General features: G+C 42.2%; 2 protein-coding genes and 2 pseudogenes across 2 annotated transcripts; 3 read left to right on the top strand and 1 right to left on the bottom strand.

Moving 5' to 3' along the window:
- The first annotated feature begins 31,196 nt into the window (after positions 1-31,196).
- On the top strand, positions 31,197-31,314 carry LOC126093085 (5S ribosomal RNA; annotated as a pseudogene).
- A 295,588-nt stretch (positions 31,315-326,902) lies between these two features.
- LOC126092185 (low-density lipoprotein receptor-related protein 1) lies at positions 326,903-1,099,173 on the top strand. Its single transcript, XM_049907661.1, has 76 exons — positions 326,903-327,132; positions 578,453-578,473; positions 733,615-733,737; positions 758,587-758,721; positions 758,813-758,959; positions 759,872-759,985; positions 771,568-771,690; positions 777,887-778,138; positions 795,161-795,323; positions 797,937-798,162; positions 798,265-798,436; positions 804,213-804,353; positions 804,448-804,625; positions 804,719-804,949; positions 805,065-805,278; positions 805,365-805,563; positions 809,908-810,183; positions 815,216-815,461; positions 820,777-820,919; positions 838,076-838,322; positions 844,000-844,173; positions 850,065-850,310; positions 855,902-856,102; positions 859,297-859,501; positions 859,652-859,822; positions 859,981-860,225; positions 860,348-860,476; positions 861,466-861,693; positions 864,958-865,260; positions 871,161-871,397; positions 876,090-876,263; positions 878,758-878,889; positions 904,071-904,202; positions 906,275-906,555; positions 921,260-921,408; positions 924,272-924,516; positions 932,519-932,752; positions 936,382-936,556; positions 936,694-936,898; positions 937,993-938,182; positions 950,763-951,017; positions 951,631-951,858; positions 957,020-957,160; positions 963,155-963,292; positions 965,826-965,945; positions 970,216-970,403; positions 972,798-972,978; positions 973,075-973,203; positions 974,080-974,328; positions 978,663-978,868; positions 979,934-980,121; positions 985,592-985,809; positions 998,806-999,000; positions 1,003,606-1,003,808; positions 1,005,871-1,006,032; positions 1,006,648-1,006,800; positions 1,006,964-1,007,088; positions 1,007,181-1,007,324; positions 1,014,614-1,014,859; positions 1,016,839-1,017,048; positions 1,017,431-1,017,519; positions 1,021,264-1,021,527; positions 1,024,454-1,024,761; positions 1,032,133-1,032,311; positions 1,032,396-1,032,619; positions 1,043,802-1,043,978; positions 1,044,102-1,044,247; positions 1,048,687-1,048,893; positions 1,052,956-1,053,094; positions 1,055,402-1,055,547; positions 1,057,022-1,057,127; positions 1,065,949-1,066,168; positions 1,078,932-1,079,165; positions 1,084,444-1,084,623; positions 1,089,513-1,089,639; positions 1,097,996-1,099,173. The coding sequence occupies exons 1-76, from the start codon at positions 327,042-327,044 to the stop codon at positions 1,098,152-1,098,154; spliced, it is 14,082 nt and encodes a 4,693-aa protein (XP_049763618.1). The 5' UTR covers positions 326,903-327,041; the 3' UTR covers positions 1,098,155-1,099,173.
- On the bottom strand, positions 336,491-336,608 carry LOC126093618 (5S ribosomal RNA; annotated as a pseudogene).
- A 48,652-nt stretch (positions 1,099,174-1,147,825) lies between the features above and the next one.
- LOC126092785 (craniofacial development protein 2-like) lies at positions 1,147,826-1,148,710 on the top strand. The gene has a single exon (XM_049908512.1). The coding sequence runs from the start codon at positions 1,147,826-1,147,828 to the stop codon at positions 1,148,708-1,148,710; it is 885 nt and encodes a 294-aa protein (XP_049764469.1).
- The last annotated feature ends 4,723 nt before the right edge of the window (positions 1,148,711-1,153,433 follow it).

Genomic DNA, 1,153,433 nt, shown 5'->3' with positions numbered 1-1,153,433 from the left:
GGGATTGGAATTATTATATTCTTCTTGAAGTCTGAGGGAATTTCGCCTGTCTCATAAACCTTGCTCACCAGATGGTAGAGTTTTGTCAAGACTTGCTCTCCCAAGGCTGTCAGTAGTTCTAATGGAATGTTGACTACTCCCGGGGCCTTGTTTCGACTTAGGTCTTTCAGTGCTCTGTCAAACTCTTCACGCAGTATCGTATCTCCCATTTCATCTTCATCTACATCCTCTTCCATTTCCATAATATTGTCCTCAAGTACATCGTCCATGTATAGACCATCTATATACTCCTTCCACCTTTCTGCTTTCTCTTCTTTGCTTAGTACTGAATTTCCATCTGAGCTCTTGATATTCATGCAAGTGGTTCTTTTTTCTCCAAAGGTCCCTTTTATTTTCCTGTAGGCAGTATCTATCTTACCCCTAGGGAGATAAGCCTCTACATCCTTACATTTGTTCTCTAGCCATCCCCGCTTAGCCATTTCGCACTTACTGTCGATCTCATTTTTGAGACGTTTGTATTCCTTTTTGCCTGCTTCATTTACTGCATTTTTATATTTTCTCCTTTTATCAATTAAATTCAATATATCTTCTGTTACGCAAGGATTTCTACTAGCCCTCGAGCTAGATCAGAAATGTAAGGACTATTGTATGAAGATTAGCATCTCCAAAACGAAAGTAATGTCAGTGGGAAAGAAATATAAACGGATTGAATGCCAAATAGGAGGAACAAAGTTAGAACAGGTGGACGGTTTCAAGTACTTAGGATGCATATTCTCACAGGATGGCAACATAGTGAAAGAACTGGAAGCGAGGTGTAGCAAAGCTAATGCAGTGAGCGCTCAGCTACGATCTACTCTCTTCTGCAAGAAGGAAGTCAGTACCAAGACGAAGTTATCTGTGCACCGTTCAATCTTTCGACCAACCTTGTTGTATGGGAGCGAAAGCTGGGTGGATTCAGGTTACCTTATCAACAAGGTTGAGGTTACGGATATGAAAGTAGCTAGGACGATTGCAGGTACTAGTAGATGGGAACAATGGACGGAGGGTGTCCACAATGAGGAAATCAAAGAAAAACTGGGAATGAACTCTATAGATGTAGCAGTTAGGGCGAACAGGCTTAGATGGTGGGGTCATGTTACACGCATGGGAGAAGCAAGGTTACCCAAGAGACTCATGGATTCAGCAGTAGAGTGTAGGAGGAGTCGGGGCAGACCGAGGAGAAGGTACCTGGATTCGGTTAAGAATGATTTTGAAGTAATAGGTTTAACATCAGAAGAGGCACCAATGTTAGCACTGAATAGAGGATCATGGAGGAACTGTATAAGGGGGGCTATGCTCCAGACTGAACGCTGAAAGGCATAATCAGTCTTAAATGATGATGATGATCTTCTGCTGCCTTCACTATTTCATCCCTCAAGGCTACCCATTCTTCTTCTACTGTATTTCTTTCCCCCATTCCTGTTAATTGTTCCCTTATGCCCTCCCTGAAACTCTGTACAACCTCTGGTTCTTTCAGTTTATCCAGGTCCCATATCTTTAAATTCCCAGCTTTTTGCAGTTTCTTCAGTTTTAATCTACAGTTCATAACCAATAGATTGTGGTCAGAGTCCACATCTGCCCCTGGAAATGTCTTACATTTTAAATCTGGTTCCTAAATCTCTGTCTTACCATTATACAATATATCTGAAACCTTCTAGCATCTCCAGGGTTCTTCCATGTATACAACCTTCTTTCATGATTCTTGAACCAAGTGTTAGCTATGATTAAGTTATGCTCTGTGCAAAATTCTACCAGGCGGCTTCCTCTTTCAATACTTAGCCGTAATCCATATTCACCTACTACGTTCCCTTCTCTTCCTTTTCCTAGTGTTGAATTCCAGTCACCCATGACTATTAAATTTTCGTCTCGCTTCACTACCTGAATAATTTCTTTTATCTCATCATACATTTCATCAATTTCTTCATCATCTGAAGAGCTAGTTGGCATATAAACTTGTACTACTGTAGTAGGCATGGGTTTCGTGTCTGTCTTGGCCACAATAATGCGTTCACTATGCTGTTTGTAGTAGCTTACCCGCACTCCTATTTTTTATTTATTATTAAACCTACTGCTGCATTACCCCTATTTGATCTTGTATTTATAACCCTGTATTCACCTGACCAAAAGTCTTGTTCCTCCTGCCACCGAACTTCACTAATTCCCACTATATCTAACTTTAACCTATCCACTTCGCTTTTTAAATTTTCTAACCTACCTGCCCGATTAAGGGATCTGACATTCCACGCTCCGATCCGTAGAACGCCAGTTTTCTTTCTCCTGATAACGACGTCCTCCTGAGTAGTCCCCGTCCGGAGATCCTAATGGGGGACTATTTTACCTCTGGAACATTTTACCCAAGAGGATGCCATCATCATTCAATCATACAGTAAAGCTGCATGCCCTCGGGGGAAAAAAATGGCTCTGAGCACTATGGAACTTAACTTCTAAGGTCATCAGTCCCCTAGAACTTAGAACTACTTAAACCTAACTAACCTAAGGACATCACACACATCCATGCCGGAGGCAGGATTCGAACCTGCGACAGTAGCGGCCGCGCGGTTCCAGACTGTAGCGCCTTTAACCGCTTGGCCACCACGGCCGGCGCCCTTGGGAAAAATTACGGCTGTAGTTTCCCCTTGCTTTCAGCCGTTCGCAGTACCAGCACAGCAAGGCCGTTTTGGTTAGTGTTACAAGGCCAGATCGTCAGTCATCCAGACTGTTGCTCCTGCAACTACTGAAAAGGCTGCTGCCCCTCGTCAGGAACCACACGTTTGTCTGGCCTCTCAACAGATACCCCACCGTTGTGGTTGAACTTACGGTACGGCTATCTGTATCGTTGAGGCACGCAAGCCTCCCCACCAACGGCAAGGTCCATTGGGGGGAGGGGGGGGGCGGAGCTGTTTTGTCCACTGGACTTCGTTTCTTTAAAGAATCGGGGATTTACCAGTTACTCCAGATCAAGATACCGGTGACGATACTTTGGCTTATGAAGTTCTCCAGTAGCCATACATGTAGAATATTCGACAGTACAGAGTCCACAGCGGGTCTCTGCCGAAGATCAGATGAGGAGGAGGTAGTGAGGTTAGAAGCCGTTTCCCACGAGATGGCCAGCGGTCAGCGCGCAGCGGGCAGCGGGCAGCGGCTACCTGCCCGGTACGGCGACGCTGAGAACCGGTTCCGGGCCTGGCCGGCCGCGTCCTACGCGGCGCCGCTATACGGGCTGGAGGGGGGCTGCCGGGCGTCGGCCGGCGCGGCTCTGCCATTGACACGACCCATTACGCGCCTCGGCAGCCGGCGGCGCGGGCGGCGGTTATTTCGCTCCTTAATTAAAGCTGTCGGTCGCAGCGCGGCCCGGACGCCGGCTGACAATACGCCCTCTTTCTGTCGCGCATTCTCTTTCGTTTCGCGACACCGCTCAGCGTCATTTTGGGGCCACCTGGAATGGCCACCTGCGCCACGGCGGCTCAACTCGTCGCGAACTACTGAGCCACACCGCCACATATTTATTGCTTATCTTTTCCTTTATACGAGGGTAATCTCAAAAGTAAGGTCTCCTATTTTTTTATAAGTACATAGACCTGTTTATTTCCACAATGGTTTACATCAGTTTACAGCTTGAACATTTACCTATTCTTCGACATAATCACCGTTTCTGTCGATGCATTTTTCTAGACGCTCTGGCAGTTTTTGTATGCCCATGTCATACCAGCTCGCCGCCATGCTGATCAGAAAGTTATAAACCTCTTCTTTCACCTCGTCGTCGGAGCTGAATCGCTTTCCAGCCAAATGTTACTTTAACCTAGGAAATAGGTGAAAATCACTGGTCGCCAAGTCAGGACTGTAGGATAGGTGGGTGATTATGTTCCACTGAAACTGTTGCAGGAGATCAACGATTTGCCGAGCGATGTGTGGGCGAGCGTTGTCGTGGAGAATGTGTACGCCCTTTGCTCAACATTCCTCTTCTCCGGTTCTGAATTTTCACAGTCTCACAATACCTTTCAGCGTTAATTGTGCTCCCAGTGGCTCAACCTTCAACACTGTCTCCTCAGAAATTGACGGTCTCCACTCCTTTGTTCGTCGTGAATTTCGGTCCGACCAGCTGCAAACTCTCTACACCACTTAAGACATCCTTGCACGACTCACCATACACTTCCATCAATTGGCGATGGATTTCAAACGGCGCAGTGGCCTTTGCGATCAAAAACCGAATAACTGCGCGCAATTCGCATTAGGCGGGAGCTCCATTTTCAACGGCTGCCAAGCCAAGACTGAGCGCCTCAGCGCGACGTGCGCATGTTTACACACAGCGCGTGAAGCACTCTTCAAAACAATGTGACCAACTGCCACACAGAGTCCTGTACTCATTAAAAAAATAGGAGACCTTACTTTTGGGATTACCCACGTACAATCCTGTCATTTTCTTTCTTTAAGTGGTAGGGGGACTCTTAGAAGGCAGCCTTCCTAGGGGAGTAAACTCTGAGGAAAAATACTGGTTCTCCAAGTTGGGGGTTCGGCAGGGATGTGGCATCCCACCAGTTTTTGCCAACTTTTCCCAAACAAAAATAAAAAGGCCGGACGGATCAAAAGCCATGGACTCTGGTTAAGAACAAGGTCTCTAATATGTGGAACATGCAATGTACGGGCGTTAGCAGGAAAAACTGAGAATATAATTAAAGAAATGGAAGTAGTGAAAACAGACATCCTGGTAATCACAGGAACGAAGAGGAAAGGATCTGGACAACAAGTAACGGGAGACCTGTTTTGGAGTGGACTGTAAAAAATCTGAAAGAGCAAAAACAGGAGTAGCATTTCTTACAAGAAGAAAACGGAAACAAGGAATAATTAATCGGAAAGAAGAGAATGGAAGGACAATCAGTGTAATAATAAAAATTCGTGGAATAAAACTGGAATTAATTGGTATGTGTGATCCTAACGAAGATACACGTGACGAGAAGAGGGATTACTTCGATGACTTAACAAGAAGTGGCTGATGAACGTCCACATAGACGTGAATTGTTAATAATGAGGGACTTAAATGGATGAATTGGGAAAAGATTAAACGATGACAATTTAGGGCCGTAGGGAGAGGATGTAGGAAACGATAGCGGAAGAAACTTGATTAATTTCCGTGCTTCTGTGTACTATTATAACTGACCAGCTCCAGCATGCATCAATTATAGACTATGCAATAATGCGGAGGCAGCGAGTAATTAAGGTGCGAGATGTAAGAGTAAGAAGAGGTATGGAGTGTGACTCCGATCATGTTATAGTTACTTCAAAAAGTGCTTTTACGATAAAGACCAAGTTGAAACAGGAGAAGAAAGAGGAGAAAATTGGAAGTACACAAGTATAGAGGATCCAAAATATCGGATGCATCGCCTAGAAGAGTAAAATGTGAAAACTTCGTATCAGCAAACGTTATATCGAAGATTGAATGCAGTGGAGGAACACTGGAGTGCCAATGAGCCATACAGTCAATTAAGGAAGCAGTGGAACAGGCTTTAGGAAGGGAAAGAGAGAAAAGAGTGAGAACTGAAGGTGAATGACCAGTCATTGGACGTGGTTGAGGGAAAGAAGAAACTATGTCGTATATAGTTAAGCCCTAGCAGGAAAGAGGACTGGAGTAGGTAGAATGTATATAAAAGAGAGCTCAGATATTAATAAAAAAGTGTAAGGAGGCCGAATGGAAAAGAGTGTGTGGGGAAATAGAGCATTCGCTTGCATATAGGAGATCGGCAGAGGCATGTAGGATGATAACGAAGTTGAAAATGGCTAGCAGTCGCACACCCACTATACAACCACTATCTGGACACTGGGAAAAGCACTTTAAAGAACTTCTACTTTAAAGAAGAGATCACGTGACGGTAGTCTACAAAAAAAGCAGTACATTAGGTATTATAGAACCTATACTACAGGAAGATGTAAAAGAGATACTGAATAAGGCCAGAAATGGAAAGGCAAGTGGACCGAGAGGAGATGTGAGCAATTTTGGAGATATGAGCACCCTCAAATGGTGAGAGTTATATATAAATTGTTCATTCAGATTGGAGAGCGAGAGGAAATACCAAAACAGTGGTGTGTATCATACATATCTGCCATCTACAAAACAGGAAAAAAGAAGCACCAAAATAATTATAGAGTAGTTGGTGTTATGGCTTCTATCGGCAGACTTTTTAGTGCTGTGCTGAAAATCAGGTTGGAGAATGAAATAGAGGGAAAGATACGAGAGGAACAGGCAGGTTTGACAGTTGGACGATCTTGTGTGGATCATATTTTTAACCTTATAGAATACTGAAGAAGCGTATTCTAATGGTCAGGAAGTACACCTAATATTTGTCAATTTAGAAAAACGATGTAGTATATATGTGTACAAGCACAATAGATATCCCTAATTCAAGGAATACACCACCAATCGTGCTCAGCAGTTAAAGTAGGGAGAAAGTTGAGTGAGACATTCCAAACATCGAAAGAACTTCGACAGTGCTGCAGTATATTGTCGACCCTGTTTAAAAACATTTAAAAACTTTCTAGAACGTGTAAAACCTATTACTCAGAAAGCGATTTAAATTATTCATAAGATTGCCACATCTGGTGCTGCTGACTATAAAATTACCGTTGCGTGTTGTGCGGTCATATCACGAAGTTACCTTCAGCGCCATTGTGGGCTTCGCTGCTAGCATCTGGATGCATCGCCTTAGACTAGGCAGTAACAAATCAATACTCCACTAATTCAGCGGAACGTACTTCTGAGGCTCGCCAGTGCCTTTCGCATTACACCTGTCGACGTATTACCGGTGATTCTCGGGATATGCCTGATGTATATCGTGGTACGTTACAGGGCAACGCTGTATTGGTTGGGGCGTGGACAATATTATCGTCTGTACGAGATCACAGGAACTCATATTACTGATAAAAGCCATTTACGAGCCTGGAAGTTAGATGAATGGCTGTCTGACTGGGACACTAGAAGTACTACAAGGTGGATTTACAATATATTTCAAAGAATCAGGAACAGCTCAAATCGCGCGAAATTTCCCTAGCCGAGGCTCACGGTCCATATCCCAGACAGTCAATAGAGTGGGATACAGTAGCACACCAATCTGTGAATGTGGAGAGGAAGGCTCCGCCGTTCTTGTCGTTTTCAGTTGTCCGTTTTCTCGGGTAGAGAGAGAGACTGCAGACAGTTTGATGCAGACCTGCAAACAATTTGATGGAGACCTGCAAACAATTGTAAGTGACGAAAACATGTGGACTATAGTCAATATGACTGCACATAGCACATCCAAAACACAGCTGCCTAAATTTCAATTCATAAGATCAAGTGAACGCTCCGAATATTAAAATAACGTCAAACAATCACAAGAACCGTTTCTTCCATTATAGATAATGATAAGAACATATAAATTTAATTAAGAGAAACTTTAACATTCAGATATATGTAAATAAATCAGAAACATCTTTTTGAAAAAGGGGAGAAAGAAGTAAAGAAAGAACAAAAGAAGGCGTAGACTCGAGGACTGCCGAGGCACGCATATACCAGTGTGGTCAATGATAATAAGACAGCAACAATAGGTTTAGAAGCGGGTATAGTTGTAGTTAGTCAGCAAACCTCGAGTTATTCCGAGCTGCCACTAACATATCGAGTAATATAAGCCGCAAACTATTAACTTGGAACTCAAAGCAATTCCTCTTATTTTATGTTATTTATAATTGATTCTTAATTTCAGTATCCTATTTTATATCTAGATTAATATTACGAATGGAAGCTGTTAACATAATTTATTACTATATGCAAAATATAAATCATTGCGTGAGCAATAAATTGGAACTGAAAAAAAAACTGAATTCAAATTTTGTTTCCTCTTGCCCTTCTGGATGCTTCACTCAATGTACTTAACGCCGGGAGTATGGAGAGCTCTAGTTACAGTTTACTATAAACAGCATTAATTCGAGCCCCTACTAATATGTAGATTCCGATATCCACAACTGCATGCAATATACTTACCTTCTAGTCGTTTGTTGTCCATGTTTGCAGGTCTGCTGCTTACTTGCTGATTGAGATATTTTTAAAATTCATAAATAACGAGCGGATACTTCAAATAACGTTTCGTTATTGTTGTTCTGCGTAAAAATAACACCACATCGATGCAGTGGTATACCTCGCTACTCAATGAGTCAATTTTGCCACCATCACTCTAGGCAAAACCAAAACACCGCCAACTTGGATACATTCGTGGCTGGCAATGCGTCTGATAGCAATACTGGTCAATATTAAGTCAAGAGTGTCCGCACACTGCCCAAGTGCCAAGTGCTGTTGCTCTTATTTTATTGGCTTGTGAGGACACTACCATAGTTTCAGACACCCCCTATGGCAAAATTACGTGTCATATGCATTATTGTGGGCTTATGTCTACACTGCCTGCAAATCACGTTACTTCCAAGTTATATGGGCAGCCAGCTTCCTTACAGCCAACACTCGACAGCTCCCACGGGACACATGGCCATCAAATGGCGACCGAAACGCCAGCAAAGGTCACAGGCCCCTCGGGCCTCTTTTCTACGCCAGCCATGTGACAAGAAGCAAGACCGATTGTATTTTGTCGCCGAGGGCTGTGCTTAAGTCGGCACATGGGTCCTGAGCAGCGAAACTCTGAGTGGGTTTCCTGGGCCATCTGTCAAATGCTTGTCTATTTCTTCAGTCAGGAGCTCACTCAGGAGCCGTCACTACACTGTCACCACTGTCCGAGTCAGCCTGCTCATCCCAGAACCTGCAACGCAACCATCCAGATGAAGACATGGCCCCAATGTAGTGACTGACCAAACAGACTTGTTATACTTCGGAGTTGGTTTTCAATTCGAATTTGCTGGACATAGACATTTTTCTCACTGTGAACTTTCACTCTTACTGGTCCCCACCAAACTTCGTTTCTGCACTAAGTGTGCCAAGAACTTTTTAATCAGACTCACTTTCTACGTGAGGTGTGGCAAGATCTTTTTGTTTGGACTTTTTTTATTCGCTTACCATGCCTTCTGCGTGATATTTTTTTTTTCATACCAGAAGAGTTTATTTTGTTCATAACTGTTTCAAGACTCATTTCCAAGAAGGAAATTTGACGAGGACGGGATTGTTTCTCCGAATCAGTGCTTATGTATCTGCTTCCAGCCCAAGTTAACAGTGCTTTTGCGTGTGTTTTCTTTTCCTTGTGATGTGGCTGTAGTGACTCATTACTGTTTCTCGTCCCAAAGCTGTAGGCGATGTCCTCTCTCTGGAACTAAACTTTTCACACACTTCCTGACCACACGGTGAACATTATCTTACGTATCGTTCGGTCTCTGTCAGACACTAGCTTCTGTCACCAGTCTTAGGCGTTTGTGTACCTCTATTTTGAAACAGTGCATCTGATACCCGCAACACTGTGACTAATGCTGCGGACCAAACTATTATTTTCTCCTTACTATGCGAAAGTTGAATTACGCAACGCACCTTCTGGAACTGTTGGAAGTTACCCTGAAAGGATGCTCCCCTCCAGACACCACCTCAATCTTTGGTCCCTGGCTTAGCATCCAAACTGGGGACCACATTCCACCCACACCAACCGCACAGTCATGGCCACTGGACCACGGACGCCACCACGGAGGAAGGTTCTCCTCCTGATTCATCAAGCAAGGCTCAGGACGATCGGTGCCTGCAGTGTCTCGAGGTCCTGGTGTACTAGTATCACTGTCCCAGGCTGTCCACATACAGTGGAATTCTCTTAATTCAAAGGGACAACAGTTGCCCAATGGTAATCATACCAATCACTCTCGAGCTCCGTGTTTTGTCTTTAGTCCACCTTGTTCACTGTGTTGTGGTTCTCACGACATGCTTGGCTCACTGGCATGTAACTCTGGGATGAGTGGTTTCTGCCATTACCTGCATTTCAAGGCCTGTCCATCCTGACAGATCAGTCAACCTGCTCCATTATGTCACGTCTTTCCCTGACCGGATATGTCCTCGCCTTGGTCCCAGTTACAACTAGATTTTAAACTATTCTGGTCCCATATTACTCTCGGCATTCAGCCTGTCATAAGTTTCCTGTCTTCAGTTCCATTTGGGCCTTTGTTTTTTTCCCCTAGATCCTAGAACGTGTCAAAACTGGCTTCTTGCCTTGCTTTACCGACTCCTGGGCCGCTCTAGGGTGGAAATAAAATTTTCACATGGCTCCATCCACTGTCAACATGTGAATCAAGGGTGGCCTCCGATTTCTGAGTCCTCACGTTTACCTCCCTCTTTCTGCTTTAAACGTGAGAACTTCCCAGCTCCCAGTCTGGACGATATGCATGCCAGTCAGACTCACTCTTCTTCTGCACTCCCAGAAGTGTTGCCAGAGGACACATAAGAACATGGAACAGCAATTCACATCCCCATACTCTTCTACAGTCAGCATGAGCCTGCGACGTCGCACGTCGTTGTCACCCCCACCGTGAGAGATAGGGAGAGGTATGCAGTATTGTGGACTTACGTCAGCTTTGCCTGAAACCCAAGTTACTTGGGCAGTTGGGTTTCTTATAACCAACAATGGAGGGCTGTCCCGCTAAACACGGCCTCCAGATGGCTACCGAAGCACCAGTGGAGGTAACTGACATCCCAGACCTGTTTCCTACACCAGCCACGTCACAGGAAGCAAGACCGACTACATCCTGGCGCCGAAGGCCGGCACATGGACGCTGAGCAGAGAGTTCACTCTGTGTGGGCTTCCTGGGAGAGGTACAGAATGCTTATACATCACATCAATCAGGAGCTCACTCTGGAGCTGTCACTACATTGTCATTGCTCACCAAGCCATTCCTCTTGCCCCAGTTCCAGAAGAAGGTGCTTCCCCGATATTTTGACTGACCAGCGGAGTTGAAATATTTCAGGGTTTTTCTTTAATTCAGCTTTGCCGTACTTAAAATTTTTCTCGATGTGAACTTTGTCTCTTACTGGACCGTTCCAGAGTTTGTTTCTGCAATGAATGTTCCAAGAAGTTTTAATCAGACTCCACACAAATTTCAGTTATGCTCGCACGCAAATCATTTTTATAATATAGTGATTGAACCGGGTTGGAAGAGGGGGGAAAGGGCCAAAAACATACAAAAATAAAAATTACTGGAAAAATGTCGAAATAAAAATCAAACTAGAGGTTATCGTGATGTATATGAAACGACTCCATTTGAGTAGAGGCTTACGAAACTGAAACTGAATTTTGTCTAGACGAAGTACACGAAAATTATTCATGTATCATAACGATATTTGTAACTAATTAAGATTAAGTAAAGCTTCGTCTTGTTATCAGGATCGTAGTATTTTGGCCTCGTGCTTTGACTGAAATACAGGGCAACTGCAAATGATTCATTCGCTTTCAAAGCTCTAAATTTTCCATAGTATTACATGTACAAATATAATTATACATGAATAAAACCGTAAACTCGCAAGATTTACATTCTGCACTCTAAAATATTGGAGTTCCCTCTGGTCTACAACACACATCCCAGCGATATTCATGTTACCTTATGTAGCAGCATTCTGCCAGTGGTCATCACAGCAGCATTGGTGCGTTCTCTGAACAACTGCAGTGTTCTCAGGAGTGAGGCTACGTAAATGCGGTCCTTAATGTACCCCCAAAGGAAAAATTCAAACGGCATAACGTCAGACTCTCTGGGTGGCCAAGGGAACATAGTCACATAATCTTGTTTGAAATGTCGTTTAGATAGGGATGAACAACGAGGATTTGGCATCAGCAGTCAGTTGTGGAAACAAACACAACTGCAAGATATCGAGGTAAGAGGTAGCCGCCAGTCTTCTCAGAGGAATAAAAACGGTCCATACAGCTTTGTCGCCATTTTGTCAAGGCACTACGCTCGTAAAGACAATTGGTGGGTACGGGGCAAACTCGGCGAGTAAACTGTTCTGTTCATGCATCTGTCATCTTTGTTCACGTAATACTTTAGAAAATATAGAACTCTGAAAACGAATGAATCATTTATAGCATCTTTTTATATCAACTGATTTCATAGGTTTTTCTAAAACAGTCTCAGAATAAATATGAACATTAGTTGATGGATGTCGTCCCCCACGAATGCAAGAAAAAGGTAAAGAAATGTTCCCATATTTAATGAATTAGGAATAGGTGGGCAGAAAAGGTCAAACAAGTGAGAGAGCCATAATGTTGGTATTACTGTTAAACACCGCTTACACAATTTATTGGATGTGAGAACCGGAGACGTTGATGAGATGCTGTATAGCGCCAGATTTGCACGTGGTAACCAAATTTTAAACTAATTTTTGTCAGTGTAAATCTTTTCCGCATCAATGCATTAGAATATCTACAAGTGTCGCTGCCATACGATAATTAGAGCCCACACTGGACCTCTGTGAGTAGCTGCACTTTAATTACAACCACCCAGAATAAATCAAAAGATCTATGCCGGAAGGGACGGATAAATTCACATAGTTCTGCGTGAAGGCCGAAGTTTTCATGCCACAACCAACTTTTATTATGTATAATTTACATAGGGCCGAACAAAGCAGCTTCCGTCTGAAGCAATCGATTTGGAATAATTCGATTGGTTGTCGGAAATGCACAGCGAGTTGAACAGAATTATATCGCAATAGCGTGACATCCTCTACCACAGATCACACTTCATGTGGGGTAAAGAAATTAAATTAAGCTGTAACATGCTACCATGGACCACAGGTCCCTGATACGAAAATATTCAGAAAATCCCCGGAACAATGTACGAAATTTTGTCGGCGAAATTGGAGTGCATCCAGCATATGCAGATGCAGACAGTCTGCATAAAAAATGAGAAGTGGATGAACTGAGAGACGGAACGAATAAAACAGAAGTTGCGTCGATACTGACCCGACTTGACCCCGTATTGTGCTGAGTTACCTGTGGCATTCGACCCATCTGCCCAGGAGGACTTCGCTTAAGTTCTAGCTGCCACTAACGTCGACCTCCCATCCAGCTGAAAGTGGCTCTTGCAGCAACCCTGCCGTTACCGCCGTAAGTAATTACAACTCATCCGTGGCTAAGTTCAGTTCCGGCACAGGCGCACCTGCTAATGAAATTCCTTAACTTGGACGTTGTCTGCAACGTTGCTGAAGACGATCGTCTGCTACACTCACCAAGAAGAGAATGCGAGAACCATTACAACATAGACTCCAAACGACTCCTCAGTATTAGGCACTTCATTGCCACTCAGCAGTGCTCTCCTTCGAAAAACGATGCAACTTTTGGAGGGAGATTTTTAAGAAAATATTTACGCAGTGTAGCCTAAGGGAGCCGTGGTTATTTTCGGAAAAATCACTGCAGAATGAAACGGCAACCAGCCACACTTTTTGCATGGATGATTTATTTCACCACAACTACTTTTCGGTCAAGACCCACTGTCAGATGACAGCAAGGATTTCTCGTACAAATTTCAATTTATTTTTGTGTTGAGGTAAAGTTTTACTTCACACTTCACAATACAGAGATTTGCTTTATTTATAAAACACACATGTCACAGTAAAGCGTGGCCAAGCAGTCGCATCAGTACACAGTATATGCCTCTCTGGGGGCAACACAAGCGTGTATTCTCGCATCCACAAAACATAATAAAGGTGGCGAATGGCATCCTGCGATAGATAACGTCTTGCAAATTTTGTTGCAATTTGGCAATAGATCTTGCTGGCTCTGGAGAGCGAGTAATTTTTCACTTCATCATTTCCCATACCTGTTTGATAGGCAAGAGATCTGATTATCTTGCTGGCCAAAGCAGATGTTGAGCATCACGAACGGCATGTTGAGCCGCACCAGCTGTATGTGGACTTGCGTTGTCCTGCCGAAAAATCACGTCACTTTCCTATCGGAGAAATGGCAGTAGCACAGGGATAACAAGCGGTTCAGTGCAGCGGCCACTGGTTGCTTTAGCCTGGAGGACCACTAAATGTGACTGAGAGGTGTAACTGTTGGCCACCATGAAGACTGTGTGTCTCGGACGAATGCACTCCAGAATAGGCCGCTCAACAGATCTATGCCATACACACGTACGTCCATCACTCGCATACAGACGGCACTTGTTCTCATCACTCTAGACAAAAGAAACGCCATTCGACCCTCCAGTCGACGCTTTCATGACACCATGGTGACCTGAGCAGAAGCACACGTGACCTTACACTTACTGCAAGCGGACAATTCCCAGTGGTTCTTGGTGGCACAGTAAGTACAGCATGTGTCAGGATTCCGTCCCTGGATGATACTCAGTCGGTCACTGCTGCTCGCATATTACGTCAATCTTTATATGTATCCAATACCGCGTCTACTAGTGTGATAATCAACAGACCACTGCTGAAGCAGTGACACACAAAAATCAGCTATTATCTCCATCCAGCTTACCATAGTCCCACATTGCGACTCCATTCAGATGGCTGAAGTAGTTCAACAAGAGTACGTTTTCGTTGGCAGATCACAGTTAACCCTAGTATGAATCTTATAAACACTGTTCATCTCTAAACTCAGCACAGTTACTGATGCGAAGTCAAAACAGAGGTCACCCAGACAGACGTCGTGAGCGTTACATGATACCTGAAGACTGTGAGAAACGAATCACTAACACTACATATCCTCAGTATGCACATATTATACTCTGTTGCCACTGAACTCAGTCCTTGAGAGTGCTGCATTTTTCCCCGCATTGTAGGTACCACGCTGAACCATGAGCTATAGAGTGTAGACTAGATCCAATTTGAGGAAACACAAAATTTGATCTCTGCAAGGTTCAGTACATAGCCCACTCTTGTTCTCGGTACGCATACAAGATCAAACTGAGACGTTAAAGCACTCATTAAAAATTGTGATTTGCTCATGACGCTAGTTGAATGATAAAAGGTCCAAACTTTTCCATACCAGACATAAGCAGGAGGGTAATAAATGGGTTTGAAACTGGTTCACTGTCATTTCAACCTTTTTTTCTTATAGTCATCAGTCTGACTGGTTTGAAGTGGTCTGACACGAATTCCTCTCCTGTGCAAACCTCTTCATCTCAGAGTAGCACTTGCAACTTACATCCTCCATAATCTGCTGGATGTATTCCAGTCTCTGCCTTGCTCTACAGTTTTTACCCGCTATAGTTTTTACTCTCTAAGCATCCTCTAGTACCATGGATGTCATTCCCTGTGTCTTAACTGATGTCCAAGCATTCCGTCCTTTCTTCTTGTCTTCTTTCATATAGTCCTTTTCTCATCGAGTCTGCGCAGAACCTCCTCATTCCTTACCTTATCAGTCCACCTATTTTTTAACATTAGTCTGTAGTACCACATCTCAAATTCTTCGATTCTCTTCTGTTCCGGTTTTCCCACGGTCCATGTTTGTCTACCGTACAATGCTGTGAGCCAAACTTACATTCTCAGAAATTTCTTCCTCAGATTGAGGCTACTGTTTGATACCAGCAGACTTCTCTTGGCAAGGAATGCCAGTGGAAGTCTGCTTCTGACGCCCTGCTTGCACCGACCGTCATTTGTTATTTTACTGCTTAGATAATAGAATTTCTTAACTACATCTGCTTCGTGGCCATCAATCCTGACGTTAAATTTCTTGCTGTTCTCATTTCTGCTACTTCTCATTACTTTCGTCTACAATAAATGAAAAGCGCGAAAAGCGCTAGTTGGCATTCGTCTTCTTCTTTCTTCGGTCTACTCTCAATCCACGTTCTGTACTCATTAGACCGTTCGTTCCATTCAGCAGAACATATAATTCTTCTTCACTTTCACTGAGGATAGCAATGTCATCAGCGAATCGTATTATTCATATTCTTCCAACTTGAATTTAAATTCAACTCCTGAAACTTTCTTTTATTTCCATCACTGCTTCTTCGATGTGTAGATTGCATAGTAGGGGCGAGGGACTACATCCCCGTCTTACATCCTTTTCAATTCGAGCACTTCGTACTTGGCCTTCCACTCTTATTAATTCCCTCTTGGCTCTTGTACACATTGCATGTTACCTGTCTCTCCCTGTAGCTTACCCCTATTTTCCTCAGAATTTCGAATATCTTGCACCATTTCACATTGTTGGGCTCTTTTTCCAGGCCGACAAATCCTATGAACATACCTTTATTTCTGTTTAATCTTGCTCCTGTTATCAATCGCAACGTGAGAATTGCCTCTCTGGTGCCTATCGTTTCATAAAGCAAAACTGTTCGTCATCTAAAACATGCTCAATTTTCTTTTCCATTCTTATATATACTTTTCTTGTCAGCAACTTGGACGCATGAGCGATAATTCTCGGACTTGTCGGTTCTTTGTACTCACTAACAAAGACTCGTGCAATGGCGATCAGGTTGGTGTTATCTGTGTTCTATCGGTATGTACTGATCTTCGAATTCGATGCCTTGCTTCCACTAACAGTGGGGCATTATGTACAATTATCACAATAAAACCGTACATTCACTGTAAAGTATAGGCAAGTTATACGTTCAGAGCAGTAGCATACAAGCGTTATCCTAGATGCAGACTGCAGCTAGTCATCTTCAAGGTGCAGTACGTTACAAGTACTCTCATAAGCACAGGTAAAAGCACCCACAAAACTTTCATTTGTTTAAATTCCAAATACGAAATAAGCAAAGTCAGAATTAAATAGAAGATTCAACGTACGTAATTGTATATTCTAAACGAAAATATTTTTTTCTTTTTATCACAGAATACCTGAAGCGTCGTTTTTCTTATTTTTCCAAAAAATGCGAAAATAATGCACGGATAATCCAAAAACCGTATAAACCTGATATTCGAGGTTGATGTATATATCTGCAGGCACTATTATATTTGTCACATAACGTATACCGTTGATGTACTCGTACGAATATTAGTCTAAGTGACATGCAGACATCAGCAAACAGATGCAAGCTACTGCACAAAAATATGACGCACCTATAATATCTCAGATGACGAAGCATCAGGTTGTGATTAATTAGGGGGAGAGAAGTCCCTGAAAAGTGCAGTTCTTGCGGAAGAAATTGGAATGCTACGCCACTGACAAACGTTCCCAAAATTGTGGCCAAAATTGAAAGTAATAAAGTTCCTAGTACTAAAGTTGTCCGCCCGGTTAGCCGTGCGGTCTAACGCGCCTGGTCCCCGGCACGAATCCGCCCGGCGGACTTGCATCGAGGTCCGGTGAGCTGGCCAGTCTATGGATGGTTTTAGGCGGTTTTCCATCTGCCTCGGCGAATGCGGGCTGGTTCCCCTTATTCCGTCAGCTAGACTATGTCAGCGATTGCTGAGCAAACAAGTTCTCCACGTACGCGTACACCACCATTACTCTACCACGCAAACATAGGGGTTACACTCGTCTACTGTGTGACGTTCCCGGGGGGGGGGGGGGGGGGGGGATGTCCACCGGGAGCCGAACCGCACAGTAACCCTGAAAGAGTGGTTCAGTGTGGGGCGGCGGAGGGGTGAAGTGGACTGCGGTAGTCGTCGTGGGGTTGTGGACCACTGCAGCTGCGGGAGGACGGAGTCTCTCCGTCGTTTCTAGGCCTCCGGTTAACATACAATACAGTATTAAAGTTCCTAGAAATTTGAGCTGGTAGTTTGATCATGGTAATGATCAGACTGTTAAATCCCGCTCATGGAAATAGGAGGCAGCTTAATGTTATTGTTGTACTTCAGGTCAAACAAGCTGCTGTCTTGTGCATGGGGCGTCGCTGTTGCGTGGAGATGAAGTAGCCCATTCTGATGGAGTACATGCGGCAGATTGGCATGTGTGGCAGTATGGCAGACTGGCTGCGACCCGCTTGTCTACGTAACAAGCTTCCTTGTGCCCTCGTCTTCGTTTCGTTGTGCCCACATTATGGACTTCATGGAAGAATTTACTAGTATAATTATTCAGAGAGCACTAACCTCTCTGAAAAGGTAAGTTGAAAACGGAGTTGCCACTGATATTTAGAAGGAAAACAAATTTAATTCTGAAGCTTGTGCTGTAGAATTATAAATTCATAGTATATGGGCTCCAGCTAGTGATTTTGTTTGGCCTTCATCCGTGGCGTAGTGCATGTTCCGACGAGTCTGCATCTATACTCCGAAAGCCACCATGCGGTGTGTGACGGAGTGTGCTTTGTTTGCCACTGTCGTCTCCCTCCTTTCCTGCTCCAGCCGCGAATAGTTCGCGGAAAGAGCGATTGCCGGCAAGCCTCCGTGCGAGCTCGACTCTCTCAGATTTTATTTTGATGGTCCCTTCGGGAGATATACGTAGGACGAAGCAGTATGTTTGTTGAGTCTTCTAGGAACATACGACCTTGAAACTTTGACGATAAATCACAACGTGTTACAGAACGTCCCTGTTGCAGTGTCTGTCACTGGAGTTGGCTGAGCATCTTTGTGACGCTTTCGTACTGAACCTGTAACGAAACGCGCCGCTCTTCTTTGGATCTTCTCTATTTCCTCTCTCAGTTCTACCTGGTACGGATCCAAAACTGACGATCAGTATTCAAATATCGTTCGAAGAAGCGTTTTGTAAACTACTTCCTTTGTTGATGGACTGCATTTCGTGAGTATACTTCCAATGAATCTCAGTTTGGCTTTTGCTTTACACCTGATTAATTTCATGTGGTCGTTCCAGTTCAAATCACTCCACCCACATACTCCTAGGTATTTTATGGAAGTAACTGCTTCCAGTGATTGCTCTGTAATTGTGTAATCATACACACATTAAAAAAAGTTTTGCATCGCCCCAGTTCCCAGAAATCCTGAAGATAGACGTTGACAGTGGATATTGTATCATAGACACAGTCCCTTTGACTGAGATGTCACTAAATCAGCCCAAGAGATGTAAACAACCATGCATGAGCAGTTCCTATTGGGCGGAGGGCGTTCGACAGCCGATCACTTTCAGTCATTCCACCAGGAAGGAGGTACACGGCTGTAGTTCAACCATGCCTAGATGGTGAATACCGCGGTTCGATCATGTCCGCATTGTTATTTTGAGCCAGGGAGGGCTCTCAGCAAGGGAAGTGTCCAGGTGCGAACCAAAGCGATGTTGTTCGGACATTGAGGAGATACAGAGAGACAGAAACTGTAGATGACAGGTCTCGCTCAGGCAGCCCAAGGGCTATTACTGCATTGGATGACCGCTACTTACGGGTTATGGCTCAGAGAAACCCTGACAGCAACGCCACAATGTCGAATAACGCTTTTCGTGCAGCCACAGGACTCTTGTTATGACTGAAACTGTGCGCAGTAGGCTGCATGATGCGTAACTTCACTCCCGACCTCCATGACGAGATCCATCTTTGCAACTACGACACCATGCAGAGCCGTACAGATGGTCCAAACAACAAGCCGAATGGACCGCTCAGGACGCATCACGTCCTCTTCACCGATGAGTGTCGCATATGCCTTCAACCAGGCAATCGTCGGAGACGTGTTTGGAGGCAACCCGGCCAGGCTGAACGGCTTAGACACACTGTCCAGCGAGTGCAGCAAGGTTGAGGTTCCCCGCTCTTTTGGGGTGGCATTATGTGGGGCCGACGTACGCGGCTGGTGGTCATGGAAGGCGCAGTAACCGCTGTACGATACATGAATGCCATCCTTCGACCGACAGTGCAAGCATATCGTCGCATATTGGTGAGGCATTCGTGTTCATGAAAGACAATTCGCGCCCCCATCGTGCACATCTTGTGAGTGACTTCCTTCAGAATAACGACATCACTCGACTAGAAAGGCCAGCATGTTCTACAGACACATGTTCTCCAGACATTAACCCTATCGGCCATGCCTGGGATAGATTGGAAACGGCTGTTTATGGACGACGTGACCCACCAACCACACTGAAGGATCTACGCCGAATCGCCGTTGAGGAGTAGGACAATCTGGACCAACAATGCCTTGATGAACTTGTGGATAGTATGCCTCGACTAATACAGGCATGCATCAATGCAAGAGGACGTGCTAATGGGTATTAGAGCTCCCTGCCGCCGTTGGATAAACAGCTGCCAGCAGCAAGTCGTATACTCTTAGCTCACTTATTTGTTACATAGTTTAATTCTTAATTTCTTTGCGTGTTTTTGGGTACTTGCATTGTTTAATTCATAAATTTTGGGCGTATTACAGTATTTGAGAGTTTTAGCATCGCGTTTTAGTATCTGAATAGTGTAAAATCGCGTAGTCTCCTTCCGCCGCCGAGCAGTGTGTCAGCAGTGCGCAAGTAGCAGCATTACTGCATTTACTAGGCAATCTTGTATTTTAATAACCGTTAAAATTTTGTGTCGAATTGTTTGTGCTCTCTGTAGATTAGTTCAGACGTTCTTTGCACAACAGTTTTTAGCATGGATAGGGACTGCAACTGCTGTGTTCGGATGCGGACTGATTTGGCATCTCCCAGCTTCAGGCAGTGTTGGCTTTGGTCACACATCTTGAGGCTGTTGCCAATGGGCATCACTGTGGGGGTCCGGATGGGGGTTTGTCAGGGACGGCCAGCTCGTCCCACGCATCCCCGAATCGTACTACGGCTGTGGCTGCCCGGGATACTGCTCACATTGAGGCTGACCCCTCACCTGTGGTAGAGTGGGAGGTCGTCTCGAGGTGTGGCAGGGGGCGCTGGTGGCGAAAGACATTCCAGAGGGCTGAACGGAAGGCCCCTCCAGTTTGTCTGACGAACCGGTTTCAGGCTCTGTCTCCGGCTGATATTGATCTTCGGCCGGACTTGGCTGCTTGTACTGTTCCAGAGGTTGCCCCTCAGTCTACAAGATCTGGGCGGTCGGAGAGGGTGGGCTTACTGGTAGTTGGGAGCTCCAACCTCAGGCGCGCAATGGGGCCCCTTAGGGATATGGCAGCAAGAGAGGGGAAGAAAACCAATGTGCACTCCGTGTGCATACTGGGGGGAGTCATTCCAATTGTGGAAAGGGTCCTTCCAGATGCCATGAAGGGTACAGGGTGCACCCATCTGCAGGTGGTCGCTCATGTCGGCACCAATGACGTGTGTCGCTATGGATCGGAGAAAAGCCTCTCTGGCTTCCGGCGGCCATCTTTGGCAGAACAACTGAGAGAAAATCTGGAATACATTTCACATAGCCGGCCGGGGTGGCCCAGCGGTTAAAGGCGCTTCAGTCTGGAACCGCGCGACCGCTACGATCGCAGGTTCGAATCCTGCCTCGGGCATGGATGTGTGTGATGTCCTTAGGTTAGTTAGATTTCTAAGTTCTAGGGGACTGATGACCTCAGATGTTAAGTCCCATAGTGCTCAGAGCCATTTGAACCATTTTTTCTAGAGGACTGATGACCTTAGAAGTTAAGTCCCATAGTGCTCAGAGCCATTTGAACAATTTGAACCATTTCACATAAATTTTCTCAGCATGTTATAGTCTTAGGTAGAGATTTCAATTTACCAGATATAGATTGAACCACTCAGATGTTTAGGACGGGTGGTAGGGACAGAGCATCAAGTGACATTCTACTTAGTGCACTATCCGAAAATTACCTCGAGCAATTAAACAGAGAACCGACTCGTGGAGATAACATCTTGGACCTACTGATAACAAACAGACCCGAACTTTTCGACTCCGTAAGCGCAGAACAGGGAATCAATGATCTTAAGGCCGTTGCAGCATCCCTGAATATGGAAGTAAATAGCAATATAAAAGAAGGGAGGAAGGTTTAGCTGTTTAGCAAGAGTAATAGAAGGCAGAGTTCAGACTACCTAACAGATCAAAAAGAAAATTTCTGTTCCGACACTGACAACGTTGAGTGTTTATGGAAAAAGTTCAAGGCAACCGTAAAATGCGTTTTAGACAGGTACGTGCCGAGTAAAACTGTGAGGTATGGGAAAAACCCACCGTGGTTCAACAACAAAGTTAGAAAACTACAGCGAAAGCAAAGAGAGCTTCACTGCAAGTTTAAACGCAGCCACAACCTCTCAGACAAACAGAAGCTAAACGATGTCAAAGTTAGCGTAAGGAGGGCTGTGCGTGAAGTGTTCAGTGAAATCGAAAGTAAAATTCTATGTACCGACTTGACAGAAAATCCTAGGAAGTTCTGGTCTTACGTTAAATCAGTAAGTGGCTCGAAACAGCATATCCAGACACTCCGGGATGATGATGGCATTGAAACAGAGGATGACACGCGTAAAGCTGAAATACTAAACACCTTTTTCCAAGGCTGTTTCACAGAAGAAGAGCGCACTGCAGTTCCTTCTCTAAATCCTCGCACAAACGAAAAAATGGCTGACATGGAAATAAGTGTCCAAGGAATAGAAAAGCAACTGGAATCACAGAGGAAAGTCCACTGGACCTGACGGGATACCAGTTCGATTCTACACAGAGTACGCGAAAGAGCTTGCCCCCTTCTAACAGCCGTGTACCGCAAGTCTCTAGAGGAACGGAAGGTTCCAAATGATTGGAAAAGAGCACAGGTAGTCCCAGTCTTCAAGAAGGGTCGTCGAGCAGATGCGTAAAACTATAGACCTATATCTCTGACGTCGATCTGTTGTAGAATTTTAGAACATAATTTTTGCTCGCGTATCATGTCGTTTCTGGAAACCCAGAATCTACTCTGCAGGAATCAACATAGATTCCGGAAACAGCGATCGTGTGAGACCCAACTCGCTTTATTTGTTCATGAGTGAGACCCAGAAAATATTAGATACAGGCTCCCAGGTAGATGCTATTTTCCTTGACTTCCGGAAGGCGTTCGATACAGTTCCGCACTGTCGCCTGATAAACAAAGTAAGAGCCTACGGAATATCAGACCAGCTGTGTGGCTGGATTGAAGAGTTTTAGCAAACAGAACACATCATGTTGTTCTCAATGGAGAGACGTCTACAGACGTTAAAGTAATCTCTGTCGTGCCACAAGGGATTGTTATGGGACCATTGCTTTTCACAACATATATATATGACCTAGTAGATAGTGTCGGAACTTCCATGTGGCTTTTCGCGGATGATCTGTAGTATACAGAGAAGTTGCAGCATTAGAAAATTGTAGCGAAATGCAGGAAGATCTGCAGCGGATAGGCACTTGGTGCAGGGAGTGGCAACTGACCCTTAACATAGACAAATGTAATGTATTGCGAATACATAGAAAAAAAGGATCCTTTATTGTATGATTATATGATAGCGGAACAAACACTGGTAGCAGTTACTTCTGTAAAATATCTGGGAGTATGCGTGCGGAACGATTTGAAGTGGAATGATCATATAAAATTAATTGTTGGTAAGGCGGGTACCAGGTTGAGATTCATTGGGAGAGTCCTTAGAAAATGTAGTCCATCAACAAGGGAGGTGGCTTACAAAACACTCGTTCGACCTATACATGAGTATTGGTCATCAGTGTGGGATCCGTACCAGGTCGGGTTGACAGAGGAGATAGAGAAGATCCAAAGAAGAGCGGCGCGTTTCGTCACAGGATTATTTGGTAAGTGTGATAGCGTTACGGAGATGTTTAACAAACTCAAGTGGCAAACTCTGCAAGAGAGGCGCTCTGCATCGCGGTGTAGCTTGCTGTCGAGGTTTCGAGAGGGCGCGTTTCTGGATGAGGTATCGAATATATTGCTTCCCCCTACTTATACCTCCCGAGGAGATCACGAATGTAAAATTAGAGAGATTCGAGAGCGCACGGAGGCTTTCCGGCAGTCGTTCTTCCCGCGAACCATACGCAACTGTAACAGAAAAGGGAGGTAATGACAGTGGCACGTAAGGTGCCCTCTGCCACACACCGTTGGGTGGCTTTCGTAGTATAAATATAGATGTAGATGTACCGGTGTGTACAGCAATCTGGACCACCACCTCTGAAGGTCTGGTGTTACAACATGAAACGTGTGGTTTTCATGAGCAATATAAAAGGGCGGAAACGATGTTTATTATGATCTCTATTCCAATTTTCTGTACATGTTCCGGAACTCTCGGAACCGAGGTGATGCAAAACTGTTTTTGATGTGTGTACAATAAAGGGCCTTTCTGACTATACATTCGCAGTACGCTACATTTGTTTACGTTGTGATTCAACTGCGACTCCCTGCACCCAGTGTCGATCCTGAGAAGATCTTCCTGCATTTCGCTAGAGTTTTCCACCGGTGTGACTTCTCTGTGTGCAGCAGCATTATCTGTGAAAAGCCTCACGGATCTCCCGACGTTATCTGCTGTGTCATTTATATATATCGTGAAAAGTAGTGGTCCTGTAATACTCTCATGGAGCACGCCCAAAGACTCCTCTCCGTTCAGAATGACAGGCGTTATTTTGTTCCCTGGAAACTCTTCAGTACACAGCTGATCTGACATTCCGTACGCTCGTATTTTGTTCATTAGCCGGCAGTCCGAAACTGTATCAAATGCCTTCCAGAAGTCAAGAAACACCGTGTCCACTGTATCTGCTGCTTTCTGGGTTTTGTCGCAAGCAGAGCGAGCTGGGTTTCACAAGGTCGTTTTCGAAACCCATATTGCCTCCTACAGAGGAAATTTTCGGCCTCCAGAAATGCCGTAATACGCGATCATAAAACGTGTTCCAGAATTCTACAACTGACCGACGTCAGAGACGTAAGCCTGGTAGCTTTGTGCGTCTGTTAAACGAACCTTCTCGAAAACAGGAATGACCTCTGCTTTTTTCCAGTCATCAGCTACACTTCGCTCCTCCAAAGACCTAGACTCTGCTGCTAGAAGAGGGGCAAGTATTTCCGCATACTCCATGTAACCTGTCAGGTCCGGTAGCCTTCATCTCCATAGAGCGATTTCAATTGATTTCCTATTCCATGATCATTTATATCGATATCAGTCATTTCGCCGTTTGTGCCACGATTTAAAAGAGGAACTAGAGTGCGATCTTCCTATGTGAAATAGTTTTGCAAAAAGATGTTTAGTATTTCGGGCTTTTCTGTGTGATCCTCCGTTTCTCTGCAATTATGGTGTCTGGACAGATGGCGATCTTTTTACCGATTTAGCAAGATGATCAAAACCACTTAGGATTTTCTGTCAAGTCGGCAGACAGGATTTTACTTTGGAATTCGCTGAACGCTTTTTTCCTGGATGACGGCGTATCCTGACAGAATCATAGACCTGATGTAACAAAATACATGGTTCATTCGACCAGGCGACACGTTTCCTTTGATACACGCTCCAACCCCGATGGTCCCCTCCCCACTGCTGCAAAGCCCCATGTGCTACAGGACACTCACGCCTGTACCATGTCGTGAGACCTGCCACATATCACCGCCTCTCATCGTTTACGGAGCAGGCAAACCTCCGACCTCCATGCAGTTCGATGAGGTGTTGACGCACGACACCTAATAACTTGTTCGTGGCTTCACAGTCCTTCATCCACTGTCCGTAGAAGCTCACTACAGTAGCACGTAAACACCCGACTAGCTTCGCTGTTTCCGAGATGCTCGTTCCAAGTGCCAGGCCATGCCAATCTGCTCTTTGTCAAACTCGCTTACTTCAGTGGTTTTCCCCATTAGCGGCCTGTATCGTCGCTCGCAATCGTCTCTGCCGCACTTAAATACTTTCTACACAGCGCCACGTAACCGAAACACCACCAGACGGGGTTCAGTCTCGTGTCTGGTTCATCAGCGTGACGTGTATGCTGATAACCCACTGTACAGATAAAGAGCAAAACCACTGTGAACCTAAGGGGGAGATATACGAATGCATAGTTTCGCGGCGATGTATACTGATAAAATTTTCTCGGGATTCCGGCCACGTCCAGTAGTTTAAAATCCACGAGCTTTCGGCCAAGTTCTCCTCGGCCATTGTCAGGTAGTGCGTGTACTTTGAGAACATCGCCCTGGACACAGCTCCTACAAAGCCTAGTTGCTTTTAGCGGTACGTAGACGACACATTCGTTGTCTGGCCTCAGGGGCGTGAAAAGCTGGGAGAATTTTTCAACCACGTCAACAACGATAGCATTACATTCACAATGGAAGTAGAGACAGATGGTGCCTTGCCTTTTCTAGACGACCTCGTCCGCCACAAAGAAAATGGTTGTCTCGGTCACAGTGTTTATCGGAAACCCACCCACACTGACCAATATCTGCATGCTACCAGCTATCTCCTCTCTTCGCAGAAAAATTCTGTTCTGAGGACATTGGTGCATCGAGCGGAGGCCGTTTCAGACGCTGAAAGCCTTCCGAAGGAACTGAGGCACTTACGGAAAGTCTTCAAAGTAAACGGCTACAACAGCCGCCAGATTTCGCAAGCCATCTTGCCGAAGAAACATAAACAGAAGACCTCCGAGGAGTGCACGAAGAAGCTTGCGTTCTTGCCATTCCGTGGCTCAATAACAGGAAAGATTAGCCGGATTCTACGAAAGCACAAAATTGATACGGCTTTTAGAGCACCGGCTAAAATTCGACAGCTAATGAGGCCTGTGAAAGACGATATTGGACTCAGAACGCTAGGAATATACGAAATACCGTGTGGCTGTGGACAGTTCTATATCGGGCAGACTGTAGGTACTACAGAATATGCTTTAGAAAATGGACACCATATTGGATTTGCCCACGACAGTAGTTTTTGGGACAGTGTTATAAAAAAAGCGATGGAGTTAAAAATTTCTGACAACACCCACAATAAAGACCGTGACCTGCAGCTAAGCACAGCTTGGAACCCGGCCATCGGAAAGTTGAACCGGGTGCGGCAAGCGCACAATGAACACATTACCATATATGGCGCGGAGCGAGCACCAGTGACGTCACTGAAGACAACGCGGCTATACAAGGACGCCAGCAGCAATCATTGGACAGTCACCACTTGACAAAGGCCGAGGAGAACTCGGCCGAAAGCTCGTGGATTTTAAACCACTGGATGTGGCTGGAAGCCCGAGAAAATTTTATCAGTATGGAGGAGATGTACATACGCAAAATGAAATAACGAATGAAATTTTGTACCAAGGCCGAGATTCGAACCACGGTCTTCGGCTCACTAGGCAGATGCGCTAACCACTACGCCCCCTCGCACAGTGGCTTTACACAATTCCACGGATTACCCCAGCACTCCTTCCTCCTCATTCACGCCTCAGCCCACTTGGTATTGCTCGTAGTCACCAGAAGACACGGGTTCGAATCCCGGCCTTGGTACAAATTTTCATTCATCGCTTCAGTCTGGGTATATACATCATGGATGCTTGAAACTAGAAAGGTCTCTGCAGCTATAATGTCTCGTTTTACTATAGGGAAGAGTCTTGCAGTTTCGACTGGCTTACAGTACTGGTCACTACCATGATTGCCCTTTCCGCCTCCAAATAGCAGGAGAGTACAGTAAGCAGAAGCAACATGTGTATTTATGCGCACTGGAGTCGGATATCTCCTTCCGCTCTTCATTATTATATTGGCTCTAAGTGCTTGACGGTAATGCTGACGGTATCAGCACACGGCAGATATTTTGAGGCCTCTGGTACCCGTTTAGGAGGTAAGTGGTTTATGTCACTGCTGTATTTCGCTTATCTATGTTGCATAAGGAATGACTCACAATAAATGTTTCGTGATGATTTCTGTAAAAGAACGTACAATATGCAATATGACTAAATTCTACTGAGCGTTTGTCGTGCAGTACCGACCACTCTGTTGTCTTTCGGCCAGGCCAGAAATAGTTTCAATTTTCAAATTATATTCTCTTCTTCCTACTTATTTTCAGATTAAAATGGCAAAAAATGAGAGGAAAGGAAGGGGAAAGTGAAATGAAGGGTGTATAAAAATGGCTTTGAGCAAGGTTATGTCTAACAACATGACTGCGAGGGAAGCAGCTGAAGCGTTTTCAACAATTAGTTAAGAAAAAGATAGCCACCGACGAGATTAAAATCAGAAAAAATAAAGTCTGAAAGACAATTGAAAAACTTAAGTCAGGTGTTCCAAACTAAAATAAACACGCAAAGGCGGTCCATGGAAAGCCAGTTAAATGCGGTAAGGAAAACTTGAATTTACTGTAAAAAATTTGTCAGTATAAGGGAGTGAAAAATGCATTACGTGTTTGGAACCATTTGTAGAAGACTGGATGATGCGTACCACGAGTAGAGACTGGGCACTTGTTAAATGTGTGGATCAGGAGAATATTTTGCATTTCATTTGCCATTTTTGTAAAATAGTTATTGGTGAACTAAGCTGAAATAGCAAAAATAAGTTCCCGTGCTTACATGTTTTATTATTATTCAATAAATATCAGAGCAGTGTACCATCAACAACCGATATTATCACAGAAAACACTAGAAGATACTTCCTACAAGCATTGTAATTGTAGTTCTTTTACTTTCGATGTAGTACCACAAAAATCATTAAACTATGCTAGTCATAGGGCATGTCTGGAGGTAGGAGAATAGTATATTTATATTCAGATTAACTACCTCAGTTACACCCTCCCCTACATCGGCAAAATATTATCGATCTGTTTTTTGTAATTTAAAGGGAAAGAAGGTGTGAATTCAACGTTTCGCTGACGAGGAGGTGCTGAGATGCAGACAACCAGCTTGAACCACACGGGGCTCCGAGCCCTCAACAGTCATTTCCGCCATTCACCACAACTGATTTAGGAAACTCGCAGAAAACCCCGAGAACGAATCCATTGTCTTCAGCACGTTGCCATCTTGTCTAGTCTACCAAGAGAAAATTAGCTACCATAATTTATTTTATATTCATGTCTGTTTCCTGTCTCAGAGCCTGCCACCTTGTGAGATTTTCACGAATATGAAATTCCCCATTATATTCTGGCATGCGCTACGAAAAGCTTTTTCCGAGCTTAATCGTTTAGAACAGTAATCATTTTTAAGTCAGTAGAGATGAACGAACATCATTATTTACAAAAATTATTACTGATATCAGAAGGTTTCTTTTTTTTTTTTTTTTTTTTGTTCAATGTCTAGCGTCCTTCTCAAGTTATTGAGTTGGTGGAGTATCGACGAAAACCGGGAACAGATCAAGAGCGACCAGCTAGACGTGCGTGTGCATTCCTCCCCAGAGCCCTCCCCCTGCCCCCTCCTCACGTCTCAGGTTAGCCAGCCCAGTTTCGCCCGCAACGTCTCTGGTCATCCCACGCTTCTTGAGTTACGCAGCCCGTAACACTATTCCACAGCCTGGGCCTTTCACAACATTCTTACTCTGCCTCCTTGGGATTTGGCGCTTGCTACTACAAACCTTGTGTACTGTATACTTCCTGGTGCTATATATGTGGGAGGGGTTGCCATTATCCTTACCTTTGAATGTCTCAAACTTGTGGAACTGATTCGACATGATCCGCATTGTTTATTGACTGATAATTACCATTAACGCAGAAACATTCACAATTAATATCATTAGCAGCGCTTCATTATACAACAAAAAAATAAGTAGCTACTTACCCCACATGTTTCTCCAATTGTTCATATTCCCTTGAGTTAATTGAAATGTCACTGATAACTGATGAACAATTTCTCTTACAATTTCATCAGTTAGCACAAGTCGATTTGGAGATTTAATGACCTTGCCTTTTGACTACAGTGATTCACACAAAGTGATCCCTTATATTGAGGTGTCTTGGCACACTCTTCTGTTGGGGAGCATTTCTCTTCTGAAACCTTCTTCCAAACTTCAGTAGTTGAACAACTATTTCCTTTCTGTCCCTCTAGTGTTTCGACCTCTTGCAATTCCTGTTGCTCCAAATCTACAGCCGCTGAACCTCATTGTAATAGGCAGTGAAACGTGACAGCCATCCCCTACACCATCAACAGCAAACGATTTTTCCAGGAATGAATACGAAGCCTAAGTGTTTTCAAACCATTAAATATAATGTTTATTTCTTCAGCGAGGTCTAACAACTTACATAAATATTCTTCTATTTTCACTAGAATACCGGGAACGGTTTCACTAATTTTCTTCAGACGCTTCAAATGAGCGAATTTTTAAATCTTAAGGTGTTTCCGAGAAACCGTAATTTGTTATGAAAGCTAAACACATCTGCGTTGTATCAGTAATAAGTTTCCATTCCCTTGTAATGATATATTTAACGCCTTTAAACGCAGACCAACATCCGTAGTAAAAGCCATACCTAACAACCAATGTGGATCATCGATTGGGGCAAATACTTTTCATTTTCTTGCAGGAATAGTTCGATCGGATTCATTAATTGGAAAGTTCTTTCTAGAAGTTTACCTCCTGAAAGCCTTCACACTAACCAATACCAAGAGATATCATGAAGCTCGCCAATGTACAGTTTTTCTATGAAGAATTTGAAACGTCGGCGTTTTTCGGCATTTCATAGGATGTTGTTATCAGTTTTCACAACTATGCGCACAACATGTGGATAATCAAAATACTCTCCTGTTATTAAAAAAAAACGAAGCGCACAGAAGAGGATGAGGAAATGAAGACAAACTTCACTTGTTAACATGCCATGTGATGTTATTTCAGTGATTAGATCAGGCCAAATTTACGAAAAACTTGGCAGTATGAGCCCACTTTTCAATTTCACATTGCACATGTCTCTGGTCTGAATGCATGCATTGATTCGGTTGAAAGGGTCTCACAAAGCCATGGTATTTTCTGATGCAAGCGAGTCAGCAACGGTTGCAATTGTTGCCTTATATCCAAATACTGGCACTGGGACGGAACTGAGGCCCGAGCTGGCCCCACATACGTTCCATTAGGGAAGTTGTGGGGAGCCTGCTGGTCACAGGAATTACTGAACATCTTGCAGACATTTCATAGAACCACCTGCCATGCGTGGCCGTGTATCTTCCTGTTAAAAATGGCGCAACAGTACTCTCACATGAGAGGCAAAACATGAGGACCTGATTCCCGATGGCACGCCACACCATGCTCTCATTCCAAGAGGTATGGGACATTTATTTGAGGAGAGAGGGTTTTCGCAACAAAAACTCTGCTCAACCTGTCCCTTGCCGTCAAATATTGGGGACGAAAACTTGTCCCACCTAAAAGATTCAAACGGGTAGACAGCAAAATGAATCTTTCACACCGCAGCGGAGTGTGCACTTTCTCTCAGGGTTGCAGGCATAGACTTACTAAAGTGCCCATTGCCGCTACTACAACGGTCCCATGCTCAACGCTGTGTTTGCACTTAATGAATGATGTAAAACATCTGGTAGAACGTTGCATGCAGAATGACTTAACAGATACGAATAACGTTCATAAGAACTGTGTCTCCTTATTGTTAGAAAATAAAAAGTGTAAAAATGAAGTGGCTAGTTAAGGTTATGCCAACGGCCTTGCCGCAGTGGTAATACCGGTTCCCGTCAGATCACCGAAGTTAAGCGCTGTTGGGCTGGGCTAGAACTTGGATGGGTGACCATCCGGTCTGCTGACCGCCGTTGGCAAGCGGGGTGCACTCAGCCCTTGTGAGGCAAACTGAGGAGCTACTTGACTGACAAGTAGCGGCTCCGGACTCGGAAACTGACATACGGCCGGGAGAGCGGTGTGCTGACCACATGCCCCTCCATATCCGCATCCAGTGACGCCCCTCGCTTCCCGAGCACGGGGTCCCGGGTTCGATTCCCGGCGGGGTCAGGGATTTTCACCTGCCTCGAGATGACTGGGTGTTTGTGTTGTCCTCATCATTTCATCATCATCCAGGAAAGTGGCGAAATTGGACTGAGCAAAGGTTGGGACATTGTACGGGCGCTGATAACCACGCAGTTGAGCGCCCCACAAACCAAACATCATCATCATCATCCAGTGACGCCTGTGTTTGAGGATGACACGGCGGCCAGTCGGTACCTTTGGGCCTTCAAGGCCTGTTCGGTAGGAGTTCCGTTTAGTTTTAGTTAAGGCTATATTAAAGATTAAAATTGTTCAGCTGCAAGCTAGCTGAAAAAAAAATACGATAAAATTATCCCACACGAAAATAAATTAAAGACTGGAAAATAAACTCAAAAAAATAGACGCAGAGTAATCTTCTTTGTAAGTTTCATGCATCTACTTTGAATCGACAACCTGACGCATTTTCGCTACTACTTATAAAAAATGAACCCCTACATTCTTGAATATTTATAACTTCCCGTATTATGATGGAGACCTAGTGCAGGAAACTTGAAAACTACATTCGTTTAAGACAGACTTGATTACCCGATAGTAATTGTGAAGTAAACATCCTTTTATTTGTTCTTTAAATCAAATTGAGGCTTTCAGTTCGGGAACAGATGCCTCACTTCTCCGCTACGACGTGGTAGGAGCTTGGGTGCTAGCAGAGGCCTCTGATTGCCCACGGAATGCGACGTTCCTTGCTCGAGTTCCTCTCCGGAACTCATAAAGTTTCCAGTAGGTAGCCACCGCCCTTGTATAACGTCGGATACTGAAGAAGATAAGGTGGATATTTGATTTATTAGTCAGAAGAGGAATTGGAGAGGGTCTGTATTGAGCAAACCAATTTTTTTCTTTTTTTCTATTACCCGGACATGTTTTGGTGAAGTTTCAGCGCCCGCATCTCGTGGTCGTGCGGTAGCGTTCTCGCTTCCCACGCCCGGGTTCCCGGGTTCGATTCCCGGCGGAGTCAGGGATTTTCTCTGCCTCGTGATGGCTGGGTGTTGTGTGCTGTCCTTAGGTTAGTTATGTTTAAGTAGTTCTAAGTTGTAGGGGACTGATGACCTCAGAAGTTAAGTCGCATAGTGCTCAGAGCCATTTGAACCATTTTTTGAAGTTTCAGCATTATCAGTCGGCTATTATTTTCTTTCTGTTAAACAGGAAAAATACTCTTATAAATTTAAGTTTTTAAAAAACTATTTACAAATTTGAAAAACTGGCGAAGTTTTGTACAAATATACCAATTTACTATATGCTGTAGTTTTCCGGCCGGCCGGAGTGGCCGAGCGGTTCTAGGCGCTATAGTCTGGAACCGAGCAGGTTCGAATCCTACCTCGGGAATGGATGTGTGTGATGTCCTTAGGTTAGTTAGGCTTAATTAGTTCTAAGTTCTAGGCGACTGATGACCTCAGAAGTTAAGTCGCATAGTGCTCAGAGCCATTTGAACCATTTTTTGTAGTTTTCCTGTTTTTTATGTTTAGTGTTGTACTTGCTTTCCTTTCAGTCTGTCACCTGGAACCGTATAAAATATAATGTAGAAAGTTATTTAATTCCAAACTTTACGACTGGAAATGTTAAGATGGGCCTAACATAATTAGTTTCATATAGATGATGGTGTGTTACGGCGCGCGATCTTGTGTGTGTGTGTGTGTGTGTGTGTGTGTGTGTGTGTGTGTGTGTGTGTGTGTTTGAAATATGTTTCTGGCCTGCACCATCCACTAATCCGGTTGGAAGGGTGTATAAAGCCATTGTATCTTCTCCTATTGCATCTGCTGTAATTGGTCCTTGATATTCTGGATGCAGTCGGAGCTGATCTGCCGGGGCAGATCTGGGGACCTTTCTCGCCACAGAAATACCTTAATTGCTGTGTTGAAAAACTATACTAGGACTGTCTCAGGCGAAGTAACACAGGAGGACGCTGGGAGGCCGTGACGTACTGCTGCGCCTTCAGAGTTCCTTCAGTCACTACGAGCCGTGAGCTTAAGTCGTACCAGATGGGTCCCCACATCGTGACGCCAGAAACAGTACCCGTGTACCTCTCCAAAACAGTGGGAGAGTGGGACCTCTTCCCAGGTCATTGCTAAATTTGCCGATAATGGTCGACAGGGATAACTCAGTAGCGCGAGTCATCTTTGAACATGATGCGGCGCTGTTAGAAGCAGTCCGTTCTTCCTAGTCACTGCAAGTGAAGACGTTTTCGTTGTGGCGTTGACGCGAGCCTGTCTATGCATGAGATCGTAATTCACTTTACTGTGTTCATCATAAGAATAAACCTGATGTAAACATTACCCCAGGTATTCTTCCGCGTTTGCTCGAATCTCATTGGTTTTCGTTTCAGGTGGGGCGGAATCCAAGCTGTAAGCAACACTTACGATCATAAGGACACGTTTTATGCTGTGTTACATGCACACGGACCGAGCGATAATGCGAGACAACGGCTTTACCGCCGCATTTAACTCTGACAGCACTGGCCAGCCAGTGGTCCAAATAATATGCAATGGTACGAGCAGTTGCAGATCGGAAGTAAAAAGAGAAGAGCAAAGAAACAATACAGCTTCGAATGCCATTTAATTTTTAAAAATAATTGAATAATATTCGACAAAACTCCAGCACTACCGCGCGCTTCTTGGGTGACGAGACGGAAAGCATAAAATGCTCTGCTTCTCACCGTACATATTATTTTATCTACGAAGAAGAGTGATGAGAACTCTTAACTTAAAGACAGGGTAATTTTTCTGAGCGAGCTATGTGTGATGCAAAAGCGTACTGCAGGAATTTCACCGTACTGTTGAATACTGAAGCCAATGGAGGTATTAATTACAGTCAGTCGTCAGGTAATCTCTTAACTCCTTCCTCATCCGAATCTGAGAAATACATTCAGTTCTGAAACTGTCATCTGCTACGTTGATAACGAGTCGATCAACAACACAATCACCGTGCGAGGTGGCGCAGTGGTTAGCACACTGGACTCGCATTCTACATCTACATCTACATTTATACTCCGCAAGCCACCCAACGGTGTGTGGCGGAGGGCACTGTACGTGCCACTGTCATTATCTCCCTTTCCTGTTCCAGTCGCGTATGGTTCGCGGGAAGAACGACTGTCTGAAAGCCTCTGTGCGCGCTCTAATCTCTCTAATTTTACATTCGTGACCTCCTCGGGAGGTATAAGTAGGGGGAAGCAATATATTCGATACCTCATCCAGAAACGCACCCTCACGAAACCTGGCGAGCAAGCTACACCGCGATGCAGAGCGCCTCTCTTGCAGAGTCTGCCACTTGAGTTTGTTAAACATCTCCGTAACGCTATCACGGTTACCAAATAACCCTGTGACGAAACGCGCCGCTCTTCTTTGGATCTTCTCTATCTCCTCCGTCAACCCGATCTGGTACGGATCCCACACTGATGAGCAATACTCAAGTATATGTCGAACGAGTGTTTTGTAAGCCACCTCCTTTGTTGATGGACTACATTTTCTAAGGACTCTCCCAATGAATCTCAACCTGGTACCCGCCTTACCAACAATTAATTTTATATGATCATTCCACTTCAAATCGTTCCGCATGCATACTCCCAGATATTTTACAGAAGTAACTGCTACCAGTGTTTGTTCCGCTATCATATAATCATACAATAAAGGATCCTTCTTTCTATGTATTCGCAATACATTACATTTGTCTATGTTAAGGGTCAGTTGCCACTCCCTGCACCAAGTGCCTATCCGCTGCAGATCTTCCTGCATTTTGCTACAATTTTCTAATGCTGCAACTTCTCTGTATACTACAGCATCATCCGCGAAAAGCCACATGGAACTTCCAACACTATCTACTAGGTCATTTATATATATTGTGAAAAGCAGTGGTCCCATAACACTCCCCTGTGGCACGCCAGAGGTTACTTTAACGTCTGTAGATGTCTCTCCATTGAGAACAACATGCTGTGTTCTGTTTGCTAAAAACTCTTCAATCCAGCCACACAGCTGGTCTGATATTCCGTAGGCTCTTACTTTGTTTATCAGGCGACAGTGCGGAACTGTATCGAACGCCTTCCGGAAGTCAAGGAAAATGGCATGTACCTGGGAGCCTGTATCTAATATTTTCTGGGTCTCATGAACAAATAAAGCGAGTTGGGTATCACACGATCGCTGTTTCCGGAATCCATGTTGATTCCTACATAGTAGATTCTGAGTTTCCAAAAACGACATGATACTCGAGCAAAAGACATGTTCTAAAATTCTACAACAGATCGACGTCAGAGAGATAGGTCTATAGTTTTGCGCATCTGCTCGACGACCCTTCTTGAAGACTGGGACTACCTGTGCTCTTTTCCAATCATTTGGAACCTTCTGTTCCTCTAGAGACTTGCGGTACACGGCTGTTAGAAGGGGGGCAAGTTCTTTCGCGTACTCTATGTAGAATCGAATTGGTATCCCGTCAGGTCCAGTGGACTTTCCTCTGTTGAGTGATTCCAGTTGCTTTTCTATTCCTTGGATACTTATTTCAATGTCAGCCATTTTTTCGTTGGTGCGAGGATTTAGAGAAGGAACTGCAGTGCGGTCTTCCTCTGTGAAACAGCTTTGGAAAAAGGTGTTTAGTATTTCAGCTTTACGCTTGTCATCCTCTGTTTCAATGCCATCATCATCCCGGAGTGTCTGGACATGATGTTTCGAGCCACTTACTGATTTAACGTAAGACCAGAACTTCCTAGGATTTTCTGTCAAGTCGGTACCTAGTATTTTACTTTCGAATTCACTGAACGCTTCGCGCATAGCCCTCCTTACGCTAACTTTGACATCGTTTAGCTTCTGTTTGTCTGAGAGGTTTTGGCTGCGTTTAAACTTGGAGTGAAGCTCTCTTTGCTTTCGCAGTAGTTTCCTAACTTTGTTGTTGTACCACGGTGGGTTTTTCCCGTCCCTCACAGTTTTGCTCGGTACGTACCTGTCTAAAACGCATTTTACGATTGCCTTGAACTTTTTCCATAAACACTCAACATTGTCAGTGTCGGAACAGAAATTTTCGTTTTGATCTGTTAGGTAGTCTGAAATCTGCCTTCTATTACTCTTGCTAAACAGATAAACCTTCCTCCCTTTTTTTATATTCCTATTAACTTCCATATTCAGGGATGCTGCAACGGCCTTATGATCACTGATTCCCTGTTCTGCACTTACAGAGTCGAAAAGTTCGGGTCTGTTTGTTATCAGTAGGTCCAAGATGTTATCTCCACGAGTCGGTTCTCTGTTTAATTGCTCGAGGTAATTTTCGGATAGTGCACTCAGTATAATGTCACTCGATGCTCTGTCCCTACCACCCGTCCTAAACATCTGAGTGTCCCAGTCTATATCTGGTAAATTGAAATCTCCACCTAAGACCATAACATGCTGAGAAATGGCTCAAATGGCTCTGAGCACTATGGGACTCAACTGCTGTGGTCATAAGTCCCCTAGAACTTAGAACTACTTAAACATAACTAACCTAAGGACAGCACACAACACCCAGCCATCACGAGGCAGAGAAAATCCCTGACCCCGCCGGGAATCGAACCCGGGAACCCGGGCGTGGGAAGCGAGAACGCTACCGCACGACCACGAGATGCGGGCCATGCTGAGAAAATTTATGTGAAATGTATTCCAAATTTTCTCTCAGTTGTTCTGCCACTAATGCTGCTGAGTCGGGGGGTCGGTAAAAGGAGCCAATTATTAACCTAGCTCGGTTGTTGAGTGTAACCTCCACCCATAATAATTCACAGGAACTATCCACTTCTACTTCACTACAGGATAAACTACTACTAACAGCGACGAACACTCCACCACCGGTTGCATGCAATCTATCCTTTCTAAACACCGTCTGTGCCTTTGTAAAAATTTCGGCAGAATTTATCTCTGGCTTCAGCCAGCTTTCTGTACCTATAACGATTTCAGCTTCGGTGCTTTCTATCAGCGCTTGAAGTTCCGGTACTTTACCAACGCAGCTTCGACAGTTTACAATTACAATACCGATTGCTGCTTGGTCCCCGCATGTCCTGACTTTGCCCCGCACCCGTTGAGGCTGTTGCCCTTTCTGCACTTGCCCGAGGCCATCTAACCTAAAAAACCGCCCAGCCCACGCCACACAACCCCTGCTACCCGTGTAGCCGCTTGTTGCGTGTAGTGGACTCCTGACCTATCCAGCGGAACCCGAAACCCCACCACCCTATGGCGCAAATCGAGGAATCTGCAGCCCACATGGTCGCAGAACCGTCTCAGCCTCTGATTCAGACCCTCCACTCGGCTCTGTACCAAAGGTCCGCAGTCAGTCCTGTCGACGATGCTGCAGATGGTGACCTCTGCTTTCATCCCGCTAGCGAGACTGGCAGTCTTCACCAAATCAGATAGCCGCCGGAAGCCAGAGAGGATTTCCTCCGATCCATAGCGACACACATCATTGGTGCCGACATGAGCGACCACCTGCAGATGGGTACACCCTGTACCCTTCATGGCATCCGGAAGGACCCTTTCCACATCTGGAATGACTCCCCCCGGTATGCACACGGAGTGCACTTTGGTTTTCTTCCCCTCCCTTGCTGCCATATCCCTAAGGGGCCCCATTACGTGCCTGACGTTGGAGCTCCCAACTACCAGTAAGCCCACCCTCTGCGACTGCCCGGATCTTGCAGACTGAGGGGCAACCTCTGGAACAGGACAAGCAGCCATGTCAGGCTGAAGATCAGTATCAGCCTGAGACAGAGCCTGAAACCGGTTCGTCAGACAAACTGGAGAGGCCTTCCGTTCAGCCCTCCGGAATGTCTTTCGCCCCCTGCCACACCTTGAGACGACCTCCCACTCTACCACAGGTGAGGGATCAGCCTCAATGCGGGCAGTATCCCGGGCAACCACAGTCTTAGTCCGATCGGGGGATGCGTGGGACGAGCTGGCCGTCCCCGACTAACCCCCATCCGGACCCCCACAGTGATGCCCATTGGCAACAGCCTCAAGCTGTGTGACCGAAGCCAACACTGCCTGAAGCTGGGAGCGAAGGGATGCCAACTCAGCCTGCATCCGAACACAGCAGTTGCAGTCCCTATCCATGCTAAAAACTTGTGCAAAGAACGTCTGAACTAATCTACAGAGAGCGCAAACAAAACGACACAAAATTGAAGCGGTTATTAAAATACAAGATTGCCTAGTAAATGCAGTAATGCCGCCACTTGTGCACTGCTGACACACTGCTCGGCGGCGGAAGGAGACTACGCGATTTAACACTATTCGAGTACTAAAACGTGATGCTACAACTCTCAAATACTATAATACGCCCGAAATTTATGAATTAAACAATGCAAGTACCAAAAACACGCAAAGAAATTAAGAATTAAACTATGTAACAAATGAGTGAGCTAGGAGTATACGACTTGCTGCTGCAGCTGCTTATCCAACGGCGGCAGGGAGCACACTGACTGTGACCAACCGACACTGGCCGTTCAAAACAAGAACAGATGACAGACGACTACGCGAATTTACACTATTCAGGTACTAAAACGCGATGCTACAACTCTCAAATACTATAATACGCCCGAAATTTATGAATTAAACAATGCAAGTACCAAAAACACGCAAAGAAATTAAGAATTAAACTATGTAACAAATGAGTGAGCTAGGAGTATACGACTTGCTGCTGCAACTGCTTATCCAACGGCGGCAACGAGCACACTGACTGTGACCAACCGACACTGGTCGTTCAAAACAAAAACAGATGACAGACGACTACGCGAATTTACACTATTCAGGTACTAAAACGCGATGCTACAACTCTCAAATACTATAATACGCCCGAAATTTATGAATTAAACAATGCAAGTACCAAAAACACGCAAAGAAATTAAGAATTAAACTATGTAACAAATGAGTGAGCTAGGAGTATACGACTTGCTGCTGCAGCTGCTTATCCAACGGCGGCAGGGAGCACACTGACTGACGACGGTTCAATCCCGTCTCCAGCCATCCTGGTTTAGGTTTTCCGTGATTTCCCTAAATCGTTTCAGGCAAATGCCGGGATGGTTCCTTTAAAAGGGCACGGCCGATTTCCTTCCCAATCCTTCCCTAACCCGAGCTTGCGCTCCGTCTCTAATGACCTCGTTGTCGACGAGACGTTAAACACTAACCACCACCACCACCAACAACAGAATCCACGAATCCGCCCAAGCGCCCATTTGCTCTTTTTCTTTTGTTCGTGCCGTTCTAAAAAAGCTACATGTGTTAGTTCCATTACGTTTGGTAGCTTGATAATCATGTTATTCCTCGGTCCTTGCCGGCCGTGGTGGCCAAGCGGTTAAAGGCGCTACAGAATTCTCTGTTGCAACTCTCGGGCAAGTAACACAGAATGTTACAGGGAGTCTATTATTTGTTCGCGGATGGCAAGCGGGAAGAGGTTACCAAGTGCTTTGTACACAATACGGCGATCCTCCCTCATGGTGGTCGGACATGAGAAATGGAGAATCACAATTAGGCCTCTTTCAATTTCTGTTAGATGCTGATATCGCCGTTTCACACTAGTACGCGGTGTCACCGTACCTTTTTCAGTAATCACTCAGCATCTGACGCTGTTCATGACCGTTATATACCCCAGAAGGCCTGCTAACACTAAAAATGTAAAACATATACGCACCCCAATGGCTGTCCTACCTGTCACAGAGCACTGCAACTCTAACCATCCTCAAATCCGCCAATGGTGTGTCCATGTACCAAGTTACATTGACATCCGACCATGTCTAGGAGTGTTTCGCTTCTTCATCAGGCAATGTGTATTGTGTACTGCATTGGTCCTATAACACGACAGTGGGGGTTCACCAGAAATTACTTGAGCCGTGACCAGCTCGCCTTCATGCCATTTGTTCTTTGGCATATTGTCACTATAGAGTAGCGTCTTATTTCTCCCTGAGTTACTACCATAACGAGATGGTGACTTGCCTCCGTCAGTGGCAGCAGCAGCGATGATCGATACTAGAAATACTGTACCATCTCTGGTGTGACCGCTATATTTCTGTGTGGTGGTGAATATGAGGCAGTCGTTCGGTTGGGACAGAGCAGCGAGGAAGCCTCCATGGCGCGAGGGCAGGATAGGGCTGCTGGCAGTAGGCATGCACTGTCGGATTTGTGAGGGCCTAGCTGCGAGAGCTACAAGTTCGACGCTCAATGAACCTGGACACTGAAGTTGAGTGATCAATTAACTTGTTATGAAACTTCAACTGCTGTGACATCCCTTCGTTCATTGCCAGTTGTTGCTTCCTGGGCCCTTCCAGGAAGCAGCAACGTATGGTGTATTGGAGTCGGCAAATTTTTCAGCCATCTTCCTATATGGTGTTTAACTATTGAATTGGTTGTTACTTATTAGTGAAGTGCACCAGCGGTATTTTCTGCTTTGTGGCCATTAATGTTCCAGTTGCCTGCCCTGGTCGTTAGTGTAGTTTGCTGGCAGTGTGTTTTTCCTCGCTGTGTTGATGCTGACCAGAACAGTGTGTAGTCTGACAGCTTTGGTGCTGTTCATATTTTTGAGTGGTTTTTGTGCCTTGACTGTATTTGGACGCCAATTTTCAAGACGTAGTGCTGCCGGTATCTTCGTCCTCGCTGATATTTTCCGTTGTCGTGGCATTCGTCAGATGGAAGAGGATTGATTAGCTTGTTGGTCGGTCCTTCAGCCGTCCCTGGCTCAGGTTGGCATATGATTATTTAGTCTTAATCTTGGCTGCCTGTCTCATCTAAACTTATGTTAGAGTAACCCCTCAGGCCGACCCTTGGAAGACTTCTGAGCATCATTGTTCTGTTGTTTTTAAATTGTGATTTTCTTTCAGTTTTAAGTACTGTGCAAGGCCTTCAGCAGTCTATTAATTTAGTTTATTTCAATTTTAAAATAAGGCCTTCAGCTGACTTAAATTGAAGTTTTAACATTGATTTGTTTAAAACTTATTTTGAGAAACGAGATTTTGCTCTATTGGAAATCTTTGTTATTCAGGCCTTAAGCCTTGAGTTGTTCTATGTTCAGTATATGGTCTTCAGCCGAGCTTTTATGTGAGATATTAAAAGATAAGGCCTTCAGCCATCACAAATTAAAATTTGAAAATTCAATTGTTTAAAATCCTTTAAAATTTTCTTCTCTATCTGAAATTATTATTATCCAGGCCTTAAGCCTGGAGTTGTTCTACGTTAAGTGTGTGGCCTTCAGCCGAGTACTTACATTTTTTTTTTTTTTTTTTTTTTTTTTTTTTTTTTTTTTTTTTTTTTTTTTTTTTTTTTTTTTTTTAGAAAGCCGTTCAGCCGTGTGTATTCCTTAAAGCAATTGTAATAACTTGTGTTCGGGCTGTCAGCCATATTATTTTGAATCTTTTTAAGGGCACATGTGATTAAATGTTTTTAGGAAAATAAAGTTTGTGTGTTTTGTCCAGCTGACAGTAAATTATTTTGGTTCCTTTGCACAACCATAAACTGATCCGCTCTGTCCAGCGATTCCAGATTTCATTACTTTTATGTCCGAAGATCTATCTCTACTCTCCTGCGGTTCTCCGCTTCCCCTTCTTCTGTTGTAAATTTGTACAGCCTTTTGCCGTTAATACGTTTGCCTAAGACAGATGAAAATATGCTTTTTCATCGCCTTCTATTATGTCCATTGCTGATACCATTTTACTGTGATCCTCGCCTGCTAGCAACACGAGTCGTTCTTTCTCCAGTCTAAACAGCCAGTACTTTGGATACGGAAGCTACAGTGATTACATTATTATAGACGTTATCTTGCCTCTTAACATGTACATTCTTGATGTCTTGGCTATGGAGACAAATCATAGGAAAGCGTCAGGCTGATAGTTACAGTGCTCTACTCTGCTCCATGGTGACAGATTGTCTTCGGTAGCTTGAATGCCTGGAAAATGAGCATACATACTGTATTAGCTATTCTAACGCAACAGTTTTAAAACTTCCAGACACTAAAACCATGTTATTAGTATAAAAGTTGGCAGCTATGGGCTACCTGCTAATTCCCAATTATTAATCTCTTTCCTTTCATACTCATAATATTGTCACAGAAGAAGCTAAGTAGCACAGTCAATGTGGTGTAGTGGTTATGATACAAGACTGTTGCATGGAAGGTCGTGAGTTCAAAACTCACCTGAGTTATAAAGTTTTGATTTCTATATTCGGTTCCAGTACATTCTAGAAGTATCACAAATGTCATGAATCATTGTACGAGGTGCATTCAAGTTCTAAGGCCTCCGATTTTTTTTCTCCGGACTGGAAAGAGATAGAAACATGCGCATTGTTTAAAATGAGGCCGCATTCATTGCCAATACGTCCCAGAGATGGCAGCACCGTACGGCAGATGGAATTTTACCGCCAGCGGCGAGAATGAGAACTGTTTTAAATACTTAAAATGGCGACGTTTTCCTTACTTGAACAGCGTGCAATCATTCGTTTTCTGAATTTGCGTGGTGTGAAACCAATTAAAATTCATCGACATTTGAAGGAGACATGTGGTGAGGGAGTTATGGATGTGTCGAAAGTGCGTTCATGGGTGCGACAGTTTAATGAAGGCAGAACATCATGTGACAACAAACCGAAACAACCTCGGGCTCGCACAAGCCGGTCTGATGACATGATCGAGAAAGTGGAGAGAATTGTTTTGGGGGATCGCCGAATGATCGTTGAACGGATCGCCTCCAGAGTTGGCATTTCTGTGGGTTCTGTGCACACAATCCTGCATGACGACCTGAAAATGCGAAAAGTGTCATACAGGTGGGTGCCACGAATGCTGACGGACGACCACACGGCTGCCCGTGTGGCATGTTGCCGAGCAATGTTGAAGCGCAACGACAGCATGAATGGGACTTTCTTTTCGTCAGTTGTGACAATGGATGAGACGTGGATGCCATTTTTCAATCCAGAAACAAAGCGCCAGTCAGCTCAATGGAAGCACACAGATTCACCGCCACCAAAAAAATTTCGGGTAACCACCAGTGCTGAAAAAATGATGGTGTCCATGTTCTGGGACAGCGAGTGCGTAATCCTTACCCATTGCATTCCAAAGGGCACTACGGTAACAGGTGCATCCTACGAAAATGTTGTGAAGAACAAATTCCTTCCTGCGCTGCAACAAAAACGTCTGGGAAGGGCTGCGCGTGTGCCGTTTCACCAAGACAACGCACCCGCACGTCGAGCTAACGTTACGCAACAGTTCCTTCGTGATAACAAGTGATTCCTCATGCTCCCTACTCACCTGACCTGGCTCCTAGTGACTTTTGGCTTTTTCCAACAATGAAAGACACTCTCCGTGGTCGCACATTCACCAGCCGTGCTGCTATTGCCTCAGCGATTTTCCAGTGGTCAAAACAGACTCCTAAAGAAGGCTTCGCCGCTGCCATGGAATCATGGCGTCAGCGTTGTGAAAAATGTGTACGTCTGCAGGGCGATTACGTCGAGAAGTAACGCCAGTTTCATCGATTTCGGGTGAGTAGTTAATTAGAAAAAAATCGGAGGCCTTAGAACTTGAATGCACCTCGTACTGGGATGTTCTGTGACTGTGTATACACCGTATGTTCTCTGGCCGGAGGCAGTTCGCTCCGCGCTCTTGTATGTGCAAGTGCTGAATAAACCTTCGTTAAGTGTTCGTCATTCATCTAATTACACCTTCTTCTACGTGATAGTACGATAACTGTAGTAACGAAACAAGTAATTCACGAGTATCAGGGAGTGGTTGCGTTATCGTATGGCAACGTCATTTCATTTAAATTTCTTAATTTATTACACTCTTGAGTAACTGCAGAGCATGATTTCATAAAGCTTTTTATGGGTGAGCTAAGGAGAACCCTGGCTGGAGGAAGGAATAGCATGTTTACCCGTCTGAAGAACAGACACCTCGAACAGCAGGTGGTCTGCTGTCCGGGCGGCCATTGGGCGTTCCAAAACGCGTCTTTCTGGCGCGCGCCACGGGTGTCTTCCTACAGTTCGTACAACCGGACAATGCGTTGTGTCCTGGTCGCCCACCCAGGGAAAAAAAAAACGAAGCGCCACGACGTCTTTTTCTAAAGAGACGGAAATCGGTAGACGTGATGCACATGTACAGACAAACAAATGATTACAATTCAGAAAAACTGGATATTTATTCAAGAGCTTCACAAATTGAGCAAGTCAATAACACGTTGGTCCACCTCTCGTCCTTATGCAAGCACTTATTCGGCTTGGCATTGACTGATAGAGTTCTTGAATGTCCTCTTGAGAGATATCGTGCCAAATTCTGTTCAGTTGGCAAGTTAGATCGTCAAAATCGGTTGGAGGGCCCCCGCCCATAATGCTCCAAAAGTTCTCAACTGGGGAGAAATCTGACCAAGATAAGGTTTGGCAAGCACGAAGACAAACAGTAGATGCTCTCGCCGTTTGCCGGCGGGCATTATCTTGCTGAAATGTAAGTCCAGGCCAGTCAGCCATGAAGAGCAACAAAACGGGGCGTAGAATATCGTCGACGAACCGCTGTGCTGCATATGTGCCGCGTGTGACAACCAAATGGGTCCTGCTATGAAAAGAAATGGTACCCCAGACCATCACTCCTGGTTGTCCGACTGTATGGCAGGCAACAGTCAGTTTGGTACCCACCACTGTCCGGGACGTCCCCAGAAACATCTTCGACCTGGAATCTCCTTGACTGTAGTAAAATTGCCTTCCGTGGTGAGTCCCGTTCCAAAGTGAACCCCAGTGACTTTCAGTATCCCTGATGATATTCCGTTCCTCCCTGTAGTGATTTCCTTTCGGCCCTTATCATTTAATCTTACGTTAACAAATGTACAACGTTAACTGGATCCTGAATGACTTTGTATTTGGGGAACCGTTTCAATAGCTTTGGAAAAGATTGTTTGTACTTATGCCAACAGCGCAACCAGTTACTTGGCCTTCCTTTGGTATCATTTCACCAGCAGATTCATTCACATATTATCAGCGATCCGGGCCGCGCACCTTTATAGGCAACTGTGTTCACGGGAGCCACCCGTTAACCGCTGGTCCAGCACGGGGCGGACACTTATCACACTCTCAAATTCACAAGTGGCTCGGCCGGCACTTTGCAACTGGAAGTCTTAGCTTGAACCTTTCCTTCTCAATACATCCTCGCAACTTGACAGAAGCACTCCTACATACCATACTACTACTTCTGGGAAAATAAATATCACAGAGAAATGGCTTAGTCATAGCCTGAGGGTAGCTTTTAAAATAAATATATGTTTCTCCAGGGGTAAGTGTACAACGTTTTTAAACATATGATGTTTTTTTCGTGGAACTAGAAATCAATCTGCAGATACTTCTTCATGCAACGGTCCATCAGATAGGCGGAACATCGAAACCGTGTCTATTCGATTAAAATTAAAAGACGCTCAGCTTTCTTCACCATTTTTTTTTTTTTTTTTGGTCATCAGTATACTGACTGATTTGATGCGGCCCGCCACGAATTCCTTTCCTGTGCTAACCTCTTCATCTCAGAGTAGCACTTGCAACTTACGTCCTCAATTATTTGCTTGACATATTCCAATCTCTGTCTTCCTCTACAGTTTTTGCCCTCTACAGCTCCCTCTACTACCATGGAAGTCATTCCCTCATGTCTTAGCAGATGTCCTATCATCCTGTCTCTTCTCCTTATCAGTGTTTTCCACATATTCCTTTCCTCTCCGATTCTGCGTAGAAACTCCTCATTCCTTACCTTATCAGTCCACCTAATTTTCAACATTCGTCTATAGCACCACATCTCAAATGCTTCGATTCTCTTCTGTTCCGGTTTTCCCACAGTCCATGTTTCACTACCATACAATGCTGTACTCCAGACGTACATCCTCAGAAATTTCTTCCGCAAATTAAGGCTGGTATTTGATATTAGTAGACTTCTCTTGGCCAGAAATGCCTTTTTTGCCATAGCGAGTCTGCTTTTGATGTCCTCCTTGCTCCATCCGTCATTGGTTATTTTACTGCCTAGGTAGCAGAATTCCTTAACTTCATTGACTTCTTGACCATCAATACTGATGTTAAGTTTCTCGCTGTTCTCATTTCTACTACTTCTCATTACCTTCGTCTTTCTCCGATTTACTCTCAAACCATACTGTGTACTCATTAGACTGTTCATTCCGTTCAGCAGATCATTTAATTCCTCTTCACTTTCACTCAGGATAGCAATGTCATCAGTGAATCATATCATTGATATCCTTTCACCCTGTATTTTAATTCTACTCCTGAACCTTTCTTTTATTTCCATCATTGCTTCCTCGATGTACAGATTGAAGAGTAGGGGCGAAAGGCTACAGCCTTGTCTTACACCCTTCTTAATACGAGCACTTCGTTCTTGATCGTCCACTCTTATTATTCCCTCTTGGTTGTTGGTTGGTTGGTTTGGGGAAGGAGACCAGACAGCGTGGTCATCGGTCTCATCGGTTTAGGGAAGGAAGTCGGCCATACCCTTTCAGAGGAACCATCCCGGCATTTGCCTGGAGTGATTTAGGGAAATCACGGAAAACCTAAATCAGGATGGCCGGAGGCGGGATTGAACCGTCGTCCTCCAGAATGCGGGATTGAACCGTCGTCCTCCCGAATGCGAGTCCAGTGTCTAACCACTACGCCACCTCGCTCGGTCTTGGTTGTTGTACATATTGTATATGACCCGTCTCTCCCTGTAGCTTACCCCTACTTTTTTCAGAATCTCGAACAGCTTGCACCATTTTGTCGAACGCTTTTTCCAGGTTGACAAATCCTATGAAAATGTCTTGATTTTTCTTTAGCCTTGCTTCCATTATTAGCCGTAACGTCAGAATTGTCTCTCTCGTCCCTTTATTTTTCCTAAAGCCAAACTGATCGCCACCTAGCGCATTCTCAATTTTCTTTTCCATTCTTCTGTATATTATTCTTGTAAGCAGCTTCGATGCATGAGCTGTTAAGCTGCTTGTGCGATAATTCTCGCACTTGTCAGCTCTTGCCGTCTTCGGAATTGTGTGGATGATGCTTTTCCGAAAGCAGATGGTATATCGCCAGACTCATATATTCTACACACCAACGTGGATAGTCGTTTTGTTGCCACTTCCCCCAATGATTTTAGAAATTCTGGTGGAATGTTATCTATCCCTTCTGCCTTATTTGACCGTAAGTCCTCCAAATCTCTTTTAAATTCCGATTCTAATACTGGATCCCCTATCTCTTCTAAATCAACTCCTGTTTCTTCTTCTATCACATCAGACAAATCTTCGCCCTCGTAGAGGCTTTCAGTGTATTCTTTCCACCCATCTGCTCTCTCCTCTGCATTTAACAGTGGAATTCCCGTTGCACTCTTAATGTTACCACCGTTGCTTTTAATGTCACCAAAGGTTGTTTTGACTTTCCTGTATGCTGAGTCTGTCCTTCCGACAATCATATCTTTTTCGATGTCTTCACATTTTTCCTGTAGCCATTTCGTCTTAGCTTCCCTGCACTTCCTATTTATTTCATTCCTCAGCGACTTGTATTTCTGTATTCCTGATTTTCCCGGAACATGTTTGTACTTCCTCCTTTCATCAATCATCTGAAGTATTTCTTCTGTTACCCATGGTTTCTTCGCAGCTTCCTTCTTTGTACCTATGTTTTCCTTCCCAACTTCTGTGATGGCCCTTTTTAGAGATGTCCATTCCTCTTCAACTGTACTGCCTACTGCGCTGTTCCTTATTGTTGTATCTATAGCGTTAGAGAACTTCAAACGTATCTCGTCATTCCTTTGTACTTCCGTATCCCACTTCTTTGCGTATTGATTCTTCCTGACTAATGTCTTGAATTTCAGCCTACTCTTCACCATAAAACTGCGAAAATTGTATCTCATGTTTCTACAGTACGTTCTGAGTGTTTCTGTTAATTAACTTTTGTTTCAGTACTTTTCATTGTAAGAGCAAAACTGGAGGACCATCCCACCATTCACTATATGTCTATCGGGAATTTTAATCACTACAGGGAAAAAAAATTGTAAATTTGTGGTAAGTTCTTATGGGACCAAACTGCTTAGGTCATCGGTCCCTGAGCTTACACACTACTTAATCTAACTTACGCTAAGGACAACACACGCACCCATGCCCGAGGGAGCACTCGAACCTCCGACAGGGGAAGCCGCACTGACCGTGACAAGATGCCCCAGACCGTGCGGCTACCCCGCGCGGCCATCTCCACATGGAGAATGAATTGTACCTGTGACCGTCCTCATTCATGTCCCAGGTAGTAAGTAGCTTTTTCTTAGGTCGTCTCAGAAGCATTGAATAATGTCTATTTTTCTCCTTTCCTTAGCAGAAACTTAACAACGTCCATGATTGTGGCTAGGAGTTTCCAAAGCTACTCAAACAGTTAACTGCAAACCTTCGTAATAAAGTAAGTAAAAGGCCTGTTTTTCTGTTGTAACTGTTTTGCAAACAAAGTCTCTTGCTTGAAATGTGATTTGCTACGGAAGATTCATTCAGATTCTTTAAATACTGATTAATGAAGTTAAATCAAAATCAGAGAAGTCCATACCCAGGAAACGAGCGCAAGAGAGAAGCTGCAGGAATCCAGCATCACCTCTCTTGGCAGGTCCTAAAGGATCTGGCTTGCCATTGCCTTCGTCTTATGAAGTATCAACTGTGTATTCTCTGTCATGTGGATGACTGTGATGACTGCGTGTGCAGTGCATGTGTTGGCTTTGTGTTGTTATGGATGAAGGAGGAGGGAATCAGCAAACAGCCTACTCCTCTTGAATAGCACCAAAGAGGCCACTGAGCTTAACGGCACCATCTGTCGGAAGGACCGCTATCAACAGTGGCGTATGCCCTCACTTCATGAGACGCTGCAGAGAGGTTTGGAATTTAATCCAGAACACTGGCGCAAAGACTGTTGATCAGCAACTTTGCGCCAGGTCCTCTCCTTCATTTGCCGGCCAAATACTGGCAGCGAAAATGTTCCGCCACCAGCATTCGAAGAGCAGTACCTACGAGTTGAGCGCCAGGTCACAGAAGAGCGCTAGCCAGTTCAAACACAAATAACGGTTGCTACTGTTGGTTTCTTTCGTTTTGTAGTGTTCGATCAAGAAACAGAGATAATAACGTATCAAATAATTTATGTCCTTGTCTCCTCAATAAACTACAGCTCGTTACGCTCCAAGTTAACAGTTATGTTCCAAGGCCATTCACTTTGAAATATCGACGACATGATGCGATTGGACCAAGACAATGGGTGGTATCGCAACCCGTTTAAAAGCCTCTGAACTGAGCAGACCGGAGCCGGTCTCTTTTGAGCCGTGCCGTAAGACAGCAGCTGCTGACGTGGAGTGACATTGTACGTGATCCGTGACCTTGCTCAGCTTCGCTGCGTTAAACAGATGACCTTTCCGCTTCACACACAGTGACTTGATATCGGCAACCTAGAAAAATAACGACGCTTTCAAAGATACAATCTCAGTATTTTGTCTGAGAGCGCAGTGGGAGATGAAAGATTTGCTACTTAAAGAGTAAGCCGTGAACCATGACTGAGCAAACGGAACATAAACATGAATAGTTTTTCAAATACCATTCGGTAGTACGAAAGTTCCTCGAACTTCAGTGGGATTTTCATCAACTTATGCCAGTGACATTTCGTTTCCTTACGTTAAAAAGAAAGTAGAAATACTGGAACACGTGAGGCAATACTGACCTTACGACTTATCTTAGAAGAAAGATTAAGGAAAGGCAAACCTACGTTTCTAGCATTTGTAGACTTAGAGAAAGCTTTTGACAATGTTGACTGGAATACTCTCTTTCAAATTCTAAAGGTGGCAGGGGTAAAATACAGGGAGCGAAAGGCTATTTACAATTTGTACATAAACCAGATGGCAGTTATAAGAGTCGAGGGGCATGAAAAGGAAGCAGTGGTTGGGAAGGGAGTGAGACAGGGTTGTAGCCTATCCCCGATGTTATTCAATCTGTATATTGAGCAAGCAGTGAAGGAAACAAAAGAAAAATTTGGAGTAGGAATTAAAATCCATGGAGAAGAAATAAAAACTTTGAGGTTCGCCGATGACATTGTAATTCTGTCAGAGACAGCAAAGGACTTGGAAGAGCAGTTGAACGGAATGGATGGTGTCTTGAAGGGAGGATACAAGATGAACATCAACAAAAGCAAAACGAGGATAATGGAATGTAGTCGAATTAAGTCGGGTGATGTTCAGGGTATTAGATTAGGAAATGAGACACTTAAAGTAGTAAAGGAGTTTTGCTATTTGGGGAGCAAAATAACTGATGATGGTCGAAGTAGAGAGGATATAAAATGTAGACTGGCAATGGCAAGGAAAGCGTTTCTGAGGAAGAGTAATTTGTTAACATCGAGTATAGATTTAAGTGTCAGGAAGTCATTTCTGAAAGTATTTGTATGGAGTGTAGCCATGTATGGAAATGAAACATGGACGGTAAATAGTTTGGACAAGAAGAGAATAGAAGCTTTCGAAATGTGGTGCTACAGAAGAATGCTGAAGATTAGATGGGTAGATCACATAACTAATGAGGAGGTATTGAATAGGATTGGGGAGAAGAGAAGTTTGTGGCACAACTTGACCAGAAGAAGGGATCGGTTGGTAGGACATGTTCTGAGGCATCAAGGAATCACCAATTTAGTATTGGAGGGCAGCGTGGAGGGTAAAAATCGTAGGGGGAGACCAACAGATGAATACACTAAGCAGATTCAGAAGGATGTAGGTTGCAGTAGGTACTGGGAGATGAAGAAGCTTGCACAGGATAGAGTAGCATGGAGAGCTGCATCAAACCAGTCTCAGGACTGAAGACCACAACAACAACAACAAACAACGTTAAAAAGCATATGTTATTCACGAAAGCACACTTTAACATCACAAGAGAACTCACAAGCACAGTGCCTACATAAACAACGTCAGATGACATCATCTTAGAGTTCTGTAGACAATTTTTTTGTCGTAGTTCTTCTGACCGGTTTGAGGCGATCTGCTATGTTTTGGCGGCCGGGGTGGCCGAGCGGTTCTAGGCGCTGCAGTCTGGAACCGCCCGACCGCTACGGTCGCGGGTTCGAATCCTGCCTCGGGCATGGGTGTGTGTGATGTCCTTAGGTTAGTTAGGTTTAAGTAGTTCTAAGTTCTAGGGGACTATTTGACCTCAGAAATTAAGTCCCATACTGCTCAGAGCCCTTTGAACCATTTGCTATGTTTTATTCTTCTGTGCCAATCTCTTCGCCTCAGAGTAGAACTTAACCAAGGGTTCTAAATTATTTTTTGTATAAACTGTCTGATCAAAATTATCCGGACATCTCTGTGTAATGCGGAATTGACAACTAGATGAGACGAGAGGCGGAATCCCCAATACAAAAGGAACCGCAGAGTATTGTCTTGTCAGTAGAGAGGCAGTGACAGCAGAATGGGTCATTCAGGAGAGCTCACTGACCTCGAACGTGGACTACTCATTGGGTGTCACATGAGTAAGAAACCTATCAACGACATTTCGGCCATTATAAGGCTACCCAAGTCGATTGATGCGATTGCAAAGTGGAAACGTGAAAGAAGAACCAGAGCTAAACCGTGGCCACGCAGACCTCAAGTACTAAAGGACAGAGACCATCGAGCATTGAGGAGGGTGTTTCTACAAAATAGCGCGATTTTAACAGAAGGAATCACTAGTGAGTTGCAAAGTGGTACATGAAGCGCTGCAACCGCGCTAGTGAGTTGAAAAGAATGGGGTACAATGATCGAGCAACTCCTGCTAAGCCACATAAGCCGTGCATGGCTCATGTTCATGGCATTTATTGTTTTTCATCTTGTATTACGGTACTGCCGCCACGTTTTCTTATTCCATTTACTGGCATCACTAACTTCCTGCCTTACTTGCCGTGAGTGGCGGCAGCAGCAACGCGTATCGATAAGTGCACTGTCGTACCGTCTCTGGAGCGACAGATAGTATTTCTGGGTCGTCGTGTGTCTGGCAGTCAGTTGGAGACGGATCAGCAGTGCAGTCGGGACGCAGCAGCTGTGAAGTCGGGGACGGAGCGTCGGAGAGGGGCCGACAGCCAGTGCTCGCCGACCGCTGGCGACACACATCAACTGTCCGACGGAGGGAGATTGGAGCGGGACGACCGTTGGTTGGTCGTTCGGTTGGTCGTCTCGTCGCCCGACGTATATTTGGTCCCTTCACAGTATCCGGGCCTGGGCAGTCGGTCGGTTGGCGTGGAGCAGCAAGGACGTCCCCGTCGCGCGAAAGTTGGGCCGGAGCCGCTGGCGGCGTGCACGCGCAGTTGGAGTGTCAGCCGGTGTGGCCGAGCGGTTCTAGGCGCTTCAGTCTGGAACCGCCTGACCGCTACGGTCGCAGGTTCGAATACTGTCTCGGGCATGGATGTGTGTGATGTCCTTATGTTAGTTAGGTTTAAGTAGTTCTAAGTTCGAGGGGACTGATGACCTCAGATGTTAAGTCCCATAGGGCTCCGAGGCATTTGAACCACCCATCTTGGACATCAGAATTGAGTCCTCACTTAACCTATTATCGAGCCTCAGCTCGTTTACATTTCTTCGTTTGATCCTGGCTGTCGTTTTTGGGACATTCCCATGAGCAACAATGTGTGTGTTTTCAAGTCGGCTAAGATTCCAGCTGTCCTCCTGTGGAGTTTAACTTAATTTATTCCCTCTTATTGAAGTTGACCAGCGGTATTTTCTGCCTTATGGCCATTGACGTTCCGGTTACCTGCCCTGGTCGTTGACGTAATTTTAGGCAGTGTATTTTCCTCGGCGTGTTGTTGCTGTCCAGCACGGCGTGTAGTTCGACAGCTGAGGTGTTGTTGGTCGTTGTGGACGCCAATATTCTGTGTGTCGTAGTATTGAAATCTTGTGGTCGTTTTTCTGGTTGCGTGGAGCTGAACTGATCTTGTTCATTGGTCTGTCGGTTGGGTTGCCTTCAGATTAGGAAGTCGCTGGACAGGCTGCCTGTCTCACCTAAACGGGCGTTAGTGTTTCAATCCCACGTCGACCCTTGGAAACTTCTGAGCGCCGTTCTTTGTGTGTTACACAGTAATTTCCCTCTCTGGGTTTTAGTTAATTGGTTGATGTGTGGTCTTCAGCCGAGTTTTAATGTCTCTTAAATTAATGTTCTTGTCTTGCCCTTAAGGCATAAGATGGTTGGTTGGTTTGGGGGATTAAAGGGACCAGACTGCTACGGTCATCGGTCCCTTTTAAGGCATAAGATTGTCATGCTTTTGTTTTAAGATAAGGCCTTTTTCCTTTTGATTGAAACTCTTCTTACTGCCTAATATGCAGCCTCCAGCAAAGTTCCATTACAATTAAATTGCTAAGGCCATCAGCCTGTTTAGATTGAAGATTTCGAAAATACTCTTGGGTGAAACCTCAAGAAGAACCTTGTATTTCAATTTCTTGCTTAGGCCTTCTGCCTTGGATATTGAGTGTGACCTTCAGCCGATCTAAAGTTAATCAAAGGAGGTCGATCAAAGTTTTGAGTGTTTTGCATCCTTGTTGTAGTATTGTGTGTTGATGAATAAAATTTGTATGTTGAGTGAAATTGACAGCAACATATTTTGGCCCCTTTCCACAATCTAATCCGCTTTGTCCTGCTAGCGCAGGCGAATCACCACACATACGAGCAGTCAAGATTAAGTGACGCTTGCGGTGGTGTAAGAGCGACGCCACTGGGAAATTACGCTGTACCCTGTGGCAATCCGATGAAAGGCTCTGTATTTATGGCGAATCCTGTAGTACTTGTCATCTAGTGTAGTGTCACCAGGGAAGTACAGAGGTGGTGTTGTTACGATATGGTAGTGTTTTCCGTGATTAGTTTGGTCTCCTTGCTGCATTTAAGAAAACGCTATGTATGGGACGGTGTTAACACGTTTTATAGCCGTGTGTTCAGCACTACAGTGCAACCTCTCAGGAAGCAGCATCTGTGAGGCGACAGTTTCTGAACAATAACATTCCTCAAATCGACTTGCCGGGCCAGAGTTCCGACTCGAAATGAATGGAACACCTGTGAATGAGTTAGAACGTCTATTTCGCTCCAGATCCTAGCATCCAACATCACTACCTTCTCTGTAATCGGCTCTGGATGAAGAATGGGTTGGCTGCCACTGCTCCAGACACATTAAGAAACCTCATTCAAAATGCCCCCAGAACAATTTTAGCCGTCCTGTAGCCGAAGGGAGGACACACCCTATTTTAATGTCCACTTCTAGATCTCCAGATACTTTTAATGGGATAGTTTATATTCCAGCCTCTATTTTCCATCACAATTTTTGTCCTCCGTTCCTCCCTCTATACCAATTAAGTTAGTGTGTGGTGTCTTAACACGTATCCTACAATCCTGTTCCTTCTTTTACTTATTAGTCCGAGCAAAGTGGTATAGTTTTCAGACACTGAACTTCTATTCCTGATCACAGCGTTTTAAATCCCTCCTCTACCACCGAGATTTAGATTTTACCTCATTTCCGTAATTGAATAACATGAATACTCGGATGGTACCTGCGTTTAAGGCACCTGCCATTTTCCTTTCACATACTTTCCCATTGAGAGCTTGTGCCCATCTCTAATGCCCTCGACCACATGGGATGTTAAATCTTAACGTGTTCCTTTTTTCTTCCAATTAATTTTTTCCTCGCCTATTCATCAGCGAACATCTTCATTTCTTATCCTACCAGCCCATTTAATTTTCGCACACTTTTTTGACACCATACCCCAAACGCTTCGATCTTCTTCTACCAGAAATTTATTTTTTATACTGCCAAGTTTGACAGCACTACACTGCTTTAGCTTCTTATGCACTCCTTGTTTCGTTCACCGCACATTATACAGAGTCCATCATAAAAATGTATACACACTTTAAGGAACGAAAAGTATTACTTATGTGTTTATTTTACCTTTAATAATTGATCACACATGTTGCACAACCTTCAGTTTAGCACATGGTTACTGTTATGATTCTCGTCGTGAGTTGTTACGGACAGGTGGCCAATGCTAAATAGAAACATATATTGCAGGTTTGGCAGTGAAGATGGTAAGGAGCTGGCTGCATACTCTGTATCTGCAACGACTGAAATAATTAGTAGTCGTTGGCAACCAATAATACATGTTGTACTTACGTTGTGTTACGTTGTGCTGCATACATACAATTACAAACAGATATCTAGAGAGGCATTACTTATGCCATACTTGACTAAGCACCATGTTAGAGGTTCCTTGCTATCCGCTGAAGGCTATGCTGCATTCCTAGTTGACGTCCCGAGCAAGAGTGGACGAGAGCTCGCTAGATACTTGTCACAAGCCACGGAGCGGCGCTAGTCGCGACTCGCGGGTCCAGCAATGTCTATTTCGGACCGCGGTCGATGTCTGCAACCCCTAACAAGTGTGGTATCGAACGTTGATACCACAGTTACTTTAAATGTTCAAAATGTTCACCGTTGGCGGCTATACATATAACAGAATGAGGAGCGGTCGCCGCAACTACATCAATCAGTGTTACAGTGGAGATCGCCGCACATGTCGCTGTAATCTCCTGGCAAAGTTCCTCCAGCGTGCTTGCCTTACGTCGATAGACGTTATCTTTCACAGCTCCCCACAAATAAAAGTCCATAGGTGGCGACTGTGGAGGGAACTCAATGGGCACTCTTCGACCAATCCAATGCCCCAGAAAATTGTCATCCAAGAAATCTGCAGTAATCGTGGAATGTAAACTTTCCACTTTACAGCTTTCAGAATTCGTCGTACACCTGTACTGCTAACCCTCACTTCACGTGCACATTGTGTAGCAGACTTCTGTGGAGAATTAACAAACGTTTCCAACACGAGAGCCGACGAAGCAGGACTTGTATCTGTACGCTGTATTCCTGATCTTCCTTTCGGATATCACAAATCGTCCAATACAATTCAAACTTGTCAGTGATGTGTTTAATTGTTAAGCGAGTTGGCGGTTCTGTTCCAAACTCCCGCCTCCACTGACATTGCACCTCAAGGGCATTTTCAAACTTGAAAAACCACTTCCCAATACATTTCGTTGCTCGAATGTCAAGCGAGCTCCAACCATCTTATTTTCTCAATACCGAGGTGAAAGTACTAACATCTGTTGAGCCAAAAATCATACTACAACACATTTGTCACTCAAATCGAACGACAAGATCTACATCTACATCCATACTCCGCAAGCCACCTGACGGTGTGTGGCGGAGGGTACCTTAAGTACCTCTATCGGTTCTCCTTTCTATCCCAGTCACGTATTGTTCGTGGAAAGAAGGATTGTCGGTATGCTTCTGTGTGGGCTCTAATCTCTCTGATTTTATCCTCATGGTCTCTTCGCGAGATATACGTAGGAGGGAGCAATGTACTGCTTGACTCTTCGGTGAAGGTATGTTCTCGAAACTTTAACAAAAGCCCGTACCGAGCTACTGAGCGTCTCTCCTGCAGAGTCTTCCACTGGAGTTCATCTATCATCTCCGTAACGCTTTCGCGATTACTAAATGATCCTGTAACGAAGCGCGCTGCTCTCCGTTGGATCTTCTCTATCTCTTCTATCAACCCTATCTGGTACGGATCCCACACTGCTGAGCAGTATTCGAGCAGTGGGCGAACAAGCGTACTGTAACCTTCTTCCTTTGTTTTCGGATTGGATTTCCTTAGGATTCTTCCAATGAATCTCAGTCTGGCATCTGCTTTACCAACGATCAACTTTATATGATCATTCCATTTTAATCACTCCTAATGCGTACTCCCAGATAATTTATGGAATTAACTGCTTCCAGTTGCTGACCTGCTATTTTTTAGCTAAATGATAAGGGATCTATATTTCTATGTATTCGCAGCACATTACACTTGTCTACATTGAGATTCAATTGCCATTCCCTGCACCATGCGTCAATTCGCTGCAGATCCTCCTGCATTTCAGTACAATTTTCCATTGTTACAACCTCTCGGTACACCACAGCATCATCTGCAAAAAGCCTCAGTGAACTTCCGATGTCATCCACAAGGTCATTTACGTATATTGTGAATAGCAACGGTCCTATGACACTCCCCTGCGGCACACCTGAAATCACTCTTACTTCGGAAGACTTCTCTCCATTGAGAATGACATGCTGCGTTCTGTTATCTATGAACTCTTCAGTCCAATCACACAATTGCTCTAATAGACCATATGCTCTTACTTTGTTCATTAAACGACTGTGGGGAACTGTATCGAACGCCTTGCGGAAGTCAAGAAACACGGCATCTACCTGGCAACCCGTGTCTATGGCCCTCTGAGCCTCGTGGACGAATAGCGCGAGCTGGTTTTCACACGACCGTCTTTTTCGAAACCCATGCTGATTCCTACAGAGTAGATTTCTACTCTCCAGAAAAGTCATTACACTGGAACATAATACGTGTTCCAAAATTCTACAACTGATCGACGTTAGAGATATAGGTCTATAGTTCTGCACATCTGTTCGACGACCCTTCTTGAAAACGGGGATGACCTGTGCTCTTTTCCAATCCTTTGGAACGCTACGCTCTTCTAGAGACCTACGGTACACCGCTGCAAGAAGGGGGCAAGTTCCTTCGCGTACTCTGTGTAAAATCGAACTGGTATCCCATCAGGTCCAGCGGCCTTTCCTCTTTTGAGTGATTTTAATTGTTTCTCTATCCCTCTGTCGTCTATTTCGATATCTACCATTAAGTCATCTGTGCGACAATCTAAAGAAGGAACTACAGTGCAGTCTTCCTCTGTGAAACAGCTTTGGAAAAAGACATTTAGTATTTCGGCCTTTAGTCTGTCATCCTCTGTTACAGTACCATTTTGGTCACAGAGTGTCTGAACATTTCGTTTTGATCCACCTACCGCTTTGACATAAGACCAAAATTTCTTAGGATTTTCTGCCAGGTCAGTACATAGAACTTTACTTTCGAATTCATTGAACGCCTCTCGCATAGCCCTCCTCACACCACATTTCGCTTCGCGTAATAATTGTTGGTCTGCAGGGCTTTGGCTATGTTTATGTTTGCTGTGAAGTTCTCTTTGCTTCCGCAGCAGTTTTCTAACGCGGTTGTTATACCACGGTGGCTCTTTTCCATCTCTTACGATCTTGCTTGGCAAGATATCTCGATAGAGCCTGACAAAGAGTGTATACATTTTTCTGGCGGATTCTGTATAAGTCAATTGTATCAAAAAGGAGTTTATAGCTTTGAAAGTTCGTAGAAACTTTTTCATACAGTCTTAGTCTTAGTGTAATCTTCAAGGAAAATAGACCAAGTTTTGACTCACATGGTACGCTAGTACAAAATAGCACCACTGCAAACCTAGCAGTAGTTACAGCAAAGATGGCTGCATTCACCGGTCCCGTGCGCCTTTCTGTGTGTTTTGTTTTGAAGAGCCAAAGTCTGCGACATCTGTGAAACACACTTTTCGTACAGAGTATGGTAAAGATCATTCTAGTAGGCCTACGATTTGTGTGTGGGATAAGTACATATTTTACTGAAACTGGATGTCAACTTTGCAGGTAAAAGGACGGGCCGTGGTGTGTCAGTTCCGCGGCTCCCACGTTCTTGGAGCTGGCACCTCTTGACCTTTTATTTTTGGGATTCAACAAGGTTACCGTGTTCGTTCCACCCTTATCGGCTTCTGCGCCAGACCTCAGCGCTATAATCTACCTCGTAACTGAACAAGTCACGCCTGAAATGGTGCAGCAAGTTAGCAAGAAATCGTCTTCAGATGAGATGTGTGCCGCGTAACTAATGGAACTCACTTTGAACCTGTTTAGCTATGAGATAAAATACGTTATGTGCTAATATTTTGCTATAAAATGACACGAAAAACATGTGTGTAATCTGAATAAATCAACACGATTTTTCAGAGTTGTAAAATCCTTTCCGATACCTCAGATATTTTGCCTTTAAAGTATCACAGCTCCTTCACTTCACCTATTATGTGGCCCCAATTCGATGCTAAGTTTCTCGCTAATCTCATTTCTGCTTCTCCAAGGTACTTTAGTTTTCATTGGTTTGTTCGTAGTCCATATTATTTTCTCAGTGGACTGTTTTTTTCCGTCAAAAAGTCTTGCGGTTGTTTCTCACATATGATAGCAACGTCATATGTGAATCTTATTACTGACATCTTTTCATTAGTGGCATTTTAATAGCCCTCCTGAACCTATCTTTTCTTTCCTTTATAAGAGGTCGTTTGAACCTTGGCCGTATCTTCATTTCGTGCTTGGTACACGATGAACTGTGTCAAATCAGTAGACTCCCCCGCCCCCCACCCCCACCACTTATATGTCCTATCGTAACAGAATAATGGGCCCGCCTCTTCACGTATTCAATTTACTCCTCAAATCAAAGGAGGTGGAAAAGCTGTCTGTAATTTAATGAAAATATATGAGTCTCAATAATTCAAAATTTATTCAAGTGCAACTTAGATACGCTAAATTTCATTAGGAATATTATAATTTGAAACTCGGTCTTCGCTGCAGAAGGAAACAACAGGTTTGACACAGTGCGGCTTCTAATCGTTCATGTGTGGGACAAAGGGTGACAGACGACAAACGGTTCGTTGTATGACTCTATTATTCACACGCCTACATGGAAGTGCACTGTTCTGACCGTTCTACCGTGAAGTGGAGACATACAAGGAAATTAATATAACAATACTGGCAATCGATTGGCAGGTAGCCTTAATCTGTCTCACGTGATTTCCACACAAATGAAAGGCCACAAAAATCATATAAATTCTAACTGTAATTAACTGTGGGTGACCTCTGAAGAGCGCACCCAAATTAACTGAAGGACTGAAACGCAGCTGCTTGTACCCAAATGAAATAAAAACATGTGGCATATCAGGTAGCGCGTTTGAAAAAAGGATGACAGTTACATTTAAAATCACACACAAAAAATCTCTGGAAACAAATTATATTGATTTTTTAATCAGTTTAAGTAAGAAGGGAATGGTGGGGCACCTATATGGTATCATAAGCTACTTAAAAATGTTATCTAACACCATCACATAAGAAAAGAAAGGCATTTTATTGTGAAAATTTACGAATGAAAATACTTGGGAAAGTTAGAAAGCATCATTGAAATAATTTAAATTCAGGAAGGAACATAGAGAGATGATTTCACTGACCTGAATTACGTGAGATCCGACTAGCGCCACACGCAGTTATAAAAGAACGAAACTCTTGGTTAGATGCAAAAATCTAGATAATGAAATACCAGACATATTGTGCAAACGTTAGTTAACAGTTACTCTACTGAGTATGAAGCACTCAGGAAACCCATCTGGCCGCACATGGTTGCAGTTGTAAAGACTTGTTGAAAAGTTATGAGAATTATAATTGCTTATACCGACAAAAACGCAAAAACACTGATGAAGCAAATTTAAAGAGTGAAATGCTATGAAATCGTTAACTTCATCCATCGAACCTCACATCCTGGGTAAGAAGAAAGAGACCCTGCTCTTTTGCTTCCTCCCTCCACCCCCGCCACCCACCCACATCCCGGCCTCCACTCCTAAAAGTCACTGCAGAACACGTGACTCTTCCAACCTCTGCTGTTAAAAGAAAAAAACCACTCGATCCCTCTGGTTAGTGACCTCTCTGCCTACCCTGAACCAAGGATTTGCGTGTTCTTTCACCCACAGCCAAATGATAGGATTTTGACTCGTTACCATAACTAATGCTACTTCAAACCGACAGAAAGTGGGCGCGATGAAGATGCTATCTACCAACAGATATCAGCTATTTCCATTATTTTTATACTTGTCTTTTTTAGAAAAGCTGAAGGTTTTAAACTTCACAAATATGAAACGAGTCAGCTAAGATTTAGTGGACGCTTTTCACTTTCATTACTTCTGCATAAACAGATTGTATGATAGAGGAGTCTTTACGTTTTCTACAGCCAAAACTATTCTCATCTAAAAAATCTTCAATATTCTTTTTTATTGTTTTGCTCACTATTCTAGTTAACGTCTTGCGTCATGGTTTGGCAAGTTCAATCTAGGAAAGTTTCCTATTTTATCTTCCTTTGTTATCTTCGGGATTTCATGAATGATATTCTTCCGACGTTTGTATACAGCGTCAGTTTCCGTGTTTCTATGATATTCGCAGAAGCTTTCTCAATGTTTAGCTAGCTTTCAGCCTCTTCCGCTCCTATATGACAGGCCATTCACATAACCGATAGAAAATTCCGTAAGTTTCTAAGTTATTCATTAACAGCTTTTGAAGCACTCCAATATCTTTTTTCCTTATTAAGAATTAAAAGCCCTAGAAGTCAAGATCCCAAACAAATTTTGTTGTTAAACTTCTTTTGAAATAATTTTTGGGGAAACATCGACCAAAAATTAAAATAAAAGTTTTTAAATAAAAACACTTGGAGCAGCGTTTATTTTCGCTACATAGCGAACTGATCCTCCCCACTCTCTCCAGCCGTCTTCATAGAATTTAAATAGTCTGATACTGACCGTACAACACTCTTTTATTTCAGTTTTATTGTGATTACTAATTTCTCTATGTTCAGATCATAAAAACAGTCTTGAATAATTTAATTGCTATAAGGGCTTAACACGTCACGTAACGTCGGTGTGACGACATCGTCAGGCTGTATAGGTGGAATAATTTGTCATATTGTTCACATACAATCAATTACAACGAAGGTCATAGAACTGAGGCATTATATAGCAACTGACATATTTTATCAGTATTGGTTTGTCTCGTAGCAGAGATCATCATTAGTACGTTATTATATTGTGGTATTTGCCTCTAAAGGAGGAAGAATCAGCAATGGTCAACGGCATGAGCATGCAGACAACAATGAAAACCACTGCATTACAGACAAATAACGTGTATCCACAGGACATGTAGCTTGTAATTGAAAAAGTGTCATGATGATCTCTCCATTGGAAGAAGATTCCGGAACAGTTCCCCATTCGGATCTCCGAAAGGGGACTGCCAAGAGGGAGGTGACCTTGATGAAAAGATTGAATAACCAACGAAACTATAAAGTTATACGAGTCGGACCGTCGATTGTCAGAAGCTTGAACGTGGTAGGGAAGCTAGAAAATCTGGAAAGGGAAATACAAAGGTTCAATTTAGATATAGTAGGTGCCAGTGAAGTGAAATTGAAAGAAGACACGGATTTCTGGTCAGATGAGTACTGGGTAATATCAACAGCAGCAGAAAACAGTGTAGCGGGAATAGGATTCGTTAGAATAGTAACATAGGACACACACTGTGTTACTGTGAACAGTTCACTGATAGGGTTGTTCTTATCAGAATCAACAGCAAACCGACACCGATAGTTCAGGTATACATGCCGAGCCGGCCGAAGTGGCCGTGCGGTTAAAGGCGCTGCAGTCTGGAACCGCAGGACCGCTACGGTCGCAGGTTCGAATCCTGCCTCGGGCATGGATGTTTGTGATGTCCTTAGGTTAGTTAGGTTTAACTAGTTCTAAGTTCTAGGGGACTAATGACCTCAGCAGTTGAGTCCCATAGTGCTCAGAGCCATTTGAACCATATACATGCCGACTTCGCAAACTGAAGATCAAGAAATGGAGAAGGTATCTGAGGATATGAAAGGGACATGAAAATCTAATAGTCATCGGGGACTGGAATGCAGCTGCTGGGAAGGAGTACAAGAAACGGTTACAGGAGAATATGGTCTTGGGACAAGGAGTGAGAGCAGAGAAAGACTAATTGAGTTCTGTAATAAAATTCAGCTAATAATAGCGAATAAAATCACAGGAATAGAATCGCAGGAGGAGAAGGTATAAATGGAAAAGGCCGGATAATACTGGAAAACTTCAGCTAGATTACATCACAGTCAGACAGAGATTCGGAAATCAGATACTGGACTGCAAGGCGTACCCGAGAGCAGGTATAGACTCACAACGTAGAGGTGAAGAAGAGTAGGTTGAAGTTTAAGACATTAGTCTAGAAGAATCAATGCGCAGAGAAGTGAGATACGGAAGTACTAAGGAATGACGAGACACACTTGAAGTTCTCTGGGGCTACAGGTACAGCAATAAGGAATAGCTCTGTAGGCAGTACAGTTGAAGATAAATGGACATCTCTAAAAAGGGTAATCACAGTTGTTGGAAAGAAAAACATAGGTACAAAGACAACAACTGCGAAGAAACCATGGGTAACAGAGGAAATACTTCAACTGATCGATGAAAGAAGAAACTAAAAAAATGTTCAGCGAAATTCAGGAATACTGAAATAGAAGTTGCTGAGGAATGAAATAAACAGGAAGTGCAAGGAAGCTAAGCGGAAAGGCTGCCTGAAAAGTGTGAAGAAACTGACAAATATATGATTGTTGGAAGGACTATCCCAGCATATAGGAATGTCAAAACAACCTTCGATGAAATTAAAAGCAAGGGTGATAGCAATAAAGAGAGCAACGGGAATTCCCCTGTTAAATGCAGAGAAGAGACCATGTAGGTCGAAAGAGTACAATGAAGGCCTCTATGATAAGCAATATTTGTCTGATGTGATAGAAGAAAGAACAGGAGACGATTTATAAGAGATAGAGGATCCAGTATTAGAATCAGAATTTAAGAGAGTTTTAGAGGACTTCAGATCAAATAAGGCATAAGGAATAGATAACATTCCATCAGAATTCCTGAAATCATTGAGGTAAGTTCTAACATTCTGCGTGGTGTCTGTTTGTTCTATATCGTGTCTCCCTACCACTTTCGCGCAACGACGCTCTGAGCGTGTCTTTTAGGGAATTGACTAGTTTGAACCTGGGATCTGTTGCTGGTAAGGAGACGCCAGACCACACATGACATGTAGAATTCATAAGAGTTCAGTGAGACTAGCGATGATATAACCAAATACTTAATAATTTCAGCATCAGCTCCACTGCACTCCCTGTAAAAGAATCTTAATACTAACTAAATTTAGTGGAAGGGGTTCAAGGCTTTCCTATTTTTAGTTAGCTGGTAAAATAACGTCGAAAAAGCAGTTAAGTTTACCATTGGAAATTTTATTCTACTCACAAAACATCGTTTATAAATTGCACTATTGATAAAATGAAATGTTTTAATACAGGATGGTAAAAACCAACTGCGTTGAACAAAAATGTGAACGAATATTCCCTGAGTGGGTTTCCAAGTTCTACAATGGATCGAAGGATGACCTATGCCGTATCACATCTATAATCTAGATTTAAATTAAGTTTCACAAGAGAGAAAACTATCAAAATGGTCTACAGTGACCCTCAATTATCTTTAATTACTTATCTAACTTGTCGTAAATTACAGTGGCTGATGTGGCTTCTCAGTAACTATATATCAGAAAAATCATCGCGTTTCAGAGTTTTACTTCAAGTGGCAAATGTGAACACCATGAGCTTTAATTGACGATAGACACTAGTATTACGCAAAAAGGAGGTGTAACAGATGAGACTTCTGCAGTTCTAAGTGAAGCTTTATCCGCTGTTATGCGGCATCGCGTGCATTCATTACCTTGTCTGTGTTCATTAGGTGGCGGCGGCCAGCACAGCTCCGCTCACCTCGCCGTCTCGGAAGCAACTCTCTCCTAACTTCTCCTTACTACAATTTACCGAAGTTGGTTTAAAAAAACTATCTGGCTGTGTTTTCACTGACCAATCAGGGTCTCAACGTTAACCTTAAGCTCTGCCTACAAAAATTCTGTCTATTCAATGGGAAACGTTATATTTTTTGTGGTGGGACAATGTTTTTAAAGTTTGCAACATAACAGAGACGCAAAAAAGTCTCACGCTAAAACTTTCAGCTGGTGTGGTCCTTTTTAATGTTATCGTAAGACCTATATCGTTCTTCTGGAGGGCTCTAGCTTTTAACATGGGCTGGAGGTGGTCCTGACGTAACAGATACGCGAAAAAGTCTCACACTAAAACATGGGCTGGGGTGGCCCTTTTTGCGTTATCGTAAGATCTATACTGTTCTTCTGGAGGGTTCTAGCTTTTAACATGGGCTGGGGGGTGGTCCTGACGTAACAGAGACGCGAAATAGTCTCACACTAAGGCTCTAGCATTTAACATGGGCTGGGGGGTGGTCCTAACGGATAGCTGGCGACGTGGATGTCCGTCCCTTATCGTAGGGCCTTTTAACTTAACACTGTTCTGCTCTCGGCTTCTGTTCTCGTTCTCCCCTCGGAACTGCGTCTGTCTCACGGTGGGAAGGTATAACATGCATTTAGGCATTCTTGTGTTAGTCTGTGGTATTCCATTTGCTCAATCGTTACTCGTATTACTTTGGTTAATTTAATGTCACGATTTATTCGGAGCTATGTGACATACTACTGGATTTGCTTATCATGTCAGGGTTTTCACAGAAGGTGTTTAATTTGCCTGACACCTTACAAAGTGGTAACAAAATGATTATTTGCGTTGGTGAGTAGAATGCATGAGTCTGGCGACACACCATCGAACTTTTGGAAAAATATCATACACACAATTCCGAAGATATCAAGAGCTGACAAGCACGAGAATTATCGCACAATCAGCTTAAAAGCTGATACATCCAAGTTGCTGACTAGACTAATATACAAAAGAATGGAAAAGAAAATTGAGGATGTGTCTGGTGATGATCAGTTTGGCTTTAGGAAATGTAAAGGCACCAAAGAGGAAATTCTGACGTTGCGGTTGTTAATGGAAGTAAGAAATGGAAAATGGTGCAAGATATTCGAAATTCTCAGAAAACTAGGGGTAAGCTATAGGGAGAGACGGGTAATATACAATATTTACAAGAGCTAAGGGTATAATAAGAATAGCAGAACGAGAAGGAAGTGCTCAGATTAAAAAGGGTGTAAGACAGGGATGTAGTCTTTCGCCCCTACTGTTCAATCTGTACATCGAAGAAACGGAGATGGAAATAAAAGAAAGGTTCAGGAGTGGAACTATAATTCATGGTGAAATGATACAATGATACGATACGCTGATGACATTGCTTTCCTAAGTGAAAGTGAAGAAGAATTACGGGATCTGCTGAATGGAATGAACAGTCTAATGAGTACAGAACATGGACTGAGAGTAAATCGAAGAGACGAAAGTAATGAGAAATAGCAGAAATGAGAACAGCGAGAAACTTAACATAATACCGTGACCGAAATAGATGAAGTCAAGGAATTCTGCTACCTAGGCAGCAAAATAACGAATAACGGAAGGGTCAAGGAGGACATTAAAAGCGGCCTAGCACTGGAAAAAAGGGTATTCTTGGCCAAGAGAAGTCTCTGGCATTAAACATAGTTCTTAATTTGAGGAAGAAATTTGTGAGACTGTGGAGCACAGCATTGTATGGTAGTGAAAGATGGACTATGAGGAAAGAGAATCGAAGCATTTGAGATATGGTGCTACAGACGAATGGTGAAAATTAGGTGGACTGATAAGGTAAGAAATGAGGAGCTTCTGGACAGAATCGGATAGGAAAGAAATATGTGGAAAGCGCTGGGAAGGAGAAGGGGCAGTATGATGATAGATATCTGTTAAGATTTCAGGGAATGGCTTCCATGGTACCAGGGAGAGCTGTAGAGGGGAAAAACTGAAGAGGAAGAAAGAGATGGGAATAAAAAAAAAAAGAAGATAGTACTGCAGTTGACGATCAGTACTACCTTCATATACCACATTATAATAACATCATGATCTCTGCTATGAGACAACACGAACACTAATAAAATGTGTCATTTACTATACGCTGATCAGCCAGAACATTATGACCACCAACCTAATAGTCGGTTTGTTCATCTTTGGCACGGATAACAGCGGCGACGCGTCGTAGCATTGAAGCAATGAGGCCTTGGTAGGTCGCTGGAGGAAGTTAGACCACTTCTGCACACACAAGTCACCTAACATCCTTAAATTCTGGGAAGAGGGGCGATGAGCTCCAACGCAACATTCAATCACATCCCAGATGTGTTCGATCGGGTTCATATCTGGCGAGTTAGAGGGCCAGCACATCAATTGGAACTCGCCACTGCTTTCTTCGAACCACTCTGTCACACTCCTGTCTATTTGACAAGGCACATTATCTCATTAAAAACGGCACAACAGTCGGGAAATATGATCGTTATGAAGGGGTTTACATGGTCTCCAACCAATGTACGGTACTGCTTGGACGTCATGGGCCTTGAACGAGCTCCGCCGGACCCATGGATGCCCATGTGAATGTTCCTCACAGCATAATGGAGGCGCCACAAGGTTGTCTCCGTCCTGCAGTACAGGTGTCAAAGAACTGTTCCCCTAGAAGGCGACGAATTCGCACCCTCCCATCGCCATCATGAAGAAGGAATTCGTCAGACCATGCAACGCTCTGCTGTCCATTGCACATTTAGATCGTCGTTGTCGATGTCTTGGTGTTAAAATTGGGGCGTGCATGGGTCGTCGGCTGCAAAGACCCATCGTCAGTAGAGTTCGGTGTACTGTGTGTTGAGACACTGCCCAGCATTAAAGTCTGATGTTGGAACCTCCACAGTTCGCCACCTGTTATGCCAGTCTGCCCAGCCTACGACGTCCATCATCTGTAATGAGAGGTGGCCGCCAGACCCCACAACGTCTGGACTTGGTTTCACCTTGGTTTCGCCACGTGTTGAAGACACTCACCACAGCACTCCTCTAACACCCAACAAGTTGTGCAGTTCCCGAAATGCCTCCGGGCCATCACAGTCAGCCCTCGGTCAGACACAGATTGACCGCCTTCCCCATTCTACACACTGGCAGCAAGCTCATTGTTACTACATGCATCGAGAGCGTGTCTGGCTTGCAGTAACTCCTCGCCAGGTGACATTACTATCACCTGGATGGGTTTATATCGATAGTAGGTCGGTGGTCGTAATGTTAAGGCTGATCACTGTGCGATGCCTCAGTTTTATGACTTTTGTTCTAATTGATCAGATATGAACGATGTGACAAATTATTTCACCTATACGTTCTGTATCAACGTTTTCACTCAAAATTTTACGAAGATGTGTTAAACCGTTATGGTAATGAAACCATTCAAGAGTGTTTTTCATGATCTGAAGATATCTCGTGTGTAGCTGAAACTAGTAATCACAATAAAATTTGATTACGATGTTGACTTAGATGACTTAAAAAAAAACGCCGTCCGAGCAAGCCTTGAAAAAAAAAAAACTCTTAGGCGCCGCTGGATGCGAATACGGAGGGGCATGTGGTCAGCACATCACTCTCTTGGTCAGTTTTCGTGACCGGCGCCGCTACTTCTCAACGGAGTACTTCAATTGGTGTCACAAGAGCTGAGTGCACACCGCTTGCCAACAGCACCCGTTACACCCAGATGGTGACTCATCCAAGTGCTAATCATCCCTGACAGTGCTTAACTTCTGTGATATGATGGGAACCTATGTTACCACTGCAGCAAGGCCGTCGGCCTTTTCTCTTTCTCTTTCCAAGCATTAATCCCGACTTGTGGGGTCTGCTGGTTAATCAGATTGTTTGTTGCTGTTGTCTTCAGTCCTGATACTGGTTTGATGCAGCTCTCCATGCTACTCTGTCCTGTGCAAGCTTCTTCATCTCCCAGTACCTACTGCAACCTACATCCTTCTGAATCTGCTTAGTGTATTCATCTCTTGGTCTCCCCCTACGATTTTTACCCTCCACGCTGCCTTCCAATACTAAATTGGTGATCCCTTGATGCCTCAGAACATGTCCTACCAACCGATCCCTTCTTCTGGTCAAGTTGTGCCACAAACTTCTCTTCTCCCCAATCATATTCAATACTTCCTCATTAGTTATGTGATCTACCCATCTGATCTTCAGCATTCTTCTGTAGCACCACATTTCAAAAGCTTCTATTCTCTTCTTGTCCAAACTATTTACCGTCCATGTTTCACTTCCATACATGGCTACACTCCATACAAATACTTTCAGAAATGACTTCCTGACACTTAAATCTATACTCGATGTTAACAAATTTCTCTTCTTCAGAAACGCTTTCCTTGCCATTGCCAGTCTACATTTTATATCCTCTCTACTTCGACCATCATAAGTTATTTTGCTCCCCAAATAGCAAAACTCCTTTACTACTTTAAGTGTCTCATTTCCTAATCTAATACCCTCAGCATCACCCGACTTAATTCGACTACATTCCATTATCCTCGTTTTGCTTTTGTTGATGTTCATCTTATATCCTCCCTTCAAGACACCATCCATTCCGTTCAACTGCTCTTCCAAGTCCTTTGCTGTCTCTGACAGAATTACAATATCATCGGCGAACCTCAAAGTTTTTATTTCTTCTCCATGGATTTTAATACCTACTCCAAATTTTTCTTTTGTTTCCTTTACTGCTTGCTCAATATACAGATTGAATAACATTGGGGAGAGGCTACAACCCTGTCTCACTCCCTTCCCAACCGCTGCTTCCCTCTCATGCCCCTCGACTCTTATAACTGCCATCTGGTTTCTGTACAAATTGTAAATAGCCTTTCGCTCCCTGTATTTTACCCCTGCCACCTTTAGAATTTGAAAGAGAGTATTCCAGTCAACATTGTCAAAAGCTTTCTCTAAGTCTACAAATGCTAGAAACGTAGGTTTGCCTTTCCTTAATCTTTCTTCTAAGATAAGTCGTAAGTCACGTGTTCCAGTATTTCTACGGAATCCAAACTGATCTTCCCCGAGGTCGGCTTCTACTAGTTTTTCCATTCGTCTGTAAAGAATTCGTGTTAGTATTTTGCAGCTGTGGCTTATTAAACTGATTGTTCGGTAATTTTCACACCTGTCAACACCTGCTTTCTTTGGGATTGGAATGATTATATTCTTCTTGAAGTCTGAGGGTGTTTTGCCTGTTTCATACATCTTGCTCACCAGATGGTAGAGTTTCGTCAGGACTGGCTCTCCCAAGGCCGTCAGTAGTTCTACTGGAATGTTGTCTACTCCGGGGGCCTTGTTTCGACTCAGGTCTTTCAGTGCTCTGTCAAACTCTTCACGCAGTATCGTATCTCCCATTTCATCTTCATCTACATCCTCTTCCATTTCCATAATATTGTCCTCAAGTACATCGCCCTTGTATAGACCCTCTATATACTCCTTCCACCTTTCTGCTTTCCCTTCGTTGCTTAGAACTGGGTTTCCATCTGAGCTCTTGATGTTCATACAAGTGGTTCTCTTATCTCCAAAGGTCTCTTTAATTTTCCTGTAGGCAGAATCTATCTTACCCCTAGTGAGATAAGCCTCTACATCCTTACATTTGTCCTCTAGCCATCCCTGCTTAGCCATTCTGCACTTCCTGTCAATCTCATTTTTGAGACGTTTGTATTCCTTTTTGCCTGCTTCATTTACTGCATTTTTATATTTTCTCCTTTCATCAATTAAATTCAATATTTCTTCTGTTGCCCAAGGATTTCTACTAGCCCTCGTCTTTTTAATCAGATGTGGCATGTTAATTTAAAGGGGTGGCCGGATGCCCTTCCTACCGCCGCCCTGTACCTTCTGGGAAGGAATTAGTGTACCCCCAACTGTCTGCATCTAGTGTAATCCATGGAATAGTGCGAATGTGTTCAGATGTCTGCGAGGCGTAACTGAGGCGGAACCTGGAGATCAGCCTGGTATTCACCTAGTGGGATGTGGAAAACTGCCTAAATACCACATCCAGGCTGGCTGGCACACTGGCCCTCGTCGTTAATCCGCCGGGCGGATTCGATCCAGGGCTGGCGCGCCTACCCGAGTCCAGGAAGCAGCACGTTAGCGCTCTCGCTACTCTAGCAGGTAAGGCCGTTGGCCTTTTAATACTTAGCAAATTAAAAAAATTACGACAGATTGCTCGCCTCCAACGAAGACTATGTCAGCAAACATGAACTTCGTTAACCTTTTGAGGACGAAAAGAAAGATTCGAATATAATAATGTCCCGTCTCTATTAATGTCAGTAGAAACGAAGCATTAGCGTTAAGAAGGGGCCTGGAAACCGTGTATGGTCTTATTAAAGGAACTGTCGCTAGAGCTGATTCAAGAAAAAAACGAAAATCTTAAAGTAGGATGTACGGACGACCGTTTGAACACTATTCGTCCTACCTTCGATTCCGAAGTTCAAACCACTCCGCAATCTTTCTTCTTTAGAATTCAATGGTAAACAGTGTCTACTTGAGGGGCGTTATCAGCATTTTTTTGTGGGACGGAGGGGGGGGGGGGGGAGAACTGCGTCGTTTTGCTGCAGACTTATTGAACTTATTAGTTTGAATATAGTAAATTTCCTCCTTATGAAAATCAGCACGGTTTTAGAAAGCATCGCAAGTTGCGAAATTCAGCTACACCTTTTCTCATGGTATCGCGCGAACTATGGACGAAGGCCAACAGGCAGATTCCATATTCCTAGATTTCGGAAAGCGTTTCACACGGTACTTCGCTGCAGACTCTTAACGAAGGTACGGTCATGCGGAAGAAGTTCCGAAATATAGGAGCGGCTCGAAGACTTGTTAAGTAACAGAACCCACTAGTTTTCCTCGACGGCGAGTGTTCATCACAGATAATGATCTAGTCAGGAGTGCCCAAGGGAAGTGTGGTATGACCAACGGCAGCTAGCTCTAGATGTAAAAAATTGTAAGACAATGCAGATGAGTAGCGTGTTGCTTGACATTATCAAAACGATTAAATACCTAGGCGTGACGTTACAAAGCGATATGAAATTGACTGCAGTAGGGAAGGTTTATTGAGACAATGTTAGGAAACCCGGCCGGAGTGGCCGTGCGGTTCTGGGCGCTACAGTCTGGAGCCGAGCGACCGCTACGGTCGCAGGTTCGAATCCTGCCTCGGGCATGGATGTGTGTGATGTCCTTAGGTTAGTTAGGTTTAATTAGTTCTAAGTTCTAGGCGTCTGATGACCTCAGCAGTTGAGTCGCATAGTGCTCAGAGCCATTTGAACCAATTTTAGGAAAGCGTAGTTTATCTACATAGGTTGGAACTTAAATAGCGGCAACACTGCTATGGAGACACTATGCAATGGAATCTGCTATTGTCGCTGATAGCACAGGTTGTTGACAACATACCTACCTTACCTCTGACCAAATGGACTCACCCGTCAAACGTCACCGGCGTACGCACAATCGAGGGAAACACAGTCACTTGTGAGCGAGCGTTCTAACGTAACGGTGTCACTATGTTTTCGAAACAGGAACAACGGAGTTGGATCAAGATTGAATGTGTCAGAGGTCGTACCGCACGACTTTACGGAAATGCAGAAATGGATGCGTTACGACGCTGCTCAGACACACTTGGAGCGCTATGAGCTCGAAGGAGAGGCTCTCTTACGCCGTAACGTAACACTGGATGAGACAGGGGCCACATCGTACGAGGTAAAACTGAAACGTTAATCCAACGAAGGGCGTCATTATGGGTCGCAGCGAAAGTCGAAAGTGCGTCAGAGCACCAGTATGGTGAGAGTTATGGTGATTCTCGTGTACGATTGTGATGGTGTTATCCTAACGCATTATGTTCCTCCGCCGTCAATTCACAGTATTACTGTTCGTTTTTGGAGCATCAACTGTGACCAGCTTTGCGAAAGAAGCGGCGACACTTTCTGCGCAACCCACCCATCATTTTGCACGACAATGCGCGGGCGCATACGGTGCAAGCTGTGGGGTGCCCTGTTCGGTCGATGGGACTGGGAAGTACTGTACCATCAACCATAGTCCTTGCGCCTTTGATTTGATTCCGAAGATGAAGGAACCAAAATGGCTCTGAGCACTATGGGACTTAACTTCTGAGTCATCAGTCCCCTAGAACTACTTTAACCTAACTAACCTAAGGACATCACACACATCCATGCCCGAGGCAGGATTCGAACCTGCGACCGTAGCGGTCGCGCGGCTCCAGTCCGTAGCGCGATGAAGAAACCACTTCGTGACATCCACTTCAGAACTGTTCCAGAGATTCGACAGGCAGAAGACCGCTCCCTTCGCACCATCAACAGAACAGGCTCTGCTAACGGTATACTACGCCTTCCACATCGCTGGCAATAGCTTTTACACAACACTGGTGACTACTTTGAAGGATAGTAACAGGTGCAAACATCTAACTCTTGTGTATCGGCTGTGATTAAATAGTTGCCACTAAGTTCCAACCCTCGTATAAAGGTGACCGCATTTAGGACACTATTGCGTCCCATTCTTGAGTACTGCTCGAGTATCTGGGATACGCAGCGGGTTGGATTGAAGGAAGACATCGAAGCAATTCAGAGGCGGGCTGTTAGATTTGTTACCTGTACGTCCGAACAAACACGCTAGTACTAAGGAGATGTGTGGTGTCACCGCCAGACACCACACTTGCTAGGTGGTAGCCTTTAAATCGGCCGCGGTCCGTTAGTATACGTCGGACTTGCGTGTCGCCACTATCAGTGATTGCAGACCGAGCGCCGCCACACGGCAGGTCTAGAGAGACTTCCTAGCACTCGCCCCAGTGGTACAACTGACTTTGCTAGCGATGGTTCACTGACAAAATACGCTCTCATTTGCCGAGACGATAGTTACCATAGCCTTCAGCTACGTCATTTGCTACGACCTAGCAAGGCGCCATTACCAGTTACTATTGATGCTGTAAAACATGTACCGTCAAGAGCAATGTTCACCATTTATGGATTAAAGTTAAGTATTCCAGCAGCAACGTACGTTTTTTGCTGAAGTCTAATTTCCTTGTCCTGTTCCAGACCTCACGCCAGCCTGCGTGAGCTAAAATGCGTGCCTTTCGGCTTCCTCTTGTATACCGGGTTGGCTCTCTTGCCAATCCACAACAAGATGCTTCGAGAACTCAAATAGGAATGCATGGAGGGAAGGCGACTTTTTTTTTCGAGTAACATGACAGGAAATTTAGAGAACCGGCGTTTGAAGCTGACTGTAGAACGATTCTACTGCCGCCAACGTACATTTCGTGTAAGGATCACGAAGATAGGATAAATTAGGACTCATGCGGAGGCATATAGACAGTTTGTTTTTTTTTTCCCTCGCTCTGTTTGCGAGTGGTACAGGAAAGGGAATGACTAGCAGTGGTACAGGGCACCCTCCGTTACGCGCTGTACGGTGGTTGGCGGAGAATGTAAATATATGTAGGTGTAGAACGTTTAGGTCTCGGCTTACAGTATATGTTTATGTAATTGTGTGCTAATACTAAATTGACGTACAATTTTTAAACAAAGCTACTGTGTGGTTGGATGGTCCTGGTAGCTGGCAACGCAGGGGGGACCGCCTGGATCCGTGGCTGGGCGACTCGTGTTGTTTTGGAAGCCTCACGTGTCGGCCTCCCAGTTTCTGGCGAGCGTGTTCTATTTACAGCAAGTGGGTCGGTCGGTGAACTCGCCAGCGAGCATAGGGACCAAGCCGCGGACCACAGCTGTCGCAGAGTATCACGGGGTTACCAGTCAGACCCCACGATTGCTGCTCTTCTCGCTAATAGCAGCTCTAAGCTGCAGTGACGCAGGCAAGCCAGGTCATCGGAACATGTGACGAATACACTAGGCTAGTTTACGGATCAGCATGAAAACCATAATTTTCGGTAGTTATATCATTACACCCTAGCTCTGTAACCACAGAAGTCGCCTCTCCCTGAAAGCGAAGGTAGAAACGGCTTCGAAATAGCAGACCGTTGGTGTTAAGTGTATATAAGTAAGGCGTTGAAAAAGTTGAATTAATTGTGGAAGTTCTCGCACCGCTTCACGAACATACTAAAACGTACTTTCTCGACAGAGAAAATTGTACAATGTAACAAGCCTCCTGCTAAACAATATTACAAGATGCGAATGATTCAAAGTTTAGCATGCGTATTTTTGTCCAGAAGGCACAGTCCAACAGCGATGGTATTACATTTTTGTCCTATAATAACTTTTATAAGCCATCATTCGTGATATGAAAATGTAACACATATCATTAATTATTCCCACCGCTGAAAATCGTCTCAGGCCAACGTGTCTGGATTGTCTGCCGTCATCGTCCAGTGACACTCGAACGTAAAAGTTTAATAAAATAATGTAGGAATTAAGATAATCGGACTTCAATATCGATGAAGATAGGTTCTTTCCCTGTTTAATGAGTAACAAAAGAGCACAAATTGTGCTCGAATCGTAAGGTCATTAAACAGTCCGGCTCCATCCTCTTGAAGACAACCTCTGAAAATCGTAATAACACATACGATTCAGAAATTGTCAATTCAGTAAGGTGTATCATCCGATCCTAAGAAATGAAACACAGTTACGAAATTAATTTTTAATTTATTTTCCGTAAATAATCAATACAAAGGAATTATATGTTGCTTCTCCTACAAACCGACAGAGAAAAGATAAGTGAGTAATTAAAAAACATTTGAATCTAAAACGTCAGCTTTAAAAAAAAATAAAGAAGAACCTAGATAACGTAGAACATGGATAGCCTCTCAGGGTCGACTTATTAATAATATACATTAGTATTTAGAGAACTTTTGACTTTTAATACCGTGTCTGCAGAAAAAGAACGTTTTGTCACATAATATCGTTTTGCCATTAAAAAAGTAATGCTATTATACACAGGCGTACATTGAAAAAGGGACAGCTTGAGTGCTGCTGTAGCTGTAGATGAAGCAATGTTCCCAAACTAAACAAGATGTTATCATATAGAAGACTCTATACACGATCATAGTATATTTGGTGGTTATGTAAACATCGGAGTACAAATCCAATCTTCTCTGGGATCTAGATTTTTGTTCGTCATTTATTTCTTCTCTCACCTCTGGCAGTTATCTGTGTATGTGAAAATGCTATGTCACTTCGTGGTTTAAAGGTCAAGCTGAACTGCAGTACCCTTATAACTGACTGACTCAACCAGCTCAAATCTCTAAGGAATGTCTACGACCAGTAAAGCTACGTGATGTTTAACCCATCCGTTAGGTTAATAAGAACTTTACTTGTTATTTCTCTAACTGAGTACACGCTATTTCACTGGATCTGATGGATTGTATAGTTCTACTTGTTAACTCAGACTACAGTATTACAGACCTTTACATGCTGTTCTACAAATTACGCCCTATGTAGTGCATTAATGGCATTTCGGTCGCTGTGGCAGAGTGTTTCTAGGCGCTTCAGTCTGGAACCGCCCGACCGCTACGGTGGCAGGTTCGAATCCTGCCTCGGGCTTGGATGTGTGTGATGTCCTTAGGTTAGTTTGGTTTAAGTAGTTCTAAGTTTTGGGGGCTAATGACCTCAGATGTTAAGTCCCATAGTGCTCAGAGCCATTTGAACCATTTTTGAATGGCATTTCCCGTCGCCAACCTTCGTGATCGACGCTTATAAGTTGACCTTTGTTCTACAACATGTTTGATTTCGTAGCTTGAAATGACAATATTTTCGAATCCTCATTCCATCTTTAACCCTAAATGCGACAGATATCTTCTCTCCTTCAGCAAAGAGCCTAGGAGTGATAACAGATTAAAATCTGAATTGGACTGATCACGTTAACTGCTATGTGAAAAAGGGTTTCAGCATCTCTCGAGGCTCTATAAAAATATAAAAGAGACTCTAACCTCTTCCCCTGAAAATGCAGCCTGTACATTTCTACTCTCAGTTATGAACTACAGCGACGATATCCTGCGCCAGCGGCCTTCCCGCAGTTATAACATCGGTTCCTGTCAGATTACCGAAGTTAAGCGCTGTCGGACTGGGTTCTTGCTCGAATGGGTGACCAGCCGGTCTGCCGAGCGCTGTTGGTAAGTGGGGTGCACTCAGCTCCCTGTGAGGTAAACTGAGGAGCCACCTGACAGAAGTAGCGGTCTCATGAAACTGACATAAGGTCGGGAGAGCGGTGTGCTGACCACTTACTCTTTATATCCGCATCCAGTGACGCCTGTGGGATAAGGATGTCGCGGCGGCTGGTCGGTACCTTTATGGCCTTTTCGGGCGGAGTTTAGTTTGGACTTCATCCTGAAATGCCTTTTTCAGGAAGTCTCACAGTGCCTGGAAGTGATTGTGAATGCTTGAGTTCGTTATATCTGTGATGTTCGAGTCTGATCACATTTCACCATCGTGTGCGCCTCTATCTTCGCTGCATGCAGGCAAGCGCAGAATTTTCATACTCTCTGTCTTGCCTACTGTCTTATCAAAGTACACTTTCTCCCGTATCTTTCCTCGACCTTAACGCTCCTGCCTGAACAACATGGCAGAAACACCCGTTCTTGTGCAACGCAGCTAGCTCTTTATTCGCACGAAGTAATGGCCGCTATCGACAGGGGATCTCAAGTTGATTCCGTAGATTTCCGGAAAGCTTTTGACCGCGTTCCTCACAAGTGACTTCTAATCAAGCTGCGGGCCTATGGGGTATCGTCTCAGTTGTGCGACTGGATTCGTGATTTCCTGTCAGGAAGGTCGCAGTTCGTAGTAACAGACGGCAAATCATCGAGTAAACTGAAGTGATATCAGGTGTTCCTCAGGGAAGCGTCCTGGGACCTCTGCTGTTCCTGATCTATGTAAATGACCTGGGTGAGAATCTGAGCAGTTCTCTTAGGTTGTTCGTAGATGATGCTGTAATTTACCGTCTAGTAAGGTCATCCGAAGACCAGTATCAGTTGCAAAGCGATTTAGAAAATTTTGCTGTATGGTGTGGCAGGTGGCAGTTGACGCTAAATAACGAAAAGCGTGAGGTGATCCACATGAGTTCCAAAAGAAATCCGTTGGAATTCGATTACTCGATAAATAGTACAATTCTCAAGGCTGTCAATTCAACTAAGTACCTGGGTGTTAAAATTAGGAACAACTTCAGTTGGAAAGACCACATAGATAATATTGTGGGGAAGGCGAGCCAAAGGTTGCGTTTCATTGGCAGGACACTTAGAAGATGCAACAAGTCCACTAAAGAGACAGCTTACACTACACTCGTTCGTCCTCTGTTAGAATATTGCTGCGCGGTGTGGGATCCTTACCAGGTGGGATTGACGGAGGACATCGAAAGGGTGCAAAAAGGGCAGCTCGTTTTGTATTATCACGTAATAGGGGAGAGAGTGTGGCAGATATGACACGCGAATTGGGATGGAAGTCATTACAGCAAAGACGTTTTTCGTCGCGGCGAGATCTATTTACGGAATTTCAGTCACCAGCTTTCTCTTCTGAATGCGAAAATATTTTGTTGAGCCCAACCTAGGAATGATCATCAAAATGAAATAAGAGAAATCAGAGCTCGAACAGAAAGGTTTAGGTGTTCGTTTTTCTCGCGCGCTGTTCAGGAGTGGAATGGTAGAGAGATAGTATGATTGTGGTTCGGCGAACCCTCTGCCAAGCACTTAAATGTGAATTGCAGAGTAGTCACGTAGATGCAGATTTATTAGAGCAAAATCCATTCTGTCGCACTTCATCGTTAAACCATTTTCTCGAAGACCTTCTCATTAGCAGGAACATGATTCTGGAACAACCTCCCGCATTAAATTGAAGACGTGAATGGCATCTCCCGCTACAGAAGATAGTTAATGACGTATCTATTAAAGCAACAATAATGATCACCATCAGACGTGTATGCACTCGTTACCCTTGTACATCCCTCTTTCCGGCCAGATCGTCCTCATTTCCTAGTATTCTTATCTGATTCAATCTCCTTAAGTTTCATATCAGAAACATCTATTTTGTACGCCTATAAAGTCTTTTTATACCTGCCACTATCACTATCATTTTTATTATTATTGTCCTTATCACTATTAGTGGCAGCAGCAGTACTAGGAGAAGTACTGCCAGTATTAACATCACTAGCTGATAGTATTACGTACTCACACTGTCACTGTAGACACTTAGATCATTTTAATACTATTTGTCGTATTAAAATTATTATGTCTTATGTAACTATGCTGTAAAAGAAGGTTCTGTATGTGTGAAACCCTTATCTGATTTAAGAGAGGGCCCGATAGCCCTAATCAGAACAGGTTAACTAAATAAAGAAATAAAATAATTCACATCCTTCCACATGGCCGTGCGGTTATAGGCTCTGCAGTCTGGAACCGCGGGACTGCTACGGTCGCAGGTTCGAATCCTGCCTCGGGCATGGATGTGTGTGATGTCCTTAGGTTAGTTAGGTTTGAGTAGTTATAAGTTCTAGGGGACTGATGACCTAAGATGTTAAGTCCCATAGTGCTCAGAGCCATTTGAACCATTTGAACCATCCTTCCACAAATTTAAACTAGATGAATTTCTGTCTCTGAGCGTTTGGCAACTAGTCCACTGGCTCACTAAGTTTCTTCAAGCGAGAGTCATTCGCAGTTGTGAAACGTTGCTTCCGGTCGTTAACGCTTAGGTTATCGTGACGTGATAGCAGGTCACTTCGTTCCCGGAACTGGTGCGTATCGGCATGCAATGCTGAAAAGGCGAGGCAGTATCGCGCAGAGAGATGATTCATTTTGGTCACTTTATAGTTTTCAATCCATTATACAGCAAGGGAATTTCCTAAGATTTTTGTAACCTTTAACCCACGCGTGGTCAGGTCCGCGTAGGGTGGGAGGGAGAAATCCATGTGAATCCAACGCCCTGGGCATACGGACTTTAGTATCCAGGCGAGTCATTTCGAATATATGCAGGTGCAACACGCCACTGTTGTGGATACCATATTTTGCCTGTCTGCACCTTTTTTCTTCAGAATAGTAGAGCACGTGGTTTGGACTTTTCGATTCCCAGGTTGAACTTCGACAAGCACCAGCCTTTGCAATATGTATTGGTCTATGTTTATGTGTTCAAATGTTCTGAGCTATAACTTTAAGGTGTAATTTTTCTTTGACTCTTTTGTGATTCTTATTGCCATCAGGCAGGCCTCGTGTCCAACTTGGAAATTGTGAAACAAATGTACATGTTGAGTACTTGTCATCTGGTATCACATCTATGTCATATATTTGCAACGCCTTCAGACTAATCAGTGTGTACGTAATCCTAATCCGACGCATCTCGTCCACGGGCATTAAGACAAGGACAGATGAGACAAGTACGTAGTTAATGCCAGGGAGACACAGCGCTGCGTCTAATGCCTGGATATAATTGCAAACATAAGTGTGGAGAGTTGCATCAAACCAGTCTCAGGACTAAAGACCACAACAAGTATACTACTAGTACTTTCAAACTTATGCTCACTAGGGAAACACCCCATCGCCCCCCCCCCTCGGATTAGTGGTAAAATGCCTCAGCAGTTAGCCTGTCAAAGTCTGAACACAGATCAAGCATGAAACCAGTAAGAAGTAGTACTAAACTGTGGAAAAAGAAGCAGAATGGAAGGTGAACGGTCCAAGCTCATTATATGCAACATCGAGCGAACTGCAAGAACAACGGCGTCTCGTGTTTGCGTCGTCACGGTATTGGGCTGCAAAGCGGAAGATCCGTGCCAAATTTCCCTCGTGCACCATTTTTTTTTTCACGAAATTGTGAACTGTCCGTCGGCTCACTAACGTGTCTGTTCTCCTGCTGTAATCTTAACAATTGTCATACTACACACTGGTTATAGGATATGAGTCAGGTGGTGAGAATATACACTCCTGGAAATTGAAATAAGAACACCGTGAATTCATTGTCCCAGGAAGGGGAAACTTTATTGACACATTCCTGGGGTCAGATACATCACATGATCACACTGACAGAACCACAGGCACATAGACACAGGCAACAGAGCATGCACAATGTCGGCACTAGTACAGTGTATATCCACCTTTCGCAGCAATGCAGGCTGCTATTCTCCCATGGAGACGATCGTAGAGATGCTGGGTGTAGTCCTGTGGAACGGCTTGCCATGCCATTTCCACCTGGCGCCTCAGTTGGACCAGCGTTCGTGCTGGACGTGCAGACCGCGTGAGACGACGCTTCATCCAGTCCCAAACATGCTCAATGGGGGACAGATCCGGAGATCTTACTGGCCAGGGTAGTTGACTTACACCTTCTAGAGCACGCTGGGTGGCACGGGATACATGCGGACGTGCATTGTCCTGTTGGAACAGCAAGTTCCCTTGCCGGTCTAGGAATGGTAGAACGATGGGTTCGATGACGGTTTGGATGTACCGTGCACTATTCAGTGTCCCCTCGACGATCACCAGTGGTGTACGGCCAGTGTAGGAGATCGCTCCCCACACCCTATGTGCCTCGGTCGTATGCAGTCCTGATTGTGGCGCTCACCTGCACGGCGCCAAACACGCATACGACCATCACTGGCACCAAGGCAGAAGCGACTCTCATCGCTGAAGACGACACGTCTCCATTCGTCCCTCCATTCACGCCTGTCGCGACACCACTGGAAGCGGGCTGCACGAAGTTGGGGCGTGAGCGGAAGACGGCCTAACGGTGTGCGGGACCGTAGCCCAGCTTCATGGAGACGGTTGCGAATGGTCCTCGCCGATACCCCAGGAGCAACAGTGTCCCTAATTTGCTGGGAAGTGGCGGTGCGGTCCCCTACGGCACTGTGTAGGATCCTACGGTCTTGGCGTGCATCCGTGCGTCGCTGCGGTCCAGTCCCAGGTCGACGGGCACGTGCACCTTCCGCCGACCACCGGCGACAACATCGATGTACTGTGGAGACCTCACGCCCCACGTGTTGAGCAATTCGGCGGTACGTCCACCCGGCCTCCCGCATGCCCACTATACGCCCTCGCTCAAAGTCCGTCAACTGCACATACGGTTCACGTCCACGCTGTCGCGGCATGCTACCAGTGTTAAAGACTGCGATGGAGCTCCGTATGCCACGGCAAACTGGCTGACACTGACGGCGGCGGTGCACAAATGCTGCGCAGCTAGCGCCATTCGACGGCCAACACCGCGGTTCCTGGTGTGTCCGCTGTGCCGTGCGTGTGATCATTGCTTGTACAGCCCTCTCGCAGTGTCCGGAGCAAGTATGGTGGGTCTGACACACCGGTGTCAATGTGTTCTTTTTTTCATTTCCAGGAGTGTATTACTGTCGCAAGAAAATGTGATGAATAGTGAGAAGAGGCGAGATGCCGCATAGACCTCTCGCAGAAATTAAAACAAAAATTAAACAGGCGTGAACTATATTACAACGGAGGAATTCAAGAGTTGAAACTTCCAATATGAGACACAAGTTTCATACCATGTGGTAACTGTGCGGCTGGTCCCAGCGGAGGTTCGAGTCCTCCCTCGGGCATGGGTGTGTGTTTGTCCTTAGGATAATTTAGGTTAAGTTTTGTGTAAGCTTAGGGACCTTAGCAGTTAAGTCCCATAAGATTTCATACAAATTTGAACATTTTTGAACCATGTGGTAATTGTGTAGAACAAATAGGAGTTACGGACGTTTGGAGGTCCCTTCCGTACACCTCGCTGTTGCAAACGAACACTACAGGATGACACAGACACAAATTTGAAACAGCGAACAGACACGTCAATGGGCGGGAGGACAGTTCGTAATTTTGTGGGGAAAAAAAATGTGAAGCATGCGGAAGTTTTGGGCACGGACCTCTTCCTTCGCACGCCAACACCGTGGCCACGTAATGACGATGCCGTCGTTATTACAATTTACTCGATGTGGCATATCTTGAGCTCATTACTACTATCACAATATCATAACACTGTCATACTGATTACGATTACGTAAGATACAAATAATTAAATTGTTTCAGAAATTAGCATTAACGCACGACACTCTGTTAGAGCTCGTGAAATAAATGTATGAACAACACCTTCCTCACGTAGTCCACCCGCTACGTGCATACTTTGTGTCACGTAGCTATTACAGTAAAATTGAGATATACACAGTGCATGTGCTAAAGATCTCATGAAAATGGCGTCTCCTAGTTGTTGCTAAGTTCCCAAGTGGACCAAAAATTGCTGCGTTTTTCACTTCGCAACAGATACGAGCTAATTGACGGCACAACAGAACAGTAGCTGTACAATAGCTACTACACTGCCGTAGGCCCTATGCAGTGTTATTATTGTTATTATGATTGTTAATAACATTATTATTTACTGGAAATGGTGAGACACAATTGCGTTGGCAGCCAGAATTCTTCTTACTTCTGAACTGGCAGAAATTGGGAATAGTGTGGTGCAGTGGAAATTAGCGGCAGTTGCACCAGGATTCTTACCGCCCCAGTGTGTGTAGGTGGGAAGGTAACATAATGGTATGACAGCTATTAAGTTATTAGAATCCAAATTTGTTTACTTATTTAAATAAGTTGTTACCTTTGGTACATATATGTTTATTTCTGTTTGTTTCATGTCTTGAGGAAGAGTGTCACAGTGCGTCGACACAGCTTCTTCGTCGCTGCCGGAAGATACAAGGATTGGAACTTAAATAGTGGCAACTATTTATTCACAACCGATACAAAAGAGTTACATGTTTGCACCTGTTTCTGCCCTTCAATGTAGTCTCCAGCGTTGTGTAGAACCCGTTGCCAGTGATGTGGAAGGCGTAGTATACCGTTAGCAGCGCCTGTTCTATTGATGGTGTGAATGAAGCGGTCTACTGCCTGTCGAATCTCTGGAACAGTTTTGAATCGAATGTCACGAAGCGGTTCCTTCATCTTCGGAATCAAATCAAAGTCACAAGTACTTACGTCCGGGGAGTATGGTGGATGGTACAGTTCTTCCCAGTCCCATCGACCGCTCACAGCAGCCACAGCTTGCGCTGTTTGCGCCCGCGCCTTGTCATGCAAAATGATGGATGGGTTGCGCAGAAAGTGTCGCTGCTTCTTTCGCGAAGCTGGTCTCAGGTGATGCTCCAGAAACGAACAGTAATACTGTGCAATGACGGTCTGCCGTGTAGGAACGTAATGCGGTAGGATAACAGCATCACAGTCGTACACGAGAATCACCATAACTTCAGACCGCTCCATTGGCACCATCAACAGAACAGGCTCTGCTAACGGTATACTACGCCTTCCACATCGCTGACAACGGGTTCAAAAATGGTTCAAATGGCTCTGAGCACTATGGTCATCAGTCCCCTAGAACTTAGAACTACTTAAACCTAACTAACCTAAGGACATCACACACATCCATGCCCGAGGCAGCATTCGAATCTGCGACCGTAGTAGTCGCGCGGTTCCGGACTGAGCGCCTGAACCGCTAGACCACCGCGGCCAGCGCAACGGGTTCTCCACAACGCTGGTGACTACTTTGAAGGACAGTAACAGGTGGCAACATGTAACTCTTTTGTATCGGTTGTGAATAAATAGTCGACACTATTTAAGTTCCAACCCTCGTATAAACTGACGACTGCCGCACGCTGACCGACGACCAGCGCTGAGCAGAAGATCCGGCCGCGGCTGTGGCCGATCTCTGCCCTCAACTGAATGACTTACGAAAAACACTGTATTTGAAAAGCAAATGAATATCGTTGTTTTAATTGACATTATTGGGGACTGCACTGGAAGAGATTTGAAAACCTGGCTCCGAAAGCTTGAATACGTAAAACCTTTTTTTAAATGCGTGTCCTCCTGCCACCACTTGGTGAGTAGATTTATTATCCATCTAGTTACATTATATTGTCAAAAATTGATTTTTTTCATTAATATACCGTATATTAGAAAGTGGGCTGAAGAAAGGCAAATCTGAGTTCATAGTATTTATAAATTTATTGAAGTCTTTTGAAGATGTTTACTAGAATACACTCTTTTTAAATTCTAACTGTAGAATGGATAAAAATTGTAGGAGAAGACCAAGACTTCCAGAATGTCTTCCAGAAGACTTCCAGAAGGTCCCGAGTTCGAGTCTCGGCCCGGCACACGGTTTTAATCTGCCAGGAAGTTTCATATCAGCGCACACTCCGCTGCAGAGTGAAAATCTCATTCAGGAAACATCCCCCAGACTGTGGCTAAGCCATGTCTCCGCAATATCCTTTCTTTCAAGAGTGCTGGTTCTGCAAGGTTCGCAGTAGAGCTTCTGTAATGTTTGGAAGGTAGGAGACGAGGTACTGACAGAAGTAAAGCTGTGAGGACGGGGCGTGAGTCGTGCTTGGGTAACTCAGTTGGTAGAGCACTTGCCCGCGAAAGGCAAAGGTCCCGATTTCGAGTCTCGGCCCGGCACACAGTTTTAATTTGCCAGGAAGTTTGAAGACCAAGACTTGATTACAGCAGGCCGATTCTAGCTTAGGTTTCAGTTGTTATGTCGGGGAATGGTCTAGTGTGGAAGGCAGCATTAAGCTAGTCCTTGAACTGAACACCACAAGGACAACAAAAGACTGGAGCAAATGTTATCCCATTGTATCTAACTTCGTGCTCGGTGGGAGACAGGTTTAGTGGTCATGTAGGCCACGGAAGCTGATGAACGACTTGGACGAAGTGTTGGTTAACAGAGAATAGTGGTATGTTGTTTCCTTCTCGAAATCTCCCTACAGTTGACAACATGAGCTACGTGATGTTTTGGATGACTCGCGTACACGTTCTATATTCCTTTAACAGACGGCAGAGGGGTTTGTGTTGTCACACGCTATGTCTTCCTGTACATGATTGCGGATTCTGCCTTGTGGCACTCAAATGGTTCAAATGGCTCTGAGCACTATGGGACTCAACATCTGAGGTCATCAGTCCCCTAGAACTTAGAATTACTTGAACCTAACTAACCTAAGGACATCACACACATCCATGCTCGAGGCAGGATTCAAACCTGCGACCGTAGCGGTCACGCGGTTCCACACTGAAGCGCTTAGAACCGCACGGCCACACCGGCCGGCCCTTGTGGCATTCACCGAGAGCCGTTTCCCCCTGGCAAAAACAACTTTTCACTATTCATCGCTCCAGATGGGCGTTTAGCCGTGCGATGAGTTGTCAGAATATGCCTTGCGATATTCATCCTCGGATAGTTAACAAGACCCGCAAGTAAAGAGTCGTAACTCTAGTCACTACTTCGGTTGCAACGTCTATCAGAATGCCGTCGTACGACCAGCAGTGGTATTTCGCCTGAAATGTCGTACCTTGCTTGAATTCGTGCGCCTCTGTCATCTGAAATCAGAAAAATCATACTTGCCTTCTTTGAACCATTGGTAGTTATCCAGATACACGGCTGCCTCGTCCAGCTGTAAAATGTAGGCCGCATTCCAGATGGCGCAATGTTTTACATTTATTAATTGTACTGTCAAATGAATCGGGAACGGATTACGGGCGATACAGTTAATGGTGAGTCGTGGCGGCTTGTCGAGTGATATCGGCTTCGGTAGTCGCCCCTCGTATTTCACCATAGGGCAGGAGCGAGTGTGGTCCCTCTAGTTGGGTCCGTGGGGAAACTGGGTTTGGTTGTTTTTGGTCGTGGAATATGGACTGTAAAGGGGAACCAAAAACAAGTTTTCTGGGAGTATCCGGTTTGTCGGTGCAGTAGGGGAAAAAGGCTCTCAACATCGCGGCCTGAAGGATCCTGGTGTTCATCGCTCATCATCTTCGACGAGCGTAGAGTTGGTTACGAGGGAGGTACCTGGCTGTCAGAGGCTTGTTTTTCTGCTGTGTTCGATTCGTGGCTTTTCTCGTCTCCATGGTGATAGATTGCAGTGGCTTTCCTGTAGTTAAGAGAGCGAGTTGACATTAAGGTCCGTTGAATTTTGTTTCTATGAGACTTTCAAGTTGCATACCGGAGGTATTGCCCTGATATGTGTATAAATTTTTATTATTTTATTGCATTATTTTACTGCCCTGTAATTGATGTCAAATAATCTTGAAAGGAGGAGGTCCCTAAGCTAAACAGCCGTGCCTCTTATTTTATTCTTAAACGTGCCATCTTTTACCCCTCAGAGCATTTTGATAACTCACCTTGGTGTTTCAAGGAACTTCAAATTGAAGTTCTCGTGCCTGTCTGAGCGACCTTTCGCGAATTAATACTTACATTCCGGCCTGTGCCAAATTATTTTAGTGGGTTGAATTTTCATATTTGGATTGGCTTTGGTTTGCCATTTCGCCACTAAATTATGTAACCAGACTAACGTAGTCTTATTCATTAATGCATGTTCAGTGGGTGATTAATTACGATATACTATTTCTCTTAAATTTCAGCCTTAAAATTAGAACTATTCTAGGTTGTATTTTTGCTGCAGTGGCTGAATGACATGTGGTTGACGTAGTAATCAGTCTGTTTCAGTATATACTGTAGACCAGTGTCTCAAGGCTTCTCCACACAGTTGACTTGTGCTGAGCTGATTGTAGAAGCGTTTATACGCCTCCACCAATTACAATGTGAGAACAAACTCATTGTTTTAGTTGTAATTTTGTTGAAAATCTCCAAGGCCATTATATTGTTACTCTGTATTTAAAGGAGACCAATCTTGATCTCTTGTGGTGCCTGACGTTAGAATATATATTTGGGAGGGGTCACTTGGTAGTGTCCTTATAGTGGACCATACATAAAGGTAACTATGCTGTACTGCAGGAAGGTGTCATTGAGATTTCTCCAAGGGGATCATCTGTGACGGGGCTAGTTTGGAAGAGGCCCATTCAACCTGAGGCTATCAGCTAAGCTGGTCCCGCTAACGTGCTGTCCTGGTGCTCAAAGCACGGACGCGGAGTCTGATCTCTAGCCGCCACACGGTGTTTCGAAAAAGGTTTTAATACTTTAAAAATTTATATAAATTTATTGATATAAGATATATAACTGGGTTTCGTGTTATTTTGCAGGGAAACACATCAAGTTTTTTAATTTTTTTTTACTTTAATCTAAAGACATTGTATGTGGCTTCCGTTGGTTGTCCTGCACACATCCCATCGGAAGTTAATTTCTTCCCAAACTCACTGTAGCATTGCGGGTGTAACTTGCTCAGGGGCGGTGAAAATTCTTACTCTAAGTTCAGTCGGCCTCTGTGACCGAGCGGTTCTAGGCGCTTCAGTCTGGAACCGCGCTGCTGCTACGGTTGCAGGTTCGAATCCTGCCTCGGGCATGGCTGTGTGTGATGTCCTTAGGTTAGGTTTAAGTAGTTCTAAGTCTAGGGGACTGATGACCTCAAATGTTAAGTCCCATTGTGCTTAGAGCCATTTGAACCGTTTGAACTGTAAGTTCAGCTAGAGAAGCCGGCACAAGAAGCACAAATACGTTATTCTTGATTAATTCCCGTTATAAAATAATATATTGGTTTTAGACCTGGGGAACGTGGGAGCCAACCAATTGGCACATCACGGCCAATCCATTGACCTGGAAAGCGCTCACTCAGAACATCCCGGACATCAGCCAGGTAGTGGGGTGATGTACCATCTTGCATGAAGTAAACATTTCGTTCTTGGTCATCCTCATCGATCTGTGGTATCAGAAACTTGTAACCTCCCCACAAAAATTTCAAAAGAAATGGGACAATATTTAATAAAAAATGGGAGCCAAGAGAAACCTTCCCACAAAAATGTTGACCGGACAATAATTTGAATATTAACAAGAATACAACCTAACGTAATCTCCCAGCAAATAAATTTACTGACAATGACAATTAGACAAAAATTAGCAGTCTGACCCAAGTATAAATTCCTCGCGAAAATAATGAAAGTCAATTCAGTGATAAGAAAATCTCAGTGATAATGATAATTCAATTAAACCGAAATATCGGTCTTTGGCTCTGTGCAAATCAGAATTAAATTCTTACCTCATTGTAACTGCTAGTCAAATTTCTGCTCTTATTCTTGCGCACAGCTTGGAGGAACTGCATTGCAAATAATAATATTCCTTTTTTTTGTAATTAAACTGAAACTTTTGTTTAAGGGAAGTGGAACGAAATCGTTAATTCAATTAAATAAATTTTTTTTTGTAAAATTGCTTTTGAAATAAAAATTATTATTGGGGCACTTGTTGGAAATTAATTACAATAAATAAACTTTACATTATCTGATGATTACCTTAATTAACAATATACCTCATTCATCCTCTTGACCAGTATTGCCGACAGACTACATCACACAACCGCACTGGGCTGCTACTACTGACCGACCGCTCTGCATGACGACTACTAGCGTACTGCACGAGAACTACTGTACTGCTCGCAACACTCGCGCGGTCAAGCGCAGACTAACCACGATTATAGGCTCTCTGGTCAAAGATTTTAACGTGCCTCACCATCGCTGCTATGTTACATACGTGTTTCATAACCCTCCACTGGGGGGGCAAAAATTTGGCAGCGATGGTGAGTCATTTGGACTTGCCATCGCAAGAAATTTTTACAATTTACAGAATATTCAAATTTAGTACATAAATTAAATGTTGTGCACATGCACCGAGTACAAAACATTTCAGACAAAGACAGGATGTGAGTACAAAACATAGTAGTAAATCAGAAAACTGTATATACAAATTATTTGACAGATAGCAAAGTGCACATGCACTGAAAAAATTCTTTAGCATTTTCAGAACAAATAAACAGAATGACAGAAAATCGTGTTGATAAGTGACATGAGTGTACTCGCACTGGAGTTGAGAACATATTAGCAATTTACGAAATGTATATACCATTAGTAACAAATGACATAAGTGCATACGTACTGAAGTATTGAATATACAGAATGAGTACAAATCATATTGAAAAATGAGAAAAGTGCACAGGCACTGAAGTTCAGTAGAAAACATATTAACACACAACATAAGTGCACATGCACTGTAGTTCAGAACATATCATTAAAATAAAATAATAAATAAAAAAATGTATATACAATATAAAAGACAAGAGTGCACATACTGTACTTGAGAACAAATCGAAAAAATGTCTTAGGCATTTTTGCAATAAACATAATGGCAAAAAATCATATCGACAAGTGACATAAGTGTACTCGCACTGGAGTTCAGTGAATCAAAAAAAAAATGTACAACCCATAAACATAAATAATGTTAGCAAAAAAATGATTTTCACTATGTCACAAGAATTAGAATAGGAAAGGGAAGGATTGCATCATGGTTGTAGCACTTTAGATTGCACACAGCTGTTCTGAAAGTCCATATCTTTCCACAGAAGTACAACACCAAGTGACACAATTTGAAGTTCCTTTCCCATCAGAATTTACCAGTGTAGCCAAGACACTGAACTCTCGTAGTAACATTTCATGTTCTCATTTTGGCAGAACATTAGGTACACCAAACAGTGGGATCATAATAACGTCTTCATCGCTCACGGTGGTGGACAGCATGTCGTGTCAACACCACGCTCTTACAAGGCACACCAACGTAGAATTAGTGCAAAACTAAAGATAGTGCTCCATGATCACTAGGATAGACAGGACAAATGGACATTGCAGTAATTCAGGGTAGTTAGCTCATGAGGTGAAGGACATGAAGTCACATAATATTGACAATTACAGTCTTCATTAGTAGTTTGCGGCATTCATAGCCCAGTGATTGAACATTTCTGTACCAAGTATGTAGTATTACAGAAAAATGTTCATTAATTGTTTTACATAGAATCAGTAACCTTCTTTTCCTAGTTACAAAGCATTATTAAATAATCGCATTCTTTTCCAGTTACAAAGTATACCATAGTTAATTAATCATTGGTCATTCCAATAGTATTAATCACTAGCCTTCTCCTAATTACAAAGCATTATGAAGCAATCGCATTCTTTTCCAGTTACAAAGTATGGCATCGTTAATTAATTATTTGTCATTCCAATATAGTAATAATCATTAGCCTTTTCCTAATTACAAAGCATTATTAAACAATCACATTCTTTTCCAATTACAAAGTATGGCATAGTTAATTAATCATTTGTCATTTCAATAGTAATAATCATTAGCCTTCTCCTAATTACAAAGCATTATTAAACAATCACATTCTTTTCCAATTACAAAGTATGGCATAGTTAATTAATCATTTGTCATTTCAATAGTAATAATCATTAGCCTTCTCCTAATTACAAAGCATTATTAAACAGTCACATTCTTTTCCAGTTACAAAGTATTATTAAGAATAGCATAATTAATTGATCATTCCAATACAGTAAGAATCATCAGCCTTCTCCTAATTACAAAGCATTATTAAACAATCACATTCTTTCCCAATTATAAAGCATAGTTAATCATTTGTCATTTCAATATAGTAAGAATCATATTCTTTTCCAGTTACAAAGTATCAACATTGAAAACAAGAGCTAATTAATGGCATAATTAATAACATAATTCATTGAGTGACATTAATTATTGGCACTCAGTGGCCATCAAGTATTGGATAGAATAAAACATTGTTCATCATTCAGTATTATTCAGATCATTACGAAGTCATTATTAAAAATCAGCCAATTACAGTCATAGCATTAATAATCATACACATTATAAGTAGTCTCATTACAATAAACAGTGGAGTTATTAGCCAGTTACAAAGCATTATTTTATATATATATTTTTTTGTATCATTACGAAGTCATTACTGAAGTGACATACTATTCAGAGTTGATCAGTATTATTCAGAACTTTCTCAAACTGGTATCACTATTTGGGACTGGTAATACATTTTTTGTTAGCAATGCATTGCGTTTGGTAATTATAAGAGAAAGCAAGAAGAGAAAAAAGAAAAAAAATTGGTACTGGGTTGTTCCAGTAAATCAAAAATGTGTAGTTGTTCCTGTAAATCAAAAATGTGTAACGTCATTCGTCATGAGTCAGCTGTAGCAAGGTTGTGAACCAAGGCAGTATATGTGATCACATTTATAAATGATAAACAAAAATGGGTTAAAAAAAATAAAAATGCAAGTACTAGAACAGGTATAATAAGTAACAGGTTTAGTAAGTATTATGAAAAACTTCTCCTGGAAAAAATACAAAATGGATTATTGACCTGAAAGAAGAAATGCACACTATGCTGAAAAGTAGTGAACTTCGAATTAACAAGTAGTGAAATGTGTATAAACATGTGTTCCATAGCTGTCCTTTCCAAAACTTTCCGTCATCCTACTATGCAATATAGCACCTGCTGTCAAAACAAACTGCAACAAATACTTAAATAACTACGTAGCATAAATACATAACTTCAACATTATCCTCATCTGTAAAGAAAAAACTTCATTATTCATCACTTCATTATTCATAACTCCATCATTATCATCACCTGTAAAGAAAAACTTCATTATTCATAATAGCATATTCTTCATCATTATTTATCAGTATTCATTATCATCTGCAAAAATATCACTTCATTACTCATTATACAACTATTCCTTATCTCTAGCATATTTCATCACTAAAACTAAGATGTGTAGTTCTGTCCGACAGCCTGCATCAATCACCTTGTATTCTGAAAGAAAAAATTAGTTAAGACTGCTATTCTACGATGAGTATAGTATATTCTTGTTAATGCTTGTTAATCCTGATCCATTTACTCTTCCTCATAAAGTTATTGCATCTTCTATCGTTTATTCCGTAGGTGAAATTCCCATTTCTGTTGAATTTATTTCTTACACGCATCATTTCTTTCTGAAATTGATGAACAGAGATTAACGTCTTGCATTTAAATCATATACCCACTAAATAATGACTGGTTTATGGTGACACAATTAACCATACAGCATAACATTACAGACAACGTAATATGTCAAAGACATTGACAGTGTTCAAAGCCAAAATGTACAGAGAATATCACAATGCAGCAGCAAAAAATGTAAAAGTCACGATGTTGAGATGTCATAAGGCCAAAAAAAATGTCAAAGTTGACTGGTGTGTGTTATATCTTAACTATTTCACAGTGCATATAGACAAAACTGGAATACAATCGTACATAAAAAAGTGGAAAATGTGCATGGTCTGATGTGTAACGACAAGAAAAGCGACATGCTAACCTTACCTTGCCGGGCACTTGCCAAGAAAAAATACGATAATCATCAGTAATTAAATCAGGTGAAATAATTGCATTAGTAAGTGGCATCATAGCATGTTACATCATAAAGTGATTTCATTCAATAAACGGTTTAATGTTTGAGACATGGTGATTGCCTTTCGATTTTCTGGTTCTCAAAGTTTCGACGTGTACAACATTGGGGTGAGGGATGCTGCGAATCCGATATGGACCTGCGTATAGGAGTTCAAATTTACTGCACTTACCTTTTAATTTGCTGGATAAATAGTGTGTACGTACTAATATTTTCTGTCCAATGTGAAAGTCGCGGCGTGTACAAACCTGTTTTTGCTGTCTTCTCCGGCGCTCTGCGGCACGTTTGATGTTGTTCAGCGCAATGTCAATTATTTCGTGGTGTCGTAAGCGACGAGATGTAGGAAAATTTACAAATTCTTTAATTTTGTTTGGTGGTTCAACGTTTTTCAGTATAACGGACGGAGATAGCATAGTGGATTCATTTGGAATGGAATTAATTACATCTTGGAATGAGAGTATGTGTGTATCCCAATCAATATGTCTTTTGTGGCAGTATATTCGGCACAGCTTACCAATTTCTTTCATTAATCCTTCACAGGGGTTCGAAGAAGCGTGGTACTTGGATATATAGATCGGAGAAATGTTTCTGGCTCGTAACATGCGTGTCCATATGCTACTACGAAATTGAGATCCATTGTCAGAAATTACTTTCATCACATGCCCTACATGAAATAGAAAATGTTTTACAAATGCTTTCGAAACAGTGTTAGCAGTAGCTTTGCGTAACGGAGTGAAAGTAACAAATTTTGAAGTGAGTTCAACAGCGACAAAGATGTAGCAAAAACCTCTGTTAGTTCTCGGAATCGGACCAAAAATATCTACTGCGGCCATGTGTCTTAATTTAACAGGTACAATGGGATATAAAGGAGGAATATGTGAAGTGGTGTCTGATTTAGCTTTCTGGCAAATTTTACAAGACGCTAAAACTCGTCGTATACGTTTCTCCATGTTGTTAAAATAACAGTTCTGTCTCAGTATAAGAAAACATTTTCGTGCTCCGTAATGTGCGTAATTTAAATGAGTGTACCAAATTAATTTGTTAACAAGTTCGTCAGGGATGCATAATAACCAATTGTTGCTGTCAGGATGAGAGCGGCGAAACAGAATGTCATTGCGTACAGTGTAATGGTTTCTAATCGTAACATTTTTCCTATCTTGCCAAAGGTGTTTAATTTCTTTCCACACATTGTCTTTATTTTGTTCTTGTGCTATGTCCTGTAATGACGATGAAATAAAATTGCTGAATGTACATGACACTGAAATTTGTTTTGCAGAAGTTGGTTGCTACGTCTTGCTGATTGTTGCCGAGAGAACGCGATAGTGCGTCTGCTATAACATTTTGCGTACCGGGAATGTGAACTATTGTAAAATTAAATTCCTGTAAATAAAGTTTCCATCTGCTTAATCTGTCGTGCGTGAATTTGGCCGAAAGTAAAAATTGTATCGCTCTGTGGTCTGTGTACACGGTGGTATGTCTGCCATAAAGAAAGTGCCGAAATCTCGTAAAAGCCCATACAACACATAATGTTTCCAGTTCTGTAACGGAATAATTTCGTTCAGCGGGTGACAAAATGCGGCTTGCAAATGCGATGTTTTTAATTACTATCGATCCATCTTCTTCAATTTCCTGGAAAATGTGTACGCCTAAAGCGGTGTTAGAACTGTCGGTGGCAATGGAAAAATTTCTGGTAAGATCTGGGTGCGATAAAAGTGGAGCATTCAACAAAGCATGTTTCAGGTTCACAAATTCAGAATGTGCTTGCTTATCCCAAGACCAAATACTGTTTTTACCTGTCAGTTGACATAATCTAGGTGTGTCTAAAGCAGAATGATGAATAAATTTTCGAAAAAAGTTAATTAAGCCCAAAAAACTGCGTAGTTGCTTTTTTGTCGTAGGAACAGTAATGTCACGTAGAGCTTGAAGTTTTTCCGGATCAGGTGCAATGCCTTCCGCTGAAATTACGTGTCCAAGAAATTTTATAGAAGTTTTGCCAAAGTGCGATTTACTAAGATTAACTTTAAGTCCTTGTGCATGAAAAGTTTGTAACAGTTGTTCAAGAATCATATTGTGTTCCGACCAGTTAGCTTCTGCGATAAGAATGTCGTCTACATACGTCGTAATTCTGTCCTTAAGTTCTGTCGGAAGTATTGTGTTCAAACCGCGAATAAAAGCTGCAGAAGAAATAGTTAAGCCGAATGGTAATTTACAAAATTGATAACAGTCGCCGAAACAGAGAAAAGCTGTATATTTTCTGCAATTTGGATGAAGTTGAATTTGCCAAAATCCCGATTTCAAATCTAATGTAGAATAAATAGCTGTACCATGAAATTTCTGTAAAAGTTCCTCTAGTGTCTGTGGTCGATCTGTTTCATTAATAATAATGTCATTAATGTGACGTGAATCAAGTACGAGGCGAAGTGAGCCATCTTTTTTCTTAACAATATGTAGCGGGTTTATGTACGGACTAACTGCTGGTTCTATAATTCCTTGATCAAGCATATTCTGCAGTTCTTTTTTAACTTGTTCTCTGTGAATATATGGAGTGGGATAATGCTTTGCTTTAAATGTGTCGTGCTGTTTCACTTGAAATTCATACATAAAACCCAGGCCCCCACAACCGCACGAGTGGTCGACTGTGAAGAGCGGACAAATTGAATAGCTGGCCGGCGGCCATTAGAGTGGTAAACTGACGCGCGGATTTCGAATGTTTATACATCGCTTTTGGTTATAAAATGCCTTCCCTAGAGTTAGGTCACAAACACAATGCCTCATTTAAATACGTTACTACAATATAGTTTTTAATTTATGAACAAACAGCAACTAGTCACTGTTTATGAATTTATGTTACGTAATACATGGAATCTGCCGTAGCTAAAAGCTATGCACTGGACCCCTAGCATTTTTCGTAGTTCATTTACGATAGATGTACGCAAAATGCATCAAAATACTCGAAGATTTGCCCACTATGTTAATAGATATTTTCTGACTCTACCTTGCTTTAGATTTTATGACGAAAAGTGCGTTATATATGGCGTAGTGCTTTGGCAACTCACGACCAAATTATCAAGGTTCAACCTAACCTAGACCATGAAAACACTACCGATCAGCCAGCTACAACAAACAAGACTTCAGGCAGGCATCCAGTATCGCATTAGTCACAATATTTACTTTCGAAGATGTACACTTCAGTTTATATGTGTGGTTTTTTCATATAATAAATAAAACTCAACAACTGTTCCATCGAGAGAAGTTGTGAAATCAGATTACAATTACACACATTCAGCTGAATTTTATAACGATAAAAAGCCTGCTAACTCGAATTTCGTGTTGCTTGCAACTCAACTTTTATAGCTAAAATAAAATGTGGTTCACAAAGAAAAATTTATCTTCTGCTGTATATGGTCTGGAAAACGAAAGATGGATGGAACAGCATCATCTTTCAGCTTTGTGCGATTTACGTAATTTTTAAGGAAACAACTTTCTTCAAAATGATCGGAACATACAAAATGGTATTCTGTCGGTCGGAAATCTTGCCTCCTGACAGCGTTTAACCATTTTTGTAACAGCTGTGGTTTTGAGAAAGGAAACCTGCAAATATATGCACAGACATTATGCTAATACCGTGTTACAAAAACATTTACTAAGCAAGTGCACTGACATACAAAACAACTTAAAATATCCACATACTTGTGAAATGTAATATTCGTTCCTTTCTCGAATTTATTTGTACAATTAATCGCTGCACATCTCTTCACCATTGTACTTCTTTTGATTGGAACGTACAGACAGTAGAATTACGAGTAACAAATGCTGTATGTACGCCCCAACAAATATACAACGTTGAATCAGGGTCTTCATAAACAACAGTACTACACAACACATCAGACTACCACCACTATAATGGCGTCCAGCCGAAGGTTCAAATTATCCCGCGACTGCAGCGCCATCAGTGAGTCTAGTTATTTTTTACAAGGTCTTTGATAAAACCGGACATAGTACCAGGAATGTTGTCAAAAACTGGAGCTTGCTGTAAAAGAATTTTGTATAGCTGCGTGCGTTCGTCGTCTGTAGTTGCACTGCTTTGTCTAACTTTATCGGAAATCATTTGCATTACGTCGTAGTCAGCTTCGTCTGGAGTATTATCGTTGTGTACGTACGTATCCGTGAACAATGTGGGATTACAGTCTATGTTACGTGTTGCGGAAATGACCTCTGTGCGGTTAATTGTTTGTTCTTCCGCAGATAAAGAGTGCTGAAATTCTAAAGCCAATTTTACATTTTCATCCTTCAACATTAAATAAGAATTTTGAAAATCGATAACTGCATCGTGTTGTACCAGAAAATTCGTACCTAAAATTACGTCTGTTGTCAATAAAGGAACAATCCAAAAATTTGAGTGGAAAGTATGACCTCCAATACAAAATGATAAATGCGTCTGTAATTTAACGTCTACTCCTTTACTCGATACTGCTCCTTTCACTTTTGTTTTGCCTAAAGGTAATTTCGGATAAGTATTCTCTTTGTTGCACTCGTTAAAAGTCTCCTCATTTATTACTGATATAGGTGATCCGGAATCAATTACTGCTGAGAATTTTGATGAACCAATTTTAATTTCGATGACAGGATGTGAAATAGTTTTCTGAACAAATGGTCTTTCCTGCAAGAGAGTGTCTCTGATATCGTCAAAAGTAATTACATTTTCGTGAACAACATTTTGCGTGTCAAACGTAGTGCTTGTGTTATTGGAAGATGCGTCCTGTACAGTATCTAGTCAGATTCTGTCTGACGTGTTATTATTATTAGGAGGATTCTGTGGCATTTCGACGATTTGAACTGTCCTATTACTTCTTCCAGACGTGTTACGCTCTGGATGGTACCTACTGTCGGGTTCATTCATGAGAATATGTTCTTGTTGATTACTTTGTTGCTGGTAAGACCGACTGTTATTATATGTACGCTGATAATTGTGTTCATCGTTTTTACGTCTGTCATGATAATCATTCCTATACGGTGTATTGCGATAGGAATTGAAATACTGTCTTCTTTGTACGTAGTTGTTTCCTTGCTGTCGTGCGTTACTATTTGTTGTATCAGGGACTATACGTGCACGCGGCAGAACATTAAAGCCTGGTTAACCTTGTGCATTCCATTGTTGGTTAGGTGTGCTAACCGGCTGGTTTTGATGTTGTTGTTGTGAAATACCTCTATTGTTACTAAAGTGTGGTTCCTGTTGCTGAAAATTTTGACGATATTGATAATTACAATTTTGTCTCTGATTTAAGTTCTGGTAGTTGTCGTTCCTAAAGCGCCTGTTACTTTTCCTATTGAAATTACGTCCTTGATCATAATTACTGCAAGTTTGTTGACCTTGGTTATTATACGAAAAGTTTTTGTTTACAAATGAATAATCAGATTGCTGTACTTCTAAAAGCTGCAAAAGATCCCTGAATGCTGAAATGTTTTCTTTTTGCTGGCCCGTTAGAAGTGACACTCTTAACGACCGTGGTAATTTGTAAATGCATAATTGTATAAGTGCAGATTCACTGTACGGTTCACTTAGGTACTGGTTTTGTTGTACCATGTGCTCAAAAAATTGCGTGACACTGGGAAAATTTGTGTTCTCATAATTTGGTAAGCTAATTAACTGATCTTTAATTCCGCGCTGTGTCGTCTTCGACCAGTACGCTGATAGAAAAGCATTCTGAAATTCCTCTACCGAGTAACACTGTCTCGCAATCGGTCTCATACGAGTTGCCGGTTCGCCTTCCGAAAAGCTGCAAATAATTCAAGTTTATGCGTAACAGGCCAAGTCGGTGGAAGAGCAAAGCTAAATTGTTGAATCCAATCCAGTGGGTGAATCTGCGTTCTATCGTTTTTAAATACTTTAAACTTTCTCACTGACAGAAAATGTTTGTAATCGAAATTATCATCTCTGTGTGATGCAACAGGTTCAGGATCGTAAGAGTATCTATTGAACTGTGGTTGTTCGGAATCTAAGTCCCGTACTCTCTGTAGATTACCCAAATTATACGCGCTGCGTGAGTCTGGCAAATGTTCGAAAAGTGGCGCCTGCTGTGATGTGTTATTAGCTGAAATATTTTTCATCTCTGTTACCTCTTGTTGTAAACTCGACAATTTTCTACGCAACGTGTTATTAGATGAATCGATCTCATTAATTGTCTGCTGTAAATTTTGAAATTCAGGTGTTTGATTAAATGAAACCGGTGAAGTATCGTCTCATTTATTGTCATTAGCACTTTCGATAGCATCAATACGACTGGCCAATTCATCATATTTTTCAGTCAGTATTTTTGCCTGATCATCGGTTTTAGAATCGGACGCATTAATCTGTTTTTGCAACTTACGCGTAGTTTCGCTCAGTTTTTTAACATCAGCTTTGATGATATCGCAATCCTGTGTTAGTTCTAATTGTTCGAATCTGTCTGTTACTGTTTGAATATCTACTGTGTGTGTATCTGTTTTTGATTTAAGATTGGAAATTTCGTCACGTAATTCTGTGTTCGACTGTTTGATGGAATTAATTTCGTCGGACACTGAGGCAATATTATTGTCTACATACGTCTTTGCTTTCGCGAACATTTTACGTTTGTCTTCTTGTCTTTGTGCAGTGATTGTTTCCATGACTTGACGTTTGACTTTATTTTGATCTTGAATAAATTTGCGGAAACGTGTATTACTGTTTTCTATGTGGTGATTAAAGCGTTCGTCAATCTGAGTATTTTGTTGTTCGAATTTCGCGTCGATCTTTTCATCCATTGTGCGCGAAAGTTCTGCTGTCATTGCTTTAAACTCGTCGCGTAATTGTGTAGCTTTTTCAGAGCATTGTTTAGCGACTCCGCTAATTTCGTCTCTGAGTGTTTCTGTTGCGGCTGTTTGCATTTCCCTTAATTCTTGCGCAACAGACTTAATTTCTTCGCTATTTTTACGTGACCAAGCCTCAATTTCCACGCGCAACTGTTCCTTAGTGTCATGACACTGCGCGGCAACAGCTCTAATTTGTTCACTAAGCTGTCTGGAATTGTCGTCTAATTTTTCATTTAACTGTCTGGAATTGTCGTCTAATTTTTTATTTAGCTGTTCGTTCTGTTCCCTAAGTTGTTTAAAATCTTCACTTTGTTTGTCTAATTTTTTATTCTGTTGTTTGATATCTACACTAAATTTGTCTTGTTTTTCGTTCTGTTGTTTGACCTGTTCACTAAGTTTGTCTTGTTTTTCGTTCTGTTCGTTCCTAAACTGTAGCATTATTGCCATAAATTGTTCCAGAGTAACATTACCTACTCCATTATCTGTGCTGTTTGATTGTGTACCTGGAATTGTCGCGCTTTGTGTGACCATTTGGTCATTCTGCAATTTACAAAAGGGATTATCATTCGGACCTACACTGTCACTCACTATTTCGGAATTAAATAAATCCGTCGTATTTTGTGTATCCTGTTCATTTTCATTAGAAATATTTGTCTGAACGTTACTTGAATTTTCCAAACCGGGTGTATTAAGCTGGGCAGCGCTCATTACCATAGTGCGCTCCGCGTAATCAATTGTCGTCAAATTCACAGAGGAGACAATTGAGTTGGCTTGTTCATCATTAAGATAAAAGTCATCATTACTGATTGGAATGCACTCATTGTTAGTGAACGCAGGATTGTCATCATTACACTGCGTGTCACAATTACTATCGGTTACATTATTTAAGTCGGTAGTTTCGTTCATAATACCTCGCGATACGCTATTCACAGTTTTTCGCGGCATTTTTACAATAGTCACAAATATTCACAAAACAAATAAGCACAAATGCAAAAACAACACACAAATACAACAGAGCAACGAATTGCCGTTGACCTGTAGAAAGAAAGCCACAATATTAGTAAAAGCGTTGCGCCAAATCCTAATTATATCTAAGCAAATAAGAGCAGATATCTGACTGTTTTTCGGAAGACTCTCAACGAAATACGATCCTGGACTGGGTGTCGCCAAGTGTAACCTCCCCACAAAAATTTCAAAAGAAATGGGACAATATTTAATAAAAAATGGGAGCCAAGAGAAACCTTCCCACAAAAATGTTGACCGGACAATAATTTGAATATTAACAAGAATACAACCTAACGTAATCTCCCAGCAAATAAATTTACTGACAATGACAATTAGACAAAAATTAGCAGTCTGACCCAAGTATAAATTCCTCGCGAAAATAATGAAAGTCAATTCAGTGATAAGAAAATCTCAGTGATAATGATAATTCAATTAAACCGAAATATCGGTCTTTGGCTCTGTGCAAATCAGAATTAAATTCTTACCTCATTGTAACTGCTAGTCAAATTTCTGCTCTTATTCTTGCGCACAGCTTGGAGGAACTGCATTGCAAATAATAATATTCCTTTTTTTTGTAATTAAACTGAAACTTTTGTTTAATGGAAGTGGAACGAAATCGTTAATTCAATTAAATAAATTTTTTTTTGTAAAATTGCTTTTGAAATCAAAATTATTATTGGGGCACTTGTTGGAAATTAATTACAATAAATAAACTTTACATTATCTGATGATTACCTTAATTAACAATATACCTCATTCATCCTCTTGACCAGTATTGCCGACAGACTACATCACACAACCGCACTGGGCTGCTACTACTGACCGACCGCTCTGCATGACGACTACTAGCGTACTGCACGAGAACTACTGTACTGCTCGCAACACTCGCGCGGTCAAGCGCAGACTAACCACGATTATAGGCTCTCTGGTCAAAGATTTTGACGTGCCTCACCATCGCTGCTATGTTACATACGTGTTTCAAACTGTTGTAACATATCCAGGTACACTATCCCATTGATGCTTCTCTCACGGAAAACAAGGGACCATACACTTTGTTCTTGGTCAATGCACAAAAAACGTTCAGTTTAAGGCTATCACGAACATGTTTCAGTGTTTAATGTGGATTTTTCACTGCCCCAAATCCTACAGTTATGTGCATTAACCTTGCCACTTAAGTGAAAAGTCGACTCGTCAGAAAAGATGATTTTGTCCAAGAAATGTTCATCCTTATGTAATCGATTAAAACATCTGCACAGAAGTTCTTGCGAGCAATTTTATCAGTATCACTTATTGCTTGTAAGATCGTCAATCTGTGCGGTTTCAAATGCAAGCGGTTTCTCAACACACGCCACTGCAGTCATGGACTGTGCGGCTGGTCCCGGCGGAGTTTCGAGTCCTGCCTCGGGCATGGGTGTGTGTGTTCGTCCTTAGGATAGTTTAGGTTAAGTAGTGTGTAAGCTTAGGGACTGATGACCTTAGCAGTTAAGTCCCATAAGATTTTAAAAAAATAAAAAACACACACGCCAAACAGTCGTATGAGGGATTTGCAGTCCGTGAGATGCACGTGGGGCCGATTTCGTAGGACTGATGACGAAACGTTGCCTCACTCACTCAACGACGTCGTCAGATGTGCTTGGACGACATGATTATTTTCTATGTCTTACCAAGCGCCCTGTTTCTACAAAACATTTATGCTACTCGTAAATTGTAGGCCTTCTAGGAGGATCTTCAGCGAAAATTACGCTGAACGGTCGTCGCCGACTTCGATTCTTCAAACCAAAACACACAGACAGCATGCTCGGGTCCAGTGAAGACAGACATTTTCAACGTGACTGCTGCTAGCGCTCCTACGGTGCGATTCGGCATTAGTGAACTACGCGAGTCAAAACTTGATGCATTTGTCTACAAATTGACACAACAGTCACCTCTGTAGGTACTATGAATTAATTTATATGAATTTTCAAAGTTGTAAAGTCCTTTTTTGAACACCCTGTTTGTGGACAAGTTATCAAGTTTTGGACACATCGGTTTTCTAGGCACTCCACGAGTGTCAGCTTTCAGGGCTTCCCAAGGTCTCTGACGATTAACCTGTTTACGTGTATCCTCAGCCATTCTTCTTGTCGTTCTATCACGTCTACGTTCACTAAATTATTTATTTGAAGGTATATCTGAGTATTTTCTCTAAGTTAGGGGAATTTAACTTAATTCTTTGTTGATTTAAAACTGCAGTGTAAGTTATTATTTATTTAAATCAAACCGAAAACTTCTATTTCAAAAGCTTAGTTAAATGATGGCTCATGTCTGTTGTTATTTGCAGGTAATTTTTGAAAGTTGTGCTGTGCATTATTGGGTACTGTGTATTCACGTTATCCAAGGGCATTTGTACATTGGCAATCCAACAGTTGTAAGTTATTGCTCCTGTTAAAACTGTTAATCATTTGTGTTATAAACGCATATAACTTGTTTTAAAAGTAACTTGTTACTTGGGTTAATTGCTCTGTTTGTTACAGTGTATTTTTTACCTTATATTAAATTTCATTACAAAGTTTATGTAATTTGTAACGAAGATTGGTTCATAAATTATATTTATGTATTAAACCAATAAACGAAGCATCTGAAATTCCTTAGGCCCAGTCCTTCCTGTAAAGTCCTGTGGCCACTTAGGCGGCCGTAATTTCCCATTACAAATTACAACAAATAGAGCACCAGATGAAAAATAACAAGTTATCTTGGATATCTCCCTCGTACAAACACCTAACGCATTCATTAGATAAAGCATACGGTGTGTCCAATATTTTAGTTCCAGTAGTGTTCACGTTGTTGTTGTTGTGGTCTTCAGTCCGGAGACTGGTTTGATGCAGCTCTCCATGCTACTCTATCCTGTGCGAGCTTCTTCATCTCCCAGTATCTACTGCAACCTACATCCTTCTGAATCTGCTTAGTGTATTCATCTCTTGGTCTCCCTCTACGATTTTTACCCTCCACACTGCCCTCCAATGCTAAATTTGTGATCCCTTGATGCCTCAAAACATGTCCTACCAACCGATCCCTTCTTCTAGTCAAGTTGTGCCACAAACTTCTCTTCTCCCCAATCCTATTCAATACCTCCTCATTAGTTACGTGATCTACCCACCTTATCTTCAGCATTCTTCTGTAGCACCACATTTCGAAAGCTTCTATTCTCTTCTTGTCCAAACTAGTTATCGTCCATGTTTCACTTCCATACATGGCTACACTCCATACAAATACTTTCAGAAACGACTTCCTGACACTTAAATCTATACTCGATGATAACAAATTCCTCTTCTTGAGAAACGCTTTCCTTGCCATTGCCAGTCTACATTTTATATCCTCTCTACTTCGACCATCATCGGTTATTTTACTCCCTAAATAGCAAAACTCCTTTACTACTTTAAGTGTCTCATTTCCTAATCTAATTCCCTCAGCATCACCCGACTTAATTTGACTACATTCCATTATCCTCGTTTTGCTTTTGTTGATGTTCATCTTATATCCTCCTTTCAAGACACTGTCCATTCCGTTCAACTGGTCTTCCAAGTCCTTTGCTGTCTCTGACAGAATTACAATGTCATCGGCGAACCTCAAAGTTTTTACTTCTTCTCCATGAATTTTAATACCTACTCCGAATTTTTCTTTTGTCTCCTTTACTGCTTGCTCAATATACAGATTGAATAACATTGGGGGGAGGCTACAACCCTGTCTTACTCCTTTCCCAACCACTGCTTCCCTTTCATGCCCCTCGACTCTTATAACTGCCATCTGGTTTCTGTACAAACTGTAAATAGCCTTTCGCTCCCTGTATTTTACCCCTGCCACCTTCAGAATTTGAAAGAGAGTATTCCAGTTAACATTGTCAAAAGCTTTCTCTAAGTCTACAAATGCTAGAAACGTAGGTTTGCCTTTTCTTAATCTCTCTTCTAAGATAAGCCGTAAGGTCAGTATTGCCTCACGTGTTCCAACATTTCTACGGAATCCAAACTGATCTTCCCCGAGGTCGGCTTCTACCAGTTTTTCCATTCGTCTGTAAAGAATTCGCGTTAGTATTTTGCAGCTGTGACTTATTAAACTGATAGTTCGGTAATTTTCACATCTGTCAACACCTGCTTTCTTTGGGATTGGAATTATTATATTCTTCTTGAAGTCTGAGGGTATTTCGCCTGTCTCATACATCGTGCTCACCAGATGGTAGAGTTTTGTCATGACTGGCTCTCCCGAGGCCATCAGTAGTTCAAATGGAATGTTGTCTACTCCCGGGGCCTTGTTTCGACTCAGGTCTTTCAGTGCTCTGTCAAACTCTTCACGTAGTATCATATCTCCCATTTCGTTTTCATCTACATCCTCTTCCATTTCCATAATATTGTCCTCAAGTACATGGCCCTTGTACAATCCCTCTATATACTCCTTCCACCTTTCTGCCTTCCCTTCTTTGCTTAGAACTGGATTGCCATCTGAGCTCTTGATATTCATACAAGTGGTTCTCTTCTCTCCAAAGGTCTCTTTAATTTTCCTGTAGGCTGTATCTATCTTACCCCTAGTGAGACAAGCCTCTACATCCTTACATTTGTCCTCTAGTGTTCACAATCAATACAAATTGTTTGATTTACCATATTTAGGCCACACTGGTCAGCACTGAATGTGGAAGAAGGCAATGTGTTTGTACCTTACCACCACCCTCTAAATTATCGAAGTGTTGAGATGGAACACATCTTTGCACGTCTCACAATCTATCTCCGTAGCAAGGGTGTCCGGAGATATGCTGACATCGGAGATCTGCTGGCAAAACCGGCTGACGGATGGATTTAAGTGGTCCGCCTTTCCACACGCGTCTCTAGGTCGGCCTTTACCCCCTCCCAGCACCTCAAGAGCTGAGAGAACGTCGCATTGTCAGAAACACAAAATAATCTCTGTGCTTATCCTGCATCTGCAGCAAGAGCAGGCTATGGTGGTGTTGAACATGAAAAAAACAAATTGTTCAAATAATAGCCCACGTTTCCTAGTCTATAAACAGGCAGAAAGCGTTCGTTGCCCTCAGATTATGCCCAAAATAGCAGTGTATGCGTACATTCATGTTTTCGTGCTACGAATTTCAAACAAAACTAAAATCTTGTACCTCAGATCGAATTTTTTGAACTGAGTTTTAGTACAAAATTCTTAGGTAGCTTAATAATTATATTTAACACTTCAAAATGAGGTTTATAAGTCATTTGCTATGACACTGTTTTAATTAAAATATTGAAAGACACTTTTAAATTGTTAAATTAAATCGCAGTAGTATTTCATATTGGAGATGCAGAAAATTGCTTCCATTTTGAACAATTATATAAAAACTGGTACTCTGGATACTGCACGTTAGTCTCAGGAAATTATCACAATTAAATACTCTAACCTCCAGCTGTAGTAATACTGTATCCAGTCGATGAACCCCAACCTATCAACCGTGAGACCATGCCTTACTATACGGAAAAAGTCCTCATTCTCAACCTGCTTAGGTTGACCACAGTCGTTTGTAGTTCTTGGTTGGAGTTTGATTCGTGATCTTCAGTAGCACAGGTCTGGCTGTCCTTGTGTATGCTTACTGTTGTTAGAAACAGCCACAGCTCAGGCTACTGCTGTTTCGCGTTCACTGTAATGCAGCCACGATTATTTCGGTCGTGAATTCATAGGTTTGCATCTCAGTCGGCGGGTGCGATGAAAGTAGCCATGCTTTAGTACTGGCACTTTGTCCTGCCCTGCCTGTTCTTCATTCTATTCAATTCAATCTCTACATCCACATAAACACTCCGCAACCCATGTACGGGGTACGGCGGTATGCACCACGTACCAATAAGTCATTTCCTTTCCTGTTCCACTTCCAAACAGAGCGAAGCAAAAACGACTACCTAAAAGACTCCACACGTGCCGTAATTTCTCGTATCTCATCTTCGTGGTCCTTATGCGAAACGTACGTTGGCGGCTGTACTTCTACAATAGGCCTCAAACGCCGGTTCTACAAATTCCCGCAATAGTGCCTTGCGAAGAGAGTGTCGTCTTTCCTCCAGGAACTCTCAGTTGAGTTCACGAAGCATCACCGTAGTACTAACGTGCTGATCGAACTTACCTCTAATAAATCTACCAGCGCGCCTTTGAATTGCTTAATAGTCTTTCTTTAATCCGACCTCGTTGGTATCCCAAACACTCGAACAGTACTCAAGAATGGTTCGAACTACTGTACTACAAGCCGTGTCTTTTACCAATGAGCTACACTTTCCCAAAATTCTCGCAATAAAACAAAGTCGAGTGTTCGTCTTCCCTACTGCCAACTTCTCGTGCTCATATCGGTTTGCAACGTTACGTCCAGACATTAACTCGATGTGACAGTGTCAATCTGCACCGCACTAATGCTGTATTCGGACGTTACAGGATTGTTTTTCCTTTTCATCGGCATTTTGATACATTTCGAGCAAGCAGCCGTTCATCACACCAAATGCAAATTCTGTCCAAGTCATCTTGTGCATTCCTACAGTCACTCAACGACGGCCGCGCTGGATTAGCCGAGCGGTCTCAGGCGCTGCAGTCATGGACAGTGCGGCTGGTCTCGGCGGAGGTTCGAGTCCTCCCTCAGGCACGGGTGTGTATATTTGTCCTTAGGATAATTAAGGTTAAGCAGTGTGTAAGCTTAGGGACTGATGACCTTAGCAGTTAAGTCCCATAAGATTTCACACACATTTGAACATTTTTTTCACTCAACGACGACTCCTTCCCGAACATCGTGTAACCTCCCCCTCACTTATCGACCTTAATGACAGTGAAAAATTAAACCGCGTGTACCTAATGGAAATTTGGGAAAAGCAATCGTCACCGAAGTTAATCTGTCGGTAAAGAGGGAGGTAAGGGTTACATCTAAATGAAAGGAAAAATGCAAATGGAAACTGGTGGAAATTAATTTTGAAAAGGGGTGAAGTTAATAAAGAAAGTAAATGTGCGGCCGTTACGTTAACAATTAACTAGCAGTAATTAGCTATTTGAGATTTGGGGAAAATTACGGTCGCCAGTCCTATGGACAACTACTATAATAACTGAAAAAGAAAGGTTATTGCACATATAATTAGCACTAAAAGCGTGGCAACTGAAGGTTGACACGTGTTGTGTGAAAACTGAAAGTTTGTTAGAAGTAATAAATTTCGCTACACTCTGACTTAATTTAGCAAAAGAATTAATAAAACCGGAAAATTGAAAGTTAATTTAGTGACTGAAATTAATAGTGATATTTGTTTCTGAAGCACTACGAAATTCAGTAAAATAAGGCTAGTCTTGGGCTACCTCAACAATCATCTCAAAAGCTACTTGAATTTACGCAATTTAGAAATAAGAGATTTAACTTTGAACTTGAATTAAATGATTCTGAACAATTAACAATAGTAAAATTTAGTAAGTACCAAGCTGAGCTGCAGTCACAGGTAAGCTAAAATACGGTAACAAAACTCGCACTCTTAATTTGTGTTGTGTAATCTAAATATTGTAGCCAGCTATGAATATTTTAACTGAACTTTGAAATTAAAGCAGTGAAATGGAATGAAATTACTTTAATGCTGGCGTTTAAATTTCAACGACACTCGCGTTCATTCCGGAAAAGGAAGGGACCCTGCTTGGTAATGCAATTGGGACAATGAGCGACAAAGGTTCATGCTAAGTTGCTGTATTTTTGAGATGCAACAGTTTTAAAAGCTGAGGTCTGCCATACAGTTCTAAAACTTTACGTGCTTCCAGTCTTCCTAGTTAGCTGATTGAAGGTTTGAAGCCGTCGGTCGAGGAGGTGGCGACAGTCACTCATTGTCGGCCGTCGCTGTTGCAGAAGCTGGATGTTGGCGCGCCTTCTTCTCGACACGGTCACCAGGCGAAACGGGCTCTTGATATGCGCCAGCTAATGCTTCCCGTCCGCGACACCGTGTCAGAAACTAACATAGCAAGTCGAGCACAATTACATGCTGCCAAACCCCGAAAGCGCGGCAACTCGCGGGAGCGTCACACAACACACCTGCTCTACTGCCCTACTGCAGTCAGACTCCCTCTGCTCTGCCCGCGCTCCACGAGGCAGAGTTAACACTACCAAAGATCCTAACACTTTGGTTCTCCACACGACCTATCGATGTAATCGTTCGATAGCATAGTTTTCCCTAGGCCAGACCCAGCGTATAAATACAAATAATATTCACAAAACAAACCAATTATAGATCGAAATAAATGCATATATATACAAATAGTAAAACAATTACAATATACAAAGACACAGAAATGTTATATCTTCAGGTAACAAAATAAGGAAAAAAAATTTGCAGTGCAATAGATGGAAATAGGAGGATATGCATTTCCGGCGTTACAATCGTACCGTCATCAGCACACAGCCGTCAATTGCTGCTCACCCTACTCGTCAAATCATTTATATGTACAGAGAATAAAAGCAGTCTTATGAGATTTCCCTGGAAAATTCCTAACGATACCATTATCTCTGATGTCAAAAAATTGGAGCCACTCACATATCTGGGAACCGAAACTGAATACTCGGACCTTCGTTAACAGTCTGGAGTAGGGCGCCGCGTCAATCGCTTTCTCGTGACTGTTCATGGCTTTTCAGTCTAGGATGATCAACTGTGCGGGAATAAGTCGTAATTAACTTGTAACAGACTGCTTCACATTTCCATGTATTTTTCTGGAAGAGTATAGGCAAGTTTTATGAGCTCTGTCTGACTTCAGGTCTGTTGAATTCCCCAGTTGTCTGTAAGAACCATTTCCTTTGGCAATCACAAACCACTGGTACGCAATATGGGTTGAGAGAGCAGTAAATTAGTGGGTACAGCTAAATGCACATGTTAATTGGGAATCAGTAGTCAGACAGTCTGTCTTGAATTCTGCAATCAGTACAGGACGTTCTTTTATTAGAACACAGCAGCATCTACAAGCTCTATGAGCCGCGCTGCGGCTCGCGATGGTTCTGTTTGTAGGTTTCCGCCCTCTCTTGCTGGCCAGACAGTACCGTTTAGTTGGCATGGTAGTGGTTGCTTGTCTTGTTCTCGTGTTGACTGGCGACACTCCGTTTCGCAAGCGTTGCCTGTCCGCTAGTGACAGCAGCGGCGGTTATCGATATTTAGTAACTGTTTCCCTATCTTTGGGACGACGTCGTTGTGAGTGGGCCAGTTCGGTTGGGGACTCAGGAGGAGCCAGGTCCGCACAGTGCCAGAACACGCCGGGACTGCTGGCTGTACGCATGGACTGCCGGATGGAAGGGCTGTGGTCACGAGGGTGCACGACCTCGTCGTAAACCGGATCCAGCAAGCTTTAAGATGAGTGCATTTCAATCCAAGTAGAGAAACCTCCACCACTGTGATATCTCGCGATTCTCCTGTGACTTGGGTCCCTTTTGCTGCTCGTAGTGTCGCCAAGACGAAGAGCAGCGAGTGGAGTGCTTGGGGAAGGTGGATCTAGCTAGCTTTCCTCGACTTCTTATTACTGTTTACTGTGTACAACTTGTTACAATTTGTTAAGTTCAACGAGCGGTAATTTTTCTTGCCTGGTGGCAGCTAACGCCCCAGTTACCTGCCCTGGGGGTTAGTGTAGACACTGGCGAGCAGATTGATGCCGTATTCCTGGACTTCAGGAAGGCATTTGATACGGTTCCGCACTTACGTTTAGTGAAAAAAATACGAGCTTACGGAATATCGGACCAGGTTTGTGATTGGATTCAGGATTTCCTAGAAGAAAGAACACAACATGTCATTCTTAACGGTTCAAAATCTGCAGATGTAGAGGTAATTTCGGGAGTACCGCAAGGAAGCGTGATAGGACCTTTATTGTTTACAATATACATAAATGACTTAGTTGACAACATCGGTAGCTCCGTGAGGCTATTTGCAGATGACACGGTTGTCTACAAGAAAGTAGCGACATCAGAAGACTCGTACGTACTCCAGGAAGACCTGCAGAGGATTAATGCATGGTGCGACAGCTGGCAGCTTTCCCTAAACGTAGATAAATGTAATATAATGCGCATACATAGGGGCAGAAATCCATTCCAGTACGATTATGCCATAGGTGGTAAATCATTGGAAGCGGTAACGACCGTAAAATACTTAGGAGTTACTATCCGGAGCGATCTGAAGTGGAATGATCACATAAAACAAATAGTGGGAAAAGCAGGCGCCAGGTTGAGATTCATAGGAAGAATTCTAAGAAAATGTGACTCATCGACGAAAGAAGTAGCTTACAAAACGCTTGTTCGTCCGATTCTTGAGTATTGCTCATCAGTATGGGACCCTTACCACGTTGGATTAATAGAAGAGATAGACATGATCCAGCGAAAAGCAGTGCGATTCGTCATGGGGACATTTAGTCAGCGCGAGAGCGTTACGGAGATGCTGAACAAGCTCCAGTGGCGGACACTTCAAGAAAGGCGTTACGCAATACGGAGAGGTTTATTATCGAAATTACGAGAGAGCACATTCCGGGAAGAGATGGGCAACATATTACTACCGCCCACATATATCTCGCGTAATGATCACAACGAAAAGATCCGAGAAATTAGAGCAAATACGGAGACTTACAAGCAGTCGTTCTTCCCACGCACAATTCGTGAATGGAACAGGGAAGGGGGGATCAGATAGTGGTACAATAAGTACCCTCCGCCACACACCGTAAGGTGGCTCGCGGAGTATAGATGTAGATGTATGTAACGGCAGTGTACGTTTCCTCGCCTTGTCGCTGCTGCCGGGTAAGACGTGTAGTTTTGACAGCTTTCTTGATTGTAGGCCGTTTGTGATTCTTCTACTCTGGTGGTAATGATTCCTTTATCGTTCAGGCCGCTTTAAGCACAGTATTCTGGGGACGTAGGGCAGACCGCTGGTTCCGGCTTTGAGGTATTGTTCCATCGTTGCATTGCGTTTACCGGACATCATCTAGCTTGAGCAAGATTATCATTAGTCATTCTTTAGACTGCCACTAGTCTGAGTTACCATCTTGTGAAGTGAATGCAACTCTTGGCTGCCTATCTCATCGCTCGCGAAAGTGTTTGTTGCCGGGCCTTCTCAGAGGTCGATTCCTGGAGCACCGTCTGTGGCCCCTTGGTTCTTGGGAGACATGTGTGTTTTAAAAGGAGGTCTGATGGCCAGTAGTTCAGTGTAATGCTCCTTCAGCCCACGCCTTCTGCGGCTATATAATCTGCCTCCGCACCCTTTAAGGAACTTATGTACTTGTCCTTGTGTTTTATTATTGTATTATTTATTACAATACCTTTTAATGCCTACATTAAAGGTTATGTATGTCTATTTAATAGATCTGGTCGCCTTCTGGAATAATCCTAGGAGTGTATTGTTCAGTGGATGTTAAGGGTTGTGTTACAAAGTTTACCATCATCTTATTTCACCCATTTGGTAATCAGTTGCTTGTTTTTAATTAACCTTTGCTATTATATTTTCTGTTTTACAGCAGGTTTCTATATTTTTTATATTATTGCCTCCGTTCCTGACGTGTAAGGTCTTCAGCCGTGATTGTGGTTATTTGCCTTAAAATTCTAATTTGGTATTTGTATTTACGCAGTAAGCCTTTAAAACCTTTTTTACTGCCGTTCCTGGCGCCTGATGCCTTCCGCTGTGTTTGTGCCGACTTGCCTTTAGTATTTCAATACCTGTAATTCGTAAGTTGCAGCGAGTTTTAAACAATACCTAATTTATTGCCATTCCTGGCTTGTAAGGCCTCCTGCCAGTCATCACAATAGCTTGCTTTTAAAACATTATCTGCTGTACCCGTATTTAATGGTGATTTGCGAAATTGTAAATCACTGAAAACACTATTATTTACACAGATGTTTATTCCTTCACTAATAACGTGTGGTATTTTTATTTATTGTTGAGTCTGGAATTACTGGTTTAAAATAAATTGTGTGTAACTGTAAAAGGCAACCAATAGTAACTGATTACGGCCCCGTTCACAATTGTAACCGAATCCTGCCTTCCCTTGACTACCAGGTTTCACTCTAGTTTACATGAAACTGTAATTATTATTATTATTATTATTATTAATTTTTTTTTTTTTTTTTTTTTTTTTTTTTGCGATACGAACTTGCTTCATAAGCGCAAGGGGACACATTGCAGAACTGATGTATGTTTCACAGTCCAAGTCACAGTCCAAGTATCTTTATTCCCTCTGCTAATGATCAAGTGATCAATCAAAACTGCTCCGTCTGAGAGTGTTGCTGCAGCGTTTATGCAACGTAGTGCGAGTCCGATGCGGGTATGCAAGCAACGACGTGTAGTTAAGGGTTTAGCATGGCATTCGTGACTTTCGACGTCCGTGTGGTAAATGTGCAATCGTGAACTATGACGACATTATTATTAGATGTGTCAAAACAGGACCAACCTGTTGTTATTCTTTTCTTGGCCGCCGAAGTACAAACAGCGGTAGACATTCATTGGAGAATAAGGGATTTGTATGGGCAGCATATCTGTCGAAAACCACCATTGTGGAATGGTGCGCCAAGTTCCGTGCTTGTCATGATAGGACACAAGACGCCAGTGGATCTGGGAGGCCAGCAGATGTTACGCCAGTCACAGTGGCGGACACTCGAGCCCCCACATCGGTTGCTTAAAAAAGACCTTGAAGGATCGACATTTCCTGTCAGACGAGGATGTGCAGCAGACAACTACGGACTTCTTCACGCAGCTGTAGACTGTGTTTTACCAAAGGGCTGTCTTCAGCATCGTGCATCGATGGGTGCTTGCCTCAATGCTCATGGCGATTTTGCCCGATTGGCAGACCGAAGCCTGGGCGTGACCTTCGAATGGAAACTATCTATCGCTTGAGCCTTGTCCCGCAGCTACGCAGGATCAGCCATCGTTAAACGGATTTGGCATGTTAATGTTTTAAGGCGTGGCCAGATGCCCTTCCTGCCGACACCCCGTAACCCCCGGGACGGAACTAGTGTACCCCAATTGTCTGTGTCGAGTGTAATCCATGGAATAGTGCGAATGTGTTCAGATGTCTGCGAGCCGTGTAACTGAGGCGGAGTATGGAGATCAGCCTGGTCTTCACCTAGTGGGATGTGGAAAACCGCCTAAAAACCACATCCAGGCTGGCCGGCACATCGGCCCTCGTCGTTAATCCGCTGGGCGGATTCGATCCGGGGCCAGCGCGCCTACCTGAGTCCAGGAAGCAAAGCGTTAGCGCTCTCAGTAACCCTGGTGGGTACCTTCGAACAGAAACATCCCCTTATAATTACCACCCGGAAGAAACCAAGCTGCGACCATGAAACTTGATAATGATGTTAAGTCCTTCTCCACAGATTCATCTTTAGTACGATGTGTTTTCCCGAATGACGGATTGCTTGGTGGCGACCTTGGTTGTAGAAGGCTGCGTTTTGGTTGTTCAGGAAACAATCCAGCTCGAAAACCACCTGTTTGTTATTCTTGAAATGCCTACCACTCACTGATGATGAGAAATGTGATAGCCCAAAGAACCAGCATGTATGACAATGTCCTTGCGGAACGTGCTGAGCCGTTGTCGTAGAGCAGAAACATTACTTTGATTGGCTTCCCCCAAAGCTTCGTATTGACAACCTTCCTAAAACTCTTCAAGGGATTTGTTAGTACATCCCTCTAACTGTTTGCTTATTACGAGTGTAATCTGTTGACACAACACCATGGCATTATAAAAAAAAAAAAAAAGATATGTTTCCTGATGATAGATCGTACGTCGCCATTTCGGCAGTGCTGAATCCGCAATTTCCACTACTTGGTCGTTCATTCTATTTGGAGTCATGGTGATACATCTAGTACTCGTCCATTGCCATTAGCAGTGGAAGATGTCATCCGGGATGGCCTGACACGGCTGCTACATTTCTGCCGCTGACTCGGTTCGCCGAGCTTTTTCAGTGGGTTTGAGCGGTCACGGAAGTTAGCGGACAGCGACGTTCGTCATGTTCAAAATGTCGTGCGAGATTTTGAAAACTGATCCATGAAATTTTCACTTTTTCTACTTTCGCTTCCGTTCTGCCTATCTACGAGCAGCAGAGCCTGTTCTTCTCATGCGATTCCCTAGTCTTCACAGAAATATAGTTTGCTACTTCATTTCTGGTCATTCAGACCTGTTTGATCACAGTGCAGACGGCTGCGTCATCTATGCTGGCGCATTGCTGCCGAACACTTAACATAGATTCAGCATGAATTTTTGCAGAATTGTTCCTCTTCAAACGAAGAAAGCAGATTACTCTACGGCACTCCACTTTATTAATGAGCTGCACCATTGTGTTTTTGCTCCTGTAGCGGCGTACTACCGTACTACAACACGCATTTCAATGCATATTACAACTACAGACATGTAACTGTAAACGAACGAAAAATTCATCACGCGGGACTTTATGACAACCCCCAACCCCTCGTAAATGACACTATATCTTGTGTTAGTTCCCTAAAATCTCCAGAGATCTCCGCAAAATATTTCGAGTTCTGAAAAATACGGCACAAAATAAATATACAAATTCATTAATGCCCTTTCTTTGTATCACTAGGACAAAAACAAAGCTCTAGTTAGACGTGAAGGGATTAAGACAATCACAGAAAGGAATCTGATAGTCATGTATTCAACAACCTGCCAGATAACATTAAAACTATAGCAGATGATGTGGTGGAGTTTGAGACGTAATAAAAGAACTTTTTGTCGGGCAACTCCTTTAAGAATTCAGTCTGGCCATCCAGAATTGGATTTTCCCTTTTTTCGTGATCGTTTATGGCAAATGTGCTCATAGTTTCTATGAAAAGGAAGTGATTCAAATTCCTTCGCTATATTTTTCTTATTCTTTCTTGTGCTTCGTCTATAACGACCTTTTCGTTAACGGGGAGTTAAAAACATTCTTCAGTGCACAGAAAAGTATATTCACAGAAACAATTAAACCTAAAGTTTTAGCTTATTTTGTAATTAACATTGGAACCACAAAAAATATTTCAGTAAGTTACACTGGTGAGCGAAAAATTATGAATACCGAGAGACTGATTGCCACCTGTGAGGCTTACGAGCACGTGACACAGTGAAGAAAGTATATAAGCAGACAAAATGTGGATGGGAGAGTATTCTAGCAGCGTTACGAACAACAAATGCGAAAATCTGCTGACATAAGTGACTTTGTCAGTGGGAAGATTATGGCCCGACGTCAGAGAACGAAGATCTCGAATATGACGAACCTGGACGGCTGTTTGCAGCGTGATTGAAGGGCTGTAAATCCACGTGATTGAAGGACTGTAAAACCACCAAAAAAGGACAAGGTGTCCAACGTTTACGCCTAATCGCAAAACGTGGAATTTGGACGTTTCCCTTTGCGTAAAGCAGGATGGGAGATGATTTGTGCCATATCTGACGACAGAGTACAGTGATGCTGGAGGCACAAGAGTTTTAGAGCCCACCGTTCAGGGCGCACGTTATTAAACTTGGGCTCCGCAGTAAAAGACTTCTGCTATGTTACTAGGACGGGGGGGGGGGGGGGGGCGCAGGCGGGAGAGAAGAAGCGTTCGGGGACATTCACTTGTGCTCCCGTGGGACTTGGTAATCGAAGAGACTTCGACAGCTCTGACCGAGTGAACGTTATTACGGACCACCTGCAGCCCTTCATGCGTGACGTTTTCCCCGACAGTTATAGCAACCCTCAGTAGCATAATTGTCCTTTACACAAGGCCAGAAGTGTGCTACAGTGATTTGAGAAGCAGAATAGTGAACTCACGCTGTCCTGGCCTCCAAATTTGCCTGATCTGAACCAGATGGAACACATCTCGATCGCTATCGGTCGCCACTTCCCTGTTCATCAATTTCCGGTCCCTAACTTAAGGGATACGGGAACTGGCTGCCCTGTGCACAGACAACTGGTGCCACGCACTCCTGGAAGCCTACCAAAGCACATATTACTACTGCAATGGATACCAAAGGTGGAGAAACACACTATTAATTAGGTGCCCACAACGTCTTGGCTTGTCAATGTATTTCACTGTTCAGCACTTAAATGAACTGTAGATTTTTAACTCTTTTCCTATCCTTCCAGGGAATGCCCTCCGGCTTGGACCCTTCTGATGACTTTTCACGCCGTAAACGCCAACAGTCATGTGTTCGGTGGAGCATAAAACGTGATTCCTCTGAAAGGGCCACCTGTCGGGACTCAGTGGACGTCCAGTTGCGCTATTGGAGTGCAAATTCCAGCCTTCGTCGACGATCAACAACAGTCAGCGTAGGTGCATCAGCCAGATGCCTGTTGCGGCAGCCCAATCACAGCAGCGTTCGCTGAACAGTCGGTGGGAAGACACCGTTGGTAGTCCTTTTGTTTTCCAGGGCGGTCAGTTGCTCAACATTTGTACGTCTTTTCACCCGTAGACATCTACAACCTGTGGTGCACCACAGTTGCCTAGTCGCCGCTTTTGGGGTAGAGCCATTTTGTCATGCAGGGTATACTTTAACCACAGCGGCACGCAAACAGATTGCAGACTTAGCCGTTTTGGAAATGCTTCCACCCTTGGCCCAATAGACTGTGGTCGTGCCCTTTTAGATGTCAGACAAATACGTAGCTCCGTTTCCGCAATACGATAACGACTACACGTTTTCCCGTCTTTCGCGTCCCCCTCCCCCCCCCTCCCCCCCCCCCCCCCCCTGCCACAGTACACTTCATACTAGAGATGGGTCGTTCGTGAACTAACGGGTCCACAGGAACGGTTCACCAAGATGAACGGAACGAGCGAGGAACGAATTCTAAGGAACGGTCTTTCATAGTGCACTTCTGTCGAGGCTTTGTACTTATAGTTCCCGGGGACGGGAAACGGTCGTCTCCTTCCCGCAACGGCACGTCAGGCAGTCTCGTTCCAGCCTCGGTGCCGTTCCCTTCTGTCTCGGTCTCGGTCTTGCTCGGCCGGACTCGTCCTTCTTCGGGTGGCCACTCGTCGCAGTTCCACAGCCGACTGCTCCTAGTTAGTTCAGTATCGAGATGTTGTTGTTCGTTTCGTTCGCTTCGCACACCAATTCTAGATCTGTTTCAAACCTTTTTTGAACTCTGATCTTCTGGTACGCTTCGTATTCTATTCAGTGTCCACGACCGGTAATTAAAATGTACGCTACTGGCCATAAAATTGCTATACCAAGAAGAAATGCAGATGCTAAACGGGTATTCATTGGACAAATATATTGTACTAGAACTGACATGTGATTACATTTTCACGCAATTAGGGTGCATAGATCCTGAGAAATCAGTAACCACAACAACCACCTCTGTCCGTAATAACGGCCATGATACGCCTGGGCATTGAATCAAGCAAAGCTTGGATGGCGTGTGCAGGTACAGCTGCCCATGCAGCTTCAACACTATACCACAGTTCATCAAGAGTAGAGACTGGAGTATTGTGACGAGCCATTTGCTCGGCCACCATTGACCAGACGTTTTCAATTGGTGAGAGATCTGAAGAATGTGCTGGCCAGGGAAGCAGTCGAAAATTTTCTGTATCCAAAAAGACTCGTACAGAACGTGCAACATGCGGTCGTGCATTATCCTGCTGAAATGTAGGGTTTCGCAGGGATCGAATGAAGGGTAGAGCCACGGGTCGTAACACATCTGAAATATAACGTCCACTGTTCAAAGTGCCGTCAATGCGAACAAGAGGTGACCGAGACGTGTAACCAATGGCACCCCATACCATCACGCCAGGTGATACGCCAGTATGGCGATGACGAATACACGCTTCCAATGTGCGTTCACCACGATGTCGCCAAACACGGATGCGACCATCATGATGATGTAAACACAAGCTGGATTCACCCGAAAAAAATGACGTTTTGCCATTCGTGCACCCAGGTTCGTCGTTGAGTACACCATCGCAGGCGCTCCTGTCTGTGATGCAGCGTCTAGGGGAACCGCAGACATGGTCTCCGAGCTGATAGTCCATGCTGCTGCAAACGTCGTCGAACTGTTCGTGTAGATGATTGTTGTCTTGCAAACGTCCCCATCTGTTGATTCAAGGATCGAGACGTGGCTGCACGATCCGTTACAGCCATGCGGATAAGATGCCTGTCATCTCGACTGCTAGTGATACGAGGCCGTTGGGATCCAGCACGGCGTTCCGTATTACCCTCCTGAACCCACTGATTCCATATTCTACTAACAGTCATTGGATCTCGTCCAACGCGAGCAGCAATGTCGCGATACGATAAACCGCAATCGCGATAGGCTACAATCCGACCTTTATCAAAGTCGGAAACGGGATGGTACGCGTTTCTCCTCCTTACACGAGGCATCACAACAACGTTTCACCAGGCAACGCCGGTCAACTGCTGTTTGTTTATGAGAAATAGGTTGGAAACTTTCATCATGTCAGCACGTTGTAGGTATCGCCACCGGCGCCAACCTTGTGTGAATGCTCGGAAAAGCTAATCATTTGCATATCACAGCATATTCTTCCTGTCGGTTAAATTTCGCGTCTGTAGCACGTCATCTTCGTGGTGTAGCAATTTTAATGGCCAGTAGTGTATTTTATAACTACATAGAACTCACGTCGTATGTAATACACATAATAACAAAACGCCGCATCAGCTTACTTCGCTATTTCGATAAACAGCAGAAGAAATACTTGTAAAAAGGAAAGATTTTTTTGTTATTACACATGCAAAGGACGTGGGCATGGCACACAAGAGTGGCCATTTTCCGTCTTTTTTGATCCAAGGTGAAAGAACATGTTCATTGTTACGGAAGGCAGATCGACTTACAAACGAATGAAGCCCACTCTTCGTAATCGAGTGTCTGGTGTCACATTTTGTAAAAAGAATACAATTATTTCTACAATATAATTTCAGTGGTACAGATAGGTTGGCGCACGAAAAATCGGCTCCGAGTAGTAGACTGTTCATTGTCGCCCACCAACAGTCATCTATTGTTTCGAAGTTGTTGTTTGCATCAGTTTATTTGTTATCTCTTTACTGCCTAATTATTACATGTTTATCTACTCTGTTGGTAGCGGTCAACAAATCGTGCGTAATTGGCGAGCGACGTACTCGGGGCCGGTTTTTCTTGTTCCACCTTATATTATTTCTCTGCGATCACCCACATGATGCTACAGTTGGCTAAACGAGATGTTTTGGAGAATCACGAAAATTACAAAAAGTGGTTCAAATGGCTCTGAGCACTATCGGACTTAACGTCTGAGGTCATCAGTCCCCTAGAACTTAGAACTACTTAAACCTAACTAACCTAAGGACATCACACACATCCATGCCCGAGGCAGGATTCGAACCTGCGACCGTAGCGATCTCGCGGCTCCAGACTGTAGCGCCTAGAACCGCTCGGCCACTCTGGCCGGCTGAAAATTACAAGTATGTGAGAATTCTGTTATGAATAAAAACTCTGTACTCCAGGGGAAATGCCCCCTCTTGGCGCCTTCCATCCTTCAGTCACTATGCTACTAATTTTCAATTTTTCAAATATGGTTCAAACGGCTCTGAGCACTATGGTCTATGGGACTTCACATCTGAGGTCATCAGTCCCCTAGAACATTGAACTGCTTCAAGCTAACTAACTTAAGGACATCACACACATCCGTGCGTGCCGTAGCGGTCGCGAGGTTCCAGACTGTAGCGCCTAGAAATGCTCGGCCACAGCGGCCGGCTTTCAATTTTTCATAAGAACCGTATAACAAGGACAATGTACGGTGAACGAGTAAAAATGAAAGGTTCCCGAAAAAGAGCGTTCGCCAGTGAACTAGCTCCCAAGGATGAACGACTATGCACATCTTTACTTTATACAACCTCTACCGCTAGTGCTGCTACCTATCAGCCGTTAATGCATGTTGACATAGAACAGGGGTCTCCAAACTACGGCCCGCTGGCCGAAACCGGCCCGCGTTAGCTGGTCGGACAACACTGGCATCCGGCCCGCCAAATATTTGTGGTGGTGCCTATACTGCCAACAATTGAGTTTCGAGGCCTATCGTGACCAATACACCGCGACATTGTCGGAGCTCAATCTTTACAAAGCGGAAGGTCATGGTTAAACTTGTGGCTATCCACAATAGACAGACAGACCATTCTCTGTGTGATAGAGAAAAAAAAGAACGATTAACAGACTAGTTTGGCGAAAACACTTTTGGTAAAAAAATTCTTTTCATTTTATTCTACTCACGAGTCTGGTGCAAGTCTTTCAGAAGGATGCCACTTCGGCGACTAGCCTTAGTAATCAATCATTATCGAAGATACTTCTTAAGCAAGCTTTCACTTTCTTTACGTATTTCGATTTTCAGATTTTCCTTGTCTCTTCGAATTCAAACTTTGAATTGTCCCACACCTACTAGTACAGCGCATAAAACCCAAAAAAACTCGCGAGACACACGCAACAGAACTATCAAATATATTCTCTGGCTCTGCTACTCGCTACAAGACAACATAACTAAACTTATTGTTGCGCTGCTTGAAATAACAAAGCGTTGACATACTCTACCTCTGTTTCGTCTTGTAGTAATAGCGTTGCTAACAATGATTTTGAGATTTCGTTAACGTTGCAGGACGCTTTCGTGAAGAATATGTAGTGACATACTTTTTTGTCGGCGAAATTCGCCAGAATAAAATATGCCGGAAATTTGGTCAGGTACGTCCACCAATCAAAATTATGTAATTAAATAAAAATCGTTGTTCGTTTCAGTGCTAGCTATTCCCACAACCTTAGATTTTTGCGATTTCATCTTTCCTTTAGCCTTACATTACGGTGATCATAGAGTGCTAGAGTTCTTTAATCCCACTAGGTAGATCTTGGCCCTTATGACTTCGTGGAGGAATCAATGTGGCCCGCAGACTAAAACGTTTGGAGACCCCTGACATAGAACATTGGCGGCGGTCACATTAATGTGACTGGATCTTTTATACAGTATTTGATGACCTGATGCAGTGTCTTTTATTTATCGTTTGAGTTCAGAACCGTCACCTTCGGGGACACCTGTGCTAACAGTTGCCTGGTTGTCCTCAAGATGTCAGCATGCGAAGTCATGCACTCCCAATGCGAGATATAAAGGCTGTTCGTTAATGAAGAGGGGCCGCTGCATTATGCGCGTGGCGATTTCGGGGAAACGCTGGCGATGTTATCGCGTCGGTATAACGAGCTGAGGGCGGCCCGGCGCCGCCTAAGGCGTGACCCGGCATCGCCGCCCGTGCCGCCCCGCCCTCGCTAACGAAGCGGCCGTTGCCCACACCGGGCTCCGTCCACGCCTGCCGCCTAAACCCCTCCTCAGCAGAGATTTTCTGTAGATTCTGGCTCTCTTTTCTCAAATCGTAAAACAAGCATACAAATTATTGCAATTTATATGCTTTTTTTTCAATCAGCGAAAAATTACGTAGAACCTACAGCAAAATTCTACTACACATACATAAAATTAGCTATACTTTTTTATCATTCTTATGCTTCCCTATTAGAAAGGAAATCGAGTTTAAGGAAAAAAGGGAAACAGGGTAAACCAGAGCTAATTTCAATGAATTTTTTTGCAATGAATTATTCAGGATTTTTAGTTGACATGAGACTCTTTCAAATTAATGATTTTTCATTCTTTTTTGAGTGTAAATTTGCTTACACTTCTACCACATTCACATGTAATTAATTTTTATCCTTGTATCTCTTACAGTAATACTTTTACATTCTTTGCGTATATTACAATAGGTTCTTTATGATACTTATCTTCCTGAAACTATACAATTTCTTTTTATCCATACACTGACTACATTCCTGTAACTGAAGGTTGTTGTTCATTTAAACGATTTAAACACTAATAGGAAAATTAAAATTTTTAAACCAGAAATTTCACATTATGAAATTCATTATTGTTTCTAAATTTGTTCCTTCTTTTGTATATCAGGCTAATACTCTAACTTCAAAACATTGAAAATTGCAAGTAGAAATTAATTTATATAATCTGGCAACATAATTTTAAATTTACTACTGAGCTCCAAACAAATTTTCTCTCTATATCAAGTTTTAAACAACTCACATACTATAATATGTTTCATTTACTTGAAACTCAATTTTTTTTTAACAAACTCGAATTGCTAGCACTGAGCTTCTTGAGTAGAGCCTCCATTTATGTAGAATAAATTTTAATAATATTTCATTTTTATTCTTTATAAATGAAAATCAACAAAAAACATTTAAGATTTACACTTTTGAAGAGATAGTGGTAGTGACAGATAATATACCTGAATTAAAGCCTATATTTTTAAAAGAAAATTATGAATATGAAGACTATACTGCTGAACAATGCCCATTAATCCTTTTTTCCATAACATATCTTTTACCATCAAGAGGACTTAATGTTTTGTTGTGTGCCTCAATTGTGTACATTTCACTTTGAATAATATCTATCATGCTGTACTGCTCTCTGCTGTTGAACAAACGATCTTTATAGTTTTCTAAACTTATTCTATTTTTAACAACACATTTATTCACTCATTTAGATTTTTCTCCCCCTTGTCACCAACTTTAACAGCATATATTTTTGCACTCAAACCAAAAAAATTTTCCAATATTTCTCCATTATATTCATCTTTCATTTTCCCTAAGACTCTCTCACTTACTTATGAAATATGGTACATATTATCTGATGGATAGTCACTTGTACCTATGTAATTAGTCATCGATTTCATATTTTCATAAAAATCTTCAGTCTGTATGTTGTAGACATAACTGCCTATAGAGCCAGCCACTGTGGCCGAGCAGTTCTAGGTGCTTCACTCCAGAGCCGTGCCGCTGCTATGGTCGCAGGTTCAAATCCTGCCTTGGGCATGGATGTGTGTGTTGTCCTTAGGTTAGTTACGTTTAAGTAGTTCTAAGTCTAGGGGTCTGATGACATCAGATGTTAAATCCCATGGTGCTTAGAGCCATTCTGAACCATTTTTAACTGTCCATGTCTTGATAACATGACTCAATATTTTCGACATATTCTGGTGTCACAACTCTGTACTGAAAATCATGCATCAGATGTTTAGATAAATCATGTATACTCATGCCCATATACATGGGTTTAATAATGTGATTTTTGTCTTATTCATATGGCTAGCAACAAGACATTTTTATTAAACATTGTTCTTCCTTTAATGTTCAGTTTTGCTACTATTTTATCACACTTTTCACCATCTGAAACTAACCGCCCAACTTGGTTTATTATGTTCTCTAGCATCTTGCCAAACACAAAATTATTCTTTAACTTATAGAAATCTTTATCATACCATTCTTTGTTTTCATTTTCATTTCTGTGTTCAAGTCTATATATTTCTTCAACCAAATGATTGCTTAAATATTAAAACCCTCTGTATTTTTCGTTATCTTCACTCCCAGAGACTGATACCATTTAAGATTTCTATACTGAACTACATAATTACCATCCAGAGTAGGTGATGACTTACCTGCTTTAGTTTCAGGTACAATTTTACTTTTGGGATGTAATGGAGAATATTTGTGCAGATCATGTAGTTCTCTAGGATATTCTATAAACACTTCAAATATGTATCCAGTCTTAGAAGTATCTGAAATTTTGCTTGTTGTTGTTGTGGTCTTCAGTCCTGAGACTGGTTTGATGCAGCTCTCCATGCTACTCTATCCTGTGCAAGCTTCTTCTTCTCCCAGTACCTACTGCAACCTACATCCTTCTGAATCTGCTTAGTGTATTGATCTCTTGGTCTCCCTCTACGATTTTTACCCTCCATGCTGCCCTCCAATGCTAAATTTGTGATCCCTCGATGCCTCAGAACATGTCCTACCAACCGATCCCTTCTTCTAGTCAAGTTGTGCCACAAACTTCTCTTCTCCCCAATCCTATTCAGTACCTCCTCATTAGTTACGTGATCTACCCACCTTATCTTCAGCATTCTTCTGTAGCACCACATTTCGAAAGCTTCTATTCTCTTCTTGTCCAAACTAGTTATTGTCCATGTCTCACTTCCATACATGGCTACACTCCATACAAATACTTTCAGAAACGACTTCCTGACACCTAAATCTATATTCGATGTTAACAAATTTCTCTTCTTGAGAAACGCTTTCCTTGCCATTGCCAGTCTACATTTTATATCCTCTCTACTTCGACCATCATCGGTTATTTTACTCCCTAAATAGCAAAACTCCTTTACTACTTTAAGTGTCTCATTTCCTAATCTAATTCCCTCAGCATCACCCGACTTAATTTGACTACATTCCATTATCCTCGTTTTGCTTTTGTTGATGTTCATCTTATATCCTCCTTTCAAGACACTGTCCATTCCGTTCAACTGCTCTTCCAAGTCCTTTGCTGTCTCTGACAGAATTACAATGTCATCGGCGAACCTCAAAGTTTTTACTTCTTCTCCATGAATTTTAATACCTACTCCGAATTTTTCTTTTGTTTCCTTTACTGCTTGCTCAATATACAGATTGAATAACATCGGGGAGAGGCTACAACCCTGTCTCACTCCTTTCCCAACCACTGCTTCCCTTTCATGCCCCTCGACTCTTATAACTGCCATCTGGTTTCTGTACAAATTGTAAATAGCCTTTCGCTCCCTGTATTTTACCCCTGCCACCTTCAGAATTTGAAAGAGAGTATTCCAGTCAACATTGTCAAAAGCTTTCTCCAAGTCTACAAATGCTAGAAACGTAGGTTTGCCTTTTCTTAATCTTTCTTCCAAGATAAGTCGTAAGGTCAGTATTGCCTCACGTGTTCCAACATTTCTACGGAATCCAAACTGATCTTCCCCGAGGTCGGCTTCTACCAGTTTTTCCATTCGTCTGTAAAGAATTCGCGTTAGTATTTTGCAGCTGTGACTTATTAAACTGATAGTTCGGTAATTTTCACATCTGTCAACACCTGCTTTCTTTGGGATTGGAATTATTATATTCTTCTTAAAGTCTGAGGGTATTTCGCCTGTCTCATACATCTTGCTCACCAGATGGTAGAGTTTTGTCATGACTGGCTCTCCTGAGGCCATCAGTAGTTCTAATGGAATGTTGTCTACTCCCGGGGCCTTGTTTTGACTCAGGTCTTTCAGTGCTCTGTCAAACTCTTCACGCAGTATCTTATCTCCCATTTCATCTTCATCTACATCCTCTTCCATTTCCATAATATTGTCCTCAAGTACATCGCCCTTGTATAAACCCTCTATATACTCCTTCCACCTTTCTGCTTTCCCTTCTTTGCTTAGAACTGGGTTGCCATCTGAGCTCTTGATATTCATACAAGTGGTTCTCTTCTCTCCAAAGGTCTCTTTAATTTTCCTGTAGGCAGTATCTATCTTACCCCTAGTGAGACAAGCCTCTACATCCTTACACTTGTCCTCTAGCCATCCCTGCTTAGCCATTTTGCACTTTCTGTCGATTTCATTTTTGAGACGTTTGTCTTCCTTTTTGCCTGCTTCATTTACTGCATTTTTATATTTTCTCCTTTCATCAATTAAATTCAATATTTCTTCTGTTACCCAAGGATTTCTATTAGCCCGCGTCTTTTTACCTACTTGATCGTCTGCTGCCTTCACCACTTCATCCCTCAGAGCTACCCATTCTTCTTCTACTGTATTTTTTTCCCCCATTCCTGTCAATTGTTCCCTAATGCTCTCCCTGAAACACTCTACAACCTCTGGTTCTTTCAGTTTATCCAGGTCCCATCTCCTTAAATTCCCACCTTTTTGCAGTTTCTTCAGTTTCAGTCTGCAGTTCATAACCAATAGATTGTGGTCAGAATCTACATCTGCCCCAGGAAATGTCTTACAATTTAAAACCTGGTTCCTAAATCTCTGTCTTACCATTATATAATCTATCTGAAACCTGTCAGTATCTCCAGGCTTCTTCCATGTATACAGCCTCCTTTCATGATTCTTGAACCAAGTGTTAGCTATGATTAAGTTATGCTCTGTGCAAAATTCTACAAGGCGGCTTCCTCTTTCATTCCTTCCCCCCAATCCATATTCACCTACTATGTTTCCTTCTCTCCCTTTTCCTACTGACGAATTCCAGTCACCCATCACTATTAAATTTTCGTCTCCCTTCACTACCTGAATAATTTCTTTTATCTCGTCATACATTTCATCTATTTCTTCATCATCTGCAGAGCTGGTTGGCATATAAACTTGTACTACTGTAGTAGGCATGGGCTTTGTGTCTATCTTGGCCACAATAATGCGTTCACTATGCTGTTTGTAGTAGCTAACCCGCACTCCTATTTTTTTATTCATTATTAAACCTACTCCTGCATTACCCCTATTTGATTTTGTATTTATAACCCTGTAATCACCTGACCAAAAGTCTTGTTCCTCCTGCCACCGAACTTCACTAATTCCCACTATATCTAACTTTAACCTATCCATTTCCCTTTTTAAATTTTCTAACCTACCTGCCCGATTAAGGGATCTGACATTCCACGCTCCGATCTGTAGAACGCCAGTTTTCTTTCTCCTGATAACGACATCCTCTTGAGTAGTCCCCGCCCGGAGATCCGAATGGGGGACTATTTTACCTCCGGAATATTTTACCCAAGAGGACGCCATCATCATTTAATCATACAGTAGAGCTGCATGTCCTCGGGAAAAATTACGGCTGTAGTTTCCCCTTGCTTTCAGCCGTTCGCAGTACCAGCACAGCAAGGCCATTTTGGTTAATGTTACAAGGCCAGATCAGTCAATCATCCAGACTGTTGCCCCTGCAACTACTGAAAAGGCTGCTGCCCCTCTTCAGGAACCACATGTTTGTCTGGCCTCTCAACAGATACCCCTCCGTTGTGGTTGCACCTACGGTACGGCCATCTGTATCACTGAGGCACGCAAGCCTCCCCACCAACGGCAAGGTCCATGGTTCATGGGGGGGAAATTTTGCTTATTTTTCAGAATTCAAAATTATTTGGTTCACCCTATTCGAAACCTCAAAAAAGCAAATATTGTTGCATACATAACCATATAAATTATTTGCATCTAAATATGCTAAATAATTTGATATCAATTTTTATATCACAATTTTTTATATATTCATTTCTTTGCTTTAACATCACCTTTTATCTATTTTCCAACCATAAGAACCATATTATAATCATGTAACATTATTGGTGGTTGTTCAGTTATTTTTAGCATTCCATCCCAAGATAAACATAGAGCTGTAAAATACAAAATGGGTCCAAACTGTATGTTTTTATAAACGTTTCTCTAAAATTTTGGGGGAACACATTAGACAATAACAAAACATCAGTTTTAAGATGCAAATCATAATAGTCACCAAGATTTTTTATATTAAATTTTTCCCAAACTAACATAACATGTTTATAATGCTCAACACTTATTTCACAGTCATTCAGTTTACTGTACAATTCTTCTTTTGCTGGAAGTTGTGTTTTCAAATTCCCTCCAAGACTCCATACAACCACATGGATAGACACATTTTCTAATCACTAGATTGAATAAATCTTCTTGGAAAACATTTGTCATTTGATTCTGTTTCAGATTTGATGGAAGTTTGTCAAGTGAAGAACCCATAAATTGAAATGTGTCAGTGCAACTTTTCTTCAAATACTCTGACATCTTGCCAAGACTATATGACTTTCTACGTTGTTGTGTATCAAATCTGTGTGATTTTTTGATCACAACCATGTTCTTTTAGAAACAAATGAGAATTGTATCTATATACATTATACAATGAAATTGGTACATAAGTCGGATTTTTTTAGTTTTTGATTACTATAAAGGATTTATATAATTTTCTGTTAAATGATCATAGCAACAAACTTTTTTATTATGTCTTGTGAAGTGGCACACACATAATGAACATATTTTATATGTTGTGTATCTAGATTTTTTCTGATGTTAATAGTCTCATTCCTTCAGTTTAAGAATAAATTCTTCCAATTTCTTAATCTTCTTTTTTCATACATTAGATAAATATTTGAAACTTTTTGTGCTCTGTATACAACAGGATCTTTGAAGTGTCCATTAATGCACTTGATACAGTAACAGAAACAACTTGGTTCATACACTAAGATGTATCCTTTAAATTTAATTGTATTATATTTACCTTTTTGTTGGTAAGTTTATATCTATGTTTTAATATAGCTCTGTATAAACAATTATTAACTTATATACTGCATATTTATGGATTATTTTAAATATATTCATCATTTTTGACAAACTTTCAAATGGACATGAACATCACATAGAACTTTTTGAGTATGCTGATAATTTTTAAAACTTGCATTTGAGCATTGCTCTGGTAATTCAGCTTTTAATGGTTTGTTAACTAAACAGTTTGGTGTATGAATAAATAATTTTTCCTTACTGTTAAAATGGAGAAAACAATTATCACAAATAAATTTTTTGGGCATGAATGTATGTGTTGTTTTTAGCAAAAGTTAATTTAAGTAATGTGTAAGTCTAGGAACCAATGATCTTAGCAGTTTGGTCCCTTAAGAATACACATTTGAATATTTGAAGAAATAAATTTTACTTTTTCATGTTTTGTAATTTGACTTGAAACAAACCTAATTAATATTTTATACAACAATAGTGTGAATTACTTCTATTCTTACAATAGAGGACATTTATCTGTTTTTTTACATTTCTCTATTTTTAATGTATACACTTGATATTTTAATCAAATTAATAAACATTAATAGATATATTACTTCTCTCTCAATTTTTGGATATAATCAATGACTGCAGGTAATTCAAAATTACGAGTTTTGGATAAGATCAAGACAAACATCTTTATCTTTGTCACACATTAAATATATTTATTTACAGGATATAATACTGATTTTATAACACAGAAAACCATTTTTGATCATTATTTTTTGTATTAATAGATGCTTTTTATTTTTCTGGTCATTTGATATATAATGATCCTCACAGTGAAACATATATATTAATTCCTAATTGCAAACAAATAATTATATTTAAGTCCAGCCTGATAACTCATGTTTTAAAATTTGACATTTTTGATAAAATTTGTTGTTTCTATATCCCTCCATTTGGAACATAAACTCCATAGCATTTCTACTTTTCTGCATGCTGTACTCATCAAAGCGGTTAAATGTTAATTTCAAGCCAAGACATTCTTTTAGATTATCTTTCACAGTTTCCATAGTTTTTGGCTTCAATTCATTCAAGAATATATTTAGGGTCATGTAAGTTTTGGCAACTTTAGATTGTCCTCAAGTAGTTTCTTTACAAATGCTATTAACCAGATAAGGTTTAACTATTCTTTTCTTTTTCATTTCCCTGGTACATTGCTAGAAAGTGGGATTACTATCATCAGTTTTGAAAATCTCATCATCAAAAGAAGGTAACTGTTTCTAAAACTTCCACCTCCATATCTATTAGTAAATATAACTAGGCCATCTTTATTTAATTTATTATATCCTCTCAAATTATTTCTTTTTCAATAAACATAAAGTTGAATAGTCGTAAATTGATCCACTTTATCCTTTTGTTTAATACAAAAAAATTTTGTTAACTAATTCTGAATAAGGTTCAGTCAGATTTCTTATTTTTGATACATTCCTGAGTAAATTTCTTTACATTTACTTGTATGTTTACCTTTTCACGATAGATCTGACTCAATGCGATCTGAATCTTCAATTTCTTGAAAATCAATACATATTTTGTGTTATCAGTCTCAATCTATTGCTATTTTTCGTTCTCAACAATATTTTTGGATGTTCTTCAATCAGAAGTCATTGTAAGTGATTTTCATAATACTGTATTGAAACGTTTTTCCACAGAATCAAGGAATTCGTTTACTATTACATGATGTTTGGTTATACATTGCCTACACAACCATCTTTTGTGTATTTCTGTGAAGTAAAATTATCAGGAGAAAGCAAACTGGCATTCTACAGATCGGAGTGTTGAATGTCAGATCCCTTAATTGGGCAGGTAGGTTAGAAAATTTAAAAAGGAACATGGATAGGTTAAAGTCAGATATAGTGGGAATTAGTGAAGTTTGGTGGCAGGAGGAACACGACATTTGGTCAGGTGAATACAGGGTAATAAATACAAAATCAAATAGGGGTAATGCAGGAGTAGGTTTAATATTGAATTAAACAATAGGAGTGTGGGTAAGCTACTACAAACAGCATAGTGAACGCATTATTGTGGCCAAGATGGACACACGAAGCCCACGCCTACTACAGTAGTACAAGTTTATATGCCAACTAGCTCTGCAGATGACGAAGAAATTGAAGAAATATATGATGAGATAAAAGAAATTACTCAGCTAGTGAAGGGAGACGAAAATATAATAGTCATGGGTGACTGGAATTCGGTAGTAGGAAAAGGGAGAGAAGGAAACATAGTAGGTGAATATGGATTGGGGGTAAGAAATGAAAGAGGAAGCCATCTGGTAGAATTTTGCACAGAGCATAACTTAATCATAGCTAACACTTGGTTCAAGAATCATGAAAGAGGGTTGTACACATGGAAGAATTCTGGAGATACTAAAAGGTATCAGATAGATTATATAATGGTAAGACAGAGATTTAGGAACCTGGTTTTAAATTGTAGGACTAGGACATTTCCAGGGGCAGATGTGGACTCTGACCACAATCTATTGGTTATGAACTGTAGATTAAAACTGTAGAAATTGCAAAAAGGTGGGAATTTAAGGAGATGGGACCTGGATAAACTGACTAAGCCAGAGGTTGTACAGAGTTTTAGGGACAGCATAAGGGAACAATTGACAGGAATGGGGGACAGAAATACAGTAGAAGAGGAATGGGTATCTATGAGGGATGAAGTAGTGAAGGCAGCAGAGGATCAAGTAGGTAAAAAGACGAGGGCTAGTAGAAATCCTTGGGTAACAGAAGAAATATTGAATTTAATTGATGAAAGGAGAAAATATAAAAATGCAGTAAATGAAGTGCGCAAAAAGGAATACAAACGTCTCAATAATGAGATCGCCAGGAAGTGCAAAATGGCTAAGCAGGGATGGCTAGAGGACAAATTTAAGGATGTAGAGGCTTATCTCTCTAGGGGCGATATACTTGAGGACAATATTATGGAAATGGAAGGGGATGTAGATGGAGATGAAATGGGAGATACAATACTGTGTGAAGAGTCTGACAGAGCACTGAAAGACCTGAGTCAAAACAATTCCCCAGGAGTGGACAACATTCCATTAGAACTACTGACGGCCTTAGGAGAGCCAGTCCTGACAAAACTCTACCATCTGGTGAGCAAGATGTGTGAGACAGGCGATATACCCTCAGACTTCAAGAAGAATATAATAATTCCAATCCCAAAGAAAGCAGCTGTTTACAGATGTGAAAATTACAGAACTATCAGCTTAATAAGTCATGCCTGCAAAATAATAACACGAATTCCTTACAAACGAATGGAAAAACTGGTAGAAGCCGACCTCGAGGAAGATCAGTTTGGATTCTGTAGTAATATTGGAACACGTGTGGTAATACTGACCCTACGATTTATCTTAGAAGATAGATTAAGGAAGGGCAAACTTATGTTTCTAGTATTTGTAGACTTAGAGAAAGATTTTGACAATATTGACTGTAATACTCAAATTCTCAAGGTGTCAGGGGTAAAATACAGAGAGTGACAGGCTATTTACAATTTGTACAGAAACCAGATGACAGTTATAAGAGTTGAGGGGTATGAAAGGGAATTAGTGGTTGGGAAGAGAGTGAGACAGGGTTGTAGCCTCTCCCCGATGTTATTGAATCTGTATATTGAGCAAGCAGTAAAGGAAACAAAAGAAAAATTCGGAGTAGGGAGTAAAATCCATGGAAAAGAAATAAAAACTTTGAGGTTCGCCGATGACATTGTAATTCTGTCAGAGACAGGAAAGGATTTGGAAGAGCAGTTGAACGAAATGGACAGTGTCTTGAAAGGAGGATATAAGATGAACATCAACAGAAGCAAAACGAGGATAATGGAATGTAGTTGAATTAAGGAGATGCTGATGGAATTAGATTACAAAAGGAGACACTTAAAGTAGTAAAGGAGTTTTGCCATTTGGGGAGCAAAATAACTGATGATGGTCGAAGTATAGATTTAAGTTATCACAAATTTAGCATTGGAGGGCAGCGTGGAGTGTAAAATTCATAGAGGGAGACCAATAGATGAATACACTATGCAGATTCATAAGGATATAAGTTGCAGTAAGTACTGTGAGATAAAGAAGCTTGCACAGGATAGAGTAGCATGGAGAGTTGCATCAAACCAGTCTCAGAACTGAAAACCACAACAACAACAACAACAACAACAACAAAATTATCAGTTGATTTTTCATCTCCAGAACATTTACATAGTTTAGATTTGATTGGCTACTTTCATACAGCAAAAATTGTAATAAAGAAAAGCAAAATTTTTTAGTTCTTGTAATGTATCTTTTAATATAGTCATTACCTTCACAAATGTAGGAGAACTGTCAATACCCAAGGATGATAAAACAGTTATATATGGTCTAACTACTTTCCTTCGAATTCATTACATCACAGAAAGTATCATCCTTGAAAAAAATACAACAATCCATTAATGTGCGTAAATGCAGAATTGATTCTGGTATGCACTCCTGGAGATTCTCTAGTTATTACACCACATGATTTAAAGTCACACTCATACAGTTCTGCATAGTACAGATTGTTTAAGGCTAAAAATGATCGTCCTGTTAATGTGTCAACTACCCATTTAACATAATTTTTTTGTGTAGTCACATACTAAATATTGGTTTAGTATGTATTGAAATTAATTGTAATATACGAAAATCCGTCATATACATCATATTATCAACAAATAATACAACCACACTAATTGGTTCCTGATATACTCCATCTCATGTTAATCTTGTGAAAAATTTTTTTTAGCAAGCTGACTACTTTCTTTTATAATGTGGACTTTAATAAAAATGGCAAGGTACTGTTAATAAGATCACAGAGATATGTTGTGATCTAAATGACAATAGATTTATTCTTTCTTAACATCACAAGACAAAAAAATGACTAAAAGAACTGTCACATAAACATTTTCATTTGACAAAAGCTTTCATTAACATGGTGTCTATGGTGGCCAATGTGATCAGCTGGGGATTTACACATGACACAAACGAAGACACTAATTGCTTTATGTGACTTCATACATGTCACTCCAGGTTATGGCACAAAAACTACACCACCATTAAGCATCTATACTCTACTATTCAAAAATAGAAAAGTATGGTTTCTCAGCACCCTGTTCTTTCGAACCCTTCAAAATTTCATTTTATATTTTTTTAGTCCTATTTATACATACTAGTACAGTACCTAACAAGTGGCTCTTTTACATCACATTAGATCCAACCATAAAATTAATAGTATCTTCACTTAATTCACCAGATATCTGTTAACTGAATTATCTTTAATGTATTTCTTAATGTATCATCTTTCAATTCATTAAGTTTTGTATCATACTAAATATCTAAGTAACCGTAATCATTTAAATATTTTATTGCTTTACTTCTGTCTCCTGCAACAACTGTTTTCACAAAGAACAATAGTACCTTCATTCATATAAACCTTAACTATTAAAAGATGTGATTGAAACAGCTGATGATTCTAATAAAAATATTTTTATTAAGTGGAGTTGCTATCAGTAAAAAGAATATATTGGAATTGATTCAGAAGAACAACAGGACTGTTATAAAATCAGAAAGAAGTGCTTGTGATTCCTGATGTAAAAATAATCGTTGGTTTACAGCTAAAGATATAGCTGAAATTTTAGAGTATGAAAATCCTATGAAAGCTGTTCATGACCTTGTTAGAGGAAAACATGGAATTAATTTTGAAAATTTAAAGGGGAATGAATCATCCCTCTCATTGAAAACATTCTAAAACGAAATAAATGCTTCTAATAAAAAAGGTCTCCTATTAAATGAAGTCAGTCATAGCTATCATCAAGAACAACTTATTCACAATGGTAAGCAAGCATTTGTGATAACTGATAAAAGGATAGTTTTTGGCTTAAAGCTAAGAATACTGCTCAACCTTTATAAGATAATAAACCTCTAAATGCTGTGCAAAAACATGTAGATGACGAAAAAAAGTATATTTTGCTGATCTTAAAGGGGTTACCGATTAAAACAGATCCCTCGAAATTCACAACCCCACATTATATTTATTAAATAATTTCTAAATTAAAAAAAATATTTTTCTAATAACAAAGTTTTCCTATTAAATGGAATCATTCATGGATCTTGTGAGGTGACAGGCTTTGGAGGGCAGATGTGAAGACCACAGTTTCTGTAGTAAAAATCGCGGCAAACTGGCAGTCAAGAATCTGGCGTGTTTACATCTAAGATGGGTGTGTGTCAGCTGTCTTGACGACAGCCAAATCGTCCTAGTTTCGGCACTGACCGACAGATTGCGATACTTAAAATGAGTACAGTCAGTTTGGCGTCCAGCCACATGACAGGGAAACTCAATGGCCAGGACACTGGCTCATGGCAGGCTTTCTCTGGGCCACTTTTAGTATAGAGCCAAAGTGGATATGTGATGTAGAAATAAATAAAAACTGATCCCAATATGGCACAAAGGAGCTTGTAGGCTAATTTTAAAGTAGAAAATTAGTAGGTTGTACTCTTATAAACGCGCCTACAGTCGCCTTGGTAGTTTTTGGATTATAATAAACTGAATATTTTAATAACTAAGATTGTAAATTGGACATCTTGGAGATGCTTTGACAAAATTTTATGAATAGGTGTCAAATAAATGGTCTGAATGAGTAGTATTAAGCTATCTATGCAACTTTTTTTACATGTTGTAAAAATTCAAATGAGGAGCCGGAATGCTGTTTTATGATTAAAAATGCAGAGTTTTGATAAATAAAAATTAGAAACCATAGAGATAGCGGTAGTACGGAAAAGTAGACATAAGGAAATAGGTGATACAATAATAATATCTGTTATTTATGCATTGAAAGTATTTTAAGTAATGAAAAGTTCTATATGAAGAAGACATAAATCTTAACAATATGAGAATAAGATCCTGTACAGAAATTCTGATGATGAATCTGAATTCAGTGGAAAATTTCTGTCTGAATAGAAGTGTTACATGCATTTTATTGTATCTATATTAAGTGTAAAAGTAAATTTTATGTGCAAACAAACTTGATTTGACTTCATATTGTTCAAAATCGAGGACTTTTAAGGGCGGCCATTTTCTGTGGTGGGGGCAGTCATTCAGTTGAGTTGAAATGGGTAACACGTGTGACTGGCAAAAGTCCATGCACGAATTGGACTTAGAATATTTTTGGACTGCGAAGTTGCATGGAACTTGTGATTTTCAGCAGTTTGGTGCTACTGGACTTTGAAGAATTCTCTGTGCTGCGTTTGTGAGACTTATGCATGAGTTGAACTTAGAATATTTTCGTACCGTGAAGTGGTTTCCAACTTTAACTCTGAAAAACCGCTGTGGGACATAGTGATTTCAGCTTGCAGTTGGACTTGAGAATGTATTTGGTTTATTATTATTTTTCGAGAAGTATTCTAAGCTCAGAACTTTGTTCACCTTGGGGTTTCAGCTATCTTAAAAGAAACATTAAGTGAATAATTGCTGAATGATTTATATTTGGGTGGCGCTGTTGAACTAACTCGGTAAATATATGAGGTCAAAACAACAACACTTAACAGTACCGCAGTCTAATCTGTCCAGAACAAGTTAGAATAAACTCCAATTAGTTAAAAATGTGTTGTGTTCACTAAAAATTATTACTGCCTGCTAATATTTGTTTTATAAACTTGACACTAATTTAAAATTACTGGGGATAGTGCAGCAGATGTCGTTGATGTAATGTAGCCAATTTAGTTAATAAGTCCAACCACATTTTATGGAACCCCAAGGGGATGCATGTTATGTAGGTGCTTGGATGATGATAGGATTTTTTTTTTTTTTGTGTAGAAGCACGTTGGGGCTCGAGCCATCTAGTTTTACTAGATAACTGACTTTGAACTAAAATTATTGTGAGCACCCAGTGCAACCAGTGGGTTTCTCCCGAACTCGCGCATAGAGAGAGACCGTAGCACGTCGCAAATTGTTTTCTCGAGCCAGCAAATCTGGCAAGTGGGTATTTCTCACCCGTGGTAACTCTCAGTCTCATCAAAAACATGATTGCACATAATGGGAAGCAAATATTTGTGGTTATTGATGAAAAGAAAAATCTGTGTTTTAAAGAAATGGATATAGCTGAAATTTTAGAATATAAAAACACAAAACAAGCGTTCAGAAAAATGTTGATCAAGATGACATTAATATTATAGAGAATATCATGGGAGACTGCCAGTCTCCCCTAACCCTAAATGAAAATATAAACGACACCTGACAGACATATTAAGAGCTAATGAAAAATCGTCTACATTTTTTAATGGATCTCGTTTATACTCATTTATTTTAAAATAGAAAAAAGAAGATGCCAACAATTCAGAAAACGCATTACATGTGAAGTTTTACCACCAAGTCATAAATATGGTGAGTATGAGATTAAAAATGAAGTGAAAGAAATATATCATGATCTAATAACTCACTTGGAAAATTTAAATAAAATTTAAAAAATGAAATTAAGATTAGAACTGAACATATAGAATATTTAATTGATTTGACTGGTAGAGCTTTAGAAATATGAAAAGACAGAAACAGAGCAATTGACACATTATTACCTCAAGTTGTTCCTGAAACATTTGATCAGAATTTTGGACCAGTTTTGTTCTTTTAAAATTATTTTTGATGACAGTGAATATAATTATTATGTCATGAGAACGCAAACATGAAGCCTACAAAAATAATTTAACAAAATTAGAGCTACACACCCATATTTTGAAAAAAAACATTAAGACTCAGTTATGAAATTAATTCAGTGAAATTGTACCAGAAAATGGTAGAAAATTTACACATTGTTTGCTATCATAATTTTTATATTTTGGATGATTACACACAAGAAGAACTGATGAATATATTCACTCTTCATCAGATCCCAGGATTAAATATTTAATCTGCAAATTTAATTATATTCTTTTAATAACATTTCTACACATTGGACAAGAAGAATGTTCTGTTCAGTGTTTATCAATACATTCTGTATGAAACACATGATGACACTTTGTTTTGACAAACTGATAATTTTTATCAATTAAACATACAGAACAATATGGGTGCAGCCCTGAAGAAGTCATTATTTCTTAAGGCTTTATAATTTTTTGAATCATTCATGTTGATACCTTTTTACATTTCTGAATGGTATCCCATATAACTATACCTTTAAACTCTATTATAAAATCTTCAGACAATACTTGTATGGTTGATGTATCAACCCAATCGATCTTTTCTTGATATCCTCTCATTATATTTTCAGATAATCTTTGAAACACTGACATAGTAACCCAATCTAATTTGTGTTGCAATTCTCTTATAAAGTCTTCAGCTGATAAATCATACCAATCAAATTTATCTTGAAATTCAGTTAGGAAGTTTTCAGACCATTTTCGTCTAAATGGTATTGTGTAACAATCTATTTTTTGGCATTTTGAAATATACTACCAATTTAATTTATCCTGAAAGTCTTTCATAAAAATTCAGATAATTTTTTTACATTGATATATTATTCGAATCTAATTTATCCTGGAAGTCTCTTAGGAACTTTTTAGATAAGTTATCAAACTTTGATAAATATTCCAAAGCTATTTTATCTCAAAATTATGCCCTACATTTTTATGAAAATAATAACGTCTTGATATTACATGTTTTCATTGAATTTCAGTAAATGGAATATTCTTTTTAATATAATCAACAACCATATCTCCATATAATTAACTTGTTAATTGCAATTCATATAACTGTTCAAAATTTAAACTTACATACATAAACTGAGTCATTCGAATAAGATGATGTTATCAGCTTTGATAGTATAATTCATTTGTTGATTGGTTTTTGTTTTCTTAATAAGGTCAATAAGTTGTTGTTTTCTGAGTTTGGAATATGCTGTGGTTAAAAATTCTTTTGCTCTAGCTTTTAATTTGCTTATTTTTAAGTTCTCATTTATTAGATTTAATTTTTTAATAAGAATATAAACAAACTGTCTACCGATGATGTGAAGCCAGTGGTGAAAATTAATCAAGAATTAAAAATAATACAATATATTTTTTCTAATAAACTTCAGTTCTTTATAAATGGAGCCAGTTCTTCTTATGTTTTATCACCTACAATGAATATAATTGAATTCATTAATCATAACAATAATCAGTTAAATTTCAAGTACTTGGTTAAAAGATATTTGGTTTCCATTACTTAAAGAGAAAAATATAATGATTAAAAATGATATTTTAACTGTACTATATAATGTTACGAGGGAATTAAATTCATGCCACAAAAAATTATGAATATTAAAAGAATGTATTGATGTTGTAGTTGTTGTTGTGGTCTTCAGTCCTGACACTGGTTTGATGCAGCTCTCCATGCTACTCTATCCTGTGCAAGCTCCATCATCTCCCAGTACCTACTGCAACCTACATCCTTCTGAATCTGCTTAGTGTATTCATCTCTTGGTCTCCCTCTACGATTTCTACACTCACGCTGCCCTCCAATGCTAAATTTGTGATCCCTTGGTGCCTCAGGACATGTCCTACCAACCGATCCCTTCTTCTAGTCAAGTTGTGCCACAAACTTCTCTTCTCCCCAATCCTATTCAATACCTCCTCATTCGTTACGTGATCTACCCATCTAATCTTCAGCATTCTTCTGTAGCACCACATTCCGAAAGCTTCTATTCTCTTCTTGTCCAAACTATTTATTGTCCATGTTTCACTACCATACATGGCTACACTCCATACAAATACTTTCAGAAACGAATTCCTGACACTTAAATCTATACTCGATGTTAACGAATTTCTATTATTCAGAAACACTTTCCTTGCCATTGCCAGTCTACATTTTATATCCTCTCTACTTCGACCATCATCAGTTATTTTGCTCCCCAAATAGCAAAACTCCTTTACTAAGTTAAGTGTCTCATTTCCTAATCTAGTTCCCTCAGCATCACCTGACTTAATTCGACTACAATCCATTATCCTCGTTTTGCTTTTGTTGATGTTCATCTCATATCCTCCCTTCAAGACACCATCCATTCCGTTCAACTGCTCTTCCAAGTCCTTTGCTGTCTCTGACAGAATTACAATGTCATCGGCGAACCTCAAAGTTTTTATTTCTTCTCCATGGATTTTAATACCTACGCCGAATTTTTCTTTTGTTTCCTTTACTGCTTGCTCAATATACAGATTGAATAACATCGGGAAGAGGCTACAACCCTGTCTTACTCCCTTCCCAACCACTGCTTCCCTTTCATGTCCCTCAACTCTTATAACTGCCATCTGGTTTCTGTACAAATTGTAAATAGCCTTTCGCTTCCTGTATTTTACCCCTGCCACCTTCAGAATTTGAAAGAGAGTATTCCAGTCAACATTGTCAAAATCTTTCTCTAAGTCTACAAATGCAAGAAACGTAGGTTTGCCTTTCCTTAATCTTTCTTCTAAGATAAGTCGTAAGCTCACTATTGCTTCATGTGTTCCAACATTTCTACGGAATCCAAACTGATCTTCACCGAGGTCGGCTTCCACCAGTTTTTCCATTCATCTGTAAATAATTCGCGTTAGTATCTTGCAACTGTGACTTATTAAACTGATAGTTCGGTAATTTTCACATTTGTCAACACCTGCTTTCTTTGGGATTGGAATTATTATATTCTTCTTGAAGTCTGAGGGTATTTCACCTGTCTCGTACATCTTGCTCACCAGATGGTAGAATTTTGTCAGGACTGGTTCTCCCAAGGCCGTCAGCAGTTCTAATGGAATGTTGTCTACTCCCGGGGCCTTGTTTCGACTCAGGTCTTTCAGTGCTCTGTCAAACTCTTCACGCAGTATCTTATCTCCCATTTCATCTTCATCTACATCCTCTTCCATTTCCATGATATTGTCCTCAAGTGCATCGCCCTTGTATAGACCCTCTATATACTCCTTCCACCTTTCTGCTTTCCCCTCTTTACGTAGAACTGGGTTTCCATCTGAGCTCTTGATATTCATACAAGTGGCTCTCTTTTCTCCAAAGGTCTCTTTAATTTTCCTGTAGGCTGTATCTATCTTACCTCTAGCCACCCCTGCTTAGCCATTTTGCACTTCCTGTCGATCTCATTTTTGAGACATTTGTATTCCTTTTTGCGCACTTCATTTATTGCATTTTTATATTTTCTCCTTTCATCAATTAAATTCAATATTTCTTCTGTTACCCAAGGATATCTACTAGCCTTCGTCTTTTTACCTACTTGATCCTCTGCTGCCTTCACTACTTCATCTCTCAGAGCTACCCATTCTTCTTCTACTGTATTTCTTTCCCCCATTCCTGTCAATTGTTCCCTTATGCTGTCCCTGCAACTCTGTACAACCTCTGGCTTAGTCAGTTTATCCAGGTCCCATCTCCTTAAATTCCCACCTTTTTGCAATTTCTACAGTTTTAATCTACGGTTCATAACCAATAGATTGTGGTCAGAGTCCACATCTGCCCCTGGAAATGTCCTACAATGTAAAACCTGGTTCCTAAATCTCTGTCTTACCATTATATAATCTATCTGATACCTTTTAGTATCTCCAGGATTCTTCCATGTGTACAACCTTCTTTCATGATACTTGAACCAAGTGTTAGCTATGATTAAGTTATGCTCTGTGCAAAATTCTACCAGATGGCTTCCTCTTTCATTTCTTACCCCCAATCCATATTCACCTACTATGTTTCCTTCTCTACCTTTTCCTGCTCTCGAATTCCAGTCACCCATGACCATTATATTTTCGTCTCCCTTCACTAGCTGAATAATTTCTTTTATCTCATCATACATTTCATCAATTTCTTCATCATCTGCAGAGCTAGTTGGCATATAAACTTGTACTACTATAGTAGGCATGGGCTTCGTGTCTATTTTGGCCACTATAATACGTTCACTATGCTGTTTGTAGTAGCTTATCCGCACTCCTATTTTTTATTCATTATTAAACCTACTCCTGCATTACCCCTATTTGATTTTGTATTTATAACCTGGTATTCACCTACCCAGAAGTCTCGTTCCTCTTGCCACCGAACTTCAATAATTCCCACTATATCTAACTTTAACCTATCCATTTCCCTTTGTAAATTTTCTAACCTACCAGCCCAATTAAGGGATCTGACATTCCACGCTCCGATCCATAGAATGCCAGTTTTCTTTCTCCTGATAACGATATCCTCTTGAGTAGTCCCCACCCAGCGATCCCAATGGGGCACTATTTTACCTCCGGAATATTTTACCCAAGAGGACGCCATCATCATTTAACCATACAGTAAAGCTGCATGACCTCGGGAAAAATTACGGCTGTAGTTTCCCCTTGCTTTCAGCCGTTCGCAGCACAGCAAGGCCGTTTTGGTTAGTGTTGCAAGGCCAGATCAGTCAATCATCCAGACTGTTGCCCCTGCAACTACTGAAAAGGCTGCTGCCCATCTTCAGGAACCACACGTTTGTCTGGCCTCTCAACAGATACCCCTCCGTTGTGGTTGCACCTACGGTATGGCTATCTGTATTGCTGAGGCATGCAAGCCTCCCCACCAACGGCAAGGTCCATGGTTCATGGGGGGGGGGGAGGATACCTAATGATATTTTATACATAATTCATTATGGTATTTCAGCCTCCAGGATACCAGCGACTGGAAATCTTTGTGAAAGAAACATGTTAACTGGATTCATTAAAAAATTATACCCTAGAATATACTGAGATAACACATGATAGTGCACTGCTTTAGAATATCATTAGATTCGAAACATTTTTCCCAATAAAAATGTTTTCTATTTAATGGCAGCAAACTCAAGTGTATCTAATGCTGTACCATTTATGACGAATATATTTCAGTTTATTTGGAAGACCAGCTATAAGATATTTGGTTTAAAGAAATTTAGGTTTCATTATTTAACTGAAAAATTTTATTCATTACAAATGATAATTTCTTTTTCATTCATCAAGGTCTATCAAAACCACAGGTGCTTTGTATAAAACAAAATTTAATTAAATATTCAACAAATTACAATTAAGAATATGAAAAGATGAATAATGATATTTCAATATATGATTATGAAATTAATACATCCAAAATGAAATAAAACACGTAACATCTAATAATTTAAATAAAACTTGGATTTTACTATCAGTTAGATATTTTAAAAACTAGTAATGACGTTAAAATCTTTAAGTTTAGAACGAAATTAAAGACTATTAGAAAACAACTGAGGATTTATTAGTTGATTATCTGTGGTATACCAGAAGATTAGAACGGCAACCAATCTCAACAGCTAAAACAACACCTCGAAGAAAGAGTGAAATAATGTTTGCATTTAAAGGATATAGTGTAAGATATGTTAGAAATGAAGAAAGATCATAAATGTACATTGCCTCATGAAAGCACTATGCTAAGGTAAACTATCTGAAAGCAGATGGTGTTCAATCTAAATTACATTTACAAGGTAAATTTTCTACATATAACAGTGACAGATTAGATGACAAGAAAATATTCTATGTATTAATTCAAGAATGTAACAATTTTAAGCTTTTTGAAAGCATAGTTGAAAAATATTTATGTGTACATAGAGAAAAATAAAGAGAAAGAAATGTTTGAAATGCACTTTAATTATCTATCACACTATATCAAGGCATTATGTGGAAATACAAACAAATATGTGGATTTAACAAATTCTATAGAAGCACAATACACAGTTATACCTTAACTAAACCACCTATAGTGAATGATCCAATTGTTACTGAAGAAGAAATTGTGGTGGAGTTGAGGATAGGAAACAAAACATGTAACATAAAAATCAATGTGTAAGAAATTTGTTTGGAGATTATCTACCTACAATTACTTCTGAAATCTGTGAAGGACACCCTGGTAAATATAATGCAGTTAAAAATAATTTCTGTAATCCAAGAGGTATGAAATAAAGGGAAACTTAAAGATATGGAAAGGGACAGAGAATATTTTAAGAATAGTTAAATTGAACATAAACTGAACATACTAATTTATGACTTGTACTATTCATAAATAATACATTTTTCTTCTCCATTCAGACTGTATAAATAATTCACATCAGTTAATTTTATTGATCTATAAATTATGATATGCAGTCATCTTTGTCATCAGGATAACATACAGACAAAAAATATGAATGTGTTAGTTTTCTCATTCATAGTGTACACAAATATCTACATAAAAAATTTATAGCTTATTTTAGCTGAAGTTAAAAGGGGAAGTAAATCAATACCCTCTTCAAATATGCAACCAAACACTGGAATAGTGATGTAAAAACGTCTATCTGGCGAATTACCAGGTCTAACTTATAATATAGACAAAAAATGACACAAAAATATATAATGAACTAAACATCAGTCAATCACCAGTCACTTGTAATAAGAGCCCCAATAAAGTATTTATAAATGAATCTTTAATAAAGTATTGGCCCAGTGAACTTTCAAAATAACATAAAAATTTATATAAAAAATATAACCATTTATATTCAAATATTTTCCCAGTAAAAATGTTTTCTATGAAATAGCAGCAACCTGAAGTACATCAACTGTATTAACACCATTAATGAATGTATATTCAGAATGACAGCAGGATTTTTGGTAACAATAAAGATGTTCTTGTAATAACTGATAAAGAAAATAATCCTTGGTTTAAAGCTAAGGAAGTTTGTGACATATTGGAATATAAGATGATAAGAAACCTGTAAGAGAGCATGTATCTGAAATGCAAAAAAATGAATACATAAATACAAATGAGGGTTATTTAACTCCATTACAAAATATTCATCCACAAACAATATTTATTAATGAAGCTCAATTATACTCACTTATATCTAGACCTAAAATAATAGTAACTATGGATATTAAAATATGGGTAGTGGAGGAAGTATTGCGTTCAATTTGAAAACATATTGTGTATAAACTCCAATCAACAACTTAAAATTTATGAGAACAAATTGAAGATTTACAAATTGATAAAGAAATGGTCATGTGTGTTCTGATGAAGAGGAGAAATTGAAAACTTAAAAAGACAAAAATAAGTGTTTGTAGAGCAAATAAGAGAAGTGTATGCACATTTGTTTTATCTATTGAAAATACTCATTTGAGAAATTTGTTTATTATTTGAAAATTGAAACTTCCTGACAGATTAAAACCGCGTGCTGGACCGAGATTCGAACTCGGGACCTTTGCCTTTCGTGGGCAAGTGCTCTACCAAATGAGCCTCCCCAGCACAACTCACATCCCTCTTCACAGCTCAGTACCTTGTCTCCTACCTTCCAAACTTTACAGAAGCTCCACTGCGAACCTTGCAGAACTAGCACTCCTGAAAGAAAGGATATTGCAGACACATGGCCTAGCCACAGCCTAGGGGATGTTTCCAGAATGGGATTTTCACTCTGCAACGGAGTGTGCGCTGATATGAAACTTCCTGGCCGATTAAAACCGTGTGCCAGACCGAGACTCGAACTCGGGACCTTTGTCTTTCGTAGGCAAGTGCTCTACCAAGTGAGCTACCTAAGTACGACTCACGCCCCTCCTCACAGCTTTACTTCTGCCAGTATCTCGTCTCCTACCTTCCAAACTCCTATTTGAAAATTATTTGATTAGGAATTTGAATGTGACTCTGTGTGATCAGATGCTGAAGAAGAAAACTTGAAACATGATTAAATGTACTTGCAGACATACATCCAGATTGCGAAGAAATAATAAGAATCGAATTTAATCTAGTCTCAATGAACTTATAGAATAAAATGGAAGAATTGAATCAGAATATTAATTTTTACAGAAATTCCTGTCATTAGTTATTGGGTACACTGAGCAACATCTTTTACAAACTTTAAGAAACCTTTTATATAAGAATTTTATCTTTATTTACCCAACTATTATGTGAATTATCAAATCCCAGCCATTTGACATATACTTCATCTCCTTTGTTTCTCAAATCTGTTTCAACAAGATATACAGCAGGATAATTAATTTTCTGTAACTCATGCTCATACAAATTTCCTTTTTACTTGTTCTCCATTAAAATCTCTTAATTTTGATGTTATTGCATCAGAATGATAACACTTTCAGTTTCAAAAATTTCTGTTTATCAATTAGCTGTGTATCCTTCTTCAAAAATTCCTTTTTCAAAAATTCAAAAATTACTCCAGTGTTGGGTTCCTGCTACTGAGAAGCATTTTGGTAATAATGGCTGGTCGATGGAGTGGGACAGAACGGGTTTGGCTCTGATGGAGACAGGCTTTGTGGCCATGTTGCCCGGAGAAGAGCGTTAAGGTCGAGGAAAGATGTGTGGGACAACGTACGTTGACAAGACAGTAGGGAAGACAAAGGGTACGGAGACCTCTGTGCTTGTCTGTACATAGGCAAGATAGCTGTGCATATGAGGTGAAATGCGATCGAAAAGTCGATCATCACAGACATAAAGACTACAGCCATTCATAACAAGTTGCTGGCGCCTTGAGCTTTCCTGAGAAAACTGTGCAGGATACCATGACTGTAATCAATAATTGGAAACATAAGTGTTTATATAAATTAGTCTTTCACGTCAAGAGGAAAGAGCTTTTTATATTTTTGTATGGCATGGAAAGAAGCTCAAGAATCTGGCACATTACAGTTGCATCCTCTGTCTTGTTTAGATTTTCATCTATTATTACTCCTAGAATGTTTTCTGAGGGAGATAAGTTGATATTTGTCCCTTTTAGAGTTAAAGATAGTTGGTGTTCCCGACATATCGGGCTAATGAGCCTAGAATACCCAACCAGTACTTCCTGGGCTTTTGAATCGTTGAAGCTATATCCTGCCCATTTTAATATTGCACATTGGTCAGTATTGAGATTCTCGATATCTGTCTTCACGTTTATTGCTTTTGCAGCTAGATACAACTGGAAATCATTGGTGTACGTGTGATATTTGCAGTGACGATGTGGTATCACTGCTGTCCCTAATGTTATTGGTCGGCACGTCCCCATCTGCAACCACGCCTAGGAAAGCCGCAACAGTGGTCGCCGATATACAGTCCCTGAAACTCCAGATGTCGTCGCTCTGTACGTGCGAATACTTGTATTGCTGCTTGTTAGTCCAGTTCAGGGATGTTGCTACTCACATTAGTCAATAAAACGCCGTTATTATGCGAATACGCGATCGATGGTTTCGGGAGAACCTTTTCAACATCGGACACGATCTCAACGGCACCGTTCAATTAGAGCCAGAGAGACCAGCACGGAAAGTACTTAAACGTGATGTGCCTGTATTATCGTGCAAACCCTTTCTGGATCACGTTGCGCGCGACCGTTGAGATCCTGCACTGCGCTCAAGTATGGTTCTCCTAAACTCATCAGTCCCACATTCGCACGACGGCAGTGGAATTCGATTTCTGGGGCCTCACTGATTGTCAGCCGAGCGATTATTGTTGGGTATTTCTGTGACACGACAGCTCAGAGGGGCGGGCCGACGGCTTTGCGCCCAGCAATACTGGACATAGGCAAGCTACCGTGTCGTCTGTCTAGGTTATTTACAGTTCTGTGACAGCATTACGATGGACGTATCCGAGCTTGGAGCCTCTGAGAACAACAAACGTTGTTAGACTGCATTTGTCATCGTCTGTCTAATCATCTACATTTACCGACTTCTCTGCAAGTCAGACTTAAGTACTTGGCAGAGGCACCTGCAGGCTATTACTCTATCGTTCCGCTCTCGACAGCACGTGGGAAAAAATGAATATGTAAAGCTTTCTGTATGAGCTCTGATTTCTCTTATTTTATTATGACAATCATTTCTCACTATGTAGATTGGCGACATATAATATTTTCACATTCGGAGGGGAAAGTCTATGATTGAAATGTCGTGAAAAGATCTTGCCACAGTGTAACACACCTTTATTTTAATGATTGCCAACCCAACTCGATTATCATGTCCGTGACATCTCCCCTATTCTGCGATAACACAATATGAGCTGCCCTTCTTTGGATTTTTTCGATGTCCTCCGTCAGTCCCGTCTGGTAAGATCTGGTACTACACAGCAGTACTCTATCAGAGGAAGAACAAGCGTAGTGTACGCAGTCTCTTTAATAGAGCTGTTGCACTTTCTAAGCGTTCTGCCAATAAAACGCAGTCTTTGCTTTGCCTTCCCCAGAACATTATATATGTGATCGTTTCAATTGAAATTTTCTGTAAATGTAAATCGCTATGGATGACATCACACTTTTCTTTATTCAGAGACAACTTCCACTTTGCGTTGAAACGTCCCCTTAGAAAAATTGTACAAGACTGTGTTTAAACTGACACACAATATTTTTTTTTAGCGCAACGCAATCTGACTTTCAATAATCCCTACAAAAGAATGGCCCTGACTAACATTAACCTATACCTTTCACAAATCACTTACCTCACAAAAATCTTCGTTACTCGAACTACAGCAATACAGCGAGCGCCACTACTGCCAGCTAAATAAAAGATTCAAACTACTGAAGGCACTAACTACTGATAGGCATAGTTAGCAAATGAAAGATTTTGATAGAGAACAAACAATGTATTTACCTCAATAGTGTCCAAAAGTCATAATGTATATAGCAGTTCATGATATCCAGCAATTACAAATTTCAAAACTCCGCCATCTCTCTCCCCACATCCATCACTGCTGGCGGCTCACCTCCAACTGCGCAACGCTACGCGCTGTTAACAGCCAAATGCCCAACAGTACAATAGCCAACAACAATGCAAACCAGCCACAGACTGCACACAGCACAGCCAGTGATTTTCATACAGAGCGCTACGTGGCTTTACCAATATAAAAAGCTAAACAGCCTACTTACAGCGTACGTTACAGATATCGTGTGAAAGCCATTTCCATCTACTACTTTTGATCTACTGACGATTTTACTAGATGGTAATTGACAGCATGACCTGTTGACAGTCTAAGGGGGCAGCTCAGATTGTTGTTTATATAGATTAGGAACAGCAGACGATCTATAAAACGCCCTTGGTAAACGCGGGAATCACTTCTGTTTTACTCGATTACCAGTGAATGTGTCTGAATCAACGCCTAGGGCAGTCTCTCTATGTTTGAAAGGAGCTCTCTACGAATCGACCGCATTTCCCATGTAAGATTTGTTTGTCATTTGAATTTTCAGATCCTTACCGCGGAGATGGCTTTCAGTCGCCACGTGTTCTAAGGTACCTGCATTATGCATACAAAATAATTATTTTTGACTTCCAGTATCTTAAAAATTTGTCTCTGCCCACTTTCCACTGTCCCTTAATTCGCAGGCCTTGACTGCATACACTATCAGCAATGAAGCCATTGGGGTTAGAAGACTGGACTCATCAGCACTAAACACACTGGGATAGGTGATTGGATTGAGTACACCTCATAAGCAATAGGAATAGGAGGGTGCAGTGAGTATACCTCGTCAGCAGTGAGCCACTCAGACAGCAGGACGGACAGAGTATAGCTCTTCAGCAGTGAAGTCATTGGGACTGGAGACTAACTGAATACATCTCATAATTACTGAAATCACCGACATAGGAGACTGGCCCGAGTACACCTCATCAGCAGTGATATTGTGACAGGAGACTGGGCTGAGTATACTTCATAAGCGATGAAGTCAGTGGGATAGAAAACTGGACTGAGTACAGCTCATAAGCAGTGATCTAATTGAGATAGAAGGCTAGACTAATTATATAAGCACTGAAATCCCTGGAATAGGAGAGTGGACACCGTTTCGGAATAGAATGCCATTGCTTATATAGGAATGTTATTTTCTGAAAGCTATAGAACTACACTCCTGGAAATTGAAATAAGAACATCGTGAATTCATTGTCCCAGGAAGGGGAAACTTTATTGACACATTCCTGGGGTCAGATACATCACATGATCACACTGACAGAACCACAGGCACATAGACACAGGCAACAGAGCATGCACAATGTCGGCACTAGTACAGTGTATATCCACCTTTCGCAGCAATGCTGGTTACTATTCTCCCATGGAGACGATCGTAGAGATGCTGGATGTAGTCCTGTGGAACGGCTTGCCATGCCATTTCCACCTGGCGCCTCAGTTGGACCAGCGTTCGTGCTGGACGTGCAGACCGCGTGAGACGTCGCTTCATCCGGTCCCAAACATGCTCAATGGGGGACAGATCAGGAGATCTTGCTGGCCAGGGTAGTTGACTTACACCTTCTAGAGCACGTTGGGTGGCACGGGATACATGCGGACGTGCATTGTCCTGTTGGAACAGCAAGTTCCCTTGCCGGTCTAGGAATGGTAGAACGATGGGTTCGATGACGGTTTGGATATACCGTGCACTATTCAGTGTCCCCTCGACGATCACCAGTGGTGTACGGCCAGTGTAAGAGATCGCTCCCCACACCATGATGCCGGGTGTTGGCCCTGTGTGCCTCGGTCGTATGCAGTCCTGATTGTGGCGCTCACCTGCACGGCGCCAAACACGCATACGACCATCATTGGCACCAAGGCAGAAGCGACTCTCATCGCTGAAGACGACACGTCTCCATTCGTCCCTCCATTCACGCCTGTCGCGACACCACTGGAGGCGGGCTGCACGATGTTGGGGCGTGAGCGGAAGACGGCCTAACGGTGTGCGGGACCGTAGCCCAGCTTCATGGAGACGGTTGCGAATGGTCCTCGCCGATACCCCAGGAGCAACAGTGTCCCTAATTTGCTGGGAAGTGGCGGTGCGGTCCCCTACGGCACTGCGTAGGATCCTACGGTCTTGGCGTGCATCCGTGCGTCGCTGCGGTCCGGTCCCAGGTCGACGGGCACGTGCACCTTCCGCCGACCACTGGCGACAACATCGATGTACTGTGGAGACCTCACGCCCCACGTGTTGAGCAATTCGGCGGTACGTCCACCCGGCCTCCCGCATGCCCACTATACGCCCTCGCTCAAAGTCCGTCAACTGTACATACGGTTCACGTCCACGCTGTCGCGGCATGCTACCAGTGTTAAAGACTGCGATGGAGCTCCGTATGCCACGGCAAACTGGCTGACACTGACGGCGGCGGTGCACAAATGCTGCGCAGCTAGCGCCATTCGACGGCCACCACCGCGGTTCCTGGTGTGTCCGCTGTGCCGTGCGTGTGATCATTGCTTGTACAGCCCTCTCGCAGTGTCCGGAGCAAGTATGGTGGGTCTGACATACCAGTGTCAATGTGTTCTTTTTTCCATTTCCAGGAGTGTATTTGAATATTCACCTTGTTTTGCATGATATTATTGCATTATTGTACGTAGGTACATTTACTGATTCACGGTATCTGAACTCTGTACAAGAGCAGACCAAGGACGTGAGCTCAGAGAGGTTAAAGCTCTAAACTCGCAATTAGTTGTAGCAGGGTTCAAATCTCCGTCCAGCCATCCAGATTTAGATTTACTGCAAGATGAGTCTTGCACTCCAACATCTTGTCACATACTGTAGTTTCACAGTTCTTCAACTAGTTTCCATAGATGTTGAAGACAGCTGCACGTGCACAGCCAACCTCTTCCACCGTTTCCAATATGTTCGTTACTAGACGCCAAGTCTAGACGATTCCGCATTCCTCTCTGTTCCGTGTGATATACATTCCATTCCACGTCCGTTGCTAACAACGTTACCTGGCATCATTCGGTGGACAGTGGTCAGAAATTTTTGGCTCACAAGTTTTAGATGCAACCAAGTAAGCAGTAAGTTAAATTTTTCCCTAACCGTGAGCTTTTTTTCTGTAGGCAACTATTAACGTTTATCGTGAGCACCGTTAAATTAACTATTATTCGTTTCAGTTTGAATCAAATGAATTCTAAATGCAGAGAAAGTAGGAAAATTATAAATCGCGCTGCTGGGTTGCTAGATTTCCAGATTTAGTAGAGTGTAGATCCACGAGGTCCCTAGTACTGCACTGGTATTAGGCTGTTGAGAGCCGACAGGCTAAGGGCTTGACAGTCCCTGTGACGGCAGCCGTCCTTTGATGTTCAGAGATGAGAGTGCAGCACTCGCCTGCTAATGGGAAATTTTCCCCTGGTCTGACCGTATGTGGGAAAGCACTTAAGCAGAAGTGGAGAGGGCACCCGCAACATACCGTAGCGTACAAGTGGGACCGAATCTGTCGAGGATTTGAAACTAATTTTTGTTCTTTCAGAAGTCTCACAGGACTCGGCGTCTAGCTAACCTCAGAGTTTTCCTATATGTCATTGCAAATCGAGGTACATTAGTGTCTATGCTCATTGTGTACTAGGCGCCCATGTGAACAGCATGTTTTATTTTTATGAACTGTTAATGGATCAGGTAATGTCAGTGGCAATTTATATAACGGCTAACATACCAATTAATACTAAGTTGCATCCCTACATATTATAAAGAGTTATATATATATATATATATATATATATATATATATATATATATATATATATATATATATATATATATATGCTTACAATTCATCTTCTTCTTATTCACTTCCTGGATTACGCATTTAAGCCGTTTTTGGCTTCACAAAATCCTTCCATCTATTCTTAGAAGCTCCAGTGTTTTTCTACTACCATTATGTTCAAAATGGGTCAAATGGCTCTGAGCACTATGGGACTCAACTGCTGAGGTCATTAGTCCCCTAGAACTTAGAACTAGTTAAACCTAACTAACCGAAGGACATTACAAACATCCATGCCCGAGGCAGGATTCGAACCTGCGACCGGAGCGGTCTTGCGGTTCCAGACTGCAGCGCCTTTAACCGCACGGCCACTTCGGCCGGCCTACTACCATTATGTCATTGATATAAAGCTAAGTTAGGAAGTCATTTATCGTCCGTCATTTCCCTGTATCCGTAACGTTTGTTACGGTACACATTTATTTCCTCCTGGATGAACATAACTCCTTTAACAGTTATGTTCAAAATGGTTCAAATGGCTCTGAGCACTAAGGGACTTAACATCTGAGGTCATCAGTCCCCTAGAACTTAGAACTACTTAAACCTAACTAACCTACGCACATCACACCCATCCATGCCCGAGGCAGGATTCGAACCTGCGACCGTAGCGGTCGCGCGGTTCCAAACTGAAGCGTCTAGAACCGCTCGGCTACAACGGCCGGCTAAAAGTTATGTCGTATTGCTTCATTTCTTGTATGTTCTGTTATAGAGCAACCTCTCGTTCTTCTTAGAAATTTCGCTTCCTCACTTTGTATTCCACTTGGTGTTTTTTTTTTTTTTATTTTTATTTATTTATTTATTGTTCCGTGGGACCACATTAAGGAGAAGTCTCCATGGTCATGGAACGAGTCTATACACGAAATTATAACACGATTGTAGAAACAGATAAAATGAAATATAAGAAACATATTCAGGCGACACGTCATTAGTTTAAATAAAGAAAATCAAGAATGTAACACTGGAATTTGCTTAATTTTTTAGCTCTTCCAGGAGCTCCTCGACAGAATAGAAGGAGTGAGCCATGAGGAAACTCTTCAGTTTAGACTTAAAAGCGTTTGGGCTACTGCTAAGATTTTTGAGTTCTTGTGGTAGCTTATTGAAAATGGATGCAGCAGAATACTGCACTCCTTTCTGCACAAGAGTCAAGGAAGTGCATTCCACATGCAGATTTGATTTCTGCCTAGTATTAACCGAGTGAAAGCTGCTAACTCTTGGGAATAAGCTAATATTGCTAACAGCAAACGACATTAAAAAAAATATATACTGTGAGGGCAATGTCAGAATTCCCAGACTATTGAATAGGGGTCGACAAGAGGTTCTAGAACTTACACCACACATAGCTCGAACAGCCCGTTTTTGAGCCAAAAATACCATTTTTGAATCAGAAGAACTACCCCAAAAAATAATACCGTATGACATAAGCGTATGAAAATATGCGAAGTAGACTACTTTTCGTGTTGAAATATCACTTATTTCAGATACTGTTCTAATGGTAAATAAAGCGGCATTTAGTTTCTGAACAAGATCCTGAACATGGGCTTTCCACAACAGCTTACTATCTACCCGTACGCCTAGGAACTTTAACTGTTCCGTCTCGCTCATAACATGCCCATTCTGTCTGATTAAAATATCAGTTCTCGTTGAATTGTGAGTTAGAAACTGTAAAAACCGAGTCTTACTGTGATTTAGCATCAAATTATTTTCCACAAGCCACGAACTTATTTCATGAACTACATTATTTGATAATGTTTCAATATTACACACAAGATCCTTCACTACAAAGCTGGTGTCATCAGCAAACAGAAATATTTTTGAATCACCTGTAATACTAGAAGGCATATCATTTATATAAATAAGAAACAGCAGTGGCCCCAGCACCGATCCTTGGGGAACGTCCCATTTAACAGTGCCCCATTGGGACTGAACATCATTACCACTCTCAATATTGCGGAGAATTACCTTCTGCTTTCTGTTCTTAAAGTAAGAGGCGAACCAATTGTAAGCTACTCCCCTTACTCCATAATGTTCCAACTTCTGCAGTAATATTTTGTAGTCAACACAGTCGAAAGCCTTCGTTAAATCAAAGAAAACACCTAACGTTCGCAACCTTTTATTTAATCCGTCCAAAACCTCACAGAGAAAAGAGACTATAGCATTTTCCGTTGTTAAGCCATTTCTAAAACCAAACATTACATTTGACAGCAAATTATGTGAATTTAAATGCTGCAGTAACCTTGTATATACAACCCTCTCGATAACTTTAGCAAACGCCGATGGCATAGAAATAGGTCTATAATTATCAACATTATCCCGGTCTCCCTTTTTATAAAGTGGCTTCACTACCGAGTACTTTAATCGGTCAGGAAACCGACCACTCCTAAAGGAAAAGTTACAGATATGGCTAAGTACTGGGCTAACATACATGGAACAATACTTCAGTATTCTGCTAGATACCCCGTCATATCCATGAGAGTTCTTGGTCTTTAGTGATTTAATTATTAACTCAATCTCCCTCTTGTCAGTATCATGGAGGAGCATTTCAGGTAACAGTCTCGGAACACTTTTTTCTACGAGCGCTATATGATTCCCTGTTGGGACTAGGTTTCTATTTAGTTCACCTGCAATATTCAGAAAGTGATTATTAAATACTGTACATATATGCGACTTATCAGTAACACGGACATTCCCACTACGCACTGATTCTATATCCTCGACCTGTCTCTGCAGACCAGCCACTTCCTTTACGACTGACCATATGGTTTTAATTTTATCCTGAGACTTAGCTATTCTATCTGCATACCACATACTTTTTGCCTTCCTAATAACTTTTTTAAGCACCTTACAATACTGTTTGTAATGGGCTACTGCATTTAGATTGTTACTGTTTCTAACGTTTTGATATAATTGCCACTTTGTTCTACAAGATATTCTTATACCTTTAGTCAGCCACCCAGGCTGCCTGTTTGTGCTAGTACCCTGTTTTGAACGTTCTAACGGAAAGCAACTTTCAAAGAGCACGAGAAAAGTCTTCATAGTGCTACGGATAGCGCAACATATGGTGGATATTCTCAAATGTAGCCACGAGTATTTCAAAATTTTTATTTGTATCAAGTCTAATTTGACAATCAAAATAGCTGAATGACAATGCTTACTCTACAAACTAGTTTTCTAAAACATTTTTATTTCAGGCTGGACCTTTGGCTCAGAATGACGTGGATTTGTTTTAGTTTTAGACATTTCACGTTCCTCACATAAGTATGAAAATAGCAGAAATTCAGTAGGATTGTTATCATGTACCGTCCGCCACGTATTGTTCAATGTTTTGTACAGTACAAATATTGATGTAGAATACAGGGGTGGTCTGTCAGTTGCCACTTGGATGCTTTCCAGTCTATGTGATTTTTAAACCGCCCAAGACTATATATATATATATATATATATATATATATATATATATATATATACTCCCGGAAATGGAAAAAAGAACACATTGACACCGGTGTGTCAGACCCACCATACTTGCTCCGGACACTGCGAGAGGGCTGTACAAGCAATGATCACACGCACGGCACAGCGGACACACCAGGAACCGCGGTGTTGGCCGTCGAATGGCGCTAGCTGCGCAGCATTTGTGCACCGCCGCCGTCAGTGTCAGCCAGTTTGCCGTGGCATACGGAGCTCCATCGCATTCTTTAACACTGGTAGCATGCCGCGACAGCGTGGACGTGAACCGTATGTGCAGTTGACGGACTTTGAGCGAGGGCGTATAGTGGCCATGCGGGAGGCCGGGTGGACGTACCGCCGAATTGCTCAACACGTGGGGCGTGAGGACTCCACAGTACATCGATGTTGTCGCCAGTGGTCAGCGGAAGGTGCACGTGCCCGTCGACCTGGGACCGGACCGCAGCGACGCACGGATGCACGCCAAGACCGTAGGATCCTACGCAGTGCCGTAGGGGACCGCACCGCCACTTCCCAGCAAATTAGGGACACTGTTGCTCCTGGGGTATCGGCGAGGACCATTCGCAACCGTCTCCATGAAGCTGGGCTACGGTCCCGCACACCGTTAGGCCGTCTTCCGCTCACGCCCCAACATCGTGCAGCCCGCCTCCAGTGGTGTCGCGACAGGCGTGAATGGAGGGACGAATGGAGACGTGTCGTCTTCAGCGATGAGAGTCGCTTCTGCCTTGGTGCCAATGATGGTCGTATGCGTGTTTGGCGCCGTGCAGGTGAGCGCCACAATCAGGACTGCATACGACCGAGGCACACAGGGCCAACACCCGGCATCATGGTGTGGGGAGCGATCTCCTACACTGGCCGTACACCACTGGTGATCGTCGAGGGGACGCTGAATAGTGCACGGTACATCCAAACCGTCATCGAACCCATCGTTCTACCATTCCTAGACCGGCAAGGGAACTTGCTGTTCCAACAGGACAATGCACGTCCGCATGTATCCCGTGCCACCCAACGTGCTCTAGAAGGTGTAAGTCAACTACCCTGGCCAGCAAGATCTCCGGATCTGTCCCCCATTGAGCATGTTTGGGACTGGATGAAGCGTCGTCTCACGCGGTCTGCACGTCCAGCACGAACGCTGGTCCAACTGAGGCGCCAGGTGGAAATGGCATGGCAAGCCGTTCCACAGGACTACATCCAGCATCTCTACGATCGTCTCCATGGGAGAATAGCAGCCTGCATTGCTGCGAAAGGTGGATATACACTGTACTAGTGCCGACATTGTGCATGCTCTGTTGCCTGTGTCTATGTGCCTGTGGTTCTGTCAGTGTGATCATGTGATGTATCTGACCCCAGGAATGTGTAAATAAAGTTTCCCCTTCCTGGGACAATGAATTCACGGTGTTCTTATTTCAATTTCCAGGAGTGTATATATATATATATATATATATATAGAATTATAACAGCGCCTAAAAAAAGGGACTGATAGATGGTTCAAATGGCTCTGAGCACTATGGGACTTAACATCTATGGTCATCAGTCCCCTAGAACTTAGAACTACTTAAACCAAACTAACCTAAGGACAGCACACAACACCCAGTCATCACGAGGCAGAGAAAATCGCTGACCCCGCCGGGAATCGAACCCGGGAACCCGGGCGTGGGAACCGAGAACGAAATGTATATGCAGGAATGGCTACATGACAATATAAAGCTGTTGAACAGACAGACAGATGATGCCTAGAGGAAACGTGAAAGTTGCCTGTTCATTCAAAACTTTCATTCCTTGCCACTATATTTTGCTTTTAATACATCGTAACAGCTATCTTTGCAAAACTTCACCCTCATCCACTACGATCAGTTTCAATAAAACGATAGCAACCTCTGTGCATGTTTACTGTAGCACTTCGTATCTTTAGGAATCACTTTGTTTTCCGACTAATAGAACGTTTTCGCGGGTTACAAGCCACGACGCTGATCGCGTCTGAAAGGGCATTCCCAATTATTTTCTGTTGTGGCGCAGTATTAGGTTCGACGCTGTTCTGTTCTGCGTTCTTTTGCAGAGGATACTGCCTTTGTCTGGTGGTGATCTGTACTTGTGTGGAGATTCCAAAATGAATAAGCAATTGTGTGAGGCCATGTCAATTAGCTGCCGTCGTGAAAGTCAGTTCAAGTGGTTAAGTTATTTTGTCGTCACTTGGCAGTGATTACTCCGCGATAAGGAATAGAGCAGTGTGCTTGCACGTGGTAAAATGGAAACCTGTAAGATTCTCGTACTTCTCGTTTCACTTCATCGTGCTGTAAATTTAAAGTTGTCACTCTCTCTTGAGTTTGTTGAAAACCGTGAGATGACATCATGATGTTCCGACTACCTAAAGTGAGTCAGAATATTGCACCTGTTGTTTTGAGTACTCATGTGGGACTGTAAATCAGTTACTTATGTTCAGTAATAATATAATCGGTTATCAGCCTACTCCTTTCAGAATTATTTTCATTTATAGCTCATCCTTCTTCTTTACTGATGCATTATATGGTGCCACATTGTACTACAGCCATGAATATTCTAGCACATCAGAAATCAAGCACTAATTTGCAGTCACAATATATTAGTAATAAGAAGGTTTTCCTTCGATGCTAAAAGCTTTCAGATACAGATAAGTAGGTCGACGGGTGCCGTTTCGCCAAGTGCTGTCTGTTAAATATCATGCTGATTGAAAGACATGTCCACTCCTTGTTACTCAAACGCTGGTGGCAGGAGAAATTATAAGTGGACTAGCCGGCTCAAGAGCCGACAGCTTTTCTTTTACAAAAGCTGCAAGGCACGATCTTGCCAATGGCTGCCCTTCGTATAGCGTGCGATGTAAAGGTAGTCCGTGCATACCTGTTACCACTTCCTGCCCCAAACTTTAACTTTGGCACGCTTCAGAACAGAAACCGACAGAGATCTCTATGCAAGGATAACGCTAACTATAGATGGCTCCTCCCAATAATTAATTGTACCGGTGGCGTAGCGAACATAACTAGCGCCTGGGGTACGATACTACACTTTACTGCCCTCTCCTCCAGAAAAACATTTAGTATACTACTGGCCATTAAAACTGCTACACCAAGAATAAATGTAGATGATAAACGGGTATTCATTGGACAAATACTAGAACTGACATGTGATTACATTTTCACGCAATTTCAGTGCATAGATACTGAGAAATCAGTACCCAGAACAACCACCTCTGGCCGTAATAACGGTCTTGATACGCCTGGGCATTGAGTAAAACAGAGCTTGGATGGCGTGTACAGGTACAGCTGCTCATGCAGCTTCAACACGATACCAGAGTGCATCAAGAGTAGTGACTGGCGTATTGTGACGAGCCAGTTGCTCGGCTACCATTGACCAGACGCTTTCAATTGGTGAGAGATCTGAAGAATGTGCTGGCCAGGGCAACAGTGAACATTTTCTATATCCAGAAAGGCCCGTACAGGACCTGCAACATGCGGTCGTGCATTAGCCTGCTGAAATGTAGGGTTTCGCAGGGATCGAATGAAGGGTAGAGCCACGGGTCGTAACACATCTGAAATGTAACGTCTACTGTTCAAAGTGCCGGTAATGCGAACAAGAGGTGACCGAGACGTGTAACCAGTGGCACCCCATACCATCACGCCAAGTGATACGCCAGTATGGCGATGACGAATACACGCTTCCAATGTGCGTTCACCGCGATGTCGCCAAACACGGATGCGACCATCATGATGCTGTAAACTAACCTGGATTCGTCCGAAAAAATGACGTTTTGCCATTTGTGCACCCAGGTTCGCCGTTGAGTACACCATCGCACGCGCTCCTGTCTATGATGCAGCGTCAAGGGTAACCGCAGCCATGGTCTCCGAGCTGATAGTCCATGCTGCTGCAAACGTCTTCGAACTGTTCGTGTAGATGATTGTTGTCTTGCAAACGTCCCCATCTGTTGACTCAAGGATCGAGACGTGGCTGCACGATCCGTTACAGCCATGCGCGCTTCCCACGCCCGGGTTCCCTGGTTCGATTCCCGGCGGGGTCAGGGATTTTCTCTGCCTCGTGATGACTGGGTGTTGCGTGCTGTCCTTAGGTTAGTTAGGTTTAAGTAGTTCTAAGTTCTAGGGGACTGATGGTCATAGATGTTAAGTCCCATAGTGCTCAGAGCCATTTGAACCATTTGAACAGCCATGCGGATTAGATGCCTGTCATCTCGACTGCTAGTGGTACGAGGCCGTTGGGATCCCGCACGGCGTTCCGTATTACCCTCCTGAACCCACAGATTTCATATTCTGCTAACAGTCATTGGATCTCGACCAACGCGAGCAGCAATGTCGCGATACGATAAACCGCAATCGCGATAGGCTACTATCCGACCTTTATCAAAGTCGGAAATGTGATGGTACGCGTTTCTCCTCCTTACACGATGCATCACAACGACGTTTCACCAGGCAACGCTGGTCAACTGCTTTTTGTGTACGAGAAATCGGTTGGAAACTTTCCTCATGTCAGCACGTTGTAGGTGTCGCCACCGGCGCCAACCTTGTGTGAATGCTCTGAAAAGCTAATCATTTGCATATGACAGCATCTTCTTTCTGTCGGCTAAATTTCGCGTCTGTAGCACGTCATCTTCGTGGTGTAGCAATTTTAATGGCCAGTAGTGTAATATAATATATACAATTTAATAATATGTTTTCCGGGAAATTTTGTTTGTCTTGGAGATTGTTTGGCACCCCTCTGCAACTGGCACCAAGGGAATGATACGCCCCCTCGCCCCCCCCCCCCTTTGCTGTGCCACTGAACTGTGCACTCTCACCAGTGGCGATAATCAATGAGTAAAATATTAAACAAATCCAAGATATTGAATCAAAGGTTTTATACTATTGAAATCAAACGTTAGCTACTGATTAACGAAAGACTTTATTGTCCCAAAGACCAGAATGCACAACACAAACAATTAATCAAACATGCAATGAGTGAGAATAAGTTCTGCATATAAATAAAATCACGAACTATTAATGGCAAAGGTGCGATAAGAATGGAAATGACCCCCTTACTGTCCGTGGATATAAATTTTGGATAACGCAATGTGACTGTAAATAGAATTCAGAAGTTGACTACGACTGTGAACTGACAAAACGTTTTACCAATAATTGTCTGCTCAACTCAAAAAAGGCGGAAATAAACTCTCCTCAGACAGTGAACTAACATTCTACTTTCCCTAACTACGAAGTTGCAAATACTCTTACCAAAAGACACAGCCGTCTGCAAAGTGTACTTTCACAGGTTCACCTCCCATAATGGGTGCGGCACTGGTCTGGCGTGCGTGAGGCGGGAGTATTGTACAGCCTTACTTCCGGCACGGCCGATGCTCCAGAAGGCCACCTGTCCTCCCTGCCTCTGTGGCTGGCCACTGCCTGTTAGTGAACTTAAAGCAGACAAAAGTTATGGCCAGCCATAAAATCAACTCATGCATATATACTGCTTAATGTACACTAACCACAGTCAGCCTCGTATTAAAATATATTGTTATTAACCTTCGGGCTGTGTGGGCTCGACCTTCTATCGATTTCGTCCCTCGTCAATAAACTTCGTCTGGATAACTTCACAGGTACCCTGGTGTCGTCACCAATGGGGACAAAAGCCGCGAAGTAGGAAGGTTTTGGGGAGTGAGTGGGTGGTGTGCGGTGTGAGCCGACTGGGGGCGTGAGAGGTTTGGTACACGAGAGAACGAATCGGTTCCTCTCAAGGCACCGAGCCTAGTTTTGAATGTCGCTTATCGCCTGCCCTGCGAAGCAGTTTCTGTGAGTGGTCATGATATTTTGGAAAACACCTGAGCGACTAGGAGGTTATTTGGCCAGTTCGACGCTAGTGAAGGACATCCGGTCTATTGCAGGCTTAAGGAGGGTAAGGATGGCGGCCTTTCTGTCCGAGTTTAGTAACTTCCGTGTATGTCGTTACCTCTCGCTCTTCCCCTTCTCCCCCCCCCCAATCCCGTGGGGTTTATGCAACCATTACTCACAACTAATAGCAGCTGCTTACAAGTCATTTGCTTATAAACTGATCAATGAATTTTGGCTAACCGTAGCTGCATGTTAAGTGACTGATAATTGTTTTTTAAAATTCTGTACTTTGCACTGAATGGCAACGGGCTCATTGTTAATAGCAGCTGATTATAAGTCATTTGCTTAAGCTCTGATCAGTGAATTTTGGCTAACTGCAGCTGCTTATTTAGCGACTGTTAATTGTTCTTAAAATTCTCTATTTTCTTTTTACTGAATGACAGTGGATTCTTAATTAATAGCGGTTGTTTAAAAGTCATTTACTTAAAATCTGGTCAGTGAATTTTGGTTAACAGTAGCTGAATACTCAATGACTGTTAATCGTTTTAAAATTCTATACTTCGTGTGTGCCCTGAACGGCAGTGCGTTCATAATTAATGCTCGCTGTTTATAAGTCATTTGCTTAAATTGATTAGTGAATTTTGGATAACTGTAGCTGCTTATTCAGTGACTGTTAATTGTTTTTTCTCTTTAAAGAAAGTCTGTATTTTGCTGTCTGCTGAATGACAGTAGGTTCATAATTAATAACAGCTGTTTAAAAATCATTTGCTTCAGATCTGATCAGGAAATTTTGGTTAACTGTAGTTAATCATTCAGTGACTGTTAATTCTTTTTTTAAAATTGGAAATTGAAAATTTGTGGTAAGGCCTTATGGGACCAAACTACTTAGGTCATTGGTTCCTGAGCCTACACACTATTTAATCTAACAAACTAACTTAAGCTATGGACAACACACACAACCAGGCCCGAGGGAGGACTAGAATCTCCGACTGGGGGAGCCGCACGGACTTTGACAAGGCGACCTAGACCGAGCGGCTCTTTTTTAAAATCCTGTACCTTCGCTGTCTACTGAGTGACAGTGGGTTCACAATTAATGACAGCTGTTTAAAGGCCATTTAGTTAAAAAAAACTTCTGAGTGATTTTGCTGACTGTAGTTAATTGTTTTTAAAACCCTGTTTTTTGTGTGTAGTTAATGGCTGGTGGATCATAATTAGTGGCAGTTGTTTAAAAGTCTTTTTCTATAGTCTGCTCAGTCATTTTTACTGTTGACTGTTTTTAAAACTCGTTTGACATAAATAAAGGCAAGTTATGTATTAAAGCATGAAGAATGCTTAAACAGTTATGGGTGACCCCAGTCCTTACATTAGGGTGACCTGATCCCAAATATTCCCACCTGACTGCCTCGTTATCACCTTTCTGTGAGGACATATTGACTGATTAATAATTGCATAGAAAAAATAACGCAAATAAATTCTTGGAAGTGAAATGAAGGCTCTTTCAAAGAACAGCCACCTTTCAAGATCTCGACATTACCATGATGTTATGTACATACGATATTAATAATTTATATGTTCGTTCAGATAGTTTAATTATTCTTTGCAGCTAAAGTCAACGATTACATAAGTGAGGAGACATCCTCAGTTGCACAGCTTGACCCTGTCAACAGACAGCTAACACTTGTTCAATTTGAAATCACTGCCTTGATGAATCAATATTCAGTCTAATAGGCAAATGTCAGCAATGCAAGCCCATTTCTTAGTTGTGCGGTATTACGAAAGCTTGTGTGTGTGTGTGTGCCACCGTTTCTATTAAACATTACAAGGCAGTGTTTCCTTCCTGATTTCAGTGTTGGAGACGCCTGCAATGATGTGAGTCTGTATCTTTCTAATAATGTAATGTTTTCGTATCAGTGTCATCCAAAATTTTTAATTTTTGGTCAACCCGTCCTGGATAGAATATGAGGGTCCTATTAATTGTTTTTTGACAACAGTTCTTTAATTTAATTGCAATACTTATCAGTCTTGTGACTAAATTTTTCGCTTTGCGGTCTTCCTGCTTGTGATTAAAACACATAAGTTTCCATTTACATTTATATTTTACATTTACATTTACCTTTATATTTTGTAAAAGATTTTCTGATTACATTCTTATCTATACTTTGATGTATGAATATGGTGTGGTTAAGTTATGCTGTACTGGTGAATTACAGTGGAGGACAATTAACTTTCGTGTGTGATACAGAAGAATGCATGCTATTTGTGATCATTTATTGCTATTACCTTGAGAACTAATTGGTGACGTATTGTGACGTTCAGGTGTAAAGAAGATTTTGGCTCATATTTAAATAACAGTGAAAACTTGTCTTTTACATGAAAGTACAGTTTTCAGCAAGTAGGAGATTACCCTCTAATGATTAGGGCGTAAAAATATGCTCTATTCTGAGTGAATTTTCTTTCTGTTTATGTGATAAATATTTTGCAGTGTGTTAGAACAATAATTTTGTACTTTGAAGGTAGAAGTTTTTCCAGCGGTGATTTTATTTTTCAATGATGTTTCTTGCTGTAAGAGATGTATTATTTCATACAAGGATATTGGTTAATTGTAGTTTATGTTGTTGATTAAGAAAAATTTTGGAACTGTTGTCCACTTTATTCAGTTCTGTGAATCACTAGTTAACAAGGAAAACTACAAGTGGAACTCCATAGATCTGACACAGAAATTAATAGTGTTATGAGATACTCAGAGGTATAATCTTCGTTGAAGAAATAGTTTTTGTAACTTGATGTGCAGATGTACGAGAAGTTCCCCTCCATCCTTTTTATTGTGAAAAAACTGAGATACAGAGTCTATTGACAATACATTTCCAGATCATTAAGAAATGTTAAAGCGCTTGAGCGTATGCAATTTACGTTATTTATTTAGTTATTCAGCTAGAAGGAAGATACTTGGGACTTGAAAATTCTCATATGTGGAACAGAACCTGATGTGGTGATGAGCACATAGGCAGAGACATAGGACTGTTTGAGCTTTCGTGAACAATGAGGTAGTACTTTTGGTGAGAAATTTGCATCATTCTGTTAAATATTTCATTTCTGCAGTGGAATTTTGTTGAACTTTAAGTATTTTTATGTCATGTATTCTTTCACTAAGTTCCTGATTTTGATGCTAGCTATAGTACTGAGAAGAAACTTGACCAGTAGTATTCCATGTGTTGATAATTAGGTACTTGGTAGAGAACTGTTGGATATATGGTGAATGGTTTTCCATTTTTTTGCTGGATTTGGATACTGAGATTACTCCTGAAAGTTGAAACAACAGAAGCAAAATTCAAATCATTGTGTCCAGATCATGGTTTAACAAAGCAAAACCTATTTCATAATTCAGGAGAAGGTGACAACTTTGAATTCATAGCACTATGAAGTGAAAAAAAATATAGCGCACTATAATCAGCTCCCATTTAGTCAGATATGAACAACTTACAAGTTCCCATTTTACCATGTGCAAGAATGCTGCCCCATTACTAATCTTTGAGTAATCGTGGGCAAACGGCCCCAAAAATAACCTAACCACTCCTCTCCACAAGAACAGACTACCTCCACACCAGAACTCACAGCCAGAGACACCGAAACGAATGCCGAATCAGAGCAGAAAAGAATGGCGATCAGCCTCGCGGCGTTTAACACGCGAAAGCTTCCTTTTGGGTGAAAAACAAACTGTCTCCAAAAGATATGAAACTGCTACAGCGAAAATGCAAAGAGGTTGTTCACAAAGCTTGTATCGCTTCATCATAATGTCATAGTGGATATGTGTGAAGCCTGCCAAAGATAGTTGCTGGAGTATATTAAAAGCAAAATTCAGTGAGAAGAAATAAATGTGCCAAATCAATAGGCAATTTTCAAGAAGTAACATACCTTTGGAGAAAATAGACGCAATTATATGAATATCAGGAGCACATATAGTATCCCCTTATTAAGCAATGAGGAAAAATCTGAAAGGTGCAAGGAAAACGCAGAAGGCTTATACAAAGGAGGCAAACTGGAAAGCGGTATTAGAAAGGGAAGAGCAAGTAGATGAAGATGAGATATGACATGTGAGAAGAATTTGACAGAGCACTGAAAGACCTGGATACAAGGCCCCTGGAGTAGACGACGTGGCCTCAGAATTATTGGGAACTGAGAACTTATGTGCAGACTCGCTCTTGTGTGTGTGTTTGTGTGTGTGTGTGTGTGTGTGTGTGTGTGTGTGCGTGTGCGTGTTTTGTAGTGTAACTTATCACTTTCGTAAAACAGAGTTTACTCAATATCTTCCTGGTCGATGAATGATGATTATTGGTTAATTGCTTTAGACCCATAAACTGCTGGAATATTCATTATGATTAGTGCATATACTGTAGTACCAAATGGCTCTGAGCATTATGGGACTTAACATCTGAGGTCATTAGTCCCCTAGAACTTAGAACTACTTGAACCTAACTAACCTAAGGACATCACACACATCCATGCCCCAGGCAGGATTCGAACCTGCGACCGTAGCGGTCGCGCGGTGCCAGACTGAAGCTCCTAGGACCGCTCGGCCACACCGGCCGGCTCTGCAAAATTCATTCCAAAAGTGTCGTCAAGTGACCAGAGACAATACCGACTTGAAGTGTGCCAAGAACTGATTAATCGAACAAAAAATGATCGAGATTTGTTAAATAGGGTAATTACAGGTGACGAATCGTGGGTATATCGATAGGATCTGAAACCAAAGTGTAGTCTTCACAGTGGAAGACTCCAGGTGCACCACGACCGAAAAAAGCACGACAAAGTCGATTGAAGGTGAAGACAATGTTGGCGATTTTTTTCGATTCTACCGTTAGTGTGCATCATGAACTTACCCCTGGAGGACGGACAATTAACCAGGAATACTACAAATGTGTCCTTGAGCGTTTGCGCGAAAAGGTGCGGAAGAAAAAGCCTGCATTGTGGAAAGACTGGAGTTGGGTGCTACACCATGACAATGCTCTGGCTCATCGGGCCTTCCCCATCGTTTGACCATATTCAAAATTCCTGTGCATCCACAACCGCCATATTCCCCTGATTTGGCCCCTGCGGACTTCTACCTGCTCCCTAAACTGAAATGTTCACTCGATTGAAGACATCCAGGCAAATATGGAGAGCGTCCTTGACACACTTCAGTAAAAGATTTCCAGTAATGTTTCCAAAGGTGGGAACACTGTTGGAGTCGATGTGTCCAGTCAGAAGGGGACTATTTTGAAGGAGATGCATCACAGTAACATGTACAGTTACAAGCCCATTCTTAAAACTTTCCAATCACACCTCGTATTATACGTAAACAAACATATTCCCGAAAGCCAGAATGAGATTTTCACTCTGCAGCGGAGTGTGAGCTGATATGAAACTTCCTCGCAGATTAAAACTGTGTGCCCGACCGAGACTCGAACTCGGGACCTTTGCCCTTCGCGGGCAAGTGCTCTACGGAGTAAGGAGACGAGATACTGGCAGAAGTAAAGCTGTGAGCACCGGGCGTGAGTCGTGCTTCGGTAGCTCAGATGGTAGAGCACTTGCCCGCGAAAGGCAAAGGTCCCGAGTTCGAGTCTCGGTCGGGCACACACTTTTAATCTGCCAGGAAGTTTCATATTCCCGAAATTTCATTACACTACATTAATTATTTTTGGTGTTCTATGTATTTCCTGTAAGGACAATATGTTACAGAAAAAATTGCAGCTGATATAAAAGTAAACTACACTCCTGGAAATTGAAATAAGAACACCGTGAATTCATTGTCCCAGGAAGGGGAAACTTTATTGACACATTCCTGGGGTCAGATACATCACATGATCACACTGACAGAACCACAGGCACATAGACACAGGCAACAGAGCATGCACAATGTCGGCACTAGTACAGTGTATATCCACCTTTCGCAGCAATGCAGGGTGCTATTCTCCCATGGAGACGATCGTAGAGATGTTGGATGTAGTCCTGTGGAACGGCTTGCCATGCCATTTCCACCTGGCGCCTCAGTTGGACCAGCGTTCGTGCTGGACGTGCAGACCGCGTCAGACGACGCTTCATCCAGTCCCAAACATGCTCAATGGGGGACAGATCCGGAGATCTTGCTGGCCAGGTAGTTGACTTACACCTTCTAGAGCACGTTGGGTGGCACGGGATACATGCGGACGTGCATTGTCCTGTTGGAACAGCAAGTTCCCTTGCCGGTCTAGGAATGGTAGAACGATGGGTTCGATGACGGTTTGGATGTACCGTGCACTATTCAGTGTCCCCTCGACGATCACCAGTGGTGTACGGCCAGTGTAGGAGATCGCTCCCCACACCATGATGCCGGGTGTTGGCTCTGTGTGCCTCGGTCGTATGCAGTCCTGATTGTGGCGCTCACCTGCACGGCGCCAAACACGCATACGACCATCATTGGCACCAAGGCAGAAGCGACTCTCATCGCTGACGACGACACGTCTCCATTCGTCCCTCCATTCACGCCTGTCGCGACACCACTGGAGGCGGGCTGCACGATGTTGGGGCGTGAGCGGAAGACGGCCTAACGGTGTGCGGGACCGTAGCCCAGCTTCATGGAGACGGTTGCGAATGGTCCTCGCCGATACCCCAGGAGCAACAGCGTCCCTAATTTGCTGGGAAGTGGCGGTGCGGTCCTCTACGGCACTGCGTAGGATCCTACGGTCTTGGCGTGCATCCGTGCGTCGCTGCGGTCCGGTCCCAGGTCGACGGGCACGTGCACCTTCCGCCGACCACTGGCGACAACATCGATGTACTGTGGAGACCTCACGCCCCACGTGTTGAGCAATTCGGCGGTACGTCCACCCGGCCTCCCGCATGCCCACTATACGCCCTCGCTCAAAGTCCGTCAACTGCACATACGGTTCACGTCCACGCTGTCGCGGCATGCTACCAGTGTTAAAGACTGCGATGGAGCTCCGTATGCCACGACAAACTGGCTGACACTGACGGCGGCGGTGCACAAATGCTGTGCAGCTAGCGCCATTCGACGGCCAACACCGCGGTTCCTGGTGTGTCCGCTGTGCCGTGCGTGTGACCATTGCTTGTACAGCCCTCTCGCAGTGTCCGGAGCAAGTATGGTGGGTCTGACACACCGGTGTCAATGTGTTCTTTTTTCCATTTCCAGGAGTGTATGTTAAAATAAAGGCTAAAATGTTAATTGAAAAGAAATTAAAAGAAACTAGATAAAATTTAGAATAAAAATTATATTAGTGGACCAATACCCGCTAAATTCATTGCAGAGGTAAGGAAGGGGGGAGAACGATATAAGTCATCGTCTTTCAAGGCTTACATACTCTGCAGTGGCATCGGAGGATGCCACCACCATACCTCTATTCTACCTTCAACCGACATTCGTCCGGTATAAATATCTGTAAGGTTACTGCATGGTGCGTATTATATTTCATGAATGTGATGTGAGCACTGTGTAAGCGTCTTACACGTTTCAAGTTAGGCACTGGGTAGGTGCTCCAAAGTGGTACACTATCTTGTGGATTTCGTCATTGCACTTACGTCGTCGCTGTTGCCATGCCTTTGGCATTAGGATCGACGCCGTAGCATCGCTTTAATCCAACCTCACTGGGTGCACAGTGGGGGTTGTCGCTGAATGCCTTGTCTTGATACAGGGCGGCACAGTACCCAGTATCACAACAGATTTATCTGGTCCTGATTATGGGCCAAAGCCTTGCCTCTGGTACTCTGGTAACTATTTCCCGTTCAAAGCGCCTCAGATGCTAGACTACCAGTGACAGAATCCACAGCGTCTGATTGCGTGACCTGTCCCCTTCTGCGTGAATGTTGTTTAGCTTACAGCGAGGCGCGAGGCGTGTTTCGCTCTTGACCTAGAATTCGAGAGACAGCTTGCGATTGTCAGCGGCACATTTTCTTTGCTTACCGGCGGTACCTTGTCTCCTCCACCCAATGACGACCGTGTCTGTGTGGCACAGTTCACTAGGATTAATGAGCGCCACGAGACAAGCTGACGTCACCAGTCGTACTTTAGTAGTTGCTGCTGGTATAACAAACGCAATTTTACTCTCAAATGAGTCGTCTCTGAATAATGGGTAGGAGAAACGTATGTGATAGAACTTCTAATTAAAGATTGGAAAATAACTGGCAAGCAAACTCTGAACAGCAGCACATCTGTAACAGTAGTGTTTTGGCTGTGTGCAAATGAGACCACAGGTTTCTAACGAACGTCAGGAAACGTAAATGGTAAATTATTCGTGCCTTCAAAAGAGGTGTCAGCAGCTCGTGGTCGTGCGGTAGCGTTCTCGCTTCCCGCGCCCGGGTTCCCGTGTTCGATTCCCGGCGGGGTCAGGGATTTTCTCTGCCTCGTGATGACTGGGTGTTGTGTGATGTCCTTAGGTTAGTTAGGTTTAAGTAGTTCTAAGTTCTAGGGGACTAATGACCATAGCTGTTAAGTCCCATAGTGCTCAGAGCCATTTTCAAAAGAGGCGATTCATATTCTGAGAGAACAGAGACATATTCATACGACGATCAATAAAAACATGTTCCTAGTTCCGTTTCTGAGCGAATATTTGCCCTTAGTCGAACATGAAGTTATCTTTGCACAATAACACCGAATTGATTATGGCAGTTTAAGTACTAAAGGTTTAAAAAGTAAATTTTCGCGGAGATCAGGACACAGAAGCAGATGCCCCCGAGTTAATAATAAAATTTATTGCTGTAAATTCGTGTAGGTGCCTACTAGGAAACATGGAGATGTTTGGTAGGCAACTCGGTTCTTTGCTATAATACCTAAAAGACTATAAACGAAAGCATCTGGTGCTCTCTGATCAATTCAGTATAGATTTTCATAAGGATTCTTAGACAGTAATTATCTATAAACATTATTTTGATCATATGATTTAATTCCAGTAGTTATTCTTCCAGCTTGTCTCGATCAACATAGTAGAGCTCCACTGGACATTTTCTTCGTAATTGAAGATCAAAGCCTCTGTAGATAATAGAATTCCAAATTATGATGGACAGCTGATCAGTATAAAATAAACAACGAGTTCTTATCCAGTAACGTAACATCACTATGGCATACAGCTAGGATTATTAATGCCTCAGAGACAAAATATGTTAAAAATAATTTGCAAACGCTATCTGTGATGAAGCTTCCAGAGATTAAAATACTAGTAACAAAGTTAATATATTCTGTAAGTTTTCATGATAATCTCAAAATACATACGCTGAAGATTATTATAAATAACATAAAAAGAACATATAAAAGACTTAGATCGCTAATGGGATGGAGTATCTTGTAAGTAGAATCGAGGACAGTTACACGTCATCAAGAACAAATAAATAACGTGTTATATTTGCACATTACAAAAATTTATGAAACTTAGTAACAAAAATCATTAAAAATCCAGTAGCATTCCTATTAGATCTTAAGTTAGTAATTCAAGTAGTAGAGTGAAATGTACATACACTATGCAGCAAAACTAAAAAACAGACTTGTACATGTATCATAGGACTAAGTAACACAGGTATACACCTATTACACTACTGGCCATAAAAATTGCTGCGCCATGAAGATGACGTGCTACAGACGCGAAATTTAACCGACAGGAAGAAGATGCTGCGATATGCAAATGATTAGCTTTTCAGAGCATTCACATAAGGTTGGTGCCGGTGGCGACACCTACAACGTGCTGACATGAGGAAAGTTTCCAACTGATTTCTCATACACAAACAGCAGTTGACCGGCGTTGCCTGGTGAAACGTTGTTGTGATGCCTCGTGTAAGGAGGAGAAATGCGTAACATCACGTTTCCGACTTTGATAAAGATCGGATTGTAGCCTATCGCGATTGCGGTTTATCGTATCGCGACATAGCTCCTCGCATTGGTCGAGATCCAATGACTGTTAGCAGAATATGGAATCGGTGGGTTCAGGAGGATAATACGGAACGTCGTACTGGATCCCAACGGCCTCATATCACTAGCAGTCGAGATGACAGGCATCTTATCCGCATGGCTGTAACGGATCGTGCAGCCACGTTGCGTTTGAAAGACAACAACCATCTGCACGAACAGTTCGACGACGTTCGCAGCAGCATGGACTATCAGCTCGGAGACCATGGCTGCGGTTACCCTTGATGCTGCATCACAGACAGGAGCGCCTGCGATGGTGTACTCAACGACGAACCTTGGTTCACGAATGGCAAAACGTCTTTTTTTCGGATGAGTCCAGGTTCTGTTTACAGCATCATGATGGACGCATCCGTGTTGGGCGACATCGCGGTGAACGCACATTGGAAGCGTGTATTCGTCATCGCCATACTGGCGTATCACCCGGCGTGATGGTAAGGGGTGCCATTGGTTACACGTCTCGGTCACCTCTTGTTCGTATTACCGGCACTTTGAGCAGTGGACGTTACATTTCAGTTGTGTTACGACCCGTGGCTCTAACCTTCGTTCGATCCCTGCGAAACCCTACATTTCAGCAGGAAAATGGACGACCGCATGTTGCAGGTCCTGTATGGGCCTTTCTGGATACCGAAAATGTTCGACTGCTGCCCTGGCCAGCACATTCTCCAGCTCTCTCACCAATTGAAAACGTCTGGTCAATGGTGGCCGAGCAACTGGCTCGTCACAATACGCCAGTCACTACTCTTGATGAACTGTGGAATCGTGTTGAGGCTGCATGGGCAGCTGTACCTGTACACGCCATACAAGCTCTGTGTGACTCAATGCCCAGGCGTATCAAGGCCGTTATTACGGCCAGAGGTGGTTGTTCTGGGTACTGATTTCTCAGGATCTATGCACCCAAATTGCGTGAAAATGTAATCGCATGTCAGTTCTAGTATAATATATTTGTCCAATAAATACCCATTTATCATCTGCAATTCTTCTTGGTGTAGCAATTTTAATGGCCAATAGAGTATTACTGAAGCCTTATACACATCCAGAGCGTGTGTGGTGGTGCAAGTTCAGCTGTGTGCAATGTTTGCAGCTTTCACATAACACCACTCTAGCGTACGGCATATTGCATTGATAAGGAATATCAGGAGGAATTAACTCGATATAAAACGAGCGAAACAATGCTCGTTGCTTTTACAAAATAATCCCTGCAACAACTAATTCGATTTGGTACAAGACGAGCGAATGCTGCACTCTTTTATTTGACAGTATAATAAGTAAAATACCCTCATAGAAGGCCACTGTGCCCAATATTAATACCGGCACACCTACGTGAACCCATTGAAAATACAACCGGTTATATTTTATTTTTATAGGTTCGCTTAACCAGGGTGAGTTGAAGGGTCTTGAAATCTGAGTGAAGACTGAGATTAACAATTCTTTATTAGCTGTAATAATTAGCATGAGTTACAATTAGATTAACAGAGAGTAAATTTCTATTTAAAACTGGATTCCTGTACGATTCTAACCCAGTGGGACGTACCAAAAAAGGAAAAAAACATAGCTGTGCAACACTGCAGGGAGCTAGCAAACAAGATTTGCTTATCTGGGCAGCTTACATAATCGAGGAACATATTACAACAAAAAACCATAAATATTAGCGAAGTGAACAAAAAACGTTGCGCGGCAGAGTAAGCAAGTAATATCATGCTGCGTGGAATATGGACTGCCTCTGCAATTGCGATACTTACATCCAGTTAAGCAGTTGGTGTACGACAACCATGACCGAACAGCAGACAGAAATAATGCCCCTCCACGGCCCAGCACAGTGCCCAGAATACAAGTTCATGGACCTAAGCTCTCTGCTCTCCCAAAGGGAATGCTGTTGCCAATGTGACGGGGGAGAATTTTTGCTAAATCCATGAAAAAGCAGGGGAAAGCGCACGTAACTTCCCTTCTTTTGCGTATAAGATGCACTATTTTAATACGAAGTTGGCACTCAGCCAGAGCAGTGTCTTCATAATTGATCAGCCTCATGCACCAAGAACCCTGCCCAGAGCGATACAATACTATTGACTGCACCAAATTTAATAAATGCAAATGATTCTCGCACGGTGGTGAAATGGTGCCGTGGCTTTTCTGTTTTTTGAAGCCATGTAGAGAAGAAGGAATGTTGTTCCCAGTAGCAACTTGTGACAATAACATCACAACACTAATCTGTATTAATATCTGAAATTTTTGGGTAATTATTGTAGTATTTTATCTTAATGATAATAATGTGTTCAATAAACAAATTTTCTGTTTTGAGACATATTTGTTCATCAAAGGATTATGTAGTAAGTCAATATTATGCAGTATTTGCTTCTTCACACCATAGGCATTTTTTGTGTGGCTCACATTTTGTGAAGAAACTGATATTTTATACAATTAATGGGATAGCTAGCGAAGACCTAACATCCGAACAAAAAGAATGCCAATAATTCCGTCCTTAGTTCATCAGCTGTAAAAAAGAAATATCCTTATTTCTAACTGGAGGAAGACTATTATTGAAATTCTGCAAGATGCAGTGTTAGGTGTACTACTATTTCTCATAAATGTATATGACTTCCATTAAATGCACATTAAGCAGAATTTGTCGGTTTTGCAGCTAACAGAAGTATCATATCGATCCAGTTAGACAGATATCAACAAAAGAATTTGTAAATAAATAAATTAATGGATAGTTTACCATAACTGGTCTCTATCGTAACTTAATATAGGTAGCTTATCCAGTTTAGCGCAGTAGGTGTAGAACATTTATTATGATAAATGTTAGATATGGGCAATAACTAGTCAGTAACGCCAAATCTTCAAAGCAGTTTAGATGTACATGTCGAAAGAAAGAAAGAAAAACACGTCTCGAGTTTCACAAACAACTCAGAAGAATCCTTGAGTAACAGAAAGAATACTTCAATTGATATATGAAAGAAGGAAGTACAAAAATATTCACGTAAATTCAAGAATACAGAAATGTGAGTCACTTAGAAATGAAATAATTGGGAAGTGAAGGGTAGCCAAGGCAAAATCGTTACAAGAAATGGTTGTTGTTGTTGTGGTCTTCAGTCCCGAGACTGGTTTGATGCAGCTCTCCATGCTACTCTATCCTGTGTAAGGTTCTTCATCTCCCAGTACCTACTGCAACCTACATCCTCCTGAATCTGCTTAGTGTATTCATCTCTTGGTCTCCCCCTACGATTTTTACCCTCCACGCTGCCCTCCAATATTAAATTTGTGATCCCTTGATGCCTCAGAACATGTCCTACCAACCGATCCCTTCTTCTGGTCAAGTTGTGCCACAAACTTCTCTTCTCCCCAATCCTATTCAATACTTCCTCATTAGTTATGTGATCTACCCATCTAATCTTCAGCATTCTTCTGTAGCACCACATTTCGAAAGCTTCCATTCTCTTCTTGTCCAAACTATTTACCGTCCATGTTTCACTTCCATACATGGCTACACTCCATACAAATACTTTCAGAAATGACTTCCTGGCACTTAAATCTATACTCGATGTTAACAAATTTCTCTTCTTCAGAAACGCTTTCCTTGCCATTGCCAGTCTACATTTTATATCCTCTCTACTTCGACCATCATCAGTTATTTTGCTCCCAAAATAGCAAAACTCCTTTACTACTTTAAGTGTCTCATTTCCTAATCTAATACCCTGAACATCACCCGACTTAATTCGACTACATTCCATTATCCTCGTTTTGCTTTTGTTGATGTTCATCTTATATCCTCCCTTCAAGACACCAACCATTCCGTTCAGCTGATCTTCCAAGTCCTTTGCTGTCTCTGACAGAATTACAATGTCATCGGCGAACCTCAAAGTTTTTATTTCTTCTCCATGGATTTTAATGCCTACTCCGAATATTTCTTTTGTTTACTTTACTGCTTACTCAATATACAGATTGAATAACACCGGGGAGAGGCTACAACCCTGTCTTACTCTCTTCCCAACCACTGCTCCCCTTTCATGTCCCTCGACTCTTATAACTGCCATCTGGTTTCTGTACAAATTGTAAATAGCCTTTCGCTCCCTGTATTTTACCCCTACCACCTTTAGAATTTGAAAGAGAGTATTCCAGTCAACACTGTCAAAAGCTTTCTCTAAGTCTACAAATGCTAGAAACGTAAGTTTGCCTTTCCTTAATCTTTCTTCTAAGTTAAGTCGTAAGGTCAGTATTGCCTCACGTGTTCCAGTATTTCTACGGAATCCAAACTGATCTTCCCCGAGGTCGGCTACTACTAGTTTTTCCATTCGTCTGTAAAGAATTTGTGTTAGTATTTTGCAGCTGTGGCTTATTAAACTGATTGTTCGGTAATTTTCACATCTGTCAACACTTCAAATGGTTGTGGGAGTCGAAAAAGAAATAATTGTCGGAAGAACTGATTCAGTATATACAGGGTGTTACAAAAAGGTACGACCAAACTTTCAGGAAACATTCCTCACACACAAATAAAGAAAATATGTTATGTGGACATGTGTCCGGAAACGCTTAATTTCCATGTTAGAGCTCATTTTAGTTTCGTCAGTATGTACTGTACTTCTTCGATTCACCGCCAGTTGGCCCAATTGAAGCACATTAGTACGTAGCATCATCAGGTTAGTGTTCTTCATGCACTCAGTGCAATGTTTACAAATGCGGAGTTGGCAGACGCCCATTTGATGTATGGATTAGCACGGGGCAATAGCCGTGGCGCGGTACGTTTGTATCGAGACAGATTTCCAGAACGAAGGTCTCCCTAGAGGAAGACGTTCGAAGCAATTGATCGGCGTCTTAGGGAGCACGGAACATTCCAGCCTATGACTCGCGACTGGGGAAGACCTAGAACAACGAGGACACCTGCAAGGGACGAGGCAATTCTTCGTGCAGTTGGCGATAATCCTAATGTCAGCGTCAGAGAAGTTGCTGCTGTACAAGGTAACGTTGACCACGTCACTGTATGGAGAGTGCTACGGGAGAACCAGATGTTTCCGTACCACGTACAGCGTGTGCAGACACTATCAGCAGCTGATTGGCCTCCACGGGTACACTTCTGCGAATGGTTCATCCAACAACGTGTCAATCCTCATTTCAGTGCAAATGTTCTCTTTACGGATGAGGCTTCATTCCAACGTGATCAAAATGTAAATTTTCACAATCAACATGTGTGGGCTGACGAGAATCCGCACGCAATTGTGCAATCACGTCATCAACACAGATTTTCTGTGAACGTTTGGGCAGGCATTGTTGGTGATGTCTTGATTGCGCCCCATGTTCTTCCACCTACGCTCAATGGAGCACGTTATCATGATTTCATACGGGATACTCTACCTGTGCTGCTAGAACATGTGCCTTTACAAGTACGACACGACATGTGGTTCATGCACGATGGAGCTGCTGCACATTTCAGTCGAAGTGTTCGTACGCTTCTCAACAACAGATTCGGTGACCGATGGATTGGTAGAGGCGGACCAATTCCATGGCCACCACGCTCTCCTGACCTTAACCCTCTTGACTTTCATTTATGGGGGCATTTGAAAGCTCTTGTCTATGCAACCCCGGTACCAAATGTAGAGACTCTTCGTGCTCGTATTGTGGACGGCTGTGATACAATACGCCATTCTCCAGGGCTGCATCAGCGCATCAGGGATTCCATGCGACGGAGGGTGAAAGTTTGGCCGTACCTTTTTGTAACACCCTGTAGAAAAGTCAAAACTACTTTCTGTGAAATAAAAAGAAGAGCGTTATCCTGAAGAGTGCTGAGGGAATTTCCCTCTTAAACGCAGAGATGATATCAGATATGTGGAAAGAATACATTGAAGGTCTCTACGAGGAGGAGGACTTGTATGATTTTCTCAGAACCAGCTTAACAGCTCAGCATCAAAGTTGTTGGTAAGACTAATACACAGAAGAATGGAAAAGATGATTGAGGGTCTGCTACACTGCGATCAGAATGGCTTTAGGAAAGGTTAAGGCCACAGAGAGACAATTCTGACGTTGCACTTGATAATGAAAGCAAGGCTGAAGAAGAATCAAAACACGCTCATAGGATCTGTGGACCCAGAAAAATAGTTCGAGAATGTAGAGTTGTGTAAGTTGTTCGAAATTCTGATAAAAATAGAAGTCATCCATAGGAAAAGGCTGATAATAAAATCCAAAAGGTAACAGTAAGAATGGAAGAGCAAGAGCCGGCCGGTGTGGCCGTGCGGTTCTAAGCGCTTCAGTTTGGAACCGCGTGACCGCTACGGTCGCAGGTTCGAATCCTGCCTCGGGCATGGATGTGTGTGATGTCTTTAGGTTAGTTAGGTTTAAGTAGTTCTAAGTTCTAGGGGACTGATGACCACAGATGTTAAGTCCCATAGTGCTCAGAGCCATTTGAACCATTTGAAGAGCAAGAACAAGATTCTTGGATTGAAAAGGGGTTAAGGCAGGGATGTGATCTTTCGGCCCTACTGCTCAATCTACACCTCGAAGAAGAAAAGAAAGTTTCAAGAATGGGACTAAAATTCATAATAAGACAATATCAATGATAACAGTCACTGATTATGTCGCTATTTCAGTGAAAGTGAAGAAGAATTACAGGAAGTGTTGAATGGAATGAACAGTCTAATGAGTACAGAATATGGACTCTCACAAGGGAACCTCCCCATCGCACCCCCCTCAGATTTAGTTATAAGTTGGCACAGTGGATAGGCCTTGAAAAACTGAACACAGATCAATCGAGAAAACAGGAAGAAATTGTGTGGAACTATGAAAAAATTAGCAAAATATACAAACTGAGAAGTCCATGCGCAAGATAGGCAACATCAAGGACCATGTGAGCTCAGGAGCGCCGTGGTCCCGTGGTTAGCGTGAGCAGCTGCGCCACAAGGGGTCCGTGGTTCAAGTCTTCCCTTTAGTGAAAACTTTAATTTTTTATTTTCGGTTTACATCACAAACTCTTATGTTTTCATCACTTTTTTGGGAGTGATTATCACATCCACAAGAAAACCTGAATCGGGCAAGGTAGAAGAATCTTTTTACCCATTCGCGAAGTGTACAAGTTATGTGGGTCGACAACATATTCCTGTCATGTGACGCACATGCCCTCACCAGTGTCGTATAGAATATATCAGACGTGTTTTCCTGTGGAGGAATCGGTTCACCTACGACCTTGCGATCAAATGTTTTCGGTTACCATTGGAGAGGCACGTCCTTTCGTCTACTAATCGCACGGTTTTGCGGTGCGGTCGCAAAACACAGACACTAAACTTATTAAAGTGAACAGAGACGTCAATGAACGAACGGACAGATCTTAACTTGACAAAAATAAAGAAAGTAAACTTTTCACTCGAGGGAAGACTTGAACCAAGGACCTTTCGTTCCGCAGCTGCTCATGCTACCCACGGGACCACGGCGCTCCTGAGTTTAGCCTATCCTTGATGTTGCCTATCTTGCGCATGGGCTATTCAGTTTGTATATTTTGCTTATTTTTTCATAGTTCCACACAACTTCTTCCTGTTTTCTCGATTGATCTTTATTCCGTTTTTCAAGGCCTATCCACTGTGCCAACTTATAAGTAAATCTGAGGTGGGTGCGATGAGGAGGTTCCCTTGTCAGTAACTGAAGAAAGGCGAAAGTAATGAGGGGTAGCAGAAATGAGAATAGCGAGAAACATAACATCAAAATTGGTGACTATGAAGTAAACGAAGTTTAATTCTGCTGTCTTGGAAGAAAATAACACATGACGTATGAAGTGAGGAGGACATAAAACGCAGACCCGCACAGGCAAGAGAAGTCTGCTAGTACAACACATAAGCCTTAATCAGAGGAAGAAGTGTCTGAGAATGAACGTTTGGAGCACAACACTGTAAGGTAGTGAAACATGGACTGTGGGAAAGCCAGAACAGAAGAGAATCGAAATGTTGGAGATGTGGTGCTACAGAAGGATGCTGAAAATTGTGTGAACTGATAGGGAATGAAGAAAAATTACAAAGAAAGTAACATATTGAAAACACTGACGAGAAGAAGGGACAGGATGACGGAACACATGTTTAGACATCAGGAATAACTTGTGTGATACTGTAGAGGGCCATGGAAGGTATAAATTGTAGGGGAAGATAGAGATTGGAATACACCCAACAAATAATTGACGATGTAGGGTGCAACTGCTACTCTGAGATGAAGAAATGGTTTCAAGGGAGAGAATACGTGGTGGGCAGCATAGCGCACTCATTTTAGCACCTTTTGCACTTCATTTCATTAAAGTCTTGGAGAACAACACATTAATCACTTTATATAACTATCTCACATTCATTTAATAATGTCAAATTGAATTATATTCTGAGATAATTCACTTTTAGGAAAGAAAGCTTTGTTTTAAAAAAGTATTCCATAAGAAACATATATGATGCTCATTCAATATTATTTTGGAGTCAACTGCTTTAGATGTTAGGTATTTTAACTTCAGTGCAACAATAAATAGTTTCCACAACGTGTTTTTGTAAACAATGGAAACAAATTATACCTTTAACTATAATACTAGAAGAAAAAGTGCCCCTTATTGCTCTTAATTAAAAAGTCAGTAGCACAGAAAGGGACGAATAATGTTGTTACCAGCTTTTTTGATCGTTTAACGAATAATTTTAAACGCTGAACAGATAGCAAAGTTAGATTTGAAAGCTCCTTAAGGGATTGTCCTTTCTTTCCCATGACACTTTTTTATTTGTAAATTTTTGCGTGAAAAGTGTTAAATAAATATTATTAAACTAAATATTCTTTCCTGTTATGTGAACTAATCTGTAAGTGGTCATCATACAGTTGATTAAGTTTATAATCTATGCACTGATTCGTTCAAAATCATTACACCATACTGTGGAAGCATTCCACATAATGGATCTTGAGGATTTCAATTCTAGCCTGCTCTACACTTGCAGGCCAGGCCTTGAAGAAGCTGTCATGTAAAGCCTTACTCACAGACAGAGAAGAAAGTCGTGCGTCTCCTCTCTGTGAGTTGTCTTGATGGTATCTCTGTCGTATGAAAACATTTTACTCACTGCGGTATGCTTGCTCAAGAGAAAACGTGAAAAAATGTGTAAGGTGTGGCTATCGAAAGGAAGAAAACTTTCTCATAATAACACACTTTCAGAAATGAAAATTTCTAACAACTTTTCATAATTATGATATCGTTTGTCACTCATTTAATTACAAAAATGTTACATTTGTGCTATTTGACGCTGTTAAATAGGAGCAACAGTAAACAAAGTACAAGGAACAAAGTGAGATATTGGTAAAAAGTAAGAGGGAACAGAAAAATTTAATAATAAAAAGTAAAATGTTGCCTTAACGACTTCAGATATTATGATTTCAACAGACATGCATGTCAACAGACATGCATGACTTTAAAGTGTTCTTGCAGCTATTTTCCTTCTTTTGGGTGGCCGATGTACCAGCATTCATCGTATTCAGCAAGTAGTTCACTTGTACTTCTGTTCCCCTTTTTATTCTTGACATGATTTTCGTTCTCCTGTATCTGTCAAAGGTAGTGTTCAGTGTTCTGTATTACGCAACAGAATCAAAGGATCACTTTTTCGAAGCCACGTACTTGTCTCCCATAGCGACACAGAAATTTGAAATTTGGCTCGAAGGTGCCTACCGTCTTCCTCGGTAAAGATGCAAAAGGGTGGCGTCCTGAGACGTCACCTTCGGGCTTGACGGCGCTTCAAACAGCAAGGTGTGGACATATGCGAAAATAATGTCAGAGCTCACTTCATGGGACTTGTGAGATGGGTTAATGATGTCACATTGCCACTAAATTTCATCAAAATTCTGCCCAACACCACCCACCTCTTCTTTTGACCCCTCTGCGATGGCGGTCAAAACCGCTACGCCTAGCGTTGAAATCAACAGGTTTGGGTATGGGTGGCCAAGGACAACATTCCAGAACACCGCCACTCGGAATCGACGCGGGAGGCCTCAGGGCGTGGCGTAAGGGGCGTCTGTGAAACCAACCCTTTCCCTGCACCTTTGATCCCCAGACATTTCACGATCGAAGACGATACTTGGTAGTGTGATGAGCGACAGGACGACGTTCTTGACAACATTTGACAATGAAGACACTTGTGGACGTTTCAACCCTTCTCTTAGGACTTCATCCATATCGAATGTGATCGCACCCCTTTAAAGTACATCATACTGCAATTTTTGCTGTCGTGAACAGCCTTGTACCACTAGGGATCTTTGAAAACCATCGAGGAAATTTGAACATGATCTGAAGCAGCAAAGGATGCTTAGGTCCTTTAGCCCTCCTGTTTCACATCCTAATGTGGCGTGACTATGGGCTATGTGGCGTTGACACTTGCATAAATAAAACTGCAAAGGATCTCTCTAAGACACCCCTGTTCAGCAGACTCCTCAGTGGCACCCGCCCACCTTCATTAAGAATTTTAAAAATGACAAACTGTAAAGCAGTCCTAGTCGCCTGCAAGCAGGCAACCCCTTGTCATCCCTCTGATTCCAGCTGCCTGCCCACAGGTGCCAAGGACTACTAGTCAGGCCGTCTCTGTACAGGTTCTTTTCCATTCTTTTCGCCCTACTAGGGACCACAGGGCTCATCTTAACTCTCAGTTAGAGTCTTCTGCTTTTTCTTCGCCCAGTATGCCTTCATCTCCTGGCTGTGAGCCAGCTTCCTCTCATCTGTCCGCTTAGGTCACTTTTTGCTTGTGAGAAATAGTGAAAAGACTCCCAGCAGGACAGCCTGTCGGTATTGAGTTCGGTGCTCGGTTGTCTTTAATGGGATCTGCAATTCCTCTGATTTAACAGAGGCGATCCACTTGGCTTTGGACGCCTTTCCCCTACATGTTACTGTGAGGATCCTGTTGGTGAGTCTGGAGTGATACAGATGGGTCATGGGCCCATAGAAGGTCATTCGCTTTTTCCTCATACATGTGACTATGTCTTGCTGATGTTCGTAGAGCTGTTATTGTACCTGATTCTGTAGGTACCGTCTTCCTCTCTTATGGGTCATAGTAGTCTCCTCAGGATCTTCCCCTCTTTAAGTTCTAGTTTCCTGAGTGGGCCTTTTCGATTCATCATGAGGCACTCAGAGGCATAGAGTGAGGAGGGTTTTATTACCGAGTTGTAGTGCTTCGGCTTTATTTTCTTGGACAGGTAGTTGGACGTATAGATGTTCTTACAGGAATGATAGGCCTCTCTAACATGGTGCACCAGGCGTCTATGGTCAAGGTTTCACTTGCCGAGATCCATGCTCCCAAGTACTTGACTTCAGGAACTTCACACATAGTATTGCTTTCTAGTGGGATGGTAGAAGAAGCCTGCTTGATATTTGTGATGAACTCATTCTTCTGTATGTTGACCCTAAAGACGGTTTTTGCCACAATACTGTAGGGGCTCTGTTGTTGGTGAATAGCCTCCTCCATGCTGTTGGCCAATAGTGTGAGATCATCAGTAAATGCTACACTGGGTACATTGAGGTTATCTTTCTTGTACCCAAGCTTCAGTTCTGCTTCTCTGACAATTTTCTCCAGAATACAGTTGAAGAGGATGCAAGAGGGGCCATCCTCCTGCCTGCCTCCTGTCTGGATGTGAAAGCTCAAGTAGAGTTCACCCCTGAACTTGACTTTGGAGGTAGTGTTCTTCAGGGTAGCTTGGACCAGTCTCATAGTCTTCCCATCTCCGCCTAGTTTCCTCAGAGTAGAGAAGAGGGTCTGTCGATCTATTGAGTCATATGCCATTTGGAAATCTATCATAATGGCTATCCAGGGTTGTCCCCCCTCGACTCCTATATGAGAGGATGGTCTTGAAGTTTTGAATCTATTCTGTACAGGACCTACTTGCACGGAAACCAGCCTGGTATTCGCCAAGTTGGGAGTCTAGCTGCGTGGTGACTCTATTTTGTAGGCCTTTAGAGAAGATCTTGTAGGTTCTTTTTTAAAATTCTCAATAAAAGTAGGCTGGTGCCACCGAGGTTTTTGCTAAAAGGTGAGTCTTAGAAGGACCCTTTTCCGTTTTATTGATGCATGTGTCAACGTCGTACAGCCCATAATCACGCCATATTACGACTTGAAACAGGAGGGCTGCAAATTGCATAAGCAACCTTGGCTGCTTCAGATCACGTTCAGATTTCGTCAATGGTCCAACCTAAACTCGAGAGCAAAAAATGTGGTCACGCTGCACTCAAAAGGGGTTCGATCACGTTCAGTGTAGATGAAGCCTCACAATGTAGTACGAGAAGGGCTGAAATTGTCACAGGGGTGAGTAGTGTTAAAAGCTGTGGGCAACACTTCTGTTGCTGATCACACTGCGAACTGTCGTTTTCTAACACAAAAGTCACGCCTCAGTCTTGAGCGGAGGTGTGTCTGAAATGTTTTCCTCTGCCATTTATAAAGAAGCCGTGTGATTTCAGCGCTGGGCGTCGCAGTTCTGACCTCCATAGCAGAGGCTCAGAAGAAGGCGTGAAATTTTCTATGGGAGGGTGTGATGGCCTTCCCATCGTGTGACACGTGCGCGATGACGTTGGTCAGAACTGTGGTGAAATGTGGTGCCACTGTGACATGAGTTATCGACGTTACACCTCCCATGAACACCTCTGAGGTTTGGCTTTTTTTTTATTTTTTTTAGGTATCCACTCCTTGCTGTTTGAAGCGTTGTCGAACCCAAGATTATAGGCATATGAGGTATGGAAAAAGTGAATCTTTCCATAAACCCTTATGACTGTTAAATTTACGTATTACACTTATTGCTGCAAGACACATTATGAAATTGCATAAAACTTCTAGGCTGCTTTTGGATTGTATCTGCATGGTGCACAGTACAGGACTGCATGCAGGTAGCAAGAGATTTTCTTATTCTGCTTCTACGTACTGTTGAGACTGTCTCCTTCCTGCAGAGTTTCCACACGCACGATGGGGAAATCCACAACAATTGGGTTATTCAGAGCAAACGTCAACGAACACCTGTACATACAGGGTTATTCTCACACACACACACAGTGGGGATATCCACAACAATTGGACTGTTCAGAGCAAACATCAACAAACACCTGTGCATACGGGGTTATTCATAAGTACTTCGGGATATTCAGAAAACGACTGCACGAATACTAAAAGACGCAGAGGAAACAGAAACATATCAGTTCATGGAGCATCTCCCCAAGTTTTTAACTTATATTACAGCTCCTCAATGTGGGCAGCATTTGTGACACAGCATTTGTCACTACTATATTTAAACTCTTGCCATGCACGTTCCAAAAGGTCACGGTCGATGTCAGCGACCGTATTACTTACCTTTCCCTACAACTCTTCCAAATTAAGTGCCAGTGGAGGCAGGAACACTTGATCTTTGACGTAACCCCGCAAGAAGAAATTACATAGAATTAAGTGGGGTAACTGTGAGGGCCACTGAAGCAGAGAAGAGTTGTGGTGAGGAGCATGTCCAGTCCAACGCAGTGGCAACTGAGCACTGAGCTAATTACAAACGTCCGAAGAAAGTGTGCTGGAGTGCCGTCATGTTGCGAAATGAAGTCTCCGTTGTCTTGCTGAAACCGTGACGTAAGTCATTGCTGCAGCTTACCCAGGTACAAAAAATCAGTCAGAGAAAAATGTCCCATAAAATTTTTAAGAAAAAATGACACGGAAGACATTTACTTCAAGTGGATCACGAATGTGTTCCACAATGTAGTGTGGATGTTCTGTGCCTCAAACACGCACGTTATGACGATGCGCCACTGCAAACCAATTTATGTGAAAAACTGTCTTCCTTCAGTAATTGCTGCAAGTTATCCCGAGCCAGAACGAAGCTCACTGCCCAGAGTATTCAGCGCCTCTGACAACTGCAGCCGATGTGCAGAACGTGTCCTCTGAGCAGAGCCGGCCGTGTTGGCCAGTGGTTCTAGACGCTTCAGTCTGGAACCGCGCGACCGCTACGGTCGCAAGTTCGACCTCGGGCATTGTAACATTATGTGATTGCCTTATCATTTTAAATCATTCACTAATCGAGCAGTCGCTCGGCAACAGCTACAGTTAGCGAATAATGTTGCGAGAATGTAAAAGGTGAACGACCTGTGACGTAACTTGTTTATTGTCGAAGTGCCGTCAGAGATGCAGTGAGTTATTGACTTTGAAAACTGCGGCGCGAAAAACGGACAGAAGAAGAACACTTTTACAAATTTTTTTTGAAGTACGAGATATTCTCGATGAACAGTTACTATTCTTCTCTTGTCTCCTGTAACTTGTGTCGGACGCGCATGTCTTGCCGCCGTATTGTTATCGTTAAATATAATATTATTTTAGTGTACAGTGAAAGTCCAATACTAAAAGTGCAATACTGCATAGCAGTAGATTTATTGTGCGGCGTGTATGTGAAAATGTCAAAGGAATTATTTTTATTACGAGAAGAGAAGTGCCAGTCAAAACGGCATCCATGTTAAATCTGTCATTGCAGTGTAAGTTCATCTATAAATTGCCATAAATTCAGATTTAAATGGAAGTGGTGTATGGGCTGTTTATTTAATATAGAATCTATGTCTCACTCCTGCATGAAGTTATTTAATTTTCTTTATGTTTCTGCCAAATAGAGAGTTCACAGTCACGAATTCTTTCGTCGAAATCGGACGGAAGTTGTATGTGGCGAAATATTTTCTCCGCGCCATATCCTACTGGTAAATGCATGATAAACTACGGTCCCTTAGGAAATTCATGTTGAGCTATCCAAAAATAATTATATTTTGAATAGGCATTTACTCTGCTCTGCAATGCAACTTCCGACTGATCAGACGATCCAACAAGAAACAGCCGCACACGATCGGCGTTCGCAAATATATTTCCACCGCTGATTATAGCTATATATTACAGCACAAAAGTAAACATATTGTTATAATTAGCGACTACGAACGGGGACATTTATAACTGTATGTTTATGTATACACATTATGTAAACATATCGTTATAATTGGCGCCCGAACAGGGACGCGAATTAAAAAAAAAAAACTGAAAGGAATAAAAATTTATATAAGATACGCATTGTGGGAATATTCATAAAGAATTGTTGCTAATTTTGAGCTTTTTATTTGTTACATGGCATCAAACATCATTCAATAAAATTTCCATTGAGCGAAAGAAACGAGATATTCAGTGTAAATTACGGAAGAGAAATATTTTTTTTTTTTTTTTTTAACCGAATTTGTGCGAAAATCTAGTTGCAACGCCCAAGGCTGTCATCAGTAACGTAAGTTAAAATTTCGTTAGCCGTAGCCAAGCTTCCTTAATTTCAGCCGACATTAATCAATTTGTGACGATCTTTAGTAGTAAAAATTTGCTTTGAATTCAGTAGAGAGCATTTAGTAGATTGGTAATTTCTTTAAGTATTGTTTAAATTCCATTGTTGTTTATTGCATATCACTTGTTTTTAAATGTCCGCTGCCTGTTCACGCAGCTGACCAGCCTTAGTTTTCATTTATTTTGACCAGTGTGCACTAATACTTTCTTTTCGGTCCAGAATAGTCTCTTGTTCTCGTGACGTGCAACTCCCGACATTACGATCTTGTGACGTAGCAGTGACAACCGACTCGCAACCGATAAATTACATCTCTGTCAACAGCTGACGGCCGTAGCTCAAACGAACTTAATTGACTTACTGTTTGTAAATAAGTGAGCTATGGCAGACGATAAAATGTCATCACTAGATTCAAATGAACAGAACGAAACGAGTGAAGTGTCGCGTCGCTTACGGTCCCGCAGGACAATTAGTAGGGCTGAGACACCAATAGAAACAATTGTAGAAAGTGAAGTGGGAAATCTTTTGGACTTTGATGCCTCACACCATAATGTTACCTGTACTGAACTAGACAATGCCAGCATAGTTTCTGCCACTAGTAGTCGTAGCCATATACCGGTTACAAGGGAGGCAGGTGAAAGCAATTCAGGGGCAGTGACAGACGATGTATTCAAACAGCTACTGAGTCAAATAAGTCAAATGATGCAGGACGGAAATCGCCAAATGAAAGACGAAAATAGACAAATGTTAGCCTCGCTTGAAGATAAACTTTCTACAGTAATTGAAGATAAACTTTCTACAGTAAGCAAAGAAATAAAAACTGTTAGAGAAAACGTAGCCAAAGAAGTAGCAAAGCAAGTTAAGGATGCTGTTTCTCAAATGCGAAGTGGAATAATTTTCGAACTCAATGCAAAGCGAGACAGCTGGCATCCGAAACGCAACCAAGAATCTTGACTCCACCGTAACCACGGTTAACCACAGATTAGACAGAGTAACTACGCAGGTAGAGAAACTAACTGAGGGAATGTCAAACTTGACTCTGGAAACTGAAACGAAAGTAAAGGAGAGGCTAGATAGTCATGAGAGAGAATTTAGAGAAAAGTATGAGAACTGGATTGCTGGAAAGGACAAATTTGTCGAAGATAAAATTAACAAAGACCTAGTAGAGACTGTGAAAGCAACCACTCTTGGTATCTTGTCAGCTCTGGAAGCTCCGGAGATACCTCAATGTCTGAACTCGGTAGCATTAGGCGTACCCTTCAGCAAGAATTACCAAATTGGAAGCAAGAGGTAACGGAACAGCTAAATAACCTGAAGGCACAAGTGAGTAGTAGTTCCCAAATACAGACACCGACTTATCCTAACTCTTTAGCCTCAGAGGAAGAAGATGAATTATTTCGGCAATTCCGAATACCTGTTGCATCTAATGAACACACTTCACCACCACATATTCCAGTTAGTCACCGAAACCAAGAATCTGACTCAGTAATAAAAATTATGAAGGAAGAAAGCATGATAAAGCATCGAGATTTTCAAACCTTTAACCCGGAAAAACGAAATATCCACCCAACTGTTTTTCTTCGTGGATTCTGTGGCATTTTTCCAAATTCGTGGACTGACAGACAGCGTATCCAATTTGTTACCGGATATATAGGTGGCGAATCGGCAATATGGGGAACCGAAATGGTTGATAAGTGTCGAACGTATGAGGAATTTGAGCACTGTTTCCTCAGCAAATTTTGGAGCGAAGGTGTTCAGAAGCGCCTTCGTAAAGAAGTCTATAATGCAGAACAATTTGACCCCAGGAATAGTAGCCTGAGAAAGTACTTCGAAAAATATCTTGGCAAAATCAGGTATTGGGATAACCCTATCAATAGTAAAGATGTAATTATGATTCTCAAGTCTACATTACCCATTTCGATTCGTGAAAGGCTGATAGCCATACCAGATGATGATCCAGATACCTTTCTGTCGATATTAGATTCCCTAGACCTGATCTATGAGGACATGAGAGCTAACAAACCGCGGAAGACTCCGCAGAATTCTTGGCCACAACATTACGAGAGTAACGGCTATGAAAAGCCAGGGAACGGTTACAAAAATAGTAACGATTAGCAAAACGGAAATAAAGGCAATGGGTATCCGCACAAAAGGAATAGACATAATCAACACAATCGATTCAATCCCGTGTATAACACGACTGGTAACCAGTACGGCAATCAACCGTACAATCAGAAGTTTGGAAATGGTTTCAGTCAAAAGGGTTGGCAACAGCAGAGCGGATCGCAATGGAATGCACCGTACTCGCGCAGCCAACACTCAAATTACGGGCAGCAACAAACAGCTGATACCGCCCACTCATACCAATACAACTCTGCTCCTAGTAAAAATCAAGCGCAGGGAATGTACAGAAACACACAGTTTAACGGCAAACCACAGTGTGAAGGTGGATTTCACAGTAACAATTCCGGAAATCATAATAGTAATAAAAATCATCAGACCCCGCGAAGGCATTACAGTCCCCCTGTATTTTTCGCAAACGCGGAAGACAGTAACACGTATTGAACACCAGAACAAACGCAGCAACATTTTGACACGAGGTTTGTGCATAACAATAATTCTGTTCCTCAGTGTTCTCACAATGTCAGATTGTTCGAACTTTCTAATGATGAAGGCCAATCAAAACCACACAAGCAGGAAAACTAAGTTCAGCATCTGAAAGCTCCGTAAGTGATGCTGTGAGACAGAATGGGGGCCACCACTTCGACGGAGAGACTAACCATGACGTACTTGTGACGGGATTTTCATGAGACAATAATTATTACAAGAGAAAGAGACGAGTGACGGTGATGAACCGATAGATGACCAAGTGCAAACTATGACAAAACTTCCTATAGCCGGAATTTTGGCGACTGTAATCCTAGATACAGGTGCAAATATTAATGCTATGTCCTTATGTTTCGATAAGCAAATTAGTACATTAATTAAAATTCCAACATTACCCGTCCAAGGATGTTCAATAACAGGAGCCATCGACTCCCAGACACAAAAGGTCAGTATACAAGCTTGGGTACCACTGGAGATTCAATCAATACCCATAAAATGTATTTTCCTCGTTGTCAAGAATTTGGCAGTGTCATGTCTCTTGGGAATGGATTTTCTACGGCGATATAGAGCCCGAACAGATCTTTATATAGGCATTTGCACACTGTTAGTACAGCAAACAGAAGTTGAATTGGAGTTAGTGAAAGAAAGAGTAAAAAACTTTGGCACTTGTAATAGCATTAGATTACAAAGGATAGGCAGAAAACCTCCTTGTCGTAATCATTTCAATTTGTTTTATGGTAACTGTGATACATTTAATGATACAATAACAGTCAGTGACTTACCCTCTCAGCAGGAAATAACCAATAAGACTACAGAATCAACAGAGTTATCCGAACCTCAGCGACAGGAATTATTCAGTTTGTTGTCACACTATATCAACGTGTTTTCAAAACGACCCGGTATTATAAAAGACTATGAATATACTATGGAAGTGGTGCCGCACCAAACTTTCTGTCGCACGACATATCCCATACCGTATGCAAGAAGGGAAGCAGTTCGTAATGAAATTAAGAAAATGCTGAACTGGAAAGTCATAGAGTATTCTAATTGGCCATATAGTAGCCCCTTGTTGACGATTTTGAAACAGGATAACACCGTACGACTCGTACTTGACGCACGAAACATAAATAAAATTGTTGTGCCAGTACGAACGAGACCTGAAACGATTGAAGAACACCTCCAGAGATTTTATGGAATTAAATATTTGAGTAGCACAGATTTGAAAATGTCATTTTGACAAGTGAGACTAAATCCTAACTCACGAAAGTATACGGCATTTATCTTCGCCGGCAGATCCTATCAATTTCAGGTCATACCTTTTGGATTGAATGTTAGTTCTGGAGTATTCATCTCTGCCTTAGATCATGTTCTTGGTCCAGATCTTATTGATGAAGTCACTCTCTACGTTGATGATCTTTTAATTGCCACTAAAACCTGGGAAGGCCACGTTGAACTAATACAGAAAGTGTTTCAGCGATTCCTGGAATACGAAGTCACTGCCAACTTGCAAAAGTCACACTTTGGCCGAGCCGAAATCAAATTCTTAGGACACGTCATTTCATCTGACGGAATCCGTCCTGATCCGGCTAAGTTAAGTGCAATTAAAAATTTTCCTATCCCATCTTCAAAACGACAACTTAAAGGTTATCTTGGACTCGCTTCATTCTTCAGAAGATTTTTACCAAAGCAAGTATTGAACAACCCTGATTTATTGAAATTGTTAAAGAAAAATACTCAGTGCAATTGGACTGACGACTGTCAAAAGGCATTCCTCGATATCAAAGAAGCTTTGTTAAATAGCAACATTCTTTATCATCCAGATATGGAAAAGTAATTTTGTGTGTCATCTGACGCAAGTTTTCAGGGATTAGGCGCATGTCTCTTCCAGATCCATGAAAGCAATGGAAAACCAGACATCAAAGTAATTAGTTTTGCTAGTAGGGTTCTTACAGAAACTGAACGATCCTATTCCGTTACTGAGTTGGAAGCTCTTGCAGTAGTTTGGGCTTTCAAGAGATTCAACTACTACATCAATGGCAAGAAAATCAAAGTCTATTCTGATCATCAGCCTCTTAGTTTTCTTCTGATGTGTAAACTCCTACATCCTCGCTTAACGAGGTGGTGTCTTTTCTTACAGGAATATGACTTCGAAATAATCTACATAAAAGGCAAAGATAACATTATTGCGGATGCTCTATCTCACATGCCTGAAGGCTCTTCGGACAGTACTGAACTTTTGGAACAAATGTCAAATTACAGAATTCTTTTGATGAAGAATCCAATACATTGAAAATATTTTCTTGATCTTTGTAACCAGATTGTCCAATTGCAGGAAACTGATCCAAAATGGAGAGGTGTGAAACAGATCCTCGAAACTAATCCTACCCATCGCATGTGCAAATATTACAAATTGCATAATCAAGTTCTTTTCCACCGAATATCACTGTCATCAGAAAATTGGCTAGTATGCATTCCGCAGGAATATGTAGAACACTTACTCTGGTATACACATATTTCGTGAGGACACTTTGGTCCAGAAAAGTGTAAGCGTAAAATAGCAAAGTACTCCTACATCCCTAACCTTCATAGCAGAATTCACAAACTCTTGAAACGCTGTATCATTTGTCAAAAGGCAAAACCTTTTAATCTTTCGAATATACTGCCTTTGAATCCTATTATCACAGAGAAACCTAGACAAATCCTAGGCATAGATTTGGCAGGACCCCTCCCACGAGGTCGTGGAGGACTAAGGTACCTTGTAGCTGTTATTGATTTATTTACCAAACATTTGAGATTGTACGCTATGAGATCTGCAAACACTCAACTAATCATCAGTCGTTTAGAACGTGACTACTTTCCTAGATTCGGAAAACCTGAATCAATTCTCTCAGACAATGGGTCTAACTTTGTCTGCAAAAGATGGAGATTTTTCCTTGCTAGTCATCAAATTAGGCAAATCCTTATCTCCAAGTTTAGACCGCAGTCGAACCCGACTGAGCGGGTGTTCAAAGAGTTTAATCGTTTTATTCGTACTTATATACCAAATCAGCAGACTCGCTGGGTTGACTTTGTGGCACCTTTCGAGGAAATTGTGAATAATCTACCACACCTGTCTACTGGTTTCACTCCGAGTGAGTTGATGTCTTCTGACCAAGAGAAAAATGAATGGATCAATTCAATTCCTAAGTGTAACAACACAAGTGCTAGTTTAGACGCCAGAATAAGAAAAGCTCTAACAACGTTGACCAGCCAAGCCAATTTATGCAAGAAGGCGTATGACAAACATATTAATAAGGTGTTAACTTATAAAGTAGGCGAAAAGGTCTTGCTAAAAACACACTTTAAACCATCGTTGTTCTTACGCAAAAATCGAAAATGGCAAAGACTTTTTGAGGGACCTTACGAGATCCTTCGTATACCGCATACAGGTTGTTATCTGATTTCTGATCCCGCAAATGGAAAAATAAAAGGGTTATACCATCACTCTGATCTTAAAAAATATCATGCTACAGAATAAGTCAAAAGGAAAGCTTTATAATGGCAAGAGAAGGTTAGCCGCTAGTGACTAAGTGACAACTGATCTGACTTCGTTAAAAAAAAAATGCTTAGAATAAATTACACGACAGTGAGTCTATCTTGCTATACAGCAGAGAATTTAAAATATGTTATCTTGAGCCATAATTTAAGTACAGACAAGCTGATAAATAATAATAAAAAATTCTTGTTTCACAAAGAAAGTGATCAACTCCAAGAACTCTAGTTTTAAGATTTAGTTTTAAGGAGATAATATTTAAGAGAGAAAAATGAAATGTAAAGCGAAGGATGTGTCTAACAAGCCGGCTTCTGCGATATGAAATGCTAAAGAAGTGAAAATAAAACATAGTATGTAAGAATTTTTTTAAGTTCAAGGAGCAATGATCGAGAAATGAAATTTATTTTCGTCAAGGACAAGGGTCGCTTGACAATTATTGGTTCCTGATCCCACTAAAAAGGAAAACAAGCAACTAGTTTCTAAGTAAGCTATGTCTAGATTAAGTTCTAATGTACATAGAAATCTGGAACAGGTTCATCTCTGCATTAAAATAACGTAATGTTTACGAAGCATGTGAGTTACTTGTAAGTACCAACATGACCACGAAAGCGCTATCCTTCAGCTAGATAAACAAAGTAGCATTAATTGTAATTGCAATACGCAGGTCAGATACATTCAAAGCCATAAGTGAAATAAATACCAAGTATAAGCGCGTAAGTGGCAAGGACAAAGCAGTGATGACTTAAGGTCATATATAGAGGTCAATGCAGTGTAGCGCAAGCAGGCGTCGAGGCGAGAATAAAATGACAACGAAGCCGCCGGCAAAACAAAGCAGCTAGATCTTAAGTGCGGCACGTACGCAGACGTACGGCGCAAAGGAAAATTAATTTCTAAGTCATAAGGAACAAGGAGTTGTTTGCTAGATTTCTTCTTCTATGTACTATTATATCTATGTCTTTCTTCTGAATTTGTGTAAATATCCTAACCCGCCTAAACTAGTCTCGTAGACTTGACGTCGCAGATTGAGAAATGCGGTTGACGTGGAAGGCTGGTTTGGCATACGATTTTCAAAAGGAAACGCGTGAACGAAATAGGGAAAAACTAGTTTTGAAATGTCTTTATTTTTCCTTTTAAAGTCAATTCGAAACGCAAACCGAGATCGCGATAAGGAATTTGAATATTTTCTTGAATGGTGTTTTGTTCTCATGTGAGAGGGCGATCAAATGTGACTGATTGATCCTCACAGCTAGTAAAAAGGAAATTTTTTTTGAAATGACAGTGATGACTTTAATGAATGTAATGAATAGAAAGAACGATTCAAATGAATTAAAATAATAATAATTGCTAACAGATCGGAGAAACTAATGTATTGTGACTGTGAACTAAAAGCATAATTAGTCTTAGAGAAAGATGATGAACAATGTAAAGCGAAATGTTAAGGTAGTTATCAACAAAGGAAGAGAAATTGAAATGGAAATGACAATCAAAGCTCTCAATTAGCAAGCTTAAAAGTGAGACTAACTATCTGATTATAAACTGTAAATAAAAATTTGTGTACATGGTAGTGTATAAGTGAAGGCTTAAAATGCTGTGGAAGTCTGCCACAGACACGAAGCAATGCGTCGTTGTTATAAGTAAGTGGTAATTTCATTCACGATGAAGATAAAAAGTGTTAAACGTGCAGATAGGCCGACGGACAGTGATAGTCCGGTTGTGTAACCGAAGGCGGTGATGTGATTACGTGCAGTGCATCGGAAACCAAGTGTGTTAGCTGCTTTGCAAAGTGCGAGCGCTAGCCTACCTTAAAATCTTCCAAATCGGCTGGAAAATGTGGAGACAGGGATGGTTTCAGTGGAGTCACTGTCCCTGGTAATCCTCGTCCCTCTGCACCAGCTCAGCAAACGACAAAATACCACAACACCATCGACGCAACGTGTTCACTGAACCGTACGCGGAAAAGCTGAAATATCGCGTGGAGGCTAGTGAGCGCCTCGAGTTGCGATTCAGCTCTAACAATCACCCTGCGCCAACGTCCATCGACGCAACAAATGCGTTAAATTTAAAGTGATGTATTAGCACAGCACTCGCGCTGCAGTTCGACGATACAGACTTTCCATGAAAGCCGCTCCCAAAATAAAAGACTCTTATACGAGTTCACAACATATCACATACTATGCTAATGTTATATCCCGTGAATGAAATGCGAACAGCCAAACCACACGCGAGTAGTGACAAAGTCAAATTCCTATGAATCCCAAGTCCTAAAATTAGATTTAAGCTTAGTTCATAGACTAATGGGTTTTTATATTTTTTGTTACATGTAACGTGTGTACGTCACGTGCGAGTGAGACTCGCCCGCCAGAGCTGATGAAAAGTTTTCTACTCGGAGAACGCAAAGTAGGGATCCAACTTCTCAAGGGATAAGCTTCACCTGGAGAAGAATCAAATTTTAACTTACCTGTCAAATACACAAACAATGAAAGCGTAAAAATCATGACAACTAGTGAGCAATGGAAAATGGACACGTGTGAGAAATTCCATGTGTGAGAACTATGTGTGTATAAAAAGATGAATCCTATGTGTTTTCTTTCAGCAGCAAAGAGCCTATGAGCTCTGGACAATAACTTGAGGCCACAAAGATGGTCGTTATGAACTCTGTAAAAAAAAAGACTGTAATGAGTGTAATGTATAATCTCCATTGTAAACTTCGTAGATTTACTGTCTTAGTTTTTAAATTTTTTGTGTATCTTTACCTTAAGAACTGTCTTTGTCTATAATTGAGAGATCACCATATTTGTGTAATCCAAATAATCAAATGACAGGAATACTGTGTTTGATCAATGTAAATCTGTAAAGTACTCAATCCCATAATGTTAACGGCGACATGTGAACCTTGGTAATCTCCTTGATTTCCAAAATTAACATAAAAGGCAATGTAACATTATGTGATTGCCTTATCATTTTAAATCATTCACTAATCGAGCAGTCGCTCGGCAACAGCTACAGTTAGCAAATTATGTTGCGAGAATGTAAAAGGTGAACGACCTGTGACGTAACTTGTTTATTGTCGAAGCGCCGTCAGAGATGCTGTGAGTTATTGACTTTGAAAACCGCGGCGCGAAAAACGGACAGAAGAAGAACACTTTTACACATTTTTTTGAAGTACGAGATATTCTCGATGAACAGTTACTATTCTTCTCTTGTCTCCTGTAACTTGTGTCGGATGCGCATGTCTTGCCGCCGTATTGTTATCGTTAAAAATAATATTATTTTAGTGTAAAGTAAAAGTGCAATACTAAAAGTGCAATACTGCATAGCAGTAGATTTATTGTGCGACGTGTATGTGAAAACGTCAAAGGAATTATTTTTATTACGAGAAGAGAAGTGCCAGTCAAAACGGCATCCATGTTAAATCTTTCATTGCAGTGTAAGTTCATCTATAAATTGCCATAAATTCAGATATAAATGGAACTGGTGTATGGACTATTTATTTAATATAGAATCTAATGTCTCACTCCTGCATGAAGTTATTTAATTTTCTTTATGTTTCTGCCAAATAGAGAGTTCACAGTCACGAATTCTTTCGTCGAAATCGGACGGAAGTTGTATGCGGCGAAATACACTCCTGGAAATGGAAAAAAGAACACATTGACACCGGTGTGTCAGACCCACCATACTTGCTCCGGACACTGCGAGAGGGCTGTACAAGCAATGATCACACGCACGGCACAGCGGACACACCAGGAACCGCGGTGTTGGCCGTCGAATGGCGCTAGCTGCGCAGCATTTGTGCACCGCCGCCGTCAGTATCAGCCAGTTTGCCGTGGCATACGGAGCTCCATCGCAGTCTTTAACACTGGTAGCATGCCGCGACAGCGTGGACGTGAACCGTATGTGCAGTTGACGGACTTTGAGCGAGGGCGTATAGTGGGCATGCGGGAGGCCGGGTGGACGTACCGCCGAATTGCTCAACACGTGGGGCGTGAGGTCTCCACAGTACATCGATTCGATTCCCGGCGGGGTCAGGGATTTTCACCTGCCTCGAGATTACTGGGTGTTTGTGTTGTCCTCATCATTTCATCATCATCCAGGAAAGTGGCGAAATTGGACTGAGCAAAGATTGGGTAATTGTACGGGCGCTGATAACCACGCTGTTGAGCGCCCCACAAACCAAACATCATCACCAAACATCATCATCAGTACATCGATGTTGTCGCCAGTGGTCGGCGGAAGGTGCACGAGCCCGTCGACCTGGGACCGGACCGCAGCGACGCACGGATGCACGCCAAGACCGTAGGATCCTACGCAGTGCCGTAGGGGACCGCACCGCCACTTCCCAGCAAATTAGAGACACTGTTGCTCCTGGGGTATCGGCGAGGACCATTCGCAACCGTCTCCATGAAGCTGGGCTACGGTCCCGCACACCGTTTGGCCGTCTTCCACTCACGCCCCAACATCGTGCAACCCGCCTCCAGTGGTGTCGCGACAGGCGTGAATGGAGGGACGAATGGAGACGTGTCGTCTTCAGCGATGAGAGTCGCTTCTGCCTTGGTGCCAATGATGGTCGTATGCGTGTTTGGCGCCGTGCAGGTGAGCGCCACAATCAGGACTGCATACGACCGAGGCACACAGGGCCAACACCCGGCACCACGGTGTGGGGAGCGATCTCCTACACTGGCCGTACACCACTGGTGATCGTCGAGGGGACACTGAATAGTGCACGGTACATCCAAACCGTCATCGAACCCATCGTTCTACCATTCCTAGACCGGCAAGGGAACTTGCTGTTCCAACAGGACAATGCACGTCCGCATGTATCCCGTGCCACCCAACGTGCTCTAGAAGGTGTAAGTCAACTACCCTGGCCAGCAAGATCTCCGGATCTGTCCCCCATTGAGCATGTTTGGGACTGGATGAAGCGTCGTCTCACGCGGTCTGCACGTCCAGCACGAACGCTGGTCCAACTGAGGCGCCAGGTGGAAATGGCATGGCAAGCCGTTCCACAGGACTACATCCAGCATCTCTACGATCGTCTCCATGGGAGTATAGCAGCCTGCATTGCTGCGAAAGGTGGATATACACTGTACTAGTGCCGACATTGTGCATGTTCTGTTGCCTGTGTCTATGTGCCTGTCGTTCTGTCAGTGTGATCATGTGATGTATCTGACCCCAGGAATGTGTCAATAAAGTTTCCCCTTCCTGGGACAATGAATTCACGGTGTTCTTACTTCAATTTCCAGGAGTGTATTTTCTCCGCGCCATATTCTACTGGTAAATGCATGATAAACTACGGTCCCTTAGGAAATTCATGTTGAGCTATCCAAAAATAATTATATTTTGAATAGGCATTTACTCTCCTCTGCAATGCAACTTCCGACTGATCAGACGATCCAACAAGAAACAGCCGCACACGGTCGGCGTTCGCAAATATATTTCCACCGCTGATTACAGCTATATGTTACAGCACAAAAGTAAACATATTGTTATAATTAGCGACTACGAACGGGGGCATTTATAACTGTATGTTCATGTATACACATTACGTAAACATATCGTTATAGCATGGATGTGTGTGATGTCCTTAGGTTAGTTAGGTTTAAGTGGTTCTAAGTCTAGGGGACTGATGACCTCAGGTGTTAAGTCCCACAGTGCTCAGAACCATTTGAACCATTTTTGAACCTCTGAGCAGAAAATCTATTGCTCAGCGTATCCTCCAAACTACCATACAGCTCTTCAACTACATTCAAATCAGGGAAGTGAGATGATCAGCACATAAAGGTGTCATACTTCAAAATCAAGTTTCTTAAGGGCCCAGTCTCCTCAATCAGCCAATAATATGAGAGACTTTCACAATTTTTTTAAGTAATGAAGAAGTCAACATAAATCTTTCGGCACTTTATATATGTTGTGTCTTGCCTAGTGGGTGTCTTGGAAATCTGCTTCTCGTATCGCTAGACAACAATGAGTTTTATTACAGAAAATAAATGACAATACTTAACTTTGAAAAATACATAGATGTGTCGCAAGCAAAGGGCGACATGCAGCATAATCAGTGACCTTCAGTATAACGATTCCAATACAAGTGAAGTAATACAGTGGATGCTTCTATACAGGTCGCTGGTGTTGAAGTGCCAAATCTCGATGCTGCTGCAGAACTGACCCCCGACCAGTCGAGAGCGGCGCTTATGTCGTCTTCACATTGAGACCGCTGTTGTCACGTTGTCATCCTAGGGAGGGGTCGACCAGCGTGCTATTAGCTGCCCTCTCCGCATTAACGTTCCCGACTGGTGTGCCGGCGCTTGATTTTATTCCGTAACAATTTATTGATTCTTGAACAACATTTTCTGCTTTTTTAAGGAATTCAGTCATCATTAAGCCCAAAATCTGAGGAGCTAAAGTTGTTCTGTCCAAAACGAGGGATGTCAACGACGGAAGTTCTGCAGTCTGCAAATCTTATCTGAAATCAAAAAAGAAATAATTTTCTCAATCTATAGCACGCTGCACACGTAGTAATAGCACAGATTCTTTTGAAATTTGACAAAACAGTAAAAAGGTTGTTGGATCTGCTACTTCAGGATCGCTAAAGTTCTATCTTTCCACCTCGTTCGCCTACCTCTTGGCTGGTGTACTAATACATTGTTAGGGAGAGTACCTTCTGCTCGGAGAACATGTCCTGCCCACTCACTGCAGGCTACTTCTTGCACTCACTCCCCCAATATCAACTTTCTTAAACCACCGATATAAAACTTCCTTCTGCCTTCTTTTCCATTTTCCAGTATTTGTATTGTATACGAAAAGGTATGACTTGAAAAACAGTATGTATATATGGGGCAGGGGCAGCGTGTTATTATATGCTGTAGGATCGGGGTAAGGTACATGTTCATCTGACTTTTGCATGGCTTCTATGTGTGTGTTCCATGCCGTATACAAGCAGCTGAATTTTTATTTGATGTATTCAAAGACATTTTGCTCCAAAAGAAAGCTTTCATTTTAGGCATAACATATTGCCAGATACACTGAAGAGCCAAATAAACTGATTCACCTGCCTATCATCGTGTAGGACCCCCGCAAGCACGTAAAAGTGCCGCAACACGACGTGGCATGGATTCGACTAATGTCTGTACTAGGGTTGGAGGGAATTGACACTACGAATCTGCAGGGCTGTCCATAAATCCGCAAGAGTACAAAGGGGTGGAGATCTCTTCTGATTTTGCTCCAAAAGAAAGCTTTCATTTTAGGCATAACATATTGCCAGATACACTGAAGAGCCAAATAAACTGATTCACCTGCCTATCATCGTGTAGGACCCCCGCAAGCACGTAAAAGTGCCGCAACACGACGTGGCATGGATTCGACTAATGTCTGTACTAGGGTTGGAGGGAATTGACACTACGAATCTGCAGGGCTGTCCATAAATCCGCAAGAGTACAAAGGGGTGGAGATCTCTTCTGAATAGCAAGTTTCAAGGCATCCCAGAGATGCTCAATAATGTTCATGTCTGGGGAGTTTGGTGGCCAGCGGATGTGCTTAAACTCAGAAGAGTGGTCCTGGAGTCATTCTGTAGCAATTCTGGAAGTGTGGAATGTCGCATTGTCCAGCTGGAATTTCCCTCATGAACTGTGCGGCTGGTCCCGGCGGAGGTTCGAGTCCTCCCTCGGGCATTGGTGTGTGTGTTTGTCCTTAGGATAACTTAGGTCAAGTAGTGTGTAAGCTTAGGGACTGATGACCTTAGCAGTTAAGTCCCATAAGATTTCACACACATTTTAACTTTTTTTTTTTAATTTCCCAAGTCCGTCGGAATGCACAATGGACATGAATGGATGCAGATGATCAAACAGGATGTCACCTGTCATAGTCGTATCTAGACGTATCATGGGTCACATATCACTCCAATTGCATACGCCCGAAACCATTACAGAGCCTCCACCAGCCTGAACAGTCCCCTGCTGACATGCCGGGTTCATGGATTCATGAGGTTGTCTCCATACCCGGACACGTCCATCCTCTCGATACAATTTGAAGAAAGACTCGTCCGACCAAGCAACATGTTTCCAGTCATCAACAGTCCAATGCTGGTGTTGACGGGTCCAGGCGAGGCGTAAAGTTTCGTGTCGTCGAGGGTAAACGAGTAGATCTTCGACTCCGAAAGCCCATATCGCTGATGTTTTGTTGAATGGTTCGCACGCTGACATTTGCTGATGGTCCATCATTGAAATCTGCAGCAGTTTGCGCAAGGGTTGCACTTCTGCCACTTTGAAGGATTCTCTTCAGCCGTCGTTGGTCCCTTTCTTGCAGGAGCTTTTTCCGGACGCAAAGACGACGGAGATTTGATGTTTTACGTGATTCCTGATATTCACGGTAGACTTGTGAAATCGTCGTATGGGAAAATCCTCAGTTCATCGCTACCTCGGAGATGCTGTGTCCCATCGCTCGTACGCCGACTATCATACCAAGTTCAAACTCACTTAAATCTTGATAACTGCCATTGTAGCTTCAGTAACCAGTCTAACAACTTGCGCCAGGCTCTTGTTGTCTTTTACAGGCGCTGCTGACCGCAGCGCCGTATTCTGCCTGTTTACATATCTCTGAATTTGAATACGCATGCATATACCACTTTCTTTGGAGCTTCAGTGTAGATAACAAGCAGCTACACGCTTATCAGAATGTGATATTAACGTATATATCTTGCTGATAATGTTATGAATGTAAATATTATAATCCAGAAACTGTATATACACTCGTCAACAAAAGTTTTGCCTCACCCCGATCTGTTGTGCCGTTGTGTTGCTACTGTTACTGTTCATGCATCGATCGGAAGGTCACCCCTGAAGTTGTAAATTTACTCCCAGTTACCACGAGCTCTAACTACGGGTAGAACGCCGCACTCGATTGGACTGCAACTTTTCACTTGAAAGTAAAGCATCAGTAGTGCTGAATTAGAGATGTCTGTGGAATATTAGAGTTAGCATTCACCATCTCACAAATGACAATCGCGACCAATGTTCGGTTCTGCACCATCACGTTACACGCAGATGGTTTGTCAACCACGGAAGTTGCTCGTCATCAGTGCCAGAGTCAAAGTGATGTGAGGAAGATCGATGTCTACGACTTTTTATTCAAAGGAACCGTGGACTGAGAGCTCCAAAACTGAATTCGACGTTCGAAGAGTTTACAGGATGTCGTGTATTGCATCTAACTGTTAGCAGACGATTTCATGACGCTACTCTACGTTCCGGACCACCGAGGCGAACATCAAGTCGTACACCATAGCACCATGGACTCTGTTACAGATGAGCAACAAATCATGCTGAATGGAGGCCTCCAGGTTAGCGTCAGGTGTTGTTTTCGAACGAAACTCAGATATGTTTGAAGCCCGATACCCGCAGACAGCGTATACGGGAGACAATCTGGTAATATACAACGCCTCAAACACTGTGTCCTACCAGTGCAAGAAGGTGGCGGTGGAGTGATGTTCTGGGACGACGTTATATGGGCCATCGCACTCCTTTTGTTACCGTTGAGGGAAGTCCCACTGCTCTACGGTATTGGGACGAGATTCCGCAAACCGGCAGTGGAGGAATAACGCCAAAATTCTGGAGGCAGTTCCACCTTGATGGATGATAATTCACGTGCTCATCGTGCTGCTCTCCTGGACACGTTTCTCCAGCATGCTAGGAATACCAGAATGGAATTGCTGCCTGCTACCAGGACATGAACCTAATCGAACACGTGTGGGATCGATTGAAAAGAGGAGTTTCTGGACGTCGACAACGACCATGTACGTGCATAAAAAAATGTTTTGCATCACCTCGGTTCCGAGAGTTCCGGAGCCTTACAGAAAGTTGGAGTAAACATAAACATCATTTCCACCCTCTTTATTGTCACGAAAGCCACACATTGCGTGTTGTATCACCATACAGCGAGACGTTCAGAGGTGGTAGTCAGGATTGCTGTACACACCGGTACCTCTAATACCCAGCAGCACGTCCCCTTGCATTAATGCATGCCTATATTCGTCGTGGCATACTATCCACAAGTCCATCAAGGCACTGTTGGTCCATATTGTCCCACTCTTCAACGGCGATTCGGCGTAGACCCCTCAGAGTGATTGGTGGGTCACGTCATCCATAAACAGCCCTTTTCAATCTATCCCACGCATGATCGCTAGGGCTCATGTCTGGAGAACATGCTGGCTACTCTAGTCGAGCGATGTCGTTATCCTGAAGGAAGTCATTCACAAGATGTGCACGATGGCGAGGCGAATTATTGTCCATGAAGACGAATGCTTCGCCAATATGCTGTCGATATGGTTGCACTATCGGTCGGAGGATGGCATTCTCGTATCGTACAGCCGTTACGGCGCCTTCAATGACCACCAGCGGAGTACGTCTGCCCCACATAATGCCACCACAAAACAGCAGTGAACCTCCACCTTGCTGCACTCGCTGGACAGTGTGTCTAAGGCGTTCAGCCTGTCCGGGTTGCCTCCAAACACGTCTCCGACGATTCTCTGGTTGAAGGTATATGCGACACTCATCGGTGAAGAGAACGTGATGCCAACCCTAAGTGCTCCATTCGGCTTGTTGTTGGGCCCATCTGTACCACACTGCATAGTGTCGTGGTTGCAAAGGTGGTCCTCGCCATGGACGTCGGGAGTGAAGTTGCGCGTCATGCAGCCTATTGCGCACAGTTTGAGACGTAACACGACGTCCTGTGTCTGCACGAAAAGCATTATTCAAGATGATGGCGTTGCTATCAGGGTTCCTCGGAGCCATAATCCGTAGGTAGCGGTCATCCACTGCGGTAGTAGCCCTTGGGCATGTGTCCTCTGCTACAGTCAACACAAAACTGTTTTGTGTTGACTGTAGCAGAGGACACATGGCAGCCCCTAGCGGCTTCCATCTCTGTTACATTTTATTTTAATTCTGACTATCTGACGCTGTCAGGTATGACCGCAGCTTTCGTATTTTTTGGTACGTTATGCTGTACCATTTAGTTTTAATTTTGTCCGAAGAAGGTGTCCCTTGTGACACCGAAACCTAGGTTACAAATTAATTGTGTTCGCGACTGAGGGCTGTGTTTTCCAAAATTTTGTATTATACAACAGTCGCTGATTGACAGCCATGTTAAAAGCCTTATTATTTACCAAATGGGCATCTTCAGCCTGGTGCGTCGATGGAACGATTGCCTCAATGCTCTTGGCGATATTGCCTGATTGGCATACCGATTCTGGACTGTCCAGCTATGAAAAGAAACTTTTTGATAGCTCATTATAGCATTAAGATGGTATGCTTGAAGTTCAACTGTAACCTCAGATCATGCATAAAATATTTACCTGTTATTCGACAGAAAATCAGACTAAGTGACTGACGATGATGAAATTTTGACGAAACACGTACCGGTATTAAAGCTGAAAATTGTATTAGCGCCGGCCGGTATGGCCGAGCGGTTCTAGGCGCTTCAGTCTGGAACCGCGCGACCGCTACGGTCGCAGGTTCGAATCCTGCCTCGGGCATGGATGTGTGTGATGTCCTTAGGTTAGTTAGGTTTAAGTAGTTCTAAGTTCTAGGGGACTGATGACCTCAGATGTTAAGTCCCATAGTGCTCAGAGCCATTTGTATTTGCTCAAGGTAGAACCCTGTTTCGATAATGACACAGAAGAAGTTATAGTGGACGCGGTAAGCCTCACGGGGAAGACTGTCGTACGTAATGCAAAGATTTCACGCCGAGTGTGGCAGAAATTGTTTGTGCCTCGTCCTCGGAGGTTTTTCAGCGAGCACGTGTTGGGCTCCCGGGAGTGCCCCTGCAGAAGCCCGTTGCTTAACATCCGTGATTTGCCTGCTGCAGCTTCCAAGGCCAGAGTCCGGGGGTCGCTGTTTTGTGCTCTCTCTCTCTCTCTTTCGCTGCTGTCCGCGTCGATTCACCGCGGTTGGGCACAAAAAGCTGAACACGCCGCCAAGTGCGCCAGCGGCAGCGCCGGGTTCAATGCCGCTGTTTTTAATTGCTGCTGCAGCAAGGACAGGACACGGCAAGGCGCGCCCGCTCCGATGTGAGGGGCGGCTGGCGCAAATAAGAGGAAAAAGGAGGAGCCTCGCCTCTGTCGTGCCCTAAGTTTTTTGCCGCTGGCGAGCTTCCCCCAGCCTTGTTTGGGGCCTCGGCGGCGTCCATCGCAGACGTCAAACATCTGTACGGATAAATTCAGTCCAGAAAGATAGAATACGGCACAGAGACTACACGACAACGACCGTGAAGCAAACTGAAAAATTCTCCACCATGTGTTGCCAACAAAGAGGCTTGGTATAGCTTAGTATCAGATCACGTCTGTAGTGACTACGAAATAAACATCCCATTGTTAACGTTCAACACTCACATATACAGAGTATGCATGTACACTACTGGCCATTAAAATTCCTACACCAAGAAGAAATGCAGATGATAAATGAGTATTCATTAGAAAAATATATTATACTTGAACTGACATGTGATTACATTTTCACCCAATTTGGGTGCATATATCCTGAGAAATCAGTACCCAGAACAACCACCTCTGGCCGTAATAACGGCCTTGATACGCCTGGGCATTGAGTCAAACAGAGCTTGGAGGCGTGTACAGGTACAGCTGCCCATGCAGCTTCAACACGATACCACAGTTCATCGAGAGAAATGACTGGCGTATTGTGACGAGCCAGTTGCCCGTCCACCATTGACCAGACGTTTTCAGTTGGTGAGAGATCTGGTGAATGTACTGGCCAGGGCAGCAATCGAACATTTTTCTGTATCCAGAAAGGCCCGTACAGGACCTGCAACATGCAGTTGTGCATTATCCTGCTGAAATGTAGGGTTTCGCAGGGATCGAATGAACGGTAGAGCCACGGGTCGTAACACATTTAAATGTAACGTCCACTGTTCAAAGTGCCGTCAATGCGAACAAGAGGTGACTGAGACGTGTAACCAATGGCACCCCATACCATCACGCCGGGTGATACGCCAGTATGGCGATGACGAGTACACGCTTCCAATGTGCGTTCACCACGATGTCGCCAAACACGGATGCGACCATCATGATGCTATAAACAGAACCTGGATTCCAGACGTTTTGCCATTCGTTCACCCAGGTTCGTGGTTGAGTACACCGTCGCAGGCGCTCCTGTCTGTGATACAGCATCAAGGGTAACCGCAGCCATGGTCTCCGAGCTGATAGTCCATGCTGCTGCAAACGTCGTCGAACTGTTCGTTCAGATGGTTGTTGTCTTGCAAATGTCCCCATCTGTTGACTCAGGGATCGAGACGTGGCTGCACGATCCGTTACAGCCATGCGGATGAGATGCCTGCCATCTCGACTGCTAGTGATACGAGGCCGTTGGGATCCAGCAAGGCGTTCCGTATTACCCTCCTTAACTCACCGATTCCGTATTCTGCGAACAGTCATTGGATCTCGACCAACACGAGCAGCAATGTCGCGATACTATAAACCGCAATCGCGATAGGCTACACTCCGGCCTTTATCAAAATCGGAAACGTGATGGTACGCGTTTTTCCTCCTTACACAAGGCATCACAACGACGTTTCACCAGGCATAGCCGGTCAACTGTTGTTTGTGTATGAGAAATCAGTTGGAAACTTTCCTCATGTCAGCATGTTGTAGGTGTCGCCACTGGCGCCAGTCTGTGTGAATGCTCTGAAGAGCTAATAATTTGCATGTCACAGCATCTTCTTCCTGTCGGTTAAATTTCGCGTCTGTAGCACGTCATCTTCGTGGTGTAGCAATTTTAATGACCAGTAGTGTATTTTATGAGCTGTTTAAGATATCGTAATTCTGTTATAGTAATATACAATATGTGCAAGAATAAAGAAGGAACAATAAGACCGAAAGACCATGAACGAAATGCTCTAATTAGAATGGGTGTAAGACAGGGATGTAGTCCTTCGTCGCCACATTCAATCTATACATCGAAGACGCAATGACGTAAATAAAAGAAAGATTCAGGAGAGGCATTAAAATTAAAAGTGAAATTATATCAATGATAAGATTCGCTGATGACATTCCTGTCCTTAGGGACAGTGAAGAGGAATTACACGATCTATGAACGGAATGAACAGTCTAATGAGGACAGAGTATGATTTTAGAGTAAATAGAAGAAAGACGAAAGTAATGAGATGTAGCAGAAATCAGAACAGCTAGAAACCTAAAATCGGTATTGGTAATCACGAAGTAGATGAAGTCAACGAATTCTGCTACCTTGGTAGCAAAATAACGCACTACGCACAGAGAAAGCAGGACATAAAAAGCGGACTGTTGTTGCTGTTGTAGTCTTCAGTCCAGAGACTGGATTGATACAGCTTTCCATACTAATCTGTCCTGAGCAAGCTTCTTAATCTCCAACTAACTACTGCAACTACATCCTTCTGAATATACTTAGTGTGGTGTCACCGCCAGACACCACACTTGCTAGGTGGTAGCCTTTAAATCGGCCGCGGTCCGCTAGTAAACGTCGGACCCGCGTGTCGCCACTATCAGTGATTGCAGACCGAGCGCCGCCACACGGCAGGTCTAGAGAGACTTCCTAGCACTCGCCCCAGTTGTACAGCCGATTTTGCTAGAGATGGTTCACTGACAAATTACGCTCACATTTGCCGAGACGATAGTTAGCATAGCCTCCAGCTACGTCATTTGCTACGACCTACCAAGGCGCCATTATCAACTGCTATTTATCTTGTGATGCATGTACCGTCAGACCGATGTACACCAATTATGGATTAACGTTAAGTATTCCAGACGCTACGAACTATTTTTGCTACTATAAAGACTTGTCCTGTTCCAGACCTCACGCCATCCTGCGTGAGCTTAAACGCGTGCGCTTCGGCCTCCCGTCCTAGTGGATTGGCTGTCTTGCCAGTCCACAACACTTAGTGTATTCTCTTTTGGTCTCCCACTAAGATTTTTACGCTCCACGCTGCCCCCCCCCCCCCCCCCCAATACTAAATTGGTGATCCCTTGATGTCTCAGAAGATGCCCTACTAACCGATCCCTTCTTCTAGTCAAGTTGTGTCACAAATGCCTCTTCTCCCCAAATCTAATCTTCAGCATTCTTCTGTTACACCACATTTCAAAGGCTTCTTTTCTCTTCTTGTCTAAACTACACTCCTGGAAATGGAAAAAAGAACACATTGACACCGGTGTGTCAGACCCACCATACTTGCTCCGGACACTGCGAGAGGGCTGTACAAGCAATGATCACACGCACGGCACAGCGGACACACCAGGAACCGCGGTGTTGGCCGTCGAATGGCGCTAGCTGCGCAGCATTTGTGCACCGCCGCCGTCAGTGTCAGCCAGTTTGCCGTGGCATACGGAGCTCCATCGCAGTCTTCAACACTGGTAGCATGCCGCGACAGCGTGGACGTGAACCGTATGTGCAGTTGACGGACTTTGAGCGAGGGTGTATAGTGGGCATGCGGGAGGCCGGGTGGACGTACCGCCGAATTGCTCAACACGTGGGGAGTGAGGTCTCCACAGTACATCGATTTTGTCGCCAGTGGTCGGCGGAAGGTGCACGTGCCCGTCGACCTGGGACCGGACCGCAGCGACGCACGGATGCACGCCAAGACCGTAGGATCCTACGCAGTGCCGTAGGGGACCGCACCGCCACTTACCAGCAAATTAGGGACACTGTTGCTCCTGGGGTATCGGCGAGGACCATTCGCAACCGTCTCCATGAAGCTGGGCTACGGTCCCGCACACCGTTAGGCCGTCTTCCGCTCACGCCCCAACATCGTGCAGCCCGCCTCCAGTGGTGTCGCGACAGGCGTGAATGGAGGGACGAATGGAGACGTGTCGTCTTCAGCGATGAGAGTCGCTTCTGCCTTGGTGCCAATGATGGTCGTATGCGTGTTTGGCGCCGTGCAGGTGAGCGCCACAATCAGGACTGCATACGACCGAGGCACACAGGGCCAACACCCGGCATCATGGTGTGGGGAGCGATCTCCTACACTGGCCGTACACCACTGGTGATCGTCGAGGGGACACTGAATAGTGCACGGTACATCCAAACCGTCATCGAACCCATCGTTCTACCATTCCTAGACCGGCAAGGGAACTTGCTGTTCCAACAGGACAATGCACGTCCGCATGTATCCCGTGCCACCCAACGTGCTCTAGAAGGTGTAAGTCAACTACCCTGGCCAGCAAGATCTCCGGATCTGTCCCCCATTGAGCATGTTTGGGACTGGATGAAGCGTCGTCTCACGCGGTCTGCACGTCCAGCACGAACGCTGGTCCAACTGAGGCGCCAGGTGGAAATGGCATGGCAAGCCGTTCCACAGGACTACATCCAGCATCTCTACGATCGTCTCCATGGGAGAATAGCAGCCTGCATCGCTGCGAAAGGTGGATATACACTGTACTAGTGCCGACATTGTGCATGCTCTGTTGCCTGTGTCAATGTGCCTGTGGTTCTGTCAGTGTGATCATGTGATGTATCTGACCCCAGGAATGTGTCAATAAAGTTTCCCCTTCCTGGGACAATGAATTCACGGTGTTCTTATTTCAATTTCCAGGAGTGTATTTATCATCCATGTTTCACTTCCATACATTGCTACACTCCATACAAATATTTTCAGAAAAGAGTTCCTGACAGTGAAATCTATTCTCGATGTCAACAAAAGCAGACTAGCACTAGCAGAAAGGTGAAAATTATAAGGACTTATAAGGTAAGGAATGAGGACGTTCTGCACAGAATCGCGCAGGGAAAGGAATATATGGAAAACAATGACAAGGTTAGAAGAAGGGATAGCGTGATAGGACATCTGTTAACACATCAGGGAATAACTTCCATGGTAGTAGAGAGAGCTGTAGAAGAGGACGGAGACTGGGATACATAGAGGAGGACGGAGATTGTGATGCGTCCAACAAACGACTGAGGACGTAGGTTGTAAGCTCTACTCTGTGTTATAATAATAAAAAAATAAACATATGAAAAACATTTAAGGGCCAATATAATCGCATTATTATAAATGCTCTGCTTGAACGCATTTGGGCTAATCGGACTTCCTCTCTTACATTTCAATTGTAGATGCAGGCAACCGACTTCAAGGACACCAGTGCTTGTCAAAAATAAGAAAATCCTCCTTACTTGCTCCCGCTTCGCTTCAATAAAAAATACTTAAACAGATATCAAGTCTTCTCTTATTTCGAAACATATATGATACAAAACACTCGTAGCTCGGCATATTCCGAGCTCCACATCTTAACATAACTTCTACATACTATAGAGTGAGAAACAAAGTCATGTACAAAGAAAAACGAATGATGGTTTCTTTTTCATTTGCCTGCGCCTTACCGCGCATTCATAATTAATGTCTTTGCAGACGCTTATGGTCGATTGCTGTTTCTTTTTTTGTTTTTAATAAATTTTAACTTTACTACATCCGGGGGGTTTTTTCACCATGTATCTACACAACTCGAAGATGAAAAGCTTGACAGAACAGAGGACTTCGTAACGGGCCGCATCAACGCATTTCACTGTACAAAATACGATTAATACCCTCCTGGAAATTGAAATAAGAACACCGTGAATTCATTGTCCCAGGAAGGGGAAAATTTATTGACACATTCCTGGGGTCAGATACATCACATGATCACACTGACAGAACCACAGGCACATAGACACAGGCAACAGAGCATGCACAATGTCGGCACTAGTACAGTGTATATCCACCTTTCGCAGCAATGCAGGCTGCTATTCTCCCATGGAGACGATCGTAGAGATGCTGGATGTAGTCCTGTGGAACGGCTTGCCATGCCATTTCCACCTGGCGCCTCAGTTGGACCAGCGTTCGTGCTGGACGTGCAGACCGCGTGAGACGACGCTTCATCCAGTCCCAAACATGCTCAATGGGGGACAGATCCGGAGATCTTGCTGGCCAGGGTAGTTGACTTACACCTTCTAGAGCACGTTGGGTGGCACGGGATACATGCGGACGTGCATTGTCCTGTTGGAACAGCAAGTTCCCTTGCCGGTCTAGGAATGGTAGAACGATGGGTTCGATGACGGTTTGGATGTACCGTGCACTATTCAGTGTCCCCTCGACGATCACCAGTGGTGTACGGCCAGTGTAGGAGATCGCTCCCCACACCATGATGCCGGGTGTTGGCCCTGTGTGCCTCCGTCGTATGCAGTCCTGATTGTGGCGCTCACCTGCACGGCGCCAAACACGCATACGACCATCATTGGCACCAAGGCAGAAGCGACTCTCATCGCTGAAGACGACACGTCTCCATTCGTCCCTCCATTCACGCCTGTCGCGACACCACTGGAGGCGGGCTGCACGATGTTGGGGCGTGAGCGGAAGACGGCCTAACGGTGTGCGGGACCGTAGCCCAGCTTCATGGAGACGGTTGCGAATGGTCCTCGCCGATACCCCAGGAGCAACAGTGTCCCTAATTTGCTGGGAAGTGGCGGTGCGGTCCCCTACGGCACTGCGTAGGATCCTACGGTCTTGTCGTGCATCCGTGCGTCGCTGCGGTCCGGTCCCAGGTCGACGGGCACGTGCACCTTGCATGGGGGCTTAATTAAAATAAAGATATAAGAATGCAATGCAAATACTTTTTAATTTTCTGTCGCTGTATGTCCGATTACGCAAGTCTCGTAAACGGCTGGCCCTGACTAGTATTATTACGCAATCTGACTGCTTAGAATGACAACAAGAATGTAAGAAAATTTCTGTTAGCACAATTAATTAATTAAGTCCCCAGCAACTATAAAACCTACGAAACAACAAACACAAGTGTAGCTGTTCTGTATGTGGTAGTATGACTCAACGCACATCTGGCACGGTTCTTCTTCAACAAGACAAGAATTTTTAAATACCAATTATACTGACGTGATAAAAGCAAATTAGAAATACTATAATTGTGCAAGAAAACCAAAATTACACTCTAATACAAGAACACAAGCCAGATGCTTTGTTGACTGAACCTATAATGATGCATTATTTAGGTCACTGAAATAATAAAAGAATAAAAGAAAATATCTCCATATATATTGACGAAATGCACTCTGACCATTACAATATCTCCATTAGAACAACATCTGCTATCTCTCCCATCAAACCACTGCATAAAACATGGAACAACACTCTCCACTACCACATCTCACTCTGACTTCACGACAAGCAGTGTCCACCACAACTTCTCGGTAAGAACTGCCTGCCGCTACGTCTCAATAAGCACTGCCAGTGGAGGCGGCGGAATAATACTCTCTGGCGCGATCTTTGGCGCTGTGGCTCAGTGTAGCCACCTTTCAACCTTCCGCCGACCACTGGCAACAACATCGATGTACTGTGGAGACCTCACGTCCCACGTGTTAAGCAATTCGGCGGTACGTCCACCCGGCCTCCCGCATGCCCACTATACACCCTCGCTCAAAGTCCGTCAACTGCACATACGGTTCATGTCCACGCTGTCGCGGCATGCTACCAGTGTTAAAGACTGCGATGGAGCTCCGTATGCCACGGCAAACTGGCTGACACTGACGGCGGCGGTGCACAAATGCTGCGCAGCTAGCGCCATTCGACGACCAACACCGCGGTTCCTGGTGTGTCCGCTGTGCCGTGCGTGTGATCATTGCTTGTACAGCCCTCTCGCAGTGTCCGGAGCAAGTATGGTGGGTCTGACACACCGGTGTCAATGTGTTCTTTTTTCTATTTCCAGGAGTGTAGTTTCGGAGAAATTACCGTCTTTAGAACATAGGATTTATCTGTTTTTAAAATGAAACCATATCTATCAAATGCTGAAATTCGTGTTGTTATGCAGAAATCTAGCGTCAGGTTACTGGTGCGCACCAGCTTAATGCGGTGGAATAGCGGAGAAAAGTTTAGTTTGAAATTTACACTAATCACACTTAGTTATATGTGATTGGACAGACAGATTAACTGAAAGGAGAAAGGACGTGGCTTCTAACGATGATTCACCAGACAACTACGGGAACAGTTCTGCTCCTGTTTCTGTCAGAGCCTTGATAGAGAAATGCACGAAAAAACTGAAGATGTTCGTAACAAAGGGAATTTCTATATAAAGATTGTCAAATAATAATAGCGCTTCACATGTTCAATGTCAATATACATCCAAAATCAATTTTCACTCTGCATCAAGCATGCGCTGATATGAAACTTCCTGGTGGATTAAAACTGTGTGCCGCACCGAGACTCGAACTAGGAACCTTTGGCTATCGCGGAGAAGTGCTCTACCAGATTAGTTACCCAAGGACAACACATGATCCCTCCTCACAGCTGTACTTCCACCTTCCTGGAAGGTAGGAGGTGACGAACCGGTCGTAGTAAAGCTGAGAGGACGGGTCGGGAGTCGCGCTTCGAGAACTCATGTGATAGAGCACTAGTCCGTGAAAGGCAAAAGTCTCGAGTTAGATCTTCGGTCTGACTCGCAGTTTCTATCTGCCAGGAAGTTTCACGTCTAGATACATATTTACATTACAGGGACAACAACAAGAAATAACAAAAGAATGTGGTCATAAACACTTCGTCAGAATGCCATTTATATCATCAAGTATTCCAAATGTCCAATTTCTGCTGGAACATTCATTTGCAGTCGCTGCTGCAAAGATTACCGGACAGACTGAAGACATTTCTTCGATAAAACTGCACATTCATCAACAGTATTATGTTTTAAATCCTCTTGAATCGTCAGACCTCGTGCATAGACTTCATGTTTAAGTTTACCCAGAGAAAAAAGTCCAGTGGTGTCAAATCACACGACGTGCAGATCAACTGATAATTCATTCACGTGTTATTCAGAAACCAAGAAAGCTCTGGGTTAGTAGTTCCCTATTCACAAGCCCGTAGCATGAACCGGGCGCCCATTGTGCTGGTACCACATGCATCTACGTTCTTCAAGCGGAAATTCCTCTAGGAGAGCTGCAATAGCCACACACCACTGCTCACATTCCAACGCCTCTAATGCTGCAGCTTCCTCAGACAGCGGTGATTGCAAGCGGCCCACTAGTACTCTTTTTTTTGGGGAGTAGGGGGGGGGGGGTCAGTCTTCTGACTTCTTTGATGCGGCTCGCCACGAATTCCTTTTCTGTGCCAACCTCTTCATCATGGAGGTAAGAACAAGGGGAGATAGCGCTACGTATCCCAGCCGTACTACGTTTTGAAGCCATGGGGGCGTGGCTCGCTGCCATGACACTCTGACCAAAACATTGCCAGTGTGCTATGGCGCTGCGTGTATTACAGTCGCTAATTGCACCATATACGCATGTAACGTCATCAGATTGGTTGTTTCAAAGTTTTTGTTTAAAATAAAATCTCGTAAAGGCGAAATTCCGCGTTTCTTCTGATTAAAAATAGTTTTTAATGTAATATTACGAATAGCTAGCCTTCAATGTAAACGATACAATTTTGTTAATTCAGTAATAAACGTGTATCACAAACTAAATAATAGAAACTGAAAACTAAGTTAGCTATATCCTCCCTACAAAGCCCCATAAATACATCTTGTTTGTAATACGTACTGGGACATTTCAGTTACGTTACACTACTGGGAAACGCTGTTAATTACCACCAATATTTACTGAAATACGGTACATAGAATGGCAAATCTACGCAGTGTCCTGTTTAGGCCTATACTTTACGCCAGTCAATGTAGTGTTAGCTTTTAATTTGGTACATGATGAAGACAAAGTGAGTTACTCAACACTTCGATTATCGACGATACGTACGTATTATACTGAAACGTGAACTTGAAAACTAAGAATTTAATTCTTTGAATTAACATACCTTTTGCAAATGTTTTGGGTGTGTAGGGAAAACTGATGGTACAGCATTTTCTCGGAGCCTTACTGTTGAAAGGGAAGTTCGGTCTATGTCCTCTTCTCGGAAATGCTGAGAACATATAGTGCTCCATTTAGACGCACGCCAATTCTTCCTCCTCACGGCATTCTCCCACAGAGCTTTCCGACTTTCATTTTTAGGAAATCTAAACTCATACAGGAGAAAAACACGCTTAGTACCGATGTAGCACACGTTCATTCACAATGAAGTTGTAAAATCATACTTAACGAGACAACTTACACATGAAATGTTATTCCCTTCGATTTCGCATCACAATCAGAACGATTCATACATCCGAACACCACACAAGTCACCATAACAGCGCAAAATCCTTCCAAAAGCGAGCGACAAGCCTATGCACACAAGCTTACAGCAGCAATATTTTGGTCGGATTGAGATGGCTACCCTCGGCTTCACATAGCTTCACAGCTGTGACGTCACGGCATCTCCCTCTATTCTTACCTCCATGCTCTTCATCTCCGAGTAGCAGTTGCAACCCACATCCTTAATTATTTGCTCGATGTATTCAAATCTCTACAATTTTTACCCTCTACAGCTCCCTCTGTTACCATGGAAGTTACTACATGTCTTGACAGATCTCCTGCCATCTTATCCCTTCTTCTTGTCAATGTTCTCCATTCTGCGGAGAACCTCCACGTTGCTTACGTTAATTTTCAACATTCTTCTGTAGCACTATATCTAAAATGCTTCGATTCTCTTCTTTTCCGGTATTCTGACAATCCATGTTTCACTACCATACAATGCAGTGCTCCATACATCCTCAAATGCAGACCTTTGTTTATTTTTGATACTTGTAGATTTCTCTTGGAATACTTTCTTTGCCAGAGATAGACTGCTTTTTATGTCCTCCTTGCTCCATCCGTCATGGATTATTTTCCTACCTAGGCAGCAGAATTCCTTAACCGGATATACTTCGTGATCAACAATCCTCATGCTATTGTACTTCTCATTACTTGCGTCTTTCTTTTATTTAATCCCAGTCTATATTCGATACTCATTAGACTGTTCATTTCACTCAGCAGATCTTGTAATTCTTCTTCTCTTTCACCGAGGATAGTAATCATCAGCGAATCTTATCATTGATATCCTTTCAGCTTGAATTTTAATTCCATTACTTGAAATTTTTGGTTTCATCATTCTTTCTTCGATATATAGATTGAACAGTAGGAGCGTAAGACTATATCCCGGTCTTACACTCTTTTGAATCCGAGTACTTCGTTGTTGGTCTTCCACTCTTATTGTTCCTTCTTGATTCTTGTACATGTCGTATATTACTCATGTTTCCCTATAGTTCACCCCTATTTTTCTTAGAATTTCGAACATCTTGCATCATTTGACATTGTCGCACGATTTCCCAGGTCGGCAAATCCTATTAATGTGTCTTTATTCTTCTTTAATCCTGCTTTATCTTTCTAAGGCGTTTGATACAGTCGACCACAAGATTCTATTAAATAAATTAGAAGCATTAGGAATAAGAGGGGTAGCTAATGACTGGTTTCGATCATACCTAACAGATAGGATACAAAGAGCAGAGATAACACATACTTCAAATAGATCTAAACATTTAGTAAAACACTTAGAACTAAAATACATGAATATAGGGGTTCTGCAAGGTAGCATATTAGGATCAGTACTGTTCCTGATATACATCAATGACTTTCCCAGTAGGTTACTCATGGTGAAAAAATCCTCTTCGCTGATGACAGCAATATTATAGTCACTGAGATAACAATAGAACTCCTTGCCAAGAAAGCAAATGAAACTCTCAAGGAAGTTTATGATTGGTCAATAAGCAATAAAGTGACATTGAACATAAAGAAAACTAATGCCATGAATTTCAGTTTGGAGAGGAAAAATGACAATGTTAAATTAAATGTAGATGATACCTCTACAGATTGTGCAACAAATGCAAAATTTCTAGGAATGAAAATTGATTCTCAGTTGAAGTGGTGTGAACACACAAAGGTACTTGCAAACAGAATGTCATCAGCAGGTTATGCCCTTAGAATCGTATCATCAGTGTGTAACATGCAGTGTCGTTTAGTTACATATTATTCATATGTACACTCAGTTCTTAGCTATGGCATTCTTTTTGGGGGAACAAATGCACAAAATATGAACACAATTTTCAATCTCCAGAAAAGAGCCATAAGAATAATAACCAAAAATACTAGTCGAGCTCATTGTAAAGATCTCTTCAGAACACTGGGAATTTTAACTGCTCCGTGTGAATACATTTATTAGTCAGTTGTACACATCAAAAATAACATTGGTAATTACTGCACAAACAGCTCTGTCCATGACCATGCAACAAGAGACTCAACTTACATTTACCAAGGAAAAATAAACATAAAACTCAAAACAGAATTTTCTACCAAGGAATAAAACTGTACAATAAATTACCAAAAGAGATTAAAGAAATTGCAAAAATACACTTATTTAAAAAGGCAGCTAAAGCTTACCTGTTATGCAATACATTTTATACACTGAAGGATTGCTTAGCTAAAACAGAGTAGGGGTTTGACCAAAAAAATATTATACAAACAAATAATAATAATAATGATTATAAAATATCCAATATTCCACATAACACCTTCACTTTATGTTTTTTCCTCTTTTTCTTCCTATCTAGATATACTTAGCCCCAAGCTATGCATAGCACAACACTAACACCTCTTCCTCTTTCTGAGCTCAACATTTCCCTCATTATGGAGGGATGCTGACTCAGTTTTTCAGGATAGCAAATGGGAAGTTGCGGTACAGAAAATGGCCCAGAGATCATCAGTGTGTGTGTGTGTGTGTGTGTGTGTGTGTGTGTGTGTGTGTAGTGAGTGAAGTGTTATGAAACAATGTGTGTATAGTGTGTGCAGTGACTGATAGTGAGATATGAGTGAACAATGTGGCATTACATTATTTAATAAGTTATTTGTGAAAAAAGTATTGTATACCAGGAGTAAATCTAATGATTGTCTCTAGCTAGAAGTCTGCAAATATATGTGTATACGTATTAGCTTACTTTAAATTGATCTAAATTTGTAAATACTTAGACATGTCCGATATCCTTGTAAAAGAGATCTACAAATGAATAAAGCTACTACTACTACTACTACTTCTAATATCAGGCGCAACGTCAGAACTGCCCCTCTGGTGCCTTTACCTTTCCTAAAGCCAAACTAATCTTCATCTAACACATCCGCAATTTTCTTTTCCGTTCTCCTGTACATTATTTTTGGATACATGAGCTGTTAAGCTGATTATGCGATACGTCTCGCATTTACCGGCTCTTGCAATCTTCGGAATTGTATGGATGATGGTTTTCCCAAAGTCAGATGGTACATTCTACACACCTACGTGAATAGTCGCTTTGTCGCCACTTCCCTCTACGATTTTAAAAATTCTGGTAGAATGTTATCTGACCCGTCAGCCTTATTCGATGTCAAGTCTTCAAAAGCTCTTTTAAATTCTTATTGTAATAGTAGATCCCCTATCTTTTCTATTCGACCCCTGTTCTTCTTTTATCAATTCATCAGACAAGTGTTCTTTGTCACAGAGGCCTTTAATATACTCTTTCAACCTAGCCACTCTCCCCTCTTCATTTAACAGTGGAATTCCCATTGCAGTCTCAGTATTACCACACTTGCTTTTAATATCACCAAAGGTTGTTTTGACTTTTCTGCTTGCTGAGTCAGTCCTTCGCAAAACCATTTTTTTTCGATTCCTACACATTTTGTATGTAGCCATGTCGCCTTAGCTCCTCTGAACTTCCTACTTATTTTGCTCCTAAGTGACGCATACTTCTGTATTCCTGAACTTTACTGAAAATTTTTGTACTTCCGCTTTCATCTCTCAACTGAAGTATTTCTTTGGTTACTCATGGTTTTTCAGCAGTTACCTTCTTTACACTTACGTTTTTCCTTCCATCTGTATATTTGTATCCCACTTCCTTGCCAGTTTATTCTTCCTGACTTGTCTCTTAAACTTCAACCTGTTCTTCATCGCTTCTAAATTAGGACCTGAGTCTATATCTGCTCCTAGGTACGTCTTACAGTCCAGTATCTGATTTCGGAATTTCTACCTCACCATGATGTAATCTAACTGAAATGTTCTCATATCTCCCGGCCTTTTCCAAGTACATCTCTTCCTCTTGTGATTCTTGAACAGAGTATTTGCTATTACTGGCTGAAATTGATTGTGGAACTCAATTGGTCTCTCTCCTCTCTTGTTCCTAGTACCAAGCCCATACTCTCCCGTAACTCTTTCTTCTACTCTTTCCCATACAACTGTATTTGAGCCGTGTGCGGCTCGCGTTCATGCCGTTTGTTCTTTGGCATTTTGTCACATCGATGTAGACAAGTGTAATGTGCTGCGAATACACAGAAAGATAGATCCTTTATCATTTAGCTACAAAATAGCAGGTCAGCAACTGGAAGCAGTTAATACCATAAATTATCTGGGAGTACGCATTAGGAGTGATTTAAAATGGAATGATCATATAATGATGATCGTCGGTAAAGCAGATGCCAGACTGAGATTCATTGGAAGAATCCTAAGGAAATGCAATCCGAAAACAAAGGAAGTAGGTTACAGTACGCTTGTTCGCCCGCTGCTTGAATACTGCTCAGCAGTGTGGGATCCGTACCAGATAGGGTTGATACAAGACATAGAGAAGATCCAACGGAGAGCAGCGCGCTTCGTTACAGGATCATTTAGTAATCGCGAAAGCGTTACGGAGATGATAGATAAACTCCAGTGGAAGACTCTGCAGGAGAGACGCTCAGTAGCTCGGTACGGGCTTTTGTCAAAGTTTCGAGAACATACCTTCACCGAAGAGTCAAGCAGTATATTGCTCCCTCCTACGTATATCTCGCGAAGAGACCATGAGGATAAAATCAGAGAGATTAGAGCCCACACAGAGGCATACCGTCAATCCTTCTTTCCACGAACAATACGAGACCGGAATAGAAGGGAGAACCGATAGAGGTACTCAAGGTACCCTCCGCCACACACCGTCGAGTGGCTTGCGGAGTATGGATGTAGATGTAGATGTACATGTAGATCGAGTGGCGCCTTGTTTCTTCCTTACTTACTGGTGTAACGAAGTTTGCTGGCTTGCCTCCTTGAGTGGCAGCAGCAGCGCTTATCGATACTAGTACTGTCATACTATCTTTGGTGTGACCGTTGGTGGTGGTGTGTGTGGTGGTCAGTCAGTTGGGACGGAGCAGCGAGGAAGTATCCACAGCGCGGGCCAGGACGGGACCGCTGGCGGCGTGCACACTCTGTCGTATCGTGAGGCGCTAGCTTCGAGAGCAACCAAGCTCGTTTGCCCACCGAACCTGGACGCTGAAGTTGATTGATCAGTTATGAAACCTCAACTATTGTGACATCACTTCATTCATTTGCGAGTTGTTGCACCATGGGCCGTTTGGGCTAGCAGCAACGTATGATGTGTTGGAGTTGGCGAAATCTTGCAGCCATCTTCCTACATTGTGATTAATTATTAAATTGACTGTTACTTGCCAGTGAAGTGCACTAGCGGTATTTTCTGCCCTGTGGCCGTTAACGCCGCAGTTACCTGCCCTGGTCATTAGCGTAGTTTTCCGGCAGTGTGCCTTTCCTCGGCGTGTTGATGCTGTCTGGCACGGCATGTAGTATGACAGCCTTTTAAGTTTTTGGTTCATAATTTGCTTGGAGTGGTTATTGTTCCCTTGGCTGTTTTCAGACGCCTATTTCTGAAGATGTAGTGCTGTTCGTATCCTTGTCCTCACCTGATATTTTCCATCGTTGTGCCATTGGTCGGATAGAAGGGAATTGGTTAAATTGTTGGTCAGTTCTTGGGCCGCCGCTAGTTTGTCTTGCCATCCAATTATTTAACTTCAACTATTGGCAGCCTGTATCACCTCACCTTACGATTGAACTACCTTCTCAGGCCGACCCTTGGAACTCTTCTGAGTACCACTTGTTCTGTTTGTTTTAGATTGTGATTTTCATTTTATATTGAAGTACTGTGCAAGGCGTTCAGCTGTGTATCAATTCAGTTCTTTTTAAATTTTACATAAAGGCCTTCGGCCGTGTTAAATTACATTTTTGAAGATTGATTTTACTTTAAAAAAATTGTTTCCTTAAAATTTGTTCCATCTGAAATTGTTTGGAATCCAGGCCTTAAGCTGTTAGTTGTTCAATGTGTTATGTGTAGCCTTCAGCCTAAGATTTACGTGAACCCCTTTTAATAAGGTCTTCAACCGTGTGTATTCTTTAAAGGATATTTTTTATAAGAAGGAAGGGTTTTTTTTAAATTGTTTGTCTGACTTGTTGTTCAGTCCTTCAGCCGTTGTTTCAAATTTGTTTGTGGCCTTCAGCCGTGCAATAAGTTAATATTTCTTTATTAGGCTTTTGGCCATTCTGTCGTAAGTTTAAATGGAAATTTCTTGGTTAGAAAAAAATGTTTATTAATGTGTTTTAATTATACTTGTCCTTCAGACGTGTAGTGTAGGCCTTCAGCCGCTAATTGTTTTAAATTTCATGTTTTTTTTTTAAATTTTACCTTCTATTTTTAATTGCTTTTGATTTCTAAGCCAGGTCTTCAGCCGTTCTTGTGCGCTCTCTGAGTACCTACTAACCAGGTTTCGGTATTCCAAACCTCCATGACTATTAGATCATCTCCCTTTACGTACTGAATTACTCATTCAGTATCCTCATATACTTTCTCTGCTTCCTCATTTTCAACTTGTAACGTCGGCCTGTATACGTGCACTATTGTTGTTAGTGCTGGTTTGCTGTCGGTTCTGATGAGAACAACCCTGTCACTGAATTGTTTACAGTAAGTCACGCTGATTATTCAGCGTTATTCTCATGGTCACCTCCCCCTTGGCTGTCCCCTCCCGGAGATCCGAATGGGGTACTAGTCCGGAATCTTTTGCCAATAGAGAGATGATCATGACACTTTTTCAGTTACATTCCGCTATCCGTGATTATAAGGGTAACTTCATCGGTAAAGAGAATTCTTTGAAGAAAGAATCTATTGCGCTAATGTAGCATCAGAAACGAGTGACAGAATTCCATTCGTCTTCCGTAATCCTGCTGGTTGATCTGCTGGTGAAGTGGCACATGATAGGGACGGCTGCTGTTTGCACACAAAATACGAAGAAGATACTGTCCTGACTTGTTCCAGAGCCACTTGCAATTTCTCTGGTCTAACACGTGGAGCAACTGCTGTCAGAACACCTACGTATTTCCTTTGCTCCGTTCGTTGCAGGTTTGCTCCTTACCCACTGCATAGTATTCCAGTGCCTTCCAATAACAATTTTTTGCACATTCGTTGAATTCTCATTCCTGTTGGACGCCGTATGTCGGGACACTGTTGAGCCTAAACTTAACTGTCCTCTTCGAGTTCCTTCTCCATTTTCCTCAAAGAAGCTACTCTACTTTCTCTTGATTTACAAGAGACGTTTATTTTTTCAGAATAAACAGCACTCGACAGAGATGAATGACACAGACAGAACGAAACTGTATTTCCTCTGTGCGCCTTTCATACCGGTATAGCGGCGTTGTAAAAGCCTGTTTCCCTTGGTCTGACGAGAGGTCTTTCCATACTTGGGCTTGAAACACATAATCGGCATAAGACACCAGTAGATTACCTGTCCAAAAAAGATAAATGCTAAGCTGTAAACTCTGTCATTATTCCAACACTTGTAATCGAACAGTGAAAGGCTGTAGAATTGCTTTCTCTTACAACTATAGTAATAGCAACAGAAAGTACACTCCTGGAAATGGAAAAAAGAACACATTGACACCGGTGTGTCAGACCCACCATACTTGCTCCGGACACTGCGAGAGGGCTGTACAAGCAATGATCACACGCACGGCACAGCGGACACACCAGGAACCGCGGTGTTGGCCGTCGAATGGCGCTAGCTGCGCAGCATTTGTGCACCGCCGCCGTCAGTGTCAGCCAGTTTGCCGTGGCATACGGAGCTCCATCGCAGTCTTTAACACTGGTAGCATGCCGCGACAGCGTGGACGTGAACCGTATGTGCAGTTGATGGACTTTGAGCGAGGGCGTATAGTGGGCATGCGGGAGGCCGGGTGGACGTACCGCCGAATTGCTCAACACGTGGGGCGTGAGGTCTCCACAGTACATCGATGTTGTCGCCAGTGGTCGGCGGAAGGTGCACGTGCCCGTCGACCTGGGACCGGACCGCAGCGACGCACGGATGCACGCCAAGACCGTAGGATCCTACGCAGTGCCGTAGGGGACCGCACCGCCACTTCCCAGCAAACTAGGGACACTGTTGCTCCTGGGGTATCGGCGAGGACCATTCGCAACCGTCTCCATGAAGCTGGGCTACGGTCCCGCACACCGTTAGGCCGTCTTCCGCTCACGCCCCAACATCGTGCAGCCCGCCTCCAGTGGTGTCGCGACAGGCGTGAATGGAGGGACGAATGGAGACGTGTCGTCTTCAGCGATGAGAGTCGCTTCTGCCTTGGTGCCAATGATGGTCGTATGCGTGTTTGGCGCCGTGCAGGTGAGCGCCACAATCAGGACTGCATACGACCGAGGCACACAGGGCCAACACCCGGCATCATGATGTGGGGAGCGATCTCCTACACTGGCCGTACACCACTGGTGATCGTCGAGGGGACACTGAATAGTGCACGGTACATCCAAACCGTCATCGAACCCATCGTTCTACCATTCCTAGACCGGCAAGGGAACTTGCTGTTCCAACAGGACAATGCACGTCCGCATGTATCCCGTGCCACCCAACGTGCTCTAGAAGGTGTAAGTCAACTACCCTGGCCAGCAAGATCTCCGGATCTGTCCCCCATTGAGCATGTTTGGGACTGGATGAAGCGTCGTCTCACGCGGTCTGCACGTCGAGCACGAACTCTGGTCCAACTGAGGCGCCAGGTGGAAATGGCATGACAAGCCGTTCCACAGGACTACATCCAGCATCTCTACGATCGTCTCCATGGGAGAATAGCAGCCTGCATTGCTGCGAAAGGTGGATATACACTGTACTAGTGCCGACATTGTGCATGCTCTGTTGCCTGTGTCTATGTGCCTGTGGTTCTGTCAGTGTGATCATGTGATGTATCTGACCCCAGGAATGTGTCAATAAAGTTTCCCCTTCCTGGGACAATGAATTCACGGTGTTCTTATTTCAATTTCCAGGAGTGTATTACACAAGGGCAATGAAATGAAAATCGAACAGCTTCTATAATCGGATCATTGAATGGTTCCATACAAAAGTAATCACCACACGCGTTAAGACATTTATCCCACTACGAAACGGGACGATCACTTGCTGTTTGCCGGCCGGAGTGGCCGAGCGGTTCTAGGCGCTACAGTCTGGAGCCGCGCGACCGCTACGGTCGCAGGTTCGAATCCTGCCTCGGGTATGGATGTGTGTGTTGTCCTTAGGTTAGTTAGGTTTAAGTAGTTCTAAGTTCTAGGGGACTGATGACCACAGCAGTTAAGTCCCATAGTGATCAGAGCCATTTGAACTTGCTGTTTCGTAGAGTATGGTCGGCGCTGACCGATCCACAACTGCTCCTACTCTTCCAATTGCTTGTCCAAGTGAAGTCAACGTCCATGCATGTCTTTCTTCAGGTCGCCAAATATGTGGAAATCAGATGTGCAAGATCCAGGCTGCAAGGAGGACGTTGCTGTGTTTCCCAGCCAAATCGCTGAGGCGTAGTCTTCGTCCGATTGGCAGTGTGGAGGCTGGCGTTATCGTGCAATACGATGATTCCGTCCGACAACATTCCGACAATCCGAGGGCAAAAGGCAAAGTCAGTAGTGGAGACATCCCACATCTCCCCCGCCAAAGAACTCCAAAGATGTTCACATAAGTTCATGTAAGGTCATGACTACTTTCTTCTTCACCTGCAGGGACCCTTCGCTCATCGAGTTCCTCAGGTGTGGAACAACAATCAGTGCGCAACGCAATGAACAGCGTCGTGCCATAAAGTGAAAACGCCCAAGACTGCTGTCAAACTGCATCATCCTGTTGCATGATGACGGCCGCCCCCACACTGCCAGTCCGACGAAGGCTACACTTCAGTGGTTTGGTTGGGAAACACTGCAACATCCTCTGCACAGCCTGGACCTTGCACGTGTGACCTGAAGAAAGGTATGCGCGGACATCGGATTCCGTCGTACGAGGACAAGCAAGAGGTGCGTTTGGGGATCCGTCAGCGGCAGATGGCGTTCTATGAAACGGGGTTGATCGTCTCATCGCTCACGCGGATAAATATCCGAACGCGTGTGATGATTACTTTTGAATGGTACCGCTCCAAGTTCCCGTTGTGGTGGATGTTCGGTTTTCATTTGACTGCCTCTCACAGTAATGAAAAGGTAGCTAACTGAGATCCAGTGCAATCCATATTTGAAGACAGAATTTAGTGAAGTTGGCGAACCTGAATTTTATAAATAGTTGGCCGCCATGTTTGGAAATTCTATAAAATTTACATATGCAATTATTTCGAGTCTGGAAGTACCTATCCATGTGAACAGCGATTTTCTGTTATAATAGGGACCAAATCTACTGTCAGATTCAAATTATCAGATGTTCTATTTGGGTCAGTTTTGAAAGTAATTAATGCGGATAAGTTTTTACCGAAACACCGTAAATAGCAACAGAAAAGGGATGTCAGCTGTTAGGGATAAAATATTGTCCTTGTGCCTTGCACTATATTTTTCGAAATCAATTTAATTTCCATGAAAGCATAATTTGAAGTCTTTTTTTCCGCCGCCCTGAAATTGAACTTTATTTATTTTCAACCTGACACACTTAAACGGTTCTGTAAATATTTAAGGTGAAGAGCTTAGCTGAATCACCCTGTGGTACAGTAAGATCAAAATAAGACTCATTCTCCGAAATTCAGTACAGCATCAGTCACAGAGTGATTTCATACATGCTCCGCGAAGAAAAGATACGGTATATATATATAGTATCTGTTCTTTTGGACATGTCCGAAAGAACAGATACTATCTTCATATATATATAGTTAAGGCTCACCGGCCATTTGACCATCTTCTTCTGTGCGGATGCACAAACAGTGCCCGAATTCTTACAGGAATCGGCAGTAAAGCCGCGAGTAATGAGTATAATGGGCAGGGGCACTATTAATATAGTGCGGGACAATAAGTTGGCCGGCCGATGTGGCCGAGCGGTTCTAGGCGCTTCAGTCTGGAACCGCGCGACAGCTACGGTAGCAGGTTTGAATCCTGCCTTGGGCATGGATGTGTGTGATGTTCTTAGGTTAGTTACGTTTAAGTAGTTCTAAGTCTAGGTGACTGATGACCTCGGATGTTAAGCCCCATAGTGCTCAGAGCCATTTGGCAATAAGTTGCGAATATGGGTCTCACGGAAGGCGTGCCAGAGATCCTTCAGTCGCACTATCCTCTGTGTTCTCGGTGGCTCAGATGGATAGAGCGTCTGCCATGTAAGTAGGAGATCCCAGGTTCGAGACCTGGTTGGGGCACGCAATTTCAACTGTCCCCCTTAACTTATATCAACGCCTGTATGCAGCCAGGGGCATTTATTGCATTGTAAAAGAGACGCTGTCCAGTCACGTTAATGTCGCCACCTGTCAAAGGCCTGAATAACCATCTTTTGCAATGTGGGCGCGAAAGAAGAGAATCAGTGAGATTGTGGATGGTATCCACAGCAATGTGGAGCCATGCCGACTCCTATGCCGTGGCCAGGTGCGTTAGGTTGCTCGGTTGAAGATCCGTCACGCGAACAGACTGATCGAGGTTGCACAACAGATTTTTGGTCGGTTGAAATCCGGCGAGTTTGGTGGCCAGTGGAGTATGGTACACTCATCCTGGTGCTCTTCAAACCACGCACGTACACTGCGAACTGCATGACATCTTGCATTGTCCTGACGGTAGATGTCACCATGCCAAGGAAAAACAAATTGCATGTAAGACTAGACATGGTTCCCAAGGATAGGTGCATACTTGTGTTCAACCATTATGCCTCCCTGAAAGACGAGATCAGCTAGGGAATGGCACTGAAAAACGCGCCCAGTGAGATTCGGGCCCAGAAAGGGTCGAGGACGGGTCCGCTAATCCCCTTGCCTGGCAGACAAAAGAGTTGAGGGACGCTACCTGGAGGTTTCCAGGTTGGAGTTTTCAGCCGTCAGACAGAGAGAGAGAGAGAGAGAGAGAGAAAGAGAATAAAGTTTCTACCACTCACCACTTCAAACTGCAGTAAATACAAGAGATTAACATTCTTTTGCTACCATTCAGCAGTCATTATCAATATCATTTTCATTATAACAACTACACTTCTTGAATACTCAGAAATACCAAGTGACTCTATACTTGGCGATTAGTAATGTCACTTAATTTTAACTCTTAATTTATAAAAACTAGCTTGGAATTGGGGTGGTGACTCTTGAATGAGAAGTATAATTGTAAAGGGTTGACTCTGAAAAGGGTTCGCTTTTGTTTTGGTGTATTGTAAAACACATATCCTGTATTTTAAAAATAATCTGATTTCCATCACACTTTATCCAGGCTTTGGACTGGCTAAAGAGTAAAAGTCGTTTAGGCGTGTTTAAAATCGGCTTATAAGCATTGTTAATATTTTTTTAAATTTTTATTATTTTTTATATAAGTTGCTATTTACATTTGAACACTATTGTATCTATATACATCTTCTGATAAATTCAGTCAAGTTTCTGTAGGTAGGATATGGCTTTCAAGGAATCCTTGATCTCACCAGCCTCTTCGTATTTGTTTACTATTTTTCCCAACCTTTCATCACGTTTCATGTAGGCTGGTTTTTTTTCCGTTTACCTTCCATACTCAGTTCTGCCCTCATTAAGGCACACGCTGAATTTTCTGCTTCTCTTTTCAAACACCTAATAACGTCATTAATTTTCGGATTTGGTTAAGCAAGCGTGTTATTAATTTTTGGTGCCAACCTTCTATAGCTTTGGTTGTTCGGTGGCGCCGTTTGTTGCAACTCCAAAGGTTGATAGAAGTTTCTTCGTTCTCCAACCATCTATCTACGAAGAAGTCAAAAAATTCAGAAAGTTTGGGGATATCCAGTGCATGTGAATGTATCTCCAGCCAACCATCACACACGTCTTCAGCCCGTAGAAACGCCAGCGCAGCACACATGCGAACATGTTGTCTCACTTCTTCGTTTTCTTTGTATTCACGAGTAAGTCCTAGCTCTTGAACCTTTCTCCAGAGACACTTTTTCATGTGGAAATAACATCCATGCACCTCAGCTGTCGGAAACACAACTTTAATTGCTGAAATCGCAGCTGATTCGAAGTCTACGGTCACGTTTGCAGGTTTCCATTCTGGATTTTTTTCCATCAAATTTCGGAAAAGACGGACGTACGTCTCTTTTCTTTTGTTTGACAGTAGTGCAAAGGCAACTGGATAGATGTTTGTCTCATTATTTGTACTCCCAAAGTCAGCGTGAATGGTGTATATTTGCGAAAACTGTTTGCTGCAGCACTTGAACGTACCATCCATAAAAAAGTCTTGTTTACTCCTTAGAGCCTCTCTTCCTGCCCTTCCGCTAAAAACTATTATCCTCTCTCCTAGTTTGTCGTCGCTTAACAGAAAACTGCTGCCATCGTTCATAGCTAGCAAATCTGCCTTTAGGTCAATTTCTTCTCTTGTCAGTGGATCTCTTTCATTTCCCTGTGATTTTGCCCGCTGGTAGTACAAAGCTCACTTCGTTGTTTGCTGCTCTGGCATTTAGGTGACAAAATCATAGCCTCGATTATGCAGGACACCCAGCTCCTCTGAATGTATTTTTGAAATAGACGTCTCTTCGTGTCTTGCCCTCTTCTTTGCGTAGTTCGAAGTCTTCCTTACTTCCAACCGAGCGACATCCGGAGGTCCACAATGATGCTCGAATGAAAAAAGCACTGTCGAATACTTCGTTTACAGCATTCCTCAGCAGTGGTTTGCTCTCTGTCTTGAACAGCGCCACATTACTGTTCCATCTTCTTTAGTTCTCTTCACTATGTAAGAATAACCTTCGTAGTGGCAACATGGCTTACTGTGATTAGTGGTTGAAAATTCCATATCTGAACTACTGTGTCAAAAATACGCGAATTGCGCGATGTGAACTCTTCGACAGCCAGAGCGGCACTAAGGCTGTGTTTGTGTATCAGACAGTCGGTGGCTGTGCCTAGTACCGGGGGAAGGTGGCAGGCCCCTGTGTCGGGGAAGCAGGTAGTTTAGGGTGATTAGGACGGTCCGGGCGCAGGTAAGCCCGACACAAAGAGAGCAGGTATTGGGCGTGAATCTCACACATTTCTGGTTGGGCGCGAATCTCACTGGGCGCGATTTTCATAGATTCACCATAATGCACTCTCCTTAAGTGCTTTCAGACGTTTCACGCCCTACACGCCAACGGCCGTCTGTCTGATGGAGCATAAAACGTGATCCATCTGAAAAGGCCACATGTCAAGCACTCAGTGGATGTCCAGGTGTGGTACACACATTCCAGCCTTCGTCGCCATTGAACAGCAGTCAGCATGGGCACATGAACGCCTGCTCAGAAGGCCCATACGCATCAAAGTTCGCCTGAAGGGTCGTTGAGAAGACACTTTTGGTAGCCCCTCAGGTCATATGGGCTGTCAGTTGCTCAACAGTTGCGTGTCTATTCGCCGGCACACATTTCTGCAGTCATCGTTCACCCGACACGTAGAGCCCGTGGTGCACACAACTGCCTCGGTGCCAGTTTTGGTAGCACCACTTCGCCATTCACAGTATACTTTAACCATGGCAGGATGCGAACAGTTTACAGAGTTAAGTGTTTTGGAAAATTAACGATAATGCCCTATTTGACGTCAGATATATAGCTTCGTTTCCTTACTACGACAACGAGTGCACTGTGTTCCGCGGTGGTCTAGTGGTTCGAGGCGCGCAGTCCGGAACCGCGGGACTGCTGCGGTCGCCGGTTCGAATCCTGCCTCGGGCATGGATGTGTGTGATGTCCTTAGGTTAGTTAGGTTTAAATAGTTCTAAGTTCTAGGGGACTGATGACTATAGAAGTTAAGTCCCATAGTGCTCAGAGCCAGCCAGCACTGTGTTCCGCATTCCTCGACACACTTTATATACCCTCCAGCTACCTTACGTCTGCTAGTAGTTATTGCACGCCGACATCGTACATAGGCGGAAGTCAATGTGATTGGACCATGTATACCCAAATGTGCTAAGGCTGCGTTACGCGGAGCTGGCGCTCGATTTGGCCCAAGGTGGGTTCATTGGATTCAGATCTGATGAAGTTGGTGACGAAGGGAGCAACATGAGTCCACTGTAGTGTTCCTCAGACCAATGTAGAATGGATCATTATGTCATAGACAGCTATTCTGCTGGAAAATGCCATCATCGTTGGAGAATTCATCAGACCTAAAGGGATTCATGTGGTCCGCAATAATGTTCATGTAGTTCACAGTTGTCATGGAGCCTTTGTTCGCCCCCGTACCTGAATGGTCAGCGTGACGGGATGTCAATCCTAAGGGCCCAGGTTCGATTCCCGGCTGGTTCGGAGATTTTCTCCACTCACGGACTGGGTGTTGTGTTGTCCTAATCATCATCATTTCATTCCCATCGAGCGCAAGTCGCCGAAGTGGCGTCAAATCGAAAGACTTGCACCAGGCGAGCGGTCTACCCGACGGGAGGCCCTCGTCACACGACATTATTATTATGGAGCCTTTGATTGATACCAAATTAAAGTTCAAAAATGGTTCAAATGGCTTTGAGCACTATGGGACTTAACTTCTGAGGTCGTCAGTCCCCTAGAACTTAGAACTACTTAAACCTAACTGCCGGCCGGGGTGGCTGAGCGGTTCTAGGCGCTACAGTCAGGAACCGCGCAACCGCTACGGTCGCAGGTTCGAATCCTGCCTCGGGCATGGATGTGTGTGAGGTCTTTAATTAGTTAGGTTTAAGTAGTTCTAAGTTCTAGGAGACTGATGACCTTAGAAGTTAAGTCCCATAGTACTCAGAGCCATTTGAACCGTTTTAACCTAACTAACCTAAGGACATCACACACATCCATGCCCGAGGCAGGATTCGAACCTGCGACTGTAGCGGTCGCGCGGTCCAAATGAAAGTCTTGAATATCGTACTACTGCCCCAACAGGCTGCCATTCGTCTGGAGGATGATGTATCCAGACACGTCCATAGACCTGCTGTCACAAGAGAGCTGATTCATTCGACCAGTCGACACTTTATATTGACCCATGATTTATTCTAGATGATCCTGAGCCCGCTGCTTCGCACCTATATTTGGGCTCATCAGCGTATATTTGGTGATATGATAAAAAAGAATACCCATAAGAGGCAGTAAAAATCCAAAATCCTGTGTTACGATTACTCAATATCGAGCACCATTGCAATTATACATCACACCGAGCTAGAACGCTTAATGGCAGTTTCTCAATTGCCCACACAGTGTGCAAGGTTTTATTTTTGGATTTCAATGAAAGTGATGGGAGTTCTCTTTTTATGCGATATGTCAAACTTCTTGTCCGTATAATTGACATTTTACAAACAGAGGTCTCCAATAGTCGATACGTTACGCCACAGAGGTTCTGAGCACAAGCAGTGTGATCTTTGGTTGCCAGTAGCATTGTCGTTGCCAGTGTTGCATTCAGTGAGAAGTAAGTGAAGGAGTCGGGTGTTCGTTACGTTGCTGCACAGTCTCGCAATAAGTAGCGGAACACAGAGACGCAAATACAGAGGATACTACTTTTTGGAAATGTGAATCTATAAAGATGGATTCGAGAAGTATGAAGATATTCAGGCAATGTTGTAGCTGTATTGCTTGCCCACGCGTAATTTATCATGAGTTTGAGAAAGGCGAATATGTAGCACGTTTGGCCTTTACTGATTCGGGTCAGTTAGTTTGATTGTCGAGACGTGATTAAGCAAAGTTATCTGTTCACATAGCTTGTTCTCAGAGTTGTAGATTAAGTACTTCTTTACTATTTGAGTAACGTATTGTACATGGCAGACGGTCACGAAAATATAACGGCCGGGAGAGTGGTGCCCCTCCGTACTCGCTTCCGGTGTCGCCTAAGACCTGAGGATGCCGCAGCGGCCGGTCGGTAGCGCTGGACCTTCAACGCCTGTTCGAACTGTGCTTGTTTGTTTCTTTTATTATTATATGACAGGATAATATTTTAATAATAAATAAATGTTGTAAAGATTGTTGTAGCTGTTAAGGAATGAGTTTCATAACTCACAATACTGAATAAAAATCTCTCGGTGTACATGCCGCGTCAATTAAGGATAAAACTCCAAGCTTTCGACCACTACCTCCATGGTCGTCGTCAGGGCTAAAACTGACTGTCGTGAACTATTTTTTTTCCTTTATTGAATTTCAATTCCCCCCGAAGGGGGCGGGCTGGCAGCAGCTTAGTATGCCGCTCTTCAGCCGACAGATTTTGTGACAAAGATCAAGAGAACAAATAATAAAAAACAGGCGATAAAATCGGAGACTTAGAGAGTAACAAGGCGAAAAGAAATCGTGGAACTTAAAACAAACAACAGAGGGATGATGATGCTAATAAAAATACATACGAAGCAGACAGGGAAAACAATAGACAATTAAAAAAACACGGCAACAGTCTGGATTCTGTTCGCAAAAGACATAAAATTCACACCTAGCGACAGCATGGTTTCTGTTCGCAACACGAGAAAGACAAACAACACTGAATAGTCACTGGAACACTGCACGAAAAAGTTGGCAAATGTGACACCACAGTCGAGAGCAGGTGGGGGGAAACTGGACAGAAGATGGGAAAACAAAAAAGGGGGGAAAGGAGAGTAAAAGCGAAGGGTGGAACTGGGAAAGGAGCTGATGGAGAATGAGGACCCATAAGAGGGGTGGGGATCAGACGCGACAGGGAGTGGGGTAGGCAGAGGAGGGGAATACAAAAGGACTGGGGGGGAGAAGGGAGGTAGGGAGAGGTGCAGTGGGGAGAAAACAGGACGGAAGGGGGGGGGGGAAGAGGGAGCCCAGGGAAAGGACAGAGGAAAGGAGGGGGAGTGAGGATCAGAGTTGATAGGAAGGATAAATGGAGGGACAGAGGGCATCATCCGGGAGGGGGAGTTGACAGAAGCCACCTTGAGAAAGGAGATGGAGGGTGTAGAGATGGAGGGTAGGGGGGACACAACGGTGAAGACGTGGCAGGGGGCGGGGATGGGAGAGGAGAGGAGCAACCAGGGGGTGAGGGGGTGTCGTGAACTAGCGAGGTTCCCACTTTTATATGCCAAGGACGGCTTCTGATTGGCTGGAATACGTCGTAGCAACAGCGATATGGTGCGTAGTGAACTGGTGCCCTCTACTTCCATAGATGTAGTTTCTATCCTGCGTTGCTTGTAGCGCCATCCCTTGAATCAGGAGGTAAAGTGCGGGAAGTTTTTCTCTGCGATTTTTCTTTATCCAATGCACTCTTCCAAGTGTTGCTTAGTGCATAGCCATTGTCTCTGTTAAAGTTATTATCGCTAAGTCTAATTTCGACTGCTTCCCGGATCACAGAGTCCCAGTAATTCGATGCGTGGGCTATTACTCTGGTTTCTTCAAATAAATTCTTACTCTTGTTGAGCAGGCTATGTTCAGCCACCGCTGATTTTTCCAAATACCTGTATTTTAGGTGGCGCTGGTGCTCGATGCAGCTGTCGGCAACGGTTCTTACAGACTGGCCCACGTAATTCTTGCCGCATTCGCAAGGAATAGTATAAATTCCCGGCACTCTTAAGCCGAGACTATCCTTGACTGATCTCAACATTTCCTTAATTTTCCTAGGTGGTCGGAAAACTGGTTTTATTCCTTGCCTCTTCAGGACTCTGGCTATCTTGCTCGTTGTAGCACCGCAAAAAGGAAGCCGCGCTATGTGTTGTTCCTCTTCTTGTATATGGCCGGCATCGTGTCTTACTTTCTTGGACAATACTGATTTAATTTCACCGGCAGAATAACCATTACTCTTGAAAACAGTCGTCAAATGTTTAATCTCGGGACCGAGGTGGTCCTGGTCGGAAATAGTCCTGGCTCTGTGTACTTAAGTATTCAGCATAGCTCTCTTCTGAGACGGATGATGGAAGCTGTGGCTATGCAGATATAAGTCTGTATGGGTTGGCTTTCTGTACACAGAATGGCCCAATCGTCCATCCGGCTTTCGCTCCACCAACACATCTAAAAAAGGTAACTTCCCCTCCTTCTCTGCCTCCAATGTTCAGCGGTGGCTGAACATAGCCTGCTCAACAAGCATAAGATTTTATTTGAAGAAACCAGAGTAATAGCCCACGCATCGAATTACTGGGACTCTGTGATCCGGGAAGCAGTCGAAATTAGACTTAGCGATAATAACTTTAACAGAGACAATGGCTATGCACTTAGCAACACTTGGAAGAGTGCATTGGATAAAGAAAAATCGCAGAGAAAAACTTCCCGCACTTTACCTCCTGATTCAAGGGATGGCGCTGCAAGCAACGCAGGATAGAAACTACATCTATGGAAGTAGAGGGCACCACTTCACTGCGCGCCATATCGCTGTTGCTATGACGTATTCCAGCCAATCAGAAGCCGTCTTTGGCATATAAAAGTGGGAACCTCGCTAGTTCACGACAGTCAGTTTTAGCCCTGACGACGACCATGGAGGTAGTGGTCGAAAGCTTGGAGTTTTATCCTTAATTGACGCGGCATGTACACCGAGTGATTTTTATTCAAGAAATACGTCGCGAAAGACTTCGTAGCCATAACTCACAATACTATTTTCGAGTGCTAGCCTCTTCTGCATTGTTCAGTAAATCCAGTTTCTGCCACCATCTTCTCACGAAAGTACTATTTTCTAATTGTGTGTTGCCGCACTGCACTTAGCGGAACACAGTTGTTCAGGCTTAATGTACACTATGTGATCAAAAGTATCCGGACACCCCCAAAAACATATGTTTTTCGTATTGGTGCATTGTGCTGCCGCCTACTGCCAGGTACTCCATATCAGCGACCTCATACGTCGTGAGAGAGCAGAATGGGGCGCTCCGCGGAACTCACGGACTTCGAAAGTGGTCAGGTGATTGAGTATCACTTGCGTCATACGTCTGTAAGGTAGATTTACACACCCCTAAACATCCCTAGGTCCACTGTTTTCGATGTGATAGTGAAGCGGACACGTGAAGGGACACGTACAGCACTAAAGCGTACAGGCCGACCTTGTCTATTGACTGACAGAGACCGCCGACAGCTGAAGAGGGTTGTAATGTGTAATAGGCAGGCGTCTATCCATACCATCACACAGGAATTCCAAACTGCATCAGGATCCACTGAAAGTACTACTACAGTCAGGCGGGAGGTGAGAAAACTTGGATTTCATGGTCGATCAGCTGCTCATAAGCCACACATCACGCCAGTAAATTCATAACTACGCCTCGCATGGTGTAAGCAGAGTAAACATTGGGCGATTGAACTGTGAAAAAACGTTGTGTGGAGTGACGAATCACGGTACACAATGTGGCAATGAGATTGCAGTGAGTGGGTATAGCGAATGCCCAGTGAACGTCATCTGCCAACGTGTGCAGTGCCAACAATAAAATTCGGAGGTGATGGTGTTATGGTGTGGTCGTGTTTTTCATGGAGGGGCCTTGCACCCCTTGTTGTTTTGCGTAGCACTATCGCAGCACAGGCCTACATTGATGTTTAAGCACCTTGCTTCCCACTGTTGAAGAGCAATTCGGGGATGGTGATTGCGTCTTTCAACACGATCGAGCACCTGTTCATAATGCACGGCCAGCGGCGGAGTCGTTACACGACAATAACATCCCTGTAATGGACTGGTCTGCACAGTCCTGACCTGAATCCTAAAGAACACCTTTGGGATGTTTTGGAACGCCGACTTCGTGCCAGGCCTCACCGACCGGCATCGATACCTCTCCTCAGTGCAGCACTCCGTGAAGAATGGGCTGCCTCTAGAAACCTGCCTGCGAGACTGGAAGTTTTCATCAAGGCTAAGCGTGGGCCAACACTATACTGAATTCCAGCATTACCAATGGAGAGCGCCACGAATTTTTAAGTTATTTTCAGCCAGGTATCCGGATACTTTTGATCACATTGTGTGTGATGTGATTCAGTTTGTTAAATATGCACTGCAGAGATATTAAGTATGACGCATAGAATCCCGTACTGACTGAAACTTTCCCTCACTCTGTGATCAGAATGGCTGCCAGTCGTATGGATTGGCAAACCTGCCCCTCTCCTCAGAGACGCACAGCTATAGCAGCTGACATAGCTGAAATAAAAACTCACACTCTGTTACCAGCGCCACTGTTTGATAGTGTAAAACTTGTTGTTGTGGCGGTCAATCCACCCTAATCAGGCAATTGCTATTGAGCGGGAGGGCCGGGCCACATAAGCAACATTCACAGTTTATAATAACAACACTTTTATTAAACTTTTCTTTAGAAAATAAAATTTTATCTTTAAAATTTTTGTGATAAGGTAAGTTAGCAAAGAATCCTTACAAGCACGGGCGAGCGCCCTATTCAAACAACAACATTAATCTTTAAACAGGCATTACGTGATTCGCAAGTTAATTAAATTCTGTACACAGTAAAACTCGAAAAAGGAGACAACAATAATGAGATAAAGTTTAACCAGTCATGGATATCACAAATTAAAAAATATATACAGGGTGTTACAAAAAGGTACGGCCAAACTTTCAGGAAACATTCCTCACACACAAAGAAAGAAAACATGTTATGTGGACATGTGTCCGGAAACGCTTACTTTCCATGTTAGAGCTCATTTTATTACTTCTCTTCAAATCGTATTAATCATGGAATGGAAACACACAGCAACAGAACGTACCAGCGTGACTTCAAACATTTTGTTACAGGAAATGTTCAAAATGTCCTCCGTTAGCGAGGATACATGCATCCACCCTCCGTCTCATGGAATCCCTGATGCGCTGATGCAGCCCTGGAGAATGGCGTGTTGTATCACAGCCGTCCACAATACGAGCACGAAGAGTCTCTACATTTGGTACCGGGGATGCGTAGACAAGAGCTTTCAAATGCTCCCAGAAATGAAAGTCAGGAGGGTTGAGGTCAGGAGAGCGTGGAGGCCATGGAATTGGTCCGCCTCTACCAATCCATCGGTCACCGAATCTGTTGTTGAGAAGCGTACGAACACTTCGACTGAAATGTGCTTGATGCTAGTACTGTAGAGCAATGAGTCGCATGTCAACGCAAGTACCGAAGTCAACATTACCTTCCTTCAATTGAGCCAACTGGCGGTGAATCGAGAAAGTACAGTACATACTGACGAAACTAAAATGAGCTCTAACATGGAAATTAAGCGTTTCCGGACACATGTCCACATAACATCTTTTCTTTATTTGTGTGTGAGGAATGTTTCCTGAAAGTTTGGCCGTACCTTTTTGTAACACTCTGTATATACAAACATATACACCCCTTCGTGACAGATTTTCAAAACAGGTGACGTCACATAGGCACGGGCTAATTCAAGTAGCAGAAGGGGGGTGGGGGGGGGGCACTGGACCCAGACCAGAGGCGGCTAGACCCAGAACCCACAGCAAGCGGGCGAGCTGGACAGGGTGCCGCACACAGTACACTATAACACACAAATCTTTTATGAAATCCTTAACAGATCCAAATCAGGGCCGCACGACTCGATTTGGGTAATGTGGCCAATCCCAGTTCCCACACTACAAGCCAGGTTCGGTCTTGCAATCGTGTCACACACACCACAACCTCTGCGTCGTGCCCCGGCCTGCTCAACCACACTCTCCCTGATTCCCCAGCGCCGCGCGGCTCTCCGGCTGTCCCTCTCGAGCGCCACACGCCCGTCTCGGCCAAAAGCCACGTCAAACGGCCGAGCCCAAAGATCACACCATGCCGACCCCATCTATCAAACGATATGAGCCGGCACGGCTCAGTTGTGTTTACTTGTGTCACCACGTTGAACAGGGTTGTTGTTGTGGCCCTCAGTCCCAAAACTAGTTTGATGTAGCACTCCACTTTAGCTCATCTCAAGTCTTTTGCTATCTGCATGACTACTCAATTTGAATATGCGTATTGTAGCCACGCTTTGTTCATTTTGTTTTCCCTCTTCAACACTTTTTCCCATTATCAAGTTAACTATTCGCTGATGCTTTAGGACGTGTTCTATCATTATTTTAGTCATATTGTGCCACAAATTTCTTCTCTTCCTGGTTCACTACAGTACCTAGTCATTAATTATCCGATCTGCTCGTCCAATATTCAGCATTCTTCTGTTGCTTCTATTGTCTTCTTGTCTGTCAAATTTATCGTCCACGTTTCACTCCCGTTGACAGTTACACTCCAGACGAATTCCACCAGAAAAGATTTCACACCACTTATTTACATTATACATTTAAGTATTCCTTTCTTTCGGAAAAGCTCTTCTTGCTATTTCAAGTCTGCATCTCCCGTACTCTTTGCCACTGTCAAATAGTTTGTTCTCCTGATAGTAAAACCTGCGTACTACATACAGTGCCCCATTTCTCAACGTAATTCCCTCAGCATTGCCCAATTTAATTGGACTACGTTGCATTACCTTCGTTTTACTTTTGTTGAAGTTCATCTTACAGCCTCCCTTCAAATCAGTTTCCATTTCGTTATACCGGTCTCACAATAGCTTTTCTATGACAGGTATATAGTATCATCGCCAAAGAACAAAATTTTTATTTGTTCTCCTTAATTTCAATCGCTTTTCCAAATTTCTCATTGGTCTCATTTACTGCACGTTCATTGTTAAGATCGAATAATATCGGAGACAGGCTATAACCTAGGGATGCGGTTATCGCTGAAACAACTGCTTTTTGGTTATGTCTGTTTTTCTTCCATCTCCAATTTCACTTGACTGTTAAGACCCTCTAAATAACTATTTTCTGAAGTAACCGATTTTCGCCTTTTATTGCAGTTCTTTCCAGCACCAAAAGTAGGCATCTAACAAAGACTGAAAAATTCTATGACCCCCTCATACTTTTGCATTATACGTTCCAAGATATATAGAATAAAAATATCAAATAAAATAGGTAAATAAAAGAAAACTTAATCCGTCTACCGATCGATCCTTTTTGAGAAAAGTAATTAGAGTTGAATATACAAATAATTCGCCAATGTTCTCCTACTGATTCTAATTTTTTAAACTTCTGCTCAAAAATCGTGTTCTAATCGAGGATCATACCACTATTTGGCAACTACGATTAGTCAGTGCTAAAGGATGAAAACTGATGTTGGAGAATTCTATTTTTCGTGTTAAGTTGTCCGTTTCCAAAGACTGCAGGAATATAAAGAGATTTTATGCAGACACAGGTAGCAGATCAGCTACTTTCTACTTTTATTGTAAGTTATGAATGAGTTGTCAAGTTTTTAATTCGCTACCACTGCCGTAACTTCCTTTCTCTTTCATTATTTCGTAGAAATGACGGACAATTAACGAGCTTTTAGATAAAATTTGTAGCTTTCTTTTCTTCAATTATTTCGAATAAAAATTCGTTTATTGTTCAAATATTTATCTTACATTTAATAGGATTTTGAATACAATTGAATTTTTATTGACAGAACCAAAAATGTTTTTTCAAAAAATTCTAATGTAAAGTCTAAATAGTAGAAAAATACAGCATATATCAGTAACAATTACATGACAACATTTAAAATTTCGTTAATGAAATAATCCATTGCTCAATACTTATGCTTCAATCTGTTCACACATATTCGCTCTATGACACCAAACAAATTTCGGTTATTCATAAGTAAAACACCCGTATCTGTTTTAACTAGTCGGTTTTTCCCATCCCCACTACAACCCCTTCCCAACTGCTATATCCCTTTCATTTTCTCCGACTAGCGTAGCTGTAGTTTCGTTTCTGTACAAGTTTTACACAATCTTTCGCTCTATGTGTTTTTATCCTTGCAACTTTCGTAATTTCGAAGGGTATATTCCCGTCAACATTGAAATCCTCAATAGCTAAATAGCCTCACAATGTCTGCCCTAACACGAAAAGCAATGCTAAATGTGGTACGTGAAACGTGACACCCTAACCGCAAAATACAGTAATATTCTGCGATGAGCTTCACCCCACCTGTCGCGTTTATGCGTGCAGCACGTCTCTCTAACGCGGTCCTCAGAATAGGCAAACCGCTCTGCCTCCCGCCCACAATGCAGCTTCTCTGCACTTGCTACAGCGCTTCTCTTTCATCAGCAGGACTAACTTTCGTATAACGAGCTTCAGCCATTAGCATTTTGCCAACAACCGCAGCTTTGCATTCAATTAAAATGTTTACTAGGCACAGCCCTTCATAAACGTTCGCTCCCCCACACTTGACCCAAAAACTAACTCTAAAAGCTCTGTCGTCCAGTATAGAACGGGGAGAAACATCGGGCTGACCCCATGCGTTGGTTCTTTATTTTAAAAAATGCAACTTCGTGCAATTCACGTTACTGTTGTCCTTTCTTATGACTACCATGCGACATTTGCTTCAAGCACTTACATACACTACTGGCTAGCAAAACTGCTACACCAAGAAGAAATGCAAATGATAAACGGGTATTCATTGGACAAATATATTATACTAGAACTGACATGTAATTACATTTTCACGCAATTTCGGTGCATAGATCCTGAGAAATCAGTACCCAGAACAACCACCTCTGGCCGTAATAACGGCCTTGATACGCCTGGGCATTGAGTCAAACAGAGCTTGGATGGCGTGTACAGGTACAACTGCCCATACAGCTTCAACACCATACCACAGTTCGTCAAGAGTAGTGACTGGCGTATTGTGACGAGCCAGTTGCCCGTCCACCATTGACCAGACGTTTTCCGTTGGTAAGAGATCTGGAGAACGTACTGGCCAGGGCAGCAGTCGAACATTTTTCTGTATCCAGAAAGGCCCGTACAGGACCTGCAACTTGCGGTCGTGCATTATCCTGCTGAAATGTAGGATTTCGCAGGGATCGAATGAACGGTAGAGCCACGGGTCGTAACGCATTTAAATGTAACGTCCACTGTTCAAAGTGCCGTCAATGCGAACAAGAGGTGACTGAGGCGTGTAACCAATGGCACCCCATACCGTCACGCCGGGTGATACGCCAGTATGGCGATGACGAGTACACGCTTCCAATGTGGGTTCACCGCGATGTCCCCAAATATGGATGCGACCATCATGATCTGTAAACAGAACCTGGATTCATCCGAAGAAATGACGTTTTGCCATTCCTGCACCCAGGTTCGTCGTTGAGTACACCTTCGCAGGTGCTCCGGTCTGTGATGCAGCGTCACGGTAACCGTAGCCATGGTCTACGAGCTGATAGTCCATGTTGCTGCAAACGTCGTCGAACTGATCGTGCAGATGGTTATTGTCTTGCAAACGTCCCCATCTGTTGATTCAGGTATCGAGACGTGGCTGCACGATCCGTTACAGCCATGCGGATAAGATGCCTGTCATCTCGACTGCTAGTGGTACGAGGCCGTTGGGATCCAGCACGGCGTTCCGTATTACCCTCCTGAACTCACCAATTCCTTATTCTGCTAACAGTCATTGGACCTCGACCAACGAGAGCAGCAATGTCGCGATACGTTAAAACGCAATCGCGATAGGCTACAATCCGACCTTTATCAAAGTCGGAAACGTGATGGTAGGCATTGCTCCTCCTTACACGAGGTATCACCACAACGTTTCACCAGGGAACGCCGGTTAACTGCTTTGTGTGTATGAGAAATCGGTTGGAAACTTTCCTCATGTCAGCACGTTGTAGGTGTCGCCACCGGCGCCAACCTTGTGTGAATGCTCTGAAAAGCTAATCATTTTCATATCACAGCACCTTCTTCCTGTCGGTTAAATTTCGCGTCTGTAGCACGTTATCTTCGTGGTGTAGCAATTTTAATGGCCAGCAGTGTAGCTATTTACAGATAGAAAACCAGCAGAGGGGTCACAATCGGAAAATGAAATACTTCCACACTGCCGCCGAATGAAGTCCAGGGTTACAATCAAGACTGTGTGATCGCGGTGAGGACGTGGACTCGAAAAGTGCAGCATAAACGATGAATAGAACAAAACGAAAGGAGGAGAGATAAGCAGTCCCTGTAGACGACCTAGACTTTTCCTGAGATGTTATTCAGCACATTGAGCAAGCAGTAAGGGAAACAAAGAAAGAATTTGCATTAGGAATTAAAGTTCATGGAAGAGAAATAAAAACCTTAAGTTTTGCTGATGACATTGTATTTCAGTCGAAGACAGCAAATGACTTGGAAAAGCAGTTGAACGGAACGGACAGTGTTTTGAGATGAGGATATAAATAAACATCAACAAAACCAAAACAAGGCTAATGGAATGTAGTCGAATTAAATCAGACGATGCTGAGGGAATCAGATCAGGAAACGAGACACTTGAAGTAGTAGGTGAGCAGGAAAATAACTGCGTATGACTGAAGCAGACTGGATATAAAAAGGAGATTGGCAATCGCCAAGAAAAGCGTTTCTGAAGAAGAGAAATTTGTTAACATCGGATAAGGATTTACGTGTTAGGAAGTTTCTCTGGAAGTATTTACATGGAGCGTAGCCATGTACGGAATCAGGCATGGGCGATAAACAGTTTAGACATGAAGAGAATAGAACCTTTTGAAATGTGGTGCTACAGAATAATGCAGAAGATTAGATGGCTAGATCATGTAACTAATGAGGAGGTACTAAGTATAATTGGAGGGAAAGGAAATTAGTGGCTCAACCTGACCATAAGAAGCATAGACACTTTCTGAGACATCAAGGGGTCATCAATTAGATATTGGAGAGATGTGTTGGGGTTAAAATTTGTAGACGGAGAGCAAGAGATGAATACAGTAAGCAGATTCAGAAGGTTGTAAGTTACAGTACCTATTCAAAGATGAAGAGGCTTACACAGCATGGAGTAGCAAGGAAAGCTGCATCAAACCAGCCTTCGGACTGAAGATCACAACAACAAAAACACCCATCATTTTGACTTTCTTCTGTAGGGTAGAATCCGATTTGAGAATAATCTGACATGTCATACAATTACAAATTATGCACAGCTTGACAAAAAAAGTTTGAAGTGCCCAGAAGACATGATCGGATGTCAATGTAACTTCGTACACACACCCATCATCGGTGGGTATGTAAATGAAATGGTTTCATATTCTCTGTAACATGTGTCACGGCCATCAGAGGAAATTGGTGTTGTTGGGGTTTAGCGTTGTTACCAGGCCTGGTAAGGTATATCAGGGTCGTGAATAGTGTCATATGTTGAATGCCCACTGTGAAGGACATGGAGATGCCACGTACTCGCGTTTGAGAGCGGTATCAGCACCTGAAACAGTTTTAAACAGGCGTCGTTCTGAAACTCCATTCGAATGACGAATCTAATCGTGAGATATCCAGATTTGTGGGGTATTCGGATGTGGCAGTGGTCCGAAGCTGGATTCCATGGCAACGTCTGACCGTCAGAAAGAAGGATTGCCGTATTGCGTACCAAGCACGTCGTAACCCCTGCACATCTGCGCCTGCCATCCGGCAAGGAATAGACTCCCTGCGACATTCTGTATTATCCATCACCCTTGTTCGGAGACTAGCAGTAGCCAGTCTAGGGAATTACCGCCCAAAATGGCTGCGTTCGGAGAGGTTCTGTGACCGGGAATGAGAGACTGCTGATGAGTAGCGTCGAGTTGAATCACGGTTCTTCACTGCCCTAGATGGTCATCGCCAGCAGGTATGGCGGCGACTTGGGGAGAGGCACAGCAGTGATACTCCTGGCGTGGTGTGGCAAGTCGTCGGGTACGGCTTCAGGTATCGGATTGTAGTGGTTGACGGAATTCTGACGGCGCGATGGTACACCACGGACATCCAGCATCCTCATACATTACCTCCGCTGTGACGGTATCACAGTATCGTGATGCCATGTTTCAACAGGATAACGCTCGTCCATACATGGCACGTGTCTCTATGATCCGTCTGCGTAATGCTGAGGCACCCCTGTGGCCAACGAAATCCCCAGATCTGTCCTCAATAGAATGGGTTTGGAATCAGCTCAGCCATTAACTTCGACCCAGTGCGAGTATTCAGAATATCAAGGACTATCTACAATAGTTGTGGACCAGTTTGCCTCAGTAGAGGCTACGACGGCTTCCTGACATCCTTTCCAACCGAGTCATCTTACTGATAACTGGGCAATACTACACTACTGGCCATTAAAATTGCTACACCACAAAGTTGACGTGCTAAAGATGCGAAATTTAACCGACAGGAAGAAGATGCTGTGATATGCAAATGATTAGCCTTACAGAGCATTCACACAAGGTTGGCGCCGGTGGCGACACCTACAACGTGTTGACACGAGGAAAGTTTCCAAGCGATTTCTCATACACAAACAGCAGTTGACCGGCGTTGCCTGGTGAAACGTCGTGGTGATACCTCGTGTAAGGAGGAGCAATGCCTACCATCACGTTTCCGACTTTGATAAAGGTCGGATTGTAGCCTATCGCGATTGCGTTTTAACGTATCGCGACATTGCTGCTCTCGTTGGTCGAGGTCCAATGACTGTTAGCAGAATAAGGAATCGGTGAGTTCAGGAGGGTAATACGGAACGCCGTGCTGGATCCCAACGGCCTCGTACCACTAGCAGTCGAGATGACAGGCATCTTATCCGCATGGCTGTAACGGATCGTGCAGCCACGTCTCAATCCCTGAGTCAACAGATGCGGATGTTTGCAAGACAACAACCACCTGCACGAACAGTTCGACGACGTCTGCAGCAACATGGACTATCCGCTCGTACACCATGGCTACGGTTACCCGTGACGCTGCATCGCAGACAGGAGCACCTGCGTAGGTGTACTCAACGACGAGCCTGGGTGCACGAATGGCAAAACGTCATTTTTTCGGTTGAATCCAGGTTCTGTTTACAGCATCACGACGCTCGCATCAGTGTTTGGCGACATCGCGGTGAACGCACGTTGGAAGCGTGTATCGTCATCGCCATACTGGCGTATCACCCGGCGTGATGGTATGGAGTGCCATTGGTTATACGCCTCGGTCACCTCTTGTTCGCACTGACGGCACTTTGAACAGTGGACATTACATTTCAGATGCGTTACGACCCGTGGCTCTACCCTTCATTCGATCCCTGTGAAACCCTACATTTCAGCAGGATAATGCACGATCGCATGTGGCAGGTCCTGTACGGGCCTTTCTGGATACAGAAAATGTTCGACTGCTGCCCTGGCCATCATATTCTCCAGATCTCTCACCAACTGAAAACGTCTGGTCAATGGCGGCCGAGCAACTGGCTCGTCACAATACACCAGTCATTACTCTTGATGAACTGTGGTATCGTGTTGAAGCTGCCTGGGCAGCTGTACCTGTACACGTCATCTAAGCTCTGTTTGACTCAATGCCCAGGCGTAACACGGCCGTTATTACGGCCAGAGGTGGTTGTTCTGGGTACTGATTTCTCAGGATCTATGCACCCAAATTGTGTAAAAATGTAATCACATGTCAGTTCTAGTATAATATATTTGCCCGTTTATCATCTGCATTTCGTGTTGGTGTAGCAATTTTAATGGCCAGTAGTGTACGAAGTTGTTTGTAAATTTGGCTCGATTTTGTAATCATTGACATAACATCACGTACCATCTCAATCCGTGGGGCAGCATTTCGTTTCCTTTTCGCTTCAGCGTGCTTCGCTTTATTTGTCAGGCCGTGTACATCGTGCTTCTACACCCTTTTCACATACATACTGCCCCATACACACTCTTACCTAACGAATTTTGATGACGTAAGGGACACTGGGGCACATTTATGCGGATTCTATTTGGGACTTTTTTAAATTCTTTTGATTAGATTTATCGTATTTAAAACTACTTCGTCTTATGACATAGTTATTAAAGTATAACATTGTATACAAACTTCTAACTCAACATTATATATATGAATGCAAAATAATTTCATATAGGCTCAAGTCGAGTTCGTAAACGTGCCCTGGGTATAGGCGGGTTAACGCACCTATAGGGGAACGTTTACTTATATCACAGAAAACAGTAAAGAGTAGACAAAACACACTTCTAAAATTTTCAAATATATTTTATTGGCAGTAAACAAAATTACAGGTTTACTTTCACCAATTAACATGGTAAAATACAAAAATTTTGCTGGCAGTAAACAAAATTTTGTTTACTGCCAGCAAAATTTTTGGCGAGTTTTTACCTGTTAGCATAATAATTATGGTCTACATAGAAGAGTCAATGCCCAAAGGAGTGTTTTAACAGCTGTATATGGGAATGGTTGTCAAAAATTGTTCTGGTAGGAAAAAATACTTTGAAAATAGGTGTGGTGGATGCTCTGCTACGTTTCAGTGGTTGTGCAGTGTCATGAGTTAAGGTTATGGAATTGTTGGGAGTGCCTGGTGGACTAAATACGCAAAGAACTTTCATTGTCATTAACTGCAGGAGACATTCGAAGCAGAGAAATCAGTGTTATAAGCCACCAAAGAAGCAAATAGGAAGTAGTAGTCTGAAGAAGAAAAGGGAGGAGAACAACACCAGAAACAAGATGAGTATGGACTTGCGATGCATTAGTGTTATACAAGTGGATAGAGAAATAAGGTTTCATTTTAACTTGAATATTCCGGAAGTTCTATTTTTTGGTATTGTGGTACATATCAGTTAGAGGGCTGAAATTTTTTATATTTTCTTAAAAAGTACTTAATTAAAAAGCAGACTATTCTTGTGATTTAAATTTGAAAATTAAAGACTTTTTTAAAGGAAACCAATGAATTAATTACTGACATTTTCGAAACTCACTATTAAAAAAAATTTAAACGATTATTTATGACACAGACATATTTTTAAAAGTCTACTTTAATTATAATTGTGTAAAGAACTTCCAAAAACAGAAACTTCTACTTTGTTTTTATTTCGAAATATGTGTACTTATGTTGTATATAAATAATGAACATGCTTATTTCACTTGCACACAAAATACAATTCAGAAAAAATTGTGAGGTCAAAAACTGTGGTTCATACATCAGCTTTTTCCCAAAGGATCAATTAAAAGATGGCGAGCATTACATGATCTTACAACTGTTACTCTTTGAGCTAACTATTTTGGAGACTGCAAAGTTTATCAAGCTTGCCCGCTGTGTTCACGAACTATTCCCGTTAAGGGAGCTCTGGATAGTTACTCCGAGACATTTTACTGTAATACTGTTTCCACCAATTTATCATAAACGCTGTAGTTGTACAGTAGTGGATTTCTTTTGCTACGTATGTTTCTGCCGTCAGACTTGTTTTACAATTATTGTCGGTGATCTTTAGTTTTTCTTTACGTCAGTGCTATAACTCGTATATTCAGTTTAGCTTACTATACCTCAGTCGCATTATACGATTACGACTTTCACCTTGTCTTAAGATCAGTGTCATGAGAGTGAAAGAAAACTTCCTATCTTTACGCCACGGAGCAGTTTTCAGTGAGTAGCCAGTGACAAGAAATAAAGATTCTGTGTCATTCCGGTGTGACCATGACGGAATGACGAGGCAGGGCGCAACAACGGTGACGTGGGTCCACTGTGAACTGTGAAGGCTGTGACTCCAACAGCAATTGAGAAGTAGCCCGCAGAGCCAGTATTGGTCTTTGGACACGGCCGAACGGGCCGTCGCTTCTGATCCAGCGGCGGTTGAGTGACCAGCAGAGTTCAGGGTCCCCCAGGCCTCAAGGCCAGGAGTGAAGGCTGGCGCTGCGGTACGGGACCAGCCAGTTACCTCAGAACAGTCACTGCACAGGGAAAGACACAAGCACGCAGCAGACGGGATGTCTGCGTAAAGACTACAAAGCGACATAAAATGGAGTGCGCTCATTGTAACGAAGGGAATCTCACTGTTGTGAAATAAATTGACTTAGCAAATGACATGGGATAGTAGGGCACAGACGGCGCAGGTGTGTTGTATGCGCAGCACACGCCCACTTTGCCAGCTGCCATTGTATAGGAGACCTTCTGAGGAGTGATTTGTGTGACATGCAACGTCCTTGCCATTCGAACGGGTTACTCTGGTCGGTGCCCCACAGATGGGAACATCGATTTCCGCTGCGCTGCAGGAATTCGGCTTCACGCGTTCAACCGTGTCCATTGTGTATTGTGAATTGTTGAATGAGGATGTCACGGTCTACAATAGACGAACTACCGGCCTTCCAGCCACCCTCGGTGACAGTGATCAGTGACTTCTGTGACGGATCGTCAACAGTGACCTAAGAGCAACACTGCAACAAAGCACGTCTAGACGCGTCTCCCACTTAACAATCCATAGGGATATTTGCGTGGGGTATGGGAGCCTGTGTCGCACTCGAGTGCCACTGTTAACCCAACGTCACCGGGCACAACGGATTGTATTTGTCAACAGTCACCAATGATGGCCACTGGAACAATGGTGCGACGTCATATGGTAGGACGAATCACGATTTCCACTGCACCATGCCGACGGGAGGCACCATGTGCGGTGCAGGCCACACGAATCGATGGATCCCGCCTACCAAGGTATGGCCTGGGGTGTATTTTCGCGCTATGGAATGGGCTCCCTAGTTGTTCTGGAAGGGATTTTGAATGGTCCGCGATGTGTTGAGCTGCTCAGGGGCCATCTCAACGAATTTTTGTCCTTCTGACACCATGACGGTTCAGCGGTGTTTCAAGACGATAACGCGCCGCCACATCGCTCCCACGTCACCCGGTAGTGATTCCAGGAACATGCAGGTGAGGTCAAAAAAACTGAGATGGTCATCCCAGAGCCCAGATTTGAACGCCATTGAGCGTATCTGGGATACCATGGAACGCAGGCTTCGTACGATGGATCCAGCACCCACGGACAGACCAGAATTGGCTGTTGCTCTGCAAAAGATTTGGTGTCAGCTGCTTCCAAAGGAGTACCAGGGACTTGTAGACTCACTTCCATGGCCTCTCACTGGAGTCCACAGGATCATAGGAATATAAATAAAACTTACTGAAGTCCAGCAGGAAGATATTCTCCTTTCTGAAATACTGCAAGACTATGAACCCAAAGTTAACAGAAAATAAGTACATGTAAATGACATCCACACTTACTGGGTGTCGCAAACCACTAAGGTCAGTATTATACAGACGGAACCAATGGTCTGAAATGATTACGACGTCTTGAACAATCAGCCAGTATGGCCGCACTTGTTAGCAAACCGCTCGTGGGATTCTTGGAGGCGCGCTGGCTCCAGATAGGTCCACCCGGAGATTAACGACGAGGGCCAATGTGCCGGTCAGCCTGTATGTGGTTTTTATGAGGTTTCCCACATCCGAATAGACGAATACCGGGCTGTTACCCACGTCCTGCCTCAGTTACACGATTCGCAAACATTTAGAAAATGCTCGTGCATTTCCGCATGGGATAACGTTAGATTGTTGGGGCACAGAAATTCCGTCCTGGAGAGGAGAGGAGAGGTGGGGGGGGGGGGGGGGGGAGGAAGTGGAAGCGGTGGCGACAGTAAGGGCATCAGACTACACTCTGCCAAAGCCTAATTAACATGTCGATTCCATGAAGATACTTGATAAAGGCCAGGAAGAAATTGAAGAAGCACAGCCCAGTCAATGAAGATAAAAAAAAAGATTTCTTGGGGCAAAAACTCAAGTAGTCGCAAATTTTTGCACAGTGCTAGGACAGAGTGTCCTGAACAACGTGCCGAAAATCCTGACCGGTGGAGTGTGAGACTTGGGAAGGGGTGATTTATAGATCACATTTTATGATTTCCTCGAATAGCTGGAAAAACGTGTCTTATAGCGAAAATGTTTCCCAGTAGAAAATTAAATATAATTTACCTTTAACTCACGGGGTATGGTTCTCAGATCATGCGAGAATTTTCGAACTCGCTCCCTTCAACATCATCAATTCTGGAGGAATGCTTCTATACCTCTTTTCTCTCTCTCTCTCTCTCTCTCTCTCTTCTTCTTCTTCTTCTTCTTCTTCTTCTTCTTCTGACTGGTTTGATGAGGCCTGCCATCAGCCATCGGCAATTATTTTAATATATTGCAATATCCTCCTCTAAAATTTTTCACATTCTAACAGCTCCCTCTATTACCAGGCAAGTTATCCCCTGATGCCTTAGCAGATGTCCTGTAGTCCTTCATTAGTCCACCTAATTTTCAACATTCTTCTGTAGCACCACATCTCAAAGGCTTCTATGCAGGTTTCCCCACAGTCCATATCTCACTACCATACAATACTGCACTCCAAATGTATATTCTCAGAAATTTTCTTCTCACGTTAAGACCTATGCTTGATACTAGCAGACTTCTCTTGAACAGGAGAGCATTTCTCGCCAGTGCTAGTCTGCTTTTTATGTCCTTCTTCCTCCGACCGTTATAGGTTATTTTGCTGCCTAGATAGCAGAATTCCTGTGCTTCGTGGTCCCCAATTGAAATGTTAAGTTTCTCGTCGTTCTCATTTCAGTTACTTCTCATTATCTTGGTCTTTCTTCGGTTTACTCTCAATTGATATTCTGTACTCATTAGACCGTTCACTCCATTCAACACATTCTGCAGTTCTTTTTCACATACACTGAGGACAGCAATGTCATCAGCGAATCTTATGATTGATATCCTTTCACCCTGAATTTTAATCCCACTCCTGAACGTTTTTTTCCCCCTCATTACTTCTTCGATGTACAGATTGGAAGTAGGAGTGAAAGACTGCATCCCTGTTTTACACCCTTTTTAGTCCGATAACTTCGTTGCTGGTATTCCAGTCTTATTTTCCCTCTTGGTTCTTCTACATATTCTATATTATCCGCTTTTCCCTATAGCTTATCCTCGTTTTTCAGAGAATTTCGAACATTTTGCACACTTTTACATTGTTGAACGCTTTTTCCAGGTCGACAAGTCCTATGAACTTGTCTTGATTTTTCTTTAATCCTGCTTCCATTATCAATCGCAATTTCAGAATCGCCTCTCTGGTGCCTTTAACTTTCCTGAAACCAAACAGATCGTCATCTAATAAAGCCACAATTTTCTTTTCAATCCATCTGTACATTATTCTTGTCAACAACTTGGATCCAAGAGCTGTTAAGCTGACTGTGTCATAATTCTCGCATTTGTCGGCTCTTACAATCTCCGGAACTGTGTTGATGCTGTTTTACCGGAAGTCTGATGATATATCGTCAGTCTCATATATTCGACACACCAATGTTAATATTAGTTTTGTTGCCATTTCCCCCAACGATTTTATAAATTCCAGTGGAATGTTACTTCTTTCTTTCGTCGATCAGCTGAAGTATTTCATCTTTTATCCACGGTTTCTTAGCAGTTTCTTCTGCCTTATTTGATCTTACGTCTTCCAAAGCTCTTTTAAATTCTGATTCTAATACTGGATCCTCTAACTCTTCCCTGTCGAATCCTGTTTCTTCTTCTATCACGCCATCAATAAGTCCTCCCCCTCATAGAGACATTCAGTGTACTCTTTTCACCTCTCCGCTCTCTCCTCTGCATTTACCAGTGGAATTTCCACTGAACTCTTAATGCTACCACCCTTACTTTTAATCTTACCAGAGATTGTTTCGACTTTCTTACATGCTGAATCCGTCCTTCCTACAATCATTTCTTTTTCTAAATCTTCACATTTTTCATGCAGCCATTTTGCCTTGGCTTCTTTGCACTTCCTATTTATTTAGTTCCCAAGTCACTTCTATTCCTGTTGTTCCTGAATTTCCCCGCACATTTTTGTACTTCTTTCTTTCGTCAATTGTTGTTGTTGTTGTGGTCTTCAGTCCTGAGACTGGTTTGATGCAGCTCTCCATGCTACTCTATCCTGTGCAAGCTTCTTCATCTCCCAGTACCTACTGCAACCTACATCTTTCTGAATCTGCTTAGTGTATTCATCTCTTGGTCTCCCTCTACGATTTTTACCCTCCACGTTGCCCTCCAATACTAAATTGGTGATCCCTTGATGCCTCAGAACATGTCCTACCAACCGATCCCTTCTTCTGGTCAAGTTGTGCCACAAACTTCTCTTCTCCCCAATCCTATTCAATACTTCCTCATTAGTTACGTGATCCACCCACCTAATCTTCAGCATTCTTCTGTAGCACCACATTTCGAAAGCTTCTATTCTCTTCTTGTCCAAACTATTTATCGTCCATGTTTCGCTTCCATACATGGCTACACTCCATACAAATACTTTCAGAAATGACTTCCTGACACTTAAATCTATACTCGATGTTAACAAATTTCTCTTCTTCAGAAACGCTTTCCTTGCCATTGCCAGTCTACATTTTATGTCCACTCTACTTCGACCATCATCAGTTATTTTGCTCCCCAAATAGCAAAACTCCTTTACTACTTTAAGTGTCTCATTTCCTAATCTAATACCCTCAACATCGCCCGACTTAATTCGACTACATTCCATTATCCTCGTTTTGCTTTTGTTGATGTTCATCTTATATCCTCCCTTCAAGACACTATCCATTCCGTTCAACTGCTCTTCCAAGTCCTTTGCTGTCTCTGACAGAATTACAATGTCATCGGCGAACCTCAACATTTTTATTTCTTCGCCATGGATTTTAATACCTACTCCAAATTTTTCTTTTGTTTCCTTTACTGCTTGCTCAATATACAGATTGAATAGCATCGGGGAGAGGCTACAACCCTGTCTTACTCCCTTCCCAACCACTGCTTCTCTTTCATGCCCCTCGACTCTTATAACTGCCATCTGGTTTCTATACAAATTGTAAATAGCCTTTCGCTCCCTGTATTTTACCCCTGCCACCTTTAGAATTTGAAAGAGAGTATTCCAGTCAACATTGTCAAAAGCTTTCTCTAAGTCTACAAATGCTAGGAACGTAGGTTTGCCTTTCCTTAATCTTTCTTCTAAGATAAGTCGTAGGGTCAGTATTGCCTCACGTGTTCCAGTATTTCTACGGAATCCAAACTGATCTTCCCCGAGGTCGGCTTCTACTAATTTTTCCATTCGTCTGTAAAGAATTCGTGTTAGTATTTTGCAGCTGTGACTTATTAAACTGATTGTTCGGTAATTTTCACATCTGTCCACACCTGCTTTCTTTGGGATTGGAATTATTATATTCTTCTTGAAGTCTGAGGGTATTTCGCCTGTTTCATACATCTTGCTCACCAGATGGTAGAGTTTCGTCAGGACTGGCTCTCCCAAGGCCGTCAGTAGTTCCAATGGAATGTTGTCTACCCCGGGGGCCTTGTTTCGACTCAGGTCTTTCAGTGCTCTGTGAAACTCTTCTCGCAGTATCGTATCTCCCATTTCATCTTCATCTACATCCTCTTTCATTTCCATAATATTGTCCTCAAGTGCATCGCCCTTGTATAGACCCTCTATATACTCCTTCCACCTTTCTGCTTTCCCTTCTTTGCTTAGAACTGGGTTTCCATCTGAGCTCTTGATGTTCATACAAGTGGTTCTCTTATCTCCACAGGTCTCTTTAATTTTCCTGTACGCAGTATCTATCTTACCCCTAGTGAGATAAGCCTCCACATCCTTACATTTGTCCTCTAGCCATGCCTGCTTAGCCATTTTGCACTTCCTGTCGATCTCATTTTTGAGACGTTTGTATTCCTTTTTGCCTGCTTCACTCACTGCATTTTTATATTTTCTCCTTTCATCAATTAAATTCAATATTTCTTCTGTTACCCAAGGATTTCTACTAGCCCTCTTCTTTTTACCTACTTGATCCTCTGCTGCCTTCACTACTTCATCCCTCAAAGCTACCCATTCTTCTTCTACTATATTTCTTTCCCCCATTCCTGTCAATTGTTCCCTTATGCTCTCCCTGAAACTTTGTACAACCTCTGGTTCTTTCAGTTTATCCAGGTCCCATCTCCTTAAATTCCCACCTTTTTGCAGTTTCTTCAGTTTTAATCTGCAGGTAATAACCAATAAATTGTGGTCAGAGTCCACATCTGCCCCTGGAAATGTCTTACAATTTAAAACCTGGTTCCTAAATCTCTGTCTTACCATTATATAATCTATCTGAAACCTGTCAGTATCTCCAGGGTTCTTCCATGTATACAACCTTCTATCATGATTCTTAAACCAAGTGTTAGCTATGATTAAGTTGTGCTCTGTGCAAAATTCTACCAGGCGGCTTCCTCTTTCATTTCTTAGCTCCAATCCATATTCACCTACTACGTTTCCTTCTCTCCCTTTTCCTACATTCGAATTCCAGTCACCCATGACTATTAAATTTTCGTCTCCCTTCACTATCTGAATAATTTCTTTTATTTCATCATACATTTCTTCAATTTCTTCGTCATCTGCAGAGCTAGTTGGCATATAAACTTGTACTACTGTAGTAGGTGTGGGCTTCGTATCTATCTTGGCCACAATAATGCGTTCACTATGCTGTTTGTAGTAGCTTACCCGCATTCCTATTTTCCTATTCATTATTAAACCTACTCCTGCATTACCCATATTTGACTTTGTGTTTATAACCCTGTCGTCACCTGACGAGAAGTCTTGTTCCTCCTGCCACCGAACTTCACTAATTCCCACTATATCTAACTTTAACCTATCCATTTCCCTTTTTAAATTTTCTAACCTACCTGCCCGATTAAGGGATCTGACATTCCACGCTCCGATCCGTAGAACGCCAGTTTTCTTTCTCCTGATAACGACATCCTCTTGAGTAGTCCCCGCCCGGAGATCCGAATGGGGGACTATTTTACCTCCGGAATATTTTACCCAAGAGGACGCCATCATCATTTAATCATACAGTAGAGCTGCATGCCCTCGGGAAAAATTACGGCCGTAGTTTCCCCTTGCTTTCAGCCGTTCGCAGTACCAGCACAGCAAGGCCGTTTTGGTTATTGTTACAAGGCCAGATCAGTCAATCATCCAGACTGTTGCCCTTGCAACTACTGAAAAGGCTGCTGCCCCTCTTCAGGAACCACACGTTTGTCTGGCCTCTCAACAGATACCCCTCCATTGTGGTTGTACCTACGGTACGGCTATCTGTATCGCTGAGGCACACAAGCCTCGCCACCAACGGCAAGGTCCATGGTTCATGGGGGGGGCTTTCGTCAATAACTGAAGTATTTCATCCGTTATCCATCGTTTCGTAGCAGTTGTCTTCCTTGTTACCTATGGCTTTCGTTCCAACTTCTGTGACTGCCCTGTTTACAGATGTTCAATCCTCTTCAGCTGTAATGCCTACTGAACTATTCATCATCACAGTGTGTATACCCTCAGCGAACTTCTAGTGTGTTTCTGCATTCCTTAGTACTTCCGCATCCCACGTCTTTGCGCATTTCTTTTTCCTGACTAGTCTCTTAAACTGCAGCCTACTCTTAATCATTACTAAATCTGCTCCTGGATACGCCTTACAGTCCATTACATGATTTCGGAATCTCTGCCCCCAAATAGTTATTGCAGAACTGACTTTCTCCTCACTCGTTCTCACTGCCATGGCTATATTCTCCTGTAGCTCTTTCTTCTACTCCTACCCCTACAAGCGCAGACCAATCTCCACGACTATTAGTTTTCACCTCCGTTTACATACTGAATTACCCATTCAGTATTCTCATATAATTTCTCTATCTCTTCCTCTTCTGCTTGCGACGTCTTCCTGTATAAGTGAAATATTGTTGTCGGTGTTGGTTTTTGTCGATCTGATAACAACCGTAACGCTAAACTGTTCACAGTAACTCACTGTCTGCCCTCCCTACTTATTCATAACGAGTCTTACTTTCGTTATGCCGTTTTCTGCTGCTTCTTATAATACCCTATAATCGTCTGACCATAAATGCTTGGCATTTTTCCGTTTCACTTAACTGACCCCTACTATGTCTAGTGGTCCCGGTCGCCTATGGTGGACTGGATGGCCTAGCGGTGACCTCTCCAGTTGTCAGGATGCTAGGAAATGACTGAGGACGCGTCAGAGATGACAAAGAAACATTATTAATTCATAACACCTTTATTCCTGCAAAGTACAATGTGGCTTGATGATATCAACGACCTTCCGCGAGTCCTCGCTGACTCGTAGCGATGACACGAGATCCGGGCCGCATAGTCTTGCTAGGCCAGCGCCGCGTGCTATGACGTAGCGGAGGAATGTCCTTACTTCGACCGCGCGTGGCTGGCGGCGCCCGGCTAGGCGCCCGGCTCGGCTGTGGACAGCAAGCTACTGCGCGTGGAGGCTCTGGTTGGAGTCCCGACGCTTTCGGCACGAGAGGCGTTCTCGTAGTGCGGAGTGTACTCTATCCCACCCCGTCTTCTTCCCTGCTCCTCCTGCTGGATCGTCCGTGGTGGACGGGCGGAAGGGGCTGCAGTCCCCCATCGTCGTCGGCTCACCCGGTTGTGACGGCGGACGCACAGGGCCTAGGCCCTGCACGATCTCGACGACGGCTCACTGATGTGGCAGCATTGGCGGCGAGCGAGTCTGCCGCGATGTCTGCTAATCCTGGGTTGATGACTTGACAGCGGCAGCAGAGAGGACCAGAGCGGGTACTGTCCCCTCACGTCTGCTGCTGGATGGGCCGGCCTTACTGCAACATCTCCTTAATAAAGATTAACATGTCGATCACCGAGCTGAGGGCTACGCAGCGACCCACTACACATCTAACTGCAAGTCTAACTGCGAGTGCGAGTGCCTTGTTGCTATCGAAGCTGGCGTATTTAAAGGAAGCTCGAGCGACGTCCTGACGTCATGCTCGTTTGTAATGAACGCATTCGTTCCACTTATACTGCTGATTCGTCTGTCGTACTCGCCCCTTAGGTGTTCTTGCGACAGAGTTACGTGTTGTTACGACAGACTTACGCGAAGTTGTGAAATGCAGTACAGCTGACGCTATACCTCTGTCTTGCACTCTACGAAAGTCTCCGTCTAACACAAACCAGCGTGCTAAGCAATTCTCTCTCGCCTGTTGTGTGTAACCAGGCCATTGCCCCTGCCTGACGAAACACTCCTTACATGTGCAATCCTCTTACCTACTGCCTCTGGCTCTCGGCATAGGCAACGAAACTTTGACAATATTCCACGTTTCCAACTCTACTATTCCGCGACACTACACTGTATAAGTGAAATATTGTTGTCGGTCTTGGTTTTTGTCGTTCTGATAACAACCCTACAGCTAAACTGTTCACAGTACCTCACTGTCTGCCCTCCCTTCTTATTCATAACGAGTCTTACTTCCGTTATGGCGTTATCTGCTGCTTCTTATAATACTCTATAATCGTCTGACCATAAACGCTTGGCATTTTTCCGTTTCACTTAACTGCCCCCTACTATATCTAGATTGAGCATTAACATTTCCCTTTTCAGATTTTGTAACTTTCCTACCACGTTCAAACTTCTGACGTTCCATTCTCCCCCACACGATTCGTGTAACGTTATCCTTTGGTTGGTTACTCAGTTTTTTTTTCATCGTCACCTCCCCATTGGCAGTTCCCTCTCGGAAAACCAAATGGGGGTCTAGTCCGGAATCTTTTGCCAGTGCAATCATCGCGACACTTTTCAATTACAGACCGTATGTCCTGTGGATATACATTATGTTTTTAATGGAGTTGTTTCCATTGCCCTTTGTATCCTCATGCCGTTGATCATTGCTGATTTTTCCGCTTTTAGGGTCAGTTTCCCATCCCAAGGGCAAGAGAGTGACCTGAACATCTATCCTCTCCTCGCCCTCTTTGACAAGACCGTTGGCTGAATGAAGGTGACTTCATATGCCCTAAGTTCTCGGTCGCCATTGCTGATGATTTTTGTTCAACATTTAAGCAGTGGCGATGTTCAAACCTGGGACCAAGGACGTTTCGCTTGCCAATCAAAGACGCTATCCCCGCCAGTCTTACAATGTTTTATTGCATTATTTGTTTGTTGTTAACACATGTTGGGGTTTCCTAGACCGTCTCTCGTGGGCGACATACCTATTTTCCTCAGTATAGTACAACATATGATTGCAGGAATGTGACAGTTTTGACGCCTCTAAGCTTGATGAAACTGTTAGTCGATACATGGACGACGATGTCAGTGAAACAGCTCAAAAAATAGACGAAAAAGATGACGATTTTGCAATAGCCAGTGATCACAGTTCTGCTAGCGAGGAAGAGGATCATTCAGAGAAAGAACTTCAGGGCAGTAATGATGCAGACCTTTATGTTTCTCCAACAACATAAATTGTGTGTTAAAATTAAATATGTTCGTAGTGGTAGTAAAAAAAGTGCAGGACCCAGTACTGAGTGTCAATATTGCCGACTTTCATTCCATACCAGTCGTGTGCTATTGTTAGGTGCATGTTTACACTTTGGAATTTAATTTTATGTGAAAATTTACACGCTAAAAACAGAATGGAAAATTCACTCCTCTAACAAGTTAGTTTGTGTACTATTTTTTAAAAAACGCACAACAGTACGTGATTTTGTGTAATAAAAAGTAAAATACTACATACTTTATTTAGTGCAATAAATTCAACAAGTGTTTAAACAACGCTTAAATACGAGGTGCATTCCAAGTTCTAAGGCCTCCGATTTTTTTTCTAATTAACTACTCACGCGAAATCGATGAAACTGGCGTTACTTCTCGACGTAATCACTCTGCAGACGTACACATTTTTCAAAACGCTGACGCCATGATTCCATGGCAGCGACGAAGGCTTCTATAGGAGTCTGTTTTGACCACTGGAAAATCGCTGAGGCAATAGCAGCACTGCTGGTGAATGTGCGGCCACGGAGAGTCTTTCATTGTTGGAAAAAGCCAAAAGTCACTAGGAGCCAGGTCAGGTCAGTAGGGAGCATGAGGAATCACTTCAAAGTTGTTATCACGAAGAAAATGTTGCGTAACGTTAGCTCGATGTGCGGATGCGTTGTCTTGGTGAAACAGCACACGCGCAGCCCTTCCCGGACGTTTTTGTTGCAGTGCAGGAAGGAATTTGTCCTTCAAAACATTTTCGTAGGATGCACCTGTTACCGTAGTGCCCTTTGGAACGCAATGGGTAAGGATTACGCCCTCGCTGTTCCAGAACATGGACACCATCATTTTTTCAGCACTGGCGGTTACCTGAAATAGTTTTGGTGGCGGTGAATCTGTGTGCTTCCATTGAGCTGACTGGCGCTTTGTTTCTGGATTGAAAAATGGCATCCACATCTCATCCATTGTCACAACCGACGAAAAGAAAGTCCCATTCGTGCTGTCGTTGCGCGTCAACATTGCTTGGCAACATGCCACACGGGCAGCCATGTGGTCGTCCGTCAGCATTCATGGCACCCACCTGGATGACACTTTTCGCATTTTCAGGTCGTCATGCAGGATTGTGTGCACAGAACCCACAGAAATGCCAACTCTGGAGGCGATCTGTTCAACAGTCATTCGGCGATCCCCCAAAACAATTCTCTCCACTTTCTCGATCATGTCGTCAGACCGGATTGTGCGAGCCCGGAGTTTTTTAGGTTTGTTGTCACACAATGTTCTGCCTTCATTAAACTGTCGCACCCACGAACGCACGTTCGACACATCCATAACTCCATCACCACATGTCTCCTTCAACTGTTGATGAATTTCAATTGGTTTCACACCACGCAAATTCAGAAAACGAATGATTGCACGCTGTTCAAGTAAGGAAAACGTCGCCATTTTAAGTATTTAAAACAGTTCTCATTCTCGCCGCTGGTGGTAAAATTCCATCAGCCGTACGGTGCTGCCATCTTTGGGACGTATTGACAATGAACGCGGCCTCATTTTAAAACAATGCGCATATTTCTCTCTCTTTCCAGTCCAGAGAAAAAAAATCGGAGGCCTTAGAACTTGAATGCAGCTCGTAATAGTGAAAATAAATGTTACATATCTTGCATTAAAATTTTCAAGTGATTAACCCCTTAAAACTCAGCTTAAACACGGGCATCCTAGAGACCATACGTCGTAATATACTGTACGTTACAGGGAAGTTCAGGCTTAAAATGACTAGAAAAAAGGCGCTAGCCGCTATTCATTTTTTTCTCTGGGATTAATGGTATGGAAAAATGCACATTATTAAAAATGTTGCTCTAACTGTGTAAAATTAATTTTTAAAAACAAATATGAAATGTGTGAACCACATCTAAGTAAATTAGAACCGATTTAGGGATATTGTGTTTCAAGGGTGTAGCAGGGAGGAGGGGGAAAGTTATGTGGGGTAGAAGTGTGGGAAGAGGGACAGGTTGCTGGATTGTGTTCATGCACTCCCTTCCTTCATAAGTATGCAGACCGAAAATCGAATAGGTGATTCTCCACTGTATCACAAAGGCATCTACGGGATGTTTCACAAAGTTATACGGACCGTGTACAGCGCTATTTATGAATCACTGGTGACGCAGTGCACAGATACGTCCGTGGAAGTTTTACTAACACAGTCCAGCAATCTAAGTTCCCTCGCGGTGCTACCCTACACATCTCCCGTCCTTAACCGTGTTACACCCCTGGAATACATTTTATCCCTTAATGAGGCTCTACTGCACTTACATGTGGTACACACATTTCATACAGAACTTTCTCTGATTGTTGTTGTTGTGGTCTTCAGTCCTGAGACTGGTTTGATGCAGCTCTCCATGCTACTCTATCCTGTGCAAGCTTCTTCATCTCCCAGTACCTGCTGCAGCCAACATCCTTCTGAATCTGCTTAGTGTATTCATCTCTTGGTCTCCCTCTACGATTTTTACCCTCCATGCTGCCCTCCAGTACTAAATTGGTGATCCCTAGATGCCTCAGAACATGTCCTACCAACCGATCCCTTCTTCTAGTCAAGTTGTGCCACAAACTCCTCTTCTCCCCAATTCTATTCAATACCTCCTCATTAGTTATGTGATCTACCCATCTAATTTCAGCATTCTTCTGTAGCACCACATTTCGAAAGCTTCTATTCTCTTCTTGTCCAAACTATTTATCGTCCATGTTTCACTTCCATACATGGCTACACTCCATACAAAAAATTTTTGAGAAACGACTTCCTGACACTTAAATCCATACTCGATGTTAACAAATTTCTCTTCTTCAGAAATTCTTTCCTTGCCATTGCAGTCTACATTTTATATCCTCTCTACTTCGACCATCATCAGTTATTTTGCTCCCCAAATAGCAAAACTCCTTTACTACTTTAAGTGTCTCATTTCCTAATCTAATACCCTTAGCATCACCCGACTTAATTCGACTACATTCCATTATTCTCGTTTTGCTTTTGTTGATGTTCATCTTATACCCTCCTTTTAAGACACTGTCCATTCAGTTCAACTGCTTTTCCAAGTCCTTTGCTCTCTCTGACAGAATTACAATGTCATCAGCGAACCTCAAAGTTTTTATTTCTTCTCCATGGATTTTAATACCTACTCCGAACCTTTCTTTCGTTTCCTTTACCGCTTGCTCAATACACAGATTGAATAGCATCTGGGAGAGGCTACAACCCTGCCTCACTCCCTTCCCAACCGCTGCTTCCCTTTCATGCCCCATGGCTCTTATAACTGCCATCTGCTTTCTATACAAATTGTAAATAGCCTTTCGCTCCCTGTATTTTACCCCTGCCACCTTCAGAATTTGAAAGAGAGTATTCCAGTTTCTGATTATGGAACTAAACAAGCCGTATACGCACGGAAAACCGAGTGTTAATATTTGTGAAACTGTCTACATCTCTCCATATGCCGACAGTTTGTGATAGAAAAAAATTATAGAACATCTCCAGTGCGCCAAAAAAAAATCAAATAATGCGAACATTTGTTTTGTTTGTGATCTATGTTGTTGACAAATATGAAACATAAAACGAAGTCATATGAAGTGCGACAGTACTACCATCTAAATGTGGCACATTGGCAGTTTCCTCTCCTCGCACTCGGACAACACAGTGTTGCAGTGCGGGAAGTGTGCAGCGAGGCTGAGCGCCATGGCACTCGTGCCAGAGCACGGTTCATGAGTCATATTCTTGGCTGTCCCTGAGCAAATGCATATCCATAATTAGTGAGTGAAATGAAATTAAGCTGGAATTTATTAAAAACCAGTTACAAGTTAAAAACATTTTGAAATAAGAGCTAATGGAAACTAACACAAATTTCCATTTTCAAGATGGATAAAATTGTTAAGACTTAAAGAAACTCATTCTATTTGCAAGTACCACATGTTCCAAGGTAATAGACCTATTGTGTTACAGGGTACAACACTGTGCACGACCGACGAAATGTGGCTTAAGTGTCCACACGTTATATAAATAGTTCTAAAAATTGAGAGGCACCCACATGCCTTGCTCATACTGTGGCATCAAGCAGTGAGGCCTGCAAGATGAGTGGTCTGCCAAGCGAGTGGATTTATTCTTATTTCTCGAGTAACATCAATGACTGATTATGAGCTCTAGCACCCACAATTAAGCTACAAATTATTCTCCTGTTTGAAAATTACGCAACGGAAACGGATAACGCACATCTGACTATTAGGAATTTACTCAACTCTGATTGTTCACTACGCTCTGGCAATACCACATTTTCTGTCTTACCCAACGGCTTTGATCAACACGTGGCCATCGCACTGAATATGAATGGCGCACACATTATAAATTCTGGATATCACGACTACACACTATTCGAAGAACAAGGCCACCAATCTTTTTCTTTTCACTATCTTCTTTATTCCGATAAATTCTATTATGATTCAAAGATAACCTAAACACACCATTACATTTTATACTACAATTACACATGAGAAACTCCGCCCAGTGGGCATGGCTTTACATTGGTGATTCTTTATCTTATGGTCTCGTAATTATCTAACGCTACAGTGCACTTTCTGGGTAGGATGGTGGATCTTTTGCTATATCTCACACTTCGACTGTCACACCCATCATCACGAATATTTACTCCAGACCGAGCGGTACAAAAAGGAACATGCATAACCCACTGCCTCTGAACCTGTCTTGTTACTCTCCCATGCAAACCACACATACTTAAATTACATGAAGTACATCACACTGGCAACATAGAATACATCACAATAGTCACAACGTTAGAATCACTTCACTTTCAGCTTTCTCACTTCAATTAGTATTAATCCCAGTTTCACACGACACTGCCCCACTTCGTAACTTTTCTTTCCTACTACAAACTCTGGATGATATATGCACGTCTTCCTGTGCAATGCAAGCCAAGACGGCTGACTCAACCTTGCTTCTCTCTCAGAGTATTAGAGTTTGAATCTAGTGTCACACGGAAACATAACACGCAAGGTAATATTAAGATCATATTCGTCACACACGCGAGTCCTCAACTGATACCTTGGACGAGTACTTCTCTTTATCTTTTGTCTCATACACAGATTGAGACTCACACAGTACTCACCACGTGGAAGTGCTCGTCTCTAATTACAAGTCCTGCACACGCCATTTCTTAAATATTTCCAACTTATAGTACACGCCAGTAATTCAGCTTAACTTTAGCACTCAGAAGTATTTCAACTTAGTGCTAGCACTCGCAAGTATTTCAACTTAGTACTAGCACTCGCAAGTATCTCAACTTATTGTTACACGTGGTTTCATTGTGATCGTTGGTCACTTCCGAAGATTACTACGATCCCCTTAATATTACCTGCCTGTCATTTAATTCTCCCCCCAAAAGTTCCTGAAATAGAGAAATAATTATTCCAAACTACTCTTAAGTATTTCATATGCATACCATTCTCTCCACTCTTTTGTCTTTACGGAGCAGACCTAAGACAGGTCTTACCAACGCAAGATCCGGCGCCAGAGTGCTGAAACATGGCCGTTCTTCAGGTCAGCTCGCACCTCCACCGATGTGGGGGAGCACCATGCTACCGTATTGGTCAGCCACATTTCAGGCGCTCAAAGCTCAGGTAGATTTCATCTCTTTGGTTCCACCAAAGGTGACCGAAGGACCGTCTCAAAGATGATCATATATTTCACATTCACTATTTGCGGTTAGCAGACGACCATACATTCATTCATTTCACAGATCTCATCAAATTGGATGCAGGGATTTATTTTGTGGGAGTGCACATGTGATCAATTAAATAAATAAATTGTCCTTCTTTCCTACACCGGTATCCGGCTTTGGTGTATTAAGTGAAATTGAGTTATTATTACAAAAAATATGTTGTTCTGACAAGAATAACGAAGAATGTTGTACCTATTTTCAATGTCGGGCGGTACTGTACCCTTTCTCACCAGCAAAATCTGTACATGACGAATTAAGAATATACTACAAATCGCTGTCATATATTATATAGCACTTAAATGTATAGAACGTTAAACATCTACAAATGTTGTAAAAAACACAACATCATATCTAACAACAATAAAAATTGTAGAAAATGGCGGGAACTGCTTATGGTGGTTCCATTGCACACTCCTTCATTTGACCCTAAAATCAGTCTCTAGACCGAAGTACTGACCAAAAAACATTGTGTGTTCCTAGATACACTATCTTTTTGCTACAGTACTGTTCCCCACTCTTCCAGTAATAAATGGTTCAAATGGCTCTGAGCACTATGGGACTGAACATCTGAGGTCATCAGTCCCCTAGAACTTAGAACTACTTAAACCTAACTAACCTAAGGACATCACACAACACCCAGTCATCACGAGGCAGAGAAAATTCCTGACACCGCCGGGAATCGAACCCGGGAACCCGGACGCGGGAAGCGAGAACGCTACCGCACGACCAAGAGCTGCGGACCTTCCAGTAATAACGAAGGCAAAATGTTGTAAGTGGTGTTACCTGGGGAGGGTAATTTTTTGAAGTGTTTTACACGTATTTATGATTAAAAATTCCAGCATGTTACCCCCTATTTACGCTTGTAGTGACTATTGCAAAAATTTCACATTCCACAACGAAACACTCAACAGTGATGCATAACGCAGATATATTTAGTCTACAACGAGGGTCGCATGTAGTATGAAGAAAGTTTAGGAAATACTATGTTGTCTGTAGCACGTATCCGCATCTCTGAATAACAAAATCACACCGAAATGCTTTTATACGGAGGAATGATTTTATATATTCAGAGAAAGTAAATCGCTTTTAGGTCGATAGCAATAGCGAGTTTTTCCCAACTTCGTAACAACTCTGCTATCACGGAATTTGTTTTTGCACGAACTCGTATAAACTGGTAATGCGTGAAGTTTCAAGAAGTACTTTGTACTGATGTTTCTCTAAGAAAAACAAATTTCCGAATAGTATTTGACAGTGGGAAAGAGGGAGAGAACTGAAGCTAAAAGAGCCATCGCCATGTGGTATTTGCTACAAAGCAGTATCATTTCTTCCATTTCTTAACTTGAAATTGGAACAATAAACGGACGGAAAAATATACTAACAGCGTAAACCAAAGAAAAAAGCAAATTATCTGCCATGGAATATTTGTAAACGTGACTCAGGTGCCCAGCATATGATGTTATTTACACAGCATTCAGTCGAATGCCCTTGGACCAATTACTTTTCAGTTGACAGTTAAGAGGCTTGTTATAGTGCTATATCTACCAAGGCAAGTAATTCAGTGGTTAAGTACTGGGTGTTCAGGAGAGGGGAAGGCGAAAGGGGCGGGGGGGGGGGGGGGCGGGAGGAGAGGGTATTTCGGATCCCCCAGCCTCAAAATTTTCCTTAAGTCGGTTCTTTGAAAAAGGCACGTCCCATTCCCTCCCTTAACCATGTCCTAAACACGATAGTAAACCCCAACCACCAACACCCCGTCCCCATCTACTATTAGAGTATCACAAGAATGAAGAAGGGATTTTACAGCCTTAAGGTAGCATTCCCCCGAGGCAGTCATTGTGTCAACCTGTTACTCACGAGACCAGATTCGCTACAACTACAGCTACATCCGTACTCTATAAACCATAGTTCCCCTATTAGGACTTCTTTCCATTCCGTTCGTATGGGTATCGCGTGAATAATTACTGCTTAACCGCCTCTATTAACGTCTTGTCTTTTGGTTTTTGTTGGGACGATACGTAGGGGTCTGTAGTGCACTACTAGATTCTTCACTTAATAGCCTTTCTTAGAATTTTGTAAGCAGGATTTTCCAGAACGAGATTTTCAGCGGAGTGTGCGCTGATATGAAACTTCCTGGCAGATTAAAACTGTGTGCCGGACAGAGACTCGAACTCGGGACCTTTGCCTTTCGCAGGCAAGTGCTCTACCAACTGAGCTACCCAAGCACGACTCACGCCCCGTCCTCACAGCTTTACTTCTGCCAGTACCTCGTCTCCTACCTTCCAAACTTTACAGAAGCTCTCTTGCGAACCTTACAGAACTAGGCAAAGGTCCCGAGTTCGAGTCGCGGTCCGGCACACAGTTTTAATCTGCCAGGAAGCAGGATTTTGTGGGACAGCTGCCCTTTACTTTCAAGCACCTTGTGTGGTGACTTCAGACATCACTTCATATTTTTATTAATGCACAGATGATAAGCACAGATGATTAAAATCTTATACATCTTACAAATGCCAAAGTTTGTGTATGTGTGTGTGTGGGGGGGGGGGGGGGGGGATTAGTATGTTTCCTAAAGCTTCACTCTGAAATGTCTGGACACATTTGGACGAAATTTGGAATGGGGATAGCTTATCCCCTGAATGAACACACAGACTACCTTATACACACCTATAAAAGGAATGGGGTTAACAAAGAACTGTAGCCCACGACGCGCGAATGCTCATACTTCATTCGTCCAGTATTTGAGACTGAGAGCACTTAGTCATTTCCAACAAACTTTATGTATAATATAAAACTTTTACGGAATATTTTCTCGCTGACAAACCCCACCAAATGATGAAAACTAAAAAGTTTATCGCTTATTACATTTTATACAGTAGAAATACAGTAGAAGAAGAATGGGTAGCTATGAGGGATGAAGTAGTGAAGGCAGCAGAGGATCAAGTAGGTAAAAAGACGAGGGCTAGTAGAATTCCTTGGGTAACAGAAGAAATATTGAATTTAATTGATGAAAGGAGAAAATATAAAAATGCAGTAAATGAAGCAGGCAAAAAGGAAAACGAACGTCTCAAAAATGAGATCGACAGGAAGGGCAAAATGGCTAAGCAGGGATGGCTAGACGACAGATGTGAGGATGTAGAGGCTTATCTCACTAGGGGTAGCACAGATACTGCCTACAGGAAAATTAAAGAGACCTTTGGAGAAAAGAGAACCACTTGTATGAATATCAAGAGCTCAGATGGAAACCCTGTTCTAAGCAAAGAAGGGAAAGCAGAAAGGTGGAAGGAGTATATAGAGGGTCTATACAAGGGCCATGTAGTTGAGGATAATATTATGGAAATGGAAGAGGATGTAGATAAAGATGAAATGGGAGGTACGATACTGCGTGAAGAGTTTGACAGAGCACTGAAAGACCTGAGTCTAAACAAGACCCCGGAAGTAGACAAAATTCTATTAGAACTACTGACGGCCTTGGGAGAGCGAGTCCTGACAAAACTCTACCATCTGGTGAGAAAGATGTATGACACAGGCGAAATACCCTCAGACTTCCAGAAGAATATAACAATTCCAATCCCAAAGAAAGCAGGTGTTGACAGATGTGAAGATTACCGAACTATCAGTTCAATAAGTCACATCTCCAAAATACTAACGAGAATTCTTTACAGACGAATGGAAAAACTGGTAGAAGCCGACCTCGGGAAAGATCAGTTTGGATTCCGTAGAAATGTTGGAACACGCGAGGCAATACTGACCTTACGACTTATCTTAGAAGATAGATTAAGGAAAGGCAAACCTACGTTTCTAGCATTTGTAGACTTAGAGAAAGCTTTTGACAATGTTGACTGGAATACTCTTTCAAATTCTAAGGGTGGCGGGGGTAAAATACAGGGAGCGAAAGGCTATTCACAATTTGTACCGAATCCAGATGGCAGTTATAAGAGTCGAGCGGCATTAAAGGGAAGCAGTGGTTGGGAAGGGAGTGAGACAGGGTTGTAGCCTCTCCCCGATGTTATTCAAGCTGTATATTGAGCAAGCAGTAAAGGAAACAAAAGAAAAATTCGGAGTAGGTATTAAAGTCCATGGAGAAGAAATAAAAACTTTGAGGTTCACCGATGACATTGTAATTCTGTCAGAGACAGCAAAGGACTTGGAAGAGCAGCTGAACGGAATGGACAGTGTCTTGAAAGGAGGATATAAGATGAACATCAACAAAAGCAAAACGAGGATAAGGAAGGTAGTCGAATTAAGTAGGGCGATGCTGAGGGAATTAGATTAGGAAATGAGACACTTAACTTAGTAAAGGAGTTTTGTTATTTGGGGAGCAAAATTACTGCTGATGGTCGAAGTAGAAAAGATATAAAATGTAGACTGGCAATGGCAAGGAAAGAATTTCTGAAGAAGAGAAATTTGTTAACATCGAGAATGGATTTAAGTGTCAGGAAGTCGTTTCTGAAAGTATTTGTATGGAGTGTAGCCATGTATGAAAGTTAAACATGGACGATAAATAGTTTGGACAAGAAGAGAATAGAAGCTTTCGAAATGTGGTGCTACAGAAGAATGCTGAAGAGGAGGTATTGAATAGAATTGGGGAGAAGAGGAGTTTGTGGCACAACTTGAAAAGAAGAAGGGACCGGTTGGTAGGACATGTTCTGTGGCATCAAGGGATCACAAATTTAGCATTGGAGGGCAGACCAAGAGATGAATACACTAAGCAGATTCAGAAGGATGTAGGTTGCAGTAGGTACTGGGAGATGCAGAAGCTTGCACAGGATAGAGTAGCATGCAGAGCTGCATCAAACCAGTCTCAGGACTGAAGACCACAACAACAACACATTTTATCTTTTCAATCAGTAAAACTGCAGCATGAAGCACGACGTTTTTATTTAGTACTTCTTTACCATTGACTGTAGTTATGACAGTATTCACGTATGTCACTGAATGTGCCAGCAAATCATATCATTCTACGAGATGTGACTTTATAAACACTGAGATGCGTGAAAAACTGTCACATCATGTATTACTTTTGAATTTATAGCTTCTCTGTTACTAACTTCGTTCACATTTTGTGGGCAGTAGTCATATACACCACTAGACATACGTGCAAAACGGTATCATTATACGACACATAGTTCAGGAGATACGACGTCATAAACATTGAGCTGTGTGATAATCAAACTACAGGGCAAAATCACCTACAGATATAGGTGAAATATGTGTACGAATATATGTGAAATCTTGTATTTGTTACACATGTCAGTTACGATTGGAAGGACATACCATGGCGGTAAGAATCACGAACCTCCTACTGGGGTGTGGGTGATAAAGTGGAGACATAAAGGGAAAAGGGAAAGTGGACAGAGAAAGGAAAGAGGAAATGGGGAGTAGGTGGTAGAGAAGATGGACAGCTACAGGGGAAGGAGGAGGTGGACAGCGAGAGAGGGAGGAGGAGATGGAGAGGGGGAGGAAGACTGACACAGGGAGTGGGAGGTAGAGATCGACAGGGTAGTGGGGGGGGCGGTTGTAGGAGGTAGACAGAGAGTGGGCAGTGTAGGAGGTGGACAGAGAGACGGGGTGGAGGACATGGAGAGGGGGGAAAGAAAAGATGGACTGAAAGAGGGTGAAGAAGCAGACGGACTAATAGAATATTGGAATAAACAGATTTGCAATCAACGCCGGGCACTCAGCTTTCTCCACATACCCACAGATGCAGGGTGTATAATAATTATATAAAATAATTGTGTGTTAAATCAAAACTAGCAAACATAATTCGTGAAACACTAACAGGTACAGTATCTAAAGTCAAATTTATGGGCGAAGTATCTCAGCCTTTTGAAATAAAAACGAGTGTTAGACAAGGTGATGGTTTATCACCTTTACTGTTTAACTGTGTTCTAGAAAAAATTGTAAGGATCTGGAATTCGGAGCTAAAAAATCACAAAATTGAACCAATAACTCAGGGAAGGAAAACAAATGGAATTAAGGTAAACTGCTTGGCTTTTGCGGATGATTTTTCAATACTTTCAGAAAACCTGAAAGAAGCAGTTACTCAAATAAACATTCTGGAAAAATTAGCAAACAGAACTGGTCTCAAAGTTTCAGACGAAAAAACAAAATTCGTGACAAATATAAAAACTGCACCAAAATACACAAACACAAATAGGTAAAATAGAGTGAGTAAATAAATTTAAATATCTTGGAGAAACTATACAACAGAATGGACTAGAAAAATCTGCAATAGATGTAAGAATTAACAAAATGGAAAGAGCATATGGTTTGAACAAAAATATTTACAACAAGAAATGTATATCTAGAAAAACAAAACTAAAACACTACACCACTGTGGTACAACCAGAATGTTTGTATGGATCTGAATGCCTAACGATGAACTATAAGATGGACAAACTAGAGGTACTGGAAAGAAGGATTATTAGAAAAATAATGTGTGCAATGAAAACTGCAGATGGTAGGAAAATAAGAAGTAATGAGAAGATCTACAAAAATATAGAGAAAATATCTGAAGTAATGGCCAAACGAAGATTAACCTTTTTCGGACATCTCTACCGAATGGATGGAAATAGACTAACAAAACAAATACTCCTATATTTCTGGAAGAAGAAATCGACAATAGCATGGATTACAGAAGTAAGAAACGATCTTGAAAGAAACAACACCAAAGAATCAGAAATAATAGAAAGAAACAGTTTTAAAAACAAAATACTAAATTTGTAAGGCTTTCAAAGCAGAAGAAATAAAAAATCGAGAACAACATGGACAGAAGAAAGGAAGAGACTTCATGGGGAGAAAATGAGAGAATACTGGAAAAATAGGAAACAACAACAAAGGAAGAAGAGGAACTGAAGTTGTTAACGTGATCCTAGTTGGTCAATAGGACTGTAATATATATATATATATATATATATATATATATATATATATATATATGTGTGTGTGTGTGTGTGTGTGTGTGTGTGTGTGTGTGTGTCTATGGTTGTTCAAAGCAGAGATCTGGCAGAAAAATACGTACGGTTAATTGAACATTTTAGAGGCTTTGACATGTTAAGCCGATACCAGCCGAGTTCACGCGGTAGCAGTGAGCACAGCGACAGATCAACGACCAAGCAGGTGATCAATGCTTCCAAGGAGAACAATGACCAGCGTGCTTCGCACATCGGCAGTCAATGCTCCAGGAACTGTCATCATACTGAACTCACGTGCATGACGTATCTGGCGATGCGGAGGAGGACGACAGGTCAGTGCCCTACCATGCCAGCATAGAGGTAATACAATGAAAGTTGGCACGTGTGTTGACATTGGTCGCGTTTCTGCCCAACGACTGAAGCACAGATCAACGGCCGAAGAGACAGTCCTCGCCCTAGAAATTTCGTGACATTGGCGAAAACACCATGTAAATACCTCCGACAAACGGGCATGAGGTGGTCCTTCGAGGGGAGAAAGAAGAGATGATGAAACGTCGCTTGGACGGACAGACCGATGGTTAGTCAGCAGACGTCATGCTTCGCTGCAACGACTTAGCTGCCATGCTGCTCGACATAAGAAGATGTCAGTACCGCACCAATATGTCAACGCAGAAGATGCCACCCGGGATGTTACTAGAAAGAAGCTCGTGTGGTACCTACCAACGTGGCTGGTGAGGATGAAGGGACTGGGGCTCACCGAATGGGTCACCTGTGAACCTTGAGGTTAATGAAGAACCTGAGGGTCGCTGGTTCGATTCTGGGACGGAGTGCTCCGCAACACGCCATAGCCGCTTGTTAATAATTCAACGAGAGAATTCACAAGACAGCGCCGCCCCCGCAGAAGGAAGAATGGAAGAACACACCGCCTGGCGCTGCGCTACAACACGAGTCGTCGCCGCATCAGCGGACACTGAAACCTGCACGCCACAACTCCGCGCCGTACTGCTGCTGCGAGGAATCGAGCGAGTTAAAACGCAAAGTATTACTCTGTTTAAAGGCTCTTATGTGTCAATAAATGACTGATAGTGGAACTACCAATGTTTCACTCACATCTCACCCACTGAGCCAACGAAAGAACCCATTTCACCGCCCATAAAGTGTCTTTTCCCTGTCGCCATCCCTCACAAAATAATGACCTTTGCTCCCCTCTGTCACTGATGCTCAATATCTACTGTCACAAAACCCCAACCCGCTACACAGAAAACAATACGACTCGGAACATTGTTCACAGAGACATATGTTGTAGATTCCTGACTCTCCATACACATCCAGGGGGATCTTTCCTGTGCTAAATACGTCGCAAACAGTCGTGAAATTATTTACTCCCGTTTATGGAACTTTTTTAATTCGCTACACGGTTCCGTAAAAATCATTTCCGTGAAGTAAATGAGTGAGTTGCGAGCGATACGAGTTCTGTCATCTTTCCCACCATCTCAAAATTTGGTGTCTATTCCGATGTCGCGCGATTTGTTGCGCCGCAAGTGGTTCGCGCTCAAGACTTCCAAGAGATGGCAGACACGCGTGGACAGCGAGTTTTGGTACTGACTTTTTTTATATAAATTACTCTTTAACCGCAGGACGTAGCAAGCAAGAGTGCTCATGCGGTAGTTTGTAGGGGACGAGGGAGCAAGACCTGGGCTGATGTAGCTATTTGTTTATAAAAATTCCATAAAGAGAGGAATTGTTCAACAGAGTGTTTCACATCTCTGGCGACCACGTGAAAAGCACAAGTTGTCGCCGTCAATCCTGCGCGCTGTTCACGAGATCACAGCCTACGACACAATTAGCCGCACCTGGCGGAACGGACGATGAGTCAGTGTGAGTCGGATAGTAGCAGTGAAGGCAGCAACGATAGATGACGTGATAGCGCCTGTAAAAGTACTGAAAAAGTGAAATTTGGGATCTAACGTTGAGGGCGTACGAAAGACGCTAGGATTACCGGTAAAATAATGAAAGAAGTACACATGCGGTCTTACTGTTTAACAGAATGTCTGTAATGATTATCAAGGTTGTGTGCTACGGGTGATAGTTCTGTACATTAGCAGTTGGTGGCAAAAAAGCGCTGCTGACAATAATAATTTACAATTCAAAACGGCTAAGTGTAAGTTTCACTTTAATTTCATCATGTTCCCACAAAATGTCACCATGAAAGAAACAAAGCGCTCAGCAAGGACTCGCTGCCAAGTTGCACGGAAAACAGAACAGATTTACGCTCGGGATAGAATCTCGTCGTGCAGGCAGATCCTGACACACTCTCTAATACAAAAACTATGGTATTCGATATTCAGCAATAAATACTGCTATTAGCCAAATTACAACATACAAACAAAAAACTACTGCACAAATAAAAAGTAGAAAGTAAGTGCCATTTTCAGGACGTAAGCATTAAAAGACTTCTTATACTACAGAGTACATATTCAATAGTAATGCAGTTAAGCCGGCTGCGGTGGCCGTGCGGTTCTAGGCACTTCAGTCCGGAACCGCGTGACTGCTACGGTCGCAGTTTCGAATCCTGCCTCGGGCATGGATGTGTGTGATGTCCTTAGGTTAGTTAGGTTTAAGTAGTTCTAAGTTCTAGGGGACTGATGACATCAGATGTTGAGTCCCATAGTGCTCAGAGCCATTTGAACCAATGCAGTTAATGAAGTACACACAAAATCTAGGAACAAATTCACAGCGTAAAGCTGCAGTCGTAGTATGACATTTCAATCCATATCTTTCAGTATATCCATGACGCTCTCGAGTGAGCCAAACCTGTGTCCATTCAGCAGCCTTCCTTCGTACACGTTTAACGTCCTCTGGTAGTCCTATTTGGTATGAAATATTCTGAGGCGAACTGCACAAGTGATTTATAGGACTACAGTTTCGCTGTGTCCTGACGCTTCCAGTGCCTTACTGTCGCGTATGCTCAACGTTATTCGCATCTCTAAAATACGTCAAGAATGACTCAGGAAGGACCAGCTACAAATGCTGACTACGATTTATCTTCTGTGTAAGCAGAGATAACATCCTCCTTACGGCGCCGTCCAGAGTGCTGTGGGGAGTCACGGAGTGTTCCAGAGCAAACTCTGGGTGAGCTGTATTTCAGATACTATCATAAACAGAAGCGCCGCTTTGAGTAGCCGACTCGGAAAACAAGATAATGTTGTCAAACGCAGAGGCTGCGCTTGGCAGACGTGGTGCATGACATAAGACAGTGACTTTTCAGAGAATGTTCTGTGTGCCGCGTGACATTCGATGGAGTATGGACTATGAACATCTCGAGTTCTGGCATAAGGCAGGTCCGATCTCACGCAAAGTAACATTTAACCCCTAGGACTGGTGGTGTGAAAGCCAGTGACGAATTAACAGTAAGAAGTCACCACCTGAGGGGCTGTAGAACCTACATCTACATCTACAAGATTACTTTGCCATTCACAGTTAAGTGCCTGTCAGAGGGTTTATTGAACCACCTTCAAGTAATTTCTCTACCGTTCCATTCTCGAACACGGCACGGGAAAAATGAGCACTTAAATCTGTCCGTGCGAGCTCTGATTTTTCTTATTTTAGAATGATGGATCATTCCTCCCTTCAAGGAGGGCGCCACCAACGTATTTTCACACTCTGAGGAGAAAGTGACTGAATGAAATTTTGTAAGATTCTGCCGCAACGAAAAACGGTTTTGTTATAATGATTGCCATTCCAATGTGCGTATCATGTCTGTGGCAATCTCTCCTCTATTTCGCGATAATGCAAAATGTACTGCCCTTCTTTACAGTTTTTAGATGTCCTCCGTCAATCCTAATGTGTCTCCTACACCGCGCAGCGATATTTGAGAAGAGGGCGGACAAGCGTAGTGTAGATCTGCTGCATTTTGTGTTTATCATTAAACCGCAGTCTTTGGTTTACTTTCCCCACAACATTATCTATGTGATAGTTCCAAATTAGTTTACTTGTAATTGTAATCGCTAAGCATTTAGTTGAATTTACAGTCTTTAAATTTGTATGATTTATCGTGTAACCGAAATTTAGAGTAGTACTTTTGGTACTCATGTAGATGACTTCACACTTTTCATTATTTAGATCGAATTCCACTTTTCGCTCCATACAGATATCTTGTCTAAACCAATTTGCAATTTGTTTTGATTGCCTGATGACTTTACAAGATGATAAATGACAGCATCATGTGCAAAACATCTAAGAGGGCTGCGACATCGTTGATATACATCAGGAACAGCAGAGGGCCTATAACGCTTCTTTTGGGAATGCCAGGTATTGCTTCATATTTACTCAAAGACTTTCCGTCAGTTACTACAAACTATGTTCTTCCTGAAAGGAAATCACGAATTCACTCGCACAGCTGAGAAGATATTCCATTTGCATGCAATTCGATTTGAAATTACTTCTGACGAACAGTATCAAAAACCTTCTGGAAATCTAAAAGTATGGATTCAACTTGACATCCCCTGTCGATAGCATCTATTACCTCGTGAAAATAAAGAGCTAGCGGAGTTTCACAAGAACCCTATTTTCCGAAGCAGTGCTGGATATTTGTCAATAATTCGTTATATTCGAGGTAATTCATAATGTTCGGACACACTATACATTCTAAAATTTAACTGCAAATCGACGTGACTTATATAGGTCTGTAATTCAGCGAATTACACTACTGGCCATTAAAATTGCTACACCATGAGAAAATGCAGATGATAAACGGGTATTCATTGGACAAATATATTATACTAGAACTGACATGTGATTACTTTTTCACGCAATTTGGGTGCATAGATCATGAGAAATCAGTACCCAGAACAATCACCTCTAGCCGCAATAACGGCCTTGATACACCTGGGCATTGAGTCAAACAGAGCTTGGATGGCGTGTACAGGTACAGCTACCCATGCAGCTTCAACACGATACCACAATTCATCAAGAGTAATGACTGGCGTATTGTGACGAGCTAGTTGCTCGGCCACCACTGACCAGACGATTTCAATTGGTGAGAGATCTGGAAAATGTGCTGTCCAGGGCAGTAGTCGAACACTTTCTGTATCCAGAAAGGCCCGTACAGGACCTGCACCATGCGGTCGTGCATTATCCTGCTGCAATTTAGGGTTTCGCAGGGATCGAATGAAGGTTAGAGCCACGGGTCGTAACACGTCTGAAATGGAACGTCCACTGTTCAAAGTGCCGTCAATGCGAACAAGAGGTGACCGATACGTGTAACCAATGGCACCCCATACCATCACGCTGGGTGATACGTCAGTATTGCGATGACGAATATACACTTCCAATGTGCGTTCACCGCGCTGTCGCCAAACACGGATGCGACCATCATGATGCTGTAAACAGAACATGGATTCATCCGAAAAACTGACGTTTTGCCATTCGTGTACCCAGGTTCGTCGTTGAGTACACCATCGCAGGCGCTCCTGTCTGTGATGCAGCGTCAAGGGTAACCGCAGCCACGTTCTCCGAGCTGATAGTCCATGCTGCTGCAAACGTCGTCGAACTGTTCGTGCAGATGGTTGTTGTCTTACAAACGTCCCCATTTGTTGACTCAGGGATCGAGACGTGGGTACACGATCCGTTACAGCCATGCGGATAAGATGCCTGTCATCTCGACTGCTAGTGATACGAGGTCGTTGGGATCCAGGACGGCGTTCCGTATTACCCTCCTGAACCCACCGATTCCATATTCAGCTAACAGTCATTGGATCTCGATCAACGCGAGCAGCAATGTCGCGATACGATAACCCGCAATCGCGATAGGCTACAATCCGACCTTTATCAAAGTCGGAAACGTGATGATACGCATTTCTCCTCCTTACACGAGGCATCACAACAACGTTTCACCAGGCAACTCCGGTTGGAAACTTTCATCATGTCAGCACGTTGTAGGTGTCGCCACCGGCGCCAAGCTTGTGTGAATGCTCTGAAAAGCTAATCATTTGCATACCAACGCATGTTCTTCTTGTCGGTTAAATTTCGCGTCTGTAGCACGTCATCTTCATGGCGCAGCCATTTTAATGGCCAGTAGTGTACTTCTATTTCCCATCTTGGATACTGATGTGACTTGTGCAGCTTTCCAGTCTCTCAGTACGGACCTTTCGACGAGCGAGCGGTTGTACATGACTGCCAAGCAAGGAGCTACTGAAAGGAAACTGACTGGTATACAGTGTGGACCGGAGGCCTTGCCTTTGTTAAGTAATTCAAGCCACTTCGCTACACAGAGGATGTTTACTTTCAATAGGCTGTGGAGCGTACACTGAAGTGCGTCTACTACTGTGCAACTTTTATTGCGCACTTGGCGCATGCGGCCGTAGCACGAAGAGGCAAGGTGGCGCACGCGCCGGTGCAAAGTCACGCCTGGCTGTGGTTGTTCCGCACGGCGCACCGTGCGCAGGTGAAGAAATCCACCCATCCTAGACGGGGAGACAGGTGCAGCGGCCAATGGCCTTGTCAGCGGATCTCTCCGTTTGGTTCTTTGTTTTACTACGTGACATTGTCAAAAGATTCAGTTTTTCGCACGTATTGAAATTTGCCTTCGCGTTAACACTTTGGCTTAGTTGTCCAACGAAAAGCACAAGGCATTTGAACAGTATTATCGTACATTTCATTTTTTTTTTGCCTAGTTAATTCCGTGTATTAGCAAGACGGAGTAAAAAAACTGTCTACAGTCGCTCATAAATAAGAATATCATAGAAACAACAAAGGCAAACCATAAAAAAATAGAAAGCCCTAGTTCGTTCTTCTGATGAACATGTGTTGAAGAAGAGGAGTGTTTCTGGGGCCATTTGTGTGTCGAAGCCGTCCTGCTTGCTTTAAGAGCCGCTTTGTTTCATAAATAACTTGCGTCGACGCGAGCAAACAAAAGAACATTGAAATCTAGCCGAAATGTGCGTCCATAAAATCCTTTTTGATTTGCAAATAGAATCGCAAACCCAACATCCACTATCTGGTATTTCTTCATTACGCACCAGCCAGTCCTTGTATGTTAACAGCAATGGAGACAATGAAATGAAAGACCAATCTAGTTTGAAAGCAAAATTCATATATACAAAACTTTAGTTTCCCATTGAGCTTGTGACTCGATAAAAACTGAAGACAACAACAAAATATCCTGAAAATGCCAGCAACACTTTGCAGTTAAGAGTCCACGTTCGTTTGTTGTTCACAGATAGCCCGGGGTTCCTGGAGCCTCTAAGATTCCATAGTTACTCCAGGTGTAGATTAGGCTTCGTAGGAAACATTACTGGGACAGACTTGCTTTGCTGTGACGGCGTTCCTAAAGCCGGGGTCGGACACGCAACTTAAGTGTCGCCACAGCTGCGTGTCATACTGAAGCGCCGATTTCAGTGTAACCCTCGCAGCATACGCCCACAGTCATTAGCTGGATGTATTGAAATCTCTGTCTTCTTCTACTGTTTTTGACGTCTAACACCAAGGAATTTATTCCCTCAAGTCGTAACAAATGTCATATCAACTCGTCCCTTCTTTCAGGGTTTTCTACATATCCTCACCGATTCTGCGGAGAACCTCCTTATTCCTTACCTTATCATTCCATCTAGTTTTCAACATTCTTCTGTAGCACCACATCTCAAACGCTTGGATTCTCTTCTGTTCCGGTTTTCCCACTGTCAACGTTTCACTACAATACGTTGCTGTGCTCTGTGCTCCAAACGTACAATCTTAGAAATTTCTTCCTCAAATTAACACCTTTTTTGGTACTAATAGACTTCTCTTGGTAAGTAATACCCTCTTTGTCAGTACTAGTCTATTTTCTGTGTCCTCACTTCGTTCGTGATGGGTCATTTTGCTGCCTAGGTAGCAGAATTCCTTGACTTCGCGATCGCCAATTCTGATGTTAAGTTTCTCTCTGTTCCCATATATACTTCTTCTCATTACTTTCGTTATCTTTCAATTTACTCTCAAACCATAATCGAGTGGGTATTAATGCTACAAGTCAGGTTATGCCATTACAGTTGAGGCAAGATATCAATACAAGAAACAGAGAACGCAAATGATGGATCCAAAAATGGAATTCATGCAGGTGTAAAATGTCAGCAACGAATACACTTATAAGAGAAATAATACGCGAAAATGCTTTCTGCTGTGGCAAACCAATGAACAGGTGCCGACTACAGACGAAACACTCTTTTGCGCTGTCGTAGCGTCTCACCGTAATTGTTAATGTAGGCATTTCGAGTACTTCCAGTTTTTACTTTCGCAACTGTGACGTCACGTACTGGGACTGTTTTCCGTTTACTACTCACAGTTCCTATTAGTGCTTTATCTGTCTAAAAAGATCTTTATACGACCCGAATTTTGATTCGATAAGCATGCTTTGTCCTCCAGAAGACACGGCAAACAGACTACATAGAAAGATTGCCGAGCTGCCTACGACTATGCGCGGTATAGTTTAGGTTAGACTCCTAGAGAGGGCTCCCACGACATGGACTATGTTGCGTACCCGCCTTATATGACACAAATAACTCCCAAGTCGACATCCAGCCACTGAACACGAATGTAAGCAGACAAACAGTCCACTAAGCAGTTAATCAAACTGTTCCTCAGGACAAGAACTCAGCGAAAGTGTCATTATTCATCTGCAGTCGCCGGCAAGAATAGCCAAATCGACCACTGCACAAATGATATAAGTCACTGGGTCCACTGGATTTTGCCAAAACCCAGGCGATCATTGTAGGCAAAACCACCCCTTCCTTCCGCCTCCTTGATTTCTATCTCACCATCTATGGCCGCCCTATCGCCCTCACTCCCACCCTTAAGTACCTTGGCGTCACCCTCGACCGTCGCCTCTCCTGGACTCCCCATCTCTGGACAATCCACGCCAAGGCACGCTCCCGACTCCGTCTCCTCAAGCTCCTTTCCGGCCGTACGTGGGGTCTGGCCCCTCCACCATCCTCCACACTTATAAATCCCTCATCCGCCCCATCCTTTCTTACGCCCATCCGGCCTGGATCTCCACCCCCCCTACCTTTTATAAATCCCTCCAAATCCTTGAACGCCATGCTCTCCGCCTCGCCTATCGCATCTGTCTCCCCTCCCCCACGCGGATCCTGTATGATCTCATCCCCTTCCCCCAACTCCTCCTTTTCCTTGAAAGGATACGGATCCTGTACACCTCCCGCAAACTCGATCCTCCTCATCCGCTTGTCTCACCCATCCTCTCCTACCCCCGCCCGCTGCCGCGCCTGTATTCCCACGTCCCACCCGGTCTCCATCTCTCCACCCTCCTTACCCTCTCCCAAGGTGGCTTCCGCCAGCTCCCCCTCCCTGATGATGTCCTCCTCCCCTCCATCTACCCCTCCTATCAACTTTGATCCTCCCTCCCTCTTCCTGTATCTGTTCCTTTGGGCACCCTCCGTCCCTCCTCCCCTTCTCCCCACTCCTCCCCCGGGCCTCCCCTCCCCTGTCCTTCTCCTCCTCCTCCTCCCATCTCCTCAGCCATTGGCATCTTTGTTCTCCCCTCTCCACCCTCTCCACCCCCCCTCACCCTTCTACCCCTCTTGGCAGGTCCCCGGACTCGCACACGCTACGTGGACTTTCGCACGCCGGAGATCATCGCCATCAGTGTCTCGTGTGTGTGACGTCGTTTTGTGCTTTTAGTGTCCGCCGTCACGCTTCTACGTTCATTTGTGCCGTCGGATTCATCAGTGTTATGTGCGCCGTGTCAACGTGTTTTCAGTGTCGTTATCGTCGATTGTGAACGGCTCCGTGTTTTTTGTGTATCTGTAACCACTATTTTTTGCCCGTCACTATGTGCATTTTAATTCTTCGTTATTGTACTGTTATTGTCAACTCTATGGCTGAAGAGCGGCGTAGCATGCCGCTGCCAGCCTACCTCATTGTTCAGGTGTTAAAATAACAATAAAGAAAAAAAACTGGATTTTGGACTATAACAGAGCTTAATAACATATTAATGCAACTGATCAGTGAACTACACTACTACGGACAATCTTCACGCTCCATTTAAGTGCTTCAGTCCGAAGGCCGGATGGTGCAGCTCTCCATGCTACTCTATCCTGTGGAGGCCTCTTCGTCCCCGCAACTACTGCAATTTACATTTTTCTGAATGTACTTACTGCATTCATTTGTCGGTCTCCTTCTACGATTTTTACCCACCAAACTTGCGTCCAATAGTAAACTGGTGATTCCTTGATGTCTTAGAATGTGTCCTATCAACGGATCCCTTCTTCTAATCAAGTTGTGCCTCAAATTTCTTTTCTCCCCAGTTCTGTTCAGTACCTCCTCATTAACTACTTCATCTAGCCATCTAATCGTCATCGTTGTTCTGTAGAAACACATTTCAAAAGCTTCTGTTCGCTTCCTTTTTAAACTGTCAGGTTGTGCCTCATATTTCTTGTCTCGCCAGTTCTGTTCAGTACCTTCTCATTGACTATGTAATCTAGGCATCTAATCTTCATCATTCTTCTGTAGAAACACATTTCAAAAGCTTCTTTTCTCTTCCTGTCTAAACTGTTTATCGTCCATGTTTCACTTCTATACACGGCTACACTCCTTACAGATTCCTTCACAAGGGAATTACTAAGACTTAAATCACAAAGGTATTCCTAAGACTTAAATCTTTTTTCGATGTTAACAGATTTCTCTTCTTCAGAAATATTTTTTTTTCTTTCCATTGCCAGTCTACAATTTACATCCTCTCTACTTCGGTCATCATCAGTGATTCTGCTGCCCAAATAACAATACGCATCTACTACTTTAAGTGTCTCGTTTCCTAACCTAACTTCCTCAGCATCACCTGATTTAATTTGACTATATTCCAATATCCCTGTTTTGCTTTTCTAGTTGTTCCTCCTACATCCTCCTTTCAAGACATTCTTTACTCCGTTCAACAGCTCTTTAGAGTCCTTTGCTGTCTCTTACAGAATTGCAATATCATCCACAAACCTCCAAGCTTTTATTATTTTCTCCCTGAACTTTAATTCCTTCCCTAAATTTTGCTTTGGTTTCTTTTATAGCTTGATCAAAGTACAGACTGAATAACGTCAGGGATAGGCTACAACCCTGTCTCACTCCCTTATCAAAGATTGCTTCCCTTTCATGCCCCTCGACTCTTATAACTACACTCCTGGAAATGGAAAAAAGAACACATTGACACCGGTGTGTCAGACCCACCATACTTGCTCCGGACACTGCGAGAGGGCTGTACAAGCAATGATCACACGCACGGCACAGCGGACACACCAGGAACCGCGGTGTTGGCCGTCGAATGGCGCTAGCTGCGGAGCATTTGTGCACCGCCGCCGTCAGTGTCAGCCAGTTTGCCGTGGCTCCATCGCAGTCTTTAACACTGGTAGCATGCCGCGACAGTATAGAGCGAGGGCGTATAGTGGGCATGCGGGAGGCCGGGTGGACGTACCGCCGAATTGCTCAACACGTGGGGCGTGAGGTCTCCACAGTACATCGATGTTGTCGCCAGTGGTCGGCGGAAGGTGCACGTGCCCGTCGACCTGGGACCGGACCGCAGCGACGCACGGATGCACGCCAAGACCGTAGGATCCTACGCAGTGCCGTAGGGGACCGCACCGCCACTTCCCAGCAAATTAGGGACACTGTTGCTCCTGGGGTACCGACGAGGACCATTCGCAACCGTCTCCATGAAGCTGGGCTACGGTCCCGCACACCGTTAGGCCGTCTTCCGCTCACGCCCCAACATCGTGCAGCCCGCCTCCAGTGGTGTCGCGACAGGCGTGAATGGAGGGACGAATGGAGATGTGTCGTCTTCAGCGATGAGAGTCGCTTCTGCCTTGGTGCCAATGATGGTCGTATGCGTGTTTGGCGCCGTGCAGGTGAGCGCCACAATGAGGACTGCATACGACCGAGGCACACAGGGCCAACACCCGGCATCATGGTGTGGGGAGCGATCACCTACACTGGCCGTACACCACTGGTGATCGTCGAGGGGACACTGAATAGTGCACGGTACATCCAAACCGTCATCGAACCCATCGTTCTACCATTCCTAGACCGGCATGGGAACTTGCTGTTCCAACAGGACAATGCACGTCCGCATGTATCCCGTGCCACCCAACGTGCTCTAGAAGGTGTAAGTCAACTACCCTGGCCAGCAAGATCTCCGGATCTGTCCCCCATTGAGCATGTTTGGGACTGGATAAAGCGTCGTCTCACGCGGTCTGCACGTCCAGCACGAACGCTGGTCCAACTGAGGCGCCAGGTGGAAATGGCATGGCAAGCCGTTCCACAGGACTACATCCAGCATCTCTACGATCGTCTCCATGGGAAAAATTGTAACTACTGTAATTTCGAAAGTTTGTCTGCCTGAAAATGTACTGTTGTCCCAAGCATATTGCAACAAACGGTGTATTTCTATCGCTGCTCGTTTAGTTTTTATTGCCGTTTCAAATATACCGGTTATTTTTGAAACACCCTGTATCTGAAGCGAAATGCATTTGGTGAATACAGCAACCCATTGTCTCCTTGCTCTGAAATGTTATTTTACTGATTTAACGATCTGTTCTGCAATTTTAAATTTTATGTACATTTGAAAAAGGAATGGTTCAAATTGCTCTGAACACTATGGGACTTAACTTCTGAGGTCATGAGTCCCCTAGAACTTAGAACTACTTAAACCTAACTAACCTAAGGACATCACACACATCCCTACCCGAGGCAATATTTGAACCTGCGACCGTAGCTGTCGCGCAGGTCCAGACTGTAGCGCCTAGATCCGCTCGGTGTACATTTGACCTAAATATTAATAGTAACTTTGTATATTTTAGGCTTCTGAAAAATTATGACTATCTTAGAGGCCGGCGCATCTAGCGCAAAGACGGTGAACACAATCTGAAAATTTTTTATATCTGTATATAAGACCGGTGTTTTACATTTTATAGCTAGTTTGACAACGCATGAACCTGTGTTCAGTGTATGCCGCCTTTAGGTATAAACTATATGTATTTCGCATATATTCAGTTAGATTACTAATAATCGTGGATAAATATTGCACTTATTTTTTAGGTTTTAATACAAATTTTCTTTTGTATTGTTTTAGCATCTGAGGTTGGCCATTTTATGGCCGAAAACGGTTATGACTTTGTCATAAACATGTGATTGTGTTTATAAATAAACAAAAATTTGTTACAAGAGAATCAGTCACGCACTCCATAGACAAAATGTCGTTTTTCCACAACCCATGCTTACTCTTCATATAGTTCAAGAAACAGCGAGACCAAACTTTCGACTTTCTTTTAATAACAAAATGAAAAATTACTGAAATTGAATGAACTGTAACAGCAGATGTTCCACGAAAGCAGGGACGGAATGCCTGTGTTTCGAAATGCGACCACCAAGGAGCAATCGAATAGTGCTGGTAAGTGGAGAACGGCTAGTGCAATCACTAGGTACAATCGAGTTGAATGTTTTATGGCATGGCAGCAAGTGGTATTACTGCAGTGACGTCACCGAAAACCAGGTCGAGGCCCACAAGAAAGACAGGCCACGTCGTGTACGTCACAGCACATGCAACTGCATGTGTTACGAATGCCAGCAGTCATCTCCGGCTGGAGCGAGTAATTATTTCAGGCGAGCTTAACAATACTTAACTGCGCGTTTAAATTCATACAAGTTGACGACAGCATACGACAAAATTAACACCGTTAGTGAGTATTTTTTCATTGACACATTGAATTCCCGTGGGCCCTGCACGAAGCCGAGCGTTCGCGAAGTATCGCAGACAAGGTGACTAGAGTGACGTCAGAAGTTCGTTGCGGTGCTCGTATTTCGCGAGGGCCTGGAAACCACGTGTTCACAAGTGTATCTGTGATGCCAGCGCAGTATTCCACTAACGGTGACGTCACTTTAGTTTTGTGTGTGTGTGTGTGTGTGTGTGTGCGCGCGCGTGTGTGTGTATTATGGCAGGCCAAATAGCTCAAATAGCTTTGGTTGAATGCTGCTAAGTGACACATACGTAACACTAGTTTTCAACATAGGCACAGTCTGTGTAAATGACGGCCGTAACATTCTACCAATCGCTCAATTCATCGACGATAGACAAAAATGGCTCTGAGCACTATGGGACTTAACATCTATGGTCATCAGTCCCCTAGAACTTAGAACTACTTAAACCTAACTAACCTAAGGACAGCACACAACACCCAGCCATCACGAGGCAGAGAAAATCCCTGACCTCGCCGGGAATCGAACCCGGGAACCCGGGCGTGGGAAGCGAGAACGCTACCGCACGACCACGAGATGCGGGCATCGTCGACGATAGAAATCCACTGCTTGGTCACAAAGCCATTCCAGACTCGCTGTGTGAACCTCCTCTTAGTTGAAAAATCTCTTTCCCCAGATGTTCTTTCAGCTTGCGAAAGATCAAAGTTCCATAGTGCAAGACGTGGACTTTCCGAACTGCGTTAGCCACGTTTGCGTGGCCCTGGTCAAGGCGTTGGCACCGTTACACTAAGGTTCAAATGGTTCAAATGGCTCTGAGCACTGTGCGACTTAACTTCTGAGGTCATCAGTCGCCTAGAACTTAGAACTAATTAAACCTAACTAACCTAAGGACAGCACACACATCCATGCCCGAGGCAGGATTCGAACCTGCGACCGTAGCGGTCGCTCGGTTCCAGACTGTAGCGCCCAACACCGCACGGCCAGTTACACTGAGGCTGGACGCTTCGCTGTATTTGGTCCATATAGCTCAAGAATTTCACGGCGAGTCTGTGTGCAAGTTTTGCTTACATCCCACGTATTTCGCCTTCGGTGTACGGTTCCACTTACGGCCCCATTCCAGTCGTACAGTGTGAGGTACCTGTTATCCGTATCGTAGAAGAACTGTGTCTTCAGAAAACGTGGAACATGTTCTTTCCTCCCACAATGTGCCATTCTTGTCGCACAATGGTCTTAGTGTGCTTCTTACTTTCTGAGGTCCCTGTGTACACGTCTCATTTATTGGAGATCATTAGCTGGGGAGATGTTACACCCTCAGGCAGTCTCCATCCGTAGCAAGCTGAGCCCATCGAGCTTTAACCGAAGAATGATAGGTATGAAATGCAACATACCATCCGATTAAGGTCCCACTAAATGAATCATCGCACCTGCGAGGGTAGTTTGAAAAGTTCTCGGAACGGAATAGAAAGAAACGACTTACCTTAATGAAACTTCCCCTATTCGTAGCCCGTATCGTCGCTAGAATGATTCCCTGCCCCGCTTGCGTACGACTACTGCAGGTAATATTTCCATTAAATGAACAAGGACTCAGAATCTTTCAAAAAACAAAATACTACAAGGAGGTGGTCATGAACACGTTACTCATTTCTTCATAACTCGAGAGCTCACGACGCTATCAGTTGCGCTACAGGTTCGACACAACAGTAAGCTCCCAGTGTATGACATAGACTGTGTAAAGACTATATCTACAAATGTCATTATCCGACACATAATTTGCAAACTGTACCAAAAAGAAGCGCTTCTGATAGATGATCAGTGCGCTGTAGGAGTGAAACGGTACACTTTCATAGCACAGAAGTTACAACACTAAAAACATTAATTACACGAAACAGTTCGCTACCGATATGTACGAGGGTCGTCCTATGAGTAATGCCCCACATTTTTTTAAAAAAAGCCAGTAATATACATATGTCCTTGTTGGTGCTTCACATTTGATATTTGTTCTGTGCGCCGGTGAAGTTTCGAACCGTTCTGGCAGATGGCAGAGCCGTAGTACAGCGTCAAAATGGCGTCTACATACGACTCACGTTACAAGCAGCGTGCTGTTATTGAATTATTGTGTGCAGGAAAACAAACCGTGGTGAACATCCATAAACGTTTGTATGCAGTCTTGGGAAGGAAAACATAGGTACAAAGAAGGTAGCTGCGAAGAAACCATGCGTAACAGAAGAAATACTTCAGTTGATTGATGAAAGAAGAAAGTACAAACACGTTCCGGGAAAATCAGGAATACAGGAATACAAGTCGCTGAGGAATGAAATAAATAGGAAGTGCAGGGAAGCTAAGACGAAATGGCTGCAGGAAAAATGTGAAGACATCGAAAAAGATATGATTGTCGGAAGGACAGACACAGCATACAGGAAAGTCAAAACAATCTTTGGTGACATTAAAAGCAACGGTGGTAACATTAAGAGTGCAACGGGAATTCTATTGTTAAATGCAGAGGAGAGAGCAGATAGGTGGAAAGAATACATTGAAAGCCTCTATGAGGGTGAAGATTTGTCTGATGTGATACAAGAAGAAACAGGAGTCGATTTAGAAGACATAGGGGATCCACTATTAGAATCGGAATTTAAAAGAGCTTTGGAGGACTTACGGTCAAATAAGGCAGAAGGGATAGATAACATTCCATCAGAATTTCTAAAATCATTGGGGGAAGTGGCAACAAAACGACTATTCACGTTGGTGTGTAGAATATATGAGTCTGGCGATATACCATCTGACTTTCGGAAAAGCATCATCCACACAATTCCGAAGACGGCAAGAGCTGACAAGTGCGAGAATCAGCTTAACAGCTCATGCATCGAAGCTGCTTACAAGAATAATATACAGAAGAATGGAAAAGAAAATTGAGAATGCGCTAGGTGACGATCAGTTTGGCTTTAGGAAAAGTAAGGGGACGACAGAGGCAATTCTGACGTTACGGCTAGTAATGGAAGCAAGGCTAAAGAAAAATCAAGACACTTTTATAGGATTTGTCGACCTGGAAAAAGCGTTCGACAATATAAAATGGTGCAAGCTGTACGAGATTCTGAAAAAAGTAGGGGTAAGCTATAGGGAGAGACGGGTCATATACAATATGTACAACAACCAAGAGGGAATAATAAGAGTGGACGATCAACAACGAAGTGCTCGTATTAAGAAGGGTGTAAGACAAGGCTGTAGCCTTTCGCCCCTACTCTTCAATCTGTACATCGAGGAAGCAATGATGGAAATAAAAGAAAGGTTCAGGAGTGGAATTAAAATACAAGGTGAAAGGGTATCAATGATACGATTCGCTGATGACATTGCTATCCTGAGTGAAAGTGAAGAAGAATTAAATGATCTGCTGAACGGAATGAACAGTCTACTGAGTACACAGTATGGTTTAAGAGTAAATCGGAGAGAGACGAAGGTAATGAGAAGTAGTAGAAATGAGAACAGCGAGAGACTTAACATCAGGATTGATGGTCACGAAGTCAATGAAGTTAAGGAATTCTGCTACCTAGGCAGTAAAATAACCAATGACGGACGGAGCAAGGAGGACATCAAAAGCAGACTCGCTATGGCAAAAAAGGCATTTCTGGCCAAGAGAAGTCTACTAATATCAAATACTGGCCTTAACTTGAGGAAGAAATTTCTGAGGATGTACGTCTGGAGTACAGCATTGTATGGTAGTGAAACATGGACTGTGGGAAAACCGGAACAAGAGAATCGAAACATTTGAGATGTGGTGCTATAGACGAATGTTGAAAATTAGGTGGACTGATAAGGTAAGGAATGAGGAGACTCTACGCAGAATCGGAGAGGAAAGGAATATGTGGAAAGCACTGATAAGGAGAAGGGACAGGATCATAGGAGATCTGCTAAGACATGAGGGAATGACTTCCATGGTACTAGAGGGAGCTGTAGAGGGCAAAAACTGTAGAGGAAGACAGAGACTGGAATACGACAAGCAAATAATTGAGGACGTAGGTTGCAAGTGCTACTCTGAGATGAAGAGGTTAGCACAGGAAAGGAATTCGTGGCGGGCCGCATCAAACCAGTCAGTAGACTGATGACCAAAAAAAAAAAAAATGCAGTGTATGGCGACGTCGCAGTTGATAGCAGTACTGTTGGGCAATGGGTAAAAAAGTTACAGCCTCAGGAAATGCAGTCTGAGAACCCGGTAACACATAGCCAAATTGGGTTGGACATCATTGCCTCTTCACCCTACAGTCCAGACCTGGCACCCTCGGACTTCCATCTCTTTGAGACGCTTAAAGATTCTCTACGGGGAACACACTTTGATGATGTCGAGAGTGTCTTTCATGAAGTGAAAACATGGCTACGCCTCCAGTACAAGAGCTTTTACCAGTAGGGAATACATGCTCTTCCGCAACGTTGACGTACGGCCATAGAACGTGATGGAGACTACGTAGAAAAATAGAAGATCGACAAGACATGTACATTGTCACCAAATTCTGACTCTTAACAATAAATACGTTCTGAGAAAAAAAAATTCGGGTATTACTTATTGAACGGTCCTCGTAGTCTCTTGACATGTTATTATAAGAAATCGTAGGTAAAATGTCGCGTTTTCGAGAAATCCTCACTTCTGCTGATGCTCTGAAACATCTTATATTCATTCCATGTACTGTACGAGAAAGAAAACACACCATATAGGATGTTTAATGTCATGGAATAGGGCTGTTGCTATTTCCTGCTTGTGCTATACAACGATGTCGCATCTCATTGGCAAAAATCTAGCATGCCACATTCTTTATTTCACGCTCCTCAGTCTAGAGGAACGTGGAATTCCACGCTGTGACGCCGCCAGCTCCTCGTCCACGTGCGTTTTCACGTCCCGCGAAAGGACGGATTTCCACGTCACGTGCCCGCAACGCTGCCCCGCGGCATTCACTCTCTCTGTGGGAACCGGTTATGTTTCGGCTCCTCAGTGTGCATATACTTAATATAAATGACATACTGACGTTCTAATAACAAACAATGAGATTTTGACTGTGCGCATCCTAAGTGTGATATACATTAAGTTGAGAGAAGACACGCAATAGCTATGTGCACACATACAGATAGCGCTAGTGTCGCTTACCCAAGGTATGAAAGGGCAGTGCATTGGCGGAACTGTCATTTGTACTGAGGTGATCCATGTAAAACGGTTTCCGACGTGATTGTGGCAACACGACGGGAATTAACAGACTTTGATCGCGGAATTGTAGTTAGAGCTGGGCGAATGGGACACTTCATTTCAGAAATCGTTGAGGTATTCAATATATCGAGATCCGCAGTGTCAAGAGCGTGCTGAGAATACCGAATTTCAAGCATTACCTCTGACCATGGAAAACGCAGAGGCCGACGGCCTTCGCTTAATGACCGAAAACAATGTGTTGTCAGTGATGACAGACAAGCAACACTGCGTGAAACAAACGCAGAAATCAATGTGGAACGTACGACGAACGCATACGTTAGAACAGTACGTCAAAATTTGGCGTTAGTGGGCTATGGCAACAGACGACCGTTGAGAGTGCCTTTGCTAATAGCACGGCATCGCCTGCAGCGCCTCTCCCGAGCTCGTGACCATATCGGTTTAACCCTAGACGACTGTAAAACCGTGAACTGGTCAGATGAGTCCCGATTTCAGTTGGTAAGGGCTGATGGTAGGGTTTAATGTGGCGCAAACCCCACGAAACCATGGACTCAAGCTGCCAACGAGGCACTGTGCAGGCTGGTGGTGGTTCCATAAAGGCGTGGGCTGTGTTTACATGGAATGGACTGTCTTCTGGTCCAATTGAACGAATTATTCACTATAAATGGTTATGTACGGCAACTTGGAGACCATTTGCAGCGATTCAACGATGGAAATTTTATAGATAGTGATGTGCCATGTCAGTGGGCCACAGTCGTTTGGAGAACATCCTGAGCAATACGAGCGAATGATTTGGCCATCCAGATTACGCGATATAAATCGAATAGAACATTCGTGGACATAATCGAGAGGTCAGATCGCGCACTGAATCCTGCAATGGCCACACTTTCGCAATTATGGACGGCTATAGAGGTAGCATGCTCACTGTTTCCTCAGGGGGTCTCTAATGAATTGTTGAGGTCATGGATGCCACGTCGAGTAGCTGCAATAAGCTGGGCAAAAGGAGATCCGACCAGATATTTAGAGGTATCATATGAATTTTATCACCTCAGTGTATGTGTATCAGGTTGTATACTAAAACTGTTGCACCGGATTGTGAACGTAACCTGAAAATGAAGCACTATCCAGTTTGATTATAAGCGCCAAATGGTTCAAATGGCACTGAGCACTATGTGACTTAACATCTGAGATCATCAGTCCCCTAGAACTTAGAACTACTTAAACCTAACTAACCTAAGGACATCACACACATACATGCCCGAGGCGGGATTCGGACCTGCGATTGTAGCGGACGCACGGTTCCAGACTGAATTTCCTAGAACCGCTCGGCCACAGCGGCCGACTACAAGCGCCAGTCAGCGGCCTGTATTCTCCAGATGGAGAAAGAAGTTTTTTTTATATACTTTATACGTACAGCTGCGTCCACACGTATACACGGGACATCCGACTTCACGAAAGACAGCCCTTTCGGCACACGGGACGAGCTGGGTCACGTGATTTGCTCTCTCAGCGCTCTTCGAATTGTTCAAATGGCTCTGAGCACTATGGGACTTAACATTTGAGGTCATCAGTCCCCTAGAACTTAGAACTACTTAAACCTAACTAACCTAAGGACATCACACACATCCATGCCCGAGGCAGGATTTGAACCTGTGACCTGTGACCGTTTGGTGCGTGGCGGAGGGTACCTTGTACCAACACTGCTAATTATTTCCTTTCCCGCTACACTTGCAAGTACAGCTACCTATTTGCCTCCGTGCGAGCCCTTGTTTTCGTGTTCTGTACATAAAATGTACGTTGGCGCCAATAGTTTCACTACAAGCGCAGCTCAGCTGCCTGTGTTCTCCGGTACGTCCTCGGTGGAGCGGCGGCTCGGTCAGTTCTCGGCTGCATAGGCGCTCCCAGAAACTCGAAACGCTGGTCCATCTGGGCGGCTTAAGAGCAGAGCAGAGACCGGCCACCGCCTCTGTGTGTAGCGCACCCGTATTTGCTGCCGAGCAGAGCCGTCCGGGCCAGAGAGTTGAGCAACCGAGAGCTTCGATCGCACGGCTCCACAGAGGCGCGTCCAAACAAACAGAACAGCCGACTGAACGCTCGCAGCCTCCCAGCCCCGAGGGCAGTGCGTGTGTGTGTGTGCGTGTGTGCACGCGCGCGCGCACTCGCGTGGAAGGGCGGCCGAGTCACACGTTGCTGTTCCCTCGCCTCTGAGATCCGGCCGCGTACGCCACAGAAAGCGCTTGCCTGCGTACACCCATTTTCTAAAAATAATTAGAGCGTTGTTTTAGGTGAAAACCACTCGGGTGAAATAAAGATTTGTTTTATTCGTACACAACATATTGCAAACACTAGAACCAGAAGAACAGGTAGTTCCCGTCTTCCTAGATTTCCGAAAGGCATTGGGCACTGTACCACCATCATAAGCAGATTCTTCGCAGTTACGTGGTTCTACATCTACACCTGCATCCACGTACATACTCCGCAAGCCACCGTATGGTGCTTTCCGGGCGGTACTAAATAAAGGGTACCGCAATCAGTCTCAAATATTGTTTATTGCATATCGTCACTTCGGTCACTGTGTGGCCATCTTCGGTGTAGTAAATGTAAGTTAAAACATTAAAATCACATACGTAAGTACACAGTCCCAACGGGAATATTCATATCAAAGGTTCAGTCATGTGTGAACTCATCCTTTGACATGAACAGTCCAGTTGGGATTGCCCGCATATATAACTGATTTCAGTGTCTTAAATTACATTTTCTGCCATGAAGATAACCACACAGTGCCCGAAATTTGGATATGCGATAAACGTTATTTGCTACTGATTGCTGTACCCTTTACTACTTGAAATAAATACAGTCTGTTGGCACAACTGCTTCTCCATGGAATCAAACCTGATAAACTTACTATAAGGCCAATTCAAGTAACGTTATGAATGAACCACCTAGCAGAATCACACATATAGTAAGATCTGCAATTCTTAATACTGCTCATATGTTCACTGTTGTGACTTGGCAAGACAGCCAAGCCACTATGATTGGTAGCCGAAAGGCACGCGTCGAAGCTCACGCAGGCTGGCGTGAGGTCTGGAACAGTTATAGGAGTTTATAGTAGGAAGAAAAGTACGTAGCTTCTGGAATACTTAACTTTAATCCGTAATTGGTGAACATCGGTCTGACGGTACATGCATCACAAGATAAATAGCAAATGATAATGGCGCCTTGCAAGGTCGTAGCAAATGACGTAGCTGAAGGCTATGCTAACTATCGTCTCGGCAAATGAGAGCGTAATTTGTCAGTGAACCATCTCTAGCAAAGTCGGCTGTACAACTGGGGCGAGTGCTAGGAAGCGTCTCTAGACCTGACGTGTGGCGGCGCTCGGTCTGCAATCACTGACAGTGGCGACACGCGGGTCCGACGTATACTAACGGACCGCGGCCGATTTAAAGGCTACCACCTAGCAAGTGTGGTGCCTGGCGGTGACACCACATTCACTGTTATTCTGGGTGCAGCCACGAAAAAAGATGCTTAAAGAGGATCCGTCACAGATTTGAGATACTGCATATGTCTTCCAGGGTGTGGTACTGAAGAACATGCAAAATTTTTATGCACGTTAAGTCCGATATGAGATGTAAAATTAGTTTTGCGTTATTTCAGTTACACATTACTAAACTGTCAAAATTATGCTAACCCATGAAGTACGACCCCCCCACGAACCATGGACCTTGCCGTTGGTGGAGAGGCTTGCGTGCCTCAGCGATACAGATAGCCGTACCGTAGGTACAACCACAATGGAGGGGTATCTGTTGAGAGGCCAGACAAACGTGTGGTTCCTGAAGAGGGGCAGCAGCCTTTTCAGTAGTTGCAAGGGCAACAGTCTGGATGATTGACTGATCTGGCCTTGTAACAATAACCAAAACGGCCTTGCTGTGCTGGTACTGCGAACGGCTGAAAGCAAGGGGAAACTACGGCCGTAATTTTTCCCGAGGGCATGCAGCTTTACTGTATGTTTAAATGATGATGGCGTCCTCTTGGGTAAAATATTCTGGAGGTAAAATAGTCCCCAATTCGGATCTCCGGGCGGGGACTACTCAAGAGGATGTCGTTATCAGGAGAAAGAAAACTGGCGTTCTACGGATCGGAGCGTGGAATGTCAGATCCCTTAATCGGGCAGGTAGGTTAGAAAATTTAAAAAGGGAAATGGATAGGTTAAAGTTAGATATAGTGGGAATTAGTGAAGTTCGGTGGCAGGAGGAACAAGACTTCTGGTCAGGTGACTACAGGGTTATAAACACAAAGTCAAATAGGGGTAATGCAGGAGTAGGTTTAATAATGAATAGGAAAATAGGAGTGCGGGTAAGCTACTACCAACAGCATAGTGAACGCATTATTGTGGCCGAGATAGATACGAAGCCCACACCTACTACAGTAGTACAAGTTTATATGCCAACTAGCTCTGCAGATGACGAAGAAATTGAAGAAATGTATGATGAAATAAAAGAAATTATTCAGATAGTGAAGGGAGATGAAAATTTAATAGTCATGGGTGACTGGAATTCGAGTGTAGGAAAAGGGAGAGAAGGAAACGTAGTAGGTGAATATGGATTGGGGCTAAGAAATGAAAGAGGGAGCCGCCTGGTAGAATTTTGCACAGAGCACAACTTAATCATAGCTAACACTTGGTTTAAGAATCATGATAGAAGGTGGTATACATGGAAGAACCCTGGAGATACTAAAAGGTATCAGATAGATTATATAATGGTAAGACATAGATTTAGGAACCAGCTATTAAATTGTAAGACATTTCCAGGGGCATATGTGGACTCTGACCACAATCTATTGGTTATGAGCTGTAGATTAAAACTGAAGAAACTGCAAAAAGGTGGGAATTTAAGGAGATGGGATCTGGATAAACTGAAAGAACCAGAGGTTGTACAGAGTTTCAGGGAGAGCATAAGGGAACAATTGACAGGAATGGGGGAAAGAAATACAGTAGAAGAAGAATGGGTAGCTTTGTGGGATGAAGTAGTGAAGGCAGCAGAGGATCACGTAGGTAAAAAGACGAGGGCTAGTAGAAATCCTTGGGTAACAGAAGAAATATTGAATTTAATTGATGAAAGGAGAAAATATAAAAATGCACTCAGTGAAGCAGGCAAAAAGGAATACAAACGTCTCAAAAATGAGATCGACAGGAAGTGCAAAATGGCTAAGCAGGGATGGCTAGAGGACAAATGTAAGGATGTAGAGGCTTATCTCACTTGGGGTAAGATAGATACTGCCTACAGGAAAATTAAAGAGACCTTTGGAGATACGAGAACCACTTGTATGAACATCAAGAGCTCAGATCGAAACCCAGTTCTAAGCAAAGAAGGGAAAGCAGAAAGGTGGAAGGAGTATATAGAGGGTCTATACAAGGGCGATGAACTTGAGGACAATATTATGGAAATGGAAGAGGATGTAGATGAAGATGAAATGGGAGATACGATACTGCGTGAAGAGTTTGACAGAGCACTGAAAGACCTGAGTCGAAACAAGGCCCCTGGAGTAGACAACATTCCATTGGAACTACTGACGGCCTTGGGAGAGCCAATCCTGACAAAACTCTACCATCTGGTGAGCAAGATGTATGAAACAGGCGAAATTCCCTCAGACTTCAAGAAGAATATAATAATTCCAATCCCAAAGAAAGCAGGTGTTGACAGATGTGAAAATTACCGAACAATCAGTTTAATAAGCCACAGCTGCAAAATACTAACACGAATTCTTTACAGACGAATGGAAAAACTGGTAGAAGCCGACCTCGGGGAAGATCAGTTTGGATTCCGTAGAAATACTGGAACACGTGAGGCAATACTGACGTTACGACTTATCTTAGATGAAAGATTAAGGAAAGGCAAACCTACGTTTCTAGCATTTGTAGACTTAGAGAAAGCTTTTGACAATGTTGACTGCAATACTCTCTTTCAAATTCTAAAGGTGGCAGGGGTAAAATACAGGGAGCGAAAGGCTATTTTAAATTTGTACAGAAACCAGATGGCAGTTATAAGAGTCGAGGGACATGAAAGGGAAGCAGTGGTTAAGAAGGGATTAAGACAGGGTTGTAGCCTCTCCCCGATGTTATTCAATCTGTATATTGAGCAAGCAGTACAGGAAACAAAAGAAAAATTCGGAGTAGGTATTAAAATCCATGGAGAAGAAATAAAAACGTTGAGGTTCGCCGATGACATTGTAATTCTGTCAGAGACAGCAAAGGACTTGGAAGAGCAGTTGAACGTAATGGATGGTGTCTTGAAGGGAGGATATAAGATGAACATCAACAAAAGCAAAACGAGGATAATGGAATGTAGTCGAATTAAGTCGGGTGATGTTGAGGGTATTAGATTAGGAAATGAGACACTTAAAGTAGTAAAGGAGTTTTGCTATTTGGGGAGCAAAATAACTGATGATGGTCGAAGTAGAGAGGATATAAAATGTAGACTGGCAATGGCAAGGAAAGCGTTTCTCAAGAAGAGGAATTTGTTAACATCGAGTATAGATTTAAGTGTCAGGAAGTCATTTCTGAAAGTATTTGTATGGAGTGTAGCCATGTATGGAAGTGAAACATGGACGGTAAATAGTTTGGACAAGAAGAGAATAGAAGCTTTCGAAATGTGGTGCTACAGAAGAATGCTGAAGATTAGATGGGTAGATCACATAACTAATGAGGAAGTATTGAATAGGATTGTGGAGAAGAGAAGTTTGTGGCACAACTTGACCAGAAGAAGGGATCGGTTGGTAGGACATGTTCTGAGGCATCAAGGGATCACCAATTTAGTATTGGAGGGCAGTGTGGAGGGTAAAAATCGTAGGGGGAGACCAAGAGATGAATACACTAAGCAGATTCAGAAGGATGTAGGTTGCAGTAGGTACTGGGAGATGAAGAAGCTTGCACAGGATAGAGTAGCATGGAGAGCTGCATCAAACCAGTCTCAGGACTGAAGACCATAACAACAACAACATGAAGTACGAGAGACATGCCCTGCTGTAGCAGGACAAAGAAGGTAATCACCGGAAAAAATGCTTATACGAGGGTACAAAAAAGGCTAATATACTCCTGTTTAAAAGATACTGACTGAAAAGTGGGGATCAGCTGCCTCAGTCTATCTTCTAGAATTATGTATGCATCTACATGGCGAAGAATATCTTGTACCACTGTAAGTAGGCTGTTTAGGTTTTCTTGTTGGCAACGTTACGTAGCGCTCTATATGAAAATCACTGGCTGTGCTGTGTGCAGTCTGTGGCTAGTTTGCATTGTTGTCTGCCATCGTAGTGTTGGGCAGCGGCAGCTGGATGTGAACAGCGCGTAGCGTTGCGCAGTTGGAGGTGAGCCGCCAGCAGTGGTGGATGTGGAAGGAAATGGCGGAGTTTTGAAATTATATATATTATGACTATTAAGGTAAATACATTGTTTGTTCTCTATTAATATCTTTCATTTGCTAACTATCCCTATCAGTAGTTAGTGCCTTCCGTAGTTTGAATCTTTTATTTAGCTGGCAGTAGTGGCGCTCGCTGTATTGCAGTAGTCGAGTAATGAAGATTTTTGTGAGGTTAGTGATTTCTGAAAGGTATAGTTTAATGTTACTCAGGGCCATTCTTTTGCAGGGATCTTTGATAGTCAGATTGCTTTGCGCTAAAAATATTGTGTGTCAGTATAAGCACAGTCATGTATAAATTGTTCTAAGCGGACGTATCATATGACGACCCTTAGCCAAGGATACTTCACTGGAATCTTCTGATATTTTCTTCTAGTTTGTGTAATTAGTATAGCTTTTGTTTATTGCTAGCACGTAATTGTAGAGAGAATTTCCTTTGTAGTTGCAGCCTTTCATTGTTGTACAGTAAAACAGTTGTGGCATGCATGTAGATTTGCACCAAGTATTTCGCAGCTACGCTTGCAATTAACTAGATATTATTTTCAGTGCTATGTTAATGTGTTCCCCTATTTTTGCTCTTCAAATTGTGTTTTTCTGTGTTGTCGTGTGAAATATTGTGACAATAATGGCGTGTGAAAAACGTAACACTAGGCTCCAAAGTAAACTGAGAAATGACAGTGAAGACGAAAGCAGTGTGTTAACGTCACCATGTGATGAATTAACTAATATTCAAAGTAGTAATTTGGTAACTGTGCATAGGGAAATGGAGCGGGCGTCAAATAATGGTGTAGACAGTGAAACAGGTAGTAAACAGGGAAGCATTATCGATCGATCGATCGGTCGGTAACAGCTCGCCTCAGGAATTGGGAATGACAGAACACAACATTGCAAATACTGTAGACTCAGATTTTGGGTTCTCACCGTTTTCTCAAATAAGTCAAGACACATTTTCTACTTGTCAAAATGTGAATGTTGCTGGTGCAAATGCACTGCCGAAAAGCGTAGAGGAACAGATTCCAGACACTAATGCATTGTTATTACAATTAATGCAACAAATGGGACAAAATCTTCAAAAGTTAGACTCAATGGAACAAAATCAGAGACAAACACAGCAAAAGCTTCAAAAGTTAGACACAATGGAACAACACCAGAGACAAACACAGCAACAGTTAGACGCAATGAAACAAAAGCTTCAAAAGTTAGACTCAGTGGAACATAAGGTTGAACAAACACGTGAAGATTTAACTACTGAGTTACATAACATTGAATCGAAATGTCAGAAAGTCTGTAATGACGTAAAAACACAAATTTGTGAGCATTTCCAACCTATTTTTTCGCGTCATGAAAATGCATTACAGAATCATGAAGCAGCCATAAAAGAACTGCAAACTATTGTTCATGAAAATCACGACACCTTGCAAGCTAAAATTGACTCAGTTGCATCTACCGATTCGGTTACGCAACTTGTAAAAACTCAAGAAAACTTAAAGGACACAGTAGATACGATTTCAACACAAATGGACACTCTGAAACTTGGTTCAGAAAAACACACTGAGGAAATAAGTACACTATCGGAGAAAGTAGCCGAACTTTCGGATCAGTTCACTAACTTATCTACAAAGGTAGATGATGATCTGAATGACACAAGACCCATAGCCTTCACTGACACAGAAGTGGTGGTTCATGGACTTGCTATCTTCTCTGCAAGACTCTTCGATGGAGATTGTGCACCTACACAGTCGCAGCAGATGGCTGCTGGCCATCTCTACAAGGACTACAGTGGGTCTACACCTTTGCTGACTCACCAGTACCATTATTTCTACAAGGACTGCAGTGGATCTGCACCTCTGGTGACCCACCAATACTACAATCTCTACCAGAACTACAGTGAGTCTACTCTGTGATGACCTACCTACCAATATTCTTCAAAACTTCGACTGACTCTGCTGTGGGTTTGCTCTGTTGTGGCCCATTACCTGTCTGCATGTCAAGAGTCAGCACTGTCTTTCCGTTGGAAGGACAACACTACTTCGTCAAGATTGCATGGAAATCCACTACTTCTGTGTGCATTTTCTTTTACTACTGAGACTTTGTGAAAAAAAAAACTGTAATTACTATTATGATGAATGATCAGGACTATCTTTATGGACTGTGAGAAAATTTTAGCTTTTGACCAACATTGTATCAATAAGTGTGTGCATTTAATATCTTTCTTACTGTAATTATGAAAAATTTTATCAAATCATTATTGGCCTCTGCCCAAAACAATTTGTAAAATTTTTTGTGGGGAGCATAGGGGCTATGTAAGTAGACTGTTTAGGTTTTCTTATTGGCAACGTTACGTAGCGCTCTATATGAAAATCACTGGCTGTGCTGTGTGCAGTCTGTGGCTAGTTTGCATTGTTGTCTGCCATTGTAGTGTTGGGCAGCGGCAGCTGGATGTGAACAGCGCGTATCGTGCGCAGTTGGAGGTGAGCCGCCAGCAGTGGTGGATGTGTGGAAGGAAACGGCGGAGTTTTGAAATTATATATATTATGACTATTAAGGTAAATACGTTGTTTGTTCTCTATTAATATCTTTCATTTGCTAACTATCCCTATCATTAGTTAGTGCCTTCCGTAGTTTGAATCTTTTATTTAGCTGGCAGTAGTGGCGCTCGCTGTATTGCAGTAGTTCGAGTAATGAAGATTTTTGTGAGGTAAGTGATTTCTGAAAGGTATAGTTTAATGTTACTCAGGGCCATTCTTTTGCAGGGATCTTTGATAGTCAGATTACGTTGCGCTAAAAATATTGTGTGTCAGTTTAAGCACAGTCATGTATAAATTGTTCTAAGGGGACGTATCATACCACTACTAGTCATTCCCTTCCCGGTTCTTACGCGAAATGTACGTTTGCTGCAGTGGAATCGTTCTGCAGTCAGTTTCGACTACGTTTTCTCTAAATTTTCTCGATAGTGCTTCACGGAAAGAACGTCCTCTCCCTGCAGGGATTCCCATTTGAGTTCCCACTTGCGTGCTGATCGAACCTACCGGTACCAATCTAACAGCCCGTCTCTGAATTGCTTCCATGTGTTCCTTTAATCTGACCTGGTGCGGATCCCAGACACTCGAGCAGGTGAACCACACTACCCAAAACTTCCAATAAACCGAAGTCTAGCATTCGCCTTCCCTACTAGGTGCCCGTTTCGTTTCATATCGCTTTTCAACGTTACGCCCAGATATTTAATCCACGTGGCTGTGTGAAGAGTAGACTACTAATGGTGTGTTCGAACATTACAGGATTGTTTTTGCTACTAATCTGCATTAACTTACATTGATATATAGAGCAAGTTGTATACATCACACAAAAACCAGAAATTTTACCTACGTCACCTTCTAGTCTCCCACAGTCTCTCAGTGACACGTTCACGTACACAACATCATCATCAGCAGATTGTTGCTCACCCCTCCGTCAGGTCATTTATGTATATGAAGAATAATAGCGATCTATAACACTACCGTGGGGCCCATGTGACCATACCATTGTCTCTGATGAACACTCGCCGTCGAGGACAATATACTGGTTCCTGTCACTTGAAAAGTCTTCGAGCCACTCACATATCTGGGAAGCTATTCCCTATGCTCGTGTCTTCGTTAATAATCTCCCGTGGGTCAGCCTGTCAAAAGCTTTCCGGAAATTTAGGAATATAGAATCTACCTGTTGCCCTTCATCCCAGTTCGCAGTATAACATGTGAGAAAAGCAGTACATCATGTGAGAAAAGGGCAAGTTGTATTTCTCCCGAGCGATGCTTTCTAAAACTGGGCTGATTTGCTGACAGGAGCTGCTCCCTCTCCTAGAGGAGGGGAGAGCAGGAGCAGCTTGTCTGTTGTATGTATATCGTTTAGCTTACTGGTAGCCTACACTCATGTTCATAAATTAAGGATAATGCTGATACACGGTGAAACAACGCTCTGGTGGGCGGTTTGCGGGTTTAAATCACCTCGGGGTATGACCATGCGGTGCATTTGACCTCTGGTCGTCGCACGGTGCCGCTGGCAGCAGTCCACATAGGCAGAGGTGTGTTGTTGCATGTCAGAGTACGGTGCAGCGAATAAGTGTGCAGACGTTTTCAGACGTGCTGATGGTGAGTGTGTGTTGAAAATAGCTCAAAGAACACATATTGATAACGTTATAAGGGGTAGAATACTAGGGCGACTGGAGGCTGGTCAAACACAGCAGGTCGTAGGGCCCTCCGGTGCCACAAAGTGTGATCTCAAGATTATGGCAACGATTCCAGCAGACAGGAGACGTGTCCAGGCGCTACAGTACGGGACGTCCACAGTGTACAACACCACAAGAAGACCGATATCTCTCCATCAGTGCCCGCAGACGGCCACGGAGTACTGTAGGTAGCCTTGCTAGGGGCCTTACTGCAGCCACTGGAACAGCTGTCTCCAGACACACAGCCTACAGACGACTGAACAGACATGGTTTATTCGCCCAGAGACCTGCAAGGTGCATTCCACTGACCCCCGGTCCCAGGAGAGCCTGTAAAGCCTGGTGTCAAGAACACAGTACATGGTCATTGGAACAATGGTCCCAGGTTATGTTCACGGACGAGTCCAGGTATAATCTGAACAGTGATTCTCGCCGGGTTTTCATCTGGCGTGAACCAGGAACCAGATACCAACCCCTTAATGTCCTTGCAAGGGACTTGTATGGAGGTCGTGGTTTGATGGTGTGAGCTGGGATTATGATTGGTGCACGTACACCCCTTTATGTCTTTGACAGAGGAACTGTAACAGGTCAGGTGTATCGGGGCGTCATTTTGCACCAGTATGTCCGCCTTTTCAGGGGTGCAGTAGGTCCCACCTTCCTCCTGATGGATGATAACGCACGGCCCCACCGAACTGCCATCGTGGAGGAGTACCTTGAAACAGAAAATATCAGGCGAATGGAGTGGCCTGCCTGTTCTCCAGACCTAAACGCCATCGAGCAGGTCTGGAATGCTCTCGGTCGACGTATCGCTGCACGTCTTCAAACCCCTACGACACTTCAGGAGCTCCGACAGGCACTGGTGCAAGAATGGGAGGCTAAACCCCAGCAGCTGCTCGACCACCTGATGCAGAGTATGCCAACCCGTTGTGCGGCCTGTGTACGTGTGCGTGGTGATCATATCAAATATTGATGTCGGGGTACATGCGCAGAAAACAGTAGCGTTTTGTAGCACATGTGTTCCGGGACGGTTTTCTCAACTTATCACCATTCATGGACTTACAGATCTGTGTCGTGTGTGTTCCCTATGTGCCTATGCTATTAGCGCCAGTTTTGTGTAGTGCCACGTTGTGAGGCACCACATTCTGCAATTATCCTTAATTTATGAGCCATGAGTCTAGTTCTGAGTGGAACTGCACAGTAGCTGATTATTTAGGTTGGTTGGTTGTTTCGGGGAAGGAGACCAGACAGCGAGCCGGCCGGAGTGGCCGAGCGGTTAAAGGCGCTACAGTCTGGAACCGCACGACCACTACGGTCGCAGGTTCGAATCCTGCCTCGGGCATGGATGTGTATGATGTCCTTAGGTTAGTTAGGTTTAAGTAGTTCTAAGTTCTAGGGGACTTATGACCACAGCAGTTGAGTCCCATAGTGCTCAGAGCCATTTGAACCATTTGAACCAGACAGCGAGGTCATCGGTCTCATCGGATTAGGGAAGGACGGGGAAGGAAGTCAGCCGTGCCCTTTGAAAGGAACCATTTCGGCATTTGCCTGGAGCGATTTAGGGAAATCACGGAAAACCTAAATCAGGATGGCCGGACGCGGGATTGAACCGTCGTCCTCCCGAATGCGAGTCCAGTGTCTAACCACTGCGCCACCTCGCTCGGTGCTGATTATTTAGCTTTTTCTAGTAGTGCTATTTATTTTTAGCAATGGAGAAAAGAACAGTAATCGATGGCAACATCCGTCACTTTGTTACAGCATATCTAGATCTCAACTATTACTTAGCCACCTACGGTGCTAAAAATTACAAAACAAGAGAATCAGGGACAAATACGAGATAGTTAACAACGAACCGCAAGTACAGACTTAAGCACCACACAGTTACATGCCATATAACAACAGGTGATATTAGTCCTTAGTGTCACGTTGTAAACAATATTGCATTATGTAGAACATTTACAGGAGTCTAACCTGAACTGGAGCCGTTACTAACATTGTTGAGCAGGAAGAATATGTCACGTCAGAGATGTGTGGTGCCCACTATTGAGGCACTGATGAACAATTAAGTAATAGGGAAGTTACATAATCTTTAGAAAAATTTTAAATTTTTTAATGTGTTGAACAACAAAACCCCAAGTAACAGACTATTGAAAATAAATCGCTATTTGGAGCCTTAAGTATAGCACACTCCAAACCAATAAATACGAGATAGTAAGTAATACATTTTTGGATTACAGACAAGTGTAAAAAGATCCATTTACAATTCCATGTAACAGCAAAAAGTACAATATTAAAAATAACGTACTAAAGTAATTAAAATTTAAAGGAATGAAAATAGCACTATAAAATATAGTGTGTACTCTCTGGGAATAAACTAAAGTCGTACACAGCGTAAGAATAAATAAGTGACATCTCTGCGCTTACAGTATAAGCATCTGAAATAAAGCAGCATTGTAATGTTGAAAGGTATGAAGGTAGCCAGTGGCACATAAAAAGTGAACAAATAAATAAAATAAAGGCACAAAAATAGTACAATAAAAGGAAGGATTTCGCGATCAATCGTAGTTCATTTCTCCATTGTCTACATTCAACGATCACTGCACACAGCAGGATCATATGGATTCCAATCTAAGTAAATATTTATTTTTGTTGTGTGAGTTAGCGTATTTTTCGATCGTTTGTGTTGAATGAGTTTTCTTTTTAGTATAGTACACAGTTTGTATGCATCGTTTGCTTTGTTTGTATTTCTTGAGATCTCATTCACTTTTCTTATTTAGTACGATACGGATAGGGACTGTGTTCGTTGTGAGTGGACACAAGGAGAATTGGCTGCTGCCTGCAAACAGCTGGAAGCTGAGTTGGCCACGGGCGACAGGCCCCTGGGTACTGCTAGAAGCTGCGGCGGCATCGGGACGCCAGTGCCGAGACCTGCAGCCCGTCTGTTGCTGTTGGAATCTCCTGGTGACCTGGTGGTCGCTGCAGTTCCTTCTCTAAATCCTCGCACCAACGAAAAAATGGCTGACATTGAAATAAGTGTCCAAGGAATAGAAAAGCAACTGGAATCACTCAACAGAGGAAAGTCCACTGGACCTGACGGGATACCAATTCGATTCTACACAGAGTACGCGAAAGAACTGCCCCCCTTCTAACAGCCGTGTACCGCAAGTCTCTAGAGGAACGGAAGGTTCCAAATGATTGGAAAAGAGCACAGGTAGTCCCAGTCTTCAAGAAGGGTCGTCGAGCAGATGCGCAAAACTATAGACCTATATCTCTGACGTCGATCTGTTGTAGAATTTTAGAACATGTCTTTTGCTCGAGTATCATGTCGTTTTTGGAAACTCAGAATCTACTATGTAGGAATCAACATGGATTCCGGAAACAGCGATCGTGTGAAACCCAACTCGCTTTATTTGTTCATGAGACCCAGAAAATATTAGATACAGGCTCCCAGGTAGATGCCATTTTCCTTGACTTCCGGAAGGCGTTCGATACAGTTCCGCACTGTCGCCTGATAAACAAAGTAAGAGCCTACGGAATATCAGACCAGCTGTGTGGCTGGATTGAAGAGTTTTTAGCAAACAGAACACAGCATCTTGTTCTCAATGGAGAGACATCTACAGACGTTAAAGTAACCTCTGGCGTGCCACAGGGGAGTGTTATGGGACCATTGCTTTTCACAATATATATAAATGACCTAGTAGATAGTGTCGGAAGTTCCATGCGGCTTTTCGCGGATGATGCTGTAGTATACAGAGAAGTTGCAGCATTAGAAAATTGTAGCGAAATGCAGGAAGATCTGCAGCGGATAGGCACTTGGTGCAGGGAGTGGCAACTGACCCTTAACATAGACAAATGTAATGTATTGCGAATACATAGAAAGAAGGATCCTTTATTGTATGATTATATGATAGCGGAACAAACACTGGTAGCAGTTACTTCTGTAAAATATCTGGGAGTATGCGTGCGGAACGATTTGAAGTGGAATGATCATATAAAATTAATTGTTGGTAAGGCGGGTACCAGGTTGAGATTCATTGGGAGAGTCCTAAGAAAATGTAGTCCATCAACAAAGGAGGTGGCTTACAAAACACTCGTTCGACCTATACTTGAGTATTGCTCATCAGTGTGGGATCCGTACCAGATCGGGTTGACGGAGGAGATAGAGAAGATCCAAAGAAGAGCGGCGCGTTTCGTCACAGGGTTATTTGGTAACCGTGATAGCGTTACGGAGATGTTTAACAAACTCAAGTGGCAGACTCTGCAAGAGAGGTGCTCTGCATCGCGGTGTAGCTTGCTCGCCAGGTTTCGAGAGGGTGCGTTTCTGGATGAGGTATCGAATATATTGCTTTCCCCTACTTATACCTCCCGAGGAGATCGCGAATGTAAAATTAGAGAGATTCGAGCGCGCACGGAGGCTTTCAGACAGTCGTTCTTCCCGCGAACCATACACGACTGGAACAGGAAAGGGAGATAATGACAGTGGCACGTAAAGTGCCCTCCGCCACACACCGTTGGGTGGCTTGCGGAGTATAAATGTAGATGTAGATGTAGACACGACATCTGAACGGTCCATCTTCACTCGGGAGTGAGTGGCGGAGAGTGGTGGGCTCGCGTGTCACTGGACGGAAGGCAAAAGAAGGAACGGGCAGCACGATTGACTCCTTACGCCTTAATAAGTGGTAAGAGCTGCTACCCAGTCCTGATAACACTTCTGAGCCCGCAAGGCAGTTTTCCTACCCAACCCGAACAAGTCCAGAGGGCTCGTATGCCAGTCATTGACACCTCCAACTTGAGGTGGGTGCTGGACCCCTCAGGGAAATAGGAGGCAGCGCAGAAAAGAGTGCCAGTGTGCAATCGCTTTGTTTGCCGGTGGCTCGACTGAGACGCCGAGGAGGCGCTGTCGACGGCTAGTGGGCGCTCTGTGTTCAACCAGCTACGAATAATGCCACAAATGAATTAGGGAATTTGAAACGTATTGCTCTAACAATCTTTACAATCCTGAAACATTGATAAAGTGCCGAAGTTTTGCATCATTCCGGTTCCCAGAACTCCTGAAGATAGATGTTGACTGTGGATATTGTATCACAGGCACAGGCCGTTTGATTGTTCAGAGATCTCACTAAACCCGCCCAAAGATGTAAACAACCGCGCATGAGCAGCGCCTGTTAGACGGAGGGGCCCGACAGTCGATTAGTTCCAGTCATTCCGCCAGGAAAGAGGTACACGGCTCGTGTTGTCTGTAGTTCAACCATGCCTAGACGGTCAATACCGCGGTTCGATCGCGTTCCCATTGTTACTTTGTGCCAGGAAGGGCTCTCAGCAAGGGAAGTGTACTGGCGTCTCGGAGTGAACTAAAGCGATGTTGTTCGGACATGGAGGAGATACAGAGAGACAGGAGCTATCGATGATATGCCTCGCTCAGGTCGCCCAAGGGCTACTACTGCAGTGGATGACCGCTACCTACGGATTATGGCTCAGAGGAACCCTGACAGCAATGCCACCGTGTTGAATAATGTTTTTCGTGCAGCCACAGGACATCGTGTTACAACTCAAACTGTGCGCATTAGGCTGCATAATGCGCAACTTCACTCCAGACGTCCAACGCGAGATCCATCTTTCCAAACACGACACCATGCAACGCGGTACAGATGTGTGCAACAATACGTTAAATAGCCCCCATATGAGTGTCGCATATGCCTTCAACCAGACAATCGTCGGAGACGCGTTTGGAGGCAAGACGGTCAGGCTGAACGCCTTACACACACTATCCAGCGAGTGCAGCAAGGTGAGGTTCACTGCTGTTTTGGGGTGGCATTATGTGGGGCCGACGTACGCCGCTGCTGGTCGTGAAAGGCGCCGTAACGGCTGTACGATACGTCAATGCCATCCTCCGACCAATAGTTCAACCATATCGGCAGCATACTGACGAGTCATTCGTCTTCATGGAAAACAATTCGCGCCCCCATCGTGCACATCTTATGAATGACTTCCTTCAAGATAACGACAGCGTTCGACTAGAGTGGCCAGCATGTTCTCTAGACACTAACCCGATCGAACATGTCTGGGTTAGATTGAGAACGGATATTTATGGACGACGTGATCCACCAACTACTCTGAGGGATCTACGCCGAATCGCCGTTGAGGAGTGGGGCAATCTGGACTGACAGTGCCTTGATGAACTTGCTGATAGTATGCCACGACGAATACAGGCATGCATTAATGCAAGCGGACGTATTAGAGGTACCGGTGTGTACAGCAGTCTAGACCACCACCTCTGAAGGTCTTAACTTCTGAGGTCATCAGTCCCCTAGAACTTAGAACTACTTAAACCTAACTAACCTAAGGACATCACACACATCTATGCCCGAGGCAGGATTCGAACCTGCCACCGTAGCGGTCTCGCGGTTCCAGACTGTAGCGCCTAGAACCGCTCGGCCACCCCGGCCGGCTTTATTTTATATGAGATGCTTTAAGATACGGCCTTCTGCCCTTTAAAATTGAAACTCTTCTATCTAGGGCGTAAGCCGTTAAATTATTTGCTAGTGAGCGGGCTTCAGCCGAGTTTTAATATCTCTTAAATTAATCTTCTTTTCTTGCCCTTAAGGCTAAGATAGTTATGCTTTTGAATGGGGCCTTCAGCCCAATTTGCATAAAATGTTTTAAGATAAGGCCTTCTGCCTTTCGATTGAAACTCCTGTTATTGCTTAATATGCGACCTCCAGCCTAGTTCCATTAAAATTAAATTGCTAAGGCCTTCAGCCGATTAGATTGAAGATTTAGAAAATATTCTTTTTTGAAACCTCCAGAAGAACCTTGTATTTCAATTTTGCTTAAGCCTTGTGCCTTGGATATAGAATGTGACCTTCAGCCGATCTAAAGTTAATCAAAGGAGGTCGATTAAAGTTTTGAATGTTTTTCATCCTTGTTGTAATATTGTGTGTTGATAAATAAAGTTTGTATGTTGAGTGCAACTGCTGGGGACTCAGTCTGGTCCCTTTCCGCAAACTAATCCGCTCTGTCCTGCTAGCCCAGGCATTTCACAGGTAGAAGAGAGTGGTTACGTTTCTGCTTGCCATTCCAGTTACTGTCAGTTTCATCCTTGTTTCTGTTCTGTGGCACCGTATTGTGTTGGTGGTTGATTGTTTCAGGTGTATTCTAATGGCGGTCAGACGGTGTCCAGTGATCGGCCTGCTCAGGAAGAAGCATCTAGTTTACGAGTTGGCAATAAGGCGCCAACCTATTGAGGGCAGTGTTCCGGATTTAGTGGCTAGTTTGCGCGTTGCCGTTCTTGATCCGGTTGACGTCACGCCGGCGGTGGTGGGTGAGACAGGAGCGGCCATTGAATTTTTGTTTAAGGCTGTTAGAGCCCGCGTTTTGGAAGGAACACAACCTAGTTACAGTCAGCTGAATAGGGTGCGGGCGCAGTTAATGCATTTAACTAATCCGATAGCGGATTTGGGCATCTTACCCTTGGAAGATCATCATAAAAAACTATCAGTTGAATTGGGAGCTTTGGTTAGCCCATTACAGTTTAAGCTTACGTGTTTAGAGTTGGATGGGAAGAGGTCTGAAAAGCGGGACTTGCTGTGTCAGGGAGAGGGCGAGAGCGAGAGTCTGCCGAGGGTGGTACTGTTACATCCTCTGTCAAGTTAGACGCAATATTTGCCAAGTTGCCTAATCCTCTGGCGTATTTCTTCCGAGATATTACTGAATTAGCTGTGGAGAGACTTGAACAGATCGAGAAATTATTGTGGTTGTTGGTTCGCCTTGAACAACACGCGGCTGCCTTTCGCGTTCCGCACCAAGTAATTTCGTCACTCTTATACCCGCTGACTAGAGGTGAGTTGCAGAACCTCCTCTCTCGTGCCATGGCAGAAGGGTTCTCCTTACAGCAATTGACGGAGATCCTGATTAGGCAGAGCTTGACCACCGGAGTTCGAAAACAGCTTGAGTGTCGTTACATTTGAGAAGTGTAGTGCGGCCTCTTTAGCCTTGTCGATTGATTTGCCTGAAAAAGAATTGGTGTCTATGGTTCTTAGGGGAATGCGCGCGGCGGATAAGTCGCATTTTGTCTTCCATAAGCAGCCTTCAACCTGGGAAGAGCTCCGTGACGCGGTTGTAGCAGTATCGGTATTGACACTTGAGAACGATGTACGGCACGAGGATAAGGTTCAAAATGGCTCTGAGCACTATGGGACTTAACTTCTGAGGTCATCAGTCCCCTAGAACTTAGAACTACTGAAACCTAACTAACTTAAGGACATCACACACATCGATGCCCGAGGCTGGATTCGAACCTGCGAACGTAGCAGCCGCGCGGTTCCAGACTGTAGCGCCTAGAACCGCTCGGCCACCCCGGCCAGCCGAGGTTAAGAGGCAGGCCGTCGGTGCTGGTTCCAAAGTCTCTACATCCGCTGAAGTCCCAAATTTTAAACATGGCTGCTTGGTTGAGTGACCGTTTATTTATCGGAAATGAAACAAATGAGCCCTCGGTCACACTTTTTTTAGTCTTATTGATCAGGTTTCAACGCAAAGAGTGCCTTCATCAGAATTTAGACACACAAAGTGGTTTATAACATAATTACAAATTTATTGAAGAAAAAATTTTTATATATAAAAAAATGTAAGTACTGATCCAACGTACGGGGGTAGGGGGTACGGGGGTATAATGTATATGAAACTTCAAGAGTTCATGACTGCTATCTGACTTATTGGCTCTGTTTAACACAGCGAATATACCCGCAGTGTCGTTTGCATCGAATTAGTATGATAATTTATTTTATTAATAAAACTCTTATTCTATCAGTAGTTTGCTACCTACGGAAATGATAATTCTTTGCCGGCCGGTGTGGCCGTGCGGTTAAAGGCGCTTCAGTCTGGAACCGCGTGGCAGCTACGGTCACAGGTTCGAATCCTGCCTCGGGCATGGATGTGTGTGATGTCCTTAGGTTAGTTAGGTTTAATTGGTTCTAAGTTCTAGGCGACTGATGACCTCAGAAGTTAAGTCGCATAATGCTCAGAACCATTTTTTTTTATAATTCTTTGATTATGGTCTGTTATTAAACCCTACATTTATTCATTAAAAGCAGGATGAGCAATATTTCTAACCTAAAACCTTACAATCAAATTAATTCCTATAATTGGCACAATGCAGGCTCTATCCCTAATCGTCCCTTTCCTTAACTTACGTAGGTTAATACTGCCCGCACACGTGGTTTTACTGAAATTCCACCTAGACGGACACATCATCAGAGAGCTCAAGCAAAGAGCTAGTGGATCGCGTACGCAATTTCAATTACAGTGCTCTAACATCACTATACTTCACCAAATACACTCCTGGAAATTGAAATAAGAACACCGTGAATTCATTGTCCCAGGAAGGGGAAACTTTATTGACACGTTCCTGGGGTCAGATACATCACATGATCACACTGACAGAACCACAGGCACATAGACACAGGCAACAGAGCATGCACAATGTCGGCACTAGTACAGTGTATATCCACCTTTCGCAGCAATGCAGACTGCTATTCTCCCATGGAGACGATCGTAGAGATGCTGGATGTAGTCCTGTGGAACGGCTTGCCATGCCATTTCCACCTGGCGCCTCAGTTGGACCAGCGTTCGTGCTGGACGTGCAGACCGCGTGAGACGACGCTTCATCCAGTCCCAAACATGCTCAATGGGGGACAGATCCGGAGATCTTGCTGGCCAGGGTAGTTGACTTACACCTTCTAGAGCACGTTGGGTGGCACGGGATACATGCGGACGTGCACTGTCCTGTTGGAACAGCAAGTTCCCTTGCCGGTCTAGGAATGGTAGAACGATGGGTTCGATGACGGTTTGGATGTATCGTCCACTATTCAGTGCCCCCTCGACGATCACCAGTGGTGTACGGCCAGTGTAGGAGATCGCTCCCCACACCATGATGCCGGGTGTTGGCCCTGTGTGCCTCGGTCGTATGCAGTCCTGATTGTGGCGCTCACCTGCACGGCGCCAAACACGCATACGACCATCATTGGCACCAAGGCAGAAGCGACTCTCATGGCTGAAGACGACACGTCTCCATTCGTCCCTCCATTCACGCCTGTCGCGACACCACTGGAGGCGGGCTGCACGATGTTGGGGCGTGAGCGGAAGACGGCCTAACGGTGTGCGGGACCGTAGCCCAGCTTCATGGAGACGGTTGCGAATGGTCCTCGCCGATACCCCAGGGGCAACAGTGTCCCTAATTTGCTGGGAAGTGGCGGTGCGGTCCCCTACGGCACTGCATAGGATCCTACGGTCTTGGCGTGCATCCGTGCGTCGCTGCGGTCCGGTCCCAGGTCGACGGGCACGTGCACCTTCCGCCGACCACTGGCGACAACATCGATGTACTGTGGAGACCTCACGCCCCACATGTTGAGCAATTCGGCGGTACGTCCACCCGGCCTCCCGCATGCCCACTATACGCCCTCGCTCAAAGTCCGTCAACTGCACATACGGTTCACGTCCACGCTGTCGCGGCATGCTACCAGTGTTAAAGACTGCGATGGAGCTCCGTATGCCACGGCAAACTGGCTGACACTGACGGCGGCGGAGCACAAATGCTGCGCAGCTAGCGCCATTCGACGGCTAACACCGCGGTTCCTGGTGTGTCCGCTGTGCCGTGCGTGTGATCATTGCTTGTACAGCCCTCTCGCAGTGTCCGGAGCAAGTATGGTGGGTCTGACACACCGGTGTCAATGTGTTCTTTTTTCCATTTCCAGGAGTGTAGATTACGACAGTCGTCCCAGGCACCAGCGTGATGTCGCCTTTCCCCTGTGAGAGCTCTTGCGGAACAGACCCTACGCGTCCGCCCAGCACCACCGCCGACACCAGAGTCGCGATCTTGTTGCCGCCAAACTTTGCCGTTCCTCTCACATGTATTCCTACGCTTTCCGGCCGATCAGAAGTTCGCGCGGGTCTCCCTCCTTTCATTTTTGTCCCGTTAGCCGTAACCGCGGGAAACAGTCTCTCTCTCTGTCCCATACGTACGCCCTCTCTCTCTTCTTCCACCTGTGAGGTCTCAGGTTTCCCCAGTACCCCCTGTGGTCACATGTGCCAATCAACCGACAAAGCAGCCGCCGTGTGAAGCACCGGCCAGCTGCCGGCCACCTCGCTTGTTCGACATCACAAACAACTCTGTCCGCCCCCGGTAGCTGAGTGGTCAGCGTGACAGAATGTCAATCCTAAGGGCCCGGGTTCGATTCCCGGTTGGGTCGGAGATTTTCTCCGCTCAGGGACTGGGTGTTGTGTTGTCCTAAACATCATCATTTCATCCCCATTGACGTGCAGGTCGCCGAAGTGGCGTCAACTCGAAAGACCTGCACCAGGCGAACGGTCTATCCGACGGGAGGCCCTAGCCACACGACATTTCATTTCATTACAAACAACTCTTTCCTGTGACCGTCCAAACCACCTTCCCAATGATAATACGCATGGTTCTAAAATATTACGTACCAGTATTAACCTTGATATGTTGACACTAGTATCGTTCTGTCAAATGGATATCTCTGTCCGCATGGTATTTGTCACATATTATTTTCTGAACAAGTACCATGTAATGTGCTAAAATCCGCCACCTTACACTGACCAACAATACTAGATGGAGACAGAACTCACATGTCAAGTATAAAATAAATAACGAGCCAGAAGACGAGCCTCTAAGGGCTGCTCATACTTGTATAACCACAGGTTGCAACGGACTCCGTCATTGTCTAAGTAGGTCGGAAACACTTACACAGCTATAGAGATACATTACACACCAGAATCAATTACATCTGGTCCTTGAGTCAATTACTGTGGGACTCATCGAAAAATTATCAACCAAACATAAAAACAACATAACATCAACAAGCATCGAAAAAAAATTAGACACACACATAAACTAACTGTTGCTTATCTGCAGTACCCTCATATTTCATTCATTCCACATATAATAAATCGTTGACAAGGGCTGCTTATTTGCTCCATCACCATCAATATGTACTGATCTTTCCATGATGCTGTTCGAACACAAATGGTTAGAAGCTGTTCAGTGCTGATCATATATAGGCGGCAGCCTGGATGCTTGTGCATACAGTCACTTGTACATGTGTATCGAGAAAAATGATTTCATCATCATGCAAGCTGCCACTTCCAGCAGTGCGTTTCTGTGGAAATCGCTGAGCGGTGCTTCTGATAAATGTTGTGTTAGATTTTTCTTTCTGCTCACGTGTCGCTTATACTGGCCATGCCCACATGGAAAGCGATTCTACGGAAAATCATTGACGTCACACAGTATCCCAAGATTGTGTGCCAGTAAATGTTATGTCCTCGCGATATATATTGTTTATTGTATACATGTCACTGATTCTGGTGAAACAATGATGTCATAGATTTCCGCAAGTGTCGACATGTACACAGATTGAAAATCACAACCTGCAGTGCAACATCACCAAAGACACCTCGGCCAAGGCTGCACCAGGTACAGCTGCACTACATGTTCTCAGGCCTGCTGGCGCAAGATACATCGACGCCAGAAAAAGAATCCTTTTTCCAGTTGCTGTGTGTTCATCAGTTCACATATTGGACGATTGGCATTTTACCATACACAAAGTGACACATAAGAACTCTTGAATGCAAGTAGCAGTCAAGTACTGCTGCTATAGGTGAAGTCTCCAAAATTATCTTTCCTATTCTTTATGAGGAGTGCAGAGAACGAATGTTAAACACTTACCTCGTGCCTCCAAGTGAGGATGTAGAAAATATGAAGTGAATAATCACAAAGCTAAGAAAAGAAGAATTATTTATTGATAAAACAATTCAATATTAGTTGACATTTTCTAGGGCGTTCATAAGCTCATGTCGCCCAAATATCTTCTTCTGCAGGAGATCTGTGTGTTTCAAGATTCTGAATAGATGCTCTTTTACATAAATTTCTTGAAACCAAGACTTCTTCCCACGACCTATGATGTAAGCCGGCCGAGGTGGCCGAGTGGTTCTAGGCGCTACAGTCTGGATCCGCGCGACCGCTACGGTCGCAGGTTCGAATCCTGCCTCAGGCGTGGATGTGTGTGATGTCCTTAGGTTAGTTAGGTTTAAATAGTTCTATGGGACTGATGACCTCAGATGTTAAGTCCCAGAGTGCTCAGATCCATTTGAACCTATGATGTAAACTATGCCATTTTTATGATCACAAGTCTGGAGCGATGGCACCATATCCCCAAACGGAACTCCATCATCATCACAGCAATTTCCATGGTAAAATGGTGTCAGCCACAACGATTTTTCGAGTTTTAGTACAGCGCTCTCAGCTAGACGGCTTGGGTGAAGTGATGATTGTGGAATACCTCGTTAACACTTGCCTGGCGTCGGAGAAAGCGATGAACGCAACATTTTTAAACACAGCTAGACCAATCGTAAAATCCTTGTGTGTCTGAATGGTTCAAATGGCTCTGAGCACTATGGGACTTAACATCTGTGGTCATCAGTCCCCTAGAACTTAGAACTACTTGAACCTAATTAACCTAAGGACATCACACATATCCATGCCCGCGAGGCAGGATTCGAACCTGCGACCGTAGCGGTCACGCGGTTCCAGACTGAAGCGCCTAGAACAACAGGGCCGCACCGGCCGGCTGTGTGTCTGAGATGATGTTTGCACTTTCAGTCATCATTGTAAAATACTCTACAGGTTGTGTCATACACGGTCCAGTCACACTAATGTAACCACTGCTTATGTTTGACATCGACGTGCAACAACACTCACCGAGGACAAGTGGAAGCACTAGCAATGGATTTCTCTGCCTCGTGATGACTGGTTGTTGTGTGATGTCCTTAGGTTAGTTAGGTTTAAGTAGTTCTAAGTTCTAGGGGACTGATGACCATAGATGTTAACTCCCATAGTGCTCAGAGCCATTCACTAGCAATGGAGGGTATATGAAGTGTGTCGGGAGCCACGGAAGTACAGTGCAGTAGTTTAAGTAATGAGGAAATCTAACAATTTATCTGATGACCCAATTGGCATAAACATTGGATTTTCGAAACGGCTAAATTTTTAATTATTCTTGTGCTGCTGTGGTTAAAGTATACCATGCATGGCAAAATGAGGCTATCCAAAACTGGCACTGCGGCAACAGTGATGCACCAAGAATGATACGAGGGTTGACTGAAAAGAAATGCCTCCACCTTCGTAACTCTTCAACAGTTGGCAGCATTGGTATGCGGCAGGTACTGGCTTGTTCCGTAGCCTTTTCTCTACAGCTCCAGTTGGCGGGAAGCCTTATCATTGAACGGCTGTGTTGTTACAGTGTAAATAAGGAACACTGTGCAGACGGTCGGTCAAAGCGATTTAAGCAACATGCAGTCATGGAATTCTTGGCAGCAGAAGGTGTCACCTTTCTCCATTCAGTGGTGACAGGAGACGAAACGTGGGTACGCCATTACGACCCGAAGACGAAACGCAGCCTTCAGCTGGAAAAATTATGGCCACAGTGTTCTGGGACGCAGATGGTGTTATCCATGTGGATTTCCTTGATCGTGGAACAACAATAAATTCAGAGTGTTACACCACAACGGTGCCAACTCTGAAATGACGGATAACAAGGGTCCAAAAGGAAAAGGGAAATGTTTTCCTGCAGCATGACAATGCCAAACCACACTCTTCACGTGCCACCACAGCAGAACTTCAGAGACTGAATCTCACCACTGTACGGCATCCTCAATACAGTCCAGATTTAGCACCGTCTGACTTCCATCTGTTCCCGATAATGAAATACAATCTGCAGAGACATTATTATGCGTCTGATGAAGACGTTGAGAGAATTGTGAGGCTGTGGTTGCGGAAACAGGCTGTCGACTTCTTCCGTGGCGGCTTCAGAAAACTTGTTCATCGTTGTCAGAAATGTATTCAACTGGCTGGTGATTATGTGGAAAAGTGAATATTGGTAATTAAAGATCACATTCTAAAGATTATTTCTGCGTTTGATTTATTAAAATATTCCCATCCAAACCCAATTAACGAAGGTGGAGGCATTATTTTTCATTCAACCCTTGTAGATGACAGTGGTGAATGACGGGTGCGAAGATTTGTGTGGGCGAACAGACGTGCAGCCGCTCACCCAGATGAACAAGGAAGCTACCAGCAGTGTCTCCTCGACGACTGTTCAGAGTATGGGCCTCCGCAGCGCGCGTCTGGTTCATGCACCCATGTTGACGGTTGCTCATTGGCGACAAAGGCTGGAATTTACATGCCAATACAGTGGACGTCCACCGAGTGGCGACAAGAGGACTTCTCATGTGAATTACGTTTTACACTCCAGTGAGCAGATGGAATTGGCGTGTGTGCCTTGCAACAGTCGTTGGAAGGTTTTGGACCAGAGGAGGGAAGCTTTATGGTCTGGGGACTGTTTTCGTGGCATTCCCTTAGTGATCTCTTCGTTCTGGAAGGTACAGTGGATCAACACAAGTATGCCTCTATCCTTGGGGACCATGTCCAACCTCATAGGCAGTTTGTTTCTTACTTGGCATGATGCCATCCACCAAGAAAGCAATACCATTAAACCCAAACTAGTTAAAACCTTTACGCGATAATGACAAATTAGCGGTAAGTACATTCAGAGCTACTCGATCTTACTGCGGCCCTGTAAATACGAATACGTAAAAAAGTGGTCCCTGTGCGAAAATCCATAAACTGTGTGAAATAAATTTCTTATCTTGTAGTGATGCCACCTTGGATAATGCGTTGTTCTGCTCTCAGCGTTACTAAATTAACTACAGACGCAAAAGCCAAAAAGAAAGATATTTGACCGAGATACATTTATAATTTGTTTAAATAAAAACGACTTGGTCGAGGAGAATGACTGTAAATTCTTACTTGAAAATCTAACAATACTGTGAAACTGACTTGCAATGGTTAAGGCATATCATAAAAATTACATTTACACAAACAAATGATCTTTACGAAAAAATAAAATAAAAAACTTGGGGTTACATACAAAGCTGGTCTCATTCAAATTCGTTCTACAGCAAAAGCTCATAAATATATGAATACTGATTACCTTATTTTAGATTTATGTAAAAACAAGTAGAAAAATTCTTCATCAAAATTTCAGAATAATATTTGTAGTATTTTCTTACTTCTTCCACAAATCATTAATACACAACACTGACATTATTACAAATGGTTCAAATGGCTCTGAGCACTATGGGACTTAACATCTGAGGTCATCAGTCCCCTAGAACTTAGAATTACTTAAACCTAACTAACCTAAGGACATCACACACATCCATGCCCGAGGCAGGATTCGAACCTGCGACCGTAGCAGTCGCGCGGTTCCGAACTGCAGCGCCTAGAACCGCGTGACAGCCGCGGTCGGCCGACATTATTACACTGAATATTTAATATTAAGCAAGTGCCCACTACAGAGCATCGCAACAGACACTGCCAAACACTGGCGCGCTAATCCTGCTACTCCCGAGGAACGACGGCCCACCTAAGTTTTATTGTTGTACATACTCTGCCTCAGCGATAGCTGCCTCGCGGTGTTCTTTCACACGTACATCTTCGTAATTAATATATGTTCTCTGAAACAGGCAGAATGGTCACCAAAGTATATGGGGGTTTGCTCGAATTTGGTGTAGCTACCCGGCCTGGTGGTATCAATAGCGTCAGCTGTTGAGTGATCACTGTGAAGAACATAGAGATGCTGCGCACTCGTGTGAGACTGCGTTATCAGTACCTGACCGAGTTCATGTATCTCCATTTGGATGACTGGCTGAACCTTGTAATATCCAGATTGTTGGTGTTGTCTAATGGTACACTGGCGCAATGTTGGACTGCATGGATAAATGAAGCATGCCGTTGGGTTGACCACGTCCGATCACCACAAGGGAGAGCCGCCATATTGTGCACAAAGCACATCGTATCCCTTCACATCTTCTTCTGCCATCCAGGGACAAATAACTGATTCCCTGCGACATTCGCACCATTGACTGGAGACTAACGGCAACCGGATTAGGTAATGACTGTTTCATGGGCAGACTGCCGTTAACACCACAACATACACGACTGCCTTTGTTGTGATGCCATGACCAGAAAGCATGTATTGCTGATCAATGACATCGTACCGTGTTCAGCGATTAACCGTGTTTCTCCACTACCCTGCGTGACCAACGTCGGCGAGTCTTTCGGCGACCTGGGGGGAGGTCACATTCTTCCAATGTTTTGTGGACACACAGCGAGATTACTACTGGCGTCATATCGAGTGAAGTGGCACACTGGACTCGCAGTCGTGAGGAAGGTGGTTCGTTATTCCCGTCCGGCCATCTATATTTAGGTTTCTCGAGATTTTCGTAAATCACTCTAGGCAAATGCCGCGATGGTTATTTGAAAAGGGCATGGCTAATTTCCTTCTCCATCTTTCCGAGCTTGTGCTCCACCTCTAATGACGACACTGTCGATCGAACATTGAAGCCAAACCTTCCTTTTTGTCCTGGCGTCATGGCGCAACGGTGCGTCGCGGTCATCCTTCGTCCTCATGTGTTACCTCTCATGTGACAGTACCGTGGTGGCTTTGTTTAACACGACAATGCCAGTCCACAGAGGACACGTTTGGCTGTGCTCAGTCTGTGCGATGTTGAGGCACTCGAGTGGTCAGCAACATACCCAGACAGAACGCGTTGGGACAGCTCGGACGTCAAGCCCGTCCCAGTACCAGTACACAGGATGTCAGGGATTAGTTGCAACAGTTGTGGCCCATCTTGTCACAGAAGAGGATACAACGGCTTATTGAGACCCTGCTCAAGCGAATCAGTGCATGCATACAGACCAGAGATAGTGCTCAGTCTGTGCGATGTTGAGGCACTCGAGTGGTCAGCAACATACCCAGACAGAACGCGTTGGGACAGCTCGGACGTCAAGCCCGTCCCAGTACCAGTACACAGGATGTCAGGGATTAGTTGCAACAGTTGTGGCCCATCTTGTCACAGAAGAGGATACAACGGCTTATTGAGACCCTGCTCAAGCGAATCAGTGCATGCATACAGACCAGAGATAGTGCTCAGTCTGTGCGATGTTGAGGCACTCGAGTGGTCAGCAACATACCCAGACAGAACGCGTTGGGACAGCTCGGACGTCAAGCCCGTCCCAGTACCAGTACACAGGATGTCAGGGATTAGTTGCAACAGTTGTGGCCCATCTTGTCACAGAAGAGGATACAACGGCTTATTGAGACCCTGCTCAAGCGAATCAGTGCATGCATACAGACCAGAGATAGTGCTCAGTCTGTGCGATGTTGAGGCACTCGAGTGGTCAGCAACATACCCAGACAGAACGCGTTGGGACAGCTCGGACGTCAAGCCCGTCCCAGTACCAGTACACAGGATGTCAGGGATTAGTTGCAACAGTTGTGGCCCATCTTGTCACAGAAGAGGATACAACGGCTTATTGAGACCCTGCTCAAGCGAATCAGTGCATGCATACAGACCAGAGATAGTGCTCAGTCTGTGCGATGTTGAGGCACTCGAGTGGTCAGCAACATACCCAGACAGAACGCGTTGGGACAGCTCGGACGTCAAGCCCGTCCCAGTACCAGTACACAGGATGTCAGGGATTAGTTGCAACAGTTGTGGCCCATCTTGTCACAGAAGAGGATACAACGGCTTATTGAGACCCTGCTCAAGCGAATCAGTGCATGCATACAGACCAGAGATAGTGCTCAGTCTGTGCGATGTTGAGGCACTCGAGTGGTCAGCAACATACCCAGACAGAACGCGTTGGGACAGCTCGGACGTCAAGCCCGTCCCAGTACCAGTACACAGGATGTCAGGGATTAGTTGCAACAGTTGTGGCCCATCTTGTCACAGAAGAGGATACAACGGCTTATTGAGACCCTGCTCAAGCGAATCAGTGCATGCATACAGACCAGAGATAGTGCTCAGTCTGTGCGATGTTGAGGCACTCGAGTGGTCAGCAACATACCCAGACAGAACGCGTTGGGACAGCTCGGACGTCAAGCCCGTCCCAGTACCAGTACACAGGATGTCAGGGATTAGTTGCAACAGTTGTGGCCCATCTTGTCACAGAAGAGGATACAACGGCTTATTGAGACCCTGCTCAAGCGAATCAGTGCATGCATACAGACCAGAGATAGTGCTCAGTCTGTGCGATGTTGAGGCACTCGAGTGGTCAGCAACATACCCAGACAGAACGCGTTGGGACAGCTCGGACGTCAAGCCCGTCCCAGTACCAGTACACAGGATGTCAGGGATTAGTTGCAACAGTTGTGGCCCATCTTGTCACAGAAGAGGATACAACGGCTTATTGAGACCCTGCTCAAGCGAATCAGTGCATGCATACAGACCAGAGATAGTGCAATGTTTTGCGGACACATAGCGAGATTACTGCTGGCGTCACGTCGAGTATAGTGGCACACTGACTCGCATTTCATTATCCCCATCTGGCTATCTAAATTTAGTTTCCAGAGATTTTCGTAAATCGCGATGGTTCCTTTTGTCTCACACAGCGAATTTGTTCGTAAATTTGTAGCGATATTCTAATATCTGAAATTACTTCACACACCCTCTCAACCCATGGAGTTTCATTTAGTTTCCTCCTCTCCTTGTCGGGCACCGTATGTTGTGGATAATCCGTCTGCCTCTGTAGCTTATCCTCATTCATCTAACGCTTTTCATCATCTTATTTCTTTTTGCTGTTTTGATGCTTTTCTGTGTTTTGAAGCCTTCTTGGTATTTCTATACTACTTGTTCGTCCTTTTACCGACAATGGTCTGAAATTCTGGACGATATCCACGCGTCCATTCCGATTTAAATTTTCCGTGGTAGCCTTAACTGGATTAAGGTAAATAAACGCCATCGTGGGTCCTTTGAAAGAAGCACGACCGATTTCCTTCTTTTATTCGTCCAATTCGAGCTTGTAATCCGTCTCTAATCACCTTGTCGTCGACGACATGTTAATCTTCAACATTCATTTTTGCGTGTAAACGTGACAGTTACATCTGCCTGCTCGTGGTTTCAAAAGCAATATTATATTTTTTTATGTAAATCTGATTTTAAGTCTCTTGTTTCATAGGTTGTTACCTTTCACCGCCACTGGTATTTAAATTTCATCTCTTTCTGTTGATTCCTTAGCTGTATTATATTTACTGCATTCACAGATGTTTAAAATTAAAATAAGCTTCTTGCGTGAACCACTACTGTTTACAAACAAGATAGCGCACGTTGAATCTACAAAGACGACGTCTGCAGACTGCAGCGGTTTTGTGTTCTTAAACATCCAAAAACAAGAAGATTATATCTGTGCGTGCAGTTAACTTTCTCAGTCAATGTGAATTTGGACTGCTGAGCCGTTGCAGTAACGCAACATCTATGTTAACTACACAATAGTTTTATGTAACAGGGTTGCCAGCATCTGTATAAATAAATGTCAGAATATAGATGGGCAAGAAACATCGATTTATCGGAATATCGATATTTTTACATAGTAGTATCGATATGTGCCGTCGTTATTTGAATTACCTATGTGCTCAATCACCTACTCGTATATTAAATAAATAAATATCGAAAACGATATTTTTTATTGTCTCTTCTTTTCTTGACTTATAGGCACTATTGTTCCCATCGACAGATTTCTTACTCATTCCAGCTACTAGCGATCTTTGCAATCTCACAGTAAATGCCTTACAATGGACTTAATTTCCTGTTCAGGGCTTAAAATGAGAACCAGTTTTGAACGTAAATATATCTATAATGCATACTCATGAGAGCTTGTTAATTGTGTATGTCATTTCTACTCTACGTTGCAAATGAACAGGTTCGAGGCGGAAAACACACCCACTTGGTAACAGCACTTTACGAGAATGCTGGAAATTGCCACTCTCTTCTCCACACTGTGAGGCAGAATGTGCCCTCTCCTTAGCCCCTGAATGCCTGTATCAACAAAAGATGGACTCGACACAAAAATCTCACACATTACTGCACTGTTATTTAATGGAAAATGACTCTGTTGTCTGAAATAATTATGGTAAGCACACCATTTTACGCTCAGAACACATATCAGAAGTGTTTCACTCACGAGACTTCTTTTGTGTCGCCCATCTCTCTTCCGCTGACTCGTCGCACGTCAGGCATGTCTAGCACGAAAATTATTCCCAACAACAGCAAAACTCAGTGTAGTTGGCGCATTCCGTCTATTGACGATACGGCGAGACCATTCACGAGCAATCTAGAACATCCACATCTGGACTGATACTCGTCATTTCACACTTCATTTGACAGAAAACGCTCAGAAATACTTAATATGCCAAGACTCTTCTGTTTAGTCCGAAAGAATAGCCTCCTTAACAAATTTAGTTGCGCCAAATAAGAGAAGCAGATTGACAGAGTGAACATATTAAACCAAGAGTTTTATTGATGTCTGTTCCTGATAGTTACTGGTTTCCTTAATTAGTTCCTGTAATAAGTGATTTTATAGTACATTGTTTGTCTTCATTGATTAATGTCGGAAATAATAAAATATTTGTCAATCTTTAAATGTTTGGTAATCATTTCTGTGGTTTTGATCAATTTTTTAAATCCTGTAAATCTTAAAAATATCGAACGATATATCAAATACTGATATTTTAGTCTGCAATATCGACAATTTCCGTAAGTATCGATATCATTCATAAATTTGTGTACAGAATGTATCGATATTTTTAAAAATTTGCCCGTCGCTGTGTCATACAACACATCCAAACGCTGCGTCTGTAGCCCACACATACCAAAGCAATAGTACGCGGCTGTAATCGATGGTTGTGATTTACGTTCCGCGAGAAGGAGACTCCGCCTGCCGCGGTGGCCGTCCGGTTCTAGGCGCTTCAGTCAGGAACCCCGCGACTGCTACGGTCGCAGGTTCGAATCCTGCCTCAGGCATGGATGTGTGTGATGTCCTTAGGTTAGTTAGGTTTAAGTAGTTCTAGGTTCTAGGGGACTAATGACCTCAGATGTTAAGTCCAATGGTGCTCAGAGCCATGTGAACCAAGGAGACTCCAGTGAGGTAACAACAAACGTGACAAAACATAGTGCAATGTTTACGTCCGTGTGAGACTTAGGATGAACAAAGTATAGTACACTAATCGTATTGTGCAACATACAGGGTGAATCTCCCAAAATTTGCACCGAGAATATTTCGGGTATGGAAGGCGCCAATGATGTGTAGATTTCACAGGTTGGAATGGTTGGCAGGGCCCCGCCTTTGCAGCATACACAGAGTGATATCAGTTTCGAGTGTGTATTTATTTACAAATGGTACAGATATTTCAATGGAATGGAACTTATTGACAGTACCACAATCAAAGTACAGAAGATTACAATGTCAATGTTGGAGGAGCCTAGTTCAAGTAGTTTTCGAGATATTGTAATCACCGATAGCTGTTTGTTCCATGTGGTAGCGGAAAGGAATGTATCAGACATGGGTGTGTATGTGCTGTCCTACACGGATGTTAATACGTGTCCGTAGGTGTCGTGTTGTTAAATGGTACATTGCCTAGGGCAAACGAAAGTCAAGAACAGGAGAATACAGTACCTCTGTGGAGTCACACTTAAAGAACCAATGTTCCCTCAAAGCCTGAACTCAAAATGACCACGACCAGAGTCAATACAAGCTTGCAGTCCGAGATGCAACTATTTCTGTACAAGTTCTAACATTTAAGCGGAAACTGCAATGCAGGCAGCAGTAATAGTGTCAGATCCGAGGAACAGGCCTGCTAACGTTCAGGTCCTCTTCGTTCAATCCATAGATATGGAAACAATCCCTGAAGATACACAGTTGTAATTCGTGCACTACAGGCCGGACAACCGTCATGTTGATACCACAGGTTCCTCGTAGTAGGCATATAAAGGGAAACGTCTAACATCTGTGAGGAGATTGAGATACATGTACGAAATCAGTGTTGCCTCTACTAACAACAGACCTATGAGGTAATGTTGCACTGTTTCACACCACACGTTTGAACACCATGGACGCTGATTAGTCACCTGACAAAGCCTATGGGGATATTCAACAGACCAGTAGTGCATGTTCCCGAGATTTACTTGGTCATGGTTAGTAAATGTTGTTTCATCCGTAAACAAGATACACGACACGTCCAGAGTGTCATGTCTTAAAGTCCATACACAGAAGTTCACAGGATTCGCAAAATCGTTTCCAGACACCACTTGATGGAGAGCGATGTGATAGGGATGGAACTTACGATGATGGAGAACACGTAATACACTTGCCTGACGCATGCCGCTTCATCGTGCGATCGCAAGGGAACTTGTAATATCTCTTTATATTCGATGAATTATTCTGGTACAATTCTACCCTTGAATGACGTTTACAAATTTTCTATTTTCATACTCGCAGAATCCATGCGCAAAATAGTTTCATACAATAGCTATGCCATGAGCGCATAATTATTCTTTGTAGTACTCTCTCTGGTGGTTGTTTAAAAAAAAAAAAAGAGAGAGAGAGAGAGCTTCCGAGATGGTCTTCGTGCCGATTAGCCTGAGCTTTGTTTGGAAGAACTGTAATCTGATTATTGAGATTTATCACAGAAGATAACTGATACGAACTGTACGATTAAAAAGGAAATATATATAGATTGCTCCTTCATACAAAAGGTGTGTATTTGACATTTGAGAATTAATGATATTTATCGATATATTGCGTAGTTGTTAATCAGAAGGGAACTTCCGAAAGACTGGATACGAACCTGCATTTAATAATCCAAGAGCTCCATTACTTCTTCCGAAGGTTAAACTTCATCAAAGCCAAATATCCGCTTGATCTGAGGTTTCCCGACTGATTATACAACGCTCCCAAAATTACGAGGCATTTTATATGTACAGATTAGCAGACAGCCGCAAAGCACGAACCTACAGAGAAGATGAATCATCGCCTGATTTCATTCTAACAAGTAAAATTTCAGAATCATTTTGAGTGACTGAGCTATGACTGTGTTACCTATCATGAATGATTGATTGCTCGAACGAACTGAGAGCTACATAATCACGTAGATAGGAGGAAAACTCCTCTTGCAGATCTACTGCTACAGCAATCAGAACATTAATTTCACCCTCCCGTCCAGTCAAACGTTTCGTTCTGTTACGTATCTTAGGCGTTACACCACCACTTGCACGTCATTGTTTGTAGAGGATCACAAACAACTGTAGCAATGGTTGACGCCTATTGGGATATCTTTCGGTGTGCACGTTACACATCCGAACGGAATTCCACCTACATTCACCATAAACCTTGAACATGTCCGCTTTTTCCGCTTTGGGAAATACCATCATCCAAGCACGTCCTACTGCGTCCATTATGACGCAATAACTGACAGGACCATCGCAAAGCAATCGCATTGTACGGACAACACAACGTACTCGTAAAAACGCATAACGTCCTCGCCTTCGCCTAGCATCTAAGAAATACGATGGAATAAACAGCTGTCGGTGTTTGCAGTGTTCACAATACGTTAATTCGTAAACTACTTCCACAAGCTTCCCGCGACATATACCAATGACTTTCTCATTTACGCTACTCTTAGGATTTTACTGTCAATGGACCCTGTACCATTTAAATATTTGTGAATTAACTGCACTTTCAGAAACTTCCCAAAATCTGGGTATTGACTGCAAATACGTACCGTTACCTACAATCCAATTATGTGAAAACCGCATTTCGATAGCGCCTTCCACGTCTGAAATATTTGCGGTGCAGGTGTTAAGTGATTCACCCTCTATACTCCGTCATGTAAAGATGAGTATTAAACAGGAGGATGTTGTGTACTTACCTGCAGTATTAATATTTCTGCCGCTCTACATACTTCATATTTATAGAAACATATAAAATTAGCATGTAAATAACCTCACGAAACCTGCCCCTGGAGACGCAAAGCATCATTGTGCTGAAGGAAATAATTTTTGACTTGAGACTGTTCGTATCCTAGTACATATTCTTCCTAACATCTGCTCGCGGAGTGAGATTTTAGTCTGCGAGTGTATCACGACTATAGTTTCGAGACTTATTTAATAATGGTGTAAATCATATTCAGTCGCGATGTGCCTATTGTTTTTCTGATGCCTGATTCATTTAGATGCTGAAAACCCTGTACAAAGGAATTTATTTCCAAAATATGTAGAGCACTGCAAGAACCTCAAACATATAGCGATCACATATGATGTATTATTATTACCATCTGACTCGAATTTGTAAATATAATCATAAACAATTTATCCGCTACGAAAGACAGCCTGTTCAGTAAAACACCATCTTTGAAAATGAGCGCTAAGTGCGCTACAGCGGCGCGTTGTGTCATCGGTGCTGCGCTTAACATCTCTGGCGCTCTACGTAATATCGCTGGACGCTGGTCGCGTCCGGAGCCTTTCAGTCGCTCCGCGGACGGCGTCGCGGACGGTCGTTGAGGGGAGAGTGTAGATTGTTTCGCTTTCGTAACCGAACAATGCCCGGTTTATCATAGTGGTAGAGCAGCAATTGGAAATAATAAAATACTGCTGTTCGTTTTCTGGTAAGAAAGAAAACGAAAATGAGGCATCACGTACTTTGTGTGGGTGCTTTACTTGTGCTGATGGCTTGCTTCGACCAACATCGTGGATGGCAGCAACATTATGACGATTGTAAGTATCGCCGAATTCAGATAAACGTGTTTAATTCACGAGAGTTTCGATTTTTGTGTTTCAAATTTTGTGAAATTTGCTATAGCTTGTACTTCGTCTCATCCATACACCGGTACGAAACTAGCTTTTTTTTTTTTTCAAGTAATTGCTTGATTTGTTTGGAATTGAAGGGCTGGTTGTTTCTGCGAGAATGGTACCTACAGCCATGACCGATAGAGCAAAACTGCGAGTATTAATTAACGTGTGATGATATGTTGTGTTCTCTCCCACTTTCATTGCTCTTCGTATAGAATATGTCGAGCTGCGACATCACAGGCTTATAGATATTTTAACTGTTGCCTGTGGTGATCAGTAAGGAAATAAGTTGTGAATTAGTTGCTGAGGTCTCTTAGGAAAGGCACAGTTGCAGTTGGCTCATGAACCATACTTCACTACTTTCAGTACTTTAAATCCGCGAGAAAGGCATCGTGACGGTAAGATGCTGCTTTGTTTTGTATTGTAGCACCTGAGAAGAGCCGTTCGTCTGACGTTTGTTCCGCAGTGTTTGAACCTGAAATCGGAATGTGTGTGCTATAGAATGGACGTTTCAGAGCTAGGCCCCAATCGTTCAGATTCACATTTAAGAAGATTTATCGCACACTATTCGAGACCTCGAAACTGTATACTGGTTTCCAGAAAAAAAAAAAAAAACAGAGCTTTGTTTACAAAGGAAATAATTTGTGGACGAATATTAGAACAAAATATATGCCAAGCAAAACATTTCATATACATTTTTCAGATTCAGTAAACGTTTTATGGTTCTCATGAGATCTGTGAAGTACGACTGGTGTCACTTAGAAAATTCTGCATCGGCATTGAACGTTTAGGACGCATATTCGCTTACAGCAGTCTTCGTTCTGTAAGTTTCTGAAACGAAATATTATAACTTTTGTTATGGAATAAAAGTGTGGTGACAACGAGGTCATCAGAGATGGCGCACTAGTACAGTAAGTTCAGAGTTCATTGTCTGTCGACATCGAGGTCATTATGAACGGAGTAAGAGACTCGTGGGTGGACAAGTATTGTTTCACGCCCAATAAGTGATCAAGAATGCAATGTAAATATAAAACAAAAGTATTTAAAAACGTCACAATAAACAGGCGCAATTTGTATTTAAATTCGAAGCCATCACAGCATAGTGGGACTTTTTTCTATTTGTATTAAAATTCGGTAATGTGGTGCAGTCAAAGAGCCGTTTGTGTATTCTGGTCACGATGCATACGCTCCTATTTTGCGCCGCAGTACGAAAGTTCGCAGCATTTTGTTTTTATCTGTGCTTCGAAGCGTACCAAGGAAGTGGCTTGTGATATTTCACGTGAAAATCGTTTCTGCATAAGTTTCCACACTTGCACTACTTCTCAAATCTGAATAAAGCATTTAGTTGCCACGAAATAGTGAAAGCGGGAGAAGGTGCTTCGTTGTGGGGCGATATGAATAGTGGTGTCGAGAGGATAAAAATGAAGTAGCTGTTTAGCGGGACAGTGGGTCAGTAGCCGTAACCGTTGGGTAATGCACTTTCACCTTCTAATGTGCTGCGTTTTCCGTACAAAACCGTTTCTCACGTTTGAAAGGACTGGAAAGTCACGAAGGTATCTGTGGGAGCGAACTATGATTGTTCGTATTGTTGCTTTGTTAGCCCTTACGGTGTCTAAATCTGCATGGTTTGGCTTTGGCTTCACGAGCGTTCATTCCCTGATCTTTGCGCGTTGTTTTAACTTCCTTTTCAACAATGAATTAAAATAATCGCATTTATATTTAGTAAACTGATGGCAGTCATTTAGCCGCGAACGGATTCCTTATGCTTCGTCAGTTTCAGACTGGCATCAACAATAAGGTGCACTCTTTAAATTTACTATTTAAATACTGATTGACGAAGACGAACCATTCAGTGAGAATTTCCTGTAGTACACACAGATACACAGAGATGACTGCAATGGTACTGTTTTCTAATAGATTCAGACGTAGTTAACTGCATTTTAAGGACTGTGAATGGAGGCTGAATCTTATGCATTGGACAACAATTAATTAGTTCATATGAGCTTCAATGCTTACATCATCGTTATGAAGTGGATAGTTATATAAATTATAAATTGTAACCGGTGATGTGTGTAAACGATTTTTGCAACTCCACCAAGTGACCACTAAGTAGTTTGTCGTCTTGGAAGATGAAAAAGGTCCAAGGGATGCTGCATGCTGCTGAATCTTGTGTTTATGCATTACTGATATGCTATTATAGCGTCTTTCACTTTTCCACCTGATAGTGATGGCGTAGTAGATATTAAAAAGGAGTGGTGGATAAATAAATGTAAAAAGAAAAACTAGTTCATTTGTGTCACAAAAAAACTCAACTGTATACTCGTCATGATATAAATTAGAAGGTAAAGAAGGGGAAAATGGTACTGAACCCTTTATCAGCGGATGTACTACAGAAGTTATCATGTGTTTCTCAAATCTGAGCGATACTAAAAGTCCGTTCAAGGTGCTGATAAGGACATGGCCAGTCTCTGTTCCAATGTCATCCACAAAGTATCTCAGTATCGAGCTGCTGTCAAACTAGGTGCTGATAAGGACATGGCCAGTCTCTGTTCCAATGTCATCCACAAAGTATCTCAGTATCGAGCTGCTGTCAAACTGTAGCTTCACGAACCCAGCAGACCAAGAGGAAAAGTATCGCGACTTTTTTTGCTTCTATCTGTCCGCGATTCCTTCCATCTTTAATTGCCAACGGTTCGTTGGCAATCTGAGTTTTTCGTCTTGGCAGCCTACACTTGCCATAGTGGAGTTAAGATTAAACCTCAGTATTCCAAGGTTGTTATGGTTCAAATGGCTCTGAGCGCTATGGGACTTAACATCTGAGGTCATCAGTCGCCTAGAACTTAGAACTACTTAAACCTAACTAACTCAAGGACATCACACACATTCATGCCCGAGGCAGGATTCGAACCTGCGACCGTAGCGGTCGCGCGGTTCCAGACTGAAGCGCCTAGAACTGCTCGGCCACACCTGCCGGCAAGGTTGTTAAGTAAAGCGATTATGAACGCAGATTTTTTTATTTAAGTTTTATTAGTATTTGTCCCTCGAAACGCACTTATTCGTTGTAGTCATACTGTATCGTTTGTATCACGTATTATATTACAGATTTCACAAATTAAACAAGTACAGTTGCGTTGATTGACTGTTCCGTGCTTCTTCGTAGAATATTTTATACACTATGAATGAAAACACACACAACACTGGGGTAATATTCAACAATATTTATTATTTATTTCACAAATCGGTTTTAGGCTGTTAACGCCATAATCAGATACAAAGATTAGTATGTGGTGCAGTGAAATATTGTTGGATAAAATATTTTAAACTAGTGTACCTACAGAGTATTCCAATTCCAGAAGTGAAAAATGTTAACGTTAGATGTAGGAATAAAACAAGAGGGATTATTACACTGAAATAATTCCTCCTTTTTTATTCCTAGACCTAACGTTAACATTTTTCATCTCTGGAAATGGAGATACTCTACACAATAGCAATTCAAAATCTTTGATCCAACAAAATTTCACTGTGCCACATACTTATCTTTGTACCTGATCATGGCGTAACAGCCGAAAACCGGTTTGTAAAATAAATAATACCACAGCATATGACGCAAAATCTAACTGGACGAAGTCGGGAAGAAAATCGATCCATACCTATTTACAGGAACTGTTTCACTCTCCCCCTCGGAGTGGTTTTTGAAATTTATGGGAAAACCTGAGACCTGATGGCTTGTTGGATTTGAACTTAAGTCCTGACACCGAGAAGGTGACAGAGGTTGGCGTATTGGACCCGCATTGTGTGGACCATGGTTCGAATCTCCGTCTGACCATCCATACTGAGGTTTCCCATAGTTTTCCTATTCGCTTAAGGCACATGAAAGGATGGTTCCCTCGAAAAGGATAATGTGTATTTTTTTTCCCAGTCTGAACTTACGCTCCTTCTGTTAACGTCCATGGAACGTTAGACCATAATCTTCCTTCCTTTTTGCAGTCCACACTATTATGAGTCCACAGTTCATTAAACTCTGGACTCAATAGCGCTCGGGCCTATGATTAGACATTTCCAGCTACAAGTAATTCCGCGTAGAATGTGTACCAAGCTACACTTTATCCGAAATGAGATCCCATTACAAAACTAATCATGGACTGTTAAAATTTTATACCTAGATCGACTATCAGCTAGTACGAGTTCATCTGGACGACTGCTGGAAGTCAGGTATCGGTAAGTTACATGTTTTCATCGAGATTTCTCTTTAGAGGGTCTTCCACATGGTTGAAATACATGGCGTTCGCTCCATTTAGGTTTAGTTGTACACTTAAGAGTATTTGTGATGAGGATTAAAGTTGTAACCGAAGTGGCAACAAATGGAATGGCTGTATTCTGCGTTAGCAGTGGCTCTATATTTAGTTATTTCCGTGTGTCATTAACTGATGTGTGATCTGAGAGACTACACGTTCTGACAATTCTACTCGTCACATTTTTGTTCTTACTAGCTTTGTGGGTGCCTAGTCATTCAGAACCGCACAGCAGAATTAGGACTGCTATAGTTCTATAATACGGCATTTACTTATTTCCATGTTTTGATGTAAGAGTTTTAGGTTTTCGAAAAAGAAACGTGTAATATATGATAAATTTCAGCCTTAGGAAACCTTTGCCGGAAGCATTTTTCTGGAACATTGCCCTGTAGGGAAGTGAAATTTGGACGATAAGCGTATCAGACAAGAACAGAATAGAAGCTTTTGAAATATTATGCTACAGAAGCATGCTGAAGAATGGAAGGGTACATCGATTAACAGATGATGTACTGAATATAACTGAGGTAAACAGGGAATTTATGGCGCAACGTGGCTAAAAAAAGGGACCGATTGAAGGGACGCATCCTGAGGCGTGAAGAAATAGTTTAGTTTGTTCAAATGGTTCAAATGGCTCTAAGCACTATGGGACGTAACATCTAGGGTCATAAGTCCCCTAGACTTAGAACTACTTAAACCTAACTAAGGACATCACACACATCCTTGCCCGAGACAGGATTCGAACCAGCGACCGTAGCAGCAACGCGGTTCCAGACAGAAGCGCCTAGAACCGCTCGGTCACAACGGCCGGCCTTTAGTTTGTAACGGGTCGAAGTGTGAAGGATAATCAAAATACACCGCTATTCCACGCCGACAGTTCCTATAGCGAATAACGCTAATCATTCTTGCCTTCGTAGCATACACACGCTTCCCAAATACGGTAAAAATGTAGTTTTGTCTTTTTTTTATACCAGATTAGCCGTTTTGTAAGCTTTATAAGTGAAAAGATTTCTCATCTATCAGTCTGATGTCTAACGACACACATACTACAATGCAGTTTACTCACTACTGGATTTTCTTTTAACGTAATGAAAAGTGAAAAACAAAGTCTAGTTCGATGCAACGCTTGACATTACTCTACCATGTGAAAGCACCTTCATCTCCGAATAACTGCTGCTACCTACATCCATTTGAACTTGTTTTCCTGTAGCCATACCTTGTGTCTCTCTGTAGCATTTTAATTACGTATGCGTTTATTTTCGTTTGATTGACCGCGACTTCGTTAATATTTCGACCTGGGCGGAAATATTGGAACGATCTGATGTTCACAAGCAGAACTAAGGTGACGTTACTTCTCCTTGCATGTCTCCACAGTCATTTTCCAGACTGCCAATCTCTCCTGTATGTTACTTCACGTGATATAAACGGATCAAAACATACGTACTATTCTGTACATGAGAGAGAATATTTAAAAAAATTAAAAATGCGCAGAATGATTATCTCTACTATTACATTCAGCATATTACTCGTCACTTCATAACACTTCCTTTCATAGCTTATTGTCAGATTTATTGAGGCGGATCATTTACTTGAAGGGTCTGAAAGGAAAGGGGCCCTTGCAATAGACCGTACGAACTTATTCACCGCGATAAGCGACAGTGCAAAGCCGAACGGGAGGCTACGATGGTGCTTGTGAATAGACCTCTCAGACGTTACGAATGTCATTCACATCCCGCTCTTCTTCGCTGGGACAGTGGGGCGCAGCTTCAGTGCGTCCTGAGCAGAGGCCAACACACCGGCTCGGATGGGCGTCCTTGTTCGGTCTGCTTTGTACTGGAACCTGCTCCCAACCGGTTCCAGCGTCTTCCACAGTTTTTACGACGCCTCCGCTGCCCTGCCGACTCATGTGAGATGTCCGGCAAACGCGTGACTCACGTCCGCTCTCTGCTCCCCCCCCCCCTCGCTCTCTCTCTCTCTCTCTCTCTCTCTCTCTCTCTCCGTCTCCCTCCCCCTCCCCCTCTTTCTCCCTTTTCGCTAAAGGACTAGCCTTGCGCGTGGCCGATTTTTGTGTGTGTTGTATCAGTGACCATCTACTTCTACCTGTCGCACTATCCTTGAAAAAAGCGTCAAGGTTAGAGTATCTTAAGCCCACGAAAACACAGTTAATTATTTTTTCATTAATTAAGCCTTCCATATAATTAGTATTGTTCTCCGTACGGTTTGGGACTATACACTCTCGTGAAGACGACGCTATACCACAGAGTGCGATTCCGTTTCAGTGCGGGAAACTGCTGCTTTGTCGAGACACGTTAATGTATCCAACTGTCAAGAACCCGAATAACCACCTACTTCGAGGGTAATCCCAAAAGTAAGGTCTATTTTTTGTAAGTACATACGCGGCCGGAGTGGCCGAGCGGTTCTAGGCGCTACAGTCTGGAGCCGCGCAACCGCTACGGTAGCAAGTTCGAATCCTGCCTCGGGCATGGATGTGTGTGATGTCCTTAGGGTAGTTTGGTTTAAGTAGTTCTAAGTTCTAGGGGACTGATGACCTCAGAAGTTAAGTCTCATAGTGCTCAGAGCCATTTGAACCATTTTTATAAGTACATAGACCTGATTATTTCTATAATGATTTACATCAGTTTACAGCTTGAACATTTACTTCTTTTTCGACATAATCACCATTTCTGTCGATGCATTTTCGTAGACGCTGTGGCAGTTTTTGTATGCCCACGTCATACCAGCTCGCCGCCATGCTGTTCAGAAAGTTATGAACCCCTTCTTTCACCTCGTCGTCGGAGCTGAATCACTTTCTGGCCAAATGTTCTTTTAACCTAGGGAACAGGTTGATAGTCACTGGGTGCCAAGTCAGGACTATAGGGTGGGTGGGTGATTATGTTCCACTGAAACTGTTGCAAGAGAGCAACGGCCTGCCAAGCAATGTGTGGGCGAGCGTTGTCATGGAGAATGTGTACGCCCTTGCTCAACATTCGTCTTCTCCGGTTCTGAATTGCCCGTTTGAGTTTTTTCAGAGTCTCACAGTACCTGTCAGCGTTAATTGTGGTCCCAGTTCCGACGACGAGGTGAAAGAAGAGGTTCATAACTGTCATAACAGCATGGCGGCGAGCTGGTATGACATGGGCATACAAAAACTGCCACAGCGACTACAAAAATGCATCGACAGTGTTCTAGCTGTAAACTGATGTAGAAATAAACAGGTCTTTCTTTCTTTCTCGGGGCCTTTGTCCCGCTCCAACGCGGGCTCGGCTTTGTTATTACGGATCTGGCAGTGTTAAATGGCAGAGGGTGGATGGATGCCCTTCCTGCCGCCACCCCGAACCCCCCAGGACGGAAGTAGTGTACCCCAGCTGTCTGCGTCTAGTGTAAGTCATGCAGTAGTGCGAACGTTTTCAAATGTCTGTGAGTCGTGTAACTGAAGAGGAACTTGGGTACCAGCCCGGGATTCACCTAGCGGGATGTGGAAAACCGCCGAAAAACCACATCCAGGGTGGGCGGATGACCCGAGTCCAGGAAGCAGCGCATTAGCGCTCTCGGCTACCCTGACGGGTAAACGGGTCTATGTATTTATAAAAAATAGGATACCTTACTTTTAGGATTACCCTCGTACAAGCCGAAACGCTGCGAGACGTGTAGGAACAGAGTCAGTCATGTCCTAGAAGGTACCGACAGGGATGTGATCCAGTGGCGTGTCCTCTGTGCTGGGTTTCTCGGTTGAGAATCCACGACGCAAACGGCGGGTCGAGGTGGTCCCACAGATTATCGATGGTGTTTAAATCCCGAGAATGTGGGCGGCCAGGGGAATACGGTGACTGACCCCGGTGTTCTTCGAAGCATGCCCGCACACTGGGAGCTGTGTGACACAGTTCATTGTCCTGCTGGTAGATGCCATCGTGCCGAGCGTAAACAGACAGTATGTAGAGATGGGTGTGGTTCCCAAGGATAGATGCATACTTGTCTTGATCCATTGTGCCCTCCAAAATGACAAGATCATCCAGGGAAAACGTTCCCAAGACCATAACGTTCAGACGATTGTTGCAGGGTGTTTCCTTTCAGACGTTTCACGTCATGCACGCCAACGGCCATCAGTCCGTTGGAGCATAAAACACGTTTCATCTGAAAAGGCCACCTGTCGCTATTCAGTGGCCGTCCAGTTGCAGCAATGACGTGCAACCGCCAATGAACGGCAGTCAGCATGGGTGCACGAATCAGGCGCCTGCTGGGCAGGCCTATGTGCACTAACGTGCGCTGAATGATCGTTGAGGTCACACTGTTGGTAGCCCCTTGGCTAATCTGGGTAGTCAGTTGCTCAACAGTTGCAAGTCTGTTCGCCCGTTCGCATCGCTGCAGTCGTTGTTCATCCCTGTCATCTATCGCCCGTGGTTCACCGCAGTTTCCTCTACGTCGGTTTTGGGCAGTTTACCATGCACGGAATACTTTAACTACGGTGGCATGTTAACAGTTTACATACTTAGCCGTTTCGGAAATGCTTCCACCCTTGGCCCGAAATCCAATGATCATGCCCTTTTGGACGTCAGATAAAGCGCTCCATTTCCGCAATATGACAACGACTGCACTGTTTTTTTGTGTCGCCCTACACGCCTTATATCCCCTCCAATGCTAGTGCTGCCGGCAGCCGTCTATGAATGGTTATTGCACAATGACGTCGAACATAGGCAGTGTTCACGGTAATGTGACTGGACCATATAAGTAAGTGGCAATACTTACAACAATGGATCTACGAGGCGACTTCAGAAAGTAAGTTACAGATTATTATGACCACTCCGTCTACAGGCCACAAGTGGCCCATCGGGACCCTCCGACCGCCGTGTCATCCTCCGAGGAGGATGCGGATAGGAGGGGCATGGGGTCAGCACACGGCCTCCCGATCGTTATGATGGTATTCTTGACCGAAGCCGCTACTATTCGGTCGAGTATCTCCTCAATTGGCATCGCGAGGCTGAGTGCACCCCGAAAAATGGCAACAGCGCATGGCGGCCTGGATGGTCACCCATCCAAGTGCCGACCACGCCCGACAGCGCTTAACTTCGGTGATCTCACGGGAACCGGTGTATCCACTGCAGCAAGGCCGTTGCTTACAGATTATTATGACAGATCATAAAAATGTGTAGCATCATAGTGTGAACATTCTCATCGTTGGAGAGTCTCTTCCCCACCGACACTCCTTCAGCTTGCCGAAAAGATGTAAATCGCATGGAGCAAGATCTGGAATACCCGATCGCCGCCACCTCTGCGGCCTTGCCGAAACTGTTGGCACCATTTCACGATGGCTGGAAGCGACACCGCATTTAATCTTCATACCGCCAGAATTTCGTGGTGAAACCGTGCGCAATTTAGACGTTTTGCCCGCAAGAATCATAGTATCCTACAGACTTCAACTTTGGTGTACATTTTCAAATGGTTCAAATGGCTCTGAGCACTACGGGACTTAACTTCTGAGGTCATCAGTCCCCTAGACTTAGAACTACTTAAACCTAACTAACCTAAGGACATCACACACAGCCATGCGCGAGGCACGATTCGAACCTGCGACCGTAGCAGCAGCGCGGTTCCGGACTGAAGCGCCTAGAACCGCTCGGTCACAAAGGCCGGCGTACGTTTTCAGTTGCCGCGCCGCTTCACTCCTAACCTGTTCTGCACCTGTTATCCGCACCGCAGCAAAGTTGTCTGTGCAGGAAACCCGGAACGTGTAGTCTCTTTTGATAACGCACTACGGTTGTTGTGCAGTGCTTGTAGCATGCGGCGACTTGTGTAACTTATGTCGTGTTTGTACCAATGAACGTACAGGCGAACCCGAACTCCAACGACAAAATTTCGGAAATTGTTTAGGAAAATTTTGTGATTCTTTTGTATATGGAACTCGTGGTCTCTAGTCAATCTTCAGTGTAATAATGTGATTGTCACCTATACTACTTTATCACCCAAATTACCTCTGTTTCTGTGAAAATACCTTCTCATCAGTGAAAAGCTTGTAATATCCAACCAACAAAATTTAGAACTCTAAACAGAGTAATGCAGTAACCCTCAGGAAAGTACCGTTATGTGGTTGGAAACACAGCAGGAGCAGCTCAGAATGCGTCTTATTCTGTTGCTTCATTGTACACTACTGGCCATTAAAAATTGCTACACCAAAAAGAAATGCAGATGATGAACGGGTATTCATTGGAGAAATATATTATACTAGAACTGACATGTGATTACATTTTCAAGCAATTTGGGTGCATAGATCGTGAGAAATCAGTACCCAGAACAACCACCTCTGGCCGTAATAACGGCCTTGATACGCCCGGGCATTGAGTCAAACAGAGCTTGGATGGCGTGTACAGGTACAGCTGTCCATGCAGCTTCAACACGATACCACAGTTCAACAAGAATAATGACTGGCATATTGTGACGAGCCAGTTGCTCGGCCACCAATGACCAGACCTTTTCAATTGGTGAGAGATCTGGAGAATGTGCTCGTCAGGGCAGCAGTCGAACATTTTCTGTATCCAGAAAGGCCCGTACAGGACCTGCAACATGCGGTCGTGCCTTATCCTGCTGAAATGTAGGGTTTCGCAGGGATCGAATGAAGGGTGGAGCCACGGGTCGTAACACATCTGAAATGTAACATCCACTTTTCAAAGTGCTGTCAATGCGAACAAGAGGTGACCGAGACGTGTAACCAATGGCACCCCGTACCATCACGCCGGGTGATACGCCAGTATGGCGATGACGAATACACGCTTCCAATGTGCGTTCACCGCGATGTCGCCAAACATGGATGTGACCATTATGATGCTGTAAACAGAACCTGGATTCATAGGACAAAATGACGTTTTGCCATTCGTGAACCCAGGTTTGTTGTTGAGTACACCATCGCAGGAGCTCCTGTCTGTGATGCAGCGTCAAGGGTAACCACAGCCACGGTCTCCGAGCTGATAGTCCATGCTGCTGCAAACGTCGTCAAACTGTTCGTGCAGATGGTTGTTGTCTTGCAAACGTCCCCATCTGTTGACTTAGGGATCGAGACGTGGCTGCACGATCCGTTACAGCCTTGCGGATAAGATACCTGTCATGTCGACTGCTAGTGATACGAGGCCGTTGAGATCCAGCACGGCGTTCCGTATTACCCTCCCGAACACACCGATTCCATATTCTGCTAACAGTCATTGTATCTCGACCAACGCGAGCAGCAATGTCGTAATACGATAAACCGCAATCGCGATAGGCTACAATCCGACCTTTATCAAAGTCGGAAACGTGATGGTACACATTTCTCCTCCTTACACGAGGCATCACAACAACGTTTCACCAGGCAACGCCGGTCAACTGCTGTTTGTGTATGAGAAATCGGTTTGAAACTTTCCTCATATCAGCACGTTGTAGGTGTCGCCACCGGCGCCAACCTTGTGTTAATGCTCTGAAAAGCTAATCATTTGCCTATCACAGCATCTTCTTCCTGTTAAATTTCGTGTCTGTAGCACGTCATCTTCGTGTTGCAGCAATTTTAATGGCCAATAGTGTATGCAGTAAATGCATACACGCGATGCACATCGACCAACTCTTACAGCGAACGGCTTACCTCATCGAATACAAGGGTTCTCGTCAGATTAACGAAGTTAAACAACGTCATGCGCGGCCAGTACGAGGGTGGATATAGCTGCCTGATTACACCATTGCTTTTGGCTGCTTTACTTTTGTGTTTACGGCAGATGGGGGGGATATGAAGTGGCGTTAAGTCCCGGATCGCTAGTCTTTGCATCAGGTTATGCAGATTCCGACCTCTGGAATGAGTAGGGAATTTTCCTATGTTAAAAATGTGGTTCAAATTGTTCTTATTCCGATTGATTATTACATTTAAATAACGTTTACTGTCAATATTCTCATAAAGTATGTGTTATTTTTATGCAATTGCAGCTTAAAAATCATTAAAGATCAAGATTTGGTCACGTGACAAAAAACAGTTATTGGCTGATGCTTTGGGACGTCACAGACTAGGAGTAAAGAAGAAACTATACTTGTGTTATAGGGGTGTCAGCCGAAATGACAAGGTTTTTACGCAATTTTTCTGCAAACTTTTTAGCTATTTAGTGATGGAAAACCAATCACAACTTTTAAGTATCAATAGAAGGGAATTTTGTGGTGATGGTGGAAACCTAGCGAAGGTTGATGCGTTTATGCTCCATCCGTTTAGAGCGACGATATGTACAACGACGGACACTCATTTCTCTGCTTCCTGCCAACATCATTAAACTCGCTCAAAACTAAGGCATTGTGGAACGTTTAAAAATGGGCCCGTATATTATAACCAGCTGTCGACTATCAGTCATAGGCTACGACCGAAAGTACAATAAAATTATTCTTGACAAACCTTAGTGGTGTTTCCTCTATAAAAGACACTTAGCAGAGACACTGTGCCCAGCAAGAGCTCGCTGGCCCAACTGATAGCGCAGTTGACTGTAAATAATGGAGTCATTTGTTTTTGAAAGTTTCACACAAAATACGAGAATAGCATCAGCAAGAACTGATCATAGTCATTCTTTCGATGGTGGGACATTTTATATATGGCTTCACATTAATCATAGTCTGAGAAATGTACAACAGAGGGTAAATACATTTACTCTGCGAACAAACAATTCACTATTTTGGAAAGCATTGCTAGTAGTAAAGATATCACCAGACTTCCGTGGTACAACTAGATGTAGGACGATGAGGTTTTCTATACAGAGACGCCGGCCGGTGTGGCCGAGCGGTTCTAGGCGCTTCAGTCTGGAACCACGCTACCGCTACGGTCACAGGTTCGAATCCTGCCTCGGGCATGGATGTGTGTGATGTCCTTAGGTTAGTTAGGTTTAAGTAGTTCTAAGTTCTAGGGGACTGATGACCTTAGATGTTAAGACCCATAGTGCTCAGAGCCATTTGAACCATTATGCAGAGAGATACAAAGCATGTACGACTCGCAGATAACATAACGTAAGGGCTGTGATGTTTGTAAGTGTAAACTAACGTCAGTGTCCGAAACTGACATATTTCATCTTTATGTAAGATGCTGAAACTTCAAAAGTTTATATAATAAGTATACTAGGTGAGCAGTACGAAGATAAATAGAACATTGTTTCTAATAATGTAAAAAGTGTGTGCTGATATTAATTAGAAAAAGTATTTTTGAACGCGACGTGTTTGAACAGCGATTGCAAATGTAAGCGCATGTAAACAGCAAGGAAAACACAATAACATTTTGTTTTTGATCAATGTGGTGAAGTTTTGTAATTGTGTTTTGGTTTTCATATGAGAGACCTGTCGAGTCGTTTTGCAAATAAGTTAAACTATTCTTCGGACTGGATTCGACTAACGATCTATGAACATCATCGTATAACATTCGACGAGTTACCGCTGTAACAACTTTTTTATTTTCATTCTGTGCGATATTGTACGGTACGTTTGGTCTTGGCGGATGTCACAGGACATCCGTTCTAGTTCATTGTTGATTTCTTTACTCATTTTTTTTAATTACAGAGGGCCAGCGCCCGTCTGACCGAACACGATGAGCTACCGTACCGGCGTACAACTAAGCCAACAAATAATTTAGGTAGATTTTGTTAAAACAACAATTTTCATTAAGAGTTTAATTTCGTTGAATGACGCTGTCCGTCCTTGTAACAGTGGTAAAGCACATATCGGAGGTAAATTAATGTCAACTTCACTGTGCAGCACATTTTTAATTAAGTTCGTTAACTTGTATGTCGACGTGGTGGCAATTTGTCAGCACAATGCAACCGCATTTTATCATCTCATCATTCTCTGTAACACTCAAACGCAACTTATCAGGAGTTTTTATAGAAGTATTTGCACAGTATGGTACTACACACCATTTATAAGCCATTTTCCGAAACGTAAATTCCAAAACAAGACATCACTGTGAATGATCTTTGTGACAGTAGGAGCAGCGGGCTAGCCAGTGACGTCACAGGCATCACATGACTCTGATGGAGCGTTTTAGCGGACTTTCAAATTATTTTAATTTCATTTCCGTTTTTATAAAAGAATACTGAAAATCAAGAGGGAAAAAAACATGTTAGGAGCGTAAAATGACATAATTAATCATTTAAGACAATTTCCAGAAAACAGTCGAATAACCTGTAGAAGGCTGATGACCTTAGATGTTTAGTCTCAAACCTACACCCATCTTCAGGGTGATCCGTCCAGGATGATTGGATGGGATTTTAAGCCAGGCGGTCCTCTTGGGGCTATTTTAAAGGAGTAGGCTATATACCGGCAGCGGGTTTCATCCCCTCTCTTCTTTCATCATAACCTTAACGCAAGTATGAGACTACACTACACACACCGATTACACTAACCTACACTTTCGGATTCACACAACTTTGACTCTTCGCGAGAGAAAGGTGCCAGTGTATGCGAGGAACAGGAAAAAATCTTTCCAATCAGGCAACTGAAATGCTCTTCGAGATCACCTACCTAACCAGTGCTATATGACTTTACTTTTATTAAACCTGTCGATACTGCTGTGCATCACTGTCAACTTACGAATAACACTGCCAGAGAAACAAACCCGAGACAGAACCGTGGAGCAATAATTGCAAGTTAGAGAGCGAAGAATAAAGTTGACGTTATTACAGTCATGACAAGGGCCGTGAGTGAACAGTAAGGGTTTGTTGCACGCAAGACACACAGCACACACCGTCGACGTTTGCTTTCTTGTGCACATACTTGCAGTACAATACACATACAAATATAAATGACGGTGTTAGAAGTCAGGCGAAATGCAATTACTCTGTAACGAGCCATCGAAGACCACCGGTCTGTTACACCAAAATACTCAACCAATATCCCTGAACAACCTCCGAACTTTTATTGCCGAAGAACGGGTTAAAAGTCATCAGCATACTGCAAAATTCAGATCTCAAAGAGGAGTCAGGAGAACAATTCAGTATCAGCAAAAATATTCACAGAAAAACTAGAATTGCATATCAAGAAAACGTACAAGGAATAAATACAGCTGAGCAGAGTAGCCGCGCGGTTGAAGGCGGCATGTCACGGATTGCGCGGCCCCTCCCGCCGGAGGTTCGAATCCTCCCTCGGGCATGGGTGTGTGTGTTGTTCTTAGCATAAGTTAGTTTAAGTAGAGTGTAAGCCTAGGGACCGATGACCTTAGCAATTTGGTCCCTTAGGAATTCAGAGGAGAGAGCAGATAGGTGGAAAGAATACATTGAAAGCCTGTATGAGGGTGAAGATTTGTCTGATGTGATAGAAGAAGAAACAGGAGTCGATTTAGAAGAGATAGGGGATCCAGTATTAGAATCGGAATTTAAAAGAGCTTTGGAGGACTTACGGTCAAATAAGGCAGAAGGGATAGATAACATTCCATCAGAATTTCTAAAATCATTGGGGGAAGTGGCAACAAAACGACTATTCACGTTGGTGTGTAGAATATATGAGTCTGGCGATATACCATCTGACTTTCGGAAAAGCATCATCCACACAATTCCGAAGACGGCAAGAGCTGACAAGTGCGAGAATTATCGCACAATCAGCTTAACAGCTCATGCATCGAAGCTGCTTACAAGAATAATATACAGAAGAATGGAAAAGAAAATTGAGAATGGGCTAGGTGACGATCAGTTTGGCTTTAGGAAAAGTAAAGGGACGAGAGAGGCAATTCTGACGTTACGGCTAATAATGGAAGCAAGGCTAAAGAAAAATCAAGACACTTTCATAGGATTTGTCGACCTGGAAAAAGCGTTCGACAATATAAAATGGTTCAAGCTGTTCGAGATTCTGAAAAAAGTAGGGGAGAGACGGGTCATATACAATATGTACAACAACCAAGAGGGAATAATAAGAGTGGACGATCAAGAACGAAGTGCTCGTATTAAGAAGGGTGTAAGACAAGGCTCTAGCCTTTCGCCCCTACTCTTCAATCTGTACATCGAGGAAGCAATGATGGAAATAAAAGAAAGGTTCAGGAGTGGAATTAAAATACAAGGTGAAAAGATATCAATGATACGATTCGCTGATGACATTGCTATCCTGAGTGAAAGTGAAGAAGAATTAAATGATCTGCTGAACAGAATGAACAGTCTAATGAGTACACAGTATGGTTTGAGAGTAAATCGCAGAAAGACGAAGGTAATGAGAAGTAGTCGGGCGCTGATAACCACGCAGTTGAGCGCCCCACAAACCAAATATCATCATCATCATCAATGAGAAGTAGTAGAAATGAGAACAGCGAGAGACTTAACATCAGAATTGATGGTCACGAAGTCAATGAAGTTAAGGAATTCTGCTACCTAGGCAGTAAAATAACCAGTGACGGACGGAGCAAGGAGGACATCAAAAGCAGACTCGCTATGGCAAAAGAGGCATTTCTGGCCTAGAGAAGTCTACTAATATCAAATACCGGCCTTAATTTGAGGAAGAAATTTCTGAGGATGTACGTCTGGAGTACAGCATTGTATGGTAGTGAAACATGGACTGTGGGAAAACCGGAACAGAAGAGAATCGAAGCATTTGAGATGTGGTGCTATAGACGAATGTTGAAAATTAGGTGGACTGATAGGTAAGGAATGAGGAGGTTCTACGCAGAATCGGAGAGGAAAGGAATATGTGGAAAACACTGATAAGGAGAAGGGACAGGATGATAGGACATCTGCTAAGACATGAGGGAATGACTTCCACGGTACTAGAGGGAGCTGTAGAGGGCAAAAACTGTAGAGGAAGACAGAGATTGGAATACGTAAAGCAAATAATTGAGGACGTAGGTTGCAAGTGCTACTCTGAGATGAAGAGGTTAGCACAGGAAAGGAATTTGTGGCGGGCCGCATCAAACCAGTCAGTAGACTGATGACAAAAAAAAAAAGGAACTCACACACATTTGAATAAATACAATATTAATGGATCAGGCGTAAACCACCATAATTTTGCTGATGAGTATACGTTGTCTGCCTCCAGTGCAGATAAACTTCAGCAACAAATCGAAGAAAATAATAAGCCCAATTTGAAAATAGTCTTAGAATCAGTTACAGTAAGACAAGTTTTCGGCAACTGTGAGAGCTCCCGTTCCCTTTGAATGAAGATAACAAACTGCGGTCAGTGTCTAGTTTTTGTGCAGTTTGGCTAGCGTGAGCCGCCGCTATTAGGGGCTTAAAATAAAAAGTCCCGGAAAAATTAATTTAACAGCATAGAAAACATGACAGACTCTACAGCACACACTGAGAATAATGATCCGCCGTTTCGGGCGTTGCTTACCGGCAAATACTAAACGATAAAGCTATGAACAGCCGCCTTGAGGTTGATGCTCTTGTACCTGTATTTGCTCACAAATAAATCTGTAACACAATTTATCTCTTCTTTTTACCTAGATATGTTTCGCTGAAGCTGCAGCACCATCAGTGATTTCTTCATTATTTTCTATTAAACAGCAATAATAATACCCTTTACTGTCTACATATACGGCCGTGCGGGATTAGCCGAGCGGTCTGAGGCACTGCAGTCATGGACTGTGCGACTGGTCCCGGCGGAGGTTCGAGTCCTTCCTCGGGCATGGGTGTGTGTGTTTGTCCTTAGGATAATTTAGGTTAAGTAGTGTGTAAGCTTAGGAACTGATGGCCTTAACAGTTAAGTCCCATAAGATTTCACACACTTTTGAACATTTCTACACAGACACTGAAGTGCCAAAGAAACTGGTATGGGCATGTGTATTCAAATACAGAGATATGTAAACAGGCAGAATACGGCGCTGCGGTCAGCAACGCCTATATAAGACACAAGTGTCTGGCACAGTTGTTAGATCGCCAACACCTATATAAGACAACAAATGTCTGGCGCAGTTGTTAGATCGGTTAGTGCTGCGGCCATAGCAGCTTATCAGAATGTGAGTTTGAACGTGGTGTTGTAGTCAGCGCAAGAGCGATGGGACACAGCATCTCCGAGGCAGCGATGAAGTGGATGTTTTCCCGTCCAACCATTTCACGAGTGTACCGTGAATATCACGAATCCGGTAAAACATCAAATCTCCGATATCTCTGTGACCGGAAAAGATCCTGCAAGAACGAGACCAACGACGACTGAAGATTATCGTTCAACGTGACGAGAAGTGCAATCCTTCCGCATTGCTGCCGATTTCAGTGCTGCGCCATCAACAAGTGTCAGCGAGCGAGCCATTCAACGAAACATCATCGATATGGGCTTTCGGAGCCGAAGCCCACTCGTATACCTTCGATGACTGCACGATACAAAGCTTTACGCCTCGCCTGGGTCCGTCAGCAGAGACATTGAACTGTAGATGACCGGAAACATGTTGCCTGGTCGGACGAGTCTCGTTTGAAATTGTACGTACGTAAGCGTCCTGTATCCATTCATGTCTAGCGTGCATTCCAAGGGACTTGGGCAATTCCATCAGGACAATGCTACACCCCACACGTCCAGAATTGCTACAGAGTGTCTCCAGGAACACTCTTCTGAGTTTTAAACACTTCCGCTGGCCACCACACTCCGCAGACATGAACGTTATTGAGCATGTCTGGGATGCCTTGCAACTTGCTGTTCAGAAGAGATCTCCGCGCTCTCTTACTGTTACGGATTTATGGACAGCCCTGCAGGACTCATGGTGTCAGTTCCCTCCAACACTAGACATTAGTCGAGTCCATGCTACGTCGTGTTGCGCCACTTCTGCATGCTCGCGGAGGCCTTACACGATATTAGGCAGGTGTACCAGTTTCTTTCGCTCTTCAGCAATATATGCGCCGAAGAACGGGTTAAAAGTTATTAGCATAGTGAAAAATTCAGATCTCAAAGAGGAGTCAGGAGAACAATTCAGTATCAGCAAAATTATTCTCAGAATAACTAGAGTCGTATATCAAGAAAACGCACAAGGAATATATGAGATTTTAAGAAAGTATTCACTAATTTGAATTTGTGGTTTCCCATATTTGGGATTACAGTTATTTTTCTTTCTTTTTCATCTGCAATCACAGAGAACGTAACTTAGAAAGTTATTTTGCCTCGGAAATTCACAACTGGGAATATTACAGTTAACATTATTTTGTTCTACGTGAAAGACTTTCTCTCTCTCTCTCTCTCTCTCTCTCTCTCTCTCTCTCTCTCTCTCTCTCTGTGTGTGTGTGTGTGTGTGTGTGTGTGTGTGTGTACTAGTTTCTGTGCGTTGTTGTTCTCATATCTTCACTACAACACAAATTCCAGTGCAATTCCTGCACGTTTTTCACGTGTATCAATCTTCCTTACTTCCTTCGCCACGTGCACCACCTCTAAATCTTCAGTGTCTTTTCTAAGGTGGCCTGTATTGTATACGTGTTTGGCTATCATAGATTTACCGGTATTTGTCCCTCTGAAAGCTCTGTGCTCTTCATAACTTGTCCAGAATGTTCTTTATGTTTGTCCTAATACGTCGGCGTCTCACGAGGATCGCTGTATTTTATGAACTCCCTCTTGTTCTATTTACTTTTCCCGTTCCCAACGTCATGCCCCATCTAAGGTTTTCGCTTGGAATATCATCTAGACATTGCACGGTTTAAATTCACTCTACAAAACAAACAACGTACCACGAAAGAATTATCCGAATGGGATGGAAATCGTTAGATGTGGTGTACATATCTACAGACTAAGAAATGATTATAGTTTCAGAAAATTGGCTGATTTGTTCAAGAGAAAGAGCTTCACAAATTGAGCAAGTCAGTAACGCATTTGTCTGCCTCTGGCCCCGATATAAACACTCATCTTTGCACTGATTGACAGAACTGCTGGATGACCTGAGAGATATTATATCGAACTCTGTCCAGTTGGCGCGTTAGACCGTCAAAATCCCAAGCGGGCCAGGTTGCTATCCCAGAGTTATCCGGAGCTTCTCCAGAGACGTCCTCGGCCTGGAATCTCATTGACTGGTGTAGAATTGTCTTCAGTGATGAACTGAGCCCAGATGGCTAACGAAGAGGTGCCTGATACACGTTGGGATATAAATCTAACACCGGCCATACGGTCCGACAATCAGAAGTGGTGGTCTGGTGTGCCATTTCTTTTCATAGCAGGACCTCTTTGGCTGCAACCCACGGCATCCTTACAGCACAGCAGTACGTCGAAGATATTCTGTACCCCGTTGTGTTGCCCTTCACGGCAAGCCATCCTGTCTTACATTTCAGCAAGATAATGCCCGCCCGCACATGGCGAGAGTTTCTACTGTTCGTGCTTGCCAGAACCTATCTTGGCCCGCAAGGTCATTGGATCTCTACCCAACTGAAAACATTTGGAGCATTATGGACAGGGCCCTCAGCTCGGTATTTTCATGATCTAACGCGCCAGTTGGACAGAATTTGGCACGATATCCCTCAGGAGCACATACAACTACTATACTAAGCAATGCCAAATCGAATAACAGCTTGCATAAAGGCCAGGGTTATTCACTTGCCCAGTTTGTGAATCTCTTTGTGTTGAATAAATCAACAAGTTTTTCTGAAACTGTAATGATTTATTTGTCTGTACATGTACATTACACTTACTGATTTCAGTCTCATTTGGATAATTCCTTCGTGGTGCGTCGTGTGTATATTCGCCAATTACTATGTGGTTTTGCCAGTATATGTGACGGTAATGAATTTGTTGTCCATAGCTAGTTCTACTTTTAGTTTCCCCTCCCCTGTGGATAAGGCGATTCACCATGTTGTTGTTGTTGTTGTGGTCTTCAGTACTGAGACTGGTTTGATGCAGCTCTCCATGCTACTCTATCGTGTGCAAGATTCTTCATCTCCCAGTACCTACTGCAACCTACATCCTTCTGAATCTGCTTTGTGTATTCATCTCTTGGTCTCCCTCTACGATTTTTACGCTCCACGCTGCCCTCCAATACTAAATTTGTGATCCCTTGATGCCTCAGAACATGTCCTACCAACCGGTCTCTTCTTCTTGTCAAATTGTGCCACAATCTCCTCTTCTCCCAAATTCTATTCAATACCTCCTCATTGGTTATGTGATCTACCCATCTAATCTTCAGCATTCTTCTGTAGCACCACATTTCGAAAGCTTCTATTCTCTTCTTGTCCAAACTATTTATCGGCCATGTTTCACTACCATACATGGCTACACTCCATACAAATACTTTCAGAAACGACTTCCTGACACTTAAATATATTCTCGATGTTAACAAATTTCTCTTCTTCAGAAACACTTTCCTTGCCATTGCCAGTCTACCTTTTATATCCTCTCTACTTCGACCATCATCAGTTATTTTGCTCCCCAAATAGCAAAACTCCTTTACTACTTTGTCTCATTTCCTAATCTAATTCCCTCAGCATCACGCGACTTGATTCGACTACATTTCATTATCCTCGTTTTGCTTTTGTTGATGTTCATCTTATATCCTCCTTTCAAGACACTGTCCATTCCGTTCAACTGCTCTTCCAAGTCCTTTGCTGTCTCTGACAGCCAAGTCCTTAAGTCCTTTGCCGTCTCTGACAGATTACAATGTCATCGGCAAACCTCAAAGTTTCCACCATACTGACATCATATGCGTTGTTTACTTCTATTTGTTTAATAGCGTTTAACTCATTCAATCTATCTGCTTATCTTTACGAGAGCACAAACAAAACCAGCATGTCGCGCTTGGTTCTGTGTTTTGTGCGTGTGTGTGTGTGTGTGTGTGTGTGTGTGTTTTATGAGAGATGGGCGTGTAGATCGAGGTCTATGATTCAGGAAGTCATGAATGTCTTGATGTGTTGGGATTATGTCACTGTGCAAGACGTCCCAAATACTAACACCTTGTCGAAGCACTGTAGCTTCATTAATGCGCTTACTACGGTATTTTGTGCGTTAGAGAGAGAGAGAGAGAGAGAGAGAGAGAGAGATGAGGGAGTAAGATCACTGTAACTTCATCAGAGCGCTTACTCTAGTATTGTGTGTGTGTGTGTGTGTGTGTGTGTGTGTGTGAGAGAGAGAGAGAGAAAGACTGAGACAGAGACACAGGGCATTGCTCCCGCTAGCGACGTGTTACACGTGCTCGTAATGCGAGCAATCTCGGCGCGTTCCAAAGCAAGCAATTCACTTTCTGTGCCCGTCGGGCTCTCACGTATCGCCCAGCTTGCTTCTCCTGTTGCCCTTGCCTCGGAGTTTGTTATTTTTTTTCGGGGAACGCAGACGTGCCGGTAAATCTGAACAGTCTGGACAAGGCTAATAGCTGTGCAGCTGACATCTTATTTACACACACACACACACACACACACACACACACATATGGTGGCTATTTACGTATCTACAGGGGTTGGGCAAAGATATAGAAACTCTGCGACATATGCTGGCTTGAACATAAATGCAGATACAAGCAAAGCCTGCAGGTTGCGCCGTTATACTGGACGACGGTTACCATCTGTGCAGTGTCCTCAATACGTAGCAAGTGAACAGCGTTCTGTGTAGTTCTGAGTCTATTATGTCATAGGTTAATGAATTTGAACGTGGGCAAATTGTTGGCACTCGTATGGCGGCTACTTTGGTAACCAACGTTAGAGCAAGTGTTTGGTGCTCTAAGAGGCACAGTATCGAAGATTTATAGTGCATACTTGGAAAGCGGACAGGGCCCTCAGCTCGGTATTTTCATAATCTAACGCTCCAGTTGGACAGAATGTGGCACCATATCCGTCAGGAGCACATACAACTACTATACTAAGCAATGCCAAATCGAATAACAGCTTGCAGAAGGGCCACGGTTATTCACTTGCCCAGTTTGTGAATCTCTTTGTGTTGAATAAATCAACTAGTTTTTCTGAAACTGTAACCATTTATTTGTCTTTACATGTACATTACTGTTGTGACTTGGCAAGACAGCCAAGCCACTATGATTGGTAGCCGAAAGGCACGCGTTAAGCTCACGCAGGCTGGCGTGAGGTCTGGAACAGTTAAGGGAATTGAGTCTAGTAAATATAAGTACGTAGCTTCTGGAATACTTAACTTTAATCCATAATTGGTGAACATCGGTCTGACGGTACATGCATCACAAGATAAATAGCAAATGATAATGGTTCCTTGCTAGGTCGTAGCAAATGACGTAGCTGAAGGCTATGCTAACTATCGTCTCGGCAAATGAGAGCGTAATTTGTCAGTGAACCATCGCTAGCAAAGTCGGCTGTACAACTGGGGCGAGTGCTAGGAAGTCTCTCTAGACCTGCCGTGTGGCGGCGCTCGGTCTGAAGTCACTGATAGTGGCGACACGCGGGTCCGACGTATACTAACGGACCGCGGCCGATTTAAAGGCTACCACGTAGCAAGTGTGGTGTCTGGCGGTGACACCACAATTACACTTACTGATTTCAGTCTCATTTGGATAATTCCTTCGTGGTGCGTCGTGTGTATATTCGCCAGTTATTTTGTGGTTTTGCCAGTATATGCCACGGTAATGAATTTGTTGTCCATAGCTAGTTCTACTTTTAGTTTCCCCTTCCCCCTGTGGATTATCCGCTAAGTCACAACACGGACGAAAGTGTTGTGTTGAGTAGTCGTGACGATCGGTCATCCAAGAGTGTTGTGACGAAAGGGGGCGACAGCTGCTAAAGTCAGTGCACAACTAGTGTCACACTCGCGAACCCTGTCAGCAACAAAACAACTCGAAAACAACATCAGTAGAAAAAAACAGTAATGCGATAAAATACGTGTTCTGTTCGTACATGTGTGATGATGACAGTAACTCAAACTGGTCATTACAAAATGTATAGCATAAGTACTCAAGAAGTACGTGGTCGAGTACCCGTTTGAAGTTGAGAAACACATAGAAAATCTCTGTGACCATTTTGAACTACTGGTTAACGTAATGTTCAACATCCCCGTGAATTGGCAGCTCTTCAGGATCTGACCCCGAATAATTGGCTTCAACTGGATGCAGCATACCTGGAAAATTTTTTTGGATTATCGTCATAGTGTAAGTGATGCAGTTATTGAAGCTAGAGGCGATCCTACACGATTTTAACATGGTCTGTTCTGGGAGGGTGACCAATTTTTGTCCGGTTTTTGTGTGACATCAGGCTCCTCTACAGGGACAGGTTGCCAATGCTCGAATACGTTGTCTTCGTCTGGTGGACGCAACTTGCCGCTTAATAGATCTCACTAAATTTATCGAGAATTTGAGGCATACACGGTCCAGTCACATTAACGTGACCACCACCTATGTTCAATGACCACTAATCACAGACGGCAGGTGGCAGCACTAGCAGTGGAAGGTGTATGAAGCGTGTGGGGCGACGTGGAAAACAGTCCAGTCGTTTTCGTGATGCGAAAGCGGAGCGGTTTATTTGACGTCCAATAGGTCATTATCACTGGTTCTCTGGCCAAGGTAGGAAGTATTTCCAAAACGGCTAAGTCTGTAATCTGGAAAAATGATACTTGTGGAACTGACACGAGGTAACTGTGGTGCACCACGGGACATAGACGACAATGGTGCAGAGATGTGTACGGGACTTGCAACTGTTGAGCAACTGACCGTGCAGATGAACCAAGGGCTACAGTCGCAGGTTCGAATCCTGCCTCGTGCATAGATGTGTGTGATGTCCTTAGGTTAGTTAGGTTTAAGTAGTTCTAAGTTCTAGGGGACTGATGACCTCAGAAGTTAAGTCCCATAGTGCTCAGAGCCATTTGAACCAGGAAGCAAGGGGCTATCAATGGTGTCTCCTCAACGACCATTCAGCGAACGCTACTACATAATGGGCGTTCGCAGCAGGTGCCTTATTCACGCACCCCTGCTGACTGCTGTTCGTCGGTGATGAAGGCTGGAATTTTCACGCCAGTGTCACAACTGTACTTCCTCTGAGTGGCGACAGGTGGCCTTTCCAGATGAATCGCGTTTTATGTTCCAACAGACCGGCCGTTGGCGTGTTCGGCCTGTAACGACTGAAAGCAAACACTCTTCAACAACCGTCGAAAAGGGCAGGTTGGAGGAGATAGTGTTACGGTCTGGGGAATATTTTCGTGGCATTCCCTGGATGATTTAGTCGTTCTTAAAGGCAGAGTGGATCAACATAAGTATGCATCTAACCTTGGGGACCATGTACACAGCGTGCACGCAGCACTGGACTGTCTGTTGCAAATGGTTGAAATGGCTCTGAACACTATGGGACTTAACATCAGAGGTCACCAGTCCCCTTGACTTAGTACTACTTAAAGCTAATTAACCTAAGGATATCACCCACATCCATGCCCGAGGCAGGATTCCAACCTGCGACTGTAGCAGCAGCGGGGTTCCGGACTGAAGCGCCTGGATCCGCTCGGCCACAGCGGCCGGCTGTCTTTTGCAAATAGTACTCTATCTCGCACATAGTCACTCACACAAACATTGTGGCCAACGTAAACCCATTATGGCAGCACTTATGCATTTGTAGAACCTTTCATACAGAAGTTATTTGTCTGGAATGTAGTCTTGTACGCAAGTAAAATGTGGACAATAAGCAATTCAGACAAGAAGAGAATAGAAGCTTCCGAAATGTAGTGGTTTAAAAGAATGCTGAGGGTTAGATCGAATAATTAATGAAGAGATATTGAATCGAATTTGGGGGAAAAAGAAACTTATGGAGCGGCTCTACTGAAAGATAGGAAGCGCTGACAGGACACATCCAGAGGCACCAAGGAATCTTAATTTGGTAATGGAAGGAAATGTATGTGTATGTGTGGGGGGGGGGGGGGTAGAGTTTGTAAACGAAACCCAGGCCTCGAATATAGTATGCACGTTCAAATGTATGTCGGTTGCAGTGGCGACGCAAGGCTGAAGAGGCTTGCACAAGATAGATTAGCTTGGAGAACTGCATCAAACCAATCTTCGGATTAAACAACGCACAACAACAACGTTCTGACTTTTTCTTAATGTACGCCACAAATAATTCGTTTCGCCTGAGCCTCTAACATTTTCTAATGTCTGCATTTTGACACGAGACTATGCCCCATGTTTTAGCTGCAGATCTCCTGAACGCCCGCGAGAACGTCGTACCTCCACATCGATTACGATACGAATCCGGTACGGAACAGCATTATGGTAACAGACCACGGATGTGCGACACAGCGGGCCATGTTCGCCATAAAACAGTCAGGACGGCAGTTCCTAGCTGTGTCGGCCATCCGTCAGGCTTCTTGCCGCTAGCCGTCCACCGACCGGTCATCAGAGACACGCAAGAAATCTCGCTCCATTTTGCAAGCTGACGTAACTCGCGGTCTGACATTTGCCTCATTCCGCCGCGACAAACATCACGTTTCGCCACGCTCGAAAATAAATCCGGCCGCTACCGTTATTATCGGCAACTATATTAATGGTCGGCGTGACAGCACTTGACAGGAATGCATCGATAACTACTGCCATTGATCGCTTACGGCCACAGCGGCGCATTAATAAAGGGAACGCTGTACGCTGTCGCGCTATTAATACTTCCGTGGCACTTTTCAATGAAAACTACACGACACTCAATCGTTATTTGTTTCTGAATAAGGAGCCTTTTAATAAATTGGTCCTGAAAATCTTCTTATGTTCTATAATACACAGGATTACTCACTCTCCTTACAGCGCATGTCAACGGGGAACCTGTTTATGACGTGTGGACACTAATAGTTTCCCAAAAACCGTTCAGGGCATCGAAACATGTTTGTTGTCAGGTGATATTACGCAAAATTTGCTGGCTTTCTTTTATCCGTTGAGGTATTAATGCTGTTTATGTCTTTCTTCTTCTTCTTTTCGTGTTGGCCGTCCCCGGACCACGCTATTTCAACTGCACTTTTCGTTTTTCTTGCTCCTGGGCTTTAACTGTTGCTCGTTGTTCCCGTAGTCTTTTCCACGCTTCAGTCCACGTCCTAACTGTTGTAAGTTTTGACTTTCCTTGGAAACCAAGATGCTCTTGGTGTCTATTCTTGAGCAGAATGAGTATATGGATATCCTCCAATGTTAGCGCCGCGTATTGTAGGCCTTTTTCTGCCTCGGTGAACCACCCGTCATTGATTTTTTTGTTAATAACGTAATGGTACATCCGATCGCTTAAACTTTTGGGACTCCTTCGAATGTTGTCTGTGGTTTATTCTACGTGGGTATGAAGTCCAGGTCCTCAGCTCGTGGTCTCGCGGTAGCGTTCTCGCTTCCCGAGCACGGGGTCCCACGTTCGATTCCCGGCGGGGTCAGGGATTTTCACCTGTCTCGAGATGACTGGGTGTTGTTGTGTCGTCTTCATCATCATCATTCATCCCCATTGCGGTCGGAGGAAGGCAATGGCAAACCACCTCCTAGGCCCTTGCCTAGTACGGCGGTGCGGGTCTCCCGCATCGTTCCCATACGCTCTGTCAAGGAGTATGGGACTTCATCACCATCATGGAGTCCATGATGGCGTTATCTCCTGAATTCACCACTTTCTTTGATCAATATCTCTTTATCTCATTATTAAATTCTAGATCAGACCTTTTTTATTCGTAGCAAGGCATTCTGCAGTGTATAGGACCTCTGGTCACATTACGGTGCAGTAATGTCATATTTTGCCATTAATTGGTATTGCCTTAATCTTTTTGACACTTTGGTTAATTGATATTGCCCCCCCCCCCAAATACACACACACACACACACACACACGGGAGCGTGCAGTTCTTTAAACAATCAAATTACTTCGTGCTAAGAAGAGCTACGTTGTCACACAGCCCAATCTTTATGACGTCATATCTGGTCAACTATGTTTCACCAATACATTCAGAGGTATATGTGGACACTGTCGTACTTAATGCTGGAAATTGGAAATTTGTGGTAAGCTCTTATGGGACCAAACTGCTGAGGTCATCGGTCCCTAAGCCTACACACTATTGAATCTAACTTAAACTAACTTACGCTATGGACAACCGCGCGGCGCTTGGTGCTCAAAGTTTGTTCGAATACTAGACTAACACAGTTTCGATAATAGTGAGCTGCGATGCCTCCAGACATACACGGTTTCTATCTGTGACACTTGACTTACAGTGTTAAACCTTTAACGGGAGTTTATATCTTTTAGAGGGTAGAACTGCGGTCGCATGTTAAATTGTCAAATTCGATAAGTAATTATTTGAAATACTGAAAATATAAGTATTTTTGCCCATAGAATTCGTTACATAGGCAACTGCAACAGAAACCGTGTATCTGTTTACCCGTTTAGTAATTTCGTTATGATATGCTTGTCGGACTGCATCCGTGATTCGCAGGATATCGTGTGTGCAAAACGCCAGCTGTGTTTCACACTAGCGCTTCTTGGGGAATCCATGCTGATATATATGGGCAGGAGCATTGCACTCTCTAGATGATTTCTTTCTTATCGACGGGAAAGTAGTTACAGAAAGAACGATGGCTGTACAAAAACTGGGATGAAACAAAACCTAAGCACCTCCCGACGATGGAAAACGCTCGGGTTTTGAGCATTGTTGAAATTCTTAGACATATTTCGCGGAAAGATAACCGGTGTGACACTTGTCAAACATTGCTGAATCTCGACGTCCTCGCAGTAAATACGAGAGCTGTTCATCAACATGTCCGCAGATTTACCGTCTGCATTCACACTCATAAATCATGTCTTGTCCCTGAAACTGCCCCATCATTCTACTGCAATGACTGACTACAGGACACGGAAATGTGTTGTTTTGCCACTCGGCGTCTGTCTGCGAAACCTTTCATTGAAGCCACAGAAAAAGAACCGCGTCGTGGGATACACATTCATGTAGCCGAGACCAATTAGCGCAGTGACTGACTGCAGTGAGTAGAAAGTGTGGAGAACCGCTATTTCGGGCTTTCATTTTAGAGACTACGATCTGAACGTCAAATCTCGTGAAATGCAGCGAGTCAAAAGCGAGATCTTACTTCCTACGCCACAGCGGAGTAATGAGGTACGGAATCAGTCACATTTGCGAATAGTGTATCAAATGAATGTGTATAAAAATTTCGGCTATAGTCAAAACATCATTAATCATGCACGATGACATATCATACCCTCAAGATAAAAAGTAAGTACATAATGAGATTCACAATTATAATTAAAGCTATTTTTGTGACTGGAATTGTAATTTCAGTATACGCCACGGTTGTTTCAAAGAAAGAATAAAGGGTCCCAAAAAAAAAGTGACGGATCGCTGGTGGCATCACCAACGATATCGCTTGCAATAGGTCGCTCGTTTCGACCCCGTAAACCATGAGCTATTTACCAAACAATTTCATCCAGTATTACGAACGTTCTGCGCCGGCAACATCCTGCTGTGCAAAACGAACCGTTATGTTTAACATCGGTGGCAGTTGTTCTCCGTATGTCCACTAATGTTTGAAAAATAAATAAATAAAATTAACAACAAATGCTCATATTTATTAAAAGTATTTGGAAACGCTTCTCTTGGGAACTGTAAGTCACGTTCCATTAGCGCGAAATGGGTTGTGTACTTCTTTCCAGCGTGCTTATGCAATGCCTTTTTTCATTCATTAGTGTGGTAGTTTGGCTGTAAGTATTTACACAATGGTTTTGTGCAAATGTTATCAGTAACGGCCCTAGTGATTTTCGTAACTCTTGTAATTTCAATGAGGGACTTACGCGAGAATTCCAAGCGTTCTGCGTTAGATCGCTGCAATCTGCGATGTGACGACACACGATCTGCAGACACACAGCACGACCTGGCGACAGATCGGTGCAATCCGTCGTTCTTCTGTAGGGTCCGTAAGAAAAACAACCCTATAGCTTTTCGGTCAGAAGATACGTTCCTTGTATGTAAATAATGATTCCCCCAGCACTTCGACGTGTTTCGTTGTAGATTTCCAGATTCGTCAGTAGTGGCCGCTTCCCTGTTTCGCCACAAATATGTTGCTTTTGTGTCTTCTTACGTTTGTATATCTTGTCAAACATGCGAAAACGTGATGAGAATATATGAAACGCATCTCTTAGAAAAGATGTGTAAAGTGTTCGAGAATTTAAGAAGGCCTATTCGTATGAAAATGACATCGCTCATCAATATAATTGCACGTCCTGATCGCTATTTTTATTTTAGTTTTTTTTTATCTGTACACCTTAAGGGGCTCCGGAACGCCCTATACTTGCAATGTTAAAATAACGCTTATAAATTACATCTTTCCTCACAAAGTATTTGAGGTAGGAAGTTGAACTTTTTACAGATTATTTATTGGAATATGGGCTACAACTTAACACAGGGATTTTACAAAATTTTAGTTCAGTTATTAAAGATGATTTTTTTTTCAATTGTAATGAAAATTCACAACATTTTTTTGCAATTTTTTATTTATACAAAAATATACAGTTTTTTGGAAAAAGGCTGTGTTAAATTATGCAGAAGGTACTGTGTAACATTTACTGAAAGTTTGAAACAAATATGTTTGGAAGATCCTTAGAAAACATGTAATTACTATGAGAAAATAAAAGTTTTGGGAATCGAGCGACAAACATTGGATTAACTTTTTAGTGCATTCCAGGTCCATAGGATGGATTATCTTCATCCTCTGCAAACTCCTGCTCCAGCTTCCTCTTGTTCCTCCTCCTGTTTACTCTTGCTTGTATTTCTAGACTCTTAACAGCCCTGTCTGCAGCCCGAAGGCGTTCCTTGTCTAAAGCAAGCATCGCTCGTACCATGTTAGAACCTATCTTCATTCCCATATTTCTAAATACCTTGCACCTTACAATGTTGCCATCATTGAAAGTCGCAACAGCATCATACACACCAAAGTGAAGTGTTTCTATTCCAACAAATACAGTCTTGGGGATTCTCGACCATATAACACCATTTACACTTTCATTGGGGTTTTGAGTTTTTCCGTCAATACACTTTTTTTTCAACAGTTCAGGTGCTGCTAAGTCTCTGAAAATAGGTTAGCCACAACACATACTTTATCTTACATCACTAAAATGTACCTGATGAACACGGACGTTAATAATAACACCATTTGACAGCAGTTTAACAGCGCCACAGTGGGTCACGCCCATGTAGAACACATTTCAAAAAAAATTTAAAAATAGTTGTAGTCTTCGGAATTGAATAAATTATATATCTATTAAAAGGTAATAGTCTGCAGATTCAGAAAACGCAAAAAAGTAAAAATTGAACTTTTCATGATTTTGAGCCTTTCCGTAGCCCCTTAACGCGTTTCGGCCACTGTCATCCTCAGAACCTGTCAGATAACAAAAGATAAGTCATACAGGATGTTTCAAAAAGAATGACCTGATATTAAAACTGCATATTTATTGATAAAAAAACTACAGACAAGGGATTAATTGCAAAACACTTACAAAATCGTAAAGTTCTAGCTAAGCTATTACAAATGCTCTATAGGTGCACTAGCACCAGCACAAACAACATTTACACGATAGCTAATTTCGATATAAACTTTACAAAAGTTATGGCGGCTGTTACTCTGCTCTCCACTTGCGAGGTAAAGGGGAGATAAGCAAACTTTCATTCACACATTCCCACAAAAAAACGCATGGAGTCAGGTCTGGCGATCTCGGAGGCCAAGAGTGAAGCAGGGCATTGTCTCGGGGTCCCGTGCCCTCTATGCAGCAGTGAGGCAGAGTGTCATTGAGAAACTGACGTACGTTGTTGTTCCAGTGTGGTGGCGCTCCATGCTGTTGGAAAACGAAGTCATCGGAGGAACCAATTCTGATGCAGTTGAAGATAGGTCGTTTTCTTCTGGAAATATGTGAAGGAAAGTGTGTTGTTCTCTCTTTTACCTCGTGACATAGAAGAAGTGAAGAACAGAATAACATCCGTCATAACTTATGTAAAAGCAGATACTGACGAATTTACACTACTGGCCATTAAAATTGCTACACCTCGAAGATGACGTGCTACAGACGCGAAATTTAACCGAGAAGAAGAAGATGCTGTGATATGCAAATGATTAGCTTTTCAGAGCATTCACACAAGGTTGGCGCCGGTGGCGACACCTACAACGTGCTGACGTGAAGAAAGTTTCCAACCGATTTCTCATACACAATTAACATTTTACAATGCAACAAACGGCAATGATTACGTATTTGTTTATATGTTCAGAGGTGCTAACAAAACTAACGTGGTTCCATTTAAAAAATGTAGGTTTTTGTTAAAAAACATACTTCCGTGCATTTTTGTATGGTTTGTATTAAACAATTACACCCTCCTCACGTTCGGTCTGTGGAATCGGTTCGTCAGTATTTGATGTGGTTTACGAAATATATCCAGCGGTAACGATGTTACAGGGCAGGTTGTACTGAGACATAAATGTTAAGAAAGAAATTCGATACGTTGCTCCGTTTCCGAGTTATTTAGCATAGAATTTAGCCAATCGGGGCGTCGCGCGCTCGCATTCAAGCGGCCTGCCAGGGGCGGTGTTGCCCAACGAGTGCTTTGTCTCGTTAGCTGAAACTTGAATTTACGCGCGCGACGATCTGATTGGCTGACTTCAATGCTAAATAACTCGGAAACGGCGCAACGTATCGAATTGTTTTTTTGTAACATTCATATCTCAGTACAACCTGCCCTGCAACATCCCTACAAGCATTTCACACATTTTCTGACCACCCCATATATATTGTTTGCAATTTTAACTGCATGTCTTCAGTTACTTGAAATTTATCTTGTTGCTTTTTAAGATTTCTTGTTTGGAGGCGTTCAGCCGTGAAAGAATTGGATTTTGAAACTCGTAGTTTTGAAGGTTAGGCTATGTGCCATTTCGGTTTAAGGTGTTATTAAATTACAATTTTAAGGTGAAACTGACCGATGCCTTATTTGGCCCTTTCCACAATCCTAATCACCTGTTCTGACCAGCGGGTTTAACGGGCATCTCACTATGGATTGCCGTTTTATTTGCGGTTGGAAGTGATGAACCCATGTGTCAAAGCCTGTGACGATGTTCTACAAAAAAATTGTCGTGATCAGCCTCGTAACGCACAAGAAATTCCGCAGATGGTCATTCGTCGCTCTTTATGTTATTCTACTAAGCAGCGAGTAACCCAGCGCGCGTGTCACTACTACCAATAGAGACGTTCAGGTGTGCAGCGAGGTGTTTGATTGTGATCCAGCGATCACCTCTAATGAGAGTGGAATGATAATTAAATCAAGACCCTAAGCTACCTACAGGCGTTGATATACATCAACGGGGACAGTTGGAAATGTGTGCCCCAACCGGGGCTCGAACCTGGGATCTCCTGATTACATGGCAGATGCTCTATCCATCTGAGCCACCGAGGGCACAGAGGATAGTGCGACTGGAGGGACTTATCCCTTGCATGCTCCCCGTGAGACCCACATTCACAACTTAATGTCCACACCCTACATTCGTAGTGCCCCTGCCCACTACACTCATTACTCGCGGCAGACAATCTTACCGAATCCCGTAAGAGTTTGGGCAATGCTTGTGCATCCAGCACAGAAGAAGGTAAATGGCCGGTTAGCCTTAACTGCATGAAACTGGAAGATACTATCTGTTCTTTTGGACAAGTCCAAATGAACAGATACCATCTTCATATCCAATGAGAGTGTCCGCACAGTCCAACATTACAGGTACTGTATGTCAGCTGTGTGTGGCCGGGGGTAGGGGGGAGTCGGGGGGGGGGGGGGGGGGCACGCGGGAGATCGGACTGGTTTGCGCGACCTTGTTACTATGACGACAGACACCTCGCCCAGTGACTCGCCGTGCTTCTGTTAACTTCAAGCGTTTACGAGTAACTGCAATGCTCGGGTTTTCCGACAAGAGATACGCATGACAGCGCTCTCTCTGCTTGTAACGCACATCCGTTACAAACGACATATTTAAGCCCACATACGAGAGGCGTTTGAAAAGTCCGTGCAAAAATAGAAACTACTTACGTGTTTGGCTTGGCTCTGAGCACTATGCGACTTAACTTCTGAGGTCATCAGTCGCCTAGAACTTAGAACTAATTAAACCTAACTAAGCTAAGCAGTATTTGATCAATGCATTCTTCCTGTGATGACGTACGGATGCGAGACATGGACATTGAACTCATTCACAAAAGGGAAACTTAGGACAGCACAGAGAGCCATGGAGAGATCAATGCTGGGCTAAACAAGAAAGGACAGGAAAAGGGCAGATGACATCCGGTCTGTGACGAAGGTTAATGACATCTTAGAGAGAGTAGGTTCCTTGAAATGGCAGTGGGCTGGCCACGTCGCAAGAAGAAAAGACAACAGATGGACGAAGCTAGTACTGGAGTGGAGTCCGAGAGAGCACCGGAGGCCTAGAGGAAGATCACCAGACAGATGGGACAAAGACATCAAGAAGATCGCTGGTAACACCTGGCAGAGAACTGTCCAAGACCGTCCCACTTGGAGAAGACTTCTGAAAACCTACCTGAATCCACAACTCGAAGAGGCCACATCATCTAATGATTGAATTGGCTGATGATGATGATGATGATGATGAAGCTAAGGACATCACACACATCCATGCCCAAGGCAGGATTCGAACCTGCGACCGGAGCGGTCGCTCGGCTCCAGACTGAAGCGCCTAGAACAACACAGCCACTCCGGCCGGCACTTACGTGTTTGGGGTAAACCTTTTTTATTTTTCGACATAGTCTCGTTACACACTTCGTCCAACGCTGTTCTAATTTGTTGATCCCTTCCGAATAATAGGAATTGTCGACGTTTGCAAAATAGCTATTAGTTGCTGCAATCACCTCCTCGTTTGAATAAAATCTTTGTCCCGCCAGCCATTTCTTAAAATTGGGGAACAAATGGTAGTCCGAGGGAGCCAAGTCTGGGGAATAGGGGGAATGTTAAACGAGTTGGAATCCTATTTCCATTAATTTTGACACCACAACTGCTGAGGTTTGTGCTAGTGCATTGTCGTGATGGAAAAGGACATTTATGCGGTCCAATCGCCGGCTTTGTTCTTGCAGCTCGGTTTTCAAACGGTCCAATAACGATGAATAATATGCACCTGTAATAGTTTTACCCTTTTCCTGATAGTCGATGTGTATTATCCCATGCGAATCCCAAAAGACAGTCGCCATAACCTTTCCGGCCGTAGGAACGGTCTTCGCATTTTTTGGTGCAGATTCTCCCTTCGTAACCCATTGTTTAGATTGTTGTTTGGTGTCAGCAGTATAGTAATGTACCCATGTTTCATCCACAATGACGAAACGACGCTTAAAGTCCTGCGGATTCTTCATGAACAGCTGCAAACCCTCCTTGCAACACTTGGCAAGATTCCGTTTTTCGTCAAGCGTGAGCAATCGCGGAACCCACCTTGCGGATTGCTTTCTCACGTCCAAATGTTTATGCAAAATATTATGTACCCGCTCATCCGAGATTCCCACTCTCACGCACCTTAACTCTTCCGTCATCCATCATCATATCATGAATTTTATCAAAGATTTCTGGAGTCGTAACCTCCACAGGGCGTCCAGAACATTCGGAATCACTTGTGCCCAATGGCCACTCCGAAAATTTTGAAACCGCTTTTAAACTGTTCTAATCGAAGATACAGAGTCACCGTAATGTTTATCGAGCTTCTCTTTAGTCTCCTGAGGCGTTTTGCCTTTCGTAAAGTAATGTTTAATCACCACACGAAATTCTTTTCGTCCATTTATTGACAATCACTCGAATCCTTAATTCACACGAATGCCAAACACGATGAAATAGACCAATATGGCTGAAACTTCGTGTGCGTTCTTTCCAAAGATGCTACTAACTAAACATGACCTGATACGCGCCGGTGGTGCCATCTCTCGGACTCTACACGGACTTTTCAAACGCCCCTCGTAGAGCGCCGCAAGCTATTTGAACGTCACGAAACTATAGGAACTGAATCGGGAGTATTCCGGAATTTCCCACAACATATTCCGCACTTGTTCAACCGAAATTGTCCGAGAAAAAAAGTGTTGCATTAATTATGGAACGCCCTTCGTAATACGTAAGCCATAAACGACTTGTGTTGCTTGCGCGTATGGTGTCGTCTGAACGCGTTCGGAGCTGCACGCCTCGGCAGCACAGACACACAGCTTGTATCATTTCGGGTGGCCGCCGAGCTCTCTTGTCAATTGGCTCAACGAGGCTCAATCACGAGAGTGACACGCGGATGGAACCTCTGCTGCTCCGCTGGCGTGCCATGGCAGCAGTCCAGAGAATGACGCTGTTTGTCTTCTGCTCGTTGTCTTCTAGTGACTCCGTGACTGGGAAACCGGTCCTCGCATTTGCGAAGAAAGGGAAAAGTCGGCGTGGCGCAGCAGGCGTAAGAACATACGAGAATCATCCGGAAAGTAAACTCCTTGGGTTATAAATTAAATATTGCAATAGCGAAAGCAGATTAGACAGTAGCGTTTTGCCCGTTGCTCCACCTGCTAATACAAATGTTACAAAAATGGTTCAAATGGCTCTGAGCACTAGGGGACTTAACATCTATGCAAATGTTACACATTTCACATATATTTACTAGGTATTTCACACATACAGGGGTTTGATAAAAAAATAGGGAAACACCACGAGATATGCGTGCTTGAACGTAAATACAGATGCTAGGCAAGCCTGTACGTGTGGCGAGTTGTATTTGACCACCTGTGCAATGCCCTAAATACGTTGCAAGTGTCGATCGTGGTCACAGCTGTGTTGTGTGTGCTTGTGAAGAGGAGATTCATATCTAACGTTCCGTTGGCAACGAGGTCATTAGAGACGGAGTACAAGCTCGGATTAGGCAAGGACGGAACAGGAAATCGGCCGTGCCCTGTCAAAGGAACCATCCCACTATTTGCCTTAAGCACTTTCCGGAAATCACGAAAAACCCAGATATGAATGCCCGGACGCGGATTTGAGCCGTCGTTCTACCGAATGCCAGTAGAGTGTGCTAACCATTGAGCTGTCTCGGTCGGATGTACTTGTGAGTGCATTATGCCGAAACGAAGTGAATTCGACAAATTGTTGGTGCTTGTATGGTGAGTGCATTCATAACCAAGGGAACCGAGGTGATCCTGTTTGAAGAGGCGCCTTTTTCGAAAATTTATACAGCATACAGAGAAAACGAAAAAATACACCATCCGCTAAGTCACAACGCGGACGAAATCGTGACGGACGGTCATTGAAGAGGATTGTGATGGAAAAAAAGAGGACGACAACCGCAAAAGTCACAGCAGAACTGGATGTCAGCACCTAAGAACGCTAACGAGCTCCAAAGCAGTGAATTGCAGGGTGAGCTAAAATTCCAAAACCACAAATCAGTGATGTAATTGTCCGGGGTTCCGAATCCATAAAAACTGAGCTAAGGAGCAATGGAGGAAAGTCATTTGTCGAGTGAGTCTTGTTTCAAACTTTTTCCAACTGCTGACCGAGTTTACATCCCAAGAAACTTGGCAGACATTTCGTGATGATTTGGGCAGTGTTATTCCATCGGCCCCGGTGCTACTGTGCTAAATCGCAATACTCCCAAGGATTATGCCATCATTTTCGCTGATCAGGTCCATGCCATGGTACATTATTCGTTTCCCAATGGTGGTACTGCGTTCCAAGTTGACAGGGCACCTGCTCACATAGCTCCCATCGTCCAGGACTGCTGTTCTGTGCACGAGGATGAACTACAGCATCATCACCGGATACAACAATAACCAGATCCCAATATTATTAAGCCTTTGTGGTCTACTTTGTAAAGAAGTGTGTGTGATCGCTTTCCATCTCGACCATCGGTACCTGAAGTTGCCACTATTTTGCAGGAAGAATGCCATAATATTCCCTTGAAAACCACACAGGACCTGTATTTATCCATTTCGAGGCAATAAGAAGCTGTTTTTATTGCCAACGGTTTTCTTACTCCGTATTAGGCATAGTAATGTTTAACGACCTTGGTGTTTCCGTTTTTCTCCATCCCTTGTAATTCATCATGTCTACGTCTGCATCAGTAATCCTTATTTGTGGTGAAGAGTACCTCTGGTGTCAACTTATCTCCCGTTCCCTGCTCCATTCGCGAATGCCGCGCGAGAGAAATGACTGCCGGTCAACATCTGTATTAGCTCGAAAGCTCTCGTTGAGGTCATTTCGCAAGACATATTTGAGGGGAAGCTATACTTTGTCCGACTACTCCAGAGGATGCACTATTTCAGTACCAAACCTCTCCGTGATGCACAGCGGCACTATTGTTTTTGAACAAAGACAGCCGATAACTAATGTAAACAATAATTAATGTAATATAAACGTGAACAGTCGCTTTAGGTAACCCTGTCGGCTCGAAAGCGGAAACGGCGCTATTAGTGCGAATATCAACTTATAAAAAAACTTATAACCAGGAGTTTCCGGGCATAGCATTTAGAACGTTCTTAAAAAAACATATCTTTTCTAATTTCTCATTTTATGCGATGGTGCAGTGAGCAGCATAGTTGTGTGGTATCACAATACTTTCTCACATTTTTGGACACAAATCAGTTACGCACAATCAGAGATACATTGCATTTGCAGTCTCCTGACCAGTACCAAATTTGGCACTTAAAACGTTTTCAGTTTCCACTCCTGAATTTTCTGTACCACTTCGTGGTTGACCGCAGACGGACGTCAACTGTGTCACTGTGGTGAGACAGAAAATATTCGCTTTAATTGTGGCTCTGTTTTATTATAAATACAACCGGTTTTGGGAAAATTATATTTCCATCTTCAGATGTACAGATTTTCTGAAACAAGGGAGAAAATATGGTAAAACTCCGAGTATGGAATTGCGAAAAAGTTAGTACCCATGGTAATTCGCTTACAAATATAACCGAGAATGAGCGATCGGATTAGCCAGTTTAGAAAAGGGGGAATACGGAAAAGGAAATCCGTTGTATGGGGAACGTCTAATTGTTGTTGCTGTGGCCTTCAGTCTAGAGACTGGTTTGATGCAGCTCTCCATGCTACTCTATCCTGTGCAAGCTTCTTCATCTCCCAGTACCTACTGCAACCTACATCCTTCTGAATCTGTTCAGTGTATTCATCTGTTGGTCTCCCTCTACGATTTTTACCCTCCACGCAGCCCTCCAATACTAAACTAGTGATCCCTTGGTGCCTCAGAATATGCCCTACCAACCGATCCCTTCTTCTAGTCAAGTTGTGCCACGAATTTCTCTTCTCTCCAATTCCATTCAATACCTCCTCATTAGTTATGTTATCTACCCATGTAATCTTCAGCATTCTTCTGTAGCTCCACATTTCGAAAGCTTCTATTCTCTTCCTGTCTAAACTTTTTATCGTCCATGTTTCACTTCCATACATGGCTACACTCTATACAAATACTTTCAGAAACGACCTCCTGACACTTAAATCTATACTCGATGTTAACAAATTTCTCTTCTTCAGACACTCTTTCCTTGCCAGTGCCAGTCTACATTTTATATCCTCTATACTTCGACCATCATCAGTTATTTTGCTCCCCAAATAGCAAAACTCATTTACTACTTTAAGCCTCGACTACATTCCATTATCCTCGTTTTGCTTCTGCTGATGTTCATCTTATATCCTCCTTTCAAGACACTGTCCATTCCGTTCAGCTGCTCTTCCAGGTCCTTTGCTGTCTCTGACAGAATTACAATTTCATTGGCGAACCTCAAAGTTTTTATTTCTTCTCCATGGATTTTAATTCCTACTACGAATTCTTCTTTTGTTTCCTTTACTGCTTGCTCAATGTACAGATTGAATAACATCGGGGAGAGGCTACAACGCTGTCTTACTCCCTTCCCAACCACTGCTTCCCTTTCATGTCCCTCGACTCGTATAACTGCCATCTGGTTTCTGTACAAGTTGTAAATAGCCTTTCGATCCCTGTATTTTACCCCTGCCACCTTCAGAATTAGAAAGAGCATTCCAGTCAACATTGTCAAAAGCTTTCTCTAAGTCTACAAATGCTAGAAATGTAGGTTTGCCTTTCCTTAATCTATTTTCTAAGATAAGTCGTAGGGTCAGTATTACCAAATGTGTTCCCATATTTCTACGGAATCCTAACTGATCTTCCCCGAGGTCGGCTTCTACCAGTTTTTCCATTCGTCTGTAAAGAATACGTGTTAGCATGTTTGGGACTGGATGAAACGTCGTCTCACGCGGTCTGCACGTCCAGCACGAACGCTGGTCCAACTGAGGCACCAGGTGGAAATGGCATGGCAAGCCGTTCCACAGAACTACATCCAGCATCTCTACGATCGTCTCCATGGGAGAATAGCAGCCTGCATTGCTGCGAAAGGTGGATATACACTGTACTAGTGCCGACATTGTGCATGCTCTGTTGCCTGTGTCTATGTGCCTGTGGTTCTGTCAGTGTGATCATGTGATGTATCTGACCCCAGGAATGTGTCAATAAAGTTTCCCCTTCCTGGGACAATGAATTCACGGTGTTCTTATTTCAATTTCCAGGAGTGTAGCTAACACTAAAGATTACGATTGAAATGAGGGTGAAAATATAAAAAGATTATAAAAGGTAGTAAAACTATAGTGCCATAATAAATGGATTGATAGTACAAAAAGTACTAATGGTGCTAAATTGGCTATGAATTACTGGTACTCATGCCGTATAAGTACAAATATAATTATGCTTGGTGGAAAAATAACATACATTAAACAGTCGCAGCTGAAGCGGATATTTCCAATGTCACCATGCTGCGCAGTTGCGGATGTTCTGTTAACAAAATCCTATGTGTCAGTATGCTGAACATTCACCCTTCTACTCTTAAGCAAACACGACATTCATACATCCCATGTGCACCCTGCTTCCTATTACAAATTCACCTTGTTGCTCCCCTGGAATAATCTTTCATGACCGCGCATACAGTAGTGCAAAGTGAAATTTCCTACCAGGTTAAAACTGTGCGACGAACAGTGACTCGAACCTAGAACGCCGAAACCGTGCAAGTGTACAGGTTCCCTTCCGTAGTTTCTCTCCTAACAGAATGGGTGATCAGTTCTCAGGTTGAAAAAAGGCGCGATACAACTCACCACCGATGGCTAAACCAAGTCTAATAAAGCACTGCACTTTCAATTAATTTTAGGTGTAAGACTAATTTCCTCTTTATTTCATATTATCAATATAGCGTTGGTCAGCAAGACATGAAAATCATTGAGAAAGGGAATCCCGGCTTGTTGGCTGAGACTTTGTGATACCTAAGCGGAAATTGACTTTGATTGTGTAGAACATCTATAGACTTTGGCTATCAGGGGCAGGCGGATATCTTCAACTTTTGTCTTTTGTCGTCGCTTGATAAACACTGGAAATATGTGTTGTCCCCTCACTCTCATTCCAAATGGAAATCCACAGCAAGTAACAGCCTTGCAGCTAAGGGAAACATACGAAATCGAAGATATATCACCGTTTTTTACATTAGCGTTCAGCAGAATCGAAAATATGATGAGAACGTATACTGACTAAGATGTAAAACCGGGACTTACCTGACATGTAATAGAAGCACAGGAATCTTGAATACTAATGCAGTAAAATCCTAATTACCACATGAGTGTTCAAAATTTACGAAGCATTAATGAATAAACTAGCGCAACATTGGAAACACATATATTTTAATACCAGTAAGACTAACATTGGCCTGACCAAAGACTGCAGCTTGCTGTAGCGCCCTCCTCTCTATTAATGTGTAAAAGAAATGAACCAACTTTGGAAATGTTTTTCATTGTTGTTTGCATCGGGTGCATGTGGCAACTGCGTGTCACTCCCGCCAACATACGAGCTCCAATTATTAACTTCGTAGCCGTATAAGAAGAACAAAGACTATACGCCGGCCGCTGTGGCCGAGCGGTTCTAGGCGCTTCAGTCTGGAACCGCGCGACTGCTACGGTCGCAGGTTCGAATCCTGCCTCGGGCATGGATGTGTGTGATGTCCTTAGGTTAGTTAGGTTTAAGTAGTTCTAAGTTCTAGGGGACTGATGACCTCAGATGTTAAGTCCCATAGTGCTCAGAACCATTTGAACCAACGATTATACGTATATCTCAAACAAAGTCTCGTACACAACGAACTAGTTAATGATCTGTTATATTTTTTCAAGTTATTTTGAAAGATTTTACTAACAATTTTCGTGTCATTGATTTCAGATGGAATTAAAATAATTAACTTGTGAAATATATGCAGAGTAGGCTATCACAAATAATTAAGTTTTTTTTTAAAATAATAAGATTAGTATCAATTACGTTGTATTCTTCTTTGAACACATATTTTGGATATACGTGTACAAACTGTTTTATTAATATCGTTAAATCTAAGCGAAATGCAAGATAACAATTTCAAGTTTATGGGATCATGTCATGATTTGCTCGCACGTATTTTCGAGTTCTCCAGTAAGCGACAAAAGAAGGGTCATTGACCAATGTTATTTAAAGCTTTGGAAAAAGGAAGAGAATTAAGTCAACACATTATGTGAACACGACGAACAGTCAACGGACGCCAGTGTGACACATTATTGAATACTGTTTTAGCATTTGGCGTCCTTATCAAGTACGCATGACAGCAGACAGTTGACGAATTCAGAGATGCTCTGCTAGGGTCAATACAATTCGGTAGAGCCCATACGAAAGTGTAAGAGAAATGCTCAGTAAGTGTAACTTGGAATCCTGCGAAAACACCGTAGTTCTCGTGAAATCCAGTTGCCTAAATCCAGAGAACCTGTATTCTTAGCTGACTGTACGATTATTACGCTGCCACTAATGTACAGGGGACGGAAAACACATTAGCGTACCTAATATCGTGTAGGAAAACCGTTGGCATTCAAACTAGCTTCCAGTCGTCTCGAAATGGGTAAATATAGTTCCTGTGTGGCTTTCAAGAGAATATTATACAGTTCATCCAGCAAAGTAAAAAATGGTTCAAATGGCTCTGAGCACTATGGGACTTAACATCGGAGGTCATCAGTCCCCTCGAACTTAGAACTACTTAAACCTAACTAACCTAAGGACATCACCCACATCAATGCCCGAGGCAGGATTCGAACCTGCGACCGTAGCGGTCTCGCGGTTTCAGACTGAAGCGCCTAGAACCGCTCGGCCACTCCGGCCGGCTCCAGCAGAGTAGTGACACGTTCAAGTAGATCCTAATGATGATGGAAGTGGTAGCGATCATGCACTCTTCTCTCTAAAGTAAACCACAAAGCGTCAATAGGACTGAGATCTGGTATCTCTGGCGGCCAGGTAAGGTGTGGCAATTCATCGTCGAGCTCACAAAACCAGTGCTGGACCATGCGAGCTGTGTAAACGGTTGCCGTGTCGTCTTGTGGTCCATCATCACCACTGGGGAACAGACATTGTACCATGCGATGGACTTGATCAGCGGAAATGGTCACATAATCATTGGCAGACCTGTCACCTTGCAGAGTAACCATGGGGCCCAGGGTATAACACAATATGGTTGCCCAAATCATCACTGAACCCCCAGCATGTTTCACTCGTGGGAGTAAACTCGGCCGGAAGTTGGAAACAGTGCAAAACAAGAATCATCAGACCAAATGACATTCTTCCATTGCTCCATAAAGTACAGGGTTATTACAAATGATTGAAGCGATTTCACAGCTCTACAATAACTTTATTATTTGAGATATTTCACAATGCTTTGCACACACATACAAAAACTCAAGAAGTTTTTTTAGGCATTCACAAATGTTCGATATGTGCCCCTTTAGTGATTCGGCAGACATCAAGCCGATAATCAAGTTCCTCCCACACTCGGCGCAGCATGTCCCCATCAATGAGTTCGAAAGCATCGTTGATGCGAGCTCGCAATTCTGGCACGTTTCTTCGTAGAGGAGGTTTAAACACTGAATCTTTCACATAACCCCACAGAAAGAAATCACATGGGATTAAGTCGGGAGAGCGTGGAGGCCATGAGATGAATTGCTGATCATGATCTCCACCACGACCGATCCATCGGTTTTCCAATCTCCTGTTTAAGAAATGCCGAACATCATAATGGAAGTGCGGTGGAGCACCATCCTGTTGAAAGATGAAGTCGGCGCTGTCGGTCTCCAGTTGTGGCATGAGCCAATCTTCCAGCATGTCCAGATACACGTGTCCTGTAACGTTTTTTTCGCAGAAGAAAAAGGGGCCGTAAACTTTAAACCGTGAGATTGCACAAAACACGATAACTTTTGGTGAATTGCGAATTTGCTGCACGAATGCGTGAGGATTCTCTACCGCCCAGACTCGCACATTGTGTCTGTTCACTTCACCATTAAGAAAAAATGTTGCTTCATCACTGAAAACAAGTTTCGCACTGAACGCATCCTCTTCCATGAGCTGTTGTAACCGCGCCGAAAATTCAAAGCGTTTGACTTTGTCATCGGGTGTCAGGGCTTGTAGCAATTGTAAACGGTAAGGCTTCTGCTTTAGCCTTCTCTGTAAGATTTTCCAAACCGTCGGCTGTGGTAGGTTTAGCTCCCTGCTTGCTTTATTCGTCGACTTCCGCGGGCTACGCGTGAAACTTGCCCGCACGCGTTCAACCGTTTCTTCGCTCACTGCAGACCGACCCGTTGATTTCCCCTTACAGAGGCATCCAGAAGCTTTAAACTGCGCATACCATCGCCGAATGGAGTTAGCAGTTGGTGGATCTTTGTTGAACTTCGTCCTGAAGTGTCGTTGCACTGTTATGACTGACTGATGTGAGTGCATTTCAAGCACCACATACACTTTCTCGGCTCCTGTCGCCATTTTGTCTCACTGCGCTCTCGAGCGCTCTGGCGGCAGAAACCTGAAGTGCGGCTACAGCCGAACAAAACTTTATGAGTTTATCTACGTATCTGTAGTGTGTCGTGACCATATGTCAATGAATGGAGCTACAGTGAATTTATGAAATCGCTTCAATCATTTGTAATAGCCCTGTACAGGTTGCATGGCTTCTCGGTTCTATTTTTTCCTGTTACGAGCATTTTCATCACTGATAAGTGACTGTGGAATTCCAGCACGCCCTGCAATTTCCGGCTCACGGGGCTCTTTTCGTTCTGTTTTGGTGTTGACAGTGTTCGCGAGTGCGACATTCATTTCTGCTGTAACTTTCGCAGCTGTTGTTCTCTTATTTTATGTCACAGTCCTCTTCAATGACAATCCGTCACAGTTTCGCAACACACACTTTCGACCGCGCTGTTACTTAGCGGAAGACCACGAATGACACTTCCAACGTATTTCCGGCATTGCATAGGTGCCGCTCGTGGTCAAATACGAGAGTGAGTCAAATGAAAACGTTAAATTTGTAATAACAAATCGAAATTTCGCGCCGTTATCCTGTAAGTTGGTAAGCGTGCTACAAACAGCATGCAGAATGGCCTGTAGGTGGCAGCGTAGTGCAGATGCACACATACCGTCGCAATATCAGTATAAAGATTGCCGCCCCACTTGTGACATGTACCAGGGAAGAACAGCGTTCTGTTATTCGGTTTTTGCGTAGTGAATGTGTGAATGTATTGAAATTCATCGACGAATGAAGGTTCAGTACGGTGATGCATGTTTGTCACAGCAGCAAGTCTACGAATGGAGTAGGAAGTTCGCAAATGGTGTGACTTCGGTGGAAGATACTCCTCGTCCAGGTCAGGCACAACGAGTTGTGACTCCACAGAACATTGCAGCAGTTGAAGCCATAGTAAAGGTAAACCGCCGAGTGACACTGAATGACATTGCATTACGTTTACAGATTAGTCATGGGTCAGCACACCACATTGTGCATGATGTCCTCCAGTTTGACAAAGTGTCTGCAAGATTTGTACCACGACAACTGGCTCCTGACATGAGAGAACGACGTGTTGATGCTTGTGAAGAACTTTTTCGGCGCTTCTGAACGAGAAGGTGATGGCTCCCTTGCAAGAATCGTTACTGGGGACGAAACTTTGTTTCACTTCCACCAACCGGAAACTAAGAGAGCGAGCATGGAATGGCGCCATTCTTCATCACCAAAACCAAAGGAGTGTCGAACAGAACCATCACCACGGAAGGTTATGTTGACTCAGTTTTGGGACAAAAAAGGCGTCATTTTGGAGCATTACATGCCTAGAGGGACCACTGTCACCAGTGCATCATACAAAGATTTCCTAAAAACATCATCTGCGGACTGCAACCAAATCAAAGCGACATGGATTGCTGTCAACAGGTGTTCTTTTGCAGCATGACAATGCAAGGCCCCACACTGCCCGTACAAGAGTTGCAACAATCACAGCCCTGCATTTTGAGTGTCTTCCTCATCCACCATACTCACCAAACCTTGCCCCAAGTGATTTCCATATGTTTGGACCACTCAAAGACGCAATGGGAGGAAAGAAGTTCCGTTCTGATGAAGAGGTACGTCATGCGGTGCATGAGTGGTTGCGCGGACTACCAAAAGAATTTTTTTCTAAAGGAGTTTATGCACTTTGTAAGCGCTGGAGGACTTGCATTGAGCGTGGGGGAGATTATGTTGAAAAGTAATACAGCTTTGTACCACTTCTGCACAATAAATAATATTTAAGAAAAATTTTAAGGTTTTCATTTGACTCACCCTCGTACAACAGCGGCTAACAACTGCATTTATATTCAAGCATCCATGTAACACGCTGCTTCCGTATTTTCGTCTAAACCCTGTGTATCTCTTAAATGGATTAGTAGACAAAGAAAAGAAAGATTAGGGCGCCTACAACGACATTTTGACAGTCATTTTTAGTAGTTCAATATGCGAATGGAATAGAAAAGAAAACAGATAATGCTAATACTATGTACTATCCTCCATGTGGCTTACGCAGCGTTATAGACAGACACATAGGCAGATACATAGATGATAAGCAGTATCTTTGTAGGGTAGCATGATGAGACTAAATGTTCGATCGAACTCGTCGCCTGGTCTACGGCGGGTTGCAAGTGGCGCTGACAGTGTTAAACGGCGAGAATCCACGAGGCTGATCGATTTATGAGGCTGTTGGTACTCCATTTGGCTCGCGTCCAACCCATGCCAAGAGCCGCTCGTGCAGCGCCTCTACACAATCCCGCCTTGTTCTTCCACGTCCAAGCTCCGTGCCACCTGAGAATCGTCCCAGAAGCTCCGGACTGTATGTGTGGCTGTGCAAATGTCTTTCTGAAGAAGAAGTTTCCAGCAACTTTTAAATTAACGCAGATATTTCGGAGGCGGCCAGACAATACAGAGAAGTTTCTACGAGCTAGTGTGTTCTTCAATGTGAAACAGTGAGAAAAGCCGAAAAAATAACATTTTGTTTTAATGGTAAAACATTTTGGATGACCAGGATCCTGCATACCACTAAATACTTGAAATGTAAATTTACCCCAGGACAAGAGTAGGAAGCGGATATCTCCTCCTTTTTTTTTTTTTTTTTTTTTTTTTTTGCTCATCAGTCTACTGACTGGTTTGATGCGGCCCGCCACGAATTCCTTTCCTGTGCTAACCTCTTCATCTCAGAGTAGCACTTGCAACCTACGTCCTCAATTATTTGCTTGACGTATTCCAATCTCTGTCTTCCTCTACAGTTTTTGCCCTCTACAGCTCCCTCTGGTACCATGGAAGTCATTCCCTCATGTCTTAGCAGATGTCCTATCATCCTGTCCCTTCTCCTTATCAGTGTTTTCCACATATTCCTTTCCTCTCCGATTCTGCGTAGAACCTCCTCATTCCTTACCTTATCAGTCCACCTAATTTTCAGCATTCGTCTATAGCACCACATCTCAAATGCTTCGATTCTCTTCTGTTCCGGTTTTCCCACAGTCCATGTTTCACTACCATACAGTGCTGTACTCCTCCTTAAGAACAAATAATGCCGTTACTACTGACGAATGTTCACATTTATAGTTTAATTCAGCTTAACGTGAAAACGACATGTTAGCTGTTTTTGGTGTGTGGTTAGTTATTCAACGATGAACTAAAAAGCGCTGACACTGTTTGTAAATTACCGTCTTTGCAAAAAAAAAATACTTAGGTGTGGGTGTGTGATGCTCTGCATTGATCGGATCTCCAAAATTATGAAAAGTTATTACTATGCGATTTATTAATCTTTTCAAAAACAATCAACAGTGCCATAAAATAACACAGTACGTTCGATATAAGTAGCACAAACCAAACTTAATTTCCTATCTTTTGAAACTTCTTTAAATATTTTGCTTCATTGCAGTGTTAGCTCAATTTAACTAAAGTAGCCACATTTCGAACATCACCGCCCCAAAGAATTTTCGCCACAACTAAAGTCAACCAAAATCTCTTGTTCAGCGTAAGTAAGCGTAATTACAATCATGAGTAGATCAACATTTGGGTCCGGAACTGATAACGGCACTATTTATTCAAAATAAATAGCAGTATTGACAGCGACTGGTTGCTGTTTTTACTTTTTGTGAGAATTAACAAGTAGTAATGGTTCTGCCCCTGTTGATGAAATACACTGAATAAATTGCTTTATTTTACCGTTGAAATTAGCTAGGTTATTTCCTGCGTCGTTGAAATCCATACTTTCCTCATCGTAAGTTCTCCCTCGTGTAAACAATCGCCCGGTCTTTACGCTTCGCGATTGGTCGTCGAAAGAAGTGCCACTGGAAACAGGCCTTACTTACGAGGTGCATTCAAGTTCTAAGGCCTCCGATTTTTTTTTCTAATTAACTACTCACCCGAAATCGATGAAACTGGCGTTACTTCTCGACGTAATCGCCCTGCAGACGTACACATTTTTCACAACGCTGACGCCATGATTCCATGGCAGCAGCGAAGGCTTCTTTAGGAGTCTGTTTTGACCACTGGAAAATCGCTCAGGCAATAGCAGCACGGCTGGTGAATGTGCGGTCACGGAGAGTGTCTTTCATTGTTGGAAAAAGCCAAAAGTCACTAGGAGCCAGGTCAGGTGAGTAGGGAGCATGAGGAATCACTTCAAAGTTGTTATCACGAAGAAACTGTTGCGTAACGTTAGCTCGATGTGCGAGTGCGTTGTCTTGGTGAAACAGCACACGCGCAGGCCTTCCCGGACGTTTTTGTTGCAGTGCAGGAAGGAATTTGTTCTTCACAACTTTTCCGTAGGATTCACCTGTTACCGTAGTGCCCTTTGGAACGCAATGGGTAAGGATTACGCCCTCGCTGTCCCAGAACATGGACACCATCATTTTTTCAGCACTGGCGGTTACCCGAAATTTTTTTGGTGGCCGTGAATCTGTGTGCTTCCATTGAGCTGACTGGCGCTTTGTTTCTGGATTGAAAAATGGCATCCACGTCTCATCCATTGTCATAACCGACGAAAAGAAAGTCCCATTCGTGCTGTCGTTGCGCGTCGACATTGCTTGGCAACGTGCCACACGGGCAGCCGTGTGGTCGTCTGTCAGCATTCGTGGCACCCACCTAGATGACACTTATCGCATTTTCAGGTCGTCATGCAGGATTGTGTGCACAGAACCCACAGAAATGCCAACTCTGGAGGCGATCTGTTCAACAGTCATTCGGCGATCCCCCAAAACAATTCTCTCCACTTTCTCGATCATGTCGTCAGACCGGCTTGTGCGAGCCCGAGGTTGTTTCGGTTTGTTATCACACGATGTTCTGCCTTCATTAAACTGTCGCACCCACAAATGCACTTTCGACACATCCATAACTCCATCACCACATATCTCCTTCAACTGTCGAGAAATTTCAATTGGTTTCACTCCACGCAAATTCAGAAAACGAATGATTGCACGCTGTTCAAGTAAGGAAAACGTCACCATTTTAAGTATTTAAAACAGTTCTCATTCTCGCCGCTAGCGGTAAAATTCCATCTGCCGTACGGTGCTGCCATCTCTGGGACGTATTGACAATGAATGCGGCCTCATTTTAAAACAATGCGCATGTTTCTATCGCTTTCCAGTCCGGAGAAAAAAAATCGGAGGCCTTAGAACTTGAATGCACCTCGTACATATCAGTTAATTCGTTCTTATTCCAACGTATCTAAGACAATTTGGCATTCCAAAGCATTGAAAGTCTTCATCGTTTTAGGCAGTCACCGAGTTAAATATTTAAGTCATTGAACAGTCCCTTTCTCTGTCCTACGGTCGTGTGGTTTTGTCGTGCGTATGGGTTGTGAAAATTTGTGGAACTCCTTAGAGTTCTGTAATAAAAAATAGGTGGGGAATAAATAGTTAAAAATCAACACTAAACAGATTATTAGACTTGTTTTGGTATGTTTATCTCGTAAAGTTTTTGATCTGTTCAATATTATCATGCAGTCTTCCAAACTAACCCACACTCGTCCAGTGTTATTTCACAATAGAAAATATAGACCGTCTAGAGGCCGCTTTAATAATGAATCACACGCGACGCTGCGCTGTAAGGACGTTCCAGTAAGACAACAACAAACGCGGGGAAGTACATAGCTTTCGTGTTAAATAAACAGAATATACCATAGGGGTGACACTCATTTACGGACGTCCGGTAAGACGACCCTGGTTCGTTGGCAGGTCACTTGGAGCGCTGCGTGTTTATCAGTCCATCATCTCGGTTTCTTATTCTACGATTAAAGTCTTCCATACTGTTTTGGTTTCATTTGAAACAGAAGTTGGGTACTCATTGTGTGTGCATTGCCCTCTTTACATTCCATTGTGGAAATGTTGCTCGTATTGCGCTCGAGTTCTGGTCGCATCTGTAATATCGGGCTGATTAAATAATTCCATACTTTGTTTGCGTGGCCATTTTCCGTAGCAGCCGTTAAAGTCAATTATTATTGATTTCTCCGTCTTAAGCATAGTGCAATTCATTAAAGAGAATTTTCCACCAGACGCGTTTCGCTTTTATTTACAAAGACTCCTTCTGTGGTCATTCTGAAAATACGGATACATGTGTTTTTGATTTTGATTGTTATAGATTAAAAACAGTATTTCTTTATAAACTTAGTGCGCAGTTTATTTCCGGTGTTTCTGTCTCTTGTTCACATATTCTGCAAACCACTGCTTTTTCCTACTTTTATATCGGAGATTTCGTTGTACATGACAGTTTTTTTGCCTGTCTGCTCTCTCTCTCTCTCTCTCTCTCTCTCTCACACACACACACACACACACACACACACACGAATTATATTAAAAAAAAATGAACAAATGTAAAAACTGTAATACTGTGCTGAGTAGTGCGAACACACGTGACTTTCTGTTCTGTTTCTAAAGTGAGGTGAAGTGCAAATAACACCAACAAAGCGTAAAAGAAAGTGCAAAAAGGCAAAAAAACTACTAAGCGTATATGTACAAAGAAGCTTCTTTCTGTCTCAACCTCCGCTATAAAGAAGTAAGAAGCAGTGGTTTGCAGAATGTGCGAACAAGGGGCAGGAATACCGTACGTAAACTGCACGTCAACTTTATAAAGAAATTCTGGTTTTAATCCATAACAACCGAAATGTAAAATCATATGTGTTCATATTTCCAGAAAGACGACATTAGATGCTGTGTAAATATAAACGAAAAGCGTCCAACGTAAACTTCTGTTTAATTAATTACAGTAAGCTTAGACAGAGGAACCAATAATAACTGATTCGATATTTGTTTTTCTTTCACATGAAAGAGAAGCTGTATTGAAGTTTATTACGTCCTGTAATTGAGAATGTAATTCTGTTTTAAATGGTGTTGCTTGTTGCTACTGAATGCCGTGCATTTCACGATGGTTTGCTCAAAAATGGTTCAAATGGCTCTAAACGCTATGGGACTTAACATCTGAGGTCATCAGTCCCCTCGACTTAGAACTACTTAAACCTAACTAACCTAAGGACGTCACACACATTCATGGCCGAGGCAGGATTCGAACCTTCGGCCGTAGCAGCAGCGCGGCTCCGGACTGAAACGCCTAGTGTAGGTGTAGATGAATAAGCTTTGTAGTCTTAGTGACTAGAACATTCCTCCTGGAAAATTCTAAAAATGCAACATGAAGTACGCAAATGTGTTCACAGATTATTAACAGGTACTGCAAACAATATATTTTGGCACAAATCACTGTACTGGAATCATCCTCTGCAACGAGAATTCCGGGGACCTCCATTAAATGCAAGAAAGTACGAAAAACATATGCTAAGAAAAATAACGTAGAATACAAGCAATATACTTTGAACGCATTTAAATCGAGCAGTTCACACACGGGTTCGTAAGCAGTAACAAACAGACAAAAGTTAGAATACCATACTACGAAACGAGCTTCAGTTTTATACGAAACAAATACGAATATGGAATCATTTATCCCACCCCAATATTATAGCTGCGAGCAAAAATTAAGCGAAATATTAGTCACATATTTACAGCGCAATTCACAGAGTGCAATAAATATGACGTAGTAATGAGAAAAACAGTGTGATGAAACCTGCTTCTGTGTCGTGTCATGTCATGTCAAATGATTTTTAGTTTTTGACATGGGCTAAAGCGGAATTATTTCCACTTGATAATGGCGTCGCGGATGTAATTTCAATATTGGGTTTTACAAGCAAATAATTAATTTTCCAGTCAAAAGGTGATCGCAATGTCATTTATAAAATTTACCTGAGCGTGAACCTCAGCTATGAGTAGTTTTAGTTCTTTATTGAGCTTTCTGGAATATCACTTGGCAAGATAACAAAAACGTTTCAATTTATAGCTCGCGCAGGATACGGTGGGCGATGCACAGTGACCAGTTTTCGTTGAATGCGCTGGGCGAGAAATGGTTCAAATGGCTCTAAGCACTTCTGACTGAAGACGACAGCAGCAGCAGCCACAGCATCAACAATAACAACAGAAATTACGAACCATGAAACTGTGATAAGAAAGCCAGTATGTTTTCGAGATGTTATGGACAAGTCTAACATTGCATGCCACTAGTGAATCAAAATGGTTCTGAGCACTATGGGACTTAACATCTGAAGTCATCAGTCCCCTAGAACTTAGAACTACTTAAACCTAACTAACCTAAGGATATCACACACATCCATGCCCGCAGCACGATTCGAACCTGCGACTGTAGCAGCAGCGCGGTTCTGGACTGAAGCGCCTAGAACCGCTCGGTCACAGAGGCCGGCGCGCTGGGCGAGTTCATTCGTTTGTTCAGATGGGTAGGCTGATCAGCGATGACAGAATAGAGGCGCGCACCCTGCAATCTTTCTCAAACGATTTTACAGAAACTATTCGGTAAAAAAGATTCATTTATGCTTTACTTATAGCTTTATATGTCAGGTTTATGATAATGTGCGTATCATTTCGTCAGTGGTCAAACTTATTGTGATATTTATACGAAAGTAAGACACTGCACGAATTTCGGAAACGTGTGCAATGAAAAATAAGAGGTCGCTGTGATTTTGAGTTTGCATATTACGTAATATGTTGTTGCTTATGAAATTTAGCTAACATATTGAATTTTTCTTTAGACTTGGGTAGAGGTATCTATCTGCCAACAGTCTCGAGAAAATTGAACTGATGTAGCACACACATTCGCGATCACGCCACGCCAGCGATAAAGCCACGGTGAAATATCCACAACATTCGTCATATTTAATAAAGGGTTTCGGATATCGAAATGAGATTTTGGCGAATGATAGCATGCAAAGAGGAGGGTATTTTACCATATCGTTATTAGGTAAAACTTCGTTATGTGCCATGCTATTCCAATAACTGCAGACTCTTTCGGTGAAGAATGTAAATTTTAAGGGCCATAAATAGCTGGTGAAGCGAGAAATGCTATGGGCTTTGGAACAACATATGTGAAGGTATTACACTTTCTTTTTTAACCAAGGATGTGCTTTTTCATAAGCTACTGACTTTACTTTTCTTCAGTTCCTCACTTAATACACTTGTATGTAAGTTGCATGTTAACCGGGGACCTAGAAACGATGGAGAGGTTCGGCTCCTCCGCAGCCGCAGTGGTCCACAACCCCACGACGACTACCGCAGTCCACATCAACCCTCCGCCGCCCCACACCGAACCCAGGGTTATTGTGCGGTTCGGCCCCTGGTGGACCCCCCCCCCCCCCCTCAGGGAATGTCACAGACCAGACGAGTGTAACCCCTACGTTTGTGTGGTAGAGTAATGGTGGTGTACACGTACGTGGAGAACTTATTTGCGCAGCAATCGCCGATGTAGTGTAGCTGAGTGGAATAAGGGGAACCAGCAGCCCGCATTCGCCGAGGCAGATGCAAAACCGCGTAAAAGCCATCCACAGACTGGCCGGCTCACCGGAATTCGACACAAGTCCGTCGGGCGGATTCGTGCCGGGGACCAGGCGCCCCTTCCCGCTCTGGAAAGCCATGCGTTAGACTGCTTGGCTAACCGGGCGGGCTAATGCACTTAATAAAACACTGTTTCAGAATTCTCTCGAAATTCTGCCTGCACAGGCGAGACTGTGTTTTGGCAAAAGATGCAAATTTTGACATGGCAGCCAGAGAAATGTGCATGTTTCACTCAAAATTCGCCATTCACGACGCTTCTCTGAAAGGTACAAATGGTTAACAAGCCAGGTGAAAATAAATCGCTGCATTTTCAGCGGAATCCTTTTTACATACTAACGAAAGCAGAGGTGACAGTAAATATTTCTAATGATCACCATGCAAGTGTGGACGTGGAGCTGCCCCACTTAATATGTACAAAAATGCGTACACTTCAGTTTAGAACGGCGCTTCCCCTCCAGCGCTCGGCGTTTCCCCTACAGCGCTCTGAGTGATCCCCACCACTGCCGCCCTCACCAGCAAACCCAGCAGACTGCGCATCTAGCGGTCACAGCATTCTGCGCACACTTTACACACTTTGCCACCTGACTATCAGGCCCATTACTAAAATATATACACTACTGGCCATTAAAATTGGTACACCAAGAACAAATACAGACGATAAATGGGTATTCATTGGACAAATATATTATACTAGAACTGACATGTGATTACATTTTCACGCAATTTGGGTGCATAGATCCCGAGAAATCAGTACGCAGAACAACCACCTCTGTCCGTAATAATGGCCTTCATACGCCTGGGCATTGAGTCAAACAGAGCTTGGATGGCGTGTACAAGTACAGCTGTCCATGCAGCTTCAACACGATACCACAGTTCATCAAGAGTAGTGACTGACGTATTGTGACGAGCCAGTTGCTCGGCCACCATTGACCACACGTTTTCAATTGTGCGAGAGATCTGGCGAATGTGCTGGCCAGGGCAGCAGTCGAACATTTTCTGTATCCAGAAAGGCCCGTAGAGGACCTGCAACATGCGGTCGTGCATTATCCTGCTGAAATGTAGGGTTTCGCATGGATTATGAAGGGTTGAGCCACGGGTCGTAACACAACTGAAATGTAACGTTCACTGTTCAAAGTGCCGTCAGTGCGCACAAGAATTGACCGAGACGTGTAACCAATGGCACGTCATACTATCACGCCGGGTGATACGCCGGTATGGCAATGACGAATACACGCTTCCATTGTGCGTTCACCGAGATCTCGCCAAACAGGGATGCGACCATCATGATGCTGTAAACAAAACCTGGATTCATCCGAAAAAATGACGTTTTGCCATTCGTGCACCCAGGTTCGTCGTTGAGTACACCATCGCAGGCGCTCCTGTTTGCGATGCAGCGTCAAGGGTAACCGCAGCCATGGTCTCCGAGCTGATGGTCCATGCTGCTGTAAACGTCGTCGAACTGTTCGTACAGATGGTTGTTGTCTTGCAAACGTCCCTATCTGTTGACTCAGGGATCGAGAGGTGGCTGCACGATCCGTTACAGCTATGCGGATAAGATGCCTGTCGTCTCGAATGCTAGTGATACGAGGCCGTTGGGATCCAGCACGGCGTTCCGTATTACCCTCCTGAACCCAACGATTCCATATTCTGCTAACAGTCATTGGATCTCGACCATCGCGAGCAGCAATGTCGCGATACAATAAACCGCAATCGCGATAGGCTACAATCCGACCTTTATCAAAGTTGGAAACGTGATGGTACGCATTTCTCCTCCTTACACGAGGCATGACAACAACTTTTCACCAGGCACGCCGGTCAACTGCTGTTTGTGTATGAGAAATCGGTTGGAAACTTTCCTCATGTCAGCACATTGTAGGCGTCCCCACCGGCGCCAAGCTTGTGAGAATGATGCTAATCATTTGCATATCAGAGCGTCTTCTTCCTGTCGGTTAAATTTCGCGTCTGTAGCACGTTATCTTCGTGGTGTAGCAATTTTAATGGCCAGTAGTGTAAAAATATTACTATCGAAATCACTTATTTCGCAGAGCAAGGATACGATTTTCGCGCCACAGTCTTCCCGCATTCAGAGTTCACTGTCAGGCCACTAGGAGCGCTATTGTCGCTCGTAACATCTGCCATACTGTGGTGTATACCCTTGGTGATTTGCTATTGCACGTGGCCACCGAGTAGGCGCGTCCTTGGTCGCAGCGAACGGAGTCTTGGGTGACGCGGCCGGGCAGTCGCTTCGCAGCGCGTCGCCCCAGCGCACAAAGGCCGCGCCGGCATTGTGATGCGGCCGGGTGCGCTTGCAGACTCGCAGAATGCTGCCGGCGTCCAGCCGCGCGCGACGCGCTCACTGCATCTGTACTGACTACTGAGCCACCTGCGCTATAGGCCTCTTGTCTGACCGCCAAGATGATCTCAGGCGGCAGTTATGCTTCCGTGGCAGCACAATAGCTACGCGGTTACTAGTTACGAGGTGGGTAACGCTCCTGCGCAATCGGTCGCTCCGCCGATAACGAATCTCCGATCGATGTGGCTTATAAGCCATCGTCATGCAGGACGCGTTTCTTACCGTGAAAGACGCAAGCGTACTTTCCAGCGTGGTCGTTGCACGTACGGGAACGAGCTAATATGTCAGACGGGACAAGCTGATCAGCACGTAATTTGCGATCGCAGCGCTCTACAGAGGCAGTTTTTGGCTATTACTGGCGCACAAACCACAAATTTTGTATACGAAGATGGACGCACTTAAAATACACACTTGAGCCGCAACACTATGACCACTTTCCAGAATGAGATTTTCACTTTGCAGCGGAGTGTGCGCTGATATGAAACTTCCTGGCAGATTAAAACTGTGTGCCGGACCGAGACTCGAACTCGGGAACTTTGCCTTTTCGCGAGCAAGTGCTCTACCAACTGAAATACCCAAGCACGACTCAAGGCCCGTTTTCACAGCTTTACTCCTGCCAGTACCTCGTCTCCTACCGTCTAAACTTTACGTAAGCTCTCCTGCGAACCTTGCAGAACTAGCACTGCCAGTAAGTTTCATATCAGCGCACACTCCGCTGCAGAGTGAAAATCTCATTCTGGAAACATCCCCCCAGGCTGTGGCTAAACCTTTCTTTCAGGAGTGCATGTTCTGCAGGGTTCGCAGGAGAGCTTCTGTAAAGTTTGGAAGGTAGGAGACGAGGTACTGGCGGAAGTAAAGCTGTGAGGACGGGGTGTGAGTCGTGCTTGGGTAGCTCAGTTGGTAGAGCACTTGCCCGCGAAAACCAAACGTCCCGAGTTCGAGTCTCGGTCCGGCGCACAGTTTTAATCTGCAAAGGAAGTTTTATGACCACTTTGTAAATAAACTGTTGGTCCAATCTGGAATGCATCATAGTAACGATTTTGCGTGATGGGGATTCGACAATTTCTCGGTAGGTTTCCGGAAGTATGTTAGTCTACGCAATTTACCTAAATTTGCCGGCGCAGAGGTAACTCCCAACATCGTCACGTATGTGTTCCATCGGGTTCAGATCAGGCAAATTTCGTGACCGAGACACCAGTACACAAGAACCGTCCTGAAGGGGATCGCTGCAAAGTCTGTCGAAACGCCGGCAATCTAATTGGTTTGCTACAGGGCTGGCCAAACAGTGTTCCGGGCGTGCTCCTGTCTATCGCTGCGCGTGCAGCGGCGAACGAGCCTCGTGGGTAATGAGGAAGATGGAAATGAAGCTGCAGTCACCTTGCCAGACGTCAAGCAGTTCGCTGACAGTATTGGTGCCGTTGAATTAAATTTACGTTCCGCGATGGGAATATTATGGCGTCTATGCTCTTGTCAACTAAAGAAAAGGTGGAGAAGCCACATCACTCAATGCCAAGTGGGAATTGCCTTACTTTTCGTATTGCTTAAACGCCATACAAAGTACTTAATATGCCATCGCAGTACTGAGCTGGAAAAACGCACATTGCAACACCAGCCAGGAAGACGGTATGATGCACTCGTCTTCTGACAAACGACAGTGAACACTAGCTGAACTCAAGGCAGCCATTAGAGAAAAAACTGAGTTACGGGTGAATAGAGTGGTGAAACCATCTTTTACTGACCGGCCGCAGTGGCAGAGCGGTTCTAGGCGCTTCAGTCTGGAAGCGCGCGACTGCTACGGTCGCAGGTTCGAATCCTGCCTCGGGCATGGGTGTGTGTGATGTCCTTAGGTTTGTTAGGTTTAAGTAGATCTAAGTTCTAGGGGACTGATCGCCTCCGATGTTGAGTCCCATAGTGCTCAGAGCCATTTTTTGAACTTCAGATGTTAAGTCCCATAGTTCTCAGAGCCATTTGAATCATCTTTCATGGTCGACAACAGAAATTATTTGAATTTATTAAGAGGAGAATCATTTGGTTACAGATACGGCGGATGAGATGTTATCAAACAAAAAGAAATCCTGTGGATAAATCAGCGTCAGATTAATGACGTGGAACATTTCTCATAATTCAAGGCAGTCATTTGTGGACCATCCATGACTAACTACGTGTTAGTAATCAAAACATTTCATTGTGAATTCTTAAAGAGGTTCCAAGACATTACACGAATGAGACAGATTTCCATTTATTTGTCAGATCATTCTCACTTTTGGTTGCTGATGTACCTCATGACTTTCATCTTAAGCTGATTTACGTACTCAGCTCAACGACCTGTTTGCATCCAGTTACAGGTATTCTGTAAAATGTTACCCGAAGAGCAATTCGTCAACTGCACAGGCAACCCCTAAAGTTATTTCAGTGTCTGTTTCAAAACATGTACGCCCGCATCTCGTGGTCGTGCGGTAGCGTTCTCGCTTCTCACGCCCGGGTTCCCGGGTTCGATTCCCGGCGGGGTCAGGGATTTTCTCTGCCTCGTGATGGCTGGGTGTTGTGTGCTGTCCTTAGGTTAGTTAGGTTTAAGTAGTTCTAAGTTCTAGGGGACTGATGACCATAGATGTTGAGTCCCATAGTGCTCAGAGCCATTTGAACCATTTTTCAAAACATGTATGCGAATGTCTCCTTTTTTTCCTTGTATGAAACTGACGAATTCCCACTAACGTTAAAGTTTAACAGATTTTAATCTGCACATGTGTTTGTATCACGAACCATAGGAGCAGATGTATTATATATTCAAAAATTGAAATGCTTAGGTTTAAGTAGTTCTAAGTTCTAGGGGACTGATGACCATAGATGTTGAGTCCCATAGTGCTCAGAGCCATTTGAACCATTTTTCAAAACATGTATGCGAATGTCTCCTTTTTTTCCTTGTATGAAACTGACGAATTCCCACTAACGTTAAAGTTTAACAGATTTTAATCTGCACATGTGTTTGTATCACGAACCATAGGAGCAGATGTATTATATATTCAAAAATTGAAATGCTTATAAATATGTAAACATCACAACTTAATGTTAAATGCCTATATGTAAAGCTTTTTGTAGATTTGCTCACCATGTTAGTACTGTCTAACGTACTGGTACGTCTTTATTTCTTATAAAAGTTTGGTGCTATTGTCGCCTCTTAGAAGTAGTTGCACTGTGTTACAAATACGTCTTCCTAAGTTTCCCGCATGTGCATACTTTGCTGTTTAGCTGTCCCATCCACACACCTGTTCTGAATAGCGCAGTGGTGGAGGATTCCGGAGCGCTGAGTAGTTGTTTTTTGGCTTGCGGAGCGTTCTGGGAGCACAAATATTGTCCAGGCCTGCTTTAGTGTTTTATAACGATGCGGCCTAGTATCCACATTTTTTTTATTCAGAAGTATACTGGCCGTGGAAGTCTATGAATTTATATCACTGTAGCTCGATCTGGCATTGTGACACACAGAATTATCCTGCTGGAAAATGCCATCGCTGTTGGGGAAGACGTCAAGCATGAAGGGATGCAGGTGGACTACAGTAATTTTCACTTATGTACCTCTGTCGTGGTGCCTTTGACGTCCTATTGAAGCTCAGACGATGTCCTTCATGGTATAACACTGACTCACAGGCCTTTCGCCTGGGTGAAGAATTATTTATAGGAGAATGGAACTTTTAGTCGAAGCCCAGTTATGGAAGTTGAGGAACGCGGGAGGCAGTATTCATCCTACCAATTACCCTACAAGATAGGTTGAAGTAAGGCATTTGGGTATATAGAAAAAGCCTTTGGCAATATTGAGTGAAATACACTCTTTGAAATTCTGATGTTATCAGGGATAAAATACAGGGAGGTAAAACGTACTATACAACTTACATAGAGACCAGAATGCAATTCTGCAAGGAGAGGCAGTACATGATAAGGGAGTGAGAAATTATTGTAATCTATTCTGCATGTTATTCACTCCGTGCCGGCCGAAGTGGCCGAGCGGTTCTAGGCGCTTCAGTCTGGAATCGCGCACCGCTACGGTCGCAGGTTCGAATCCTGCCTCGGGCATGGATGTGTGTGATGTCCTTAGGTTAGTTAGGTTTAAGTAGTTGTAAGTTCTAGGGGACTGATGATCTCAGATGTTAAGTCCCATAGTGCTCAGAGCCATTTGAACCATTTTTATTCACGCTGTACACAGAGTGAGAAGCAAAGGGAACCAACGAAAAATGCAGCCTGGCAATAGCGAGAAAAGTTTTCGAATAAAGAGAAATATATTAACTTCGAATTTTTTTTTTAAGTGTTTGTAACCTGGAGTATCTCCAATGTACTGCCAGTAATAGTTAAATCATGGATTTCACATGCAGACTGTTGTAAGTCTGTGTGAAGAGAATGGAATCTTTTGAGATGTGGTCCTACAGAAAAATGTTGAACATTAGATGAGTAGATCGAATAACTAATGTACAGGTACGGAATCGAACTGAAGCAAAAATTAATTTATGGCAAAACGTAGTTAAAGAACGGATTGGATTATACGACACATCGTAAGGCATTAACAAGTCGTTAATTTGATAATGGAGGAGATTGTGTGGAGGTGGGTGAGGAAGGAATGGGGGGTGGCGGAGGGAACGTAGACCAAGACTTTATTATCGTAAGCAGGTTCAAATGGATATTACTTGCAGTAGCTATACAGAGACGAAGAGAACTCTACAGGATACACTAGCGTGAGAGCTGCATGAGACCACTCTTCGGACGGAAGACTGCAACTACAATAATATTTCTATTATTAAATGATAACTAATTGAAACTCTCAGCTGCCGACAGGTGTTGTTGACGACATACCTCGATGGGGACAGCTGAAAATGTGTGCCCCGATCGGGACTGGAACCCGGGATCTCTGCTTACAAGGCAGACGCTCTATCCATCTGAGCCACCGAGGACACAGATGAATAGCGCGACTTCAGGGACTTGTCCCTTGCACGCTTCCCGTGAGACTCACGTCCCCAACTGTCCACAATCTACATACGTGAGTCTCACGGGAAGCGTGCAAGGGATAAGTCCCTGCAGTCGCGCTATTCATCTGTGTCCGCGGTGGCTCAGATGGATAGAGCGTCTGCGATGTAAGCAGGAGATTCCGGGTTCGAGTCCCGGTCGAGGTATATCAACAACACCTGTCGGCAGCTGAGGGTTTCAATTAATTATCATTTATTCTAGAGAAGCTACACGGTCATCAATGGAATCTGTTCTTTCGAGATCTGTCACTATCTTCCTGTTTCTATTATTGTTTCTTGTGTTGACATGCCGTTGATAATATGTCACTATTCCGATGTTTAATCAATGTCACAAGTTATTACTCTAACTTGGTGATACTTTGGAGGTGAATTAGTCATCCAAACAACGTAATGTCAGAATTTAGAGCAGGGGATAAGAAGAAGTGGGAGCAGGGTAGCCTGAAATATTCCTTGCATAGTGTGTGGCACTGACCTGTAAACTAAACTGTCCAGATACATAGTTTTGTGTCAGGGAAGCCGTGAGTCTGACACAACTATGTAGTCTTGCTTGACAGTCTCACAATCGAGTAACCAAAAGGTCAAGACGTGTAGCACTGACAGATATCCGGAAAAAGATATCGCAAAAAGTAAAAAAGTTTACACAGTGCGACAAGTTTCTTTTCTTAATATCTGCGCAATGCGCAGGTGTAGCATAGACTGGTAAACCACAATGTTAAAGAGAGCGTGCATGCGTCTTTTAGAAAGAACGTTGTAGAGAAGATGCAGAACCGAATGGGTCAACGTGTTATCACTGAGTTACATGTTGCGTATAAACTGGCCAATTAGCGTGACCACGCTCTTGCATCGTGTAAAACTGAACTTCGAGAACTCGTGTTGGAAGCAAGTTAGAAGCTAACAAAAACACTAATTTGTTGTCAAATGAAACAAATTATTTCGAGTTCTGCCACTTCCAGAGAAGAGGCAATCGTGTGTTGCTGACTGCTTCATGCAGCTCACATCGACAGTAAAAAGTTCCGAGTGGACGATGCTACGGAGAACGCAGTATTCTGTGAATTGAACTTTCCCTCTGATGCCGCTGCGGTCATGAAACGTGCTGTTAATGCCTTCCAGGAGTTTTACTTTCGTGAATCTTCGAGCGTTAATGTTTCGTGAGCTCGATACGATCAGGAAGCTACCGGCGATACTTGTCAAGAAGTCAATGACCCTTGTTTAACTGCACGCAATAGGAAAGCAACCAGCAACACATGTTCTTCGATATCCGGAGTCGCCATTGTATAGTAAATTCTCGTGGACTGGTGGCCTGGAGCGAGATGCAGACCAACAGCCAATAACATAAGCTAGCATCACGTGCACATCTTGTTATCCATCTCCTTCCTATTAAACGCCCACGCGCTTACTTGTTCTCTCCAGAGCATACGTGAATCACCTGGGTGAAACCTGGTTGGTAGGTACTCAGAGAGCGCACAGGATAAGGTTATGAAGCCGGCCGCGGTGGTCTAGCGGTTCTGGCGCTGCAGTCCGGAACCGCGGGACTGCTACGGTCGCAGGTTCGAATCCTGCCTCGGGCATGGGTGTGTGTGATGTCCTTAGGTTAGTTAGGTTTAAGTAGTTCTAAGTTCTAGGGGACTTATGACCTAAGATGTTGAGTCCCATAGTGCTCAGAGCCATTTGAACCATTTTTTAAGGTTATGATTGTGGATGGGGCCGTAAACAGTTACTGTGAGTTGCCCAATCAAACACACAGCTTTATTTTTCCAAGAACCACTTATTCACACATTGCTTTAAAAGATCACAACTAAACAATACAGCTGAAGGCCTAGTTATACAACTTGAGATGTTTTCTGGGCTGAAGGCCCAAAACCACACCAAAAACAAGAACGGATGAAGGCCTGACTTAGAAACCAAAAGCAATTAAAATAGAAGGTAATTTTTTTCTTTCTAAAAAAAATATACAATTGAAAACAATTAGCGGACTACACTACACGTCTGAAGGACAACTATAATTAAAACTCATTAATAAACAATTTTTCCAACCAAGAAATTTCTTTCTAAATTAGCAACAGAACGGCCGAAAGCCTAATTAAAGAAATATTAAATTATTGCACGGCTGAAGGCCACAAACAAATTTGAAACAACGGCTGAAAGCCTGAACAACAACTCAGAAAAACAATTTAAAATAAACCCCTTTCTTCTTATAAAAAATTTTCCTTGAAAGAATACACACGGCTAAAGGCCTTATTAAAAGGGGTCCACACAAATACTCGGCTGAAGGCCACACATAACACATCGAACAACTAATGGCTTACGGCCTAGTTTACAAACAATTTCAGATAGAACCAATTTTAAGGATTTTTTTTTATTTTTTAAAATAAAATCAATCTTCAAAATTTTAATTTAACACGGCTGAAGGTCTTTATGTACAATTTAAAAAGGAATTAATACACGGCAGAAGACCTCGCACAATATTTGAAACTAAAATGAAAAGTACAATCCAAAACCAACAGATTAAGTGGTGCGCGGAAGTGTTCCAAGGGTCGGTCTGAGAAGGTAGCTCAAACGTGAGGCGACACAGGCAGCCAAGAGCTGACGTTAAATAATCGGATGACATCCCAAACTAGGATGGTCCAAGGACCGACCAGCATTTTAACCAATTCCATTCGGTCTGACCATCGCCCCAATGATGGAAAATATCGGCCGAGGACGAGGATACGAACAGCACTACGTCTTCAGAAATTGGCGTCTGAAAACAGTCAAGGGAACAATAATCACTCTAAGCAAAATATGAACCAAACAACTTAAAAGGCTGTCTAACTACACGCTGTGCCATACAGCATCAACATGACGAGGAAAGGCACACTGCCGGAAAACTACGCTAACGACCAGGGCAGGTAACTGGGGCGTTAACGGCCACAGGGCAGAAAATACCGCTGGTGCTCTTCACTGGCAAGTAACAGTCAATTTAATAATTAATCACAATATAGGAAGACGGCTGCAAAATTTCGCCATCTCCAACACATCATACTTTGCTGCTAGGCCGAATGGCCCAGGGAAAAACAACCTGCAAATGAATGAAATGTCACAATAGCTGAGGTTTCATAACAGGTTAACTGACCACTCAACTTCAGCGTCCAGGTTCGGTGGGCAACGAACTTTGTCGCTCTCGCAGCTAGCGCCTCACGATCCGACATCGCACGGTCCCGGCCTGGCATCGCGCCGCGGAGACTTGCTCGCTGCTCCGTCCCAACCGACTGACTCAATCCAGCACGCAGACAGCATTAAAATAACTGCTCAGTCAAAACCACACAAGCTACACACGGTTCCGCGAAACACTTCCACAAACAACTCTAACAATACTAAAACCAGTCACTGTGGAACAACTAGGAGGAATCACAAGTCGACACACACACAGAATCTGGAAGCGGTCGGCGACCAAATACACGTCGTCCGATGAGACGACCGAGCGAACGACCAACCAAGGTCGTCACCACTGAAGTCATGTGTGCTGCTCCGTCCCCACTGAACTCCCGACACACGACGACCCGGAAATACTAGCGGCCGCTCCAGAGATAGTACGACAGTGCTCTTATCGATAAGCGCTGCTGCTGCCACTCACGGGCAGGCAAGCCAGCAACTTAGTGACGCCAGTAAATCGAATAAGAAGCGAGACGGAAGTACCGCACGGCTCACTGGGATTCACTGGCACATTCGAGAGTCAGTGGCTCTTCGAAGGGAAAGGTTTCAGAAGACTTCCGGAAACAGTGGAGACAGCAGAGAAATAGCTGTCCCTCGTAAGAGACGTCAAGCGCATTTTCTCTGGCGTTTCAGCAGATATTTGCAGTTCAGTTTCTGCAGTGTTTAGCTGGAGTCATTCGTTGCAAATACTGCTCATCACTTCTTTCGTACGAGGCCCAGTCACGACGAAAAGCGTCAGTTTCTTTCCCGCTACGAACAAAATCATTTTTAAAACGGAATTTTACATGCTCTTTCGATAGAGCGGTCTCAAATTAGTCTAATGCGATATTAGTTTTATCTATATGTATTAGGAGGGACAGTACAACACGAAGAATAAGCAGTACCCTAGCAGCGTCAGCACGGCCGTAGCCCACGCTGACTGCTACGGTCATGCATCAGCGCTGCTCAGCCTGTGCTGGAGTACTGATTACTCTTCGTTGTTCTACTGCCCCTGTTAATACACATAGATAACACGAATATCGCATTACACTAATTTGGGACCGCTCTATCGAAAGAGCACGTAAAATTCAGCTTTAAAAATTACAGGGCTATTACAAATGATTGAAGTGATTTCATAAATTCACTGTAGCTCCATTCATTGACATATGGTCACGACACACTACAGATACGTAGAAAAACTCATAAAGTTTTGTTCGACTGAAGCCGCACTTCAGGTTTCTGCCGCCAGAGCGCTCGAGAGCGCAGTGAGACAAAATGGCGACAGGAGCCGAGAAAGCGTATGTCGTGCTTGAAATGCACTCACATCAGTCAGTCATAACAGTGCAACGACACTTCAGGACGAAGTTCAACAAAGATCCACCAACTGCTAACTCCATTCGGCGATGGTATGCGCAGTTTAAAGCTTATGGATGCCTCTGTAAGGGGAAATCAACGGGTCGGCCTGCAGTGAGCGAAGAAACGGTTGAACGCGTGCGGACAAGTTTCACGCGTAGCCCGCGGAAAATTGGCTCATGCCACAACTGGAGACCGACAGCGCCGACTTCTTCTTTCAACAGGATGGTGCTCGACCGCACTTCCATCATGATGTTCGGCATTTCTTAAACAGGAGATTGGAAAACCGATGGATCGGTCGTGGTGGAGATCATGATCAGCAATTCATGTCATGGCCTCCACGCTCTCCCGACTTAACCCCATGCGATTTCTTTCTGTGGGGTTGTGTAAAAGATTCAGTGTTTAAATCTTCTCTACCAAGAAACGTGCCAGAACTGCGAGCTCGCATCAACGATGCTTTCGAACTCATTGATGGGGACGTGCTGCGCCGAGTGTGGGAGGAACTTGATTATCGGCTTGATGTCTGCTGAATCACTAAAGGGGCACATATCGAACATTTGTGAATGCCTAAAAAAACTGAGTTTTTGTATGTGTGTGCAAAGCATTGTGAAAATATCTCAAATAATAAAGTTATTGCAGAGCTGTGAAATCGCTTCAATCATTTGTAATAACCCTGTATTTTGTTTTTAACAGGAAACAAACGGGCGCCTTCCGTTGAGACTGGGCGTCGCGTGAAAGACGTGATTAGCAGTATCTGATCAGGATGACTCTTGCTAAAAATTGTAAATATAGGATTGCAAATATCGGCCGAAACACCAGAGCAAATGCGCTTGACAACTCTTAGGAGGCCACCCTATATATACATTATCGTCGACGTTAACCGCATTGTCCTCCTCGATAATCCCTCGGCGCTTCTTTCTGGTGGCAGCCCGCAGGAGCGACAGTGTGGAAGAACAGTTACCACCATTGGTGGTTGCACCTAGTGGCATGAAATCCAGAAGCAGTCCGCGACAATCCCACAAGACGGTTAACAACACTTACCTAACAAAAAAAAAGAAGTGTGTGAAATCTTATGGGACTTAACTGCTAAGGTCATTAGTCCCTAAGCTTACACACCACTTAACCGAAATTATCCTAAGGACAAACACACACACACCCATGCCCGAGGGAGGACTCGAACCTCCGCCGGGATCAGCCGCACAGTCCATGAGTGCAGCGCCTCAGACCGCTCGGTTAATCCCGCGCGGCCTTTCCTAACAGCTGGAATTGAATGGATCTCTCTTTTTTTTTCCATACGCGAAGCCGAATGTTGCCACACCTTACTCCGGTGCTTCGATTTCGACGTGAAACGAATTATCCACGTTCCATCGCCAGCAACAATGCGCTACAAGAAACTGTAACCATTGCAGATAATTCAGTGAAGCAATCATTCGCTTGCTTTCGACCATGTCATGCAACCGCTTAGGCACCCACTGACACGAAACCTTCGGAACCCCAAGGACCTCTGAACGACGCCGTAGACACTCCCATAACAAATGCCAAGTCCCCGGGAAATGTCCTTGAGATGCACATACCGATCTCTGTTCATCATTACATCAAAGCGGGAAATGTCGCCAGTCAGCGAGCAAAGCTTCTACTAGAACTTGTCATACAAGTCTTGACGGCCTTTTGAGAACTCACACTACCAACGCCACCACCACCATCACCACTACCACCATCACATGGCTCGTCCAAGCGAGACACTTTTTGGCATACGTGGGCTGCATTTCTCTGTGTATTTCGATGGGCTTTCGGCCTATAGAAAACGAATCACATTTCGTTGCTCGTAAGACGTGAGGAAATACTGGCCCTATGACTTATTTTAGGAAATAGATTAAGGAAAGGCGAACCTACGTTTCTAGCATTTGTAGACTTAGAGAGAGCTTTTGACAATGTTGATTGGAATACTCTCTTTCAAATTCTGAAGGTGGCAGGGGTAAATTACAGGGAGCGAAAGGCTATTTACAATTTGTACAGAAACCAGATGGCAGTTGTAAGAGTCGAGGGCATGAAAGGGAAGCAGTGGTTGGGAAGGCAGTGAGACTGGGTTGAACATCGAGCATAGATTTAAGTGTCAGGAAGTCGACACTGAAAGTATTTGTATGGACTATACCCATGTATGGAAGTGAAACGTGGACGATAAATAGTTTAGACAAGAAGAGAATAGAAGCTTTAGAAATGTGGTGCTACAGAAGAATGCTGAAGATTAGATGGATAGATCACATAACTAATGAGGAGGTATTGAACAGAATTGGAGAGAAGAGAAATTTGTGGCACAACTTGACTAGAAGAAGGGATCGGTTGGTAGAGCATATTCTGAGGCATCAAGGGATGGCCAATTTAGTATTGGAGGGCAGCGTGGAGGGTAAAAATCGTAGAGGGAGACCAAGAGATGAATACAGTGAACAGATTCAGAAGAACGTAGGTTGCAGTAGGTACTGGGAAATGAAGAAGCTTGCACAGGATAAAGTAACATGGAGAGCTGCATCAAACAAGTCTCTGGATTGAAGAACACAACAACAAGGCCTTGAGTGTGTGAAGCACAACCGCCGTCTTTAACAGCTGACAGCAGCAACCGGCAGATACGGCCGAGCTAGACCAATAAAGGTACACCGCTGGGAATGGACGTTGTTGATTTCGCACTTTCACCCGTAATTCGGAAAAATTGGAGGAGGGGGCGGGGCAAAGACTTTCTGATTCGCCAAAGTCATGCGTCAAGGCTTTGACTTCGCGGAGTAGTCTCCCTCAGTTTCGTCTTGAGCTCACTGATCGTCCCCACCTGGGAGGGTCGAGCAGTAACACAGGCGGTTCACGGAGCGAACGTCAACTGTTTCGGCAATGGCTCTGCCGCCACACAGCCTCCTCCCCCAGAATAAGATGACTAAAGCAGTCGGCAGCCTCCGCGTCGATGCGCGCGTGCTTGCGCAGAGGAGAAGCGTGCCTTGCGGCGGCGCCTTATCTGCAGTGAGGGAGTGTCCAGTCTCCCGTTTCGCCGGATCGCTCGCAGCAAACGGCGCGTCACGGCGACGCTGCACTGCGCTCAGCCGCGGGTACGTCACATCTGCTGCTCGCCGCGGAGCGTGGCGCCCAACTTACGATGCTATATGGGGCACAAGGACGCATGATTTTCGCCTCCCAGTTGCTTGCTAGCCGTTGCCATAAAAGACCGATTATACACTCCTGGAAATTGAAATAAGAACACCGTGAATTCATTGTCCCAGGAAGGGGAAACTTTATTGACACATTCCTGGGGTCAGATACATCACATGATCACACTGATAGAACCACAGGCACATAGACCCAGGCAACAGAGCATGCACAATGTCGGCACTAGTACAGTGTATATCCACCTTTCGCAGCAATGCAGGCTGCTATTCTCCTATGGAGACGATCGTAGAGATGCTGGATGTAGTCCTGTGGAACGGCTTGCCATGCCATTTCCACCTGGCGCCTCAGTTGGACCAGCGTTCGTGCTGGACGTGCAGACAGCGTGAGACGACGCTTCATCCAGTCCCAAACATGCTCAATGGGGGACAGATCCGGAGATCTTGCTGGCCAGGGTAGTTGACTTACACCTTCTAGAGCACGTTGGGTGGCACGGGATACATGCGGACGTGCATTGTCCTGTTGGAACAGCAAGTTCCCTTGCCGGTCTAGGAATGGTAGAACGATGGGTTCGATGACGGTTTGGATGTACCGTGCACTATTCAGTGTCCCCTCGACGATCACCAGTGGTGTACGGCCAGTGTAGGAGATCGCTCCCCACACCATGATGCCGGGTGTTGGCCCTGTGTGCCTCGGTCGTATGCAGTCCTGATTGTGGCGCTCACCTGCACGGCGCCAAACACGCATACGACCATCATTGGCACCAAGGCAGAAGCGACTCTCATCGCTGAAGACGACACGTCTCCATTCGTCCCTCCATTCACGCCTGTCGCGACACCACTGGAGGCGGGCTGCACGATGTTGGGGCGTGAGCGGAAGACGGCCTAACGGTGTGCGGGACCGTAGCCCAGCTTCATGGAGACGGTTGCGAATGGTCCTCGCCGATACCCCAGGAGCAACAGTGTCCCTAATTTGCTGGGAAGTGGCGGTGCGGTCCCCTACGGCACTGCGTAGGATCCTACGGTCTTAGCGTGCATCCGTGCGTCGCTGCGGTCCGGTCCCAGGTCGACGGGCACGTGCACCTTCCGCCGACCACTGGCGACAACATCGATGTACTGTGGAGACCTCACGCCCCACGTGTTGAGCAATTCGGCGGTACGTCCACCCGGCCTCCCGCATGCCCACTATATGCCCTCGCTCAAAGTCCGTCAACTGCACATACGGTTCACGTCCACGCTGTCGCGGCATGCTACCAGTGTTAAAGACTGCGATGGAGCTCCGTATGCCACGGGAAACTGGCTGACACTGACGGCGGCGGTGCACAAATGCTGCGCAGCTAGCGCCATTCGACGGCCAACACCGCGGTTCCTGGAGTGTCCGCTGTGCCGTGCGTGTGATCATTGCTTGTACAGCCCTCTCGCAGTGTCCGGAGCAAGTATGGTGGGTCTGACACACCGGTGTCAATGTGTTCTTTTTTCCATTTCCAGGAGTGTAAGACGGTTGCAAACAGTGTAATTACAGGCCCTCCAACCGTTTAACAAACCGCATTCTCGACGGTTACTTCCATAAGCTGTTACATTTCACTCTGCACCACACCAATGCTTCTTAACAAAGAAACTGTCCAGTCACATTAATATCACCACCTGTTAAAAACGTGAATAACCACCTTTTGTTGCGCAGACGGCTACAAGACCTTGAGGAGGAGAGTCGATGAGGTTCTGGAAGATACTGAAGAGGATGTGGAGCCATGCTGAATCCAGTGCTTTGGCCGTAGGAATTGTTAGCGCTAGCATTTCACCCGAAACAAGTCCCGCCCACTCACCCCCGGTTTTCCCGCTCTTTGTTCGGCGGCTGGGCATAGTTTCAGTTGACTCACGTGGTTTACCGGGTTCGGCTGCACTTGAAGTGAATGTTAAATTAATATCTTGCTAGGTCTTAAATTTTGCCAGATAGTTAAAAGACACGTTACAAAAAACGTGCGCAATTAGCCTCAGCTCTGCCAGGTACTTCCACAGCAAACATAAGAGAAAACAATCTAGCACTGAATTCTTTAAATACGAGAACTCAGTATTCAGACGAATAGCCTATGAAGGAACACCCAAAGCTAAAACAGGAAAAATCTACCCTCAAAGAATAATTTGCTTGGAGAAAGAGGAACCACAGTATACTTGACACTTAAGTTTCAGAGCTCAGACAGTATATGTGAACCAAGCAGAGGGCATCAAAATTGCTTTGTTCTTAATAGATCGATCCAAGCTGTTTTTGCGTGTTACTCGGTGAATAGTTTTGCTGAAAAGTTTTAGGGGTGGAAGAAGAAGTAGCACAGAATGAAGGACGTTTTACAGCCGTGAAACACTGCACCATTTATTTCCTCCATAACTGCTCTGTGATAAACATATACATCATCATTATTATTTTTAAAAAATGGTTTATATGACATTTACGAAATTAATAAATCTTTTGGTTAAAAACAGACAGGACAAAGAATAACGGCAGAGTATTTTCCTGAGACGTTTACAACAGCATATAGGACACTAATCAGACAGAAACAGCCACAATTCTTTACAACCTCGTTTATAATGCGCAGGTATGGCACTGGAAGAATTTACAAGTTAAAATTCACCCATTACTCATGCAAATACTAACGAAATATGTCATATAAGCAAATATCTTACTGCCTTCATTAGGCTTTTCTTCTTTGTGGCATTCTTATATTCTTTAATTTTCGTGAGCTGCTATGAGGGCCTACATAAACAAAATGACTTCGACTTATTTCTATATAACTTTGATTTTAGACAACAGAGTTAGTCGACTGCGTCCGTGGCATTACCACAGACATGACACATTCAAGACCATTCTTTTCGCACTTTATGTTTGCTCTGCTGTTTCCCTCAAATAAACGTATTATAATAAGTGAATTAGTTAATGAAAATTTGTCCTTATTGCCCTTAAATAACATCGCGTTATGTTTTGTTTTCTATTGCTGGCGATGCTTTCAATTCTCTATAAATATTTTTATTTCTTTAATAATGCACATTCATATTATACACTCCTGGAAATTGAAATAAGAACACCGTGAATTCATTGTCCCAGGAAGGGGAAACTTTATTGACACCTTCCTGGGGTCAGATACATCACATTATCACACTGACAGAACCACAGGCACATAGACACAGGCAACAGAGCATGCACAATGTCGGCACTAGTACAGTGTATATCCACCTTTCGCAGCAATGCAGGCTGCTATTCTCCCATGGAGACGATCGTAGAGATGCTGGATGTAGTCCTGTGGAACGGCTTGCCATGCCATTTCCACCTGGCGCCTCAGTTGGACCAGCGTTCGTGCTGGACGTGCAGACCGCGTGAGACGACGCTTCATCCAGTCCCAAACATGCTCAATGGGGGACAGATCCGGAGATCTTGCTGGCCAGGGTAGTTGACTTACACCTTCTAGAGCACGTTGGGTGGCACGGGATACATGCGGACGTGCATTGTCCTGTTGGAACAGCAAGTTCCCTTGCCGGTCTACGAATGGTAGAACGATGGGTTCGATGACGGTTTGGATGTACCGTGCACTATTCAGTGTCCCCTCGACGATCACCAGTGGTGTACGGCCAGTGTAGGAGATCGCTCCCCACACCATGATGCCGGGTGTTGGCCCTGTGTGCCTCGGTCGTATGCAGTCCTGATTGTGGCGCTCACCTGCACGGCGCCAAACACGCATACGACCATCATTGGCACCAAGGCAGAAGCGACTCTCATCGCTGAAGACGACACGTCTCCATTCGTCCCTCCATTCACGCCTGTCGCGACACCACTGGAGGGGGGCTGCACGATGTTGGGGCGTGAGCGAAAGACGGCCTAACGGTGTGCGTTACCGTAGCCCAGCTTCATGGAGACGGTTGCGAATGGTCCTCGCCGATACCCCAGGAGCAACAGTGTCCCTAATTTGCTGGGAAGTGGCGGTGCGGTCCCCTACGGCACTGCGTAGGATCCTACGGTCTTGGCGTGCATCCGTGCGTCGCTGCGGTCCGGTCCCAGGTCGACGGGCACGTGCACCTTCCGCCGACCACTGGCGACAACATCGATGTACTGTGGAGACCTCACGCCCCACGTGTTGAGCAATTCGGCGGTACGTCCACCCGGCCTCCCGCATGCCCACCATACGCCCTCGCTCAAAGTCCGTCAACTGCACATACGGTTCACGTCCACGCTGTCGCGGCATGCTACCAGTGTTAAAGACTGCGATGGAGCTCCGTATGCCACGGCAAACTGGCTGACACTGACGGCGGCGGTGCACAAATGCTGCGCAGCTAGCGCCATTCGACGGCCAACACCGCGGTTCCTGGTGTGTCCGCTGTGCCGTGCGTGTGATCATTGCTTGTACAGCCCTCCCGCAGTGTCCGGAGCAAGTATGGTGGGTCTGACACACCGGTGTCAATGTGTTCTTTTTTCCATTTCCAGGAGTGTATTACTATCCAGAAAAACTTAAATTTCTTATTACTGAATTTCATCACAGTGTAACATGTGTTGGACTGTGACGATAACAACTTTGATGTAGCTTCCAGTTTGCGGAACTGGCGGCTGTTTAGGGGAGGGCCTTACACTATGGATAGGTACGGAGGGGGCGTGAATGGGCGGGAATTGTTCCGGGTGAAATCCTAGCGCTAAGGGCACGTCTTGGCCGTGCCAGTTTTCTCGTTTGAGCATCCATGGCGCACACAGCCCGATCGAGGTGATCCCGCAGATTTTCGATTGGGTGAAATCCGGGCGCTTCTGTGGCCACGAGAGTACGGTAAACTCATTCCGCTGCTCTTCAAACCACGCATGAGCACTGCAAATTGTGTGACACGTTGCGTTGTCTTGCTGGTAGATGTCATCATGCCGAGGAAAAGCAAACTGCTTGTAGGGGTGGACATGCCCCCAAGGATAGACGCATGGTGTACTTGCATTGATCCCTTGTGTCTTCCAGAACGACGGGATCATCCAGGGAATGCCACTAAAATATTCCCCAGACCATAACAACACTCCCTCGTCTTGCCTGAACTCTTCCGACGATTGTTGCAGGATGATTGCTATCTGTCCGATGAAGCATTAAAGGTGGCCCACCTGAAAAGGCCACCTCTCGCTTCTCAGTGAACCCCCAGTTGTGATACTGGCATGCAAATTCCAGCCTTTGTTGTCAATGAACAGCAGTCAGCATGGGCACATCAACGAGGCTGCAGAGGCCCATTTCGCTGAACGACCTGTGTGTAGACACTGTTGGTAGCCGAATGGTTCATCTGTGCACTCAGCTGCTCAACAGTTGTACATCTATTCGCGCGTACACATCTCCACAGCTGTCGTTCAGTTCTCTCATCTATGGCCCATGGTGCACGACAGTCCTCCATGAGATCCACAGAGCAGTGCACAACGGCGCTCAGGTTGATGTCGTGTTCCTTCATTTCAGTACGACATTTGACATCGTCCCGTATTGCCGTTTAATGAAACAAATACGAGCTTACGATCGTAGCGGACTTGCGATTGGATTCAGGACTTCCTTGCATATAGAACTCAACTCGTCGCTCTTACCAGACGGAGTGGCCGAGCGGTTCTAGGCGCTACAGTTTGGAACCGCCGCTACGGTCGCAGGTTCGAATCCTGCCTCGGGCATGGATGTGTGTGATGTCCTTAGGTTAGTTAGGTTTAAGTAGTTCTAAGTTCTAGGGGACTTATGACTTCAGAAGTTAAGTCCCATAGTGCCCATAGCCATTTGAACCATTTTTGAACGTCGCTCTTAACGGAACTAAATCGACGGGTGTAAATATCCGTTGTACCACAGGAAAAGTGTGATAGAACGGTTGCTGTTTACAATATAAAGGGTGTAAATTTAAAGTTGACAAACCAGAATAACTCTAAAAATAAGCTTAACACGAAAAAATGTCTAGAATCCAAAGTTGATTATTTTCGAGGGGTACATCTGCTGGTGCTAAAATTAGCCCGCCATCCCAGCCCCTTGGGGATGGAGCGGGAGGCAACTTTAAAATTTCAAATGGGAACCCCCATTTTTTATTGCAGAATAAGATTCTACATAAAAAATTACGTACATTTTGTCTTAAACATTTGTTTTGATTCTTGGCAGTTGGCGCTGTGTTCAAGAAAATCCATGTCGTCATTTTTACGTAGAAAATGATTACGGTTAAATAAAAAATACTTATTTTCTTCGTAAATTTTGATTCGCTAAAACTAGTCAGATGATTTGTTTGATAATTAAAAGTAGTGTGGCCTCATGACCACGAAACAAACAAAACTCACCTGAATCTGCACAAAGAATTAATATTTGGGTCAATATCTGTGCCGGCCGCTGGTGTCCGAGCGGTTCGGTTGAGAGACTCAAATGGCTCTGAGCACTATGGGACTTAACATCTGAGGTCATCAATTCCCTAGAACTTGGAACTACTTAAACCTAACTAACCTAAGGACATCACACACATCCATCCCCGAGGCAGGATTCGAACCTGCGACCGTAGCGGTCGCGCGATTCCAGACTGAAGCGCCTAGAACCGCTCGGCCACCCCGGCCGGCTGAGTGTCTCAAATCCCACCCTATGTGGAGAGAGGGTTTTAGTTTTAAAGTTGCTTCTCACCTAATTTTAGTACCAGCAGATGTCCCCCTCGAAAATAATCAACTTTGGATTCTACAAATTTTTTCATGTGAAGCGTATTTTTCGAGTTATTCTGTTTTGTCAAGTTAAAATTTACACTCTGTTTATAAATGATCTAGTAGAAAGCGTCGGAAGCTCTTCAAGGCTGTTCGGAGATGATGCAGTTGTCTATAGCAAAGTAGCGGCGTCAGAAGGTAGTAAGTATTTGCAGAACGACCTGCAGAGAATTGATGAATGGTGCAGGTTCTGGCAGTTGACCCTGATCGTAAATAAATATAACATATTGCGAATACATAGGAAAAGAAACCCAGTACTGTACAGCTACATTATTGATGACAAACAGCTGGAGACAGTGTCTGCCGTAAAATAACTAGGCGTAACTATCCAGAGCGACCTCAAGTGGAATGACCACATAAAACGGATAGTGGGAAAAGCAGCACCAGACTGTTTCATCGGAAGAATCTTAAGGAAATGTAAATCATCCACGAAAGAACTGGCTTATAAAACGCTTGTTCGCCCGATTCTTGAGTATTGTCCATCTATCTGGGATCCCTATTAGGTAGGACTGATAGAAGAGATAAGATCCAACGTGGAGTGGCGCGTTTAGTCATGGGATCGTTGAGCTCTCGCGAGAGGTAACGGAGATGTTAAACAAACTCCACTGGCAGACTTTACAAGAGGGGCGTTGTGCAACACAGAGAGATTCACTATTGAAATTTCGAGACAGTACTTTTCCGGAGTCGGAGAACATATTACTTCCCCCCCTCCCACATAAATCTCGCGTATTGACCACGGGGAGAAAACTCGAGAAATTGGAGCCAATACAGAGGTCCACCGACAATCATTCTTCCCACGCACTATTCGCAAGTGGAAGAGTGTTGGAGGCTTACATTGCGTTGTTTGGGGGAAGAGACCAAACAGCGAGGTCATCGGTCTCATCGGATTAGGGAAGGACGGGGAAGGAAGTCAGCCGTGCCATTTCAAAGGAACCATCCCGGCATTTGACTGGAGCGGTTAAGAGAAATGACTAAAAACCTAAATCAGGATGGCCGGACGCGAGATTGAACCGTCGTCCTCCCGAATGCGAGTCCAGTGTACTAACCGCTGCGCCACCTCGCTCGGTAGTGTTGGAGCGCTCAGATAGTGGTACCGAAAGAACACACTATAAGGAGGCTTCCAGAATGCGATGTAGATGCCTCAGTGCCGGTTCTGGGTAGCGCCATTTTTCCATGTCTACATCTACATTCATACTCCGCAAGCCACCTGACGGTGTGTGGCGGAGGGTACCTTGAGTACCTCTATCGGTTCTCCCTTCTATTCCAGTCTCGTATTGTTCGTGGAAAGAAAGATTGTCGGTATGCCTCTGTGTGGGCTCTAATCTCTCTGATTTTATCCTCGTGGTCTCTTCGCGAGATATACGTTGGAGGATAAATGTACTGCTTGACTCCTCGGTGAAGGTATGTTCTCGAAACTTCAACAAAAACCCGTACCGAGCTACTGAGCGTCTCTCCTGCAGAGTCTTTCACTGGAGTTTATGTATCATCTCCGTAACGCTTTCGCGATTACTAAATGATCCTGTAACGAAGCGCGCTGCTCTCCATTGGATCTTCTCTCTCTCTTCTATCAACCTTATCCGGTACGTATCCCACACTGCTGAGCAGTATTCAAGCAGTGGGCGAACAAGCATACTGTAACCTACTTCCTTTGTTTTCGGATTGCATTTCCTTACGATTCTTCCAATGAATCTCAGTCTTGCATCTGCTTTACCGAACATCAAATTTATCCTAATGCGTACTCCCAGATAATTTATGGAATTAACTGCTTCCAGTTGCTGACCTGCTATATTGTAGCTAAATGATAAGGGATCTTTCTTTCTACGTATTCGCAGCACATTACACTTGACTACATTGAGATTGAATTGCCATTCCCTGCACCATGCGTCAATTCGCTGCAGATCCTCCTGCATTTCAGTAGCCTACAATTTTACATTGTTACAACCTCTCGATATACCACGATGTTGTTTAAAAACAACGGAACGCGAACATTTCAAAAGCTTAGCCGCTTCAGAAGCGCTTTCACCCTTTGCCAAGAGTCCAATGATCATTCCATTTTGGACGTCAGCTAAATCCTTCCTTTTTTTGCATTACGACATCGACTGCACTGTTTTCCGCATCTCCCTGACACGCTCGATATACTCTCGACTGCTAGTGCTGCCACATGCCATTCGTGAGTGATTATTGCACGTTGTCTTCAAACGTAGGCAATAGTCACATTAATGTGGCTGGACCGTGTCTATGGCAACAACAGAACCGGAGGTGTTACACAAAACTCGCCGCTGGTGACACAGCCCTGCCGCACCAGTCGATTAGCAAGCAATCACAGCACCATCGTTCTCAGACTCGTCATACCCGCGGAACTACAGTGGGTAGCAGAGAAGCCATTATAGCAGCAGGGTAACAGCGCCTCCTTGGTTTCTAAAGTATGCAAACCTCAACATTGGACTTGCCCCGTTTTTTGATCTCTAGTAGCGACGTTGTTGCCATCCTCTTGGTGTGTCTGGGTGCTTGCAGATCAGGCGAAGGTGCAACGTCGCACTAAGGCACTTTAGAGTATCACCCCAAGGCACTGTTATGAGCCAGATGTGAATTTAACCCTTTCGTGGGCAAAATCGAGCAGTTTTTTTTAATGAATGGAGAGCAGATAGTAGTTCACAGATAGGTATATTTATCATACAGAATATCAAATTTGCTCCAACTGAAAGTGAGGTCACACAACAAGGTGGGAAGTATTCTTCCCACTGCCCTTCCTTGGAGTTAAATGACAAAAACAACTTTTTCAATATATGTCATATTTATTTGATAAATTTACTCTCTTGTTACATGATTGTTCACAATTACTTGCCATGAAATTTTCTGAAACATGGGTCTATGCGAAGTGGTATTTGACAATATGTACAAACACAGCGAGTGCTCTTTTCCGTAGCTTTGGTACTACAATGACGGCACGTCCAGTAGGTTTCTCCTGAAATGGGTTGCTCCCCTACAGCCACATGACGAAAATCTTCAGGTACTTTACATCTTTTTGCCAGAAAGACAGGTTTTTGTCCACGCCTTTTTTTGGGATGAGAAGCCAGCGATCAATTGTCTGGCTAGATGGATCCTGTATGTGAGCTGAGCATGCCGTCCGCTTTCTCTTTTACTTATTTTCCAAAGGATAAAACTGTTCACTGCAGCAACGTCCACCAGGAAATAAAATATTCTGTGCCACCATTTTACAGAACGTCTGCCAATAGCATACCTATCTCGTAATTGATCAAACGTATCGACACCACCCATTATTTTGTTGTATTCTGCCACAACTTCAGGACAAGAAATCTGTGTACTAGTACCATCCTTGTTTTTCCTTTTCACTGTGGCTGTTTCTCATGGGTCATGAATTGAGGACAGGAAAGTGACTGGACGGTTATCCATCCATTTTACTGCAGAAATGGCTCCTTTTGTTTCAAACTGGAATTCTCCTCATTCCAATTTTACGTTTTCCTTCATAAATTTTGGTAAATCAAAAGTATTTACCTTATACTATAGCTCTGAGGAAAAAATCACAAAATATCACGCAGACAGCACTGAAAGGCTCCTCTACAGAGCAACACTCAGCTATACAGTGTAGACTTGGCCACTGTTTCTATGTTCCTATACAGTGTATCGATGCGTGGAACTGTTTCAGCGTTTCGGAACGGCTGTGGTTCACTGTTTCGAAACAGTGGTGTTTCATTCCGCCCCTGTCTCGGATAACCGGACCAGTTTCGATCTCGAGCCAGACACAGAAACTGTATCGTTGTTACAAAATAAGGCTGTTTCAATCCACCTGTGCTTGGAACGGACTAATTGTATCGAAACAGTGATGTTTCATTCCGCTCTGTGTCGGACGAGATTCGGGCTCGGCACAGGTACTGAAACACAATATACCACTTCATGAAACACTTTCAAGAGTGTCGAAATCTTTTTGACAACAATAGCATGAAGCTTAAGATATCCGAAAATGTAGCTTCGTTTCTACCTGACTGTCCTATTCCGAAATGGTGTAACATCTGCTTTGCAAACACTAACCAAACAATAAAACAACGCATACTATTCACATTCAAAATAATAAATATGTGAAAATCATTCAGTTAAATTACCCTTTTTTTTATAACATACGCTTCTCTGTTCGTGTACAGTAATCATATTAAGAAACGCATGTAAGCCTACAACATTTTGAATAAAAAAGGCGTAGAGTGACAGTTATTAGACATATACATAAATTTGATGTAGGTATAATTGCAAGCAATCTGTGTGACATATCACTGATAGTGTAAAGGTGAACGGGAAGGGCTGGGAAGCATGGTGAATTTATAGTAACGATTCGAAACACCTTGAAAGACAAAATTTTTTGTTATATTTTGTTATTTATTCGAATTATTTGGCGTTATTTGTGAGTCTACAGTCACTGTGCCTATTATCCACAATGATTCCCTTTGTGTGCGTGTAAATTAGCAGGATGGGTATATTACCCACACTAACGGAATGTGGGAATCCCAGTAGCATATCCGTTGTTTCTGCAGTTTGCTTCCACCTCCAGTTCCGTTCGTGGTGGTTCTTCTGTCTTCAGCTATGGCTGTCCTCAGCCAATTGAAAAGTATGAAAGTCACATGCTTCAGGAAATACGAAACTGCCAAGACGCCTAAGTGATAGTTTCATATTTTCTGCGATATGATTAGCGCTCTCGCACATGATTTGTGTTTATATGGACATACTTATACAGTAGACATTCAAGATGACAAAATTAGGCTGTAGAGCAGCGTACTAAGCTGCTGCCAGCCCGCCCCCTTCGGGGGGAATTGAAACTCAATAAAGGAAAAAAAAGATGATAAAATGCCTAGGTTTATTAGATTACAAAACACAAACTGTTTCACTGTTTCGAAACAGCGTATCGAAACATTACATTGTACCGTTTCATTTGTTTCGAAACAGTTACGTGTTTCAGTTTTCCCATCTCTAATACAATGCCTCTGCGCGAAGGTACAGCAAAAACGGCGGGAACTTCCGACTGGAAGTAGTACCCTATACTGTTCACTAGGTGGTAGCACCGTACAGAGGTGGGAACTGTGAATCCCACGGGACTAGGAGCGAGTTCATTGTAGTGGGAAGCATGTTTCCCACGGCTCACGAAAGGGTTAAGGCAGCGTCTCCTGCAGACAGACAGCACCTGCGTTTTGCTGGCGTTGAATTCCAAGCTCCATTTTGCTGCCCTCTCAGCAAGACCACCGCAGTCTGACTGCCTCCCGCTTCTGACGCTCCGCTGCACCGCCAGCGGCGACCTCGTGCAGCGCCAGCTGCTGGGAGGACGCGCATTCTTGGCAGCCGCGGCTCGCGGGGTCTTCGCGAGTCTGCCAGCCCAGCCGCTGCTGCACCCACGGCCGACTGGCTCGTAGGCAGTAGACCCGTTTCACACGAGCAACTTTCTGGTTAAAGCGACTACTGGTGGGTGCACATCACGTGCCAGTCCTCATTTACACGTTCCTTAAAGAGTGCAGCCCGCGCACGCGAAATCGAGCGGAAGAAGTGCTGTATCGTTAGACGAGTCAAGGAGCGCACGTCAATCGTGTTTCAGTTTTCCCATCTCTAATACAATGCCTCTGCGTGAAGGTACAGCAAAAACGGCGGGAACTTCCGACTGGAAGTAGTACCCTATACTGTTCACTAGGTGGTAGCACCGTACAGAGGTGGGAACTGTGAATCCCACGGGACTAGGAGCGAGTTCATTGTAGTGGGAAGCATGTTTCCCACGGCTCACGAAAGGGTTAAGGCAGCGTCTCCTGTAGACAGACAGCACCTGCGTTTTGCTGGCGTTGAATTCCAAGCTCCATTTTGCTGCCCTCTCAGCAAGACCAACGCAGTCTGACTGCCTCCCGCTTCTGACGCTCCGCTGCACCGCCAGCGGCGACCTCGTGCAGCGCCAGCTGCTGGGAGGACGCGCATTCTTGGCAGCCGCGGCTCGCGGGGTCTTCGTGAGTCTGCCAGCCCAGCCGCTGCTGCACCCACGGCCGACTGGCTCGTAGGCAGTAGACCCGTTTCACACGAGCAACTTTCTGGTTAAAGCGACTACTGGTGGGTGCACATCACGTGCCAGTCCTCATTTACACGTTCCTTAAAGAGTGCAGCCCGCGCACGCGAAATCGAGCGGAAGAAGTGCTGTATCGTTAGACGAGTCAAGGAGCGCACGTCAATCGTGTTTCAGTTTTCCCATCTCTAATACAATGCCTCTGCGTGAAGGTACAGCAAAAACGGCGGGAACTTCCGACTGGAAGTAGTACCCTATACTGTTCACTAGGTGGTAGCACCGTACAGAGGTGGGAACTGTGAATCCCACGGGACTAGGAGCGAGTTCATTGTAGTGGGAAGCATGTTTCCCACGGCTCACGAAAGGGTTAAGGCAGCGTCTCCTGCAGACAGACAGCACCTGCGTTTTGCTGGCGTTGAATTCCAAGCTCCATTTTGCTGCCCTCTCAGCAAGACCAACGCAGTCTGACTGCCTCCCGCTTCTGACGCTCCGCTGCACCGCCAGCGGCGACCTCGTGCAGCGCCAGCTGCTGGGAGGACGCGCATTCTTGGCAGCCGCGGCTCGCGGGGTCTTCGCGAGTCTGCCAGCCCAGCCGCTGCTGCACCCACGGCCGACTGGCTCGTAGGCAGTAGACCCGTTTCACACGAGCAACTTTCTGGTTAAAGCGACTACTGGTGGGTGCACATCACGTGCCAGTCCTCATTTACACGTTCCTTAAAGAGTGCAGCCCGCGCACGCGAAATCGAGCGGAAGAAGTGCTGTATCGTTAGACGAGTCAAGGAGCGCACGTCAATCGTGTTTCAGTTTTCCCATCTCTAATACAATGCCTCTGCGTGAAGGTACAGCAAAAACGGCGGGAACTTCCGACTGGAAGTAGTACCCTATACTGTTCACTAGGTGGTAGCACCGTACAGAGGTGGGAACTGTGAATCCCACGGGACTAGGAGCGAGTTCATTGTAGTGGGAAGCATGTTTCCCACGGCTCACGAAAGGGTTAAGGCAGCGTCTCCTGCAGACAGACAGCACCTGCGTTTTGCTGGCGTTGAATTCCAAGCTCCATTTTGCTGCCCTCTCAGCAAGACCAACGCAGTCTGACTGCCTCCCGCTTCTGACGCTCCGCTGCACCGCCAGCGGCGACCTCGTGCAGCGCCAGCTGCTGGGAGGACGCGCATTCTTGGCAGCCGCGGCTCGCGGGGTCTTCGTGAGTCTGCCAGCCCAGCCGCTGCTGCACCCACGGCCGACTGGCTCGTAGGCAGTAGACCCGTTTCACACGAGCAACTTTCTGGTTAAAGCGACTACTGGTGGGTGCACATCACGTGCCAGTCCTCATTTACACGTTCCTTAAAGAGTGCAGCCCGCGCACGCGAAATCGAGCGGAAGAAGTGCTGTATCGTTAGACGAGTCAAGGAGCGCACGTCAATCGTGCACGCACAGAGCGTCGAGTGCTAAAAAGAAAATAGGAATTCTTGCTTTCTTTTTTTTTCTTTATTGTAATTTTAGCACCTCATACAAGGTGGGCTGGCAGCGGAAAAGTTTACTCCGCTCTTCAGCCATAAGCAGTACAATAAAAGAGAAAAGGGAGACAGAAAAGTAACAGACTGGTGGTTAAAAAACAGTAGATACAATAATAATTAAAAAAACATGAAGCCGTTCACACTCGACGAAACAAACAAGAAAACTGTCGGCACTGTGCACAAACACTGACGAGTGAGACGACACAGGCGAACGAAGGAGCGTGGGCGGCGAAAAACACTGATTCACAAACACGACGGCACAGACACTAAACCGAGGGCGATGATCTCCGGCGCGCGAATGTTCACTATGCGTGTGCGAGTCCGGGGACCTGCCAAGAGAGGAGGAGGAGGAGGAGGAGGAGGGGGAGTGGGAGAGCGAGAGGGGAGAGCAGTGATGCCACGGGCAGGGGAGAGAGGAAGAGGGAGGGGAAGGCCGGGGGAAGAGGGGTGGAGGGAGGGGACGGGGGAAAAGGAAAGAGAAGGGAAGGGAAGAGAAGGGAGGGAGGGTGCCTAAAGGAAAGGACACCGGAAGTGGGGGGTGGGGCTGGGTCAAAGTTTATAGGAGGGGTAGATGGAGGGGAGGAGGACATCATCAGGGAGGGGGAGCTGGTGGAAGCCACCTTGGGAGAGGGTAAGGAGGGTGGAGAGATGGAGACCAGGTGGGACATGGGAATACAGGCGCGGCAGTGGGCGGGGGTGGGAGAGGATCGGGGAGACGAGCGGGTGAAGAGGATCGAGTTTACGGGAGGTGTACAGGATCCGTATCCTTTCAAGGAAAAGGAGGAGGTGGGGGAAGGGGATGAGATCGTTCAGGATCCGCGTGGGGGAGGGGAGACGGATACGATAGGCGAGGCGGAGAGCATGACGTTCAAGGATTTGGAGGGATTTGTAAAAGGTAGGGGGGGCGGAGATCCAGGCCGGATGGGCATAACAAAGGATAGGACAGATGAGGGATTTATAGGTGTGGAGGATGGTGGAGGGGTACGGCCGGAGAGGAGCTTGAGGAGACCGAGTCGGGAGCGTGTCTTGGCTTGGATTGTCTGGAGGTGGGGAGTCCAGGAGAGGCGACGGTCGAGGGTGACGCCAAGGTACTTAAGGGTGGGAGTGAGGGCGATAGGACGGCCATAGACGGTGAGAGAGAAATCAAGGAGGCGGAAGGAAGGGGTGGTTTTGCCTACAATGATCGCCTGGGTTTTGGATGGATTGACCTTGAGCAACCACTGGATGCACCAAGCGGTGAACCGGTCTCTTGCTTTCTTTGCGGCCGCTGTGTTATATGCCGTGCCAGTTAACAACACGGAAAGAAGAAAACCGTCACGGTGGGTGAAAAAGGTGACGAGCAGATGGGAGGAGAGCGAATTCTTGAAATTTCTTCGAAAATAGCTTCTTTCATAGGATGAACAGTCGTTTAGAAGTTAATTGAGGATGACCAAGGCAAGCTCACCGGACAAAAAATTAATCACTCTGGTGCGGACGTGCAGGTGAATCGTTAAGCCTTTACAGATGGCGCAGCGATCGAGTCACGTGATCACCCGTGCACCCACTGCCTTTACGTGAGCATAGGGCACTAGCGATCATGAAGACATGTTTCAAGTGGACATTGTACGTAAACATGGATTAATGTGGGGACGTGCGAGTGACAAAAAGAGGCAGTAGTGTATGGCCCCGCCATGGCCATACGGTGTGTGAAGTTGCTGGAACTGTTGGTGATCTCGTGACGACTTTTCAATGTGTCTGTAAGCACTGTTGTAACCCTGTATCAGCAAACCCTCGTAAAATTCACGGTTGCAGTACACTACAAGAAACTTATTTTAGTACGTAATATTTGTAATTAACTAGTGCCTTGGCTAATTGTAGCATTTATAGACTTAGAGAAAGATTTTGACAATGTTGACTGGAATAATTTCTTTCAAATTCTAACGGTGGTAGGGGTAAAATATAGGGAGCGAAAGGATATTTGTAATGTGTACAGAAATCAGACGGCAGTTATGAGTCAAGGGGCATGAAAGGGAAGCCGTAGTTGAGAAGGGTGTGAGACAGGGTTGTAGCCTATCCCCGATGTTATTCAATCTGTATATTGAGCAGGCAGTAAAATCCACAAAAGAAAAATTTGGAGCTGCAATTAAAGTCCAGGGAGAGGAAAATTAAGACTTTGAGGTTTTCCAATGACATTGTAATTCTGTCACAGACGGTAAAGAAATTGGAAGAGCAGTTGAACGGAATAGACAGTGTCTTAAACGGAGGATATAAGATGAACATCAACGAAAGCAAAACGAGGATAATGTTATGTAGTCGAATTAAGTCGGGTGATGCTGAGGGAATTAGATAAGAAAATGAGACACTTAAAGTAGTAAAGGAGTTTTGCTATTTGGGGAGCAAAATAAGTGATGAATGTCGAAGTAGAGAGGATATAAAATGTAGACCGACAAAGGCAAGTGTTTCTGAAGAATAGAAATTCGTTAACACCGAGTATAGATATAAGTGTCAGGAATTTTTTATGAAAGTATTTGTATGGAGGGTAGCCTTGTATGGAAGTGAAATATGGCAATAAACTGTTTAGATAAGGAGGGAATAGATTCTTTTGAAATGTGGTGCTACAGAAGAACGCTGAAGATTAGGTGGGTAGATGACGTAACTGATGAGGAAGTAATGAATAGGGTTGGAGAGAAAAGAAATTTGTGGCACAACCTGATGACTAGAAGAAGGGATCGGTTGGTAGGACCATTTTAAGACAGTAGGGCATCACTAATTTAGTACTGGAGGGAAGCGGGAGGGGGGGGGATAAAAATCATAGAGGAAGATCAAGGGATGACTGCAGTAAGCAGATTCAGAAGAATGTAGGATGCAGTTGTTACTGGGAGATGAAGAGGCTTGCACAGGATAGAGTAGCATGGAGAGCTGCATCAAACCAGTCTTTGGACTGAAGACCACAACAACAATAACAAAAAGGTAATAAATAGAAGCTCTTGAAGTGTGGTGGTACAGAAAAATGCGGAAGATTACAGAATGTACGCTGGTATGAAACTTCCTGGCAGACTAAAACTGTGTGCCGGACCGAGACTCGAACTCGGTACCTTTGTTCTCCGCGGGGAACTGCTCTACCCAAGAGTCTCGGTCCGGCACACAAGTCTAATCTGCCAGGAAGTTTCATATCTGCTGAAGATTTGATGGGTAGAGCGAAGGAGGTACCGAATCGAATTCTACACAACTTGACCAAACTTCGGTTGACGAGACACATCCTGCGGCTTCAAGGAATTTTTAATTTGGTAATGTAAAAAATTCGAAAGGGGGAGGGGGGCAAAAATTGAACAGGGAGTCCAAGGCTTGAATACAGTGAACAGGTTCAAATCAATGTTGGTTGCGGAAATGAAGATTAAGAAACTAGACTAGCACGTAGAGCTGCATCAAATTAGCCTTCGGACTGAAGACCACAGCAGCTGCAACAACAACAGAAATTACGAACCATAAAACTGCGGTAAGAAAGCCAGTATATTTTTGAGATGTTATAGACAAGCCGGTACTGAATCGAAGTCTGTCAAAAAAGTATACTTTTCGTACAAAAACATCCTCACTCTCAGCACCATTTCTCTTCGAGATCTCAATGCAACGTCTTTCTCTGCAGTACTGTGAACCTAGAGATTTTTTTTTAACTTCCTCCAGTGTTGCCTGCGGCCTACACGATTTTAACGTACATCGTATTTCGTTTAGTGCTGTATTACACTCCTGGAAATGGAAAAAAGAACACATTGACACCGGTGTGTCAGACCCACCATACTTGCTCCGGACACTGCGAGAGGGCTGTACAAGCAATGATCACACGCACGGCACAGCGGACACACCAGGAACCGCGGTGTTGGCCGTCGAATGGCGCTAGCTGTGCAGCATTTGTGCACCGCCGCCGTCAGTGTCAGCCAGTTTGCCGTGGCATACGGAGCTCCATCGCAGTCTTTAACACTGGTAGCATGGCGCGACAGCGTGGACGTGAACCGTATGTGCAGTTGACGGACTTTGAGCGAGGGCGTATAGTGGGCATGCGGGAGGCCGGGTGGACGTACCGCCGAATTGCTCAACACGTGGGGCGTGAGGTCTCCACAGTACATCGATGTTGTCGCCAGTGGTCGGCGGAAGGTGCACGTGCCCGTCGACCTGGGACCGGACCGCAGCGACGCACGGATGCACGCCAAGACCGTAGGATCCTACGCAGTGCCGTAGGGGACCGCACCGCCACTTCCCAGCAAATTAGGGACACTGTTGCTCCTGGGGTATCGGCGAGGGCCATTCGCAACCGTCTCCATGAAGCTGGGCTACGGTCCCGCACACCGTTAGGCCGTCTTCCGCTCACGCCCCAACATCGTGCAGCCCGCCTCCAGTGGTGTCGCGACAGGCGTGAATGGAGGGACGAATGGAGACGTGTCGTCTTCAGCGATGAGAGTCGCTTCTGCCTTGGTGCCAATGATGGTCGTATGCGTGTTTGGCGCCGTGCAGGTGAGCGCCACAATCAGGACTGCATACGACCGAGGCACACAGGGCCAACAACCGGCATCATGGTGTGGGGAGCGATCTCCTACACTGGCCGTACACCACTGGTGATCGTCGAGGGGACACTGAATAGTGCACGGTACATCCAAACCGTCATCGAACCCATCGTTCTACCATTCCTAGACCGGCAAGGGAACTTGCTGTTCCAACAGGACAATGCACGTCCGCATGTATCCCGTGCCACCCAACGTGCTCTAGAAGGTGTAAGTCAACTACCCTGGCCAGCAAGATCTCCGGATCTGTCCCCCATTGAGCATGTTTGGGACTGGATGAAGCGTCGTCTCACGCGGTCTGCACGTCCAGCACGAACGCTGGTCCAACTGAGGCGCCAGGTGGAAATGGCATGGCAAGCCGTTCCACAGGACTACATCCAGCATCCCTACGATCGTCTCCATGGGAGAATAGCAGCCTGCATTGCTGCGAAAGGTGGATATACACTGTACTAGTGTCGACATTGTGCATGCTCTGTTGCCTGTGTCTATGTGCCTGTGGTTCTGTCAGTGTGATCATGTGATGTATCTAACCCCAGGAATGTGTCAATAAAGTTTCCCCTTCCTGGGACAATGAATTCACGGTGTTCTTATTTCAATTTCCAGGAGTGTAGGTTTGTTCCTATTATGATAATCTTTTCTTCGCATGTCAAAAAGAAACGGCTCCAGTTCAGTTAAAACACTCACGTGTTGTTCGCACCAAGTTCCCACATTCAGCCCTCATTTCTCTTGAAATCACTTTGTCAGCGCAGCGTGGGAGCTGTAAATAAAGTGCACAGCTGCAGACGTCTACCCCGCTTCAAAGCACACTTGCGAGTGAAAGCTTCGACTGCCATCGGTAGCATTCGCGTAACATAATATGCGCTTTCACTCATAAGTATAGACTGGCCTATGATTCCGTACAGCATCCAGTAGCAGCTTGCCGAGGGTAACGAGTTTAGGCAGTCGGCACAATCCCCCGCGGACTCCTGTTGTGCGTTGAAAGGAACGCGTTAATTGGCACTAAATCAGCAGACAGCTACGTGCATCATCGATGACGCCGGTGATCGATTGGACGCTCGCTCTCCAGGGCTCGGTACAGAACTATTGCATTTTGTTTTGATTTCTAACCACCATTTGACATCTGTGTTTCACTGATAATACCTGCACAACAGAGCAAATGTCGACCGTGTGCGCTGCTTGTCTTTTTGGTAAACAAACTCGTTCCATTCACTCACGGTACCTGCTGTTGGCAGGAGTAATCACCACTTTACTCTTCGCAGTGAAGCTTGTATTCAGCGCTACCCTCTTCTGTCCCGGTTTGTTTCTCCGACAGCGTTAGTTATTCATTAACTGTATACACATTACTATGGATAGGTTTGATAATCAAGAGTTAAGCCGTCCTCAGACGGGACGTGTTTCCATCGCGGTTGGTGCACGCTGAGAAACGAGGAGGAGCAATACATGCAGTTTGCTTCTCATCCTGATTTTTACCGCAGCACTCTCCTGAGGCTTTTGGCTATGTTTGGCTCTCAAATCATACAGGATCCCATTTTCAGTTACCGATGAATTGACGATGTATACAAAACGCGTCACGTTTGGTGTAATTTATTTATAACTAGCTGACAAACCTGACATTCGACATAAAAGTTTTCTGGGTTTGGTACCGCGTCATAATGTAAAAACTACTGCTGCTATAGAAAAGCCAACGTTTCGGCCACGATTGCAGCGGCCTTCTTCTGAGTCTAATGGTGCGTTCTAGCTATGCAGTGTCCTTTATATTTTGTTGTTAGTGTTCACTGCGCATGCCATTACGTCATAATTTTAAAAAGGTAGTTAGTTTATTGGTCACTTAAGGAAGAAGGAGAGGGAACTTTATTTTAGTAGGTTATTGCGGTGGAGGGAGAACGTGACCTCTGTTGTCCATTGGCTCTTGTATTATGTGCCATGTTCGGTGGCCACCGTCGAATGAGAAGTTTGTTGTTGTTTACCAACTGCTGGACGTCGGCCGCGCGGCGGCAGTTGCTCGCCGGTAGTGCTCGTGTCTCGTGTTGACAGTGCGGTCTGTTGGGCTCTGATTGCTGGCAGCGAAGATGGGGCAGGCCTGAGTCCATCCTCCCTGTTCATGTTGTTAGGGTGCTGACATTACCGAGTACTCGTTCTGCCAATTTCCTACTTGAGACGAAACAAAAAGAACTGTGTTTGTAGTGTAATATCGAAAAAAAATTCATTTCCATATATTCGTGAAAACACCTTCCAAGTAATTATGAGACAGTCGTGCAAAGAAATATGCATAATGTACAAATGAAAATGTGTAAGTACATTATCCAGATTACGAATACGAAATACAAATTCTCTGTAATGTTTATTTAACTCAGAACTTGATTACAAACAATATTTCCAGTTACATGACCAGGTAGCCGAGCACATCTGCTTAGCGTGTCTGCAACGCGATTTTGTGAATGTCTCTATGACAACGCCTCTTCATAGTTCTATAGACGGCTATTGTTTTTCCTTAAAGCCGTTTGCGTTATGCATTTGAAAGCTGTCAAAAGCGCTGCTACATGTCAGGAATTTCAGTGAATCGACTGTACGAGTGTCTTAGTCGTGAAGAATAAATGCATTAAAACATCATGCATGATGTGGCAGTGTTCATGCATCTCATTGTTTACGACGTCATATCTCCAGAACTGTGATAGCTAGGTGGTTGTTAACCCCCTTTCCCTCCCCCCCTTCTATCCCCCCCCCCCAGTGATTGTTGCCTGATAGGAAGGGATATTTGTACCTAGTTTGGTTGAAATCAATCTAGTGGTTTAGGAGGAGACGTGGAAAACACACACAGCCATTTTTATGATACATGCCAGCTAATGATATATCGGTAGTTAACACAGTTAGAAAATCGTAAGATCAACATCATAGACTTAATTAAAACTTTTTAATTATAGAGCAATGGTCAAAGTTGTGGAGGGTGAGCAAAAAGATGTTCGGTTCCGCCGTTCTGCAATTGTTATTAATCATCTTCTTGTTTTCTAATAGATCCTGGGGCTCTGTTGCGAATTTCAGAGAAGTATGTTCTAGCATGTCCGACTCCGTAGCTGAGTGGTCAGCGAGGGAAGTCCCGGATTCGATTTGGAGTACTGCAAGGGACTTTTCCTTGGTGGGACGATTGGAACGAGGTGCCTCCAGCCTCGTGAGACCGACCGATGAGCTACTCGACCGACTAATGGCGGTTCCAAGTTCAAGAAACCCGACAACGGCAGGTAGAGCGGTGTTCTGTCTACACGTCCCTTCATACGGGATCCGATGACGCCATTGGCAGACGATGACACGACGGTTGGTCAGTCCCGATTGGGCCATCTAGGGCCAGAACGCAGAACTTCAACTTACCGTAAATATATTACTTATATGGTGAATCAAAATGCTGTGCAGAAACTGAAGCAGCTAGTTGTTGCCTTGGTCTTCAGTCCAGAGATTGGTTTGATGCAGCTCTCCGTGCTACTATATCCTGTGCAAGCTGGATTTTTGGGATGGATGAACTGTCTACATCTATAATTACGTTTCTACGGAACTGTGTTTTGTTTTTGTTTTTTGTAAACAAACTGTGTCTCGTGCGCCACACAGAGACGACAACCGCCGTTGGAGAGCGCTCGGGACGCAAATCACTTTTAAGGAGCACATTCCATTTGATGTACCAGGTCATCTCTGAACTTGGACCAGCCGCGCCAGACTTCACCACGAGAAATACGTTCCGCCTGAGGATGACACAAGGGTCCAGTGGGAAGGTGAAAAGAGGTTTCTGCGCGTCACTGGGGCGGCCATTGGACAGGAGGAAACGTGGAGAGTCGTGAGGAATGCCGAGTTGCCGGGACAAAACGAACGCACTTGTCGAGCGAGAACAGATGGTCGTCCGCGGCGTGTCTCATTTGGGAAGGCGTCGTGAGGCCCTATTGATCGCCTGTGGCTCTTTTGCTCCCCAGTACAGAGCAGGGCGGGGGGTGGGGGGATGGGGTGAACGCTAGCACAATGGGAGAGCAGTGCATCTGCCGTGACGCGCTGCGGCAGGCGTCTGCCCGGCTCGCACCTGCGGCCCGCATCTTACCACTTCTTCTGATGGAGGTTAAAAACGTAGGCTGCACGTTTCCGCAGTTACACCAGTTGCACAGTAGCACTAAACCAAGTCACTAACGCGGGATAGTGCAAAACACTCAATGCGTGAGTACGATTTGTTTCCTGTTGTTGGCAGATATTTTTATCACTAGTACGTCACGCACTGACATAGTCATCTACAGTTACATCTACATCTACATGGATACTCTGCAAATCACATTTAAGTGCCTGACAGAGGGTTCATCGAACCACCTTCACAATTCTCTATCATTCCAATCTCGTATAGCGCGCGGGAAGAATGAACACCTATATCTTTACGTACGAGCTCTGATTTCCCTTATTTTATCTTGGTGATCGTTCCTCCTTATGTAAGTCGGTGTCAACAAAATATTTGCGCATTAGGTGGAGAAAGCTGGTGATTGGAATTTCGTCAGAAGATTCCGTCGCAACGAAAAACGCCTTTCTTTTAATGATGTCCATCCCAAATCCTGTATCATTTCTGTGACACTCTTTCCTATATTTCGCGATAATACAAAAGGTGCTGCCTTTCTTTGAACTTTTTCGGTGTACTCAGTCAGTCCAATCTGGTAAGGATCCCACACCGCACAACAATATTCTAAAAGTGCACGGACAAGCGTAGTGTAGGCAGTGTCCTTAGTAGGTCTGTTACATTTTCTAAGTGTCCTGCCAATAAAACGCAGTCTTTGGTTAGCCTTCCTCACAACATTTTCTATATGTTCCTTCCAATTTAAGTTGTTCGTAATTGTAATACCTAGGTATTTAGCTGAATTTACGGCTTTTAGATTAGACTGATTTATCGTGTAACCGAAGTTTAACGAGTTCCTTTTAGCATTCATGTGGATGACCTCACACTTTTCGTTATCCAGGGTCAACTGCCACTTTTCGCACTATTCAGATATCTTTTCTAAATCGTTTTGCAGTTTGTTTTGCTCTTCTGATGACTTTATTAGTCGATAAACGACAGCGTCATCTGCAAACAACCGAAGACGGCTGCTCAGATTGTCTCCCAAATTGTTTATATAGATAAGGAACAGCAAAGGGCCTATAACACAATCATCGTTGAGTTCTTGAATTACACGTTCAATCCCAAAGTTCCCACAATCACCTTGTGACAGTACCCACTGTCGGTGTCTGTGTGAGACCAGTTAATAATTCATGACTCCGACTGTGCCTATATCGTTGTATGAAATTAATGAATGAAACACGGTTGCAGGATTGATCCAGCTCTACGCTTCTTTTTTTCCGTCATAAATTTGTCTCCTTCGCTAACCTTTCCCTCTCAGATTAGCCTTCACTTATTTGTTGGATGTATTCCAATCTCTGTCTTCCTGTATACTTTTTACCCTCTACAGTTCGCTCTTGTGCTATGGAGATTATTTCCCGATGCCTTAACATGTTTCCTATCACCCTGTCCCTTCTTGTTGCCACTGTTTTCCATACATTTGTTTCTTCGCAGATTCTCGGAGAACCTCTTCATCCCTTACCTTATCAGTCCACTTAATTTGCAATATTCTTCTGTAGCACCACATCTCAAATGCTTCGATTCTTTTCTGCACAGTCCATGTCTCACTACCGTACAACTCTGTGCTACAAACGTACATTCTCAGAAAATCCTTTTTTCAAATTAAGGCTTATGTTTGATACTAGGTGATTTTCCTTGGCCAAGTTGGCCCTCTTTGCTTATGTTACCCTGCTTTTTATGCCCTCCTTGCTACGTGTATCATGGGTTATTTTGCTGCCTAGGTAGCACAATTCCTTTAACTTCGTGGTCCCCAATTCTCATGTTAAGTTTCTCGCTGTTCGCACTTCTGCTAATTCTCTATACTTTCGTCTTTCTTCGATTTTATTCATTCTGTTCTGGGGTTTCATAAGTCTTCTCCACCTTCATTGAGGACAGCTATGTCATCAGTGAATCTTAATATCCTTTGACCCTGAATTTTAATGCCATTCTTGAAGCTTTCTTTTATTTCCGTCATAACTTCTTCGGTGTATGGATTGAACAATAGGGGCGAAGGACTGCATCTTTGTCTTACACCCTTTTTAATCCGAGCATTTTGTTCTTGGTCTGCCAGTCTTATTGTCCGCTGTTGGTTTTTGTACGTATTGTATATTACTCGTCGTTCTCTAGGGCTTATTCCTATTTTTCTCAGAATTTCAAACATTTTGTACCAATTGACAATGTCTAACGCTTTTTCTGTGCCAACGAGTGCAATGAGCGTGTCTTGATATTCCTTCACCCTTGCTTCCATTATGAAAGAGCAACGCGAGAGCTGCGTCTCTGGTGCCTTCATCTTTCCTAAAGCCAGTCTGACCGTCATCTGAATCATCCTCAATTTCCTTTTTAATTCTTCTGCATACATTCATGTCAGTAGCTTGGTTGCATGAACGATTAACCTAATTGTGGGATTGTTTTCGAACTTATCCCCCTCTCTTCGAAATTGCGTGGATGGTATATTTCCGAAAGTCTGAGGGTACGTCATCAGTCTCGTAGATTCTACACACGAACGTGAATAGTCGTTCGGTTGCCACTTCTCCCAGTGATTTTAGAAATTCAGGTGGAATATTATCTATCTTTTTTAACTCAGATCTTCCATAGCTTTTGAAATTTTGACTCTAATACTGGATCCCTTATGTTCAAATGGTTCAAATGGCTCTGAGCACTATGAGACTTAACATCTATGGTCATCAGTCCCCTGGAACTTAGAACTACTTAAACCTAACTAACCTAAGGACAGCACACAACACCCAGTCATCACGAGGCAGAGAAAATCCCAGACCCCGCCGGGAATCGAACCCGGGAACCCGGGCGTGGGAAGCGAGAACGCTACCGCACGACCACGAGATGCGGGCGATCCCTTATGTCTTCTATATCGATTCAAAAAAAAAAAAAAAATGTTCAAATGTGTGTGAAATCTTATGGGACTTAACAGCTAAGGTCATCAGTCCCTAAGCTTACACACTACTTAACCTAAATTATCCTAAGGACAAACACACACACACCCATGCCCGAGGGAGGACTCGAACCTCCGCCGGAACCAGCCGCACAGTCCATGACTGCAGCGCCATAGACCGCTCGGCTAATGCCGCTCGGCTATATCGACTCCATTTCCTGTTTCTATCACGTTATCAAACAATTGGTCAGCCTCGTAGAGGCCGTCAGTGTACTATTTCCACCAATCCGGTTCCTCCTCTGCGTTTAACAGTAAAATTTCCGTTACAGTCTTATATTAATGTTGCCGCCCTCGTTTTTAATTTCACCGACGGTTGCTTTGACTTTTCTATATGCTGAGTGGGTCCAAACGACGCTGATTTCCTTTACGGTTTCTTCACATTTCTCTTGCAGCCATTTCGCTTTGACTTCCATGCTCTTTTTGTTTATTTCATTCCTAAGTGACTTATATTGCTGTATTCCTGTCCTTCCCTGGACGTTTTTGTACTTCTTTCTTTCATCCGTTGAGGTATTTCTTCCGCCTTCCTTCTGCCTATATTGGTCTGTCCAACATGTGTGACTTTTTAGATGCCACGTCCTCTTCAACTGAACTCTATTGTGGCATTCCTTGTCACACTATCGCCATCCTTAGCAAAATTCAAACGCGTCTCATTATTCATCAGTACTGCAGCGTACCACTTCTTTTCACACTGACTCTTCCGGACGATTCTCTTAACTTAGCCTACTCTTCATGACTATTAAATTGTGATCCGAGTCTCTATCTGACCCTGGGTACGCCTTACAATGCAGTACCTGATTTAGGATTCATCTGAAAGAGTACACAAGCAAATTAATCGACACAGAACTTCTCTGGATCAGTGGGTATCGGTTCCATATTGCTTACATTGTGGACAGCAGTGCTTCGACCTTGGATCTACTCCAGAGGTGCAAGATGATTGGGGATAGCAACACGCAATTTATTGTTTTGGCTGGCTACCCGAAACGATTTAACGCAGTGGGGTGAGCGTGGGTCAAAACAGAGGAACAGTTGCGTCAGGGTTCGGCTACACACGGAGAGGTTGCCTGCATAATGCAACGTGGTTTGCTGCGGCGCTAATGACCTCAGTGCCGCATGGACCCGGCCTCTCAAGGAGGGTTTCATCCACCATGGAGACGGGTGCACGACACGTCTCGTCTGTGCAGTGTTCGTCTACGTGTGACCTCTTGTTTCATCTCGACATCCGTTGGCCTTTTTTCGTCGTTTTGTTTCCAGAGAGGCTCCGGCACTAGTGTCAGACACGCTCCTCCCAAAGGAACAACAGAAGATTTCGTGTCTGTTAAGTTTCCTGGGAAGGTCGATTTGGCACGAGCCCTTAGACTGACAGCACACTGAACAAAATTCCTCCCAATACTCGCCCGTGAGGCACGTGTGCGCCATGCTGTTCGTCCGTAAACTTCCTAATTCACACACACACACACACACACACACACACACACATATATATATATATATATATAGTTGTGGATTGGCAGGAGAGCCAACCCCGTGTTATTAGAGGAAGCCGAAAGGCACGCGTTTTAGGTCACGCAGGCTGGCGTGAGGTCTGGAACAGGTCAAGGAAATTAGACTAGCAAAAAAGGACGTAGCTGTGGAATACTTAACTTTAATCCATAAATGGTGAACATCGCTCTTGACGGTACATGTTTTACAGCATCAATAGTAACTGGTAATGGCGCCTTGCTAGGTCATAGCAAATGACGTAGCTGAAGGCTATGCTAACTATCGTCTCGGCAAATGAGAGCGTAATTTGTCAGTGAACCATCGCTAGCAAAGTCGGTTGTACCACTGGGTCGAGTGCTAGAAAGTCTCTCTAGACCTGCCGTGTGGCGGCGCTCGGTCTGCAATCACTGATATTGGCGACACGCGGGTCCGACGTATACTAACGGACCGCGGCCGATTTAAAGGCTACCACCTAGCAAGTGTGGTGTCTGGCGGTGACACCACACACACACACACACACATATATATATATATATATATATATATATATATATATATAAGGCAAGGCAATGTCCTCACTGACTCATCATCGCCCAGTCCAAAATGCTAAGAACAGAAACGTGAAATTTGGAAAAGGTGTGGATTTTATACTATAGGCATCGTTTAAGAAGGGATTTTTAGAAATTCCAGCCCTAAAGCGGCGAAATAGGGGATGAATTTTTTTTATGTTGCTGTTAGGACAATTTTGAAGGTAGACCTGCGAAAATTGGTATTTGGTTTCTCGGTCAGAGGTAAATAAATGCGTGTTTCAGTATTTTTGGAAATTTAACCCTATGGAGATGAAATAGCGGGTGAAAGTTTTTTGAAAATATGTCATTGCGAAAGCATTTTTAGAGCTAAATCTTTGAAAACTGATGTTTTGCTTCTCGGTTAGAGGTAAAGGAAAGGGAGTGAAATAGGATCAGACTGATTCACTGACTAATCATCGTCGAAACGAAACCGCTAAGGATAGAAACTTAAGTTTGGAAGGGGTGTGGATCTTATACTGTAGGCATCGTTTAAGAATGGACTGTCCGAAATTCCACTCCAGAGGAGGTTAAATAGGGGATGAAAGGCTTTTTGAAAGTATGCCGATATTAAGGGAATTTTGGAGCTAGAACTACGAAATCTGCTAGTTGGTATCTCAGTCAGAAAATAAATAATACATGTTTCACCGTTTTTGGATATTCAGCCACAAAGAGGATAAAATAGTGGGTGTAGGTTTTTTAAAGATAAATAATTACAAAATAACTACTAAAGGATCTGTGACAACTGGTGTTTGACTTCTCGGTCAGAAATTTACAAAAGTTCGTGTTTCAGTGTTTCTGGAAATTCAACCCCTGAGGGAGAGCGATAGGGGATGAAAATTTTTCATTACATTAAAATATTTCATTACATTAAAAAAGTTTAAAGCTAACTTTATGAAAATTGGTGTAAAGAAATATTTGTTAGGGGATGGAAGTTGCTATGGAAATACCTCCACAAGAATGCTAAATGCATGTTTAACAAAAACATTTGCACTTCAGTTACCAGAATCGCTTTTTGGTCAGAAGTACATTCGGAAAAGACCATGTTTATATGGCCTTAATTACAGCTTGGAAGATGTTGCAATTTGTGAACAACATAAAAATTCGATCAAGTAAAAAAAAAAATCTGCAGGCCATACTGTGTATACTGTAGCGTCTTCCACCTCGAAGCGTGATGATTACTCGTCTTGGCCGCAGCGTCCGCTGGCTTTTCTACTGGAATGGATTAAGATATGGTTTAACGTCATGCCAACGACGAGGCTGTTGAAGGTAGAATGCGAGCCTATCGAAGGAACCATCACGGCATTCTCCTCAGGGTGACGGAAAACCAAACTCTGCATAGCCAGACCGGGATTTGAACCGCCGTGCTCGTGGATACGCGTCCGGTGTATCAACCACTATGACTCCTCTCTCGGTTCGTATTGACTCTATGTTTCTAAATCGCTATACCGGAATCCAGTACCAGCTGCGGGTTACCTGTCTAACAGTTTGCAGGGCCAACAAAAACTTCGTTTTCAGTATTTCGCGTGATTAGTGACCGAATTTAAAATTTTAAACTGCTGACATAATCCACTCTTTAAGAGGTATAATTTTACGGTAAATGTTTAATACAATCAAAGCTAGAAACAGTGTGAGAATGAGAGCACTTGGCAACTTCCAAAAAACTATACACACCACTTCCAATGTTCACGAAACTCTTTGTCGCTGATACCCCCACAAATAGATGAAAGGAAAAATGTTTATAGCTTACTACATTTTCGCTGTTCATGGAGTAAAACTTCAGCATGAGGCGTGACGTTTTAATTTATTACTTCTTTACTATCGACTCTATTCGCAACACAGTTTCCAGGCAGTGTCTACATATATCAGTGAATCTACCTGCAAAACTATACCGTTCTACAACACATTGTTCAGGAGACATGACGTCATAAACATTGAGATGCGTGAACAGTTTGCTTCCGCTCAAATTGAAACGCAAATTTTCCAGATTACATACATCCAGTGTTTTGTAATGAGAGTACTTAGCGACTTACAACAAACTTAGTGTAATTTCATAACTTATCTAATCTTTTTCTTGCTGTTTTCTACATGGGAGTTCGGTTTAAAAATCGAAGGTTTATTGGCGCATATTAAAGTTTAGTTTCTATAAATCCCTGTGTATAACTAAGGAAGTACATTATTTAAAGAACAGAAAGTTGGGCTCGCTAATTTTTTCATTTTAAAGTAGTATATACTGCCATCTTCTATTTTTTTCCTGGTCTTCATCCTGCATCTTTACGGAGTCGGCATGTTAATGTCGACTTGGCAGGCTTAGTGGTGCAGAGTGGATCGTCAGCATTCTTCTGTAGCACTGCATTTCAAGAGCACCTGTACTGTACTTGTCTGTATTGCTTATCGTTCACGTTTCACTTCCATAAACGATTACACTCCAAACAAATACTCTCAGAAAACACTTGAATATACACTCCTGGAAATTGAAATAAGAACACCGTGAATTCATTGTCCCAGGAAGGGGAAACTTTATTGACACATTCCTGGGGTCAGATACATCACATGATCACACTGACAGAACCACAGGCACATAGACACAGGCAACAGAGCATGCACAATGTCGGCACTAGTATAGTGTATATCCACCTTTCGCAGCAATGCAGGCTGCTATTCTCCCATGGAGACGATCGTAGAGATGCTGGATGTAGTCCTGTGCAACGGCTTGCCATGCCATTTCCACCTGGCGCCTCAGTTGGACCAGCGTTCGTGCTGGACGTGCAGACCGCGTGAGACGACGCTTCATCCAGTCCCAAACATGCTCAATGGGGGACAGATCCGGAGATCTTGCTGGCCAGGGTAGTTGACTTACACCTTCTAGAGCACGTTGGGTGGCACGGGATACATGCGGACGTGCATTGTCCTGTTGGAACAGCAAGTTCCCTTGCCGGTCTAGGAATGGTAGAACGATGGGTTCGATGACGGTTTGGATGTACCGTGCACTATTCAGTGTCCCCTCGACGATCACCAGTGGTGTACGGCCAGTGTAGGAGATCGCTCCCCACACCATGATGCCGGGTGTTGGCCCTGTGTGCCTCGGTCGTATGCAGTCCTGATTGTGGCGCTCACCTGCACGGCGCCAAACACGCATATGACCATCATTGGCACCATGGCAGAAGCGACTCTCATCGCTGAAGACGACACGTCTCCATTCGTCCCTCCATTCACGCCTGTCGCCACACCACTGGAGGCGAGCTGCACGATGTTGGGGCGTGAGCGGAAGACGGCCTAACGGTGTGCGGGATCGTAGCCCAGCTTCATGGAGATGGTTGCGAATGGTCCTCGCCGATACCCCAGGAGCAACAGTGTCCCTAATTTGCTGGGAAGTGGCGGTGCGGTCCCCTACGGCACTGCGTAGGATCCTACGGTCTTGGCGTGCATCCGTGCGTCGCTGCGGTCCGGTCCCAGGTCGACGGGCACGTGCACCTTCCGCCGACCACTGGCGACAACATCGATGTACTGTGGAGACCTCACGCCCCACGTGTTGAGCAATTCGGCGGTACGTCCACCCGGCCTCCCGCATGCCCACTATACGCCCTCGCTCAAAGTCCGTCAACTGCACATACGGTTCACGTCCACGCTGTCGCGCCATGCTACCAGTGTTAAAGACTGCGATGGAGCTCCGTATGCCACGGCAAACTGGCTGACACTGACGGCGGCGGTGCACAAATGCTGCGCAGCTAGCGCCATTCGACGGCCAACACCGCGGTTCCTGGTGTGCCCGCTGTGCCGTGCGTGTGATCATTGCTTGTACAGCCCTCTCGCAGTGTCCGGAGCAAGTATGGTGGGTCTGACACACCGGTGTCAATGTGTTCTTTTTTCCATTTCCAGGAGTGTATGTTAGATGTTTCTCTTTTACGGGAAAGCTTTTCTTTCTGCTCCCAGTCTCCACTCTGTATCCTCTCTATTTCGGCCAATATCATTTATTTTGCGCTGTAAGCAGAAAAATTGTCTACTATAGCGTCTTGTTTCTTAATTCGGCTGGCTACATTGCCCTTGTCTTAATTTTACTGTGCATCTTACAATCTCTGTTCAAGACACTAACCATTCCGTTCAATTGCACTTCCAACTCTTCGCTGTCTCAATTACAATATTATCAGCAAACCTCGAAAGCTTCTATTTCATCTTCATTTCCAAATGTCTGCTTAGTTTCCTTCGCTGCTTGCAGAACAGTAGCCTTCCATGAATAACGTGGGAAATATGCTAGGACGCTGTCCAGCTCCCTTTTCTTGTTAACTGGCTCTCATAACTGCAGTCTGCTTTCTGTACAAGCTGTAGATAACCTTTCGCTCCTTGTATCCTATCCCTGATAACTTAAAGAGTCGCAGACGCTGTCTCCCAGCCAATGTTGTCAAAAGCGTTCTCTACATGTGCAAGCCGGCCGCGGTGGTCTAGCGGTTCTGGGCGCTCAGTCCGGAACCGCGCGGCTGCTACGGTCGCAGGTTCGAATCCTGCCTCGGGCATGGATGTGTGTGATGTCCTTAGGTTAGTTAGGTTTCAGTAGTTCTAAGTTCTAGGGGACTGATGACCACAGAAGTTAAGTCCCATAGTGCTCAGAGCCATTTGAACCATATTTTTACATGTGCAATTTCCATAAATCTGAATCTGCTTTCGTTCGATCTGTTTTTGAAGGCAAATCGTGCTCAGGCACTATGTCCGCACTACCGTCTTCGTGACGTCCGGTAGACGCCAACCGGAAGCCGACATCTGGCCGCTGCACCTGTCGTGCGGGTTTCCAGCCAAGCAAAACATTCGCTGTCGGCTTGTCACCGTGCAGCTTGCACATATCCTGTTACATTAATGGAACAAGGCTATATATACGTATGGGCAGCCGCCTGTCACAAGTAACATATTAGCAACGTCACAGTTGTAACAGTTCAACGAGAGAGACTAGAACGGAAGCCTACGGTCTTCCATCACTCAAATGGTTGGTTCAAATGGTTCAGAGCACTATGGGACGTAACATCTAGACTTAGAATAACTTAAAGCTAACTAACCTAAGGACATCACACACATCCATGCCCGAGGCAGCGGCCGGCTTTCTAGGCGTTTCCTGTATGAAATCTTTTCGGGTTATTATCAGCCGAGTTGAGCAGTCGTGTTGTCATCAATGAAATCCACCAAGAAAGCCTGAAGTCCCAAATGATGCTAGCTGCATTGCGTGCTTCGGCGCTTGTTTTTTCTTCGTTATATCTGGTAACAATAACGTTTTCTCTTTATTGTTGCAGGTGAGTACAGCAAAGTCGGCACCTGTCCCGCATGCTCGCTGCCACAGCTGCCCAAGCATGGTTACGACGGCCGCGGAGAGGAGCGCCACCGTCGTCCAGAAGCGGGCAGAACCTGTTACACTCCCACGTGGAACTGCCGCATTCAGCAGTCACTGTCGTCAGTCTGTATAAAAAATCCTCCACACGGCCAAGCCTCTCCAGTTCAGGGTTACCAACCGTCCGGCTTTTTCCGTACTTGTCCGCATCTCGATTTTTTTTTCCTAATGACGGTCTCGAATTTTTTTTTTTTTTTTTGTTAGTAAATGTCTATCTTTTTGGTAACGAAGTTACATTTCATTGTCTGACGAATTAAAGTGTAGCGTAATTGGAATGAATTATAAGTTGCACACGATTGGCTATATATTTTGTCACGAGGTTCGCTATTAGTCGTGTAGTTGTGAGAAACGTCGCATTCGTTGCCGTCGTACACGGTAACTCGATTCGAGATATTGTAGTTCATATCGCACTGTCTGGATATTTTCAGTCGACCTATATGATTTCTCGATTCGAGATACAGTAGTTTGTCTGTTTTGATATTTCCACGCTCTGTCTAGTTAATGTCTGATTTGAAGTGATCCGTTTTCTAACTTAAATACTAGTGACAACAGAAAAAGACACAGCAAGTTTTCAGACAAATCAAATGTTGTGTCCTGCCCACTCGTCTAACGTAGGGTGCCGAGGTAGCTGTTTTCTCGGATAGCTAGACAATATACAAGCAAATCTTATTAACGGAGTTTATTACAGTAAATTAATTGACAATACCTAACTTTGCCTTTTTACAAAGAGGTGTCACAAGCATTTGGCGACATGCAAATAATCAATGTCCTTCGATATATACAATTCCCGTGCAAGCAATTAATATATATCACAAGTCACCACTAAATCGTTTGGATCACGGCTCGTCTTCCAGTGCGGTTCTTCTAGGGCGGCCGAGGCTATCTGGAGCGGCTCATATAGTCTCTTCGTATAGGTGCCGCTGCTGTCGTGGTATCGTTCTAATCAGCGTTGTATTGGCTGACGCCGTCTCACACCCTTCTCTGCTGTATCCTTTCAGGCCGACGTGCCGCCGATTGATGTTACGCCGGAAGATCAAAAGAAAATATCAGTATTTTGTATTTGGACGAAACGGAAGTGAAGCTAAACACGCTCCGTATGATACGTTAATATGGGATATAAGAGTGCTATGGACTTGGAAAGACATCTTTGCACAGAATAACATAAAAGGAACAAGGCACAAAGCAGCTCCACGTCTGGCTCGATGCTCGACTCTGTGGGTAAAAGACATGCGCCTGTAGTTAGAAACGTAGAAGAAAAAAACTGCATCTAAAATCTGAGGGTACACGAAAATTATCTTGTGGAAGAATTGAAACATAAGCCATTATAACTAACGTCATTGCACTTCACTCTGTAGATGTCTATGCCGAAACTTTGAATGACAAAGTTCCATGTTTTGGCCTGGCGATAGATGCAAGTAATCATGCTGCATTGGAAATGTTGCCAATTGTAATTCAGTGTTTTCATTGCGAAACCAGTGGTATTCGAACAAAGGTCCTTGACTTACGAAGTTGTCCAAACGAAACTTCCAGAAAGTATTGTCGATTGTATTACGGATAATTTGCCTTACCTTACCAATTCTCAATGCATTCCTTTTGTTGGTGACACTGCAAATGTTGAGATCGTTGCTCTTCGTCGCAGAGGAGGAAAAATGTGTATTCTGCTCCCAAACAACAGTGAAACGAAAGTATAATAGGAAATCCTTTTCGTAGTTCGGCTTGAAAATGAGTGCCAGGTGTACGTGGAAAACGTATCTGGTTTCTATGAAACTTGCGCTGAACACACAGAAAAATGGACGTAGCCAATTGAAGGATTCAGGTGCTTCAAATGGCTTAAACTCAAAGACTTAGGGAATCTTTTCTTTGATGACATTCTTCTAAGTATCCAGTACTTACTAACCAAAGATGGTGAAAATAGATTACTCGAAATTGTTTGATCATTTCTGCAATATTAAGAATTATGTCAAATCTGCTATGTTGGACGAAAACTCTAAGCTAGACCAACAGTAGTGTTCCTAATTTCAAAAGCCTCAAAATAATAAAACATTTTCTGAAATTTTGAAAGTTTTTCCTTTGCGATTCCTGGTAGCAATGCATCTACTGTCCTAATTGCTAAGTGGGCAAAAGAGAGGAACTGTTCGTTGATAGATTCAGTCGAAGGAATTTTACTGGTCAAGTACAATTTCAGGGATATACCATGTGAGGTATTTTATAGCTGTAAGCTTCAAGATAATAATTTAGCTCTTCTCTCAGCAGTACATTCTATTGAAAAATACAAAGGATACACCACTGAAAAATACTGAGAATTACTTCAGGGTGATTGTATTGTATCTGTAACACATAAATACTATTGTTTAACATTATAGCAGATTTTTAATGAGTTATTTTCTGCTCTTATTGAGATTAGAGCATATTTATTACACCACAGAGTAAAATGCATACAATTTATTCATTCTAAAATAAGCTGTAAGGCTTTTTGTGAAGTACCGTCCAGCTTTTGATAATTTTGAGTTGATAACACTACTCCGACTGCAACGGGAAATATTCTGACTGCTTTTTCAGTTTTCTATCGATCAAAATTAATGGGAAATTGAGAATTTAAAGAAGACTGAGCAAAACAGATTACTTGTCGCCAAAAGTGCCCTCAGAAGTTCTACAGAAAGTTTGTAGAGTTTTGAACAGGAGGAACTACAATGAAATACGTGATATTGAAACATACGTGAGGCACCATCGTTTTACCTCGGACGTTGTACTGGTTGCTTCATGATGATGCACTCATGTGGAGGTGAATGTTAAATGTATAGCGGTGGTGGTGGTGGTTGACGATAATGATGATGATTTTGAAGTTGGAACTTCAGGTGGTGTCACAGCCGCTCTTTTTATTGGATGAAACCCCTTTACGTCTTTCGATGTTATATAATTTTCAAAGGCAAATTTTTAAAAAAATTAAAAGATCTTCATGCTAAAATGCTGTTTACAATACCGATCTAGGTGCACATCGTGCTTCGCGATCTGCTGTGAACCACAACCAAGTGCAAACTCATTTACAGCAGAACCTACCAACAAACTGTCAGACCCTGATACGCAAAATCAATGATATATTTCGTTCGAAAGACGGACAAAAAAAGCTATTGAAGAGGACTTATCAATGTATACATATCCTGTGAAGTGACTCGCTCCACATCATTTCGATAAAATAATTGTTCAAATGAGCTATGGAACATGTAACTAATTAACTAACTGTGGGCGGCTTAGTAACTTTCGTTCTTCCCACAGACCATTCGCGATCGGAACAGTATTAAGGGTGGAGAGGGGGGGGGGGAGTGGTGGTGATAAATAATGTACCCTCTGCCAGACATCATAAGGTGGCTTGCGAAGTACAGATGTAGACATTGGAAGGAAGGAAGTAAACTGTTTCACGTCAGCCGACAGATATTTTTCGCAGTTCAGTTCTCCATTGCAAACACAAGGGTAGCGTGTTGTTTTTTCGACACAGCAAGTGCGCGCTTCAATAAGAAGTTTCCTGCACTAGTCTCGACTGTTGTCTTCACGCACGTCCCATTTCGCGATGAACACTCTGTTTGCGTACCTGCAGCCTTAGAGCGACCTTGCATACAGATAAGGCGGTGCTCTTTCAGCCCGCACAATACTGTATCTGAACCTACCGCATTCACCTCACATTTTTCTCCACCTGCAAAGCAGCGAAAGTTCAGTTACGTTTTACACGAACATGAACCAGCGTGCTTCGACACGGAATTGCGAAATACGTGACAATTTATTCAGCAAGTTTAAAGTCCTTACGGCCAGAGAAGATTCGTGTGGAATAAGCGGCCGTGGCCTAGGCTTACGTGCGTTTCACACAGATCTGCATTACGCTGTAGAAGAAGTCAGAAGGGGGACTAAAAAGCTGTATAAGTTCCTTAGCAATATTACTGTGACCTGGTGGTCAAGAGAAGGCAGGATTCGGTTACGATTGTGGACGGGGCCGTAATCAGTCACTATTGGTTGCCTTTTACAGTTATACACAATTTATTTTAAATCAGTAATTCAAATGGTTCAAATGGCTCTGAGCACTATGCGACTTAACTTCTGAGGTCATCAGTCGCCTAGAACTTAGAACTAATTAAAGCTAACTAGCCTAAGGACATCACACACATCCCGAGGCAGGATTCGAACCTGCGACCGGAGCGGTCGCTCGGCTCCAGAGTCTAGCGCCGAGAACCGCACGGCCACTCCGGCCGGCAAATCAGTAATTCCAGACTCAACAAGAAATAAAAAATACCACACGTTATTAATGAAGGAATAAGCAAGGGTAAATAATAGTGTTGTCAGTGAGTTACAGTTTAGCAAATCACCTTTAAATACAGATACAGCAAATAATGTTTTAAAAACAAGCCACTGTGATCTGGGCAGAAGGCCTTACACGCCAGGAATGGCAATAAATTAAGATGGTTCAAATGGCTCTGAGCACTATGGGACTAAACTTCTGAGGTCATCAGTCCCCTAGAACTTAGAACTACTTAAACCTGACAATCTAAGCACATCACACACATCCATGCCCGAGGCAGGATTCGAACCTGCGACCGTAGCGGTCGCGCGGTTCCTGACTGTAGCGCCTAGAACCGCTCGGTCACTCTGGCCGGCAATAAATTAAGAATTGTTTAAAATTCACTGCAACTTACAAATTACAAGTATTGAAATATTAAAGGCAAGTCGCCTCAATCACAGCAGACGGCATCAGACGCCAGGGATGGCAGTAAATAAAGTTTTACATCTTACTGCTAAAATATAAGTACCAAATTAAAATTTTAAAACAAATGGCCGCAATCACAGCTGAAGGCCTTAAACGCCACGAACGGTAATAGCATAAAAAAATTTTGAAACCTACTGTAAAACAGCAAATACAATAGCAAAAGTTAATTAAAAAACAAGCAACTGATCCAAATGGTGCTCCAGGAGTCGACCTCTGAGAAGGTCCGGCAACAGACACTTTCACGAGCGATGAGATAGGCAGCCAAGAGTAGCATTCACTTCACAAGATGGTAACTCAGACTAGTGGCAGTCTAAAGAATGACTAATGATAATCTTACTGAAACTACCCGAGGTCCGATAAACCAAATGCAACAATGGAACAAACGCCAAAGCCGGAACCAGCGGTCTGCACTACGTCCCCAGAATACTGTGCTTAGAGTGCCCGGAACGAGAAAGCAATCACTACCACCAGAGTAGAAGAATCACCAGCCGGCCCCGCAGGACAGGTAACTGGGGCAATAGCGGCCACTAAGCAAGAAAAATTACCGCTGGTTGAATTTAACAAATTGTAACAAGTTGAACGCAATAAGTAGTAATAAGAAGTTGAGGAAAGCTAATCAGATCCTGAAGTGTCGGCAGAATTGCCAACACTGTTTTTAGAGGAGGCCGAAATGCACGCTATAAGCTCACGCAGGATGGCGTAAGGTCTGAAACAGGATACGTAATGAATGCTATAAAGAAAAGTACGTAGCTTCTGGAATACTTAACTTTAATCCACATTTGCAGAACATTGCTCTTGATGATACAGTAGTATTATAGCAATTGAATACGGCGCCTTTCTTGGTCGTAGCAACTGTAGCTGAAGGCTATGCTAACTATCGTCTCGGCAAATGAGAGCGTAATTCTCAGTGAACCATGGCTAGCAACGTCGGCTGTACAACTGGGGCGAGTGCTAGTACGTCTCTCTAGACCTGCCGTATGGTGGCGCTCGGTCTGCAATTACTGACAGTGGCGACACGCGGGTCCGTCGTATACTAGCGGACCGCGGCCGATTTAAAAGCTACCACCTAGCAAGTGTGGTGTCTGGCGGTGACACCACAGATCCGCCTTCCCCAAGCACTCCACTTGCTGCTCTTCGCCTCGGCTACACTACGAACAGTAACCCGAACCCAAGTCACTGGAGAATCACGAGATCTTACATTGGTGGAGGTTTCTCTACGTGGAATGAAATGCACTCATATTAATGTTTGCTGGATCCGGTTTACGACGAGGTCGTGCACGCTCCTGACCACAGCCCTTCCATCCGGAAGTCCCTGCATGCTGCCAGCGGTCCCGGCGTGTTGCCACACTGCGCGGACCTTGCCCCTCCTCCTGAGTCCGCAACCGAACTGGCCCACTCACACGACACGGCAAGACAGGGCAACAGTTACTACATATCGATAACCGCCGCTGCTGCCACTAGCGGATAGGCAACGCTTGCGAAAGCGAGTGGTGCCAGTCAACACGAGAAGAAGACAAACAACCGCAACCATGCCAACTAAACGATACCGTCTGGCCTCCCACAGAGGCGGTACCTACAAACAGCACCAATACGAGTCGCAGCATGGCTCAATTACTTTAAACATAATTGGCTTTTTAGACCACTACTTGGTACATTCTCAAACTTTCGTGAAATGTGCAGGCTTGGAGCATGATCTGATGTCAAAAATATAGCCTTTATTCACGGTCCAGTCTCATTAATGCGACCACCTGTCAAGAGCCTGAATAATCACCTTTTGTGGCGCGAACCGGTGTGAGATGTGCAGAAAGAATGTCTGTGAGGTTCTGGTAGGTACCGACGGCATTGCGGAGCCATGCTGACTTCAGTGCCGTCGCCAGATGCGCTGTTTCTCGGCTGACGAGTCATAGCGCGAACAGCTCGATCGAGAGGGTCCCACATATACTCGAGTGGGTTTAAATCCGGGGCGTTTGGTGGTCAGGGAATACGTTAGACTCATCCCGGTGGTTTTAGATCCACGACCGTACACTGCGAGCTACACGACACGTTGCATTGTCCTGCTGGTAAATGCCTTCGTGCCGAGGGAATACAGACGGCATGTAGGGGTGGGCATGGCCTCCAAGGATAGCTTACTTTTGTTGATCCATAGTGCCTTCTAGAATGACACGATAACCCAGGAAATGCCAGGAAAACATTTCCCAGTCCACAACGCTTCCTCTTCTGGCGTGTACCCTCTCGAGACTGTTCCAGGGCGTTTGCTTTCAGAGTTTCACGCCGTACACCGAAGAAACGTGATTCACCTGAAAAGGTCACCTATCGCCACCCAATGAAGTGCAGCTGCGGTCTCGGCGTCTAAATTCCATCTTTCGTCGCCGACGCACAGCAGTCATCTTGAGTGACCAGGGTGCTTGCTGCGGAGGCCCGTACGTAGTAACATTCGCTGAAGGGCCGTTGATGAGACACTGCTTGCAGCCCCATTGTTCATCTGGGCGGTCAGTGCTCAACAGTTGCACGTCTGTTCGCTCGTACACATCTCCACAGTCGCCCTTGCGTCCCTTTTTGGATAGCGTCATTTTGCCATGCAAAGTAAACATGAACCACGGCGGCACGTGAAAATTTACAAAATAAGTCATTTCGGAAATGCTTCCACCCTTGGGCGGAAAGCCATTGATCACGCCCTTTTGGACGTCCGATAAATCACTCCGTTTCCGCATTACGACAACGGCTGCACTGCTGTCCGCGTTCCCCAGTCACGCAATATATACCGTTCACTGCCAATGCTGCCACCTGCAGTGTGAGTGGTTACTGCGCGTTGGCGTCGAACATAGGCGGTGGTCATATTAATGTGACTGGACCGTGTAAAGTTCCTCGTACTTGTGGACTAATATACGAGGCGTGTTTTTTAAGTAAGTACCGTTTTGAAATTTAAAAAAGTGCTAAGATATCTCAATTTTTTTTACATGAAAGCCTGTACCTTAATCTACGCACTGACGCCATTTCAGTCTGATTCTCCCTTGTTTGCGTTGTGTACTGAGTGTTTAAGACGCCTCCGATAATCAAGAGTCCCGCCGACAGTGAAGTACGGGCTGTTATAAGATTTCTTAGTGCTAAAGGCCTAAAAGCGATCGATTTCCTTCGTGAGATCTGTGCAGTTTACGAAGAAAACATTATGAGTGATGTAATGGTAAGAAAGTGGGTCAGAGCATTTAAATTATGGCCGCACAAATGTGCATGATGAACTACGGAGTGGGCATCCTTTGGTCGTTAATGAAAGTTTGGTGCAGGAAGTGGACAATAAGGTGGTAGAAGACAGACGATTTACGATTTCCTCTTTGCGGGATGACTTTCCTAATGTTTCTCGTAGTGTTTTGTATGGCATTGTGACCGAGCACTTGAATTACCGAAAATGTTGACGGATGTGCACAAAACCAAACGTTTAGACAGTGCACTGACTTTCCTTGAGCGGTACCACAACGACGGTGATGATTTCTTAAATCAAATTGTTACGGGCGATGAAACATGAGTGGTCTACGTCACACCAGAACCAAAGCAATAGTCCATGGAAGTTGAGCAAGGGCATCGTTTTGCTCCGAGACAATGCCCGTCCGCATGTGGCGAATCAGACCAAATATCTCATCACATCTTTTCGATGGGAAACACTAGATCATCCCCGATCTTGGGCCCAGTGGCTACCATCTGTTCCTGCACTTGAAGAAACACCTGGGCGGTCAGCGTCTTCGAGACGATGGCGAAGTCAAAACAGTGGTGATGCAGTGGTTAACAAGTCAGGCGGCAGACTTCTATGAGGAGGGTATTCAAAAACTGGTACAACGTTATGACAGGTGCCCTCAATATTGACGGAAATTATGTAGAAAAGTAGATTAAGGTACAGGCTTTCATGTAAAAATAAAATTATTGCGATATCTTAGAACGTCTTTTTTTTTTAATTTCAAAACGGTACTTACTTAAAAAACTTGCCTCGTACATTGGTACCACGAAAAGATTTTCTAACACCTGTTTAACTGAACGTACGAGGAATTGCCAGCTGAGACATACGGATAAATTGGCCATAGTGGAACATATGTACCAAAAGGGTAATCATGAATTAAAAGTCAGTGAGACGAACGTCACATCAAAAACATCGCACTATCATACGTGCATATATAGAGAATACACTCCTGGAAATTGAGATAAGAACACCGTGAATTCATTGTCCCAGGAAGGGGAAACTTTATTGACACATTCCTGGGGTCAGATACATCACATGATCACACTGACAGAACCACAGGCACATAGATACAGGCAACAGAGCATGCACAATGTCGGCACTAGTACAGTGTATATCCACCTTTCGCAGCAATGCAGGCTGCTATTCTCCCATGGAGACGATCGTAGAGATGCTGGATGTAGTCCTGTGGAACGGCTTGCCATGCCATTTCCACCTGGCGCCTCAGTTGGACCAGCGTTCGTGCTGGACGTGCAGACCGCGTGAGACGACGCTTCATCCAGTCCCAAACATGCTCAATAGGGGACAGATCCGGAGATCTTGCTGGCCAGGCAGTTGACTTACACCTTCTAGAGCAAGTTGGGTGGCACGGGATACATGCGGACGTGCATTGTCCTGTTGGAACAGCAAGTTCCCTTGCCGGTCTAGGAATGGTAGAACGATGGGTTCGATGACGGTTTGGATGTACCGTGCACTATTCAGTGTCCCCTCGACGATCACCAGTGGTGTACGGCCAGTGTAGGAGATCGCTCCCCACACCATGATGCCGGGTGTTGGCCCTGTGTGCCTCGGTCGTATGCAGTCCTGATTGTGGCGCTCACCTGCACGGCGCCAAACACGCATACGACCGTCATTGGCACCAAGGCAGAAGCGACTCTCATCGCTGAAGACGACACGTCTCCATTCGTCCCTCCATTCACGCCTGTCGCGACACCACTGGAGGCGGGCTGCACGATGTTGGGGCGTGAGCGGAAGACGGCCTAACGGTGTGCGGGACCGTAGCCCAGCTTCATGGAGACGGTTGCGAATGGTCCTCGCCGATACCCCAGGAGCAACAGTGTCCCTAATTTGCTGGGAAGTGGCGGTGCGGTCCCCTACGGCACTGCGTAGGATCCTACGGTCTTGGCGTGCATCCGGGCGTCGCTGCGGTCCGGTCCCAGGTCGACGGGCACGTGCACCTTCCGCCGACCACTGGCGACAACATCGATGTACTGTGGAGACCTCACGCCCCACGTGTTGAGCAATTCGGCGGTACGTCCACCCGGCCTCCCGCATGCCCACTATACGCCCTCGCTCAAAGTCCGTCAACTGCACATACGGTTCACGTCCACGCTGTCGCGGCATGCTACCAGTGTTAAAGACTGCGATGGAGCTCCGTATGCCACGGCAAACTGGCTGACACTGACGGCGGCGGTGCACAAATGCTGCGCAGCTAGCGCCATTCGACGGCCAACACCGCGGTTCCTGGTGTGTCCGCTGTGCCGTGCGTGTGATCATTGCTTGTACAGCCCTCTCGCAGTGTCTGGAGCAAGTATGGTGGGTCTGACACACCGGTGTCAATGTGTTCTTTTTTTCCATTTCCAGGAGTGTATATTGGGTTTCTAAATACCATAATAATTTCAACAGAGAAGATGAAGGTGTCGGATAGAATATGTATATCGGCTTTGCACCAACAGAATGACGATTGATTACCTTCAATCGAGAATGTTCGCACTACCAGCGATAGTCTCGCAGCCGGAGTCACCTGATGGACAGTGGCGCCCCCTCTATACGACCTATATATTCAGCGCTCTAGTTCTGACTGCAGTTCGCCGCTTCACCTCTAAAGATGTCCCCCGCAGCGGGAGACGAAACGAAGGGGGAAATTTTACATATCGAAAGTCTTAAGTGAATATCCAGATTTGGGTCTTCCTCTGTCTCCTTAAATCACTTACGGCGAATGCTTGGATGGTTCCTACTAAAACGGGCATTACCAGTATTTTTGTCCAACCTTGTCAGTGCTTACGCTTCCCCTTTAATGATTTCATCGTCTACGAGACACCAAATTCTAACCCACTTACCTTCCTTTTTAATATCATATTTATACTCCCGTAAACTATCGGTGTAATAATTGAAAATGTCCCAGAAACACAAAGCAGCCCAGGTCTAAATTGACCTCGTACTTACGTTGGGTAATTATTGTTATTCGCCACGGCTAGTAATACCTTTTTGAAAAAAAACCACGTAGTGTCCTGTTATTGACGTACATTACATTCCTTTTATTTATTTTAGGCGAAATCACGTACAGGTTGACTGTAATAATAATAATAATAATCCTCTAGATCACATAACATCAACAGATACGAAGAAAGTAAATTGGAAAAAGAAAACATTACATGGCAAGTACCCGTATCATCTAACACAGCCACACATCGATCAAGACGCATCCAAAAACACCAGATATTACAGCAAGCATATTATTAAAGATCCCAATACCACAACAGATAAATGCAGACTTTGCAAACAATAAATAGAAACAGTAGATCACATCACAAGCGGATGTACAATACTAGCAAATACAGAATACCCCAGAAGATATGACAATGTAGCAAAAATAATACATCAACAGCTTGCCTTACAACACAAACTTATAAAACAACACGTTCCCACATACAAGTATGCACCGCAAAATGTACTGGAGAATGATGAATACAAATTATACTGGAACAGAACCATTATAACAGATAAGACAACACCACATAACAAACCTGACATCATACTCACCAATAAAAAGAAGAAATTAACACAACGAATCGAAATATCCATACCCAATACAACAAACATACAAAAGAAAACAGGAGAAAAAATTGAAAAATACATCCAACTGGCTGAGGAAGTCAAGGACATGTGGCATCAGGATAAAGTTGACATTATACCAATTATACTATCAACTACAGGAGTCATACCTCACAACATCCACCAGTACATCAATGCAATACAGCTACATCCAATCTTATATATACAACTACAGAAATCCGTAATTATTTATACATGTTCAATCACCCGAAAGTTCCTAAATGTAATATAACATATACCGTACAGTTAAAAGGAAGTCACGCTTGATCAAGGTCCGCGTCACTTTCCATTTTTGACCAGACATAACGTCTGAGAAAAGAAAGAAAGAAAGAATAATAATAATAATAATAATAATGGCGTGTGATAAGGGCCTCACGTCGGGTAGACCGCCCGCCTGGTGCAAGTCTTTCGAGTTGACGCCACTTCGGCGACTTGCGTGTCGATGGGGATGAAATGATGATGATCAGGACAACGCAACACCAGTCCCTGAGTGGAGAAAATCTCCGACCCCGCCGTGAATCGAACCCGGGCCCTTTGGATTGACAGTCTGTCGCGCTGACCACTCAGCTACCGGGGGCGGACAGGTTGACAGTTATGGAATTATATGAAATAAAATCACCAGGACCGTCAAACTGCACGGTTGGCCGTGGGGCATGATGGGAATTAGTATGCGCATGCATGGTTTGGCTTAGCGACCAAGCCTACTTTCATTTGGATGGTTTCGTCAAGCAAAAATGGTGCATTTGGGGGACTGAGAATCTCCATTTCGTGATCGAGAAGTCTCTTCGCCTTCAGTGGGTGACCGTGAGGTGCGCAATGTCCAATCACGGAATAATTGGTGCGTTTTCCTTGATGGCATAGTAACTACCGAACGGTACATGAAGGTTTTAGAAGATGATTTCGTCCCCATTATCCAAAGTGATCCTGGTTTCGAGAAGACGTCATTCATGCAACGTGGAGCTCGACCCCATTGAAGCAGGAGAGTGATGTCCTGGAGGAGTACTTTGGGGACTGCATTCTGGCTCTGGGGTATCCAGAGGCCACTGGCATAGGCCTTGATTTGCCGCCGTATTCTCTGGATCTGAAAACATGTGACTCCATTTTTGGGGGCTATATTAAAGACAAGGTGCACAGCAATAATCTCAAAACCATTGCTGAACTGAAAACAGCCATTCAGGAGATCATCGATGTTCCGACACTTCAGCGGACCATGCAGAATTCCGCTATTCGTCTGCGCCACATCATCGCCAATGATGGCAGGCACATCGAATATCCGAATACCTGTAGTGACGTTTACATGTTTAGTAAAGAGTGTGCACGCCGTAGTTTATAACTAATTTGCCTTTTTTAATATAGTTCAATGATTGTCACACTTTAAGGCTTTTACAATTGTTACCTGTTTCCGCTATACATTGGTCATCTTCAGAATCCATTGTCATAGGTGCTATATGGCAAATAAAGCGTCCCTAACATGGTGTAACGTCCCCTTAGAAAAATTACCAATGACTGTGCTAGTAAACTTCTACGTTATTTGATACAAAGACAGCTCAGATAAACTGAACGTACTAGATTAGATTAGATTAGTACTTGTTCCATAGATCATGAATACAACACTTCGTAATGATGTGGAACGTGTCAGGTTAATAAAAGGTGTCTATACAAGATATTACATTAGACAAAATATTACATGACACTCAATATTGTTTTTTTGTGGAGGTTGGGAAATTACCCACTTACTATATCCAAAAATTCATCTAATGAGTAGAAGGAGTTGCCATTAAGAAATTCTTTTAATTTCCTTTTAAATGCTATATGGCTATCTGTCAGACTTTTGATGCTATTAGGTAAGTGACCTAAGACTTTTGTGGCAGCATAATTTACCCCCTTCTGAGCCAAAGTTAGATTTAACCTTGAGTAGTGAAGATCATCCTTTCTCCGGGTGTTGTAGCCATGTACAGTGCTATTACTTTTGAATTCGTTCGGGTTGTTAATAACAAATTTCATAAGTGAATATATGTATCTGAGGCTACAGTGAAGATTTCTAGCTCTTTAAATAAGTGTCTGCAGGATGATCTTGGATGAGCTCCAACAATTATTCTGATTACACGCTTTTGTGCAATTCTCTCTTTATTTATTCTGATCATCACTAAACTGACACACAATTTTTTTTAGCGCAACGCATTCTGACTTTCAAAAATCCCTACAAAAGAATGGCCCTGACTAACAATAACCTATACCTTTCATGAGTCACTCACCTCACAAAAATCTTCGTTACTAGAACTACTGTAATACAGTGAGCGCCAATACCGCCATCTAAATAAAAGATTCTAACTACTGAAGGCACTAACTACTGACAGGCATAGTTAGCAAATGAAAGATTTTGACAGAGAACAAACAATGTATTTACCTTAATAGTGTCGCTCTCAAAACTCTGGCATCTGTCTCACCACGTCCACCACTGCTGGCGGCTCACCTCCAACTGTGCAACGCTACGCGCTGTTCACATTCAACTACCCAACACTTCACTAGTGAATATTTCAACAATGAGTCCAACCAGCCACAGACTGCACACAGCGCAGTGAGTGATTTTCATACAGAGCGCTACGTGGCGTTACCAACATAAAAACGTAAACAACCTACTTACAATGGGTGAATATGACAAAGTGGACACTTTGTTCGCCATATGCCATCTACGACGTATGGAGTCTGAAGATGCCCAATGTAAGGTCAGAACTGGTAACGATTTTAGACGTGTTCTGTAGTTTCGTCCAATAGAAATAAAAATATTTAATATCCCTTTTAGGGATTTAGTTTGATGTGTCAACAATTTTCTATATCTCGCATAATCAACTGTACTCTGCAACCACTACGACCCTTTCGTAGCTTAAAAGATTTGTTTGGAATTCATTACCGCGGAGTTAAAGCGCCGGCCGTATTTCACGGTCAGTCTGTCGGTAGCTTCCTGGAGCTGGCACCAGCCTTTCAATAAATCATGTTTACCGATCGTTTTTCGCTCAGGAGTCAGCGCGGTGTATTAGTCATGATCAATACTTACTGCGTCATTAATATGTAGAAGCCCCGCTCGCTGAACGAAAACCGTGCCGTGAAAGTAATTTTCCCAGCAGATTTGCATCTGATAATGGTCGTTAGGCAGAATTCTGTTGCTCTTCATTTGCATCACATAATCATGTAGTTACGCATACTAGAATTCAAAACGCGAACATGCTCTTCAACGAGCGAACCGACTCCAACGACAGCTGAATTTAGCAAATTCTTCGACATCTGCGAAAATATGTAATCAGTGCTGGGAAGAAGATCTTAGCTTTTTTTTCAAAATGGTCACTGAAATATATGTTTGTTTATAACACGAACAGGATGCTATTTAACATACAGATTGATCGTGTGTTAAATATTCTTATGTTTTCTAATTCTTATGAGTAGAAAAGCAAGCAACTGGCGAACTCTGAACAATGGTCTGCCTCTAGGACCTATTCTCGCTCCCATTCTGTTTAGGTTGTATGTCCACGATAGGGCAACTTCTAACATCAAAGAGTATGCAGATTACGTGGTATTAATATGTAAGAACAGAGATGCTCCAACCAAACACAAGTAAAACAGAGGTCACAGCGTTTCATTTCCATAATAAACAGCTAGACAGGAAGTTAGCCGTGTTACTTGACGGGGTCGAAGTTTCCCATAACTGCTTTCGGAGCTATCTGTCGCCCTCAATCGGACAATGTCGTTAGCAGCACTGCGTAGATCTATCGAAGAATCGTGACTCAAGAGTAAATCTACTCCACAAAATACGTCATACTCGTATATTTACGTCGTATTGACTTCTGCGTTGTTAATCTTAAAGCTGTTAGAAGCCAGCGAGGGATATTCGATGGGAATTCGGAGACATAATACACAGAGCAGCTAAATGTTTTAACGTTTAGGTTACCGGAGGTAAATAGCAACGCTAGAACTCTGCGAATTGCAGACGCTCTGTGCAACTGTCCCAGGGGACAAATTGCACTCCACAGAATTACTCATTTTACTAAGGTTTGAAGCTCCTCTTTTCTTTCTTTTGTGTTTGCGATTTAAAAACTGGGTGGCTTTGGGAATCAGCCTTCTGCAAATACAATTAATGTACAGTAATAAAAACGTACACATGGTGGGAAACATACTGAAGGAATAAGGGCTACAAATATCATTCCGCACAAATAACGCAGTACAGAAGAATCTAAGACCTAAGGACGCCTCTGCAGACAAATTCTCCAAATCTGGAATATATCAGTTAACCTGCAGTTCATGCCAGTCGGTCTACATAGGCCAAACATGCAGAAATTTCAAAACGAGGTTCTCCGAACACCTCAGAGCCCTGAGAAGTGATAGTACACACCCCACTTTTGCAGACCATCTATTACAAGAAAACCACCACTCAAAAAACATGTAGACTGATCTGAAGATCATCAGAGAAAGCAATAGTCTCTATCAAAAACTCACAATAGAAGAGAAATACCAGATACAAAAAGCAAAAATAAAGGAAAAGAGAGTCCTGAATGAAAATACAACACTATGCAAAAAAACACTGTTTGGAGCACTCAATGAACTATACAAAAATGACTCCCCACAAAAAAGCATAAAAAATTCTGTTTTCTGGGTTCTCAACCCAGCTCTCTCTCTCTCTCTCTCTCACACACACACACACATACACACACACACACACACACACACACACATTCAAAATAAGCGCCATAACAAACACAAGACCAACGATGAACAAGTGAACATCGACAATAACATGACACCTCTCATTCAGTGTGTTATCAGAGGCGTCTATGCAGATCACATTTTGTGTAAGTGCACGTGAGGTGAAATAGTGAGCGGAAATTTGTGATAAACTGAGTGAAAGCAATGCACTAAACAGCAGCTGATTGAGACACCAACCAGGGACACGAAACAGGACGGAAAATGTAAGTACAGAAACGTACATAACCTCTACCCTCGAAACAGCTTTCCACAAATACGTAATAATTTTTTTCGTGGCTAGTTTGCAGATGACATGCTGTCACAAAATCGACGAAAACGAGCACTAAAGTCGATGTATAATAACACAGTTCAGTTAGCAATGTAATTTTAAGGTGAATGTCCAAACAAAACTAAGTAAATTGCAAATATTGTGTTTCGTAGGCCTACAGTATTTAAATTATTACAAATGTGATATTGCACTTTACAGTAACAAAATTTGACCCACAGAAGATGACACATTGGTGTCGAAACATGTCTGGGTAAATATAAAAAAATAAATAAATAAACAAATTGTGTTTGCATAAGGCTGATTTCCAAAACCACCCATTTTTTCCAGAGAATTAATTAGTAACTCCGTCCACCGTCTAGACGCTGTTGTAGGCGTCACCTTAGAGGATGGCAACAGACAGGCACGTCTTAGTAGAGGCAGCAAGCTTGATACTTGCTCCGGAGAGCAGGAACATCAGTTGATTTACACAGGATAGACTGAAATGAGAAATGAGTAAGACTGCTTGGACAGCGATCCACACTCACGAGCGGCCTCAGGGTGGGGACGAATGACGTAAAACACTGATGCTGCACCCATAATATGAAGGGCAGTAGCGTTTGGCTTTCAACTAAACGTTGTTGTTACCGAAATTGCATTTTGTTAATGTAAATGTCACAAATATCCCCTCCTACGGAATAGGGGGAGGGAAGGGCCGAATAGTGTTTAGCCAGAGCCATCAGGGAGGTATAGAGCCCCTCTTCAGATTGGCCGATGCCTGTAAAGTGCCAATGGACTGACGGGCCCACTACAGACAGGCAGAAATACTGCGCCGCCACAAACCTTTGCATGTTTCTTGCATGCAGGAGAGTACTCAGTTAGACCATTGTGACAACAACTCCGTGTCGCTCTTTGCTAGCCTCGGGTCAGCTCCGCCAGGTCTGTTTTTCTCACTTTGAGTGCCGGTCTCAAAGTTTGTACTTTGCAATGCTGCCAGTGTTCGCTGCTTCTATTAGCGCTCACCGCCGAGACTCAGACACTGACTTCTTTTGTGCAACCAGTTGCATCCTTTGCTCTTTCTAATGTTTAGAATTAGCTTTCAGTGTAGCAGCTCGTCTGAGTGCAAATAAATCGTGTTATTCAGGTCCCTGAGTTCGTTGAGTTTCCTGCTGGGAGCGTCCTATCGAATCCCCAAACCCGCGCCTCTCGTACGAGCCCTGTGACGGCTTTGAAGCTGATCCAAGCAATCAACCTATCATCACTGGGAGTTCCTCTTTCTGCAATTGCTACTAACCACTCGGGAATTGTAGACTGGCCTGTAAGCCGCTGTCTTCCCTCTATCCTATGTCAGGACGCGGCAGATAGTCGGAAACAACTGGGGAGTGATTTCAGATATGACACATAGTGCTGCAATTCCTCTATTGTGTTGAGCTGCTGAACAAGAAAACAGGGCACAAATAAATAAGATGGATGTACATCTAAAATAGGCCATTGAGATCACTACTGACATGTCAGATCAAGTAGCATTCAGTGGTTTCCCGTCCTATCCAACATTTCTCCCCCAGTTCTAATAAGAAACACTGGCAGAGCGCCAATTTTTGCGAAGGAAGACCCATTAAGTACTCAGTTCTAATTAGCGTTTTACCCCTGAAGTCAGGCAAGCTACCTTAGGTCTACTGGTAAACACCTATGCCGAATGGCTTATCAGACCATACGTTTTCTTTAGTGATGAGATCACACTTTTTGAAATTCACTTCGTGTCCGCAACGACGACATTCCGTAACTTATCTCTAACAGACCAATAATCGAACAGGCAACGGCGGCTGGAATCGTCTCTCCATAAGAATAGAGCGCAATGTGTAGCAGTGGTACGACAGTTGAGGCGAATTCGTGGGGAGGGGGGCGACTGGAATTTGGATCATTGCCTGGCGACCCAGTTTTATCTTTTCCGTTATTATCCGTCCTAAATCTCTTAAGACTAGTGGCCTTAAATAAGGCTAGATGCTTCAGTCTGGAACCGCGCAGGTTGCAGGTTCGAATCCTGCCTCGGGTATGGATATGTGTGATGTCCTTAGGTTAGTTAGGTTTAAGTAGTTCCAAGTTCAAGGGAACTGAGGACCTCAGGTGTTAAGTCCCATAGTGCTCAGAGCTATTTTTGAACCTTAAATAAGGAAGCGACCGATATCCTCCCTAACGCCTCCCCATCCTATCTCTAATGACTTAGTCGTCGACGGGACGTTACTTTAGAATCTTCCTTCCCCCTTTTGTCGTTTCTTACCTTCAAAAATATTTGAGGTGTGTACCAGTTACGTAAGGTACTTGAAATCTGCCGTTGTAACTACTAAAAACTGCGAATTTATTATATTGATTTAAAACACTGACACTAGTGGCGTTTTTGTCTGATTGATGCTTACATCTAGAAGTGTAGTCTACTTGCACATTCTACGCTTGGCACTGACGATTTTTGTCAAGTTTCACGTTGGCTTGCAGCACAAGACATTCCTTGACGCAAAACACAACAAAATATTTCGCCACTAGTGGTTCAACGACAAGAAATGTGTAATGGTGAAAGCCAACGTTAAATTAGGCCATAAACAATACTTTTACTAATTGAATGGGTCGGCGGAAGATAGTGCTGACTCACAACACCAGTTGTAGCGTGTTACAAGTTTCACTAAATTCAAGTTTGGTTAAATTGAAAAACAAGAAGAGAAGCAAGAAGACAGAGCAATATATATACACAATATTATCAAAAGTATCGGGATACCCGTTAGTGAGCTTTAATATGAAAGTGTATATCCTTCGTCTTTATGTCGTCTTGAACTCTCGCGGGGACACTTTCATCGAGGTATGTTCGTGGAGGAATTGCAGCCCGTTCTTTCTCAAAAGCTGAAACCAGAGAAGACAGTGATGTTGGACGCTGGAGTCTGAAGTGAAGTCGACGCTCTAATTGATCCCAAAGGTATTCCATTTGGTTGAGATCGGGACCCTGGGTAGGCCAGTCTATTTCATGAAAGTTATTCTCCACAAACCATTGCCTCACAAAGGCTCCTTTACGGCAGGGTGCGTTGTCATGCAGATGCAAACGATCATGGTCTCGGGAAGGGTTCCCCTACGAGGTGCATTCAAGTTCTAAGGCCTCCGATTTTTTTTCTAATTAACTACTCACCCGAAATCGATGAAACTGGCGTTACTTCTCGACGTAATCTCCCTGCAGACGTACACATTTTTGACAACGCTGACGCCATGATTCCATGGCAGCGGCGAAGGCTTCTTTAGGAGTCTGTTTTGACCACTGGAAAATCGCTGAGGCAATAGCAGCACGGCTGGTGAATGTGCGGCCACGGAGAGTGTCTTTCATTATTGGAAAAAGCCAAAAGTCTCTAAGAGCCAGGTCAGGTGAGTAGGGAGCATGAGGAATCACTTCAAAGTTGTTATCACGAAGAAACTGTTGCGTAACGTTAGCTCGATGTGCGGGTGCGTTGTCTTGGTGAAACAGCACACGCGCAGCCCTTCCCGAACGTTTTTGTTGCAGTGCAGGAAGGAATTTGTTCTTCAAAACATTTGCACCTGTTACCGTAGTGCCCTTTGGAACGCAATGGGTAAGGATTACGCCCTCGCTGTCCCAGAACATGGACACCATCATTTTTTCAGCACTGACGGTTACCCGAAATTTTTTTGGTGGCGGTGAATCTGTGTGCTTCCATTGAGCTGACTGGCGCTTTGTTTCTGGATTGAAAAATGGCATCCTCGTCTCATCCATTGTCACAACCGACGAAAAGAAAGTCCCATTCATGCTGTCGTTGCGCGTCAACATTGCTTGGCAACATGCCACACGGACAGCCGTGTGGTCGTCCGTCAGCATTCGTGGCACCCACCTGGATGACACTTTTCGCATTTTGAGGTCGTCATGCAGGATTGTGTGCACAGAACCCACAAAATGCCAACTCTGGAGGCGATCTGTTCAACAGTCATTCGGCGATCCCCCAAAACAATTCTCTCCACTTTCTCGATCGTGTCGTCAGACCGGCTTGTGCGAGCCCGAGGTTGTTTCGGTTTGTTGTCACACGATGTTCTGCCTTCATTAAACTGTCGCACCCACGAACGCACTTTCGACACATCCATAACTCCGTCACCACATGTCTCCTTCAACTGTCGATGAATTTCAATTGGTTTCACACCACGCAAATACAGAAAATGAATGATTGCACGCTGTTCAAGTAAGGAAAACGTCGCCATTTTAAATATTTAAAACAGTTCTCATTCTCGCCGCTGGCGGTAAAATTCCATCTGCCGTACGGTGCTGTCATCTCTGGGACGTATTGACAATGACCGCGGCCACATTTTAAAACAATGCGCGTGTTTCTATCTCTTTCCAGTCCAGAGAAAAAAATCTGAGGCCTTAGAACTTGAATGCACCTCGTATTATATGCAGTACACAAGACTGTAAAATATCTTTATATTTTCTGCATTTAGCGTTATCTAAAGGGGACCACACCCTAACCATGGAAAACGCCCCCAAACCGTAACACCACCACCTCCGTAATTCACTGTGGGCACAACACATGATGGCAGGCAACGTTCTCCAGCCATTCCATCGGTATGGCAGAGGCTATAGCTTGATCCATGAATCCAAATCTCTCGTTTCCAGTCATCCACTGTCCAGTGGCGTCTCTGTTTACACCACCACAAGCGTCGCTTAAAATTGATTACAGAAGTGTCTGGCTTGTGGGGAGCTGCCCGACCATTGTACCCGATTCATTCTAACTCCCTACGCACGGACATCGTGCTAGTTGGAGTTCTGGGAGCACTTTGGAACTCACGGGTGATTCCTTCCTCTGATTTCATACGACATTTTACAAGCACTCTCGCAACGCTCGACAGCCTCTGTGCATCAGTATATAAAGTCTGCTTTGTTTTAGTTTTGCTGTGCTTGTTGGTGCGCGTTTCCATTTCAAAATCACATCAACATTCGACTCGGGGGATTTTAGAATGGTTGAAATGTCCCTGATGTATTTGTTATCTAGCTCACGTCCAATGACTAGCCCACGTTCGAAGCTCTTCTTACCAACCCATTCTGATGTTACTTCCACTCTACGGACAACAAAATACCCACCTGCTTCCTTTCATACCGTCAGGTCCACTTGTCGTGGCGTCTAGTGGTCAATTCCGCATTAGACAAGGGTGCCAGGGTACTTTTGATCAGATATTGTAGTAGATAGTGTTTTCTAACGGTACAAGAACTACTTGTTACCAGTACGTCGTGCATTCGAAAACACAATAGATATGTGATGAAACTAATCTTTTCAAACTGCGAGTCAACACTTTCTTCCACCGGTCCCCTCGATTGTAAAGATACTACGGACATATGGACACACAAATGAGGTATATAGCTGATCGCTTCGGATTTGGAGACTTCTTGTTACGTTTTTTCCCAAATACGTGTTTCCGTGGTTCCGAAATGCAGCGATGGATTTTGAAACCCTCGTTGTTTCCTAGCAGTTCACTGTCAGTGTACGTAGGAATGCTGTCACAAGGGCGATGCGATCTTCTAGCGAGGAGCCAGGGGCACTGTGCCATCAGCATCGGGAGATTGTCGCGGCGAACGCGGCGCCCTGTGTGCACATCGGGCTCCCGGCGGCGGATCGATGCGATCCTGCGAGCGCGGCACGGCAGCGGCGGCGTACGCTAGGTTGCCATGGCAACGCGCCGCCCCGGAGGTTGAATGGGCCGCGGGTACGCGCTGTCGCGCCACTGTGCCGGTAATACCCACCCTCTCTCCCCCTCTGCCTGCCCCCCCCCCTCTCTCTCTCTCTCTCTCTCTCTCTCTCTCTCTCTCTCTCTCTCTTCTCCAACGCACCTCGCTCTCCGCATCTGCAGCTTCATTCCTCATTGTATTACGGTGACTTAATGGACGACACTGAACGTTTACAAAAGCAGAGGAGTTCGAATGGTCGCAGCCTTGTGTAACAAATGTGAACTACCAGCCTTTCCAATAAAAAGTCTACCTAGAAAATGAGCTCTTCGGGAAGAAAGTTAGTCATCTGGTGGATCGAAGTTAATCGTAACTGCGGGTCACCAGCACATGGTGTGAAATGAAGTCGAGGTTGTGGCAATTGTTCGGAGAGTGCATATAGGTGTTCAGGTGCATACAGGCAGTTTCTACAGCGAAGTATCCCGGGAATCGCGAGGAAACGTGCGAGTAACGAAACCATTCAGGTGAATAAACCGTCTGCACACAGGTCGTGCATTCGAACGTTGAGCGTGTCGAGCTTCTGACGTCATAGCGTCTTAATTGTACCGGGTGGTTATAATTAAAGTGATGCTACTCGCCAAGGTCCGATGTGTGCTCTAATTATTTTATGGCAGCGAAACTTTGTAGATATGCTAGTGCTTTAATGTGGAATCGATTTACGCTCGAAAAAAATTAGTTCCAATTTTGTCCACCAGGTGCAAGTCTGAAGCTGCACGTTACCTCGTCGACGTCTCCGATGTTCATACTGAACAAATTACATAAGCAGTGGTTAATAATAAATCAATATTACACCTTTCTCATTTGTTTGACCCAATTCATTAGTTACGGAAACATTTTTGTACATCTCTCTTGCATTCACACTACGATTTGTCGTAATAAAATAAGGGGAAACGACATATTGGTGGTCAAAAATGCACATTGAGGATCCATCAAAAAACGCATTGTTCTTGGTACTATTTGATAAAATTAAATGTCAGTTAGTCACACGTCTACGATTAAAGCTTTCAGGAAATGGTAATGTGCAAAGTGTGGTCGTAAATCATTGATGATCGGTGTAGCATAATGAGAAGAAACGTATAATTGCCATGTAACAGCTTATGCTTAGGTTCGCGTCTCACTGGATCCATTTTTTCTTTTTTTTTCCTCTGACGTTCGCGTTTTCTCATATTTTCTTATTAGTGTAATAGAAGTATACGGGGGATCTGAGAAAACTAATGATCGACTTTTTTAACTTCCAAAGCATTTTTTTCCAACAATATTTTTTCCTTCGTCGTAGTACCCTTCGGTAACTATATACCGGCTGTCATTGTTCACAGTCTTGGTAGCAGCAGTGAAGGGCTGCAACCGGTAGGGCGTTTAACATGCCGATCACACTCTTTTGGAAGTTCTCCAGAGTCTCAAAATGGCGTCTTTTTAATACAGTTTTCAATTTCGGAACAGAAAAAAGCCACAGAGACTCAGATCAAGAAATGGGGGGGGGGGGGGGGGGGAATCTGTGGAACAACAGGAGTGCCTTTAGAGGAAAAAATACCGTGGTGGAAGTGGCCGTGTGACAGAATCCACTTGTCCGTGATGTTCGGTCTCCCTCGATTCTCCTTTTCCCTGAGCCTTTCAAGGACGTCTTTGTAAAACACTTAGTTGAAAGTTTATCCTGGAAGAACAAACTTTTTATGTACGATACCCCTACTGTCGAAAAGGCAAATCGCATTCTTTTGTTCTTTTATTTTCCATTCGAGCTTTAACGTGTTCTCAGCTTTCCTGAAATGATTTGTGCCAGCGAAAAACGTCTGGGCTTGATAACTAGTGTTCCCCATAGGCCTGTTTCAACCTTTCAAAGATCACACTCGTGGTTTCCTCAAGTTTATGCAAAACTTGACTTCATAACGTTGCTTTAAATTCCTTTTTCGTAACACACAACAAAAACATAACGTTATTGATGGCGCTCTCAAAAATCACGTAATGGTTGTTCGGAGCTGAAACTCGGACTGAGCATCTGGAAGGGATGTACACACCCGTCCACACAAGTAGAACAACACAGCATTGCCAGATGGCTCACAGTGTTGTCAGTCTTACTACTTTTCTCACACATCTCGTATTCTATAATATTCAATGTTATGTGAATGTAAGGACGCTCTTTCCGAGATGTTTGTTCGATTGGCGTTATCTACAAGACAGCTTGCACTACGCGCTGTAAGATATTTTGCACATTCTTGTTTCAAGTTTTGTATTTCGCATTAGAAGATTCTGCTATCGAATAGGAACAGTGATAAAGTGAGAATGATCATAGGGCTTTTACCAAAAGTTGAGAATGTTGAAATAATTTTTACCTCATGTGGAGAGTCAATGGCCTTGCCATAGTGTAACACCGGTTCCCGTCAGATCACTGAAGTTAAGCGCTTTCGGGTTGGGCTAGCTCTTGGATGGGTGACCAGTCTGCCGAGCGCTGTCGGCAAGCGGGGTGCACTCAGCCCCTGTGAGGCAAACTGAGGAGCTACTTGATTGAGAAGTAGCGGTTCCGGTCTCGGAAACTGACATACGGCCGGGAGAGCAGTGTGCTGACCACCTGTCCCCCCATATACGCATCCAGCGATGCCTGTGGGCTGGGGATGACACGGCGGCCGGTCGGTACCGTTGGACCTTCTAAAGGTCTATTCGGACGGAGTTTATGTGGAGAACAATTGAAAATTTGTTTCGCACTGTTTGTAGTCCAACTTTTTAAAACAGATGCCCTTATTGAACCGGCCACTGTGGCCGAGCGGTTCTAGGCGCTTCAGTCCAGAATCGCGCTGCTGCTACGGTCGCAGTTTCGAATCCTGCTCGGGCATGGATGTGTCTGATGTCCTTAGGTTAGTTAGGTTTAAGTATTTCTAAGTCTAGGGGACTGATAACCTGGTACTTTTCATTTTGCCTTATAACATGTTTGTGAGTATTGAAGCTTATTTATCGTTACTACAGGCAGAACAACATGAATAGCGTGTGGATAAGGAGGAAGTGTGCGTTTTAATAGAGCTAACGTAAGAATTTTACACCCGTCCATTTCGTAAACGATCTGCGACCCAGATACAGCTAATAATAATTGGCGCTGGAGTGCGTATACTACGGTTTTTACCGGGACGTGCCCATACAGCCATCTTAATAGCGAAGTATCAATTATGATGATACGAACGTGAGGAAAACACAACACCCAGCCCCCGAGCGGCGGATAAAATCTCCGACCCGGCCGGAAATCGAACTCAGCCCCTATCGATCACATATACAGGGTTATTACAAATGATTGAAGCGATTTCACAGCTCTACAATAACTTTATTGTTTGAGATATTTTCAAAATGCTTTGCACACACGTACAAAAACTCAAAAAGTTTTTTTAAACATTCACAAATGTTCGATCTGTGTCCCTTTAGTGATTCGGCAGACATCAAGCCGATAATCAAGTTCCTCCCACACTCGGCGCAGCATGTCTCCATCAATGAGTTCGAAAGCATCGTTGATGCAAGCTCGCAGTTCTGGCACGTTTCTTGGTAGAGGAGGTTTAAACACCGAATCTTTCACATAAACCCACAGAAAGAAATCCCTTGGGGTTAAGTCGGGAGAGCGTGGAGGCCATGACATGAATTGCTGATCATGATCTCCACCACGACCGATCCATCGGTTTTCCAATCTCCTGTTTAAGAAATGCCGAACATCATGATGGAAGTGCGGTCGAGCACTATCCTGTTGAAAGATGAAGTCGGCGCTGTCGGTCTCCAGTTGTGGCATGAGCCAATTTTCCGCGGGCTACGCATGAAACTTGCCCGCACGCGTTCAACCGTTTCTTCGCTCACTGCAGGCCGACCCGTTGATCTCCCCTTACAGAGGCATCCAGAAGCTTTAAACTGCGCATACCATCGCCGAATGGAGTTAGCAGTTGGTGGATCTTTGTTGAACTTCGTCCTGGAGTGTCGTTGCACTGTTATGACTGACTGATGTGAGTGCATTTCAAGCACGACATACGCTTTCTCGGCTCCTGTCGCCATTTTGTCTCACTGCGCTCTCGAGCGCTCTGGCGGCAGAAACCTGAAGTGCGGCTTCAGCCGAACAAAACTTTATGAGTTTTTCTACGTATCTGTAGTGTGTCGTGACCATATGTCAATGAATGCAGCTACAGTGAATTTATGAAATCGCTTCAATCATTTGTAATAGCCCTGTACAACGTTGAGGCACGTACCATATGCAAAACTCAGTTCGTCGCTGAGGATTCAGCAGCGCTTTGGACCGGACACTCTCAGAGCTGACGTTCGAAAGCACGTTCCGTGTGGCGACGGCTTAACGAAACGATACTTCCAGGCTCGTGGGATAGTCGTTACTCCGTAACGGGTACGTACGATATGCAACAGTCCTATTAAGGACCCCGTTAGCGCCCGAGAGCCCTGTTGGGAAGATACTGCTGTCTCATGGAGAGATGGCGTGTTGCAGCACTGCTATCCCGCTCTGCCTACTAAATAGCTATACAACGCCCCGTGTGGGAGCGGAGCCCTGTCCTCAGATCATGGCTAAATGCGGATGTAATTTTCTACTTTGTTGCGCGGTGCCCTCGCTTATTACGCTGCTAACCACAGGGCGCAGGCTGACACGGTATCGTGCATTAGGCGTTACTGCTCCTATCTCTTACTACCAAACCTATTTTTTCTCTTCCTCCTGAAGGGTTGAGTGCATCCCGTCTCCAATAGGCGTATCAAAGGCCCAGGTTGCCCAGCCGAGACAGCATTTCCAACATTGTGCGTCTTCAGTGACTTTCGTAGAATCCCAACCATGCAAAATGGGATCCGTTCCTTTAACATGAAACTACCTACTTCCGCAGCAGAGGTTTTAAGGCAAGCTTGTGTGGTCGTTTCGAATACGCAGTTGTGTCCATACTTAGCAGACGACTACGGAGTGGAAGACAGAGGATTTATGCTTGGCCGGCCGGTGTGGCCAAGCGGTTCTAGGCGTTTCAGTCTGGAACTTCGCGACCGCTACGGTCGCAGGTTCGAATCCTGCTTCGGGTATGGATGTGTGTGATGTCCTTAGGTTAGTTAGGTTTAAGTACTTCTAAGTTCTAGGGGACTGATGACCTCAGAAGTTAAGTCCCATAGCGCTCAGAGCCATTTGAACCATTATTCATGTTTCTTACGGTGCCAAAAACTTATGGAAAAAATGGTAGGCTCTTTGCGAGTTGTAACTAGTCTAGTCTTCGAGATTCCAATGGGAGCGATACGAAGACTGCTGCACAATACTCCTAGATTCCTTATTACATACTGGGTCTTGAAACTTTTTTATTTAAACAGTGAAAAACTGCGCCTGTTACGTAGTTTTTCTTGCTTATCACAATCGCTTTCAAGAACTTCTTATTTTCAAGAGAATGTGCTTACATAAATATTTTTTGTGATGTTTCCATGTGTGATTTTCTGCCTCTCTTGAGCTGTAATTCTCTTTTGAGGGTTATAATTCCAAAAAAATAACAAGAGCGCAAGAGACAGGGAATATCACACACGCAAACATCATCAAAAATTCATTCTAGAAACATCCCCTAGGCTGTGGCTAAGCCATGTCTCCGCAATATCCTTTCTTCCACGAGTGCTAGTTCTGCAAGGTTCGCAGGAGAGGTTCTGTGAAGTTTGGAAGGTAGGAGACGAGGTACTGGCGTAATTAAAGCTGTGAGGACGGGGCGGGAGTCGTGCTTGGGTAGCTCAGTCGGTAGAGCAATTGCCAGCGAAAGGCAAAGGTCCCGAGTTTGAGTCTCGGTCCGGCACACAGTTTTAATCTGCCAGGAAGTTTCATATCAACGCACACTTCGCTGTAGAGTGAAAAATTCATTCTAGAAACATCCCCAAGGCTGTGGCTAAGCCATGTCTCCGCAATATCCTTTCTTCCTCGAGTGCTAGTTCTGCAAGGTTCGCAGGAGAGCTCCTGTGAAATTTGGAAGTTAGGAGACGAGGTACTGGTGGAATTAAAGCAGTGAGGACGGGGCGGGAGTCGTGTTTTGTAGCTCAGTCGGTAGAGCACATGCCCGCGAAGGGCAAAGGTGCCGAGTTCGAGTCTCGGTCCGGTACACAGTTTTAATCTGCCAGGAAGTTACATCATCAAAATATTTATGTAAACAAATGTTCCTGGAAATGAGAATAAATTTTCGAAACGCAAGCATATCCGGCTAAGTGATCGAAAACTGCCAACTGATTTGCGCCCTACACCTCTGATCATTCCGTTTCATATCCCCGCAAATCCTTACCCTCACGTATTTTCATGAGGCGACAGATTTTTTCTTTTTACCTCACAGGTTAAAATTTAATGCAAGTTGCCACTTTTTGCACCACTTTCAATTATATCGACGTCTGACTGAATATTTGTGAAGCTTTTTTCAAGTTTTACTTTTTTTACAGATATATACAAAAAGTTAGAGGTTAGTATTAATACTGTTCGTCGGGTCATTAACATACAACGTGAATCTTGGTGCTAGAAGAAATTTTCACATCCAGTATTTGACGGCAAGAGAAGAATAGGTGGTGGCGTGAAGTTTCTGATTGCCCAATTTTGCGCCAGTGTACTGCACTGAATTCGGACACTCTTTTCACTAAACGCTTGTGTGACAACACATGAAGGCCTGTCTGTAAAATGCGCATGTTAAGCTCGGTGGCCTCTGTGGCACCATTTGAGAGGAATAGTGCATAACGTTTTCTTTAATTTTTATTTTTAGTCACTAGTCTGCAGATTGGTTTGATGCTTATTAATGTTCTAGCATTTCACAGGTGCAGTGGCTTATCTCGTGCTTATATGAACCTGTGATCTTGCAATGTCAGTCACTTAACTACAAAGGACGTTCAAAAAGTGTTGCACAGGTGTCTCTAATTATTTTATTTTTTGCAGGAGGAGAATGAAATTTTTTGTGAACATACTTGAAACATTTAGGTATACATTGAGCCTACTCAATGTAGCCTCCATCAGCTCTGACGCATCTGGCCCATCGTTCTTTCCATGATGTAAATGCACTTTGGTAAAATTCTGGGGATTGACTTTTACACCATCCATTGACACAGGACATAAGATCTTTCTCACTATCAAATGTTTCACTGCGCAGGTGCGCTTTCAGACGACCAAACAGCTAACATTCAGACGCAGCCAAGTACGTACTGTAGGGAGGATAAGGAACAATTTTCCAACCCATTTTCCTGATTTTCTCCTGCTTCATAAGGGTTGTATGGGGTTTGGCATTGTCATGGTGTAGTCCGATGAGCTAGCACTGAAGCTGTGGTCTATGGGTCTTGATGGCACGTCGCAGCTTGTCCAATGACGAACAGTACCGGTCCCGGTTAATTGTGGAGCCAGGTTCCAGAAAGTCAATGAAAATTACACCGCACTGATCCCAGAAGAAGGAGGCCTGCTGTTCGTGAAAGTCTTTGTTTCTTCTTTCGAGGGGAACCCGGATGAAGCCACTCCATTGATGGGGGTTTGGTCTTAGGTTCGGACAAAAACATCCATGTTTCATCCTGGCTAATGACGCAGCCAAAACACTGTCTCCACTCTTCAGTAAAGATCTTCATGAGACCCTCGCCCACATTCTTCCTCATCGTTTACATTTCTCTTGTCAATAATCTAGGCACCCAACGTGCACAGATTTTTCTGTACCCTAGTGACTGTACCAGTGATACCACACTCCCCAATCACAAACAAGTCATTTCAGCAAGCTGTTGTGTCGTCACACATCTGTCATTTTGGATGATTTGATCAATGGTCTGCCGGCCGCTGTGGCCAAGCGGTTCTAGGCGCTTCAGTCCGGAACCGCGCGACTGCTACGGTCGCAGGTTCGAATCCTGCCTCGGGCATGGATGTGTGTGATGTTAGTTAGGTTTAAGTAGATCTAAGTCTAGGGGACTGATGACCTCAGATGTTAAGTCCCATAGTGCTCACAGCCATTTGAACCATTTGATCAATGGTCTCCTTATTCACATCACTCATTGCCGTCGATGGTCAATCGCATCGTGGATAGTCCAGTAGAGAGAAATCACCTTCTTTAAACCTCTGAAACCTCCGCTGGATACTGCTGCGATCCACTGTGCCTCTCCATAAACAGGTAGCAACTTCCTGTGAATCGATGTGCCGGAGTCATTGCCGGTCTTGAAGAGAAACTCCATCACCGACCGTTGTCGCAACCTGACATCTACCTCATGGTTCATTATGGCTTACCTGTAACTAAAAGAAAATACTTTTATATACCAACTTATAGGTAAATGTTCCAAGTACGTTCGCAAAAAATTTCATTCTCTTCGTGCAAAAAGTAAAGAAATTAGAGACGACTCTGCAAAACTTTTTGAACGCCCTTTGTATGTTACCTAGACAAATGTATTCCCGAAATTTCGTTACTCTACGTTATTTTTTGTTGTTGAGATTTGTTCTCTATCACTGCATGAAGAAATTTTAACAAAGGTACACGAGCAAAATGCTGTTTTTGGGCGTCTCTTGTAAATGAGGTTATTTCAACTGTCGTTCGGATTTCGTGTTCTACAATATTTACTGTGGTGTCACCGCCAGACACCACACTTGCTAGGTGGTAGCCTTTAAATCGGCCGCGGTCCGCTAGTATACGACGGACCCGCGTGTCGCCACTGTCAGTGATTGCAGACCGAGCGCCGCCACACGGCAGGTCTAGAGACACTTCCTAGCACTCGCCCCAGTTGTACAGCCGACTTTGCTAGCGAAGCTACACTGACAAATACGCTCTCATTTGCCGAGACGATAGTTAGCATAGCCTTCAGCTACGGCATTTGCTACGACCTAGCAAGGCGCCATTACCAGTTTATATTGAGATTGTAAAACACGTACCGTCAAGAGCGATGTACACCAATTATGGATTAAAGTTAAGTATTACATCAACTACGTACTTTATTTGCTACTATCAAGTCCCTTAACTGTTCCAGACCTCACGCCAGTCTGCGTGAGCTAAGCGCGTGCATTTCGGCCTCCTTTAGCAACACGGTGTTGGCTCTTCTGCCAACACATCATTTACATTTCTTTAATAAATCGTGATTTATAGCACCGTAAAAGCGCTCTTCTGTTGTGCACTTCTCTGATGGCAGAAAATAATAAAACATCGCAAACAAAGAGAGGGTCATGCAGGAAAGGGGACATGGCACTGCGCACTGTCGAAACGAGATGGCTTTTACATCATTTGTAGCACGAATTGGAGACGGTGTTTCTAACACGCTGCAGAATTATCTAGTGGGGGGAAAGTACAACATTTTTAACCTAGTGTACATGCATCCCCCGTCAACATCTCTGCCACAACACTGTCATGTAGATTTACGTGAACAATGATAAGGAACACAAGATTGATAAATTGCTTAAAGAATTATTCACATTTGCCTGACTAGCAACAACTTTTGAAGCACATTCGCGTTCAGGAACATAATTTCAGGATCTTCCTGTGAGTCGTAGTTATCTTCATCAAAAAATGGTTGAAATGGCTCTGAGCACTATGGGACTTAACTTCTGAGATCATCAGTCCCCTAGAACTTAGAACTACTTAAACCTAACTAACCTAAGGACATCAAACACATCGATGCCCGAGGCAGGATTCGAACCTGCTGCGTAGCGGTCGCGCGGTTCCAGACTGTAGCGCCTAGAACCGCTCGGCCACCCCCGGCAGGCAAAATCGTATATCTTCATCATCTTCAGATTTGTAGTAATCCTCCCTGAAAAATATTTCCTGGCACGAACACTGGAGGCGCTACTGCTGCTGGCAGTCATTTGTCTGACACCAGTGTTACAAGACAAAGTTGCCATTAGTGGGCATCAGAAATTAGAGGCAGAGCTGCTGCGTTGCCCTGTGTGGCCTCGCGGTTAGAGGCGCCATGTCCGAATTGCGCGGCCCCTCCCGCCGGAGGTTCGAGTCCTCCCTCGGGCATGGGTGTGTGTGTTGTCCTTAGCGTAAGTTAGTTTAAGTTAGATTAAGTAGTGTGTAGGCTTAGGGACCGATGACCTCTGCAGTTTGGTCCCATAAGGCCTTACCACAATTTTCCAGTTTCCGTCATTAGACATGACAGTGTCCACATATACCTCTGAATGTACTGTATGAAATATAGTTCAGCAGATATGACATTATAAAGACCGGAATGTGTGACAAAGTAACTTTTCTTAGCACGAAGTCGTTTTACACAAGATAATTTGATTGTTTAAAGAACTGTAGTGTGTAAGTCTAGGGACCGATGACCTGAGCAGTTCGGTCCCTTAGGACTTCACACATATTTGAACATTTGGAGCTGCTGTTTCTCGGCTTACCGTGGAGCCAGCAGCTAATTTGTATAAAACACACTGTTACACGCAATAACCATGTTTTTCATCGAATATCCCAAGCCTTTGGCACACGCACCGCACATTTGAAAGTCAGTGTTGAGCGTGGGAATTTAACGTGTTGCTGACAATGAGACGAAGCGATTTGTCCATACTGCGCGCGTGCCTCCACGTGGTATACGTGATCGCAGGGCGCTCCAGCGGCAATTGTCGACTGTATCTTGCTCGCAGACCACACTGTTTGTTTCCGAAATGGACAGGCGTAAAATTCCTACGCCAGCTTTATTAACACGCACATTTCGTCCTTGGTCTATTTGCTAGTCATGCTGTTCTCTCTGCAGCTTATATCAATAACACCTGCAGAATCCATGAAAATGTTATACGGCAAAAGGAAAGAACCATGTCCAATCAATAAGGATATCGGCTTATAAAAATTTCATTACAAATAATGCAATACAAATTTACAGTAGTTCCCTACATAAGGTAAAAATTATCTCAACGTTTTCATTTTTTAGTAAAACTGGTTGATCACTGTTCCTATTCAATAGCAGGATCTGTACAACATGTGAAATACAATACTTGAATCGAGAAAGTGCAAAATATCTTATTGCAAGTGCTGCTAGCTGTCTTGTAGATAAAGCGAATCGAATAAACTCGGTGCTCAGAGAGAGCGCACTTACAGACAGAACGTGGTCGTATTATATTAATAAAAAAGGTACGGGAATCTATTAGAAGACGCGAAGGTAAGTAAAAATAACTTGGATGTAGTAGGACGCAAACCAGTAACATGTGACGCCTTGACCTCACAATTCTGCATCTCTAGTTATTACGTTACAGCAACTATAAATAATGTATGACCTAATTTGGGCCGCCCGCTGTGGTCGAGCGGTTCTAGGCGCTTCAGTCTGGAACCGCGTGACCGCTACGGTCGCATGTTCGAATCCTGCCTCGGGCATGAATGTGTGTGATGTCCTTAGGCTAGTTAGGTTTAAATAGTTCTAAATTCGAAGGAACTTATGACCTCAGACGTTAAGTCCCATAGTGCTCAGAACCATTTGAACCTAATTTGCCAGATTACCATTTCGTGACCATCTAATCGTAGATATATCATTTAGTTGTAACAAACTGTACCAAGAGCAATGCGTTTTTTATGCATCCTGGATGTGCCATTGCCTTGAAACGGCGTCCTTTCATAATACTGAAATTACAGTACTTCTTTGGCCACCAGTACGACGTTTCCCGTCATTTTGTTTGAACAAAAACGGTGTGTTTTTCGAGAGATCCTCAAATTGCTGGTGCTCTGCAAAGGCATATACTCATGTAAAATCCACTACATATGGGCTGCAACTGTTAGCCAATACGGCGTCTGTGCGTAGGTGGCGTTCTTCTACCTCATTTCTCCGCGTTCAAACGCGCTATAAGAAAATCTGACATGCTACGTATTGCTATGCGCTTTCAGAGCCGGCTGGAGTGGCCGAGCGGTTCTAGGCGCTACAGTCTTGAACCGCGCGACTGCTACGGTCGCAGGTTCGAATACTGCCTCGGGCATGGATGTATGTGATGTCCTTAGGTTAGTTAGGTTTAAGTAGTTCTAAGTTCTTAAGTTCTCAAGTTCCATAATGCTCAGAGCCATTTTTTTGCGCATTCGGACTCTCCGACGTGCCTTTCCCACACTGCGACGTCAGAAACTCGGCACGCTGGACGTTCTCGTTCGAATGCTGTCAGTGTGCCAACGGCTTTGCCATTGTTTACAGGCAGGTCTCCGTATTGCGTCGTATTTCAGTCTAGAAAAATATGTCGCGTTGCAAAGGAATGTGAGATTGTGAAAAAAAAATCCTTGCCAAACGAAGGAATACCTCAAAAGTTTGCAATCAGACGACGCCTTCTGATGTAAACGAAAATCGAACGTAAAATGCCGTCTCTGCGATGTTTAATAACAACAACAAAAAATGGTTCAAATGGTCCTGAGCACTATGGGACTCAACTTCTGAGGTCATCAGTCCCCTAGAACTTAGAACTACTTAAACCTAACTAACCTAAAGATGTCACACACTTCCATGCCCGAGGCAGGATTCGAAACTGCGACAGTACCGGTCCCGCAGTTCCAGAATGTAGCGCCTAGAACTCCACGCCCACTCCGGCCGGCTTTATAGCAACAAAACGAAACGAAACGAACGCCTGTGGGTTCAATAGTAGTAACAGAAATCCTCTCTCTCTCTCTCTCTCTCTCTCTCTCTCTCTCTCTCTGTGTGTGTGTGTGTGTGTGTGTGTGTGTGTGTGTGTGTGTGTGTGTGGTGGTAGCGACACAGTAAGCTGTGTGACTGTAGTTGGCCGTGTCGGGAGCCTGTCGTGTAGAACAAAGGCAGTGTGTGTGTGTGTGTGTGTGTGTGTGTGTGTGTGTGTGCAGGCCAGGGCAGAAAGCGGCAACAGGTACCCAGGCAAGCCGGCCCACTGCGGCAATGTAGCGGGAGAGCAGAGCACAGCACCGCACAGGGTAGGTGGGCTGCTGCTGCTGCTGGCTGCGGGGTGGCAACGCAGCAGCCTGGCTGGCCAGGCCCAGGACCTCGGCTCCTAAAACGCGTTGCAGTCGCACTCGCTGGCTCGCTGCGCGCCGCCGGATGAGATGTTCCAGATAACGCGCGCCAGGGCGCGGCGCCTTCTGCCGCTGCTGCTGATAGCTCGCGCAAACACTGCCGCCCGCCCCTACCTGTTGCCTTGGGAACGACGACGCCTGCATTCCTGCCGCCTCTACTAGGTGACACGAACTGTAGCTTACAGGTTCTGCGAAAGATCAAAAGGGGATACTCGACGTATCAGTATACAGTGGTGGAATTATTTTAACAAAAACAGTCACCAGCCTATTTGTTATGTATTTTTACTTAAGCTGAGACGCTTTACGTGCTTGAATCCATCTTTAGTAACCATAATACATACACTACTGGCCATTAAAATTACACCTAGGAGAAATGCAGATGATAAACGGTATTCATTGTACAAATATATTATACTAGAACTGACATGTGATTACATTTTCACGCAATTTGGGTGCATAGATCCTGAGAAATCAGTACCTAGAACAACCACCTCTGGGCCGGCCGGTGTGGCCGAGCGGCTCTATGCGCTTCAGTCTGGAACTGCGCGACCGCTACGGTCGCAGGTTCGAATCGTGCCTCGGGCATGGATGTGTGTGATGTCATTAGGTTAGTTAGGTTTAAGTAGTTCTAATTTCTAGGGGACTGATGATCTCAGATGTTAAGTCCCATAGTGCTCAGAGCCATTTGAACCAGTTTTTGAACCACCTCTGGCCATAATAACGGCCTTGATACGCCTGGGCATTGAGTCAGAGCTTCGATGGCGTGTACAGGTACAGCTGCCCATGCAGCTTCAACACGATAACACAGTTCATCAAGAGTAGTGACTGGCGTATTGTGACGAGCCAGTTGCTCGGCCACCATTGACCAGACGTTTTCAGTTAGTGACAGATCTGGAGAATGTGCTGGCCAGGGCAGCAGTCGAACATTTTCTGTGTCCAGAAGGGCCCGTACAGGACCTGCAACATGCTGTCGTGCATTATACTGCTGAAATGTAAGGTTTCGCAGGGTTCGAATGAAGGGTAGAGCCACGGGTCGTAACACATCTGAAATGTAACGTCCACTGTTCACAGTGCCGTCAATGCGAACAAGAGGTCACCGACATGTGTAAAATGGCACGCCATAACATCACGCCGGGTGATACGCCAGTATGGTGATGACGAATACACGCTTCCAATGTGCGTTCACCGGGATGTCGCCAAACACGGATGCGACCATCATGATGCTGTCAACTGAACCTGGATTCATCAGAAAAAATGACGTTTTGCCATTAGTGCACCCAGGTTCGTCGTTGAGTACACCATCGCAGGCGCTCCTGTCTGTGATGCAGCGTCAAGGTTAACCGCAGCCATTCGCATATCACAGCATCTTCTTCCTGTCGGTTAAATGTCGCGTCTGTAGCACGTCATCTTCGTGGTGTAGCAACTTTAGCAGTAGTGTATTTGAGTCTCAATTCCGAGCTGATAGTGCATGCTCCTGCAAACGTCTTCGAACTGTTTGTGCAGGTGGTTGTTGTCTTGCAAACGTCCCCGTCTGTTGACTCAGGGATCGAGACGTGGCTGCACGATCCGTTACATCCATGCGGATAAGATGCCTGTCATCTCGACTGCTAGTGGTACGAGGCCGTTGGGATCCAGCACGGCGTTCCGTATTACCCTCCTAAAACCACCGATTACATAATCTGCTAACAGTCATTGGATCTCGACCAACGCGACCACCAATGTCGTGATACGATAAACCGCAATCGCGATAGGCTACAATCCGCCCTTTATCAAAGTCGGAAACGTGATGGTACGCATTTCTCCTCCTTACACGAGGCATCACTACAACGTTTCACCAGGCAACGCCGGTCAACTTGTGTTTGTGTATGAGAAATCGGTTCGAAACTTTCCTCATGTCAGCACGTTGTAGGTGTCGCGACCGGCGCCAACCTTGTGTGAATGCTCTGAAAAGCTAATCATTTGCATATCACAGCATCTTCTTTCTGTCGGTTAAATGTCGCGTCTGTAGCACGTCATCTTCGTGGTGTAGCAACTTTAATGGCCAGTTGTGTATTTGTGTCTTAATTCCGTAATAGCGACAACATCGACAGATTGGATACTGTCTTTGGCTTGTGCAAAGTGGCGATTTTTTTAGCTCCAAAATTCGCGAGTTGTATATTTACGATATATTAGGTGCACTTATTTCCTACTCTACTTATTGTTATTCCGATTTTTACCGTTACAGGTGTGGAGCAAAGTTTCTTTACTACTGTTTTGCGCAAAAATAGCCCATCATCTGCCATATTGCCGACTAACATCTTTGTTTACATCCGAAAAATAGATCTGTGGTGAAAGATTATATTTTGCTTACAGTTTCTGTATGACAAAGAACAAAGTGTTAAGCATGAAGATGCTGAGTACTCTTTATGGGTAGGTACTTAATTAGTGCATTAGTGACTGTTGAATTAGATTATATGTAATACTTAAAAAATTATATAGTACATTGTATATAGAAAAAATAATATTACATTTTTCTCTCACAGTTGGCATGTGATTTATAAACAAAGATAGAACAACAGCTGTACATACATCTATAGAAAATATACTATATTATTTTTATTTCATAATATTCCATGTAATCTAATTAAACAGTCACTAACGCAAATATTTAATAACGATGTAGACTACTCAGCACGTTTTGTTTTTAGTCACACAGAACCTGTATGCAAAATATAAATTTGACCACAGCAAAAGCTGCAAGCAGATATAATTTTTGAACACAGATGCTTTTTTTCGGATGCAAACAAAGATGTAAGTCAGCAACATAGCGAATGCCGGGCTCTTTTTGTGCAAAACTGAGATAAAAACGTGTTTGTGCCGCAACTATAAAGGCGAAAATCGCAATAATGGCAAGCAGAGTAGAAAGTAAGTACACCTAAAAAGCAATGTATAGTAAATATACAACTCGCAAAGTGTAGTAGCAAACAAAATTGTTATTTTGCACACACCAGCTGCAGTATCCAATCTGCTATAGATGTTGTAAAACTATGTTCTGACTGAAGACTCAAATACGTATAACGCTAATTGAAGATAGGTGAACGCATCAACTGTGTTTGCAATAAATTTCGCAGGCAGTATTTACCTATGCCGCTAGAAGAACCTGCAATTTGTGAAGGTGGTTCGATGAATCCTCTGTCAGGCACTTAAATGTGATTTGCAGAGTATCCATGTAGGTGTAGGCGAAAACGGTAGCCGTCTATAGAGCTATGAACAGGCGTTGCCATACAGACATTTACGAAGTCGCGCCTTGTACATGCGAATCAGCTACGCCGAGCGTACAGAAAATGGCTGGGATTGTGTTTCTCAATTTGGATACTGTACATTTGCACAGTGCGGATATTTCTTTGTACGACAGTTTCCTAATTTCAAAGGTTTTTCGCAAATAAAATACTGTACTTACACATTTGTACATTATGCCTATTTCTTTGTATGACTGTTTTATAATTTCAAAGGTTTTCGCGAAAACATGGTAAATAATGTTTTTTGATACTTCAGTGCAAACCAGATCATTTTTTGTTTTCGTTTCTAACAGAACACTGGCAAAATGAATAACTGTGCTGCAATAAATGACCCTCAAAAAGAGCATATTGGGTACTGTGCAGCGATGTAGCACAAACATGTTACTTATTGAGTGTGCTAAACTTGCCAGCTGTCGACTGAAAAGGGTTGCCTTGAAGCCTGATGATAGCAAGTGGAGAAAATACTTTTGAGAGTGGTGTATGATCTCCTGACCTTCCACACACTATGTCTGATTGCTCGACGGGTAAACACATTTGCGTGTATCTCCATCTCTGTGCAGAAGTCCTTGCCACAGAAATCCATTCTTTGCCAATCGCTTCAACTGTTAACTCATTAGACGTCACTGCATGGCTTCCGCCCCTATGACCTGTTTTCCAGGTGCCCGCATTCACCTCGCCGTTGTTTTCAGGCTGCTGTTACATGTAGTACTGCATGTTCTGTTCCGCTGGCTTTGTATCCAGGAGACGTTATTTGTGCAGTAGACGACTGTATTATACACGTGCAACTTTACGTGTTTCCAAGCTCCACATGCAATTTCTGACGTAGGACAAATTCAAGTGCAAAGCAACGTACATCTACAGCCATACTATGCAAGAGATCATTGGTTTGCGGCAGAGCGTATGGTCACTTTCTCCCCCCCCCCCCCCCCCCCCCGTACCAATCTTAGTTGGTGCGAGTGAAGAACCATTGTTGGTAAGTCTTCGTGAGAGCTCGAATATTTCTAATTTTACCTTCATGGTCATTTCGCGAGATATACAGGGTGGTCCATTGATAGTGACCGGGCCAAATATCTCACGAAATAAACATCAAACGAAAAAAATACAAAGAACGAAACGTCTAGCTTGAAGGGGGAAACCAGATGGCGCTATGGTTGGCCCGCTAGAGGGCGCTGCCATAGGTCAAACGGATATCAACTGCGTTTTTTAAAATAGGAACCCCCACTTTTATTACATATTCGTGTAGTACGTAAAGAAATATGAATGTTTTAGTTGGACCACTTTTTTCGCTTTGTGATAGATGGCGCTGTAATAGTCACAAACGTATAAGTACGTGGTATCACGTAACATTCCGCCAGTGCGGACGGTATTTGCTTCGTGGCACATTACCCGTGCTAAAATGGACCGTTTACCAATTGCGGAAAAGGTCGATATAGTGTTAATGAATGGCTATTGTGATCAAAATGCCCAACGGGCGTGTGCTATTTATGCTGCTCGGTATCCTGGACGACATCATTCAAGTGTCAGGACCGTTCGCCGGATAGTTATGTTATTTAAGGAAACAGGAAGTGTTCAGCCACATGTGAAACGTCTACAACGACCTGCAACAAATGATGATGCCCAAGTAGGTGTTTTACCTGCTGTCGCGGCTAATCCGCACATCAGTAGCAGACAAATTGCGCGAGAATCGGGAATCTATAAAACGTCGGTGTTGAGAATGCTACATCAACATCGATTGCATCCGTACCATATTTCTATGCAGTATGCACCACTTCACAGTCGGCGGAACTCACGGTTATCGGAGGCATCTTAAACACTCAGTACACATAGTAAACAAGGAAGAATCGGACTGTAATGGCGTCAGTGCGTAGATTAAGGTACAGGCTTTCATGTAAAAATAAAATTGTTGAGATATCTTAGCAGGTCTTTTTTAAATTTCAAAACGGTACTTACTTAAAAAAAACACGCCTCGTAAATTAAGGATAATTGCAGAATGGGGTGCCACACAACGTGGCACTACACAAAACTGGCGCTAATAGCATAGGCACATAGGGAACACACACGACAGAGATCTCTAAGTCCACGGTATTGGTGATAAGTTGAAAAAACCGTCCCGAAACACATGTGCTACAAAAGGCCACTGTTTCGTGCGCAAGTATCCCGACAACAATATGGGATATGATCACCATGCACACGTACACAGGCTGCACAACGGGTTGGCATACTCTGGATCAGGTGGTCAAGCAGGTGCTGGGGTATAGCTTCCCATTCTTGCACGTGTGCTTGTCGGAGCTCCTGAAGTGTCGTAGGAGTTTGAAGACGAGCATCCCAAACGTGCTCGAGGTCTGGAGAAGAGGCAGGCCACTCCATTCGCCTGATATCTTCTGTTTCATGGTACTCCTCCACGATGGCCGTGCGCTATCATCCATCAGGAGGAAGGTGGGACCTTCTGCACCTCTGAAAAGGCGGAAATACTGGTGCAAAATGACGTCCTGATACACCTGACCTGTTACAGTTCCTGTGTCAAAGACATGCAGGGGTGTACGTGCCCCAATCATAATCCCACCCCACATCATCAAACCACGACCTCCATACAGGTCCCTTTCAAGGACATTAAGGCGTTGGTATCTGGTTCCTAGTTCACGCCAGATGAAAACCCGGTGAGAATCACTGTTCAGACTATACCTGAACTCGTCCGTGAACCTGGGACCACTGTTCCAATGACAATATACTGTGTTCTTGATACCATGCTTAACTGGCTCTCCTGTGACCAGGGGTCAGTGGACTGCACCTTGCAGGTCTCCAGGCGAATAAACCATGTCTGTTCAGTCGTCTATAAACAGTGTGTCTGGAGACAACTGTTCCAGTGGCTGCAGTGAGGTCCGAGCAAGGCCACCTTCAGTACTCCGTGGCCGTTTGCGGGCACTGATGGTGAGATATCGGTCTTCTTGTGGCGTTTTCACTGTGGGCGTCCCGTACTGTAGCGTCATCAATATGTGTTCTTTGAACCATTTTCAACACACAGTCACCATTAGCACGTCTGAAAACGTCTGCACACTCGCTGCACCGTATCCTGACTTGCACCAACACACCTCTGCGTATGTGGATTGCTGCCAGCGCCACCGTGCGACGGGCGCAGGTCAAATGCACCGCATGGTCATACCCCGAGGTGATTTAAACCCGCAAACCGCCCACCAGTGCGCTGTTTCATCATGTATCAGTATTATCATTAATTTATGAGCATGAGTGTAGTTCGTAGTGTACATGCGTGGTTCGAAGAGCACCAGCATGTTTACTGTACTCCGCTGACCACCAAACTCGCCGGATTTACACCCAATTGAGAATCTGTGGGACTACATAGAACGCGGTGTTCGCGCCATGGATCCTCAAAGGAGAATCCTAGCGCAGCTGTTGTACTTCCTAATGAACTATCGATGTTTTTGCACGTGAATGTGATGTAGCCTGCCAAGTATTTTAAGGCTTCGTTAGTAACGTCTTCAATGGAGCTTGCTGAATCACTAAGATCGCAATCTGGAGGCGAATAATCTTCATCTGATCGTGTCGTGACGTGTCAGCTACCGTATTATACAATTCACTAGAAATAAAATGACCGAAAACGCCCTATGTTTCTTTTGCATAATTTTGAACTGTGTCGTCTGCAATGAAAGCGCCAAGGGACAAAAGTATATTTGTCGTATTGATAGTTTGTATTAGTAGGTGAATTCTGTGGTTAACCTCGAAGAGCATGGGATTATTATAAAAAGCAACAAGACCACGAATTCTGGAAAAGAAATTTTCAAGAGTATCTTGATTCAGTTTGGCAGCCAGGATATAGATTGCCCGGCATTTTTCACGTCAATGTAAAGTCCAAAAAGTGAGTTTAATAAATCCTTTTTGAATGGGAGGAGACGATTTATTTTCCTTATTCGCATATTCCCAAAAGCGTCTGCAGGGAATTTTCTTGAGTTTGAAACCGTTCTCTCTTATAAGAGATGCTTTCTTATCTCGTATGTACCTCGACTTCAACATATCGAAAACGTCGACAAGGAACCTTTTTGATATACTGGAGTTAAAATGGGAGTATAAGCTACACCCATAATTCACAGTGTCCTTGCAGTAATAAAATTGAATACCCGTAGAGAGCTATGTTAGTCGCCACTAGTGCTTACTTTGTGGTGGGCGGACTTTCTTGCCTAGGCTGTTTGTATGTGTTGCTAGTCGGTCGCGGAACGTATTAAATCAGACCGCATCCGAGGTCGCCATTGTGTGGGCGGTCGTGGCAGGTGCCTTTGTATCTACATACAGGGCACGCCACATCTCTCCCCGTTCGATTGTTCTTGTGTATTGTGTTCGGCCGGCCGACAAACGACGCTCCCCAGTCTTGGAGAGAGATTCCAGAGTCAGGAACTTCGCTGTGGCCCGTGTCCGCTAAATTAGGAACTTGCGAAAAGGATAACCAGTAAGACGAACAGGTAGCAATCGACCTCAAGAGCGCAACTGTTCATCATGGAATCCTCGATTTGACGATGATGATGAGGAGGAGGAGGAGGAGGCGGAGGAGGGGATGATGATGGTGGTGATGACGATAATACCGGATTCAGAACGCTCAGCTAAATGGTCACCAGCGCCTTTGCTGTATATCAACATACACTTTTTTATTTATTTGGCCTCCAGCTGCCCAGCTATTGGCCAGTCGTATTATTATTTAATATATTTACAATTGCTATTATACACTCATTTGTTGTGTTAAGAGTGGATTTTAGATATATCTCATTATCCATTAATTACATGTTATCACTCCAAGTAACACAAAAAAATTCTTTTCTTATGGTGATGATGTTAATAACTGGTAGTCATTTTCCACTAGAGTAAGTTTTGGAGTTCATCATTGGAAATACATAATTAATCGCGGAAAGCTTTTGACAGGGGTAAAATACATGGAGGGAAAGATATTTACAATCTGTACAGAAACCGGATGGCATTGACAAGATTCGAGGGGCATGTAAAGGAAGCAGCGATTGAGAAGGGAGTGAGACATGGCTGTAGCTGACCCTAATGTTATTCAGACATTGAGCGATCAGTAACAGAAATTAAAGAAAAATTTGGAGTAGGAATTAAAGTTCAGGGAGAAGAAACAGAAAGTTTGAGGTTTGCCGATGACATTGTAATTCTGTCAAAGACAGTAAAGCACTTGGAAGAGCAATTGAATAGAAAAGGAGGATAGAAGATGAATATCAATAAAAGCAAAACAAAGATAATGGAAGGTAGTGCAATCAACACTAACGGTACCCTGGAAATTACACACTAAAAGTACTAGATGAGTGGTGCTATGTGAGTAGCAAAATAACTGATGACGGCCGAAGTGGAGGATGTAAAATGTTAACTGGTTATGACAAGAAATGCCTTTCTGAATAAGAGGAATTTATTTAAGTCGAATATAGAGTTAAGTGTTAGAAAGTTTTTTCTGTAGGTTATTTTCTGCAGTGTAGACATGTATGGAAGTGAAACATGGACGATAAACAGTTTAGACAAAAAGAGAATAGAATCTTTTGAGATTTGTTGCTACAGACGAATGGCGAAGATTAGATGGATAGAACACGTAACTAATGGGGAGGTACTGAACAGAATTGGGTATAGTAGAATTTTGGCGTAATTTGACCACAAGGTTAACAGGACACAGTCTGAGAAAACAGTGGATCACCTATTTAGTATTGGAGGAAGTGAGAGGGGTAAAAATCGTAAAAAGAGACCAAGAGATGAATACGGTAAGCGGATTCAGAAGGCTGTAGGTTACAGTAGCTATTCGGAGATGAACAGGCTTGCACAGGATAGAGTAGCATGGAAAGCTCCATCAAACCAGTCTTCGAACTGACGGCCACAACACACAGAGACACACGATTAATCGCACGAGTGATTAACATTGTACACAAATAACCAATTATAAAATGACCGCAGGCGGTTTCTTCTTCTGAGACCAGCTATTTCGTGTTCACTTGTGTGAAGTATTGCGGTTGCTTTGGCTCGGTGTCTTCACGTCGTGGAATTTAAAAATGAGAGTCCGTGTCGTCACGTCTTGGAATTTAAAGATGAATGTCCGTCTGTTGAAAATATCTTGCGATGTGTTCATAGCTCTTTTAGCTGTCGGGCAGGGCTTGTGGCTGGGAAACCCCAGTCTGACGATTGCCTTGTAGCGTTTGCATTGCTGACTAGTGTAGCACGAACAACTAAGCAGTTGGTGATTTAGATCTGCCAGTTCTAACAAAAATCGGTAAACACTGCATTGCCCACTGAGGAGTATTCGTTCTCGACTTCACGCAACACTTTTAAAACTTTAGTACGTCCCACAGGGTCCACGACAACCATACTACCTCCGCGAGGGCTGCCGGATGATTCCGATTTCCCCGAGCTCCCAAACGCATTCCAGGAGATGTCTACCTTTTACCCAGTCAACCTCTGGAGCAAAATTTTGGCATTTCAGTCGGCCAAGAATGCCGTGAGCGAAAGTACGATTTTTCACGGGGTCATAGTTCGGGTTTTATTGATCAGAGTTGAAGAGTTCAGGTATTTTGGGTAGCCCATGCCGTATCGACCATGTGTCTGCCTATCGGAAGAACGGTAGTACTGTCGCTATCCTAAAGTACAGTGGCAGTATTTAAACATTACGCATTTCCTCCAACCCAGGAAAATTGGTCAAATCTGTTGGTTCTTATGCATTAGGCTCTTGAGTGGACCTTTGCGGGCTTATGAAAAATGGTTCAAATGGCTCTGAGCACTATGGGACTTAACATATGAGGTCATCTGTCCCCTAGAACTTAGAACTGCTTAAACCTAACTAACCTAAGGACATCACACACATCCATGCCCGAGACAGGATTCGAACCTGCGACCGTAGCGGTCGCGCGGTTCCAGACTGAAGGACCTAGAACCGCTCGGCCACCCCGGCCGGCGCGGGCTCATAGAAACACCGTTTGTTCAGGGGGAGTTCCCAAGAAAACCCCGAAAGACCACGACTTTTCGATACGAAAAGTACCAGTTGTGGAGATGTCCACTTCCATAATTTGTATTCGTGGAAAATCGTCGAAATTTTTACCATACGTTTCTAATATGGTATCTCGGGCAACTTCGAAACTTTTGTCAGTATCATTAATGCTTACCGAGATCCAGAGCTTCAAAGTTACCGTACTTACGCACGTAAAATGTGAACGTAAAACCGGTCTGAGGCGTAAATGCGGAATTAACTGACGTAGTGAACTCATGACTAAGATTCTGAGATCACCAAATTATGTTTTTAGTCAGAATTTTTTTGGCAAGGAACTTCGACGCGTTGTTTTATTGTAATGGGCACTTCACGTCTATACACACATGCCCAAAGTGGTAGTGCAGTGACAAGAAATGGGCTAAAAAATCTTGACTGAAAAGAACTCAAAATGATTTCCAAAAATTGTGAAAAACTCGAGAGACTGCAAAGTCGGTAAAATATTTCTAATGTAATTTTTACTCTTTCAGGATGCAAATCATAAGCTGGGCGTTTTCGATGAATTGTGGTCGAAAAGCAAAATACTTAGCAAAACTGTAAATGTAACGATTTTTTGCTAACCTAATATATATGCGAACGTATATAGGCTTTCTTGTGCTGAAAGAGAATAGCTTAGAGACAGTGAAATTGGCGGAGAAAGGAGACTGATGGTGGGAGAGAAAAGTGGCAGTGAAAGAGACAGAAAGATGAATGAAGACAATAGCAGTGAGAGGCAAACAAAGAAGAGGCTTACATGGTCAGTGAGAGACAATGGCAGTAAGAGGAAACCAGAGGTGGGTGGAGATAGAAGCAGTGGGAGCACAGGAGAGAGGAGGCACTGGAAATGAAAAATACAGGTGAGTGAAGAGCATACATAGGCTGGGGAGGGGGGGGGGGGGGGGTCTGGACTCTCCCAGACCGGCGAAGTTTAACACGTAGGACAGCGTGAGAGAGACATGTAGACACTGGCAGTGAGGGGTCGATGCTGAGAACTAAGGCATAACTACAGAGAGGTACTGCGTAAAAGTATTTAGAATGTTTTGTGTTTAAAAAAACGCCAATAAGTTCACATGCCAAGATTTTAGGTGAGGAAGGCGGAATGAGGATTGAATCAGATTGTCCCCTTCCGTACGTTTCTGTCAGTCTTTTAAAGTCCGAAGAAGAAGATATTAGACTTTTTTGTGCTCTCACCGGAGCATTTTTCCACTGGTATTGATAAACGGTTGCAATTTATCTATCTAACGGCCTCCAGGGACAAGAAAAATTTAATTTTTAGTACTTCATATAAATACTGGTTTAATTTAAATATTTAAAATGCTGTCATAATCTACTCATTAAGAGGTATAATCTTAAGTTAAAGATTTGTTTTTGGAGAGGGCCGCCTTGAGAAAAACACTTTATTTCCCAGAAATGTTCCGCTGAAGTTTCAGCATCTTCTGTGGCTTTTTTATTATCTTCTACAAAACAGTAAAAATACTTTTTACTACTTGCACACATATAAATTTGAGTTTTTAAGACAGTATTTACATATTTGAAGAACGTACAAAATTTTGTACATATACCTTGTTACCACATGCTGTGGATTTCCTGGATTTTATGTAATTAAATGCAGCTGTTTTGTTGCACAGTTTGTCATCTGTAACAATATAGAATTTACTGCAGGACAGTTATTTGCCTCGAAAATTTGCGACTGGGCATATTATGGTTACACCTGCCATTAACTTATTTTGTGGAAATAAAAATTTTGTTTTCCTCAGGATGTAACATCTTCAAAAACAGATCTATTTGTAACCAAAAACGTACAGAAGAGCTTCAACCTCAAAATGATTACATATATTAAAGGTTTAACGCAAGAAGTGAAGTATTAAACTTAGAAACTATGTATATGTCTTGTGGCAGTGTAACACAAAGCACGCCAGTTCAAATGGTTCAAATGGTTCTAAGCACTATGGGACTTAACAACTTCTAGTACTCAACTACACACAACTGATTTCGTCAAAGTGTATGAGGCTGAAGATGGAGTTGACGCAACGTCGAAACTAGTAGCCAAGTAAATATAAAATCTTCAGGACAGCTGGAGGAGTTCGCAAGAGATATAAAAAAATCACACCCTGCGACAGCATGATGTCCGTTCGCAACACTTCGGAAAAGACGCACAAACACTTAACAATCACTGGGAACGCTGCACTAAAAAGTCGGCACGAAGGTGACACTCCACAGACAAGGGCACATGGGAGGGGGTCCTGGACAGAGGAGGGGGAGAAAAAGGGGGGGAGGAGAGGAAAAAAACGAAAGGCTGGGGGGGGGGGGGCGACGAAGGGAAAGGACTCAGAAGGGGGTAGTCCTATTATCTGACACCTTATAATTTATCTGTTGATTTTTATTCTTGCATGTTTCTTTTTTAAGTCGTTTTGAAAATAATATGCCAGTGTATGTTGGCAAGATGTGCATTTCCCCCTTCCTTTTTGCTATGCGTTTTTAATGTACAATTTTAAATTTGAAATATTCAATTAATGATTTGCAAGTGCACATTTGGTATTTTGTGGTAATCTCTTGCCAAATAAAGTAAAGTCAAGTCTTCACGTGACATGTCACATAGAGGGCGTTCCAAGCCCCTGTCACACCGAGCTCTGCTGTATATGTGAATGTAAACAGCGGCTTCAGTTATTTTGATCGTTTCATAGCTTCTGTTACTGCCAATAACTAAGACACCAGTGCCTACGAGCTTCAATTTGTACGCAAAAGGTGTGTTCTTACCAACAGTTGCATGTTGTATGTTAACCGGGGGCCTAGAATTGACGGAGAGGCTCCGTCCCCGCCGCAGCCGCAGTGGTCTACAACCCCACGACGACTACAAAATGGTTCAAATGGCTCTGAGCACTATGGGACTTAACTTCTGAGGTCATCAGTCTCCTAGAACTTAGAACTACTTAAACCTAACTAACGTAAGGACATCGCACACATCCATGCCCGAGGCAGGATTCGAACCTGCGACCGTAGCGGTCGCCCGGTTCCAGACTTTAGCGCCTAGAACCACTCGGCCACCTCGGTCGGCACGACGACTGCCGCAGTCCACTTCACCCCTCCAACGCCCCACACCGACCCAGGGTTATTGTGCGGTTCAGCCCCCGGTGGACCCCCCAAGGGAACGTCTCAAAAAAATGGTTCAAATGGCTCTGAGCACTATGTGACTTAACTTCTGAGGTCATCATCAGTCCCCTAGAACTTAGAACTACTTAAACCTAACTAACCTAAGGACGTCACACACATCCATGCCCGAGGCAGGATTCGAACCTGCGACCGTAGCGGTCGCGCGGTTCGCGACTGTAGCGCCTAGAACCGCTCGGCCACTCTGGCCGGCGAACGTCTCACACCAGACGAGTGTAACCCCTATGTTTGCGTGGTAGAATAATGGTGGTGCAGGCGTACGTGGAGAACTTGTTTGCGCAGCAATCGCCGACATAGTATAGCTGAGGCGGAATAAGGGAACCAGCCCGCATTCGCCGTGGCAGATGGAAAACCACCTAAAAAAAACCATCCACAGAGTGGCCGGTTAACCGGACCTCGACACAAGTCCGCCGGGCGGATTCGTGCCGGGGACCAGGCGCTCCTTCCCGTCCGGAAAGCCGTGCGTTTCACCGCACGGCCAACCGGGCGGGCTTACCAACAGTTGGTTTATACTCAGGTGTATTTGTGGTCTTTTGTTTATTATTCACTGATCGCTATATGAAATGTTTAACTTCCAGCACTGAAGATGATCATTTGTATGTAGGCTGTTTATGTTTTCTTATCGGCAACGTTACGTAGCGCTCGGTATGAAAATCACTGGCTGTGCTGTGTGCAGTCTGTGGCTAGTTTGCATTGTTGTCTGCCATTGTAGTGTTGGGCAGCGGCAGCTGGATGTGAACAGCGCGTAGCGTTGCGCAGTTGGAGGTGAGCCGCCAGCAGTGGTGGATGTGGGGAGAGAAATGGCGGAGATTTGAAATTTGTAAGACTGGATGGCATATACACTCCTGGAAATGGAAAAAAGAACACATTGACACCGGTGTGTCAGACCCACCATACTTGCTCCGAACACTGCGAGAGGGCTGTACAAGCAATGATCACACGCACGGCACAGCGGACACACCAGGAACAGCGGTGTTGGCCGTCGAATGGCGCTAGCTGCGCAGCATTTGTGCACCGCCGCCGTCAGTGTCAGCCAGTTTGCCGTGGCATACGGAGCTTCATCGCAGTCTTTAAGACTGGTAGCATGCCGCGACAGCGTGGACGTGAACCGTATGTGCAGTTGACGGACTTTGAGCGAGGGCGTATAGTGGGCATGCGGGAGGCCGGGTGGACGTACCGCCGAATTGCTCAACACGTGGGGCGTGAGGTCTCCACATACATCGATGTTGTCGCCAGTGGTCGGCGGAAGGTGCACGTGCCCGTCGACCTGGGACCGGACCGCAGCGACGCACGGATGCACGCCAAGACCGTAGGATCCTACGCAGTGCCGTAGGGGACCGCACCGCCACTTCCCAGCAAATTAGGGACACTGTTGCTCCTGGGGTATCGGCGAGGACCATTCGCAACCGTCTCCATGAAGCTGGGCTACGGTCCCGCACACCGTTAGGCCGTCTTCCGCTCACGCCCCAACATCGTGCAGCCCGCCTCCAGTGGTGTCGCGACAGGCGTGAATGGAGGGACGAATAGAGACGTGTCGTCTTCAGCGATGAGAGTCGCTTCTGCCTTGGTGCCAGTGATGGTCGTATGCGTGTTTGGCGCCGTGCAGGTGAGCGTCACAATCAGGACTGCATACGACCGAGGCACACAGGGCCAACACCCGGCATCATGGTGTGGGGAGCGATCTCCTAAACTGGCCGTACACCACTGGTGATCGTCGAGGGGACACTGTATAGTGCACGGTACATCCAAACCGTCATCGAACCCATCGTTCTACCATTCCTAGACCGGCAAGGGAACTTGCTGTTCCAACAGGACAATGCACGTCCGCATGTATCCCGTGCCACCCAACGTGCTCTAGAAGGTGTAAGTCAACTACCCTGGCCAGCAATATCTCCGAATCTGTCCCCCATTAAGCATGTTTGGGACTGGATGAAGCGTCGTCTCACGCGGTCTGCACGTCCAGCACGAACGCTGGTCCAACTGAGGCGCCAGGCGGAAATGGCATGGCAAGCCGTTCCACAGGACTACATCCAGCATCTCTACGATCGTCTCCATGGGAGAATAGCAGCCTGCATTGCTGCGAAAGGTGGATATACACTGTACTAGTGCCGACATTGTGCATGCTCTGTTGCCTGTGTCTATGTGCCTGTGGTTCTGTCAGTGTGATCATGTGATGTATCTGACCCCAGGAATGTGTCAATAAAGTTTCCCCTTCCTGGGACAATGAATTCACGGTGTTCTTATTTCAATTTCCAGGAGTGTATATTATGATTATTAAGGTAAATACATTGTTTGTTCTCTATTAAAATCTTTCATTTGCTAACTATGCCTATCAGCAGTTAGTGCCTTCAGTAGTTTGAATCTTTTATTTAGCTGGCAGTAGTGGCGCTCGCTGTATTGCAGTAGTTCGAGTAACGAAGATTTTTGGTGAGGTAAGTGATTTGTGAAAGGTACAGGTTAATGTTAGTCAGGGGCATTCCTTTGTAGGGATTTCTGAAAGTCAGGTTGCGTTGCGCTAAAAAAATATTGTGTGTCAGTTTAAGCACAGTCTTGTATAAATGTTGAAAGGGGACGTTTCACATTATGTGATCGAAAATCGATTTTGCTGTTAATAAATCATCAAAAATACGGCCAGTGCTGTCCTTCCTTGTAATTATAAAGATTTTGTTGCTCGTCCCTCACCGACTGACCCTATCAGCAGCAGAGCAGCACGGGGGAAACGACGGCGGCATTGAAGAGCAGAACAAAGGCAGCGGCAGCGCTCGTGGGAGCGCGTCTGCGCTGCGAGTGCGATTGCTCTCCAGCCCAATGGCAGGGTTGGGGAAGGCGCCCCCCGCGCGCAGATTGCTGACAATGCGATAAAGTGGGCACTTCCCTCTCGGCCAGCGCACGCCGGCCGCCGGGGCTCAATCTGCAGCTGGATGGCCGACTGCGGATATCAAGCATCAGCCGTAATGCACGCGCGTGACTCACCTCCCTCTGGCCGCGGGGGTGCGCGCGCCTTTGTGCATCACGCTAGTCCGTGCTGCCACTCCGAGATGAGCCGAGCGACTGTCTGCTCCCTCCTCCCGGCACATGCCGAGTACTATACGTACCAGTGATGGGCTAAACTGCGCTTTTCCGATTGCAGTGATTTCTGTGAATGCTACTTTTCAGAATCTGTTATTCCTAACTGATTTGTCGCAGTGGTGTGTTGGCATCCATGCACACGCCTGTGTTTAATGTGTAACTACCGTAGTTATTGTTCAGTGCTGTATTGAGTAGTAAGTTGTGTCGCATAATTTGCGAATTTCGACATGGCAGAGATAGAGGAGCAACGCGACGGCATTAAATTTTGCGTGGAACTCAAGAAAACGCTTACGGAGACACACCATATGATGCAGGAAGCCTACTGTGACGAGTGCTGGAGCCGTACTCGGTTCACACGGTTTAAAAATGCCGGACGGAAGTTAGAGATGACCCTCCTTCAGGACGTAACAGTACCTCGTCTCCTACCTTCCAAACTTTACAGAAGCACTCCTGCGAACCTTACAGAACTACCACTCCCGAAAGAAAGGATATTGTGGACACATGGCTTAGCCACAGCCCAGGGGATGTTTCCAGAATGAGATTTTCAAATCAAATGGCTCCGAGCACCATGGGACTCAACTGCTGTGGTCATAAGTCCCCTAGAACTACTTAAACCTAACTAACCTAAGGACATCACACACATCCATGCCCGAGGCAGGATTCGAACCTGCGACCGTAGCGGTCGTGCGGTTCCAGACTGTAGCGCCTTTAACCGCTCGGCCACTCCGGCCGGCTAATGAGATTTTCACTCTGCAGCGGAGTGTGCGCTGACATGAAACTTCCTGGCAGATTAAAACTGTGTGCCGGATCGAGTCCTACTTGGGTAGCTCAGATGGTAGAGCATTTGCCAGCGAAAGGCAAAGGTCCCGAGTTCGAGTCTCGGTCCGGCACACAGTTTTAATCTGCCAGAAAGTTTGATATGACGAGCTTTTTTTGGTCTTTGAGATCCTTTCCCGACCCATTGTGAATATTGAACTTTGGTGTCGGCATGATAACCGTAGACCCACGTCTCATCACCATTTATGATTCTCTTAAGGAAAGTCTAGTTCTCATTTGTGCGAGGCGAAAGTCTTTCTGGCTCGAAGTGTTCACGTAGTTCTGTAAGAGCTGTTAGCTGACGAGTAGCACGAGTCACTCCTCGTCCTTTCGTATCACACACGTGCTCGATTGGAGACAAGTCCGGAGATCGTGCTGGCAGGATAGCTGCAGCACGTTTTGCAGAGCACGTTGAGTTTCGCGGGCAGTGTGTGAGCGAGCATTATCCTGCTGGAACAACCCATCACCTTCCTGTTGCAATAAAAGGAAGAACAACATTTTGCATGTGCTGGGCGCTAGTCGGCGTCCCCTCCACAAACACGAAAGGCGAACGGGAGTTGTACAGGGCGCCCATAAAGTCCCTTTACAACTTCAAAATTTTATTACAACGGCAGTTGTTGAAATACTTTAACAAAACTTCTTTTATTGTAATCACTGTTTACTGAAGTTTATATATATACGGAACTGAAATTTTGTGTTTCTGATACTCTGTTGATGGAAAGAAATGAACCTATATAAAATGGCAACTCGTCAAGAGAAGGCACAATGAATGTCCTGGTTTACTGACACAAAATAGGAGTTCAGCCTCAAAGAAACTTTCGATCGAAGAATTGAAGAGATCCACCATCGCGCTCTTCAATCTGTGCATGTCACAAAAATTTTATGGAGACAGGGACAGTGTTGGACAAAGGGAGGAGCGGGGAAATATGAACATCCGAGGAAAACATCGATCGCGTGTTAAACGTCTTCACTCGATCACCTACGAAGTCCGTCCGCACTGCTGCCAAACAGTTGCAACTACCACGTTCAACTGTGCATAACGTCCTCCACAAGAACTTACGATTGTACGCTTACAAATTGCAACTGATACAGACACTTGGGTCAAATGACAAGCCAAAACGGACAGAGTTTGCACTCAACATGCAGGAACGCCTTTCGGAGGATGAAGCATTCCTCAAGCGAGTTTGGTTCAGTGACGAGGCAACTTTTCATGTTTCTGGGTTTCTGGGACATTAGACAGACACAATGTGAGAATCTGGGGACCTGAACACCCCCCCTCCCCCCCCCCCCCACCACTAGGGAGTTTCACCGGGCTAGTCGAAAACTGAATGTGTGGTGTAGAATCATGTTCAAGCGAATAATTGGTCCATTTTTCTTCAACGTGTCAACAATTACTGCAGATGTTTACCTCGACCTTCTGACCGAATATGTAGCACCACAACTGACTGACTTACAACCAACTATCATTTTCCAGCAAGATTCTGCACCACCCCATTCAAAAAAATGGTTCAAATGGCTCTGACTACTATGGGACTTAACATCTGAGGTGATCAGTCCCCTATAACTTAGAACTACTTAAACCTAACGAACCTAATAACCTCAGGACATCACACATCTATGCCCGAGGCAGGATTCGAACCTGCGACCGTAGCGGTCGCGCGGTTCCAGACTGAAGCGCCTAGAACCGCTCGGCCACCCCGGCCGGACCACCACCACATTGGGGACTGCATGTTCGTCGGTTCCTCAGTGAAACATTTCCAGGCAGATGGATTGGGAGGGATGGGCCAATTCCTTGGCCACCGCGTTCGCCAGATATCACTCCCTTGGACTTTTTTTTATGGGGTTATGTAAAAGATATCGTGTATCAAACACAGATACGGGACATTACTGACTGGCAACTAAGGATTCATAATGCCATTGCCACCACTGATGACGTTATGCTACAGTGAACATGGCAAGAAATCGAGTACCGTGTTGATGTGCTTGGTGCAACTAAAGGCGCCCATCTAGAAGTCTATTAAACACTGTCAAAAAACTTTTATAAACACTTATTACAATAAAAGAAATGTTGTTAAAATATTTCAACAATGCCGTTGTAATAAAATTTTCAAGTTGTAAAGGGACTTTACCGGCCGAAGTGGCCGAGCGGTTCTAGGCGCTACAGTCTGGAACCGCGCGACCGCTACGGTCGCAGGTTCGAATCCTGCCTCGGGCATGGATGTCTGTGATGTCCTTAGGTTAGTTAGGTTTAAGTAGCTCAAAGTTCTAGGGGACTGGTGACCTCAGCAGTTAAGTCCCATAGTGCTCAGAGCCATTTGAACCATATATATATCAACACACACACACACACACACACACACACACACATACACACACACACACACATATATATATATATATATATATATATATATATATATATATATATATATATTCTAAAGGGACTTTATGGACAGCCTGTACTTCTCGCAATCCAGATCATAGGAACTGTGCTGTGGTAGCTGTACGACCTGCCACTGCTGCCCTTACAGTACGGAGATCCTGACGGGCGTCTGTGCTGCGTGGACATCCAGAACCTCGTCTGGTGATCAACATCGTTGCTCTACGCGTATGCACCACACTGAGCCTTTGGGGCAGTCACAATTCCCTATTAAAGGGTAGACACAGATGGCAATGTGGTAGCTGTGCCAATATGCTGTCTGTTGGCAGACGATGTTTGAAACCATTATCAGTACATCTACACTACTGGCCATTAAAATTGCTACACCAAGAAGAAATGCAGATAATAAACGGGTATTCATTGGACAAATACATTATACTAGAACTGACATGTGATTACATTTTCACGCGATTTGGGTGCATAGATCCTGAGAAATCAGTACCCAGAACAACCACCTCTGGCCGTAATAACGGCCTTGATACGCATTGCGTCAAAAAGAGCTTGGATGCCGTGTACAGGTACAGCTGCCCACGCAGCTTCAACACGATACCACAGTTCATCAAGAGTAGTGACTGGCGTATTGTGACGAGCCAGTTGCTCGCGCACCATTGACCAGACGTCTTTCAGTTGGTGAGAGATCTGGAGAAGGTGCTGGCCAGGGCGTCAGTCGAACATTTTCTGTATCCAGAAAGACCCGTACAGGACCTGCAACATGCGGTCGTGCATTATCCTGCTGAAATATAGGGTTTCGCAGGGATCGAATGAAGGGTAGAGCCACGGGTTGTAACGCATCTGAAATATAACGTCCACTGTTCAAAGTGCCGTCAATGCGAACAAGAGGTGACCGAGAAGTGTAACCAATGGCACCCCATACCATCACGCCGGGTGATACGCCAGTAGGGAAATAACGAATATACGCTTCCAAAGTGCGTTCACCGAGATGTCGCCAAACACGGATGCGACCATCATGATGCTATAAACAGAACCTGGATTCATCCGAAAAAATGACGTTTTGCTATTTGTGCACCCAGGTTCGTCGTTGAGTACACCGTCGCAGGCGCCACTGTCTGTGATGCAGCGTCAAGGGTAACCGCAGCCACGGTCTCCGAGCTGATAGTCCATGCTGCTGCAAACGTCGTCAAACTGTTCGTGCAGATGCTTGTTGTCTTGCAAACGTCCCCATCTGTTAGCTCAAGGATCGAGACGTGGCTGGACGATCCGTTACAGCAAAGCGGATAAGATGCCTGTCATCTCGACTGCTAGTGATACGAGGCCGTTGGGATCCAGCACGGCGTTCCGTATTACCCTCCTGAACCCACCGATTCCATATTCTGCTTAACAGTCATGGGATCTCGACTAACGCGAGCAGCAATGTCGCGATACGATTAACCGCAATCGCGATAGGCTGTAATCCGACCTTTATCAAAGTCGGAAACGTGATGATGGTATGCATTTCTCCTCCTTACACGAGGCATCACAACAACGTTTCACCAGGCCACGCCGGTGAACTGTTGTTTGTGTATGAGAAATCGGTTGGAAACTATCCTCATGTCAGCAAGTTGTAGGTGTCGCCATCGGCGCCAATCTTGTGTGAAGGCTCTGAAAAACTAATCATTTGCATATCACAGCATCTTCTTCCTGTCGGTTAAATTTCGCGTCTGTAGCACGCCATCTTCGTGGTGTAGCAATTTTAATGGCCGGTGGTTTACTATCCCCCAGGTGGCATTAGTCGCCATCTGATCAAAATCGACGTCGTCTTTCCAAGTGTACTAATTTTTTTCCGGCAGTGTATAATGCTATCAAGCGCCAGTGAAATAGCTACCTAAGTTTCAGATGTTCTTTACATAATGGATATTAAATCATTAAACTTTAATTCGATTTGTAACTCATGTTCGTCATTATGGTCATAATGAACATCAATATGGGGTGTAACGGGCACGAATAAACTCTTGTAATGGCATGTGAAGAGCTGCTTCATGCTGCTGCGAATTCAGAGTTACGCAGAGAAAAAGATTTTTTGTTAAAGCAGCACACCTTAAATAATCCCACAATAACGGCATTAATTTTCAGTTCGAAGCGCTTAAACTCAGTGACGTACTTGATTTCAAACCTGTTAGAGAGCTTTCAACAGTTGGATTATCTTAAAAAGTGATAAAGTGCACGTAAATTTGAGTTTAGCGGGAAACAGACTGTGACGTTCAGATTAAGTAAATCCGGTGACTATAAGGGCCGGCTTAGAAGCGAATACTGCCTTGTTCTCGTAAAGCAAAGCCAATCTGAAGCAAGCACGAGAAGTCGCAGTCTGCAGGGGATGGAGTGGCCAGCGAGGATAATAATAGGACTGTTTAATGAGAAAAGTCCACGATCGATTTCTCTCGAGACCTCCGCGTCTCGGCTTGAAATTTCCGCTCCAAGCAGCACCCAGCCGTTAAGCGCTCTTTTTCTCCTCGAGTTTCATGGAGCGGCGATTTTTGGACTCCGAGGCAGAAAATTGCAAAGCCGTTAGCGGCTAGCCCGTGCGAGAAACGAACGGGCATCGGCGTCCGTTGCGACCTCGGGGCTTCTACAGACTGAATTTTTCACGTCGGTGACCAACACATTATTCGGCGAAGCCGATAAATTGCACGTTTTCTCGTCGTTCGTAATCTACTTCGTTCTGGAATAAGTCAATAAACCCAGGCAGATGGGCTGCTGGAATTGTTTCACTGCCGGCCGCAGTGGCCGAGCGGTTCTTGGCGCTTCAGTCTGGAACTGCGCGACCGCTACAGTCGCAGGTTCGAATCCTGTCTCGGGCATGGATGTGTGTGATGTCCTTAGGTTAATTAGGTTTAAGTAGTTCTAAGTTCTAGGGAACTGATGACCTCAAATGTTACGTCCCATAGTGCTCAGAGCCATTTGAACCATTTGAATTGTTTCACTCGCAGGGCATAGTATTAAAAATGCTGTTAAGCTCTGAACCCGCTGGTACCTTAACGGGGACATATAATATATTTGGAAATTACAGATTAAGCTAACAGAGAAGGTGGGATACAAAATCAAGTTTGAGCATTGTAATATTGTTTCCCCACCCGTACACTCCCTAAAATCGTTTCAAAGGTCTGGAGAATGTATTGGAATACTTGATTTCGAGACGCTCACTTCGTTTCTCCATTGAGACCTTGCACTGCTCAACACTGCCTGCTCACAACTGGCTGTTGGAATACACGTCTGTTGTTTACATTTCTTAGTTTAAGCTGTCACCGTAGTTACTCTGCAGACGTCGCTTCTACGCCAGGCTTTTGATAGACGATATATGACATGCCACGGCGGTAACATTTGATGTTCGCAATATAAACACACACTTAACGTCGGAGTACACACTTGCATTTAAGGGTAGCAATGTGGAAAGCTTCCTTTACATTTTGTTACAAATTGAAACAAGGGATTTATATTCAGAAATTTTCTCTCCTAAGTGTCCACTAGCTTTGATAGCGGCATAGCTAGAAACAAAACTTGATGAACAAAAACGGATCATATCTGTCGAAGTAGGCGCGAACAACATGACAAACATAATACTGCAAGAGGTTTTGTATTATTGCGGATAATATTGACATAGATGATGTAGGAAATATCAGAGAAGTGGACAATTTGAGCCTCAAAAAGCTGAAAGATTTAAAGGACTAAGAAGGAGACCGTACAAACTTTACATCTACATGGATACTCTATAAATCACATTTAAGTGCCTAGCAGAGGGTTTATCGAACCACCTTCACAATCCTCTATTATTCCAATCTCGTATAGCGCGCGGAAAGAACGAACACCTATATTTTCCCGTGCGTGCTCCGATTGCCCTTATTTTATTATGGTGATCGTTCCTCCCCATGTAAGTCGGTGTCAACAAAATATTTTCGTATTCGGAGGAGACAGTTGGTGTTTGAAATTTCGTGAGAAGATTCCGCCGCAACGAAAAACGAATTTGTCTCAGTGATGACCACCCCAAATCCTGTATCATTTCAGTGACACTTTCTTCCCTATTTCGCGATAATACAAAACGTACTGCTCTTCTTGAACTTTTTCTATGTACTCCGTTAGTCCTATCTGGTAAGGATCCCACATTACCCAGCAGTAGTCTAAAACAGGACGGACAAGCGTAGTGTAGGCAGTCTCTTTAGTAGATCTGCTACACTTTCTAAGTGTCCTGCCGATAAATCGCAGTCTTTGGTTTGCCTTCCCCACAACATTTTCTATGTGTTCCTTCCAATTTAAGTTGTTCGTAATTGTAATACCTAGGTATTTAGTAGAATTTACGGCTTTTAGATTAGACTGATTTATCGTGTAACCGAAGTTTAGCGGATTTCTTTTAGCACCCATGTGGATGACCTCACAGTTTTGTTATTTTATTCATATTGACAGGGTGTGTAGTGCTCAACCAGGACTTCAACATATGTAAACAGGCAGACTCAACTGTCAATAATTTTGGAGATAATCGAGCTTGAAAACTTTAAGCCTGGTTACATACTTTGAACGGTCTGTAGCATTCAAGGAGTTCACAGCCGAACGAGAAAGCAGTTAGTTCCGTAAGCGCGGGTTACCTGGATTCAATCTGCCTACCGGTACATTTTTTCAGTCACACGTTACTCTGACAACTTGCAGTATTAAAGTAATCCCTCCCAAATCTATTCTGCTGGTGCAACCTTTGACGTTTATATTTACATGCAGGCGAGGAACCTTATAAAACGACTACAGAATTGCGCGTTCATCATCGTAAAACAGAGAGGTAGTTTCTAGATAAGACTGCATAAAAATTAAATCATTCGTACACCATCAGCCGCCTGCACCAATATTCGGTGATACGCTTCGATATGCGTGTTACGCCGCTAAATTGTGTGATGACTAAGAACCTTTTATGAACGCAAACCAAGTGTGTTTTGCAAGAGACACATTGTGAAATTCGGCGTTCTTTACGCGTGCTGTATCTCTCAATAATTGTTTTTCATGTGTCTATTATCAGTATCATCCCAATTCAAGCAGTGCTCTACAGGTTATTCGTTATACTTGTCACTTGGTATGTACCCTTTTTAGTTCCAATCTTCTCATCATCATCATCATCATCATCATTTAAGACTGATTATGCCTTTCAGCGTTCAGTCTGGAGCATAGCCCCCCTTATACAGTTCCTCCATGATCCCCTATTCAGTGCTAACATTGGTGCCTCTTCTGATGTTAAACCTATTACTTCAAAATTATTCTTAACCGAATCCAGGTACCTTCTACTCGGTCTGCCCCACTCCTCCTACCCTCTACTGCTGAATCCATGAGTCTCTTGGGTAACCTTGCTTCTCCCATGCGTGTAACATGACCCCACCATCTAAGCCTGTTCGCCCTGACTGCTACATCTATAGAGTTCATTCCCAGTTTTTCTTTGATTTCCTCATTGTGGACACCCTCCTGCCATTGTTCCCATCTACTAGTACCTGCAATCATCCTAACTACTTTCATATCCGTAACCTCAACCTTGTTGATAAGGTAGCCTGAATCCACGCAGCTTTCGCTCCCATACAACAAAGTTGGTCGAAAGATTGAACGGTGCACAGATAACTTAGTCTTGGTACTGACTTCTTTCTTGCAGAAGAGAGTAGATCGTAGCTGAGCGCTCACTGCATTAGCTTTGCTACACCTCGCTTCCAGTTCTTTCACTATGTTGCCATCCTGTGAGAATATGCATCCTAAGTACTTGAAACCGTCCACCTGTTCTAACTTTGTTCCTCCTATTTGGCACTCAATCCGTTTATATTTCTTTCCCACTGACATTACTTTCGTTTTGAAGATGCTAATCTTCATACCATAGTCCTTACATTTCTGATCTAGCTCTGAAATATTACTTTGCAAACTTTCAATCGAATCTGCCATCACAACTAAGTCATCCGCATATGCAAGACTGCTTATTTTGTATTCACATATCTTAATCTCACCCAGCCAGTCTATTGTTTTCAACATATGATCCATAAATAATATGAACAACAGTGGAGACAGGTTGCAGCCTTGTCTTACCCCTGAAACTACTCTGAACCATGAACTCAATTTACCGTCAACTCTAACTGCTGCCTGACTATCCATGTAAAGACCTTTAATTGCTTGCAAAAGTTTGCCTCCTATTCCATAATCTTGTAGAACAGACAATAACTTCCTCCTAGGAACCCGGTCATATGCCTTTTCTAGATCTATAAAGCATAGATACAAATCCCTGTTCCACTCATAACACTTCTCCATTATTTGCCGTAAGCTAAAGATCTGGTCCTGACAACCTCTAAGAGGCCTAAACCCACACCGATTTTCATCCAATTGGTCCTCAACTAATACTCGCACTTTCCTTTCAACAATACCTGAGAAGATTTTACCCACAACGCTGATTAAAGAGATACCTCTGTAGTTGTTACAATCTTTTCTGTTTCCATGTTTAAAGATTGGTGTGATTACTGCTTTTGTCCAGTCTGATGGAACCTGTCCCGACTCCCAGGCCATTTCAATTATCCTGTGTAGCCATTTAAGACCTGACATTCCACTGTATTTGATGAGTTCCGACTTAATTTCCAATCTTCTCAAGAAAAAATATTGTCTCTTTTTTTCAGGATTAATATTACGTAAATAATAAATTAGTCGTTAAATATTGATAATTTGATCTACAGTCACAGTGAGTATGTTGCTGGAATTACGTGGGAATGAAAAATGTACCAGCAGCAAGATTCGGTCCAGAAACCTCGCACTTTGAAACTACGCGCTTACTTCACTCGGCTGGAACTGCTTGCACATTTGCGACCATATAGAGCACACCGGGGTCTCAAATGTCGTGGAATGCCTCCTAATATGGTGTAGGGTCTCCTTTTGCCCGGCCTAGTGCAGGAACTCGATGTGGCATGGACTCAATATGTCGCTGGAGGTCCTCTGTAGAAATGTTCAGCCATTCTGCTTCTATAGCCGTCCATAATTGCGAAAGTGTTGTCGGCGTAGGATGTTGTGAACAAACTGACTTCTCGATTATCCCTCAAGGATTCATGTCGGGCGATCTCGGTGAACAAATCATTCCTCAAATTATCCAGAATGTTCTTCAAACCATTCACGAACAGTTGTGGCCCAGTGACATGACATCGCTGCAGATGGTCTCCGTGTAACCGAACTTAACCATTTCCAGTCAATGACCGGTTCAGCTGAAACAAAGGACCCAGACCATTCTGATGTGTTGGCAAATGTGCCAACACCTTGTAGATAGAGGAGGCCGAAATGCACGCTATAATCTAACGCAGACGGGCGTGAGGTCTGGAACAGGATACGTTATGAATGCTATAAAGAAAAGTACGTAGCTGCTAGAATACTTAACTTTACTCCATCATTTGTATACCGCATTCTTGATGATACAAGTGAGACTCTCTATAGAAAGGGTTAATGGCGCCTTGCTAGGTCGTAGCCATGGACTTAGCGGGAGGCTACTCTAACTGTCTCTCGGCAAATGAGAGAAAGGCTTCGTCAGTGTAGTCGCTAGCAAAGTCGTCGTACAACTGGGGCGAGTCCTAGTACGTCTCTCTAGACCTGCCGTGTGGTGGCGCTCGGTCTGCAATTACTGACAGTGGCGACACGCGGATCCGACATGTACTAATGGACCGCGGCCGATTTAAAGCTACCACCTAGCAATTGTGGTGTCTGGCGGTGACACCACACATTCCACGTAAACATGGCCCCTACCATTCTGCAACCACCAGTATCTTGCACAGTGGCTTCTTGACAACTTGGGTCCGTGGCTTCGTGGGGTGTGCGTCACACTCTAATCCTACCATCAGCTCTTACCAACTGAAATCGGGACGCATCTGCCCGGGTCACAGTTTTCCAAATGTCTAGGGACCAAAGCCGGCCGGGATGGCCGAGCGGTTCTGGGCGCTACAGTCTGGAACCGCGCGATCGCTACGGTCGCAGGTTCGAATCCTGCCTCGGTCATGGATGTGCGTGATGTCCTTAGGTTAGTTAGGTTTAAGTAGTTCTGAGTTCTAGGGGACTAATGACCTCAGCAGTTGAGTCCCATAGTGCTCAGAGCCATTTGAACCATTTTTAGCTTCTTGACAACTTGGGTCCGTGGCTTCGTGGGGTGTGCGTCACACTCTAATCATACCATCAGCTCTTACCAACTGAAATCGGGACGCATCTGCCCAGGTCACAGTTTTCCAAATGTCTAGGGACCAAAGCCGGCCGGGATGGCCGAGCGGTTCTGGGCGCTACAGTCTGGAACCGCGCGACTGCTACTGTCGCAGGTTCGAATCCTGCCTCGGTCATGGATGTGTGTGATATCCTTAGGTTAGTTAGGTTTAAGTAGTTCTGAGTTCTAGGGGACTGATGACCTCAGCAGTTAAGTCCCATGATGCTCAGAGCCATTTGAACCATCTAGGGACCAACAATGCTGCCGCGAGGCCAGAAGAGGCTCTGCAGGCGATATCGTGCTGTTAGCAAAGGCACTCGCGTCGGTTGTCTCCTGCTCACTCCTGTTATCGCCGAATTTCGACGCGTTGTCCCAATGGATACGTTGGTCGTACGTCCCACATTGATTCCACGCAATGTTATTTGTCTGTTAGCACTGACGACTGTACGCAAACGGCGCTGATCTCGGTCGTTAAGTGAAGGTTCAAAAATGGTTCAAATGGCTCTGAGCACTATGGGACTTAACATCTGTGGTCATCAGTCCCCTAGAACTTAGAACTTCTTAAACCTAACTAACCTAAGGACATAACACACATCCATGCCCGAGGCAGGATTCGAACCTGCGACCGTAGCGGACACGCGGTTCCAGAGTGAAGCGCCTAGAACTGCACGGCCACACCGGCCGGCTAAGTGAATGCCATCGACCACTGCGTTGTCCGTGGTGAGAGGTAATGCCTGAAATTTGGTATTCTCGGCACACTCTTGACACAGTGTATCTCGGAATGCTGAATTCCCTAACGATTTCCGAAATGTAATGTCCCATGCGTCTAGCTCCAACTACCATATCGCGTTCAAAGTCTTTTAATTCTCGTCGTGCGACTATAATCACGTCGGTGATTTTTTCCACATGAATCACTTGAAAACTAATGACAGCTCCGCCAATGTGCTGTCCTTTTATAATCGTACCTTGTGTACGCGATAGTGCTGCCATCCTTGTATGTGCATATCGTCGTCCCATTACTTTTATCACCTCAATGTATATAAGCATGCCAAAATTTTCAAACCGAACTTCTCGAAAACAGTTGACAGTTGGGTCTTCCTGGTTACATATGTTGAAGCCCTAGTCGTGCCTCCACATCCTGCCGATACGAACCAAATTGGTGAAGGGAAATTCAGAAGGTGCCGTTGTAAGTTGATACAGTACCACACAAGCGGCTCGTAGTGAAATTGAGTGCTTATGGAATATCGTCTCAGTTATGTGACTGGATCTGTGATTTCCTGTCAGATATGTCACAGTTTTAGTAATTGACGGAAAGTCATCGAGTAAAACAGAAGTGACTTCTGGCGTTGCCCAATGTTAGAGGCCCTTTGCTGTTTCTTATCTATATAAACGATTTGGGAGACAATCTGAGCAGCCGTATTCTGTTGGTTGCAGATGACGCTGTCGTTTATCGACTAATAAAGTCATCAGAAGATCAAAAACTGCAAAACGATTTAGAAAAGATACCTGAATGGTGCGAAAAGTGGCAGTTGACCTTAAATAACGAATAGTGTGAGGTCATCCACATGAGTGCTAAAAGGAATCCGTTATACTTCGATTACACGAGAAATCAGTCTAATCTAAAAGCCGTAAATCCAACTAAATACCTAGGTATTACAATTACGTACAACTTAAATTGGAGGGAACACATAGAAAATGTTGTGGGGAAGGCTAACCAAAGACTGAGTTTTATTGGCAGGACACTTATAAAATGCAACAGACCTACTAAGGAGTCTGCCTACACTACGCTTGTCCGCCCTCTTTTAGAATACTGCTGCGCGGTGTGGGATTCTTACCAGATAGAACTGACGGAGTACATCGAAAAAGCTCAGAGAAAGGCAGGACGTTTTGTATTATCGCGAAATATGGGAGAGAGTGTCACTGAAATGATACAGGATTTGTGCTGGATATCATTAAAAGAAAGGCGGTTTTCGTTGCGACGAAATTCCAATCACCAACTTTCTCCTCCGAATGCGAAAATATTTTGTTGAGACCGACCTACATAGCGAGAAACGATCACCACGAAGAAATAAGATAAGAGCTCGTACGGAAAGATATAGGTGTTCATTCTTTCCGCGCGATATACGAGATTGGAATAATAGAGAATTGTGAAGGTGGTTCGATGAACCCTCTGCCAGGCACTTAAATTTGATTTGCAGAGTATCCATGTAGCTGTAGATGTAGGCCAAGTGCTTACTCGTCTTTAACAAACACAGCCCACTTTCATTGCGTGTCACCTTGTACAAAGCGTCTCGGTTAGCCCAGGAGGACTGCCTCAACAACAAACCCCTTCTGCGGGTGTGCAGAAAGTACTGGCTCAATTGCATTGAGCTGTGGAGCAGATGAAGTGAGGGCTGTTTGGCGCTTGTTGCTGCAGCACCAGCAGGACAGTGGACGGTGTTTATCTAATTGACGCGTGTTGCGGGCAGCAGACAAGCTCGCGCCGTGTAGGCCGCGAAAGCCTTTGGCATACTGCGTGGGTTTCAGCCGCCCGCAGGCGGAGCTGAGGTCATCCATCCTGCGGTGACTGGAATTCTGTGCGCAGAGGCAGACCACCACATAGACAGCTGTTTCGCCGCGTCGAACTGCTTCTCAGCTCCGGCCTGCTTCCTTTTCTGTAAAGTGTTCACCTCCCTTTTCACAGAACTGCCAACATGTCTTCCAACATTAGCTCCTTTGTCGCTGTGGATGGAGTCACGTACGCTATCCGTCGTGTTTTAGAGAACTGTCGCAACTCTTACGCCTAGTTTACACGACGACACTAGGTTGCAGGCAACCGCGCTACCGGCCATGGCGCATGCGCTCCGCGCGTTTGCGCAACTCATCGGTGAAACTAAACATTTTCGGCGTATTCCAACTTCGGCGAAACTAGTTTCAGGCTGGCCGGGATGGCCAAGCGGTTCTAGACGCTACAGTCTGGAACCGCACGACCGCTACGGTCGCAGGTTCGAATCCTTCCTCCGGCATGGATGTGTGTGATGTCCTTAGGTTAGTTAGGTTTAAGTCGTTCTAAGTTCTAGAGGACTGATGACCTCAGAAGTTAAGTCCCTTAGTGCTCAGAGCCATTTGAACCATTTGAACTAGTTGCATGAGTTTTGAGGCTATGTGTGTTCGCAGAGTGTAGACAAACTGAAATATGAAGTGGGGAACGGAGAATAATGTTCGCTTTTTGGAGATCTATGCTTTGCAGAGGTGTTTGTGGGATTTCAGTGATGCTGATTACAAAAATAAGCAACATATGGTTCAAATGGCTCTGAGCACTATGGGACTCAACATCTTAGGTCATAAGTCCCCTAGAACGTAGAACTACTTAAACCTAACTAACCTAAGGACATCACACACACCCATGCCCGAGGCAGGATTCGAACCTGCGACCGTAGCAGTCCCGCGGTTCCGGACTGCAGCGCCAGAACCGCTAGACCACCGCGGCCGGCTAAGCAACAAATTGCTGCCCCCGAGACCATCACGTGCGATTACAACACAGAGCTGCAGGGCAAAGTTTATTGAATTAAGAGCACATATACATCTCAATTAAGAAAAATACAAGCAAATGTAATTCAAGATGTGGAAATCTTCTCGTCTACAAGACTAAAATCCCATCGTTCGAGTTGGCCGACTTTTTTTTTTTTTTTTAAGGGGTGTTGTTGACAAGAGGGAAGGCTACAGAAATCAAGACGCTGCATTCTTTATTCAATATTTTTCTATTTAAAACTGTGAAAAGCGTCATCAGCAACTAAAACCGCATCTTACAGCATGCAAAGTGTTCTCGATTGTAATGCACGCACTGCGATATGTAATTTCTGTTCTGGCGGCAGTGGTTCATACATTACAGTATCTTTATTCCTTATCGCATAATTAACTCTATTTAGATGAAACGTGAGCAGTTCTGGCGATATTTTAAGATGGTTCAAATGGCTCTGAGCACTATGGGACTTAACATTTCAGGTCATCAGTCCCCTAGAAGTTAGAACTACTTAAACCTAACTAACCTAAGGACATCAAACACATCCATGCCCGAGGCAGGATTCGAACCTGCGACCGTAGAGGTCGCGTGGTTCTAGACTGAAGCGCCAACAACCGCTCGGCCACCAGCGGCCGGCATTCTAAGATAATTAAAAGAACTTCTTGGGTCTTCCAGTATAAATTATTTCAGCAGGGATGTTGAGCAACCGAGCTGACGTCTTTCCTTTATCCAGTCAGGAAACACGTTTCTTTTTTCTCATGAAGCGGTTCCAAGCAACATGCTTTAACTCCATCACAATTCATGCGACGTACAGCTGCCAAAACTTTCATTTCAGACACCACTCAGGAACCCACAAAACGACGAAACTGAAGTGTATACTGATTTCACCATGTCTACAGTCAAATATGAAACCACCTGCGTGCAACTCATTCCACGCAACGAGTGGCGCAACTCAATGTCGTCGTGTAAACTAGGCTTTACGGATCTGTAATTACCGTATAAATCGTACCCCAAGATATGCGCAGTGCGCATTTAGCATTCTAGCCAATATGTAGAGAATATTTCAGACTTGGCAGTGTTAAACTGAACTTTACCGTTAGTTAAACTAACTAGTTCACAACTACTGCCGTTCCAGAGATGGTTTTAACTTGTAACACATCTTAAGCATACAGGCGCTATGTAAACTGGACAACGAAATCCCGTTAACCCAAGAAGGAAGTTCATTTATCAGTGGAAGTAATGTTTTCGCTGATTATTTTACAGACCGTGCTGGCAAAGTGACATCGCAAAACAAACGTATGTAAATCTGGTCTGTAACAGTCGTACTCAACACTTAACCAGTTTGTTGCCGGATGCGAAAGAATTTCAAAAAATGGTTCAAATGGCTCTGAGCACTATGGGACTCAAGGTCATAAGTCCCCTAGAACTTAGAACTACTTAAACCTAACTAACCTAAGGACATCACACACACCATGCCCGAGGCAGGATTCGAACCTGCGACCGCAGCAGTCCCGCGGTTCCGGACTGCAGCGCCAGAACCGCTAGACCACCGCGGCCGGCCGAAAGAATTTAATTTATATCAATATGTACAGTTACATATTTTGTGGCAGCAATAAAATAAAAGCAAGGATTACTTGAAGTTTTGAATAAAATTTGCTTTAAATTGAAGAGCTGTTCATTCAGCTGAAAAGGGCTATCACCAGCAAGCAATTTTCTGTTTTGAATGGCCACATTCGAGCAAAAACGTCATCACTATAACACAAAAATAAATTTTCTTAACACTGACAGTTTATCAGTGTTACCTATATCATTTTTCTCCTGATACTGTTTCGCAGCAAAGCCTTCACAAAACTTTTCGCACACTTGAAACGATTGGACTGTGTTCTAAATCCTACCATGATTACTCCTTGTGAGATGTATCCCTTATTGCAGGGTATTTCTTGACCTCTTCCGTAAACAGTTTCTCGTGCATCCAAGGAGGCTGACAGCAGCTGTTGCTGGAGTTGCGAACGTGTGTGCACTATCTCATTCACCAACAACGGCTGCTGCTCCGCGGTCATCGGCGATATCGCTGCGATGCGGCGGTGATTGGCGAGCACAATTATTTCGCTGCGTCACAGCCATAGTGCGCGCGATAATAAATCGTTCGTGTGCTTCGAGCCTGAGGCTACGTTCACAGTGGCACCGACAACGTACGCCAGACGCCGTCACCTGATGTCCGATATGACCGGCCGACGTCTTTGTCACAGTACGTCCGAACTTCTCCGTCAGTTTTGGCGGGATCAAGAAGGTTAGCTCAGTAACCACGAGCGTCATGGATTCCATGACGCCTCTTTGCTTGGACGTGAGTGCTGCATTGCTATTAAAAAGACGCTGCATGCATGTGAATGAGCTGTATCTCTCTCAAAAAGAAAGTGGAAGGTGCTGCGCGTTCATTCCTTAGTTTGATGACTTATGAAAACTTCACAAGTCACTAAAAAAAAAAAAAAACATTTTATTGGATGATCGGTTGCGAGCGCGGCTGTACTGTCATTATCGGAACTGCAAGATGATGAATAACAATTGATAGGAAAATATTTTACAATAACGATATTATCGCTTCATAACTTGTCTTGTTACGTAACCTATGGAATTATGTATAACATACCTTATGCTTTGGAATTTTTACAACATGTTATCCATTAGTGTTGCAAGTCAAATGGTCCAAATGGCTCTGAGCACTATGGGACTTAACATCTATGGTCATCAGTCCCCTAGAACTTAGAACTACTTAAACCTAACTAACCTAAGGACATCACACAACACCCAGTCATCACGAGGCAGAGAAAATCCCTGACCCCGCCGGGAATCGAACCTGGGCGCGGGAAGCGAGAACGCTACCCCACGACCACGAGCTGCGGACATTGCAAGTCACTTCCCGTTGCATATGTACACAACGCTACCATAAAGATTACTACAGAATTCATTTTTATTTACATTATTATACAATCAAAATCAGAGAGATATAGAAATTTTTTGGTATAATTAATGTATGTACCTTTGATAATTTTGTGGGATAAAATAGGTATGACACGTTGGGTTCGCAATGTGCTAAATATAGAGAAAAATTTTAAGAAGAAATTCTTCAGGCAGGATGTCTTTTCTGGTGTACTCTGAGCATCCGAATGTCCATAGTTATATTTCGAATATTACATCGTAGTGGATTCAAAGACAATGCTATACATACAATATTTTAAACAGATCACCATTAAAAGTTTAATCATAACCTTATATAATTTAAACCATGGAATCTCAAAATCATCCACATCGCATATGTCGCCCGATGTTTAGGTTTCCTTAGTTACTGGACAAACCAGAGAGGCTTTAGGAATATATCAGATAAAGAGAGAAACGTTCTGTTACTCGTACATAAACGAGATGATTCTGCTGACATTGGAAAACAAAATTACAAGCACTCTGCACAGCACCAAACAAATTCAACAAAAAAAAAAAAAAAAAAAAAGCGGATGGAAGTTAATGCTCTCCATGCTACTCTATCCTGTGCAAGCTTCTTCATCTCCCAGTACCTACTGCAACCTACATCCTTCTGAATCTGCTTAGTGTATTCATCTCTTGGTCTCCCTCTACGATTTTTATCCTCCTCGCTGCCCTCCAGTACCAAATTGGTGATCCCTTGTTGCCTCAGAACATGTCCTACCAACCGATCCCTTCTTCTAGTGAAGTTGTGCCACAAACTTCTCTTCTCCCCAATCCTATTCAATACTTCCTCATTAGTTATGTGATCTACCCATCTAATCTTCAGCATTCTTCTGTAGCACCACATTTCGAAAGCTTCTATCTCTTCTTGTCCAAACTATTTACTGTCCATGTTTCACTTCCATACATGGCTACACTCCATACAAATACTTTCAGAAATTACTTCCTGACACTTAAATCTATACTCGATGTTAACAAATTTCTCTTCTTCAGAAACGCTTTCCTTGCCATTGCCAGTCTACATTTTATATCCTCTCTACTTCGACCATCATCAGTTATTTTGCTCCCCAAATAGCTTAACTTCTTTACTGTTTTAAGTGTCTCATTTCCTAATCTATTTCCCTCAGCATCACCCGACTTAATTCGACTACATTCCATTATCCTCGTTTTGCTTTTGTTGATGTTCATCTTATCTCCTCCTTTCAAGACACTGTCCATTCCGTTCAACTGCTCTTCCAAGTCCTTTGCTGTCTCTGACAGAATTGCAATGTCATCGGCGAACCTCAAAGTTTTTATTTCTTCTCCATGGATTTTAATACCTACTCCGAATTTTTCTTTTGTTTCCTTCACTGCTTGCTCAATATACAGATTGAATAACATCGGGGAAAGGCTACAACCATGTCTCACTCCCTTACCAACCACTGCCTCCCTTCCATGTCCCTCGACTCTTATAACTGTCATCTGGTTTCTGTACAAATTGTAAATAGCCTTTCGCTCCCCGTATTTTACCCCTGCCACCTTCAGAATTTGAAAGAGAGTATTCCGAGCCTGAACTATGGCTACGTTATTACTAAATGCGTTCAAACTGGACAAACGTGCTGTTATTCTTTCCTTGGCCGCCGAAGGGCAATATCGGTAGACATCCATCGGAGAATGAAGGATGTGTATTGACCAGCATGTCCGTTGAAAACTGCGACAAAGGATTCTGCTACTCTATGATAACGTATGTCCTTATATCGCAATAGTCGTAACTCCCAAGTTACGCAAACTCAAATGGGAGACACTAGAGAATCCGCCCTATGGTTCAGATCTCTCCCTAAGAGATTATCACGCCTTCTCTCTCTTAAAAAAAGACCTTCAGTGGTCGACGATTCCTGTCGGTCTGGGATGCACAGCAGGCAATTATGAAGTTCTTCACGCAGCTGGACCTGTTTTATCAAACGAGTATCAACTTCTCACGTCGGTGAAACGATTGCCTGAATGCTTATGTCCTGCTTGGCATACCATCTGGAGTGTACGGCCTTCGAGTGTTTGTTATACAAAATTGAAAAAAAAAAAAACACACGAGACGCTGTTTTCCATAAAACAGGATCAAATTATTTAGCCCGTCAGCAGTACATTAGTGCCACACTAGACAGGCACAAGAGTAGAGAAACGGTAGTAAACAGGAGCAGTATAAATATTTTCAACCTTCCAGTCACGATGTTCTCTCGTTGGCAGCGTACTTTGTGTTTGTTAACAGAGTCACTCTTCCGCTTTCTCACCCGCCACCCAAGATGTAAACAAGATTTTACGTAGACGTCGGCCCTGGAGGTGATTCACTAACAGGCAGCAAAAACCAGAGAGCTTAAAGTGAGAAATAGTAATCACTACCGGGCGACGATATCAGGAGATATGCCTTTCAGTGCCACATAATCTGGGTGTTTCGGAGGCGTCTGAAAGTTTCGTGTCTGGGTAATTGAGGATACTAACTTTTTCCAAACGTTCAGAAGGCCTACGAAAGAAAATATGCTCATCGGAAGGGTTGCGGCTAAACATTAGAAGACCACAATTGAAAGTTCTGCAGATTAATCACTGCTATATCTGCTCTTGCAATACGTCAACTTCGTAGAAATATTTCGTACTCATACATGATACAGGAACTGCGAAAGTTCTCGAACATGTATTTTTGTTGTAGTCCGGCTTTCGCCCTACAACAAGGTCGGTCTCTCTCTCCCTCTCTCTCTCTCTCACACACACACACACATATACACTCTCTCTGTCTCTTTCTTTATAACGCTGTGTCGGCTACTGCCATCATTACATCGAAACTTAGAAAACAGACGTTCATTGTCATAGCAAAAAACCTTCCGTAACACCACATCGCACACGCTTTACAGTTTTCGTTGTCCATGACTCAATTCCATACACTCTCAGAAATATCATCCTATAATTAAGGCCTCTGTTTGATAATAGTAGACACTCTTTTAGCGATAAATGCCCGTTTTACTTCTTCAAGTCTATTTGTCACGTCATCCATGCATCTTTTTATCTGTGCATTTCTCTCTTTTCGTCTTCGATTCTTAGGAAGGCTTTGTAAGGCAAGAAAAATAAATACTCTGAGACGTTCATTGTTTGACTTAACGTTGTGGACCCTTTCAAAACAGAATACGATGACAATTCGTCCTTTTAAATCTTGGAGTTGTGTTACAAAAGTACGCAGATGTAGATAGGAGGGTAATCCCAAAAATAAGGTCTCCTATTTTTAATTTTTTTACATCAGCTTGAACATTTAGCTATTTTTCGACATAATCACCATTTCTGTCGATGCATTTTTGTAGACACTGTGGCAGTTTCTGTATGCCCATGCCATACCAGCTCGCCGCCATGCTGTTCAGAAAGTTATGAACCTCTTCTTTCACCTCGTCGTCGGAGCTGGATCGCTTTCCGGCCAAATGTTCTTTTAACCTAGGGAACAGGTGATAGTCAATGGGCGCCAAGTCAGGACTATAGGGTGGGTGGGTGATTATGTTCCATTGAAACTGTTGCAGGAGAGCAACGGTTTGCCGAGCGATGTGTGGTCGAGCGTTGTCATGGAGAATGTGTACGCCCTTGCTCAACATTCCTCTTCTCCGGTTCTGAATTGCCAGTGGGAGTTTTTTCCGAGCATCACAGTGCCTGCCAGCGTTAATTGTAGTCCCAGTGGGCATAAAGTCGACCAACAAAACACCTTTCCGATAACAAAAAAACGGTTGTCATGGCTTTACCGGCACTCTGTGTTTGAATTTTCGCGGCTTCGGCGAAGAAGGATGCCGCCACTGGCGTGATTGTTGCTTGGTCTCAGGTGTAAAGTGGTATGCCCAGGTTCCGTCACCCGTGACAGTTGAGTCCAGAAAGTTGTCCTGTTCGGCTACAAGGCGGTGAAGAAATGCGCGGGAAGCATCAACTAGTTGCCGCATGTGGTCCTCAGTGAGCATGCATGGCACCCATCTTGCGCACATCTTCCGGTATTTCAATGTTTCCGTTAAAATTCTGTGAGCGGTGCTTCGGGAAACCTCAGGAACCAACGTGCAGAGTTCATCCAGGGTGATCCGCCGATCATCACGCATGCTTTGCTCAACCTTCAGCACTGTCTCCTCAAAAATTGACGGTCTCCCGCTCCTTTGTTCGTCGTGAATTTCGGTCCGGCCAGCTGCAAACTCTCTACACCACTCACAAACATTTTTGAAATACATGCACGACTCACCATACAGTTCCGTCAATTGGCGATGGAGTTCAATCGGCGCAGTGCCCTTTGCGTTCAAATACCGAGTAAATGCGCGCAATTCGCACTTGGCGGTAACGTCCAACGGGAGCTCCATTCTCAACGGCTACCAAGCCGAAACTGAGCACGTCAGGGCGGCGTTCGCATTTTTACACACAGCGCGTGAAGCACTCTTCTAATAGTGCCACACAGAGTTCTGCACTTTTAAAAAAATAGGAGACTTTACTTTTGGGTTTACCCTCGTATATACTGAGGTGACGGAAGTCACGGGATACCTCCTAATATCTTGTCGGACCTCCTTTTGCCCGGCAGAATGCAGTATCTCGACGTGGCATGGATTCAACAAGTCGATGAAAGTCACCTGCAGCAATATTGAGCCATGCTGCCTATGTAGCCGTCCACAATTGCGAAAGTGTTGCCGATGCAGCATTTTGTGCACGAACTGACACCTCGATTATGTCCCATAAATGCTGAGCGATCTGGGTTGTAAAATCATTCGCTCGAACTGTCCAGAACGTTCAATTATTCAATAACAGTCTTAATTGCATTTATTATTATTATACAGCCAACTGGTTTCAACCCGATATAGGGGTCATCTACTGGGCGTTTACACCATTGGTCGACTGCTGGTGGTGTCACTCCTGTCTACATAATCGATAGTTTCCTGCCGTTATGTAGACAGGAGTGACACCACCAGCAGTCGACCAATGGTGTAAACGCCCAGTAGATGACCCCTACATCAGTTGAAACCAGTTGGCTGTATAATAATATGTTGTTCAGTCCTGAGACTGGTTTGATGCAGCTCTCCATGCTACTCTATCCTGTGCAAGCTTCTTCATCTCCCAGTACCTACTGCAACCTACATCCTTCTGAATCTGCTTAGTGTATTCATCTCTTGGTCTCCCCCTACGATTTTTACCCTCCACGCTGCCCTCCAATACTAAATTGGTGATCCCTTGATGCCTCAGAACATGTCCTACCAACCGATCCCTTCTTCTGGTCAAGTTGTGCCACAAACTTCTCCCCAATCCTAATCATTACTTCCTCATTAGTTATGTGATCCCAGCATTCTTCTGTAGCACCACATTTCGAAACCTTCTATTCTCTTCTTGTCCAAACTATTTATCGTACGTGTTTCACTTCCATACATGGCTACACTCCATACAAATACTTTCAGAAATGACTTCCTGACACTTAAATCTATACTCGATGTTAACAAATTTCTCTTCTTCAGAAACGCTTTCCTTGCCATTGCCAGTCTACATTTTATATCCTCTCTACTTCGACCATCATCAGTTATTTTGCTCCCCAAATAGCAAAACTCCTTTACTACTTTAAGTGTCTCATCTCCTAATCTAATACCCTCAACATCACCCGACTTAATTCGACTACATTCCATTATCCTCGTTTTGCTTTTGTTGATGTTCATCTTATATCCTCCCTTCAAGACACCATCCATTCCGTTCAACTGCTCTTCCAAGTCCTTTGCTGTCTCTGACAGAATTACAATGCGAACCTCAAAGTTTTTATTTCTTCTCCATGGATTTTAATACCTACTCCCAATTTTTCTTTTGTTTCCTTTACTGCTTGCTCAATATACAGATTGAATAACATCGGGGAGAGGCTACAACCCTGTCTTACTCCCTTCCCAACCACTGCTTCCCTTTCATGTCCCTCGACTCTTACAACTGCCATCTGGTTTCTGTACAAATTGTAAATAGCCTTTCGCTCCCCGTATTTTACCCCTGTCACCTTTAGAATTTGAAAGAGAGTATTCCAGTCAACATTGTCAAAAGCTTTATCCAAGTCTACAAATGCTAGAAACGTAGGTTTGCCATTCCTTAATCTTTCTTCTAAGATAAGTCGTAAGGTCAGTATTGCCTCACGTGTTCCAGTATTTCTACGGAATCCAAACTGATCTTCCCCGAGGTCGGCTTCTACTAGTTTTTCCATAATATAAGTATAGTATATAAGTATAGTATAACAATAATAAATGCGATTAAGACTGTTTTTGAATTATTGATTAATCGTACTAATCGCTGCTTCATCTCCACAACCATGTCGTCCAAAAAGTCCAGAACGTTGTTCAAACTAATAGCGAACAACTAACGCCCGGTATCCATAAAAATTCCATCGTCGTTTGTGAACGAGAAGTCTGTGAAATGCTGCAAATGGTGTCTAAGTAATCGAACAAAACCATTTCCAGTCAGTGAGCGGTCCTGTTGGACCAGAGGACAGCCCATACCATTATGGAGCCACCACCAGGACAACTTGGATCCATGGCTTCGTGGGGTCTGCTCCACACTGTGGAACCTCACCATGAGCTCTTACTAACTGAAATCGGGACTCGTCTGACCAGGCCACGGTTTTACAGTTGTCTAGGGACCAACGGATATGGTCACGAGCCCAGGAGACGAGGCTGCAGGCAATGACGTGCTGTTAGCAAAGCCATTCTCGTCGGTCGTCTGCTGCCATATCCCATTAACAGATGTGTGGCGTACGTCCCACACTGATTTTTGCGGTTACTTCACGCCGTGTTGCTTGTCTGTTAGCATTGAAAACTCTATGCAATCGCCCCTGAGCTAGGTCGTTAAGTGATAGCCGTCGGCCATTGCGTTGTCCCTAGTGAAAGGTATGTTGTTGTTGTGGTCTTCAGCCCAGAGACTGATTTGATGCAGCTCTCCATGCTACTCTATCCTGTGCAAGCTTCTTCATCTCCCAGTACCCACTGCAACCTACATCCTTTTGAATCTGTTTAGTGTATTCATCTCTTTGCCTCCCTCTACGATTTTTACCCTCCACGCTGCCCTCCAATACTAAATTGGTGATCCCTTGGAATATGCCATACCAACCGATCCCTTCTTCTGGTCAAGTTGTGCCACAAACACCTCTTCTCTCCAATTCTATTCAATAGCTCTTCATTAGTTATGTGATCTACCCTTCTAATCTTCAGCATTCTTCTGTAGCACCACATTTCGAAAGCTTCTATTCTCTTCTTGTCTAAACTGTTTATCGTCCACGTTTCACTTCCATACATCGCCACACTCCATACAAATACTTTCAGAAACGACTTCCTAAACACTTAAATCAATACTCGATGTTAACAAATTTCTCTTCTTCAGAAACGCTTTCCTTGCCATTGCCAGTCTACATATTATATCCTCTCTACTTCGACCATCATCAGTTATTTTTCTCCCCAAATAGCAAAACTCCTTTACTACTTTAAGTGTCTCATTTCCTAATCTAATTCCCTCAGCATCACCCGACTTAATTCGACTACATTCCATTATCCTTGTTTTGCTTTAGTTGATGTTCATCTTATATCCTCCTTTCAAGACACTATCTATTCCGTTCAACTGCTCTTCCAAATCCTTTGCTGTCTCTGACAGAATTACACTGTCATCGACGAACCTCAAAGTTTTTATTTTTTCTCTATGGATTTTAATAGCTACTCCGAACTTTTGTTTCCTTTACTGCTTGCTCAATATACAGATTGAATAACATCGGGGAGAGGCTACAACTCTGCCTCACTCGCTTTCCAACCACTGCTTCCCTTTCATGCCCTTCGACTCTTACAACTGCTATCTGGTTTCTGTACAAATTGTAAATAACCTTTCGCTCTCTGTATTTTACCCATATACCTTCAGAATTTCAAACACAGTATTCCAATCAACATTGTCAAAAGCTTTCTCTAATTCTACAAATGCGAGAAACGTAGGTTTGCCTCTCCTTAATCTTTCTTCTAAGATAAGTCGCAGGGTCAGTATTGCCTCACGTGTTCCGATATTTCTACGGATCCAAACGTTATCGCAACAGTTGAATTTTTCCTATGGTGCGGTGTACGGTATTGTTTATGACATGTTGGAAGTTCGGGAAGTTAGTGCTCGCTGGGTGTCTAAGAATCTGACGGACAACTGCAAGGGCCAGTAAATGATAGCAACCTTGGATCACGTAACACGTTACGGGTATGACTTTCTGGAAGGAATCGTCACTGGTGATGAGTCGTGGGCGTACGACTTTTTCGATCAGTACATATTGAAATTGTTACCACGATGAGAGAAATTTGGTTGGTGATTGGTAGAAACGTTGGTGATTGTGTATAAAAGTAGGTAAAAGATGTAAGTTCATTTGTGATTATTTTTGTTTTGTTAGGTTCTAAATTTTTTTTAATAAAATTATTCTGCGTTACTTTCTGGTCTTCCTTCGTAATAAAGTAGAGCAATGGAACATGTATTTTAAAAAAAGTTGTATAAATGACTGCGGAGCCGCGTCATCGCACTAAGCAGAATTGTGAGCGCGCCATTAAGCAGAGTACGTGCACGGTTCATGGCTGACGTCTGTTATCTGGCGACGAGGAGCGGCGTGACCCGCTGAAAGGGCGACCCGCTTCCCGCTTAGGAGGCGGCCGTCTGACGCTGCCATTCATAGCCCGACTTGTGGGCGGGTGGGGGAGAGGGGAGAGAGAGAGAGAGAGAGAGAGAGAGAGAGAGAGAGAGAGGGGCTCCGCCTCGCAGAGTGCGGGCGCCACAGCCAGGTCAGCGACCATGCCTTTCTGCATGGGCTCCGTCGTTACAGTGAAGGTCCCTGTACGCGCTGGGAAATTGGCATCGACTTACCTGTTCAGGCAGCGTATACGCAGACAAATCGTTGTGTGTGATTGTTACGCTGTGTTGCGCTGCGGTTTTCTATTCAGTATAGCTATGAGTAATTCTTCGCAAGATTCACATACTACGGTCGCAGCTTCGAATCCTGCCTCGGGCATGGATGTGTGTGATGTCCTTAGGTTAGTTAGGTTTAAGTGGTACTAAGTTCTAAGTGACTGATGACCTCAGAAGTTAAGACCCATAGTGCTCAGAGCCATTAGAACCATTTGATTCACGTAATTATGCACGTGATGTTGTTTATGGATTCTTCCGTTACTCCTTGGTAGAATAATTTCACTTTTAAGGTTGAATAACAAGTACACTGTTTTTGTTCTACTGATTTTTGCTTATTTCAAACTATTTTTCGGTTTATTGCGCAATCTTCACGAAACAACTGACTAACGTCTGAAAAGGAGAGTAGTTCTTGGGTAACCAAACATAATAAACAAGGTGAAACATCCCCTTAGAAACATTTTATAAATGACAATGCTGGAAAACCTCTACGTTATTTGATTTTCAAACAGCTGAGTAAAACTGAACGTACTCATACATTTCTCTCTTTACTTATTCTGATCATCACTAAATTGACACACAATATTTTTTTAGCGCAGCGCAATCTGAGTTTCAATAATCCCTACAAAAGAATCGCCCTGACTAACAATAACCTATACCTTTCATGAATCACTTACCTCACAAAAAGCTACGTTACTCGAACTACTGCAATACAGCGAGTGCCAATACCGCCAGCTAAATAAAAGATTCTAACTACTGAAGACACTAACTACTGATAGGCATACTTAGCAAATGAAAGATTTTGATAGAGATCAAACAATGTATTTACCTTATAGTGTTCAAAAGTTATATATATATATATATATATATATATATATATATATATATATATATGACATCCCGTCTTACAGATTTACTCTTTTTGATGGACACACGTCCAGATCGTCCGCTCTCAAAATTCTGCCATCTCTCTCCCCACATCCACCACTGCTGGTGGCTCACCTCTAACTGCGCAACGCCACGTGCTGTTCACATTAGACTTGGCCACTGTTTCTATGTTTCGATACAGTGTATCGATACGTGGAACTGTTTCAGTGTTTCGGAACGGCTGTGGTTCACTGTTTCGAAACAGTGGTGTTTCATTCCGCCCCTGTCTCGGATAACCGGACCAGATTCGATGTCGAGCCAGACACAGAAACTGTATCGTTGTTTCAAAATAAAGCTGTTTCAGTCCACCTGTGCTTGTATCGAAACAGTGACGTTTCATTCCGCTCTGTGTCGGACGAGATTCGGGCTTGGCACAGGTACTGAAACACAACATAACACTTCATGAAACACTTTCAAGAGTGTCGAAATCTTTTTGACAAGCAATAGCGTGAAGCTGAAGATATCCGAAAATAAAGCTTCATTTCTAGCTGACTGTCCTATTACGAAATGGCGTAACATCTGCTTTATAAACACTAACCAAACAATAAAACAACGCATACTATTCACATTCAAAATAATAAATATGTGAAAATCATTCAGTTAAATTACACTTTTTTTATAACATACGCTTCTCTGTTCATGTACAGTAATCACATTAAGAAACGCAAATAAGCCTACAGCATTTTGAATAAAAAAAAGGCGTAGAGTGACAGTTATTAGACATATACATAAATTTGATGTAGGTATAATTGCAAGCAATCTGTTTGACGTATCACTGATAGTGTAATGGTGAACAGGAAAGGCTGGGAAGCATAGTGAATTTATAGTAATGGTTCGAAAACCCTTGAAATACAAAAAATTTTTCTGTTACACTTTGTTATTTATTCGAATTATTTGGCGTTATTTGTGAGTCTATAGTCACTGTGCCTATTATCCACAATGATTCCCTTTGTGTGAATGGAAATTAGCAGGATGGGTATATTACCCATACTAACAGAATATGGGAATCCCAGTAGCATATCCGTTGTTTCTGCAGTTGCTCCCACTTCCAGTTCCGTTTGTGGTAGTTCTTGTCTTCAGCTGTGGTTGTCCTCAGCCAATTGAAAAGTATGGGAGTCACACGACACGAAAGCAGCGCATTTGCTGCAGGAAATATGAAACTGCCAAGACGTCTAAGTGATAGTTTCATGTTTTCTGCGATATGATTACGCTCTCGCACCTCATTTGTGTTTATATGGACATACTTATAGAGTAGACATTCAAGATGATAAAATGTGTAGGTTTATTAGATTACAAAACACAAACTGTTTCACTGTTTCGAAACAGCGTATCAAAACATTACATTGTACTGTTTCATTTGTTTCGAAACAGTTACGTGTTTCAGTTTGCCCATCTCTAGTTCACATCAACTGCCCAACACTACAATAGCAAATATTCCAACAATGCAAACCAGCCACAGCCTGCACACAGCACAGTCAGTGATTTTCATACAGAGCGCTACGTGGCGTTACCAACATAAAAACCTAAACAGCCTACTTACGAAGGATACAATCCACATGCATAGACTGTTTTGCACCAGACTCGTTTTTCAACGTTGAAATTACACTTTACACAATGGACACTGTTAGGCATGATAAATAATTGAAGTACACAGTATTACAGATTAAATGGTTATAAAGGTGAAGTTTGTACAGTCCTGACATTGGCTGAGAAACTGTTGAATTGAGCACTCGTCATTTATGTTGCACAACGAACATGTTTAACATTGTGAACTAAACTTTAGTCAGTCGTCAGTATTAGACAAAATAATTAAAATGCACAATTGTGCAGTATTACAGGTTATCTGATTATGACGCCATAGTTTGTGAGGTCGTGACATTGGCTGAGAACTGTCTGAGCACTAGTAACTTATGGTGTGCGACGAACGTGTTTTACATTGTAGATTACATTTTTATGAAATGGGCAGTATTAAACACAGTACATGGTTAAAACACACAATATTAAAGTACTGAAGTCTGTAAGATAAGCAAAGCAAGGAATAGGAAATTCTGTTGTGTCTTAATTTTGTGTTGTAGTGTGTGTCTTTGGGGCGGTTTGTGGGTATGTGGCCGGTTGATTGCATCATATGAAGCTTAAAACTGGAGATGCGCTCAGCTGCAATTGGTCGCTTAGAACCAGCTGCGAATTTTGAGCTATTAGTCTGTCTACTTCAAATGATTGTAACAGGCTTAGCTTTTTTCCTTGTGTAGCTATTTATTATGCTTAACGGTATCCATTGTGTAAAGTGTAATTTCAACGTTAAGAAACAAGTCTGTTGCACATCACTCCTTGCGAGTGGAGAGTGTCTTTGTTTGTAATGTTTGGTTACCTAAGAACTTGTGTCCCTCTCAGCTGCTAGTCAGTTGTTTCCTAAAGATGGCGCAATAAGCCTAAAACTGATTAGAAATAAACAAAAATCACTACAACAAAATAGTGTACCTCTTACTCAACCCTAAATATGCACGTACATCGGGAAAGGTGTCCTAAAAGCATATACCACAAGGGAAAAGCCCTACTGTGGGTTAGACACTGGACTCGCATTCGGGAGGACGACGGTTCAATCCCGCGTCCGGCCATCCTGATTTAGGTTTTCCGTGATTTCCCTAAATCGCTCCAGGCAAATGCCGGGTTGGTTCCTTTCAAAGGGCACGGCCGACTTCCCTCCCCGTCCTTCCCTAATCTGATGAGACCGATGACCTCGCTGTCTGGTCTCCTTCCCCAAAACAACCCAACCCAACCCAACCCTACTGTGGGTACATTTTTTGAATTATAAGGTTTATTTTTTGTAAGCTAACATTAAAAACTATTAACCACACAGCGATTCGTGATAGAAAAGTACATTGCACTTCATGTAATTATAACAATTTATTATTAGAAAGCTTACACCATGTCACGTCATGAGTGCCGTTGGGCAAAATAGCACACACTGATGTCTTTTTAGATATTCACTTTTATTTGCAAACGTCACCTGTAAACATAACAGAACTGCGGTTTATGTAAATACTGGTAGGATATTAAGTGCTTATTTTTATTTGATTAAATTAAATAAGTGTTTACCTGCCACCAAGTCTGCTTGCTGAATCGATCGCCAATTTGATTTCTGTTGGCTAACTCAAACGTCAGTTTCCTTACATTATTAAATGTAAGTACACATAGCCTGGTTTCAAGGTCTTTAATGTACTATAATAGCCCAACTTCTACCTCTGTTTGCTTTATCAGCTCCTACAGCTTGCTTAATCTTGCATTCTACGCTCCTCCTTAAAGTAGGACGAGGAGCACCGAACAGTTATAAGACACTTTGCCAGATCGTTTGCTTGTTGTTATCAGCGTCAGTAGGCTTCTGCACGCTCTCTGAATCCCGGTCGCGCATTATCGTTCATGAAAATGAACTCAGAGTCGAACGAACCCCTGAGAAGACGCACATGGGAAAGGCGGACAGTGTCACGATGTCGTTGACGTGTGAGTGTGCCGTGTTCAAAGATTTGAAGGTCAGTAAGCCCATGGAACGTTATGCCTCCACACACAATAACGTCTGGACCATCAAAACGATCGTGTTTTACAAAGTAGCTGGATGCAGTACACGCTCCCAAATGGTTCAAATAGCTCTGAGCGCTATGGGACTTAACATCTGAGGTCATCAGTGCCGGCCGCGGTGGCCGTGCGGTTCTAGGCGCTTCAGTCCGGAACCGCGGCACTGCTACGGTCGCAGGTTCGAGTCCTGCCTCGGGCATGGATGTGTGTGATGTCCTTAGGTTAGTTAGGTTTAAGTAGTTCTAAGTTCTAGGGGACTGATGACCTAAGATGTTAAGTCCCGTAGTGCTCAGAGCCATTTGAACCAAGGCCCTCCCCTAAACAGCCGCCAGTTCCGCAAACTGGAAGCTACATCAAAGTTGTTATCGTCACAGTCCAACACATGTTACACTGTGATGATATTGAGTAATGATAAGAAATTTAAGTTTTTTCTGGATAGTAATATAATATGAATGTGCACTATGGGACTTAACTGCTGAGGTCATCAGTACCCTAGAACTTAGTACTACATAAACCTAACTAACCTAAGGACATCACACACATCCATGCCCGAGGCAGGATTCGAACCTGCGACCGTAGCGGTCGCGCGGTTCCAGAATGAAGTGCCTACAACCGCTCGGCCACAGCGTCCGGCTATGCACTCCCACCTCTCGCCATATGAAAGTACATCCAGGATTATCGAACACGAGCGTTTCGGTGGTCCAGATAATATTGTGTGGTGAGGCATAATGTTGCATGGACGTACTGACCTTCAAATCTTTGAACGCAGTACACTCGGCAGTCAACGTTTGTGACACTGTCCATCTTCCCCATGTTCGTCTTCTCAGGAGTGCACTGAACTCTGACTTTATTTTTATGGTTGACATTGCGCAACAGCATCGATCAGCGCAGATGGGGAAGCTGTTGGAGCGATAGGATATTCGGCGAATGGAGTGGCCTGTCCGTTCCGGCCACTTAAATCGCTTAGGCCGTGTCCTACGTGAGCGACAGAAACGAGCGACAGCGAGCGACTTCTGGATATGCAACACTCCAACGACAAGCAGAAACATCGGTCGACAACCTTGGGTGTCCTGCGACCATGTCGCGCTACAAGATGGCTGCTTACAAGGGAACCTTCCCATCGCACCCCCCTCAGATTTAGTTATAAGTTGGCACAGTGGATAGGCCTTGAAAAACTGAATCCAGATCAATCGATAAAACAGGAAGAAGTTGTGTGGAACTATGAAAAAATAAGCAAAATATACAAACTGAGTAGTAAATGCGCAGCATAGGCAACATCAAGGACAATTTCAGCTGTAGAGCGCTGTGGTCCCGTGGTTAGCGTGAGCGTCTGCGGAACGAGAGGTCATTTGTTCAAGTCGTCTATCGTCTAAAAAGTTTAATTTTTTATTTTCAGACAATTATTATATGTCCGTCCGTCCGTCCAATGCGAGGTAACTGCGCTGTAGTATGGGGACGCCACACCTAAACAAACATCGAAACACACGACGTCAGTCGACTACAGCGCACAGAAGAGAGAGTATTCCTGCTAACGAGGCTCCCTGGCTGGCAGTTGACTGTTCACTGCTTTGGACGAGAGATGTATTCCGTGGGCAATATGAATCCAGCAAATATAGCTCGCGGCTTCAATAACAATCGCACGGTTTTGCGGCGCGGTTGCAAAACACAGGCGCCAAACTTATTACAGTGAACAGAGACGTCAGTGAACGAACGGACAGATCATAACTTTGCGAAAATAAAGAAAGTAAAATTTTCGCTTCGGGGGAAGAATTGAACCAAGAACCTTTAGTTCCACAGCGCCTCACGCTAACCACGGGACCACGGCGCTCCTACGCTCACACTCTCCTTGATGCTTGCACATGGACTACTCGGTTTGTATATTTTGCTTACTTTTTTCATAGTTCCACACAACTTCTTCTTGTTTTCTTGATTGATCTGTGTTCAGTTTTTCAAGGCCTATCCACTGTGCCAACTTATAACTAAATCTAAGGGGCTGCGATGGGGAGGTTCCCTTGTTAGAGCCAACCAGCTGTTTCTATAAAACGGCTTCCTTAACCTGTAGAATACTGTAGCTGGAGAGTAAGGCTACAGAATTAAGTTTATTTAAGAAAATAAAGCGAAAAGGAACGCTGTGCATGAAATTTACAAAGGGAGGAATCTCCATGGAGAATTTCATAAGTATCGTCAGCTACGAAGATTACCAGACAAGTTCTTCGAATACGCGTGAATGAGCAGAGGAGCATTCGACTATCTCATTAATAAATTAAATGCGATTTTTTTTTACAAGATCAAGGACTTTTCACAACCAATAAATGCGAAGGAATGACTATTACATGACTAACTACGCTATATACAAACATAAGCACATAGATTAATACCAGTGAACAATAGCTAGCTGTGATGTAAGGGTAGCATAAATGGTTCATACTTATGTATAGGGAGAAGGTCCTGGGTCCGATTCCCGGTCGTTATTACATTTTTACTGACTCAGTTACGATTCAGTATACTAGTTTTATGCATACTATTTACACTGCATCGCTAAGTATATTTTTCAGGTCTTGCCAGCTTGATCTTCATACCTATCCCAGTGTATCACACACATTTAATTCCTAATAAATTACAATGAACGATGAAATTTTACAGATATTTGATTCATCAGCAGTCAGTGAAGGCAAAGCGTTTCAATTACTCTAAATAGTCTGTGAAAGTAAGGGTTACAAAATGTTTGAAAAGAAGGTCAAACGTTTTGTGTTATGATTTGTCTAAAAGTATGAAACAAAAATTTTAGGGAAACGTTTGGTGCACCTCATTTTCTGTTCATGATTTCAAGCATCATCCAAAGGCACGTAGAGCGTTTCTCTGATCTACTTAGTTCTTTTACACCAATCATTTCAGAAAATATTTGACTGATTTCTTCCATTTTTGAATTTCAAGTTTTATTCAGAAAGCATGATCTTACTGACTCCTCATTTGCCTTCCTAACGTACTTTATTCGAAGGAAGCCTTTTTGACATTTAAATACGGCACCAATGTATCTTTTTATGTGCAAAATAGCTAGGTCTTGAACAGATGACATTTTTGACAGTTCATTTACAGCAGCTTTTCGTGAAATATTTCAATTTTTCCTCAGCTTATTAATTAAGTTTTCGTTCATTACCCTGATTACTTTCAACCAGTTAAATATTTTCATGCCAAACTAGACCTCATGCTGCTCACTTTGATACCCCGTTTACCTGTTTCTCTCCCTAGGTTTGGCTATGAAAATTCGGACAAAACCTCATGGTGTAAGTTATAGGAAGTCTTGTTTTCGCTCTGCTCACGCGTTTACAAAAACGTATCGAGTGCTAATCACATGATAAAATGGTACTTCTGCATGCTGTCATTTCCAAAATTCGTCGTTTCGATATCTTGAACCTTTTATGAGATACGACGATTTTTACGACCACTTGATTCTCGAAACGCAGGAAAGGTTCGGACGCGCTGCGAGCGACCCATCCGCGGATATAACAACCAGTATCTCAAGAAAGAAAAGAGATATCATTCCAGTCTCAACTTTAAATACAATTTAGATATATTGGTTACATTTCATACGCAATAATGTATGGCCTTAAATGAACTATACGGAAAGTCTACACAATGTGCTTTTACCTTTTGCACATTCTTAAAAATTTCGTGCAGCCTTGTACTCAATTACGCGCGGCACAGTAACTATGATGAATAACGAAAATAAATTTTGACCTTTATCATTTAAGGATATCAAGCTATAGGTTGCGGAAGAATCAAACTTTTTCACCGAATAGTTTTCTTAAAATGGGATGTTAAGTAATTCATAGCTCCACTGCTTTGCCAAGAAGACACGTGGCTGTCGCTCTGTGTCGCACGTGCTTCACCGACAAGATTCAAACACGTTTGAATTCAAACATCGTCAGTTGCAGTGGGAGATAGGCAGCGACACAGAAGCTGTCGCGCGCTGTCGCTCACTTCTGTCGCTCACGTAGGACACGGCCTTAGAGTACGTCTGCGATGCATTGGAGAGAGCTACTGTAGCACGTCCATATGTGCGAACGACCACCACGCAGTTGTCAATCGCCTGAGGAACGCCTTGCCAAACTTTTGGCCAGCATGGGAACACATTGCAGAGCAAGCATTGGCGTCTGTAGTGACCCTATTAAGAACCATGTCTAATCTTTTGTAATGTCCAGAGAACCATCTTCAATCGCGGTGAGTTCAGCGTAATTATTATCTTTGAATAAAAGTGATATTCCTTTTCGTCTTCTTACATATTTCTTCCAGTTAATTTCTGTACTACACTGTAGCTTTTCTTTCTGTGTATGATCCTAAGCATCATTGAGCTCTGATAAGCGGCAGTGACACGTAAAGCGAAAGTCACTTTCGTCCTTAGATTTTGCACATCAATGTGTAAATTATATAAAATATTTTAGTGTAACCATAATAGTTTGCTTGCCTCTGTGGTTTTGCTTTTTTGTGGGCCATATTATCCTCCCTTTTCCCCTCTGACCCACAGCCAGCGTCTGTCATCGGAGTTGGGTAAGGATGTCCGTGACGCTTTTACCCTTACTAAATGAAACTGTCACGAAACGCGTCGCTCTTCTTGAGACATTCTCTGTTTCCTCCATCAATCCTACTGGTGTGGAAATGTATTCAAGTTGTAACCATACTGTAATATCGATGCCCGCCACGCCGCAGTTGTGTTTAACTGCAGTTTCAACAGTATTAGCACATGTGATTTTTATGAGAAGAGTAATTTGCGCATCAGTATGTCGTGTCGTCAAGGTAACAACCACCCACGTCACGACTGTTATTGAACCAACAAACGTGGAGCTGATCCTAATTTAATGATGACTATAATGGTGAGAGTCCGCCCTCGTGTTCTCGCGGTAGCGTTCTCGCTTCCCGAGCACGGAGTCCCGGGTTCGATTCCCGCCGGGGTCAGGGATTTTTCCTGCCGCGAGATGACTGGGTGGTGTTGTGTCGTCTTCATCATCATCATTCATCCCCATTACAGTCGGAGGAAGGCAACGGCAAACCACCTTCATTAGGACCTTGCCGAGTAAGGCGGTGCGGGTCTACCGCATCGTTCCCCTACGCTCTGTAAAGAAGCATGGGACTTCATTTCACATAATGGTGAGATACTTATAGTCCTTCTAACTGTCAGGTATGTATATTTTGGTCACTCTGCAAATTCTGTTTCTTACGTATAAGCATAGTTCACAGAGCAAAACCATGTAGCTGAGTAAACTCTTGACTATTGCTACAATACCTTTGCTTTGCGACACTGCTTTTGCCTGCGATCGCTAACACAGTTAGGCGCATCCTACGTTGAGCAGTGTTGAGTAGCAGGCGTATTTCGAACAATGGTCAGAAACGTGATGTGAGACTGACTGAATTCGAGCATGAATATTTTGCTGCAGTTGTGGAGTGAGAACCTAAAAAGATTATTTGTGAGATTTTCTTGAATGTTGAGAGACTGAGATAAGCAAGCAAGCGTGAGGCATTGCTTTTGTAACTGACGTAGTAACGGAGCTCAGATAGTAGGATTGTTACAGTATGCAATATTCTGATAGGAAGATTAGATTCTCCTTGCTAAAATGCGTGTGAATTCCTAAGGGACCAAACTGCTGAGGTCATCGGTCATTCCACTTGCTGAAGTTATCACTTAAAGTCATGTTACAGAAACACTGTCGTGCATACTCAGTTGATGTTTGAAGCTTTACTTTTGAATGTAGAGTTTTATTTGAATTTTGTCAGAAGTCGTTTCTCATCAGTTAAAATTCCCACCCTCCTTCAGTTTATGCTCGTACACACATTGTATGGTACTTTGTGGTAGGGAAATATCCGTCATAGTTTCAAGTGGTACCGTGCTGATATATGCTTGCGCTACTTTCGAGAAATCTGCAAAACTATCAAGACATGAGGTAAGTGAAAATATAGTTTAAGGCCAGAAATTTCTTTATGTTCAGTAGCGCATTTATTTCAGAAGTCAGGTTACATTCAGGGCTTCATTGCGTTTTTATAGAAACAGTTAGCTACAATTTGTAGACATTGTTGAACAAATCATATTAAGTCTTCGTATAATTCAGTACACTCAGAGTTTTGCGCAGTACATCACTTTTAAGTTACGAATGGAAATACTTTAGTTTCATATCGTGTCAAAAGATCAACAGCCTGTCGCACCGCGAAACGGTTACATGTGCTGTCGTAAAAATCATTGGTAGCTTCGTTAGGATGAACTAACGTTAATTGCCCTACTGTGTCGACTATCAAAAGCACTCAACAATGATTTTGTGTGAGCGCAATACTATCAGCCGGACAGGATGGTTAACCAGCAGGACAATAGGTTGCAGTGTACTACAACTAGTTCATATGCTAGCGTATTAATTATAATTTACATCTATTGTGTGATCAAGCCAGTTATGAACATTCCAGCCCACATAATCGTGTTTTCCTGGTAGAATATATTTGGATTTTTACCGGCTGTCTATGGTTCTTATTGTGTGCACGCTCCCCAAACCTGTACATAGTGAACAGTTACACGATTAGACGTTAGTTGGTGGTTGGAGGTACAAAAAATAAACGCCGAGAGGAAAAAGGTAAATGAGATCCACGCGGACGCTCATAAAATATTCCGGTCCACATATCTGTTGCGTAATATTGCACCGTGTGCAGCAGTCGGGCAGTTTACAGTGTTGCTGGAAATAGGCTTCTGTAAGCTGTCTCCTTCGAGGGTGGTTTACACTTTCCGGTTATTCTTCCACTGCATCTCAGTCTGACATCTGCCTTACCTGCGATTCCTTTTATGTGGTTGTTCCACTTTAAATCGCTCTGTACACATACTTCCAAATATTTTAAGAACGTGACCGCTTCGAGTGGTTGTTCGGCTATCGTATAGTCATACAATAATGGGCGTTTTTGACTGGTAACGCAGTAATACGTTACATTTGTTTATGCTGAGTCTCACCTGCGAGTACGTCTACCAAAAGACGTCGATATCGCCCAGGTCTCTGGAATAGTAGGAAAATAAGCGTACATTAATTTTGAATGCATAACGTAGTCACTAAGCCGAATCTTGCATGCAAGACGTAGTCACTAAGTAGCAAACCAATCAAGTTAGTTTTAGTTCCTAGCAAAGTTGTTACTATAAGTAATTTTTCTTATTGTTTCAGGTGAGTATTCACGGCTTGCGTATGTTTCTTCGCCACTTACAGTAAGTACAAAATATTAACACTTAAAATGCAATACGTTTGATTCTGATCTACATGAAATGTATTCGCAGTTGCGGATACCGACAACCATCAGCTGTAAGATGGAATGACAATGAAAATTTGTGCCGGACCAGGGCTCGAACCCGGATTTCCCGCTTATCGCGTGCGGTCGCTTTAGCATTAGGATATACGAGCACTCAATACCAGACCCAAACTTTCACATATTGTCAACCACGTGTCTACAGCCTGTGCTCTTACATCCATTGTGCACTTTCCCGTACAGGAGCGACATTTTACTTGCCCGGTGTCTCGCGAATAAATACGATACTACAATGTTCCTGTCATCGTAATTCGGAATAACACTGGCACTGCAATATCGTGTTTATTCCTGGACACCAGGCACGCAGCTTTCAAGTAAAATGTCTCCTCCGTACGGAAATACACATACTGGATGTATGAGTACTGGTTATACACACATGGTTGACGACATATGGAAGTCTGGATCTGACCGTGAGAGCATAATGGGGAGTTCATCCTTCGAGCCCCGGCCCGGGAAAATTTTTCATTGTCGTCGTTCTGTTATGGTTATTCTTATTCACAACTGCGAATACATTTCATGTATTTCATAACGGCTGTATTCTCCGCGTTCCTAAGTTGGTAGTAGATGACTGCGAACACAACATCATTTTTACAGTATTCTACGGAAGCCAGTTCATAGATGTAGGTCACTGATGGAATCGTGTTTACGATTGGAGTCCACGCCCTCAACGTCAGCTAAGACCTAAAGATAGTGTCGGAAGTTCCATGCGGCTTTTCGCGGATGATGCTGTAATATACAGAGAAGTTGCAGCATTAGAAAATTGTAGCGAAATGCAGGAAGATCTGCAGCGGATAGGCACTTGTTGCAGGGAGTGGCAACTGACCCTTAACATAGACAAATGTAATGTATTGCGAATACATAGAAAGAAGGATCCTTTATTGTATGATTATATGATAGCGGAACAAACACTGGTAGCAGTTACTTCTGTAAAATATCTGGGAGTATGCGTGCGGAACGATTTGAAGTGGAATGATCATATATAATTAATTTTTGGTAAGGCGGGTACCAGGTTGAGATTCATTGGGAGAGTCCTTAGAAAATGTAGTCCATCAACAAAGGAGGTGGCTTACAAAACACTCGTTCGACCTATACTTGAGTATTGCTCATCAGTGTGGGATCCGTACCAGATCGGGTTGACGGAGGAGATAGAGAAGATCCAAAGAAGAGCGGCGCGTTTCGTCACAGGGTTATTTGGTAACCGTGATAGCGTTACGGAGATGTTTAACAAACTCAAGTGGCAGACTCTGCAAGAGAGGCGCTCTGCATCGCGGTGTAGCTTGCTCGCCAGGTTTCGAGAGGGTGTGTTTCTGGATGAGGTATCGAATATATTGCTTCCCCCTACTTATACCTCCCGAGGAGATCACGAATGTAAAATTAGAGAGATTAGAGCGCGCACGGAGGCTTTCAGACAGTCGTTTTTCCCGCGAACCATACGCGACTGGAACAGGAAAGGGAGGTAATGACTGGCACGTAAAGTGCCCTCCGCCACACACCGTAGGGTGGCTTGCGGAGTATAAATGTAGATGTAGATGTAGAAAGATGGTGTATTCAGCCACCAAAACTGGTTGCAGTATGATCAAATAACAACAAAATGACGACTGTAGATATTTCATTGTATTACGCAAGTGAATGGCTTAAGTCCCGCAGGCCATCAACCACAAGGATAGACATACACTCCTGGAAATGGAAAAAAAGAACACATTGACACCGTTGTGTCAGACCCACCATACTTGCTCCGGACACTGCGAAAGGGCTGTACAAGCAATGATCACACGGACGGCACAGCGGACACACCAGGAACCGCGGTGTTGGCCGTCGAATGGCGCTAGCTGCGCAGCATTTGTGCACCGCCGCCGTCAGTGTCAGCCAGTTTGCCGTGGCATACGGAGCTCCATCGCAGTCTTTAACACTGGTAGCATGCCGCGACAGCGTGGACGTGAACCGTATGTGCAGTTGACGGACTTTGAGCGAGGGCGTATAGTGGGCATGCGGGAGGCCGGGTGGACGTACCGCCGAATTGCTCAACACGTGAGGCGTGAGGTCTCCACAGTACATCGATGTTGTCGCCAGTGGTCGGCGGAAGGTGCACGTGCCCGTCGACCTGGGACCGGACCGCAGCGACGCACGGATGCACGCCAAGACCGTAGGATCCTACGCAGTGCCGTAGGGGACCGCACCGCCACTTCCCAGCAAATTAGGGACACTGTTGCTCCTGGGGTATCGGCGAGGACCATTCGCAACCGTCTCCATGAAGCTGGGCTACGGTCCCGCACACCGTTAGGCCGTCTTCCGCTCACGCCCCAACATCGTGCAGCCCGCCTCCAGTGGTGTCGCGACAGGCGTGATTGGAGGGACGAATGGAGACGTGTCGTCTTCAGCGATGAGAGTCGCTTCTGCCTTGGTGCCAATGATGGTCGTATGCGTGTTTGGCGCCATGCAGGTGAGCGCCACAATCAGGACTGCATACGACCGAGGCACACAGGGCCAACACCCGGCATCATGGTGTGGGGAGCGATCTCCTACACTGGCCGTACACCACTGGTGATCGTCGAGGGGACACTGAATAGTGCACGGTACATCCAAACCGTCATCGAACCCATCGTTCTACCATTCCTAGACCGGCAAGGGAACTTGCTGTTCCAACAGGACAATGCACGTCCGCATGTATCCCGTGCCACCCAACGTGCTCTAGAAGGTGTAAGTCAACTACCCTGGCCAGCAAGATCTCCGGATCTGTCCCCCATTGAGCATGTTTGGGACTGGATGAAGCGTCGTCTCACGCGGTCTGCACGTCCAGCACGAACGCTGGTCCAACTGAGGCGCCAGGTGGAAATGGCATGGCAAGCCGTTCCACAGGACTACATCCAGCATCTCTACGATCGTCTCCATGGGAGAATAGCAGCCTGCATTGCTGCGAAAGGTGGATATACACTGTACTAGTGCCGACATTGTGCATGCTCTGTTGCCTGTGTCTATGTGCCTGTGGTTCTGTCAGTGTGATCATGTGATGTATCTGACCCCAGGAATGTGTCAATAAAGTTTCCCCTTCCTGGGACAATGAATTCACGGTGTTCTTATTTCAATTTCCAGGAGTGTATAAAATCTTAATGTGTTATGGTTGGCAATCGATTTCGGTCTATAATTTAGACCATCTTCAGGCCGTAAGCTGGTGTCGTTGGACGGAGTAAGATACATAAGAACACCTAATGTCAGCTGCTAAGCAGTTACTGGACAACCTCTTCTCCACCGTGAGTTCTTAAAAATTTATTTGTTGGTTCGTTTATTGATCCATAATATTCTCAGCAACTGCCTGTATGCCCACATTTCAAAGGCTTCAATTCATCCTTCAGTATTTTCAGCCCCATATGGGAAAAATGGAAACACCACGCGTTTCGGCACTCTAAATTTAGTAAGTCTGCGCCATAATCCAGAGCAGTTCTACGCTGTAAAGAGTCACACTCGTTTTGAAGAGTTTGTGACACTTGCACAGAATGACAATTGTACGGAGATGGAATGTGTTGACATTTGCACGGAGTCCAGGACACTGTAGGATGCACCGGCCTGTCCACCGCTATCTATGACGTATTTTGGAGAAGGCCCAAGCCCATGTTCTGCACAGAGGTCCATGTTCCCGCACCAGTTCGTAGTGTGCGTGGCTTTCTCCCGGAGTTCAGTACTTCAGTTGAACTCTGACTGGCAAGGATTGTTCTGTGATTTAGTTCTGAGATAACCGAGACCACCAAAGGGAAGCCTTTACGATTTACAACGGTCGTCAGTATATAGCGGACTGTACAAACAAACAAGAAGTGACATAACGGCATTGTGTAAACTTTAGAAAGAATAAATGCAAAGGGAAACTTGGCTCTGAGCACTATGGGACTTAACTTCTGAGGTCATCAGTCCCCTAGAACTTAGAACTACTTAAACGTAACTAACCTAAGGACATCACACACATCCATGCCCGAGGCAGGATTCGAACCTGCGACTGAAAGGGAAACTATCCACAAAAAATAAGATAGTGCTGAAGGAAGGTAGCCACGTTTGTATTCCAGAGAAACAGCAAATGAAGTGCGAAAACATTTTGTCAGCGCAAAGAAAGGGGCAAAAGAAACAGGCACTACAGTTCCATCAGTTTACGTTGAAGAAGTAGGGCAGTTCTTCAATTGAAGTTGCGACTTAGTAACATCGTTACTGTCACACATAAGGGCGAAACAATAGTTACATGGCATTAGGCGAAAGTATATATGATCTATACAAGATCCCACCGATTCACCGAACGAGGTGGCGCAGTGTTTAGCGCACTGGACTCGCATTCGGGAGGACAACGGTTCAAACCCGCGTCCGGCAGTTATCATTTAGGTTTTCCATGATTTCTCGAAATCTTTTTGGAGCAAATGCCGGAATGGATCCTTTGAAACGGCACTGCCGACTTCCTTCCCTAATCCGATGGGACCGATGACCTCGTTGCGTGGTCCCCTCCCCCAAATCAACCAGCCAACTCACCGATTCTGGAGGAATATACGTCCGAAAATAATTTACCGATGAATGATGGTAGCAATTCTTTGCTTGCAGATGATAACAGGGGATCGTGTGACAGAATACTGGTGTTTGCCAGCGAAAAATGAAAAGCGTGTTTATCAAACTATGAAACATTCTTTCTGGATGGAACTTTCAAGAGTTACGAGCAAGTAATTTGGATAGTTGATTATACTCCTCGCCGACTAATAGTTGCCAGCCAGTGTAGCCGAGCGTTTCTAAGCGCTTCAGTCTGGAAATGCGCGACCGCTACGGTCTCAGATTCGAATCCTGCCTCGGGCATGGATGTGTGTGATGTCCTTAGGTTAGTTAGGTTTAAGTAGTTCTAAGTTCTACGGGACTGATGACCTCAGCTGTTAAGTCGCATAGTGCTCAGAGCCGTTTGAACCAATTTGACTAATAGTTCTTTAGAGGAAACAAACATATTTCGAGTTTTGCCAAATGTTGTTGTTGTTGTTGTTGTCTTCAGTCCTGAGACTGGTTTGATGCAGCTCTCCATGCTACTCTATCCTGTGCAAGCTTCTTCATCTCCCAGTACTTACTGCAACCTACATCCTTCTGAATCTGCTTAGTGTATTCACCTCTTGGTCTCCCTCTACGATTTTTACCCTCCACGCTGCCCTCCAATGCTAAATTTGTGATCCCTTGATGTCTCAGAACATGTCCTACCAACCGGTCCCTTCTTCTTGTCGAGTTGTGCCACAAACTCCTCTTATCCCCAATTCTATTCAATACCTCCTCATTAGTTATGTGATCTACCCATCTAATTTTCAGCATTCTTCTGTAGCACCACATTTCGAAAGCTTCTGTTCTCTTCTTGTCCAAACTATTTATCGTCCATGTTTCACTTCCATACATGGCCACACTCCATACAAATACTTTCAGAATCGACTTCCTGACATTTAAATCTATACCCGATGTTAACAAATTTCTCTTCTTCAGAAACGCTTCCCTTGCCATTGCCAGCCTACATTTTATATCCTCTCTACTTCGACCATCATCAGTTATTTTGCTCCCCAAATAGCAAAACTCCTTTACTACTTTAAGCGTCTCATTTCCCAATCTAATTTCCGCAGCATCACCCGATTTAATTCGACTACATTCCATTATCCTCGTTTTGCTTTTGTTGATGTTCATCTTATATTCTCCTTTCAAGACACTGTCCATTCCGTTTAGCTGCTCTTCCAAGTCCTTTGCTGTCTCTGACAGAATTACAATGTCATCGGCAAACCTCAACGTTTTTATTTCTTCTCCATGGACTTTAATACCTACTCCGAATTTTTCTTTTGTTTCCTTTACTGCTTGCTCAATATACAAATTGAATAACATAGGGGGGAGGCTACAACCCTGTCTTACTCCCTTCGCAACCACTGCTTCCCTGTCATGCCACTAGACTCTTATAACTGCTATCTGGTTTCTGTACAAATTGTAAATAGCCTTTCGCTCCCTGTATTTTATCCCTGCCACCTTTAGAATTTGAAAGACAGTATTCCAGTCGACATTGTCAAAAGCTTTCTCTGAGTCTACAAATGCCAGAAATGTAGGTTTGCCTTTTCTTAATCTAGCTTCTAATATAAGCCGTAGGGTCAGTATTACCTCACGTGTTCCAACATTTCTGCGGAATCCAAACTTATTTTCGCTGAGGTCGGGCTTCTACCAGTTTTTCCATTCGTCTGTAAAGAATTCGCGTTAGTATTTTGCAGCTGTGACTTATTAAACTGATCGGTAATTTTGACATCTGTCAACACCTGCTTTCTTTGGGATTGGAATTATTATATTCTTCTTGAATTGTTATTTTCTTCTGGAAGTCTGAGGGTATTTCGCCTGTCTCATACATCTTGCTCACCAGATGGTAGAGTTTTGTCAGGATTGGCTCTCCCAGGGCCGTCAGTAGTTCTAATGGAATGTTGTCTACTCCCGGGGCCTTGTATTCCTCTTTGCCTGCTTCATTTACTGCGTTTTTATATTTTCTCCTTTCATCAATTAAATTCAATATTTCTTCTGTTACCCAAGGACTTCTACTAGCCCTCGTCTTTTTACCTTTTTGATCCTCTGCTGCCTTCACTGCTTTCTCCCTCAGAGCTACCCATTCTTCTTCTACTGTATTTCTTTCCCCTATTCCTGTCAATTGTTCCCTTATGCTCGCCCTGAAACTCTGTACAGTCTCTGGTTTAGTCAGTTTATCCAGATTCCATCTCCTTAAATTCCCACCTTTTTGCAGTTTCTTCAGTTTTAATCTACAGTTCATAACCAATAGATTGTGGTCAGAGTCCACATCTGCCCCTGGAAATGTCTTACAATTTAAAACCTGGTTCCTATATCTCTGTCTTACCATTATATAATCTATCTGATACCTTATAGTATCTCCAGGATTCTTCCATGTATACAACCTTCTTTCATGATTCTTGAAACAAGTGTTAGCTATGATTAAGTTATGCTCTGTGCAAAATTCTACCAGGCGGCTTACTCTTTCATTTCTCTCCCCCAATCCATATTCAGCCACTATGTTTCCTTCTCTCCCTTTTCCTACTCTCGAATTCCAGTCACCCATGACTATTAAATTTTCGTCTCCCTTCACTATCTGAATAATTTCTTTTATCTCATCATACATTTCATCAATTTCTTCATCATCTGCAGAGCTAGGTGGCATATAAACTTGTACTACTGTAGTAGACATGGGCTTCGTGTCTATCTTGGCCACAATAATGCGTTCACTATGCTGTTGGTAGTAGCTTACCCGCATTCCTTTTTTTTTATTCATTATTAAACCTACTCCTGCATTACCCCTATTTGATTTTGTATTTATAACCCTGTATTCACCTGACCAAAAGTCTTGTTCCTCCTGCCATCGAACTTCACTAATTCCCACTACATCTAGCTTCAACCTATCCATTTCCCTTTTTAAATTTTCTAACCTACCTGTCCGATTAAGGGATCTGACATTCCACGCTCCGATCCGTAGAACTCCAGTTTTCTTTCTCCTGATAACGACGTCCTTTTGAGTAGTCCCCGCCCGGAGATCCGAATGGGGGACTATTTTACCTCCGGAATATTGTACCCAAGAGGACGCCATCATCATTGAATCATACAGTACAGCTGCATGACCTCGGGAAAAATTACGGCTGTAGTTCCCCTTGCTTTCAGCCGTTCGCAGTACCAGCACAGCAAGGCCGTTTTGGTTAGTGTTGCAAGGCCGGATCAGTCATTCATCTAGACTGTTGCCCCTGCAACTACTGAAAAGGCTGCTGCCCCTCTTCAGGAACCACACGTTTGTCTGGCCTCTCAACAGACACCCCTCCGTTGTGGTTGCACCTACCGTACGGCCATCTGTATCGCTGAGGCACGCAATCCTCCCCACCAACGGCAAGGTCCATGGATGATGGGGCCAAATAAAAAACGAAAAACCTATGAGCATTTTTAAAGCTGTTAAAACTAACGTGTCTGGATGGAACCTTGTATCTTCAATGAGAGCTTCGAAATTGTCATTGCCCAAGCAGCTAATAGTTTGTTTCCTGGAACAGAGATTACTAGTTGCAATCATGTTTGTGGAAACAAGTTCAGTGCTGCGGCCTCGTTTCATCCTAGAAGGAAAACGAGGAAATACGCTGTCAGATAAGAATGTGTCCTGTTCTAGAATATGTGCGCTGGAAATGTTGAGACGATGGTTGGCTGTGTATTCAAGACAGCATGCAAAACCGAAGCGTTCAGGACTTTTATGACTTTCTTGGATCAATGGCTCGATAAAGAACATATGGTAAACTGCAGTGGAAGGCGCCATCGCACTAATAACGTCTCTGAAGGATGGAACCGAAGAATAAAAATATTAATATCAAAAGTTCATCCAGATGTTTACTCGTTTGTGAAAAATCTTTGAGAAGATGAGTATCATGGCTACAAGTTTGACCGACTGATTTTAAAGTTTGGTGGGAAGAGAGAGAAAGAAAAAAAAAGTCAGCAATGAAGACTGACGAAACGGTTTCAAAGGCTTTACAGAAAATCCATACTGAGGGAAACTTAAAACCATTTCTGAGTTGTGTCGCCTACGCATAGCAGTTACAATGACGAAGAAAATGTCAGATTCATTGAAAAATTTGTAAATTTTGAAATGTAGTTTAATGTAATCATTAGCAATCACGCAAATATTTTAAGTAAAATTAATGGGGGACTAAAAGAGACTATCTCTTCGTGGTGTTCCCTGGAAACGACACAAAGTCGACTAAATGTCACTTAAAATTTGTCAGATATCCCCTAATGAAGACAACAAGGTTATCTCAAAGGCCAAGCCTTTTCTAGGAAATATTCGCAGCATTTGCTTGAGGGGTTTTTGGAACCAAAATCTGTGTGGCGGTCACCGAATAGAAAATCTTTGCAGCAGAATCGCAGGCAAATGATATGCAATAAAATCCATACTTTGTGCAAACCAGCGGGAAACTGACAAAGACAAAATAAATCATAAAAAGGTGACTGGACACAGTTTTGCAACTTTTCAACCTATGTAAAAACTATTGAGGATGCGGCTAGGCTAACAAGAGCGCTCAAGCTCGTCCGCCGCCTGGATTGGTTGGGCGCTCTCTGTAAAATGGACGGAAGTGCAAACAATGTTCTGCCTTCATAGGAAAGACCATACAGGCGCAGTGCTTAAGGGGAGAATCCACTCAAAAATTTAACTTTCTTCTTCTTTGCGGATAGCAACTAAATTTCAAAAATACCCATGTTTTGAAATCCATAACTTCACTATTTTTCGAGTTTTGGATTTTTAATATGATTTTAATGTTATTCTCGAAAACCAATTTTTTGTATTCACACCATAATTTTCACATGCCACATTTTGTAGGTACATTCACAAGACATAGTTCAAGGGTTCCGTATATTCATTTTATGAGAAATATTAGTAATTTTGCCGGCCGCGGTGGTCTAGCGGTTCAGGCGCTCAGTCCGGAACCGCGCGACTGCTACGGTCGCAGGTTCGAATCCTGCCTCGGGCACGGATGTGTGTGATGTCCTTAGGTTAGTTAGGTTTAAGTAGTTCTAAGTTCTAGGGGACTGATGACCACAGATGTTAAGCCCCATAGTGCTCGGAACCATTTGAACCATTTTTTATTAGTAATTTGTTTTCAGCGTTTATTTACAATTTAAACCGTAAATTTTCTTTAATTATCGGTGCATAAATGCGATAATAAAATAAACGAATTACATTTTCGATAATATTAATGGATAGAAATATGCAAGATTACTTGTTGCAAAAATCTCATATCATCATCATCATCATTTAAGACTGATTATGCCTTTCAGCGTTCAGTCTGGAGCATAGTTCCCCTTATAAAATTCCTCCATGATCCCCTATTCAGTGCTAACATTGGTGCCTCTTCTGACGTTAAGCCTATTACTCCAAAATCATTCTTAACCGAATCCAGTTACCTTCTCCTTGGTCTACCCCCGACTCCTCCTACCCTCTACTGCTGAACCCATGAGTCTCTTGGGTAACCTTGCTTCTCCCATGCGTGTAACATGACCTACCATCGAAGCCTGTTCGCCCTGACTGCTACATCTATAGAGTTCATTCCATACTGGTTAATATTTATGATAAAAAGTTGGCACTGAGCTTAGAAAAACAAACTTATGGGAAAATTGATTTTAACATTTTATGAAAAATGAATGTTACTGCAAGACACATACCCATTAAAATTCACCGGCATCAAAACGCTTTCCCTTCCTGCTTAAGTGAGGCTGCTTCTTGTAATTTCAAGATCAGGATAGCCTTTTCTTGAATTTTCTGTATAAAAATCTACTTTCAGTCCACTTGAAGAGATGCAGTGGTAGTTGATATCAGATTGCAAGCCAATGGCTGTTTACTTGGAGCTTGTTGATTGTACTGATCAGGATTCAGTGCATTCCCTAATTTATTTTTACACAGTCAGCAGACAAAACAATTGATTTGCAGCGAATGGCTGCCAGTTGTTTCGCTTCAGTTTTCTTGGAAATCTTGCAACTTGATTTTCCCAGTTTGAGTTTAAGCAGATTCGGAGAAATGGTGGTTCTTTTTGAGGTGACTGAAACCAAAAATTATCTGTGGCATCTCTCGTTGTGCCACATCGCCTTATTTCAAACATTTCTTAGACGCACTTGTAATTCGAATCTGCTAAATCGTTTTGTGATCTGAGAGTAAACATTCTAAAGTTTTGAAATAGCCATCATTTTGTAACTAACGTTTTAGGGTTCAGTCTCTCCTTAGAACGGAGGGTAGCTGTTTTGAAAGGGATGAAAAGTAATACGATGGTCGGGTTAGAAACTTCAAAGCGGCAAGACATATTAACGTCAACGTATCAGTGCAGAATATCTAGTCTGTAAGTTTATAGTATGTAATGGTACCTTAATACGTTTAGTGTTCTATTAATCTGCTTCAAAACTTTGAACACAACGAAAAAATTAAGCTTGCAACAACTTCACAATAGATTGCATGCAAAAGATTATGGTCACCTGGAAGATGAACAGCGGGAACTCGACGTGGAAAAGTAAAAAAGGGAAAAAAACTGGCCACGAGACGCGTTAATGAGCCGCCCTGAAGCCAAACATGGTTGCTCACTGCTGTGGTGTGAGCGCGAGTCAGCTAGCATGCTAGACTTTTCAGTGTGCGTGTACCTATGAGAAACGGTCAGCCTGGAAGAGCCCCGGTCTCCGTGCAAATGTCACATTTATTCCAAACCACTTTCTGAACCTGAGCCCAGATACACAAAGAGATCAATTCTTCATATTCTGATAGTACAATAGTAGCTGGTAATGACTTAGGTCTTTCAGTGATCAGGATCTTAGTCATTCTCTTATTTACTAAAAACACAAATTTCTCTCTTAAGTCTGTTCAGTATTTCGTTTATTCCCACTCTTGATTCTGAGCACAGTGTGGTATCAACAGCGAATCCTCGTCCTCCAATTCGGGTCCCCCCAGACCAGCCATGAAGACATTTTCTCGTAAAATATACTCGGCACATGTAACGAAGAACCGGTGATAGAATATGTTGTGTCACCGCCAGACACCACACTTGCTAGGTGGTAGCCTTTAAATCGGCCGCGGTCCGTTAGTATACGTCGGACCCGCGTGTCGCTACTATCAGTGATTGCAGACCGAGCGCCGCCACACGGCAGGTCTAGAGAGACTTCCTAGCACTCGCCCCAGTTGTAAAGCCGACTTTGCTAGCGATGGTTCACTGTCTACATACGCTCTCAGTTGCCGAGACGACAGTTTAGCATAGCCTTCAGCTACGACATTTGCTATGACCTAGCAAGGCGCCATATTCAGTTATAAGAACTATCTTCAAGACTATATTCTGAACAGATAATATTGTGAATCATGTACCGTCAAGAGTGACGTTCATCATTAATGGATTAAAGTTAAGTATCAAACTAATTACGTCCGCTTTCTGAATTCTAATTCCTTGTCATGTTCCAGACCTCACGGTAGTATAGTTCTTCCCTCCTCACGCCAGCCTGCGTGAGCTAAAACGCGTGCATTTCGGCCTCCACTATTAACACGGTGTTGGCTCTTCTGCCAACACAACAGAATATATCCCTGTATAACTCCTTTACATGATTGAAAAGGACTTTAAATTGTCTCATCAAGCCTAATTACTGCCTTGCAATGAGAGTAGAGATTTCTGATAAGGGTAATAAGGTGACCCGAAACGCCCATTTCTGCTAGCACACTCCACGGTTCTTTCCATCGAACACTGTCGAAAACCTTGCTATACGAGCGATCAAAAAGTATCCGTTCGAAGAGCGCAGTTCCAAAATCGGTATGCCGATCAAGCAGACCTGTCTGGTCAAAGATATCCGTTTGGTAAAACTGTGTGTCCGAAGAAGTCCATAACGGCCTGCTGCATATCCTCGTCCGACAGAAGTCGTCGTCCCTTCAAGGACTCTAGGACGGGTGCTCGAGTATCTCCCACCTGAATTGGCGTAACTTGTCCGTTACGATATTTGCGATACGGCAACTTGCGTTATCACGCAGCAGCAGCGCCCTTGTCACAGTTTTCCACAAAAGTGGTTTTCAACATACTTGCTGCCACGTACAAGTTGTTCTTTCTCCGACGGATGTCTACCGGTGTTTGTTCTTCGGCAGCCGAGAAAAGAATAAAAGCTTGCTGATCGTGTTTGGCGAAATTATTACCAAATGCATCCACATGTCAAGTTTCGGTATTTACCACATGCACCCCGGTAAGACACGAGTGCCACATTAAACCGTTGTATGTCGTATACACCCGCATCGGAGTCGCACTACGTTGCATATTAGCTGAAGCAAAGCCCTCAAACGGAAACTTTTTGATCGTCCCTTATACAGATGGGTACAAAAAAATGTATCCACTGTTTAAAAATCCATAACTGGCAAACTAATTGACGGAGTTCTCATCTTTGGTAGTGTAATAGTTTGTAGTTCCGGCAACCGCCACACAAGCGTTGTATTGCGTTGTTTTGTTTTGTTATTAGTTGCACCTAGTTACTCGAATAAACCAATCCCAAAGAAAGCAGGCGTTGACAGATGTGAAAATTACCGAACTATCAGTTTAATAAGTCACGGCTGCAAAATACTAACGCGAATTCTTTACAGACGAATGGAAAAACTGGTAGAAGCCGACCTCGGGGAAGATCAGTTTGGATTACGTAGAAATATGGGAACAAGTGAGGCAGTACTGACCCTACGACTTATCTTAGAAGCTAAATTAAGAAAAGGCAAACCTACTTTTCTAGCATTTGTAGACTTGGAGAAAGCTTTTGACAATGCTGACTGGAATACTCTCTTTCAAATTCTGAAGATGGCAGGGGTAAAATACAGGGAGCGGAAGGCTATTTACAATTTGTACAGAAATCAGATGGCAGTTATAAGAGTCGAGGAACATGAAAGGGAAGCAGTGGTTGGGAAGGGAGTGAGACAGGGTTGTAGCCTCTCCCCGATGCTATTCAATCTGTATATTGAGCAAGCAGTGAAGGAAACAAAAGAAAAATTTGGAATAGGTATTAAACACCAAGGAGAAGAAATAAAAACTTTGAGGTTCGCCGATTACATTGTAATTCTGTCAGAGACAGCAAAGAACTTGGAAGAGCAGTTGAACGGAATGGACAGTGTCTTCAAGGGAGGATATAAGATGAACATCAACAAAAGCAAAACGAGGATAATGGAATGTAGTCGAATTAAGTCGGGTGATGCTGAGCGAATTAGATTAGGAAATGAGACACTTGAAGTAGTAAAGGAGTTTTGCTATTTGGGGAGCAAGATAACTGATGATGGTCGAAGTAGAGATGATATAAAATGTAGACTGGCAATGGCAAGGGAAGCGTTTCTGAAGAAGAGAAATTTGTTAACATCGAGTATAGATTTAAGTGTCAGGAAGTGGTTTCTGAAAGTATTTGTATGGAGTGTAGCCATGTATGCAAGTGAAACATGGTCGGTAAATAGTTTGGACAAGAAGAGAATAGAAGCTTTCGAAATGTGGTGCTACAGAAGAATGCTGAAGATTAGATGGGTAGATCACATAACTAATGAGGAGGTATTGAATAGGATTGTGGAGAAGAGGAGTTTGTAGCACAACTTGACTAGAAGAAGGGATCGGTTGGTAGGGCATATTCTGAGGCATCAAGGGATCACCAGTTTAGTATTGGAGGGCAGCGTGGAGGGTAAAAGTCGTAGAGGGAGACCAAGAGATGAATACACTAAGCAGATGCAGAAGGATGTAGGTTGCAGTAGATACTGGGAGATGAAGAAGCTTGCACAGGATAGAGTAGCATGGAGAGCTGCATCAAACCAGTCTCAGGACTGAAGACCACAACAACTACAACAACTCGAGTAAACATGGCTAGCGCAAGGCTTACATTCGATGAAAGGAAGTCAGTTTTGAAGTGGTATTTTAACTACGAAAACATCGAGGTTCAACGGCAATGGCGAAATGACTATCAAACAAAGCCACCGACACGTTTAACGATTCGTCGCATTCGAGACAAATCTGAAGGCTGTGTTAAAGATGTACACAGACAACGATCTGGACGACCTGTAACAGTAACAAGTCCAGCTAACTCCCGTCGTGTGTTAAACGATTCACTCGCTCACCTCAGAAGTCTGTGAGACAGTGTGCCCGTGATACTGGAGTGAGTCGCTCAAGTGTTCGGCGAATTTTGAAGACAGCAAAGTGGAAGTGCTACATCCCACGATTGCTACACGCAATGAACGAGGACGACCCAGATCGTAGAATGGAGTACTACGAGTGGTTTACTAACATGGTGCGCAACGATGAAGAGCTTGCAGAGATGATTGTGTGGTCTGATGAGGCACAGTTCAAACTCAATGGTACAGTAAATCGCCACAGTTGCATCTACTGGGCCGCCGAAAATCCGAACGTCCATGTAGACAAAGCCGTGAATTTGCCAGGAGTAAATGTGTGGTGTGGGTTGTCTTACCGGGGCTTGATTGGGCCATTCTTCTTTGACGGCAGAGTTACCAGTCAGGTGTACCTTCAGAAGCTTCAGACATCCATTTTACCTGCCATCCGAGACTTGTATGGAGACGGAAGAGTTTACTTTCAACAAGATGGTGCCCCAGCCCACTACCAAAATCGTGTTAGGGCGTAACTCGACAAAAATCTACCATGAAGATGGATAGGCCGTAGAGGTGATGTGAAGTATCCACCACGTTCCCCAGACCTAACTCCTCTGAACTTTTACCTGTGGGGAACACTGAAGGACGTCGTTTATCGACAAAAGCCACACACATTGGATGAACTTCGAGAATCCATTGTACATTCATGTGCAAATATCCAACGGAACACGTTGCAGTCAGTAGTTCGTGCTGCAGTTCGGCGGCATCGTTTGTGTGTGGATGTTAATAGTGACCATTTCGAACACCTTCAGTGATATCTTTAAGTTGGACTTTAAGCTACACTTTCACCAAAAATGAGACAACTCCTTCAATTAGTTTGCAAGTTATGGACTTTTAAACAGTGGATACATTTTTTGGACCCCTCTGTATAATCAAAGAGCTAAGAGGGTACTGAATTCTCTGCATTCCTCAATTAGCTGAATGACATTGAGAATTTTCTATCTTGTCCCTTTCTAATGTACAAATCCAGCTTGCTTTGGTGATATTTCTTTAAGTAGGCTCTCAGGCGTTTAAGGATGATATTTAGAAGAATCTTACGGGCGTTTCATCTACAGTAGCAGGGAGGTGAACGCTTCGTGAAAAGCCTGTTGTCGAGAGACGATGGAAAGTTTTGTCACGCAGGGGGTGAAGCCGTGGGGAGAGGCTGCGTCGCCGTTAGGGGAGGGTGCCACCCCAGGCTCAGAGGCACCCCTGGCCGCCGACAAATGGCGGACATAGCGCCCGCACGCCGCGCTGGCCCCTGCGTTTTTCATTTCCCCTGACGCCAGGATGCCGGCTCTGCAGGCCGGATAGCCGCCATTGCGCAGCAGAAAGATTACTTCCATTTGCTGCGAAAAGCGTTGCGCCCGCGGCGTCTTACTTTCGAAAGTAAGCTGGTTATCAGAAGGTTTGCGAGCTCGCGGAACTCATTTATCCAGTAGCTGATCACATAGCAAACAACTATCAGTCTCGTTTAAATTACACACTCTACATATACTGCCTTACGCCGTCGGCACACGGACCGTGCTGTCGAACGCCAACTTTGAGCGTGTCGAGTTCAACGTGTACTGAACGCTCAGGAACGATGCGACTTGTGCATACGGTACATGGGCCCCAACGTGGTATACGCGATCGCGACGCACTCCAGCGGCAGTTGTGGGAATTTTCTATTCGTATATCACATTGTTACTCAACGGGCACGCGTAAAATTCCCACGTCAAGTCTATTAAAACGCACGTTTCCTCTATTGTCCATATCATAGTCACGTTGTTCTATATGTAATATACACAAAAACTTCAATATCGATGTACATGTTTTAAGACAAAAAGGAAAGTACCATGTCCAATCAATAAGGACACTGTCTTATAAAAGTTCCATTTCAAACAGTGCGACAAAAATTTGCAGTAGTTCTCCACATAAGATAAACGTTTTTTTTTTCTTTCTCACATTTTGGTAAAACCCTTAGGTCATTCTTACTTGATCCCTGTTCCTACCCAGTAGCAGAATCTTTAAAAGAGATGAATTACGAAACTCAAAAGGAAAAGGAACAAAATACCTTTATACAAGTAGCGCAAGCTGTCCTGTAGATTAAGCCAATCGAACAAACTCACTCCTCAAAAGAAGGTGAACTTATATTTACGTAACATCAAATATGTAGTATATACTTACATTAAACTAATAATAAAGCATCAAAACCTATTAAATACGTTTAGCGAGACACGAACCATAGTTCTATCACCAATCTGGTCGTGGATCGTTGACGCTACTCACTATTTTTTTTTAACGTTGTGTTTGGTCGTTACGGACGTCACATTACATCCGTTCAAGTTCGTTTGTTGATCCTTCCACTCAGTTTTTTTATTACAGAGGCCAACCGGCTCTCTGACCGAACACGCTGAGCTACGGTGCTGGCTACCTGAAATTTAATTATAACAAAATTTACCAAGAACAATGGATTTTTTGTGGATCCTCCGTGTGTCGCGACCTTCAAATGACATACTCCCGCAATACGCAAGTTATAATAATTCTTTTGCCACGAATATGACGTTTCTCATTATTTTATTGCAACGAATCACACTGTTACTCAAGGGGTTTTCGAGTGATTCTCAATTTGCTGCGTCTCAGAAACGGCATATATACGTACAGGATGAACGAATGCCAATATGGCTCCTCACAGCTCTGTGCTGAAGGGAGAACGCGTGCATGTGACGTAGGTGGCGTTGTGCGATCTGATTGGTCAACGCTCAGACGCACGCTGAGAATATCTGACATGCTAGATATTGCTCTGCACGTTCGGAAAGACTCCCGAAACGTGCTGTTCCACGCTATGACATCAGAAACTCGGCACCCACAACGCTCAACGTTCGGATGCACGGTCCGTGTGCCGACGGCTTTAGGGACAGTGATCGCCCGTGAGGTTTTTTTTAAATTATATTGGATGCAAACGAAAATTGTTTATTATTTATCACAGTGGTGTATAAGAAGTCTAGACAAAATATGATGTAACACACTGATGATGATGATCGTATGGCATTGATGACCGAGATTCCCCATCTTGGGAAGTTCGGCCGCCGAGATGTCTTTTCAGTGGGTGCCATATTGGGCGACTTGACTATCGATAATAGTGAAATGATGACAACACAACATCCAGTCCTTGAGTGGAGAAAGTCTCTGACCCGGCTGATAATCGAACTCGGGCCCGCTGCATGGCAGTCAGACGCGTTGACTACTCAGTTGAGGAGCCGGCATATAAAACACTTGTCGTCCATCAACCGAGCGGGGTGGCGCAGTGGTTAGACACTGGACTCGCATTCGGGAGGACGACGGTTCAATCCCGCGTCCGGTCATCCTGATTTAGGTTTTCCGTGATTTCCCTAAATCACTCCAGGCAAATGCCGGGATGGTTCCTCTGAAAGGGCACGGCCGACTTCCTTCCCAATCCTTCCCTAATCCGATGAGACCGATGACCACGCTGTCTGGTCTCCTTCCCCAAACCAACCAACCAACTTGTCGTCCATCAAGTCGGAAAACTACCACAAATTGGGCTACAAAAACAACGCAAGCTACAACACATTGTCCGCAGCTCGTGGTCGTGCGGTAGCGTTCTCGCTTCCCACGCCCGGGTTCCCGGGTTCGATTCCCGGCGGGGTCAGGGATTTTCTCTGCCTCGTGATGACTGGGTGTTCTGTGATGTCCTTAGGTTAGTTAGGTTTAAGTAGTTCTAAGTTCTAGGGGACTGATGACCGTAGATGTTAAGTCCCATAGTGCTCAGAGCTATCTGAACCCATTTTTTTACAGCGCATGCGCGTGCGCGAGATATTCCACATTCACTCCTTGCGTGCGAACAGTTGGCCCTAGAGAGAAAAAAAGCGTTTCTGATAGAGGCAGCAGTTTCCATGTTATTTAAGAAAATCGTACAAAAGATAACTTTAAACGCACCTCCACCCCCAACCCAACATTTAGCCCCTCTCACCACAGGTCAGGATTTTTAGTCCAGTATGTTATTCAAGCCACTCCCTCCTACCGCTGTAGAAAGATTTTGTATTACACACACAATATTGATCTCTCTTGGTTAGGTTAGTGTTATTTAACGTCCTGTCGACAACGAGGTCATTAGAGACGGAGCGCAAGCTCGGGGTAGGGAAGGATGGGGAAGGAAATCGGCCGTGCCCTGTCAAAGGAACCGTCCCGGCATTTGCCAGAAACGATTTAGGGAAATCACGGAAAACTAAATCAGGATGGCTGGAGACGGGATTGAACCGTCGTCCTCCCGAATGCGAGTCCAGTGTGTTACCACTGCGATCTCTCTTGGGCCTCACTGACTGGGCTATTACACTACTGGCATTGTCGACTACCTCGTTAACGTTATTAATTGAAACTTCCTTGTATTGAAAGAAAAATGACTTTTATGAACGTTTTGCATAAACTAATCACACTTACGAGGGTGAGTCAAATGAAAACCTTAAATTTGTAATAACAAATCGAAATTTCGCGCCGTTATCCTGCAAGTTGGTAAGCGTGCTACAAGCAACGTGCAGAATGGCCTGTAGGTGGCAGCATAGTGCAGATGCACACATACCGTCACCGTATCAGTATAAAGATGGCCGCCCGACTTGCGACTTGCACCAGGGAAGAAGAGCGTTCTGTTATTCGGTTTTGCTTAGTGAAGGTGTGAAACCTATTGAAATTCGTCAACGAATGAAGGTTCAGTATGGTGATGCATGTTTGTCACAGCAGCAAGTCTACGAATGGAGTAGGAAGTTCGCAAATAGTGTGACTTCAGTGGAAGATGCTCCACGTCCAGGTCAGGCGCAACGAGTTGTGACTCCACAGAACATTGCAGCAGTTGAAGCCATAGTGAAGGAAAACCGCCCAGTGACACTGAATGACATTGCAGCATGTTTACAGATTAGTCATGGGGCAGCACAGCACACCACATTGTGCATGATGTGCTCCAGTTTCACAAAGTATCTGCAAGATGGGTGCAACGGCAGCTGACTCCTGAAATGAGAGAACGACGTGTTGATGCTTGTGAAGAACTTCTTCGGTGCTTTGAACGAGAAGGTGATGGCTTCCTTTCAAGAATCGTTACTGGGTACGAAACCTGGGTTCACTTCCACCAACCGGATACGAAGAGAGCGAGCAAGAACCAAAGAAGTTTCGAACAGATCCATCAGCGGGGAAGGTTATGCTGACTCTCTTTTGGGGCGAAAAAGGCGTCATTTTGGAGCATTAAATGCCTAGAGGGTTCACTGTCACCAGTGCATCATACACAGATCTATTAGAAAATCATCTGCGGCCTGCAATCAAATCAAAGCGACGTGGATTGCTGTCAGCGGGTGTCCTTTTGCAACATGACAATGGCTCCACACTGCCCGTACAACAGTTGCAACAATCACAGACGGATACGGACGACGACTGTTATTTGACTCTTGGGCTGTCTTTGTGCTCGTGTAACGAAAAGAGAGAGCATAGTACTGACGCATGAAGATAGTGACTAAAAAAAAAAAAGGTTCAAATGGCTCTGAGCACTATGGGACTCAACTGCTGTGGTCATTAGTCCCCTAGAACTTTGAACTACTTAAACCTAACTAACCTAATGACATCACACACACCTATGCCCGAGGCAGGATTCGAACCTGCGACCGTAGCAGCAGTGCGGCTCCGGACTGGAGCGCCTAGAACCACACGGCCACCGCGGCCGGCATAGTGACTAAAAGATAAGTGAGCCAAATGATCTTCGGAATTTTCTGGCTTTGGACGCTCGCTCATTTGATGTAATTTTGCTGACGGTCAGGGTCGTAAGCATAGCACCCAGCTTCGTCACCTGTGATGATTTTTGAAAGAATGTTTGGCTCGTTTCAGGAGTCGTCTTTCGAAGCACAGCATGATTCCAAGCGAACTTGTTTTTGTTCAGCAGCCTGCAGTCGTGGCACGAGTTTTCATTCCGATATCTTCTGTCACAATTCGCTGCACTGAACTTCAAGTCGCTCCCGACTTCTCTGTAATTTCTTCAATGGTTAGTCGTCGATCTTCACAGATAACTGCAACATTTTCAAGGGTTCGGGTCGTGGAAGGACAACTGGAACTAGGTTTGTCATCAGTTGACATTTCACCATTTTTGATACGGGAAAACCACAGACACACACATGGGTTTTCACCATGGCATCATCCTTGTATGCTGTTTTTAACATTTCAAGAGTTTCTACTCCACTTTCTGCGAGTAAAACAGAATTTTACCGCCGCACGCTGTACACGAAAATTAGCCATTGCAAAAACCACAATCACACAAAAATTTATCGTAAACTCTGCCGAAACTGAAACTTCCTCGCTGATTAAAAGTGTGTGCCGGACCGATACTCGAACTCGAAGCTTTGAGGGCGGGTCGTGAGTCGTGCAATAATAGCTCAGTTGGTAGAGCACTTACTTGCCCGCGAAAGGCTTGATCGCGACTTCGTGTCTCTGTCCGGCACACAGTTTTAATCTGCCAGGAAGTTTCATATCGGAGCAGAGTGAAAATTTCTTTCTGCCGAAACTAGTGCTAGCCTTCTCCAGCGACGGCATTCGGTTTACTGACTCTGTACTGCTCGCTCTACGCGCTCCCGGCGGCAAAATGCCGTAATACAGAAGCTCCGGTATTCCAGTTGCATTACAAAACTTCTTGACCTTGGAAATAGGGCAGGGGATCAAAGAACCACAGTTTTGCCTACAGTAGCTCTTTAGCATCAACCTCGATTTTCGATACACTCGTAATTCTTTTTAGTTATTTTCTATAATTTGTCAGCAATAGATTTAATTTCTTTACTAATTGAAACTTTAGTGCTTCCGAGTACATTTTCCAGTGTCTCGACAACAAATGATAGCATTGTTCTGTTTTCTTTAGGCGATTACTATACTCGTTTCATTTAACACACCATTATGCTGGCAAAACCCTATATATTTCCAATAACTCTAAAATTGCGTTCTGCTGAGTTCGAAGCCACCGGGCAAAATACACAGTTTAGCATACGAGACTGAGCTGACAAACTTATACGGCACAATATTAGCCAGACAATATACAGTCTAAGCAGTTTGCACAATAAGAATCTAGTTTCAGTACATCTATCAATCTTCCATAAAATTTCGGGCGTGTAGCCGCTTAAATTCAGCCTCTTCTTCTAATATTTCGACTGAATACCTCCCAGATACCCTTCGCCGCATACACAGTCGTTCGGTTCTCGAGTTTAAAAGGACGGAGCAAGTGCTGGAGCGTTAGCCACCTCGGCTCACTCTGAAGATGGACGAACGGTATTCAGCCGAAATATTAGAAGAAGAAGCTGAATTTATGCGGCTGCACGCCCGAAATTTTATGGAACAGTCTTTATGCCGCGAAATCATGACGATTCACACCTATAAATCTTATCTGTAGGTCAGTAATATTGCACACTGTCTAGGTGCCGCTTTACATGCGATGGCTGAAAAGGCAATACTGTCGAATCGCTAGTTCGAATCTAAATGAATCAAATTTTTCCATAAATCGAGCTAGTTGCCTGGTATCGTGAAAGAACCTCGATAAATCGAAGAAATCCTGGGCGTTGCAAAAAAATGGTTCAAGTGGCTCTGAGCACTATGGGACTTAACTGCTGAGGTCATCAGTCCCCTAGAACTTAAAACTACTTTAACCTAAGGACATCACACACATCCATGCCCGAGGCAGAGACTGTAGCGCCTAGAACCGCACGGCCACTCCGACCGGCTCTGGGCGTTGCAGTACACTCGTAAAACCTAAACGATTGTCATGACACACTGCTTCGCAAACACTCTTCGTATTTCGAAGTCAGCGGCTATCTAACTCTCGGTAATTCTACCTGTTTCGTCAATTGTTTCGGTACCTGTTTCGTCACTCAGCTCTTCCCGACAATCTTATTTCCTTACTCAACAATGCATAATGTGCTACAGTACATACATCAGTTGAAAAAAAAGTAAAAGTGTTTGCATCTCTTAAGAAAGAAGTAGGTTCTTGAAGCAGTGGAATAAAAAAAATGGCAGCTATATCTTGGTATTTTCGAAGGTGGCATAACTGTCAAGGATTATGTTACAATTTTGGCTGTTCAAGTCCATTCTACGGTACACAGTTTGTTCCCCAATGATGACGCTGGGTTCATAAACGTTAACAAAGCTTGCATCGTCCAGAACTGGTTTTGTGAGCACGATGATGAATTGTCGCATCTACCTTGGCCTTCACAGTCGCTAGATCTGAAAATTTCTGAGGCTTTGTGGTCTACTCTGGAGGGATGGGTGCGTGATTGCCACCCACCTCCGCCATCGTTACCAGAACTTGGCACTATTTTGCACAAAGAATGTTCTACGATTCCCTTGATAACAATACAGGTTCTGTATTTATCCACTGTGAGATGACTGGAAGCTGGTTTGAATGCCAACAGTTTTCATTAACGCATTTGACATGGTAGTGTGTTGTATTTGTTGTGAAACTTCCTGGCAGATTAAAGCTGTGTGCCAGACCGAGATTCGAACTCGCGACCTTTGCCTTCCGCGGACACGCGCTCTTTTCGGCCCTTGTTAAGTTATTGTAATTAACGTAGATAAGTAATTAAATAAGTAAATTTCACGTTGCATCTTCGCTCCTGAAACTCACACATTACTACGACCGCCACGAGCCCTGAACCATCTTTCACCGCAATAACAACAGCTAGGAATTCTGAAGATTTATCATCAAAATGAAACCAAATGGTTACCGGCAGGTTGTGATGAACAGCTACCAACGACATGTGAATAAGGTTTTTTTTTAAAAAAGCGCATATATTTTTTGAACAGATTTCGTAAATGTAGATGTTAGCCTTTCGTCGCCACACATGTGAAGTGTGGTCAGACGCAAATAACGCTGAGTGAAGCGATCGACGTAATTAAGGAGAACTGGAGAGGCTGCCGACACTCCCATTCATGGATCTGCCCGTGATACATCCTTTAAGTCACAGTTATTCTGGATCAGCCGAGAAGATACTGACGCGACTTTGTTTAGTCCTTTTTTCATTTTCCCATCTCTTTAGCGTATCGGCTGCCCTATTAACACATTAAAGTTTCTCCGCTCGAAGGCTTTATCTTCGCTGTGTGATCCTTTGACCCAGACTAGGCCGCGTTGCGCACAAAAGCGACAGAACAGAACAAAATAAAGTCTTTCTTTTCCTTTTCTGGAGTCGAATTCATTCGCAAGAACAGTAAGCTTACAGTACAGACATCATTATTCATAATCATTTGGGTTTCCAGAGCAGTATAGGATGCTGATTGAGTTAAACACTGATAATGTCCATGCCTTGACTGGTCAATATTTATCAAATTATTTGTTTTGTTCCGCTAGTAATCAAATTACTTATTATTTCTTAATTTAATATATTGCTAGTGATTTCGAGCATATTCTGCCATCCTCGGCCTATTTTATAATATGCACGAGGAAAGAATAATTACTGAAACGACGTAAAATTAACTGTTTGATAATTTACAAACTATGTCCAAGAACCACGTAAATGGTACATAAAGCACATCTTGGTAGAAGAATTTCATGTTTAAGGCTGAAAAACAAAATGCCTTTCATACAACTTGTATATTTTAATTGTGTGCTATTTTATTATGTAATGTGTTCGATGTTATTCGTTTTGTAAATTACTAGCTAACACTGTAAATAAATATGTGAGGTGTATAAAACGAGTGTTGCACATTCGATTTGACATTTGTCACCTGATGTCAAAACCAAAGACTCTATTGTGCTGTAAGTCTTTGTTTCTGATGTTTGGTTTCCTAAACACTAGAGCCGTTTGTGAACTCTACTTAGTTGTTTTCTGACAATGACAAAACAAACTGCTAGAACAAAAAGTCAAGTCTGTTTGTTTCCAATCTTAAGGGCCCTACACACGCACCAATTCATCTGCCGACCGACCGACCAATTTCGTGGCAATCTAAGCGCTGCACGACCCACTGCGTTCGGCGCTTCTTTCACCGCCTGTTCCTATCGCAAGTCGGCAATTGTTTATCTTGCGGGTATTTAGGTTATGTTCTACAAGACGGCGCTCATTATTAAATAGGCGATTTGCCTTGGCTGTTTTGGTGCCAACAAGGGCACAAGAGAGCTAAGAGAAAGCAGTGGGCAAACAAATGGCTAATGCACCTACGCACGTCCGTGATTTCACTCACAGTTTGCGCCAGTACGGCTTCCTTGTCTGGAGCCAACCCTAAATATACTGAACAATACTATTTCCCAATATTAGTCTAGGGACCGCTTTAGTACTGCAGGAAATGTGTGTAATCGGTATTTCAACAACTGAGTTTTAAGCGTCCTTAAACTTCATATTTGCACATGAAAACATTTTAATGTGTTTTGCACTTCAACGCTTTTGCTAGCTAATATAAAACCTGAAGGTAATCGCCTGCATCTGCATCTCTACCTCATACAGTAAACTCGTCCTTTACTGCAAATACGCGCGGCAGTGTGTTAGTTACGGCAGCGACGCTGTGGCCGTGTTGCTGCCCCCCGGAGTGTTCGGATGGGCAGGCAGCTTTGAGCGACTGAGCCCGCGCCTTGGGAACGCAGGTGTGCTGCGGTCTCGGGTGCCTCCTTTCCTTTGTGTGGGTCGGGGCCGCACTGGCAACGCCGAATCAAACCCGCTGCCCTCTCCCTGCTCCCGGTATCTATCGGCCCTTTCAGAGACGTACGCCAACGTGGGACAAACCGAGCTCCGCGACCAACGGCTTCTCAACGTAATGCCCTGTCGAGTCGAGAACTGTGATCGTGAACTAATGAAATTAGTGCCATTTAGATTACGGGAATTCGGTGCCACTTATTATATCAGCAACTAATCGTTTTATTTTTATGCCGCGCGGTTAGAGGCGCCATGTTGCTAATCGTACGGCATCTCCCGCCGGAAGTTCGAGTCCTCCCTCGGGCGTAGGTGTGAGTGTTGTCCTTTAGCGTTAAGTTAGTTTAAGTAGTGTGTAAGTCTAGGGACCGATGACCTCAGCAGTTTGGTCCCTTAGGAAAATTCACACACATTTGAACATTTTTATTTTTATGAAATAATATATACAGCAACAGTCACTTGTTACTGATATTTAATTAGCACGACACGTTTCGGTAGCATGCTGCAATAATAAGGTGCATTTATACTTGCTTTTACATTGTCGTTAATATGAAGTGAGGTTAGTTTCCTGTGCTGTGTGTGCCTTTGAGGTTGCGTGTCGAAAAGACGCCCATTCAGGGAAATAAAACACGTTATAGTGTGTAAGTGGTAATCACGATTTGTCTATTTACTTCCATTGCTGTTGGTAATTTCGTTATCTGGCACACAGAGCACAGTAACAAGTATATCACAACTTAACACTTTCACAATCGTTTGTATTACATCAATCCAAAGAATCATAAAAGCAAAGATGAAATAGTTTCTATTGCTACAGAAGTAGTGTACAATGAAGGTGAAAAATTTATAGTCGGTCGCAGTGGCCGAGCGGTTCTGGGTGCTCTGTGCGGAACCGCGTGACTGCTACGGTCGCGGGTTCGACTCCTGCCTCGGCATGGATGTGTGTGATGTTCTTAGGTTAGTTAGGTTTAAGTAGTTCTAAGTTCTAGGGGACTGATGACCTCAGATGTTAAGTCCCATATTGCTCAGAGCCATTTGAACCATTTTTTGAAAAATTTATATCTAGGTGTATTTATATTATTGCAAATAATCAGGTGAGTAGTTAGTAAGGACTTTTTTTGATTAAATAGGCATTCAACTTTGAAGAAGTTTTTAAAGAAGTCAGTATTATTTCTTTCAAATGGTTCAAATGGCTCTGAGCACTATGGGACTTAACTTCTAAGGTCATCAGTCCCCTAGAACTTAGAACTACTTATACCTAACTAACCTAAGGACATCACACACATCCATGCCCGAGGCAGGATTCGAACCTGCGACCGTAGCGGTCACGCGGTTCCAGACTGAAGCGCCTAGAACCGCACGGCCACATCGGCCGGCTATTTCTTTCAAGTTTATCGTTTAGTTACATGTCTCCATACACTTCGCCATGAATGAATATTTCCAATTCTTCATGAAAGTCCGTTTGGTGTCCCCGGCCCATTTTATTTAATGTATGAAGATCAAGCGCAACATTGTGGAATGTGTGGCCCGTGTTTCTTATGTGAGTGGCTACTGTTGATTTATTATACCTATTACACTAACAATGGTAAAAAAAATCTTTACTAACTACTACTCAAATATTTACCATTAAAAATGATTATGAAAGTGTTTAATGGTTGAAATGGCTCTGAGCACTATGGGACCTAACAAATTGTTCAAATGGCTCTGAGCACTATGGGACCTAACAAATGGTTCAAATGGCTCTGAGCACTATGGGACTTAACTTCTGAGGTCGTCAGTCCCCTAGAACTTAAAACTACTTAAACGTAACTAACCTAAGGACATCACAGACATCCATGCCCGAGGCAGAATTCGAACCTGCGACCGTAGCGGTCGCGCGCTTGCAGACTGAAGCATCTAGAACCGCTCGGCCACTCTGGCCGGCCGAAAGAGTTTAGTTGTGATGTACTTGTTACTGTGCTCTGTATGCCAGACGTCGAAATTACAAATAAAAATGGAAGTAAATGCACTAACAAAACGACTAATCATACTTATCATATACTGTATGCACTATAACATATATCTCTTCCTGAACAGACGTCTTTTTTCTCCACATAACCTCAGTGACACACCCAACACAGGTTCAAATGGCTCTGAGCACTATGCGACTTAACTTCTGAGGTCATCAGTCGCCTAGAACTTAGAACTAATTAAACCTAACTAACCTAAGGACATCACACACACCTAACACAGGAAACTAACCTCACTTCATATTAATTACAATGTAAAAGCGAGTATAAACCCGCCTGACCTTGGCACCATTTTTTGATGCGGAAAGGTGCCGTGTTAATAAAATATTAGTCACAAATGTCTGTTGCAGTGTATTTTATTTCACAAAAATCTTACAGTACAGACGCACCCTCAAATAACATCCAGACAACATGGATAAATTTAAGTTGAAATCTTTTTAATCTTTTTATTGCTGATGAAATTGGCAATCAGCAACAAATGCTTTTAAAAACTTCATTTTGTCATGACTTGTTTCGGGGCTTCATGCCTATATTCATATGGCTAATTATTCCAATTACAGTAAAGTTTTCATCAGCAGCATGCCGTCAGCTCCTGTACTGCACAACAATATTTGAGTTTTAGCGCCATTTTATGGCGCTGTTCACACTTAGGCGATATGATATTCCATACAGTTCGTTGTAATAAAGATCACATTACGCCAAGCTTGTCTGTAGGTAGGTTCAAATGGCTCTAAGTACTATGGGACTTAACATCTGAGGTCATCAGTCCCCTAGACTTACAACTACTTCAACATAACTAACCTAAGGACATCACACACATCCATGCCCGAAGCAGGACTCGAACCTGCGACCGTAGCAGTAGCGCAGTTCCGGACTGAAGCGCCTAGAACCGCTCCGCCACTCCGGCCGGCTACAACGGTAGGGTCGACACACGCATTGATACTGCGACGATACGATACCCGATGCAACCTACGTTATACCAAACAAACAGGAAGCAGTCCGGTCTCACTTATCGTACTACCGAGCTACAATACTTTGAAAAAAAAAATACGAAAGTGTGTTTCTGTATTTCTCCATTACCCTTCCACATCTTCTGGATACATAATAAAGCAAATAACATCTTGAGTATCTTTTTGTTCTTATACTGACGAGGTTCTTCCATTGCAATAAAAGAGCAAAAACAAGTAAAACCATTTAAATAATTCACGGATGTTCGTTGTAGGTAGTACCTCCTTTGAGTCGTTTTCTGTTGGGTTATACTATAAAAGTTTATTATAATTTACACGCCGTCATGGCAGCCAAAGTGATAACTTGGAACTGCAGCCTCATCTGTTCTTCCAAGTAGCTGTAGATAATTCTTGTTCGAAGCTGTATGTTTGAATGTACTGAAACTGAAGCTTGCTCAATTTATATACCTGCTATTAATATTTCCAGAGCCTTAAATAGGGGCTCCTCCATTTCATTTTCGAATGAAGCAATTTTTAGAATACGATTAACGTTTTACCATCACTGACCAAAGCGGTAGGTTTGTTATCTGAATAAAGGAACAGCAGTGAGTTAAAAAGGATGGTACATATTACACAATAGATTATTACCTGTTTCTTTCATTTCCGTTGCTATTATTCTGTGCGCCGATCTAGTCACAACTGTCCTCGAATATGATTTCGTAGTGTAATCCCGCAGACAAGGGCTTTTTTCAAGCTGGGCGAAACGTCTTATCTTCGGACAGTCCTCTTGTGTGGACGGCATGGTGACTATACGCAGCACAGAAATAAGTGCACAGGTCAAGACGCCTTTCCTGCTTGAAAGAACACGTGCGAGCGACTGCTTCGGCTTGCATCGTTAGCAACACGAGGCAGCTCCACACAGCTCGACGCTCCCGGATGGCGTCGACTGTGGCGTGTCGCATGTCGTCGCGGCCAAACGCCAGCATGTATGACGTGTTTACTCGGGGCTGGAAAGTGGTGCGCCCTTCCTTCTAGCGTTAAAGGCGCTACAGTCAGGAGCCGAGCGAACACTAAGGTCGCAGGCTCGAATCCTGCCTCGGGCACGGATGTGTGTGACGTCCTTACGTTAGTTAGGTTTGAGTAGTTCTAAGTTCTAGGCGACTGATGACCTCAGAAGTCAAGTCGCATAGTGCTCAGAGCCATTTGAACCATTTCTAGCGTTAAAAACAATTCACACATGTTAGCTATTAGGTCTACAACTTTGCTTCCGCCGTTTTGCTATAGACGGCAGTAGCGGCAAGTGGGGTTGAGGTGGTTGGTCATAGGTGTAATACAATAAGCTTAGGCATCTGTAAACATAATGCCATAAAAATATTAGTCGATTTGTGATTGCATCATAAGGCTATTCTCGATTAGGTACGCCAAATTACATACTCATTTCTCGTCATTTGCAGGAAGTTTTAATTTTCTGCTTTAACATGAAGAAATCTGCGGCTGTGGCTCTTAAAATGCTGAGCAAGATCAATGGTGCGGGAACTATTAGGTGAAAAACGTGCAGAGAATGTTTTCAACGCCTTAAGAACGGTGATTTTGATGTCGAAGACCGGCATGGCGGTGGAAGACAGAACGTTTTCGTAGCTACTGAAACAGACGAAGACAGTCACAGGACATCATTATCGAAAGCAATTGATGGTTTCGAGCCCATCACTGAAACACGAACGGCCATAATACAGCTATAGACACGTAAAGATAATTTTGGAGCAGGTCAGTACTCGACCTCATGTCGCAAAACCCCCCAAAATATACATGGAAACGTTGAAATGAGAAGTCCAATACCTCCCGCCGTATTCTCCATACGTTGCTCTCTCTGCCTACCACCTTTTTCGATCAGTGGCATACAGTCTGGCTGCCCAGTACTTCCGATCATATGAATAAGTGAAAAATTGAATTGATTCATGGATCCCCACAAAAGAGGCCCAGTTCTTCCGCCACGGCATTCGTCTGCTATCCGAAAGATGGGGGAATGTAGTGGCCAGCGATGGGCAATACTATGAATCATAATTTTTTTGTAAGTTTTTCACAATAAAGCCCCGAACTTCGAGAAAAAACGGCGGAAGCAAAGTTATAGACCTAGTACATTTCTTACGCAGCAATATACACAGTAAAATGCCCCAAAAGTAAAACGGCCAAAGACTACATTTTTCACTCATACTTTTCAAAATATGCCCGGTGTTGTACTTTGAAGTATCACAACAACAAAAATGGTTCAAATGGCTCTGAGCACTATGGGACTTAACTTCTGATGTCATCAGTCCCCTAGAATTTAGAACTACTTAAACCTAACTAACCTAAGGACATCACACACATCCATGCCCGAGGCAGGATTTGAACCTGCGACCGTAGCGGTCGCGCGGTTCTAGACTGTAGCGCCTAGAACCGCTCGGCCACTCCGGCCGGCGTATCACAACAGCTACTGGCAACAACGAAAAGCAAACAAGTTCATTGTCAAACTGGGATGAGTGGGCTTTTTCCTTTTTTTTTTTTTAACCTAATAATTGCGTCAAAATCGAATGAGAAACACTGCGTAGCGGCGAACATGCGCGAATTTCAAAACGGGAATTTTTATTTTTTTACGCGTTAAGTAAAAACTTTAGTGACAAAGTAAGTACAGAGACGGATGTAACTTTGCTTCATCTACGTAAAACATTTTTAATGCAAATCGGATGATTTGAAATTTCATTGCGCGTCCATGGTACGATACGAGCTGCGTGAAGCGACCAGCACTCCGTGTTGCACTGGGAGATACGGTAGAGGCGCGTACCGGTGTCGTCCCAGTGTGAACCAGTTAAGTCGGTCCCATTACGTTTTTCTGCGCTCCTCCGATGAAGACTGCTTCTGCATCGTATCGCGTATCCTATCGTCTCAGTGTGAACCGCGCGTGCGAGTTGAAATAGTTATATACACTGACACATGTTCCGGTGAATGGGTTGGTGTTTGTTTTTTTGTGGAAGGAGACCAGACAGCGAGGTCATCGGTCTCATTGGATTAGGGACGGACGGGGATGGAAATCGGTTGTGCCCTTTCAAGGGAACCATCCCGGCATTTGCCTGGAACGATTTAGGGAAATCACGGAAAACCTAAATCAGGATGGCCAGACGCGGGATTGAACCGTAGTCCTCCCGAATGCGAGTCCAGTGTCAAACCACTGCGCCATCTCGCTCGGCCCGGTGAACGGCATTTCGTGTTGATTTGGTCCTTACGCCATTTCAGGACGATGCATAACGTGTTGTATTGTAAATAAAACACATATTCCAAACAAACCGTTGTGGAACACTACACTTCATAATATTCATTACGTCAGTTACAGCCAGCCTCAAATATGTGCTTTACATTGGATGTTTTTATTTACAAGGTAAAGATCATGCAGGAAGGCAACAATCATTTCAAGCTAAGATCTCAAATCTTTTTTTGCCCGAACACTTTTTGGTATTAATATGTTCATTAGCATGGCCATCTTCATTAGTAGCTAATTTATTTGCACTACACGTTTTAGAGGTTTAAACCTCCATAATGAGGTGGATTTATGTCAATTAATACAACATGTAAGTATTGAGTTTACGACTTTGATGTAACATGTGGTTCCGTCTTGAGGAAGATGTCGAAAACAAAACACTATCTTAGAAAATGGCTCGCAGTTTTATGGACCTCCTTGAAAAAATGAACAGAAGTATAAACGTAAAAGTAAAAACATCTCCGCTGGGCACATGTTCCTTTTTTCTGTCGTTTTACATCACATACATCATCACATGCGCTGAAGTGAGCAAAGATGGCGTGTATAATTTACTAAGTGCAAATAACATATAAAATAACAATGTTGCCAACAGTGGCAAAGGCAAAACCCTATTTTGGAAGAAGTCTCAATGCTTTCTGGAGGTCTTTGGTTGCAGAGATGAACAGAAAAATAAATGTGAACATCATTATCATTGACTACAGATTTTTTTCTGTCTCATTTACATTACTTAAGTCATTGTGTGCATTTATGCAAACAGGATGGCGTGTTAGAAACACAAGTGAAATTTTGTTCACGAGAACAAGTCTCGTGCCTAACATACAAGGCAGCGAACCCCTTCCACAGCAAAATCGTCACTGTACTGAGGTGCTTTTTTACCCGGGAGCAACTGAAAGCGTCACAAGGTGGTATTTATTATAATGCAGAATACATGGACAAGGCAATGACAACCAATAAACGCTATTTACAATGAAATACTCAGCTTTGAGTGATGTATAATGCGTAGCTTTGTAGATACAGTCCTGCACATTAATATAACCCAACACAGTGAAGCAGATCTATCTAATGTATAGAAGTTCAGTGTAGACTGCTGTAACCAGCAGCTATTTAGTTCAAGCTCTCAGCTGATTAACAGTTCGACACTTAATTGTGCACTGTCTCGACGTTCACCCGCTTATAGCAGTTGGCTGTAACGGCATCAGCTGTTGATAGGCGTCGCCTGGCAATTTAACTGCAGACAGGAACTAGTGCTGGCGACGAACCGCGACAGAATCAGATTGTGGCTACGTGTCCTCATTTATCCGCGAATGGCGGAAGGACGTGCATCTGCTGACTGGATGGCGGATGCAGAAAGTAGTTCCTAGTGTCAGCGCCCTCTGTGACAGCTGACATAAAACGGTTGCCGTATGGAGCGGAGTCTTTTCAGGTATTGTGGACGAAGCATAAATACACTCCTGGAAATGGAAAAAAGAACACATTGACACCGGTGTGTCAGACCCACCATACTTGCTCCGGACACTGCGAGAGGGCTGTACAAGCAATGATCACACGCACGGCACAGCGGACACACCAGGAACCGCGGTGTTGGCCGTCGAATGGCGCTAGCTGTGCAGCATTTGTGCACCGCCGCCGTCAGTGTCAGCCAGTTTGCCGTGGCATACGGAGCTCCATCGCAGTCTTTAACACTGGTAGCATGCCGCGACAGCGTGGACGTGAACCGTATGTGCAGTTGACGGACTTTGAGCGAGGGCGTATAGTGGGCATGCGGGAGGCCGGGTGGACGTACCGCCGAATTGCTCAACACGTGGGGCGTGAGGTCTCCACAGTACATCGATGTTGTCGCCAGTGGCCGGCGGAAGGTGCACGTGCCCGTCGACCTGGGACCGGACCGCAGCGACGCACGGATGCACGCCAAGATCGTAGGATCCTACGCAGTGCCGTAGGGGACCGCACCGCCACTTCCCAGCAAATTAGGGACACTGTTGCTCCTGGGGTATCGGCGAGGACCATTCGCAACCGTCTCCATGAAGCTGGGCTACGGTCCCGCACACCGTTAGGCCGTCTTCCGCTCACGCCCCAACATCGTGCAGCCCGCCTCCAGTGGTGTCGCGACAGGCGTGAATGGAGGGACGAATGGAGACGTGTCGTCTTCCGCGAGGAGAGTCGCTTCTGCCTTGGTGCCAATGATGGTCGTATGCGTGTTTGGCGCCGTGCAGGTGAGCGCCACAATCAGGACTGCATACGACCGAGGCACACAGGGCCAACACCCGGCATCATGGTGTGGGGAGCGATCTCCTACACTGGCCGTATACCACTGGTGATCGTCGAGGGGACACTGAATAGTGCACGGTACATCCAAACCGTCATCGAACCCATCGTTCTACCACTCCTAGACCGGCAAGGGAACTTGCTGTTCCAACAGGACAATGCACGTCCGCATGTATCCCGTGCCACCCAACGTGCTCTAGAAGGTGTAAGTCAACTACCCTGGCCAGCAAGATCTCCGGATCTGTCCCCCATTGAGCATGTTTGGGACTGGATGAAGCGTCGTCTCACGCGGTCTGCACGTCCAGCACGAACGCTGGTCCAACTGAGGCGCCAGGTGGAAATGGCATGGCAAGCCGTTCCACAGGACTACATCCAGCATCTCTACGATCGTCTCCATGGGAGAATAGCAGCCTGCATTGCTGCGAAAGGTGGATATACACTGTACTAGTGCCGACATTGTGCATGCTCTGTTGCCTGTGTCTATGTGCCTGTGGTTCTGTCAGTGTGATCATGTGATGTATGTGACCCCAGGAATGTGTCAATAAAGTTTCCCCTTCCTGGGACAATGAATTCGCGGTGTTCTTATTTCAATTTCCAGGAGTGTACATTCGTGTTTATGAGTGGCATCTCTGTGTCAACAGTCTGAATTGCTTCGTGCCTGGCGAGGGGTGTGACCGGCTGTTGAAATCACTGAGTACCGTGTATGGCTGCGTACACAGCAAGATTAAAGAACATGTAAAATATATATTCTGCCAACAGTGGCAAAATTCTCGAACACTGTGCTTCTTATTTAAATACAAGTTCCAGGCACATTAATGTGACCACTGCCTATGTTCGACGTCAAGATGCAATAACCACTCACAGACAGCAGGTGGCAGCACTAGCAGTGAAGGATATGTACAGCATGTCTGGGAACGCGGAAAAATAGTGCATCCGTTGTAGTACAAGGTGTGCATAAAATCCCTTTACAACTAAAAAATTTTATTACAACGGCAGTTGTTGAAATATTTTAACAACATTTCTTTTATTGTAATCAGTGTTTATAAAAGATTTTTTGAGTGTTTTAATAGACTTCTATATGGGCGCCTTTAGTTGCACGAAGCACATCAAGACGGTACTCGATTTCTTGCCAAGTTCGCTGTAGCATAACGTCATCAGTGGTGGCAATGGCATTACGAATCCTTTGCTTCAGGTCTGTAACGTCACGTATCTGTGTTTGATACACGATATCTTTTACATACCTCGATAAAAAAGTCCAAGGGAGTGATATTTGGCAAACGCGGTGGCCAAGCAATTGGCCCATCCCTCCCCATCCATCTGCCTGGAAATGTTTCATTGAGGAACCGACGAACATGCAGTCCCCAATGTGGTGGTGCACCTTTGCTGGAAAATGGTAGTTGGTTGGAAGTCAGTCAGTTGTGGTGCTACATATTCGGTCAGAAGGTCGAGGTCAACACTGCAGTAATTGTTGACACGTTGAAGAAAGATGGACCGCCGGCCGCGGTGGCCGAGCGGTTCTAGGCGCTTCAGTCCGGAACCGCGCGGCTTCTACGGTCGCAGGTTCGAATCCTGCCTCGGGCATGGATGTGCGTGATGTCCTTAGGTTAGTTAGGTTTAAGTAGTTCTACGTTCTGGGGGATTGATGGCCTCAGATGTTACGTCCCATAGTGCTCAGAGCCATTTGAACCAAAGATGGACCAATTATTCGGTTGCACTTGATTCCGCACCATACATTCACTTTTCGACTATCCCAGTGAAGTTCCCTAGTCACATGGGGGTGTTCAGATCCCCAGATTCACTCATTGTTTCTGTTTAACGTCCCTGAAACATGAAAAGTTGTCTCGTCACTGAAACAAACTCGCTTAAGAAAGGCTTCATCCTCCGAAAGGCGTTCCAGCATGATGCGTGCAAACTCTGTCCGTTTTGGCTTGTGATTTGGCTGAAGTGTCTGTAACAGTCGCACTTTGTAAGCGTACAGCCGTAAGTTCTTGTGGAAGACTTTATGCACAGTTCAACGTTGTAGTTGCAACTGTCTGGCACCAGTGCGATGGACTTTGTAGGTGAACCAGTGAAGATGTTTAAAACGCGATCGATGTTTTCCTCGGATATTCTTGGTCGCCCGCTCCTCCCTTTATCCAACACTGTCCCTGTCTCCATAAACGTTTTGTGCCATGCACGGATCGAAGGGCACGATTATGGATCTCTTCCATACTTCGATCTGAAGTTTCGTTGAGTCTGAACATCCGATTTTGTCTCGATAAACCAGGACGCACATCGTGCCTTCTCTTTAGGAGTTGGATTTTATAGAGGTTCAGTTCCTTCCATCAAAAGAGTACCTGAAACACAAAATTTTCGTATATATAAAAACCTTTAGTAAACAGTGATGACAATAAAAGAAATTTTGTTAAGGGGGTGGGAGGTCAAACGGGCTGACTTGGAGCAGGAGAGCCACCACAGGACATTTTAATTTCCATTGTCTATAATTTTACAAATAAATTCACAAAACTTTGTTAGCATGAGCAGGAAGGATTCAGGATTCACACTCATAGCAGTGGAAGTTCAAAAACATAACAAAATAATTTTTTACACGTGAAATTTCATCATTTTTTGCCTACTATTGGCAGCATTTGTTGCCATAGGTACACTTTTCTTCATAAGCAAGACAGATTCTTCGATGAATTTTGCACAGCATACGAACCACACTTAGAGGTGTATGAAACTCTAGTACTTATTTAATTTATGAAAAAATGAATGAGCTGTTACAGTTTAAACTTCATATTTAGAAAGAACTCAAATTTTATAGTTAATTACCTTTTTACCACAGTTTTTAATATATTTGGAAAATTCTAGAGTTTCATACACCTGTAAGTATGGTTTGTTTGCTGCGCAAAATTCATCGAAGCATCTCTCTTACTTTTGAAGAAACGTGTACCTATAGCAACAAATGCAGCCAAAATTAAGTGAAAAAATGATGAAATTTCACAAGTAAAAAAATTTACTTTGTTATGTTTTTGGACTTCTACTGCTATGAGTGTGAATCCTGAATCCTTCCTGGTCATACTGACAAAGTTTTAGGAACTTATTTGTAAAAGTATAAACAATGGAAATTAAAATGTCCCGTGGTGCCTCTCCTGCTCCAAGTCGGCCCGTTTGCCGTCCTACACCCCTTAAAATATTTCAGTAACTGCCGTTGTAATAAAATTTTGAAGTTTTAAATGGACTTCATGGACACCCTGTATTTCGGAAATGAAGCGATTTAACAGACCTCCAAAAGGGCGTGATCGTTGGCTTGCGTACCAAGGGTGGAAACATTTCCGAAAGGGCTAAGGTTGTAAACTGTTTGCGTGTCGCCGTGTTTGGCAAAATGGCGCTATCCAATACGGACGCCGAGGCAACTATGGATGGAGCACAGTGAGCCATAGATTACGTGGGTGAACGACGGCTGCAGAGATGTGTACGAGCGATCAGAGGTGCAACTGTTGGACAACTGACCGCCCAGTGAACCAAGGGACTAACAACACTGCTCCATCAATGAGCGTTCAGCGAACTTTGCTGCGTATGGGCCTCTGCAGCAGGCGCCTACTTCATGCAACCGTGCTAACTGCTGTTCATCAGCGACGAAGGCTGGAATTTGTACACCATTAACGCAACTGGACGTCCACTGTATGATGACTGGAGCCTTTTTGAAGTGAACCATGTATTTTCTTCATCTGACAGGTGGCCGTTGGCATGTATGGCGTGAAACGTCTGAAAGCAAACACCCAGAACACAGCGACGTTTAATGAACAGTTGTACTGCACTGTTGGTAGCTCCTTGATTCTGCTGAGCGGTCACTTTCTAAACAGTGAAGTTAAAATCTTCAGGGTTATTAGGCCGCGTCATGTTTCTTCTAAAATGTTAGACGTTTCGACCCCTCTGCTGGGATCTTCCTCAGGATCTTTTGGTGTCCACTACTGCTAGAACACTGTCAGAGACGTGTGGCGTCCACTTATAAAGGGGGAATTTTCTGGCGTTCGTGCTGGAGAAGTTATAGTATTGGTTAAAATTCATGTGGCTACCATTGGTGGGCCATAGTCATAGTCTAATACAGAGATGTTGGTAGCTCATCTCCTGTGGATACCATTGGCGGTCATCGTCATTGGATAGAAAGGCACTGTTCCACACTTATGCTGGAGAAGGGTTATTGGTTGAAATGCCTGCTACCGCTATTGGTTGGTCGTCATCAGTGGCTAGATTCGAAACGGACAGAGCGAGAGAGGGGGGGGGAATGTTTACCCAAAATATTATTGTCCGTGCCCGCATCTCGTGGTCGTGCGGTAGCGTTCTCGCTTCCCACGCCCAGGTTCCCGGGTTCGATTCCCGGCGGGGTCAGGGATTTTCTCTGCCTCGTGATGGCTGGGTGTTGTGTGCTGACCTTAGGTTAGTTAGGTTTAAGTAGTTCTAAGTTCTAGGGGACTGATGACCATAGATGTTAAGTCCCATAGTGCTCAGAGCCATTTATTGTCCGCCTAGGTGACTTGCAGCGCGTTGTTTATGCTGCTCACACACCGCGGCCGCGTATTTGCTTCCTTGATGGCGGGGAGCCACGATGTCGGAAACCTGTAGCCGTCCTCTCTATTGAAATTAGATGAATTCTTAGAAATTTCAACCGCTTCTTGGACCTTTCTTATACAAATGTTTGTTTCTTTAGACAGTACACGTACGTTATTAAAATCGATATCAGAGCCACAGTTCTCGTGATGTTCCGCTACTGCCGATTTTGCACTTTGATTTAGCCGCATGTGCCGTTCTTGTTCCTTAATGGTTCTTTAACAGCTCTTCCCGTTCCGCCTATATACACTTTGCCGCAGCCACATGACACTTGATAGACTCCTGCATTGTGGAGGTAATCAGGTGCATCCGTTTTCCGTCGGCAAAAGTCTTTTATTTTGTTTTGCCTAAAGAAAGATGTCTAAATACCATTTTCCTTAAAATCCTGCTTATGCGGTCAGTGACCCCAGAAACGAAAGGTAACCTGACGGAGTGAGAAGGCGGTATAAAGCCTGCAGACTTACATACTTTCTAAACAGTTGCTCGTCTATCCGATCGTACACATCTCAGCAGTCGTCATCTGTGGCCCGCGGTCCAATACAGTTGCCTCGTCGCCCGTTTTGGAGAGCTATATTTTGCCACGCGTGGTGTACTTTAACCACGATAGCAAGCGAACAGTTTACAAACTTCGTCGTTTCGGAAATGCATCCACCCTTGGCCCGAAAGCCAATGATGTTGCCCTTTCGGGCGCCAGATAAAACGCTCCGTTTCTGCATTACGACAGCGATTGCACTGTTTTTTTGCGCGTCCCCGACACGAGTCATACACCCTCCAATGCTAGTGCCGCTATTTGCTGTCTGGTGGGGTTACTGCACGTTGACGCTGAAAACAGACGGTGGTCACGTTAATGGGACTGGACCGTGTAAAAGATAGGGGAAACGATAAACGTCGATAATTGGAACATAAGGAGGCCGAGAAAGGCGACTACTGGTAAGGCACTATTTTTCGAATGATCAATAACACAGAGCACTAGCAGCCGCCGAGGGAAGGGGGCAACGGGAAGAACTGTTTCCCCACTTTCACCCCTCAACCCCGCAAGCATACTTCTCAGTTGCCTACTATATTTACAGTTGGCCTTTACGGCCACACTTAAGTTCCGTTTACACCAGTGCAACTGCCAGCCGGAGTGGCCGTGCGGTTCTAGGCGCTACAGTCTGGAACCGCGTGACCGCTACGGTCGCAGGTTCGAATCCTACCTCGGGCATGGATGTGTGTGATGTCCTTAGGTTAGTTAGGTTTAAGTAGTTCTAAGTTCTAGGGGACTGATGACCACAGCAGTTAAGTCCCATGGTGCTCAGAACCATTTGAACCATTTTTTTGAACCAGTGCAACTTTCTGTGAGCACTAAACGGTTGCGGCGGTTGCAGTAACAGGCAAAGGCGCGTATGCAGAGGTGCGAAGTCACACATACCTCTGATTGGTGCGCATGGCGCACATTCCGCAGGGGGGAGACCCGTTCAACAGTCGTTCGCTTGTCCGCGGTTGCGTTTGATGTTTTATTTCGCTATGTTTCGAGGTTAAAAATTAAAGTTTTTCACACGCATTCAGATTTCCCTTTGTGTTGCCGCTTTGGCGGAGATGGCTGGCGAGAAACGCACGGAATCCTGCGAGCTTTATCCTATATTACCTTGTTTGTCCCTGGTTAATTAGGCTGGTTAAACGGACAGAGTGAAACGAAACGACTATCTACAGTTCTTCGCAAATAAGAACAACCTGGAAACGACAGAGGCAAAGCTGGACAAAATAAAAATTCTTCGCTCGCAATACCGACGAATACATGTTAAAGAAGAGGATTATTCCTCGGCCACTGACGTGCCGAAGCCGTCCTAGCTCATTTACGAACCACTTTGATTCACAAATAGTTCGTGTCGAAAGGAGTAAATAAAACGACACTAAAATCATGCTTCTACATGAAATAGCTGTTTCCATTGTTAATGCTAATGAAATTGTACTGATCTATGTGTAAACAGATATGTGTTATCCGTTCAGCATTTTTCTTCCATAAGTTCAGAAATCAACACACATTCTCAAATTTTTGGACTACTGACTGGAAACGTTACGCGTGAAGTTAGTCTTTCGTTTTCCTGATCAAAAAACTAAAAGTGGTCAAAACCCTAGATTAATATACAAGTGTTGTCCAAACATATGGAAAACCGTGAAAAATGCATGCTCCATCACAAATGCAGTTGCTATTATTCCCGGTAGCAAGAATTCGGAGTGTCAGAGCTAATCTGCCGCCATTGATGTAGTGTCTCCGTATGTACTATATTTCTTCTTCATCAGGGTTTGCAGGTAACCTATTGCGGGGTAAAGTTCAGTACAGGAATGTCAGAGCATTTTGAAGTCAGAACTGGAATTCGACAAGGAGACGCATTATTTTCAATATTTTTAATATAATTTGAGATAAGATAGACAAGGAACACAAAAAAAAATGAAAGTGAATGATGTTACCCCATTGCCAGTTTATGAATTCACTTCTAAGAGTTGGCACATTGAAGTATTTGAAATCACCTTTAGCGAACTGACTAGAATGAAAATTGAGGTTAAGGCAAGGATGCTGTTTAGTAGAGTCGTTTCGAGAAGTTTTAAAACCAAGCTATAGCAGAATGTAATTCTGACCGTAACTCTATACAAGTCTGTGACACGTTAAGAAGGGCTGACGAACAGAAACGGCGTCTTAGAAAGAAAAATATTAAAGAAAATATTTGGCCCCAAGAGGAACTCCCATATATATATATATATATATATATATATATATATATATATATATATATATATGAACTGGCAGATCTACACTCACAAGATGATACTGGCCAAAGGGTGGGGAACAGAAAACTGATGAGTACTAAACCGCTACCGGGAACCGGGTACCAGTTGAAGGTGGCTATTTAAGGTCCTCCAGGGTAACATAAATTCGATTTGCAATATTTCGCGTAATTATTGTCCGTAAAGGAATTGGCAGATCTACACTCACAAGATGATACTGGCCGAAGGGTGAGGAACAGAAAACTGATGAGTACTAAACCGCTACCGGGAACCGGGTACCAGTTGAAGGTGGCTATTTAAGGTCTTCCAGGGTAACATAAATTCGATTTTCAATATTTCGCGTAATTATTGTCCGTATTAAAAGTTTTAAACTGCTGTCAATCCACTCATTAAAAGGTGTAATCGAATGGTAAAAGTTTAACGCAATAAGATGTTATTACAGTCAGAAAATGTATGTTTGTCTCGAGGCAGCATAAAGACGTTTTTCAAACACCCAGACAGTTTTCATCCAGTACTTGAGAATGAGAGCACTTAGCGACTTCCAAAAAACTGTAAGCATAATTTCAAACGTTTCCTAAAATGTTTCTCTCCTACATGCTTAAAGTCAATTATTTAACACATTAACTCATTTGCAAAGTAGGCTCATTTGAAGTTGTTTTATAAATGGATGTTCGATTTTTTTAAGACTCTGGGTTTAATGGTTACTTCGAAATCGCGAGTACGGTAACTAAACACATTTCTCTTTGCTATCTTTTTCTCTTGCACCACACTGACACTGTTCTGTCCCACCAGCCAGGTATGGAGATGTGGCCGGTGTGTCGCAGCCAAGAGGGTGATACTGTGGGCTGAGATACGCTAATTTCCTTTTAATGGAGTGAGATGAGAACGTCTCCAAAGACCTTAAGCAGAAGCGATGTAGGAACGGGAAGGAGAAGATGCTACTAAGTGAATAAAGCTGCAAACACTTCCAAATACAATTTAGGAATATTTTATTTTTCAATAATTCGCCCTTACCACTCAGAGAGATGTCTTAAAGTGGCTTTTTACCCAACAGTAATTACACTCTTCCACTCTAGCAATCCCAAGTTCCGGAATAGGGGAGTGTGGGGTAAACTGAATTTTCACCAAACTATGATTATCAACTGAAACTTACCCCTATGCTTTTTGAATGTACTTATTACAAGGTATTACACTAAACATTTGAAGGTGAAAACGAACATAATATGTAGAAGCTATATCGAAACGTTATGAAATGGCCACTTTTCCCTACCTAGGAGTGTAGTGTGGTCAGTTGCATCGCAGTAGGATCCCATGTTTGTTGTTCTGATTTTTGGACATACCTGATGTCCTGGTATCTGAAACAATACCAAGCGCCTTGACCAGATCGTTTTCTATTGTATTTTTGTATTAGGCCACATATAACAGAACGGAGACGGTTTAAAATATTATACATGAATTGAGGCGATAGAATGACAGGCGATAGCTTTGCATATAAAGGGATTGGAAGTAAATCTGACCCACAAGTATTATGCGTTATGTATGGAAGTAATTAACCCTCACCAGGGTATACAACTTTGCCACTTTTCCCGAAGAGTAATGTAGCCACTTTTCCCGATCGGGCACCATGCCGGTGTATTCACAGATGAAATTACGAAACAGAAACTAACAACAAGGAGCGACATTTTTAGTCCAAAAGACTTTGTCGAAACATTGATATGGTAAAAAAGTATTACTCTAAATATAAGTGAGGTAACAGGACTAGTTTAACTTGCTTACATTACATTGTCACATGACTGAAAACCAGAAAAATATAACGGAACAAACTTCCTTTGTCAAACTCACTGACATCAGAGATGGTGCATTGTAGAACTAGTCCTTAGGCAGCAGCACTATTCAGGGCAAGAAATATTCAATGGCCGCTTTTGCCGCCCTGGCCACTTTGTCCCACCTCCCCCTATTACTTTTTACTATCAGAGACGATCGCTTTGCTTACGACTCATTCTGATGATACCACCAAAAGCTCGAACCAAGATAAGAAACGAATGCAAGATAGCGCTAGTTCCTTCCTGCACACAAAAAATTACCAGCTATTCCTCGTTGTGACTCATACAACTAAAATGGTTCAAATGGCTCTGAGCACTATGGGACTTAACATCTATGGTCATCAGTCCCCTAGAACTTAGAACTACTTAAACCTAACTAACCTAAGGACAGCACACAACACCCAGGCATCACGAGGCAGAGAAAATCCCTGCTCCCGCCGGGAATCGAACCCGGGCGTGGGAAGCGAGAACGCTACCGCACGACCACGAGCTACGGACTGACTCATACAACTACACACCAGGAGACAAGTGTAACGCACCGTTTGTTCCTCTCTATTTTCTGACACACAAAAACATTATTACTCTTTGCGATTTTGTCATATGATGACATGATTGGAGACCGTGACTGTTGTATGAAGACAAATGTTGATGGTGTTGGGACAGCAACCAGCCACAAATTTATTTTAAGTTCCGTTATTTAAAAGGTACCGTTACCGATTTCGAATCATTACGATTCATTGTCAGACGGCTTTCATGCTTTCATTACAACATGTGCTGCGTTTTTTACTGATTAGTTATCCTAAAATATAAGTAATAAATAATTAAAAGCACGTCACATTCAGTGGCAAATCTGAAGCGCTCAATTATGCAAGTTTATGAGTGCAACTACATGCGGCGAAAACTACAAACGTTGTCTGCTGGACGAAAACTATGAAAACAAGTACTCCAAACAGACATATCACGTGAGTCACATCCCAATGCAAATCTGTAACTCAACCATCTATGTGGCATGCTTATAGTTCTGTATTATTTATATTTTAGGATAACTAGTCAGTAAAAAACGCAGCACATGTTGTAATGAAAGCATGAAAGCCGTCTGATGATGAATCGTAATGATTCGAAACCGTAACGGTACCTTCTGAATAAAGGAACTTAAAATAAATTTGTGGCTAGTTGCTGTCCCAACACCATCAACATTATTGCTCTTTTCTACATTTAGAGACAAGCCGAGCAAAGCTTGCTCCACTCTGACGGTTAGAAAGCTCAGTCCAAGATCTGTGGCTGGTTACTTATTGGGAAATCAGTGCCTCCCTCGAACGTGTACATTCTCATGGTTTGGTGCAGGATCATCGAACTTTCACTTCAGCGATGACTCAGGTGCTCCCTGGTGATGACTGTGGCTCCGACTGTGCGACTCATTCGCTAATTCTCTCAGTACTTAGCTCATCTGTTGCTGACAAGACTATCTCCGACTGCCGTTTATATACTGCTCTTTCAGGGTCTTGGCAGAGTTTCTCTGGCAGTGTTGCTTTCTCTTGCTTCCACTGGAGGTTCTTTTAATGACCAAAAATTTTCTCGAAATTTCTTATACCTTCTTAAACAGAATAGAAACGTAAATAAGTTATACACAACTGCAACCAGTCACTTTTTTCAATAATAGTGCTTTATTACATTATCCGGTTTTCGAAACCTTTCAGGTTCATCTTCAGATGATTTCGGGAGGATCCGGGAAGTTACATCATTATTGGTAGTAACATGATGCTGGGTACTGGTTCTATGGCAGAAAGATTTACATCATTATTGGTAGTAGCATAATGCTGGGTGCTGTTTCTATGGCATCTTTCTGCCATAGAACCAGCACCCAGCATCATGCTACTACCAATAATGATGTAACTTCCCGGATCCTCCCGAAATCATCTGAAGATGAACCTGAAAGGGTTCGAAAACCGGATAATGTAATAAAGCACTATTATTGAAAAAAGTGACTGGTTGCAGTTGTGTATAACTTATTTACATTAATATACAGTCACGGTTCTAAAATATCCGTAATGGATAAGCATAAGAATAGAAACGTCCCACCTGTGCCAGTAATATCTTGATTATGCCTCGGTCGGCTGTCTGTGGCTACTTCTATTGCTTAGTAGCATGTTGTCACCCCGGTATTGACCACGAGTACAGCAGCGTACTACTTTCGCCCGGGTGCGTTAGGAGTTGCGCTCGCTTGCCCTACTTCCCACTGGCGGTATGCAGCCTGTCTCTCATGCCTGGGCATGAGGGGAGGTTCTGGTCGAGACCTTTGAAAAAAAAATGAATTTTTTACATAATTTCCATCCCAGAAGTACACGAAATATGCCTGCGAAAGAATTTTTTTATTATGAAAGTATTTTAGAAGTTACAGTGTGTTGAATGGAGCCGTGCTCCGACCGAAATACGGGCAGCTGTAGGCACACTAGGACTTAGTGCAAGAAAAGATTCGACCAGTTTACAATTTTCTGCCCAATGACGACCTGCTTAAAAGGTGCACCAGAGCCAATACATGAAATGACTGCAAGAGCTTCAACGTGTGCTTTTGGGAATTGATGCCGAGAACATCTTCATAGCAGGGTAAAAACTGTTGAAAGAGCAGCATTTATAGCTGCATGTGTATTCATATAAAGGTATCCATTTGTTCTGAAGACCATGAACATATCAGGAATCGTCAGAGAGACGAACAGGAAACGCATTGCTACCGCGGAGCAATGGGTAAAGAATGTCTCAGTTTGTTAAAGAGTCGAGAGGGCTCCAAATTCAGAACCAGAGCGTGTTTGAAGGAGAGAAAGGATGCCTCTATGGTCCTGGGATCGCAGATTAACCGTAAATTTTGAAACGACGTTTTTCTTCTTACTTCAAACTTGGAATGTAGTCGAATTAAGTCGGATGATGTTGAGGGTATTAGATTAGGAAATGAGACACTTAAAGTAGTAAAGGAGTTTTGCTATTTGGGGAGCAAAATAACTGATGATGGTCGAAGTAGAGAGAATATGAAATGTAGACTGGCAATGGCAAGGAAAGCGTTTCTGAAGAAGAGAAATTTGTTAACATCGAGTATAGATTTAAGTGTCAGGAAGTCATTTCTGAAAGTATTTGTATGGAGTGTAGCCATGTATGGAAGTGAAACATGGACGGTAAATAGTTTGGACAAGAAGAGAATAGAAGCTTTCGAAATATGGTGCTACAGAAGAATGCTGAAGATTAGATGGGTAGATCACATAACTAATGAGGAAGTATTGAATAGGATTGGGGAGAAGAGAAGTTTGTGGCACAACTTGACCAGAAGAAGGGATCGGTTGGTGGGACATGTTCTGTGGCATCAAGGGATCACCAATTTAGTATTGGAGGGCAGCGTGGAGGGTAAAAATCGTAGAGGGAGACCAAGAGATGAATACACTAAGCAGATTCAGAAGGATGTAGGTTGCAGTAGGCACTGGGAGATGAAGAAACTTGCACAGGATAGAGTAGCATGGAGAGCTGCATCAAACCAGTCTCAGGACTGAAGACCACAACAACAACAACAACTTCCAACTTAAACGCGATCTTCTCGAAACAACGTTTTCCAGCGCGCGAAGCGCTGTGGGGCTTCGACAGCGTAACTGATTCATTTGATTTTTATTTTAAATGTAAGATTTAGGTGCTCTTAGCGAGAGGCTTTTTTATATTTGAATTTCAAATGTTTGTTTTAAACATTTGAAATAAGAAAATCATGGCATATTTTTCACAAATAGTTGCCAGTTTTGAGGTGTTTTTCAGAATCCCTTCGTAATCTCTCTCTCTCTCTCTCTCTCTCTCTCTCTCTCTCTCTCTCTCTCTCTCTTCCCCCCCCCCCCCCCCCTTAGGTATTTTCTATTATTGTGGGTTCCAAAAGTCTGAACGCAGTGCGCAACCCAGGATGTGCCACGAGGCATATACTTTGAAAACGGTTGCAGCCGTCATTTTTAGTGTGGTATGAGGTGAAAAAACTTTTTTCATACACATGAAATGAAATGAGATCGTATGGCATTGACGGCAGGGAGTCCCCACCCGGAAAATTTCAGCCGTCGAGTTGCAAGTCTTTTCATTTGACCCCGCGTTGAGCGATTTGAGTGTTGATGGTGATGAAATGAAGATGAGGACCATGCAACATCCAGTCCCCGAACGGAGAAGCTCTCCAACCAGGGCGGTAATCGAACCTGGACCCGCTGCCTGGCAGTCAGACGCAATAACCACTCGGCTAAGGAGGTGGACTTTCATACACAACTGTATGTGTAATACACATGGTCAAACCCCTAATTTAATAAAAACAATCCTTGTATGAAAAAAATAACTCTAAACTTCACCATTTTAAGACCCCAGAATCTCCCCTTAATAAAGGTTCTATTCTTTTTATAGCGTCCATGACACTTCGTATATCAGTAACATTTGGCCCTTTAATTACAACCATGACAATACATGCATTACGTAAAAGGTATTAATTATCCCAGTACTTTTTATCTTCTTCCTGTGACTTCGTCTTTATCTCGTAATATACAGGCTGCGACGACAGTCCCTACTGGCAAATCGGACATCTTGATCCCTGGAAGCGGGTGCGTGGTTCTGTCTAGGTGCGAATGAAGACGCGCATCCATACGTGTCGAGAAAGACGCAGACACAGGCGTACGGTGACTAGGCGCACAGGTCTGAACGCACCTTTAATTGCATTGTTGTTACTGTTTGACGCTTTCATACGTGAAGTTTGAAGTTCAAACTTTCATCTTTAACCTCCGATAAAGTCTTTTCTTGAAAACCGTCGGAGCCGAGGCGCAATTTCAATCGGAAGTTGCGACCTTTCGGAGTCAGAGGCGAAGCTCCTTTTATCACTTGCTGGGAAGTAGTGTGACGTGTTGAAGGGCGGCCGGAGGCCCTTTGAAGGTGATTATTAGGGCTGGCTGGCTTCCGAGAGGCTGCGAGCGGCACACACTGCGCCAACAAAGCCGCAGGTAGTCGCCCGCCCCCCACATCAAAGGCGCGCATTCCGGGATAAGATAGGGACCACGGCCCTTCCCCAGCCACACCGGGGAGGAAGAAACCCGAGAGCCTAAAGGAACCGCTTCCTGTTACACGTTATGTATTACTGTCGGCGAGTCCCCGTTTACCTCGTGGACAGCTTAATATGTAAAGCTCCAGTACGCCATTTCCTGTCTTTCTTCGCAAGGGACATAATTGACACACAACTTGAAAGAAGACACCTGGAGTAGGCGGCAGTCTCTCGGCATTATTAAGCTTTTGAGAGAACACGTCAAACCAAAGCTCTTCCACTTACTTACTTACTCCTCGGCTCTACAGCCCTTGAAGGGCCTTGGCCTGTATCACAATATCCTGCCATTCTATACGATCCATGGCTTTCCGTCTCCATCCTCTGACACCCAGCTTTTTCATGTCTTCTTCAACTCCATCCACCCATCTCTTTCTGGGACGTCCCCTCCGCCGTCTGCCTCCGGCCTTGCCATCAAAAATCCTCTTACATGCTCTTTCTTCCATTCTGACCACGTGCCCTGCCCACCGCAGTCTTCTTATTTTAATCGTAGTGACAGTGTCAGGTTCTTCAAAAAGGTGTTGTAGTTCTGCATTCGTACAAATGCGCCAACCTTCTTGCTCATATACTGGGCCATATATTTTACGTAGCATCTTTCTCTCCCATATGCTAAGGATCCTTTCCTCATTTACAGTCGTGGTCCACGTTTCGGCATCATACACAACAACTAGTCTTATAATTGTTTTGTAAATGAGAATTTTGGATTTTCGTGATAGAAGCGAACTCCTAAGCATGGGTAATGTGGCAAAGTAGCATCTGTTACCTGCTGCTGTTCTGGCTTTCACCTCACTGCCAATGTCATTTGTCTCAGTGATAGTCGACCCAAGGTACTTGAAGTCTCTCACCCTTTCAAGCTCCCTGTCGGCTATCCTGAGATTTGGTAGGTTTTGTTGGCTGGTCATTGCCATACACTTGGTCTTTTCGATGTTGACTGTCAGGCCAAGTTCCCTTGCACCTTTCCCCAGTTGTTGATAGGCTTCCCCTAGCACAGCAGTGTTTCGTGCGAGTAATGCCACATCGTCAGCCGGCCGGGGTGGCCGAGCGGTTCTAGGCGCTACAGTCTCGAACCGCGCGACCGCTACGGACGCAGGTTCAAATCCTGCTTCGGGCGTGGATGTGTGTGATGTCCTTAGGTTAGTTAGGTTTAAGTAGTTCTAAGTTCTAGGGGACTGATGACCTCAGAAGTTAAGTCCCATAGTGCTCAGAGTCATTTTTTAACCACATCGTCAGCTTAGGCTAAGTACTGCAGTGAACGATGTAAGAAGGTTCCTCCTTTGTTTAACTCTATCTGACTTACGACTAGGCAAAGGTTGAATAGCAATGAGAAGATACTGTCACCCTGTCTAAGTCCCTTCTTCACTTCCACTTCTCTGGAGATTTCGCCCTGTATTTTTACTTAACAGTTGGTTTCGCCGAGGGTCATCACAGAAAGTTTAATGAGCTTCTTAGGTATTCCAGTCTCTTCCATTACATTCTTCAATGCCACTCTTGAGATGCTATCATAGGCTTGTTTAAAGTCGATAAAAAGCTGGTGTATGTTAATTTGATGTTCGTAACATTTTTCAAGTAGTATGCGCAATGTGACTATCTGGTCAGTTGTTGACCTATTTCTTCTAAAGCCACTCTGATAGTCTCCAACTCTCTCTTCCACTTATGGAGTAAGCCTGCTGGTTAGAATCTTGGAGAAAACTTTATATGTAGTATTTAGTAGGGAGATTCCTCGATAGTTCTGGCAGTTTAATTTATCTCCTTTTTTATGTATGGGGCACATTATAGCTTTTTCCAATCCTTTGACATGCTCTCCTCTTGCCAGATAATCAGTATTATTTTATGAACTGTTTTCCACAGCGTTTCCCCACCATAATTGAGCTCTTCCACTTGCTATGCAAGATATACGAGACAAGCGAAATAAGAGGGGCAGTCAAATGAAACTCTAACACCTGCCACAACGGAACCATGGAATGGTTCCACTCAGAAGTAATCACCATCGGCGTTAAGACATTTATCCTATTGTGAGACGAGATGATGAATTCCTGTTTCGTAAAACGCGGTCGGCCGCAGACGGATCCATAACCGCCCTCACTCTTGCACTTTCTCGTCCGACTGAAACCGACGTCCGCGCATGTCTTTCTTCAAGTCGCCATTGATGTGAAGTACATACGTGAACGATCCGAGCTGTACGGAGAATTTTGCATTCCGACTTACTTTCTTTCAGAATGAGATTTTCACTCTGCAGCGGAGTGTGCGCTGACATGAAACTTCCTGGCAGATTAAAACTGTGTGACGGACCGAGACTCGAGACCTTTGCCTTTCGCGGGCAAGTGCTCTAGCAACCCTTTTTTTTATCTCATTTTGTTCGCTTTCGTTCGTTGCATCTGCTCGGGGCGGACGTCGTAAGATACCCGTTTAAGTTCGTTGCTGATCGATTACCTCAGTTTTTTTTTTTTTTTTTAATTACAGAGGGCAGCTAACCCTCTGACCGAACACGCTGAACTACCGTGCCCCCCCCCCCCCCCCAGCTTCAACTCTGCCAGTACCTCGTCTCCTACCTTCCAAACTTCACAGAAGCTCTTATGCGAAACTTGCAGAACTAGCACTCCTGGAAGAAAGGATATTGCGGAGACTTGTCTTAGCCAGAGCCCGGGGGATGTTTTCAGAATGAGAAAGGCAAAGGTCCCGAGTTCGAGTCTCGGTCCGGCACACAGTTTTAATCTGCCAGGAAGTTTCAGCAGTACACTTTTCCAGTAACATGTCAGCAGCTACAAAAAGTTTAACCAATAATGAAGTTCAGTTTGGCAAGAGTGTAAAGAATTTATTGGTGGCCAACTCCTCCTACTCCATTGATGAATTTCTTAGATGGACAGATTGATGCGTGGATTTATTAATAACATCACATAATTTGAATATTGCGTACAATCTGATTTCTGTACAAATTTTGTGCAGTAATGCAATCATTGCAAAATAAGTGCTGTAAAGTGTTTTTATTTTATTTTTATTTATTGATGCGTGGCTACAATAGTCTAAATGGTTCAAACGGTTTTGAACACTATGGGACTTAACATCTGAGGTCATCAGTCCCCTAGAACTTAAAACTACTTAAACCTAACTAACCTAAGGACATCACACATCCATGCCCGAAGCAGGATTCGAACCTGCGATCGTAGCGGTCGCGCGGTTCCAGACTGAAGGTCTAGAACCGCTCGGCCACACGGGCCGGCTGCAATAGTCCAAGAATTATCGTATGCAGCTAAGTGTACTGAACATTTGATATTTGGTGACAAGTTTTTTTGACCGATTTCACATGCACAAGGGCAGTTCATTTGTGATCTGTGGAATGTACGTTAGCATATCCGTTCTTACCCTGTAAATATTTATTGTGTACATTTGTTTTCTGACATGTTCCACGTCTCAAAGGATCTCCTCACCATGGATGAATTGGAACGAAAATTGCATCTAACCTAATCTAATTAGGAGAGCACAGCAAATACCATCACCCGATTTCCCAGGAACTTCGCTCAGTGGGGCAGGAGTCGAAATAAGCGAACACGTGTCTCGGCTTATTCGTAGATACGGACAAAGTTTTCGAGTTAGTTTCCAGGTAGTATAGGTGTCTTTTATCGGGTGATATCCTTAGGCTAAATGGGGGCGCAGTGGTAAGCGTTACAGCTTTTTAATTTTGCGCTCCGTGTTCGAAGCCTGATTATTGTGTTTATTTATTTTATTTTTGTTGTTTTCATTTATCTACCCATATCCCTAGAACGTTACTACACGAATGTTTCTTATCAGACTAGGGAATACAGGGGCATTATATTAATTGTAAAATTACAACTGTATTTCACAATGATGTCTCACATTTATTTCATATGTGCATATCGTATGTTGAGAGATTACTATCTTTATAAATTATCATATTTTGTTATTTCATTGTCATTTCAATTTCTTTATTGGAAAATTTGGAAATTTGTGGTAAGGTCTTATGGGACCATACTGCGGAGGTCATCCGTCCCTAAGCTTAAGCACTACTTAATCTAACTTAAACTAACTTACACTAATGACAGCACACACACCCATGCCCGAGGGAGGACTCGAACCTCCGCGGCGGCGGGGGGGGGGGGGGGGGGGGGGTGAGGGGAGGGTGACAAGACGCCCTAGACCGCGCGGCTACCCAGCGCGGCAATTTATTTTCTATATTAATTCTTCTATTTAATCATATCTTTATTCTTCAGAAAGGTTTGGTGCACTGACTTGGATGATACCGATCGTAGAAAGGTTCGAAACACAGGTATTCCGAACACCACGACTATCGCTCGGAGGCATATTTGCTACAGTGACATTTCTTCGTACCAATATCACTCGCAAAAGAACCATCGTTAAGATTCATGAAGATGTCGCGCGTTGGCAATAAGTTCGCAGTAAACCGCGCATAACGTATCACTTTTTCCGAAAACAGGCGCGCGCAATTGATTATGAATCAAGATACACTACAAGAATTTCACTGAAAACAGTTGCAAATAATTTTCTCATTTTTCGGACCGCATGTTATTCCACAGCGCCTGACTGGCAGAGTGTATCGACAGTTTTTGGAATATGAATAGGGTGGTCTGCTTCATGTCGTCCCTCTCGTAATACGAACCAACTTATGGTTTATGCACAACCGTGCCCTGTACATGTCAGTCGTGAAGCAAGAGGGTTTCCCATTGTTGCTTATCTCGATAAGTGAATAGGTCGTTGGGACCAGTTGCTTGGACCGTCAGATGTCTGGATCTTAACCTCTGGACGTCGACCTTTGGAGCCGTGTCAGAGAGCTCGTGTGTAGTGTTGCAGATGAGAATGTAGCAGAACTAGAGCAGCGAAATGGAAATGGCTATGTAACTGTGCAAAATGAGATGAACGGAGCCTGCAACATTCCGAGAGCGTAAGATGTCTAGCCCGTCACTGTCGTCTCTCTGTATGCTCTGTTGTAGTCTAGCGGCACGAGACGTACTATGTACATTCATTCTGTCGGTAATTCATAGACTGGAGTTGGTGTGTACGGTACGATGACGTACTCGAACGGTAAATACGGGGATTTGCACCTCCTTTACAGTTCAGCAGAAATCAACGCAGGAGCAGCAAGATGACGGTATATGGAAATGTTTCCAAAAAGAAGAGAATCAAACCATTAGACTTTCACAGTTGTCGAAGACGTTTAAGGGGATGTGGCATTCGTGATGGGCTACGGTTAGGTCGGCCTCAGCTAGATGGAGTGGGTGTTGAGAAATTGCTGGAAATGGTAGATGAAGACCCGAACGGAAGTACCCGCCGTTTAGGTGCCAATGCAGGGGTCCCACAGTCACCCGTGTGGCGCCTGCTTCGGAAGAATCAATTCCACCTATTTCACTTATAGAAGGTACACGATCCGACACCTATAGACTGCCCTATACGTCAGAATTTCTGTCAGTGGTTACTCGAGCGCCATGCAGCCGATCCACTGTTCAGTCGTCGGTCGCTGTTTACGGATGAGAGACCCTTCGTGAACGCTCATAACATGCACGCGTGGCCAGCCGGGGTGGCCGAGCGGTCGCAGGTTCGAATCCTGTCTCGGGCTTGGATGTGTGTGATGTCCTTAGGTTAGTTAGGTTTAAGTAGTTCTAAGTTCTAGGGGACTGATGACCTCAGAAGTTAAATCCCATAGTGCTCAGAGCCATTTGAACCATGCACGCGTGGGCATATAAGAATCCTGGCGTTAACTGCAGTGCGAGAATATCAGCATCGCAGAGGTTGAAAATACGGCTTCAGCTGTAAATTACTTTATTTTCACACGACCGGTTTCGGACTGTTACAAGCCCATCCCCAGGTGTCGTGGCTGTGCTGTGGTCCCGAAGCGCCGCGTGTACCAGGCGCTGTGTGCTGCCTATGAGCGCAGAACAGAGAGAACTCCCTGCTGTAATGCTCAGTTGCCGATGTTCTGCCAACAGGATTGTTTGTAATATCAACATCGTTTTTCAGTGAACATTTGGTATGGTATCGTGGACAATCAGTTACTCGGACCGCATGTTATTCCACAGCGCCTGACTGGCAGAGTGTATCGACAGTTTTTGGAACATGAATTGAATGGTGTGCTTCATGACGTCCTACTCGCTATACGAAACAACTTATGGAGTATGCACGACTGTGCTCCTGTACATTTCAGTCCGGAAGCAAGAGGCTTTCTCAATGTTGCTTATCTCGATAAGTGGATAGGTCGTGGGGCCCAGTTGCTTGGACCGTCACATCTCTGGATCTTAACCCCTGGAGGTCAACCTTTGGAGCAGTGTCAAAGAGCTCGTGTATAGTGTTGCAATTGAGAATGTGGCAGTACTAGAACTGTGAAATGTAAATGGCTGTGCAACTGTACAGAATGAGATAAACGGATCCTGCAGCATTCCGAGAGCGTAAGATGCCTAGCACGTCACTGTCGTCGCCGACATCGACATCATTCTAAACATATTCTGGTATAAATGTACGGCACGTAGTCGTGTTGAATATCGGTATCCTTCGTGTCGCTACTTTCTGAGAAGAATTAATTTTGTGTTGACTGTGTTGCACTTGTGATCCCTAGTCTGCCGCATAACTCTTAAATAAAGCAGTTTAAGACGAAACTTTATTTAACATTTTCCGCTTATTTGGATGGATGCATACATTACACACACGAAATTTGTAGACTTACTTTTGAATCACTCTGTATAAATGAAAGACAGAAATAAAAGTAAGAGTCAGGTTTAGAAACGTGGCGCAAGATTAAGACGGCGAGCGCCAACCACTGGGCCACCATTTCGTCTGATGATACCCCGCGGTACAAAGTACAAAAGTACTTGGAAAGTACGTCAAAAACATTTCAGGAACTATACAGTATCAACGGATAAGCCGATACATGTGTTCGCTTATTTTTTTAGTCCTGTTGCACCGAGATAAGTTTCTGGGAAATCGTGTTGTGACACTTGCCGTGTTCTCCTCGTCAAAGTGTTTCTGCCACCACGCAACTGTAGAAAACGATTCGTTCCGGGTTCCGATGAACACTGAAAGTGCTTCGGTCCGTCACCGTTTATCGCGTCTCTCTCTCTCTCTCTCTCTCTCTCTCTCTCTCTCACGCGCGCACACACACACACACACACACACACACACACACACACACACACACACAGGCAGCCTCTCGCCCTCACGGACCTGCATGTTTATCAGAGCAGTATTGACTTAACCGCGGAGCGAGAACGTGTTTGACATAGCCAAGAGCATCGTTCGACACTGTTTCCTCTGAAAGCTTGATCGTAAAGCTGGCCGTTCGTCCGGCCTTCTCCTAACCAGCACGGTGCAGTACCGCCGCAAAGGGCTGCACGTCTATCGGCTCTCGCCACGAATGGCCGCCAACAGACGTCAAACACCTGTGCCTCCGGAAACCGCCTACCGCACTCGCAGCACTGTAGAGAGATTTCTTAAATCTATACAGGGTGGTCCATTGGTCGTGACCGGGCCAAATATCTCACGAAATAAGCGTCAAACGAAAAAAACTACAAAGAACGAAACTTGTCACTGTTTAGAGGAATGTCGTTACACGTATTGCCAAATGCATTGAGGTTGACGGACATCATTTTGAGTATTTATTGCATTAATGTGGTACTTACAGGTAAACACGCTGTAACAGCATGCGTTCTCGGAAATGATAAGTTCACAAAGGTACATGTATCACATTGGAACAACCGAAATAAAATGTTAAAACGTACCTACGTTCTGTATTTTAGTTTAAAAAACCTACCTGTTACCAACTGTTCGACTAAATTGTGAGCCATACGGTCGTGACTATTACAGTGCCATCTATCACAAAGCGAAAAAAGTGGTCCAACTAAAACATTCATATTTCTTTACGTCCTACACGAATATGTAATAAAAAATGCGGGTTCCTATTTAAAAAACGCAGTTGGTATCCGTTTGACCTATGGCAGCGCCATCTAGCGGGCCAACCACAGCGCCATCTGGTTTCCCCCTTCAAGCTAGACGAGTTTTGTTCTTTGTAGTTTTTTCGTTTGATGCTTACTTCGTGAGATATTTGGGCCGGCCACTATCAGTGGACCACCCTGTATACGTGTATGTAATGGGATCCAATCTCTCCGTGTGGAATGGCCGTAACAATGTCGGTATCATAAATATACTGTGTTCATCGTAAGTTTAACACGATGGAAAACATTGCGGTACGAAATCATGTGTGTTTGTTTCATCTCACTGCAGTCTCCTCCCGGCGGAGGAGACTATGTAGCGTATAGCTGCGCTTAGATGGGCCATATTTTGCGGCAGTATTGGGCGGCTATCTGAAATCTGCTGTGTCACTAGCGGCGTATTTTTTCTTTTTTAAGAGGAACACTTCTCGAAAAAATTAAGCGTAATCTGTTTTTTCGATTCTTTTTAGCCGTTTCTCCGCGCCTATGTTTGCAGAGTATTAAGCACCTTTACGCATTTTCACAGCCCTTATGATAGGGACCACGTGAGCGTGACAGGCTATAGAGGAAGTGACTGTCCAGCGGAGTTTTGTAACAAGAACTGCGCGAGACACATTTAACGCAGCAACTGGTGGTAAAAAACAGCGAATTCCTTGAATGCTTTAGTGTGCAGTTGTATCATTCGCCCTTGAGGAGCAACGAAATGTTTTATACTAAAGCAGGGCGTAATTCAAGCTGCGTCACAAGATCTTGTGCAGGTGTACTGCGCTCGATACCAATCTCTGACCGTGCTGTGCGGTTGCTTGATTACACTATAGTTAAACTGACGATCAACGAAGTCTTGTTTGGCGTAGGCGACCACGGTTTTGATGGTTCAAATGGCTCTGAGCACTATGGGACTTAACTTCTAAGGTCACCAGTCCCCTAGAACGTAGAACCACTTAAACCTAACTAACCTAAGGACATCACACACATCCACGCCCGAGGCAGGATTCGAACCTGCGACCATAGCGGTCGCGTGGTTCCAGACTGTAGCGCCTAGAACCGCTCAGCCACCCCGGCCGGCGATGACGGTTTATTTCGACAACAACGCTCTGCTGATGTCATACGTAAGCTGTTTAAAATCAGTACTGTTAAAATTATACATACAGTACAGGATCCTAAAGTGAGCCTGAGATAAAGAACGAATAGTTGGAAATTAGTGTTTCAAGCGTTACGAAGTTTTTAATGATCAATACCTGCGAGACGTGCCTTGGTAAACTGCTTTGTTTCATAACAAAGATGTGGTGGAGCTATCTTATGCTAATATAACGTCGACAATGTCTGGGATACTATTCATGATCCTCATCTATCGTCCTGACTCAAGATTAATTTACTCACTCGACACCAATTTACAATCTTTCCGTAATGGAGTATTTCAGATTGTCGCGTCCTCCGATCGTTGTTTCACCACTAACAGGATAAAAAGGTTTTTTTTAACGTCATGGGTCAACAGTTATTGTTTCGGTAAAAACATTCGTGAAATTTGTAATAATGAGCGCAGAAAAGTAGTGTAATAATTATTTATTCATACTTTTGGCGTCTTCTTAGGCCACATCTCTGACAGAATTTCACTACATTGGTTTTTCCTTTTTATTTTTTGAGACAGCAACCAGCCACAAATTTATTTTAAGTTCCGTTATTCAAAGGGTACCGTTACCGGTTTCGAATCATTACAATTCATCGTCAGACGGCTTTCATGCTTGCATTACAACAAGTGCTGCGGTTTCTACTGATTAGATATCCTAAAATATAAATAATACATAATTATAAGCACGCCACAAAGATGGTTGAGTTACAGATTTGCATTGGGATGTAACGTACGTGAAATGTCTGTTTGGAGTACTTGTTTTCATAATTTTCGTCCAGCAGACAACGTTTGTAGTTTTCGCCGCATTCACATCGTTGCATACATAAACTTGCATAATTGAGCGCTTCAGAATTGTCACTGAATGCATCTCCACCACATTTTTGTCGTTGTACACTTAAATTTGTATCACTGAGCACTTCAGCTTAGTCACAGAACAGGCTTCTAACATGCACCGCATGTTTTGATAGATACATACCCTATGTATCTAGCAAAACATGTAGGTTAACTTAAGATATTTTTTTAATTGTTCAGTGTAATATTTAAGCCCATTTGCAACCGATGTGTTAATAATAATTGCTCTTCTCTTTTGCAGATTCGGAAGGCACAGATTCCAGTAAGTAAATGGATTTACTCCTGTTTTACATGTGACTGTATAGATTTTCAGACTGTATCATACCTGATTTAAGTGTCAGGAAGTCATTGCTGAAAGTATTTGTATGGAGTGTAGCCATGTATGGAAGTGAAACATGGACGGTAAATAGTTTGGACAAGAAGAGAATAGAAGCTTTCGAAATGTGGTGCTACAGAAGAATGCTGAAGATTAGATGGGTAGACCACATAACTAATGAGGAAGTATTGAATAGGATTGGGGAGAAGAGAAGTTTGTGGCACAACTTGACCAGAAGAAGGGTTCGGTTGGTAGGACACGTTCTGAGGCATCAAGGGATCACCAATTTAGTATTGGAGGGCAGCGTGGAGGGTAAAAATCGTAGGGGGAGACCAAGAGATGAATACACTAAGCAGATTCAGAAGGATGTAGGTTGCAATAGGTACTGGGAAATGAAGAAGCTTGCACAGGATAGAGTAGCATGGAGAGCTGCATCAAACCAGTCTCAGGACTGAAGACCACAACAACAACAACAACATCATACCTGATGAATTTCTTTTATACGAGCAGCTCCCTAAGTACCGTGTTCCAATAGCGAAAACAAAGACATACCTTCTTGCTGCTCTGAACCAATAACAACTAACAAAAACTGCATATATCGATTATGCTGCTGTTTCGTGCCATGTCATCTTCGGATCATCACCCACTCTCCATAAACTTTATAGATCACGCTGACACACACTTTAGCTTAACTTCCATAAAGACATCTGTTTTCGTAGGTTGTCTACACAAGTGTACGGATTACGTGGATCAGATATTTAGTGTCAGTATTTTCAACTGACACGAAGTGATTCTTTATTTAGTGTTTCATTCATGCCGACTATTCCACGTGAGAAACGACGCAAGAGGCAAACTGTTCAGCTGCACGAAAAGCAACTTTGAAGCAATACTTTTAAATCACAAGCTGATCAGTCCATAAAGCGATAGTGTCAACAGGCATTTTATTTAAACAACACTCAGTCTGGCAGAAACATCCGAAATATTCCCAAAGCCCGGGCAAAGTGCGGGGATCGAAAGGAGATCATATTACACATTATACGGGGTGTTCAAAAAGTCTCTCCGCAGTGCCGTATGATTGTTAGCCGGCGTAGTATGCCGTAGTGAATATACCGAAGTGAAACTCAGTGAAATCCAAGTTATTAATTTATTGACTATTCATTTTTATTTACAGATTTTCACATTAAATGTTGAAAGTGTCCCCCCTGTGGCCTAGCGGTTCTAGGCGCTCCAGTCTGGAACCGCGCGACCGTTACGGTTGCAGGTTCGAATCCTGCCTCGGGCATGGATGTGTGATGTCCTTAGGTTAGTTAGGTTTAAGTAGCTCTAAGTTCTAGAGGACTGATGACCTGAGATGTTAAGTCCATAGTGGTCAGAGCCATTTGAACCATTTTTTTGTCCCTCCTGTTGTTGAATACACAATTCAATTCGTCTGATCATACGGCACGCGTGGCTAACAATCATACGGCACTGCGGAGAGACGTTTTGAACACCCCGTATTTAGATGTAATGTCCTAGTACCCACTCAGTATTTGAAAAGTCATGGCGAGGTCGCAAAAATAAGCCACCAAAAGTCGAGAAAGCAATATAAGGTAATGAAAGGTTTCCTTTCATACCAACGATATTTGCGAAGATACTGCATATTAGTCGATACTGTGCCAGTTCTCTTCAGAACTCTGGATGTATATGAGATGCGATAACAAGAAAGTTAGTATCTCTAGTTGCTCAGAGGTATACTGGGGACTTAAGTATCGACGCCACTTACGAAGTGTGCTAGGAAAATTGTTAGCATTGCTAACGAACCGTGTGTCGTAGCGCAGTATGACTGTATTGACGGAGCTTTTATTATGTACGTTAAATGTCATTGAACCTTCACTTACTTCGCAGATGAACGACAACATTGTTTGTAACTTCCTTTGAACAGTATGATTATGGTGCTTCTCAATCTCTTCCTTGAGACGATCACTAGAGAATTGCTGTCGGTGAACTTCAACATAACTTCCTTCCACAAAGATTGACTTCATGCTGGCGCGTTTGTTTCGACATGTCGGCATGCCGCTAAACATATGCACTCAAAGTTTTGATACAACACAATAACATCGGCTTTATATCCTTTACAGAATTTCACGACAAACTCACTGACTGACCCGCAGTGATTTCGACCGGTGCGGTAGGGATCTCCGCGAATGAAATCTGGTATTTGTGCGGCCCTCGTCTCAAATCGGAGAATCCCGGGGATGCCCAGGTGTAAAACATTCAGTTCAGTTCAGAGGGGCCACAAAGACTGGTGGGCTGTTTAATATTGTCCGTTGATGGTTCAAATGGCTCTGAGCACTATGGGACTCAACATCTTAGGTCATAAGTTCCCTAGAACTTAGAACTACTAACCTAAGGACATCACACACACCCATGCCCGAGGCAGGATTCGAACCTGCGACCGTAGCAGTCCCGCGGTTCCGGACTGCAGCGCCAGAACCGCTAGACCACCGCGGCCGGCTATTGTCCGTTGAAATAAATTGTGTTCGCTGAATTAAAAAGTTATGAGATTTTCATTGCCACCTCCTTTAAATGAGACCCCTCGTCCCCCCCCCCTTTGAGCTCACGTAATTAATAGACCTTCCCATAATTACTTACTACCATCAAGATCCTCATATTTTGCTTGCATCGTAAGTTAGACACGACTACATGAGTATACAACAACAATCTGTTATCGCCCTCTGCATAACGAGTTTAAAATTTATTATTCGACTATTCTTCAAAACACATGCCGCCAAGTTTGCGGTCTCTGGCACATGTATACTGTTTCTGGAAAGGAAGCCCTTTGTCAGGCTATAGGATCGAACCTTCGCCATTTTAATACTTACTTAAAAGATTCACTGACCAGCAATGATTTAACACTTGTTTTACACTCTTACAGTCCGGAACCGCGCGACTGCTGCGGCCGCAGGTTCGAATCCTGCCTCGGACATGGATGTGTGTGATGTCCTTAGGTTAGTTAGTTTAAGTAGTTCTAGGTTCTAGGGGACTGATGACGTCAGATGCTAAGTCCCATAGTGCTCAGAGCCATTTGAACCATTTGAACACGTAGTGTTGGTCTGCTGCGGAGCTCCATGTTCAACAGTGTACGATGAACGGCGTGCTCCGAAACACTTGTGCGTGCACCAGCGTTGTGCTCTTTCGGTAGAGATGCCCCAGATCACCATATATCCCACTTTACAGACCGGAAAAGTCTCCAAACCCCACGTTTTATGATGAGCAGTGGACGTCCAACCACTTAGCACCTAATGATACACTCCTGTAAATTGAAATAAGAACACCGTGAATTCATTGTCCCAGGAAGGGGAAACTTTATTGACACATTCCTGGGGTCAGATACATCACATGATCACACTGACAACCACAGGCACATAGACACAGGCAACAGAGCATGCACAATGTCGGCACTAGTACAGTGTATATCCACCTTTCGCAGCAATGCAGGCTGCTATTCTCCCATGGAGACGATCGTAGAGATGCTGGATGCAGTCCTGTGGAACGGCTTGCCATGCCATTTCCACCTGGCGCCTCAGTTGGACCAGCGTTCGTGCTGGACGTGCAGACCGCGTGAGACGACGCTTCATCCAGTCCCAAACATGCTCAATGGGGGACAGATCCGGAGATCTTGCTGGCCAGGGTAGTTGACTTACACCTTCTAGAGCACGTTGGGTGGCACGGGATACATGCGGACGTGCATTGTCCTGTTGGAACAGCAAGTTCCCTTGCCGGTCTAGGAATGGTAGAACGATGGGTTCGATGACGGTTTGGATGTACCGTGCACTATTCAGTGTCCCCTCGACGATCACCAGTGGTGTACGGCCAGTGTAGGAGATCGCTCCCCACACCATGATGCCGGGTGTTGACCCTGTGTGCCTCGGTCGTATGCAGTCCTGATTGTGGCGCTCACCTGCACGGCGCCAAACACTCATACGACCATCATTGGCACTAAGGCAGAAGCGACTCTCATCGCTGAAGACGACACGTCTCCATTCGTCCCTCCATTCACGCCTGTCGCGACACCACTGGAGGCGGGCTGCACGATGTTGGGGCGTGAGCGGAAGACGGCCTAACGGTGTGCGGGACCGTAGCCCAGCTTCATGGAGACGGTTGCGAATGGTCCTCGCCGATACCCCAGGAGCAACAGTGTCCCTAATGTGCTGGGAAGTGGCGGTGCGGTCTCCTACGGCACTGCGTAGGATCCTACGGTCTTGGCGTGCATCCGTGCGTCGCTGCGGTCCGGTCCCAGGTCGACGGGCACGTGCACCTTCCGCCGACCACTGGCGACAACATCGATGTACTGTGGAGACCTCACGCCCCACGTGTTGAGCAATTCGGCGGTACGTCCACCCGGCCTCCCGCATGCCCACTATACGCCCTCGCTCAAAGTCAGTCAGCTGCACATACGGTTCACGTCCACGCTGTCGCGGCATGCTACCAGTGTTAAAGACTGCGATGGAGCTCCGTATGCCACGGGAAACTGGCTGACACTGACGGCGGCGGCGCACAAATGCTGCGCAGCTAGCGCCATTCGACGGCCAACACCGCGGTTCCTGGTGTGTCCGCTGTGTCGTGCGTGTGATCATTGCTTGTACAGCCCTCTCGCAGTGTCCGGAGCAAGTATGGTGGGTCTGACACACCGGTGTCAATGTGTTCTTTTTTCCATTTCCAGGAGTGTAGTTTGACTGTTCTTCTGCCTCTTCACGCATCAACACGAAGTCATTCGACCGGCTTCGCCGTTTTCGAGATACTCGTTCACAGGCTATGTCTAATAATAATCTTCCCTTTGTCAAAGTCGCTTGTCTCAATGGATTTCCCGTTTTGCAGCCCATGTCTTCGCTACCGTGATCCCCCGTCCGTGTTTTCTCCGCTTACATACTTGAGTTACCGCGCCACATGCCCGAAACGCCACAAGGCGGCATCCAACGTAGCGATGGGTTGTGGTCATAAGTTTCGGCTGATCATTGTACATGCTGGGAAGTAGCAGGAGAGACGGGGAAACAAACAGACGGACCAAGCAACAAATTAGAGCGAATGACATGATTGTGACTGTAATGAAAGTGAAACAACTGTGCGGGACTTATAGCAAGGCGAACACACGGTATAAGGCGCAGTCAAGAGAAAACGAGATAGATGGAAAAAGTAAACTTCTTTATTTCAAAAGTAATCGCCATATCTGGTAATACATCGTACATTTATTCCATTCCACTGTGAAACAAGACGGTCGGTGCCTTCATGGAAAAATGTTTGCCATCGTGAACAGTGATCGCATCCAAGCGTGCAGCCGTTCGCACGACGCAAATCGACGGCGGCGAATGTCCTTCCTCAGGGCTCCGAAAATATGGAAATCGCATGGGGAGAGATCGGAACCATATCGAAGATGTGTAACGTCTTCTCAGCGAAATTTCTGCAGCATCGCACCATGTGGAGGAGGGTGGCGGCATCTTTTTGGCATGTTGTTTCGACTAAGCTGCGGAAATTTCGCTGGGATGCCTTTACACATCCATCGTACAGTCCCCATCTCTCCATAGGCCATTTCCACATTTTTCGAGCCCCGAAGAAAGACACTCGTGGCCTGGATTTGCTTATTCGCCGAAGAGGTGTACGCCAGGACACAATCATGGCTGCGTAGGCAACTGCAAACATCTCTCCATAATCGCGTTCTAGGCGTTTCATTCTGGAACCGCGCTGCTGCTACGGTCGCAGATTCGAATCCTGGCTCGGGCATGGATGTGTGTGATGTCCTTAGGTTAGTTAGGTTTAAGTAGATCTAAGTTCTAGGGGACTGATGACCTCAGATGTTAAGTCCCATACTACTCAGAGCCATTTGAACCATAAACGCGTTGGTCAGCGTGTCTTACAGTAGGATAAATGTATTAACGAAAATGGCTATTACTTTTGAAATAATAAAGTGTTTACTTACTTTTTCCCAACTATCGCGTTTTCATTTGACTACCAATTATAGAAGGATCAAGGAACATGTTTGCTATATTCCCAGGGATAAGGTTCAAAATGGCTCTGAGCACTATGGGACTTAACTTCTGAGATCATCAGTCTCCTAGAACTTAGAACTACTTAAATCTAACTAACCTAAGGACATCACACACATCCATGCCCCAGGCAGGATTCGAACCTGCGACCGTAGCAGTCGCGCGGTTCCAGACTGAGCGCCTAGAACCGATCGGGCACACTGGCCGGCCAACTTGTCGTTGATGATGATGATGATGCACCATACCAGTCATTATACTATTTTCATCGTTTCTTAACTTTTATGTCGTAAACTCTCATAGAATTTCCGCACTTAGCCGTCAACTCTTTCTGCGTTTCCGTGTATTCGAAGCAATCCTATTAAACGGAGCTCCGTTTTGTGCCAGGTGGATGCTAATTAATTAACGGTCAACACGCTCTGAACTAATCTCTTTAAAACAACAGCTGCAATTTAATTTACTTTTTGCATTTGAATCAGCACTGCACGCGAGACTAATCTGCTTCATTTATTTCTTTTTTGGCGGGAGATTAACAGCTGCCCTAATGCCTACGCAGAACACCTCTCCAGTAGCGTGTTTTCGAAAAGAACCAGCGTAGCTTTCGCGATGAGGCGACAAATTAATTAGCCCAGAACTAATCTCTACGGTTCCTGTTAAATTTACATATGTTGTGTGAGAAATTACATAGTGCCCGGTATGCAGTACTTCTACCTAAATCGGTTTCGACAAACGAAAGGCAAAAGAACCACTGCAATAATGAATATAGAAAATTTTTGTGATGATTCTGATGGAGAGAAGTTGAAATGTAAAATACTTGACTGGCATAAATGTAAATATGAAGACTTATGGTCACTATTTATAATGGAGTGCACTGTAAATAGAAAAAAGAATGCATGTGTCTAACATACTCTGTTGCAGAGTATTTTTTACGCCAGTATGGAACAGGAGTACGAGGTGCGACAATAAAGTAATGAGACCTTTTTTAAAAAAAAATTTTGCTTACCGTTTTAGTCAAGTTTAGTGTTGTCTCCTTCAAAGTAGTTCCCTTCTGATTGCACACACTTTTTCCAGCGTTTCTGCCACTGATAGTAACATTTCTGGAACTCATCTCCTGTAATATCCTCCAAGACCCTCGTCACAGCTTTTTGAACATTTTGTGTTGTTTAAAAATGGTGTCCCTTACCGCCGTTTTGACTCTTGGAAATAGAAAATCAGTTACAGTGATAATTACACAAATCTGAAAGCTATTAATTCAACTATATCCCTAGGGATAATAGTGACGAACATCTTAAATTGATACGGTCACATAGATAATGTTCTGAGGTAGGCGACCAAAGAATACGTTTCATTGGCAGAAGAGTTAGGAAACGTAATAAGTCAGCCTGCACTACACTTTTCCGTCCTCTTCTGGAGTATTGCTGCGCGCTGTGGACTCATCACCAGATAGGATTGACGGTGGTCATCAAAAAACTTCAAAGCTGCTTTTGTACTGTTTCGAAATAGGGGAGAGAGTGTCACGGATATAATACGCGAAGTGGGGTGGCGGTCGTTACAACGAAGGGGTTTTTCGTTGCGGCGAGGCGTTCTCACGAGGTTTCAACCTCCAGCTTCGTTTTCCGAATGCGAAAAAATGTAATTGACACTCAACTACATAGGGACAAATGATGACTGCAATAAAATAAATCAGAGCTCGCACAGTGAGATTTAAGTGTTCGTTTCTCACGCGCGCTGTTCGAGAGTGGAAAGGTAGAGAAATAATGTGAAAGTGGTTCCATGAAACCTGTGTCGGGCAGTTCACGTGAGTGCAGCTGTAGACCGCCCAATGCCTGCTGTACTGGTGTGGGGTGCCATTGGACGCCCACACTATCACCCCTGTTTCGCATGATCCATAATTTGGGCAATAGCCGTTACATTTATGATGTGTTAGGGCCGGTAGCTGTGCCCTGTCTCCGAGTTCTCCGCAACATTGCATTTCAACAAGATAACACAAGACCGCATGTTACCCGTGCTGTTCTGACCGACCTCAATACAGAGGGCATCCGCATGTTGCCCCGGCCAGCACGTTCTCCGGATCTGTCAGGTAGTGAAAACAGCTGGGCATCAGTTGCCGAGAGATCGGTTGCGTCGCCAACACGACTGGCGAATGCAGCATGCAGTGATGTAATCGTATCTATCATTCAGGCTCACAGTTATCGTCAGTTCCCAGCCCGGTTTGTCCAATTTTTGCTGCCAGACTTACCGGTTTTGTGTAATACACTAATGGCCATTAAAATTGCTACACCACGAAGGTTCAAATGGCTCTGAGCACTATGGGACTCAACTGCTGTGGTCATAAGTCCCCTAGAACTTAGAACTACTTAAACCTAACTAACCTAAGGACATCACACACATCCATGCCCGAGGCAGGATTCGAACCTGCGACCGTAGTGGTCGTGCGGTTCCAGACTGTAGCGCCTTAAACCGCTCGGCCACTCCGGCCGGCTACACCACGAAGATGACGTGCCACAGACGTGAAATTCAACTGACAGGAGGAAGATTCTGATATGCAAATGATTAGCTTTTCAGAGCATTCATAGAATGTTGGCGCCGATAATGACACCTACAACGTGCTGACATGAGGAAAGTTTCCAACCGATTTCTCATACACAACAGCAGTTGACCGGCGTTGCCTGGTTGCCTGTTGAAACGGTGTTGTGATGCCTCGTGTAAGGAGGAGAAATGCCTACCATCACGTTTCCGACTTTGATAAAGGTCGGATTGTAGCCTATAGCGATTGCGTTTTATCGTATCGCGGCATTGCTGCTCGCATTGGTCGAGATCCAATGACTGTTAGCAGAGTATGGAATCGGTGAGTACAGGAGGGTAATGCGGAACGCCGTCCTGGATCCCAACGGCCTCGTATCACTAGCAGTCGAGATGACAAGCATCTTATCCGCATGGCTATAACGGATCGTTCAGCCACGTCTCGATCCCTGAGTCAACAGATGGGGACGTTTGCAAGATAACAACCATCTGCACGATAGTTCGACGACGTTTGCAGCAGCATGGACTATCAGCTCGAATGAATCCAGGTTCTGTTTACAGTAACATGATGGTCGCATCCGTGTTTGGCGACATCGCGGTGAACGCACATTGGGAACGTGTATTCGTCATCGCCATACTGGAGTATCACCCGGCGTGATGGTATGGGGTGCCACTGATTACACGTCTCGCTCACCTCTTGTTCGCATTGGCGGCACATTGAACAGTGGACGTTACATGTCAGATGTGTTACTACCCGTGGCTCTACCCCCCATTCGATCCCTGCGAAACCCTACATTTCAGCAGGATAATGCACGACCGCATGTTGCAGGTCCTCTACGGGCCTTTCTGGATACAGAAAATGTTCGACTGCTGCCCTGGCCAGCACATTCTCCAGATCTCTCACCAATTGAAAACGTGTGGTGAATGGTGGCCGAGCAACTGGCTCGTCACAATACACCAGTCACTACTCTTGATGAACTGTGGTATCGTGTTGAAGCTGCATGGGCACGCCATCCAAGCTCTGTTTGACTCAATGCCCAGGCGTATGAAGGCCGCTATTACGGCCAGAGGTGGTTGTTCTGGGTACTGATTTCTCAGGATCTATGCACCCAAATTGTGTGAAAATGTAATCACATGTACGTTCTAGTATAATATATTTTTCCAATGGTGTAGCAATTTTAATGCCCAGTAGTGTAAATTTTACATCCCAAAAATTTAATCATGAATTCTTCCAAGAAACAGAAATATGTTATTTACTTTCTTACTTGGAGTGCAATTTTGATGGAGGGCGGTGCACATGTAGTGTTGCCTGTGTCGGCGACACGGACGAGCGGCCGAGTAGGCGGGTAGGGAGGGCCAAACAGCGGTGTTTGTTATTAGGGAGCGCGGGGAGCCCGGGGTAACGAGGTCGCAGAGATAAGCCGAATTCCTGCCGCCCGTGGGCGGAGCTAAACTGCTGGCAGTCTGCCGCGCGCTGCGCGAGGCGGCGTTCTGACGGGATTCCGTCCCTTATCACCTCTGCCGCCCGCACGGCGAATTCCGCATCAGGTGCGCCGCGTTGTCGCTAATAGAACGGTCGTGTGTGTGTGTGTGTGTGTGTGTGTGTCTGGGAGAGAGAGAGAGAGAGAGAGAGAGAGAGAGAGAGAGAGTGAGAGGGGGGGGGGAGAAAAAACATTAATACATGGGATGTACTGAAACTGCCGATGCATCTCGTCTGCTTTGACCTATGATGCAAACATATTCGATATGGCCTCAGAGATGTTCCAACATCATCAAAGTATCGACACCTAATCATGTGAGTACCCCGAAAGTATCGAAAACTACTCATATCAGTACTTTTTAATTCAACACATGATCCCTTAACAGGACATCTACGTCCGTTCATATTTATCATCAGTGATTCTCTCTTTCTTTCGCTACTACCTGTATCCCGCATCGTGCGCAGGGTCGGCAGGGTTAAGTATGGAATTGGCATGGTTAATTTTAAGGGGTAGCCGGATGCCCTTCCTGCCGCCACCCCATAAACCCCGGGACGGAAGCAGTGTACCCCAGCTGTCTACGTGTAGTGTAAATCGTGAAAGAGCGGGAATGTGTTTGCTGGCTGGTGTGGCCAAGCGGTTCTAGGCGCTTCAGTCTGGAACCACGCGGCCGCTACGGTCGCAGGTTCGAATCCTGCCTCGGGCATAGGTTTGTGTGTGTTGTCCTTAGGTTAGTTAGGTTTAAGTAGTTCTAAGTTCTAGGGGACTGATGACCTAAGATGTTAAGTCCCATAGTGCTCAGAGCCATTTGAACCACTTGGGAATGTGTTTCAAATGTCTGCGAATCGAGTAACTGAGGCGGGACGTGGGGACCAGCCCGATATTGACCTAGTAGGACGTGGAAAACCGCCTAAAAACCGCATCCAGGCTGGTCGGCACAGCGGCCGTCGTCGTTAATCCGCCGGGTGGATTCGATCCGGGGCCGGCGCGCTTACCCGAGTCCAGGAAGCAGCGCGGTAGCGCGCTCGGCTAACCTGGCGGGTTATTTATCATCAGCGATAAGATCTGTTATTGTTGTTAAATGTTTCAATTCCTAAAAAGTAAAGCACAACCCGGTTCCGGGACCTGTGTCCAATCTTCAGGTGCATCTGCAAAGTTATAAATAAATGACGCCTATCGAAATCATCGCATCAAAATAACTAAACAGAACTAATACTACAACTCCTAAGAAAAAACTCCACGTACATAAAACGTAAGTCCATAAAAGCCGAATAACAGAGGCTAAATTAGGTTAAAATAGTGCATCTCTGGCACATACCATAAAACAGGAGACTCGATTCGTATGACCTTTGGAAAGCCTCCTGCAGAGCAGGACCTACATAAAAAGACATAGGTCTCCAAATTAAAAGAGCGGGACCACCGTGAATAAAATCAAAATATAACCCTACAGCCCCCATTCCAAAACTTACAAAGGTCCAGGAAAAAGGATTTGTCAAACAATGGATCCGCGTAAAGCCGGCCGTGGTGGCCGAGCGTTTCTAGGCGCTTCAGTCCGGAACCACGCGGGTGCTACGGTCGCAGGTTCGAATCCAGCCTCGGGCATGGATTTGTGTGATGTCCTTAGGTTACTTAGGTTTAAGTTCAAATGGTTCAAATGGCTCTAAGCACTATGGGACTTAACATCTGAGGTCATTAGTCCCCTAGAACTTAGAACTACTTAAACCTAACTAACCTAAGGACATCACACACATCCATGCCCGAGGCAGGATTCGGACCTGCGACAGTAGCAGTCGCCCGGTTCCAGACTGAAGCGCCTAGAACCGCTTGGTCACACCGGTCGGCCTAGGTTTAAGTAGTTCTAAGTTTAGGGGACTGATGACCTCAGCTGTTAAGTCCCATAGTACTTAGAGCCTTTTTCTGATCCGCGTAGATAAGCGGTCTTTCAAACACTGAAACGAACAAAAAAGGGGGTGTATAGCCTGTGTAGCTGCAGGTGTGTGTGAAGACACAATGTGACCCTTGAGTAAAAACTGTGACTCACCAGTGCCTTATACCCATCCATCAGGCCCGAGCCACGAACACACTAGAGTTGAAATGTCGCCGGTAGAAGCCGTGTAGCCGGTCCTTAGACCTGATGATAATGGTTATAATATCGCAGATCTTAACCGTCAGTTGGACTGAGCGCTGCACTCGCTATGGTGATACACAATACGGTGGCGAAACCAGTGGTATACCGGTCGACCCGAAGTCCACAACGTTTCGAAGGATATTTCATGAGTATTCTGGTACGAGGAACTCGTGGTCTCCTGTGGCTCGTTGCAGAACATTATTGCATTTTGTTTGATTTCTAATCATCTTTAAACTTTGCAGTCAAGATGAGCATGAGATTGCCTGAAGAGATTTGAATGGAGCATCTAATTTACTTACTAGAGAACCAGGAGCTGAAGACCTCAGAATAATATTATTCCCCTCTGAGGTGTTAGAAAATTCACTCAGTTTTCTATTGGATAAAATACAAGGCAAAATCCAGCGTACTGTTGCTTACCTAAGAGAAGTCATAACAACAGCACCAAACTGCTGGAAGAGCCGTACCTTCCTGCTAGTTGATTCAGTTTCAAGGAACATGGCAAAACTCTTCCTACTAGGGAAGTAAAATGTTCTGTTTTCCTAACCTCATGCATTTAACTTTGTTAAATTCATTTCCTGTTATTCGTGATGCCTTTCTTAACGTAGCAACTGCGGTTGCCTTGGCTGCTTTATTTTTAAACAAGGAACATTTCACTTTCCACAAACACTTCCGTTGTACGTAAGCAGTTGCAGTCTTGATCGTCGTTTCATTGTCCCAACGACTATGGTTTCAAGTTTTTTGACATGGCTGTCAATCAGCGACTGTTGTATAATACAAAATTTTGAAAAACACAGCCCTCACTCGCGAACACAATTAATTTGATGTACCAACTACTTCTTGCAGATTCAGAGATACATTTTCTTTCTACTTTTTACTGCTCACATACGTAAATTAAAAAACTTTTTTGGTTTTTATAACGTATCTATTATAGCAAGCAGTAATGTCATTTAATGGGTTATTTCGTATATGTCTTCTTTATGCATTTATTCTGGAATTTTTGTACTACAGCCAGTCATTCATTAGTTGTATTTTATATCATGAAGTATCCCGCTATTGTAATTACTTCATGTACCTGAACGGTGTCGTTAAGGTGTTCGTTTATTTCCCTCTCTGCAGTTACGAGAGATGTTTACAAAATAGCCTGTTTTACCAATTAGCCACCAGATGGCGGTATTGTCTTGAAGTTGCCGTGGCGCACAAGTCACATGATGTTTCAGTTTTGTGTTGACTGTAGCAGAGGACACATGGCAGCCCTTAGTGGCTTGCACCTCTGTTGCATTTTATTTTAATTCTGACTATCTGACGCTGTCAGGTATGACCGCAGCTTTCGTATTTTTTGGTACGTTATGCCGTACCATTTAGTTTTAATTTTGTCCGAAGAAGGTGTCCCTTGTGACACCGAAACCTAGGTCACAAATTAATTGTGTTCGCTACTGAGGCCTGTGTTTTTCCAAATTTTGGACTATAATTTCGATCCACAAGAAAAAGAATACCGAAAAGAGAGCACGGAATGAAGAAAGAGAACTAATGCACTTCAGAAAACAGCAGGTGTGCACACTTGTTTAGTGTCGGCAGAGGTGAGTTGGGATTGGTGAGACTGCTTCATCGACTACTATCGCCCGTGTTACACTGTCAAGAATCTTTGGCCGTATTTAAACTTTCCGCCGTTGATAAAGCGGAGGGGAAAGCAGTTCCCATGTTTAATTATCATTGTGTAATAAAATGAAGAGCGTTTAACTGCAGTCTGAGCCTGTATCGATGTTCCTGATCACAGAGAAATCTAATCGCAAAAGAACCCCAGTCTACTGGCTAATATTTTATGAAAAATCTTCGACGGTGTTATTTTGCACAGTAATACGGGGTTATGAAATTTAATGTATCGGATCTTCTAAACTATTTGACTGAACTGCTTGAGTAATCAGTGCTCTCAATGCACATATCAGTCGACTGCTTGCTCAGAGTGAGGCAGTCTTTAGGGAGAGACAGTACTAGCAACTGTGTCGACACGTGTGGGCGCACTGGCAGCTGTTAGCAGCTGAAACCCTGCTGGCCCTAATCCCTTCTCCAAGCCGGAGGACATGAGGCGCGTCCTTCCGTCTTCCCCCCCCCCCCCCCCAACACCGCCATCCCACCCCTACATCACACTCTTCGTCACCCTGAGGCCGTCAATAGCCAGCCGGCTACCTACTGAGTTGAACTGAAACACCGAATGAAGACACTTACCTAGAACAGACACAGTGGTTCATACTATCCCCTTTCATGAAGCAACGATTGACTTGGCTGTTGTTCCTCTGCTCGTTCTTGGTATACAGTTAAGAAACCGTTTTTGTTAGCATCGAAAGTGACATCTAAATGAAATTTCTGAGCCCAGTTACTGGGGGCAAATAGAGTTGTACACTACTGGCCATTAAAACTGCTACACAACGAAGATGACGTGCTATAGACGCGAAATTTAACCGACAGGAAGAAGATGCTGTGATATGCAAATGATTAGCTTTTCAGAGCATTCACACAATGCTGGCGCCGGTGGCGACACCTACAACGTGCTGACATGAGGAAAGTTTCCAACCGATTTCTCACACACAAACAGCAGTTGACCGGTGTTGCCTGGTGGAACGTTGCTGTGATGCCTCGTGTAAGGAGGAGAAATGCGTACCATCACGTTTCCGACTTTGATAAAGGTCGGATTGTAGCCTACCGAGATTGCGGTTTATCGTATCGCGACATTGCTGCTCGCGTTGGTCGAGATCCAATGACTGTTAGCACAATACGGAATCGGTAGGTTCAGGAGGGTAATACGGAATGCTGTGCTGGATCCCATCGGCCTCGTATCACTAGCAGTCGAGATTACAGGCATCTTATCCGCATGGCTGTAACGGATCGTGCAGCCACGTCTCGATCCCAGAGTCAACAGATGGGGACGTTTGATACACAACAACCATCTACACAAACAGTTCGACGACGTTCGTAGCAGCATGGACTATCAGTTCGGAGACCATGGCTCCGGTTACCCTTGACGCTGCATCACAGAAGAGCGCCTGCGATGGTGTACTCAACGACGAACCTGGGTGCACGAATGGCAAAACGTCATTTTTTCGGATGAACGCAGGTTCTATTTACAGCATCATGATGGTCGCTTCCGACATCTCAGTGAACGCACATTGGAAGCGTGTATTCGTCATCGCCATACTGGCGTATCACCCGGCGTGATGCTATGTTGTGCCATTGGTTACACGTCTCGGTCACCTCTTGTTCGCATTGACGGCACTTTGAACAGTGGACGTTGCATTTCAGATGTGTTACGACCCGTGGCTCTACCCTTCATTCGATCCCTGCGAAACCCTACATTTCAGCAGGATAATGCATGACCGCATGTTGCAGGTCCTGTACGGGCCTTTCTGGATACAGAAAATGTTCCACTGCTGCCCTGGCCAGCACATTCTCCAGATCTCTCACCAACTGAAAACCTCTGGTCAATAGTGGCCGAGCAACTGGCTGGTCACAGTACGCCAGTCACTAATCTCGATGAACTGTGGTATCGTGTTGAAGCTGCATGGGCAGCTGTACCGGTACACGCCATCCAAGCTCTGTTTGACTCAATGCCCAGGTATGTCAAATTGCGTGAAAATACAATCACATGTCAGTTCTAGTATAATACACTCCTGGAAATGGAAAAAAGAACACATTGACACCGGTGTGTCAGACCCACCATACTTGCTCCGGACACTGCGAGAGGGCTGTACAAGCAATGATCACACGCACGGCACAGCGGACACACCAGGAACCGCGGTGTTGGCCGTCGAATGGCGCTAGCTGCGCAGCATTTGTGCACCGCCGCCGTCAGTGTCAGTCAGTTTGCCGTGGCATATGGAGCTCCATCGCAGTCTTTAACACTGGTAGCATGCCGCGACAGCGTGGACGTGAACCGTATGTGCAGTTGACGGACTTTGAGCGAGGGCGTATAGTGGGCATGCGGCAGGCCGGGTGGACGTACCGCCGAATTGCTCAACACGTGGGGCGTGAGGTTTCCACAGTACATCGATGTTGTCGCCAGTGGTCGGCGGAAGGTGCACGTGCCCGTCGACCTGGGACCGGACCGCAGCGACGCACGGATGCACGCCAAGACCGTAGGATCCTACGCAGTGCCGTAGGGGACCGCACCGCCACTTCCCAGCAAATTAGGGACACTGTTGCTCCTGGGGTATCGGCGAGGACCATTCGCAACCGTCTCCATGAAGCTGGGCTACGGTCCCGCACACCGTTAGGCCGTCTTTCGCTCACGCCCCAACATCGTGCAGCCCGCCTCCAGTGGTGTCGCGACAGGCGTGAATGGAGGGACGAATGGAGACGTGTCGTCTTCAGCGATGAGAGTCGCTTCTGCCTTGGTGCCAATGATGGTCGTATGCGTGTTTGGCGACGTGCAGGTGAGCGCCACAATCAGGACTGCATACGACCGAGGCACACAGGGCCAACACCCGGCATCATGGTGTGGGGAGCGATCTCCTACACTGGCCGTACACCACTGGTGATCGTCGAGGGGACACTGAATAGTGCACGGTACATCCAAACCGTCATCGAACCCATCGTTCTACCATTCCTAGACCGGCAAGGGAACTTGCTGTTCCAACAGGACAATGCACGTCCGCATGTATCCCGTGCCACCCAACGTGCTCTAGAAGGTGTAAGTCAACTACCCTGGCCAGCAAGATCTCCGGATCTGTCCCCCATTGAGCATGTTTGGGACTGGATGAAGCGTCGTCTCACGCGGTCTGCACGTCCAGCACGAACGCTGGTCCAACTGAGGCGCCAGGTGGAAATGGCATGGCAAGCCGTTCCACAGGACTACATCCAGCATCTCTACGATCGTCTCCATGGGAGAATAGCAGCCTGCATTGCTGCGAAAGGTGGATATACACTGTACTAGTGCCGACATTGTGCGTGCTCTGTTGCCTGTGTCTATGTGCCTGTGGTTCTGTCAGTGTGATCATGTGATGTATCTGACCCCAGGAATGTGTCAATAAAGTTTCCCCTTCCTGGGACAATGAATTCACGGTGTTCTTATTTCAATTTCCAGGAGTGTATATATATCGCCATACTGGCGTATCACCCGGCGTGATGCTATGTTGTGCCATTGGTTACACGTCTCGGTCACCTCTTGTTCGCATTGACGGCACTTTGAACAGTGGACGTTGCATTTCAGATGTGTTACGACCCGTGGCTCTACCCTTCATTCGATCCCTGCGAAACCCTACATTTCAGCAGGATAATGCACGACCGCATGTTGGAGGTCCTGTACGGGCCTTTCTGGATACAGAAGATGTTCCACTATTGCCCTGGCCAGCACATTCTCCAGATCTCTCACCAACTGAAAACCTCTAGTCAATAGTGGCCGAGCAACTGGCTGGTCACAATACGCCAGTCACTACTCTCGATGAACTGTGGTATCGTGTTGAAGCTGCATGGGCAGCTGTACCTGTACACGCCATCCAAGCTCTGTTTGACTCAATGCCCAGGTATATCAAATTGCGTGAAAATACAATCACATGTCAGTTCTAGTATAATATATTTGTCCAATGAATACCCGTTTATCATCTGCATTTCTTCTTGGTGTAGCAATTTTAATGGCCAATAGTGTATTACCTAGTGTGTAGAACGGTTCATGGTGAAATCAGTCGCAGCTCATATCCAGATCTTCCCAATTATGTCGCAAACGGCTATTTTGTGGACCCATTTTTAGTGGAACCTTCTTGCTTGTATTATCGTTTGCATTCACTCGTGTCGGTTTTGACCATTAATGACGGTACACCATATGTAGACTAGACTGGAGTCAAGCTGTACAACGATTTCAGAAAACCGACGGTGATCATCAGTACCAGGAACATGTATGCCTTCTCCTGAGTTCAAGGATCTGGAAACATATTCTTGTACTGACTCCTCCTTCAGATCCAAATTTCTCACTGGCCTGATGAAGCCTAACGAAAGCTGTAGCATTGACGTTCATATTCTTCCACTTACTCACACAGTTTGAAACAGTGCTGTGTTTCTCGAGAGATGTTATTTTCGATTTTGTTGATATCTAATCAAAAACTGTCTGAAAACCTATAGATCACAGACAGAGTGCTAATTAATACTGATTGTTCTGTTGTAGATAAGGCGCACTATAGATGTCTAGACACCAAATTTGATTATTATTTTTATTATTATATGTCTGTGTCATTTACAATGTTATATTTTACGTCAAAACATTTTTGGAACATCATAGTAAAACGAATAATAAGTAATTATGATAATATATCCCAGGTATCCATCAGGAGAAAGGAGGCCTACAGTTTAACGTGGAATCCGAACCACATGTCTTTTCTAGAGAATCTCCACATCGTTGAGAGATGTATGCTAGGTCAAAGGGCAGACGGAAAAATTCATGGTCTGACCGGGATTTGATCCCGCAACCATTCGCCCAGATTGGCTTTAAACAAGGCGACTGGGAAACTTTCACCTCTGGTGTCACCGTTGAATCTCCCCCACACGGTAACATCGATGTAATGGTTGAGCAAGTGACTACAACATTTTTTTTCTGCGGCAGAAAACGCAATCCCTCGCTGTTTAGGGTCCCCCCGGCGTGAGGCAGTCCCTCGGAGGTCGCCGGAAGTCACTGAAGCAATTAAGGAGCGTCGGCGAGCTCTACAGCGACATAAGCGGCACCCTTCCCTGGAGCACTTCATAGCCTTTAAACGGCTCCGTGCCCGCGTATGTCAACTTATCAGAGACGGAAGCAGGAATGTTGGGAGACATACGTCTCGACCATTAGATGCCATGTGTCACCTTCCCAACTCTGGGCAAAGATCAAACGTGTTTTCGAGTACCAGAACCCAACAGGTGTTCCCGGTGTTAACATAAATGGCGTGTTACCTACCGACGCAAACATGATTGCCGAGCACTTTGCTGAGCGCTTTGCTCGAGCCTCTACGTCGGAGAATTACCCCCCAGCCTTTCGCATTCTCAAACGGCGACTGGAAGGGAAAGTCCTCTCGTTCACTACACGCCACAGTGAATCCTATAACGCCCCATTTACAGAGTGGGAGCTCCTCAATGGCCTTGCACATCGCCCCGACACAGCTCCTGGACGTGATCGGATCCACAGCCAGATGATTAAACATCTCTCATCTGACTACAAGCGACACATACTCGTCATCTTCAACCGGAACTGGTACGATGGCGTCTCTCCATCGAAATGGTGGGAGAGCACCATCATTCCGGTGCTCAAACCCTGTAAAAACCCGCTTGATGTGGACAGCTATCGGCCCATCAGCCTCACCAACGTCCTCTGTAAGCTGCTGGAACGTATGGTGTGTCGGTTCCGGATTGAAGCGCCTAGAACCGCTCGGTCACAGCAGCCGGCTCATGTAAACAAATCGTCAGAAGATACCGTCTGAGTAAAATACTAAATTACTGTATATGTTATCTGAAAGCTCTGTTAAAATGTATGTCGGAAACATGGTAGGAACACAGTACTTAATTTTGTTATTGTATAATTAATAAAATTGTCAAGGTCATTGTTTATTTAGCGTATCTCATGAAAATTTAAATGTTATCATTGTCTCCTGGCTAATTTGTATGTATGAAACAAAGAGTAGCGTTTATACTGATTCTATACGTATGTCAAATTGACTTGATGAAACACTTTTCAATTGTATTTACTCAAAAAAATGGTTCAAATGGCTCTGAGTACTATGGGACTCAACGTCTGAGGTCATCAGTCCCCTAGAACTTAGAACTACTTAAACCTAACTAACCTAAGGACATCACACACATCCATGCCCGAGGCAGGATTCGAACCTGCGACCGTAGCGGTGGAGCGGTCCCAGGCTGTTGCGCCTAGAACCGCTCGGCCACTCCGGCCGGCCATGTATTTACTGACAACTGTAAAATCAACAACGGTGTCATTGTTCGAAAGTGTATACAAGTACATGAGTGGAGAGTTCGATGTTCACTATTGAGCTGTTGTTTGCGAAGGACCACCTGTGTCGCTCTGAGTAATAAAATGTCGCAGAAGTGTGTGCCTGTTATTTCAAGTCAAATTGCACATTCACGTTAGTTCTTCCGATCTTGCGCTTGTCAACATCACCAAGACATTGAATAAGTAGTTCAGTATCTGTTTTACACAACTCATCTAAACTGTATAATTTCGACGAGATTTACTTGCAGCAAGTTGTATCATCTCAGTCCTAATTGTTTCAAAGAAGGTGTTACGTCTCACCGCTTGACATAAGCAACTATGAAACTCCAGAATGATTTACTATTGATAATGGTAGTAAGAAACTTCCAGTAGAGAATTTTATTTCGTTTTGCAAATCTCGCGGGGCAGGGAAAGGTGTGTGTCGTCCATGGTATATTTAGAGGAATTATCCTGGCTTTCATCAGGAATGATATGAGACGCGTTTGAAAATCTTAAGTCAGAACGCAATAGAATTTAAAAAAAAAAGGGTTCACAATTAGTTTCAGTGCGTCTCATTTTACAACGCAAAAACATGCAGTATCGATGATATTAAATGTGTCTGCGGTTAGATTATTATTATTAAGAGAACAGAAAGCAAAAAAGTTGTGCTGAATAGCACAAATAATATTGTGAGGGTGGTAAATTCTAGTGAATGGGGATTTATCAGAAAGGGAGTCCCACAGGGTTCAATTTAAGTCCACTGCTGTTCCTTGTTCATGTGAATGACCTCCCACTTAACGTTCAGCAAGCGGAACTAGTACTTTCTGCAAATGACACGAGTGTTATAATAAATCCCATTCCACAAAAAGCAGCTGGAGATATTGTTAAGGATGTCTTTCAAAGAATTATCAAGTGGTTCTCAGAAAATGGACTCTCCCTTAATTTTGAAAAAAACACACTACATCCAGTTCTGCATACCGAATAGAGTCATACCAACAATTGATGTAACATATGAACAGGGCTCAGTTAACAGGGTAGATTTCTCCAAATTTTTGGGTATTCACATTGATGACAACTTGAACTGAAAGAAGCATATTACTGAGCTTCTCAAGCAACTAAGTTCAGTTAGTCTTGGTAATAAACATATCAGCCTCCTAACGTACTTTGCATATTTCCACTCAATAATGTCTTATGGAATAGTTTTCTGGGGTAACTCATCACTTAGTCATAAAGTACTGAATGCACAAAAGAGAGCAGTGAGAATAATTAATGGTGTTCACCCAAGGACGTCATGTAGGCACCTTTTCAAGGAGTTAGGTATTTTAACTGTGCCATCAGAGTGCATATATTCGCTAATGAAATTCGTTACAAATATTCCATCTCAATTCGCGAAGAACAGTGATGTTCATACGTACAACACTAGAGGGAAAAATGACCTTTCCTATCCGTTATTGAAGCTGTCAGGTGCTCAAAAAGGAGTTCATTATTCAGCAACAAAAATCTTTGGTCATTTGCCCAACAACATAAAGTGTCTGGCAGGTAGCAGATCAAGTTTTAAATCCAGCTTAAAATCATTTCTTTTGGACAACTCTTCTACTCCATGGACGAGTTTCTGTCTCAGAAATGGTAAAAAAAAAGTACTTCTAACTGTAGTTGCATGTGTAGAACTAAAAATTTCAGAAATATTAATGGTAGTACTATTCATGTGTGTATATATATCTTGTAATCTGACTTGTTCCACATCATATCGATAAAATAATCGGGAAAATGATCTACGGAACATGACACAACTAAAACTAAACTAAAAACTATTGTGTTTTCTGCCAGAAGTCAGGTCTTCACATGGTTTCCCTCCCTCAAATAGTCTTCTTTTCTCCCCTACTCTTTCCCGAACGTCTTCATTAGTTCCTCTCTGTACCAAACTAATCCTTTCCATCCTCTTCCACTCTCACATGTCAAATGTCTCCGACCTCCTTTCGTCCTCCCGTCTCAGTGTACATGTTTCAACTCCATAGATTGCCACACACTAAAACCTTGCTCGTCTATCCTGAGCTCTTTATGTAGCTTTCCGCACAATAAATTTCTCTTTCTATTTGAAGGTTCCTTAGCTATCACAGTTCGACATTTGACCTCCCGGTGGCATCTTGTTGTGCTGCTTACGTACTTGAAAGGCGTACACCAGAGGTACGACTAAAAATACCGTCTGACTTACGGGAAGCGGCTGATTTAGGCCATGAAACTATCTACGGACGGGATACTATCATTATAAACTCCAAAGAAGTATATGGTATGACTCTCCATACAGACGATTCCGGATTTAAAGCCAAGTGACAGCTTTCTATTTCGGTTAACTAAGAAAAGTTATGTAGCGTAACAGCGGCTTACACAGTAAGCTTGGAATGTTTATCCCAGTTGTGTAGACAGAGACCAGATGCATGGCACACAAGAGAACAGACTACAGTAACAGAAGATGCGGCAGATGTAGTCGATACAATCTAATCTCGAAAGTTCTCAAACAACCCAAATGGCTTGCTGATGAAGCGTGAAGCGCACAAAGTTTCGCAACAAGTCTTTAGAGTCGTTGGCGCATCCTGGTACCACTTCGCTCGCTACCCCATCACCGAGGGGTTAGTTTTTCTCGAATGTTAGCACGCGTATCTCCGCTGGATTGCGAAAAAGTTGCCAGACTCTTGGTTCCGCATTTAGTACCTTTGTTATGTACAGGCAACTTTAGCAACCAGTCATTTGCCTTTTATTACCGCACGAGTCAACGTTAGTGCACTGTCTTATACACAGTTTCTCCTCCAGGTTTGCATTTTCGTAGTTTGCTCAGGTGTTCATGTTTCAGAGTACGTTATTGTTCTCTCATTGTGGTTGTCAAATTTAACTAACGCTGTTCTGTGTGAACCGTGACGCAACGCACCTTCATCATAACTGTTGGCGATGCGTTTGCTTTATTTACTCGCTTACCCAGAGATGTTTGTTCTGCGTCAGCGTGTATGACTTGCAATGAGCACACGATTTCGGCTCGTCATGCTATTAAGACGAATACTAGTCCATTGGTACCAGAATTGCTTACATCCGCCACCGCGTAAAGCAGACAAATGTTTTCCGCTTGGGCAACCAACCACATAGCCAATTGAATCACGTGCGCGGACACAATGGTTTCTGCTATTGGCTGCAGCACGTCTCGGTGGCTGATCTCCGTTAGCAAGTGATACGCTGTGCACACCTCGCACGCGTACAGCAATTGTCCGAAACAACTGGGGACGGACGGCGTTTGAAGAACTGATTTTTCGGGTAGCCGATTGAGCCGTGCTGCGGCTGACGTTGGTGCTGTTTGTAGGTTTCCACCCTCTGTTGGAGTCCAGACGGTATAGTTTAGTTGTCATGGTTGCGGGTTGTTTGTCTTCTTCTCGTGTTGACTGGCGCCACTCGGTTTCGCAAGCGTTGCATGTCCGCTAATGGCAGCAGCGGCGGTTATCGATATGTAGTAGCTGTTACCTTATCTTTAGGGCGACGTCGTTGTTTTTCTGGGTGCTGTGCGTGGGCCAGTTCGGATGGGGACTCAGGATCCAGGACCGCGCAGTGCCAGAGCACGGCGGGACCGCTGGCGGCACGCATGGATTGTTGGATGGAAGGGCTGTTGTCACGATGGTGCACGACCTCGTCGTAAACCGGATCCAGCAAGCTTTAAGATGAGTGCATTTCAATTCAAGTACAGAAACCTCCACTATTGTCATATGTCGCGATTCTCCAGTGACTTGGGTTCGTGCTGCTGCTGGAAGTGTCGCCGAAGCGAAGAGCAGCGAGTGGAGTGCTTTCTACACTGGTGGTAGTGGTTCCTTTCTCGTTCCGGGCGCTCTAAACACAGTATTCTGGGGACGTAGTGCAGACCGCCGGTTCCGGCTTTGGCGTATTGTTCCATCGTTGCACTTGGTTTATCGGACGTCAGGTAGCTTCAGCAAGATTATCATTAGTCATTCGTTAGACCGCCACTAGTCTGTTACCATCTTGTGAAGTGAATGCAACTCTTGGCTGCCTATCTCATTGCTCTCGAAAGTGTTTGTTGCCGGACCTTCTCAGTGGTCGATTCCTGGAGCATCGCCTGGATCAGTTACTTGTTTTTTTTAATTAACTTTTGCTATTGTATTTGCTGTTTTACAGCCGGTTTCAATTTTTTTTTTTTTACATTATTGCTGTTCCTGGCGTGTAAGGCCTTCAGCCGTGATTGTGGTCATTTGCCTTAAAATTCTAATTTGGTATTGGTATTTTAGCAGTAAGCCTGAAAACTTTATTTACTGCCATTACTGGCGTCTGATGTCGTCTGCTGTGTTTGTAGCTACTTGACTTTAATATTTCAATACCTGTAATTTGTAGATTGCAGCGAGTTTTAAACAGTTCTTAATTTATTGCCGTTCCTGGCGTATAGGGCCTTCTGCCAAGATAACAGTGGCTTGCTATTAAAACATTAACTGTTGTATCTGTATTTAATGGTGATTTGCTAAATTTTAACTCATTGAAACCACTGTTATTTACGCTGTTGTTTAACCCTTCATTAATAACGTGTGATATTTTTTTATTTATTGTTGAGTCTGGAATTTCTGGTTTGAAATAAATTGTGTGTAACTGTAAAAGGCAACCAATAGTAACTGATTACGGCCCCGTCCACAATCGTAACCGAATCCTGCCTTCCCTTGACTACCACCCGGTTTCACCGATCATTTATAAAAATACCCCTCAAGAGAAAAAGGGTGCCGCGGATGACACTCAAAAGGGTCCCCTTATGAAAAGAAGTGGCATCCCACATCACCAATCCTTCTTGTCGGGCAGTATGGTAGCCGACGGTCGCGTTGGTCCCACCGCTGTTTGGAGCGTCTCCATACCCGTTCGGAGCTCAATTCGTAGCGGGACCGATCACTGAAGACAATTCTACTCCAGTAAATGAGATTCCAGCCGTGCGGTCTAACGCATGGCTTTCCGGGCGCGAAGGAGTGCCGGTCCCCGGCACGAATCCGCCCGGTGGATTTGTGTTGAGGTCTGGTGAGCTGGCCAGTCTGTGGATGGTTTTTAGGCGGTTTTCCATCTGCCTCGGCAAATGCGGGCTGGTTCCCCTTATTCCACCTCAGCTACACTATGTCGGCGATTGCTGCGCAAACGTGTTCTCCACGTACGCATTACTCTACCACTCAAACGTAAGGGTTACACTAGTCTGGTGTGAGACGTTCCCTGGGGGGTCCACCGGGGGCCGAACCGCGCAATAACCCTGGGTTCGGTGTTGGGCGGCGGAGGGGTGAAGCGGACGGTGTCCAGACACTTGCCACGCCGGACATTTGCCACGATTTTACCTGCTCCGTAGGGTCGGGTCCCTTGTCTCCCCCTCCCCCTCCTCCTCCTCACCCGCCCGCCCAGTTTGATTTCGAAGTTCCTAACGTGACCATCAGTATGGAAGTTATTACAACGAACAAGGGCAGGCCTCCTGCTCATTACAAAGGTTACGCATATCTTAAACAGAGGGAATGTAAAGAAGGTGTTGTTACGTGGATGTGCTTACGCCGAAAAGCGAATGATTGAAAGGGAAAGCTGCGAGGAACGGTGAAGTGTTGAACGTATTAGAACATCTCTGTGGACCACCTGACGATGCGGCTCTGAAAGTGAGAAAGCAAGTGAAAAGGGCGAAGAGAAGGTCTCGAGAGGAAACTACACAGTTATCGGAGATATGCGTGGATGAAATGGGAAATCTACATAATAAAGTTTATGACTTTGTTACAGTGATGCCTAATTCATAATCTATGAAGAGAACCATTCGTCGTCGATGGAGTCAAGAGCAGGGGAACCAACAAGAGCCTAAGAAGTCTTATGAAACTGATCTTCACGAAGATCTATTAAAAATGCGAGATGGCAGTATTTTTCTTCTCTAAGACGATAGATAAGAGGTGAGAATAATGATTTTTAGTGAAAGCAAAGGAAAAGAAAGTTTAAAAACATGTTCCCATTTTTTTATGGATGGGACGTTTAAGAGATGCAGCAAGCAGTTTGCACAGATCTACACCATACACGTAGACTTAGGAGGCCCGATTAAATAAACAAACATTCTTCCCACTGTATTTGCACTGCTCCCTAATAAGAAGAAAGACACATATGTTCGTTGTTTCGTCTGATAAAACAGGCAGTCTCTGAGTGGTGTCCTAAACAAGTAAAGGTGGACTTTGAGGCACCTGCGATATTAGCCATTCGTCAAGTTTTTCCCACAACTGAAATAAATGGATTCTATTTCCACATGAAGAAGACTTTATGGAGTAGAATTCGAGTTCTCAGTCTAACTGAAGAGTACCGCTAGAACGAGGATTTAAGACTTCACGTCAGCATGTGTGCAGAGCTGGCAGTTGTAAAACCGGAGGACGTAAGCAATGGATGGATTGAGATTCATGCAGAAGCTCCTGATAACGGAAGGTTCTCTCAATTTTTTGACTACTTTGTGGATAACTGGCTAGAGAATGAGGATATCGCAATAGAAATGTGGGACTGTTACGGAAAAAGGCACCGAACGACGAATGCTGTTGAAGGGTGGCACAACAAAATAAATAGTATTATTGGAAACCCTCACCCTAGAATCTAATATTTGGTGGAGTGCTTGAAAATGGAAGCAGAGCTTACAAACTGCATGTACATGAAATTGGAAATAAATCTTGAAGGTAAGAAGAGGAAGAAGAAGTATTTGAAGCTGGACGACAGGATAGAGAGAATCGTAAAGAATTATGAAGAGACTGGCAACATTAGGCCTTGCTTAAAAGCCATTGCCCATATTCAGAAACTGGACTAAAATACGTTAAAAATAATGTATTAAAAAACTATGAGGACCACTGAGTCCTCGCAGATTACTGAGATAAAATTATTAAAACATTGAAGCAGCATTATAGGAGCTAATAATAAGTTGTAATTGTAAATAGAGTGTACATCAGTTCAGCGTGTTTAGGCTGATATTACACACGCCAGAATGGTAGATGGTGATTTATCATTTTCACTGTCCAAAGTGTGATGCGAATCAGCCTTTAATGTAAAAATTAAAAAGTATTTCAAGCCGCACAAAAGTATCCCTATTGTTGTCACGTTAAGATAACTTTTTTCTACCTTCCAATATTATGGCCATACTATTAAATAATTGTGATTTCCAAAATAATTTTCTGAAGCTTCAGAATCGCAACTATCACCAAAAATATCAAAGTTTGTTGAACTGATAGTATACGGTTTTGTAAAAGCAAATGGGAACTGAACCTTTGAATTGCACCTAAAATGGGAACTGAACCTTTGAATTGCACCTATAATTATCCCAGAGCTGATCTGATCCTAAGGTTGACAATTTTGGCACCTCAAATATTTTTTATTTAAGTTTAGCTGCAAACATTTATAGTAGATGTAAATCTACTTAAGTACATTTTGATATAGTCCTTTAAAAAGTAAAATTTCTTACTAAATTGTTGATTATCTTTAAACAAGTCAGTAAAAGCAAGGAGCTTACTACTGAATTGATACAGTCCTTTAAAAAGTAAAATTTCTTACTAAATTGTTGATTATCTTTAAACAGGTCAGTAAAAGCAAGGAGCTTACTACTGAAAATTAATTGTTACTAAAGAACATCAGAAAGAAATGTATTAGACTTACTTTTCTTATACATGAGAGACTTTCTGAAAAGATATTTGATCATTTCCTCTGTCACTGACAGTGCAATTTCAGTTGCTTTGCAACACCAGGGATATCTACTTCTAAATTAGGTTTGCAGCTGATCTCATTTCGAATTCTGGAAAATTTACTTCGTCTTCTTTGGTGGAGGAATTTCGGAAAATGCATTTACTAACTCCACTTTAGAGGCACTGTCATCAGTAACATTACCGTCGCTGTCGCGCAGTAAAGGTACTTACTGAGCCTTTCCGCTGGTTTACTTAACATGGGACCAGTATTTCCTTGGATTTTCCGCCACATTTCTAGAGCGAGTTTCGTTGTGGAAACTATTAAATGCATCTCGCATTGAAATCCGAACCAAATTTCGAGCCTCAGTAAAACTTCACCAATCTTGGAGATTTTGCGTTCGTCTAAACTATACGTGCCTTTTGCGGTGCTCCTGCAACAGCTTTCTGTCGTGTTTTGTGTACCATGGGGGATCAGTTCCATCTCTTATTAATTTATTTGGTATAAATATCTCGTGCTGTTGATACTATTTCTTTGATCTTAAGCCACATATGGTCTTCATTTACATCATTTGGAAGGATTGAAGACTATCTCTTAGAAAGACGTCACCCGAATTTTTTAGCTGCTTTTATAAGTAGATATATTTCGCGTTTAGTTTTGGTGAATTTCTTTGTTACGGAAGTGAGCCTCGCTACGAATGCGTGTTCACTAATCCCTATATCCGTCGTGATGCTCAGGATTATTTGTGGCTAAGAGGTCAAGTGTGTTTTCGTAGCCATTTACAATTTGAATGGCCTCGTCAACTAATCGTTAAAAATAATTTTTTTAAAAAAGCATTTAGAACAATTACGGAAGTTGTTTTCTATTTACAGTAGGGTATGAAAATGTATTTTTGTCAACATGCGGAAGGTAGATTCAAGTAACTGCCAACTATAATTGTATGAGTAGGGTGGTGACACTCAAGTTCAGCAACTGTTTCATCTGAGACAGGGGGTCGGTAAAATGAGCCAGTTATTAATTTATTCCGGTTGTCGAATACAACCTCTGCCCATACTAAGTCACAAGAACTATCTGCTTCAAATTCGATTGTGAGCTTACATTATTTTTCCTTAAGTTGTCCTTCTTGTTTCTGTTGTAGTGCAGATAATTACAATTACGACTTTTTCCTCCAGAACCTAAGATGCTTTCTCTGTGACCCTGTAAATACTAGAGCTAAACAATGTAGAACAACAACGTACGTTACAAGCCTTTCTGTATTACTTCATTTCCTTGCTTCTAACATTTTAAACTTGTAAGTCGACTTTAGATGCCATGTCAATCATAGATGTTCTTATCTCTATTTAGTGAACGTGTTTTCAGTTGTGTTTTGAACATTGTCCCGCTACACTTTATTAACTAATGTTTTTAGAGAGTAAATTCATACGGAGTATGTCGTTCTTCTTTTCAAACATTCACATACCCATTTACTCTTTCCCTATTATCTTTTGGGTATGCAGTTGTAGTAATTAAGGTAGGCACAAATGCAGTGATCAAAAAGAAATTATTAGCGTACATTCGTATTCTTGCTGCTCCCATGCCGATGTACTGTTTCTATCACAATCAGTAAGCGTGAAAGGAAGCTACCGTACAGACAGAGGAATCTACACTCCTGGAAATTGAAATAAGAACACCGTGAATTCATTGTCCCAGGAAGGGGAAACTTTATTGACACATTCCTGGGGTCAGATACATCACATGATCACACTGACAGAACCACAGGCACATAGACACAGGCAACAGAGCATGCACAATGTCGGCACTAGTACAGTGTATATCCACCTTTCGCAGCAATGCAGGCTGCTATTCTCCCATGGAGACGATCGTAGAGATGCTGGATGTAGTCCTGTGGAACGGCTTGCCATGCCATTTCCACCTGGCGCCTCAGTTGGACCAGCGTTCGTGCTGGACGTGCAGACCGCGTGAGACGACGCTTCATCCAGTCCCAAACATGCTCAATGGGGGACAGATCCGGAGATCTTGCTGGCCAGGGTACTTGACTTACACCTTCTAGAGCACGTTGGGTGGCACGGGATACATGCGGACGTGCATTGTCCTGTTGGAACAGCAAGTTCCCTTGCCGGTCTAGGAATGGTAGAACGATGGGTTCGATGACGGTTTGGATGTACCGTGCACTATTCAGTGTCCCCTCGACGATCACCAGTGGTGTACGGCCAGTGTAGGAGATCGCTCCCCACACCATGATACCGGGTGTTGGCCCTGTGTGCCTCGGTCGTATGCAGTCCTGATTGTGGCGCTCACCTGCACGGCGCCAAACACGCATACGACCATCATTGGCACCAAGGCAGAAGCGACTCTCATCGCTGAAGACGACACGTCTCCATTCGTCCCTCCATTCACGCCTGTCGCGACACCACTGGAGGCGGGCTGTACGAAGTTGGGGCGTGAGCGGAAGACGGCCTAACGGTGTGCGGGACCGTAGCCCAGCTTCATGGAGACGGTTGCGAATGGTCCTCGCCGATACCCCAGGAGCAACAGTGTCCCTAATTTGCTGGGAAGTGGCGGTGCGGTCCCCTACGGCACTGCGTAGGATCCTACGGTCTTGGCGTGCATCCGTGCGACGCTGCGGTCCGGTCCCAGGTCGACGGGCACGTGCACCTTCCGCCAACCACTGGCGACAACATCGATGTACTGTGGAGACCTCACGCCCCACGTGTTGAGCAATTCGGCGGTACGTCCACCCGGCCTCCCGCATGCCCACTATACGCCCTCGCTCAAAGTCCGTCAACTGCACATACGGTTCACGTCCACGCTGTCGCGGCATGCTACCAGTGTTAAAGACTGCGATGGAGCTCCGTATGCCACGGCAAACTGGCTGACACTGACGGCGGCGGTGCACAAATGCTGCGCAGCTAGCGCCATTCGACGGCCAACACCGCGGTTCCTGGTGTGTCCGCTGTGCCGTGCGTGTGATCATTGCTTGTACAGCCCTCTCGCAGTGTCCGGAGCAAGTATGGTGGGTCTGACACACCGGTGTCAATGTGTTCTTTTTTCCATTTCCAGGAGTGTATATTTATACTTGGCAGAACTAATTACATATTGACATAATCGTCGGTATTGCTTTCGTTTCCCAAAAGTTATAAATATTACGATTTCGATAAAGAAGCTCTGTATTTGGCCAAGATGTCGAAGAAGATGGTCCCTTACGCACTGGTTGTATCGGGTAAGATGTGGAGAAGGCGGTTTGAAAGCGGACAGAGGTAGTACGAGGAAGGGCTTCCTTACCTGAGGGATCGCTACTCAAGCTACCTGGCGGAGGGGCAAGTGTGGCAAATGTCCGGCGTGGCCAATGTCCGGTATTCGAAGCGGACTGCGGTAGTCGTCGTGGGGTTGTGGACCACGGCGGCTGCGGCGGGGACGGAGCCTCTCCGTCGTTTCTAGGTCCCCGGTTAACATAACATAACATAACAAATGAGATTGCAAGACCAAAGATGTGTCTGGAGACGCTCCGGGTAGCACTGGAATACCAACGTGATCGTCGCCCACCATACGGCCCGACAACAGGGAGCGACGGCCTGGGTTGGTATTTCTTTTCATAGCAGGACCTTTTTGGTTGTCATACGCGGCAGCCTTATAGCACAGCGGTACGTCAACGATATTCCACGCCCCATTGTGTTGCCCTTCAAGGCAAGTCCTCCTGGGCTTACATTTTCAGCGAGATAATGCCTGTCCACACGTGGCCAGAGTTTCTACGGCTTGTCTTGGTGTTTAACAAACCCTACGTTGGCCAGAGAGGTCGCCGAACCTTTCCCCAAAATGAGAACGTTTGGAGTATTATGGCCAGACCCCTTCAACCATCTTGGGATTTTGACGATATAACGCGCCAATTGGACAGAATTTGCCACGAAGGCCCTCCTGCCCATAATGCTCCAGACGTTTTAATTCAGGAGAGATCCGACGACTTTGTTGAACAAGATAGGGTTTGGCAAGAACGAAGACAAGCAGTAGAAACTCTCGTCGTGTGCGGGCAGCATTATCTTGTTGAAACGCAAGCCCAGAATGGCGTGCCATGAAGGGCAACAAAATGGGGCGTACAGTATCGTCGACGTACCACCGTGCCGTAAGTGCGCCACGGATGACAACCAAAGGAGTCCTGCCATGAAAAGAAATGGAACCCCAGACCATCACTCCTGGTCAGGCTGATATCCCAACGATATCCAGGTATTTTCTGGTCATCTGGGCTCATTACGAAGCAGGACTCAACCCTGAGGACAGTTCTACTCTAGTCAATGAGACTAGAGTGTCTTCAGATGTACCGAAGAAGTGTCTCCAGATGCCCTAGACAGCGGTGGGATACCAACCTGACTTTGGCCCACCATCCTGCCCGACAACCACTGGTGTGAGGTGTCATTTCTTTTCATAACAGAGTGGCTTTAGTTGTCATCTGCTATACCCTTACAACGCAGAGAAATGTCGACGATATTCTACGCCCCGTGTTGTTGCCCTTCGTGGCAACCCATCATGAGGTTACATTTCAGCAATTTAATGCCTACCCGCACATGGAGAGTGTTTCTACGGCTTATCTTCGTGATAGCCAAAACACTACCTTGGCTAGCAACATCGCCGTATCTCTTCCCAATTGACAACGTTTGCAGAACTATATGTAGGTCCCTCCAACCAGCTCCAACCGTGCCAATTGGACAGAATTTGATAGGCTATCCCTCAGGAGGATATCCAACAACTGTTTTATCAATCACTGCCAAGCCGAATAACTGCTTGCATAAGGGCTAGAGGCGAACCAACGCATTATTGACTTGTTCAATTTCTGAACTCTTTCCCTGGAGCAAATAATTCAATTTTCCTAAAATTCTAATCATTTGTTTGTCTGTACATGTACAGAAAATCTGTTGATTTCCGTCCCATTAGAATAGTTCCTTCGTAGTGCATTATCTTTTGTCGTAATTGTTAAAGTGTATTTGTATCGGACGTAGGCAACGAGTCACCAGTGAGAGTGCAAACATAATGTACATTGGAGAGCACATGCAACAAGTAACAGTATTGAATCTTTTTTCAACTACTTCCCTTATAAGTACTATTTACTCTCACAAATTTATGTTTTTTTAACTTAGCAGTGACTTTTCTAAATACACGACTTTATTACTATCAAAAGACGCAATATTACCTACCTTGCACTTGATCTGCTGCTGTGGAAAGTCGTCTGTTCACAAACACCAGCTACTTAACTGTACAATTCCCCACAAGAAGATGATGGTGTTAACTATCGAAACGCACAGTGGCAAAAATAAATAAGTGATTGACACAGAAGTTTTTACGAGGGTAATCCCAAAAGTAAGGTCTATTTTTTTAATAAGTACGTAGACCTGTTTATTTCTACAGTGGTTTACATCAGTTTACAGCTTGAACATTTAGCTATTTTTCGACATAATCACCATTTCTGTCGATGCATTTTTGTAGACACTGTGGCAGTTTTTGTATGCCCATGTCATACCAGCTCGCCGCCATACTGTTCAGGAAGTTACGAACCTCTTATTTCACCTCGTCGTCGGAGCTGAATCGCTGGGACCACAATTAACGCTGACAGGTAACGTGAGACTCTGAAAAAACTCGATCGGGCAATTCAGAACCGGAGAAGAGGAATGTTGAGCCTGTACACATTCTCCGTGACAACGCTCGCCCACACATCGCTCTGCAAACCGTAGCTCTCCTACAACAGTTTCAGTGGAACATAATCACCCACCCATCCTATAGTCCTGACTTGGCGCCCAGTCACTATCACCCGTTCCTTCGGTTAAAAGAACATTTGGCCGGAAAGCGATTCAGCTCCGACGACGAGGTGAAAGAAGAGGTTCATAACTGTTTGAACAGCATGGCGGCAAGCTGGTATGACATGGACATACAAAAACTGCCACAGCGTCTACAAAATTGCATCGATAGAAATGGTGATTACGTCGAAAAATAGCTAAATGTTCAACCTGCAAACTGACGTAAACCATTGTAGAAATAAACAGATCTATGTACTTATAAAAAATAGGAGACCTTACTTTTGGGATTACCCTCGTACTTGTAATATGTTCCCAAACTCCTCTTCGAAAGTACGCCCTCAGAATTTTAACAGTGATAGACTACGCCTCATAGTGACAGCTAGATAAGTTTCTTGATTATCACCGTAATGCTCTTGCACTTACTAAACAATACAGTGACGGAACGTTCCGCTCTTCGTTAGCCTTGTCTGTCTCTTCTGTTAATGCTACCTGGTACGCGTCCCAAGCTGAACAAAAGAACCTCTGCTCCTAAAGGCTCACCCATGCGTCCGCCGCCGCTTTGCCGGCAGCTGCCCGAACAAGCGCCGCCATTACCGTGAATATCACACGAGCGTATTCTTTGATTAATTCCAATGCACGGCCTCTCGTTCCGCATGTACGTATTCATTATGCCCAGCGTCGCCCCGTTTCTCCGGGGCCGCTGTTCTTCTTAACGTTCGAGAAGAGGAACGGCCCGAGCTCGCAGCGGCCGTAACACAGCACGTCTTGCATTGTGCAGAGCAACAGACGGCATGCGGCGCAGGACTTGTTTCTTTGCTGCACCGCAGGGACGCCTACGCCTCCGACCCAGCCGGCTATCCGAGTCCCGTAAGAGGCCGCCACTCAATGTTTAATACAGTCCGGAGCAGGCAAAGAGAACATCGAGGCTCTTGGTTTCTCCCAGTCGGGTCATTGTCTCGACTGTCTAAGTATACGACTGCGGCCAGCGCACTCAGTTGCAAGCGGCGTTCTACAAGTAACGCAACACATTATTTTCTCTGTAAATTTCGGTTGAGAAATGTGGAATTTGTTGTAGAACATCGTGGAATATTCCCGTTTCAGTCCCTTTAGTTTCATGAAGTTCCTGTAGGTGGCGGTGTTATAAGCAGCCTTCAAAACGACGTCTGTAGCGGAGGTGCGTTCCAAGTAGAGAGCTGTCATTGAGTTTCTTTTGGCGGAAAACCAGAGCCTTGTAGATGTCCACAGACGCTTGCAGAATATGTACGGAAATCTGCCAATGAACAAAAGCACGTTGAATCGTCGGGCGAGGCTTTTGTCATCATCGCAACAACGTCGTGCAAACCACCTGTCCAATCTCCCGCTTGCCGTCCGGGCGTACACAGCTGTGGCTCCTGCAATGCTGGAACGTGCGGACTCTCTCACTCGAAGTGATCGACGTATCAGAATCGAACACATCGCTGCACAAGTGGACGTCTCTGTTGGTAGTGCTGACACATTCATCCATCAGCTGGGGTACTCAATGGCGTAGACTACACTACAGCCCGGATTTCGCACTTTCCGACTTCCATCTGTTTCGCCCAGTGAATGATGCACTCTGCGGGAGGCAGTGCGTGGATGACGGGGAGTTGATTGATGTATCAAGACGCTGGTTCCAGCGTCGACGGCTAGAGTGGTACCATGCGGTCATACAGACTCTCCTACTAAGGTGGCGGAAGGCCCTTGCGTTGAACGGGGATTACGAGGGGCGTTTGAAAAGTCCATGCAAAAATAAAAACCTCTTACGTGTTTGGAGTAGACCTTTTTTATTTTTCGACATGGTCTCTTTTTAGAATTGTATACTTCGTGCAACGCTATTCTAATTTGTTGATTCCTTCCGAATAACAGGAATTATCCGAGTCTGAAAAATAGTTATAAGTTGCTGCAATCACCTCCTCGCTTGAATAAAATCTTTGTCCTGCCAGCCATTTCTTCAGATTGGGGAACAAATAGTAGTCCGAGAGAGCCAAGTCTGGAGAATAGGGGGGATGTGAAACGATTTGGAATCCTATTTCCATTAATTTTGCGACAACTGCTGAGGTGTGTGCTGGTGCATTGTCGTGATGGAAAAGGACTTTTTTGCGGCCCAATCGCCGGTGTTTTTCTTACAGCTCGGCTTTCAAACGCTCCAATAACGATGAATAATATTCACCTGTAACAGTTTTATCCTTTTTCCAGATAGTCGATGAGGGCTATCCCTTGCGAATCCCAAAAGACAGTCGCCATAACCTTTCCGACCGAAGGAATGGTCTTCGCCTTTTTTGGTGCAGATTCTCTCTTGGTAACCCATTGTTTAAATTGTTGTTTGCTCTCAGGAGTATAGTGATGTATCCACGTATCATCCACGGTGCCGAAACGACGCTTAAAGTCCTGTGGAGTCTTCATGAACAGCTGCAAATCATCCTTGCAACACTTCACACGATTCCGTTTTTGGTCAAGCGTGAACAGTCGCGAAACCCACCTTGCGGATAGCTTTCTCATGTCCAAATGATTATGCAAAATATTATGCACCCATTCATTCGAGATGCCCACAGCACTAGCAATCTCACGCACCTTACCTCTTCCGTCATCCATCACCATACCATGGATTTTATCAATGATTTCTGGAGTCGTAACCTCCACAGGGCGTCCAGAACGTTCAGCATCACTTGTGCCCATATGGCCACTCCGAAAATTTTGAAACCACTTATAAACTGTTCTGTTCGAAGGTGCAGAGTCACCGTAATGGTTATCAAGCTTCTCTTTAGTCTCCTCAGGCGTTTTGCCTTTCACACCAAACGAAATTCTTTTTCGTCCATTTTTTGACAATCACTCGACTTCCTTCATTCACACGAATGCCAAACACAAAGAAATAGATTAATATGGCTGAAACTTGGTGTGCGTTCTTTCCAAAGATGCTACTAACTAAACACGACCTTGATACTCGCCGGTGGTGCCATCTCTCGGACTTTGCACGGACTTTTCAAACGCCCCTCGTATGTTGAAAAATATAGAGCTTTGTAGGCAAAAGAGTAGGTAATAATATGGTTTATAGGAATCCTAAATGAAACCAACCTGCTTTCCGGAAAAAAATGTTGCTTTAATTATCAGATGTCCCTCCTTTTTATAGTTTTGTCATTACTGCTACAGAAATGGAGTTGTCTCCCTCCTCTACCAACTGTTACAGTTGTCATGTGAGGAGTCACTTTGATTAGCAGGTGAATGTAAAAGATTCAGACTGCCAACAACAAGAAAAGCAAGATAGCGGGTAACCAGATTGAAAATTTGAGGTGCCCCATCGTTTTCACGATTTTATCTAAACCAGTGGTTCCTAATTTGGGGTTAAATGCCACCTGACGGATAAAATGCAAGTTCATGAGGGGTCAAAACAGCCACGAAACTAAAATCTTTTAAAAGATCATTACTATTATCACTCTTTCCTAGGAATGTAATAATACTGCTTACGTAAGTTACGAGCAGTTAGATTTTTCAAATACTAGCATTAACGCGTGATTACAGTTGTAAAACTATCGTAATGTATCGTAGACTATCATAAGTAAGCCTATACTACGGTAGTTTTCCTAGTAGCCTCGGTCAGTTAAGATCGTAACCGCATTACTTGTCCATTACGTGTGTTGTTTACCCATCAGTCGTTATCTCATTTCGATCACTTAGCTTCCGCGCCCGATCAGTGTCTTACCAGATTCGGTGAACCGCCTAGAAACTGAGTGAGGCTGTATAAAGGGTCGCGTAACCTGCGGAATATTTTGTTCTGCATAGTTATTCTCCTGTCTGTTATTTAAAAATAAACTGAATTTGTAGCAAAATTGAAAATGGCAATGTTTAATTCAGGTTTTATTTGCAAAATTGTTCATATGTAATGTGGAACAGAGTGATTTTGCAGTCAAAATAAAAAAATAAAAGACATATTTATTATATAGTGCTAGAAAACGCAATTTCCTAAAAAAAGGGTAAAACTTAAAAAAGCGCAAACCAAAAACGTATCAAATATCGCTTCAATATTTCGTAGAGCTTATATTAAGCGTGCTTCTGTTATTCATAAACAATTTTCGCACTTATGAATAATAGCAGGAAACTCTTGCCTTTGATGAAGAACATTCTATTTAGTACAAAATCACAACCATGATTATATTGATTTTTTTACGTTTGAGCATGTAAACTGTACTTGCATCAACAGTAAACCTTTGGTTACATAAAAGGGCAGAAGTTACTCGAACAACTAATTTTTACTACTTATAAAATGCAATTTACATATTGTAAGGATATAAGCTACACAGTGCACTAACTCTGAACGATATGCAGTTGTAGTTATGTGAAAAACAAAGAAATAGACAAAAAAAGAAGTTGTCGGCTCCCACCTTCTTCCCACACATTCATTAATGTTTCTTTCCCTGCCAGCGCTAAAAATGCTACCGGAAATCCATTTACTACATCATTTATGTACGGTAAACTACCGAACTATAGTTTTTGTATAGTGCAACTCTACGCATGACACAAAGTGTCGGAGCTTACAGGCTCAGAAATAAATGTACTTCCGCTCTCATTCGTGAGTATTGCCTGAGATTGGGCGAAAGGCTTCATGAGAAGGAAATTAGCTGGTTGGCTTGTGTGAGGGGTAGTCTTTACCTGGGTATAATTACCTTACTACGAAAGGTAAGCCGGCCGCGGTGGTCTAGCGGTTCTGGCGCTGCAGTCCGGAACCGCGGGACTGCTACGGTCGCAGGTTCGAATCCTGCCTCGGGCATGGGTGTGTGTGATGTCCTTAGGTTAGTTAGGTTTAAGTAGTTCTAAGTTCTAGGGGACTTATGACGTAAGATGTTGAGTCCCATAGTGCTCAGAGCCATTTGAACCATTTGAACGAAAGGTAAGGATTGCGAAGTGACTTCAAATAACCTCAACTTGAAGTCCTTTGCAACTTCTGAATTTGTTCACAAAACCAACTCTTGCTCTACTTGCCTTGAAAGAGTTATTGCAACGAGGAGGCCAAGTCTTAGTACAGAGACAGTGACTGGTTAGCACCGTTCCGTCTGCTTTGAAATTAGACTGGCGGTATTAACTGAGCCCGCGCCGGTATACGACACACAGATGTCCCCAGCCATGGTTTCATTAACTGCGCTGATGCTACTGCAGCTTCTGCCTTGCCCTTCCTGACTACTCACCTTTCTCTGTTTCTCTGGCTTCCCTGTACTCTCTCACTGTCTGACTCTTCCACTACTCGCAGCGTCCGAGTTGTATTTGGCTTTCCCCTTCGCCTTCTTCCCCAACCGTCCTTGACACGACGTGACTTCCAACACCTCTCGCCACCTCATTGGCTCTAATTCTGCACTGCTTTTCAATAGTTTCCCCGATGCTGAGTGGAGGGAAAGAAGCGTCTCTCCCTATATGGTGTCCTTAGCCTGCCATTGGCTTTTCGTGTTGTATCCGTGCTCCTACCCTCCCTCTGTATCCCTCTTGTCCAGCCTCTGTCTACACATGAGATGCTAGCCTTAGTATTATTGTCGAGATGTGTATTGAGTACACTTGGAGCTACGCCTCTCACTGGTACTCTACAATCTCCGTGGGTCACTCTGTATTAATAGCTTATACCGTTATCGTTATACGTGAACACCCGACATGCTGGCACCTGGTTGGCTCGCTGGCTGCACAGTGACTTTTCCTTGCCACGCCAAAAGACTTCTAGAATTAACATTATTCTTTAGTTGTTGCTATTTTGCTACAAGACTTGGCTGTTTCCTGTGGATACGACAGTACGAACATCTTCCTCACACAGTCCACTTACATACTCATACTGTGAAATTTGTACATGCGTGTACACTGTTCGGAAGAATTAGGGGAATATCATCTCCGGAACGTTAAATCTGTTTTGATACATGATGTACCTGTGATCTTACTGCACGTTTTGAGATCTTCGCTTTAAATGTAGGCAACAATTACAATCCCGGCATAACTGGCGGTGTTATGCATTAGTATCATCTGACTTCTTAGAAGAAATAAAGTGAGTATCGGTGTTCAAGTGTTTCCTATCGACCTACACAGATGACAGTTGTCATTTCTGAAGCTTGTATTCAACCAAGCATGTGCAACGCAACATCCTAATGCAAGTTGCAAAGGCTGTCTGTCTGACCCAAAAAGGATGAGTTTTCGGTTGAGTTGCTGCAGATGCCAATGTCTCTCCATGTGTCAGCCCGCCGGCCACTGGGGCCGAGCGGTTCTAGGCGCTTCAGTCCGGAACCGCGCCGCTGCTACGGTCGCAGGTTCGAATCCTGCCTTGGGTATGGATGTGTGTGATGTACTTAAGTTAGATATTGGAGCGTGGAATGTCAGATCCCTTAATCGGGCAGGTAGGTTAGAAAATTTTAAAAGGGAAATGGATAGGTTAAAGTTAGATATAGTGGGAATTAGTGAAGTTCGGTGGCAGCAGGAACACGACTTTTGGTCAGGTGAATACATGGTTATAAATACAAAATCAAATAGGGGTAATGCAGGAATGGATTTAATAATGAATAAAAAATAGGAATACGGGTAAGATACTACAAACAGCACAGTGAACGCATTATTGTGGCCAAGATAGACACGAAGCCCACGCCTACTACAGTAGTACAAGTTTATATGCCAACTAGTTCTACAGGTTACGAAGAAATTGATGAAATGTATGAGGAGATAAAAGAAATTATTCAGGTAGTGAAGGGAGACGAAAATTTAATAGTCGTGGGTGACTGAAATTCGAGAGTAGGAAAAGGGAGAGAAGGAAACATAGTAGGTGAATATGGATTGGGGCTAAGAAATGAAAGAGGAAGCCGCCTGGTAGAATTTAGCACAGAGCATAACTTAATCATAGCTAACACTTGGTTCAAGAATCATGAAAGAAGGTTGTATACAGGGAAGAACCCTGGAGATACTAAAAGGTTCAAAAAATGGTTCAAATGGCTCTGAGCACTATGGGACTCAACATCTTAGGTCATAAGTCCCCTAGAACTTGGAACTACTTAAACCTAACTAACCTAAGGACATCGCACACACCCATGCCCGAGGCAGGATTCGAAACCGCGACCGTAGCAGTCCCGCGGTTCCGGACTGCAGCGCCTGAACCGCTAGACCAGCACGACCGGCTACTAAAAGGCATCAGATAGATTACATAATGGTAACACAGAGATTTAGGAACCAAGTTTTAAACTGTAGACATTTCCAGGGACAGATGTGGACTCTGACCACAATCTATTGGTTATGAACTGTAGATTAAAACTGAAGAAACTGCAAAAAGGTGGGAATTTAAGGAGATGGGACCTGGATAAACTGAAAGAACCAGAGGTTGTACAGAGTTTCAGGGAGAGCATAAGGGAACAATTGACAGGAGGGGGGGAAAGAAATACAGTAGAAGAAGAATGGGTAGCTTTGAGGGATGAAATAGTGAAAGCAGCAGAGGATCAAATAGGTAAAAAGACGAGGGCTAGTAGAAACCCTTGGGTAACAGAAGAAATATTGAATTTAATTGATGAAAGGAGAAAATATAAAAATGCAGTAAATGAAGCAGGCAAAAAGGAATACAAACGTCTCAAAAATTATATCGACAGGAAGTGCAAAATGGCTAAGCAGGGATGGCTAGAGGACAAATGCAAGGCTGTAGAAGCTTATCTCACTAGGGGTAAGATAGATGTTGCCTACAGGAAACTTAAAGAGACCTTTGGAGAAAGGAGAACCACTTGCATGAATATCAAGAGCTTTGATGGAAACCCAGTTCTAAGCAAAGAAGGGAAAGCAGAAAGGTGGAAGGAGTATATAGAGGGTCTGTACCAGGGCGATGTACTTGAGGACAATATTATGGAAATGGATGAGGATGTAGATGAAGATGAAATGGGAGATATGATACTGCGTGAAGAGTTTGACAGAGCACTGAAAGACCTGAGTCGAAACAAGGCCCTGAGAATAGACAACATTCCATTAGAACTACTTACGGCATTGGGAGAGCCAGTCATGACAAAACTCTACCATCTGGTGAGCAAGATGTATGAGACAGGCGAAATACCCTCAGTCTTCAAGAAGAATATAATAATTCCAATCCCAAAGAAATCAGGTGTTTACAGATGTGAAAATTACCGAACTATCAGTTTAATAAGTCATAGCTGCAAAATACTAACGCGAATTCTTTACAGACGAATGGAAAAACTGATAGAATCCGACCTAGGGGAAGATCAGTTTGGATTCCGTAGAAATATTGGAACACGTAAGGCAATACTGACACTACGACTTATGTTAGAAGAAAGATTAAGGAAAGGCAAACCTACGTTTCTAGCATTTGTAGACTTAGAGAAAGCTTTTGTCAATGTTGATTGGAATACTCTCTTTCAAATTCTGAAGGTGGCAGGGCTAAAATACAGGGAGCGAAAGGCTATTTACAATTTGTACAGAAAGTAGATGTCAGTTATAAGAGTAGAGGGGTATGAAAGGGAAGCAGTGGTTGGGAAGGGAGTGAGACAGGGTTGTAGCCTCTCCCCGATGTTATTCAGTCTGTATATTGAGCAAGCAATAAAGGAAACAAAAGAAAAGTTCGGAGTAGGTGTTAAAATCCATGGAGAAAAAATAAAAACTTCGAGGTTCGCTGATGACAATGTAATTCTGTCAGAGACAGCAAAGGACTTGGAAGAGCAGCTGAACGGAATGGACAGTGTCTTGAAAGGAGGATATAAGATGAACATCAACAAAAGCAATACGAGGATAATGGAATGTAGTCGAATTAAGTCGGGTGATGCTGAGGGAATTACATTAGGAAATGACACACTTAAAGTAGTAAAGGAGTTTTGCTATTTGGGGAGCAAAATAACTGATGATGGTCGAAGTAGAGAGGATATAAAATGTAGATTGGCAATGGCAAGAAAAGCGTTTCTGAAGAAGAAAAATTTGTTCACATCGAGTATAGATTTAAGTGTCAGGAAGGCATTTCTGAAGGTATTTGTATGGAGTGTAGCCATGTATGGAAATGAAACATGGACGAAAAATAGTTTAGACAAGAAGAGAATAGAAGCTTTTGAAATGTGCTGCTATAGAAGAATGCTGTAGATTAGATGGGTAGATCACATAACTAATGAGGAGGTATTGAATAGAATTGGGGAGAAGAGGAGCTTGTGGCACAACTTGACTAGAAGAAGGGATCGGTTGGTAGGACATGTTCTGAGACATCGAGGGATCACCAATTTAGTATTGGAGGGCAGCGTGGACGGTAAAAAATCGTAGAGGGAGACCAAGAGATGAATACACTAAGCAGTTTGAGAAGGATGTAGGCTGCAGTAGGTACTGGGAGATGAAGAAGCTTGCACAGGATAGAGTAGCATGGAGAGCTGCATCAAACCAGTCTCAGGACTGAAGACCACAACAACAACAACAACAAGTCTAGCGGACTGATGACCTCAGATGTTAAGTCCCATAGTGCTTAGAGCGATTTGTGTCAGCCATACAGGGAGACAGGTCAGTAGGTAAGGTGAGTTGGACAAGGTCGCCGACCCATTGAAACCCCCCCCCCCCCATGAAGACCAGTATGTGGCCATTTCTGCGTTGCGGTGTCGTACGGATACCGCCAGAGCACAGCAATAACATCTCAGAAGAGCCACTGTAACCTCTGTGTCGGATCAGACTGTAATGAACAGGTTGCTAGAAAGGACCTTACGAGCTCAATTCCGCTGTGACCTTGTCAACTGGCAACTTCGGCACTACCCTAGCATACCTCCCTCCACAATCGCAATTCCCATTCACGCCTCAACCCATTTGGTTTTCCCTATAAATTCGAAGAGCATTGCAGAGGCTCTCCAGCTGTAAAGGAACATCGTGTCAGCATCGAATGAAACGGGGATGGTGCATGAAACTCAGGCATAGATGCTTTAATCAGTGAAACTGTGTGGTTACAGAGTCATTTACAAGTCTGGAACATCTGTGAAGCATGTATGCAGAATGAAGCGACGAATGAAAATTTGTACCAAGGCCGGGATTCGAACCCGGGTCTCCCGCTCAGTAGCAGGTGCACTAACCACTACGTCACCCTGACGCAGTGGCTTTGCACAACTGCACGGATTAACCTACGACGCCTCCCTCCTCACGCATAATTTCCATCAACTTCTTTGACAGCAACTGATTTCTCAGCGAAAATAATCGCAACACACTTTCGCTTAATCACTATAGCACAAAAATTACACACGCAGTGGAACTAAACGACCACTTAAATGCACTATTGTTGGCAGTATAGTTATATCTAGACTGGTGAGTCGGCGGCTGGAGAAGCAACTCAGGTTGGGACGCCCACCTCTCCCCACTATTTATAGTTCAGAACACTCACACCCTCGAATTCTTTCCTTGCAGAACAATATTAATTTTTGGATTAGCAGTTTTTAGAGCCGTTTCGTGTAAGTCGTGTTTCGGTTGACACGAGTTCGGTTGAAATGGTTCAAATGGCTCTGAGCACTATGGGACTTAACATCTGACGTCATCAGTCCCCTAGAACTTAAAACTTCTTAAACCTAGCTTACCTAAGGACATCACACACATCCATGCCCGAGGCAGGATTCGAACCTGCGACCGTAGCGGTCTCCGATTCCAGACTGAAGCGCCTAGAACCGCTCGGCCACTCCGGCCGGCCCCGAGTTCGGTTAGCCAAGGCTTTTCTGTATGTATAAGTAATGAAACGCAAATCCGTTTGCAGCTGCTTACTGAAGCAAAGTCTTGGTCTACTCCTTCAACGTTTATCCCCCACACTTCCCTTCACTGGTGATTCCTTTAAGACTCAGGCTGTGTCCTACCAACCAATCCCTTCTTTTACTCCCGTTGTTCCACAAATTTCTTTTTTTCCTCCAATTCAGTTGTGGACCTCTTCATTAGTTATCCGATCCACCCCTCTAGTCTTAAGCACTCTTGTAGTGTATCACACTTCAAAAGTTTAAGTTCTCTTCCTGTCTGAACTTTTTATCGTCCACCCTACACTTCCGTATGAGACTACAGTGCTATCGAGGACCTATAGAGAATATTTTGTTACATTTTGTTATGTCCGATGTTAAATTTTATTTTCTTCATTTTCATAAGCGTTTCATTCCTATTGCCAATCTACATTTTGTATTCTCCTTACGTCAGCAGTCGTCAGCTATTTTGCTGTCTGCTACTTTTAGTATCTCATTTCCTAACCTATTTCCCTCAGTATCGCCTGATTTAATTCGACTACATTTCATTAACCTCGTTTTATTTTTGGTTGAAGTTCATCTTATAACTTCTTTTCACGACACTATGCATTCTGTGCAGTTGGTTACAATGTGAATTTTAATTTTTTTTTCCCGGCGAACGGAGTATCGAAAGACATTTGGGGCCTGCAGCCGGTCGTCCTTCACTGCACGATATTGCCATTCATCCTCAGCTGAGGCATCTAAGACTGACGAAGACTTCCCTCTTCGCGCAGTTTATCTGCAGTGTGTATGCATTCTGCGCATGTGTTAAGATCGTGACAGACTGCCCACACTGACGGCACGCTGCGTCCTTGCTGGTGGATCATTAGTGCCTGACTAAATTCTAGAATTAAAAAAAAATTATCTTTAAATCCTTTTATTTTTGAAACGTGGAAAGGTAAATGGCATTTATTTTTTGTAATTGTTTTATTAAACCAGGAAGTAATGAGTCAATGAGACAATTTGTATTGCTTCTTTCTAACAACCTTCTTGACAGAGTGATGAAGCAATTCTCAGTGAATCGCAAGAGCTACCCATAACTCCTCATAAGCCAACTATCCACATAGAGGGTAGGTGTGATTCAGCTGCCCCTACCTGTGAGTTTTATGCAGACTGCAATGACTTCAAAAACCACGCGCGAGATTTTCATATTATCTCGCTCGCTACAAGCAAACTACTAGTCCTATAGAAAAAGAAAAAGAGGACTTTTTTGTAGGAAATTTAATGTAGTTAAATTTGTACTGGGATACGTTTTTGCCAAAGGCCAGTTTTCTATTCAAGAAATAATTAGAAAACTACGGCCTCCAGCGATATACAGGGTGAGTCACCTAACATTATCGCTGGATATATTTCGTAAACCACATCAAATACTGACGAATCGATTCCACAGATCGAACGTGAGGAGAGGGGCTAGTGTAATTGGTTAATACAAACCATAAAAAAATGCACGGAAGTATGTTTTTTAACACAAACCTACGTGTTTTTAAATGAAACCCCGTTAGTTTTGTTAGCACATTTGAACATATAAACAAATATGTAATCAGTGCCGTTTGTTGCATTGTAAAATGTTAATTACATCCGGAGATATTGTAACCTAAAGTTGACGCACATGTACATTACCATGAGGGGCGAGGTACACGTTCGACGGGCGTTTCATGGGACGTGGAGGACGCATAAATTGGCCAGCCCGTTCTCGTGATCTTGCACCTCTGGACTTCTTTCTGTGGGGTACGTTAAAGGAGAATGTGTACCGTGATGTGCCTACAACCCCAGAGGATATGAAACAACGTATTGTGGCAGCCTGATGTACTGCGGCGTGTACGACATTCATTACGCCAGAGATTGCAATTGTGTCCAGCAAATGATGGCCACCACATTGAACATCTATTGGCCTGACATGTCGGGACACACTCTATTCCACTCCGTAATTGAAAACGGAAACCACGTGTGTACGTGTACCTCACCGCTCATGGTAATGTACATGTGCGTCAGTGAAAAAGACCAATAAAAAGGTGTTAGCATGTGGACGTAATGTGTTGCTCCAGTCTCTTCTGTACCTAAGGTCCATCACCGTTCCCTTTGGATCCCTACGTAATTCGGTGCTCTCCGATACACACGATCGAACATTGGAGGAGTGGTACTCAAGCGTCAACTTCAGGTTACGATATCTCCGGATTTAATAACATTTTACAATGCAACAAACGGCACTGATTACGTATTTGTTTATATGTTCAGATGTGCTAACTAACGGGGTTCCATTTAAAAAAACGTAGGTTTGTGTTAAAAAACATCTTTCCGTGTATTTTTTTATGGTTTGTATTAACCAATTACACTAGCCCCTCTCCTCACGTTCGGTCTGTGGAATCGATTAGTCAGTATTTGATGTGGTTTACGAAATATATCCAGCGGTAACGTTAGGTGACTCACCCTGTATAGTATATACTGCTCAAAAGAATTAGGGAAACATGACTTTGGGAGTCTTGTCATACTCCATTGAGCTGTAATTCAGTACTCGATATGTTACCAAACTATACCATTGTAAATGGGCTGCTTCTGTGTTGGCAGCGCTGTGTAGCGCTTTGCATTGGATCCCTGCCTGTGCTTTCTCTGTAAGAGACTCTGTGGCTGGTTGGACTCGTTGTTGGAAGTTAATCGTCAGTAGTGTTGGGCAGTTGCAAGTTAGTCGCCAGCGGTGATGGAAGTACTGTTGGACTCTTGGAGGTGAACAGCCAGCAGTGATGGATGTGGGCAGAGAATAGCCAGAGGTGATGGAGGTTAGAGGTTTGAAGTGTTAGCTCGAGCGGACGATGTGAACGTGTGTCCGTCATGGAAATGTAATTTGTCGATGATTATATAATCTTTTGGAACTGGATGTCACCGACGTTTATATATTATATGATTTTTAAACTGGTTGCCACATTATTAAGGTAAATACACTGTTTCAAAAAATATTCAAATATGTGTGAAATCTTATGGGACTTAACTGCTAAGGTCATCAGTTCTTAAGCTTATACACTACTTAACCTAAATTGTACTAAGGACAAACACACACACCCATGCCCGAGGGAGGACTCGAACCTCCGCCGTAAATACATTGTTTGCTCCGCAACAAAATCTTTCCTTTGCTAACCATATCCCTATTAGAAGATAGTGCCTTCAGTAAAGTGGTTCAAATGGCTCTGAGCACTATGGGACTTAACATCTGTGGTCATGAGTCCCCTAGAACTTAGAACTACTTAAACATAATCAACCTAAGGACATCACACACATCCATGCCCAAGGCAGGATTCGAACCTGCGACCGTAGCAGTCGCGTGGTTCCGGACTGAGCGCCTTAACCGCGAGACCACCGCGGCCGGCAGTGCCTTCAGTAGTTAGAATCTTATATTTAGCTGGCAGTACTGGCGTTCGCTGTATTGCAGTAATTCGTGTAATGAAGATTTTTGTGAGGTAAGTGCTTAATGAAATGTATAGGTTATTGTTAGGACTTCTTTTTAGTCAGGGTCATTCTTTTGAATTAATCATTTGAAGTCCGGTTGTAATTTTTTTGAGCAGTCAGATTGCGTTGCGCTAGAATATTGTGGCTCAGTGTTGACATGATAAGAAAAAGTAAAGAGAAAATACGTTCAGTTTTACTCAGCTGTTTCAGAATCAAATAACGTAGAAGTTCCATCTTCTCAGTCAGTCTGCAATTTACGTACAGGCACACCCATTTAAATAAAGAAATTTCACCATATCATTCACAAATTAGGTATGCAACCAAACACCATTACATCCTCATTTACATAATAACAACTGAAATTCCGGACAGGTGTCTAAAACAAAGTGAAAACAATCATTCATCCCATCGTGCTGGGTGCTTTCCACTGGATTTTGTGAGCTTCAACAACATGAGTGCCCTCAGTGAGCGTTTATTGCTGCCTGACACCTCCGTAGATGCTCCTTATGAGCCTACAGAGGTCATACAAATTTACAGAGGTCACTTTCTTCACATCTGGCAATAGCTTTTCGGTGTGAAAAATGTCTGTAAGTTACTGGGTGAGTCACTTCAAAGAGGTAGGCTAAGAAATATCAGATCCAGCAGACGATTCAACGCACCGTTAAAACCAGCATTCGTTCAGAGGTCAGCCTTAGCTTAAGATACATTTACTGTGAAATTTGAGGGCTATACGTCTGTCCTTTACAAGATGTGATACGTTAGGTCTTATATTTACTGTGTGGTATAACATTTAGAAAGAGAGAAAGCACTAAACAAACACAATTAATACTAGTATGTGAAGAGCTGATCAATAGAGCTAATTTACTGGTGGTGTATGTACACTGTGGGCGTGTCAGCAATCGAGGCGAGGGAAGAAATGAGAGAGGGACCGACAGAAAGAACATACCGCAGTGATTAAGGACAAACAATGAAATGGTTGGGAGGAGGAAAAAGGTATTATTGGAAAGATTGAGAGTTTGATTCATCTTTATTCTTCTTTGTGTTTATCCTGGATCATCATTGCGCTGGCAGTGTCTGCAGTATTAGTGTAGAGGGTGGCTGTGTGCCCTTTCTGTGTCGCCATAGCCCCCCCCCCCTCCCTTTTCCCCATAGCTTCTCTGCTGGTGTGCTGCTGTGGTACTCTGGGGTGGAGATTTCAGTGTGTACCAGGACTGTAATCATGTACCTGCGAATGAATAAGAAATTTATTATGTAACGTTTATTTTTGAGGTGATGATTAAATCTTTATGAATACCACCGCAGGTCTGTAACCCGTTGACACGTCGTTGGCACAAGATTTCTGGGAGGACCAGTTTAATATGTCAGAGCCAGGACACAACTAACGCAACAGCAACTGAAATGCTGTCTGTGCGTCGTGTATGCAGATAGGTCCAAGTGCCACTATTACGACAGCCGAGATGATTGCCATTTTGGAAGTGTACCATTCGCACACATGACCACAGAACACACAATAGTCATCGTCTCTGATAATACGTATATCAGCCCCACAACTGATTAGAAGCCATCATAATAGTTCTAGCAACCCCCTAGTTGCAGCAATTATCGACGTTGTGTTTTGGGTGCAGAATAACTGTCTTAACATCGTGATGGTATGGATGAAAGACCACTCTCGGATATCTAGAAAGGAACAAGTTGATGCCCTAGCAAAGCAGGCATCTCTGCATGGTGCTATTAAGTATGATAAACTTCCTCTCACAGATATGATATCCTTGCTAGGGAAGCAGTTATCTTCGGACTGGTAAATGGTCGCAGACATATAAAATCAAAGGTAGTCACTACTCTCTAGTTCATCCCACGATTCCAAGAGTACCTCAGTATAATAAGGCACAGACAGGAAGGAGCTTCACGACAGTTACAATACGGCTGAAATTTAGTCATTGGAAATTCAAGAAACGCCTACATCGGCTCAACCTAAGCGCCACCCCTCTATGTGTTTGCTGAGAGGAAGAAGATCCAAACCGTATATTTCCCAACGTCCTCGGAGCACGTATCACCTAAACGTTCTTGCAGCTAATCTTCAGGCTCTTTGTCGTCAGTCTCTAAGCAGTCTGCAAACCTTCTTAGCCTTCAGCAATGTTGTTGCTGTTGTGGTCTTCAGTCCTGTGACTGGTTTGATACAGCTCTCCATGCTACTCTATGCTGTGCAAGCCTCTTCATCTCCCAGTACCTACCGCAACCTACATCCTTCTGAATCTGCTTAGTGTATTCATCTCTTGGTCTCCCTCTACGATTTTTACCCTCCACGCTGCCCTCCAATACTAAATTGGTGATCCCTCGATGTCTCAGAACATGTACTACCAACCCTTCTTCTAGTCAAGTTGTGCCACAAGCTCCTCTTCTCCCCAATTCTATTCAATACCTCCTCATTAGTTATGTGATCTATCCATCTAATCTTCAGCATTCTTCTGTAGCAGCACATTTCAAAGGCTTCTATTCTCTTCTTGTCCAAACTATTTATCGTCCATATTTCACTTCCATACATTGCTACACTCCATACAAATACTTTCAGAAATGACTTCCTGACACTTAAATCTATACTCGATATGACAAATTTCTCTTCTTCAGAAACGCTTTCCTTGCCATTGCCAGTCTACATATTATATCATCTCTACTTCGACCATCATCAGTTATTTTGCTCCCCAAATAGCAAAACTCCTTTACTACTTTAAGTGTCTCATTTCCTAATCTAATTCCCTCAGCATCACCCGATTTAATTCGACTACATTCCATTATCCACGTTTTGGTTTTGTTGATGTTCATCTTATACCCTCCTTTCAAGACACTATCCATTCCGTTCAGCTGCTCTTCCAAGTCCTTTGCTGTCTCTGACAGAATTACATTGTCATCTGCGAACCTCAAAGTTTTTATTTCTTCTCCATGGATTTTAATACCTACTCCGAATTTTTCTTTTGTTTCCTTTACGGCTTGCTCAATATACAGATTGAATAACATCGGGGAGAGGCTACAACCCTGTCTCATTCCCTTCCCAACCATTGCTTCCCTTTCATGTCCCTCGACTCTTATAACTGCCATCTGGTTTCTGTACAAATTGTAAATAGCCTTTCGCTCCCTGTGTTTTACGCCTGCCACCTTCAGAATTTGAAAGAGAGTATTCCTGTCCACATTGTCAAAAGCTTTCTCTAAGTCTACAAATGCTAGAAATGTAGGTTTGCCCTTCCTTAATCTAGCTTCTAAGATAGGTCGTAGGTCAGTATTGCCTCACGTGTTCCAACATTTCTACGGAATCCAAACTGATCTTCTCCGAGGTCGGCTTCTACTAGTTTTTTCCATTCTTCTGTAAAGAATTCGCGTTAGTATTTTGCAGCTGTGACTTATTAAACTGATAGTTCGCTAATTTTCACATCTGTCAACACCTGCTTTCTTTGGGATTGGAATTATTATATTCTTCTTGAAGTCAGAGGGGATTTCGCCTGTTTCATACATCTTGCTCATCAGATGGTAGAGTTTTGTCAGGACTGGCTCTCCCAAGGCCGTCAGTAGTTCCAATGGAATGTTGTCTACTCTGGGGGCCATGTTTCCACTCAGGTCTTTCAGTGCTCTGTCAAACTCTTCTCGCAGTATCGTATCTCCCATTTCATATTCATCTACATCCTCTTCCATTTCCATAATATTGTCCTCAAGTACATCGCCCTTGTACAGACCTTCTATATACTCCTTCTACCTTTCTGCTTTCCCTTCTTTGCTTAGAACTGCGTTTCCATCTGAGCTCTTGATGTTCATGCAAGTGGTTCTCTTATCTCCAAAGGTCTCTTTAATTTTCCTGTAGGCAGTATCTATCTTACCCCTAGTGAGATAAGCCTCTACATCCTTACATTTGTCCTCTAGCCATCCCTGCTTAGCCATTTTGCACTTCCTGTCGATCTCATTTTTGAGACGTGTGTATTCCTTTTTGCCTGCTTCATTTACTGCATTTTTATATTTTCTCCTTTCATCAATTAAATTCAATATATCTTCTGTTACCCTAGGGTTTCTACTAGCCCTCGTCTTTTTATCTATTTGATCCTCTGCTGCCTTCACTACTTCATCCTTCAAAGCTACCCATTCTTCTTCTACTGTATTTCTTTCCCCCATTCCTGTCAATTGTTCCCTTATGCTCTCCCTAAAATTCTGTACAACCTCTGGTTGTCCCATCTCCTTAAATTCCCTCCTTTCTGCAGTTTCTTCAGTTTTAATCTACAGGTCATAACCAATAGATTGTCAGAGTCCACATCTGCCCCCGGAAATGTCGTAAAATTTAAATCCTGGTTCCTAAATCTCTGTCTTACCATTAGATAATCTATCTGAAACCTGTCAGTATCTCCAGGCTTCTTCCATGTATACAGTCTTCTTTTATGATTCTTGAACCAAGTGTTAGCTATGATTAAGTTGTGCTCTTTGCAAAATTCTACCAGGCGGCTTACTCTTTCATTTCTTAGCCCCAATCCATATTCACCTACTACGTTTCCTTCTCTCCATTTTCCTACATTCGAATTCCAGTCACCCATGACTATTAAATTTTCATCTCCCTTCACTATCTGAATAATTTCTTTTATTTCATCATACATTTCTTCAATTTCTTCGTCATCTGCAGAGCTAGTTTGCATATAAACTTGTACTACTGTATTCGGCGTGGGCTTCGTATCTATCTTGGCCACAATAATGCGTTCACTATGCTGTTTGTAGTAGCTTACCCGCATTCCTGTTTTCCTATTCATTATTACACCTACTCCTGCATTACCCCTATTTGATTTTGTGTTTATAACCCTGTAGTCACCTGACCCGAAGTCTTGTTCCTCCTGCCACCGAACTTCGCTAATTCCCCTTCAGCTATATAGCAACGTAAAAGTTCTGTACGAGCTCTTCAACAGTGCTAATATCAAGAGATAGCTCTCTGCCATGTGGCAAACTGATGACCTCAGAAATTAAGTCCCATAGTGCTCAGAGCCATTTGAACCATGTGCGCTGCTAATCTTCTGCGCTTGGTACTTAAGAATATCAGGGGAAGACCAAAAGCTCAATGACTATATCACCACGTGCTACTCTGCAAAAAATTGAACGCTCAGTCGCTAACTGTATGTCACTATTTGCCTCCTACATGTAGACTATGTAATCAAAAGTATCCGGACTTCCCCAAAACATACGTTTTTCATATTAGACGCATTGGGATGCCGCCAACTGCCAGTTGCTCCATATCAGCGACCTCAGTAGTTATTAGACATCGCGAGAGAGCAGAATGGGAAGCTCCGCGGAACACACGGACTTCGCAAGAGATAAGATGATCTGGTGTCACTTGTGTCATACGTCTGTACGCGAGATTTCCACACTCCTAAACATCGCTAGGTCCACTGTTTCCGATGTGATAGTGAAGCGAAAACGTGAAGGGACACGTACAGCACAAAAGCGTAGAGTTCGACCTCGTCTGTTGATTGGCAGAGACCGCTGACAGTTGAAGAGGCTCTTAATGTGTAATAGGCAGACGTCTATCCAGACTATCACACAGGAATTCCAAACTGCATCTGGATCCACTGCAAATAGTATGACAGTTAAGCGGGAGGTGAGAAAACTTGGATTTCATGGTCAAGCGGCTGCTTATAAGCCACACATCATGCGGATAAATGCCAAACAACGCCTCGCTTGGTTTAAGGAGCGTGTACATTGGACGACTGAACAGTGGAAAGCCGGCCGGAGTGGCCGTGCGGTTCTAGGCGCTACAGTCTGGAGCCGAGCGACTGCTACGGTCGCAGGTTCGAATCCTGCCTCGGGCATGGATGTGTGTGATGTCCTTAGGTTAGTTAGGTTTAATTAGTTCTAAGTTCTAGGCGACTGATGACCTCAGACGTTAAGTCGCATAGTGCTCAGAGCCATTTGAACCATTTTTTTGAACAGTGGAAAAACGTTGTGCGGAGTGACGAGTCACGATACACAATGTGGCAATCCGATTGCAGGGTGTGGGTATGGCGAATGCCCGGTGAACGTTATCTGCCAGCGTGTGCAGGCCAACAGTAAAATTCGGAGGCGGTCGTGTTATGGTGTGCTTGTTTTTCATGGAGAGGACTTGCACCCCTTTATTTTGCGTGGCACTATCACAGTACAGGTCTTACCGGTCTACATTGATGTTTTAAGCACCTTCTTGCTTCTCAGTGTTGAAAAGCAATTCGGCGATGGCAATTGCATCTTTCATTACGATCGAGTACCGGTTCATAATTCACGGCCTGTGGCTTAGTGGTTACACGACAATAACATCCATGTCATGGACTGGCCTGCAAAGAGTCCTGACCTGGATACTACAGAACACCTTTGGGATGTTTTGGAACGCCAACTTGTTGCCAGAACTGACCGACCTACATCGATACCTCTCCTCAGTGCAGCACTCCGTGAAGAAGGGACTGCCATTCCCCAAGAAACCTTCCAGCACCTAACTAAACATACGCCTGCGAGAGTGGAAGCTGTCATTAAGGCTAAGGGTGGGCCTACACCATATTGAATTCCAGCATTACCGATGGAGGGCGCCACGAACTTCTGGGTCATTTTCAGCCAGGTGTCCGGAGAATTTTGATCACATAGTGTATGTGTCTGAATACTGACGTGTCTGTACGTGTGGCTGTAATACAGAAACTGATGTTTGCAAACCGTTCTCCTTTTGTGCCTATATGGTACTTGTAGATCTGCACAAATATTTAATTCTTTACCCGCAGCTTTTGAAACAATTCTCACAGGACATACTAGAACATTTTATTGTTAATTTAGTCGTTAAGACATTAATATGGATTGAATTGTGAATATCCCAAATGTGTACCAACGGCGATTTATCATTTCTTATTGTGGGTCCAGTGGGAATTTTGTAGTATACTACCACTGTGTATCCTGTGTTCCATTTCCGTCTTGTCTTTTGTCAAACCAGACCCCTGTTAATCCTATATAACTTCGTACCAGGATACGGATTAAAATAACGTCCACCACGAACTCTCAAAATAAATTGTAATGTAAAATTCCTTGCGTTGAAATGGCCGTGTAGGCACGTTTCGGAAGCTTTTGTCAAGCTCCGCAATCAGTGTGCAACTGTGGGTGTGTCTCGCTGTGTTCCGACCCCTGGTGGCACTTGCTGCAGGGAGATGCGTGACCTACGTGGCCGTCTTGCAGCGCAGCATTAGCATTGAATGAGCAGCCATCACTTGATTTGGGGGGGGGGGAGGGAGAGGGGGGAGGGGGGGCGCCAGCTTCCTGCCTCGGTCACTGACTCCCTGTCTGTCTGCGCGACTCCACGGGGGGCCGCCGACGTCTTCTTTCTCCGTATGACCGTAGTCGGAAAAGCTACCCCGTAGTCTGCATGTATTACAGAAACTGACTGACAATACATAAAACTCGTACTGCTAATAAAATCTTTGTTATTGCTAGGAGTGTCGACTTTTAGGGTTCCGTGCCTCAGCCTGTAAAAACGGAATCGTTATATGATCGCTTTGTTGTCCGTCTGTCTGTCTGTCCGACTGTTAGGAACCTTTTTTCTCAGGAACGTGAAGACGTAAAAAGTTCAAGTTTATGTCCCATATTGAGGTCTGTGGTAGCTGGCCCTCCCAGTCAGCCGTGCGGTCTAACGCGCGGCTTTCCGGATTGCGAAGGAGCGCCTCGTCCCCGGCACGAATCCGCCCGGCGGATTTGTGTTGAGGTCCGGTGAGCCGGCCAGTCTGTGGGTGGTTTTTAGGCGGTTTTCTATGTGCCTCGGCGAATGCGGGCTGGTTCCACTTATTCTGCCTCAGCTACACTATGTCGGCGATTGCTGCGCAAACAAGTTCTCCACTTACGCGTACACCACCATTACTCTACCAAGCAAACATAGGGGTTACACTCGTCTGGTGTGAGACGTTCCCTGCGGGGGTTGACCGGGCGCCGAACCGCACAGTAACCCTAAAAGAGTGGTTCGGTGTGGGGCGGCGGAGGGGTGAAGTGGACTGCGGTAGTCGTCGTGGGGTTGTGGACCACTGCGGCTGCGGCGGGGACGGAGCCTCTCTGTCGTTTCTAGGCCCCCAGTTAAGATAAAATACAGTGCAATGGTAGCTTGGAGTTGTAAGAATTTTAAGCATTCAAAAGAAACGGCCATTCATGCTACATATTTTGAAACTCGAAAACTTACTCATCACAGAACAAGTAAAGAAAAAAATCCGAAAATTGCCAATTTCTGATTATATGACATGCAAAAAATATTTTTGTTATTCTCTTATCCATCTGTCTGTTAAGACCCTTTTTCTATGGAACAGTTTGGCGCATCAAATTTGTGTCACATGCTAATATCCATGATTCCTTTGCGGTGTAAAAATTGTAAGCTTCTAAGTCTATCCAATCAAAAGATGCGGCCATTTATGTCTCACATACTGCCGGGAAAAAAAAAATTGTCCGCCTGGAAAGACGATGTCGATTTTGATCCGATGATGGCATATGCTATCTGGGGCATAGTCGATGTACTATTGATTATGGTTTCAACGTCGTCCACCAACATATAGCGTAGTGGTTCAAAATGGTTCAAATGGTCTGAGCACTATGGGACTTAACTTCTGAGGTCATCAGTCCCCTAGAACTTAGAACTACTTAAACCTAACTAACCTAAGGACATCACACACATCCATGCCCGAGGCAAAATGGCTCTGAGCACTATGGGACTTAACTGCTGTGCTCATCAGTCCCCTAGAACTTAGAACTACTTAAACCTAACTAACCTAAGGACATCACACACATCCATGCCCGAGGCAGGATTCGAACCTGCGTCCGTAGCGGTCGCACGGTTCCGGACTGTAGCGCCTAGAACCGCTTGGCCACTCCGGCCGGCCCCGAGGAAAGATTCGAACCTGTGACGTAGCGGTCGCGCGGTTCCAGACTGAAGCGCCTAGAACCACTCGCCCACACCGGCCGGCATTTCCATTTCAAGTCGGAACCCAGTTATGGCAGATTGAGATAAGTAGTAGCGGGATACAAAAAGTAACTACAATCACCTAGTAGGCTCAAATGGCTCTGAGCACTATGGGACTTAACATCTGAGGCCAGCAGTCCCCTAGAACTGCTTAAATCTAACTAACCTAAGGACATCACACACATCCATGCCCGAGGCAGGATTCGAACCTGCGACCGTGGCGGTCGCGCGGTTCCACACTGAAGCGCCTAGAACCGCTCGGCCACCCCGGCCGGCTAGCGCAGTGGCATAGCTACCAGAGCGCCATCTGTGTCTACGCTTTGACGGAGAACGCTCACAGCCAGAAGGCTCAGAGTAGTGCACAAGTGTGAAGCAAGCAGTTCTAAGCTACGGAGACGCATTCGTGTTTCCTAGAACCAACTGAGTGAATCTGAAAGGGGTCCAACTGCAGCATTTAGAGTGTCGTGAAGGACCTTCCGAAGAATTGCCGCACAAGTTGGACGTGCTGCGGCAGTTGTGCAACGGTTGTGGCATCAGTGGTCACATGAACGTTCTCACACCCGTAGAAGAGGTTCTGGACGTCCACGCAGCACTGATACCCACCAGGATCGTCGTATTGTACGGACAGCAGTGGCAGGACGTACAACTACCACACACGGATAAGAGGGCTTGCGAGCCCAGAAGTGTCAACCCGAACTGTTGCCAACCGGTTATTAGCAGTCCGACTACAGACACGCACACCTCCAGCCCGTCTTCCGCTCACGCCACAGCATCGACTTGCACAGTCGACGGTGCCATCGGGGTTCGCATGGAAGACTCAGCACAACCAGGAGCACCTTCGAAGATGTCCAACGTAGCTTTGGACGAAACGTTAGGGATAAAAGAGTTCCATGGACCACGGCCATGCAACCCGGAAGAATTCTTAGCAGCTGAAATTCCTCTGTCTCAGGAATGTTTTCCTTGCTACAAAAAATGGTGCAAATGGCTCTGAGCACTATGGGACTTAAACATCTGAGGTCATCAGTCCACTAGAACTTAGAACTTCTTAAACTTTACTAACCTAAGGACATCACACACAACCATGCCCGAGGCAGGATTCGAACCTGCGACCGTAGCGGTCGCTCTGTTCCAGACTGTAGCGCCTAGAACCGCTCGGCCACCCCGGGCGGCTTTCCTTGCTACAGTCAGCCTGCATTTTACATCTCCTTTACTTCACCCACAATCAAATATTTTGCTGCCTAAATAATGAAACCCATCTGCTACTTCCAATATATCACTTCCTAATCTAGTTTTCTTCATGTTTTACTTTTATTTTTGTTCATTATATAAATTCTTTTCAAGAGGCTATCCATTTTCTTCAGTTGCTCTTCCACGTTTTTGCAGTCTCAGGCAGAATTACGATGCCATCGGCAAACGTATTTCTTCTCCTGAACGTTAACACGAGTTCCAAATTTTCACTTGTGTTCCTTGAGAGCTTGCTCAACGCAGAGATTCAATAACATCAGTGATAATTTGCAATCGTGTCACACTCATTTCTCAACTGCTGCTTCTCTTTCATGCCTTTGACTGCTTTAAATTCTGGTGTGTGTACAAGTTGTATTTTATCCCTGCCACCGTCTGCGGCTCGTGGTCTTGCGGTAGCGTTCTCGCTTCCCGCGCATGGGGTCCCGGGTTCGATTCCCGGCGGGGCAGTGATTTTCTCTGCCTCGAGATGACCGAGTGTTGTGTGTCTTTCATCATCATTTCATCCTCATTCACTCGCAAGTCTTGTGGAGCGGCGGCCGAACCGCCCCGCGAGGTATCTCCCGGCCACCAATGCCATACCCTCATTAATTAATCCCTGCTACCCGTTCAAGAAGTGTATTTCAGTCGACATACTCAAGATAAATTATAAATTTACGAATGCTTTCATCGTTGGTTGGCCTTACTCTAACCTACAGTATCTTCTAAGGTAAATGGTAGAATCAGTTTTGCCTCGTGTGCTCCTACATTTCTCCGTAACCGAAACTGATCTGCCTCGAGATCTGTTTCTAACAGTTTCTCCAGTGTTCTGTAAATAATTCGTAACAGTATTTTGCAGCCATGACTTATTAAACTTATATTTCGGTGATATTGACATCTGTCTGCATCTGCCTACTTTGAAAAAGAAATTCTTCTTGTAGTCATAGGGCATTTCGCCTGCCTTGTATACGAGATAGATTAGTTTTATCGATTCGTTCTCCAAAGGATGTCAGTAATTCTGAAGAAATGTCCCTTTCTCCACGTGACTTGTTTCGACTTATGTCTTTTAGTACTCTGTCAAACACTTTTCGCTGTAACATATCTCCCATCTTGTCTTACTTTACTTCTCTCTCTATAATGCTGTCATAAAGTTTCTTTTCCTGATACAGACCCCTCTATGTAATACATCCTCCTTTCAGCCTTCCACTCTTTGCTTCGTACTGGCTTCCCATCTGAGCTCTTAATATTCATACATGTGCTCCTCTTTTCGTCAAATATCCCTTCAATTTTCGTATAGGTGGCATCTACCTTTCTCCTGGTTATACATATTCCTACAACCTTGTATTTCTCCTCTAGCCATTCCTGTTTAGTTATTCAGGACTTGCTGTCAATCTCATCTTCTTGACGTCTGTATTCCATTTCGCCTGCTTCATTTGCTGCATTTTTATATTGTATGGGTTTCTACTGGGCCATGTCTTTTTGCCTATTAGATACTCTCTAGTTCATCTCTGAAAGCTACCCAGTCGTTTTCTGTTGTATTCGTTTCCCCTGTTTCAGTCAATCGTTACGTATTGCTTCCTTTGAAACTCTTATCCACTTCTAGGTCTTTCAATTTATCCGGATCCCATTTTCTTAATTACCTACCTTTCTCTAATTTATTAAATTCTGACTTGCAGTTCACAGCAAATAAATTGTAGTCAGAGCCCACACCTGTCTATGGAAATGTTTTGCAGTTTAAAATCTGGTTTATAAGCCTCTGTCTTTCCATTTCTGAATTCTTTCGGCGTCCCAGATCTCTTCCATGAGCAACCTTCTTCCATGATAACAACTAAAATTCTTCAGTGTGAGATGCAACGGTAAGCTAAAAATCAAGCGAAGTCCGGCTCTGTATTTATTGGGATACAGTCAAAAATTCACAGTCAGTTTACTCGCGTGAAATCAGAGTCCGGAACGATCACTCCCGTATACAGTGTACTTACATGATTTTTTCATGTATACCATAAACCAAATGCGTTACAGCACATCGAAGCTTTACTAAACAAATCTAAACTGCCTAAACTGATCTAAATAGCCGTTGTCTTCGTTCAATATAATGCAACAATCTGTCACTAAGTGCGATGAAACAATGCTAGAATGCTGCGCACCGACCTTAGACAAGATAAGTACAGTAAATTAGAAACACAAGAAATGACTCAGTCAAAATCCTGTAAATGCCCCAGATTAATTATTGAAATTTGCATCGTTTCTGCAGCTTTGTTTCAGTTTTATTCCACAAACCACTTTGGTTGTGTAGAAGTTATACCGTATCAGTAGTATTACTTGACAGAAAAATTATATTATCATTTATTGTTATACTTCTCCGACTCCATACTGCTACGATGAGTAATATGAGGCTTTGTTTTATTGCGTAGTATTTTGTTGTAAAATATGTTAATGAAGAGAGGGGGGAGAGTGACATGTTACGTACGAGAAAAATGCATGCGACTCCTAGTCTGAGACAACACATCGTCCCGCCGACGACACTATGAATCCTTTGTCAGTGATTATTTCCTTACATTTCCTTATATTTACAAACTAATTTACTCTAGAATAAATTTAGAATGAATATAAGTAACATTAAGAATAAATACATCGAGTAACGGTTAGTTGTATCTCCTTATATGTTGTACCAAATACTCTTTTTAGCCACATCTTTAGTGATTCTAATGTTACTGTTTTTTTCGTTTGTTTCAGGTGAGTATGGCTGTTTACGTGTGGAGTTCAGTTTTCTCGACTCACGTGAGTTTGTGACAGTAAGTCAACAACTGTAGAAAGGCCTATCTCAAACACTGTGACTATACAGGTTGTTCGGGAACTAAAAGCCTTGCCGCAAACATACTACATAATTAACTACCTGATGTTTTCTGCGTAGCCACAACTACGCCTGTCAGTCTAGACTACCCGTTTTGCGTCCACACTTTGATACCTGATATGCTGCGCAGTGGGAAGATAGAAATTAATGGCTTACTTGCGCCGTGCATACTTGGAGATACTAACCGACCTAAAAAAATGTTACTCGTAGAAGCTATAAATATTAGCGTGCAAATGAAGTAAATATTGGTGTCATGTTGTTCACTACACAGTACGCATCTACGGTGGACGGTGGCTGGTCGCTGCACGCCCACGCCGACTTCGCTAACCGTTTCGTTACGTGTAGTGTCGAGTGTTTTTTGCTGCACGGGTCCTTGTGAGCTGCCTGGAGAATGTCTGACCCTGGGTGCCAGTGAAACTCCGTCACACTTGTTTACTGCTTGTCATTAGTTTTTGTGAACCTCTTGTCATGTGTCACTAAAGTGTGCAAATTGATGGCGTGAAATGCTACTTATTCAGCTGTAAGTGGTACACCGAGATCGCCGCGCAACGAAGCTCGAATACGGCATTCTGCAGCGCTTCCTGAGAGATAATTCATAGCATTGCTGATTCTGATGAAGATTAACAAGCGTTTTACAGCGTCTTCTTTCTGCTCTCACTTTTTATACTGATCGTGTTCGTACTTTACGGCACTGAGGCGAGTTACAGAAGTACTGCAACGTTGCTAGTGATTTTCAGTCAACGGCTGTGACAAGAACATGCCACTTTCCTTCTCTAGTTCTACGCTTTTTTTTACGATTCTGCAGAATACCTGCATTTTCAAGCAAACTGCCAACAAAAAAGACACTACTGCAGAATCCTAGAATATATTTCGAGCTCAAACATTATGACGTTCCTAGAGGAAACAAGCCTCTCTGAAAAAGAATCAACACGGATTCAGAAAAAAAGCATTCGTGTGAAACACAGCTTCCTTTACTTATGCCAGACATCTTGCAAACAATAGTAGCGGATTATACGGAATGTCTTGGCGAATGTAATGGGCTGGAGGAATCTACACTACTGGCCATTGAAATTGCTACAGCACAAAGATGACGTGCTACAGACGCGAAATTTAACCGACAGGAAGAAGATGCTGTGAAATGCAAATGATTAGCTTTTCAGAGCATTCACACAAGGTTGGCGCCGGTGGCGACACCTACAACGTGCTGACATGAGGAAAGTTTCCAACCGATTTCTCATACACAAACAGCAGTTGACCGGCGTTGTCTGGTGAAACGTTGTTGTGATGCCTCGTGTAACGAGGAGAAATACGTACCATCACGTTTCCGACTTTGATAAAGGTCGGATTGTAGCCTATCGCGATTGCGGTTTATCGTATCGCGACATTGCTGCTCGCTTTGGTCGAGATCCAGTGACTGTTAGCAAAATATGGAATCGGTGGGTTCAGGAGGGTAATACGGAACGCCGTGCTGGATCCCAACGGCCTCATATCACTAGGAATCGAGATAACAAGCAACTTATCCCCATGGCTGTAACGGATCGTGCAGCCACGTCTCGATTCCTGAGTCAACAGATGGGGACGTTTGCAAGACAACAACCATCTGCACGAACAGTTCGACGACGTTTGCAGCAGCATGGACTATCAGCTCGGAGACCATGGCTACGGTTACCCTTGACGGTGCATCACAGACAGGTTCGCCTGCGATGGTGTACTCAACGACGAACTTGGGTGCACGAATGGCAAGACGTCATTTTTTCGGATGAACGCAGGTTCTTTTTACAGCATCATGATGGTCGCTTCCGACATCTCGGTGAACGCACATTGGAAGCGTGTATTCGTCATCGCCATACTGGAGTATCACCCGGCGTGATGGTATGGGGTGCCATTGGTTACACGTGTCGGTCTCCTCTTGTTCGCATTGACGGCACTTTGAACAGTGGACGTTACATTTCAGATGTATTACGACCCGTGGCTCTACCCTCCATTCGATCCCTGCGAAACCCTACATTTCTGCAGGATAATGCACGACCGCATGTTGCAGGTCCTGTACGAGCCTTTCTGGATACAGAAAATGTTCGACTGCTGCCCTGGCCAGCACATTCTCCAGATCTCTCACCAATTGAAAACGTGTGGTCAATGGTGGCCGAGCAACTGGCTCGTCACAATACGCCAGTTACTACTCTTGATGAACTGTGGTATCGTGTTGAAGGTGCATGAGCAGCTGTACCTGTACACGCCATCCAAGCTCTGTTTGACTAAATGCCCAGGCGTATCAAGGCCGATATTACGGCCAGAGGTGGTAGTTCTGGGTAGTGATTTCTCAGGATCTATGCACCCAAATTGCGTGAAAATGTAATCACATGTCAGTTCCAGTATAATACATTTGTCCAATGAATACCCATTTATCATCTGCATTTCTTCTTGGTGTAGCAATTTTAATGGCCAGTAGTGTATGTTATTAAAAATGCTATCTCGGATCCTGGTATCAGTTGCGGCTTGCGGACAACAAAAATTTGATTTTCTGTATTTCGCGTTATTATCAACCGAATTTAAAAATATCTGTTTCTGTTATAATCTAGCAATTAAGAGGTATAATCTCATGTTAAAAGTTAAACACAATAAGACAAGTATAGAGTTAGAAACTGTTTGACTTGAGGCAATATTAACTGACGGCGCGGAAATACCCGCACTTGATTCATCCAGTATTTGAGGATGAGAGCACTTAGCAACTTCCGACAAAGTTTGCACATAATTTCAAACCTTTACGAAACTTTTTGTCGTAGACACCCTACACATAATATGAAAGGAGAAAAGTTTATCGCTCGCTATATTTTCACTGTTCATGCAGTAAAACTTCAGCATTAGTCGTGACGTTTTGATTTATTACTTCTTTATTTCTAACTCTATTCGCAACACGTTTTGCAGACAGTGTCTGCATCTATCACTGAACGTACCTGCAAAATTAGACCATTCTACGACTCACAGTTCAAGAGATATGACGTGATAAACAGTGAAACATATCTTCACTTAAAATGGAGTGCAGTTTATCCTGTGTATATCCATCCAGTATTTCGTAATGAGAGCGCTTTGCCAACAAACTTTAAGTATAATTTCAAATCTTTCCTAAACTTTTTCTGCTTAAAGGCAGAGCTCTAGGGCATTAAGTTATTGGCAGAGTAATCGGACGTTTGTTTTGTACACGTCAGCTCGATTCTTCAAAGAATCGGTTGTTTACTGACACAGGACGGCGAATGTTCGATAGAAACAAAGAAACATAGGGTGTGCTCTAGGGGAACATATGTACGAGGGCGTGCTCAAAAGTAATGCAGTCTAATTTTTTACCTGAAAGCTCTTAAAGCTTTTTAAATAAAACACATTTTACTAACGTTCTACATACAAAAAGAGCTCTCACGAAGACTATTTCAGCAGTTTTTCCTCACAATGGAGATGTTTCCGTGCCAGTTTTCAATTCGCGCAGTGAAGCTCTCTTTGTCATTTTACGTACTGGCGCCAGTGAATCTTTCAAGCAAATCTGCATTGGACAGAAACTGGTATACTTTTCGCATCTTTCCTTGAACTAATTCATCGAGCGTCTATAGCTGCACATCTCAGACGGCGCACGGTTCCGTTCAACACGCTATAACGTCTAAAGTACTTTCACAATCAAAACATTCTTTTGCAAGCATAATCTGTATACTTCATGGATGCAAATTACGTTAAAAAATCCATTTATTCATCGGTCTCGATCAGAATCTACCCTTAATGTAGATGTAGAAAAACGCAAGTGCCTATTCAGAACGCAGTGGTTAGCACACTGGACTAGCATTCGGGAGGACGACGGTTCAATCCCGCGTCCGGCCATCCTGATTTAGATTTTCCATGATTTTCCTAAATCGCTCCAAGCAAAAGCCAGGATGGTTCCTTTGAAAGGGCACGGCCGAATTCCTTCTCCGTCCTTCCCTAATCCGATGAGACCGATGTCCTCGTAGATTCGTCTCTTCCCCCAAAACAACCAACCATCAACATTGTTACGCAATTTATTCGCTGAATGCTAATCACCTGTAACAGACTAGTTCGTGTAATAGTACACCCGGTCTCATGGTGCAGTAGCTACGATTTTGAATACATATTCAGGCGGCACTCGATTCGAGTATTGATCTGGCCTCGGAGTCGCACGCCTGCCAGTTCATAGTTTTCAGCACTGTTATATATTATCGAGCTAGTAAAAAAAGAAACTATAATAATTTAACTTTCTTGCAAGGTGTGTTTAATAAACAAGAATCGCTTTTATATGAAACAAATAGAGCTGAATTTCTTAAACATTGTTATGTTGTTGTTGTGGTCTTCAGTACTGAGACTGGTTTGATTCAGCTCACCATGCTACTCTATTCTGTGCAAGCTTCTTCATCTCCCAGTACCTACTGCAACCTACATCCTTCTGAATCTGCTTAGTGTATTCATCTCTTGGTCTCCCTCTACGATTTTGACGCTCCACGCTGCCCTCCAATACTAAATTGGTGATCCATTGATGCCTCAGAACATGTCCTACCAACCGATCCCTTCTTCTAGTCAAGTTGTGCCACAGACTCCTCTTCTCCCCAATTCTATTCAATACCTCCTCAATAGTTATGTGATCTACCCATCTAATCTTCAGCATTCTTCTGTAGCACAAAATTTCGAAAACTTCTATTCTCTTCTTGTCCAAACTATTTATCGTCCGTGTTTCACTTCCGTACATGGCTGCACTCCATACAAATACTTTCAGAAACGACTTCCTGACACTTAAATCTATACTCGATGTTAACAAATTTCTCTTCTTCAGAAACGCTTTCCTTGCCATTGCCAGTCTACATTTTATATCCTCTCCACTTCGACCATCATCAGTTATTTTGCTCCCCAAATAGCAAAACTCCTTTACTACTTTAAGTGTCTCATTTCCTAATCTACACTACGGACCACTAAAATTGCTATACCAAGAAGAAATGCAGATGATAAGCGGGTGTTCATTGGACAAATATATTATACTAGAACTGACATGTGATTACATTTTCACGCAATTTGGGCGCATAGATCCTGATAAATTAGTACCCAGAACAACAACCTCTGGCCGTAATGAGGTTTTGCCATTCGTGCACCCAGGTCCGTCGTCGAGTACCCATCGCAGGCGCTCCTGTCTGTGATGCAGCGTCAATGGTAACCGCAGCCATGGTCTCCGAGCTGATAGTCCATGCTGCTGCACGATCCGTTACAGCCGTGCGGATAAGATGCCTGCCATCTAGACTGCTAGTGATACGAGGCCGTTGGGATCCAGCACGGCGTTCCGTATTACCCTTCTGAACCCACCGATTCCATATTCTGCTAACAATCATTGGTTGTCGACCAACGCGAGCAGCAATGTCGCGATATGATAAACCGCAATCGCGATAGGCTACAATCCGACCTTTATCAAAGTCGGAAACGTGATGGTACGCATTTTTCCTCTTTACAAGAGGCATCACAACAACGTTTCACCAGGCAACGCCGTCAACTGCCGTTTGTGTATGAGAAATCGGTTGGAAACTTTCCTCATGTCAGCACGTTGTAGGTGTCGCCACCGTCGCCAACCTTGTGCGAATGCTTTGAAAAGCTAACCATTTGCATACCACAGCATCTTCCTCCTGTCGGTTAAATTTCGCGTCTGTAGCACGTCTTCGTGGTGTAGCAATTTTAATGGCCAGTACTGTACTTTTCAATGTAATTTCTACCAATATAAAGGTGCTTAGTATAATGAACGAACAACTTCGGAATCCATTCTCACACAATCGTGACACCTGATTTCAGTAGCCAAGCGTATGCCACCTTCCAGTAGTTTGAGCGTTCTGTCAAGATTTTGAAGTACACTTCTTGAACCTGGAGGAAGCTCGTTCTATAAAGACGAAATCATAAAGCGTCTGCTTTCTGGAATCTGTGAATGACATTTTGCACCAACTCTCTATTGGTGACACTAATTCTCTAATCTATCGATGAATTTTGACTCCTTTCGGGTCTATAGCGCAAAGGAAACGAACCAATACGCGTATTTCGATAAAATACGGAACTCCAAATAACAGCAAAAAATTTAAACACGGCTATGTTATAAACGGCACTTAATTATAAAACATGCCTTGCAAGGTTATGCTGTTCTTTGTTAATGTAGCTTGGTATTGATTCTAGTGTACGCCATACAAACATTTGATAAACAATGTCAGGACAAAATTTATATGTAATTGCAGACTTTCTCGGCGTATCCAATGAAGAATCTTCTCGGGAGATCAGCCTTGTGGTGTCATCGTCTTGTCGCAACGTTTCAGTGAGTTTCGTAGCCATCATCTTCAGGCATCAACGGCCGCCCTTCGTTCCCCCACTACTGTCGCGGCACCATCTTTCGGAGACAGAGAAGAGGTCTGCTGTGCAGCGGCTGTGGAGATACGCAGAAGACAGCATCCTAAAACTTCGCTTGAAGATAATGGGTACGAAACTCACGGAAACGTGACAAGACGACGACGCTACTCCACTGATCACCCGGCAAGATTTTGTCACCGGACAAAGCGTAGTTCCTCAAGACCTACTCATATCTAGATACAGTTCATGCTGTGCGATAGTTCCTGCCAACGTCCTTGCCGCAGTGGTACCACCCGTTCCCGCCAGATTTCTGAAGTTAAGTGCTGTCGGGCTGGGCTAGCACTTGAATGGGTGACCATCCGGTCTGCCGAGCGCTGTCGACAAGCGGGGTGCACTCAGCCCTTGTAAAGCAAAACTGAGGAGCTACTTGATTGACAAGTAGCTACTCCAGTCCTGTAAACTGAAAGGAGAGCTGTGTGCTGACCACATGCCCCTCCATATCCGCATCCAGTGACGCCTGCGGATGAGGATGACACGGCGGCCGGTCGGTACCGTTGGGTCTTCCAAGGCCTGTTCGGGCGGAGTTCAGTTTTTAGCGATAGTTTCTACTCAATTTTTTTATTCCAGTCTTTGATCACAATATCAATTCTTTAGACGATGACCAGTTTCAGTCTGTAATGACCATCCTCAGATCTTTTTTACACCATGTTTTACTCAAATCTCTACGAGTCTCCAATACCCCCCCCCCCCCCTGTTGAATTACGTGACGTATTCCAGAACTGTCACCGTTCTACTCAACAAGAGGCAGTACTCGTACTTCACGAACATGTGTACCAATGTACGCAAATGAAGAACACGACACCTATAAGGAACATGTCCCAGAGAACAATGCCGTAAGACATTCCTGTCCCCTTGTTGTTGTGATCTTCCGTCCGAAGACTGACTTAATGCAGCTTTCCACGTTACACTATCCCATGCAGCCCTCACCATCTCTGCATAATTACTGCACGCTAGATCTATATGAATGTGTTTGCTGCACTCAGGGGTTGAGCTTCCTCTTTAACTTTTACCCACTCTTCCCCCCCGCCCCCCCCCCCCACCCCCCATACATACACTTCTGTCCATAACCTCACTAGCGATTTCTTAATGCCTCAGGATGTGCACTATCAACGGATCCCTTCTTGGATTCAAGATGTACCATAAATTTATTTTCTCTCCAGTTCGATTCAGTACCTCATTGCACATACATCTACCCTAGGATGTGTGGCGGAGGGTACCTTGTGTACCAGTATCATTTATCCATTTTCTGTTGTGTATACTTCGAACGAAGATTGGTAAGACTTTGCAGATGACGCTGTAATTTACCGTCTAGTAAATTCATCAGACGATCAATTCCAATTACAAAATGATCTAGAGAGAATTTCTGTATGGTCCGAAAAGTGGCAATTAGCAGTAAACAAAAGTGCGAGGTCATCCACATCGGTACTAATAGAAAACCGATAAATTTTGGGTGTACGATAAATCTCACAACTCTAAGGGCTGTCAAATCGACTTAACACCTAGGAATTACAATTACGAGCAACTTAAATCGGAAAGACCACATAGACAATATTGTGGGGAAGGCGAAACAGCCGGCCGGGGTGGCCGAGCGGTTCTAGGCGCTACAGTCTGGAACCGCGCGATGGCTACGGTCGCAGGTTCGAATCCTGCCTCGGGCATGGATGTGTGTGATGTCCTTAGGTTAGTTAGGTTTAAGTAGTTCTAAGTTCTAGGGGACTGATGACCTTTGAAGTTAAGTCCCATAGTGCTCAGAGCCATTGGAACCAAGGCGAAACAGAGACTACGCTTTGTTGGCAGAACACTTAGAAGATGCGACAAGCCCACTAAAGAGACAGCCTACATTACACTTGTCCGTCCTCTGCTGGAATATTGCTGCACGGTATGGGATCCTTACCAGGTGGGACTGACGGAGGACATCGAAAGAGTGCAAGGAAGAGTAGCTCGTTTCGTGTCATCGCGCAATAGGGGTGAGAGCGTCACTGATATGATACGCTAGTTGGGGTGGCAGTCACTGAAACAAAGCTGGTTTTCTTTGCGGCGAGATCTATTTACGAAATTTCAATCGCCAAGTTTCTCTTCCGAATGCGAAAATATTTTGTTGACACCCACCTACGTAGGGAGAAATGATCATCATAATAAAATAAGAGAAATTAGAGCTCGAACGGAAATATTTAGGTGTTCCTTTTTCCTACGCGCCATTCGAGAGCGGAATGGTAGAGAAGTAGTACGAAAATGGTTCGATGAACCCTCTGCCAGGCACTTAAGTGTGAACTGCAGAGTAGCCATGTAGATGTAGATGTAGATGTAGACTTCCTTTGGCCTATAATATCTCTAGTTTTACCTTCATGGTCTTTTCGAGAGAGATGTACGACAGAGGGAGCAATGTGCTGGTTGATTCTTCTAGGATTGTATGCTCTTGGTACTTTCACAGTAGATCATAACGTAATGCAGAATGGCTGTCTTGCAGCGTCTCCAACACTAATTGGCTAAGCATTTCCGTGACGATTACGCGCTTGCTAAATGAACCTGCAACGAAACGTGCTGCTCTTTTTTGGAACTTCTTTATTTCCTCTGTGATACGTATCTGGCACGGATCTCAAACTGACGAGCGTTATCAAAATGGCTCTGAGCACTATGGGACTTAACTTCTGAGGTCATCAGTCCCCTAGAACTTAGAACTACGTAAACCTAACTAACCTAAGGACATCACACACATCCATGCCCGAGGCAGGATTCGAACCTGCGACCGTAGCGGTCGCGCGGTTGCAGACTGTAGCGCCTAGAACCGCTCCGCCACTCCGGACGGCTGACGAGCGTTATTCAAGTATTGGTCTAACGAGTGTTTTATAAGAGATTCCCTTTGCTGATGGATTGCGTTTCCTGAGGATTCTTCCAGGAGTTACTCTTACATCTGGAGACTACTATCGGTTCAGAATGACATGCTGAGCTCTTTTTGTTACGAACTCTTCAATTCAACTAGTCACACAATGTGCCCATCTAGTCTTCAACATTCTTCTGTATCCCCACACTGGAAAAACTTGCAAATTGTCTTTCTCTGAACTGTTAATCATCCACGTTTCGCTTTCGCACCAGGCTACTCTCCAGAGAATACATTCAGAAAAGACATCCTAAGTGTGTTTGTTTTCGACGTTAATTAACTTTTGTTTTTCAGATACGCTTTTCTAGCTATTGCCAACGTTCGTTTTATATTATCACTACTTCTGCCAATTTTAAGTTATTTTGCTGCCCAAGTAGCAATATTTGGACTATTTTCAGTGACTCATTGCTGAAGGAACTCGATTAGTCTGTACCAGTCTATAGTCAAGTTTCAGTTTGCACCTAAGAAGATTATCATATTCCTGTACATAGCCATGAAGAGAAATGTATAGACACTTTGTCAAGTATCAGAGATATGTGAGAATAAGATTAACGTACCAAGACCAGAGGAACTTCAGATTGTCAATCGTAAACAGCATCCAGAATCAAGTTACGTAATATCTATGCTTTTTATTATTTTAATAAATGTGTGTGAAAATTAATCAAGTTCTGTTTAAAGTTGGTCACCGTCAATCTGCTACTCTAAGCGTGCAAGTGACATTTCTATCGTCTGACCTAACGGCAGAAGATAAACACGCCACGATAAGACCACGAGACATATTGCTGACACTCGCCTACTTCGTTAGAGCGACAAGTCAAATAATCTGATGGTGTGTGTACCGAAGGTCTTACAGTACGCACACCACACTATGCCTTCCATATGGGATGTCTCGCGGTGGTCAAACGACGGTAGGTTTGTACGATTCTCCTGTGTGAACGATTTCTTAAATGCGAAATTTGAAACTTCGGCTTTCCTTTTGCTATCTTCCACTGCTACACCAGACTGGTCGACGAATGAGAGGACAGAAGCTAGACGTGGTCAGATTTCGCTGTCTGCGTGTCGTCCGGCAAGTGTCTCAGACTACCGCCTGGCCTAAAAGTGCCTTGTCAGGGCGCTATCCATTCTGTCCATCTTGTCTTCTTGATCCTTAGCTGTGTCTTGCAGAATTACAATGTCACTGGCAAACGTCAGCGTTTTTATTTCTTCACCCTGAAGTTTAACTGCCTTTCGTCTTCATAAAGATAGAGGATAAAAGTGAGAATGCGGAGTACTCCCACGTGGCCCCGGGCCAGAGCGAGTCGAGGTATCGTAAGAGTGGGTGCGGGCGACTAGAGCCCAGCGCCGCTGTGGCTTCCCTTCGGACGCAGCCAGAAGGGGCCGCCGCGCAGGTTGACCGGGCGTAGCGGAGGTTCGAGTTGCGCAGTAGCGGGCTATTCGCGTCCTGGCGAAACCAGGCTGCTGCCTTGAGGGTCATCACCCTCCCTCACTGGAAACCGATTCCTCGCGTCGCCTTCTCTAGTCAATCACGGCACTCGGCACATCACGGAATCATCGCGTGGAGAAAGTTGAAGTAAACGCAATGTAAAAACGTGTACTTCAAAACTTTACACATGCTCGCGAAACAGCAACTGTGTAAATCTGAAGAGGTAGAGAAATCAGCCAACCAGTCGCAAAACAAAGGTTTATTAGCTCTTGACCTAGGTTTCGATATTTCTAAAAATACCTTCTTCAGAAGGAGTGCGCCTTGTCTTTTCCTAGTATACCTCCTAGTCTTGTGATTCTTAAACAGAGTATTCGCATTACTAGCTGAAACTTGTTACAGAACTCAATTAGTCTTTCTCCTCTCTCAATACTTGTGCCAAAACCATATTCTCCTGTAACCTTTTCTTCTACCTCTTCCCCTACAACTGCATTCCATTCCCCCATGACTATTATATTTTCATCCCCCTTTACATATTGTATTTGAAGTGTCGACAGAATTGCCAACACTGTTTTTAGAGGAGGCCGAAATGCACGCTATAAGCTCACGCAGGCTGGCGTGAGGTCTGAAACAGGATACGTAATGAATGCTATAAAGAAAAGTACGTAGCTTCTGGAATACTTAACTTTAATCCACATTTGTAGAACATTGCTCTTGATGATACAGAAGTATTATAGCAATTGAATACGGCGCCTTGCTAGGTCGTAGCAAATGTAGCTGAAGGCTATGCTAACTATCGTCTCGGCAAATGAGAGCGTAATTCTCAGTGAATCATGGCTAGCAACGTCGGATGTACAACTGGGGCGAGTGCTAGTACGTCTCTCTAGACCTGCCGTGTGGCGGCGCTCGGTCTGCAATTACTGACAGTGGCGACACGCGGGTCCGTCGTATACTAGCGGACCGCGTCCCATTTAAAAGCTATCACCTAGCAAGTGTGGTGTCTTGCGGTGACACCACAGTATTACCCTTTCAATATCCCGATACGCTCAATATCCTCATACACTGTCTCTGTCTCTTCATCTTCAGCTTACGCCTTCGGCACATATACCTGAACTATCGTTGCAGTCCCCTCCCGGAGATCCTAATGGGGGACTATTTCGGAATCTTTTTCCAATGGAGAGCTCATCATGACACTTTTTCAGTTACAGGCCACATGTCCTATGGATACGCGTTACGCGTCTTTAATGCAGTGGTTTCCATTGCCTTCAGCATCCTCATGCCGTTGATCATTGCTGATTCTTCCGCCTTTAGGGACAGTTTCCCACCTCTAGGACAAGAGGGTGCACTGAACCTCTGTCCCCTCCTCCGCTCTCTTTGACAAGGCCGTTGGCAGAATGAGGGTGACTTCTTATGCCAGAAATCTTCGGTCGCCAATGCCGATTATTAATCAAAATTTAAGCAGCGGAGGGATTCGAACCTGTGACCGAAGACGTTTTGATTATAAATCAAAGACGCTACCCCCTTTTTTTATTTTGTTCTTTTTAGTTCGTTCAACTGCTCGGGGCGGACGTCGCAAGACATCCGTTTCAGTTCGTCGTTGATCGATTAACTTTGTTTATTACGGAGGGCAGCTAACCCTCTGACGGAACACACTGAGCTACCGTGCCGGTGGCCCCTACTCCACGGTTGATTTCACGTTATAAACATTGTCACATGACGTTTTAATGTGTACCTTATTTACTACTAACTCTTTTCACATCTGATTTTGTGGACAGTAGCAACGTGTACCACTGGATGTACTTGCAAAATTATATCATGTTTAACACATAGTTCACGAGATATGAGGTCATAAACATTGAACTGCTTGAAAATGAAACTTAGTGAGATACAGGAGAAATATAGGAACAAATACATGTGAAATACATTAAATATATGTGAGATAGATTAGACATATTGTATCATATACGTACTTACGTTATTTATGATTTATTGGGTTGAGTGTGATAACATGGAGAGAGAAAGGGGAGGAGGAGATGGAGAGAGAGAGCAGAGGTGTTAGGGGGAGATGGATGGGGGGGGGGGGGAAGGAGTAGGTGGACTAGAAGATTGGAATAAGTGCATACCCAGGCAATGGATGGTACTCAGCTAGTGTGTAATAACAACGGCGAGAGAAACATAAATTGTGCCCCCAAGAACGCAACTGAGACACTAAAATTACAGGAACGATCAAACTGGTGGAAATAAAGAATCTCCTGTGCTAGTGAAAACCCACGATTGGCGTTTTTCTAAACCCTGCTATGACGGCCTCACTGACTGCTTGACGAAGCTGCGTACAAGCACTGCACGCGGTTTCGTACACCGCCAGCATTAGTACAGCAGTCGTCTAAAAAGCGTGCGCGGAAAAACCGGATACGCTGGAGTCGTGTTGAGATAGATGTGGCACGTCTCATTACCGAGGTCGGCACCTCTGCGCTTCCTTTGGAGTGGTGTTATCTCTTTCCGGGCGAGTGCTATCGCCTCTGCGCAATTTCGGACGTAGTAAAATATGTATGGCGGAGAGGCGGGTTTTAATATCCGCTTTTAATTGGCCTGGGCAGACGCGCAAGCCCGCCAGTTCACCCGCCGACCTTTGGCCCGAGCCCGGATACCGGGGCCGCGCCACAAAAAAAAAGGAAAAGGGAACTCATCGTCCGTCGCGTTTACACTCCGCTCTGCGTCTCTTTGTCCGTCTTTGCCTGACTCCCTGGAATGCACACAGGACGGCAGGCCGGATTCCAGTTGTCGTAGTGACAGTTGCCACTGTACATCGGACGCACGTGTGTGTGTGTGTGTGTGTGTGTGTGTGTGTGTGGAGTGGGGGGGCGGGCACTTTTTACTCTGTTGTGCTAACTTCAGTTCCCCACCCTGCCTTCGAATACTAGCGTAAACCAGCAAACGGCGACCAGGTGCTTTAATAAATTCAGGAAATATGGGCACAGTACATACTGGGTCTCCGGCGAAGCAGTTCGTGATTTCAAAACTAAATGAACTGGGAAAGCTGTAGGAATTTTAAACCCAAGTAGAGTTGTAAAACCACCATAGACTATTAGAAGTTAGCGTAAATTATGGTAGGTTTCCTAGAAGTTTTGGTCAATTAAGATCGTACCCGTGTTAGCTGTACGTTGGGTGTTATATATATCTATCGGGCATTCCTCATAGTGATCACTTTCCTAACGTATGCGAACAGTGTTTCACAGAAACCTGAAACGTCTGGAAACTGAGTGAGAATGTACAGTATAAAGGGCCGCATAATACGCAACATACGTGTTCTATACAGTTATCCTCCTGTCTGTTACTTAAATGTAAACAGCGTTTACCGTAAAATTGATATTTTCAATGTTTATTTCAGGTTTCATTCGAAAATTGTTGATTTATCATACGGCACTAGAAAACGCAATTTCCTAAAAAAAAATGTAAAATAAAAGACCTCAGAACAAAAATATATCAAAAATCGCTTCAGTTCTGCGTCGGACGTATATAAAACACGTTTCTGCTATTCATAAACGACTTTCACATTTAGCGGTAATAACAGGAATCTCTTGTTTTTCATCATGTGAAGAACGTTCTGTTGACTACAAAGTAACAAACAGTACGCAAACAGTACTCGCATCAAAAGTAATTGCTTTGATTACATAAAGGAGCAGAAGTTACCCCATCAGCTAATTTTTATTACGTATAAACTGTAATTAATATTCTGTAATGGTATAAAATACACAATGGAATAACCTTAAGTGATGTGTGGTTAATTATGTGCAAAACAAAGAACTAAACAAAAAAAAAAAAGAGAATTCGTCAGCTCCCAGTTTCTCTCTTATACATTTATTTACTTTTCTTTCCTTACGAGTAATACAAGTACTGGCTGTGATCCTATCATTTACTATGTCATTTATGTACTCTACCAAAACTACCGGACCGTAGTTTTGGTAGAGCGTAACTCTTTACAGAAGTTTCGAAGTAGTTTGAAAAGTTGCTAGCAGATGGTGCGGAGCCACTAAACGATGTTCTGGGTGTTTACTTGCCATACGCTACCTTGTGACATAAGGATTCTGAAAATGGAAAATGTGTAGCCGAAACAGGCGAAGAATGTATCACGTTCTGTGGCTGTGTCTAATGAAAAAATATAACTGTGCAATGACTTTTTTACTTAAATATAATGCATTAGTAATCTGTTCACGAAGCGGGACGCGTAATGCACTAGCTGACGTGGCTGGAAGGACAGCCACGTGACAGGAATCGAATTCACGCGTCGGACTAACGACCCTAGCTGGTGCACCGGCCATCCTGAATTTAGTTTTTAGCCGGTTTCCCATGTTCTTTTAGCCATATTCTGCTCTGGCCTCTACTTTCCATCTCAGAACATACGATACACAAACAGTTAAAATACCACCACACACAGAAAACAGTTTAGCATTTCTCCGAGTGCAGTGCAGCCCGTAACTGCAATGGGGTAAGAGCTGACGAATAGAAGAAGACGAACAACAACGACAATAGCCGCAGGTTTGTTTAGCGTTATTACCAGAACATGGTATCTGTTAACTGGAGGCCCGCATCTCGTGGTCGTGCGGTAGCATTCTCGCTTCCCACGCCCGGGTTCCCGGGTTCGATTCCCGGCGGGGTCAGGGATTTTCTCTGCCTCGTGATGGCTGGGTGTTGTGTGCTGTCCTTAGGTTAGTTAGGTTTAAGTAGTTCTAAGTTCTAGGGGACTGATGACCATAGATGTTAAGTCCCATAGTGCTCAGAGCCATTTTTTTTTGTTAAATGGACGAAAACAAAATTGGACATAAATTGGTGTGTGATATAAAGAGAAAACACCGTCGGGTTTACACCGTCTGGAAGGGGTCGACTAGAGAGCTCGACATAGGCTAACCTCCAGAGTACCCGTTAACATGACTGGAATGTTGTTCAGATTTACGTAATCGTGGAACAGATACGACACCTGAAAATAACTCCCTTATACTTAGTGGTTGTAATTAAACTGACGTTCTGAGTGCTGCAATACGGCTGTATACGTCACTAGACGCTGAAAGGTCGTAGATGTGTCCAGTAATCGGTACGATCGTTGTGTGTGCTGAAAAAAAAGTAATAGTTCCACTTTCTGCCATCAGATGAAAATATGGCGCAGTAAGTAGTCAGAATGTGGTGTGGGTGCAGGATAAGGGAAGGAACAATGGAGCACATGATAACGATGGATCAGGCACGTTTATTAGGATATGGTCACAAGCTACAACTTGTGTTCAGTATGGTCTCCCGATTCAGCAACATGCTGCATCCGTAACACGACATGGTCGACAGTTGCTTGCATCAAAGCCAATGTAATCAGAGCAATATGTCATCGTATGCTATCCTTCAGATCAGGAAGACTCCGGATACATCCCTGATAGACATGATATTTCAGTTGTCCCCACAAGCAGAATCCATATGAATTAGGTTGAGAGATCTGGAAGGCCATATACACTCCTGGAAATGGAAAAAAGAACACATTGACACCGGTGTGTCAGACCCACCATACTTGCTCCGGACACTGCGAGAGGGCTGTACAAGCAATGATCACACGCACGGCACAGCGGACACACCAGGAACCGCGGTGTTGGCCGTCGAATGGCGCTAGCTGCGCAGCATTTGTGCACCGCCGCCGTCAGTGTCAGCCAGTTTGCCGTGGCATACGGAGCTCCATCGCAGTCTTTAACACTGGTAGCATGCCGCGACAGCGTGGACGTGAACCGTGTGTGCAGTTGACGGAGGCGTACAGTGGGCATGCGGGAGGCCGGGTGGACGTACCGCCGAATTGCTCAACACGTGGGGCGTGAGGTCTCCACAGTACATCGATGTTGTCGCCAGTGGTCGGCGGAAGGTGCACGTGCCCGTCGACCTGGGACCGGACCGCAGCAACGCACGGATGCACGCCAAAACCGTAGGATCCTACGCAGTGCCATAGGGGACCGCACCGCCACTTCCCAGCAAATTAGGAACACTGTTGCTCCTGGGGTATCGGCGAGGACCATTCGCAACCGTCTCCATGAAGCTGGGCTACGGTCCCGCACACCGTTAGGCCATCTTCCGCTCACGCCCCAACATCGTGCAGCCCGCCTCCAGTGGTGTCGCGACAGGCGTGAATGGAGGGACGAATGGAGACGTGTCGTCTTCAGCGATGAGAGTCGCTTCTGCCTTGGTGCCAATGATGGTCGTATGCGTGTTTGGCGCCGTGCAGGTGAGCGCCACAATCAGGACTGCATACGACCGAGGCACACAGGGCCAACACCCGGCATCATGGTGTGGGGAGCGATCTCCTACACTGGCCGTACACCACTGGTGATCGTCGAGGGGACACTGAATAGTGCACGGTACATCCAAACCGTCATTGAACCCACGTTCTACCATTCCTAGACCGGCAAGGGAACTTGCTGTTCCAACAGGACAATGCACGTCCGCATGTATCCCGTGCCACCCAACGTGCTCTAGAAGGTGTAAGTCAACTACCCTGGCCAGCAAGATCTCCGGATCTGTCCCCCATTGAGCATGTTTGGGACTGGATGAAGCGTCGTCTCACGCGGTCTGCACGTCCAGCACGAACGCTGGTCCAACTGAGGCGCCAGGTGGAAATGGCATGGCAAGCCGTTCCACAGGACTACATCCAGCATCTCTACGATCGTCTCCATGGGAGAGTAGCAGCCTGCATTGCTGCGAAAGGTGGATATACACTGTACTAGTGCCGACATTGTGCATGCTCTGTTGCCTGTGTCTATGTGCCTGTGGTTCTGTCAGTGTGATCATGTGGTGTATCTGACCCCAGGAATGTGTCAATAAAGTTTCCCCTTCCTGGGACAATGAATTCACGGTGTTCTTATTTCAATTTCCAGGAGTGTATTTTGAAATTGCCTAGAGATGACACGGTCCGTTACCGAGGGTTTCTCGAAGCAAGTCTTTCAGCTAGGAAGCTACATGTGTTGCTACTCCACGTTGCATGAAAATATTGGTGTGGACTCAGATGCGTTCTTGCAATGCTGGGAGCGTATGTTGCATAAGGAAGTCCTTATAACGTGCAGATGGCACTGTACACCCAACAGTCTCGTGCGGTGTCATCTCCTCGAAAATATGCACCGGGAATAAAGGGTCTTGTGAAATAACACCGCACAGTCACCTAAGCTGAGTGCAGTGGGTGGTCCTCGACAACATGTGGATTAGAGCCCCTATGTGACAGTTCTCTGCATTCACAGCACCATGCGGAGTAAAATGTGTATCGTCCATCCAAAGAATATTTCCCAGCCACATGTCATCCATTTCCATGTGTGAAACGTAAGGCAGAGTCATATGATTGAAGCTTATCTTGGGACTTCGTTTGGTGCACATTCTGTATCTTGTAGGGAGACCGGTGTAAAATGTGCTGCAAAATCTTCTGAGCCGTTGACCATGGGGGAGATATCTGCAGAATTTGAGGCATGTGCTGCATGGTCGGCCTTAGCTACAGCAACTTCATCAACAAATGCCATTGGAATGGCCTTTCCCTCTCGCTGCTCCACCACCTAATTCACCATTTTCTTCAGATTTCTAGATCATATTTCTATTCTGATAAGAAAACTTTGCCAAAATCTGCAGTCTTCCTTCTCAGTAGCTGTTGCGTTTCTGCGGGAAACTTCGACCTTCTTAATCCTTTGTACCTACCGTCGCTTCACAAAAGAAATCAACACGTGTCGCCAAGTGATAAACGCCATACTGGCGTCGAACCAGGAAAAATTTCGTATTGTGACTGCTTACAGCGCCTTATGTTCACTTGGTGGCAGAAAGTGGAACTAGTATTTTTTCGGGCATACTCCTTGAGAGCACCAATTACTGAACATATCTACGATGTTTTAGCGGCCTGAAATGTATACAGCCCGCACTGCAACACTCGGCACACTCAGTGAATTATAACCACTCGGTATGTCCGTCTTTTACATCGGCGAAGATCATTTGCAGAATAACTCGGAAATTTATCGTCAATTACGTTCTTAATTTGTGTAGATACAGCTCGTTCACGTGTCACATACGGTAAGTGGTGATTATGAAGCAAATGACATGTAAATACCCAGCGAGGAGTGTGTAGCGCAGCCTCGCAAAGGTGCAAGAAACACCACTGGTCACTTGGAAACACTTAAAGGCTGGCGATGTGAAAGATTTATCGTTATTTAGGTATCGCATGTTTCACAGTTCTCCAGGGGAATCCCTGTCGCAAGCTACAATTAAGGGAAGATCGATCGGCCGATCACCTGCAGTTAAAAAACGAGAGTCGTTGGTTATACATATTTTATCGAGGCCACAGTCCGCTTATGGATTGGAACTGGAAGCTTCGCCAACAACTGTAGAATAAACTGGGATTCTGGGTCTGTCTTGATGCAAAGCACTTTTTCTTAATTTCTTCCTCAAACTACCAAAGAACGTGATTACATGACAGATTAGGTTATAATTTATTTCCCACCAAAATTCTATTGAAAACACCAACGCAGTTCAGAATAGTATAATGCTAACTTACGTTCACATTTTCATATGCTTTCTTTATGACTGCCACTCAAATCATTGCAGATGACATACTGTCATTAAGTATTAATTAAAAATGGAGCAGTTATCGTTACACTAAATACGTAAACATATTTTATTCATTGGAATTTAAGTTAACCTAAACTACTGTGAGTGAATTAGTTAGTTTTATGTTCCATGCATCATTTACACGCTAAATCGTAATGATGTCGAACGAATCATTTTATATATACATCGTAAATAAATTCGTAAATCTGATTAAATGCGGACCATTTACAAATGTTTGTTAATATACATTTGTGAGTTAGTATTCCTACCCAGCCGGCCTGAGTGGCTGAACTGTTCTAGGCGCTACAGTCTGGAACCGTGCGACCGCTACGGTCGCAGATTCGAATCCTGCCACGAGCATGGATGTGTGTGATGTCCTTAGGTTAGTTAGGTTTAAGTAGTTCTAAGGTCTAGGGGACTGATGACCTCAGAATTTAAGTCCCATAGTGCTCAGAGCCATTTGAACCATTTTTTTTATTCCTACCCACAACAGTTTACAAATTACAGCAACAGAAATTATTCTAGAGAATAAAAGCAGAAACTTTTCACTTTGTTTTCTTTTACTTTGCTGTTGGTAAGACATTTTCTATGACTAGGTAAGCGATCAAAAATTTTAGATGTAGCATTGTGCACCTTTTTTATGTTAAAGTCAACATTGTGGTGTGATGAATGTCATTTTTCCTTATAGAATTGGAATTATACACATAATTGTTCATTTTGAACTGCACTCTATTATTTACAATAATCTTCATGAGTGGTGAGTAGTTATTGGCATCTCTCCTATCGCCTTTCATATATAGGGGTTTAACAATGTCACTGTTCAGTTAGATCCAGATGAGGTTTTATTTTCTACAGAATGTACAATATTGTGAAGCAGTTATCAGAATGCCCAACTCCTTTAACAGATGTCTAAAAAATCATCGTGTGTGAGCACTACGTATTATTCTTACAGCTCTTATTTGAGCGATGGAGACTTTCCCTTGAAGATGAATTACCCGAGAACGTTATTCCATATCAAATGGCTGAATGAAAATATGCATAACGCTAACTTTGTCTCTTCCCAAGATTTGCAATGACTAAGTACAAGTACAATTATGGCTTAAATAAGTTCTATTACGATTTCAGAAATGTGCTTTTTCTAGTTTAAATTGTCATCAAAATGAAGATCTAAAACTGTTTAAGTTTCCTCTGTTTTTAATATTTCCTCACCAAGTATAGTACCTTCAGATGTGTAGAACTGAATATATGGTGTCCTTTAAAAGTGAGAGTGAGACCATTCACAGGAAACCAGTCAATGGTGCTTTTGAGAAAACTGTTTAGCATTTTTTCTACTGTTGTACGATGCTTGGGTTGATTACAATACTAGCATCTACACAAGAAGAACTAATTCTGCTTATTGCATATTAGACGGAAGATCGTTTACATATGTGAGGAACATTACCGGAGATAAGATTGAAGCTTGGGGAACCGCATACGTGACTGTTCCACAGTCAGAAGAATGTCTCCTGATTACATAGATTGAATCACAAAGTATAGCTTTCTGCATTCTATTAGTTAGATGTGACATTATCCATTGATTGGCTATGCCATCAATTCTATAAAACCTCAGTTTATCTATGAGATAATTGTGATTCACATGCCTTAGATACCTCGCAGAAAATCCCAACTGGTGCTATTTTGTTATTTAATGCTTGTAAAATTTGATAAATGAACGTGTAAATAGCATTCTCAGTACAGAAACACTTCTGAAATCCAAACTGTGACTTAGTTGTGATGACTTAGTTGTGATACTGTTGTTGCTGGGGTGGGATACTATTCTATAATACAACACCTCAAAAATTTTGGAAAACGATGTTGGTAGTGAACTAGGTGAGTAGTTATTGGCATCTCCCCTATCACATTTCATATAAAGGGGTTTAACAATATCACTTTTCAGTCAGATCCAGATGAGCTTTTATTTTCTAAAGAATGTACAATTTTCTTAAGTTCAGAAGGAGTTAGTGATAGATTCATATTATCGAGTTTTATGAGTGTTGCTTTTTCAACACACTGCTGTGATTTTTCTCTTTAACAGTTTTACCCTATATTTTCTTTTACACTTAAGAAATAATTATTAGAAATACCTGCTACCTTTGACTGATTATTTATAGCCCTTCCACTTAGTTCAGCAGTGGTGTTATCCTGTTGTGTCGCCTTTGTTCTGTCTCTCTTTCACTACATTCCTTATAGTCATAGTCTGCCGTCGGGATTAGTGATCTGTCTGACATAATGAGCATGTTTCTTGACTTTTTAATAAATTTTCTTAGTCATATTGAGTAGTGTTCGCAGTGTGTAAGTTCTGCAGGATCTTTACTTTTTCTTGCCAACAGATACATTTTCCTTTCCCTTTCACAAGGTACTTGAACCCCTCTAGTGATCCACGGCTTTTACAAGGGTGTTTAATATAACACTCTGCAGTTTCCTCCTGCTCCTAAAGAACACGGGCGACTGCAGAAATGAAGAGGTTTATTAACCGTAGCATTGGGTAAGGAGTATCATAACAAGAGGTACGACTCTCTACTGCAGAAGCTTATCTTTTTTTGTCTTCAATCCTTTGAAAGCATTTACTTTGCGCCGGAGAATCTTTCGCCACGCGCCTGCCCCCAGCGAGAGTGCTTTCTGGAGATTTCCCCAGGGCCTCGCCTTCTGTTCGTGGCCGTGGCCGCAACGTGGCCAGGGATTTGTTCGTCGTAATGGCAAGTCATGTTATTCGGACGTTGGCTTATTTCCAAACGTCCGGGCGTATAACAGGATTATGCGCGCACGAAACAAGTAGCACGAAAGTAATTAACTGTGTCGTGACCTTCAGGTGCCGATCGTCTAACGAGTGGAACGAACGACGTAAGGTGATGACTAAGAAAGGAAAAACAACGTAAAACTTTTGTTGGGAGTCTCGTGTGTATTGCACACCTCATGCACGTGAAAAAAAATTGCGTAGTACTAAAAACCACATCGTATCACAGACAGTAGGGGATACAGTCTCCAGCAACTGTGGCACCCCATCTAAAATGAACAGTTTTTAATCCTTTATTTATTTTGGTCTATGCAGCATCGACAACTTAATAGCAACATTTGAGTTAAAGTGAACTGACAGAATAAGCACATATTGTGTACAATACTGTAGAGCTTCAGTTACGGTCATGATTACACGACTTACAAATCTACAAGTTTACGGAGTATCTTGTGCAAGATAGTTTTGAATCTTCTTCGCTGTACGCGCACCCACTGTGTGCCTGCTTCAGTGCCAATTTCCATGAAGAGGACGTATAGTAAAAAGTTTAAATCTGTGGTGCTACAGAAGAATGCTGAAGACTAGATGGGTAGATCACATAACTAATGAGGAGGTGTTGAATAGAATCGGGGAGAAGAGGAGTTTGTGGCACAACTTGACTAGAAGAAGGGATCGGTTGGCAGGACATGTTCTCAGGCATCAAGGGACCACCAACTTAGTACTGGAGGGAAGCGTGGAGGGTAAAAATCGTAGAGGGAGACCAAGAGTGAATACACGAAGCAGATTCAAAAGGATGTAGGCTGCAGTAGGTACTGGGAGATGAAGAAGCTTGCACAGGATAGAGTAGCATCGAGAGCTGCATCAAACCAGTCTCAGGACTGAAGACCACAACAACAACAACAACAACAACAACAGCAACATGAGCCTTTTTTAAATATTCCGCTATCAAATTATAGTGATTTACATTGAATATGTAGAGTAAGAAGTTAAAAGGCAGAGGAAAGCCCCTTGCAACCAACCAGTTTCCTGTACAGTACTTCTTGTGCTTCATTGTTCTTCTTGTTTGCCAATACTATATGATTCGGATCAGCCTCGTCAGTTTGATCCTCGTCACAACTTCCAAAGACTAGAATTTTTATTCGATGTAAATGTGCAGGGTAACACTGTCTCACGCCCGCATCTCGTGGTCGTGCGGTAGCGTTCTCGCTTCCCACGCCCGGGTTCGATTCCCGGCGGGGTCAGGGATTTTCTCTGCCTCGTTATGGCTGGGTGTTGTGTGCTGTCCTTAGGTTAGTTTGGTTTAAGTAGTTCTAAGCTCTAGGGGACTGATGACCATAGATGTTAAGTCCCATAGTGCTCAGAGCCAACACTGTCTCACGGAATCGTACGAAAGCTGGACTTTGCATGCCTGATTACTTAGCTTCATCTGTTGAATCAATGTCGAGGAGAGATGCTGGGTTGTATGACCGCTACGTATCAGCCCTTGTAATGTTGAGATACTGGGGTTTTTACAAAAATATAGGAACAGCGCGAGAAATGCATGCTTGGACATAAATCCTAGGCTTGCAAATTGTGTATGACCACGAACTGAATACGTGCAGTACCTTGAGTACGTCGCAGCCGCCAATCGTGGTCGCAACAATGTTCTGTGTAGTTCTAAGTGCATTACGTCGGAGCTAAGTGAACGTCGGAAAATTGTCGGAGCTCGTTTGATGGGTGCTTCCGCAACCAAGATAGAAGGGTCTGGTATTTCAAGAGGCACCGTCACGAAGATTTATCCGCTTAAGTTGCAAAGCGACCGAAAGTGTGTGTTAAGCGATCGCCACAGACGGTCATTAAAGATCATTTTGACGAAAAATAAGAGGACCACGACTTCAAAAGTCACTGCAGATCTGTTTGTCGCACTGGCGAACCCTGTCAGCACCAAAACAACACGAAGCTGGGGATTTCAGGGCGAGTTGGGATTGCGAAACCATCATCAGTGATAACTGTAACAGGAGAACGTGGTCGGGAGTCGTAAAACCTGGACTGTGGAGCAAGTAAAGAACGTCTTTTGGTCTGATGAGTCTTATATTACACTGTTTCCAACTTCTGGCCGCGTTTACGTCCCAAGAGTGAAACATGACGAGTGTTCTATGATGATGGGCAGCCCCGCTCGGATATGCGAATAGGGGACTATTTTACTTCCGAAATATTTTACTTAAGGGGGTCCCACCATCATTTAACGATGCAGTAGATCTGCATGCCCGTGGGAAAAATTACGGCTGTAGTGTCCCCTTGCTTTCAGCCATTCGCAGTACCAGCACAGCAAGGCCGTTTTGATTGATGTTAGAAGGCCAGATCAAATTCTGGGATAACGAATTGAATAAATCACGTTTACATTATTGCTCTGTAACGAGCCACTGTAGTCTACGGGTCCTTTGCACCAAAATACTCAGAAAATATCCATGAACAACATCCGAAACTTTGTCAGTACAGTTCGCGTTTACAGTGTGTATTATTCTTAATTTCACTTCGCTACAAATCTGCTTTCTATCATCCTTTTCGTGTTTGCAAATTTGCGAAAATACTAGCAAAACGTCAAAATAGTCATTCCAATTTATCATCACTGTGTCCAGCCTGATTATTTATTTCAGGGTCGCTCAGTAGTCGTAATTATTTAAATAAACAACTTTTTAACATAACACATTTTTAATACGGACTGAAAAGTATAAAACAATTTCTCCTAGCCCCATATAGAAACATAACCTCCTACAGATGGTCCTGAAAATTTGTGCTTGTGAATTTTTTATAGTTATGAAAATGCTTCTAGAATTTAAAACGAAAAACTTGGGTCACATACAACAGATAACAACAAGGAGGTGAACTTTCCATGCAGCATTTACTTCGTGCGCTCCACGTTTTTCATAACTATTGAGAATTCACAAGCATTTCCTTAGGAATCTGTAGGGGCTAGAAGAAATTATTTTATACATTTTAGTCCGTTTTTAAAACATGTTTTTAACTATCTCCTGCTTTTTAATATTGTGTGTTTCAACATTTTCAATCGATTCCAAACATTTTGATGAGATTACAACAGAGACATGTGGAAAATTTCAGGTTATCTTCCGTTGCTCTCCTCGCCTGAGTCAACCAAGACATTACTTCCACCTAAGACTTTTTCACGATGGTAAAAATTAGGAACAATCGAGTTCACACAGGGACTTACAAGCAACCGTTTTTACCACGAAACATTCGCAAGTGGAATAGGAAAAGGGAGTTCAAACGGTTCAAATGGCTCTGAGCACTATGGGACTTAACATCTGAGGTCATTAGTGTCCTAGAACTTAGAACTACTTAAACCTAACTAACCTAAGGACATGACACACGTCCATGCCCGAGGCAGGATTCGAACCTGCGACCGTAGCGGTCGCGCGGTTCCAGACTGAAGCGCCTAGAACCGCTCGGCCACACCGGCCGGCTAGGTAAAGGGGGAAACAGCTGTGGTACACGAAGTGCCCTCCGCCGCATACCAGAAATGAAAGCGTGCTAATATTGTATTGTCACCCAGTTCCGAGCCGTGTTGAAAGTCTCAAGTCTCTAATTCATCGGGAAATGACAGTGGTATAAAAGTACCCTCCGCCACGCACCAGAAAAGAAAGCGAGTTAGTACTTCATTGTCATCCAGTTGTGAGCTGTGTTAAAATTATCAAGTCTCTAAGTCATCTGGAAGGTTGTTTAAAATTAACTGCAAAATTTGAGCCGAACGAAGCAGAGAGAAGAAAGCGCTCTGGTAAAAACGTAATAGAAGACACAAACTGAATGATCCTGATAGCTAAGGCATAGCGCTGTGCCTTGTAACTGAACTATGGATCCGCTTCCCATTTACTGGATTGAGAAAGCGACAGATCTCTCATTCTTTAATCAGAGATATTTTTCCTGCTTATGTGCGTGTCAGCGCGACCGCACGCACAGCTTCAGTGCTATGCTTTCTCTTAATGCACACACACACACACACACACACACACACACACAGAGAGAGAGAGAGAGAGAGAGAGAGAGAGAGACTCTCTGCTTAATGATGCGTCACTCATAGAGAACTGCGGTTTCGGCTGGATTCATCTGGTTCTACCTAGTTATCCTGGTACTCGAAGCCCCACCAAACAAGGGCTATGTTCTTTTACGCGACTTTCTGCCACCGGCTACAGCACGTCGAAGAGCTGAAGTGGCCACCGTAGTTTCTCGTGGGAGAGACTTTTGTAATGCGTGTGCAGTGCACACCTCAGTAGGTATAAATTGACTGGAAGTGGGAGTCTGATATTCCACACTACTGGCCATTAAAATTGCTTCACCAAGAAGAAATGGACAAATATATTATACTAGAACTGACATGTGATTACATTTTCACGCAAATTGGGTGCATAGATCCTGAGAAACCAGTACCCAGAACAACCACCTCTGGCCGTAATAACGGCCTTGATACGCCTGGTCATTGGGTCAAACAGAGCTTGGATGGCGTGTACGGGTACAGCTGCCCATGCAGCTTCAACACTATATCACAGTTCATCGAGAGTAGTGACTGGCGTATTGTGACGAGCCAGTTGCTCGGCCACCATTGACCAGACGTTTTCAATTGGTGAGGGATCTGGAGAATGTGCTGGCCTTTCTGTATCCAGAAAGGCCCATACAGGACCTGCACATTATCGTGCTGAAATGTAGGGTTTCGCAGGGATCGAATGTAGGGTAGAGCCACGGGTCGTAACACGTCTGAAATGTAACGTCCACTGTTCAAAGTGCCGTCAATGCGAACAAGAGGTGACCGAGACTTGTAACTAATGCACCCCATACCATCACGCCGAATACACGCTTCCAATGTGCGTTCACCGCGATGTCGCCAAACACGGATGCGACCATCATGTGCTGTCAACAGAACCTGGATTCATCCGAAAAAATGACGTTTTGCCATTCGTGCACCCAGGTTCGTCGTTGAGTACACCACCGCAGGCGCTCCTGTCTGTGATGCAGCGTCAAGAGTAACCGCAGACACGTTCTCCGAGCTGATAGTCCATGCTGCTGCAAACGTCGTCGAACTGTTCGTGCAGATGGTTGTTGTCTATCAAACGTCCCCATCTGTTGGCTCAGGGATTGAGACGTGGCTGCACGATCCGTTACAGCCATGCGAGTAAGATGCCTGTCATCTCGACTGATAATGATACGAGGCCGTTGGGATCCAGCACGGCGTTCCGTATTAACCCTCCTGAACCCGTCGATTCCATATTCTGCTAACAGTCATTGGATCTCGACCAAAGCGAGCAGCAATGTCGCGATACGATAAACCGTAATCGCGATATTCTACAATCCGACCTTTATCAAAGTAGGAAACGTGATGTTACGCATTTCTCCTCCTTACACGAGGCATCACAACAACGTTTCACCAGGCAACGCCGGTCAACCGCTGTTTGTGTATGAGAAACCGGTTGAAACTTTCCTCATGTTAGCACGTTGTAGGTATCGCCACCGTGAATGCTCTGAAAAGCTAATAATTTGCATATCACAGCATCTTCTTCCTTTCGGTTAAATTTCGCGTCTGTAGCACGTCATCTTAGTGGTGTTGCAATTTTAATGGCCAGTAGTGTACTATTCTCTCTTGCTGCTAAAAGAAAACGCTGTAAGAACAGACGTGTCCCTAGCATCCGAAAGGACGATTTGTTCATTTACACGGTCCAGTCACATTAATGTAACCACAGCCTATGTTCGAAGGCAACACGCAATAACCGCTCACAGACAGCAGCACTTGCAGCGGAGCGTACGGAGGGGGGAAGGGGGTGGGAGGACGACGCAGACAACAGTGCAGTTGTTGTGATGCGGAAACGGAGCGATTATCTGACGTCCATAACCATTGCTCTTCGGTCCAAGAGAAGAAGCATTTCCGAAAGGGCTACGTTTCTAGTTTTCCGCGCGCCGCCATGGTTAAAGTATACATTGTATGGCAAAATGGCGCTATTGGAATCCGGCGCCCAGCAAACTGTGGTGCACTACTGGGCCATAAGTTGGGTTAGGTTGCGTTGTTTGGGGGAAGAGACCAAACTGCGAGGTCATCGGTCTCATCGGATTAGGGAAGCAAGGTGAAGAAAGTCGACCGTGCCCTTTCCAAGGAACCATCCCGGAATTTGCCCGGAACGATTTAGGGAAATCACGGGAAACCTAAATCAGGATGGCCGGACGCGGGAGTGAACCGTCGTCCTCCCGAATGCGAGTCCAGTGTGCTAGCCACTGCGCCACTTCGCTCGGTCGGCCATAAGTGACAGGGCTGAACGACGGCTACGAAGATGTCTACGAGGGGAACTGATCGCACAGATGAACCGAAGGGGTACCAACAGTGTCTCCTCAACGAGAGTTCAGCGAACGGTGCTGCGTATAGGCCTCCGCAGAAGGCGCCTGGTTCATTCACCCATGATGACTCCTGTTCATCAGTGACGAAGGCTGGAATCTGCCCGCCCATGCTGCATACTTTATTGTATGATTATATGATAGCGGAAGAAACACTGGTAGCAGTTACTTCTGTGAAATATCTGGGGGTATGCGTGCGGAACGATTTGAAGTGGAATGATCGTATAAAATTAATTGTTGGTAAGGCGGGTACCAGGTTGAGATTCATTGGGAGAGTCCTCAGAAAATGTAGTCCATCAACAAAGGAGGTGGCTTACAAAACACTCGTTCGACCTATACTTGAGTATTGCTCATGAGTGTGGGATCCGTACCAGATCTGGTTGACGGAGGACATAGAGAAGATCCAAAGAAGAGCGGTGCGTTTCGTCACAGGGTTATTTGGTAAGCGTGATAACGTTACGGAGATGTTTAGCAAACTCAAGTGGCAGACTCTGCAAGAGAGGCGCTCTGCACCGCGGTGTAGCTTGCTTTCCAGGTTTCGAGAGGGTGCGTTTCTGGATGAGGTATCGAATATATTTCTTCCCCCTCGAGGTGATCACGAATGTAAAATTAGAGAGATTCGAGCGCGCACGGAGGCTTTCCGGCAATCGTTCTTCCTGCGAACCATACGCGACTGAAACAGGAAAGGGAAGTAATGACAGTGGCACGTAAAGTGCCCTCCGCCACACATCGTTGGGTGGCTAGCGGAGTATAAATGTAGATGTAGATGTAGATCTGGACGTCCACTGAGTGGCGGCAGGTGGTCTTTTAAGACGAATCACATTTTATGCTCCATCGGACAGACTGCTGTTGGCATGTACGCCTTGAAACGCGAACACCCTGCAACTATTGTCGGTTGTGTCCAGGCCGGAGGAGGTTTGCAGGGTCTGAGGAATGTTTTCGTGGCATTCCCTGTATGATCTCGTCATTCCGGAACTTAAACTCGATTAACACATGTTTGCATCTATCCTTGGGGACCAAGTCTTTCCGTATCTGCAGTTTGTTTTTCCTCTGCACGATAGCATCTACCAACAGAACAGTGGAACGTGTCACACAGCTCGCAATGTACGTGCGTGGATGGAAGTGCACAGGGATGAGTTTACCCTACTCCCCTGCCTACCAATCTGCCCGGATTTAAACTCAATCGGGAATCAGTGGGTCCACCTCGGTTTGGCTGTATTCACCACGGATCCTCAGCAGAGCTGGCCGCGGCAGAGCTGGCCCCACATCGGTGTCTGTACCTTCCAGAACCTCACTGACTCACTTCCTGCAGCCGTCCGCACTGCAGAAGGTGCTGATCAGGCTACTGACATGTGACTGGACAGTGTATGACTTCTGGTTGGGCGTGGAAGAAAACCAGCATGAGGTCACATGCTACACAACTTTATTATTATGCGGCGTGTTTAGGAAATTCGCATGCCAATATTTTGTAGCCAATGCAGTCTTTATCGCTGCGAATGTGGCGCTCGTGGAGTTCACTGTTTAAGGTACGAGGTGCATTCAAGTTCTAAAGCCTCCGATTTTTTTTTCTCTGGACTGGAAAGAGATAGAAACATGCGCATTGTTTTAAAATGAGGCCGCGTTCATTGTCAATACGTCCCAGAGATGGCAGCACCATACGGCGGATGGAATTTTACCGCCAGCGGCGAGAATGAGAACTGTTTTAAATACTTAAAATGGTGACGTTTTCCGTATTTGAACAGTGTGCAATCATTCGTTTTCTGAATTTGCGTGGTGTGAAACCAATTGAAATTCATCGACAGTTGAAGGAGACATGTGGTGATGGAGTTATGGATGTGTCGAAAGTGCGTTCGTGGGTGCGACAGTTTAATGAAGGCAGAACATCGCGTGACAACAAACCGAAACAACCTCGGGCTCGCACAAGCCGGTCTGACGACATGATCGAGAAAGTGGAGAGAATTGTTTTGGGGGATCGCAGAATGACTGTTGAACAGATCGCCTCCAGAGTTGGCATTTCTGTGGGTTCTGTGCACACAATCCTGCATGACGACCTGAAAATGCGAAAAGTGTCATCCAGGTGGGTGCCACGAATGCTGACGGACGACCACATGCCTGTGTGGCATGTTGCCAAGCAATGTTGATGCGCAACGACAGCATGAGTGGGACTTTCTTTTCGTCGGTTGTGACAATGGATGAGATGTGGATGCCATTTTTCAATCCAGAAACAAAGCGCCAGTCAGCTCAATGGAAGCACACAGATTCACCGCCACCAAAAAAATTTCGGGTAACCGCCAGTGCTGAAAAAATGATGGTGTCCATGTTCTGGGACAGCGAGGGCGTAATCCTTACCCATTGCGTTTCAAAGGGCACTACGGTAACAGGTGCATCCTACGAAAATGTTTTGAAGAAGAAATTCCTTCCTGCACTGCAACAAAAACGTCCGGGAAGGGCTGCGTATGTGCTGTTTCACCAAGACAACGCACCCGCGCATCGAGCTAACGTTACGCAACAGTTTCTTCATGATAACAACTTTGAAGTGATTCCTCATGCTCCCCACTCACCTGACCTGGCTCCTAGTGACTTTTGGCTTTTTCCAACAATGAAAGACACTCTCCGTGGCCGCACATTCACCAACCGTGCTGCTATTGCCTCAGCGATTTTCCAGTGGTCAAAACAGACTCCTAAAGAAGCCTTCGCCGCTGCCATGGAATCATGGCGTCAGCGTCGTGAAAAATGTGTGCCTCTGCAGGGCGATTACGTCGAGAAGTAACGCCAGTTTAATCGATTTCGGGTGAGTAGTTAATTAGAAAAAAAATCGGAGGCCTTAGAACTTGAATGCACCTCGTAGAACATGATATCATTTTTTTGTTTGTTTTACCTTAAAAATGAAGTAACTTTTTAAATGTTGTGTTGACTGTGACACCGAAGATTGAATTGATGATCTCAAGGTCCGTCGCTTGTCAGCTGTCATCGACAATGACGTACAGCGTGTTCCAGAAATGTTGCGACAAACTTCGACGAGCTGTAGAGTGAGAAAAGGAGAACTGTCATCCAATGACGTTACAGAGCGTCGAAGTCGTAAGCGCCGGCGCCTGTAACCGGGTCACCCTTTTCGGCAATGGCTTTGTACGCCCACGCTCAGTTGGCGGAACGTCTCGCAATGTTATTTTTCATTCGGTGATCGCGACTGTTTCTTACGAACGGCAGTGGAGAAGACTGAGCTAGCTGCTGCGGAGACAGCCCTGGTCTCCTACGAATGCGAGTGTTGCTCTGTTGCCTCGGTCGGTGACGGTTTGCAGCACAGGTTTCCAGATGCAGTTTCTTTTTCTCCTGTACAGCGAAAAACATTGTAGAGTTTAGAGAGTTCCAGAGGAAAATAAACTGCAGATTGAAACCCGTGTCGGAAACTGTTATCCACCAAGGCAACAGAGCATCGCATTCATAGGAGACAAAGCCTATCTACATAGCAGATAGCTCCATCTTCTCGACTGGCGGTCGTGGCAACCAGTCGCGATCACTGAATAACAAACAACACTGCCATTGCGAGACGGGCCGTGTCAGCGTACGAAGTGACGTTTGCTTCCGAAGGACTGACCTAGTGGCAGACACCGGCGCCGATAACTTCGACGCTCGGTACCATCGTTGGATGACTTTTCCAGACACGGGTTTCTACCCTCGATTTGTTCCTCAAGACGTCAACTCCTCGAAGTTTGTTCCAACGCTTCAAGGACAACCTGTATATATGTATGTATGTTAACCGGGGACCTAGAAACGACGGGGAGGCTCCGTCCCCGCCGCAGCCGCAGTGGTCCACAACCCCACGACGACTACCGCAGTCCACCCCTCCGCCGCCCCACACAGAACCCAGGGTTATTGTGCGGTTCGGCCCCCGGTGGACCCCTCCAGGGAACGTCTCACACCAGACTAGTGTAGCCCCTGCTTTTGCGTGGTAGAGTAATGGTGATGTACGCTTATGTGGAGAACTTGTTTGCACATCAATCGCCGACATAGTGTAGCTGAGGCGGAATAAGGGGAACCAGCCCGCATTCGCCGAGGCAGATGGAAAACCGCCTAAAAACCATCCACAGACTGGCCGGCTCACCGGACCTCGACACAAGTCCGCCGGGCGGATTCGTGCCGGGGCCAGGCGCTCCTTCCCCTCCGGAAAGCCGTGCGTTAGACTGCTCGGCTAACCGGGCGGGCACCCTGTATGTTGCTGAAACAAATAAAACAATGCTCATTCCCAGCTGCAGTTACCTATCAAACAGCTCCTAAGGGGAACAAAAATTTGATTTTCAGTATACCATATAATTATTGATCGAATTTAAAATTTTAAAATGCTGTCTTAGAATCTACTCATTAAGAGATATGATATTACGTTAAGGATATAACACAATGAGATAACTATTACAGATAGAGACTGTGTATATGGCTTGAGGCGGTGTAACACACGGCGCGCAAATTTCACAGACTGTAATCGTCCAGTATTTGAGAACTGGTGTGTAGAACGCTTGAGATTGCCGATGTACCATCAGACTTTCGGAGAAATATCATCCGTACAAATCTGAAGTTGGCAACAGCTGACAAGTGCGATTAATATCGTACAGTCAGCTTAACAGCTCATGCATCCAAGCTGCTGGCTGACAAGAATATTATACAGAAGAATGGAAAACAAAAATGAGGATGTTTTAGATGACGGTCAATTTGGATTTAAGAGAGGGAAAGGCACCAGAGAGGCGATTCTGACGTTTCGGTTGATAATGGAAGCAGGACTAAAGAAAAATCAAGAGTAAAAAGCGTTCGACAGTATAAAATGGTGCATGATATTTGAAATCCTGAGAGAAATGGGGGTAAGCTGTAGGAACTTACAACATTTACAAGAACCAAGAGGAAACAATAAGACTGGAAGATAAAGAACGAAGTGCTCGGAATTAAAAGGGTGGATGACAGAGTGGTGACATATCATCTGACTTTCGGAAAAACATAATCCACACGATTCCGAAGACAGAAAGAGCTGACAAGTGCGAGAATTATTGCACAATCAGCTTAACAGCCCATGCATCCAAGTTGCTGACAAAAAATAAAAAAAAAATGCAGAAGAATGGAAACAAAATTAAGTATGTGCTAGATGACGATCAGTTTGGCTTTGGGAACGGAAAGGCACCAGAGAGGCAATTCTGACGTTGCGGTTGATAACGCAAACGAGACTAAAGAAAAATCAAGACACGTTCATAGGATTTGTCGACCCGGAATAAGCGTTCGACAGTACAAAATGGTGCAAGATGTTCGAAATTCTGAGAAAAATAGGGGTAAGCTATAGGGAGAGACGGGTAATATGCAATAGGTACAATAGCCAAGAGGAAATAATAATAGTGGACGACCAAGAACGAAGTTTTCGGATTAAAAAAGGTGTAAGACAGGGATTCAGTCTTTCGCCCCTACTCTTCAATCTGCACATCGAAGAAGCAATGACGGAAATAAAACAAAGGTTCATGAGTGGAATTAAAATTGAAGGAGAAAGGATATCAGTAAAGAGGTTTGCTGATGACATTGCGATCTTGAGTGAAAGTGAAGAAGAATTACATGATATGCTGAATGGAATGAACCATCTAATGAGTACAGAATACGGATTGAGAGTAAATCGAAAAAAGACGAAAGTAATGAGAAGTAGCAAAAAAGGGAACAGCGAGAAACTTATTGTTGGGTTAGCAGAAAAGCCAACACCGTCTTACGAGTGGAGGCCGAAATGCACGCGTTTTAGCTCAAGCAGGCTTGCGTGAGGAGGGAAGAACTATACTGACGTGAGGTCTAGAACATGACAAGGAATGAGAATTCAGAAACCGGACGTAATTAGTTTGATACTTAACTTTAATCCATTAATGATGAACGTCGCTCTTGACGGAACATGATTCACAATATTATCTGTTCAGAATACATTCTTGAAGTAATTATAGTAACTGAATATGGCGCCTTGCTAGGTCGTAGCAAATGACGTAGCTGAAGGCTATGCTAAACTGTCGTCTCTGCAAATGAGAGCGTTTGTAGACAGTGGACATCGGTAGCAAAGTCGGCTGTACAACTGGGGCGAGTGCTATAGAATCTCTCTAGACTAGACCTGCCGTGTGGCGGCGCTCGGTCTGCAATCACTGACAGTGGCGACACGCGGGTCCGACGTATACTAACGGACCGCGGCCGATTTAAAGGGCTACCACCTAGCAAGTGTGGTGCCTGGCGGTGACACCACACATATCATAAATGGGGATCACTAACTAGACCACAAATGGCTCTGAGCACTATGGGAATTAACTTCTGAGGTCATCTGTCCCCTAGAACTTAGAACTACTTAAACCTAACTAACCTAAGGACATCACACACATCCATGCCCGAGGCAGGATTCGAACCTGCGACCGTAGCGGTCGTGCAGTCCAGCCTGTAGCGCCTAGAACCGCTCGGCCACTCCGGTCGGCTAACTAAACCACATTAAGAAACTCTACCACCTAGGCAACAAAATAACCAAAGATGGGCGGAGCAAGGAGAACATCAAAAGCGTCCGGCATTGGCAAACAGGGCATTCCCGGTCAAGAGAAGTCTGCTAGTATCAAACATAGGCCTTAATTTGAGGAAGAAATTTCTGAGAATGTACGTCTGGAGCACAGCATTATATGGCAGAGAAACATGGACTGTGGGAAAACCGTAACAGAAGAGATTCGAAGCATTTGAGATGTGGTGCTACAGAAGAATGTTGAACATTAAGTGGACTGATAAAGTATGCAATGAGAGGGTTCTGGGTATAATTGGTAGGGAAAGAAATGTATGGAAAACACTGAGAAGAAGGGACAGGATGGTAGTACATCTGGTAAGACATCACGGAACAACTTACATGGTTCTAGAGGGAGCTGTGGAGGGTAAAAAGTGCAGAGGACGACAGAGATTGGAATATATCCAGCAAATAATTGAGGAGGTAAGTTTCAAGTGCTACTCTGAGATGAAAAGGTTCGCACAGGAGAGGAATTCGTGGCGGGCCGCATGATACCATTCAGAAGATTTATGATCCAAAAATATGCAAGCGTAAAATGAATTTTCTTTCAGTTAGGCGGGTCTCACTATTCTTACGGCCCATTTTGCAACCTGCGCTGTCCCTCAAAACAATAATAGATGGCAGACTGTTGTGGTGGACAGTTCAAGTTATAGTGTGCCGTGAATCAGCATTCAAGTTTCGTCCCTGGGCGCGAATTCAAAGCATATTTAGATGATGGACGAATTCATTATGAAGTAGATTTTGTATGAAATTTTCTACTTTGTTAACTTTTGATGGCAATGTATGTATTTCGTTCCTTGGTTTTCAACAAAAACTTATTTGCTGAAATACTCTCCACATTTTGTATTAGCTTCTTTCCACGTGCCACAGACTTACTTTTTTCGAACATATACAGTTAGACGAATACTTTTGGAACTCCCTGTACTCACACCACAGTTCCCACTCTTGACCACCGAGCGAGGTGGCGCAGTGGTTAGCACACTGGACTCGCATTCGGGAGGACGACGGTTCAATCCCGTCTCCAGCCATCCTGATTTAGGTCTTCCGTAATTTCCCTAAATCGTTACAGGCAAATGCCGGGATGGTTCCTTTGAACAGGCACGGCCGATTTCCTTCCCAATCCTTCCCTAACCCGAGCTTGCGCTCCGTCTCTAATGACCTCGTTGTCGACGTGACGTTAAACACTAACCACCACCATCACCACCAACACCACCACCACCACTCTTGATGACCATCTGCCACCTTCCAGACTGGGTAGGTATACCGATCTGGACTGTTTGCCAACTTACAGCAGCGTGAATCTTCATGTACTGTATGATAAAACATGGACTGAAGTGTGGCATAAATGCTGTAACCACCATAGCTCGGATCGGTTAATTCCGTAGCCTCCCTTAGTAGAGAAACCATGATCAGCTTCATCTCGGTATGCTTTATAAAATTAACGCTCTCGGCGTTGTACTGCTGGCAGCCCATCCTCGCTCTGACGGACGAAGAAATGAAATAATAATCATCAGTCCATCAACTTGGCAGGTGGAGAGGCCGAAAGAGGAATTCGAATAATACAGTATTTTACATTATATGTGTTATAAACTACGTAATATTTATAATGGAATACTCTCTTTGAAATTGTGAAGATAGAAAAGGTAAAATCGAAGGAGCGAAAGGCTATTTACAGCTTGTACAGAAACCAGACGGCAGCTATAAGAGAGCTATAAGGGCATGAAAGGGAAGCAATGGTCGAGAAGGTGTGAGTCAGGGTTGTAGTCTATCCCCGACTTTATACAATCTATACAATGAGCAAACTGTAAAGAAGAATTTGGAGTAGGAATTATACTCCAGGGAGAAAAAATTAAAGCATTGCTATTTGCTGATGACACTGTAATTGTTTCAGAGACAGCGAAGGACTTGGAAGAGCAATTGAACTGAATGGACAGTGACTTGAAAGGAGGATATAAGATTAACATCAGCACAAGCAAAACGAGGGCAATGGAATTTAGTTGTGGTGATGCTGAGGTATTAGATTAGGAAACGAGATTCTGAAAGTGTTAGATAAATTTTACTATTCGGGAAGCAAAATTGCTGATGATGGAGGAAGTAGAGAGGCTATAAAATGTAGACAGCAAGAAAAAAGTGTCTGAAGAAGAACAATTTGCTAAGATCGAATGCATATTTAAACGTCAAGAAGCCTTTTCTGAAAGTATTTCTGTGGAGTGTGGGCACTTATGGAAGTAAAACATGGATAATAAACGGTTTAGACAAGAAGTTTTTGAGATGTGGTGAAGATTAAATGGATAAATCAGGTAACTAACGAGGAGGTACCAAACAGAATTGGGAGAAAAGAAATCTGTGGCACAACTTGACTAGAAGAAGGGATTGATTGGTAGGACAAATTCTGCGACATCAAAGCATCACCGATTTAGCCCTGGAGGAAAATGTAGCGGGGGAGGGTAAAAATCGTAGAGGAAGACCAAGATACGAATACAGTAACGAGGTTCAGAAGGATGTACGTTGCAGTAGTTATTAGAAAACGAAGTGCCTCGCACAGGATGGAGTAGCATGGAGAGCTGCACCAAACCAGTCTTCGGACTGAAGATCACAACAACAGTATTTATGTAGTAGTGTTGAATTTGTAAACTTGTATCATTGTGTGTTTCACAAACTATGTTCAAAATATCCTAATTCACGTACTTATCACACAATCTGTACTGTAATTATCCAGCGGTCCCACTTATAGGACGACACAAGTTTTCGAACGTACACAAATGAGTAGAGAGATGACTGTATGTATGGTTTATGCATCCGTCACAAAGCCGTTGTGTTCATACTGTGACTCCGCTTCAGTCTGGAACTGCGCGACCGCTACGGTCGCAGGTTCGAATCCTGCCTCGGGCATGGATGTGTGTGATGTCCTTAGGTTGGTTAGGTTTAAGTAGTTCTGTTCTATGGGACTGATGACCTCAGATGTTACGTCCCATAGTGCTCAGAGCCATTTGAACCGTACTGTGCCTCACAAGTTGCAACAGTCGCTCGGTTCAAATGGTTCTGAGCACTATGCGACGTAACTTCTGAGGTCATCAGTCGCCTAGGACGTAGAACTAATTAAACCTAAGTAACCTAAGGACATCACACACATCCATGCCCGAGGCAGGATTCGAACCTGCGACCGTAGCAGTTGCTCGGCTCCAGACTGTAGCGCCTAGAACCGCACGGCCACTCCGGCCGGCACAGTCGCTCGCAGATTTGGTGTACTCGTAAGCGTTCACAAGCAAAATGAGGCCTAAAGGAGGGACGCAGCAGTTGAAGAGAGAAATGCTGTAATTAACCTGCACAAACAACACAAATCCATCTCTAAAATTGCCAGTGCAGTCAACAGAAGCAAAACTACGATGCTTACCATTCAGTGCTTCAGACAGACTAATTCTGTTGACAATAAGCCGAGACGAGGCGCTCCTTTTTAACTTACTACTAGAGGCAGGAGGCAAATAAAAAATTGTGAATCAGAATCCAGGGCTGATGGTATCTCAGATAAGAGATTAGAGGAAGCCATGAACAATATTCTGTCACTGAGGTTCACACAAGAACAGCTGAACGGGTTTTAATAGAATTTGCAAACCAGTAAGTGATGAAACCAACAGAGTTCTGGGCGTCACGTTCTCTTGTCGAACGAGAGCAAATTCTCCTTATACAGTGGTGATAGACGAGTTACAATGTGGAAGCTACCAAATATTGAGGGGAATCTAAGAATATGATAGCTGCAGTGAAACGTGGAGGCAATAGTGTGGTGGTATGGGGCTGTACGGCTTGATCAGGCGATGGGGAAGTGGTGCCCATAGATGGGATCATGGACAAGTTTGCAAATAAGAAAAAAATGAAATGAGCGTGTAGCATCGTTGGCCGGGAGGCTCCTAGTCTGGGAAGTTCGGCCGCCAAGTGCAAGTCTTATTTCATTCGACGCCACATCGGGCGACTTGCGCCCCGGTGATGAGGATGAAATGATGATGAAGACAACGCAACACCCAGTCCACGAGCGGAGAAAATCTCCACTCCGGCTGGGAATCGAACCCGTGCCCGCTTGCACGGGAGACGAGCACGTTACCACCCAGCTAAGCAGGCGGACAGCAAAAAAGAGATTTTCTGGAACAATCTTAAGAAGAGTGCAGAGAGTCAGGGATTAGGAAACAATAATTATTTCCTGCAGCAGGTCAGTGATCGAAAGCATACTATTGAAGTTGTGAAACTTTGGATCGTGTGCAGTTCTCCTCACACTTTGAAGACACTGCCCTGATCACCAGATATAAATCCTATAGAAAACATCTGGAATGTACTTGAAGAATGTGTTAGGCATCATCACGTCAGAAGTAAGGACTATCTGAAAGAAGATCTTCAAAACAGTTTGGAGAAGTAAGGGCTGTGCAGTCACAGAGACATGTACAGTCAAAGTGCATAAGACTAACGGCAGTAATTCACAGGAAGAGGTTGATAACCAATTAGTAGCCGTTGTCTGTTCGAATACTTATGTCCAGATGTAAACAATTTATATTCATTGTTTCCGGTCGTGGGGCCGGCCGAAGTGGCCGTGCGGTTAAAGGCGCTGCAGTCTGGAACCGCAAGACCGCTACGGTCGCAGGTTCGAATCCTGCCTCGGGCATGGATGTTTGTGATGTCCTTAGGTTAGTTAGGTTTAACTAGTTCTAAGTTCTAGGGGACTAATGACCTCAGCAGTTGAGTCCCATAGTACTCAGAGCCATTTCCGGTCGTGGGAATATTTTTCAGTTGTCTTTCTTGAGACTGTGTGCTTGGTAGAGGACTCAACTGTATTTTGTACCAGCTGTGTTTATGTCTACTTTCGTGGCATAACTAAAGAAAAGATAGAACTAGTAAACATTTTCATGTTCGAATACTTACGTCGGCTTCTGCAAATGCACATATCGAAGAATAGTATACGTTGTGTATTCGTTGCGCAACTTTTTGGCACGTCAGAACATACGCAAGGAATGGGGCCAATTATTTTAAACCCAGAGTTCAGTTGTGTCGGTGGACTGTACTGTAATGCATACAATGAGACTGTCTCTCACAATTTTGAACACTTGCTATGGACTAAAGTTGTAAGTTGTTTATGACAATGAAAAAGACTTTGGAAATAAAGGCATGCTGAGAAAGGGGGAAAAATAAGGGAGCAGTAAAATTGTATACGGCTTTCTGCATATATTTACAAATATATTAAAATATTTGGAAGGAAAACTGCGATAAAGAACAGAGCTTTGGGTTTGCCCGTGCAGCGCTGGCGCCCGGTGGTAGGTTGTTTACGGGATGCCTAATTTAGCTCCGTAATGTAAGGCCCGTGTTCGCCTCTGCCGTTAACGTAAAACAGAAGCCGCGCGGCGCGGTTGGTACGCCTGCTGTGCGGCAGGTGGCTGGACCCGCTGTGGTGTGGTGTGGCGTGGCTCTCGCGTGGGGGAACCCCCGGCGGCAAGGCAGCCGCAGTTCATTAGCGCGCGGCTTCCCGCGGCTCTTCACCTGTGCCTCTGCCGCTGACGCGAACAGCCCTCACACAGACGCCCACTGTCGTTCTGCTGCGACACAAAACCATACAACGTTGTAAGGCCAGAAAGTGTAGAGCCGCCGATAAATATACAAAAAATAAGTTTGAAACTAAAACATATTAGGGAGTATTATCTTGAACTAAGAAGCTATCTCAGTAAAAAGCTTTTAAACTCCAAAAACGTTACAGAAAAGGCGATTTTAGCTGAAAGACGGAAACATGAAAGGAAAAATAACATAGAAACTAAATATGCTGTAATAGCATTGAATGTGGTCTGGTAAAACATCAGTAGTGATGCTCTTCCGTCTGACGTGAGAACAGCGTGGTACAACGTAGTCAATAACATCATCAACACTAATGAGCGTCTCTTTGTCATCAGTTTAAGTGAAACTAACCTCTGCAGCAAATTCAACCTCGTTGATAGTGTGCCTCATCGTTACACATGTGGAGATCGGATTATCAACTAGAGGTGGACCAGGGAGAAAATTGCTCAAATAACAAGAACTTCAGCAAACAAAATACCGACCAACGGTTTCTTCAGACCAGAAGAAAGTTACTACCCTCAGGCAAAAAATAACGCAGTTAATGGACAAATAAACAAGTTACATTTTTAACAATATTGGGAGCGATGAACATATTGCATACAAGATGTATTCTTTGTTTCTTTCTTTCGCCGTGCCGTTTTTCCCGCAGATACGCAGCGTCGCCATGGTTAATCGGATGTGGCAATGTTAGTTGAATGGGTGGCCGGATGCCCTTCCTGCCGCCACCCCGTACCCCCCGGGAAGGAATTAGTGTACCCCAACTGTCTGCGACGAGTGTAATCCATGGAATAGTGCGAAAGTGTTCAGATGTCTGCGAGCCGTGTAGCTGAGGCAGGACGTGGGGACCAGCACCGTATTCACCTAGGGGGATGTGGAAAACCGCCTAAAAACCACATCCAGGCTGGCCGGCTCACCGACCCTCCTCGTTAATCCGCCGGGCGGATTCGATCTGGGGCCGGCGCGCCTACCCGAGTCCAGGAAGCAGCGTGTTAGCGCGCTCGGCTAACCTGGCCGGTTTTGAATACAAGATGTATGTGGAAAATTAAGTCGAGAAAACACTTAAGTATCAGAATCACAAAAAGAAATATGGTAACATGCTCCGAATTGTGTTCAACAGAGTGGGTATAGGTTAGGAACTGGATTCCTCGTGGAGAGGGGATGGATTGTGTCACGTTCCCGACCCTAACCTCACGTGCAAGTCACACATGAAAAATAAATCAGTAGTACAGCAGATACAAGAATATGACGGCAAATATCTGGTGTCTGTTATAAAGGAAGATCTTGAACTCCCTAAGGATGCGTTTAGAAGACTGGAACTGACAAAAATAACAAGGCAGTGAAGGGCTTTGCGATGTCGTTGTTCGGGACTGCTCTTCTGTCCACGTAATTTACCCTGGAAGGAACACACATCGAGGATTTACTAAATGATTAATTTGGGTCTGGGAAATGATGATGATGAGGAACCTCAGGCTGCAGAAGAAGAAAATGTGCATGCTGAACTGCCACCAGTTGAAGGTGACAGTGAAGGTGCTAAATGTGTGCTACTGCTAAACACTGAATATCATTCGTCATTCTTTGAATGCTGTTATTTATGACTGTAATTATCTTTCACCTTCTTTATGTCATTTCATTGCAAGCTAGCCATTTTTGTTACTGTTCTTGTGGAATAAAAAAGATTTGTTAGAAAAAAAAACACTGCGAACGCTAGTCCCACTAGAAAATGACGACTTACTCAGAAGACCGAGCAGCTCCTCTGTAACAATCAATACAGATTACACATTCACCGTTAGCGACGTTCCGATGTCGATGTTACTAATACAAGTAAGTATGGATAATTTCGCCTCGATACTGATGACGATGACTTCGATATTAATGATTTCAAAATTTAAGTAAAGCATTGCAATGAATCGAAACAAAAAAAAGGATGAAAGTTCAAAGCTATGCTGACCACTAAGACTGTAACTGGAAGTATGGCGCTTCGTATCCAAAATGAGGCCGTGTACATGGCAGCATTAACGCTAGATTGAGCTCCCTGCTCACATCACTTATACATGCCACCTCTCTGGCAGCCAATTAGGCCTTACATATACTTAGTAGTAGAAACTTTAGCACATAGGAATAGCTCCTGCAACATAAAAGCTGTTAATCACAACACAAGGAAACCTGGAATGAGCATATAATCTTTTAATACTCAAAACCATCAGTGCTTGGCATAATTAACTGATGCTTACTTCATTTAATATCAAACCATGAATTTAAGTTACCAAGAATGTTTATTAAATAATATGAAAAGGAGCCCAGAATTATGCACAATGCTCAATTTAATCGCCAGAAGCACCTTATGCATTACCAGAGCTTTGATCAACAGTTGCACCGGATAGCTTAGCAATTACAAATAACACGTCGGCAATAGCCAACTGCTGACACCACAGTTCACTACCCAAAGTTAATTCACAAAATGGAATAACAGCAACAACTAGCAAATTTGAATATTGTTAAATAGCACCTAAATGATTTGGCGCTCCGTTCCCTTTAAAATTAATGAATAGTCCTTAGCTCACTTTGAGGCCCATCCAAAGCTGGCCGCGTTCCACTCACTATCGGCAATAGCTTGTTCCACAAGCTGCACCCGAGATGTGCCTTCATTCGGTGCTGAGATAACACACGCAGACTGCGTACTTCCGTTCCATCCGGCAGTGCCAAGCACCGGCGCATAACAACCGCGATCCCACACAGGACACAACACACAGGTCCACGGCGTACTGCTATACTCTGTTCCTCATAAGAATAAACAAAAAAATGTTCAAATGTGTGTGAAATCTTATGTGGGACTTAACTGCTAAGGTCATCAGTCCCCAAGCTTACACACTACTTAACCTAAATTATCCTAAAGACAAACGCACACACCCGTGCCCGAGGGAGGACTCGAACCTCCGCCGGGACCAGCCGCACAGTCCATAACTGCAACGCCTTAGACCGCTCGGCAAGAATAAACCTGATGTAAACATTACGTCATGTATTCATCCGCATTTGCTTGAATCTCATTGGATTTCGTTTTACGTGGAACGGAAGCTAAGCTGTGTCTAGTAGAGTCAAGTACGATCCTAAGGTTACGTATTTATGCTGTGTTACACCCACATGGACTGAGCAATAATGGGGGACAAGAGCTTTACCGGCGCGTTAAACTTGGCCGGCATTGTCCAGCCAGATGGTCCAAATAACTTGCAAAGATGTGAGCAGTTGCAGTTCAGACGTACAAAGAAACGAGCGAAGAACCAATATAGCTTCGAATGTGGAAATTTGTGGTAAGGTCTTAAGGGACCAAACTGCTGAGGTCATCATCCCCTAAGCTTACGCACTGCTTAATGTAACTTAAACTACCTTACGCTAAGGACAACACACACACCCATGCCTGAGAGAGGACTCGAACCTCCGACGGGGGCAGCCGCGCAACCCGTGACAAGACGCCCTAGAACGCGCGGCTACCCCGCGCGGCGCTTCGAATGCCGTTTAATCTTTAAAGAGAATGGAAATTCGACAAGTCAGTTCGCCGAAGCGGCGTCAAATTTAAAAGACTTGCTCTGGGTGGCGAAAATACCTAGACGGGATCATCTCTTTGATTTCAGTGTCTTGAAACTGACCGTCACATGCTTTTGAGCTGTATGTGCAGTGCCTACTCTCGACTGAATAAACCGCACCGCACTGTTGTAATTCAGTTGCACCTATTAAAATGCAGAACGAAAAACTCATTTTGTTGCTGCACGATCGCACATTGGGCAATGTGCGATTTAACGAGCGAGCGAAAGGGAGATCTTATCACCACTCTTTTAACGAATTTGAAAGCAATATTTTATCTGAAGATCCTAAAAATAACCCCAAAAAATTTTGGTCGTACGTAAAATCTATGAACGCTACAAATAATTCAATACCTTCTCTTGCTAACAGTACCGGTAATGTAACTGATGATGATAAACAACAGGCCGAAATTCTAAACCTAGCTTTCAAAAATTCGTTTACGATACAGGACTACAGCACCATTCCCCCTTTCAATTATCGAACAAACGAAAGAATGGCTGACATACGAGGTGCATTCAAGTTCTAAGGCCTCCGATTTTTTTTCTAATTAACTACTCACCCGAAATCGATGAAACTGGCGTTACTTCTCGACGTAATCGCCCTGCAGACGTACACAATTTTCACAACGCTGGCGCCATGATTCCATGGCAGCGGCGAAGGCTTCTTTAGGAGTCTGTTTTGACCACTGAAAAATCGCTGAGGCAAGAGCAAGCAGCACGGCTGGTGAATGTGCGGCCACGGAGAGTGTCTTTCATTGTTGGAAAAAGTCAAAAGTCACTAGGAGCCAGGTCAGGTGAGTAGGGAGCATGAGGAATCACTTCAAAGTTGTAATCACGAAGAAACTGTTGCGTAACGTTAGCTCGATGTGCGGGTGCGTTGTCTTAGTGAAACAGCACACGCGCAGCCCTTCCCGGACGTTTTTGTTGCAGTGCAGGCAGGAATTTGTTCCTCAAAACATTTTCGTAGGATGCACTTGTTACCGTAGTGCCCTTTGGAACGCGATGGGTAAGGATTACGCCCTCGCTGTCCCAGAACATGGACACCATCATTTTTTCAGCACTGGCGGTTACCCTAATTTTTTTTTGGTGGCGGTGAATCTGTGTGCTTCCATTGAGCTGACTGGAGCTTTGTTTCTGGATTGAAAAATGGCATACACGTCTCATCCATTGTCTCAACCGACGAAAAGAAAGTCCCATTCGTGCTGTCGTTGTGCGTCAACATTGCTTGGCAACATGCCACACGGGCAACCGTGTGGTCGTCCGTCAGCATTCGTGGCACCCACCTGGATGACACTTTTCGCATTTTCAGGTCGTCATGCAGGATTGTGTGCACAGAACCCACAGAAATGCCAACTCTGGAGGCGATCTGTTCAACAGTCATTCGGCGATCCCCCAAAACAATTCTCTCCACTTTCTCGATCGTGTCGTCAGATCGGCTTGTGCGAGCTCAAGGTTGTTTCGGTTTGTTGTCACACGATGTTCTGCCTTCATTAAACTGTCGCACCCACGAACGCACTTTCGACACATCCATAACTCCATCACCACATGTCTCCTTCAACTGTCGATGAATTTCAATTGGTTTCACACCACGCAAATTCAGAAAACGAATGATTGCACGCTGTTCAAGTAAGGAAAACGTCGCCATTTTAAGTATTTAAAACAGCTGGCGGTAAAATTCCATCTGCTGTACGGTGCTGCCATCTCTGGGACGTATTGACAATGAACGCGGCCTCATTTTAAAACAATGCGCATGTTTCTATCTCTTTCCAGTCCGGAGAAAAAAAATCGGAGGCCTTAGAACTTGAATGCACCTCTTAGTGTTTAGTGTATCTGGGATTGTGAAACAGTTAAGATCCTTAGACGCCAGAAGGCCCAGACGGTATCCCCGTAAGATTTTATGTTAACTATCCTACAAATATAGCACAATTCTTATCCGTCATCTGTCAGAGATCATTGGACCGGCGGAAAGTTCCACGGGACTGGAAGAAGGCTCAGGTCATAGCAATCTATAAAAAGGGTAGAAAATCGGATGCACATAATTACCGGCCAATTTCACTGACATCGATTTGGTGGTGTAATGACTGGCAGTTATCTCTCAATATTAGTAAGTGTAACCTACTGTGTATAACAAGGCGAAAATCCCCATTAATTTATGAGTACAAAATAAATGATCAGTCCTTGGAAGCCGTAACATCAGTCAAGTATCTGGGTGTGACTATTCGAAATGATCTCAAATGGAATGATCAAATAACCCAAGTAACGGGTAAGGCGAACTCTAGATTGCGGTTTATTGGTAGAATCCTGAAGCAATGCAGTCCTTCACCAAAGGAAATAGCTTACAATACGTTAGTTCGTCCAGGTTTAGAGTATTGTTCGTCTGTATGGGACCCTTACCAATTGGGCCTGATTCAAGAAATTGAGAAGGTCCAAAGAAGAGCGGCAAGATTCGTGACTGGTACATTTAGCCATCGCGAGAGCGTTACAAATCTCATAGAAAGTTTGAAGTGGGACACACTTGTAGATAGACGGAGCGCTAAAGAGAAAGGGCTGCTCACTAGCTCCGAGGATGTAGAGCATATGTTATTACCACCAACTTTCAAATCGTTCAATGATCATCATTCAAAGATAAGGGAAATAAAAGCTCGTACTGAGGCGTTCAGACAGTCGTTTTTCCCTCGTATAGGGGGGGGGGGGGGGATATGACTTTGGCGCGAATTGTGCCCTCCGCCACACACACCGCTTGGTGGCTAGCGGAGTATATGTGTAGATGTAGAACCGACAACTTAACAACTGGCTCGAAGGTAAGCTGTTAGCTTCGATGCGTAAGTTAAAAATTTACCCCAACTTCCTACCTTTATTCATGTAGAAGATATAGTCTCGTAAAGTCAGACAGACCTTTTTGGAACACCCTGTGTATGTTGAAGCAAGACTAACATGACATCACCAAGCTGCATTGGTAGAGTTCCTGTGATGACTCGGGCTACACGTGCTGGCCTTCCTGGCACTGCGCCAAATATTTGGCGTTCTGCGTGAACTGTTCTTTATGGCGAGGCTCTGCTCCTTCGTCAACAGAACAGAGGTTTGCGGGGTGCTTCATTCCCAGTGAACCGCAAGGATGGACCATTGTTCAGCTCGGATCTTTATTGCTCCACCAGTTTCGACGATACCCTTCCTCACTAGGCATTTACATACAATTCCGTTTGCCGGGATCGCTTTCCTGTGCTAACTGCACTTCTGAGACGGTGATATATTTAAGCGAAAGAAACCTGAGGAGTTAAGTCGAGCAACGAATGCTCTCAAGCTTCAGATATATTGACTCTTTGTGGTGCCTTTAGCCATACACGGCGCACAAACCTTCTGGATATAACCGAAACGAATGGGACGCGAATCAGTAGATGTGGCGTACATGTAGAGACAAACAAATGATTACAATTTCAGGAAAATTTGGTGATCTACTCGAGAGAAAGATCTTCAAAATCCCGAGCTGGCAGAGAACTACATACGAGGGGCGTTTGAAAAGTCCGTGAAAAATTAAAAACTACTTACGTGTTTGGGATAACCTTTCTTATTTTTCGACATTATCTCCTTTTAGACTTACACACATCGTCCAACGCTGTTCTAATTTGTTAATCCTCATTTGAATAAAATCTTTATCCCGCCAGCCATTTCTTCAAATTGGGGAACAAATAGAAGTCCGAGGGAGCCAAGTCTAGAGAAAGGGAGGATGTGAAACGAGTAGGAATCCTATTTCCATTAATTTTGTGACCACAACTGCTGAGGTGTGTGCTGGTGCATTGTCGTGATGGAAAAGGACTTTATTGCGGCCCAATCGCCGGTGTTTTTCTTACAGCTCGGTTTTCAAACGCTCCAATAACGATGAAAAATATTCAGTTGTAATAGTTTTATCCTTTTTCCAGATAGTCGATGAGGATTATTCCTTGCGAATCCCAAAAGACAGCCGCCATAACTTTCCCGGCCGAAGGAGTGGTCTTCGCCTTTTTTGGTGCAAATTCACTCTTGGTAACGCATTGTTTAAATTGTTGTTTGGTCTCAGGAGTATAGTGATGTATCTATACCGGCACCGAGCGAGGTGGCGCAGTGGTTAGACACTGGACTCGCATTCGGGAGGACGACGGTTCAATCCCGCGTCCGGGCAATCCTGATTTAGGTTTTCCGTGATTTCCCTAATTCGCTCCAGGAAAATGCCGGGATGGTTCCTTTAAGAGGGCACGGCCGACATCCTTCCCCATCCTTCCCTAATCTGATGAGACCGATGAACTCGCTGTCTGGTGTCCTTCCCCAAACAAATCAACCAACCTATCCATGCCGGCCGGAATGGCCGTGCGGTTCTAGGCGCTACAGTCCGGAACCGAGCGACCGCTCCGGTCGCAAGTTCGAATCCTACCTCGGGCATGGATGTGTGTGATGTCCTTACGTTAGTTAGGTTTAATTACTTCTAAGTTCTAGGCGATTGATGACCGTAGAAGTTAAGTCAGTTAAGTCGCATAGTGCTCAGTCATTTGAACCATTTTTTTTTTTATGTATCCATGTTTCATCCACGGTGCCGAAACGACGCTTAAAGCCCTGCGGATTCTTATTGAACAGCTGAAAACCATCCTTGCAACACTTCACACGATTCCGTTTTTGGTCAAGCGTGAGCAATTGCGGAACCCATCTTGCGGATTGCTTTCTCATGTCTAAATGTTTATGCGATATATTATGTACCCGTTCATTCGAGATGCTCACAGCACTAGCAATCTCACGCACCTTAACTCTTTTGTCATCCATCACTATGTCATGGATTTTATTAATGATTTCTAGAGTCGTAACCTCCACAGGGCGTCCAGAACGTTCAGCATCACGTGTGCTCATATGACCACTCCGAAACTATTGAAACCACTTATAAACTGCTCTAATCGAAGGTGCAGAGCCACCGTAACGTTTATCAAGCTTCTCTTTAGTCTCCTGAGGCATTTTACCTTTCATAAAGTAATGTTTAATGAGCACACGAAATTCTTTTTCGTCCATTTTTTGACAATTATTCGACTTCCTTGATTCACACGAATGCCAAACACAAAGAAATAGACCAATATGACTGAAACTTGGTGTGCGTTCTTCCCAAAGATGCTACTAACACGATCTCGATACGCGCCGGTGGTGCCATCTCTCGAACTTTACACGGACTTTTCAAACGCCCCTCATATAGTTCAAACGTTCTCAATTGGGAAGAGATCCGGCGATGTTGCTAGCCAAGGTAGTGTTTCGGCTATCGCGAAGATAAGCAGTAGAAACACTCTCCGTGTGCGGGCAGGCATTATGTTGCTGAAATGTGAGCTCATGATGGCTTGCCATGAAGGTCAACAAGGTGGGGAATAGAATATCGTCGACATTACGCTGCGTTGTAAGAGCATCGCAGATGTTAACTAAAGCCACTCTGTTATGAAAAGAAATGGCACTTCAGACCAGTAGTTATCGCGCAGTATGGTGGGCCAAAGTCAATTTGGTATTCCACCGCTGTCCAGGGCATCTGGAGGCACGTCTTCGGCATGGAATTTCATTGACTGGAATAGAACTGTCCTCAGGGATGAGTCCTAGTTCGTACTGAGCTCCGATGACTAGCGAATACCTGGATAGCGGTGGGGTACCAGCCTGACCAGGAGTGATGGTCTGGGGTTCCATTTCTTTTCATAGCAGGACTCCTTTGGTTGTCACCAGTGACACTCTTATGGCACAGTGGTACGTCCACGGTATTGTACCCCCCATTTTGTTGCCCTTCATGGCAAGCCATCCTGGGCTTACGTTTCAACAATATAATGCTGCCCACACTCGACGAGAGTTTCTACTGCTTGTCTTCGTTCTTGCCAAACCCTATATTGGTCAGCAAACTCGTCGGACCTCTCCCCAATTATAACGTCTCGAGCACTATGGGCAGGATCCTCCAACCATCTCGGGATTTTGAGGCTCTAACGCACAAATTGGACAGAACTTGGCACAATACCTCTCAAGAGGACATCCAGCAACTGTATCAATCTATTGTAAGTCTAATAACTGCTTGCGTAAGGACCAGATGTGGAGTAGCGCGTTATTGGCGTACTCAGTTTGTGACGCTCTTTCCCTTGAAAAAATTATTCAGTTTTCCTATAATTGTCTTTACACGTACATCACATCTACCTATTTTCGTCCCATTCGGATAATTACTTCGTGATGCGTCGTGTTTTTTTTCTTTTTTTTTCTTTAGGCTGTATGTCTTACGGACATACTCCTACACTGCCGGCAGCGATCCTCACTTTGAAGTGTGCAGGCTGCAGATCCTCGTTGTTCTCTTCTTATTTTAATTATTAGTAACTTGTAACGTACACAAGCACTCGCTTTTTTTCTTTCTCATTCTTTCTTTTCTGTAGGTGTGGCTTCGTGGGCAGGTCTGAATACGGGTTCGATCCCCAGTTGTGAATGAGGATGCAAATGGTTCAATATGGCTCCGAGCACTATCTGAGGTCATCAGTCCCCTAGAACTATGAACAACTTAAACCTAACTAACCTAAGGACATCACACACATCCATGCCCGAGGCAGGATTCGAACCTGCGACCGTAGCAGTCGCGCGCTTCCGGGTTGAAGCGCTCGGCAACTGCGGCCGGCAATGAGGATGCAGAATTCATCTTTTTTGCAAATGACACAAGGATTATTGTCAAGCTAAGAAAAGAAGCAGTGACTGTTGACAAGGGAGCGATGTTTTTCATTGAAGTTATTAACTGTTTTTGTGCGGATGGACTTAATTTAAAATTTGATGAAAGGGAACCACAGCTCATCCAGTTTTGTTTTACCAAAAATACTCTACCGTCTATTAATGCAATGTGTCAACAAAGATTAATAAAAGAGGTAGAAAGTTCTAAGGACCTGAGTGTGCATATTGATTAAAACTTAGATTGGAAAATCATGTACAGTACTAGACCTGATAAAAGGTTTAGGTCAAGCTAGTTTTGCCAAAAGACTAGATGATAACATTTAGAAATATAAATCGGTAAGTCATTCACTGACATCATACAGGATAGTATTTTGCAACACTTAAGCAAAATGTATTCGTTATAACGAAAGATACTAGAATTAGGTGTCAGGTTGGCACACGTACATCTAAAAGACAATTGGAAATATTAACCACAGTCTCACAGGACATTTATTATCAACAGTCTTTCGCAGTTTGAGAGTAATGGAGATAATGGAGATATTAACAAATGCAATACAGGGTGTTTAAAAAAGGACTTAACAACTTAAAATTCATTTAAATTTATGGAAAGAAGATATAGAGCTTGGTTTAGTGTTATTTTGTAAGGAAACACATCAATTTTTTTACCTTAAATTAAAGATGTTGTGTGTGGCTTCCGTTGGTTGTCCTGCACACATCCCATCGGAAGTCAATTTCTTCCAAAACTCGCTGTAGCATTGGAGGTGTTAACTTGCTCAGTGGCTGCATAAATTCTTGCTCTAAGGTCAGGTAGAGTAGCCAGCACAGGAGGTACAAGCACGATATCCTTGATGAATCCCCATAAAAAAAAAATCGAGTGGTGTCAGGTCTGGGGAACGTGGGGACCATGCAATCAGCGCATCACGGCCGATTCATTGTTCTGGAAAGCGGTCACTAAGAAAATCGCAGATGTCAGCCAGGTAGTGGGGTGGCGCACCATCTTGCATGAAGTAAACATCTCGTTCTTGGTCATCCTTGTCGATCTGTGGTATCAAAAATTCTTGTAACATATCCAGGTACACTATCCCATTAATGGTCCTCTCACGGAAAAAAAGGGACCGTACACTTTGTTCTTGCTCAATGCACAAAAAACGTTGAGTTTAGTGCTATCATGAAGATGTTGCAATGTTTGCTGTGGATTTTCACTGCCCCAAATCCTACAGTTATGTGCGTTAATGTTGCCACTTAAGCGAAAAGTCGACTCGTCAGAAATGATGATTTTGTCCAAGAAACGTTCATCCTCAGGTAATCGATTTAACATATCCTCCAAGAAGTACTTGCGAGCAATTTTATCTGTGTCTTTTATTGCTTGTACGATGTCAGTCTGTACGGTTACAAATGGAAACGGTTTCTCAACTCAAGCTAAACAGTCGTTTGTGGGATTTTCAGTTCATGAGATGCACGCCGGGTCGATTTCGTAGGACTGACTCTTACACGGAAGATTGCAGCAGCTAGCCACTTTTTACAATGCTATTTATTTATTTAAACAGCTCCGTTACCGGTTTCGAACCGACATGTTCATCTTCAGACTGCTAGTTCTCGTTTTACATTAGATTTCGCCTTTTGTTTCCCCACCTGACGAAACTTCCTCGGGGTAGTGGTGCCCTACAACCAAAACAAGACGCGAGACAACGTCTTTTTAACTCTACCTATAAAAGGATGAAATTCACAGCTATAAAACTCGTTGACAAGCTGCCAATGGAAATAATTATGTCGGTGTGATAGCACAAGTGCTTACAGGTTACTATTACCATTGTGAGCCACGTCGTTAATATAAATTATAGTTAACCGGGTAATGTTTGGCAATTGCTAAATATGTGTAGGAATTGGCTGTACGTTGTAATCTCCTCCTACCCTCTCTTCATCCATCACCTCTTCCCCCTCTCTTCTTCCGTCTCCTCCTCCTCTCTCCATTCTCTGTGCATCGCCTCCTCCTCCCTCTCTCTGTCGTCCCATCACCCCCCCCCCCCCAATCCTTTCGTTCTGTCTATCTCCTCCTTCCCTCTATGTTCATTTCCTTCCACATCTCTGTCCACCTCCGCTCCCCCCATCCCCCTTTTCCGACTCTGAGTCTTGTTTATCGGTGTTGCAGACCAAACACTGATAGGAGATTGAAGTCTGTTAAAATGAATGGGTGAATCAGCTGGGATTATTCATATACTGGGTATGAGAGACCTCTGTGGCTACTGGATTCACGAGGACATTAGCTTCATCGACAGAATTTCGCGTGGTTTTAATCTACAAACTGGTAGGATTACAGTTTCAGATGGTTTAGATTCTGTAGTATTTTCGTAACAAAAGCCGATAAGCCGAAGAGACAACTTTCCTGTTTCAGTGGAATGAAACGAAACAGCACATTGTTATGATGCAAATATTTTTTAAAATTATGTGTAAGTAGAACGTCAAGAAATTTTCAAGATTTTTGCTAACAACATTTCATCCTTAAATATTGTTCAAAATGTTCAAATGTGTGCGCAGCCCTAAGAGACCAAACTGCTGAGGTCATCGGTCCCTAGACTTACACACTACTTAAACTAACAGCAGCACACACATATCTATGCCTGAGGAGGACTCTAACCACCGGCGGGAGGGGCTGCGCAATCCCTGACAAGGCCCCTCAAACAGCGCGCCCCTTAAATATTACATATATTTTTATACACATTATATTTTTAAGAAATATGTAGCTTCTGTCCATCCGAACATTAAGTAATGAGTATTGTAAAAATTTGAAGTAAATCGGTCAAGAACTTCTCGAGATTTTTGGTAACAACATTAAACCATGCCTTGTCTTTATATAGTAGTACGGTGGAACAACAAAGGTCCTTACACAGTTCCCTGTGGCTCGTCTGATGGTACTCCTACATCTGTCAATGACTTGTCGCTATATAATGCTCACACAACTGCAATCATTTCTCATCTAATTTCATTACTACACTACTGGCCATTAAAATTGCTACACCACGAAGATGACGTGCTACAGACGCGAAATTTAACCGACAGGGAGAAGATGCTGTGATATGCAAATGATTAGCTTTTCAGAGCATTCACACAAGGTTTGCGCCGGTGGCGACACCTACAACCTGCTGACATGACGAAAGTTTCCAACCGATTTCTCATACACAAACAGCAGTTGACCGGCGTTGCCTGGTGAAAATTTGTTGTGATGCCTCGTGTAAGGAGGAGAAATGCGTACCATCACGTTTCCGTCATTGATAAAGGTCAGATTGTAGCCTATCGCGATTCCGGTTTATCGTATCGCGACATTGCTGCTCACGTTGGTCGAGATCCAATTAGTTTTAGCAGAATATGGAATCGGTGGGTTCAGAAGGGTAATACGAAACGCCGTGCTGGATCCCAACGGCCTCGTATCACTAGCAGTCGAGATGACAGGCATCTTATCCGCATGGCTGTAACGGATCGTGGAGCCACGTCTCGATCCCCGAGTCAACAGATGGGGACGTTTGCAAGACAACAACCATAAGTACGAACAGCAGCATGGACTATCAGCTCGCAGACCATGGCTGCGGTTACCCTTGACGCTGCATCACAGACAGGAGCACCTGCGATGGTGTACTGAACGACGAACCTGGGTCCACGAATGGCAAAACGTCATTTTTTCGGATGAATCCAGGTTCTGTTGACAGCATCATGACGGTCGCTTCCGTGTTTGGCGACATCGCGGTGAACGCACATTGGAAGCGTGTATTCGTCATCGCCATACTGGCGTATCACCCGGCGTGATGGTATGAGGTGCCATTGGTTACACGTCTCGGTCACCTCTTGTTCGCATTGACGGCTCTTTGAACAGTGGACGTTACATTTCAGATGTGTTACGACCCGTGGCTCTACCTTTCATTCGATCCCTGCGAAACCCTACATTTCAGCAGGATAATGCACAACCGCATGTCGCAGGTCCTGTACGGGCCTTTCTGGATACAGAAAATGTTCGACTGCTGCCCTGGGCAGCATATTCTCCAGATCTCCTCACCAACTGAAAACGACTGGTCAGTGGTGGCCGAGCTATTGGCTCGTCACAATACGCCAGTCACTACTCATGATGAACTGTGGTATCGTGTTGAAGCTGCATGGGCAGCTGTACCTGTACACGCCATGCATGCTCTGTTTGACTCAATGCCCAGGCGTATCATGGCCATTATTACGGCCAGAGGTGGTTGTTCCGGGTATTGATTTCTCAGGATCTATGCACCCAAATTGCGTGAAAATGTAATCACATGTCAATTCTAGTATAATGTATTTGTCCAATGAATACCCGTTTATCATCTGCATTTCTTCTTGGTGTAGCAATTTTAATGGGCAGTAGTGTAATTGCAAGCGACACGTCGCCTGTCTCCAGGGCGGAACTCAGACCGGCGATTTACGAGATAAGAGACGCTACCGCCATCTTTGTTATTCACTGACTTGAAGTTTGTGCTCTGGCGCTGTATCAGACGGAGGCAGAAGGTTCACGGCAAAGAAACTACGTGATGCGCAGCGGCCAGGAGCATACTGCGTGAACAGATAATGCGTCGTTGTCGCTGCTTCGCTGACATCTGAATCTCGGAGAGGAATGCGCCGGCGAAGCCACTCTGTGAACGCTAGGCAGGTCCCGCGCTTGGATGGCTACCAGCTGGGAGGAGCTGACGCGGGCGAGCTCCCTGTGTTCGTAGCAGGCGTAACAATTGTGGATGCACGCCGCACACACCCTGATCCTGCTTGTACAGTATGTGACGCAGGCCAACGTGCGCTCGTAACAACATCCACGAATACAGTGTGTCCCGTTTATTCTTGACCGACACCTCTTTACCTAGAAGCAAAATAAATGATCTACTAAGCAAATATTGATCATACAAGGTAAGCTTTCACGGCTGGTATTGTCTTCACTTAAAACTTCCGGGCTGATAGACCGTGGTCGAAGTATAAAACTCTCTCCTGACGTTTCGTCTCCGACTGCGGAAGACATCCTCGGAGGTAAAACGGCGAACCTCCGAGGATGTCTCCCGCAGTCGGAGACGAAACGTCAGGAGAGAGTTTTATACTTCGACCAAGACCTATCAGCCCGGAAGTTTTAAGTGAAGAATAAGCAAATATTGTTTAGCTGTTCGAGGACGTTAACCAGCATCGTAGCCTTTTTTGTAAATTTGTGTATGACGCAGTACGCGTTTATCCAGTTTCTGCTGCACACTGATTTCATTAGTTCATTATTTACGTACGACCAGTCATGTTTCGAGTATTGTATCATTTTCAAGACTTCCAGAAATATACCGGGTGATCAAAGAGTCAGTATAAATTTGAAAACTTAATAAACCACGGAATAATGTAGATAGAGAGGTAAAAATTGACACACATGCTTGGAATTACATGGGGTTTTATTAGAACCACCCCATGTTGCTAGACGCATGAAAGATCTCTTGCGCGCGTCGTTCGGTGGTGTGCCCAGCCGCCACTTTCGTCATGCTTGGCCTCCCAGGTCCCCAGACCTCAGCCCGTGCGATTATTGGCTTTGGGGTTACCTGCACCCGTAAGTGTATAGTGATCGACCGACATCTCTAGGGATGCTGAAAGACAACTTCCGACGCCAATGCCTCACCATAACTCCGGACATGCTTTACAGTGCTGTTCACAACGTTATTCCTCGACTACAGCTATTGTTGAGGAATGGTGGTGGACATATTGAGTATTTCTTGTAAAGAACATCATCTTTGCTTTGTCTTACTTTATTATGCTAATTATTGCTATTCTGATCAGATGAAGCGCCATGTGTTGTACATTTTTTGAACTTTTGTCTTTTTTGGTTCTAATAAAACCCCATGTCATTCCAAGCATGTGTGTCAATTTATACCTCTCTATCTACATTATTCCGTGATTTATTCAGTTTTCAAATTTATACGGACTTTTTGATCACCCGGTAAATGATGGTACAATTTTTTTATGACGTTATAAAACAGGGCCGGCCATGGAGTGCCGGACTTCACGCGGGCAAGGTGTACGGGCCATGTGCAGGCCAAAATCGTGGCCTGTCTCTGTTTTGCTCGTTCCATCCTGCAAGTACTAGATAGAGCACGGCATTTCATTTACGTAGTATAACGGCGTAGCGTTTACGGAGGCGCAATTGTCTTCAGTTCGGCAGAATCGTGGCGCCAGTGCAGTTTACCATTCGCTATTTGAAGGACGTTCTCAGGTCCAGTGGCTGTTTTCACAAAAAGAAGCAATTGTGCAATCTATCATCACATGGACCTTGCCGTTGGTGGGGAGGCTTTCGTGCCTCAGCGATACAGATGGCCGTACCGTAGGTGCAACCACAACGGAGGGGTATCTGTTGAGAGGCCAGACAAACATGTGGTTCCTGAAGAGGGGCAGCAGCCTTTTCAGTAGTTGCAGGGGCAACAGTCTGGATGATTGACTGATCTGGCCTTGTAACATTAACCAAAACGGCCTTGCTGTGCTGGTATTGCGAACGGCTGAAAGCAAGGGGAAACCACAGCCGTAATTTTTCCCGAGGACATGCAGCTCTACTGTATGATTAAATGATGATGGCGTCCTCTTGGGTAAAATATTCCGGAGGTAAAATAGTCCCCCATTCGGATCTCCGGGCGGGGACTACTCAGGAGGACGTCGTTATCAGGAGAAAGAAAACTGGTGTTCTACGGATCGGAGCGTGGAATGTCAGATCCCTTAATCGGGCAGGTAGGTTAGAAAATTTAAAACGGGAAATGGATAGGTTAAAGTTAGATATAGTGGGAATTAGTGAAGTTCGGTGGCAGGAGGAACAAGACTTTTGGTCAGGTGATTACAGGGCTATAAATACAAAATCAAATAGGGGTAATGCAGGAGTAGGTTTAATAACGAATAAAAAAATAGGAGTGCGGGTTAGCTACTACAAACAGTATAGTGAACGCATTATTGTGGCCAACACAAAGCCCATGCCTACTACAGTAGTACAAGTTTATATGCCAACTACCTCTGCAGATGATGAAGAAATAGATGAAATGTATGACGAGATAAAAGAAATTATTCAGGTAGTGAAGGGAGACGAAAATTTAATAGTCATGGGTGACTGGAATTCGTCAGTAGGAAAAGGGAGAGAAGGAAACATAGTAGGTGAATATGGATTGGGGGGAAGGAATGAAAGGGGAATCCGCCTGGTGGAAATTTGCACAGAGCATAACTTAATCATAGCCAACACTTGGTTCAAGAATCATAAAAGAAGGTTGTATACCTGGAAGAATCCTGGAGATACTAAAAGGTATCAGATAGATTATATAATGGTAAGACAGAGATTTAGGAACCAGGTTTTAAATTGTAAGACATTTCCAGGGGTAGATGTGAATTCTGACCACAATCTATTGGTTATGAACTGCAGATTGAAACTGAAGAAACTGCAAAAAAGTGGGAATTTAAGGAGATGGGACCTGGATAAACTGAAAGAACCAGAGGTTGTAGAGAGTTTCAGGGAGAGCATAAGGGAACAATTGACAGGAATGGGGGAAAGAAATACAGTAGAAGAAGAATGGGTAGCTCTGAGGGATGAAGTAGTGAAGGCAGCAGAGGATCAAGTAGGTAAAAAGACGAGGGCTAATAGAAATCCTTGGGTAACAGAAGAAATATTGAATTTAATGGATGAAAGGAGAAAATATAAAAATGCAGTAAATGAAGCAGGCAAAAAGGAATACAAACGTCTCAAAAATGAGATCGACAGGAAGTGCAAAATGGCTAAGCAGGGATGGCTAGAGGACAAATGTAAGGATGTAGAGGCTTGTCTCACTAGGGGTAAGATAGATACTGCCTACAGGAAAATTAAAGAGACCTTTGGAGAGAAGGGAACCACTTGTATGAACATCAAGAGCTCAGATGGCAACCCAGTTCTAAGCAAAGAAGGGAAGGCAGAAAGGTGGAAGGAGTATATAGAGGGTTTATACAAGGGCGATGTACTTGAGGACAATATTATGGAAATGGAAGAGGATGTAGATGAAGACGAAATGGGAGATAAGATACTGCGTGAAGAGTTTGACAGAGCACTGAAAGACCTGAGTCGAAACAAGGCCCCGGGAGTAGACAACATTCCATCTGAACTACTGATGGCCTCGGGAGAGCCAGTCATGACAAAACTCTACCATCTGGTGAGCAAGATGTATGAGACAGGCGAAATACCCTCAGACTTCAAGAAGAATATAATAATTCCAATCCCAAAGAAAGCAGGTGTTGACAGATGTGAAAATTACGGAACTATCAGTTTAATAAGTCACAGCTGCAAAATACTAACGCGAATTCTTTACAGACGAATGGAAAAACTGGTAGAAGCCGACCTCGGGGAAGATCAGTTTGGATTCCGTAGAAATGTTGGAACACGTGAGGCAATACTGACCTTACGACTTATCTTAGAAGAAAGATTAAGAAAAGGCAAACCTACGTTTCTAGCATTTGTAGACTTAGAGAAAGCTTCTGACAATGTTAACTGGAATACTCTCTTTCAAATTCTGAAGGTGGCAGGGGTAAAATACAGGGAGCGAAAGGCTATTTACAGTTTGTACAGAAACCAGATGGCAGTTATAAGAGTCGAGGGGCATGAAAGGGAAGCAGTGGTTGGGAAACGAGTAAGACAGGGTTGTAGCCTCTCCCTGATGTTATTCAATCTGTATATTGAGCAAGCAGTAAAGGAAACAAAAGAAAAATTCGGAGTAGGTATTAAAATTCATGGAGAAGAAGTAAAGACTTTGAGGTTCGCTGATGACATTGTAATTCTGTCAGAGACAGCAAAGGACTTGGAAGAGCAGTTGAACGGAATGGACAGTGTCTTGAAAGGAGGATATAAGATGAACATCAACAAAAGCAAAACGAGGATAATGGAATGTAGTCAAATTAAGTCGGGTGATGCTGAGGGAATTAGATTAGGAAATGAGACACTTAAAGTAGTAAAGGAGTTTTGCTATTTAGGGAGTAAAATAACCGATGATGGTCGAAGTAGAGAGGATATAAAATGTAGACTGGCAATGGCAAGGAAAGCGTTTCTCAAGAAGAGGAATTTGTTAACATCGAGTATAGATTTAAGTGTCAGTTAGTCGTTTCTGAAAGTATTTGTATGGAGTGTAGCCATGTATGGAAGTGAAACATGGACGATAACTAGTTTGGACAAGAAGAAAAAAAATGGTTCAAATGGCTCTGAGCACTATGGGACTCAACTGCTGAGGTCATTAGTCCCCTAGAACTTAGAACTAGTTAAACCTAACTAACCTAAGGACATCACAAACATCCATGCCCGAGGCAGGATTCGAACCTGCGACCGTAGCGGTCTTGCGGTTCCAGACTGCAGCGCCTTTAACCGCACGGCCACTTCGGCCGGCAGGACAAGAAGAGAATAGAAGCTTTCGAAATGTGGTGCTACAGAAGAATGCTGAAGATAAGGTGGGTAGATCACGTAACTAATGAGGAGGTATTGAACAGGATTGGGGAGAAGAGAAGTTTGTGGCACAACTTGACTAGAAGAAGGGATCGGTTGGTAGGACATGTTTTGAGGCATCAAGGGATCACAAATTTAGCATTGGAGGGCAGTGTGGAGGGTAAAAATCGTAGAGGGAGACCAAGAGATGAATACACTAAGCAGATTCAGAAGGATGTAGGTTGCAGTAGATACTGGGAGATGAAGAAGCTTGCACAGGATAGAGTAGCATGGAGAGCTGCATCAAACCAGTCTCAGGACTGAAGACCACAACAACAACAATCATCACAAGACTTTTAAATGAATGCGAATGACACAAGAGAGAGACGAGAATTCTCAGTATCTGTTATGCAGTTGCATATGTGACGGGTACTGTGAATTTGCTATGGAACGATAATTCAATACCATGCAGAAAGAATTTAAAGTTTTAGCCGACAGTAAAGAGCAAAAAAATTACAACAATCGACAGACGAGATACGTGGCGTGTTTCTTAAGTAAGTACCGTTTTGAAATTAAAAAAAAGACGTGCTAAGATATCTCAATAATTTTATTTTTACATGAAAGTCTGTACCTTAATCTACGCACAGATGCCATTACAGTCTGATTCTTGTTTACGTTGTGTACTGAGTGTTTAAGATACCTCCGATAATCATGAGTCCCGCCGACTGTGAAGTACGGGCTGTTAAAAGGTTTCTTAGTGTTAAAGGCCTAAAAGCGATCGATATTCATCGTGAGATCAGTTTACGGAGAAAACATGATGAGTGATGGAATGGTAAGAAAGTGGGTGAGAGCATCTAAAGATGGCCGCACAAATGTGCATAATGAACAACGCAGTGGGCGCCCTTCGGTCGTTAATGAAAGTTTGGTGCAGGAAGTGGACAATAAGGTGAGAGTAAACAGATGCTTTACCATTTCCTCCTTGCGGGATGACTTTCCTAATGTTTGTCGTAGTGTTCTGTATGACATTGTGACCGAGCACTTGAATTATTGAAAATTGTGCGCACGTTGGGTACCGAAAATATTGACGGATGTGCAGAAAACCAAACGTTTAGACAGTGCATTGACTTTCCTTGAGAGGTAAGACAATGCCGGTGATTATTTCTTAAGGCAAATTGTTACGGGTGGTGAAACATGGGTGGCCTACGTCACACCAGAACCAAAGCAACAGTCCATGGAAGTTGAGCAACGGCATCGTTTTGCTCCGAGACAATGCCCGTCCGCATGTGGCGAATCAGACCAAACGTTTCATCACATCTTTTCGATGGGAAACACTAGATCATCCTCCGTACAGCCCCGATCTTGGGCCCAGTGGCTACCATCTGTTCCTGCACTTGAACAAACACCTGGGCGGTCAGCGTCTTCGAGACGATGGCGAAGTCAAAACGGTGGTGATGCAGTGGTTAACAAGTCAGGCGGCAGACTTCTGTGAGGAGGGCATTCAAAAACTGGTACAACGTTATGACAAATGCTTCAATATTGACGGAAATTATGTAGAAAAGTACATTAAGGTACAGGCTTTCATTTAAAAATAAAATTATTGAGATATCTAAGCATGGTTTTTTTTTTAATTTCAAAACGGTACTTACTTAAAAAAAACACGCCTCGTACATTGGTCAGCCATCAAGAAGCATTTTGTGCTAAATTTGCAGGCATGCACGACGAGAAGAAACTGGTGCTATGAATAGTAACATTTCTGAAGTCGCGCGCATTATTTCACAGTCTTTTGCAACAACTTGCAATGGAACTAAACGAAGCGTTTGGAGACTATATATATTAGTGCAAAGTACGTTGGCAAAGTCAAGGAGCATGCCTGGAACGAGTTTTAGATTTAAAACTCGCTATTGATGAATTTACGAAGGAAAAAGGAGTGCAAAAACGAAAATTAGAAGATCTAGAGTGTATTGAAAACCTCGCATTTTAAATGGATTTAACAAAAGACTGACCACACAGTAAGACATTCCAAGGTGAGAAAAACTACTTTCTGATTTGATGTGGCTGCATTTGAAAAGAAATTCCTGCCATTCAAGGAACACAGTCTGACAAACACAATTCAATTCCCAAACTTCACTAGCGTTAAAGAGAAAACGAAGTTTGAAGAATTTGTTGTAATTGAAAGTATTCCACGGATAGTTTCCTAAACGTTTTGAGGACGTAGTCAGTCTTTCATCTGTTTTCGAGACCGTTTGCCATTTCAGTTGAAAGCGTCTCTGTGCACGTGCAGATACAAGTGATGAGCTGTAAGGTAATTCCCGTTTCAGTGACAGATCCTTTTGCGTTTAAGTTGTCCAGGACGTCTACATTGCTGTCCTCAAGTAGTTTCCACGTCTCCATAATGAGGTGGCAAAAGTGCTACAATAATTCGATCGAAATATCAGTGTAAAAGTCGTTTTCTTGATTATGAAAATGAAGAAGTCAATTACGTGTCAACCTGAGCGCGAAAATCTGTGAAATTGTATCGCGCTAAAAATAATAAAATAATACTGAAGTTTTTTTTTTGTTTGTTTGTGATCTATGTTGTTGGGAAATTTGAAATACACGACGAAGTCATTCGCAGTGCGTCTGCGCTCTGTTTAAATGCTTCGAGTTTGCAGTTTCTCCCTCTCCCGCCTCCAAGCATGGCCTAGCAGGGCTGCGAGGGAAGACTTGAACCAAAGACCTCTCGTTCCGCAGCTGCTCACGCTGACCACAGGACCACGGCGCGTCTGAGCTTACACTTTCCTTGATGTTGCCTATCTCTCGCATGGACTACTCAGTTTGTATATTTTGCTTATTTTTTTCATAGTTCCACACAACTTCCTCCTGTTTTCTCGAATGATCTGTGTTCAGTTTTTCAAGGCCTATCCACTGTGCCAACTTATAACTAAATCTGAGGGGGGTGTGATGGGGAGGTTCCCTTGTAAGCTGCTGCCAGCCCGCCCTCTTCGGGGGGAATCGAAACTCAATAAAGGAAAAAAAAACGATTATTGAAAGAACCAACGTGGTGGACCTGTGTAGAACTAGAGTGATGGCTCTGCAGGGTTAGGGCGCGCGGTTCGCTGCTGCCTCTGCCCTCGCCCCAGCGGTGCGAAGTTGGCGAAACTCTGCGGCCGCATCACCAGGGGGCGTGTAGAGGCGGCCTCTTAACTCGGCCTAGGGGCGGCAACTTGCAGCCATCTTGATGGCTCGGACGTCGCCTGGCGCCGGCTTCTGCATTATGCATGAGCGGAGCTGTAGAGCGCCGCCGCTGCCGCTGCCGCCACCCACTACAGTGCTGTACCGCGGCCGGTTTCGGATGCGGCCTGCACACATCTTCATTTCACTTTCAGCCGCTGTGGTTCGTCCCAGGCGCGAATTCAAAACATTTTAGGAGATGTGTCTGAGTAATTACACGCACAGTCGACTCTAGCAGACTCGATAAATAGAATTACTCGATAAAACGATCTGGTTGTTCAAATAGCTCCAAGCGCTATGGGACTTAACGACTGAAGTCATCAGTCCCCTAGACTTAGAACTACTTAAACCTAACTAACCTAAGGACGTCACACACAGCCATGCCCGAGGCAGGATTCGAACCTGCGACCGTAGCAGCAGCGCGGTTTCGGACTGAGGCGCCTAGAACCTCTTATCCACAGCGGCCGACGATCTGGTTGTACTGTGTTCCGAAAATAGCTCGATCAATCGAAGAAATCTTCTTTGTTTTGATATACTCGACATATCGAAACGATTTTAATCGCATACTCCCCACAACCACTCAATAACTTGCAGTCAGCGGCTACCTTATGGGCTACTCGGCAATTCAATTGTTTCGATAATTATCGATATTCAGCTCTTATCAACACTCCTTTGTTTACTGGACAAAGATTTAGGTACTGCAGAACATAAATTAAACGGTAAAAATTATTAAATAAAATACTTTATAATATAACACGTTTTAAAATTTCTCCTAAACAACCCTACACAGATTTTTAACACCATGCAGATAAACCTGAACATTTCTGCTTGTGAATTTTTCATACACATGAAAATACTTGTGCATGCAATAGATAACAGTGATAAGGTGAACTATTCATGCTCAGTTATGTATTGCATTAATCCCACTTTTTTCGTTTTATGCTGTATTTTCATAGCTCTTAGAAATTCACAAGTACAAATTTTCAAGACTATCTATATGGGGTTAGGAATATGTATGGCTCGAGGACAAATTACTTTATACTTTTCAGTCCGCTTCCGAAACGTAAAAAATATTATATTTAAATATCTACTTCCTGGTTTTTAGTCTTGTATGTGTCAATTTTTCAATCGATTTTAAACATTTTGATGAGATTACAACGAAACATGTGGCAAATTTGAATATAATTTCAGATTCTTTTCATCTGCCGGCCAGTGTGGCCGAGCGGTTCTAGGCGCACCAGTCTAGAACCGCGCGACCGCTACGGTCGCAGGTTCGAATCCTGCCTCGGGCATGGATATGTGTGATGTCCTGAGGTTAGTTAGGTTCCAGTTGTTCTAAGTTCTAGGGGACTGATAACCTCAAATGTTAAGTCCCATAGTGCTCAGAGCCATTTTAACCAATCTCTTCCTCTGAGCCATCCAATACATTGCTTCCTCCTACGAGTATCTCACGAAAACATCTACTAGATAAAAATTAGAATCGAGCCACACGTGGCTTTCCAGGAACCGTTCTTACCACTAAACATTTGCAAGTGCAACAGGAAAAGAAGAAAATAGCAGTGGCTATTCTCCCCAATTCTATTCAGTACCGCTACCTCCTCATTAGTTATGTGATCTACCCATTTAATCTTCAGCATTCTTCTGTAGCACCACATTTCGAAAGCTTCTCTTCTCTTCTTGTCTAAACTATTTATCGTCCATGTTTCACTTCCATACATGGCTACATTCCATACAAATACTTTCAGAACGACTTCCTGACACTTAAATCGATACTCGATGTTAACAAATTTATCTTCTTCAGAAACACTTTCCTTGCCATTACCAGTCTACATTTTATATCCTCTCTACTGCGACCATCATCAGTTATTTTGCTCCCCAAATAGCAAAACTCCTTTACTACTTTAAGTGTCTCATTTCCTAATCTAATTCCCTCAGCATCACCCGACTTAATTCGACTACATTACATTATCTTCGTTTTGCTTTTGTTGATGTTCATCTTATATCCTCCTTTCAAGACACTGTTCACTCCGTTCAACTGCTCTTCCACGTCCTTTGCTGTCTCTGACAGAATTACAATGTCATCGGCGAACCTCAAAGTTTTTATTTCTTCTCCATGGATTTTAATGCCTAGTCCAAATTTTTCTTTTGTTTCCTTTACTGCTTGCTCAATATACAGATTGAATAACATCAGGGATAGGCTGCAACCCTGTCTCACTCCCATCCCAACCACTGCTTCCCTTTCATGACCCTCGATTCTTATAACTGCCTTCTGGGTTCTGTACAAATTGTAAACAGCCTTTCGCTCCCTGTATTTTATTCCTGCCACCTTCAGAATTTGAAAGAGAATATTCCAGTCAACATTGTCAAAAGCTTTCTCTAAGTCTACAAATGCTAGAAACGTAGGTTTGCCTTTCCTTAATCTATCTTCTAAGATAAGTCGTAGGGTCAGTATTGCCTCACGTGTTCCAACATTTCTACGGAATCCAAACTGATCTTACCCGAGGTCGGCTTCTACCAGTTTTTCCATTCGTCTGTAAAGAATTCGCGTTAGTATTTTGCAGCCATGACTTATTAAACTGATATTTCGGTAATTTTCACATCTGTCAACACCTGCTTTCTTTGGGATTGGAATTATTATATTCTTCTTGAAGTCTGGGGATATTTCGCCTGTCTCATACACCTTGCTCACTAGATGGTAGAGTTTTGTCAGGGCTGGCTCTCCAAAGGCTGTCAGTAGTTCTAATGGGATGTTGTGTACTCCTGGGCCCTGTTTCGACTCAGGTCTTTCAGTGCTCTTTCAAACTATTCACGCAGTATCTTATCTCCCATTTCATCTTCATCTACATCCTCTTCCACTTCCATAATATTGTCCTCAAGTACATCGCCCTTGTATTGACCCTCTACATACTCCTTCCACCTTTTTGCTTTCCATTCTTTGCTTAGAACTGGGTTTCCATCTGAGCTCTTGATATTCATACATGTGGTTCCCTTTTCTCCAAAGGTCTCTTTTAATTTTTCTGTATGCAGTATCTATCTTGCCCCTAGTGAGATAAGCCTTTACGTCCTTCCATTTGTCCTCTAGCCATCCCTGCTTAGCCATTTTGCACTTCCTGTCGATCTCATTTGTTTGTGCTAACCACCAAACCAATCCGCTCCGTTGTTTCTTAGAGGGACAATATTGATTGAGAACCATTGTTTCTTTCATTGAACTGCCAAAGCCATGCACCCGTGCGTCGCAGCTACAAACATCCAGGACGGGGCGTAAATTTGCGCCCCACTTTCATCCCGTGGCGCGAAGCTTAATTGGCGGACGGGCAGTGTGACGCGGCCCTCCACATAAATCGTACCGTCGGGGAGGGTCGCCCACGGACAACCGGACCCCCCACAAAAAAAAGAGAGAACAGACGCCCCTACATATTTCACGCCGCCCTGCGAGCCTCGTGTCGCCCCAGCCGCCAACCAGCATCCATTATTTCCGCCTGACGGCCGTGGGAAGCAGAAATTCCCCTGTAATGTGTTTTCCTTGTCGCCGGAAAATGACAGCGCCCAAGCGGCAGCAAAACACCGTCACCGCAAGAACGCCGTAATGAGGAAGGCGCCATCTCGGTGGGTGTGGAGGCCTACCCGTGCCGGAGAGGTTTGTAAACAGACGGCGCTGCCGGGCGTAATTGGCGGTTGCCGAAACTGGTACCTCACGGATGAGAAATGGTTCAAATGGCTCTAAGTACTATGGGACTTAACGTCTGAGGTCATCAGTCCCCTAAACTTAGAACTACTTAAAGCTAACTAACCTAAAGACATCACACGCATCCATGCCCGAGGCAGGATTCGAACCTGCGACCGTAGCAGCAGCGCGGTTCCGGACTGAAACGCCTAGAAACGCTCGGCCACAGCGGCCGACCACGGATGAGAAGAACTGTTTGCGACACTCGATCCGTAAGTCTGTAACACCCCTTTCTCCTTCAGAATACGTAGATCACGTTCGAAATGTACCGCAGAAAGAGAATTTGCGCTATTTATGACTTGAGTATTTAGGACTCGTCGGTTCGTTAAGAAAACGGAAGCACTGTGATAGTCTTGGAAAATGGCTCTGAGCACTATGGGACTCAACTGCTGTGGTCATAAGTCCCCTAGAACTTAGAACTACTTAAACCTAACTAACCTGAGGACATCACACACATCCATGCCCGAGGGAGGATTCGAACCTGCGACCGTAGCGGTCGTGCGGTTCCCGACTGTAGCGCCTTTAACCGCTCGGCCACTTCGGCCGGCATAGTCTTGGACTTCCGATTTTTATTAACGCATTTCGTCACACAGTTTCATATTCGTGTGCCTCTAAAAAATTACTTAAGAACAAAGCAACTTTCTTACGAATATTATACAAGGTGTACAACTTTGCTTCCGCCGTTTGCCGATAGGTGGTGACAACGTTAAATAGCGGTCGAAAGAAACAGATCGCAGACGGCAGGCAGTTAGCTTGGACCTCGGTCAACATAACCTCATTCAAACATTAGTCGATTTGTGCCTGCATCATAAAGTTGTCCTTGATTGAAAATGTCAGTTTACGAGCCTAATTCTCGTCATTTGCGGGAGGTGTTACTGTTTTGTTCCAATATGAAGAAAACAATATCTGAGTCTCATCGAATGCTTTTAAGTACGTGTGGTGAAGACGCTATTATTGTAAGAACATGCCGTGAGTGGTTTCAACGCTTCAAGAACGGTGATTTTAACGTCGTAGATTAGCATAGTGGTGGAAGGGAGAATGTTTTCGAAGATGAAGAATTGGAGACATTGCTGAGTGAAGACTCGCGTCAAACTCAAGACGAATTGTCACGAGTAGTGGGAGTGGCACAGAAAACCTTTTTAAAACATCTCAAGGCTATGGGAATGGATCAGAAAGAAGGAACTTGGGTCCCGTATGAGCTGAAACCAAATAGACGCTGAACGGCATTTGTGTGTTTGTGAACAGTTGCTTCAGAGGCAAAAACGGAAGGGATTTCTGCATTGCATTGTGACGGGGGAAGAAAATGGGTTCATTACGATAACGCTAAAAGCAAAAAATCATGGGGATATTCCGGCCATGCTTCCATGTCGACGGCCCAACCAAATATTCACGGTTCCAAGATCATGCTCTGCATTTGGTGGGATCAGCTCGGCGTCATGTACTGTGAGGTGTTAAAACCAAGTTATCGAATGCAATTAATGTGTTTGAGCAGAGCGTTAAAAGACAAACGGCTGCAATACAGCGAGAGGCAGGATAAAGTGATTTTTCAGCACGACAACGCTCGACCCCACGTTGCAAAAGAGGTCAAAACATACTTGGAAACGTTGAAATGGGAAGTCCTACCCCACCCGGCGTATTCTCCAGACATTGCTCCCTCTGACTGTTTAGACCAATGGCGCATGGTCTGGCTGACCAACACTTCCGATCTCATTAAGAAGTCACTAATTGGATCAATTCGTGAATTGCTTTAAAAGATGAACAATTTTTTCAACGTGGGATTCGTACACTTCCCGAAAGATGGTAGAAAGTAGTGGCCAGTAATGGAAAATACTTTGAATGATATATGTGTAACCAATTTGCTTCGTTAAAGCCTCAAATGTTGAGGAAAAAGCGACGGAAGCAGAGTTGTATACCTTGTACAAGGTACGGTACAAAGAGAAACTCAAGCATTAAACCGATCGGGTGTCTGAATGAAACAACAGTCGGCCAAAATGCCCGATACTTTGTTGACACATACACTGTCCAATCACATTAATTCATCGCCTATCAAAAGCTTGAGTAACAAACTTTTGCAGTGCGGACCGCTGCGAGAAGTGCAAGAAGAGAGTCAGCGAGGTTCTGGACGGTACACTATGTCATCAAAAGTATCCGGACACCCCCGAAAACATACGTTTTCATATTAGGTGCATTGTGCTGCCGCCTACTGCAAGGTACTCCATATCAGCGACCTCAGTAGTCATTAGACATTGCGAGAGAGCAGAATGGGGCGCTCCGCGGAACTCACACGTGGTCAGGTGATTGGGTGTCACTTGTGGAATATGTCAGTACGCGAGATTTCCACACTCGTAAACATCCCTAGGCCCACTGTTTTCGATGTGATAGTGAAGGGTAAATGTGAAGCGACACGTACAGCACAAAAGCGTACAGACCGACCTCGTCTGTTAACTTACAGAGACCGCCGACAGTTGAAGATGGTCGTAATGTGTAATAGGCAGACATCTGTCCAGACCATCACACAGGAATTCCAAACTGCATCAGGATCCACTGCAAGTACTATGACAGTTAGGGGGGAGGTGAGAAAACTTGGATTTCATGGTCGAGCGGTTGCTCATAAGCCATACATCACGCCGGCAAATGCCAAATGACGCGTCGCTTGTTGTAAGAAGCGTAAACATTGGACGATTGAACAGTGGAGAAATGTTGTGTGGAGTGACGAATTACGGTGCACAGTGTGGCGATCCGACGGCAGGGTGTGGGTATGCCGAATGCCCGGTGGACGTCATATGATTTATTACCAGAATGGGGCTCCTGCTCATACAGCATTTTGGACTGAAGATGACCAGAGGCGTGGTCGAAACCGGTTACCAGAATAAATAAATTTGTGATCAAGACTGATTTTAATAATAACTATTAGTAATAACATTGATCACTGTCTGCTCCCATGATGTATTCAAACGAGAGTTTTTAGCTGAAAGAAGTGACGTAGGTACAGAACGAACCACATCCCTTATAAAGATGCATGGTACAAGAGAAGGAGGCATTTCAGCAGCGTATTAGGTTTATCAAACTTGGATGAATCAGAATCATTCCAGGATTACCAGCTGGAAAATAACTGGATTCTTCTAGCCGTTTTAAAGTTCCGATAGGAATAGTTTCTCGGATTATTACTGTACAGTGGCTCTTTTTCTGGTTTCATTCCTGAGAGTAAACTTGTATTTAGACCTAAGAAAAATAGCACTGACTAGCATTCGGAAATGAACGCTGTCAGTAGCAAGTATTGGTCCACTGAACAATTCTTTCCATACTTTGCTTCGAAGTTAGTTATCACTGGGAAATGAAGAAACTTGCACAGGGTAGAGTAGCATGGAGAGCTGCATCAAACCAGTCTCAGGACTGAAAACCACAAGAGCACAACGACAGTTATCATTCAGCTGTTACAAATAAATCATGGAGTACGAACACCAGGAAATCGGATGTTGTGCCCCGGTTTAAAAATAAAAATATTCCTCTAGGTATAAACCAGACTCGTGGCGAACTCCAGGAGATTGTTAGTTTATACAAGTCACGCAACAGAACGTACATACTTTAACTTTCTTGCACGTAAATGTGGTGACACAGTTTTGTTTTTATCCACATATCGCTGTCAGTTTAATCTCATGGAACTGATTCGGACAAATGTTAAAGACTATGTGAAAAAAAATCAGGTTAACAGAAACTAAATTGCTTGTGCCGGAAGCAACACAGAACATGCCCCCTTCAGCGTGAGCACAGTCTGAGAGGCGCGATGAAAAGCTTCTGGAAGGAGATATTTATAGGGAGGTGAAGATGGGTATAAGCCTTGAACCTATCATCGTAAATTTACAATTAGATGGTTCAGACACAGACTGAGAAAGCAGTGACTGTGGTATTACGGTGTAGACTTTGGAACAAAGTAAAGTAATAATGTTTCATAGTTTTGAGGATTCCTGGTCTAAGAAATGCCGATAGTTTTCAACGTTATCGTTCAGCATTCCTGCAAACTACTCGCAGAAGATGGTTAATTGTTTGCTTGTTCAGTGGCTTATAAACGCGATCTCTTACTGCAATATCGAACGAGTTAATTTATACTCGTCATGCTCGTTGACAGGGAAAACTATGACAACATACTGACCATTTTTTCGATAGTCTTTGGAATTAGTCTTTTCTACCAATACTTATTTTTTTTTACATACAGTGATGACATTTAACTACAGTCAAACACGCCGTCATACATGCATTATAAATATTTTTAAAAACATCTCGGAGTAGAAGCAGTTGGTACGCAAATACAGTTGATTTCGATTTGTGTTTAGAGCTAATTTTGTATTGTGTATTTCGTTTTTACTTATAATACAGTCCAGATCACAATAAATGACACTTATTGCAAGCAGTTTCAATAAGCGTGTCATTAGACAACTGTTCTTTTGAGGAAAATTGTGCTTGACATCTTCACAGAGCTGTGTTAGCTGTTCTCTCCTTCCGAAGTCACACGGACTAACGCTGTGGACTAGTGGAGCAACGTCGTCACGACTAGAGATGGGGGATCCGCTCTTGAACTAATGCATAGAGTTGCATCTTTCAAAGGAGTGAACAATCAGTGATTCAGAAAAAAAGAACGGTAGCTCCAAACGTTTCCCACGGCAGAGAGAGAGAGAGAGAGAGAGAGAGAGAGAGAGAGAGAGACGGAGCATATCAGCAGCGCCTCTGCTGGTCAGAGCACAGTGCACGCCACACAACACAGCCAGCGCCGGCCTCTGCCCTGCTTCTACCTTGGCTGCCTGCATTGTGCAGTGCCCCATTGGATTTTGTGTTTCACATATGCCGTGCCGTCTCTGTGCGTCGTCTGCCGCCTGCAGTGTCTGGCGCAGCGTAACTTCGCATCGCACTCTGTCGGCGATCGTTTCAGTCGCACGTCCTGCCCTCTGGGCAGTTGATGCGAGCAACAGGACAGAGAGCCACCTAGCGGATAACATAGGAACTACTTGCAACAACCTGCTCGCAAGGGAACGGACGATTTGTCTCGGAGCGGGTGAGTTCACCGCTCCCCCCCACCCTCGGTACTCGCCCGCTCAACGCTCGCCCCACCGTCTCGACTCTAGCCAGAGCGTTGAGAAAAGCGACTCAGGTGTCACTCTGGTCTCTGCGGTCTCAGCTCACGCAGTAATACAGCTCGCGGCTCGACCTGCTCGACTCAGCGCCTCTGCATCGGAGTTCGTCTCTACTGGATATTGTTCTTCGTAGTAATACCGCTATGTATATTACATTATTATGTTATGTATACATCAATTGTTTTTATTTTATTTTTCTTTGTTTAAACTGATTAGATTAGGTTCCTGACGACTCCTCTTACTATAGGATTTTTATTATGGACACTCGAATTTACGCTTTAATTACGAGCGAACCGATAAACGTATCGCAAAATGTGATACACCAATATTTTCCTTGTTTTATTCTGCGTAAGGCTATATGCAGCACTTTCGTTTTAGTCAAATTTATATATTTTTTTCTTATTCTGGTACGGATTTTGCGATTTTAGGCGTCTTCGGAAGGAAACGTTCACTTTAAAAATATATGGCTTGCGATGTATTTGTATGAGGTTAATGAAATTTTAATACATTATAGCCAAATATATTGTTAATGTAAATCTCAAGTTACAACATTTTCCGATCACCCAAAAAACCACGATAGTGCAAAATAAATCAATAATCCAAAACTTGGAAATTTCAATAAACAATACAAAATTCTTACTCATTATCTGTGTTACTTCAAAATAGGATCAAATAAGATCAAAATACAGGTATAGTACTGGAATAAACCAAGTTTAAAGGGCAATGTGCCTTCCATTTATTTTCTATTGTAAATGAGTGGTGAGTCATGAAAAAGAGCTAATTCATTTCAGGGAGTGAACAGTTCTGATCTAATCTCTGAAAAGAACAGTTTTGCCCATCTCTAGTCACGACGTGAAGTAAGCTGTCTCTCATGACAATTGATCGTAATCGGTTTTAAAATTTATTATTCCCCTTATAAATTGGAACGTATAATACGATGTACGAGGGTCACTCCAAAAGAAATGCACACTATTTTTTTTAATCCATCTTTTATTCTATTTGTTTGAAAGTTTTGCAATTTGTAGATACATCCTTTACGAACAATATTTTCATTCCTCCACATAATTTCCATCCCTTTCAACTGCCTTACGCCATCTTGGAACCGGCGCCTGTATACCCGCACGGTAAAATTCTGGACCAACCTGTTGGAGCCACTGTTTGGCAGCGTGCACAAGGGAGTCATCATCTTCAAACCTTGTTCCACGAAGAGAGACTTTCAGTTTCCCAAAGAGATGATAGTCACATGGAGCCAGGTCAGGACTGTAAGTCGAGTATTTCAGTGTTGTCCATCAGAGTTTTATGGGCCGTGCATTGTCGTGCAACAGCAAAACATTCTGCTATTGCCGATGTGGTCGAACACGACTTCAGTGTCGTCACATATGCATCAGAATTTATGGTGGTTCCACTTGGCACGATGTCCACAAGCAAGAGTCCTTCGGAATCGAAAAACCATAGTCATAACTTTTCCAGCAGAAGGTGTGGTTTTGAATTTTGTTTTCTTGGGTCAATTTGCATGATACCACTCCATTGATTGCCTCTTCGTCTCTGGTGAAAAATGATGGGGCCATGTTTCATCACCTGTCACAATTCTTCCAAGAAATTCATCTACACCATTCACGTACTGTTCCAAAAGTTCGCTGCATACCGTTTTTCTTGTTTCTTTGTGAGCCACTGTCAACATCCTGGGAACCCACCTGGCACAAACCTTTTTTAACGCCAACACTTTCAGTATTCTGCAAACACTTCCTTCCCCTATCCCAACATAGCGTGACAATTCGTTCACTGTGATGCGTCTTTCAGCAGTCACCAATTCGTTAACACTCTGCACGTTGTCTAGAGTGTGTGCAGTACGAGGCCTGCCGCTGCGAGGACAATGCTCAATATTGCCGTGCTCGCTTTCATCACGTAACCTGCTTGCCCACCGACTAACTGTACTGCGATCGACAGCAGCATCTCCATACACCTTTTTCAACCTCTTGTGGATGTTTCCCACTGTCTCGTTTTCACAGCACAGGAATTCTATCACAGCACGTTGCTTCTGACGAATGTCAAGTGTAGCAGCCATCTTGAAGACATTAGTGTTGGGGAGCTCGTGAATGAGTCGTTCAAATGAACGCTTCACTCCTGTGAAGTGTGAACTAACCACTCAATTTCAATGAACTGGTACTTCAAACTCTTCACAGATAGCACACTCCACACTTTTTTCTAGTTCACTCACTCTCTTTCCCTCTCCCTCACACACGTCACTCCTCCTCCCTTCACTTCAGTCCACCCTGTGCTGCCTGTCGACGAATCGCGCGGTGTTTGTGGGGAACGATGGGTTTAGCACGGGTGGGGGAGGTGAGGGGCGAGGGCAGCGTCAGCTGCTACCTGCAGTACTGACATCATTACCCGTGACTATTTGTGCAGTTAAACTTCGCGTCTACGGGTAGCCTACCGTTGGCAGCGCTTGAAGACAAATGAATATTAAAGATAGAAACGAAGAGGCTATCTGTGTGAGCACGCACAGCCAACATGAAAATAAAAGGTTTGTTAATAACACTGAAAGAGGGATTTTACCAGAAATCGTACCAATGACTACAGGTGACAGTTTACGTTTTGAATCTAGTGGGTTATTATTGTCAACAAAAATAAAATCTACAGGAAAACTTCTGAATAATTACTTAACGTAGGTATATAGACTTTGTGACAGTGTTAAACATACTCATTCTATTTTGTATTAAATTTTAAAAGGAACATAAAATTGGACTGCATTTCGTTGGTAGCCCTATTTTTCAGTCCATGAAGACAACAAATAATGTTTCATTTGGCAGATTAAGACTTTTTTGGGCGCTTCACGAGAAAATGTCGAGCAGGATTAAATGTAGTACCTTCTTTATATGTGACAGCCTTCTCTGTTTATCTTTTCTTTGTCCCCTTCGACCATGCTCTACTTAAGATAACTCAGACGCTGAAGAGCGTAAAACGTTGCGTGCACGTTACTTTATAGTTGCGCCATCTGTTGGTGAAATTGTGAAGTATTACGAAGCTTTATTGTACGAGCGAGGCGAAGCGAGCGTAGCAGCGGCTGAGCGGCGAACTGGGCAACTTCGCTAGGCTTCCGTACTTCACGAATGAACTACTTCATTTGAACGCTTCACAGCAAAGAGTGAAATGAATGAAGTAGTTCACGGGAATGAACGAGTTCGACCCATCTCTAGAAGACATGCTGTGACGGCGCCACTCACGGAAACAGGTTGAACTAAGTTTGAAAACAAGCGGGAAGGACGTATCTACACGCTGTAAAACTTTCACACATGCGGAATGAAAACTGTATTTTTACAAAAATAGTGTGCATTTCTTTTCGAGTGACCCTCGTACCTTAGGCAACTGAACCTCATTGTTGCGTGCAGCTACACAGTTCGGCAACGTGCACTTTGTGTGTCCGCTGTCAGTCGTCACGCATGCGCAGACATTGTGCCCTCCACTTTTCCCCATCGCTCCGCCTCTATGCGCGGAATCGCCACCCTACGTGTCGCGGGTATAGTAGCGTGGACCGAGTTACTACTTCGTGTGGGGAATCCAAGTAGGATGCGGCGTGCCGACGAGTGGAGGTCGGCGGTGCGGGTACCGACTCTCACAGAGGGCGCCGGATTAATTAGCAGCGCCGTTCATTAGCGCAGGCGGTAGAGTGCGACGCGCTGCATCTCTGCTGGTGACGACGTCACACGGCGGTCCACACCCACCACTGCTGGTTACAGCTAATAAGCTGGTTTACCGGCGACTGAGTCGCAGCTTACTACCAGCCCACTCTCTCCATTTACACTACTGGCCATTACAATTGCTACACCAAGACGAAATGCAGATGATAAGCGGGTATTCATTGGACAAATATATTATACGAGAACTGACATGTGATTACATTTTCACGCAATTTGGGTGCACAGATCCTGAGAAATCACTACCCACAACAACCACCTCTGGTCGTAATAACGGCCTTGATACGCCTGGGCATTGAGTCACACAGAGCTCGGATGGCGTGTACAGGTACAGCTGCCCATGCAGCTTCAACACGACACCACAGTTCATCGAGAGTAGTGACTGGCGTATTGTGACGAGCCAGTTGCTCGGCCACCATTGACCAGACGTTTTCAATTGGTGAGAGATCTGGAGAATGTGCTGGCCAGGGCAGCAGTAGAACATTTTCTGTATCCAGAAAGGCCCGCACAGGTCCTGCAACATGCCGTCGTGTATTATCCTGCTGAAATGTAGGGTTTCGCAGGGATCGAATAAAGGTTAGAGCCACGGGTCGTAACACATCTGAAATGCAACGTCCACTGTTCAAAGTGCCGTCAATGCGAACAAGAGGTGACCGAGACGTGTAACCAATGGCACTCCATACCATCATGCCGGGTGATACGCCGGTATGACGATGACGAATACACGCTTCCAATGTGCGTTCGCCGCGGTGTCGCCAAACACGGATGCGACCATCGTGATGCTGTAAACAGAACCTGGATTCATCCGAAAAAATGACGTTTTGCCATTAGTGCACCCAGGTTCGTCGGTGAGTACACCATCGCAGGCGCTCCTGTCTGTGATGCAGCGTCAAGGGTAACCGCAGCCATGGTCTCCGATCTGATAGTCCATGCTGCTGCAAACGTCGTCGAACTGTTCGTGCAGTTGGTTGTTGTCTTGCAAATGTCCCCATCTGTTGACTCAGGGATCGAGAGGGGCTGCACGATCCGTTACAGCCATGCGGATGCCTGTCATTTGGACTGCTAGTGATACGAGGCCGTCGGGATCCAGCACGGCGTTCCGTATTACCCTCCTGAACCCACCGATTCCTTATTCTGCTAACAGTCATTGGATCTCGACCAACGCAAGCAGCAATGTCGCGATACGATAAACCGCAATCGCGATAAGCGTGCTGGTACGCATTTCTCCTCCTTACACGAGGCATCACAACAACGTTTCACCAGGCAACACCGGTCAACTGCTGTTTATGTATGAGAAATCGGTTGGAAACTTTCCTCATGTCAGCACGTTGTTGGTGTCGCCACCGGCGTCAACCTTGTGTGAATGTTCTGAAAAGCTAATCATTTGCATATCACAGCATCTTCTTCCTGTCTGTTAAATTTCGCGTCTTTGGCACGTCATCTTCGTGGTGTAGCAATTTTAATGGCCAGTAGTGTATATTCCGGTACTACCACAGAAATCGACGAGCAATGGTAACCCGGCCGGACGCGACGATGGAGAGTAGTGGGATGGAGCGAGGGGGGGGGGGGGGGGGGGGTCGCAGTCATTTCACTCGAGTATAGGTAGTCACCAGATCCGTTTAACGGGCGAGGAAAATCGAAGTTTCCGGCTACCGTGCTCCCTCCTGTTATCCACAGTGCCGTTGTTGGGGGCTATGAGGAAACGGTTGAGGCGGTCATTTGACGAAAGGCAGTGACAGGACATTGACACGGTGTGTTCTAACATACAGGGTGGTGAGAAACAGTTTAAACAGCTTGGTGTTGCAGGAAAGGTTGTGTTGAGAAATGTTAACATAAAAGTTCGTTGCGTTACGCCGTTTCCGGGTTATTTAGCGCTGAAGTTAGCAAACTCAAGCAACCACCCAGAGACAGTTCCGTTAAAAATGGTCTTCGTTTGGTTTCCTCATACCAAACAAGCGTAGCTTTCGCTCACCTAGACGAAGTTGATTTAATTTTCGCTGCTCGTAAAATATTCCGCTATGCAAACTTTAAATCCCTATCTATGGCTGGCTGCGTTAGACACGAATGTTTAGTGGCCAAAGCTTGTCTGTTAACTTAACCACGCTGAAAATACCGTAATGCCAATAACACTCACAGCACCTAGGGACACCTAAATACGTTACCGGACAAACTTAATACATACTTTTGTACAAGGTGCGTCTGAATAGATCGATGAATGGTCTCAGAAGTCCGCGGCTCATAGTCTTGCGGTAGCGTTCTCGCTTCCCGCGCACGGGGTCCCGGGTTCGATTCCCGGCGGGGTCAGGGATTTTCTCTGCCTCGAGATGGCTGGCTGTTGTGTGTCTTTCATCATCATTTCATCCTCATTCACTCGCAAGTCGCCATAGTGGTGTTGAAGAACTTATGGAGCGGCGGCCGAACCGCCCCGCGAGGGGTCTCCCGACCACCATTGCCATACGCTCATTACTTATTATTAATGGTCTCAGAAAATAAAGGAAACAAGAGTTACGAACAAAATACCTTTACTGGCCTTCATATCAACCATAACTTTTTATATCGGCTGTAAGGCTGTTTAAAAATGTCAGCAAACGCTACTTTTAGAATCACTTAAACATTGTGGTCACGCGTTGTTGGATATCCGCAACGTCTGCGAATGTTCGTGAACAACAGTGTTTACGCCGTCTTTGCTTATTTTCAACTCGTTTGCTGTGATTCTCAGAGACATGATTCGCTTATCATTCGCAAAAATACGTAGCACTTGATTCATTGCAAAATGAAGTGCAAAATGGATCAACGCCTTAACATGACGTTTTGATTCGTATTAGGGAACGGCTTGTGGAATGTTAATGCAAGTGTACGGTGCTAAAGCAGTGAGTAAAAATAGTGTCTGTGTATGATGTAAACGGTATCGAGACGGGTAATATGGTGTTGAGGAGGAGTCCTGTCGAGTCGACACACACAATCCCATGCAATATCGAACGATTCCGACAGATACTTGCGGGTGCCGGCCTGTGTGGCCGTGCGGTTCTAGGCGCTACAGTCTGGAACCGAGTGACCGCTACGGCCGCAGGTTCGAATCCTGCCTCGGGCATGGATGTGTGTGATGTCCTTAGGTTAGTTAGGTTTAATTAGTTGTAAGTTCTAGGCGACTGATGACCTCAGAAGTTAAGTCGCATAGTGCTCAGAGCCATTTGAACCATTTGAATTTGCGGGTGATCGGCAGCTGTCTTCGGGAATGAGAGCAAAAGAGCTAAAGAATAGCAAAAAACGGTGTAAGCACCGTCGTTTACAAATATTCGCAGAGATTGCGGATATCGAACAACAGGTGACCATGGCGCATCGAGTGATTCACAACGAGCGTTTCCTAACGGTTTCCAACAGCTATATATCCGATATCAGAAGTGTGATGAAGCTAATGCTGAAAGGTATTTTGTTTCTAGCTCGTGTTTATTTTAGGAGACTGTTCACCGAGCTTTTCAGACGCACCATGTATTACAACAGTGGTTCCCAAAATGGAAGTAATTACCCCTTAAGGGATAAAAACAAAAGGTTTTTGCGTGTCCTGCTTTGTGATCGGAGGTCTGGAGGACTTCCGCCGTTCATTTTACGTAAGAAAAGGAAACACCTACAGCCGTCGGTATGATATTTACTCGCAACTTTATAGCTGATAGTTGATGACTAAAGAGACAACATTGCGGTTACAGGTAGTCTGCGGAAACCAATTGTAGATGTTGGCCACTGACACACCGTTTATGCGTTTGGTGCTACCCCTCTCGGTATCAGCTAACGCCTGAAGATGGTCCACTGGAGCACCGAAACTGTTAGCCACACAGAAAATGACATCATAACGACGGTTGTAGGTGTTTCATTCTCTTACATAAAAAACAGAAGGGTTCAACTGTGTTTGTCATGAAACTAAATTAACTTTAAAAGATCATTCCAATTATCATTTGTCGTGAACCAGTAATACTGATTACGTAAGTTAGTGATAATTGCATTCTTTTTTCGAGAACTAACATTAACGCACGATACAATGTGGTGGCGGCTACAACCTGTGTAACGAATCTATAAACATCATCCTCACATAGTCTACCCACTACACAAATACTTTATACTTAGCAAAATACATTTATGATAGGAAAATTGAGAATCGTACATAACATACGCTTAAATATCTCATGAAAGTCCCTACTGCAAGTTGTAGGTTGTTACCCCAGTAGACGAAAAGTTGCTACATTATTCACTTCGCAACAGTAAACGAACCTACTGACAGCACAACACAACGTTAACTATGTAGTGGCTGCTACACTGCTGCAGGGCGTAAACAGCATTGTGTTATTGTTATTGTTATCATTAATAATGATGATAATAATATTAATTTATATTATATATGTTGCAAAGTATTGCGCACTTTATTATTATTATTATTATTATTATTATTAGTGAGAGTGCTCACAAAGCATTGGGGCCCTGAAGGCTTCTCATTTCAGCCAGTTCAGAAGAAAGGAGTCCAACAATCAAGTGATTTAGAAACAACAAACATAGTAGGATGATCTTAAATGTGGGCGCGAGATGTGACTGAAGAAAATTTAGGCAGGTAGAGAAGTTCTGCAGAGGAATCGTGTCTCGTAATAAGTATCTGCCCTCAGTGTAGGTAGGTAGATTTCTTTTTTGAGAAGGAGTTGTAGATAATATTTGTGATGCACCGAGAATTGCTTCATCGTTCTTTGAAAAACTAATATCTGTTGTGTCACTGGTTCATTAATTTGTGGTTTAATAACAATCGACAAGAACAAAATATCATTTAACTTTCGTCATTCTAAAAAGATATTTCAAAAAATATCTTTTACTTTCGAAAGATTAGTTAGGCGCTAAATGTATATATGGGGGATGCGGAGGAGGAGAGAGGAGGTTAACTAGCCGATATCTGATTGCAGTCAGGAGTAAAGGTCTCAGAAAGGTTGAGGACCACTATATTAGAGACAATGTTATTGTCAGTCAAAAAGGAGAACACTCACAAATCGATACGAGAGGTAATCGTTAAGTATCATTTCTCACTTCGAAACAAAAATGTATATAGTTAATTGTTATTGTCGTGGTCTTCAGTCTGAGACTGATTTGATGCAGCTCTCCATGCTACTCTATCCTGTGCAAGCTTCCTCATCTCCCAGTACTTACTGCAACCTACATCCTTCTGAATCTGCTTAGTGTATTCATCTCTTGGTCCCCCTCTACGATTTTTACCCTCCGCGCTGCCCTCCAATGCTAAATTTGTGATCCCTTGATGCCTCAGAACATTTCCTACCAACCGGTCCCTTCTTCTTGTCAAGTTGTGCCACAAACTCCTCTTCTCCCCAATTCTATTCAATACCTCCTCATTAGTTATGTGATCTACCCATCTAATCTTAAGCATTCTTCTGTAGCACCACAATTCGAAAGCTTCTATTCTCTTCTTGTCCAAACTATTTATTGTCCACGTTTCACTTCTATACATGGCTACACTCCATACAAATACTTTCAGAAAGGACTTCCTGACCCTTAAAATCTGTACTCGATGCTAACAGATTTCTCTTCTTCAGAAACGCTTTCCTTGCCATTGCCAGTCTACATTTTATATCCTCTCTACTTCGACCATCATCAGTTATTTTGCTCCCCAAATAGCAAAACTCCTTTACTACTTTAACTGTCTCATTTCCTAATCTAATTCCCTCAGCATCACCCGACTTAATTCGACTACATTCCATTATCCTCGTTTTGCTTTTGTTGATGTTCATCTTATATCCTCCTCTCAAGACACTGTCCATGCCGTTCAACTGCTCTTCCAAGTCCTTTGCTGTACCTAACAGAATTACAATGTCATCGGCGAACCTCAAAGTTTTTATTTCTTTTCCATCGATTTTAATACCTACTCTGAATTTTTCTTTTGTTTCCTTTACTGCTTGCTCTAAATACAAATTGAATAACATCGGGGAGAGGCTACAACCCTGTCTCACTCCCTTCGTAACCACTGCTTCTCTTTCATGCCCCTCGACTCTTACAACTGCCATCTGGTTTCTGTACAAATTGTAAATAGCCTTTCGCTCCCTGTATTTTACCCCTGCCACCTTTAGAATTTGAAAGAGAGTATTCCAGTCCACATTGTCAAAAGCTTTCTCTAAGTCTACAAATGCTAGAAACGTAGGTTTGCCTTTCCTTAATCTATCTTCTAAGATAAGTCGTAGGGTCAGTATTGCCTCCGTGTTCCAGTATTTCTACGGAATCCAAACTGATCTTCCCCGAGGTCGGCTTCTACCAGTTTTTCCCTTCGTCTGTAAAGAATTCGCGTTAGTATTTTGCAGCCGTGACTTATTAAACTGATAATTTGGTATTTTTCACATCTGTCAACACCTGATTTCTTTGGGATTGGAATTATTATATGCTTCTTGAAGTCTGAGGGTATTTCGCCTGTTTATATTCAGGTACATTCCTGCTGTCTTGGTACAGACTGAAGTCTTCGTGCCACTAATTTTCGCCAAGAGCGGAAGTGTTGCAAAAAATTACCTTACGATACTCCACATTATCAAGGGACTGCGCCATTCGTTTAGGCTCCTGTAGAATGTGTACCGAGACCTTAGGCATGTCCCTTCAAACAAACAAAAAAATTAATTTGATTACTTTAAGTATAAGATGAACATCAACAAAAACAAATCGAGAAAACGAGGATAATGGAATGTAGTCGAATTAAGTCGGGTGATGCTGAGGGAATTAGATTAGGAAATGAGACAGTTAAAGTAGTAAAGGAGTTTTGCTATTTGGGGAGCAAAATAACTGATGATGGTCGAAGTAGAGAGGATATAAAATGTAGACTGGCAATGGCAAGGAAAGCGTTTCTGAAGAAGAGAAATCTGTTAGCATCGAGTACAGATTTTAAGGGTCAGGAAGTCCTTTCTGAAAGTATTTGTATGGAGTGTAGCCATGTATAGAAGTGAAACGTGGACAATAAATAGTTTGGACAAGAAGAGAATAGAAGCTTTCGAATTGTGGTGCTACAGAAGAATGCTTAAGATTAGATGGGTAGAGCACGTAACTAATGAGGAGGTATTGAATAGAGTTGGGGAGGAGAGGAGCTTGTTGCACAGCTTGACTAGAAGAAGGGATCGGTTGGTAGGAGATGTTCTGAGACATCGGGGGATCACCAATTTAGTATTGGAGGGCAGCGTGGACGGTAAAAATCGTAGAGGGAGACCAAGAGATGAATACACTAAGCAGTTTGAGAAGGATGTAGGCTGCAGTAAGTACTGGGAGATGAAGAAGCTTGCACAGGATAGAGTAGCATGGAGAGCTGCATCAAACCAGTCTCAGGACTGAAGACCACAACAACAACAACTTTAAGTTTAGAGGTGATTATTAAAACATTGACTACCTTTCGTTCGTGTTGACTTTAAATTAAGTAATTTACATTGTACGGTGCTGGTAGTTGATATGGTTACTTGTAGTTGGCACTGTTACTCTTAAAACTCTCCCGCAGACCGCGTGTATTGAAAAATTGCAAAGAAGTTTAAATAAAATTGTGAGAATAATTTGTATGAGCGTAATTACGTGTGAGGCAGCGTGTCGTTAGCGCCAGGCAGAGCGGCGAATGAGGCGCTACTTGTGGGTATCTGCAGGCCCTTGCTGCTGAGCGCTGGCTGGCTCCTGTTACGAAACCGGAGGCAGCCCACTTGACGCCGATGAGAGCGCCTCAGCAGCGCTCTCGTGAGGCGTCACGATTGGCCGCGCCGAGAAGTGTCAAGTGCCGTAACAGCCCCTTCGTGGCTCCCCCTAAGCTTAAAAACCCACCTCCTCCTTTGTACCGCGGCTACGAGGAGAGGTTAAACTTCCGACTCTTTTGTCGTTCGATGCGTTTGTACAACGAGATGTGTGTTTTTCGTGGTTCCTTAAATCGCTTATGGCAAGTGCCGCGATGGTTCCTTTCACTCATTAGTACCCAGCATTACATTAGCGGTACACGTTACAGGACTAGGCTTTTAGTGATTTTTTTTTGTGTGTAGACAACGATGAACTTCTGTATTCTTCTTATCCTCGTTTAACCAATTGCTGAACATGTATTCTTTCATTTCTGTCTTGTAGTTGTGAAAAATAGTACATTACTGGCAACAACTGCCAACTGAATTTAAACATTATTTCTACAGTCGGAATCTCATTGCACAATGGATATGAAGTGTAATCAGATATTTTCTAATACAGTCCACGGATCCCCCACTATAGTCAACACTAGCGTGGATTACACTTCGCCGGCCGGAGTGGCCGTGCGATTCTAGGCGCTGCAGTCTGGAACCGAGCGACCGCTACGGTCGCAGGTTCGAATCCTGCCTCGGGCATGGATGTGTGTGATGTCCTTAGGTTAGTTAGGTTTAATTAGTTCTAAGTTCTAGCCGACTGATGTCCTCAGAAGTTAAGTCGCATAGTGTTCAGAGCCATTTGAAACATTTGAGGATTACACTTCAGAATGGCAAAGAATTTTCTTTCAACGATTGCATTTTTACAATTACGAAAAATAAATGATATTTAGTATTTGTAGGAGTGTAGCGGTGTATGGAAGTGAAACGTGGACGATAAATAGTTTAGACAAGAAGAGAATAGAAGCTTTCGAAATGTGAAGCTACAGAAGAATGCTGATGGGTAGATCACATAACTAATGAGGTGATATTGAATAGAATTGGGGAGAAGAGGAGTTTGTGGCACAAATTGACTAGAATAAGGGATCGGTTGGTAGGACATGTTTTGAGGCATCAAGGGATCACAAATTTAGCATTGGAGGGCAGTGTGGAGGGTAAAAATCGTAGAGGGAGACCAAGAGATGAATATACTAAACAGATTCAGAAGGATGTAGGTTGCAGTAGGTACTGGGAGATGAAGAAGCTTGCACAGGATAGAGTAGCATGGAGAGCTGCATTAAACCAGTCTCTGGACTGAAGACCACAACAACACAGATGTTTTATTAAACCACGAACTAATGATTCAGTTAGAACTATATACAGGTGTTTGTAAATGAATATCGGATTTTTATTTATAAACACCCTGCATTTCTAACAACCTCCTCTTATAGAATGATGAAGTAATCCTCATTACATCGCCAAGTGCTACCTACAACTCCTTCTCAGAAAAGAAAGCTATCTTTTCACATTGTGAGCAGACACTTCTTTCAAAAAACATACTTCTCCTGCACCAATTCATTCCTTAGAGACAGTTTAAAACAAACCAAGTTAAAATGTGTGCAGTACACTTACTGTCTGTAAATCACTTGATTGCTGGACCCCTTACTTCTGCACTGGCAGAAATTGGAAGACTTCGGGCTCCCAACGCTTTGTGTCCGACTACTGCCACTAATTATAATAAGTATAATGTGTATATCCTACAGTAATATAGTAGCCATTACATAGGTACTGTTGTGTTGTGCTGCCAATTAGTTCGTTTATTTGATGCAAAGAGAGTAATGAACCAATTTATGATCAATTGCCGGAACTACCTACAACACGAAGTCATTTTCATGAGTTATCGACTCATTTATGTCTCAATTTTGTTGTCAGAGAGGCACAGTACAAAGTATAAAATGTATGTGTATTGGTTGAATTATGCCAGAAACAAGGAATATGTTGAATTATGTCAGAAACAAGGAATATGTTATTCGTAAATTCGTTTCTAACCTCCACCACGCGCGCGTGAATGCTAATATTTTAGAAAAAAATGTGATCATTCGTTACCTATGTAATCAGTATTATAGTATTACTAAATAGCCATAATAGTAAACAGTTTTTGAAAATAATTTAGTTTCGTGAGCGTTTGTTTTTACCCTTCAGAAAATTTCATTTTACCTCTCTGGGTGTAATTATCCACCGACTGGGAACTATTCATTTAGAGTCGGTATAACTAGTTAAATAATTTTTCATTAAGGTTCAAAAATTGTAAGCAGTTCCTTAACAAACCAACAATCTCATGTCACTTACATTTTGTGCAGTATCATTTTTATTACACGGACACATGCTGATTTTTTGCGTCGCTTAAACGTGACGCCAAACACTAATGAGAGCACTTTACTAATTTTTATGCATATTCTGTTACGCCTATTGTTACGGAAACGTCCCCTTAGAAAAATTAATGAATTACTGTGCTGATAAACCTCTTACATTATTTGATTTTCAAACAGCTGAGCAGAACTGAACGTACTCATACATTACTCTCTTTACTTATTCTGATCAACACTAAACTGACACACAATATTTTTAGCGCAACGCAATCTGACTTTTAATAATCCCTACAAAAGAATGGCCCTGACTAACAATAACCTATACCTTTCATGGATCACTTACCTCACAAAAATCTTCATTACTCGAACTACTGCAATACAGCGAGCGCCAATACTGCCAGCTAAATAAAAGATTCTAACTACTGAAGTCACTAACTACTGATAGGCATAGTTAACAAATGAAAGATTTTGATAAAGAACAATGTATTTACCTTAATAGTGTTCAAAAGTCATAATATATATATATATATATCAGTTCATGACATCCAGTCTTACAAATTTACTGTCTCTGATGGATACACGTCCAGATCATCTGCTCTCAAAACTCCATCTCTCTCTCCATATCCACCACTGCTGGCGGCTCACCTCCAACTGCGCAACGCTAAGCGCTGTTAACATCCAGCTGCCCAACACTACAATAGCAAACAACAATGCAAACCAGCCACAGACTGCACACAGCACAGCCAGTGATTTTCATACAGAGCGCTACGTGGCGTTACCAATAAAGAAACCTAAACAGTCTACTTACACAGTTCCTTAACAAACCAACAATCTCATGTCACTTACATTTTGTGCAGTATCAGTTTTATTACATGGACACATGCTGATTTTTTAGCGTCGCTTAAACGTAACGCCGAACACTAATGAGAGCACTTCACTAATTTTTATGCATATTCTGTTACGCCTATTGTTACGACTTTTCTTAGAAAAGAATGTTTTGGAGGCAATGGGACTATGAGAGAAAATTGTATCCCCCAAAAATCCCCCTTCCAAAGAAGAAGGAAATACAGAAAGATAAAAGGGTTTTACTCACTCTGCCACAAAAAGGGTATATTTCTGTGTAAAAGTTGCAGCGTCAAATACAAGTGACATGAACCAAGTAAGGAAACATGTTGAATTTCCTCGGCCAGAATACGAAAAGTATATGGATAGAACTGATCGACCAGATCAAAGCGTGAATCGTGACAGGTAATGGTACTGGATGGGCTCTTTACAGTTGGTTAATTGGATGTCATTGTACAAAGTGTCCGCATACTCTACCTTCAAAATGGAAATAAATCGTTCCTGTAAGTGTTCAAGGAGAAGTTGTGCAGATGAACGTGAGGATATATGCGACCCCACCGAAAGGCCTTACCCAGCGCAGACAATGTAATGGGCAAGCGTGTGTTGAGTTTTTTGCTGCTCACCATATCAAGCAATTTGTTATACTTGTATTTTATTTTTAATCTGTACTCGTGTTTAATTCGTTGCTTTCAATAAAAAATTTGTAACCTAACACCTAAATGTACGGTTTGCTCTCATTACTGCTCAGCCTTACCATTTATTATATTAAAATTAGAAATTCTTTTTCAGTGTAACAAATAAACGCAACACTAATGGGTTACGGCTGATTTCCCTCCTGATCCTTCCCGCAATCCGAGCTAGCCCTCTGCATCTAATGACAGCGTCCTCGACGGAGCATGAGACCCTAATCTTACGACCCCCTGCCATATTGCTTCAGCTGTACTTCCTTGGCCCTACTCCTTTTTAACTGCTGCTTCCAACCTGGCGAGCGGAACGGCTAAGAGTGCAGCATAAGCGCCAGGCGCAAGATGAGTCGCTCTGTTTGCACACTCCAGAGCGGGTTGTCAAGTTTGCCGTGTGGGTACTTCGACCAATTGATTCGGCTTATCGCAGCAAGTGGTATGAATTCCAGCACAGAGTAGATTATAATATTTTTAATTATACAGGGTGACGCAAAAGTCACTATATACTTAGTGAATGTATTTCTATAGGTTGGTTCTACGTGCATCCGTGCTGTTGGTAGGAAGCAGCAAATAAGACGCCGTGTAAACAAATGAATCGTAACGTAGTCTTGACAACACATGTCCATACCGCATACAATGACGCCATTGGCAGAGGATGATGCGGCGGTCGATGGGACCAAATTGACCTTAAGGGCCGCGCGGGATTAGCCGAGCGGTCTAGGGCGCTGCAGTCATGGACTGTGCGGGTGATCCCGGCGGAGGTTCGAGTCCTCCCTCGGGCATGGGTGTGTGTGTTTGTCCTTAGGATAATTTAGGTTAAGTAGTGTGTAAGCTTAGGAACTGATGACCTTAGCAGTTAAGTCCCATAAGATTCACACATTTTTTGACACTAAGGCTAGAATGCGAAACTTTATCTACCTACCACGGCTGTGTTTCGCTGAAGCAATAAGCCTAGTCTGTGCAGATTATAACTATCCGCAGTGTCTCGTAATCCCTAAGGATGTAGTTGCTGTAGCTTCCAGGTTTTAGGAGACATCTGAGGTCATCAGTCTCTTATTCACCCCCCGGGACGGAATCTGTGTACCTCATCCACCTACATCTAAAGTATATCCTACGTGTGAGAGAGAGAATGTTTCCAGAATGTTTGCGTAGCGTGTACCGGAGGCGGGCTACGAGTAGCAGCCCAGTATTCACGCAACGGGATGTGGGCAACTGCCTAGAAACCACATCCACACTTGTCCACTGACCAGGCCTCGTCGTCAAATCAGGGACGGGCTTGTCTCCCCTTGTCCCGGAACCTACGCGTTACTGCGCTCAGCTATCCGGCGAGTTCCAAGGAAATTGCTTTTGTTATTGTTATGTTGGCAGGAATGTTTTCACGAAGTAACATATGTTTGTTTTTGTTTCCTGGCCCCAAGCGAGATTCTTTTTTTTCCGAAAAACAGCTTGCTAATTACATACAATGCAAGCAGTAGTGTTCCTGGCGAAGAGGTCAACATAGTGCCGTCTTCGGTTGCGATTAGAGAGAAAGGGAGTTATTTGAAAATCCCCATCCACTGAGAAATGGAGAAAAAATAATAACCTTTCATAATTGGTGCTATTTTTAGCCACAGAAGCGGAGTATAAACTTGTGAAGAACAAAGTCAAAATCAACTGAATTTCGTCCACTACATTACGAAGAAGCTACTACGTCAAGAACAATAAGATGCTGCTCCCTCAGTTATGTTAAACAGCTTAATATTTACTTGATTACAGTGGTGTTTCTCGAAGAAGTAAATTACTTACATCTGTAAATGCAGAGTCGCCAATGTTTACGTTGCTGGAATAAACGTAAGGAATTCAACATTCCATACTTCCTGAACACAAGATGTTACGGCGTGTTTCAATAAGAATATACGTTTTACCAATCTCTCAAGTTTGGATTTAGATGTTCAATATGTTCCCCGTCACCAACATAAACAATATAACGGTACTCGAATTCCTCCCGTACTCTGGGAAGAATGTCAATCGTCACTGATATTATGGCAGTACGGATCAGATTCTTCAACTCTTCTGGATTCTGTAGCAGTGTTAGTACATAAACGTTGTCATTAATAAAAAAAACCACTGGAAGAAGTCACAGGGCGTCAAATCCGGTGACCGTCGAGGCTAGCTGCGAAATGCTAAGTTGCCATCTGTTTGACGACCAATAAAAATGCTCGGTAGAGTTTAAGATATTTACGCATTTGTCAACAACATTTAAGGATGCCCCGTCTTGTTGAAAAACGAATCTGTCCTCGTTCAAGCTCGGAAATAAAGAATTTTGCAACATAGCAAAATAATGCTGAGCCTGAACCCTTTTTCCGTCAAAGAAGAATTGGACGTTAATAGATGAGTGGGATATCGCACAAAACACATAGACTTTGGTGACTCTCGTACATGTTCATTGCTTGCATGTGGGTTCTGTAGACCCCAAATTCTAACATTGTGTTTGTTCACTTTCCCAAAAAATGGCTCAAATGGCTCTGAGCACTATGGGACTCAACATCTTAGGTCATAAGTCCCCTAGAACTTAGAACTACTTAAACCTAACTAACCTAAGGACATCACACACACCCATGCCCGAGGCAGGATTCGAACCTGCGACCGTAGCAGTCCTGCGGTTCCGGACTGCAGCGCCAGAACCGCTAGACCACCGCGGCCGGCTTCACTTTCCCACTAAGGTGGAAAGTCGTTTCTTCACTGAACACGATGCGTTGTGTGATAGTGTTATCATTGTCAGTAGTATTCTGAAGCTTGTCAGAAAATGTCGCACGTTTGTGTTTGTCGTCATAACGTAGAGCCTGTAGCTGCTGTAACTTGTACGCTTTCGTAGCCAACCGACGTCTATAAAAAAGCCAAATCGTTGTCGTACGTGGTTCTATCTCACGAATGGTACGACGAGCTGATTTTGTAGTGATGAGCTGATTTTGTAGGACTGCGTTGCAAATTGCTTTGAATTCGTGCGTGATATTTTCGTCGGAAACGGAAGGCGGCCAGGCCTCTTTTCTTTACATACACATCCTGTGTCTACAAACTGTCTATGTCGTCTGCGAATGTTCTGTCCATTCGGAGAGTCGGTTTGGTACCTCAACCCCAAACGTCTTTGCACTGTAGTCACAGAATTACACTTCCCAAACTCGAGAACACAAAATGATTTCTGCTTCAGAGTAGCCATTTTGCGTCTTGTGACGGGAACCAGTCAAACAGAAAACCGACAATGAATATAAACCATACAGTGTATTTGTTCCTCCAGTAACCGAGCTGTGGCGCACCGATCGATAGTTTTGACAACAATAATACTTTGTAGTATGTATGTTCTTTTTGAAACATCTTGTATTTCTCATTTTGAATACAGCTCTTACGAGGTCAAAACACGAATAAGTTTCGCGTAATATTATATGTGTTCCAGAGTGTGAAATATCCAATAAATAATCACTGCAGCACGCTGCTGGAATGACGCAGTTACGATAGACGAAATGCTTCCTGTTGTAGCCTGACGTATATGCTACCCGCGTGTCCGCCCTGCGCGTAAAGTAGCTTCAGCAGTTAACGAGACGTGGGAATTTTTCTTAACACTACAGCGAGTGTTCTCTCTTTTCCAACAGCGTCGGCTCATACAGAGATTGTATATTTTCCTAGAAAAGTTAGTTCTTATTTCTCATGTCAGTCATGCTTGATGCACACCTCGCAGTGGTCGAAAAGCAGGAACATAACCAATGCCCACACATAATAAGAGTCACGAGATACTTCTCTGTATGAAAACAAGTGCGAATACTAGTTAGGACAGACGATGTATGTTTCAGTACTTTCTTCTGCACTTTTTGCCTTCCATTCTGAACAGACGCAACACATTATAAACGGAATAAACTATATTGAAAATACCAAAGGTGGGACAGTATAACCTTCGACATATCAACCAATCGTAGTACACTTAGTATCTAGCAAAAAAATACCGTGACCTAGGAAACTGCTTTTTTTTTTTTTTTTTTTTTTTTTTTTTTTTTTTTTTTTTTTTTTTAGATGGTGTAAACTAATTTCGACACGAAGTCGATGGCTGAAAATGTACACATTGATCGTCACGACGGCAAGAACGTGATCCTAAGCCAGAATCGTCTTACACGATAACAGAAAATCAAACAAATGTACAGATCCAGAAAAGTGACATACCATAACAGATGTATTCGAGAATAGGATTGACAAACGCCTCAGTGACGAGATACGCACCGCCGAATCGTCCGGATGACCAGCTCTTTATTTCATATAGCGCTTCGAGATCAGTTGTTTCTGCCTGAAACCAACATTTTATTAATTTGTTTTTTGAAGCACCACAGCCTTTCGCATGTAACCAAAGATACTATTGCAAAGCAGACACTTTTAGCGGTGCAACTACTTCTAGAATGTAGTACATTGTAGCAGTCACTTATAGCGTTCAAAGCAACAGTCGGCGTGGAGATTATGCTACATGATTGTCGGAGATCCTAACATGCGCTTTTTTTGTAGCGGTCATATGAAACCATTGACAATGAAATTAAGTATAACAAAAGCCAATGCAAAGTAAATTTAAGTCTTTACTAGTGCTTTTCTAAGTATTATCAAAATGAAACCATTGGGACAGAGAGTACTTTTGACAGAAAATGTATTAAATTTTAGGCCAATTTTTGCGTTATTTAGGAATACAATTTGTTTTTGGCCTTATGAATGCATTGATGTTTCGAGATGTGAGATTTGTCTTACAGGATTAATTTATTCAAGTTAACAGGTTTTCGGCTTGCAAGACTATCGTCACCAAAGAAGTTACAAAGTCTGTATACAACATTGGAAGAGACGTTCCTGATCTAGACTGAGGCACAGACTTCCGGTAAATGTCATCATTGACAGAGCAGTGGTAATGTAATTTTAAAAAAATTATAAAAGATCAAACAGGAAAAACATTAATAGTTGCAGACACTGTTTGTTAAACCAAACATGTTGTGTTGCCTTTGCTTTTTGTCTCAGTAGTCTACTGTACAGCAACTGTTAATGTTTTTCCTGTTTGCTTCTTTATATTTCTTTATTGTTCAATTTTTCACCACATCGTCGTCAAGGATGACATTTACTGGATGTTTGTGCCTCAGCCTAGATCAGTAATATTTTTGCCTAAGTTGTACACAAATATTGTAACTTCTTTGACGACGATAGTCAGTTAAAGTCTTATGATGGCCTCGTAAGCTGTAAACTGGCCAACTTGAAAAAATTAATCCTGTAAAACATAGATAATATACTGCTTATTAATAGAACGCCGCTCCAGTTGCTTTTTTTAGAGGTTCACACGACTGGTTTCGGCTTTTATATTAGGCCATTATCAAGCATATCTGAAAGTTATGCTGTAGTGAAGCGGCGTCAAATTCGACCTTCCGCAGCTCGTGGCCTAGTGGCTAGCGTTGCTACCTCTGGATCACGGGGTCCCGGGTTCGATTCCCGCTCAGGTTGGCGATTTTCTCTGCCTGGAGACTGGGTGTTTGTATTGTCCTCGTCATTTCATCACCTTCATCATTGTTCGTGACAGTGATTAGATTGAATTATGTACAAACTGGACTGTCTAAAAATTCGACCAGTCAAACTGAAAAACTGTTGTGACGTCAGTAGCATCATGCAGACGTGGAGAAACTAATTATATCGCGCTTTTCATGTATTATTATTCTTTACTGTTCAATTTTTTACCACAGCATCGTTCTACCAACAACTGACGGAAGAATCAGTTAACATAATTCTGTGTTTATTTATGCGCAGCATGTTACATTTGTTTATATTGAGGGTTAACTGCCAATCCCTACACCAAGTGTTTATCCTGTGCAGGTCTTCTGAATTTCGCTACAATTTACCAACATTGCGAATTACAAATTAGATTCTTGCTGTATGCCTATTAGTTTTTCTTATCATATTTATGTTTTCGAGTGAGACTTTATGGTTCCGGAGACGTTTTCAAGTCTCAAACTTCTATGATGTGTATATTTAGACTGAAGCAACGAATGAAAATTTGTACCGAGTCTGCGATTCGAACCCGGGTCTCCTGCTCATTAGTGGGAATATGAACTGGGCTGAGGCGTGAATGGGTATTTGGACTGAGAAGGGAGGCGTGCTGGACCAGTCCGTGCAGTTGTACAAGGTTCAAAATGGTTCAAATGGCTCTGAGCACTATGCAGCTTAACTTCTGAGGTGATCAGTCGCCTAGAACTTAGAACTAATTGAACCTAACTAACCTAAGGACACCACACACGTCCATGCCCGAGGCAGGATTCGAACCTGCGACCGTAGCGGTCGCGCGGTTCCGGACTGAAGCGCCTAGAACCGCACGGCCACTCGGGCCGGCGTTGTACGAGTACAAGGCCACTGTTGGCAGCGTGGCGTAGTGGTTGGTGCATCCCGGCTAGTTCGAATCCCGACCTCGGTACAAATTTTCATTCTTCATCTCAGTCTGCATAATCCCTACACCAAGTCTTGATCCTGTGCAGGTCTTCTGAATTATATATATATATATATATATATATATATATATATATATATGTGTGTGTGTGTGTGTGTGTGTGTGTGTGTGTGTGTGTGTGTGTGTGTGTTTTCGTCAAAACTATGTAATTCTGCCGAATGCATATGCCTTTCTCTATGCATTGCGTACATTCTCTACCTCATCAGCGATGTTATCGTTGGTAGCAGGTCCCGTTGTCTTCCAGCCCTTCGACAGCCGGTGCATCACGTTCTGAGCCGCCACCGCTTCTTTGTTGCAGCATCGCCGAAGAGCTGCGCGCCGGGTATGTTCCAGTGCGAGTACGGCGCGTGCATCCCGGGCAGGTGGCACTGCGACGACTATCCGGACTGCGCTGACGGGTCCGACGAGCCGCCAGAATGCCGTAAGTTCTCATTCCTCTTTCTGTCTACTTGTAACGACTTACCAGTAGCGAGCAAATCGCAGAGCTGAGATGTGCAACTGTCATGCACGGTGCAGGCACACTAATGTGACCAGGCCTATGTTCGACGTCAACGACACATTCATAGGTGGCAGGTGACAGCACTGTCAGTGGAGACTATATAAAACATCTCTGGGGGATGCGTAATCGTTATAATTGCGCAGGCTTCTGCGGCCAGAGTCAGTCGACATAAAAGTTTTCTGGGTATGGTACCGCGTCATAATGTATAAAACTACTGCCGCTGGAGAAAAACCAACGTTGCGGCCACGGTTGCTGCTGCCTTCTTCTGGGCCTAATGGTCTGCTAGCCGAAACGGTTCTTCTCTAGCAGCAGTAGTTTTATACATTATGACGCGGTACCATACACAGAAAACTTTAATGTCAAGTGTAATCATTGTGTAAGGCGAAAACGAAGCGATTTATCAGACGTTCAAGGGTGTGATCATTGGCATTTGGGACAAGGTCGGAAGCATTTCTGGAATGGCTAATGTTATAAACTGTTGTGGTTAAATTATACTGTGCACCGCAAAATGGCGCTATGATCATTGGCATTTGGGACAAGGTCGGAAGCATTTCTGGAATGGCTAATGTTATAAACTGTTGTGGTTAAATTATACCGTACACCCCAAAATGGCGCTATGATCATTGGAATTTGGGACAAGGTTGGAAGCATTTGTGGAACGGATGATGTTATAAACGGTTGTCGTTAAATTATACCGTGCACCCCAAAATGGCGCTATGATAATTGGAATTTGGGACAAGGGTGGAAGCATTTCTGGAATGGCTAATGTTATAAACTGTTGTGGTTAAATTATACCGTGCACCCCAAAATGGCGCTATGATCATTGGAATTTGGGACAAGGTTGGAATCATTTCTGGAACGGATGATGTTATAAACTGTTGTGGTTGAATTATACTGTGTATCCCAAAATGGCGCTATGATCATTGGAATTTGGGACAAGGGTGGAAGCATTTCTGGAATGGCTAATGTTATAAACTGTTGTGGTTAACTTATACCATGCACCCCAAAATGGCGCTATGATCATTGGAATTTGGACAAGGGTGGAAGCATTTCTGGAATGGCTAATGTTATAAACTGTTGTGGTTAACTTATACCATGCACCCCAAAATGGCGCTATGATCATTGGCATTTGGGACAAGGTTGGAATCATTTCTGGAATGGATGATGTTATAAACTGTTGTGGTTGAATTATACTGTGTACCCCAAAATGGCGCTATGATCATTGGAATTTGGGACAAGGGTGGAAGCATTTCTGGAACGGCTAATGTTATAAACTGTTGTGGTTAAATTATACTGTGCACCCCAAAATGGCGCTATGATCATTGGAATTTGGGACAAGGGTGGAAGCATTTCTGGAATGGCTAATGTTATAAACTGTTGTGGTTAACTTATACCGTGCACCCCAAAATGGCGCTACGATCATTGGAATTTGGACAAGGGTGGAAGCATTTCTGGAACGGCTAATGTTATAAACTGTTGTGGTTAAATTATACCGTGCACCCCAAAATGGCGCTATGATCATTGGCATTTGGGACAAGGTTGGAATCATTTCTGGAACGGATGATGTTATAAACTGTTGTGGTTGAATTATACTGTGTACCCCAAAATGGCGCTATGATCATTGGAATTTGGGACAAGGGTGGAAGCATTTCTGGAACGGCTAATGTTATAAACTGTTGTGGTTAAATTATACCGTGCACCCCAAAATGGCGCTATGATCATTGGAATTTGGGACAAGGGTGGAAGCATTTCTGGAATGGCTAATGTTATAAACTGTTGTGGTTAAATTATACCGTGCACCACAAAATGGCCCTATGATCACTGGAATTTGGGACAAGGGTGGAAGCATTTCTGGAATGGCTAATGTTATAAACTGTTGTGGTTAAATTATACCGTGCACCCCAAAATGGCGCTATGATCATTGGAATTTGTACACGGGTGGAAGCATTTCTGGAATGGCTAATGTTATAAACTGTTGTGGTTAACTTATACCGTGCACCCCAAAATGGCGCTATAATTATTGGAATTTGGACAAGGGTGGAAGCATTTCTGGAATGGCTAATGTTATAAACTGTTGTGGTTAAATTATACCGTGCACCCCAAAATGGCGCTATGATCATTGGAATTTGGGACAAGGGTGGAAGCATTTCTGGAATGGCTAATGTTATAAACTGTTGTGGTTAAATTATACCGTGCACCCCAAAATGGCGCTATGATCATTGGAATTTGGGACAAGGGTGGAAGCATTTCTGGAATGGCTAATGTTATAAACGGTTGTGGTTAACTTATACCGTGCACCCCAAAATGGCGCTATGATCATTGGAATTTGTACAAGGGTGGAAGCATTTCTGGAACGGCTAATGTTATAAACTGTTGTGGTTAAATTATACCGTGCACCCCAAAATGGCGCTATGATCATTGGCATTTGGGACAAGGTTGGAATCATTTCTGGAACGGATGATGTTATAAACTGTTGTGGTTGAATTATACTGTGTACCCCAAAATGGCGCTATGATCATTGGAATTTGGGACAAGGGTGGAAGCATTTCTGGAACGGCTAATGTTATAAACTGTTGTGGTTAAATTATACCGTGCACCCCAAAATGGCGCTATGATCATTGGAATTTGGGACAAGGGTGGAAGCATTTCTAGAATGGCTAATGTTATAAACTGTTGTGGTTAAATTATACCGTGCACCCCAAAATGGCCCTATGATCATTGGAATTTGGGACAAGGGTGGAAGCATTTCTGGAATGGCTAATGTTATAAACTGTTGTGGTTAACTTATACCGTGCACCCCAAAATGGCGCTATGATCATTGGAATTTGGGACAAGGGTGGAAGCATTTCTGGAACAGCTAATGTTATAAACTGTTGTGGTTAAATTATACTGTGCACCCCAAAATGGCGCTATGATCATTGGCATTTGGGACAAGGTTGGAATCATTTCTGGAACGGATGATGTTATAAACTGTTGTGGTTGAATTATACTGTGTACCCCAAAATGGCGCTATGATCATTGGAATTTGGGACAAGGGTGGAAGCATTTCTGGAACGGCTAATGTTATAAACTGTTGTGGTTAAATTATACCGTGCACCCCAAAATGGCGCTATGATCATTGGAATTTGGGACAAGGGTGGTAGCATTTCTGGAATGGCTAATGTTATAAACTGTTGTGGTTAAATTATACCGTGCACCCCAAAATGGCGCTATGATCATTGTAATTTGGACAAGGGTGGAAGCATTTCTGGAACGGATGATGTTATAAACTGTTGTGGTTGAATTATACTGTGTACCCCAAAATGGCGCTATGATCATTGGAATTTGGGACAAGGGTGGAAGCATTTCTGGAACGGCTAATGTTATAAACTGTTGTGGTTAAATTATACCGTGCACCCCAAAATGGCGCTATGATCATTGGAATTTGGGACAAGGGTGGAAGCATTTCTGGAATGGCTAATGTTATAAACTGTTGTGGTTAAATTATACCGTGCACCCCAAAATGGCGCTATGATCATTGTAATTTGGACAAGGGTGGAAGCATTTCTGGAACTGCTAATGTTATAAACTGTTGTGGTTAAATTATACCGTGCACTGCAAAATGGTGCTATCCAAAACCGGCGTTGAGGCAGCTGTGGTGCATCACGGACAGGGATGAACGACGACTGGAGACATGTGTACAGGCGAATAGACGTGCAACTGTAGAGCAACTGGCCACCTGCGTGAACCAAGCATCTACCAACAGTGCCTCCTGAACGACCGTTCAGTGAACATTGCTATGTATGGGCGTCTACAGCAGCAGCCTGTTTCATGTACCCGTGCTGACTTGTTCGTCAGCGAAGAAGGCAGGAATTTACACGCCAGTGTCACAACTGGATGTCCACTGAGTCGCGACAACTGTGCATTTCAGATTAGTCTCGTTTAATGCTCCGTCAGACAGATAGCCTTTGGTGGGTACGGTGTGAGACGCCTGAAAGCAAAACACCCTGCAACAATCGTCAGAAAACAAAGAATGGTTCAAATGGCTCTGAGCACTATGGGACTTAACATCTGAGGTCATCAGTCCCCTAGACTTAAAACTACTTAAACCTAACTAACCTAAGGACCCCACACACATCCATGTGCGAGGCAGGATTCGAACCTGCAAACGTAGCAGCAGCGCGCTTCCGGACTGAAGCGCCTCGAACCACTCGGCCACAAAGGCCGGCAATCGTCAGAAGGATCCAGGCCGGAAGAAGGCACCTTATGGTCTGGGAATTGTTTTGTTGGTGGTCTCGTCATTCAGGAAAGCTCAATGAATCAAGACAAGTATGCATCTATCCTTGGAGAACATTCCCACACCTACATGCAGTTTGTTTCTCCTCTGCACATTTGCATTTACGTGTGTGTTTCGAAGAGCACCAGGATGAGGTTCTCCTGGTCAGCAAATTTCCTTTATTTAAACTCATTCGAGAAATTGTGGGATCGCCTCACTTGGGCTGCTCACATTATTGGATCCTCAACCAAGAAACCTAGCGCAGCTGGCCGTAGCTCTGGAGGTGGCATGGCTCCACATTCCTGGCAGTACGTTCCAGAACCTCATTGACTTTCTTCCTGCATATCTGTCAGTGGCTCAAACTGCAAAAGGTGCTTTTGGGGCTTCTGACAGGTGGTCACATTAATGTAACTGGGAGTGTATACAGCACAGGCATTGGCATGCACAGAAATTTATATTGGAGGAGTTAAAATTCTAAAATTGTCATTTTTAGATCTCCTCTATTCCCAAAACTGAGGAACAGGACTCAGGTGTTGGTCGAATAAAGGTCATCTGCCTTTGCTACAATACTTCCACGTTAAATGTTTCATCATGCATACTTTTATATACACTGCCAGAAATAAATGGAACACCCTCAAGAACCAGGCCAATTTTATTCAGGTGGTGCGTCAAATAGTTCATCATTCTACGAATATAAAGCAAGAAATTAAGACCAAATGAAACATATATGTCACAGTAGAACTGCCTAAACACTCGCATCAATACACAGTGCAGCCCCCACCCCGTCCTCTTCTGATAGCAACGCAGGCATGCATTCTAGCACGCAGACGATTGTGGTGGATGGCATCTGTGATAGATTGTTCCAGGACCTTTTACCTTTCATTGCAATTCGACAATGTTTTGTGCAGGCTCAGGAGAATACTCGTAAGTTCCCGCTTCATCATGTCCTATACATTATTAACTGACAAGAGATTTGGCAATCTTATTAGCCGGGGCAGTTGTCATACACCATGAAAAGCACGTTTCGACGCAGCTGTTGTATATGGATGTGCATTGTCCTACTGAAAACGCACACCATCTTCCTGTCGAAGAAATGGTAGGGGCGCAGGGATCAAATCCTTTACAATATAGCTAGCACTGGTTACTTTGCCCTGTAGTAACACGAGATATGACCACAAGTTGTAACTGATGGACCCTCTCACTATGAAACCTACAGATGCATGTGAGTGGACAAGCCTGTGGGTCGGGTGGGAGGTGACCTTGAATATACATCGTGCAACAGCTTCAGGTGTATCATTATACCCCCTCTTAAGTTCAAGTGTAATCTGACACTGGAAGCCATTATTAGGTATATGGATAGGCCTAGGGACGGGAGGTGAAGTGGATGACCTTGAATACAAGTCATGCAATGGCACTGTAATAGTCACATACGTATAAGTACGTGAAATCACGTAACATTCCACCAGTGCGGACGGTATTTGCTTCGTGATACATTGCCCGTGTTAAAATAGACCGTTCACCAATTGCGGAAAAGGTCGATATCGTGTTGATGTATGGCTATTGTGATCAAAATACCCATCGGGCGTGTGCTATGTATGCTGCTCGGTATCATCATCCGGACCGTTCGCCAGATAGTTACGTTATTTAAGGAAACATGTTCAGCCACATGTGAAGCGTCAACCACGACCTCCAACAAATGATGATGCCCAAGTAGGTGTTTTAGCTGCTGTCGCGGCTATTCCGCACATCAGTACCAGACAAATTGCGCGAGAATCGGGAATCCCAAAAACGTCGGTGTTGAGAATGCTACATCAACATCGATTGCACTCGTACCATATTTCTATGCACCAGGAATTGTATGGCGACGACTTTGAACGTCGTGTACAGTTCTGCCACTGGGCACAAGAGAAATTACGGGACGATTACAGACTTTTTTGCACGCGTTCTATTTAGCGACAAGCGTCATTCACCAACAGCGGTAACGTAAATCGGCATAATAATGCACTATTGGGCAACGGAAAATCCACGCTGGCTGGAAACATCAGCGACCTTGGCGGGTTAATGTATGGTGCGGCATTATTGGACGAAGGACAATTGGCCCCCATTTTATAGATGGCAATCTAAATGGTGCAATGGTTGTTGATTTCCTACGTAATGTTCTACCGATGTTACTACAAGATGTTTCTCTGCATGACAGAATGGCATGTGCTTCCAACATGATGGATGTCCGGCACATAGCTCGCGTGCGGTTGAAGCGGTATTGAATAGCATATTTCATGACAGGTGGATCGGTCGTCGAAGCACCAATACCATGGCCGCACGTTCACCGGATCTGACGTCCCCGGATTTCTTTCTGTAGGGAAAGTTGAAGGATATTTGCTATCGTGATCCACCGACAACGACTCACAACATGCGTCAGCGCATTGTCAATGCATGTGCGAACATTACGGAAGGCGAACTACTCGCTATTGAGAGGAATGTCGTTACTCGTATTGCCAAATGCATTGTGGTTGACGGACATCATTTTGAGCATTTATTGCATTAATGTGGTATTTACAGGTAATAACGCTGTAACAGCATGCGTTCTCAGAAATGATAAGTTCACAGAGGGACATGTACCACATTGGAACAACCGAAATAAAATGTTCAAACGTACCTGCGTTCTGTATTTTAATTTAAAAAACCTACCTGTTACCAACTGTTCGTCTAAAATTGTGAGCCATATGTTTGTGATTATTACAGCGCCATCTATCACAACGGGAAAAAAGTGGTCCAACTAAAACATTTATTTCACTTTTCCGTGTCCAGATCAAATTTTATTTTTCCAATAGTTAGCCACCGCTACGGCTTTGTCGTTGGCTTGCAGCACGTCACAAAATCTGCAGGGCTCCGGCAGTAGTCGGCACATGAGCAGATGTGCCTCGTCTTGCACCTCTCCGCATCCGCAAAGAACGTCGTCACCGTTAGTCATCAGTCCCCACTTGCACAGATTAGTTTTGCATCTGGGTACACCAGCCCTCAGCCTATTTAGTGCTCTCCACACTGTATAAGGAAGTTTGTTTCCAGGTGCCATTTGCTCTTTTGGTATTATCTGCAGTGCGATTTGTTCATTCTCCCATTTACGGACTCTATTATCTTCTTGTGAACCGTCAAGGATCTTAGTTCTTGCAATAAAGCTATTTCTAGACTTAAGCCTCCGAGCCTGAGTGACGTGCCCATTCAGTGGGTGTCGAGAATCTGTTTCTTTCTTTGTTCTCTCAGCGTCTGCTGCCACCTGCCTTCTGATCTTGGATGGGGCAATTCCAGCAAGTCGGTACAAATTACCCGTTGGTGTGGGTCTGAGACAGCCTGTAACAATTCGCATTGTCTCATTTACACTTACATCAACCTGTTTAGCATGTGCAGATGCTTCCCATACTGGCGCTGCATAGTCTGCTGCAGAAACACACAGAGCAAGTGCTGATGTTCTCAGTACTGATGGTTGAGCTCCCCATTCATAGTTTGTTAGCCTGCGGTTGATGTTATTCCTGGAGCAGACTTTAGCCTTGGTGTTTTGGCAATGCTGCTTGAAGGAAAGCGTTCTGTCAACTACAGCCCCAAGGTATTTAGGTGTTGGACAGTGCTTTAGCTTCTTACCTTGCCATGTAACGTCGAGCTCAACTCCACCATCTCTATTGCGCAGATGGAAAGCACATACTTGGGTTTTGTCAGGGTTTGGCTTGAGGTGATTGGCGTCGTAGTATTGAGCCAGTTCTTCAAGCGCTCTAGAGAGATTTCCAGATGTTGCATCAAAATTGGACCCCTGGACCACCACAGCTGTGTCATCAGCATATACGAACAGTCTTGCATCTTGAGGTATAGGTTGGTCATTAGTGTACACATTATAAAGGATGGGAGAAAGTACACTTCCTTGCGGTAAGCCATTCTTCTGCAGTCGCCATCTACTGTTCTTACCATTTAGGGAGACATAAAATCTTCGATTCTGCAGAAGACTACCAATAACCATCGTCAACCTACAGTCCCCTGTGAGGTGATATAATTTGCGCAATAGCTTTCTGTGGTTTACCGTGTCGTATGCAGCAGGAAGATCTATGAAAGCTGCTCCAGTTATTAATTTTTTTTCAAACCTATCTTCTATATGTTGCGTCAGATTAAGTATTTGCCCACAACAAGATATTCCTGGTCTGAAACCGGCTTGTTCCTTTATGAGCTTTCCATTTATAGTTTCTGCCACCCGGTTGAGAATCATCCGCTCCGGTATCTTATAGAGATGGCATAGTAGTGACACTGGTCTGTAACTTTTGGGGTCCTTTATCTCCTTGCCAGGTTTTATTAAAGCCACCACTCTCGCCTGCCGCCATAGTTTTGGAATATTCAGCTCTTTAATACAGGTGTTCATCATTTGTAGTAACCAGTTTCGAGCTTTGGGCCCAAACTGTTTTATCTTCTCCGTTCTAAGGTCATCAGTTCCAGCGGCCTTATTCAGTTTCATACTCTGAATGGCGTCTTCCAGTGCGGTTGCTGTGAATGAAGCATTGAGGCGTCCGTAATCTTTTTGTTCTTGGGGTATAACTCTTTCCCTTTCTCTTTTCCCTTTGGTTTTCCCATTCTTCAGAAGTTGGCTAGCAATTTGATTTGCTGTTACCCCGTTGTTCTTCTGCTGGTGGTTAGTTGGGTCCCCACTTAAGTTTTTCAGTAATTTCCATGCACTTCTGCTGTTTTGTTTCATGTCAAGATTCTCGACTAGTTTGCACCACCGTGATCTCTTATCCTCATCAATAGCCTGCATTAGTTCCTCCCCAGCCTCCATCGTATCTTCGCTGAAGGGGTCCTGAGTGAACAGCTTTTGGTACCTGTCAAGTAAGACCTTGCTGCTGCCGGTCAGATCCTGGATGTACTGGGTACGGCAACCCCTTGGGATGTTTTTCCTTGAGATCCTTTTCACAGGATCGATAAATCTACCATACTCATCTGGTCGAGGAGGGATTTTCTCAATCTCTTCGTCCAATTGCTCTTTAAATTTCTGCCAGTCTGCATTTTTTAAATTAAACCGTCTTCGGAAAGGCACCTCCTCTGGTTTAACCATGGCATTCACAACGCAAATGACGGGTCTGTCTTGTGTACTTGGGATAGGTTCTTCAACAAGCTTCATGCACTGTGCTGCCGACTTGCTACTCACAAAGATGTTGTCAGGATTATAGCTCCTTCTCCATCTTCTGCTGTTGAACGATGCTGGCTGTTTTGGGTCATGAATGAGTTGTAGGTCATTAGTGTCAGCCCAGGATTCAAGCTGTACACCATTCTCATCAGTCTCATTATATCCCCATGCTTCACCATGGCAGTCGAAATCGCCCATGACAAAATCAATATGGTCATATGTAAAATTGTTTGTTTCATGGAAAAAAAGTCCACATCTGGTGGTTTGTACACAGACGTCACACGAATGGTAAGTACTTCAATGTTATTTACTTCTGTCATTGCGGCTGATGTTATGTAGAGCCCGGGTCTGATGAAAATCGCACTCCCATACTTGTCGTGAGGTCTTTCAATGGCCAAATCCATTCCTGCTATTTTAGGTCTGTGGCTGGTGGCTCCCCGGTGTGTTTCACCGTGGAAGATACTAGGGCAGGGCTTCACAACATACGTGCTCGCGGAGCAAGCTGTGAGCAGCAAGGCGCGAGCACGGAGCAGCGCGAGCACGCTACCCCCACTACTGGACCAGAGCGGAGAGTGGGGAAAGTCACGTGGGGCACACAACAGCTGCCGCCAGGGACTGATGACCTTAGCAGTTACGTCCCATAAGATTTCACACATTTGAACATTTTCTGTTAGAATCTATGCCGAATTTATCAGGGCCAGCATTTATAAGCATAAATGCCTTATAGCACATGTCTGCTAATAAAACACTCTTATGACTAGAGAATCCCTCAATATTTGTCGAGATCGTCACAAGGGGTGGTCTTGATAAAGGCCGTTGCATCTTGATGTTAATTTGGTTTTGGACTTTAACTTGATCTGGTGTTAGAAGGATTAGCCGGTGAAATCTTTCACCGTTTCCAGGGTACGCCCGATTGTGTTTTTCTTAGGCTCACAATCTTCTAGGAGGCTCCTACTTTGTACCCCAACTAAAACATTCATATTTCTTTACGTACTACATGAATGTGTAATAAAAAATGGGGGTTCCTATTTTTAAAAAAAAGTAGTTGATATCCGTTTGACCTATGGCAGCGCCATCTAGCAGACCAACCATAGCGTCATCTGGTTTCTCCCTTCAAGCTAGACAAGTTTCGTTCTTTCTAGTTTTTTCGTTTGGCGCTTATTTCGTGAGATATTTGGCCCGGTCACGATCAATGGACCACCCTGTATAGTAAAATTCAGGGCTGGTTCGAGACTACTTTTCTACACAAGCGACTTATCTTTTGGCACCATCCCCCCCCCCCCCCTCCCCTCCCCGCAGCTTGTGCCTTGTACACTTTTACCCATGTCAGTTTTTGTTACTAATTATGATACGCATTGTATAGAAATCTTGTACTTGAGCACGCCTCGCACCCTCAAGCGGCTGCTACTCACTGTGATACATCCTGTGTAGAGATTATACAGTTGTGGCGGCCCTCTCGACTTGGCACCCCAAGCAGTGTGTCGTGTCCCTCGGGGCTTGAACTGGCCCTGATAAATTCGGCATGGATTCTAACAGAGTCACGATTATTATCCACTACTCAAACAACAGATGACGAATAAACAGACACGGCTGTGAAAAATAGCGACATCACTGTGGAAGATACTAGGGCAGGGCTTCACAACATACGTGCTCGCGGAGCAAGCTGTGAGCAGCAAGGCGCGAGCACGCTACCCCCACTACCGGACCAGAGCGGAGAGTGGGGAAAGTCACGTGGGGCACACAACAGCTGCCGCCAGTCAATGTAAATCCGCGGCCACCTGCAGGTATATCACTCACGAATTATTACTGCGACAAATGAAACAAATAAAGGAGAATGTACACATGCCACATAATTTTATTAGCTTAGTGTATGCCTCTACATTCGCATTAATTTGTGAACTGTTACACAATGAAAGGTGTCACTGAAGTGTGGCATTCTCGGTTATCTTGTACTTTTTGCCCTTTACAATTGCGTCTATGTTCGGAGTAATTGTTCTTGTGCATTTTAGGCGCAGCGTGCAGTTTAAATTTCGATCAGACAATGCGTTTCTCACGCGCGTCTTGTTACATTTCATTGCAGAGAACAGTTGTTCACAAACATACGTGGAACCGAACATTGATATTATTGTAGCCGCCAGTTTGTGCAAACGAGGAAATCTATCCTGAGGGAAGTGTCTGTAGAATTCCAAAATGTTTTTCTTGTTCTGAAATTTGTCTCTGTATTCTCTGTCACACTGCAGGTCAATAATTTCTTGCTGCAGCTCAGGACGAATCTCTTAAATATTCGCTGAATATGGAGAGAACAGATCAAAATCACTGTCTAGTGCTGTCAGATCTTGAGAGCGCTGATCAACTAAACTATGTGAATAACGTTCACAGTCTTTGTGAACATCTTGCATGGATGATAATTTAGGAAAATGAGCTAGGTTTCCTGTTTCCAGCTGACTCACCCAAAGTGTCAATTTCATTTTAAAAGCTCGTATTCGATCTATGAAATGAGTAATTAGCAGATCTTTACCTTGTAGTAAAATGTTCAAAGCATTCAGATGGCTAGTTAAATCTGCTAAGAACGCGAGATCACATTCAAACGTGCGCGCGCATTTCCCCTCCCTCCCCTCCCTCCCTACTCCGCGACCTTGCACCTGCTCGCGAGCACGTGCCTGAGCAGACGCGAGTACTCGCGCTCAAAACCGGCCAGTTGTGAAGCCCTGTACTAGGGCGTTCAATAAGTAATACAATACATTTTTTTCTCGGCCAGTTTCGGTTGAAAACTGTGGAATGTGTTGTGGAACGTCTTGGAATATTCCCGCTTCAGCCTTTGTAGTTTCATAGGTGGCGACGCCATATGTAGCCTTCAAAATTGCGTCTCTAACCGAGTGCGTTCCAGGCAGAGAGCTGTCATTGAGTTTCATTGGTGGAAAACAAGAACATTGCAGTACTGATAGTCGCTTGCAGAATGGTTTCAGAGACCTGACAGCGAACAAAAGCACGGTGAGTCGTTGGGCGAGGCATCTGCCATCATCGCAACAAGGTCGCGCAAACAAGCTCGTTCTCCCCATCTCTTCAGCGTGTTCTTCGCCGCAAAAAAGCAAACGAATTTTTCCTCCATGACATCAAAAGGCTTCATACAAGTGCGCGCACGGGAGAGGAGCTCATAAAATTAATTTGATTGTATTTCCTTATCCATCAAAAGAAAAATTCGGAGTAGGTATTAAAATGCATGGAGAAGAAATAAAAACTTTGAGGCTCGCCCATGACATTGTAATTCTGTCAGAAACAGCAAAGGACTTGGAAGAGCAGTTGAACGGAATGGACAGTGTCTTGAAAGGATGGTATAAGATGAACATCAACAAAAGCAAAACAAGGATAATGGAATGTAGTCGAATTAAGTCGGGTGATACTGAAGGAATTAGATTAGGAAATGAGACAATTAAAGTAGTAAAGGAGTTTTGCTATTTGGGGAGCAAAATAACTGATGATGGTCGAAGTAGAGAGGATATAAAATGTGGACCGGCAATGGCAAGGAAAGCATTTCTGAAGAAGAGAAATTTGTTAACATTGAGTATTGATTTAAGTGTCAGGAAGTCGTTTTTGAAAGTATTTGTATGGAGTGTAGCCATGTATGGAAGTGAAACATGGACAATAAATAGTTTGGACAAGAAGAGAATAGAAGCTTTCGAAATGTGGTGCTACAGAAGAATGCTTAAGATTAGATGAGTAGATCACATAACTAATGAGGAAGTACTGAATAGGATTGGGGAGAAGAGAAGTTTGTGGCACAACTTCACTAGAAGAAGGGATGGGTTGGTAGGACATGTTCTGAGGCATCAAGGGATCACCAATTTAGTATTGCAGGGCAGCGTGGAGGGTAAAAATCGTAGAGGGAGACCAAGAGACGAATACACTAAGCAGATTCAGAAGGATGTAGGTTGCAGTAGGTACTGGGAGATGAAGAAGCTTGCACAGGATAGAGTAGCATGGAGGGCTGCATCAAACCAGTCTCAGGACTGATAGACCACAACAACATCCATCATACAGCCCAGATCTCGCGTCTTTCGACTTCCATATGTTTGGCCCAATGAAGGATGCGCTCTGCGGGAAGCAATACATGTGTGATTGAGAGGCTGTTGTTGCAAAACGTTGACTCGACCAGCAGAGTGGTATCATGCGGACATATTGGCCCTCCCAGTAAGGGCTCGTAAGGCCGTCGCATTGAAAGGAGATTATGTTGAAAAATAGGATTTTGTTGCCAAAAGAGTGGCGAAAATATGGCGTACTGGAATTCTGAATAAAAACTGTCTGCTTTCAGAAAGAAAAAGTGTTGCATTAGTTACTAAACGCCCGTCGTAGCTTTGCGGATACTGTCAGTGAAGCTTCGTTAGTAACCGAGGTGAGATATAGTGTACATTCTGTTTTTGTTCTGGTTCTAAATGAACACCTCACTCAGTGGCGCATACAGATGTGTACTGTGTAACAGCGCTTCACTCGGAAAGTACTGGTATGTATGCTACCATTATCTCCCCATCCTGCTTCTCAGGCGTAAAAACGACGTTGCTGTTCCACTGGCCAGGTAACCAGTTCGCTGTGCCGGTAATACATACACCGTCCGATCAAAAGTATCCGAACACCTGTTAGTGGACTTCCGTATGGGGTGCGTCACCCTTCGCGTGTATAACGGCTTGAAATCTGCTCTGGACTCTTTCACTAAGGTATCTAAAAGTCTGTGGAAGAATGTTAGACCATTCTTCCTTAAGAGCCGAAACCAGAGAGAGTAGCAATATTTTATGCTGCGGTCTGGAGCGAAGTCGACCTTCTAACTCAATAAGGTGATTCAAAAATATTTCTGTTTGCTGATGACACCAGCTTGGTAGTGAAGGATCTTGTGTGTAATATTGAAACATTATCAAATAATGTAGTTGATGAAATAAGTACGTGGCTTGTGGAAAATAATTTGATGCTAAATCACAGTAAGACTCAGTTTTTACAGTTTGTAACTAACAATTCAATAAGAACCTATATTTTGATCAGACAGAATGGGCATATTATAAGCGAGACGGAACAGTTCAAGTTCCTAGGCTTTAGGATAGATAGTAAGCTGTCGTGGAAAGCCCATGTTCAGGATCTTGTTCAGAAACTAAATGCTGCTTTATTTACCATTAGAACAGTATCTGAAATAAGTGACAGTTCAACACGAAAAGTAGTCTACTTCGCATATTTTCATACGCTTATGTCGTATGGTATTATTTTTTGGGGTAATTCTTCTGATTCGAAAAGGGTATTTTTGGCTCAAAAACGGGCTGTTCGAGCTGTGTGTCGTGTAAGTTCGAGAACCTCTTGTCGACCCCTATTCAATAGGCTGCGAATTCTGACATTGCCCTCACAGTATATATTTTCTTTAATGTCGTTTGTTGCTAGCAATATTAGCTTATTGCCAAGAATTAGCAGCTTTCACTCAGTTAATACTAGGCAGAAATCAAATCTGCATGTGGAATGCACTTCCTTAACTCTTGTGCAGAAAGGAGTGCAGTATTCTGTTGCATCAATTTTCAATAAGCTACCACAAGAACTCAAAAATCTTAGCAGTAGCCCAAATACTTTTAAATCTAAACTGAAGAGTTTCCTCATGGCTCACTCCTTCTATTCTGTCGAGGAGCTCCTGGAAGAGCTAAAAAATTAAGGAAATTCCAGTGTTACATTGTTGATTTTCTTTATTTAAACTTACGACTTGTCGCCTGAATGTGTTTCTTATATTTCATTTTATCGGTTTCTACAATCGTGTTATAATTTCCTGTATTGACTCGTTCCATGGCCATGGAGACTTCTCCTTAATTTGGTCCCACGGAACAATAAATAAATAAATAAATTAAAATAAATAAAAACCACGAAGGTGTTCCATTGGATTCAGGTCAGCACTCTGGGCAGGCCAGACCATTTCAGGAATGTTACATATCATTGCCCCACGGATGCTGCTTCATAACAGGGTCCATTGTTATGCTGATACAATAAGTCATCGTCTCTGAACTGTTCATGTACTGTACGCAGTACACAGTGCCGTAAAATGTTCATACCCTTTTTCTTGGATATTTTGTGTTTTCTTGAGCGCAAGTAGGGGACCACATTCTAACCACGAAAGACACTCCCGTACTGTAATACCACGTCCTCCGTACTTCGCTGTAGGCACTACACGTGGTGGTAGATAACGTTCCACTGGCATTCATCAAACCCAAACCCTTCCATTACTCCAGATCATTAGTTTCCAGTCATCCACTGTCCTGTCGCATCGCTCTTCACGACACCTCAGGCGTCACTCAGCTCTGACTACAACAGGGCGTTCTGCGGGAAGTGAGTAAGTGCTCCACAAAAAGCAATAATGCCGTTTCTTTTTTGACATATTCTCTAATTTTTTAAACATTTTTAAAATTTTATTTTGAGTTCAGTGTTGCTAGTTGTGGTTTAAAATTGAAGTAATCACTGAAAGAAACAAGTTTTTCTCGTTTTTTAAAGTTATAGTGAACTTCAAAATAAAAGAGGTGTTCCATCAAAGTACCACGATGTCCGTCTCAGGAAAAGTTTGGGAATCCCTGGACTACAGAAATGTGTGGTTTATGAGTAACTGTTCGACCATTGTACCTCATTTTTTAACTTCCTACGCACAATCATTGTGCTAACTGGACCGCTGGTAGCACTTTGAAACGCATGAATGATTCCTTCCGCTGCTCTCATGCGACTGTTACGAGCACCTTCCACAATGCTTGGCGATCTCTGCACGTCAGTCATAAGGTCTACCTGGCGTTTGCAATTCACAGTCTTCCGCGTTTCCATTTCACAATCACAACAGTCGACTTGGGCACTGTAGAAAGGTTGACATTTCCCTAATGGACTTGTTACTTTAGTGACATCCAATGACGACCCACGTTCGAAGCCACTCAGCTTTCCTGACCTATCCACTCAGTTGGTACCACTTCTCTATTAACATCACAGTACTCTTTACCCCATTTCATACTGGCCACTTCTCGTGACAACTAGTCGTCAACTCCGCACTGCGTGGGGTTTTCTTATACTTTTGATCAGATACTTTACGCTGTTTACTGGTTTATTAGAACAATAGTTTATTGACTAAGCGATATGCACTCATATATGGCTAAATTAAAGGGACGTTATTCAGGGTGAAGCGAAATTCGCGCACTCGGGCTTCGCAGCGCGACTCCTCACATGCCAGCGGAAAAAAAAGAGCCTCTCGCAAAATTAAAGAGTGGCAATATGGCAACACTCTAACCACATGTACGGTAACTAGCTTTGTCAGGATACTTCAGTTGTGCTGCACAGCTGGTGCAGGGATAAAGTTTTGGGTTAGCATGCAGGGGTTCGTGGATTCGATCCTGGGTTTGGGCGCTTTTTTTTATTAGCTGATATCATTCTGACATTTCATACTGTAATATACGCCGTTTCTAACGTCACAAGTATCCTAAATTTACAACATTTTGTAACTCTGAACGTAACAAATACGTGGTTATACAAATAAGAAATAGACTGTTGAAGCAAATGACCTGTCATAGGACAGAATAACTACAAAAAAATATCAATTTCGAGAAGCTAAAGATGCGCATGGTCCATGTAATGCGCATTACTCCTCTGACAGATATTGTTCTGCACGATTCATGCCGACATCGCCTATTGTGAAATGTTCTGTTTCGAAGTACATTCTGTGTCCCTAACGGTAACAGACGTGATGTTTCCACAATCCCACCGTTAGAATAATAGTAATAACGCATTGAAATACGTACTAAACAGCATGCGGTTACCAGACTCAGTGTTGAAAGGCATGGTGATAACACATACAAATAGTAACCGAGTTTGGGCATTATTCGCAAAGCACATTGGTAGTCCTATTGGTAACGTAAGGCCCTAACGAAATGTATGGACCTGAACGAGGCAAGAAAATAGTTGCTACTAATCTCTGGGACCATTGGAGGAGGATACAAAGAAAACAGGTTTCGCATCTAGTGGATGAGGTACTTGTGAAATTGATACCGTACCACGTGCACTACATTTACCAAACAAAAAACATAGGCCTCAACCCGGAATCGAACCATCGACTTGCTGCATTTAACCAAAACGCAATTAATTGCACCAACTGTACAGCACAAAGACTATATGCTGACAGAGGTAGCTACCATACATGTGGTTACAGTGTTGCCAGATTGCCACTCTTTAACGTCCTTTTTCTGCCAGATGTACTCGCCGGACGAAATTTTGTGAGAGACATTATCACTGGCATGTGAGGGTTGCACTGCGAAGCCCGAGTACACGAATTTCCCTTCATCCTGTGTATCATATTATACCCTCTTCCGTAAGTAACTTTGGGAAATATTGTGGTAACACCAATCTTCTATTGCTGACTCAGGTTGACCATTCAAAAGATCCAGGCTTACAAAAAAGTAGCTGTCAGTAAAAACATGGGGGATCTCGCTTATCTAGCCCCATTAGTAAGGCTCTCCTATTTATCTTGATCGTTTTATTTATTTATTTTTGTTCAGTATCTACACTGTATTAATTAGATACTCTAGGAGTAACAAAAGGCATCAATAAGTAGACGACAATCATTAAATTTAGAGGCAGCCAATTGCCATACATGGATGATGACACAGTGTCAGTTAACGAGTTAAAGTTTATTGGTAAAATACCATATTGCCTCCGTTTGTTGCAAATGTAAAATGTCATCCGAGAGAAAGACGAGTTTAATGTTCAGTGGAAAAATACAGTATTGTCTCCGTTTGTTGCAGATGTAAAATAACATCCGAGGGAAAGAAGGTGGTACTACCCATGGGCGAAAAGTTACATGCACTGCGTAGGGCGAGTAAAGGAAATTTATAGGAAACAGTGATGTTGGATTTGGTCTCGGGAACTTTGACCGTGTCGGACTGGAAGAATAACCGAAAAAAATTGAAGACTTTTGTTTAAAAGTTGTGTCAGAAAACTTTAGAAAGCCGCAGGGTAACCGAAAAAGCAAAGAATGATTCCCTAAATGATATCTTTTTCGTCTGGTTTTGTGAAAACATTGAGAGTGATATTCGGTTTATCAATTGTCACTGACTACTATAGCCAAAGCCTTTCAGGCGAGACAGTAGCTGCTGGAAAAAGAAATCGAAATGTTCATTTCCTGTCCATTTCCTTAGACAAGTTTAAAACGCCCACGAACGAAGCCTTTATTATCAGATGCCACCCAATAAGACACGAAGTTTCAAATTATAATTCTGCAAAAGTATGTAATAAGAATAGATTCTCAACACTGACTTGCTATTAAGTGTCTGGGAAATTACAAAATCCCGCTTTTTTTAATAGGGAAATCAAAAAATCAAAGTGCTTTAAAAACAATTGAATCGTCCCTCCTTGTTAGTGTCTTACAACTCGCAAAATAATGTGTGGATAGACTGTTTACTTTTTTAAAACTGGTCCTTGTGACAAGTGTAAAAGATTTTCTAAAAGAAAGTTTGCCGTATGATGGAGTAACAATGGCTGATGGCGCCAAAGTGAAATATCTGTTACCCAATGTAATGTACCGGTATTGCATTGTATCCTTGTTAATCCATTCAATGTAGTGTACAACATAATATGGGAGGAGTCAAAATATGATAGGAGAACATATGTAGACACACCATTGTTTCATATAGTGTACATCACACCGAAGATATATTACACATGTACTCATAATAAAGTAAGAGTTCAAATAATAATGCTGGTGATAGCCAGAAAGCTAAAGTTCATTAATGGACAACAGGTTATATTCCTAATAAATGGCATTATTGCAGCCAGTGAACCAAGGAGCTCAGGAAAAGATTAAGAGACAAACTGCTGAGTAAGCATGTCGAATAACAAGAGGAATATGGTGTTATAACACTTTTCAAATCTGTGAATTGCAAAGCCTTCATTTATGTGATTGCTTCTGTGTGGTATCTTGCTACTGAGTCAACAACCCAAGTTGTGGAAATGTTTATGACCAACCATTTGTGAGTATACTGATGCAGTTTGTACACTGAATGAACAAACTGGGAACAATGTCAACTTGAAGTTCATTGAAGCACTTACAAACAGCCTATGATGTGCAGACATACTAACTGCAAAATGTCAGTGACACTGTTGTGGTTATTTGTGTTATGCCACTTATTTGATTCTGACATTAATATTTTACTAAGTTAAGCATAAGGAACATTGCTTTTAAGGTTTAGGTATGTTGGGAATGTAATTGAAGGTAATCATTGGATTGTAATAGTTCCCTTATTTTAATGTGCCGTTGCCACTAAGGATCTCTTAATTATTATTAAAGTCTCTGCTTTTACAGTATTATAAATTTACTGAATGAAATTAGTGGCAAAATTTATTTAAGTGTGATTGTTATTATGTGTTTGTTTTTCTCAGTATATGAATTATGATTGAGAAAATGCATACAGAATTTCTTCCTCCAGTGAAGGAGGTGCATTATTGTTGGGTTTAGTTTGACATTTCCATTCCATGCCACAATTTGTCCTTGCACACTTGTAATCTCTACTATTGTAGTGATTTTAATAGGTGAATGTTTTGTGAAATGTATTTTGGATTCCTGTTAATATCCTTACTGTTGTTATTGTTGTGGTCTTCAGTCCTGAGACTGGTTTGATGCAGCTCTCCATGCTACTCTATCCTGTGCAAGCTTCTTCATCTCCCAGTACCTACTGCAGCCTACATCCTTCTGAATCTGCTTAGTGTATTCATCTCTTGGTCTTCCTCTACGATTTTTACCCTCCACACTGCCCTCCAATTCTAAATTGGTGATCCCTTGATGCCTCAGAACATGTCCTACCAACCAATCCCTTCTTCTACTCAAGTTGTGCCACAAACTTCTCTTCTCCCCAATCCTATTCAATACTTCCTCATTAGTTTGTGATCTACCCATCTAATCTTCAGCATTCTTCTGTAGCACCATATTTCAAAGGCTTCTATTCTCTTCTTGTGCAAACTATTTATCGTCCATATTTCACTTCCATACATGGCTACACTCCATACAAATACTTTCAAAAACGACTTCCTGACACTTAAATCAATACTCAATGTTAACAAATTTCTCTTCTTCAGAAATGCTTTCCTTGCCATTGCCAGTCCACATTTTATATCCTCTCTACTTCGACCATCATCAGTTATTTTGCTCCCCAAATAGCAAAACTCCTTTACTACTTTAAGAGTCCCATTTCCTAATCTAATTTCCTCAGCATCACCCGATTTAATTCGACTACATTCCATTATCCTTGTTTTGCTTTTGTTGATGTTCATCTTATACCCTCCTTTCAAGACACTGTCTATTCCGTTCAACTGCTCTTCCAAGTCCATTGCTGTCTCTGACAGAATTACAATGTCATCGGCGAACTTCAAAGTTTTTATTTCTTCTACATGGATTTTAATACCTACTCCGAACTTTTCTTTTGTTTCCTTTACTGCTTGCTCAATATACAGATTGAATAGCTTCGGGGAGAGGCTACAACCCTGTCTCACTTCCTTCCCAACCACTGCTTTCATGTCCCTCGACTCTTATAACTGCCATCTGGTTTCTGTACAAATTGTAAACAACCTTTTGCTCCCTGTATTTTACCCCTGCCACCTTCAGAATTTGAAAGAGAGTATTCCAGTCAACATCGTCAAAAGCTTTCTCTAAGTCTACAAATGCTAGAAACGTAGGTTTGCCTTTCCTTAATCTGTCTTCTAAGATAAGTCGTAGGGTCAGTATTGCCTCACGTGTTCCAACATTTCTACAGAATCCAAACTCATCTTCCCCGAGGTCAGCTTCTACCAGTTTTTCCCTTCGTCTGTAAAGAATTTGCGTTAGTATTTTGCTGCTGTGACTTATTAAACTGATAGTTGGTTGGGGTTGATTTGGTGGAAGAAACAATACAGCAAGGTCATCAATCTCATTGGATTAGGGAAGGAAGTCAGCCGTGCCCTTCCAAAGTAACCATCCCGGCATTTGCCTGAAGTGATTTCAAGAAATCATGGAAAACCTAAATCAGGATGGCCGGATGCAAGATTGAACCACTGTCCTCCCGAAAGCAAGTTCAGTGAGCTAACCACTGCGCCACTTCGCTCGGTACTTATATGTAGTACTTGTACATATATTTGTCTTAGTATTGTAAGTATATTATGTGTTGCAACAGGGAACATGTAACTTAGAATTAACTGAGTGAATACAAACACCTATTTACAATGAAAGCTTTTAACTCCTTGTGGAATAGCTTTGCTTCACAAGTTTTTAGAGTATGTGGCAGCTTATTGAGCCATATCTACCCATTAATATAAAGGCTGTTGTCAGTTATTTTTAGTTTTGTCCTCTGCCTGAAGTACTTGCCCTTACTTGTAGTATCATAATTGTGTGTACCACTACATTTATTTTCTTTGTTTTTACTATTCCCAACAAATGTAATAAGTTTATAGCAGCATAAATAATAAATTGTTAATGATTTATGTTGACCAAAGGTTTCATTACAGGATTGAGTGGATCTCAGTCTATGCATTAACATAGTAACTGTCTTCTGTTGTATTAATATTCTATTCAGGTACAGGTCTGCCACACAGCCCCACAGTTCAATTTCATAATTAAGAAATGGGTAAATTGTTCCATAGTAGACTGTTTTTAAAGTTTGACTTGGAACTATTTTTGCCATTTGGGTTATAATGTGCAAGCTACTGCTGATTTTCTCACATACAGAGTTAATGTGGTTCACCAAGTGAAGATTTTTGTCCAGGTGGACACCAACAAATTTTTTGTTATCTGTTTCTATGATTCATCACAATGTATGCTGCTGATTTCAGCCTGACAGGAGCCAGTTGTTTGAAATGTTGTTAGCTGGGATTTACTGATGTTAGCGTGTAGTCCTTGATGTAGAAGATATACGGTTGCTTCATTTACACCTTTCATTGCAACTGACTGTAATGCCTCAAAGTCTTTCTCATAAAATAAGAGGGAGGTGTCGTCAATGTAGCATGCTATATGTGAGTTGACAGATTGTGTCATGACATTGACATAAGCTAAGAAGAGGAAAGGACCTAGGATTGACTCCTGTGGCACCCCCCTCCCTGGTTTACTGTATCTTTAGAAGACTGGGAATACATGACCTCAGTATCTGTTCTGCGTGAAAGTTTAGTAGATTACTTGCAGTTTGTTAAGTACGTAGACAGTAAATGCATAGATGAGGCTTTGATGTTGTTTGCCTTCAGTTTCTTAATGAGAAGATTAAGATTTTGGAACGATATAAGAATATGTCAATTGTCTTCATTCCTTCATCTAGGACTATGGAGAAATTCATAAACTGCAGTTGTTGTGCAACAATCTTTCCTAAACTTATGCTTTGCTTATTTTTAGACTACTAGGATAAATGTTGTCTAAAATACTGCAGTTTATGAGGTAAGTTAGTGGTTTAACTATTTGTTTTATGTATTTTTGAACTACAGCACTTGACATACCATCCCATGCAGCTGAGTGTTTGTTTTTTAAGGTGGGGATTATCGTGCTTATTTCATTTTCCTTGACGTAGTCAGATTCAATATCCACTGTTTGAGTGTTGTGATTCAATATTAGCATGTCAGTGTAGGGATCTCAGGGTCCTTGAAAAGGCTTCTTCCAGGTGTTTGGTTTTAATTTTTTCATAATATTCTTAGTGCATGCTTCTGGAGATCAAATATTTTCTTGACTTCAGCTGCATTCTCCCAGAAGATTATGCTTTCAAGCAGCAGCCAGTGAAAGTATGCTATGAACCCTGTCTGCTGGACAACACAATAACACCATTTTCTAAGTGGAAATCAGACAAAATCAGGCTTTTGGTTAACTTATCCATGTGCTGCCTCAGTTTGATATCCACCTGGGTTGCTTGGAACTTCACACATGAGGTCATTTTGTGTCTGCACATTGACCACTACATTTTGTCCCTGTAACTCGTTTTAGTTTTGCATGCATAAAATTAGTTTTTGTAAGATTAAGATTAAACCGCTTGCTGTGAACTAGTTATTATCCTGTTTCGCTATTCACTTGGCTCTCTCTGGTGTGTCAAGAGTAGGAGTATGCCTAGTACCAAACCTCATTCAACATTTTTCCTCACGTATCCAAATTAATGTTCACCAATGCATCAAAGATGTAGATGAACCAGTGTGACCCAAGTCAAGTTAAATTCTCAGAAAGCTTGTAAGACACTGGTTTTATATTTCGGAGGAATAAGGTTCAAATCCATGTACAGCATCTGCATGTAAATTACACGTGGTTTTCAGGAATCACTTCAGGTGAATGTTTGCTCCTACAAAACCATGGCCAGTTCCATTTCCCATCCTATGCTAGGACAAGGTAGCACTTCGTCTGTGGTAACGTTGTTGTTAATAGTGGTTAAAACTATGACTTTCCTTTTGTCAGTATGGTCCAGAGATGTAATGGTATTCATCTAACTCTCTGTTAAAGTTATTTGTCATGTAGAAGTGGAGAGAGTAAAGAGTGTAAGAAAAAAGCACTTTACTTTTTTTTTCACTGGAAGTGGATACGTAAGCACAGCCAAACTTGGAGATGGTATCTGTAGAATGATGGGCTAAAGATTGTCTTTTTGTAATGTTTGTGGAATATTCTGTCAGTACTTGGAGGAATATAAATATTAAAAACTTAAATACAGTGATTACTGTGGAACTTCAGAACTGTGTATTTAAGTTTTTTTTATGTCTTTTGAACCTCTTTGGAATAACTCAAATGGTGCTTGTAGGATTGCCAAAACACAATAATTTCTTGAGGACTGCCTCAAGGGCACCTGTACCCAGGGGCAAGGAGGAACCACAGCCCCCTAGCTCTCAGGGAAAGGAAAAACATATAGTGTAATAAGGTGTTTTTCTTTTGAGAAAATGATTTAAAAATTGGTATTAGGCAGTTTTTAACAGAGTTAGAAATTTAACTTTTTTATGAGTACTTGGAAGTCACCATTTGTCTTCCAAAATATTAAAAATACTCCCTACCCCAGAACTAGCGCCCTCCTGCCCTCCCCTTACAAACTATTATTTGGGTGTCCTTGCATGGCATTGTGATTTCTTGCTCCTTTCAAAGTGCAATGAGTCATCTATAAGCATTAGAACCAGTTTTGTGTTTTCCTCTGAACTTTCACAAAGAAAGCACATTGCAGATTCTTCTCTAGGTTGTTTGAGAAGTTCCAGTAGTGCATTCACCTTGAAGAAAAATGTTTTGAGTAGATGTGAATACAGTGTCCCAGAAAAGAAGTAAGATGCAAATTCCCCCCCCACCCCACCCCATACAATGAATGTAAATTGAATATGCATGTATGTATTAACAATTTTAACGTATTCCTTTCAGAACAAAAAACCTGTAGGCCGCAGTCATTCCAGTGCACAAAATCCAAGCTGTGCATCCCTTTAGCATGGCTATGTGATGGCGAGATTGACTGTGGAAGTCCAGAGGATGATGCTTCGGATGAAGACCTTGAAAGGTGTAAGTGATGAAATCCATATCAAATGTACACTCTTCAGAATATTAATGTTAGTTCATGGACACTTTTGATAACTGTAGTTAAATTTTACAGGTCATGTGAATTACAAATGCCTCTGGAACGAATTTAGATGTCCTGACACAGTGGAATGCCTTCCAGTGTCAGCACTTTGCAATTCCACATCTGAGTGTCCAGATGGAAAAGACGAAGGAGACTTCTGCAAACCAGATTATGTTTACCGTAAGTAAAGCTAATTTGTGGCCATTCAGAACTTTGTTATTATTATTATTATTATTATTACTGCTGTTGCCATTTTTATTATTACTAACACTAATTACATTGTTTGAACTGACGCTTCCTTGTGCATAAAAGTATTCAAATTATTCTACCAAGAAAAACAATGCAGTACGAAAACACTAGATTTACATTATAAGAAGGAGATCTCAGGTAGTCATAACTTTTGCATTATTTTCATACATTACGTGGCATGAATGATGTGGTCATTCTTTGCAGCTTCCATACCTACATATTCTGCAAACCACTGTGAGGTGTGTTGCAGGCACCAGCCCAATGTTATAGTGTGATGGATGTCTGGTGACATTGTACTGAACTACCTTTTCACCTTAGCGTTTGTAATCTACTTCAAGTATATGTAGCAGAAGAAGACACTACTTTAGTTTTGTACTTTGATAGACTTTATCTTTTCACCATTTAAATTCATATTATCTAACACACCAGTAAACACCGACAGTTTCACATGTAACCTAAGGGTTCCTGAAATTCCCTGCAGTCCTTATTTGTTATTTTTATGCCCATCTAAACATGATAGAGAAAGATGAGTTTATTTATTACTACTGTGTCCAATACCTTATCAATTCATTTTGTGTCCTTCCCTCACTGAATCAAAATATAAGCAGAGGTATCATAACAGTACACACCAGTTGTTTCGTTGTGCTATGTATTTATTATATTTCTTTAAATATAACTGAAGTAGAATAGGGAAAAAATATTTTTTCTCTGGAAGTGGTTGCTGCACATTGTTGTAATTTAAATAATAACAAAGCTCTCACTTCTTGCACAAAGAAAACCTGTTCATTGTTCTTAGTGTTGCTGTTAGTTGTGAGAGATTGTATTTCTATTGTATATTTCCAGCTGATGGTGTGAGCTGTTCCAGTATGATGTGCTCACATGCTTGTCGACATAGTCCTAGTGGCGCTATATGTTATTGTCGAGAAGGAGAGAAGCCTGTTGGCACAAACTGTGTAGGTAAGTTTATTTCATTTGTTGTGTTGTCTTCTTAAACTTTTCTTGTGTAGGAAATTTTATGATACTTCATTGTACAAAATGGGATCCTGTTCACATTATAGCAGGGAAAAATCTATCCATTTGATAGTCTGTGTCAAGTGGATTCAACTATACTAAGCAGTGGTCATAAACTTCTAATCAGATTTCTCTCCACCTTTATCAGCTGTTCCTTGATTAAAACTGAGAAATATGGCATCACTGGTATATCAAAGAAATTGTGGTAACAAAAGATGCAGCAGAAAGAGAGAACTATATCTAATGATCTGTGATAAGCACAGGTGTGCAACTGTCTTTGTATTATACAGAAGGCATTGTTGGTTATTGAGAAGATTTACAAGAAAATCAAAAAGCTTGCATGTGATGTTAGAGATTTGTAATTCTGAAAATAAAATCAAAACTATATGGAGAAGGGAAACAGAAAAGTCTTAACCGTGAACAAGATGATCCACTAGTTGAAGATAATGACCAAATGGTCCTTGACATCAAACACACAGCAAAAAATGTTTTCAATAATAATTTTCAAAATGTAAGCAAGAAATTCAGTACAGTCATCTCAAAGAAGCAGCATTGCAGTCTTTATGTGACAATCAGTACCACAAGCATTCAATCACTTCTAGTGAAACCAGGAGAATATTTAACTTCTTAATGGTGAAAACTGTCATGCAGTTGATAACATTTCAAGCAAAATGTGTAAAACATGTTCATCTGATATAGCTACTGTAGTCATCTTTAGTACATCACTTTCATAAGACATCTTTCCAGGCAGACTGAGGTGTTCTTTAAGAAAGTTAGTGGGACAGATCTTAATAACTATTGATTCTAAAGAATTTTTTTATAGCCTCTATCCACATTCAACTCTGTTTTTTTATTGAACTGTTTCGACAGCTAAGATAGTCATCTTCAGATATTTGGTTGGTTGATTTGGGGGAGAGGACCAAATAGCAAGGTCATCGGTCCCATCGTACTAGGGAAGGATGGGGAAGGAAGTCGGCCGTGCCCTTGCAAAGAAACCATCCCGGTATTTGCCTGAAGTGATTTAGGGAAATCATGGAAAACCCAATCAGGATGGCCAATGTGGGTTTGAACCATTGTCCTCCTGAAAGCGAGTCCAGTGTGCTAACCACTGCGCCACCTTGCTCCGTTTTAGATGTTTAAAAACTTTTTTGGTTGTATGTCAAGTTCCATAGTCAGTTCATTACTCATGCTATGTTCACATTTTAGTGGAGAGTATATTGCAAATTCCACAAAGGTTTGTCAAAAATAAAATTACAAACAGATTTGTCACAAGTAAATACATACACAGCTAAAAAATGCACTTTGTGGATGTTGGCATGTCTACATATGTAGCATTCTTGTGACACTTGTCAGTTGTTAAAATCCACACAATATATAGTAAAAGTGCACATTTATGCCAATTTTTACATTTACGTCGTGAGTGAAGCTCATCTTGGAACTTTCTCATTTCAAATACATAGTGCATTGTGTCAATAAAAAATGGTGTCGACCACAATCTTGTATGTAAAAAATTTCTTAGAAGTATGTACAGATCACTCCTTCTCATATATCATTATGAGGAATTTAAGCTATTGACTCATTTCACCAGTTCATTTCAGCTATTGACTCATTTCACAAGTTTTGAAAAATGTGCTATACTTAAGAATCATTGAGACTATCTGCATATGTAAGATACCCAAGTCAGTTACAGTTTGGATTTCAAAGGGGGCTCTCTACTGAACATGCCGTCTACTGTTTCTCAGATTGCATATTGAAATATCTGAGCAACAAGATTTCACCTACCAGGATGTTTTTTGATCTGTGTAAGGCAATTATACGACTGTCCAAATCACAACATTCTTTTGGGGAAGCTTTTGAGATACAATGAGTAAATGGTTAACTCATATTTAACTGATGGGAAGTAAAGGGTCATGTTAGAAAGCTAATGCAGCTCTCACAATGAATCTTCTCCTTAGTGGGAGCAAAGTAATACTGGTATTCTACATCTTTCAATACTGTGTCCTCTCCTTTCGTTGCTATATATAAAAGACCCTCCATTTGATACTGAAGCAGGAATGTGTAGTTTGCTGATAGGTAAACATCATAATCAAGCGCAACAAAGTGTAGCTATTGAATAGGTATTAAATGAAATATTCAGAAGTATTATTGCTTGATTCTTGGTAAGTAGCCTGTCACTCAAATTAGGAAAAAAAAGAAAAAAAAACTGTTCATTAAATTTTATTAAAATGGTAACAGTACTGTGTCAGGGAAATAAAATATGTAAAACTGATTGTTTAAAATTCCTGGTTGTGCTTGGTAATCAGAACATGTACTGAAAATCACATGTTATAGATCTTGAATGCTAGAGTTCAGCAACTCTTGCTCTTTTACATTACTACATTAATGGTGTTCCATGGATTCCATGAAGAGTGATCTCTGGGATGTGGAAAAAAGGCAAGGATGTACATTTAAGTGCAATACAGTGAAATGACATTACATTATTGTATTAAATTGCCAAATCTAATTATAAATTAACCTGAAACATTAAATTTAAGAGTTCTTGAGAAGATTAGTCATCAGTGGAGTGCTAGGAGCTGCACAGTCCTAAACTCTACTACCAGGGTTGCCACAGGTTCTGGAAATCAGGGAATTTCAAACACATCAGGAAAATCGGGGAAATTTGGAAAAAAAACACTGAAAAAATCACTTTTTTGTCTCAGTAGATGAAATGGTTTGTTTAATGAGGTGTCATGCGTTGTTGCTGGCTGGGTGCAGCTGAGTAGGCGCACTGCCCCCCTATTCGCTCATTTCTACTGCTTCTCTCCTTCCCACCACTCCCGTCAGCTTGCAGTCAGTGCTGCCACCACTGCTTGCTGCTAGCCTAGCAGCTGCCGCTGAGAGGCAGGGGGGCGTGAGGAATGGTTTGTTTGGATCTGATTCTCAGAGACAATGTACAGGCCCTGCCCGTCGGGTCTAGTCTCCCTGATCTGCCCGCAGGCTGGGTCTGTTTGTGTGTGGCGTAATGCAGCGGATTTTCATGGTTTGTCCATGGACCAAGGACTGCGGTGCTCTTCAGCAGGTCAGAGGCCGTGGGTGATGGATTTCAGGAATTACGACTGTCTCACTGCAAGTGCGTTGTACAGTGTGGCATTTTATATTCATTTTATTTGTTCTAGTACATTTTGGCACTTCAAAAGAAGTTTATATTTTAGAAAGTATGGATGATAAGAAGAAAATTGTGTCACTCGCTGGCAGTTTGTATGCTATATACTCATATATTTCTCGAAAGAAAAATCACACATTACCTGTAAAATAATAGATATAACACAGTGGGTAATAATCAACAATAACGAACAAAGTAGAACCAACATTTTATTGGTGTCACCTACAATGTTGGTTTACACAATTCTTCTTGCCTTATACCCTTCTTTCAAGAAGTCTACTTTTTTTCTGAGGTTATTTGTGAAAGCAGTGAATGTTTTTTAAACCTGTTTTGTGACTCCAAAGGAATGGGTGTTTTTGTCACCAGATGTGTTTCATTTTATTGAAATAAAATAACATAAGTCGTCTTAATGAAATACATATACCATTTGGCTTGCTTTCTCCATCTAAAAACAGTTCATTACAAAAAATGTTGATGTTAGTACGTAAGATTTTTTCTTGCATCAGGAAACGCCTTCTGCTTGCAAGTGTGTGTTTCTTTCTTTCTTTTTAATACATATTTCCTCATTGCAGTATTGTTTCTTGTACCATAGCCACAAAGACAGACTGTCAACTTATATCTTAAGTTACCCTTCAGATCTCAAAATTTGTCGGGAAATCAGGGAAATATCAGGGAATTTCACTCGGGGAAACTTGTGGAAACCCTAACTACATTATCTATATGATATTTAATGTGCTCTAATAGGTTGTTGAACTCTCATGTACCAATGTATGTGACTCCTGTCTATACTAATGTTAACCCCTTGAAGTCTTTGTAGAGGTTGTTTTTGGTCCTAGTGTTATATTCATGCCCTAGTATTATACACTCCTGGAAATGGAAAAAAGAACACATTGACACCGGTGTGTCAGACCCACCATACTTGCTCCGGACACTGCGAGAGGGCTGTACAAGCAATGATCACACGCACGGCACAGCGGACACACCAGGAACCGCGGTGTTGGCCGTCGAATGGCGCTAGCTGCGCAGCATTTGTGCACCGCCGCCGTCAGTGTCAGCCAGTTTGCCGTGGCATACGGAGCTCCATCGCAGTCTTTAACACTGGTAGCATGCCGCGACAGTGTGGACGTGAACCGTATGTGCAGTTGACGGACTTTGAGCGAGGGCGTATAGTGGGCATGCGGGAGGCCGGGTGGACGTACCGCCGAATTGCTCAACACGTGGGGTGTGAGGTCTCCACAGTACATCGATGTTGTCGCCAGTGGTCGGCGAAAGGTGCACGTGCCCGTCGACCTGGGACCGGACCGCAGCGACGCACGGATGCACGCCAAGACCGTAGGATCCTACGCAGTGCCGTAGGGGACCGCACTGCCACTTTCCAGCTAATGAGGGACACTGTTGCTCCTGGGGTATCGGCGAGGACCATTCGCAACCGTCTCCATGAAGCTGGGCTACGGTCCCACACACCGTTAGGCCGTCTTCCGCTCACGCCCCAACATCGTGCAGCCCGCCTCCAGTGGTGTCGCGACAGGCGTGAATGGAGGGCCGAATGGAGACGTGTCGTCTTCAGCGATGAGAGTCGCTTCTGCCTTGGTGCCAATGATGGTCATATGCGTGTTTGGCGCCGTGCAGGTGAGCGCCACAATCAGGACTGCATACGACCGAGGCACACAGGGCCAACACCCGGCATCATGGTGTGGGGAGCGATCTCCTACACTGGCCGTACACCACTGGTGATCGTCGAGGGGACACTGAATAGTGCACGGTACATCCAAACCGTCATCGAACCCATCGTTCTACCATTCCTAGACCGGCAAGGGAACTTGCTGTTCCAACAGGACAATGCACGTCCGCATGTATCCCATGCCACCCAACGTGCTCTAGAAGGTGTAAGTCAACTACCCTGGCCAGCAAGAACTACCCTGGCCAGCAGGTTTAATTGTTGATTTTGGTGATGAATGCATCAAAAAAATTATCTAGTGTTTAATTTTGAACTTTATGTAGCAACTATTTAAGAAAAGATGCATATCAATAGCAGCCTCTCAATATATTTACTCTATTATGAAGTTTGCTGTGGAGAATCAGGCACTACTTCAAAGCAATAGCAGTGTTCTACATCTACATCTACATCCATACTCCGCAAGCCACCTGACGGTGTGTGGTGGAGGGTACATTGAGTACCTCTATTGGTTCTCCCTTCTATTCCAGTCTCGTATTGTTCGTGGAAAGAAGGATTGTCGGTATGCCTCTGTGTGGGCTCTAATCTCTCTGATTTTATCCTCATGGTCTCTTCGCAAGATATATGTAGGAGGGAGCTGTTGTGGATTCGCAAGACAGCCAGTCCACTATGACAGAAAGCCGAAAGGCATGCATTTAAGCTCATGCAGGCTGGCGTGAGGTCTGGAACAGGACAAGGTATTTAGACTTCAGAAAAAGGAGGTAACTGGTAGAATACTTAACTTTAATCCATTATTTTTGAACATCGCTCTTGACGGTACATGTTTTACAGCATCAATAGTAACTGGTAATGGCTCCTTGCTAGGTCGTAGCAAATGACGTAGCTGAAGGCTATGCTAACTATCGCCTCGGCAAATGAGAGCGTAATTTGTCAGTGAACCATCGCTACCAAAGTCGGCTGTACAACTGGGGTGAGTGCTAGGAAGTGTCTCTAGACCTGCCGTGTGGCGGCGCTCGGTCTGCAATCACTGATAGTGGCGACACGCGGGTCCGACGTATACTAACGGACCGCGGCCGATTTAAAGGCTATCACCTAGCAAGTGTGGTGTCTGACGGTGACACCACATTCCTCCCCCACAAATCGGTGGACGGTTGTGGTATAAGGCTTCCGCCCGCCGTGGAGAGGACCCCATGTTGGCGTATGCGACGAGGTGGGGAGCCTAACAACAGGTGAGGCTGTGCCACCCGCACCCTGCCATTCGGCCCGAGGGGAGCTAGGAAACGCCTGAAAACCTGCTTCAGGGTGCACGCCAACATGCGGTGTATGTGCCCGTAGAGAGAGAGGAGGGGCCGAAGGGTCGACCTCCATCGAGCCGGGGCACCTGACGGGCGAAGACGACATATGGTCCGGAGCGGGCAAGAATTCCATGGCGGAGGACAACTGGTCACGGGAAGCGATCGGCGGCGCGTGACCCAGGGAGGCGCCCGGCGGTTGCAGCGACGCGTCCACTGCGGGCGTCGCCGGCGGGAGAACAGGCAGCGGCAGCGGCGCGTCGCCATGGGGCAAAATGGAAGGCAGCATCAGTAACACCTGGGGCTGAGGTGAGCCAGTAGATGGGTTCCCAGGGCGCTGACCGGACGGCACCGTCGCTGAAAGCAGACGGGGAGCGGCAGATCCCGTGCGACGACAGAGGCGCAGCTGATTGAGATGCCGACGCACCTCACCAGAGGCCCCCAAAATCAGATACATAGCGCGGCCGAGGCAGCGAAGAATGCGCCCTTCGAGCCAACGCCGTGAACCGCGATAGTTGCGATAGTATGCAACGTCGCCTGGGGCAAAAGCAGGTGTCTGCCTCTGCACAGGAACCTGATGCGGTGGATGTAGCAAAGACATCAAGGTGCGATGAGGGCGACCGTGGAGCAACTCAGCCGGCGAGCGACCATCTCGGGGCTGAGAGCGATACGAGGACAAAAAGAGCAATAACGCGTCCTCCCGAGAATGTGACTCTTTCAACTTCAACATCTGTGACTTGAAAGTCCTGACCAATCGTTCAGCGGCACCGTTTGACTGTGGCGAAAATGGCGCGGATGTCAGATGTTGAATACCATTGGCCTTGCAGAATGACTGAAATTCTGCGGACATGAATTGTGGGCCATTGTCGGAAACAATAGTCTGTGGAAGACCTTCAATGCAAAAGATAGCAGATAACGTTTGGATGGTGGCAGATGACGTCGTGGACAACATCCGGACAAAAGGAAAATTACTGAATGAATCGACCAGAACCAACCATCGAGCATTCCAGAAGGGACCAGCAAAATCGATGTGTAAGTGTTGCTAAGGGGTAGTGGCTCTTGGCCATGCAAAGAATTTTCGCGGTGGTGCTGATTGTTGTTCGGCACACACCATACAAGAAGAGCACATATTCGCAATCGCGGCATCGATTCCGAACCAAGTACAATGCTGACGAGCAAGTTGTTTCGTTCGCTCTATACCCCAATGTCCTTGGTGGAGAAGCCGTAAGACAGAGGCCTGTAACAAACATGGGACAACGACCCTGGACTGATCATTATCTGAACGCAACAGCAAAACACCACGTCGTACAAAAAGTCTCTCCTTGTGAGCAAAAAATCGGCGAACCAACGGATCCCCAATCCGTGACTTTGACAAGGGCCATTGCGTAGCAACAAAACGCAGAATGGTAGCAAGGACAGGGTCGGCAGCTGTGGCTGTAGCTAGACGACGAAAATCAATTGGAAATGATTCGAACACGTCATCGGTTTCCAAATCAATGAACATGCAAGCAAGTTTGGAGGAATCGAATGCTCTATCCTCAGCAACAGGCAAACGGGACAAGGCATCGGCGTTTCCGTGCTTAGCAGTGGACCGATACAAGATATCCTAGCGGTACTGCGAGAGGAAAATAGACCAGCGAATGAATTTCTGCGCTGTAGGTGGAGGTACAGGCTTGGTCGGATGAAAAAGCGATGTCAAAGGTTTGTGGTCTGTGATGATGGTAAAGTGACGACCATACAAGAAATCATGAAACTTTGTAACACCAAATACGAGAGCCAATGCTTCTTTCTCGATTTGTGAATAACCAAAACGCGCTGGGATTCTTCGTCCACCGGTATTTGCAAGTATGCATCTGCTAGGTCCAACTTCGAAAAATATTTACCCAGGCACAGTTTGTCAAAAAGATCGTCTGGGCGGGGTAAAGGAAAAGTTGCAGTCTCTAGTTGTGGATTCACTGTTGCCTTGAAGTCCATGCAAATTCTCAGTTTTCCGGAAGGTTTTCGCAAAATTACTAAGGGTGACGCCCAGAGATAAGCCTGCACACGTTCAATTACACCTTGTGATTCCAATTCGTGTAATGTTCTTGCGACCTCATCACGCAATGCGTGGGGAACATTGCGCGCTCTGAAAAATTTCGGTTGCGCGTTTACTTTCAGTTCCAAATATGCTTTATAGTTCCTAGCGCAACCGAGGCCCGGTGCAAAAATGTCTGCAAATTCTTCACGTAGACGAGAAACGCTGGCTGAAGGCACAGTCTGGTTCACTGAGAGGACCTGATTGACTATAGACAAGTTAAACAACTGAAATAAATCGAAACCAAACAAGTTCACTGCAGAAGAAGAACGAAGGACATAAAATGACACAAGTTTTGTTTGTCCCTTGTATGTTGCAAGAAGGCTGCACTGTCCCAACACAGCGATCGCTTGTCCTGAATAACTACGTAACTTAACATTTGCGGCACGCAACGGAGGTGTGCCCAGCTGTTTGTACGTGTCATGATTGATCAGTGAAACTGCAGCTCCAGTGTCGAGCTGGAATGGTATCACTTTGCTGTTAATGTCCAAATCTACAAAAAGTTTATTGTCCTACTGACGACAAGAGCGACTGTCTCGTGCAACGTGAACTGACACTGGTACAGACTCACTTGCGACTTGACGGGATTTCCGGCGATGTCGATGCACACCAGTTGTGGGACGAACACTGGGCGGAGTGGAATGAACTTCATGAATTTCCATAGGCGAAGTGTCGCGAGCCTGAGTATCCTTGGTTCGATTCCGATTCCAGCGCGAAGCAAAGGGCCTGGAATGGTTTTGAGCTTCCGATCGGAGCTTTTTCTGGCGGACACATTGAACATGTCCTTTTTTATTACAGAAAAAGCAAATAGCTTGGCGTGACGGGCAATTCTCACACGAATGTCTAGTAGCACACTGCGGGCATGATTTCACTGCATTTGCTTGCTGGCGCGGGACACGTGGCTGAGAGCCAGGCGGCTTTGGCGCGGCCGGTTTACTGTTCCGTGCAGCTCGCCCAGCGGGCCGGTTAACCTGCCACACGGGTGGCGAAGTTTCAAATGATTCCTGAGCAAAGTCAAGTGTGTCCTGCCGATCCAATATGTCCATCACTTGTTGAAGGGAGGGATTGACTAGTTTCAAAATCTGTTCCCTTATACAAACATCAGAAACGTTCTGTGCAATTGCATCACGCACCATAGTATCTGAATAAGGGAGTCCACATTGACACTCAAAAGCACAATCCCTAGTAAGGCCTTGCAAGGTTGCAACCCACTCCCGATTAGTCTGACCTGCCGTACGTTTTGTACGAAAGAACGTATACCGTTTGGCAACTACATTGACTGATTCTTTGAAATATGCATCCAATGCAGACAAAATTTCGTCGTAGGACAGAGTTGCTACGTCGCGTCAGGGAAATAATTTGACTATCACACGGTACGTGTGGACTCCGACGCAAGAAAGGAGAAAAGGCTGCCGCTCATTACCTTGAATGCTGTAGGCGGCGAGATGGAATCCAAATTGGCGTGACCACTCCGTCCAGCTTTCCAGTGCCGCATCAAAAGGACGAAAAGGTGGTGCAACTGCGTGTTGTGGCTGCGTGAGCAGTGGAGCGGCGGCTGCCGCATCGTTTTGCATTGCACGTTGACCCTGGACGAGCTGTCCAAGGGCATCCAGTAAGGCCTGCGTCTGCTGGTTCTGTAAGCAATAAAATTCGGACAGTACATCTGGAGATGGTGGCGAAGCCATTGCACAAGTAAATCAGGGCAGTATAGTTACGAACGCGAATTGGCCTCGTCGCCAACTGTTGTGGATTGGCAAGACAGCCAATCCCCTATGACAGGAAGCCGAAAGGCATGCGTTTAAGCTCACGCAGGCTGGCGTGAGGTCTGGAACAGGACAAGGTATTTAGACTTCAGAAAAAAGGAGGTAACTGGTAGAATACTTAACTTTAATCCATTATTGGTGAACATCGCTCTTGACGGTACATGTTTTACAGCATCAATAGTAACTGGTAATGGCGCCTTGCTAGGTCGTAGCAAATGACGTAGCTGAAGGCTATGCTAACTATCATCTCGGCAAATGAGAGCGTAATTTGTCAGTGAACCATCGCTAGCAAAGTTGGCTGTACAACTGGGGCGAGTGCTAGGAAGTGTCTCTAGACCTGCCGTGTGGCGGCGCTCGGTCTGCAATCACTGATAGTGGTGACACGCGGGTCCGACTTATACTAACGGACCGCGGCCGATTTAAAGGCTACCACCTAGAAAGTGTGGTGTCTGGCGGTGACACCACAGGAGCAATATACTGCTTGACTCCTCGTTAAAGGTATGTTCTCGAAACTTCAACAAAAGCCCATACCGAGCTACTGAGCATCTCTCCTGCAGAGTCTTCCACTGGAGTGTTCATAAATATAACACTGGTAACAGAAATAGCCTCCACTATTCACGATTTAACCTTAAGAGGAGCAAAGTGTGCAGACATAAAGATATTTGATCACCTCCCTCGTGAATTAAAAGCTCTGTTAGACAATGATAGTTAAAAAAAATCCACATAAATTGAAACCATTCCTATTTGACAAATTCTTCTCCTTCATAGATAAATTTCTGAGTAAATAGTATATCAAAGAAAATCATAAATTTTTGAAAACATAATATAATCAGATCGAAAAATATCTGTTCACCAAGTGGCAGCAGGAAAAAACTGGTATAAAAGTGAAGGAAGTGTGAAAGCTGTGGAGCCAGTGGTGCCTTCTTCTGGTGGAAGGGTTGAAAGGGAAGAAAGAGAGATGAAGGGAAAGGACTTGTGTGGTTTAGGAATGTGGAGAGTTATGGAAAAGTTGCTCTGACCCGGAATTTTAGGTGGCCTTTCCATAACTCTCGCCTTTTCCTCAACCACGCCAGTCATTTTCCTTCATCCTTATTCCTTCATCCCTCTTTCTTCCCGTTCAAACTTTCTACCAGAAACAGGAGCCACTGGCTCCAAAACCTTGCACATTTCCTTCATTTTTGCATGGCTTTTCTCCTGCCACTGCAGAGCGAGTAGAATTTTTCTTTTCTGTCCAGTTGTATTACTTGTTTGTATGTTTGTGGCTGGATTACATTTATCAAATTTTGTTGTAACCTGTTTTCATTTAAAAATCCACTTCTGTGAATGACCAGCATGTAGTCATGTTTTGACTGAGGGAAGTTACAGGCAGCCCTCCACACTTAGAAATAGTTTCTCTGTCTTGTGTTCACTGAAAGTTTACGGTTGTTCCTTTTAGAAGACTGAAAATTAGATACAGCATGATCTAACACATAGCAAAAACTATTGTTTAAGGCAGAAATGGCAATATTTTGGTAACATTGTGTAATGTATATTATTAAATGCCTTTTGTTGTATGCACTAGTTTTGTTACATTTGTTCACAGATGCTGATGAATGTCAGATTGAAGGCTCTTGTGATCAGCTTTGCAGTAATGCTGTTGGTTCATACTCCTGCTCTTGTGTGGAAGGCTACAGGGAAAAAGGAACTCATTGTGAAGCAGTGAATGGTAAATGCAACAGAAAGTTCTATTTCTTGCAGAGAGATTTAAGCACATACAATACATCCTCATGCTTCCAAATTTATCCAATCTAAGAGATCTATGTTGTATCAGGAGCAATAACAGGCATAATAAGTAAACCATAGCAAACTCTTCATTCAGTCATGTCAATACATTGCATCAAATATCCATCATCACTCATGTCTCCATGTTTGTTGGTCACAGTGGTGTAATATTTTGTTTCTGTGGCATTTATGAAGTGTGTTCTTCATAAACAACACCTTAAGCCTGGTTTCCACTGGACCAAACACAAGTGAAGAAGCATCAGTGAATGACAGTTCTCTCTGGTGTAATCTGTAAGGTGAGCATGAACAGTTTGCATTTGGTAGTGTCTGGTTTGCATTTGATAGTGTTCATTCATGTCCTGTCATTCTAACTTTTAACATACCTTCAAAGGAAGTTTGCGCCCCCCTCCGCTTCAGTGCTACCAGTACAGAAACCTTTCTTCTTCTGTCTTGCCTACTTCTGTTGTTGACAAGAGTTGCTTGAGTCATGGAGTGCTGTAAAGAAAATATAATGTTGCTGATAGAGGTATATAGATCTCATTGGTGCTTCTGGAATCCAAAAAAATTGCCAAAACACTCAGAAGTTAATTTGGAGATGTGAGAAAGATGATAAATTCATTATAATCTTGCATTATGCAGAAATGGAGTGAATAAGCACAGGCTTTGTGTTTCTTTAAATTAAAGAGGAAAAGCCCAATAAATTTCCTTGAAAGGAAACAACTGTAAGTATCCAGAATGAGATTTTCACTCTGCAGCGGAGTGTGCGCTGATATGAAACTTCCTGGCAGATTAAAACTGTGTGCCCGACTGAGACTCAAACTCGGGACCTTTGCCGGCTCATTCTCATTGCTTACTTTCATAGAAGTTATAATTACATAGCTGTATCACTGTTACTTTAAAGATTTTCGATGATGAATAAAAATGGTTTGCCTGGAATAAAAGTCACCTGGGATCACCCTATCTGCCATGTTATCAAATTATGTGGGCTATACAGAAAGTAAGGTGTGATCAATCATGAAATGGAAACCACAGTGAAAATCAGATGAAGCTTTGCATAAATATGTTGTGCTGTGTCCCTAGGATGCCCGTCGATCACGTCACATCGCTTTTTTCCATTCTGAGTGCCCATGAGCACGTAAAGACTTCTAGAAAAATAGTCTCCCATCAAGGCATTGAGGATGCTGTTGCAGTATTATCAGTGGGAAGTGTTTGATACCCACCATACAGTGTGGAGTTGGCTCCCTCTGATTTTCATCTCCACTCGCATGAACTGTTGGCTATGAAGACAATATTTCGGCACAGGCAACAAGCTGCAGATCAGCATAGAAAATTGTCAGAAAGCACAGGTGGCTACCTTCTGTGATGAGGGTATTGGAAAGTTGGTACAGTGCTATGACAAATGTCTCATTCCGAACGGAACTGGAAGGTGTAACTAAGTGTTACAAATGAGCCCTCATATACAGCAGATTTTATTGACATCCATGTACATGGTCCAGTCACATTAATGTGGTCACTGCTTGTGTTCAAAATCAATGTGCAATAACCACTCACAGATGGCAAGTGGCAGCACTAGCACTGGAGGGTGTTTACAGCATATTGGGTTTATGCAAAAAACAGTGCAGTCATTGTAATACAGAACCAGAGCAATTTATCTTATGTCCAAAAGTACATGATCATTGGCTTTTGGGCCAAGGACGGAAGCATTTCTGAATGGCTAAGTCTGTATACTGTTCGTGTGTTGCGGTGGCTAAAGTATATTGTGCATCGCAAAATCGTGCTATCAGAACCTGTGCTGAGGTAACTGGTGCACCATGGGCCACAGATGACAGCAGTGAACAGTGACTTCAGTGACGTGTATGGGCGAGTGAGCAACTGACTGCCTGTATGAACCAATGGACCACCTACAGTGTCTTCTCAATGACCATTTGGTGAATGTTGCTGCATATGGACCTCCACAGCAAGTGCCAGATTCATGCACCCTTGCTGACTGCTGTTCATGAGTAACAAAGGAGGGACTGTCACTGACAGGTTGCCTTTCAGGATGAGTCATGCTTTATGCTCCAACAGACAAATGGCCATGGCAACATGAAACACCTGAAAGCAGATGTCCCGCAACAATCATCGGAAGGGTCCAGGCCAGAGCAGGGAGTGTTATGGACTGGGGTATGTTTTTGTGGCATTCCCTGGGTGACATCGTCATTCTGTAAGGGACAATAAATCTACGCAAGTATGCATCTACACTTGGAGACCATGTCCACCCCCACATGCAGTTTGTTTTTCCTCGGCATGATGTCATCTACGATCAGGACTATGCAACGTGTCACACAACTTGTAGTGCACTTCCGTGGCTTGAAGAGCAGCAGGATGAGTTTACCGTACTCACCAAATTTAAACGCAGTCAAGAATCTGTGGGGCCACCTCTAACGGGCTGTATGCATTATGGGCTCTCAGCCAAGAAACGTAGTGCAGCTGACTATGGCACTGGAGTTGCCATCACTCCCCATCACTGCTGGTGCCTTCCAGAACCTCGCTGACTCTCGTCCTTCAAAATGCTTTCCACCCTGCAAAAAGCAATTATTCTGATGTACTTTATTAAAATGCTTGAAGTGCTTCAAATATGTCACTGCAGACATTAGGAACTATCTGATATATAGCAGCTATTGGAATGTAAAAAATTACTAATTATCTCAAATAACCAGATTGTAAATGGTAGACTTTCATCAGATTCTCTTGGTTGTCAGTAATTAGTTTTCTGCTTTTATATTTCCTCCTCAGTTATAATGAGAAGCCGGTGGAAAGTACCAACTGTCACATGTTCATAATTTTCGAGTAATGCCAAGGAAAGCTGGAGCTGTATTTCAGTGTTATTGTCAGAAACAATGCACTCACCATGCAAAATAATCCTCTCTAAAAATCAACATTTTGCTTCATTGCTCTTACTAAATGGTGTTATATCCTGTGTGCTGATTATAGTGCCAAGAAACTGTAACACATTGATATAAGGCTATGTTCATTTTCTTCTTTCCTGTGTAAATGCTTGTTCAGAGATACAAGTGAATGTTAGTGAACACTGGTGAACTGTCTGCAAATGCTCACTTCCTTGTTTTAGCTTCCAACTGGCCCTAGTAAACCAGGCTTTGAATAACATACACCTGCTGCAGTAAGCACACTACAAATGTGCTACAAATCCAAACTCAAATTTTGAAAACAGACTACAGTTTCCTATGTTCTGATTCATACATTATTTTTAAATGTAATAAACCTCTTCCATAAGTTGTATGCACCCAGCAAATAAATAAAATGGTTCACAGAGGGTAGAATTCTGATTAGCTTAAAGGGGATAGTTAGACAGCTTTCTGCACTGATAATCAACATGCCAGGAGAATTCACAAGTATAATAAATGGAAACTGTTGCTTAAATGTTGGAGAAATGTTGTAAATGTGGGCATCAGTATTACCACATTTTTAACAAGAAAATTTCATTGCGTTAGTGCTTGATCTATGGCCCATGATTGATAACAAGAAAGAGAACAGCTTCCTAATTACTCAGAAACTACTATATGATACAGTTAGTGATGCAAACTGCAGGAAACGTGATAAAAAATGGTATAAGAATGTACTGTTGTATTATTTTATGAAGGGAGCTTGACGCTTTCTACTTTTGGAGGGTTTAAATAAGTGAGCAATATGTTGAGGAAAATGTAATTTCTTCAAAGGGGGACTGTGTTGTAAAACAAAAATTGGCATCTCCATTCCTGACATGACCGTTTTTAAGATTGTGTGATCTTTTGAAGATGAAAACTACAGATTCAAGATTTGATGAGGTACACACAGAAAAGAAAGGAAAGGAAAGAAAAGAAAGCTCCACATGATAGAAATTACAAGTGAAAAGATTTACTACACAGAAAGTTAAGTGAAAAGAGACTCAAAGTGCAGGTGTGCCATAAACAACTTTTAAAATCCATCCCTACTTTAATTCCATTGTTTGTATCCTCTGTGTGGTAGCAGTCATTTAATGAAAGAGCACTAACTAGCCTGACTACAGATATGTGACAACAGACAGGTTGATAAACAAGTCAGAGGAAAATTTACAGGAAGCAGAATGTGAAACAGTACGCGGGCACCACTAAGTCTGATTCAAAAAATAATATCATTTTTAAAATATTTTACACAGTTCACTGTTCTGTTTGTTTCCATTGCCAGTAGAAGGGAATATCCCTGATTGTAAAACTCTAATAGTGTTATTTGTGCTTTTATGTATTCTGTCACTTTTAGAATTATTAGAAAATCTATGGCCCAAATAATATACATTATTAAAGTTTCTTAAAATGCTGGTGAAGTGTTGAATGTAAACAATAGTCTGAAGAAAATAATTATTACTGTATGGAGCAGTTTTGACTGACAAATGGGCACATAAACCAAATACCTCTCTCTCTCTCTCTCTCTCTCTATCTCTCTCTGTCTGTCTGTCTCTCTGTCTGTCTCTCTCTCTCTCTCTCTCTCTCTCTCTCTCTCTCTCTCTCTCTCTCTCACACACACACACACACACACACACACACAACACTTGCATTTTTTACTGTCAATGTGACCTCAGTGCACCATGTTGCTCATACACCTAAAAACGCTAATTCTTAGCCTCTTAAGTGTTCTCCGATTAGCATATTGTAAATGATGACCATTTTTTTCTTGTGTGAAATGTCGTAGATTTTCTGAGTATGATTCCCACTACTGCTGAATAGCTAGAATGACTTTTTACTGTACAGTGGAATTCACACTGATATAAACTTCCTGGCAGATAAAACTCTGTACTTGATCCTTGTCAGAACCTGGCTTCTTTGCCTTACATGGTGAAGAGCTCTACCAACTGAGTTCCCCAGGTTTGATGCACAACCCTTCCTCACAGCTTTACTTCTGCCAGTACCTCTCATCTATCTCTCAAACTTCAGAGAAGTGCCTCTGCACACCTTTCAGACTAAGTAGTCCTGGAAAAAAAGGACATTGCAAAAGTTGGCATTGCCATCACCTGGGGCATTATTTCCAGAATACACTCTGCAGCAGAGTGTGCGCTGATTTGAAACTTCCTGAATCAAAACACTGTCATACAATAACACTTCTTTGTTCCTAGATATTCTTTTTGTATAGCTTCATATATCTCTATGCCTCTAAAGGTAAAGCTATCATCAGTCTGAACTGTGGTGTTCAAACCAACCTTCAGATTGATGACAGCTTTACCTGTTAGAGGCAAAGCTTTACCTTTAGAGGCAAAGCTGTCATCAATCTGAAAGTTGGTTTGAACACCACCGTGCTATACTGCATGTGATCCTACTAGAGGTGGTATGCCCTACCCCTCCTTTGACGTTGGAATTAACTTACCCAGCTAGTTATAGGGTAGATCTACAGTTTAACATGAACATGAACTCCAACGCAAAGAGTAGTGTAGCATTTCCACATTAACAAATCATTGCCAAAATTGAAAGAAGTGGTAAGTGACATAAAAAGTACAGGGACCTGTTGGGGATCAAATCACAGGCTTACGGATTTTTTGTGAGGCACTTATCTACTGAACCACTGAGTCATACTCATATCTGTTAGATTTTGTAGTCTGTGTGCGCATGTCTCTCAATCCTTGGATTCTTTTTCTGTTTCTAAATCATCTACACTCAGTTTTTATTTATTATTTTTCCCTCTCCCTTAGTTCCTCCTGCCCATTCCCTCTGTTTTGCATACAGCCTGTGACTGCCCATGACTGTGGCTTTCTTCACCATTTCTTACCATCTCACCATCACTTACTGCTCGGTGACACATGTCCACTGATTCCACCTGAATCAACTCCTCACAGCTTGAGAGCTACTGCATCAAGGGGGAGAGAGAACGGGGCCAGAACAGAGAGAAAGAGAGAGAGAGAGAGAGAGAGAGAGAGAGAGAGAGTGAGTGAGTGAGTGAGAGCGTATGGACTGATGAACACAAATTAGATGTTGAAGTGCTAGTCTCCTTCTCAGCACTTTGCTTTTTGTATTCAGTGAGTGGGTACCTTTCCTCATACTTTTACTTGCACTATAGTGGGAAAGAAGTTCAAATTTTTTTGCATATCATTAAGTTGAAGTTTTTGTTAGTTTTTTATTAAATTTGGCCATAAACAGTTCCAGAGGACGAGCCACCATCTTTGATTTTTAGCAGCATCTACAGTATCTATCATATCCATCTAAATGGTACTGTGTATGAGAATGGTACAAAACTTGATCAGCATACATTGGCTTTGGACTTCAATCATCGCAATCGTACCATCTGCTACATATATCGTAATGGTCCTCACTCTGAACCTCGCTGTGCCAGTGTGGACAATCTGGAAAACTGGTGGACTGTGGAGTCACCTTCAACATACACTTTTGACTGTGAGTAACACTTGTTTAACAATTTAACTTTATTGTATAATCCCTAACTTGCTCCATGAAGACAAAGAGGTCAAATTAGCACTTAGCAACTGTACTGTGTTAAATTTATTCTTATTTCTTCTAACAGGTTGATCATCATAAAACAAAAAATTTTTTGTATTCTTTTGTGAAATAATTACTACCACCAATAGCACTTCAATGAGTTAGGTTTTTGGTGGAAGTAAGTGCAATATAATTTCCGTACACATTTTGTATGTTGCCTGGATTCTTCTTTATGCCTTTCATTCCAGTTTAGTATAGTAAAGTTTGTGGAGCCTCAACTTTTAAATTTGGTACAAAGTTTGATGATGAAACAGGCGTATTTTTTTCTTTTGTAAATATTTTCCTGTATTACAAAGAAAACATTTTTATCACAGATAAGAACTTACATTAGTTAGTAATACACAAAAGACACATTAGTGAGTGGTTTAATTTATGATACCTGTTGCATAGAATAGGAAGTGCTCTATTTGTGCACAAAAACATGAAACAGCTTTGTGTGTCATGTTGTCACATTTCATTTCTGAACATGTAGAAACAAGTGGTTGAAAGAGCAATTATCTGGTCTGTATTTTGTAATTAAGATAGTGATTTTGCATTCCTTTGAGTCCAACTTGATAGATAGTCAGCCTTGGAAAGTGATATTCACTGTCAATATTACAAAAGCTGGCATGTGGATGAATTTCTGTGAGACATACAAGGGACAATAGGTTGGGTTTACTCTCTTTTGTTTGTAGCCAGTAGCTGATGGGTTCATCATCTCAAATCCACACAAAATGGGCTGTAAGAGAGATTAATAGGACAAGCTGAATGTTATGTTCTGAGTTTCCTAAGCTCATTTAAGTGTTACAAGCTTTCTGGTGATGTTACATGTTTAGCTAAGACTAAGTTATACATAAAAAGTGTGAGGTCCTCCACATAAATACTAAAAAAAAAATCCGTTAAATTTTGGTTGCATGATAAATCACAAAAATTTAGAGGTTATCAATTCAACTAAATGCTTAGGGATTACAGTTATGAACAACTTAAATTGGAAGCATCACACTGAAAAGTCTGTAGGGAAGGTGAACTAAAGACTGTTTTGGAAGACACAACAATCTATTAAGGAGTATAACTACACTACAGTAGTCAATTAATTTGTGAAGTACTGCTATTTGGTATGTGATCCTTACCAGACAGAATTGATGGAGGTCATCTAAAAAGTTCCAAGTAAAATTGCTCTTTTCATGCCATGTTATTACAAAACAGAGAAAGACTGTCTTGGACACAGTAAGCTAGTTGAAGTGACAATCAGTAAATCAAAGGCAATTTTCATTGGGGTGAGATCTTTTTATAAATAACAATCAGTAAGAGTGTCTTCCAAATGCAAAATATGTGCTCGACTCCAACGTGCATTGAGGGAAATGACCAACATGATAAAATAACGTAAATTGGAGCTTGTGTGGAAAAATTAAGGTATTCATTTCCCCATATGCTTTTTGAAAATAGAATGATAGAGAAATAGTTTGAAAGTGGTTCTATGAACGCTCTGCTAACCACTTAAGTTTGAATTGCAGAGTTATCATGAAAATATAATACAACTGGATAGATGAGAAATCTACTAATCAAGCAGTGACCGGAGGAAACATATACAGAAGTTTAGGCAATCAGGATGCTTCTCGGGGGTGTTTGGCTGAATAACCTCAAATTTTTTCAAAGTTTTAAGAGTTGTTTGGAACATTTGCAATGTGGGAGTCACCAGACTGCCCTTATTGGTGTAGGAGGTGAGTCTTGGCTCCTCTGGTGCAGAGATGATGTTTGATAGTGTTACATGTTGACCATATCAGAAGTTACTCGCCGTTGACAGTATTCTTACAGTAAAAAAAAGCTCACAGGAACTCACAAAACTGTTTCCAGTGTGCATGCTTATCAATTTTTTTCTGTTTTTATAGTAGAGCGTGGCAACTAAGTGTGTGCATGAAGCTAATTGTTCAATAGGTGCCTTGCACTGATTACACTGGGAACTGTTAGCTATCTGAAGAGGCTGTTGACAGAAATAGTGTACTGGATGAAGTTTAATTGCCTTAAATAACTTATATTTCTTTTTGCAGGAACTTCAGATGCTTTGATTTTAATGCAATCATTAACCTATATTGTTTTGAAGTGTTACCCTGTTTGGTATTTTTGAAAATTTGTGCACAAGTTCCAGAGAAATAGTTGGAAGTGGTACATTGACTATGACAGTGTACATTTCTAATCTAGAGTCTGGGCCTTGGAATATTTTTGAATGCAGTTAGACTGCTACAGAGCATTTGTTATTATTATTAAAGTAGTAACTGCTTTAATCTTGTCTCATGAGTCAAAACAAAAGTGTCTCACAAATGTGACAGTGCTAAGAAATCATCTAGGTTTGCCAATCAAAGTTTTCAAATCTAATGGATGGTGTAGCATTTGGTATAGTTTGTTTCATGCATGTTAGGAGCATGTGTGTTTCAGCCATGGACAGATATAGTTTGTATGATATCATGTCATCATAAATAATGAGGGAAGTAGTCTAGTCAACAAAGGAAAATTAGTGGAAAAATATGTGCAGGACAAGTTTTCTACAGTGGTTGGGGAAAGTGTAATGAGTAACACACTAAAACTCCTGAGCAAGGGGGTGGCGTGAACATTTAAAAGTTACAATATTATGAAAAGAATAGTTGCTGCTTACCATATAGCGGAGGTGCTGAGTCACAGATAGGCACAACAAAGACTGTCAGAAAGTGAGTTTTGGCCAACAAGGCCTTCCTCAGAAAAAGACAACATACACTCATGCAAAGTCACACGCATGACCACAGTCTCGGGCTAATGTGGCCAGACTGTGGGCGGCATTGCATTATGGGAGAACAACTGGATGGTGGGGTTAAGGAGGAGGCTGGGGTGGGGAGGGAGAGGAATAGCAGGTTAGGGTTGATGGATGGTAAAGTGCTGCTTGTGGCAGCATAGAGGCACAAGGTAGAGGGAGGATAGGGCAGCTAGGTGCAGTCGGGAAGTTAGACGGAAGGTGGGGGGGGGGGGGGGGGTGCTTGTGGAAGAGGAGAGAAGTAAAATGACTGGGTGCATTGGTGGAATAGAGGGCTGTGTAGTGCTGGAATGGGAACAGGGAAGGTGCTAGATGGATAATGACAGTGATTAAAGAAGGCTGAGGCCAGGAGGGTTACAGGAACATAAGATATATTGCAGGGAGAGTTACCACCTGCACAGTTCAGTAGAGTTTGTGTTGGTGGGAAGGGTCTAGATGGCACAGGCGGTGAAGCAGTCATAAAAATGAAGAACATTGTGTTGTGCAGTGTGCTCAGGTACAGAGTGGTCCAGCTGTTTCTTGGCCACAGTTTGTTGGTGGCCATTCAGGCAGACAGACAGCTTGTCAGTTGCCATTGATGGGACAGGTGATGCTTGTGACCAGACTGGAATAGGTGGTCGAGGGAAGATGTATGAGACAGGTCTTGCATCTAGGTCTACTACAGAGATATGGCCATGAGGCAAGGGGTTTGGAGCAGGGGTTGTGTAGGGGTGGATGAAGATATTGTGTAGGTTTGATGGACGGCAGAATACCATTGTGGGTGGGTCTGGGGTGGGAGAGATAGTGGGTAGGACATTCCTCATTTTAGAGCACGATGAGAAGTAGTCAAAACTCTGGGATAGAATGTGATTCAGTTGCTCTAGTCTTGGGTGGTTATGAGTCACAACGGGAATGTTCCTCTGTGGCAGGATGGTGGGACTTTGGGAAGTGGCAAGTGACTGGAGAGATAAGGCATCTTGTTTTTGTACAAGGTTGGGAAGGTAATACAGTCTGTGAAGGCCTCTGTGGGAGCCTCAGTATATTTCAAGAGGGACCACTCGTCACTGCACATGTGACAACCATGGGTGGCTAGGCTGTATCAAAGGGACTTCTTGCTATGAAATGGGTGGTAGCTGTTGAAGTGGAGGTATTGCTGGTGGTTGGTAGGTTTGATTTGAATAGGGGTACTGATGTAGTCATGTTTGAGGTGGAGGTCAATGTCAAGGAAGGCGGCATGTTGGGTTGAAGTGAATTGGGGAGAAGGTGTTGAGGTTCTGGAGGAATGAGTATAGAGTGTCCTTGCCCTTGATCCAGATCACAAGGATGTCATCAGTGAATCTGTACCAGGTGGTGGTTGAGGGGGGGGGGGGGTTGGGATTCTGGGCGTTTAGGTAGGATTCCTCTAGATAGCCTATGAAGAGGTTGGCATAGGATGGTGCCATGTCGATCCCAATAGCCTTACCCTAGATGTGTTTGTAGGGAATGCCCCAAAGGTGAAGTAATTGTGGAAGAGTATATAGTTGGTCATGGTGTTTAGGAAGGAGATAGTAGGTTTGGAATCTATCGGACATTGGGAAGGTAGTGTTAAATAGTGGTAAGACCATGGGCATTAGGAATATTAGTGTAAAGGGAGGTGGCATGAGCAGTGATGAGCAGTGCACATTGTTAAAGGAACAGGAACTGTGGAGAGTCAGTGGAGGCTGGCATCTTTTAAATAGGAGGGTAGGTTGCTGGTAATAGGCTGAAGGTGCTGTTCTACGAGAGCAGAGACTCAAATGTTCCACTACCGTTGTCTTGAACGACAAGGATTACTTGGTAGAAGGAGTCCACTAGCTTTGATTCATCCACCTACAAACCCTGCCCACAGTGACCCCACTCTAGAAATCCAACAGGATGTCCAGTCTTTTCTCAAATCCTTGGGTCCACCCCAGAACCTTTCCCCAGAGCACATCTCTCTCCTCAACCCTACCACTCTCCACACTCTTACCTTCTACATGGTTCTTAAAATCTGTAAACCCTACCATCCAGGATGCCCCTTTGTGGCTGTTTACTGTGCCCCCACTGAGAGAATCTCTGCTCTTGGAGACCAACACCTCCAGCCTATTACACCCAACCTACCATCCTACATGAAAGATATCAACCATTTCATCCACCGACTCTCCACAGTTCCTGTTCCTTTACCAAATGGTGCACTGCTCATCACTATTAATGCCACCTCCCTTTACATCCCAAATGCCCATGACCATAGCACTATCGATCATTACCTTTCCTCCCCCCCCCCCTCTCCCCCACTTTTTTTAAAGTCATTACTCTCCTGACATGTTTGATTTTAGTATGGCACAAATTCCTCTCGTGTACCAACCCATTCATCTCAGAGTAGCACTTAAAACCTATGTCCTCAATTATTTGCTGGCTGTATTCCAGTCTCTGTCTACCTATACAGTTTTTGCCCTCTACAACTCCCTCTAGCAGCATGGAAGTCATTCCTTGATGTCTTAACAGATGTCCTGTCATTCAATCCCTTCTCCTTGTCAGTGTTTCCCATACATTCCTTTCCTCTCTGATTCTGTGCAGAATCTCCTCATTCCTTACCTTATCAGTCCACCTAATTTTCAACATTCACCTGTAGCACCACATCTCAAGTGCTTCAAGTCTCTTCTGTTCCAGTTTTCCCACAGTCCATGTTTCACTACCATACAATGCTGTGCTCCAAACGTACATTCTCACAAATTTCTTCCTCAAATTAAGGCCTGTGTTTAGCACTAGCAGACTTCTCTTTGCCTGGAATGCCTTTTTTGCCGTAACTAGTCTGCTTTCGATGTCCTCCTTGCTCTGTCCGTCATTGGTTATTTTGTTCCCTAGGTAGTAGAATTCCTAAACTTCATCTACTTTGTAACCATCAGTCCCGCTATTAAGTTTCTCACTGTTCTCATTTCTGCTACTTCTCATTACTTTCCTCTTTCTTCGATTTACTCTCAATCCATGTTCTGTAGTCATTAGACTTTTCATGTAATTCTACTTCCTTTCATTCAGGATAGCAATGCCATCAGCAAATAGTATTGTTGATATCATTTCGCCTTGAGTATTAATTCCACTCCTGAACCTTTCTTTTATTTCCATCATTGCTTCTTTGATGTACAGACTAAACAGTAGGGGTGGAAGACTATATCCCTGTCTTACACCCTTTATAATTCATGCACTTTGTTTTTGGTCGTCTACTCTTATTAGTCCCTCTTGGCTCTTGCATATATTGTATACTACCCATCTCTCCCTATAGCTTATCCCTATTTTTCTGAGAATTTTACATTGTCGAATGCTTTTTCCAGGCCGACAAATCTGATGAACTTGTATTAATTTTTCATTAGTCTTGCTTCCATTACCAACCGCAAAGTCCGAATTGCCTCTCTGGTGCCTTTACGTTTTCCTAGAGCCAAAATGATCATCAGCTAACACATCCTCTGTTTTCTTTTCCATTCTTCTGTATATTATTCTTGTCAGCAACTTGGCTGCATGAGCTGTTAAGCTGACTGCATGATAATTCACAAACTTGTCGGCTCTTCCAGTCTTTGGAAATGTTTGGATGATATTTTTTCGAAAGTCAGCTGGAATGTTGCTAGACTCATATATTCTACACACCAACATAAACAGTGATTTTGTTGCCACCTCCCCAATGATTTGAGAAATTCTGATGGAATGTTATCTGTCCCTTCTACCTTAGTTGATCTTAAATCCTCCAAAGCTCTCTTAAATTCTGATTCAAATACTGGATCCCCTATCTCTTCTAAATCGACACCTGTTTCTTCTTCTATCACATCAGGCAAACCTTCCTAGAGGCATGGAGGCCTCCAATGTACTCTTTCCACCTATTGCACTCTTAATGTTACCACCCTTGCTTTTTATTTCACCAAAGGTTATTTTGACTTTCCTACATGCTGAGTCAGTCCTTCCGGCAATCATTTATCTTTCGATTTCTTCACCTTTTTCATGCAGCCATTTCGTCATAGCTTCCCTGCACTTCCTATTTATTTTGTTCCTCAGCGACTTGTATTTATGTATTCCCGAATTTCCCTGAACATTTTTATACTTCCTTCTTTCATCGATCAACGAAGTATTTCTTCTGTTGCCCTTGATTTCTTCGCAGTTACCTTCTTTGTACCTGTTTTTCTTTCCAGCTTCTGTGATTGCCCATTTTAGAGATGTCCATTCCTCTTCAACTGTACCACCTACTGAGCTAATTCTTATTGCTGTATCTATAGCCTAAAGAGAACTTCAAGCATGTCTCATCATTCCTTAGTACTTCCGTATCCCATTTCTTTGCATATTGATTCTTCTTGCCTAATCTCTTAAACTTCAGTCTGTTCTTCATCACCACTACATTGTGATCTGAGTCTGTATGTGCTCCCGGGTATGCCTTACATTCCAGTATTTGATTTCGGAATCTGTCTGACCATGATGTAATCTAACTGAAATCTTCCTTTATCACCTGGCATTTTCCAAGTACACCTCCTCCTCTTGTGATTCTTGAACAGAGTATTCACTATTACTAACTGAAAATTATTACAGAAGTCAATTAATATTTCTTCTCTCTCATTACTTGTCTCCTGTAACCTTTTCTTCTACTCCTTCTCCTACACCTGCATTCCCGTCCCCCATAACTATTAGATTTTCATCTCCCTTTACATACTGTATCACCCTTTCGACATCCTCATGCACTTTCTCTCCCTCTTCATCTTCAGCTTGCGACATCGGCACGTATACCAGAACTGTTGTCAGTGTTTGCTTGCTGTTGATTCTGATAACAACAACTCTATCACTGAACTGTTCACAGTAACACACTCTGTGCCCTATCCTCCTATTCATAATGATCATACTCCTATTATACCATTTTCTTTTGTGGTTGAAGGCATTATCTACAAACAAATCTGGGGTATGGCCATGGGGACCCACATGGCACTATCTTATGCTAACCTGTTCATGAGCCATCTAGAGGAATCCTTCCTATACAACCAGAATCCCAAACACCTCATCTGGTTCAGAAGCATTGATGACATCTTCATGATCTGGACTGAGGGTGAGGACACTGTATCCACATTCCTCCAGAACCTCAACACCTTCACCTGATCCTGTTCAACCCAACAAGCCACCTTCCTTGATGTTGACCTCCACCTCAAGGATGGCTACATCAGTGCCTCTGTCCACATCAAATCTCAATACCTCCATTCCGACAGCTATCACCAATTCCATAGCAAGACGTCCCTTCCATACAGCCTACCCACCCATGGCCATCGCATATGTAGTGGCGAGTGGTTCCTCTCGAAGTATACTGAGGGTCTCACTGAGGCCTTCACAGACCATAATTACCCTCCCAATCTTGTACAAAAACACATCCTGTGCCTTCTGTCTCCAGTCACCCACCACCTCCCAAAGTCCCAATGTCCAACCACAGAGGAGCATTCCATTCGTAACTCGTTACCACCCAGGACTGGAGCAACTGAATGACATTCTCCGCCTTTTGACTATCATTATGCCCTAAAATGAGGAATGTGCTACCCACTATCTTTTCCACCTCACCCATTGTGGTATTCCGCTGTCCACTGAACCTACACAATTTCCTCATTCTTCCCCACACAACCCCTGCTCCCAGACCCCTGCCTCATGGTTCATATCCCTGTAATAGACCTAAATGCAAGACATGTCCTATGCATCCTCCCACCACTACCTACTCCAGTCTGGTCACAAGCATCACCTGTCCCATCATATGCAGGGCAACCTGTGAAACCAGTCATGTTATCTACATGCTAAGCTGCAACCACTGTACTGCATTCTACGTGGGCATGACAACCAACTAGTTATCTGTCCACACTAATGGCCACCAACAAACTGTGGCCAATAAAAATCTGGATCACCCTGTTGCTGAGCATGCCGAACAACATGATATTCTTCATTTCAGTGACTGCATCACAACCTCTGCCATCTGCATCTGCCACACCAACACCAGCTTTTCTGAACTGCACAGGTGGGAACTCTCCCTGCAATATATCGTATGCTCCCATAACCCTCCTATCTAGCCCCTTCCCTATTCCCATTCCAGCACTACACAGCCCTCTATTCCACCAACGCACCCACAGTCTTTTTACTTTTCTCCTTTTCCAACCCCTGCCCTCTGTCTAACTTCCCAACTGCACCTAGCTGCCCTACCCTCTCTCCACCTCGTGCCTCTATGCTTCCACAAGCAACACTTGATCATCTCCCATCCCTACCCTGCTATCCCTCCCCCCTCAACACCAAGTTGCTTCTCCCATCATGCATTGCTGCTCCCAGTCTGGCCGCAACAGCCAGAGACTGTGGTCATTTGTGTGTGTTTGTGTGTGTGTGTGTGTGTGTGTGTGTGTGTGTGTGTGTGTGTGTATTGCCTATTTCCGACGAAGTAATTGTTGGCTGAAAGTTCACTTTCTGACAGTCTTTTTGTTGTGCCTATCTGCGACTCAGTGTCTCCAGTATATGGTGAGAAGCACCTATTCTTTTCACGATATTGTAACATTCCATCCTGGGTTTTCCATTGCTTGATTTTAGATTTAAAGGTTACTTTTGATGTTTTTCTTGTCTATCTTGAAAACTGCGACTTCTAGCGAAAATTTTTCTCAGTACCAAATTAGATTACACTAAATTTCGTACAAAAAAGGTCCTAGCCCTTTTTTCTATAGGACTAATAGTTTGCATGTTACAGGGGATGGAAAAAATCACAGATTATTAAAAATAGTGTTTTAATGGTGTATAAATAATGTGTTATGTTAAATAATATGAGTTAAGAACAAATGTTACATATTTGTATCACATCTAAGTACAGAAGAACTGTCAGGGATAAACTGTGTTTTTAGGATGGAAAAGTGGAGGTGGAGGTTAGAAGCAAGAGGAAAAGTATTTGCTGGATTGTGATCATGCACTTCCCTCCTTCGTAGGTCTGCAAAATGATAAGTGAGCAGGTAGTTCCCCATTCTCCCTACCACACTACGTCACAAAAAGCAACTACAAGGTGTTTCACAAAGTTATATCAAACCGCTGGAGTGCACCTTATGAATCACCGGCAACATAGTGTCAATTCATATCCAGGGGTGTTTTTCTTCCACAAAGTGTGTTAATGCTATGTGGAATACAGATATTAATTACTAATAATATTAATGCAAGAAAGTCACATGGACAAAATCTATGTAAATCTCTGCACACTGGTCTACAATGCTAGAGGGAATTTGATACTTAGTCATCATGTATGACAGCTGAAGCATTCTTTAGGGAAAGGCAGGTTCCTCCACAACAAGTGCTGCCAGCTTTTCAGTTTACAGCTTGATCTGTCAAGTGTCTCCACACTGAGGAGTGTGCCTCAAGTGCAATATTTTTCCTTAACCACTTGCTCAGCATTAGCTTAAATAGGTTTCCTCTGTAACAGTAGTAGACCATCTAGGTGCTATGAAACATCAGATATTTTAACACAAGTCAAGCAATAACATACAGCAGATTATTCTTCTAGATTTCAACACGATCAGTCGTGTTTCGTCAGACTTATTGACACCCACCTTGCAAGATTTACTGTGAATGTGTGGTAAGTGGCTCCACTCAGTACAGCCCAATCTACAGGTGCCACCAATTCCTGAATGGAAGGGATTTATGCAGTGTGCCAGTAACATAAGTAAGGGTGAGAGAACTGCAATAGTTTTCTGGTCATTCATTAATTCACAAGCAAGTGGCTACAACATGGTACACAGTTTTATGATATGCTGTCAATAACAGACAACAGCAAGATGCCACATTTACCAATCCAATCTCTTTCTTACCAGCACTACATAGGTTACTGACAACATCACCCTTACGAAGGAACATAAATTACACAAAAGCTCACGTAATAACTGTGAATAAGTACTCACTTAATAAACTGAAAATAACTCCACTATACAAAAACGAGCTTAGCGAAGTTATTTAGTCTACTTATGAAAGAGAACCAGACAGGTAATGCAGAGGAGATAGTCTGCCTGTAAACTGAAAAGAGATTAGTGCTGATGGCGGAGGAAGTCACCTTTCTGGGTTGAATGTTACAACTGTCGTATGGGATGACTAAGAATCAATTTCCTCTATAGCAGTGCAGAAAAGTGTGCAGAAATTTGCACAGAATCTGTCTGTATGTTTTTCTTGCATTTGTATGATTAGTGGTTCATATCTGTATCCATTTTGTAGAAAATTAATACATCCAGGCATGTCTGTATGTTTTGTTGCCAGGTGATTAATAAAGGGAGCTGCTGAAGGGTCGGTTTAACTTTGTGAAACACATAGTAGACCCTGTAGTAACTTTTTGTGATACAGTGCAGTAGAGAGAATGAGGAATTGCCTGCTCGCACATCATTTAGCAGACATATGAAAGAGGGAAGTGCATGACCACAGTCTAGTGACCTACTTTCCATCACACATCTAACCCCATCACATCCCCAGGACACAATTTATCCTCTAATACAGTTCTACTCCACTTAGATGTGATACACATATTTAATATTTGTTTTTAACCTGCTTTATCTGTTACACATGTAGAACAGGTTCTATGTATGTCTAGGATCTCCTTCAATGCTCCTGAATTGATTTCAACCAAGTTTGGCACAGAAACTGTAGGCCTCATGAGTATCAGCACTATGGGGTTCATAACCTCCTGGCCCCAGTAGTATGCAGATACAGCTGAAAACATGTTTTTTCCCAGCACCTGGTATATATGTTGCCCTGCATGACAGGCATGTTGCATAGGAACAGTATCGGTCTGCCAGATCACCTGCTTTGCAAGGCACCTGCATGTCGGGCCTGACATGTAGGCTACCCTACATGAAAGGTGTGTTGTGTTCGAGTACTACCAGCCTGCTTTATTGAGCTGCTTTGCACGGTGCTCAGTACATCGGGGGCAGTTAAATGATTTTCAAGCTCATGATGTGTAGCCTGCTCTGCGTGTCAGACATATTATGGAAGTAGTACCGTCCTTCTTCTTTGAACTATATTGCAGAGGATAGATGTGCTGATGATGAACATGGCTGGGGACAGTTTGAGATGTACAGAGGAGGGGATGGACAGAGGGAAGAGCAGGGGATATGCATGAGGAAAGTGAAAGGTGTAGAGGTGTCATGGTCTGATGGAAAGAGAGAGAGAGGGGGGGGGGGAATATGGTCAGAGAAAGGGAGTTAAGGAAATTGGTAAAGAGAGGGAGAGGAGGAGACAAAGAGACAGAGAGGCTCCAGAGAAGGAGATAGCCAGATAGAGGTGGGAGGATGAGGTGGTCAGACAGAGGGAGGAAGATGTGGACACAGAAAGGGTCAGGGGAAGATATATTCAATATACACCATGTGATCAAAAGTATCCAGACACCCCGAACCACATACGTTTTTCATATTAGATGCATTGTGCTGCCTCCTACTGCCAGGTACTCCATATCAGTGACCTCAGTAATCATTAGACATCATGAAAGAGCAGGAAGGGGTGCTCTGTGGAACTCATGGACCCTGAATGTGGTCAGGTGATTGGGTGTCACATGTGTCGTATGTCTGTACGTGAGATTTCCACTCTCCTAAACATCCCTAGGTCCACTGTTTCCAATGTGATGGTAAAGTGGAAACATGAAGGGACATGTACAGCACAAAAGCATACAGGCCGACCTCATCTGTTGACTGACAGAGACCACCGACAGTTGAAGACTGTCGTAATGTGTAATAGGCAGCCATCTATACAGACCATCAAACAGGAATTCCAAACTGCATCAGGATCCAGTGCAAGTACTATGACCGTTAGGCGGGAGGTGAGAGAACTTGGATTCATGGTCGAGCAGCTGCTCATAAGCCACACATCATGCCAGTAAATGCCAAACAACGCCTCACTTGATGTAAGTAGCATAAACATTGGACGATTGAACAGTGGAAAAACATTGTGTGGAGTGACGAATCACGGCACACAGTGTGGCGATCCGGTAGTAGGGTGTGGGTGTGGTGAATGCCCAGTGAACGTCATCTGCCATCGTGTGTAGTGCCAACAGTAAAATTTGGAGGCGGTAGTGTAATGGTGTAGTCGTGTTTTTCATGGAGGGGGCTTGCACCCCTTGTTGTTTTGTGTGGCATTATCACAGCACAGGGCTACATTGATGTTTTAAGAACCTTCTTGCTTCCCACTGTTGAAGAGCAATTCGGGGATGGCGACTGCATCTTTCAACATGATTGAGCACCTGTTCATAATGCACGGCCTGTGGCGGAGTGGTTACATGACAATAACATTGACTGGCCTGCACAGAGTCCTGACCTGAATCCTATAGAACACCTTTGGGATGTTTTGGAACGCCAACTTTGTTCCATGCCTCACCAACTGACATCAGTACCTCTCCTCAGTGCAGCACTCCTTGAAGAATGGGCTACCATTCCCCAAGAAACCTTCCAGCACCTGATTGAATGCATGCCTGCAAGAGTGGAAGCTGTCATCAAGACTAAGGGTGGGTACAACACCATATTGAATTCCAGCATTACTGATGGAGGGTGCCACGAACTTGTAAGTCATTTTCAGCCAGATGTCTGGATACTTTTGATCACATAGTTTGTCTGTGTGTTGAATGCATATGCTAACAAATCCACAGGCAGAAGGCTAGTTTAACAATAAACATCAATTTTATACCAGTATAACACTATTTTTAATAATCTGTGATGTTTCCATCTCTTGCAGTGTGGAAAGTATAAGACCTAGAGAAAATAGAATAGGACCTTTTCTGTAGGAAATTTAAAGTAGTTGAATTTTGTACTGGGAAACATTTTGCTCTAAAGAAATGACCTTTGCACATGTCACAGTCCCCACCCTCACACCCCACTGGTCAGGATTTTTAGTATGTTGTTGATGACACTCCCCTGTACCAATGCACAAAAATTTGCAACTATGTGAATTTTTTCCCCAGGTTAACATTTGTTTGGTCTTTGACGGTTGGGCTAAAGGATCATTTCAACATGACTGGATTGTTATCAGACTATGTGCTGACTCTTCACATGACAGTCAAGTGCAAGATGGGCAAGAGGACACCACTATGGAGTTGTGCAAGCACTTGGGTGTACAAATGACACTGTATCAAAAGTGGAAAATGAGTACATTGGTATTAGGAAAACTGCTGTCTCCAGAATCAAATGCCTTGTGTAACAAAATATTGATGAGAGAGAGCTCACATTATCTATTGTGGACTGTAAGAGCAGATAGAAGGACAGCAATGCAGTAAATTACTCATTAGTTCCCTGCTCAACAAGTGATGAATGATGATACTAGTGAATGTGTACCACAGCTCAATGCACTTTCCAGGGCACAGCAGTCAGGAAGAGCTAGAAGTGTTAACATTGATTTAAACTTCCTGGCAGCTTAAAACTATGTTACGAACTGGAAGTCAAACCTGGAATATTTGTCTTTCACGGTCAAGTGCTCTACCAACTGAGCTATCCAACCATGACTCATAACTTACCCTCACAGCTTTACATCCACTAGTATCTCTCTTCTGCCTTCCAAATTTCACTGAGGTGATGCCGTGCATACCTTGTGGAACTAGCACACCTGGAAGAAAGGATGTTGTGGAGAAATGGCTTGACAACAGCCTAAGGAATTGTTCACAGGATTTTTTTTTGTTCACATTGAGCACTTGAAGCACTGCAAAATGTTGAGCTATTCTGGTAAGTCATGATGTATGTTGGTATTCAGTGGAGCTGGGGCTTGAGAATGTCAACAACAACATTAGGCAGTACATATCACTTGCCAACAAGGTTCCATTTAGGTAGATGGTGAAGATATTCTTATCTAGAGGTTGTTTACGATAGGATGATATACTTCCCATTACCCTTCGCCAGTGAATGATAGGACTCACAATTCAGCAATATGCAAAGAAAATACACCACTTCCTCACTCCGACAGTGTCAGAATGGTGTGAGGATTGCTCTGCAAACATATTTATGCTCGTGTGGCCCCCAGATCACTTGACCTCTATCTTACTGAGCTCTTAACACTGTGAAGATCGGACACATAGAAGAATATCAAACCTAGAAAAACCATTCATTTATGCTGTTATTTAAAGCATTACTGGCACATATGTAATTGATATATCTTCAGGAGTAATACATACTAAAAAAGACCAAGCTTCAATGTGCCATATTCATTTTAGTTCTTTGATAGATTACAAATTTTAAAATACAAACTTGACATATTTGTAGCAGAATTACAGCAAACTGCAAAAAGTAATGAGTACACGCACGAAATTACATCAATCCGATAATACTGGCTCAGCCGTTTGCAACAGCAGCTGTTACATTTGCTAACGTTTCTCTCAAAATAATTCTAGAAATTTACAACAGAAGGCAGCAACTGTCAAGGTACATGTCATGAGACGTCCATATATTGTTCTCATATGAAATGAGCCCAGTTTTTGAATGATAGGTGTGTCTAGGACTGAGCTGCAACCAGCGCCTGTGATTTTAGGTAATGGGTGAGAGATGATTGATGAAAATCCTTTAGTGTCTCACCAAGTCCATACCACAGTGCAATGTGCCATTATCAGGGCTGCAGGATCTTGTGTTTAAGTCTCTAATGTAATTATTCATCAGTGTATAATATCAATCTTTTCTTTGTAAAATGAAATAAATAAAAGAGTGGACCTCTATTTCTGTGTGCAACATAATACTGCTCTGTTCACAACTGCTAGGGGCATCCAATAAGTAACACTACAACTTTTTCTGAAAGCAGTTTGGTTTTATTGAGGATTCCAGTATACCATATAGTCCCCCACTCTTTTGGCTTAAAACCTTATTTTCCAACATAATCTCTGTTCTGTGTGATGGCCTTACACCACTTTACTGAGAGGGCCTGAATGCCTACATGCTACCACTCTGCTGGTTGATGTCAGTGTCAACATCTTGCTGTGTCGATAACCTCCCCATCATCCCTGTACTGTTTCCCAAGGGGTGCATCCTTCATTCGGCCAAACCCAGATAGTGTGAAGGTATGGTCTTCCGTTAGGTGGCAAGGAACCCAGTGGGCACAGACACCCCCCCCCCCCCCTCCAACTGGTGGTTGGTTGTGTCAGTACTGCCAACGGAGATGTTCAGTTATGCAACAAGGTGTTATTAATCTGCCAGTCATCTTGAATGAGAGTGTTCAGATGTTCCAACATTGCAAGAGTCTCAGCTGTGTGTGGCCGGTCAGCACGTGAGAGGCCAGACAGGTTTGCACGACATTGTTGTGAAGACAACAAATGCCTCACCCAACGATTCACTGTGTTTTTGTCTACTGCCGAGGCTCCGTAGGCATTCTGCATGTGCCTATGAATATCTGCAATGCTCTGATTTTCCAGCAAAAGAAACTCAGTGACAGCCCTCTGCTTGGAACACACTTCTGTTACAGTCGCCTTTCTGAAGGCTACATATAGGCCATCACCTGTCAGAACTTCATGAAACTATAGGGGCTGAAGCAGGAATATTCTGTGTTGTCTGACAGCAAATTCTGCATTTTTTCAACCAAAATCAGCGAAGAAAAGAATGTGTTGCATTACTTATTGAACACCCCTCATATAAAATATGAACATTGTTGATAGCTCAATTTATGAAGTGCAGCCGTTGGTGCGAGGAAGAAAACTTTGAAATTCTAGCAGACATTGTCAAAAATACTTGTATTTCACCATCAGGAGAAATTTAACGGTTGTGGCAAATATGTAAATATGTTCAAAAATTAAAATTTAATTCTTGATAATTCCTGACCTCCTTGTCTCTCTTTTTACACCACAGGAAGCCATATTTAATAACTGGATATCAACTGAATTTAGTCATGCAACGTTATAAATTAACCCATTGCCTGTCCAGAAAAACCCAAACTTTTAAGTATATTGCTGAAACTTTTTTTTCCTCCCATCAATTGGTAAATTAAAATGTCATAAGGAAATTTTTCAGTGTGGAGTAATTTTCAGACTTGTGCATGATTCTAATAAACCTTGTCACACAGCAGAGGAAGTATTTTCTTAACCTTGAATTTGGTGTTTCCTAGAACTTCAAAGCTTTTATTGCTGGCTGATTTAATTTCACAATTTATTTCTTAATGCTTAAAGTGAACCATAGTAAATAAATGCAGGACTGTCTCTTATAAACATTTTTATTTATTTTCAGCAACAACACACCTTGCACTTGACTGGATCTCTGGAAATTGGTACTTTGTTGATGATTCTCGTGAAATAATATTTTTATGCACATCGATGCTTAAGATTTGCACTGTTATCATTGACAGTAGTCTGAGCAAGCCAAAAGGGATAGCAGTTGACCCCACAAAAGGGTATGTTACCCCACTTTATAATATGCCATACAAAATCTGTGATTAATGTTTCAAGGTGCTGCCTGTACATGACAAAGATGATGTAACATAACTTGCATGATCTTGTGATAATATGACAAAATAAATTATTCGACTTCTAGCCATATCAAGATATATGGGTGTAACCACTCGATGTGGTTGCAAGCTCAGTATTGACTGATACAACTTGACTGGTATAACGTAAATGTCATCATCTTAATGAAATAGAACCAGCTTGATTGGATATTCTGTGGCATTTAATTATGTATGATTACACCATTATTTGTTCATTATTGACCATAGAAACGATCTGCAAACAATTTTGACATTTAACACATTGGGGTTCTGATTTACTGGAAAATCTGAACAGCAGTTAAAAATCTGCAGCTTTCAAATACATTTTTTGGCATAAAGTGTTGAAATGAGTTTGTGTACTCATCAGACATTTGAACTTTTATGATCATGTAGAGCTAAGGAATGTGGAACTGCCTAAGATACAAAAATTTGGAACTCGCACTTCATTTGTTACGATCCCATGACAGTTAAGCATAACTTGAAGTACAGGGTTTGTATAAAAAGTAATGAGACTGATTTTTTGCTAACATGACTGTACTTTGCTGCCCATACTCACCTGAGGGGATTGGTGGTGGGGGTGTCTGGCCGAAAACGCATGGCGTGCCAGTCGCATGTGGGCTCTTGTCTCAGCAGCATCATGCATTAAGTAGACACATTGCAAAGTTGTCGGTCGTGGCACAACATGCAGCAAAAGATAGTGCAACATTATGCCAACAAGTTTTTTGTGAAACTAGGAAAATCGGGTACGGAAACATTGGATATGTGTCGGCAAGCCTATGGCAATGGTTGGCTGTCAGAGGTCCAGGTTTTCAGGTGGGTGAAGAGCTTTAAAGAGGGCCGGGACAGCGTTGAGGATGAGGAACGCTCCAGACACCCACCAACCAGCAAAACTGATGAAAACAAAACTGTGTGCGCATTTTATTGAACACTGACTGTTGAATGAGTGCCAGGATGATAGCACATAGCCTCAGACTCGATAAAATGACAGTGCACAACATCATCACCAAAGAATTGTCGATAAGGAAGATCTGCACCAAGAAGATTTTGTCAGATGTTTAAAAGCAAGCATGTGTGGATGCCTGCCTAGACAATCTCCAGATCCTTGAAGTTGATCCGGAATTTTTAGATAATGTTATCATCAGAGACAAAACCTGGGTTTTTCAGTATGACCCGGGGACAAAATGCATGAGTGCTGAAAGGCACACCGCAGCATCCCCATGTCCAAAAAAGGCTTGCATGAGCAAATCGTAGGTGAAAGCCACGTTGATTGTGTTTTTCGATGCCAGGGTATGGTTTATCTTGAGCCCCAAGGCCAAACTGTCAATTGTGCTTTATATTGTGAAGTGCTCAAGAGACTGGAAGCCAAGGTCCATCACAGTATGCCAGCCATTGCCGATGGTTGGAAGCTGCATTATGACAATGCACAGAGTCATACCTGCTTCACGATGGACAGCTATGCCAAGAAAGGTATTCCAACGATTCCCCAGCCCCCCTACAGTCCCAATGTGGCCTCGCCAGACTTTTTTTTGGTTCCCCAAACTAAAAACTTCCTTGAAAGGACACCATCATGGGACCCTGGAGGAGGTCCAAGCTGCCACAGTGAGGTCTTTGAAGGCCATCCCGGACTCAGTGTTCGGGACAGCATTTGAAGCGTGGAAATCTTGAGTGCAATGGGTTACTGACTCTCAAGGATCACACATTGAAGAGTATTAAGTGGTTGTAGCGATATCTACGATAAATTTTGATTCACAATCTCAGTCTCAATACTTTTTATACAAATCCTGTAAAGAGGGGCACAGTGTTTACACTAGTAGTGAGAAGTAGAAGTTAAATAGACTCCAAAATTTAGACTTCTTAGTGATCAAGAGTATCGTTTTGGGACAGGAGCAGAAATGTGAGCTGCAAGTTGTGGATGGGGGCAAAATATTTGTGTGTGTGTGTGCGTGTGTGTGTGTGTGTGTGTGTGTGTGTGTGTGTGCGTGTGTCTGTGTCTATCTGTCTGTCTGAGAGGGAGAGAGAGAGACAGAGACATTGGGTCTGGGACTATCTCTGCTCCAGTACTTGTAGCTCTGATCTGAATGAGATGAATGTGGAACAAACACCCTGGTGTTAGATTCTACAATATTTCGTAATATATATCCATGCACTAAGGGTAGTAAAAATGATTTGATTAATATAACTGTCTGTTGAGAGTTTTGAATATCATGCATCACTTTCATTGGTGGTGTGACATACTGTGAAGAGTTGCGTTAAGTGTGTGCATGATGCGGCATTCAACCTGTTGCAACACCAGCAGAAAAATCCTGATGTTAAGTGTATTTTTACTTCATGATTTCTTGTCAAGTATGCAAATAAGTTATATCATTGAGTTTGCCTCATACAGATCTGCTAATGTAGTGCACAAATACGATAGTCCCATTTTACAAAAATGCTAATGACCATTGTGTTTTTGAGAATATGTCATTCATGCGATTTTTAGTAATGCAAAACTACTTGTTAACATTTTTTTTTAATTTTCAGCTATATGTTCTTCACAATATGGGGAGGTTCACCAGCAGCATTAGAACGTAGCTTGCTAGATGGATCAGAACGTACAAAATTAGTGACTCGCAAGATTGTGTACCCTTATGGCGTCACAGTGGATTATCCAACACAGCAAGTCTATTGGGTAGACACTTATTTGGACGTCGTAGAGAGAATTAATTATGATGGATCAAACCGAGTTATCGTTAAAAGGGGCCCACCGGTAATGTTCATGTTTACAGACAGTAATTATAGTGTTTTCTGACTTTTACAATGATTTGTTACTGATGACGTACTTAATTTTGTCATCTTACCTATTCCACAGATACAAAATGCTTATGGGCTGACCGTTTTTGAAAATTCCCTTTTTGTTACAAGTTGGCGAAATTATAGCATAATACGTGTAAACAAATTTACCCATGAGACTGAAATGACATTTTCAGATATCGGAAGACCATTTACTATTCATGTTTACCATCGACAGCGACAGCCATCTGGTAAGTATACTTCATATTAGTGCAACATATGCTTCCAGACATCAAAGCTGCTGCAGAAGCGATTAGCCATTGAAATCACTATTCATAATTTTGAATGAAAAACTTATTAACAGTGGCAGTAAACATAGGAATTAACAATAAGCAATCACATGTAGCTGCACTGCACACAGAACTGTCGGACATTAAGTTTCTAATCTACATGTTTTTAACATACATCTTTTTCAGAATGTACAAAAATTGCTAGAATGCCAAAAAGTGTTTATTATCTGGCCTGTTTTTAGTCAATGAAAGACATTTTTCCTTGCGAGCTTAAATCTGCTGTAGTATCACTAATCTGTCTGGCACAGAAATAAGCATGAACCTTTACTAACTGTTTAATTTTTTTCTTTTAGACTTAACAAAACATTATGATAAACTTTAGAATGGGTTACTAATCCCTTATCCTGTTTCCTACTAGGTATATAAAATTCTGCCCCTACACATGGTGTGCCATTGACATCATATATTAAATTCTTGCAACTAAAATTTTGTGATCTGTACAGTGAAAGCGTTTGAGAAGATCACAGAAAATTTCAGCAGGGTAATTTTATAAAATAGAAAATTCATTTTAAAGACTTGTTACATACGTGTACAAACCGGAAATCTCAGTTGAGTAAATTTTATTTAATTAACTGTGAGTTCTTAATTTTATGAGTTGACTTTTCCATTTTATACAAGCTACAAGATAATTTTTGTTTTGTTTTGTTCAATACAGACAAACTTCATTGTGAGATCAAAATGTACTTTTTCTGGAATGAAGCATTTAAAGAAGTCAAACCAAAAGAGCCTTACAGTACAAATGGGTCTCTGTTCTGTCTTAAATTACTTTGTAAGAAGTTATTGAGAAAATGAGTAGGATCAGCAGAAAGAAAGTTCATAGTTAATTATCTCCATTATTGTAATTACACAGCTACTGCATATTTGTCTTTTAGGAGTGGTACCTTAGGTCACTGACTGATTGGTTTTGAAAGTACATACAGTATTTTAATATGTTGCTGTATTTACCTTTGCAAATTTTCAGCAGTAGGGGTAATCACTTTGCTGTCAGTGTCTTTGAAGCAGGTATCTGTCAGTGGAGCTTGCAGTATTTGCCCAAGTAAATCCAGTGTTCCACTGAATTTTATTTTGTAGTCCTTATATTTAGTGCCACAGTTAAAAAGAACCCAGTGATTTGGTGGCCAAAGCTTTTGTTCTGCTGCTATGTACCACAGTGTAAGTCAGGAAATTCTCTTATTTGTGCCACTATTTTTATAGCTCTGCTGGTTTATAATGTTATAGATCCTTTTTAAAAAAGATCCATTCTTTTATTTTTTGCTCACTAAATATTAAATTCTGTCTCCCTTGTGCATGGTATTGCAACCACTTTCTCTCCATTTTTATATATGTGTTAAACTAACTCATTTCAACAAAATAAAAGTAGAAAGTTTGCTCATACATCTTTATTGGTAACATTGTTGTGAAAATGATGTACAATATCCCTTACATCAGTGTCAGATGCTAAAAAGTAACTTAATGACTGTACATAATGAAATCTGGTCATTTGATGCAGTACTCACTGATTAATTGGCACATTGTTATTATCAACATATCACAATGCACAATGCAATATTTTGTATGATGAATTACAGTCTTTTCAGTTGTACAATTTTGCCCTTCCACTGCTCTTCACTGTGTCATAATACACTCCTGGAAATGGAAAAAAGAACACATTGACACCGGTGTGTCAGACCCACCATACTTGCTCCGGACACTGCGAGAGGGCTGTACAAGCAATGATCACACGCACGGCACAGCGGACACACCAGGAACCGCGGTGTTGGCCATCGAATGGCGCTAGCTGCGCAGCATTTGTGCACCGCCGCCGTCAGTGTCAGCCAGTTTGCCGTGGCATACGGAGCTCTATCGCAGTCTTTAACACTGGTAGCATGCCGCGACAGTGTGGACGTGAACCGTATGTGCAGTTGACGGACTTTGAGCGAGGGCGTATAGTGGGCATGCGGGAGGCCGGGTGGACGTACCGCCGAATTGCTCAACACGTGGGGCGTGAGGTCTCCACATTACATCGATGTTGTCGCCGGCGGTCGGCGGAAGGTGCACGTGCCCGTCGACCTGGGACCGGACCACAGCGACGCACGGTTGCACGTCAAGACCGTAGGATCCTACGCAGTGCCGTAGGGGACCGCACCGCCACTTCCCAGCAAATTAGGGACACTGTTGCTCCTGGGGTATCGGCGAGGACCATTCGCAACCGTCTCCATGAAGCTGGGCTACGGTCCCGCACACCGTTAGGCCGTCTTCCGCTCACGCCCCAACATCGTGCAGCCCGCCTCCAGTGGTGTCGCGACAGGCGTGAATGGAGGGACGAATGGAGACGTGGCGTCTTCAGCGATGAGAGTCGCTTCTGCCTTGGTGCCAATGATGGTCGTATGCGTGTTTGGTGCCTTGCAGGTGAGCGCCACAATCAGGACTGCATACGACCGAGGCACACAGGGCCAACACCCGGCATCATGGTGTGGGGAGTGATCTCCTACACTGGCCGTACACCACTGGTGATCGTCGAGGGGACACTGAATAGTGCACGGTACATCCAAACCGTCATCGAACCCATCGTTCTACCATTCCTAGACCGGCAAGGGAACTTGCTGTTCTAACAGGACAATGCACGTCCGCATGTATCCCGTGCCACCCAACGTGCTCTAGAAGGTGTAAGTCAACTACCCTGGCCAGCAAGATCTCCGGATCTGTCCCCCATTGAGCATGTTTGGGACTGGATGAAGCGTCGTCTCACGCGGTCTGCACGTCCAGCACGAACGCTGGTCCAACTGAGGCGCCAGGTGGAAATGGCATGGCAAGCCGTTCCACAGGACTACATCCAGCATCTCTACGATCGTCTCCATGGGAGAATAGCAGCCTGCATTGCTGCGAAAGGTGGATATACACTGTACTAGTGCCGACATTGTGCATGCTCTGTTGCCTGTGTGTATGTGCCTGTGGTTCTGTCATTGTGATCATATGATATATCTGACCCCAGGAATGTGTCAATAAAATTTCCCCTTCCTGGGACAATGAATTCACGGTGTTCTTATTTCAATTTCCAGGAGTGTAACTGCTCTCGAATGTCAGCACACCTATTGAATACGATGTGTAGCAAACCTCCATTAGCATTCTTGGTTCTGTTAATCAGTTTTGTCTCTTTTTTTTTCTTTAATTAACATAATTTTCCAAGTACTTCATCTATTCCTTCTAATGACATTTTTATGAACCTTTTACTTATTCACTGTTATCAGCCCCCTTTGCACTTCATTCCTTTCTTGATCTTTAATTTGTTTCATTATTCTTAGATATACAAGATAAATTGCAAAGCCAGTGAGCCCCAATCCCACCTTGCACATTTCTTCTAATGATGTTATTATTTTTCCTGTTTGAAATTTGTATTTATTATAATTTGTTAAATTGTATATTATTTAATTCATGTCTGAGCAGCTGCTAATATTTTACTTTGTCCTCAACATGAACACAGCTGGCCAGTTTCAGTCTACAGGACCATTTGCAATAATCTTTATCAGAATCAATATACAAGCAAAATGTTAATTATATTTGATAAACTGTAACCCATTTACATGTGTTACCATGTCAGTTACTGCCAACCCAGTCTAAAAGTGTATGTTATCACATAGGACCCATTGTGTTCATGTAGTTTGCCATGTGTAAACCTGTTTTTGGAGCAGCTTTTGCAAGAGAATTTTTTCCACTTCAAAACATAACTGTCAACCACTCATACCTTGCCACATGTGTGTACATTGAGACTACATGTAAAACTACTAATTGTTTGGCTGAAGGAACTAAAAGCAACAACATAAAGGAAACAAAAGAGTGAACAGAGAGTTTTGCAGAATGTTAATGACAAACAAACAACAAATTACGAATTTGCTGTTAAGAAAAATTGGGGTGTGATATTTGAAAACATTTACAATGACTGAGTTTTTTTAAGACGATGATGATGTCACAGAGCTTAAATAGGTCATACAGAATATTTCAAACTAGCTGAAGTCCCTGAAGAAATGTAATTTTTTCATGTTTATAGGAAGGGAAATATCAGGGAATTTCACTTGTGGTAACCCTGATGTATAAAGTGCAAATCTTTACTAATAGCATGAAGATTCTACATAGGCTTCATGAAGTGTGGTTGATGATACAGCAGAACAGCAGTTAAGTTTTATGTTTTGAAGGTGTTTCTCTCCCATACGTTACTGTATACTGGTTTGATTATGGCACACTATGTTAAATGCAAATGAATGGGAAAAATAAACCCATAATGTTCAAATACAGCGTTAGCAATGTACTACTGCTTGACACAGTCGCTTCGATTAAATATCTAGGTGTAAAGTTGTGGAGTGTTATGAAATGGGATGAGCATGTAAGGATTGTTGTAGGTAAGGCAAATGATTGACTTCATTCAGTTCATTGGAAGAATTTTTGTAAAGTGTGGTTTATCTGTAAAGGTTACCACACGTAGGATACTAGTGAGGCTCATTCTTGAGTATTGCTAGAGTGTTTGGGATCCCTACCAGGTCAGATTAAGGGAAGACATCAAAGCTGCTCAGAGGCGGGATGCTAGATTTGTTACCAACAGGTTCAACCAATATGCAGGTATTACGGAGATGCTTCAGGAACTCAAATGGGATTACCTGGAGGCAAGGTGATGTTCTTTTTGATGAACTCTATTGAGAAAATTTAGAGAACCAGCATTTGAAGCTGACTGCAGGACAATTCTTCTACAACCAGCTTACATTTTTTGGAAAGTCCACAAAGATAAAATGAGAGAAATTAGGGCTCATATGGAGGCAAATAGACATTCGTTTTTCCCTCCCTCTATTTGCGAGCAGAACGGGAAAAGAAATTACTGGTAGTGGTTTCTGGGTACCCTCCGTCACACAATGTATGGTGGCTTGCAGAGTATTATGTAGATGTAGATGTAGAAATGTGCTTCAACCTGTATGGTGGCATAAAGATTTAGACTGGGTTGATTCTGGCTGTGGTGCTTTCACATGTAATGACCATGCAGGCGGAAATTGTCTGGTTGTGCTTGTAACAAGTAATAAAGGAGAATTTTAGAAGCAGAGCTTTTTTTCCCCTCCCTTCTGCTTCCATTTCTGATGGCTGTGACATCTGCAAAAAATTTTTATCTCTGTTCTCCAAAGGATTTGGGAAGTCTTATTCCTTTTTACAGTTTCCAGTACATTTTAATATCCACATTTGGATGAAGCAAATGCAAGAGGAGAATTGTTCCTCAGATGCCTCCCCTCCCTTCTGCTTCCATTTCTGATGGCTGTGACATCTGCAAAAAATTTTTATCTCTGTTCTCCAAAGGATTTGGGAAGTCTTATTCCTTTTTACAGTTTCCAGTACATTTTAATATCCACATTTGGATGAAGCAAATGCAAGAGGAGAATTGTTCCTCAGATGCCTTAATCTAATCTTATATTTCTGTTCTCTGTCTGTTAAAGTCAGTAATGTAGTTTATGGTGTAAATAGTGGTCAACCTCATAACTTATTTGGGCAAGTGATACCATCTGGTATGGAAACTGAGACTTGCTTTGAATGGTGAAATAAATTACAAGATAAATATAGACAAAAATATAGTCTATAACTTTAATATACCATTGCTCAGTACTGTGTGCAAAGTCTCTGCAAAAGCTTCTTTGCATTTTATTGTTTTATGTGTTTTGTATTTCAGTGCAGCATCCATGTCAAAACAATAATGGAAACTGTGACCAAATATGCATTACTGCATGGAAAAATGAAAGTAAAAGTGAAGGAATTGCTCAGTGCCTTTGTCAGCCTGGTTTTAAACTCCAGGATGGGACCAAATGTGTTGGTATGCTTAACATTACGTTGTGTCAATGGTTATTTCCTTTTGCATCAATGAACTCCTTTTAATTAGTTTTAAACCTGCTTTCTAATTTCATCAGAGGCAAGATTACCAGAGTTCCTGATTTATAGCAAAGAATCTCCATCAGTTATCAAAGGAATGCCAATGACAAAAAATCCTGATCACCAAGTTATGGTACCTGTTACTAATGTCCTTCGGGTAGTCGCCCTAGATTATGATGCGGCCACAGGCTACATTTATTTTTCTGACAGTCACAGGTAAAGCAAATGTAACTTATCACACTAAATTTATTCAGTATTTGCTTTTCAAAACTCAAAAAAGAAATGATTTTTGTCCTTTTTTGTGTACAGGAATGTTATTGAACGCCAGAAAATTGATGGTACTGGAAGGTCTGTCTTCATAGACCAAGCTATTGGCAATTGTTTGGGTATAGCTGTTGATTGGCTAGGACGAAATCTTTATTGGACTGATGCTGGGCTTAGTTCCATCAGTGTTGCACAGCTTGAAAATCCCAAACAGAGGAAACTAATTGTCGAAAATGTTTTCTTTGCAAGGTCAATTGCACTAGATCCTGTTAATGGGTAATTATGTTTTTAAATCTTTATCAGCCCCACCCTTCCCCGCTTATCTCTGCCTTGCATCTCTCTCAAATTTGTCTTAATTTATCTGTTTCAAATATGTCTTGTTTTATTGCAGATACATGTACTGGAGTGAATGGGACAGTTTTTGGAGCAAGGAAGGACAGATTGAACGTGCGTGGATGGATGGATCAAACAGAGAAATTTTTGTAGGTAGCGGAATCAAATGGGCCAGTGGACTGACAATTGATTTTCAGAACCGTGTGCTCTACTGGTGTGATGCTTATCTGAACTCTATAGAAAGTATAACATTAGATACTACCACCACAGAAGTAAGCAACTGCTGTGCTTCTATTGCATCTCATTTTCTTCTTTTATCAGCATCTGATTTTTTTCCTCTTCTTTTCTTTTCAAATAGGTTGTGCTCAACAAGAAAACTGATCCTGATTTAGACCGCCCATATGGGTTAGTGTATCATGATGGTGCACTTTATTGGTCTGAATTTCAGAGGGGCACTATACACCGACTGCGCATAGGGAATGGGACTTCAGAACTGTTAATTGATGAAGGAACAACATTATTTGAAGTTAAGGTGTACTCTAAGAATGCACAAGGTGGTGAGTGTTCCCACCATTTTAATTTCTTTTCTTTTTTTTCATTTATTCATTTTAATGCAATTACTCTTTGGATGGTGTGACAGAGATCTGTCATAATGGTTTCATACCAGAGCTTAATATAATGTAATGAAAAAGGGAAAATGAAATCTGATTATGTATCAGACTGTTTCAGAGCAGCTTTAATAATTAAAGTTACAATACTCAATCCTGTCAGGAAATGAAACTAACAAGACAGGCAGCATAGTCTCCAAGTAGTTTCAGCTACCTGTGTAGTTTCATACAGTCCTCAAAACTAAACAAAGTAGTGATATAGTGTATGTCTCATTTTTGAACTGTTCTTCACATCCCCCTCTACTAATTACTGGCAGCCAATTAGGCTGGTCTTCATCTTAATGCCTTACCATGAACAGCACTAAACAGTAATAAATAAATGATCTCCTTCATATTGTGGTGTGGCCACACTACAGTGGCAATGCAATTATTTTCGTTGTTGCCTGCATCAGCACTTTCTAAAGGTTGGCAACATATGTGGCCCCTCTCTGCTCCTGTGCCTAACCAAACTTCGTCTCCTCTCCTTCTTTTCCTGTTGCTCTCTTTCTCTGCACAGAGGCACCTTTCAATGTGATGTGCACTGTAGTTAAGTCTGATTCAGTATGCGTGTATGTGTATAATCGTACAGGTACTACTCTCATTTATCCATTTTCCGTAAGTTCTTTTCTTTACTTAGGCTCCCCAGTTTTTTCTTTTCAAAGTTTCCAGGTAGCTGTGCAGTCTTTTTCTCTCTTATAATATGCTATCCAATACATGTGAATTACAAGTTTACTTCATTGTTATCCGTAGATATTGCTAATTGATACTGAAGTATCACTCTTAAGATAGTACGAAGCAAACACTGTACTCACCATTTAAATTTACTACCTCATTCAAAGAATTTTTACTGTTAATGAAATTTTAATAGGAAGAAAAGGGAAAGAATTTTACACAGTTATACGAAAAGTGTACAGGTATGTAATAAAAATGTGTATCATCACCATTTAGTTTGATTTCCTATTGCAGAGGATGTCTTCAGATGATATTCTAATAGATACTTGAATTTTATGACATTAATTGCAGCTAACAAAGTTCAAATACTTTACAGGTAAGAATAGCAAGAACACACACATTTTTATTAGTAACTATATAATTGCCACTACACCAGAGCCTCATCTGAATGCTGTCTTAGTTAGTCAGGTTGAGCCAAATATTGTTCTGTAACTAATTCAGTAGGTGCTTTAGCATTACTTGCTTTATTTAACACCAAGCCAAGAGGTTATCTAATTTAAACCCTCCAGTTTATTCACTTATGTGAGAGCAAATTCAACAAGAAAACACGATGACTCAAATTAGATACGTTATGGCCTTTGATCTGAAATAAACAATTGATTTGTTCACTGAAAATACTCCAAGATACAATTTGATTAGACTTGGTGGACTTTAAGATAATCAAATTACATTGTATTGCTGTGGTCTTTGCAAGTTAGGCAACACAGTGAGACTTAGCAAGAACTGATGGACAACTTTTGGGCATTTTCTATCAATTCCATGGCAGCATGCATCAAGATGATTGGGATAAGATCAACAGCATCACTCGTAGGAGCATGTATGATAAACTTGACTGCTGCACAGAGAGACAGAAAAAAATATGAAAGATGCAGTAAGCAGATTGAGAAGTTGATTCCTGACATGTCACACACAATGCAAGTGACCAGTGACCTCAAAGGAATCTCTGTCCAAAAAGGAGGGAATGTCACTGTCATCCCTAGAACTTTTAATTGGAGAGGATGTCATTGCTAACACCAAAGGGGTCGGTCATCTTGACCCTGAGTTGTGAAAAAGCTGAGGAAATATGCACTGAAAGTGGCAGGATACTACATATAGCAAAGCCACCATCTTGCAACTTGAAAAAAGAAGAGTTAAAAGCTACCAAGAGCCTTAACTTAGACAAATGCATATATTGATACTCTCTGTCAACAAGGAAAATGTGACCATTGTAATAAAATCTGAAGGATGATGACTGTCATACTTGCTCTATTAGATCTGATAATGTACTGAAAGCTAAGCTTGGATTTAGTGCATTGGATCACTTGGAATACAAATCATTTAATCAAGGTATCTTCTTTGTTGGTGAATATACAGATAAACCTGCACAACACATAAGCCGTACTACTTTACCTGTAAGGGTTATGAAAAATCTGTGAAGATCTAATACCATTAAGACAAATTGTAAATGCCCCTACCTCAATAATGTATAAACTGGCAAAACACTTGGCACCTCTGCTTCAGCTGCGCATGGGTAGCCCACTTAATCCAGGGGTTACCAATTTCTCTATGGAACATTTTGAAAGACAGGTGCGGGAAACCTAAGGTCTGGAACACGTATATTGGAGCCATGGTGAGGAACAGCTCAGTGACTTCCTATTATGTCTGAACAGTTTCATGCCAACTAAAATATACTCTGGAGATAAAAAAGAACCAACAGATGCCCTTTGGTAGTTGCAAGGATTGGTGAGAACCTGGGACACATTTGTCGAAAACTGACAACCGAGTTTGAAAAGGAGAATGATTAATATGCTCACGACACATAAAACACAAACACGTGAACCACAGTACTTCGAATGTGAGGTGCAACACCTGGAATGCACTCTGAGGAGCAGTGGGTACTCCAACTGCTGCATAAGAAGTGTCACAATACCTATCATTTAGCAAAGTGGCATGTCAGAAGGAGAAAAATTAGATACAGGCTTTCTGCCATATACATCCCAAGGTGACAGACAGAGTTGACCATGAACTGCACAAACATAGCATAAAGACTATTTACAAACCAGCCAAGAAGATCAAAGTGTGTCTCAGATCAGCAAATGTCAAAAGGGCCCATTTGCATTGTCAGGAATATGCCACATAATATGTAAATGTGGTAAACTGTATGTTAGGCTGAATGGATGATTCATCAATACCAAGATCCCCAAATACAAATGGTATATTGCAGTTTGGACAGGAGGAGAAATCAGACTTGGCAGAGAGCATGCTTTGTGAGACCTACCACATAATAAAATTCACTGACTCAGAGGTTCTCATTGTGGAGAAGAGCCACCACACTGGTTTGTTCAGGGAAGTCATAGAAATCCACAAACATGACAATAAATTCAACAAGGAAGAAGAAAGCCTCAAGCTAAACAGATCCTGGTTTCTCATGCTGCAGCAAACAACCGTTGCAGATAGCAAGGGGAGAACCGCAGTGGTAATAACCAGGAAAAAGCCTTCAGATGTTGATGCATCAGTAAATGTAATGCTTGGCCAAGAGCTCGTTTCCAGTCTGCTACAGATATAATGGGTGAACCTGTGCCAATCACTTGTGCTGGCAAAACATCAGGAAAATCATTAAACAAATGTCACCCAAAGAACTCAAGACAGAAGCCAACAGGCAATATGTCAACAGGTCGGCTTGAAAGTTTCAATAATGGGTATAGAGTTCAGGTCACTGTAATCTGTGCTGATGTATCCTATATCTGAAGACAATAACTTAAGCCACAAAACTAAACCTAAGTCCATGATCTAAATCCCAAAAGCTAAACGTCACCAATGAAATATAAACGCCAGTCATGAAAACCTACAATGGCTCATTTTCTGAGATCTGCAGTCATATGTTTGGTAATGTTCTATGGAACCTTTAGCAGGTACTAATTGGATGAAAATTACCAATAACTGGACTGCATACTTTTAATATTTGTACAACTGTCCATGGGTTTTCTTTGTATCCTTTTCTTCCATTACCAATGAAATTATTATGAGAATGTGCTCACATACCAGTCCGACAGGTTGATGACGAAATGTTAGACATTGGCAGTCATATTTAGTTTACAGTTATTTGGTAAATATTTGGTGTGCATTAATTTAACTCATACTTAAGATATTGTTTTGTTTCAACCAAGTTTATAAATTCAGATTAAATAAAAATGCCTTCTGAAATTGAATAGATGAGTGTTGTGTAAGTGTCAGATTTGGTAGTGCAACTTCTGTGGAAAAACTTGTAATAATCAAAATAAGCATCATCCACTGAATAGTACTTGAGATTTTCTGCAGAGGAAAAAGTAACAATTGTAAATTAATTCACCTTAAGCTTGATGGTAGTTCAAAGCCATACTAGAAGTCTCAAAAGAAATGTATTATATTTAAGAAATTTGTAACTTATACCATTGAACTCACCAAGGAGAGATCTTTCGTCTGAAGAAAAAATATAAATATTGAGCAACATTTAGCTAAGATGTGAATGTTCTTTAGTATGGTAATGTGCATTACATTTTACAGGGGACAATGAATGCTCCAGGAATCATGAACTTTGTCCTGAATTATGTCTGAGTCTCCCAGATGGCCACACTTGCTCATCACATGATGACCATCTTAAAATTGGAAGTGGGCAGGTCTCTGCCAACAGCTCTTCAATGTCTCCCTGTTTACCTGGTCAATTTCGCTGTGCTACACCCACAAACAAGGCCCTCTGCATTGACCAGCGATATGTTTGTGATGGAGATGCAGATTGTCAAGATGGTTCTGATGAGACTATTGGTCTTGGTTCTGGATGCAGTGAGTAGATTGTTTACTAGATGTTGACAGTCATGCACAAAAACAAGTTGTAGACAACATTCCTCGTCTTGCTTGATGAAGAATCCTTGAGTCACACATTGTTCTTATGTATGATTGTTTTTATCTTAAAAGTTGACATTGTCCTAAGGCACTATGCATGTCAGTGTGCAGCAATAGGGGTACACATAGCTGATTGAATGTAAACTTGTACTACTCCAGTGTGTTATGAACCATTCCATCATTCATTAAATCCATGTTTCCAACAACAGTACTCAGTTAACACACGTTATTCTGTGACTAAAATGGCATTTCATGTACTTTCAGGTGAGAATGAAATAAAACTTACTATATACTTTGTTTTTTATTTTATTTAGCCTTGAAATGTGTTAGCTAGTTTTGCCACATTTTGTATTAAGAATCTTTCATTTTTAAAATGAAACTTTTATTTTTTTGGTGATGAAATCATCTTGTGCTTCCATCCAGGTGGCTGTATTTTGATGAGTATCATTCTCATCATCTTCACTTCGCCAGAAGATGATGAGAATGTCACTTATCAAAACATGAGAGAATTTGAACACAGCCACCTGGTTGGAAGCCTGAGAAGATTTCATCAGCAATATGTGCCACAAAAGCCTGCTTTCACTTTTATTTTTTTTTTGTTAAAGATTACTTTGTATTACTTTATTCCTTAATGTTTGTACTACAAAGAAAAAACTTCTAATAGTTCTTTTGCTCAAAACATGTGATGTGGTGCTATCTTGTTATTAAGAGCCTGTGTATCAGGCTGTTCCAAAGCTGCTGCATGGGGAACGGACACCCTTGAGACCCGACAGCATGCCCTCTGTCAGGCATGGCGTGTGGGCATGCACGTCAGCTGGAACAGCCTTCTGTGTATCACTGCTGTACTCCACTTCAGTTGCCAACCCAAGCTGGCCTAAATATTTCTTCACACTGAGTGTTTTCCAGAGTATAGAGGAGTAAATCAGAAGGAAAACACTGCATGATGTAACAAGTGTGGAGGCCCAATTTTCATGGAGCTTCTGCTTCTATAGGGATATAGTGACACTTGGGTGACAGCAGTAGGGGAACTTCCATTACATGCTCAGAAGTCTTTGTTGCCATTGTACTGCCACATCGGGTCTAACTGTCTTGAACTTTTTTCCTATGAATACATGAGGAATGGCACTTCATGATTTTCTTAACCACAAGATGAGTGATCTAGACACAAGAAAATAATCAACTTCACCAATGTCTTTGAAGCAGATGAACATTCTTTATTTATGAGGTCATCAGTTAACATCCGAGAGGTGCAATTGACACATTTTTTTATGTTCTTAACTGATTGTGTCCAGCTCACCATCCATTCATTTGGTAATTATTCTCAATCAGTTTGAATACTTGCATCAACTTTTTTCCAAAAATGTAAGAATAATTGTTTTTAAAGGATATAGAGACCATTCTCTCAAAACAAAAAACTGCTTTACTCAGTGACAGCAGCACTTTTTTCCACATTGTTGCTGCAGTATATCTTCTTTAAATGTAAGGTTGTCTTTGATTTGATTTCCCCTTTCACCAAAAGAAATACAGCTGCAGCTATTGTTTGAAATTAATTTTATATATAATATCCATTTTGATACTATCAAAGATGGCATTTGTATGTCAAGGTTTGACACCATTATTATTTCTATAGGCAAATTGCTTTCATTGGTCTTCTTTATAGTAGCAGTGGCAGTAATTGTAGTAGTAGTAGTAAGCAATTACTGAAAATCAGAATGTGAACTACCTTATAAAGGAACCAGCTGTATGAAATGTGAATTCTTAACATTTTTTGGTGATATAGGACACGCAATAACATTTCTCTGTTGATCCTAATAAAATCAGACAAAATGAAGTGTTGCTCAAATTTGCATTAGTATCTGATTGCAGTGAAAAGTAGCTGCAAATACAATATAGTAACACTTGAAAGATATTGCACCTATGAACCTCACTAATTATGTTGACTTCCAGGTAAAAATGCTTATTTATGTAGACTATTTTCATTCATAATTTTTCTTGAAAGTTACCCTCTGAAGTATCACAGCTACAGCTTGTCCCGCATAAAACCAGTACACCTAATGCACGAGAGTCAAGTAACAATGAACTAACTGAAAAAGAACAGATAATAATAGTGGTAAAAAACATGTAGTTACCTCTTTATGAGAGATACTGGAGGTGGTGGCCGTGGGCACCCTGGCATCGCTGACTTTGATGATGTTATCAGCAGCATGCTGTAATTCAGCAGGTGTGATGTTATTACGTCCTCTAGTAATGTTCTGTTTAAGATCTTCTGTTTTCTGTTTTGCGAGGGTTATCAGGATATACTTCGCTTTTTAGTGTACTTCATAAATAAAAATCCCACAATATTAAGTCCAGGGTAGTTGGGGGGTGGGGGGTAGAGACCTCTACTGACAAGTCTGTCTTTAGGGAACATGTTGGTGATGTGGGCCACACTTTGGTAGAATGTGTGAGCAGTTGCTCCATATTGTTGGAATACTGCATACAACTTCTCTGCACCTGTTAATTGTGAATAGAAAGAGTCAAAGATCTCTAGATATCTGACGCCATTAAAGGTGTAATTGAAAAATATGGGGCCGACAATGCACATGGCAAACAATGTATCTTTCTGAGTGGAGAGGTTCTTCATACAGAATATGTGGGTTCTCCTATGTCCAATATCTGCAATCCTCAGAGTATACATAACCTAACTAATGAAACTAGGCCTCAACTCACATGAAGTAGAGCAAAGGGTCCGATTTACTGCTGGTGGTTGATGATATTAACTGCCAATTACAATAATGAACTCTTTTTTTCCTGGTCCTTAGATTTCAACTCTTGCACCATACCCACATGACAGTCTTTTAATTTCATATGTTTTAGTACATTATGCACGAGATACAACAACCTGCTGTGATAACCTTCTTATTGACTTGCTGCGACTTCTCGTAATGTCCATGCGAATTATGTCTTTAGTTTCAGGGGTCCTTGCTGTCAGTCACCTATTCCCCTGCACACTCTGAATGGATCATACAGCCCTCTATTTCTTGTTCAGATCTTGGTTAGTGCTGATCATTGGGGTTTTCCTACCAGCATACATTGCTTTAAACGTTTCTTTACATTCTTTGATGGAGCCAACTTTCGAGACGGTGCTGCTCCTTGACAAGCAATTCGACTAGAGATGATAAATCACTATGTGAGGTGTACCAGTTCTAAGTGGGACACTCTGCAGTATCAGTCAAGTACATGCAAAAGTGAACAATAACTGCAGAATCACTTTGAAGGTTATTACATTCTTGTAATCAGTTTCCAAGACAGTTATCATCCAATGGTATGTTGGCCAGTTATAAAAACCCACTCCAGATAAATGTGATTCATGTTACCATTATGTAAGATACACAACTAACATTTATGAAATTTTTGAGTTCTTATTTAGCATTTATTGTGAAGTTCCATGTTCTGCTGCAAGATTACAGCCTGCATTAGCTAGAAAGAGAGAACCCATGCAAATTCAAAACAAAATTAAAAACATCCCATTACAATTTATTTTATTATACAGTTTTGCATATTGAAAAACTATGTTGGTGACAACTATCATTGCTGATAGAACTCCATTAATATAGAACTTTAATAGCTATTGCCCTTAGAGGATTATTAATGCACTCATGTATTCATTAAACAAGAAGAGTTATAATATACAGCAGATATTCAATATAACTGTGAAAGCAGTATTTATATTCTCAATAGAAGCTATTCTGCATGTTATATAATTTTCGCTCAAAATTTTTCTAAAAGAACAAATAGTGTTCCACAGATTAATGGTAGGTAATTGTTGACATGGTAGCTCTGATACCTATTCTCTTGTAAGTTTGTATCTATCTCATTCCGTGTCTCTAAAGGCTCTCAGCTGTGATTCAATATTTAAATGAATGAATGAACTGGTGCTAATTATCAACACAATGTAAATGTGGGAGCAAAACTTTTTAAGCAAACAGTTTCTTGTTGCCGATTGTCATCAGTAGACATGATATCTGATACCTGCAGCTTAAGAAATATGGAGTCCAAATTTTAGATTAAAGGGCATAAATGTTAGATTATATTTGCCAAGAGTGAAGTAATGTACAAACAATTTACTACTATAAAACTGAGCTCATGGTTGTCCAATGAAAAAAATGTGTTGCAGAGCATAAGGATAAAATATACAGAATTAAAATGGAAAACTGGTAGTTCACCAGTATGCCACAAAGTTCTCCACTGATACATTTGCGAATTTCATGGATTTGAGGAAGTACTTCAGGGTATAGACCACCTCCACATGTGAGTGCTTAACATATGTGATAGTTACATCAAAGAATTTGGTTCAGTCTACACTGTTCTAAGGATTCTTCATTGGTGGGACAACTGCAACAAGAGCCACTCAGTCTCTCCATAACAACTTAGGATTCACGTGAAAGAAAGTAATAGTTCAAGTTTCAGAACCTGATACTAACAGCTGTGAGAGCAGTATATTAACCTCGTATCCATCCAGAATACTTGACCAAAATGCCTTAGGCAGTTGTTGGAACTGCAGCCAGTAACATTGTGTGGCCCTCTTGGGGCCTGATCATGGAGCTTCATTACAATATGTTATTCATCATGTTGTGGTGTGCTTGTAGCCATGAAAAAAGAACCATATAAAAAAAAATTAAACAAAAAGGGTTATGGTATTAGATAAGTGTGGGAAGTATTACCTTCTTCCTATGACTGAGTTTCTGATTATTCAATTCTCAGCATAGCTGCAGGCTATTTATTTTCATGTGTATCTAATTAACATTTTCCTTCATAAAGAACTGTAATTTACAGTGATTAAATTTTTTATTTAATTGGTGCTAAATATTGTTGAGTCAGAGATAATGTAACACATTGGTGTTTGCGCACAGTTGGTGAGAAAGCAGTTAACTTAGTATGTATCTAATAAAATTACATTAATTATTATCCAGTTGTAATATCATGTTGACAGAGAATACGCCATGCCGTGAGGATCAGTTTAGATGTGACGGGAACCGATGCATCACGAACCACTGGGTATGTGACGGTGACAGAGACTGTGCAGATGCCACAGATGAAGACCCAGAACGCTGTAAAAATAAAACTTGCAGCATTACTCAGTTCACCTGTAAAGTGTCTCGTCGCTGTATTCCAGCTGCCTGGTTCTGTGATCATGCTCATGACTGTGGGCCGGGAGATGACTCTGATGAACACTGTGGTTTGTCAAACTTTTTTTCATATTTTTCACTTTTGCATGATAGAGAATACAATAATGAAAATTAAACTGTTAGAGGAAAAAGGTTCTTTATATCAGGTAGAACACGGGGTGAAATAAAAGCACTTTTGGTACTGATGGTTCCTTCATCAGGTGAAAGAGGACAATGTTTTGGATAAAGAGGGACTGTTTGTGTATTTTGTAACGATAATATTAGGAACTCAGAACAAACCATGGCAAAGAAAGCATAATTAATAACTGATGCAAGCAACAGATGAAAGAATAATTATCTGAAATCATATGCGCTCTACTAACTGTTATCCTCCCCAACTCGACGCAGCTTCTTGTTGCCCCAGTCAACCTTTGTAGCATCCTACTCAGATACTACACGTTTTCTCAACCAGATTCCTTCCCACATCACTGTTTAAGGCATCATTTATCCAAAGAGGGTACACCCATAAGATGACTTATGTCATACATGAGCTGATATGGAGCCACTGTTCAGCTTTCTATGTCTTCATAATAACCATTAACTTATCAGCAAGGGTGTGAGGTCATGAAGTGTCTGCCTCAGAAGTGAGAATACATAATATCCTGCTCAGTTGCATTCTCTGAAAATGGCAATGACCAAGTGTTCTTCAAATCCTTCTTTCCAGTGACAGATCATATTGAGGATGACGGTGTTTCAAAATCCTGTCCAACCATCCTGATTTAAGAAAGTTCCACAGTGGTTCCTTTCAAAGGACATGGTTGATTTTGTTCCCCAACTCCACCAGTCTGAGCTTGTTCACACTCCCTACAATAATAGTATCCGAAATTATCACTGTCTGTAATTTGTTCTTTCCTGATTTTTTTTTTCTAGTTGGCAATATTTGTTGCATGTATATTTCAAGTTCACCAAACATTCACATGTTCTCTGACTAGCCTTTGGTTGTTTCTAACCCCCCAAATTTTCAAAATTCTTCTGTTGTGAGCTTTCAGTTGTTGATTTTCACACTGTTGTGTCCTGTTGTCTTTCTTTTATTGTATAACTTTATATGACTATCCTCTCTAACCATTGAATTGCCCCTTCAGTTTGTTATTTTCTTTTTCTAGATGTAAGAAACCTATTGTTCAAAAGATAAGATTTGTTTTCTTTTGTTTGTGCCAGTTGCAGATTGGTAAATAAAAGCTTTTCTGTTTCATTTACTTCTTCATTTTTAAAATAAGTCTATGTTAAACATAATATTGTAATATTTATGAATATACTTAAACACTATGAACACAAAAATAAGCATTTTTCACCACACCAGCTAACTGATCTAAAATAAGTAGGTATTAAATAACTTCAGTGCTCTTTCAAAGAAAATTGAAAGTGTTATTCTTTAGGTGTATATTCTTTAATGAAATTAATTATAATTACTTTTCTTACCATTACTTATTAAAGAAGAAAGAGGTTCCTTCCACTTTAATGGCATCAGACACATAAAATGACAAATATAAACAGAAAGTATATTTGAATTAACTTATTTCTGTATCTGTGAATTTCAACAAACATAGCTGTGTAGCAATTAAATACAGTTTTGATTATGAAATACATTTTTTCTAAGGAAGATATACAGGGTAGATCACCTAAACCTTGCACCACAAATATTGCATAAATGGAATGTGGTACTGATGTGTGGTTTTTGCAGAATGGATTGGTAGTCAGGGGCTCATGCTGATAGCTGACAAATAGATTGTAATAATACTAGAAAGTGTATATTTTGTGCCATTCAGCCTGCATAGTTACTAGGTTGACCTAGGTTGACACTTGTTCGTGCCATTCAGCCAGCATGGTTCCTAGGTATGATGTTATGATTGCTTACAATGTGCTTCTGTGTTCCTAGACAGCGTTGTGACTTGCTAGTCAGTTAGTGTGTGACAGTTCAACAAGTTGTAGGTTGTGAGTGGACAATGTGGTTTACTAATGCACTATTGTTCTGCTGACAATCTCTGTTGGCTTCATCAGGTGGAACATCAATATCTATGGAGCCTAGACATGTCGTGTTGGAATAGTGAACCTTCAGCTCATAGTCGTGTTTTTCATAGACAGAACACTGAACAAGCACAAGTATTGCAGCCTTCTAGCAGACCATCTTCCACAGATGCTAGAAAACCTACTTTTAGTCCATCAATGTCAATAGGCATTTTTTCATTTAAAAGTGTATGTTTGGGCAAAATGTACGCTTTCTAAGTATTATTACATCCTGTTGATTGGCGAAGAGTAAGAGCCCCTGAGTACCAATCCATTATGCAAAAACTGCACAACAATAGCAGTTTTTATTTGAATAATATTTATGGTGCAAGTCTTAGGTGATGCATCCTGTATGTTTCTTTGTAGGATGTGGTATACATTGCATAAAATCTTCACTTTATTTGTAAAGTGTAATAGATACAACATAAGATGAAATCATTGCTGCTGTTCTTCAAATCCCTTTTTTATGTTTTTGTTAGAGTATTTTTAGTACACACTTTCCGCATTGCTGGTAACCCAATTACTTTTTGTTTGGTCGTTGGAAGTTTGCATAGAACATGATATTGGTGATCATAATGATAGTTTTTATTTTAGACTACACAAGAAAACTGGGCTACTAGCACCCACTTGGGATGTTTGAGGGAGTTCTTCTGTGTTATTACAGTTAATAAGCTGCACATATAAATATTTACAGAGAACAGGCAGTGCTCGAGTGCTACTGGAAATTGTCGAAATATTCTGCTAGGTGGAGTTTCATATGCTTTCTTTCAGTAAGATGTTTCTGCTTACATTGGAGTATTTAGATTACTATTTGGTAGTAATTTAAACTTAGCTATCTGGAAATGTATGAGGTCTGAAACTAAAATCATATGCAGATTATATCATTTGCCTCTATCAAAAGTCTCCACAGTTACATTCACAGATGTTGTGTAGAAAGAATGACTGTGAATACCCTCTGTGTAACCTCAAATTGCCATGACATGACCATTATGGTTATCTAATCAGCCACATTGTGATCACAACACAGCAGTTAATAACATGGCAAGGCTGAACAAAATATGAGAGTTACTCCCAAATACATTGCAGGATATTCTCAAATATTATGTTAGTTGCTGTTTTGTTGCCCCATATTTAAGGTATTCCAGGTCAGTGAGTGATGGGCGAACAGAATCATATCTTTCACATAGAATCACAGAAAAATGCCACAATGAGAGATCTACAAAAAACTCAAAGGTTGTTAAATAAGGTCATTTTCTTGAATAATCCATTATTCTGATTTATATGCTAATTTACTTCCATTTTCACTCCTTTTTTTCACTCATTATTCTTTCATATTTCAGAAGCAAGGGAGACAGCATGTCCCATTTTCAACTATAATTATTTTTCACAAATATCGACATCTACAAGCTAATATTTCTGTTCAGGGATTAACATGTGCTTCATCACCCAATCTGCTTCAGTTTTCACCTTATATGTTACAGATTTATGAATGTCCCAAATGTATTTTTTAAAGCAGCTGTTTTTCATAAACTGATCTGTTTCAGTTTAGACACTCTCTGTGTTACTATGTGATCATTGAAGCTTTTACAGCTAATGTCCCACCAATGACACACTGCAAAATTTAATTATTATATTTTTTTAATTAGTCTTAGTCTCACTTTCGTGTTTTGAAAAAAAAATGAATCCAGTAAAACATACACAATTGTTTGAAACTCACTAATGTTTGTGAAAATTGCAAAATTAGGAAGAATGCCCATTATGAACACCAACAGGAAGGACATGTAAATCAGCACACCAGTGAGAAGAGGCTACATTCCAGAGAGGAGACTCACCTATGTCCTCTGCTGTGTGACTGGAAACATCAGAGTTTCATCAAATTGGATTAATGAAAAACCATAAAATTAATTGCAACTGTGAAAGCATGCGATGGTTGTACACAACAGTGAATGGACACTGGATCAATTATTGTGTCCATAACTTGAGATTAAGAACATCTTATGACATAGGAATGAACACAGATGTTTTGTACACAATAATTGAAAGGCATGGGAACACCAGTGTGGGTGTGGGCCCCTGTGGATTGACAGTTTGATGTCACTGCAGTGGACTGGGCAGGTAGCACACAAGGCAATTTGTCAGTTCTGATTATAAAGAAACTACAAATACATCAGACTGAAATTAGCCTATGAATGCCAAAGCAGTCATGCTGACTCCTGGCCTGCATGCCCAGCTGTCATGTCATCCACGGAACATGTCTGGGATATAGTTGGTTGGGAACTTTTTTCTGTTTGTTCTCCGGCAACAATGTGGAAGGAGGTTTCCCCTGGAATGTATCCAAGTCTTCTTTTATTTATTTATTTATGCATTTAGCAAGGTGAGGTCATTCACGCCCTCTCGTACATCAAACCAGATATTCTTATAATAGAAGGAAACATTCCATGAAGGAAAAATATATCTAAAAACAAAGATGATGTGACTTACCAAATGAAAGTGCTGGCAGGTCGACAGACACACAAATGAACACAAACATACACACAAAATTCAAGCTTTCGCAACAAACTGTTGCCTCATCAGGAAAGAGGGAAGGAGAGGGAAAGACGAAAGGATGTGGGTTTTAAGGGAGAGGGTAAGTAGTCATTCCAGTCCCGGGAGCGGAAAGACTTACCTTAGGGGGAAAAAAGGACGGGTATACACTCGCACACACACACATATCCATCCACACATATACAGACACAAGCAGACTTTCAGTGTAGTATGAGGATGACATATGACTTCTTAGGGTTTAGTTGAAGACTCAGGGTTTGTGACCATCGTGAGACTGAACAAATGGTGTCATTCATACCAGCAGCGGAAATATTTGCATGACTGGCCATTAGATACAACTTGATGTTGTCAGCATGTAAGTGGTTTAGAGGTTCATAATTGCAGTACTTGGGAACTTCACACCATACTGAATTCTCATTGTCAGAGAGAAGTTACAGTTTTAAAATTCTAATCAGTTGTGTGTTGTCAAGAACTATAAAGTTAATTTCATTCAAATGTATCATTAATGTTGTGATTTTCACAAACATTAGTGTGTATAGAAGTGTTTATGATAAACCCATTTCTTTCCCAAAGCTGTACATTCCAAATAGTTCCAACCTGGCACCCATTTTAAGCACTCATGCAAAGAAGTTCATAAATCAGATGTTCTCAAGGCTAGTATTATTTTTAATCATCTCTGATGTTAGTAAAAATAAAATAAAAGATTATGTACCAATACACATTAAGAAATTTCCTGTACTCTTTATATTGTATAGATTGACACTTGAATTGTTTACAGTTTACCCAAAATGCAGTATAACAGAGTTTACATGCAAGAACAAAAGGTGCATTTCACTTGAACTGAGATGCGATTCATCTGATGATTGTGATGATGGTAGTGACGAAGCAGACTGTAGTGCCAAGTGCCAAGCTGGTGATCAGGTACAGACTAGTTTCTCACTTTACTTCAATTTTATTAACTGCTTTGGGTGGAATGGAAATTTCTCTTTGTTATAAGTTAAGAATTCTTATGAAATGTGCTTCAGCCAGAGTGGCAGCATCATTCTGTTTACACTCAAGAAAGACAGAAATGAAGATTAGGATTTTGCATGTCATCAACAAGAGATGCATTCAAGCCATAATGCATCTTATTTTTTTGCCTCAGGACAGGGAACAGATAGAAACATGTGATTTGTTTTAAAATATGCATGCACTTGCTTTGATAGAATGACAGAAATTTCAGCACTTTATAGCATACAGAAGTCTAGTGGCAGCAGCTAGAATGGGAAGTGTTTTTGATACTTAAAGTGGCAATGATTTCATTACAATAAGAGTGTGTAATCATTCATTTTCTTCATTTGTGTGGTGTGACACTGATTGAAAATCGTTACCAGTTTAGCAAGACATGTGGTGATGGTGTCACAGATGTCTCTAATGTACATTAGTAGGTGCAGCAGTTCAAAAGAGGCCAATCGTCATATGACACAAACTGAGACAGTTTTGGCCTCACACCAGCCAGTCTCATGACGTGTTTGAGCTAGTTGAGAAAGTTGTTTTGGAAGATTGCTAAATGAGCATGGAACACACTGCCTCTGAAATTGACATTTCTATGGGTTCTGTGCACACAATCCTGCATGAATACCTGAAAGTTCCAAAAGTGTCTTCCAATTGGGTGTCATGAAAGCCACAAGGCTGCATGCGTGGCATGTTGCCTGGTAATGTTGATGCATGATGATAGCATGAATGGGACTTACTTTTCATCAATTGTGACAATTAATTAGACATGGATGCTGTTTTCAAATCCTGAAAACCGAGCCGGTCAGCTCGGTGTAAGCACGCACACTTATGTTATCAAAAAATTCTGGGTAAGCGACAGTCCTGAAAAAATGATGGTGCTTTGTTCTGGGACAGCAATGGCATAATCCTTATTCATTGTGCTCTAAAGGGCACTACAGTGACAGATGCATCCTACCAAGATGTTTTGAAGAGCAAGTTCCATCCAGCATTGAGTGAAAAATGGCTGGGAAAGGCTGCACGTGTGCTTTTTCACCAAGACAACGTACCAGCCTATCAGGCGAACAAGATGCCGTAGTTTCTTCACGTTCCCTACTCACCTGACCTAGCTCCTAGCAACTTCTGGCTGTTTTCAATGATGAAAAACACACTCTTTGGTTACACATTCACTAACCATGCCAGTATTGCTAAGCCAGTGGTCAAACCAGATTCCTAGGGAAGCGTTCACAGTGGCCCTGGAATCATGGCATCAACATTGTGAAAAGTTTTTACAGCTGCAGGGAGATTATGTTGAGAACTGACACAAATTTCGAAGTTTTTGTGTAGTCAGTTCCTGAGAAAAAAAAACTTGAATGCATCTCGTAAAGTTATTAGACAGAGCTCAAGAAACTATACTAACTTTTTTAAAAATCTACTTAGGGAAGCGACAAAGAACTAAAATTTTGATGACTTGACAGGGATTTGACTGCTACTCTTTCGAATCAGAACAATAGATTCATAAGGCAACTATTCACACTACCATTCCCTTAAATGTGAAGTTGTCTCATACAAAATATATTCCTAGACACTCACTGATGTAAATACCCATTTTGCTGTAACAACAAGAGTAGAAATGAGACATTCGTTTATGTTTCATTACCCCCTCACTGCATTTCTCTAGCATCACTGCTACTGTGAATGTTCCACGATGATATAACAGTCTTTGTTTCCTTTGTCCATGGAACTTTCATCTGCCATTGAAATTCTATTGATACTAATGACAACCCTTTATATGAAAGTGTGCGGACTGATATTACTGTAGTTTCAGTTTCTTCATTCATCAAAGCATTGTCTTGCCAAAATTTTCCAAGTGTGACTTGCTTTCTTTGTTTTTTAATGTCATATCAACTAAAGTATCAACCATAATTTTTCTCATCTCCAAAAGTGCAATGCTTGACACATTTTAATTATATGTCTTTATTTTTAATGAGATTCCAAATCTCTTTGCCCAGTTTGACTATGACTGATATGATGGCCAATGGAGAGTAACAAATCTTTCCTTCTAAATGTCATTCGTGGAATGCACAGGAGTATATTGCCACCCCTTAACTTGTGTCAGATATTCTGCTTTTATTAGATCTGGCTCATAATTTACATGATTGCTTGCATACTAGTCCTGTATTTTACTTTGCAACAAACTAGAGAAAATTGGTTTATTGTTCTGCTTATTGTGTGTGAAGCAGTATCACCGATGATTATATATCTAGGAAGTAAACCTGGAATAAGATGAGGGAAAAAATTATTATTGTCCTTTTTAAAATGGTTGCTGGAAGATACGTTGTTTTGATTATGTATGACTGTTATCAAGCAGTGAAACACCTCTGAATATCTGTATGCATTAAAGTTAAATATTGTACAGAGCTTCTCTATGACTTCACTTTTCACACACTGTTCCTTTGCTGGTATACATTGACAGTGTAATGTGTATATGGCTACTCCTGCTTCTTGTTGAATAAATCATACTCAAAGGAATACCATTAATTGGTGAACTACACCCTCTCCAAATGCTATCATGTTTAAGGCTATGAAACCACCAGTCATGTACACAGACTTTCATCAAATATGAGCCTTGATTTTATATACCTTTACTATCTAAACCCAGTCGAGTTCATTGAATTTGTTAAAGTACAATTGCCCTTTCACTATGTGGACATTAGAACACGCATTGTCGGTGAACTACAGTACACCAGCAGTGTTAGGTGGAGTGATGTATGAATATTAAAGGATTTAAGGAATAGTTCAAAAGAACATCTCTTCACTTTTTCTAACTGAATTCAGATTGAAGGTGAATTCCAACTTATGGAGAGAGGCAGCTATTGTTCCTCTCTTGAACCCAAAAGCTAACTGCAAAAAACTGATTAGCTATAAAAATATGACTCTCAGCAGATGCATGAGGAAAACTTTGAGCACAAGATCATCTGCTGCTTTGTGTGGGCCCTTGAATACAGAAAGCTACTATGTCAAGTCCAGTCCGGGCTCAACATACATCACTCAACACTTGACAAACTTACCTTACTAAAGTCTGCCGAAACAAGAGGACTTTGTACGCAGGAAACAATTACTAGGCATATTCTTGATTTTAATAAAACCTGTTATACAATGTGGCAATATAACGTCCTACGACAGGAACATGATTGGGATCTTGTAGTTGTCTCCCAATTGTATTGCAATTATTAGTAGCCAATGCTACTTCAAATGATGAGTTCGTAATAAGGTGGGGGGGATTCTTAAATGTCACAATTTTTGGAATAGGAACAGACAATATAGTATAAACAGTAAGGAGCGTAGTTGGTTGTTTTCTGTTTATGGATGATTTTAAAATCTTCTGTTGAGGCCCCAATCTAGAGACTGATGATAATGCCCACTAAATACAAATGACACAGAGGAGACTGGAGATTTGGGAGGAAGCTGCAAGCTGTCCATTCTCCCCAGAGAAAATTGTGTGTGTGTGTGTGTGTGTGTGTGTGTGTGTGTGTGTGTGTCTGTCTGTATGTATGTTAATCTGTCTTCGTGTGGTAACATGTTTTTAATGCAATGACATTGAGACTTGAAAACATTATTTTCGCTCATTTATTTGATGAGAAATTTAACTGGCTAATACACTTAAAAGTTCTTAAAAGAAGAACTTTAGGGCTCTAAAGATTTTGAAGCCCTAATTGATTATGGATAGACAGCAGCTGCATGATGTACAGATCAGCAGGACCTTATCTAAGAATGCTAGACATCATCCACCATGGAGATCTTAGGCTATAGAACTAGCGGTCTCCATGTAGCAAAATTTCCTTGCAGTGAGATATGATTACGTGGAACAGTAGTTCTCGCAATAGTCAGTATTTAATGTTGCCCAAACAGCATCTGAACGTGTCTTCCTAAGTGGTAGAGCAACAATGAGACCTTCTTGCAATCCAGGCAGTGGAGCTGCTCTCAAATCTAAATGTGTCAAACATGAATATCCTAATCCAGGAATGGAATAAATATCTCCTATGGTAATTAGTAAGGCTGAGGTGATGTTTGAATTTATAGTGTACACGACGTTTGCTATGCTTGATTAGCTTTTTTCACAAATATTTTATCAATTTTTAATGTCTTCATTGTTTCTGTTGAAACACATTTGCATTTCCCAGTGTTCCATTCTTAGGGCTTGAACAATATGGGCAAGGTGGTTGTAGGATAACTGAACTTATATTTGATTTACAGACATGAAATTTTGCAGTTTACTCAAAAAATGTTTCAGACCACTATAATTACAAAAAAACTTGGCCAGTAAGTTAAAAATGTCTCTATGTATGGAAAGATTTCCAGACAAGTAGCTGCACACAGTTCAACATCACTCTCTTTACATTGGTGAATTGGTTGTCTTCTAATATTTCTGATGCACTAACAGTGCATGTTCCCATTGCATTCACCTTTTTCTTTGTAGCTGGCACATATACCAGAAAATGTCTTTCAATTAGACAGAGAAGATCGTCAACATTTGACAAGGAGTCTCACTTTCCAGATCTGTCTCCCTTACCTAGCTGGTATTTCAGAATTAGTTTTCAATAATCCTATGAATTGTATATTGCAATTTCCAGTCCTGAAACTCCAATAAATGAATACTTTCTTGGTACTGCACAAATGTCATCAAAACACATTCACTTCAAGTTCTGACAAGGAGTCTCACTTTCCAGATCTGTCTCCCTTACCTAGCTGGTGTTTCAGAATTAGTTTTCAATAATCCTATGAATTGTATATTGCTCACACATGGTAAACAGTCAGGTTAGTTGTCAAACTCATTGTCCTGTGAATTACTTATCATGCTTCCACTGCAAGCTTCATTTCTTTTGCTGGATGTTTCAGTATATTCTTCATCAATACATGCTTGTGGCCACAAAATAACACACTCAGAATCATCCAAAGCTCATAGCCCATAGCTTTTTACACACACACACACCCCTACCAGCTACTAAGTCACCATATTCTAAATAAGAACTTTATAAACCTACCTACTGAAGGAGGTGGAGTGAACGCTGAAATAGTTTTGACGATGGGCAGAATGCAGCACCTCTCATAAATGGGTCATGTGATGAATTGTTGTTGTTGTGGTCTTCAGTCCAAAGACTGATTTGATGCAGCTGTCCTTGCTACTATATCCTGTGCAAGCCCCTTCATCTCCAGATAACTACTACAGCCCACATCCATGTGAACCTGCTTACTGTACTTGTCTCTTGGACTCCCTCTGCAATTTTCATTCCCCAAACTTCCCTCCAGTACTAAATTGACAATTCCATGAGGCTACAGAATGTGTCCTATCAACCAGTTCCTTCTTTTAGTTTCTTATTGACAGATTTCTTTTATTCCCCGTTCCATTCAGTTTTTTCACATTAATTATACAATCTACCCATCTAATCTTCAGCATTCTTCTGTAGCACCACATTTCAAAAGCTTCTATTCTCTTCTTGTCTTAACTGCTTGTCATCTATGTTTCATTTCTTTACAAGCCTACACAACACACGCATACCTTCAGACAAGAATTTCTAACCCTAAAATTTACATTTAGTGTTAAATTTCTTTTCTCAGAATTGCTTTTCTTGTCATTACCAGTGTCCATTTTACATCCTCTGTACTTTGGCCATCAACAGTTATTTTAGTGCCCTAGTGGCAAAACTTGTCCACTACTTTCCTAATGAAATTCTCTCAGCATCTCCTGATTTAATTTGACTACATACTATTACTCTTGTTTTACTTTTGACAATGTTCATCGTGTATCCTCCTTTCAAGACACTGTCCATTCCTTTCAGGTGCACTTCCAATTACTTTGCTGTCTCTGACAGTCATTGGCAAACATCAAAGTTTTTATTTCTTCTCCCTGAACTTGAGTTCCTTCTCCAAATTTTTATTTTGCTTTCTTTACTGCTTGATCAGTGTACAGACTGAATAACATTGGGGATAGGCTACAATCCTGTCTCACTCCCTTCTCAACCTCTGCTTCCCTTTCATACCTTTCTACTGTCATAACTGCTGTCTTGTTTCTGTACAAGTTGTATTAACCTTTTGCTCCCTGTATTTTACCCCAGCTACCCTTAGAGTTTCAAAGAGTGCATTCGAATTGACATTGTCAAAAGCTTTCTTAAAATATATAAAAACTATAAATGTAAGTTTGCCTTTCTTTAACCTTTCTTCTAAGATAGATTGTAAGGTCAGCATTACCTTACATGTTCCACCATTTCTTCAGAACCAAAACTGATCATCCCCAAGTTCGACTTATATCATTTTCTCCATTCTTATGTAAGTAATTGGTGTGTGTGAGTACTTTGCAGCCATGTTTTATTGAACTTATAGCTCAGTAATATTCACACCTCTCAGCATGTGCTTTCTTTGGAATTGAAATTTTTACTTTCTTTTTCAAGCCTAAGGCCGGTATTACACTATCAAATTTCTTTGTCAAAGATTTGATCAAAGATGTGATCCAATATTCCGTCCAATATATTTGACAAAGATCTTTGACGTAGCGCTAGAGGGGGTATTACACTGTCATCAAATTTTTCATCAAAGTTCAAGATGGCTGACAACAACTTGTTATTAACCGCAGCAGTTCTACGTACTCCAATTGCATTGTGTGCACATGCGGAAAAGAAGTGGGGGAAAAAATGGAACCATACATACGAGGTTGACAGTCTTAAAAGTCCTGGGATTACAACTTGATAATAAATTCAGTTGGGAGGAGCACACCACAGAACTGCAGAAAGGCCTTAACAAATCTGTATTTGCAATTCGAATGTTAGCAGACATAGGCAACATAAAAATGAAAAAGCTTGCATACTTTCATTCCATAATGTCATATGGGATAATATTTTGGGGTAAATCTTGAAGTCAAACAAGTTTTCAAGGTCCAAAAGCGTGTAATACGTATTATTTGTGGAGTAAATTCACGGACCTCCTGCAGAAACCTCTTCAAAGAACTGGGTATACTAACTACTGCCTCTCAGCATATTTACTTCTTAATGAAATTTGTCGTAAATAATACATCTCTTTTTCCAACAAACAACTCAGTTTATACATACAATACCAGGAACAAAAATGATCTGCACAAGGACTTAAAAGCACTTACTTTAGTTCAAAAAGGGGTCCACTACTCAGGAACACTCATCTTCAATAATTTGTCAGGAAACATAAAAAATTTAGTTAGAAATAAAGATCAGTTTAAAAGGAGCCTGAAAGACTTAGTACTGGCTAACTCCTACTCCATTGGCGAAATTTTTAATAGAAACAAATGATGTATTTATTCATACTATTAGTATTGTTATTTCAGCTTAAAAAAATCGACATGTTCCACATCCACGAGGCTCTCCTCAGCACGGATCTATGGAACGAAAAAGTAATCTAATCTGGGTGAAGCCGTGGGTTTTACGACGACACGATAAAAGCATTCAACAAAACTTGTTACGTGAGCTTACAGTGGAAGACGTCCAGTCATACACCAATTACTTAAGAATGGATGAGCATACATTTCTGTATGTGCTCAATGAAGTGTATCCTCATATCACAAAGCACAATATTCACTTAAGAACTGCTACATCTTCAGAAGACAGTCTCACTGTAACACTCCGATTCCTTGCTACAGGAGAGGGTTATGTTATGTTTGGTTAGGTTAGGTTAGGTTAGGTTAGGTCGGGTCAGGTCAGGTCAGGTCAGGTCTCCAATCTCCTTAATCTATTTTTGTATTCAGGGTGCCTCACGTTGTAAAGCTCCCCACCAGCTTCATACATCTCTATTAATTTTGTAGTTGTCGGCACACATCAATTGTATTTACCGCCAATGTTTATAGAAACACTACAGACGACACAACGCTGCAGCGATGCTGGCGCTCTATGTGGTAACATGTCACATTGCAGTGAACAGAAGACGAGCGGTTTCTTTGATCAAATATACAGCGAGGCCCTAGATTTGATCAAATATTGGACGACATTTGACAAAGTCCCTATTACACTATCAAATATCTTTGACAAAGATATTGGACAAAGAAATTTGATAGTGTAATACCGGCCTAAGGATAGTTCTCCTGTGTCTTTATATCTTGCGCACCAGATGGAAGAGTTTTCTCATGGCACGCTCTTCCATGGATATCAAATGTTCTAAGAGAATGGCATCTGCTCTAAGGGCCTTGTTCCAGCTTAGATCTTTCAGTGTTCTATCAAATTTTTCTTGCAAAGTCATATTTCCTCTCTCATCTTCAGCTACTTTCTATTTCTGGTGTATAATATTGCTTTCAAGTTTACTTCATCTTGCAGAGCCCCTCTGTATATTCATTCCATCTTTCAGCAATCCCTTCTTTGTTTAGTACTAGCTATCCATCTGAGCTCTAGCTGTTTATATAATTGTGTCTCTTTTCTCCAAAGGACTCTTTAATTCTCCTGTGATGGATTGTGTTGTCAGTATATCAACAAAAATAATTGATTTTTGAAAATATAATATAATTGGGCACATAAAATATCTACTTGCCAAGTGACAGCAGGAGAAAACATGTATAAGAATAAGGAAACGAGCAAGCTTTTGGAGCCAGTGGCCTCTTGTTCTGGCAGAATGATTGAAGGGAAAGAAAGAGGGATGGAGGAAAGGGACTGATAGGGTTTAAGAAATTATGGAATTATGGAAAAGTCGCCCAGTAGGCAGGTCAGGGGACAATCAGTCCTTCCAACTCATCCTGTAATTCTCCCCATGTCGTGAATCACAGTAGAGCAGCGATTAGCAGTCCAACAACACTTTATTCCATAGTCACAGAACATACGATACAACAAGTCAAAGATACATTGTCCTAAGAGTAAACAAACAATCTCTCACTTGCCTGAAGTGCATCACTCTGTGACATCCTCCCCACCCTGGTCGACCTCCAAAGGTACGGCCAGCTGCACAGGATGACTAATGATGTGACCTTCTGGTGTCCGGAGTATTATCGTCCTTACCCTGCCATCTCTTCCTGGTAGTACCTTTTCTATCCTGGCCTTCTTCCACATATGTCGCGGACGAAGGTCCTCTTGGATCAGCATGATGTCGCCAGGGCGAAAGGGGATGACTCGTCCCGATGGGCGTTAACTTCATGGTAGTTCCGGAGCTCCAATAGGTATTCTTTAACCCAACGGTTCCAAAAACTGTCACAGAGTTGCTGTCTAAGTCGGAATTCCTTTGTTAAATTCGTGTTCGCTGAAGGCTCTGTCCCGTCGGAATAGTCGTAAGTTTTTCTCCCGTCAGAAAATGGGAAGGTGTGAGTGCATCACAATCATCTCCTGGTGTGATGGGCCTGGAGTTCACCGCGGCTTCATTACTGATCAAGGAGGTGTTCAGTTGTTCCTCCGTGAGCTTTGCGAGTCCCAATACCTTCCGTAGGCAACGCTTTATAGTACCCACCGTTCTTTCCCACCATTCTCCCCACCAAGCCGCCCGGGAGACAATAAATTTCCAAGTAATACCGTGGTGGGCGAGGAACTGATAAGTTTTTGTGGTGGTTAATGCTTTCCAAAGTTGGGCTCGTTCCATATTCATCGCGTGGAATGTTTTCGCGTTATCTGTATAGATCGTGCGGGGTAGTCCGTGTTTTCTGGCGAATCGCTGAAGTGCCATAAGAAACTTGTCCGTTGACTAGTCGGTACAGAGTTTGAGGTGTACAGCTCGTGTGGTAGCACATGTGAAAAGAGTGATATATGACTTGTGCGTTTCCTTCCCCACTTTGATGAATAGTGGGCCAGCAAAGTCTATTCCGGTTACAGCAAATGGTTTGGCAGGTGAAACTCGTTCAGGTGGCAGCGGTGCTTCGATCTGTTGCCCTCGTGGATTCTTTAAGATCTTGCATGCAAGGCATGAGTATAGGATTCTTTTGATGGCCTGATGAGCTCTAAGGATCCAAAATTTGGTTCACAGTTCGGATAGTACAGAACGAACACCAAAGTGATGAAGGCGGATGTGTGTCTCTCGAATAACCAATTGTGTGAAGTGGTGGGAACCGTCAAGGAGTACAGGATGTTTTTGTTCCCTATTTAGGCTAGTGCACTGCAGTCGACCTCCCAGACGTATCAGTCCATCTTCTAAGAAAGGATTGTATCGTGCGATTTTTGACTCTTTTGGCAATGTTAAGTTATTCTGCAGTGCATGTAATTCGCTGGGGAAGGAATCTCTCTGGCACACTCGAATCCAATACATTTTGGCAGCTGATAATTCGGTGGCTGTAAGTTCTCCTGAAGATTTATTCTTCTGACGAATGTTGTGTAGGAAGTGGAGAGTCCATGCTGTGATACGAATAAGCTTCCAGTATGAGCTGAATTTAAGTAAGTTCAAAAGGCTGGTTGGCGTAGATATTGACAAGACTTGGCTCTGGGTTTTCTTCCTCTTTTCTTCGGGAGGAAGTCGTACCATCATTGGAGTATCGTTTGGCCAGCATTCAGGAGGACGTGTAAGCCAAGGCGGCCCATGCCACCAAATATCCAGAGAATTCATTTGGTAGCCGAGGAGTCCACGTGAGAGGTGGTCAGCAGGATTGTCTCGTCCTGGGCAGTGTTTCCATTGCGTGGGAGTCATGTGTGTTTGTATCTCAGTTACCCAATTACAAACGAAGGTCTTCCATCTGTTAGGATCACAGCAAATCCAACTTAGTGTTATTGTAGAATCCGTCCACAATATCGCATGGGCAATTTTAAAGTCTGTTGCGCGGCAAAAGTAACACGATAGTCTGGTCCCAACTACTGCCGCTAAAAGTTCGAGTCGAGGCAATGTCACCTTCTTAATAGGAGAAAGTCTGTTCTTGCTGCAGACTAAATGGGTTATGACGTCATCATCTAAGACAGTACGAATGTACAAAGCTGCTCCATATGCCTTTTCTGAGGCGTCACAGAATACGTGCAGCTGAGAGTCTCTTCCATGAGCTGTAGCTATCCATCTAGGGACACGTATATGTGACAATGAAGGTAAGCTAGATATCCAAGTGCGCCATCGTGCCCCTAAGTCCCAGGGCATAAGTTCATCCCAGCCAATTCCTCGGCACCATGTGTCCTGGAATAGCAATTTCCCAACAAGAGAAACAGGGGAAAACAGTCAGAGTGGGTCATAGAATTTAGCCGTACATTGTAAAAGAAGTCGTTTGGTGGCTGGCTCTTCTGATGACCTTCTGATGATTTCGCTAGGATCGATACAGAAGTAGTCGCCTGCGGTGTTCCAGTCTACACCTAAAACTTGAGTCTGGGTGTGGAGTTCTTGCCCTTCTGCACTTCAGATAGTGTGGAGTTGTTCACAGTTGGTAGCCCGTTTTGATAAGGGGAGACTGATCAATTTCATTAGGGTTACAAGTTCATAGTATATAGTTATCACCAAATTATCACCTTCTACTGAGATCACAAAGTCGTCCATGTATGCAGTCTTGTTTACAAGTGGCGCTACGGTGGGAAATGCTGTCATACATTTGTCGGCAAGTTCTCTTAGTGTTGCAGAAAGTAAAAATGGGGTGCAGGTCAGGCCGAATGGGAGTCTGTTAAAACGGTATTCTGTTAGTTCGTCCATCGTTTGAAAATTTCCTGTTTGATCCTGGCTAATCTTGAAGCAGAAGAATCTGGTCAAGTCTTTGTCCTTTTCATTCAAGGTTAATTGAAGGAAAGCTTGTGTGATGTCCGCGACGATAGCCGTAGAATATAGTCTGAAACGCAGTAAAATTTCCAGAATCTCTGGTAATAGGTTCGGTCCTACTTCTAATACCTCATTCAGAGAAGGTGCATTGTTTTCGTGAGATGAGGCGTCAAAGACTATTCTCCACTTAGTGGTTCCGTATTTCTCCTTCCTCACTGCATGATGAGGGAGATAAAATAGCTCCTTTGCTGAGAGTGGGGTGGGAGCGACCTCTACTTGCCCCTTCGTAATGTAGTCTAGCATAAGATCGAAATACATTTGCTTAAAGGTCTCTTGACATTGAAATCTTTCCCTAAGGTGCTTGAATCGTTTTTCCGCGATTGGTCTGTTACTCGAAAGCACTGTATGTTGCCTTTTGGAAAGTGTAACCACTGCTCGATGATCCTTTATAGAGAAAGATGCTCTAAACTCTTCAAGAAGTCTCGTATCCTTGTTGTTCACAGGATTGGCAGTAATCCCTATAGTTTCCAAGTCCCAAAAGCACCTGAAATCACTGTTCGAGTGCAGAGGAGATCGGTCAGTCAGAGCAAAATTTACCATGGTTGCATGCACACAGGCTTGTAACTTGTTACCACTAAGTATCCAGCCAAACAGAGAAGAAACTAACACTAAGGTTTCAGAGATGCGTATGGACGGATTGTGCTTCACTATCTTCCAATAAAAATCTCCTCCTACAAGAATCTCCACAGGAAGATCTTCCGTTGAATCGGTTTTCGGATCTGCTAGCGTGATCTTACGGGCATCTGGTAAACTCTTTATATGTTGTGGAACTGAAGGCTGGTGAGAAATAACATGAGTACTTTCGAAGGCAGTAAGTGGCACTGAAGAATTCTGCCAAAGCCCCTTCATATTAAACTGAACAAGCCTGCGGTGGCGTGGGCGTGTATGGTTTGATTCAAAGGAACAAACTGTTAGTTCTTGTCGGTCTACCGTTTGCAGTTTCAGATCATCAATCAGCAATTTTGCTATGAAGCTGGACTGACTACCTGCGTCCAGTAGACATCGTGTTGTCCTGCTCAATCCCGTAGGTCCTGAGACGCATACTTGAGCCGTCTGAAGGTACGTATATCTGTGGGGAGCGACAGATACCTTTCCCACGGAGGTAACGTTTGTCTGACCCGCAGGACCCCTAATATCCTTTCGTTCCTCACAAATGGACTTATGATGCAGTCTTTTACAGTTAACACACCGAGCCTTTTCTTTCTTATTGCAATTTGACACTTTGTGGCCACGTTGAAGACAAAGAAAGCATCTGTTTGCTAGTTTCAATTTATCTATTCGATCATTAACGAGTACGATCTTCTTACAGTCTTGCGCCCAATGACCGCAAAAGACGCAGAATGGTTCCTTTACACTGGTATCCTTCAGAGTCGATCAGAAGTGCTGGAAAATTCACCGCGTATCTTCTGCATGGTAAGCGCCCCGTCGACTTCCTCATTCAGAAACTCCATCAATTGCAAAATGTCCCCTTCGGATATTCCCGTACGCTTGGCGTGAATTATCCAACGGCAGCATATGTCATCTGGAAAAGCACGTAAAATTTTCGGCGCGAGGACTCGGCTGTATCCATTCACGTCTTCCCCAAGTGCCCGGAGAGCTTGAATACGTCGCTGGCATTCAATGAATGTTAAATTAAGTTCCTCTGGGGTGGACAGCTTAATTGGTTTTATGGCTTCGAGATAATCTAAGTGGGCTTGAATTATTCGATCCTTGTTGCCATAACGCGCTCAGAGAATCCTCTTCATTTCTGCGTACGCCTCGGCCGTCACCACAATACCGTCCACTAAATGCTTTGGTTCTCCCGAGAGATAGCCGCGATGAAAAATGTGTTTATTAATTGTAGCTACTGTCAGATTGTTGTCAACCGACTGCTCAAACTGCTCCCAGAATCGCGCCCATGTCTCAATATCGCCTGGAAAAGGCTCAAGGTTGATCGGCGGAAGTTTTACTGAAGCTGTGGGTACATTCATTGTTACAGTTTGTAGCGGTGGATTGTCGGGAATCTTTATGTCTGCTACCGATTTAGCAAGCTGTTTCTCTATTTCGTGAGACAATTAAGAAATTGTGAGTTTCACGGTGTCTATATAATCTTTGCATTTAAGAACATCTTCTTCGTATTCATCATCATCTAACAACTCGTGAATATCCTCATCTAATGTAACGAGGTGGTCCAGAACACTTCCCAATCTGTCATTGTAATATTTATAATCCGCGATTTCCGATGTGTCTGACAACCTTGCAGCTTCCGCTACGAGTCATGTAATGTTTGCTCTTTCTCTCATATGTTTTCTCTTTAGAGAGTGTAACTGTGCTTCTGGTTTGCGGTCTGTCATGTCCACTCCGTCCGATTGCTCGAAAGTTTAAAGCAGTGTCGGCTAGCGATCAGCTGGTCCTAGTAAGGCGTTATCTTTGGATCGCTAGTTGAAGTAGTTCAATTGATGGTCACTAGATGGCAGCACTAGTCATAAACAATCTACAGGCGTAGCGTAGGATCTGATAATTCGTTAAAGCGCTAATCCAACAGCTACAGAAGCAGTACACAGTGGCAATAATGTAATCAGTTGGCTTTACAAATGGCACTACAAAACATGTTGCGTGGTAATTCAATTGAACTTCGCTGTGTATGCAGGCGGTTGTCGTCGAAGAGCTTGTTGCGTGGTGTGACAAATTGCTGCAGTAAGACCCCTTGTAGTATTGCCGCGTGACGTGCGTCCAGAATTCGTGTTTCACAACGGCAATCGTGGAAATTGTCTCGGGCAAAGTCTATCCCGGGTTTCGGCACCAAAATTCTTATGTCGTGAATCACAGTAGAGCAGCGATTAGCAGTCCAACAACACTTTATTCCATAGTCACAGAACATACAATACAACAAGTCAAATATACATTGTCCTAAGAGTAAACAAACAGTCTCTCACTTGCCCGAAGGACATCACTCTGTGACATCCCAGATCCAGGTTTCTGGGTGACTTTTCTGTAACTCTCCCCCTTTCCTTCATTTTCCTTCAACCCTTTTGCCAGAAGAAGAAGCCACTGGCTCTGAAAGCTTGCACATTGCCACAACCTTTATATATATTTTTTTCTACTACTACTTTGTCAGTAGAATTTTTTATCTATCCAATTGAATTACTATGTCAAAACAAACAAAATACAAGGCTATGTGCCAGGATGTAATATTATGTTGAAACAGAGATACATATATCAGCAGCTAGCTCAACATAATTTTATGTTAAAAACAGTTGAAGGGTTAATGATCACTAGAACATGAATTACCAGTATTATGAGATGGAAAGTTGCTACTCACCATATAGCGGAGATGCTGAGTTGCAGATAGGCACAACAAAAAGACATTCGCAATTAAAGCTTTCGGCGATTAATGCCTTCGTCAACAATAGGCACACACACACACACACACACACACACACACACACACACACACACACACTAGACACACATATGCGCGCCCACACACACACACACACACACACACACACACACACACACACGGCTGCAGTCTCAGGCAACTGGTGCGACTCAGTATCTCCACTATATGGGAGTAGCAACTTTTCTTCTCATAATATTGATACATTCCATCCTGGATTTTCCATTGTTTGAGAACATGAATTAGGATAGATTGCTACTCGCCTCACAGAGGAAGCCCTGAGTGGTAGACAGGCTGTTGGATATTATTAAGCTATTGGACTAAGTCCTTCATGAGATGAATGCTGTAGTCAGTCAGTCAGTCAGTCAGTCAATTATATGTTCCATAGAACATTTGAACAATTCTTTTACTAAAATGATGTGCAACAAGTGAGTTTACAGGATATGTTCTCATGATTAGTGTTAAAATTAATGACCACACTATATTTTCCACCTCGCTCGTGCAACTATGCTTAATAACAAAGGTCTTTCCCCCCCATGTGCTACCAGTTTTTAAACAGAAATTAATCTATGGAATAGAAGGAGTTGTCCAGGAGAAATGATTTTTAGGTTAGATTTAAAATTTGCTTTGCTGCCTGTCAAACATTTTATATTATTGGGTAGATGATCAAAGATTTTTGTTGCTGCATATTTAAATCCTTTCTGAACCACTACCAGCTTTAATAACAGCTAATAAAAGTTGTTTTTACCTCCAGTATTGTAGATATTGACGTCACTGTTCTTCTCAAATAGTGATGGATTATTTATGACTAATTTCATTACTGAATATATATATATATATACAGTATTTTGTGACTGTGCAGTTAAAATGCCTAGCTTCTCAAAGAGGTACCTATGCGATGTCCATGGGTGAACACCACATTTTATTCAGAGGCTATCAGCTGCTTGGCTGTCCTCCTTGACATTGTTCTCAGGGTTCATCTACAAAATTAATTTACAGTCTTTGATGCAGAGCTTTATCCCATCTTTAGAGCTCTGGCTGGAATGAGAAGAGCTTGGAGTAGGAACTCCTTTCTCAGATTCCCTTAGTGCTCTTCAGAATATTTAACTCATGTTTCCAGTGAACAAATTGGTCCTTAATATTATCTCAAAGATTCTCAGATGGAGTTCAACACTGTGGTGTTTTCATGCCATTTTAGATGTAGCTGGAACTAGAGTGTTCCTTGTGCTGTAAAGTGACAATAGCAGCACAGTGAATAAAACATTTGTGATTTTGATCAGCAAGAATCAGTGTGTGACAGTTGTTTGAAGGCAAAATAGTGACCGAACAGTGTCATTCAACAGCTCATAGCTAGTCCTCAACTAAGCTCATAGCTAGTCCTCAACTGACTATCTAATTAAGATATTCCTAGTGAATTTCAGTGCTTCCTCCAACCTGTACCCAACCTTGCTTGTAATCGACATTCATTTGATGTACATTCCACCAGTGTTAGTTAAAAATACATTTGTAAGCACCAACATTACCTTTCTGTACCAGTACCTGATTCATAGTGAAGTGTTCCTGGACGACAAGTTGTGCCAAATGTTGTTTCTTATCATGTTGTCATCCTCTTCCTTATCCCCCCCCCCCCTGCCCCAAAACACACAGACACACTCTTGTGTCCCATTTCATTTACACCAATCATGCTATCATGTACCAGCTCTGCACAAGAGATTTTATATTTCCATTTCACAGACAGTTTAAAATTACACAAATGATACAATAATATGAATAAGCAAATTGTCACAGTGTGTTGACTATACCTATCATGAGTTTACTGTTATTATTATTTGATAATTATTTATGTAACACAAATAATACAGTAATATGAGTAAAATGTCTGTCACTGTGTGTTTGCTCAAATTGGTAGTTGACTCCACAGTTATTCATTTTTAATAATTATTTGTGTACAGTGTTATACAGTAATTGTACTAAATCTTTAATATATGATTACTATTTCAATGAAGTCTTGAATTTATAGATATACTGCAGAAGAGATGATCGGTGTCTTCCAAGTTCATCTCATTGTGATGGACATCAAGACTGTTCCGATGGTAGCGACGAGCAGGGATGTAATACAACAGTCACCAGTCCTGTTCATCCAACAGACATCAGGCCTTTGTGTGGTGCTCATGAGTTCCAATGTAATGATGGATTGTGTATAAGGAACACCTTTGTATGTGATGGTCATGAAGACTGCTCCGATTCTTCAGATGAAGCCTCCTGTGGTACATTGTGCTATAGCTTTTATACAGTAGATTCTTTGACATTGAATGTAGTGAAGATTCATGGAACAATCTAACACTAATTTCTTTTCCCACAATTTACTTGGCATGAAATTTGTCTACTATCTGGAAAAAAAGTAATAAGAATCACAGCTCAGTTGTATGCTACTTTATTTGATATTCTTGACAAGGAATTAAGGAGAGTTGTCACTTCAGTCACATAATATTATATCTTTCATCAATGCGGCACATCCATTTATTCTCCAGAACTTGAACTGACTGTCAAATTGCATCTTGTGGTAGGAGTGAGATGTCAACTGTCAGCAAAAGAGAGACTAGTTTAATGCCAAGAACAAAATACTCTTCTTAAGTAGCTTTTCATCTGTGTAATTCTGGATTTAGATTATCGGATGCGAGAAATTATATCACAGGCATAATGGAGGACACATCAGGGTCAAGGCCACCCTGCAGCACAGTGTATTTTGTTAAAAGGTTTTGTTTATTATCCTTGGTGAGTCTTATTATATCTTTTCAGCCTTACTTGCAGCTTTGAAGACATTAAAAGTTGAGCTTTGACTGCATCTACAGCTGTGTGAATCAGCTCTAAAGTACCCTTCCCTTTGATGAAGTGTCTCTCACCATCCCATACTTGAAGAAGACAATTGTAAGAGAACATTCAAAACAAGTTTTGAAGCAGGAGTAGTAACAATGTATCAAGGAAATTGAATGGAGGAGCTAGACAAAGAAGTTGTGAACATATTTCAGGGAAATAGATTTGGGACTATTGAAAGTTACTCTTGGTGAAACAGCTTGTTAATACTGGGAGTCGTTGTGTGTAGCACATAACTTGACCAATTTTTACATAGTGGCAGTGCTTTTCAGTTCCAAACAAGTATAGCCTTGTGTAATGTGAAATACATTCACTTGTTGTTTTGTAAGAAGCAAGCTAGTAGGGTGATTCAAGAAGGAAAGCCTTTGTTGAGCTGACTATAATTGTATAGAAAATTACAATTAATACAGATATGTTTACCACTTATGTCTTGGCTGTATATACAGGAGCAGTGAACTGAAGCAGTCAACAGAAGACAGTGACAACCCACAAGAGTGTCATTTTGACTTAATGTACCTTGTATGTTGGTTAAATCCAAAGACAAGAACATAACTGCAGTAAAATAAAACTTTTTATGTAGTAGGCAGTTATTTCTAGCTGCTCAAATGATAATACTTATTACCTATCTTTGGTGCATCAAAAACACAGCAGTTAATGTGATGAGACTAATTCTTCTGGAATTGAGAGTTAGCAAATTCTCCTGCTGACCTGTTCTGTTAACATGCAAAACATGGCAGTTGTCAGAATGGTAATACTGTTGTTTATTGATAGGCTTATCATGTACAGAAGGTAGGATGTGACAAGATGAGGGTCATTAACTAGAAATGTAGTGTGAGACTGAGGAACCTTACATGTGAAATTGAATTAAGATGTTCCAGAAAAATTAGAAACTCAGATTTAGAACAAGTCCAAATGCTGAATTTATCATCATTGTACCATAAACACAAAGGACTGTTGATCCCCAAAGTCCAGAAATATCCTGTCTACAAAATTCATGAAGAGGTTGCAATGTAAATGTGAGCAATCTGTTTGCCAATCTCTAAAAGGTGAATTACTTATTGTTTGTAGTTAAAAAGGGAAGAAGGAGGTAAGGCATTGTAATACTTTCAGGAAGTGTTCATTCTGAGCAAATGTTCAGTTGCAGCTACTAAGTGTGTGTTGTTGGTGTAAGATAAAGTGTGGGGATGAGGAAAAGGGGAGGAGGCATGGATATAGATTTCAGTTGCTAATGAAAATGGTTCAAACATTTATCAGCAATATTCATTTGATTTTTTCAAGGCAATCAGTTTGGCTTCCAGCCAGGGAAAAATACAATGGATGCCATAAATAATTTCATAGAAAAAATTAGCACAGCTCTAGACAAAAAAAGTAAAGTAGCTGGAATTTTCTGCGACCTGACAAAGGCTTTTGATTCCGTAAATCATTCCTTGCTAATCCACAAACTAGAAAAATATGGGATTAAGGGTACAGTTCTGGGTAACTTTGCATATTCCATGCATATATTATCAAGAGCTACTAACGTGTCCACTCGCAAGGTAGCATATCTAAGTTACTTTGAATCAGTGATACGATATGGCATTATTTTCTTGGGGGAGGTCCAATAATATATCTCGTGCACTGAAGCTCCAGAAGAAAATTACCAGAAATATGTGCACTGCACAGCAAATAGAATCATGCCGTCCATTATTACAGAAACTAAAAATTTTGACTGTCCACTCCCTATACATATACGACCTAATAATATTTTTACACAACAAACCGGAATTGTTCATTAGAAACCAATTTGATCATCCATACAGTACAAGGACTAAAGATAATTTTATGCTTCCTGCCCATAGATTGAAATTATATGCTCAGTCCCCACAATATATGGGCATGAAAGTCTACAATAAACTTAAAGGCAAAAACATTCTAAACATGGAACTAGGGATACTAAAAAAGAAGTTACATGAAATTCTTATACACAAATGTTGTTACTCATTAGAAGAGTTCATGGAAGATGAACTGAATTTGAGCAGAATCCAACTGCAAATTAGCATTATATTGTGGTTAAAAAAAATTGCCCATTATCAAGAAAGATGTTTACCTATGCTGGAAAATAAGAAAATATAGATACTAATATAATAGAGGGAAACATTCCATGTGGGAAAAATATTTCTAAAAAGAAAGATGATGATACTTACCAAACAAAAGCGCTGGCAGGTCGATAGACACACAAACAAACACAAACATACACACAAAATTCTAGCTTTCGCAACCAACGGTTGCCTCGTCAGGAAAGAGGGAAGGAGAGGGAAAGACAAAAGGATTTGGGTTTTAAGGGAGAGGGTAAGGAGTCATTCCAATCCCGGGAGCGGAAAGACTTACCTTAGGGGGAAAAAAGGACAGGTATACACTCGCACACACACACATATCCATCCGCATATACACAGACAGTAACCGCCCCCGGTGTAAAACCTGTCCCATGCACCCTCCCACCACCACCTATTCCAGTCCTGTAACCAGGAAGGTGTACACGATCAAAGGCAGAGCCACGTGTGAAAGCACCCACGTGATTTACCAACTGACCTGCCTACACTGTGAAGCGTTCTATGTGGGAATGACCAGCAACAAACTGTCCATTCGCATGAATGGACACAGGCAGACAGTGTTTGTTGGTAATGAGGATCACCCTGTGGCTAAACATGCCTTGGTGCACGGCCAGCACATCTTGGCACAGTGTTACACCATCCGGGTTATCTGGATACTTCCCACTAACACCAACCTGTCAGAACTCCGGAGATGGGAACTTGCCCTTCAGCATATCCTCTCTTCTTGCTATCCGCCAGGCCTCAATCTCCGCTAATTTCTAATTTCAATTTGCTGCCGCTCATACCTCACCTGTCTTTCATCTTTGCCTCCGTACTTCCGCCCCGACTGACATCTCTGCCCAAACCTTTGCCTTTACAAATGTCTGCTTGTGTCTGTGTATATGCGGATGGATATGTGTGTGTGTGCGAGTGTATACCTGTCCTTTTTTCCCCCTAAGGTAAGTCTTTCCACTCCCGGGATTGGAATGACTCCTTACCCTCTCCCTTAAAACCCAAATCCTTTTGTCTTTCCCTCTCCTTCCCTCTTTCCTGACGAGGCAACCGTTGGTTGCGAAAGCTAGAATTTTGTGTGTATGTTTGTGTTTGTTTGTGTGTCTATCGACCTGCCAGCGCTTTTGTTTGGTAAGTCTCATCATCTTTCTTTTTAGAAATAAAAAAATATAGATACTGCTACATAGACTAAATATAGTTTTAAAAATTAGTATTAGATTCTAGTTTGTATTTTTGATGTGTCTCCTGTACCATAATCACATGATTTGTAAGTGTATGTTATGAGACTAATAAATCACAATTTACAGCTCTAGGTTGATGAATATACTTGAGTTGCTATATCTTCAAAAGAAGGTAAAAAGTAAGAGTACTCAACTTATTTGGAGTAAAACACCCCAGATTTCAGCTCTGAGGTCTTGAAAGAACTACAGTTTTTCTTTTGCTGTCAATAAGCAGTTTAAAAATGTATAGATTTAACATTTAGGGGCAGCAGCAGTGAGAGGATTGTTGTTGCAAAGCTTAATCAGCTTAGAAATACACGAGGTACTTGGAGTTAGTTGAGACAAATTTGTAAGAAATGAAAGTGGGTGGCCAAGAGACTTCACACAGTTTTGAAGTGACATGTAGCTATTACTGGAAGTTGTAATGCATTCTGAAGTGGAAACCAACCAGTGGAATGTGAGAGGCACATAGTATAGAATTTTGGGTAGAGACAGAAGTTTTCCTGTGTGAAAAGTGGTACATGGAAAGTTGGATCTAGAGAAAGATACTTCTAGAGCAAGAGCCTCAGAAATGATACCAAGAAACACACAGTTTTAAAGGAACATGATGTGTTAGCCAAACTCTAGTTTAGCAAAGGCATGCTTGCAAAGGTACTGATATAATGTGCTTGAGAGATGAAGAGTATGCAGAACACAGAGCAGTGCTTACTCGCATAAATGTATGAATCTGGATATTGCTAAAAGCACATTTCCCTGCATTTATTTGTCTGTTGTCTTTTAAAAGCTGTATTTGTTGGGGCAATCTTCATATTTTGGTGATAACAGTATTTTCTGACTTTCACCACTATTTATTTTCCATATTGATTTTTACAATATACCTATTGTAGAGGATTGATCACAGTCACCATGCAAAGAGCCTATATTAACTGTGGTGTCTAGGAATTTTGTTAATATGACATTTTATTTTATTTTAAGGGAACAAAGATTTACAGCTTTTAAGTATAGAAAAAAAAATCTTGATTGGCACAATAGCTCTGCCATTTTATTAAAACCACCAGTTTTGCTTAAATAACAAGACATTCATCCAGTCATGATCACATGTGTTTAGAGTAGTGTTGTACCTTATGTTAACTCCCCAAAATATGGAATTCATTCATCATCTGCGTGCAAAGATATAGGATATAATACACTCTAAATGTTATTCTCAGCCAACATCTCTGTGCATTTCCACTGATAATTTGTAAATGAAAACTTTGTTTGAGTGTACCTGGAAGATATGGAGGAAAATACAAACTTTGATGACATTTTCATGATGTGCAATTATAGCATATTTAATAGCTTTCATAATTTGGGGGATTATGTTTAATTTTGGCACCTAATGTATGCATAAACCAATACATTAACAGGGTAAAGCACCTGGCCAGATTCTGTCAGTGGTTTAGTTTATGAAGTTAACTATGTGTAAATGCTGTAGCTGAATATTTATTAACACTTTTATCTAACTAAATGTATGTAAGATAGTAGTAAGAGACAGGAGAAGGAAAAAAAGAGAATGTATATTCTGCTTTGTAATGTGTACATTGTATTTATGTTACTGTGTCTTATTCAGCATTGTACTGCCTTGTGCTTACCTCTTTCATTCATCTTTTGGTATCCACACTTGTATAGAAGATGTTTTGTTTTTCAAAGCTATGACCCTTTTTCCTTTTCTTTACAATAAACAAACATTTCTCAAAAAAATGTACATATCAAAATTTAAAATATTTCAGGAAATGTGTCCATGGCTCCAGCTACTACTACTGTATCGAGTTTGTATGGATCACCCTATGAGTGTGAACATCCTAATAGAGTGTGTGATAACAATACTATATGTCTGCCGGTTGAGTTGCTCTGTGACGGGAAAACACAATGCCAAGACGGGTCAGATGAAGGCATGCGTTGTGGTATGTATTAGCATTTAAAATGTATGTACCAAAATTTTATTCTGAAAACAACTTCATGTTTTCTTCTTTGAATTTTTCTTTGGGTGTAACCTTCTACTGACAGTTATTCAGGTTCAACCACGTCTATGTAGAAGTATTCACTGGAACACAATTACTAAGGAAGCAGATATTGCTGTATGTCTCTCCTAAAGTAACAGTCATCAAAAAAGTTGATAATTTGAGCTCTGGGAAGCATAGTTTTAATGTAGACTGTGTGCCCTGTTCTCCTCTGACCTGTAAACCAGTTCACTTTGCCAACTGTAAGGAGACTTAGAATATATTGTGAAATTCAAAATGTTATTTGCACTTGGGATTAGTTAGAAATTCAACACAGGATCTCAGTTTCTTTCTTTTGGCACATCATATTTGTATGAAATGTTGAACCCTGCAGGAGCTCACTTGAATCCTTCAGAAGTATGGTGAAGACATGGAAATTCATTGCACTTATTAATGCCTTACTACTGTTTACTGTAGTTACTAAACCAACAATTTATCTATGAATAATAAAAAGCAAAATAGTAATGAGATTCACAAAATGGAGAAGAAGAATCAGAATAGGAATAAAATATCCTTTCTGTTCCATGAATGCTTTGAATATGAATAAAAGCATTAACCTGGAGTAAGATCAGGGTTCAGTGTCTTATTGAACCAAGAGGCAGAGTCCAGATGACACTCTCCATTTAGACATATACAGTCATTTTACTGCAAGGGTGTAGCAAATTCTTTCCTTGTTGTGAGCATGTTTCACACTTGTTCACAGTAGAGAAGAGATTGTGCATAGCTGTTGTTTGCTACCCCAGTGCATTTTATTTGTCTTTCATAACTGATGAATTTTGTTGTGACATCTGCTATCTTGAATTCTCAGTGTATTTAATTTACATTTTTCCTGTCATCCTAAAGTGTGTCTGACAAGTCCCCATATCAATGGCTCAAAACATTGTATTGCATGTTGTAGTACTTGTATGTAAGAACTATATATCCAGTGGATCTGTTTGTGCACCACTGTGTCTTATTCAGAGATCTCCATGTCCACCTAACATCTTGCTGAGTTTTGCTTCCAAGAGGCTTCCTCAAGAGTTTTGCAAAATTCTTCACTGATGTTGAGCAACATGGGACTTCCCCATAATGAGTTGTCTGGCATGGCAAGGTCTGGGCTTCATGCTGACCATTTCAGTGGTGAAGGAGATGTTGCTGAACCATGCACAGTCCAGTGCCCTCAAAAGTGTTCTAGGGACTCGTGCATTTAAATAGCAAAGTGTGTTGCAGCTCTGTCTTGCTGTAGCCACACATGATCCATGATTTCTTTGTCTGCAAGCTGAGGTGTTAACCACGTTTGCAACAAGTCCTAATAAAGATTTCCCTTTCACACACCCTTCCAAAAAATATGGTCCCAACCAGTATTGCAATGATTCATATTATAATATAAGGGGAGGGGGGGGGTCTTTTCTAATTTTTATACATAATGGTGATTTTCTGTAGAACATAAAATCATATTCTTCCTGTGTCAACTGCAATATATCATACATTCATCATAAATTTACAGTGTGAGATGTGGCATTTGGAAATTGTGCCAATCGAGCACAGCAACTTACCACTTGATGTCGTCTGATAATTCATTCCCAAACATTGGTCTAAATACTTTCATTTCCAATTTTTTTTTTTTCATGTGATCATCTATTATTGACTGTGGTACTTGAAGTTCAGCTGCTCTTTTAAAATAGGTTTCACTGGATACTGTTCAGTTGATTGAGCGGCATACATTTCTTCTTGCATTCTTCTTCTCCTTTTCTCCGTTTTTCCCCACTCACTGCACAGCCTGTCTTTGCCACTGCCTCGATAGCCATAAAGGTTAACAGACAGTTCCTTCTCTGGGCTTTCCTGCACGGCTTTAAAATGTGGAAGGAGAAGTCCTATTGAACAGAATCATGACCAGTTGTGAGACAAGAGTTTCCTATGATAGAGTGAAGACAAAACAGCAGTCAGTGATGTGGGTCATACCAGCTTGCTCAACAAACCAAGAAGACTATGCCATATTTTTTCAGCCAGAAAGGTTAATGCAACTGCTTTTTTTTCCAATGCTAAACCAATCTTGTTTGTAGATTTTACAGAATGTGGGAGAAAAGTCAATTCTGCAGCCTTCTATGAAACATTAACAACTGAGAACTTAAATGACACAACAAAATGGATCAATTATTAAAATAACATGGTCTCTTGACCACTAGTGTGATGTTTTTGCATGAAAATATTCTGCCACTCTCTGTCCCGCAAACACAAGAAATGTTGTATCAGTTCAAATGAGAAATTTCTCCTTATGACCAGTGATTTCCCTCTTTATATGTACATGATGAAGTTGGCCTCCAGCACTTTGACTCTGATGAAGGACTTAAAGATGCTGTCACAGGCTGACGGAAATCTCAGACATCAGAATTTTATGCAAAAACACTTTGTCAGTTTGTAAAGATACATGATAAATACTTAGATATGAATGATTGTATATGTATGTAAGTAATACAAAGGTCACACATTTTTATTTTTGAGACATACAAAACTGTTCTGCAACATGGTCATGGCCATTTTGAGCTCTTAGCCCTTTCATCAGGTGTATCTGAGATCTAAAGTAAAATGTTAGTTAAGTTGCAGACAGGCACAATTAAAAGATACATAGAGCTTTCAGCCACAACCATCATCAACAAAAGAGAAACTCACACCATTCATACACACAAGCAAGCACACCCATGCACACATGACCGCCAATCTGGCAGCTCAGGCCGGAATGCAAGTATCATGTGGGATGCAAGTACCAATCTAGAGGAGATGGGGAAGGGGAAGGGATAGTACTGTATGGGTGAGGGGAGAGGTGAACACTGTCTGGCAGAGTGTGCAGGAACTAGAATGCCAACTGGTGCGGTGTCAGGAGATCGTGGAAGTGAGGAAAAAAGGACTGGAGAAAGTTGGGCGGGTGCAGTGGCATTGGGCAGCAAACAGAGAGGATGGGACACGAGAATGGGGAGGAGATGATAGTACAGATGGGGTGGAAACTGTTGGTTGGAGGGTGTGGAGACACTATGTTACCATAGGTTGAGGCTGGGATAGTTACGTGAGCAGAGAATGTGTTGTAAGACTAATTCTTATATTTGCTGTTCAGAAAAGCTGGTGGTGGAGGGAAGGATCCAGATGGCTCAGATAGTGAAGCACCCATTGAAATCAAGTGTGTTGTGTTCAACTGCATATTCTGCTGCAGGTTGGTTTACTGTACTCTTGGCCACTGTTTGACAGTGGCCATTTGTCCTGGTGGACACCTGGTGGTTGTCATACCAATATAAAAATCTGTGCAATGATTGCAGCAGAGCTGCTAAATGATGTGACTGCTTTCACAGATGGCCCGTCTCCTGTTGGGTAAGGTAAACCTGTTTATAACAGGACTGGAATAAGAAGTGCTGGGTGGATAGATTGAGCTGGTCTTGCACCTGGGTTTCCCACAGGGACATGATCCTTGTGCCAAGGGATTGAGATTGGGAGTGGTGTAGGGATGGACTGGGATGACAGGGGGTTGGGTGTATGCTGGAACACCACTTTAGGAGGGGTGAGAAGCATCTTGGGTAGGCTGTCTCTCATTTCAGGGCATGATGAGAGATAATCAAAGCTCTGGCGGAGGATGTGGTGCAGTTGTACCAGTGTGGGGTGGGACTGGGTGATGAAAGGGGCACTCCTTTGTGGCTGGTTTGGGTATGGTGGATGGATTGGAGGTATGAGGGGAAATGGAACATAACATTTTTTGTGGGCTAGACTGGGGGTACTGTCTGTCTTTGAAGGCCTTGGTGAGAGCCTCAGCATACTGAACAAGGGAATTCTTGTCACTGCAGATACAACATCCCTGGCTGGCCAAGCTGTATAGGAGGGATTTTTTGGTGTGAAAGGGATGACAGCTGTCAAAGTGCAGGTACTGTTGGTGGTTGCTGGATTTGATGTGGATGGAGCCATGAGAGAAGCAAAAGTCAATGTCTAGGAAGGTGGCATAATGGGTTGACCTGAAGAAGATGGGAGAGAAGGTGTTTAGGTTGTGAAGGAATGAAGATAGGATGTCTTGGGCCTGAGTCCAGATCATCAAGATATCATCAACGAACCTGAACCAGACGAAGGGTTTGGCATTTTGGGAGGTTGGGAAGGTGTCCTCTAGAGATGGGTGCCATGCAGGTGGCCATGGCTGTGCTTCAAATTTATTTGTATACCTTCCCTTCAAAGTAGAACGTAATTGTGAGTTGGGAGAAAGTTAGTAAGGTGTATAAGGAGTGATGTAGTGGATTTGGAGTGTGAAGGATGTTGGGGAAGGTAGTGTTCAGTAGCAGTAAGTCCGTGGGCACAAGATGGATCTTGGTGTACAGGGAGGTGGCACCAGCTGTGATGTCTAGGGATTCAGGAGGTAAAGAGGCGGGGATGGTGGAGAGTTGGTGAAGGAAGTAGTTGGTGTCTTCAGCTTAGGAGGCTAGATTACAGGCAATTGGTTGGATGCATTGGTCAATGAGGGCTGAAATTCTTTCAGTGTGCACCTGACCATCGTTCCGTGCTCTCCTCCTTTTTCACCCTTTTCGTTCCCTGCCCCACAACCTCCTGACACTGCACCTGTTGGTATTCTAGTTCGTGCACACACTACCAGACAGTGTTCGCCTGTCTCCCTACCCATACACTGCTATCCCTTCCCCTTCCCTATTCCCCCCAGCTTGCTGCTTGCATCCCATGTGATGATGTGTGCATGCGGTCTGCTTGCTTGTATGTATGAATGGTTTGAAGGCTATGGCTGAAAGCTTTATGTAAGTGTCTTTTAATTGTGTCTGTCTGCAAATTATTGTGTATCTTTACAGTAAGTAGCAATCTGTCTCTCCTGCATTGTTGATATTCCTGACTGGAGTTTCCATTGTTTGATTTTGTAAAATGATAGTTGTGACCTACTCCATTGAACAATTAAAAATTAAAAAAAAACTAAAATTTAGAAACTAAAAAGCAGAAGAAATAATTTAAAAAATAGCCTACCTAGCAGTAGTAGGATGTCATGTCCATGCCCAAACAACTAGCAGGCAAACTTCTGTAACCGGTGGACCATCATAATAGCATTCCAAATTGCGGTTGAGAAGAACACCAACTTTCAGACACAGCAGATGGTGAGACTAAGACCCTAAAACCATTCTAGTGTACAGCAATTACTGTTGTATAAGACAAAGGTGTTTTTTGAAATATTTTCTAACAAATTTGCATTACTAATGTTGCAGTGCTAATGAGACAAACTGTTTCACCGAAATCACAAACAAAAAATTTGCTGTTTGTAATGTCACTTCCCCTGTTGTTTTCTTTCTGATATTTTTTTTCCAGTGTTAATGATAAATTTGTGGCTGGATTGGGTAATGGAAAATTCAGAAATATGTGGCATGGCATAAAAAGGAAATTACAGATTCAGTGAAATTACTTTAAAATTGGAGTTAATGCTTCTCAAATTTATGAATTCACTTTGATTGTATGAATTACAACATTAAAATAGTATTAAATTGTATGGCACAAAATTAATTGACAATATTTTACCATGGACAATATAACATATTTGAATATAGTGAATAATTTGTTTAATTTCAACATTCATGAGCTCATCTTCAGGTGCAAAAATTATTGTACAGGTACATTCATTTTTCCAGTTTCAGGCTAAACACAGGATCTGTCTTTGTATATAATTAATTTTATGTTCATTGTTGAGGTTGTGGTTATTATTATTATTATTATTATTATTTTTTTACAATTATATTTTCCTATCCCATATTTTCTGGGTGTAATTTCTCTCCTTGAGCTATTTCTGTATATATTTTCAGATGATCGTATGTGTGATATTCAGCATGTCTGTACACATACTTGCCATAATGCACCAGAGGGCAGAGTTTGCTCCTGTCCTGCAGGAATGTATCTACAAACTGATGGTTCTACATGTTCCCCATGGCATCCTTGTGATATGTGGGGAACATGTTCTCAGCGTTGTGAGCAGCATGGTTCCAGACATAAATGTTCCTGCGAACCAGGGTATGTTTTGCAGTCTGATGGATTCACATGCAAAAGTACAGGTAAGTTTCAAAATGCTTTAGAACAAATACATGAGGATGAGTTTGTGAGTTACACTTTTATTAAAGATAAAGAGTTACGTAGGCAAATTACACATCTTTATAATTTCAATTATATTACTTGCAGACAAAGATTTCTTCCCCTCTGTACCAGAATGGAAACGTTTCCTCATACAGATGATTCTTCTATTATCTAGAAACAATCTGCATTTGGTTTTATGTAGTTTTTGGAAATTTGTGGTAAGGTCTTATGGAACCAAACTGCTGAGGTCATCAGTCTGTAAGCTTACACACTACTTACTCTAACTTAAACTAACTTGTGCTAAGAATGACACACACACCTATGCCCGAGGGAGGATTCGAACCTCCGACAGGGGGAGCTGCGCGGACTGTGACAAGATGCCTGAGATCACGCGGCTATGTAGTTCTTGCAACAGTTTTCTTAGAGAGATGAAAAGAGAAATATTTTTTTGCATAAGGCATTATTTTTTGAAGAATTTACTGTTAGTGATCTCAGCAATTTCCAGAAGACATTGTGTGATGTCTATGAATCATAACACATTAAATAAATCTTTGTAGATACACATATGACAGAAAGTGCTAGATATCCAATGACCACAGTGTGAGACATTTAATAATTCACAAGTTAATGGCGCTGATAACGTGGCAGTTACCTGCTCGCTCACTCAGCTATGATCCTGATTGATTGAAGTACAAGATACTATGTTCATTGATAGCCATTTTCTCCTTGTACATTATATACAACTGAACAGCATAAATGCCTGATAAACAACAGGTGTTTGGCATGTGGAGCATGCAACTAAACATCTCCCGCACCACACACTCTGTCACAGCCGAGTTCAAGACATCAGTCTGTGCTGAGCTACAATCACATCAACATTTCTCCCAGCAAGTGTGAATTTTGAAGCATTATTCATTTCATGCAAACAGAAAGGAATAGTGCAGCAGAAATTCCTCAGAGAATGAGCTGAGTGCACAGAGAAAACATTGAGTGATGATTTTGTGCATGGATGGTGTTGAAAAATTAAAGATGGCCAAACTGACTTGCGTGATGAAGGGACCCAGGACACAAGTCTGTCACTACAAGGGACCTTCTTCATTGAGTTGATGAAGTGTTTAGAGAAAACTGTAGGTTCACTGTAAGTGCTTTGTATATGGAATTTCCAGAAGTTTCAAAATCTTTTTTCATATTCTATTACTACAGAACATTTAGGTTACTCATTTCAATTAATTGTCGGCAACATTTTATAAAGAAGGTATTGGAAAGCCAGTCCACAGGTAAGACAAATGCCTGTCATTGTGACGAGTATATTGAAAAGTAACTGTAAGTGTAGAGTATGGCAACCTAAATATGATACAAAATCACAAAAATTGGCTGTATTTCTGAAAGAAAAAGAATAACTGTTAGGAAAAAATTGTATATGTTAGACAATGTAAGCTACTTTAAAATGATATTGTATTTAAGTCTTTAAAGTTACAAATGTGGACTAGAAAAAATAAAAACATTTTTTGGATTGAGTTTCTTAAATATGACACAGCTGGTCCAAAATATGATACACATGGGCTGTTGTTATGTGCACTGAAGACAGAAGACAAGTAGAGAACACAAAAAATGATACATATGTGCAATTGAGATATTTCTATGGAGGATATTTCTACGATATTTATGGCATGAAATGTATGTCAATGTGAACTACAGAAATTTCTTAATTCATTTTTTCTATTTTTAATAATATAAAGTCAACCATCAAAGGGTAGGGATTGTTTATGTTTACACCTAATATATTGACACTAATACAAAAATAAGAGATGTACAAAAGAGAATCCCTGTTGTACTCCCCGCCCTCCTTTTTTTTCTGTTAACAACAACAGGACCGTTAAACATGAAATGGGCTCCTCATTTGATATTTCCTTACTGAATAGCTACTTGAGGAATCAGCAATTTCCCTGTCACATCATTCTTACTAATAAGAAAAATGTGTTTCTCATTTAATTCAAAAACTATTTTGTCCTTATTCACAGACTCTTGGGTCGTAACTTCTTGTTCATGTACTAATACTTTGTGTGTGGTGTAGATATATTTGCAGCTGTATGAATTCCTCTTTCCTCCATGAAATTTAGACAAGATATAATCTTCTCCACCTGCATGTGCTAGAACAGTTATTACAATAGGACCTGGTGTAGATTCTCCAAAGGGATTGACATCATACATGCTGTCATCACTATTCAGAGGGATTTTATGCAATAGCTGTTTCCCCCTTCCACCTTTTTCCAATTTTCAATTTTTGCCCAATTAGAAACTAGATTCATGTCCCATGTGACTGAAGGGAGAGCTACATGTTAGTGAAACATCATTTGTGGTACCACTCTTTTAAAGTGTGGAAAAGCAGTAGGTCATCCTTATGTTACTGACAAAGTGAGGTGGCACAGTGGTTAGCACATTGGACTCGCATTTGTCAGGACAAAGCTTCAAATTCCTATCAGAGGTTATCCATGATTTCCCAAATCACTTAAGTCAAATAGCAGGTTGGTACCTTTGAAAGGGCATTTCCGTAATCGGAGCATGTGTGTTCTTTCTCCAGTAATCTTGATGAAAGGATGTTAACCACTAATATTCTGTCCTTTTTTATGTTACTAATAGCATTGCCCTCATTAACTTCTAGGAAAGGCCTTGAATGAAAAAAATGGCATTTTGTAAGGTAGAAACTCATATCTCAATTTCCTTCAACGTGGGCTCTAAAGTATTTTTCTAGTGTAATGTTCTAATTCTGCTACGTAATTTTATATATGGTATGAAGTTTTCCCTTAATGAGTAACCTCTCTTCTACAATTTCTTTGATATTAAGATGCGTGCATCATTTATCATAATTCACATAACCTTTTCATAAAGGTTAATAGTTTCAGAGTATTGCATCTGAAGGAATTTTTGTAACTAGGGACAGTCTGAGAGAAATGTCTTTACTGTCTCACTAAGAGACCCAGTGCATTCTCATTCTGTAATTTTCTACTATACCTTTCTCTCCTGGCCCTGAGTTCTTTGTTATGGTCACATCTGTTTCGTTTACACCAACTGCTATGTATGTGTGGTGAATATTTATCTTGGCTCATTCATGATAAATAAGGTAAAAATCCTGTATGCCACATTGTACTTTTTCAGGATGACCACTCTTCAGTTATGCAAGTTGCCAATTCATTCCATTTAGTACTTTCTTCTTGCCCTCACATATCTCATTGAGTCCTTATGTTGTTAATTACCTATTTATTAACTACCTTATATCATTGACTCATTTGTTTTCCATTACTTTTTCCCATTCTTCTTCTTCACACTTTCTAAACCTCATTTGATTTTAATATTTTATGTCATCTCATTTCCACTTATAATATCCCTTCAAAATTCTTGTAAATGTGAGAAGAACATTGGCTTTGTCAACTGTTTTTAGTAATTTTTTTATTACAAATTCCATATCTTCATATTTATTGTAACTTCTTACGTCCATTTTCTCATTAAATATTTAAATAAAGGAATTATTTGTTCTAAAATCTCATTGCCCAGTCGTCAGTTACAATAAGTACAATTTTTATTATTTTAATACCTTTTCGTTGGACCAGTTTCTTCTCTGTTAGTTCTGTATAAATTTTCCAGATGAGCTAGAAACCTGAAATTTTAAACATAACTCAGAACTGGATGGCAGTACAATATTAACTTCTTTCTTGTCAGTCTGTTGGTAGGGGTGAAAGTCGGTGTGAAAGAGGTTGCCACTGCCTGATCTGAGCTGCCTTGTAGGACTGGCATGTGGTGCGGGTACATCTATATCTTATGGTGTGTGGCAGAGTGCACATTGTGCACCAGTGCCATTTCCTCCATTTGCTATTCCAGTCATTAATGATTTTTGGATGTGACGATTGCTGGTAAGATGCTGTGTGGGCTTGAATATCTTTAATTTTATCTCCATGATCTTTCCACAAGATATATGTAGGAGGGAGCAACATATGGGTTGCTTCTTCTAGGAATGTATGCACTTGGAATTTTAACAGTAGAGTATGCCATGATGTAGAACACCTTTAACAGTAGAGGATACAATAATATAGAATGCCTTTCTAGCAGCATCTACCACTAGAGTTGGCTGACACGTGTGTGCAAATTAAATGAACCTGTAATGAACTGCTCTTCTTTGAGTCTTCCCTATTTCCTCTATCAGTCCTGTCTGGTACAGCTCACAGGCTGCCGAGCAATAATCATTTATTGGTTGAATGAGGATATTCTAAGCAACCTCATTTTTTGATGAACTGCGTTTCTGAAAGAGCTTCCAGTGACTGTTTCGAAATTGTGAAATCCTACATTAATGTGTCTGCCTTCCTTTGTATGCACAGTATGTTACATTTGTTTATGTTGAGTCAGTTGCCACTCCGTGCACTAAGTGCTAATCCTTTGCAGGTCTTCCTGCATTTCGCTACAATTTTGCAGCATTTTGTCTTTATGTACAACAGCATCATCCACGAAAAGTCTCATGGTGCTCCTGACATTATTGACTAGGTCATTTACATATATTGTAAAAAGTAATTGTCCAATAACACTCCCTTGGAGTGCACCCAAATATTGGAATGCATTCCAGGCGGTATGTTGTGAGTGGACAGGCTTGACTGAGGAAAGAGAGAAGGGGAGGGGGGAGGGGCAAGAGGAGATAAATAGAGAGAGGGGGAGGAGGAGATGGAGGAGATAATAGAGTCTCATCAAAATGTTTAAAATTCATTGAGAAATTACCCACAGCTTATGAATTTTTGATGCTTGAGACACTACTTGCAAGATTTGTGAATTGTAAGATGTTACATATTTTTAGTAGAATTGGATATTGATCCTAAGAGAGACATGTACCTCTTGATAGTAAAACAGTAACATGTTCTGAGCATTGAGCCTGCAAAAAATAGTAAGTACAAGGTGCATGTGTAAACTTCGGTGAATGGTCTTAGAAAATGAAAGAAGACCTACAAAAAATTTTTTTTACTGATCTTCAGAGTAATCACCATTAGCTACCACACACTTCTGAAATTGGTTGTAAAGCTGTTGGAAACCAACAGCAAACTCTTCTTGTGGAATTTCTCAAAGCATTGTTGTCTTGCTTTGTTGGATATCCAAAGCACCTGCATGCTCACTTTTCTCGCCAATTACGTGGTAGTTGTTCTTCAACACCCTCTTTATTCCCCATATTCCCCAGTCTTTTCTTTTTTTTTTCCCCCAGGCTTACACTAGCCTTGAAAGGCTTATGGATCACAGATATTGCACGTGACCATGATGTTTCTAGCAATTCCACAAGAAGTGTTTGCTGAAGGTTTCCAACATCTTTACAACCAATGACAAAAATGTGTTGTAGCTAATAGTGATTACACTGGAGGCTAATAAAGGTATTTTACTTGTAACTCTTGTTTGCTTTACTTTTCCATCACAGCTTGTATTTAGTTAAAAGCTTAAATTTGTTTAATGATTTATGAGCAACTATATGCATTTATGATAACTAAAACCTAAAGGTGTTGTTTGTCATCCTGTTTATGTTTTCTCATTTTAATTATTGTTACAGATCCAGCTATTCCATATGTAATCTTCAGTAATCGTCATGAATTACGAAGTGTTGACCTTAACACCTTCAATGTAAAAGCCCTCATAATGAGTTTGAAGAACACAATAGCATTAGATTTCTTTTATAAAGATAACACAAGTACTATATTCTGGACTGATGTAATTGATGACAAAATTTACAGAGGGACACTTATTGGTGGCTGTAAGTAAATCTGTATAGCTATTTGTTAGTAGTGTTAAGTCCCTCTTATCATGGTGTTTGAGTGACCCATCCATCCTTTTTAACCGTCCCTGATCTATCTCTCCCTTCTCCCCAAAGAGAAGCTAATAGTCTGAAAAGTAGGATAATGCCATCACTTTTGCTTTTGCATGTGCCTGACAGCAGTATTAAATATTTTTACTCGAGAAAGTAATTACTGGCCAGCAATTTCTTGATTGAAATTTTCTTTCATACTTTATGTAATAATCTCATTGTGTACATTTGTACTTAACCCTTGGATGCATGAGTGTTCAGACCAACATTAATGCATGATGAGGCCCTCGAAAGCCCCATTGAGATTTCCGTAAATATGATTATTTCTCAGCTCCATTACATTATTTATTATGAAATCTTACTGTTACAAAACATGTCTGTAGCTGATTTAATTGGAAAAATATTAAAGAAAAAGTGTGGACAACAATTTCAATGGAATAAGTTTTAATTTAATGAATACTAATTGTATTATTATTGTATACAATAACTTTTATTGATATTCAAATAACTTATGAATTGTACATTGGAGAGGTACAATGCAAATTAGTATGCATAAAGCATCCAGATACAAAATGGAAAGAAAGGAAATGGCTAAGTTGCATGTAACATGGGCACATGAAAATTGAGATACACAGCATATTATAAAAATAAAGATTAGGCTGCCTGTCACTAAATTGTAGATATCACTGGAAACAATCTTCACAAAGGAGCACACTATCTTCATTGCATACATTGTTAGAACATTTTGAACAACAGTCAGCAATTTTCCTTTGCAGTTCATGTGGGCACAAAAAGCATTTTCTTCTGGGCATTTTTCTTTGGTTGTTGATATCCATTTCCTGGCACCTTTTGATTTCACATCTAGCCAATACTTGTATGATATTTCTTTGAAAATTTCGAGTTTTGGCTCTGGACTCCATAAGTGGACGAATAAGTTGTAGGGCCAAGTCATTCAAGAAAAGCCTCATTTTAAGTGATTTTCCATTGTGATATTCAGGATGTTGTTTTGTGAATGAACAGAAAGCATTTATATCTGCTGCATCTATTACATTAGCCTATAATACAAACAACCATCTCCTTGTCTCTCTTTTGCAAGTATATGTATGTACCTTTTGATCAAAAGAATCCACACCTGATTTTGTTTTGTTATAAAATGGAATCTTTTGTGGTTTCTTCTTTTATGAGTCTCATCAACTGTGGCGTCGTGATGATTGAACTTAGTAGCACCACACTCTTATTCTTCTTTGGTACATAGCTCACAATAGTCAAATCATCTCTGAAACCAAATGTTGAAGATAAAACCTCTTACATGGTTTTATTTCAGGTGGAATTTGTGGTTTGTTATGGTGAAGAGTGCTGACTGCTGTAATTTTATCCTTCAATAAATCTTGAAACATGGAAGCACTGCTAAAGCAGTTGTCTGTTGTGATGTTGGTTGAGCTTCCTCTGAGCATCTTTGCCAGAGTCTTTACCACATGAGCTGCAACATTAGCTTCATGAGGGCAATCTGGAGTTTTTCCTGAGTACACTAACCCATCTATAGCATATGATGTCAAAGAGTCGCAGAGCCAGAATATCTTCATTCCGTATTTTCCCGGTTTGCTTGGAATAAACTCAAGAAATTTACAACACCCTCTGAAAGACACTAGCTGTTCATCTGTTGAGCAGCTCTCTCTTGGATGAAACCTTTGCCTGCAGTTGCTTATGAATAGTTCCCACTCATTGCGAAAAGCTGCCATATTACCATCTGGGATCCTAGTTTATCAAGTATGTCTATCGTCGAAACTTTCAGCTCTTCTTATTTCTTCGAACCTGTTTATAAGAAAAGTTGCCATATAAACAGGGTTGCCAGAAGAGCTGTGAAATAATCCCCTTATAGGAACATCCCAGCTTTTATAACTGCCAGCTAATAGAAGAATTCCAAAAAATACATTCATTTCCTTGTCTGTGACATTACACCATGTTTGACCTTTTATGGCTGCTGAGCATCATTCTTCCAGATTTGTGCAGTGAACTATTTCATCCACAATATCATTTGTGATGAAGTAACTACAAGCATCTCTTGGTATTTGTTGTGACTTCACCTGACAGGACCTGGAGAAATTTTCATTATATTATGCGTAAGCATTCTACTAGAAGGAGGTGGTGTTTTGCTCCCTGGAGTCCCATTGCACCCAATAAAAAAGTCTGCAGGCTATTGTGTACTTGCTACATTATTTGAATTTGCTGGCAGCTGTCTGTTATCAGGTAAGCCTACTTCAGTTACATCAGAATATTGGTTACTACTTTCTTCAGATTCTGAATGCCCGAGAAAGATGTATAAGCGAGATCAGTTTCATCTTTGGAAGCAATACTAGATTCACATTCATCCTACCATTCAGAAATAATCATTGAAGCATTTGGATTATCTGCATTTACAGCAGAATTATGTTATCTCTTTTGAGATGTACTGGATGATTTCATACTGTAAAAAATGAATGTTCCTTGATGAGAAAGAGAGTCTAAATAGTTACTTTGTCAGAGGAAGAGAAAAGGAAGGAAATCAGAGAGAATAACAAACACAATTACTTACATCAGCTATTAGAGCGTCTTCTTTCATATTTGAGGTCAACTTCTACAATAAGTAGTAAGTTCATCATTGTTGTCCCTGGATTCTGATCCGTGCAACAATTGCCAGTATAAAAATATCCTAGGTACCAACAGTCATAAACTGGGAAAAAAGTGCTCATTAAAGAATTTGATTGCATCAGGCCTGAAAGGCCCCCTTCATGCTTTATGCTCATAGCATTAAGTAAACACTGATTTCATAAAATCTTTGTGACATTAAATACAACTTTACTGTCTTTCTTAATCACAATAAATGTATTTTTAAGGATTACATAAAGTATGGTCCAATTATATGTGTTTTTAATATAATTAAATGGGTGATTAATTCACTCCCAGGCCTTAAAGGCCCCCACTGTGCATCCAAGGGTTAATTTGTCCACTTGTCAATCCCATTATTGGAAGGAACTTTTTCTTCTACCGCCACACCACAAAAAGGAATTGGCATCAGTCATAGATAATTAACTCATTACCATACCATAACTTATAAGAGCTTTTATTTAATTAAATTTTTACTTTAATTTGTTGTACTTTTGCAGCTCTCAGTAACTTTGAAGTTGTAGTCCAGACTGGCCTTTCAACAGCAGAAGGTTTGGCAGTGGATTGGATTGGAGAAAATCTGTACTGGGTAGAAAGTAATTTGGATCAGATTGAAGTGGCTCGTTTAAATGGCAGTTTCCGACGTACATTGATAGCTAGTGATCTGGAATCGCCAAGGGCCATTGCTCTGGATCCAAGAGATGGGTACATACATTTTAGCATCTTATTCAGCTGTTAGACTTTCAACAACACTTTGATTAAGAAAGAGTCATACCTTTTAAATATATTTAAGGAGTGAATTCACTGTACATTTATAGATAAGATATTACCCTTAACATTTATGGATTTTCACAGACTGTTGTTCTGGACAGATTGGGATGTCAACTCTCCCCGAATTGAGCGTTGTAGTATGAGTGGTCAGTATCGCAAGGTTGTTGTTCGTGTCGATCAGCTTACAGATGGAGCTTGGCCAAATGGTCTTACACTTGATTATGTGCTTCGTAGAATCTACTGGATTGATGCTAGGTGAGTTTTTCTCCATCCTCTTAATTCACTCCCATCAGATAAATCTGTGTGCAGCTTACTTTCTGATAATCATGTAGCTAATGTTTGGTTTGGCAGTTGCACTGATTATTTTTCCTATAAAAGTATGGGTACCATCAATGGAATTGAACAATGTGCAGGTCAGATTCAATCCACACTACCACTTATGATGGTTTACAACATCATGAAGTTATACGGGGCCATGAAACACTGTCACATCCATTTGCTATTGCACTGTATGAAAATTATGTTTACTGGACAGACTGGAGGACAAATGCTGTTATTCGAGGCAATAAATGGAATGGGTCTGATATAAGTGTCATACAAAGGACATTGACTCAGCCATTTGACATACAGATAATGCATCCCAGCAGACAGCCAAGAGGTAAATTCATTTTTGTTTGTAATTTTTTTTTAATTTGGTCATAAAGCATTAAATTTTTGAATTATTTATTTTCATATAGTATGTTCACCCTAAACAGTCCAAATACCTATAATTAATTTCAGATGTAGTCAACCCCTGTGGAGATAACAATGGAAACTGCTCACATTTATGTCTGTTGAACCAGTTTGGGACATACAAATGTGACTGTCCTCATGTCATGCGGCTCAGTGAAGATAATCGAACTTGCATTGGTAAGTTGCAGTACATCACGGAGTCTCATAACAAGAAAATTTAAATGCAAGCACATGTACATGAATAATAATACCACTTTTTAATTTAGCATCTCAGTAAAGGTTTAAATTATGGTACTTAAGACCTTGAATTCTCACTATCATATGTTGTCTATAGGTTAACATCCATTCTAGACATCTGTGGCTTGAATCTTGTACACCATATTTCTTGAGAATCAACTAGTACCTGAAACTTTTCATAAGATTCTGTAATGGAGCAGGACTCATATCCGGACCCTTGCTTCCCACAAGCAACACTCATTAGCAACAGAGTTAGCTGTCTGCACCATAAACCTTAAACCAAAGCTTTAATCTACAAATAACTCTCTCATATGCATCCAGCTTTCACAAAAGCTCTCTTGCACACCATGCTGGATTAGCACTTCTAGGGACAAGAAATGACAAAAAACTGTTTAGCTAAAGCTTAAAGTTATTCTGTGGATTTTGTACATTGCAGTACATCTGCAATGCTGCTGCACTATCTTTGCAGTGGTGTCTATTTCATTCCCCATTGACAGATGTTTGTCCAAGTATATTTTACTTTCAATGGTGCTTAAATTTGTCAGGGAGTATGACTCATACAATAACAAAGTGTAAATAAAGAGAAAAGAATAGTCATGAGACAATCCTTTCTCATTTTTTGTTGATGCAGAAGGCCATCAATAGCACTAGCCAAATCCATATCATATTTCATGACTTCAGGAAGGACTTTGATACAGAACTTTGTTTTTCTTTGAATAGAATCAATAAGTAAACTTTTCACTTGCAACACCATCTACAACATGTTGTTCCATCAGCATCAATTTGTACAACCTAGAATTTTTTCTGAAGTGTACGTCTCTGATATGTTGTTATTTTGCTTCTTAATCTGTGGATTTATTCTGAAGCATATAACTAATCTTTTCGGCGTTATGTTTGTGTGTGTGGCGTCCCCTTTCTGTGTGTTGCAGTCAATGAGCAGGTGCTACTATTCTCCCGCACTAGCGAGATCCGTGGAGTGGATCTCGGCATGCCGTACTATCATACAATACCGACAATCAGCTTACCACAGGTCCTGTCACCTTCACAACTAGATTACAGCATTAAATTACGCAAGATTTACTGGACAGATATTCAAGTCAATGAAGTGAAGCGAAGTGGTTTGGTTGGTGGTGAAACAGAGAGGATCATAGACAAAGGTAAGCTATATTGAGTAAAAACTTTGTCTGTTTCCTTGCAAGTAAAAGGGATGATTTATAATTGTTGCAAAGTGGGATTTTAATGGCTTTTTGATGAACTGTGGCCATGTTTCTAATCGAACATAACTTGTGAACTGCTATTATAAAATATTTATTTATTCAAGGAGTAACATTTTTTAAATAACCAATGTTGAAATTGTAAGCATCACAGTTAATTATTGTGAGAAGTAAGCATGAGCCACTGTGAGACTAATGAACCAACTAGAGACACAATCAGAATAAACTACTGGGTTGCCAAAAATGTTTTCAAAATGACAGTACAACATGCACTTCAGACTGTAGGCCCTCAGAGGAACTGAATCGACATTGCATACCCTAATAAATATCTAGCAATAGTAAAACTTTCAGTGTGTTTAGCTGTGTGAAAATATCACATCTTTGTTTAATAAAAGGTAACTTCATCTGAAGAGTGCTCTTTTCATTTCCTTGAAACAGCTATATGTTGTTTTACATATGAGAAGTACCAGAGAACAACATCTGGAGTCATTGCTATGAAAAACTCTGTTATTGCTGTCATGATCCAGTGAATGGATTCATGGCACCCATTCCAGTGTGCACAGTTGTTTTAGGTTTAAATTTACCTTGCTACTAACCTACAGCCCTACATACTGTTGGTTTTCCCAATACAGGAGGCATCTTCCAGCAAGGTAATATGATATTTCAAATGAAGGAAGGACTGAAGGTCACCACTCACCTTACTTTTCAGGCATGGAGTAGCCATAAGCCATATACGTGTTTTTTTTAATTATGTTTTTGTAGTAATTACATTTTATTATTTAAAGTCTGACTGATGTTCTGACACCTTGTTGAAAACAACATGTTTAAGCTATGTGCAGATGATCTATTATTCAGCCAGTGTTCAAAACTAGGCTATCATCAAGTATCTTGCACTTTCACTAATCACATCCAAGTTATCATAATGTGCACCACTTTTTATCAAAGAAAAAAAGTGGAAAAATAATCACATAATTATAGTGTATCCAAACCAAGAGGTAGAAGCAGCAGATTATGCTAACTTCAGTACAATTGTTCTGTGAAACTAGCATGAGCTGTTGAGCCTACCATATGATTTTAACAAGATACTATGCATTTACATGGTTATATTTTTCAAGGTTTCTCCCTGATGAAACAAACACCAACATTTGCTAGGTGGTATACATGTTGCCAACTTTAATGTGACTCGTGACAGTCTATTATTTCTCTCTCTCTCTCTCTCTCTCTCTCTCTCCCCCCTCCCTCCCTCCTCCTCTTCCCCCATCCCCACCCCCTCCATGCCCCAACTATATCAAAGCTGTTCTGTTGCAATCTGAGCTCTGTCTTGCTATTAGGAGCATTCATGTTAACAGTATCATAATGTTCATCTCTTCCATCATAGCTTTGGTGTTCATTGTTTGTACCCTATCACTGTGATTATTACCATTCACTTACAAGAAACTCAAAAATAAACAAAAATAGCCACAGATAATACACTTCACAATCTGCAGAATTGTGTTGCTGGTATTCTTTGAGGTGAATAGACCTTTGCTGAAATAAATGATAGCATGCACATACTGTGTGCTGTATGTAGTTATGACACCCCCCAAAGTCCGGAGCTCATGATCTAGTGGTTAGCATTGATGCTTCTCGATCTCTGGGTCCCAAGATTGGTTCCCACCTGGGTCAAACATGTTCTTTGCTTGGAGACAGGGTGTTTGCATTGTCCTAATCATTTCATCTCCTCTTTATTGACATGAATGTTGCCGAAGTGGTGGCACTAAAAAGACTTGTAGCATACAGTCGAACAACTCGAAATGAGGCCTCCACAACCATAATGTCACAGGATCATTTAATTTCACACTCTAATAGTTCTATAATCCACTAAATAATGTTAAAAAAAGGTGACAGGGGGTCTGTGGTTTACTTATGCCCCATGCCAGAGTGTGACATTTGTCAAACATAACAGTGAACTTCACTGGTTAATTTTGAACCTTTTCACACAACCCAATCTCTGAATATTTCACTTTTAACTTTGATGAGACTGATTGAAAAGGACAAGTGTTTCATCACCTAGAGTTTTGCAATGTTGCAAACAGTTTCCATCTGTAATTAGGGACCTATTTAATGACTTCCCACTTTACTGTCATAGAATGTATGTTGTTCACCACATGAGGATTTTGTTTCCAGATGCTTGTATGTCTCATCAAAATCATATGTACTTTTTTTCTGTCATTGTCCAACTTCATTTAATGTCATTATCAACATTATCTATCACGAACATCATCTTTTTCTTCTTTTCTCTTTATTTTTAGTTTCATAGATAGTTACCATAGATAGCTAAGAACTAACTAAATAATACTGAACTACTGCTCTTAGTTTTGTAAGTAAAAATTCATGAACTGGGTCCATAAGCAGATTTCTGTGGATATTGTTCAAAGGATACTGTGTTATTGTTCAGACCAACTTTGCATAGTTTTGTATTTTTTTCTTGTTGTAGTAAAATTGCAAGCTCAAAATATTATTTTCATTTTAGTTTTTGTTCAGTTATTTTCCCCCATTTAATTATGATTACTTTAATGTTGTTTGCATATGGGGCTTGCAATAACAGCACTAATTTCTTATTTCAGATTTCTCACAATCTTTTGTAAAGTTGTGTTTGCTATATTATTGCTCTTTCTTGGAAGGATTTATGTCTGCTGTGGACATATTAACAGAAAATCTCTGTTTAACTTCCTTGGTATATAGTGTCACATATCGATCCTGTTTACATGTATGTAAAAAATTTAAGCACAAATAAGATGAGGATTAAACGATTATATAAAATCATTGGAAGAAATAAATGACATTTTAAATGATAAATGACAGTATCAATGAATATGTGATAGTTTAGAAGTACGGGTACCTACTTACTAGCTGTCAGCACAAGATTAAATGAAGCACTTTGGCTTTTTTCTTAGGTTCGTTAAGAGAAAAAGACATTAATATTAATATATTTTCCTAGTTTGTGCATATTAGCCTCTCATTGTTTCAGTGTGAGTGGATTTTAGGTTGGTTCAAGTATTGACATTATTCAGTGTGTCTTCATTTTTAATTGAAGAAATGTCTCCTAATTTTTTAGATCTATATGTAACGAAATCTTACTGGAAATTTTTCAATTTCCATTTCTATTCTATATTGTAACTTAAATAAGTATCAAATAAATAATTCACAACTCTGAATTTTTCCAAGGTATTGAACAGCCAACAGGTTTAGCCATTGACTGGATTTCTGGAAATATGTTTGTGAGTTCATGGGGTGCTGTCTATAACTACATACTAGTATGCAACCTTGAAGGAGAATATATTTCTGCTGTGGTTGGACCAGATGATGTCTTTCAAATACGCTCTCTTGCTGTGGATCCTTTACGAGGTGGCTTGTATTGGAGTCACATGCAAGATAGTCAGTATGTAATTGAAAGCAGCCGTATGGACGGCAGTGAAAGGAAAATGATTGTTACCCAACGGGAAAATCCACTGCTTGTGTCACCTCAAAGTAAGTTAATAATTACTTCTATTTAAAAAGTTTTGCATGCTTGCATTTAATTTCATTGTGCTTAAAGATAAAAGTTCCTAGTTTTCAGAGATAGGCCTATGGACATATTTACTCTTTGTTCATTATGTGTGTTCTTAGTCTTTAGGTGATCATTGTAAAGGATACTAATTCAGTTAAGTAAATAAGACATTTAGTTCATACAATTCTCTCTGAAAATCTTCTTGTACCTCATCAACTTCTGTAACTATTGACAAGTATGAAACTGCATGCAATCTGTATTTCTGTTGTGGGTGTTGGAGAAAACAATTCCTTTTTTCCCACATACATTTAGCAATAACTGAACTCTACACACATGAATGAATTGTGTAGACATGAACAGCATGGAATAACTAACGAAAGCTAAGTCAAAGAATAACTATATCACTGCACGTAAATCAACACTTCACAGAATGTTTATGAAGCACTGTACACTTGTAGGGATCGATTGTCAGAAATAGGTCACTACATGACTCCCCCCTTTAATGCTAATGATACCGCAGATTAAATTTCACACGCCGTCCAACTCTTGTGACTACTTCTTTCTTGAAACCGGGCGGTGCGTCATGTGTGTCAGTGGTTGTGTCAGGGAGTGGTGTAGTAGTCCTCGACGTCGGTCTTGGTGTTGCAGTGACTGGTGTTCGCTGAGCGTTGTGGTGTTCATGGGGTACAGGAACACATCTTGTAGCTTCTCCTGTCTTCTCTGGTTTGTGTTCAGTGGTAGGTGTGGTGTCTGTTGCGGCCAGAAATGCAGGCTTGATACGGTCCACTGCAACTGTGGTGGGTGTACCGTTAATCATTATGCGGAAAGTATTGGTATCCCTACTGACTACCAGATATGGTCTGTCATATGGTGGCTGCAGTGGTTTACGCACAGTATCATTGTGTAAGAATACTTGCGTGCACTTGTCTAGCTCCGCAAAAACGAATGAGTGTCTTCAGTGCGCAGTAGCTTCTCTAGCTGTTTTGCCTCTGATTGTGACAAACGTGTTATTAATGCTCATACAATGTAAGCTTTCACGGCCGGTATTGTCTTCACTTAAAACTTCCGGGCTGATAGGCCGTGGTCGAAGTATAAAACACTCTCCTGACGTTTCGTCTCCAACTGCGGGAGACATCCTCGGAGGTAAAGCGGCGAACTGCCACTTTACCTCCGAGGATGTCTCCCGCAGTCGGAGACGAAACGCCAGGAGAGTGTTTTATACTTCGACCACGGCCTATCAGCCCGGAAGTTTTAAGTGAAGGCGTTATTAATGCGGTTTTAATGGATACATAACGATCGGTATCCGGTGGTGTGGCTAGGCTATCTTGTACTTCTGCTAATGGATCTTCTGTAAGTGCTGCAACCACATAGCTGTACTTAGTTTCGTCCGCCGATATTTGTGCGAGGACGAACTGGCTTTCTAACTGGGCAAACCACAATAGAGGATTATGTAACTAGAATGGTGGAGGTTTTATCGTCACCCTGTTAATTGCACTGCTGGCTTCAGGTTGAATTGAGACTGGCGAATCGGTCATTATCGTGCTGAAATGAGCGCCATGCGGCTGGCGCGGAAGTTACAAACGTGAACGTTGTGGAACTTCGTTAAACGCTGAAGTCGACGCGGATGTTACGTAGTTCGTCAGGGTCACCAAATGTGGGTGTTGTAGAAAACAATTCCTTTATTCCCACATACATTTAGCAATAACTGAACACTACACACATGAATGAATTGTGTAGACATGAACAGCACGGAATAACTAACGAAACCTAAGTCAAAGAATAACTATATCACTGCACATAAATTAACACTTCACGGAATGTTTATGAAGCCCTGTACACTTGTAGGGATCGATTGTCAGAAATAGGTCACTACACTTTCATATAAAACACTTTTGAAAAGAAATGAAATTACAAACTATTAATGATACTAGACATTGGGGGACATGGGAGAATATATATGTATGCTTAATTGATAGAAATGACCAATGAGAATAAATGTGAGAGCCAGTCACACTTTTTGTTGCACAAATACTTTATTATTCCTCATACCTAACCATCTTGAGATACCAGCCTTGATTTAATTGCAGAAAAATAAACCATTCATTAAAGAAAAAAGATGTAGCAAGTTTCAGTGTTTTTTCCTTTGGTTTATTTATACAGATATATGAAATTATGATACTATCATTGCTAAAATAGGTAGTTATTTTCTTCTGTCATGTCATTTTTCCTCTCTCTCCCTCTCTCTCTCTCTCTCTCTCTCTCTCTCTCTCTCCTTCTTCTTTTTTTCTTCCCATAATCCATTTAACCCACAAAGTGGCTACCTGCATTAGTATGTTGCTTCCAGGATTCAGGGAGCCACACTGGCCCCAGATTGAATGAATCAACCCATCAGATTAATGACAAGGACCAGTGTACCATCAATCCTGAATACTATTTTTTAAGATGGTTTCCCATATCCAGCTCAGTGAATACTGAGCTGATATCAGTGTGTCTGTCAGTTACACAATTCACCAGTATTTAGAAAATGTTTGCACACTGGTATTTTGGATAACACTACATGCAGGCGGTTGGGGTACCCAAATTTTGTCCCAGGAGGGAAAGGGATTGTGACAGGAAGTGATCTGGCTACCCTCTGCCATCCATATTGCCAGATCCAGTAATTAACATGTTGACCTTGTGAAGATGTTCAGTGAATGTGCTTGGCATATAATGATATTGTTGAAAGACTTTTGTGACAGTCGATCTGCTACGAAAAAGGTAATTGAGGATTTAACATATTTTTTTCAGTTTGTTGAAACAAGAGCATGTAATTTCAAGATATCATAAGAGTAGTAGTTCATGGTTGGTGTATTGATATTGAGAGAACAGAGATCGTTAGCATATTCTGCCAACTGGAAATCAGTATGAAGAAGAACAAAATTGTGTACAGGTTTGTGTGGTTTCTTCCTTCTCCTTTCTTTTAAAAAAAGTCATATCAGAAGTATAAATACAAAGGGGAAAACTATAGACTACATAAAGTAAGCATGTCCAGGTTTAGGAGCATGCAAGATTTCACCATGGATGACTTAAAGTAAGATATCCTGCAAAATGTTTGGACATACCAGAAGTAAATCTGCCTTAGTGCATGGTGCAGGACAGAGCAAGTGGGCAAGTGTACCATATTTGCACTTCTCTGCAGTCATGGCTGATAGTTGTCTCTGGAGAGCCCAATTTTTGCAGATTACACCTGGACCTTCAGATTCCAGATCCTAGATAACTGACAGCACACAACAAGCAGTAGTCCACTTCTCTTGATCACCAGAAGGAAGATTTTCAGTGTTTGGAGGCCAAAGAGGATCTTTTACAGCTGATACATTCCACATTTCTGTTCTTGCTGTAGATGGAATAATTTTTAAGATGATTGTGGTTTACATAAGACTTTCCTGGACCTTAATCTCTGGGCAGTTGATACATGATCATGTAATGGGTGGCTAGACTTGGTGGCCAGATTTGAGCTTTCCACAGTGATGGAAACCTCACAGTGAATATCCGGAGGGGGAATACCTACCAGTTGATATACCTTGACAAGTGGTGTAGGCTGCAAACATCAGGTAATAAACCTGCACATCTCACTCAGTGCTTTGTTGATCGCTTTGACATGGGCAGACCTGCACCAGACAGGGAATATGTATTCTGCCATGGAGTAACAGGTTTATAATGTTGTTACGTTATTATAATGTTGTTAGTGGATGATATCCCCATGTATTACCAACTATATTCCTAAGGATAATTCCTCTTCCACCTTTGTATTATGACAGTCCTGCTGTATATCAAGAAGCAATCAACTGTGACACCTAAATATTTTGGGTGTGGTGTATCTTCTATTTGTACTCTTAGCCATGAGACACTGAGTTATGGTGTGCCTATCTGTATTTAAGATGAACACAGGCTTGATTACTATTATAATAAATACTTATCTTCTTTGAAGTGTCTGTTAGGTAAACTTCCATGTCGTCAAAGAACTTAGCCTGAGTTGCCAGTGCCAGAGCTTTTTCATAATTCTGGCACAGTCTGGAAGTTGTTGCTCATTAGCATATACGCTATAAAGAGCAGTGGTTAATATGCTTCCTTGTGGTGACACATTTTTCAGACAACACCATCAACTTGTTTATGAAACTGGTGTTTTACTATTTACTTTACTGAGAACTACAATTGCCTTCCAATAAAGATCTTTTAATTGAGCCTCTTACTCAATTCAGTAAGTTACAGCATAAAACCTTTTATCTGTAAAGAATATATATCATCATAATGTCACATACACAGGTGTGAAACACTTGCGTCAAGAAATTAACATTAACTTTATATGTTCGGGCATTCTGCTAACTTCAGTTTTGGCATAACTGTCCGTTCCCCCACATGTGAATGGATATATAATTCTCATTCTAATTCCGGACATATATGTGTATTATAAATTGTTTCTCGCGGGCATCTACAAAATAGTAATAATAAATGTGTGGGAAGTTACTGGTGAGACTTTAATGATGGTATGATGTGTGCATTCTGAACCAAGAAAATGATTTTTTTTTTTTTTTTTTTTTTTTGTGGTCCACAGTTCAAAGGCTAAGTGTTTTCTGGGCACTCAGTGAAAGTTTCTCCATGGTGCGATCCTGTGTGAGCCTCATCATCTCTGCATAGCTGTTGCAACCCCTGTTCATAACTTCTGAAAATATTACTGGAAAAAATCTGTGATCTATAGACAGTTAAAATACTAATCCTTCCTGATCACAATGATGTATTAAAATTAATAATCACACATCCAAATGGTAACCAGTTTCGATTTTACCAAAACTCATCTTCAGACCATGTCTCATCAGGCAGTGAACAGAGACAACAGCTGGAGCATTGATAAGTGTTGCGGAACACCACTGGTAAGTGCTCAACATCTGGTGAGACATGGTCTGAAGATGATTTTTGATAAAATTGAAACTGATTACCATTTGGATGTGTGATTAATTTTAATAAATCCTTGTGATCAAGATTGATTGCTATTTTAACCTATATTCACTTGAATCTGCTTACTCAGGTCAAATTCTGGTCTCCCTCATCAGATTTTACTCCCCACACTTCCCTCCATTATGAAATTGATGATTTATTCATGCATCAGTGGGTATCCTATCTGTCAATCCCTCCTTCATGTTGGAGTGTGGCATAAATTTCTTTACTTACCAGTTTGATTGAGTACCTCTACTCTCTAATCTTCAGCATTCTTTTGTAGCACCACATTTCAGAAGTTTCTGTTCTCTTGTTGTCTGTACCATTTATCTTCCACGTTTCACTTCCATACAAGGCTACACTCCAGACAGATACTATCAGAAAAGAAGATGGATTTTAAAAAATCATCACAGTATTTGTGGATTTAGAGAAAGTGTTTCACAATCTTGACTGGAGTACACTCTGAAATTTTGAAAGTTCTTTGAGGGATAGTTCAGGGATAATGTACTGTGAGGGACATTTCTCTACAACTTTTATAGAAATTATACTGCAGTCATAAGAGTCAAAGAGTGACTGTAGTTGAGAAGTGAGTGTGACAGGGTTGTAGCTTTCCCCCCATGTTATTCAATCTCTACATTGAGCAAGCAGTAAAGAAAACCAAAAGAAATTTGGAAAGTGAACTGTAGTTCAGGGGGAAGAAATAAAAACTGTAAGGTTTGCAGATGACACTTAGATTCCGTCAGAGACTGCAAAGATTTGGAAAATCAGTTGAGTAGAATGAATATTGTCATGGAAAGAGGTTATTGTATGACTAAGTGTGTATTATAATTATTATTATTGTTATCCTGAGATTTAATATGTTCAGAAAGCAACAGAAATTGTAAATTACAGCCAAAATTTATTTCACTAGGTCTTGCAATGGATTTGGCAGACTGGAGACTGTACTGGGTCAATATTATGACACATTCTGTTCAGTATTACGATTTTAAGACTGAATCTGTGGAAACCATTCAGCTACAACCGGGACAGAAGTCAGCCCTTGTGATCTACCATGGTCTCATCTACTACGCAAATCAAGACGATGCAGCGATCCATATAGCAAATAAGACAACTGGCTTGGATGATGTTATATTGCGTAGTAATACTGGTGAGTTTACATTTGTTTATCAGTGACATTTTCTTTATAAAATAATTTGGATCTTATAATTGTCCTGATATCTTATCTTCATTCCTGTAATCTTATTCATATCTTTAAACCTTCTCTCCAATGCTTCACATCTACATCTACATGACTCACACTTAATTGCCTGGCTGAGGGTTCATCATACCTCTTTCAGTGTATTTCTCTGCCATTCCACTCTCAAATAGCATGCAGGAAAAATGAACAGTCAAGTGATGTAGCAAAGGAAATACATAATTGAAACATAAGTTTCTGTGGTACATTATTATTACATTTCCAAAATGGAAACAATAAGCAAAAATAAGGGAGGACAACTACATACTAGTAATTGTAAATGACTGATGCATGCTGAACAGAAACAGAACACTGTAGAGACATTACTAGTTTCTGAGCTACCTCACATACACACACACCTGCAGCTGAAACAACATTCCCAACAGATATCTCAGCTACATATGTCAGTACCAAACAATTCCTGTGTCAACCAATTGCAGCGATCAGACATGTGTTGTTCACCTTCTCCATCTTCCACATCTCTAGAAACCTCTTTCACCCCCAGAAAATACAATGCTCCTGAATACCCTCTCAGACTTTCAACATGGTCATCTTCTGAAAAGCCTGACCCATTCAGAAGTCTCAGTTGTCTCAAAAAAACACAGGTTCAGTTATGAGGGAGTCGTAAAGGAATTGCTTTACATCACTCATATTCTTCAGTGAAAGCATTTCTTTATCACCCAGCCTATAGACTGCAGTCAAGTGAAAGCATGGATAGAATCTTGTGTCCTAGAGTTCCAACCCATTCCAAATGCAATTCTTGCTCCTTTACCCCAGCCATATGCTGATAACCTTCCAGGAATTCCTCACCTTCCTGCCTAAGATCCCTTCTCAGTGAAACATGCAATAGTTATGGAATGAATAACCATTTAGGACCTTGAAAACAGAGTTGATATCATTTTTCCCAAATCTCCTTCACTATGGTTATGAACTGCAATGATTATACAGTTGAAGGCCCTTGACGGCTTTCAAGCAGCTTATCACTTTAATCCCATCTAGAATGAGAAGATTAGTTCCAAAGTTAAGGAAATCAGTATCTTTGTTTATGCTATGTTTCACCATCATTTTAAGATTATTGATGATCTTCACTTCCTAGACTTTTAATCACAAATTTTCTGATTACATCTTGTACAATAAGATCTTAAAATTAAATTGCAACTTTTGAAACTATTAAAGTTATTACACTGTGATACGTGCTTATAAAGTGTGTGTATGATAGGACACTGCTAACGATCAGATAAGTTTACAATAATGTGTGGTACAGATTAAGTACTTAATCTGTTAAGTATGCGAGATTTCAGAGCCAGTGGTTCATTCCTTTGACAGTAGGGTTGAACATGAAGGAAGAGAGGTGAAGGAAAAGAACTGGAGAGGTTTAGGAAAAGGGGCAGATTTCAGAAAAGTCACGGGAGACATACCCGAACAGGACGAGAAGGAAAGACTGATTGTCAAGGATTGCACCAGATGAGATTTGAAAACCTGAGGGCTTAAAGGTGGAAGACAGGGTAATATACAAGACAGAGATTGCTGCTAAAATATTGTGCATGAGTTAATAATAGTGAAAAGCTAAGTGTGTTGTATGTAATAGTGGTGGAGGATGGAGTGGGGGGGAGGTTGGTGAAATATAAACAGGTCAGAAAATGAAAGGTCTAGAAAACTAAAACGGAGTGAAGAAAGGAGTAGTTACTGTGAATAAATTCTGAGACAGAAGAAATTGATGTAAATTAAGGCCAGATGGGTTGCAAGAACCAAGGACATGTTGTAGTTCTAGTCCCATCTGCGGAGCTCCAAGAAACTGCTGCCTGATGGAAGAATCCAGATGGCACATGTGATGAAACTGGCACCGAAGTCATGTCGGTCATCTTGTAGAGCATGCACTGCAACAGGATTTCATGTGTTGTTGCTATAAACCCTCTGCCTATGTCCGTTCTTCCTAGCTGATAACTTGAGGGTAGTTATACTGATATAAAAGGCTGAACAGTGTTTACATGGCAGCTGGTATATGACGTGTTGTTTCACAGGTGGCTCTTCCTTTGATAGTATATGTTTGCCAGTGACAGGGCTGGTATAGGTGGTGGTAAGAGGGTGCATAGGGCAAATCTTACAGCAGGGTGGTCACATGGGTAGTAGCCATAGGGTTGGGAGATGGGTACAGAAGGAGCATAGGGTCTAACAAGGATGTTGCGGAGATTGGGAGGGTGACAAAAGCTGTTCTAGAGGTGGTGGGCAAAATCTTAGACATAATGAACCTCATTCCAGGGCATAATTTTAGGAAGTAACAGCCTTGTTGAAGTAGCTGATTAATACATTCAAGTGTTCAAGTTTCCTAAAATCAGATTAATATCCTTGTCAGACCCTGTGCTCCTTTTGCATCCATTTCCCTACTCTTTGGTTCCTACCCCTATGACCATTCCCACTTCAAGACTTGCTCTCTACTCTCTCCTACCACCACGTATACCAGCCCTGTAACTGGCAAAACATAGATTATCAAAGGAAGAACCACCTGTGAAATGACACATGTCATGTACCAACTGTTACATAAACATCGTTCAGACTTTTACGTCAGCGTGACTATCACCAAGTTATCAGTTAGCTGAATGGCCATAGGCAGAGGGTGTATTCTGGCAACACACAAAATCCTGTTGCAGGGCATGCTCTACAAGATGACAGTCAAGACCTCATTGTCTGTTTCATCACATGTGGCATTTTTATTATTCCCCCAGGCACCAGTTTCTCGGAACTCTGCCTCTTTCCTCGCCCCCTCCCACCCCACCTCTAATACATACTATGCATTTAGCTTTTCACTCTTATTAACTCATGACCATTATTTTAGCGGTAATCTCTGTCTTGCATATTACCTAGACTCTCCGGTTTCCAAATCTCATCTGGTGCAGTCCTCAACAATTAGTCTTTCCTTCTCATCCCATCCAGTACGTCTCCTCTGACCCGAGGTTCTGGGAGACTTTTCCAAACTCTACCCCTTTTCCTAAACCTATCCAGTCGTTTTCCTTCACCCCTCTGCCTTCCCCTTCAACCCTTCTGCCAGAGGAAGAAGCCACTGGCTCTGAAAGCTTGCATACATAATATCTTTTTTATATGTGTGTTGTACTGGTAAGTAGTTTCTTTATCTTTCCAATTACATTACAGTGTCAAAAATTGATTATTTTTGTTGTTAATCTGAAAAAGTGTTATGTAAGTAAAGGGCTCCAAGATGTAGGTAAAAACATATTTATGATGGAATAATTTCATGTTTGAGGAATATATTAGGCTTCATAAATTTCCGTGTCTAGTCATTCACTTCTGTCAACAAAGATTTTAGAATTAGTTGATTTTGAAGTTTCTTCTGTTCTCTGTCATCATTCACTATCTTTTTGCCTCAGAATCACTATGTTTGCTGGGGTTAACTAAATAACTAGAAGAAACTTAAGTCTCCAGTTTTCTTAAGTTGCACAATACAGACAGATCTTAAAAATAAAAGTTCTTTCATTTTTCAGTGGCTTTTATTCTCTTACTCTCAGTTAACTGGTAATCTCTGTTTATTGTTGTGATCCCTAAAATTAAGCAGTTCTACATGTTTTGCTTATTCAAACAATGGAAATTCCAAGGTGTAATAACAGTAATATGGAAAGGATAGATTACTTCTCACTACACAGAGGGTGTGTTGAGTCATGGACATGCACGATGAAAAAGAATGTTACAAATATTTAAGCTTTCAGACAAAGTGCTTCTTCAGAAATAGACAAGAGACACACATTCACAGAAGCATAAATCAAAATGCTCACGGCCACTGTCTCCAGCCGTTATTGTCCATAGACACTGGCCATGTGTGTGTGACTTATGCTTGTGCGAATGTATTTGAGTTTTCTACTTAGGAAGGAGTTTGTTTGTAAGCTTAAATATTTCTGGCATACTTTTGCATTGTGCCTTTCTGTTACTCAGTGCCTCCTCTGTGGTGAGTAGCAGTCTGTCCTTTCCATATTATTGTTTTTCTTATTCACTGTAAAAACACCAATTCAAATTTAATCTGTCTTTAAGTAAAGAAATTTAAGGTCACAGTAATTGCTTTGAATTATAGGTAATTTCAGTTTTCTTATCTAGGCAAATCTCTATGAAATGGGGCAAAAATCCTGCTTGTTTTTCGTGGTGTCAAATTTAACAAGTAACAGTGCCTGTTTGCAGTTCATTAATCACCATTAGCCTTTTTAATTTGAAATTTTATCCTCCTGCTTGTTAGACTTGAATATTTTTTTCCAAAAATAATTCTTTTGGATTAGTATATTACATGATTTTAGCTATTCTCGTGAATTTTTCCCCATATTTTATTGAATTCTATTTCTATTTGCTTTACTTCATAATTTTGTTCTGATTGTTGTCCATTTATGTAGAAGTACTTAATTTATTCATGTCTTGACTTGCCAACTGTCATTAATTCTATTTGTTCATCAACAGGAGCTGAAACATGATTATATGCTTAAGGGCACATGAACACTCATATGTAGGTGGAAATGGGACTGATCTTGAATTATTTTGTTATTGTATTAGTTTCACAGTAAGACAAAGGTTTCAACCTACTTTTTTTCTAACATTTTTCTTCCATTATTACAGCCAATGTCTTATCTCTGCGGATCTATGACCCAAATGAACAAGTTGGCAAAAATCCATGCTCTGATAATAAAGGTGGTTGTGCTCATCTTTGCCTACCAGTGTCAGAAACAGAGCGAGCTTGCAAGTGTGCCACTGGGTACACTGCGCATTCAGAACGGCCTGAAGAGTGTGTTGGTTTGTAATATTACTGATATGTATTTTATAACTATAAGCAAACAATGGAAAATCCGGGATGGAATAATGAAAATATTATGAAAAGAATAGTTGCTACTCCCCATATAACAGAGATGCTTAGTTGCATAGGCAGAACGAAAAGGCTGTCAGACAAAGCTTTCAGCCAAACAAACCATCAGAATTAGACAGAACACACACACACACACACACACACACACACACACACATATCTGTGACTCAGCATCTCCACTATATGGTGAGTCGTAACTATAAGTTTTACATCGAAGTATTTGTAGCTATCTTTATTACTGACAATGTTACTCCTATTATGCAGCCATGGTATAAGAATTAACTTCAGTGTTACTGTAATGGCTATTATGTGTTCATTAATGTGGAAATCAATCTTATCGTTGGGTACATTGAAGTTAGAGCACAAGGAGGACTGGCATAGAGAACAGGTGCATCAGCTCCCCATGAAGCACTAGCTAATTTATTCGAAACCTTCTTTTTATTGAGTTTCTGCTTGGTGTTTCTTAAAATCTTTTTACAGATCAGTGGCCAATCCAACTTTAGGGCAAAGTATTTAGACTTAAGAGTGTGCTCTATCTTTTCCTGACAAAAGTTCACATAGTGCTGTTGTCTTGCTGTTCTGTCGCTCAATTGAAATGCACATTAGATTTGGTCAGAGTCTCCACTTCTTGTAATATAAATTCAAAGTTTTCAAATCATCAAACAAGACATTTTATCCTTTTTTAGCTTAGTAATTTCAACTTATTATTTTCCTGATTTCCTGGAATGGAAAAGACAAACTGACATGTTTGATATTTTTGTTGTTGGTTTAGTCTATGTGAGAGGAGAACAAAATGAAATGTACTTATTTCGAATGCTAAATAACTCAATAAAAATGTTAGGGTGTCTGAACTAGAGCATGACTGCATTCTGCTTCATGTACTAATTATGATTAACAAACTGACTGGAAACCACACCATATAATGTGTTACAACAATTAGTCTTAGACTTTATTTTTTAAAAATTAGCTAATGCTGAAAAATTATTGGTTCTGTCTGCCTCCCTGCCCCCCCCCCCCCCCCTCTCTCTCTCTCTCTCTCTCTCTCTCTCTCTCTCTCTCTCTCTCTCTGCCCTCTCCCCCCTCCCCTCTCCCTCTCTCTCCTCTTGCTCAGAACCTTATGTTTAAAGTTGTGGTCTGCCCAGCATGTGCTGATCACATGACCCTTTAATACTGTTGTTCACTGATGCCTTAGGACAGAAGTTTAGACCCATGACCTCAGCAGTTTGGTCTCATAGGAAATTACCACCACAGAAGGTTTAGCACTAGTTTATGAGCATTATGGAGACCTTTCACCATAACAACTTCTGAACACCTTTGAAAATGACACAGTTAATATCCTTCATCAATCTGAGTTTGTGCTCCATCTCCACATCATTACAAACAGCATGTTAAACCCTACTCTTCCTTCTTCTAAAATGAACCATCAGGGTAACATTCATAAACCCAGGTACATTTGGCACTCCACAGTGGCTTTCCTGCCTTGCTGTGTGAAAAGAAATAAAGCAGAGAGTTTGTATTAGCTGCAGTTCAGTGCTTTTGCTAAAACTGAATGTCTGCAGATTTTAGCAGTTTATGTACTGTGTTGAATATTTGTTACTAGTTAAAATTGCCTACCAGAATTGGATTCAGTCATGGATGCATACTTTCACATACAGTGTTCTTATTAATTGATCAGTCTTGACACATTCCACATACTGAATAATAAAGCTTTAAATTTCCACTAGTTTCCTCCAAACTCCAAAGATCCTCTGCCAAAATACTGTGATGCGAAGGCCATTGTGAGGAAGAAATATCAGATACTCGTACTTGACTCAGTGATGGTACTGCAATGAAACGAAAATGTAAAAAGTGATTTATTCATCCCTTTACATACAATTTTCATTGTACAGGAGATATGTTAAGGTTTACAATGAAATATTTTTATAACCCAGCACCTTGTTGAATTATGTTCCTGCCTTGTAGTGTGTTACATGTTTTTAACCATCTAAGAGTATATTATGTTTCAAATGTTCATAACAAGTAAACAATGTGGCAGATTAAGTCTTGCACCTAGACACATGTCTAACATTTCTTCTCCGGTTAGCTAGTCTTGGTGCAGTATATAGTCGACATTTCATGTCCTTTCAAGTAATAGCAGGCTTCTTTCCTGTACTGCTGTTTGTATACATTATGCTAAAAATTGTAACAGGGAAAAACAGATTTGTACATCATGGACAGATAGTAGTTGTGTATCTGCTGTTCCTCCAAATCATGGTATTACTATCAAGTTTTATTATTAGTGATTGCTCTTCACATCCAATGAGCATTAATTAAATGGAAAATTTTGATGTAAATAATTTTAACAGATTTTCTTCTTTAGTACCTTATATAGGGAACTTGTGAAATTCTTACTTGCTTGTTTATGTTGTTAATATTATGTTCCAGGCATTGAAGAATTTCTGTTCTACTCAATGACATCAGAAATTAAAGGGATGCTTCTTTCTGAGGACAACACAACCGATATATTGGGACCAATTTCTCGAGTTTCAATTGCAACAAGCATTGATTTCTATGCAGGTTGGTCTTCTAAACAGTTGTAAACCTGAAGATATACAGGATGTTCATTGTAACTGAAGACAATGAAATATCTTGATAACTACACATTAAATTAAAAAAAGTTATAATTCCAGTTTGTTTGTCTTGGAGGGCAACATCAAATGATACCACACTCGAACCCCCACCCCATCCTATGCATCAGTGGTGAGGCAACATTGTAATCTTCAATGGGAACCTCCATTTTTTATTGCAGGTTATAATTTCGTGGCAAAATTCACAATGTTTTGTCTCTAGCATCTTCTTTGTTTTGCCACAGATGGTGCTGTAATCAGAGGAATATAGATGGGTACACAATCATCATGTATGACGTGCTACTCAATGGCCTTTGAGCATCCAATGACATGTGAGACCCCACCTCCATGCTGCAAGGATAAGACAGGCTAGTATTTCATAACTTCTAATGGGAAACTCAATTTGCAATGTGGTATTCCTCAACATATGGAACAGGGGACTACTCGACATGCTATTCTGGCTGTGGCTCGAGGCGATCGCTGCTCTACTTTTCCAGTTAGAGTAAGTGTGCAAACATAATACCGCCATCTTCAAAACACTTAGTGGTCTGCTTTTCAAATGACCATGCACAGGGCAGAAGCATATCTGTGGGAATGTCAGCACAGGAGTTTCTGATGCAGTCAACCACGTCATCACGGTATGTTGGCACTTGCTGGCACACCTTGTCTTTTAAATATCCCAACAGAAAGAAATCTGGTGATTGCAAATCCAGCGACCTAGTTGGCTAAGTAACAGGGCCAGCTTTGCCAATCCACCAGCCAGTGTAAACACAGACTACTATCTCCTGTGTTTCAGTTGTGTGATGTGCTGTACAGCCGTCATGCTGAAACCACATATGTTATCAAATGTCAAGGGTAACATCATGCAGTAGTACTAGTAGTTCCTGATCCAAAAATGTTTGGTATTTGCATCAATTCAGTGTGCCGTCGATAAAATATGGACCAGTGAGTTTGTTCCCCATAATGCCACACGATACGTTAACCAAAAAAAGGATTTTAATGGCCAACTTACCATAACCAGTGGTATTGTCTACATTCCAGTACTGCATGTTGTGCCAGTTAATGCTACCATGTTTTGTGAATGTAGACTCATCAGAAATAGGTCCTTGGCAAAGAACATGGGGTTTCTTTGCATTTGTTGATATGCTCATTCATAAAACACCACCCGCTTATGGAAATCAGTGACATGAATTTCTTGATGCAGTGACACGTGGTATGGAGATACTTAAGGCGATGTAGTATTGTGGCAATAATACACTGAAGTGCCAAAGGAACTGGTATAAGCATGGTATTCAAATACAGAGATATGTAAACTGGCAGAATACGGTACTGTGGTCGGCAACCGTTACACACGTCAAGTGTCTGGCACAGTTGTTAGATCAGTTACTGCCCCTACAATGGCAGGTTATAAAGATTTAAGCAAGTTTGAACATGATTTATTACAGTCGGCACACGAGTGATGGGACATAGCAGCTCTGAGGTATCGATGAAGTAGGGATTTTCCTCTACGACCATGTCTCGAGTGAACTGTGAATATCAAGAATCCAGTAGAACATCAAATCGAAGAAATTGCTGCGGCCAGAAAAAGATCCTGCAAGAACGGGACCAATGACGAGTGGAGAGAGTCATTCAACATGACAGAAGTGCAACCCTTCCACAAATTGCTGCAGACTTCAATGCTGGGCCATCAAAAAGTGTCAGTGAGTGAGCCATTCAATGAAACATCTATGATGTGGGCTTTCGGAGTCGAAGACCCACTCGCTTACCCTTGATGAATGCACGACACCCTTGATGAATGCACGACACAAAGCCTGAGCCCATCAACACTGACACTGGACTGTTGACAACTGGAAACATGTTGCCTGGTCAGATGAGTCTTGTTTCAAATTGTATCGAGCGGATGGACATGTATGGTTATGGAGACAACCTCATGAATTCATGGACCCTGCATGTCAAAAGGACTTGGGCAATTCCAGCAGGACAATGCGACACCCCACATGTCCAGAATTGCTACAGAATGGCTCCAGTAATACTCTTGACTTAGAACGCTTCTGCTGGCCACAAAACTCTCCAGATATGAACATTATTGAGCATATCTGGGATGCTTTGCAGCATGCTGTTCAGAAGAGATCTTCAACCCCTTGAACTCTTATGGATTTATGGACAGTCCTGCAGGATTCATGGTGTCAGTTCCTTTCAACACTACTTCAGACACAAGTCGAGTCTGTGCAACGACATTTTGTGGCACTTCTCCATGCTCGTAGAGGACCTACAAGGTATTAGGCAGGTGTACCAGTTTCTTTGGCTCTTCACTGTACCTACAGACATACTGGAGTCACAGTATAATTGCATTGATGGGCACTTATCCTTGGGTTGCGGTGCACTGCTGCTAGTACGGCTATTTCATTGGCTTCTCTTGTACATGTTTGCTTCATTTCCATTTGCTGTTCTATTTGCTGCCATCTGACTTGAACGTATTCACAGACTTGTAAAAGAACAAATGAGAGTGAACTTTCTGTGGAAGACACTTGGCATACAAGGCAACAGCAGCCTCAACATTTCTTCTACATTCTCCATAAATCAGGATCATTTCAGCTTTTTCTTTTTTGGTTGCAATATTCATCATTCACTTGCACATCTGTTCTCCATATGATTGGTAGGTGTGCAGGCAATAAACACTGTGCACATATCATAATGTTTAGAGCCACAATCAGTTTTACTTGTGCGCAAGATGTGAGCTCCGGTCTCAGTGTACTGCCGGTTATGATACGTCGTAGTTCGCTAAATGGCCACAGTGACACACCAAGTGTTCTCTGTTCGATCTGTTGAATAAATAGAACATTACGAATCGGTTTTCCAATTTTTAGAAGTTATGAGATACTGGGTTGTCCTATCATCGCAACATTGTGCTGGGATCTGAAGGGCCATTGGATATTCAAGGGTCTTTGAGTAGCATTTTATAACTTATGATTGTGTATCTATTTCTGTTCCTCCAATTGCAGCACCATCTGCGGTGAAATGAAAAAAAAAATGCTTCAGACAAAACATATGCATATTTTGTCATAGAAGCATAATTTGATATAAAAAAGGGGGTTCCCATTGAAGATTTCAAAGATACCCCCCCAGCCATCCATGTATTCGGTGGGATAGGGGGTTGAGTGTGGTATCATTGAATGTCCCCCTCCAAGAGAAACAAATTGGAATTCTAACTTTTTATGATCCGATGTGTAGTTTTCAAGATATTTCAATGTCTACAGTTAAAATGAACAGCCAGTGTATGTAAAATTGTATCTATATTTATTCATTAAAGTAAAATAATTTTAGGATTATATGGATCTAAATATGAAACTGACTAAATTTCATCAAATAATAAAGTAATTCCATAGGAGGTGACAGTCTTAAACCATTTTTGAATTGCAGGTGGCAATAGGCTTGTTAGAGTAAAAATAAATAGAGAGCTAGAAAGAAGCAGATTCATCAGACAGGAAGTCAGAAATTTCGATTCATAGAATTTGTCAAAAAATAGGAAGGTGTACCAGATTAAAAGCTACAAAGTCAGGATATTAAAAATGTAGATTATACATAAATAAAATAATGAGGCAGTTATTTAACAATGGTTCATATGTAACAAGCACAAGATGTTGCAGATAAGAAAAAAAAGCAAAAGAAGAGGGAAACTCAAGTTGGATTAGGCAACATAGGGAAGTGTGTGGGACCCTTGCTGTTCATGTTGTATATTAATGACCTTGCAGACAGTGTTAATAGTAACATCAGGCATTTTGCACATAATGCAGTTATCTATAATGGAGTACTATCTGAAAGAAGCTGCAAAAACATTCAGTCTGACCTTGAGAAGATTTCCAAGTGATGCAAAGATTGGCAACTTCCTTAAGTGTTCATAAATGTATCCTATGACCATAATATCACTGAGTCATTGTTGGAATCAGCCAACTCATACAAATACCGGGGTGTAACACTCTGCAGGGATATGAAATGGAATGATCATATAGGCTCAGTTGTGGGTAAAACAGATGGTAGACTTTGGTTTATTGGTAGAATGCTGGGGAAATGCAATCAGTCTACAAAGGAGATGACTTACAAATCACTCATGTGACCCATCCTGGAATATTGCTCGAGGGTGTGGGATCTGTACCAGATAGGACTAACAGGAGGTATTGAAAGCATACAGAGAAGAGAAGGCACAAGAGATCACAGGTTTGCTTAGTATGTGGGAGAGAGTCACAGAGATACTGAAGGAACTGAACTGGAAGACTCTTGAAGATAGATGTAAACTATCCTGAGGAAGTCTGTTAACGAAGTTTCAAGAACTAGCTTTAAATGGTTACTCTAGTATAGTCTCCTATGTATCGCTCACTTAGGGATTGTGAGAATAAGATTAGAATAATTACTGCACACACAGAGACATTCAAACAATCATTCATCCTGTGCTTCCTAAGTGAATGGAACAGGAAGAAACCCTAAAAACTGGTACAATGGGATGTATACTCTGCCATGCATATCATGGCGATGTGCCGAATTTAGATGTATAGGGTGTACATAAAGTCTGGGAACGCTTTCAATTATTTATTGCACAAGAACTAAACATTTTACAGATGTCATACATATTGCATTTTGAAGAGAAACTCTGAAAGTATTTTTACAAACATTCAATATGTGAACCATGAGTGACTCTTATGAATGTGTGTTGTACGCACTCCACATTCACTTCACTCACACTGGGACATCCACTTCTCATTGTCGGGTGGAAGCAACCCATCATAATGAATATGTTGTGCCAGTGGTAAATGGCCTTCCTTGTTGGTGGCTTCATACCGAACTTGGTTCTAAACATCCGTTGAACAGCTGTAGCACACTTGTTTTTGTTGAACTCCAACACACTGAAAGTTCGCTCCACACCTGAACTCACCATGTTTGCAACTAGCGCTGACTATCAGCAAATTACCAAACTACGCTGTGGTGGTACACATGAAAAAAACTTTCAGGGTTTCTCTTCAAAATGACATAGGTATGGTGTCTTTACAATGTTTGGTTCTTGTGCAATAAATAATTGAAAGTGTTCCTGGACTTTATGTACACCCTGTAGATGTAGATGTAGAGAAAGCAAAGATTAAAGCAAGTAATAATAGGAACACGATGAAAGTGTGCTGCATTAGATGATACTATTTGCAGTTGTCTTAGAGAGGGTGCGAGAAGGTTGTTGTTGTTGTTGTGGTGGTCTTCAGTCCGGAGACTGGTTTGATGCAGCTCTCCATGCTTCTTCATCTTCGAGTAACTGTTTCAACCTACATCCTTCTGGCTCTGCATAGTGTATTCATCTCTTGGTCTACCTCTACGATTTTTACCCTCCGTGATTCCCTCCAATACTAAATTGGTGGTCCCTTGATGCCTCAGAATGTGTCCTACCAACCAGTCCCTTCTTTTAGTTAGGTTGTGCCATAATTTCCTCTCCCCCCAATTCTATTCAGTACCTCCTCATTAGTTATGTGATCTACCCATCTAATCTTCAGCATTCTTCTGTAACACCACATTTTGAAAGCTTTTATTCTCTTCTTGTCTAAACTATTTGTCGTCCATGCTACACTCCATACAAATACTTTCAGAAAAGACTTCCTGACGCCTGAATCTATACCCAATATCAACAAATTTGTCCTCTTCAGAAATGCTTTCCATGCCGTGGCCAATCTATATCCTCTCTACTTCGACCATCATAAGTTATTTTGCTTCCCAAATAGCAACTCTCATCTACTAATTGCCTCAGCATCAACTGATTTCATTTGACTACTTTCCATTATTCTTGTTTTGCTTTTGTTGATTTTCATCTTATATCCTCCTTTCAAGACATTGTCCATTCCATTCAACTGCTCTTCCAGGTCCTTTGCTGTCTCTGACAAAATTAAAATGTCCTTGGCAAACCTCAGAGGTTTTTATTTCTTCTCCATGGATTTTAATTCCTACTCCAAATTTTTCTTTTGTTTTGTTTACTGGTTGCTCAATATACAGACTGAATAGCATTGGGCATAGGCTACAACCCTGTCTCATTCCCGTCTGCTTACTTTCATGCCCCTGTACTCTTACAATTGCCACCTGGTTTCTGTACAAATTGTAAATAGCCTTTCACTTCCTGTATTTTACCCCTGCCTCCTTCAGAATTTTTAAGAGATTATTACAGTAGAGAGGGTACAACTGACATTTTGTTATGGTGTGGGAAGTTCTGGAAAAATGTAAATAATTGTTTATTCATCAGACCCAATGTGTTTTTAAGGTGTGTGGGTGTGGGGGGGGGGGGTGGAGGGGGGGCATTCTTAACTCTAATAAGGATTTGTCCTAATGCTAGCAGAGTGTTTGTGCCTATTAACTACTCAACACCTCGACTTTTTTAGTGAGTTGTCACTTTAATTTCAGATTATTTGTAGTGAAGGTATGGTTAGAGAAACAGTTGAAAACAATGAAGGTTAAGGGAAGGGAAAAAGAATCTTATGTTGGGCAGGCACTTCATTTCATCACTAGTAACCGCTACATAAAAGAAGTTGTACAAGAATTCCAAGATATTTTAAGAGTTTGTCTTGTTAAAGAGATGAGTCAGAAACATGGATAATAATGAAAATATTGAGATTCCAGAATTAATGCCTGATTATGTGTATACAAGCTATTCTAGGTATGAAGAAAGGGAAGGCACCTGGAGATAATGGTATTTCTAAAGAGAAAAATTTGTACTAAACTGAGTTGCAAAAGGATTTACTGATTTTTTGTGAATGAAGACTATTTCCAAAACTGGGATGAAACTGTAAATGTGCCCTTTACTACAACACAGACAGACAAGATGTTATGAGCTGACAAAACTACAATCATCCAGTCATAACTGTGGGTTGTTTGGTTGCTGTGGGAGATGGCTTTATACAATCCCTTGCTGTAGGAGTGTGTCAGATGTTTACATCTGTCTTTGAACAGTAAAGGGCCACTTAATGCGCACTGTTACAAACTCCTCTCTTGAAGTAAAAGTTCAACATTTACAAAGGTACAGTTCCATCTGAGACTTTAATAGCACTGGTGTCATGACGAGAGGATGTCGACTGCTTCAGCAGTGGTCACGAACTGGTCAGAGCGAGTCCATGCTTGGCTCTGTGTCAACCTCCATGTGACGATGCAGCAGTGCTGAGAGAGAGGGTGTGTCTTTTCAGGAGCACCTTCCATTCATCATCACAGATTGCAATGAGACATTACTAATGTCTGTGGTATAAAAATGTGTTGTCAGCTTTAGTTGGCAATGCAATCATTGGACAATACCACACAAGACAAAACTGTAGACCTGTAAGTTTCATCTCTGTGATGTAAAAGATATTACAGAAGTTGTCACCAATTGAGTATAAAAACATTAAATTTTAATTAGGCAAAGTAACAGACTGGTGTTAGAAGTGTATCTAGTGCAGTGAGCCATTTGCAAGTTGTGAATGAAATTATAGAGAGGAGCAATGAGTATAATTCTGTCATCTAGGGCACATAGGTTTGAGAAAGCTTTAGACTCTGTTTCAGCAAAATCTTCACCAGCTGCCCAGGGCAAACAAGACATACATTTAACTTCATGGATGATTGATGGACCAAAAATTCCCCTTGGTAGATTCCAAGAGATAAGTATAGGTTGAGACAGTGACATAATGGAATTTAGGTAGGTGGTGTTAGGAAACATGCAGAAGAATCATCGATATATATCTCTACAGACAGTAATGCACAAAAAAGTTGAGAGGAGGCTTTTATTACCAGTGGATTTTAATTTGCTAGAGATTGTGTTGATAATAATGATAACAATGATGAATTTGTGTGTCATATTGTATTATGGCTGGAATTGTCATCTGATAGATTGTGGTAGAAAAGCGGACTTTCCTTTCAAAGTAGGCATACTGTCTAGTGGTAACAGAGTTACTACCTGGCAATGAAATTTGTGTATTGTACTCACTCACACACACACACACACACACAACACACAACACACAACACACAGTATTCTAAAGGAAGGGCTTACATTAGTAGATGTGGCACACACAGGTAGAAGTTGGTGATTAGAGTCTGCATAATCTAAGGTAAATGCTGCTGTCATTTTACTCAGTATTAAAATGAAAGTGTTATTAAAATAAAACCTGTGACTGATCTGTATTTTCCATATGCTTGAGCTACTCAAGATTTGGTGTCATTTTAGCATGTATTCTTGGCCATTGTAATAAATTAACAATTTAGGCAATGGTGTTGAACATCATTGTGTCTGTCATTCATCATATTGCTGGCTATGATTTACATACACTGGCACAAATAACTATCCCAAGTAAGCTATAGATGACAGACCTTGTCCTTCCTTCATCATCATCATAATCATCATCATCATCTGGGTATCTCAAGCAAGTCAGGTAGGCATAAGGTGGACGGAAGGGGGCCAAATTTGTGAAAATGTTGGGTTATCAGGAAAGCTGTTAAAAAAAGAACAAATAATATTTTTCATCATAAAAGACTTTTATTTGTTGCCTGGGAATACAACAGTTTATGAAGAATGGCATTAGTCAAAACTCAAATTGTCCAAATAAACTTAAGAAAATACCTGATACTTGAACTGTATATAAATGTAACTTACAAATATTTCAGTTTACCCTTATAGTGAAGGAATGTTACTTTATGAAGGCACAGAGACTTTACTAATAAAAGTTAATGAATATGGTAATTTATCTGATAAGACAGAGTTCAGAAAATTACTTTACAAAGGCATGAAGCTTTCTCTAATGAAAATAAAAAAGCCAACTTTTAAAAAGTTGTAATGTCTTGTTGTTTTCCACATTGCACTCCGTGTCTTGGTGCTTCATCATGAAGGCAATGAAGGAACAGTAAGTCAGTTACCAATGCACATTCTTGTTCAAAATACTGAAAGGCAGATTTACACTATGTGATATTTTAGGGTCTTGTATGGTGGAGTACTCAACATCAGTGTCTTCATAACTTTTGTGAATTTCTTCATTAACTTTAACAGCCCCAATAATTTCTGCATAGGACATAATGTGTTGTTCGGTATCATTCTGGAACCACTCTTCAACTTCAGTTTCATTGCCCTCTTCACGTCCAGGAACTTTGTTCATGAGGTTGATTAAGTTCACATTTTCTTCATCATGATGTTCAATGAACTCATGCCCCTCATGGTCAGGAAGTTTTCTTCAGAAACAAACCGGTTTTAGTAACACTCTAATTCATTCCAGGAGTCTGCTTCCTATCCAACAACATGCAATAGGTCAATTTTCTTTAATTTCTGGATAGGAAACTTGGCAATCATCATTTGCAGAAAGAGAGGAGGATAATGGCTTGTGCCTGTATCTTCTCTTGAGACTAACCCAAACTTCTTGGTCTGTGGGTTGGCATAGCACTGTGACATTGGGCCGTAGAAATATTGCTCAGGGTGTGAAGACATATTGCCCAAAATCAGAATAGCCTTCCTTGGCAGATTTTTAGATGTTAAAAATTGCTCGAGCAATTGGACAAATACTTTATGAAACCATTATTTGAAAAGTGCACCACTCATCCAGGTATTTGATTGGTTTTGGTGCCAAACTGAAAGTTTATGCACTTCAATATGCTTAAAAGCATATGAGTTGTTTGATTTTCCAATGAGACCAAATTTTAGTTTGTTGTCACCTGTTGCGTTACTACATGCTAGGATTGTAACCTTCTCCTTGCTCCTCGTAAAACCAGGGACTACTATTCTTCCTTGAAAGGAAGACTTGTAGCTGGTAACAGTTTATAATTCAACCCTGTTTCATCACAGTTGTACAATTGCTCTTTGTTCAAACCTTCAACTTCAATAATTTTCTGAAACTTCTCCTTAAACTGAGACATACCCTTGGTATCACCAGATACTTTTCCCCCCACAGACACTATATTGTTGGATGATCAAGCCAGCCAGTACTTGTGACAAATTTAGGATCATCATGTTTTTTTTAAACTATTCATAAAATTTCAAGGCCTTCTCTTGCAAGATTGACCCACTAATTGGCATTCCCTTCTCTCTTGTTTGGCAAAACTAAATGTAAAGTGCTTCATTTGCCTCATGAAATTTGCTTTCCTTCATACTTTTCCTGTCTTTCAACATTTCTGTGCAAATTCACTTAACACACTTGTCATATCCTTCTTCCAGACAGACTGAGCATGTGCCAGTGCCAGTCATGTAATGGAGGAATGGAAGTGTGATGAAAGACAAAAGGTTTTTCTACCCTGTGAGCAGATGGCCGAATTATTTGGAGTGCCAAGTTATTGAGTAGTGAATTTGGGGGGGGGGGGGGGGGGGGGCTTCGCTGTGTTGTGGACAATTTGCCTTCATCTGTTTCTGTAAACTTCCTCTCCTTTTACATCTTGCAGTGTTGCTCCTTCATGGAAAAGGTGTTCAATTATTTGGTCTAGATACCTTTTTCTGGAATGTCCAAGTAATGTATAGAGGTTCTAGTCTCTTGCATCTTTTGCACATATCCAAACCATTTCAGCTGTGTAATGTATAATCTTTCCTCCATTGTGCTAGTCACTTGCATATCGTTCTTAATTCACTCATTTCTAATTCAGTTTCATCTCACTTTTGCATAGCAGATTGTTCAATTTAATGTTGCATGCTTATAGTTTGCTGCTCAGCCCTTGTGGAACCAAATGAGCAGCTACTTTATTGAGAAGCAGAGGTTCCAGTCACAGAATCTGAGAGCAGTGTGTTGACCACATGCCCCCCCCCCCCTCCCCTCCCCTGTATTGAGTGAAGCCTGTCGGCTGGGAATGACATGACAGTAGGTCAGTACCATTGGGCCTTCCAACGCCTGTTTGGACGAGGTTTAGTTTTATTGTTTGTTGATGTCTCTTCATGGTAACATGCAGGTCTCTAAGCCTTATGTCATGATTGGCAGAAGCTATCATTTGAGCATTCTTTGTTTGTTTGTTTGCATTTTTATGTGAACTGCTTTATCCTAACTAGATTTCCCACTAGGTAAAAGAACATTCAGGTTTTTGACACTCTGTTTTGGATTTCTAACTCACCATTTCCCTGGTTTGATACAGTAGTTTCAACATGACTGAAGCTTTCTACACTTTCAGTTCTTTCTCTGTGAAGTTCGGGGCTATGTTGCCTGGTTTTTCCTCTCAATTTCATTACTACTGTTCCTTCCTTCTTCACACACTTAATTTACATCTCTTCAAACAGATGTTGCAGACCATGTACTGTAAACGAACTGCTGTGCCATTGTCTTTGAGTCTGATTGTAAACTGTTCCAGTGTACCCACAAAGGAAAAATCATATGTAACATAAGGAACTGACCCCATGTTCGTTGCATAGCAGTCAGATATGCTGACCATTCTACTATTGCAGTAGATGATAACAGTATTTCATTTCTATGAATGTGCCACATGTAATGCATTTATTAGGAATGAGTCTCACATTGAGAACAATATATGCAGTAAGTATGTTGATATGTCTTGGGTATTTAATATGGTTGTCCACCTCCATAGCTAAGTAGTTAGTGTGGCTGTCTGCCATGCACTGGGCAGCCAGTTTCAATTACTGGTACTGCCAGGGATTTTTTCTTTGTCAGAGGACTGGTATTCACACTTGTGATGATAACTGAGGATCTACTTGACCAATTAGTAGAGGTTCCAAGGACAAGAAACCCAACAATGATGGGAGACTGGTATGCTGATCACATGTTCGTTCAAACTACATCCAATAATGCTGTTGGCAGTGGATGACACAGTGATCAGTGGGCCCAACTGGCCCAAGTAGAACCAGAGCCATAACATGGAACATTGACGTGTCGGCTTAGTAATACATATTTCTTCTTCCCATTACACACTTTGAGGCCTTGTACTTGGAGTAATAATAAGGAATGAGAGCTCATGACTGAAAACATACATTTTCCGAGCTATAGGAAAATATTGGCACTGTCACCAGATCAGTTAGTTGGTGACTGAGCGATAAAAATTATTGCATTTGCAACCAACTGGATGGTATGGTAACAATGCTTAATACTTTTACTTTTCTATTAATGGGAAATGAAACAGTATATTGTCATGTTGAAATCCCAATCAAGTCCAAATCCAAAGGCAGGGTCCAGTCAAGCACAACTGCTGGAACTAATAGCATGTTTCTTACTGACACCAACATACAGCCAGAACAGAACTGGATGGAGAATGCAGCTATTTATACAAACACCAAATATTCCAGACTGCTGTTATTTACACAAACATTGAATATTATGGAATATACAAACATAACAAGTGTAAGACATTTCAAGAAGTTTCCAGAAATGATAAATTCTAAATAACAAATAATTGCTGGTGGTACGGTTTGAACTGGTGATTCACAGCATACCAGCCAGCACTGCTGTCCTGTAAGCCCACTGTACACACCATAGCTCGTGGATTTGCTCCCTCTCCTGAAGAAACAGCAACTAGCTGTTTCAGGAGTTCTCATTGGAGCTGACTACAACACTCTGGATCTACATCTTGGCAGTGGTTCTCTGTGTGACAGTGCTGGTCTATCCATGTGTTCTAGTCATGTTGTTACATTCTCTTCAGTGTGGTAAATGTTGAATGTAACCTCCCCATTGAAGCTTCGTGATAACTGAGTGGGTCTTCAGTTTCCTTGAACCTCCCCTCATCGATCTGCATCTTTGGACTATAGTAGGGCTTCATATGGAAGACGTGGACAACATTTTGCCCTATTGTCATCTTGATGAAACCTCATAATGCTCAGCTTTATATGTGATAGCTGACAATTGCCAAAGGATTCAATAATAGCCCAAAATCTTTTCTGATAATCCTGCTTTCTGCATAGGCAAAAATCCATACCCTGCCTCCCAATCGTTACTTGGCATTATAGCTTATAGCACCCATAGTTTTCCTCCAATCCATATTCATCTACTATGTTTCCTTGTCTCCCTTTTCCTACTCTCGAATTCCAGTCACCCATGACTATTAGATTTTCGTCTCCCTTCACTACCTGAATAATAGTAGGCATGGGCTTCGTGTTTATCTTGGCCACAATAATGCGTTCACTATGCTGTTTGTAGTAGCTTACCTGCACTCCTATTTTTTATTCATTATTAAACCTACTCCTGCATTACCTCTATTTGATTTTGTATTTATAACCCTGTATTCACCAAAAGTCTTGTTCCTCCTGCCACCGAACTTCACTAATTCCCACTATATTTAACTTTAACCTATCCATTTCCCTTTTTAAATTTTCTAACCTACCTGCCCAGTTAAGGAATCTGACATTCAACGCTCCGATCCGTAGAACGCCAGTTTTCATTTTCCTGATAATGACGTCTCCTTGAGTAGTCCCCGCCCAGAGATCCAAATGGGGGACTATTTTACCTCCGGAATATTTTACCCAAGTGGACGCCATCATCATTTAACCATATGGTAAAGCTGCATGCCCTTGAGAAAAATTATAGCTGTAGTTTCCCCTTGCTTTCAGCCGTTTGCAGTACCAGCACAGCAAGGCCGTTTTGGTTAGTGTTACAAGGCAATATCAGTCAATCATCCAGACTGTTGGCCCTGCAACTACTGAAAAGGCTGCTGCCCCTCTTCAGGAACCACATGTTTGTCTGGCCTCTCAACAGATACCCCTCTCTAGTGGTTGCACCTACGGTATGGCCATCTGTATCGCTGAGGCACGCAAGCCTCCCCACCAACGGCAAGATCCATGCTTCATGCGGGGGCTAAGAAATGAAAGAGGAAACCGCCTGGTAGAGTTTTGCACAGTGCGTTAATCATAGCTAACACTTGGTTCAAGAATCATGAAAGAAGGTTGTATACATGGAAGAATCCTGGAGATACTAGAAGGTATCAGATAGAAAGGTTGTATACATGGAAGAATCCTGGAGATACTAGAAGGTATCAGATAGACTATATAATGGTAAGACAGAGATTTAGGAACCAGGTTTTAAATTGTAAGACATTTCCAGGGGCAGATGTGGAATTTGACCACAATCTATTAGTTATGAACTGTTGATTAAAAATGAAGAAACTGCAAAAAGGTGGGAATTTAAGGAGATGAGACCTGGATAAACTGACTAAACCAGAGGTTGTACAGAGTTTCAGGGAGAGCATAAGGGTACAATTAACAGGAATGGGGGAAAGAAGTACGGTATAAGAAGAATGGGTAGCTCTGAGTGATGAAGTAGTGAAGGCAGCAGAGGATCAAGTAGATAAAAAGACGAGGGCTAGTAGAAATCCTTGGGTAACAGAAGAAATATTGAATTTAATTGATGAAAGGAGAAAATATAAAAATGCAGTAAATGAAGCAGGCAAAAAGGAATACAAACGTCTCAAAAATGAGATCGACAGGAAGTGCAAAATGGCTAAGCAGGGATGGCTAGAGGACAAATGTAAGGATGTAGAGGCTTATCTCACTAGGGGTAAGATAGATACTGCCTACAGGAGAATTAAAGAGACCTTTGGAGAAAAGAGAACCACTTGTATGAATATCAAGAGCTCAGATGGAAATCCAGTTCTAAGCAAAGAAGGGAAAGCAGAAAGGTGGAAGGAGTATATAGAGGGTCTATACAAGGGTGATGTGCTTGAGGACAATATTATGGAAGTGGAAGAGGATGTAGATGAAGATGAAATGGGAGATACAATACTGCGTGAAGAGTTTGACAGAGCACTGAAAGACCTGAGTCGAAACAAGGCCCTGGGAGTAGACAACATTCCATTAGAACTACTGACAGCCTTGGGAGAGCCAGTCCGGACAAAACTCTACCATCTGGTGAGCAAGATGTATGAGACAGGCAAAATACCCTCAGACTTCAAGAAGAATATAATAATTCCAATCCCAAAGAAAGCAGGTGTTGACAGATGTGAAAATTACCGAACTATCAGTTTAATAAGTCACAGCTGCAAAATACTAACAGCAATTCTTTACAGATGACTGGAAAAACTAGTAGAAGCTGACCTTGGGGAAGATCAATTTGGATTCCGTAGAAATGTTGGAACACGTGAGGCAATACTGACCTTATGACTTATCTTAGAAGAAAGATTAAGGAACGGCAAACCTATGTTTCTAGCATTTGTACACTTAGAGAAAGCTTTTGGCAATGTTGACTGGAATACTGTCTTTCAAAATCTACAGGTGGCAGGGGTAAAATACAGGGAGCGAAAGACTATTTACAATTTGTGCAGAAACCAGATGGCAGTTATAAGAGTCGAGGGGCATGAAAGAGAAGCAGTAGTTGGGAAGGGAGTGAGACAGGGTTGTAGCCTCTCCCCAATGTAATTCAATCTGTATATAGAGCAAGCAGTAAAGGAAACAAAAGAAAAATTCGGAGTAGGTATTAAAATCCATGGAGAAGAAATAAAAAGTTTGAGGTTCGCCGATGACATTGTAATTCTATCAGAGACAGCAAAGGACTTGGAAGAGCAGTTGAACGGAATGGAGAGTGTCTTGAAAGGAGGATATAAGATGAACATCAACAAAAGCAAAATGAGGATAATGGACTGTAGTCGAATTAAGTCGGGTGATGCTGAGGGAATTATATTAGGAAATGAGTCACTTAAAGTATTAAAGGAGTTTTGCTATTTTGGGAGCAAAATAACTGATGATGGTCGAAGTAGAGAAGATATAAAATGTAGACTGGCAATGGCAAGGAAAGCGTTTCTGAAGAAGAGAAATTTGTTAACATCGAGTATAGATTTAAGTGTCAGGAAGGCGCTTCTGAAAGTATTTGTATGGAGTGTAGCCTTGTATGGAAGTGAAACATGGACGATAAATAGTTTGGACAAGAAGAGAATAGAAGCTTTTGAAATGTGGTGCTGCAGAAGAATGCTTAAGATTAGATGGGCAGATCACATAACTAATGATGAAGTATTGAATAGAATTGGGGAGAAGAGGAGTTTTTGTGGTACAACTTGGCAAAAAGAAGGGACCGGTTAGTAGGACATGTTCTGAGGCATCAAGGGATGACAAATTTAGCATTCGAGGGCAGCGTGGAGGGTAAAAATCGTAGAGGGATACCAAGAGATGAATACACTAAACAGATTCAGAAGGATGTAGGTTGCAGTAAGTACTGGGAGATGAAGAAGCTTGCACAGGATAGGGTAGCATGGAGAGCTGCATCAAACCAGTCTCAGGACTGAAGACCACAACAACAACAACAACAGTTTTCCTTGTGGGTGATAAAGATACATATATGAGCTAGCTACCTTGTTTCTTTGATCCTGGTGACAAGATATTTCACATCCCCAATACTGCCCAGTCAAAATGTGAACAAAGTACCCATTGCCATTTCAGTCTTGTGACCATGAAGCAGAAAAAACAGTGTGAAGCCCATATTGTCTTGCTCCACTCTGCTGTGAGTGAATGTCACAGGAGGCAATATTTTACCCCAGTCTTTCTGTTCAACATCAATGTTCATCAATAGAATACCTGCCAAAGTCTTATTGAAGTATCCTGTGAGGCCATTTATTTGCAAATGGTAGGCAGTTGTCATCCTATGGGTGATGTAACAATGTGAAATTACCTCTGATACTAGTTCTGACTTCGAAGTTTTTCCGGGATCAGAGATCATCATGCAGGATGCTCCATGTGTCAAAATGATGTCTTCTACCGTTTCTGGAGCCTCAGCAGTCAGCACAGCTTTGGTGACAGCATAGCAGGTGAGGTAGTGGGTCCACACTATTATCTATTGATTGTCATTTGTCCTCTTCAGTAACCTCTCCAAGAGGTCGAATACAGTTCAGTTGACTAGTGTTGCTGCAGGCAGAATTGGTATCAGATGCCCCAGAGATAACTTTGGCACTTTCTTCCATCATTTACATTCCTTACAACGGCTCACATAGTGTCATAAGTGACTGGTATAGATCTGGTCTGTAATACATGCGTCTGATTCTGTCTAGAGTCTCCATAAATCCCAGGTGACCAGATTTTAGAGTGTTGTGGAAATAGTCCAGAATAGCTGGTTGTAGACGGACTGGGATGAGCAACCATTTCTTCCCCATTGGATCATAGTTCCTCTTATATGCTGCTTCATTAAATAATTGAAATTTTCCTTTGGTTGGTTCCTCGTCCTCCTCTAGTTTTCAGTACTCCCTCTCTTCAAGAAGGATGTCATTTTATGCAGTGATGACCGAGATGTCATCCACACTGCTGTGTTCTGCCAAATGATTCTTCGAAAGTCAGTTGGTATCATTGTGCTTGCATTCACTTTTGTATACCACTGTGACATCATACTGCTTAAGCCTCAGTGCCCGACTTGCCAGTCGACACAACGGATCTGTGCCAGTCATCTCAACGGATCCTTCAAGCTAGTTAGCCACCATAAAGAAAGGTGGTGCCTGTAAACAGTGAATGGTTTGCCAAATAAGTACAGTCAGAACTTATTAATTGGCCAAACCACTGCGAGGCACTCTTTCTCGGTTGTAAAATAGTTCTTCTTGGGCTTAGAGCGTTCCCTAAAAGCATGAACTGTCATCGTTTCAGCACCCTCCTGAATATGTACTTAACTGCACCTATCCCTTATCCTTTAGTGTCAGTGTGAGGTCCTGCCTCAGCATTCTCGTGATACAATGCTAGGATTGAAGATGATGATAGCATCACCTTAAGGACAAGTAAAGATCTTTGTTACACATTGTTCCAGGAAAATTTGGTGTTACTCCACTGTAGTTCTTGCAAAGGATGTGCCTTGATACAGAAATCATTTATGAGTTGTTGGTAGTATGAGAACTTTCCAAGAAAACGTCTCACATCATGAATGTGCTGAGGAATCAGAAAGTCTGTGACTGCTCTTATTTTCTTTGGATTGGGACAGACTGAGTCACCATTCACTAGATGCTATTGGGTCTTTATTTCGTGGGTGATGAAAGGCACTTCTCAGATTTGGGTGGAGGCTTGCAGTCTCAACACACTTCAACATGGTTGTTGCGAGGCTGAGATATTCTTCAAATGTGTTCAAAAGAATGTCTTCCAGATAGCAATGACATATCGTACATTTAAGGTGTTGCAGCAGGCTGTACTAATACATTCAAAGGTGACAGTCAAAACGACATAACTTTGAGTTCATAAAGGCTGTCAGGAGTTATAAAGGCAGTCCTTCTTCATTATAAGGACTGTAAGGAAGGACCAAGGACTCTCTAAAGGGTCAGTGACATCATCATGCAGCATCTTTGCCACTTACTTCCGATTATCCATCATATAGTTGGCAAAACTATATGAATTCTGGCTGATTGATGGATGATCCCCAGTATTGATATGGTGTTTTACCATGGGCTATTTCATCTGACTTTTCCCCACTCTGGATCAGAAAGCATCCAAAATTGACATGGAATGGCTATCATTCACTGATGGTGTTCCTCGATCAAGCTAAATCGTAGTGGCAGTTTAATAGTAGCTTTCTGCTCTATGTTGTCCATAGTGGCAGCGGAATATGAGTCTCCATCAGTAACACTTAGCTGTGCTTTCTTGAATGGTTCAGCTGTCCCTATGATCATACCTTAAGGGATGAGTTGTGGCTGCTCATGACACTAAGTGATCAAAAGTTCTACTTGACCATATACGATGCTTATGATCATTATTGGCATATAGAATTTCTTTGTAAGCCTGAGTAGCTTTATGAAATTGACAGAAGCTTCACAGCTGAACCAAACATCTCAGTTGATCACTGAAACTCTTCTCGCTGTTGATGGCATGATAGCAATGTCTGCAACAGCAAACAGCTGCGCAGAACAATCACTATTATGTGTGCTCATTGAAGTAGTTTAGTATGTCTGGAGCTCTGATCTTCCACAGCCTATGATGCTTTCGATGCATACAAGAAGTCCCATCTAAGAACGGCATTGTGACTACAAATTCAATAAGTCAGAAAATTTGAACCGCTGTGTTCTGTCATTGACAGTTGCTCTAGCAGTACATGTTCCTGTTGGCGAGACATATTTTCCATTTGCGACTTCCAGCTCCATCACCTTCGTATTACATAACTTACGCTTGTTTAGTTGGATGATAAGCACCCAACATTACAGAAACAGAAGCCCTTGAGCCGACTAGCACCCTGTCATGTTGGCCATCGATGATGGTGTCAGTGAGATATCTTGACTTCTTGGTGACTGTCATCCATGAAGGATTTGCATCTGTGATGACCTCACATCCATAGGAGGTCGCCTCATGTAGTTTTCCTGAAGTCTGGGTCCAAGCAAGTGGCTGGTACCTCTGTAGGGCAACGGGAAATTGCTGCGGAGCATTGGGGAGTGACTTTGTCCAGGGTGTGTAAATGAGCTTGTCCCAGAGTTCAATTATAATCAACTGTGGCTGACTGACATGAATAGAACTTTCTCTGCAGTAGCATTCAGTGTGTCCAGGGCACCTACAGTGAAAACACATTGGCAGGTTATTCTTTGTCCTCCAAATGCCTTTTCTTCTGTTGGGCAATCTACTTTGCACAGAATTTGGTTGTACTTGCATTGGCCAGAAGCCGGGTTGTTGTTTCACATTCACAGCATAAGTCCAAGTTGACAGTCCATTCTTCCAGGCACATTCAGCTTGTGGCACAGATTCGTGGTAGAGATTGATTCACATCTTCTTCGACATTCTCTGTTGTCTCCTGATGTATCAGTTTGACATTCGAGGCTGCTTTCTCTTGTGTACTCTTGTCTTACTTTGTGACTTATGAGAGAGGTGAGAGCATGAATGTCAGCCATACTGACCACATTCATCAGTCAGCCATACCTCTTTCATCTTACTCTTTTTGTTGCTTTTTAATGACTTTCTAGCACCATTTGATGAATTATTCTGTTATTGTGGCATTCTGGATGAGAAGAGCTTGGAACATGTCTTCTCTGACTTCTTTAATCATTGTGTGATTTTATCAGCTTTTGTCATGTTATGAAGGTAGGCTCTGTTCTTCAATTGTTATTCTGCTAAGTGGACTTGCTGCCAATTGTTGCCAAATGTTTACGTAAGTTTGCCCAGTGATTTGTCCCAATTATTGAGCTATTGAACCACTGTTTGGCTGCTCCATTGAAGTAAATGTACACATTTGCCAAACACATCAAGTCATCCCACTTGTTGTATTTGGCAACTCAGTGCCCTGACCAGTGTCTCCAGAAAAACGGATGCATGCCTGGTGACTTATTGTTGTTTTGGTATCCATCTGTCTCCTGAATAAATGGATCTTAGGAACAATGTACTGCTTGTATTCTGGCTGCCGTCTATGTAGGCAACTGCCCCTACATTGCCTAAATGGAGCCGCCAGTGTCTTGTCAAAACCATGATCAGATCCAAATTCAAAGACAATGTTGTGAGTGAAGTATGACACTTAGAACTGAAATCACATTTATTGCTGACACCAACGTACAGCCAAAACCAAACTGACTTCACGGGCAGAGAGTGCAGTTATTTATACAAACACCAAATATTCAGAATCTTGTTATTTATACAAACATGAGATATTCCAGAAAATATAAACATTGCAAATGTGAGACATTTCAGGAATCTTCTAGAAATGATAAATTCTAAACAGTAAATAATTGCTGGTTTCAGGGTTTGAACTGGTGACCAAAGAAAGTTAGATAGTACATTGCAAAATGCAGATACTGAATGTTTCATTTGGCTTTCATTTTTGTAGATTATACCTTTTGCAAGTTAGATGTAATGCAGTTCTTGGTCTTTTCTGTTATTACAGTTGTCCTAAACTGTAGTGCATGCTGAAATTGTGGGAACTTACATCCACAGCTGAAGAAATTCTGCAAAAAGAGTTTCACTTTGTCTGCAAATCTTTGTTTGATAGAATGCTAGACACAATAGCCTACATCTAGCACTCCATCCATGTACTATTATTAATGTGATGCGTTGAAAAATAAAGATGAAAGACAATATAATTTGGCCTTCCATATTCAATCTAATGTAGGGAGTGGTTGACTTTTCCTTTAATAAATATGTTAAGATAAGCTAGTGAGGCAGTTTCTGTAGTTTCATAGCACATGAGTAAGATTGCAAATTTTTCCATCTCATTATGAGAGACTGATAACACATCACATTGACATTAATAAAAACATGTTAGTTTGCATCTGATGTGCTCTTGTACTATATTTCTGTAAGTATAGTGGTAGTTCTACTTGAATACAATATGTGTAGGTATGGACATGTGTATGAGAAGCTTCTTAAATGTCCTGTGTATTTTTCATAATTCGTTTGAGACTCTTTCAAAGATTTGCTGCAGAATTCTAGAACATATTTAGAGTTTGAACATAATAAATTTCCTAGAGACTGAAAAACTTATGTCCATGAATGAGCATTGTTTTAGAAAGCATTGCGCGTGTGAAACTCAGCTTGCCCTTTTCTCACATGAAATAGTGTGAACTGTGGATGAAGGGCACAGGCAGATTCCATACTTCTAAATTTCCAAAAAGCATTTGACATGGTACCCCAGTGCAGACTGTTAATGAAGATATGACCATACAGAATAGGTACACAGATGTGCGAGAGGCTGCAAAACTTCTTAAGTAATAGGACCCAGTATGTTGTCCTCAATGGCGAGTGTTCATCAGAGAGAAGGGTATCATCAGGAGTGCCCCAGGGGAGTGTGATAGAATATTGCTATATTTTTTATATGCATAAATTATCTGGCAGACAGGGTGGGCAGGAATCTGTGGTTGTTTGCTGATGGTGCTGTGGAGACATAATTTCTGGTTGGTATGATGAATGGCAGCCAGCTCTAAATGTAGAAAAATGTAATGAATGCAGATGTATAGGAAAAACAAATCCATATATTTGGATACAGCATTAGTAGTGTCCTGCCTGATGTAATCATGTCATACAAATATCTGGACATAACATTGCAAAGTGAAATGGAATAGCATGTGAGGATTGTGATTCAGAAGATGAATTGTTGGCTTGGGTTTATTGGCAGAATTTTAGGAAAGTGTGGTTCATCTGTAAAGGAGGCTGCATATAGGACACTAGTGTGACCTATTCTTGAGTACAGCTTAAGTGTTTGGGGTCCACACTATGTCAGATTAAAGAGAGACATCGAAGCAGTTCAGAGGCAGCCTGCTAGAGTTGTTACCAGTAGGTTCAAACAACATGCAAGTGCTACGGAGATGCTTAGGAACTCAAATGCAAAAGCCTGGATGGAAGATGACATTCTTTTCAAGGAACACTGTTGGGAAAATTGAGAGAACCAGCATTTGAAGCATACTGCATAATCAAATGGTTCAAATGGCTCTGAGCACTATGGGACTTAACATCTTAGGTCATCAGTCCCCTAGAACTTAGAACTACTTAAACCTAACTAACCTAAGGACATTACACACATCCATGCCCGAGGCAGGATTCGAACCTGCGACCGTAGCAGTCCCGCGGCTCCGGACTGAAGCACCTAGAACTGCACGACCACCGCGGCCGGCTTACTGCATAATGATCCTGCTCCTGCTAACATACATTTTGCATAAAGGCCACAAAGGTAAGATACAAGAAATTAGGGCTCATATGGAGGCCTACAGACTTGCCCCTTGCTATGTCTGCGAGTGGAACAGGAAAGGACAAAACTAGGACTGATACAGGATACCCTTTGCAGCACACAATATAGTGGTTTGTGGAGTATGTATTTAGATGTATATGCAACAATATTTGTGAAAAGGAAAGTTGCCACTCACCATATAGCGTAGATACTGAGTCACATATGGGCACAACAAAAAGACTGTCACAAATATAACTTTCGGCCAGTAAGGCCTTCGTCAAAATTAGATGACAAACACACACGTACACACTCATGCAAACGCAACTCACACACACATTGATAGATGTATATGTAGACATAGATGTAGAAGCAAATATGAAGTATGTCTTTTTGAGTTGTGATCCACTGGCATACTGTCTATGTTATTATTTTCTTTGTTTAAAAATAGTCACATTGTCACAGCCATACCTGTCTACTTTATAATTTCTTTTGTTTTCAAGGCCTCTCTTCCACAGTCACAGTTTTAAAGTAATATTGGCATTATCTGGCCTTTTGAAATTGTAATAAAGCCTTATTTGGACCAGAAACATTTGGTTTTATTTAATGCATCTTCAGTGGTCAGTAGGAGCCACAAAATAGACCACTGAAGATGCTTTCAAACAGCAAAGCATATCTGGTCCAATTAAGTTTTTATTACAGTTGCAAAAGGCAGAATAGCTCCTGTATTATTTCACGTAATTTCTTTTGAGATTTACTCTGAAGCACCAAAGAAACTGATATAGGCATGCATATTCAAATACAGAGATACGAAAACAGGCAGAATGTGGCACTGTGGTTGGCAAACCCTTTATAAGTCAACAAGTGTCTGGCACAGTTGTTAGATCGGTTACTGCTGCTACAATTGCAGGGTGAGATGCTTAAAGTAGTAAATGAGTATTTCTATTTGGGGAGCAAAATAACTGATGATGGTCGAAGTAGAGAGGATATAAAATGTAGACTGGCAATGGCAAGGAAAGGGTTTCTGCAGAAGAGAAATTTGTTAACATCGAGTATAGATTTAAGTGTCAGGAAGGCGTTTCTGAAAGTATTTGCATGGAGTGTAGCCATGTATGGAAGTGAAACATGGACAATAAATAATTTAGACAAGAAGATAATAGAAGCTTTCGAAATGCGGTGCTACAGAAGAATGCTGAAGATTAGATGGGTAGATCACATAACTAATGTGGAGGTATTGAATAGAATTGGAGAGAAGAGAAATTTGTGGCACAACTTGACTAGAAGAAGGGATTGGTTGGTAGGGCATATTCTGAGGCATCAAGGGATCACCAATTTAGTATTGGAGGGCAGTGTGGAGGGTAAAAAGCACAGAGGGATACCAAGAGATGAATACACTAAACAGATTCAGAAGTATGTAGGTTGCAGTAGGTACTGGGAGATGAAGAACCTTGCACAGGATAGAGTAGCATGGAGAGCTGCATCAAACCAGTCTCTATACTGAAGACGACAACAACAACAAAGATTTAAGTGAGTTTGAATGTGGTGTTACAGTCTGCGAACAAGTGATGGGCCACAGCATCTCGGAGGTAGTGATGAAGTGGGGATTTTCCCATATGATCATTTCATGAGTTTACTGTGAATATCAGGAATCCAGTAAAACATAAAATCTCCGACACATTGTGGACGGAAAAAGCTCCTGCAAGAATGGGACCAACGGCAACTGAAGAGAATCATTCAACATGACAGAAGTGCAATCCTTCTGCAGATTGCTGCAGATTTCAGTGCTGGGCCATCAACAAGCATCAGCATGTGAACCATTCAACGAAAAATCATCGATATGGGCTTTTGGAGCCAAAGGCCCACTTATGTACCCTTGATGACAGTACGACACAAAGCTTTACGGCTCACCTGGGCTCGTCAACACTGACATTGAACTGTTGATGACTGGAAGCATGTTGCCTCATCAATCCATGTGAGATACCTTGCAACATGCTATTCAGAAGAGATCTCCACCCCCTTGTAGTACTACTTCAGACATTAGTCGAGTCCATGCCACGTCTTGTTGCGGCACTTCTGCATGCTCATAGTGGCCCCACAAGATATTAGGCAAATCTTCCAGTTTCTTTGGCTCTTCAGTGTAGATGTGCTCAAAATTTAATGATGCTATTAGTACTGCACAGGGAATTTTATTAGGGTCTTTACTTCAAACTGTGGTCTGTCCTCTATTTTGTTTCAATTTTTACTTCCTCCAACCACTCAAATAATAATTTGATTTCTTCCACCATCTTGTTCATCTTTTTATCTAACTGAGATGACCGGTTAAGCATTCTCAGTGACCACATTTCCTTTATGTCTACCAGAAAACTATTTCAGCAAACAACCTTTTGGTTCTGTACTCATGTGACAGTGTAAAATACATAATGGACAATTGCTTAAAATGTACGTAGTGTTGACTGGTGCCTTTGGCCCACTTATTGTGACGTTGTTGCTCCTAAGTGGTTAAAGTGTCTCATGATGATGTACAAACTGAAACCAGTGATGAAGTAACAATAAAATGCTGTCCATATTGTTCAGTAGTATTCCATGATTAGTATCTGAAGACATTTTGTAACAAAAAATTTTTGTGGGCGTTTGTTTACAGTCAATAATTTTTCAATTTTCACAGCTGAAGATTACCTGTACTGGGCTGACAGTGACCATGGAACAGTTACAAGAATCCGTCGTGATGGCACAGGCAGAGAAGAAGTTGTGGAACACTTTGAATCTATTGAGAATATTCCTATTGACTGGATATCAGGTCAGCTGTTTTAATCAGCATTTACAACTTTATTTAATTTTATGATTCACTTTATAAAACTATTAGTTGTGTGGATTTGTTTCTGCTTTTCTGAAAGATGCCATATACGAGTTCATTAAATAACAGTTCTTCAGAAAAGAATTTTTATTTATAGGTTTAAATAGTATTTCTTTCCTAACTGAAGATGTATTGTAGTCAGTATTTTGTGCATTGAAATAGTGACTGTGGTAAAAATTTTCTGAGCAAAAAGTGTAATCCTATACTAATAATTTAGCTTCTGTAAGCTTGAGTTTACTATTTACAAAAAGAGAACTTGGTGCAGCACTGTTGTGGTTTCATTGCAGCCCCTTAAACATTATAGATTTCAAACCAGCGGTAAAAAGAATTCTGATCTGCAGATACAAAGAGAAAAGAGTCATGGATTTATAGACAATTGGAAATTAAGGCTCATGCCCTGTTAGATGTTGTACAAATGGGTGAAAGATAATTATGGAGAAGAATAAAGAGAGAGAAAGAGAGAGAGAGAATAATTCAGTCGGACTGGAGTGCAGGTGCTGCGGAAGAAAAGTGTGCACAGTTGCACAGTATTTGTAAATGTTTTCGTTGTTATTGTAGTATCAAGCCATTTAAATAAATTCTGAAAATCATAGGTTTCATTAAGTAGCATAAAAAATTCGCTTACAAAAAGGCAATGCCGATACCAGGTTTTAGAACCTAAGGCTTTGTCATCTACAAAAGAAGAAACCATATGGCAGGTGAGAGAACCTCTGGTTTGAAACCTAGTTTTTGCGTCCTCTGTATCTGAGTGTGTGTGTGTGTGTGTGTGTGTGTGTGTGTGTGTGTGTAAATTTGGTGCAGATTGGTCAGTGTAAGTTTCATCCTATTTGTAAAGAAGTGAGAGCAAAGGTTGGGAATATTGGACTGAAACAATACCATAGCCAGCACATATTTGGTGATCTAGATAGTTCCATTGGTGTTTTAAGTCAGTTGAGTTTGAAACATATATGAAGGCTATTGATTATTCATGACACCAAAGCTATTCAAGAAACAGAATATTTTTAAAGCAAGATAATCTCCTGATAAGTGGAAGGATGACTCACAATGGAGATCAGTAAAATTTTCCCAAAGCATCATAACCAAACGTAAGACCATACTCAGTTTGAAATCATTTAGTTGCTATTGGGAACTGTCATTATTATACTCTCTATAGAGTTATAATGACAGTCAAGGTAGACACAGACAATCAGGTACTGTCATCCCAATGAAGGCACTCATTGAAACTAAAAGGCCTGACAAATCTTAAGCTAAGGTGACATAGTTTTGCAATCTACTTTTCTAAAGTTGTGTATTGAACACTTTGCAAGTTTATTGAAACAGTGAGCACTTATCAAGTGGCATCAGGAGGAAATTCTCTCTGTTCTTCATAACAGAACCTAACTAAACATTCAAGTTTTTAGAATTTTGTTGAGGCGTTCATCACATGTTTTTGTGACACTCCACACCTGTTTAAGAGTTTATTGTTCTGGTACTTTCCTGCACTTTTTCTTCTCCAGCTTTTTTTTTTCAGTATCCTAAAATGCAAAATGCTCTCGGAAGGCTCAAGGCTTTATGTTGAATCATGTGCGTTGTATTTAATAATCTTAAATCATTCAGAAACAGGCTAAGAATAAATTATTCAGTAGTAAAAATTCTTGGAATATAGAAAGTTTTCACTCAAATAATTTTGTTCTGCCTTATTTTTTATAATTGGGTGTTTCTCTCATGAATAGTAATTTTAAAAATAGAGAATACCTACATGAAAGTGTACTGTTTTGGAACAATTGCTGTTAAACAATTTTTTCACAACTTTTTGTTATTGCAATTGCTTCTTGACAGTGTTTAGCTACCACAATCTGTAAATCCACACTCTATCATGACACTCCTGTTCTCTCTCTCTCTCTCTCTCTCTCTATAATATATATAATTAAAACAGTTTTCAGATAACACTGTGTTTCATTGTCTCTTTAAGACATTTGCTATTGGTGATTTCCCTCTCTTTTACTGGTAATACAAGTTATTCCTTTTGGTTTTAGGGTTGGCAGTTGACTGGATTGGCAAAAACCTTTACTGGACTGATCCAAAATTCAATATAATTGAAGTGGCCCGACTAAATGGCTCATGTCGCTATGTTTTGATAAATGGCAATCTGTCAAGGCCAGCAGCCATTGCTGTTGACCCAGTTGCAGGATTCCTTTTCTGGAGTGATATAGGCAAAGAACCAAGGTTGGAACGTTCCAGACTTGATGGTTCTGATCGAGTAATTCTCTTAAATGACACTACCATCCATGTCAACGATATTGCTATTGATTATCAGGTGTGTTAATGTGTTCTGTTATGTATTTTGGTTTATGAATTGGATTAGTTCTTCTGTAAGTAGTTGCTAACAGTTGCTACTATAAGACTAACAGTTATTAGCTTTTTGAAGAAGGAGTTTAATCACTACATTACCAAGAACAATAAAATAAAAAGTAGGTGATTTTTAGGTCCTCAGATCAGTAAGTTGTCCACTTATGAAGGCTTCTTTGAGGAGCTATCTGAAGAGGCATCTTTTCAAATAGCAATATCCTATTCATACTGTCTTGTTAATTATTCTACATAATATCTGAGAAACATGCAAACCTCATAGGCCAACAGTTAATTAACTTATTATAATGTGGTTACTTCTTTCGTTCACAAGCTCTGTCATGTATTCAAAGGGTTTATAATAAGATAATTACAACCTGCTATTTTAAAATATTTGGAGGATTATGTCTTTAGCTTATAAAGTAAATTTAAAAGAAATGTCCAATATTCTTACGAGAGATACTACTGGTCAAACCCAGCATAAAAAGTCGTGTAAACATATGTGTGAAAACAAATAGTTGTTGAACTCGGAGCTAATGTGCTTTAGTCAAGATTTGACAATACTGAATGGTGTGGGCTGTCTTCCTGTTGGTGTTAATCACACATTTCTTATTGTGCGTGTTTCTCTCTGTGTTTAGTTCTGTAACTGTTATTGTGTTATCATTGCTCTTAAAAAATGTCTCATACTTCAGGCATTCCATATCTATTGTTACGAGATGTGCTGCCCTCAGAACAAGATTAGTGTTTCTGTGGAGAGTGAACAATGTAAACTGTGAAATGGAGTCCTATTATTTCATGTGGGAAATGACGGGCATGGTATTGTGCTGTGGTTTAGCTAATGGCATTGATTAATAGTCACATGCCATACATCCCTAACAGCATCGACTATATCACATTCCATCTGAAGGAATTTTTGGCATATTCGAGTGACTTGCAGACACCTGCTTATTCACAAAAGCACAAGGGATCATGATAGCCTTTGCACAGTTTGCAAGTCACATATTATGAAGTAAGTGTTTCATTAAGTACAAGAAATTCATGAAGCAAGTCTCTAAAGAATTTGAGTTGCTGAAGATGCAAACCACATTCTTGTGGTTGGTCAGGTCTGTAAAGGCAGACATTTTATTCATGTCAAATCATGTATGGGCAATTCAGATCCCTCAAGCAACCAGAAATACAAAGCTTCAGGTTCGATTTATTTTAAATGTGTATGCAGGAATTGTGGGTGAAAGATTCATAAGGCCACACAGTTTACCAAACAAATTAACATGTGCTGGTTGTAACCAATTTCTGTGTGACAGATTGCTCACACTATTGGTGGAACACTACCCTGCAGAAAGACAACTGATGTGGTTTGTCCACAGTGGGGGTACCACCTCATTCTCTACACCTCATATGGCAGTGACTAATGTATTTACACAAATTTGATGCACAATCAAATGTATTATGCACCCCAATTTTAGAAATTAAAATCATTAATAAAGAGCTTGTTGGCACATCACTGGTATGCTACATTTATTTTACACAACAATGGATGTATACATAAACAGTCAAAACAACAACAACAACAACAATTTTTGGTGACCTATAGTTAAGTGACAAAGTCATTATCATAAAACAATGCCCAACTTGGCTACCTACATAACATGCAACCAAACCTGCTGTAATTTTCAGGCATTACACATTGTTATTCAAAATGTCACCATTACTAATATCCTCTGAGGAGTCTGCATCAGAAACAGATTCATTTCCTCTTTCCACATCATTCTCGGTGATATTCCAGAGTACACCATCTACACTGCCATCTAGGGAATTTAAAATATAGCATTTCTTGAATGATTTTATGATCATTAGTGCTTTTATGCTATTCCAGCCAGGTGAAACTCATTATGCAAGAATGTGGGGTGCAGCATGCTTAATTTTTCATGCGGCGTCAGTTCATGGTTTGGTTTGCAAAGCCATTTGTTGCACTGTTCCTGATCATAACCTTTAAAAGGTTTATTTGTACTAATGCCTGGGGATTCTAACACAGAAGTCATTCCTCCAGAAATAATAACAAGATCATTGGGTAGGCTGTGGATCTTGTTTTTTACATAGTCAGGGAGGTGTCCATGAAATGCATAAAGATAAAGCATTGATGGTAATTTGGAAAGCCTATGAGGATGGAGTTCCCATATGTTTCAGAGCAAGTCAATCATTAAAGTTTCAGTCATCCATACCCTCCCTGGATTTCGAAAAATGGCGTCATCAGGGAGCAGTTTTTGGAGGTCTTGAGGCTTGTTTTCTGCTTGAAGATTAAGAAGTTGGAAAGTTTGCAGCATTTGCTGTGACTGCCAGCATTACAGTTAAGCAGTGTTTTTCACTCCCTGATATTTTGACAGCAACTTGTTATGTCTCTTTCACATCAGTCATGTAATTATGTAGAATATCAAACCAAATTGGCAGCTTATCGACATTGCCTATTTGGCCCATCGAAAAAAAATCTTCTCTTTCCAAAGTGTTTTCTCAAAACCCTGTGGAAGCTTTTGGCATACTGTCTGTACAGTATCTTAGAAATAAGCCCACCCATTTCATAAAGTGATCAACCCATCCGTGTCTAGCCTTAAACTCTTACCTTGGTATATTAAGAACTACAGCCACATCTTTTGCTTTGTTTCTTATGGTGTCACTGGTCATAGGTTTCCCATTCTTCCTCCTTTCATGGACAAATTTCAAACTTTTACTTCAACATCGGGATGTATTCCTTTGTGAGGGACAGTGAATTTTTTTCTAGTAGCAGCAGTTGCAAATAATATCAATTTCCGTATCTCTCATAAATGGACATTACTCTTAGCTACATTGAACTCTTGTCCCACCCTCCTGTTACCATTTTTTATATAAAGAATTACTTTACATTTGAAAGTAGCATCATGCAATGTTCTCTGCTTGCCTTTGATTTTGTGACTACCTTATGTAAACACACTATGCAGTATAAGCCAGTGGTAATGTAACAAAGTTGAAAATCACAACAATGCATTGTGATGTAAGGAACAACACCTAAATTTCAATTATGTTGCTGATGAACAATAGATTCAAGTTTGTACTCGAATCTAATGCACCATTGAATCTTATGTGCACCCCAATTTTGAATACTGCATACAGTAAAAAAAAAGAGTGCACATTAGATTTGTGGATATCCGGTAACAAACATTTAATGAGCAATGTTCTGCTCAAGGAGGTCCAGTAGCTTGGTCTCACTATTCATCTGACCATAATCCTGTAAGATTTCAAGCTGTGGGGACATTGCAAGATTTTTATATATTCCACAACCATCAACAAAATGTACACATTATCAGAACATGTGTTCCGTGCATGTGACCAAATCCATGGGCAGCCAGGTGTTTTTGCACAAGTTCTTTGTTCCTTGAGGAGGAGCAGTAAAAGATAGGCAAGAATGAGTGATAACCTCATTGAACACTTTTTGTAGTGTCATAAAACAAAAAGGCGCATTTGTTTCCAGATGTGTTTATGGGACTTTTTTGTCTGATTTTGATCAGTACTGTCTTCTCTAATAATATGAAACACTTATTTTTCAATACCCTTTACATCACTTAGATTTCTCTGAATAATCTTTAAGGACATTTATTGAATAGAAATCATGAACAATGAACAGCTGCAGCAGTTTGACATCCACTGTTGGATAAGGGCCACCTCTAGACTTTTACAGGTATTACAGCCTGTAGCTTTATGGATCCATGTCACTCTTGCATATTTTCTGATGTCATCCACCCACCTTCTACTATGTTGTTGTTTCAGTCTTTTCTTATTTCTTGGAATCTAGCAGAGAACTGCCTTGGTGCTTTTATCATACATTTACCTGAGTGCAAATCCTGCCCATTTGTTTTCATTTTTATTAAAAACCTAATGTCTTTCCTTACAGGCTATTCCCAGATGTATTTTGCTTGTTTTCCTGTTTCTCCTAGCAGTTGCAACACACACCTCTTCATTACTCACTGGTTTTCACATTCAGATTTCTTGCCACACTGTTACAAATCAAAACCAGTAATTTATATGTTTTTAAACTTTACATTCAGACACAATGGAAGTGTAGTTATGAAGTTATTTTACCAAAAGCACTGAAAGGTCAGTTTTATTCCTGTATTTATTTCTTGCATTGTCCATCTAATTATTGTATTCAGCTGTGCAAAATGCACTAACTTGTCAGCCAGTTATATGACATTGGTAATTTCTTTTCAATATATTGATTATACATTATTTTAGTCTTATTGTAATTGACTTTCAGACTTGCTCTATTCATTTCTTCAATTCATTGTTGAAGTTTATCTGAACCAGAGGCAAACAGTACACAACATAAAAACAGAGGTGGTTCATGTACGTTCCATTTCCTTGTTTTCTTTTATCAATGTGAGTTTTATGGATTTTGTTGAAACAGGGCAAAAATTCAGTCTTGAAATACATGAATCCCATACAAAGTAGTAATTCATATTCATTGCTCCATTTTATAATTTCATTAATGATTTGCAAAGGGTTCATTGTGTTAAATTCATTCCTAAAGCCAGCTTGTTCCTTCCCTAATTGAAATCTAATGTGTATTTTGTACATAACAGGGAGGAGGCTGGTAAGTCTATTGCTTTTCATGTCTTATCTGTCTCCCTTCTTGTGAAGAAGAATAATTAAAGACTTCTGGTTCAGGGAAATTGTCTTCTTTTGCAAACATTCTGTGAAAAATTTTGCTAGTTCCTTTGATATTACAGCCCCCTCTCTCTCCACTCCCATAATTTCTTTTGAAACACCATCATCTCAAGGTACCTTCCCTTTAGTACTATATAAAAGGAACTACCAAAATTTTCCATTGAATGATTACGAAAGAAGACAATTTCTCCAAACTGAGTCCCTCTACTGATTCTCCTTCACAAGAAGGGAGACAGACGATATCCACGCATTGGTTCAAATGGCTCTGAGCACTATGGGACTTAACTTCTGAGGTCATCAGTCCCCTAGAACTTAGGACTACTTAAACCTAACTAACCTAAGGACATCACACACATCCATGCCCGAGGCAGGATTCGAACCTGCGACTCTAGCCATCGCGCGGTTCCAGACTGTAGCGCCTAGAACCACTTGGCCAGTCCGGCCGGCCATCATCCACACATTAACTGCATTTGTAAATAAGGATGTGGTCTCTCTTGAGCTATGCAGTTTTAGTAAGGCATTTAACTGTATCCTCCTTGACCTCTTACTAGCCAAACTACAGTATTATGAAGCAAGTAATACAACATTAGGAATAATTAATTCTTACCTAAATAACATGGAGGCTGAAGGAATGATTTAGGTTTCCTTCTACACCACTAAGGGGCATACATTCTTGAGCAGTGTGCTAATTATGGAAGATAATAAATAATGGGGCATGGTGGAAGAGCCATGTGAGCTGGTTCTAAGATATTATTCCCAAAGGCTTAACAACTACAGTAAAATTTAATGAGTTAATACCTCTTAATCAAGGAACCCTCACCCAGGGTGAAGTCTCTGGACAGGGTGTACCATGAATGGCTTACAGCCTTTGTTCAGTGTCATCTGGTGGCACTGGTAAACCTGCTTCAGTGGCATGCTTGGCGGCAAAGAGGGTGCTAAAATGGCCGGGGATGGAATGATAATAAACCACCTGGTACTCCTGCCACACAGTGCACTACTTACACCACACTGCATGCAATATTCCAAGTGCTGATGATGAAACAGGTGTCTGTCATCAGGCTTTGTATGCTTTGTATGCCCATAGTCAATAGAACCACCTCAAGGGGACCCAGCTTGGGAAAGCGACGTGGAAAAATGTGCTACCACTCCTCCTGTCAAAACATTTGACTCACATTCAGGAGGATGATGGTCCAAACCCGCATCCAACCATCCTGATTTAGATTTTCTGTGACTTCCCTAAATCGTCTCAGGCAAATGCTGGGATGATTCCTTTGAAAGGGCACAGCCGACTTTCTTCCATATTCTTCCCTAATCCAATGCGACCGATGACCTCGCTGTTTGGTCCCCTCTCCACACCAACTAACCTCTCAGTATATGAACCATGACAGAACACCGACACTGAGCATGGGGTAGGAATTCTGCTGTACACACATACCATCGCGAAGTGCAACAGACTACGATGCAAGCCATGTGTCGTTGTATGGGCAAGTTCCCAAGAGCATGGCCAAGAGGTGTTGCCTCATCAGAGTGAAACAAGAGATGCCTCAAGCCACAGTTTGGCATACGTGGATCAGGAAAGTGTGGCAATCTAAGCTCTCCCTCTGGTGAAAGTGACCATTGAGGGTGTTGAGGGCTGTGTTTCCAGTCTGCACAGCATATCATGTGCTGCTACAAGTGGAGGCAATGAAGGGACTCAGCACACAGTTCCCCCTTTTGAGAGAAAGACACCGGTGCCAACTGCACAGAGGGGCATTTGAAGCTGATAGGATGATTGCTGGGTGGCATTCACAGGTTGTTGCTGCTGTGCTTTCCAGTGAGAGGAGGAACATGGACAGCTCCTGTGCACAGCATTGGGAGCATATGAAATAGCATCACTGCTTCCATGGTGCAGGTGCTAATACAGTGGCGACAATACTCTGTTGGTGGTGGTGGGTGCCTGTGGGGTGGGGCACTGTCTGCTTGGCTGGAAGCTGTGAAAAGGGTAGTGTGATGGTAATATCAGGGTCCAAGGCACTGGAAGGTGGGTCAGTCACATAGTCATTTGGTGATGGATCAGAGGCAGTTTCAGCTGATGGCACATTGGACATGGTGTCGGGAGTATCATCAGCTGGTGGCACATTGGGTACAGTGGAGTGGACGGTGTTGGCCTGATATCCATCAGAGGTGGGTAGTGGACTAAAAATGTCAAGGTGAACACATGGGAACCGGTGTTGTGTGGGGGGGTAAGGCGGCCACAGGGGAGTGAACATGCCGTCCGACCTTGGCATGCTGGCACAGAACACAGGACTGTGCCCAGTTGCTGCAGTCATGTTGGATGCCCGGCCAGACGAAGCGTTGTTCACGAGAGTGGTGGAAGCATGGATGTCTGGGTGTGCGAGGCTGTGGACGTGGTCAAATGCCGGTTTTAGAAGGCAGAAGAGAGGAAGGGGTGGGAGCAATCTTTGCAACTGTCAAGTTGTGAAGGGTCCACGAGAACATCACACCAGATCTTACGGTTGAAGTCAGGTACAGATCTTAGCTGGAGGTTGAGGCCAGGGTCTGCATTCTGAAGGGCATGGGCTAGGTCTGTTTCTCCCTCTTGAGCAATGGCCAGGGCATTGTAGTCTAAGGGTTGGGTGATGGCACAGGAGCAACTAAGCAATCTGCCAGAATTTTATCGATGCTGGCAACATGCTGGATGTTGGTAGTGAATTGTGCAATATACTCCTGGAGTGTAAACTGTCAATGTGCAAAAACCAGAGGCCAGGAGTTGGTGGTCTCTGAAGATCATAAAGAGCTTTCCTCAGCTGAAGATTGGAAACAGCGGACTGCTTCATGGATTGGGGCAGCTCATGGTCATATGCGCCCAAGCAACGTTGTGCATCAGAGAGTTTCAACGAAAAGAAGGAGAGTGGTTGCTGGACATTCAGATGTTGTCCACGTATTGTTGTAAGATGGCCCCGAGAGCCTTATGGCTCATGTCCGCCACTATTGCAAAGGGGGCATTAGGGTGAGGGTGGGCCAAAAGGGCTGCATTGGTGAGGTCCTGTTTTTTTTTTTTTGAAGCTCTCAATCATGCCCTGAATCCAAGGGACCAGCTTGTTGCCTTCGTTATTAATACCATGGAGTTCTGTGGTAAGGGCTTTTGGGTGGCAGAGGCATCCTTAAGATTGCAACAGAAAAAGGTGACCATGCCAATGAAATGACAGTCGCCTTTGAACATAGTAGTGTGTGGAAACTGTGCTACTGCCCATACTGTCTAGGGAAGGGGGCAGGAGCCGACAGCAGAGACTAAATGTCTGAGGAACTTGACCTTGCTTGCCCCAGAAATGCGTTATACCATATTGAGGATACTCCAGCTTTCTGTAGGTGGGAAAAAATTTTGTGATGTGTAGGTGGTGTTCAGTAGGGTCGCTGGAGGAGATGAATATATTATCTAAGTAGGTGAAAGCAGAGCAACTGGAATTTATGTGTGGGATTTAGTGCAGTCTATCTTACTGAAGGTAGTAGCTGCTGAAATGGCAATCTTAGGTGTGGAGGTGTGGGACAGAATAGCGGTCGCGGATTATGTGGGTGTGAGTTTACAGTAGTTGCTGTAAGGTCATCGGGAACCATCCTTCTCGGGGGCGAGGTGATGAGCTGAAGCCCAGGGCTTTTGGAAGGGTGAAGTACGCTACTAGCAAGCAGCTCTTGGAACTCCTTTTGTGCGATGTTGTGCTTGTAAGGGGGGAGGGGATAGCACGTGTAGTGACAATGTGATGCATAGAGTCATGCTGAACATTCGGGGGGGGGGGGGGGGGGTCTTGGTGAGAAGGGGGAATTCTGCAATGAGCTGGGCGTATGGGCCTGAAACTGCCAGCTGTTTAACAGCAAAACATGTGGTGGGGTGGGAGCTGCATTGGACGATCCTACCGGAGGTGCCATCAATTGAACAGCGCTTTGCTTCATCGGCCTGTAGGCTGTTATGACCAAGGAAGTTGGTGACCAAAATGGGGTTGGTAATGTCTGCAACCATGAAGGTCCATGGTAATTCGAGCTAGAAGCCTAGATCAAATGAGAGGGTATGTACCACATAAGTAGGGATGGCTGAGTTGTTGGATTCACATCCCATACGAATAGATGCTGTGAAGTGGTACAGCAACCAGGCATGCCTACTGCCAGTGGCTGCCAGGATTTGGGGACCAGAAGCACAGAAGTATGCAGTTGGTGACATTCTCACCAAACCTTTGGTGGTACCAGCCAGCTATGCCTAGTTCACAGTGGTTGTGATCATCAGGGGGGATGGTTAGGACTGCGCAAGTGAGGGTGGCTATTTTCGCCTGAGCTGTTATCGCATGTGTAGGGCAGTCAGCACGTAGTGGTGGGTGTGTGAGATGTAGATGTAGTGCAGCCATTTCGGAGCTCAGGTGGATCAGAATGTGGCAGAGGTTGGGGCCCTGCATGCTGGGTGGAGACTTGTTAGCGCATAGGTGGCGTGAGTGACATCATGCATGTGGCGGCTTGGAGTGGGGTGGGATGGCTGGGTGAATACCTGGCCAGAGCCACAGGGTTAGGCAGCATTGTGTGCTGCAGCCCTAGCGGGTAAGGAGTTCAGGGTTTCGTACAGATTATTGGGCAAGACCATTGTGACACCTTACGATAAATGGGCTTGGGAGGCCAGGACAGAATATATGGGGGTGGGAAGGGACATGAGCCAGCAGTTTAGGAGCCGGCTTTCATGGAGGGTGTGTGGTTTGGTGAGTGTTCAGATGTGATCCAGCATCAGGGACAGGTGCATTTCATTGCACTGCTTTAATGATAACAAATTATGTGCTCGTTGCAGCTCCTGAATCACAAAGCTAGGTATGATGTGTTATTTTAGTTTAGTGTAGCTGCCATAGAGATGTGGATGTGAAATAACGCCCCACACTTGGGTGGCAGTGAACGGGTTGAGAAGGCTGACAACCATCCCAAGTTTTGTTACATCACTCATTATACAGTAACCTGTGAAAACTGCCTCAATGGAAGCACGCCACAGGTGTGAGTCTCACATTGAAGGGGAGCAAGTGAGTAGGAGTGTAACAGGGGGGAGTGGTCTGAAGAGTCGGGTTGTGCTGGGCCTGCTGCCCCATTGGTCAGCTGAATCAAGCAATTCTGTAGTCCTGACAGTTGCGTGCAGAGGTCCAACACCTCCGAAGTGCTCATAGGTCTGGGGCAGGAGGGGTAATGGGAGGCTGCTGGTTAAAGGGCCGTTTGGTGTGACTGCTGTAGGTTTGGAAATCTGTGGCAGCAACATTGCGATTTAACAGTGCGGCCAGCATGTTGTGGTGCGCAGGGTGGTGCTGGCAAGCGATATTGCAGAGAAGAAGGTAGGCGGGAAGTGCATGGTGTGGACCAAGCAATACAATCTTCACCACGTGTTGTTATGGGAAACAGTGTTCAGTAAGCCACACGATAACGCTGTGGCTTTTTTAGGTGTGCAGCTGTCAGTTGTGGCTGGGGCATAGAGGGGCATGGTGGTGTGAGTGGAGGGATATCGCATGCAGAGAGGTGTGGGAAGGGATGCAAGAGAGGTGTGTTGTGCTCAAAGGAAGGGCATGGTGGAGGGGTGCAGGAGGGTAGCAGTGATGCATGCAGTGAGATGGCATGTGTGGAGGGGTGTGGGAGGAGTGGAGAAGGCAAGGAGGCAGTGAGGCTGCAAGCGGAATGCATCTGGCTGAGCAAATGGAAATTGAGTTTGCAACCATATGGGTAGTGCTGTTGGAATAATAAAAAAGAAAAAACCAACATGTTTTGGTAAAGAGACTTGGCACTTTGGTTTAGAGGGGTCACCAGTGAAGGAATGATTTAGGTTCTCTTCTATACTCCTAAGGGGCATATGTAGGTAAGTGGTGCACTAATTAAGAATTATGACAATGAATAATGGGGCATGCTTTAAGAGCCATTTGAATTGGTTCTGAGATAGTATTCCTGAAAGCTAACAGCTACAGTAAAATTTAACAAGTTAATATCTCTTAATAAAGGAGGACCCTCACCCAGGGCGGAGTCTCTGGACAGGTGGACCATGAATGGCTTACAGCCTTTGTTTGGCGTCGTATGGAGGCATGGGAAAACCTGCTTCAGTGGCGCACTTGGGAGCAAAAGGGGTACCAAAATGGCAGAGGATGGAATGATAATAAACCCACCTGGTACTCCTGGCACACACTGCATTCACTGAAATATTTACACCACACTGCTCGCAGTATTTTGGAAGGAAGAACCAGGCTTCTGGCATCAGGCTTTGTACACCCATAGTCAATAGAAGAACTTCAAGGGATTGCAGCTCGGAAAGTCGGCGTGGAAAAACATGGTAGCACTCCTCTTGTTAAATGAACCAGAAAAAAAACACTGACCCTAAACATGGGATAATAATTCTGCTGTTTGCACATTCCCTGGTGAAGTGCGGCAGACAACACATGAGCTACATGTCGTTGTGTGGCCAAGCTGCCGAGAGCAAGGTCAAGAGGTGTTGCCTCATTAGATCGGAACAAGAGACTTCTCTAGCAATTGTTCATTATGTGTGGCATCTGGAAAGTGTAGACATCTAAATTCTCCCTCTGGTGTAAGTGATCGTTGAGGGTGCTGGGGTCTGGTTTCTGGTCTGCACAGTTCGTCATCTGCTGATACAAGTGGAGACTATAGAAGGAGTTGCCACAGGTAATTTGTGTCAACTTATATTAGGCATTCTTTCCTGAAGAAAGTCACATTTAGTGTGCCTCAGGGCTACATCCTTGGACCTTGGACCATTCTGACTCATTATTGCAATCAACAAATTGCCACATTATGTTTCACTTCAATTAGTTATCTGTTGTGAATACAACACAACTTTAATCACCACAGATTGAGATATGTTTAGGGCACACCAGAAATCACAGGACACTCTCTTCTTAACACTAAACTGGTTTTCATCAAATAAACTACTGTGGAATCCAGAGAAAACTCAACACCTGCAGGTGGGACTAGCTAAAGACATAGAAGCATAAACTGTAAAACTGCGTGGAACACATACTGATTACAAACTAAACTGTCAACCCCATTGTTAATCTTGTCTGCAGAAAGGTACTAAGGATGTCCTATTTCGTATGAAAACTATCTGATCCAGTGAGAAATAAATTTCTTATGACAGCTTATTTTTTACTTTTTCTGTCTCACACATCTTATAGGCTGTTGTTATGGGGTCACTCAGTTCGGTCCGTGATGTACTAGTGATTCAGAAAAAGATGCTGTGAAAAATGCGTAACATCAGTCCAAGTAAACACTGCCGTATATTCACTAATATCAAAATAATGACAGTGATAAATCTTTATAGCCATTCATCATTGATATATGTTAAAAACAACAAAGCAGAGTTTGACGCCAAAGAGAACATACACTGTCATGACATTAGAAACAAAAAGAGTATCAAGCAGGCAATCCTCACGAAGTGAACTGTTTGAAAATTTTTAATAAATTGTCACACTCTGCAGTCAAAACTTTAAAAAGTAAGTTATATAACTGGTTAATAAACAATCCATTCTACAGTTTTAGAGAATTCTTGGATGCTAGTAGTGTAGAAATTGGTTTTTGGAATTATGATTACAATTCTGTGCAACTGGTTAATATAGGATGACATAGGATCATGCCATTGATATGAAGCCCATTCCATTACATGTGGTGAAGGCTAATAAACAATCTGAATCTGAATTTACTTAAAACCCAATAGTTATATTAAAATTACAGCATAACTACTGTTTTAGGAGGAAGGGATAGTAAGCAATTTCTTCTACGCAGGGGAGCATAATATTAGTTTGAAAGGTGGTTGTTATTGTTCCATTTCCATTTGTGCTGAATACTCTCATTGCTCTGTCTCACAACACGGCAAAGCAGAACACTGTCCTCATCCCCTGTCACTGACTCATTTCACTTGCTCATGCTTTTTTCATAGGCCCTTCGTTTTCTGTTTGTCCCATATGATTTGCTTAGAGTTTAGCATTCACATTTGCTCTATTGACTACTAACAGCTCATTGTTAGTTGAAGAGAATTGAAATCCTGGCTATTGGTTCTTCCAGTATATGCACATAACCGTCTTTCTATTTTCTGTTGCTAATATATTTCCTTTGGCTAATGACAAGATTTTGGGAGGTTCTGGAAGATAGAGTTTCAACAATATTTTGTAATTTGTGGCTTTGTCAGCCATGCTCCTCTTGTTCCTAGCAATGAAGCTGGTAAGTAGAATATGATTTGAAAATAGAGACTCGAGGACTGATGCGATGGTTCCTCCAGGGTCGTGGACTGAACTTGATAACTGATTCTGAATAGAAGAGCATAAGGGATATACACTCCTGGAAATAGAAATAAGAACACCGTGACTTCATTGTCCCAGGAAGGGGAAACTTTATTGACACATTCCTGGGGTCAGATACATCACATGATCACACTGACAGAACCACAGGCACATAGACACAGGCAACAGAGCATGCACAATGTCGGCACTAGTACAGTGTATATCCACCTTTCGCAGCAATGCAGGCTGCTATTCTCCCATGGAGACGATCGTAGAGATGCTGGATGTAGTCCTGTGGAACGGCTTGCCATGCCATTTCCACCTGGCGCCTCAGTTGGACCAGCATTCGTGCTGGACGTGCAGACCGCGTGAGACGACGCTTCATCCAGTCCCAAACATGCTCAATGGGGGACAGATCCGGAGATCTTGCTGGCCAGGGTAGTTGACTTACACCTTCTAGAGCACGTTGGGTGGCACGGGATACATGCGGACGTGCATTGTCCTGTTGGAACAGCAAGTTCCCTTGCCGGTCTAGGAATGGTAGAACGATGGGTTCGATGACGGTTTGGATGTACCGTGCACTATTCAGTGTCCCCTCGACGATCACCAGTGGTGTACGGCCAGTGTAGGAGATCGCTCCCCACACCATGATGCCGGGTGTTGGCCCTGTGTGCCTCGGTCGTATGCAGTCCTGATTGTGGCGCTCACCTGCACAGCGCCAAACACGCATACGACCATCATTGGCACCAAGGCAGAAGCGACTCTCATCGCTGAAGACGACACGTCTCCATTCGTCCCTCCATTCACACCTGTCGCGACACCACTGGAGGCGGGCTGCACGATGTTGGGGCGTGAGCGGAAGACGGCCTAACGGTGTGCGGGACCGTAGCCCAGCTTCATGGAGACGGTTGCGAATGGTCCTCGCCGATACCCCAGGAGCAACAGTGTCCCTAATTTGCTGGGAAGTGGCGGTGCGGTCCCCTACGGCACTGCGTAGGATCCTACGGTCTTGGCGTGCGTCGCTGCGGTCCGGTCCCAGGTCGACGGGCACATGCACCTTCCGCCGACCACTGGCGACAACATCGATGTGCTGTGGAGACCTCACGCCCCACGTGTTGAGCAATTCGGCGGTACGTCCACCCGGCCTCCCGCATGCCCACTATACGCCCTCGCTCAAAGTCCGTCAACTGCACATACGGTTCACGTCCACGCTGTCGCGGCATGCTACCAGTGTTAAAGACTGCGATGGAGCTCCGTATGCCACGGCAATCTGGCTGACACTGACGGCGGCGGTGCACAAATGCTGCGCAGCTAGCGCCATTCGACGGCCAACACCGCGGTTCCTGGTGTGTCCGCTGTGCCGTGCGTGTGATCATTGCTTGTACAGCCCTCTCGCAGTGTCCGGAGCAAGTATGGTGGGTCTGACACACTGGTGTCAATGTGTTCTTTTTTCCATTTCCAGGAGTGTATTTGCCTCATAGCCTTCCAACATTTATCTTACATTGATTTAAACTTGCAATACCTCAATCTTCTGGTTCTTTCACTTGTAATCTTTTATTTATTCTCATAATATTGAGGCATTTATCAATTCTTTCTTTCAGTCACTCACAGCACCAAAGACTTATTTCAGCCTGTGAACCGTATAACATTTATTGATTTTAGTTACTTAGTACATGCGATGGGTGTTTGAAATTTGACTCTTCATCTGTTTGATCTTTCTAGGCAAAGAAATTGTACTGGTGTGAGTCTATAACAAATGTCATTCAAAGAATGAACTATGATGGAAGTGAGAAAGAAGTTCTGCTGGAGCACTCATTGGATAATCCTTTTGCCATTAGTGTTTACAACAACACGGTTTATTGGATTGATATGTAAGTATAATTAATTTAAGGGATATTCAAAGAACAAAAAGTAGTTTTCTCACTGGTGCTGGGTCATAAAAGAACTTCCGTTACTCACTTCAGTATTATTTATCCCCAGTTATGTATTTCTGGAACATACCTTCATTCTCAGTTGGAGATATTGTTAAGTCGTGAAATTTACAAGGTTTGTCTGAGTAAACATATCCTTATGTTGAAGGGCAACTATTGATTACTATACAGCAAGAATTAAAGTGACAATTTTTGAAAAACTTGAGTAGATTAGAACTAAAGTTTTAAATGATTAATGGAAAATACCATATAAAGATGTGAAATAAATACTAACAGTGAGATAGAGGGGCTGGCCAGTACTTACCTCAGCTCTGTACAGCCGATAGATACACAAAACAGAACAGAAAATTTACGTTCCTAGCTTTCAGAACTTTGTTCCTTCGTCAGGGAGGAGAGAGGGGGAAAAAGAGGAAGAAGAGAAAGTGCATTCAGTTACTCACAACCCAGGTTATGAAGCAACAGGGAAAGGTAAACAGGGAGGGTAGCAAAGATGGAGGCATATACTGAGCTGAGGTAAGTACTGGCCAGCCCCTCTATCTCTTTGTTAGTATTTATTTGAGAACTAAAGTTTTGTATGTTTATAATATTACAAAATTATAGTTGTTTTCTGCTGACTGTAACAACTGTGGTTCTCGTACAGAAGGAAAAGTTTCACACTTACATATTGTAGTGCATCATCACTTATAAGAAAAGGAAGATCTCCACCTAAACTAGAAGACATAAATCTTTTAAATGCAACATGGGGAAACAAAAATAAGCGGATAATTTTTAAGAGTTTTTATGTGATCAAGCTGCAAAATGTTTATCTGTTGGTGCAAGCTGCCATGTAAATTGAGGAACAAGTAAATTTTTCTTTTTGTTGTGAATTTGCTCTCTGTTTTGAATAGAAGCTTGTGTCTGTATATGTGTGGATGGATATGTGTGTGTGTGCGAGTGTATACCCGTCCTTTTTTCCCCCTAAGGTAAGTCTTTCCGCTCCCGGGACTGGAATGACTCCTTACCCTCTCCCTTAAAACCCACATCCTTTCGTCTTTCCCTCTCCTTCCCTCTTTCCTGATGAGGCAACAGTTTGTTGCAAAAGCTTGAATTTTGTGTGTATGTTTGTGTTCGTTTGTGTGTCTGTCGTCCTGCCAGCACTCTCATTTGGTAAGTCACATCATCTTTGTTTTTAGGTATATTTTTCCTTCATGGAATGTTTCCTTCTATTATAACCATATATATATATGTGAAGCCAGCTTCATCCTGACCCGCAACTTCTTCACTTTTGAAGGCCAGACCTACCAACAATTAAAGGGAACAGCCATAGGTGCCAGGATGGGCCCCACGTACGCCAACCTATTCATGGGTCGCTTAGAGGAAGCCTTCTTGGTTACCCAGGCCTGCAAACCCAAAGTTTGGTACAGATTTATTGATGACATCTTCATGATCTGGACTCACAGTGAAGAAGAACACCAGAATTTCCTCTCCAACCTCAACTCCTTTGGTTCCATCAGATTAACCTGGTCCTACTCTAAATCCCATGCCACTTTCCTTGACGTTGACCTCCATCTGTCCAATGGCCAGCTTCGCACGTCCGTCCACATCAAACCCACCAACAAGCAACAGTACCTCCATTATGACAGCTGTCACCCAGACTCTGAATGTGGCTCTCCAGCAGGGATACGACTTCCTCAAATCCTGCCCTGAAATGAGATCCATCCTTCATGAAATCCTCCCCACTCCACCAATAGTGTCTTTCCGCCATCCACCTAACCTTCGTAACCTCTTAGTTCATCCCTATGAAATCCCCAAACCACCTTCCCTACCCCCTGGCTCCTACCCTTCTAACCGCCCCCGGTGTAAAACCTGTCCCATGCACCCTCCCACCACCACCTACTCCAGTCCTGTAACCTGGAAGGTGTACACGATCAAAGGCAGAGCCACGTGTGAAAGCACCCACGTGATTTACCAACTGACCTGCCTACACTGTGAAGCTTTCTATGTGGGAATAACCAGCAACAAACTGTCCATTCGCATGAATGGACACAGGCAGACAGTGTTTGTTGGTAATGAGGATCACCCTGTGGCTAAACATGCCTTGGTGCACGGCCAGCACATCTTGGCACAGTGTTACACCGTCTGGGTTATCTGGATAGTTCCCACTAACACCAACCTGTCAGAACTCCGGAGATGGGAACTTGCCCTTCAGCATATCCTCTCTTCTCGCTATCCGCCAGGCCTCAATCTCCGCTAATTTCTAATTTCAGTTTGCCGCCGCTCATACCTCACCTGTCTTTCAACAACATCTTTGCCTCTGTACTTCCGCCTCGACTGACATCTCTGCCCAAACTCTTTGCCTTTACAAATGTCTGCTTGTGTATGTGTATGTGCGGATGGATATGTGTGTGTGTGCGAGTGTATACTTGCACTTTTTTCCCCCTAAGGTAAGTCTTTCCGCTCCCGGGATTGGAATGACTCCTTACCCTCTCCCTTAAAACCCACATCCTTTCGTCTTTCCCGTATATATATATATATATATATATATATATATATATATATATATATATATATATATATGAAATATTGTTACAGTGTGCATATCTTGTCTCTAAAAACTATAACAGGCAGAAGCAGCTTTTAAAATCATGTTTGTGTGATTGTGTTAACTTCTAATGATAATTAAAGTTTTTGGTGTGAGCTTCTTTCTCTTCTGTGTTAATTATTTGACAATATTGTGCTTTAATTATACTAAGGAAATCCTCAATATTAAATATATTATCTTATTTATGTGTACATTATCTAATGAAATTCATTTTCTTTCCAGAACACATGAAGGTGGTAGTGTCAAATCAGCACAAGCATCAAATCTTTCAGATTACACAGTGCTGATGCGTGGGCTTGGTGATTCACTAAAGGATATTGAAGTTTTTTCAAAATATAAGCAGCAGGGAACAAATCCATGTGCTGAAAATAATGGAGGATGTGCCGAACTTTGTTTGTTTAATGGTACACATCCAGTTTGTGCATGTGCACATGGTAAAGTATCTGCAGATGGAAAAGCTTGTGAAGGTATATTAATATTTTAGAAAACATTCTTTCGCAGAGAATGAATAGCTATCAGTGTGAAATATTAAAATTCAGTAAAATAGTCTTGATCACAACAGATGTTTATTTTGGTTGGCAACCAGTTTTGATCTGTGATTTAGACCATCTTCAGGATGTAAGCACCATGATAGCAGCTGGGTCAAGGTGCTTACAGTCTGAAGATGATGTAAATGATAGACTGAAACCAGTTGCCAACCAAAATAAACATCTGTTGTGATCGACTCTGTTTTACAGAATTTTAATCACAGTATTTGAATTGGTTACTGTGATAATCCTTCTATTTCCTGTAGTTACAGTGACAACATGTTCAAAATCAAGTAAACTTGTCTATACCAAAGAATGTAAGTCCCATATCTAATTCTCCAGCATGCAATGATCCATGCTAGTTTATTGATTTTATGTTATTTTAGTACTGAAGATGACGTATAGGATAGAAAAACCCTATCTGCCCACTGTGTTTGTTTTTTGCACTTTTTCTTGTTGGCAATTGTAATGTAGTGAATATTATGAGCATTACATTTGTATCTGCTTTGTTATCAAACTATCTTTGTGTTTTGCTGCAAACTATTTTACTTAAGTATGACTACACAACCCACCATTCTGTTTTAGCATTGACTGGCATTTTGAAATACCTCATTTTTGACCATAGTATTGCTGGAGGAACTATATTGTGTGAATATGAAGCAAACCTAGTGAAATAGTTTTCACATTTAACTTTTCAGGTTTTCCCAGGGGATCTATGTATACTCTTGTTGCATTTGACACCAGGTAACATTGTGTAAGTCTCATAATATTTCATCAAACAAACTGTTAAGAGATCGTAAGGTGCCTGTGATAGCTACTCCTGCAAGGTATGAGCAGGAATATTGGTATGGTAGCATCCAAATTATTGAGGCCAGAAGCAAGAATCACATAGAGACTGAAAAGCTTTCATAGTTGGACAAAAATAGTGCTCATAGTTCCTCCTTGCGGGAAGGAAAAGAGAGGCCTTCTGTGCATGTGCTGTCGGCAGTGACTGCTGCCGAAGTTACCGTAGTTAAAAGCTGAATAAAAACCATGTAATGCGTTGTGTCAGACCTGTAAGTGGAGATTCATGTTTCTCCGTTTGAATTTAAGAGCAGCTAGCATTGCATTCCAATTGAAATGCTGTATCTGTATTGATTTGATTGTCTGCTGTGCATATAAGCACTTCACAGTACGTCAGCACAATCTCTGCCCATGGTGCACATGTTGCTCCTGACAGAGGCCACAATGAGCAGTATTTTCATCAAAGTGTAAGAAATTTTTTGTGCATGCATAATTCCTGTTCAGGCTCTGTCAGATTTAGATGTCACCACGTGAATATCTCTACTTGTGTTTTGCAGCAGTAATTGCTGCAACACCTGGAGATGTCAAACAATTGCTTCAATGAAATATTGTGATACTTACACAATATAACTGAGTGACAAATCCAAGAGGTATAGTATTTCCCCCCGGGGGGGGGGGGGGGGGGGGGGGGGGGCAGAGACTTGCTGAATTAACCTGAAATATTAGTTGCAAATTCTTGAAACTACTCTTACATCTTCCTCAGAATTAACAATCCTGGGAAAGAAAATACATTGTAAGAGATCACCCACTCAGCTCCAAAACTGTCCTATATAGAAGGATTGATTTACTTTTCACTCCAAAGACACATAGACAGCAGATCATCAAGCATGTAGAATAAACCCAAAAACATTAAAGTCATTTGCACTATTTATTAAAACCATGTAATACAGAATCACAAAAGAATAGATCTTCTAATGTCCTTTGACATGTTCTGAATGAAGTGGTTCTTATGAATAATAAAACGCTTGAAAGATATTTTATTTAAAATTATTATCAAAATTTTCATGGAGGTTTTAATGTTGCTTAACTGCAGTTCCCCCTTAAAATACTTCTCATTATGAAAGCTTCATTGTAGGATGAGAGTGATGTAGTTTTTTGCAGTGCAATACTTAGCTTTGAACTGTTGAATTTCCTCTACCAGTAAAGTCCGTTAGGGGATGTATATTGTAGATTTGCCTTAGATATTGAAATAACATTTTCTAACACACTGATGTATCCTTTTAACCACAGATGTATTTTCCATGAGCATTTACAAAGATGTTCACACATAAACTGTCTTCTACCAACATGACTGACAAAACAGCAACTGTTACAGGCTTTACATTATTACTTCAGCCAAACTGTGACAGACTGCAAGTGCTTTGCACTGCTCATTACATACCATATCTTAACAGTGTTTGTTCTTTGGCTTATAAATAATTATATTTACTGATTTTACAATGCAAATTTGATGATTTACAACAAACTGTTAGTACAGTTTTAAAGACAATAAATGATCATTCATTCTAGGTACATTTATAATTATTGTTCTTTTGACCTTTGTGTGAGGAGATTTGCTTATCATGTTACAAAAACTTACATTAGCTATTGTAAAATCATTAGTTACATCTTATTTCATGTTGGATTTTATTCATAACAACTACTGAGGTACAGTAAGAAATGCCAAAACAGAATTTTATGGTAAAGTTCTGTATGATAATTTCATAGTATCAAAATGACTGAAAATCAATAGTGTTTACATCAGAATGTTCGAGCATTGTTAATGAAAAAGTTAATTACAACTGATCTAATTGTTTTTTCATTATTGACATGATACATAAAGTGCACAAGTCATGTTAAATACATCAGATGACTGATAAATATTCAAAAAAGTCTGTAGGTAAATTGAAATTTATGAATTTTACTAATTAATTGTTGGTTTAATTACAACATAGATATTTCTCCTAACATTTCTACGGGAATGTAATAATGCAATCTTAAAAATGAAATTATAAATTTTCTGAAATTTATGACAGTATGCTAATTCACAACATCAGGTTTTCTAACTAATTATAACTTAATGTTAATTACAGTTAAATGATCTGAAATAATGTTAATGATGTTTATTCAGTATATAAGTGAACCATACATTTTAATTTGCTGATGGAAATTAAGAAAAACCATACTTTCTAACTTTTATCCATTACATATTGTGCATCAGGTAATATACAATCTGCTAAACTTTTAGTGGTGTCAAAGCATTCATTAACTACTCCGTAACTAGTTCTATTACAAGGTGCAGTTGTATATTCACTGAAATGCATAAGACAACTGTTAGGCTACTAGAGTCACACATCACCAGGAAGAAAACAGTTTACAACAAACAAACAAATATTGTTTCCCAGCAGTAAAATACATGCTTCATTCAAATTTCAGTGAATGGTTAAAATTATACATCAGAGCAGTCATAAAATTTGACATTGACTGAAGTGCCAAAGTAACTGGTTTAAGCATGCCTATTCAAATGCAGAGAGATGTAAACGGTAGAATATGGCGCTCCAGTCAGCAACACCTATATAAGAAACAAGTGCCTGGCACAATTGTTAGATCAGTTACTGCTGCTACAATGGCAGGTTATCAAGATTTTAGTGAATTTGAACATGGTGTTATAGTTGGCACGTGAGCTATGGGTCACAGCATCTCTGAGGTAGTGATGAAGTGAGGATTTACCTGTACACCATTTCATGAGTGTACCATGGATATCAGGAATCCCGCAAAACATCAAGTCTCCAACATCGCTGCGACCAGAAAAAGGTCCTGCAAGAACGGGATCGACAACAACTGAAAAAAAATTGTTCAGTGTGACAAAAGTGCAACCTTCCACAAATTGCTGCAGATTTCAATGCTGGGCCATCAACAATTGCCAATGTGTGAATCATTCAACAAAACATCATTGATAGGGGCTTTTGGAGCTGAAGGCCCACTCGTGTACCCTTGATGACTTCACAACACAAAGCTTTATGCCTCGCCTGGGGCCACCAACACTGACATTGGACTGTTGATGACTGGAAACATGTTGCCTTGTAGGACAAGTCTCATTTCAAATTGCATCAAGCAGATGTAAGTGTAGGGGTGTGGAAACAACCTCATGAGTCCATGGACCCTGCATGTCAGCAGGGGACTGTTCAAGTTGGTGGAGGCTCTGTAATGTGTGGGGCATGTGCAATTGGAGTGACATGGGACCCCCAATATGACACTGACAGCTGACATGTACCAAAGCATTCTGTCTGATCACCTACATCCATTCATGGCCATTGTGCATTCCAACAGACTTGGGCAATTCCAACAGGACAATGTGACACTCCATACGTCCAGAATTGCTACAGAAAGGTTCCAGGAATGCTCTTCTCAGTTTAAACACATCTACATATACATGACTACTCTGCAATTCACATTTAAGTGCTTGGCAGAGGGTTCATCGAACCACAATCATACTATCTCTCTACCGTTCCACTCCTGAACAGCGCGCGGGAAAAACGAACACGTAAACCTTTCTGTTCGAGCTCTGATTTCTCTTATTTTATTTTGATGGTCATTCCTACCGATGTAGGTTGGGCTCAACAAAATATTTTCGCATTCGGAAGAGAAAGTTGGTGACTGGAATTTCGTAAATAGACCTTGCTGCGACGAAAAACGTCTTTGCTTTAATGACTTCCATCCCAACTCGCGTATCATATCTGACACACTCTCTACCCTATTACGTGATAATACAAAAAGAGCTGCCCTTTTTTGCACCCTTTCGATGTCCTCCGTCAATCCCACCTGGTAAGGATCCCACCCCGCACAGCAATATTCTAACAGAGGACGAACAAGTGTAGTATAAGCTGTCTCTTTAGTGGACTTGTTGCATCTTCTAAGTGTCCTGCCAATGAAACGCAACCTTTGGCTCGCCTTCCCCACAGTGTTATCTATGTGGTCTTTCCAACTGAAGTTGTTGGTAATTTTAACACCCAGGTACTTAGTTGAATTGACAGCCTTGAGAATTGTATTATTTATCGAGTAATTGAATTGCAACAGATTTCTTTTGGAACTCATGTGGATCACCTCACACTTTTCGTTATTTAGCGTCAACTGCCACCTGCCACACCATACAGCAATCTTTTCTAAATCGCTTTGCAACTGATACTGGTCTTCGGATGACCTTACTAGACGGTAAATTACAGCATCATCTGCGAACAACCTAAGAGAACTGCTCAGATTGTCACCCAGGTCATTTATATAGATCAGGAACAGCAGAGGTCCCAGGACGCTGCCCCAGGGAACACCTGATATCACTTTACTTTTCTCAGTGATTTGCCGTCTATTACTCCGAACTGCGACCTTCCTGACAGGAAATCACGAATCCAGTCGCACAACTGAGACGATACCCCTTAGGCCCGCAGCTTGATTAGAAGTCGCTTGTGTCAAAAGCTTTCTGGAAATCTAGAAATACGGAATCAACTTGAGATCCCCTGTCGATAGCGGCCAGTACTTCGTGCGAATAAAGAGCTAGCTGTGTTGCGCAAGAACAATGTTTTCCGAAACCATGCTGATTACGTATCAATAGATCGTTCCCTTCGAGGTGATTCATAATGTTTGAATACAGTATATGCTCCAAAACCCTACTGCAAACCGACGTCAATGATATAGGTCTGTAGTTCGATGGATTACTCCTACTACCCTTTTTAAACACTGGTGCGACCTGCGCAATTTTCCAATCTGTAGGTACAGATCTATTGGTGAGCGAGCGGATGTATATGATTGCTAAGTAGGGAGCTATTGTATCAGCATAATCTGAAAGGAACCTAATCGGTATACAATCTGGACCTGAAGACTTGCCCGTATCAAGCGATTTGAGTTGCTTCACAACCCCTAAGGTATCTACTTCTAAGAAACTCATGCTAGCAGCTGTTCATGTTTCAAATTCTGGAATATTCCATTCGTCTTCCCTGGTGAAGAAATTTCGGAAAACTGTGTTCAATAACTCCGCTTTAGCGGCACAGTCATTGGTAACAGTACCATCGGCACTGCGCAGCGAAGGTATTGACTGCATCTTGCCGCTTGTGTACTTTACATACGACCAGAATTTCTTCGGATTTTCTACCAAATTTCGAGACAATGTTTCGTTGTGGAACCTATTAAAGGCAATTCGCATTGAAGTCCGTGCCAAATTTCGCGTGTCTGTTAATTTTAGCTAATCTTTGGGATTTCCCGTTCTTCTGAACTTCGGATGCTTTTTCCGTTGCCTCTGCAACAGTGTTCGGACCTGTTTTGTGTACCATGGGGGATCAGTTCCACCTCTTACCAATTTATGAGGTATGAATCTCTCAATTGCTGTTGCTACTATATCTTTGAATTTGAGCCACATCTCGTCTACATTTGCATAGTCAGTTCGGAAGGAATGGAGATTGTCTCTTAGGAAGGCTTCTAGTGACACTTTATCCGCTTTTTTAAATGAAATTATTTTGCGTTTGTTTCTGGTGGATTTGGAAGAAACTGTATTGAGCCTAGCTACAACGGCCTTGTGATCACTAATCCCTGTATCAGTCACGATGCTCTCTATTAGCTCTGGATTGTTTGTAGCTAAGAGGTCAAGTGTGTTTTCACAACCATTTACAATTCGCGTGGGTTTGTGGACTAACTGCTCGAAATAATTTTCGGAGAAAGCATTTAGGACAATCTCGGAAGATGTTTTCTGCCTACCACCAGATTTGAACAAGTATTTTTGCCAACATATCGAGGGAAGGTTGAAGTCCCCACCAACTATAACCGTATGAGTGGGGTATTTATTTGTTACGAGACTCAAATTTTCTCTGAACTGTTCAGCAACTATATTATCTGAGTGTGGGGGTCGGTAGAAGGAGCACTTATGCTCTCCACCAAACTCCTCAGACATGAACGTTATTGAACATATTTGGGATGCATTGCAACATGCTGTTCAGAAGAGATCTCCAACCCCTCGTACTGTTACAGATTTATGGACAGTCCTGCAGGATTCACGGTGTCAATTCCCTACTGCACTTCTTCAGACATTACTTGAGTACACGCCATATTGTGTTGCGGCATTTCTGCATGCTCCCAGGCGCCCTACACAATATTAGGCAGGTGTACCAGTTTCTTTGGCTCTTCAGTGTATTGCGTGTACCTGACTACAAGGTCCCCTTATCTCCCTGTGTCAGTACCTGTCACATTCCTTCCAAAAACATCCACATTCCACCCTGGCACATATTCTACCCTGGCACATTCTTTCCTAACCTCTTTCACTGCCATTCCTCATGTCATCCCACCCCACTTCAGTCATTATTGCTACTCATCTCATTTGAAGCGCAGTCCCAGGACACTGTGGTGTGTATGTGTGTGTGTGTGTGTGTGTGTGTGTGTGTGTGTGTGTGTGTGTGTGTTTTGAAGAATTGCTTTGTCTAAAACTTAACAGTTTAACAACACCTTGTATTCAGTAGACTCATGTTCTTGTATTTTTTATATTTTTTACGACAGAATGCCGTTATTGGTTTCAGTCAGCCAGTAGTCATCTTCAGTCTGAATATCATCACTGGCTGTTTGAAACCATTTGCAGCATTGTGATTATGTCACAAAAGATATAAAAGAATGTAATCAGTCTATCATTTAATCACCATGAACAGTGTGTCATTTTTTTCCACAGTAAGAAACGTTTCAGCACAGTCATTTATCAGAGTTGGCATTTCATTATAAAGAAGAGCTTTCTCCATTTTCACCCTTATTAATACTTCATAGTAGCAGAAAATAATACCATTAAGTATAACCCTTATGTTGTGAATGTTACGCACGGGTGATTACCTTTCCTCATTAATTCATTTTATTATTAATTTTTTTTTCTGTATCAATTTTTAACAGGTAACAGTTGAAATGGAAATTGTACTGACTTGTGTGCTTGCTTATTTCCAAGAAACATTTGTTTGAAATCCTCACATTCTGCGTGAAAAAGTTTTATTCTGCGGCCATTTCTCCTGTTAAATACCAGTGAACTAAAGTGAAGATATGTACCATATGCCTGATTTTTCTTATTTGTTTCCATCATACTAATAAGTATTTTGCTTTTCAGATTATGACAGCTTTTTAGTGTACTCACGTGTTGTACGAATTGACAGTATTCATATGTTTGATGAAAGCAACTTGAATGCTCCATTTCCAAGCATTCAGTCACAAGATTATATGCACAATGCTATAGGACTATCTTTTGATTACAATAGAAAGAAGATATTTTACTCTGATATTCATAAAGGGAGCATTAATTCAGTTTACTTCAATGGAACGAATCATACAGTCATTGTAAGCAGTAAGTATGATAAATGCCATATTAAGCATATTTTTGCGTAGAACATACAGAGCTGTAAAGGAGTAAGCATATGTACAGCACAAGAGTATCATTTTACAAAGTGTAAAATAAAAGAAAAGGCAACCACTGTGTGGAGCACAGTAACATATAATAGAAAACAGCACTCACACTAGCTTTCAAGCACTAGGTCTTCTCCAGCAGTAGTACACACATCCACACACACAAACACTTAGACATAGCACCTGTGAGGTTGTGTGTGTGAAGGTGTGTACTATTGCTAGTGCTCAAAAACTAGCATGAATGCTCTTTTCTGTTATGAATTACTGTGCTCCACTGATCGATTCACTATAGGCGAGTGACTGACTTTTCCTTATTTTACATATTGCTCCATCCAGAAATTTCTATTATTATTTTACAAAGTGTCTTTGATTATGGCACAAAGATAATAAATCTACATTACGTCTACATCTACTTAGCTACTCTGCAAATCACACTTAAGTGGCGTCAGAGGGTTCACACTAATTCTCTATTGTTCCACTCTTGAACAGCACATGAGAAAAAATGAACAACTATATTCTTTCTGTGCAAGCTCCGATTTCCCTTATTTTTTTATGGTTATTGTTTCTCCCTAAGCAGATCAGCCTCAGCAAAATGTTTTCGCATTCAAAGGAGAAAAGTAATGATTGAAATTTCGTGAGAAAATGACACCACAATGAGAAACACCTTTTAGTGTAGGCAGTCTCTTCAGTAAATCTGTTGCATCTGCTAAGTGTTCTGCCAATAAAATGCAATTTTTGCTTTACTTTCCCCACAACATTTTCTGTGTATTCTTTCCTATTTAAGTTGTATGCAATTGGAATTCCTAGGTATTTAGTTGAATTTACAGCCTTCAGATTTGACTGATGTATCGTGTAACTAAAGTGTAATGGATTCCTTGGAATCCACTTATGAGGATGACCTCACACTTTTCATTATTGAGAGTCAGTTGCCAATATTCACACCATACCGGTATCTTATCTAAATTGTTTTGCAATTGGTTTTGATCTTCTAATGACTTTATTAGACGATAAATGACAGCAGTATCTGCAAATAACCTAAGATAGCTGCTCAGATTGTCTCTTATATTGATAAGGAACAGCAGAGGGCATATAACACTACCTTGGGGAATGCCAGAAATCACTTCTGTTTTAGTTGAAGACTTTCCATCAGTTACTACAAATTGTGACCTCTCTGACAGGAGATCATGGATCCAGTCACATAATAAGATGATATTCCATAGGCACACAGGCTGCTTGTGAGGTATGGTGTCAAAAGCCTTCTGGAAATCTAGAAATATGCAATCAATTTGAAATCCCTTGTCGATAGTACTCAAAACTTCATGTGAGAAAAGAGCTAGTTGTGTTTCACAAGAATGTTTTTGAAATCGTTGTTGATTTTGTGTCAACAGACAAGATAATTTATAATGTTTGAACACAATATATGTTCCAAAATCCTACTGCATATTGATGTTAATGATATGGGCCAGTAATTTAGTATTAATGATATGGACCTGTAATTTAGGGGATTACTCCTATAGCCTTTCTGGAATATTGGAGTAACATGTGCAACTTTCCAGTCTTTGGGTGCAGATGTTTCATCGAGCAAGCAGTTGTATATGATTCTTAAGTATGAAGCTATTACATCAGTATACTCTGGAAGGAACCTAATAGATATACAATGTGGACTTGAAGACTTGCATTTATTAAGTGATCTAAGTCACTTCAGTATGCTGAGGATATCATCTTGTAAGTTATTCATGTTGGCAGCTGTTCTTGATTCGAATCTGGAATATTAACTTCATCCCATCTGCTGAAGAAATTTTGGAATGCTGTGTTAGTACCTCTGCTTTAGCAGCACTGTCATCAATAGTATTTCCATTGCTATTGCGCCGGATAGGCACTGATTATGTCTTTCCACTAGCATACATTACATACAACCAGCATCTCTTTGGATTTTCTCCCAGGTTTTGAGACACCGTTTCATCATGGAAACTATTATAAGCATCTCAGATTGAAGTCTGAGCTAAATTTCAAGCTTCTGTAAAAAACTGCCAGTCTCGGGGTTCTGCATTTGTTTAAATTTGGCACGCTTTTTTCATTGTTTCTGCAACACTGTTGTATCCTGTTTTGTGTACCATGGGGGATCAGCTCCATCGTTTGTCAATTTATTTGGTATAAATCACCCAACTGCTGTCAATACTCATTCTTTCAATTCAAGCCACATCTGGTCTACAGTTACAATGTTAGCTTGGAAGGATTGGAGATTGTCTTTCAGGAAGGCATCAAGCAAATTTTTATCTGCTTTTTTGAACGTCCTCTGTTTACCCACCACACTTTATTTACCTTCTGATAGAAGGTAAAAGTAATACTGAGGAAGATAAGATGGTCAGAGATAACTCTATGATCTACCCGATTAATTAATATTACAATATGAAAATTCCTAATGGATTAAGTCTGTATGCCTGATCTGGACTACAAACCAGAACCCAACCATTCATAGGCAATGCTGGTTCAGCAGGTTATGTGACTGGGCTTCTATGAAGTAGGAAAGAGGTACTGGCAGGAATGAGGCTGTGAGGTTGTGAGTTGTGCATAGATAGCTCAGTCTGTAAGAAGTAGCCGGATTTTTGTTCTCAGCTGGGACAAAGTTTCATTCTGTCAGGAAGTTTCTAAATATTACACATAAATATGGTTTGGAAAAGCATTCTGTCTTTAGCAAACATCTTTTTAATTTCTTCACCTATACATGTTTCAGTGAAATTTCAGTGGCTTCTCTTTGTTATCTGTCAAATAACAAGTAAAATGTTGCATAATAATACTATAGGTTTGGGAGAGTGGTTACTTTATTCATGTTGTATTACCAAATTATGTACCTCAATCGTACATACTGTTAATCATGTAGCTGAACAACATATGCAAAATCAAATAGAGACAGTGATCATGTGTGTGAGAGCTGTGTTTGCATGAATGTGTATGTGTGTTGTCTATTTCGGAAGAAGGCCTTTTGTCCGAAAGCTTACTTGTTTAGTCTTTTATTGTGCCTGTGTGCAACTCAAGATCTCCACTATACGGTGAGTAGCTGTGTGTCCTTTTCATTAGCTATGTGTCCTTTTCATGATATTGTCATTATCTGAGCAATCTACGCTATTCACTCAAATATGTCTGGGTCGAAAAAGAAGAAAATTGTGTTGTTCAAGGCAGATTCCTTTTCCAAAACACATTTATTTAAAAGCAAACACAGACACAAAAAGTTAGCTGTAATGTCAAGAGACATAGTACACATTTTATTGCAGAGTGAAGGGTTCTTTGTAGTATATGTCAATATCTTTGCCTCGCAGTTTTCCAAGATTGTTTTTTCTTGAATTATGGATGTTATTTTTTTAAAAGCAAACACAGACACAAAAAGTTAGCTGTAATGTCAAGGGACATAGTACACATTTTATTGCAGAGTGAAGGGTTCTTTGTAGTATATGTCAATATCTTTGCCTCGCAGTTTTCCAAGATTGTTTTTTCTTGAATTATGGATGTTGCAATGTTTTTTTTTTTTTTATTCATTTTCGAATTCAGTGTTTCACTTTAATTTTTCTTCAGGTCAGGGGTTAGTTGAAGGCCTGGCATATGAGGCATTTGACAACATGCTGTACTGGACTTGTAACAATGATCCAACTATTAGCAAGATCAATCTAACAAACAATGTTATCAAAACAGTAATTAAATTAGAGCAGACAGATAAACCTAGAGGCATTGATGTAGACAGCTGTGAAGCGTAAGTATTTACTGTCAATGGTTTCCTAAATTTCTTTTATAGAAATTTTGAAGTAGCATTTGTGTAATAGCAATAATAATAATAATCCATGAAGTCAGTCTTCTCTTTGTGTGCTGACTGCCATCACTTCTTTGCAGACGTATATACTGGACAAACTGGAATTCGCACAATCCATCGATACAAAGGGCTTTTGTAAATGGACAAGGTCTTGAATCAATCATTACAAAAGACATTCGGATGCCCAATGCTCTTGCCTTGGACCACAAGGCACAGAAGCTGTACTGGAGTGATGCACGATTTGACAAGATTGAAAGAGCAAACTATGATGGCACGAACAGAGTGGTAAAGAGCAACGTCATTCTGTAGAGCAAAATGAGTGTCTGATGTTATGTTTTGTACGTAGAAATACCTACAGTAATAGTCTAATTTACAGTGCTGCCTTGTAAGGTATTACCTAGTATATTAAGAGTGTCACTTCATCCCAAAGGAGCATGAAATAGGTAGCAGTATTTTGAAATGAGGTTTGTTTAATAGTTAATAATTCTTTAAAAGTGCTGGTAGATAAATTACCTATGTTCATTAAACATGTTCTTTGTAACAATTTTATGTGCAAGAAAAATCCAAGAACAAGATCTATATACTGTAATAATTTCAGAAGTGTAAGGGGCATTCAAAAAGAAATGAGCCAGAGGCATAATTACAGAAACCAGTACCTGTATGTTAGAAGTATTGTCTCTGGCTGTTGAGACACATGTCCCACTATGACACAAGGCAGTGAACAGCTGTCAAAATTTCCAGGGCTGTGATGTTAACCAGTTCCCCACATCCAGCTGGATATTGTCATCTGAGGTGAATCGTTTGTCCTTATGCTGACACTCTTCTTTGACCAAGATGGGCCCCTTCTGATTCACTTCCTGCAGCACGGGACAACAGTGAATGCCCAGCATTACTCGCAAATCTGGACCACCCTTTGCCAAGCAATCAAAACAAAATGACCAGGCAATCTCACACTTGGGGTGATTCTGCTCCATGACAATGCAAAGTCTCGTACAGCCAACATAGTCGCGGCACTCCTGCAGAAATTCAAATGGTAGGTTCTCAGCCACCCTCCTTGTGATTACACCATTTTTGGTCCCCTTAAAAAGGCTCTGAGGGGCATACGATTCACCTAGGACGACAACGTCCAGCTGCAGGTGCAGAACTGGTTAACATCGCAGCCCTGGGAATTTTATGAGACAGCCATTCACCACCTTGTGTCACAGTGGGACAGTGTCTCAACAGCCAGGGTCAATACTTCTAATATTGAGGTACTGGTTTATGTAATTATGCCTCTGGCTTGTTTCTTTTTGAATGCCACTTATAATTTTGTCTTTTCTTGTATTGCATTCATGCAATTTTATACTATGTTTTTGTGTAGCAGAATTGTTTGTTCACAGGTTTTAAGCAGGGTAAAGCCTCAACACACATTTGATATAGCTGTGTATGGGGATTACATATTCTGGACAGACTGGGTATTGCATGCTGTCATTAGAGCTAACAAATACACTGGAGATGATGTAGTATGGCTAAGGAGGGATGTACCTCGGCCAATGGGCATTATTGCAGTTGCAAATGATACAAATGACTGTGAGTTTTCAGTTCAACAAGTATAATTACACTTGCTTGTACCATACAGTAATTCAGTAAAAGTAGTTAAATTGAACAGCAACATTGGCCTTGTGGCAGAATTATCAACTGATGACTTTTGGAAATGTCATAATTATAAATGATATAAGTGTATCTATCTTTAACCTCAATTTTTTTCCAAAATAGATGGCAGAACATGAATATAGTTTGTAAATAGATATTTTTAACATAGTAATATTCTTTCTTACAAGTTCTGCTATAAAAAAGCAATTCTTTTGTGACAAAGATAAATATTAGATCCAGTCCTATTCATAAGTTATGTACATTTTTGTCAAATTCTGTAGATAATAAGCATCTAATCACTGTATGCTGATGACACATCTAGTGTCTGTTGTATAGGCAGTGAGGTCAGCCTTACTGAAGGGGTTCAAAACTTTCTTGATAAGGCGAGAGCTCACTTCAAGAGTAACAACTTGGATATAAATTTTTGTGTTTACCGTATTTACTTGAATCTGAGCCACACTTTTTTCCCAGTTTTTGTAATCCAAAAAACCGCCTGCGGCTTAGAATCAAGTGCAAAGTAAGCGGAAGTTCTAAAAAATGTTGGTAGGTGCCACCACAACTAACTTTTGCTGTCGAATATATGTAGCACTACACAGGCATGCTTTGCAGGCACAAAGATAAATACTGGCGCCAAAACCTCTGTGTCAGTAAATAAATTAAAAGAAAAGGTAGAAGAATGTAAACATTGTGCCATGTATTCTTTCGTGTTTGCTGCTATCTCATTTAAGTCCTGTCTGCCTAATAAACTACGAAACTAGAGTGAGACAACAGCAAATGCGGAGAAATATAAATATCATGTCATGTTTATATTCCTATTATTCTTATGCTGAATAGTGATACAGTCAGAAATGAAACATGGCAACTGATTTGGGAAATTTTTTTTTTCTTTGATTTTGAGTCTTATTTTTCAGGTGTGGCTTAGATTTGAGTGCGGCTTAGATTCGAGTGTGGCTTAGATTCGAGTAAATTCAGTATACAATAAATCCTGCAATGCATTGCAAGTTATAAATATCTAAGGGAATTGGATATACTTCATAATTCCTCTCCCCCCCCTCCCCCCTCTGTGTCCATCTCCTCCTCCCTCTCTCTTTGTCCATCTTCCCCCCCCCCTCCCCCCCACTGTTTGTGCATCACCTCCTGCCCCCTCTCTCTGCCCATCTGCAGCTTTGACCCTTGTTTATTGTTATTGCTAACAAAACCTTGATAGGAAATTGAAGTTGCTTTAAATGGATGGGCAAATTGGTTGGGATCATTGCCAGGGTATGAGAGAGTCCTCTCAAGCTGCTGGATCTGTGAGGATAGTAATTTTAACAGCGGTATTTGGCATATTTTTAATCTGTGAATGGGTAGGATTACAAAGTTTCATATTCTGTAGTAATAGTAGTAGTAGTAGTATAAGCATTAACTGATAAGCCATAAATGCATTTACAAAAATACATAGCCTACAATATGTCCAGTTGAATGTTTATTAGTGTATCATATAAAAAGTTGAGATTAATCAGTCAATAACTTTCAAGATTTTTGGTAACAAAGGCAAACAGTAACTTGTCTTTATATAATAGTATATGTTCTGTTCTGTCCACTCATCTAATATGGGGTGCCTAGGAAACCTACTTTCTAGGATTGCTTGACAACAATTCAAGCAAATTGTATTAATGAATTTTTATTACAGTAAGATGAATGACAATACTTAACTTTGGGAATTTACAATGGTATGTTGCAAGCACTTGGCGATAGTTAAATAAGAAGTCTCTTCAGTATATACAACTCCTAATACAAGTGAAACAATACAGTTCATAAGTCGCTGCTGTTGCATTCGTAGAACGGCTACTTAGCCTTCCAGTGGTCTGTGGCCAGTCAGAGCGGCGCTTATGTTCTCATAGCCTAGAGGCCACTGCTGTCTTGCAGTTGTCCTAGACAGAGGTCGGTCTGCATACTATTGGTTGACATCATCTTAGAGCCCTCTCTGCTCTAACATTCTTGACCGACGTGCTAGCACTTGACATTACACCGGAACAGTATAGATGCCCAACTTTTGTGGAAGCAGCAGGTTGGTCATGTTAGGGGGCAGAGGAGGGGCATCCAGTCAAAATACATAAAGGAGAATATCACTGTACCTTAATTCTGAAACCCCAGGGTCCATGTGTTTTGGATTAGTACAAGGTTTGTCTGGAATGTAGTGTCAAGCCTGCTGGAGCAAGGTCAGGACTGTAAGGGGTCTGGGGTAGTGTTTCCACTCTGTTTTTGACCTGATAATCTCTCAGCAAGGAACAGTATGATTGGGCACTGAAATGTCAGGATAAAGAAACAACTAAGCGGGCATGGGAAAGGTGCAGGTCATATAAGTCATTTCTTCCTTCACAAGAGTCCAAAAATCTTTTATTGCTCAGATACTCTAATAAAATACAAATGATTCAAGCAGTTACTCCAAAATTTCTTCAGTTAAACTAATCAATAATTAATTAGTTAATTTAAACAAATAAAATGCACCAATTTAAGAAGGACTAACAAGCAAGTAGTACCATTAAATATAACTCAAACATGTGCTTAGTGCTGGGCAAACAGTGACAGCAGTGATGCTAAAGATTATAATTCCAACATTTGACTGGTCAAAGAGCATGCTTGACATTAATGAATATTACTTACAAGAAGTGTCTGCAGCTCGGGTTCGCGTTCTCGCTTCCCGAGCATGGGGTCCCAGGTTTGATCCCCGGGGTCAGGGATTTTATCCTGCCTCGAGGTGACTGGGTGTTTGTGTTGTCCTCATCATTTCATCATCATTCATGCAATTGGTGAGATTGGACTGAGCAAAGGTTGGGAATCTGTATGGGCACTGACAACAGTACAGGTGAGCATCCCACAAACCAATCATCATCATCATTATCATCTTCATTACAAGAAGCGTAGTAACATAAAATTATGCAAGTCTAGTAACTGATGAGCTGAGGCTCGTTAGTTACTATTATTTTATGCAACAAGCACAGGAACCATTTGCAAGGCAAATATCCAATATTTGATAATCAGAGAAGCTCCTTGGACTTAATTGAGATACTGCCATGGAAAATAATGAAATACCATGTAAAAAAATTGAGCATTACACTAATATTAAAACTATTACATTAAAACCAGACTTCAAACAGGTAAAACATGGAAGGGGCAGATACGGCTGGCCAGCTCTGAGTAAGACAGTTTAGAATAACGGGCCCTTCATGTTAAATTAACAGCCGGTTGCTACGAGATAGAATGTCAACATATGAGGGATGCCGCAGCAAGCTTGGAGGCTGCAACATCCCAGAGGCTACAGTGAGATGGGAAGCAGCGCACTGCCCACATGCACGTACACAGCCAGTGTGGACAGGATATGCCCACTGAACTGGTGGGTGACTGATAACATGCCAGGGCAGCACCTCCAAATGCAACAAACAGCTCAGATAGCAAGAGCAAACAAGCAGACGTATAATTTCATGCATATTAATCATAGAACTTATAAAAATACTCAAAACAATCAAGAAACTCAGAGCGAGGGTGGCTCAAAGCTCCAACCAAACCATATGTATTGCAAGAAGAATATTATGATAAAAATTACTAAGAGGAGTAATCAGTTAATCTTACATAAAATATTACAACAAGTTAATCTAATACCCAAGAAATCACAGGGCTACCCAAACACATAAACTTAGTAACTTAAAAGGCAACAGGCAAATCTTGAGGGCTAACACTCAAACTACTACAATAGTAATTGTATTTAGAACAATAAATATTAATTTTTTTTAAGGGAGGAAATCTCACCAGAGCTGTGGAACTTAACTACCCAAATGAGCCAAGATTCACTGGACTGCTAGTGTTTGCTCACCAAGGCCATAGGCAGTTTTATAGTCATTACCTCAGTCAGGGAAACAACAACTTCCAATACAAATAACACTCAATGTTGACCTCAGTGGTCACTAATACATGCGGTGGCCTAGAACATATGACACAATTGATTTCAGGCCCAAATGACAAGATAAGCTGACATTGAACAAGTTGCAATTAAAAGAAATTTTAAAACACATCAATTATGGCAGTCAGATAATTTCAAACAGAGGCACAAAAGGTAAATTTAATGCTTGAGACAGAGTGATGGAGAACCACAGGCAATCCAGTGTAGCGGGAGTAACTTCAACATGGGAGCACATATGTCAATCAAGTAACCTTACCCCCAAAGAGCAGAACAGACAGCACCAGAAAATGAAAAGCACCCCAACACCCACATCAGCAACTATGCCTTCTGAATCCAGGGTAAACTGACTGCATTGGCAGTAGGCCCAAGTACTGCCATCTGACACAACTCTACTAACCCCTAGCCGCTTAGACAACCATGCATCTGTAAGCTCCATGAACAGCTCACCATATGTCACATGTTCCTGTTGTCTCTCACTCAGTGACGGCGACCAACTGCCTGCCCATGTGGTCAACAATGTGCCCCAAGAAACTACAACCAAAGAGTCAACTAACAGGTGACCAAAGCACCAGCCTGTGACTAGACAGACATGGATCACGCCAGTAAGCAAACATGTAAAAATATAGAACAAGCTGACATGGTTTAGGCACATTGTCTTTGTGGAACTTACAAGAATCAGTGGTGTGTGGTCTGATGCAAGTGCCCTTTTTTTATCACTTTTACATAAAAGGCAATATTGACAGTCTGTGTAGGTGGTACAAACTAGTGGTGGATTATACCACTAGCAGCAAAAAAGACAATGAGTATTACCTTCACTTTAGATCTGTTCATATAAGCATTCTCATGGTGTGGTGACTGTGATCTGTGCCATTTGGGGCTATCTCTCTATTTCAGGGTCATGTAAAAACTCAAAACTGGTGTTGAGTAAAACATTGTCCAAAAGAGGAGCATCATTTCTGTACAATTCCAGAAGTTCTTCACAAATGCTGACCCAGTGGACTTGTGGTCTGTAGTCAGAATTTTCGGGTCAAGTTTTGTACACGCTTTCGTCATCTGCAGTTCTTCAGCTACAGTCTCGTGGAAGATGGTTTTGGGTATATCCAAAGTCTTAAATATCAGACGAACACTCCTTCTATCGTCTGTGTTCAAAATTTTGAACACATGAATCCCACTGTCACCTTTCAGCTTTGAAGGACATCTGGAATGAATCTCATTGTCGACCCATTTTGGTCTTCCAAAATGTCTTGTTCCAGCTATTGTGACAGACATTTATTCCCAAATGCCTGCTCAATCACTGGAAATGTTTTGGCCATAGACTTCCAAAGATTCACAAAAAATTTGATTGTGTACCGCTTGAAATATGCTCACTATTTTTATATACTTGAATTTAGCAGATTTCTTGACAGTACTCACCTTCCCGTGGATGTTTATAAGATGATATTTGCCTTTTTCGTGTTGGCTTCAGTCGTCTAGTGAAAGTATGATTCCATAATGCTGTTTTGTCGGCTGCGGAAATGTCTGGTTCAATGAGTTTGCCTCATTTTTTGTGCTACAAATACCATTTTTCCGAATGTGCTTTCTTCTTGATGTCTATATAAAAAAGTAGATAGAATAACTCTGCAAATTATTATAACGGGGACCTGTACATTGTTCCACCGTCACACACCGAGTGTTCACTGCCGACTGACTACGGTCAAAGACGACTCCAGCATCAAAGACATTTCACACAACACACAAGCTTCCACTTGTAACCAATCTCTTTGATATTATTCATCACATCTACTAATATTAATCAATATGCTGTCACTCTCGAACGTATAAGCAAATTAGCATAAAATAAGGCAAATTACAATTCACAAAAAATATTCTGATAAAAATATAAGAAAACATTTACAACCTCCCTCATTAGACTTGGTATTGACAAATCCGGTAGAAAATAACACATCTCCCAGCTCCATTACACGCTGTTCAAGTGAACATTGCATCACAGGTGGAACCGGACCACCAAACGGAGGATCATGCAGGAACATGTCTTTATTCTCAAGGAGCTTGGAGGAAACTTGGATGCATTGGGAAGTTAGCAAACCCTGCCATCATGTCCTGGAGGATAGACCAAACAGCAGGAGTGTCGGATTACAATTGGTGATATTACTTTATGGACAAACCATGTACATCTCTTCTGGTCTTATGGAATTGTAGCATGGGGCAGGACCGGCAAAACAAATATGAAAAGAGTTTTCTTACTGTAAATGAGAGGCTTGAGGAATGAAGTGAAAGTAAAACCAGGAACATCTTCTCAAAACCTATTTACTGGATTTAATATTTTCGCACTTTATGCTATCTGTTGTTTGAAACAGTTCTGTTAGTGAAAGAAGGCACTAATGTCAGAAACAGAAAAATGCAAATTAAGAGTAATGATGCAAGGTGTAATACAGTTTTACATATGGTAATAGAAGGTTGAAGTTAACAGCAGAAAGTCCTTACATCAAAGGAGCTGATTTTCATAATTTGCTACCAAATTATGTTAAAATGTTGCCTGGAGATAAACCTTTCGAAAACAAATTAAGTGGTGGCTTATCCCTAGATGCATGTATAACTTGGAACTAACATGAATGATAATATTAGCAACTGCCCTGGCCTAGCTATAAGTGTAGAACTAAATTGCATATAAAATCAACTGCTCACTGTGAAGTGAATTTTTGTCATATTGTGTGAATTAAATAATTGTACAATAGCATAAAAAACTCCTGTATGTACAAGTAATGGTGTAATTGTACTTTGTCAACATTCCCCATGCATTAAAATTATGCGTTGCGAGCAGAAACTAGAGAATGATCTTGAAGCAAACCCACTACCAATCATTTATATTTGAACTACAATTGAAGGCTTACATTCAGGCATTGCAAAGATTCATGGATAAATATTATTTCCATGTTTGCAGCATTGGCAGTTTGTTCTCTTACCAATAAATCAGAATGTACTTTCCAAACAGAACTTAAGATTGGGTACACATCCATTTACATCTTGGAACTCACAATTTTCATGATTTCTAAGAAGCTACCTCAGATTCACAGTTAATACACCCGTAAAAATTACTTGAAATATATAACTGCAGAAAATATTGTCAGTTGATTTTATTGTGTCAAAGATATAGTTATTCCCCAACCATACAACCTTTAATGCTTCACTACTGAGGTTTTGATGATGTCGTATCACAAAGTGGTAACAGCCATTGTTTCCCAAAATTTGGCTCTTGCTTCTGAGTGCCATACAATGCACTTGATGATATTTTCATATCTTCATTGTCTTGGTGTAGCTGATAAGTAAAGTACAGCAAAGATATTTAAAATTTGTATTCTGTGCAAACTTTTGAGCACTAAAGTCATTATAATAGAGTTTAATGATCTTAAATTTTTACTTTCAAGACTTACTGTATTTACCCAATTAGAAGAAGAGCTCTTTCCCAAATTTTTCATTCTAAAAATACAGGATTGTCATATTCAAAGATTAAACTATTGCTACTGAGGCCAACATTTTTGCCTTGTTTGTTTGATTACATCGTACATAAATCTTTGGATATTCAAGTCACATGTAGATTTATTTTGAAGAATTCAGAAAGGTAGGCCTGGACAAAAGATACATTTGAACAAACTCCAAATTTCCTGTTGTGCCTAAGCACTACACACAGTGTTGACTTTGCTTGAACATTCATGTGACATTTGACTTGTGCAGTACTAGTCTAGGGGATATGTGAGTAACTGTGAGCTAGCCACTACGACAATGTTTCTCTCCTTAAAATCTGACAATTTTGTTGTTCACATAAGAGGAAGTAGCATGAAATTCCATCATCTTACAAGCTCATGTTGTAGTTGAACAGGTTTGTAATAAAGTTCTCGTACATGTATTGATACCGGACACAAACATTTATGCTATTTTTTTTTTTATGTAAGAGTAACATTCAAAGGAGGAAATGTCCTTCAAAAAGCATTACTTGATTCTGAACCAACATCAATATTTTATTTGGTTAGGAGATACCATAATGATTTAGCAAGTAGGTGGCAAAAGAGAAATTTGCTTTCTCTTTATGAACCGCTATTAAAATACTGGGTAAAAACACTAACAAAATTTTTATAAACTTTAGAACAAGATGGTGACATTCAGATGACATAAGAAATCAAATTTAATCCAGAATTAAATGTCTAATAAACAAAATAAATCATACTAAAGTAACTAATTGTTGTCATGAGAGTAAATTATGGCAGTAAGACCTATCATGAAAATAGTGCTAACAGACATCACTAAAGTTCGAGAATAGGATTAAATCATGACAGCAATCTTTTATTTATGTATTAGTTTCTGTTGTTACATATGATATGCATCCTAAAAGACATTGCAGTTCATACTTCACAGTTGTTCAAGCACAACGCTATGGGAGGGTCGAAGGAAGAACAGTGACACTAGCTTAGTGAAGAATGAAGATGAGAGCAGGGAACGGAGTGGTGAGCAGACAAAAAATATCATCATGCTGCCAACCATGGGAATATATACCACATACTTTGGCTTTTTGTGAACATCTACTATGTTTAAACTGCAGTTTGCATGAATTCATTTGTAGTTTGAATTGGACACATGCTCAACAATAGCATATATTTCTGCAGGAGATTTTAGAAACGTGGATAGGGACCAGGAGTGCACCTACATGTTTCTTCCAACAACGTTGGCAACGCTCAAGGTGAGGTATGACAGGAATGAAAGGGGGTGCGTCAACTGCCAGTTCTACACAGCCAATAAGAGAGTAGCGAGCAGATGATATGTTTGGAAGTGAGAGAAATTGTAACGTTCTCATGTCAGCACAGAACTAAAATCTGCTATGTATTCAGAAAAAGAAACTGTGTTCTCAGTTTCCACTGCTACCTCAGAAATTGTAATTATATAAAAGAAAAAGCCAAATATTTGTGACCACAGAGATATAAATTTTATAGCTCTGCTATTATGACAATGATGATGATTAATAATAGTGATACCACAGATGACAGGCATAGTAAGCAGAAAAGGTAGTGAAGATAAAAAGTAATGTAAACCATCTCTTTTCATCATTTTTTTTCTCCTTCTGTTATCAAAATGTAGACAAGTAATAAATGGCATATGTTTAGGTTAGGTATAAAGTTAACTTGTTTGGCAAATACTTCATGTCAAATCCCCACAAGCATCACTGAATGCAGATATTGAGGGGCACACTGCTCTCCTGGCTCTTGTCAGTTTTCGTGACTGGAGCCAATACTTCCCAGTCAAGTAGTTCTTCAATTGTTCTCACAAGGACTGAGTGCACCTCATTTCCCTACAGTGTTTGATACACTGGACAGTCACCCATACAAGTGCTAGCCAATTCCAACAGCACTTTAACATCAGTGATCTGATGGGAACTGGTGTTACCAATGTGGCAAGGCCACTGGCTTATGTCAATAAAACAGTTTGTAAATTTGATTAGTCGAAATATGTAAAAATAAATTTTTTCTCAAGGAGAGAAGAAGGTAGAGCTGGCAGAGGCTGCAAGTAAGATGGGGCTGGACGTTTTAGCTGTTAGTGACATTCGGGTAAGGGGTGAGAAAGAAGAGGAAGTGGGAGAATACAAGGTCTACCTGTCAGGAGTCAAAGCAGGAATAGCACAATGGGGTGTAGGGCTTTACATCAGGAAAGAAATGGAACCCAGCGTAGTTGCAATAAGGTATGTAAACGAACGACTGATGTGGATAGATTTGACAGTGTCTAGCAAGAAAATTAGGATTGTGTCAGTATATTCGCATTGTGAAGGGACAGATCAAGATAAGATGGATAGTTTTTATGAGGCACTCAGTGATGTAGTTGTTAGAGTAAAGGACAAGGACAGTGTTCTGCTCATGGGTGATTTTAACGCCAGGATTGGAAATCGAACAGAAGGGTATGAAAAGGTTATGGGTAAATTTGGAGAGGATATGGAGGCCAACAGGAACGGGAAACAACTCTTGGATTTCTGTGCCAGTATGGGCTTAGTAATCACAAACTCCTTTTTTAAACATAAGAACATTCACCAGTATACCTGGGAAGGCAGGGGAACCAGATCAGTCATTGACTATATAATAACAGATCAGGAATTCAGGAAGGCTGTGAGGGACACACATGTATTCAGGGGATTCTTTGATAACACTGATCATTATTTAATCTGCAGTGAAATTGGGATTGTGAGGCTGAAAGTACAGGAGGTCAGGTCCATATGTAGGAGGATAAGAGTGGAGAAACTTCAGGATAAGGAAATCAGGCACCAGCAATCTCAGAAAGGTACCAGTTAGTTGAATGTAGTCAATTACAGTCATTGGAAAAAGAATGGACAAGGTACAGGGACACAGTACTAGAAGTGGCTAAAGAATGTCTTGGAACAGTAGTGTGTAAAAGTAGGATGAAGCAAACAGCTTGGTGGATTGATACAGTCAAGGCAGCCTGTAAAAGGAAAAAGAAGGCGTATCAAAAATAGCTACATACCAGAACCCAGGTAGACAGAGAAAGTTATGTTCAAGAAAGAAACAAAGCCAAACAGATAATTGCAGCATCCAAGAAGAAATCGTGGGAAGACTTTGGAAACAGGTTGGAGACTATGGGTCAAGCTGCTGGAAAACCATTCTGGAGTGTAATTAGCAGTCTTCGAAAGGGAGGTAAGAAGGAAATGACAAGTATTTTGGACAGGTCAGGAAAACTGCTGGTGAATCCTGTGGATGCCTTGGGCAGATGGAGGGAATATTTTGAAGAGTTGCTCAATGTAGGTGAAAATGCGATCAGTAATGTTTCAGATTTCAAGGTAGAATGGGATAGGAATGATGATGGAAATAGGATCACATTTGAGGAAGTGGAAAAAATGTTCAATAGATTTCAGTGCAATAAAGCGGCTGGGGTGTATGAAATTGAGTCGGAACTCATCAAATACAGTGGAATGTCAGGTCTTAAATGGCTACACAGGATAATTGAAATGGCCTGGGAGTAGGGACAGGTTCCATCAGACTGGACAAAAGCAGTAATCACACCAATCTTTAAACATGGAAACAGAAAAGATTGTAACAACTACAGAGGTATCTCTTTAATCAGCGTTGTGGGTAAAATCTTCTCAGGTATTGTTGAAAGGAAAGTGCGAGTATTAGTTGAGGACCAATTGGATGAAAATCAGTGTGGGTTTAGGCCTCTTAGAGGTTGTCAGGACCAGATCTTTAGCTTACGGCAAATAATGGAGAAGTGTTATGAGTGGAACAGGGAATTGTATCTATGCTTTATAGATCTAGAAAAGGCATATGACTGGGTTCCTAGGAGGAAGTTATTGTCTGTTCTACAAGATTATGGAATAGGAGGCAAACTTTTGCAAGCAATTAAAGGTCTTTACATGGATAGTCAGGCAGCAGTTAGAGTTGACGGTAAATTGAGTTCATGGTTCAGAGTAGTTTCAGGGGTAAGACAAGGCTGCAACCTGTCTCCACTGTTGTTCATATTATTTATGGATCATATGTTGAAAACAATAGACTGGCTGGGTGGGATTAAGATATGTGAGCACAAAATAAGCAGTCTTGCATATGCGGATGACTTAGTTGTGATGGCAGATTCGATTGAAAGTTTGCAAAGTAATATTTCAGAGCTAGATCAGAAATGTAAGGACTATGGTATGAAGATTAGCATCTCCAAAACGAAAGTAATGTCAGTGGGAAAGAAATATAAACGGATTGAGTGCCAAATAGGAGGAACAAAGTTAGAACAGGTGGACAGTTTCAAGTACTTAGGATGCATATTCTCACAGGATGGCAACATAGTGAAAGAACTGGAAGCGAGGTGTAGCAAAGCTAATGCAGTGAGCACTCAGCTACGATCTACTCTCTTCTGCAAGAAGGAAGTCAGTACCAAGACTAAGTTATCTGTGCACCATTCAATCTTTCGACCAACTTTGTTGTATGGGAGCGAAAGCTGGGTGGATTAAGGTTACCTTATCAACAAGGTTGAGGTTACGGATATGAAAGTAGTTAGGATGATTGCAGGTACTAGTAGATGGGAACAATGGCAGGAGGGTGTCCACAATGAGGAAATCAAAGGAAAACTGGGAATGAACTCTATAGATGTAGCAGTCAGGGCGAATAGGCTTAGATGGTGGGGTCACGTTACACGCATGGGAGAAGCAAGGTTACCCAAGAGACTCATGGATTCAGCAGTAGAGGGTAGGAGGAGTCGGGGCAGACCGAGGAGAAGGTACCTGGATTCGGTTAAGAATGATTTTGAAGTAATAGGTTTAACATCAGAAGAGGCACCAATGTTAGCACTGAATAAGGGATCATGGAGGAACTGTATAAGGGGGGCTATGCTCCAGACTGAACGCTGAAAGGCATAATCAGTCTTAAATGATGATGATGGTGATGATGATGATGGAGCCTCTTAAAAAAAGAGAGGCCATCTTAAATTCAGGGTTGCCTTCTGCTCAGGGAAATACAGTATAGCTTAGAGATACAATATTTCTCTGATTTATTTTATGTGTGAGGAATACAGTTTTAGTACAACTATATGTGATTTTGACAGGTACATCTAATGCCTGCCGCAATAGGAATGGTGGATGTGAAGACAAATGTGATCTAAATGAGGCAGGGTCTGTCATATGCAGTTGTTTTTCTGGCCGGAAACTGCAGGCTGACAATGCCAGCTGCTTAGTAACAGAATCTGAATGTAACACTAACATGTTTAGTTGTGCTTCTGGAGGCTGCATACCATTTCATTTAACTTGTGATGAAGTTCCTCATTGTGAAGATGGATCTGATGAGGACTCAGCCGTGTGTGGTAAGTAAAAAACTCACAATGTAGTATACTTTAATTTTTCTTCACTTTGCATACATTTCTTGTGACCCTTTTCCATGCAAACAGTTGATATGTTTCAAATTTTTGGGAATAATATAAGGACTTTGTGATAATTCTGTTGTTCTGTGCTTACAATAAATATTCTCTGATATGAATGATGTGCCTTTCAGTCAAGAATAAAGTGAATACTGAAATCAACCATTAGCAGCAGGTTTAAACTGTGTACTGCTGTCAACAGCCCAGCCATTATGAATAAGTGCTGCACTTCATAGCCATGGACACAGCTTCAGTTTCTCAATAAGTAAAGGCCTATGCTCTGAAGTGATAACATAAGTGATGAGAAATTTATGGAGACTGAATGTATGTTATAGGCCATGAAGGTGCTCAGATAACTCTCTGTTTAATAACACTGGCAGACCAGAACAGATATTCAGCTTGATTTTTTCCGTAGACACAGTTTCAATCTGCCACTAATGGTTAGTAGTTCTTTTACCCATTATTTTAGCTTAATGCAAAGCAATTACATAATGGTATCAATAAAAGCAAATATAAGTATAATAACCTAACAAAAACCAATTTTTTAAACTTTCAACAGAGTTTCGCACTTGTCCCGAAGATTATTTCCAATGTGGAAATAATAGGTGCATCTTCCGTAACCAGACGTGCAACAATAAGGATGACTGTGGCGATGCAAGTGATGAAGTAAATTGCCTTTGCTCTGGTGATCATTATTTCCGATGTAACTCAGGTCATTGCATTCTTGGTGACTTCCGATGTGACCATGATCCGGATTGTCCAGATGTCAGTGATGAGATTGGTTGTCGTAAGTCTTTCAGTCATTGTTTGTGGAAGGTTAACCTTTCTATTTTAATGTAATTTTATTGTACAATTAAGTACAGGCAAAAATTTATAAGGCATTATTTTTGTATTTTTGACTCTTTCCCTTTTTTATGGCATAGTTGTAACCAGCTTTGGCGTTCAAAGCCCATCTTCAGTTGCTACAGGCGGTGTTTGATGAACAAGTGCTTATGTGTTATAATGCATGAACAGTTTTCATCAACTGCTGCCCATAGTATCTGAAGATGGCCTTTGAAAGCCAAAACAATTTATGAGTGATAATTAAAAAGTTATTGAGTCAAAAATAAAAAAAAATAATACTTTGCAATAAGTCAGTCACCGTATCTGCAAACAGAATTATGTTTCTTGTAAAATAAAAACAATACTTACGTTTTCTCTTGTCAGAGAAACATAGAAATACTAAAGGAGACACAGTGTATGGAGAAGACTAATTCAGTCAGAAACTTTTGAGTTAGCATTTGACGTATTCTAGTATTTACATTCTGGTCCTTAATTGCATCTCCTATCTTCTTAACTCCTTAGTTTCAGAAGAATAGATCTTTAATTTCAAATAAATATGGGAGGTGGAAATGAATATACACACAGTTGTCCACATTAAGTCAACAAACTGTAGTATGTCCACTTCTGAGTTGGTGCCCTAAATAATAGTAATTAAAACAAAAAATATAAGAAAACTGAAACATTTATAATTCAAATAAATATTTACAATGGTTTATCTGGGGAACTATTTGGAGTTGATAGATGTTTAAATAGACTTTTTTGTTTCAAATTATTTATGTTACATCCAGGATGTTGCAGTATCATTTAGATAGTGGGTAAATGTGAATGTTGTGTGGGATGATTGATAGGATATCCCTGGAGGTATACAAACATGAGTAAGAACATGTGCAATAATGTGAAATAATAATACATTCAGCTATGTGTATTAGGCTTCGTATCTTTCTGACCGGTTTCAGCAGTGCATTCGTCATACTATACAAAAAATCATAACATCTGTATTTCCAACAATGGAAAATCCAGGATGGAATGTAACAATATAATTATAAGGATAGTTGCTACTCGCCATACAGCAGAGATGCTGGGTTGTAGAAAGGCACAACAAAAAGATTGTCACACAATTAGCTTTCAGCTAACAAGGCCTTTGTCAAAATTAGACAACATACACACACTCACGCAAGTACAACTCACATGCACATGACCAGTCTCTGGCTCCAGCTGCCGGAGACTGTGGTCATGTGCATGTGAGTTGTGTTTGCTTGAGTCTGTGCGTGTGTGTGTATGTTGTCTAATTTTGACAAAGGCCTTGTTGGCTGAAAGCTAATTGTGTGACAGTCTTTTTGGTGTGCCTTTTTGTGACTCAGCATCTCCACTATTTGCTGAGTAGCAACTGTCCTCTTTCATTATACTGAAATATCTACATTTACTATATTAAATGGCAAATTTAATTATACCGTATACAAGGGAAAGGCAATCACTCACCTATAGTGGACTGATGTGTGTGGGATATACAAACATGTAACAGAAAATGGTATTCACATTAGTTTGAGCTTTTGCACTTTTTCTAGTAAAAAGTACACAGATTCCCACACACAGACACCTAAGTGTGGCTGCAGCATGACTGCTTATTGCTTATTAATTACTGGAAGTGGTTGTGTGGACTGATGGAGGTGGAAACGGGGTAGGGAGGGTGCAGGAGGCAAGGAGACGGTAGTGGGATAGAGGGAGGCAGGTAGTTTGACAGATGACTCAGTGGCTCCGCAATAATGCCAAAGGAGTTCAGAGGTTAGTGTGTGTGTCTGTCTGTCTGTGTGCTTGTGCGTGTGCACGAGCACGTGCGCATGTAAAATGCGGTCCATCAACTGATCTACATATTTTGTCCAGCATTTTCTACTGACATGTGACACATAGATGCTAACAAGCTACCAGTAGTAATGTGGAAGGCCCAAGAGTAACATGCCCAGGTAATTTTGGATGTTAGAGCACCACTTCTGGGACAAGGAGGTACGCCAGCTCCAGATTGAATCTACCAGGTAGATTAACAATGGGGGACAGTGCATTGGCCAGTCTGGATGTAGTTCTTAGCCGGTTTCCCACTTTCATTAGGTGAATATTCAGATGGTACTAAAGTCCTGTCCCAGTTACATGATTCACAAACATTTAGAAAACTTTCACTTGCTTTTACATGAATATCACTACACACAGACAGTTGAGATATGTGTGTTCTATGCCAGAGGGTAATAGGGTGATGGCAGGAAAGGCATCTGACCACTTCTTCAACTAATAACACCAAATACATTAATAACTATGCTGAACATGTGCTGATATGAGACAAAGGCACAAGAAAAAGAAGACGAAGAAGAAGAAAGAAAGAAAAAAAAGAATATGGTGAAATCTGACATCGAACAGAGGACATATCAGGAATAGCACTCCCAAATTCAGTCATGCAGGACTTGTTGAAGACCTTCTCTCCTTCTCCCAGTCCATACAGTGGAAATGCTTTTTCGCCACCAACCCTACCAATCAGACTCAGCCAAAGACCAATACTGAAACTTGCCTAACTCAGTTCATTCCTCTTTCCAACTGTGACCCATCCCCACTGCCCCCCAACCACCCCCTGTTAACTTTCCAGAATTTCTTAACCTCAAACCCTGCCTGACCATCATTCCCCAAATCCCACAACATGCCAACTAACCTTTCATCCACAGTAAGAATCGCAGTCCACAATCTAAAAACTGATCCCAGCCTTATAATCCTACCTGCAGACAAAGGCTCCAGCTCTCCACAAGGATTACCTGATGGAAGGGTTCCGCCAGCTGTCAGATACTTCCACCTACAAACCTTGCCACAGTGACCCCATTCCAGTAATCCAGCAGGATCTCCAGCCACTACTCAAATCCTTAGGCCCATCCCAGGACCTCTCCCGTAAGTCCATCTCTCTAGTCACCACTATCACTCCCCACACTCATGCCTGTTACATGCTTCCTAAAGTCCATAAACCTAACCACCCAGAACAACCCATTGTGGCCAATTACTGTCCGCTGCTCTGCTCTTGTAGAACAACACCTTCAGCCTGTTACCTGGAACCTATGTTCCTATATAAAAGATGCAAACCATTTCCTCAATCGACTCTCTACAGTTCCTGTGCCTTAACCGCATGGTGCCCTGCTCATCACTATTGATCCTATCTCCATGCACACCAACATTCCTAATGTCCATGGACTTACCGCTGTTGAACACTACCTTTCCCGATGCCCGATGGCTTCCAGCCCAACAACTTACTTCCTAGTGCCATGACCAACTATATCCTTACTCAAAATTACTTCTCATTTGAAGGAATTATCTACAAACAAATCCGGGTTACAGCAATGGGCACCTGTATGGCAGCATACTAAGCCAACCTATTCATGGGCCATCTAGAGGAATCCTTCCTAAAAACCCAGAATCCTAAACCCCTCACCTGGTTCAGATTCACTGATGACATCTTTGCTATCTGGATTGAAGGTGAGGACACCCTAACCACATTCCTCCAGAACCTCAACAATTCCCCCCCCCCCCCCTCCCCCTATTCACTTCACGTGGTCCTACTCAACCCAAAAAGCCACCTTCTTAGATATTGACCTCCACGTCAAAGATGGCTACATCAGTATTTCCATACATATCAAACCTACTAACTGTCAGCAATACCTCCACTTCGACAGCTGCCACCCGTTCCATACCAAACAGTCCCTTCGATATAGCCTAGCCACCCATGGTAGTCGCATGTGCAGTGATGAGCAGTCGCTCTCAAAATATACCGAGGGTCTCACTAAAGCCTTCACTCATCGTAATTATCCTCCAAACCTTGTACAAAAACAAATCTCCTGTGCCTTATCTTTCCAGTCTCCCACCACCTCCAAAAGACCCACTATCCGGCCACAGAGGATCATTCCCCTCATACCTCAATACCAACCAGGACTGGAGCAACTGAATTACATTCTCCGCCAGGGTTTCAATTACCTCTCGTCATGACCTGAAATGAGAAATGTCCTGCCCACTATCCTTCCCACCCCTTCCACAGTGGTATTCCTCTGTCCACCGAACCTACACAATATACTCATCCATCCTTATACAACTCCTGCTCCCAATCCCTTACCACATGGCTCATACCCCTATAAGAGACCTAGATGCAAGACCTGTCGCATACATCCTCCCACCACCACGTACTCCATTCTGGTCACTAACATCACCTATCCCATCAAAGGCAGGGCTACCTGTGTGATCTACAAGCTAAGGTGCAACCACTGTGCTGCATTCTATGTAGACATGACAATCAACAAGCTGTCTGTCCGCACTAATGGCCACTGATAAACTGTGGCCTAGGAACAAGTGGACCACCTTTGTTGTTGAACACACTGAAAACATGATATCCTTCATTTCAGTGACTGCTTCACAGCCTGTGCCATATGGATCCTTCCCACCAACACCAGCTTTTCTGAATTGCGCAGGTGGAAACTTTCCCTGCAATAACCCTCCTGGCCTCAACCTTCGTTAGTCACTGTCCTCACCCATCCAGCCCCTTCCCTGTTCCCATTCCAGCACTGCGTAGCCGTCATTCCACCATCACACCCAGTCTTTTTACTTCTCTTCTCTTTTGCTACTTCCCCCCACCTCATCCTCCTCCCTGCCACTCCCTTGTTCTTCGTCTAACCTGCAGCAGTTCACTGTCCACCACCCCCACCATACTATCCCTCCCCCTCCCTGCCCCAGGCTCCTCCTTACCCCCACCCAGTTGCCAAAACCATCATACACTGCTGCTGCTGCTTGCAGTGTGGTTTCAGTTTCCTGACTGCAGTCGTGTGTGTGAGTTGCGTTTGCTTGAGTGTGTGTGTGTGTGTGTGTGTGTGTGTGTGTGTGTGTGCCAATTGTTGACGAAGGCTGTAATGTCTGAACACTTTAATTGTGAGAGTCTTTTTGCTGTGCCTATTTGCGACTCAGCATCTTCGCTATATGGTGAGTAGCAACTTTCCTTCTCATAACATTGTTACATTCCATCCTGGTTATTACATTGTTTGATTAAGATATAGATATTATTACATGATTTGTTATTCTTGTAGTTGTCATTTCAACATCTGTACAAATTGTTTCAGCTCCACGTGACTGCAGTGGATTAGGTGTTATAGCTCCTACAATTCCTTGCAATACAACAACTGCATGTATTCATCCAAAATGGATATGTGATGGTGAAAATGACTGCTGGGATTCTAGTGATGAAGCAAACTGTCCAGAAGGTAAGTGCTGCTGTTTTGTGCAAAAATCCTTGTGTTTCACATATTATCATAATTCTTGACACCATAGCAGTTCTCTCCTAAATTTTCCCTGTTTATTGGTCTTACTTTCTCTGTTGTATACTCTGTATCATGCATTTCTTGCAGTCATGTACTGAATGATGTGGGGACTGCTGCTGTATCCACACATTGGAAGTTTATGCTCTCATTAAGTGAGAAAGCATATGTGTCACAGATACAAGAAACTCATAGAAATTAATCCTTAGACCCAAATATTTTAAAAGTGTGACATTCTATGACATAGGCTGTAGCCCTTAGAAACATATGTGTCCACCACCATAAATAATGCCATATTGTTGATCTGTGTAACTACACTACAGTTTTTTCTGTGATAGTGAATTATGTTCAGGGTCAGGTACACAGATTTATCAAGGCAGATATCACAATAAAAATGATTTACATTGACCAACAGGCCTACTTTCTCACGTTCCTTAATAATTAAGTCCCATAAATATAGGATTTTGACACAGTCATCTTTTACGGTGGTGTGCAAGTAAAGACGCCTCTGCATTATGCATTCTACATAGAGAGGAGTACAGAATACCCTGTAGCAGCTTCAGTATATACTTTTTCTCTTTCTCATGCTCCAGTCATTTCTTACTCTGTTAACTGACAATGGTGGGGTGAGACCACTGTCTGTGCTTCTCTCTCTCTCTCTCTCTCTCTCTCTCTCTCTCTCTCTCTGCAGAAAAAATTATATGCTCAGAAAACTTTCGCTGTCACTTCTTAATGTAATACTTATTGTGTTTGCCTTATGACCCCCATAATGAACGCAACAGTGGCTGAGTGGTCTCACCCACTTGAACATATGTGAAAATCAATGTTAAACGTTATACAAGACCCAAAGCGCGCACTACAGACAGACACTGCAGAATGATGCTATTGACTGAAGCATCTTGCCATACATTACTCCTTGCCGCTGTGCATTGTCCCACCACTCACCCACTTAAGTGGATATCAGTATGGTGTATCAGAGATATAGATTATTTTGTGGTGCTATGGTCTTAGTAACAAAATCTTGTACTTTCAGTATGCTTAATTCTCATTATCATCTCACTGTTTTTAAGATAACTGTTGTAAATAGCCTTTCTCTCCCTGTATTTTACTCCTGCCACCTTTAGAATTTGAAAGAGAGTATTCCAGTCAACATTGTCAAACGCTTTCTCTAAGTCTACAAATGCTAGAAATGTAGGTTTGCCTTTCTTTAATCTTTCTTTTAAGATAAGTCGTAGGGTCAGTATTGCCACATGTATTCTAGTAGTTCTACGGAATCAAAACTGATCTTCCCCGATGTCGGCTTCTACCAGTTTTTCAATTCGTCTGTAAAGAATTCGCGTTAGTATTTTGTAGCTGGGACTTATTAAACTGATAGTTTGGTAATTTTCACATCTGTCAACACCTGCTTTCTTTGGGATTGGAATTATTATATTCTTCTTGAAGTCTGAGGGTATGTAATTGGAATATTAATGCAAGAAGTCAACTTTCTGGCTGTAAGCATTAAATTTCATGACTGATGTTTTGTAGATTAGTATTGTTCTATTGACAGCAGCACTTCATTATCAGATGGTTAGCATTGCTACCTTCAGTGCAGAAGGACCGGTTTAGAGTCCCGGAATGCTCTCTGCTGAACCTTGTGAGGCCACATGAGGAGCTGCTTGAATAAAGAGGAAACAGCACAAGCAAGATTCATCTACTGGCAATAACAGCTGGAGGGATTGCCATACACTGCCTCAAAATGGTCGATTCTGCCTCAGAATGGTGTGAGTAGTGTGGTGAGTTGCATTGTGGCAGAATCATGTTGAGTTGCATTGTGGCAGGACCATGTTGAGTGCAGAATCAGGAAAGGTCAATTAGTAATAACGTACTTTATCGTGCAAGACTTCCATACAGAGATTGATGATGGCGTTTCAGTGGCATGTGTAGTAATCCAGGCAATAGTTGCTACCTGTGCATGACTCCCAGGTTTGTGACACATTCACACTGTGACAGTGGTGCTGCCTCAGCAGAAGGCCCCAGGTCAGCGTGTTGGCTGTATTCACATGAGGTAGGCACCTCTGGTGGCCTGTGGGCTTACCCTGCAGTGGCAGCGAATAGCAAGCCCGGCATGAAGATGCCCTGTGCCAAACCCAGGAGTCTCGGAGTCACTTGGAGTGCCCGACAAAGAGACCCTAGGGCAGGTCTATCCTCAGTGACATTGGCTAAAGACCCAGAACACATCAGGTCTGGCAGTGTCTTGTTGTCCACTAGCTATGCTGATCACACTGTCAAGTGAAGCTGAAGTGCCTAAATGTGGCCATTGGGTGACGCGGAATCTGTTACAGTGTTTACTGTAGGTGGAAGCCCAGGTACCAGTTGTAGTATGAATACAAGTGCTCCTAAGGGCAGAATTGTGTCCAGCTATGTTGTGACTGGAGTGCATCCTAGGTCACAGATGTGACTACAGAAGCACAGTGTTGTGCCACGGGTTGTGAAAATCCAGCCCACCACTGTGGCAGACACACACTGTTGTAGAGTATTGTGCCAGCAGTATTTTGGCACACAACAGCAGAATTTTGTAGGCAGCCTCTGCTTGTCTGTATGCCTCTGAGCGTATTGCAAAGTGTGAACTGTGATAATTGCTGCAACACAGTCATGAATGACAGGAAAATCTCTTACGACAGATTAGGAACCGAACTTTAGACTTTGAGCTAGTGATCTGTCACTTTCTCACTGAGCTACCAAACCACACTTGATCTGCATTTTCAACTTCTCATGGCATAATGAATAGTCCATTAAATTTTGAGCATGCAGCCACTCAAATAAAATTTCTTCCACTGATATTGCAGATGCATATTGTCTGGCCATCCCCAGAAAGAGTCTCAAGATTGATGACAAGGTGCCAAGTGCGGCCTTATATCCTCTACCACGACGGTATTGCGCATGCAGGTCACAGTCACTGTCAGCGGCAAAGAGATACACTTAGACACACGCCACCTGTAGCAAAGGCATACAGACATTCGATTCGTTCATCGATGTATGTTTAGTGGTGGTGATACCGTGATGACGTCTCTGCAGTTTAATTACCCCAAGAGCTGGATTCCACACTGTGTCCAAATTAAAACCATTATCTCTATTTTTTTAATTATTAGCTTATCTAATCTCTATAGTTTCCTTAAAGACAGAATCCCAAAAGGAAGAGGTGGATGTTAGAATCTTCACATCACTGTAGTTCATTGAATTACATTATCAGTATCAGTACAATGTTCAGCCACATCTGACTTCTCTGGCTGTGATAAGCGTGTGTCTTCAGCAAAGACCATAAGACACATATCTCATGAATGGCGCATGTTGTTTGGCCTATGTATGACTTCTCACAATTTCCGCAAGGAATCTGATATACACCCACTTTACGAAGCAATAAATCATCCTTTATAGAGCCAAGTAAAGCTGCAATCTTCATGGGAGCCAGAAGATCACGTTAACACAGTGTTTCTTGAGAATACGGTCTATCTTTGAGGAAAGAGCAGCCACATAGGGCAAAAACACCCTGGATCTGAAGGAATTACTATCTTCTTCCCCATCATATACCTGCGTTCTAGGTTTTACATTGAATGCTCAACAAATTTGTTACAGAGAAAATCCATTCATTTTAAAAATGCTCTTGAGGTATGTGAGCTCTTCTCGCAAATTATCTTTATCGGATATACAGTGCGCCCTATGCTCTAAGGTTTTAAGGAGACCTGTGGTCTGCAAAGGGTGATGGCAGCTAAAGGCATGTAGCTATAGACTGTATGTGTTAGTTTATGATATACAGCATGTCCTAATGTACCATCAACTTTAAGGCAAATGACAACATCCAAAAAGGAGAGGCAGCCGTTCTTTTTCTATTTCCATACTAAATTTGATACTAGCATGGATAGAATTCAAATGCTCGAGAAATTGGTGTAATTCATGCATCCCATGTGGCGATATTACAAATGTGTCGTCCACATACCTCCAGAAGACTGTTGGTTTAAAACATGCTGTGTCCAGTGTCACGTCTTCAAAGTCTTCCATGGAATAAATTAGCTACCAGAGGGGAGAGGGGGCTTTCTATAGCAACTTCCATCAATCTGCCCATAAAATTCACCATTAAACTGAAAATAAGATGACAAAAGCACATGTTCCAATAAGGCCGTGATGTTTTTATCAAAATGTTGGCAGGTGGGGGTGGGGGTAGAGTCCTTTACAGGTACTTTGGTATGTAATGATACCATGTCAAAACTAACGAGACCATCCATACTATTTAGCCTGGCATTGCTAAGTCTCTGAATAAAATCCATGAAATTATGAATGTGGTGACTACATTTTCCTACCAACACATTTTAATAAGGAAGCTATTTGTCAGAAAAAATACATTGGTGAGCCACTAGTGCATGTTATAGGCCACTTTATCTGTATAACATCCCTTAGTTAACAAGTGTGGGGCACTCAAAATGCAAGTTAAGAATGATTCATTTATTGTGAGAAGGAACCTCCCACAAGCCATTCCTCTTCCTTCCCAGTAGAAGATATACAGTATATAAAAAAATCATGTGTACAAAATTTTAAGAGTGTTTAGAAGAGATAGAAAGAAACATTTTTTATGTGACAGAAGTGTCACAGGAACACCTGTACCCATTAGGGTACATGGAAGTTGTGACACTAGTAATGTTCAGAGATGATGTTCAAACTGCGATGTGATGGATATTTTTTTTAGAGATGTTGAAAATATTGTCAATTTATATTAATGCACATCTAGCATCTGCATGATAATGATTGTCTGGCACACTCAAAACAACCAGATGTGTCATGAACGATGGCTGCAGCTTCAGCCAAATGGGCAGCCAGCTCATCTGGAGTTTTTACCAGAGTCTCATACACAAAATGTTTCATTTCCCCATACAAAAAGAAATGCATAGGACATCAGCAACATCTCTAAAACAATATTCATCACATGGCAGTTTGAACAGTCCATGAAATCGGTAGTGTCAGAACCTTCTAGTGGGGAAATGACACATCTGTGACATTTTGTCCAATAAAAATATGTTTCTTTTTATCTCCCATAAATTTTATAAAATTAAAACGTACAGTTTTTTATACCCTATATATTGTTCTGAAAGCTAACAGCTGTTTGATTCTTTTTTAAATGTGTTTGTGCTGGTAGTATTTGGAGATTCAGCTTCTGAAATACTAGCTAGATTTAATGTCTTTTTATTCCTCAGTCCATTTTTCTGCAGACCTTATTCTTTGCATCCTATGTATTTCACACTTTTGTCGTATGGGCTATATTATGTATCTCAGTTCCCACATTTCATTACTCTCCTCCACCCTACCACCCAAGCTGCTGTTATCACTCTCCTTGTGTTTTAAATGGAATCATCTTCTGTGCCCAATCTTCCAATCCCCTTCCCCATCCCAGCCTGTAAAATGACATTTTGTTGAACAATAAGCAAGCACTTCGTAGAAATAGAAAATTGACACTGTCTCCCTCAAAAATTTATTAATAACTGGTTGAAGTTAGAGGAATGACCTATATTATTCAATCTGTTTGGTTTCTCATAATGCAATGTCATCTTCAAAGTTACCTGTAAGATATCTCCCAGCATTCATATTTATAAAAATGAACTGGAAAAGCATAAATTTGAAAGGGGCAAGTTGAAGTCACATACAAATACTTACTTAATTTTGGTACTGTAGATGTTGCATAGTATTCAAATTCGAGCCAACAAAAGTAATGAATAAAAGCTTCTTATTTAACGTGCTGTGGGAAGTTAACTTAGTACTTTTTATTCAGTATGTTCATCACAAAAAGACCTCATCCTCAAACAAAAAAAGAGAAACAGACAATCTGAGTGATAAAAATTGGGGGGATTTATCTTGTAGTGAAATTTTAAACATCTGTGCAAAGAAGAATGTGAGATTTTTTATACATTCTAGTGACAACCTCTGCATGCCGAGATGATCAGTTCCGATGCCAAAATGGAAAATGTATCAGTCTGCAGTGGCGCTGTGATAATGCTAATGACTGTGATGATGTTGGTGAAGATAATCTAAGTTCAGATGAGAGGAACTGTGGTAAGTATTGATTCTGGAATTTACCTACTTTCCTTTTGTCTGAGGAACCTTAGTGGGATAAAGTATGAAATCAGAGACCCTATTCTTTTAATGGCTGGTAATCATAGTTGTTGCAGATGAAATCATGGGTGACAAGTGGATCACACATCACTGATATGATACAAGAGAAAGTGAGAGTATCAGTCTGTTTTTAGTCACTTCTTTTTATTTAAGAAGTAAATTGTGCCTGTTTCTTTCTATGCATAAAAAAATACAATTGAAGTGTCTCGATGGACACCAAATAATGCAGTGATAAAGACAACCAACCACATGTGATATAATGGTGACACTGTGGAATGAGTAGCTACAACAACAAGAAGCTCAAGCATACACTCACTCATGCACATACATGTCTTCCACATTCAGGCGCGCGCGCGCGCGCGCGTGCGAGCACACACACACACACACACACACACACACACACACACACACACTCATGCCTTAGCTTCTTCTTAGTGTATGTATATATTTCTCAACACTTCCACAGTATGATGAATGGTTGTATGGTTGTTTGTACTCATTTCATTCCATGAAAGAAATATGCATTTCGATTTACACGTTCGAGTGTTTCTTCCAAGTTATGATATTATTTCTTTCCAGTGACAAAAAAGAACTTTTTGAAATACTTGTAGAACTATAGTGACCAGTTGGCTGGTTGTGGTATTTCCAGTAACAATCCACAGCCAATGCAGGTCAACCACCAGAATAATGGATAAATCAGCGTTGACTTTTTAGTCTTTTCTGCTCACTTGATGACTCAAACTTCATAAAATATATATAAATAATTGATCTTTATTATTCTCTTTCAATGTAAATGTTTTTGCAATTTGTGACAGTAAAATGGTGGTATCAGAAACTACTTGACAATAGAAAATAACTGTTTAAAATTTGATTCTTAGCTGGATCAGTTTCATGGTTGCCGATATTTTCTGTTTTGTTGTCTGTCCTATGACATGGGCTATACAAACAGCCTTTATGGCGTGGGCCATGCAGATATTCTTCATGATGTTGATGTTGACTATGCAAGTAGCCAACTGAATCTCATACTGTCAGTGAGCTGCATTTATGAAGAAATCATACAAAGAGACCAAAATATCATATTTAGTTACAAAAGATAAAAATGAACTGTTATAGTTCTACCATGAAACATCTGTGTACCTATTACATTAATTCCTTTAACAGCATAATTCTTGCTGTAGACTGGCAAATTGTACTTACACTAAAAAGGTAAGGCAAATACACTAAAAAGGTAAGGTAAAGTCTGTGGTGTTCAACCTGTGAATTGACTTCTGACCTGACTGCACGTAGAGCATAGTGTTTGCTGCAACTCTACTAGGGGGAATGTGGCAAGTCAGTCATCATCCTGTATGTGTGTTTACCTCAGGAAAGGATCTCCTATACTCAGTTTGATAGCAGGCTGAATGAACCTGGGGCTATGCCAGAGGGACTGGAATGAGAAAAAAATCCCTGCTCCTAGGTGGGACCTCAGGGGCTGATGTCAAGCACTCCATCTGCTAGACCATCATGGCCATTACACGTGCATTCTGTATGTGAAAAGCATCTGACACTCCCTGAATCGATTCCGTGTTATGTCAAGTTTCGAACCTAGAGTAGGCCTATATAAGTGTAGACATAGTGTGTTAACACATCAACCTATTTCTTGTCAGAGTGTCAATAAAGAACTGAATGAGTTTAAATGGGTCATGATTTTATAAGCTTACAATTTCTGATACATCATTTAGACTGATTTCACAGTATTTTGGGCCACTGATAGAGATATTATTATGAAGTGGAAATGTCAGGAAAGTATTAAGCACAATAATTCCCCTGATTTCCTAAGGTATTTACTTCCAAACTCTAGACTACACTAACTAGACAAATTACCAGAAATCCTTAACAGGATCTCTCCAATCAAACCACCTACCCCATTATCAAGTTACAGTTTTGTCCTTGCTGTTAGCAATGAAAACTGAGGTTAAGAACAGGAAAATATGAGTAACTGTGGATTTAAAAAAAGAATAAAAAGTTTTTCGTGATCTTGTGGATAATTTAGTTTTAAAATTAAGATGTCGATAGACTGCTGCAGGTACAACTAATAACAAAGGAAACTGCTATGTATGGAACCAAAATGGCATTTCATGCTCTGTGGAGAATATTATGAGACAATCTTAGGTTTCTTATAAACAAGTAGCTTTTGGAAAACTGTTTTTAAATACCATCTAACTATCATACTCAGTAGCATGTACTCATCAAAAGAATTAAATGCTTCAAAGAAAGACCAAAAAGTATTTCAGTATTGCTGAAAGTAGAACAGAATCAAGTTTCTGGTGTTTTAACTTTTCAGTTACCTCCCAAAACTGGTTCTTCAATATGAATCCTGAAAATAATTTAATTTAATGTGCTTAATTGTGAGTAAAAGTGTTCCGATAATGTGAGACCTACTTTTATTATCATTATCGGGATGAATCGTAATTCTGATATTTTTTTATTGCAGCACAGCAAAGCTGCCCTTCAGATCAGTTTCGATGCAACAACTCCGAATGTATTCCATCATCATGGGAATGTGATGGTTTGCCAGACTGCCTTGACAATTCAGATGAATCTGAACTTTGCCGTAAGTCTATAATTTTATGGAAACAAATACTATAATAGTTGTGCATTTTCTATTTCTAGATCATTTTCGTAACCTTCTTACTTTCAAACATATTTTAGTAAACCTCAGAAGACAAAAGAAGAAATGAGTATTTCACAAGTGGGCATACAGTGTACAATAAAGACTATAGAAAACTAATTTTCCTTTCATAGTAAGATATTCTTTTATTTAACTAATTTGTGACTAAAGTCGAAAAGCTATATCTGACACATATTGAAGAACATTCTCAGAAAATATTTTTAATCCCTGCATTACATAAATTGTTTACCTAAAAATATGATTTTTGTCAGAAGGAAAACATTTGTGAGAAGAAAAGACCTTAAGACATTTTAAAGTTGCCTCCCCCTGACATACTAAATAAAAGAGAGCAGCCTACATTTAACTTTGATATTTATCATTTCTTTTTAAATCTGAAAAATATCAAATGAATGACATTGTCATTGCTTAAGATTTTATATGATGATATAGTTCATGAATAGAGACAGAGGATCCAATATTCTCAAGTTTTCAGTGCCTGGTGAATTCATTGTATTAAGAGGCTGTCTAGTTTGTTCAATGTTGACAAATGAGATATTTCATTTCGCAAGTATAATCTGTTTCGCAAATAGTGACTAGGTATTAACACAGTTGTTTTTCTGGAGTATACATCTGATTCTCTAGCACACATTAGAGCTTTCTTCCCCCTTTACAGAGTAGTTCCTTGCTTTCTCATTAATTTACACACAGTCCACACAAGTGTACAGTTTTCGGACATTGACATATACACTATATTACCATCATTAAAAATATGATGTACTATTAGCTGTAGTATTTTGCATTCATTTTCACATACAAATGATGTTTACTCAATTATTTATTTTTAACAGATTATTCGTTGTAGGAGTTATTTGTTTGCCCTATGTGTAAGTTTGTTGATTTTTATTAAATGATCATTTGAACAAAAAGTTATCAGTCCTTAGAAACCTCATTAGGACAGAGTTATCTTTCCTAACTGAGTCTAAGAGCGGTCTTTTTTAATAAAAGTTCGTGTTTTAAAATATGGATATTGACAAGATGAACTGTAGAAGATATGTATAGCAGTAGCAACTGGGGTTAAACCATTCCTGGCCCTTATATCTCAAAAAATCTTAGTCTATTTTTTTTATTTGTAGGACCTGAAAATTAAACACATATTTTTGGTGAAAAAGAATGCATTTTTGGTGAAATTATCATTAACATTGGGCAAAATTGGAATCTACTTTTGGCGGCGTAATAAGCAAGAAATTTTGTAAAAATAAGAATGATATATACACACCCTCATTTCAAAATAAGAAATGAATACAACAAGCTATGCATAATGTAAAGCAAAGTGGAGTGCACAAAGCATTTGGTAGTGGCTACTACACAGTTGCTTGCAGAAATTGGCAGTGTCATAAATGATGTAGATCAGGCCTGACATCTACAGTATCTCATGCAACCATAGCTCAGAACAACCTGCACTATGTTATAGTATCCACGATTTCACATAATACCATGTTTAGCTAGTACGCAAATGTATGCATTTCTTTGTTCTAAGATGTTAGGACTTCCAGCTCAGTCCTACACTGTCATATGCAATATGTATCTCATAGAGACCATTCAGCTGCTGTTTGACGTGGTACCAGAGCATAATGTACAAGCACTTTGATACATTGTTGCATTCATGCACAGGTACACTCTTTAGTTTGTAAGTGCATTCTTATGCGCATTCTCTTACCAAGTTGAGCTTCACCAGTCATTGCATAGTACCAGAAATCGAAATGTATCTCAGCAATATTTGAGAATATGTCTCTCTGTAGTACAGTGGTTAATTTATTACTTAAAAATGAATATGAACAGTCACAACTACAGTAAACTTTTTTCTAATGTGAGGTTACTGGCTTTTTAGACCATCTTCAGACCTTGCACCGTGATGGCAGACAGTGGCTGTGAACAGAGCAGGCACCACACCTCCACGAATGCTAACAGTTAGCAGATAGTATTGGTGGAAGTGTAGCACCTGCTCCATTCACAGCGACCACCTACCAGCATTGTGCAAAGTCTGGAGATGGTCTAAAATAGACCAAAACCCGTAACCTCATATAAAAAAAATTATTGCAGCAATCTCTGATAAAATTGATCATACGGATACAGTAGTCTGTGAAACAGAAATTATTACATAAATATGCATTTTGAGGCAGAATTTGCGTCTATATTTGCATTTATTGCAAATGTAAATTTTTCAGCTTCCTATTTATTTGGTTGTCCATCTTTACTTTCTCCTTGTTTCAGCCTGTTGTTCAGCATTGACTTTGGTATTCTGACTTCATTTATTCTTGCGGCATGTTTCTTTCATTTGTTTCTGTATTTTACTATTCTGTCAGTCATATTTAAAATTGCTAGTATTGTTTAACTTTCTCAGGCGTATGTATTTTTTATCTCCTTCTATTATCTCTATTTTATTAGCTTTTTAATTCGTCAGTATTCAACATTTACAGTCACACACGGTGGTCCCACAGCCATTATTCTTTAGAATTAATGCATTGTTTCCTATCTCCTGCTTCTATTTTCATTGTCCCATAGAAACACTGAAATTTAGGGACCTATTTGCTGAAGTCATCATTTAATGTGTTATTGAAATCTTAACATGACCATAAAACAATTTCTCAATAATTTCATTTTCTTTAATAACAACTAACTCACTTCGGTAAATGCCATAAGTATTATCTTTTTTGTAAATATATTTAATTGCGTACACCTGTGCCACTATCATAAACCCCTGTTGAAGCTTGCCTCTAGATTCACCTAAAATATATTTCTAGTGTGGTCAGACAGTAAAGTAGATAGAGGTTTCCAAACTAAGCTTCTGATGTATCTGAAAAGGGGAGTTTACAATCTATGTGTATTACTAGTTTTTAATTTTGGCATTGAAACATGGATTTTTGATGCTAAAACCACTCAGTATGAGAGGCTTGTTCAGTGGGCAATGGAAAGATGCATTTTGGAAATTAATAGGAAAGGCATAAAGCAAACAGATGTATAAGGGAACAGATTGCAGTTGGAGATGTAATTAAGACCAGAAAGAGAATGAAATGAGGATGGTGGGACATGGAGCCTGGCAAATGCGTAGTAAGAAAGGAGTCATTTGTTGTATTCTAAAATATAAGACAGGAAAGAGATGGTGGCCTAATAGAAGGTTAGTAGATGATAATGGAAAACATGCAGAAACTCCATGGACATGATGCATGTAAAAGTTGTATATAATAATGAACACTTTTAGTCCACAGATCATATCACTTTATTTTTGCTTTCTGAAATTATTATGAAGTTCACCTTCAAAATTTGTAGTTCCTTTTGCATTTTGTTCATTTGTGACACATAACCGATACATATCACACTAGTACTTTGATCAACCTTTCTGTTCAAAAAACTGTAGTAATTTAAAAGGGCTGTTAAACTGCTCATGATCAGTCCTACTGTCCAAGGCTTTCTGAGGATTTCCAGTAGGAAAACTGCCACAGGACTGCATATCAGATGTTCATGGTAAACCCAATAGTAGGGCTTTCACTTGATTCTCTCTGATCTGAAAGTTTTCACCCTTTGGAAACTGGCCAGAGCACACTACAAAGTCTTGGCTGCCACAAGATATTGGACATGTGGTCTCTTTGATGTAGTCTGTCCATCTGGGTTGCCACTGGTTTAGATATACCACTACTAGCATTACCTGTTGGCTTGCTTTGTTAGAGCACACACATAATTGCCCACTGATGTTGTCTTAGTAATTTTTGGAGTAATATTAAGACATATAACATAAAAATAGTGTTTCATGAACAGTTTTCAGACTAGCTCGTGAAAGGTACCTATCACTGTTAAAGAGTTTACAGTAATTGTAACCTACAGTGATGACTTGGTATCCAAAATTTGACTTAAAAGTCAGTTACAGTGCAGACCACAGCCAGTATGTTGCACAGTTTGAGCTTCGGAATCTGCATTCTGTAGTACCAAGCAGTATCCTGAAGGCTATTTTTGTTTCTGATGAAAGATAATTTTTAGTATTAACAGTACCCAGGCATGAAATGTGTGCTGACTATACAGTTTTTTGACAACCTGTGCCTTAAAGTTTCAAGCATGTTTTTAATATCTTACATGTTATTACACGCCTTCAGTTTGGGTCATCATTTGCAAATGCTTTGTGTACACTGCACTAACAAATGAATTTATAATGTTTACACAGGGCACAGGAAATGTCCAGAGACAGATCATAAATGTAATTCAACTGGACGTTGCATTCCTCTTGCTTGGGTATGTGATCATGAAGATGATTGTAAGGACCAGTCTGATGAAAGCATAGAGCAGGGTTGCTTACAGGCACCCTGTTTATCACAGGAGTTCCAGTGTCTTAATCAGCAATGTATATCCATGGTAAGTTTAATGCATTAAGGACACTAATACCGGAGACCTAATGCTTAAAACAAAAATAAGAAGAATAACTACTGTGTTAGCTGAATTATATAAAATCATATGGAAGCATTATTTGTTTTATATTACTTTTCACTGACAAAATAAAAATATGATGATTATTCTCCAGTTACTAAATTAATTATTGATGCAAATGTGACAATAAATTAATGCAATGCCCATCAAGCACTGCCAAGTGTATATGCTTCATCTCCAGAAGTCAGTACACAACTGTTTAGAAGAAGGTCAATTAAACTGTATACACACATATATATTTTTACGAAATGAAACTTGCCTTTTTTCTCATTACTGCCCAACATTATATGGTATTACTACAAACAAATAAAATAGTTGGAGATTTTATTTTAATATCACATGGTTGTCAGCTGCAGGTTGTGGCACTAGGTGGAGAGGAGAGAGAGAGTTGAATGCTCAAAAACCTGAGAATTTGGAAAAAGAGATGTATTAGAGGGGATAGGTAATAGAGTGTGAAGTCAGGAGAGAAAGGCAAATAGGAACAAGAGGCAACAGAGTCAGTTCAGGAGAGAGGATCAAAAGTTGACAGCAGAAGTTTGAAACAAGGAAACAAGAAAAGGTAAAAGATCATAAAATTAAAAAAAAAAAAGATATAAAGATGGGAAACAAAGAATAATTAAAACAGAATTTTCTATCTGCCATCGAGGTGAGATGAAGAACCCAAGTTCTGAAGCTGAGCCAGTTTATTCATCACTTTGTTTACTTACCCATCTGGTCCTTACAGATTCCACTACATGGAGAGACAAATGGTTTCTCTCACACTTTTGTTTGTAGTATTCTCAGAATTTTACATTTGCATGATATTATATATTATAGCAGAGAAGGTGAGAAATTTAAAAAAAGACAAACAGAAGGAAATGTTGAAAAATTAATAGGCAACTTTCATATGGCAACATTTATTCTAGTTGCCATTTTCAGTGGAGTAAATCTTATCAATCATTTGGCTATAGTCTTTAGTGTTAAAGAGCTGTGCTAAAGTATGACAACAATGTCATAAAGCAATGTCTTTGTGGCTATTTGAGGAGTATGCAGTGTCACGCAAGGATGTTGCCAAATATATGTGGTTGACAATAAGAATCTCAAAGTAGGTAAGTGTCATTATGGTGTAGATGCCAGATTCATCACACAGTGGGGAGAAATGTTCATCTTTCTCTTGTCCAGGTTTTTCAATTTGTTAAGTGTTAACAACCTTTCTCTCCATATCCTTGTCTCACTGCCTGGGATACCATAGTTCTAAACTCTTGCTATTTTACAGTGTACTTTGTTGTCTGTGGGACTGCAATGTGCAATATTTGCCTGCTTTTTGACGCTTTGTTAGTTTACTATAATTCAGCAAACTTTTATTTTGAAATTAGCACTACACATGAGCCTCAGTCACCTGGCCCTTCATTAATAAGTTTTTCTGATTCATCCAATTTTTTTTTCCTTTCCTGTTTTTTAACCTGAAAAGGTGCAGTATGCAGTTGGTGTGATGCAGTATATATACAGTTGTTGGCACCACAAGCAGCATAGGGATTGCCAATCCCCCATTTCCAGCTGCCATTGTTACGGTCGGTGTAGATCTCGTACTTACAGAGTTAAGAAACTGTGCTACTCGTGTTCTTGTGTTTTGAGTATGCATGTGTGAAATAGTTTCGAAGTGAAAGAAAGTGGTTTCTTCGATGACCAAAAAGTTGGAAATACTAAATGCAATAGACAAAGTAGAAATGCTGAAAAACACAGCTGCAGCATATGGTGTAGGGGCAGCAGCTGTGTCAGACAGGAAGAAGAACCGAAAAGAAGTTGAACACTTCTGTTTTAAAACTGTGACTGAAGACTATTTGCAGAACCACAGTATAATGAAGAAAGCAACAATGAAACATTGGATGGAGCATTATTTATTTGGTTCAGTGAGAAAAGAGAGCATGCAGAGGCAATGGCTCAGCGGGAAAACCTAATGGTTTATGTAGAATGTCAGCCAGAAACAACTCCTGCTGAACTGGTGTTAGTGAGGTATCTACACAATAATGCTGCCCTCAAATGCCACCCATTTTTGAAACAAAAGAAACATACACTATTTCAGTAATTAAACATGAGTAGACTAAAGTATATATAAGTTCCAAAAAAGTTTTTCTTATTATTGTCAAAATAAAAGGTTTGTATGTTCTAGTACATATCAGAGTCATTAGATTTAGTAGAAAATATCTAGATTATCTGTGTTTTCGGTAATCTGGATGACATCCTGCCCCACCTGGTCCAGATAAACAAGATTTTTGTGCATTTATTTTTCTGCTATTAAGTTAAGATCCTGTTACTTTAAATTATTGGTCCTCTTTTGTACAGATTTTTTACTGTGATGGTGATGATGACTGTGGAGATGGCAGTGACGAACATGAGCACTGTTTAAAAACTTGCTTGAATAATGAGTTTCGCTGTGACAATGGTAACTGTATTCTTTCAACGTGGGCCTGCAATGGTGCAGATGACTGTGGAGATAATTCAGACGAGACAGAAAAGGCATGCTGTAAGTTATTCAACTGTTTAAATTGTCTTTTGTTTTTTCTCCTCTGACTTAAGTTGTGTAATTTTCATCCAGTTATCACAATTTTTTTTCTTACAGCAAATGAAACAGAAATATCATGTAAGGATCATGGATTATTCTCATGTACAAATGGCATCTGTGTGAATGAATCCTTGCTGTGTGACGGCCAGGACAACTGTGGAGATTATAGTGATGAAGAGATGTGCAGTAAGTTCAGAAAATTACAGCTAAATTCCTTGTTTGATTCACTTAATCTGTTTTGTGATGTGTATTACATTATTAACCCGAAGAAAGCAATTGGCAGTAATGACCAGTTGTACTAAAACGAAATTCTCCATGTATTGTTTTTGTAGATTTCATTTCTGATTCTGTCTCTACTAATTTTATGTCTTGTCGCTAATAGCTTATAAAAGAAACACCACTGTTCATGCCACCATGTCAAACACAACAAACATTGGTAGAAGTTTAAAGGTTTTACAAGTATGAACATTACTTGTAATGTTAATAATATGAAAGAAAGATTACTAAGGAAGCCTTGTGATGACACAATGTACATGTGTTTTCTTTGCTACCGTCAGCAAAGTTACAGAGAGAGAAAAGGAACTGGAATTTAAAATTTGTTTTTAAATGGACTGGCTCTTGTATTCTTAGTGTTATACATCTTCCCTGGCCCCCAGAATATTGGTGGATATTCATTTATATTCCTTATGTTCAGCTTTCTGATCTTTCCCTGTTGTAAAAAGAGCACAAAACAAACTCAGTTGTCGAATGCATTCCAGTCATGATTACTCTCTGTGTGCTTATATTCTTGTTATCATTCCATGACCCAATAAACTTAGTTATGTAAGATTGTAAAGGTTCTAAATGAAGATTGTATCTAGTTTTTCCTCTCAATCTTTTGTGCATGGAATATGATATTTAACAATAACAATATGACAACAGGTATTCATCGTCATACTTGTGACACAGTTATGTACAAAAACGGGTTTCTTAGATGTAGAAGTAAGCTTATTTCTTTTAGTCCCATAAAATGAGAATGGATCAGGTGTCATTAATGAAGATTTTTCTTTTATTCTTTTACAGATATCAATGAGTGTGCCAATTCTAAAGTTTGCATGCATGATTGTGTTGATCTTAAAGTTGGCTATGCATGTACTTGTCGCCCAGGCTTCAGAGTAAATCAAAAAGATTGGCACCTCTGCGCAGATGTTGATGAATGTGCAGATCGTCCTTGTAGTCAGATATGCCGTAACACAATGGGCTCGTATGTCTGTTCCTGTGCTGATGGTTACATATTACGCAGTGATAAACACTCTTGCAAAGCCAATACTAGTAAGTAACTCACATTTAAGGCTAACAAAAACCATGATTCAAAACAACTATAAGTTTAAAAATACATAACAGTTTAATGACACTTTAATGTTTTGTGCTGAACTGGAACTCAGATGTATGCATTTACAGTACAGTGCTCTTCCATACTTTTATCTGTCATGAATTTTCAGTGCTAAAATCCTCATTTATATAACAGCACTTAATATTTTCTTATTAAGTAAAATTATTGATTAAAAATTTAATTTTTTATTGTCTTCTGTCAAGGAACAAAGTAAAGAAATATATACAAGATTAAAGTTGTAGGTTGTTATCCAGTACACTTACCATCTAGGACATTATGACCACTTACTCACTATCATATAAACTCATCCAGGCAATGGCAGCATAATCTAGTGAGGAATGACTGTTTGTCAGACAAGCACATGGAGCATGTAATATTAGTGAGTGTACTGTGCATGTGCAGAATGGGGAAGGAACTCCGTCTATCTGAGTTTGACCAAGTGCAGATTGTGATGGCCCAAAGGCTCAGTGTAAGCATTTCAGAAACTGCACAACCTGTTGGGTGTTCAAGGCGTGTTGTGGTGAGTGTCCTCAACACATGGCAAACCAAGATGAAACCACGTCTACATCTACATCTACATCCATACTCCGCAACCCACCTGACTGTGTGTGGCGGAGGGTACCTTGAGTGCTAAAATCCTCATTTATATAATAGCACTTAACATTTTGTTATTAAGTAAAATTATTGATTAAAAATTTAGCACGTCCAGATCTTGTGGAGCTGGGGGGCCATCCCTCATTACGTATTTCATATGTTGTAAGCTGGACAGTCTGGTAAAATAGAACAGGTCGCAAACTGTGGCAGAACTAACCTCAAACTTTAATGCTAGGCAGAATACAAGTGTGTCTGAACACACAGTGCACCAAACTCTCCTAACAATTGGCCTCCGCTGACGGCATCCCATGCATGTGCCAATGTTAACACCATGACATCAGCAACTACGACTGAAATGTGCACATGACCATCAGCACTGGACATTGGCGCAGTGTCAGAGCACTACATGGTCTGATAAATCTCGATACCGTCTTCATCGTGCTGATATGAGGGTACAAATCCATCGTCTTCCAGGAGAACAGCTCCTTGACATCTGTACTGTGGGATGGGGACAAGCTAGCAGTGGCTCCATTATGCTCTGAGAAACACTCACATAGCCTTCCATGGATCCTGTGGATGTCATGTAGGGGACCATGATACACTGGTTGCGGATCATGTACACCCCTTTATGATGATTATGTTTCCCAACTGCAGTCGCATTTTTCAATAATATAATGCACCATGTCACAAGACCAGGAGTGTGATGGAGTGTTTCAAGGAACACAGTGGTGAGTTTCAGTTGATGTGCTGGCCCCCCAACTCACCAGATCTGAACGCTATCGAACACATCTGGGATGTGATTGAACGTGATGTCAGAGCTCATCACCCCGTCTCCAAATTTACGGGAATTAGGTGACTTGTGTGTGCAGATGTGGTGCCAACTCCCTCCAGTGACCTACCAAGGCCTCATTGCTTCCATGCCATGATGTGTCGCTGCTATTACCCGTGCCGAAGGTGGACATACTATTGTTAGGTTGGTGGTCATAATGTTCTGGCTGATCAGTGTAAGTGAATTGTTTCTTCCCAGCTGACTTTAAAACAAAATTGGTAGTAATACAAATTGTCATCCATTTGATACTGGAAGTCAATTTGTTTTTAAAGTCATCAGTTGAAAGTAACGGGTCGGAGTGGAATGGAAAAGTTAGTGGCCAATAAAGTTAAAAAGAGCAGTGCATCAATACACATTGTGTTGTAGCTTGTGGTATGCTTAGAAATGTTGCTGTATACAATATATAAAAGATTTAACTTTAGTAACAGTATCCGTTCACAAATTTGAGTAAATCTTTGTTTAAAGATGCTACATGACTAGTTTTGGACTTCAAAGATTCATATTCAATTAGTCATTGCTCAAAAACATGTAATCAGAATAATTGCTGGAGCCCACCCACAGTCATCCTGCAGACATCTATTTAAGGATCTAGGGATCCTCACAGTAAATATATTCACTTATGAAATTTGTTGTTAATAATCCAACCCAGTTCAAAAGTAATAGCAGTGTGCATAGCTATAACACCAGGAGAAAGGATGATCTTCACTATATAGGGTTCGATCTTACTTTGGCACAGAAAGGGGTAAATTATGCTGCCACAAAAGTCTTTGGTCACCTGCCAAACAGCATCAAAAGCAAAGCCTGACAGATAGCCAACTAACATTTAAAAATAAATTAAAAGAATTTCTAGATGACAACTCCTTCTACTCATTGGCTGAATTTTTAGATATAAATTAAAGGGGGGGGGGGGGATAAAAAAATTAAACATTACTGTCATGCAATATTTTGTGTAATGTAATATTTTGTACAGACATCTTTTATTTACCTGACACGTTCCACATCATTACGAAGTGTCGTATTCATGATCTGTCAAACAAGTATTAATCAAATCTAATCACTTTTATGGTCTTTTTTTTTTACTTAGACCATTACATCACAGACAGACCAAAATATAAGTTAAATTTTACTTTTAACAGATGATAAAATTTGGGACTTAGAAACTATGAGTGGCACACATACACACCACACTGTTTTCGTTCTATTTAGTGTCCAGTCAGTGTGGAAATGGATGTGATTAACCAGCTGAATGCTGCAGATGTGCTTGCCACATGCCAAGCTGTGTACTACATCATTTTTGTGTACTGCATCTAACTGAACTAAGTAGCCTGCGTTTAATCTTATACGTAGGCCAAGGTTACCCATGTGGGTTGCCTCGCACTGTACAGAATATTTATGAAGTGTTTTCTTCAGTGCCTCCTTGTGTCATTTATCTTGTGCAGATGAACATTATTGTAGGTGTAAAAATTAGTGTCTGACTGTGAGGCTTGTCTGTGAATTAATTGTTGTTACAAATCTGCAGACATGTGAAGATGGCTTTTCCTTGAATAGCTTATGGTTCCATTTTGGTAACCCATCCAAAAGTTATATGTCACTTTCACTGTACATCAGTTTTCAGTGTTTCCTTGTAGCTAAACCTCAACAATACCTAGTGTACTGCACGTATTCTTCACTCTACTAAATGAAGAAATAAACTATTTGATTTTAGCTATGTAGATATTTTTAGATCACACATAGCTGACTGCTTTCTGTTGATGTGCGGTGTGTATTGTTTCATTGTACATGAGGGATGAAGGCTATCAGTGATACAGGTTTCCTTTGTGGTATTTTTGTAGTCAAAAGCAACCTGTTACTTCATATGACAAATGATATATGTTGTGAGTGAGCTGAAAAGTAATGCTTTTTACTTGGTTGACTTTTCAGCTTCTCTGAAGCAAGCTGCAACCCTCTGCCACAATAAGGCTCCGAATGGTAGCATGTAACATGGGGGGGGGGGGTAATGTAACTATGTTGGTGTATGAGAAACAGCATGCTGTTACCGAGTTTCTAATTGAAGAGTTCATCCACACATGGAGCACCCTCTCCATCAGCATGATGTATGATGGTGGCAGAGCACACACTAGCACTATGACATCTGCAACAATCTGATGCCTTGCATTCACTGTTGTTGATCATCCTCCATACAGTCCTGACTTGGCCCCATCTGATTTCCATTTGAACACATCCAAGGGCTTCAGTTTGAGAGTGGTAAAGTGGTGCACACAGAGGTGAAGTTGTGGCTCTATCAACAAAGTCAAACCATCTATAGTGATAGTATCAACAATCTGATCACTCAAGAGTACAAGAGATGCTAGAGAGACAGTTCTCACCTGTGTAGTTCAGAGAAACTTGTGCTGGAAGGTAGACCACGTTTCTCTAAACTATGCAGGTGGGACTTGTCTCTACAGCCTATTCTGTGCTCTTGCAATGCCTCTTGCCTACACCTCCACTATCCTGTTTCCCATTGCCTCACCTTACCTTTTCCATTCTCTCTTCTGCCCACACCACTCCTTCCCCATCCAGATAGTGTATCGCCTCCTCCCACCACTTTCCTGACCCTCCCTCCCTGCCTATGTCCAGGCATTCTCTTAAGACAGAGACAGTTTGTGATGGTTGTGAATTGCAGCTATAGTATCTATAATTAAATCACTGCTTAGAGTGTAACATAGGTGAAAAATGGAAGGGTGGATGTTGGTTAGTGGCTATTAGTGGTATATCAGTATATTTCACGTATCAGTTACATTGAAATTAATGACCATTGTACTTTTATAGTAAAATATATAAAATTATAACAATGATTTTAATATTGCACAGCTGTTGAGCCAAAACTGATATTCTCAAACCGCTATTACATACGGGAAATGGATCTTGTTGGACACGCGTCACTACTGGTTCACAACATGACAAATGCAGTTGCTCTTGATTTTGAGTGGTCTACACAGTGTATATATTGGAGTGATGTTACACCACTTGGGTCCAGTCTAAAGCGATTGTGTCCTGGAGGAAACGCCACTCATGAGGTAATTATAATGTACATATTTGTATTTGAATGATGGTTTTACTGCATTCCTGTTTGAGGAAATTGCAACACTACAAAGGAATACTAGGAATGTGCACAGTTTCTATAGACTGTGGCTAACAGTAATGCAAATACATAATTAAATGTTGCCTCTTTTGTTTATTACAGTCTTTTCTTCTGGAGTAACCTGTTGCAAACAGGATGTGGGGATGGCTCTACAGCATAGCCCAAATAAAATTTGACAATCCAGTTCATCCAGTTTTCATACTTTTATCTTCCAATTCCATTTTTTTTTAATTCTGTGGAAAGATAGTTCTACAGTTTCAACATCAGGGGCCCATGTAACAGAGAAACTGTAGTACAGTCTCCATTACTGAAAGCATTCTGTTAAACAGAATTTGTAATTTCATCTCTCATCTTTCTATCACTGGCTTCAGTGCAAGCTGTTTCTGTTAGCAGTTGACAAACATTTTCTTTTACATGTCACTAAAAGCTCTTGTGGTCTTTGATAGTTTTGTATAATGAATTTTTCACCTGCGTAGGTCAGAAGCCTGTCATGCAGCCTTATGTAATAAACACATAGTTACCCCAGATATTTTCTAGGAAACTGTAACCTTAAATGTGCCACAGCCAGGAATTCCAGTGAAGGCTGGTCCTTGGGTGTCAACTGTTTCTGGTCTGAGGGCTTGAGAATTCTTTTGAATCTGTGATACAGTTTTCTTCAGTACAGAACATTTAAACAAAGAGAAAAGTAATTAAGATTTAAAAACTAGCAAGATGATCTGCTTGAAATCTTTAGTCTATGAATAATTGTACCAACACTAGTGGTCTGTAAGATCCTTGCTTATTACAGTTCAGTTTTATATTTCTTATGTTCCATGTGGGTTTTAATAGTTTATTTTAAAGTTGATTGGACAAATCCAAAGATTAAAAATAAATTACCATGAATGAAAATAATTCTTCTAAACCTTAATGTTTTCTTGCACTCTCCTTACTTTGCCAGTTATTTATGTACACAGTGCTAACGAAGCTCAATGTTTCTTGCACATTGCTGTGCTTCTTTCAGGTTTTACATTCAGCAACACTCAGAAATGCTGATGGTCTGGCTGTTGACTGGGTTGCACATAATTTATATTGGTGTGACAAAGGTTTTGACACAATTGAAGTATCACGACTTGATGGGCGATATCGTAAGGTCTTAATAAACAGTGGTCTACAAGAACCTAGAGCTATTGCTCTTGATCCAAGGAATGGGTAAGCAGTTATCTCTCTCTCTCTCTCTCTCTCTCTTTCTCTCTCACTCACTCACTCACTCTCTCTCTCTCTCCCACCCCCCTCGCTTTTTTAAATATCTTCTTCTTGTTATATGCTAACCTACATTGAACGAAAAAACTCCAAAACAAAAGTTCAGCTCATAATACGAGGGTCATTCAATAAGTAATGCCACAAATTATTTTTCCCAGGTAATTTCAGTTGAAAAAAATGTGTAATTTGTTGTGGGACATCATGGAATATTCCCACTTCAGCCCCTACAGCTTTGTGAAGTTCCGTCACATTCAGTGAAGATTCTGTTGAAAAATTGGATTTTTTAGCCAAAAGAGTGGGTATGATATATTGGAATACTGAATAAAACCAAGCTACTTTCAGAAAAAACATATTGCATTACTTATTGACTGCCCCTCATATTTAAGGAACATATTCAGGCTGGAAATAATATGAAAAGCTAATAGGGCAAGATATGTATTAATTTTTCTTAAGTTCAGGAATATCAGAGCTCACAAAATTATTCACTAAAATGCCAAAAACCAATTATTTTTTTAAATAAGAAAAGCCATGCTACATGTGAGTTTCCCTGCTTGCAGAAAGAGGTAAGTTTTCAGGCACCCCATCCCATCCTGTTTCCCTACTTCCCCTCGCTTTACATAACACTCTCTCTTCTGTCCTCTTGCAGCCCCTTTCCTCTCCTCTCTTTGTTCTTTTCATCTCCTCCAACTGTCCAACTGCTGCAACACCTCTCCCCAGCCTTCAGTTCAAGGTCTATGTGTATTGGGGGGGGGGGGGGGGGTTGCATGGGTGTGTTTGTTCTGAGAAAGGATATTGTCTGAAATCATAGGTACAAGTTCAAGTATGTTTATGCATCTGTTTAATCCTCAACTATATGATGATGACTAGTTACTTTACTCTTTTCACTGATTGGGAGATTTCTGTTGTCCATTATTTGATAAAAAAAAACCTATATCTTTCAACTGACCACTCACTACACAACTTTGAAATCATAATCTTTTTATTCAGGAACCTGGAATTGCTTGAGGAGAATAATTTTCATTGTAATTGCAGTACAAAAAACAACAAAAATTTTATGCTTCCCTATACACTATTTGAAGTTATATGCTCAGACTTCACTTTATACAAGGCGATTCAGAATTTGTACTATGCAGTTATAGGTGTTGTAGAGGGGACACAGGGCAGCAATATTTGGTAATAAACTCATGTCCAGAAATGTGTAGTTGGGAAGATAAACAACTTTAAAAGAACATGAAAAGAAACACAGCACATGCATTGACCAACTCGTACCTGTGTGAACTACAGCATATGCTCAAAAGTGGTGACCATGAGTTTCATTGCACAAATCATACTTGTGAACAGTATTCACATATACATGGCCCAAAAGTCCTGGAGTGTCCTGAAAGACCACCACTGCAACCATTAAACATGTGCAAAGAGATCATACTGTGACTTTACAGGAGTCTAGTGAAGTATGCTCTTTATGTAGGCCTGCAGAAAAGAGTCATGAGGTGTTAAATTGGGTGCTTGTGGTGACCTATGAATCGGCCCTCCATGACCTATCGAACTGTGTCTGAATGTTTGGTGAAGGCACTGGTAGACATTGCATGAGAAGTGGGCTAGCACACCATCATGCTGGAACCACATTGTGTGATGGATAAGCACTGGCACATCCTCCAAATACTGCACAAGGATGTCTTGCAGGAAGGGCAAGTAGCTTTGACCCATTAGGTGGTGCAGTAGAATACATGGGTCAATCAGATGGTCATGGGTATACCAGTAGACACATTAATACAGAAACGATGTAGAAATCTGTTGGGATGTGTGGCCTTAGGGTTTTCCTCATCACAAATGTGGCTGTTATGATGGTTGAGGAAATATTTGTTTGCAAAACATACTTCATCTATGAAAATAATGATCTAAGGAAAGTCTCAAATGTTGACACAGCGTGGAGGAAACCATGAAAATTAATTAGCATGTGACACAAAATCACATGGGCCCTTTGCAGCGGTCTCTGGAGGTGGTATGGCTGAAGTTGCCATTCATGGAGAACTTGCCAGATGATGCTCTGGGATACCTCAATGAATTCTGTATGTAGTAGATACACATTGATGGATTCTGGTTGACCGGTTGAAGGACTTCCCTCTTCCATTTCAACATTGCAGCACGTCTGAGCATGACCTATTAGTCTTGAAGTGCTGGTTTCCCAAAGCCATTGTTCCAATCTTACAAAAATAGTATGTGATTGATGGGCACAACATGGATATCGTTCATGATTCAGGCATTGTGCTAGTTGACCATTTCGTCCATTTTCACCATAGATGAGCAACATATTGGTATACTTGGAGAACGTGTACTCAGCCATTCTGTAATGCTCTGTCTTTCTCTATCATTCAGTCGCAGCTGATATACAAGCACTTCAATTCATTGTGTTGTTCTCTGATGATGTGTCATGATGTCACACAGCACATCACCTGTCATGAGACACTGATCTCTGTCATGTATATTTACTTTGATCATTCAGAGTCATTTATCTTTCAAAGATGCATTTCTGTATGTGGGTTTATTACCAAGTATTGCTGTTCTGAGTCGCATGTACAGTACCTATAACAGTGTAATAGGAATTCTGAATCACTTTGTTTAGGAAAGAAGATCTAAAATAAATTAATAGGCAAAATTATGTCTAATTTCCTTTGAAAGACAAAAAAATAATGTTATGGGATATTCTGGTACCAAAATAATACTTGAAGAGGAAGAATTTATGACCATTGAATTAATTATATTGCCAGGATGTGACATTGTATTAGATGTGTTATGTAACTGTTTCTGTACACAGAGGACTTTATTACTCCAGATTTATCCAGTGCGCTTTATTAAGGATCAACTTCGATTACTTTTTTTATCTGCTTTGACTGAACCAAATGATTTATACGCATATATCATATATTTGATAAATCACAGTTTGTAGTGGAAACAACAGTGATGAAAAAAATGGAATTACCACGTAAAGGGGTTGGAATACAATTTTCCCATTAGTTGAAGTGTAATAATAAATGGTGCCAAATCTTTTGCCTCATCCCATTCATTTGTACATAATTGAATAATAATGTTTTTTAATGTAATTTACACAACCCCTTGGAGTGAACGAACATTTCTTGACTTACGTAATACTCACAGACACAGTACATCTGCATCAATATTTTATTTTGTCGACACCTGAACATCATCTGGGATAAACTTATTGTCAAATGTCTGACATGAAAATATGCAGAATTAAATGTTTACATACAGATGTTATAGTAAAGATTTAACAATTAAGAAGTACTTGTGCTTTGATGTCCATATGTAAACACCTTTAATTCCGCTGATTTTCAATAACTGATTCAGCCGTAAACTTTTCCTGGTGTTGATAAGTAAAATATTGGCATAGCTATATGCCATCTTTGAATGTGGTATTCATTCAGTTGATACTTCAAATACTGTATTTGCAAGTGTTGGCAACCCTGCACACAAGTATTAACATTATTTCTAATTGTTTTGTCTTTCATGAGCATAATCAATACACAATAATAATGAAAGATCAGTTCCCCATAAAATTTCCGTTTGGGGCCAGTAATGAATACAAGGCCAAGTGGTTAACCATTAATACACAATTAAGAAAAACTGCAAGGCATGTCAAGTGCTGTAGAATTTAGATCCAAAAAATCCTTACATAAATTGGCCCAGATACATGTCACAATTTGTAAGATGCTATGTTTATTCCCCTATAGAGTTAACCTGTTTACAAATGGTCATTTTTTGTCAGGAAGATTTGGTGTGTTGAGGAGCATTATCAGATCACTTGTAAATGTACCGTCTGGCACTACTTTTGTAGGATCTCATTCAGTGGCTGTCTTACACAACTACCCAACATTGACTACCTATATCACTGTCAGACCTGACAGCACAGTTTGTCCTAAAAACTGGTGATTTTAGCTGTAAAGTGTGCTGTGAAATAGCAGAATTTTTGGAACCTGATAACATGCACTGGCCGTACAGATGAGAGACATTAATTTTTTGCAGCTTTCTACTTTTACATAAATACTCTGCAAATAACTGTGAACAACATGGTAAAGGGTACTTAGCATGGTACTACTTGTTAAGATTTCTTCCCATTTTGGTTGCATATGGAGCATGGGAAGAACGTCTTCTTAAATGCCTTTGGATATGTTGTAATTTGTCTAATCTTCTCTTCGTGGGTTGAATAACATCTGTAAATTCTTCACTCAAAACAGGTTTGTGAAACTTTTATAGTAGGTTTACATGTGGGATAACTGGTGTCTCTCTCCAAGATTCAGTCAGTTCAGGTCTTACAACATTTGCTTGATGCTCTCCCGGAGTCAAACAAACCTGTGACCATTTTTGCTGCACTTCTTTATATACGTTCAGTACTCCCTGTTATTCCTATTTGATGTGGATCCTGTGCATAAGAGCAGTATTCTATAATGGGATGCAGAAGTGTTTTGTAAGCAATTTACTTTATAGACTGTTTGTATTCTCCCAGTATCATGTCAATTAACTGAAATCTGCTACATGCTTACCCTGCAGATGTGCCTCTGTGGTCATTATATTTAACACCTGTACAAATTGTTACACACAAGTATTTGTTTGAGTTGACCTACTCTATCTCTGACTCACTGATGTTATAGTCCATAGGATACTGCTTTCCTGCTTTGTGTGAAGCACAAAATTTTACATTTCTGTACATTTAAAGGAAGTTACCAATTTTTGGTCCACTATGAAATCATACCAGGATCTGAATGGATATTTATGCATCTTTTAAGTTGGTATCTTATTATAGACAACTGCATCATCTGCAAAAAGGCTAAGGTCACTATTAATGTTGTCTGCCAAGTCATTAATATACAATAGGAATTTGGCCAGAGCAGCTAGAGGTAGCAATTATGTGTGCTTGAGGTGTCCTTGCTTGTGTGAATGTGTATATGTTTTCTTTTTTGAAGAAAGCTCTGGCCAGAAGGTTAAATGTGTAGCAGTCTTTTCATTGTGCCTGTTTTGACTCAACATGTTATTTTTATGGTGAATATCAATCCGCCCTTTTCATAGTACTGTTGATATTCCTACTTGGACTTTCCATTGTTTGAAAACTATTTTTGTCTTCAACATGGACCTTCAGAATGCTATTAAGGATTTTATCTATAATTTGTAACTACAAAAACTATTTTTGTCCTCAACATGCACTCACTATTGCTATCCACAATCTGTAATCATACAAAATGTAGAAACATACATTTTGAGAACAGTGATATTTAGTAAATATCGAATGCATTTGTACCTGATGATGAGGATGGAGTAAAAAGGTGCTCCATTATGTTCAAGATGATGTATAAAGATTTTTTGTGTTGATGTTCTGCAGTCTCAATGAGTTAATTTCTTTTCCCAGATATATGTATTGGACTGACTGGGGTGACCAAAGACACATTGGGAAGGCAGGAATGGATGGCTCATCTCCACGCGTTTTAATAAATGATTCTCTTGGATGGCCAAACGCTATAACAATCTCCTTTGAAACAGATGAATTATTCTGGGCTGATGCTAGAGAAGATTATATAGCAGTATCAGATCTGAATGGAAACAAAAGAAGAGTTATTATAAGTCGCAGTAAGTTTCTGTGTCTTAGAAAACACTTTTGTGAAAAACTTGTTCATCTGTCATTCATATCTTTTCTTTTTAGCTATAACAATAATGATTATGTGAAATTTGATACCTTTGACTGTCTGCGCTGTGATTTCATCTGCACTAAAAATGGTTTTTTAATAAGTGTAATATGTAAAGAGATTTGGCTTTCTATACATATATAAGCATCCTTTCTAGTTGAGTGATCAAAGATTTCTTACTCTGAGGTGTATTTTTTAAAATATCTTTTAAATTTCATCTGTAGTATACACATCTCTAGGCCTAATTTTGCACTGCTCAGAGACCGATCAATTTCCATATCCCACATTTTATTTATCTTGTGACTGGGTAGCTGTACATGTAAGATACTGAATTGCTTATGTTTATAACCATAGTGTTTAACGGTTTACTTTTTTTAGATGGACCAGGTTCAGTTCTGTCTGTAAACAGACATGACTGTGAAGTGCCTTAGTTGCCATAGAAAAGTTACATCTGGGTTACAGTGCAGCTGTGGTGATAGATGGCTTCATTGGGAGAATGAAGTGGTCTGGGAAGTGATATTTGCCAGGTATTGGAGAGTCCATGTACAAGACAGAAAAACAGCTGGATAAGAAGGAAAAATTAAAGCTATTAAGGCAGAACTTAACAGTGCTAGAAAAGAATTGGGAAGGTTAAGGATGGTGAAGGGTAATGGGAAGTGGTAGCAGGGAAGAGGGACCACAGGAAGAGAACATTACCAGACAGCTTTATCACTTGCACAAAAAGTAACGTAGGCCCACTCTGTCCATTAACTAAGGAAGAGTCCCCTGTAGATGAAGTGTAGCTAATTCACTGCCGACTTTCAGTGGGAAACCAGTGCTTTCAGAAAAACTGGGAAACAGGAGGAAAGTCGTTCTGTTAGGTAATAGCTGTGGAAGAGGTGTACATCAGTTGTTGCACCTACATATACATATGTACTCTGCAAACCACTGTGAAGTGGTTATGCTCCATTTTACCAATTATTAGGGTTTTTTCCTTTCCATTCACACATGGAGCATGGGAAGAATGATTGTTTAAATGCCTCTGTGTGTGCTGTAATTAATCTAACCTTGTCCTCACAATCCGTATGGAACTGATACAGGGTGTATATGCTCATATACAACTGGAAAATCCTGGAAAAACCCGGGAATCTTTTCATCTGGGAGAAAACTGGGAAAAACATGGGAATTTTTTACAATTTGGGGAACTTTTTGTTGTTTTAGTTTTCAGTTAAATTTTTGTAGTTTTGACTGGTAAGAATTGATACTCTAACAAAGAATTTTACTTTAGCCTGCTACTGCAGCAATAAAACATAAACGAGGAAAACAAAATAGAACCTAAGTTGCAAAGGAAATGTGCCATTTACAGTAACAAAACACAGTTCACACACAAGCGTCTGCCAACAGCAAAATGTGTCAAAAGCTTTAGGACAAAGACAGTGCAGTACTTCATACCAAGAAACTGCTTCCAATGGGCGTGACATTACAATGGTTTCATTTGGTTCGTTTGAGTAGTTGCTGGCGGGCTTACCGTATTTACTCGAATCTAAGCCGCACTCGAATCTAAGCCGCACCCAAAAAATGAGACTCGAAATCGAGGAAAAAAAATTTTCCCGAATCTAAGCCGCACCTGAAATTTTAGACTCGAAATTCAAGGGGAGATAAAAGTTTTAGGCCGCACCCCCAAATCGAAACAAAGTTGGTCCATTGTAATATGAGACACAATTTAGGTCGAATGAATGGCGATACAGCTACAGTCGTTTGGTTCGAGTCGTAAGCTTAGAAGTTAAGCTTTACCACGTAGCCATTGCTATGCGTCAGGCGCTCCATCCGTATTTATACGGGTACCCTTCCTTTTTCACGTGCTTCGTCTAGTTTGAATTCATTGCTTATTTTTCTTTGATCTGATAAGTGCCGTTCTCTTTGTTATAGGTGTTTACGTCACTCCAAACTGAAAATGCATTACTGTACTGTGTCATGCATTGTTTGTCGCATTCTGATAATGAGTGTTTACGGCCTGTCGCCGCTCGCGGCATGGCTTGCTTTTGTGCGCACTACCGCCGCTTACAAGAGAGAGAGAGAGAGAGGGGGGGGGGGGGGGGGGGGGGGGGGGAATCGACTCATTAGCAAAACAACGGCAAGAGACTGCTATTTGTTGTTATATACACTGCTGCTGCTGCTTTCTTTGATAATGATGTACAAGAACCAAATAATAGACTGCGTATGATAGAAAATGTTCTGAACGAGAGTTTAGCGAAAATTTTTCTCAGTTGAAAATCTTTGCAGACGCCTCTTTAGTACATTACATTCTGCACAGAAATTAGAGTCATCGTAGATTTAAAAATCTAGTCAATTGCCATGCTTCATTTCTGACTGTATCACTATTAGGCATACGAATAATATGAACATAAACATGACATGATATGTATATTCTTCCGAGTTTGCTGTTGTCTCACTCTAGTTTCGTGGTTTATTATGCAGACAGGATTTAAATGAGGTAGCAGCAAACATGAAACAAATGCATGGCAAAATGTTTATATTCGAATTATTCTTATGGTGAAGGGAATACTGCATGTTAGCAACCATCTCTTCTCACAGGTAGGAAAAAATTCAGAACGTAGAGTTGGCCAAATTGACAAACATCCCAAACAGTCTTGCCAGTCGGATTTTCGTAGTACATTGAAATGCTGCTACATTCGAAGATGAACAATACGGAATTTGTATTTACATCGTTGGATAATGTATGAAAATGAAGTGGTCGAAACTCGGGGCGGAGAAAAAAGCTCGTCTTTCACCTATTTTTAATTTATTTACTGACACAGAGGTTTTGGCGCCAGAATTTATCTTTGTGCCTGCAAAGCATTCGACGGCGGAAGTTAGTTGTGGCGGCACCTACCAAATTTTTCAGAACTTCCGCTTACTTTGCACTCGATTCTAAGCCGCAGGCGGTTTTTTGGATTACAAAAACCGAAAAAAAGTGCGGCTTAGATTCGAGTAAATACGGTATACACATATTCAGCTGATCTGCACTTAACAAGGAAAAAGTGTATTTTCACTCAGGAGAAAGTGTATTTCTTTAACCGAGAAATCCAGGAAAAATCCAGGAGTTTTTTTTCTGTGTCTACGTATACAGCCTGTGATATGTAGTGGGAAATAGTATATTCATAGAGTCATCATTTAACACTTTGAGACTTGGGCAGCTAGGTTGTAGCTCATATGGTGGAGACTGTGGTTTTTCGTAGTTTTTCTGAATACTGCACAGGATTTAAGTCAGTTTTTTCCATTTGGAAGAGTGGTCTTTTTCCTATGCATGTGGAGAAGAAACACAGAAATATGTCAGTGACCAAGTTTTTACATGGAAATGAAAATGTGTTATTTTCGCAACAACAATAACTTGTTTATGTTTCATTTGCTAAATGAACGTAGAATAAAAATGGGTTGGTGCTATAAACAATACTGTTGGAAAATTGTAATTTCTTATTGAAAATTACTTAGTTAAATATTTGCTTTAGTGTGAAAAATTTCGTCTTAATTTGGAAAACAAAGTCTTATGTCACATTCTTCACAATAGTGCCTGGTATCTTTTCTTGTCATTTTCCCAAGTTTGCCTTGGTTCATTCTACACAAACGTTATTTCTCCTCAGAGGGCATTTTGTCGCTGAAAAAATTTAAGAATTTTTTTCAGATTCAGTTTACAGAAGAACTATATTGAGTGCAAACTCATTCAACCAAGTGTATTTGTTCATCAGAGCCACTGCCAATTCAGTGACAAATTCAACAAAATGTTTGCTAGTAGGCTTGGACTTTTTATATAAAACATATGAATTTGCAATCAACATCATGAAAATGCGAAAAAAAACTTCCTTCCACAACTATGTTTGCTTCCTCTCAGACCAATAGTAGCCCATTAGCGGGTAAATGTGGCCCTCATCAGCCTTGTTTTTATTATAATCCAAAGTACAAGTAGGTTTCATTCTCTCTTGTCATTTCTAATCTTGTTCTGAGATTGACATTGGATGCAATCATTTTGTGTTTTGTCCTCAGAAGAAATACACTCTTAGAATCTCCCCATTTCACAAACAGCAAATGGTCTCATCTGCAGAATGAAAGTTCATTTTTATCCAGCTTCTGAGCAGTTAGATCTTTAGCTAGCCCTTTCCTATTTTTCAATACAGTATTGTAAGCCCATCTTGAAAATAAATGTAAGGTGTGTAGAAAACAACAATTGTCATTTGCACTCTGTGTAACCCCTTGTATGGCATATGGCAACGAAGGGGAATGTGAACTCCACAAAACAAGTAACACCCGATAGTGTATGTATTCCTTTTCTGCCAGTAGATGTGAAAAACGATGTCATCTGAGTCTCTCTCTCTCTCTCTCTCTCTCTCTCTCTCTCTCTTCGTGCGCATGTGTGTTTGTTTGTGTGTGTGTGTGTGTAATAGAAGTGACATGGAGTATCTTTATACAGGCAACAGAAGTAGTATAAATGTTGGAGTACATTTACAGAGCTGAGAAGCAGCAAATGTACAACAAATCACATGTTGTGTGTATAATCCATGCAACATAGCTCCTATGCCACTCGTCACCAAAGTGTTAAAGCGGGTTCTTGAAACTTTATAAATATGCTTTCTCAGGATAGTTTACAACAAGAGTCTGCCCATACAGCTCTTTCAACATCTCTGTGACACCTTCCTGCAGCTCAAACAAACCTATGACCATTTGTGCTGCCCTTCTCTGGAAACATTCAATGTCCCTTGCTAGTCCTATTTGGTACATGGTTTCACACTCTTCAGCAATATTCTGAGATGTGTTGCATAAGTGATTTGTAGGCAATCTCTTTTGTAGACTGATTGCTTTTCACCAGTATTCTACCTCTAAACCAAAGTCTGCCATCTGATTTACCCACGAAGCTAGAACTAGGAAATAAGTAACAGGTCACAAAATCCTTCAAGTCAAGTCCTGTAATAGGGGGTACAGATCCTTTGTACAAGTATTTTGGAAATGACAGTCATGTTGTTGCAGTGGCTGGAGCAGAAACAATATTGACAGGGACTGTGGTTACACCATCAAGAGTGACCTGGTGAGGATAGCTTCAGAAATAAGCTATAAAAATGTACACATTGTGCCTGTTTTTTGAGAGGTTACAATCGGCTGCATTTTAACAGCACTGTGAGTCAGGTAAACATGGAGTTATCAACTGCATCTCTCAGCTGCCAGATCAAACATAAGATTAATTTCTAAGCACGCCACACACAGATGGTTGCGTTACAGATTTTCGTTGGATGTGACTTACGTGAAATGTCGGTTTGGAGTGTTTGTTTTCATAACATTCATCCAACAGATGTGGATACATTCCCACTGCATTCTTATTGTGCAACATAAATCTTTAACGCAATCATCTGTGTGTGGCGTGCTTATAATTATGTATTATTTATATTTTAGGACAATTAATCTGTAAAAAATGCACCACATGTTACAAGGAAAACATGTAAACCGTCTGAAGATGAATCATAACGATTCGAAACCGGTAACGGTACCCTTTGAATAAAGGAACTGGAAGTAAATTTGTGACTGGTTACCATCTCAACACCAACATTTGACCTCTACGATACTTGGACCAAAGGGGGCATAACTGGTGCAGGTTATAATAGGAATCACAGTGGTTGGTTTGGCCTAACAATGTTTGAATCATGGTTTGTCTTGCCTTATGCGTAGCAATTATAAGGACCTAAAGTGATTATAGGTGATAATCTTTTGAGTCATCTGTCATATAATGTGATTAAACTGTGCCAGGAACAGGACATTAAATTTGTGCTTCTGGTACCTAATTCTACTCATTTGTGTCAGCCACTTGCTGTAACCTTTTTTAGACCTTTAAAACTTGCTTGAAGAAATGTGCTAGATGATTGGAAAAGGAAGGATAGAGGAGTGATAAAAATAGAGGAGTTATGCCAAAATCTGAATTTCCTAGGCTGTTGAAAAAAATCTTTGAAAATATAGCTATCACATCTAAATCAAATCTAATATTTGTGTTCAGAAAAGCAGGAATTTTTCCTTTCTGTTCCGATAAAGTCATTTCATAGATTCCAAAAAGCCTTCAATAACAATGCACATGGCACCAGCTCATCAGAAGTTTCTTGGGCAGCAGCCTTCGGAATGAAGTTGAAACAGGTTTGCTCTAATGAAACAAACGGAAGGCCACGCCAAGCAAAGCATTTAGCCTTGACTCCAGGAAAAGGAATTGTTATCAGCGACTTCAATGAAAATGATGGTGATGGGGCTGCAAGCAGGGAGTCCCTATCTGGAACATCTAACCGTGGTCTAGAACAGCACGAGTCAAAGGAAATGAAGAAATGGACAAGGAGAAGGATAAAGATTGGCACGAATTTAAAGAAAATGATTTCACCATAGTAAAATTTCCTATGAAAAAAAGGTTCAGGTTTTTTATTGGTAAAATTGAAAGCATCTCTAATGATACCTATGAAATGACATTTATGAGAATGAAATTTGTTGATGGTAATGTTTATTTTGTCTTTCCAGAAATTGACAATGCAACTGAGGTAGAAAGAGCCCAAATTATTCAAAATTTATTTTTGAAGGGATGGATGATTATGACATTGACTAAATAATTTTCACATTGGTTATGACATTGAATAACTAAAAATTAATATTTGTTTGCCAAATTTTGTGAATACAAGTGTTTTTATAGCAAAAATCTCAAGTTTAATGTGCTTGTAAAAATTTATTAAGTCTAAAAATTGCAACATTTTGTTACAAATACAGCAATATATTTTTTAAAAATGAAAATAGTGATTGGACTCACTCCACTGGAGATCTGATTCCGTTCCTGCATGCAAAATACAATGGTGATTGTATCCACGCCAACTGAGGAGGCGGAACGTATCAAAAATTAACTTAAAATTATAACTGCAATTATAAAATAAAAATAACATAATACATGAATATATCATTATCAATGTTTTGAAATTAACATAGGCCACTGAATTTTTATTCCTATATCACAACAGTAAATGGACAACATTTTAAAAAGCTGCCATTTTTGATCGGATTCATCTCATTTTATAGTACATATAGATCACAAACACAATATTGCAAAACCCACTGCCAAGAATTAATGAAGTGCCTTAGTTCAGCTATGTTTATAGTACAAATAGTTACTTCTACAGGTGACTTAAAAATGAAGAAATTGTTTTATCCTACATAATTCCATTCGCTAATGAGGTACAGAATGATTTTATGGGGAAATTTAAATTACAGAGATAGTATTCTCAGAATTCAGAAGCATGTTATAAGAGTTATGTCTCATGTTAAAGCAGGAACATTCTGCAGAGACCTCTTAAAAAAATACATATATTCATTAATGTCCTTTGTCTTAACCAATATTCTTGTCTTCAAAAAGTAAAAAGCCTGAACATAGCAAGGACAATAAACAATGTCCATAAAGAACCCAAGAGTTTAACATTAGTACAAAAAGGAGCCAGATACATTGGTACACATGTATTCAACATCCTACCAGAGGGCACTAAATGTCATGTGGATAATGTAGCGGAGTTCAAAACTTAATTAAAGAACTTTCTATTGGGCAACTTCTTCTACTTCATTGAAGAGTATCGTCACAGAAACTCTAATTTAATGTTTCATGTTGATGTATAATTAGAATTAGCATTGTTGTTGTTGTGGTCTTCAGTCCTGAGACTGGTTTGATGCAGCTCTCCATGCTACTCTATCCTGTGCAAGCTTCTTCATCTTCCAGTACCTACTGCAGCCTACATCCTTCTGAATCTGCTTAGTGTATTCGTCTCTTGGTCTCCCTCTACAATTTTTACCCTCCACGCTGCCCTCCAATACTAAATTGGTGATCCCTTGATGCCTCAGAACATGTCCTACCAAGCGATCCCTTCTTCTGGTCAAGTTGTGCCACAAACTCCTCTTCTCCCCAATTCTGTTCAATACCTCCTCATTAGCTATGTGATCTACCCATCTAATCTTCAGCATTCTTCTGTAGCACCACATTTCAAAATCTTCTATTCTCTTCTTGTCCAAACTATTTATCGTCCATGTTTCACTTCCATACATGGCTACACTCCATACAAATACTTTCAGAAACGACTTCCTGGCACTTAAATCTGCACTATAATACATTAATCAGGGTGTATACGCCCTGGGACAACTGGGAAATCTAGGAGTTTTTTAGGATTCTGGGAATTTCATAGGATTCTGGGAATTTTTCATTATTTTCATTTTCAGTCAAATTTCTGTGACTGTGACTGGCTCTAACAAATAATTTGACTTAAGCCCACTTCTGCAGAATAATACTGCAGCAGGAAAACATAAATGAGAGGATAACTTAGGTTGCAGAGAAAATGCACTGTTTACAACAACAAAACACAGTGCCCATACAAGCGTTTACCAACACCAAAATATGTCTAGGGCTTTAAGATGAAGGCTGTGCAACACTTTGTAACAACAAACTGTTTTTGGTGACATCACAACTGTTTACATTTCTAGCAGGTCATGGTAAAATATTGCGAATATGGGCTGAGAAGTGTTACTTTCAAAGTAAATTTTATTTTGCACAAGACTAATTATGTTACGTGTGAGAATGTGTGACAAATTTCTCAAATCATTCAAAACATTTTGAAGGCATCCACTTAGAAAAATGTTGCACCCCGAAGAACTGCCATGTATGCTGTTATTTAAAATTTTACTGGCAAATTTGTGTTTGATATATCGTTGAGGGTAACACATACTAAATAAGTCCAATCTTCAAGGTTAGTTTCTCATATCTATTTTAGTTCTGTCATATATTACAGATCACATAATAATATATCTAAAAATGAAGATGATGTGCCTTACCAAAAGAAAGCGCTGGCAGGTCGATAGACACACAAACAAACACAAACATACACACAAAATTCTAGCTTTCGCAACCAACGGCTGTTTCGTCAGGAAAGAGGGAAGGAGAGGGAAAGACGAAAGGATGTGGGTTTTGAGGGAGAGGGTAAGGAGTCATTTCAATCCCAGGAGCGGAAAGACTTACCTTAGGGGGAAAAAAGGACGGGTATACACTCGCGCACACACACACATATCCATCCACACATATACAGACACAAGCAGATATATTCAAAGGCAAAGAGTTTGGGCAGAGATGTCAGTCGAGGCAGAAGTGCAGAGGCAAAGATGTTGTTGAATGGCAGGTGAGGTATGAGTGGCGGCAACTTGAAATTAGCAGAGATTGAGGCCTGGTGGATAATGGGAAGAGAGGATATATTGAAGGGCAAGTTCCCATCTCTGGAGTTCGGATAGGTTGGTGTTAGTGGGAAGTATCCAGATAACCCAGACAGCGTAACATTGTGCCAAGATGTGCTGGCCGTGCACCAAGGCATGTTTAGCCACAGGGTGATCCTCATTACCAACAAACACTGTCTGCCTGTGTCCATTCATCTGAATGGACAGTTTATTGCTGGTCATTCCCACATAGAATGCGTCACAGTGTAGGCAGGTCAGTTGGTAAATCACGTGGGTGCTTTCACATGTGGCTCTGCCTTTGATCGTGTACACCTTCCGGGTTACAGGACTGGAGTAGGTGGTGGTGGGAGGGTGCATGGGACAGGTTTTACACCGGGGGCGGTTACAAGGTTAGGAGCCAGAGGGCAGGGAAGGTGGTTTGGGGATTTCATAGGGATGAACGAAGAGGTTACGAAGGTTAGGTGGACAGCGGAAAGACACTCTTGGTGGAGTGGGGAGGATTTCATGAAGGATGGATCTCATTTCAGGGCAGGATTTGAGGAAGTCGTATCCCTGCTGGAGAGCCACATTCAGAGTCTGGGTGACAGCTGTCATAATGGAGGTACTGTTGCTTGTTGGTGGGTTTGATGTGGACGGACGTGCGAAGCTGGCCATTGGACAGATGGAGGTCAATGTCAAGGAAAGTGGCATGGGATTTGGAGTAGGACCAGGTGAATCTGATGGAATCAAATGTGTTGAGGTTGGAGAGGAAATTCTGGAGTTCTTCTTCACTGTGAGTCCAGATCATGAAGATGTCGTCAATAAATCTGTACCAAACTTTGGGTTGGCAGGCCTGGGTAACCAAGAAGGCTTCCTCTAAGCGACCCATGAATAGGTTGGCGTATGAGGGGGCCATCCTGGTACCCATGGCTGTTCCCTTTAATTGTTGGTATGTCTGGCCTTCAAAAGTGAAGAAGTTGTGGGTCAGGATGAAGCTGGCTAAGGTAATGAGGAAAGAGGTTTTAGGTAGGGTGGCAGGTGATCGGCGTCAAAGGAAGTGCTCCATCGCAGCGAGGCCCTGGACTTGCAGAATATTTGTGTATAAGGAAGTGGCATCAATGTTTACAAGGACGGTTTCCGGGGGTAACAGATTGGGTAAGGATTCCAGGTGTTCGAGAAAGTGGTTGGTGTCTTTGATGAAGGATGGGAGACTGCATGCAATGGGTTGAAGGTGTTGATCTACGTAGGCAGAGATACGTTCTGTGGGGGCTTGGTAACCAGCTACAATGGGGCGGCTGGGATGATTGGCTTTGTGAATTTTAGGAAGAAGGTAGAAGGTAGGGGTGCGGGGTGTCGGTGGGGTCAGGAGATTGATGGAGTCAGGTGAAAGGTTTTATAGGGGCCCTAAGGTTCTGAGGATTCCTTGAAGCTCTGCCTGGACATCAGGAATGGGATTACCTTGGCAAACTTTGTATGTGGTGTTGTCTGAAAGCTGACGCAGTCCCTCAGCCACATACTCCCGACGATCAAATACCACGGTCGTGGAACCCTTGTCCCCACATCATGATGCCGGGTGTTGGCCCTGTGTGCCTCGGTCGTATGCAGTCCTGATTGTGGCGCTCACTTGCACGGCGCCAAACACGCATACGACCATCATTGGCACCAAGGCAGAAGCGACTCTCATCGCTGAAGACGACACGTCTCCATTCGTCCTTCCATTCACGCCTGTCGCGACACCACTGGAGGCGGGCTGCACGATGTTGGGGCGTGTGCGGAAGACGGCCTAACGGTGTGCGGGACTGTAGCCCAGCTTCATGGAGATGGTTGCGAATGGTCCTCGCCGATACCCCAGGAGCAACAGTTTCCCTAATTTGCTGGGAAGTGGCGGTGCGGTCCCCTACGGCACTGCATAGGATCCTACGGTCTTGGCGTGCATCCGCGCGGCGCTGCGGTCCGGTCCCAGGTCGACGGGCACGTGCACCTTCCGCCGACCACTGGCGACAACATCGATGTACTGTGGAGACCTCACGCCCCATGTGTTGAGCAATTCGGCGGTACGTCCACCCGGCCTCCCGCATGCCCACTATACGCCCTCGCTCAAAGTCTGTCAACTGCACATACGGTTCACGTCCACGCTGTCGTGGCATGCTACCAGTGTTAAAGACTGCGATGGAGCTCCGTATGCCACGGCAAACTGGCTGACACTGACGGCAGCGGTGCACAAATGCTGCGCAGCTAGCGCCATTCGACGGCCAACACCGCGGTTCCTGGTGTGTCCACTGTGCCATGCGTGTGATCATTGCTTGTACAGCCCTCTCGCAGTGTCCGGAGCAAGTATGGTGGGTCTGACACACCGGTGTCAATGTGTTCTTTTTTCCATTTCCAGGAGTGTATAATGCTGTATTTTGTGAATTCATATTTATACTTACGTAATACCAAAATATGCAATGTACATTATATCCGTACATTAGAGATCTTTCCAAAATGTGTTGTTCTTTGCTGGGAAGTCCTGCCCCAGTGTATAAAACCTTTACCATCCAAAGGCTTGATGTGTTTTACATTCCTAAGGGAAAAATTTACTTTTCGTGCAGATTATTGTGCATGTTTACCCAGAAAAAGTTCATTTTCACCCAGGAAAAAAATGTATTTTTAACCAGTAAAAATCGGAATACCTCTTTCTTATCCTCATATGTAATGTCATCTCATTTCACTATACTGTAGTTAAATTAAATGCACATCCTTGACTTCTTTCCACATCCAAGAGACAACACTCTGCGGGATCTACGAAATACAACTAATGCTGTATAATAATTATATCTGAAACATTACACAATAGATCAGTCTAATCTAAAAGCCGTAAATTCAACTAAATACCTAGGTATTACAATTACGAACAACTTAAATTGGAATTAACAAATAGAAAATGTTGTGGGGAAGGCTAACCAAAGACTGCGTTTTATTGGCAGGACACTTAGAAAATGTAACAGACCTACTAAGGAGACTGCCTACACTACGCTTGTCCGTCCTCTTTTAGAATACTGGTGCGCGGTGTGGGATCCTTACCAGATAGGACTGATGGAGTACATCGAAAAAGTTCAAAGAAAGGCAGCACATTTTGTATTATTGTGAAATATGGGAGAAAGTGTCACAGAAATGATACAGGATTTGGGCTGGACATCATTAAAAGAAAGGCGTTTTTCGTTGCGACAGAATCTTCTCACAAAATTCCAATCACCAACTTTCTCCTCCGAATGCAAAAATATTTTGTTGACACCGACCTACATAGGGAGGAATGATCACCATGATAAAATAATGGAAATCAGAGCTCGTACGGAAAGGTATAGGTGTCCATTCTTTCCGCACGCTATACAAGATTGGAATAATAGAGAGTTGTGAAAGTGGTTCGATGAGCCCTTTGCCAGGCACTTAAATGTGATTTGCAGAGTATCCATGTAGATGTAGATGTAGAAAACAGTGATAGTTAGCTGTTAAGATGACTATTATAAGATACAAAATTTTAAACAAGAAGTTTAAAGGGACTAATACACCAATAACATCTATAATTCTAAAGCGTATACACTATTAAAATTACGTATGTACAAAAAACACGAGATAAATCTTTTAGTACCATTTGTTTTGTTGTGGAATAAAAATAATCTTGTCTCCTCACAAAAAATAAGTCATTTTTTGTCATGTACCTTAATTTCTTTTTCAGACAGTAATTCCAAGAACCTTCCACATCATATATTTGCTATTACTGTATTTGAAGATTTCTTATATTGGACAGACTGGGAAACAAAGTCAGTTGAACGTGCTCATAAATATTTTGGAAATGATACAAAGACATTAAAAACACTAATACATCGACCAATGGACATTCATGTTTTTCATCCATTCAGACAGCAACCTTGTAAGTAAAATTGTTTTACTTTCCTTATTAACTATAAAAGTTAACCTGAAAATTAATTGAATTGTGAAAAAATATAAGATGCTGTTGTGTATTTGAACTGAATGAAAAACATTACAACTTTGTTGGTATTTTTTATTTGTGTTCAGAATAGACACTGTGTAACAGCTTCTTGTAGGAGACTTAAGCAAAAACAAAAAAGAAAATGACAAAAAGATCTGTTATTTCATCAGAGTCCTAATTTTCTGCCATCTGATTATCGCCCGTTTGTAAAATTTGCCGTTAAACATCCAACATGCAGCTTTATCAAGAACAAGCAATTCAAATAGTTTGTTGTTAGAATCCCTCGAAGATAAACTTCAGTTTACCAATATCCTTCCCATTGATTGTGACCATCTTTAGTCTCCAATGCATTTTAGTTCATGTAAATGTTTTATTTTGTATCATTTTGTAGAATTTCTTTGCAGGATCTATTTGGTTCTCTTTTGTCTTTGTTCACAAGACCCTAATTATATTTAGCTTTTATGGTCATTTTACCTAAAGATGCGTGTTCCACCATGCAAAACTTTTGTAATGTCAAAATGCCTCATTTGAAAAGCATTTTACACTGAAAAATGGTTTTCCATTTTGTAGGTTTTTATATTTTGTAGGTGTTTGAAAAAAGCCACACAAATAAACGTTCATATTACTGGTGTTAATTGACTTAAAGAGGTATTATATGGATTGAAGCATGGTGGCCACTGCTGGACAGTACTCTCTCTACTGTAGGATCCAAACTTCATAACATCAAACAGCTGACCATGTGCCTATTGCAAAAACCTAGATTTCAAATATTTTAATTGTACCTGTTTATGTGGATGACATACTAATATTCAGTAACAATCCACAAGAGAAAGATATCTTCAAAAACAGACTAAGAGAAAAATTCTAATGCAAAGATAATGGTGAAGCTACTAACTGTTTGGATATCCCAGTTAATAGGAACTGCAAAGAAGGTTGTCAATAGGCTTGACACACTATCTAGAGCAAATTCTCAACAGATTCAATATGAAAGACTGTAACCCAATACCTATGTCACTGGACAGTAACCAAATGATCCCTCATAATATGAGTACAAGAACAGAAAAAGGGCAAGAAGGTATGAAGAATATATCCTGTCATGAAGCAATCTGAAGTTTAATGAATTCTCAGTTAGGAACCAGGTCGAAGCTAGCTATCTCAATAGGATTGCAAGATGCTTTTAGTAACTTCCACAATAAAACTCTGTCATGAAATCTTACAAAAAATCCAAAGAGATTCTGCTTGCTTGTAAAGAACACCAGTGGTAAGACACAATCAATACCTTCACTGCGCAATACCAAAGGTAATATTACTGATGACAGTGCCACTAAAGTAGATCTGTTAAACACAGTTCTCTGGAATTCCTTCACAAAAGAAGATGCAGTAAATATTCCAGAATTCAAATCAAGAACAGCTGCCAACATCAGTAATTTAGAAATGGTTCCTTGCTGTAGCAAAGCAACTTAAATCACTTAATAAAAGCAAGTCTTTCTGTCCAGATAGTATACCAATGCACTTCTTTCAGAGTATACTTATACAATAGTCCCATACATAGCAATCATAGACGATTGCTCACTCAGTGAAAGATTCATACCAAAAGACTAAAAAGTTATGTAGGTCACACCAGCACACAAGGAAATAGGAGTAATTCAATGAATTACAGACCCATATCACTGATACTGATTTGCAGTTGGTTTTTGGAACATGTACTGTGTTCCAACATAAAGAACCAACTCGAAGGTAGCGGTCTGTCGACACAGTGTCAGCACAGATTCAGAAAATATCGCTTTTGTGAAACACAAGTAGCTCTTTCTTCACACAAAGTAATGAGTACTATCAGCATGGGATCTCAAATTGATTCCATATATCTAAATTTCCAGACGGCTTTTGAAATTATTCCTCACAAGAGACACAATGATTTTCCAATTGCTGCTGCGTACTGTGACCTTTCTGACAGGAAATTGTGATTTCCTGTCAGAAAGGTCATAGTACATAGTAGTCAATGGAAAATCAGTGAGTAAAACAAAAGTGATATCTGGCAATTCCAAATGAAGTGTTGTAGGTCCTCTGCTGTTCCTTATCTGTATACGATTTGGGGGACAATCTGAGAAGCTCTTAGACTGTCTGCAGTTGATGCTGTCATTTATCCTCTAGTAAAGTCAACAGAACATCAAAACCAATTACAAAATGATGATACTTGCTGGCTGCGAATAGTGGCAATTGTCTCTGAATAAGGAAAAGTGTGAGATCATCCACATGAGTTCAAAAAGAAATCTTGTAAATTCCTGTTACATGTTAAATCCCACAAATTTATAGGCTGTCAATTCAACTAAATACTTAAGAATTACAAGTACGAACAACTTGGAGAGATCATATAGGTAATGTTGTGTGAAGGACAAACCTAAGACTGCATTTTATTGGCAGAATACGTAGAAGTTGCAGTAGTTCTATTTAAGAGACTGCCTACACTATTCAAAGGAGGCCAACTTGTTTTGTATTATTGCAAAATAGGGAAAAAAGTGTCATGGATACGACAACTGAACTGTGCTGGTAATCATTAAAACAGAGGCATTTTTCATTGCAGCAAGATCTTTTCACAGTGTTTCAGTCACCAGCTTTATCGACTGAATGCAAAAATCTGTTGTTGTGGTCTTCAGTCCTGAGACTGGTTTGATGCATCCCTCCATGCTACACTATCCTGTGCAAGCTTCTTCATCTCCCAGTACCTACTGCAACCTACATCCTTCTGAATCTGCTTAGTGTATTCATCTCTTGGTCTCCCTCTACGATTTTTACCCTCCACGCTGCCCTCCAATACTAAATTGGTGATCCCTTGATGCCTCAGAACAAGTCCTACCAACCGATCCCTTCTTCTAGTCAAGTTGTGCCACAAACTTCTCTTCTCCCCAATCCTATTCAGTACTTCCTCATTAGTTATGTGATCTACCCATCTGATCTTCAGCATTCTTCTGTAGCACCACATTTCGAAAGCTTCTATTCTCTTCTTGTCCAAACTATTTATCGTCCATGTTTCACTTCCATACATGGCTACACTCCATACAAATACTTTCAGAAACGACTTCCTGACACTTAAATCTATACTCGATGTTAACAAATTTCTCTTCATCAGAAATGCTTTCCTTGCCATTGCCAGTCTAAATTTTATATCCTCTCTACTTCGACCATCATCAGTTATTTTGCTCCCCAAATAGCAAAACTCCTTTACTACTTTAAGTGTCACATTTCCTAATCTAATTCCTTCAGCATCATCTGATTTAATTCGACTGCATTCCATTAGCCTCGTTTTGCTTTTGTTGATGTTCATCTTATACCCTCCTTTCAAGACACTGTCCATTCGATTCAACTGCTCTTCCAGGTCCTTTGCTGTCTCTGACAGAATTACAATTTCATCGGCGAACCTCAAAGTTTTTATTTCTTCTCCATGGATTTTAATACCTACTCTGAATTTTTCTTTTGTTTCCTTCACTGCTTGCTCAATATAGAGATTGATTAACATCGGGGAGAGGCTACAACCCTGTCTCACTTCCTTCCCAACCGCTGCTTCTCTTTCATGTCCCTTGACTCTTATAACTGCCATCTGGTTTCTGTACAAATTGTAAATAGCTTTTTGCTCCCTGTATTTTACCCCTGCCACCTTCAGAATTTGAAAGAGAGTATTCCAGTCAACATTGTCAAAAGGTTTCTCTAAGTTATCTGTTATTGTACCCAAAATAAACACATGGAGAAACGATCATCGTAATAAAATAATAGAAATCAGACCTCGTACAGAAAGATTTAAGTGTTCAGTTTTCCAGTGCAGAGTTAGAGAGTGGAACGATAGAGAAATATTCTGAAGGTGGTTCGAGGAACCCTAAGCCTGGCACTTATGTGTGAATTGCATGGCAGGCATGTATATCAATGAATATAATCAATTTTTGAACATATGGTGTAATTCAATAAACAAAAAATATCTACTTATCAAACAGCAACAGCGGAAAACAAAAGGTTAAGTCAATGTGCAAGCTTTTGGAGCCAGTGGCTCCTTTTTCTGGCAGAAGGGTTGAAGGGGCAGGAAGACTGATGAAGTAAAAGGACTTACAAGGTTTAGGAAATGGGGAGGGTTCAGAAAAGTCACCCACAATGTCGGGTCGGGGGGGGGGGGGGGGGGATTACTGTACTGGATGAGAAGGAAAGACTAATTATTGGGAACTGTGCCAGATAAGACTTGGAAACCTGAGAGCTTAAGTGTGAAAGGTAGGATAATAAGCAAGACAGGGATTACTGACAAAACATGGTGCAAAAGTTAATAAGAGGAAAAAGTTAAGTGCATTGTATGTGGTAGAGGGGGAGGTCGATGAAAAATAGACAGGTCAGAAAATAAAGGATATAGAAAACTAAAAGGATCCAATGAAATGAATTATTATCTACAAACATATTAAAATTTTAATTTAAAGTTTGATTAGTTCATGTATAAACATGTGTATGCTAGATAATCTATAGATGTTGCCCTCAGATAAATATTATTAATTTTATTTTGAAATATTGCAGTAGAACATAATCCATGTGAAGACAATGGTGGATGCAGCACCCTTTGTTTATTGACACCAAATGGAGGTCGTCGCTGTTCTTGCCCTGAACATTTTGTCCTTGCGGAGGATGGATATAGTTGCATTGCCAATTGCACATCAGCTCAATTTGTATGTGCCACAACATACAAGTGTATTCCATTTTGGTGGCGATGTGACACACAGGTGTGTTAAATATTTGAGTATGTATGGCTTTTGTCTCTACGGAAAACCATGTCATCACATAATCACTTTAGTAATTCATAAAATTAGTGTAATAGTTACCCCAACATGCCTCAAAATCTATTAGAAAAAGAAAATAACAATTTCAGCCATAACTAAGAACTCAGCATACCTGTTATGTGGAGAATCATTGTCTGAATGACTGAGTGATCCCCAGTACTGCTAAGGATTTCTTCTTGGTAAGAGAACTAAAATAGAGTTGTGTATTTCTGATTATTTAAAAAAAATTCATTGCCTGAATTTGAAATTTGTTTGTAGCTATATGCACCTTGGTTTTTGGACTTACTTGCTTAAATCTAACAGCAAATCTACATGCCACAATATAAAATTAAATGAAATCAGTCCTAATTTTAGTTGTCTATTTGCTGTTGCTTATGTCTGTTGTTTGTTTCACAGCATCTGGATGCATTCAACTGATGCTGCAAATTCAGGATAATGAAACTGAAGTCATATTTTAATGGTGGTGTCTTCTTAGATCATGTTGACTGCTTCAGACACGATAAAGCACACAAATTTTCAGTAACTACCTACATCCAAAACATAAGCCACCTACTTTTGATAAATGACCTCCAGCCACTTCACATTATTATAAAGGGGGAAGAAATTAGACCTGATAGAGGAACTTGAAATATATGTACCTAATAATTCTTGTAAAGGGAAAATAGTAAATGAAACAGTCAGTTTCTGCAGCAGTCATTTCTTCAGCAATTTTAAGGACCTTTCTGTGTAAACAAAAATCTACATCAGTAAAAAAACCCTGACTTCAAATATTGTTAAATGCATTTTTGTGTATACATTTTTCTATTGCTCAGAAATGTGTGTTTCTAAGAGAACACCAAAAAAGACCTAACTCACACTGTCAGATATCACGTCTTTGATAACCATAGTTTAGGGAAGTGTGTGTCTTTGGGGCAAAATATAAAACAGTGCTGTGTGGAAAGTGTGGATATATGTAAAACAAGACGTGTTTGCAAAAAACAAGTTGTAATACTTAAGTCTGCAAAAGTGATGGATGTTATACAAAAGAGTCTGTGTCATGCTATCACATCGCATCACAAGATGAAAAACGATCCATTGCTACAACACCAGATACTGCTACCGCATAATTTGTGGTGACAGATGCTTTTTCTGATCTCTTTTACAGACATTGCTGCAAAATGTGACTTCATTTTTGTTATACTGAATATGCAATATGAGATAAATTTACCCTGCAGTTGTTAAACAAAGAAGAGGCACCAGCAATAGCAAACAGATTACTACTTTAAGTATTGTTACAGAAGATCAAACAGTGGAAAGTCCACATTGGGGTATCAACAATATTATGAAAAGAATAGTACTGCTCACCACAAATCATCCTTTTCATAATATTGTTCAGGATAGGAAAGGTTTTATTTTATTTTGTGCTGTTAGACTGTAGCAAATAAGATACTGGATGAGGGTAAAAATCCGAAATCCATAGAGCTGTGCCCTTACAAACTATAAGAATATTTGAATTAATAATTTCATATGACTGGTTGCAGCCATAAACATATAACTACATTTTCATCGAAGGCACAGATAAACAGGAATCAGTATGGCTCATGCAGTTTCTAATATTCTGCAACTCTTTACAGTATATCACAGTCTTGTAATTCTATATGTGTACTAATGTATATTAATTTAACACATACATATAGAATAATACACAGTATGCTGGCTTGCAAGTTCCAACACATTTCATATAAGGTTTATTAGGCAAGGAGAGAAACATACAGACTTACAAATTAGGAGGCTCAACCAACAGTTACAAATGTATCAGTGTCATAAGGTAAACATATTTGATTGGAGGAGTGCACTTACCAGCACACAATATTATGGTGTGTAAGGATGTTACATAAAAATGGTATAAAGAAACTGCATTTTATGTCACAGAAAAATTCAGAAATTTTTATATTCTTCATGTTAATACTGTGTTTTAAGATAAAGGTATCTGAAACTGTGGTTCTATAAAATTTCTTCTTTGCAGGATGACTGTGGTGACAGCTCTGATGAACCCAAAGGCTGCCCAAAGTTTTCATGTCGTCCAGGGCAGTACCAGTGTGCCAATTCTCGCTGTATTCATCCATCATATTTGTGCAATGGTGAAGATGACTGTGGCGACAGCTCAGATGAAAAAGACTGTAATAATGTAAGTTACGAAACTTGTTGACATCTATTACCCTTCATGAACTACTTACGGATGTATTTACACCTTACAAAATCGTCATTTTCTGTTACGTGTAAAAATCTGTTTTTGTTGAACGTTAAAGCCTGGAGTAACAAATAGAACTGCAAACTATTTCAGACATAATGTAAAGTGAAACAGGCTGAATAACGGCCAGTTTAAAAACTTACGTTGCTCTGTGTTTTAATGCAGAATGTGTGTGTGTGTGTGTGTGTGTGTGTGTGTGTGTGTGTGTGTGTGTCAGTCAGTGAGAGAAAAAAGGAGAGAAACAGTGGAGGAGAGGGGGGGGGGGGGGGGAAGTTGATCACAGAGGTGTGGAATTAAAGCCTCATTTCCATTTGATTTATGAAAAAGTCGTGACTTATTAATTCATTTCATTTTTAGTTTTTTCATGTGTCTCTAAATTTGTGAAGTGTATTGCAGTAATATATATACTTTGTATTTATTTGGTAGTGATCTCATTTTATTGTTTTTTGCTCTATACCTTTTGAAAGTTAGTTAATTTAAAAGGGGAACTATGTTAATTATAAACTAAAGTTGTTTTCACTTACTGTGACTATGAGATTTGTTTTCTTCCAGTACACATGCTTAAGCACCCAGTTCAAATGTAAAGGCAATGAAACTGTCAGCGATCACTGCATTCCACTCACAAGAAAGTGTGATGACTATCCTGATTGTCTAGCTGGTGAAGATGAACAGAACTGCCCCCCAAAAACATGTCCACATAACCAGGTAATCATAACTCAGTTGGCTCAAACTGCTTGCTGAAGAGTACATCAAATCATGTTGAAACTATGTTCATAATTAATCAGTAGTGTTGCTGATACAGGAAGCTTGCAACATTCAATAGCTGTATCATATGAAAATATTTCTGTAATACAAAATTACTTTTCAGTTTCTCTGCAGCAATTTAAAATGCATCCCATCAGTCTGGGTCTGTGATGGAGATGATGACTGTGGTGACAACTCAGACGAAAAAGTTAATTGCAAGGATAGAGTATGTCCTAGCAACCATTTCAGGTGACATAAATTGTTTAATGACAACAAACCTATTATCTATAGATGTTGTTATAATTTCTGAGTTAATAAAACATAGAACCTACTTTGCACAGGTGCAATTCAGGACGCTGCATACCAAATACGTGGCGCTGTGATGGAGATACGGACTGTTCTTCAGGAGAAGATGAACCAGAATCATGTTTGACACATTTTTCAAGAAGCTGTGACCCAACTTACTTTAAATGCACAAGTGGGACGTAAGTATTGTGGCACCATTTAAGTACAAAATGTACTAAAGTACATTTAGAAACTTTGGTAGCAGATTCCTTTCATCCAAATGGAAAAGGTGTGGTTTTTTTTTTTTTTTTTTTTTTTTTTTTTATTGATCACTTTCGAGGTAAAATCCAGCAGTTGCAGTTTTCAACCAATAATTGAATGTTATAGAATTGCATTGATAATATAAGTTAACACATTAAGAACTGGTTATTTTTGTTCTAATGTACTGCAGTGGCGGGGAGTTGCACGTTGTTTGATTTCCATGCAGTCTGCACGATGTAACTGTCTTGCAGGTCATCTGTCTCTTTTCGGTACAGTCATTTGACTATACAAAATGGTATTTTTTTGGCTGAGTAGAAATGGCATAAGAACATACCTGACAGATTGCAGCATAGTTGCAAGCACTAACGGCTGCTGGCAAAAGCAATAGTCATCTACAGAGCTGTGACAACACTTGACCAGTTGCCACAGATGTGGTTTCCAAATATTACTTTATTGGTTAAGGCAGCTGCATGCAGCTGGCATGCTCAGTCCTCTGCAGCTTTCAGGGATTGACTTATGCCATCTTAACTATAACTGTTTTGTTTTTGCTTGCAACCATAAACAGATTTATATTTCATCAACTTTGCATCATTTTTACTTTAAACTTTCAGTGTTTGAACATATCCACATTATGAAACAATAATTTTTAGTGCATGCATAAGAGTAACATGTCTTATAAACTGTAATCATGATGTAATTGTAAACCACATGTAAAAATAATTGTCACAATCCATCACATTAGTGGTCATAACAATACATGCTTTTTATCACATGCACAAAAATACATCTGTTTCTGCAGTGTCCGTTTGTTGACCTGTTCCTTTGTTATAAAATTTAGTATAGTTGCTATACATATAGCAATGCACCAAGGCACAGAGACAGTCTGCAGATATTATCACTGAATCTTTTGGTTTGATTTGTTGAGAAGACCTTATCCTTTGCAGCTACTATTGTTTCATATAATGTATTTGGCTTTGAGCCTATATACAAACAAAAGTTGCTTGTACTTTTTTAATGTATGGTATTGTGTAAAACATTTCTCTCTGTGAAGCAGAACCATACAAAATTTGCAAATATATCTCGTTTCACTTCTTTCCCGACAGACAGCAGAAATTGTACAGGCACTGGTACGAAATTTCTTTTTTCCGTTTTTGAAATGGACACTGGTTCATGGTGCATCATGTCACCTAACAGACTTCCAGCTGGATCTTTGAGTTGTGCTCTCCCTGTTGCACTAGGGGATGGGCTGGTGGGCTGGGCATATCTCTCTCTGGGTCCAGAGAGCCTTCATTATCATCATCAGTTATGCCATATATTGCCTCCAAAAGGAGATACTACATATACTCTTTTTTTCTCTGGTTTCAAGGACTTATAAATTCTAAACAGATTGAAAAGTTCATAAGATATTATTTTTTTGTCCATTTCATTGATTCCCTTTGGTTTTTCTCTTTTTATTTTCTGTATTTGGGACAGAAGTATCATGAATTGTTGATATAATTCTGACATCCTGCTTGTCTTTCCATATGAGGAGAGGGATGTCACCTTTTCTACAGAAAAGTGTGTCACTTTGATGCTTTGGCTTTCAGAGTTTGTGATAAACCTCTGTTCACCCTAATAGTACCAAAAAATTTTGGGTTTGTTTTGCAGTAGTAACTCTGCAGTAGAGGAACTGCTGTAATAATTATCATGATAGATATGGTGCCACATACTGAGATAAGGGCCAAGAACTGTATGAGAACAGATTCTTCCTATTTTTACCCTTCACTGGTATAAATCTCCATATTGCAGATATAGTCTGTTCCCTCTCGCATGCTATAGTAACAACTAACTCATAAATTGTAATCTTTGTGGGGTTGTATGTTCAAAACCTCAGGCATCCTCTCCAAGGAATCATCCCTATGTCCAAAGACAACTGTTGTTTTGTTTTGTAAACTATCCCAAATTTATTGAGTAAATAATCCAATGCAATGTCCAGATTTATTCAAAATTTCCAGATCTGTTCAAAATCATTGCAATTCATAATATGTGAAAATTTTAGGGTAGCTATTAGATGATATGTTGACCAATAATATTTCCATATATATTATGTCTGTTCTTTTGGACATCTCTGAAAGAACTGACACCACATAGTATGTAGGATCAAGTGATCACTTCAATTATAGAATTGCGTTGATAATATAAGTTAACACATTAAGAACTGGTTATTTTTGTTCTAATGTACTGCAATGGCCTGGAATTGCATGTTGTTTGATTTCCACACTCAAACTCTTATGGCAATCAGTGAAACGTCATGAGTAATGAGGATCAGGACAAGGGACACTACATCAGTAGTATGTGGATAGACTGAGAATTTGAGTCTGACGGGAGGCTCGCTAGAGTAGTCCATGCAGTTGCAATGGCCAGATGGCTACGGTGTCCGAATGGTGTAGTGATCAGTGTATCTGCCTTGTAAGCAGGAGACCCAGGTTGAAATCTCAGTCCAGCACAAATTTTCAACTTTCCCCATTGATTTAAATCAATACCCATTGGCAGCTAATGTCAGTAATTCATTTGATACTTGAATAATCTTTCCATCTATCATTTCTCTCTTGTTCTACTAGAAAAATTAACGAATTCTTTACAGACAAATGGAAAAACTGGTAGAAGCCAACCTCGGGGAAAATCAGTTAGGATTCTGTAGAAATGTTGGAAAGAGTCGAGGGGCATGAAAGGGAAGCAGTGTTAGGGAAAGGAGTGAGACAGGGTTGCAGCCTATCCCCAGTGTTATTCAATCTGTATATTGAACAAGCAGTAAAGGAAACAAAAGAAAAATTCAGAGTAGGAATTAAAATCCATGGAGAAGAAATAAAAACTTTGAGGTTCGCTGATGACATTGTAATTCTGTCAGAGACAGCAAAGGACCTGGAAGAGCAGCTGAATGGAATGGACAGTGTCTTGAAAGGAGCATATAAGGTGAACATCAACAAAAGCAAACAAGGATAATGGAATGTAGTCAAATTAAATCAGATGATGCTGAGGGAATTAGATTAGGAAATGAAATGCTTAAAATTGTAAATGAGTTTTGCTATTTGGGGAGCAAAATAACTGATGATAGTCGAAGTAGAAAGGATATAAAATGTAGACTGGCAATGGCAAGGAAAGGGTTTCTGAAGAAGAGGAATTTGTTAACATCGAGTATAGATTTAAGTGTCAGGAAGTCGTTTCTGAAAGTATTTGCATGGAGTGTAGCCATGTATGGAAGTGAAACGTGGACGAAAAATAGTTTAGACAAGAAGAGAATAGAAGCTTTTGAAATGTGGTGCTACAGAAAAATGCTGAAGATTAGATGGGTAGATCACATAACTAATGAGGAGGTATTGAATAGAACTGGGGAGAAGATAAATTTGTGGCACAACTTGACTAGAACAAGTGATCACTTGGTAGGATGTATTCTGAGGCATCGAGGGATCACCAGTTTAATATTGGAGGGCAGCATTGAGGGTAAAAATTGTAGAGGGAGACCAAGAGGTGATTACACTAAACAGACTCAAAAGGATGTAGGTTGCAGTAAGTAATGGGAGATGAAGAAGCTTGCACAGGATAGAGTAGCATGGAGACCTGCATCAAACCAGTCTGTGGACTGAAGACCACAACAACAACAGAAAAATTAGGTCAAGGAATTTCTTCATATCTCTTTGTGTAACAGATTTGTGTATCACTTTCCGTACGTAATCCCTCTTCAACAAGTCTTGTCAGATAGTAATTTTATTTTTCTGGGATTTTTGATTTAATGGTGTTATATAGACACTGTTTTTGACTTTAGGTATCTTACCCTGGTTTGCTTCTTTTATTATTCAACTTTTACCTTTTATACAGCTGCACTCTCAAAGATGACATTTACTGCGTGTTTGTGCCTTGGTCCATATGAGTAACATATTTTCCAAGGTAGTTTACAATCATTGTAACTTCTTTGACAGTAGTGAGTTAAAGTATGATAATGGCCTCATAAGCTGAAAACTGATTAACTGAATAAATTAATCCATTAGAATGTACACAATATAGTGCTTTTTATTTAGTACACAATATAGTGCTTTTTATTTATAATTATGTTGTTCTAGCAAGAAACAACTAGAGAATGCACTTGCACTTCTGACAGAATTTGAGCTAGTTACCAGCAGCGGTTTTTTGGTCCATGTGTTCTTCCAACATCACTTTACAGGTGCTGTTTACAAAGATTTTATTCAGGGCAATCTTTCATATCACTGCAGGATGTATCCCTGCAAATAAGAGGGAGCATATCATTTATGCATGATGAGAGTTAAACATTTCATTCGTGTTGTTCAACATGTACTGGATGATTTATAGTTGCCATGGCAGATGGGTATTTAGTCATGTAACTGGGTGAAGACATGTCAGCCCACTTTGGTCAAGTATTTTATGTAGTTTATAATAGCCATGAAAGTTTGAAGGAAATGCAAGTTCAATACAGTGATGCAAGCTGATCACTTAAGTAAATTAGTTACCTCTTGGACAGTCCTAGCTACTCTTTGTAGTACCAGTGCATGCTAGAGAATATGAAGAAAATCAGAACTATCAAAATCTGAAAGGTGCCTATAAAATCATCTCTGTGTTCATCAGACAAGTACTAATAGCAGGTCATTGATATCTTCCCTTCCTGACCATGACATAACATCAGTGCAAAATTGTATGTTGACAGAATCATTGTAACAGTACCATCAACTACAAAAGATGTTCTTCAGTCACCATATACATCGTTTCCCATTAATACCAGCACAGAATCACGTTTGTTGACAGTTCAGTCTTGAGTGTTTAGCAACTTACCAAGTAGAACGATGCTGTGTGCTTGGTAGACAAACCGAATCCTTTGTGTACACATTACTGAGAAATCCGAGCATATAAATGTCCAGTGTTGCATGAGAACCAAATTCTCATTACAGAGTGTCTTCAGATGCATGATGTCATTGTGTATATATCACTGCAAGTTAAAGTATTGCCTTCAGCTATAACACAGTGGCAAATTCAGAATTTTTTCAACTCTATTTTCCTCTTCCTAGACTCGCTCCTGAAACCCATATTTCAGAAGGTAATGTCTGTCCTTATGCAAGATTAGTATTGTTTTAATGCATTGAATGTGGTTATTTGTTACCTTATTCTGAAAAATCTGTAAACTATCAACTAGCAAACATGTTCATGACCAGATGATATGGTAACTTAAGCCATCATCCAACTTTAAGTAACTAGATCAGCAGGAGGATTATTCCATAATTACCTCTCTAAATCTTCACATTAAACTGAACATATGATATTACAGTGCTTTGTATGCTATGGTGTCCTGTCTGTGTAACGAGTTTCATTCTGTTTTATCTTGGTACACAATTCTTTTGCATGTGAACCTAAAGCCCCCCAGGCAGGAAACATACATGCATTATTGGCGGACATGAGTGAAAGCAAGGAATTGATATGATTCATAATGTCACATACATTTATTTAAGAACTAACCTCTCTTGTCATCTCCCATTCCTATTTGATTATATCTGTAAAACTTCCAGTTGTCACTGTCATGTGATCCACGTTAGAGGGTCATTCCAGTTTAAACTGGACTTTTATTCCATTCATTCCAGTGGTAGAGTGGGATGCTAGAAATGGTGACACTATATGGAAGGCCTCAGCACTCATAACTTGCTGTAGTATCTGTTCACTCATCAGTTGTAAACATCACACAGCAGTATCATCCAGCAGATTTATCATCCAAATTGACATCATATCGTACAGTATTAAAAGCAGATCACAAATCCTCTGTTGTTCAAAACAGTATAATTTGTTTTCTCATGAAACAAGATGTCAAGCCTTCTGAGTTTCTGGTTAGATTGCAGGCAAGGTTTATGTGTGCTAATATCTCAATCACCTGAGAGTTTGGACGAGCAAAAAAATATTGCTGTGATCATGAAACTCTTGAAAATAAAACTCACAAACCTTGTCCATGGTCTAGTGTCACTAATGACAACTTCATTTGTGTTCACAGCATTGTGGAAAATTTCTCTTTTTTTTAACTGTTGTCTAGATCTCATTAGTGGTGGTTTTAGGTGTTTGGAGTGTTCACAGGAATCTCTTAAGACTCTTTCTACTTATAAAAATAAGAATAACATAGAAGCTTCATGGTTCTTCTGTACACTTTCACTAAAACTTCCATGGGTTACCCGACATGTACTTGTCATTGCCGTTCAACTGCCGCATCTAGATTCCTCTCATGACTGAATTTCAAACATGCACACACAAACATGTGACACGCAGTAGGCAGGATTCTGTCATCCCACACGCACCTGTAAAATATCATGTGTTCGAGATGGTAGAAGGCTGAGTGGTTCTAGAATTTATGCGGAAATTCTCGAAACACTACGGCTTGTCATTGCTCCTTCCTGTGACTTCAGACCGCTACTTTGTATCAGTTTCAGTTATTAGTGTTCCATGTGCATGGGAGATCTTTATCTCTTAAGAGACATGACTTCAACAGATGTTCTGGCAGTTCCATGCATGGCTACTCATAGAGAGTTGCTGAATTGAAGTGGAAGAGCATGTCATAATTATCCTGATTACGAGTATGTGCCATTGTTTACACACCTTTTTGTAGCCACTTGCTGGATCTCGCAGTGTAGGATGCCACACAAGATCCATTGGATTTGGATGGTCATGCTATCTTCATAGCAAACAAATTTCGCAATGTAGTGTATCAGACTATACATTCTACGGCGGATTTTGATCATTTAAATAAGTATAATTTTTATCATTTTCTCTGAAGAAAAAATAAATATTTCATTAATAACTACAGATATCTGGAAAATTCTTTTGAATCTCCAGCTTATTTCGTGTGTTGAAGTCTGTTATCAAATGTTAGTTTGAATTCAGTACATCACTGTACTTCGCATTGTTAAGGCTTCATGTGAAGTTTTTGGTTTAGATTTTTTCATGCATTTGTTGCCTGAGGGCCTTGAATATAGCAGTTGTAACATGTCTGGACTCAATGCAAACTGAATTCCAGCACGAAGTTATAATTATTGACATTATTTAGCAGTATTGTCAGTGTGGAAGGAGGGGGAGTTGTGGGGGGGGGGGGGGGGGAGCCTGAATAATATTTCCCTATGACTTAAATCCAATACTGTTTTTGTGAAGAACACATTTTTAAAAATAGTCCATGCACTTCTATTGATACAAATTATTTTTTTCTTTGCAGTTGTATTCCTGGACGATGGCGCTGTGACTACGATAATGACTGTGGTGACAATTCTGATGAGAGGGACTGCAAACCACGAAATTGCAGTGAATCAGAATTTCAATGTCACAATGGCCGATGCATACGTGGCAGTCAGCGATGTGATGGGGAGTTCCACTGTGAAGACCATAGTGATGAAGTTGACTGCAATAACACTTGCAGTAGTGTTGAATTCCAGTGTGCAAATCCTCACTACTGCATCTACATGTAAGCAAAATAACAGTTGATTTAAATAGTTAAACATGAAGCTCAGCCATAGAGAAAGTTGTACTTAAATAGTTAAAAGTTACTAAAATCTGATGGGAAGGTGAGAGGAGGAGAATAGGGAAATGGCAGTGGGAAAAATAATTTAAGTATGGTATAGTAACAGCACCTACAGATGCTTTCAACAGCTTGTTAGTAACAGAAGAGTGGTTCAAAAAATTTACTATTGTTCTCTTCTTCTTAGTATCTCTTAGCACAACAATCACATCCTTTTGTGATTTGAATACATATTCCATCAACAGTCTCACAGTATATGGTACCTTCTTCTGCAGTGTCCTTCAAATTTAAGATGTGCTTTTATCCCATTTTGTTGTGGTATTGTAATAATTGTAAATGCAGGGTGACAATTCTCCTGGAAAAGCAGGAATTCTGGGAATTGCATTTTACCTGGAAAAATCAGGGAAATCTCAGTGAAGTCCACAGTTTCACAAAATCCCAGGGAATTCTGTGTTTTTAACCAAGTATTGTAATTGAATTTCATAAATTACAAATTTTAAAATACTTAATATCTCAAAATGTGTTAATTATTTGAATATTATTCCACATAAATTATTGATTTGAAAACTGTGGTTAAATAACTACATATGGCTGGTACAAAGCTCAGCTGAGAGGAAAGAAAAGTCATTATTGTAGTATGCTGCCCCCCACCGACCAACCCCTGCTCGCCATTAATTTATCAGGAGCTTCTTGACACCATCTGTCTCCTCATACCTGGAATTCTCAAGGATTTTTTCCCCCTAAGTTTGAGTACCCACCCTGAAATGCACTTTTTCCCATACATTTGTTATAACTTGTCTGCATACATGCTCTGTACCAAAGAATTCCTTAACAGCTTCAGAATGACGGCATTGTTTTAATATTTCTGGTACATGTGGTTCACCATCTGCTTGTGCCCTTTGTGTAGGACAGTAAATTTGAGATTAGAACAGTGGTGAAAATTATTGACTATCTACACTATTCCAGTTAATTGATGATAGGAAATGAAAATTTTTCATTTTGTTTTTGAAACCTGACAAGAAAAAAATCGTACTGTAAAGCTTTTGAATGTGGCATCTGTTCAGGAAGTCATAGAATGAAACGAAGGAGGGATAACTCTCCCATTTACAGTAAGAGAGATGAGATTGTATCTTGTCTTCATTTTTACTCTCTGTTGGTACTTCTGTGGTGAACCATTATGAACAGGTGTAATAATTGTTCACTCCATTCAACATAATTTTTTCATAAAAATTGTAGTATTGTTTCTGCTCAGGTTATCAAATAGCCTTCTAAATTCCCTTATAAAAAATATTTTATATAATAAAGCAAGATGAAATAGTGAAAATTAAATTTTCTAAAAATAAAGGAATGCTTAAAAATGTAATTACAACCAAGTATGTACAAATGTAGAAATTACATATGGAAGAGAAACAGTTCTGTATGAAAAAATAAATCTTTAATCACCAACAGGAAGACTTGAGCGAGAGATGTTCTTTGCAGTCTTCAAACTCATTCTGCATCATAACATATCTCTTTCTAACACATATATAGATGAGAATAGTAAAAGTATGGAAACTTGAACACAGATGTAACTAGAAATGAATCTGCAAGGCTGCCACTTTGGTTTTGTGTGTGTGTGTGTGTGTGTGTGTGTGTGTGTGTGTGTTTTGTGTAAGTTAGTTCTGAAGGATGACATTGTCCAAAAGCTCTCCATTGTTTCCAGTCTTGTTTATGTGCCTGTGGACTGCCCAGTGTCTCAATTATATGATGAGTGGTTACTTTTACTCCTTCCATTATTTGTATTACATGAAGGGTGTTTTTGAACCATAAATCTCACAATTTATGTTGTAAAACCTTAGTAAAAGTAAGTCAGCTGTTGTCTTCAGGGCTTTATTACTCTTTGTGGACTATCATATTAATATGTAATTGTATTCTTTGCTTGTTAGTGAATGGAAATGTGATGGTGATGCTGACTGTAGTGATGCATCAGATGAAATGAATTGTAGTGACACCTGTCCACCATGGCAGTTCACCTGCCACAATAAACAGTGCATTAATCTGAGGTGGCGTTGTGATGGTGACGATGACTGTGGTGATAGTTCTGATGAATCCAAGACCCTTTGTGCAAATGTTCCATGCCCTCCAGGAAGACACAGGTCAGTATGTCAGGCAGCGAATTAGCTGGTGTATTTAACCGCATATTACATGTACAAATTGTTAAGAGCACATACCTGTTATATTAAATGATTCCACTGATGAGAATATGAAAATTTAGGATATTTGGTCTTTTTTTTTTTTTTTTTTTTTTTTTTTTTTTTTTTTTTTTTTTTTTTTTACTTAGGCCTTTGCCAATGGTGTGGTGGGCTATTACGTGCAGTTATAAGAAAGAAATAGTCACAATAACCTACTCAAGTTGTATCATTTAAAATGTACATAATCAACATTATAACCAATTAAAATGCTCAGTCCACCTTTATTAAATTGCATAACTGTAGCAATGCAAGTTTTATTAATGTGGTTATTTCTGTTACTTATCAGGTGTAAAAATCATGTCTGCATTCCTGCAACAAGTGTTTGTGATGGTCATGATAATTGTGGTGACAATTCTGATGAAGATATTGAAATATGTAAGTGAGAAATCACTCATTTTTATCTGTAATGCTACCCATAAGCAGTAACTTGAATAAACAATTTCCCTGCAATAATAGCTTACATGTTATGATCTGCTGCTTTCTGCTGATGCCACCTCCAAATAAAATGTTGAATTTTTTAAAATGCAGACAACTTTTAAGGGAAAATAAGAGGTATGACAGGAAAATACAGCAGCTTGTGGTATCACTCCTCACATTTCATAATTTGTACAACATAGCATTAGGAAATGGGAATAAAGTCTCCTAAGTTGGTTGGTATAAGTTAAGAAGGTGAAGGAACATATTGTGTGTTGGCTCCTGTCTCTGGTTCTTTGGCTGATGTTTGCTCAATGATTTTTCTGGGTTTCTCTAGCATGAGTGGCTGGTGCTGTCAAAGCTTCACCCTCCATTGCTCGTGGCATACTGGAATTGAGCCCACGGTCAGAGATTAAATGTACGTCACACCAACGCCTGAGTGATTTTCACTGGTCATTGCTGGTATGGTTTTCCCATTGCTACCTGCAATGGTCATTCACAGTATGGTGGGAATTCAGGGTCCATTTCTCTGACACTTTCCTCTTTCTTGTCAAAGTTGTGGATTTCATTGGCTTTCCTGAAAAAGTGGGCATATTAGCTATTCACGACACCAAGAGGTTCCTTGTCAGTGAATCTTACTACTTGTTTGGTCTCACATGACGCATGCTCCACCATGGCTACAAAAGCCTCTAATTTTATAAAGTAAATGAAATCAAAATTTTAACTTTAGCTGACAAATTATACTCTCACATAAACTGAACATTTGCATATCCTTTAGGAAATTATTATTTTTATTTTACTTAGTATACTGTGTTGTTATAAAAACATGTTAATGCTTCCACTCCATTGTGATCCTTATTGCTCTTTAAAAAATTGAATTATGACTTAGAGATTTGTACAGAACTTGGTTATAATTAAAAGAAAAAAATGCAGACACTGTAAACTTAAGTTGAATAAAGAATGGTTTATTGATAAAACTAACAAATTTTAAGACAGAATTGATGGCTAGCACTTATTTTCAGAAAGCAAAATGTGTAGCACTGCTGATAGACACATAAAAAAGGTAAGAGTGATACACTTCCTAACTTTTGGAACTTTTAGTTCCTTTCATGGGTGAGAAAGAGGCATAGTTTGGGGAAGGTTGAAAAGGAAAGGCGGGTCACGTAGACACCGCGATGAGAAGAACCTACCCTTCCTTTTCAGCCTCCTCAACTTAAAGCTCTCTCCTCCCTGAGAAAGGTACTATTAGTTTCAAAAGCTAGGCAGTGTTATCACTTTTGCTTTTATGACTGTCTATTAGCATTATGGAATAATAGGAGTAGCTCAGAGTTGGTTTTTCTCACTCTTTAAGAACAGATGGTGAAAGGTCATTCATGACAGGAATGAGAATGGCTATGTGATAGTGTCCAATTGGGGCATGGTTAAGTGGAGGTTGCCTTAGGGGTCAGTGCTGGGCCCACTACTGTTTCTACTATGTAAGAATGCTATGCTGTCGAGTGTGATGGGCGATTCTAAAATATTTCTGTTTGTTGATAATACTACTCGTTAGTGAAGGATACTGAGTGCAATGAATCAAACAGTGCAGTTCAGGACATTAGTTCATATCTTGTAGAAAATAAATTGATGCTAAATCATTGTAGGATTCAGTTTCTAACACACAGTTCAACTAATAGAATGAGTTTACGATTGATTGATCTGAACAATCCAAATTTCTAGCAGTTCATATAGAAGTTAAGCGGTCAGGGAAAGCCCATGTCCAGGGGCTTGTTCAAAAACTGACTGTTGCTGTATCTGCTGGTAGAATAGTGTCAGCAATAAGTGAAAGTACAAACAGAATTTAGTAGACTTTATACTGCTTTTCATTGACTTATGAAATGAGGCATTATATTCTGGGGTAACTCTTCCCATTCACAGAGGGTAATCCTGTCTAGGAAAGGGCAGTTCAAGTAATATGTGTCCCCTTTTCAGGAGTCGGGTAATTCTGACATTGACCTTTAAAAAATAAAAAATAAAAATGTTGTTGACAGAATGACAGTATGAGCTTATTCCTAAGAATTAGTAGTTTGTCACTTAGTAATTAAATTGTAGCAGAAATCAAATCTGCATTGGATCACACCTCTATGACTCTTGTGAAGAAAGGGGTGCAGTATTCTGCTGCATCCATTTTCAGTATACTACCATAAGAATTAAAAAATCTTAGCCATAATCCTCACATATTCAAGCCTAAACTGACGTGGCTGAGAATGAGAGAGATGGGTTGTTTCGTGGATAGTGTTATTCCCAGGCAGGGGTGAGATGATGCAGGACCAGGCTCACGAGGATTATGAATCAATATAATTCAAAAGGTGTTGGTCTTTATGGAAAGATTGCTGAGAGTCAAGTAGTAATAAATGCCAAGTTCTTTGGGAAGGATACACAGGAGAATTTGAGGATGAACATATGGGGCTCTGTGTGTGTGAGTGAAAGAACAAAAGCTTATGCAGCAATTTTCTGATCTTTGATTTTCAAGTAAATTAGTTTGAAGAACACACAGAACCACAAGTTTTATGTTTATACATAGGTAAGGACTAAATATTATCCGTCGTTTACAACTGAATGTTCAATTGCAAAAGTTACAAAAGATGGCTAATATTTATTCTTATATAAAATAGTAACTGAGGAACAATTTATAGACTCTTCACATTTTCCAAGATGCTGTGAACCACAGGGACTGGAATTAGAAATAACAGTAACTGCTAATAGTTAACAAAGTGTTATATAGCAACACGTAACTTCCTAGACAAAAACATGAGAGTCTGCAATGATGCACATATCAAGCACTTATCAGCTGACTGCCATCACATACCAGGTCCATAATCCACAACTAACATTGTAAAAAATATTTGTGTTTTAGTATTTATTGATGCTGCAAAGAAAGGTACTGCTGGCAGCTATACAGATGTTTGTAGAATCTTCTTGCAGTACAATTTACATGCGATCAATAAATGAATTTAGTAATGAAACATATTACAAGATCACAGATATTAACATGAATTAAGATAGATTGCTACTCACCACTTAGAGAAGGTGTTGAGTGCAGCCGACAGACACATTTAAAAGTGGACTGCTGGAGGTTTGCTTTTGACAGAGTCCTTCCTCAGATAAAGAAGAAACACATATTCACTCATTTATAAATACATAGCTCTCTCTCTCTCTCTCTCTCTCTCTCTCTCTCTCTCTCTCTCTCTCTCTCACACACACACACACACACACACACACACACACACATGGCCACTGTTGTGTCTGGTTGTTGTGACCTGTGACCCCTCAAGCAGTGACAGTGGTCATATGTGTGTGAGCTGGCTGTGTAAGCTATCTGTGCATGAATGTGCGCAGATGTTTCTTCTTCATCTGATGAAGAACTTTGTTTGAAAGCTAACCTCCAACAGTCTACTTTTGTATATGTCTGTCTGCTGCTTTCTCTATGTCATGAGTAGAAGTCTGCCCTAATTCATATTGTTATTCCATTCTGGATTTTCCAATGCTTGAACAGAAATATGCAGTGCTTCTTTGCATGTACAGACGGTCTTTAATATCTAATCAATATTTTTTATTATTTTTTAAAATTAATTGGACATTGTATTGCTTACAAAATTCCCAGATCAACTTGTATTCTAATTAATTAATCCTCTCTGATTCTAAACAAATTGTTCTGAAACTTTTCAGGTAAATTTTTTGGTATTTGTAAGGAACAGCAGTTTGCTTGTGACAATGGATTTTGTATAAGCAATGTGCTTCGTTGTGATGGTATGAATGATTGTGGTGATAATTCTGATGAAAGAGGGTGTGATGAGCCACCATGTACATTTGGCACCTGTTCGCAAATGTGTGTTGAGAAGAAATCAGGAAATTACAGCTGCCATTGTGCTGCTGGCTACACAATGGCCACTGGAAACCCATTAGAGAAGAACCGAACCTGCTTAGCAGAAGGTATTTATATTGTTATCTACTGTTTGATTTGCCATAGGATAACATTTTTTCTTGAGTACCAGTAGCAGCTGATTAATTGAGTGTTTCGTTTATATAGTTTTAAGAAATGTAAGTATGTGGAAGATGTTCCACTGGTTGAAAAGGCAGCTAGTAACTCACACTCTCTCTCTAAAAAGGTTTCAAAAATACATTTGATGACACATAACAAATTTCTGTGTCAGATTTTGAAACTTATTGTCAAGGTAACTTTTCCACATTTTATCAAGGAGCTGGACATCATCATCATTTGAGATTCTAAGATTCTTTCTGTTAAGAAACTGTCTCATTGTTTAGCACATTCTTCACGTGGAGAGAATCCTTTACTAAGGAAACAGTGGATCATTATTTCCAATCAGATAATTGTTGCATACTTTGAAGCTGCACAGGATGGTTATCATTGTGGAGGGATCAAGTTTGTACCATTGAGCATAGATTGACATATTTGAGAACCAACTTTTTTATTTGCAGCACTACCTCTGTGATTTTGCGTAGGCACAGATATATTCATATTTTATTATAGATGCCAGTAAATGCACATTGTAGTCATATCTTTCATCAATTATGGTGGCTTAATTGTTGCAAAAATGCAGGGTGATTCATGAAGATGTGCAAGTATTTTAATATGTTATTCTACAAGTAAAACTAAAGAAAAAAGTTCATATAAACATAGGTCCACAAATGTTTAGTTGCGGAGTTATGGCTAATAAAAGATTTTGCCTGAAATTGAAGAATTTTGCTAATATGAAGCCATTACAAAACTGTACAAGGTTAAAGTAAAGCATGATTTTCATTTATTTTGTTGTTATTGATCTGATGAATCTAATAAAACATGTCCCAGGCATGTATTGGCAGAACATCCAGAGAAGCAAAGATTATTATACAAGTAATTTTGTTTACTTTCTATTAAAAATGTAGAAACTTTTATGTCATTGTTGGCAACCATTAGTGAGGTGTTTCAGTCATTTCCTAATCTCCAAGTGAGCTAGTTTTCTGTATTGTTTAGTGAAAGAACATAATAACAACAGTGTATTTCAGCGAAACCACATAGTAACTGTTTTAGTTTGTGGATTATTTATGAAATAGGTACCCTTTCAAATTTATGGCAGAGGAATATGCCGATATGGTGTTTTTTTATGGCAAATGTGATGGTAATGCTACAGCTGCAGTTAATGAATATCACTTACGTTACCCATCTTGGAGGATTCTAAATGTGCGACCATTAGTGGAGTATTTCGAATCTTATGGGAGACAGGTCCTCTACCTTGTATTCATAATCAGTACGAGCATTTGATACATGAAGATGATGATGAGGTTGTTTTGGATGCTGTTCCACGTAGTCTGGGTACCAGCACACGACATATATCTCAACGATTAGGCATTACACAATCTAAGGCATGGCGTACACTGAAGTACAATAATCTGTATCCTTACTATAAACAAAAAGTACATCATTTACATCTGGGAGATCCTCCCCTTTGCTTGGAGTTGTGCAACTGGTTAAATACTAATCGGCAGTTACACAAATACATTTTATTTACTGATGAGGCACAGTTTACTTGAGAGGGTATAAACAATTTACATAACAAGCATGTATGATCTGAATCAAACCCACATGCAATAGTACAACACAATTTACAGCTGTGATTTAGCATAAATGTGTGTTGTGGTATATTCAACACACACTTTATTGGACTATTCATTTTCCCAGGACATCTAACTGGCAAGACGTACTTACAATTCCTTCAAGAAGAAGTGCCCTGCTTGCTCGAAGATGTTCCACTTGCTACGCGATTGCAAATGTATTTTCAACATGACGGTGCAACTCCACATTTCACCAATGCCATTACTACACATTTAAATGAACATTTTCTCCAGAAATGGATTAGTCATGGTGCTACACATCTGTGGCCGCACAGATCGCTCGATTTAACACCAATGGATTTTTGTATATGGGGATGGATCAAAGACATAGTTTATGAGGACAAAGTCAATACAAGTGAGGTATTACTTGCTAGCATTATGAATGCAACAGACAAAATTAAGAACAACCCTGTAAAACTGAAATGAGCAACAAAATCTGTTCATAGATGTACAACTGAATGCATTGAACTCGATGGAGACATTTTTTGACACGTTCATACAGTTTAAGTTAACATTATTACCACCATTTTTCCAAACTTAAATTCTCTACAACTTCTGTTGAAAACTTAGTGCAGTTGCCTGGAATTAAAAAATGGGCGAAGTAGTTGGTAGGACATGTCCTGAACCAACAAGTTATCACCAGTTTAGTACTGGTGGGCAGCATGGATGCTAAAAATCATAGAGAGAGACCAAGAGATGAATACTCTAAGCAGATTCAGAAGGATGTAGGTTGTAGTACTTACTTGGAGATGAAGAAGTTTGCATGGGGTAGAGTAGAATGGAGAGCTGCGTCAAACCAGTCTCAGTACTGAAGACTACAAATACAACAACAACAACAGTTAATAAATTGAGAATTTTACGAAATTCTTTGCTTCTCTGGATGTTCTGGGAAACTACTGCAGATAAATGTCTGGGACATGTTTTATTAGATTCACCAGATCAATAACAACAAAATAAACGGAAATCGTGCTTTACTTTAACCTTGTACAGTTTTGCAACGGCTTCATATTAATGAAGTTGCTAGATTTCAGGCAGAATCATTTATTAACTGTAACTCCGTAACTAAACATTTGCAGACCTATGTTTATATGAACTTTTTTCTTTAGTTTTAGTTGTAGAACAACATGTTAAAATATTTGCATATCTGCATATGGAACTTTGTGCATTGTGCTTAAAATTTCAAACATTGTAACATCATTATTGTTATATGTTTGGTTCAAAAATGTCTTTTTGTTGTTTTTGACAGGAGGACCACCCACATTAATTGTAGCTAACGATGCTGAGCTACGTCTTCTAAATGCATATAAACCAAGTGAAGAATGGAGCAATAGTTTGACTGTCAAGCAGGCTAATGGTGGCACATTAAATGCTTACAAACTTGAATCAGTGGCTATTCTATGGGAGGGCCATGAGAGCACAATTTTCTGGTCTGATTATCAACACCATCATATACAAAGCATGCCTTTACTTCTCCCATCCCCACCTGCTGGCAGTAGTGATTCTACTACTGCTGGTCACAGGAGAACACGAAGAGAAGATCATATACGAACACTAGTAAGTATTTGTGCAAATGTAAATGAAAGATAGGCATTTATTTGCTGCTCTTTCTTTTAAGTGAGTCCTCATCTTTTATCTGTCAGTTACCAACAACTGCTTATTAGCAGTAATCAGGAATTTTAATCTTGTATGTTTAGTTGATTGTTCTTTTCTAATCATTTCTTGCTTGTAAATCCTCTATCTCAAAATAATTTGCAATGCATAATCACTTTGTCTGCCAGGGTTCTGTTTTTCTGAAATCGTACGTTAAATTAAGGTCCATTCTACTAACTACTCCCTGTAGTTCTACAATATCATTGCCAGATTCTGTGCTGCTTTTCAGCCCATTTATGTGCCATGTGATTTATATCCTTGAGGCCACATTTGCCCTTTTACTTAATGGATACATCAACTTACATCTATATATGCTGTCTGCATGCTTCACTCCTTTATGCCAGCTTGAGGATCAATAGAGTTGCCAGTAAAGATGAATACATGTACAGTGAGTTTACACTGGTAATAAACAGTTCTGCATCAAAGATCATGCTCTACAATACAAATGCTGTGATATTGGTGTCATATTCACCATGTAGTTTATGTGGCTATATTTTGTATGCTAGTAACACTAAATACTTGTCAAAACAAAGCATTTACCATTATAGTTTTAAAAAATTTGATATTTCAAACAATTGAAAGTCCAGATCGGAATAGAGAGAGCTCCATAGTTATCAGGGCACTTGCTTATCATGGGTCTGAAAAGGAACATGGCAGTAACAGTTGTGAGTTACACTCAGTAAAGACAACTGTTTGTTACCTCAGTATTAGGAAAGGTACAATAATCAGATTTCAATCAAGACCTTAAGGAGGAAAACCTATGTGGAAAGACAGTTTTCAGTGGCAGTGAGCATTATGGAAAAGTTGAGAAATGAAGTGCAGGCATTCCCGTTTTTCATGCAACAACCCTTTACTCGAATTCATCAGTGCACACAATAAATAGAATTTTCATTTATTATTACAAATATGCAACAAATTTCACCATTCATTTATTCATAGCTGTATGTATATCTAGTGCTCATGCACAATTTCCAGTTTTATTGCTTCTGAAAAGCCATATTCTTGCACTCCACACACACACACACACACACACACACACACACACACACACACACACACACACAGCTGCTAGCTGTGAAGACATTGTTGTATTGGAACATGAAAACAAAGTCGCTCTTTGCAGATGGAATAGGCACTTATTATGTATTACAGTGGCAAGATATTGGTGTGACTAATATATTCTAGCATAGCCTCATAGAGATTGCAACTACTAATGCAACTGCTTTACACTCTCGTAACTAACATCGGTATTATTTGTTAGTAATGATGTATGATATGCCCAACAAAAGTTCAAACTTTACATCACTGTTTTCTATACCATAAGAGCTATAGTGGTAAGCTCATTGCAGCTTCTTTAATTTGCAATGAAACAACTAATTAGAAAACAATGAAAATCTGCTTGTAAATAGAGAATAGTCGTAACTTCAAACTCAAATTGTTCATGTAATTACAATCTGGCATCTGTGACTCTTCAAAGTTGACACTTGCCAAAAATGCCTGAAATTGGACACTTTCTCTTGAATATTTCTGTGTATGTTACCACTTTTTCAACCTGTATGTAATATTCACATATAGTAGACATTGTCACGAGCCCACAAGGTAAAACAACGTGTGATGTAGCCAGAATAGGAGCCTGAAGCCAGGGATCAGTCTTTATGAAATGGATAACAGTGAGGACATAATGTCACTCTGTAAACTGTATAATGATCCCTCAATGTAGTGTGCTGTGGAATGTGTTGATGTGAATCTTAGAGATTCACTTGGAAGATAAGTGTCATTCACACATTCATACAATTGATGCATTGCTTCTCAGTTGGTCATACCCCATGCATGACACTGTCTAATGGTTCTGATACTGGGTTACTGTCACAGCTAATTAGCAGAAACATTAAGTCTGATTCACTTAGTGTCCATAAAAACCCACTCATGCAAGATTTTATTTCTCACTAGACCTTTTATGGGATAAAAAGACAGAAGATTTCGCATGCAAGAACTCACAAACTGACCGACTGGATGAACCTAGTTTAGCTAAAACATGAAAAACTAAAATACCTAGAGGTGGAGTTCTTCTTTTCTATTGCAGAGCTACACTGTATACCGTATTTACTCGAATATAAGCCGCACTCGAATCTAAGCCGCACCTGAAAAATGAGACTCGAAATCAAGGAAAAAAAATTTTCCCGAATCTAAGCCGCACCTGAAATTTGAGACTCGAAATTCAAGGAAGAGAAAAGTTTTAGGCCGCACTCCAAATCGAAACAAAGTTGGTCCATTGTAATATGAGACACAATTTAGGTTGGATGAAGGACGATACAGCTTCAGTAGTTTGGTTCGAGTCGTAAGCTTAGCAGTTAAGCTTTACCAGGTAGCCGTTGCTATGCATCAGGCCCGTATTTATACGGATACCTTTCCTTTTTCACGTACTTCGTCTGGTTTGAATCGATTGCTTATTTTTCTTTGATCTGATAAGTGCTGTTCTCTTTGTTATAGGTGTTTACGTCACTCCAAGCTGAAAATGCGTTGTTGTACTGTGTCATGCATTGTTTGTCGCATTCTGATAATGTGTGTTTACAACCTGTCGCCGATCGCGGCATCGCTTCTTTTGTGCGCGCTACCGCCGCTTACGATAAAAAAAAGAGAGGAATTGTCTCATTAGCGAAACAATGGCAAGAGACTGCTAATTGTTGTTACTTACACTGCTGCTTTCTTTGATAATGATCAACAAGAACCAAATAATAGACTGCGTATGATAGAAGATGTTCTGGACGAGAGTTTAGCTAAAATTTTTCGCCGTTTGAAAATCTTTGGAAACGCCTCTTTTGTACATTACATTCTGCACAGAAATTAGAGTCATCTTACATTTAAAAATCTAGTCAATTTCCGTGCTTCATTTCTGACTGTATCACTATTAGGCATAAGAATAATACGAATAAAAACATGACATGATATGTATATTCTTCCGCGTTTGCTGTTGTCTCACACTAGTTTCGTAGTTTATTAGGCAGACAGGATTTAAATGAGATAGCAGCAAACACGAAAGAATACATGGCAAAATGTTTATATTCGTATTATTCTTATGGTGAAGAGAATACTGCATGTGATTCTCAATTCTATAAGTTCCTATTAGCAACCATCTCTTCTCACAGTTAGGAAAAAATTCAGAACGTAGAGTTGGCCATATTGACAAACATCCCAAACAGTCTTGCCAGTCGGATTTTCATAGTACATTGACATGCTGCTACATTGAACAATACGGAATTTGTATTTACTTCGTTGGGTAATGTATGAAAATGCAGTGGTCAAAACTCGGGGCGGAGAAACAAGCTCGTCTTCCACCTTTTTTTTTTTTTTATTTTATTTACTGACTCAGAGGTTTTGGCGCCAGTATTTATCTTTGTGCCTGCAAAGCATGCCTGTGTAGCGCTACATATATTCGACAGCAGAAGTTGGTTGTGGCGGCACCTACCAACATTTTTCAGAACTTCCACTTATTTTGCACTTGATTCTAAGCCACAGGTAGTTTTTTGGATTACAAAAACCGGAAAAAAAGTGCGGCTTAGATTCGAGTAAATACAGTATATTTTATGTGACAAGTTAAAATCTGGCACCAGAGTGCAACACGAACCAGAGTACTTGCCTTTCACAGATGATGTGCACCTTATTGTGCTACCCAAACTGCCTCAATCACGAGCCTAAATCTTCAGCATACTACAGCCTTCTTCTCTTGCTTCAGCAAAATTTGACAGAAATGGGATAAACTTCCAACAGATCAAAACTTTCTCTTAATCCATATTAGGCAGGTGTACCAGTTTCTATGGGTCTTCAGTGTGTGTGGTGGGAATTCTTCATTTATTAAACAATGTGTCACTCAAGAGGTGTCCTCCACTATCAATGTGTCATCGGAAATTCTGCACCACTCTAATGAGCATTTCTTGAGGAATAAGACCAGTTTCTTCATGTATTGCATTTCTTTGGGCTGGCACAGATCTCGGATAGTGTTAAGTTTTGTGACTCGGGCCTCCCATCAGGTAGACTGTTCGCCAGGTGCAAGTCTTTTGATTTGACGCCACTTCAGCGATTTGTGCGTCGATGGGGATGAAATGTTGATGATTAGGACAATACAACACCCAGTCCCTGAGTGGAGAAAATCTCCGACCCAGCCGGGAATCGAACCCAGGCCCTTAGGATTGACATTCCGTAGCGGTGACCACTCAGTTACTGGGGGGCGGGCCCCATAGAAAAAATTGCAGGGGGTAAGGCCTGGTGATTGTGCTAGCCAGAAGAGGATGTTGCCACGTGAAAAATTAAGTGTCCAGGAAACATCTATGTGAGCATTTGGAGAGAAATCTGAGTCGTGTGAATGGTAACTCTGCCCTGCTGAAACAGACTTGGTCAATCTGCAGCACATTGAGTCTCTGTACAGAAAATGTACTGGTAATGTGAGTGTCTTGTCGAGAGTTGAGTGTCACAGTAGCACCATCTGCTCAAAAAATTAAGGATCAATTATCCTGGCTCTTCCAAATGCTTACCACACAGTAACACAATCGTTATGTAGTGGTTTTTCATGAAGTTCATGAGGTTTCCGTGCACTCAAATATCAGAAATTTTGTTGATTAATGCATCCCAGTTGCACTAAAGTGTGATAAACACAAGGTAATGGTTTTCTGATCTGGAACTACATGATGAGAGTGAATCTGGAAGGACTCCAAAAATTATGCTCAGCAGCAACAACAGATTAACCTTTTACCATAAATGATTCCTCAGTGCAAGCTCTTTCCTTACCCATCCACAGTATGGTTGGAATTCATTACAGATTGTAATTTGCACTACCTGAATGTCAGTTATGTGTATTAAATGTCCTATTCAATCTTTGCTACTGTTGTTCTGATATCGCAATGTCAGCCTATTGCTATGTTAACTTGTTGACATTTCTGTAGCTTATGCCATGAGGTGGGGTCTCTGGGACCCCTATGTTTAAACTGCGATTTAAGGCAAAAATCATTTGCAGGGCTGTCCATAAATTCATAAGAGTATGAGGGGGTGGAGATCACTTCTGAACAACACGCTGCAAGGCATCCCAAATATGCTCAATAATGTTCATGTCTGGGGAGTTTGGTGGCCAGTGGAAGTGTTTAAACTCAGAAGAGTGTTCCTGGAGCCACTCTGTAGCAATTCTGGATGTGTGGGGTGTCACATTGTCCTGCTGGAATTGCCCAAGTCCGTCAGAATGTACAATGTACATGAATGGATGCAGGTGATCAGACAGGATGCTTACGTATGTGTCACCTGTCAGAGTCATATCTAGACATATCAGGGGGCCCATGTCACTCAAATTGCAGATGTCCCACACCATTACAGAGTGCCCTCCAACTTGAACAGCCCCCTGACGACGTGGAGTGTCCATGGATTCATGGTGTTGTCTCCATACCTGTACATGTTCATCTGCTTGATAAAATTTGAGATGAGACTTGTCTGACCAGGTAACATGTTTCCACTCATCAACAGTCCAATGTCGGTGTTGAAGGTCCCAGGCAAGGCATAAAGGTTTGTGTTGTGCAGTCGTCAAGGGTACACAAGTGGGCCTTTGGCTCCAAAAGCCCTTATCAATGATGTTTCATTGAATGGATTGCACGCTCACACTTGTTGATGGCCCAGCATTAAAATCTGCAGCAATCTTTGGAAGGGTTGCACTTCGATCACATTGAACAATTCTCTTCAGTCATTGTTAGTCCCGTTCTTGCAGGATATTTGATGTTTTACCAGATTCCTAATATTCAAGGTACACTTGTGGAATGGTCATACGGGAAAATCCTCACTTCATCACTACCTCGGAGATGCCAAATCCCTTCAGTCGTACGCCTACTATAACACTACGTTCAGACTCACTTAAATCTCGATAACCTGCCATTTTAGCAGCAGTAACCAATTTAACAACTGCGCCAGACACTTGATATCTTATATAGGCATTGCCTCCTGCAGCACTGTATTCTGCCTGTTTACATATCTCTGTGTTTGAGCATGCATGCCTTACCAGTTTCTTTGTGCTTCAGTGTATATCATCCATGTTAATGTAGTTTTTTTTTCCCCATTTGAACTTTAAATTATGAAGGATGCTTTGCCTCACCATGTACTTTCATTTTCCCATATGGATATGAGAATATCATCATTTTTACTGTTAAGATGTCTTTGGTTTTGGTAGACGGCACTAAATGAATTTTCTCTAAATCTATGAATAATGTGACAGTGTGCGTGGTACCGCATCAGTCACACATCCATGTGTCAGTGTCCTCTCCCCTGAGTGATTTTCCAAGTAGTGCATTGACATGTTCCTCAGAATTCTTCATCCAAAAAACAAAAAGAATAGTTTGAAAATTGTAATGTTTAGGTGATGGTATAAGCTTAAATATTCACAGTAAACAGTTAAAACCTCTTTCCCACACATCTCATATTAGGCAGCCTCAACAAATAAAATGATCGTAAGTACCAGTAATAGATGCAATTAGACAACTGACATCCTAAGTGAAAAAATATTGATTAACAGATAGACTACAAGAGACAACAAAATCAGCTCCTTGATGATCTGGTCAAGAAGCTAAATATGATGTGTTACACACCTGAAAATATATGTCAATTTGTTATCTGCAAACAACATGTTTTCAGTAGCTGTATTGAATTATTTTCTGAATGATGGAGACAAAGTAAATAAAGTGTTTATCCTAAAATAGTGAGCAATAAAAATATTGTGTAAAATTTATAAGTACAAATATTGCTGAGATGTATTTTGCTGATCTTCGTCCCTTACAAAATTTTTCCATAATAATAAAAATCTGCCACAGAGAAATATTGATTCTCAATACTAAAATAACAAATACTTTTTTTTCTCCTAGATTCTCATTTATATCAGTTTTAAACATGAACTGACTGTAACAGATAAATTACAGTTAATTTGTAGTACAGTCAACAGTACATTGTGGGAACTTCTTCTGGCCATCATTCCATGTATCTGAATGTTCCCTTTGCTGATTGAATGTGTAGAAAACAGTGTACAAATGAACAAGTACTGTAACACAAAAGTCTACAGGTTCTTCAGCTAAAACCTCACAATGTTGTGTTGTGAGTCACAACAAATTGTTTTTATGACTGTTTTCTGTTCCTCCCTGATTTTGTTGAAGAGAAAATTATGACAATTTTTTTATTTAGTATAGCTTATGTATAGTTATTGAAAATTTGTTTATGAGATAATTATAAAAAAAAATCTCTTAAATATTTGTACAGCTTGAGAATTTGCAAGATCCAAAAGGTCTTGCAATTGACTGGGTTACAAAACGATTATACTGGGTAGATGCAGGAGCTGACACTGTTATGGTTTCAAAACTTGATGGTCTTGAGCGAACAACACTCATCAGTACAGATCTGGACCAGCCACATGATATTGTTGTTGATCCACAATCTGGGTATGTATTTCTCATGTAGAGGTGCCTTGGTACTTTGAAGATATTTTTTATTGCTTATTCTTATTTTGTTTCTTATTTTTTTAGACTTATGTTCTGGTCAGACTGTGGAAAAAAGGCTCGAATAGAAGTTGCTGCAATGGATGGAACAAACCGCCACACTCTTATTGATGCATCTGGGCAATGGCCAGCTGGATTAGCAATTGATTATCCAGCTCGTCGCCTCTACTGGAGTGATCCAAAAGCTCTTACTGTAGAAAGTGTTGATCTGTATGGCCACGATCGACGAATTGTCCATATATTTCCCTCAGGTATTCTTTTGTGACATGTACGGTAATTATTACAATGAGGCATTCCATATTTTGAGATTCAGTTTTGTGGCTTCCAAGAAAGTTCGTCATATCTATTTCCCTACCATCTCATTCATACTTCTTGGGAACAACATAAACCATCAAGAGAGATAGAGTATCTCATGTACTTCTCCATTTTTGTTCATGTACTGTGTTAAGTTTTTATATTAGCATTATTCTCATGCAGCTTTCAGTGTCCTGTACATTAAAATAACAAGGACCTGGATGCATCTGTCACTATGTAATGTTTTAATACATCACAACTCATTACACAGGTATACAATTATGCATCCAGTATTTTTGTTGTATTAGTTTGGTTATATCTCTTCTATTACAGTGTTCCTTTTTTATCGTTTTCACTTGTGTTGGTTCCCCTTTTGTACTCTACAGCATTTGTGTACCATAGTTCTGAGTTTTCCTTTTCTTTACTTTTCATTTATGTTATCTTTTCCTGAACTTTGCCTTTCTGTAGCCCAATAACTAATGCATCTCTAATATTCTTTTCAGTATGTTTGTTTATTATTTATAGCATATATTCCTTAGCAGTCCTCTTCTGTCTGATTCATCATCTTCTTTTCAGACCAGGGCTTCATTAACTAGAAGCAGCTTGTACATGAATGAAACATTGTGTGTAAAATTTCCTTGGGGTAGAATTGCATAGCAAATTAAAATTGAATCAAAAGATAGAAAACTTATCAAGAAGCTCTGCCCCCCATAGTTTGCTTTTAAAAGTATTTCACATTGTGTTGGTCTAAAGACAAGATTCTGGCTTATTTGGAATATTTTCACTCCCCATTGTCACATGGAACTGTCTTCCAGAGCCTTAAATTTAAAATAAATAAAATATTGATTTTGCAGGGTGTATACGACCCGGGACAACCGGGAATTCCGGGAAAAACCCGGGAATTTTTTCATCCGGGAGAAAACCGGGAAAAACCCGGGAATTTTTCGGAATTCCGGGAATTTTTCATTGTTTTAGCTTTCAGTTACATTTTTGTAGTTTTGACTGCAGAATTGATTCTCTAGCAAAAAATGTTATTGTATCCTGCTACTGGAGAATGATACTGCAGCAATAAAATATAAACGAGAGGGAAAAAAATAAAACTGTAGTGGCAAAGGAAATGTGCATTTTATGACAACAAAACACCGTGCACGCACAAGCGTCTACAGATAGCAAAAATATGTTAAAGGCCGTAGGGCGCAGACTGTAATTCTTCATAACAATAAACTGCTTGCTATGAGCATGACGTCACAACTGTTCACATTAGGTTCGTTTGACCAGTTGCCAGCGGTCTGTTGCGCATGCGCATTTGACTCGCGTATAAGCAGTACCTTCTCTCGCTTCCCGCTTCTTGAAGTTTGGCTGTTAGCTGCATCGGTAGTAGCAGCAAGCAGCCAGATGCAAATGAGAAAAATTTTTCTCGCGCGCCCTAGCTGCCAGATTCGCGCTTGCACAGAGTTGTCTGAGTTGTAGTGGGGAGGGGGTTAGTCTCCACGTGACCCGTGTTTACGTTAAGTGATTTCGCTGCTTCTCTTCATGTACAGCTCCCACGTCAAATGAAAACAAAACGGATTTCTGTGGCCGGGAGCTATCAAGTGAATTAAAATGCATTCACATAATTACAGAGGGCAAAAATATATTATTAATTTCAGTTTCTGATTTTATTTTCTTTCCAAGTTAGTAGCAGTCAAGCATTAATCGCCTTGCAGAAGAATGAAGTTATTTTTGCAAGTTTGCTAAAGAAATTCCGCTGATGCAATCATTTTATTTGAAACGAAGTGTTTCATTTAACAATTTTGGGTACTTCCAACTGTTCGGTGAATTTCAAGTGCACGTTATCATCTTCTGCCATGTATGGCATTATGCCATAATAAAGAACCAAACATGAGATCGTAGAGTACTGGTACTCCAAGAAAATTTACATCCCAAAAACCACACTGAAAAGCTTAATATCAGATGGGACCTACTTCATTGTGAATCTGGAAAAAACCAATGTGCACTTCAAGCCAAATTATGCATTTTAGTATGATTCACGAAATTTTGATGCCTTTTGGAGTATCCTCTGATGCCCTGTTTCTTTTATGGTGTAGTGTAAGCTCTCTTAGTGCTTTATACACACGAACATGCGGGCTTCCTACACCACTGCAGTTGCACACGCACAATAATTCGTTTTTGGCGCTCTCTGGCAACTGGTAAATCGAACCTATAACTAACAGTATTGCGAACGGTGGTTAGAGAAGCGTTACTTTCAAAGTAAGTTTCTTTTTACGCAAGATGAATTATGTTACGTTTGTGAAAGTGGGATGGATATCTAAATCACAGAGCGTTCGAAACTGAACAGTTTGAGGACCAGCCACTTCAAGAATTTCGAGCCGAGGCATTTATGTCACAATTTTAAATTTACTGGCACATTTGTGTGATGTATCTTAAAGTATTTCACACCAAAAAAAGACCAATATTACACGTGAAAGCTTAGCTTTTCTTGTAGATATATGGTACTGTGTACATTAATGTAAACCGTTAACTTTTCCTCTTGTGAGTTCGCGCTATGTAACCAGTAATCTTGCTAGTGGCTGACTATAACACGTGCCCTATGCTCTGAATAGCTGCTGTCATCGGCTGGCGAGATCTCGTGGCTTGAGATATGACTCGCTTACAAAAGGACATCACAACCTCGGTTGCAACGCTCCGGAAACTAACAAGCTGTGTTTAGTGCATTTCGAATTTATACTTTCGTAATACGAAAATATGCAGCGTATATGTTGCTGCAAATCAAAGGTCTTTCCAAAACTTCTCTGCTCCGGCTTTTCTTTTTTTTCCGGGAAGTTCTACGCGATTATATAAAACGTTAACCATTCAAAGGATTGATAAGTTTTACAGTTCCGAGGGAAATTTTTCTGTGCTAAGTGACAGTAGGTCGCCCGGGAAAAAGCATATTTTTTAAATGAGAAATCCGGGAATAATCCGGGAATTTTTTTTCCTTGTCCCTGTATACACCCTGTTTTGGAGATGCTGAGTCGCAATAGGCACAACAAAAAGATTCACACAATTATAGTTTTCAGCCATTAAGGCCTTTGTCAACAGCACACATACACACACACACAACTTGCACACATGTCTGCAGTGTCAGAGAGCTGAAACCACACTGCGAGCACCAGGGTGGACTTTGGGAGGTGGTGGGAAACTGGAAAGATAAGGCACGGGAGATTTGTTTTTGTACAAGGATGCCTCAACATCATTCCCCAAATCCCTCAACATGCAAACTAACCTTACATCCACAGAAAGAACTGCAATCCACCATCTAAAAACTGATCCTGACCTTATAATCCTATGTGCGGACAAAGGCTCCACCACTCCACAAAGATTACCTGGTGTATGGGCTCCGCCAGCTGTCAGATACTCCCACCTACAAACCATGCCACAGTGATCCCATTCCAGTGATCCAGCAGGATCTCCAGTCACTACTCAAATCCTTAGGCCCATCCCAGAACCTTTCCCCAGAGTCCATCTCTCTACTTACCCCTATAGCTACCTGCTCTCCCACCTTCTACATGCTTCCTAAAGTCCATAAACCCAACCACCCAGGAAGCCCCATTGTGGCCGGTTACTGTGTCCCCACTGAGAGAATCTCTGCTCTCGTAGACCAATACCTTCAACCTATTACCCAGAACCTATCCTCCTATATAAAAGATACCAACCATTTCCTCAATCGACTCTCCACAGTTCCTGTCCATTTACCACACGGTGCCCTGCTCATCACTATTGATGCCACCTCCCTGTACCAGTGCATGATGGAAGTGGCGACTGGGTCGGGGTACGGACGAGGCTGAGGCGGGGAGGGATAGTATGGTGGGATTGGCAGGCAGTGAAGTGCTGCAGTTTAGACGGAGGGCAGGAGAGAAGGTGCAGAGGGGGTAAGTAGCGGAAAGGAGAGAAATAAAATGAAATGAAATTAAAAGACTGAGTGTGGCGATGAAATGACAGCTGTGTAGTGCTGGAATGGGAACAGGGAGGGGTCTGGATGGGTGAGGACAGTGACTAATGAAGGTTGAGGCCAGGAGAGTTACAGGAACGTAGCATGTATTGCAGGGAAAGTTCCCATCTGTGCAATTCAGAAAAGTTGGTGTTGGTGGGAAGGATCCATATGGCACAGACTGTGAAGCAGTCATTGAGATGAGGGATATCATGTTTGGCAGTGTGATCAGCAACAGGGTGGTTCACTTGTCATCTGGCCACAGTTTGTTGGTGGTCGTTCATGTGGACAGACAGTGTGTTGGTTGTCATGCCTACATAGAATGCAGCGCAGGGGTTGCAGCTTAGCTTGTAAATCACATGACTCGTTTCACAGGTAGCCCTGCCTTCGATGGTATAGGCGATGTTAGTGACCGGACTGGAGTAGGTGGTGGTAGGAGGATGTATGGGACAGGTCTTGCATCTAGGTCTATTACAGGGGTATGAGCCATGAGGTAAGGGATTGGGAGCAGGGGTTGTGTAAGGATGGACGAGTATATTGTGTAGGTTCGGTGGGTGGTGGAATAGCATGGTAGGAGGGGTGGGAAGGATAGTGGGCAGGACATTTCTCATTTCAGGGCATGACTTTTCACACATATTTTGATGTATTTTAGCATAATTTTTCAGATGTAATTCTACCTTCTTACGTAATTTTTCGTATTTTGTGCACCACCATGGATCCTTGCTCCTTCCATGTGCGTCAATACAGAAAAGTTTCCTTATCTCCAGCCAGATCCCAGTCACAGATACTGTTCCTGCATTGTTTGCTTGGCTCATGAAATCCCCCCTAATGGACTAACCATCAAATTACTCATCTCTGGTTGCCACCACTCTTTCCACAATGATCTCTACCTGTTCAGATTCCGTCAATCCTTAACACCACCTCAAAAAGCTCACCATCCTACTCACTTCCTACTCCTGCCTCGGAGTACCACTGTCTACCACTTCTACAACAACCTCCAAACCTCCCCCTTGCCCCCTCATAGCTGACAAACTCTGTCTTGCAGACCTACTACACGTACCCCACCCTCCAAAACTCCCTCCCACCACCACACAGAACCCAGAACCTAAACACACTCACAACACAGTTATGGACCTATCCTCCAGTAGCCTTAGTCCCACAGAAGCAACAGACCTTTCCAAAGGCCTCACCTTTTGCCCCACTCCCAAATTCAACCATGCAGGACTAGTAACAGACCTTCTCTCCTTCTCCCAGTCCCTCCAGTGGAAACCCTTTTTCGCCAGCAACCTGACCAATCAGACTCAACCAAAGACCAATATTGAACCTTACCTAACTCATTTCACTCCTCCATCCAACCATGAACCACCCCCACTGCCTCCAAACCACCCCCTGTTAACTTTCCAGAATTTCTTAACCTCGAATCTTGCCTCAACATCATTCCCCAAATCCCTCAACATGCAAACTAACCTTACATCCACAGAAAGAACTGCAATCCACCATCTAAAAACTGATCCTGACCTTATAATCCTATGTGCGGACAAAGGCTCCTCCACCACTCCACAAAGATTACCTGGTGGATGGGCTCCGCCAGCTGTCAGATACTCCCACCTACAAACCATGCCACAGTGATCCCATTCCAGTGATCCAGCAGGATCTCCAGTCACTACTCAAATCCTTAGGCCCATCCCAGAACCTTTCCCCAGAGTCCATCTCTCTACTTACCCCTATAGCTACCTGCTCTCCCACCTTCTACATGCTTCCTAAAGTCCATAAACCCAACCACCCAGGAAGCCCCATTGTGGCCAGTTACTGTGTCCCCACTGAGAGAATCTCTGCTCTCGTAGACCAGTACCTTCAACCTATTACCCAGAACCTATCCTCCTATATAAAAGATACCAACCATTTCCTCAATCGACTCTCCACAGTTCCTGTCCATTTACCACACGGTGCCCTGCTCATCACTATTGATGCCACCTCCCTGTACACTAACATTCCTAATGCCCATAGCCTTACTGCTATCAAACACTACCTTCCCAGATGCCCTATGGATTCCAAACCAACAACCTCCTTCCTAGTTTCCATGACCAACTATATCCTCACCCACAATTACTTCTCCTTTGTAGACATTAGCTACAAAAAAATCTGTGGTACAGCTATGGGCACACATATGGCATCATCCTATGCTAACCTGTTCATGGGCCACCTTGAGAAATCATTCCTAAAAACCTCGAATCCTAAACCCCTCACCTGATCCAGATTCATTGATGACCTCTTTGCTATCTGGATTGAAGATGTGGACACCTTATTCAAATTCCTCCAGAACCTCAACAACTTCTCCCCCATTTGCTTCACCTGTTCGTACTCAACCTAACAAGCCACCTTCTTAGATGTTGACCTTCACCTCAGAGATGGCTACATCAGTACCTCTGTCCACATCAAACCTACTAACCACCAGCAACACCTCCACTTCAACAGCTGCCACCCATTCCATACCAAGAAGTCCCTTCCGTACAGCCTAGCCACCCGTGATCATCGCATCTGCAGTGATGAGCAGTCCCTCTCAAAATATATATACCAAGGGTCTCACTGAAGCCTTCACTGACAATAATTATCCTCCCATCCTTGTACAAAAACAAATCTCCCGTGCCTTATCTTTCCAGTTTCCCACCACCTCCCAAAGTCCCACATTCCGGCCACAGAGGAGCATTCCCCTTGTAACTCAGTACCATCCAGGACTGTAGCAACTGAATTACATTCTCCGCAAGGGTTTCGATTACCTGTCATTGTTCCCTGAAATGAGAAATGTGCTGCCCACTATCCTTCCCACCCCTCCCACCATGGTATTCCGCCATCCACTGAACCTACACAATATACTCGTCTATCCTTACACAACCCCTGCTCCCAATCCTTTACCTCATGGCTCATACTCCTGTAATAGACCTAGATGCAAGACCTGTCCCATACATCCTCCTACCACCACCTACTCCAGTCCGGTCACTAACATTACCTATCCTATCAAAGGCAGGGCTACCTGTGAAACCAATCATGTGATTTACAAGCTAACCTGCAACCACTGTGCTGCATCTATGCAGGCATGACAACCAACAAGCTGTCTGTCCACATGAGCGGCCACCTACAATCTGTGGCCACAAAACAAGTGGACCACCCTGGTACTGAACACGCTGCCAAACAAGATATCCCTCATCTTAATGACTGCTTCACAGCCTGTGCCATATGGATCCTTCCCAGCAACACCAGCTTTTCTGGCTTGCGTAGATGGGAACTTCCCTGCAACACATCCTACGTTCCTGTAACTCTCCTGGCCTCAACCGTTGTTAGTCACTGTCCTCACCCATCCAGACCCCTCCCTGTTCCCATTCCAGCACTACACATCTGTCATTTCATCGCCACACATAGTCTTTTAATTTCATTTTATTTCTTTTTATTTCTCTCCTTTCCGCTACTTACCCCCTCTACACCTTCTCTTCTGCCCTCCATCTAAACTGCAGCACTTCACTGTCCGCCACTCCCACCATACTATCCCTCCCCCTCCCCGCCCCAGCCTCCTCCTTACCCCCACCCAGTTGCCACTCCCATCATGCATTGGTGCTGCTGCTCACAGTGTGGTTTCAGCTCTCTGAGATTGCAGGCATGTGTGCAAGTTGTGTGTGTGTGTGTGTGTGTGTGTGTGTGTGTGTGTGTGTGTACTGCTGATAAAGCCCTTAATGGCCAAAAGCCTTAATTGTGTGAATCTTTTTGTTGTGCCTATAGCTACTTAGCATCTCCGCTATATGGTGAGTAGCAACTTTGCTTCTCTGATATTGTTACATTCCATCCTGGATTTTCCATTGTTTGATTAAAATATTGATTTTTGAGAGGTGAGCAGTAAGAATACTGTGTGAAGCAGATCGCAAAATTTTTTGAGTATTTAAATTCAAGAACTGAGAAGCTACGTTAGCCACTTGGGAGCATTTATTGTAAAGACACGTGACAAGTAGTATTGTATTGTAAACAAGTCCCAGTTATTACAGAAATAAATAACGTTTTCTTTGAAAACTACCAGTGTGATCAGGTGAATATTAAGCTATCAGTAGATGCTAAACAGCAGTTGTGTAATGTAATTGGAAAGGCAGCAGCTTCTCCCTCTCCCCGCTCCCACCTTTCACAGAATAGCCACATATCTGCTAATTTAAAGTGCATCCGCAAAGTCTCTTGCAGTGAGCTCCACATGTTTCGCCTTGTGGGGTGCATAAGGTTGGCAGTTGGTGTTGTAGTGTAAGCTAGGGACCAGGATTCACAGCTAGTAGCTACAATTATGACGGGTGATGAGATTCAGTGTATTGCAATTAAAACAATGAAATTAATTAATTATATTAATTGTAATTAAATACTCTGTACTCGTCAACATCACAGTAGGTGCTGGAAATGTTTTCCTTTTTCCTGAAGGCATAATTCAACACATTTACATTTATTTCTGAACACATTTACCCATATAGACAATAAATTATCACTGTCTTCAGTTCATCTAGTGACTTTGGATTATTTTGATACATAAATGTCGTAGCCGCATGCTAAAGCAGTAGGTGTAGATGAATCAGGTGAGTGCCATGGTGAAAGACCGTTTGTAGTTACTCTGTCTCCAAACATTTCATCTAAAAGACATGGGGGCTTGTGAGTCACCTGAGCACTAATGTTGTCTTGTTGGAAAAATGAATGACTCATATCATTTTCATTTATCAAGGCAATAAATGGATTAATTATCTGGGAACAATACACATCAGAAGTGATGGTAGTATCAAAAAAGATCAGCCCTATAGTTCATGCTTGCATTATGGCAACCAACACTCCAATTTTCTCTGTGTGCAATGGTTTTTCTCTTAAAGCATGTGGATTTTCTGAAGACCAAATTCGTGAATTTTAGGAATGAATGCAGCCAGATAGGTGAAACCAAGTTTATCTGTGAAAAAGGTTCAATCTGAAACATCAACTCCATGTCAGTTAACAAATTGTTGAAACCATTCACAGTATGCTATTTGTTTTGCATGGGCCATAAAATGTAATTGTTGCACAGCAGTAATTTTGTATGCATACATCCCCAGTTTGGTTTCTGCCTTATGTGCTCTCATACGACAGACTTTAGCCTCTAGAGATAATCTCCTCACTGGTTTTGTTGGACCCTGCAACATGACGTCCGAAATGTCATCAGGTTTATATTCTCTTAAAATTGTGTTGCATCATGAACTGATCCTGCTGTCACTCATTTGCAAATCAAATAACATACATTGCCACAATGTGGACACCTTGAAACAAGAAAACGCAAACTAACTTGCCACCTCAAATGCTTCATAAAGTTTCTTCCTGCATGTAAAACCTCTTCCACTGAAATGCCCCCCTCTGCAATACTAACCATTCTCACTACACTCAGATCACACAAGAACTAAACAATAACACAACTAATAGCCACAACGCACATGCAACAATACTACTTCCACTCTACCACTGCAGGCCCATGGCACATGACCAGATGAGTCATGAATGTGCTGCCAACCTTATGCACCCCACAAGTTGGGGCATGTGAGGCTTGCTGCTGCAGAGAGACTTTATGGAAGCATGGTGTTATGTTATATGTAGCCGACATAAGCACAAATACACAGTCCAGTCACATTAATGTAATCACTTGTCAGAAGCCTGAATAACCACCTTTTGCAGTGTGGACATGCTGGAAGAGTGTCAGTGAGGTTCTGGAAGGGACCAATCGAGATTTGGAGCCTTGGCGATTCCAGTGCCATGGTCAACTGCACTAGGTTTCTCGGTTGAGGATCTATGGCACAGACAGCCAAATCGAGGTGATCACACAGGTTCTTGACAAAATTTATATCTGAGGAGTACATTAAACTCATACTGAAGCTCTTCAAACCATGCACATACACTGTGAGAAGTGTGACACATTTTCTTGTTCTTATGGTAAATGGCATTGTGATGAGGAAAAAGAAAAAGCAAATTGCATGTAGGGGTGGACATGGTCCCCAAGGATAGAAGCATATTTGTGTTGATCCATTGTGCCTTCCAGAATGACAAGATCACCCAGGGAATGCCATGAAAACATTCCCCAGACGACAACACTCTGTTCTTTGGCCTGGACCCTTACAGTAATCATTGCAAGGTGTTCACTTCCAGTCTGATGGAGCGTGAAATGTGATTCATTTGAAATGGTCATGTGTCGCCACTCAATGGACATCCAGTTGTGGTACTGGTGTGCAAATTCCAGTGGTGCTGGTGTGCAAATTCCAGTCTTCGTAGCCATTGAACAGCAATCAGCAAGTGTTCATGATCAGGCATCTGCTCCTAAGGCCCATATACACGAGCTGAACAGTCACCGAAGAGACACTGTTGGTAGCCTCTCAGTTCATCTGTTCAGTCAGTTGCTCAACAGTTGCATGTCTATTTACCTGTACACATCTTGGGTGCCATCATTCATCCCTGTCATCTATGGCCTGTGTGCATCACAGTTGCCCCAGTGCCTGTTTTGGATAGCACCATTTTGCCATGAACAGTATAAACTAATGCCACATGCAAATAGTTTATAAAATTAGCTGGTTTGGAAATGCATCCACCCTTAACCCTTTTGCAATCAGATAAATCCCTCATTGTATTCTACCCACCCACCCCCCCTCTCTCCTTGACAGGCTTTATATACCCTCCACTGCCAGTGCTGCCACCTGCCATCTGTGAGCGATTATTACACGCTGACATTGAACATAGGCAGTGGCATTATTAATGTGAGTGGACTGTGAAGTACAAAGCAGTGTAGTGATTAATACAGTACACAGCTTCAGTTGTTATGATTTTCTTGTCTTTTGTTAGTGTGTGTACCTTGTTCACTGAAAACATGGATCTCTTCTGTTGTTCCATGTTATTTTACTATTGTTTCATTGATACTTTGTGGCTCTGTTGTGACTTTCATTTTTAAAGCACTCCTGTTTACTTTCACACCTTAACATTTTCTACACCATGTTTGCATTGACTCCCAACTAGGAGTCTCTGCTGAAACAGCTGATGAACCAGTATCAGTGTACCAAATTGAATATTTTTTCTATTTTAATTTATTCTAACTATTAATTTGATCTTATTAATTGTTTACAGTTCTATTCTTATTGATTGCATTTCAGAAATGAAACCATATAAAGTGGATGTGTTCGAGGACACGTTGTATGTCAGCATGTACCGTCCATTCAGTGTGGTTCGTCTGAATAAGTTTGGCCATGGGGACCCAACATTTATGGTGCAGAGCATGTTTAGAATTACTGACATAATAATTGCCCACAAGATCAAACAGGATCACAACAGTAAGTGTGTCAATGTGTGCCACCTTTACTTTTGTTCTTATGAATGGAAGAAATTTGTTGCTAAACTGAAATGCTTCACTCAGTGTCAGTATTTGAAACTTACATATAATTAATTTGTTTCAGTTTCTGACATTTGTGCCTTCCAATTCGTTTGCCATAAAAGTGCACTTTGTGTGATTGGAATGAATCAAACAACTATGGAGCCTCAGCCATCATGCCTTTGTCCTGATGGATTCACAAAAACTACAGTAAATGATACAAGTGGCTATGTAAGTGAAACTATTATTGTTGTAGCTGAACTTAATATGTGGAAAAATCTGCTGCTCAGATATATTTAGAGAGAGAGAGTGTGTGAGTTACTGCACTGAACAATAACATGCAAACCAGTATTCAAGCAGCTATGCCTGCAAACAGTTTTACTACTGTTGCTTCAGGATACATGTTTCTTGTTTTTACTAAGAGGCTTGGATGAAGAAAAGAGGTAATGTGTCAAATGTCACAGTATAGAAGATAAAATATTTTTGTTAGATGCATGTTTAGATCAAAGTTGTTTCAGTTTAGGTGTTGTGCTTAAATTCTGACCAGACGTGTCTAAATCTGAATGGGGCTTCACAGTTTTTGCTAAACGAGAAGGCCTTGAGGCCTTGAAGTCAGATGAATTAAACACAGCAAAGTTTGATGGTGAATATGAATTGCAGAGTCAATTAACATTGTACCTAGTCACCATTGTAACCAATAATTACAGTGGTGACTAATATAGTCTACTGATTAATTAATAATTTTAAGAATAATAATTATGATGGGAACTTGTTGGCACTGCACAAGAGGTGCAGCAATAGTGAGTTCTCTCAGGAGTGTTTGTCTCAGCTAATTTACACACAGCGACACACACTCCAGACTGTCAGGATTATGATTTTTTGTATGTATGAAGTCTGAAACATATATATTCGATTATTAGATGATAGTTCATTTACCTCCTCTTCTTTGTTTAAAATGATGTTGTGGTGTCCAGCTTGCTGTGTTTAAGTTTCTTGCTTCTCCGAAGTATTACAGGTACTGGCACTGCGTGTAGATAGATTAGGTGAAATAAGGAACTAGAACAACAAGAATTAATATATTCCACATTCTTAGTGAACTAAGCAGAAATCTCTGTCCTCTCTCTATCATGGTAGGGAAAAGGCAGACGGTACAAGACTGCTAAAACATCCAATAGGAGTTTTTACAAACATATGAAAAGTAATGTTCTTCATCTTTTCATGTTAGCTCCACAGGCTTGACTGCTGCGGGCATACTAAGTTTTAATCTTTGCTGTATACTACTTAGATGAATGAATGGATAAAAATAGACAGAAAAAAATAAAACCATACCAACATAGGTAAACCAGCATAAGTTCCAATACAACAGTTAACATGTAAAAAGTCAAGATATTTTTGTAACAGTCGTGCATTAAATAAAATCACCTTCTATTGTGACTGATAGCAGTTATTACACTACACCTTACTGCTGTAAAATACTTCTGCAATATACACTATTCTGGCAGCCAGCAGTGTGTATGCATTTTTCAGAAAATACGTGACAGTCCACATTAGTTCATGTAGAATGTTATAATTTTCTGATGCCATAAACAAAGCTTTGTAAAAGATACCAGATGAACTTGTTTTGGCCTGAACTGGCTGCAAATTTAACTTTCACATATTCTTAACATTTTCCTTGTGTCACAGTGTATTAATTTGTTAGTTAACAATACACGCTGGCATCTTGCTCTTATCATTTGGAATGTCGCTTGCCAGCTCATTTATATAATTGTGTAAAATATCTGAGCCAGTCAGAAATATAAATGTGCTATGAAAACTTCTATAACAATGGAAGCTCCAGGTTGAAATACCAACAGTATGAAGAATAGAATGCTACTCATCATAAAGATGACACACTGAGTTGCAGAGAGACACAATGAAAAGATTGTTACACATCTAGCTCTCAGCCAAAGCCTTCTTCAAAAAAGAAAACACATTGATACAAGCAAGCACACCTCGCACCCACATGGCTGCCATCTCCATCAGTTCATCAGTTTGGATCGAAATGCAGCTGTCATGTTGTGCAGCAATTTGTGGTGGGTAGGGTGGGGGAAGAATTAATGGAATATGGATTGTGCTGTCTGACAGTATGTGCAGTGACTAGGTGCAGGCATGAAAAGACTGACAGGTGCAGCGTTGGGGGGCTGTGTGGCAGGGAGGGGGGGGGGGGGGGAGGGGGGGAGCTCTGTGTTGGAAGAGGCCAGCACACAATGAGGGTGAGGGGATGTGAAGATAGAGGTGATAGGATAGAAACTGTCGGTTGGAAGGTGCGGCAGCAGTAAGTTTTTTGTAGGTTGAGGCTGGGATAATCTCGGGAGCGGAGGATGTGTCGTAAAGAAACTCCCATTTTCGCGGTTCACATAAGCTGGTGGTGTACGGGAGGATCTGAATGCCACAGAAAGTGAAGCAGCCATTTAAACATGCTACATTTTGTTGACCTGCATGTTTTGACATGGGGTGGTCTCCATGCTCGTAGTCACAGTTTGGCAGTGGCCATTCATTATTGTGGACAGTTAGCTGGTAGTCATAACAATATAAAAAGCTGAACAATGATTGCAGCAAAGCTGGTGTATGACATGGCTACTTTCATATGTGGCCGAGCCTCTGGTGGAATAGGACAAGCCTTGACAGGACTGGAACAGGAAGGGCTTTGTGGGTGGATTGGGCAGGCCTTGCAACTGGGTCTTCCACAGGGATATGATCCTTGTTGGCAAGGGGCTGGGATGGCACCACACACACCTATCTTCTACATGCTCCCCAAAATCCACAAACCCAACAATCCTGCACAGACCATTGTAGCTGGTGACTTTGCCCCCACAGAAAGAATTTCGGTCCTCTTTGACCAACATCTTCAACCAATTACCCGAAATCTAGCCTCCCGTGCCAAAGATGCCAACCAATTCCTTCACAGACTCTCTGCCATCCCAACCCCTTTACCTTCTGAATCCCTGCTCGTTACTGCGTACACCATTTCCCTATATAACAATATCTCTCATGCCCATAGACTTGCAGCTATTGAACACTTAATGTTCCCAATGTCCTTCAGACTCCAAACCCACTAACCGTTTCCTCATACACCTTAGTAACTTACCTGATTCCTTAACAGCTTACTAACTTACCTTATTCCTTAACACCTTACTGACTTACTTTATTCCTCATACACCTTACTAACTTACCTTATTCCTCATACACCTTACTAACTTTATCCTAACCCAAAACTACTTCTCCTTTGAAGGGAAGGTATACAAACAAATCTGTGCACAGCAGTGGGCACCCAAGTGACACCCACCTAATCCAATCTGTTTATGGGTCTTCTAGAAGAAACCTTCCTAGCCTCCAAAAACTCCAAACCTCTGTAGTGGTTCAGGTTCATTGATGGTAATGTCATGATCTGGACTTACAGTGAAGATAACCAGCCCTCATTCTTTCACAACCTCAACACCTTCTCTCCCATCTGCTTCAGGTGGTCCTCCTCAACTCAGTGTACCACCTTCCTACACACTGACCTCCTCCTCTCTCATGACCCCATCCACACAGTAAACTGACCAACCACCATCAGCTCTGCCATACAACCTTCTGATGCTGCATCTGTCAGTCTTCTCATGCCTCCATGTGGCCCTGCAAATTTCACCAGACAGCACTCTTCCCTCTCCCCAACCATACCCTGCTATTCCTCCCCCTCACTGTACCATTACAGATTGCTGCTCAATGTGGTTTGAGCTGCTGAATATGGCAGTCATGTGTGCATGAGGTGTGCTTGCTTGTGTGAATGTGTGTGTGTGTGTGTGTGTGTGTGTGTGTGTGTGTGTGTGAACTACATCATTGATCATATGCGGGTACCAGTTTGAACTCATTGATGGCAGCATAAGCTTGGTCAGTAGCCCCATGCTTCTCTCCTAATTTCTAATGCACAGTATTCTTTCACAACATTCTGGATTTCCATACCATATCATTATTTTTCTATGTATCTAAATTTAGTAAAAAATTTACCAAGTTGTGATAGTCAATGGTAATCAGAGAATGAGTGAAATGCAAACAACAAGAAAATTTATCCTTAGTATTACTGAAATAATAGAAAGTCTTAAATTAGAGTAATCGATGTTCCAGGATGGAACAATAGATAAAAATGAGAAAAAGCAGCCACGCACTTGCAGTTAATTGATGTGTGCCACTTATGCAGTGATAACAGCGTAGAAAAGTTCTCTAGCAAGCTGCTCCTCTTTTTCCAGTTTTTTTTTTTAATATGCACACACACACACACACACACACACACACACACACACACACAGATGTAGAAAAGTTCTCTAGCAAGCTGCTCCTCTTTTTCCAGTTTTTTTTTTCATATGCACACACACACACACACACACACACACACACACACACACACACCGAGAGAGAGAGAGAGAGAGAGAGAGAGAGAGGTATTGAAAACTATAAAGGAAGGATTTGATTTTGTTTGCTGTAGAGAAACTGAAATTTTCTTTGCCGTTACAAAAGTCTGTGTGCAGTGCATTTATCATCTGCAGGTGATTGGTTACCATTCCTCATTTTTGGATAAATTTTGCTCTGTCGTTTAATAACTATACTTGCATCTGTTTTAGTGACATTGTGCAAACATTTGCTCTGTGTTTCAGACTGTCTGCAAATCAAATGGAACAAGGAACAAGGCCTGCGATCTGAACTGTCACAAGGGAAGATGCGAGATAGGTATTGATGGTCCAAAATGTGTGTGTCCTCCACAGTATGATGGAGATCATTGCCAGCATTATCGATGCTCACAGTACTGCCACAACAAGGGCATGTGCTATTTTGATCTCTTGTCATCGACACCACAACCAAAGGCAAGAGAACACTTGTCATGGCTCCGCTATTACTATTTATTAACTTTGCTGCTAACTTTTCATGAATTGTTTACTGAGAGAACTGTGCCATACATATTGCATCCTGTAGTAAACATAGATTTTAATAGGATATGCACTATAATTAAAAGAACGCAGCAAACTTTCTTTGCTGATCAAGCCCTGTGTCTAATGCCCCCCCCCCTCTGACAACAGGATGTTAAACTCATAATCTTATTCCCTTCCCTCTTCTGGTCAAATCACTGACTTTGTTATTTTAATGACCTTATCTGCTAAAAAACTTGTAAAGTGATGGACATCAATACTACTAAACCAGTGAGGAGCTCCTTGATGTCCACAAGATAAAGATTGTTTGTCATACCAAAGACGAAATGTACATGATCAAAATGACATTACATTGGCTTCACCTTCATGCAATGTACATAAGGTATACATAAATGTGCACACACTATGAAAAATAATCATAAAATGCAATGTGATATTTCATCAAGATGGAACATATACCAGCAATTAGATATCAATGACAAGATTGTAGCATTATTATACAGGTTACACAGTCGCGATTATATCATAATGTTTGCAGGCCAGAATACAATATCATATGGCACATAAACCAAATGCATAACCCTGGTAGCTGAAAGATCACCAAATTCTCTCACTGAAATTGCCAATTTCTCTAAGAACAATATGTTTTATAGATGTCTGGCTTCTACCCACAGCATCCTGTGTGTTCATTGCCATCTGTGAAGCTGCACACTTAATTCCTCTGACCTTCTATTTAATCAAAGGAACTGCAAATACTATGATGCCTTTAAGAGCTGACACAGGAAGAACTATTGGGTTATATTGGGCAGATACATACACACCACATCAGTTCATTCACAAAGGCCATAGAGAGAGGAGGTTACCATATGCCTCACTCCTCAGCAGTGTCTAGGAGTGTCTTAAACTTATTAATCTTCACTAGCTCTGTTTGGCCCTTCTTCATTGCTCAGGTGCTGTGACTGCATAAGAGAATGTCAGAGTCGGTTAATTGTTGGTATGTCTGGCCTTCAATTAAAGGCAGCAGCCATGGGTACGAGGATGGCCCCCTCATACACCAACCTATTTATAGGTCGCTTAGAGGAAACCTTCTTGGTTACCCAGGCCTGCCAACCCAAAGTTTAGTACATATTTGTTGATGACATCTTCATGATCTGGACTCACAGTGAAGAAGAACTCCAGAATTTCCTCTTTAACCTCAACTCCTTTGGTTCCATCAGATTCACCTGGTCCTACACCAAATCCCATGCCACTTTCCTCGACAATGACTTCCATCAGTCCAATGGCCAGCTTCACACATCCGTCCACGTCAAACCCACCAACAAGCAACAGTACCTCCATTATGACAGCTGCCACCCATTTCATATCAAACGGTCCCTTCCCTACACCTTAGGCAAATGAATCTGCTCCAGTCCTGAATCCCTGAACCATTCCACCAGCAACCTGAAAACAGCTTTCGCATCCCGCAACTACCCTCCCGACCTGGTACAGAAGCAAATAACCAGAGGCACTTCCTCATCCCCTCAAACCCAGAACCTCCCACAGAAGAACCACAAAAGTGTCCCACTTGTGACAGGACACTTTCCGGGACTGGATCAGACTCTGAATGTGGCTCTCCAGCAGGGATACGACTTCCTCAAATCCTGCCCTGAAATGAGATCCATCCTTCATGAAATCCTCCCCACTCCACCAAGAGTGTCTTTCCGCCGTCCACCTAACCTTTGTAAGCTCTTGGTTCATCCCTATGAAATCCCCAAACCACATTCCCTACCCTCTGGCTCCTACCCTTATAACCGCCCCCAGTGTAAAACCTGTCCCATGCACCCTCCCACCACTCCAGTCCTGTAACCCAGAAGGTGTACATGATCAAAGGCAGAGCCACATGTGAAAGCACCCATGTGATTTACCAACTGACCTGCCTACACTGTGAAGCCTTCTATGTGGGAATGACGAGCAACAAACTTCAAAAGTGAAGAAGTTGTGGGTCAGTATGAAGCTGGCTAAGGTAATGAGGAAAGAGGTTTTAGGTAGGGTGGCAAGGCCAGACATACCAACAATTAAAGGGAACAGCCAGGGGTACCAGGATGGCCCCCTCGTAAGCCAACCTATTCATGGGTCGCTTAGAGGAAGCCTTCTTGGTTACCCAGGCCTGCCAACCCAAAGTTTGGTACAGATTTATTGATGACATCTTCATGATCTGGACTCACAGTGAAGAAGAACTCCAGAATTTCCTCTTCAACCTCAACTCCTTTGGTTCCATCAGATTCACCTGGTCCTACTCCAAATCCCATGCCACTTTCCTTGATGTTGACCTCCACCCGTCCAATGGCCAGCTTCACACGTCCGTCCACATCAAACCCACCAACAAGCAACAGTACCTCCATTATGACAGCTGCCACCCATTCCACATCAAACGGTCCCTTCCCTACAGCCTAGGTCTTCGTGGCAAACGAATCTGATCCAGTCCGGAATCCCTGAACCATTACACCAACAACCTGAAAACAGCTTTCGCATCCCGCAACTACCCTCCCGACCTGGTACACAAGCAAATAACCAGAGCCACTTCCTCATCCTCTCAAACCCAGAACCTCCCACAGAAGAACCACAAAAGTGCCCCACTTGTGACAGGATACTTTCCGGGACTGGATCAGACTCTGAATGTGGCTCTCCAGCAGGGATACGACTTCCTCAAATCCTGCCCTGAAATGAGATCCATCCTTCATAAAATCCTCCCCACTCCACCAAGAGTGTCTTTCCGCCATCCACCTAACCTTCGTAACCTCTTAGTTCATCCCTATGAAATCCCCAAACCACCTTCCCTACCCTCTGGCTCCTACCCTTATAACCGCCCCCGGTGTAAAACCTGTCCCATGCACCCTCCCACCACCACCTACTCCAGTCCTGTAACCCGGAAAGTGTACACGATCAAAGGCAGAGCCACGTGGGAAAGAACCCACGTGATTTACCAACTGACCTGCCTACACTGTGACGCATTCTATGTGGGAATGACCAGCAACAAACTGTCCATTCGCATGAATGGACACAGACAGACAGTGTTTGTTGGTAATGAGGATCACCCTGTGGCTAAACATGCCTTGGTGCACGGCCAGCACATCTTGGCACAGTGTTACACCGTCCGGGTTATCTGGATACTTCCCACTAACACCAACCTATCCGAACTCCGGAGATGGGAACTTGCTCTTCAATATATCCTCTCTTCCCGTTATCCACCAGGCCTCAATCTGCGCTAATTTCAAGTTGCCGCCACTCATACCTCACCTGTCATTCAACAACATCTTTGCCTCTGCACTTCCGCCTCGACTGACATCTCTGCCCAAACTCTTTGCCTCTGAAAATGTCTGCTTGTGTCTGTATATGTGTGGATGGATATGTGGGTGTGTGCGAGTGTATACCCGTCCTTTTTTCCCCCTAAGGTAAGTCTTTCCGCTCCCGGGATTGGAATGTCTCCTTACCCTCTCCCTTAAAACCCACATCCTTTTGTCTTTCCTTCTCCTTCCCTCTTTCCTGACGAAGCAACCATTTGTTGCGAAAGCTAGAATTTTGTGTGTATGTTTGTGTTTGTTTGTGTGTCTGTCGACGTGCCAGCGCTTTAGTTTGGTAAGTCACATCATCTTTGTTTTTAGATATATTTTTCCCAAGTGGAATGTTTCCCTCTGTTTTGTGACTGGACGTAGAAGCATTGCTCTACCAACTGAGCTACCCCCAAACAAAACTCATGACCTGCTCTCACAGCTTCAATTCTGCTTGTGAGAGCGGGTCGTGAGACGTGCTTGGGTAGCTCAGTTGGTACACCACTTGCTCGTGAAAGACAAAGGTACTGAGTTCGAGTCTCAGTCAAGCACACAGTTTTAATCTGTCAGGAAGTTTCATATCAGCGCACACTCCGCTGGAGAGTGAAAATCTCATTCTGGATTGTAATGTGTGTTTATTTGAGTAAAAAAAGTATGTCTCATGTTATTCTATATTATTCTCTACTTTCAGTGCAACTGCCCACCTCAGTGGACTGGTGACCGTTGTGAAACACCAGCTAATGCTTGTGATGGACACTGTCTGAACAATGGGACTTGCCAATGGAGCATCACGGGATTTGTTGGGTGCCTATGCCCCAAAGGATATGCAGGTCAGCAGTGGTTCTTCTCTGTCTCCTTTTCTTTCCAGTAACAGAACTGGTAACAGCATGAATTTTAATCTATAGGTTCAGTAATATTTACTTTGTACTTTGAATTTGACTATAGTGGTTATCACTCAGTGCTCGTTCATACTGTTTGTTGGCTAAACCAATGGCTTAAGTAATTTTCATTAGCCCTATGAAATAAGGAACAATAAGCAAAAACACACTTTTCAACATTACGTTAAAATCTTTTTTATGTTAGTTTTAGTGTATCTGGGAAGAACACCAAGCCTCTAACATTCTATGCTCAACTTAATTGTCATTGGTGTATGGAATCAGAAGGTGTAGTCATTTGTTTGTAGAATTCATGATGTTTACCAAAATATTCATTGGCTGTTTTGGAGAAAAAAGGAGAAAAGATATAGATCTTCAACAGAACAGAGACCCAGCTTATTTCATATCTGAGTATAACAGAAAGTAGGGTCACACACAATATATCAGAGGTTATAAAAAGCTTTCGTTAAGAGGAGTTACATTTTATATGAGAGTTACTGATTTTGTGTTTAGACAAAATTGATTCAGAAACCAGTCAAAAATTGAAATTTAAGTGACTCCTTTATTTTCCCATAGTTGTTTACTGCAAACTTGGAAAAGATTTTTGAAAAAAAACACTACTGCCATGTAGGAGGAGCTTGGATCACTGTGTCTCTCTGAAGCAACATTATTTAGTTGCTTATTTCTACCAACCCTATTGTAAAACTGTTTGCTGTTATTACGGGTCATTAATAAACACTTTTCAAGGTTATAAATAATTGTTAAATTTTGAATAAAAAGTCAGCACCGTCTGCACTTGTCTCTTTATTTATATCAACAAGTAGTTTTGGTGCCAAGGTCAGTATCAAGTGCTATCTATGTAGTATCCAACATCAAGATACAGCAGAATTAGTCAAACTGTAGCAATAAGTATCATTAGCAACAATTAAAAAACATAAATTTTCAGAAACAGTTTGTCCTCAAACTTCATCAGAGCAATGAAAATAAAATAATTAGTATGATTTCATCTATTATGAAAATGGATATGTCATATGGAAGTTAAATAATGTGGAAATATAACTTGTCAACAAGCATAGTAAAAACACCATAATAATGTAAATATTATAAGAAGTTAGTTACAGTCTAGAAATTGACGTGTGTCTCCTGAACCTACGTGTCATATGTCCTGATAGGCCTAAAAATTAAGGTGCATCTTATAGTCCGTAAAATACAGTACTCATAATATTATGAAATTTATTGTGTATGAAATGGAGACCACCCCTCCACCACATTTCTGTTAACGATGCTCAAATATACATAATTGTGATGTGTTAAAAAGAAATATATTTTAATATACACTTCTTTTGTTGATGACATTTCCAGAGGTCTCTATTGTCACTATTTGAGAAGAATCTAGTGTCTATTAACTGTCACCATGCAATGGCAAATGGAACAGGGCATATAGGTCAACAAACTATAGAACATGGTCAACAGTTTAATTTTTGCCAACAACAAGAGAGGACAAGAAATAACTCTCCTAAAGATGAAATGTAAATACCACATGGCTATACAACAACATTTGGACCAGATATCTGCTAGATTTAAAGTTTTATTCTCTTTCCTTTTGTGGCATGTGCACAGATACATTGCACACCCACAGTCACACATGAGTGCACATCCCCCCCCCCCCCCCCCCACACACACACACACACAGAGAGAGAGAGAGAGAAGAGAGATTGGGGGGAAGGTGCATCAAGTTATGCATAAATCATAGAGGTAAGCACCTGGTTGTCCGCACATAAAGAATGAAAGTTCAAAAGCTCATTATCTATCTGGCATCCACATCATTTGTTGGCAAGTAATCATCTGTTTTCTCTTTCTTCTTCTTCTTCCTTTTTATAGTATTTGTAACTTTTAAAGAGCCTGTTAGTCAGCAGCAGAGAAAATAGAATGGCAAAGGAAAAGAATATGTAATATCTTGGAGCGAAGGATTGTGTCTCCAAACTCTGGATGATGAGAGGACAGGACTTTTTTAAATGTCAGTTGTCCTTCCCTGCACCTTATATCTCTGTTGATCAAGTGTTTGGAAAGACTTTTTATTGCCACCAGCACCTCGCTGTATTAAATATTTCTTGTATCCTATTTTCTGTTTCAGCAAGTGGTACATAAGTGCTCTGCTTCTATGTTGTTTATTTTTTAATTTTTTATTACTACTGTATTGTTTTCTGATGTTCTTGTGTGAGCGGCAGTCATTTCCCATGCCTTTTATTTGTTATTAAACAGGTACAAACTGTCAACACTGTGAAAACTTGAGGTGCATGAACACTGGTGTCTGCTCATTAGAAGGTGGTGCCCCACACTGCATATGCCCACCAGGATACAATGGAACACGCTGTGAGATGTCTGCTTGTACTGGATTTTGTGAACATGTAAGGCAGAAAATAAAAAATATAAATACATATAGTGTTTATTCAGACATGTATATTCTTTTGTTGGAAAAGTCAATGGTATTAGTTGAGCATAAAAGTAGAAGTCTGTGGATTATGTGGAAGCAGCATAAAGAAAACAGCATAGGTAAAGAGCAACACATACTACAGGAAACAAAAACTAATTGTAACTGGCAGAATTTTCTGTTGTACTATTTTGGAGCTTCGTAAGAGTCCATTTGTCAGTAGCAGAGAAAATATAACAAGCAGTGCTCACCGCTATAATGGGGTAATTACTTCAACAATTTGAAAAATAAGGCATTTTAATCAAGATTTTGTATAAAAATTTAGAATTGTCAAACAATGAAAAATCCAGGCTGAAATAGTGACAATATTATGAAAAGGGTAGATTGCTACTCACCATGTAGAGGAGACATAGAGTTGCAAACAGGCACAACAAACAGACTGCTGTACATTTGAGCTTTTGGCCAAAAGGCCTTCTTCTAAAGTAAAAACTACATACACATTCACACAAGCACAACTCACACACAGAGTCACTGTCTTTGGAATCAGCAGCCAGTGACCATATTTGTTTGTGTGAGTTGTGCTTGTGTGATTGTGTTTTTGTGTTTTCTACTTTAGAAGAAGGCCTTTTGGCCTAAAGCTTTAATGTATAGCAGGCATTTCATTGTGGCTATCTGTGACTGAGTAGCTCCTTCATATGGTGAGTAGCAATCTGTCTTTTTCACAATATTCACAAAATTTCATTATGTGAAGAACATGTCATCACTGTGGAGGAACAGAATCCTTCAAATGCATATATGCTGTAGTTACACAAAAGCTGTGGTAATGAGAATGATCAACATAAAAAAATGATGTCACATTTAAGACACAGTTGATGATAAATACAAAAAAGTGGAACATAATAGTTCAAGCATGGTTAAAAAGGAAGAACATATCACTCAGACTCAGGTATGAAAAGGGCCTTTGCTGTTGCAACACTGCAAGGCAGAGGTACTTACAGAAGCTGCAGTTTTCATGGGCATGGAGTGTCAAGCTGCCATAAATGTGCTTCCTCCTTATCCGATGTTGAAAAATCAGTGTCTTTCTAAATGGGCTTCAGGTAAGAACCTAATTGTGATGTAACTGTATGTCTACTAGTACCCAACATTTCTTCTCTGGTCCATCCATATCCCAATAAATGTTTCAGCCTAGTCTCCTGTTGGAAGAACAAGTTTTCACCTAAGCACAGTCCCCTTTTTCCCCCTTTTCCTTTTTCGTTCATCCACAGATCTTCAGTGCCTTTGTCAGAATATGAATTTTGAATAATAAGCCCATCCAAAAAGTTAAAAATATAATCAAATTAGCAAACATTTCAGTTCAAACCTATTAACTCTGAGATTAGAAAAATGTGATTTTGTCCCCATCCACGATACTGACAAAACTTCTATCAATAAATTTTTCAATTTATTTTCAGGGTATATGTATTATCAACAAAAGTGAACCTCGCTGTGTATGTCCACCAAGTCGTATTGGCAGAAGATGTGAAATCCCTAATTGTGAAGGCATCTGTCTGAATGGAGGTGAGTACAGTCATAATTATGATTTTACACTTGCTGAAGTAGAAGATTAATAATTACACAGCTGAAATGAAAGTAATTAGATAAAGTACAAACAAACACAACCCATGTGTCAGAAATAAATGACATATAAAATATGGGAAAAGATTGGTTGGTTGGTTTGTGGGATTAAAGGGACCAGACTTATGGGAAAAGAGATTGGAGTAATCACAGATAGACAACATGCAAATATGAACTCAGAAGTGATACCTGTTTATTAAAGCCAAAAAAATAATCACAAAAATTGAGACTGTCTGTTTGTAAGTGCACATAAGTGAAATCAAAATTTGCTGGGTATCATTCAATTCCTATTGCTCCACCGTTTCCTTTATAAAATACAGAGTGTATTACGAAGTATAATGCTGTCAAACATATTGATTGCCACATCTGCAGGAACTAATACATTGTCTAGTTTATATGTATCGTCACTAGATCTCAGTTGTCTTCTGCTTGCTTGACTGTGGTCTCATGTTGCAAAATGGCTACTCTGGAGCAGAAATCATCTTGTGTTCTCAAGTTTGCAAAATGTAATTCCAAGATGACAATGCACAGATGTTTCAGGTTGAGGTACCAAACTGATCCTCCAAATTGATGGAACATTCATAGATGGTATTGACAGCTTGTAGACACAGGATGTATATGTAAAGGAAAGTGTGCTGGCTGCACTCATACTTCTGATGCCACTTGAATTCAAACTCTTGCCAGCTTAGTCCTACAAAATCAATTTGTCATGCCAGACGGGAGTTACAACTGCTTAAAACAACAATTTGGCTTGCTTTGAAATGTCAGTTGGTTATGAAGCCATACAAGTTGCAGCTGTTATCAGCTCTACATCACGATGATGGACACAAACGTGTGGCATTTTCTGACAAGCTTCAGAATGCTATTGACAATGATAACACTTCCACACAATGCATTGTGTTCAGTGATGAAGTGACTTTCCACCTTAGTGGGAAAGTAAAGAAACATAGTGGTCAAAGTTGGGGACTACAGAACTCACATGCACACATTGATCATGTACAAGATTCACACAAAGTCAGTGTGTTTTAACCCTATGTTACTAACTCAACAGTGGAAAATTGAGGATGGAATGTAACAAGCCTATGCAGCCAGAGATTGTGGTCATGTGTATGCGAGTTACATTTACGTGAGCGTATCTCTGACAAAGGCCTTGTTGGCCGAAAGCTCATTTGCTGATAGTCTTTTTGTTATACCTATGTGTGACTCAGCATCTGTGCTACATGGTGAGTAGCAACCATCCTTTTCACAATGTATTATAAAACTGGTTGTTTCCAAGGCTGAAGGAGAATAACTTTATTTTTCAACTACACGGGGCACCCCCTCACTTGAGTTGCCAAGTGCGTAAATATCTGAATGAAACTCTACCTAGCTATTGAGTTGGTTACTTAGTACTTCTCAGCTGGTCTCCACACTAACCAGATTTGGTGTCCTGTGACTTTTTACTGTGGGGTTTAATTAAGGACAATGTTTATGCACCAGCACTACCAATGAACGTAGAAGAGTTGAATCTGTACTGTCATAACATCAGTGATAATGGTCATGCTGATGGACATGCTTACCCGAGTATGGAAGGAATTTGAGTATCAATGTGATATTGTTCATGTCACTGGTGGAGGACATATTGAACATCTATAGTCTAAACTTGGAGATTCATAAATATGAGTTCCAAGTTTCATAATTGTATGTTGTACACTTTAATAAATACAACAATGGAAGCTCCAGGTTGGAATATCAACAATGTAAGGAAAAGGACAGACTTATACTCACCGTAAGGATGATGTGTTGCAGACAGGCACAGTGAAAACACTACCATGATTTAACTTTCAAAGAAAACACACACATTCATTCACACAAGCAAGCACACCTCACATGCAGGACTACCATCTCTGGCAGCTCGGACTGGTCCTAGCTGCTGGATACGGCAGTTATGTGTGCATGAGGTGTGCTTGCATCTGCAAATGAATGTGTGTGTGTTTTCTTTCCTGAAGAAGGCTTTGCCCAAAAGCTAAATCTTGGTCTTTTTGTTGTGCTTTCTGCAACATAGCATGTCATCTTTATTGTGAGCAGCAATCTATCCTTTTCCTTATATTGTTTAATAAATATATGTATTCAGAATACATATATTCTATTTGGAACACCCTGTTAAGCTGACCATGAGATGCTTAAGGTGTCGCTGCACAAGCCTTTTGCACTCTTTAATGGCAATCCTCCTCAGGTTGTATAGTATGTGAGGAGGATTCCAGTAATGATATATGGCAAGTTTTAGCTTGTTCTAAGCAAGCTCAGTCAAGCTGATGTTACAAATATTGCACTTAACATTTGTAATTTATACTTCCCAAAGTATGAGTGACCTACCTCCCTGCTAAACTCATGAAACAACTTGGTTGAGGTGTAAATTGGCTCCTTGCTGCCCTACCCACTTCTATGATGATCACCATGCATCATATAAACCTGCACTTATGGGTGAAGAAATCATGACACCTCAGAGACTTTAGTGAAAGTATATTCCTACCTGTTTTCTTTGTACATCACTGGGTAAGAGGAGGGGAGTGGAGAGATTGTACTATTGTTCATAATGGATGTCTAGAGGCCATGTTGATTGTGCAAAGACTGTTACATCATCTTGTCAACACGGCCATCTGAAAGGCAGCATGCAGTTCTGTTGCAATCAGGATTCCTAGAAGCCATAATTTGTAGATACTAGAGATCAGAAACAGAGCAAGTATGAGTCTAATGTTGAGCATCGCGTACATTAGAAATGGAGGTGCCATTTATGTCAGTACTATATTGGCTTGCTTCCTTCCCACTACAATATACATGTCTGGTGTGTCTGAGAATGGTAGTACTATGGTTGCATTTTTCTCATCATCTTGTTCGCTCTTACTAAAGCAGGCAGGAATGTGAGGCTAGTTGTGACTTAGTACAAAAGTGCTTAGTACAAAAACCACTTACAGAGTAAAAATCAATTGTCAGCATCAGATGGCCTCCAAAGAAACTATTTTTTGTGAGCCTGTGAATTATGTAAGACAAAGATTAAGTGTAGCAGTGTATACAATTGTAGGTTTGCTCCATAAGAGGAACAGTGATGTCTGCAAAAAGTTCAGAGCTATCATCCACACTTCAGACAAAAAACTAAAAAAGTTTATCTATTGCAAACAAAATGGTAGTATTGTTGTTTATTCCACCTCCACCATGAGGAAACATGTACTCCAAGAAATGAAAAAGGACACAGAGCAAAACCACTGTTATGTCCCATGACTAATAAGTACACAGTTTGTGTGTTGTTTTGGTCATGGCAACTTATGTTTATGGGCTAGTAGTGAGATGCATAGCTTATCATTAATTTGTGTAGCTTTTTGAACATGAGCGAAATTTAATTTAATTATTAATCACCTTTTAGAGAATACACTACATACTTACAATCTGTTTTCTTGTTCTGCCACCATGGACTTAAAAGTGTGTCTATGTCAATATAGCTTTTAGACATTCGCTTAAGGTGACAGCGAGTTCGGAAATAACATCGAAAGACCCACTAGTGAGTTTAAAGTGAGTATACAGAGCTTGTTTCTAATCTCTAGTAGTACCAGTCATCAGATGAAGCTGCTGACTGCAGGTAACCACTGTGAAGCAGGTCTAGTGAGTTTTGCCTCTCACAGTAGTGACTGAATGTTGAAATGACACTGCTGTGGTATTTTCCAATTCAGCAGCCAACTTTCCATGCTCACAACCCTTCTTGCTGTAACATGACAATGTGTGCTCTCACTAAGTTTGAAAGAACCCTACGAGGCTGGCTAGCAGACAGAACAGTGTACAGAAAGTGGAGCATCCCTTCACCATTCAGTCAGTATCCTCTGCCAAATCACACTGAAAAAAAAAAAATGATTGTATAACATTGATGGCCAGGAGGCCCCTTCCGGAGGAGTTCAGCCACCGAGTTGCAAGTCTTATTGCAGATGACGCCACATTGGGCAACTTACATGTCAGTGATGATGATGATGAGGATGAGGCTAGCACAACACCCAGTCTACGAGCGGAGAAAATCTCCAACCTGACTGGGAATCAAACCCAGGCCTGCTGCATGGTAGGTAAGTATGTTACCACTCAGCTAAGCAGGCGGTCACTGCACTGAGAAATCATGTTTACTATACAGTCCAGTCACATTAGTGTGACCACCACCTATGCTCAACATCAACTTGCAACGACCACAGGGGACATATAAAGCAAGTGGTGAGGATGCAGAAAACAGTGTAGCCATTGTTGTAATGTGGAAACAGAGTGATTGTAAATAGAGTGACTTATCTGACATCCAAAAGGGGATGATCATTGGTTTAGGGCCTAGGGTGGAGACATTTCTGAAATGTCTACGTTTAAAAATCATCCACGTGCCACTGTGGTTAAAATATACTGTGCGTGATAAATGGTACTATCTGAAACCAATGCTGAGGCAATGCTAGTGCATCACGGGCCATGGATGAAAGACATGAATGATGGCATGGATATGTACATGGGCGAATGGCATCTACCAGTAGGACAGTGCAACATGTCACACAGCTCACAGCGAATATGCATGGTTCAAAGAGCACCAGGATGAGTTTACCATACTTCCAAAACCACCAAATGCCCCTTATTTAAACCCAGTTGAGAATCTGTGATACTACCTCAATAGGGCTGTTTCTGCCATGGGTCCTCAGCCGAGAAAAATTGCACAGCTGGCCACAGCACTGGAATCAGCATGGCTCCACAGTATGTTCCAGAACATCATTGACTCTGTTCCTGCATGCCCACGCTGCAAAAGGTGGTTATTCAAGCTTTCGGCAAGTCATCATCTTAATGTCCCTGGACAGTGTGTTATCTCCATTACACAAGTGGCTGTACATAGCAGTTTCCTGTGGCCAAAAGAATATTTATAAGTTTATGATTAAAAATAAAGAAAAAGGCTATAGTAATCTTGAGGATAGTCCAAAACTTTTTTTTGAGCAGTTGAGAATTCCAGGGCATTGATACTGAAATATAGGCTATCTTAATACAGAAGATGAGAGATAACAAGTGGTAGGAAATCATGGTACCAGTAGAAGCAGATGTTACAATGGAGGGACTTGTTTCGTGTGGCCTACCACAAATTTCTCAACAGCATGCAGCACACCCTGACAGCCACCCATCCAAGTACTGGCCACTGTTGACAGTACGTAACTTCAGTCCTCTGACGGGAACCAATGTACCTACCTCAGCATGGCTATTATCAAGTAATTATAAAATGTGTGGAAGTGAAGGTGTGGAATAAAGCTGAGAAGTGGAGAGAGAGAGAGGAAATTAGGAGCAGGTAGATGTTGATAGCCAGCTGTTTGTTTGGGACCCTGTTCCCGTCCTAAAAATCTGTAACTGGAGGTATTGTGACTGGGGTCCACATAAATCAGCTGGCAAGATGTATTAGCCAGGTAGCTTCTGTTATATCTACATCTACATCTACATCCATACTCCGCAAGCCACCTGACGGTGTGTGGCGGAGGGTACCTTCAGTACCTCTATCGGTTCTCACTTCTATTCCAGTCTCCTATTGTTCGTGGAAAGAAGGATTGTCGGTATGCCTCTGTGTGGGCTCTACTCTCTCTGATTTTATACTCATGGTCTCTTCGCGAGATATACGTAGGAGGGAGCAATATACTGCTTGACTCTTCGGTGAAGGTATGTTCTCGAAACTTTGACAAAAGCCCGTACTGAGCTACTGAGCGTCTCTCCTGCAGAGTCTTCCACTGGAGTTTATCTATCATCTCCGTAACGCTTTCGCGATTACTAAATGATGCTGTAACGAAGCGCGCTGCTCTCCGTTGGATCTTCTCTATGTCTTGTATCAACCCTATCTGGTACGGATCCCACACTGCTGAGCAGTATTCAAGCAGTGGGCGAACAAGCGTACTGTAACCTACTTCCTTTGTTTTCGGATTGCATTTCCTTAGGATTCTTCCAATGGATCTCAGTCTGGCATCTGCTTTACCGACAATCAACTTTATATGATCATTCCATTTTAAATCACTCCTAATGTGTACTCCCAGATAATTTATGGTATTAACTGCTTCCAGTTGCTGACCTGCTATTTTGTAGCTAAATGATAAAGGATCTATCTTTCTGTGTATTCGCAGCACATTACACTTGTCTACATTGAGATTCAATTGCCATTCCCTGCACCATGCGTCAATTCGCTGCAGATCCTGCTGCATTTCAGTACAATTTTCCATTGTTACAACCTCTCGATACACCACAGCATCATCTGCAAAAAGCCTCAGTGAACTTCCGATGTCATCCACCAGGTCATTTATGTATATTGTGAATAGCAACGGTCCTATGACACTCCCCTGCGGCACACCTGAAATCACTCTTACTTCGGAAGACTTCTCTCCATTGAGAATGACATGCTGCGTCCTGTTATCTAGGAACTCCTCAATCCAATCACACAATTGGTCTGATAGTCCATATGCACAAGACAATGCCCAGCAACAAGGTATTAAATCTGCTATTGTGTTATCATCCTGTGTAGCAGCCATCAGCTTTTCTGACAGCCTGCGCGAGATTCAAGGATTATCATTGATGCTGACAAGGAATTTCCTTTTGCTGGAGGACTGGAACAGATTTTGTTGTCCCTCACAACAATAGTTAATGATCTGCTTGCCACATAATTGGTGGGCTAGGTTTCAGAGAACTGCTTTAACAGATGGGAGAGAGGTGTGGTGACCACATATTCTTACAATACTACTGTTCAGTGAACCTTAGGTTTAGGATGGAGTTGCTTTTGGTCAGCAGCAGTGTGCTGGTGTGCCCTTTGAGACAAATGTGCTACAATTGTTTATAAGTTTAGTTGTGTGCAGACAGACTGCCCATAGCAATTAATTATAATTAAGATTTTGATGGAATAGAATGTAAAAAAAATATCCACATCATAAGAATCTGCAAAACTCTTGTAGTTTCCTTATTATAAAGGGAAACAACCAGTCGCAGTTTGCACATCATCTGTCAAAAGATTCAAATTTTACTACCTTTATATTTTGGCAAAATCAAGACTGATGTCTAAGTTAAAACAAATTTCATTGGATGCACAATTTATAGGGACAGCACTTCATCATTCGCATTGTTAAAATCCCTGTCCCACCTCGCTTTCTGTGACAACACTCCTTCTGATTTTGAGTATAGAAACATGCTTTCCAACATGTTCATGGCATTTGCCATCCATCCAGACTTCACTTTTAGTGCTGGTCTTGTAGGTATATGCCATTACCTTTATAAAGTATGTGTTTTTTCAGAAGTTATAACTTTTTTTTTAAAATCTGTAGTTGGATTTCCAAAATATTGTTATTCTTTTTGTACATCCTTCTGTGAACACACCAATCTTGGTATTTGTAGTGTTGAAACTAGACACAGAGATGAAATATCAGTTCAATAATATTTATTGAAGAAAATAAATTGAAAAATAATAGTTATATTCAAATACATAAGTAAGCAGATGATATTTTTATTTAAATTACTTTCATGTGCAATTTACATGACAAGCAAACATATAAAACACAAGATCATAATGAAATTCAACATTCATAGTGCAGTATAGTGGCCACATATGCTAGTTAATGTCTATGAAGTAACAACAACAAACATTTACAGTAATTACAAATTTTCACACCTATGTTGGTTGCTGCTGACACCTTGCAGTCACAGTAGAAACTATGCTGTCTGTAGACCCCCACAGAAATTTGCAGGAGATGTAAATATACACTTGACTTGCAAATGTAATATTAATTTCTCATTTTCTTTAACAGTTTGTAATATTAAGTCAGCCACACATTAAAGTTCAGTTTCTTTTCCATTGCCATCAGCTTCTGCCTTGTCTGTGATAATTCCTTATGAAATTCTTTCCATTATTTATTTTCATCACACATGTCCCTTTCTCCTCACTTCCCAGTGTTTTGTCTTTTTTAAATTTCTTTCCACTTTTCTACCAAATGAAATCGAGCAACAACTAGTTTGAAGCAACTCCTCTACAGTTTTGTATGTGTTAGTCTCCATTTTTCAGTTTCATAATTGAACAGATCTATTAGTATGGTTCAGCCACTGTTCAGACTATATAGCTGTATTTGTCCATAGTGATACTTAAAAAGTAAAAGTTAAAATAGCAATCAGAAGGACTTGTTCAAAATTTGTCAAACAGGCAATGAAGGAAATTGAAATCCCAAGCCTAAAATATTCATGATTGCTGAACTGTGCACTGTAAATATTATACTAACATGATCAAACTAAGATACAAATGTTTACCATCACTACAGTAGGAAAGTATCTCTGATACTTTTGCTGCAGTGTGAGCTATTTTCAAAAGCACTTAAGACACTTTCTCCAATATTTTGAAACTGAATTCCTGTGATATTGAACCACTTGGAAATCACCCTATTTTAGCTAAAACACAGAGTCACTGTAAAATATTTTATACATCAAAATAGTGAATGTAATAAAAAGGATGTTCCCAGTCCTTTGAAACAGAACAAAAATGTAAAAATTAGATTCCCTATAAATCTGCCTCCTTTGCGTAAATTTAACTGAAAAATGTCTTAAGCAAGTAATATTGTAACTTATAGACGTACATCCATTATATCTAATGGAGAAAATAACTTGGAGGAAAATGTCAGTGTCATCAATTTTATAATATTTTAAATATTAAGAGCCCAATCTGTGAATGGTGTGTAATATCAAATTTTATTTATTTATTTATTTATTATGTTTTTCCCAGGGGTATGCCGTGCTTATGCAAAGGAAAGTGTCTGTGAATGCAAGCCAGGGTACACAGGGCGGCGATGTGAAAAAGCTGTATGCGACTGCAATTGCTCACCTGGTGAAGAAAACTGCGTATGCCCCCCAGAATGTGAATTCAACACAGTATCACAGTGTACTTCCAGTACATGTGCCAATGGTGGAACATGTTCTGTTGTGAATGATCGCACTGTGTGTCGGTTTGTATTTTACACTTATTTTACAGTTCACAGTTAATTATGAGTTTCATTTTAGAGCTTTCGATTATATCTTCAGATAATAAATAATTATCAGACATGTGCAGAGTAGTTACATATGATCTTGATATAGTTAATAACAGCATGAAAAGAATAGGTTGCTACTCACCACCTAGAGGAGGTATTGCTTCATGGACAGACACTATGAAAAACAGTGCCAGAAATAGAAAAAACACACACACACACACACATTCACACAAGTGACACCCACATGGACACAGCCTTCTATGGGTACTAAGGTGATGTGTGTGACTTGTGTGAATGCGTGTGTATTTTCTTCTTCTGATGAAGGGCGTAGTCTTGAAGGTAAAAATTTCTAGTGCTCATTTTCATTGTACCTGTTGTATTGTCCCCTGGTAATTTGATAAATATTGAATAAAATTTAGTGCAAATTGTTGTGCTGAAAAAGGGTGTTTTAAAGTGATAGTAATATCACAGAACATCGAAAGTAATGTCAGCGAAACCTTCTCTTTTTTATGTGTTAACTTTTGTTCATTCTGATTTGCTGCTGCTCTCGAGAAAGACAGAGATCATCGCTGTACTAGCATATCTGACTAAGTGATGGAATTATCATCTTGTTGAAGCTGTATGTATTAGGTGAATGTGTTCAAATAATACATCAACTGTTAATTTCAAGCTTTCATGGTGTCCTTTACCTTCATTTCCCTCCTGTGATATTGAATTGAATAATAAGAATTTTTATAGCTTTGCAAAGCTCTGCCATTAAAGCATCGTTGGTTAGTGGCCATCAGCTGCTATTACACCAGAACAGCTTAACTTCAAATATTACAAGCTTCGCCCAATAAATAAAGCTGGAGAGTTTGTCTTATTTGAGAGAGAAAGTTAGACTGATCATTTTTTGACAAACAGACTATTAACTGAAATAGTTGCTGTGATAAGAATACATAATGCTCTGATCTGCTAAGTCTTGCTACAAAATAAATTTGTAAAATAATCTCTGAACAAACCATGTGATAAACTAATGGATTACTGAACCATCTGAAAACATAAAGTAGTATTTTCAGTCAAAGGTCAGCATATGTTCCCTATAAATTTGTTTGGTTACGTAGATATGTTGTAATGTTGGCTTCTTCCGTAGCACGAAAGTTTATGCCGGGCAAAGCATAGTGCTTATTATGCACTGTGCTTAATAGTGTTGGGCACTCAACTTGCAAATAGTGTCACACATATTAACAACTTGAAAGAATTTTTGTTGCCTTTGTAATGAATGATTATTATTCTTGGCTGTTGTTAACCACCTATTGCTATGAATACTTTCATGTTAGTGTTGATGCAACTAATATTATCATGCCGAAGAGTGGCTGTGTGCGTGAAATCAAATAGCCTTGCAGAATTGGCTGTTTGTCGTCATCAATAAGGAGAAGTGGGAAGTAGTCAGTACACTGTCTGCAACTCAGTGCCTCCTCTGTGAGATGAGTAGCAGTCTATCCTTTCCCACGATGTTGTTATTCCTTCCTGGACTTTGCTCTGCATGATAGAGGTAAAACTTTTATTGAATTTATGGTGTAGCCAAATGTGTAACTAAAAGACTCTAGCAAATCTGCAATTTTGGTCACTTGAATTTCTCAGAAGCATTAAGCTTTGAACTTTGCTTACTCAAAAGAAAGTGCAGTAGCTCTCATGGCATTGCATTAAGCAATCAATTCGTAGAATGTGAGCCCACGTGTTTTGTTTTATTTTTTCCCAGTCTCTGCATTTACACTCGTACTCTAAAACCCAGTGTATGACTTGTGATAGTCAGAACATGGTGTACTAGTATTATTTTTGTCCCTACCCATTCAATTTACAGATAATTGACTGGAATAGTGGCTGTTAATACTCACCCCTAATTTCTTTTATTTCACTGGCATTATCATTATAAAAGATGTATTACAGGCAGTATTATTTTTCTAACTGCTCTTGAAATGGCTGCTTATAGTGACCCTTTCAATGACACAACATTTGTTTTTTTACACTGACATCTGCCACTGAAGTTTATGGAGCATTTTTGTTATTCTCTTGCAGTGACTAAAAAACTCCATGATAAAATGTACATCTTTTCTGATTTTTCTCATTAAGTCACCTTTGTCAGGATTCTGAATGAATAATACTGTTTTAGTGTTCTTCCTGTGAATGTCAACATATCCCTTTCCAGAAAATCAGATTTGTGTAGTTGTTTCACCTTAAAATGTCCTCAGTGAGTGCTCCTAAACCTCACTAGCTTTGACAGTCTAGTGACTGAACATTGATAGTGTAATTAAACAAGAACTTTGTTCAGGCAACAATTTCCAGTCATCATGTGCATGTTCAGATTGAAAGGAGTTATAAAGTAGTGATTTTAACAAACTAAAACTATTTGTTACTTATCAGAAGTAATTTGCGCAGGGACCCATCTGATTGTGAATGGTTTGTAACTGTCATATCAAACTATCTGGAACTGCAAGTCAGCACATGAGCATGGCTGTTTTTTACTGTCATGTATGCTCCCCTCTGTGAAAATAAACACACAGTGTGGATTTTGTTACTATGAGGAGTGATTAGAAACTAAAGTTACAAAGCCTGCAGCAAAATGTGTATTTTTAATTTCGTACAACCAATACAGCCAACTGATAGTACACACAATGAGTTCTTTTTCAACATTATCTCCATGTTGGTTTAGGCGCTTGTTTATTCATGTGATAAATTGTGAATGTATCCTCCTGGTAAAAATCCTGTCCTTATGTGTTCAGCCATGTTGTGAAATGCTTCACATCCTCATCTGAAACAAAGTGCTGCCCCCCTAGTTGCTTGTTCAAGTAAGGACAAAAATGAAATATGCTTGGGGCGAGATACAAGCTGTAGGGAAGGTGGTCAGCGATGTCCCAGTGAAGATGCTTCAACAGTGTGGTAGTCTCCTTGGCCATGCATTGACATGAAGGAAGATGATATCATCTTGAAAAATCCTGTCCACTTCCTCCTGATTGCTTCATGAAATTGTGTCAAGGTTTTTCAGTATTGCTCACTGTCTTTCCTCTTTCCAAAAACTCCATGAGTTTGACATATGTGCTGTCCCAAAATGTTGAGGCCATCATCTTCCTGACAGGTGGCATCACCTTACACTTCTTTGTCATAGGAGAGAAGGGGTGTTTTCACTCTACTGACAACTGCTTACTGCTGGGAGTGTAGTGGTAAATCCATGTTTTGTCAGTTGTGACAATGCAGTTCGAAAAACTGTGCCCTTCTGTGCAGAACTGTTGGAAATTTGCAGACGTGCCCCCTTGTACTTCTGCTTGTGTTGGTTGGACAGTTTCCTTGGAACCTGTCAGGAATGATCTTTCCAATACTGCAGAAGATTGTGAACAATGACATGAACACTTCCAGACAAAATTCTAGCATCATATCCCATAATGTGATCCACCTGGCACCCTCGATCAGCTACTCCTGTGATCTGTGTTCACATCTGTTGATGCCATGCTGGATTGACAACTGCGATCCTTGTTGATGACATTTTCTCTACCGGCCAAAATCTTCAAGATGTCATTCTGCAACATGCTTACAAGACATTAGTCTCTTTATAATCCTCTACCAGCTGCCAGAGAATTTCCGCTGCTGTTACATGCTTCACCCACAAAAATCGAATAACTGAGCAGAGAAACTGAACTGGCAGCCTCTTGGAGATGACGTAAACTATTTCAAGCAAGACTATTTATAAACTTTCAAGATTTGGCTTTAAATTATGACTCTAGGAATTTTCTACAGCCCCCTACATATCTATCCCATAAGAATCATGAGAACAGGATTAGATTAATTACAGCATGACCAGAGACATTTAAAGAGTCATCCTTCCTGCAACTCTTCACTTGAATGGAATGGGGAGAACCATAATAACTGGTACAGCAACAGGATGTACCCTCTGCCATACACTTCATAGCAGTTTGCAAAATATATATGTGGATGTAGATTTCATTGCGAGACCAGTTTTCCAAATTGGTCGCCATATGTGTTTACCTACAACTAGCACTGTAGGTGGTGGGTGACTGAAAGAACTCTGCACAGTTGCCCACCTCATGCATCAGAATTTCTGCACATTACTGATGTCCCTGTGACAGATGAAGCTCCAGGTATATCAGCCATGTCACCCTAGGTTTTGATCACCCCTTGTACATTATTTGTTGAGTAAGAATGTTTTTAGACTACAAATGTACTTTTTCAAAACACGAGTTTCTTTTTCTTTCATCTATACATTTTTAGTCTTCTGAGTAGCAGTTTATGTTGGCCATACATTATTTCTTATTGGTGTCATTTATATCATGAATATACAGGATGCCATTCTGTGGTAAATTATATATTGGCAACATGTTATGTTTTATTGTCATAACATCTTTCTCTGAGGCACTTTGTATGAATATCTGTTTTAATACTTTCTTTTTTAATATTTTGATATATTTTACTGTTGCTGAAGCTTCTTAGTATACACTAACAAATGAATGAAGAAATGTTAGCTAACATACCCTGTGAGAGCTATCTTCCTTCTACTGTTCACCTGTAAGCAAAAGAAGCAAAACAGATGCTAATGGACCCCTATAGAGATACCAGAAATGTAATAAGGTGACTGGTAAATTTCAGCTTGATGTTAAAAAGGAATAGATGTGTTAGCTAATGTCTTCTCAGCAAAAACTAAAGTTTTATCTATGTGCTGTCTGTGGGTGTCACCTGACTGTTAGTTGTGTGCGAGTATTTGCTTCATGTGCCAGTTTGTCTTGCCCTCCATGTTATGCAATACTAAAAAAATTAAGAGTTTAAATCATTAATTTTAAACAAATATGGATTGCGAGCATAGTTTCTCCTGTCATCATCATTGTAAAAAATCTTCACAATCTTCTTGCTCGTGAAATCAGACTAAAAGCTTGGGCTTTTGTCAGTAACCTCCATTGTCTTCATCAGGACATCTGACTGTCATAATTTTTACCATGGTGGCCTTGTAACAACCTGTTTTCCCATGAATGTCACTTTAGTCTCTCAACTATCCAGCCATCCAGATTTAGGTTTTTCCACAATTTCCATACATTGCTCCTAGAAAATGCCAGGATAGTTCCTTTGAAAGGGCACCACAGTTTCCCTTTTCAGTTCTTGAAACATCCTGAGCTTATGCCCCATCTCTAATGACCTAATTGTCAATGAACCTTAAACCCTGATCTTCCTTTCCTTTAGTTCCTCAACCTCCTCTGAGATCCTGGCCATTGTCCAAGTTGAAGGCATTGTAGCATTTTCTGATCTCTATGGTCTCTTTGGCAACAGTCCCAGTAGATTGATATATGAGAGTAACTTGATTCACTAAACATAATTACATGATTGTGAAGCAGTGTTCAACAGTAACTAATTTTTTAAATTAAATCTGTATTTTTAATGCACTATTTGTGTTCTTTGCAGCATTTGACAATTACACAAATTGTTGAGCAATATAGTTATATTCACACTGAAAATATATGTTTTACCTCAGAACCCAAGGAGCTGTAGCTCTGTGTTTGAACTTATTTGAAAACACATTATTCTAGTCTGGATGGTGGAAGCTCTGCTTAGTGAGATATATGTCAGTGTTGTCGGCCAATGGTTTACTGAGTAACTGAGCCATGTGCCCATTAATGAATCTAAAAATGGCAGATTTCCTTTTATGTCCATCTCAACATTGAACTGGATGTTAAAGTGCATATTATTCGTGTTATCAAAAAACTGGTGAAGATCTTTGACATTATGTGGCCAGTTCATAAATGTATCATTGTCATAACAATAGAATGGTTATGGGCAAAATGGAGCTAAATTTAAGGTATGCTCCTTATGATACTATATGAAGGAGTTTGCAAGAGTTGGAGAAACTGGAGAAGCAGTGACCGTATCATTAGTCATATCATTAAATATTCCACCCTGTAAAAAGTAGGTGATCATCAAAGTCTGATGAAAACAACTTTATAGTCTGAGGAGGGAAATAGTCTGCCTAGAAGTTCCTTCAAGAAGGAGTTTAACAGAAAGAGAGATCAAATTGATGCTGACCATAATGGAACTCCTTTTTATAGATTTAAGCAAGCCTTGCAGCTTGGGAGGTCTAGGAGTTCAGGCTGTAAGTTTCTTCGCAAAATTCCCTGATAGGCCAGAGTTTTTCAAAAACTTTAATGCCTCTTACTGTACGATAGATTAGGATCATGTTTTAGACATCTGTACGTATTTTTCTCCAACAGAAATGCCACTGTGCTATAATTGCAACATTAAGTATAACTATGGCATATCCCTTGTTAGCCAGCAGCACAATTTATTTGCAGCACAATTTATTTCCTGAGTGTGAAATATTTGCTCTATTGCTGATAAATATTTGTTCAGTTAATTAGTACTTTTAAATTGCATCATTGTTTTTCCTATATCCACTGCTTACTTAATGTTCTTAAATGATGGTATCTGGTATGCACAATGTGCTGTCAGCAACAGGAATGCCTACAATGTTTGTCCAGGACGTCAGCCATTTTATGAGCAGAGTCTAGAACTTGTTGCTGTTTTTGGAGTCTCTCTGCCTTCACAGAAAAAAACTAACATTTTGCATCATCACAATACAGCTAGTCATAACGCAGATCATTGAGTGACACAACTGATTAATTTCTTTCACTGAAGTAACAAGTAACAATACCAATACAGTGTTACCTCCTCAGAAATATACTTTTTCCACACTGATAGATGTCTGCATTGTCTTGATGTCATTTAAAATTTGGTAGGAGTGGGGTGAGAGGAGGGGGGGATGCCTATCTCAGATGTAAATACTACAGAACTAGACCTGGTTTGAAAAGTTTGACTGATGCAAGAGATAAGTTGTAATTACAATAGCTTACCCAAGACTGATGAGCAGTAACAATACTTGCTAAATCTTATATGCCTATTGAGCCATTCCTGTCTTTGAGAGATTAACTGATGGCAGAAACTGCATGACATAATGGTATTTAGAGTAGGAAAGAAAATTTAACAATAAAAGAAGAGTCCTCTGCAAAGTCTTAGGTCAATAATTATCTTCTCAAATTCCTCATTTATAAATGTGATAGTCTGTATTAATAATGGGGACAAAACTCTTTAAAAATGAATGTAGCTGCTGTGCCATTGAGACCAAGAAATATAGTAGCAGATGTTATCTAAAGAGCTAAAAAAGTGATATCCATGGATAGCAAGGAATTTGATGGTTCTTAATAGTATCAATATAGTGATAGAGGAAAGTAAAATAGATAGACAGACAAAGAGAGAGAGAGAGAGAGAGAGAGAGAGAGAGGCTGCCTCTTATTCACCTTCAGATGGTACAATTCATAATATTGCTGATGAAAGCAATGTAACTAGAAAATAATACTCCCAGCTTTCAGAACAGCTTCAGAGATGAAAGAAGGATTAGTTAGGTAGGTTGGAAAAATGGTTAGGAGGTTGCTGGAGGCAAATCCCTCAGATCCCAAGCTGTAAAGAACCCAGTTGGTTTAAGGTCGAACTGAATAATGTCAAAAGAGTGGATGATGTGAATTTTCATACACGCTTTTAAAGAAAGAAAGACCCATAAAAGATTGAAAGAATGAGAAAGAGAAAAATAGCATGAATCAATATGAGGTAGATAGATTTGACTCTTCAGAGCAGTGATAAGAAAAGAGAGATAAGAAAAATAAAAATAAAGAGCATAAAGGATTCCTGAGCAAAATATGCAACAGTAGTGACCAACTTATTTACCATTTTTATGCATGGAAGTCATGTTGTTGCTGTTGCAGTTTTCAATCTGAAAACTGGTTTGATACATCCCTCCATGCTACTCCATCCTGTACAAGTATCTTCATCTCTGAGTAACTACCGCAACCTACATCCTTCTGAATTTGTTTACTGTATTCATCTCTTGGTTACTAAATTGGTCATCCCTTGATGTCTCCAAATGTGTCCTAGCAACTGATCCCGAAGAAAAGAAAAAAAAAACATAATAATAATAATAATAGAAAAGATCCGTCTCTTCACAGGACAGGGAGAGATCACAATGAAACAATTCTACAATGTCAGGAGGTTTGTCGACTATACTAAGTCCATCTGCAAGAGATTGGCCACCTAGAAGAGGTGTCTGGCCGGGGTTGCCGGGATGGCAGCTCTGTAGACTTCCTTTGCTGGCAGTGTGCTGCCCTATAAAGCCTGTTTGGTGGATGTATCTGCCGAATCTATTTGCGATCACGTGCCTGGTGTATCAAAGTAGTTCTTGGGCTAGCTGCGACCTCTGGTGAAGGTGCTCTGCAGGCTCTGCGAATGGTTAGTGGTCCCTGGTGGCCGTTGGTTTGGTGGAGACCTGGTGTTGTTCTGTGTTGTGGCTGCCAGTAAATATATGTGTGACAACACAGCCAACATAGGTTTTCCTGGTGAATGTATGCCCTGTGATGCAGGCATTCCACGTTGGTTGGATGTGAAGTGGGATGCTGATACAGTAGGCACTACGATGTATGAAGTGGGTGGCCATAGCAGATTTCTTCCTTCACTCAAGTGTGCCACAAATTTCTCACCACCTCATTTCTATTCAGTACTTCCCCTTTAATTATGTTCTCTACCCATCTAATCTCTGGCATTCTTCTGAAGCACTACATTTCAGAAGTTTCTATTTTCCTCTTGTCTGAACTCTGTATTGTCCATGTTTCACTTCCATACATGGCTACACTCCAGACAAATACCATCAGAAAAGACTTGCTAACACTTAAGTCTTTATTCAATGTTAAAAAATTTCTCTTCAGAAACATTTTTTTTGCCATTGCCAGTCTACATTTTATATCCTCCCTTCTGCAGCCATCGTCAGTATTTTGCTGTCCAAATAACAAAACTGATCTACTACTTTTAGTGTTTTGTTTCTTTATCTAACTCCCTCAATATCGTGTAATTTAATTCAACTACATTCCAGTATTCTGAGTGATATTAGGGATAAGCTACAATGCTGTCTCACTCCGTTCTCAACCACTGCTTCCCTTTCATACCCCTCTACTCTTATAACTGCTGTCTGGTTTTAGCACAATTTGTAAATAGCCTTTCACTCCCTGTATTTTACCCGTCCAACCATCATAATTCTGAAGAGAATGTTCCAGACAGCATTGTTTAGAGCTTTCTCTACGCCTACAAGCATTATAAATAAATCTTTGCTGTTCCAATAACCTATCTTCTAAAATAAATTGTAGTGTCAGTATTGCCTCATGTATGTCTACATTTCTCTGGAATTCAAATTAATCTTCACTGAGGTCTGCTTCAGTCACTTTTTCCATTCTTCTACAAGGAATTCATGTTAATATTTTGTGACCGTGGCTTATTGAACTGATAGTTCGATAATTTTCACAGCTGTCAGCTGCTGCTTTCTTAGGAACTGGACTTTTTAAATTCTTCTTGAAGTGTCATACATCTTGCACACCAGATATAAGAGTTTTGTCATGGCTGACTCTCCCATGGCTATCAGTAGTTTTGACAGAATGTCAACTGCTCCAGGTGCCTTGATTTGACATAGGTCTTTCAGTGCTCTGTCAAGTTCTTTTCACAGCAACATATCTCCCATCTCATCTCCATTCACATCCTCTTGCATTTATTTAATTATAGACCCTGTACATACTCCTTCCACTTTCAGCTGTCATTTCTCTGCTCAGGACTGGCTTTTCATCTGAGCTCTTGATATTCATACATCTGCTTCTCTTTTCTCCAAGGCCCTCTTTAATTTTCCTCTAGGTGGTATCTATCTTTTCTGTAGTGAAATATGCTTCTAAATCCTTATATTTGTTCTCTAGCAGTTCCTGCTTAGCTTTTTTGTTCTTCCTGTCATCTCATTTTTTTAGACATTTGTATTCCCTTTTGCCTACTTTATTTGCAACATTTTTACATTTTTCTCCTTTTGCCAGTTTATTTCAATATTTGCTGTGTTATCCGAGGATTTCTGTTAGGCCTTGTCTTTTTACCTATTTGTTCCTCTGCTGCATTCCCTATTTCATCCCTCAAAGCTACCCATTCATCTTATACTGTATTCCTTTTCTAGTCAGTCATTGGCTAATGCTCTCTCTGAAACTCTCAACAACCTCTGGTGCTTTCAACCTATCCAAGTCCCATCTCCTTAATGTCCTACATTTTTGCAATTTCTTTAGTTTTAACCTACAGTTCACAACCAATAAATTGTGGCCAGAGTTCAAATCTGCCTCAGAAAAAGCCGTACAATTTATAAACTAATTCCAAAATCTCTTTCTTATGATTAAGTACCGTATTTACTCGAATCTAAGCCGCACTTTTTTTCCGGTTTTTGTAATCCAAAAAACCGCCTGTGGCTTAGAATCGATTGCAAAGTAAGCGGAAGTTCTGAAAAATGTTGGTAGGTTCCGCCACAACTAACGTCTGCCGTCGAATATATGTAGCGCTACACAGGCATGCTTTTCAGTCACAAAGATAAATACTGGTGCCAAGACCTCTGTGTCTGTAAATAAATTTAAAAAAAAAAGGTGGAAGACGAGCTTGTTTCTCCACCCCTAGTTTCGACCACTGCATTTTCATACATTATCCAACGGAGTTAATACAAATTCTGTATTGTTCGTCTTCGAATGTAGCAGTATTTCAATGTACTACGAAAATCCGACTGGCGAGACTGTTTGGGATGTTTGTCAATATGGCCAACTCTACGTTCTGAATTTTTTCCTACCTGTAAGAAGAGATGGTTGCTAACAGGAACTTTTATGAATTGTGAATCACATGCAGTATTCTCTTCACCACAAGAATAATACTAATATAAACATTTTGCCATGTATTGTTTCATGTTTGCTGGTATTTCATTTAAATCCTGTCTGCCTAATAAACTACGAAACTAGAGTGAGAAAACAGCAAACGCAGAAGAATATACATATCATGTCATGTTTATACCCGTATTATTCTTATGCCTAATAGTGATCAGTCAGAAATGAAGCACGGCAATTGAATAGATTTTTAAATCTAAGATGACTCAAATTTCTGTGCAGAATGTAAGGTACTAAAGAGGCATCTGCAAAGATTTTCAAACGGGGAAAAATTTTTGCTAAACTCTCGTTCAGAACATCTATCATAAGCAGTCTATTATTTGGTACTTGTTGATCATTATCAAAGTAAGCAGCACTGTAAGTAACAACAAACAGCAGTCTCTTGCCATTGTTTCGCTAATGAGACGGTTCCTCTCTCTCTCTCTCTTTTTTTTAATTTGTAAGTAGCGGTAGCGTGCACAAAGGCAAGCCATGCCGCGAGTGGCGACTAGCCGTAAACACTCATTATCAGAATGTGACAAACAATACATGACATAGTACAGTAATGCATTTTCAGATTAGAATGACGTAAACACCTATAATAAAGAGAACGGCACTTATCAGATCAAAGAAAAATAAGCAATCAGTTCAAACCAGATGAAGCACATGAAAAAGGAAGGGTACCCTTATAAATACGGATGGAGCACCTGACGCATGGCAGTGGCTACCTGGTAAAGCTTAACTGCTAAGCTTACGACTCGAACCAAACTACTGTAGCTGTATCGTCATTCATTTGACCTAAATTGTGTCTCATATTACAATGGACCAACATTGTTTCGATTTGGAGGTGGTGCCTAAAACTTTTCTCTCCCCTTGAATTTTGAGTCTCAAATTTCTGGTGTTGCTTAGATTCGGGAAATTTTTTTTTTCCTTGATTTCGAGTCTCATTTTTCAGGTGCGGCTTAGATTCGAGTAAATACGGTAATCAATCTGCAACATTCCAGTGTTTCTAAGTCTCTTCCATATATGCAGCCTTCTTTCATTGTCCTTAAACCAAGTGTGAGCTATGATTAAATTATGCTCTGTGCAAAATTCTACCAGGCAGCTTCCTGTTTCAATCCTTTCCCCCAATCCATAGTCATCTACAATTTTTCCTTCTCTTCCCATTCCTGCTATTGAATTTTAGCCCCCCACCAGAATTAAATTTTCATCTCCCTTAATTATCTCAATAATTTCTTTTATCTCACTGTACATTTCTTCAATCTCTTCATCATCTGTGGAGCTAGCTGGCATATTAACCTATACTTCTGTTGTAGATGTGGGCTTCATATCTATCTTGGGTGTGGTTATGTTTTTGCTATACTGATCCTAGTAGCTTGCCTTCATTCCTTTTTTCTTATTCATTATAAAACCCACTCCTGCATTACCCCTATTGGACTTTGCATTGATAACCCCTGTATGCACCTGACCAGAACTCCTATTCCTCCTGCCACCAATCTTGACTAATTCCCACTATACTTAGAAAGTTTAAAAAGATAAATAGAAGCCATGACAGGAAAATAAAAAGGTATGTCTGTTACAGTGTACAAATATTTGCAAGGGCTTTCTTGTCATGTAGGATTCAGACACACACACACACACACACACACACACACACACACACACACACACACACCTAATATTCTTCCATAATGTTCTGCAGATCCCATCTTCAAGGATGTGAAACAGTTCAAGGTATACATTAACAAATAGCAGCAGCTGTTGGAAACAAAATCTGTACAGTTTGGTTACAATAAACTTTCACTACTCTGATATATATCGTTTGTAGTTGCACAGGGTAAAGTCAATGTATAAAAGAACCCAGACAGAAATCAGCTACTGTAAAAAGTTATAGTATCTTTAGTTATACTAGCAGTCGCCATTTTTGATTTCCTGCTGCATAAACCAATGCTGCATTTCAGGTGTCGCGAAGGCTACAGAGGGGCAGACTGTCGTGAAGTTGATCCCTGCAGTGAATTTTGCCATAATGGTGGCACTTGTCAGAAAGAAGGGGTAACACATCCTGTAACATGCATCTGTCCACTTGGATGGACAGGTCTACGATGTGAAATCAAAATAACAACTGCGTGCCGTGGACTTTGCTTAAATGGTGGTACCTGCAATCTTCAGGCTGGCAGTGTTCAGCATGCATGTTTGTGAGTACAAAGAAATATGTTACTTGGCATTACAAATGTATAAATAAATATCAAACACTGGAAAATCCAGGATGGAATGTAACAATATTTGAAAAGGAAAGTTGCCACTCGCCATATAGCAGAGATGCTGAGTCGCAGATAGGCACAACAAAAAGACCGTCACAAATAAAGCTTTCGGCCAGTAAGGTCTTCATCAAAAACAGACAAAACACACACACACACACACACACACACACACACGCTCATGCAAATGCAACTCACACACACTTGACAGCAGTCTCGCAACTGTAGTCACTGTGGTGTGTCTGTCGTCTATTTTTGATGAAGGCCGTACTGGCAGAAAGCTTTATTTGTGACAGTCTTTTTGTTGTGCCTATCTGCGACTCAGAATCTCCATTATATGGTGAATGGCAACTTTTCTTTTCGTAATTTTGTTAAATAAATATCAAATTGTTTTAAGTAGTATGTAGGCTATTACTTACGTGTCATCTTTTCATTTGCACTTTTTTTTTTTTGTTCCATAAATCCCATTACAAAGGAAAGTGCTCACATATGTGAAATGGGATATTAGTCAGTCCTCTGAAAGAGCACACTGATCACTTTGAAGCTTCATATATGGCATAGTATGAAAGAAGCTGCATATATTTTCATTCACAACTTGATAAGATTTCAAAGTGGTGCAGAGATTGGCAACTTGCTTCAAACATTCAGAAATGTAAAATTGTGCACTTTACAAAATGAAAAAAGTAGTATCCCATTACCATAACATCAGTGAGTTACTGTTGGAATCAGCCAACCCATACAAATACCTGTATGTAACACTTTGTAGGGATGTGAAAAGAAATGATCACATAGGTTCAGCTGTGGGTAAAGCCGGTTGTAGACTTCAGTTTAATGGTAGAATGCTGGAGAACTGCAATCAGTCTACAAAGGAGATTGCTTACAAATCACTTGTTCGACCGGTTCTAGAATGTTGCTCATGTGTGTGGGACCCATACCAAACATGACTAAAAGGGGATACTAAATGTATACAGAGAAGGGCCCCATCAATGGCCTAGGTTTTTCTGATCCAGTGCAGAGTGTAGCAGAAAAATTGAAGGATTTGAAATGGAAGACTCTTGAAGATGGATGTAAACTATCCTTAGTAAGTCTATTAACAACATATGGAGTGTGAGGATGATTAGAATAATTAGTGCACACACAGAAGCATTCAAACAATCATTCTTCCTGCACTCCACATGTGAATGGAACAGGAAAGAAACCATAATAAGTGGTATAATGGGATGTACCCTCTGCCATGCATCTCACCATGGTTTGCAGAGCATAGATCTAGATGTAGATGCAGATGTAGCTAAGTGGTAGCAGAGGTTGGAGATCAGAAAGGAGTTATTCATTCGAAACATTTATTGGACCTCGTCATTACCCAGAGTGTACGACATGAATAATACAGCTAGAGTGTTACAACAGATGCTCAAAGTTTGCACCATCAGACACCACACGTATGTGACACCGACGGAGCACTGACTGCCGGACATGTTCTAACATTCTGGAATTTTCTTTTATTGTAGCAGTTGCATAGATGATTCTTGTGGTGGGATCCATTTCAGATTCCACAGGATTGCAATACATTAGAGGCTTCATGGCTCCCCACAGAAAGAACTCAAGGTTCATTAAGTCTGGTGAGTTTATGAGCCACCATGCCAAAACAATCAATGCCTACGAACAGCCAGTCCAAAATCAGCAGGTGTCTCATCATGCTGGAACCATATGCTGTGCCAGAGACGTTTGATTGTTCACGGAGGCCAAGCTATGGCCTGACTAAGCAGTCTTCGACCAAAACTGCCCACACATTGGCTGTGAAGCAATGTGCCATGTGGTGCTGCACACAGTCAGGTTTTATGGTGCCCACAAATGCTCATTGTGATGACTGAATATGCCATCCCTAGTTAATGTGGCCTCTTCAGTGAACAAAATGTAAGCTGGAAAATGCTACTGTGGACAGTCATGATCTTAAAGATTAATTTACAGGAGCAATACAGCAGTGGCAAACTTTGGTGCAAAAGTGGAATACATTTTCCACTTGAATTTGAGTAACTCCAATATTCTTGAAATAGACACATTTGTATATTAAGCAACATGGTTAGGTTCATTTTGCATTGAAGTGTGCCCTCTCTGTTAACCATCCAATACAAGAATGACCAATCCGTAACACCCAATAGCAGGAACTTCCTGTATGGACAGTTGGAAGTCCCTGAATATGCATGAGATCTGGAGTTGGTAGATCAGAGGTTAATTTGGCAAGATGGAGCTACACTGGTCAAGATGATATTCAGTGTGACTTTGGAGCAGACCGGACTATTTATCATATGTTTCAGTGCTGTCTGTTCCCAGCCTCCTGCACAGAAGATGAACTTCATCAAGGAACAGAAATGCATTGGAACTGGCAAAGTTTTGGGCAAAAGTAATCATCATAATTGTGTATAATATGTATGCTTCTGATACAAGAATAAATAAAATTCCATGCCCACATCCGATCATTGAATTGTGTAGGCTATCCAGAAAGTAATGAATGTTTTGAAATAAAAAATGAATGGTATGGAAAAACCAAATTTTGTTATATACTTTCTAAAGGTACACTCTTAGCTATTTTTCTACATAAATGCCATTCAAATAGAAGCTCTTATCATACCGTGGCACAAGTTTTCAATCTGTAGAAATCTGCCACCTGCGACTGCAACTACTGGTTTATACTGGCACGCAGTTAGGCTTCAGTATCAAAGTGTTGTGTAGCAAGCCATGTCTTCATTGCTGGGAAGATATGATAGTTGCACCATGTCAAATCCAGGCTGTATGGAGGATGATCAAACATTTCCCATCCAAAACCCCATATGAGCTCTCAGGATACAATTGGCAGTGTATAAACATGTGTTGTCATGAAAAAGCAAAACTTTTGTGCTAAGTTTTCCTCAATGCTTATTTTGTATCGCCCATGTTAATGTTGTCAGTGGCTGACAGTACCCCTCTGAATTAATTGTTGTGCGACATTCCAGGAAATCGACAAGAATCACTGCCTAAAAGTCCCAAAACGTGGCAGCCATGATCTTTTTGTTGACAGTGTTTGCAAACACTTCCTCGGTTTCTCGGGAGAATTTGTGTGCCTCCGTTCTGTCGATTGCCTTTTTGTTTGACAATTGATATGATTCATCCGAGTCTCATCCCCAGTTATGATACAATTGATAACTTCATTACCATTTTTCTTGTAATCTGTGAGGAAGGTCAGTGCTGCAGCCAGTCTCCATTTTTTGTGGTCTTCCTTTAAGATTTAGGGAACCCACCTAGCACAAAATTTGTGGTAACCAAATAACCTCAGTTTCATGCATCAAACTATGTGAAATTTGGGGAAAATATTGCAAAAGCTCCATAATCATGAAAGGATGATTTTCATGAATTTTGTCACTGATTTTCATCACCAGTTTGTCAGTCTCAAAGTTAGACCTACCACTGCAGTCATCATGAACATTGGTACAGCAATGTTTAAAAACCAATGCACCATTGGCTCTCACTCATTATTCCATCTCTGTACACACACCGTACATTTATCGTGACAAAAGGTCAATTTCAATTGATTTGCAGTTTTTGCCAACAAAAATCTAATCACAGAACGCACCTCACAAGTGGCGGGATTTTCTGTTGCAGCGTAGATTTTAACACGTCACACAAAGCAAAGTAGCAGAGCCACAGACTACACACTACCACCGCTGGATGCGTACTGAGTGGAGGAACTTTATGGTGCCAAGATGGTGGCCACAGCTCTGCCCACCGCCATGACAGACCAAACTGTCTGTTACTTTCTGGATAACCCTTATATAAATAGGGAAATAGAGGGTTGCACTGTCTTCCAATGTGACATCAAATGTGTTCAAAGAACTACACATTACTACGTTCCCGGTCTGACGAAAACTTGGGCAACTTATCATAGCTCAAATTGTCCACTGGATTACCTTAACTTAATCCCCTAGACAATATGAGTATTTGGAACAGCAGGTGAAATGTAGCAATCTAAATCCCTGCAATTCGCTGTCTTAATAGGATCTCGTCATCAGTGATTGGCCTTAGTCTCCCTTCCTCACTGAATTCAGGCCTTATTAAGCATAGGAGGCTGTATAAAACTGTATTGGCATTGTGTTTCCTGGGGGAGGCCAGTTTTCTTCTCCAGTGTGCATATTAATGGGCAGAAGCACCCGTTGCAGGTTCGTTCTGTGAAGAATACTCACAGCAAATTACAATTAGTTCTAATCTATTCTTGTTGGTTGTTATTGGAATTATCTGTAGATTACAACAATGTGAAATAGGGTAGATTGCTAGTCACCACATAGAGGAGGCATTGAGTAGCAGACAGACACGTCAAAAGAAGACTGTTCAATATTATAAAGTATTAGACATGGATCCCCTTCAAATGAAGACACACACACACACTCTGCCTGTCTGCCACACAGTGTCTACTGTGTGTGGTGAGTAAGAAACTATCTATTTTGTATTATTGTTATTCCATCTCTGATTTTAAATTGTTGTTAGGAGCAGCATATTATTTTTGTTATTAATGTACAAGTTCCTGTGACAGTGGGCATGAAGCTGGATGACCTATCACACACAAGTATGCAAGCATTTTTTGCCTCTGCTATGTGACTTCCACGATCTTAGTGTATGGGCGTGTTGGTTGTTGTAAGCTCATCTGTTCAGTTGTAGTACATGTTGTTCAGCTTGGTCAACTTAAACAGCTTCTTTCATCTATACTCTTCTTCCACACTGTCATCTTCTGATCCTGTCCATCCTGCTTTAACATTTGTTGGTGTACTATTGTCATTACTCATCCTTTTGCTTGACAGCATTGCCAGTAACGTGCTTGTTGAACAGCACAAGTTTTGGTGCATTAATACATCATCATTTCTCTTTTGAGTTGTTGTAGCAGGTTCACTATTCTTACTGCATTTAATAAATCCATAGTAATTAACCTATCTCAATGCAAGCTTCAAGCACTACCTCTACTGGCAACTATTGTAAATCACACATCCTGTGTTAAATACTCATTCACATAGTAGACACGTGGAAATATGCTAGATGGATACCTTACATATTTGTAGTAACCTCAGCACTCCGTTTTCTAGGATTGCATTTTGATAGTGGCAAATTTAGTTCTCTTTCACCTTTTAAAACTACATGTATGCTGTTAATATGTTATTGTACAGCATTTATATCCAGAGAAATTAAAATTTTGCAGGTGCCCACCAGAATTTGGAGGTGCACGTTGTGAGACACCAGTCAGCTTAGGTACAGCCACACCAGGCAAGGCAGAGGACAATAGGCAGCCTGTTATTATTGTGATTGTGATTGTTGTAGTGACACTGTTGGTATTAATTGCTGCCGCAGCTGCATTTTTTGTTTTCCGAGGACGACGTGGGTAAGTGAAGATTTCTGTGCTGTAGAGCTTTTGGCATTTTAAGAGGTTTTGTCCAAAAGATATTACAATGTATATTAGTAATAAATTTTTTAAAAAAAATATTACTAATTTAGATTCTGTGTGGTTTTTTTTAATGTTCAAGAGATGCTGCAATTACTACTCTTTCATATAGCGAATGTTATTATTTATTTTAATTGCCTTACACTTTTGGGCTTCAAATTTCCTGTCATAACATATTGTACCTTGGCATAAACAAATTTGTTGTATTTGGAAATGAAACTATTGTGTTCAAAACTTTGCAGCCCATCATTTGCATAAAACAAAGAAAAATATTATACATTTTAATGCTGCATTTCTGATACATTTAGTAATTCTTACTTGTAACATCAAAGCTAGCTGAGAAGTCTAGTTTAGCTGTCGATAATTTATAAATTTGCACCATTTACTTTGCTCACGGTCTCTATAACGTTTAAGTTAGGATTATGTGTCTTGTTGTGTCAGCTGTACAAGCTTCTTCTCTTGGAGAATATAGGACTTTGGTGTTGAATTAAAATGTTCACCCAAAAATGAAGCAGAAATTAATTTGTAATTTTAGTTGAACTGTATTGTTGTAAAACAGTGAAATATCAGGTGTTTGCAAAGAATAATATCTAGAAAGCTCAGTTATCCTAAACAGTGAATTATTTAATATAAAGATGCAGTTCAGCTGTTAAAACATCATACCTTTAATTAAACTATTCCACTATTGAAATGACACTGCTTAATTTACAAACAAATGAAACATCAAGTTGCATGCTCTGCCTTATCATAAATGAAGATGTCACAGTGGCATATATATATTCTACTCATATCTAGGAGGTGCAAGGTTCAAATCAGTCTCATTTGTTTTAGGTTTCAAATAATTTTTCAGTTTTCAACTGAACTGTTGCTTGATTTGTGATGGTCCCATTATCAGCTACAAAATATTAGCTACATGAGATAAACTGAAATAAATTTCTATACAAGTTGATAAATGATCAAGGAGAAGAAATAACCTTATGTAAAAATTAAAAGCCAAACTTAATAAAAATATATAAAAATTAAAAGACAGTAAAAAGTGTCAAACTATCTCCCTCAGTCATTCATAACTGAAGGGGAGTTTGCTGTAATGATGCCAGAGGGTATTAATGGTTAATTTCTGAGGCACTTTAGATATTTCATCTCAAGGCAATCCAGTCAGCCACAGCAAAAGGCCTCAGCCGAAATAGATGTCAATAGATATATACGGAGAGAGACTTTAGAGCCTGTAAAAATTTGAAATGTAGGAACTATTTACATATATTTTTTCTTCCTTTCTAAGAGAAACTTGTTTTGTAAAACAGTAAAATTTTGACATCAAGTTCAACAGTAGATAATTGAAGCAATTATTACCATCAAAAATATCGAGATCACCATTCACTTTAAAGATATCACTAAAAACAAGTGTAAATTAGCTAGAGTAAATAATATGCTTCTAAAATCCAATGAAAAATCGAATATTATGTGTCCACTGTGAAGAAGCAACGGTGTGGTTGGTTGGAAAGAGTGTTCCAAGGATCACAAAAGGATCCCACATTTATTTTCAAGTCATTTTAAGCCAAAATAGAGGTACAAAAAACTATTTTATAAATAAACCCTCTGATGATTTTGTGGGCACTGTAGAATATTCAACATTGGTTTAATTGCTTTTCTGATATTTTACTTACATGAATTGTAACAATGTCAATATATTGCTCATTGGTGGTGGATTGTATCCCAGTGGCTACACAATCTGTTGATGGAGAAAGAGCAAAGTTTCAGCTGAAGCAAAGTCCAGATTACTTTCTTGCAACAAACTTTCTTGCTGATAGAAAGCTTGAAGCTTGATCGCCAATAACCAGAGAAAGAACTGCTGAATATATATTTCATAAATACTTTTTGAGGATCGGGAACAAATTTCATTCGTGCATATGTAGGCAAGACACTTGCTGAAATATGGTTCCCAGTAAGTATCAGAATCACAATTGTGGTTGCTTGTACTACTCCATTGGAAACCAAAGGTGATTTTGTCTTCAAACATTTGTTTATATTAATGGGGACTTAAAAGGAACTTAATTTTGTTGTAACCAACAAAAGTGATGTCATTGCTTTGGTAATGCTACCAGCAAGAAGTGTAAGGAGCCAAAAGAAGGAAATAGTAAAAAGAATGAAGGTTAATATTCAACATGTTGTTAACAATGAGATCACTAGAGATTGAAAAGGGAGGACAGCACCAATATAAAATCAGTCTGGCATTGCACTATTGTGTAGATAATCTCTTCAGAATTTTATAACAGAAATATTCAACAATTGTGAACTGCCCAACTCATATAGATAGTGTACTGTTTCATAGATACCATTGTTAAAAGACACAAAAAATATAATTTAATATTGACAAATAAAATTATTATGTAAAAAAACGTAACGTATGAAATAGTAGGCCGAAGCTTCTTGTGAAGATAATCAGCGATTTATGAATAGAACAGGATGCATTGCAGATTGCGAATGACTGATATTAATGAGAATTAGAATCTGAACCACATGAAAACCTTTTAAATTGGAACCACACTGTGTCATTAATACATTTGACTACATTACTGCAAAAACCAACGGCCTTGCCACAGCGGTAACATCAGTTCCAATCAGATCACGAAAGGTAAGCTTTGTTGGGCTGGGCTAGCACTTAGATGGGTGACTATTCTGTCTTCCGAGCACTGTTGGGAAGTTGGGTGCACTCAGCCCTTGTGAGGTAAACTGAGAAGCTACTTGATTGAGGAGAAGCGGTTCCAGTCTTGTAAACTGACATAGGGCTGGAAGAGCAGTACCATATTTATTCGAATCTAAGCCACACTTTTTTCCAGTTTTTGTAATCCAAAAAACCGCCTGCGGCTTAGAATCGAGTGCAAAGTAAGCGGAAGTTCTGAAAAATGTTGGTAGGTGCCACCACAACTGACGTCTGCCGTTGAATATATGTAGCGCCACACAGGCATGCTTTACAGGCACAAAGGTAAATACTGGCATCAAAACCCTCTGCGTCAGTAAATAATTTTTTTTAAAAAAAAGGTGGAAGACGAGGTTTTTTCCTCCGACCCGAGTTTCGACAACTGCATTTTCATACATTATCCAATGAAGTAAATACAAATTCCGTATTGTTCATCTTCAAATGTAGCAGCCTTTCAGTGTACTATGAAAATCCGACTGGCAAGACTGTGTGGAATGTTTGTCTGTCAATATGGCTAACTCTACGTTCTGAATTTTTTCCTACCTGTGACAAGAGGTGGTTGTTAATAGGAACTTTTATGAATTGTGAATTACATGCAGTATTCTCTTCACCATAAGAATAATATGAGTGTAAACATTTTGCCATGTATTCTTTCGTGTTTGCTGCTATCTCATATAAATCCTGTCTGCCCAATAAACTACGAAACTAGAGTGAGACAACAGCAAGCGCGGGAGAATATACATATCATGTCATGTTTATATTCATATTATTCTTATGCCAAATAGTGATACAGTCAGAAATGAAGCACGGCAACTGACTAGATTTTTAAATCTAAGATGACTCTAATTTCTGTGCATAATGTAATGTACTAAAGAGCTGCAAAGATTTTCAAATGGAGAAAAATTTTCGCTAAACTCTCGTTTAGAACATCTTCTATCATACACAGTCTGTTATTTAGTTCTTGTTCATCATTATCAAAGAAAGCAGCAGTGTAAGTAACAACAAATAGCATTCTCTTGCCATTGTTTCACTAATGAGACAGTTCCTCTCTTTTTTTTATTGTAAGCTGCGGTAACGCGCACAAAAGCAAGCCATGCCATGAATGGTGACAAGTCGTAAACACTCATTATCAGAATGCGACAAACAATGCATGACACAGTACAATAATGCATTTTCAGCTTAGAGTGACGTAAAAACCTATACCAAAGAGAACAGCACTTATCAGATCAAAGAAAAATAAGCAATCACTTCAAACCAGACGGAGCTCGTGAAAACGGAAGGGTAGCCGTATAAATACGGACGGAGCACCTGATGCATAGCAATGCCTATCTGGTAAAGCTTAACTGCTAAGCTTACGACTCGAACCAAACTACTGTAGCTGTATTGTCATTCATTCAACCTAAATTGTGTCTCATATTGCAGTGGACCAACTTTGTTTCCATTTGGAGGTGCGGTCTAAAACTTTTCTCTCCCCTTGAATTTCAAGTCTCAAATTTCAGGTGCAACTTAGATTTGGGAAATTTTTTTTTCCTTGATTTCAAGTCTCATTTTTCAGGTGTGGCTAAGATTCGAGTGCGGCTTAGATTCGAGTAAATACAGTATGCTGGCCACATGCCCCTCCAACACAGCATTCAGTGACACCTGTGGATGTATCAAAAGAAAACCATACCCTTACAGGCCCACATCAGTTTGGTTGTCAGTGGTACACAATATATACTTCTTGTAATTGTATTTTGATTTATGAGGGTTTTGTCACCTGTGTTACTGCTGTTAGGTTGGTATTTCCCACTGCATACATTTTAATTTACTCACTAGTTAACTTATCTCCTGTTATTGTCTCATTTTACATTGTTTGTGTTAGGTTCCCAGTTGCTGACAAATGGCAGTGTTTTTACTGCATGTGAGGCCATGATTTATAACTCTTTCTAATAATTAGATACTTCTCCTCTCCATGTTTGCACGGATATGGCAAATTAGAATGAACAGACTGCTCACTGATGTGCTATGATAAATGATAAATATTTATTGTCTTATTTTAGCAGCATTGAAATTAACATATTCTTTTAAGTAATCTCATCTTTAACAAATAATGAAACATACAAATAATGATTATTATTTCTGTTATTTGTAGTGGAAAGCCATTCATGCACACTAGGATGCAGGAGAATGTGGAAATAAGTAATCCTATGTACTTGCGTGAAGATGCTGAAGATGAAGGAGATGTTCTGGATAGGAGTTTTACACTTGATGCAGATAAGGTAAGCAGTTTTACCATTATAAATTAGTTAAGAGAAAAAGAAGTATATCACAGTAATTACAAGGAAAAACTGCTACACACCTTCAAAGTGAAGTGCTGTGTGTGTGGCAGTCACATAATAAAGCTAATGATACTGCTTGCTAACTTCGAATTCAGACTATAGTTTTCAAGATACAGAATATGAAAGTTGTATTCTGCCATTCACGTAATCTGTGTATTATTGTGATCAATTCATTATGCTTCTCTTACTTGATATCCCACAGATGATAATCTTGTATGCAACTCAGGTGTAGGAACTATACCAAGTATCCACCTTCCTCTACCTTCTACCTGTTTTAGGTAATTTATACTGGACCACAAATTGAGTCATCTGTGAAAGCAGCCATATCACCTATGAACTCTGCTGTTGTTATACTGCAGTATTCTGTGTAACTCATTCACCAAATAGGTGCCAATAGTATGAATCAAAATTGCAAACTCTGCTGACCAGCAATCATAGTCAACTAAGTTGGGAACATACTGCTAAACACAACACAGTTTAAAAATACTTTGTGACTCTTCCCGCAAGGACATCCCCCACACCAACCCATAATAAATAAATAAACAGTTCCTATTAACTGAATAGGTCAACAGATACTTTTCCTCCAAGTACAAAGAATGTTCTAAAAGTAAGTTTTGTCATCGTTTTTCACATGGAAGCTTTATTGCCAAAAACAAATACACAATGGCATCATGAGCTATACACCTTGCACTATTTTTTTATATATTCACCACTGACATTAAGACATTTGTGACAGCATGCAATCAGTTTGAAGAAACCACTCTGGTAAAACTTTAGTGCTCTACAATATAAAGAATTGTCACACAGCTTGCTCCACCTCTGCATTGGTGTGGAAGTGACATCCCAATTGCGCAGCTTTCAATGCAGGGAACAAGTGAAAGTCCAATGGTCCATGATTGGGGCTGTGGGCCAGGTCACCCAAACTCTCTCATCCAAAGCGATAAATCTGATCTTGTGTGAGCCTTGCAGTGTGTGGTTTTGTCTTGTTGTCCAAGAGCACACCACCTTCACTCAAGAACCCTTGTCTCTTTCTTCAAATGGTGGACCTAAGATTGGTGTGATTGTCATAGTAGGGTGCCTTATCGATGTTCCCTTGCTGGAGGAAATCGAGGAAAATCACACCTTCCACATCCCTGAACATTGTGACCATAAGATTTCCTGCAAAGGCCGACACTTAGAATTTTTCCCTCACTGATGAACTGGAATACTCCCACATTACTGAGGCGGCCTTGGATTCTGGGAATAGTGCTGCACCCATGTCTCATCACTTGTGATTATTCTGAAAAGGAACTCATTCTCCTCTCATGCATACTGCATCAAGTGTTTGATGCTGATTCTAATTCTTGCACTCTTGTAATCCGGGGTCAGGTTTCTCAGGACTCACCTTACCATGGAGCATGTGATGGGCCTGAGCATGGCCAATATGCAGTGTGGATACCATGTCTGACCTGTTATGTACCGGTCCTCTAAAGCAATGTCCTGTATTGTAGCAGTGTTGTTTTCAGTTATGGATGTGGAGGGACGCCAACTTCATTTTTCATCCTCAACAACTTCCTTCCTTCTCTGAATGTGGAACAACAGCGACCAACCATTTGGCGAGACATGACCTCTTCACCATGCACAGTTTGTAGTCATTTATGGATGATGGTCACACTAGTTCCACTCTAGCCCATTCATACTGGATAACAGCACACACTACCATTGGTTATCACATTATTAGTACATGTAATTCTTCAGGCTTTCCCAGCGATCTGTTGACATTTTGAAAAAACGTCACTCTCACACGATATTTTGATGGCAAAGCTCACTGTCTTCTTCAGGTGCTACCCGTGAATGGTCCTTGGGTGGATTGAGTCCTGTATTTATGCCCAGCACTTTACAGGCATAAATACTGGACTCAATCTGCCTAAGTACCATTCACATGTAGCACCTGAAGAAGACAGTGAGTTATGCCGTCAAAATATCATGTGAGAATGACGCGAACATCCAGCAGAAGTCCTGTTTTTTCAAAATGTCACTGTTAGCACATGTCCGTCTGCCATTGTGACATGTACTTGAATAGCCTTGGGCATGCCAGTCTCCTGCTACTCTTCTTCTTCGGCACTCTGCACATGTGCCAGTCCTCCTTCACTGGCACCTCTCGTTTTGTTGAACCAGCAATGGATGTGGATTCATATGGCATTTGTTCATGACACCTAGTTTACCACCTTCTCCTACAGAAACAATCACAAAACTGACTTTTGAAATGTCCATCAAAAAAATGTCCCTCATACATTTTATGGCCCTGTGAAGCCTTTGGTTTGAAAATCTATTAGTCCCAAATTTGTACAATCTTTCCAATCTCCTCTCTCCATTTTTTCTCCTCTCATCCATTTTTCTTTTCTACCCTGTCCATCCATCCCATACCTTGGCTTCAAACATTCTTAGTCTGCCTTTCTTCATCAGTGTAACCCTACCATAATTAGGCACTTTTTTATGTTTTGGTTAATTGTTTCACCAATTTCTCATTTGCTAAAATTTTCAAATTCACTCTGATGAGTTCTCAGGAGTTCGCATTGGCAAATATGTGGTCTTCCATTTTTAAGTGTGTCCATGCTATTGTAATCTATATTAGTTGGTTTTATAATTTGATGAAGGTACGTTGACCAAACTGTAGGTGGAACGTAAATAAACATGATTCACATACATATGTGGTTAGCACCTACTGCCTCTGAAGCTTCAAAATCAAGAATTTATGTACTTAATGTACTACTTTTAAGCTATATCCTTGTTATTCATCTATTATTTGTTGTTGTATAGGCCTTATCAATATTCAACATGAATTTTCAGAAGCCATTTTGCTGGTTTTCAATCTTGATATTAACTATTACCTGTACTCTTCATTTCCTAGGATTTATCCTGTCATATGTGGTCTGCTGTTTTCATTATTTGGCAAATTTATTTTATTTTATGTTGTGGCTGGGAGCTCTCCCTGTCGCCACAACTGTCAGTTCACCTAAGCGATGGAAACCGTGTTCTCTCTCTCCCTCTCTCTGTTATCGTATTTTATTTGTTTATATATCTTATTTTCTGAGGTGAGGATTGGAGACCACTGTGAATGTGGAAAACTGCCTAGAAACCACTCTCAGACTGGCTGGTGTACCGGGCCAACATTCATTAATCTACCACATCACTTCGATCTGGATCTGGTTCACCCCCCTGTCTTGCAAGCTATGATGCTGCTATATGAGAGATCAATAATTATCTGTCCTTATTTTAACATTTTATAATTAGAATCAGAAGATGTATGCTTGTTAATAGCACAATTTCTCATTCATATTTTTATGAGTGACAGCATGGTACAAACAGGCCAAAATTCCTGTCTACCATAATTCTACATGTTCCTCCAAAACACGTCACTGAAACAAACAAAAGTCTTTTAAATCAGAGCTTCATATTCCAGGATTTGGTGTTATCTATGCTGATTCTTCTTCGACTTATCTTAAGCATTATTCAGTTCCTTTAAAGGTATTTTATTTATGGTGTTTTTTCCTGCCTTTCCTTCAACCTTTTTGTGTTCCACCATTGCTTTCCACCACATATTTTACAACATTGCTCCCACATCAGTTGTAGCAGTTTCCCCCTTTCCTTAGTCCAAAATATCTGAATTTTATATATGTACTAGCTGAGTACCTGGCATATATACACTCCTGGAAATGGAAAAAAGAACACATTGACACCGGTGTGTCAGACCCACCATACTTGCTCCGGACACTGCGAGAGGGCTGTACAAGCAATGATCACACGCACGGCACAGCGGACACACCAGGAACCGCGGTGTTGGCCGTCGAATGGCGCTAGCTGCGCAGCATTTGTGCACCGCCGCCGTCAGTGTCAGCCAGTTTGCTGTGGCATACGGAGCTCCATCGCAGTCTTTAACACTGGTAGCATGCCGCGACAGCGTGGACGTGAACCGTATGTGCAGTTGACAGACTTTGAGCGAGGGCGTAGAGTGGGCATGCGGGAGGCCGGGTGGACGTACCGCTGAATTGCTCAACACGTGGGGCGTGAGGTCTCCACAGTACATCGATGTTGTCGCCAGTGGTCGGCGGAAGGTGCACGTGCCCGTCGACCTGGGACCGGACCGCAGCGACGCACGGATGCACGCCAAGACCGTAGGATCCTACGCAGTGCCGTAGGGGACCGCACCGCCACTTCCCAGCAAATTAGGGACACTGTTGCTCCTGGGGTATCGGCGAGGACCATTCACAACCGTCTCCATGAAGCTGGGCTACGGTCCCGCACACTGTTAGGCCGTCTTCCGCTCACGCCCCAACATCGTGCAGCCCGCCTCCAGTGGTGTCGCGACAGGCGTGAATGGAGGGACGAATGGAGATGTGTCGTCTTCAGCGATGAGAGTCGCTTCTGCCTTGGTGCCAATGATGGTCGTATGCGTGTTTGGCGCTGTGCAGGTGAGCGCCACAATCAGGACTGCATACGACCGAGGCACACAGGGCCAACACCCGGCATCATGGTGTGGGGAGCGATCTCCTACACTGGCCGTACACCACTGGTGATCGTCGAGGGGACACTGAATAGTGCACGGTACATCCAAACCGTCATCGAACCCATCGTTCTACCATTCCTAGACCGGCAAGGGAACTTGCTGTTCCAACAGGACAATGCACGTCCGCATGTATCCCGTGCCACCCAACGTGCTCTAGAAGGTGTAAGTCAACTACCCTGGCCAGCAAGATCTCCGGATCTGTCCCCCATTGAGCATGTTTGGGACTGGATGAAGCGTCGTCTCACGCGGTCTGCACGTCCAGCACGAACGCTGATCCAATGAGGCGCCAGGTGTAAATGGCATGGCAAGCCGTTCCACAGGACTACATCCAGCATCTCTACGATCATCTCCATGGGAGAATAGCAGCCTGCATTGCTGCGAAACGTGGATATACACTGTACTAGTGCCGACATTGTGCATGCTCTGTTGCCTGTGTCTATGTGCCTGTGGTTCTGTCAATGTGATCATGTGATGTATCTGACCCCAGGAATGTGTCAATAAAGTTTCCCCTTCCTGGGACAATGAATTCACGGTGTTCTTATTTCAATTTCCAGGAGTGTATTTATTCCAGTCTTCCTACAGTCCATCCACTCCTTCCCCCCCCCCCCCCCCTCTCTCCATCTCCTCCTCCTCCGACTTTCTCTGTCCATCTACACCTGCCATCTCTCTCTTTGTATCTCCCCCTCTCCTCTCTCACTATTCAGCTTCTCCTGCCTCCTCTCTCTGTTTGTCTCCTCCTCTTTCCTTTCTCTGTCCATCTCCTCCTCCCACCTCTCTCTGTCCATTTCCCACTCCCCACTCTCTCTCTCTCTCTCCCTTATCACGTCCTTCCTCATCTCTGTTTGTCTGTCTCCTCCCCCCACCCTTCTCTCTCCATGTTACCACCCCACCACAATAAGAAGCTGGTGGTTCTTACCCCCACAGTATTTCTTTACAGATCATAACTAATATGTGTACCAAATGTGGTTGAAACTGTTACAGGGGTTCAGGATGAGCTTTTTATCCATACCCTTGACAGTGTACACAGTGTCAAATATATTTAACATATTTCACACATATTTCACACATATTTGTACACAAATTTCACTTGTATCTCTATTGAATTTTGCCCTGTGGTTTGATTTTCACGTAGCTCAATGTTTATGATGTCATATCAACTGAACTATATGTTGTACATTGACATATTTTTGTAGATAGATTCAGTCATGTATGTGGATACTGTCTGCAAAGTGTGTGACAAATAAAGTTAATAGTAAAGACATAATAAGTAAAAGTGTCATGCTTCATGCAGCAGTTTTACTGCATGAACAGGAAAAAGGTGTGTGTGATAAACTTTTTTCTTTCATCTTTTTTTTTTTGGGGGGGGGGGGGGGGGAGTGGGGGGTTGTCAGCAAGAATATTTTTAGTAAAGGTGTGAAATTATGTATAAATTTTGTTGGAAGTTAATATGTGCTCTCATTCTGAAATATTGGATGGATGAATGAAGTGTGTTGTGAGCTACACTGCTTTTTCACCACCACCCATTTGATAGGAAGGTGGTTGTTACCCCACAGCAATTCTTTCAGGACAATAAGTGATATGTGTACCAAATTTGGTTGAAAATCGGTCTAGTGATTTAGGAGGAGATGTGGAAAACACAGACTTATGTATGTACATTTTTATAATATGTATGGATTCTTGGACCTTTTTGCAGCTCTTTCTAAATTAAACTAAACTGATGCCCTGGAAGGCCCAAAGGAGCCAATTGATCATTGTGACATCTGCATTGCATGGAGTTACCAGATGCAAATATAGAGGGCCATGTAGTCAGCACACCATTCTCTTGGCCATTGTCAGTTTCTGTGACACGTGCATTTCTTTCAGTATGATTAATGCAGGAAAATGTAAAATGTGGGAAATAATGTTTTAAGCTGTAGAAGTTATGTATAGGATACCCCCTTGCAGTTTTGCTCTTTATGTGTGATATACATACATAACATGCATCAAAAGACTTGTCAGGGACTTATTTATTACCTAATAAAGGTTTACTATCTAATAAAAACTGCTGATGTAACTAGAATTGATAATTGTCTGGAAAGTAGGAACGTTTGACTCAATTTCATACGTTATAATCAATGTTTTTGAAAGCCTGTAGCTGTCTTTTGTCGTTTAAATAATGAAATACTGCACTAGTTATGTAATTTTTCATGCTTTGCATGGCGTATTTCGAGAATTTTTTCTTACTATCAAGTGCAAATATTGTAGACAAGTATTTTGTATTGCATTTGCATGTGTTGTTCTGCGTCTCTCCTGTAGTCTCCTTTTTGAGGTTATCAGGTACTGTGCCTCCTCACTTATGTAGAAAACCACACACACACAAACTATCGCCCACCTTGTCTATGTAAAATTGCAAAAAAAATCATACATAAATACTGCGCTTGACAACAAATTCTCGAAACACGTTTTGGTCAGCATGAAAACATTACTTAACCGGCACTGTGTTTATACTATAAAGTACAAACATTTGAGCAATGCAAAAGTGAATGACGGTGTCAGCTAGCACTACGAGTGGCCAAAAGCTGAAACACGCTAAATATGATTCGATAAAGGTGTCATGGTGATCACAACCATTACAAAAATGTGTTTGCGCAGTAGAGACAGTTTGGAAATGGTTGTGATTGGTCATAATATCTTTTTTCAAACGAATCTAGTTATTTCCATCAGCCACGATGCCAAATAGAGCTTGGCAGCGGCAGGAGATACGGCACGAATTGTTCCGACTGTTACCCGTTGACCGTTTGATATCCGCTGAGTATAGCACTCTGGTGTAAAGAAGCTTAACCGTGTAATCTTTATAAACACTATTGGATGTCTAACATCATGCCAGCATCATTTTGTCTCCACAAACACTTTTTCATAATGGGTAAATTGTGGGAAAATTATAAATATGTTGACACAAAATTGGGTGCAAATTAACTTTGTGGGCATAGGAAATTTGGCAAGAACGATAAAAAATGTCATAAGCAGCAGGAAAACATTAATTCTGGGAACATAAAAGCTGGTTATACTGTAGATTCAACAGATTTCTTGCCATGTCAGTTTTGTGAAAAACCTTTGGCTCTGTTGCATTTTTATTGAAACAACATCTCATTTATAATTATTCATTTCTATAAAATATAACCCGTCCAAAGCTGTATTGATACAGATAAGCTGTTTATTTCCTTAGCAGACTTCATTATAATTTTCCATTCTTCATTTGTAAACCTTTCTTTTGTAGTTCTTTTACTCTTTTATTAGTGTTCCACTTATAGCCGTAGGTATTAAAAGCTTGACACTGCTATCTGATGATAAAAGTAATGTGTTCTTCATTTTTTTTCACCAAAGCTGATAAAATAAACTTACATCTCTCTTAATACTGTTTATGAGAGAGTGACCCTCTACTCTTATTTCCTACTCCACCCTAACTCTTTTCCTCCTTTCTTCCCAGAGAGCAGATTTGTGGCTGAAAAATCTAGAAGTGTTTGATTGTTCCACATATGTTTCTATGAGCCATAGTGGGAGTTGCATCTTGTGAAATTGACACCTACTCAAGCCACCACCCCCACCACCACCACCTCTCTCTCTCTCTCTCTCTCTCTCTCTCTCTCTCTCTCTCTCGGCAGGGGTAGTGTGCGTCTACTCTCATTTAACTATTATCTAGTGTAAAATTTCAAAACCATTCATCTGATGTAAATTTTCTTTATTTCAAATTTTGTCTCCTTTTTTTTACAGACTGGCAATTTTGCAAATCCGGTATATGACTCAATGTACAGCAGCACTGGTATAGAACCAGGCACTGCTGCAAGTGAAGAGAAAACAGGGTTACTCCATAATGATGAATACACCAAGGATTCTCATCTGTTAGCAGGTGAAAGCAGAGAAAAGCTATAAGCTGTGGACATTTTTAACTGAAATTCACTTTCCAAAAGCATATGTCCTAAAATAATACTTTGTCTTAACTGGCACAGTGGACAAATGTTGAGTATTAGCTTTAACTACTTTTGGAATACCGAATACACCTCAGCACTCTTGCCACCAGTCACGATGCTCTCATTTTCATGCAGTAGTTATAAGAAGCACCATATGGCATCAACAGGTTCTCTTCCAATTTCTGATAGTAGCTCAGAAAGAGATAACATTATTTCTATTTGTTTCCTTTTGATCAGCCTCGACTGTCCGTATTATCAGTAATTCTTGTCCCTTACGAGGGGATAAGTCACTGTCGAAACTGAAAGGCGAGAAGTGAAAATATATGTACCGACTCACTGTTCCATTGAAATTATAAGGTAATATTCTGTGTTTTGAATTTATTTAGAGTGTTCCACGGAGGACAGCATTTGACAAATCGGTTCAAAAAAATACTGACAAATAAATTTAAAGTACATTGTTGAAATTATCTTCATTTCTCATAACTATGGAAGCTGCTGTTTACATTATGCAAAACTCTATCCATTCTATGTTCACTAGGCAACATCATTTCTGTGCCATATCAACAACATATCAGTGACATATATTGTCATTCTGCTTTACTGAACACCCAATTTTGTTACAAACAAAGCTTTAATCACACTTATAAATAAGTATTATGTATATGAGAGTACATTTTGCATGTTGTTTTTAGCAGTATTGAATGCATAATCAGGTGATTTTACTTGAATCAAGTGAGATGTTCTCTAATTAAGAGCTAGTGAAAAATGGTTGCACATATAGGGCCAAGTATGAGGTTTCAAGATGTATTAATAGCTTTTACATATCGCATAAACCAAACTGACTATCTGACTATGCATTATTATGAAAAGACTGGGCAAAAATCAGCATTTGATGAGCATCTCAGTGAGTGAGTGTCAGGAAGAATGTGTGTGTGTGTGTGTGTGTGTGTGTGTGTGTGTGAGAGAGAGAGAGAGAGAGAGAGAGAGAGAGAGAGGTGATTCACTACCAATGATTCACTGATCTATATGTATTTTTTAATCAGAAGTTAATGTTCTGTGTGTGTGTTGTGTGTGTAGTGATGTAAGGTTAAGAATTGAAACACATTGTATATATTTTGAGTTCTTATAACAGACTTACATTGTATATAAATTTCCATTCATCTTGCTGATTACATTGAAATACCAAAACTACATCTGAAAAATTTTATATGCAGATACTGATTTTTATTTTTGTAATAAAGAAATGTCATGTGACTCACGGCCCTGTGCAGACCCATTGGCTTCTTACTAATTCAGTGGGTTTCAAGGCAAGTGACACTGCTGCTTTATTATGAGTCTGAAGCAAATGCATAGACCCTCTCCTAAACTATTCATTTTCAGAAGAATCTGAAATGGAGATCTTAATTTTAATAGGCAGTGACACTAGCTACTGCACCACTGAAGCAGGCAATCTTTTTGTATGTGTATAAAACAACTCTTCCTATTTGTATTAAAATGTAAATGAGTTTGTACATGTCAGTGTCAAAAGAAGAGTTGATTTCACAGACCTGTCAATACAATATCTGCAGCAACAAAATATGAATTTATATGATATAAGTAATTCTGTGTGAATGAGGAGTGTGTTTTGAAATGTTTAATACAATAGTTACCTCACTAAAGAGCTACAAAGGACAAAACACCAAGAGAAACATAAATCCATATCTTTTGGAAGATGTTGACATTGTAGTATCTTCAATGTTGAAGAACATAACCAAGGTGAATCCTTTGCCATATTTTATTATAAGCATAATTTTCCCAAACAACATACAATTTTTAAACTTTACATATTCTTACAAAATGATGCTGTACATTTTGTTGTTGCTCATCCTACCAATGTTTTGACTTTTATGTTTAGTAGAGTGGTGTACTATTTATGTGCTGTGAATTATTTTGTATTCATATAAATTGTTTTGTAATATGTAAAATATTTTTGTATATAAATGTTAATATCATTATACAGAAGGTGTATGTTTTTAAGATACTTTTTCTGTTAACTGTAAATTAAACAAAGACTACAGTTACCTGAACAAGCAAATTCTGAAACAACTGCAGTAGCAAAAGAAAATCACAAAAACAGTGTTTTCCCTAAAATTATATTCTGAACAGATCCACAAGATCCAAAGGAAAAAAAGTTTAGGATTTAACATCTCATCAGTGATGAAGTCATTAGAAGCGCTGCACAAGCTTGGCTAGGATAAGGATGGAGAACAAATTCGTACACGTCCTTCTCAAAGGTCCATCCCAGCGTTTACAATAGTCAGTTTAAGGGAATCATAGAAAACGTAAGTATAATTCTAGCACTTTAACCACTGTGCCACTTCCTTTAATAATGCGAATCAAGTATCATTGTTATAGAAGTAAATAGCAGAATTGTGGAAATAATAGTATTATGTGATGATAGCTGGCTCTGTGATGGAAAACAAGAAAAAGAAGACTGTCAGGGAGCGATACCTGACTCTAGTTTTTATTTTTGCTTTTGGTGAGACAAAAGCCTTTGAATTGAGGTGAAGAAGATAATGAATAACAAAAGGAAGAATACCATATCAGCTTTATCTAAGTTTGGTATTCAAGACTCAGTGGAACAACCTTCAATTTCGTTGAAGCTTCTCTTTGTGTTAGAATTCTTGTATTGCTGTGAAGCAAGAATTCATTCTGTGCAACTGGCACATGTGCATTTGTGTGTGTGTGTGTGTGTGTGTGTGTGTGTGTGTGTGTGAGAGAGAGAGAGAGAGAGAGAGAGAGAGAGAGAGAGAGAGAGAGAATGAGAAAGCTATACTCACTTTTCCACTACTCTTCCATTGTACTCTAAAGTACTGATCTAGAGAAGGTGAGTCATGCATCAGTAGAATGAAGGTGACTGGGTTATTAACACTACAGCACATCCATGGTGGATCTCTCTCAGTCCAAAGAGACTGGATGATTGTTTTGTTCGTCTTCCTCCTCTCCTCCCCCTCCTCTTCTCAGAACAACACTTACACACAGTGTCCTCAATTGTTTGTTGAATACATTCCACTGTCTGTCCTTCCCTACAGTTATTCCCTGATGTCTTAATACATCCTATCATTCTGTGCATTCTTCTGCTTAATGCTTTTCACGTTTCTTTCCATGCTGATCCTAATCTTACCTTATTGCTCCAATTAATTCTCAGCCTACTTGTGTAACATTAAATGTCAACTACTTCGATTCTCTTCTTTTTCAGTTTTTCCCCTGTCCGGATCTACTGCCATGCAATGCTGTGTTCCAGATTACATTGTCAGGAATTAAGGCTAGGTCTGGCAAAATCAAACTATGGAAACTTCAGTTAGAACTATCAACAATATAGGGAAAACAGATTGGTACTTATTATAAAGAAGACATGTTAAGTTGCAGACAGGCATGATTAAAATACAGTTACATAAAGCCTTTTTCCACAGCCCTCATCAGCAAAAGAGAAACACACATCATTCATACATGCAAACAAGCACACCTCATGCTCACATGACTGCCAATTCGAGCATCTTGGGCCAGAATGGAGCTATCACGTGGGATGCAAGTAGCAGTCCTGAGGGGGTGGGGAGCAGGAGGGGATAGAAGTGTATGGGTGAGGAGCGAGACAAACACTGTCTGATAGAGTGAACAGGGACTAGAATGCCAACAGGCACTGAGGCAGGAGGTTATGGGGCAGGTAGGTGCAAAAAAGAAGAGGAGCAGGGAAGAACAGGCAGGTGCTTTGGCACAGAGCGGGAGGCATGGGAACAGTACGTTACCATAGGTTAAGGCCGGGATAATTATGGGAGCAGAGAATGTATTGTAAGGATAACTTGTATCTATGCAGTTCAGAAAAGCTGGTGGTGGAGGGGAGGATCCAGGTGGCTGTGGTGGTGGAGCAGCTATGAAATTAAGCATGTTATGTTCAGCTGCATGTTGTGTCACAGGATAGTCTACTTCTTGACTCTTGGCCAAAGTTTGGGGGTGGCCATTCACCCTTGTGCTCAACTGGCTGGTGGTCAAACCAACATAAAAAGCTGTGAAATGACTGCAGCAGAGCTGGTAAATAATGTGGCTGATTTCACAGGTGGCCCAGCCCCTGATGAGGTAGGATAAATCTGTGACACACCTGGAATAGGAAGCGCTGACTGGGTGAACTGTGCAAGTCTTGAGTTGGGATTGGGAGTGGCAGAGGGATGGACTAGGATATTGTGGGGGTTGGGTGGGTGATGGAACACCACTTTAGGAGGGATGGGAAGTATTTCTGGTAGTATGTCCCTCATTTCAGGGCATGATGATAGGGAGTCAAAGCCCTGACAAAGGATGTGGTTCAGTTGTTCCAGTTCAGGGTGGTACTGGGTGGTGTATGAGACACTTTTTTTGGCTTCTTCTTGAGGTGGTGAGAGGATTGGGAGTATGAGGGGAAATGGCATGGGAGATCTGTTTTGCGGGTTTAATGTGGACACAGGTGCGGATGGAGCCATCTGAGAGGAGGAGATCAACATCTAGGAAGGTGACACGCTGGGTTGAGGAGGACCATGTGAAGTGGGATAGAAGGTGGTGTGGCTGTGAAGGAGCAACGGTAGGGTGTCTTGGCCCTGAGTCCAGATCATGAAGGTATCATGAATGAACCTGAAGCAGACTAGGGCTTCGGTGTTTAAAGAGGCTAGGAAGGCCTCCTCTAGATGGCCTATAAAAAGGTTGGCAAAGGAGGGTGCCATACAGATGCCCACGGCTGTGCCGCAGATTTGTTTATATACCTTCCCTTCAAATGAAAAGTAATTGTGGATTGGGATAAAGTTAGTAAGATGTATGAGGAATGAGGTAGTGAATTTGGTGTTTGAAGGACGTTGGGAAACGTCTGATGGACATTGGGAAAGGTAGTATTTGGTAGTGGTAAGATCATGGGCTTGAGGGATGTTGGTTGTATAGGAAGGTGGCATCAGGAGTGACGAGTAGGGATGCAGGAGGTAAAGGGGTAGGAATGGTGGAGAGTTGCTGAAGGAAATAATGGTGTCTTCAGGGCAGAGATTCTGGGAAGACCTAAGGCTTTAAGTAGGTATAGGAGATTTGTTAGACTTCTGGGATGGGATCTAAGGGAGAATTCATAGCTGGAGGATTCTGATAATCAGCAGATGCCTTCTGCCAGGTAATCACTGTTATTCGTAACCTCCCCTGAATCCATTTCCCTCCTCACCTGTATGACTCCTCACACACACACTTTCTACATCCTCCATAAACCCAACAAGCTTGGATGTTCCATTTTGGCTGGTTATTACACTCCCTCCAAGTGAATTTCAGCCCTCATTGACCAACACCTTGAATAAATTGCCCATAATCTAGCCTCCCACATCAAAGACACCAACCACTACCTTCACCAACTCTCCACGATCCCCACTCCTTTACCTCCTGGATCCCTATTCATCACTGTTGATGCCATCTCCCTATACACCAACATCCCAAATGCCCAAAGTCTTACTGCCATTGAACACTACCTTTCCGAATGTCCCTCACACTCCAAACCCATTACCTGATTCCTCATTCACCTTACTGACTTTATCATAAGCCACAATTACTTCTACTTTGAAGGGAAGGTATAGAAACAAATTTGCGGCACAGCCATGCCCACCTGCATGGCATCCTCCTTTGCCAACCTGTTTATGGGCCATCTAGGGAGAATGTCCTAGCCTTCCAAAATGCCAAATCCCTGGTCTGGTTGAGGCTCGTTCAGGATATTCTCATGATCTGGACACAAGGGCCAAGGCACCATATCTTCATTGCTTCACAACCTCAATAACTTCTGTCCCATTTACTTCATGTGGTCCTTCTCAACCTTGTATGCCACCTTCCTAGATGTTAACTTCCTCCTCCCTGATGGCTGCATCCACACCTGTGTCCACATTAAACCCACCAACCACCAACAGTACCTCCATTTCGACAGCTGTCATCCCTTGCACACCAAAAAATCCTTCCTATACAGCCTGGCCACCTGGGGTTAGCATATCTGCAGTGACAAGAACTCAGTATGCTGTGGCTCTCACAAAGACGGTCACAGACAGTTACTATCCCCCAGACGTAGTCTGTAAACAGATCTGCCATGCCATTTCCCCTCACACCTCCAATTCTCCAACCACCCCTAAGAACAAGCCACAAAATAGTATCTTCTTTGTCACCCAGTACCTCCCCAGACTGGAACAACTGAACCACAACCTTCATCAGGGCTTTGATTACATATCATAATGCCCTGAAATGAGGGACATCCTATCCGAGATATTTCCCACCAGACTTAAAGTAGTGTTCCATCCATTGATAGGACAAAGCAGATTCAAAAGGATGTAAGTTGCAGTAGTTATTCAGAGATGAAGAAACTTTCACAAGAAAAAGTAGCATGGAGAACTACATCAAACTAGTCCTTGGACTGTAGACAACAACAACAACAACAACAACAACTACATCTGCTTAGTGGGATTCTGTTATCAAAGAAGCCATTGAGATCTTGGTCTGCAACAATTTTCATCAGGAGAGGGGCTATACCCTCAGTGGTGCATGGAAAGTGTCACTTGGTACAGAAAGATTACAGAGAAATAAGCAGAGGTATCCACCATACAATTGCTACTAATGTACCCCCATCACAGATGTCAGCAATCTTGATTATACTTGGAAGTTCTGTGATGTCTGCATGACATAATTCAGCCTACTAAGTAAAGTCCCATGTGGTCTATAGATAAGTACTGACAGTGATGACAGAAGAAGTCATTGGAAGCTTAAGTTTACATACCAATCTGGTGTGACTAGAAATCTCTTCAAAGTTTTATCCAAGAACATTACTGTGGAAAACTTCATTCTAACATTTAAACTTGATGCAGCATTACATTTTGAGCACCTTATTGATGACTTTTCTTTCTCCACTATTTATTGTTACTATGCAAAAGCCATTGTCAAAGATAGCCAAACATTACAACACTGACTATTGCTGAGCGAACAGTACACATTATTAGACATAGAATACATCACCTGCTTCATTAGACTAACAACTACTTTTTCTCTTGATGAGTTTCCTCGTATGAAGACTGCATTGGCTATTTCCATCTAAAGTTATGCTACTCTTTCTGCTGTTTAGATTACTTATGGGGAGCCAAGCATTGATTTTACATAAGTTTGTGAGGTGGAATGTATTTTCAGGTAATGCCATTTAGTCCTCATATTTATTCTGTATAGTTTGTTTGTCTATGTATTGTTTCTCCTCCACTGACCAGCTTCTCAAATTGTCAGAGGGTACAACACCAACAGAAGTGGATGTGAAGTGTTCTGTCTTATTGTCAAACAGTAAAACAAAGGCTACATTGTTACCTTCATCAATTTTCATATCACTGGTTGCTTGTTTCCTGTCGAGACTTTCATCCAAATTCAGAGCGCATCCTAAAGGGTCTAACTGAAAAGGAAGAACAGGTTCAAAATCCATTAAGAGAGTGTTAAAGGATATGTGAGAACAACCAATTTCCAAATGCAATTTTCTATATTTTGTGGCCTGGTATTGTTTGTGTCAATCTTAGAATCGCACAACCCTTAATTCATATGTTTTACCAAAGTATATTTCAAAATCATGCAGAACTCTGTGGCTACTTATTAGTGTAGATATTTTTGTTCCTCACTATTTTCCTTGCCCCACCACTACCACCACTTGAATTGCTTGTGTGAAGAACATACTTTAAAGGGAATAAGTAATTGGTACAAACAGATGTTACTTGATTTCTGTGTTCTTCAGATTTTATTTCAGTACAGTGACAAATACTGAATAGCCTGTCACAGTTTGGGCCATCTCTTACTAGATAAGACTGACATGGTTTACAAAATGAATGTAGATTCAGAGTTTATAAAATCTGTTTCTTGTTCAATAGAAAAAATACCAGAAATCATCTGAATCAGTAGTATAATTATAAGCTCTTTGTCCAGTAGGTTAATGACTGATAGTAGGATCAAAAACTTGTAGATGTGAGGTTTTGTTTCATGACAAAGTTCATCTCAGTTTCATCAGTACCATTTCTATCTAATACTAATTTTGGAGTCATTTTATCTGAAATATCCTAAATAGAGGCCTTCATCAGAATAATGCTTTCATTTTGGGAAAAAAATGACATTCTCTCTTGGTTTATCAGTGACTGACTAGTGTCAATTTGTTTTAAATATTTTTTTGGTACATAGTCCCATGATAATTTCAAAGTGATGTAACCAGTTTTGATCCATTGTTAACAATACAACAGAAGCCACATGTAGGAAATGCCTGTAGTCTGAAGATGACCAATGACTGTTTGAAACCACTTACAGCATTGTGAAATGTTTGTGTGATTGTGTTTTAAAAGATATAGAGAAATAAAAGGATGTTACCATTCAGGCAATATAGTATCACTTCATCTCATAAACAAGACATCTGGAAGTATTATAAATATTATGTATGTCTTCTGATATAACCTCAATTTACACACATTTTCTTCCAATGGGTCCACTTAAAACCCAATATTTATACCCTCAGATTTCTCAGATGTAGATCTGATCATAAAGCACACATGTGAATTTTATATGTCATAAGACTAGTTTGTTTGTACCATCCATCCTATGCTGTCATCTACTGACAGAAAATATGCACCATAATGTAACATTATATGATGAACCCACTGGATGTTCAGAAAGACTTTGGTCACACCAAAGAAAAGCAGTGGGTTTATATGGACACCAAAGGCTGAAAATGGTAATTATGAGTTAATTAATTATCATCATCAGCCATTTGACATCCACCGCTGGCTAAAGGTATCCTCTAAACTTTTCCTTTCATTGCTTTCTTCAGCAATACGATTCATTCTGATTGTGCATGCTTTTTAATGTCATCTAACCCATCTTCAGTTATGTTGTCATATTATCTTTCCTTGTCTCTTGCAATATAGCAAAGAAATTTCTTAGTCTATCTACCATTCACTCACAGGGCTGCATGTGTGTCTGCCGCCATTTCATTTTCATTACTATCATTATATTCTCCATTCAATTCTGTTTTCAGGTCAGTTTCTCTCTAATAGCAATTTCTAACGTGGGCCTCCTTTGCTCTCTGAGGAACCTTCATTTTTTGAATTTTTTTGTGCTAAAAGTCAGTCTCACAAGGTGACCACAGGGCACTTGGATTTCTGTAATTTTTTAAATATTTATGGTATTTGGAGTTCAGAACTCAAACGTCGACCAGTGAAAGCAGTTACATGTGTGTCTCAAAAATTATCGAGAAAATCAGCTTTGAAGTTCTCTGAGTGACATTACCTTTTCATGGAGAAAGTTAACACTACATGTTATTTGCATGTGTTTACAAACTTTTTAGTTGACACCAGTTGCTAAAACCAAAATCTAATGCCACTGGTCCAGTGTTTACATTAGTAGAATTACCTGTGGAGCAGGACACAGCTACTTAGCGACAAAAGATTCTGGTGAATTCCACAATAGTTAGAAAGGATACAACACCTTATGCGAGGGATGGATGTGGTTGTAGTAGCTTTTCAGCGTTTGATGCTGAAGCAGGAAATAGTGTTTTGTGGTGTTGCGGGTAAAAATCTTCTAATGTGACAGAACAAAAAAATAATGTAATGTTTGGACATGGACAACAGCAATTTGCTTGGTCCTTTGCCAACACAAGATGTCGATGTTGAAGACTCCTTATGCATTGGAGTTTCAAGACTATATTTGAGAGATGTTCTTGTATATTACAAGCAAACTCATACAGAAAATAATCTCATTGAACCAATATCATTGACAATAATTCCTGAAGAAACAATGCTGTGAGCAAAATATTGGTTCCATTACACACTACAAAATTTACACAAAAGAGGGTTTGTAACATATGAAGAATTAATAATGTTTTCATAATAAAATGGTACTAAGACTCAAAATTCAAAAAGAAAGCATGTACACACCTGTGGCAAAAATACAAAAAAATAACAAACCTTGAAATAAGCAACTATAATTGACCTTCATAGGTGAGTTCTACTAGTCAATTTCACGTTCAGTTAATTTTCATTATGTGTGTGTGCAGTGATTTCTTTTATGATTTCTGTGTTGATTTTCTGTATTGTCATTTTTGCATTTTGTGTATATTACTATTTGTTTGACTTTGCAGTTGTGTTACATTTTGTTTTGTCCCCACCCAAAAGTTCCACTTCCTGCAATAGTCCCATTAGATTCAGTATTATTAGTCTGTAATCTCATGAGTTTGCAATGCTAAGTGTTGTAGTGTATGTTGAAGGTTGTCTGTAGTTGTTTTTACTTACTCATGTAAACTGTGATATATTTCATGTGTGTATGTTTCCTTTTTTTCTGTGTATTTGTCTGTATTATATTTTTTGTGATGTAATTCATAGGTAAGTAGTTTCCTGTGGTATTCCTATTAGATTAAATATTTGTTAATAAGACTTATCATGACTCTGCAATGTCTTGAGTTTACAATGCAGAGAACTGTAGTGTGTGTATATGATAGAGGGAAACATTCCACATGGGAAAATATATCTAAAAACAAAGAAGGACAGGTATACATTCGCACACACACACATATCCATCCGCACATACACAGCCAAATGTCAGGCAAGCCTGAGAAAATAAAATATGGGAGTTTGGCATTACCCCCAAAGGCCTAACACTTAAAGTTCCCATCTCTGGCTGCAACCCTTCTTTCCATCAGTCCCTATACCAGTTCCAAACTGAACAATACATTGCCCCCACCCACCTAATCCTTCACCTACACATCAATTCAGCCAATGAACACACCCGTCAACTCCTATCCTTAATAGAAGTCCTCAATCTTTCCTCTCCCACATCCACACTGGCTGTTCAGAACATCCTCCTACAGGCCAACCGCAAATTACAACAGCATGCCACCCTCCACCTTAAAAAACTATCCAATCTCCTGGTTTCCCACCTCCGGAAAGGCAACTCACTCACCCTTCACAACCTTTCCAGCAAACCTCAAGCTCCTCTCATTGCACACAAACCCAGTCTCTCCCATCCACTCAATCTCCCACTTCTAGCTCCACTCCCTCCAAAACCTCAAAATTCCAATCAACACAATCTGGAACCACAACACCCTAATTCAGTAGTTAACCTTTCCTCCAAACCTCTCTCCCAATCCGAAACCTCTGTCCTATCCAAAGGCCTCACCTTCAGCCCCACTCCCAGATTCAACCAAACAGCCCTTGTCAAAGATTTACTGTCCTACACTCGTACTCTTTGCTGGAAATATCACTTTGCCACAAAGAAAAATGATCCTAATCCTACTCCTAATGATCCAACTCCCCAAGACACTATCCAAATTGAACCCTGCCTGGAACAGTTCCGTCCTCTGTCACAGCGGGACCCACCTCCTCTTCCTCAAAATCACCCCCTCCAAACCTTCCAGGAATTTCTGACTTCCAGCCTTGCCTCTCAATCCTTCATAAAAAACCTTAATCCTACTCCCAACATCACCACTGCTGAAGTTCAGGCTATCCGTGATCTGAAGGCTGACCGATCCATCGTCATTCTTCCGGCGGACAAGGGTTCCATGACAGTGGTACTTGATCATCGGGAGTATGTGGCTGAGGGACTGCGTCAGCTTTCAGACAACACCACATTGAAAACTTACCAAGGTAATCCCATTCCTGATGTCCAGGCGGAGCTTCAAGGAATCCTCAGAACCTTAGGCCCCCTACAAAACCTTTCACCTGACTCCATCAACCTCCTGACCCCACCGACACTCCGCACCCCTACCTTCTACCTTCTTCCTAAAATTCACAAACCCAATCATCCCGGCCGCCCCATTGTAGCTGGTTACCAAGCCCCCACAGAACGTATCTCTGCCTACGTAGATCAACACCTTCAACCCATTACATGCAGTCTCCCATCCTTCATCAAGGACACCAACCACTTTCTCGAACGCCTGGAATCCTTACCCAGTCTGTTACCCCCGGAAACCATACTTGTAACCATTGATGCCACTTCCTTATACACAAATATTCCGCATGTCCAGGGCCTTGCTGCGATGGAGCACTTCCTTTCACGCCGATCACCTGCCACCCTACCTAAAACCTCTTTCCTCATTACCTTAGCCAGCTTCATCCTGACCCACAACTTCTTCACTTTTGAAGGCCAGACATACCAACAATTAAAGAGAACAGCCATGGGTACCTGGATGGCCCCCTCGTACGCCAACCTATTCATGGGTCGCTTAGAGGAAGCCTTCTTGGTTACCCAGGCCTGCAAACCCAAAGTTTGGTACAGATTTATTGATGACATCTTCATGATCTGGACTCACAGTGAAGAAGAACTCCAGAATTTCCTCTCCAACCTCAACTGCTTTGGTTCCATCAGATTCACCTGGTCCTACTCTAAATCCCATGCCACTTTCCTTGACGTTGACCTCCATCTGTCCAATGGCCAGCTTCACACGTCCGTCCACATCAAACCCACCAACAAGCAACAGTACCTCCATTATGACAGCTGCCACCCATTCCACATCAAACGGTCCCTTCCCTACAGCCTAGGTCTTCGTGGCAAACGAATCTGCTCCAGTCCGGAATCCCTGAACCATTACACCAACAACCTGAAAACAGCTTTCGCATCCCGCAACTACCCTCCCAACCTGGTACAGAAGCAAATAACCAGAGCCACTTCCTCATCCCTTCAAACCCAGAACCTCCCACAGAAGAACCCCAAAAGTGCCCCACTTGTGACAGGATACTTACCGGGACTGGATCAGACTCTGAATGTGGCTCTCCAGCAAGGATACAACTTCCTCAAATCCTGCCCTGAAATGAGATCCATCCTTCATGAAATCCTCCCCACTCCACCAAGAGTGTCTTTCCGCCATCCACCTAACCTTCGTAACCTCTTAGTTCATCCCTATGAAATCCCCAAACCACCTCCCCTACCCTCTGGCTCCTACCCTTGCAACCGCCCCCAGTGTAAAACCTGTCGAATGCACCCTCCCACCACCACCTACTCCAGTCCTGTAACCCGGAAGGTGTACACGATCAAAGGCAGGGCCACGTGTGAAAGCACCCACGTGATTTACCAACTGACCTGCCTACAGTGTGAAGCTTTCTATGTGGGAATGACCAGCAACAAACTGTCCATTCGCATGAATGGACACAGGCAGACAGTGTTTGTTGGTAATGAGGATCACCCTACGGGTAAACATGCCTTGGTGCACGGCCAGCACATCTTGGCACAGTGTTACACCGTCCGGGTTATCTGGATACTTCCCACTAACACCAACCTGTCAGAACTCCGGAGATGGGAACTTGCCATTCAGTATATCCTCTCTTCTCGTTATCCGCCAGGCCTCAACCTCCGCTAATTTCAAGTTGCCGCCACTCATACCTCAACTGTCTTTCAACAACATCTTTGCCTCTTTACTTCCGCCTCGACTGACATCTCTGCCCAAACTCTTTGCCTTTACAAATGTCTGCTTGTGTCTATGTATGTGCGGATGGATATGTGTGTGTGTGCGAGTGTATACCTGTCCTTTTTTTTCCCCTGAGGTAAGTCTCTCCGCTCCCGGGATTGGAATGACTCCTTACCCTCTCCCTTAAAACCCACATCCTTTCGTCTTTCCCTCTCCTTCCCTCTTTCCTGATGAAGCAACTGTTTGCTGCGAAAGCTTGAATTTTGTGTGTATGTTTGTGTTTGTTTGTGTGTTTATCGACCTGCCAGCGCTTTTGTTTGGTAAGTCTCAAAATCTTTGTTTTTAGATATATATTTTTTTTCTGTGCTATATTTGTTTGTTCTCGAATAAGCATCATTATTATCAAATATTTCCTCTCTCAGGCATCTTTGGAGTAGCAATGATTTCACCGGTCAAAGCCAATGGGTGGAATCTGACACTAGAATTTATTCAAATATCATCTAACACTGTACAGCACAGAGCAATAGACCCCTTGAGATTAAAACACTGATGTATGTGGTAAGATAAGTTCACCATCTTATCTCAATGAAGAATATTTTTAAAGTATTCATGAGTGTACACTTTTCTTGAAATTTTACCATGCACAAAAATGAAACAGATTACCACTTCAAGGAAAATTTAAATGTAAGTGAAGCTCACTTCAACCTGAAGACAAAAAATAATATATGAAATAGGAGAACTGTACAGAAGGACTGACTTTAAGGTATGGTATAAAAATAGAGGTATAGTAATTGACTACACAATTAAATAGTCTTTTTGCAAAAAGAATAAATCTTACTATCATGAACAAATTAAGGAGCATGTTGTTTGATTCAAAAGTTGGAAACAAAAGGTGAGTCTCTACAGTCTTGACAGCAATTTGTCTCATGAACAAAATTCCTAGTTCGGCTGTTGGTGTGACTCCAGTTCACGTGTGATACAGAAGAAGACAAAATTTATCCAGAGGGGTATCTTAGGATCTGTGGTGTTCACAAAAAAGCTGAGTATTTCAAAAACTAATGGTAAGAGGTGACAGAGGTGTTCTTGCACAATACCTGGACAATGGCCATGTCATATGGAACCCTAAGATTTGTAAATTTCCTGAAACAAGAGATGGCGAGTTTATTCATTAATATGAAGACAAAAAGGAGGAGACCAAAAAATAAGGAATAAATCTAACTGTATATATTTGTAAATATTTGAAGAAGAGGAGAAGGAAGAGATGATTTGGAAGAAGGAGGAGGAGGAGAAAGAAGAAGAGAAAATCCACAAGAAGAAGGTAGATAAATTCCAGGAAGTCAAAAAACATATCAGAAATCAAGACATCATATAAGTTTGCCAAAGAGATATGATATTTAGTCAAGCTCATGTGCAAGGAATGCATTGAAGATGAAGACAATGAAAAGTGGATTAAGGCACAAATAAAGAGAAAGCATTATTGAAGAACAATTAAATGTGATCTCTGGTAAATAAAAAAACTGCTCATGGAAAAGAAATAACTATAGGAAAATTGATTTTCAAGAAAAAAAGATAGTGGAAAGTACAAAAGCTAGCCTAGTTGCGAAGGGATGTCAAGAGGATAATGGAAAACTGGATTTTAAAGATACTTTTTTTTTCTTTTGTATAAGTTAATAGCCTGAAATTCCTATTTACACTTGTTACACAAGAAGATTTGATAATCACAACATTTGATGTCAAAGCAGCCTTTCTTAATGGTGATCTGAAAGAACAAGTTTTAATGGAAGTTCCAGAGGCATCTCAAAAAGGCACTGTTTGGGTTAAAAAACAAGCTCCTTTGCAATGGAATAAAAAACTGTGTGAATTTCTTAAGAATGAAAATCTCACCCAACTGAAATCTGACCAATGTGTTTACAAATCAGATACCGAGCAGAAAATATATCTTGCTGTATACGTTGATGATGGGATTCTATTTGGAGAAGACATCTGTCAAAGAAAAAATCTCCAGCAAAAATTGAAGAAAAATTTTGACAATTGATGGAGAACCAACACTGTATGTTAATGAAAAAAAAAACAATTTTTGAAAATATAGCGTAGTTGGATAGACAAAAATCTACTCACAAGAGCTGGCAGGAGCAAACACATACAAAAGTTAAGGAAATATGCAGTTGCTCCTTCTTCTGGCAGAAGAGTTTATAGGCAAGGAAGAGGGATGAAGGCAAAGGACCGTTGAGATTTAGGAAATGGGCAGAATTATGGAAAAGTGTCCGTAACCGTGGGTCAGGGGGATATTTACCATCCAGGAAGTCTTGGACTTGAATCAAAAGAATAAAAGCAGTTATCTATATTCACCAACAAAAATATGCTAAGAAAATGATGAAAAGGTACTGAATAGAAAAATCAAAAACTGTAACAACTCCATTTTCACCGCAAGGAGAAACTGAAGCAAGAAAGTCAGGCTTTCAATATTGTGAAGTGATAGGCAGTTTATTGAATTTAGCATGTAAAACAGATTGAACCTGACATTTAAAGTGAACTATGAAAGCAGATCAATTTGTAATCTAAATCACACAGACATATATCATCTGAAGAGAACTTTAAGATACCTGAATTCAACAATGGGGAATGGAATATTCTACTCATCAGAAAAATAAGAACATGAAATAGTGGTTTACTTGATACAGATTTTATAGGGAACAGGAAAGACGGGAAAAGTACTACAGGATATATAGTAGATTTCTGTACAATAAGGCTCCAGTCACTTGGTGTTGCAAGAAATGGTGAGTGGTTGCACCATACATATCTTCAGCTCAATGTTGTCAACAGATAAAGGTATTGAAGACTTTCACTGAAGAATTGCTGAATAAAAACTTGGAAATGACACTTTGTGTGGATAACCATTGTGCAATGGAAACAATAAAATCATTTCAAATTGCAAGAAAAAGCATGCACATTGATGTGAAGTTATCATTCCATCAATGATGAATTGAAACATGGCTGATTCAACATACGAGGGTAATCCCAAAAGTAAGGTCTCCTATTCTTTTATAAGTACATAGACCTGTTTATTTTTACAATGGTTTACATCAATTTACCACTTGAACATTTAGCTATTTTTCGACATAATCACCATTTCTGTCAATGCATTTTTGTAGATGCTGTGGCAGTTTTTGTATGCCCATGTCATACCAGTTCACCACCATGCTGTTCAGAAAGCTATGAATCTCGTCTTTCACCTCGTCATCGGAGCTGAATCGCTTTCTGGCCAAATGTTCTTTTAACCTAGGGAACAAGTGATAGTCACTGGGTGCCAAGTCAGGACTATAGGGTGGGTGAGTGATTATGTTCCACTGAAACTGTTGCAGGAGAGCAACGGTTTGCCAAGCGATGTGTGGGCAAGTGTTGTCATGGAGAATGTGTATGCTATTGTGCTCAACATTCCTCTTCTCCGGTTCTGAATTGCCCGTTTATGCTTTTTCAGAATCTCACAGTACCTGTCAGCATTAATTGTGGTCCCAGCGATTCAGCTTTGACGATGAAGTGAAAGAAGAGGGTCATAACTTTCTAAACAGCATGGCGGCGAGCTGGTACGACATGGGCATACGAAAACTGCCACAGCATCTACAAAAATGCATCGACAGAAATGGTGATTATGTCAAAAAATAGCTAAATGTTCAAGCTGTAAACTGATGTAAACCATTGTAGAAATAAACAGGTTGATGTAAACCATTGTAGAAATAAACAGGTCTATGTACTTATAAAAAAAATAGGAGACCTTACTTTCAGGATTACCTTCGTACAATATTGCCAAACTCAAGAACAACTTTCTGACATTCTAAACAAACATCTCCAAAAGAGTCTTTTAAAAGACTGAAAGAAAAGTTTATGTTTAATCGAAATTAAAATCTTTTATTTGTTTAATAGATATATTTTCAGAGGTGTTATCACACACTCACAAAGCTAATGACATCTTAGATGGTAAATAAGACAGCTCAAAAAGATCTTGGATGTTAACCAATACTGATGAACAACAACTCTTAATATTTGAATGAAGACTGCTATAGAAGGTTTATGGAGGGATCCAAAATAATGAAGATAGTTGGAGAGCAAGAACCAATTATGAATTGGGTTGTCTCATACAAGGAGCTGATACTGTATAAAGCTAATTAAAAGCAAAAGAAGAGCCTGGCTGTGGCACACCCAGATGATGGAGGACACAAGACCTACAAAAATCTTCCAGTGGAAACCAACAGGAAGAAGATTGATAGTAAGACTAAGTAAATGATGATGTGGAAGAAAACATCACAATCCTAGGAATCAGAGGATGGAGAAGGAAAATAAATGAATGAGCAGAATGGAAGGAAAATGTTAAAGAGGTGATGATCCACACAGTGTTGTAAAGCCACAGGTAGAAGAAGATGGTTACAAATGTTTTGTGAGATAGCAAAGTATTCTTTTTTTTAAGGGAAAAGAGTGTAGTAAACAAAAGCAATATGTGCCTGTTAATGTAAGGCCACGTTGGTATCAATGAATTGTTTTTGTAATAAGTGAGCAATATGAGTTGGTTACTGTTTAAATAAAATATGAAGTCAGACATTCCTTGTGCCTTGTGCTTTAATGTATTCTGTGTAGTGTCACAAACAATTACAAAAAATACGCAGATTTTAGAAGTTTTATTAACACTTCCAAGCCTCCCGATTGCTCATTAAAAGAATGCTGTATTAGGCTGCATCATGGTTCAGGCTCTGTGGTCCATCAATGTAACACTTACATAGCAACACATGTACTCAGCTAGAATGACTCAGTATGGAGAGTAAAATGTTAATGAGAAATGGAAATACAATAAATGTTATGGGTCTACATTGAAAGTGACAGGCCTTGGCTGTACACACATTCAGTGTGTTCTCTCTCACAGCAGTGGTTGAAGTCGCTGTAGTGCATACATATTTGGTGAGCAACTTCCCATGATGACAGCCCTCCTTCCTGTAAAATGACAATGTATGCAAAGTCCAAGCTTAAAATGTCCCTTCAAAGAACATAGCATACTGAACAGCGTATATACACCACAATGTCCCAGTTACAGCTGAGACACACCATGCACTATTGGGCTGCATGGAGGGTGCAGCTTCATTATATGCAGGTGGCTGTAGGTAGTTATGTACTGTGATTGAGAGAATATTAAGATACATGTTTCCAATAAAACCACAACTGTGATAGTTAGTGGAGTGATGGAAAGTTTTTTTTGAACAGTTTATCTATAGAGAGAAAAGTAGCTACTTTGAAAACATTCATTCCTCTTCCATTACCTAGCTGCTGTTTATATGTGCTACCTATAACTGGGCAAAAACTCTACTTATCTGATTTAGATATAACTGTCTAGACAAAAAGTCTAGTTGACCTGTATGTTTATCACACTGCTTGTTGTATTGTCACAGAAGAAGCTGAGTAGCACCATAGTGTAGTGGATATGATACTAAACTGTTGCATCGAAGGCTGTGAGTTCAAAACTCACCTGGACTGTGCAATTTTAATTTCCATATTCGGTTCGAGTACATTCTAGAAGTATCCCCAAATAGCAAGAATCATTGTACTGGAATTTTCTGTTGCTGTATATATACTGTATGTGTTCTGGCCGGAGGCAGTTCGCTCCGTGGTCTTGTATGTGCAAGTGTGAATAAACCTTCGTTAAGTGAAGTTAGTGTTCATATTTCATCTACTTACTCCTTCCTCTACGTGACATTACTCTGGTGGAGACACTAGGCATTGGAACTGTGGTACTACACATCGACAACACAGTGACTCCCATCAGGCCATGACAGAGCCGCCGTTTACATGGCAAGAAACCCGAGTTTGATCCATACCCACCAGATCGCAATCTATCAGAGACAGAAGCAGAAGAGGACATCACGATGACAGAAACTGTGTGCCACCACATGAGACATCCTTCCGGGTTCTCTGGTAACAATGGCCAAGATCCAAACAAGTGGCTGAAGGTATAAGAGCGTATAGCCAAATTTAACAAATAGGATGACACTGTGTGTTTGGCTGACATATTTTTCTACTTGGAGGGCACTGTCAAGCAATGGTATGAGAACAATGAGGAGAAGTTCACAAGCTGGCAAATATTCCAGGCAGAACTGTGCAAGTATTTCGGTGACACACGATGACAGAAGCGCAAGGCTGAAGATAAATTAAAGTGCAGGGCACAGTGTCCAGGAGAAACAACAGCATCCTACATTCAAGACGTCTTGGAGCTGTGTAAAATAGTGGATCCTCGAATGAAGGAGGAAGATAAGGTTGCACATCTCATGAAGGGTGTTGCTGAGGACATGTATTAAGCCCTACTCCTGAAGGAGGTTGTGACAGCAGACGACTTCATAAAATGGTGCCAGTATATCGAGACAATGCATAAAAAAAGAATTACACGCAAGAAGTTTGAATGGCTTCCAAATGTTGTATCGATGTCTGTGATGGAGGAAGAAACTGATTTCACAAGTGTTCTTCATCAGATAGGGAGAGAGGAAGTTCAGAAGGCACTTGGATTGCAAGACGAGCAAAAAAAACTGAGACACTTCAAGAGGTCATAAGGAAGGAAATGGAACAGACATTGAACACAATCTCTCATCCTTCATTTCCTTTTAAAACGGTAAAAAAGTTGAGACCCAGGCAAAGTTACGTTCCTACAATGCCGCACGAGGAAACTGTTTGGACACCAAGGAAGACTGATGTCTGGAGGACCCAGGATAACCAACCAGTATGTTTCCACTGCAGACGACCAGGACATGTGGTTCGCTATTGTCGAGAGAGGTGGTGGATATTTGATGACACCTGTGCCAGAAGACAGCAGACCGATCTTAGCCGATGCCAACTCTGGGACGATGAAGATGAACAAGAAGATGTGGGTACATGACAACGTAGGACACCACCGCCACAAGCTAGCTGCTGGAGATGCTGCTCGAGGTCTCCATCACCGTTTAGAAGCTCCACCCGATCACCTAGCCGCTGCAACCTGGAAAACTAAAGGGTGTGACCTTCCTTGGAGGTGAGGCTGCTGAAGAGAAAAACCCTCTGCCATCGATCACTACAAAAATGATAGGAAACTATGTTGATATCCTCATGGATGGCCAACCAGCCCAAGCTCTTGTGGACTCTGGAGCATCGTATTCAGTCATTTCAGAGACTTACTGTCGCCAGGTGCAGAAAACAATATTCGTCGACAACAAAACATCTCTGCTGAAGGTGGCTAATGGGAAATATGTAAAACCTACAGGAAGATGTGTCATTCATGTGGGTATAAGTGGCCAAACACAGTCCTTAGAATTCATCGTCTTACAAGATTGTAGTCATGACATCATTCTAGGATGTGACTTTTTGAAAGCTTCTCAAGCAAAAAAAAAAGACTGTGGGCACTCGAAGATTATGCTAGACGAGATGAGATACTGTGGACAGCAAGATGCACATCTAAGTGTGTGGAGACTATGTGTGTGGGATGAAGTGATCATTCCTGCAGTCAGCACTAGAAATGTAACTGTCATGTGTCATGCCATGCATCAACCCATGGATCTCTTAGTGGAATGTAAGAGATGCATACCACTGAAGAATAACTTGGTTATCCCAGCCTCTGTCGGTGAACTGGATAGTTAACTGTCACTGAGAACCGCAGATCCTTCCAAGACACATGTGCATAGCAAATACTGAGCCATTAATTTCAGAACAGCTGAGCATCATAAAAACCTCCCATGCCGAGTCTGTGGGTGAAATTAGCACTACCTCTACGAGACAAGATCTCCTAGTTCAACTATCACCAGATCTCACTAAGGAACAACAGAAGAAGCTACTTGCCATTCTTCAAGAGTTCTCTGAATGCTTCAATCCACAGGTGAAGAGCAAATTAGACAAATTACGGTGAAGCACCGGGTTAGCACTGGAGACCATCAACCAATAAGCCAGAGAACATACCGTGTGTCAGCAATGGAATGTTGAATAATTCGTGACAAGGTAGAGAAAATGATGAAGAATGACATCATTCAGCCTTTGCAGAGCCCATGGTTGTCACCATTGGCTCTTGTCAGGAAGAAGGATGGCAGTTGGCGCTTTTGTGTTGATTACAGGAAGCTTAATAAGATAACTGAAAACGACGTTTACCCTCTTCCACAAATTGACGATACACTAGATTGTCTTAAGGGTGCTAAGTTTTTCTCAACCATGGGCATGTACTTGGGATACTGGCAAATCGAAATAGATGAGGCTGATCGTGAGAACACTGCACTCCTCACCCCTGAGGGCCTGTAGGAGTTTAAGGTAATGCTGTTTGGTTTGTGTAATGCACCAGCAACTTTTGAACAGATGATGGATAATCTTCTAAGGCACCTGAAATGGATGATGTGCCTTTGTTATTAGATGACATTATAGTGTTCTCAGAGACATTAGATGAACACGTAAAAAGACTGAGGGCCATTCTTAAGTGTCTCCAACAAGCTGGACTGAAACTTAATCCAAGAAAGTGTCTCTTTGGAGCAAAAGAAATCAAAATACTTGGGCACCTCATGTCAAACGAAGGTGTGCGGCCAGATCCAGACAAGGTGAGAGCTATAAAGGAATTTCCTATTCCTAAAAGTATTAGAGATGTGAGAAGCTTCCTTGGATTGTGTTCTTATTACCGTTGTTTTATCAAAGACTTTTGTATCAAAGCCAGGCCATTCCAAGAGTTGTTAAAAGCCGAAACCAAGATTATCTGGGGGGGGGGGGAGGGGGGGGGGTTGCTCAACAAGATTCTTTTGATGTGCTGCGAAAGACTCTGAAAACTGACCCTGTACTTGGTCTGTATGGTGAGAGAGCACCTACAGAATTACACACAGATGCCAGTGAGTATGGAATCGGTGCTGTTCTGGTGCAAATTTCGGATGGAAAAGAGGTTATAGCCTATGCTTCTAGGACCCTTACAAAAGCTGAAAGAAACTACTCAACTACAGAGAGAGAATATCTTGCTGTGATCTGGGCGATGTGCAAATTTCGACAGTATCTCTATGGAAAGCCATTCACAGTTGTTACAGACCATCTTTCACTTTGTTGGTTGACAGGTCTTAAGGATCCAATAGGGCGGCTCGCCAGGTGGGTGCTACATCTTCAGGAGTATGACATTACCATAGTGTACAAAAGTGGAAGAAAACACCAAGATGCCAAATGTCTCTCAAGAAACCCTGTGCAAGACCATCGAGACTTTGATGAAGATAGTGACTGTCTCGCTGCACTCCAGGATCTCTCTGCTGAGCAGAAGGACGACGCCAAGATATCTCAAATTATGCTTGCCTTAAATCGGACAGAGGATGTGAAAGGACAATTTAAGATAGTTAATGGATTACTTTGCAAGAAAAACTTTGATCCGTTTGGAAAGAGGTGGCTACCAGTGATTCCTACACACATGCGCTTAGATGTTCTATAGAAATTCCACGACACACCTGAGACCGGACATTTAGGATTTTTTAAGACATACGATAGGATCCGCAAGAGATTTTTCTGGCCAGGTTTATTTAGGAGGTCCGTCACTGTGTCGCACTGTCGAGAGTGCCAGAGGAGAAAAGCAGTCCCTTAGAAACTACCTGGCTGACTCATACCAATTCCACCAGCCGAAACGCCTTTCCAGCATGTTGGGATTGACCTCCTCAGACGATTTACAATGTCTGCTAGTGGCAATAGATGGATTATTGTTTGCACTGATTATCTGACATGCAATACCATTACAAAAGCCATGAAAACAGCCGAAGCATTCAAGGTAGCCAAATTCATCATGGAAGACATTGCATTAAAACACGGTGCCCCAAGGTCATTAATTACGGATCAAGGAAAAGTTTTTCAATCAAATCTTGTGACAGAGGTAAATCATCAGTGCATCATTACTCATCAAATGACGAACTGCCTACCATCCACAAACTAATGGACTTACTGAATGCCTTAATAAGACCTTGGCCAACATGCTATCAATGTAGAGTAGAGCAACTGGGATGAGGTGCTACCTTTCGTGACATTTGCCTACAACACCACCAAACAAGACACCACAGAATTTACACCATTTTTCCTGGTGCATGGGCGCGAGACGACGACGATGATGGACACTGTGTTTCCATTACATCCTTATGACATGGACGATGACTACATCGGCCAGGTGTTAACTGCCGAGCTTCCTCAGCTCGGCAGTTAGCTCAACTCCACACACTGTAGGCTCAAGAAAACGATCGCCAAAACAGTCACCAAAGGTATGACGCGAGCCACCACCCTGTTGTCTACCAGCTTGGTGACCTCGTCTGGATCTTCACTCCTGTTCGGAAGGTTGGTCTCTCTGAGAAGCTCCTCAGGCGCTACTTTGGACCTTATAAGGTTGTAATTTAATTGATGAAAGGAGAAAATATAAAAATGCAGTAAATGAAGCAGGCAGACAGGAATACAAACGTCTCAAAAATGATATCGACAGGAAGTGCAAAATGGCTAAGCAGGGATGGCTAGAGGACAAATGTAAGGATGTAGAGGCTTGTCTCACTAGGGGTAAGATAGATACTGCCTACAGGAAAATTAAAGAGACCTTTGGAGAGAAGAGAACCACTTGTATGAATATCAAGAGCTCAGAGGGCAACCCAGTTCTAAGCAAAGAAGGGAAGGCAGAAAGGTGGAAGGAGTATATAGAGGGTTTATACAAGGGCGATGTACTTGAGGACAATATTATGGAAATGGAAGAGGATGTAGATGAAGACGAAATGGGAGATAAGATACTGCGTGAAGAGTTTGACAGAGCACTGAAAGACCTGAGACGAAACAAGGCCCCGGGAGTAGACAACCTTCCATTTGAACGACTGATGGCCTCGGGAGAGGCAGTCCTAACAAAACTCTACCATCTGGTGAGCACGATGTATGAGACAGGCGAAATACCCTCAGACTTCAAGAAGAATATAATAATTCCAATCCCAAAGAAAGCAGGTGTTGACAGATGTGAAAATTACCGAACTAACAGTTTAATAAGTCACAGCTGCAAAATACTAACGCGAATTCTTTACAGACGAATGGAAAAACTGGTAGAAGCCGACCTCGGGGAAGATCAGTTTGGATTCCGTAGAAATGTTGGAACACGTGAGGCAATACTGACCTTACGACTTATCTTAGAAGAAAGATTAAGAAAAGGCAAACCTACGTTTCTAGCATTTGTAGACTTAGAGAAAGCTTTTGACAATGTTAACTGGAATACTCTCTTTCAAATTCTGAAGGTGGCAGGGGTAAAATACAGGGAGCGAAAGGCTATTTACAGTTTGTACAGAAACCAGATGGCAGTTATAAGAGTCGAGCGGCATGAAAGGGAAGCAGTGGTTGGGAAAGGAGTAAGACAGGGTTGTAGCCTCTCCCCGATGTTATTCAATCTGTATATTGAGCAAGCAGTAAAGGACACAAAAGAAAAATTCGGAGTAGGTATTAAAATTCATGGAGAAGAAGTAAAAACTTTGAGGTTCGCCGATGACATTGTAATTCTGTCAGAGACAGCAAAGGACCTGGAAGAGCAGTTGAACGGAATGGACAGTGTCTTGAAAGGAGGATATAAGATGAACATCAACAAAAGCAAAACGAGGATAATGGAATGTAGTCAGATTAAGTCGGGTGATGCTGAGGGAATTAGATTAGGAAATGAGACACTTAAAGTAGTAAAGGAGTTTTGCTATTTAGGGAGTAAAATAACCGATGATGGTCGAAGTAGAGAGGATATAAAATGTAGACTGGCAATGGCAAGGAAAGCGTTTCTCAAGAAGAGGAATTTGTTAACATCGAGTATAGATTTAAGTGTCAGGAAGTCGTTTCTGAAAGTATTTGTATGGAGTGTAGCCATGTATGGAAGTGAAACATGGACGATAACTAGTTTGGACAAGAAGAGAAAAAAGCTTTCGAAATGTGGTGCTACAGAAGAATGCTGAAGATAAGGTGGGTAGATCACATAACTAATGAGGAGGTATTGAATAGGATTGGGGAGAAGAGAAGTTTGTGGCACAACTTGACTAGAAGAAGGGATCGGTTGGTAGGACATGTTTTGAGGCATCAAGGGATCACAAATTTAGCATTGGAGGGCAGTGTGGAGGGTAGAAATCGTAGAGGGAGACCAAGAGATGAATACACTAAGCAAATTCAGAAGGATGTAGGTTGCAGTAGATACTGGGAGATGAAGAAGCTTGCACAGGATAGAGTAGCATGGAGAGCTGCATCAAACCAGTCTCAGGACTGAAGACCACAACAACAACAACAACAAGGTTGTAAGACAGTTGTCTGATGTTACTTATGAAGTTGAAGATTTCGACCCCGACACGAGACGACGAAAGATAAGAGATACGGTCCACGTCCTTCGAATAAAGCCCTATAAGGATCCTGCAACCCAGGGTAAATTTGAAGCTCCAGCGACAGGCAACACGCAGAAAGGTAACAAAGAATGTAGCGGCAAGGGAAGTTCTAAGATCACTGCCAGGGTGAACATCAGTCATTGGGAGTCGGAGTATGCAGGACCACTGACTTGTTCTCGGACTATGAGGAAGTAACACCGAAATGATGTTCTTGTAAGGAGGGAGCAATGTCACAGAAGAAGCTGAGTAGTACCATGGTGTAGTGGATATGATACTAAACTGTTGCACTGAAGATTGCGAGTTCAAACCTCGCATGGACTGTGCAATTTTAATTTCTATATTCGGTTGAAGTACATTCTGGAAGATTCCATAAATGGCAAGAATCATTGTACTGGAATGTTCTGTAGCTGTGTAGGAGGCAGTTCGCTCTGCGCTCTTGTATGTGCAAGTGCTAAATAAACCTTCATTAAGTGAAGTTAGTGTTCGTCATTCATCTATTTACACCTTCCTCTACGTGACAATATTCTGGATCTGTATTTATCCTTCTCACAAAATTTTCATTTAAAATAAATATTGTACTTTGAACATAATGGCTTTTGGAAATGTAACATGGACATAACGATTTCTGGAAAGGTTTTGGTTTTAAAATTGTGGGTACAAATGAAAAATAACATAAACTTTTCACAATATTTATTCCTATTACAAAATTATTAGTGACCACTGGAAAAAAATAGCATAATATATACATAGTAAATAATTTTCTTGAACAATTATAATGAACTTCATATTGAAGTAGCACATTATTATGAGATTACTGCTTTCTTTAATCAGTTACTGGTATGCTCTTAAGCCTTATCATGTAGCTCTCTCAAATCAGATTATTCTTCAAGTTCAGGTCCATATTGCTGTTGAAGATATTTTTGTAAAACAAAACAATGGAAAATCCAGGATGAAATGTAATAATGCGTGTCTGGCTCCAACTGCCAAAGATTGTGATTGCGCGCATGAGTGTGTGTGTGTGTGTGTGTGTGTGTGTGTGTGTGTGTTTGCATTTGTGTGAGTATGTGTATGTTGTCTAATTTTGAGAAAGGCCTTGTTGGCCAAAAGCTAATTGTGTGACAGTCTCTTTGTTGTGCCTTTCTGCGACTCAGCATATCTGCTCTTGTGTAAATAAAGGTTCATGAATGTCTGTATAACCTGATCCAAAGTGATTCTGTAAAAGTGGCTGTTACATCTTTGATTTTTTTCTGCTTTTACCACAACACCTTTAGCTGTCTCTGCTGGGTTTATGACCATCCGTGACTTATCTTTCTTGCAGATACTTTTACCACATCCTACACCAGTGTTCTAATTTTGTTCCCCTTGAATAGTAATTATGCTCTGATCTTTCTTTTTAATTAATATTCTATTTGAAAGCTTGAAGTGAAATGAAAGGGGAGGTTTTATGGCATTTTTAACATGGCAACATTTACATCTGATCCAAGTTTGTAGATTGTTCTAAAGTTTGCGATGATGACATAAAGTCACTGAGATTCAAGATACTGCTTTTTGAACGTACTTCCTTCCAGTCTGCCAAAATATGTGCACATGGGGTATATGAATGGCCAACAACCAGAAAAATGAGGTTGATGTTTTTCATGTCTTAGGACAATTTTCAGCAAATCGAGTACATCTTTAATCATTGAAAGTAACATTACAGATCAAATTCCACAACTGTATTAAATACTTTAGAAAATTTAGATAATTGGTTTGATTTAAATGGGTTAAAATTAAACATGGAAAAAGACTCAGTTAATGCAATTTTTTAAAAAAACAAGCAAAATTTAATGATATTCTGGCCAGTCACAGAAATCAGGATTTGCAGGAAGCTAGCTGTGTGAAATTCCTAGGAACGCAACTAGATAAAAATCTATCATGGGGGTCACACATACCTTGTAAATAAATTAAGTAGCCTGGCATATGCAATGAGAATATTGTACAATGCTACCAGTATGGGCATAAGAAAAGTAGTATATCACATTTACTTTGAGTCAGTAGTAAGGTATGTAATTGTATTTTGGGGTAACTCAAACCATATGTGTCGAATACTAAAACTTCAGAAAACTATCATCAGAAATATGCACAATGTAGGGCGAAGGAAATCATGTTGCCCACTCCTAAAAATTCTGAGTATACTAAGTGTTCCCTCACTATACATATATGAAATGATTATCTTTGTACACAGTAACCCTGATTTATTTGTTGCAAATCATTTTCAACTTGATTACTCCACCAGAAATTAAAATAATTTTATGTTGCCCACCCACCATTTAAAAATTTATGCTCAAATTCCACATTATATGGGTATGAAAATTTAGAACAAAGTGAAAGGAAGACAACTGCTCAGCATAAATTTAGAAACACTGAAAAAATCCTTATATGAGAAACTAGTGCAGAAATGTTACTATTCAGTACAAGAATTCATAAATGACAACCTGAAAATTTAAGCAGGAGAGAGCAAGTACTTAGGACTGTTAATTTTAAAAGTTTGCTACTTTTGAAGAAAAATTATTAATTGCTTAATTAAGTAATTATTCAGTACTGTATATTATATTGCTGTATTATAAGGAAAATTGTGTTTTGACGAGTACTTTTAAGTCATTGGCTTGAAATTGTATGTTATGAGACAATAAACTTCTACTTCTTCTAAACATGGCAATCTTAACTTGATTTTTTTCCCACCACAGCTGTCAGTCAACAACTTCATCATACACTTATTTTCTATATCTGTATTGCATAGCCAATAAAAAACTGATGATGCAATTTGACATAAATCTTTGGGTAATTCATTTTCTAACCACATACAGCAAATTGTGTGTGTGTGTGTGTGTGTGTGTGTGTGTGTGTGTTTTCTGATGAAGGGTTTTCCCACAAGATAATGTGAAGTGTCTGCAACTTAACATGTCATCTTTACAGTAAGTAACAAACTGTCTTTTCCTTAAACTAAACTAAACTCCATCCAAACAGGCCTTGGAAGGCCCAATGGTACTGACCGGCCGTCGTGTCATCCTCGGCCCACAGACGTCACTGGTTGCAGATATCAAGGGGGCATGTGGTCAGCATACCACTCTCCCGGCCATATGTCTGTTTACAAGACTGGAGGCGCTACTCGTCAATCAAGTAGCTCCTCAGTTTGCCTCACAAGGGCTGAGCGCACCCCACTTGCAAATAGTGCTCGGTAGACCGGAAGGTCACCCATCCAAGTGCTAGCACAGCCCAACAGCGCTTAACTTCGGTGATCTGATGGCAACCGGTGTTACCACTGTGGCAAGGCCATTGGCTGTCTTTTCTTTACATTGTAAATATCATTGACATCAGTTTTCAGTACGATTTTGGAACATATATTGCATTTGAACATTTTCATATATGTAGAAGAAAACAGTCAATAAGACATATAACCAGAAAGGATTCACAAAATATCATTTTGTGAGACACAACTGGTTCTCTATGCACATGAAGTAATTATGCTATCAATGTGAGATCTCAAGTTGATTCCACATTTCTAGATTTCCAGAAGGCTTTTGCCATTGTTCTTCACAGGCAGCTTCTTATCAAAAATAAGATAAATTGGGTATGGGGAGCTACATATACACAGTCCCCTTACTCTATTCACAAGTGGAGCAGGAAAGGAAATGACAGTACATAAAAAATGTTTTGAGGAAGGCAAGCCAAAGACTATATGTTGTAGAATGTTTACCAAGTGCAACAAGTGTGTTAAAAGAGCCTGTTTACACTACTTTTGTCATTCCTCTTCTGGAGTACTGTTGTGTGGTATGGGATCCTCGCCAGATGTGATTGTCCAATGACATTGAAAAAGTTCAGAGAAGGGCAACTCATTTTGTAGTGCCACAATATGGGGACAGAGCGTCACAGATATGATATGCAAGTTGGAGCAGCAGTCATTAAAACAAAGCCATTTTTTGTTATGATGAGCTCTTTTCATGAAATGTTCATCACCAGGTTCTCATCTGAATCCAAAAGTATATTATTGACTCCCACCTTCTTCTTCCTCATTGTATCTATCTTATAACAGGTGTCAACTAGACATTTTCCATTGTGTCCTGTCTTTCTTCATCTGTTTGTACATTTGTCCATTTCTAATGTCTTCAACCATTCCAGTTCTCTTCCTACCTCTTCCCTTCATTTCTTCCACTTTTCTTTCTCTATAATCATGTGTTGGAGACAATTGCTACGCAGTCCCAGGCAAGATTTTTTCCTTTTTCTAATCACTTCCAATAATCATCTTTCTTCCCCATTTTTTTCATTCCATGTTTATTCTTAAGTCCATCAGTCCACTACACCTTAAGCATTCTTTTCCATAGTCACAATTTCTAATTATGTTTCTTCTTTCTTTTCACATGTCATGATTCATTGCTGTATAACACTACACTCCTGACATAACACAATTAGCAGTTCTTTTCCTCAACTCCATTGGAATTCTTCTAGCTGTTAGTAACTTCTTCACTTTTTCAAATACTCTAATTCCCATAGTTACCCCCCTCCTTATTTCTTCTGTACAGATTCTGTTTCATGTCGTTAAACTTTCCGAGTACAGAAAATATTTTACTCATTCTATCTTCTTTCTGTCTAAGAATATGTTAACTGGCACTTACTTTTATGTAATTCTCATCACTTTGCCTTTCCTATATTCATTTTCATTGTACACTCCTGACCACTTCTTGCTATCCTTTTATGATTCCATAATAATAAAGTAAGAGAAACCAGAGCTCAAAACTTCTACAGCAAGCTTATTCATGGTGTCCAGTGCCTCTCACAATGCTTGGCCACTGAAGTTGGATGAGAGAATCTCTACAATGCTCTTATGGCCGACCAATTGAGGTCATGATGAAACATGCAGTACTTCTTTGAATCCTCTACTAACTCTGTTAATCCTACATATTCCAAAAGAACTTGCCACAATATCAGCTTGCTTATTTCCTTGGCTCACCCATGTTACCAGATGCAAAGCAGTTTAAAACTTTGTTCCCTGGATATTGTAATATGTTGTCAGTGTCTCGAATATTCTATGCAACTTAATCTGCTTGGTATATCTATAAAATGGTGTGAATGGCACTTAGGAAAAAGAACAGGTTTATTGCACCTCACGGACAGTGTGCAGCTCACTTAAACATATTATATTCACTCATTAGTATACTATACAGTGCAATGGACATTTTTCGCAAATTGAAATTTCTGCCATGCCAGGACTTGGATACTGGTATCTGCTTTTTATGACCAGAGTAATATTTACACACAGATGTTGTCAACAAATGGCTGTGTTCAATTGCTTGTATGAAACAAGTTTTAAGTTGGGATTCTTCAGTTTCTCCCAGCATATATGTTGCTCAGACACAATAGTTTGGTGATCAGACATATCACCATTGCCAGATGCACTGAAGAACTAAGCTTCTGAGGACATCTCCTGTGAACATTTCAGCAAGACTTGGGAACCAGCATGGTATTTAATTAAGAGGATTCTCAGTACACAACAGTGATCTGGCATCCAGGGTGGTAAAAGCAATTACATCAATGCTGCCACAGGCGCCAACACAAGCGTTTCCGCAGCTGCAAACATGAGCTGTCGAGTGCGGACCACAGAGGGAATGGCTTCTGGTGGGAGGGGGTATAAGTCGGCTGCATGTCCTCAGGAGCTCAGTTCATCAGTGCATCTGAAGATGGCAATACCTCTGGTCAGTGAAATGTTGTGCCCATTAGACACTATGGGCTGGTAGTACACCATTGGACCAGTCAATCAAGTTTTAACTTGTCACAAATGTTCATTTTGGTGTTGTAAATATTTTATTCACTACCTAATCTCTTTGAGCTCTTAAATAAACTGTATAACTACTCCCCCTTGCCCATCACCCATATGGTCATGTACACACTCCATGAGTTCCTGATCATGTCGTTCTGACAGGAAACGAGTTTGCTGAAGCTGTTGCCAAGGCTGAAATCCTCGTACTTCAGCCTGCTAGTTCTTAATCCCATCCAATGATCTCTGTGTTGCTGTCTGTCAGCAGGTGGTGTCAGTTTGGCATCACCACTGGACCTCCCTACATGGGAACAAGGTGCAGGTTATTAAGAATCTCCCAGTGGCTTAGATGACATCCTCTTTCCCCCCTCGCAGTGAAGAGATCACTTCAACTAGGTTGCGTACTGCGTTCTGTCTTTTTAGCCATTACCATTTGTTAATTGGTGCTCCCTCACCACTTTGTGCACATTGTTCTCAATTTTGGGCTGTCTGCCATTTCCTGATGGAATGCCCTTTTTTTAACCGCTTACATCCCATTCGTGTTTGCCGCCTGAGTTATTGGCTATTTTAGCAAAAGCTACGTGGGCTGTCAACCACGTTTTACTTCTTATCTGTCGTAGCAATATGGCGAAAGCCATTTAATTTTTAGTTCTGGACCTCCAAGATTCTCTATGGTGTATTTTATAGACCTTCCTTCATGTCCCTGTTTTTAGCTGTATTCTCTTCCATCGATATGAATTGACATGGAGTGATTTTTAACTCCTCTCTTCATCTTCGTGTTCTACAGTTTTGACATGGGTGCATGTGACCCTAGTAGCTTTCGCACCCTAAAACAAAACTGAAACAAAACAAACAATCAATAGTTAACATTACCCCAGTGTATACTTATAAAAATGTATAACAGCAAAACTACTGTTGCTCACAAAACATTCAGTAAAAGTTCGTTCTTGAACAGGTGCAGCTCGTAGTTTCTCTACTGGGGAAGGCTGCAGTATTTATCGATGGGAGCCAACATAGAGCTCGGGTTACGCTACAGATTGGTCTGACATAAACAACTAAGAATTCAGGGTAAGGGGGGTGGGCATATCACCCTCAACCCGTAATTTTACGTACTGTATCTTTTGTAATCAGGTATTAACCCGTAACTGGTACACCTGGGTCCCAGGGACCCGAGCGAAATTTCTTTTTTCCAGCTCCGTGATGTGTGTGGTAGCACTGACTTCCCTCTCCCTGTACTCTCCTAACAATCAACTGGCTACCAGCCCACAACATTGTTGCAGGCGTTTCTTTGTTAGTTTTGTTTCTATAAAGGTGATCGGGTCCCGTGGACCCAGGTGTACCGTTAGTGAAAGTTTTCTTTTCGTGGCATTATTTCCGGTATCTTGGATTTACGGTGTAGTGCTTCAGAAAAATGAGCGAGGAAGATACTACAGATAATCTGAACGAACCATTGGACAGTGATATTGAAGACATAAGTGGAAGCGACAGTGACTATGAAATTAGTGAACATGAAACTGGAAGTGATGAAAGTGATGATGGAGACAGTAACAACGAACAATCTGGAACTAATTATATCTATGGAAGAAACAGATTCAAGTGGTCAACAACACCCAGCATACGTGGAAGAACCTCTCAAACCAACATCATTGCTCCAATTCACTTTCCTGGCATACGTAATGCAGCTAGACAGGTAACAGAAAAGACCCCTCTAGCATTTTGGGAACTACTTTTCAGCAAAGAAATGATTGCAGAGGTAGTACTCAGAACCAATGAAAAGATTATGTCATTGCCACCTGAGTCAAAAAAGAATTCTTTTTCAAATCTAACAGACAGTACTGAAATAAAAGCTGTCATAGGTCTTTGTTATTTGTGGGGAGCCTTCAAGTCAAACAACGAAGATCTGAATGGTTTATATGCTACAAACGGCACTGGTAGACCAATTTTTAGGGCAACTATGCCCTTGAAACGTTTGCTGTTTTTATTACGTTGCCTTCGTTTTGATGATGCAGCAACCCGTGACGCAAGGAAACTCACAGATAAACTGTACCACATCTCTTGGCTCTTCAATTCATTGATAGAAGCTTGTCAAGAAAACTATTCAGTCGGAGAGTACGTCACTGTTGACGAAATGCTTGTAGGATTCCGTGGTAGATGTCCATTTAGGATGTACATTCCATCCAAGCCACGGAAATACGGTATAAAAATATTTATTCTAGCTGATGCCAAAATGCACTACTGTTTGAATGCAGAGATATATTCGGGAAAATCAGCTGTAGCCATCCCGCGCCGTGTCCTCTTACCAACAGCTGTTGTCATGCGGTTGGTTGAACCAATCAAGGGAAGTAACAGAAATGTGACAGGGGACAACTGGTTCTCAAGTGTGGAGTTGGTCAATGAGTTGTCGAACTGTAATTTGACTTATATTGGCACCATGAGAAAGAACAAGGCTGAGCTACCACCAAGCTTTTCAACAGCAAAGGGCAGAAATGTGTCTTCTTCAATCTACGGATACTCTGGTTCTGTAACAATACTTTCACACGTCCCCAAAAAGAACAAGGTTGTCAACCTGATATCGACAATGCACCATGGAGAATGTATGGTGGAAAATAAGCCTGAAATAATCCATGACTACAATAAAACAAAAGGTGGAGTTGACGCACTTGACGAAAAGACGCATAATTACACGACTTCTAGAAGAACAAGGCGGTGGCCTATGGCAGTCTTCTACACTATGCTAGATATAGCAGGTGTAAATGCTTTTGTTTTGTACCATGGGAAAGAAGATACTGATGATGTGACACGCAGAGAATTCCTCATTGAACTAGGTACACAACTCATAAGTGATTGTATGAAAAGAAGATTGGATTCTCCATTTTTGAGAAAAGATATCCGAAATTCCATTTGTGATATTCTAGGCATGACCCCCTCCAAGGCATCAGGAACATCCCAGGTTCACAGTGAAGCTGGTGCTACTAAATCGAAGAGGAAAAGATGCTCAGTGTGCCCATCTAAAAAAGACAGGAAAGCATCCCGGGCGTGTGCCAGATGTCGAACACCATTATGTTTGGAATGTTCCACTGCTTTATGTCCAAACTGTTTCGGTAGTCTGGATGAATGAAATAACTGAAATGGACTGGTGAAGATGCTGTATAATTGAAACCTAATATTTTGTCATAATTTCTGCTATTTTCAAAGATCACATAGTCATTTAGCTGAGAAATGTACTAAAATTTATCCAAAAGTTGTGCCTGCAGAAATTTTTATATTGATTTTGAACTTTTCTTCTGGCTTACTGTTGTGAAGCATAGTACATTTTGTGTTTAAACGTGAAGTTTCAGTTGTCTATCTTACTATTTGTAACTGATGTGCAGGACTTTCCAAAAGTATATTTTTCACATTTCGTATTTTATGCAGTTTATTGTCCTTTTTTGTAACATCTTTAAGGTATGACCATAAATGAGGAATGTGGTTTTAAAACATTAGTAACAAAACATTAATAAAAGTTTCATATTTAAATTTCATTTAAATGTGTTTTTTTTACCAAAATATACTCAAAACTTGGGTGGGTCCCGAGGACCCAGATGTACCTTATGTGTTACAATTTATAGGTGTACCAGTTACGGGTTAAATATCATTAGAAGCTAACTTCGAGTTAAAATCTTTGGTTAGTGTTTTTATACGTCATCATTACATTTTCTGACACCTTGCAGCAAATCACACGAAAAGACGCGTTTCGGAGAGATCTTTAATTCGATGAATGTTAACTTTGTGGCTGCTTAATATTTTAGGTGTTTTCAGTTCTAAACTTAAGGCGTTTATTCGTTAATTGTGGTTTACCTCCAAAGCTCGAAGTTTACGAGTTGGCATGACGATATTGTGATGTTTGGGTGACGTCACATGTCTTGTGCAAGTAAAACTCACTAAAATCTTGCAAAATACACTCCTAAAAAGAAACTTGCTAACATCACACGATATCAACAAAAGCAGTCAGCATCAGCAAGCAAGGAAAGTAAAGTAATGGAACAAATTTCGCGGGCTTTGTCCTCTAATCACTTATGAAACTCTCTCTAGATGGCAGTACTGTTATGTTACTGTAGTATAGTGCACTCTGGCGGGATATTTGCAAACTTATTCTAAATAATGTAGATAAAATAGCCAATGGCAGAAACAAAACAACTATGTAAAACATTGTCAAAACAATAATACTAAACGTTGATTAATGGCGCATCGAAGAGTAGTAGAGATGTGCAGAGACAGAGATTGGATAGCGAAGTTTCGGCCACTCTACATTCCTTTATTACATAGATAGTGGAACGTGAAAAACGTTAGGCTGCAAACTCTGAGCCTTCGGGTCGCCCATAAAGAGCAGTACTGCAGTACTATGTAGAAGCCACGCCCCCAAACCGCTACTACATGCAGCTTACGGACGTTCCAAGGCGCAGCCTAAACACTACTAACGGTTCGGAAAACATCTATCGATACAAACAGTTCCAAAAACGTTGACCGTCGTTATTTTAATCGGATTGGGAAATATGTGAAATTCGTCCTGATAATTTAAATTATGTAATACGTTCTTCCGAAATTTACTTGAACATTTATTTTGGGGCGGCTCAGCTTCAGAACCTTTAATTACGAGCCGCGCCTGTTCTTGAACTTTTCAGACTAAACTGTCTCTTAACAACATAACTTCTGGTCATTATATCATCATATTTTTGTTTACAGTAGACAAGTTCGTAACTATTGCATACTTTATTAAGACTCTTGGTGAAATGGCTGATGGGAATAGCTGAATCGATAGAAGCTGAAATATATTGACTAGTATTGAATGCTTTCCAGTAGCTACAATTTAAGTTAGTAAGCAGCACATAGTTTAATGTATTTAATATGACATCAAATGATTTCAAACTCAGTTACACACATTTCAGCAATGGTGAACTTCATGTGTGACTGTTGGTTTCATATATATAGATGCTCCAGACAAAGTGTTGTCTGCTAGTCAACACTGGCAACAATCAGCAAGAAATCGATCTGAATTATAATGATTGATTTCTAGCAATTCACCGAATGTCATAGCCCCTCAACTAAGAGTGTTCTTGGAGTTTGAAAACAATATGATTGCTTCACTGTACTGTAAGTCCCTAAACACTATTGGCTCTTCTTCTTGAACTAAATTTATTAATGTGAATGGCTACAAATAACTAGAAGTTATGTGACATAGGACAAAAATCATTAAAGAAAATAAATCTAATTCTGAACACACAGATTCCTCTATCAGTTGATAAAAAGGCAAGGTGAAGGGGAAAGGCGTGCAGTCTGCAAGTGAATGGTGGTCTTTCTTAAATAAAAAAAATGCTGTTAGGTCAAAACAAATTGTCCACTATTCCCTTCATTGAACTCAGAATGTTCTGCAGCTGCAAGTAGGTCAAAGACAGAAGGTGCCAAATCTGAATATTAGGTGGATGTTTGAACAACTCATAATCCAGAGCTTTCAGTTTTACCATTGTCAAAGTAGCTCTGTCAAGAGGTTCATTATTGTGATGAAATATGATTTTTTTTCCTTTTATGATCCAGACTCTCTGTGTGTACTGTTTTCATCCACATGGTCTGAAAAAACTAACACAATATTTTCTAGTTATTATTTTAACTTTTGCAAGATGATCTGTTTTGCATTGCAGAACACTCTGGTCACAACCCATTTAGCTCCATTTACTGTCACTAAATTTCCACAATATAGTTTCATTATTGTTTAATTTTTGACATGAATTAGTCAATCCATATCTTATCCACAGTAACAAATCTGTACACAAAATGTGTTTGATCCTACTTTAAATGTTTAAAATGTTGCTGGAAAGTGTTTTTGAACATTTTGAGTCGACATTCAACAAATGCACAGTCCCTAATGCCCAAATCTTTCTTCCAGAAATTTTTTCCATGTAAAGTAAGTGTGTATCAGCCTTTCAATACATCTTCAATTAACAATTGTTCAAGACCTCAGTTCTATTATCTAGATGTTATCTGTGGCTTCATATTTGGAGCATCCTTCTTGTGGGTCAGTTTCAAAAGAAGTACAGCCCCCTTTGAACTCAGTTCTATATTTGTTTTTAGCAGTTAGCTAAAAATGAAAGAGCAGACTCCAAATAAAACTCAATAAATTTTGGATAACTGTCCATCAGATATAAACAGTACATCAGTCTGAATTAAATGTAACTACTGGTACTTATAAAGTCATACAATCAAAATTATTTCATAGACCAAGTTACTCTTAACTTACGTTACTGTGCATTATGTACCTGCATAACAAACACAAGATTTTATTTACATCAAAGCTATCTTTGAGCCAGTATCAGAATTTTTCACCATGCACTCACAGTTGAAGCAAGTTGATTACTGAAGTAAAATGTGTAAGTGTTCTTTGTGTGAGTTTTTGCTTTCGCATTTATGCTTGTTTTCTTAGATTATTTAATATATTAGCATTCTGCAGTTTACTCTGGTTTAACTAGTTGTCTGCTATGTAGGCTGCCTTTATCTGTTCTGTTTATTCACCGACTGTGAATTCTTTGACATCAGCAATATTACATATAAATGTGCTGCTTGTAAGTGACATGAAAATTCATGCTGGACCGGGACCTTAAACTGAATTTCCCATTTATTGCAAGCATTCATCTTAACCACTTCGGCTATCCATGCATGCTCCCCACATCGACCCAAACCACCATATGTCACTTTGTCTACATACTTGTGCAATAGTCCATTATATTCACCACCTAATGCTCGGCAACATTATTAATTGGCTTCCTGCACCAGGGAGAATGAGACTACATGAAATCGATATTAATGTTGTTATTGCTGTATGGCAATCTAGGTTTGTAATGCTTACTTGGATGTATCTAAGAACAGACAAAGAAGAGTCCTTGTTCATGATCCAAAGCTGTACAAAATAATTTGAAATTTATTCGCTGACTGTGAATTCTTTGACATCAGCTGTATTAGATATAGATGTACTAATAGGTAGGAATGGATGTCATACCTATTAGTACATCTATATCTAATACAGCTGATGTCAAAGAATTCAGTCAGTGAATAAATTTTGAATTATTTTATACAGCAGTGGATCATTAACAAGGTCTGTTCTTTCAGACGCACAAACAAAGATTAATTTCAGTGGTCATAATTGAGAACTTACTGTCAGCTGCTGTCTCACTGTAACACATTTTCTTGTAATAATAATATTTTGATGCTGGTGTGCAGATCAGCACTCACAGATGAACTGAATTTCTTTGCCATGTGATACTGAGGAATGTGTCAGTTGTATTGATATTGGTTACAGCATCCAGCCTATGGGCCAAGAGCACTTGAAATGCTTCCCAATAACTGCCACAGTAACCACAAGCACTGTCTCTTAACCACCACCTGACTTTGCAGGAGCTGTATTGCTTTTTCGTAGTGGCTTGCTCACCATTTGACATCATCAGAAAATACAACTGACGTAAAATCACCATACAAGACATCATTCTGCTTCTCACCATTCCACCCATACAATCAGAAGCCAAGTTCTATGTGGTCTAGTCACATTGATATGACCACCGCCTGTGTTTTATGTCAATGTGCAATAACAACTCACAGATGGCACATGGCAGCATTAGCAGGACAGGGTATATAAAAATGTCTGGGGTTGGAGGGGATGGGGAAAACAGTGCAATCATTATCATAATGTGGAAACAGAGCACTTTATATAACATCCATAAGAGCATGATCAGTGGCTTTTGGGATGATGGTGGAAGCATTTCTGAAATAACTTAAGTCTGTCAACTGTTCAAGTGCTGCTGTGATTTAAGCATACTGTGCGAGGCAAAATGGTTCTACCCAAAACTGGCACAGAGACAACTGTGGTGCATTACAGGTAATAGATAACAGGGATTAATGATCTGCTGCTAAAAGAAGGAATAAGTTCTTTCCTATACTCTATAAAGAATCATATTAGTATCATGTCAGATCCAATGGCCTTTCTTTTATTCAGCAGTTTCAGTTTCTTTCCTATACCGTGGTAACTTATTTCAGTATCTATCATTTTGATGTTAATGTGAAAATTTATAGAGGACCTACAGTACAATCTTTCTCTGTGAAATAGTTTTGGAAACAGACGTTTAGTATTTTGGCCTTCTCTACGTCATCCTCCATTCCAATGCCATTATGGTTGCAGCATGTCTGGACAGATGACTTCAACCCACTTACTAATTTAACATAAGACTGAACTCCTTTCAGGTGAGTAATTAGATATTTTTTTTATTTGTTGAATGCTTCATGCATGACTCTCCTTACACTAATTTTGGCTTCGGTCAGTTTTTGTTGTTTGTGAGCCTTTGCCTGCATTTAAAAATTTGCGGTAATGATTTCTTTGCTTAAGTAGCTTCATATCTTGGCTGTTGAATCACAACGGATCTTTCCTATCCCTCACAACTTTGCTTGGCACTTACCTGTCTCAACCATATTCAGCAATACTTTATCTACGATAATGATTGAAGCAGAAGTAATGAATTAAAATTTGTGCTGCAGCCGGGACTCGAACCCAGGTCTTCTTGCTTTCTAACTTTGTCCATCAATACTCAACATTGTCAGAACAATAGATGAAAATTTCCTGGGGAGTGCTTAATAATTTGACATCAGTTTCTTGTCACACTCGCTAAGCAGAAATACCTACCCACTTTTCTTTATATTCCTATTTACAGCTGTATTCAGTGATGCTGCAGCACCTGTATGACCACTGATTCCCTGTTCTTTAAACTGAGTGAAAAGTTTGTGCCTGTTGGTGACCAGGAGAGTAATGTGTTTTTTTTCACGAGTTGGTTCTCTAATTGCTGCTCAAGGTAATTTTTATATAAGGCATGAACAACAATTTCAGATACTTCCTTATGAAGTCACTTGAATCACGCAGGCTATAGCTGATATGTTGAAAACTACACCTAACACTATAACCTGACTAGGTAATTTATGTCAAATATTCTCCAAGTTTCCCCTTTCATGTTCCACCACCACTACTCCTGTGGCAGGGGTCTATGGCCATGTTTGATCCACTTTTAACACTTTTCTTCAACCAAGTTATTTTACATTTAGAATGTGTACTAATTTCACTATATATCACTGTATTTTATATGGCTGTCAACATCCCTCCACCATTGGCATGGAGTCTATGTTTGTGATATATATTCCAATCAAAATTTAGAATTTCATTGTTATTAACATGTGGTTTCATCCAGTGTCCAGTCACTAGTACTATATGAGAATTACTATTGTTGATAAGCAAGACTAGGGCTGGGACCTTTCCACAGACACTGCTGCAGTTAGCTGCTACCATAATATTTTCTTTATTCAATCTGTCATAAGGAATGCTACTTCCTGTAATTAATTGGAAAATATTCTTCCCCGTCAGAAATGAAAACATATTTATCAGGCTTATGGAGAGATTTCTCTATAGTAAAAAAATCTACAAGTGCATACCACATATACTCCACTATCCTGCATGTAGTGGCTGCCTGACTTATTAAGGGTGCCATACAGTTCTCCACGTGACAGAATTGGTCAAGAAAGCCACATCTAAGATTGTCAGAGAATCATCTAAGCATATGGTTTAAGCACTCGAATCGCTGCCAGCGGAGCCTCCTCTACATCTTGGACGTGACCACCCCTGGAAAGCAAACAATGGATACTGTACTTCTCTCCTGACCTGCTATTTCGCTATGGGGCTCCATCACCTTTCTAATGTTGGAGTTCCCAATGACAAGTAATCCAACCCTCTGTGTTTGGGTGGATCTTTCAGACAGATCAGCCCCTGTCCCAACACATGAGGCATCCTGTGATGGCTCAGATGGACACCACCTCAAACTAGATTTTAAAGCAAAGGATGACAAACATGTGGCCAGTACCCACTTTTGCCTGCTGTCCAGAGATCTGTGATGCCACCACCTTTTTCTCTTCATTGTCAGGGAAGTATCAACTGGCTGGGATGTCTGAAATGGAAGATGATGTAGAATCAGGGATCCCAGGTGGTACTATAGGTTCCAGAGGCGCCAAAGCATTCCTCCGAGTTGCCCCAATGCCACTGCAGCCAAAGGCAGCAGCCTGAAGCTGGTTTGCCACTACCAACACAACCTCCATCTGTTTACAGATAGTGGCCAAGTCTCCCTGGATCCATACACAACAGACACACTCCCTATCCATCTTTAATCAATTTTTGTCTAACCACAAGTAATATAATACTAACTCAAAGAGTCACTGGGCACACTCTAAGTTGTTCTGCTACACTACCTCCCCCCCCCCCCCCACCCCACCCCCCGCTACTACACTACAGATTCAGCTCGCCCAAGGCAAATGCACAAAAATTTAGAATAAGGCAGTATATACTAGTCAACACGGTACATTTCAGAGAAACATTTCACTTCTTTGCAAAAGCTTGTGAGAATGACTACACTAAATCCTGTTTATAAACTAACAGAAACCATTACTGCTCCTGGTATGTCAGTGGGTGGGGAGTGCAGTTTTTCACTGAATATGTATGAGCTTACTAATGTACACTCTCCTCAAGTTGCTCTGACTGTATTTGTGTGGTTCTTATGGTTTGCTTTGTAGTTTTTGATGATATGGTGATAATCTTCTGGGAAACTCATTCCTGTAGCGCATCTACCATTAAATAGGTTACAGATAGTTGGTTGAACTCAGTTAAATTGCAGAAACAGTCATTGTAGTTCCACTGGAGCAGTGTCATGATTAGAATTTAAATTGTTGCACTGCTTGGTTGAGAGGTGCATTGTCAATGTTCATATTATGTTGTTTATGTTAGGCTGTAGAAGGGAAAGCTGGTGTTGCTAGATCACTTTGACTTTTATATTTTTCTTCTCTCTCCTGATTTGATTTTGATTCTTGCGTGGGGCATTCTTCTTTTCCACCAGGGTTGAAGACAGCATCGGCTTCCATGTTGGTGTACATGGTTCCTTTAACCACTAACTGCTATCTGGTTAAGAGTCAGATTTTTGCATTCAGTGGAGCAATCACTGATATGAAGTTCATGGTTTTTATGAGTACTTTCTTGGGTCATCAGCCAACAAAAGTGAGACGTGGACAGATGGTTTTGGGAGCTGATCTTCTGGATTTAAAGGTTCCTTTTTCTAAGTTTTTATTTTGTGAGGGTTTTGGGGTGGTCAGAGACTTAGCTGCACTTTGAGCTTGCCTGTTTATTTGCTGAGGGAAAATGCTTACCTGGACAGCATTTGTTACATTTGTTGTTGCTCTTTGCCATCACTGATGTGTTGTTAAAGGTGGTGCCCCCACAATTACATTAACAGGTGCAGGAGTGGACTCTGGTAGTTGTGGTATCTGTTTGTATGCTCACATCAGTCTTTGGAGCAGGCTGTTTGGTTACTGATGTGAAGATCATAAACAGGATAGCATTGCCTGCATGCATCTTCCTTGTCAAATTATATTGCATATGCTGAGTGATCTTAATTTCCTAGATTTTTTTCTGTCTTTCTAGAAAGACTAGGTGTTCTCTGCTCGCATGTCATTTACATACACCATATAAAGTTCCTGACAAATTTCAGTTTGTTCCAACTTTTTGTGAACAAAAACCTTATCACTGATCGCACTTCACAACTTGATTATTTTCTATTGCAGTACACATTTTAAACGTTCACAACAAACAAAGCCAACACGAACTGCAAACGATTACAACCTGATGCTTACAAATTCAATAGATGCTCCGACATTCAAGAAGGAGACACTAGTGCCATCTGTTGTCAAGCAGTGACTAAACATAAGTTTCTTTCTGAATAGCCATTGCATATTCCACCAAGGACTTTCGTTCACCTGACTGCTGCTTCTGATGAACGTTCTTTGTCATGTGGAACATGAAAAAAAATGTTAAAATAGCACACTTTCTACTGAAATAGGTCTGCAACTGCAGAACAACACTAGATGATTCTTGCATTTAGAAGGAAATGGTTTGGGGTTGTTACCACAAAACATCCCCCCTTATGTTGAAAATTATCACTTTCCTATTTCAGAGGCCATACAGCTTCAATTAGCATAAAGCTTATATTTGCTAAAACACAATAAAGTGCCACAGCACATTGTGTTTTTTGTTAACTCCTAGTTATGCAATATTTAGAGGAATTTAATGAAGGACTTCACAGCTTTATGCTCAAAAGGCGAATGGCGATCTGATGCACATCTAGCACAATAAATGGGATCTCAGTTGTTGCTTCTGGGGTTTTTGATGTTGATGGACTTTAGAGCAGCATCTTCTCTGTAAATTTCAAACCACAGTTTTTGAAATTATCTTCAGTTCCTTCATTATGTATTGGGATATATAGATACAAATACTTCAAAGCATAAACTACAATATTGCTGGAAGGCCCGGTACATCTAGAAAGATCAAAATTTCCACAAACGAAGTTATGATGATGCAAAGAGTGAAATAGAGTTCTAAATGTAAAGTAATCTGATTATGCAAATTTTTGTACCAGTGTGTGTCATGGGAAGTAATAAGATTCCTTCACTGAAAAACTGAATTTGCATCCCAGGATTACACACATTTTGCAAGTGACATCACAATCAGTCATCAAGAGGGCAACATGAGGAAGATGACAGAAGACAGTGACAGCAGATATGGCAAGGAAGAATTGCTACGCGCAGGGAGCACATGGGAGGCAGTTCAAGCCGCCTTGGGAGCAGTGAGGGGCTGTAGTTGAGGCACACATATAGAGGCCTAGAGTCAGTACGCAGATGCAGCACCAGTGTAGCCTTCAATCACCAACATCATCCACATCGTACAAAAAGCAAGTCGAAGTTCACATTACTTATGAGAGGGGATAAAATAGTATTGGTTAAATATTGTTATATATGTATTTGCTTAAGAGGTCTAAGAAGGGAAAGAGCTCTAGGATGAGTACCGTAGAAGAAAACAAAGAGCAGGACATGGGTCTAGAAACTGTAGATTCAAGAGATAACATAGCTGAGACAAGTCTGAGGTAATTATTAATAAGGAAGTAACTAGAGGAAACGTAAGCAGGTAAGCAGTATAAGGGGAACAGTGCAGATATTTAAAACTGGGTTAGATGAAATAAGAAAGGATATCAAAAAGACTAGAATCTTCTAGGGATACTAATAAAATGTCTGATCTAATAAGGAAAGATATCAAGGAGACTAACAGAGCATTCATAAGGGACACAAGAAATAAATTTGATAAAATGGAAGCAGCTTTCAATGAGGAGAGAGAGAGAGAGAGAGAGAGAGAGAGAGAGAGAGAGACACCTGCTATGAATAGAAAGGAAAACTTTAAACAATTAAATAAAAAATATTACTGGTTTCATGGTAAAGCACATGTTAATGAAAAATAACTTTGTAAAAAAAGTGAGTTCTAGTGAAACCCTTAAGACTGAACAAAATAAAGATGTCAATGAAGATGAGAATGTTTTTAATTTTGAAAACTAAGGGTCAGTAATGCAAAACAGGTGTTTGAGAAGGTTAATGGTATTCGGCATGAGATCAGTGATCTTAGTAACACAGACACTGAACTTTCTGCTGAAAACGTAAATAAAAAGTTAAATTAAAAATTGAGAAGTAGGGTTGCACTAATAATAATAATAATAATAATAATAATAACAATAAGCCCACAAATTTTACAATGAGAAATAATTGTTAGGAAAAAAATTCAGTATGTTGCACCTGTGATATTCGCTATTTTTGACTTCATTAAAACAGCAAATACGAGTAGTTAATACTTTCAGCCAGAAGGCAAATACTTGTTTATAAATAATGATTAATGTATAATAAGGCGTCCCATAGCGACGGTGGAATTTTCTAAATAATGTAATTCGTTGTCTTTGGGCGGCAGTATAAACAGAAGAATACGGATAGATATGCGATCCTTCACTATTTTGTTCGCGGGAGAACAAATGAAGCCTTGAGCGCTAGAGACTTGTACTGTTTTTCTTAAGTAAGACGGACGCAGATTTGTGGCGGTCTGATCTAATTTTTTTACTAAATAAATAAAAACGTGTTTCGTCTAAGTTTGAGTGAAGTGTAAGAAGAACTGTTATAACTTATCGTGATGACGCACGGGTGACTCAAAAGGACAATGGCTATATAAAAGAGCCTCAATGGACATGATACGGACATAAAAATCTACAGTCATTGTAGTACTAAGCTTAAGGTACGATATATGTTTTAGTTATAATAAATATTTGTTCTGGGAATACCAAATCATTTAGCAGTGCTCATTCCTATCATCTCCTCAGTATTATTTTCATTTTAATTATGCATTTTATTAAGATTACAGACACCAAGATCAGCAGTCCAACGTGCATGTTACATTGATAAAAAGAAAACTGTTTTATTGTCATCTTGCATCAGCTTTAATATTGAATTTCCCTTTTGTGTGATGTTACAGTTGTTTTTGCACTGTTAAGAACTTTCTGGTCCCTTAGGAAATTGTTTTCTCATAACAATAACTTCACGACCGGGTATGATCGTATCTACGATCATGAAGTAATTAGAAAGACGATAATGCAATTTCTAAATCAATAGCACGCTAGCTGTGACTGCTTCAAGCCAAGCGAAACTGCAAGTAAAAACTACTCACATTTCATAATGCAATATTTTATGACAATGGTCAATCCATGATTCTTACGCCAATTGTGATTGATAAAACAGTAAGCGAAATCTCAAACTCCAAATTTTCCATTGAATAACAACCTCACTTTTATTCTGTAACATCACACACCGTATACGAGTTATTAGCACTGAAGTTAGCCAGTCAGGCCTACACATTCAAATGTGAACAAATGTTCTCATGGTGTAGATGATAGTGCATGAGACTGGTCAGCACATGGCTGAGTCTGATCCCTACTACCGTCTTGTGTTCATTTTTTACATCGCTCTCTTGTCCAGTTTTACGAAACCAAATGGAGAATACTTTTGGTGACACCACCTCTGGCAGGCTGCTTGAATTTACACGTTAAATGGCCTTGATTGGCTAACTTCAATGGTAATTAACTCAGAACAGCAGAATGTATCACATTTTTTCTTAACAATCATTTCTCAGCACAACCCACCCTGCACACCCTTAGAAGCTTTTGAGACTGTTTCTGACCACCCTGTATTAGCACTAACGTGTAGGCAAAGAATTAGTGTGGCATTCGTGTCTTTCCGATGTGTGTGCAGTAAATATTGAAGTGTGAATTATGGTGACATTATTATTAAATGTCTCTAGATAGAACAAACATGCTGTTATTTTTTTCTTGGCTACAGAAAGATAAACACCAGTGGAGACTGAAGAATGTGTGCAATTAAGGTACAACTACAACAAAGGCTGCTGCTGCTTCATAACAACACGGTCCCCATATTGCAAATGTTCTAATGCAGAAGTTACACTAATTCAAGAGGGGGACAGTCATGCACCCGTCCTAGAGTCCCCATCTCCCCCCATGTGATTATCACCCCTTCAGTCCCTTTACATAGACCTTGAAGCAGGGACGATTCCTGTTGGATGTAGATGTGTAGTATTCAGTTACGGACTTCTTCATACAGCAGGACACAGTATTTTACCAAATAAGTATCTTCAATGTGGTGCATTAGTGGGATGATTGCCTCAACACTCACAATGATTTTGCCTGACTGGCATAACGATTCTGGACCTTACAGTCTTCAAATGTAAACTTTTTGATCACTCCTTATAACAGTGGAAATGTCGGCAATATAGACCACTGTTTGAAAAGTTGGTACCTTCCATAAAATAAGAAAAGTATGCCACATCAGGAATAATAGACAGAAAACCAATATGTTTTGAAGGTACTGTATCAGTTGGTTGCTTTGTCAGAAAAAGCAATGAAGGGTAACAGTTGGAAGGGCATGACATGGAAATCAAAGGATACTGGGAACTGAAACTGTAACAATGTTCTCACAATTGAGAATGAGAGATAAGAGTAACCATTTTTGTAGAAAAGGAATCTGTGGAAATGAAGCGGTTCATGTTTCCATAATAGTAGACAAAACAATGTTTATAAAGAGCAAACAGGGGTGAGAATTCACATTTGCATGATAACAGCTTACATAATGTTTGTGGCAGAGAAAACATACATATGAGAAGAGTTAACATTGTCATTGTAATAGATAGGACAATGACCATGTCAAAAAAACATGGGTAGGACGAAAGCAAAGTTAAGAGGATTATTAGTTCACAGCAAATATTAAATGATCAGTATTGAAGCAGTAGCAGTCCCTCAAACTTGCAGAAAATTAAGCACCATTGCAGAAAGACTTCACAGGTATATAAATAAGAAACAGAGAGAGTACTTGTATTACCAATACAGAGGTTTAAGGTTGCAGATGACATCGGAGGTAACAATCAATAAATCAACACGGTGGTACCAGATCTGTGTATCAGTTTTGTTAAAGGAAAGGATATGTTTTGGAGAATGGTAGTAGGTCCATGAAGGTAAATAGTACAAACTTTAAAATAAAGATTGACATTACCATCAGTCCTCACAAAGAAGCACACAATCAATGCTATGTGAAGGTGCTGACTGAATCTTTTCAATGGAAATCCAACAGAAATACCTCACAGAAAGGAAAGAATAGTTAGATCAATATTGGAACAAGTGTATCAAACAATGAAACAAGGGTTTATGTACAGAGAATTTGTGTAATTAATAAAAGTCTAAATGGAGAGTTAAGGAATCTGCTTTTGAAATGCCAAAATTTGTTTCCAAACAGGGCAAGTTTAATAAAAGACCGTGAAAAATCTTCCAATGTTAATGTTGAGATAAAAGACATTTTATGAGGTTTTTGACAGTCCATACGTGAAGTGCAGAGTACCTCAGAAGTGTCACATGCAATGTCCCAGTTGGTAAAACAAGTGTATAACATTGTAGATATTAAAAAATAGCAAAGTAATTAAGGGGAAGCCGTTTGGCTATGATAAACATGAATACCGTGTACAGGAAGAAACAACACACACACACACACACACACACACACACACACACACAAACTAATGTAAGTCAACAAAATTTAAAGTAACATGTTAACAAGATAGTTACAGTAAATAATGTCCACTCCGCTAAAAGTTTATCAATGCATAAGAGGCTGCCAGTTCTGAGGACATTGCGATGAATGAATTGGGTGGAGAATGGACTGGTGTGATGTTTAAGGACAGTGGACACAGGTGTGTCTCCCGGATACTTATCCTGCGGAATACGATAGCCAGCTGTCAGTGCTGGAGCTAGCAGTGAGATCACAAAGACGTAAGCATGGGTGTATCACAATGGGAGACGTTTGCAAACATAAGATGTGAATATTTACCATGGGAATGGATTGATATCCTTCATCTGGAGATAATTATTTTTGATACATAAAAACAATGAATTAGTTGTTTCCAATAAATTTTTGATAATATTTATATGGAACTTGGGGAAATAGTTAATAAAAATATACAAGCATTATGGAAAATGTAAAATTATTTTGTAATCTTGGTCCACGATTGAAGCCATGGTGAATAAATCAGTAAGGTTCAAGGAAATCAGACCCCAATCAGCAAAGAAAAGGACGTAGTTGGAGGCTGTGTGATGATGGCAAACAATCAGGCTTGACAGAATCAGTAAAAAATAAATAAATAAATAAATAAAAGGGGGCAAGCTCAGTGAACTGTGTTCTAAAATAACAACTGTATAGTCATAAGTGCTTCACGAAAGACTTGCGATGAACAGAATGAGCTGTAATAAACTGTAATAAAATGAAAAGACAAGTAAATAATACTATACCGTACTTCTGTAATTTTGCAAAATTTGTTTAATTTGTGTGGTTCATGGTGTGGGTTCCTGTTGTCATGTCCTAGTTCATGAACCATGGGCAACGTATGAGTGGCCAAGTAAGTGGTCCCGACAGTGGGGATACCAGTTACTTTGGAATAAGACTGGGCATCTCAGACATATTCTGAGTCGTGGTCACCTTTGTGCTCATACGGCAAAGACTACCAAATCCACCGGTTAGTCCCTCAGCCGTTAGGGGTAAAACCCAATGGGACTCTGGGCAAGTAAGGCTAGCAACCTGCTTCCCTGGTACTTTAAATATGATGCTGGCAACAATCAGAGCAAAATGCCTCGGACCTTTGGAGGTGATGGAGTCCCACCTCTAACTGACAAACCAGGGACTCCTAAGATACGACTTGGCAAACAAATGGTAATGAGATGGGGAGCTATTAATATCAATGGGGGCTACTCTGGGAAGAAGGTAGAGCTGGCAGAGGCTGCAAGTAAGATGGGGCTGGACGTTTTAGCTGTTAGTGACATTCGGGTAAGGGGTGAGAAAGAAGAGGAAGTGGGAGAATACAAGGTCTACCTGTCAGGAGTCAAAGCAGGAATAGCACAATGGGGTGTAGGGCTTTACATCAGGAAAGAAATGGAACCCAGCGTAGTTGCAATAAGGTATGTAAACGAACGACTGATGTGGATATATTTGACAATGTCTAGCAAGAAAATTAGGATTGTGTCAGTATATTCGCATTGTGAAGGGACAGACCAAGATAAGATGGATAGTTTTTATGAGGCACTCAGTGATGTAGTTGTTAGAGTAAAGGACAAGGACAGTGTTCTGCTCATGGGTGATTTTAACGCCAGGATTGGAAATCGAACAGAAGGGTATGAAAAGGTTATGGATAAATTTGGAGAGGATATGGAGGCCAACAGGAACGGGAAACAACTCTTGGATTTCTGTGCCAGTATGGGCTTAGTAATCACAAACTCCTTTTTTAAACATAAGAACATTCACCGGTATACTTGGGAAGGCAGGGGAACCAGATCTGTCATTGACTATATAATAACAGATCAGGAATTCAGGAAGGCTGTGAGGGACACACGTGTATTCAGGGGATTCTTTGATGACACTGATCATTATTTAATCTGAAGTGAAATTGGGATTGTGAGGCCGAAAGTTCAGGAGGTCAGGTCCATATGTAGGAGGATAAGAGTGGAGAAACTTCAGGATAAGGAAATCAGACACAAGTACATAACAGCGATCTCAGAAAGGTACCAGTTAGTTGAATGTAGTCAATTACAGTCATTGGAAAAGGAATGGACAAGGTACAGGGACACAGTACTAGAAGTGGCTAAAGAATGTCTTGGAACAGTAGTGTGTAAAAGTAGGATGAAGCAAACAGCTTGGTGGAATGATACAGTCAAGGCAGCCTGTAAAAGGAAAAAGAAGGCGTATCAAAAATGGCTACATACCAGAACCCAGGTAGACAGAGAAAGTTATGTTGAAGAAAGAAACAAAGCCAAACAGATAATTGCAGCATCCAAGAAGAAATCGTGGGAAGCCTTTGGAAACAGGTTGGAGACTATGGGTCAAGCTGCTGGAAAACCATTCTGGAGTGTAATTAGCAGTCTTCGAAAGGGAGGTAAGAAGGAAATGACAAGTATTTTGGACAGGTCAGGAAAACTGCTGGTGAATCCTGTGGATGCCTTGGGCAGATGGAGGGAATATTTTGAAGAGTTGCTCAATGTAGGTGAAAATGCGATCAGTAATGTTTCAGATTTCGAGGTAGAATGGGATAGGAATGATGATGGAAATAGGATCACATTTGAGGAAGTGGAAAAAATGGTCAATAGATTGCAGTGCAATAAAGTGGCTGGGGAGGATGAAATTAAGTCGGAACTCATCAAATACAGTGGAATGTCAGGTCTTAAATGGCTACACAGGATAACTGAAATGGCCTGGGAGTCGGGACAGGTTCCATCAGACTGGACAAAAGCAGTAATCACACCAATCTTTAAACATGGAAACAGAAAAGATTGTAACAACTACAGAGGTATCTCTTTAATCAGCGTTGTGGGTAAAATCTTCTCAGGTATTGTTGAAAGGAAAGTGCGAGTATTAGTTGAGGACCAACTGGATGAAAATCAGTGTGGGTTTAGGCCTCTTAGAGGTTGTCAGGACCAGATCTTTAGCTTACGGCAAATAATGGAGAAGTGTTATGAGTGGAACAGGGAATTGTATCTATGCTTTATAGATCTAGAAAAGGCATATGACCGGGTTCCTAGGAGGAAGTTATTGTCTGTTCTACAAGATTATGGAATAGGAGGCAAACTTTTGCAAGCAATTAAAGGTCTTTACATGGATAGTCAGGCAGCAGTTAGAGTTGACGGTAAATTGAGTTCATGGTTCAGAGTAGTTTCAGGGGTAAGACAAGGCTGCAACCTGTCTCCACTGTTGTTCATATTATTTATGAATCATATGTTGAAAACAATAGACTGGCTGGGTGAGATTAAGATATGTGAATACAAAATAAGCAGTCTTGCATATGCGGATGACTTAGTTGTGATGGCAGATTCGATTGAAAGTTTGCAAAGTAATGTTTCAGAGCTAGATCAGAAATGTAAGGACTATGGTATGAAGATTAGCATCTCCAAAACGAAAGTAATGTCAGTGGGAAAGAAATATAAACGGATTGAGTGCCAAATAGGAGGAACAAAGTTAGAACAGGTGGACGGTTTCAAGTACTTAGGATGCATATTCTCACAGGATGGCAACATAGTGAAAGAACTGGAAGCGAGGTGTAGCAAAGCTAATGCAGTGAGCGCTCAGCTACGATCTACTCTCTTCTGCAAGAAGGAAGTCAGTACCAAGACTAAGTTATCTGTGCACCGTTCAATCTTTCGACCAACTTTGTTGTATGTGAGCAAAAGCTGGGTGGATTTAGGTTACTTTATCAACAAGGTTGAGGTTACGGATATGAAAGTAGCTAGGATGATTGCAGGTACTAGTAGGTGGGAACAATGGCAGGAGGGTGTCCACAATGAGGAAATCAAAGAAAAACTGGGAATGAACTGTATAGATGTAGCAGTCAGGGCGAACAGGCTTAGATGGTGGGGTCATGTTACACGCATGGGAGAAGCAAGGTTACCCAGGGACTCATGGATTCAGCAGTAGAGGGTAGGAGGAGTCGGGGCAGACCGAGGAGAAGGTACCTGGATTCGGTTAAGAATGATTTTGAAGTAATAGGTTTAACATCAGAAGAGGCACCAATGTTAGCACTGAATAGGGGATCATGGAGGAACTGTATAAGGGGGGCTATGCTCCAGACTGAACGCTGAAAGGCATAATCAGTCTTAAATGATGATTATGATGATGTTTAATTTGTAAAGACACTAAGGAAATCAGTTAATGAAGAATTTGCGTTTAGGGAAGTTCATAATGAAAATTCATTTCTTAGTTACTTAAGTTAAGTAAGTATCCAACAGGTTTAATTAAAATTCTGTTTTTGATGCTGGATGCATATGTTTGCTATGTAGAGAGAAATGATTAAATGTAAAGACTACTCTTTTTTACTGTAATATCATGAAATTACTTATTTTAACTGGGGAGGATGGGAGGGGGTGGCCATGAGGGGGAAAGAGAAAACCAAAGACGGTATGTGATGCTCCTTTTATAATGGATAACATTTTACTTGGTAATTTTAACACTGTATTGTGTGCAGGTGCATGATGAAAGAACCCCCACAATATTGTGAAGTTGGTATTTATTGAGAGAGAGAGAGAGAGAGAGAGAGAGAGAGAGAGAGAGAGAGAGAGAGAGAGAGAACTGATTGAATGTAAGAGTTGGCAGAGAGAGAGAACTGATTGAATGTAAGAGTTGGCAGAAATGTTAATTGTGAATGCGTGTACATGATTTTATTTTTTACTCTTACACTCTCTCATATGTAGGATGATGAAGATGTGCGATTTTAGGTACAAAGTACGATGGGTAATAATGACGCCCAGGCATTTCTTGTAGCACAATTGTGTTGTATCAGTTTAAAGAGTGTTTCCATATGCATATTTAGTAATAATAATTTTTTTATTACAACACAAATGGGATGCTCCCCAGTCAACAGGAATAACTTGCTTCCTTGAGTAGCAATGTAGAATGCTACAATGACAAGTAAGACGCAGTTCTCACGTTTGGAACACAGGCAGAGAGACTCGTCATGCCATGTGGTAGTAGGAACTATGTGTAAGCTGTGAGAGTGGCTCATACTCTGCAATTCTCAATGACAGGACGACCTACCAACATTTAGCATGAAACTAAGACTTTTTTTTTATTAAATATTATGCTCAACTGAGCATAATAAATGCTAGGGAAAGCCTACGTGTCATTAAACCTTTGCTTCTACAGTGGTGCTATGCTGTGAACTAATTATATCAGAGAACAAATGAAAATTATTATTCTGCCAACAGTGTACAAATAGTTACTAAATCATACAAAGTGTACTAAAGATTTATGTTGGACACCAATCTTTTCAATTGGTTAGGAGGCAATCCAGAAACAATCTCTGCGCAAATTATGCTCTCAGTTTTCCTTAATTCTTGGGTGGTTTGTGTTTGATTGTATGAATGTCAATTATTTTACAGTGTTTGTCAATAAATGCACCATAATGGCATCCTGGAATTTATTTAAAGTAGATCAGCTACCTGTACTTCCACTTATAGCCACATCAGTAGACTGTTGATCAAATCCAATATGCTTCAAGAACTTTTCAACGGATTACATCAGTGAGATAACTGCACAGAACACATGGGGAGGAGTTCTAAGCATCAATTCACGAAGTTGATCCAAGGAAGGGTCACGTTAACTTTTGCAGTCATGAATGGGAAGGAACAACTAGTTGTACTGTATGTCACCTACATCACTTTCTATGGAGTTGTGGTTAGATGACAAATATCAATTACACATGGAGACCTTGCAGCACCTTCCCAGACATCGACCTCCACCTCTCTCCCAGTTTCACAAAAGCCTCAGTTCATAGTAAACTCACCAAAAAAACCTCCACTTTGATATCTGCCAGCCTTTCCCACCAAAATTTCTCTCTTGTATGGCCTTGCCACTTTCTTCCCACTCCTCTTGAAGCATTGATTTCTCACTCACACAATGCACAGAATTTTCTGATCCATCTTTATGGCACTCCTTACAGACACATATTCCACTTTACCACCCCCACCCCCAGTATATCCCAGGCCATCGGTGGTAGCTCTACTCACAGTAACATTGCTACAGCAATTACAGTATCTACTCTGGATGGCTGTCCACCCATATGAATGGTCATTGCTAAACTGTCGACAAGGGCAAGATTGATGATTTTTCCTGGAGCCCCAATCACAAAAACTTATGGAAAGATATTATTACCATTTGACTGTATAATAAACTTTAATACATGCTCTAGATTTCAGCATTGGGCCATTTTCAAGTGTTACAAATGTCAAATATCATCTGAGTTGTGTGGAACACAAGTCATCTTTAAAATATATATATATCTTTGGTTATAAAATTTAAAACATCAGATTTATATAACTGACAATATATATTTTAACGATGACTTGCGTTCCACACAACTCAGATAATTTTTGACATTTATAACACTTGAAAATTGCCTAAGACCGAAATCTAGATTGTGTAATAAAGCATGTCATACAGTCAAATGGCAGTTATACCTTTCCATAAGAGCAAGATTGGCTACCTAGTGATGGTTGCTTCCCAACTTGTAGCTATGTGTCCTACCCACCAGCTTGTCTGATTTGTGTAGCTGGAAACTATCCCTCCAGTACACCTTTTGTACTGTAATCCTCCAGGTCTCAGTCTTATCACAATAGCA

Source organism: Schistocerca cancellata, chromosome 7, assembly GCF_023864275.1.
Source record: "Schistocerca cancellata isolate TAMUIC-IGC-003103 chromosome 7, iqSchCanc2.1, whole genome shotgun sequence".
In the NCBI taxonomy this organism is placed as follows: domain Eukaryota; kingdom Metazoa; phylum Arthropoda; class Insecta; order Orthoptera; family Acrididae; genus Schistocerca; species Schistocerca cancellata.
This window is presented reverse-complemented; position numbering and strand designations above follow the sequence as displayed.

Excerpts from the sequence above, each read along its gene's own strand:
- LOC126092185 (XM_049907661.1), top strand. The coding sequence starts at position 327,042 with ATGAGGCATCACGTACTTTGTGTGGGTGCTTTACTTGTGCTGATGGCT. Across the intron at positions 778,139-795,160 it reads TTCAACATACACTTTTGACT|CAACAACACACCTTGCACTT; the intron begins GTGAGTAACACT and ends ATTTATTTTCAG. Across the intron at positions 936,557-936,693 it reads GATGTAGACAGCTGTGAAGC|ACGTATATACTGGACAAACT; the intron begins GTAAGTATTTAC and ends ACTTCTTTGCAG.
- LOC126092785 (XM_049908512.1), top strand. The coding sequence starts at position 1,147,826 with ATGGGACTCTGGGCAAGTAAGGCTAGCAACCTGCTTCCCTGGTACTTT.